We start from the raw sequence: 990,164 nt of genomic DNA on the forward strand, positions 1-990,164 counted from the left end.
GCTGAAGCTGGAACAAGTAGAGCGAGAAAGACAATGTCCTCTCCAAGAGGAGTCTAAATAGAGAGGCCAACTAAATTTAGTATGATATACTGGATGAAATCCTGGAACAGAAAAAAGGATATTAGGTAACAACTCAGGAAATCTGAATAACGAATGAAATCAGTTAATAACAATGTATCAGTATTGCTTTATTAATTATGACAAATGTACCATAATAGTGAAAGATGAATAATCGGGGTAACAGTGTGCAAAGACTGGGTGGAGAGGATATTATTAAAACTTTTAGTACCAGCTGCTCAATTTTCCTATAAATCTAAAATTGCTTTTAAAAATAAAATTTTGTGAATACAAAATGTAATGTATTATCATTGAGAAAATTTGATACATAAAAGTATTAATTTATGGTATAGCTTAGAAGTATAATTATGTTTTGGTTGTTATTTTATAAAATCATTAATTTTAGGGCTCCTTTAAAGATGAACTGCCCCAGTTAGCACATCCACAATGTGATTTTGTTTACAAATTTTTTTTTGCAATTATAAAATTCTACAGTGTTATAACCGTGGGACCAATTGAGACGTTCCTGACTGGAAATGATTGACATAGAATTTTTCAAGAGAATCCAGCTATGGATTTTTTGTATATATGACGTTTAGAGGACTCAATTTATTCAAAGTTTATACATCTCTCCATCCTTGTAGGTTATAATAATCAGTGACAATCACATGTACACTGAATCTGTTATAAAATAAATTATTATTTTTTAAAGTGGTGTTATAAACTTAAATCCTGACCTGTTAATGCATTAAAAGTGAATTATGTACATTGCTTAATTTCTATATGTTTTTCTTATCTTTAAAGTAGGTGATTAAGAATACTCACTTCGGGTGTGAGCAAGATGGCCAAATAGGAACAGCTCCAGCCTCCAGCTCCCAGCATGAGTGACACTGAAGATGGGCGATTTCTGCATTTTCAACTGAGGTACTGGGTTCAGCTCACTGGGGAGTGCCAGACAATCGGTGCTGGTCAGCTGGTGCAGCCCAAACAGCAAGAGCTGAAGCATGGCAAGGCATCGCCTCACCTGGGAAGCGCAAGGGGGAAGGGAATCCCTTTAGAAAGTGAGACACACAACACCTGGAAAATCGGGTAACTCCCACCCTAACACTGTGCTTTACCAAGGGTCTTAGCAAATGGCACACCAGGAGATTATATCCCACACCTGGCCGGGAGGGTCCCATGACCATGGAGCCTCCCTCATTGCTAGTGCAGCAGTCTGAGATCTAACTGCAAGTCAGCAGTTAGGCTGGGGGAGGGGCACCCGCCATTGCTGAGACTTAAGTAGGTAAACCAAGCCTCTGGGAAGCTCAAACTGGGTGGAGCCCACCGCAGCTCAAGGAGGCCTGCCTGTCTCTGTAGACTCCAACTCTGGGGACAGGGCATGGCAAAAAAAAAAAAAGCAGCAGAAACCTCTGCAGATGTGAATGACCCTGTCTGACAGCTTTGAAGAGAGCAGTGGATCTCCCGGCACGGAGGTTGAGATCTGAGAATGGACAGTCTGCCTTCTGAAGTGGGTCCCTGACCCCTGAGTAGCCTAACTGGGGAACATCCCCCACTAGGTGCAGACCGGCACCTCACACCTCACATGGCGGGGTACACTCCTGAGACAAGGCTTCCAGAGCAAGAATCAGACAGCAGCATTCACTGTACAGCAATATTCTATCTTCTGCAGCCTCCGCTGCTGATACCCAGGCAACAGGGTCTGGAGTGAACCTCAAGCAATCTTCAACAGACCCACAGCTGAGGGTCCTGACTGTTAGAAGGAAAACTAACAAACAGAAAGGACACCCACACCAAAATCCCATCAGTACGTCACCAACATCAAAGACCAAAGGCAAATAAAACCACAAAGACGGGGAAAAAGCAGGGCAGAAAAGCTGGAAATTCAAAAAATTAAAAAAAATCAGAGCGCATCTCCCCCTCCAGAGGAATGCAACTCATCGCCAGCAACAGATCAAAGCTGGATGGAGAATGACTTTGATGAATTGAGGGAAGAAGGCTTCAGTCAATCAAATTTCTCAGAGCTAAAGGAGGAACTACGTACCCAGTGCAAAGAAACTAAAAATCTTGAAAAAAGAATGGAAGAATGGCTAACTAGAAAAATCAATGCAGAGAAGGCCATAAACGAACTGACAGAGATAAAAACCATGACACGAGAAATACGTGACAATTGCACAAGCTTTAGTAACTGACTCGATCAACTGGAAGAAAGAGTATCAATGATTGAGGATCAAATGAATGAAATGAAGCGAGAAGAGAAGTCTAGAGAAAAAAAAAAAGGAAAAAGAAATGAACAAAGCCTCCAAGAAATATGGGATTATGTGAAAAGATGAAATCTACATCTGATTGGTGTGCCTGAAAGTGAGGGGGAAAATGGAACCAAGTTGGAACCAAGTTGGAAAACACTCTTCAGGATATCATCCAGGAGAACTTCCCCAACCTAGTAAGGCAGGCCAACATTCAAATTCAGGAAATACAAAGAATGCCACAAAGATACTCCTCGTGAAGAGCAACTCCAAGACACATAATTGTCAGATTCACCAAAGTTGAAATGAAGGAAAAAATGTTAAGAGCAGCCAGAGAGAAAGGTCGGGTTACCCACAAAGGGAAACCCATCAGACTAACAGCAGATCTCTCGGCAGAAACTCTACAAGCCAGAAGAGAGTGAGGGCCAATATTCAACACTCTTAAAGAAAAGAATTTTCAACACAGAATTTCATATCCAGCCAAACTAAGCTTCATCAGCGAAGGAGAAATAAAATCCTTTACAGACAAGCAAATGCTTAGAGATTTTGTCACTACCAGGCCTTGCCTACCAGAGATCCTGAAGGAAGCACCTGCTAAAAACTCTCAATAAATGCGGTATTGATGGAACGTACCTCAAAATAATAAGAGCTATTTATGACAAACCCACAGCTAATATCATACTGAATGGGCAAAAACTGGAAAAATTCCCTTTGAAAACTGGCACAAGACAGGGATGCCCTCTCTCACCACTCCTATTCAACATAGTGTTGGAAGTTCTGGCCAGGGCAATCAGGCAAGAGAAAGAAATCAAGGGTATTCAGTTAGGAAAAGAAGAAGTCAAATTGTCCCTGTTTGCAGATGACATGATTGTATATTTAGAAAACCCCATTGTCTCAGCCCAAAATTTCCTTAAGCTGATAAGCAACTTCAGCAAAGTCTCAGGATACAAAATCAATGTGCAAAAATCACAAGCATTCTTATACACCAGTAACAGACAAACAGAAAGCCAAATCATGAGTGAACTTCCATTCACAATTGCTTCAAAGAGAATCAAATACCTAGGAATCCAACTTACAAGGGATGTCAAGGACCTCTTCAAGGAGAACTACAAACCACTGCTCAGTGAAATCAAAGAGGACACAAACAAATGGAAGAACATTCCATGCTCATGGATAGGAAGAATCAATATCGTGAAAATGGCCATACTGTCCAAGGTAATTTATAGATTCAATGCCATCCCCATTAAGCTACCAATGACTTTCTTCAAAGAATCGGAAAAAACTGCTTTAAAGTTCATATGGAACCAAAAAAGACCCCGCAGTGCCAAGACAATCCTAAATCAAAACAACAAAGCTGGAGGCATCACGCTACCTGACTTCAAACTATACTACAAGGCTACAGTAACCAAAACAGCATGGTACTAGTACCAAAACAGAGATATAGACCAATGGAACACAACAGAGCCCTCAGAAATAATACCACACATCTACAGCCATCTGATCTTTGACAAACCTGACAAAAACAAGAAATGGGGAAAGGATTCCCTATTTAATAAATGGCGCTGGGAAAATTGGCTAGCCATAAGTAGAAAGCTGAAACTGGATCCTTTCCTTACTTCTTGTACAAAAATTAATTCAAGATGGATTAGAGACTTAAATGTTAGACCTAAAACCATAAAAACCCTAGCAGAAAACCTAGGGGATACCATTCAGGACATAGGCATGGGCAAGGACTTCATGTCTAAAATACCAAAAGCAACGGCAACAAAAGCCAAAATTGACAAATGGGATCGAATTAAACTAAAGAGCTTCTGCACAGCAAAAGAAACTACCATCAGAGTGAACAGGCAACCTACAGAATGGGAGAACATTTTTGCAATCTACTCATCAGAAAAAGGGCTAACATCCAGAACCTACAAAGAACTCAAACAAATTTACAAGAAAAAAAACAAACCACCCATCAAAAAGTGGGCAAAGGATATGAATAGACACTTCTCAAAAGAAGACATGCATACAGCCAACAGGCACATGAAAAAATGCTCGTCATCACTGGCCATCAGAGAAATGCAAATCAAAACCACAATGAGATACCATCTCACACCAGTTAGAATGCCAATCATTCAAAAGTCAGGAAACAACAGGTGTTGGAGAGGATGTGGAGAAATAGGAATACTTTTACACTGTTGGTGGGATTGTAAACTGGTTCAACCATTGTGGAAAACAGTATGGTGATTCCTCAAGGATCTAGAACTAGAAATACCGTATGACCCAGCCACCCCATTACTGGGTATATACCCAGAGGATTATGAATCATGCTGCTATAAAGACACATGCACATGTATATTTATTGCGGCACTATTCACAATAGCAAAGACTTGGAATCAACCCAAATGTCCATCAGTGACAGACTGGATTAAGAAAATGTGGCACATATACACCATGGAATACTACGCAGCCATAAAAAAGTATGAGTTCGTGTCCTTTGTAGGGATATGGATGCTGCTGGAAACCATCAGTCTCAGCAAACTATTGCAAGAACAGAAAACCAAACACCACATGTTCTCACTCATAGGTGAGAATTCAAAAATGAGATCACTTGTACTCTGGAAGGGGAACATCACACACCTGGGCCTATTATGGGGAGGGGGGAGGGAGGAGGGATGACACTGAGAGTATACCTGATGTAAATGATGAGTTGATGGGTGCTGACGAGTTGGATGGGTGCAGCACACCAACATGGCACAAGTATACATATGTAACAAACCTGCATCTTGTGCATATGTACCCTAGAACTTAAAGTATAATATTAAAAAAAAAAGTTTAAGAAAAAAAAAATAAGGTGTAAGAAAATTAGTAAAATGCATTGCTAGCACTCTGTCCTTGTAATAAATAAGTATTTAATAAAATAATTTCACTTAAATGAAAAAAAAGAATACTCACTTCTGCTTTTCTTTTAGTATAAATTAAGACAATCAGTGTAAACTCTTAGCACCAAGCTTAGCATATTTTAATATTAGCTGTTGAAATTATTATTATCTTGCAGTGCTGAAATTAATGATTTTATAAAATAACAACCAAAACGTAAATTAAATCTGTGGGTTGCTTTGGGTGGTATGGCCATTTAAACAACATTATGCCTTCCAATCCATGAACACAGGCTGTTTCCATTTATTTGTGTCTGCTTTAATTTATCTCATCAATGTTCGGTAATTTTCAGGGTACAAGTCCTCGTTAGTTAAGTTTATTCCTAAGGATTTTATTCTTTTTGATGATATTTTAAATGAAATTATTGTCTTAATTTCCTTTTGGGATAGTTTATTGTTTGTGTATAGAAATGAAAGATTTTTGTATGTTAATTTTGTATCCTGCAACTTTATTGTTTATTAGTTCTAATTTTTTTTTTTTGGTGGAGACTTTCTATATATAAGATCATGCCATCTGCAAAGAGAGATCATTTACCTCTTTTTTCTGATCCTTTTTCTTTCTTTCATTTTTTCCCCCTGCCTAATTGCTCTGGCTTGCAAACAAATGGCCGACAGGCATATGAAAAGATTTTCAGCATAACTAATCATCAGTGAAATGCAAATCAGCGCCTCAATGTGATGTTACGAAGTGTCAAAAACAAACAAACAATAAAACCCAAACCCAAAAGATCACAAGTGTTGGTAAAGGTGTAGTGGAATTCGAACCTGTTGGTGGGACTATAAAACTGTGAAGCTGTTATGAAAAACATTATGAAGATTTCTTAAAAAATTAAAAATAAAACTGCCATATGATCCCACAACCTCACTTCTGGATATATATCCGAAGGAAATGGAAACAGTATGTCAAAGAGGTATGTGCATTCCCATGCCTAGTGCAGCTTTATTCATAATAGTCAAGGCATGGAAACAACTTAAATGTCCATCAACAGGTAAATGGAAAAGAAAAATATGGTATATATGAAACTGCCCAATGGGTTCACCTTGCCTGCTGCCTAGACAGAGTCAATTTATCAAGACAGGGGAATTGCAATAGAGAAAAAGTAATTTACAAAGAGCTGGCTGTGTGGGAGACTGGAGTTTTATTATTATGCAAATCAGTTTCCAGCATTAGGGGATCACAGTTTTTAAGGACAACTTGGTGGGTGGGGGAAGCCTGTGAACCATCAGTGTTGATTAGTTGATTGATCAGGTCCGAGATGAAATCACAGGGAGTGGAAGCTGTCTTCTTGCACTGAGTCAGTTCTGGAGTGGGGGCTGTTTGGATGAACGGAGGCAAGATGGTGCACTTCTGGGTTCTTCATCCCCCAACTTTTCCCGCGCGTGCGAAAATGCAGCCGGTGACCCGGGAAGGTGCAGACCAACTAGGCATGCACCAGGTGATGTCAATCCGAAGAGACCAAGATTTACCTGGTCGCACCTGCGGAACGCCCCCGACACGCCTGTGGCCTATCGCCCTCCCACTCCTAGAAAAGCCGCTCCGGACGAATGCCACGCATGGACTTCCCAGCTTCCCCACTGCGGTCGGGACTGTTGGAACTCCGTCCGAGAGCTCCACGGGTGACTCTGTGGGCCTCATTTGCCGGAGGCCGACAGACCTCTCCCTACCCACCTTCTTCCCTTGAAGCTAGGTGACCAAAATAAACTTGCAGTTTTGCTCCTACCCTTGCCTAGTCGCTGGTTCTTTTGTGCCCGCTCTGGTGGTCTTAGAAAAACAAATCAGTTGGTGCCGAAACCCGGGAGGAGACCTCTCCTCAGGGTCCCCAGGGTCTGGGGAGCCTCCTCCTCCTCCTCGTTCCACGCCGCAAGTGGACCAGGACCTGAGACCCGCTTCCCTCACTCTCACGGCCTCTCTGGGGTAAGTGCCCTTGTCTCCTCTTTACCTCCGTCGGCCAAAATCCTGCGCAGGTCCGAGGTCCATTTGGAGCCACCATGTGGCTCGGGAGACCCGTTCAGGATGGAGACGTCTGCCTGAAGGTAATCTCCACTTTGGCTTCAAGAGCCTCCAGTCTGTCTCTGCTGATTCCAAAGGATGCTTTGAAGCCAGGCAGGGATCCATTTCCATTTCCATTGTGTCCATTGTGTCGGTAAAGAGGAAACAAATGGGAAACCCCCAGTCCAAATTTCCAAAGAGCACCCCCTTGGGGTGCCTCCTAGCCAATTTAAAAACCTTACAGCTCGAACAAGACCTTAGGAGGAAGCGGTTATTTTTCCTTTCCACTGTGGCGTGGCCCTGATACAAACTAGACAATCAGTCTCAGAGGCCACCAGAGGGCACCCTAGATCGCAATGTTCTGACCGACCTCAGCAATTTCTGCCAGCGGTTGGGCACGTGGTCTGAAATTACGTACATACAAGGCTTTTGGGCCTTACGCTCTTGTCCCAACCTGTGTAGCCGGTGCTCTTCGGCCCAAGTTATGCTAGCCAAGGACGCTGGCTCACAGGAACCCGAAAAAGAGGAGTCTTCATTCCTTTCTGTTCAGCCGGAGGATCTAGGGTTTCCCTCACTTCCACCCTATACTTCTCCTCCCTCCGCCTGGACTCCTCCTTCCTCTTCCTTACCTACTAGTAATCCACTCAGTCCCGTGCTTCCTTCGGGGCCCCCAACTGGCTGTCTTGAGTCTCCTATTTCTGCACACACCCGCTCTAAGTGCCCTGCTGATGCCTCCACTCCTGCCCCACACCCTCCCACAGTGTTAGCGCCTTTGCGAGAGGTGACTGGGGTGGAGGGGGTAGTCAGAGTACATGTCCCTTTTTCATTGGCCGATCTTTCCAAAATTGAGAAGCGTTTAGGAGATTTCTCAGCTAATCCCACCATCTACATAAAGGAATTTAGATACCTTTGTCAGGCCCATGACTTAACTTGGCATGACCTCCAGGTTATCCTAACCTCCACCCTAAACCCTGAGGAGCAAGAGCGCATCCTAGCGGCCGCCAGGCAGCACGCCAACCAACTACATTTAACTGACGCCGCCATCCCACTAGGGGAGCAAGCAGTCCCCTCGGCAGACCCAGACTGGAACTACCAAGCAAACCAGCCTGGGTGCCGTAGGCGAGACATAATGGTTCAGTGTTTGTTGGCTGGTATGCAAGCAGCCTCAAACAAAACTGTAAATTTTAACAAATTAAAAGAAATTATTCAAAATCCAGAAGAAAATCCAGCCGCATTCTTAAATAGGCTGACTGAGGTTCTAACCCAATATACCCGGTTAGATCCGGCCTCCCCCACAGGGGCCACCATTTTGGCGTCTTATTTCATTTCTCAATCAGCTCCTGACATTCGTAAGAAACTTCAAAAGGTAGAGGATGGTCCTCAGGCACCAATACAAGACCTGGTTAAATTAGCCTTTAAGGTCTATAACTCCAGAGAGGAGACGGCTGAGGCAGTGCGACAGGCACGCCTCAAACAGAAGGCCCAGCTCCTAGCAGTGGCTTTACAGCCCAGTTGTAACCCCAGACCAGAGAGCACACACCCCACAGACTCCAAGGCCACGAAAGGAGCCTGCTATAAGTGCGGCAAGGCAGGACACTATGCCAACAGGTGTCCACAAGGTCCCCGAGTCCCAACGCAGCCTTGCTATAAGTGCAAGGCGTCAGGACATTGGGCCAATGAATGTCCTAACCCTCGTCCACCAGCAGCCCCCTGCCCTGCTTGCCAGCAGGGAGGACACTGGAAGTCTGATTGCCCCACACTGAGAACAGGTGCTGCGTCTCCACGTGACCCCCTTTGACCCCCTTTCCCAGGATCCTGGGGGCTCCTTCCAGCTCCTACATCTGGACGACAACTACAACTGAAGGTGCCGAGACTCGGGGACCCCCATCACCCTCGCCGAGCCGTGGGTAACTCTCCTGGTAGCGGGTAAGACAATTAATTTTTTAATAGATAGCAGGGCTACCTATTCTGTTTTGCCGTCCTTCTCTGGACCTAGCCTTCCATCCAATATCTCTGTAGTAGGAGTAGACGGAAAGCCATCCACCCCACGAAAAACTCCACTCCTCAGTTGCTGCCTGGCCAACAACTACTTTGCGCACTCGTTCCTCATTATACCCTCATGCCCTACCCCCTTACTAGGCCGAGACATCCTGAGCACCTTAAAGGCCTCCATATACATTCCCACCAACCCATCCACTCCCCTTCAACCCCCTCATGACCTGTTGCTCATGCTTTGTGCAAGCGCACACGCTCCTCCTATATCGCCCCCACCCCCCATCTTCCCTATTTCTGTACACCCTCAAGTGTGGGACACTTCCACCCCGGTCATAGCTGCCCACCACCCACCAGTTCTCGTCAAGCTCAAAGATCCCACTCGTTTCGCAAACCGCCCCCAATTCTCTCTCTCTCCGACACATCTACAAGGTTTAAAGCCAATTATCACGCGACTACTTAGCCAACATATTCTTGTCCGCACACATTCCCCCTGTAACACTCCAATACTTCCAGTTAAAAAGGCAGATGGAACGTATAGGTTAGTACAGGATCTTCGGCTAGTCAATGAAGCCACCCGTCCCACGCACCCTGTAGTTCCCAACCCTTACACCCTTCTGTCCCAAATCCCCACCAATTCTACTTATTTTACTGTGCTAGACCTTAAGGATGCTTTCTTTACCATACCCCTACACACAGACTGCCAGTTCCTTTTTGTTTTCACATGGGAGGACCCAGACACACATACCTCCACTCAACTGACGTGGACAGTCCTCCCACAAGGGACGTGGACAGCCCCCATTTCTTTGGTCAGGCCTTAGCAAAAGACCTTGCCTCCTGCCCTCTCACTAATAGCAAAGTTCTGCAGTATGTAGATGATCTCCTAATCTGTAGCCCTACCAAACAAGACTCTCTTCTAGACACTGCAACTCTCCTCAACCATTTAGGCTCATTAGGTTATAGAGTATCTAAACACAAGGCCCAAATTTCTTGCCAAACTGTCATATACTTAGGAATTGAAATCACCCCAACAACCGGGTCACTAACTACCGACCGCATGGCCCTAATACGTAACCTTCTTCCCCCTCAAGATGCAAAAGAAATTCAATCCTTCCTAGGTCTAATAGGTTTCTTCAGACATTGGATCCCCAATTTTGGAATCCTAGCCAAACCTTTATACGCCGCAGTTAAAGAAACCCCACATGGGCCTTTGTCCAACCCCAAGTTAATCTCGACTCATTTCACCTGCTTAAAAGCTTGCCTTCTCTCACAACCCACTCTCTCACTGCCTGATTTCCAGCGTCCCTTCCAACTCTTTACAGATGAAAGGCAGAAAGTGGCAGTTGGTCTCTTAGCCCAGCCTGTCGGTAACACCCACCGTCCTGTGGCCTATGTATCCAAACAGCTAGACCCAACTGTACAAGGCTGGCAACCCTGTCTGCGTGCGCTAGCAGCGGCAGCCTGCCTGACCCAGGAAGCAAAAAAGCTCATTAGAGGCAGTAATCTAACAGTCCTCTCCACACACCGTCTTCAGGATCTCATCTCTCATAAAAGTATTAGCCACTTAACTCCATCCCGGCTCCAACTTTTCCATCTCTTATTCATAGAAGACCCCACTGTTACTTTAGAAGTTTGCTCCTCTCTAAATCCAGCCACTTTACTGCCAGACTCTCTTAAACCACCCCATACTAAACATTCTTGTCCTGAGGTTCTGGAGGCTCAACCCCCCAGCCACCTACACTTGCATGACCAGCCCCTTCAGAATGCACAACTAACCCTATTTGTGGATGGCAGCTCCTTTATCAACCCTCAAGGAAACAGACAGGCAGGATATGCAGTAGTTACCTCTTCCACAGTTTTAGAGGCAAAACCCCTACCACAAGGGACCACATCACAGCAGGCAGAACTCACTGCACTAACCAAGGCACTCCTACTATCAAAAGGAAAAACAGATATACACAGATTCTAAATATGCTTTTCTAATCGCACACACCCATTCAGTCATCTGGAAAGAGAGAGGGTTTTTAACCACCGGCGGTACCCCTATTATTAACAAAAACCAAATACTCAAACAACTAGATGCACTGTCGGCACCTTCCAAGGTAGCCATTATACATTGTAAAGGGCACCAAACTTCATCTAACCCGGTAGCAGCTGGCAACAATTTCACTGATGTCACTGCCAAGTCAGCCCCCGGATTTTCCACCCCTAAGCCTCCTTCTGCCTGTTTTCTCTCCCCCCAGTATGCCCCTAATTACACTCAGGAAGAAGAGGCTAAGCTATTACAAAATCCAACAGCCAAACTAACTACAGGTGACTGGATATATATTGATAACAAACTAGTTATTCCTGAAACACAACTCCATACCATTCTAACAGACATACATAATTCTTTACATATAGGACCCAAAGCCTTATATGATTTCCTAAATCCCCTCCTCCACTGTCCAACACTACAAAAACACTTACTTACAATCAACCAGCAGTGCTCTACCTGCCTAAAGGCAAATCCTCAAGGCGCATTGCATAATCCCCATCCCAGCCATCAACTCAGAGGACACCAACCAAGTGAAGATTGGCAAATTGATTTCACACATATGCCAAGACATAAAAAATTCAAATACCTCTTAACCCTTGTGGACACCTTTTCAGAGTGGATCGAGGCCTATCCTACCACAGGAGAAACTGCTAACATTGTTGCCTCTATACTCACTGAATGTATTATTCCTAGGTTTGGCCTCCCGGTCACTCTTCAATCCGACAATGGTCCAGCATTCATCTCTAAGGTAGTCCAACAGGTGGCAGCCCTCCTACACATCACCTGGAAACTCCACATCCCTTATAGGCCTCAGTCTTCTGGTAAGGTAGAAAAGGCTAACAGACTCATCAAACAGCAGCTCACCAAACTCTCAATCGAAACCCGGCAGTCGTGGGTAACTCTCCTTCCCTTAGCCCTGACCCAGCTGCGGGCAGCACCTCGAAGCCCAACAGGACTCAGTCTGTTCAAATTAGTCTACGGACGGCCCCTAACCCTCCAACAAATACCTTCCCTGCCAGCCGCTTTGGCGAACTACCTCCCATATCTCACTCTTCTCAGACAACTCCTAAGACAACATGCTGAGTTAGCACACCCTCCTCCAACAGACGCCTACAACCCACATCTCTCCCTCAGTCCCGGAGACCAAGTATACATAAAAGATATCCAAGCCAAAGACTTACAGCCCAGGTGGAAAGGCCCATATATTGTCCTCCTGTCTACACATACAGCAGCAAAACTCCTAGGACACATGCATTGGATTCATATTTCCCAGCTAAAAAGGGCCCCCACTGGGAACAATCAGTGGACATCAGTTCAACTTTCCCCCACTCGCCTCAAACTTACAAAACTTTCTTAACTAGTTCGTGCTCCCTGACCCCTGGCGCTTAGCTCGCTTTCTCACCATCCTCTACATAAACCTATCAGACTTTCAATACATAACCCCAGACCCATATCTACCTCCAGACAATAGTCCAGAGCAGTGGTTCTCCCGTCTCCTAACCTTCATCGAACATCTCCAGTGGCAAGGGACACTCCGTGACTACACTGAAAATGAAGTCTCATTTTATACTTATATTGCTGTTTCACTCACACACTCAGACCTTTGCTAGTCCGCCTACTGTATGGCAATTTTTTCTCATCACTGAAACTTGGCCGCAAGACAGCCGAACACACTCAGTAGTACATAGTTCTGCCAGTTGTCTTCCTTAAGGCTATCAAACTTCTCTCCGCACAATAGAGACCCCTTTCTCATGGCTCACACTTATCCGCCAAAGGCTAAACTTAACCTACACTGTGAATATAACCAATCTCTCCCACTGCTTCCTCTGTGAGGCTTTAGAAGGCCCCTGCCTAGTGGCAGCCCCCTGCCCAGGGCCTTCAACACAACTGGTCAAACATCCCACAATTCACTCACACTCCAGGCGCCACTATACCAAAATCCAAATAGCCCAATCGTTCCTTTCCATTATTCAACTCCAAATTCATTCTGAGGTAGTCATACTCAGGCACCCAATGGAGGCTAAACAGCCCCCATTGGAGGCTATTTCTGGTGCAACTGGTCTCTCTCTCTAAAACTCTTAACCATACAGCCATTAACTGATCCCTCTATGTCCCCGTGTCCTTGGTCCCCAGTCTAACTTTATACAGCCAGGCAGAAGTAGCAGAGCTTTTCCAGCAACTTTCCATGCCACTACACCACTTCCGTCAAAAACGGGCTGTTTTCCTCCCTCTAGTTATTGGAATCAGCTGAAAGCCTGGCCTCCCTGCAGCGCCGAACTACCTCAATAGCCCAAGTAGCTGCCCAAAACAGGCGAGCCCTAGGCTTGTTTACAGCTGAAAAAGGAGGCACTTGTCTCTTCCTTGGAGAAGAGTGCTGCTATTATGTTAGCAAGTCAGGCCTAGTAGACACTAACATTCAAACCCTCAATAAAATAAAAAACTGAGATACAGAACCTTAATACCCCAACCTTGCCGGGACCTTCCTTCTGGGTTTTGCCCATATTCCAACAAATGCTTCCATACCTCGTTCCTATACTAATACTGTGCCTTATTTTATTCTTCATCCATACGTCCAAATGCCAACCATGGGCCCCGACCTTAACAGCGCCCCTTAACAGCAGGAAGTAGCCAGACAGACCACGGCGCCCCTTTATCACTATTATCAATAAAAAGTTGGACTGTTTGGATGAACAGAGGCAAGATGGTGCACTTCCGGGTTCTTCATCCCCCAACTTTTCCCGCGCGTGCGAAAATGCAGCCGGCGACCCGGGAAGGTGCAGACCAACTAGGCATGCACCAGGTGATGTCAATCCGAAGAGACCAAGATTTACCTGGTCGCACCTGCGGAACGCCCCCCGACACGCCCGTGCCCCGCCTATCGCCCTCCCACTCCTAGAAAAGCCGCTCCGGACGAATGCCACGCACGGACTTCCCAGCTTCCCCACTGCGGTCGGGACTGTCGGAACTCCGTCCGAGAGCTCCACGGGCGACTCTGTGGGCCTCATTTGCCGGAGGCCGACAGACCTCTCCCTACCCACCTTCTTCCCTTGAAGCTAGGTGACCAAAATAAACTTGCAGTTTTGCTCCTACCCTTGCCTAGTTGCTGGTTCTTTTGTGCCCGCTCTGGTGGTCTTAGAAAAACAAATCAGGGGCCACAAGATCAGATGCACCAGCTTATCAGTCTCGGTGGTGCCAGCTGATCCATCGAGTGCAGGGTCTGTAAAATATCTCAAGCACTGGTCTTAGGCTTTACACTAGTGATTTTATCCCCAGGAACAATTTGGGGAGGGTCAGAATCTTATAGTCTCCAGCTGCATGACTCCTAAACTATACTTTCTAATACTGTGGCTAATTTGTTAGTCCTACTAAAGCAATCTAGTTCCCCGGCAAAAAGGAAGTTTGTTTTGGGAAAGGGCCACTATTGCCTTTTTCTTTTTTTCTTTTTTTGACATGAAGTCTTACTCTTGTTGCCCAGGCTGAAGCTCAATGGCATGATCTTGGCTCACTGCAACCTCTCCCTCCCAGGCTCAAGCGATTCTCCTGCCTCAGCCTCCCGAGTAGCTAGGATTACAGGCGCACACCACCACACCCAGCTAATTTTTGTAGAGACAGGGGTTTCACCATGTTGGCCAGGCTGGTCTCGAACTCCTGACCTCAGGTGATCTACCTGCCTCGGACTCCCAAAGTGCTGGGATTACAGGTGTGAGCCACTGCACCCAGCATCACCTTTGTTTTAAACTGTAAGTTTCTCCCTAAGTTAATTCAGCCTATGCCCAGGAATGAACAAGGATAGCTTAGAGATTAGAAGTAAAAAGGAGGTTTTTTTTTTTTTTTTTTTTTTTTTTTTTTTTTTTTTTTTTTTTTTAAGACGGAGTCTTGCTGTGTTACCCAGGCTGGAGTGCAGTGGCATGATCTCCGCTCACTGCAAGCACCACCTCCCAGGTTCACGCCATTCTCCTGCCTCAGCCTCCCGAGTAGCTGAGACTACAGGTGCCTGCCACCATGCCCAGCTAATTTTTTTGTATTTTTAGTAGAGACTGGGTTTCACTGTGTTAGCCATGATGGTCTCGATTTCCTGACCTTGTGATCCACCTGCCTTGGCCTCCAAAGTGCTGGGATTACAGGCATGAGCCACCGCATCCGGCCCAAGATGGAGTTTGTTAAGTCAGATCTCTTTCATTGTCTCAGTCATAATTTTGCAATGGCAGTTAAGACATTATGCTAAATGAGATATGCCAGTCACAGAGGGAAAAATATGGCTTGATTCCACTTATATGAGATTTCTAAAATAGTCAAATGCATAGCAACGGGGAGTAGAATAGTGGTTGCCAGGGCCTGGGGGAAGGAGAAAATTGGGAGATGCTATTCAACAGGTATAAAGTTTCAGTTATGTAAGATGAATGAGTTCTAGAGATCTGGTGTATGATCCTGTAACTTCAGTTAACAATATTGTATTGTGTTACAATTTGGTTAAGAAGGTAGACCTTATGTTAAGTGTTCTTAGAACAACAATAATAATAATGATGATAATAACAATACTAAGAAATTGGGCACTGGAGGCATAAACTTTCCATCTGGTTTGAATGAGCCTCCAACTTAAATAGTAATGCATAATAGATTTAAGGAAACTGGTAATATAAATTAGAATGGTTATTTTCAATGATTTATGAAGCCCTGTAGAGGAGGTCATTATTATTATCACTGCCATTATTATGCTGCTAATGAGTATCCTAGTCTTTAACTACTCCATGACCTTGGGCAATTTACTTCACGTTTTGGGAAGAAGGTCTTACCTGCATAATATGACGAGGCTGAAAGAAAAGAGTTTCAGGGTTTTCCCTCCAACACTTACAGTATTTTATTATCTTTTGCAAAAATGTGTTTTTTTTCCTGTCTGTCCCTTTTTATATTGGTAGAGTCTCCTTTATGAATTTTCATTCCCTATAGTTTTTCTTACTGCCTTAGTCCTTTTCTTCAAACTCAGTGCTATACAAACCAAATTTGCAATAAAGTTATCTCTAAGGACTCTACATAAAACAATATTCAAGAGCTTTAAACTCAGAGTGACATTTAAGGATAGAAACAGCCAGATAAAAAGATAAGTTTCTGATTTACTCTAAAATGAATTCTCTGAATCTGCATTTCTGAAGTCTAGCAGAAATGGTTGCTTCAATCATTATGCATGGCAAGGTAAAATCTCCAATGCCAGGAGAATTTAATCCAAGCTTTTCCTTGGTTCTGTGAGCTACAGAATTGTTTCTCCTTTCCTGATGATGAACTTTCCTGTGAATTCTCTTTCTTTGTGACTTACATATTCATGGCGACAGCCCTTACCTTCCAGGTTAACTAATGGCAAGAACGTGGTGACAGATTCTACTGCTGGGGAATGTTAGTGGGTTGGGTGGTGAAAGGTTATATTAGATCAATTCAGCAGAGGATCTTGAGCAGCCAGAGTGCTGTTGACACTCAATTACATTAGAAAAAGAGACATGATCAACATAAGATTAAAATATATTATAAGAAATATATCAAAATGAGAACAATAAAGGAGGGGTCATGAAATCCACAAACAGAAATGATAAGTATCTGTAGTGCTTTAACAGAAATGATGGAGGATTTTAAAAGGCTAGAATATGGCTCTTACTCTTGAGCTTCAGATTTAGCTGAGAAGACAAGCCATCCAAAAAATAATTAAAACAAACAAACAAACAAAAATAAGTAATGTGTGATACGGAGGAGTTTGTAAATTTGATGAAGAAGTTGTACATTGTGGAAACTGTGGAACTGTACATCATGGAAAGTGTGGAATTGTTCATTATGGAAAGAAACTTGGACTTTAAGAAAAATAATTTCATCAAAATTCCTAACTAATATTTCCCATTATTAAACTGCCTTATCCATTCATTCTGATTACTTATTCATTTAGTTTTTTTTCAATTGTTACAGAGTGCCTTCTATGTGTTAGGCAATGTTCTTGGTGCTGATGAACAAAATACAAATTTAATGGTGAGACTAAAAAATGAGATAAATAAATAATATGTGGATGATGTGAAGTTCTACAGAAAAAAAAAAAAATGAGCAGGGAAAGGAACAGGGAGTTTGTGGGAAGGCGACATTCAAGCAAATACCTAGAGGTGGTGTGGGAGTTAGTCATGTGCATCTCTTAGGGAAAGACAGCCAAGGTAGAGGAAAAAGTCAGTTCAAAGGCACTGAGGCAGGCATAGGGCTGGCATATTCCAACAATACCAAAGAGATTAGTGAGGCTGAAGCTGAAGGATAAAGGGATAGTAGAAGACACAAGGTTGAGGGTGGAGGACAGTCCGATCATTAAGGACTTGGGAAATGCTGGCAAGAATTTTTACTTCTTCTTTTTTTTTTTCAGATGGAATCTTGCTCTGTCGCCCAGGCTGGAGTGCAGTGGCTCGATCTCAGCTCACTGCAAGCTCCGCCTCCCGGGTTCATGGCATTCTCCTGCCTCAGCCTCCCAAGTAGCTGGGACTACAGGGGCCTGCCTTGACACCCGGCTAATTTTTTTTTTTTTTTTTTTTTTTTGTATTTTTAGTAGAGACAGGGTTTCACCGTGTTAGCCAGGATGGTCTCAATCTCCTGACCTCGTCGTGATCCACCCGCCTTGGCCTCCCAAACTGCTGGGATTACAGGCATGAGCCACCATGCCCGACCAAGAATTTTTACTTCTATCATGATTGTGTTTATGCTTGGAAGTCATTGAAGGGTTCTTAGGAGAATGTTATGGTCTGACTTATGCTTTAAAGGATCCCTGTGGCTCCCTTCTTGAAAATAACACTGTACAGGAGCAGGTAGACTGTAGAAACCATTCGTGAGAATATTAGAATAATCCAGCTAAGAGATGGTGGTAGCAGTGAAATTAATGAAAAAGTGGTTAGATTCTGGGTATATCTTGAAGGCAGAGACAAAATAATTTACTGACAGATTACAAATGTGGTGCAAAAGAAAGAAAAAAAAGGATACCAAGGTTTTTGTTGCATTTGGACATTATTTTGAAGAGCCAAAGTATGAAGACAGTGTAATCAATAAATATATATACTTGTCTAAACATTCAGATCTGGAGTTCATACATTAAGTTTTCTTTGGTATGCAGTTTGGAGCCAAGACACACACCACTTCAGGTTATTTACGAACATTCAGTAGTGATCCACGTAGACTTGGTTGGAGTATGGGTGTTCTTAGTTTGTTTTGTTTTGTTTTTACAAGTACTCAAACTTTTATGACAGCTTAGTTGAGGCAGACTTTGCCATTCTGTCTCTCTCTCTCATTTTAATTAAACTGTTTTGTTTTAGATAAATGTAGATTTACATGTAGTTTTAAGAAGTAATACAGAGATATCCTGTGTACCTCTTACTCAGTTTCTCTCAATGGTAACATCTTGCAGACTTATAGTATAATATTGCAACCAGAATATTGACATTGATACAATCAAGCTACAAAACAATTCCATAACCACAATGATCTCTAGTTTTAGGTGCCCTTTTACACCTGCATTGGATGCTGGATTTTTCTCAACCCCTTTGTTGGACTTGCGACAGGGGTGCCCCTTTACTGGGCTCACCACTCTCAATCCCTTTTAGGAGGGAGCACATGAGCGAGCAATTGCAGGATCCAGCCAGCTGCCACTCCAGGCACTGGGAGGAGCAGGCTCTGTTTACTCACAGCGAGCAAAGTCAGCCACTCTGTACTCCAGCAGAAGCAAGTGCCATGTGGGGCCCACAGTGGTGTCCAGGTAGGGGTGCCTGCAACCCCAAAGTCACAGAAGGTGTGTTACAGTGCTCTTAGCTCTGCTGTCTGCAGATGGTGGTGTGTTATCAGCTCCGTTGACCCCTTGCCTCATCACGTGGGGTGGCTGCCCTCCAGTGGTGAGGGCAAAGGGCCAGTATGACAGCCTTTTTTGACTACCCACATTCAGTGGGTCCTGAGCTCTTGTCCAACATCCAAGAAGAATGAGATTGTGTGGACACTTGAAGGATGGCGAAGGTGGAGAATTTTGTTTAGCATTGGAAATGGCTCTCAGTGGAGAGGGGAGGTGGAGAGGGGGTGGGACAGTCAGGTAGTCTTCTCTCGAAGTCCAGCCATCTCTTCCCTGAAGTCCGGCTGGTTCTCCTCTGAAGTCTAGCTGTCTCCTAGAAGCCAAGTTGCCTCTCTCCAGTCAAGCCACCTCTCTATCCTCTTTTGACTGAGTCTGAGGTCTTTATAGGCACAGAATAGAGGGGGAGGTGGGCCATAGGTAGTTTAGGAAAAGGCGACATTGGATTGGCAAAAAGGCATTATTCAGAAAGAACCAATTGGGAGAGAGTGGGCAAGCAGGAATAGTTCTCACTTTAGGCTGGGGGTTTCAGGCTGTTTGCCTTCAAGGTGGGGTTTCAGTGGGGACTTGCCCCAGTGTATCTAATGACTCTATCACATCTACTTCCCTTTCCCCACTCCTTGTCCTTAACCCTTGACAACTGTAGCCTCTTTTTTAAAAAAATTATTATTATAATTTAAGTTCTGGGGTACATGGGCAGACGTGTAGGTTTGTTACATAGGTATACACGTGCCATGGTGGTTTGCTGCACTCATCAACGTGTCACCTACATTAGGTATTTCTCCTAATGCTATCCCTCCCCTAGCCCCCCATTTCCCGACAGGCCCTTGTGTGTGATGTTCCCCTCCCTGTGTCCATGTGTTCTCATTGTGCGACTCCCACTTATGAGTAAGAACATATGGTGTTTGGTTTTCTGTTCTTGTGATAGTTTGCTGAGAATGATGGTTTCTAGCATAATCCATGTCCCTGTAAAGGACATGAACTCATCTGTTTTTATGGCTGCATAGTATTCCATGATGTACATGTGTCACATTTTCTTTATCCAGTCTATCATGGATGGACATTTGGGTTGGTTCCAAGTCTTTGCTATTGTGAATAGTGCCACCATATGTGTGCATGTGTCTTTATAGTAGAATGATTTATAGTCCTTTGGGTATATATCCAGTAATGGGATTGCTGGGTCAAATGGTATTTCTAGTTCTAGATCCTTGAGGAATTGCCACACTGTCTTCCACAATAGCTGAACTAATTTGTATTCCACCAACAGTGTAAAAGCCTTCCTATTTCTCCACATCCTCTCCAGCATCTATTGTTTCCTGACTTCTTAATGATTGCTATTCTAATTGGCATGAGATGGTATCTCATTGTGGTTTTGATTTGCATTTCTCTAATGACCAGTGATGATGAGCTTTTTTCTTCATGTGTTTGTTGGCCGCATAAATGTCTTCTTTTAAGAAGTGTCTGTTTATATTCTTTGCCCACTTTTTGATGGGGTTGTTTTATTCTTGTAAATTTGTTTAAGTTTCTTGTAGATTCCGGATATTAGCCCTTTGTCAGGTGAATAGATTGCAAAAGTTTTCTCCCATTCTATAGGTTACCTGTTCACTCTGATAATAATTTCTTTTGCTGTGCAGAAACTCTTTAGTTTAATTAGATCCCATTTGTCAATTTTGGCTTTTGTTGCCATTGCTTTTGGTGTTTTAGACATGAAGTTTTTGCCCATGCCTATGTCCTGAATGGTATTGCCCAGGTTTTCTTCTAGGGTTTTTATGGTTTTAGGTCTTATGCTTAAGTCTTTAATCCATCTTCTGTTAATTTTTACATAAGATTTAAGGAAGGGGTCCAGTTTCAGTTTTCTGCATATGGCTAGCCAGTTTTCCCAACACCATTTATTTATGTATTTATGTATTTAGTTAGTTAGTTAGTTAGTTAGTTAGTTAGTTAGTTAGTTTTTTGAGATGGAGTCTGGCTCTGTCACCCAGGCTAGAGTGCAGTGGCACGATCTTGGCTCACTGCAAGCTCTGCCTCCTGGATTCATGCCATTCTCCTGCCTCAGTCTCCCGAGTAGCTGGGACTACGAGTAGCTGGGACTACAGGTGCCTGCCACCACGCCCGGCTAATTTTTTGTATTTTTTGGTAGAGGCAGGGTTTCACCGTGTTGACCGGGATGGCCTTGATCTCCTGACCTTGTGATCTGCCTGCCTCGACCCCCCAAAGTGCTGGGTTTACAGGTGTGAGCCACCATGCATGGCCCAATACCATTTATTAAATAGGGAATCTTTTTCCCATTGCTTGTTTGTGTCAGGTTTGTCAAAAATCAGATGGTTGTAGATGGGTAGTGTTATTTTAGAGGCCTCTGTTCTGTTTTATTTGTCTATATATCTGTTTTGGTACCAGTACCATGCTGTTTTGGTTACTGTAGTCTTGTAATATAGTTTGAAGTCAGGTAGCATGATGCCTCCAGCTTTGTTTTTTTTTTTTTTTTTTTTTTTTGCTTAGGATTGTCTTGGCTATGTGAACTCATTTTTGGTTCCATATAAAGTTCAAAGTGGTTTTTTCTAGTTCTGTGAAGAAAGTTAGTGGTAGCTTGATGGGGATAGCATTGAATCTATAAATTACTTTGGGCAGTATGGCCATTTTGACGATATTGATTCTTTCTATCTATGAGCATGGAATATTTTTCCATTTGTTCGTGTTTTCTCTTATTTCCTTGAGCAGTGGTTTGTAGTTCTCCTTAAAGAGGTCCTTCACATCCCTTGCATGTTGTATTCCTAGGTATTTTATTCTCTTTGTAGCAATTGTGAATGGGAGTTCACTTATGATTTGGCGCTCTGTTTGTCTGCTATTGGTGTATAAAAATGCTAGTGATTTTTGCACACTCCTTTTGTATCCTGAGACTTTGCTGAAGTCACTTATCAGCTTAAGGAGATTTTTGGCTGAGATAATGGGGTTTTCTAAATATACAATCATGTCATCTGCAAACAGAGACAACTTGACTCCCTCTCTTCTTATTTGAATACCCTTTATGTCTTTCTGTTGACTGATTGCCCTGGCCAGAACTTCCAATACTGTGGTGAATATGAGTAGTGAGAGAGGGCATACTTGTTTTGTGTCTGTTTTCAAAGGGAGTGCTTCTAGCTTTTGCCCATTCAGTATGATATTGGCTGTGGATTTGTCATAAATAGCTCTTTTTATTTTGAGATATGTTCCATTGATACCTAGTTTATTGAGAGTTTTTAGCATGAAGGGGTGTCGAATTTTGTCAAAGGGCTTTTCGGCATCTATTGAGATAATCACCTGGTTTTTGTCATCAGTTTTGTTTATGCAATGGATTATGTTTATTGATTTGCATATGTTGAACCAGCCTTGTATTCCAGGTATGAAGCCAACTTGATTGTGCTGGAAAAGCTTTTTGATGTGCTGCTGGATTCACTTTGCCAGTATTTTATTGAGGATTTTCGCATCAATGTTCATCAGGGATATTGCCCTGAAATTTTCCTTTTTGTTGTGTCTCTTCCAGGTTTTGGTAACAGAATGATGCTGGCCTCATAAAATGAGTTAAGGAGGAGTTCCTCTTTTTCTATTGATTGGAATAGTTTCAGAAGGAATGGTACCAGCTCCTTTTTGTACCTCTGGTAGAATTCAGCTGTGAATCCATCTGGTCCTGGACTTTTTTTGTTGGTAGGCTATTAATTACTCCCTCAATTTAAGAACTTTTATTGGTCTATTCAGGGATTTGGCTTCTTCCTGGTTTAGACTTGGGAGGGTGTATGTGTCCAGGAATTTATCCATTTCTTTCAGGTTTTCTAGTTTATTTGTGTAGAGGCGTTTATAGTATACTTTGATGGTAGCTTGTATTTCCGTGAGACTAGTGGTTGTATCGCCTTTATCATTTTTTATTGCATCTATTTGATTCTTCTCTCTTTTATTCTTTATTATTCTGACTAGCAGTTAATCTATTTTGTTGACGTTTTCAAAAAAACAGCTCTTGGTTTTATTGACTTTTTTGAAGGGAATTTTGTGTCTCTATTGCCTTCAGTTCTGCTCTGATCTGAGTTGTTTCTTGTCTTCTGCTAGCTTTTGAATTTGTTTGCTTATACTTCTTAAGTTCTTTTATTTTTGATGTTAGGGTGTCAGTTTTAGATCTTTCCTGCTTTCTCTTGTGGGCATTTAGTGCTATAAATTTCCCTCTACACACTGCTTTAAATGTGACCCAGAGATTCCTGTTGTGTCTTCATTCTCATTGCTTTCAAAGAGCAGCTTTATTTCTGCCTTCATTTTGTTATTTACCCAGTCATTATTCAAGAGCAGATTGTTCAGTTTCCATGTAGTTGTGTGTTTTGAGTGAGTTTCTTAATCCTCAATTCTAATTTGATTGCACTTTGGTCTGAGAGCCTGTTTGTTATGATTTCGATTCTTTTGCATTTGCTGAGTAGTGTTTTACTTCCAATTATGTGGTCAATTTTAAAATAAGTGTGATGCAATGCTGAAAAGAATGTATATTCTCTTGATTTGGGGTGGAGAGTTCTGTAGATGTTTATTAGGTCTGCCTGGTCCAGAGCTGAGTTCAAGTCCTGAATGTACTTGTTAATTTTCTTCTTGTTGATCTGTCTAATACTGACAGAGGAGTGTTAAAGTCTCCCACTATTATCATGTGGGAGTCTAAGTCCCTTTGTTAATCTCTAAGAACTTGCTTTATGAATCTGAGTGCTTCTGCATTGGGTGCGTATATATTTAGGATAGTTAGCTCTTCATGCTGCATTGATCTCTTTACCATTATGTAATGCCTTTTTTTGGTCTCTTTTGATCTTTGTTGGTTTAAAGTCTGTTTTACCAGAGATTAGGATTGGAACTCCTGCTTTTTTTTTGCTTTTCTTTTACTTGATAAATATTTTCCATCCCTTTACTCTGGGTCTATGTATGTGTTTGCTCATGATATGGGTCTTCTGAATACAGCACACTGATGGGTCTTGACTCTTTATCCAATTTGCTAGTCTGTGTCTTTAAGTTGGGGCATTTAGCCCATTCACATTTAAGGTTAACATTGTTATGCTTGAATTTTATCCTGTCATTATGATCCTAGCTGACTATTTTGCCCATTAGTTGATGTAGTTTCTTCATATTTTTGATGTTCTTTAAAATTTGGTATTTTTTTGCAGTGACTGGTACTGGTTGTTCCTTTCCATGTTTAGTGCTTCCTTCAGGAGTTCTTGTAAGGCAGGCCTGGTGATGACAAAATCTCTAAGCATTTGCTTCTCCGTAAAGGGTTTTATTTTTCCTTCACTTATGAAGCTTAGTTTGGGGATATGAAAATCTGGGTTGAAAATTCTTTTCTTTAAGAATGTTGAATATTGGCCCTCACTCTTTTCTGGCTTGTAGAGTTTCTGCCAAGGGATCAGCTGTTAGTCTGATGGGTTTCTCTTTGTAGGTAGCTCGACCTTTCTGTCTGGCTGCCCTTAACATTTTTTCCTTCATTTCAACCTTGGTGAATCTGTTAATTATATGTCTTGGGGTTGCTCTTCTCAAGGAGTATCTTTGTGGTGTTCTCTATATTTCCTGAATTTGAATGGTGGCCTGTCTTGCTAGGTTGGAGAGGTTCTCCTGGATAATATCCTGAAGAGTATTTTTGAACTTGGTTCCATTCTTCCCATCACTTTCAGGTACACCAGTCAAATGCAGGTTTGGTCTTTTCACATAGTCCCATATTTCTTGGAGGCTTTGTTCATTCCTTTTTATTCTTCTTTCTCTAATCTTGTCTTCTCATTTTATTTCATTAAGTTGATCTTCAATCACTGATATCCTTTCTTCCGCTTGATTGATTCAGCTATTGATACTTATGTATATTTCACAAAGTTCTCGTGCTGTGTTTTTCAGCTCCTTCAGGTCATTTATGTTCCTCTCTAAACTGGTTATTCTAGTTGAGCAATTCATCTAACCCTTTTTCAAGGTTCTTAGCCTCTTTGCACTGGGTTAGAACACGCTCCTTTAGTTCATAGGAGTTTGTTATTACCCACCTTCTTAAGCCTACTTCTGTCAATTCATCAAACTTACTCTGTCCAGTTTTGTTCCCTTGCTGGCGAGGAGTTGTGATCCTTTGGAGGAGAAGAGGCATTCTGGTTTTTGGAATTTTCAGCCTTTTTGTGCTGGTTTCTCCCCATCTTTGTGGATTTATCTACATTTGGTCTTTGATGTTGGTAACCTTCGGATGAGGTTTTTGAGTGGACATGCTATTCGTTTTTGTTTCTTAGTTTTCTTTCTAACAGGTCTCTCTGCTGCAGGTCTACTGGAGTTTGCTGGAGGTCCACTCCCAACCCTGTTTGCCTGGGTATCACCAGCAGATGCTCCAGAACAGCAAAGATTGCTGCCTGTTTTTTCCTCTGTAAACTTTGTCCCAGAGGGTCACCTGCCAGATGCCAGCCAGAGCTCTCCTTTATGAGGTGTCTGTCGGTCCCTACTGGGAGGTGTCTCCCAGTCAGGATACATGGGGGGATCCACTTGAGGAGGTAGTCTGACCCTTAGCAGAGCTTGAACACTGTGCAGGGAGGTCTGCTGCTCTCTTCAGAGCTGTCAGTCAGGGATGTTTAAGTTTGCTGAAGCTGTGCCCACAGCTACCCCTTCCCCAGGTGCTCTGTCCCCTGTGTGCTCTATCCCAGGGAGATGGGGATTTTATCTATAAATCCCTGACTGGTACTGCTGCCTTTTTTTGTGAGATGCCCTGCCCAGAGAAGAGAAATCTGGCAGTCTGGCCACAGGGGCATTGCTGAGCTGCAGTTGGCTCTGCCCAGTTTGAAATTCCTGGTGGCTTTGTTTACACTGTGAGTATAAAACTGCCTGCCCAAGCCTCAGAAATGGTGGACGCTCCTCCCCCAACCAAGCGTGAGGGTTGCAGTTGAACTCAGACTGCTGCTGTCCTGGTAGCAAGAATTTCAAGCCAGTGGATCTTAGTTTGCTGGGCTCCATGGGCGTGGGACCCGCGGAGCCAGACCACTTGGCTCCCTGGCTTCAACACTCCTTTCTGGGGAAGTGAACAGTTCTGTCTCACTGGTGTTCCAGGCGCCACTGGAATGGAATGGCGTATGGAAAACAAAACAAAACAAAACAAAACAAAACAAAACAAAACAAAACAAAACAAAAACTCCCGCAGCTAGTCCGGTGTCTGCTCAAATGGCCGCCCAAGCTCAAATGGCTTGAAACCCAGGGTCCTGGTGGGGTAGGCACCACAGGGAATCTCCTGGTCTGCGAATTGCGAAGACCCTGAGACAAGAGCAGTATCTGGGCCTGAGTGTGCATGGTTCCTCAGGCTCAGTTCCTCACAGTTTCCCTTGGGCAGGGGAGAAAATTCCCTGACCCCTTGGGCTTCTCGGGTGAGGCGACGCCCCATCCTCCTTTGGTTCACCCTCTGTGGGCTGCACCCAGTGTCCAGCCAGTCCCAACGAGATGAACTGGGTACCTCAGTTGGAAATGCAGAAATCATCCGCCTTCTGTTTCGATCTCACTGGGAGCTGCTGACCAGAAATGTTCCTATTCAGCCATCTTGCCTGCAATCCTGCCTCTCTGTTGTTTACATCACACTTAGAACACTATAATTACTTTAAGAAAAAAATTGGTGACATTGAAATGTGTTTAGAGAAGAATTGTTTAGAATCAGGAAGGAGCACAAAAGCATGACCTATGAAGAAAAATAACCAAGAATACAGTATTTATCACAACAAAAATCAAGCTCAGGGTAAAATATATAGCTCTCTGATTTTGAAGAGCTCCCATGTGTCTGAGGACTTAGAGTTGTTCTGTAAGACCAATAGATATAGTGTTTTTTTAAAAAAGAATTCCCTTTCAATTTTAGGAGGAATTTTTCAAATTTAGGAAATAGTAATACTTTCAGGAGTTTGTTTTTTTTTTTTTTTTTTTTTTTTTTTTTGGAGTCTCACTCTCTTGCCCAGCTCACTGCAACCTCTGCCTCCCAGGTTCAAGTGAGTCTCCTTCCTTCCTCAGCCTCCTGAGTAGCTGGGATTATGGGATTATGGGGTCACCACACCCAGCCAATAGTTGTATTTTTAGTAGAGACGGGGTTTCACAGTGTTGGCCAGGTTGGTCTCAAACTCCTGACCTCAAGTAATCTGCCTGCCTCAACCTCCCAAAGTGCTGCGATTACAGGTGCGAAACACTATGCCTGGCCTTTCTTTCAGGAGGTAAGTTCTTTCTTTGTTGAACTGAAGAGAGTTTAAGCAATCACTATGTAATAATTCAATAATTTTCTAGAGGTTTGAACTTCATAATTTTTTTCAATGATAACATAGAAAGTATTTTTTCCTTTTGCTTCTTCCAGTGGCTTTATTCAGTTTATTTTTTAATTGAAAATAAAACTTTGTGTGATACTGTAGATAAGATGCAGCTATAACAAATAATACAGAAAGCTCCTAGGTACATTTTGCCCAGTTTCTCCCAATGGTGACACTTGTCAAAATTATAAGAACTAGAATATTGACCATGATAAAATTCAGCAGTCTTATTCAGATTTTCCAAGTTTTATTTATACTCACATGTATGTATATTTGTATGTATTAAATTTTATACCATTTTATTACATGCAGGTTCTTGTATCCACTGCCACAGTAAAGATACTAACAGTTCCAACACCACAAGGATCCCCTTGTTGCCTTTTTATATCCACACTTACCTCTTGCTTGCCACCCTCCTTCTCCAACCCCTGCCCCGATCCCCTAACTCCTGCCATCTACTCATCTACTTCCATCTAAATTATGTTTCATATTTCAAAATGTTACATAAATGAAATTAACAGTGCTGTGTAGCCTTTTGGGATTAGCTTTTTTCACTCAACATAGTTTTCTGAAATTCATCTAAGTTCTTGCTTGTATCAATAGTTTGTTTCTTTTATTGCTGAGTAGTATTCCATGGAATGTACTTGTCACAGTTTGCTTAATCATTCACGTGTTGAAGAACATCTGGGCTGATTCCAGTTTTTAGTTATTGCAAATAAAACTGCTATGAATATTTGTGTATGGGTTTTTCGTTTTGGTAAACATAAATTTTAATTTCTCTGGGAAGTTTTCAGGAATGGCCAGACCAGTTTACATTCCCTGTCTGTCTTTTTAGACATCGTAGTTTATCTTATGTTTGTGGAATCCTAGCTGGGCTAAGTGAATCCCAGTGTGGGAAGGATTTTAGAAACCTTGCCAAGACACAGAAAATAAAGTATGTTCTGTACTAATTTGAAGAAGAGAAAATCTTGTTTAACTAAACCTGTCTATGTAATAAGGTCATAAAAGAGGCTACACAATAATACAGAGAGGATCGTTCTTTTGGATTTTCAGAGAAGCCTTTGTTAAAATTCCACATGACCCAATGCTACTCAAAACGAAAGTCATGGGAATTGAAGGGGAAATATAAAGAATCAAAAATCTAATTCACAGTGAGTTAAACAGTCTGCTTTGTGCCTGGATTCTTGTATACTTACAGCTGTCTACAGCACATTCCATCTAGAGTTGCTACATGCTCTCCTGGAAGGTATTAGCTTTCCCAGACCTGCTTGGATGTCCTAGCAGTACCAACATGGACAGAGTGTCATGGGTTGCAAGGAGATGGGAGAATGCTGACACCTTCTTTACTTCCTGTCAGGACTCTTTGGAATTAAAGATACATTTTAGTTATTGTTTTCATTTTGAGAACAATAAGCTCATATAATTAATTATGATATTTACAGTTATAGCCACCATTTTGAGTTTCTACTATGTGCCAGGAACTGTGCTAAATTATATACATTATATACAATTCTCAAAATAAACCTTCAAAGAAAGTATTTTTTAAATTTCCAATTTATAAATGAGGGAGCTTAGGTCATCAAGATTAACCACATATATTCATTAGACTACTATGAAACAAATTCAAAAGACTTTATTAATTTCCACGCTAAGGAACTCCAAATGCCCACCTTCCCCTATGACTTCTCTATCTACCGTGATTCATTACTGACTGCTGGGGGCAGGGGAAGAATTAGAAGGATGGGTAGTAGAGGTAGAGTGTCTTAGGGTACACAAATATGATAATCATACTTATAATCATATTTTGATTATGCCATCATTTATTGAGTTCCTGCTATGTGCTGGGTTTTCTGCTAGTTTTGATATATAAGGTCTTGATTTCAAACAAGAATACTCATGTGTAAAACAGTCATGTAAATACATGAGGAAACAGGCTTGGAAAGGTGAAGTGATTTTTCATAAAGTCACACACCTGGAGAGAAATGATTCTAAGATTCAATCAATGATCTACCTGACTCTAAAATTCTTGCTCTATCTGTCTGTTTGCCTATCTCTGTTTATGTATATCAATGGGAAACACACACCCACACCCACACCCACACCCATACTCACTCATGCACACACAAATTTGTTATTAGAGAAATTAAGATTCTTGGTGATATGGTTTGGCTCTGTGTCCCCACCCAAATCTCATCTTGCAGCTCCCATAATTCCCACCTGTTGTCAGACGAACCTGGTGGGAGATGATTGAATCATGGAGGTAGGTCTTTCCCATGTTGTTCTCATGATAGTGAATAAGTCTCACAAGATCTGATGGTTTAAAAATGGTAGTTTCCCTGCACAAGCTCTCTCTTTGCCTACTGCCATCCATGTAAGATGTGACTTGCTTCTCCTTGCCTTCCGCCATGATTGTGAGGCCTTCGCAGCCATGTGGAACTGTAAGTCCATTAAACTGCCTTTTCTTCCCAGTTTTGGGTATGTCTTTATCAGCAGCATGAAAACAAACTAATATGGTAAATTGGTACTAGTAGAGTGGGGTGCTGCTGAAAAGATACCTAAAAATGTGGAAGACATTTTCCCCATTATCTTGGGGATTAACATTGGGCTCCTTATAAATTATGCAAGTTTCAGCAGTCAGCTTGAATGTCTCCTTAGAAAATAGGATTTTCTTTTCTATTGCATGGTCAGGCTGCAAACTTTCCAAACTCTTACATTCTGCTTCCCTTACAAAATTGAATGCCTTTAACAGCACCCAAGTCACCTTTTGAATGCTTTGCTGCTTAGAAATTTCTTCTGCCAGGTACCCTAAATCATCTCTCTCAAGTTCAATGTTCCACAAATCTCTAGGGCAGGGGCAAAATGCCACCAGTCTGTTTGCTAAAACATAACAAGAATCACCTTTGTTCCAGTTCCCCAAAAGTTTCTCATCTCCATCTGAGGCCACCTCAGCCTGGATTTCATTGTCCATATCATTATCAACATTTTGGTCAAAATCATTCAACAAGTTTCTAGGGAGTTCCAAACTTTCTCACATTTTTCTATCTTCTTTTGAGTCCTCCAAACTGTTCTAACCTCTGCCTGTTACCCAGTTTTTGTGGTTGGTAAGTCTGATGGAAAATTTTGTGTAGTTGTCTTCAACAGCTAACAGAATATAGAATAGGACTAGTGCAGTATTACGCTCATTGACCTGGTTTTTTCATGTTTATCAATCCCTCCTCAGTCGCAACCATTCCCCTTTCTACTTATTTACTACAAAATTTCTTTGTGACTGGTGGATAAACACTCATTTACTTGTAGTTGGTGGTACATAATTCCCACTATCTATTATATAGGAGCTCCATACTGTCTCTCATTTTATCTTTTCTTTATAATAGACTCTTATTAAATATTTGAATGATGATTAATGAAATATTAGATTTTTCCCTTCCATATGATTTACCTTCTTGGTATCAATTGCTCTTTAATGTTTTCACTGTCTCCAATAGCGACTTTCAAGAATATCTGATTTAAAAGGTAATTCCCTGTGCTTAAAATTGAGCATTCTGTTTAGTTCAGTTTAACAACATGTAGTAATTTAGCCTTTAAGTGGGGAACCTTGATAGGAGCTCAGGGTGAGGAGATGACTAACACATCACCTGACTTTTAAGTAGCTCCCTATTTGCTAAAGGATGCAAATGAGTTATTGATAAGGGCAGTTACAGAAACCTGCACAAGAAATAAAGGAAATTCATCATATCAGATCATCAGAAGAGATGGACAAAGATGGCTTTCCACAGGGGATGATACCTAACCTGGGTTTTGAAAGTTGAATAAGAGTTTTCCTTTTAGATAAATTAACAAGGACTGTCTTAAATAGAAAACATTTTTGTTCACTGAGTTAGCTCTGGAAATTGCAGGAAATGTTATGTGGATTTTGAAGATCTAGGCTCAGAATCAGAACCTGGGTTTTGATGTATTAGGATTGGGAGTTTCACCTCTGCAGCATGCCAGGTAGAGAAGTGGTTGGTACAAGTAACAAATTTATAAACAATGGCTGCTTCACCTTTTATTCTAGTTCCTGGATGAACCTGGACAAGAAAAATGAACAGAATAGAGATTTTTGTGGAATACATAAATAAAGCTATATTTTAAAATGGTTTGAAATTATGAGTTCAAATCCAAATTTTCTCAACTCAAGGTATTAAGGTGTTTCATCTTCTTCTTCTTATTGCTTCACTGTGGGTAGGATGCATATTAAAAGTGCACAATATTAAGAAGTTGAAGGACTTAGTTTGTCAAAAAGTATAAAGAGCCCCTCCATCAACTCTAAGGATTATTATATCCTTAGTAGAAGTAATTGCATATACCCACACTGATAGTGGAATGTATTTCCTGGAGTGCTGTGTTGAGAAAGATTCTGAGGCAATATCAACATTCAGTAGGGAAAAGCCCCATGTTCAATTATTGACATGTGTATATATGTGCATGTGTGTGTGTTGCTGGGGGCAGAGGGGAGTGTGAACCATGTGCTGCATTTCTGCCATCCCTCAATCAGGAAAATAATGAATGGGTGCCCAGAATAACTTGGGAAGCCTGATCACCTTATTTTTTAATAATTATACCCCATCCATACCCACATTGTATTTTCAGCAAATTAACAAAAGATGATTTTGCAGTGTACTTCCTTGTCATAGTGTTAACATTCTCACAAGCACAACCATAAAATCAGTTGACATTTACTCTTAATTTACACAGAATAATGGTGTTGATTAGAGAGTGATTACATATGAAGTTTAATACACAGTTATTTTTTACCTGGCTTTCTATTATCTATCTTTTGTATCAGGAAAACAATTTAATTTGGTGAGATATCCATGCAGATAACCACTGTAGCTTGCACTTATACCTTGATAACGCCCTACAGGGATGTCTATACAAAGGAGAAGTCACTCAATAAATACACATGAAATGAAAGAATAATTCTGAGTCATATGACAGGGGGAATGCGAAGGAGGCTAAAAATGGGAAAGAATTAAGATAAGATTCTTGAGTTGAATTTATGTGGCATAAATGAAATACGGGATGGTGAAGGGTACTCCACTGTTTTATTGTGACTTCTTGGAGAGGGCCTGTGTAATTCATTTAATGCTTCCCTTCTTGTGACTTATGCTGTCATCCCAGATTCACAGTAATGTAAGTTTACAGCATTCCATATCAACATGTACTCTCTCTCCACTGTGTTTGCAACCTTCTCCTGCTGCTTTCCTAGGGGAGAGGGTTAATTCCCAAAAGGCACCACATAGGGAGATGTTATAAGCAGAATTGTTCCAGATAAACAATGTCGGTCATGCAATCATCCCGATGTGCATTGCTCAGTGAATTTGTGCAAGTCGAACCTCCTCATGGGCATGATACTGGTGGTGTTCAGGAAACTAGGGTGTGGCTAAGACTGGAAGAGCATAGATTGAACTTTGCAAAATTAACTGTGTTCATTTGATAGTGTCTTTAATAGTGTCTTCCTTATATCCTATTCTAATCAGAAAAATAAATATTTTATTGATTATAGATAAAATTTAGTGAGTGCTCACTCTATTGTCAGATACTATGTAACTTGATTCCATTTAATGCTTCCTAAACCCTGTCAGTTAGTGATATGGCTTGGCTTTTTGTTCTTGCCCAAATCTCATCTCAAATTGTAATCCCCAAGTGTTGAGGAAGGGACAGGTGGAGGTGATTGGATTATAGGGGCAGTTTCCCCCATGCTGTTCTCCTGATAGTGTGTAAGTTCTCTGGAGATCTGATGCTTTAAAAGTGTTTGGCAGTTACCCCCTTTGCTCTCTCTCTCTCTCTCTCCATCCCGCTGTATTATGAAGAAGGTACTTGCTTCTCCTTCACCTTCTGCATGGTTGCAAGTTTCCTGAGGCCTCCCCAGCCATGTGAAACCGTGAGTCAATGAAACCTCTTTTGTTTATAAATTGCCCAGTCTCAGGTACTATCTTTGTAGCAATGTGAAAACAGATGAATACAGTTAACTAACATCAATTTCTCCAGTTTGCATTTTGGAAAATTGAGACTTACGGGGCATAAGTAGTTAGTCTAAGATTGCATAGCTGAGTGTCATGGCCTAGTTTAAATCAAAGGTTGCCTAATAAGCGATGTTTTTATCATGCTAATCACCATACAGCATAGCCTTCTGTGCAGAAACTGTGGTTGACATCTTCCCATTTACCTGACTGATTTAATAGTCCTTCCTAACAGCCGGCTGCCTGGGGAGTTGTGTCAACCCTATAGAGCAAACATTGGGAATTTAGTTTATAACTTGAACAAAATATCTACATGTCAGGGAGAGTCCCAGAGAAATAAGACACTGGTTTATTCCCCTTACTCTCCTTTTTCCAATCTTTTATTCTGGTCTTAAAACTGCTTGGTTGTAACTAATAAATGTTACCGGGTGAATAAATGTTCACCCAAAATACTGTTTTTGACATAAATAATGTAATGTCCAAACGATGCAGAAACTGCCTTAAATAAAACATGTGAATGCTGGGTCTTTCTTGTAATAATTTGAAAAATATCAATAATGTTGTCAGTTTAACAACAAAACATGCTATCTGCCCTTTTCATCTTCCTGGCTATATTAGAAAAAGAAAAATGTGCCCCTTCATCACATAAAAAGTATACTTCTCACCACAATTGTCTTAAGAGTTGTTCTAGAAGCCCCACACTTAATTTTAAAGTGAGCAAATGCAAATGTGTGAATTAGTAACAGGAATGTTTGCTGGCTTTAGAATTAAATTACATGAACTTGAATCTCAGCTGGGAGACTTTGGGCAACACACTTACTTTTTTTGAACCTCTGTTTTTTCATATAAAGTGGAGATAATTATACCTACTACAAAACGTTGCTGTGAGGATTAAATGAGATAATGAATGAGTATGAATTTGTTAACCAATGTAAATTTCACAGTGGTGCAAGCAGGAAAGAGATTTATTTTGTTTTTCCCCCCAACATGATCTTTAATTTCTCGCTCCTTAAGGCTATCTAATGGGAGCCCATGGCTGTTGGGAGCCTTCAGTGATAGCAATAATTTCATTCAGATAGTTGTCTTAATTTGGATTTCCCCAAAAATGATCTTGAGAGGAGAATATGGGTGCAGTTAGTCTATCTGGGAAGTGGGTGCAGGTAGTACAAGTGAAGAAAAGAGGAAAAGAGGAAAAAATAAAAACCAACAAAAGCTTTAGAGCAGGTCATTACTATGAGTAACTGGGGCTCCATCTCTCTGAAATACCACGTGGAAGATACCTTGGAACATTTTCTCTGGAGGAAGGGAATGTAGGAGTGCCATTGGTTCCCCAAATGGATCCTCTTGTCTGCTCTAGTGCACACATCCACTCTTACGCGGAGCATTGAATGGCTCACTGCTGCCCCCTGCTCCTTCTCCTGAGAATTGTTTTTAGTTTAGCCCATCCTTTCACTCCAGTTGCCAGGAGCGGATGAATGACTGAGACACTCAAGGACAGCCCTTTGCCTCAACAGGGGACGATTCTGATGGGTAATTTAAGCTACAGGGCCCTTTTGTACCCATGAATCTGGCTAGATGGACCTGTGATCTTACGCTAGGTTGGCTCTTTTTTCTTCCCTCTTCTGTTTTATTCCCTCCTTTTACAGGTTTCTCCTGAGGCATCTCTATCGCTAAAACTCGTGCATCTGAATTTCTGTCTCAATCTGTGCTTCTAGGGAACTTGACATAAGTCAGGGCAATTATTTAACTATGCTCATCTCCCACTGCTTGAGGGTTTGGAGGCACTGACCAGCCGCTGCCTTCGTGGCCCACACCACAACTTATTTCTGGTGGGGGCTCATTGTTTCCTTCATGGAGTGATATTGAGTGTGGCCCCATCAGGTTGGTCTGAGACAGGTGAAGATTCTTGGTACACGGGAGACTTGTCATGCTTGCCGTGTAGACAGTTTCCACTGTTGCCCTCTCCTCTCCCTGTTATTGGGGTTAGGTGAAGACTTGGTACATGGGAGACTTGTCATGCTTGCTGTGTAGACGGTCTCCACTGTTGCCCTCTCCTCTCCCTGTTATTGGGGTTGGCTGCAACCAGTTTACCATCTTCAGAAGATCCCAGACAGGAAGTAAATAGCAGCTTCTTGTTTTGCATATGCTCCCATAGTTAAGAAATACATGTGAAACTCCTTCAAGAATTTTGTCTTCGAGTTCTGTGTTGGGGAATGGGGATAGGTTGGGGAGCACTAACATATTTTTCTATCCACCTGCAAGCAATCTGCCAGGGAATGAAACCTTAATCTGCCCATCTGATAATCAGCCTTCACTCACTTCATGGAAATGCCCTAACTTGGTTTGTGCAATAGCCACTCAGTCAACCATTTCCTGATTCAACGATCTCTCTTAGCTCTAGTCTGCTGCCTATATGAGCTGGATGAGATGATGGGGGTGTGGGTAAAATGACCAGTTTGGCCACCTTCTTTTTTAAATAGGTTTTCTATAGGCTTTTGGGACTTTGGGACTTTAGTTGATTTCCAGAACCAACAGAAAGCATTTTAATATTGTTTTATAGATGTAAATTAAAACTTAGACACTCACCAAGTTGTAGCTCTTAGTTTAATTACAACATCACTCTCAGCAATGTTTGAAAAGTCATTGTTTCTTAGTGTTTTCTTTAATAAGGTGACTTAGCATATTTAATAAAAAGACCACAGGTGTGAGAAGTAGGAGACCTGGGTCATCATGCTCCTAGCCCTGTGACATTTTTAAATAATTTCACCTTCCAACAGCCAATACATAGGATAATAAAACCTGTTTAACATATCCCACAGGTTGTTATAAGTCTGAAATGAAGGAAAACTCGCAAAGCATATTTGAAAGCAAAAGATAATGAAATGTCAGTTAATCATTAATAAAGTAACTCAATTTTAAGAGAGCCTATCAAAAGGCAATTTCTCCTTTCCTTCAGAGATGCTCACACCGATTCAACAAGCTGCTGTGACTGAGACCTGACTCATTTTTGGCAAACAGATGCCACTCTAAATGATGACAAAGTGATAAACATATGTAAATATTTCATATGGAAGCAAAGTCAATATGGACAAATGCAAAAGACACTATTCCAATACTGGAGTGCCAGGCTATGCATAGTCACAGCAAAAAACAACATGGATATTGGAGTTAACCCCATGCTGTTATTTAAAAGCTTACCAGAAACCCCTAAAAGGCATGGGCCAGGCATAATTTTGCCATTCTTCTCTAACTTCATCATGTCATATGCTGTCAATTGGGTGAGGCACAGTATAGAAAAATGTGCCCTGTGTTCTAATTCCTGCTCTTGCTGACCTTGGATTTGATACTTCCTTCTCCTTGTTCTTTGATGGTCAAGGTGGCGTGGTAATGTGTATCTCTGTTCACAGAATAGTTACAGATGATATGAGATAGTGTATGTGAAAGTGTTTTGGAAAACATAGTAATTCTGTAGAGGTATAAGGTAATATTAAACAAGTGATAAAAAAGAAAGTTCTAGAACAGAGTGAGAAAATAGCCTGGAGGAAAGGAAGTCAGAAAGTGTCTTATTATATTACACTGTCATAGACTGCCCAAAAGGAGCAAATGTCTCTCTCTCTCTCTCTGTGTGTATGTGTGTGTGTGTGTGTGTGTGTGTGTGTGTGTGTGAGAGAGAGAGAGAGAGAGAGAGAGAGAGAGAGAGAGAGAGAGAGAGAGAGAGAGAGGAGAGATTGCTGTGCAAGCTAAAGCTTTAAAGACTTTTTTTTTTTTTTTTTTTAAAGACAGGGTCCCACCCTGTTACCCAGGCTGGAGTGCAGTGGAGCAATCATAGCTCACTACAGCCTTGACCTCCTGAGCTCAAGTGATCCTTCCATCTCAGCCTCCCAAGTAGCTGAGACTACAGGCACCCACCACCATGCCTGGCTAATTTTTGTGTATTTTTTCTAAAGATGGGGTCTCACCATGTTGCCCAGGCTGGTCTCAAATTCCTGGGCTTAATTGATCCACCTGCCTCAGCCTCCCAAAGTGCTGGGATTACAGGTGTTAGCCACTGCGCCCGGGCCCTGAGGACAAATTTTATATGGCGTGGGCATTCATCTGCCCAGTGCCACCAAGTTTGACAACACCTCACATGTGGAGGAGCCCTTCCAAATAGCCAATGGTCAATACATGAAATCAGTCGTTTAAATGTAAACCAATGACAAGTCAAACCATTTCTGAAAAACAAAAATTTATTTATTATGGAAAATTCCAAATGTATACCAAAGAGATAGAATAGTGAATTCTATACACCCATCAGTCAGCTTCGATATTATTACCATTCTGGAAATATTTCCTTCAGAAATATATTTTTTGATTTAAAAATTTTTATTTGGAAATAATGTCAAATAAGAGTAGTAAAGACTATTCCTTTAAAAATATATTTTTGATTTAAAAACTTTTATTTGGAAAGAATGTCAAATAAGAGTAGCTTAGATGGAATAATACAGAAAACTATAACATAAATAGAATAATTTCAAGTAAGAACAAGAATAGTGTAAAGAACACCCATAAACCTTTTATCCAGTCACCTATTGTTAATATTTTATTACTGTTCCTTTATCATTGGCACATACTTCCCCACAGTTCCCCCTCCACCTCATTCTCTGTACATTTCTTTTTCTGAATTTAGGATGATTTATACCCCTCATAGGCATTTTCTTTTTTTTTCTTCAGGTTCCATATCTATTCTTTTTTTTTTTTCAGGTTATACATTTATTCTTTTTTTTTTTTTTTTTTTTTTTGATGGAATTTCGCTCTTGTTGCCCAGGCTAGAGTACAATGGTGCAATCTCGGTTCACTGCAACCTCTGACTCCTGGGTTCAAGCTATTCTTCTACCTCAGCCTCTTGAGTAGCTGAGATTACAGGCACCTGCCACTATGCTAGGCTAATTTTTGTATTTTTAATAGAGACAGGGTTTCACCATGTCCAGGCTGGTCTCGAACTCCTGACCTCAGGAGATCTGCTCGCCTCAGCCTCCCAAAGTGTTGGGATTACAGGCTTGAGCCACCATGCCCATCCTCTTTTTGAAAATTTTATTGTATTTTAAGTTCTGAGATATATGTGCAGTACATGCAGGTTTGTTAAATAGGCAAACGTGTGCCATGGTGGTTTACTGCACCTATTAACCCATCACCTAGGTATCAAGCCCTGTGTGTATTAGCTAGATGTCCTGATTGAAATAATTTACATTCTCACTAACAGTGTAAAAGCATTCCTACTTCTCCACAGCCTTGTTGTTTCTTGAATTTTTAATAATTACCATTCTGACTGGTGTGAGATGATATCTCATTGTGGTTTTGATTTGCATTCTCTAATGAAAAGGGATGTTGAGCTGTTTTTCATATATTTTTGGCCACATAAATGTCTTCTTTTGGTAAGTGTCCATTTTCTTTGCCTACTTTTTAATAGGGTCGTTTGTTTTTTTCTTGTAAATTTGTTTAAGTTTCTTGCAGATTCTGGATATTAGACCTTTGTCAGATGGATAGATTGCAAAATGTTTCTCCCATTCTATAGATTGTTTTTTCATTTTGATGATAGTTTCTTTTGCTGTGCAGAAGCTCTTTAGTTTAATTAGATCCTGTTTGTCAATTTTTGCTTTTGTTGCAATTACTTTTGATGTTTTTGTCATGAAATCTTTTCCTATGCCTATGTCCTGAATGGTGTTACCTAGATTTTCTTTTGGGATTTTTATAGTTTTGGGTTTTACATCCAAGTTTTAAATCCATCTTGAATTAATTTTTGTACAAGGTGTAAGGAAGGGGTCCAGTTTCAATTTTCCACATATGACTAGCCAGTTTTCCCAGCCCTATTTATTAAATAAGGAATCCTTTCCCCATTGCTTGTTTTTGTCAGATTTGTCAAAGATCAGATGGTTGTAGATGTGTGATCTTATTTCTGAGTTTCTGTTCCATTGGTCTATGTGTCTGTTTTTGTACCAGTACCATGCTGTTTTGGTTACTGTAGCCTTGTAGTATAGTTTCAAGTCAGGTAGTGAGATGTGTCCAGCTTTGTTCTTTTTGCTTAGGATTGTCTTGGACTGTATGGGGTTTTCATTGTATGGTGTGGGCATTTATCTTCCCAGTGCCCTACAAAGAAATTCCATATGAAATTTATAATAGTTTCTTTTTTTTTCCAATTCTGTGAAGAATGTCAATGGTAGTTTGATGGGAATAGCATTGAATCTATAAATTACTTCTGGCAGTATGGCCATTTTCACGATATCAATTTTTCCTATCTATTAGGATGGAATGTTTTTCCATTTGTTTGTGCCCTCTCTTATTTCCTTGAGCAGTGGTTTGTAGTTCTCCTTGAAGAGGTCCTTCACATCCCTTGTTAACTGTTTTACTCTCTGAGTGATTGTGAATGGGAGTTCATTTATGATTTGGCTCTCTTGTCTGTTGTTGGTGGAAAGGAATGCTTGTGGTTTTCACACATTGATTTTGTATCCTGAGGCTTTGCTGAAGTTGCTTATCAGTTTAAGGAGTTTCTGGGCTGAGATGATGGGGTTTTCTAAATATAAAATTGTGTTATCTGCAAATAGAGATAATTTGACTTCCTCTCTTCCTATTTGAATACCCTTACCCTTTATTTCTTTCTCTTGTCATGGCTATTTCTAATTTTTCACTGTGTATTTCCTAAGAATAGGGATATGCTCTTACATGACTACAGTACACTTATCAACATCATAACTTTATATTGGTAAAATTTTATTATATGCCAGTTTTATCAGTTGACCGAAAGATTTTTTAAATAATACTTTTCCTTCTCTATTACAGGATCCAGTCTAGAGTCAGGTATTGCATTTAGCTGTCATGTCTCTTTACCTCCTTTAATGTAAAATATCCTTTCTTTGTTTCTGTACAACAATGATACTTAAAAATATACTCCTCAATACCCATATGTGTTAATGGAATGATCTTCATTTGGGCTTCATCTAATGTTTCTTCCTGATTAGATTTAGGTTATGCATTCTTGGCCAGAATATTGCATAGGTGACGGCGTGTCCCTCTCGGGGTACCACACCTGGAGGCAGGACTCCCATCTACTCCTAATTGGTGTTAATTTTGACCATTCGGTTAAGGTGTTGTCTGATTTCTCTACTGTATAATTAATATTTTTTCCCCTTGCAATCTTTAATCTGTGGAGAGACACATTAAGAGCATGCACATATTTTTCTCCACATCAAATTTTCTCCCTAAATTTTTGTATTCATTCATAATTCTTGGCTTATCTAATCTTTATAAACAATGGCTGCAAGTTGCTGATTTTCTATCCCAGTGCTCCTTCCACATTTATTAGCCAGCACATGGTATTCTGCCATAAACAAGAGCCCTCTCATCTTCCCTTTTTATTTATTGTTCTATATATTTATTATCAATATGTAACAATACATTTCTTTATTCCCCAAGTGGTTTTGAATAGATCAGTTAATTATTGCGGAGTTGAAATTACCCGATATTTGGCTGGTGGGAGCACCTTTAAGCTGGCTTCTGTATCCTTGGGCATTCTCCCATCAATTCTTTGAGCACTTACTTGATAGCATACCAAGATGCTCCAGGCTCATCTTACACCTATTTACCCAAGCCCTGGAATCAGCCACTTCTCCAAGGAGTCCTGGTTCCTTTTAGTGGGGAATGATATTAGATAGCAAGCTCTAGGTACTAGGTGTGCTCATTGTTACTAGGTGTGGCAGTTTGACCCTTTCAATGTACAGAACTAGGAAATACATGCTCTATACAGAGACATATTTATACATACACACTTGCATATGCATACATATATACTTAAACATGTACACATATTCATGCGCATGTACATATATCTACATATCTTTGAAATTTTAAATTCACACCAATACTTACAATTTTCAAACCATCCCTATGTGGCTCTTTCTTGTCTTCCGCCATTTCATATTTGTATGTACCTTCTTTCTCACTGAGAACCCTGGCTCCTAAATTGATTCATTTGCTCAACCCTCTAATACATCTAAAATAATTTCACAACTTTTCCCACACCATTACCAAAAAAAGCTTATCCAAAGGAGTTCAGGGTTTGTTTACAATTCTTGTTACCACCCTACTCTACTCTGCTGCAAACTGAGGGTGTATGGTCAATTACTTGGATATTTTTTCCTTTCTTCCTTTATTTATTTATCTTTTTTCTCTCCCTCCTTTCTTTCTTCCCTCCCTTCCTTCATCTCTTCCTTTCTCTCTTTTTATTTTTTATTCTCTTGTTCTTTCTCTCTCTCTTTTCCTCCCTCCATCTCTTCCTCTCTCCTTTCTTTCTGTTTCACTTAAGAGCAATTATAGCATTCCTTTGAAATATGATTGAATTCATGTGGTTCACTTTACTTTCAGTTTTAGTCCCCTCCTCCTTCCACCCTTATTGATTTAGTATTTGTATTATATAGAAGATTAAAGGCTTCAGAAAGTCAAAACTATATACAAAAAGGAATATTGTAGGGTATCAGTTCCTTCCTCGTCCCCTCCACTCCTTTGCCGGCCCAACATAAGAATATATATGAATGAAAATGTTCATATTAAACACAGTGATATGGTTGCCTATAGGGGAAGGAGAAGAGAATGAAGTTAAAGGGGAACTTATTGATCAATCAATTGATCAAAATAGGGTTTTGCCCCAGGGATCATTGATGGTTATATACAATGAACTAGGGGACATGACTAACTGCACTCTCAAATACTTAGGTATAATTTTCCCCCACCCTGCTCAAAGCCATTAAGACAGATGGCAGAACTTCACAATGTATGTTCTGCTGAACATTGGTCCCATGAGCTGAGTGCAGGGAAAAAGCTGTTTCTGGTTAAATAAGTATGGATAACGTTATATGTTTGATCTCTTCTTGGAAGTCTTTCTGTCAAGAAACTATGGTTTCCTGACATGGAATTATTTTTTATTTGTATAAATTTCAAGGGTAACAGTGTAGTTTTGTTATATGTACATGGATATTTTGTGTAGTGGTGAAATTTGAGCTTTTAGTGTATATATATATATATATATATATATATATATATATATATATATATATTTATTTATTTTTTTGAGATACAGTCTCACTCTGTTGCCCAGGTTAGAGTGCAGTGGCACAGTCTGGACTCACTGCAACCTCTGCCTCCTGGGTTCAAGTGATTGTCTTGCCTCAGCCTCCCCAGTAGCTGGGATTACAGGCACCTACCACCATGCCTGGTTGATTTTTTATTTTTAGCAGAGATGGGCTTTTGTCATGTTGGCCAGGCTGGTATTGAACTCCTGACCTCAGGTGGTCTGCCTGCCTTGGCCTCCCAAAGTGCTGGGATTACAGGCATGTGCCACTGTGCCTGGCCACCAGTGTATATTATTCTATTCAATGTCCAAGTGTAGAAATTATTTAGCTCCCCCTTAGAAGTGAGAACATGCAGTATTTGACTTTCTGTCTCTGAGTTGTTTCACTTAAGGCTCCAATTCCATCCATGTTGCTGCAAAAGACATAATTTCATTCTTATTGTGACTGAATAGTATTTCATTGTGTGTGTGTGTGTGTGTGTGTGTGTGTGTATATAATGTTTTCTTTATCCAATCATCTGTTGATGGAGCTTAGGTTGATTTCATTTCTTTGCTGTTATAAATAGTACTGTGATAAATGTTTGAGTTCAGATATCTTTTTGATGTAATGATTTCTTTTCCTTTGGGCAGAAATCCAGTGGTAGGATTGCTGGACCAAATGGTTGTTCTATTTTTAGTTATTTGAGGAATCTCCATGCTGTTTTTTATAGATTATACTAATTTACATTCCCGCTAACAGTGCATAAGCATTCTACTTGCTCCACATCCTTGCCAACATGTGTCACTTTTGAATTTTTAAATAATAGTTATTCTGACTGGTGTAAGATGATATCTCATTGTGGTTTTAATTAGCATTTTCCTGATGATTAGTGATATTAAGGATTTTTTTTCACATGCTTGTTGGCCATTTGTGTGTCTTCTTTTGGAAAATGTCTGTTCATGTTCTTTGCCTACTTTTTAATGGGGTTATTTGGGGATTTGTTGTTAAGTTGTTTGACTTCCTTGTATATCCTGGATATTAGTCCCCTGTCAGATGCATTGTTTGCAAACATTTTCTCCCATTCTACAAGTTGTCTTTCACTCTGTCCATCATTTATTTTGCTATGCAGAAGATTTTTAGTTTAATGAAGTCTCATTTGTCCATTTTTGTTTTTGTTGCTTGTGCTTTTGAGGTCATAGTCATTCATTCTTTGCCTATAACAATGTTCATAGAGTTTTTCCTAGATTTTCTTTTAGTACTTTTATAGTTTCAGGCCTTATATTTATGTATTTAATCCTTCTAGAGCTGATTTTTGTATGTAGTGAAAAATAGGGACCCAGTTTTATTCTTCTGCATATGGCAATTCAATTTCCCCAGCACAAGTATTGAAAAGGGTGTCCTTTATCCAGTGTATGTTTTTGTCAACTTTATCAAAGATCAGATTACTATAGATATGTGGCATTATTTCTGCACATTTTATTCTCTCCCATAGATCTATGTGTTTGTATTTACTACAGTACCATGCTGTTTTGTTTGCCATAGCCTTGTTACGCAATTTCAGGTGAATTAATGTGATGCTTCTAGCTTTGTCCTTTTTGCTTAGGAATACATTTGTTATTCAGGCTATTTTTTTTGGTTCCATAATAATTTTAAGATTCTTTTTTTTCTAATTCTGTGAAAAATAACCCTGGTGTTTTAATAGGGATCACATCATATCTGTAGAATGCTTTGAATAGCATGGTTATTTTAATAATATTGATTCTCCTAATTCATGAGCATGAGATGTTTTTCCATTTGTTTTTGCAACATCTATAATTTCTTTCATCAGTGTTTTATAGTTTTCCTTGCAGAGACCTTTCAGCTCCTTGGTTAAACATTTTACTAGATATTTTATTTTTTGTAGCTATTATAAATATGATTGACTTCTTGATTCAGTCCTCAGATTGATTATTATTGTTGTGCAGAAATGCTACTGACTTTGTATATTGATTTTGTATCCTGAAACCTCACTTAATTAACTTAGCAAATCTCAGAGGTTTCTGGAGATGTCCTTGGAATTTCTAGGTACAAGCTCATATTGTCAGTGAACAGAGATGATTTGACTTGCTTTTTTTCAATTTTGATGTCTTTTATTTCTTTCTGTTGCTTGTTTTCTCTGGCTAGGACACCCAGAACTGTATTAAATTGGAATGGTAAAAGTGGGTATTCTTGTCTGTTCAACTTTTTAGGGGCATTTCTTTCAACTTTTCCCCATTTAGTATGATGTTGGCTATGGGTTTGTCATATATGACTTTTATTATATTGAGGTACGTTTCTTCAATGCCTATGTTGTTGAATAATTTTATCATGAAGCAGTTCTTAATTTTATCGGAAGCTTTTTCTGCAGTTATTGAAATGGTCATATGGTCATTGTCCTTAATTCTGTTCATATGATGAATCACATGTATCGATTTGCATATGTTGAACCCTCCTTGCATCCTCGGAATAAAACTCCCTTGATGTTGGTGTATTATCTTCTTGATGTGCTGTTGGATTCAGTTTGCTAGTATTTTGTTGAAGATTTTTGCATCTATGTTTATCAGGGATATTGGTCTCTAGTTGTGTGTTTATGTGTGTGTGTCATTGTCTGGCTTTGGTATCCGGGTAATATTGGCTTGGTAGAATCAGTTAGGGAGGATTTCCTCCTCCTTGATTTTTTGGAACAGTTTTGAGAGGACTGGCATTATTACTGTCTACCTCTTTCCTTAGGTCTAGTAATCTTTGTTTTATAAGTCTGGGTGTGCTACTGTTCTTTGTACATTTGGTAGAATTTGACTATGAATTCATCTGTTCCTGGGATTTTTGTTGTTGTCATTGGGAGATTTTTTTTACATTACTGATTCAATCTAATTACTCATTATTGGTCCATTCAGGATTTCTGTTTATTTCTGCTTTAATCTTGGGAGGTTGTATGTTTCCAGGAATTTATTAATTTCCTCTAGGTTATCCAGTTTGTGAGCATGTAGTACTTCATCATAGTTTCTGATGATCTTTTGTATTTCTGTGATGTCACTTGTAATGTCTCCTTATTCATTTTTGACTTTATTCATGTGGATCTCCTTTTGTTAGTCTAGCTAGTAGCTTATCAATTTTGTTTATCTTTTCAAATAATTGTTTTATTTTGTTCATCTTTATATCTTTTTTTGGTCTCAATTTCATTTAGTTCTGATCTTTGTTATTTCTTTCTTCAGCCAGCTTTGAGTTTGCTTTGTTCTGTTTTCCTAGTTCCTTGAGGTGCAACATTAAGTTGTTAATTTGTGATTATTTTTATTTGATGTAGGCATTTAACACTATAAACTTCCCTCTTATCACTGCTTTTGCTGTATCCCAGAGGTTTTGGTATTTTGTATTTCCATTTTCACTCATTTCAAAACATGTTTTAATTTCTGTCTTAATTTCATTGTTTACCCAAACATTGTTCAGGAGTTGTTTAATTTTCGTAGTTTACAGAGTTCCACTTGGTATTAATTTCTAGTTTTATTCTGCTGTGGTCTGAGAAGATACATGATATAATTTTGATTAAAAAAATGTGTTAAAACTTGACCTGTGGCCTAATGTATGGTCTATCTTGGAAAATGTTCCATGTGCTGATGAAAAGAAGATATGTCTTATAGTGGTTGGGGAGAGTGTTCTGTATTAACTGTTATGTTTATTTGGTCTATGGTCCAATTTAAATCTAGTGTTTCTTTCTTGATTTTCTGTCTAAATGATTTGTCTAATACTATGAGTGAGGTGTTGAAGTCCCTCACTATTAGTATTACTGTCTATCTCTTTCTTTAGGTCTAGTAATCTTTGTTTTATAAGTCTGCGTGCTCTCGTGTTGGATGCATATATATTTAGGATTGTTATATATTCTTGTTTAATTGATCGCTTTATAATGACCTTCTTTATCTTTTTTTACATTGCTAATTTAATGTTTATATTATCAGATGTGAATACAGCTACTCCTGCTCACCTTAGGACTTTAGATTTTCATTTATTTGGAATATCTTTTTCCACTCCTTTACCTTCAGTCTATAAATATATTTGCTATAAGGTGAGTTTCTTGAAAGTAGAATATAGTTCATTCATTTAAAAAAATGTATTCTGCCAATCCATATCTTTTAAGTGAAGGATTTAATCCATTTACTTTCAAGGTTAATATTCATATGTGAGGTTTTGTTCCTGTCATAATGTTAATTGTTATCTAGTTGTTCTATAGATTCTTTTTTTTTTTTCTGTTTGTCTTTGTGATTAAGCGGAGTGTTATTGTATTGCCACTTGATTTCTTTCTCTTTCTCCTTTGTGTAATTATTTAATAAGACTTTTAGGCTGGGCACAGTGACTCATGCCTGTAATCCCAGCACTTTGGGAGGCCAAGGTGGGTGGATCACGTGAGGTCAGGAGTTTGAGACCAGCCTGGCCAACATGGTGAAACCCCATCTCTACTAAACACACACACACACACACACACACACACACACACACACACACACTAGCTGGGTGTGGTGGCAGGTGCCTGTAATCCCAGCTACTCTGGAGGCTGAGGCAGGAGAATCACTTGAACCCGGGAGGCAGAGGTTGCAATAAGCTGAGGTTGCACCATTGCACTCTAGCCTGGGCAACAAGAGTGAAACTCTGTCTCAAAAACAACAACAAAAAAGTCTTGATAATTTTATACTTTCCTGTGCTTTTATGATGGCAAATACTGACCTTTGTTTCCATGTTTTGTACTCCACTGAGCATTTTTTGTGAGACTGGTCTAATGGTGACAAATTTCCTCAGCATTTGCTTCTTTGGGAAATACATTATTTCTCCCTCATTTATGAAGCTTCTTCTTGCAGGACATAAAACTCATGGTTGGAAATTTTTGTTTTTCTTTGAGCACTTTGAAAATAGGGTCCCAATCTCTTCTGGATTGAAAGGTTTTTTTTTTTTCGGGACAAAGTGTCACTCTGTCACTCAGGCTGAATGCAGTGGTGTGATCTCGGCTCACTGCAACCTCTGCCTCCTGGGTTCCAGCAATTCTCCTGCCTCAGCCTCCCAAATAGCTGGGATTACAGGTGCCCACCACCATGCCTGGTTATTTTTTTTTTTCAGTAGAGACAGAGTTTCACCATGTTGGCCAGGTTGGTTTTGAACTCCTGACCTCAAGTGATCCACCTGCCTTGGCCTCCCAAAGTGCTAGGATTACAGGCGTGGGCCACCGTACCTGAACTTTTGAAAGATTTTTGATGAGAAGTCCACTGTTAGTCTTATGGGGCTTCCTTTATAGCTGACTAGAAAATGTTCTCTTGGTGAATTTAGGATTTTTTTCCTTCACATGAACTTTAGATAATGTGATGACTTTTCTAGTGAGGTACATCTTGTAATGTATTTTTCTGGTGTTCTTTGAGCCTTTCATCCTAGAATGTCTAAATCTCTTGATAGACTAGGGATATTTTTGGCTATTGTATTTTAAAATAGGTTTTCTAAACTTTGAACTTTTTCTTCTTCCTTAGGAATACCGGTGATTCATAAGTTTGGTCATTTCATAGTCCTATGCTTCTTGAAGGCTTTGTTCATTCTTTTTAAAATTCTCTTTTATTTATTCTTGTCTGACTGGATTAATTCAAAAGACGTGTTTCAGGTTCTAATATTCTCTCTTATGCTTGGTCTAGTCTACTCTTGAAGCTTTCAACTGTGTTTTGCAGTTCCTTCAGTGATTTTATTTTATTTTTTCCAGAAGTTTTGCTTTTTTAAAAAAGGTATCTATCTCCTTGGTAAATTTCTCATTCATATCCTGAATTGATTTTCTGCTTCCTTTGTATTAGTTTTCAGATTTCTCTTGTATCTCATTAAGCATATTTAAAGTGAATATTTTGAATTCATTCTCTGGCATTTTAGAAGTTTCCTTTTAGTCAGGATCCATTGCTAGAGAATGGCTATGTTCCTTTGAGAGTGTCATAACACCTAGGGTTTTCATACTTTCAGAATTATTATGCTGATTTCTTCACATCTGGAGAAACAGTCTCTTCTTATTTTTGAATTTAACTTTCATTGGGGCAGGACTTTCTTTCCTTGAGGATATGATTATGAAGTATTTTTTTTTTTTTTTTTTTTTTTTTTTTTTTGAGACGGAGTCTCGCTCTGTCACCCAGGCTGGAGTGCAGTGGCCAGATCTCAGCTCACTGAAAGCTCCACCTCCCGGGTTCCCGCCATTCTCCTGCCTCAGCCTCCGGAGTAGCTGGGACTACAGGCGCCCGCCACCTCGCCCGGTTAGTTTTTTTTGTATTTTTAGTAGAGACGGGATTTCACCATGTTAGCCAGGATGGTCTCGATTTCCTGACCTCGTGATCCGCCCGTCTCGGCCTCCCAAAGTGCTGGGATTACAGGCTTGAGCCACCGCGCCTGGCCATGAAGTATTTTGAGTAGGGCTGTTGACTTTGCTTATGGGTGCATTTGGTAATGAAGACTGTATGATTTCCTTGGTTATGAATAGCCTTAGTATGGTGGCTTTCTCAAATGCCAGTTGTAGGAGCAGTGCACTGAGTGTGTGACTGGATTCATGGCATCCTGGGTAGCTGGAGTGGCACAGGCAATGGTGGTAGTAGAGGTCCTAAGAGGCTTGTCTCATTCCTGAGCACTGTGCAGTTGTGTCAGCAGATGTTGTAATGGACTGTGTGGGTTGACCTCTAGGCCAGTAGTTGGCGCTTGCTAGTAAAACCCAGCTGTGGTGGTAGCAGTAGGTTTGTGCTTGATCTTTGTAAACTGAGAGTAGTATTCTGTTGTCCCAACTGGTGGATTAGGCCCTAGAGGACTCAAGGCCTAGGTCCTGCCCCTTTGTCTAGGAGTGGGTGGCAAAGGTGGGCAGAGCCAACCAGGAAAGACTTGAGGTCCCTCAAGGTAAGTACCAGCACTGACAGGGGTGGCAAAGGAGTCTTAGACCAAATATTTGAGTGATGAGTGATCACTGCTGCCCTGAGGTCTCTGTACTGGGAGTGAGGGACAGTATCAGTGCCTCTTCCTTGGCAGTTAGGAATGAGGTCTTCCTCCCTTTCATACCCCTGCCCCAGTGTTCAAAATAGTCAGTTAGGTTCGACACTGCAGTTTGCTATTAGGCTGCAGTGTAGCCCAGGACCACAGGAGATGCCACTCCAGCGACTCAACACTAAATCTCTGGCAGCTGGCAGTGCGTGCAGTGTGGAGTCTCTACCCACAGCCTCAAACACTTGGCTTTCAGCCTGTGTTACTCTCTAGGGCAGCAGTGCTGCGTTTCTGTGCAGAAGGAGGGAAAGACACCACCCTTTGTGCAATCCTGGGCTGAGGTCATCCTGCCAGTGGGGTCATAGTCGTCCCTCAGAGTCCCAGATAGAACACACTCTAGTTCATCCACACCAGCCTCCTTGAGCAGCAGCAGTGGCTGTTTCTGCAGAAGTGTGTGGAGCACACTTATTCTCTTATTGTCTACTCATGAGGCAGAGTGAGCAGAGACTGTCTGGCTAGTGGTGGGGGACTTCACTCTTTATCTGCAAAGCCCAGCATAGAGTTTGTATGACTGTTGAAGGCAGAGTCACTTTTTACTGCCCCAAACAGGGAGCTCTCAGGCTCACCTGCTCTTTGTGGTGGCAGCACTAGAGGACCTCCTAGTGGGCTACCTAGTTGGGGCAGGGGGCCTTTCCTTTCCTTTAAGTCCAGGCTAAGAGACTATTCCACCAGTGGAGTGACAGTCATCACTCACAGCCTGAGAGAGGCAGCACTCTGGCTAGTTTGTGCCAACTTCCTGTGGTTGTAGCAGTGGCTATGCCTGGAGTGTTATGTGGAGGAGAAACAGGGGTCTCCTTCTCTATGCCTGGGCTGTAGCACAGAGGTTGCTCAGCTGGTCGGAGGGAATTCCACTCTTTGAGAACGGAGCACACGGAGCACAGAATTTGTGCTACTGCAGGAAGTGGACTCACTTTCACAGCCTCATGCAGAGAGCTCTTGGGCTCTAGAAAGTCCTTTCGTTTTCTTTATCCCAGGGGCTGCCCTTTTGGTGTGCTGTCCTCATCTTTCCCCCCAAGAAGTAGCACTACCTGAGGGCTACAGTGCTGGGAATCCTGCAACTCCTTTAGGTCCAGCTAGCAGTGTTGCTACAGCCCTCCTACTGGGCACTGGGTAGTGTCAGAGGGAGCTCCTGGGATATGAAGATACCAGAGTTGAGGTTCCTAGGGCAGGATACAGTCCCTGACAGCTGTGCTGTCACAGTGGCATCCTGCTGCAGTGAGTGAGTCTGGTGTTGGGTGAGTGACCCAGTATGAGTTTACAGTCTGGTGCAATGCTCTCAAGTATTCTCCAAACTACCACCCATACTAGTGCAGTCATGAGGACAGAGGAGCTCTCCCATAGTTCCGATCCTAGAAGTCTGCAGTAGGGATGAGGGCTACTGAAACACTCGCACTTACCTTTACCTCCAATACTGAGTCCCTCCAAGCTTCTAGCTGATTATGACTAAGTTGGCTTTTCTCTTCTTTTTCTGTGCTTCAGGTTTTTCCTGTGAGCCCTCCACTGGGTTCTAGTGTTCTCTCTTTGATATTCTATTTGAGGTATGATTATTCATTATTTTTGTTCTTTCTAGGGAGAACTGATGTCCAGCATCTATAGTCAGTTATCTTAAACCCTCTCACATGGAATTTTTTGAATGAATATTTACTATAAACATGATTCAGAACTAGTCTTCAGGGGGACAAATTTTGGAAATTTTGAGTCTGTTCATTGACTCAGCCATCATTTATTGAGCACTTACTGTGTTCTGCATGCTGTTTGTAGTGTTGTGCGTGGACAGTCAATGACACAAGTATGAAGTACTTGTCTTTGTGGAGCACTAAGGTTGGGAAGATGGCGATAAGATAGGCAGAAATATAACAGTCGGGGACATGATGTCCATTATTGTATCCATTATGGAAAGATGTAAAAAGCCTGATAATCACCTTTCTTCCTTGGGAAGGCTGCAAAATGCTGACCCAAAAGGAAAGAAAATGAGGGAATAAATGTTCCAACCAACCTGGGGACTAAGCATCAGGTTGAGAGGGAATACAATGAGGGACTTCAACCTTCTACATCATCTGTATACATTTGAGCACGAGCCAAAAATTAGGGGGTATAAAATTAAAAAGTAAGGGAAAAATTCTTGAGTTTTTAATCACATCCCTATGTTGATAAAATATTTATGAGTTCTCCTTCAATTAATTAGAATAAACTATGTAACACTGCAAGAAACAAATTGAAAATTTAATAAAGTAAGTTCACTTCCAATTTCTTTTGAAGAAAGAAGCTAATTATATTTAGTTCTGTAATTATAACTTTAATTAAAATATAATGCAAAATATTCCATAAAGTGAAAACAGTGCTGAGTAATATAATGGAGTCTTTAAGACAATTTGTTCTTTAGATGAAAATTTATAATTTAAAACAAAGCCTTTAGTGTACCCTTTCCTCCAAATTTCATCCTTTTGGTATGAATTAAATTTAACAACCTTCTTATAAAGACTAATTAATGTTTATTTACCATTTTAAACCTATTTCCTCCTGTTTGTTGTGTGCTAAAATCTCCTTTTCATTTGTTATAGCTATCTTCCATTTCGAGTTTGTTTAAAGAGACACTCCTGTTTCTCCTTTGCATATCATAATTTATAGCACATCCCTTTTGAGTTAGAACATGGCTTGAAACTTTCAATGACTTAAAACTTGAAAGCTCAGATGCTCTTAGAAGTGTGTTCACATATCAGTCCCCTTCACCTGGCTGGCACAGAGATGATTTGATTGCTCCAGGCAAACATCCTGGTGGAAGGAAATTTAGATCCTCTAAAATAAAATTAGGAAGGTGATAAAATGACCTTCTGGTGATGTTTTTAATAATCATTTGCTCTCAAACACTTCTCAGAGGAATAGAGTTGACTAATAGTTTGTCCAGATGTTAGACTTAAATTCCAAAGTCTACTAGAATGTGGGGCCATTTGCTGTGATGAAAGTCATATCCCTTTCTAAAGGCCTTTAAAATTGCTCTTTAATTTTAAAGCTACTCTGCTTCTACCCAAATCACAGAGGTTTATGGAAGGAAAATGCCTAGCTTGACAACTCAGAGTTTTTCTACTCAGCATCTCTTTATACTTTACCATTCGAGGAAAGATTCACTGGCTTTTCATCTGAATCAATTCAAAATAACTAAAAAATATTTATTGAATGCATACTGTATAGAAGATATTATACTTTCTGTGCAAAAATATCTCCCTGAGTAGTTGTTAAAAATCAGATTTCTACACCACCACTGCCTCCCACTCACATATTCAGATTCAGTTCATCTTGTGTGAGTCCCAGGTGATTTTTATTCAATTAGTTTGAGAGACATTGTACTACTGGGTGTCTACAAGCTTCTAGAGTTGAGTAATATTAATACAAAGAACTTACAACCCTAGTGCCTGATGTTGTTAATTCAATGAGGGAGCATACATATTTACAACTCCTTTTGCTTTCTATTGGGGCAGACCGTATCCTGTTCTTTCTGGAGTGGAGAAGGTGGTTGGAGTAAGTGAGGAGAGGAAATTGTCTGCTCTTTGGATGTGGAGAATGGAAGTTCTGTTGCCTATGATTTGGGTCTCAGTAAATGTCATGGTGAGGTACAAAGTAATCAAGAAAGGCATTGATTGGGGGTGGCTAGGATGCAAGGAAATGGTGTACCCAGAATTAGTGTCTTGCTTGATGCTTTACTTTAGGGCCATAACCTTGGGTGCCTATTCCTGAAATACCTAACCACTCAGATTTTCAAACCTCCTGAGCTTTGCAGAAAGGATTGGTGGCTTTCGAAGGGGCTTTATGTGCTTCATTTTGATCTATTTTACTGTGTCTAGCTTAGGGTCTGCACACACGGGATGCGCTAATGTTTACTGAATGTTTAATTATCATGGATAAAAATATTTGAAAAAGTAAAATTTGCTCATTCTAATAAGTTAAACCACAGCAGGAACACAAAAAAGAACTCATCGTCTTTTGTACTGCCCATATCCTTGAGGTAACAAATGTGAACAGGTTGGTATGAATACTTTTATATCTTTTGCTGTAGGTAGGTTTTAATATATTTTAAACCAAATGATATCATACTAAACACAATAATCTGCATTTTTTTTTTTTTGGGTGGTGTTGTGAAAGCATATGCCTCCCTGCAGGAATCGTTTACTGCTAGAGAGCACAGAAACCTAGGGTAGGGTGTTTCACGGGAGGCTAGATCTTACAATTCTAGATGCCTAGCAGGAAGATTACAACGCAGTGATTCTCATGGAGGCAGAGCTGGGGGTATTTTGTCACCCCGCTTCCCAGGGAACATTTGGCAGCACTAGAGGCACTTTGTTGTCTCCCGTGGGGGGTGCTCCTAGTATTTTGTGGGTAGAGCCCAGGGATTCTGCTCACCCTTTTACCATGTACAAGGGAACCACTGCCCCTACCCCCACCCCTGCCAACTGCCCACACAGCAAAGAATGAACTAGCCCAAAACGTTAGTGGTGCCAGATTGAGAAATGTTAGAATAGAGAACATTGAGGTCTCTGTCCCTGAAAAGACAGGGATTTATTTTCACTCTTGTGAGAAATTCTACCAGGAAAGGATACAGAGTTAAATATCTCCCATCAGTACAGAGCTTTTCAGTTTCTAATGTACCTTCTTGTATAATCCCTATTTGGTGCTCATAAATTGTGTGACTGAGGGCAAGTATCTCTATAAGCTTCTGTTTCCTCATCAACTAAATGGGCCTCATAATATCTATTATTTACAGGGCAATTCAATAAGAAGATGCACTATGCCCGGCCCATGGGCAGTATTCAATATGTGTATGTTGTTACCATTATTTATGATTTGGGTTTCATCAAATACGCAGAAGCCACTCAATGTGTTCCAAGTATAAAGACTTTTAATTTAGGGAAATAGAGACTTAGGCACTTTTGGGGAGGATGTGGTAGCAAAGGTCAATGGTCAGGAGAGATATTTCTAATCGTCTCAGTCAGCAGCCTTGAACTCACCAGGTCTAGACACCCATTGAAAGCTGCTGTAACTCTCAAGAGCTCCAGGATGCTGCAGGAATCCCTACTGCGCTGTTCAACCTGCCCTCTAGGGGAGAAAGTCTCCAGCAGACACCTGCCACCACTGCAGTGTCCACAGCACTGAATCGGGGGATGCACACAGGTGCCCCCAGAAGCCACTGCCAATCTTTCCTGTGCTGCGATGCCTCTTTATGATAATGGCCTAATTTTCCTTTCTGCTTTCCAAATCTTGTACAAGTATTTCTCTCTGGCAGAATCCAACCTGGAGATGTTCCATGAAAGAAGTTCTGGAAATTATGGTTCTGACTTCTTTGCAATGTAGAGGACACCACGGAAGGGGAAGACAAGGATGTTGAGGTGACAACAGACAGTTTGGCATACTTACTGCAATTGCTCTTAATTGCTGTAGTTCTCTGAAATAGGCATTATCTTCACTTTTTAGGTGAGGAAATGGTCACTCAGAGAGGTGATTATATTCTTCTGAAGTATAATCTGTGACAGACCTGGATTATGAATTTAATATTTTCTCCACTACCCCATCATTCTCTAGATGTGGTACAAAAAATTAGCCATGACTTTGGAGTCATTAAAATAAATAAAGGCTTTATTTCTCCAAACATTTTTCTTCCGTAAGTCTAAATTTCTTTATTATTCATCTGGGTTAAAATATTAAATTCCTCTTTTAAAGTCATAGTAAAGTAATAGGAGTGGCCATAAAAACATTACTGATGATTAACGTCTTAGTCCAAATATCTTCAAATATCCAATATCATCAAATTAGAATATTAAGTCAAAGGAATCCTTTTGTCCTCCTGGTTGGTTTCCCTATAAAGCAATGCAATGGAAAGAGAGTGGACTTAGAGTTTGACTTGGGTTTTGTGATTTGCTCTCTGAGTGACTTTGGGCAAGATAGTAGCTTTGCTGAGCTCTGGTGTTCTCATAAATAGAAGAGAGATGACATCATTGCCCTCAAAGTTTCAATATGAAGATTTAATAAGATAGTATCAAGAGAGCATGGAGAAGCACCTTATTTCTTTACACACTTGTACTAAAGAATATTTGAAATGCACCACTGTGTTAGGTGCTACGCTAAACACTAGGAGGATAGATGAGGTCTTAGCCCCTATGGGGCATATAACCTAGTGTCTTTGGGAGGGAGACAATATGAATAAATAAATAAAACTCTAAAGAAGATAGCACATAGCCTCACAATTGCAATACAGAAATAAACATGGTGATAGGCTATAGAGTGGGGCTGTGGAAGGGTGTTTTGGATGGGTTGATCCATGCTAAGGTGGTAGATATTTGATCTGAGACCTGAAGTATTACATTAACTCTTTCTACAAATATTTATTTAAAAACCTGTTATGTGCCAGGCACTATTCTAGGCACTGGAGATAAAGCAGGGAAAAAGACAGTCTGTGCTTGTAATTTTAGTGAGGAGATACAGATAAACAAATGTATAAGTAAATATAGAGGGTGATCTATTTTATGGAGAAAAGTGAAGCAGGGCATATGGCACTGCTGGGAAAACATTTGGGCTGACATGAAGGGAGTCATAGACAAGCCATGAAGCTATCTAGGGGAAAAGCACTCTAGGCAGTTGGAAAGGCAAATATAAAGGCCCTGAGGCAGCAGCATACCTGTTTAGGGAAAGCTAGGATGCCAATGTGAGTGGAGACAAGGGAATGAGGGAGAGGGTAATAGAAGAGAAGCTCAGAGAGGTAAAAGGGTCTAGGCTATGTGGTCTTTTGTGGTTGATGGTGAAAACACTGGCTTTTTGTTTGAGTAAGATGGATGACAATGCCTGGTGGTAAAAAATAGACTGTAGGGAGCAATGTGGGATCAGGAATGCACATGAGGATGCTAGAGCAATTATACACATGAGACAGGATGGTGCCTTGGACCAGAATGGTAGTAGTGGTGATAGTGGTAACTATTTGGATTCTAGATATGTTTTATTTTATTTTATTTTTTCAGACAGAATCCCACGCTGTCACCCAGTGCCATGGTGTGATCTTAGCTCAATGCAACTTCTGGCTTCCGGGTTCAAGCAATTCTCATGCCTCAGCCTCCTGAGTATCTGGGATTATAGATGTCTGCTACCACTCCTGGCTAATTTTTGCGTTTTTTAAGTAGAGATGGGGTTTCACCACGTTGGCCAGGCTGGTCTCAAAGTCCTGACCTCAGGTGATCCACCTGCCTCAGCCCCGCAAAGTGCTGGGATTACAGGTGTGAGCCACTGTGCCTGGCCTAAATTCTGGATATATTTTAAAAGCAATGTCAACAGGGAGGATATAATTAAAGATTAGATTTTGGGCAAAAAATAAAAAATAAAAAATAAAGAGTCAAGGATAACTCCAAGATTTGGAGCCAGAGTTGTTCAGAAAAGGTAGAGCTGTCATTTATTGAGATGGGGAAGCAGGTTGCAGGGAGGGAATCAGAAGTTCTATTATGGTCTTGTTAAGTTTAAGATGCCAATTAAACATCCACATGACAAGTGGGAATATGAAGTTTTGGGAAAAGTCAATGGTGGAGATCTAAGTTTGGGGGTTGAAAGCATATAGATGGTTTCTAAACCCATGAAACTAAATGCAACCACTGACTGTAGATAGAGTAGCTGAAAGGCCCGAGGTCTAATCTCTGGGGTGTGGCAATGTTTACAGGTGAAGAGAAAAGTAGTTAACAGAATGGATACTTTAGGAAAGAAAGAGAAAGCCAAGGAAGGAAGTGCTTAAAGAAGGAATGTAGGTCAATTTGTTCAAATGCTGTGAATAACTCAAGTAAAACGAAGACTGAAATCTTGTGGATTTACCAATGTGAGGTCAATGGTGACTTTGGCCTGAGCGGTTTTGATGTAGTAATATAGATGTAAACTTAATTGGAGAAGGATTAAGAGAGATTATAAGAAAATAAATTAGACTCTTTGAGAATTTTGTTTTAAAGAAGAACAAAGAAATGGGCAATTAAGGGGAGTGTGGGAAAGAGGCATGTGGTCAAAAGAAGGTAGAATAGAAATGGTAGACTCACAAGAACTTCAAAGTACAATGATATATCAGACTTACCTAGAGAGTTTGCTCAAATGAGATTGTTAGGTTCTACTCAAACTTCAAGAGCGCATCACAGTCACCCGTGTATGCGGGGAGGTGTTGCATGTTAAAATCAGACAGCTGGGCCCCCTTCTAGAGTTTCCAGTTTAGTAGGTCACGGGTAGGACTCAAGAATATGCATTTCCATTATGATCTCAGGTGATGCAGATGCTACCGGTACAGGGAACACACTTCGAGTATTACTGCTCATGGACACAAATTCCTTTGCTGACCCTTCTATCCAAAGTAACATCCTATCCTCCCATCCTTTTCTTCCACTCTCTCACTATGTGAATCTGCCTTATTTATTTTTCATTATTTAAATCCCTGTTGGCATAGTTTCTCTAGTAAAGGAGACCTATCTGTCTTGTTTACCATTGTTCCCCATGTGTAGCATCATAGTTAGCATACAATGGAAACAAATTTTTAAAAAATGAATTAAATAAAGAAATGAGAAGTTCCAACAATAATAAGCATTGCTTTTTACAGTCTTTGAGATGCCTATATTTCCTTGGAACTCTTTATAAAGATAAACAAAAAGCCATGTTTTGCCAAATGGCAAACTAAGAGTTAAATTTCAGCCTCTGAGACACCCAGAGGGATCTGAGCTGGTTATTTACATTTCAAAATTCACTGTAACCAGCCTAGTGATCCCTAATGTGGCTGTTATGTGGTGTTTCAAATATGATCACATAACTTTCAAAGAAAATTCTGCTTGGAAAGCCATGAGTTGTTTTGTCATTAATTATTTATGTCTAGGTTCACAACTGTCACCATTTCAGAAACCTCCCTAGTTGAAGAAATAACATTAGAGACACGCTTCAGTCTTCAATGCACTAATTAGCCTATAAGCCAACGCATTTGTAGCTGGCTCAGTCTAACTTATCCAGGTTTTACATGGGGGATATTTGAGGCCCATTTAGTTGGAAAAATTTACCTGCCAATCCAAGTCTCTTAAAAATACAACACAAAACACAACAGGGTTGCCAGGTTTCTGTTACAGTTTTTTTCATGAGTGTTAAGTGAAAACATCTCTGTTTGACAGTCATCATTTGGCAATGACCATTTCTTCACTAAGACAACATGAATAAAATATGTTACATTTTGTCATTAGCAGCTCATTCAGGGAAAAGAGAAAAATTGGACACTTAAGAACATTTTACTTTCTGTCATTTCAGACTAAATGATGCTCTTAAATGATGGCTAGTCAAACCTACAGAATCTCTTAGTAACATGAAAATAAGTGTGAAGGGATGCCAAAACCCAAAGGAATCTTAAACTTGCATTCATCAAGCTTGTCACATCATTGCTACTGGTAATAAAAGCATTTTTGTTTTATGTTGTAATGTCTACGGAGAATAATATATTTTTTTTTTGCCAGAGTAAAAAATGATAATGCAACATTCATCATATTTTTTTGATATAAAATGCTCTAAAAAGGTTGAAAACTGACATTCGTTATTTTAGAGCTAATTTAAAAGCCTTGTGCATTTGCAGAAGTTTTTCTGGTTGCTTTTTATAAAGTTCCAGTGTTCAATAGTCATTCAATTTTCAGAAGCATTTTTTTACATGGATTTCATGGATTTTGTTGGGTTCTCAGAATAAATGCTCAGGTTTTAATGATGGTGGTAGTACCTGACCAATTGATTGGTATGTTTATTTTCTTATAGTCACTCAGCTGCTGCTCCTGTTGCATTGCAATGACCAAAGAAACAAATACTTGTCATTTTTCCAGTTCTATAACATTTAATCACAGCCCAAACTTTCACTCCTTTCTCTTTTTTTCCCCTCAAGGTCTCCAAAGCACTGATCTAATGAAAGAAAACTCAATCTAGGAGGTGAAAGAGAAACCAAGACTCCAAGACACAGTTGAAATGGATTGCCACGTTTATATGTACATTGATTTTTACATGACTACATTCAGAAACAAAATACCATCCTCTGTGATTAATTTATACAGTTTCCCTCTCAGTTAAATTAAAAACAAAGTGAATCCACAGCAGCAGATCCCCTTTTAGTTACAGATCTAACCTCTCTCGAGAAGCAAACATGGATTTATATCTCCCTCATTTGATGGTCAGCTTAGGACAACAACTGAATTCTTTGACACTGTTGGGAATCTGCACAGTGAAATACGTGTGATTTCTACTGAAAATTCCCATATAAGTCAAACTGCTACATTGGAGAGGTAAGAGATTCTAATTCTGTCATTTAATCATCTTCTGAATATTAGACTAGGAAAGAGGAAGTATAACATGACTTAAGCTTTTGAGGGGACTGGGAAGCTGTGCACCTCTCTCCATGATGGTGACCATGACTTAGCTAGTGCAGTCATGCAGCATGGCACACATATTGGCTGGTAAAATACAAGATAATTAAATAAAGTACATGAAACAATGCCTTTTTTTTTTTTTCTGAGACAGGGTCTGGCTCTGTCACCCAGGCTGGAGTGCAGTGGTGTGATCTCGGCTCACTGCAAGCTCTGCCTCGCGGGTTCTCCTGCCTCAGCCTCCTGAGTAGCTGGGACTACAGGTGCGTGCCACCACTCCTGGCTAATTTTGTTTTAGTATTTTTAGTAGAGATGCGGTTTCACCGTGTTAGCCAGGATGGTCTCGATCTCCTGACCTCATGATCCACCTGCCTCAGCCTCCCAAAGTGCAGGGATTACAGGCATGAGCCACTGTGCCCAGCCGAAACAATGTACTTTATTTAGTGGCTACAGATTCATTTTTATATGTATTAAAATATTGCTAGAACCACAACTCTTTGGTTTCATGCATAAAATTCTCAGGACGTTGTGAAATAAAAAGGACTTAATCTGAAACAAAGTTAAAGACAATTTTAGAGAAAATACTACAGTGGGGTATGCAAGATATGCATGAAGAAAGTGAAGGACTGAAGTATGGGAACTACGGCTAGGGTAGAGTTATTTTTCTTCCTTTTAAGACGTTTTGGTGAGCCTTGTCTGTCTTTTCTGAAGTATTTGGAGAAAAGGGAGGGAGGTTACAGTGGGAGGAAGAGAGAAAATGGACCTTGCCTCTTAGAGAACTATAGTTATTCAAAGTTCACAGAGTAGAAAAAGAGAAAAATTCAAAACTACATTTTGAAAAAACAAATACAAACATTTAGAGAATAATGTAATGAATACCAATAGAGCTATCACCCAGATTCAACAATGGATTTTGTTGGGTTCTCAGATCAAGTCATGACCAATCTTGTTTCAATTGCATCCCATCCGTTTCTTTTCATCCTCCCAGACTATTTTGAAGCAAATTCCAGGTATCATATCTCATTTATATGTATCTCAGCAGTCATCTTAGAAAGATAAGAACTTTTTTAAAAAACAGAGATTTCCAGTTGCTTATCTGGCAAGTAAGAAACACAAAAGTTACCACTCTGTCCTAACAAGTACAAAGAAATGAGGTCATCAGACCCATCAGAGAAATGAGGTCACAGGGAAGACTACTGTCCCCAAAATTGGAGAGATTGGGAGCTACAATCCAAGATGAGATTTGGGTGGGGATACAACCAAACCATATCACCATGCTAACATCAATCAAAAGAAGTGGCAGTAGCTATACTAATTTCAGACACAGAAGACCTCAGAGTAAGGAAAATTATCAGAAATGCAGAGGAGGTGTTACATAATGATAAAAGTGTCAATGCTCCAAGAAGACATAACAGTCTTTAAGGTGTGTATGCCTAATGACAGAGTGTCAAAATACTTGAAACAGAAACTGATAGAATTGCAAGGAGAAACAGGAGAGTCCACCCTTATAATTGGAGACTCCAACACTCCTCTGTTAGAAGGGGACAGATCCAAAAGGTGGAGGACATGGTTGAACTCAACAGCACCATCAGTCAACTCGTATTGCACATATTAGAAAAGAAAACTCTCAAATCAATAATTTAAGCCTTCACCTTAGGAAGATAGAAAAGGAAGAGCAAATTAAATCCAAAGTAAGCAGAAGAAAAGAAATAATAAAAGCTAGAATGCACATCAATAAAATTGAAAAACACAAAGTCAATAAAGAAAATAAATGAAATGAATAACTGGTTCTTTGAAAAGATCAATAAAACCTCTAGCTGTGCTAAGAGAGAGATGACACAAATTGCTAGTATCATACATTAAAGAGGGGACATTACTACAGAACCCATTGATGTTAAAATGATGATAAAAGGTTATTATGAACAGTTCTATGCTCACAACTTGATAATCTAGATGAAATGGACCCAATATCTTGAAGAATACAACTTGTCAAATCTTGCACAAGAAGAAAGAGGCGATCATAAGCCAATATCTATTAAAGACATTGAATCAATAACTAATAACCTTTCAAAATAAAAAGCACCATACCCAGATGGGTTCACTGCTAAATTATACCAAACATTTAAGGAAAAAAATCATGCCAATTCTCTACAATCTCTTCCAGAAGATTAAAACAGTGGGAATAGTTTCTAACTCAGTCTAAGAGGCCAACACTGCTTCAATGCAAAAATCAGACAAAGATATTACATGGAAAAACCATACACAGTAATACCTCACACATACATAGGTGCAAAAATCCTCAACAAAATATTAGCAAATTCAATCCAACAATGTATAAAAATAATTACACACCATGATCAAGTGTGGATATCTACAAACTGATTTTAAAGTTTCTATGGAAAGGCAAAATACCCAGAATAGCCAACTTGATATCAAAAGAGAAAAACAAAACTAGAGGCGGTAAAAAAGTGTTGCGGTTGATGGGTTAGGTGAGAGGAAAAGTTGAATAGACAGTGACAGAGAGCATAGAGGATGTGTAGGGCAGTTAAATTATTCTGCATCATACTTTAATGTGAATACATGTCACTATACATTTGTCCAAACACACAGAATATCCAACACTAAGTGATCCCTAATGTAAACTATGGACTTTGGGTGAAAATTGTGTGTCAGTGTAGGTTTGTTGGTTGCATTAAACATATACTCTAATGTGGGATGTAGAGAGCAGGGTATGTTGTGTGTGGGGGGCGTGGGATGGGATGGGCGGGGAGCAGGAGGTAGACAGGAACTCACTGCACTTTCTGCTCAATCTCTCTGTGAACCTGAAACTGCTCAAAAAATGAAATGTATTAACAATAAAAAAGCCAAAGTAGCAGTGTCACTGTTACAACATCAAATATATGAGTAGTTTCCAAATACCATAAATATTCACTCAATGTTCAAATTTCCCTGAGTACCTCATGAATTATTTTAGCTTTTTACAGTTTGCTTGTATTAAGTTCCAATAAAGGTCCATATATTGCTATTAGTTGATTTGTATTGAGTTGTATTATACCAATGTGTCCTTGGTGCTTAGTTTTATTTTCTATTTTAGTGAAGATAAAAGGCAATTTTTAATCTATTGGAACCATTTACATTGCAACCTACATTTCTTAATTTATTAAGCAACAAGCACTCGAATGTCCTCAAGAGTCTGCCAGGTAGCATACATACTGGAAAAGTGGACTAGATGAAGACTGTGACCAACAGGAGGGCTCAGGTTCTTTCTTTAGGTGGCAGCACTTTCTCAGCCCTGACCACTACTACCCTGTAGAAATTTGTGTAGTAGGGGAGGGAATATGACTAGATTTTCAAGAGAAGCTGGCAATCTCAATTTTCATATCATGTCTCCTGATTTTTAAAGGTTGTCAAATAATGCAAAATTTTGAAACACCAATATGCAGGTCAAACAAAACACATCTGCAAATGTGTTTGCACATTGGTAGCTTATGACCTACCAGCACATTATTTTTGCTACAGATAATTAAATGGACTGCTGTCATTTCTATTGCCTTCTATCTTTTCATTCTGGAAGTTGAGGGGGAACATGCTCCCCTCCTTATGCCCTTGTCTCCCTCTCAATTCCAGACTGTGACTCATATTTTAGGAAGAGCTGATCTGGCCCAAATGCTTCACTTTACTTATGGGATACTGGGGCTCAGAGAAGACAAGTATGTTGCGAAAAATCAACTGGCCTTGTGGATTGTCTAAATCTTTAATCTAGTTCTGATGCCAGTGCAGGGTACTGTGCACCATAGCCGCTTATTAGTAAAGCAATAGTGCAGCACCATCATGCCACTGAACACTTTTCTGCTCTAGGAGCATAAATTTTCCCACGCCTTGGCATCCCATGACTTGTTTGGTTACCTGGAAGCAGAGAAGGAAGAAGGGAACTAACATTGACCAAGAAACTGGAAAGCTCTGGACCCTGTCCTAGATGCATTTTGTTATCTTAATAATTAACCATCACACAAAATCACTAAGATGTGGATACTATTATCTTTTTGAATATATGAAAAAAAGTGAGATTCAAAGATTTAAGTCACTTTTTCTAGGCCACACAGATATTAAGTAACAGACCCAGGTTTGTGTGACTCTCAATCCTGGGTTCTTTCCATAACTCCATTAACTTCATACTGCCTGTCATTTCCAAGCTCCCAATGACACCCAATGTCATTTTCTTAATTTCTGCAACACTGTAACCTAAGACAGATGGCTTAGGGAGTAGTGCTGCTTTCCTAGAGGACAGCCAAGGACCATAGCAGCATGCTGTCTTGGAGGTTTCTCTCCCATCATCGCTACTATTCTCTTTCCTCCACTTCAAGTCACCTTTCTGGAACTGATTTACCAATCAGAACCAATTCACTTTCTAGTTTAGTGTCCCAGCAGGAAACAGATAATATATTCAAATGAGATAATTGAGTTAAGTTTTATGAAGGGGACATTACATAGGTATGGGTAGTGTTAAGAGAAACTCACAAACAATGGTGTAGGACTCCATGGCTAGTGACAGCAGGGAACATTTCCTGCCACCAAACAGCAGGCGTAGTCTTGGAAAAAGGCAGCCACTGCAGCCTGACAGCCTGGTTGGGGAGTAACTAGGGATCAAAACTGTGATGTCCCTCCCATATGTGAAAGGAAGAAAGAAAAAAAGAAGGAAAGAAAGAAGGAAGGAAGGAAAGAAAGAAAAAGAAAAAAGAAAAGAAAAGAAGGAAGGAAAGAAAGAGAGAAAGGAAAGAAGGAAGGAAGAAAGAGAAAGAAAGACGTGGAGGGAGGGAGGGAGGGAAGAAGGAAGGAAGGAAAGAAGAAAGGAAGGAAAGAAGGAAAGACAAAGCAGAAAATGGAACTGGAGGTGCAAACAAAGAATATTCTGATTATTTCCTTCACTTTTCTAGAAGCTGCTGCCACCTAAGCAGACATGAGCCTTGTTCTGAAGGGCACCTCTGTTAGAAAAGATCAGATGCTTCCCTCTCATTCTGAGCTTCACTGCTGTTTCCCTGGCTGGAGTCCCAGCCAGCTTGCATCCAGACACACCTTCGGCTCTGCACTGGCATACGTGAGACGCTCTACCATCTGGGTCAGGCAACCAATATTTTCAAACTCATGCTATAGGATCCTGAGAAGAAAAGCCGCCTTCTTTCCCAAACACATCTGCACGGTTAACATCTGCATATTTCTGCTCTTTCTAGAGACTTGACCTGTGTTTTTACTTCACTTTCTTGCTTTCTCTGGCCCTGCTCTTTTACTTGAATTCCTAACAATATTACTCTCCCTCTCTACCCCTCTGCCTCCAGGCCCAGAGTGCCAGCAAATCAAGTTATTTTCATTTTATGAATATGCATATACAAAACCCAAGATATTTTCTGAGAGAAACTTCAAATTTGATCTGCAGGAAATATGCTGTTATTTCTGCCAATGGATAGAAGTATTGCTGAATTAAACCAAAAGCCAGCCGGTTCTGTGCTCTTGGAAAGCGTTTTGCCATTTTTCAGGGAAGAACTTTTTCAGTGTGCTGTTGTTGCTTTTACAAACTATTTTTTATTTTATCAAACAAATAGAGAAAGTTGGGGTTTTGCCTTCCTTCAAAATACTTAGAGAAGACAATGCACAATCGATTTCACATGATGTAAACCTTAAGTCCCTTGCTTCAGAAATCTGTTTCCTTCCCAACTATACCAGAATCAGCACTTTCCTTCTCATGTTAGGTCCTCTTTGTGCAATCAGCAAAAATGTAACAATTTGATTTTTTTTAGCTCCTCATAGCACTTTTCCCAATTATACTTGCTTGGCACTATACAACAGCACATAAAGAGTTGGTTTCCCCCCATCCGCAACACAAAACATGAGTGATTAAAAAAGACAGAGCAAGAGCAAAGGGCTCATATCTTAGCAATGGCATCATTACAGAATTTTAATGCTTATACCAGTTGAACTTTCTGGCAAGTTACACTAACATTAGAGTAACATTAAGTTAGTCATTAAATACTGTGTATGCTACTTATAAATACTGATTGAATCCTATTTGTTGATGATGTTGTTGAGTTCTTCTTTACACTTGCTAATTTTTTATCCAATTGTTCTCTCAGTTGTTGAGAGACAGGTGTTGAAATCGTCAACTATAAATGTGTATATGTCTGTTTTTCTTTTCAACTGTGTTGCATTTGGTAGCTTTGTTGTTTGATGCATACACATTTAGGATTGCTATGTCTTCTTGTTTGATTGACTTTTTTAATCATTATATATTTACCTTTTTATTGTATATATTTTATCATTATATACTATGTATCTTTTTATCAATAAATACATCATTATCATTATATATTATATATCATTGTATATCATAATGTATTATTATTATATATTTTATCACTATGTCTTTCTATGTTTCTGGTAATTTTCTCTGCAGTCTACTCTGTTATTAATATTAAGATAGCCACTTTAACTTTGATTTTGTTAATGTTTTGAGGATATATCTTTTTCTACTGTGTCATCATTTCATCAGTTGAAATGATATATAAAAACCCAGGCTCCTTTTATACCCCTTTAAACTCTTATATTTATTATATATAGTCATGAGCCATATAACAATGTTTTGATCAATGATAGTCCTCATATATGATGATCCCATAAGATTATAATGGAGCTTAAAATTTTCTGTCACCTAGTGAGTTTGTAACTGTCATAATGTTGTAGCACAATGCATTTGTTACTCATGTTTTTGTAACGATGCTGGTATAAGCAAACCTATTGTGTTGCCAGTCATAAAGGTATAGCACATAAAATTGTATAGTGTATAATGATAGTGGTAATAAGAGTGTACAGTGTTTTTCAAGGTCTACAGTAGCATATGGTAGTGTCCTAGGACTTCACATTCACTCACGACTCACTCATTAACTCATCCAGAGCAACCTCCACTCCTTCAAGCTCCATTCATAGTAAATGCCCTATCCAGTGTACCATTTTTTATCCTTCACACCACATTTTTACTATACCTTTTCTATGTTTAGTTTTTTTTGAGACAGAGTTTTGCTGGTTGCCCAGGCTGGAGTGCAAAATGGCACAATCTCAGCTCACTACAACCTCCGCCTCCCTGGTTCAAGTGATTCTCCTGCCTCAGCCTCTCAGGTAGCTGGGATTTCAGGTATGCGCCACCATGCCTGGCTAATTTTGTACTTTTAGTAGAGGTGGGGTTTCACCACGTTGGTCACAAAATACTTCCCATAGTGTTACAATTGTCTAAAGTATTCAGTCAAGTAACATGCCCTGTAGGTTTGTAGCCAAGGAGCAATAGGCTATATAGTATATAGCCTACATGTGGAAGAGGCTATACCATTTAGGTTTATGTAAGTACATTCTCATGTTTGTACAATAATGAAATTGCCTAATGATGTATTTTTTAGAATGTATCCACGTCATCAAGTGACACATGACCATAATTTTCTATATTTTTCCTCAATATACTTTAGAACTATATCAGACAGTATTATACTCTTTGCTTCAATCATCAAACATAATTTAGAAAATACAACAGGAGAGGAAAAGCCTATTGTAATTACCCATATTTTTGCTTACCATGTTCATTCTTGCTTTTTGATATTCCAAGTTTCCTTCCTTTATTGTTTTCTTTTGGTTTAGAGCTTATTTTAGCCATTCTTTTAGAGTAGGTCTGCTGTTTCCAGATAATCTTAGTTTTCCTTCATCTGAGAATGTCTTGATTTTTCCTTCATTTGAGAGATAGTTTCATTGTATATATTTTTTCTTTCAGCACTTGCAAGTGTTGTGCCAGTTCCTCCTGACTACCTGTTCTGATGAGAACGCTGTCATTCTAATAGTTTTCTTTTGTAGATAATATATCATTTTTTCTCAAGTTGCTTCCAAGATTTATTATTTTTTTAAAAAAATTTAAGCTGATTGATTATAATGTGTTCTGGCACAGATTTTTAAATTTATTTTTAGTTTATCTTGCTTATGGTTTGCTCAGCTTCTTGAGTCTGTAGAGGTTTGTCTCTTGCTAACTTTGGCAAGTTTTCAGCTGTTATTTCCCTGAGTCCTTATTTATTCTTGCTCTTTCTTCACCTCTCCTTCCAATGAAATCAATGTCAGATTTTTTATGATAGTCCCAGAAGGCCCTGAGAATTTGTTCATTTTGGTTTTAGTCCTTTTTCACTATTTTGTTCAAATTGGATGTTTTTTTTGTTTTATCTTTACTGATTTTTCTTCTGTCCCTTCTATTCTGATGTTGAGCCCATTCATTGAGCTTTTTATTTTCTGTATTGGATTTTGGAGCTCTAAAATTTGCTTTTAGTTTTAAAATATCTTTGATCTGATTTTTAATTTATTGCCTAAGAGCGCTCTGTTTTCATTTGTTTCAAGCATGTTTGTAATTGTTTGATGAAGCATTCTTATGATGGGCTGTCTTAAAAATCTTTGTTAGGTAATTGTAATATCTTTGTCATCTTGGTGTTGACATCTATTGATTTTCTTTTTCTTAATTCAATTTAAGCCCTAGTTGGGTTTTGGAGGGTGAGTCAATACATTTTTGAAATCTGGGCAGTTTTCTTTATTTTATGAGACTGTGAATCTTATTTAAACCTTCTGTTTTAGCTTGCTTTCTCTGAAACTACTCTGACAGGGGAAAGAGAAGGCACAGCCTTGCTACTTCCAGTTGGAGATAGGCATCAAGGTTCCACAGTCAGTCCCTGTTGATACCTGTGGTAGAGACTTCTCGTTCTTGATGAGTTGGGGTGTAAATCTGGCTCCCTGCATGCTGTCCACTGACATTGCAGTGGGGAATGGCCTTATTACTGCTGAGCAATAATGAACATCTTGACTCTTCCTGAGGCCTCCTCTGACACCACCGCGGTGGGTAGGTGGAAAGGCACCTCATTATTGCTGGGTGGAGATGAATGTCCAGGCCCTCCACTTGGCATTATATGATACCACCCTGCCAGAGATGTTGTAGTACCTCCTTATAGTCTTGGAAGGGTAAAAGTCTAAGCTCTCCATTTGACCTTTGATAGTATGGGTGGGGGGTTGGAGCCACATTTTTTTTTTTCCTGTGGTATTTGGCTACAGGGGTGAAGTTGGTGTTTAAAATTTTCTGGCTTGTTAGGCTGTGCTTTTCCTGGTCCTTTGGCTAGAGAGAGTAGAGTTTTAGGGGGCTTTTTGAGGGTCTGTTTCCATTGTCATTTTTGAATTGTTGAGTTCTTCATCTCCAAATCTGGTATATATGAAGCAAAAAGAACAGCCAAGGAACTTACTACTGTATTATTTTTAGGGTTCTAAACATTCAGTTTGTCTTCATGGAGTAAGACTTTTTCCTGTAGAGGTATCTATAGTATTGGTTGTGTAAGGTACTTTGGCTTTGGTTCTGGATGGGCACAGTAGTGTAGTCTTCATATGATGTCTTTGACTGTAATCAATATCAGTGGTGTCTGTGAATTCGTTATCGGCTTATGCTGCAGTTGTTTGTGGAGGCTGTCACACAACTATGATGATATAGGGAACTTCACGGGTCAGTCCTCAAGCCTCAAGAGGAGGAAGAGTATACAAACACTGATGGTGGCAGCGGTAGACGTCAGGCAGGCCTATAAACAATCTCTTGATAGACATGTACAAGAATTTTTCTAGATCTGTTCTGTCCAATGCAGTAACCACTAGCACATGGGAATATTAAGATTAAAATCAAAGTGAATTAAAATAAAATATGTCCTTTTTCACAGTAGCCACATTTCAAGTGTTCAGTAGCCACACATGGCAAATGGTTACCACATTAGAAAACGAGGTTATAAAATACTTTCTTCATCATCAACTGCCTATTGGGTAATACTGGTTTAGAGTACATATTTAGGAGCAGAGTTACTGGTTTGAAGAGTATGAGCTTCATTACCTTTATTAGAAAATGATAAGATGTTTTCCAAAGTAGTTGTATTGATTTGTACTTCCATTAGCAGTTGATAAGAATTCTTATTGTTTCACATTTGTTTTAAGAAATTTTGTCATATTGATGGGTATGAAAATGAAAAGGTACCATTTTCTCATTAACTAAAGAAAGTGGATATATTTTTATGTGTTTATTGACTGTTATAAAAGAGGCTGTTTAAATCTTTCACCCATTTTTCTATTGAGATGTTTATTCTTTTCTTATTAATTCATAGGTGTTTTAAAAGTATATTAAACATTAATCTTTTGTCTATTAAATGTGCTACAAATGCCTTTTTCACTTTGTAGCTGTCATTTTTCTACTGTGTTTCTTAGTCAGAATAGAACAGACTAAACTGGGATAACAAATGAATCTCAACTCTTAGTGGAGTAATGAAGTCTGATGTTAGTAGCTGTGCCTTATAAAACACATGGCCTTTACAGTTGCTGCAGCAAGGGAAGGAGAGCTGGAGAATTGCATAATTATTTTTAAGTGCTGTGTTTGGAAGTGGCTTATGCCAGTACTGTCCAAATCACATCTGGCCCCAATCTAATGCGAGGGAGATTGGAAAGTGTAGGGAAGTACATGAATATTTTGGAGGATTCATGGTATCTGCCATATGGTGCCATTTAAGGAATGGGTGCTCTAATTTTAATATAATTGAACTTAATTCTCTTTCATTATGATTTTTTTCTTCTATCTTATTTAAAAAGTCCTTCCCTACTTCAAGGTCAGTTTCAGAATAAAATGGAGGATTCCTTGAATGGAATGGTGAAGCCATTTTTTCTACATTGCCTCTAAACTTGCTACCCTTTTGCTGTTCAAACATAGGTTTTTAATTCATAAGAAATCATCTGTTTTAGTTAGGGGCTCAATTGTATTGTTTTAGCACCATTTACAGAAAAATTCGCGTTTCCCACTAATCTGTGAATCAAATATCCATACATTTCTGAATATGCTTCTGGATTCCAGATACTGTTCCACCACTCTATTCGTCTATTCCTGGGCTCATACCACCATATCTCAAATATTAGATTTTTAAAAAATTAATTAATTAATTAATTTTTTTTATTATACTTTAAATTCTAGGGTACATGTGCATAACATGCAGGTTTGTTACATATGTATACCTGTGCCATGTTGGTGTGCTGCACCCATCAACTCGTCAGCACCCATCAATTCATCATTTATATCATGTATAACTCCCCAATGCAATCCCTCCCCCTTCCCCCCTCCCCATGATAGGCCCCAGTGTGTGATGTTCCCCTTCCCGAGTCCAAGTGATCTCATTGTTCAGTTCCCACCTATGAGTGAGAACATGCGGTGTTTGGTTTTCTGTTCTTGTGATAGTTTGCTAAGAATGATGGTTTCCAGCTGCATCCATGTCCCTACAAAGGACGCAAACTCATCGTTTTTTATGGCTGCATAGTATTCCATGGTGTATATGTGCCACATTTTCTTAATCCAGTCTGTCACAGATGGACATTTGGGTTGATTCCAAGTCTTTGCTATTGTGAATAGTGCCGCAATAAACATACATGTGCATGTGTCTTTGTAGTAGAATAATTTATAATCCTTTGGGTATATACCCAGTAGTGGGATGGCTGGGTCATATGGTACATCTAGTTCTAGATCCTTGAGGAATTGCCATACTGTTTTCCATAATGGTTGAACTAGTTTACAATCCCACCAACAGTGTAAAAGTGTTCCTATTTCTCCACATCCTCTCCAACACCCGTTGTTTCCTGACTTTTTAATGATTGCCATTCTAACTGGTGTGAGATGGTATCTCATTGTGGTTTTGATTTGCATTTCTCTGATGGCGAGTGATGATGAGCATTTTTTCATGTGTCTGTTGGCTGTATGAATGTCTTCTTTTGAGAAATGTCTGTTCATATCCTTTGCCCACTTTTTGATGGGGTTGTTTGTTTTTTTTTGTATATTTGTTTGAGTTCTTTGTAGATTCTGGATATTAGCCCTTTGTCAGATGAGTAGATTGCAAAAATTTTCTCCCATTCTGTAGGTTGCCTGTTCACTCTGATGGTAGTTTCTTTTGCTGTGCAGAAGCTCTTTAGTTTACTTAGATCCCATTTGTCAATTTTGGCTTTTGCTGCCGTTGCTTTTGGTGTTTTAGACATGAAGTCCTTGCCCATGCCTATGTCCTGAATGGTACTACCTAGATTTTCTTCTAGGGTTTTTATGGCATTAGGTCTAACATTTAAGTCTTTAATCCATCTTGAATTAATCTTCATATAAGGAGTAAGGAAAGGATCCAGTTTCAGCTTTCTACTTATGGCTAGCCAATTTTCCCAGCACCATTTATTAAACAGGGAATCCTTTCCCCATTTCTTGTTTCTCTCAGGTTTGTCAAAGATCAGATGGCTGTAGATGTGTGGTATGATTTCTGAGGACTCTGTTCTGTTCCATTGGTCTATATCTCTGTTTTGGTACCAGTACCATGCTGTTTTGGTTACTGTAGCCTTGTAGTATAGTTTGAAGTCAGGTATCAGTGATGCCTCCAGCTTTGTCCTTTTGACTTAGGATTGTCTTGGCAATGCGGGCTCTTTTTTGGTTCCATATGAACTTTAAAGCAGTTTTTTACAATACTGTGAAGAAACTCATTGGTAGCTTGATGGGGACGGCATCGAGTCTATAAATAACCTTGGGCAGTATGGCCATTTTCACGATATTGATTCTTCCTATCCATGAGCATGGTATGTTCTTCCATTTGTTTGTGTCCTCTTTGATTTCACTGAGCAGTGGTTTGTAGTTCTCCTTGAAGAGGTCCTTTACATCCCTTGTAAGTTGGATTCCTAGGTATTTTATTCTCTTTGAAGCAATTGTGAATGGAAGTTCATTCCTGATTTGGCTCTCCGTTTGTCTTGTTACTGGTGTATAAGAATGCTTGTGATTTTTGCACATTAGTTTTGTATCCTGAGACTTTGCTGAAGTTGCTTATCAGCTTAAGGAAATTTTGGGCTGAGACAATGGGTTTTCTAAATATACAATATTCATCTGCAAACAGGGACAATTGACTTCTTCTTTTCCTACCGAATACCCTTGATTTCTTTCCCTTGCCTGACCAGGACTTCCAATTTTGACTCATCGTCTTGTGCCTAGACCGAAGAAGAATGTAAGCTGTGGGTTTCATAAAAATTTTGAGGTACCCTTGATTTGCCTTCCCATATAATTTGAAGCATATTGAGATAATCATGTGTTTCTTGTCTTTGGTTCTGTTTATATGCTGGATTACGTTTATTGATTTGCGAATGTTGAACCAGCCTTGCATCCCAGGGATGAAGCCTACTTGATCATGGTGGATAAGCTTTTTGATGTGCTGCTGAATCCGGTTTGCCAGTATTTTATTGAGGATTTTTGCATCGATGTTCATCAGGGATATTGGTCTAAAATTCTCTTTTTTTGTTGTGTCTCTGCCAGGCTTTGGTATCAGGATGATGTTGGCCTCATAAAATGAGTTATGGAGGATTATCTCTTTTTCTATTCATTGGAATAGTTTCAGAAGGAATGGTACCAGCTCCTCCTTGTACCTCTGGTAGAATTCAGCTGTGAATCCATCTGGTCCTGGACTTTTTTTGATGGGTAGGCTATTAATTATTGCCTCAATTTCAGAGCCTGCTATTGGTCTATTCAGGGATTCAACTTCTTCCTGGTTTAGTCTTGGGAGAGTGTAAGTGTCCAGGAAATTATCCATTTCTTCTAGATTTTCTAGTTGATTTGCATAGAGGTGTTTATAGTATTCTCTGATGGTAGTTTGTATTTCTTTGGGGTAGGTGGTGATATCCCCTTTATCATTTTTTATTGCGTCTATTTGATTCCTCTCTCTTTTCTTCTTTATTAGTCTTGCTAGCGGTCTGTCAGTTTTGTTGATCTTTTCAAAAAACCAACTCCTGGATTCATTGATTTTTTGGAGGGTTTTTGTGTCTCTATCTCCTTCAGTTCTTCTCTGATGTTGGTTATTTCTTGCCTTCGGCTAGCTTTTGAATGTGTTTGCTCTTGCCTCTCTAGTTCTTTTAATTGTGATGTTAGAGTGTCAATTTTAGATCTTTCCTGCTTTCTCTTGTGGGCATTTAGTGCTATAAATTTCCCTCTACACACTGCTTTAAATGTGTCCCAGAGATTCTGGTATGTTGTATCTTTGTTCTCATTGGTTTCAAAGAACATCTTTATTTCTGCTTTCATTTCGTTATGTACCCAGTAGTCATTCAGGAGCAGGTTGTTCAGTTTCCATGTAGTTGAGCGGTTTTGATTGAGTTTCTTAGTCGTGAGTTCTAGTTTGATTGCATTGTGGTCTGAGAGACAGTTTGTTATAATTTCTGTTCTTTTACATTTGCTGAGGAGTGCTTTACTTCCGATTATGTGGTCAATTTTGGAATAAGTGAGATGTGGTGCTGAGAAGAATGTATATTCTGTTGATTTGGGGTGGAGAGTTCTATAGATGTCTAGTAGGTCCACTTGGTGCAGAGATGAGTTCAATTCCTGGATATCCTTGTTAACTTTCTGTCTCGTTGATCTGTCTAATGTGGACAGTGGGGTGTTGAAGTCTCCCATTATTATTGTATGGGAGTCTAAGTCTCTTTGTAAGTCTCTAAGGACTTGCTTTATGAATCTGGGTGCTCCTATATTGGGTGCATATATATTTAGGACAGTTAGCTCTTCCTGTTGAATTGATCCCTTTACCATTATGTAATGGCCTTCTTTGTCTCTTTTGATCTTTGATGGTTTAAAGTCTGTTTTATCAGAGACTAGGATTGCAACCCCTGCTTTTTTTTGTTCTCCATTTGCTTGGTAGATCTTCCTCCATCCCTTTATTTTGAGCCAATGTATGTCTCTGTCTGTGAGATGGGTCTCCTGAATACAGCAGACTGATGGGTCTTGACTCTTTATCCAGTTTGCCAGTCTGTGTCTTTTAATTGGAGCATTTAGTCCATTAACATTTAAGGTTAATATTGTTATGTGTGAACTTGATCCTGCCATTATGATATTAACTGGTTATTTTGCTCGTTAGTTGATGCAGTTTCTTCCTAGCCTCGATGGTCTTTACATTTTGGCATGTTTTTGCAATGGCTGGTACCGGTTGTTCCTTTCCATGTTTAGGGCTTCCTTCAGGGTCTCTTTTAAGGCAGGCCTGGTGATGACAAAATCTCTAAGCATTTGCTTATCTGTAAAGGATTTTATTTCTCCTTCACTGATGAAACTTAGTTTGGCTGGATATGAAATTCTGGGTTGAAAATTCTTTTCTTTAAGAACGTTGAATATTGGCCCCCACTCTCTTCTGGCTTGTAGAGTTTCTGCCGAGAGATCTGCTGTTAGTCTGATGGGCTTCCCTTTGTGGATAACCCGACCTTTCTCTCTGGCTGCCCTTAAGTTTTTTTCCTTCCTTTCAACTTTGGTGAATCTGGCAATTATGTGTTTTGGAGTTGCTCTTCTGTAGCAGTATCTTTGTGGCGTTCTCTGTATTTCCTGAATTTGAATGTTGGCCTGCCCTACTAGGTTGGGGAAGTTCTCCTGGATGATATCCTGAAGAGTGTTTTCAACTTGGTTCCATTTTCCCCCTCACTTTCAGGCACCCCAATCAGACGTAGATTTGGTCTTTTTACGTAATCCCATACTTCTTGCAGGCTTTGTTCATTTCTTTTTCTTCTTTTTTCTTTTGGTTTCTCTTCTCATTTCATTTCATTCATTTGATCCTCAATCGCTGATACTCTTTCTTCCAGTTGATTGAGTCAGTTACTGAAGCTTGTGCATTTGTCACGTATTTCTCGTGTCATGGTTTTCATCTCTGTCATTTCGTTTATGACCTTCTCTGCATTAATTAGTCTAGCTGTCAATTCTTCCACTCTTTTTTCAAGATTTTTAGTTTCTTTGCGCTGGGTACGTAATCCCTCCTTTAGCTCTGAGAAGTTTGATGGACTGAAGCCTTCTTCTCTCATCTCGTCAAAGTCATTCTCTGACCAGCTTTGATCTGTTGCTGGCGATGGGCTGCGCTCCTTTGCAGGGGGAGATGTGCTCTTATTTTTTGAATTTCCAGCTTTTCTGCCCTGCTTCTTCCCCATCTTTGTGGTTTTATCTGCCTCTGGTCTTTGATGATAGTGACGTACTGATGGGGTTTTGGTATAGGTGTCCTTCTTGTTTGATAGTTTTACTTCTAACTATCAGGACCCTCAGCTGTAGGTCTGTTGGAGATTGCTTGAGGTCCACTCCAGACCCTTTTTGCCTGGGTATCAGCAGCAGAGGTTGCAGAAGATAGAATATTGCTGAACAACGAGTGTACATGTCTGATTCTTACTTTGGAAGCTTCCTCTCAGGGGTGTACTCCACCCTGTGAGGTGTGGGGTGTCAGACTGCCCCTAGTGGGGTATGTCTCCCAGTTAGGCTACTCAGGGGTCAGGGACCCACTTGAGCAGGCAGGCAGTCTTTCCCTTCTCAGATCTCAACCTCCGTGTTGGGAGATCCACTGCTGTCTTCAAAGCTGTCAGACAGAGTTGTTTGCGTCTGCAGAGGTTCTGCTGCTTTTTTGTTGTTGTTTTTTAGCTGTGCCCTGTCCCCAGAGGTGGAGTCTACAGAGACAGGCAGGTTTCCTTGAGCTGCTGTGAGCTCCACCCAGTTCGAGCTTCCCAGCGGCTTTGTTTACCTACTTAAGCCTCAGCAATGGCGGGCGGCCCTCCCCCAGCCTCGCTGCTGCCTTGTGATTAGATCACAGACTGCTGTGTTAGCAATGAGGGAGGCTCCGTGGGCATGAGACCCTCCCGGCCAGGTGTGGGATATATTCTCCTGATGTGCCCGTTTGCTTAAAGCGCAGTATTGGGGTGGGAGTTACCCGATTTTCCAGGTGTTGTGTGTCTCAGTTCCCCTGGCTAGGAAAAGGGATTCCCTTCCCCCTTGCGCTTCCCAGGTGAGGCGATGCCTCACCCTGCTTCAGCTCTCGCTGGTCGGGCTGCAGCAGCTGACCAGCACCGATTGTCTGGCACTCCCTAGTGAGATGACCCCAGTACCTCAGTTGAAAATGCAGAAATCACCAGTCTTCTGTGTCGCTCGCGCTGGGAGTTGGAGACTGGAGCTGTTCCTATTCGGCCATCTTGCTCCGCCCCCTAAATATTAGATTTTTATAAAAACTCTTGATGTCTTTTAAGGCAAGTATCTTACCATGTACATTCTATTATGAGTTATCTTGGCTATTATTAGTCTTTGACTTGCTCTTTGAATCACATAATCTTTTTGTCATATTTCAAACTAAAGCCAATTGGTGTTGAATATATAGATCAGTTTGGGAAGAATTGTTCTTTACAATATTGAGTCTTCCTGTCTATGAACAATGATAAATCTGTACATTTATTTAGCACTTACTTAATATATTTTAATAAAGCTTCAAAGGTTTGTGTTGTTAAGGTCTTGTGTATCTTTAACTAAATTGATTTGTTGGTACTATTTAAAATGTTATTTTTAAAAAACTTACATATTTAAACTGCTTATCATATGGAAATTCAGTTGGTTTTTCAGTATACTGTATGGTCTTTTCTTTGTAATTTTTAGATTTTTTTTTCCTGACTTCCACTCAATAACAGGGTATAGAAACCTAATTTTAGTTTTTACTCCTAGGAGGTGTAGTTTTATTTCTAGTTTGTCTGCTGAGGATGTAAATTTTTTAGCCCCAGGTATACGTGTAGTGTCTCCTATTAGATTTACTACCCTGAAAGTTTTTTCTCTTGTCTTCATTCCTCATGAGGCCATGAAAAATGAAGCCCAAAGTCATTTGGACTTAGAAGATGCCCTCAGGGTAAAGGTGAGCTTTAATCCTTCTTTACCTGAGCTCTTGTTCTTCCTTAAGCCCTCTGGAAAATCCTTATGTTCTTGCCAGTTTATCAATGCATTAAAATAGATGTTTATTTTTATTTGTATTTGGTTTTAGTCAAGAGGATCAATCAATTAGTTTATATAGTCTACTATGCTGCCAGAAGCTGAAATTGTATCTGTGTGTGTGTGTGTGTATATATATATAAAACATATATATGTATGTGTATGTATATGCATGTATGTGTATATGTGTGGATACATATGCACACATAAATGCATATATACACACATATATACATACATATATATACACACACAGTTTTGAAACCCTTCAAAACCCAGTATTTATAATAATTCCAAAAATTATTTCTATAATTATTTTTAAAGGCTGAATTTAAATGACTTGTTTCCATTGAATTACAAATCTCAGCAGCGTTATTATTGTTATTCAACCTTCTTTACTGATTCATTTTTTCCTTCTCCATTTTTCTTTCTTATTTGGCTATTAAGTCAATAAAGTACTTTAAGACCTATAGTCAACAAAGTTGGCTTATCCTTCTTATTCGGTGGATTGACATTTTAAAACAATCTATCCAGTCTCCTAACACTACGGTCTTTATATTGCACATTCTGTGTCAGTGAGAGTTAATGCTAACCTTGCTAGATCTTGCAGAGTCAAGTTGTCTCTGATAAAAACTTTCCTCCCATTTCTGCCAATTAATCAACAAGTGGCTTTTGAGTTTCTACCAAGAATCTGTTACTGTGATAATGGCAGACTTGTTCTGCTAGCCAAGGGGTGTTAAGCCAGATTTTCTCAAGGGTGAGAATCTGACTAAACTGATTTTGTGTGATTACCCTAATCCTGCCCTTTCTTTCACAGATTCCCTATAGGAATTTCTCAGGGAGACCAAAGGGTATAGTTAATTGCTTTTGGAATCTTTTCCTTTATGGATCGTAAAGCAACACATAGAATATTGAGATAAAAATTTAAGCCCGTAAGCAAGTTGTGCCTATTGAGTTCAGGAAAATTCAAAATTAGCAGTTCACTTGGTGTTTTATCATTACAATAAATATGAAAATACTTAAAGCAATGTCCCAATTTATAAACTCCTTCTTTTTTGATACATAGAACATTGGCCCACAAAATATCACCCGTGGTATATAATCTCACCATTAAAGAACTGTCCTAAATATTTTTCTATAATTACAAAAAACACAACAAATATCTTTCATGAAATTAATATTTGCCCAAATTGCTACAATACTTCTCTTTTAGTGGTCAATAAAGTTAATTGACATATTTTTCTCTCATCACTGAAAAATGTTTATGTTTTTACACAATTGATCCTTGTTTGCTGTTGAAAAAAATTGAAATAGAGATAAGGAGACAGACAAAACTCATTTCAATACTCAGAAATAATTACTCAACATTTTCAAAAATATTTTATTGTAAAATAACTTCATAGTTATAGGAAGGCTGTAAGAATAATACAGAGAACTCCCATATTCCCCTCAATGATTCCATATGTATATATTCAATATTCTACCTGTAAATCTATTTACTATTTTTACTTATGTCATCATTTTTATATATTTATTTTATTATTTTTTATATATACACACAAACTTTTATATACACACATATCATATATATTTATATACATGTAAATGATTCAGAAAAATATGTATATACATACACACACATATATACATTTTTTTCTAAATTATTAATCATTTGAGTGACAGTTGCATCTATCACAATCCTTTACTCTGAAGTGACTCAAGTGCTTCAGGGTGTATCTCCTAAGAACAAAGTCATTCCATTACATAACCACAATTCGATTATCAAATTTGAGAAAGTAAGCATTGATATCATACTCTCATTTAAAATACAGCCGATATTCAAATTTTAGCAATTGTTTCAACAACGTTCTTTATAATAATTTTCCATGATCTTGAGTTCAATCACCAATCATGTATAAAATGTAGCTGTCATGTCTTGTAGCTTTTTTCCAATCCTCAGCCTTTCTTTATCTTTCATGACATTGACAATTTTGTGGAGAACAAACCAGTTGATTTCTAGAATGCCTTTCAATTGGTTTGATATTTCTTAATTTTGAAGTGGCTTTAAAAAGGTTATATGAACTCACTTTCAGTCCTGTCTTCCTATTCTCTTGAGATCCTAATTTATTCTGACTTTTGGTCCCTATCATTCTTCCAAGATTGCTTTTATTTAGGTCCCTAGTGACCTTCATGTCACAAAATTCAATGGTCAATTCTCAGTCTTTCATTCAACCTCTTAGGAGAATTTGATAGAGTTTATCTCTTCTGCTTACTTGAGAGTACCATACTGCATATGCATTCCTAGTTCCACCACACCAATTAGTTGCAAAATCATGGAGATTCTATCTACTGTGAACCTCTATCCATTCCCTCTCATCTGTTGCTACTATTACTTCCTGATATGGTTTTTGTGTGTTCCCACCCAAATCTCATCTTGAATTGTAACTCCCACAGTTCCCACCAGTGGGAGGTGATTGACTGGCTCCTCTAGTGGGAGGTGATTGAATTATGGGAGCGGGTATTTCCTAAGCAGTTTTTGTGACAGTGAATGAGCCTCACAAGGTCTGATGGTTTTAGAAACAGGAATTTCCCTACACATGCTCTCTTTTGCCTGCTGCCATCCATGTGAGATGTGACTTGCTCCTCCTTACCTTCCACCATGATTGTGAGGCCTCCCCAGCCATATGGAACTGTAAATCCGTTAAACCTCTTTCTTTTGTAAATTGCTCAGTCTTGGGTATGTCTTTATCAGCAGTGTAAAAAATGTAACAAGGAGCTAAATACTAATCCCCAAGACAATGGGGGAAATGTCTCCAGGACACATCAGAGGTCTTCCAGGCAGCCCCTCCCATCACAGACCCAGAGGCCTAGGAAGAGAACATGGTTTTGTGGGCCAGGCCCAGTGCTCCTCTGCTCTGTGCAATCCAGGAACTTGGTGCTTAGTGTCCCAGCAACTCCAGCCGTGGCTGAAAGGGAACAAGGTACAGCTTGATCCATGGCTTCACAGGGTGCAAGCTCAAAGCCTTGGCAGCTTCCACATGGTGTTGAAACTACAGGTACACAGAAGTCAAGAATTGAAGTTTGGGAGCCTCTGCCTAGATTTCAGAGGATGTATGGAAAGCCTGGATGCCCAGGCAGAAGTTTGCTGCAGGGGTGAAGCTGTCATGGAGAACCTCTGTGGAAGGGAAATGTGGGGTTGGAGCCCCCACAGAGTCTCTACTGGGGCGCCATGTAGTGGAACTGCAAGAAGAGGGCCACTGTCCTCCAGAACCCAGAATGGTAGATCCACCAACAGCTTGCACCTTGTGTCTGGAAAAGCCACCGGCACTCAACACCAGCCTATGAAAGCAGCCAGGAGGGAGACTGTACCCTGCAAAGCTACAGGGGCAGAGCTTACCAAGACCATGGGAACCCACCTCTTGCATCAGTGTGACCTGGATGCAAGACATGGATTCAAAGGAAATCATTTTGAAGCTTTAAGATTTGACTTCCCTGCTGGATTTTGGACTTGCATGAGTCCCATAGCCCCTTAGTTTTGGCCAATTTCTCCATTTGGAACAGTGGTATTTGCCCAATGCCTGTACCCCTATTGTATCTAGGATGTAACTCACTTGCTTTTGATTTTACAGGCTCATAGGCAGAAGGGATTTGCCTTATCTCAGATCAGATGTTTGACTGTGGAGTTTTGAGTTAATGCTGAAATGAGTTAAAGCTTTGGGGGACTGTTGGGAAAACATGATTGGTTTTGAAATGTGAAGACATGAGATTTTGGAGGGGCCAAAGGAGGAATGATATGGTTCAGCTTTGTCCCTACCCATATCTCATCTTGAATTATAACTTCCACAATTCCCACATGTCTTGGGAGGAACCCAGTGGGAGGTGATTGAATTATGGGGGTGAGTCTTTCCTGAACTGTTCTTGTGATAGTGAGTCTCATGAGACCTGTTGTTTTTAAGAACTGTAGTTTCCCTGCACAAACTCTCTCTTTGCCTGCTGCCATCCATGTGAGACGTGACTTGCTCCTCCTTGCCTTCTGCCATGATTGTGAGACTTCCCCAGCCACATGGAACTGTAAGTCCATTAAACCTCTTCCTTTCGTAAATTGCCCGGTCTCAGTTATGTCTTTATCAGCAGTGTGAAAATGGACTAATACACCTCCCTAATTTTAGATGTGAGTGAATCTCGTTTATATTTTTACCATCTAGCCTTTGGGTCTCTAGAAATCAGTTTTTCCTTTGTAATTCAGCTTACAATCCTCTGCTGAAGTTACCTTTCTGAAACTTGATTGCAAGCAATATAATGAAGTTGTTAGGAGTGTGGGTTCTGGCATAGAAAGACTCGAGTTGGAGTCTTGGCTCTGTAGACCAAAAGACAATGAGCGGGAATGATGATCTATATCCAGGGTTGGCAAATCTGGCTTGCTGCCTGCTGTGTAACAAACTCTGTTGGAATGTAACCACACCCATTTATTTGTGTATTATACATGATTGCTTCCTCCTACAACTGCAGAATTAAGTACAGTCATCTATCACTTAATGGGGGATACCTTCTGAGAAATGCATTGTTAGGCAGTTTCATTAATTGTTTGAACATCATACAGTGTACTTATGTAAACTTAGATGGGATAGCCTACTACACACCTAGACTAGATGGTATCACTTATTGCTCCTAGGCTACAAACCTGTACAACATGTTACTGTCCTGAATACTTTAGGCAATTGTAACACAATGGGAAGTATTTGTGTATCTCAAAATAGAAAAGGTACAGTAGAAATATGGTATAAAAGATAACAAATGTTATATTTGCACTTACCATGAATGGAGCTTGCAGGTCTGGAAATTGTCACGAAGAAATAGAAATTTTCCAGGTGATGTGAATTTTTCAGCTCCATTATAATATCTGAGACCACCTTTGTGGTCTGTCATTGACCTAAATGTCATTATGTGGTGCATGGCTGTAGTTGTAACAGGGATGACAGGACCCACAAAGCCTAAATTATTTGCTATCCAGTCCTTACAAAGGAATTTTGCAAATCTCTGATCTTTATCACAGAAGTGCCAGAATAATTAAATATAATAATACATGAAAAGAAAATACCAACGTACCTGACATTGTAAATGCTTAGTAATTGTGAGTGATTGTTATTATCATCATGAGTTTATAATCTCTACTCACTGACCTCTGTGTTGTCAATTCACCCAATTAATCAGTGATCTTCATTCCTATTATTCAACATAAAGACTCATGCTCATGGTGTAGTGCAAATATGGAGTTGGCATTTCATTTTTACCTATTTTGTCTTCTGCCACAACCCCAGTTGTCTTACAGATAGTTCCTCCTTGATGTCCCTTCCTCAAATATCATAGGCCCTGTGATGGTTAATACTGAGTGTTAACTTGATTGGATTGAAGGATACAAAATATTAATCCTGGGTGTGTCTGTGTGGGTGTTGCCAAAAGAGATTAACATTTGAGTCAGTGGGCTGGGGAAGGCAGATCCATCCTTAATCTGGTGGGCACAATCTAATCAGCTTCCAGTGAATATAAAGCAAGCAGAAAAGCGTGAGAGGAGAGACTGGCCTAGCCTCCCAGCTTACATCTTTCTCCTGTGCTGGATGCTTCCTGCCCTAAACTTTACACTCCAGGTTCTTCAGTTTTGGAACTCAGACTGGCTCTCGTTGCTCCTTGGCTTACAGGCAGCCTACTGTGGGACCTTGTGATTGTGTTAGTTAATACTTAATAAACTCCACTTTATATGTATCATATTAGTTCTGTCTCTCTAGAGAAGCCTGACTAATACAGATTTTGGTACCAGAAGTGGGGTTTTTGCATGCCTGGCTCCACACCAGTGAGCCAGGCTTCTTACCCATTTAAAGTTTGAGAATAGGTTGAGATCGATTTGGCCCCAAGACCTCTAATCATTTGCTTTACTGAGTAAAATTGCATGAGGTGAGGGCCATTATGATGGGAAATGCCAAATGGAAGCCATTAGAGCTGTCTTTACCTAGAAAAATAGTAAATCAAAAACAATATCGCATCCCTGAAGGGACTGCGGACATTAGTGCCACCATCAAGGACTTGAAAGACTTAGGGGTGGATATTTCCACCACATTTCCATTCAACTCTCCCATTTGGTTTGTGCAGAGGACAGGTGGATCTTGGAGAATGGCAGTGGATTATCATAAGCTTAACCAAGTGGTGACTCCAATTGCAGCTGCTATACCAGATGTGATTTTTATTGCTTGAGCAAATTAACACACCTCCTGATACCTGGTATGCAGCCATTGACTTGGCAAATGCCTTTTTCTCCATTTCTCTCCATAAGGCTCACCAGAAGCAATTTGTCTTCAGCTGGAAAGGCCAGCAATATACCTTTACTGTCCTACCTCAGGACTATATCAACTCTCCAGCTTTGTGTCACAATCTTATTCAGAAGGACCTTGATCATTTTTTGCCTCCACAAGATATCACACTGGTCCATTATATTGGGGACATTATACTGACTGGATCCAGCGAGCAGTCTTGCAAACACACTGGACTTATTGGTAAGACATTTGCATGCCAGAGGATGAAGAATAAATCCAACTAAAATTCAGAGAACTTCTACTTCAGTGAAATTTCTAGGGCTGCAGTAGTGTGGGGCCTGTCAAGATATTCCTTCTAAAGTGAAGGATAAGTTGTCGCCTTTGGCCCCTTCCTACAACCAAGAAAGGCACAATGCCTAGTGGGCCTATTTGGATTTCGGAGTCAACACATTCCTCATTTAGGTTTGTTACTCTGGCCCATTTACCAAGTGACCTGAACGGCTGCCAGTTTTGAGTGGGGTCCAGAACAGGAGAGGCTCTACAATAGGTCCAGGCTGCTGTGTAAGCTGCTCTGCCACTTGGGCCACATGACCCAATAGATCCAGTGGTGCTTGAGGTGTCAGTGGCAGACAGGATGATGTTTGGAGCCTTTGGCAGGCCCAATAGGTGAATCACAGTGGAGGCCTCTAGGATTTTGCAGCAAGGCCCTGCTATCTTCTTCAGATAACTACCGTCCTTTCGAGAGACAGCTCTTGGCCTGTTACGGTGCTTTGGTGAAAATTGAACATTTGACCATGGGTCATCAAGTCACCATGTGACTTGAACTGCCTGTCACGAACTGGGTGCTTTCTGACCCATCTAGCCATAAAGTATCATGGCACAGCAGCAACACTGCATCATCAAATGGAAGTGGTGTGTGTGAGATTGGGCTCAAGCAGGTTGCTGAAGGCACAAGTAAGTTACGTGAGGAAGTGGCTCAAATGCCCATGGTCTCCACTCCTGGCACCCTGTCTTCTCAACCCCAGCCTGCAGTGATGATGGCCTCATGGAGAGCTCCCTGTGATCAGTTGACAGAGGAAGAGAAGACTAGGGCCTGGCTTACAGATTATTCTGCATGATATACAGGCACCACCAGAAAGTGGACAGCTGCAACACTCCAGCCCCTTTCTAGGACATCCCTGAAAAACAGCAGTAGAGGGAAATCTTCCCATTGGGCAGGACTTTGAGAAGTGCACCTTGTTGTGCACTTTGCATGGAAGGAGAAATGGCCAGATGTGTGATTATATGCTGATACATGGGCTGTAGCCAATGGTTTGGTTTGATGGTCAGGGACCTGGAAGAAGCATGATTGGAAAACTGGTGACAAATTTGGGGAAGAGGTATGTGGATGGACCTCTCTGAGTGGTCAATAACTGAAAATATTTGTATCACATGTGAGTGCTCAGCAATGGGTGACCTTAGCAGAGGAGTTTAATAATCAAGTGGATAGAATGACCCGTTCTGTGGACACCACTCAGCCTCTTTCACCAGCCACCCTTGTCATCACTCAGTGGGCCTATGAACAAAGTGGTCATGTTGGCAGGGATGAAGGTTACGCATGGGCTCAGCAACCTGGACTTCCACTCACCAAGGCTGACCTGGCTACAGCCACTGCTGAGTGCCCAGTTTGCCAGCAGCAGAGACCAACACTGAGCCCTTGATATGGCACCATTCCTCGGGGTGATCAGACAGCTGTCTGGTAGCAGGTTCACTAAATTGGACCTCTTCCATTATGGAAAGGGCAGAGGTTTGTCCTCACTGGAATAGACACTTACTCCGATATAGGTTTGCCTATACTGCACGCAATGCTTCTGCCAAGACTACCATCCGTGGACTCACAAAATGCCTTATTCACCATCATGGTGTTCCATACAGCATTGCCTCTGACCAAGGCACTCACTTTATGGCTAAAGAAGTGCAGCAGTGGGCTCATGCTCATGGAATTCACTGGTCTTACCATGTTCCCCAACATCCTCAAGCAGCTGGATTAATAGAATGGTGGAATGGCCTTTTGAAGTCACAATTACAATGCCAACTAGGTGACAACACTTTGCAAGGATGGGGAAGAGTTCTCCAGAAGGCCCTGTATGCTCTGAATCAGTGTCCCACATGTGGTACTCTTTCTCTCATAGCCAGGATTCACAAGTCCAGGACTCAAGGGGTGGAAGTAGAAGTGGCACCAGTCACCATCACCCCTAGTGATCCACTGGCAAAATTGTTCTTTCTGTTCCCAAGACATTACGTTCTGCTGGCCTAGAGGTCTTAGTTCCAGAGGGAGGAATGCTGCCACCAGGAGACACAATAACAATTCCATTAAACTGGAAGTTAAGGCTGCCACCTGGACACTTTGGGCTCCTCCTACCTTTAAGTCAACAGGCTAAGAAGGGAGTTACAGTGTTGGCTGAGGTGATTGACCTGGACTATCAAGATGAAATCAGTTTACTCCACAATGGTGGTAAGGAAGCATAGGCGTGGAATACAGGAGCTACATTAGGGAATCTCTTAGTATTCCCATGCCATGTGATTAAGGTCAGTGGGAAACTCCAACAGTCCAATCCAGGCAAGACTACAAATGGCCCAGATCCCTCAGGAATGAAGTTTTGGGTCACTCCACCAGGAAAAAAACAAAACAAAACAAAATAAAAAACAAAAAAACCCACAACCTGCTGAGATACTTGCTGAAGGCAAAGGGAATACAGAATGGGAAGTAGAAGGTAGTCACCAATACTGGCTATGACCATGTGACCAGCTGCAGAAACAAGGACTGTAATTGTCATGAGTATTTCCTTCTTCTTTTGCGAAAAACATGTTTGTGCATGTATACACTTCTACTAAGAAAATATCTTCATTTTATTTCCTTTTCCTTTATCATGTGACATAAGATGTACTGACTTCATATCAGCGTTTAAATATTGTTAACTTTATGTAATAGTATTTGCATTGGGGATTGTTGTGTTTCCTGTTGTTCTAAGGATAGTTGTATTATGCTAGGCATAATTATGTCCTTATTATTGTCTTTATTTGAAGATTATTTATGATCTCAGGAGATGTGTATGGGTTCAAGTTGACAAGGAGTGGACTTGTGATGGTTAATACTGAGTGTCAACTTGATTGGATTGAAGGATACAAAGTACTAATCCTGGGTGTGTCTGTGTGGGTGTTGCCAAAAGAGATTAACATTTGAGTCAGTGGGCTGGGGAAGGTAGATCCACCCTTAATCTGGTGGGCACAATCTAATCAGCTTCCAGTGAATATAAAGCAGGCTGAAAAACGTGAAGTGGAGAGAATGGCCTAGACTCCCAGCTTACACCTTTCTCCTGTGCTGGATGCTTCCTGCCCTTGAGCATTGGACCCCAAGTTCTTCTGTTTCAGGACTCAGACTGGCCCTCCTTGCTCCTCAGCTTGCAGACAGCATATTGTGGGACCTTGTGATTGTGTAAACTAATACTTAGTAAACTCCCCTTTTCATATATATCTATATATGGATATATATCTTACATATATTATATATATACACATATATAAATATGTATATGTGTGTGTGTGTGTATATATATATCCATCTTAGTTTTATCCCTCTAGAGAACCCTGACTAATACAGGCCCCAAATTCTTTTTTAAAAACTTTTTCAATTTTGTAACTGATATATAATAGACATGCATTCTTTTATCTTCTCTTTGAAATGGGCTTTTCCTCCTCAATTACAAATTTCTATATATGAGGCATCCCTATCTGGGTCTCATCCATTTCCCCAAATTGTTCTCTAACTCTGCCAAAATAGACCTTGTATTTTGCACATTCTATCTGTAAACGTATTACCCCATTCAGCATCATAAGGCTTGCTCTTCATGTTCCCTTCCTTCCTATAAGACATGTTTTAAATCCCATCCTCGTGAAATTCCACACAGATGATTTCTGTAGGGCCAAGACTATGTGTGAGGTTCTCAAAGGTGGAATAAAGTATTAATTATTCAAATCATCTTGGTTTGAATAATTAGACGGTGTTACACAATGGCAGGAAGTAGAGAAGTGCAGGAATATACCTCATATAGCCAACCAAAAACAACAAACTTTTAAACTAAAAACAGTGCAAAACCAGCCACCGCAAACCTTAGATAGTAAATACTGCAAATAATGAAAAATTACCGTGTAAATAAGTCATGTGTAGATATGAAGAAGGATTTAAATAAGTACAATAAAAGAAAAAATATGGACTGTGTGGTAGTAGGAAAAAAATCCAAGACACTGAGTGTTAAGCCTCCTGCCGGTTTCTTCTTTTTGGTGATCTGAAATCTACTTGGTAATTTAGTTGCTTTTCCTCAGAGGAGAAAGAAAGAAGAGAAGAATTTGAATATTAAACACCATTCAATTACACTGAGAAATTGTTTTGAGAAAATGCTTTTTGGAAAAAAGGTTTTTTTTTGTTTTGTTTTGTTTTTCCTGAATCAACCAGATATCTTTTCTCTTATGGCTGAAGTTTCGTGAAAAACACATCCAGAATCAATGAACTGAAAAGTTACTAAATTTGTTATTTCACATACTTAAGTAATGAAGAAGCCTAAAATGTTACATAATTAGAAGTAGATAACAATGTAAACATTTATTTCCAATGTAATAATTTGGTATCAAAGAGATAGCCGACTCTTTCACTATTATCCGAGTTAAAGTTGTAGTCAGTCTGTAGTGTAGGAAAAAGGTAAGAGAAAATCATGGCAAGAGGGACCTGACTGTTGAAAATAGTTTTCTCATAAGGGCAATGGTGGTAACCATGAAAAAATTTTCAAATGGTATTAATTTGGGACTATTTGCTGAAAATGGTGGAGACACAATTTGGAAGGGCCAGAACCCACCTCCCACACAAACACCTTATACTGAAGTGAGTGAACGAATAACAATTGAGATTTTAAGGTTGCTTCTTATAGCAGCTAACATTTCTTACCCTGACAGAAACTGCGGCCCTGAAAGGTGACTGCATGCCCATGGCTCTTTAGTGAAGTAAAGGATCTGGAGACTTCACCATTTTCTTCCCCTTATTTTTGAAATCCAATTTGTAAAAGGTCTCTGTTTGCAAGTAATCATTTGTTCCTTCTCATAGCTTACCTCAGGTGAACATAAAAACTTCATCAAATGACCAAGACATTAAACCAAGTCATTATATCATAAAATTAAAGTAGCAACTATTCAAAAACATTTAGAGCAGCTTCACAATATGGCACATCTATTTACCTAAATGAAGTCACATTGCTTTAACTTTCTACTTTTACCGAGTAATTGGTGAGGTCAACCTGACATGATACAAAGGATTTCACAGTCTCACCAGTAAGAATTCATGTACTTCAGACAATCCTGTCTCTCCTCCCCCACACAAATTTGCTCTACTTGAAATTTAATTTTATGGGAATTTCTTACTTTAACAATCTCGCAATGTAGGGCATAGTGTCTATAAACACAGTCCTAAATAGAAACCCTAATAAATCACCGTGTTTTGGACAAGAGCCATGTCTACAGTATAAACTGGAATGGAAGATAAATGATTCTGCAGAGGGACATTCACCTAAATAGGTTTATCCTCAGTAAAAATGACAATTCCCTACCTGGGTTGTAGGAATATAATGGAATCTCCAGGGAAGCTGGAAAGTCAAGATGTCAGTAAAGTGAAATCAAGTACTTTCTATTCAATAGCCATGCCTGGGTTAATTCTGACCAAGCGTCAAGGATACCAATAGCAAAATGACTAAGCAATGGAGACGTTTCTAGACACATTTTCTTCAGGTGAGGCTAAGATGAGGATAGAAACAGAAATTTGCATCTGGGGAGGGAAAAGTCAAGAGCAAAAGACAAGAGCAAGGCCATGCTGTCCCATTTAGGAGGGACAAGGGAAGGTGTAGACTCAGCCCAAAAGAGTAACTATGTCAGAGGAGAGAAGAGATGTTTAGAACAGAAGAAGGAGAACATGGGATATAAAATTTTTTAAATCTGGATTTAAAGTCTAAGTTTGCTATGATAGAATAACTCTTGGGAAGTCACCTTTTCTCTCTAAGCCTATTTCTTTATTTGTATTATGGTAATATAGAATTGCATCTGATGGGAGTTTATCTTAGGCAAATTCAAATATAAGCACTCTGTAAGAGGAAAAGAAGTAATTTAATTAGTGCAAGAGTTCTGCTAGCCATGAATGGCAATAGCATGTGTGCCAAAGGTCTGGACTATTGTTCCTGCATCACATGTGCTTCTCACAGTGTATGCTAGACTGTAAGCCTGCTGAGACCAAGAATATAGTCCCTGTATTTCACGATTGTATATACAACACCTATGATAATACCTGATATGTAAGAGCGGTCATAAATATTTATGAAAAGAGGTAGGGAAGAAGAACGCTAAGGAAAAAAATGAAGAAATAGCATGCATCTTGCTATACTGAACATGTCTCTATTTTCTTGAACAGCCTGAGCCCAAAGAGAAGCCATCCACTTTACCAGGCATGAGTGGAAGAAACAGCAACAAATTCTAATACTTGCAGGAAAACTGAGTGTGTTGGAGTTTTTGAGAGAAAAAATTCTCACGGGTAATTTTGGCTACATACAAGTTTCTCTTTATGTACTTTAGAACCCCACTGCCAAGTAAGATGCAATTCTACTGTAATAATACTTGTAACAATATCTGCATAACCTAACTCACTAGGCTCATATAAAAACCCAGTAAGATTAAAATCTAGAATGGCACTCTGCATAATCGTGTTGTAACATGTAAATGCCAGGTGTAAATGATTTGTATAATTATCTGACCCCACCTACTAGCATACTGTCTTCTACTGACTTCTGTTAAAAAACACAATGACAGTGTATAGTTTCTTTAGTTATCTGACAAAAGGAATGTCTGTGGTTGAACTACTGGAGATGGTGATACCCATAGGTTAGGAAAATTAGCCAAGGGAAGAAATATCTGCTACTCATTCCGTCAACTGGCTAGCCTTATAGCACTATTGACATCCTCATCTGGGCTCTGTGGGGTTTATCAATAGAGATGTTCATAAACAAAAGCTATTGCTGCCGTCATTAAGCTTGTAAGCATCTATTCATTACTACTGTACTTTCTTCATTAAGTTCCTTTAATGTGGCGCTCTCCTTTATCCTCCTTTCTCAGACCTCCCCTTGTAAGTAATGCTTGTTAGCTTCTTTAATCTTCCAGATCTCTAAATGATGGAATGCCATTAAGCTCAGTCCTCAAACCTGTGAACAAAAAAGGATCTGAGACAGGTGTCAATCAATTTTGAAAGTTTACTTTGCCAAGGTTAAGGCCACACTGCTCATGGCAGAGCCTCAGGAGGTCCTGATGACATGTGCCCAAGGTAGTTGGGGTGCAGCTTGATTTTATACATTTCAGGAAGACATGAGACATCAATCAATACATGTAAGATATACACTGGTTTGGTCTAGAAAGGTAGGACAACTCGAAGTGGGGACTTCAGGATCATAGGGAGATGTAAAGATTTTCTGATTGGTAATTGGTTGAAAGAGTTATTATGCAAAGAAAAGAATGTCTGGGTTATGATAAGGAGCTGTGGAGACCAATATTTAATTATGCAGATGAAGCCTCCAGATAGCAGGCTTTAGAGAGAATAGATTGTAAATGTTTCTTATCAGACTTAGAGTCTGTTCTATCAGTCTTAAGGTTTCTGTTAATGTTCATGGTAATGAAGTATGTCTGACGACCTTCTCTTCTGCCACTTCCCATTATGGCCTGAAGTAGTTTTTCAGGTTAACTTTGAAATACCCTCGACTGAGAGGAGGGGTCCATTCAGATAGTTGGAAGGGCTTAAAATTTAATTTTTTGTTTACAGACCCCTTTGCTTTCTGCATTTATTTTCAAAGTAGTCTTGCCAACCTAGAAAATGGATTTAAATACCATTGTATATGTCATCCCAAATCTATAATACAGCTTACACATGCCTCCTGAATGGTAGATAAAGTATCAAACTACCTCCCATTTGGAGGTCTAATAGATCACTTGAACTTACCAAGTTCATTACCAAACATATTATTATTCTTCTAATGCCTGCCCAGCCTCTCTCTCAACTCAGAATAAGACTCAAAGTCCCCTATAGGGCATTACATAATGTGATGTCACACTAATTTTCTGATCTCATTTCATATTGCGTTTCCTTTTACTTTGTGTCTCTCACCACAGCCAGTACAATTGTACCTCAGGACCTCTCCACTTGAGTTCTCTCTGCCTGGAATCCTCTTCCTCCAAATAACGATGTGGCTGCTTCTCTCACTTCATTCAGGTTTCTGGGAAAAATAATCTCTAATTGAAAAGTTGTTTTCTGACCACTTTATTTAGTATAGAAATGTTCTCCACGTTAGTTTTGTCACTCTTTATCCAATTTTTCTGCTTTATCCAATTTTTCTGCTTTATTTTTCTTTGTTGCACTCATTATTTTCTTACATATAATTTTTCTTTACCTCCCATACTGGAGGTAAAATTTTATACATGCAGCTCTTAGCATAATTTCTGACTCATAGTAGGAATTCAGGAAATATTTGTGAGGTGAATGAATAAATATTGTTTTAGATTTTCTTTACACATAAAAGTGTCTATTCAAAATTTTTTTCAGATAATGATGTCTTTGTGGTTCTGGCAATTGCTGTCTTACTTAGTAATATACCCTGAACATCTTTCTATAATATATCACCAAATATAGAGCTAAATCATTTTTACTAGTCTCAGAGTATTTCATTATATGGAGGTGCTGCAATTGATTTATTCAAACTCAACTGATGGACAGTTGGATTGTTTTCCTTTTTTTTTTTTTTTTGCTATTTCAAACAATGCTTTAATAAATAAGCTTATATTGAAATCTTTTGTAATGCAATTCATCAAGCAATTATTGAGTATCTGCTGTACACAATTCGCTGGCCTAGACAATGGGATGGTAAAGTAGAGACAAATGTGACATGGTTCCTGCATTCAGGGAGCTCATGACCTACTCAAGAAGACAGATGATGAAAAATAAGAATGACATATTTTAGGGAATTATAGAGAACAGAATTATAGAGTACGTCAAGGGCAGTAGAGAATATACTAGGGGGATTCAGGGATGGAAACTATCAGGAGATACAAGATTCAGAAAAGCTTTTTGGAAGGTCTGTATGTTTGGACTGGGCTTTGGCAAAGGTTTCAACCAGCAGAGGGTCTGAGGTGAAGAGAGTGTGTTACACATTTAGAGGATTGCCAGAGCTATTCTTGGATACTTTAGCTCTTCAGTTTGACTGCAACAGAAGGTGGGTGAGCAACAAGGTCAAAAATGTAGGCTGGGGCAAGAGCACCTACCAGGTCCCAATCATTGTCAAGCCAAAAGAATAGGGATAAAGAATAATGTGGGAATCTATCCACATGATTTACCCATCAGACTTTTTCCTTTTTCCGAAGAAAGTTTGTCTGGGCACTCCTGGTCTGTGGGTAAACAGGCTCATTATTTCCAAATGTTCTGGTATTTGAAGAAAAGCTAGAAATCTGTTTTTTTTATTTTTATTTTTATTTTTTATTTTTGAGACAGAGCCTCACTCTGTTGCCCAGGCTAGAGTGCAGTGGTGTGCTCTTGGCTCACTGCAACCTCTGCCTCCCAGGTTCAAGCAATTCCCCTATCTCAGCCTCCCGAGTAGCTGGGACTACAGGCGCCTCCCACTACACCCAGCTAATTTTGGTATTTTCCGTGGAGACAGGGTTTCACCTTGTTGGTCAGGCTGGTCTTGAACTCCTGACCTCAGGTGATCCACCCGCCTCGGCCTCCCAGAGTGCTGGAATTACAGGCGTGAGCCATCGTGCCCAGCTAAAATCTGTGTTTTTAAAATATAAAACCTCCCAGCTTTTAGCTGCTGACCGCTTACTCTTATTTTTTCAAAACCTCATTTTGTGAACCATAAAACAACAACAATAAAATTTCCAATCGACCCACTGCTAATGGGCTATATGTATCCTGTGTACCATCAATTTGTAAATTCTGCCCTAAGGGCCCTGAGGAGACTCTGTCCCCTAATAATGGTGAATTTCATTCTTTTTGGACCTTGAATACGATAGCAAAATTCCATTTTACATCATAATCTAAGATGCACATACATAAGCATATATAAATGAAACAAAACTTTTAGAAAACAGTACTTAATCCTAACAATTTGCTTAACTAAAAGAAAATCACTATGATTCAGACTAGTTCAGTTTATTGTCTTCTGTTCTTCAAAAAAGAAATCTTTCTTTTAACCTACACAGCGAACTTCAGGACTCACCATGAATGCAAAATTCATTGAAAACATTGTCCTGACTATAATGTTTCTTTTGCCATCTAAACTTATGTTATTTTGTAATGCCTTTTAGGAGTTTCCTTCTCAGGTGTTTAGGAATTGGGACTCCAACTAGAACATAAATAGCTTTCAGGCAGGATTTCCTCCTTTCTCTTAGACTCAGAATCACAGCAAATGTAGCAATTATTCAATAACTGGATGTTGGAATTTGGGCCTCTGAGATTCTCCCCAAGTCAGATTTTATGGTCTGAGTTTCAGAGACCTTGGGTTTGTAAACTGATTCCTTGACCTACCTGGAAGAGATGGTCATTGACTTTTACTTAGCAAACCATTTGTCGCTCGTTCATCCAGCTTCCTTCCAAAAATGTGTCTCTGAACCTCAGCTTGAAATTGAAATCCTCTTGATCTTGAGGTCAAATTGGCTCCACTCCTACAGCTCCTATCTCAACCCCAGGCCACGTCCTGGTTGTTGGACTGATTGTGAAGGACAAGTCATAAAGTCCTTCCTATTTTAAGCTTTATATAATCTGAACCCTTTCTGGTTACAAAGAAACACAAATGATTTTCGTTATCGTGGAATTAAATGTAGTCTAGAACATTCAATATTTGTCAGGTCATGTTGCAAATGAGCTACTGTATTCATAATGGATGTGTCACCATCATAAATATGACAAAAGGACATTTTCAAAAGATGATTATCCACACTGATGGGAGAGAAATATGAGCTCAAGAAATTAACATTCTCATCGCTGACTTGCTTCTCTGCTTTGCATTATTTAAGGATCTCTGGTGACTTGACTGGAGTCCTCCCTGTCCCCTAATGCCCCCTGTGTGCCAAGCTTTTGGAATACAGCCCACCTTGATATCAAAAGATATCAAAAGAAAGATCCCTGTTAGAGAAGTTGACATTTCCCCCTCTCATCTTGAGGTTAATGGGAGACCTGTATTCAAAGGCACCTTCGTCTCAGTGGGAGCATCTTAAGACATCTTCGGTTTTGATTTATATTTATATTTATATTGCTTTTATATTGCAGTCAGGCATTTGGAACAAAAGTAGCAAAAGGCTGACTACATAGGTAGATAAGTTATAGCAACGGAATCTCCATTGTATATACCTCCGCCCTAAAGGAGTATGGGAAGGAGGGTGCTTAAAGTATCAGCAGGACGGGCTTTAGAGTGTGCAACCTGTGCATGAGCTTAAAAGGGTCCCATACCTTGTTTAACGCTCTGCTGTTCCTGTCTTGAAATTCTTAATAGGTTTGAAATAAGGAGCCCCACATTTTCATTTTGCACCAGACCCCACAAATTATTAATATGTGGGCATTGATACTCAGGCCAGTCCTGAGTGTCAGACTCATGGAAATGAAATTGCAGCCATTTTCTCTAGTTTGAATGCTGTGTGTGATGAGGGAGGTGATTGTCTCTCTGCAGGAGTTTCAGTGGAACAGCAATCCCTGCCATCCCTTCTTTGTGAATACGTAGTTCCTAGAGCTGGAAAAGCAAACATCAAAGTCTCTGACAAAGGGAGAACAGAGCTGTGAATTGCATAGATTCAAATATAGACTGGGGAGAACCCAAAGAAAAACCAGCAGTGTCCTAAAAGGCCCTCCATGCATTGCTGCACTGAATCTTTACAATTCTAGGAGATGAGAATGAATATTTTACACCCTTTTATAGATGACGGAAATGAGATGCAGAGAAGGTAAGTAATTTGTTCAAGGTCACAGAGCTGTGGAGGAAAAATTGAGGCTTTCACCTGACCTGCATGCTTTCCCACACACTGTGCTAACTCTGAGAACATAATGCATTTGTTTCTTAGGGGTGCACCTAAGCTTCAGGATATTACATTCCCTAGAGATGCTTTTTACCAAACTTCTCTCTCTTAATTCTTTACATGGAGGGAGTTGAGTAGCATAGGAAACATTAAAAAGAGATCAGGAATTAGAATACCTGGGTTCTTTTCTAGTTTCATCCTTGCTGTTTACTAGTCAAACACTAAAACCAAGTCATTTTATTAACTATTTTATTTTTATTCCATCATCACCCATTCAACAGTTATTCATGTGGCACCTTCAATACCTTAGGTACTGTTCTTTCTTGAATTTAAAAAGGGTGAGGATTCAGTGAGATGATGTTGTATAAATATGACCTGTTATTACCTGGAGTCTTCTTCTGCCCCTATTTGGCTGTTCCCTAAGTTTCTAAGTGTGACTTGTGATTACATGATCAGCTATCTCCTTTTTTTTTTTTTTTTTTTTTTTTACCTTTCAGCTTCATACACTTCCTTTAAAACTGAGATCAAATTTATAAACCTGACTCATTATGAGGATGGTGATTCTAAGGGTAGCTAATGTTTTTGGAGTATGTAATATGTGCCAGATGCAGTGACAACAATTATTTGCATCAGTTAATTTAATTTAACCCTTAAGATAGTCCAATGAGATAGGTACAGAAGAGTAAAGCTAGGGAAGGATTAACAAGTTTCTCAGTATCACTCAGATGCCAATGCTAGGGCAAGAATTCAAACCATATGTTCCATGGCATTAATGACCAGGTTCTTAAATCCTGTAGTACTGAAACAGTTCTTCAATATTTCTATTTTTATATAGATTATATATATATTTATATTACATATAAATATTAGTATTTCACTTATTATTCAATATTGATTTGAGTGTTGTTATTGTACACTGATATGGTATGTATGTTTTGTGTTAGCTTCCAAGTGCCTAGAAGAAGCTATATTTTTACACTTAATGTCTCATGTAGCATTTGTAATTGTGTCTTTCATGGTGCAGATATTAAAACATATTGATTGACTAAAATTCTACTGGAAAATATATAATACCTAGTCATTGGGCAATTAAAAAAATCTATAAAATAATTTATATAATTTTTTTTTGGTTAGGCACCAAGTTTTCTTTGCCTGAATTTCTAGAATTTTATTTAGAAAAATGGATTAGTTAGTAATTTTAACATTCCAAAAAGAGCAGTTAATATTATTTAAGCAATTTTCCATATTGCAGTTATTATCCAAGTGCTCTACCTGTCTTAAGGCATTTAATCTTCACTAATGTGGTGGATGTAGTTTGTAATTCACTCCTTCCTTCCTGACTTACTCTGGGTATTTAGATCTCCCCCTTGTGGCAACTGTATTAGCATGTTTTCACGCTGTTGATACAGACATACCCGAGACTGGATAATTTATAAAGGAAAGAGGTTTAATGAACTCACAGTTCCACGTGGCCAGGGAGGCCTCACAATCATGGTGGAAAGCGAAAGGTAGGCAAGAGAGAACGAGAACCAAGTGAAAGGGGTTTCACCTTATAAAACCATCAGATCTCGTGAGACTTATTCACTACCACAAGAACAGTATGGGGAAAACAGCTCCCATGATTCAGTTATCTCCCACTGGGTCTCTCCCACAACAAGTGGGAATTATGGGAGCTACAATTCAAGATGAGATTTGGGTGGGGACACAGCCAAACCATATCAGCAACAAATGCTGCAGAGGAGGGGAGCCTGTCCCCAGCTTCAGGATGGGTCTGATTTGTTTCCTATCTCCTTGACGGTAACTGGTATAGGAATCCAGGACAACCAACCATTGCTGCACAGAAGAATTGACTCAGGAAAGAGTGTGCATCTTAGTCCAGGAGAAGGAGACAAGACACAATGTTTACAGGGAGCATTTGGAAAAATGAAAGCCACTGGAAAACATGGCTTCTCTCCACCAGGAAATCACCATGGTAGAGCTACGGCAGCTTTCTTACTACCAGCTCAAGAATGAAGCTAAGAGAGAAGAGAGACAGCCAAGAGAATCACAAAGAAACTGAGTTCAGGTCTTGATTAGTCTTCCCTATCTCTAGAATTTTCAGATATGTAAGGCAGTAAAAATTTCCTATTGTTTAAGCTGGTTTGAGATGGGTTTTCTGTTCCTTGCCTCCAAAGCTATCAAACTCTCACATGAATATTGAATATTATGTTATATATTAAAATTAGATATAAGAAGATACACCAGAAAATGAAATATGACAATTACAGAAATGCTAACATATGACATTTGTACAGTGCTGTACAAGGGTTGCCAAAGCATTATGTGTAACCAGCTCCTGATATCTCAGTTGTAAGCTATGGCTATTAAAAAAGAGAAAACATTGCTGACCAACATGGACCAGCCCTGCCATTGCCAGTAAACAGCCGATTCTCCCCAAACATGAAGAAGATACATGGGATATGACCATGAGTGCAAATCTCCTGAACAAATTCCCTGTCCTGCCAGAGTCTCAATTTTGTGTCAAGTACGTGGTCATCTTCCCCACTTGACCTGGTCTTGACCTTGTACTTACTTAGGTACATACTTGGATAACTGCTAGATGCAGTTCCCTAGAGGAGTTCCCTGTAAATGTATAACAAACCATGTCACTCACAGGAGCACTCTTGTAGCTACAGATTGCTTACAGGGCTAAAAGCAACTTTTGCACGTTTTCAGATTAGTGTTATGCTTTAAATGGCCGTGTTGCCCTAGTCTGAGAGATGGCATTGAGTCTGTAAATGGCTAAATGCCCAATCTTTTCCTGATTCCCTCTTTGGAAATGAATTCTTCCTTTCCCCAGTATCCTGTTTTTTGTACTTCCATTGCAGCATTAGCCAGAGTTCATCTTAAATCAGAATTATTTATGCAAATGATCGTCTTCGTAACTAGATTGTGGTCTAGTTGAGAGCTAAAGACAGTGTCTCAATTTCCCTTCTAGTCTTTGGATTATCAAAGAGTGGACCTGCTGGTTGAATGTAACATCAGATCAAAAAGCCCCAGAAGTCTCATGGGGAGCTCAGGGACTATGAGGGCTCATAAACAGATTTTGAGAACCATGCAGTAGAGACAGAGATGATGTTTGAATTTTTACAACATATTTACATGCCAGAAAAATACAAAGCTAGGTGTGCTTCCTTCTCTTGATAGAAGAAATATTGAGTAGCAGATATTTATAATTTTTATTGTATGTATCTAAAAATATTTTGATATTTGAAGAACATAGAAAATAAAGATCCCACAGAGACAGAGCTTATATAATTACTGTCACTATAGAAGCTGAAAATGCCAGGCACTCACTTATCCTGGCAAGGGCTGTTGTACAGTCAGGACAAGGGCTAATGATAGGCTTGGCAAGTCAGGCACATCCATCCCAGACTTTGGTGACTTAGTTAGGATCTCCCGCTAGCAGACCTTGAAACAAAGTCTTTGGCTCATGTGTTTGTTTTGGAAGTCAACCAGGAAGTTCAAGTGAAGGAATGGGGAAGGTGAAGGAGGGGAGAGAGCAAAGCCCGTTAAAAAGAATGTTAATGAGTGGGTTACTGCTGTAGACAGGTGGGTCTCGATCTTCCCAAGAATCATCAAAAATCTTCTAGAAAGCGTGGTAGAAGTGCTGCAGTGAGAAGCGGAATTATTTATTCACCAACTTCCACTCATCATTGGTTGAGATTTTTCTCAGCACACAGGCTAGTGGAGCTCTTGGGTACATAAAGAAGGTCTTCAGGTGGCAAAGTAGAAAGACAGAGAGGAAAGATGATGGCGTGATGATGGCAGGTCAGCTCAGAGCTGTGCTGAGAAGATATGAGGTGGGCGGGGTATTGAGAGCAGCTGCCTCATTCTGGGAGCCAGATGCAAGAAGAATAAAACTGGGGGAATCTCCTGTGGTGGTGAAACCCTGGTTGAAGCACTCAGGGTCTTGAATCAGCATTGGCTCCCAGGATAGAGTGCTAAAGTGGTGATGATGCACTCCAAGGTTATTTCATGTAATCTTCACAACTCAGCCATATTGGGTGAGGAAAAGAGCTTTAGGGACGAAAAATTAACTTGTGTAAGGTCTACAAGTACTACTGTAGTAAAGATAATCTTTCAAAGAGTGCAAAACAGATAACCAACAATGATAATGATTCTTAATATTTAGAGGTAATTAAGACTATAATAATAATAATAATAATAATATCGTTATGATAGTTCTTTGCCTGTGTAGAGTTTATATCAATGTGCTTTTCCAAACATCTCATTTATTTTGCTTCATTCATGGGGAGACATTTCTATTCTCTTGTATAGATGGGAATACTGAGCTTCCAACATGCAATAACTTGCCAGGAAGCCAAGGAATTAACTGCAGTCTAAGCACAATTCTCTTCCCAGAGTTCTTACCTTCCTTCCTCTCTGTAGGCAGCAGAAGACAAATGTACTATGCAAATAGTACAATTCATTTCTTTTGTAGGTGTATGTCTCTCTGTATTCAATTCCCATGAAACCTTTCATGAGGTTAAAGTACCTGTTTGCAGAAGTTTTGGAAAGCCCCACGGTTGCAAAAGTAAACACACAACCTTCATACATTTCTAGTCTCCTTAGTGTAGCAAACCGTTGATGTAACCACCTGCTATTCTCTGGGGGAAAATAAAGATTTAGAGAGAATGTGAAATCTGGAGAAATGGTTCCATTGAGAATTAACTCTCTTTTAAGAGAAGTCTCAGGCTGTTACAACTGGATATGTATGAGTTTTTATTCAGGGCTTAAAATAGAACAAAATTAGATCTTATGAAAGATTTATGCAGCAGCAATTTGCTCATCTATACATTTAGATTTTGTGTGTGTTCTCTCATTTTGGAAAGTGCAGTGGTAAAAGTGAAGGGCAATGACAAAACTTAGGTATTTTGACTGTGCACAGTGGTCCCCATCACCTACAGAAATGTGTGGTTCTACCAAGGCAGGCTATGTAAGGCTGGAGGATGGGAAGTGTCACTGTGCAGTCAGTATCTTTTTATCATCAGACTCCAAATGCACTGGGGTGCATGCAGTTTTAAATACACATGAAACCATCTGGTCGATTAAGTCATCACCTTTGTACTTTTGACCAGTTGGCTTTTTTTCTGATGTTTTTATGATAAAATATGAACATGAGAAGTAGTGAAATGTTAGGTCTAGATCATTGGACTGTCGCAGTCAAGATCAAGAAAGAGAATTTCCCTTGGCCTTCTTCCTTGATATAAAAATCAAAAAGTTGTGAACAGAACAGTAAAAAAAATTGTTATTAGTAACTGGTATCAAATAACATATGTACAATTGTTTATTTGGAATCGATATGTATTACAAAGCACCAAGAAATCACTGTGGGCTGGTTAGGGCTGTATCAAGATGAACTTTTATGCAGAGTGCCTATAGTAAACAGCACTGGGGTATTCTTTAAGTTAGCTATTCTGGTTATCTGTTGCTGCTTCATGAATGAAGCCACACTGGACTAGGTGGCTTAAGAAAATAACCATTTTATTTATTTGGTCCCAAACTGCATCAGCTGGGGCAGCTGGATGAAGGCTGGAGAATCTGCTTCCAAGATAGCCTCAGCCACATGGCAGGGAAATCAGAGCTGCCTGTTGGCTGGGGTATTGACTGGAGCTCCTGATCTGGGACTCAGTTCACACGATTAGGTTAGACTTAGCACAGCCTGGCAATTTTAGGATATTCAGATCTTACATGGTAGCTGGCCTTCCCCAGAGTGCAAAAGCAGAGGATGCTATACATTCTTAAGACAGACACAGAACAGGCACATCATCATTTCTGTTACATTCTGTTGGTGATTTGATTTAAATATGGAGAATAAATCCTCTATTTCTCTGGAAGAATTGTTAAACTTGGGTAAAATTTCTAACATACTATTATCATTCAGCATACACACAGAATCCTTTCTTCTGAGCAGGGAACAAATACAACCTAGGAATGGAGGAAAATCTCTTTCATTAGAATTCAGACTAAGTATTTCTGGATACACCTCCATCAAACATAGTTATCTTCACCAGCATCATTAAAATTTGATAATTTGTTACAGTACTTAACTCTCTGGAAATATATCAAAGTTCATGTCCCTACCCTTGCTAATAAGACTTTTAAAGGAAACTTTGAGTTCATGCCCTAAAATAATATTCCCTGTTGATCAAAGTATCAGGCCTTGCAAATTTCATGATCATTCCCATAATTAAGATTTCTTCCTGATGTTAATTTCCCTAGGGAATGCCCAACTTCTTGGGAGGAATATTTCCTAATTTATGATACCTTGTTAGTGAGGGCTTCTGTAGCATCAGGGAAGGTTTCTAAGCCTATAGCCTGAGTCATGACAAAATAGGAGGGTAGCTAACAATTATTGAGCACTTTCTATCTGCTGCATGCTGTGTAAAATTATCATAAGCCTGATTTTTTTTCAAAAGAAATTGTAATACAAAATAATGAATCATATGAATTATCAATGGTCATCTAGCTAAGAAGTGGCAGAGCAGGATTGAAACCTGGGCAGCTTTCATTGCAGAGTCTGTGTGCTGACCTCTGGCAGGGCCATCTGCAATGGCGAGTCACTGTAGATGGGTGGTTCTCAAAGCATGTTCAGGGACCACCAGCAGCAGCATGGCCTGGGGACTTGTGAGAAATGCAGACTCTTAGCCACTGCTCAGAGTGAGTGAATCAGAAACTTCGGGGACAGGATTTAGCAATGTGTGTTTTCTCCATCCTGGTGATTCTGATACATTCTCAAATTTGAGATTCATGTTTTAAAAACTGTCACTTCAAGAAAATGCTCTATTAATCATAGGACTGACTGATTAAAGCTATCATGCCATGGTCTTCTCAAGGCACCTCAACAAAGGCCAACGTTCTTCACAGCAATGATCCACATTCAACAAACATTCTAGCTGTAGCTTGACTTAATGATCATGTCTTTTGCATTTGGCTTGGAATACAAATTCGCTCTATTTCCCAACTCTCCAGTTGGTTCTATGCTTCAGTTTCCTCATATTGAAATATAGATAATGATGCTTGTTCTCTTCTCTCACAGAAATAGTCTAAGAATTAATGAGCTATATTAAATTCTTTCAGTTCCTGGAAGAAAGGCAGTATATAAACACTATATTAATATTTTAAGCAGGTTAAATTTTTCTATATGAATAAAAGCCTTTATTCTTTTGGTCATCAAACATGTTGCTTTTTCTCAAAAGAATTTTTTGATTTTTAAAAAGGTTTTTTTTAAAGATACCGACCAGATTTCTTTCCAAGTACCAAAGGGAAGAGCATCAGGATGAGAAAACATTTTTATGAGAAGAGCTGAAGTTTCAAAATTCCTGGTTTTACTAGTGATAAGAGGCAGCGTGGTGTTATAGCAAGAACACCGAGTTAGGAATCCAGTAATGCCAAGTTTAAGTTCTCCTTGCTACTTTTGAGGTGTGCAAACTAGGGTAGCCTCATCCACTTTTTAGGTCTCAGTTTACTGAACTATAAAAAGTGGCAATATATCAAAGACTTGGAGTCTAGGCACTGGCGTCAAAAACCTGCGTGTGAATTGTGTGGCTTGGCCATTCACTAGCTGTGTGACCTAAGATTACTTACTTTCTTTCCTTGATCGCCTGTCTCCTCATATGAATAAGAAGGAGGGCAACATAATTCAATAAGGAAATGAAACTAAAGAGCTCAGCTCAGTACCTGCCACTCAGTAATAAGCCCTGGCTATTATTAACATTAATAAAAATTCAGGTATAGACTAGATCATCCCCAGAAGGCCTGGCTGCTTTGGAATTTTAGGATCCTCTCTGAAGTTTCTCCCAGAATCTCCAGTTGCTTTCTTCCCTAAGGATTCAACATTCTTCATTCAACATTCTTCATGTATTTATTGAGTACTTACTATGCACCAGGACCATTAGAAGCAGTATCTCTAGTCAACATAGAGAAAAATCCCTGCCCTTGGGGAACTTACATGCAAGGGGGAGCAGGCCTTTCATAAACATACTATTCTAGGTACATAAATACTCAATACATATTGGGCCAATTGAATGGAATTTCTTTTTGTGTTGAAAAATCTTCAACCTAGATAGAAAACTATTTTTCTTAGCCTTCATCTATTCAGAGATAAAAACTTCCCTTTGATGAGTACTTGAGAGCTCTACTCTTATATATATATTTTTAATTCTATTTTTAAAGTGAAGGCTTCCCTCTCAGTGAATGAGTAAAGGAAGGAGGTAGGTGGAGGAGGTGGGCAGGAAGTGGGTGTCCCTTGCTTCATCTTGCCTGAATTGAGGGAAGACTTGACAAATTAGGGTAGATTGGGAGCATGACAGCTTGCTTAACAGGAAGCAGAACATATTTTGAAATCTATCTGTTTAGTTGCCAATCCCTGTTTGTAGGTTAAGAAGAAAGAGGTTTTGACATTTGGGTACCAGTTTGTGCAAGGGAGTCCTCATCTATCCACAAGTTTTGGGAAATCTGAAATGATGTTGTCCCAACCTGTTTGGAGGAGGATGTTGCTAAACCTTTCCGGATTCAGAGAGAAAATCTTCCTCCTAATGCTCTCTCTTCATGATACAGGAAAAGCAGTGCCAGGTCTTGGCTGACGTAAACATTTTAAGCAGGAAGGAGTGCACTTCTTTTATTTCCTAACAACATAAATTAAACATCACAGTAGACATTAGGCTGGAAAAAGTTACAGGAACCCAAGGTTCTTTCAGCAGTTTATTAATGCAGTCTGGCCAGAAGGTTCAGAGGGGCAGTGAGATCACCAGCTGGTATGGAGCCCTCAGTGATCCACAGACAGTTGGCTGGGACTCAAAAGACCAATTGTTCTGGTTCTGAATGCTGTATTTTGTCCAGCCCACTTAGGTCTAGAGATGGTACTTGGAAATACAGGCACAGAGGCAGGACCAAGGAACCTTATCAGCCACTTGCAGCAGCACTGAGCCGTGGTCAGGGCAAGCTGGGAAGCATCAAGATCAGAAGTCAGCCCAGGCTGGTGAGAGAAGTGGCCAACTTGGTACCAAGGCTAGAGTAGAGGCTGTGCCAAGGTGCTTGTCCACATGGAAAAATGGCATACAGTTTATAATGAGGCTTGATGGCAGAATAAGCTCAAGTCCAGATTGCCAGGCTGAGTTGGAGACCAGTTTGGTGTCCAGGGAGACATCAGGCTATAGCAGATGTATTAGTTTCTGAGAGCTGCTGTAACAAAACTGGGCTTATAACAGAAATGTAATCTCTCATAGTTGTAGAGGCTAGAAGTCCAAAATGAAGGTATTGGCAGGGTTGGTTCCTTCTGGAGGCTCTGAGAAGAAATCATTTCATGTATCTCTCCTAGCTTTTGGTGGCTGCATGACAGTCCTTCATGTTTCTTGACTTGCAGATGCATTACTCCAGTCTCTGCCTCCCTCTTTACATGGTCATCTCGTCTTGGGTCTCTATGCCTTTTTTCTTCTTACAGGAAAATCTCCGCTGGATTTAGGGACCATTCTAAATTCAGAATGATTTCATCTTAAAATCCTTAATTACATCTGCAAAGACCCTTTTACCAAATAAGGCCACTGTCACAGGTTATAAGGTTTAGGAGTTGGACATATCTTTTGAGGATGCCACTTATTCAACCCACTAAGTGGATATACAGGTAGAAGTCAGAAAACTTGGGTTTTAATTATAATAATATGACAATAGCTATCCTTCAAGAAAATTTTAAATCAGTTGTCGAGCACTCATTTATGATCAACAAATATTTATTGAATATCTTCTATATACCAGGCAGTATTCTAGGTTCTCAGACTTAAGTAACAAACGCAACTGGCAGAAATTTTTGCTCTCATAAAGGCCACTCTCTATTGGATATAGGTGGAGACAGACAGATAAATAAGTTGAAGCATATGGAATGTCTGATGATGATGAGCACTAGAGAGGAAGTAAATTAGGGAGGAGGATGGGAGTGCTGGGGTACTGGAAGGTGGCAATTTTAAATAAGATGATCCTGGAAAGCCTTAGTAAGAGCTACCATTTGAGCAAAGTCTACAAAGAAGGGATGGATGAGCCCAGTAGATGCCTGGAGAAAAAGTCTCCTGGGTGCAGGGAAGAGCAACTGCAAAGGACCTGAGGCTGGAACAGGCCTGGTTCTTTTGAGAAGTAAAGAGGCCAGCAAGGCAGAAGGGAAGCGAGCAAGGGGAAAAAGTGGAAGAAGATGAGGTGGAAGAGATAACAGGGGGCAGATTATGCACACAGGCCTGGCTGTTTCCTGTTGGGACTTTTTGCTCTGAGTGGAATAAGGAGGCATGTGGTTCTTCATGTATTCTGCAGCTGGAGCTGCTAGAATATGCTGAGTGGGAAGCCATAGGCATGACACAACCCAATTCCATGATTGCCGGGTCACTTCTGCAGCTGTATGGAAAACAGACTCATGAGGAGGCCAGGGTAGAGTAGGAAGACCCTAGGGACAATTGCCCTAATGAAGGCGAGCGATGATAGGGGCTTGGACCAGTGGAGATTGGGAGAAGTCATGGGGTTCTTCATGTATGCTGAAGCTGGAGCTACTAGAATATGCTGAGGGTTTACTATGAGGGATGAGAAAAAGGAGTCAAGACTCCCTCCAAGGTATTGGGCCCCCAAACCAGAAACATTTATTGAGATGAGGTGGTGCTAATGACATCACATGCATTAGACAACCCATTGCTCAGCCCTGTAAGATTGGTAATACTATTATACCCATTTTACAGATAAAGAAACAGTCTTTCAAAATTTAAGTAAACTGTCTAAGAGCATGTAGCTATTAAGAGTAAGTACCTGAAATAGGATTTAGGCCCAGTTCTCTCATATTTATAATCCCAGATTCCTACCTCTCAGAGCTCTAGCTTTTTCTTCTGTGTAAAGAATCTTCTTATCTACATTCACAAGATTGTAAGAGTTATGAGAATGAAAGTAAAAATGCTTTATAAATTACAATGTACTATCCAACTATGTATCAGTTATCTATTTCAGTGTAACAAAATACTCTAAACTAAGTGATGTAAAATAACAATATATTATTATCTGTTATGGTTCTGGAGGTGGACTGGGCTCAACTTGGTGCTTCTCGATCAAATCTCTCTTGTAGTTTCATTCTGATACTGCTTAGGCTAGACTCATCTCAAGGTCTCGCTTGGTGGTTGGTGATGGCTTTTGGTTAGGACTTCAGCTGGGATTGTTGGCTGGAACACCTATACATGGCTTCTCCATGTGGCCTGGACTTCCTTACAGCATGGTGGCCAAGTTCCAAGAGCAAGCATCCCTGAAAAGAAGTAATTAGGTAGAAACTGTGCTATCTTTTATGATCTAGCCTTGGAAATCGTATAGGATCACTTCCGCCATACATACTACTGATAGAGGCAGTCACAAATTTCCACTGGGTTCAAGGGGAAGGGATATAGACAACATATCTTTATACAGGAGTGGCGAAGTCATATATTCACAGCATGTGGGATGGGAGATATTGTTATCACCATCTTTGGAAAATACAATCTACAACAAAGTAGAAGATACTATTGCAAGGGAAGTTTATCAAGGCGAGAAGGCTAGACAAAATGAGACAGACTGCATTCTCAGCGTAAGCCAGGCACAAGCAAACACATAGGGAAATTTAGAGCAGGGAACTAGAAACAGTCTCCCAGGGTAGTAGCAGAGTAAGCAGACAGCATTACACAGCCAGATGATGATGGATATCTGGGCCCAGATCCAGAAAATTCTGCTCATTGTTGCATTTTCCCCATCTTTTTTTTATGATTTGTCCCTGAACTTATGAAAAGAGCTCCAGGTAATACATCTTATAGAAAAAAGGAAAAGCTACAGGGACGCATAACACAAAACAATTCCCCATCATTCCACCACACAATCAGAATCCATATTAATGTGCTGGTGTTGGGTATGTTGTCTTCCTGGGTGGAGATCAGTGCAGTGAGTAAGGGCTTTGGGCTTGAAAAATCCCACAAACCTGGTTGAAATTCCAGTTCTGTCTCTTTTAGCTGTATGAGCTCTTGGGCAAATTATATAACCACTCTGTGCCTCAACTTCCCAGTCTGGAAAATTGTGATGATATTAAAATAATCCTATAATGTGGCACAGGGGCTGGAAAATATTAAGTTCTCAATGCACATTAGCTTGTAAAATCACTATTGAATAAATATATGATTCTTTTCACAAAATGGGATCATTTCCAAAACAGCATGCATGCTGGTATGTCCCTGCTTTTTCACATAATAAATTTATCTTGAATACCTTCCTCTATGACTCTGGAAACAAACACTTTTATCATTGTGTTTGGGAGATGCACACCTTTCATTGTGTACATGAACTACAATTTGTCTATTTGTTTAACAGCTTCTAATTATTGGATATTTAGCTTTTCTTTAAAAAAGTTTTGCCTATTATGTATAGCCCTACGATACTCAACTTAAATACTTGTCTAAATATTTTCTTATTGCTTGGAATATTTTTTCAATAAACAAATGAATATTGACAAGTTTCTAAAAGTGGATTTACTGGCCCCAAACATCCAATTCAGTTATTTTAAATTTACTTTTCATTATAAAAATTTCAAACCCAAGGCAATTTAGAAAGAACAGTACAATGAACACAAACATATAGCTCGCAAGTATATTCAGCCTGATTACATTCTGCCATACTTGCTTGGTATATGTTTTTCTTAAGTATTTAAAAATAAAACATATCTATTATGACATTTCACCCACTACTGTAAATATATGTCTCATAAAAATGAGAACTTTTCCTATATAATTATTGTACCTAACAAAATTAAGTGCAATTCCCTAATATCTAATATATGGTCCATTAAAAAAATTCCCAGTTGTCCAAAATGCCATTTTCAGCTTTTATTTCTTAACATTGAACACCGACTTTTAATTTTTATTTTATTTCTTTTTTTAGTTTTTTTTTTTTATAATTATACTTTAAGTTCTGGGATACATGTGCAGAACGTGCAGGTTTGTTACATATGCATACATGTGCCATGGTGGTTTGCTGCACCCATCAACCCATCATCTACATTAGGTATTTCTCCTAATGCTATCCTTTCCCTAGCCCCCCGCCCCCTGATAGGCCCCGGTGTGTGATGTTCCCCTCCCTGTGTCCATGTGTTCTGATTGTTCATCTCCCACTTATGAGTGAGAACGTTTTTCAAATTAGGATCCAACCAAGGACCAGCTATTATGTTTGATTGTTGCATTTCTTAAGTGTCTTTCCATCAAGAGCAATCCCCGCCACCTTTGTTCTCCTCTTTAACGTTGACTTGTCGAAGAGACCAAGCTGTTGATCTTCTCCTCTTCTAAACATTAAAAACTCCTGTTTCTCAAAGAAAATTCTCAGATGTGAAATCGTTGGGTTAAAAGGCCCATCCTGGTTGCAGGCTTCTTCTGGGATATGTGAGCCCTTTGCCTGCAGGTGTGGGCTGCTCCAAAGTGAGGCTCTCCTCAGCAGATAGATGCCCTTCATTGTCAAGGCTGGCTCTAGCAGGGCACTTGGGAGGCCCCACCCTTTCCACAAGGATGTTGGGGTCCACTGTTCAGTAGAGAGTCTCTTCAGAGAAGAAGTAGTTTTGGAAGACTTCATTCTCCTCTATCATCAGATGCAGGTCAAGTCTCTTCTGGGTAGATTTGTGCTCCTGCTGGTGGGGTGGGTGAGAGCAGATCTGTACAGTCAGAGATATGCATTGAAATCCTGGTTCTGCCTGTTACTAGGGTAACTTGTTACCTTGGAAAAAGCACTTAAAATTCCACTGTATTTAGCCCTCTAGTGTAATGCACTGAGTCCTTTGTCATGCACCTATTTCATACACTACTGGGAAGCAAAGATACTGCCACTGAGAAGTGGGCAGACCTCCTAACCTCCATAACAGGCCCCTCAAACTTTCATGTACTTCAGGATCACTTTTGGGGTGAGGGATACTTGTAATAACCAGAGATCTCTGAGATTCTGATTCAGTGGATGAGACCCAGGAATCTACTTTTTAAATTTGTTTTAATTTTTTTTTTTTTTTTTTTATAAATTTAGGGGGTCCAAGTGTCTTTTCGTTACCTGGATATATTGCATAGTGGTGATGTCTGTAGTCATTAATGAATTTCTCCTCTCTCATCCTCCCCACCCTTCAGAGTCTCCAATGTCTATCATTCCACACTCTATGTCCATGTGTATACATTATTTAGCTCCCACTTATACGTAAGAACATGCAGCGTTTGACTTTCTGTTTCTGATGGTCTCCAGTTCCATTCATCTTGCTGCAAAGGAAAACATGATTTCATTCATTTTTATGGCCCAGTAGTATTCCATTGTATATATTTCTGAAGAGGCACCCTAAAGGATTCTGACTTAGGGACCCTAAGGGATTCAGGGACTATGCTTGAAAAAAGTCTTATCTGGGAACTTCCACTTCCTTGTTAGCAATAGGTAACACTTCATAGCAATTACAATTGTACCAGGCACGCTTCTGACCACACAGATTAATTCACTCAACCCTCACAACAACTCTGTGTACTAGATACTCTTTGTACTCGTATTTTATACATGAGGAAATCAAGGCTCAGAGAGTTTAAGTTACTTGCCAAGGTTGACACTGATAGTGGGTAGCTGAGCCAAGTGCTAGCATTCTGTGATTTTTTTTTTTTCTTTTAGAAGTAACAAAATAAATGACCTGGTATTTTAACTTTGAGAGAGATGGCACTATCACAAAAAATAACCATGTGATATTTCTGAGAATGTTTGGGTGATAAGGAGCTCTGAATTCAGGGCTGCCTTCCAGAAAACAAGCTGTCAGCTTTAAGGGTGAGAATTGATATAGATGCTTCCAGTGAGAAATTTCAGTACCTGAAGATTAGACAATATCATCAGGTTTTGCTACTTTGTTTAACTAATGGAAATGTCAGTCCTTCCCAGTGTTGTTACGTTATTCAATTTGGGAATAAGAAACACATGATACTGAAGGATGCTTTTTAGAAACTGGAGTTGAGTCTTTGGCCATCTTGTTCTGACATCATTCTGGTGAACCAATCCAATTTCCTTCTATGCTCTGAGAGAGGATGTTGTAGTAGGGTTGCCTGTTAAAATACAGGAAGCCCAGATAAATTTGAATTTCAGATAAACAATGAATATTTTAGTATAAATGTGTATACTTATCGATGTATGTATGAATATGTCTCAAATATTGCAAATATTTGTTTGCTAAATATGACAACCCTAGATTGTGGTGCATGGCAATGCTTCTCAAACTTTACTCTGCATGTAAGTCAGCTGTGAATTTTGTTAAAATGCAGACTCTGAGTCAGTCGTTGTTATGTTGAAGCTGCTGTTCTAAAGACCACATCTGAAAGGCAAGCGTGAGCGGGGCTATTTCTTGAGCTTGGCTGGAATAGAAGAACCACCTGTGGTGCCTATTGAAAATATGGATACTTTGCCACAACAAAGTACTGCAGTTTGAATGGCTTAAATAATGGGAATGTATATTCTAACAGTTTTGGAGGCTGGAAGCCCAAGACCAAGGTATCAGCAGGTTGGTTTTCCTCTCAGATTTCCCTCTCTGATCAGCAGACAGCTGCCCTCTCGCCAACTCTTCACGTGGTTGTGTCTCTGTGTCTGTGTGCCCCTGGTGTGTCTATGTGTCCTAATCATCTCTTTTAATAAGAACATCAGTTGTATTGAATTAAAGTATACACTACTGGTCCCATTTTAAGTTAATTACCTCTTTAAAGTTCCTATCTCCAAATGCAGCCATTGGGTTAGGATTACAACATAAGAATTTTGGGGACACACAATTCAGTCTGTAACACCATCTGAGAACCACTGAGACCAGACTTTCTGTGGGAGGGACTTTCAGAGGCTACCAATTTGATCAGCTAGAAGCCCTGGTCGAAGAAGAACATCCCAGGTGAGTTTTATCAGGTCAGGTAAATTTAATAAATCTGGTATAGAAGAGTAATTCTTCAACTTGAGCATCAATTGGAATCACCTGAAGAACTTGTTCAGCGCCCCAAGATTCTGACTGAAGAGGTTAAGGTGGAGCTCAGATTCGGCTTCTTAAGAAGACATGCTTAAGGACACCACCTTAGACAAATTTCTCAAGCTCTCTCACAAGCGGGGGCGGAAGGAACATGTTCATCATGTGGCTGTGGTGTGGATTTCCTGAGATTAGGAGGAAAAGCTCTTGGGAACTTCAGGGCCCTATATTAGATGAAGGTGAGTCATGGTGTTGAATTTTCCACCAGTTATAAAGCATGGGAACCGAAGTCAATATATTTTCATGAGTAGCAAAACAGTGTGTACTTTATTTTTAATCTTTAACTTTTTTTTGTTTGTTTTTTGAGACAGAGTCTCACTCTGTCGCCCAGGCTGGAGTGCGGTGGCATGGTCTCGGCTCACTGCAAGCTCCGCCTCCTGGGTTCATGCCATTTTCCTGCCTCAGCCTCCCAAGTAGCTGGGACAACAGGTGCCTGCCACCACGCCCAGCTAATTTTTTGTATTTTTAGTAGAGACGGGGTTTCACCGTGTTAGCCAGCGTGGTCTCAATCTCCTGACCTTGTGATCCACCCACCTCAGCCTCTCAAAGTGCTGGGATCACAGGCGTGAGTCACCACGCCTAGCCTTAATCTTTAACTGTTATTTTTAAGTTCAGGGGTACATGTGCAGGATATGCACGTTTGTTACTTAGGTAAACATGTGCCATGGTGGTTTGCTGCACAGATCATCCCATCACCTGGATATTAAGCTCAGCATCCACTAGCTTGTTTTCCTCATCCTCTGCCTCCTCCCACCATCCCCTGACAGGCACCAGTGTGTGTTGTTCCACCCCCGACCCCCCACACCATGTGTCCATGTGTTCCTATTGTTCAGCTCCCACTTATAAGTGAGAACATGTGGTGTTTGATTTTGTGTTCCTCCATTAGTTTGCTGAGGATAATGGCTTCCAGCTCCACCCACGTACCTGCAGAGGACTTGATCTCTTTCCTTTTTATGGCTGCATGGTATTCCATGGTGTGTATGTACCACATTATCTAGTCTATCATTGATGGGCATTTGGATTGATTCCATGTCTTTGCTAATGTGAATAATGCTGCAATGAACATACGTATGCATGCGTCTTTGTAATAGAATGATTTATATTCCTTGCGGTATATACCCAGTAATGGGATTGCTGGGCCAAATGGTATTTCTGCCTCTAAGTCTTTGAGGAATTGTCACACTGTCTTCCACAATGGTTGAACTAATTTATACTCCCAGCAACAGTGTAAAAGTGTTACTTTTTCTCCATAACCTCACCAGCATCTGTTGTTTCTTGACTTTTTAATAATTGCCATTCTGACTGGCATGAGATGGTATCTCATTGTGGCTTTGGTTTTTAGAACTTTCTTCTTATTCTATTCATGGATGAGTCAGCAAAGTGTCCTTCATTTTTGCCACCATAGTGGTCTTTATTAAAGAACTCATTACTAGACCCCATGAGGCCAGTTTTCCAAATGTGATGTGAGTTGAAGATAAAATTCACCTAGTTTGGGAATGGAACAGAGTTGCATGGCCTCCAAATCATGTGACTAAACTTGCAGTCTACTGAGAAACTGCTTTCTTGTAACAAGTATGGTTCCTGAGACACAAGTTACTTTGATGTTGATCATGTTAATAAACTTGTAAATAAAGTCTTGAAGAAGAAGAAATCAATAGCTTTGCTTACAGGCCTCTAAAGCACTTATGACAGTGATCCTCTCTGGTGAATTAACATTCTAGCACTTCATCAATCCCGGTAAATACAGAGGTCTTAAGAAAATGTACCTTTCTCTATACTGTAGTTTTATGAGTTTCTTACTAAAAACCAGTACTCTGCCATTTTCTTTCTTTTCTAAAATTGGATGTTAATGACTAGCTGGTAAGCATTTTTAAAGGTCATATTTATAATAATGGGGCTATAAGTTGAGCTTAGTCTTCAGTACAATGAGTTTAAGAATATCACCTATTCAGTGAGAATTAAATGTGTGCGAAGCTGCTACTATATACTTGGTGAAGTATAATAGCTCCATAAATGACATTTTATTTCTATGGTTATATACATGTAAATATGTTGTCTTTTTCTGCACATTTAAACTTCAATGCTTTCTTTTTTTTTCTTTTTCTTCCTTTCTTTGCTCTTCCTAGCCAATTAATCAAATAATGATGTTTATCTTAAAATAGGGTATTTTGACCAGAAACATTATGAGGTGGGCTTTTGTTGTTGTTCAATCTCTGAGTGATAAGGAAACTGAGGCCCAGAGATTAAATAGCTTGATCTAGGTTAATCAACTTGTTAAGACAGAGCTGACTTTGAACACAGGATTCTGATCCCAGCAGAATTGGAGGCCTTCTGTTTTCTCCTCCAGATGTACACTCACATTTTATTTTTTCCACCACACTCTATTCTCAGAAGACTGAGCACTTGGGATGCCTTGGAGAACTCCCTTGCTTTCTGGCTTCCTGTTAGGATCAGCCAATGGGGAGCACTAGCAGGACATGGGACAGGGCTTGGGGGTAGGAAAGGGAGACTGGGGTATTTTATTCCCTTGGGTTCCTTCTCAAAGGGATCACTTTGGACTGGCTGTCACCTTAAACAGAAACCACAGCTCCTAAGAAGGTGGCTCTCTCTGTAAGTCTTTCTTTCCAGGTTCTGATTACAGTTCCCTCCCATTGTCCCCTTCCAGCTAAGAAGTGGGAACAGCTCTGTGGGCACTAACATCAGGGTACTGTTACCGCTTTTATAGTTTTCTTGCACCCTCTGTCAACAATTCCCTCATCAAAATTCTCCTTATTATTCTATTTGACTGTGCCATTTGTTTCCCACTGGAGCCCTACCTCACAGACTCCACCTTATTAACTTCCTTAACACTTCACTGGACTTGGAGGGTATTTAAGGGACTGCCTATGACCAACATTCTGATTCCATCCATAGCTCAGATAAGCATGGACTTCCTTTGTTCACAGAGGGAATTCTGCCATGGTTGCTCTCTCCAAGGCACTAAAGGAGAGATGGAAAACCAGCTGGAGTTCTAACATTTATCTTCTAACAGCTGCCTTCTTTATGTGAAATCTTTGAAGAAAGCCTGGTCCAACCCAGGTGGCAAAGAGCAGATAAATCGAGGATGATCCTAGGGACTAAAAACTTAAGTGAACTTTGTAATTTTTATCTAAACGATACAATATGATTAAAATATAAAGGAGTTTGCTCCCAACGAGAAATAAAGGGGCCTTAACTAGGTCCCTGCTTGGCAGCAGAATTTTATGCCTCTCAGTATTTGCATGGTCCATTAATCCCTTAAAGTGATGACTAGTAGGCAATTTATTTGGATGGTACAAGGGGCTAATTGGTAATATTGTTACACAAAATCTTGTGGGCGAAAATTATGCCTGTCTTTTAAAAAATATGCCCTTGGTATTTGAAGGCGGAGCTCTAGTGCCTTGGGCCTCGGAGGAATTCAGACTGCTGATGTCAGAATTAATGAAGAATATGGAAACTTAAGTGTAGGATGGATGGAGTGAAAAATGCTTTAAAGATTAATGACTTTAGACTAGTAGGAGAGCCACATTTTCTGGTGATCAAAGACTCTGAGGCTTTCATCTGCAAGTGCCTGGGAGAATGTTGAACATCTTGGAATTTGTCATATCTCCTTTGGTTAAATTCAGCCTGCTATTCAGCAAAGTGCTCCAAGAAAAATCCCCCATCCTTCAGAGTCTGATCTGTTCATTCATTCAAGAAATATTTTTTGAGTGCCTACTCTGTGGCAGATATTGATTAAGAAAAAAACACTGAGGTCAATGATGAACCAAAACACATACATTCCCTTTTCTCATGGAGATTCCAATGTTGTGAAATAGACAAGTTTTCTTAAATAATAGAATATGCATTTGCATTCTTAGGTAATTATATTTTTTCATAATATTATGTACTAGGATAACAAGAAGTCCTCTAGTTTCAAAATATGTCAAACATTGGAAAAAATATAATAATAAACATTTTATAGCCAGGAGTAATGGTGGGAGCCTGTAGTCCTAGCTACTTGAGAGGCTGAGGTAGGAGGATTGCTGGAGCCCAAAAGGTCAAGGCTGCAGTGAACTGTGATCACATCACTGCACTCTAGCCGGGGTGACAGTGTAAGACCCTGTCTCAAAACAAACAAACAAACACGAAACATTTCAAAAGTAGAACTAAATGCCTCCAAAGTCAGAGAAGCCCTCAGTGACCAGAAAAGAAAAGGAAAAACAAAAAGAAACCCCTGAAAACCAGAGAGAGGAGTGTGGGCTAAAGTTCAGGTTTCCTTGTCTGTGGAGCGAGAGAGAAAAATCCTCACAGGTTATACATAACAGGGAACAGGTTACTGTGAGAGTCAACCAACATAGTGGACAGTGTATTTAAACCCTCAAACTAAGGTAATGTTCCAAAAGAAAGCAAAATTGTGTTCTGAGGGCATCAAGCCAGATAATGTGGCCTAAGGTGGGCCATGCCTCTGCTATGGAAGCTTCCCAGAAGACACTATACCTGGAGTGACTGTGAAGAATAGGCCTGGTGCAGTGGCTCATGCCTGTAATCCCAACAGTTTGGGAGGCCAAGTTGGGCAGATCACTTGAGGTCAGGAGTGTGAGACCAGCCTGGCCAACATGGTGAAACCCTGTCTCTACTAAAAATACAAAAATTAGCCTGGTGTGGTAGTGCTTGCCTGTAATCCCAGCTGCTTGGGAGGCGGAGGCAGGAGAATCGCTTGACCCCAGGAGGCAGAGGTTGCAGTGAGCTGAGATCGCATCACTGCATTCCAGCCTGAGTGAAACAGTGAGACTGTCTCAAAATAATAATAATAATAATAATAATAATAATAATAATAATAATAATAAATAAATAATAAATAAATAAATAAATAAATAAATAAAATAAATTGGATGAGTGTAGTGGCAACCAGGGGTGGGCAGTCTTAGTGGAAGATTGGTTGTGTGAGTCAGGTCTGGGTTGGAGGGGCCAGGGAGTATTGAAAGGACTCAAAGGATGCTATGGCTGGAAAGAGAGAGAGAGAAAGGAAAGTGCGCATTATGAGACTGGAAAGCTAAGCTAATAAAGTTTCAATCTTAATGGGGACAGGAATTTCACCTGTATCTGAAAAGCAATGGGCAATCATTAAGCATTGTAAGCAGTGTGGCAACATCAGAATTACTATTTTATAGTCATCCGCTTGCTGCTTTTTATAGTAGGGACTACAGCAGGGTATGAGTAGAAGATGATCCAGAAGAGAGAACACCATGAACAGGATATCATGGAAGAGAGTGGGGGAGATAGCTCCTACAGAAGGATGCAAGACTTTGCTCAGTACTTCAGTTATATTTCTGGTGCTAAAAAGGAGTAAGTAGAATACTCCAACACTTGGCAAAAAATCTGTACTGTATGTGTGGTTTCTGATTGAAGCATTGAAAAATAGAAGATCCCATAGGAGCTGGATTTAAAAAATAAGATATGCAATCCAGAATACCTAAACAAACCACCATCACCACTACCAAAAATTTGTTTCTAAGAAATGAAGAAGGAAAAGCCAGTTGCATGAGATTCTAGAGCAGAATTGGGTATATAATGTAGCTGGAAATCTACTTCAGGGTTAACACATAGCAAACTTTTTTCCAGATCCTCTATCCTGTCCTATTCTCTCACCATTGCCCCTCCATAAGCCATTTTTCCTCTGGTTCAATTTCTTCCCCTAATGCAGGTTCTGCCCCCTCTTTCTTCCATGTCTTCATTTGCCTATTTTTCTTTCTTCCAAATGTTTGCATTAATAACAAAAACTGACATCACTTACTAACAAAACTAACATAAAAGTAAAACCTCATGGCTATGCTGAATAACTCTATTGGGACAATTTTTTAGTTCTTACAACAACTCTGTGAGGTAGGTACTTAATATCTCATTTGCAGATAGGAGGAGTGAGTTTCAGGTAAGCCAGATGACTTGGTCAAAGGTCACACAGTTAATGATGACAGAGCCAGGATTTAAACCCAGGCAGCACATTAAAAAAAAAATCAGAATTTGCTCTTGATATGAGCACCCATAGACCGTCATACTTGTGCTTAAACTTTACATTGAATGTAAATCACCTATGGAGCTTGTTAAAATGCAGATTTTGATTTTGTGGCCCTGGAATGGCACCCAAGTTTTGCATTTTCTACACGCTCTCATGTTGAAATTGCTGGTTCATGGATCCCACTCTGTGTAGCATTAGTGTATGACAGCATTCAGTGAATATTTATTGAAAGAAGTAATTCAAATAAAGAAATGCTAAGATGTGCATGTCAGTGATTTCTTTCTTTGGATATCTTGTTGTTGCCTTGAACTTATGGCTGTCTGAATAGTAATTATTCGGTTAAATATTGAATGATCACTTACTATGGCTAGGGAAGACCCAGTGCAAAAGATGCAGGGATGAATGGATATGACCTCTCTTCTGGGTTGGAAGCCTGAGGTGCCATTTTCAGGTGGGCAAAGACTCTGGCCCAGCACAGGCTCCTGGACAAGTTGCCATGCAGCCTGCTTTCCCTACCACTCATCTTCATGACATGATCTACCAGGGCCAGTCTCTGTGCTAAGTGTTTTATTAATACATGTATCACTTCAGTAGTACATGTATTTATAGTACATGTATTTTATTAATACATGTATCACTTCATTCCATTCAACATCCCTGCACTGTAGGTGCTGCTGTTTTTCCTCATTTACATATGAGGAAACTGTGGCAGAGAGCAGTTAACTAGCTTGCCCAGATACACAACAAGGCTGACATTTGAATCAAAGAGTTTCTCATTATAGGGCCCAATGTCTTATTTATTTATATACTGGTTTGTTAGTTTATTTGAAAGAATATTGTAAATTTTACAGATTCAGGGGGTACTTGTGCAGGTTTTTTTTAAAAAATGGATATGTTGTATAATGGTGAGGTTTGGGCTTCTAGTATACCCATCACCTGAATGGTGAACATTGCCCCCAATAGGTCATTTTTAAGCTGATACTCCCACACACACTCCCACCATTTGAAGTCTCCATTGTCTTTTCTTTCCATCTGTATGTCTATGTGTACTCATTGTGAAGCTTCCACTTATAAGTGAGAACACGCAGTATTTGATTTTCTAAATTATTTCACTTAGAAATAACTTAGTTATTTCACTTGAAGGATAATGGCCTTCAGCTTCATCCATGTTGCTGAAAAAGACGTGATTTTATTGTTTGATATGTGGAGTACCATTTCTTTTTTTTCTTTTTCTTTTTTCTTTTTTTTTTTGAGAGGAGTCTCGCTCTGACGCCCGGGCTGGAATGCAGTGGCTGGATCTCAGCTCACTGCAAGCTCCGCCTCCCGGGTTTACGCCATTCTCCTGCCTCAGCCTCCCGAGTAGCCGGGACTACAGGCACCCACCACCTCGCCCAGCTAGTTTTTTTGTAGTTTTTAGTAGAGACGGGGTTTCATCGTGTTAGCCAGGATGGTCTCGATCTCCTGACCTTGATCTCCTGACCTCGTGATCCGCCCGTCTCGGCCTCCCAAAGTGCTGGGATTACAGGCCTGAGGGAGTACCATTTCTTAATCATAAAGCTCTTCTGCTAATCTGGAATGATGAGATGGAGAATGATGCACAGGTAGAAATAGGAAGTAGCAAGCATACAGAAAGTTGTCTTGTTTGGTCTTTTAAATCTTGAGAAATACACAAAATGGAAAATATAGGAAAGTATATAACAAATGGTGGGATATTCACCTTGATAAAGGCTTTTTGTCAGTCTTGTTTCATATTTTTTTTTAATGTAAAATAAAACCTAACAGGTAATGTTGACGTTCCCTTTATGCCTCCCAATTCATAGTTTCTCTCCTACCCTTTCCAGAGCTGTGCTTGTTTCCTTCCCGGTCATATTTTTCTATTTCTAGAAAATATTTTTCTGTATTCTTGAGAGTGTTTATCATATTATATATATGCAACACAACATACATATTGTATTGTTTGAGTGTTAAAAATATCCAGAAGTTAGAATATGCTATATGTAACAATCTACAACATACATTTTTCACTTGGCCTTGTGTTTTCTATGTCTGTCTGTGTTGAATCATATAGGTATAGCTTTTCAATTTTAAATTCTACTACATTCCATCTTATCTGTTCTACTGTTAATGGATATTTAGCTTGATTATAATACAATTTCATGAATGCTGATCTAAACATTCTTGAGCAGTCTTCTGAGACATAAGTGCGAGAGTTTCTATAGAATCTATAGGTAGAAATGGAATTGTTGAATTTTGTGTTCTTTTAAAAATTATCGATATGTTGACAACTATTTTCAGAATTGATTGCGGCAACTTAATTCCTTCCAGAAATGTATACTGTTATCAACACTTTGTGAAGTCTGATATTTTTCTCCCTATTTGAAGAGTATAAATTGGTATCCAAATGTTAATTTAACTTGCAGTAGTTTAGTTGCTGATTCAAGTTATGTTTGTTTTTGTTTGTTGGTTTGTTTGTTGGCTGTTGGGTTTCTATTTTGCCTCTTCACATCTTTGGCTCATTTTTTCTAACTAGTTTGTAACAGTCCTTATCTGTTCTTAATACTGTACTTAATACTTAATCCTATTTGCGGTGCATTACAATAGCTATTTATATTCTCTTTGTTATTAGCTTTATACTATCCGTAAGTCAATACTTAACATTTGGAAAAGTTATGTTTTTACTTTTGTGAATTGTACTTGTCACTTTTGAAGGGCTTCTTTGGGGAGAGGAAGCATAAAAGAATGGTTAGGAACTTTGTCTCTGTAGCAAGGCTGCCTGAGATAGAAGCTGAGCTGTCTGCTATCCTATCCTATCCTATCCTATCCTATCCTATCCTATCCTATCCTATCCTATCCTATCCTATCCTATCCTATCCTATCCTATCCTATCCATCTTATCACATTGCGTTGATCTGTCCTTCAGTACAATGTTGAACAGTAGAGGTGTTTGGAGGAGGTAGCGTTAGCAAAATTCCTTGTGAAGTAGCAGCATGGTCTTGACTGGGAATTACAGAATTTTTTTTAGGCCTGCCCTGTGTAGCAGGAATGAAGATAAGAATAGCTTTTGTAGGTGGTGCTTCATCCTTGCAGGGATTTTAGTCAAATTATCACCTGGAGGGAGTGGTCATACTGTATGTGAGGATAGCAGGCTTAGGTTAGAAATGCTGAAAACTATTTTGGGTTCATCCACCATGAATTTTCTGTTTAACTTCATATGCATTTTAGTTGTCATTTTATTTATTGATATCCCTCACTAGACTCATGAGGATAATGTCCATGTCAATATTATTGATTGATAGAGTTCCAAAATTCTAAAATAGTATCTGGCATATTTTAGGTAGATATTTATCGAATGATTGAATTAATGATCTCACTTTGCCTCTTGGTTCAATTATATCTGTAAAATGAGGTCAGTGGAATTTGCTCCACTCCCCTGAAAGAGTTGACAAGGTTAAATTAGATTATGTGTTTTGAAAAACCACCTAATTTATGATGATCACAGGTCATGGTGGACAGTAGTAATCAAGGAAGCACAAGTAGGTGGCACATTTGTCTGTCTCCTCCACCAGAATGGGAATTCCATGAGAACAGAGATTTTCTATGACTTACTTGTTCCTGTGACCCATGTGTCTGAAATAGTGCCCACAATTTGGATGCTTTTGGATAAATGGAATAGAGTAGAATTTAATCAATATCTTTATTTGACACAGAAAAAAATAAAGGACGAAGTGAAGTTGAATTCAAGAATCTGTTGTGAAAGCATATATATAAGTGAGAGTGTATAGGAGAAGAGTGGAAAAGAAGAAAGCAGAAGAAAAAAATGGATTGGAAAACCATAAGCGAGAGTGAAGGAGACAGTGTCTAGGATTTTTAAAAAACACTAGACTGAAAAGGTCAATTTGATGTTTGGGGTTGTCTTTGAAACTGAATAGGATCGATCCAATGACCAATATGATTGCATAAAACTGGTCATTAAGATGGTAAGGGAACCACAATTTAACTGTAAATGCCTGATTTAGGATTTGTAAGTCAATGAAGAGAGATGAGAGACAAGAGTCTGTAGACCTCTGACCTTATGCATTCTGTGGAAGTGCTTTAAGACTTGGACAGTTGCCTGAGCTCTGAAAACAATAATAATGTATCCTGAAGAACTTTGAATTTATACTTGGGTTTTGTCCATCCTAACATTCTCTGTATTCTCATAAAAGTAGTTTCAGTAGGCATCTGTTGTTTTTTTCTTGTCCTGCATTTATTTTGTTTTTTGTTTTTTTTCCTTGCTAACAGCTTCCCAGTTTGTTTTGAGGAATAACTTCTCAGTTTTATTCCTTTGACTTGTGTGATGATTTACCGCTCTTCCATCTCTAGGAGTGGCCATAGGACCCAGGCCAGAGCAATGAACATAGATCTTTTCTTGGTCACAATGTTTTGCTCAATAATGTTCACAAGGCCCAATATAGGCAAATACATTCAATCTTTGGACTTCTGCTCTAACTATTGTAAAACAGGAGTCATCTTTCAACTGGGATTACTGCATTGACTATTAACCAAAGAACAGAACTGCCCAAGAAAAGTCAACCAAAAAAAAAAAAAAAACAAAAAACAAAAAACAAGCTAATAGGGAGTAGGGAGAGAAGCTAAGTCGTGATGATAATGCTTAGGCACATCTGAATCCGTTCTTGCCTAAAGTTCTTCTGCCCGAGCCATTTCAATTATTGGCCAGTAAATTCTCTAGTACATTTGATTTGAATGGAGATTCACTTGCAGTCAAAAAGCACATTGATTACTACACTTTGATTTTTTAAAACTTTTCAATGGAATTGATTCTTGAGAGCACAGCCCTTATACCTAGACTGAAGAAAGTCAGAAGTATATGTCATGCACCTAGTAAAAAATTACTTCTAGATTTTTTTTATTGAAAACACACTTTTGGAACCTTCCACTCTTGTCAGTGTTTGCACATCTATAGCAAGGTATGGTTGAATTAGATTACGTACAGGTCAAAAGTGTAAAATTTTAAGATAGCTTTTCTTGCAATGATCCCATGATATTGCCTGGTATTTTCTGGCAATTCTTGATGAGGAGATTAACTCTTACCAAGTTTGAGAGTACACCCTGCCATTTATCCCACTTTCTTGTTTCTTTTCATGTTCATGTTTCTTAATGCCCCAATAACATTAAAAGGCACTACAGCTATGATAATGATGAAAATAGCTATTATTTTGAATTCTTATAATATTAAGTTCTTGACATAAGTCGTTTTAATTAATCTTCCCAAGAACACAGTGAGGCAGGAATTAATATGCAATATATAATCATGGTTTCAGCATGAGGGTCTTGGGATTATTTAGTTTAACCTTACCTCACCTACCCCTCACATATAGATAGGAATCCTCTCCACTCACCCTAATTAGTGTCGAGAGTTTCATTATCATTTTAGGGGCCTGCAGGTTCCCTGAAAGGTTGTGTATTAGTGAGGTGTCACTTGGGCTAATCAGGTGATATCTACCAAGTTGTTTTCCATAAATAGGCATCACTCTTGCAGGGTGTTTGCAGGTGATATACTGCTCTTTTGGCTTTCCAATGAAAATAATTTGGAAGGTTCTTCCTTTTGTGATGGCTAAGCAGGTAGTGATGAGAGTGATCATTTATCTTCCACCTGACCCTTTAGTAGATGTGAACAGTGCCACTCCAAGTGATCCTTCCAGGAGTTTGCAAGCTGGTTCTTGCGGGGTAGGATAATCTTTTATCTTTCAAGGCAATTGTCTCTAGGATCAGATTCTAACATCTCAGAGCTTTTTTTTTTTTTTTTCCTTAAAGTAATTCTTCCACTTTACTTTGGTCTCTATGCTGCCCCTCCCTCGCCTCCTTCTCTTTCTTTTTGCAATTATTTTTTCTCTTCTTCTTTCACAGTTGACAGGAAGGATTCATTAAACTCATAATTCAAATTATTAGCAACCAAAAATTTTTTTAAGTTGACTTTTTTTTAAGTTTGACTTCAGAATAAAAAACCTAAACTTTAAATCATGCCAGGAAGTAAAGGGAAATTCTTAAAATTAATCTTCAGAATTCGTAAAGAAAAAAGAAAAAGGAGTTAATCTTCCTTTTTAAAACATTGTGAATGTTCATATTCTAAAACCATTTCAATCCTCGTTTTACAGATTAGGAAACCAAGGCTCAGAGAATGAGTAATTAGTAATTAGTAATGAGTCAAAGGTCACAGAGTTAAGAAGCTGTATGTAGAGCTTGGAGTCAAGCCTAGATGTGACTGAATATAAAACCTTGCTACTGTCCATTTAGCCCAAATGATGTGGGCAAGATCTGGTCCATGATGCACTCTTAGGAAAATGATTTGAGAAAAGTGTCATAAATAATGGCTTTTAGGAAAAAAAAGAGTAAGCCACAAGATTTGTCAGTTCTTTTCTACAGGTTGTTATAGGGATGAGCCAACAAACCATTTAGAAGTCCATGTGGATTTCTAAACATATAACCTATAATAGTCCTTGACAATGAACATTCTTCTCTGAAATTCATAGTTTGTAGACAAACTTCTGGACATTTGTTTTGCTCTGTGTTTAAGAATAACTTTGATATGTTCTATATGTAATTTTACTGATTAAATGTTTACAACTGTACATATTTATAACCCATTCATAGCTTTATTTCTCAATATCTAGTGAGTTATGGTTACATATTTTAAATAATTTTTAACCTTACAAAATGGAAACTGTTCTTTCAGTATAAACAGTTATTAGCTGTTACATTTCACATGAACATTTTTGATGTATGAAAGCGTCTTTTCATCAGTTCTTGATAAACCCTTCTGCTTCATTTCTTGTGTCAGAATACAGGAAATAAAGAGGTATATATTTAATATTATAAAAGGATTGGTCACATCCAAAGTAGAACAGTTAATTCTACAAGTTTCAACATGCACAGGAATAACTCATAAACCTGATAATGAAATGCATTTTTCATTGGCAGTTTCCAGTTTCAGTAACTGAACATTGCTTTGCACAAAGTTAGACTCTCAAAATTCAGGGAATGCCTGAAGTCAACTTGTTGCCATATAACTGCACATTTTTCAATCTGTAGTAAATTGTAACTTATAATTTCCTAGTGTTTTCTGTGGAAAATTTTCTTTCATGTCTTGAGAATTGAAGTACTAGAGGTATGGATATACAAATGTTTCATACTGAAAGGTAACATAGACAGCATGTCAGTTACTGCACATTGGACAGAGTCGGACATGGTATTTCATTTGCTGGACTCTAGATAATGTTGGAAATGCTTCTTCATGTTCTTTGTAGTGACAATGAAGATGTTTTGTTTGTTTGGCTTCAGTTTGCTTTTTTTTTTGGCATTTTTTTTTTTTTTTGGCTTAAAGATTATCGTGAAAGACTCCTTATAGTACAATGGTGATATCAAAGTTGGAAGGGAAAGCTAATGTGAAAAATGCCAAAATCCAAATGAAAATCCAACAGGATGAGCTCAAATGGAGGAGAGAATTCCATTAAGTGTAGTTTTGATAACAATAAAAGTTCAGAAGCATAAACATTCCTAGAATATCAGGTTAATCTGGATTAAAATCTGCTCAATAAGAGGAAAATAGAGGTCCTAGATGACAAGTGCTGCCTATAGAACATAGCTGCTTAAACAGATGATGTGACCACAGGTGCACGCCTTGAGTCACTACACACAATATTATCAGGTTATATCTAGAACATGGACTCCTTTCTTAAGGACATTAGTGACAGGTGAGAAAAGTTGAAAATTCTGGGATGGCTTTGTCTAAGGAGGATCCAGAGAGACTGTTCAGATGTGGAGTTCGTGTTTTCTCCTCCTGTGGCCTGTTGACACTTCCTCATAAATAGAATAAAATAAATAAATGGAATCCAATGTAATTCTCTCTCCTATTTGTTTTTTGTTATTATTCTCTATATTGATAAAGAGAAGCACCACTGTTGGGATTAAAAGAGATGATGTGCCACTTAGCTATGAGTTTGGTCTATAATAAGCTGTCAATATATGGCTTACAGTTATAATGATTACCATATATCTCTTCATTTAATCCTTCTAAGAACTTTACGAGGTAAGTACTACTCTTATCTGCATATTTAGATGAGAAAACTGAGCATCACAGGAGTTACATTGTTGAATCAGGGGAACCTTGTGTAAGCTTCAGAGTAGGAGGCAAACTGAGGTCTGTCTGACCTCAGAGAAAGCTTATGCTATTAATCAATAATCAGTAATCCCTACTGCCTCTCAAGACTGTCCAATATGATTGGATAATGACAATGAAGTGGGAAGAGGAGGTTATAACCTCCACATCCCTTTTAACTCATTCTAAAAAACTTGCCACTTTACTTTGGGTCTTTAAAGCTTCCAGTACCATTCCTTCGTACTTTGAATGTCTTCTCAACTGTGGGTTGGGGTGGGGTGGGGGGAGAGAGAGAGAAAGAACTACGTTAGCTATTAAATTGGATACATGACCATATACTATTTTCTAACCAAACTTTTTAGTACTTCAAAGACTGGAAGTACAGTTTAATGGTGTTTAAGCTGTCACTGGAATTAAAAGTCTAGTGCCATTGTGTGCTGAGTTTGGTCCCCCCCTTCAGCTGATATTTAGAGAAGTAATTATTCTACTTGAGGCTTGCAGGATGTGTGTACCATGAAACAAACAATAAAGATAGACCTCTTGAGATCTGCCATGGATTATTTATTTCCCCTTCATATTCCTCACTGAGAACAATTCGCGGCCTACATTTTTGATCCAGTATAACTTTTTCCTTAATAGAAAGGTAAAAGCACTTTAGAGCTAACTCTCCCAAATTTATATCATCACTAAATCACACAGTAAACAACAACGACAAAATCTGGTCCTTAAGGTTGACAGCACCAGGGAGCAAAAGGAGAGGTGGCTCTTGCCAGGCCCTGATTAAACACACTCGAAGTGGTTATTCTTCAAAGAGGCTCATACTATGGACTGAGCAGAATCACAGTTGGCCAGTAAGGAATTCATATATTTCCATGTCCCCTCCTCTGACCACGTCCCCTCCTCTGACAGTGTCCTCTGACAATGTCCCTCTGCTTAAATTTCTCAAGTACTTATTGCTTGTATTTCATCAGTTGAGGTTTGCTGGTTGTTGACTCCATCTTTCAGTTGGGGTAGCATGTTTGTTTGCTTTCTCCCTTTCCTCATGGATTGCATAGTCATTACATGCTACGTTGTGTGCAGCAGAATGGGGATGAATAAGACAGACACAGCTCCTTGGCCTTCAGATGTGGACTGGCAAATTTTCTGTCTTTTTCTTTTTTTAAGAGACAGGGTCTCACTTTCTCACCCAGGATGGAAGGCACTGGCATGATAATAGCTCACCACAACCTCAAACTCCTGGGCTTAAGTGATCCTCCTGCTTCAGTCTTCTGAGTTTCTGGGACTATAGGTGTGCATCACCATGTCTGGCTAATTAAAATTTTTTTATAGAGATACAGTCTTGCTATGTTGCCCAGGCTGGTCTTGAACTCCTGGTCTCAAGCAATCCTCTTGCCTTGACCTCCCAAAGCACTGGGATTACAGTATGAGCCACTGCACCTGCCGAGTTTTCTGTTTTCTATATGATTCAACATAGCTTCTGATTCAAGGCACTCAGGAGATGATTAATAAATACTTATTAACTTAAAATGCCTAAGAATGAGCCAAGAAGGTGATGAAGTCCTGATTTCATCCCACCAATAACCATGGAAAGCTTTCTGAATCAACCCCACTTGTGGCATGTGGAACAGGAATAGCAGCAGTTGTAACCTATTGTAGGTCAGAAATATTTGCTGTGTTCTAGGAGCCCCGGGACAGAAAGGTAAGAAATGGGTGAAGTGAACAGAGTTACAAAAAAGGAAAGAGCTGTGGGACTTATGGGTACTGGAAAGACCATGCTGCATCAAAAAGCGTCCAAGTTCAAATCTCTGGAAATAATCAAATAGAAGCACAAGGAAAGCTCCACAAATCTGTAGCCTGCTAGTTAATGGGCTCTGATTATAGAGAAACTGAGGCAAGTTCAGAGCATCAGGGATGTCAGGGGTTCAATGATATGAGATAGTGCTGGATACTTATATCCTATCTAAGAGAGAACTCAAATTAGAAGGTAATATTTTCTTCGGTAATCTGAAAAGACTGACCAGAGAAGAATAAGAACTAGTGTTCGAAGTCAGTATTTGGAATTCACAGGGAGATATATTTTGCTTGAGTTCATTTGCTTGAGAGATTTTGAATGAATTCTGATGAATAATAAGTTCCTCTCACTCAAGGTGTTTAGGCTTAGTTTGGGAAAAATAGAGCCAGCATGTTGAAGAGGGATTGGATTTAAGGATGTTCATGGTCTTTTGCCATTTTTGTTATTTCACAATTACTTGAAGACTAAGGTACAGAGAGATATTATAGATACATGGATGTGTACAATCATTATTTACCAAACAGTTCCTTGCAGATGGAGTAGTAATCAGCCATAGATGGATACTTAGAAGAATAAATGTGTCTTCTACTACTAAATAATAACTTTACAATCTAGAGGTTAGAGAAAAAATTGAGGTAATCTGTCTAGTGAATTAGTTATCTATCATTTGCATAACAAATTACCCAAAAATATAGGGGCTGGTATAGTTTGAATATATGTCCCTGCCAAATGTCACATGAATTGTAATCCCCACTGTTGGAGGTGGGGCCTAGTGGGAGATGTTTGGGTTATGAGAGAGGACCCCTCATGGCTTGGTGCTGTCCTTGTGATAGTGATTGAATTCTCATGAGATGTGGTCAGTTAAAAGTGTGGCACCTTCTACCTCCCCTTGCTTCTGCTTTTGGCTTGTGATGTACCTGCTCCCAATTCACCATTTACTTTGAGTAAAAGCTCCCTGAGGCCTCTCCAGAAGCAGAACAGATACTGGCACCATGCTTGTACAACCTGCAGAACCATGAGCCAATTAAACCTTTTTTCTTTATATATTATTCAGCTTCAGGTATTTCCTTGTAACAATGTAAGAACAGCCTAATACAGAGGCTTAAAACAACAATGTTCATTTATTATCTCATGGCTTTTGTGAGTCTGGAATCCTAGAGTGGCTTAGCTGGGTAGTTCTGGTGCAGGGTGTTTCAGAAGGTCATGATCAAGATGTCAGCCAGGGCTGCAGCTGTTGGTAGGCCTGATTGAGCCTGGAGGATCTGCTTCCAATGTGGCTCACCCACATGATGGGCAAGTTGGTGCTGGCTGCAGATGAGAAACCTCAGTTCCTCCCGGCATGGTGTTTTATAGAGGGTTGCTTGGGTGTCCTTGTAGTATGGCAGTTGGCTTTCCCGAGTGTCCGATTCAAAAGAAAGAAGCCACAACACCTTTTTTTTTGACTTCAGAAGTCACACTTCATTTTTGCAATACTCATTTGGTTTCACAGACCAGCCCTATTCGCTGTGGGAAGAGAATACACAAGAGAATAAATATGAGGAAGCAAGAATCATTGAGGACTGCCTTGGACATCGGCCGCCACATCTGATCAGTCCTACCCTTGTAGATTTATTTCTCACATATTCTTCCAAGTTTGAAATATCTTGATCAAAGAGAGCTTCAGCATAATTTTACAGTTCAGTGCGTGTTTTTTTTCTCTTGTGCTTTTTAATTTGGACTCATTCTTTATACAGGTATTTTGAAGAACAGCTTGATAACGTTCCATCCTGGATCTCTTAGTGTGCAATTACTCAGAAAACCTTTTATACCTAATTATCAAAGGGCACATGGATTGGGAAGAAAAACTCTCAGACCAGATATTAAGCATTCTAATATGATTGGTCCTTTGAAATTTCTAGCTAAGGGTTAAATGTTCAGTTCTTACAACTTCTGCCATGTAATTAATATGTATATAATGCATGGAAATTCATGTTGTCCTTCCTGAGTTGCTGATATTTAATCTACTGCTCAAGTGTTCACCAACTCTACTATTTTCTCAGGAAAAGGGACACAAAAAAGGTTTTACTGAGTCCATTTTATCAGCTTTTTGACGGGTTTACTAAACCTAACAGAGGATTGCTGTGTCAGCGTGTATCACTTTAAAAAAAATGGGCATTTGGATGAGGTATTTTTATTTTCCTGGTTATATTTTGCAGCACTGTCAGTTGCTGATTTTTTTCCCTTCTACCACAGATTGTTATAGTATTTAACGTTTATGTGTTCTCTCTCAGTACCAACTGGGGCCATGGCCAAAATTCTGATTGGAAGTGGGTGGTAGGGTTGGAAACTATATATATGATGGCTGAACAGCTGAGATAATTTATGTTTTTGAAGCAATAATCATGAATAATGCAAATCTAGCTATTAAAATAGAATGAAGGGATGACATCTTACTGGGTGGGAATTTTAAGGTAAAGCTATAGTTTTAGAGTTATAATAATGGTACCTATGGCTAGGCGTCAACATTGTTATTCACTGCGCACTCAATTTGAGGCCGAAAACGTAATATCTTTAATTTGACCCCAAGGAACATTTGGCAGGGAATTCATCGGGTGGTGTTTCCTTGGAGAAGTCTCCCCATCCCTGACTCCCCTACATTGGATCCTCTGAGTGCTCCCACAGCCCTCTGTATGTCTCCATCATTAGCAGTTATTATGACTCATTGACATCTTAACCTATTTCACAAGAATGTTAACTTGATGAGGCAGAGACTACATTTACTTTAGTTACTGTTGAATTCCTAGTACTGTGCATGCTGTAGGTATGTTAGTTAGTAGGCTTTCAGCAGCAGCTTTCAGCATTTCAGTAGGGAAATCCAACTGAAACAAGCTTAACCATAAAAGATAACTAATTGTTCAATATCTGGAAAGTCCCTTTGTACATGGTTTCAGGCAGGACTGGATCTAAATACCCAAAGGTGTATGTTGTCTCTGTCTCTTGAAGCTTTTTTCCTTAGTGCTGGTGTTAATTTCAGGGAACTTCTTCCTTTTGGGCATCAACATGGCCACCAGCAAGCCCCTTTTTGAACCACCAAAAAAGTCGTATAATAACAATTCTCTGGAAATGAGTCTTTGCCTTGCTGAAGCTCCAACCTCATTCTGCCAGTGGCCCTTCCAGTGGCTACTACATTGCTGGTTTTCACTATGATTGTGGCCTATTAGTTTTCCTTTTTTTTTTTTTCCTCTTCTTCAAGTGGTTTCAGCGCAAATCCTAGGCACTCAAGCACTTTACTTCGGTGAGACTATTTGGGGTCACACATTCTCCTGAGCCATTCACTGTCTTTGGAGGACTAGAAATATAGTGATTGACATGAGCTGTCTACAAGGGATCTGCCAAAGATGTGGAAACTGAAAGGTTTTGACTAATGACCAGGCTTAGGTAAGAGGAGAGCAGGGGAAGGCATTCTGGCCAGGTAAGCCAAAGGAACAAAGACAAAGAACCATGGCATATGGAGAACCTGAAGGGGCAAGTAATTGGTGGAAATAGTATTTGAACCCCAGCTTTCCGAATGAGAATCACACTTAACCTGCCATAGTACCACATTGCTCTCTTGTAAATGCTATCTTGTGAATGCTGTTTTATGCTATTCTTTATACTTTTATATGCTTAAAGCAACTTCAAACACTGGATAGGGTTAGATATCTCTAAACCGTCTGGAGAAAGCAGAAGGAGTTGATGTTTTTAGCACTCCACATATTGGTTGAGCAGATTTTACCCACCTGGGTGATAAAGTGAGGTATAACCCTAAAGTGGCTAAAGCAACAAAAGAAAGATGCCAAGTGAAGCAGTGTGATTTCTGAAAATAGAAGGAAGATATATTAATCTACAAAGACGGCGATTTTCCTGAAATAAGTCTCAAAGCAGAAATTAACTAAGGGTTCTTACACAAAGGATATTGAAACAAAGTAGTATGTTATTGTTTAACCCGTAGACATTCAAAGATTTGAATGTTATTGCATCATTGGCTATACATAGTGTCCACAAAGGAGGTAAGTGTCAGACAATTCACATTACACTTTCATTAATTGTGTTTCTTGAAACCTCTCACATCCATAGTTGCTGATATTCTATCTCTCCTCCCAAAATCACACCCACATAACATTCTTTCATGTTCAAAAGCCAAACATCTGACCTCTCAGACATATGAAATATTACATGATGCCCAATGAGTTTACAAAGAGCACTTTGTCTTGTGTCTTTCCACGTCATCTTCTCTGTTGGAATGTTAAGTGCATGCAAAACAAACACTAAGTAGTTCAGAATATGATTTATTATTCATTGCCACTAAGTCTTACAAAAAGCCTTACTATGTGTCAGGCTGCAATGCCAAGCACTTTTCAAGTGTAATCTAATTTAATTGACCAGTATTTGTATAGATTAATAATGGTGTGCATAGAGTAGAGGTGATTTATTTAGCTCCCTCCTTGGAATTCACATTAAGAGCAAGGTTATTATTTCCTTATCTCCCTCATGAATTAAAATAAGTGTCCAGGATATTGTTGTGTGTGTTCCCTTCCCCAGACCCATATCATTCATGATCTATCTGTAACAGTGAACAAAGTGGCTGTGAGTTTCTGTCCCAGCCAGATGTTTCAGGCCATACTCAGAGGCAGACAAATGTGTCCAGTGGAACAGTCACCATTTGTACTAGTGACCTTGTCTCTGGCAGATCAAAGTAGCCTCACTGAGCAGTTAGGAAATGCCTGAACTGTTCTCCAGCTGGGGAAGAGGATAGGGGTTCTTTCTCAACATAATGATTTAAGAAACCAACCAACAAATTCTGTTCACATTTAGTTCCAAGATGTGAAAACAAATACTCAAAGTCTCTAAACCAAAATATTTAGGAAATAAAATGGCAAACGAATTCCCTAATGTGACCAAAACCTGGCCAAACTTGGGACACTGAGTTTCCATTTAGTGAATAATTTCTTATACTGAAACCCAAGCTCCCATTTCCCAACTGCCTATGAGACCTCAGGACCATAACCATTCCTAAATTGTGTCTTGTTTTTATGAGTTCATTGCTGTAAGGTGCTATGGCATGAGTTTTGTCTTAATGTTGTCATTGTAGCCTTAGCTGAAATAATTTCCATCATTCTATTTGGTCAGACGTATTTCTGGTTATGCTCTGTAAATGTTAGACCTTTGAGTATAGAGGCATGCTTGGTAATGTTCATCAAACAAAAGAAGTTAAATAAAGCCCAAAGAATTACCAATCTGGGATTCGTACCTAGAAACATAATGATCCACTTCTATGACTGGCATGCTCCACAGGAAGGGAAAATCACAGAAAATCACTTCTGGCCAGCTGTTGCTTCTGCAGCATCTTGGCTGTCTCTGGCAGGAGGAAATGCTTTTCCTTTCCTCAGGCAGAAAATAATTTGGAATTTGGGGAAGCATTGAAGAAAAGGTCAAGTCTGACTGGAAAGGGCATAGAAAATAACTGGTGATGCTACTTTTGCTCTTAGGTATTACTGGCTTTTTAATTCTAGAAAGCAACTATAAAAAATCTCCAAAGTTTGCACAGAAGCCTTGGTCCTTGTTATTCAAAAGCTCACAGTTTAAGCTATGTGCTGGTAGCCTCAAAGGTCTGCAACAGGTAACAGCATTCAAATTTCTCAGGTAAGGTGAAAGAATAAGTCCTAAGTCACTTTGCTAGTGAGTAAACCTAGATAACTGCCCAGCATCAAGATCTCAATGAGGCTTTGATATCTTTGACTGTTTCCTATATTTAGCAACATTTGTGAATTTATTAAAACAACAACAGCAACTTTGCTTTTTTAAGAAACTGACTACCAAATAAAGGTACATGTGGGTCAAACTTGAAAGTTGGGTTATCGGGGGGGGGGGGGGGGAGGACCATATAAGAGAAAATATGTATTTCTTGATGTAATTAAAAAGGAGTAAGTCAACCTATATGCATCAGCTTGAGAATTTGTGATGGTTTCATTGTGTATCTCCTTCTCAATGTCAGGACAAAAATGTCATTTACTGTGTGTGCTTTGGTAGGTGATGGTCTCATTATGTATTTCCTTCTCAGTGTCAGGACACAAATGCCATTTAATGTGTGTGCTTTGGTAGATAGTTTTGTTGTAGTGTAAATATCAACATAGTTAATTAAATAATCACCATTTAGAGGGAACAAAATAAATATAAAAATGACTTACCCTTCAATTATTCTCATCTTCTGAACACTGACCAAACTGGACACTTGCATCTTTACCCAGCCCTGACACATAGTATACACAGTATTTTCTGGGAATAAATTAAGGGAGAGGAAAAAAAAAAACCCAGGGGAGAAAAAGGGAAGAGTCAGTACAGTGCAGGTTATAATCCAACCTTGCTTTTAGAGATGAAGAAAGAAGGACAGAGGTGACAGCACTAAAAATGATGATGTAAGGATCTCTGAAATTTCTCTTCTCCATAAAAACAATGAAAAAGCTGGCAAAAATGATCAGAACCAACTTTCTCAGACTTTGGAAATTAACCAAGGGCTTGCAGTAACCTGAGGAACATTTGTTCTAAAAAACAAGTGAATCTTCATAAGAAGAGTGAACATTGTTGCATTTTAATGTACTCTATTTCTATCTCCCTCTCTCCAGCTCCACAGTAGCATTGAAAACTAACAGACCACAGGCCAGGCACCGTGGCTCACGCCTGTAATCCCAGCACTTTGGGAGTCCGAGGTGAGTGGATCACAAGGTCAGGAGTTCAAGACCAGCCTGGCCAACATGGTAAAACCCCATCTCTACTAAAAATACAAAAGTTAGCTGGGTATGGTGGCACGTGCCTGTAATCCCAGCTACTCAGGAGGCTGAGGCAGAATTGCTTGAACCAGGACCCAGGAGGTGGAGGTTGCAGTGAGCTGAGATCATGCCACTGCACTCCAGCCTGGGCTACAGAGGGAGACTTGGTCTCAAAAAAAAAAAAAAAAAAAAAAAAAAAAAAAAAAGAAAAAGAAAAAGAAAAAGGGAAACCTAACCTAACAGACCATAATCATAGTGAAAACCAGCAACATAGTAGCCACTGGAAGGGCTACTGGCAGAATGTGGTTGGAGCTCATTTCCAGAGAATTGTTATTATATGAACTTTATGGTGTTGCCTGGAAAGACCTCACTTGCAAAGCGGTCTTTATTTGACCTGACTTCCATCTCACCAAATGAAGAAATCTGTTTTCTTAAGGACATTTGTCAAAAAATTTAGAGCCAAATGTTTAACTTTGTGGCTGCTTGATGCAATAGACAACAGTTGGGTCAAATAATAGGCTAAACCAAAAAACTTAAAAGAAAAAGCTGGAGAATGATAGTCTATAAAGGTTTTGGAAAACTTCAACATGTTGTTAGGAATTTAGAAGGTCATGCACATGTATAAAGCTGCACACAGGTCCAGGTCCAGGGCTAGGGCTGTGTGGATACTCTGGAAAGACCTGTGAATGTCCTAATTTCTCACCTTTGGGTGACCTTGAGGTTCTGTGCTAGCAAGAAGTAAAGACTAAGGTGAAATCGTCAACTGACTGGCTGCATGTTCAAGGTATGACCCAACATACATGCAGAGCCACTCAGCAAAGACTGGAAGAGCTATCGGTTTCATGTGTTTAAGAACACTTCTGTTCAATTATTAGCAACCACTAAGCTAATGAGCAACATTTCACTGACCAAGCGAAGTGAAGAGTACTGCTTTTACAGAATTAGTTCAGAAAAGTTACTAAATGAGAACACAAGAACAATCAGCAACAATAAACCCTGAGGAGGAGAAATTCTGGCTTTCAGAGTTTCCACATTATATTATGTAAAATGTCCAGTTTCCAACAAAAGTTATGAGAAATGCAAATAAATAAGTATGGCCCAACAAAGAATAAGTAAATTGATAGAAACTGTCCCTGAGGAAGCCTAAATGTTGGAATAAGTAGTCAAAGACTTTAAATTGACTGTTTTAAGTATGTCTTAAAAATCTAAAAGAAATATGTTTATAAAACTTAAGTGTCAGTGTTGGTGGGACTGTAAACCAGTCCAACCATTGTGGAAGACAATGTGGCGATTCCTCAGGAATCTAGAACTAGAAATACCATTTGACCCAGCCATCCCATTACTGATTATATACCCAAAGGATTATAAATAATGCTGCTGTAAAGACACATGCACACGTATGTTTATTGCGGCACTATTCACAATAGCAAAGACTTGGAATCAACCCAAATGTCCGACAATGATAGACTGGATTGAGAAAATGTGACACATATACACCATGGAATACTATGCAGTCATAAAAAAGGATGAGTTTACGTCCTTTGTAGGGACTTGGATGAAGCTGGAAACCATCATTCTGAGCAAACTATCACAAAGACAAAAAACCAAACCCTGCATGTTCTCACTCATAGGTGGGAATTGAACAATGAGAACACTTGGACATAGGAAGGGGAACATCACACACCGGGGCCTGTTGTGGGGTGGGGGTAGGGGGAGGGATAGCATGAGGAGATACACCTAATGTGAATGACGAGTTAATGAGTGCAGCACACCAACATGGCACATGTGTACATATGTAACAAACCTGCACGTTGTGCACATGTGCCCTAGAATTTAAAGTATAATAAAATAAGTAAATAAAATAAAAAAATAGAAAAAAGATACAGAAACATAGTCTATATGAAATAAGTACTCATTGTTTCTATTTCAAAAATGCGAATTCTTTGTAGTTAAATTTGAATGGTATATATAGACATTGATTCATATCTTTTGCAATCCATTCAATAAATTGAGTTATTGCTATTAAAAAAAATAAAACTTAAGTGTCAGAACAATTTTGTACCAGATAGGGACTACCAACAAAGATATGAAAATTACTTTTTAAAGACTAAATAGAAATTCTGGAGCTGAAAGTATAATAACTGGAATAAAAAATTCACTAGAAGGGCTAAACAACAAATCTGAACAGGTAAAAGAAAGGATCATTGAACTTGAGGATAAGTAAATGGAGATTATCCAGTCTGAGACATAGAAGGAACAAGGGAGGAAGAAAAATGAACAGAGCTTTAGAGACTTCTGTGGTACACAAGTGTATCATCCTACACATAATGGGAATCCTGGAGGGAGAGAAGAGAGCAAAAGGGGTAGATTGAATATTTAAAGAAATAATGGCTGAAATTTTCAAAATCTGATGAAAAAAATTTCTCTGTATATTTAAGAAGCTCAATGAACTCCATGTAGAATACACTCAAAGAGATTCATACCTAGACAAATCATAAACAAATTGAACAAAGCAATAATCTTGAAAGTAGGAAGAGTGAAGTGACTCATCACTTATGAGGGATCCACAAGTATATTAACTGATTTCTCATCAGAAACCATGAAGGTCAGAGACAGTAGGATGATATAGCCAATGTATTCAAAGAAAAATACTGTAAGCCAATAAATCCATCAAAACTGTTTGCAAAAATAAAAGAGAAATAAAGGCATTCCAAGATAAGCAAAAACTAAGAGAATACCATATACAAAAATTAGCACAAAGTGGATTAAAGACCCAAATGTAAGAGCTAAAACTATAAAATGCTTAGAAGGAAGTACAACAATCAAAGAAAAAAATAGATCAAAGGACACCATCAAGAAAGTAAAAAGATAAGCCCCCAAATGGAAGAAATAACTTGCAATAATAGATACACACACACACACACACACACACACACACACACACACACACGTGTCAAATGTATCGCCTTGTCAAATATTAATGAGTTAATTTTTTATGTGGTGTGAGGGAGAGTTGAACTTTATTCTTTAGCATGTGGCTATTCAATTGTCCCAGCACCATTTGTTGAAAAGATGTTGATTTGAGGGAAACAATCATTAGTTTAGCAGGTCACTGACATGGAAACATAGTCTTCATGCTTGATATAGTTTGGATATATGTCTCCATCCAAATCTTATATTGAATTGTAATCACCAGTGTTGGAGGTGGAGCCTGGTGGGAGGTATTGGAATCAAGGGAGTAGATCCCTCAGGAATGGCTTGGGCCATCTCCTTGGTAATAAGTGAGCTCTTGCTCTGAGTTCACACAAGATCCGATCCGTTAAAAGTGTACAGCACCTCCTGCCACCACTGTCTTTCTCTCGTGCTCCTATTTTTGCCATGTGAAGTGCCTGCCCCCAGTTTGCCTTCCACCGTAATTATAAGCTTCCTGAGGCCTCTTTAGAAGCCAAGCAGATGCCAGCACCATGCTTCATATAAAGCTTGCAGAACCAAGAGCCAATTAAACCTCTTTACTTATAAATTACCCTATCTCAGGTGTTTCTTTGTAGCAATGCCAGAATGGCCTAATACAATGCTCAATGCTCCAACTGGGGAATTTCCCAAACTGCATTTTGCAAATTGGATTCATGTTAAACATATAGCCATGGATGCTAGTTTGTTTGACAGGATGAACAGAGAAATAACACGTAGGAGTATGGTATTTCTGAAAACTTGCTTTACTCAAGTATCACTGCAGCATTTTTTTCCATAGCCAGTTACCAACTCTTCCCTCAACTTTTTCTAGTAATTTATCTACAATACATAGCTAATTAAAAAATTTTAAACTCTATTAAACACATCATAAGTGTTATTTGTAAAATCATGAGTTTATTGTTTTTGTAATAGTTCCTCCAACAAATATTTGAGTTAATAAATACTCATTAAAGATAAAGATTATGCACTTAATTCCCCCCAATTTTTTAGGAGCATTAAGGCCTATGAATAACCTATTTGGGGAGACACTAGTGTTTGGAAAGAGCCTTCCTTCTGTGGAAAGTTATTTGACCAGAGTTTTAGTTTCCAATATATTGGGTTTGTGATCTTTGGTGAGCAAGGCAGATGAATGGCCTTATATGTAAACAGTGAGCAAGATATGTTACCTGTATTACCTATCATTACCAAGGGCCTTCTGGAAGCCAGGATCTTCCTATCAGACATTACCTGGTCAGGTTGTTCATTACCTCCTGTTGTGGGTGGAATTGTGTCTCCTTCAAAACATATTTTAAAATACTGACCCCTGGTATCTGTAAATGTGACCTTATTTGGAAGTAGTCTTCTCAGATGTAGTCAATTTAAGATGACACTGGATTAAGGTGTGCCCTAAATCCAACCACTAGTGTCCTTATAAGATGAGGAAGATTTGGACACACACACGCCCTGGGAGAGTGCCACATGACAATGGAGGAATAGTTTGAGTGAGGTGTCTATAAACCAATGAATACTCAGGATTGCTGGCAACCACTTGAAGCTAGGAGAGGCAACGAAGGATCCTTCCCCAGAGACTTTAGAGGGAGTGTGGCCCTGTTAACATTGATTTCAGACTTTTAGCCACCAGAAGATAAATCTCTGTTGTTTTAAGCCACCCAGTTAGTAGTAATTTGTTGCAGAGCCCTAGGGAACGAATACACCTACCTTTTCTTGTCTATGTCAGCTAGGTGAGGGCAGGGATCTCTCATTTATTTTGTTCACTGCTGATCCTCAGATTCTGGAACAGTTTCTCACACACTGTAAATGCTTAATTCATATTTTTTGAGTGAATGCATTAATAAGGTCTCTTAACAGTTCTGAGAGTTATACACTTATTGTATTATGAAGAAACCGAGCCTGGGAGAGTTTGTAAAACATGTTCAAGGTTATACAGAATCCTAGATACATCTAATTTCAAAATCTCTGCTCCTTTCACTGTACTATGCCCACTGCAAAATAAAGAACTGGAACAAAATGATTTCTTGCCCCTTGCAACTGAAAGCAATGGTTCTTTGATAACATACGTGCTTTTTCGAGATGGCATATTGAGCCATCACTTCCAGAAGTATTTGTTGAGGTTGTAGCAGGACTGGGACACCCAATAGATCAAAGTAATGATAACTAGTTTTTAGTTTTTGTTCAATAAATATTGAGTGAGCACTTACTATGTACCAGGTCCCTTAAGTACTTTACCTGATGAATCACTTTATATGCCTTTCACAGTAGTCTTACCAAGTGGAAATTATTATTTCCATTTTACATATGAAGAAACTGATGCAAAGAGAAGTTATACAGTCTGCTGAATGTCACAGCTAGGAAGGAGCCAAACCCACATTCAGTCCAGACATTGAAACTACGAATCTCAATTACCTGAAATGCTTGTACCCTCCCTTACATGTTCCATCCTGTCTTTGGGTCCTGGTTCAGCATCTTCCAGCCTGGGGAGCCCTCCTTTCATACTATACACCTTGTGGTATATTCCTCAAGCATTCCATACTCCTGCCCTTCTGTCCAGCTTGGTAGAAATCTGATCCACTGCCTGAACTACATTCCTAGCCTCCAAAGCTTACACACAACAGGTATGACACGCCTTAAGTTGGTAATATAAGTAGTGCCAAACAAGTTGCTTCATGGATGCCTGAGACAAATTTTCCAGGATGATCGCATTCTGAACTAGTTGAAATGACAATCATGTTGCCATCGATCTTCTTGAAGTTTTTAATCATTTGCACAAGAATCTCTTGGGGACGCTTGCTAAAAATATACTTTCCTGGGTTTCACTTGAAACTTACGGATTCAGAACACCTCAAGGTGGGATCTTCCCAACATCAGCATATATGGTGTTTCCAGGGTCTGCAGTGTCTACTCCCCATTTAATGATTTCACTGGAAACATTTCCCATTGTGTTTCAGGTTTTACCTATATGTCTCAGCCTCTAAGAATATTTCTTTTCACCTGAGACTACAGACCCTCGCCTGTAGTAAGTAAGTGCTCCTTCGTGTTCCCATTGAACACTTTGGTATTTAGCCCCATTATAGTAATTTGCATACTCTAATATACTTGCATCTTTGCTTATAAGTCTCCCTTTCACTTGCCTGTGAGCTTCTTGGGGTCAGAATCTTTCCCAGTCATATCCTTATGTGCTTATCATAGTCCCTGACAGGTAGCAGGTGGTCAATAGTAAAATACAGGAATACACACATAAAAAAGGATAGTAGAATTAATGAGCAATTAGGAGCACTTAGTTTCTACTCAAATATCTACCAAGAGCACACAGGGACAGAATGCATCCATTTTATTTAGTGTTAGCATGGAGATCACATCTTTCCCCCACACCTGGCCATTTTCTCAGTTGCAGAATCTGAGTTAGAATGAATAGTTACAGAAAAGCAGAAGGAAACCTTGAGTGCTGATGGGATTGTTGGTCCTACACATCTAGTTTGAGAAGGATGCAAACACAGAAAATTTAGATGTTTATGGGACAACAGCCCCAGCCTTCTAAACGTGTCCTGGATACGTTTGGCATGGCTTCTGTTGGAATGCACGAAGAAACCAGGAATGACAACCGCATAATTTTGTAAATCACAGTATTTCAAACAAAACACACCCTTTTGGCAATCTAGGATAACTACAAATTAAGGGAACCAGTATCTCTCTTGTTTTAAAATCTAGGATGGGGCCAGGAGCGGTGGCTCATGCCTGTAACCCCAGCACTTTGGGAGGCCGAGGAGGACAGATAACCTGAGGTCGGGGGTTCAAGACAAGCCTGGCCAAAATAGTGAAATCCCATCTCTACTAAAAATACACAAATTAGCCAGGCGTGGTGGTGGGCGCTTGTAATCCCAGCTACTCAGGAGACTGAGGCAGAGAATTGCTTGAACCCGGGAGGCGGAGGTTGCAGTGAGCTGAGATCACCACACTACACTCCAGCCTGGGTGAGAGAGTGAAACTCTGTCTCAGTAAGTAAATAAATAAATAAATAAATAAATAAATAAATAAATAAATAAATAAAATCTAGGATGTTTTCATCTCCTGATAGCATCTAGTAGGTGCTACATTTGTTAGGCACTTAATAAATACTTATGAATTGGACTTTAACTAGCTAGCGACCTTCCTACCAATGCATGCGGGAAAGGAAAAAATGCCTTTGAAATTTCTTTCCTTTATGGTCCACACGTTTATGCAAACCTGCCATGTTTATGCAAACAATGTACTGGTGGCTTGTAGAAAGATTTTTAGATTAGGATAGAAAATATTCTTAGGCTTTTGTCTTGGGTTTGTCCCTAACTAGCCTAGTGGCCTCAGATAAGACATTTCATTTATCCCCTTTTTTAATGTCCTTATTTGCCAGAAGAAGATCATTTTAACCCCCTTGTTAGCTTATATTTTTGATAGAAGGCGTTAAGACAACGTGCTAGTGAGAATTGATCTTGTATGAAATACACAGTCACTTAGTAAATATCAAGAATAAAAAAAAATAAGTAAATGCAACAATGAGTATGAAGGAGCTTTAGTGATACAGAACTACACAGGAATATGAAGCCTCCCAAAAGCCCAGAAACTTTCAAAGCAAATTATTTTAGAAGCATTTAGACTTCTTCACACCTAGACAAGAATCAGTTAATCTGATCATTTGAGGACTAGTCTATGTCAAAATATGTCCTGTTGGAAAATGTCCACAGGCTGGATACATTTTGATAGGAGGAAAAACAATAAGGACTTGCTATATGAAGGAATGATTGGATATAGGTCCATGGGTTACCCCAGCTTGGGATCTGAGGCAGCTTAACAATACATGGTGATGGGGAGGGAGAGTAGAGGAAACTAAGCTGAAAATTCAGCCCTTTCTGCTACTGATGAGGTTTTCCTAATTCTATTTTTCCTATGTGTGTGTGTGTGTGTGTGTGTGGTTCTTTGCATTTGGCATTGGGGGTAGAAGCAATGGTGTGCTAGTTCATGTTAAACAATCAGTTCTTCAGGAAAAACAAAGGCAACCTTGATTTGCATCATTAGCTGATTTTCATGATATAAATACACTGTCATGGCTGATTTGAAGCTGTCAGTGCTTTAACAACAGGCTCATAAAATTTCTGAAAGTTTGACAGTCATTTTTTTGAGCCAGTGTGAGCCAACTCCAGCAAAACACTGAATGAGTTACCTATGGAGTAATACAAACTGATTATGGGAGGCTTCAAAGAGTAGAGAGAACTGTCTAACAGATCCCCATGTTCCCATTACCTAGCTTCAATAATTATCAAACCAAGTAAAATTCCTTTCTCTATACCCTACCTGCTCCTTCCATCCCCAGCTGGATTATTTTGAAGCCTGTATCTCAATATGTGTCTCTAAAAGATAAGGACTATTTAAAAATATAATACAATTACTGTATCAAAAATATTAACAATTCCTGAAAACCGTAAGTATCTAGTTAGTGTTCAAATTTCTCTGAATACATATATATGTATTATATTTATTTATTCCTTTGAGGAATGCACAGTTGGTTTATTCAAATCAGGAGCCAAGCAAAGTCAATACACTGCCTTTAATTGATATATCTCTTAATTATCTTTAAATCTGTAAGTTTCTTCTTCCCTTCCCCACCCCTTTTATTTTCTTTGGAATTTGTTTGTTGGGAAAACCAGGTCACTCATCTTGTAGTTTTTCCTGAAATTTGCTGATGGCACTTCCATGGTGTTAATGTGTTCTTCCTGTCCCCTGATTTTTTCTATAAAGGGGTAATTAGATCTAAAGGCCTAATCCAATTTAGGTTCTCTCTCTCTGTCTCTCTCCTGTGTGTGTGTGTGTGTGTGTGTGTGTGTGTGTGTGTGTGTGAGTGTGTGAACAAGGGTCCTTCATAGAGAAGTGTAAAACTTTCTTATTGCCTCATATTAGTAGACACATTGTGCCTGGTTGTTCATCTTTTAGTGATATCAAGATCAATCAGTGGGTTCAGCTTGAAACAGACAACACTCACATTGCCAAAAAAAGAAAAAAAAAAAAAGAAAAACACCCAAAATCTGAGATAAATATTTTCTTTCTCAGTCTCGAAGATGCCTTTTAACCACAAACACATAAATCAATATATGTGTATAAAAAGTTACTAAATCAACCCATCTATTTTATTCATGATCACTTCACATTTGAAAGCTCTTCCTGTATTTATTTATTTTTTGAACTGAATTTGGGACTTTGACTAGGAAGTCATAAATCCAGTTTTTGATGAAATACGACTTCACCACAATGCCAGATTGGAAAGAGTTCCCTGCTAATTTTTCTTCTTCGCATTGCTTTGGTAAGTGGTGAGTATTCAGATTCACTCCGTTTGGGGCTAACGCACCGCTGATTTAGCTTGGACCTTCTCAAAAGTTTTTTCTTTAACGTTTAATTTTTGATGGACAATGTATTACCAGGGACGTTCACATCTGCCAAGTTGTGCAGGCAGGATTTGAAGTGTGCCTAAGATGTGGGCAGATGAACAAGTTCTATCACCTGGAGTGTGGCGGTTTCCCTAACTCTCCCTAGCCACTAGTTAGGCCTTAATGTACTTAGAAGGTTGCTCGTCTAATTTGAACCGTGTGAGACTTTGGCTGGAGGGTAGTTCTGTGTCCCAGTGATAAAAGAACACATAAAACAACCCAGTGCCTGATCATTCTCCCCGGCTGTCAGTGAATCATGTCTAATGGCATCTCCATGCAGTTTGCGCCAATTTGCTTGCAATGGCATCCTTTTCCGTGGGCTTGCTGCTCAGCAGGCCCTGAAGCAATCTATGAATAACTTCCCAACAGATGCTGTTTATGAATTGAAGCAAATGGCTTCCCTGTTTCTCTTTTTTCTCACTTCAATAATTTTCAGTTACATTACGATGAATATTTATAGTCCTGTAGCAGTGCATAAAAATGGAGAACAAGCAGACCTGGGCATTGTTTCATACGTGAGTGCTGTTCTAATGGGTTTTGGCTGACTGGTTTTAATAATGTTCAGTTGATGGACTGGAAGAGGCTGCAAATTGTAGATCAGTCATTTTCATTCACTGTTTTAGCAGGATGGGTATTGATGGAGCGCTGGTTGCATCGGTCACATGCCTGTGACACCTTAACTCTCTAAGTCAACTCGTTCCTATGTGTCTGCCTCCTCTTTCTACTTCTTTTGAGTAATTTCAACTAGTTGACTTCCACAGAGACTCTGACACCAATGTAAGAGCTCATTAGGTTTATTTTACCACTCTCTACAGGTATTACCATTTGTGATTCCAACAACTAACTGCATTAGAAGCTGCGGCCCAACCAACATAACATGCTCTGAAATGAAAATGTAAAATCATAAGGAATATGTTGCTTTTGATTTGCCAGCTTATTTTATAGAAAGGTCTTGAGTCCCATTTTACTCTAAATAGCTTTTTCAAATGTTTCATATTTCCATGTTCTCTTAAATATTACAAAAACGAGAGGACTTACATCTAAACATTGCTCCTAAATTTGATTCCAAGAGAGCTACTCTAACTTCAGTGGCTTAGGTTTCAAATAGCTGATATACCTTACTTGCATTTTCTATTTTACAATAATGAGTTAGTTAACTAGCCTATATTTTCCAAACCATTGACTATGTCATATGGGCCCACATAGAAATAATGGTCTGTTTGGCTATTTGCTTATAAATAAGAGTGTTGAAAATTGTATGTAACTATGTATATGCATGCACAGTGAATATATATTGAAGCCTCCCAAAATATTCAAATTGCCCCATTTTCCACTCTTGCATTATGAAATACTCACCAACTACTCAAATGGAACCATATTTATTATGCATGCAGACTCACAATATCTTTACCACCTATCATTTGTATGCTGAACACAGAAGGTTGTGCTGTAACACAACAGTAAAAAATAAAAAAGACAATTTGGAGAGAAGGATGTTTCTTGCTCTAACTGCAGCAGATGCAAAGAGTGGTTTTCCTTTGAAAAGGGGAAGTATAACACAATCCTGAAATATTTGAAGCATTAACAAAAAGTTTAAGAATTTAATATTTGATATGGAAATATTATTTTTAAAGAAACTAATATGCAGCACAATGTCTCAGAATACTTCAAAATCATGCCCCCCAAATACTAAAGTAAGAAACTCTGGGAAGATTTTCAGGCCTGGAACAAAAGGTCTAAAAATAGACCAGGATTTGTACTTTTGCAGAACAATTCACCATAGTACTTTTCTATTTGTCTTAAATAATAGTAAAACATTGTAAAAGTTACAAATGTAATAAGCAGTGTGGGAATAAACAGTATGGAAAGTTAATTGTTCCCCTCACTAGGAAAACTACCATTAGTAATGATTTGTATATAATTTGAGATAGTAATATGCATATGGAACATTCACACAGGAATATTTTTCTTCATGTGCCGTATTTTCTCTTCCATAATGGAAAGTGTCTGGATCTTCAGAATTTCGCTCTTGTCACACAGGCTAGAGTGCAATGGCGCAATCTTGGCTCACTGCAACTCTGCCTCCCAGGTTCAAGCGATTCTCCTGCCTGAGCCTCCCGAGTAGCTGGGATTACAGGTGCCCCCCACTACACCTAGTTACTTTTTGTGTTTTTGGTAGAGACGTGGTTTCACCATGTTGGCCAGGCTGGCCTTGAAGTCCTGACCTTAAGACCTCTAGGGAGCTACTCACCTTGTTCTCCCAAAGTTCTGGGATTACAGGTGTGAGCCACCGTGACCAGCCATCTTTCTGCACTTTGTTCTTGATCAATACTTTTCCTGATTTCTAGGTAGGCAAGCTTGTTATTGTTTTGTTTTCTTATATATTATTCCTTCACCCTAGAGGTATTTTGAGTTTCATTTTAAGTATGATTTTTAAAAAGCAATGGGGAAAATTGTCACTTGCTGATGGATTTTTCTATAGTGGCCACAGTATCAGGGAATGAGTCTACTTCTTAATACAAGGGTGGTGTAAAAACATTATTTAGGTATGCAGAGTTATGTGTGAGATTTAGGCATCAGGAAGTAATTGTGTTATAATAAATACGTGGATAAATAAGAGGATGAGGAAGTACTAGATACAAACATAAGCTTAAGTTGGGGGCTAAGATACTGCCCAGTAGAAAACTGTCAGGAATACTACATCAGAACCGTGCTTCAAGACAGGGGGTTTAGGTCACAGAGAAGATGTAGTTTGGCCTGTTGTTTGTTTACTTTGGAGCTAAAACTACCTGAAAAATAGAGGAAGATAAATTGAGACTAGTTCAAAAATCAAGACAATTATCTCAAATAAATTTCTTAAAAGCCCCTTAGTTAATTTCATTTCACAAATCAGGAAATAGGCCTATAGTGTTCCAAGGTGACACTGTTCTGAACCTAGGTCTATGTGACACAAAAGGCCATACTCTTGACTGGCATGCTTCATCAGCCTGTCACGTGAACCCCCTCGATGCTAAAGGTGGGAAGAGGCTATTGATAAAACAAGCCATAGGTAGCATGCACCAGATTAATGAGATGTTCCTGATTCACCTAATCATATCAACTAATTCTCCACTTTCCCCAACTAAAAGGGCTGGAAGTCACCCCAAATCAGGCAGAAATTGGGGCAGCAAGGATTGTGAAAGTCATTTGCATAGTGCTTATATCTATGGGTGTCCAAAAAATCTAGAAACAGGCAAATATATCACTATTATTATTATAATATCATCAAAGAAATCTTTACAGAAAATAAATTATTATCTGCATTTCCAGACATTGTGGACATCCTGTAGAGATACATTGAAGAAATGGATTTTTTTTTATCTTTAAAAGAGTGCTTTGATACATTGAGGTATTAAATATATTATCCTTTGATTCCTTTATCTAAGGCAATTAAATTACACTGTTATGTTTTTCACATGTATTCTTTATTATATTTACTTACCTGTCCTCTGTCATATTTTCCCCAGCCATTCATTTGCCCATCCATCTCTTAATGTATTTGAGAAATAATATTTGTCAAGCAATTACTAGCAGGCAGTATAGTAAGGACGAGTCTATAATGGTTCCCCAGTAAAGAAGACGGAGCATGACTGCACCTAAGGGAATACTATTTCTGATGAGTTTTCTAGAAAAGCACAAAGCTTATTATGACCCTGTGAGAAACATGCTAGAATGAGCAAGGGGAGTAATAGTAAATGTGTCTGGGTAGGTTGGTTGAGGAAGGTCTGGAGGGTTTTAGGTAAACAGAGAGCTACGTGATATGTAAGAATTGGCAGATGCATGCCGGGCATGGTGGCATGCTCCTGTAGCTCTAGCTACTTAGGGGGCTGAGACAGGGGAATTGCTTGAGCACAGAAGTTCCAGGCTGCAGTACACCTGTAAATAGCCATTGCACTCCAGCTTGGGCAACATAGTGAGACCCCCATCTCTAGTACAAAACCAAAAATAAATGGAGACGAATTGGCAGATGAAATACCTATGAATGATACAAAAATGTTTCTTGCAGGGGGACCAGGATATGTAAAGTCCAAATAGGGGAAAAGATCATGGCCTTGGGAATAAAATGAAAGAAGTTGTATGTCTGTGTTACTAGAGGGCAATGGGGGAGTGGGAAGCTTAGGTGGAGGCAGAGACAGAGGAAGGACATCATCAGAGGTGGAGAATGGAGAGGTAAGGAGGGACATTCATGCTTGATTTTATATGGCGGTGAAAGCCATGATGTGCATGTTGGATTCCCTTATTCTAAGAGTAATAGGACATCAAAATATATTTCAAGCAGAGTAATGACCCGAGATTTTCATTTTGGAATGAGCACTGTGAACACAGCATGGTAGATGCACTGGGAAAGCAAGACTGAAGGAGAGAGCCCACTCACAATGCTCCTGTGGCCCAGTTTGGAGGCGGCCTGAGTTGTGGGCATAGAGAGACATACAGACTAGTGTTCCTAGTCGGAAACCACGCTATTGCTCCCCAGCATTTTCCCCAGCCTGATAATTCTGGATGCTTCCCTATACGGAGCTTGTCCCATCAGTTATACCTTAAGTCCCAAAGCAAACCTAACCTTTCATGTTTTTCCAGTCTTTGCACGTTGTTCTCATCTCTCTTATTTCTCTTACCTATATTCTATGCAAATCTTTCACACGCTCAATTTGTGTAAATTTATAAATTTCATGTGAATTTGGGATAATCTTGAAGCACTTGGTTAAGTCTATTATAGGTTGTGGTATTGTATTCACGTGGGTTTAAGTCCTGGACCTGCTATTAAATAATCTAAGTAAACTCTGGCAAGTTTCTTAAGTCTTAGTTTCCATACTTTTAGGATGGGAATAACAACAACAACAACAACAACAACAAACAACCACAATTATACTATGTAACTTCCAGCATTAAAACCAACCACTATCTTACCATAATAATGTTTACATGGTTTGATTCATGAGAACTTGAGAGGGGCCTAGGATTTATAATAAGCACCTCCAGGAGATTCTAAACCATATGTGGAGAAATGGCATGTTAGTCCATGTTACTTTTTTATTTGGTATAAATATAAATTCAAATATTTTGAGACAATATAAACTAAAAATTCTATTATTGAAGAATCAGTTAGACTTTGTAAAACATTCATGCAAATTGGCAACTATAGATCCTCAATTATTTTAGATTACATGTAAACCTTATATTATTTTACTCCCACAACCCAACAACTGAGGTTAGATGTAGTTAAAAATGATCGTTGCTCCCATCATCATAACAGCATGCATTGTTAAAAAGTATATTTTAAACAGCATAGAAACTACTGACAATTTCTCATGAGAATTACTTTTTTTGTCCCTGGACAAAGAGTTCAGAGCTAATCAAAAACCAATCTATATAAACTCTAATGTAAACCACAAATAAGGATGACAAATAGGTTCTTATATGATGTTAAACAATGCATTTATAAAGATAACAATCCAAAGTAAAAACTTAAAAACCAAACCACTAAAGTCTAGAGGATCCATGCTGGTGACTTTTTTTTGTCATTCACTCCAAATCTTTATGTAACCATAAAGTTACCAGCAACTGAGTATAAATGCCTTAAGAGCTGCCAATTCATAAAGTGTGAGTCCTGTGATATTTTAAAAGGTATTTTAGGTTTTCATGTACCGATGATTCATTTTAGCCAACTCTTGATACTCAGTTGCTGTGTTTGATAAGGTCGCTTGGTTCTGAGATTCCCCTGTGGGATGGGTAGGGAGACCCCTGATGTGCATGACTCTTAGAACTTGGAAGACTGGTAGATGTCTCTAATTCCTTATCAAAAGGGCTGAAGTCAATACCTGTAAGAACTCAAGCAAAGCAAGAATGTAGATGCTGTCCATTTCAGAGCAAGCATTTATAGGAAAAAACCCAGGCAATAGAGTCTTGGAATAATTTTGGTAAACATATTTAACATGAAGGCATCATTTGAGAAGCAAACAGGGCTGTCATGCTGTACACCTTTAGGGGGCACCAATTCCATTGTGCACCAACAAACATCACACTGAAAGTAATTATTCTCATAGTATACTATATAGAAAATGAAGGTAGGCCGGGCGCGGTGGCTCAAGCCTGTAATCCCAGCACTTTGGGAGGCCGAGACGGGCAGATCACAAGGTCAGGAGATCGAGACCATCCTGGCGAACACGGTGAAACCCCGTCTCTACTAAAAAATACAAAAAAAAACTAGCCGGGCGAGGTGGCGGGCGCCTGTAGTCCCAGCTACTCGGGAGGCTGAGGCGGGAGAATGGCGTAAACCCGGGAGGCGGAGCTTGCAGTGAGCTGAGATCCGGCCACTGCACTCCAGCCTGGGCGACAGAGCGAGACTCTGTCTCAAAAAAAAAAAGAAAATGAAGGTAAAACACCGGTCTATTCCCATTTTATAGAGCTGTCATGAAGGTCAGTTTGTTCATAAAGAAGCTGAGCATTTGGGAGAAACGCATACATTTATTACACATTTGTATTAGGTAGTTTATATTTAAATAGGAACCATGCACTAGAAGTAAAACAACCCCACTTTGGTATTTCTGATTATTGTTTAATATTTTATACTTTTAATGTGCTGTCTGATTAATAAAGTATGGATAAAAGGCATTGCACAAAGTTATAGCTGATATTACTAAATAACACAAACTTAAGCTGACGACTAGAGTTTGCACTACTTATATTTCTATTTTGAGTCACCGGCTGTTTATTTTGTATTTTCCTGTTTGAAGGTGATTTTCAAAGGGATCTCCATGTTGAATGGAGGCGCACACACAGAGACAATTGTCTTTAAAGTTCAGTCCATTATCATATCTGCATGTCTGACTTGGACTTTGTCTGTATAAATGGCTTTTGGGCTGTGGGCTCTTTGTTTTCAGTAGATGTATAGGGAGATTGAAGACATTTGTGAGTCAGACATCCTAAACACAAGGCATGACTGTGCCAAAACGATAACCACCTGGCAAAATTCACCTTGTTGGGAATGAGGCTAAAAGTACCTGTTTCTCTCCATTGCCTAGAGAGTTAAGTTAGAGGATCATTTGATGTGTCTAGTTTTTTGCAGTCTATCCTAAGGTTAGGATTACCTGTTCTTTGCATTACTTAGATTGGCAAAAAGTCTGGTTAAAACTTGTGATTTAAATTGTGGACTGCCTTGGGTATACTGGTATGCTTCTCATGGACTTAGTAGGAAGGTCTGGAAAAACTTGACAAAATGTATCACCATCTAGGATTCTTTGGCTTTCGTTTTCTCTTTTACTGTATATGCAGAAATAATTTGATGTAGTGAACTTGCTAACTAAATTCCATTTTTTTCAGCTATAATCAAGCAGATACTAAGAACCACTTACTAAGGATCTCTGATGAGCAGAGTGTTGTGCCCTAGCAGTTTAAACTTATTATCTCGTTTATATTATGCAAGAACTTTATAAGATAAGACTAATGTTTTTCCTCTTTTAGACATAAATAAACTGAGGCTCAGTATGATTAATTTATTCATGGCCAAAAGTCTAATATTTAATCCAGGTATGTTGGACCTTTTTATAACCTATGACTCCTTCCTGCCATGCGATTTCATGAATATGGGTACATCTTTGCCATCTGTGTAATAAGAGAGTAACATAATAAGAGAGTAACAGTAAATTACTTCCAATGCTTCTTGCAACATTTTATTAATACTATCTTGATACCATTAATCCAATATTTTGTATAGAATATAATTCAGTGTAATAAGCATCTTTTTTGTTTTATCTTTATCCAAGATATGCACTTAATAAATTACTAAGCCCATATTAGAATCTATTATGGAAGAATTTTTGCCTATCAGTTAAGTTTTCTCATGGTAAAAACCTGAAAACCAGCATTATCGAATGTTTTTATATACGACCTTCCTTCCAGATGTCAAACAAAACAGTCCTTTCAAATATGCAAACAGTATAGGCAGATGCAATGATTATAAGGCTTTGAGTGCTTATATTTTATTCTAGGAATTATCAGGACAGGATTTTATTTTCAAGGTGGTGGCAGTGCATGATTTGTGGTGAACTTTCATAATCAGCTACAAATTTGTTTTTAAATAACACCTGTTGCATCTCTAGGGCCTACCCTGGGAACACACACACACACACATGCACACACACACACACACACACACACAAAACGGAGCCCTTTCTTAACTCAATTAAGAACACCACAAGTGATAACTCCATTTTCCTGTGTTTTCTCCCAGCATGAGATGACTCAGTCAGAAATAGCATGATAATATCGCAGATGTTTCTTTGCTCGGATTGCTGGTTATTGCTTATCTCAATGATATTTTAATACAAACACACAACTGTTCACCCTGTTTTATGGCTGTCAGAATTTTGCTTCATATTTAACAAATGGAAGTTTATGAGCAGATGTATCATTGACTGAGATTTACTTTTCCCCTCATTAAGTTGCATGGAAAAGCTAAATGCTGAATTGAAGAGGGCATTAGACACATCTGCACTAGTAGACTATTGGAGTCAGATTGTATATCTGGACTGTCATTGCCCACCAGCTTGATAGACCTGTGAGGTTCATCCTCTGTCGTTAAGACCAAAAGACCAACATTTCATTCTAGGATCCCAGGCAAATATTTCCTCTATTTTTGCCAGTGACGTATGTTTAATATCACTACTTTCCCCTGGAAATAACCAAACAGTTTCCTGAACCATCATCATCTTCAAATGATTTTTTTTCTGACCTGGCTCAGTGTACTGAGCAAGGCCGAAGAACCAGGTGCACGTGGCATTGAGTTTTGACTCCCTCTGGATTTAGCTATACAACCTTGGTGGATTCATGTATATTTTGATCTGGTCCCTTTCTGCTCTCCAACCTCATCTTGAGCTACCATTTAACCTCATCTCAGTAACACTGACCTTTCAGTTTCCTTCTTGAAACAAGTTGCAGGATTTGTCTTTGAGTGGGTGAAGCCTCAGAACACTAGGGGTTTGATATACCTGGGGCATTCACCTTGAGTGGCACTCAGCAATGTGCCAGGGTTGCCTTCCACCTGGTAGAAAGTCAGACTCCAAAACCTTTGAGATGAGGCAGAAGGTTATTTAAAAATGACTGAGACTGGCAAAGTCTCTTTCCAATGACCTGCTGCAATTCTTACTCCAATAACAGTATGATTAGCAGCTAGGAACTTCGTGGGAGTAGATTAGCCACCTGAAATTTATAGTTCTGATTGAATGTTCGGGAGTCTGGTTCCAAGCCCAAAATTCAACATGCAATCTTTCATATCCAACCATAGGCAATCACAGACAAGGTTTTGCCTGGAAGTCCTCATGAGGAAGCTGCTCAACCTACACCATACTTGGTGCACAACCAGTGCACTGAAGTTTTCTGGAGGGAATTGCAGTCAAGGACTCAAGCCCACTGGGCCAGCCATGCTCTTTGGCACAGCTGCTTTCCTTGCCCAGGCAACCTGGCTAATACCTTTTTATCAGGGGCTATGGCTGAGGCACTTTCCTCCACTTTGATTTTGTACCTTTTCTCCTCTCTTACACCTTTTTCCCTCTCTTGTCCCCCTACCCTGCTCCCTACATAAGCTCATAAAGAGGCAGGTGGTCCTTGGCAATGTGCTGATTCCCCCATCTGCAGTGCATCCACTTGACCCTCGCCTAGCACTGTTCTGTGGGGGAAAGTGACACACTGTGGGGCCGGCACCTCTTATGCACTGCTTAATTGCACTGTCAGGGTGAGTGAATAATGGCATGATTGTTCCTGTCAGTTTGGTTCATTGTTCTAATTGATCACTTTGACAACTGATTGCTCCAAAGCTTCGCCACTGTGCTTCCTTTTCAGTGTGCTTTCGTAATAATAGTAAGGAAAGCAAAAACTTACTGAACACTGTGTCCTAGGCACTGTTTTAATATTTTGTAAAAATTGACTCAAAAAATTCTAAGAGAAGTACCCCATTCTATTCCCATTTTGTAGTTGAGATAACTGAGGCAATGAGAGTTTGTTTAACTTGCTTGATATCACACAGATATAAGTGGGAAAATGAGGATTGGAACCCATGCCCACTAGGGTACAGAACTTCTCTTTTTCTTCCCTTAAAACACCTTGTTTCCTCTGCTGTGACTTCTGACATATTCTCATCAGCCATTTGACTGTGTCAATATAAAATCAGCGTGGTATCATTTTTCTTCTCAGGTCTTTTGCACATAAAATCCACTCATGCATTTATTTGTCCTGCTACCTTCTATTCATCAGTAAGATTTCAGGTGAAAGGTCATTTTCTCAGAGAAACTTTCCTTACTCTCTGCATTTATTCTTATGACATCCTATACCTCTTCTTTGAGCACTTAATCCTGGTTGTGATCAAATGATTATCTGTTAAACAGTCTCTCCTACTAATATTCCATGCAGGTAAAGATGCTGGTTATGTATCTCCAGTGAAGTGAAATACTCATCACTGAGCTTAATGTGAGAATTGTAGGTGAATAAATCAAACTTTTTGGTGTATAAGTTTCCTCATTCATAGAGAAGGAACAAAAACATGTACCTTACAGAAATTTTATAAAGATGAGCTATAATAATTCTAATAGCATGTAGCACAAAGCTTAGCATATAGTAATTGTTCAATAAATAATAGTTATTGCTAGATATGGTAGAAACAGTATTCTTCTTCACAGTGGTTTCTTCTCCTCCCCTCCCATTTCCCCCTCCATGGGATGATCATACATTCCTGACCCTTTGATGTTAGGCTACATCATGTGACTTGATTTGGCAGGTGAAAAACAAGTAGAAGTGATATGTGTTGTTTTCAAGTAGAAACCTTAAAAGTCATTGAGTCATTGAGTGATTAGTCAGTGCTCCCTTTTCCCTCTACCATGAGACTTTCCCGAGGCCAGCAAATCTCCAGACATGAGCTGCTCTTTCACAGATGAGGCACACATGAGGTGATGTATAGCCCACCTTCAGTTGATTGATATGGATGTGAAGTGTGATCCAGAAATAAAACTTAACTGTTGTGAGTCAATGAGATTTTGAGGCTGTTTTTACCCAATAGTAAAAGTGAAACTAAACTTACTGATATATTAGCCCAATAGGTTAATGTGTATGCAGCAATTCTTTTGGAAGAGTAATTATTTATTTATTTATTTATTTATTTTTATTATACTTTAAGTTCTAGGGTACATGTGCATAACGTGCAGGTTTGTTACATATGTATATTTGTGCCATGTTGGTGTGCTGCACCCATCAACTCGTCAGCACCCATCAATTCATCATTTATATCATGTATAACTCCCCGATGCAATCCCTCCCCCCTCCCCCCTCCCCATGATATGCCCCAGTGTGTGATGTTCCCCTTAAGACAGAGTCTCACTCTGTCACCCAGGCTGGAGTTCAGTGACACAATCTCAGCTCACTGCAACCTCTGCCTCCTGGGTTCAAGCGATTCTCCTGCCTCAACCTCCCGAGCAGCTGGGACTACAGGCATGTACCACCACGCCCGGCTAATTTTTTGTGTTTTTGGTAGAGACAGGGTTTCACCGTGTTAGCCAGGATGGTCTCGATCTCCTGACCTCATGATCCACCCGCCTCGGCCTCCCAAAGCGCTGGGATTATAGGCGTGAGCCACCACACCTGGCCTTGGAAGAGTAATTTCTATTTTATTTTATTGTGGCAAAAACATGGAAGTCATTTTTTAAGGGCATTTTCTTTCAGTATCAAGTGTTTTCTTAAACATTTGAGACACACACCTAAATATATATACAAAATAAAAATAATAGCTAGCAATTATCAAGCATTTACTATACGTTAAGGATGTTTACAAGTGCTTTGCAAATGGTAAAGTATTTAATCCTCGAAAACCTTGTGAGGTTGGTTCTGCTATGATATCCTTTTCACAGATGTGGAAAATGAGGCACAGAGCAACTAAATTAATTTTTCCAAGGCCAGACAAGTAGTAAGTGACAGAACCTGCATTTGAGCCCAGGTGTTGAGTTCAGAGCCTGCAATTAACCACTATGCTTCATTATGTCATATGTAAAATGCTTCATTATGTCATATGTACAAATGTACAGACACAGGTAGAAACACAAATGCACATAAAGTGCTAAGAAGAACATATATTAAAGTACAGTTGGCCCCTGAACAACGCAAGTTCGAGCTTCTTGGATCTACTGATGTGCAATTTTTTTTAAGTACATATCTTGGGAAATGTTTTGGAGCCTTGTAACAATTTGAAAAAACTTGCAGCTGAACCCCATAGACTAGAAGGAATAAAAATTAGAAAAAAGTTAAGTATGATATGAGAATATAAACTACGTGTAGATACTAGTCTATTTTATTCTTTACTATCATAAAATATGCACAAATCTACTACAAAAAGTTAAAATGTATCAGAACTTACCCACACAAACACAGACTGAACATAGAGCCATTTGCAGTCAAGAGAAATGTAAACAAAGGTAAAGACCTGTGTTAAAGCCTAACTGCAAAAATTAACTGTAGTACATACTGTTCTATTGTAATAATTTCATAGCCACCTCCTGTTGCTACTATGGTGAGCTCAAGTGTTGCGAGTATCCACTTAAAACGCTGTGTGATACTGATCATCTCTATCTGGGCAGTTCACCTCTCCAGTAAATTGCATATTGCAGTAAAACGTGATCTCTCATAGTTCTCATGTATTTTTCATGGTGTTTAGTGCAATACCATAAGCCTCAAATAACACCATAGAACCCATTCTAGTGATGTTGGAAGTGCTCCCAAAAACGGAAAAAAAGTCATGACATTACAAGGAAACGTTGAATTGCTTGATATATACCTGATTGAGGTCTGCAGCTTTGTTTGCCCACCATTTTAGACGGACAATTGACTTTGCAAACAGAAAACATAAACTTATGGTATCAGTAAATACAGTACAGTGCTGTAAATGTGTTTTCTCATCCTCATAATTTTCTTAATAACTTTTTCTTTTCTCTAGCTTACTTTAAGAATACAGTATATAATACATATACAAAATATGTATTAATTGACTGTTTACATTATCAGTAAGACTTTTGGTCAACAGTAGGTTATTAACAGTTAAGTTTTTGGGTAGTCAAAAGTTACACTCAAATTTTCAACTGTGCAAGGAGTCAGCACCCTTAAACCCCATGTTGTTTAAGGATCAACTGTACATGTTTAGCATCACCATATCGAAAATGAAAGGATGGACTGTATTGAGATTCTTCCCAGATCTCAAGTTCTGTCATTTAACTTTATTTTTGTTTTCCTATGAGTATGACTCAGTCGGGAAAAAGATTAGTTCTGCTCATTGAAATCTCCCAATTGCTGCCATACAAGAGAGGGTGGGACCATGGTTCAAATTCACAGGTCCTTGAAAAGCATACCTTTGTGGGAGTTTGCTTTTAAAGGGATTATTCAGCACTCCCCTTCGTTTACTGATTTAACAAAGATTCTACAGTATCATAGTAAATGTCTGAACAATCATTCCCATGTTGGATAGATGGTCCAATCTTAAAGGTCGACCCTCTACTGAAATCTCTGAGTGCTTTATAATAACATAGAAAATGTGTGCTTTTGTTTTGATGAAATTGTCAAAAATAAATATAAACACAGTTTGAATTAATTAAAAGGTGAACAAAAATTTGATAAAAGCCAAAATGTTCATGTTGTTGGAAGCAATTAGTTTTGAGTCAGCCAGACCTGGTTTCAAATTCTAGCTCTGCCTCTGTGTGAATGGGAACCACATTGTTTGTGTTCCCTAAGTTTCAGATTCCTTATCTATAAACTGAAGATAATAAATTCCTAAATCACTGGGTTGCTGTGAAAACTGAATTTAATGTTTTCTTCAACTAGCATATAATAAATGCCTTATAAATTAATAAAGTAGCTATTCTTTATAATTAATTATTGATTATAATTAATTACTAATTAAGGAACAAATTCCTTAAAAGAATCATTTTACATTGTAATATACTGGATAGGAACATATTTACCCAGATATCTCTCAAAGGACTTCCTCATGGATTGATAATAACATGAATGTTACTGCACAAAAACTGGCTCCCTTTTAAAGGTGTTATGTTTGGCAAACTGGAAAAGCTCGGCTTACCCAAACTATGATTCCACACTGTTTCCAAGCAGGGCATAGGTAAATGGATATTTCGAGGAAGAAACTGTTTTAGCACAACAACGAAAACAGGTAAAGCAGAGGCAATACAATAGAGCAAAACAAATAGATTTTATAAATTTAAAGTGAAAACCAAACAACTGTGGCAATTACAGCTTTCATATGATTTATGTCTTTAATTTGTCTAAATCAGTGACCCATGCAGTATTGGCATAAAAATTTCAAATTCAGCAAAAACCTAAATCACTATAAAGAAACACTGAATTTTTATTAGTTATCCTTCTTTCATTGACTTCTCCCAAACAAAATGAATTCTTCCCTGAGTGAGGCAAAATGAAGTATTATATTTTACTAAGGTATTATTGATCTGCAATTCTTAGGATCCAATATGTCACAGAAACATAGCAACAGAACTTACCCGTGAAATTGACAGTACAGAATCACTGCCCAAAGGCCTTTTGCCCCTTGCTTCTGTTTAACACTAACACTAGGTATCAGTTAAGATTATTTAGTAGAAACTAACAGAAATGGACTCTGGCTAACTCGGGTAGAAACAAACAGAAAAAACGTCCAAAAAGCTTCTTGGGAAGCTAAGATATAGCTCAAAGAGTCAAGAGACTAGATAAATATCCAGGATTCAGAAAGAACAGAAATCAGGGCCATCTCCATGTAAAGAAAGACGTATGGTTTCACACAGGCAGCGATGCCAGAGATCTAGAAGGTATAAATAAATGACCAGTCATTTCAAGTTCTTGCAGATGCAATGAAATAACTCTGGTGGATTCCAACCTTAAATTCCTGCCCTCAAAATTCAAATACTGGGGGAAAATGGTTTGACTGTCCTTTATTGGCCAGAGGAGGGAAAGGCACCTTGATACACAGTGTAACGATGAGGACATGGTGTTCCCCACATTGAGGAACCCCACCAGTCTCCAGAAATGATCAAAGCCCTGTCAATTAAAATGTTACTTTCAGCCCTGTGATACTCATGTTGGGCTAAACTACAGAGATGTGCGGTAAGAAATCTGTGTTGTTTTAAGCCTGGTAATGTGTTACAGCAACAACAGAACATTAATACGACTACTTTTTTTAGTACAAATATGTCTCAATTATTGCATGTGACATATGATATTTTAAAATATGATAGATGCTATGTACCCTCTTATCCTAAAGTGAGAAGCTAAGTCACCAAAGCAGTACGTGCTAAGAGATGGCAAAGCTGATTAGCCAGGTTCTGATAATACCCACTTCTGGCAACTAAGGTGGGAGGAAGATATGAGGAAATGCATGGTGTGGTACATACCTTTGTTTTCACACCTTCCCTTATGGAGGAGGGGAGAGCTGTGTGTGCATCCTAAGCCCAACTTTAAGTGATGCACGGAAAACACCAGTGGAGATAGATGCCTGTTCATTCTGGTTTAGGCCTATGGTGGTAAAACAAAGAGGACGACACTATACAGACAGAATATTTTTTTCTTTCTTCTCTCTCTCTTCCTCTCCTCGTCTTCCTCCCATCCTTCTTCCCTTCTCCCCTCCTTTTCCTCCTCCTACTTATCTTCCTCCTTCTTCTCCTTCTTTTCTTCTTCTTGATGGAGTCTTGCTCTTTTTGCCCAGACTGGAGAGAAGTGATGCAGTCAGCCTCAAATTCCTGGACTTAGGTGATCCTCACACCTCAGCCTCCCAAGTAGCTAGAAGTAAAGGCACATGCCACCTCACCTTGCTAATTTTTATTTTATTTTTCATAGAAATGAAGTCTCAGAATTTTACCCAGGCTGTTCTTAAACTCCTGAGCTCAAGCAATCCCCCCTACCTTGGCCTTCCAAAGTACTGGGATTATAGGCATGGGCCACAATGCCTGGCCTCAGATGCTTCTTGGCTTTACAACCAAATAAGCCCTTTGTAAGTTGAAACTATTATAAGTTGAAATGCATTTAATATTCCTAACCTACCAAACATCATAGCTGAGCCTAGACTAAAATGTTCTCAGATCACTAACATTAGCCTATGGTTGAACAAAATCATTTAGCACAAAGCCTATTTTATAATAATGTTGATTGCTTCATGTAACTTAATGAATATTGTACTACAAATGAAAACAGAATGGTTTTGTGTGTACTTAAAGTACAGTTACACTATTATAAAGTTGAAAAAACATAGCCAAACCATAGTGAGTTGGGACCATCTGTGCTTATCTCCATATTAAGGAAAGATGTATGGTTTCACAGAGGCAGTGTGAAAGAGTTTCCACCCAGAGAACTTCCATGGGGGGCCACGTGACCCAGGAGAGTGTTGGAGAGTAGGAATTCCAGGGATAAGATGGGAGTAGGAAACATACCAAAGTTATTGCTAGAGTCATAGGAGCTGTGATCGGAAGTCCCCCATGGGAGGGTGTCCTAGGAAGCACCATAGAGCCCCCACATGTAGGAATCTGCATTTGTATTCCTGCCACCCTCCAGGAGGCTCAATTCCTAAGCTATGACTTCCTCCTGGATCACAGTCTTCAGGCCTCAGAAATGGAGCTGGTGAAGAAGCTGTGTGTATTAATCAGAGTTCTCTAGAGGGACAGGACTAATAGGATAGATGTATATATGAAAGGGAGTTTATTAGGAGAATTGACTCACATAATCACAAGGTGAAGTCCCCACAATAGGCCATCTACAAGCTGAGGAGCAAGTAAGTCGGTCCAAGTCCCAAAACCACAAAAGTAGGGAAGCCAACAGTGCAGCCTTCAATCTGTGGCTGAAGGCTGGAGAGCCTCTGGCAAGCCACTGATGTAGGTCCAAAAGTACAAAAGCTGAAGAGCTTGGAGTTCGATATTCAAGGGCAGGAAGCATCCAATACAGGAGAAAGATGGGAGGCCAGAAGACTCAGCCAGTCTAGCCCTTCTGTGTTCCTCGGCCTCTTTTTATCCTAGCCATGCTGGCTGCTAATGCTAATTAGATGGTGCCCACCCAGATTGAGGGAGTGTCTGCCTCTCCCAGTCCACTGACTGAAATGTTAATCTCCTTTGGCAACACCCTTACAGACATTCCCAGGAACAATACTTTGCATCTTTCAATCCAATCAAATTGACACTCAATATTAACCATCACAGTGTGGAAGGATGGGACAGTGGGAAAAGAGAAGCAACCATACCTCCTGCACTCACTAAAAACTTCCCCTCTTGAGGTGAATTTGAACTAGGGAAGGAGAGCAATTTAAAATTTAGAGTCATAATATACTTTAAAGTGGACTTGGTAGTTACTGAAATGAGATTGTTCTTGTGACTTGAAAGGGACCAGAGAAGCTTTGGGTCTTATCTCACTTTTCACGTAAGAACAAAAAAGAATAACACAAAGTACAGGTTGGAAGAGACGGGGAGGAAGCATACCAACTTTTTTCATGATGTGTCTTGTTGAGTCCAGCATTTCTCATGTATTAGCTATAAAAACAACAGAGTGATTTGTAGACTCAAGGAAACAGATCAATAAGTAGAAATATCAAGTAAGAGAATCAACATTGAAAATTTAATTATTGACATAGAAGGGAGACTATACATAATTACAGTGAATCCAGATGAGATTAAAACAGTAAGAATGCTAATAGATAAATAAGACTAAGACAAGCAGCATAAAAATAAGTGGTGTCTCTAAGGTGGATATTCCTCCCAAAGCAAAAAAATAAAAATAAAAAAAAGGGCATTCAAAGATATAACACAAAATAATTTCCCCAAAATGAAGAGAAAAATCACATCTGCAGATCCACGAGCACACATTGATTCAGCACGTCCCATCCTTCAGGTTTCCAGGCAGAAAAAGCAAATTATGTACCTGGGAGAAGAAATCCGGCTGGCCTCAGACTTTTCCATGTTGACATCCAAGGCCAGAAGACAGAAAGCACTGTCTGCAGTACTTCAGGGAGAGAGAGCACCACCCAGTGACAGATTACCCACCAATGTTGCTTTTATTTCTAATGGTTGCAGAGCAATATTGTCAAACATGAAAGAAATCAGGAAATTCTGTGAGCTCTTGCTGGGGGAAAACTCTCCTGAAAGCCAAAGCCAGCCAATGGAGAGACCAATCAGAGTAAGAATTCAGGAATGACAAATCCAGGAATGAGAAACAGTCTGGTGGGGAGCACTGACTGTGTTTAAATATAAATATGATATTTTGGCAGGTGTAGGAAAGTAACTTAGTCAACAGCCATCCTGCCCTCCATTTATAGTGCAAGGTTGTGAAAGCAAAACTTTCATTTCCCAGCATCTCTTAATTTAGATTGTGCCAACCAGATGCTCTCTAGACAAAGGTTTTGAATGCGGAAATAAAGTGTAGGCATGCTGTCTTGACTTCTGCGTTTTCTGCTGCAGGCAACCGAGGGGAAGCCTTGAGTTTTCTGTTGCTGTTCTCCAATCATGAATTGTGGTATCAAGTTAGTTATCTTTCCTGCCAAGGTGGATGTAAGAAGCAGGGTGTAGCTCTGAAACCCATAGTTGGATGGCAATGGTTTTCTGATACCTGTGTTAGTCCCTAGAGTTGACCATTCCATTGTCGTTTGCCAAGATGTGGACCTTCTTAATGGTGACAGTGGTAATAAGTCTCATTTTGGACCCATTCTTTCATATTCAAAATGGAGTTTCTCAACCTAAGTATTGTTGACATTTGGGTCAAATAATTCTGCTGTGAGGGCTATCCTGTGCAAAGTAGAATGTGGATCATCTACGTGTCAGATGTCTATAGCACCCACCCTCCTCTGGAGTTGTGACAATCAAAAATGTCTTCAGACATTACTCAATGTCCCCTAGGGACCAAATACCTCCTGTTGAGAACCTCTTCTCTGTAATCATAGAGCCTGCTTCTACAACTCTTCCAATCCTCTTGTTAGGTTTTGTGTTGTGTAAGAAGATAGGTTTAAAAGAGTTCCACAGAGCAAGAATTTGGAACAAGGATCCCAGAGTGGTTTTCTGTCCCTGGACCAGTAGAGTTTTGTTTAGGGAGACTGAGTCTGTATCTGGGTATGTAGCAAGAGTAGTGGCTGGACTTACTGGTGCCCCAAATCTTCACCCTGTGATTCTTTGAGGAGTCTCTTCCATCCCCACTGATATTGTGGTACAGGACTTGAGCTATTAGAAAACCATGTGGCAGAAGTATATTCTAGGGAGAATTACTCTGCTTCACCTGATGTCCTGTACATTATTTGATGATGATGATGATAATGATGGTGATGATGACAAGGATTATGAGCGGTAGTACAGTAGTCTACACTTATTCTTGGGGAATTTGTCCCAGGATTCCCAGTGGATGCCTATCACAGATGGTACTGAATCCTAAATATAATCTGTTTCTTTTTCCCCTGTACAGACATACTCATGATAAAGTTTAATTTACAATAAGATATTAAGAACAATAATAAGAAAATAGAACAATTTTAACAATATGCTGTAATAAAAGTTATGTGAATGTGGTCTCTTTCTCTCAAACTTTTCTTATTGTACCGTACTTGCCTATTTTTGGACCACGGTTGACTCTGGGTAACTGAACCACAGAAAGCAAAAACTCGGATGAAGAAGGTCCATTGTAGGAGTAGTTTTGCCCCAGTAGGCACAGTCTTTATCCTATCTTCTAATAAATTATAAAATGACTTTCTTCTTCCACATCCCTCTCTTCCTTTTCTCTATTGAATTTTGGGTGGACTCTTTATAGCATCACTTTTTGAATTATAAATTATATGTTCATCTAGAAAAAGTCTGAAAAATATAAAGAATACAACAAAAATTACCTGTAATCCCACTGGCCATGGATACCAATTGTTTATGTTTTGCTGCATTTCCTTGAAATGTTTTCCCTTATGTTTCTCTCTCTATATGCATGTCAATGTTTGTAATTATATACTATTTTAAAAACAAAACTGATGTGATAAATATACACATAATTTGCATCCTGCTTATTCACATAAAGGTATTTCATGTGATATTCCACATAACATTGTGATGGAAAAATACGAATTTTCTTTCCACTATTCCCTGTTTTTGCTTTTTAGAGTCAATCTTCTTCCCCTTGTTTTGTGCCATTCAACAGATATTTGTTGAGTCTTTCCAATAGGGCAAATTCTGGCTTAGACACCGAGGATGCAAAGCTCAGAAAGAAATGTTTTCTGCCCTTGAGGAGCCCTTTGAATTGGAGACACATGAGGAAACAAATCACTTCAATGCCATTTTCTTTGCTGCCACTACCATCCGCTGCTTCCTTGCCATTATTTAAAAATAGGAATTAAGCTCCTGATTGCAGAAAGGACTGATTCAGGCAGGAAGTTAGAAATCTCAGGCAGACATGCTGATACAGAGGCACATCTCTAAGTCAGTGAGCTGTTCACATCCATTGGAAGTTAAGGACAAGTGTATCTTAGCAGAAGAAAGCAAGGGTCAGTACCTAATTGGGAGGATAACTGGAAAAGTGATTATAGACACAGTACAATCAGTTATTTGCCCAGCCAGACCCTAGAGAGGATTGGAAGCAAAAAAGTTGTAAGAGAGGACTGACTAGTGGCACCAGCTGGTGAAATATATTTTCTGCAGAATGATACCTGTTGCTTTAGATTTTAATATCTGCAACATTTCTTAAAAATAGCATTGTAGCCAAAGTCATTTGCATCAATCCTCTGCTTCCAAGCAGCCATATCTCTCTTTCAGTCATCATGAACAGAAATGCTTGACTTGCAGTCATCAGATTTGGGGAAGATTTCTGCGAGTCAAAAACCCTGAAGGTCAAGAAGCATGTTGAAATCTTACTGCAGTTCTCTCTATCCAGGGCTTAAATTGGCTAAACAATAGTGCAGTGGGCTTTTGCTGCCATATAAGTAATGACCTGCTTTTGTTCAGAGATACTTTACAAAGTGTCCTTGACCCATCTTCTATCCATGAGGAAGAACCATATATATGTATATGTGTGTGTATTTGTTTGTGTATGTATATATACACACACATTTATATTACATATATACATTTATACTACATATATGTATATATACATACATTTATACACACATACATATACATGTATATGTGCATATATATGTATGTGTATATATACACATATATATGTCGTATAAATTTAGGCAGTACAAGTGCTGTTTTGTTACATGGATATATTGCAGAGTAGTGAAGTCTGGTCTTTTATTGTAACCATCACACAGATAGTGTACATTGTACTGATTAAGTGATTTCTCATCCCCTATCCCTCTCCCACCCTCCCACTTTCAGAGTCTCCAGTGATTATTATTCCACACTCTTGATGTATATCCTTTATTTAGCTCCCACTTATAAGTCAGAACATGTAGTATTTGACTTTCTGATTCTGAGTTGTTTCACTTAAGATAATGGCCTTCAGTTCCATCCATGTTGTTGCGAGAACCACATATTCTTTAGATGGGTCCGTCACAAGGGGAGAGGTACTAGATCCAGGTTATGTGCCACCTCATGCCTGCTCAGTCTGCCTGCACCCTGTCACTTGGGGCCTCAACTGCCTGCCCAGCGTCCTATTGGAAGGGCCCAGGGAAGGCTCCTGTTCTCATGTTTCCAAAGTTCCTGTGGACATTCCCTTCCCTAGGGACAAAAGCCTAGGCTTGGTTGTACTCACTGTGGCATGGTCCATAGCAGTTCCAGCCCCTGGATCTGGACCTACAAGGCTCTGGCTTTCCCAGAACTGCCTAAAAGGACCTTGTACCACGATATGAAAGTGCAGGGAAGATAATAGCCCATGGGGAGAACTTTAATCAGTAAGTGATAGGAGAGGGGAAAGGAGCCACAGATAGTATTGCTACCATTCCCCTTGATGGACTGTTCTTCAACATGGCCATTCCATGTGGCTTCTGAGTGACTGAGTGATGGTGTTGTGTTCTACTGGGAAGCCAAGGTCAGCTTGCCAATGCACCACCCTGCTTTGGTTTCCCTTCCTTCCCTAATTCACATCCCCATTTCTGTTACTCTTCCTACCCCAGGATTAAACTCCCTTAATAAAGTGTGAACACAGTTTTTTCAAAGTGTGTCCAAAGTGTGTCAGTCAGGGTTGAATAGTTATAGCTAACTCTTATTTTGAGTTGTAATTAATTTCAAAGACAAATAAGAACTTTATCGGCTGTTGTGGTCAGTTTAGACTGTTATAACAAATTACCATATACTGGGTATGGCTTATAAATGGGAGTGACCTATTTCTCACAGTTATAGAGGCTGAAAGTCCAAGATCAGAGTGCCAGCATGGTCAGGTTCTGGTGAGGGCTTTCCTCTTAATTATGTCCTCACCCAGCCTTCCTTGATGTATGCACGCAGAGAAGAGAGCAAGAGAGATCTTGTGCCTCTTCCTTTCCTTAAAAGGATATTAATCCCATCATGGGGCTCCACCCTCAGGATTTTGTCTAAACCTAAATGCTTCTGGAAGACCTACCTCCTAATACCATTACATTGAGGAACAGGGCTTCAATATAGGAATTTGGGAAGTGGGGTGTTACACAAATATTCAGTCCATAGCACAGGCCACCTCCATTAACATTTTTGCAAAAACAAGAAATTTCATCTTACAGTGTAACTACTAGAATAGTCAATGACTGCAATTTGCCTACAAGGTCATAGTGCCAGTGGGGTGGGAAGGACTGGAATTGAAGACCATCTATCTGTCGTTGGAGTCTCTTAGAAAAGTGTGCTACAGGGTGCTAGCTTTAGGTCAGTGGGTGTGGTTTTTTTGGGGGAAACATAAAAGTTTATGATGAGAGAGCTCAATTCACCGAAACATAAATTCTCTGATGGAAGTGAACTTTGTGCATTCTCAGTCCTTAACATATGTCCCTGCCAAATACATCATTGAAAAAAAAAGAAAAGACCAATACATCATCCTGGGCATACCAACTTTCCAAACCGTTGACTGGGTATTTCTATCAAGGTACAACATGTACCTATTCAACAAAATGTTCCGAAATGGAAATGGCACCAAGAGGGGAAGCCCTCAGGCATAAATTCATCACATATGCTCAATACTCAATGGGATGTTTTCAAATTAAAATAAGACCCCTAAAGCAGAAACTAACATTTTACTAGAGGAAGTAAATTGAGGATATTGGCTGCTGAGAAATTTTGGCAGGGCTTTCTGAGGTATGTGATATCAGTATAACCATATTGCCACATTTTCATTTCTGTTGAAAAACTTAAAATGCCTTTCAGATGCAGTAAGTTAAATCTTAATTCTCATCCCCTGTGGCCACAGGAGCAAACCAGACCTTTTATATCAAGTCCGCTGCTCTATCTGTTGGGGGCAGAATTTTCAACACTAATAAAATATTTTCTTATTCTCTAATTCAGTCCCAGCCCCAGGATTACTTTGCTGTAACTTTTCTTTGGCAGCTCATTTCCTTCGAGGAGTTGTTTGTTATAAAAACCAATGGGAAATGAATAATATATAAATTTTTAAGACTGTCCCTTTTCAGCTCCCTCACTATGGTCCACTGTGTTTTTAGGAGCATATGTATTAGTGGAGTGTTTGCAGTATTCATGACTTGAACTTCTAATTTATGAGCTCTTAAAGGTACACTAATCATCAGCATACTAATTATTAATACTGTGCTCTGAGGATTTTTTTTTTCTCTAGCTCATATTGCAGGCAAAAAGAATGTTCTTAAAAGTAATATTTGGCAACTTCCAGACAAGCATGGCTAGGTCAGGCTGGAACATGGGCCTCTGGCATTGATGTGTGGATAGTAATATCATAAGAAATTATTTATTACATGAAATGCCAACCTTGTCAATTTTTAAATGTTAATGGCCTTATGGTGAAGAAAAAAGCTATATACTCTCCACCTAGAGATTTCAGAATTTTCTAATCCTGGCATGGGAATGGTTTCATTACCTTATAAGTCATTTTTAGTTCTCTTTTAATTATAGGTGTTTATGAACTTTTATAAATTAAAAATCACAACCTTCTGGAATGTTGTCTATAGTAATAGAGTCAAAATGACTGAATTTGATATGCTGGATTTACTGATTTTGGGGCAGGAAGCATTTCCCTGTTGGTTCTGGGGGAAAACAAAGAACCAAAATAAATTTTAAGTAGATTATATGGATTTGTCTAAGCTAATCCAGAATGTTCAGCTGCATTCATAGGAAACCCTAATTTACTCAATAACTTGAAAATATCATCTTTAGCAAATTAGAACGAATTGCTCAGGGCCTAGCTTTTCCTAAGAGATTTTGCCTAAATGTCCATAAAGGTTTTAGTTCACTGCTTAATTTTTATTTATTGTATGTGAATTGTTTTTAAATGTTCAACTAAAAATATATCTCATATTTGGATAATATTCTTTACGGGTAGTTTCTATTAATTTATTGCATACTAATTTAATTATTTTAGAGGGCTAGCCTTAAAGTTCTCATTTTAGAATACTGTTAAAACTTGCTCAAATTATTCATAGGATGTTACTATAGTTAACATGTTATGTGCATGTAATTTGTATGGATGATACCACTAAATCTAGTAGTAATCATTATCTAAACATGTGCTTAATATGAAAAAGCTACATGCTTTTCTTATCTGAAGTTACTTGTGATTTCAGGAGATTTAATGTAATGTACTGCCTTATTAAAGTTGAGTACAGAGAATAAATAGAAATTCTTGTGACTGTGCATAATGTTCAAGTTAGAATTTTCATTAACCTCTTTGAGAAACACATTTTCAGCAATGATTAAGTTGTAACCTAATAAAAATGCTAAACACAGTTTAGTAATCATAGAAGCTGACTTTCTAACTTCCCACTAGTACAAATAAATGGAACATAGATTTAAAAATCACTCATATTACTGTTATCAAAGATAATTTTATCTTTTGGTATATTTATTTCTATTCTGTTATCTACACATAGCCTGTTTGTGTTTTTAATAGTGTGACATTAAAATATATGATGAAATTCTATTTTACATGATACTTATGCTGTAAATTTTTTGTATGTAATTTCAAGTCCTTATTTACATAATAAAATGACTCTAGAGCATTACACAGTGGACATACGGTAATGGTGATGTAAAGATGCCAGGCAAGTCCTTCTTCAGAAAACAGTGTCAAAAGACCCATATTTGAAATTTGCCACCTGTATGTCTTCTCCAGTGAAACATTTCTTCATATCTTTTGCCCATTTTTTAATTGTTTGTTAAGATTGTTTTGAGAGTCCCTTATATATACTAGCTATGAGTCCTTCAGGGAAATTCAAATTAAAACCACAATCAGATATCACTACACATCTATCAGAGTGGCTAAAGTAAAGAATAATAGCAATGCCAAATGCTAGTGAGAATGTGGAGACAATAATCACATATGCTAGTGACAGTGAGAAATGATAGTCATTATGGGAAATAGTTTGATAGTTTCTTTCAAAACTAGACATGCAGTTACCATATAACCAAGCAATTGCACTCTTAGGCATTTATGCAGAGAAATGAGAACCCATGTTCACAAAAAATCCTGTACACAAATGTTCATAGCAGCTATTCATAATAGCTTAAAACTGGAAACATCCCAGATAACCTTTAACAGGTGAATGGCAAACTGTGGTGTATTTATTCCGTGGAATGCAACTCAATAATAAGAAGAAAATAACGACTGATTTCTATCATAACTTGGACGAATCTCCGAAAAAGTATGCTACGTGAAAAAGGTCAATGTCAGAAGGTTATGTAATGTAGAGTTCCATTTATACAACATTTTGAAATGACAAAATTGGAGAAATGGAATACACACAGATTAGTGGTTTCTAGGGGCTAAGAGAGATGGGCGTGAAGGGAAGTGAATTTGGTCATAAAAGGGATCCTTGGGGTTAAGGAAGTGTTGAGTAGCTTGATTGTGGTGGTAAATATGTGAATCTATCTATGCGATAAAATTTTATAGAACTACATACGCAAACACACACACACATGAATACACGTAAATCAGGGAAATATAAATAAGATCAGTGGATTATATCAGTCAGTGTTAGTATACTGGTTGTGATATTGTACTGTAGTTTTTCAAAATGTTACAGTTGCAATAAACTAAATAACGTATAGGTAGGATCTCTATTGTTCCTTACAAATTCATAATCATTTAAATTATATTAATAACAAATATTTTAAAAATTGCACTACTATATGTGGCATGACTGGCAAAAATTATACATTTATGGCTTTTGTTCATGATTTCCCCCAGTGAACTACCCCAACCAGTCATACCAGTTTGGAGTAGATTATAAAACCAAGAGGACAGAAATATTTGACCTTTAAAAAGGAATTCTGGAAGTGAGAAAGATGCAAAAGTATTGAAGTTCAAAGTCTGAGTATAAACTTTCCCCAAATTTCTGACTGACCCCAGAACTATAAACACCTGCTACTGTAATTAATAGGGGAAACTATTTTCATAGCTTGAATCTAGACCAATCAAATTGCCTACTGAAATGAAAATAATAAAACAAGCAAACCAATAATCCTCAGATGTCTCAGAGTCACTACAAGTTATAATCTACAACGTTTAATTTAAAACAAGAAATTACTAGATATACAAAGAAACATGATGGTGCTTCTTTGCCTGACTTTGCATGATAGTCAGTGGAAACTGACACTGAATGGGCCTTGATGATATATTGAGCAGGTAAAGATTTCAAAGAGGCAATTTTAAATTCATTCAGATAATTAAAGGATACTATAATATTGACAAATAAACAGGAAATTGTGACAGAGAAATGTAAGCAATAAGAAAAAAACAAGTGGAAATTCTAGAACTATAAAGCACAATACTGGAAATGAAAAATTCACTATATGGGCTCAAAAACAGAGTTGAAATGACAGAATAAAGAATCAGTGAAATTGGCCAGCACAGTAGTTTACATCTGTAATCCTAGCACTTCGGGAGGCTGAGGCAGGAAGATTGCTTGAGCCCAAGAGTTTGAGTCCAGCCTGGGCAACAGAGGGAGACCTTGTCTTTACAAAAAATAAAAAATTAGCTGGGCATGGTGGCATGCACTTCTGGCACCAGCTTCTTGGGAGGTTGAGGAGGGAGGATCATTTGAGTCTAAGAGGTCAAGGCTACAGTGAGCCATGATTGTGCCACTGCACTGTAGCCTGGGTGACAAAAGGAGACCCTATCTTTAAAAAGAAGAAGAAATTAAAGTTAAGTCAGTAGAAATTATCAAATTTGAAAAACATGGAAAAAAACATTCAGCAAAAATGAACAAAACCCCAGAAAACTGTGGAACAACATCAAACAGTTCAACATGTGTGTGAATGGGGTCCCAGAAGGTGAAGAAGGAGAGAAAGAGACAAAAAAAAAAAAAAAAAAAAAAAAAAAAAAAAAATCTGAGGAAAGAATGGCCCATATCCTCTTAAATTTGCTAAAGAAAACCCACTAACTTAGTGATTTAAGAAGTTCAATGAAACCCAAATAATATAAAGACACACACACACACACACACACACACCCAACAATCCAATCTCAGTACACTACTGCAAGACACCTAAAAAGAAAACACAAAAACTTCAGAAAATCTTAAAAGTGGCAAGAGAAAAACAACACATTAAATGCAAAAAGTAGAAAGAGAAAAACAACAATATGATCAATTGCTCATTTATTACCAGAAATAATGCAGACCAGAAGACATTGGACTTACATATTCAACATACTGAGTAATTAAAAAAACAAAACAAAAACAAAACACTGGCAGCCAAGAATTCTATAACTAGTGAGACTATTCTACAAATGTAAAAATGAAATAGAAATTTTTAGGCAAAAACCTAGAAAATCTATAGCTAGCAGACTAGCAGTATCAGAAACACTAAAGGAACTTTGAGTGCAAGGAAAATGACACCAGATGGAAATCTGGATTTGCAGAAAGAAATAAGAAGCATTGAAAAAATATGGTGAAATATAAAAGATTATACAAATATTTTATTCTCTCTTTTAAATATTTTTGAAAAGATATTATAGAGTTTATAAAGTACATTGGTATAATATATGTGACAACAATAGCGTGGAAGATGGAGGGTAAATGGAACTGTACTATTTTAAGATTCTGATATTTTAATAAAAATAAGAACTCAAGGCCACATGTGGTGGCTCAAACGTGTAATCCTAGCAATTTGGGAGGCCAAGGCAGGCTGACTGCTTGAGCCCAGGAGTTCAAGACCAGTCTGGGCAACATAGCAAGACCTTGTGTCAACTAAAAATAAAAAAAATTAGATGGGTGTGGTGATGTGTATCTGTAGTCCCAGGTTTTCAGGAGGCTGAGGTGGGGAGATTATTTGAGCCTGGAGAGATGAGGCTGCAGTGAGGAGTGATTGTGCCACTGTACTCCAGCCTGGGTGACAGAGTGAGACCCTGTCTCAATAATAATAATAATAATAATAATAATAATAATAATAATAATTCAATATTAAACCTAAGAAAATTATCAAGAGTTAACAATGCATGTTGTTATCCTTAGGCAAGCACTAAAAACATGTAAAGAAATATAGTTAAAAGCTAACAGAGGGTAGAATGACATACTAAATTATTTGTGGAAAACCAAAGAAAAGCTAGGAAAGGAGGAAGAGAGGAATAAAAAAGGATGAGACAAAAAAAATAGCACAATGGCAGTCTAAAATCCTGTTATATAATAATCACATTAAATATATGGATTAAATATTTTAAATGAAAGAAAAATAATATTGGATTGGATTTTTAAAAACCAAGATCTGTCTATAAAAGTTGTACTTTACAGACACAAATAAACTCTAAGTAAAAGGATAGAAAATGATACACACTATTTAAATAGTAAGTTTAAGAAGAGGGACTGGAAGGAAGGACATGGTGACAGAACAATTTGAAGAGCACAGAAGTGTGGAAGTGTCTTCTGCCCAAAAGGCATGGTCTGAAGGTGGAACTAACTACGCCTGGCAGTCTTCAACCTCAGGATCCTACTGGGGTATCCGTGAGTTCTACTGATACTTCTTCTTTTTTCATGCTTTGAGGGTCAAGAAAACTCTTACACCATCAACAGCATCCTCATGAAGATCCTGCCAAACTTGGTGCAAACAGAGCAGAACCTGACCCTGCAGTGTGTCATAGATGCCAGCTCCACATTGTACATGAAGCCTCAGCACCTGGTGCTTTTTTAGAAGGATGGCTCAACCTTTTTACTTCTCCCTAGCGAACATAGAAGTGTTTTTCATTTCTCAGGAGTGGGTCTATGACTCAGGGAAATAGAAGTACATTGTGGTTCAGAACAACAAGGAGAAAACCACGCCAGAGTACCAGATGTTAGTGAAAGGAGTGGTCAGTCCCAGAGCAATGCAAGACAAGAAGGAGGTCATAGAAGGCAAAGTCTTGATGGTGAATTGTTCTGTTCCAGAGGTAAAGGCCCAATATACTTCACAACTGAAAAACTTGAACTAGAAACAAAAAGAGTCAAGCAAAAAAGAGAGAAGACTTCTCAGAACCAGAATTTTGTATGCTAGAATTCCCCACTTGAGAATTAAAGCAAGACCATGCTTTAATATTCCAATGTTAAGCTATGATCATTGCTGGGATCTGGGTGGAGACCGTGGAATCCACCAGAAGTCACCTGGCCACCACGAGAGGTCAGAGTCCTGCTCTCCTTTTCACCTTTTTTTTTTTTTTGGTGGTTTTCTGGTTGGTAGGAGGAGAAAGAGCCCAAAATTGGAAAGGAACTGGGGCTTTCTGGATGGACTTCCAGAAGTTCATACATACATATATCCCAAACAAAAGTTTTTATAAGCAATACTTGCCTTTAATGCACATGATACATTTTGATATTTTCTATTCTATTCTATTGTAGTTTTTTAAAACACTGGCCATGACAGTAAATTGATTCATTGTGTGACTGTCAGTTTGGAAACCCAGTGAGGGTCAGACACCAAGAAGAAGGGTCTGGAGGAGATTGTGAGGGAAGGCAGTCCAGGTCCTCAGCCTTTGCATTTGATGAGAAGCTCTCCACTTTTCTACCTCCACCAGCCCCCATCATCCAAGACATTGGACAAACAGGAGACGAATGAGGTGGCCTGAGAAATGCTCTCAGGAGAGAAAGAGGCTACAACAGAGGGAAGCCTGAGTGAGTATCCAGGACAGACAGGTACCCAGAAGCTCCCAGTGATCTGTAGGGGTGGGCTAGGACTGGTGAAGCTGAAAGGTTAGGGGAAGGCACACTCTGCCATAAACAACTGCAAACATTCTCAAAGTAGAAAACCTAATTTGTCATAAATGACCTCCTCATTTTGACACCTCTCTTCATCCCTGCCCATTGTTTATGTATATAAAATATACATCCTATTTTAGTGATTATAATTCATGTTTTTGGTAAAATTTTCAGAAAATATGCTACAATATAAAGTATAAAGTGACAATCACTCATGGTACCACTATTGAGAGAAAACATGATATGGACTTTTTTTAACCTATGCATTCACACACACACACACAGAGTTTTTGTTTTTCTTTATTTTTACAAAAAACCTATTATTTTATAACTTTTAAAGACACTTGATATATTATAGACTTTTGTCTAGATTAAGAAATATGGATGTACCTCATTTTAGTGGCAACTTGGAATTATATTGTAGGGATGTGCCATAATTTATTTACCCAATTTTTAAAAATGAATATTTAAGTATTTTCCCAATTTTTTGCTATTAAAATCATCCTGCAATTCACATGTCTATATTTATATCTTGTATACTTTTGCAAGTATTTTATTATTATTATTATTTATGGAGTTAATTCTTAGCACTCAACTTGTTGATGCAAATGTTTTGTGCATTTTAACTATTGATAGATATTGCCAAATATCTCCTCCAAATAGTTGAATACTGCCATGAAAAGTGATGAATTTATTTTACCAAATATTTACCAATATATACTATTATCAATGTTTTATTATTTTTCCCAATCTAATGAAGGCACAATGATATAGCATTAGTATTGTGATTTGTATTTATTTTAGGTTTTAGTGAGGTTAAGTATGTTTCTTACATTTATTGGTCTATGCTATTTTCCCCTATAAACTGCCTGTTCATAAACACTGCCTATTCTTACTATTTTGACTGATTTGCTTGAGCCCTTTGTGAATTAAAGAAATTAACTCTTTGTCAGAGATACGTTGGAAAAAAAGAAAATGTAAACTGGATATATGAATATCACATAAATTATACTTTAAGACAAAGAGTGTTGGTTGAAAGATCTAATGTATAACATGAAGATTATAGTTAATAATAATGTGTTGTGTTCAGGATCTTTGCTAAATAAGAAAATTATAGCTGCTCTTGCTATAGAAAGGAAAAATGGGTAACTATGTGACATGATAGATATGTTCATTTGTTTCTCTATAGTAACCGTTTAACTCTATATATGTATTTTGTAAAATCAGGTTGTATATTTTAAATGTATAAAATGACACTTATTTAAAAAGAAAACAAGATTTTTTCAATCTATGAAAACAAGATAAAATAGTATTAGTAGACAAAGAGGGATATTTGATTAAAAAAAGGATCAGTACAATAGGAACAATGGTTCTATAAAACCGTTATAGAAGTCTGTGTACCCAGTAACAGAGCTCCACAATGCATGAAGCAGAAACTGTCAGAATTGAAAAGATAATAGACAATTTAACAATTATTAGCAAGTACAGTTAGAAATTTCAAAACTCCTGTCTCAGTAATTAAAACAAATAGGTAAAAAATCAGTAACGATATTAAAAAAAATTTGCATAGGCTGGGTACAGTGGCTCACACCTGTATTCCCAGCATTTTGGGAGGCCGAGGCAGGTGGATCACCTGAGGTCAAGAGTTGGAGACCAGCCTGGCCAACGTGGTGAAACCCCATCTCTACTAAAAATACAAAAATTAGCTGAGTGTGGTGGTGTATGCCTGTAATCCCAGGTACTCAGGAGACTGAGGCAGGAGAATTCCTTGAACCCACAAGGCAGAGGTTGCCGTGACCCAAGATTGTGCCACTGCCCTCCAGCCTAGGTGACAAAGTGAGACTCCATCTCAAAAAAAAAAAAAAAAAAAAAAAAAAGTTTGAACAATATAAACAAACATGAAGAAACTGGCATTTGTAAAATAGTTTATGCCTAAACAGAATAATATATGTTCTTTTCACAAACACATGGAGCATTCATTACGATATAAGATATACCAAATGCAGGGTCATAAAACAAATGTCAACAAATACAAAAATATTTAAATCATACAATGTTTTCCCTACAATAGAATTAAATTATGAACTTATAACTGAATATTATCTGGAAAATCACCGAAATATTTGGACGATAAAAAATACAGTTATAAATAACCCATGTTCAAAAAGAAGTTACAAATTTTACTTCTGGGTATATATCCAAAAAAATTGAAAACAATGACATAAAGAGTTATTTTAATACTCACATTTACAGCAGCATTATTCACAATAGCTAAAAGGTGGTATTAATCCAAATGTCCATTGATGGATAAATGGATAAGCAACATGTGGTACATATGTACAATTAAATATTATTCAGCCTTAAAATTAAGGAAATTCGGACACATGCTGCAACGTAGATACACTTTGAAAACATTATGCTGAGTGTAATAAGCCAGACTGAAAAGGACAAATACTGTATGATTTCATTTATGTGAAGTACCTAGAACTATCAAATTTGTAGAGACAGAAAGTAGAAAGGTAGTTTCCAGGGGTTGAGGAGAAGGAATGAGGAGTTATTGTTTAATGGATAAAGTTTTAGTTTGGGAAGATGACAAAGTTGTTCTAGAGATGGATGGTGGTGACTGCTGCACAACAGTGTGAATGTACTTAGTGCTACTAAACTGTACACTTAAAAGGGTTAAAATGGTAAATTTTATGTATTCTTTATCATCATATAAATTATTTAAAAACTAGAAAACATTTTAACGGCAAAAATGAAAGAAAAGCATATTAAATTTTGTGGATTGTGGCTAATCAGCGTTCAGCAGCACTTTTATAGATTTAAATGCTTGTGTTTAAAAGATGAAACATCTCAAATCAAGATCTAAACTTGCACCATAGGAAGCTAGCAAAATCCAGCAAACTAAGTGGAAGAAATGAATTAATAAAAATAAGAGCATAAATCAATAAAAGGAAACTTTATGAACAATTTTATGCCAATAAATTTGACACTTTAGATGAAATGGACAAATACCTTGAAAAACAACTCACCAAAATAGCCTCAAGAAGAAACAGAACACTTAGATAACCCTATATTCATTAAAAACATTAAATTTGTAATTTAAAAATGTTCTGAGAAAGAAAACAATAGGATATAGTGTCTTCATTAGTGAAGTCTATCAAATATTTAATGAAGAAAGTATAGCAATCTTACAAAAACTGTTTCAGAAAATAGAAGAGGGTTCACTTCCTAACACATTTTATGAGGCCAGTATTACACTGATACCAAAACCAGATTAAGATATTCCCCAAACTGAAAACTACAGACCAATAGCTCTCATGAATACAGATGCAAACATTCTTAATATTAGCAAATCAAATTCAACATTATATAAAAAGAATAGCTCATCACATACAAGAGGCTTTAATCTCAAGAACTGAAGATTTGCTTAATATTCAAATATCAGTCAATGCAATTCATCATATTAATTGAATAAAGAAGAAAAATTATTTGGCCATCTTGATAGCAGTAGAAAAAAATTGTTAAAAATTAACACTTATTCATGATAAAAATTTCAGGAAACTAGCATTTAAAAACACTTTCTCAGCTTGATAAAGGCTTCTATAAAAATTCACAGTAAACATAATACTTAGTAAAAGACTAAATTTGTTATACCAAAAATATGAAATAATAAAGAATGTCTGCTTTCACCATTTCAATTCAGTATTATTCTGCAGGTCCAAAACAGTCCAATAAGGGAAGAAAAAAGATAAGATTGTACAAAAAGGAGAAAAACTATCTTTATTTGCAGATGACATTGTCATATATGTAGAAAATCCTAAGGAATATATTTAAAAAGCTATTAGTGCCTTCACAAGGTCTGAGGTCAATATACAAAAAAGGACTGCATTTCTAAGACCAGTAATGAACAACTGGAAAAAGAAATTAAAAGTACAATTGCATTGACAATGGAACCTGAAATAAGTATAGCCCTTAGAAATAAATTTAACAAAGATATGTGAAACCTGTATACTAATTATTACAAAACAGTGCTGAGATAAAGAAGACCTAAATAAATGGAGACAGATACTATGTTCGCAGTCCGAAGACTCCATATTGTTAACGTGTCCATTCTCCAATCAACATATAGACCCAATACAATTCCTACAAAAAATCCACATATGAAAATACAAAAGATCTGGAATTGCCAAAATAATTGTGAGACAGAACAAAGTTGAAGGGCTTAGACTAACTGATTTCAAGACTGACCTAAATCTACAGTGAACAAAACAATGTGGTTTTGTTTAAAACAGCAGTCCCCAACATTTTTGGCACCAGGAACCAGTTTCGTCGAAGACAATTTTTCCACAGATGGGTTGAGATGGGATGGGACTCAAGCATATTGCATTTATTGTACATTTTATTTCTATTATTATTACATACTCACCATAATGTAGAATTAGCGGGAGCCCTGAGCTTGTGTTCCTGCAACTGGACGGTCCCATCTAGCAGTGATGGGAGACAGTGAGAGATCATCAGGCATTAGATTCTCATAAAGAGCATGCAATCTAGATCCCTCTCATGCACAGTTCACAATAGGGTTCATGCTCCCATGAGAATCTAATGCCACCACCCATCTGACAGGAGGCAGAGCTCAGCTTTGCTCACTCACCTGTCACTCACCTCCTGCTGTGTGGCCTGATTCCTAACAGGCCACAGACCAGAACTGGTCCATAGGTCAGGGATTGGAGGCCCCTGGTTTAAAAGATAGAGAAAGAAATCAGAGGAATAGAATAGAATCCAGAAATAGATCCATACATGGCCAACTGATTTTCAACCAAGACACAACATTAGTTCAATGGGAAAAGGAGTCTTCGTAACACACAGCCCTGATACAGCTGATGCAATAGACAAAATAATGCCTCCACCCCCACCCCAAAGATGTCCAGATTCTAATCCTCAGAACCTGTGAATGTGTTTGGTTACATAGCAAAGAGGAATTAAGTTTGCAAATCAAATTGTTAACTTTAAAATACACAGATAAACTGGGTTATCCAGGTGGACTCACTGTAATCACAAGTGTTCTTGAGAGGAGAAAGGCAGAAAGAACCAGAGAGATGGTAGAAGAGGAAAACTGGATCCAATGTTGCAGGCTTTAAAGATGGAGAAAGAGGCCATGAATTACAGAGTGTGGGCTGCCTCAGGGAAGCTAGAAAGTGCAAATATATGAATTCCCCCCTAGGTCTCCCAGAAAGAGATGTAGCCTTGCTGACAACTTGGACTTCTAACCTATAGAATTGCACAATAATATATTTGTGTTGTTTTAAAACAGTAAAGTTTGTGTTGATTTTCTATAGCTGCCATAGAAAAGTAATATAATTAAGTATCTGGTGTGAAATACAGAAGCATCTCAACCCTTATTTTTATACAATTTACAAATTAAATGGAAATAAATTGTAAACCTAAATGTAAAACCTAAAACCATAAACCAAGTGCATAAAACCAAGAAAAAAACATTGTGTTCTTGGTTTAACCAAGGATTTCTTAAGTATTATACAATAAACATTAACCAGAAAAGAAAACAATTGATAAATTGAACTTTATCAAAGTTAAAAACCATTTGTTTTTGAAAGACTCTTTTTTTTTTTTTTTTTTTGAGACGGAGTCTCGCTCTGTCGCCCAGGCTGGAGTGCAGTGGCCGGATCTCAGCTCACTGCAAGCTCCGCCTCCCGGGTTTACGCCATTCTCCTGCCTCAGCCTCCCGAGTAGCTGGGACTACAGGCGCCCACCACCTCGCCCGGCTAGTTTTTTGTATTTTTCAGTAGAGACGGGGTTTCACCATGTTAGCCAGGATGGTTTCGATGTTCTGACATCGTGATCCGCCTGTCTCGGCCTCCCAAAGTGCTGGGATTACAGGCTTGAGCCACCGCGCCCAGCCTGAAAGACTCTTAAGAAAAGGTAATTGATAGATCAGTAAAAAATATTTGCAAAACCATGTATCTGTTAAGAACTTGTATCCAGAACTTATGAAAGACTTTTACAACTCAGTAAGAAAACATGTAAAAATTGAGAATGTACAAAAATTTGAACAGATACTTCACCAAGGAAGATATATGATGGCAAATAAGCATATTGTATATGTTCCATACTCTGGTCATCAGGAAAATGAAAATTAAATTCACAAACAAGCACTGGATATCCACTAAAATGGCTGACATTAAAAAGACTCACCATACTAAGTGTTGGCAAGTATGTAAAGCCAATGGAACTCTCATTCATTGCTGGTGGAAATGAGAAAATGTTACAGCCAGATTGGCAGTTTTATATAAAGTTAAGCTTGTACTTGTTTTTATGACTCGTTAGTTTCTTTTCTGGCTTATTATCTACTCGAGGAAAATGAACATGCATGGGATTAACTGCGGGGGATTAACTGCTCAACAGTTACTGTCCACCCTAGATTTGTCATGCTGCAGTGAATATTCAAAGCAGCATTATTTGTGAAATCCAAAAACTAGAGTCAGCCAAAATTTTCATCACCTGGTGAATGGATAAAGAAAATGTGGTATATCCAAACAATAAAACACTATTAAACAGTAAAAACAAACAAACCACTTATACATGCACCAACATAGATGACTCTCAATAGATACTTCATTGTTATACTGAACAATAGAACAGAAATCCAAAAGATTGTGTATTATATGGTTCCATTCATATGAAATTCTAGAAAAGGCAAAACTGTAGTGGCAGGAAGCATATTGGTGGTTGTCCAGAGAGAGACAAGAGAATTTACTGCAAAGGGGCAAGAGAAAACTGAGATGAGAGAAATGTCTGTGTTATGTGGTAGTAGTTACAAGGCTATATACTTTGGGCAAAACACATCAAGCTGTGCACTTTAAATAGAATTTGCATTTATTCTATGAAAATTACACTTTAATGAATATCTTAAACCATTAAAATATAATACCCCTATAACATTTGTCATGTTTATGCTAACAGTAATTAGCATTAATAATGAATAACATTTACTGAGTTTCTACTAGTGGATTTGTACTTACTGAATTTACATTTTTAAATTATGAAACCCTGTGAGTCTCAGTTTGGAAATAAATAGGAATGCCTGGTCTGGTGGCTCATACCTGTAATCCCAACACTTTGGGACGTTGAGGTGAGAGGATTGCTTGAGCCCAGGAGTTCAAGACCAGCCTGGGCGACATAGAGAATCTTCATCTCTACAAAATTTAAAAAAAATCAGCAAGGTGTGGAGGCACATTCCTGTAGTCCCAGCTACTTGGGAGGTTGAGGTGGGAGGATGACTGGAATCCAGGAGCTTCAGGCTGCAGTGAGCTATGATCACACCACTGCACTCCAGACTGAGCAATGGAGTGAGACCCTGTCTCAAAAAGAAACAAAAGAAAAAGCAGAATTGGTTATTTGAAATATATCAACTAGTATGGCACAGGAACCAAGTAACTGAAAGGGGCATTGGTCAATTAGAAAGGTCTTGGTGTAAATAGCTGGTGTAGGTGAATTGGTACACAATTTCACATCATTCCTAGAAATAATAACAATCATGTCAACCTCAATATTGCCATAGAATTAAATGAAAGGAGGCACGTGAAATGCTTAGCACAGTGCTTGACATGTAATTATCCCTGAATACAAGGAAGTTGTTACCCTGCATGAAATCTGAGCTTTTTCCATGGGGAAATCATGATAGTAGTAGTCAAATGTTGTTTCTACCTGTCCAACATATCTTCCCCTTTCTTCATGTAAGAAAACATTGCATTTTTCCTTTGGGTAACTGCCGTGGTGTCCTGTTAAGCAGTGAATCCCATGCAGGCACTCAGGGAGAGCCCCACAGGTTCTTTGATTTTGTTACTATAATTCATGACTAATTTTATATTTTGTCTCTGATATTCCTATATTAAATAATTAGGTGTCTAAATCTGATTGTTTGCTTGCCTTTGCTGACTCTCACCCATGGTGGTTTGTGGACTTCTACTGGTTGACCTTAATGCTTTGGAAACATAGTGGGTTACACTTGCGATACTTTCCACCATGGGGGATTGCTTTTACATTTGCTAAGAGCCAGGGGATGTTATTAGCCTGGGACAACTTTAAACCCTTTGGGGGCCACAGGATAAATCTAGGAATCTCAAGTTCTGCTCATCTAGTCATCCTTGACAGTCATGTTCTCCTGAATTGTAGAGACAAACAATATTCAAGTGTATGCATACATAACCTTTGACAGTGTATCAGATGTCTCTTATACAGCACTTTATGTAACCTCTTTGTGCTGTCTGTTACTCTAGTCACTGATGCAATGATGGCCTCTTCCAAGTTTTGACCAGCTTTGTACTGGTACAACCTTATGGGTTCTTTGACCTCTAGGCTGCAGTGATTAGGTCAAGAAAGGGCCCTCAATCCAAGTCAGGCCAATTAGAATTTTATCTGAGATTTAGTAGCTCATCAATAAAGGTGCACATTTGAGGTTACTTGTTGCTATCTTCTGAGCCTTCTGGAAACATGGGCCTGAGAATGAAGCCCAAATACCATGAGAAGAAGAATTAAAAGCTAAGTAAGGCAGACTCCTAGAGACGTTGTTTATGCTTCTGAGTCAACTGAACTTGTGATCTTCTAGTTTTATGAGTGAGTAAAATATCTCCTCCCACCCCTTTTACCTAAATTAGTTTGATTTGGGTTTCCACCATTTGTAACCAAAAGAATTCACTCTTTCAGACATTGCTTTCACCAAGAATCTTTCTTCATGCACACAATTGTATTAATCTCTTAGGGCTTATATTTTATTATGCATTTGAAACGTTAGTTCTCATGATTCATTAATAATAGTAAATTTTGAATATTGTGTGATAAACCAGATTGAAAAGAAAATGTTCTTAGGCCATTGTATACAAGGCTATCCAATATTTCTGGCATTTTGGCCCTTTGAGGCAGTTTGCATTTGAACAGGTGATAGGCAATGCATGAATCTTTGGCCAGTCCTTTGAAACAAATTCTGACAACTTTTGGAGAGTTTTAAATATCTACTCAGACTTAGCCACAGCATGTTGATAGTTCTTTATTGGAAGGTAACATAAAAACTTTTGTTTTTCTTATTGTTTTTTAAAATTTTATTTATTTTGGATTCAAGGGGTACATGTGCAGGTTTGTTATATGTATATATTGCTTAATGGTGGGGTTTGGACTTCTAGTGTACCCATCACCCCAACAGTGACCATTATACTCAATAGATAGATCAAAATATAGCATAGCTGGCACTCATTATATTTATAACATTTCTTTTGTGGAGTGTTTTAAAACCCGTATCCGTGAACATCCTGATAATCCTCCCTCTCCCTCTAGAAAACTTTGGCTTTTGAATCTTGGTTCTGCTACTTCTGCTGTAAGACCCTGAGCAACTTTCCAAATAACACTGGGTGGGTTCCTTGCCTCACAAATAAGGGAGATGATTGTACCTATTTTGCAAAAGGTTGTAAGGATTAAGTGAATAAATGAAGTAATGTGTTCAAAGGGCTTAGAACAGTGTCTGAAACCTAGCTAATTCTAGAGAAGGCTTTGCTGTTGTTATTATTAAAATCAATTTTTCTTCTTAAAGCTGTGTTTTGATAGCCTGAGGAAGGGTTTATAAGATATAGGTAGAAAAAATTTCTAGTGGCCATTGTCATTAATGATTAGATTAATTAATTAAATGTTAGACCTAAAACCATAAAAACCCTAGAAGAAAACCTAGGTAATACCATTCAGTACATAGGCATGGGCAAGGACTTCATGTCTAAAACACCAAAAGCAATGGCAACGAAAGCCAAAATTGACAAATGGGATCTAATTAAACTATAGAGCTTCTGAACAGTAAAAGAAACTCCCATCAGAGTGAACAGGCAAACTACAGAATGGGTGAAAATTTTTGCAATCTATTCATCTGACAAAGGGCTAATATCTAGAACCTACAAAGAACTCAAACAAATGTACAAGATAAAAACAAACAACCCCATCAAAAAGTGGGCAAAGGATATGAACAGGCACTTCTCAAAAGAAGACATTTATACAGCCAACAGACACACGAAAAAATGCTCATCATCACTCGCCATCAGAGAAATTCAAATCAAAACCACAATGAGAAACCATCTCATACCAGTTAGAATGGCAATCACTAAAAAGTCAGGAAACAACAGGTGCTGGAGAGGGTGTGGAGAAACAGGAACACTTTTACACTGTTGGTGGGACTGTAAACTAGTTCAACCATTGTGGAAAACAGTATGGCAATTCCTCAAGGATCTAGAACTAGAAATACCATTTGACCCCGCCATTCCATTACTGAGTATATACCCAAAGGATTATAAATCGTGCTGCTATAAAGACACATGCACACGTATGTTTATTGCAGCACTATTCACAATAGCGAATACTTGGAATCAACCCAAATGTCCATCAGTGACAGACTAGATTAAGAAAATGTGGCACATATGCACCATGGAATACTATGCAACCATAAAAAAGGATGAGTTTGTGTCCTTTGTTGGGACATGGATGCAGCTGGAAACCATCATTCTCAGCAAACTATATCAAGAACAGAAAACCAAACACCGCATGTTCTCACTCATAGGTGGGAATTGAATAATGAGATCGCTTGGACACAGGAGGGGGAACACCACACATTGGGGCCTATTGTGAGGAGGGGGGAGGGGGAAAGGATAGCATTAGGAGATATACCTAATGTTAATGATGAGTTATTGGGTGCAGCACACCAACATGGCACATGTATACATATGTAACAAACCTGCATGTTGTGCACATGTACCCTAGAACTTAAAGTATAATAATAATAAAAAAAGAAAAAGTAAATAAGTTAATTAAGTGAAATAGATTAGAAATTTTACTTATATGTATAACAAAGTTATTCATTTCAATGCATTTCCATGCCAAGTGTTTTGCCTAGAGTAGGGACTCAGTATTGGTCAAATGAAATTGATTCCCAGTAGTTTATAATCAAAGCATACACAATAACTTTGTTTCCTTTATGACAGTGGCAAGTTCACATTGTCATAGGTGACTTGCTTAGCTAACTGTAGTTATGTCATCTGTGGGAAAAACCTTAACAATAACAATAAAAAACCATTTTAGCCATAAAATGAAAGCCTTTCTACAATGGATTGTGTCTTTCTCTGCCATCTTAAGTTGTAGTTTGAACAGAATTTCACGTTCTGTACAAGATGCCTAGGGGTTATCTCTTTTACTATTGTCGAACCATGTGGAAAACAGAGGTATCTTGAGGTACCTTTGCTGATTCAAGAGGAGTATGCTTTTTGAATACTCGCATACAATGCTGTTATTTTCTGTACTTTGCCTCAGTATTAGATAGCACTTCTTGCAGAAAGTGTGCCTTAAGAGCTTTCTTTCTATTTATAATTTATTTGTTAATAATATGTACCGGAAAATGAAATAGCTAACACTGTTAAAAGTAGAAGTAAATAAGTCATTAGTGAGTACACTTTCCTAAGAATAAAATACCTTAGGTGGTGACCTTTATATATTTTGGTGCCTCAGGATTCAGGATTCTGTTGAGGGTCTTATTTAACCCAATCTCTCATCCCAGTTGAATGCCACATATGAGTTTGCTTGAAAAAGTTCCCCATGTGTGTGAATGATCATTACAATGTGCTCTGAGAATTCCATGAGCTCAACTGGTGGTCTTTATTTAATGTTAGTTTTTCTAATGGGTGATTTAGGTAATATAACTTTTCTTTGGTTATGTAACATATTAGTAGGAAAACATTAGGATTTAAGGGTAAAACTTCCTAAATAATATTCTCAATATACCACTTGCATAAGTAGTAGATTTTTCAATATTATAAACATTAAATTTTTGATCAAAATTGTCTAAGTGCTATGGTCTTTGCTAAATATCTGACAGATGCCTAAATTTGCATTTACATCTTGTTAAATGTGTAGAATAGTACACATATAGTGACTTAAAGCCAAGTCAGGATTTGGCATAAAAGCCTTACTAGGCCCTTCTGTAAGAGGCAATAAGAGACATTGAGAAAAAAAAAAAAAATGAATACATCACTTGTGGTCAACTATACACTCAGAAATTGAATCTCCCTTACAATGAAGTACAATAAGTCATTATTTAAAATAACGAATGAGGAAGTTCAGTGTCACTAACAACATAAAGACTTGATACAGAGCTTCCTAATTTCTTTCTCAATATTTGGGTTCTAGACAACAGCTGTGGGGGTTATAGTGGCATTTCCCTAAATGCTAATATGATTTTGGAAGAGACCTCTGCAATATGGAGAAGTCACAACTTTCATCATTAGTTTAAGCTAAGGCATCTTATCTCACTTCCTCTAAGTCACATAATTCTCATTTTATGTTAATAGAAGTTAAACCTAATTATCAAGGGGAGAGTAGATTTCTAAGTGATAGTCTCTTCTTGAAGAGTTATGAGTGTAACCTGCATTAACACTGGGCCATGTTAAAAAGGCAACTCTTTGAATGTTGAGATAAAAATACATCCCTCTAGTGGAGGGTTATATTTTATCTGTAACTGAGTAATTTGGACTCAAGTGACCTATATTGAGAAATAGATTTAATAGTGAAAAGACTGTGGATTGATGGATCCCTGCCAGGCAGGAACTGAAAGTTCAGAGCATTAGCAGTAGCTGGCAGAATATAGGACATGATGTTATTCCCAAAATTATCAGGAAGAGAAAATATAATAGAGAGGAAAAAATAGTGTGAAACGATTTCTACTCCCACCTCCCCGGATGTTCAAGCTAATGTTTCCTTAGATGAAGTTTTTGCATCAGATTTCACTTTTCAAAAAGTTCAGCCTTTTACAGACTCTTTCCCAGTAAGAAATAAACCGAAAGCTTTTGTTTATTTTTGTAGTGATCACTGTTTCCTCACTATACAATTCTCTGAAGCCCACTTGTTGGTATTCTAAGAAAATTTGCTGCCTCATATGAGATAAAACTAGCATACACGGTAATCTTCCAATATAAAGTTAAGAATGTCTCCTAGTCATCTTGCAAGCTAAGTGTCTCTAATAGCATTGCTTCTCCATGGAAACACTACTTTTGGGAGTAGACTATCTTGGTTCTCTTCCTCTCTCCCTCCCTACTCCTCCCCCCGCCCCGCATTTTTCCCTCTCTCCTTCCTCCTTTCCTTCCTTTTCTTCCTCCTTTTCTTCCTTTTCTTCCACCTCCCCCTCCCCTTCTTCCTCCCACATTAATTCCTGTAACATTGCTGAAAAAAAGTCTGTCCCAGATTTTAAGCACTTTGAAATTCTGATGATAGGAAATGTATCCTGAATTTCATCTGATTATTAAAAAAGAACTGCAGGTTTAATTTCTTAAAATAACTTGCTACTATGTTATTGACTTTATGTCTTCAGAATGTGGCTCAAGTCATCTAAAGTAGGTGGTAAAAATGAAAAGAAAAAAACCAAAACCAAAACCAAACCAAACCAAACCAAACCCAGGCCATATCTCTTCAAAACATAATGCAGACTAGAAACTGTTTCAGAAATTTAGAAACTATATCACTGATTTGTTTTTCTGTACTAGATGCTAAAAAGAATTTAGATGTGTTTGTGGTGCATTATTCTATTTTTAAAGGTGATTTCGTGATGGGCAATCATCTAGCCACAAATGTTCCTCTGAAAGCTGCAGAATCCTGAGTTGGATAAACTTGGCTTCTGAGTAAGTGTGGTGTTGTTCTTTGAACACAGTACTTGCATCTGTAAGATCACCGCCTGCATGATCTAATTATTTCTGGGCTTGGGGTCTATAAACCAGACATTCTGGCACTTGGTTGCTACTTTTCTCAGCATCTGATTTTCTTTTAAGGATGTAAATTGATCCCCCACATAATCCCTAAGACATAAGACAGTCTTAGGCAATACATGACTTCTTATTAAGTAATGACTAATATCATTAAGACAATAAAATATTTCCATAAACAAATCATTAAACCCTTATAAGAGCTAGGTCCAAACTGAAGTCCCATTATCTCAGCCCTTTCAAGTTTTGGGACTGATTTTTTATTTAAATCAGTGATAACTGCAGGCTTAAGCATGTAGGATGGCTTCATTAGATGTTGGTTCCAAGAGAGAGGAAAAAAATGGCCTCTAATGATCCCCCAATTTCTGGCAATCATACCCTGTCAGTGAAAGGAATACAAAAAATATTGAAAGGTGAATAGAAAAATGTGAAGCTTTTAACAGTCTTCTAGATACTGGAGGATTGGCCATTACCATCACTCAACAGCACTAACACCCGTATGCCTTGGCTTGGGCTCATCTCATTTCAAGTCTCTCTGCCTTAAAATCTATGCATACCGATAATGAATTCCAAGACAAAATGCAAAGCATCAAGAAAGGGAGCAGGTAAACATACATGCAAATACGCATGCATATACAATATATACACAAAATAAATGGAGTGTCCCTGGAAGCACACATAACACACTGGCAATGATGACACTGCCTTTAAAATGAAACAGCGAAAGAAGATAAACTTAATCTTTCCTTATATTTTTTTGTTTTTTGAGATGGAGTCTTGCTCTGTCACCCAGTCTGGCGTGCAATGCCGCCATCTTGGCTCACTGCAACCTGTGCTTCCCGGGTTCAAGTGATTCTTCTGCCTCAGCCTCCAGAGTAGCTGGGACTACAGGCACACGCCACTATGCCTGGCTAATTTTTTTGTATTTTTAGTAGAGATGGGGTTTCACCACATTGGCCAGGCTGGTCTCATAGTCTCGTACTCCTGACCTCATGATCTGCCCACTTTGGCTTCCCAAAGTGCTGGGATTACAGGCATGAGCCACTGTGACCAGCCTATATGTTCCTTTTTACCTATTTAAATTTTAAAAAGATTGAAAGTACCTACCCCTGTGTAACTATTCATGATTCTAAGCTGGTATTTAAAGTTGATCTTCTCAGTTAGGTATTTCCTAATTGTGCATCAAGTTGGAAAGAAGATGCATGCCCAACTACATTGGCCAGAATCTCTGATACACATGTTGGTTAAATAATTTATTTATAATGTGACAGATAGAAAATGACCAGACTATGCTGGTGATTAGGGTCTAAGTCTTTGTTATTGTAGATCCATGGATACTCTATTATGAAAGAGGTGAATCAGTGGGACACATTTTTTTTACACCCAACTCCTAGGTTAGTGCATATATGTGTCTTTGTGGAATATTATGGAATGTCTGAACATATTACATAATGTGTAGGAATACTACAATGTGTCTGAACCACACATTGCAATTAATGCTCTAGGGTTAAATAAAAATTTTGAATGGATTAGAAAATATACAGTCTCTATCAGATAGGTATGATTGAGTAAAAATTCACCCAAAATATGTTGACTTAAAATAACAATTGTGTATTTGGCTCATGATTCTGCTGGGCAGTACTAGTGTGTCTTCTCGTGTGTCTGTGGTCAGCTGCGAGTGACCACAGTGGAGCTGTAGCCTGGCTTTGGTGGCTTTGCTGATCAATGTGGGTCTGGCAGGTGTCTGGGACCTCAACTGGCATAATTAGGCTAACTGGCCTCTGACCCACGTTGTCTCTTTTCCTCATGCAGGCTAGCCCAAGGTTATGCTCATGACTGAGACAGAGTCCCCAGAGACAAAGTGAGAACCCACATTGCTTCTGGAGGCCCAAATCTGGAACAGGCACAAAGCCCCTTTTGCTGATTTCAGTTGGCCAAACATTCCATAGTCAGCCATCATCCAGTGGACTGAGAAATGCACTTTACCTCTTGATGGAGCACCATCAAAACCATATTGCCAGGGGAATGGAAAGGGAGCCATGGTGGCTACATGATCTTGAGTTTTGGGAAAAGGATGCTGCGTGAGGTGAATCATACATATTTTTAAAATTTAAAAAATTTTTCCACACAGTTTGAAAAAGAGTAATTAATTTTAAACTTTGTTTTGGGACTGTGTCATAATTTGATACCTTTTATTTATTTTCACATTCTTCTACCGCAATATAATAGCTGTTATTTACTGAGCACTCACGACATGCTGGATACTATGCTGCCCAGGAGGCATTTTAGATACATTTACATTTTGCCATTACAATGTAAGGTAGGCATTCTGATTTTTCAGAAGATAAACTAAAAATTTTATGAATTCAATTATGAGTACACTACATTGGGGTCAGGGATGGGGACTGGGAGAAAGCAAAAGGGAAAATAATTTAAATAATAAGGGCAGTCCAACCAGCCACTCTAGCCAGTGAGTGTACTTCCTATAGGAACTCTGAGTTGGACTCTGTGACTTTGCTGTTGCCTCAGTTAATTACAGCTCCCAGGTGCTTCTGAGGCTGGTGGGATTCTGATATGTTTGTTTCCCCTTATTAATATGGTTGTAAATACCAGCTAGTTCCTTTATCTCATCATCTTCAATCAGAGAAAAAGTGAACAAATTAGTGTTAAAGCAAAAACCATCTATCTTGTATAGACTATGAATTGTAGTTCAATCTCTGGTGTACCACATCACTGGGGAATTTTCATGGGTAATTTTGGTACTATGCATTTTTCCTTGAAGAGCTAAGGAAACTTCAGTAGGATACAAATTCAGTTAACTAGGTTGTATTTTCTGGAAGGGGATTTTAATGTTTGTGTAATAAAATGCCTTTCTAAAGTGGGGTATAAAATATTTATTCTGCAATCTTCAGATGTACTAATTTGGTTAAACACATCAGAAAAATAAGTGACATTACTATGATGATGTCTACAGCAATGCCATTTTGTGGCAGAACTAGACTCTGCATTGTGTTTTATGAATGAATCACTAGTTAATTAAAAAATATTCTGCAGGGAAGATGATAGTTTTGTTATTAAGAAATCTTTGCTGTTGATTATTATAAAGTTAATGTGGAAAACAGTATATAAATTGAAGTGAGCAAACCACATTATCTTAAAAGCATTCTGCTTTTATTTTTTACTGTTTAAATTTTATTAAAATATAATTTACATGGAGAAATGTGCACATGAAATTGGCCATTCAACATGTTTTCACAAACTGAAAACAACTGTGTGACTAGCACTGACAAACAAACATCTTAGAAGCCCGCTCATGCTCCCTTCTAGACACAAATCTTCCTACTCCCCAGAGTAACCACTATTTGGGCTTTTTAATTGTATAGATTAATTTTGCCTGTATTGTATTTCATAGAATAGAATCCTATATAGTATGTACTTCCTGTGTGTGTCTGAGGTCTTTCATTTAGCATTAAGTTTGAAAGATTGGTCCACCAGACTACATGTCATTGCAGATGGTTCATTTGCATTGCTGATGAGTGAGTATACCACCATTAATCCACTAAACTGGGATGAGCATTTGGGTAGTTCCTAGTTTGGGGCTGTATTGGGCCATTTTTGCATGGCTATAAACAGATACCTAAGACTGGGTAATTTATAAAGAAAAGAGGCTTAATTGACTTGTGGTTCTGCAGGCTTTACAAGAGGCACGGTGTTGGCATCTGCCTGGCTTCTGGGGAGGCTTCAGGAAGCTTACAATCATGGTGGAAGACAAAGGGGGAGCAGTCAATCTCACATAGCAGAGCAGGAGCAAGGGAAAAAGAGAGTGTGTGTGTGGAGGGGTGCCACACACTTTTAAATGACCAGATCTCCTGTGAACTCAGAGCAAGAACTCATTTATCACCAAGGGAATAGTCCAAGCCATTCATGAGGGATTCGCCCTCATGATCCAAACGCCTCCCACTAAGCCCCACCTCCAACACTGGGGATTATGTTTCATAAATACTTTAATATATCTTTTTATGAACACATGTCATATTTCTGTTGTGAATAAGAATGGACGTTTGGGTTATGGAGTGTGCATGTTTACATCTTTGGTAAGAAACATCACTTCTCAAAAGTGGTTGCCAATTCACTGCCATCAGAAGTATATGAGAGCTCCTAGTACTTGGTATTTTTCTTCTTTTTTATCTTAGCTAGTATGATTTCCTCTTACTTAAAACACTGTAATGATTAAAGTTTTTTGTACTAAATATATATAATCTCAATGTTTCAGGTTAACAACTCTAAGAAGATAATTATTAAAAGACACCTCTGATGATTCAAGGGAAGGTATTACTCTTTAAAGTATCACACTAAACTCACCTTCATGAAAATATGACACAGAATCATTAAAATTTAATTTAAAAGTGATGGTAGCTGGTTTGTGTTTATCTTTTGGTCTTCTTTATCTTTTCAAACCATTAGTAGTGACTAATCTATACTGTCAACTTATTTAAAAATACTCAATGCAAAAGAATCTTTTTCTTTTCCTCATTATGTCGAATGACTTTGGTTTTCTTTCCTAACTATGACCAAAGTCTCAAGTTAGAAAACAGTATTTTCAAAGCAGTCTTGTGCATTACAATCCTGTGACACAATTCTATGCAGAAGAAATGCCTGTGGTTTTATTATCTTAGCATATGCCTCAAAGAAGATGCCCATCTGTACATGCAAGTTTCCCTTTTGCATCTGAAAAGATAAAATGTCTCTCAAAATAGTAACTCTCTCAAGGGCATGTAATTTTTGGAGAATTGAAGGTTTCATCAGTATTTTGTTTGGGAGCTATGACTTATAAAGTCAGTAATAGAATTCTTGTGAATTGCTTAACTAAATTAGGAATTTAAAAGTTAAAATTACAGAAACTATAGGGAGGCACTCTTCAAAGTCAATAGTGGTATGACTTTAAAGTCACCGTTTCTCAGTTGTAAGTATTGTGCTGCAATACAAAAGGCTTTATCAATCAAGGATATAGTCATTTTCAGATAATGTCAACTATTTTGACTTAACATTAGTGCACAGATGAACTATTAATTATTTTAGTTATTCATTTAAAATAAACCTTATGAAAAGAAACTTTATATGCAGGTCATGACAGTTCTGAGGTGTTTTATTTATTTATTTATTTATTTATTTATTTATTTATTTAGAGACAGAGTATTGCTCTGACCAGGCTGGAGTGCAGTGGTGTGCTCTCGGCTCACTGCAACCTCTGCCTCCCAGGTTCCAGTGATTCCCCTGCCTCAGCCTCCTGAGTAGCTGGGACTACAGGTGTGTGCCACCACACCCAACTGGTTTTTTTTTTTTTTTGTATTTTAGTGGAGACAGGTTTTCACCATGTTGGCCAGGATGGTCTCAATCTCCTGACCTTGTGATCCACCCGCCTTGGCCTCCCAAAGTGCTGAGATTACAGGCGTAAGCCACTGCATCTGGCCGTGTATTCTAATCTTATGGGTGAATAGCATCCGATATGAACAGAATATCTTTGAAACTTGTAAGCCAAACTTGCAGCTTTGAGGAAGATAAAGAAACCATTTACCAAACAATATGGAAAACACTAAAATCCCCAAAGAAAGAGAAAATTAAATGTAGCTTTTACTAAGAATTTACCATATTAACATGTTTAGCATCCTACCTGGCACATAAGTGCCCAATGAATGATAACCAAAAGAAAAAACAATAATGTTAAGTGTGGCTACTGGCTCTATTTTACAAATAAAGATGTTGAAACTCAAAGGGATTAGAATAAATAATTTGTTCAAATCATACAGCTGATAGGTTTGAGAGGTAGGATTCAAACTTATTAAACAAGACTTGTCAAGTGCTTCCAAGATGGCCGAATAGGAAAAGCTCCGGTCTGCAGCTCCCAGCGAGATCGACACAGAAGATGGGTGATCTCTGCATTTCCAACTGAGGTACCTGGTTGGAATGGTTGGACAGTGGGTGCAGCCCACAGAGGGTGAGCTGAAGGAGGGTGGGGTGTCACCTCACTCAGGAAGCGCAAGGGGTCAGGGGATTTCCCTTTCCCAGCCAAGGGAAGCTGTGACAGACTCTACCTGGAGAAACAGTACTCTCCTGACCAAATACTGTGCTTTTCCCACAGTCTTAGCAACCAGCAGACCAGGAGATACCCTCCCTTGCCTGGCTCAGCGGGTCCCATGCCCACAGAGCCTTGCTCACTGCTAGCACAGCAGTCTGAGTTCGACCTGTGACTCTGCAGCTTGATAGAGGGAGGGGCGTCCACCATTACTGAGGCTTGAGTAGCTCACAGTGTAAACAAAGAGGCCAGGAGGCATGAAATGGGTGGAGCCCACCACAGCTTAGCAAGGCCTACTGCCTCTATAGATTCCACCTCTGGGAGCAGGGCATAGTAGAACAAAAGGCAGCAGACAGCTTCTGCAGGCTTAAATGTCCCTGTCTGACAACTCTGAAGAGAGCAGTGATTCTCTCAGCACCACGTTCGAGCTCCAAGAATGGACAGACTGACTCCTCAAGCTGGTCCCTCAACCCCATGTAGCCTGACTGGGAAACATCTCCCAGTAGGTGCTGACAGACACCTCAAAAAGGCGGGTGCCCCTCTGGGATGAAGCTTCCAGAGGAATGCTCAGGCAGCAATATTTACTGTTCTGCAGCCTCTGCTGGTGGCTACAACAGACTTGCAGCTGAGGAGTCTGTTAGAAGGAAAATTAACAAACAGAAAAGAATAGCATGAACATCAACAAAAAGGACATCCACACCAAAAACCCATCTGTAGGTCACCAATATCAAAGACCAAAGGTAGATAAAACCACAAAATAGGGAGATACCATAGCAGAAAAGCTGAAAATTTTAAAAAACAGAGTGTCTCTTCTCCTCCAAAGGATCGCAGCTCCTCACCAGCAAGGGAACAAAACTGGATGGAGAATGAGTTTGATGAGCTGACAGAAGTAGACTTCAGTAGGTCAGTAATAACGAACTTCTCCGAGCTAAAGGAGCATGTACTAACACATCACAAGGAAGCTAAAAACCTTGAAAAAAGATTAGATGAATGGCTAACTAGAATAAACAGTCTAGAAAAGACCTTATATGACCTGATGGAGGGGAAAACCACGGCACAAGAATTTCGTGACACATGCACAAGCTTCAGTAGCCGATTCAATCAAGTGGAAGAAAGGATATCAGTGATTGAAGATCAAATTAATGAAATAAACTGAGAATACAAGATTAGAGAAAAAAGAGTGAAAAGAAATGAACAAAGCTTCCAAGAAATATGGGGCTATGTGAAAAGACCAAATATACGTTTGATTGGTGTACCTGAAACTTATGGGAAGAATGGAACCAAGTTAGAAAACACTCTTCAGGATATTATCCAGGAGAACTTCCCTAACCTAGCAAAGCAGGCCAACATTCACATTCAGGAAATACAGAGAACACCACAAAGATACGCCTCGAAAAGGGTAACCCCAAAACACGCAATTGTCAGATTCACCAAGGTTGAAATAAAGAAAAAAATGCTGTGGGCAGCCAGAGAGAAAGATCGGGTTACCCACAAAGGGAAGCCCATCAGACTAACAGCAGATCTCTCAGCAGATACCCTACAAGTCAGAAGAGAGAGGGGGCCAATATTCAACATTCTTAAAGAAAAGAATTTTCAACCCAGAATCTCATATCCAGCCAAACTAAGCTTCATAAGTGAAGGAGAAATAAAATCAGGTACAGACAAGCAAATGCTGAGAGATTTTGTCACCACCAGGCCTGCCTTTCAAGAGCTCCTGAAGGAAGCACTAAACATGGAAAGGAACAACCAGTACCAGCCACTGCAAAAACATGCCAAATGGTAAAGACCATCGACGTTATGAAGAAACTGCATCAATTAACAGGCAAAATAACCAGCTAACATCATAATGGCAGGATGAAATTAAAACATGACAATATTAACCTTACATGTAAATGGGCTAAATGCCCCAATTAAAAGACACAGACTGGCAAATTGGATAAAGAGTCAAGAATAATTGGTGTGCTATATTGAGAGACCCATCTCATGTGCAAAGATGCACATAGGCTCAAAATAAAGGGATGGAAGAAGATCTACCAAGCAAATGGAAAACAAAAAGAAAGCAGGGGTTGCAATCCTAGTCTCAGATAAAATGGACTTTAAACCAACAAAGATCAAAAGAAACAAAGAAGACCACTCCATAATGGTAAAGAGATCAATTCACCAAGAAGAGCTAACTATCCTAAATATATATGCACCCAATGCAGGAGCACCCAGATTCATAAAGCAAGTCCTTAGGGACCTGCAAAGAGACTTAAACTCCCACACAATAATAATGGGAGACTTTAACACCCCATTGTCAATATTACACAGATCAATGAGACAGAAGGTTACCAAGGATATTCAGGACTTCAACTCAGCTCTGGACCAAGCAGACCTAATAGATATCTACAGAATTCTACACCCCAAATCAACAGAATATACATTCTTCTCAGCACCACATTGCACTTATTCTAAAATTGACCACATAATTGATAGTAAAACACTCCTCAGCAAATGTAAAAGAATAGAAATCACAACAAACTGTGTCTCAGACCATAGTGCAATCAAATTAGAACTCAGGATTAATAAACTCACTCAAAACCACACAACAACATGGAAACTGAACAACCTGCTCTTGAATGACTACTGGGTAAATAACGAAATGAAGGGAGAAATAAAGATGTTCTTTGAATCCAATGAGAACAAAGACACAATGTACCAGAATCTCTGGGACACATTTAAAGCAGTGTGTAGAGGGAAACTTACAGAACTAAATGCCCACAAGAGAAAGTAATGAAGATCTAAAATCGACACCATAACATCACAATTAAAAGAGCTAGAGAAGCAAGAGCAAACAAATTCAAAAGCTAGCAGAAGCCAAGAAATAACCAAGATCAGAGCAGAACTGAAGGAGATAGAGACACAAAAAACCCTTAAAAAAATCAATGAATCCAGGAACTAGTGTTTTGAAAAAATCAACCAAATGGCTAGACCATTAGCAAGACTAATAAAGAAGAAAAGAGAAGAATCAAATAGATGCAATAGAAAATGATAAAGGGGATATCACCACCAATCCCACAGAAATACAAACTACCATCAGAGAATACTATAAACACCTCTATGCAAATAAATTAGAAAATCTAGAAGAAATGGATAAATTCCTGGACACATACACCCTCCCAAGACTAAACCAGGAAGAAGTTGAATCTCTGAATAGACCAATAATAGGTCCTGAAATTAAGGCAATAATTAATAAATAGCCTACTAACAAAAAAATGTCCAGGACTAGACAGATTCACAGCCGAATTCTACCATAGGTACAAAGAGGAGCTGGTACCATTCCTTCTGAAACTATTTCAATCAATAGAAAAAGAGGGAATCCTCCCTAACTCATTTTGTGAGGCTAGCATCATCCTGACACCAAAGCCTGGTAGAGACACAACAATAAAAGAGAATTTTAGGCCAGTATCCCTGCTGAACATCAATGTGAAAATCCTAAATAAAATACTGGCAAACCAAATCCAGCAGGACATCAGAAATCTTATCCACCACGATCAAGGTGGCTTCATCCCTGGGATGCAAGGTTGGTTCAACATATGCAAATCAATAAATATAATCCATCACATAAACAGCACCAGCGACAAAAACCACACGATTATCTCAATAGATGCAGAAAAGGTTTTTGATAAAATTCAGCATGCCTTCATGCTAAAAACTCTCAATAAACTAGGTATTGATGGAATGTATCTCAAAATAATAAGAGCTATTTATGACAAACCCACAGCCAGTAACATACTGAATGGGCAAAAACTGGAAGCATTCCCTTTGAAAACTGGGAGAAGACAAGGAAGGCCCTCTCTAACTACTCCTATTCACCATAGTGTTGGAAGTTCTGGCAAGGGCAATCAGGCAAGAGAAAGAAATAGAGGGTATTCAATCAGGGAAAGAGAAAGTCAAATTGTCTCTGTTTGCAGATGCCATGATTGTATATTTAGAAAACCCCATGGTCTCAGCCCAAAATCTCCATAAGCTGATAAACAACTTCAGCAAAGTCTCAGGATACAAAATCAATTTGCAAAAATCACAAGCATTCCTATATACCAAGAACAGACAAACAGCCAAATCATGAGTGAACTCCCACTCACAATTACTACAAAGAGAATAAAATACCTAGGAATCCGACTTGCAAGGGATGAGAAGGACCTTTTCAAGGAGAACTGCAAACTCCTACTCAACGAAATAAAAGAGGACACAAGCAAATGGAAGAATATTCCATACTCATGAATAGGAAGAATCAATATCGTGAAAATGGCCATACTGCCCAAAGTAATTTACAAATTCAATGCCATCTCCATCAAATTGCCAATGACTTTCTTCACAGAATTGGAAAAACTACTTTAAAGTTCCTATGGAACCAAAAATAGCCTGCATAGCCAAGACAATCCTAAGCTAAAAGAACAAAGCTGGAAGCATCATGCTACCTGACTTCAAACTATACTACAGGGCTACAGTAACCAAAACAGCATGGTACTGGTACCAAAACAGAGAGACAGACCAATGGAACAGAACAGAGGCCTCAGAAATAATACCACATGTCTACAACTATCTGATCTTTGACAAACCTGACAAAAGCAAGCAATGGGTAAAGGATTCCCTATTTAATAAATGCTGCTGGGAAAACTGGCTAGCCACATATAGAAAGCTGAAAGTGGATTCCTTCTTTACACTGTATAGAAAAATTAACTCAAGATGGATTAAAGACTTAAATGTAAGACCTAACACCATAAAACCCCTAGAAGAAAATCTAGGTAATACCATTCAGGACATAGGCATGGGCAAAGACTTCATGACTAAAACACAAATAACCATGGCAACAAAAGTCAAAATTGACAAATGGGATCGAATTAAACTAAAAAACTTCTGCACAGCAAAAGAAACTAGCATCAGAGTGAACAGGCAACCTACATGATGGGAGAAAATCTTTGCAATCTGCCCATCTGACAAAGGGCTACTATCCAGAATCCACAGAGAACTTAAACAAATTTACAAGAATAAAACAAACAACCCCATCAAAAAGTGGTCAATGGATATGAACAGACACTTCTCAAAAGAAGACATTTATACAGCCAACAGACATATGAAAAAATTCTCATCCTCACTGGTCATCAGAGAAATGAAAATCAAAACCACAATGAGACACCATTTCACACCAGTTAGAATGGTGATCATTAAAAAGTCAGGAAACAACAGATGCAGGAGAGGATGTGGAGAGATAGAAATGCTTTTACACTGTTGGTGGGAGTGTAAATTAGTTCAACCATTGTGGAAGACAGTGTGGCAATTCCTCAAGGATCTAGAACCAGAAATACCATTTGACCCAGCAATCCCATTACTGAGTATATACCCAAAGGATTACAAATCATGTTATTATAAAGGCACATGCACACATATGTTTATTGTGGTACTATTCACAATAGCAAAGACTTGGAACCAACCCAAATATCCGTCATGCATAGAATGGATTAAGAGAATGTGGCACATATACACCATGGAATGCTATGCAGCCATAAAAAAGGATGAGTTCATGTCCTTTGCAGGGACATGGATTAAGCTGGAAACCATCATTCTAAGCCAACTATCACAAGGATGAAAAACCAAACGCTGCATGTTCTCACTCATAGGTGGGAGTTGAACTACAAGAACACATGGAAACAGGGCGGAGAGCATCACACACAGAGGCCTGTTGGGGGTTGTGGGGCCGGGGCAGGATAGCATTAGGAGGAATACCTAATGTAAATGACGAGTTGATGGGTGCAGCAAATGAACATGGCATATGTATAGCTATGTAACAAACCTGCACATTGTGCACATATACCCTAGAACTTAATGTATAATTAAAAAAAAAAAAAAAAACCCCAAGACTTGTCACCTTTCATCTATCTAAATGATGAAGATGAAAAACATTATAATATAGTCAGTATTTGTTTTGTGTGGTAGTGACATGCACAAATTTCATTCACCACCAGTTAATTTACTAACACCAGCCCTCCAAAAACAGTTTCAAATTTCAGTTACCACAGAATATTAACTGTAATTGTGTGAATTCCAGTCTTCTCTTACTAGTTCTTCAATCCACAAATCCCTACATAAATAACAGATGAGCATCATAACTAGAAACCCATGATGTCATTCTTTTCAAAGCCCGTTGGCAATTGGTCACTTTGCACCTGTTATTTAGATTATGCACAGACAGCAATGCATGTAGTTGTGTTGCCTCTTGTCTGCCAGTGATAGAACCACATGACATTTTACAGAAATGAATAGCTGAATTAAGAAATTGGCCAATAAATATGAAAATGAAGGAAGGAAACAAAACACGATAATACTGGAACTGAAATGAAAATTGAATGTGGGTGAAATCAGAGAAGAAAGAGCTAACTGTGGGAACATTAACACTACCACCATTTGAGAGATTCTACATATATTGCCAGTGGAACTTAGTGAAGGTGAACTTGTCAATGTAAACGAGAAAAGTGATCGATGTGAATGTAAGAAGATGTCCCAGAGAAAGTGACATTAGGAAAAAATTTTCACATTCAAGAAACTCCTGAAGATATTTCATGACATTGAAATCCTGAAGGATAAAATGTTGGAAGCCAACTGAGACTTAAAATGGAGTATGACAATTTGCCAAGGTATAGAAAAGATTCGGCTTGAGTATAGAAGTTCTGTGGTGAGAAGAGGAAGGCAAGCACTGGTTAAACTACTCTTGATAAGTTTGTTTGTTTGGTTTTAGAGTTGGGGTCTTGCTCTGTTGCTCAGCCTAGAGTACAGGGGCGCAATCATAGCTCATTGAAGCCTCAAACACCTGGGCTCAAGAGATCCTCCCATGTCAGCCTCCTAAGTAGCTGGGATTACAGGTGTGCGCCACTGCACTTGGATAATTTTTTTATGTATTTTTTTTTTTTTAGAGGTGAGGTCTCTCTGTGTTGCCCAGGATGGTTTTGAACTTCTGGGTTCAAGCAATCCTCTTGCCTTAGCCTCCCAAGTAGTTGGGATTACAGGCACAAGCCACCATGCCCAACTTTTTGTTTTCCTTTTAACAGAGAAATAAAATACCTTGTCTTATCTCAGGCTATCATAACAAAATACAATAGACTCGGTGATTTAAACAACAGGAATTTATTTCTCATAGTTCTGGAGTCTTGGAAGTTTAAAATCAAAGGGCTGGCTAAGTAGATTTGATTCCAAGGCTTCTTCTCTCAGTTTATAGGCAGCTGTTATCTCACTGTGTCACGTGATCTCTTCTTTATGCAAGTTAGGGAGGAGAGAGATCTCTTTCTCCTTCTCTTCTTATAAGGTCACCAATCATGTAAGATAAGATTCACCCTGAAGACCTCATCTGACTTTAGTTACCTCCTAAAAGCCCTATTTTCAAATACAGTCACTTTGAGGATTAAAGTTTCAACATATGAATTTGAGGAGGGAACACAATTAAGTTTATGGCACACCTTACTTTTCAATGTTTCTAATGTTTAGTGTTCTACTAAATATTTGCATTTTACTGTCTTTTAAATTTCTTATACATTTATAACTGAGAGTAAGTTTTAATGATTTAACAAAAAGTTTTGAAGGTCAGAGAATAATTGTCATTTTTCTATTGGTTATTAAGATCCCTTTGCACAGTTTCAGTTTGTGTGGTCATTTTTATACTCTTAGATTGCCTAGCAAAGGAGGGACCACTTGGGCTGAGTGCTGGTGACTTTGCAGTGAGGTGAGCATTCTCAAACAAGGCTAGCAGGAGTAGAAATTAATAAATCAAACTCCTCATTTAGGATAAGTTGACTGAATGTAACAGGGAATGGAAAAAATTACCATTTCTGGCCTAGTAATTTTACTACTTGGATTATGTCACCTGGAAATAGAGACATAGTCAGATATTTATGTACCAGGATGTTTATTTTCAGCATCAAAGATTGCTACATTAGCTGAAGAGGTAATGTGGCTTCAGATACAGACTAATAGAAGACAGACATAAGGAAATTTTCTCAAATACAAAACGAAGATTATGGATTCAGAACAAGTCCAAATTGTTCTCAGTATGTGTGGGTATATATATATATATATATATGTTTTGAGACAGAGTTTTACTCTTGTCACTGATGCTGGAGTGCAATGGTGTGATCTTGGCTCACTGCAACCATCGCCTCTCGAGTTCAAGCGATTCTCCTGCCTCAGACTTTCGAATAACTAGGAGTACAGGCACCCACCACCATGCCCAGCTAATTTTTGTATTTTTAGTAGACACGGGGTTTCACCATGTTGACCAGGCTTGTCTCGAACTCCTGACCTGAGGTAATCCACCTGCCTCAGCCTCCCAAAGTGCTGGGATCCCTGGTGTGAGCCACCGCTATGCGAGTTATATGTATTTTTAAACAATGAACACAGTTTCTGAGATCTGACTCTTAGCACTGCCTAGCAGGTTTCTTGACCATGTACAAACCAGATTGTCTTATTCTCCTTCCCACAACTCTCAAAAGCCTTCTTGATCCAATCAGAATGAATCCCAGATTCTCTACAGTGGCTGATAAGGTCTTCTAGGAGTAGAGACCTTGACCAATCCTTTAACTTCCTTTCCTACTGCATTGATTATCTTTCTGTTTCATTTCACCTCAGAAGTTTGTCACCAGTTTTTTCTGCATTTAGAAGACAGCACCCACATTCTCATGGGGTTGACTCCCTTTATACCTCTGGATCTCAGCTCAACTCTCCTGTCTTCCTAAAAGGCTCTTTGAGCTTCTTCTCCTCATCTCCAATCACTCTATCATTTTACTCTATTTTATTTTCTTCCTAATCTTGTTCTGTTTTAGGATAGGTTGACCAGGAATCAGAGTATGAAACAAAGTTCTGAATGCAGGAAGCTTACTGGAGAAATGATCCAGGGAGCAGGAGAAACAGATAAGCTTGATGAACAGGGAAATAAAGAAAGTCAATATAAGGATGAGTTATAGGGTTGGCTGCTATTAAGGGACACTCTGGTGCTAGACCCTTTGAAATGTGTTTCTGAGGTATTAATCCTGAGGATAGAGAAACATTTATCTGTATATTTCCAGCCCCCAGGAGTCAGAAGTATCTCCATGGCATCAACTATCTCACATTTCCAAGAATTAAGCAACTTCTTGTAGGCACCCCGTGGCATAGTGTCTTAGATAAATTTGGGTCAGGAAGCAAGAGGTACATAAAGTGGGGCAAAATTTCACCTTCAAAGAACTCTTGGGTATATTCTATGACACAGAAAATGAAAAGCATAAGATGTTGGAAATTGATCTGACTTTAAAAAGGCATGAGTCACTGTAAGGTTGTACCAGTATGAAGCTCATCAAAACTTGGGACAGGCCATTATGGTATCAGTGGCTAGAGTGAGAGATGGTACAAAGAAGTTATATAAAGTGCTGTAGAAGAGGCATCTGATACATCATCAGAAATTATGTATGCATACACTTGAGTATTGTCCATCTCTAAATGTCAGGAGAACATGATTATCAAGGATGACTACATGAGCAGAACATTATATTCCTAGATTTGGCCTGTGCCCTTGAAGGGTCTAAAGTTATTCCTGGCTAATAGCATCTTCTGGCTCTTAGCAAGTCCAGAAGCAAATCCCACATGGTGAAAAGTATCCCCAGTATAATCCCCTAGGGTTCAAATTCACTGAGGTCAACCAATAGGAGTCCAAAAACCACCATGGGTGAGAGTCAGCAAAAGCAAGTAAACAATCAGATTTAGACACCTAATTATTTAATATGGGAATATCCAAAACAAAATACAAAATTACTTTATGAAATATTTAAAGAAATAAAAGATGAAATAAAAATAAGTGAGCAATAAGGAAGCTATTTAAAATAATCAGGTATTTACCAAGTAAAAGTCTATTTTTGCATCCAGTATGGCCAACTCTTTGATGTTAGAACTGTGCTAGAAAAGACAAATATGTGGTTAATGTATGTAAATCAATAGAGAAAAAATTAATTAAAAAATTATTAGGCTGAACAGACCAATAACAAGTAGTGAGATCAAAGTCCTAATAAAATGTCTACCAGTGATGAAAAGCTCAGGACCCAGTATCTTCACTGCTAAATTCTACCGAACATTTAAAGAACTAATACCAATCCTACTCAAACTATTCCAGAAAAATGGAGGAGGAGGGAATACTTCCAAGCTCATTCTACAAGGCCAGTATTACTCTAATACCAAAACCAGACAAAGACACATCAAAGAAACAAGCAAACAAACACTACAGACCAACATCCCTGATGAATATTGATGCAACAAGCCTTAACAAAGTATTAGAAAATTAAATTCAACAACACATTAAAAAGGTCATTCATCATGACCAAATGGGATTTATTACAAGGATGCAAGAATGATTCAATATATGCAAATCAATCAGCGTGATACATCGTACTAACAAAATGAAGGAGAAAAACCATGTGATCATTTCAATTGATGGTGAAAATTTTTTTTAAAATTCGACATCCTCTCATGATAAAAACTTTAAAAATACTGGTAATAGAGGGAATGTATTTCAACATAATAAAAGCCATAGCGACAGACTCATAGCTAGAATCATACTGAATGGGGAAAGACTGAAAGCCTTTCCTCTAAAATGGGGAACATGACAAGCATGTCTACTTTCACCAGTGCTATTCAACATAGTACTGGAAATCCTAGCTAGAGTAATCAGACAGGAGAAAGATATAAAGGACATTAAAAACCCATTTATGCCTAGTGTTCCATTATTGGAACACTAAACGTGTGGGAGTTATTTATATCCTACTGCTTAAGGTCATCAACGAAGTCTAATTTTTCAAATTAAAAAAATTGCAACCTCAGGCATAAATGGGTTAAAATGAAAGATGTCTAATTATCCTTGTTTGCAGGTTATGATCTCACATTTGGAAAAACCTAAAGACTCCATCAAAAACTGTTAGAACTGATAAACAAATTCAGTAAATTTGTAGCACACAAAATCAACATAAAAAATTAGTAGTATATCTATATGCCAATAGTGAACAATCAGAAAAAGAAATCAAGAAAGTAATCCCATTTACAATAGCTACAAGTACAATTAAATACTTAGGAACTAATTTAACCAAGAAATATCTCTACAATGAAAACTATAAAACATTGATGTCAGAAATTAAAGATGCAAAAAAAGAAAAGATATTCCATGTTCATGCATTGGAAGAATCAATATTGTTAAAGCATCTATACTACTCAAAGTAATGTACAGATTTATTGCAAAGACCCAGAATAGCCAAAGCTATCCTAAGTTTTGGCTACAATGAATAAAACTGGAAGAATTACATTACGTGACTTCAAATTATACTACGGATCTATAGTAACCAAAGCAGCATTGTACTGGCTTAGAAACATACACGTAGACCAATGGAAAAGAATAGAGAACCCAGAAATCCCTACAGTGTACTCATTTTTTACAAAAGTGCCAAGAACGTACCTTGGGGGAAAGAACAATTTCTTCAACAAGTGGTGCTGAAAAACTGGATATCTAGATTCAGAAGAATAAAACTAGACTACTATCTCTCACCATACAGAAAAATAACACAAAAATGAACTAAAGACTTTAGTCTAAGACCTCAACCTATGAAACTACTACACAAAAACACTGGGGAAAACTCTTGAGGACATTGGACTGGGCAATGATTTCTTGAGTAATGCCCTACAAGTAAAGGCAACCAAAGCAAAAATGGACATATGGGATTACATGAAGTTAAAAAGCTTCTGAACAGCAAAGGATGCAATCAACAAAGTGAAGAGCAACCAACAGAATTAGAATCAGAATCTTGCAAACTACCTATTTGATAAGAGACTAATAACCAGAATGTATAAGGAGCTCAAACAACTCTATAGGAAAAAAAAATTAATGTTCTGATTTAAAAATGGGCAAAAAATCTGACTAGACATTTCTCAGAAGAAGACATACAAATGACAGACACAAGAAAAGGTGCTAAACATCATCATGAGAGAAATGCAAATTTAAACTACAATGGGATGTTATCTCACCCCAGTTGAAATGGCTTATATTCAAAAGACAGAAAATAACAAATGCTGCTGAAGATGTGGAGAAAAGGGAGCCCTTGTACACTGTTGGAGGGAATGTAAATTAGTGCAACAACTATGGCGGACAGCTTGGAGTTTCCTCAAAACACTAAAAAATACAGCAACTATGTGATCTAGCAATCCCACTGCTAGGTGTATACCCAAAAGAAAGGAAATCAGATATTGAAAAGATACCTTTACTCTCATTTTTTTTTGCAGTATGATTCACAATAGCGAAGATTTGGAAATAACCTAAGTGCCAATCAATAGACAAATGGATAAAGAAAATGTGGTACATATCCATAATGGAGTACTATTCAGCCATAAAAACAATGTGATAGCCTAGACAATCCTAAGCAAAAAGAACAAAGCTGCAGGCATCACTCAATCTGACTTCAAACTATACTACAAGGCTACAGTAACCAAAACAGCATGATACTGGTACCAGAACAAACATATAGACTAATGGAACAGAACAGAGACCTCAGAAACAGCATCACATATCTACAACTATCTGATCTTCAACAAGCCTGACAAAAACAAGCAATGGGAAAAAGATTCCCTATTTAATAAGTGGTGCTGGGAAAACCAGGTAGCCATAGGCAGGAACTCGAAAGTTCTTATACCTTTCTTATACCTTATATAAAAATTAACTCAAGGAGTATTAAAGACTTAAATGTAAAACCCAAAACCATAAAAACCCTGAAGAAAACCTAGGCAATACCGTTCAGGATATAGGCATGGGCAAAAACTTTATGATGAAAACCCTAAAAGCAACTGCAACAAAAGCCAAAATTAATAAATGGGATATAATTAAACTAAAGAGTTTCTGCATAGCAAATAAACTAGCATCAGAGTGATCAGGCAACATACAGAATGGGAGAAAATAGTTTGCAGTCTACCCATCTGACAAAGGTCTAATATCCAGAATCGACAAGGAACTTAAATTTACAAGAAAAAAGCAACCCCATCAAAAAGAGGCCAAAGGATATGAACAGAAACTTCTCAAAAGAAGACATTTATCCAGCCAACAACCATGCAAAAAAGCTCAACATCACTGATCACCAAAGAAATGCAAATCAAAACCACAATGAGATACCATCTCACATCAGTCAAAATGCGATTATTAAAAAGTCAAGAAACAACAGATGCTGGCAAGGCTGTGGAGAAATAGGAATGCTTTTACACTGTTGGTGGGAGTGTAAATTAGTTCAACCATTGTGGAAGACAATGTGGGGATTCCTCAAGGATCTAGAACCAGAAATACCATTTGACCCAGCAATCCTATTATGGGTATATACCCAAAGGAATATAAATCATTCTACTATGAAGACACATGCACATGTATGTTCATTGCAGCACTGTTTACAATAGCAAAGACATGAAATCAACCCAAATGCCCATCAATTATAGACTGGATGAAGAAAATGTAGTACATATACACCATGGAATACTATACAGTCATAAAGAAGAATGAGAGCATGTTCTTTGCAGGGACATGGACTGAAGTTGGAGGCCATCATCCTCAGCAAACTAACACAGGTACAGAAGACCAAGCACCTCATGTTCTCACTCATAAGTGGGAGTTGAACAAAGAGAACACACGGACACAGGGAGGGGAACAACAAACACCAGGGCCTGTCGGGGGTGGGGAGCAAGGGGAAGTAGAGCATAAGGACAAATAGTGAATGCATGTGGGACTTAAAACCTAGATGATGGGTTGATAGATGCAGCAAACCACCATGGCACATATGTACCGAAGAAACAAACCTGTATGTTCTGCATACGTATCCAGAACTTAAAGTAAAATAAAAAACACACAAAAGCAATCTGATCCTGTCATTTGCATCAATGTGGATGGGACTGGAGGTCATTATGTTCAATGAAATAGGACAGGCATGGAAAAACAAACTTTGCATACTCTCACATATTATGGGAGCTGAAAATTAAAACAACTGAACTCAAAGAGATAGGGAGTAAAGGGATGATTCCCAGAGCCTGGGAAAGGTAGTGGTAGTCCTTGCTGGGGAGAGTGGGGATGGTTAATGGTTACAAAAACATAGTAGGAAAGAATGAATAAGATCTCATATTTGATAGCACAACAGTGTGACTATAGTCAATAATAATTTAATTATATATTTAAAAATAACTAAAAGAGTATAATAGGATTGTTTATCACACAAAGGATCGATGTTTGAGGTGATGGATACCCCCATTTGCCCTGATGTAATTTTTATGTACTGAAGGACTGTATAAAAATAACTCATGTATACGCTTGCTATGTACCCGAATTTTTTTAATTTAAAATATTCTTTGAGACAAAAATCATTTACTAAAAGTAAATCTCAACTCACTAGAAGATATAATTCTAAATGTGTATGTACTTTACAAAATAGTCTCAACATATATAAAGCAAAAATTGCTACAACTACAGAAAGAAACCGACAAATCTAACATCACAGTAGGAGATTTACAGAACTTTATCCTTTACTGAAAGGTCTGTCAGGCATCCATCTCATTAGAATTGTCTGTTTTGTTAATCTTTTTAATAGTGCTGATTCCTTAAAATGGGCTGAGTCTTGCTCTTTGGCCTAGATCATGGTAAGATTTTATGAAAGTTTCACATTGGTTTAAGAAGAATGTGGCTTATCAACTTGATAGGCACAAGACATAACTCTAAACATATATGTATTTCATAAAATCGTCTTCTATAGATTCAGGCTTATTAATTATATCATTCAAACCTTGTATAGTTTAGCTTTATAAATTTCTTTTTTCAAACCAAGAAAACACCAGATTTAGATGGCTTTATAGGATATTCTACAAAACTTTATGGAACAAATCATTGCAATTTTATAAAAATTATTTCACAAGACACAAAAAAAGGATACTATCACATAATTTCATTCTATGATCCAAAATGGAAACAAGAAGTGATCTTACTCAAAATATAAATGCAAAGACATTACCCCAAATATTAGAAAAATAAAATTCAGCAATCTGTTTTAGAAAAATAAAATTCAGCAATCTACACAAAGGGTAATGCACCAAAACTAAGCTGAGTTTATTCCAAAAATTCACAAGTGAGTTAAAATTAAAAGTTTATTCATGTAATTTCCACATTAATGTATTTAAGGATTAAAACAACATGATTTCAACAGATGTCAGACAAGCAATTAACAAATTCCACATTTATTTGTGATGAAACTTTTAGCAAATTATGAATAAAAAGGAAATTTCTTTAATCCATTAAAGAGTACCAAAAAATTCCTACAGTAAATATAATTCTTAATAGTAAAACATTAAAAACGTTATCTTTAAAACTTCAAACAAGGCAAGGATGCTCATTTTTACTACTTCTATCCAACATTATGGTACAGGTCCCAGCCAGTGCAGCATGGAAAGAAAGAGGAACAAAATGTAAAAGATGGAAAGGGAAAACATCATGCTCTTATCACTTTTTGGCACATGATTACCCATACAAAAATTGAAAGATCTCTCTCTCTCTCTCTCTCTCTATATATATATATGAGCTATATATATGTGTATATATAATGTATATTATATATACATGTATACTCTATATATACATGTATATATATACGTCAAAATAATAGAAGGTAGAGAGATGGATGGATGTAACACCAGCAGTCCAAAATTGCATTTATATACACTAACCAAAAATTTAGGATACATAATTTTGAGAAGGTAATATTATATTAGCAGCAAAGTATGTGTGGTACTTAGGGATAAATTTAGCAGTAAATGTGTAAAACGTGGAGAAATATAGTACTTTATTACTTTATTTAAAAATATAAACAATAAAAATTATTTTATGACTACAAAGGCTTAATATTGTAAAAATATTAATTCTTCCATGTTGATCTAGAGATTAAATTTTAATCATAATCCCAACAGACATTTAAGAAATGATTTATAAGCTGATTTTATATTTTAATGGAAGATCAAATGACCAGGAACAATCAAGAGACTCCTGAAAAACCAAAACAAAACAAAGGAAGGAATGTGAAAGGTCTAGTTTTACCACATAAGAACAACTATAATAAAGTTACAATAATTTGCCCAGAATAGTGTGGTAGGCAAATTAGCCATTGAAACAGACTCAAGATCCTAAAAAGAAACCCATTCTAATAGGGCACCTTAATATGTGATGGTTGCTTTGTGAATTAATAAAAGAAAAATGACCATTTCAGTACATGGTATTGGAAATGGTACTGAAAAAATTTATTACCCGAAAACAAACAAAAGAACAAAACCCAAACAATAAAATCAATAAAATTAAATCCCTGCCTCACATCCATAAGCAAAGTCGGTATGTGATAAATTAAAAACATTAAAATGTGAAGACACATCTTTAAAACTTCAGAAGGTAATCTACAGGGTATCTTCACAGCTTTCAGATGTAAAAATTTTTACAACACAGAAATTCCTAACCATCGTATTTGTTTTCTGTGGCTGCTATAACAAATTACCACAAACTATGTGGCTTACAACATAGAAATTTCTTCTCTCACATTTCTGGAGGCACAAGTCCGAGGTCATGGTGTCAGCAGGCTCATGCTCCCTCTGAATATCTGGGGAAGTCCTTCCTTGCCTCTGCAACTTCTGGTGTTTGCTGGAAGTCTTTAGCATTCCTTGGCTTACAGCTACACCATTCCAGTGTCTTCTTTCTTTGTCACATGACTGTCTTCCCTGTGTCTCCTCTGTCTCTGTGTCTGAATTTCTCTCTTCTTTTAAGAGAACAACAGTGTTTCGATTTGGGATCCACCCTAATCCAGTGTGACCTGTATCAACCCTATTCCAAATAAGGTCACATCCACAGATTCTGGAGGACATGGATTTTGGGGGAACACTATTCATACTAGTATAACCATTGTATTAGTTTGCTTTTATGCTGCTAATAAAGACATACCCGAGACTGGGAAGAAAAAGAAGTTTAATTGGACTTACAGTTCCACATGGCTGGAGAGGCCATGGTGAGTATCATGGTGGGAGGCAAAAGGCACTTTTTATGTGACAGTGGCAAGAGAAAATGAGGAAGATGCAACAGCAGAAACCCCTGATAAAACCATCAGGTCTCATAGACTTAGTCACTACCATGAGAACAGTATGGGGGACACAGCTCCCATGACTCAAATTATTTGCCACTGGATCCCTCCCACAATATGTGGGAATTATGGGAGTACAATTCAAGATGAGATTTGGGTGGGGACACAGAGCCAAACCATATCAACCATTAAGGAAAAGACTGACAAATCCTTTCACTATTTACTGTGAAGAGAATAAAAAGATAAGCCATAAACTGAGAGAGAATATTAATAATATATACAATGGAAAAGTTTATGTGAATGTACTGTATAAACAGACACATAGCTTATATGACTCAGTAAGGAAGATAATGCAATAGGAAGATGGGCAGGGGTCATAAACAAGGAGTTCACAGAAGAGAAAACATATATGATGAATTACCTTATGAAAATGTGGTAAACCTTTGTAGTAAGCAGAGAAATGGAAATTAAGATCACAATGAAATTTTTTTTACTTTCCTTAAATTTATGGGGTCTGACAACACCAAGGATGGCTGAAGATTTAGCATAATGGAAACTCTCATACATTACTAGTGAGATTGTTCATAGAAGCATTATTTATGATGGCAAACATTAAAAGCAAACCAGCATTCATTGGTAAGATAACTGATGTGATATGTTTATCAACTGTACTATTTTTACACATCAATAAAAAATAAATTAACTCTAGATACAGGTGACAGCTCAGTTGAGCAAAACTATTTGGTACAGACATGTGTGATCAATCTATCCTTAACAAAAAGCAAGAGAATGACAAATATAAAATTCAAGATAGTGGTTACCTTCAGGGAGGAGTCATGAAGTTGAGCCAGAGAAGGATCATACGAGGATATTGGTAATAGTCTAGTTCTTTGGTGGTAGATGTTTTTTTTTAAATATTAAAACAGAAAAATTTTTAATTCAATTTTTTGTTTCCTTTTTTGTTTCCTTCAGTCAAACCAATACGTCCATTTTTTTTTTATTATTATACTTTAAGTTCTAGGGTACATGTGCATAACGTGCAGGTTTGTTACATATGTATACTTGTGCCATGTTGGTGTGCTGCACCCATCAACTCATCAGCACCCATCAACTCGTCATTTACATCAGGTATAACTCCCAATGCAATCCCTCCCCCCTCCGCCCTCCCCATAATAGGCCCTGGTGTATGATGTTCCCCTTCCTGAGTCCAAGTGATCTCATTGTTCAGTTCCCACCTCTGAGTGAGAACATGCAGTGTTTGGTTTTCTGTTCTTGCGATAGTTTGCTGAGAATGATGGTTTCCAGCTGCATCCATGTCCCTACAAAGGACACAAACTCATCCTTTATTATGGCTGCATAGTATTCCATGGTGTATGTATGCCACATTTTCTTAATCCAGTCTGTCACTGATGGACATTTGGGTTGATTCCAAGTCTTTGCTATTGTGAATAGGTGGTAGATTTTTATGTTTGTTTTATTAGGCATTACCATGTGGATGTGTGCTATGAATGCTTGTGTATAGCAAATATTCCATGATATAAATAAGAAATATGTTTTAAATGTCATGATATGGGAACCCAGATATATTCAACACTCTGAAACTAGCCCCATTTTAATTGCAGTACTGATGAACAAGGATTTAATTCATCAATAGAATGTACTGACAAAACTTGCACTCAAATCTGGACTCAAACATTGACTAACTGTGGGATATTGATAAATTTTCTTAACTTCTCTTTGCTTTGGTTTTCTCATCTATAAAACTAGGATAAAAATGGACCTTGCTTTACAGGGTTGTCATGAAAATCGTATAAAACAATGGGGGTAAAGTTCTTCGTAACAATTGCTTGAACATGCAGTAAGCACCTAGTGAATGTGATGTATGTAGATTAGACAGAAGCCTGAAATATACTTATGCATGTGCTGTCTTGCCCATCTGTCATTGCCCTGAAAAGGCCTTGCTCCCAGGTAGCTGCTGCCCCTTTTGCCTGGGTTCTAGAATGAACACACATGAGCCCAGCCCGCACTGAGGATCTAAGTCCAAGTGAGCTTGCAGTTTGAAACAGAGCTGCCTGCCTGAGCCCAGCCTTAATTAACAAATCCCCAGCTGATATGCTGGTTGAAGAATTGAGAATAAATAGTTGTGTTAAGCCTATGAGTCTTAGAGCACTTTGTTTATAAAAGTAGTTGACCAATACATGTGCTATTATTATTTTAATAATTATTATTTATATTAAAGATAACAAAGATAGTTGCCCTTGGGCCTGCAATGTTTATCTCATGCCCACTGGTTGTAACTAAACTGATTGTTTAATGCCTTAAAACATGGAGAACTTTCCATTTCTATCTTGAGCAACTGCCATAAGCATAAATGGCTTACTCACATTAGCTTCATCCTTCCTATATCTCCAGAACACACTGGCTTGTATCAGCTCTGCTTCAGCACACACTGCCACTGTGAAAAACACCTGAGCACAGAGGCGAGACATGCTATCCCTAGTTTAGTGGAGTCAGTTGTGTAACTGGCTGTTTGACATCAATATTATGAATGCCTCTTTTTGTTGTTAGAACATTGTACGGTTCTTAAACCACTCATGCATCTATTGTCCTATTGATCTGCACTGCAATCTTCCCGATAGCCATGGTCAGGATTATGCTACCTCCTGTGTAGTAAAAAGCCCTAATCTTTCAGCAGTTAGAGTGACTTGCCTAAGGCCACAAAGCTTGTACAGTACAATAGGACTCAAATCTAGAACTTCTAATGCCAAGCCCTGGCTTACTTTCACTGCCTCATGGATGCCTCTTAATGCTCACAATTTTCTTGCTCAAGAATAGACAATTTTCAATAGATTGGGTCACCAACAGGTTGGGTCAGTCTCTTACGTGACCCTGGTGTCACAGGAAGTATGCTACCACATACATAGTGGCATTCTGTCATTCCTATGTCAGACACTGGAACTCATACAAATACACAAATTCTAAAACATTGACAGTGGCTTCTGGAACTCTTGGTCTTTGCTGGTTTCTCAAAGTGTTTTTGGTTAGAAGATTCGAAGGTCGGGGAGTAGATGGAGTAGGGACAGATCCTTACCTAAGGTACTGGAAATATCTGAATCCATCAACTATCCAATGCATTAATACAAGATTACAGAATCAAGAAACCAAGTCGTCTTTCCATAGACTTATTTGTAAATTTAGATATCATGTGAAATAAATTGACAAATGAATTTAATGTGTTTTCTTTAAAACTTCTGCACAAACAGTAAGAACATAAGGGAAGCTTTCCAAAGTGTTGCCTTGGTGTATGACATTATCAGATGTCCTTGTTTGTGAAATTCTTTTAAATAATGTTGCCTAGATTTTAAATAATGCACCTGATTTTTTATCAAATAAAGCTCTGAGTTTCTGAACACTTCCTCTTTGGAAGAAAATTGGGTTCAATAATTTAGTATCAGAGTAAAGCACTGGGTAGTTGACTGTTGGGGTTATAATCTCAATTCCACCACCTACTGGTTGTGTGACTTCAGACAAGATGCTTCAGATTTCTATATCTCAAGTTTCTCATCTATAAATTGAAATAACTAGTAAGACTTTTCTCATAGGTTTTTATGAGAATTAAACTAGGCAATTCATATACAGTACAGCTGGTACTAGTTGAAGGTCAAATCCTAGCAATTTAGTAGTAATTGTTCCTCAAATTATTAGGAATTAGCCGGATATGATTTTTGGCAGGTGATTTCATTTTTGTCATTGCTTCATCAGAGTGCTACAGTGTGTTTATTGCTTTATTTGAGTATTATACATTGGCTAAAGAAGTTGTGCTTAAATCAGATTTTTGAGGTTTCAAATTGCATGGGCAAGAAACAGAACATTTCTAGACTCTGGTGTCTTATTTAAAAAAATAATGAAAATAAGAGAATCTGCCCCATAGGATCATTCATAAAATTAAGTGAGAAAATGAATGGCAAGCACTTAGAAGAATGCCTTGAATATGCCAATTCCATAGTGACAAAACAACAGCAAAGGAGTTAGAATAAAGACCCAAAGTCTGTTATCTTTGTCTCCATTGGTCTGAAGGTGTTGACTCTGTAAACCTCTGACAAGAACATTTTAAACTCAAGTCGCTGACATCTTTGTGCTGTTAGTTGCCTGTCCCTGGGTTGTCAGTCTCTGGCTTGTGTTGGGTTGCTCCACCTGCCCTTGGCTTTGGGCCCTTTTGTTTGGAGCTGAGTCAGAATCTATATACACACAGTGGGTACCACAGCTCACAGCTGCTGCCAGTGTGTTGCCCGGAACACACTCTCCTTGAGAGAGCTTCTCCAAGTTGTCATCCCAGTAGTGGTTGGAGTGGAAGATGTCCCTTTTTCCAGCATTAGACTACATTTCTGACAATTCCAAAAACCTATTTCTATACAGCCCTGGTGCCAGCCCAGCCAGAATTTATCATCTCCGATCCCTTATCCATTCCTGGAATGCTTCTACCTTTCATCCCAGGTTGTAAAATTCCAGGCCTATCCATATTTAAAGGTCTAGTCAGAACACTTCTTGCTTCACAGCTAATCAGAAATTCTCTCTTTTATTGAAATCTGTAATCACACTTAAAGAATAAATCTAAGCTCTCTGTCATGACCTGAAAGTCTTTTGCTGCCTCTCTGATTCTATTTCCTTCTTCGTTTGTGTGCTTCAGTCACACAAATCCTTTGTATGTTCTTCGGACTTTCCAAGTTCATTATCAGGTATAGCATTTGCTGTTTTACCGGCTTGGAAAACTTGCTTCCAAAATCATTGCTTGATTGGATGTAATTTTTTCAGTTTTGAATCCTTTCCTCTCCATGAAATAACAACAACAACAACAACAGCACAACTCACTTTCCAGTCAATCTTGTACAGTGGTTCTTGACTGGGCATGCTGCCCCCACCCTCAACTGGGGGACATTAGCAATCTCTGGAGACATTCTTAATTTTCACAACTTCTATCCAACATACTACTAGAAGCACTATCAAGAGCAATTAGACAAGAATAATAAATGAAGGCTATCTAAATTGGAAAAGAAAAAGTAAAATTATCTCTGTTTGCAGATGACATGATCCTATATATAGAAAACCCCAAAGACTCCACCAAAAAACTTCTATATCTAATAAATGAATTCATTAAAGTTGTAACACATAAAATCAACATAAAAAAATCCATGACATTTCTATTCGCAAATATCAACCTACCTGAAAAAGAAATCAGGAAACACTCCCATTTATGATATTATCAAAAAAACTTCAAAATAAATTTTACTAAGGAGATGAAAGACCTATAAACTGGAAACTATAAAACATTGATGTTGTTGTTGTTTTAAATCAACAGTATGTATTCTCTGCTTTACCTTGACTAATAAAGGTAAAGCTTTTGAAAAAGCTTTTAAAAAACTAGTTAGATTTTTCTCTCATGAACCTATGACTGATTTTACTCACCAAGAAAGAATGCCAACTACAATTTACTTCTTTAACTGTATGCTTTTCCAAAATTCTTTAAACACTTTCTAGCATATTCTAACATAAAATCATATATTCTTACTTGGAAGAACACTTGCGATAAACCAGTCTAGAATATATGAATTGTTATTAATCCAACTAATGACAGTAACTAATTAATTCACCTGTTTCTTCTAACAATTTCCTGATAAAATGTTTTCTAATCTATTTTTTTAACACAAATGTTGATGTAATGATTTACTATGATAATATAGTTAACACAACTTTTTCCTTGTACATATGTTTTTTTTTATAGTTCCTGGAAGTGTAAACCTATGTTCTTCATGCTTATCTCCTTTATCTCTTGACAGTTTTTTAGAACCAAAGATCTGATTTTGATGACTAAGTGAAATAAAGAGAAACTGTTAAGCAAATTTAATAATAATAATAACAATTATTATTATTATTACTATTATTATTATTATTATTATTATTATATTTTGAGATGGAGTCTTGCTTTGTCACCCAGGCTGGAGTGCAGTGGTATGATCTCAGCTCACTGCAATCTCTGCCTCCTGGGTTCAGGCAATTCTCCTGTCTCAGCCTCCCAAGTAGCATTTGTGACAACATAAATGAACCTGGAGGACATTAGGTTGAGTGAAATAACCTAGCACAGAAAGACAAATATCACATGATCTCACTTGTATATGGAATCTAAAAAAGTTGAACTCATAGAAGCAGAGAGTAGAATGGTGGTTACCAGGTTGGAGGGTGAGATCAGGGAGATGTTGGTTATAGGACAAAAAGTTTCAGTAAGATAGGAGGAGTAAGTTCAAGAGATCTGTTGTATAATATGGTAACTACAGTTAATAGTAATGAATTTCACCTTTGAAAATCACTAAGACAGTAGATTTTGTGTTCTCACCACAAAAAATAAGTATGTGAGGTAATGCTTATGTTAATTAGTGTGATTTAGCCGTTCCATAACATATACAAACATTTCAAAACATCATATTGTACAGAATATGCAAGTTTTATTTCTCAATTATAAATTATTTTATTTTATCTATTTATTTTCTGAGATGGATTCTTGCTCTGTTGCCTAGGCTAGAGTGCCATGGTGAGATCTTGGCTCACTTCAACCTCTGCCTCCTGGGTTCAAGTGATTCTTCTGTTTCAGCCTCCCAAGTAGCTGAAACTACAGGCGCATGACACCACATCTGGCTAATTTTTGTATTTTTAGTAGAGATGAAATTTCACCATGTTGGCCAAGCTGGTCTGGAACTTCTGACCTCAAGTGATCTGCCCACCTCTGCCTCCCAAAGTGCTAGGATTACAGGTGTGAACCACCATGCCCAGCCAAGTAATTAATTTTTAAAAAAGAATGTAAAATATCTCATTAATAATTTTTAATATTCATTATATATGGAAATAAAAATATTTTGGATGTAATGTGTTTAATATACCATTATAATTAATTTTACATGTTTTTAAACATTCTTATAATGTGGGTTACTAGAGAATATGGAATAATATATGTGGTTCACATGTATGCTTCACGTTCTGTTTTCATTGGACAGCTCTGCCCTAGAGTTTTTAATTGTTCTTGGGCATAGTTCCTGATTTTACTCTTTAATTAATATGTTTTTCCTTCAAAATGATTGAAGCTTTTCTGCCAGTACTTAAGCCTCATTATCACATAATCATCTGTTTATTTCCTGTATTTGAAATTTGACACGTTAATCTAGACCCTGTTACGCTAAACACATAACTTTAAAAAAATTATAAAACCTTTTTAAATATTCAAAATTACTTTCAAGTTAGAATTTCAAGTGTGTTCTTTCTTTTCCTGTTTTTTTAATTATTATTATTATACTTTTTAAGTTCTAGGGTACATGTGCATAACGTGCAGGTTTGTTACATATGTATACTTGTACCATGTTGGTGTGCTGCACCCATCAACTCATCAGCACCCATCAACTCGTCATTTACATCAGGTATAACTCCCAGTGCAATCCCTCCCCCCTCCCCCCTCCCCATGATAGGCCCTGGTGTGTGATGTTCCCCTTCCCAAGTCCAAGTGATCTCATTGTTCAGTTCCCACCTATGAGTGAGAACATGCAGTGTTTGGTTTTCTGTTCTTGTGATAGTTTGCTAAGAATGATGGTTTCCAGCTGCATCCATGTCCCTACAAAGGACACAAACTCATCCTTTTTTATGGTTGCATAGTATTCCATGGTATATGTATGCCACATTTTCTTAATCCAGTCTGTCACTGATGGACATTTGGGTTGATTCCAAGTCTTTGCTATTGTGAATAGTGCCGCAATAAACATACATGTGCATGTGTCTTTATAGCAGCGTGATTTATGATCCTTTGGGTATATACCCAGTAATGGGATGGCTGGGTCATATGGTACATCTAGTTCTAGATCCTTGAGGAATCGCCATACTGTTTTCCATAATGGTTAAACTAGTTTACAATCCCACCAACAGTGTACAAGTGTTCCTATTTCTCCACATCCTCTCCAGCACCTATTGTTTCCTGACTTTTTAATGATTGCCATTCTAACTGGTGTGAGATGGTATCTCATTGTGGTTTTGATCTGCATTTCTCTGATGGCCAGTGATGATGAGCATTTTTTCATGTGTTTGTTCGCTGTATGAATGTCTTCTTTTTTCAGCAAAGTCTCAGGATACAAAATTAATGTGCAAAGATCACAAGCATTCTTATACACCAGTAACAAACAGAGAGCCAAATCATGAATGAACTTCCATTCACAATTGCTTCAAAGAGAATAAAATACCTAGGAATCCAACTTACAAGGGATGTAAAGGACCTCTTCAAGGAGAACTACAAACCACTGCTCAGTGAAATCAAAGAGGACACAAACAAATGGAAGAACATTCCAAGCTCATGGATAGGAAGAATCAATATCGTGAAAATGGCCGTACTGCCCAAGGTTATTTATAGATTCAATGCCATCCCCATCAAGCTACCAATGAGTTTCTTCACAGAATTGGAAAAAACTGCTTTAAAGTTCATATGGAATCAAGTGTGTTCTTAAGAAACAGAAAAAGACAAAGTATAAAGGCAGAGGGAGAGGGCATAGCACAAATCAATTTTATCCTGCAGGGAGAGCACTTAAAGTAAAATTTTATTGAATAATTACATTGGGAAATTCTGCTTGAGTTTCCCCATATACTGTGTGCCTATGTGTGTGTATGAGAGTCTTTCAAGGATCAGATGAGTTAAACATAAAACACATAGAACAGTGTTTGCCATAGAATAAACAACAAATATTAGCTTTTATTTTATTATAAAATTTGATTGGAGATACCTCACAGGTCAGTATATTTCCAAATGATCTATGGCACAATAGAACTTAATAGCTAATATGAGAGTTATTATTAATAAAAGACAGTTGTAGCATAGAAATAATAAATATTTGAAGTGATGCTTGCCCTAAATCCTCTGAGTTGAACATTGCACATATGCATGTAACAAGTTATCACATGACCCCATAAATAGGTACAAATATGTATCACTAGAAAATAAAATAAAATAATATTCTCCCCATCCATCAGTCACTCTCCCCTACCTGCCTTATCCACCTTCACAGCACTTTCCCCCACCTCACATGTTTCTATACATTTGTTTGTCATTGGTCTGCCTATAAGAATGTAAGCTGCCTGAGGGCAGGATCTTTGTTTTGCTTCTTGTTGAATCCTTTGAGCCTAGAATAACACCTGACAGAGTAGGTAGTCCCATAGGGGTCTGTTAAATAAACTGTGGACAAATAAAAAAATGCTTAAAGACAGTTGTAGAAACATATGTCAATGCAATTCTCTCTTTCTATATCCTTTTACCTAACTATCCCTTCACTTTTACAACCATGCACTTTATATTTCTATTGTCCTTAGTATTGTAAAATTGCACCACTAAAGGGAAAATGATACATTATTATCTAGTCAAATTTCCTTACTTAACAGATGAAAAAGATGCCACCCAAAGAAGTTAAGTAACAGGTTTTGTTCTAAGATAGTTATTTAAGAGATGGAAGAGTGATAGTGGCATTTTATCAAGCAATTGCCATCAGCCAGCGCTATATAAAAGCTTTGAAGACAGCATCTCATTTAGTCCCCATAACAAGTGATTAAAAGAAATACTGCTTCTTCTTGCATGACACGAGTGGGAAAATGGAAGCTGGAAGGGATTGGGTTAGTTGTCTAAGGGTGCACATCAGGCAGGCTAAGAGTTGGGGTGTAAACTGGAGTCTGATTGCAAAGTTGTGGGCTTCACACTGTGTTTTGCTGTTTTTCTTACTAGTTTTGTTTTGTTTTTAAAGCAAAATGATGCAATAAGGGGATTACAAACTAACCGTTCAGTGTCTCTTTTGGTTAGTCTTGGATGAATGTGAATTGAAGGCATCTGTCAGATCTAGACTCTTTGGCAGCAAATGCCAAGAAGGAAAGGAGGCGCCCGTTTCATGGTTATAAAGCCCTGGGCACAGACCCCAGGGAGGGCTTTGGTGTGTTCAGTTTCAGTGGGAATAAACATAAAGGATGAGGAATTAGCTGAGTTATGATGGACAAAATATATAAACACTCTTCCTTGAGGGACATGTACATTGATTTAAGGAGCAAACAGGGAGGGTATGTGAAATGGACTGTGAAAATGACTCTGTGCTACTTCTCTGATATCTCAGAGCTTACCTTTTCTCTCACAACAGAATCATCAAGTTATCAAACACATTTAAGAGTCTTTGTTCTGACAGAACCAGTATTAATAAATTAAAATAACTTTAAAATTGGGTAAAAGAAAGTTGAAATTATTTTATTACTTGCCCATTGAATGAAAAAAAGATTTCTTATTTATTATTAAGCTGTTTTAAAGTTTGTCTTAAGTAATTTACCTTAAGTAGTATGAGATCTATGGGGCTTAATGTTTTGAACAGTGAAATTTGATTTGGAAATGATATGAATTCCTTGGATATTTCTTGCTGGAAAATAAAACACCCACAAACATATAGATTACTCAACCCTAAACTGAGGGAGACAGAGGCATAATGGAAGATGAATGAAGTTTATTCAAACCCAAATATTGTTTCTAAATTACTGGATAATATAGTTCCAGAAAATTCATATGAGAAAAGGCCACTCCTGGTAGGAAAGAGTATATTAATTTCCCATTGTTATTGTAATGAATTACCCCAAATTTAGTGATGTAAAAAAAGGACTGGTTCTATTACAGTTCTGTATATCAGAAGTCTCACGGGGCTAAAAATCAAGATGCCAGCAGGGCTACATTCCTTCTGGAGGCTTCAGAGGATAATCTATTTCCTTGAGGTTGCCAGCTTCTGGAGGCTGCCTGCATTCCATGTCTTCTGGCCCCTTCCTCCATCTTAATGGCCAGCAGAATAGCATCTTCAAATCTCTCCCACTAACTTTCACACTCTCTTCTTCCCCCTTTTCCATTGATCAGAACCTGGAGGCAACCACCCTTCACTGCAAAGTCACAAACTCTTTGTGCTATCTTCTCTGTGTTCAACTTCTCCCTGTTCTTTTCTTCCCAGGTCCTCTGTCATCAAGTCTTGGTAGTCACAGGTCCTGCTTTAGGCTAGCATTGTTCTCATTTCTATAACTTACCATTTTACTGGACTCAATTATCACCTAGGAGGCATTCTTCACCAGGAAACACATTTATCTGAGATAAAGTAAGTTTTGTCATCTGTCTTCTTGAGACTTTGGTTACTTCACAATCTTGCAGCAATGCTGCTAGGTCCTTCTTCTGCATGATATTTGTGTGTCATCACTGGTATTGTTTCTTCCATCCTCTCCATGAAATTTCTATTATTCAGAATTACCTGGCTTAATTCTAGTTCTCCGCTTCCATTTTGCCATGTGTATAGATGTCCACAATGTCTGTGTGTATGCAGATGCACATCATATCTTGGATGCATACAGATGCTCACAATATATGGATATGTGTATATACCTATATATATATATATATATATATATATATGACTATATGTAATTCATGGACATAAATATTTAGCAAGAACATACACACTTAAGAGAAGAATAGTATCCAGTGCTGTATGTTCAGAAATATTTGAAGATGAATTATATGGAACCAGCTATGATGGAATTATGTAGATAGTTTCCTCAAAAGACATTGGTGAATAGAGGACCATTTTCTGTGTATAAATACTAAACCATGGTCTCTGGGACCCAGATGTGTCTCATTGACAGAAGGTAAATCTTATTACAAAATTGTGGGAATGTTTAATCACCAGTGAGTCAGCTCATAGAAGAACTGCTGTCTTCTATTTAAATGAATTATGACTGGTGAATTAATGGTAGACGCTAGATGTTAATTACCATATATTTTATCACTTAATATAAACCACATTGCGAAAGAAATAAGCCTATCAGCATTATAGTCAGACCGAATAAATGGTAATCTTTCCCGTTGAAGTTTGGTAAATAATTTAATAAATCTCCTACTAGAATCCCATGAAATGTCAAATAAACCAGTAGACTTTCAGTTTAGCTGTTTAGTACTCACAATGAATCCTTAATGTCTAACAGCATCTACAGTTTACATTTGCCTGAGGTCTCCAAAACATTATGAGATGAAATAATTTTTTTTCTGTTCCTTGGTGTATGGCTGTCATAGAATTAAAGTGTTTCATGAATTTCATATTTGAGTGAATGACTTCCATTCTTCAGCCTCTTGTGGGAAAGAAGAAATAGGTGGCGCTTCATTTAATAGTACACTGTCTTGTCTAGATTGAATTTGTTATGAATTGCATGGTTCTCAATTGTACTCTCATGCGTCCTTAAAACAAACCACAAATTCTATGGGACTCATATTTTGTTCTTTGCTGAACACTGAGAGTATATAAATGATGATTTAAGGGCCATGTAACTGAAGTTGGTATAAGGCTACAAACAGTATTTTAATTTTCCTTAGTAACATAACAGAAAGCTTGTTTTGAATATCTTTAAAAGTTTAATAAGAGTTCCTTTCAAGGTACTGTAGAAATACAGCTCCACAGAAAAATAAGTATGCATCCATTAGCCTTTGCTAAAATGTACCCAGATTTCCAATTACAAAATTCTTGTAAAGTCAATGATTTCCTCCTTTTAGAATCACTTAAAACAAGTGGGAAGAATTATATTGTTATTCAAACAGGGAACATTCATGTATATAGAATGGATTTCTGTCTAAACTTAGGAGATTGCCAAACTTAAAAATGATTCCATTTGAATGCTATGGAAAATTTAGCAGGAGTCAAAAGAGCACAGAGGAGGGAGTTAACTGCCTGAGCTCTGTGGATCAATTGATCAATAACCTTTTCTATGAACTGAGATCACCAGGTTCATTCAGCAAATCTCCACTGAGGTCCTATTAGGGCTTGACTTTGTACTAGGTACTAAGGATACAAGACTGACCATGTTAGATAATGTCTCTGACTCAGTGGTATTTACCTTCTTCTGTTGGAGAAACAGACAACACTCATAAATAGACACTCATAAATACATTGATATGTAATATACTGTTAGGTGATTAATTTTAAGTGCTACGAGGAAAAACAAAACAAGGGTAGGGCTGGAAATGATAGGAGTGTGACCTAATTGCCCTGGGTTTAATTTTCCTCACAAGCTTTATTATTTCAATGGGTATGAGAGTTTAAAACAGCCTCTAAAAATAACGTGAGGCACAGAATAATAACATAAATATTAGAGGGAGTTGGGTATAAGGTTAGAAAAACTATTACATTCCAGGGTTAAATTCAATCACAGACATATAGACTTTAAAGTCTGGTACAGTTGCTAGAAACAGGCCATAGACTTGACCCTAAACCTCCTACAAGTCAAAGCAAAAAGGAGTATCCAACTGTTTAAGACTGGCTATGTCTAAAACAAGGATACTGTGGAGGTGTTTATGAGAGGAGCATTTTGCCTAAATAGAGGCCTAGAATGATTTTCATATATGGAGCAAATAACATGAGATAGAGTGAGTGACTCTTTGATGCCCCTCAAAGAAATCCAGCAGTTCATCACTTAAGACTAGATCAACAAAAGCAATTAAAGATCTACCGTCTCTTCAGAATTGTTTATTTTCTCTTGGTTGGTCTTACTTTTTTGTGTATGCTGTGGGGAGATGTTCTAGACCCCTTTGAGACTTTGATGAAAGCCATGGCCCTTATCCCTAGAAAAATCCAATTATATATGTCCACCTATAACTTGACATACTACATCAGGCGTATCAAAGAGGCTGTGAAGACAAAGCGAAAGTCCTAAGATGTCCATTCCCCTTTACTATACGATCATAAAAATACAGAAACATGTTTTTCACATAATCCTCCCTAAATATCCATGTGACTGTATTATTCTTAAGTAATGAGCTGCAAAGAATTCACTGTTGTAGACACTAATTTTTTTTTTAAAAGCAAAGTCTCATGTGCAAATATTTTTTGGCCAGTTGTTAACAGAACCATATGCTTTAAAAATCAAAGCCACCTAAGAAAAATTAAGGGACTAAACAAGACACTAGCGTCTCTGAACGTATGTTAACATGCTGGACAAATCAACTCATATCACATCCAAGTCCATCAGCATTTATGTCTACAATTTCTAGCTGTCTACTTTTCCTTTCTTTTCTACTTTATTTAATACTTTTGTATTAAGTAACATAGAAAATATTTTTGCAACAGCGTGTATGTCTGTTTCTCAGCATTTTATATCTTAGAAAATTTAGTTATCTAACTAATAGAATGAAATTGAAAACAGTTTCACAAAACCTCTTTAGTTGAGCCACAACTGAAACACAGATCACGGAGACATTTACCAAGAACAGAGAAGAAAGCACTAATAATCTAGGTGGATAAACATCTTAATTGCCAGGTATCAGTTTTTAACAGTTTGGTTGGCATCATTAAGAGGATTTCATGTTATTTCACCTACCAGGACTCCTTTTACCATACCCACAGCATTCATCCACTTGGCCTGCCTAAACAAAATTAAATAAATTAGAATAAAAATGCTCATTGTGACACTTTACCCGTTATTTTTCAGCAGTTCCTTTTCCATTCTCTACTTGTTTCTCCATTCTCTCTACCTTGGTATTCAAAACCTTTATTGGAAGCCAAGAGAGCAGAGGGTATGGGAGTCATTAGTTACCATGAAAGAGAAGTGAGGTCTCTGCATGAGGCACACACATCTTTGGTGTTCAAGTGGTTCTGAAGTTGTGAATTGCAAACACCTACCTCTGTTTTAGAGCCCTGCAAGGGTGATACCCAGCAGGAGAGAAAAATTCTCTTTTAAGAAATAATTCCCTTTAATGTGAATTTCTTTTCAGATACACATTCACAAACACTTGCTTTTTATGAGTGGATCCTGTGACATAGAGTAGGTGTGTTTCTTGAAAGTTCAATAGCCATGAGACCTTTCTAACATGAGTTTTGTTTACCTAGATAATTTAACTAGGTTTTCAGAAAATTTTTTATTTGTGACTTACTGGTGTACTGATCATTGTTTAGGAGAATCACAAAGCCAATATATGGTGAAAGAGGTACATACATATGTATATATTTAATGTAAAATATTTCTGAAAAGTATGGTGTTATATCCAAATTGTTCTTTAGTTGGCAGCACTAAATGAGATAACTGTATGTGTATTTATGTGGAGAAAGCAAATTTTTCATTTGTAACCTCTCTAATCCTGAAAAAGTACACTTATTTTTTTCTTACTACCTTGAGATTGTTCTCCTTTTCTGTGGTCATTATATGTTAAATAAAGGAGTTGATAGAATTGGTGGGGGGTGGGGAGAGAATCATAAACCGTAATGAAATAAATATATCTTGATGGCTACTAGTCCAGGAATATTCTCGAGGGCTGCCCACGTGTGAAGCAGCTTGTGGCAAATCAATGCCTGAAATTCGAGGTGTCTTCTCTATGACTTGACTTGAGCATGTATTTGGAACACAGTTAGTGTTTGCTCTCTTGGTATAGTAAAGTGTTATGACTTAATCTGCCCAATCATTAGTTTGATTGTTGTAAAATGGGGGTAAAAATAGTGCCTGTGGCATTAAGTGGTGGCAAGACCAAATGAAGGATGTACGCAAAACACACGGGACAGTGTTGCTCAAAGTCAGCGCCCAACAGTGCTGGCTGTCACGATATGGTGATGATAGCTTTTCTCTCTCAATTGGAAAAGGCATAGATTTCTCTTTGTTCCTAAGTTCTCACGCTTTGAAGAATAGCATCCTTTCTCAGTGATGACCTTCAGTTTTGCATACATAATTTAGCAGATTTTGTGTGTGTGTGTGTGTTCTACCTGGATTACACACCAGCTGCTGATGTGATGGAGGGTTCCTATGATGCTGAGGTCATCCCACATCAAATGCCCCCAGTATCTCTCTGCTCTTCTGCCTCAAGACTTCTTCCCAAGCCATGTGTAGTGTTCATATGCAAGGAAGATAATACCCAGGATAAATTCCAACCACTGGAGGATGAAAGTCTATGAATAAATGTCCCAGTCTCTCTGGATTTTGAAGGGACCATTCTGAAACACATTCGTTATGGTTCTCAGACATTCTCCAGTGGGAATGAGCCTAGTTGCTTATAGTCATCACCAGTTCAGTGATGCAGCTGTCTTGGCTTTTTCTCCTTCCTTCCTTCCTGCCACCCAGAATTTTCTCTCAAATAAGTTACTCTAGACTTTCAGATCTTTGTGAAGGAATCCAACTTGATATGCAGAACATAACCTATATTATCACTGAAATCTTCACAAATATTCTCTCCAAAATTGGTGAAAATTCATCCAGACATTTTTCCTGTGATACAGTAACAGTAGACAAGCTGACAAAAGTCTAATTTTATTTATATAGCAAATCCATAAATCTAAATACTGTTTCTTGAAATTATTTATGGGCCTCTGCATATCAAATATATTGTTAGTAAAACAAAAACAAAAAGGAAAAAAGCCACTTAGATATCCTAAGGGTGCTTACTACTTAATCCTTTTAATCTTTCCATGGAAGGAAAAAAAAAATCCTATATATAGTGTCAATTATATCCTCACTTATCTATTTTTTAGCTTAGGGCATTGGGACAATTCTCGTGATTCTGACCACTTTTGTTCACCATTTCAATGCAAGTGATCAGAAATAAAGAATATCTTGATTTAGAGTCAGAAAGGTCAAATTGCAGTTGTCTAAGGCCCCTCAGGAAAACCAGTTTGTGTTGTTTTGTTAGCATTTTTATTATAACCCATGCCTGTCTTTCTGTCTATCTATCTTGATCTATTATGAACACGTAACCTTTTTCTTGTAGGGGCATGCATAAGGTTAGTATTAGGTTGGTGCAAAAGCTATTGCGGTTTTTGTCATTGACAGTAATGGCAAAAATTGCAATAACTTTTGTACCAACCTAATATTTTTCAGAGAGAAAATTAATTAAGATGAGGACTCTTGTGACCTGATACTCCCCTTGTGGACATTTAGCATGCAACAATATGGCTTTCATCATGCAAACTTATAGCTTTCATGTTGGATTCAGTTAGAAGACATGTTGCTTTGGTCCACATAGTGATAACAATGTTTCACATCAGAATTGCTTGTGATTTAAAGATCCAGATGTTTTAGGCCGGGCATGGTGGCTCACACCTGTAATCCCAGCACTTTGGAAGGCTGAGGCAGGTGGATCATGAGGTAAGGAGTTCGAGACCAGCCAGGCCAACATGGTAAAATCCTGTCTCTACTGAAAATACAAAAATTAGCTGGGTGTGGCGGCACGAGTCTGTAGTTCCAGCTATGTGGGAAGCTGAGGCAGGAGAATTGCTTGAACCCCGGAGGTGGAGGTAGCAGTGAGCCAAGATTGCACCATTGCACTCTAGCTCTGGACGACAGAGTAAGACTCCATCTCAAGAAAAAAAAAAAAAAAAAAATTCCAAGTGTTTTAAATAACAACAACAAAAATGAGTAGTTTGAGCTTCTGAAATGGATTGTGTAACAAACCTGGGCCTCTATTCTTGCATTGCATGCATTGCACAGCCTGCAGCTGAGTACCAGTTGATTTTTATTTGGAAGTTTTCACTACCTGCTCCTAGCTTGCACCTTGTTGGTCCTTGGTTTTGTTTTCTTTGCCTCTTACCTGCTTCACTCATTGATGCTACTAGCCTAGCCTCCAAAGGAACTTGAAGTTTGATCTCAGTTTTAATATCCTAGAAGACATGCATTAAAATAACTTTCCTTTTTTAAAGCCAAAATAAATATAGGGCATAATAGTACAATTTAAATTAGCTGATTCTTGAATTTACTGGGGCCTTCATGACTTGATCCAAATAAAAGTGAAGGGTCCAAACTTCCTTAGTTTACTGATGTGGAAACTGAGAAACAGAGAATTTTTTTTTTCCTGAAACACAGTATTTGTACATTGTTATAGGATATATTTGATATGTCCTTACATCCATAGACTGTACAATGATCCAGTCAGGGTATGTAGGGTATTTATCACTTCAAGTATTTATCATTTCTATGTTTTGTGAATGTTTCAAGTATTCTCTTTTAGCTATTTTGAAATACACAATACTTTGTTGTTAACTATAGTCACCCTGTGCTGCTATCAAACGTTAAAAACTACTCCTTCTAACTATGTATTTGCACCCATTAATCAATCTTTATTCTTCATCCCCAACCCATACACCCTTCCCAGCCTCTGGTATCTATCATTCTACTTTCTACCTCCATGAGATCAACTTAGAGAAGTTAAGTTTTGCTTACAGTCACATCACTAATGATACAGTATGTCAGCTCTTAAGTGGTCTAAGTAAGACTTGGAAGATACTTCACTTTTTGTATTGAAATAGAAAGGTCCTAAGCTATATCTTTCATGAAGATTTTGGTTATTTAAACAAAATACCCTTTTGTTTTTAACTATGGTATTTGTAAAACCCAAATTATAAAATTCTGAATTCCTTTCAAACAAGCAAGACCTAAAACCATGATGTTTTTGAAGGGATCTGAGTAGATTTTATGAGCATATTGCCAAGATGATAGATCAATGGGAAGGTGGGAGCACACACAGAATGAAAGGGAAATGTGGTAATAGAAATCAAATGCTTTCAAAAAGCTTGAACGCATTGTTCTCTTCTAAATATCCCTTTTCCTGTCATTATTAATCCTGGTATTTTGCTTTATTCTTCATATTTGGGAATTTCTTCTACTGTGAAATCTGGGTTTTATATAAAAAGATAATATATATTCTATTTTAGGACCTTCTTAAAGGTCACCCCGTGAATAATCTGAGAACTTTACCAGAGCATGTGCATTGGAGTCCTCATTAGCTACTCAAACAAAAGGTCTTAAAATTCACAGGATTCTGAGTTGGTGTGAGGGTGGAATGAAAAGACCCTTTTTTTTTTTTTTCCTTCAAAAGCAAGCCAGGCAATCAACTCCAGGGGATGCCTACAGGGCCCATTAAAAATTTCAAGATGTGACATGAGCTTGATTGCTAAATTGGCTACACATGGAGGGGAAGCCAGTGGCCCTCAGAAGCAATATAATTCCTATGAAATAAATGTTCCTCTCTAAGCATGCCAAGCTTTCAAGGCACCACGGAAGTCAAATCTCTTATTTACATTTTTGTTTTTGGGGAACAAATGCAACTGCTCCTCCCCGCTCCTGAAATTCTCTGGGTCACAGGCAGCACATACTTGCTCATGTCTACTTTTTAGTAGATGCTTCACATTACACAGTTTTTGTTACACTAATCTCACAACTGTACTCTGCCTCCGGTCTTCATCCCTTACAGTCCATTCTCAACCCAAATAGTTTCCTGCTGAAGAGGAAGTCACATTGTGTTACTCCTCTGCTCTAACCCTCAAAAATATTTTAGCCAACTCAAAACAAAGGCCTAAGTCCTTAGGATGGCCTATAGCGGTACTTCCCAAAGTGTGGTCCCTGGATCTGTAAGATTAGTATCCCCTCGGAAGCTGTTAGACATACATTGTCTCAGGCCCTGCCCCAGGATCTACTGAATCAGAAATACTGAGGTTGAGCTGAGCCCAGAAATCAGTGTTTTAACAAGTCCCCCGCATAATTATGATGCTGAGCTTCAGTTTGAACAGTGCTGTGCTAGAAGACCCTTGGTATTTGTGTCACATTTACCCTTTCGCTTCATTGACTGCTATTCTTCTCACACTACCCCAGCCACTCTGACCTCTGTGCTAAGTACATTCCTACCTGAGGGACTTAGGATTTTGTATTCCCTCTCCCCCAGATAGCTACATGCTCTGAAGTCTCTGTCCCTGAGTAATGATGTCTCTGCTCATACACTTGTTTGTTTGTTCATTCATTTATTCAACAAATATTTGCATATCTAAATTTTGGACTCTGGGCTACAAGCTTGGGATATAAGACTAGGTCTCTGAACTTTGGGAATTTGCACTGTAAAAAGGGGTTAAATATAAGCAATGACCATTGCATCACAGCCATTCTTTTGATCTGGCAAGGACTGCTTGAGTTATTTTTGTACCTACCCTCACCAACTTCAAGTCTTTTCTCAGATGCCATCCTCACAGGCGAGGCCTCCTTGCCCAAGCTTCCTAGGGCTGCCGTTACAAGTGCCACCAGCCAGGGGGCTTAGGAAACAAGAGATATTTCTTCTCCCACAGTTCTGAAGCCTAGAAAAATCCAGGTGCCAGCAGGGCTGTACTCCCTTTGAGACTCTAGGTAGAATCCTTCCTTGCCTCTTCCTAGCTTCTGGTGACAGCCAGACATCCTTGGTGTTCCTTGGCTTGTCTCTGTATCCCTCCAGTCTCTGCCTCTGTTGTCATGGTGCTTTCCCTGAGAGTCTTCACCCTGTCTTCTTAGAAGGACATCAGTCATTTTGGTTTCAGAGCCCATTCTACTCCAGTATAGCCTTATCGTAGCTAGCTACATCTTCAACAAATCTGTTTCCAAATAAGATCACATTTGGAGGCACTGGAAAATAGGATGTCAATATACCTCTTCTTAATGGGGGTGCACGTGTAACCTATAATTCCCACCCTATTTAAATGGCACCTTGCCCTCAGCATGGCATACCCCGCTTCTTCTGTACTCTGTTTCTCTTCTTGCTGCTTGTGACCTCCCAACACACTTTATGTTTTACTTCTCTATTTGGCTTCCTGTCTGGCTCCCTCCACTGGTATTTAAGTTTCATAAGAGCAAAGATTCTTGTCCCTTTCATTTTCGTACCCACAAAATCCATAGCTTTTAGAATATACCTGGCATACAGTTGTGGCTCCATATATATATGTTGAATTAATGAAAATGATAGATCACTAACAACATCATTTAGTTGTTCAGAAGTCTGATTAATTTAAAGCACAAAAAGCACTCTCTTTTTAAAAATTTTTTATTTTTCATGCCCGGGAGGCTAAGTACAGAGAGAGTATTATGACAGTGCCACCTGAGAAAAGTTAAATTTATTCTAAAATAAATGGTAAGCTTCTTGGTGGACAGGGCTTTCTATCAGGGAAAGACCCAAGGGACGTTTTATTTCTGGGGATATTTCTGGATAACTGAACTGGCACCCAGGAATCAGGAAAGAACTGGTATCAGAAGTATCATTGGTCAAAGCAAGACATAGTAAAAGGCTCTCCCATTGCAGTCTCTTGTCTCTGGGTAATGAAGTCTCTGTTCATACACTTGTTCATTTATTCAACAAATATTTGCATATCTAAATGCTGAGCTCTGGGATATAAGCTTGGGATATAAGTCTATAATTTCTTCTGGAATTTCCCTGGTAGAAAGAGATTCAGTATAAGTGATGATAGCTGCTCTTTTCTTTGGCAAGGACTGCTTGAACTATCTCTGTACCTACCCCAAAGAAAATCAACTATTTTTCACTCAGTCTAGGCACAAAATAATACAGATATTTAGTGGTCAAGTGGGAAGCCACCAAAACAGGACTGGGGGCAATTTCAAAGGTAAGTCTGCTATTGATCAGGCTTTGTTACTAGAGTCAGTGCTCAAGCATCCCCCTGAGCAATGGAATTAAATGAAGGTGCTGTTCAGTGAAGGTTAGAATGCAGGGCTTTAACGTTATACCCAAGTTTGCATTTCTGTACTGCTATTTATGAGATATATGACTTTGGAAAAGGCACCTAACCTATCTGAGGCTGTTTTCGCATCTATAAAATGGCATTAATCTTTCAGTATTGTGTGATTAACACAGATAAAAAATATAAGGTTTAGCACAGTGGGAGGTCCACAGTAAGCACTCCGTAAGTTGGTATTCAAGACAAACATAAATCCAGATGGTATACTTAAGAGTTTGGTGGATCTTGGCTTCTCTTTTAGGGCATCATGGGACATAAAAAAAATGGAGTTATGAAAACAATGTGAGCCAGAGTTCTGGAAATGAGAACACCCACACAAATCAAGAGGCAGACAATGGTGTCAGGAACATAGGAAAAATTGCCAACTTCTTGTGTATTTAGTTTTAGGGAGGTTGCCTACGTTTTATCAGATATGAATCTCAGATGGCAAATTTAAGGCAAGTTTCATAAAACATTTTGGGAAAGTGAACCATAATATTAAAGCATGAGGTTTCAACCCAGTATTGTTAAAATTAGGCAGAATGGCTTGGGAGGCCGTTCTCTTCAGCAGTTCGCTTAACCATGCTGCTTATAAAAGATGGCAGTGAATTGAAACTGAAAGGCAAACTGTGCTCTCACCATCTGTCTTAAAAGAAGTATGATGTGGTTATCATTCAGATTGTTTGGAAAGGAAAGCCATTTATAAGTTTCTCTAGCCCTGGATTGAGCACTCTGGACAGAGTTGAATCCAAACTATAAAAAAATGCTTCTTAAGGTTATTTCCAAGGCTTCCATTTCAATAGGAATGCTTTGACAATCAGACTTAAACTTAAACATTGATTTAAATTACTTTATGAGACTGGATTAATTAAAATGCTCAAGATAAGAACCCTCCATCTATCTCCCTTTCCCTATTTATCCTGTTCTTCCCCCATGGATCATAAAAATTTGGATAGCGTGTTGAGAGCTACTCAAATGGTCAGGAAATAACAACTGTGATTAACATGGTGGCTTTAGAAAAGTTGCATCTGTAGCGATGATCAGATATTACTCTGGGAGAACAATTGAACATGATTAAAAATTCTGCACCTACACAAACAAAGTGTCATTTTCTAGAGCAAAAAGGTCCTTGTGCTTTAGAGACTGAGACAAGGCAGGAATGAAGTCTACATCCCCTCCTGCCCCCTTTGCTAGACTCTCCAGCATGCTGTCAAGGTATCAGTTTGCTGGCCCACTTCTGACTAAACAGAAGGATCTTTTCTTACAGGTGAGGTATTTCATATGCATTTTTCCACTCTGGAAACATGAGCGGTGGCCTTTTTAGGTCAGATATATAGGTCTACATTATGGATGGCAGACAGTGCCTGCTTTTATAAGTTGATTGCCTATCTGTCCTTGCTTACCCTAGAGCAGAGAAGATGTTCAATCCAAATAAGCATCTTTCAGCTAAATGACCTTTGCTCAGCCTTACTCTCATTAGAACTTTGCCTGTCTACATCATGGAATGAAACTAGGTTTAATATCTATTCAGTCATTCCTTAAGCATTAGATGTTTACATTTCAAGCAATACAGATTAATTCTGCTTTGTTGCTAATACTGGGGGTGGGGGATACTATTTTATGAGGAGAAATAACTTGACTTAGAATATTTTTACCTTTTGCAACAGTGTGCTGTATTTTAAGTTCCCATGCATTATTCAAACAAAATGTTTTATAGACTCATCACAGCTGGTGGCTGGAAGTGACTACTGGGCAATCACTCCATACCATCCTCTTCTTAAAAATGACAAGCTTAATTGTCCTACCCATGATTCCTAAGTGGAGAACATAAGCCACAGAATTAACAAAAATGTTTAATGAATGGTTCAGTGGGAGAAGAATAGAGTTCTTTAAAGAATGACTAGGAGAGAATGTCTTTCTATGTGGTACCTGAAAGACAATTTCAAGCCCCCACGAATAAGTAGTGGTATTATTACTTTTACTGTATGTTAGGCACGATACTGGAAGGTACCTGGAAGAAGAAGATAAACATTTCTGGGAGCTTTGAGGGCAGTTTCTATCCTGTGGAATTGAGTACTTCTCATTAGCAAAATTGTAGGCCAAAATTCTTCCTCCCAGTCTTCTCTTTTAGATCCTCCCAGGCCAGTTTTGGAGCACCTCCCCGCTCCTACTCCAAACTGCATTTTGTGGAATCCATTTTTTGCAACAGGCATCATTTACCTCTCCCGGTGCCAGCAGCTCCTGGTCACCTGACCTCTACTCCTTGAAAGCAGAGCCTTTCCCCTGTTTGTATTTCTTACTCCTGTTTCTAAATCTGGTCACCATTAACATCTTCATGGAGTTTATCTTACTTGTTGAATGAGCCACCCTTTGTTTTAGTGAATGTAATTTGACTGAAAGAATTCCAGTTAAGGTATGTCAAGTAGACATGTGGTTGCTGATAGGACCCAGAGAAATTTCATAGAAATCAGGGGCAGGAAATACTATAAAGCCTGGGCCTCGTGGGAGACAGAACTGGAAAATGAGTCTGGATTTAAACAGCTCTGAGAGCCTCAACAGACATGGAGTCAACGGGCTTCATTTGAATGCTTTGTCATCATTATGCTTCTGTAGCCTTTTGTGTATCCTTCATTTTGGGCCCTGCAACCAACCCATCCACTATCTTATAATCCCAAATCCAAATTCCTTGGAAGCAAATCCGTTAGCCTCCCTCATCTTTTCCCATTATTCCCCAGGTCATCAAACAGCCCATTACATGCAGTTGGGTTGAGTTGCATTGAGGGGAGAATAAGGAGGAAGAGTCTCACACAGACACAAACACACATAGACACACATAGACACACACACACAGACATACACACACGCACACACACACATATACACGGAGCATCCAAGGCTGTGGCCACTGATGGATAGTTTGAGAAAGGGGAGTGGTGTATTCTCTAATATAAAGTCTTAAGATAAGATAAAGGCCCAGGGACCTTTATGGAATAGCTAATATGTTACCTCAGCAAAGTAGTGTTTGGAGTAAGGGGCTAAGGTTGATTTTCACTTATATTCAAATCGTATTGAAAAGTCATTTCCTATTTTTCCCAGGGTCAATTCCTGACAGCAGTTTGCAAGTAGAAGACTTAATACACATATTCTTAAGTGTGTATGTGTGTGGTGTGTTGAGAGAAAGCATATGGACACTATTGCAATGGCAACAGAAGACAAAGTAGTATGGACTTTTCATGCTAGAGGAGATTTTAGAGATCTGCCGGCCCAACCCACACATTTTACACATGAAGAAATCCGCACTTATAAAATTTAGATGGCTAACTTAAGAGTGTACAGCTATTAAGTGGCAGAACAGAGACGGATCTCAGATCTCAGAAAGAACAAAGCTCAGATCCTCAATCCAATAAGCTTCACAACCCAGCTCTATTATACTTTTGTCTCCAGAAAGAAAGTCTTTATTATTATGTTGGTGCAAAAGTAATTGCAGTTTTTACCATTAAAATTGCAAAAACTGCAATTACTTTTGCACTGACCTATAACTGAAGCAAGCCCAAATATATATCATGCTTTGTCATTGCATGGTTGGCTTATTACCTTTCAGTTCTCACCTCAAAGGTTAGTACCCCAAAGGGCTCCTTGACCACTACCTATAGTCAGTTCCACTCCTTGTTCCCCAGGTTTTCCACGACATCATTCTTTTCATACATTCAGATCACATGCCCCAATCTTTAATCACCTTGTGCATTTGTGTCCTCGTTTTACTCTTCCAGTAAAATATGAGGCTCCATGAAGGTAAAGATTGTTTCTCCTCTTCACGTCTGCATCCCTAGCTCCTGTAATCATGCCCAGCATATTGTAGGAGCACCTAAATAAATAGTCATGCCTGTATACATTTAATACATATAAATATCAAGAGAATAAGTGGTTGGAGAGAACACATAAACTCTTCTTGACCACATATACTTCCTAATTACTGACAGCATACAATGTTTAATATCTCTGTGCTATTATATTTCTCTAAAGATCCCCATATATTTTTGTGTGCTGTGTCATAATTTCAAGCTAAAACAAAACCTGGAATTCATAGCAAAGGGAACCAGCAACATCTGATTCAGATGTGATTTTACCTGTGTGGGTGTATTCCACATAACTGTGAGTGTAACCGTAGCAGAGAGTAACTTGGCTTAGAGATGCTGCATCCCAAATATCCTCTTTGTTTGTGACTCTGACTTTGTCCTGTCACTTTGTTTGTGACTTGTGACTTTGTCCTGTGACTCTGATGGTAAGAATTGTTCATTCTTATTTCTGGCTCTTGGCAGCCTACAGATGCTTCCTGTTAGTGTTCCTGGCAGGTTACTGATGGGGCCTATTGTTTATTGCCCTATCTATCAAGTCCTATTTATTTTTAAAATAAACTTTAAGTATACTGTAAACTCCCTTCACAAACAGATTTTTCCTCCTCTTACACTTGACAAGCCTCTAAAAGGAATAGTAACTCTGTCTCATAAATATTTGAACCTGCACCTTTTAGGAAAGAATTATACTTAAGCTACTCAAGAGTAGGAAAGGTCTCTGTCTGAAACCTCCCTTCTAACTACTCACTTCTGTCTTCCTCTTCAATCTCTCCCTCACTTTTTTTTTTTTTTTTTTGCATTATCTTATTCCAACTTTTATACTGCTCCCTTATCCCACTGCAGACCCAATTCTCTGGTCAAAACTGCTGTCCATGTCTTTCTTAAGTATTGCTTATATAATGTAAATGTCTTTATTAAAAATATTAAAGGGCTTACTATTTCCAAGCTCATCAAACCCAAATGTTTTACATGTCCTGCTTGGTCCTACATCATGTGAATTTACTATTTTATTCAATCAACTAACACAAAGCTGATAAGAAAAGACTGTGACATGGTAAAACAAAAAAAATGTCTTGGGGTTTAGATTCATACTGACTTGGGTTCAATTTTAACATGACTACTTATTAGCTGACAGCCTTGAGGAAGTCTCCTAACTTATCTTACTATGTTTTCTCATTAGAAAAGTGAATACTAATAATACTGATTTGAGTAAAGTCATGGTTGTGATAATTAATTTCAGGTGTCAACTTGATTGGATTAAGGAATACTTAGGAAACTGGAAAGTATTACTTCTGGTTGTGTCTGCGAGGTTTCCAGAGGAGACTGGTGCATGAATCAGTGGACTGAGTGGGGAAGATCCACCCTCAATGTGGGTGGGCACTATCCAATTGGCTGGGGGCCCAGATAGAACAAAAAAGGAGAGAAAAAGATTTCCTTTTTCTCTCTCCTAGAGCTAGGACATTCTTCTCCTCCTGTCCCTGGACATCAGAACCCCAGGCTCTCCAGCCTTTGGACTTCAGGACTTACAAAAGCAACCTGCTGGGTTCTTAGGCCTCTGGCCTTGTACTGAGACTGACACCATCAGCTTTCCTGATCCTGAGACTTTTGGACTTGGATTGAGCCACGCTACTGGCATCCCAGGATCTCCAGCTTGCAGACAGCCTGTTGTGGAACTTCACAGCCTCCATAATTATGTGAGCCAATTCCCCTAATAAATCTCCTCATATGTCTATGTCTATATATATACCTATACCTATATGTATATCATCTATCATCTATAATCTATCCATATATCTATATCCTATTGGTTCTGTTTCTCTGGAGAACCCTGACTAATGCACTGGCATTCTCTTAATATTTATAGCTCTTCTCTTTCTAAGCACATGGTAGCATTACATTCCACCAGTACTTCTCAGTTTAGGAATGGTTAAATGATTTGTTTTGACTAATGAAATGTGAGTGGAAGGGATGTGTTTCACTTGTGGACAGACATTTTTAGAGACAGTGTGTGATTTACAATGGTCCCTTCCCCCAGTGAGGCAAATATGAAAACATATGGAGAAAGCTTTCATTATCCTGGGATCTTGACTGTTTATAATAAGCAAATCCTCCTACTAATCCCCCCTGGATATGCAGCATGAGCTATGGGGGTTGCTTGTTACTACAGCAAACATTTTTGTATCCTAACTGAAACATCTATTTGGCAAGGTTGTTTGGAGGATGGGTGACAATATACTTAAAGAGGCAACACAGTGCCACTATGCAATCAATCAATGGTATCTGTCGTCATCAGGAACACTATCATTGTCGTTAGCATTGTTATTTTGTTAGATTTATTTCTATCCTGCATTTCATCCTTATTCCCATTATCTTAATGTGCTTTAATATTTACATTTCTTGCCCTTCACTAAATTATAAGATCTTTGAGAAGGGCAACATACTTGATGTGCCCTCAGTCAGGAATAACCCATTGGATATGGTATCCGTTCCAACTAATCTACTATTGTAGCATGAATGCAAGTATACGTAATACATAAACAAATGGGCATATTTGTATTCCAGTAAAACTTAATTTATAAAAACAGAAGGCAAACCATAGTCTATAACCTTCATTTAGACTCTATTCTTATCCCTCTCCCTCCTTCTCTCTCTCCATCTTCAAATCTTCAACCCTAGTTTTCCTCCTTCTCTTGTGGGTGTGATTGTATTCTCTGCTTCCTCAGGTAACCTTTTTCCTCAAAGATAAAAGTAGCCACCAGTAGCCCTGTTATAAAGGAAGTAAATCCCCTCCTCCCCTGTGTTCTTCCTTGGGTAATGTGCCCTTGAGCCAATCTCTGCTGACAGAGCATGGGAATTCCTGATTGGTCAGGCTTGAGTTATGTGACCACCGCTTGAGTCATGTGACCACCCAGATGATCAGAGAATGGTCTGTGATTGATTAATCCTTCAGAGCCATCAGGGGTGCAGTTGGAAGAAAGTAAGATGCTTAGTAGACTCAACAGGGGGCTTCTTACAAGCTCTTTTCTCCTACACATACAGAGAAATAGGAAAGAACGAAATAGGAAAGAACCTAGTTCACAGGACCATCCTTAACAAATGTGTATTGGGTAGTAGGCTTGATACTTCACAGCCAATTTCCCTGGATATTCTTCAAAGACTTCCTGTGGGATCTGGAAACAAAAGTGTTAGCTTGTATTTCTGATGGATTGTTTCTGAGAGGTAGGGAATACAGCAAACTAAGAAGACTCTTAAGTTTCTGGCCAAAGCGCCTGGGTGAGTAGAGGTGCCATATATTTAGATGGTTAGAATTCATCTCCTAAACTGTAAGGGGGAAGCAACAATATGGATACTCCCCAGTTGGCTTGCAAGTATTTTCCAGTGATCTGGGAAAACTTACCAAACTTTACAAAAGCTAATAAACAAAGCAATATAATGTTATATGAGTCAGGACTCTCTGGAAACTATCCAAATTCCTCTCTGTAATATGGGGAATGCCTGAAAATTCCTAATATGAAATATCATACTACGGGGGGAAAAATAAAAACCTTATTCTTGCTATTCCTGGCCACATAAGGTCTGTGTAAAGGGCATTACTGGCTACCGTAGATATGTGTTGGGCACTCAAAAACTGAGTCAGTTTAGTATACCAGTACATCTTCTATTTTTACTTTGCTCAGAAAATCTGATGAAATTATACAAATCCCTGAAATCTAATATTTCTATGTGATAAGATTGTGTAAGAGGAGGGGGTGGAAGAGAAGTTTGGAAAATGTGGTGACAGATGGCAAGTGGGCTCAGGCACATAGCGTTCCTATATATAGGGGAGGGGACAATCTGGTTAATCAAGGGGAGGGGGGAGCACTTTCAAATTTAGATTCAAGTATTTTATATATTCAGCAACATCATTTAGTGAAGCAGTCTAGCCTGGTAGAATTTTTAATTTTTTCTTGGTTGGGGGTGAGCTGTGTGATATGTATTTTTAACAGTTTTCCGTATTCTTTCATGATGTCTACATTTAACAATCAAATTGTATCTATAAGTTTTGGGTGTGTCTGTTGAGAGAGGAATGAGAATATATATTTCTAGAGAGAGTTCCTTCCAAGGAAATTTACGACATTTCAAAAATTAGGGCCATTACAACTAATTTAACACGAATGGAAAACTAAAGTGAATGTTCACAATGAAGATGTCTTTATAGTTCAGTAGAATAAGCAGTGAGCTGGCAATGAGGACACTTGAGGTCCAGGCCCAGCTCTAGGTAATACAGTCCCAGGTAGACTGTGTTGCCTTACACAAGGCACTTCAGCTCTTTGAATCTTAGTTTGTTTATTTTTAAACTGAGAGTCTGGATTAAATTATCTATAGGATAATCTTGGTTTTATATTTCCATCGTTATAGGCTGTGTCTTAGTGCTCAGTTAGTTAGGATGCTTTTGATTCCAAGTAACAGAAAGCCCAACTGAAGCTGTCTTAATTCATCACAGGGCAAGCCTAGTGTTAAGTGGACCTTCGGATTGGTTTGATTCAACAAAGGACATTTCCCCAACTTGTTTACTCTTCTTTCCAGGGTGTCGGCCTCATGCTGACAGGTTGGTGGCTCTTCAGGATCTGAAAATATCAGTTAATGACTCCTGGTTAATGTCATGCTTTTTTATACAACTCTGGATGAAAATAGAAAATCACTTTCTGAGGCTGTCTTAGACAAGTGAGGAAATGTCTTTTGGAAGATCCCTGAAAGCTTGTCCTTGCATAACTTTGGCCCAAACTGACTTTTGTTCACATCTGTGATCATGTCAAGAGAACGGGGCTACCGTGAACTACAGGAAAGACTTTTGGAACCAGCAATTAGCTTGGCAGGGAGATTGTGGTTACATAAGTGAAAATCAAGAAGGATCATAAGTAATGGAAGCAACCATGAAATCTACCAAACATGGCTTGGAACACTTAAGTTTCATATGATCTACACAGTTAAATATGACTAGAAAAAAAATTAATGAAATAGAGGTTTTATATGGTAGCTATTATCATACCAAGCACATAGAGTAAGTATTCAATAAAGATGCCTTGCTTGGGCTAAACTTAAATCTGTTAAACACAGAGAACATATCTCTTAGTTGGCAACTAAATAACAAGAAATTGCAGGTATTTTGGGGGTTGCCATAGTGACCAGAGGCCTTCTGCCGTACATTTTTGTTTTCGTGCAGTGGTTTTCAAACTTGGCTGCAAATTGGAACCACCTAGGGAGCTTTGAAAAACACTATTGCTTGAGTCCCATCTCCAGAGTTCCTGATTTGATTGATCTGGGTGGCGGCCTGGGCATTTAGAATTTTAAAAACTCTCCAGATTATTGTAAGTTACTGCCAAGATTGAGGATTTCTGGCTTAGGGACTCCAAACATGAGCATGCTATGTGCATTCTCATCCCCTCTTCCCTTGAAGTCCGTTTTATAATTCTCTTTTTCTGTACTCTAAACTTGTAACTGTTACATTCTTCTCCTTGAGCTGGGACTCCCAGAGATACCACATGTTCTCCATTACACTATGGCAAAAACCTGAATGTGAGGGTGGAAACCAAGAGTAGGGAAGGCGTACTGTCAATAGGGTGTGTTAGAAGAAGGGGACAAAAGGGTGGAGAAAACAAGAAGTGATGCAAAAAGCATTTTCCTCTGGCACTAGGATGAGGTTGGAGATGCACATTAAGGCACTCTCAGACTCAGATTCCCACACAAACACCCATACACATACAGACACATCATCTGAAATTCTTCCCAGCCTCCTCCCTGCTCAGCCCACTGCCAACCACTTGCTTAGAATCTTGCTGCAAATTCATAAAACACCTAAAACACGAATAAATGAGAAGTGACTATGTATTCATTCATTCACACATTCATGTATTCATATGTTCTATAAATATTGATTAGGCACCTACTATGTGCCAGGTACATTGCCAGAGGGTGAGTGAACAGTGATAAATAAAATAGGAGCTTATAGCACATTAAAGGCCATAAATCTGGAAAGGATTTGGAGTATATAAAGCAGAGCAGTGATTATCTTCTTCACCAGGAATTGAGTTCTAGTCTCCGTACCTCATTTGTTGAGTGAATCTTTGGTAAACGAATGACTGCCCAAATGAATTAGTGAGAAAAGACCAGAGTGACTGGAGCATGGTGCACATGCAGGTGTTTAGGGAAAAGTGGAATAATATTAGCTTGGAAATAGGGGTGGATATCAGTTCATGCTGGACCTAGTTTTTTAAAAATCAGATATTATATTCTGTGTATTGGGAAATAATTGCATATTTTCAAGAAAGGAGTGATATGGTCAGAGAAAGTGTCCCTGAAATCAGGGAGGATAAAGAAAGGGCTATTTGGGAAAATAACAGAATGGAAAAATGTTTCTGAAAGAGAGAACAGAATGTGAAAAAGCTTTGAGTCAAGAATGGTATAATATAGCTGGGTGTGGTGAGTCACGCCTGTAATCCCAGCACTTTGGGAAGCCAACGTGGGCAGATCACTTGAGGCCAGGAGTTCGAGACCAGCCTGGCCAACATGATGAAACCCCATTTCTACTAAAAATACAAAAATTAGCCAGGTGTGCTGGTGTGTGCCTATAATCCTAGCTATTCAGGAGGCTGAGGGAGGAGAATTCCCTGAACTTGGGAGGTAGATGTTGCAGTGAGCCGAGGTCACTGAACTTCAGCCTGGCCAACAGAGCAAAACTCAGCCTAGAAAGAAAGATAGATAGAAAGAAAGAAAGAAAGAAAGAAAGAAAGAAGAAAGAAAGAAAGAAAGAAAGAAGAAGAAGGAAGGAAGGAAGGAAGGAAGGAAGGAAGGAAGGAAGGAAGGAAGGAAGGAAGGAAGGAAGGAAGGAAGGAAGGAAGGAAGGAAGGAAGGAAGGAAGGAAGGAAGGAAGGAAGGAAGGAAGGAAGGAAGGAAGGAAGGAAGGAAGGAAGGAAGGAAGGAAGGAAGGAAGGTAGGTATAATATGTTTGAGGAACTGAAAGACACTATGCTGCTTTGCCTAATTATAAGGATATAAAAGATAGTCTAGTGGAGAGACAATAACAGAGAAATATGGCACAGAACAATAGATGCTACAGCAAGTGCAGTTGACAGAATCTGTGGGAGTGTAGAGGAGGGGTCTCTAACTTAGACTTGGGAGGCCAAGAGAAACTCCATAGAGAATGACATCAAGAAGCTAATCTGGAAAAGCAAGCCAAGTTAGGAAAAAGGAAGGAGAAGGGAAATGGTAGGTAGAAATGAAAGACAGAGCAAGTATTTTTCAAATAGAAATAATGTTTCAGTAGAATTCTATACTTTTGCACATTCAAAGGTATAGAGAAGTGAGAAAACATCTTGCAATTCTGAACAAAATCTTAATTACACCAAATAAATCAAATTTAATTTTAAAACTTTATAGAGATTTATAGTGTACCAGATACACTGATGTGCATCTAACAATGATCCTTTAAAGCAGGTATCAGTGAGGCAACTTAGGTGAAGTTATACAGAATCCAACAGCTAGTAAGAGGTAGAGCTGAAGTAGACTCAAACAGTTTGACTCCAGAGTTTATTATTTCATTCCTGCTGTTAGATTGCCTCTCTGACCACATTAAAAAATAAATAAATAAAAGGAGGAAGACCCAAAGAGGTATAGATTAAAATATATATATATTTCTATTTTCCTGTGTTTTTCTACTATTTCTGGGAATTGTCTGGTTCACATGATTAAAAACTCAAGCCAGATAAAAGAGAATAATAAGCTATATTAATAGTAAGACAAAAACTTCTATTCTTCAGAAATTTACTTAATGGCAAATCAAATATAAACCTAGGAAGTCAAGAAAAGTTAATAGTACTTAAACCCACACTAGGAAAATAAGATACATGTATGATTACTTTTTTTTTTGTAGTTAACCACTGACACTATGTAGGATCCCATAGAAAAAGAAAGACATTCCTGTTTTTAGTATTTGGTTCATGTAGTAAAAAATTTACTGCCACAAAAGTAAAATCAACCACAATTTACAAGCAACAAATGGATGTCGAATATTTCAAGAAACAAAAGTACAGTACTTTAGATTGGTTAAGTGGATTAAGAGCACCATTAAAGGACTGACATGAAAAATGTGATATTTTGAGAAAAAAAATAATAAAATATAAAAAATACAATGAAAAATCATAAAACATAATAAAAACATATTGGCCGGGTGTGGTGGCTCATACCTGTAATCCCAGCACTTTGGGAGGCCAACACGGGCAGATCATGAGGTCAGGAGATCAAGACCATCCTGCCCAACATGGTGAAACCCCGTCTCTACTAAAAATACAAAAATTAGCTGGGCGTGGTGGTGGGCACCTGTAATCCCAGCTACTCAGGAGGCTGAGGCAGGAGAATCATCTGAACCCAGGAAGAGGAGGTTGCAGTGAGCCGAGATCAGTGCCATTGTACTCCAGCCTGGGTCACAGGGCAAATCTCCATCTCAAACACACACACACACACACACACACACACACACACACACACACACACACACAAACCAAAAAACCAATATATTAAATTGCAATTTAAAAAAACAGCACCAAATAGGCATGTTTGAAAAAGTGTTAGAAGTATGTATACTTAAATGTGAATGCTGGTAACATTTGTGTGATTGATTATAGATGACTTTTAAAACTTTTAGTTTAGATCTTGAGTTATCTACCTTTTAACATATGAATACATTATTTTATAAGTAGGAAGAAATTATAAAACATATCAAAGTCCTTTAGTCCTAAAAGTACATATGAAAGCTTTACTAGCCTTAGTCAACATTATAATCATGCCTTCAATATTCATTCTCCTTTTCCCATTATTATCCTAATTCTCCTTTAAGTGCCACCCTCCCCCACTGAATGCATCTCTTTTGGGGGATGCTCTCCAGAGTTAGGGATGTGGAATGTACTGTAGCTCTAAGCCCAACAATGTGATCTTTCCCCCTGTTCAAGGTCACTGGCTCAAGGAGGGGCAAGTGACCCAAGTTAAACTAATGAGGCATGACTAGTAGTTTGCTGGAGGAAGCTAGGAATAAATAATCCTTGCTCATGTGAGAAAACCCAAAACAATCCTTTCTCTTGTTGCTATGTGGATGAGGAAGCACATAGCCCAGGCAGCCATTGGCAGCCATTGGCAGCCATGTTTCAGCCGTGATGAGACACCTGCCTTAGAATGAATAGAAATTCTGGAAGGCAGAGAGAGTTTGAAATGAGCTAGTTTTTGATGGCTTAGTGGAATTGCTCATCAAACCCACCTGCAAGTGAGTGCCACCTGTGGGCTATCAACCCACAGGAAACTGTACATCTTCTTTATTATTTACTCCAGTTTGAATTTTGTGTATGCCTGTTTGTTTTTCTGTTAATTGTAACCAAACACACCCTACTTCTTTCTTTCTATGCTATTCTCATCCTGGAAGGTTACTATCACGTAATTAAAGATCTTTCTTTTAGCTTACTAAAAATTATTGAAAAATCACAGATTTTATTTTTCTTGACCTGGCTGCTGTATTCCAGAACTGTGCTGTCCAATGCAGTAGCTATCAACCAAATGTGGCTATTTAAATTTAAAATAGTTAAAATTAAATAGAATTAAAAATTCAGTTTCTTGGTTGCACTTGTGACATTTCAAATGCTTAATAGCTACATGTCAATAGTGGCTACCATATTAGCCAGCAGAAATAGAGAACATCTTCAACATTGCAGAAAGTTCTACTGAATAGTGATCTCTCTCTCTCTCTCATTCTCTCTATTCCTCTCTCTGTGTGTGTGTGTGTGTGTGTGTTTGCATCTATGCGTGTGTCTACGTTGGAGGGTGGGGAAGCACAAAAAAGAGCGACATTAGATTGGGAAAGTTGTATTCTAACATCATCTATGCTAGTTAATTTACCATGTTCCCTTGAGTAAGCCTCTTCCCCTTTCTTAGGTCTTCATCTTTCTTCTAAAAAAAAACAGGCTAGACAAGGAGATTTTGGGGGTCTCTTCTAGGTCCAATATACTGAAATTTTAAGTGTTTCCTTTTGACTTTTAACATCTGTAGACTTTTTTTATTCTCCAGGGATCAGCTGTGAGATCTACCATCAGATCATATTGGATATCAAATCCTGAGAACCAGGGTGGAAAATTCACAATGGTTTCATTTTTTTTTTTTTTCTAGCAAAAAAAAAAAAAAAAAAAAAAAAAAATCCAACACAAATTTAGTGGCAAGTAGCCATTGTTTTAAACAGTGTACAGGCCAATTTCCTTTACTTAGTGTCATTGCAATAGGCTAACACAGGGCAAGGTGGTCACCCTGAATATGGGTCACCACTTCATACATGAATATATTACCTACCAAAAAAGCTAGCAAAGGCTATGGGGAGGGTCACAAAATCTACTTATTTCTTTCTTTTCTTTCTCGTCACCCAGGCTGGAGTGCAATGGTGATCTTGGCTCACTGCAATCTCCGCCTCCAGGGTTCAAGCGATTCTCCTGTTTCAGCCTCCTGAGTAGCTGGGATTACAGGTGCCCGCCACCACACCTGGCTAATTTTCATATTTTTAGTAGAGATGGCGTTTCACCATGTTTGCCAGGCTGGTGTTGAACTCCTGATCTCAGGCCATCCGCCTGCCTCGGCCTCCCAAAGTGTTGGGATTATAGGCGTGAGCCACCACGCCTGGTCAAATCTACTTATTTCTGTAAAGGCAGTTCATTGTGCATGCCATCCTGATGGTGAATTAGTATTTTATTTTTGATTCATTCATTATTATTCATTTATTCATTCAAGCATTTTATTGTCTACTATATGCCAGGCAGTATGTTAGACTCTGAAGATGCAGCAATGACCAATATGCTTGTCCTACTTGCCCTCATGGTGATTCTTGTAAGGAGATAAAGCAGACGTTAAACAAATAATTCCAGAAATTGCTATTTATACTGGTATTTGAGATTCTAGACGTGCTGTCCCAAGGGATACAAGGGAACATAGCACAATGACCTGATCTTGTCTGGAGTACTAGAGAAGGCTTTGGAAAGAAAGTTTCTCCATCCTATTCAAGGATCCAAGAGAAGTCTACTAGAAGCCAAGAGTTAGAACGTTTGTAAGAGATGAAGCTAGAGAAGTAGGTGGGCCAGTTCATGCAGAGCCTCGTCAACCATGGACATAAGATTTGGACTTTATTTTAAGTGCAATGGGAAACCATTGAAAGGTTTTTAAGTAGCAGGAGTGACATAATCATCATGTGTCTCAAATATGCTCCCTCCAGATGCAGAGTCGGGGAGACACAGGTGGGAGCTACATACTCCAAGACAAGTATACTTGTTATAGTTCAGGTAAAAGATGATGGTAGCCTGGACAACAGTAGTTGAATGGAGAGGGACAGACTGGATGGATTTGAGGCATAAACAGGAAGTAGAATTAGTAGGCAGTAGTGACTGATTGGATGCAGAAGTTTATGGGGAGGGACATGTCCAGAAGAGTCTTCATTTCTGGCTCAAAGTATTGGGTTGTTGAATGGCCATTGGAATTGAGTAGCTTTGGGTGATCTGATCTTAAATCAGCTATGGATTTGAACGTTTTATAAACCAAAAAATCATATTATTGTTTTTATTATTGCCAAAGCAGTCATTTTCATGACCTTTATGTGCTTCTGATATATGTTCATATCCTTGCAAAAAAAAAAAAAAGGACTACTTATTTGCCATAAAAATATATATGTATTGCTTTGGTTAGAGAAAAGAAGGTGAAGCTGGTGGGATTTCAACTTTCTCTCTGTCCTAAAAGGAGAATAAAGAATAAAGAAATGAGAAGTGTAAGAACAAAAGAAAGGACCTTATTCTTTCTTTTTCTTCTACCTGGAAGACAGACAAGATAAGCAATGAGGAATTATAGTTGATAAAGTAATTGTAGAGCTAGGCTGCTGGAAGTGAAAAATGAGACTCCTACATGAAGGTTATCTTTTTTTCCAGTCTAAGAAAAATCTTGTCTCTCATTTTCTTTTTCTTACAGTTACTGAAAATTCTGCCTTATGGATCCAGATTCAAATTGTAGTATAGAATATCCCCAGTTTGATAGAAAATGATTTAGCTTCTCTTTCCAACTGTGTGCATTCCCTGTTGCTACTAAGGATCTTTATTCTTTCTTAAGCAGTAGTTGGGTTTTATTTTGTTGTGTGTGTTTTTTGGTTACTGCTTTTGTTTGTTTGTTTGTTTGGTGTTTACCTTGTGAATGTTTTGTATTTTTAAGACATAGTTGTGATTACTAATGTGTATAATGCTCTCCTCATGGCTTAGTACAGTGCATGGAACATAAAAATTCAATTAATAAGTGAATTACAAGATAAAGTTTTTATCAGTCAGGATAGACTAGATGATGCTGCAATAACAAATAACTCCTAAGTTGTAATTGCTTAAACAAAAAACTATTTCTTATTCACTATGTAGATCCATCAAAGATTGGTAGGGGAAGAGGAGGCCTCTGCTCAAGGACTTAGGCTGATAGCACAGCTTGTCCCTGCTTCAAAGGCAAGAAGAGATCTGAGGGTGTCACTTCAGCAATTAAATGCTCTATTGCTTGAGGAAATGCCATCAGTTCTAAAGACACCTCATTGGCCGAACCTTATGGCATACCCAACCCTAAATGGATCAGGAAGTGCAATCCTGCCATGGTCAGAAGGTGGAAAGACTCAACTTCTCTGAAAAATGTGAGAGTAGTTTTGCTTTGAGTTGGGAGAATACACTAAATGGACTCAAAGATCAATATATGTTGATTCTTACATTATTAGGACAAATGATCATTGGCTGTAATGCAATGGTCTGCAAGGTATTTGGAAGAAAAACATGGAACTCTGTTGATATTCTTGCTTCATTACATATATTTAGAATGATACTTAAGGCGAGTCTTTATTCCAGTTTTTTTTTTCTTAATTTTCAACAATGCCTATCTGAATACCTTGAATGTAGTCCATTAGGTGGTAGATTAAATTTAATTACAGAAGTAACTATCTTGACCCTTACTTTAATCTCTAGAAATGAAAAACATAATGGTTACAGGTTTTCAAAATGGTAGCCTTTATTAGCAAAGGTGAACTTCCTTTTAATTTTAATTCATTAGCATAGTAAAACCACAACCAACAATAATCATGGGGCAAAGGCTGTCTTGTATACTTCTATATTTCAAATACCTGGTATAATATGTACCTCTAAAAAGAATGAATAATCATTTTTTGAGACTATCTTAATGTTAAAGAAATAAGAAAATATAATAGTTATATTTTTGAGTTATTTTTTCTATTAAATATTTTATCCCAGTGTTTAGAAATGTACTCTTGGGCTTGAAATCTGCTCTATCACTTACTTCCCTACAACCTTGTGCACGTTCTTTAACCTTCATGTCTCCTCTCACATTCTGCAACTGTGAAACAGAGATAATAATAATAATACTTATCTTATGGGGTTGGTAAAAAGAATTAAATTAGACTTTACAAGACATACTATAGAATGTGCTAGCATCTGGTGAAGGTTTGATAAACATTACCTGCCACCACTGCTGTTTTTTGTTTGTTTGTTTGTTTATCTTGATGCTGTACAGTCAGTGTAAACTTTCTGTACATACTCATGAACAACAAGAATGAGGCACAGATGTGAAACATGCAATACCAACTAGAACTTTGGCATTTTTAACTAATTTTTAACTGTGGGATTAATATTTGCTACTACTTGGAAATCTGTTTAGATGTAAGATTTAGTGAACAGTTGTTATATTACAAAGAGCTATTATGTGTGTTTTGTGCAATGTGAAAGACCAATTGACAAGATTGACGAGTCTGAAGGATCCCTCACTCTCTCACTGTGTGTAACATGAGAAAAGAGAATCGCTTTCAAAGATGCAAAGCAGCATCGGACCTTCTTTATTGTGCCTCTGAAAGGCAAGAGAGTATCCTGGGGAATTTCAAAATGTTTCCAAGGAAGGAATATTATGAGAACTACCTTGATTTTGAAAACACCATAAAAGACTAGACAGTATGATCTATAACAGTGAGGATCTCATCAATCATGTTTTCTGCTTTGTTCTCCAGGCACCTAACACACAGTAGGGGCTTTATAAGTGATCTGTGAAATAACTGAGGGTATTTCAGAGAATTATTACCTGTGCAATTGACAAATGAAAACTGGGTCCCCTTGTATGCATCATTGAAGTTTAGGCAAAATTACACTGTATTTCTGAAGAAGAAAGGGTTCAAACCATAGTACGAGAAACAAGACATTGAACTACTGAGTGTTTTCCCTCCCCACCCCAGCATGTTATTTGAAGGAGAGGAAAAATTTTTTAAAAAGAGCTGTGAGCATATTTCTTCATTTGGTGCTAAAAATAACACATTTTTATTTATTAAACATGTTCAAAAAGTTCGGAAGGTTTTTATTGGACTTATGCATATATGCATCTATGTCCTATTCCAGGTAAATTCTAGTCTCCTATTTAACTGCTGAAACAACCAGCAGACTTAAATTAGTATAAACCTGACAATATTTGTGGTTAACTTACAGGTAAAAAGAACATTAAGAGGTAAGAAATGGCTTATATTTCACTTTCCCATTTACTGTTAGAAGTGTAACTCCCACTAATACTATCAGTATTTTGCAGAATGCTTTTTTTCTTGTTTCTCCTTCCCTCTTTACTGTTTTGTTAAATCAATGGTATCAGTAGGACCTCTAACATAATAAATCAGGCAATATAGTGTTAAAGCGCTGCTTGAGTTGTTGAAGAGTTAGTGGGCAGATATTACAATTCACTGTAGCTGTAATAGAGGGTAATGTCACTTTAAGACATGTGATACTTTGGAGCGGAGGGATGTATTGAAACAGACTACCGCTACTTACAGCACCGTATAGCAGCCCTGCTCCTACATTTTGCTGCCTTACTCTGCCCTGAATGCACTGGAGTGGGGATGGTCCATCGGCAACTATAAACTGATTCTCATCAGGAAACTGCACATTATCTCCCCATCACTTCAAAGGTCTCGTCAGGCAGAGGTGACGCCAGGAGATGATTTAAAGGTGAAAATGACAAGGTTTCCACCCCTCAAACCTTGGCTCCTTTTGTGACAATATAGTCTGAATGAACCCGATGTCTTTTTTTCTTTTTTCTTTTTTCTTTCTTTTTTTTACTGTGGAAATAGAATCGGAAGAGAGTAACATTTTTTTTTTTTTTTTAATCCTGATAAAGAAGATTGTTGGGAAGCTCTTTGAAAAAAGATTTCAAATTGTGGCACAGATGGATTTTAAAAAGTGTTAGATCTTTCCAATGAACACTAATAGAGTACTCTGCTCTTGGCTGGATTTTTCAGGTAAGAAGCATCTTTGAGGGTTTAAGATTCAGAAAGCAGATCGGAAGCATATCCAGGCATATCTAGAGAACTGTGCAAGGCTGAATGCTTTATTTGGGGAAGACACTTAATAACATTGAGACAACCTCTTGGTAAAGGAGCAAGCAGTGAGAGTGGCATGCAGGAGGTTTGGAAGTAATGCTGAGAATTAAAGAAAGTTAAATTAAAAAAGAAAATATTGCAAGCATCAAGTCACAGTAATCCTTTTGAGTAGTAGGATCTATATGGGTGAAGAAATGAGCAAGAGAAAGCAGTCATTGAAAAACTGTTAAGTTTTGGTTGTGGCAGGATATTTTTTTTCAAGTTTAGATGAATTTCTAGTACATTTTAACTGCAATTCACAAGCAGTAAATACATCCACAGTCACCTCTGTTTTGTCTTTCTGTAATTTGCAGGGTATTCTGAAAAAGTCCCCAAATACATTCGTTTTAGGTTTCACAGGAGGGGTGCTGCTATTCATTTCCACTGAAGAGAATGCATGTATGTTATCCCGATAGTTCTGAAAACAATAAGACAAAGTATGTTGTATACAAAAGTAAACAGTGGGCAGTGAAAGTAATTAGAAAGTGAATGCTCCATCTGAATCACAGACTTAGGCATGAATAGCACCAAGCTGTTGAAAATAATGTTTTCCTACTTTGCCCTTAATTATAGTTGTCACCATTTGTCTATTATAGTCCTAAAATCCTTCCAAGGCTGTATCTCTCTGCTAAAATCCACAAATGAGCCTGTGTTATGTGCATATATATGATGTATATTTTTGTTTTCTGAACATCATGGTTTTTAATAAAGAACCAATTTTCATGAATAAAGAAGCCAGGCTGGGAGGTTACTAGCACGTTTTCAATGTGTAGTTGAGGTTTTCGAAGGGTATGATTTGACAGTGAAAAGGAAAAGAAAGAAAGAAATCTTCTTCCAAAGTCCTCTCGACCTAACAGAAAAGCATACAGTTAACTGGATTCTTGTGTAGAAAATGCTTCACTATCACTGGCTGAGTAAGGACGGTGCTTCAAGTTTGATTAATTTGGCAATATGAAATGCAGCATGAGGTGTTGTTTGAGAAATTGGACAATATATAGCGCAGTTGAGCCTTTGTAGTTCCTAAGATCTCATAGGTGCAGATAAGACTGTCAAAGTTTCAGTGCTCAAGAAAAGGCACATATTCATCCATAAATACATATGCCACCTGTATATGCACATTCATCAATGCTGTACAACAAAAGCTACAATGAAATCTTAGGAGGCTAAGCAATATTGTAAATTATGGCTTGCTCTAGGATAGAAGCATAGGTCTTGCATCTGAAACTCATTCTGGCTAAACACAATCCCTTCTGATTCTTTGGTCCAGTCAAAAGTATCGGTTCTATCCGGAGATTACAACATGCCTCTGAGAAATGATTACTTAGTTTAGAAGACAGCATTGCAATTAAAAATTCATGACTGTAGAATTAAAAAAAAAAAAAAAAAGAACCCACTCTTTCCTTCCAGGCTTATGTCAGACTTGCAATGAAGTTAGAATGAACAGGAGGAGTCTGCAGCTTTTCAGTGCCTGAGATAACTATAGTTTAAAGATCATTGTGTAAAATAGGATTTTTAGTCAGCACACATTGTTTTAAACTGACTAACTGATAGTCTAAAACTTTATTTTTGCATTTTGGCAATCCTTGGAGTTTTGCAGAATTAAGAAAAAAATGAATGTATGATCATCTGAAAAGGGCTTTCCCTCAATCCCACTTCATGGCATGACCTCTGCTGGATCATTAGTTCTAGCCAGAGAAGTAGCAAAGGAACATGACGTCTGAGACCTCCCTTACCTCATCAGTGGGGCTGACTGAGCTGGGGGCTTGAAGCCGCGGGTAACCTTTCCTGTCGAATGTTCTCTTTAGAGAATGGCAATGGTCTCTGCGATGTCCTGGGTCCTGTATTTGTGGATAAGTGCTTGTGCAATGCTACTCTGCCATGGATCCCTTCAGCACACTTTCCAGCAGCATCACCTGCACAGACCAGGTAAGTCAGGAGCTGGATCCACTGCAGCCTCCTCCAGTCTTACCACTGTTTCCTTAACAGATGGTTGAATGCAAGTGACATAAAGTGCTGTAGTGTGGGCAGCTTGCCTTTGAATTCCAAGACATATTGTTGGCTGGATGCTTTGGGGGAAGGGGAGTGTGCCAAAATGTCTTGGGGGTATTCCTATTAATTTCTCAGAAAAGGTGGGTTTTTCTAAGTGTCACCCCGCCTGCTTCTACACACCTTGTAAAGTAGAAGTCATCTGTTTTTGGACGCTTTGGCCAATAGCAGAATATTCTGCAAAAGGTGGAATAACTTTCAAGACTTGAGGATTTTACCTACTATAATCTTGGTCTGTATGTGGCTAAGAATTTTGTTGGGGGCATAGTCCCCAAATTAACTTTGGAAGCAAGTTGTCAATGAAAAAGAAATTAAAAAGTAACTTACTATTTCTTGTCTGGTATAATATGCCTCCTTTCCTTTCTCCCCTCACTTTCTGTTCTTCCAGTATGCTCAGTGGCATTTTCCCCTCTCTTTTGGGAGTTTCAGGGACGAGGTCCCTCCCACCTGATTTTTGTTTTGTTTTGTTTTTCCTATATTGAATTTTTAGTTCCGGACGCATTTTGCTTTCTTCCTCTTTGTGTTCAAAGTGTATTTTTCACCCATCCACGGCCTCGCTCCTCAATCTGGATTTTGCTCTCCTTCTTTGCCTCTCCAGCTTTCTCATTACAGTCCCTCCCAGCTCGATTGTCCTTACCTTCCCCGGTTTTCGGAAAAATTTCCTTCCATTTTCTGTTCAGCATCAGCCTTCGCATCCTTCTACTACCCACCCCGCCTTCACCCTCCACCCAACCTCCCTCCCCCGCCTCCCTTCCTCTCTCGCGACGGTCAAGTTCGGGCTCTGGGGACCAGTTGCGCGCCCAAGTTTCTGATGCTGAGTTCTGAAGTGCTCCCAGCCCTCCACCCGCCTCTCCAAATCCCATCAATGGCCTCCTCCCATCCGTCGAGCTTCCTCCTGCTGCGTGGTCCAGCGTCTACGCCCTTGCCTTTCCCTGGCTCCTCAGGCGGCCTGGACACCGATCCCAGGCTCTTCTGTACAGTCCTCCAGCAATACCTTCCGGGGCCCCACTTGCTGCCTCTCGGGGCTCAGCTTCCCTGCTGGGGGCAGGCTTGTCAGAGCGCGGATGCAGCCCAGGGTCCTCCCGCGCGCCTGCACCAGGCTGCAGTGAGCGCGCAAGCCTGCTGGGTGCTGGAGCTCTGGCCGCCCCGGGAGAAGGGGTGGGGCTGGCTTGTGCTTGGGGCTGAGGCTGGGGGCTGATTCTGGGCCCCGCCATCCTGTTTCCCCACGCTCTGGTCTGAGAGGGAAGGCGAGGGGGCGCTAGTGCCCCTGCAGGTGGGCATGGAAACCGCCCTGCTTCAGGACGCGCTTGTATTTCTGCATCCTGTGTCCAGAGCCTGGCGAGGGAACAGTCACTCAAGCCTCAGTGCAACCGAGATGGAGGGAAAACAAAAGTGAATTTGAGATTCCCACATTACCTCCAATCGCTTAATCACAGTCAGTTCTGGCACAAATGTCTTTCACTACATGGTCATAAATAATAAACAATGCGGGACATCTGCACTCGTTGTGATACTCAACAGTAAGAATTCATGATAAAACAACTATTACGTGTATGTTTTAGGCAGGGCTCTCAGGATTAATTCACACTGCTTAGTTGAATCCTTATGCAAATAGGTGTAATTTCTCCCCTTTCGCCCAGGAAACAGAAACTCTGAAAGGTTAGGTGGCTTGTCTGAGGCCACACAGGCAATAGCTGTCATTGGAAGTCAGATCAGCATGATTCACTGCCAGAGCCTCTGTCCCTAGGAGGGGAAAATGCCTCTCAGTGCGCCAAGTGACCATGCCAAATAGCTTCTTTGCAGAAGTGTGAGCCCCTTCATATAATTTTTGAAAACTTTCACTATGTCAAAACTTGGTCTCATCTGAACTGCACACCCATTCTGAGAGGTGGCCATGGCAGAACTGGTGAGTGGTACGTGGTTGAGGGGAGAAGGCAGGGCTCAGGGCTGGCCACCCAAGTCTCTGTCACTTAAGGTTAGTGACATAACCTTGGACAACTGACTTTTCTGCTCTCATTTCCCACATATAGATATGGTGGTGGTGGGGGTGAGGTGGGGTGTAAATATAGTAAAAATAACTTCTAATAAGTCTTTTGTAAGCTGTAAAGTTCTTCACAAATATTGGGAATTACTGATGTCCCCACTTAATAGACTGTAAACCTGCAAGCCAGGGATGTTTGATGAATGAAGCTTTGCTGTTCACACAGCTAATAATCCACATAGCCGAGGCAACAACTCTTTTTTTCCTCTTGATACTGTTTTGTTAACCATGTGGTACATGGCTAGAATATACTACCAATGCTATGTGTCTTATTTTACTCTATGCATATAATCATGAAATAGATACAGTACCATTTGTAACAAGCTTTCACATAGTTGTCTCTGTTAATCAGTGAATATGTGGAGTTTTTTGGTGTGGGTTATGTGTAATAATTAAACTTATGTCTTTATAGGGCTTATTATTAAAATATCATATTTTTAAACTGAAAATCACATATTAGGTTCCGGCTGAAATTAAACTCAATATTTGTTTTCTCCATTTTCTTCCTTAGAATTTGTGTATTATCAACCAATGCATGGTTGATCTGTGTATCAAATACCCCAAGAAACTGCAGCACTGAAACCAATTTTGACCCCAAGTGCTAATATATTTGAGACCCATTTCAGCTTTATTGTTGAAATGAAGAAACTATAAATATCCCTTCCTAGATCCAGAATGATTAAAATGTTATTAAACTTAACATCCAATAGTTCTATATAATACGTTTATTCAACTTTCCTTGGCTTTTGACAATAGCTGCAAAGATTAAAGTGATAGATCTTGGTCATAGCCATATTCTAGATAATTCCAGTCAGATCCTTTAATACAATCTTTTGATTTCAAGAATAAAAATATGCCTTTTTTTGGATGAGAGTTGTGACGTTTTGCCTTGTAGGTCTTAAATCTCCAGGGACACTAATGAAATGTGTATGAAAACAAGATAGAAGTCAGGGCCAGTTATCTGTGACAATCCACCCCTAGATGAACAAATAAATAAATAAATTGCTGGATAAATGAGCAAAAAGGAAAAACATGATCTCATTTTCTCAAATCGGTTAAAACAAGTGACATGATGAGAAAAAATGAGACACCCGCAGACCCTGAGCTCTGCCACATTTGCCTAAGCTTGAAAAATCACCTCTTTCATAAAGCAAGAGCAGGCAGACTCCATGTGCATACCAAGTATCTGGGAAATGTGGAAAATGACAAATCTTTCACTCAGAGCCTTGAATGGAGGGAGAGTGAAAGCTTTACAGCTGCCTCCTCACCTGATTAGGAATGGCTCCCCCCCATCCCCACCCTCTGCTACCCAGCCTCTTACAGGCAGTTTGGCTGTTCCCTACATGGTAAGATTGATGGTATTCAGACAGCAAACAGCCAATTTCAGTCTCTCAAGAAATAATCCGCTACACTGACAGATGAGTGGAATTTGACATGATATTCCCCTCGTTCAGATTGCCTCACCTGGATGGCACCAGCCAGCCAGGGTCCTTTAGGGGAAATGGTTAGAGATTTGGACCAATTTCTGCTGTCATAACATGAAATGGAGACCATGTTTTTGTGAGGCCATGAATTTGTGATCTGTCTTCTCAATGCAGTGGGTTTGTACACAAACAGAATGAGAATATGTTAACTAGAAAACTGACTGATTTTAATGTATTCGCCTGCAGTCCCTAAGTACTTCCTATTTTTCATATTTATAGTATTAGGAATGGACCATTTATTTTCAGTTACTCACTAGTTAAGGAAGATTAAAACAGTCAATCACATGAAAGTGTATTTTAAAATTACACTAATGAGTAAAATGTGCTATAGATTAACAGATTTGTAATTTCAATAATTTAATATTTGGCTGGATCAAGGTTTTATTTGGGGAATGATGTAGGAAATTACCCTAACAACTTGAAGAATACTTGTGCTTTTTAAAAATTTTTCATTATAAAGCTATAGACAGGACATTTCACTTTAAAAAGACACACTGAACAATGAAAACTCAAAAGTGGTGTTCAATTGTTTCAGGTAATTAAAATAGACACCTCAACTCTTTATAATCACCAGGTTGTTTTGTGTAACAGGTTAAAAAAAAGATTGAATGGTTTTTGCTAATTGTAATTTTCTATTTTAGGATGAGTTTTCCCCTTATGGATATATGAATTATGACAGCAATTTTGATAGTTACCTAATTTTGAATGTGTGTGTGTGTGGGGGGGGGGTGTCCTTGAAACTTAGTAAAATATAAATCATCTCAAAATAATTTAGCAAGAAAAGATCCTTGGGATTCTTCAGTAATTTTAAATTATATAGATAATTACACGAGACAAGAAGTTTTAAGTGCCTAATGAATCATTTATTCCTGTGTCACTGCTATTTTATCGACAGGGGTGTATGGAAATGATATATAAAAAGATTACTCTGAATAGAGTTGTCTGCGTAATTTATACTTGACCTGATTTAAAGCTATATTAAGCAAACTATGTGTGTTAGATATATTCATTTATGCCTTGATCATTGCATACTGAACATCGCTATCCATTTTAAAGTATGGTATTTTTGTTAAAATATTAAAAAGCATTTTTGTACACCTTATGCTTATTTTTACCTTACTATTCAATATTACTTTATTGAAAGCTGCTCAAAGAATATGCAGTAGAATACCAGAGTACATTACAATAAAGGGTTGTTTTATAACTGTAATATAAAAGAAATAGTGGGAACAACCATGGTCACATATTGGCTCTTTAAGAATGCGTACCAGTGCTAGGCTGCTAAGTATAGCGAATTGGCCTAAGTATTGGAGCAGACAGGTTGTTATTTGGTGCAAGCTGGTGCTTAGTGATAATCCATCGATCATCCGATTGATCATATTGATCTCATCGCAGAGTCAGGGTGCAGCTATTGATATTTGATCAGACCCTATAATATCAAAGCCAAGTAGAGATGCAAATAAATATTTCCTGCTGATCCTATGAACTTATAAGAAAATTATTACAATGCTAGAAAAACTCTTACTTATGTGAGCTCAAGCCTGTGGTTTCAACTCCTCATTAGGGAAAATAGATGTTATACTACACTGCAAACAAAAATATTTAGAAATGGCAAAAATGAAGATTAGCCTTTAATTGTTAATGTCTTAAAGTTTACCTAAGAAGACAATTTGAACTCTTAAAAATTCTTTCGATTTTAAACTTTGTGCAAAAGTATCAAAGCTTAACTGGATAAATTGGCATGCCATTTTTGATAACAATTTAGTAACATCTCCCAAAAGGTAAAATGTGCAAATCCTGACACTTCCATTTCCAGGTGCTCATACTAAGAAAATTATTAAACAAATGTGAAAAGATATATGTTAAGCTATAGTTATTGCAACAATGGTTTTAATGGAAAAAACTGGAGAGGAGTTTCATCTCCGTCAATAGGGGATTGATAAAATAAATCATAGCACACCCACACAATGGGATTTGATGTAGCCATTTCAAGAGATGAGAATATGTCTATCTACCCATGTGGAAAAATGCCCATGATACATTGCTGAGTGAAGAAAACAAGGAACAGAATACTCTGCTTCAAAATAATTTTGGAGAAAAGAATCATATTTGCAATACATAAAAATGTCAAAAAGGATATAAACATCCTTTCTACAGTGGTAGTTAAATCTGGTGAGAGGACTAGAATGACTTTGACTTTTAACTTCTTATAATTTTTTATTTTTTGGATGCATTTTTGGAATGAGCATATATTGCTTTTTATCAAAAAGCTTAAAATATTAGTGATAGAATTTCAATGGTAAAATTAGAGAGATATCAAACCATGTTTCCAGTTTAAGAAAAGACAAGGGAGAATAAGCAGGAAAATATCATGAGGCCCTTTTCCTTTTAAGGGTCTTAATCCAGTAAAATGTCTAGGCCAGCATTTCAGAATTATACTTCATGAAACACTGTCTTCTCAAGATACTCCTTGGACAAAAGTGTGGAAATTACCTGCTGGGAAGCACCCACTGTTTGTTATGTTCTCCTCCTGGAGATTTGCAGTGCTTGTAAGTATATGAAAGTTCTGAAAAGATTTGCAGGTAAGAAATCTGATTTTGTTTAAATTTTCCAGACACTTTTTATTTGGGTAGCATCTGCCATGTCTATTCAGATTACATACATTGAGAAGCATGGGCCAAGATAATTCTGGAATCCTGTGGTATTCATCTTTTTATCTCTCACTTCTACTGAGTTGGCACATAATAGGTTCTCAGAAAATACTTGTTTAATTACTAAGAAAAGGAGGAATGAAAGTTCTGGTGGAATCTTAAACTGTTCCTTAGTTGTTACTATTTGTGCGTGAGTGTTTGTGTGTGTACATATGGATGTATGTGCATTTGTGTATGTGTGTTTATCATTTTGAGATTTCTCAAATGGAGAGTGACATATATTGTCAGTATAACATACACGTATTCTATGTGTATCTTTATGTAGATATTTGACTCTATTCAATTTTGACACCTACTCCATTCAAAATAATGCAAAGACTATACATACAAATGTAGTAAAAAATTAAATCCCTAAGGTTTTCAGTCACAGATTTGGGGATTTTTCCCCTCTATAAGTTTGGAAAAGATTATAGGAGTCTTGAGGGACTGAAGAGGAGGCTTCACTTGGCAAATAGGGAAAGGACTTTTATTTTCCAAATCTTTTTATATCAAGAGAAAAAGTCACTTTACCTTTGTAGCAGAGAGAAAGTAACACCAGACAAGCACTTTTTCCTTTCTTTGGGAATAAAGAGAAGATGAATTTTGTTTAAAATTTGTATAACTAATTGAATTCCCCGAAGATAATACCTGCAAAGCACTTAGGGAACACTGTTGGCCCATTATTTCTTTCTCTTTTCCCGACTTCATATAATAAAGGTCCAAAAAAGAAAAGAAAAATGATATTATCACAGGCTTTCTCCAAGAAGGTGGATAGGAATGCTGAGGGATCTGTCTATTCTTAAGCAAATCTTTCTTTCACGCAGGGAAGGAGTCAAACCAAGTTGTTCTCTGAGTTTGCAAGGGAGGAAGACCTCTCATCCTCAGGTGTGGCCATTGTTCTACTGATGCAATTACCAGCATTTGCCTTTACTGTGCAGTTACTAGACCTTCTTTTCTAGGCATGCTTTCATATCACACAAGAATAAATCCAAGCTGAATCTGTATATGTCCAAAGGAATTTTCTTATTTTCCACTTTTGTGGATGAAGAATGGACTAACTGACTCATATGCTTTCAAGTGAATACAGAATGTCAGCTCCTAGATTTAGATGAGCTGCCACACAGGCGAGGGGTAAAGCACCTCGTTGTTCCTGAAATTAACAGTATACTGGATTAGGATCAGCAGGTCAGCAGGTCTTACTTCTCACTGAATTAATATTGGGTATGTATTCAATAATTATTTATTGATCAACCTAGCTTTAGCCGAGTGAGAACTTTACATTCTTTAAAATTCAAAAAGTGGTAGAAAAACATCACATTAAGCCTTTTTAAAAAATATCAAATGGTAATGAGGAAAGAGCTCCAGAGTAGGAGTCAGAGGCTGGAGCTTTTGAGATCTCCTTTAAGTTGTCAAATTGCAAAGTTCCAGATGAGAGGGTGGGAAGGAATTCAACAATTTTCATGTTGTACCTAGTAGCTCCGAAAGGGGGATCCATGTGTTCCATAAACAGTGAAGTATATTCTGCCAAATAAGTTTTAAACTACCCAAGGAACTGGTTTATTAACTTTATCTATTTGACATAGCATGATTCAAAATTACCTTTTCTTAATGTAAAAAAGCATTCTGCTAAAACTATTTGAAGACTTTGTGGATGATTCTACCCGGCAGGCTAAAACATTGTGTCTGTAACCTAAATGGTATTACTAGGGCTCTGGCAAACAGAGAGCTTTGATGTAATGAAGATAGTAGTCTGTTCAGTAGCCTTATTTGAATCTCAGCTAAAAATCAATTAATTTTCTTTCTGTTTTTTTTGTTTGTTTGTTTGTTTTGTTTTTTGAGACGTAGTTTCGCTCTTGAGTCTCATTTGAATCTTAGCTAAAAATCAATTAATGTCCTTTCTTTCTTTTTTTTTTAGACGTAGGTTTGCTCTTGTTGCCCAGGCTGGAGTGCAACGGTGTGCTCTTGGCTCACTGCAACCTCTGCCTCCCAGGTTCAAGCGATTCTCCTGCCTTAGCCTTCTGAGTAGCTGGGACTACAGGCACATGCCACCACACCCAGTGAATTTGTATATTTTTAGTAGAGACGGGGGTTTCACTATGTTGGCCAGGCTGGTCTCCAACCTCTGACCTCAGGTGATCCGCCTGCTTAGGCCTCCCAGTATGCTGGGATTATAGGAGTGAGCCACCGGCCCAGCCTAATTTTCTTTTTGATTATGGTTGGGAAAAAAATAGTAATCAGCAAATCTAATAAAACAGAAGCATCAAGCAGCATAGAAATGCATATGTAAAACTCTTAATTTAATACTTTATGAAAGTTCTCAAAATCTAGTCTGCAGCCCTCTAGTGAGTTATAAATTTATCTTGAAACCCAAGGTTCTCTTTTGGGAAAATGATTTATGGTATCATATATATTCATTTTGTCTATGAATAAAGGCTACTTATTAGTAAAACAACTGAGTTATCATTTTGCTATAAATTACATTAACTAATGTTTACTGAACTTCTTTAATTCAGTATTCTTTAACTGGCTGCCAGCTCTTGGAGACATTGCAAAGTTTCTGTATGCAAAGAATTAGAATTCATGCAATGTGGAGAAGGATAATTTGTTATCAGTGTATCATGAGTGTTGTCTTGAGTTGTTAGTGATTTTCAATTGCTGTGGTCCTTGTTTTTTAATTATAAATTAGTAGTGGTTTAGTTTCATCATTATCAATTAAGTTTGCTGTGGATGATTGGGTTAACCCTATAGTCTGTAATGATGGATGTTTACATATTTTGGATTTTAAATTTGTTGAAGACTAGACTTTGAGACATGGCTTAATTGTGGTTTAGAAAATATTTTATCTATATTCTTATTGCTAAACATGTATAGCCATATGCTGCATAATGATGAATGGCTTATACCACAGTGGTCCCGTATTTTTACCGTATTGTTTCTAGGTTTGGTTAGACACTTTTTAAACTTTTATTTTCGGTTCAGTGATACATGTGCAGGTTTGTTATATAGGTAAACTTGTGTCATGGGGGTTTGTTGTATTGATTATTTCATCACCCAGGTACTAGAGGTAGGTTTAAATACACAAATGCTTATTGTTGTGCTACAATTTCCTACAATATTCAGTACCATAACATGCTATACAGCTTGTAGCTTAGGAGCAATAATCTATATCATATAGCCTGGGTGGATAGTAGTCTATCTCATCTAGATCTGTGTAAGTACACTCTGATGTTCACACAATGACAAAGTCGCCTAATGATGTATTTCTCAGAACATATCCCTGTTGTTAAGTGATACATAACTGTATTTGTAAATACCTTAAAATTTGCTTGTGTGGTGATGTATGGTGACATTGTTGGTGACATTCACTGCCTGTGAACCTCTGCAACATATTCTCATGGCCCATAACACTTATCTTTTATTTTTTGGTTCATAGGGCATCATTTTATAATATAAGAGCAAGTTAGTATGTTTTTCTTATTGTATGAACAGTAATTAGTGATTCATAAAAATTTCTTTCCAAGTATTTATTACTTAAGTACTTTTCCACTGGGAAGTGAAGACAGGAATTAGATATTTCACCTACTCAGTGTGCTGTGGTCAAGGAAAATTTGAACACCACTGTTCTATGGAGAAATGGTAACTAGAGGTCAGCCCTTTATAAAAATTGTGACTTTAAAATATGTGGCATAGCAAAAAGTATAACTAAATCAATAAATCCCCTATTCTGAAATAAAATGATAAGATATAAGACATGAGTACATGTCACTTGGAAGCTTCCCAGATGGGGGTCTTATTAAAATGAATTGGTTTTGTAGCTTTTTACATCTCTTTATCTGATGAACATGCAAGATGCCACCTACTGGACAGGTGCTTGAGAATCTAGGTCACTGGGTGAACATTTGTAGGGCAACATTTTTGACAGCTGCTTGCAGGATTGTTTAGAAGTAAGAGTAAATTTATGGCATGCATGTTGCCAATCTCCAGACTTCTATCTATCACCAGCCTAGGTTAATCAATCACAGTAGTTGTTCTCACAGAGCCTACACGTGATTTTAGAATCTTTTTCAATCTTTCTCCGGGCACTCCCTGTCAATTGATTGACACTGGCATGCAAGTTGAGAGTCATAGACCATCCCCTATGTGGGTTAATTGGCTAACCATCTTCAGAGTATCTCTTCTACCCAAAAAATGTGTGCCATGAAATTCTTTTCATTAAGAAAGAAGAAAATGACCTAACTTTAATTAAATCAAATTTAAACAGTTAAATCAAATGTACCAAGAGCTACTGTTTAAGATAGCGCAGATTTAGACCATTCTGTCAACTTCTGGGAGTTGGAAAACTTACTTTGTATTACCTCCAGAAAGTTCTAAGTCCTCGCCTGATTCTTCTCTAACTCTGTGTCTAAGATGCAAAGCTGCTTGTGTTATGGGTCGTAACTGATTAGGGTACTATGTAATCATAAAGCAGGAAGCAATTCATTCTGAGCAGAGAAGATTTGGGAAGCCCTCCTGAAGGAGATGATTTTGTGTTAGACTTTGAAGGTTGGGTAGGAAGTCAGCTAGAAGGAACAGAAGGGTGGTATATTCAACCCAAAGGAACAGAAGTAAAGACTTAGAGACAGGCAAGTGTAAAGGGATGGGGTAGCCGACCTTGATGGCTAGAGGGCCCACACTAGTTAGAGAAACTTTTGTATCATTCCAATTAAAGAGAAAACAAGTTTTTATTTCTTAATTACTTAGTTTTATAATCTCACGTCTGCCTTGTCAGTGTACACTGATGATCACAGATGGACATGGATGGAAAGAGCCCCAGTGTCACAATGGGAGTCTCTATGGAACACAAGTCAGCCAATTATCAAAGACGTGGCAACTATATTCTGGCCAGACTCTCTGAGCCCTGTGGGGCCTTTCACACCTTTGAATTATTGTTATCTTTGTGCAATGAAAGACAAGATGTATTATAACTGTTGATTTCAAACATCTGGTTATTACATTAAAGGAAGCTGTGTAACTCAAACTTAAGGATAATAATTATTTTTAACTTACAACAAAATTAATATTTATATCCATATCCAACAAAAGGCTTATTGCACCTCCTAGGTGTGGAGGACTACAGTTACCTAGTAGTAATAGAAATGACACTTTACTATAGTCCTTGGTTTAACTCTGATTTCCCTAACCACATCACAAGCTATGTGAGGGTAAGGAACCCAGCAGTCTGACAATGCCTGAAACAGTGTGGCACACAGTGAGGGCCAGATAAATATTTGCTAAATGAAGGAACGATCTTAAGCATTTGATATTTCAGTTAATCCTCACAATATCCTCATGAGGTAGAACATCTTCCCATTTTTCTAATTACAAAAATGTAAAAGAATATGTTAATGGATTTGTTTAAGTTCACCTAGCTTGGGAGGGCAAGTTGGAAGTTTTGCCAGCTTCTGAATAATGGCTGGGTTTACTGAGTGCTTTCTGTATACAGGCCCCAATATGGGATGTTTCTTATGATATGACATTTGGTCTGCACCAAAACCCTACAGAGTTGGTACTGTTATTCCCATTTGTACAAAACTTTGCAAAATGTGCATAAGTATAAACATAAAAGGAAAACTTAGGTTGCGTACCAACTCTCAGTCAGGTTTCCATTACAAACAAGTACTAGTTTTAGGAATATCAGCAATCTACTCTTGGTCAATTGAAATTAACAAATTTCTATGTTGAGGAGCATTGTTCTACATTAGTCAGACATCTGTTTCTTGGGCAGTTAGCTTGTTCTATATCATGTAATAGTTTTGAGTACTGCAGCTAAATAATGCTTGATTCTTCATTTCACTATGCAAACAGGCCTGGCTGAAAGCATGCTTTCTTTCCTTTCTGGATTAACAGTGCCTAATTTTCAAGCATTTTTTACAGGGTTACTTTTTCCCTGTAAATTCTTTTAGACTCCGAAGACACTTTTGTGCCCCAGTCAGGGAAGCAGCGGCATAGGATAAATCTACATTTATTAGATTTGCTCTTAGTGTAGATTTTTTGTTTTACTTAAAATGAAGTTATAAGTCATTCACACTGGAAAAGAATGCTCTCCAACTGCAATTTAACTTTTTCATAAGATTGTTTGGCATTTATCATGTTGAGACTTTATAAATTACCTAGAATATTGTATAATGGGTTGACCTTTTTGGTAAGTGATTTGATCATTTGCAGCAGTGTCTTTTTGCTAAGATACAGAATTTGCTGTCTTTCAAATAAAACTTGCTGGACCCATAGCCCAATAACATGTCAGGTAGAAATTGCCTGTATAATCAGACCTGAAATTTCCCTTTCCAATTCTTGTCATCATCTAAAACAAACAACAGCAGCAACAACAACAACAACAAAACAACACTTCTCTCTTCCAAAAATAGCCCCTTGGCCAGTGATGGCAAATTCCTGACACACAGCGCATTCTTTCTATGATTTTGCTCTAGGAGACATTGCTTATCAATTACTATATGCTTTGTGTTTGAACCCAGATTCAACCTCTGAATCCTTCCAAGCACAGTATAGCTCTCCAGTCACTGAGTAATTAAATGAGACAGGGATGAATTCAGAAACACCTAGAATAACTCCTCTCAGAAGAATCATCATCCAGCACTACTATATGTCACATAATGGGCTAAGTGCCCTACATGGACTTACTTGTTTTGTTTTGAGATGGAACATGTTGTCTGTTCCTGGGATAGGCTGTTCTTTTACACAATTCAGTTGTCCCATCAAGATGGGCCATGCAGCATCTACTTACGTCTTTGGAAATTGGGCAAAGAGTTGATTTGCTTGCAGGTCTTTTACCTGCCTTCACCCTCTTTGCTACCAGTGACTCTTAGTCTGAGGGATCTGCAGGGATAGGGGAAACTTGGTATACTAGGCCAACCAGGAGTTTACATCCCATCTCTATCGTTATTACACTTATTTGCTCTAAGGGTGGGCAAGTCAGTGTGACTTTCCCTGACTCACCCATAGAGTGAGGATTCCAGTTTATAAATTCCCTACCTTGCAGGCTGAAGTAAGACATAGAGATAATGTATATTCTGTAAGAAATAGAGACAATGTTTGTTCTACACCTGCCATATAGTAGGTGTTTAGGATGTGGTATCTTCTTATATTTTATGTAAATATGTGAATATCAGAGCAAGGATGGAAGAGATAAACTGCTTACTACTAACCTGTATGCTCATAATATTTTATTATATAAAAAGATGCACATAGAAGTTTTACAACTTGGACTTATTTACTCACTTATTATCACACCTGAGTCTTCTGATAATAAAATCCATGTACTCAACACAGTACATGATATGGATTTTTATGGTTAATCTCTCCTATGGAATACATTATAGTTGGTCACATGTTCTAAGTCAATATAAACAGGTCAATGCCTATTGTATCCTTCCTTCCAAAAGTACATTGTGTATGTAATTACAGGTGAAGGTGGTCTAGTTAAGAAGTTTAGTGGTGCCTGGCCGGGCGCAGTGGCTCACACCTGATCCCAGCACTTTGGGAGGCTGAGGAGGGTGGATCACCTGAGGTCAGGAGTCCGGGACCAGCCTGGCCAACATGGTGAAACCCCGTCTCTACTAAAAATACAAAAATCGGCTGGACGTGGTGGTGTGCCTGTAATCCCAGCTACTTGGGAGACTGAGGTAGGAGAATTGCTTGAACCTGGGAGGCGGAGGCTGCAGTGAGCCGAGATTGCACCACTGCACTCCAGCCTAGGCAACAGAGCGAGACCCTGTCTCAAAAAAAAAAAAAAAAAAAAAAAAAAAAAAAAAAAAAAAAAAAAAAGTTTGGTGGTGTCTGGTGTGTGTGTGGTGTCAACTAATAGGGAAGTTTGACTAATTAATGAAGATACCTGACCAATAACTCATTAAAGGGAAATAATCCAAAAGTTAGCATTGGTGTTTTGTGACCCTCAGACTGGATTATAATCGTGTTATAATTCTATTAAAAGAGCTACAAGTCAGCTGAAATCTTATAGTGTGTATCTACACTTCTTGGGATTTTTTTTTCTTTTCAATAATTGTGTTGTTCTTACAATAATCTGTCACCCTTTTATCATAGGTTTCAGTCACTAAAGGGAGAAATCCAGGCATATTTTAATAAACATAATGGTACCTAAATGTGCATCCCAAGGTATCACATGTGTGTTTCATCTATACTGCTGTATGTACCCTGTATTTTACACTCTGAATACAAAATGACATCTATGTATATTAAGAATTACCTAACACGGTGTCTAATATTTTGAGCTCTAGCAAGAAAGAAAAGAAGAAGAAGAAAGTAAGTATCAATAGTCAGTTTCTTATGTTTTGAGACTCCAGGGAATGTGAGCTAGTGTGAGAGAATAGCCTATATAGTAAAAGCCATGGATTAAAGACATTAAAAGATGATGATAAATTTACAATTAGTGTTTCAGGATCTCCTAAGAATTTGTACCCAACAGACACTAGCTCTCTACTGAAGGGGGCAAAAACCATATAGAAGCCTTACCAAGTGCTTTGATCAAACTTTATTATCTCTTTTTTTACTGTCCTCATTAACATATTTCAAAAATGCTGTTAAGTATTTCTGGCAAGCAGAGCATCAGAGTAATTTTACAGTAGTGTAAAGGATTTATTAATTATCATATTTTCATGAGTCTATATTCAATTGTGACATTAATAGGTTGCCAAAACAAACTAGATTTAATTGTATTTAATTAAATTGTTGAAAACCAATAAGGGTAGTTTATTATTATTGTAAGCAGAAAACCCTATTGATGTACTTGTTTATGTGAATAAGATCTGGTGTAAAGTTGTTTCTACAGGATATGGTATTATTCATCAACAGAAAAAAATATAAAAATGCTAATTCAGGAAAGTTGTCATCATAATAGAACATTTGGAGGCAGAAGCATCAGATGGTATTTCCAAACTTATATCCAGTGTTAGGTAAATGAAGTGGAGTTCCTGACAGGACATTCTTGTCTTTCTACTATGGCCCCCTGGGTAGCTCCAAGACTATCTGTCCATCCTTCTTTCCTTTCTTGGAGGGGCTGTTGGTTGGGGGGAGGGTCTATTACATGGATCAAAGTTTCAGTGAAAAGTAATGCTTCAAATATCACCTGAAGAAGTAGGAATGGGTTATGCCAAGAGTAAGGGATGGAATTTGAGTAGCAAAGAATTCCAGGCAAAGAAACTAACATTGCCTTTAGTCAGGAGGCAGAATGTGAGAAGATCAGAATTAGAGAAAATCAGAAGAATATAAGGGAAATTGCATTGGTTTGTCATCCATTAATGCATGTAAATGCTTTCAAGGTAGGAGAAGACAGAGTGGAAGCTGGCTTTGGAAGAAAAAGATATAACTTTTCTTCTTCAATTATGTCTAAGATTTATATACATATTAGTTTAAGATTTGTATTAAGTGTTTACTATGTTCCTGGCCCTGTGCTAATCATTCTATATTATTTCATTAATCCTTATATTTATCACTGTAAGAAAGTCACTCTTGTGTGTGTGTTTTTTTTTTTTTTTTTTTTTTTTTTACTTTGTACAGGTGAAGGAAATCAGGCTCAGAGAGGTTAAATAACTTGCTCAAAGTGCACAGCTAGTAAGTGGTAAAGCCAGTATTTGAACTAGGGTAATCTGATTCCAGATCCCATGCTCTTATAGACTACAATACAGAAACTTTCTCTGCTAGTATCATTAGTTTTGGTTGTGGTGGACAGTGTTAAGATGGAAGTAAATGTATGCCAGGATATGCCACGTGATGCTTTGGTAACCAATCAGCCCCATATCTCTATGCATACCTCTTTCTTGCTCATGCCACTGTCTGCCAGGGTTGGCTGAGGGCTGTGCTCTACATTGTCTTCAATCCAGAATTCAGAGCACCATCTTTTTGAAACAGTGTTGTTCACCATGGCGGAAAAAGGAGAGTTTTGTAGGTTCAACATAAAATAAATGCCTTGACTTGGAAGTGACTTGCATCACAGCTCATTGGCCCGACCTGGTCATATGGCTTAACCCAGTAGCAAGGGGCCATGAAGTACAGTTCTACCATGTTCCCAGAAGGCAGACAGCAAGAGCCATTTGTTGAACAGCATTCATGATATGGCCACAAAATGCCTTAGTGGTTAGAAAACGATATTTTCTTTATGACAGTACTCGTTCATTCCTAGATATCCAAGCTTAGATATCTTAGCTTATTTCAGTATTTATTGATACTGAAATATCCAACTGTTGGATCAGTTTACTCAGTCTATAAAGAAGGCAAAAGTGTAGATCTGAGAAGGGAATAATCCATTGTGTGCATCAAAAAAAAAAAAATGACATCAAGCTTGTTTTGTTTTGTTTCATATAGCCGACTTTTGAATGAAATGTCATATGGCCCAACTCCTCATTTAAGTAAAAATGAAGCAAACCTTTGAGGCTATGGAACTTTCTTTCCTTTTCTCCATCAAGTCTCTTCCTGATAGCAAATACCTAAGGGTCTTGCTTGCTCACTCTCTCCTGCCCTCTCTCCACCTTCTCATTTGTGAATCTAATCTGTGAACTGATTCCCAGTTCTAAGAAGAATTACCACCTTGGAATAAAGGTCAAAGCATTCAATACTATACTGTCTGGAATGTTGCTGTTTGCTTCAGATGAGATTTTTATAGGGCAAATTCAGTAAGTAGGTGACATTTTTATATTATCCTAAGTATTTTTTATTCTCCTTACTTTTACTTCCAGAACTGTATCTGTTTCTAGTTGGTAGGCAGATAAATCAGTTATGGATCAAATGCATACATTTGTCATGGATGAAAGCCTATAAATACCTTGATGATGATAGGAAAAGAAACCTTGTAAGGGTGGATGCTGACTTTGGAAGAAAAAAATTAATGAAGCTAGGAAAACAGTGATGGCAGGGGACATTGCAATTTTAGGTGCTAAATGACTTATTTTCAAACCTTAGGAGTATGGCAGTATTATTCCTCTCCCCCTTCCTTTGATTAAACATTCTTGTAGTGCAGAGTGACCCCAGCTGAAGAAAAATTGTGTTAGGGAAAGTTAAGCTTCTTAAGAGCTAATTATTTAATAAACAGTTTTTCTTATTAGCTAAAATATTTGCCTTGATGGGCAGAGTACATTATGAGGCCAAAAGAAGAGAAAACTAAAAATGGGAAGGCTAGCCTGGTTTACCAATATTTCTGTGTCACAAATGTCATTACCAAGTGCTGCTTTCCTGTTAATGGTTCAGGAAGATGGCGTTTACATATTAGGTTTAGTTTATTTATTTATTTATTTATTTATTTATTTATTTATTTATTTTTATTATACTTTAAGTTTTAGGGTACATGTGCATAACGTGCAGGTTTGTTACATATGTATACCTGTGCCATGTTGGTGTGCTGCACCCATCAACTCGTCAGCACCCATCAATTCATCATTTATATCATGTATAACTCCCCAATGCAATCCCTCCCCCCTCCCCCCTCCCCATGATAGGCCCCAGTGTGCGATGTTCCCCTTCCCGAGTCCAAGTGATCTCATTGTTCAGTCCGCCCCTATGAGTGAGAATATGTGGTGTTTGGTTTTCTCTTCTTGTGATAGTTTGCTAAGAATGATGGTTTCCAGCTGCATCCATGTCCCTAAAAGGATGCAAACTCATCCTTTTTTATGGCTGCATAGTATTCCATGGTGTATATGTGCCACATTTTCTTAATCCAGTCTGTCACAGATGGACATTTGGGTTGATTCCAAGTCTTTGCTATTGTGAATAGTGCCGCAATAAACATACGTGTGCATGTGTCTTTGTAGTAGAATAATTTATAATCCTTTGGGTATATACCCAGTAGTGGGATGGCTGGGTCATATGGTACATCTAGTTCTAGATCTTTGAGGAATTGCCATACTGTTTTCCATAATGGTTGAACTAGTTTACAATCCCACCAACAGTGTAAAAGTTTTCCTATTTCTCCACATCCTCTCCAACACCTGTTGTTTCCTGACTTTTTAATGATTGCCGTTCTAACTGGTGTGAGATGGTATCTCATTGTGGTTTTGATTTGCATTTCTCTGATGGCGAGTGATGATGAGCATTTTTTCATGTGTCTGTTGGCTGTATGAATGTCTTCTTTTGAGAAATGTCTGTTCATATCCTTTGCCCACTTTTTGACGGGGTTGTTTGTTTTTTTCTTGTATATTTGTTTGAGTTCTTTGTAGATTCTGGATATCAGCCCTTTGTCAGATGAGTAGATTGCAAAAATTTTCTCCCATTCTGTAGGTTGCCTGTTCACTCTGATGGTAGTTTCTTTTGCTGTGCAGAAGCTCTTTAGTTTACTTAGATCCCATTTGTCAATTTTGGCTTTTGCTGCCGTTGCTTTTGGTGTTTTAGACATGAAGTCCTTGCCCATGCCTACGTCCTGAATGGTACTACCTAGATTTTCTTCTAGGGGTTTTATGGTATTAGGTCTAACATTTAAGTCTCTAATCCATCTTGAATTAATCTTCGTATAAGGGGTAAGGAAAGGATCCAGTTTCAGCTTTCTACTTATGGCTAGCCAATTTTCCCAGCACCATTTATTAAATAGGGAATCCTTTCCCCATTTCTTGTTTCTCTCAGGTTTGTCAAAGATCAGATGGCTGTAGATGTGTGGTATGATTTCTGAGGACTCTGTTCTGTTCCATTGGTCTATATCTCTGTTTTGGTACCAGTACCATGCTGTTTTGGTTACTGTAGCCTTGTAGTATAGTTTGAAGTCAGGTAGCGTGACGCCTCCAGCATTGTCCTTTTGACTTAGGATTGTCTTGGCATTGCAGGCTCTTCTTTGGTTCCATATGAACTTTAAAGCAGTTTTTTCCAATTCTGTGAAGAAACTCATCGGTAGCTTGATGGGGATGGCATTGAATCTATAAATAACCTTGGGCAGTATGGCCATTTTCACAACATTGATTCTTCCTATCCATGAGCATGGTATGTTCTTCCATTTGTTTGTATCCTCTTTGATTTCACTGAGCAGTGGTTTGTAGTTCTCCTTGAAGAGGTCCTTTACATCCCTTGTAAGTTGGATTCCTAGGTATTTTATTCTCTTTGAAGCAATTGTGAATGGAAGTTCATTCCTGATTTGGCTCTCTGTTTGTCTGTTACTGGTGTATAAGAATGCTTGTGATTTTTGCACATTAATTTTGTATCCTGAGACTTTGCTGAAGTTGCTTATCAGCTTAAGGAGATTTTGGGCTGAGACGATGGGGTTTTCTAAATATACAATCATGTCATCTGCAAACAGGGACAATTTAACTTCTTCTTTTCCTAACTGAATACCCTTTATTTCTTTCTCTTGCCTGATTGTCCTAGCCAGAACTTCCAACACTATGTTGAATAGGAGTGGTGAGAGAGGTCATCCCTGTCTTGTGCCAGTTTTCAAAGGGAATTTTTCCAGTTTTTGCCCATTCAGTGTGATATTAGCTGTGGGTTTGTCATAAATAGCTCTTATTATTTTGAGGTACGTTCCTTCAATACCGAATTTATTGAGCATTTTTAGCATGAAGGCGCTGTTGAATTTTGTCAAAAGCCTTTTCTGCATCTATTGAGATAATCATGTGGTTCTTGTCTTTGGTTCTGTTTATATGCTGGATTATGTTTATTGATTTGCGAATGTTGAACCAGCCTTGCATCCCAGGGATGAAGCCCACTTGATCATGGTGGATAAGCTTTTTGATGTGCTGCTGAATCCGGTTTGCCAGTATTTTATTGAGGATTTTTCCATCGATGTTCATCAGTGATATTGGTCTAAAATTCTCTTTTTTTGTTGTGTCTCTGCCAGGCTTTGGTATCAGGATGATGTTGGCCTTATAAAATGAGTTAGGGAGGATTCCCTCTTTTTCTATTGATTGGAATAGTTTCAGAAGGAATGGTACCAGCTCCTCCTTGTACCTCTGGTAGAATTCAGCTGTGAATCCATCTGGTCCTGGACTTTTTTTAGTGGGTAGGCTATTAATTGTTGCCTCAATTTCAGAGCCTGCTATTGGTCTATTCAGGGATTCAACTTCTTCCTGGTTTAGTCTTGGGAGAGTGTAAGTGTCCAGGAAATTATCCATTTCTTCTAGATTTTCTAGTTGATTTGCGTAGAGGTGTTTATAGTATTCTCTGATGGCAGTTTGTATTTCTGTGGGGTCGGTGGTGATATCCCCTTTATCATTTTTTATTGCATCTATTTGATTCCTCTCTCTTTTCTTCTTTATTAGTCTTGCTAGCGGTCTGTCAATTTTGTTGATCTTTTCAAAAAACCAACTCCTGGATTCATTGATTTTTTGGAGGGTTTTTTGTGTCTCTATCTCCTTCAGTTCTGCTCTGATCTTAGTTATTTCTTGCCTTCTGCTAGCTTTTGAATGTGTTTGCTCTTGCCTCTCTAGTTCTTTTAATTGTGATGTTAGAGTGTCAATTTTAGATCTTTCCTGCTTTCTCTTGTGGGCATTTAGTGCTATAAATTTCCCTCTACACACTGCTTTAAATGTGTCCCAGAGATTCTGGTATGTTGTATCTTTGTTCTCATTGGTTTCAAATAACCTCTTTATTTCTGCTTTCATTTCGTTATGTACCCAGTAGTCATTCAGGAGCAGGTTGTTCAGTTTCCATGTAGTTGAGCGGTTTTGATTGAGTTTCTTAGTCCTGAGTTCTAGTTTGATTGCACTGTGGTCTGAGAGACAGTTTGTTATAATTTCTGTTCTTTTACATTTGCTAAGGAGTGCTTTACCTCCAATTATGTGGTCAATTTTGGAATAAGTGCGATGTGGTGCTGAGAAGAATGTATATTCTGTTGATTTGGGGTGGAGAGTTCTATAGATGTCTAGTAGGTCCGCTTGGTGCAGAGATGAGTTCAATTCCTGGATATCCTTGTTAACTTTCTGTCTCGTTAATCTGTCTAATGTTGACAGTGGAGTGTTGAAGTCTCCCGTTATTATTGTATGGGAGTCTAAGTCTCTTTGTAAGTCTCTGAGGACTTGCTTTATGAATCTGGGTGCTCCTGTATTGGGTGCATATATATTTAGGACAGTTAGCTCTTCCTGTTGAATTGATCCCTTTACCATTATGTAATGGCCTTCTTTGTCTCTTTTGGTCTTTGATGGTTTAAAGTCTGTTTTATCAGAGACTAGGATTGCAACCCCTGCTTTTTTTTGTTCTCCATTTGCTTGGTAGATCTTCCTCCATCCCTTTATTTTGAGCCTATGTATGTCTCTGCCTGTGAGATGGGTCTCCTGAATACAGCAGACTGATGGGTCTTGACTCTTTATCCAGTTTGCCAGTCTGTGTCTTTTAATTGGAGCATTTAGTCCATTTACGTTTAAGGTTAATATTGTTATGTGTGAACTTGATCCTGTCATTATGATATTAACTGGTTATTTTGCTCGTTAGTTGATGCAGTTTCTTCCTAGCCTCGATGGTCTTTACATTTTGGCATGTTTTTGCAATGGCTGGTACCGGTTGTTCCTTTCCATGTTTAGGGCTTCCTTCAGGGTCTCTTGTAAGGCAGGCCTGGTGGTGACAAAATCTCTAAGCATTTGCTTATCTGTAAAGGATTTTATTTCTCCTTCGCTTATGAAACTTAGTTTGGCTGGATATGAAATTCTGGGTTGAAAATTCTTTTCTTTAAGAACGTTGAATATTGGCCCCCACTCTCTTCTGGCTTGTAGAGTTTCTGCCGAGAGATCTGCTGTTAGTCTGATGGGCTTCCCTTTGTGGGTAACCCGACCTTTCTCTCTGGCTGCCCTTAAGTTTTTTTCCTTCCTTTCAACTTTGGTGAATCTGGCAATTATGTGTTTTGGAGTTGCTCTTCTGTAGGAGTGTCTTTGTGGCGTTCTCTGTATTTCCTGAATTTGAATGTTGGCCTGCCCTACTAGGTTGGGGAAGTTCTCCTGGATGATATCCTGAAGAGTGTTTTCCAACTTGGTTCCATTTTCCCCCTCACTTTCAGGCACCCCAATCAGACGTAGATTTGGTCTTTTTACGTAATCCCATACTTCTTGCAGGCTTTGTTCATTTCTTTTTCTTCTTTTTTCTTTTGGTTTCTCTTCTCATTTCATTTCATTCATTTGATCCTCAATCGCTGATACTCTTTCTTCCAGTTGATCGAGTCAGTTACTGAAGCTTGTGCATTTGTCACGTATTTCTCGTGTCATGGTTTTCATCTCTGTCATTTCGTTTATGACCTTCTCTGCATTAATTAGTCTAGCTGTCAATTCTTCCACTCTTTTTTCAAGATTTTTAGTTTCTTTGCGCTGGGTACGTAATCCCTCCTTTAGCTCTGAGAAGTTTGATGGACTGAAGTCTTCTTCTCTCATCTCGTCAAAGTCATTCTCTGACCAGCTTTGATCTGTTGCTGGCGATGGGCTGCGCTCCTTTGCAGGGAGAGATGTGCTCTTATTTTTTGAATTTCCAGCTTTTCTGCCCTGCTTCTTCCCCATCTTTGTGGTTTTATCTGCCTCTGGTCTTTGATGATAGTGACGTACTGATGGGGTTTTGGTATAGGTGTCCTTCCTGTTTGATAGTTTTACTTCTAACTATCAGGACCCTCAGCTGTAGGTCTGTTGGAGATTGCTTGAGGTCCACTCCAGACCCTTTTTGCCTGGGTATCAGCAGCAGAGGTTGCAGAAGATAGAATATTGCTGAACAACGAGTGTACATGTCTGATTCTTACTTTGGAAGCTTCCTCTCAGGGGTGTACTCCACCCTGTGAGGTGTGGGGTGTCAGACTGCCCCTAGTGGGGGATGTCTCCCAGTTAGGCTACTCAGGGGTCAGGGACCCACTTGAGCAGGCAGTCTGTCCCTTCTCAGATCTCAAGCTCCGTGTTGGGAGATCCACTGCTCTCTTCAAAGCTGTCAGACAGAGTCGTTCACGTCTGCACAGGCCTCTGCTGCTTCCCCTGTTGTTTTTTAGCTGTGCCCTGTCCCCAGAGGACAGGCAGGTTTCCTTGAGCTGCTGTGAGCTCCACCCAGTTCGAGCTTCCCAGCGGCTTTGTTTACCTACTTAAGCCTCAGCAATGGCGGGCACCCCTCCCCCAGCCTCACTGCTGCCTTGCGGTTAGATCGCCGCAGACTGCTGTGTTAGCAATGAGGGAGGCTCCGTGGGCGTGGGACCCTCCCGGCCAGATGTGGGATATATTCTCCTGGTGTGCCCGTTTGCTTAAAGCGCAGTATTGGGGTGGGAGTTACCCGATTTTCCAGGTGTTGTGTGTCTCAGTTCCCCTGGCTAGGAAAAGGGATTCCGTTCCCCGTTGCACTTCCCGGGTGAGGTGATGCCTCGCCCTGCTTCAGCTCTCGCTGGTCAGGCTGCAGCAGCTGACCAGCACCGATTGTCCAGCACTCCCTAGTGAGATGACCCCAGTACCTCAGTTGAAAATGCAGAAATCACCGGTCTTCTGTGTCGCTCGCGCTGGGAGTTGGAGACTGGAGCTGTTCCTATTCGGCCATCTTGCTCCGCCCCCTTCTTAGGTTTAGTTTTGTGAAACTTGGCTTTAATCTCTGACCTTGTATCTCTTGGGGGTAGAATAAGGCTGAGGCAATTATTTTGTCAAGATTGTAAAGGACTCTCTAGACCGTCTCCTTAATGCATGCGCGCGCGCGCGCACACACACACACACACACACTATTATACGTTGTTAAGGTATTTAAAAATCATATTTCAGAAATAAAGAGTTGGAAGTTGTCTTAGCAACCATGAAGACTGTGCTTTCATTGGACACTTCATTTGCCTCAAAACCTCCTCTGCCAAGTGATTGTTGATTCATTGGTTGGATTTTCTGCCATATTGTTTTGGGGCGTGCTGAAATTGGGGATGACTCCTTTCTCTGGCCTGGGCAAAATGCTTTTAATTATAAAACAGATCTTCTCTTGTCCCCAGACCTCTTCCATCCATACCTTTCTTCATCGCAGTTAATAGCAACTCCATCTTTTCCATTCCTCACTCACATCAAAAACCTAGGAATTGCCAACTACTGTCTGCAGATTTTACATTCCATTCTTCTCAGATTTTACATTAAATGTATTGGAAAAGCTATCTTTCTCTAACTTCATGATATATCCAGACTCAAACCACTTCCCACCACCTCTATTGCTGTCACCCAGGGCTCAGTCACAACTTCCTCTAGGTGGATTATAGGGGAAGCCTAGGGTGGTCTCTTGCTTTCACCTTTGCCACAGTCTGTATTCTACAATCTATATTTTTCACACAGCAGGCAGGTGGTCAGGTTAAAAAGTTAGTCAGGTCTTGTCAGTCATCTGTCCCAAAGCCACACACAGTGGTTTCATTATTTCAGAGTAAGAGTCAAAGTTCTTACCAAGGGCCCTAATAATATGCCCTCAACTTTTACCCCCATTAGCTCCACAGCATCTTCTCCTACTTCGCTCTTTGCTCACTCTCCTTTATCCACACTGGGCTCCGTGCTGGCCCTTCAAAGACAGGCACACATCTGTATTCACTGACTCCTGCTCGGCTTGGAATGCTCTTCCCCAGATGTCTACATGATATACGTTCTCCCTGCTCCAAGTCTCTGCTCAGATATCACCTCCTCTGTGAGGTCTTCCCTCACCTCTTTATTGATTTTAATTTCACCCTCCTCTCAGAACTGCACATCTCCATTCTCCTGTCCTATTTTTGCAGTATCGTTTGCTGCCTTTTAACTTACTATAACTCACTTACTTATCAAACTTGTTGTCTCCCTTCACAAGAAAGTAAGCTCCACAAGGGCAGGGATTGTCATTAGTTTTGATCCCTGCTATGTCAGAGGGCAAAAAGACGGCTCTTAATAAATATTTGCAGACTAAATGAATGAATAAATAAAAATTTCAGGATCATATGAGATAAAGACCATTCCTTTTATTTCTTATCAAATCTAATGTAAGTATTTACATAATTCCTCCACAGCCTTCAGCTCTTTACTAAAAATGAAATTCCTCCCTTGCTTCAGTGGCCCTGGTCCCCAGAACTGCATGACTCTTTGGTCATGGGAGTGAGGGCAGGGGTTGGCCCACAGGCAAATCTTTGTGAGGATGAGGTGACTGGTCCAGCAGGTGGGGAATGAGAGACCTTTTGCTGCTAGAGCTGATATTATGGGCAATGGAGAAATCCCATCCCCACCGAGAGGGTACATTTTCTCCCAGTCGTCTAACAGAAATCCAAATGGCAAGTTACTATGATTTTCAAACACAGAAGAATTTTAAAGAGGGACTTTTCAAATTTAAATGTCCTTTTCTTCTGATGTAATATAACACCAAAAACTTATGGAGTCTTTATTAAGTACTGTGCCCTACCCTAAGCACTGCACACCCACACCCACATATATACGTCTGTATGTATTATTTAACCCTGACAATAACCTGAGGAGGTAGGAACTTTTATTATCCCAGTTTTTCAGATGAGGAGATAGAAACTCAAAGTAATTTTCCCAGTGTCACACACCTAGTAAAGAACAGAGCTAGGATTCAAATCCAGGCAGTCTCAGTCTGCAGTCTATGCTCCTAACTACTGTCCTATGTATCTTGTTCTGATATATGTAACTACTGTTCACTTCTATGTACCTTGTTTCTGAAAGAGTGCACAGTTACCTCGGGAGGTTGTATTAATTCATTCTTGCATTGCTATAAAGAAATACCTGAGCCTGGGTAATTTATATAGAAAAGAGGTTTAATTGGCTCAGGGTTCTGCAGGTTATCTAGGAAGCACAGTGGTTTCTGCTTCTGGGGAGGCCTCAGGAAGCTTCCAATAGTGGCAGAAGGCAAAGGAGAAGCAGGCACTTCACGTGGCTGGAGTGGGAGGAGGAGAGAGAGGGGGAAGGTGGCACACGCTTTTAAACAATCAAAAACTGACTATCATGATGATGGTACCAAGCAGGGATGGTTTAAACCATGAGAAACCACCTGCATGATCTAATCACCTCCCACCAGGCCCCACCTGCAACATTGGGGGTTACAACTGAACATGAGATTTAGGTGGGGACACACATCTAAATTATATCAGAGTTCATTCTTAAGAAAAGTAAGCAATATTCTGAGTATTCATGGTGGGCCCTTTTCTGAGAGTCTTCTCTAAGATGTGAGAGGTTTACTACCTTTTGAGGTAGACTGTTTCAATACTGGAGAGTTGAAATTAGACTTATCTCCCAATATTTAGCAGAATCCTGAATATACTGACGCTAGGGAAGATGTGGATTGTTTCTATTTTTGTGGGAGGTTGCAGAGCCAGCCATCTCTCAGTGAAGAACCATTTAGTTGTAAAGACAGTTCCTATGTTATTCCTGGACTGTCCCTTTTCCAGGGACAGTCATAATTGTTTGTCATAGCAAATGGCTCAGCTGTGGCCTAAGACATGACTGTCATTTGTGGAACCCCGATATTTATTTGAACAATTCAAGGTCACAATAGGCAGATGTATCAGCCTGCCAACTTGGATTGAGTCTGCCATCAGTGAAAACCCCCAGGTCTCTTTCACACATGCCACTGTGAAGTCACATCTCCTTGTCTCTGTTTTCACAGCTTGCTATTTGATCCTAAGTGTGGACTTTAAATTTGTCTCTGTTATTTTCTATCATGTTGGATTTCAATCTTCCTTCCATCTTAATGGAAACTTTGAAAGTGCCAATTCTCTCATCTAATGTATTAACTAGGGTTCTCAGCTTAATGTTTTTGAATGACTAAAGAAACCTACAAGTTAACACTTAATAAATTAATTCCCAAACATGAATTGAGGATTCCATGTTCCAGGAATGATGATAGTATGCTATCATTTCATCACTTTGTGAGCTGAAGAGGGTTTTAGGTTTCTTACATGTGTAACCTAAGAGATAGAAATCCCGAGAAAAGTATTTGGAAAGATAAGACACTCTGGGATAGTTTATTCTACAGCAGTATAGTTCAATAGAAATATGATGGGCTTGGGGAGGCTGAGGCGGGTGGACCACTTGAGGCCAGGAGTTCAAGACCAGCCTGGCCAACATGGTGAAACCCTGTCTCTACAAAAAATACAAAAATTAGCCAGGCATGGTGGCACATGTCTGTAATCCCAGCTACCCAGGAGGCTGAGGCAGGAGAATCGCTTGAGCCCAAAAGGCGGAGGTTGCAATGAGCCAACATCATGCCACTGCACTCCAGCCTGGGTGACAGAGCGAGACTCTGTCTCAAAAAAGAAAAAAAGATAAGTATTTATATATATATATATATACCTGCATCTATAATTTAAAATTTTCTAGCTAGACACATATAAAGAAGTTGAACAAAAAGATGAAAATAATTTAAGTATTATTTTTAGCCCCAAATACTTTATTGGTCTTCTATGACTGCTGTGACAAGTTACCACACACCACTGGGTGGCTTCAAGCAATAGAAATTTTTTCTCTCGTGATACTGGAGAACAGAAGTCCCAGGCACCAAATCAAGGTGTCAGCAGGGCTACTTTCTCATGGGAGGCTCTAGAGAAAAATCCCTTCTTTGCTTCTTCCAGATTCTTGTGGATGCTGAATTGTGGTTGCCATATCACTCCAATCTTGGCCTCCATTGCCATCTTACCTGTTCATCTTCTGCCTGTCAAATCTCCCTCAGCCTCATTCTTTCTTTTTTTAAAAAAATTTTTTCGAGACAGAGTTTCACTCTGTTGCCCAGGCGGGAATGCAGTGACACAATCATGACTCACTGCAGGCTCAAACTCCCCAGGTTCAGGTGACTCTTTCTCCGCAGCCTCCTGAGTAGCTGAGACTACAAGAACATGCCATTACACCTGGCTGATGTTTGTATTTTTTGTAGAGATGGGGTTTTTCCATGTTGCCCAAGCTGTTCTTGAACTCCTGGGCTCAAGCTATCCCGTTGCCTTGATTTCTCAAAATGCTGGGATTAGAGGCATGAGCCACCGTGACCAGCTAACCTCACTCTTAACAGAAAACTTGTCATTGGATTTAAGGCCACCTGGATAATCCAGGGTTAGCTCCTTCTCTCAAGATTCTCTATCACACTTTTTTTTAACCACGTAAGGTAATATTCACTTGTTTACTATATAAGGTAGTACTCATAAGTTCTAGGGATCAGGACGTGGACATATCTTTCTGGAGGCTATCAGCCCACTACAATTATGTCTACATGTAATCAGTATAAAGAATTATTAATGAGATAATTTACTTTTTTTTCTGTAACAACTCTTTGAAATCTGGTGTATGTTTGACACTGACAGCACATCTCAATTCAGATGCTCAATTTTTCTTGAAAATACTTGATTTGCATTTAGATTTTATAAAATCTACAGTTACAAACATTGATTCACATACTTGAGTTGTTTCAACCATATTTAAAATGTTCTAGCAAGTAAATCAAACATCAGATTTAAAATTTAAGTTAAATAAATTAGTAAAAATTAAAAATTCATTTCTTTTTTTGCGATATATATATATTTATTATACTTTAAGTTCTAGGGTACATGTGCACAATGTGCAGGTTTGTTACGTATATATACATGTGCCATGTTGGTATGCTGCACCCATTAACTTATCATTTACATTAGGTATATCTCCTAATGCTATCCCTCCCCCCACCCCCTCCCCACAATAGGACCCGGTATGTGATGCTCCCCTTCCTGTGTCCAAGTGATCTCATTGTTCAATTCCCACCTATGAGTGAGAACATGCGGTGTTTGGTTTTCTGTTCTTGTGATAGTTTGCTGAGAATGATGGTTTCCAGCTGCATCCATGTCCCTCCAAAGACACAAACTCATCCTTTTTTGTGGCTGCATAGTATTCCATGGTGTATATGTGCCACATTTTCTTAATCCAGTCTGTCACTGATGGACATTTGGGTTGATTCCAAGTCTTTGCTATTGTGAATAGTGCCGCAATAAACATACGTATGCATGTGTCTTTATAGCAGCATGATTTACAATCCTTTGGATATATCCCCAGTAATGGGATGGCTGGGTCAAATGGTATTTCTAGTTCTAGATCCTTGAGGAATCGCCACACTGTTTTCCACAATGGTTGAACTAGTTTACAATCCCACCAACAGTGTAAAACTGTTCCTGTTTCTCCACATCCTCTCCAGCACCTGTTGTTTCCTGATTTTTTTAATGATTGCCATTCTATCTGATGTGAGATGGTATCTCATTGTGGTTTTGATTTGCATTTCTCTGATGGCGAGTGGTGATGAGCATTTTTTTCATGTGTCTGTTGGTTGTATGAATGTCTTCTTTTGAGAAATGTCTGTTCATATCCTTTGCCCACTTTTTGATGGGGTTGTTTGTTTTTTTCTTGTAAATTTGATTGAGTTCTTTATAGGTTCTGGATATTAGCCCTTTGTCAGATGAATAGATTGCAAAAATTTTCTCCCATTCTGTAGGTTGCCTGTTCACTCTGATGGTAGTTTCTTTTGCTGTGCAGAAGCTCTTTAGTTTAATTAGATCCCATTTGTCAATTTTGGCTTTTGTTGCCATTGCTTTTGGTATTTTAGACATGAGGTCCTTGCCCATGCCTATGTCCTGAATGGTATCCCCTAGGTTTTCTTCTAGGGTTTTTATGGTTTTAGGTCTAACATTTAAGTCTCTAATCCATCTTGAATTAATTTTCGTATAAGGAGTAGGGAAATGATCCAGTTTCAGCTTTCTACTTACGGCTAGCCAATTTTCCCAGCACCATTTATTAAATAGGGAAATCTTTCCCCATTTCTTGTTTTTGTGAGGTTTGTCAAAGATCAGATGGCTGTAGATGTGTTATTTCTGAGGGCTCTGTTCTGTTCCATTGGTCTATATCTTTGTTTTGGTACCAGTACCATGCTGTTTTGGTTACTGTAGCCTTGTAGTATAGTTTGAAGTCAGGTAGCGTGATGCCTCCAGCTTTGTTCTTTTGGCTTAGGATTGTCTTGGCAATGCGGGGTCTTTTTTGGTTCCATATGAACTTTAAAGCAATTTTTTCCAATTCTGTGAAGAAAGTCATTGGTAGCTTAATGGGGATGGCATTGAATCTATAAATAACCTTGGGCAGTATGGCCATTTTCACAATATTGATTCTTCCTATCCATGAGCATGGAATGTTCTTCCATTTGTTTGTGTCCTCTTTGATTTCACTGAGCAGTGGTTTGTAGTTCTCCTTGAAGAGGTCCTTGACATCCCTTGTAAGTTGGATTCCTAGGTATTTGATTCTCTTTGAAGCAATTGTGAATGGAAGTTCACTCATGATTTGGCTCTCTGTTTGTCTGTTACTGGTGTATAAGAATGCTTGTGATTTTTGCACATTGATTTTTAGTCTCACTAGCCACATTTCAAGTGAAGCCTGGGACCTCCTTGTACAGTGGCCAGTGGCTACTGTCTTATACTCTGCTGTGATGCAAACATAGAGCCCACTTCAATTATAGCATATGAACTATAATACATAAAGTAGTGGATGTACTCTTATGTAATAATGCCTAGACTTTAAGTAGCATTAAGTTTGGTAATTTATTCTGAAAGTATTTTGAATGCCCTCAGGAGCCAAGACCTGTAAATATGGTAATAAACAAAATCAGCATGGTCTCAACCTCATGGAGTTTTCTGTCTGAATGCACACTAGTGTCCTTACCTTGAGTAAGTCCCAGCTGTCAGAAATTGGTATGGGATGATAGTTAAGAAAACCATTGGGAAAATACATCCGAAAATGTGTGGGTAAGAAGCCAGCTTAGTCTGCAGAGATCCTATGATCAGAACCTCAGTAGAACCTGATCTTCAACCTTCCATCAAGTGTAAGCTGAATTCCCTTTTATTTAACTTTTCTTGAGGATATTAACTTGATGTTTTGTAAGATGAAGAAATTAGAGAATATACTTAAAATATCATGAGAATAAAGATAAATGGAAATAAAATGGATGACATTATTAATAATGGCAAACAGTAATGTCACAAGAGTAAAACACATTATAAAAATGAAACCAGATCATGCTTTAATTTCTTTTTTTTTCACCAGCACACACTTGATGGAGATTTTTTTTTTTTTTTTTCTACTTTAAGTTCTGGGATACCTGTGCAGAATGTGCAGGCTTGTTACATAAGTATATATGTGCCACAGTGGCTTGCTGCACCCATCAACCCGTCATCTGCGTTAGCTATTTCTCCTAATGCTATCCCTCCCCTAACACAGGGAGGGGTGTGTGGTGTTCCCCTCCCTGTGTCCATGTGTTCTCATTGTTCAACTCCCACTTATGAGTGAGAACATGCAGTGTTTGGTTTTCTGTTACTGTGATAGTTTGCTGAGAATGATGGTTTCCAGCTTCATCCATGTCCCTGCAAAGGACATGAACTCATCCATTTTTATGGCTGCATAGTATTCCATGGTGTATATTTGCCACATTTTCTTTACCCAGTTTATCATTGATGAACATTTGGGTTGGTTCCAAGTCTTTGCTATTGTGAACAGTGCTGCAATAAATGTATGTGTGTATGTGTCTTTATAGTAGAATGATTTATAGTCCTTGGGTATATACTCCACTTGATGGAATTTTAAGGCATCTGTCTATCTCTCATACACTGTATTTTGCCTGAGAGTTTTCCCAGATAAGATGCTGTTGGTTTGCTCCTTATAGCAATGTACCCTTAGGAATAGAAAGGATGTCTCCATTTTAGTGGTTTTAGAGAGACTACAAATCAGCTCACATACTACTTTACAGGAGTTTAGATTCATTATCAGAAAGAATTGTACCAACAAAAAAGAAATATCATGGATTTTGAGATGATCAAGCTTCTAAAATATGTTGCTACTCTTTGGCTACTATACATCAATTTCAAGCTTTGGGATTGTTTCCTATGTTAACTTAGAAGTTCTTATTCAGAATCAATTCTCAGCCAATTTTTAGAAAAAAAAAAGTCCTTATGGAAGATTAGAGACCTGAAGGTTTGAGTCAATAATGTTTTAATACAATCATTATTATAAAAAGATAAATATTCAGTATGGATTGGGGCCTGAATTTATTTGTATTGAGAAATTGACGTTGAATTCATTTCCTTATGGGGCATCTGGTGACCAATCTTATATCCCATCTGGGTTCTTATTTCATTCCACAAACATTTATGTGGGGTGCTGTGCTACCACTTACAGGTGCCAAAGGAGAAGATGAATCAAAGGATACTTTATCGCAAAGCACTCGGAAATAGTGGGCAGTGCTTATAAATGAAAAATAATATAAGGCAAGAAGTATATGCTGAGTAAAGGTGTGAGGAAGAGAAAAGAATAATCATTCCAATCTAGAAGGACTGGGAAAGACCTCGTTCGTGGAGGAGTTGGCCGGGTGAAAGATGAAAATCGTCATTTCCATTTGCTGAAATGTTCCTATGTGGCAGGCTTGCCATAAATCCCAAAGCCTAGCAGAGTGGCCAGTAATTAAAAATGATGATTAATACATGAAACAAGCAATTTTAAACATTTTATTTAAAAAATCTGAGGCTTCATTGTGTGAACATCCATCCCAAAATAACCCCAACCTATACTATTTGTCAGAAGGTTAGATTGGATGACTTGTATCTTCTATTATTTTTCCCATGGCTTCATTTTCTGTTCAAATCTAGATACTGCTTGAATCATATCCCATTGTTATAAACTAAGCCAGGATCATTGGGACACGTTTTTTAATAGTTAATCTCTAAATTATACCGATTTGAATCTTCTTATAAATTTTCCTTCTCTAAGCTGCAGTGTTTACCCGTTTACTTATTGAGTGCACTGACATCTAAGTCTTGATATTTTTATATTCTCTGAGATTTCATTGCATTTTTAATCTTAACTCTTAAATATCATGCAGGTACCTTTATGTTTTTTTCAGACCATTTTGGTTTTTGGCTGTGTGATCTTTGAGAACAAAGTAACAGCTTCTCTGGTCTGTGTGAGGTTCATTAGTTGAAGCTCTGAAAAGACTTTTTTTTTTTAAACAATGCCTTAAAAGGTAGACAAACATTCTACCTAGATGAGCAGTGTACTAAAGTATGGAGAGTAAATGTGAAAGAAATGTGCTAAAATTATCAAATATTGGTATATTTAGTCTACCCTTGTTTTGATCTCAATACTTCTCTCCTCTTTCCCTCTGACTCTCATGCCATATAAATGCTGGGCATCCAGCCCTCACCCAGAGCTCATTTCAACTCACTCACATATCCAAAAGAAACACCATTGTGATGGCAAAAATTTTAGAAGAAAAGTAGGCCTTTGTTGACAGACTTTTGTAGAGGTAGTACAAAAAGAACTACATCCTAGAACACAGAGTGAGAATTTGCTGAAATTCTCCTGTCCATATCTCAGTCTGTGTCATCTTCCATGTTTCTCCAGACTCCAAACCACCCCTTTTCCACTGCCTGGCTCCACTTTCCTTCCCACTCCTTCTTCTCTCCGGTTCTGCTTTTTCTCTCCCAGACTCCTGTGTCTGTTTCCTTCAGTGGAAACTCAAGCCATTTCTTGTACAGAAATCAGTTCCTCTTGAGCTTCACCCTCATATCATCCTGCCCAGGAAAACAAAAGGATCTTCCTTAGGACCTGCAGAGCCAAGAATCTGGGGGAATGTCAAAATGTGTAAACTAATGATTTGCTCTTGTGCTTTTCAGTTCTTTTCAATTCTTTTCAGTACTTGCTTCCTACTCCTGCTCAACTTGCTTCTTCTCTTGTCACCTCCCAATTCCTCATTCTCTTCCTTTTCCTTCCTATGTATGATATCCTTCCATTTCCCCCAATAAGTCAGAAGCAAGAACATTTATATATAAATGGTTGAAGGAAAATATATATGCTCAACAGTCACTTAGGAAGGTAATACCTAGTTGTGAAACACTTTTACAATAATGAAAAAGTGGTCAAATTGCCTTCAGTTTTCCACAAAAATAGCTAACACCTCTTGTACTTTTCCACGTTTTTCTATTGACCCAGTTGCTATTTCATTGTATAAAAGTTAGCACTCATATTTTTCTGTAACTGAGCTTTCATACTCACTTCCTTTTCTGCCAACTTGCTCAGCTGTTCCGATCTTCACCTTCTGTCTGTCCTCACAGTTGGAGATTATACTTTGACTTTCAACACCTGACATATCTGGAACATTCTACCTCAAAAAGTCATTTATCTTTATATCCTTTAGGAGCATTGGATTATAATAGTTGTACTTTTTCATTATATTTTGTATGTTTTTTAAAGGCATTCACAATGCAAGCATTTAGCTTCTGACATTGATATTTTCTTTGCATTATGCTAGACATTTATCTTTTAAACAAGAACATTCTCCATCCAATTTCAGTACCTTCTCTGAGAGCATAGTACTTTTATATGCATGTAAGCCAATATGATATGACAAATACCAGTTTGTGATTTGCTGGATTAAATCATGCTAGATATTTCCTTGTTAAGGAATGGATGGAATGAAAAAATTAGTGTATGAAGTATTTTTTTAAAGCAGACAGTATTTCTTCTTTTCTGTATGAAGAGGAACTGGAATATATGTTTTCCCCATCAAAAAATCTTTATTAGAGGACATCATTATCTGCTTATAAATGCTTGAAATACAGTTTACAACCTCCCTTGGATTAAACATGATGAACAAATAGATACTATCATTAGATATTCCATATCACCTTTCACTTAGGAGTTTGGTGTACTTTTCAGATCAGTTCATTTGGAAGAAATATGGACAGGTTACAGGATCACTGTGAAATAAATGAGAGCATAATCACTCTGTAAAGAAGCAAAGCTGTATAGACAGTAGCAAAGATCTTCATTGTGAAATCCCTCTTCACCTTTGACCTACAAACTAGAGACAGTGGTGTCTTCTGCAGGTACAACATTGCCTACTTGCTACCCCATAACCACCTCCAGTGTCCATGACCTAATTTATAGATTAAGCCAAAGAAATAATACCTTGGGCTTGTGAAAGAAAAAATGAGCCATGTGATTTTAGCATGAAAGGAGACTGAGAGCCCCTGGAATGCTTCCTTTACTTGCTATAGGATGCTGTTAACTATGACGATAATATCAAATGTAAACATAACAGCTAACATGAGACACTTATTCTGTGCTTGGCACTACTCTAGTCTCCTTGCTTGTATAAATTCAGTTGATTTTCACCATAAACCTATAATGTACTACCATTACTAACCTTGTTTTACTTAAGAGGAACCTGCAGCACAGCTCTTCATGACTTGCCCAGTAGTGTCACACATTTAGCAAGTAAGGGAGAGGGATTTGAGCCCAAGCAGTCTGATTTCAGACTCCATGCTCTTCATGTTAGCTTAAATGGACTCTATTGTGACCTAGCTTTCAGCAGGAAGCATAAACCAGTGTCTTTACAAAATGCTGATTTCTGCTTTAGTACTCGTCTTCCTTTGAGTGGACAACGAAGAAACTGCTATTACCCTTTCATGTCCTTGCTTGGTGAGAACGAACACTTTCTGTTCCAGAGTGTAGGGATTCTTCTGTCCTTGTTTACCTGACAGTTTGGAGGAGAAAGATACTGGGAACACTATAGATCGGCGGGGAGGGGAAGGACATGAATTCTGAGATGAATTTTGGGCTGGACACCTGTGCTGGCAAATGTGATATTATTTTAGAAAGGGGAAATTTTAAAATTTCACACTCCAAACCAGATGTGTTATCTATTGATTATTGGTTACACATTCATCCTTGTATAGCGGTGCCCAGTTGGGTGGTATCTAAGGGCTTGCTCACAAATTCTCCTTATTTCCACCTGAACATCATGGCTTTGGGTCACCTGCCCAATATTTACAGATAGGGCTTCTTATCCAGTGAATTTTTACATTCTCCCTACTTTACCGTGACACCACTTTGCCCTTTTAAAAAAAGTCGATAATTGTAATTTATTTCCCAGATCTTGCCTCATCTCAGATATATTTTTAAGAAACAAAGCAACCCTCTGATTTATGGTCTATAATTAGACTTTTATTTCCAGAGATCTGTGGCCCAGGCCAGCCTGTGTTCCTATCAGCTCAACGACTGCTATTTCTCACATGCAATGTTGAGGCATTCCTCACTGAGCACAAACCTATTTGCTAATAGTCATATACTCTGTCTTCTCAAACCCAAGATTCTGTGTATATTCCCTCATTCTTTTCCTTACGTTAATTAAATATTTAATATATTTGGTTAAAAAAACTCTCTATTTTTAGTATATCATTAATACTAATTTATTTTATAACATTATACATAATTATTATCTGTTTAAAATCTCACCTTCTATTTCCAAGTATCTCATCTAAAAAATTCTGATTAGAATGGCAAAAATCGAAAAATTCCCAATAATGCCAAGTGCTAACGAGGATGTGAAACAATCGTATGGGAACAAAAAATGACATAATCACTTCAGAAAACTGGAAGTTTCTTAAGAAATTAAACATACATTTACTTTACGATGCAGCAATCCCACTTCTGAGTATTCGCTCGAAAGAAATGCAACTTATGTTCACACGAAAACCACGTGTAAATATTGATAGACACTCTATTCAATCACTAGGAACTGAAAACACTCCAAATGTCCTTTGATGGGTTGGATAGGTAAACAAACTGGTGTAGCCACACAATGGAATAGCAATAAAATGGAAAAAACTGCAGAAACATGCAGCAACAGGGCCGAATCTCAACTGCGTTAGTGCTAAGTGCAAGCAGCCAGGCACAAAACTACGTGATTCCACTTATGTGCATTCTGGAAAAGGCAAAAAAGGGATAGAAAACTGATTAATGGTGTCCAGGGGCTGAGGTTGAGGGTAGGCATTGACTACAAAGAGTCAGTGTAAGGAAATTCTGGTGGGAGGGTGGTGGGAATTCTCCACATATTGAGATACTGGTTGCAGTTATATGGCTGTGAATTTGTCAAAACTCATGAAACATTTCACCAAAAAGAAAGAATTTTACAGCTGGGTGTGGTGGCTCACGCCAGTGATTCCAGCACTTTGGGAGGCCGAGGTGGGTGGATCACAAGGTCAGGAGTTCTAGACCAGCCTGACCAACATGATGAAACCACATCTCTACTAAAAATACAAAAATTAGCCATGCATGGTGGTGCACACCTGTAATCCCAACTACTCAGGAGACTGAGGCAGGAGAATCGCTTGAACCCGGGAAGTGGAGGTTGCAGTGAGCTGAGATCATACCACTGCATTCCAGCGTGGGTGACAGAGTGAGACTCCATTAAAAAAAAAAAAAAAAAAAGGAATTTTACTCTAAGTAAATTTTAAAATAGTGAATAAAATATACAACAAAAAGATCCCCTGGCATCATTTATAAGTTTTGCCTAAAATCGTAGAGCCTGTCACCTCTCTTTATTTTGACCTTCTATCTTTCAATTTGGGGAAAACTCTCTCTGAGCCCACCAATTCCTAGATGTCAAGTTTGGCTACAGGTGACCTTCAGAGAAGGCTTGGTAAATCCATATGCGGTTAGACTAGTTGCACAATTACTGGTGAAGGTGGGTCCCTTAACTCTCTCCTACTTATCCATCTGCCCTGCCTCCAAATCTTGGCCACCTTCTTTCTAATAAATATTACAGCTTGAAGGCTACTCTGTGAATCCCCAAAGACAGACTGACTTCAAGGGCAATTCCTCTCATTTCCTTGCCAGTGTGGTTCTCAGGAGCCCAGAACATTTAATAATAAAGCCATTTCTTCAAATAAGGAAAACGTAGTCTTAGCCATTCTGAGATCAATGCGATTTTGAATACTGTTTTGCCACATTGATATTCATTTGTTTTTTCATTTGTACAGTCATTCACTTATTGAGCACTTATCTAACACCTATTAAGTGCTAAGTCCTGCTCCAGGAACTAAGTCCTGCCCTCTGAAATCCACAGTCTAGTGGAACAGACAAATATGTGATTATTAGATGTGTCATGATAATTGCAGTGATGACATGGAGCTATGAGGAGACAGTGATTAATTTTTTATTGGGAGAGGTCAGGGAAGAATGTAGAAATGATGGTAGCTGTGGCACATCTTGCAGAATGAGTGCACTTGTTTCCAGGCAGAAAAGGGTAGGAGAAGGGTGTTCCATATAGAAGAAAGAAAAAGTAGAAAGGCAATGGGCATGAATGAGCACAGTGTGTCTAGAGAAACTTGAGGAGTGCAGAATTGCAGGTGGGTGACCTATGAAGGGGCTTTTGTCTGGAAATGATGCCAAAGAGGCAAGGACCAGATGTGCAGGACCTTGTATATCATGTTGAAATATTTGTCCTTCTATCTTAGAAGCCTGTAATGAAGCATCCCCAAGCCCACAATCTTGCTTCAGGTGGAAAGATTAGAAAGTTACCTTCTTGTTGCTGCTTTTAAAAAATGTCTAGGTGTTAATATTTTATGTCTAAACTCCAGTTTCCAATTTTTTCCAATGACATTCTTTTACTCAATAAAGTAGGTAGTCCATTTTGGAAGAAATACAGTTCAGTAAAACGACTTTCAGTTTTAGTGGAAAAAAATCAGCCTATAAATATTTTAATCTTTTCCTCTGGTGTGTGGAAGGGGTCTTTTTCAGTGGTTTCTGCAGGGAAGAGAAACAGTAAGATTTGCATTTTAGAGAGATCACTCCAGAGGCAATGTGGAGAGAGAAGGTCTCTGGCAAGATGCATTCTACTGCTCTGAAAGCCCAATTTAAGCAAATCCTTTTAAAGCATCTTTTGGCCAGACAGGACAATAGGAAGAAAACATATTTTCATGGCATACCATTTTATGCAAGTGGGAATGCAATCCAAAGAAAATTGTGTGCACACACTCTCTCTCTCTCTGAAACAGAGAAATGAAGAAAAGAAAGACAAAGAAAACCACAAGACACCTTTCCATAGATTGCATAAAAGCCTTACGGTATTTGAATTATTATATTATAAATGATTCTCTGCTGATTGTACCATTAACAGACCACAGATAGAAACATTAGGAAATCACAGGGCGATGCTGAATTTTGTCTACAGTATGTATAATTTAATGGACTGTCTTGCCTTGTAGAATTCTTTACCCTATTTTTTCATAATTTTAATGACTCTCATTGTCATATTTCAGAACAGTGAGTCTGAAAAATCTTCCTTATGATTTTTTAGTGAGTCACTTTGGGAAGGTGATGACCAAGAAGAAAGTTGGAAAAATCGAGACAGTTCATCAAAACCTTTAGAAAGTCAAGATTTTGTGTCCCAGGAATCTTTAGTCAATGCTGGTGGGAAGGTGTAATTTCAGGGTAACCAATCAGGAATTCTGTATCGAGGTCAGTGTAAGAGTTTGTCCAGTGCTTTGTGGAACCTGTCTTCTTTCCTGGACAGTAAGCCCTCTGAGGCTAGAACCCACGTTCCTCTCTGCTCACAGCTGAATCCACAGTACATGGCACAGAGCCCGAGCTCTAGCAGGAGCTCAGTGGATGTCAAGTGGATGTATAAATGATGCTTGCATAGCTGCAGTATTAATCTATAGAACCTAGGGTTTGGGGTAGTCACATTTGCTGAACTATAAGCAGTTTAAAGTAGAAGCTATTGTTTTTAAAAGAAACTTAAGAAAAACTATGCAGGGGTCAATACTTGTCAGAAAAGCAATGACATTAAAAGTAGGAAGATAAAAAACAACCCTAGTTTCTTAGAGATGCTTAGCCAAGATGTTTTTGAATTCATTTCACTACAAAGAGATCATTGCTGTTACCATTTCATTATGTAACCTCTCATCTGTTTACAATGCATAAATCTATCTGCATGTTTATTTTCATAAAAAGGGAGGCTATTGCATGTTCAGTATAGTAGCCTATTTTTTTCTACTAATCTATCACCCATATCTGCATTGTAACTCATATATAACTTTCACTGTACATGATCCTGCTTCAATATCTTCCTTCTCTAGTATACTATAAACTCCAAGTGGGCAGGGGTTGTGTCTCTCTTGTCCTCTGTTCTATATGCAAGCCCTGCCATATGCTGGTCCCCATATCAGCACTAGTTGATTGATGGCTACTGTTTTGTTTGTATTAATTGCATAGTTTCTTATTCTCTGAATATAGCATAATTCATTTGCTTAATCTTCTATTGTTGAAATCGTAGACTTTAAGAAATGTTTTTCTCCAGAGTATTCATAGGTGATTTTACTCGTATTAATATTAGCAATTATGTATATTTCTAATTGTTTTAGTAATTGTTAGAGAATAATACATGAATGTAATCACCATATAAAAGTGGAAACCTTATGGATAAGGGACAAGTAGTCTTTAACAATCACCTGTCTGTGCAAGGAGAGTCACAATAATCAGTTTGAGTCTTTTTAGGTCATTTTCTAGGCTTTTATATAATATATATGCACTAAGAAAAGTGTATGCTATTGTACATGTGTGTATTTTATACAATTGATAAGATGTCATTCTTCTTATTCTGCAAATTTCTCTCCACTCAAAGATTGTGTAGCATTTCATCTTATGGATCTCTTATGATAGACAATCTCTTATATTTCTTACTATTTTAAACCATGCTTGAATGAACAGCCGCATTACCCCAGATGCAGACCTTGAAACAAAGATTTGAGTCAGGTAGTTTACTTGGAGGTCATTGATGATCTCCAGAGATACAAGTGGGCAAATGAGACAGGGAAGGGAAAGCAGCCAATATGTGTTGCTTCCATAAGTGAGTTGCTGACGCAGACAACTGAGACTCAGTTTTGCTGGGGCTTTCTAGGGGACTGTGAAGGACATGCCTCAGAGAAGTCCATTGGAGGGGTGAATAAACCAGGGTATTAACCCACCAACTCCAGCTCATTGGCTGGGGACGCTCCCAGGGCTAATCACTCCACACATTTCTGATCTGCCATGTGGGTGGGCCAAGCACCTCCCTGCATTTATGTTCATAGAAAGTCCTCCAGCAGTCACACACATGCACAGTAGGAAGCTGCTGGTATGTGGAGCGATGCTTTCTGATAGGATGTGGACAGGACATCGAGGGCATCTGCTACAACATTGTTTTGTGTTTATGGCTATATTTTAATAAATATTTTTGGGATGATATTCAAATTATTCTTTTAACATTTATAACTGTACGTTACGTCTTGGCTTGCTGTGTTTCTTGAGAAAAACACTATTGCAAGGCAATCTTACTCACTGGCTCCATCGTTCAGTCACTCAAAACTGCTCCTATTCCCTTTAAGCCTCCCCTCCTGCTGAGCCAGCCAATCACCTTAACACTCTCGGACTGTCTCATAAACAAATGAAGTCTGTCTCTCTGTAACCTTCTCTCAAGGGAGGGTCACTGCTCCTATAGGTGGGGTTCAGCTGAGTAGAGTCAAGAAACCTAGTCTCTGATTTAATGACTCTGAAGCTCCAATGTAAGCTCTGTGTCCAAGAAAGTGCCTACATTAATACCGACTAAAGAGAATGTAATTTTTCCTGGTGCTCTGGTGGTGGGACTAATGATCTAGCCTTATTTTGAGAAGATTGTTATGGTTTCCTCTAGTCCAGTGGCTCAGGAAGTATGGTCATCATACCAGCAGCATCAGCATCACCTGAAACCTGTTAGAGGTACACATTGCTGATTCCTTCCTTCCTCCTTCTGCCAGACCTACTAAATTAAATGCTCTGACACTGAGACCTAGCAATATGTTTAAACAAGTCCTTCAGTAGACATTGATGAACACCAATGTTTGAGAATCACTGTTCTAGTCTTTTACAATTTACATATATCCCCATTATTTTGTTCAACCAATTTTTACAAAATAAAAAGTTTTGAGCAAAGTAGTAAATTCTTTTCCATTTCAAAACTTTTTTATTTAATAACACATACATCGCCAATGAAGATCCCATTGCTCTCGGGCCCTGCACATTCATGGATTATGCAACTCTGAAATATGTAACATTGTTTTGAAAATTGCATTAAGACTGCCTCTTTTCTGCCAAACATCAAAGATTATTGCAAATGTACACATTAATTATCTTATTTGCAAACAATATGGCTAGTAATTATAAAGGCATGTGCCTCGCTGTAAATAAATATATAATCCAAAAACCAAAAAAAAATCCCTTTTATTTCAGTTGCTCTTCCTCCACCTTGTATGATTGTTTACATTCCTGAAAGACTCTGTGTTGAGATTCTTTTACATAAACATATCCTTCTTGCATGTAAAGTGATTAAAAATGATTAAAAATAATGGAACCAACTAATTTTTGTTTACCAAACTTCAGTTTTTGTACTCCCCAAGAGTTTATGCATGGGTTAAAGTGAAAGAACACACATGTATGCCTTTGAGTTGCAATGGAAACATTCTTACTGAGAACATTATGCCAGTCATATAGATTATTTCATGCATCTTTGCTCCATCCCTGTGAAGGACAGATTTTTTTTTGTCTCCCATTTTCCTGATAGGGATAACTCAAGTGGAGAGGTTTAGAAACTGAACCTGGGTTGAAAATGTTTGGAAACTAATACTTCGCTCACTTTTTTCCATTCAGGTATTGAAAACTCTTTGTTGAGTGTCTACCATGTTAGGTATTGTGCTAGGTGCTGGAGCTGTATGGAGAAACAGTACAGTCAGTCAGAGCTTTCAGTCTTGAATGGGCAAAAGCCATGTTCTCTAGGACTTTTCCCACTACAAACCAGAGTTTTCTCAGTTTCTTCACCTTTGATTCAAATGTATCTTGTTTACAGTAAAAGATACAATTTGAGTTATTCTGGTGAAAGAAGGGCCTAGATGACCCAAGAAGGTATGGGTTGTTGAGCACAATTCTTTGTTTCCTATCTGAGCTCTTGGTTCTTCATACACCATGGCTTGAAAATCATGGACCTAGAGTAGAGATTGCAAACATATCTTACAAAGAGCTTTGGATGGACAACATCAGTGCTGTTATCATGTTGTTTAACAGTTTTGCATTATTTGCCAATAGTTTTAAGATATAAAAAAAATCCAGATTTTCTACTTTAATGGGAAAATTGACAGACTTGACCACAATGAGGCTTCTCGTTCCCATGACTGACCTCAATTTATCATAGACTCCTCACCCCTCCACTTTCAGTTTTTTCCTACCCTAATTTGCATTGCCTGCCTTGAGCCTATAGGGTACTGTATTTATAGACTTAACTTTATATTTGGGAAACTAAACAATATATATTTTCCCCAATGTTTGAGACCATAGTAATTATTTACATTGGTCTAATGGTTACATCATTGTGCATTATACCTAGGAGATACTGTTTTCAATTTTGATCAATGAAAACATTAAACTTTATATGTTGCTGGGCGCAGTGGCTCATGCCTGTAATCCCAGCACTTTGGCAGGCCGAGGTGGATGGATCACCTGAGGTCAGGAGTTCAAGACCAATTTGACCAACATGGTGTAACCCTGTCTCTACTAAATTCAAAAAATTAGCTGGGTGTGGTGGCATATGCCTGTAATCCCAGCTACTTGGGAGGCCAAGGCAGGAGAATCTCTTGAACCTGGGAGGTGGAGGTTGCAGTGAGGCAAGATTGTGCCATTGCACTCCACACTGGGCAACAAGAACGAAACTCCATCTCAAACAAACAAACAAAAACTTTATGTATTATATTTAAATAGAGCACCAACTATAGCTGTGCATAGTCTATGTGTTTATGCACTAATTTTCATGACATATCTTAGAATGGTACTATTTTTGCTACTGTTTTATAGTTGAGAGGTACAGAGGTTGGTGACTCCAGTTCAAGTCCTCAAACCTTCAAGTGCACATTAATTTTCATTTTAATCACCATTTAAATTGTGCCATTCTTTTTTTTTTTTTTTTTTGAGACAGGGTCTTGCTCTGTCACCCAGGCTGGATGGCTCACTACAACCTCCACCTCATGGGTTCAAGCATTTCTGTCTCAGCCTCCCAAGTAGTTGGGATTACAGGTGCCCGCCACCATGCCCGGCTAAGTTTTGTATTTTTAGTAGAGATGGGGTTTCGCCATGTAGGCCAGGCTGGTCTTGAACTGACCTCAGGTGATCTGCCCACCTCGGCCTCCCAAAGAGCTGGGATTACAGATGTGAGCCACCGTGCCCAGCCTATATTGTGCCATTCTGAGTTTGTATGTTAACAGAAAGAGAGTGCACTGTTTTATGTAAAAAACTGGCAGCTGCTGCCTTTTGCTTCACTCTTTGTTGAGTGATTCTGGTGCTACTTACTTAAAGTGGAAAGTGGTGATACTGGAAGGAGAAAAGGGACTGTTAAAATGTCTTTGCAATAATTTATTATTTTTGTTCTTTATAAGCCACCTAGGTCCCCTGAACCTCTGAGATTTTCTATAAGGGATGGAAGAAGACTTGTTTTAAAAAATTAATTGAAAGATTAACTTGTTTAAATAATTTCTTTAAAAGTAAAGAACTACTCAAATAGAATGAGGAATACTGTTCAGTTTCAAATAGGTTACTCACAAATTTTTATTTTTCGTTATATACATATATAATGTGTGTTTTCAAGGTAGATGATTAAAAGATTAGCCAGACCAAAACACATAAGCATTTAGTCTATTTCAGAAACTAATTTCACTTAATATATATCAGAATTCTTCGAAGTAGTTCAATTTTGCTTTTGCTACTGAAGAAAAACTCTGAAGCCACACATGAAAAATAAAAAAGTGAGTCCATTATTCATAGAATTTTCTGTGAGTTCTTTTTCTCTGGCATCTAAAAGTGAAGCTGGACTTTTGCCTTTTTTTCCCCTCTGAATTCTAAAAGAGGCTAAGGCTGCTTGAAGGATTTAAACATTTTTTCTCTCCTAGATTTCTTTCTTCCCAGGTCATTTTATAAGCAGGCTCTTGGATGCTGCTTGCCAGAGTCAAAACCTGCCTGTGTTGCTGCTGAGGGCATTTATTTTGAAGTAGACTATTTCTAGGAATGCATGTAGGAGTCTTCAAGAAAAAATCATTTCTGGTTTTTTTTTGTTTTGTTTTGTTTTTTACTTATTTTTTATTATACTTTGATTTCTAGGGTACATGTGCACAACGTGCAGGTTTGTTACATATGTATACATGTTTAAAAGAATAAAGAAAAATTCATTTCTGTTTTCTGACCTAGAATCCTCTGCTCATTATCCCAGTCAGTCTTTTCCACTCAGACAAAAAGGCTAGGAAAATCACAGTCCTCAATTTTAGGATTCTACTCTTTGAAGACCCAAGTCTGGTACCAGGTTTCACAAACATATTTTGTCCTTAGACTTGGATGGGAATCATTTCTGTTCCTTCATTCATTTGTTTGTTCCTTCATTCTTTCCTAATTCAACTTCTCTCCTAGTTCTGACTCTTAAAGGATTAGGTGCTTCTCCCTTGCAGGGCTTACTGCAATTATAGTGTTACATTTATCTTTAATTCTTCAATTAATATCTTGGTCTTATCTCTGGCACATTAAACTCTATGATGGTAGTGGTTTTTGTTCTTTTATGGTTTGTCACTGAAACCCTAGTGTCTTACAAAATGATGATTACATATCTGAGTGAAAACGTGGTGAGCAGCTCATGTTGCCCATTTTTATGGCTCTTTGTTTTGCTTAGAAAAATATCTGAACTTTCTGCAGTGACCTAAGAGGCCCTGGATAATCCTGCCTCCAGTCACCTCCCTGACTTCACCTCCTGCTGCTTTCCCTCTTGGCTGTTTCACTCCAGCCTGGGCCTGGGTTCTCTCATGGTTTAAGGAAACAGATATATTCTCTTCATTCAAGACACTGAAAACAGTTTCTTTGTTTTACATTTATATATTGACATTGATAGTCAAATGGAAGATGAAAGTAGAGAGAGAGAAAGTGTGCTACTAAAGAAAGAACATGGAATTTTACGATTGGACCAGAGTTCAAATTATAGTCCAGCCACTTGGTAGGTGTTAGACCTTGGGCAAGTTTTAAAATTTTTCTGGGTCTCTTCTCCCAGTCTTTAAGATGGGAATGATAATACTATTGCTGCAGAAATGTTGTGAGGATTAGACATAACGTGGCAAAATAACTGGTATATAGAAGTTACTTGATAGTAATTATTATCATATATTCATCATAATTGTATGAATTGGCTATTGTTGTGTGGAAAGATACCCACAGGAACTCAGGGCATAAAATAGTAGCATTTTCTTCTTCTGCAGGCCTCTGTGGGTTGACTGGGGGCACCTCAGTTGATCTCAGCTGACTCACTTATACAACTAGGAGTGTGCTGATCTTGGTTGGGAGTTTCTGCTCTGAGTCGTAGGACGAGTCGGCTGAGGTCTGCTCCTTGTGTCTCATTCTCTGGCCTAGGTAGAAGGGCATTAGCTATCCAAATGGAGCTCTTCTCATGGCAATGGCAGAGGAGCAATAGGGTAAAAATAATACAAGAGACCTCTTAAGACCTAGGCTTGGAACTGGCACAATGTACCTATTCCTATAATCCATTGTCTAAATAAAGTCATATGTGCGAGTCCAATGTTCAGAGGTGGGGCGTTACATTTTCTTTTGTTCGATAAACTACAAAGGTATCTGGCAAAAGATAAGAATACAGAAAAGCTGAAGAACTGGGACCAATAATTTAATCCACCATAGTTAGTATTATAGAAAATTAGATGCATAAGTCAGGAAATCTGGATTCTTCTGCCTTTACCACAAATTGTGCAGCCTTGGGAAGCTTTTTCTCCAAGTCTTGGTTTCAACATCTGTAGAATGATGAGATTCTGCTGCTAGATATATGGTCAATGGACTTGGTCTTGGGACTTGAGTCCTAGTATGGAGTGACAGTGACTGGGAATAGTCACCTTGCATTCTTTAAGGACAAATACAGTACTTGGCTTGATTGAGTATGTCTAGTGTGGACACTAAGGAAGGGTGTGGTGGCACAGATGATGTGTATGTATTATTCTGCAACTAGATGATCTCTTAAGTCCTTTTCTACTCTTTAATCATTCATTTCTTTATATTTCAAGTTTTATTCCATTTTGAAAATTAACAAAGGGAACATTCTTAGGCTGAGGACATTTTGTACGTTAGAAAAGACTTTACTCGTAAGTGGCTATAGCTGTAAATAATCTGAAGTAGCATTCTAATGATATTGTCATAAATTAATTACTAAAGTTTTGGGAATTAGCTTACTGACATGTTTTAATTAATTTGCCCCCCTGGCAGTATCTTTCCCCTAATAGGTTTACAGCTACTTTTAGACTTACAGTAATTCCTTCATTTTTCTCTTATCTCCATTATTTATGTAAGCCAGATTCCCATTGAGGATACTTACTTTCACAACCGCAGTGTTGGATGGGATATAGTGATTCTGTCAGTGGTTTTCAGGATTTGAAACAAATCCATATTTTTATTTAGTTTCTATACTACATGAAAATATGGAACACAGGTCTAGATAATTTTTTTGTATTGCTCCCTATATTGATAAGGTTATATTTAGGTGACTCTGATTGTAGGTGTGTAAAATAATTTATCCTTAAAACAAAGACATAGTTAACCAGACTCCTAAATGTATTATTATTTCATTAATTCCAGAAAATACTTAATTTCAACTTTATTAAAAAATTTTTCCATGATTAATACACTCTCTTACAATTGTGCTACTAAGTTTGTAGTGATACATTTTCAACTTTTTAACAATTGTGCTACTAAGTTTGCAATGATACATTTTCAACTTTTTAAGCAAATGGTTGGCTATAAGAATCTTAGAAATAAATCAGCAAAATTGTCCAGTTAGGGTCCCATTGTCTTATTGTTAAGATCAATGTTGAGTAAGTTGATTCTTTGACGATAAATATTGATTGGGTGCTTACTGAGTTCAAGCATCATGATAAGGGTCGTTTATGGATTATCTCATTTAATTCACATAACACTCTATATGGTAGGTACGCCAACTGAATTTATAAGTAGACAGAGATTTGGAGAGGTTAAGTAATTTGTTTGGCTAGACAGTCAGCTAGTGATAGAGTTAGGACTTGAACACAGCCTCCAGTCATTCCCAGAGACCTGGCTCTAGATCCTGAGTGGTACTGTACATGCTGCTGTACTGTGTCTAAAATAAGGTTAAACCTGATGATATTGGTTTATCCCTGGCAAGTATTATACTATCACATAAGGCATATTGATTTTTTTAAAAAACAAGTATATACCTCTTGCATCAGAAGTTGTTAGAAATATGCAAGCACTGTGTTTAATATTTGAATAAAGCTTTTGCTTAATTCATTATCTTAGTGTGATATCTATGAAAAACTGTTTTAATATTTAACAACTGTTTTAATAAAGTTGAGCTTTATCTGCTCAATTGTTCTCATCCCCATGAGGGTAGGCAAGCTATGGATGCTACACACATTATCTTTATAAAGCATCTACAGTGAGAGCAGTTTTTCTCTCCTTTAGACAAGTCTAGGATCTTATATGGGGGCACTAGCACATCTTTCAGCTTAGGAAACTTTTATACAGATTCGAAATATCCTTCCTCTGATGTTGACATAGATCCACATACCTAGCCCAAGATATGAAATAATTCTGGAACAACCTTCCAGTTGAAATAAAGTTCACATAAAATATGAGAAAAATGCATAAATTCAAGAAGTGGCTCACCACAAAGGGATGGCATAGCAGCCAACTAAATGTTCACAGAAGGCTCCAAGGGAAAGTTTATTTTATATGGGTAGCAGCCACTTTTAATGAAGATGGGAAGCCTTCATCTCTGAAATGAACCAGAATTAATGGGATCTATTCTTTCTTTTGGAAATACCACATAATTTCACTGGATCCAGCTGTCAAGGAGAAACACCCTTCTCTGTTAACAGTTGAGTGGATTGGTTACACTATTTGGCTATAATGAATAGAGACTCAAGTTATTGTAAGTAATGGAGGGCAGGGATATATTGGCAATATTCACAACCCAGGAGCACAATAACCTGACCCGAAGAAGACACCTGCCAATATAATCACCCAATAGACACAACAACTTTTGCCATTAAAAGTAATGGCAAAAATCAATTACTTTTGCACCAACCTAATAGGTATGATAGCTGTAGAGACTTCAGAAATGTCAGAAGCTTCTGACTCCATCACTCTACTGCAAGAGAAGGAGACTTGATCATTGCAAGGGCCTTCCAGGTTATGCAAATGGATGAAGTTGGCCACATGCTTGTGAGGGATGATGCTTAGAGCTGCAGTAACCATCTTCTAACCAAGAGGAGGAACCCAAGCTTAATTGTGGAGAAATCAACCCAGAGCCCAGACATCATGGAATCATGCAGGTAATAAACCCAGAACTGCCTGTTTCCTTTCTTCCTGCTTTATGAAATGTAAGTACTGTTAGTTGAGTACTCTGTTTCTAACAAGTGGAAACATTCTGATACTCCCTCTGCAAATCGTTAATATTAAATAATATAATATCTATGATTATAAGAATGTATTAGGCAAAATAGGTATATGTGGGGTTCATGAATATTGAAGACGGGCTTATGGCAGGGCTGTCATGCATAGTTGGGGGGATATTTTCGAATTAGAAAAAATTTGTGGGTACATAGTAGGTAAATATATTCATGGGGTACATGAGGTATTTTTATATGGGCAACAATGCATAGTAATCACATCAGGATAAATGAGGCATCTATCACCACAAACATTTATTCTTTCTTTGTGTTATAAATATACAATTATACCCTTTTAGTTATTTTCAAATGTATAATATATTATTGTCAACTGTTGTTATTCTGTTGTATTATCAAACACTATATCTTATTCATTCTCTCTTTTCATAGTTTTGTACACATCAACTATCCCTAATTTCCCCTTCTTCCCCCACTAGCCTTCCCAACCTCTGGTAATCATCATTCTACTATCTCCATTAAATCAATTGTTTTAATTTTTTTAGCTCCCACAAATAAGTGAGAGTATGTGAAGTTTGTCTTTCTTTGCCTGGTTTATTTCACTTAGCATAATAGCCTCCCATTCCATTGATGTTGGGCATATACCTAGCAGTGGGATTGCTGAATCACATAGAAGTTCTATTTTTAGTTTTTTGTGAAACTCCCGAACTGTTCTCCATAGTGATTGTACTAAGTTACATTATAGCTGGGCACATTTTTTACTGCACATTTCTAAGGAGACACCAATCATAGCCTACAATGTATAACTATATGCAGTGGCCCTGGCTTAATTACTCATTTTCTCTAAGACCACTGAAGTTCTTAGAAATTTCCTTTTTTTACAACTCATAGGCTATTAAAAGGAAATGAACTCTAAATCTTTGCCTATGGTGTCTAGAGTGTCTATTGAAGAAAGGCTTTTCTCCTTGGGGAGAAGCTCTTGCTCAGCCACCAGGTGTCTGTGTGACAGGCAGAATGATTTCAGTGCCTCTCATTATATGAGGATTGTGGGCTGCAGATGAGGAATTATGGTAGTTGTCTATCAATCAAGTATATGGGTTTTTTTAATCCCTAAAGAAAAGAGAGCGATTATTTGTTTGTTTTCCAACACTGAAGAGGAGAAGAAATGTGATTTGTGTTGCTGGGCACACATGAATTCTGCATCTCAGTAATAGAACCTAGACAGAGTCGTACTATTATTGGGCCTGGGGAAATGGTAGCCCTGATAGGTTACTTGGAGTTGGAGGGACTATTTCCCAGTTGAGGCTGGCAGTGGAGCATAAGCAAAGGAAGTGTACAGATGTCAATTTCTACGACTAGAGAGAGGAAAGTTTTCTTCTGTCCCTCTCACTTGGCTGGCAGCACAGAAATTGACTGCCATCATAACAGAAACTCTGTCCTTTTTAGTAGGCGAGGGGAAGGAGCAGGAAGAGAGCATTTTCTGCATATTTTTTTTTCCACCCTCAGATGACTTTCATCCCTCTCTGAATAAATTCCCAAAGATGGTGTTCATGATAGTGTGTTTATCCTGCTTTGTAGAGAAAGGGAAACAGGAATACTCAGATACTCCCATAAATGGCTGTTTTGTGGGAATGGTTTGGATAAGACTGTAGACTCTGGAGCTAGATGTCCTGGTTCAAATCTCCAATTACCAGTTGTGTGACTTTGGGCAGGTTACATAACCTCTCTGGGCCTTAGTTTTCTTGCCTGTAAAAACGGTGTATCTTAGTTTTACTTCCCTCAGAAACAGACTCCGAAACAAGAATTCAACTATACGTAGTTCCTTTGGAAGGTGATGCCAGGAAACATAGATTGTGAAGTGAGGAATTACAGTAGGGAAGAAGGAAAAACCAATGAAGGATTAGCAAACCAGTTACCACTGAGAGGGCGTGGGTACTCAAGAGAGTATAGAAGGGCCCCTGAGTGATGTATCACCCTCAGAGTCTTTGAAGGTTGCATATGGGCCATTTATGCTATGGCATGTGCCACTTGTCCTGTGTTTGCATCCGATGTGCTTCTAAGGCGAGGAAATAAAATTCCTCAGTGTGTAGAAGTGAATGCGGAGGGGATTTGGGCTGGGTACCACCATCGTCTGCTATGGCATGTAATGATACTTCACTGAATTATCGGGAAGATTAAATGAGTTTGCTTATAGGAATGTGTAGAAAAGTGCCTGACATATAGTAAGCTCTACGTCTGTGCTGGATGCCATTCCTGGTGTCCTCAGCAGAGCCCTATGGGTAAGAGCCTGGATCCCAGACAGGGCTGGATTCAAGTTCTGGCTCTGCCACTTACCATTTAAGGGGCCAGATTTTCAGCTTCTAAAGCAGGGGTCAGCCATTGACCAACTTTTCCTGTAAAAGTCCAGGGAATAATTATTTGTCATCTTAGCCAGCCCTGCAGTCTCTGTCGTGACTGCTCAACTTGTCTTTTTAGTGTGAAAGCAACCAAAGACAATATGTAAATGAATGGTTGTGGCTGTGTTCCAGTAAAACTTGATTTGCTAAAACAGGTGGTGGGCTGGATTTGACCCACCAGCCATTGTTTGGCCCATAAGCCGAAGTATCTTTTCCTATAGCTGCATACTGTGAGAAAAAACAGTTTACTTCTCAGCATAGATACTAAAAGTATAGTCTATGTCAACCTGCCTGGTATTGTATCTCAGTTTGAAGGCTTTCTACTTTGCCAACTATATGCACACATTTATTATTGTTAACCATCAGTTTTCTCATCTGTAATACAAGAATGATAAATACACCTGGCTCATAGGGTTGTTAGGGGAGATGGATTACATGGGCTAATCCATATGCTAGGCTTAGCGTATGTGGATTACAGAAGTGAGTAAATGTTTCTATTATATTCATTTCAGTTTCTACTATTACTGTGCTTTCTTACTGGCAGAATTCACTGCAATTCTATTGGAGAAAAGACAACAGAATAAGATTCTTACTAAGAATCAGATCTGGCACAGATATTTACTAGTTAAAATTGAATAACCTATTAGAACTGCATGGATTCGGAGCAATGGTTATTAACCAGGAGTAATTTTGCCACCTAGGGGGTATTTGACAATATCTGGAGATTCTTTGGATTGTCCTACAACGGAAGAGTGGGCCACTGGCATGTCGTGGGTAGAAGCCAGTAAAATCTAAAAATCCTGTAATATAGGACAGTTCTGTACAAAAAAGGCTTACCTGGCTCAAAATGACATTAGTTTTGAGGTTAAGAAACCCTCATTTAGATTGTATATATCACGTCTGAACTTTTACCTTCTAATATATGGCACTGTTTATATCATAGTATTTCACATGATTTGTAAATCATCATCATGATTTCTCTGACTCACAGGCTTTGAAAAGATGTATGGAAATATTTTGTCAAGATAAGTCAATTTAGGTGTGAAGTGTTATTTTTTTTAATGACGCTGTCATTTAAAAAATACACCAGGTAGCTAGTTGACAAAACTACATAATTTTCTTCTAAAATAATTTTGAATGTTGGAGAGTCCTTTTAAGAATACAAATGATACTCTTTGCATTCTATAATTTCTATGAATATAGGAAAATTTGAGAAGATAAAGGACAGACTCCAGAATTCCTCATCTTTGTTGTAATTTAAGGAAGTCTTTTTTCCGTAAATTACTGAGGTGTCTGTCAATGAAAAGTGTGCAAAGCTATTACTTACACCTGTTTAACTTTCAACATTAAAACTTCATGATTTTTGAAATGGAATTCCCCATTCAAAATGCTTTATGTACTGAATTTCACAACACTGGAGTAATTGTTAGTAGCTCTTTGCTGTCAAGAAACCACCATGACCTCTTCTTTCTCTTATTTTCTAAGTATTGAGATCTTCTCTCAACTTGACAGATGAATTTGCCAGAGAACTTTTATTAAACAATGGCTCTCAATAGGCCATCTCCATCAAACTATCCCTTCTCAATGGCACTCTTTTTCTTTTTGTTTTGGTACTCAAATTTCACCTAAATATTCCCAGGTTCCTGTAACTACTCTGAGTCCTCCAATGTCCTCACAATGTTTTTAAACCCTCCTCTAGCCCAGGTGGAACTTTAGACTCATTAAACAAGGAAATCCTCTGAGAAGATGCACCTCATAAACTAGGACACAGAACTCTGGAAACTCTTGATCAGCACACAACTTACACTCTTACTTGGCATTTCTGAAAGTTTTATACTGTAGCTAGGTTTGTCTCCTGGCTTTACATCCTATTTGAACATCTTCGTTCACTTTATTTGTTTATGTATTTGTTCATTTCTTCACTCACCAAGCAAATATTTATTGTTTCCCTTATGTACCGGGCATGATATTGAACAAGACAACATCCTCTATCTGACTCACTTATGAATATTGTGTCTAGTGTTAAAGGATAATTTTCAAAAAGGTAAAATCATGACTCCCACAAATACAACATGAACACATGTCAAAGATTTATGTGACTTACTAATTAATAAGGGGAACAGGCAGAGTTTATAATTGGTTCAATTGAGAACTGGATTTACAAAGATTTATAATCTCTACTGGACAATATGTGTTTTCATCACCACAAGCAGGAATAATTTGCCTTACGTTGGACAGGAAATATTTACTTCACTGGCACCATCAGCAATTTAACTTCTTTCTCTTGAAAGACCATCTAAAGTGTGTGTGTACCCCATGAAATCATATTATCCCTGGAGTATCTGTTAAACTTCATCCAGCATTCTATAGCAGTCATTTCTGGTCCATTTCAAAGTCTTCATGACTTTTTCTAACACTAGCACAGACAATTTTTAAATACAAACATTTCAGGTATGTTGAGTGCAATGGCAGAAATAAAGTAGTGTGTTGGGAAATAGAGTAGCTGGTGGGGGTAGGAACTTCTTTACATGGAGGAGCCAAGGAGAACTCCCCTGATGATTGTTTCAAATTTTACTCCCCATAGATTGCCTATTTAAATCTTAACAGATGTGATAAAGACCTTAATCTACACGTGACAAGTGTTGGCATTTAAGACATGAGCATAAGCTACCTGTAGAGTCTGCTGGTACTTTTTCTAGTAGGAATGGAAACAAAATCAGATCTACCTACTAGATACTCTGTCTCTATATTTCTCCTCCAAAACCTTGGCATCTGTATTTTAATGTATCTATTTACTTTTATGCAGGCTATGGAATCTACCTCTGCTCTTCATTTTGTAACATTGCATTTCACAGTAATTTGTGTGATGTAGAGACAACCAAATGGCAAATCAATCTTCTAGCAAAGCAGGGACACAAAAAATGAGAAATCAGTTTCTTGGAAAATAATTTTATATTTTATAATATTATTTTTTAGAGATAGGGTCTCATTCTGTCACCTAGGCTTAACTGCAGTGATGCAATCATAGCTCACTGCAGCCTTGAACTCCTGGGCTCAAGCCATCCTCCTGCCTCAGCCTCCTGAGTAGCTTGAACTATAAGCATGCACCATCTTACTTGGCTAATTGTTAAATTTTTTTGTAGAGATGAGGTCTTACTGTGTTGCCCAGGCTGATCTTGAACTTCCAGCCTCAAGTGATCCTCCTATCTCGGCTTCTCAAAGCACTGAGATTACAAGCATGAGCCATCATGACTGACCTAGTTTTACATTTTAAAAAGTATCAAAATAGCCATCAGAGAAATCACAAGTTTTCTGGCCTCCCCTTCACAGATACGAAGTTTTGATATGGTTTTGATTTTTATTAGCACTAGCAATTGGCAAACTCTGTTGCTATAGTTTGGATGCTTGTCCCATCCAAATTTCATATTGAAATGTGATCCCCAGTTTTGGGAGATGAGGCCTAGTGGGAGAGGCTTGGGTCATGGAGATGGACCTCTCATGAGAAGATGAATGTCTTCCTTTTGGGAGCCAGCAGTCAGGGGAGTAGGGAGGGTAGTGAGTGAGTTCCCACTCTATTAGTTCCCACCATAACCAGCTGTTAAAAAGAGCCTGGCACCTCCTGTCCACTCTCCCCATGTGATCTCTTCACTCCAGCTCCCCTTCAGCTTCTGTTGTGAGTGGAAGCAGCCTGAGGCCCTTATTAGACGTCCAGTCTTCTAGCCAACAGAACTATGGGCCAAATAAACCTTTTTCTTTATAAATTACCCAGCCTTAGGTATTTCTTTATAGCAATACAAAATAGACTAAGACATGTGGCCTATGGACCAAGTCTGATGTTCTGTTTTTGTGAATAAAGTTTTATTGAGACACAGGTACACTCATTCATTACATATTGTCCATGGCTGCTTTCACACTACAACAGCAGAGATGAATAGTCATAGCACATACTGTACAGCCTGCAAGGGCCTAAACTGTTTACTATCTGGTGCTTTACAGGCAAAGCTTGGCCAACCTCTGAGTTTAATTGATTGGGGTTAATCTTATTAATTCATTTGTTTATTCATCTATTTAACAAACAGTTAATAAGTAGCTACCATTTGCCAGACACTATTTTAAGATGAAAGGTTATAGCACTAGTTACATTATTAGACAAGTTTATGATCCTCAATTTCTTAATCTAGTACTAAGTATGTTTTCCTTTGTTTATTTGATGTAGACTATGCTTTGAAGTTTTTATAATGAGATATGTACCTCTATGCCTTGGTTTAGGGTCTCCCACAAGCAGATCTTCAGGCAATTATTTTGGTGGAAGCATTTTATTTGGATGGTAAGAAACATGACCAGGAGTGGGGAAGTATGAAAGGAAAGGGAGGGCAGTGAAAAAAGTGTTAATTACCAAGCCACCTGCCACAGTGAGCGATGGAAACTTAATCCCCTGAAGAAACTCTGGGAAATCTGCAAAGCACACAACTCAGAACCATCTCACCTAAGGGCTGAGAAGCAAAGATATTTGTAGTCCAACTGTTAAATGTCATTGGTAGATACTCATGTGTGTATATGTGTGTGGGGGGCAAGAGGTGGTGTGGTTTAATTCCTTGCTTGCCTTGTATGGTGAGTGTCTCCATATCAATGAACTCCATTACCCAGCACTATATTTTGCTCCCTTCCCCTACCCCAAGGGTACAGAACTCTCAAAGTTCACTGCCACACCTGTTTTCCCAGTTTCAGTAGCTACCTATTAACCAGATCTTGAAACACAGTTATTGAATAATTCTTTACTTCTTGAAGCAGAGTAAGTGCTTCCCTAGTCAAGCCATGTTGGAATGTGGAGACAGATCTTGAGGAAGGCAAGTATCATCTCCCAAGGCCGCCTCCTAGGTGAAGCTTCTGCTTGGTCTCCCAGCAAGGAAAGGATGCTATACTCTAAAAATAAGATGTAGATAACTTCTGAAGTCTCAGAGGGTTAAGGAGAATCTGAGAGTTCAAGAGTCTGGAGTGCATTTACCCAGATGTCTCTCTCCCTGGACATATCTCAGGGTTTTCCATCTTCTTTATCTTTGCTCTGCCTTAGAATGTTGGCGGGGGTTGTTACTTCAACACTCTAAACAGTTCTTTTCTCACATCAGGTCCTAGTCCTGATTTTCAGCCTGATCTTTTCTCTGCCTGCAGAAGATGAGAGTCTCTTTAAATGATGCCAGAGAGGCCTCTGGCTTTCCACACTGTGTCCTGAGTTGTTGTTCAGCTCATGTGAGCTTGTCATTTTCTTCTTTCAGCTCATTGATGGTACTTGGTCCAACTATCTAATTCCACAATCTTTCCAATGGCCATTGCCACCCTATCTCTCAAGTGCTAGAGAAACTGCATAAGCTAGCGCATCCTCTTCCAGCTGTGCCCCGTCCCAATTCAATCTTATGTAAGAGTCTCAGCAGTTATGATTTCATAGCATGCCATTCCACTCATGACTAGCAATGGTGATTTTGTTGCCATTTTGTTAGTTTCTAGCTGCAAAGACCAATTCTAAAGATCTGTTTCCTAGGATCACTTTGAGTTCCAACCTGAGTTCCCAGGTTTTAGTACTGAAAGTGCCACATCCTGAAAAACTGCAAGTTCTAGGCAAATTTGAGATGCTTTTCCTAGGACTGTCTTGGTTTTAAAATTGCAAGTCCCATATCCCAGGAGCACCCTTCATCCTGAGCAAACAAGATGGGTGGTCACCCAAGTTCCAACGGTCTAATTACTCCAGAATTAGATCCTGAGGTAGATCCAGGTTTATTTTGGAGATGCAAAACACTTTAATATGATACAGTGAAGATAAGACAGTCAATCAATCAAAGAAACATTATTAAGCCAGCTATCACAGTGAGCAACCAGAGCTTAATCCCATGGGGAACTCTGGGACATAGGGCAAAACACATGTTTCAGAAATTTCACAATAGAGAAGAAAGGGTGTGGGAGATTTACATGCCAATTTCTGAGAATCATTGGTGAAGGGCTACTCCTAGAGGGTCTTAAATTCCAGGCACTTTCAGCATGCTGGCCACGAATAGGATGGTTTAATTGTAGTTCCAAGAGAAAAAGCAAATTCTGGCTTAAGTATGCAGACATTGGCAGCAGGAATTTGGTTGGAGACACTGAGGGGTCTGGATGAGATAAGTAGGGAAAATGAGCATTTGTTATTGTTCACCCCTTGCAATACTGAGATCCACTTGTGACCCATGTTAAGTTGACATCATCGTGTTAAGGGAGTGGCTGACTGGTCACAACTTATTATAGGAGTTTTTATGGGAAAAACTGCAATTCTGCCCATCATCTCTTCTCTAACACACATTTTAGGTTCCTCTGCCCTTGGCCAGCAATTCTGTTTCCCCACTGAGGGCAGAGCATCCTCTTCTGAATCAGAATCAACATATATTTCACCCTCTTGAATTGGGAGCCAGGAATAGAAATTTGTAGTTTGTAGATTTGGCAGTGTGATAATTCGAATGGTGTCTAATGGTCCATAGTTAGAGATATTTCAGTTATCTATGTTATGGGGTCGAATCTCATTACTTGAAACAGAACTCCTGTATTCACCCAAAACCAGCTCCCTCTCATCAGTGTTGAAAAGAGGTGATCCTGTGTATTTTCTTCATGCCTCTGTTGCACATCTCATTAATCATTTTACTAAATTAATGAGAAAATATCAATTCCAATGCTTCATTTAAATATGAAACTTCATCTCAGGAAATATGCTAGGGTGGAAGCAATCTGCTTCCTTTCCCTTTTTATATGTTAGAAACAATTCTTTAATTGTAATTTTATAACTTGGTCATTGCAGTGTGTGATATACAAAATAAGAACTCTCCCTAAAGATGTCCATATCCCAATCCACAGAACCTGTGAATGGGTTACCTTACATAGCAAAAGGGACTTTGCAGGTGTTTTTAAATTAAGGATCTTGGTATGGGAAGGTTATCCTGGACTACCTGAGTGGACTCCATGTAATTACAAGAATTCTTGTAAGTGAAAGATACAGCCTCCGGTGAGAGTCAGAGAAGGAAATGTGACGACAGAAGCAGTGGGTGGAGTGACGCGATGGTTGGCTTTGAAGACAGAGGAGGTGGTCATGAGCCAAGTGATGTGGGTGGCTTCTAGAAGCTGGAGAAAGCAAATAACAGATTCTCCCCTAGAACCTTCAGAAGGAGTGCAGCCCTGCTGACACCTTGATTTAAGCCTCCTAAAATGCATTTCAGACTCCTCATCTCACTGCAAGATAATACATTTTTGTATTTTAAACCGCTAAGTTCATTGTAGTTTGCTACTGCAGCAATAAGAAACTCATCACAGGTGTAATGGATGACAATCATCTTTGCAGCTAAAGTGGAACCAGTGATGTCTCTACTGCTGCTGGAACTATAGTATAGATGCTAATAATCTAGTTAGTGAAATCAAGTTCCCAGGTCTATCACTTATTCGCTATGTGGCCTTCAGAAAGTTATGCAACAACTTTAAGCCTTGATTTCCTCCTCTGTAATATTTAATAAAGATTTGTATCTTATATTGTTGTTATATGCATTGAGCAAGAAAATTTATACAATGCATTTAAGAGAGTTCCCAGTACATAGTAGCAGCTCAAAAACATTGACTATTGCAACATAACAATAATGATCTTCATCTTTGTGATGATCTCCGTTTGCAAGGTGTTCTCACATACAGGTGTTTAAGCTTGAATCCATTCTGTGAGATTGTTTTCTCCTTCTTCTCTCCCTTACCATTTCCCAGATAGACACATAGAGTCCTGGGGAGTAATGAATGTTCACAAGGTCTCTGAGTTATTAATAGACATATTTGAGAGCTCAGTTTTTCACTCGAGTCAATGTTGAAAATATAATAAGTTTCTAAATTCCAGAGGTAAAGAAAAAAATGTTCTTAACCAAAGTGATACCCAAAGCCAGACACATTTAGTAATGTCTCCCAGAAAACAACTGACTGCTGCTTGTTGAACAGAGTTGTATGTTGATACCTGTTTTCAGACTTTTAAAAACTATATTTTATTATTTTTAAGTGAATAGCCCATAGAAAAAGGCTTGTATAATGTTTTCTATGGCTGCTGTATCTTTGGGTTCAGTCCATAACTATTTACAAAGATGAGCTCTGGTGGCAAGGCAGAAAAAGGTTGTAAATTGGGAGGTTTCAGGATCAGAAGCCACCAGTGATTGCTGAAGATGAGACCAAATTGTGGAGATATTTGCTATTATATATAAAATTCCCACATGATAATGAGTAATAAGTTATTGTTTCTATCACTTTCATGGTATAAATAATATCAAGGTGCTTTCTTTACTGCCTCCTCAAACTTTCTTCAGGAGCTGAGAAGACATTTTGGAGAAAATTCATGTGAACAGCCTGAAGAAGAAGACCATACAATTGGAGGACTGTGCCTCATATGTCATTTATAATAATAATAGCAATAGCGAATGCTCATTGGTGCATGGAAAGTGCCAGGCACAGCACTAATCACACACACGCGTGCACACACACACTACAAATGTTATATAAATAAAACATTTGTTCCTTATAACAACCCTGGAAGGTAGATTGTATCATTTGAATGTGTAGAGGAGGAAACTGAGGCAGAAGGGCTAAGTAACCTCCTCAAGGTCACAGAGTTAGTAAATGGCAGAGGTGGGAATTGAGCTCAGGGAGTCTGACTGCAGAGCCTATATTCTACCCACTAATAAGCTACCCTGGAAGGAATAGTACACATCTCTGAGAGGGCAGAACACAGAACAGGTGGGTTTTGAGAGCAAAGGGGAATGTTGGATAGGGAGTACAGATGCAGGTAAGGGGCAACAGCAGCATCCTGACCTCTACAGTAAGCAAGGGGCACTCTGTGTATCTGCACAATGACAGAGGGGCCTGTGATATAGGGAGCCGTTAATGAATAGTCTTTATCTTGTCCACAGTTTAGCCAAGGGCCAGCCCTAGGTAAATGAATTAAAGAATCAGAGAAAATAAGATCTTTTGTAAAAGTGTTCTTGTTTGATTTACTGACTCATTTGGGAATTATTAACCCAAGTGCCAGGGCGGAGTGAGCATAATTGTTTTTACTTAGAAGAGCACCTGAGCCTAAACTGCTGGGTGCAAATAAATCTATTCCTGGGAGGCAGCTGGGGAGCCCCCGCAGGCTTGTTCCTGGCCTCCTCCTCTGGGGGCTAGAGGAGCCAGCTAAGCACACGGCTTTCTTTAGGCTGAAGTGAGAATCTACTCCTGAATGCTAAAGGGGCTCGCTCCATGTATAATCAAGGCTCACTGAAGGAGAAAAAAAAAAAAAACTGGGAAGGAAGAGAAATTTATTTTTGATGCCTCCATACTGTTTTCTGACTTATGTGCCTCATCACCTCAAAAGTCCACCATTGCAACTGTGTGTGTTTGTATGTGTGTGTGTGTGTCTTTCAGAATCTCCCTTTTCCCTCTGGGGTGTCACCTTCCTAAAGTGCCAGTGGCCTCACAATTTTTCACAATCCCTGTCTTCCTCAGCCTTCTCCTGTGGCACCACCTCCACACAGCAGCTCCAAATACATGGTTTCCATGGATAGAAACCAGCAAAGGCAGACACTGGCCGTACAAATGACTGATGCAACTTCAAGTTAGCCTGGGGCAGATATTTTTAAAGAACACTGTTTTAGGCCATAACGCTTTACCTTGAAGGAGTGAAACTTGGCGGTTAGAATTTCAGGCAGAGAAGCAGACAGGTGCGTGGACTATTCTAGACCAGCAAATGAGATGGTGGGTCGTTCTCCAGAAATCCTTGCATCATGTTTTTACAGTGAGCTGCTTGTTTGCTTATGTATAACATTACTCTGGTCCCTGTGAATGTGGGGAAACTGGCCTCCATGTCTCTTGGGTCAGTCTGTTGAGCTGTGGGTCTTTGTCATGGATGTCAGGTACATATGCCTTAGAGAAAAGATAAAGGAGTTGGAGGGCCGGGCTTGAGAGAGGCTGTATAATTTTACTGAGCAATATTTCTTTTTTAAATGGGCTCATGGATAATTCAATTAGCTGGCTTTTGATTGCTTTTCTTAGCGGTTAGGCTCTATATAATGAAAATGTGGATTGTTCAAGTCTCACCATCACAAACCAGCTTGTCAGGATGGATGATTCAACAGATCCCACAGTGGGTTTGACATAGGTTCAAGTGTGTACTGACCATATTCCTCTTTAGCGTGTGTGTGCTCTCTTTCTTGCTGGCTCTCTCTGGATCTCTTTCTCAGCTTTGTTTGGAGATGGAGCTAACAGTTGTAGAAAATAAATATCTGCCTAAACTGAGTGGACAGGAGCCAATGAGAATACTGTGAAACTTCCCCGTGGAAAGCTCTGTGACATGGCATATGTGAGTCTGTCTCTCTCGTTGATGTTATGTGAAGATGATATATATCAGCTTGAAGACTTTGAAAAGGAGATTTATTAAGTGTCAGGTTGAGAGTTGTGTTTTCATCTTGATTATGGAAATGATATATAATTTTAAAAACAATTATGGTGGTTGATAAATTTCTCTGTTTGTATAGACTTCCCATTTCAGGAATTCTACATGTAATTCAGTCTGTGTGTCCTGAGAGAAGAAGTCCTGAGAAAGGAGACTGAGTATGTTCAGCATCATACAATGGCTTCTCCATGAGAACAGGTTAAAAGGCACAGTGGGAATCAGTGCAGGGCTACAAGGTCTGAGTAGGAATGGCACATCCATCCTCAGAATTAGAGAGGGTACAGGCAGGATGAAAATGCACTTATTTATCACATCACTGAAAACTGGGAAGGGGGATTTGCTTGAAGCTTGAAAGCGGTGATTTAAGACCATAATAACAGGTGCATTTTGCATAGGTCATAAGCACTATTGATCATGTGCAGTGTCTTGAAAGGGAAGTAGATTCCAAAAAAGAGCAGATATGTACATGAAGAATAAAACTGTAGTTGACGATTAAAGGTACATTATGAACATTCAAGAAATATCTCTATTTTTGAGGATGAGGTCATCTTTCTCCACAAAACACCCTTCAGGAAAGGAGGGGGAGGTTGAACCACTGGTGCTGCATGGTTTCTCTCTTTTTGTGTGCCCTGAATATATCACATTTATCCCTCATCAAAGAGAAATTTTCCTTTTTATTGGGAAATGTAGAAATGACACCTCAAATGATGTGGTTTTTGTTTCTGAAGACATGGTAGGGGGTTCAATGCTTCCAAAAAACATATACTAGACATAAGTATGTGGTATTTTATTTTAGATGCTATCAGTTGATCTTTTGCTACTACATTTCTAACAGCCAAAACCTCTTAGTGACTATCACTTATTTTTTTCTCTAACAATCTTATTTTTGTGTAGACTAAGTGGTCTCAAACCAAGCTATTTCTGGGGGTAGGGAGGAGGTAGGTAATACAGACTCTCAAGGTGAATCAAGGGCACTATAGTAGGCGATGGTGAGGACTGTAGGAAACTGGAGCTCCTATGCTTTTGTTAAGGGAGACTTCTGCTACTCACTTACAACCAGTAGCTGCCATATGGGGCTTCAGGCCCAAGATTGTGATCCTATGCAAATCTTTTCAAGAGATGCCAGAAACATGGTCAAATAAGCAAAGTTTTTTGTCATTTAAAATAATGCACAGGCCCTGAAAGACTAGTTCGTGACTTCTGGAGAATAATTTATTCTTGGAAAGTGAACACCAAACAAATAAACAGCAAGAACAAAGCATGAACTAAACAAAAAGCAGGTTCTTGACCAAACCAATGAAAATAAAATCAACAAGGAATTGTGACTTCCTATACATATGCCTGACCCTAGGGTTTTTTCAATGGAAAAATCTAAACCATACGCTGAAATCCCTGTTCTCTGGTAGCTGCACATCAAGAGTGGAGACAAATATTTCAGTTTGAAGTAGTAGGGGAGGATTCATAGAAGAGGTAATATTTGAATTATGATTTGAAATTTGAATGTGGCTTGGTTAAGAGATAACCATAATGAAGAAGCAGTCCTCATAGGTTCAATGAAGGGAAGAAATGCTCCATGGTAGGGAAAGTTATCGATTCCTTTTCTGGGGAAATAGTAACACCAAAAGCTCTCAAAAGTAATTAGCTACAAACACTAGTTTTTGCCAGTCTTCAGTGGCAGTCTCAAGAAGTCTGAACTTTATCATCTAACAGGTGGTTGCCAACTCAAATGCCCACAGGGGCAAGACAGGTAACCTAAAAAGAAAAATGATTTTGGAGAAGGGGACACTGTATCCAGATTAAAAAAAAAACAGGCTCAGCTCCGGTGGATCCTTGCCATGTAGAAATGCAGCACCAGCATTGCCTATGAGAAGTTTGAAATCTGGGTTTTTATTTGCAAGTTAGAATTTTAAAATGTTGGCAGCAAATTCACATTAAAAAAGAAAAGTGTGAATCAAAGCGTATTTGAAGCCCATATGTAAAATAAACTCAGGGCTGCGGGTGATGAGGGCTGGGATTACCCAGGCCCCAGTCACTGAGCTACATATTTTCCCTTCTTGAGCTAATAGTGGGTCGCATCTTAGAGAACGTTTTAAATACTACTACTGGTAATAAGAAACCATTAAAGATGCAATAAATTTGGCATGCACCATAATTATACATGTGTTTTTTTAAAAAGTTTGCACATGGACAAAAAATATAAAATGAAAATAGTTTTTGAAAGTAAAAATGTTTTTAAAAGGTTACATTTCATAATTATAATGTAAAGTTTAAGTTAGGAAAACATTGATTAAAAATATCCTTCTAGAGTTCTGTGACTTTGTCACCAATAGAAATCTCAGGTATTTTTATACTGTTGAAATACAGATGGCTTGAAAATTCAATTAGGGTTCTTACTACACGTATTTTGGAATTACAGTCATTATTCAGACCTGCAGACCTGCAGTCAGATTACGTTCTTTAATGCATTAATAAAGAAGCCTACATCTTATTATATCACACATTTTTTAAATGTTATTTCATTATAATTAGTTTTCTTTTTAATACTTTACTTTATTTTAAAAGGAATGCATAGGCTTCACCAGACCACTAAAGGAGTCCATGGCATGAGATAGGTTAGAAAGGCTGTTTGGAACCAGTGTAGCAGTAAATAAAAAGGTTACCCACTCTGGCGATGCCAGAATTGCTTTTCTTTCTGAAGATTTCCTACCTGGGATAAAGGACTTTTTACCTTTCCAATGTGAGTTTCCTGTGGCTTACAGGAATTCAGCTGGAATCCTACATTACTCTGCAACAGAATAAAAAAATAAACTTAATAAGTTGACAGCTTAAAGAAAGATAAATTCAAATATATAAAAGCAAAATAGCGGAGAACCGGCAGAATGCTGCTGTGTAGCAAACCCTAGTGGAGGGGTAAAAACATGATGAGGTGGGAAAGGAAGATGGCCAACCTGGATGATGTGAAAAACCAGCTGGGAGGACACGTTCTCCAAAAAAAGAAATGGGGATAGTTGATGAGGAGTCAGGAGGACTCTCTGGGCTCTTAGGAAAAATATCTTCTGAAGACTATTTTTTTAATTACCTGAACAGTGATGAAAGGACAAAGTTTCAATTTCCTGGGGAAATGCACTGGCTGTGACCAAATTAGTCCAGAATTTGCTTTTATTTAAATGCAGTTTCTTGTATTTATTAAAATGAAGTGACTGTCATATTAAAATTGAAAACGAGCAGTTGCACATGCAAATTATTTCTAAAGTTCAACTGCTGCTAAATGAGACGCGGTGCTCCTAAACTTAGAAATGCTTAACATAAATTATGACCTAATTAACATTTGCATGGTAATCCGGACTTCCTACAGCTTATTCTGCTAATTAACACATGACAAATGAGCACACATTAATATTTTATGGTAACATAACTTGTCCAAGAAAGCTTCTTAACTCCTCAGAAAATATTTTGTGTTTTGTGTAATTTTTTTTTTTTGCCATTTTCTGCTTGAGAAGTATCCTATTGTGGTTATGCCATTGTATAATTTTCATGATAAAATTGTCCTGTGTTGTAAATTTAATAAGATCAGCAAAGATGCAAGCTCTAGGAATCTTTTCTCTTCATTTAAACTCTTTTCTTTATTCTTTCTGGGGAATATCTGCATTTTTTAGGAAAAAAATAAACTAATTGCCCTGATATGTACATCTTAGCTAATTATCACTTTCTATGGTCAGTTGCCTCCCAGAGCTATGGGTTCATGAGTAAATGCAGACCCATCAAGAAGAGCAAAATCATGTATAAGGCTAAATTCTAAGCTTTGCAAGTGGTTTCCTTTTGATTGTGTATTCGGTTTGTGTTATCTGTAATCTAAACTGTAACAGCTATCAAATTAGGGAGATCGGAGTACTTCTACCTCTACCACAGACAGAGAGCAACTAACTATGAATGTCTATTGTAACTTTAATTTTTATCGGAGCACAGTTTTTCAGTTTTGATTTGCTATCCTGGTATATTGTGGGAGTTTTTGTTTCTTTTAATTTGTTTTACTTGCGATTTTCCAAGGATGACTGCAGAATACATTTTTATCTGATCACATAAATCTGAGTCTGTGATCTTCGAGGTCTGGGAGATTTTCTCAACTAGAATGAGAGCATCTTGCTGTGATGGGCAATGTATTGGGTGTTTTGCAAGCACATTGCAAGGGCACATAATGAACAACTGAGAGGGTCCCAGTGCCTTCCCCTTTATGTTTAAAGAAACCCTTGAGGTTATTGAGCACTTTCCTGCTGAATACTTGAATCCTATTTGCAGCCTTCCAAATGTATTTCTGTCAATGCCTTTTGACTTGGAACCCACAAGGGAGCCAGTGAAAGTGCTGGAGAGTACAAATTGTGAGTGGAGACATAGAAGAATTTGTATATGCGTGTATCTACATAGGTAGATATAGAGATGACATATACATATACATATGTGTATATACATAGATGTTTGTGTGTGTGTGTGTGTGTATATATATACGTACACATTTATATGTCTCTGTCTATTGATCAATGTATCTATCTATTTTTATTAGCTAAAAATTGAAAACAACCCAAATGTTCTTTGACAGGTGGATAGAGAAATAAATTATGATATATCCATACAATAGGATGCTTAGCAATAAAAACTGATGAACTATTGAAATGTACAATGACATGGATAAATGTCAAAATCATTATGCCAGACAGAAATGTGTACATACTGTATGGTTTCATTTACATAAATGTGTAGAAAATACAAACAATAGTGATAGAAAGCAGATCAGTAGTTACTTGGGAAGGAGTTGGATAGAGATTATAAAGCAGCAGGCAGAAATTCTCTTGATTGTAGTGATGGTTTCACAGGTGTATGCATACATCAAAATTTATCACATCCATGAAATATTTACATTTTATTATGTATCAATAAAGCCATATGTGTCATATATGTATGTACACATTTCTGTGTTGGTGAGTGTATTGTTTGTGTGCTTTTTTTTTTTTTTTTTGCCAACAAAGAATTAGTTCCATGAGAGCAGGTAAGTTTATCTTTGGTCCAGTGCTAGAATCCAGCTTCTAGAATGTGCTTGGCACATGGTAGGAGCTTGATAAATATTTAGGAAATAAATAAATGCAAAGAAGGGATATACACCCCTCTGTAGATATATGTAAGCACTGTGCTTCTGCTTTTAAATGTGTGTCTGTCTAAAGAACATCACCATCTTTTTCTCTGAGTGGTGCAAGAATGATATATATCTCAGACAGTTCTAGAAAATATAAAATAAATTCAGGTTGCAAAGAACTGAGCAGTATCCAGGTTATACAGAATAATCAGGTAGAAGGAGAATTCAACTGTAGGTTGAGATACAGTAGATTAACCAAATATTTCATGAGAGGAGCTGACCATGAAGACATAATTTCTGATTTTCACAAGATAAAACCTTCAGGTGATTCTGGAAATTATTGTAAGATTATAAAAGGCATCAACAGGTAACAGAAAGCTGAGGTAGGAGAACCTGGGACTAAGATCTGCTGAATTCAGGACAGAGAGGAAGATATACAAAATAGCTGGGAAGAATGCGAGGAGGGAACTCTGGGTTTTTTTTTTTTTTTTTTTTTTTTTTTTTTTGAGACGGAGTCTCGCTCTGCGGCCCAGGCTGGAGTGCAGTGGCCGGATCTCAGCTCACTGCAAGCTCCGCCTCCTGGGTTTAGGCCATTCTCCTGCCTCAGCCTCCCGAGTAGCTGGGACTACAGGTGCCCGCCACATCGCCCCGCTAGTTTTTTGCATTTTTTAGTAGAGATGGGGTTTCACCGTGTTAGCCAGGATGGTCTCCATCTCCTGACCTCGTGATCCGCCCGTCTCGGCCTCCCAAAGTGCTGGGATTACAGGCTTGAGCCACCGCGCCCGGCCAACTCTGGGGTTTTTATAAGCTGATGCCTCTATTTCTCTTTCAGGGTGGGAGAGTGACAGATTTCCGTAAGGCACAGGGGTTTTTAGGGGCAATTAAATAAAAATAGTCAATGCTGTAAAGTCTTTGACATGGTACCAAGCAAGATGACCAACTCCATGTAGAATAACTCATAGACTTTCTCATTGGATTTGATTTGGGGCAACTGGCGTAGAGCCAGGCAGTAGGCTCTATCTGTCTCCATAATATTGACCAGGATTCAAGTTGGAGGTCAACAATGAGATTAGTTTTCCTCATATTAAGCCCAAATCTACTTCCTTGTGACATCTACATTTTGGTCCTTGTTTTGCATTCTATGGCCATCCTAAATATGCCTAACGTAAGGATTTGCCTCTTTAATTGTCCCAGAGCATTTTTAAGATCTTCTTAATCTTCTCCAGGTTAAACACTCCCATTCCTTCATGATTTTTTTCATTAAATATATTCATAGTTTCTCACCAGCTTTTCTGTTATTCACCCCATCACTTATTACTTCCCCAATGGCCACAATAAACTGACTTTCTATTAAAAGTTTAATGTCCTGGGCCGGGTGCGGTGGCTCAATCCTGTAATCCCAGCACTTTGGGAGGCCGAGACGGGCGGATCACAAGGTCAGGAGATCGAGACCATCTGGGCTAACACGGTGAAACCCCGTCTCTACTAAAAAAATACAAAAAACTAGGGGGGTGCCGTGGTGGGCGCCTGTAGTCCCAGCTACCCGGAGGCTGAGGCAGGAGAATGGCGTAAACCCGGGAGGCGGAGGTTGCAGTGAGCTGAGATCCGGCCACTGCACTCCAGCCTGGGCGACAGAGCGAGACTCCGTCTCAAAAAAAAAAAAAAAAAAATTAATGTCCTTTTTCCTCCAAGACTGGAGGCTCCATGAGAGTGAGGAATGTGGTTATCGTATTTATTTAGTACATGGCTTGAGAGGTAATACAAGCACTTAGTTTTAGGACCTAGCATGCTCCTGCACATGGTAGGCATTTATTATTTATTTGTAGAGGGAGTGGTTTTACAGAATCATTTTTACTGTGTTGTTATTGCAAGTTTTGAATTTGCATCCATTTTAACTGTAAATTGCTAAGCATTATGACCATCCAGTAACCAACTTTTCTTCCGTCCTTCCATTCTTTTTCTTTCCTTCCATCCTTCCTTCCTTTCTTCCCTCTTTCCTTCCATCCTTTCTTCTTTTCTTCCCTCTTTCCTTCAATTCAACAAGCATTTACTGATTGCCTATTCTTTGCTCAATCTAATGACACGATGTTGAATGAGACCCTGTCCCTACTGTCCAGGACTAGTAGAAAGACAGATACATAAACAATTATAATAAGAACAATACTTATTCTAATGAAGAAAGTAGGAAATGCTTTACAAAAACCAAAAAATAAAAAATAAAAAGTTACTGTCGGCCTCCGTAACACTTCCTGTTGCTTCCTTTGACATTTGCCATCCTTGCAATTCTTCACATGGCAGTAATGTCTTCAGTAACTCAAGAAAATAAGTCATAACAGATCACCTGGCTTTGGGCATTGGTGACTAGAGATTAGGAATTAATACATGCTAAGCAAATACTTTCAACTTAAAAAAAAGTTTCAAACTGACCATTAGATGAAAGATAAATTAAATAACTGGTTTCAATAAGTGATACATATAAAATAAGACATACAGAAAAAGCAAGATTTTGAAGTTATGGGATATTATATTCAAGATGTCATTTTGTCTATCAAGGACTTTAATGCATTCCTCAAGGGGTTAACTTTATTGTAGATCTTCTTTTCCAGAATAAGATACTTACTTCTAGATCAGACGGATTTTTCTTGTTTATATTAGCTGGCTATTTCTGCTTTTCTGAGACTTGAGACTTCATAGTATGACAGTGCTGATGGCTCTAAGCTTTTAAATCTTTAATCACCCTAATTCCTGTACTTGGGGTCATGTTACTTAAGTAGGCGCCACTATTCTCAGGAATATAACTGCTAAAATAAAAATATATCTGTTTTCTTCCCCTGTGATTTACCTAAGACAAACCCGAAAGAACATGGACCTGGAAAGCACAAACTTCTTATTTCCTTCAAAATTATTCTTTGCCTGATCACAAAAGACCTTCTAGTAGCATGGTTTGTCATCTCTCTTCTTTTCTACTTTTTTTTCTCAGTAAATAGAAAATTCATTAGCTCTTGTTTAGTCTTATTCATTTGTATCAAACAGTAATAAGGACAGCCATAAAAACAACAGGGGCTAACATTTTGGAGCATTTATTATGTGAGAATTTGCGGACTAAGTACCATACATGCATTATCTGATTTAATCCCCATATTATTTTATGCACATAGACGCTAATACAGAGGTTGTCAGTAACACAGGTTCCTGTGCTCTGCCCTTTGAGAGTTTAATTCAAGAGGTCTGGGGGAGGTACAGAACTATGCATTTTTGTAAGGTTTTAAGAAAAGGAGTAACTGCAGTTTTTAATACACATGCTGGAACATTGTAATGAAGGTGTTGCTAAGACTGGACTTTGGAAAATAATGGTTTGTATGTGCCATAATGCATAAATCACTGGGATGGTGTATTAGTCCATTTTTACACTGCTGATAAAGACATACCTGAGACGAGGTAATTTATACAGCAAAAAGGGTTTAAGGAACTTAGAGTTCAACGTGGCTGGGGAGGCCTCACAATCACGGCAGAAGCCAAGGAGGAGCAAGTCACATCTTATGTGGATGGTGGCAAGCAAAGAGAGAGCTTGTGCAGGGAAACTCCCCCTTATAGAACCATCAGATTTTGTGAGACTTATTTACTATCATGAGAACAGCATGGGAAAGACCTGCTCCCATGATTCAACCACCTCCCACTGGGTCCCTCCCACAACAGGTGGGACCTGTGAGAGATACAGTTCAAGATGACATTTGGGTGGGGTCACAGCCAAACCATATCATTCCACCCCTCACCCCTCCCAAACCTCATCCTCACATTTCAAAACCAGCCATGACTTCCCAACAGTCCCTCACAGTCTTAAATCATTTCGGCATTAACTCAAAAGTCCACAGTCCAAAGTCTCATCTGAGACAAGGCAAGTCCCTTCTGCCTATGAGCCTGTGAAATAAAAAGCAAGTTAGTTACTTCCTAGATACAATGAGGGTATAGGCATTGGGTAAATACAGCCATTCCAAATGGTAGTATTTGGCCAAAACATACGGGCTACAGGCCCCACGTAAGTCCAAAATACAGCAGGGCAGTCAAATCTTAAAGCTCCAAAATGATCTCCTTTGAATCCATGTCTCACATCCAGGTCATACTGATGCAAGAGGTGGGTTCCCATGGTCTTGGGCAGCTCCAGCTCTGCCTCTGTGACTTTGCAGGGTACGGTCTCCCTCCTGGTTTCTTTCGTAGGCTGACATTGAGTGTCTATGGCTTTTCCAGGTGCAAGGTGCAAGGTGTCAGTGGCTCTACCATTCTGGGGACTGGGGGATGGTTGCCATCTTCTCACAGCTTCACTAAGCAGTGCCCCAGCAGGGACTTTGTGTGGGGGCTCTGACCCTACATTTCCCTTCCACACTGCCTTAGCAGAGGTTCCGCATGAGGGTCCCGTCCTTACAGCAAACTTCTGCCTGAACATCCAGGCATTTCTATACATCTTCTGAAATCTAGTTGGAGGTTCCCAAGCCTCAATTCTTGATGTCTGTGCAGTTGCAGGTTCAACATCACATGGAAGCTGCTAAGACTTGGAGCTTGCACCGTCTGAAGCCACAGCCCAAGCTGTACCTTGGCCCATTTTAGCTGCAGTTGGAACAGCTGGGATGCAGGGCACCAAGTCCCTAGGCTGCACACAGCAGGGGGCCCCTGGCCAAGCCTAAGAAACCATCTTTTCCACCTAGGACAGTGATGGGAGGGGCTGTGATGGGAGGGGCTGCCAGGAAGACCTCTGACATGCCCTGGAGACATTTTACCTATTGTCTTGGGGGTTAAGATTTGGTTCCTCTTTACTTATGCAAATTTCTGCAGCCAGCTTGAATTTCTCCTCAGAGAATGAGATTTTCTTTTCTATTGCATTGTCAGGCTACACATTTTCTGAACTTTTAGGCTCTGCTTCCCTTATAAAACTGAATGCCTTTAACACCACCCAAGTCACCTCTTGAATGTTTGCTGCTTAGACATTTCTTCCTCCAGATACCCTAAATCATCTCTGTCAAGTTCAAAGTTCCACAAATCTGTAGGGCATGGGCAAAATGCCACCAGTGTCTTTGCTAAAATGTACCAGATATCACCTTCTCCGGTTTCCAGCAAGTTCCTCATTTCCATCTGAGAACGCCTTGATCAGGATTTCATTGTCCATATCATTATCAGCATTTTGCTCAAAGCCATTCAACAAGTCTGTAGGGAGTTCCAAACTTCCCCACATTTTCTTGTCTTTTTCTGACCTCTCGGAACTGTTCCAACCTCTGTTTGTCACCCAGTTCCAAATTCACTTCCACATTTTCAGGTATCTTTTCAGCAGTCCCCCATTCTCCTGGTACCATTTTACTGTATTAGTCATTTTTACACTGCTGAGACATGCCTGAGACTGAGTAATTTATACAGGAAAAAGGGTTTAATGAACTTAAAGTTCCATGTGGCTGGGAAGGCCTATCAATCAAGGCAGAAGCCAAGGAGGAAGAAGTCATACCTTATGTGAATGGCAGCAGGCAAAGAGAGAGCTTGTGCAGGGAAGCTCCCTCTTACAGATGAGATCTTCTGAGAATTATTCACTATCATGAGAACAGCCTGGGAAAGACCTGCCCCCGTGATTCAACAACCTCCCACCAGGTCCCTCCCAAACACATGGGAATTGTGGGAGAGACAATTCAAGATGAGATTTGGGTGGGGACACAGCCAAAATATATCAGATGGAAATCAAGAGTTCTGGGTCTTCCAGTAACTATGTATCATCAGTGGGGAGAATGGGGTGATGGAGGGAAATCAGGGAAGGCTCACTGGAAGAGGTGTGGTATAGGAGTTTGAAACAGAACTCTGGAGCCAGGGAGCTCCAGCTCTCGTGCCAGCTCTGCCACTTGCTAGTTGTGCCACTTAGTATTTCTGTGCCTCAGTTTCCCCTCTGTGTTAGGCTGTTCTTGCATTGCTACCAAGAAACACCAGAGGCTGGGTAATTTATAAAGAAAAAAGATTTAATTGGCTCATGGTTCTGCAGACTTTACAGGAATCATGGTGATGGCATCTGCTCGGCTTCTGGGGAGGCCTCAGGAAGATTTTACTAATGGCAGAAGGCAAAGTGAGGAAGAGGCACATCACATGGTGAAATGACCAGATCTTGGGAGAACTCACTCACTGTCACAAAGATAGCACCAAGCCATGAGGGAGCCGCTCTCATGACCCAAACACCTCCCACCAGGCCCTACCTCCAGCATTGGGAATTACAATTAGACAGAAAATTTGGGTAGGGACAAATATTTAAACTATATCACCATCTATAAAATGAGAATAGCAATAGTATTTTATGCATATAGTCACTACAAGAACTAAATAGACCAATGCCTGTAATTTGCTTAGAACATTTCAGTAACATTGTTAAGAGTGGTTTAATATTTTCTCTTTGTATTTTTGTGGTTGGAGGATATACTTCTTGAACTGAGGCTTACAGGGTGAGGAACTGAGGCTTACAGCCTAGGGAAGGACCAGATGTGGCAATAGCAGGTGGCCTCTGCGGCAGAGCAGATATCATGGGCAACAGCACAGATACAAGAAGCAGCCTTGTGTGGCTTGAGTGTGAAGTATGGGAAGTGAGGCTAGAGAAGTAGGTAGAGGTCAGGTTGTGAAGGTCCTTGAGTTTTATATTGTGAATTTTAAAGTGATGGAGAACCATTCCCAGGAGTTACAGAGGGTGGTGTTTTAGTTGTTTCCAGGGTAGAATGTGGAAAATGGATTTGGGAAAAATAAGACCAGAGACAGGGTGACAAGTTAAACACACCTGCAGGAGTCATGTGACAGATGGGGAAGAGAGAGAACAAGGATAGAAAGGATAGCCAAGAAACATTTAGGAGATAAAATAGGCACGTCCTGATTTTAAAGGGAGAGTTTAGGAAGAAGAGAGGGACGAAGAGCCAGGTTTCTCTTTTAGAATTAGGTGAATGGTGATACCACAGAGATAAAGCAGAAAAGGGAGTTTGTATAGATTCAGCGAGTTCAGTTTTGGGCTGTGGAGTTTGTGACACCTGTGAGGTGTCCCCAGAGAGATGCCTACAGGCAGTTGGACATTATGGATCTAAAGTTTAGTGACTGATTTTGTCTGAAGCTTGAAATACATGATCTAGTATAAACAAAAGCTCTGGTAAACTGAAAAGAACACTACAAACATAAAACATTCAGAGCAGTGTTATTCGGCTCTTGTAGTCTTCAGCATTAATTAGTTTGTTAGAATAGAAAGGACTCCAATGAAATTTACCTAAAAAGGAACAATGTACTCTTCCCCTGGCTCATTAGAAGGATTTCTGAAGAGAAAATACTGTGTGCAATGACATGCATGTAAATTCCAGGCTTCCAAAGAAAATTTCAAGACAGGCTATCCTCATTCTTGGTTAATTAGAAAATAAATAGATAAACCAGTAGAAGAGACCTCCTTTGGGTAGGCTTTTCTGTTTGTTTTGGGTTTCTCGGAGGATTCCTTACACCTAGTGCTTTGTTATAAGAGGATATTTTTATAGACTTACTGAATATTAGAGTTAGAGGCAACCTGATCTTACATGTCAGAAAGAAGAAGTCCCTTGAGGTTGAGTGATTTACTCCAGGTTTCATCTTCAACACATGGCAGAGCCAGGCCCTAGGAAAGGTCCACGGGACTACAGCAGAGGGCTTCTTCAGTGTTCTATGCTGATTCTCATTTTGCAGAATTAACAAATATGTCCCCTACCTCCTAATTCTTTCTTTTTCCTTTTTATCTTGCTAAAGAGAACATAAACAGAAGAATAAATATAGCACTATGAGAGTGGCCATGTTGTCTGGGGAAACTTTCCTCAGTGGGACATACCCTTTTCCTCTCAAACTGTCTAATAAGGTTTAGTTGGAAAATTCTGTTGGGATTAAAATGTCTCCATATTTAAAAGATAAGTATCGCATCTCTATGCACAATATTTTTTTTCTCCAATGTATATTAGCTATACTAGTGGTGAGAGTAGCACAGCAGTTTTAGTAGCAGCCACAGCAGTGGTAGGAGTTGCTACAGTAGAAAGGCAGGGGTGGAGGTAGTAATGATGATGGTGATGGTGACGATGATATGTATTTAGTGAGTGCTTAGAGCAGTGGTTCCCAACCTTTTTGGCACTAGGAGTGAGTTTTGTGGAAGACAAATTTCCAAGACCTGGAGTGGGTGGGGGGTATGGTTTCAGGATGATTCAAGTACATTACATTTATTGTGCAATTTATGTCTATTATTATATTACAATGTATAATGAAATAATTATTAACTCACCATAATGTAGAATCAGTGGAAGCCCTGAGCTTGTTTTCCTGCAACTAGATGGTCCCATCTGCGGGTGGTGGGAGACAGTGACAGATCATCAGGCATTAGATTCTCGTAAGGAGCTTGCAACCTAGATCTCACACATATGCAGTTCACAATAGAGTTCTTGCTCCTATGAGAATCTAATGCTGCCACTGATCTGACAGGAGGTGGAGCTCAAGGCATAATGCGAGTGACAGGGAGCTGCTGTAAATACAGATGAAAATTCACTTGCTCGCCTGCTGCTCACCTCCTACTGTGTGGTCCAGTTCCTAACAGGCAGTGGACTGGTACTGGTCTGTGGTCTGGGGATTGGGAACCCCTGCTTTAGAGGCTGTATAGAAGCTTAATGGGAAACTTTGATGCTCAAGTTCAAATTCCTGAGGTTGTATCCCAGTGGAACTATTTCCTGCTCTATGGCCTGGGGCAAATATTAAACTTCTTGAAGTCTCAATTTCCTCATCAATAAAAAGAAGGAAAACAATAGTGCCTACAGCAAAGGGATATAATGACACTAAAATGAAAAAGAAAAAAGTATATAAGGCTTCCAACAAAACTTGTAACCCTGACTGAGAGAGAGATTTGATTATTTACCTCGATTTTACATATTAGGAAGCAGAGACTCAGGGAGATGAAGTAATCTACAAGTCTATTTTATGGCAGAGCTGAAATTCGTATCAGTTCTATTTGACTCTTGAGCTTGTCTCATAACCACCATCTACATTTTCTTTGGATAAATTGCTTCAATCTTGAATCCTGAAAATTACTTCTTGAGTCTTGAAAAACAGGCTATTTAGGTCATTTTTGCATTTGCCATTCCAGGATAGTTGTCAACATATAGAATGTTGCATTTCTGAATTCTCTGAAATTGTTGCAACAAGATGTTTCTGTTGTAAACAGTAGTCCTTTGGATCACACATGATTAACCTTCCCCATGAATCTGGCAGGTGACAAAAGTGTACCTTTGGTTTGCAAGACTGAGGACCAGACAAAGTAGAATCACAGAAGACAGAGCCAGGGTCAGTAGACACTGTTAGTGGAAACACATTTAAAACTATGACTTTGCCTATTTCTTTTGTATACAATATTGCATTGAGACTGGCCAGAGGTGGTGCCTACTTTGTACAGGTTGCATAGTGATTGCCTGACCTTCTGTACAGATATACTATTGGCACTAGGGATAAAATTAGCTGTCTTTTGCCTTTCCATTGAAGCCTGTGACCTCTGAGACTCTGACTCTTACTCCTAAGCTAATAGACTATTTGTCACCTTCAATGAGTTTCCTTCCTCTTTGTTCCTTTTCTATAAGCTGATTCAGAAACCAACTTGTAGTTTGTGATAAGAATATTGAAAACCTAACTAGGATATTGCATTCAACCCCACAAAGAAAGTCTACTTCAGTGGAATCGTAATGAATTGCTTTCATTTTACACCATTTTAAATCCCAATGACTTTAACAAGGGGGCTGCTGAAAGTAAATGCCACTTTATTACATATCATGAAGAAGCAGCAATTAAGATGTTGTCTAAATTAGTCAACATTCTAACTATTAGAATTTCCCAAGTGTCTCAAGTGGGTAGAAAAATGAAGCCAATGTCAACACTACTGGTGATGGACTGAGAACGACTATCTTGCTTTCTTTCCTCTTTTTTTTTTTTTTTTTTGACAAGGTTTTGCTCTGTCACCCAGGCTGGAGTACAGTGTTGCAATCTTGGCTCACTGCAGTTTTGACCTTCCAGGCTCAGTCCATCCTCCTTCCTCAGCCTCCCTAGTAGCTGGTACTACAGGCACGTGCCACCATGCCTAGCTAAGTTTTGCATTTTTTGTAGAGATGGGGTTTCACCATGTTTCCCAGGCTGGTCTTGAACTCCTGGTCTCAAGCAATCCTGCTGCCTCAGTCTCTCAAAGTGCTGGGATTACAGGCCTTAGCCTCTGTGCCTGGCTGATCCACTATCTTTCATAGGAAAAATAAATCCATCCCAATCATCTAGGAAATATCTCCGTCAGCATAATTAAGAGAGCATCATAGAAATGTTGGGAGATTTTTGTTGGCTTGTTCCACTGTTATTTAAGCATTCGTGGTGAAAGCTGAATGGAAAAGCAAGAACCTGAACCCACTGTTTTTACTTGTAGTGTAGTGGTCTTTGGAGATGAGAGTCTGATAAAAGAGGATTCTAAAGTAGCCCTCACAGAACCCAATAAGCCATAAGGGGTTTTTCCATTGTTCCTACTTCCTAATTAATTTATTCCTCATTTTTTTCCTGAAGCAATTTATAGAAACCTTAAATATAAGAGGCACATCAACATAGGGTTATAAGCCTGAAGTTTGCTATCTGACAGACATGAGGTCAGGTCCTAAAATATAACATTTTCTAGCTTTGTGACATCAAACAAATTACTAATCTCTCAAAGTCTTGTTTCCACATCTGTAAAATGGACCAATGCATAGTACTTACATTATTTTGGTTGTCTGAGCACTGAAAGAGTTTAAGTTAGTACCAAAGCAACTGCTATGCTGTTGCTGTTGATAATGATGATAATGATGATGATGATGAGTTTAGTTTTACATTGTGTTATAATACTTTGTTTATGCCTGACTGTCACACTATACAGTGAGGGCCTTGAAGGGAGGAATGAATTGTATTTATGTTGTGTCTTTCAGATACTGATACTGTTTCAGCTACTTTGGAGGCATCTAAAAATGTAAGACTAAATGGAAGGAAATGGAGCTTCAGAGCTATCGAGTCCTGGTTGTCTTTACTAATTATGCTGCTATTTGACATTGAGAAAGTCATTGCCCTTCTTGGTTTATCCACTTCTCCATATACAAGGAGGAGGTATTCTCCTACCCTTTAGGGATGCTATAAGAATGCATTTAACATTTAATGGCAAATTGCACCTTAATTTGTGAAGGATTAATATTTAATATTAATGAAGTTCACAGCCTTCCATTTCACTCCTTTCTTTGTAGTTGCAAAGTACACACCAGCATAATGGAGCCCGAATGGAAAAATGTGAAGCCTAGGTCTTATGTTATGCACATACCGAATGAGAGAGAGCTTCTGAAATCAGAGAAGGGCTCCTTCTAGAAACAAAATACATTCTGGGCAGTAATGAAATTAATTGAGGCAATCAACCGCACCAAACCTTCAATCCCAACCTATTAAATTCTAAGTAGTTAAATATTTTAGGTGATAATCACTTTTGCTTTTGTTTGAATTATCTGAATTTTAATTGCCTGTTTTCTATAGATTTTATGTGAAAAACATTTCAAGTAAAATAATACATTAAAAGGACCAGAGAGGAACACTACAAAGTGATCATTATTTGTGAGCAGTGAGATTGTAGATGATTTCCTTGTTCTTTCTTATTCCAAACTTGGTTTAATTTAGCTCATTTAGTAGCATGGAACAGAGTCATTCAGACCAGCACAAGTGCATGGATGTTTATGGTCACTAGGCCATACTGGGCTCTCTTGACAATCTGTGAACAGGCAATCTGACACCATTGTGGCTCATGGGAAATGGAGTTAAATGGGAAGCATCACTGCAGATCTGGGCAGTAGAAGATCCTGTATGCTCTGGCAATTCTCAGCTTCAGCTACTTTCTTGGTCTTGACTTCTTTTGGCATCTTTTCTTGCTGCTGGTCCGTTATCAACTAGCTGACATTCAGCTTTGATATTTTTTTTTCTCTCCCTCAGCTTCTGTTTTTTCATGATCACTGCTTCTTCATAAATTCAGTACATTCACCACGTATCTTGTTAGTGTCCCTCCCGATCTGTGTATTACCACAGGAACCTCTTTTTTCTTTGCATGCATTCAAATTCAGACATCACTGCAAAGACTTTTCTTTCCATATTTGCCTACTTAAATATCAGAGAGTGAAAATCTTAATGGCTCAGTTCATTTCTCTGTAGGCAATGCTATTCATGCCAGTATACCACGTGGGCTCTTGGCCAGCTAATTGGCTGGGTACCCTCAGTTCTGGAGGTGACCAAACACGTGATGTGGTGAGTACACTACATGGCTGTCTAGGCCCATCCCTAAGTAGGGACTATGACCTGGAAAGTTTCCCTGATTGAGGAATGTGGGTGTGGCAGGCACCTCTTTAGTGAGTTATTACGTTATTTTTATATGTTTAAAATATATATTTAGCATTGGAAGTAGATTAATAGAAGAAATTTCTTCACATCCAGCTTAGAAAAGATAATAATTTCTCTTTATGTATGTCTTTGTTATATCAATAGCTCTTTTCTGCCACATTTTTATGCTGCCGTGCCTTTGCTTATATTATACCTTGTGCTTGGAAGATCAGTGCAAAAAATTTCTCTGCCAGGATGCTTCCAAAATTCAGGTTTCACCTCTAACTCTTAGTCTTGTCTCCTTTAAAACATTAGTCCCCGGCCGGATATGGTGGCTCACGCCTGTAATCCCAGCAGTTTGGGAGGCTGAGGCAGGTGGATCACCTGAGGTCAGGAGTTGAAGACCAGCCTGGCCAACATGGCAAAACCCAATCTCTACTAAAAATTACAAAAATTAGCTGGGCACGGTGGCAGGTGGCTGTAATCCCAGCTACTTGGGTGGCTCAGGCAGGAGAATCACTTGAACCTGGGAGGTGGAGGTTGCAGTGAGCCGAGATTGCGCCACTGCACTTCAGCCTGGAAGAGAGAGCAAGACTCCATCTCAAAAAAAAAAAAAAAAAAGTATCCCCCATACTTCAGTGGGAATCAGCTGCCTTCTCTCCTATACTCTTTAATTCTTTGTACTTTCGTTGCAGCAGTTTGAAATATCTGTCCTTACGTTAGAGTCACTGCTGTATGTACTTGCCTCCCCATTGTAATGTGAACTCCAGGCCGTAAAAATTTTATCTCGTTATCCATGCATCATTAGTACACTATAAACATATGTGTTCAAATGAAACACTTTGGGGTTACAATATAGGAATGATAAAATGGACTCACAATAGGATTTCTCACCTACTTGTGAGTCAGGGACTTTCTCACTTAACTCTTTTTATAATTCCTGAGAGTAAGGCATTGCTATCTTTATTTTATAGATAGTGGATAATAAGTCTAAAGTCAGTAACTACTAAAGGGATTCTTTGGTTAAAGAAATCTGGAGACATTCAACTGAAGAAAGTTAACCGTTTTCTCTCCAACAGGACTTATCAAGGCCTTAATTGTGAAACACCACCATTAGAAACCTCTAAGCATACAGAGTATGCAATATTTCCTAACTTATTTGATCATGATTACATATTTTGAGGAATAACTTGTAGGGTTAGTGCACAAAGGAGCACATTTTGAGCATGACAAGGTGAATGATAATGCCTGAATTAGAGTAAGCATTTCAGTGATTCTCGTGGAGATTAAATGTGACTGTAATATCAAACATGACAGAGTTTCTTGGTACATTGTCAAATATGGTTCTTGATGGTTATCATCACTCCTGATCTTCATAAGAGACTGAAGATCAAGCTGTTGCCTTCTGTAGAGCTTTGAAGTGGCTTTTATTTGTTTTTTGATTTTTATCCACTCCAAAGTGTATATCTGCCTATTTCAATAATCCAAGTTCCTGTCACATATTTAGAAATCACTGGAACTACCTCGCCACTCAGAGAGTAGGGAAAGGATATTCTTTAGCTGAGTGGGTTTTCAATAAACTCCCTCAAAGTAAGGACATTAGTATTCTTCTGAAGCATTTCCCCAAATCTCTTTCCACAGTTCATGTAATGAATCTGCAACACAATATCCAGCCATGCCTGAATAGGTGTACCCAACATGGAAGGTTCTAGCCACAGGTTTGGATCTTTGTTGCAGAAGCTGAGCACTCAGTAATTTTGGTGTTTTAGAAAATCAACATCTGCCGCTTGATGAACCCGCTATTCTCTCCTCTGCCCTGAAGGAATTGTCTCTGTTTACACAAAGTACAGCTCATTTGTAAATATTAATACTAAAATGGGCAGTTATTAATCAAGCATCTGGAAGTGGACAATTACCTGATGTTCTGATTTGACTAGTGGTCTATGAGGTAAACCACCTAAGGTCACTTCCTTTCGTTTCTCAAAGTAGTCTAGGGTCACAGATACTTCCAGCATAGTTTCCAGATTATTGAGGGCATTTAGTCATTGAGTTTATCCAGGAAAGCATCTAATCAGGGTCAGGTGTCAGTAACTGTGTGGAGTCCAGGGTATCTTTGGGGCTTCTTGGAGACGCAAGTGAATTTCTGGGTGATCCTTTACAATTTGCAGAAGTTCTCTTCTTTCTCTTTGCTGTCTGATTTCAGCAGTATGTGTGTTTTGTACATCTCAATTGTCTGATTTTTGGAAGCATCTCTGATTCTTGCATTTTAAAGCAGCATTCTTTTCATTTTCACTTATTCTTATAAAACAAACTTCTTGTAGAACTGTATAAAACATTTTGACTATAATTTTTCTTTCTAATTTTAAAATCTATATCTGAATTACTGGGATATTTTAAAAATATCTTTATTCTATAATGAGAATGAGGGGAAAGGAAGATGAAATACCAAAACTTACTTTTAATGTAGCCTAAATGGTGATGGCAGCTTTTGCTAATAATAATGATTTTGAAGTTGTCAGACTTGTGGCCACACACTCTATTGTGATGTAAACCCCTATTGTGATATTTTCCCAGACAGTGGACTAGTAGAGAGGCATTCTTTAGGCTAACAGATAACAAAAGGCTTTAGGTGGTGTTCTCTTAAATCATTTACAAAAGGAATCTTTCCCCTTGATCAGGACCATTGAGGTTAACATAGGATGTTAGAGCATTATTCTCCTTGCAACATTATCGTTTTATCAAAATGAAAAGGGTCTTCAACGAGACACCCCGCAAATCCCAAGACAATAATTACATTCTTGGAACTGGAAATCTTGCATGTTTGCAGACATTTTAGTTTGGCATTTGTGGCTTCTTGCACACTATGAAATATTTATGCGTTGTTCAAATAACCCTGCTTAGTTACCATTGGATACCTACTGTTGTACAGGAATTGCATTTAGAAAGGAATAGAATCTGATTTACAAAATCCATAAAGCTCTCATACTCAGATACTTCAGTAGAAATCCTTTTGAGATAATAGTTGAAAATGCTGGGAAATAGATGTTAATTTGGTTTGGGAGGTTTTTTGTTGGTGGTGATGATGATTAACGAAAATAATTACTATCAATATTTTCACTCTCAGAGGACATGAGGTTGACAGTGAAATTTGACTGTTTGTGCCAGGCATTTAAAAAGATAATAATTAATGTTAATACAAGTGATCAATTTTGCTAACACAAAAATATATAAAAATAGATTATTTATAAGTACCACCTACAGAAAACATTTTAGAAAATATCCTTCTAGACATTTTGTCTTTCTTTCCTTCCTTCCTTTGTTCCTTCCTTCCTTCCCTCCCTCCCCCCTCCTTCCTTCCTTCCTTCTTTCCTTCCTTCCTTCTTCCTTCCATTCTTCCTTCTTCCTTCCCTCTCTCCCTCCCACCCTTCTTTCCTTCCTTCTCTTTGTCCATATATCCATCCATCCTTGTATTTAAAACATAGCATTATATGAAACATCAACTTTTCATAACCAACTTTTTAAATGGAGCAACATACTTTGAATGTTTTCCATGCCAATAAATACATGTCTACTTCATGAGAATTTTATTTCATTTTGTGAACATCACCTGAATTATATATACAATCTCTTACTATGAGAATTTGTATATATTTTTATTTTTTTCTATTATAGACATTTCTGTATAAACATTATTTACTTATTTATTTATTCATTCAATAGACTTTTATTGAGCTGATACTATGTGGCAGGTTCTGGGACTACAACCATGTTAGACACAGCTCATGTTTTTGTGTTTTTTACTTCTATGATAAATAAATAAAGCAAGATCATTTAAATTTAGTTGGAAGTAACAACATTTATTTTTGCTGAGACAGTCTTTATCATCAGTGAGAAGGTTAATATAGCTGGCAATTACTTCCCAAGGCCATTAAAATATTTTACATAAATAATACCATAATGTGGACTTGAAAATAATAATATGTACTCACAAAGCATCCATAGCCTATATTAATTTAGCTGAAAAATAATATAGGAATCATACTGTCTGACTGCCTCCACAGCCACAGTAAGTTGGTGCTATCAGGCAAATGCTCAGAATTTATTTTTTCATAGATTTTAGTTTTATTGATCATTTGTGGTTTTGACACATATAGAGGTTTCCGCTCACAGCAACCAGGAAGGTGGAAACAGTGTGACATCATGTATAAAGCACTGGCTGGGAGCCAGAGATCTTCAATATGAAACCAAGTTCAGCTAATTATTAGCTACTTGACCTTTGGAGGTCATCAAATATTCCAAAGCTTCAGTTTCCTGCTCTAAAAATGAGAGCACAGAGCTGGATAATTTCTTAGTTTCTGTCAGTCTAGCAATTTTGAAGCTGTAGGTTTTTCATTGTTTTTACTGGAAGTTAACACTGAAATCGTCAAGGACCCTGTGATGAATATTGATTCCATCTATCAAAGCCAAGCTGAGAGGTAGGGATGACAAAACAACAAATACAATGAGAGCTCTGAGCCAAGGAGTGATTTGATATATAAAATTCTAAAAGATTATCCTCACTATACGTGTTTGAATACACTGTAGAAAGTCAAATGCAGAAGTGGAAAGACCAGCTGGAAGGCTATTACAGTTGACAAGGTGAGAGATTGCAACAGTTTCACTGGAGATGGTGAGAAACAGCCACATTCTGGCTCTATGTGAAGGTAGAGCTGATCAGACATGCTGGTAACTAGGATGTAGGGGGAGAGGGAAGGAGATATTCAATATAACTCTACAGTTTTTGGCCCAAGCAACTGGATATATGGTGGCTGCCATTCACTGAATGGAGTGTCCTGAGGTTTTCATGAGGATGGGTGGGGGAGGATGGTCAAGATTTTGGTTTTGCAAGTGCTGTGATTGAGGCACCTATTAGACATACAACTGGAGATGTTTGAATGTGAAGCTGGATATGTGAGCCTGAAACTCAAGAGAAAGTTCAGGGCTAGCAATTTAAATTTGGGAGTTCTCAGTATTGGCTAAGTGATCGTAAGGCAATTAATCTTGATATGCCTGAATTTACTTATTTGTAAAATGGAGGTAATACTTTTTGTGAAGTTTAAATGATATGATATGAATTTTATAAAATTTTCAGCAAACTGGCTGTTACATAGCAAGTAGATAATAAACATTAGCTGTTCCTCTTCATTACAATGATGGAAGTATAGGTGGACAGATTGGTTATTAATTAGTCAATAAACATGAACACTCTTTAAATCTAATTCAGAGGTTTGGTACATCTTGGAAAAGATAGAAAAGAAGTTTGTTTACCTGGTTTCAGTGTGGGATATAAGAGAGAATGCAAATACTAGACATTTACTTATATTACTGGTTGGATGCATGTGGGTTATTAATTACACCTTCCAGGGAAACCCAAGCCATGAATTCCAGGGGCATATTATCATGGTTGACTCTGCCAACTCCAGTCTTTGTGGTTGAAGTGTGGTCCTGACCCCTCTTGCCTAGATGGAAATGTTAACTAGAAAAGCCTGTGGAGTTCCTGAGGCACTCAGAGAGAATCCTTTTTAATAATTCAGCCATCTGTATTTAGCTGGTCCCTCAATGTCTGGGCTAGGTCTTGTTAGGAATAAAGGATAAAATATTAAAGGCAGAAATGTAAACAACCCTGGCTTGAATTACAATTTCTAGTTTAAAAACATGTTCATGACTCACGAGCTATTATATGTGTGATCTCTGAAAATGAAATTGACTGACTTACCTCCTAAGATTCCCCCTTAAACACGAAGTGAAGATTTCACTATAATGACCAAGACTTTGCAGTTGAGGTTAGCAGCTTGAGCCCTTCTACTCACTAAGAATTCCTTCATTCATTCAATCACCAAAGATGTGAAGAGCAATTAATGTGAGCCAGGCATCCAAATAGCTGAGAATTTCAGTGCTTTTGGAGTTGTGACAGCTGAGTCGTCATTGGTTAATAACCCAAGAGTCTTCTCTCCAACATATAAAACAAACAAATCCCTGCAAGATATGTTTCTGTCTCTTAGAATCAAATATTAGTTTTGAGGTACTTACAGATTCACATGCAGTTCTACAAAATAATATAGTGAGATCACGTGTACCCTTTACTCAGTTTCCTCTAATGGTACCATCCTGTAAAACTGTAGTGTAATATCATGACCAAGATACTGACAATTCATTTTTACATTAAGATTTGGTATCATTAGAATTATAAATGTCGGATTGGAAACCACAACTCAATACCACAATACATACAAGACATCTTAGCCAGTGCTGTTTTTCCTGCTTTGTACCCCATGTTGTTCCCCTCCACCTGTGACCCTGTGGGTCTGGATAGGCATTCTGCATGTCTAGTTGTGTTTCGTGCCTCTCATTGGTGACACTCAGTTCATCAGTGATTCCTTGTTCAATATCAGCTTTCCTTTGTGACTATAACCTCAGAGGGCAAAAATTATATCTGCTATTTACTACTGTTTTTATGGAATCTGGGAAAGTGTCTGGCACTCAAAGAGGCTGGATGACTTTTACTTGGGTGAGAGAATCATTTAATCTGCCCAGCTGAGAGAAGTGCATTTCTAAAAGACAGGTCAGAGACAACCAGGATGTTAGTGGTAATGCTACTGAAAATCAATGTTAGTAAGACTTTTGCTTCTTTGACTCCAAATCTGTTATCTTCAGAAAGATTCCCAGCTAACAAAACAACTAAATATTTATGTATTCGGACACGTGGGAAAAATAGGTGTTTTTTAAAACAATCCAATCTGAGCTAAGTATTAGGAGAGCACTGAAATATCTTGAAATCAAGTCTGATTTCAAGAATAATCTGTTTCAGAAAAGCTTTCTTGATGAGGAACACTTTTTTGTTGTCTAATGTTGTTCTAATCAGCTGGACAATCTTAGCTGAATGATTTACTCTATAAATTGACAATATAAGTTAGTATTTCCCTAAACCTTTCTTTTGATCACCCAGGACACCTACAGACTTCTCTCTGGGGATAATGGAGCATTGAAAATTGGGCATTTTAAATAGCTTGGCAGGTTATCTGAAACAAATATTCTAATAAAGAAGTATGCCCTTATGGCTAGCCCTGAGAACAAATGATATGTCTTAAAATTAGTATGTTTATTGGTTTTTCCATTGAAAATTTGGCTTTGGGAGCACAAAATAGCTGGCTAATTTTCTATCCATTCTCACTTCTCCAGTGCTTTAAACCATAATATTTAGCTTAATTATCAGTATCTGATTTGAGACCTTCCAAGATTCCTCAGTCTGACAGGTGCTTTGTTTCGTGGCACTGAAAAGTATATTTTATTGGTATAAAATAATGAGCAAAGTAAACATGGTGTCTGACTTTATAGAGCTTATTTTCTAATATAAGGAACAGATCAAAATCAAGCAAGCAGTTCAATGAATTATATACTCATTAATTTTGATAAACCACTACAAATGAATAAATGAATGAGCAAACTGAAGGTAAGAACAGCAGCCCGGAGAGGCAGGAGCCAGCCTCACACATGCAGTGTGGCCATGTTGTTCACCTGGCTAACCCAAACGATTTCATAGAACGTCAACATCACACAAGACCACACTGCGATGCTGGGATCAAGACTAGAACTCTAATCATTTAAGAACAGAGAAAAAAGCATAAACATTTTCCAAACCAGAAAAATTGACCAAGTATCTCCTATAACAGTTTGAGTGACTGCTGGTTTCCTTAACAGTTTTCACCTTGTCCTATGTTTTCATCTCCTAGGTAAGAATTATTAAGATACCCAATTGTAGAATTATCCCAGCTTCTAGACAACATCCAATTCAAAACAATGTCCCTTTTCCTGAAATTATCTCCCAAATCACACAAGCCCAAATTCTATAATAAGCCCTCTCCAATACCCAACTCACCTCAGTCCCAATGGCATCAGCTCTTCCTCATTGCAGCAAGTGAATAAACCCAACATTGTTCAAATTAAGGTGCATTTTTATTGGTCTTTGACTTGAGGGCATTAATGAATGAAACACACACCTTTTTTTTTTTTCCTGATACCTAAAGACTTTATCCCTGATTGAACTTCTGATTCTGGATTTGGGATAAAACCTGACAAAATGTAAATATAACCTGAAGAGGAAAATACTTCAGTCAACAGTGACTTGTTATAGAGAAAAAGTCAGAAAGATCTAGAAGCCTATGAGGGATTTAGAGAAAAAGGTTCTGAGAAGGTGGAGGTCAGCATGTGTTCTTACATGCTTTGGGTGAAGGATGACTTCTTGGGAAGAAGCTATGAAGGACAGATACCAGCATGGGGAGAGATTTCAACTTTTCAAGAAGAGTTTTAGACCAGTGATAAATGCACAAGAAAATAGGAAGGAAAGTGAGTCGTGTTCTGCCCGTAAATTCCTCCTTCCATCTCAGGTAAATCTTTCATGGGGCTGATTAAGCAGTTTTCATTAAAGAGTTTATAGGTACATTAGCAGGCAAAAGAACACTTCTTTCCAATAAACAGCTCTCAGAAGTCATAAACAGAAACTCCTAATATCTGGACACCCACCAGAATAGCAATCACACTCCCCAAATGTACCAAAATAAAATCAGCTGGCTCCATGTGCATACAGAAGAAGGCAGGATAAATCATAATGGCTGAGTTAGTATCCCTTTAACCCAGAGACCAAGATTTACACACTACAACTCCGTTAACTTTATTGTTTCTGCTGAACAAAGCTGGCTGGGAAAAACTTAATTTTAAGTATTTTATTACCTGCTAGTTTTAAACAGTCTCTTTCAGTTTAGCTCAGTTTCTTTTGACTACATAATCAGTCAGATTAATAAATGAAATTCACTTTATGTATGTTTATTTCCTCTCAAAAGTTTTCCCTGTCCTTCCTCAAAATCCAAGATGGTGTTAAACAAAGAAAAAAGCGTTTGTGTACTCGCAGTGATGGAGGAAAGAATGCTGGAGTGAGCGGGTAGCTGGATTGTTATCTGGGCTCTTCTTGGCCTTCATTGAGTTTAATTCTTGTCCAGCCTGGTCACTGAGCCTCTTTCTGTATATGTCTCTCAAATTCACAGCTGATGAATTTATTCTTCCCACGATGGTTTTCCTTCCTACTTCCTCTTTCCTGTCCCATAACTTGCTCTAATTTTGCTACCTTTGGGTCTGAGCCATGATGATGTTAAACTGATTTCCATCCTCCTTATTTCAGCTCTGAGGAAGACCTTGAAAACTTTCCTAGCAGACCCATGGCAGGCCCTTCTTGACTACTGTGTATTGTGCCTAAGAGATCCCAGAAATTTTAGATCTTTCTTATATTATCCCAATCAACCCAATCTACGCAGCACTGTGGTGGGATCTGGGGAGGTAGGTCAGTCTAATGGGTCACTTTCTGTCTGACTATGTGATGTGACCATTTGTATTCTTCTGCAGCTGCTCCAGGTCAGAAGGTTGCACATTGCTAGTTGCATTCTCCCAGAGCTATAGGTGGAAAGCTGCTTACAGCATCCCATATCAATATATCTTGTGTTCTTATTACTCCCCCTGAGGATTGGCTACCAAACGTGGATAGAGGTTGATGAAAAATAAGAATCCAAGTTTCTTATCAACTAGAAGCATTCTCTGTTTCCCCCCTAGATGGGAGCTTACAGTATATTCTATCCTGAGTTTCCTCTACCCATGGCATATAGAAAAACCTCATAGATATAGTTGCCAGGCCTGTCTCTTAGTATGGAAAGGAAATTTTTGCAATTTACATATATTTTTCTCTTTTTGACAATGTCTGACTGTCAAAACTATTTTCATGTTATGGACTCAAAATAAATCTAATTTGACAGCCAACATGAACAAGGATTTTGTTATTGTAGATGATGCCTGTTCTTTCTCTCAGGTGCCCATTAGAGTGGGGGGGTGGGGTTGGATGCCTAGGGTACTCTGATTTAAGATAAATGAAAAATATAAAATATATACCAGTTGAACATTTTCAAAAATGATACCTAACAAAACTCTAATTCTATCCATCATGATTCCATCTTTGGTGGGTTTGTGGTTGATGTTATTATTCATCTTCTCTGAGCCAATGGATCTTTCTCTGATATCCTAAGTAATTTGTTTATTTATTGACTTTGTTACTTACTATCTCACTTCCTCAATTAGGAGATAAGATCCACAGGGCAGGGCTCTTAGTCTACTATATTCCCGGAGGTATCTCCAGTTTCTGGAACACAGTAGGGACTTGTAACTATCTGTTAAACGAAGGAATAAAAGAAACAGACTTTCCTATATGCATTTTATGACAGATATTAAGAAAGTCAGATTTTGTATGTAGCTGAGAAAGTGGATTGTTAATAATATTTGCTGAAGAATGCTTAGAAAGTATCAATTAGGTGTTGAGGTTACAGTAGGCAACAGACATGCTGAGCCAGTTATCATGGAAGAATAGAAGGAGAGAGATCAATTCTTCTAATTCTAGCTCTGGCAAGTTATTTAACCCCGTGAGGCTCAGTATTCTCATGTGTAAAATAGAGATATGGCCACCTACCCCATAGTGTTGTACTTGTATCACAAGTACTGAGTGGATGTTAGTGTTTTTGCTGCTTCACTATCCCAGGTGTCAACCTATAGGGTGACGTGAAAAGTCAGAGAAGAGAAGGGAGAAAAAAGAAACTGAACACAGACTTGGTCTTCTACCATAACTGGAAGTTGCTTTGGCTCCTGTTGGTCATTTTTCTCTGATTAACAAGGAGTCATCTTGTAGAATAACTGTTGATAGTTTCAGGGAATTACTCCTATGGCAGACTATACAAGGTCACCCATCATGGAAATGGCCTGTGACCATCTCAGAGGCCCTTAAGTGGCTTGGTTTCAGGCAGGCAGCATTCTGGTTCTTTGTCTTCAAGCCAGACAGATCTGATGGGCTGTTTTCCAAAGTGTGTTTACAGCTCCCTGAACACTCCTGTTCTTCCCACATTTGATATAGCTCTTAGGTTCTAACCTCTGCCACTTACAAGTTCTCTTATTTCTGACATCCCACAAGATGCAATCCTTTGATCTTGATATCAGTTGAAATGGAAATATCACTGAGTTTCATTTAAGTGGTCTTGTCATTTAAAAACAAAAAACAGTGTTTATTAATTCAAAGAATGCTATTTGGAAATATTTTTACAATGAGATACCTTTGTTTGGTGCTATTCAAGCCTGTAGGCACTCAGACATAAAAAGCTTTGTATGCTGGTCCTGGAATATTGGTTTTTAATGTTACAGGTTTCATCTCTTATTATTAAAATCAGGACCCACTTTCCATGGTGGTATATCTTTATGCTGTAGAGATTTCATCCAAAAATTCTCATGATAGCCACCCACAAATTTTAAGGAATATTTAGCTTCCCAAAATATGGGCTGAGGAAATATTTGTAAGATATGGTTCTTACCCCTACTCAGATTATCTGGTAGTGACAGTGATGAGGGCCGATCACAGAGTGGCGATGAGGATTATGATAATAAAAGTAACAATGCTACTAATAGGTAACATTTATAGAGCACTTACTGTGTCATCTCAGACACTGTGTTAAGCACTTTCCATGCATTAATTAGTTAATTTTAAAGAAGCATGTTTAACTTTACTTGTTTATTTTTATTGATGCATAATATTTGTGTATATTCATTGGATACACGTAGTATTTTGTTACATGCATGGAATGTGTCATGGGATCAAGTCATGGCAGACAGGATATCCGTCACCTCAAGCATTTATCATTTCTATGTGTTGGGAACATTTCAAAACCTCTCTTCTAGCTATTTTGAGATATGCAATACATTGTTTCTAACTGTTCTATCTAACTGTGTTTGTACCCATTAACCAACTTCTTTTCATTCTCCCCCTACCATCCATACACACTTTCCATTCTACTGCCATTCTATTCTCTACCTCCTTGAGATTAAACTTTTTAGCTCTCACATATGAGTGAGAACATGCAATATTTGTCTTTCTGTGCCTGGCTTGTTTTACTTAACATAATGACCTCCAGTCATTCACATTGCTTCACATGGCAAGATTTCATTCTTTTTAATGGTCACATAGTATCCCATTGTATGTACGTACCACATTTTCTTTATTCATTCATCCGTGTATGGACACTTAGGTTGATTCCATTATCTTTGCTATCCACATATTAATTAATTTAATCCAGGCAAAATTGCCCATGAGTGAGTGTTCTCATTTTACAGATCAGGAAACTGGTGTCAGAGAGGCTAAATGCCTTGCCAAGACAGTAGAGCTGACTTCAGAGAATTTCCTTCATTAAGAATGCTTTGGATACATCATCTTATTTTGTTCTTTCAAAAATCCTGTAAGGTAGGAGCACTAGCTACATTTTTTCAGCTGGGGAAACTAAGGCTCAGAGAGGTTAGGTAACTTCTCCAAAGTCAGACAGCTTGTATTCACAGTCAAGCTGGGATAAAGGATAACAAAACCTGTACTCTTAAATTACCGGCTAAATTAACTCCTATTATAGAGGCATGATGTCTAACAAGAAAGACACTGCCACTAAAACAGAGTTGTGTCTAGATAATACACAAATACACACATACACACCCTGCACCTTAAGAGAATTAGAATCGCAAAGCACTTTTATATAGCTTAGAAGTGAGAGTTTGGGAAAGTTATTCTCAGAGGTAATGGTGGAAAGCAATCAGATAGATTGGAGAGTTTTTGAAAACACCTAATTACCATCCAGCAGGTGTATACCCCTAGGCACCTTCAGCAGGTGAATGGTATCTGGGGCCTGATTGAATATTTCTTTCACTAGGTGTTCCTTTCTGTTTACATTGTGCTTCTGTGAGCCGAGAGATTTAATAACAGATGCTCTGGGATCATTCTTAAGCAAAAGAATTATCTTTTGTCACTGTAGATGCATTTTCCAACCTTGTGTTCACCATGAGCATATCATAAGAGAAATGATCACCTGACACACAAGCAATGGGAAGTGTAACCTGGGGTTGGATTTCATGTGATTGTAATTACAGAATCTTAGCTTCATTAACGTAGATTTTTATACAAGACACTTTTTTTCTCATAGTAGCCCTTGTTTGAAATGAACACCTCTCAGCTTCAAGGCCACAACAATTATGTTCAGATTGAAGAGCAGTTAGTTTCTACTTATGTGAGAGTAAACAAAACAAGTTATTGTCTCTGTTTTTCTTCCCCATTTGTGTTTGGTTCCGTGTTTGCTGCATGGCACACCAATACTAAACACTTCTCACTTGCCTTAAACTGAGCATTGGATGAGGTGGCTCCATGTATAGTATGGGTTTACATTCTGTTGTCTCAAAGCAGTTATTCAGTGTTTTGAATCCATGTCGATTTAATGATCTTATTCATTCAATAAGATATGAGAGGAAGGAAGGCAAACATGTCCCCTGCCTAAGTGTGGCTTATAGTCTGGCAGGGGGCAAGGCAGGATATTTTGTCTATCTTGCTCACTGCTATGCCCAGTGCCTGGGACTTAGTAAATGCTCAATAAATACTTGTTGCATGAGTGTATGCACAATAAAACAGATTAAGAGCTATGAAAGAAGGACTACTAGAGGACCATGGAAATGTACAGTACTGGACTGATTTCCCACAGGGAAGGGAATAAAGAGTTGAGGCAGACGCTCTCAGAAAGAGAATTCCCACAGCATGGCACAACAAAATATGGCCTCCATTGTCAGGTAGATAGGAGTATAGATCCTACTTCCACATTTGCCAGGTCTGAAAGCATTGACAGGTTATTCCTCCCAAGCCTCGGGTTCCTCAAATGTGAAATAGGAAATTACCCATATGATGCTCTTAGTGACCAGCACATGACAGACAGGCAATACCTGTAGCTACTGTTGACTGCAAAGAACCTGTTGTGGTCTCACTGTGCAGAATTACGTTATTCCTTTCAAACGAAACTTTACAGTAGATTCAGTGTTTTAACAGAATCGTGATGGAAGTCAATACTTGAATGTGTCAAATGGAGGAAAAAAGAGCAACCTCTCAACTTGAGATATTTTAAGGTGTGACTGTTTTTTTTTATTTTTATTTTTTTAATTTTTAATTTTTAATTTTTTTATTTTATTTTATTTATTTTTATTATACTTTAAGTTCTAGGGTACATGTGCATAACGTGCAGGTTTGTTACATATGTGTATTTGTGCCATGTTGGTGTGCTGCACCCATCAACTCGTCAGCACCCATCAATTCTTCATTTATATCATGTATAACTCCCAATGCAATCCCTCCCCCCTCCCGCCTCCCCATGATAGGCCCCAGTGTGTGATGTTCCCCTTCCCGAGTCCAAGTGATCTCATTGTTCAGTTCCCACCTATGAGTGAGAACATGCGGTGTTTGGTTTTCTCTTCTTGTGATAGTTTGCTAAGAATGATGGTTTCCAGCTGCATCCATGTCCCTACAAAGGACGCAAACTCATCCTTTTTTATGGCTGCATAGTATTCCATGGTGTATATGTGCCACATTTTCTTAATCCAGTCTGTCACAGATGGACATTTGGGTTGATTCCAAGTCTTTGCTATTGTGAATAGTGCCGCAATAAACATACATGTGCATGTGTCTTTGTAGTAGAATAATTTATAATCCTTTGGGTATATACCCAGTAGTGGGATGGCTGGGTCATATGGTACATCTAGTTCTAGATCCTTGAGGAATTGCCATACTGTTTTCCATAATGGTTGAACTAGTTTACAATCCCACCAACAGTGTAAAAGTGTTCCTATTTCTCCACATCCTCTCCAACACCTGTTGTTTCCTGACTTTTTAATGATTGCCGTTCTAACTGGTGTGAGATGGTATCTCACTGTGGTTTTGATTTGCATTTCTCTGATGGCGAGTGATGATGAGCATTTTTTCATGTGTCTGTTGGCTGTATGAATGTCTTCTTTTGAGAAATGTCTGTTCATATCCTTTGCCCACTTTTTGATGGGGTTGTTTGTCTTCTTCTTGTATATTTGTTTGAGTTCTTTGTAGATTCTGGATATTAGCCCTTTGTCAGATGAGTAGATTGCAAAAATTTTCTCCCATTCTGTAGGTTGCCTGTTCACTCTGATGGTAGTTTCTTTTGCTGTGCAGAAGCTCTTTAGTTTAATTAGATCCCATTTGTCAATTTTGGCTTTTGCTGCCGTTGCTTTTGGTGTTTTAGACATGAAGTCCTTGCCCATGCCTATGTCCTGAATGGTACTACCTAGATTTTCTTCTAGGGTTTTTATGGTATTAGGTCTAACATTTAAGTCTCTAATCCATCTTGAATTAATCTTCATATAAGGAGTAAGGAAAGGATCCAGTTTCAGCTTTCTACTTATGGCTAGCCAATTTTCCCAGCACCATTTATTAAATAGGGAATCCTTTCCCCATTTCTTGTTTCTCTCAGGTTTGTCAAAGATCAGATGGCTGTAGATGTGTGGTATGATTTCTGAGGACTCTGTTCTGTTCCATTGGTCTATATCTCTGTTTTGGTACCAGTACCATGCTGTTTTGGTTACTGTAGCCTTGTAGTATAGTTTGAAGTCAGGTAGCGTGACGCCTCCAGCTTTGTCCTTTTGACTTAGGATTGTCTTGGCAATGCGGGCTCTTCTTTGGTTCCATATGAACTTTAAAGCAGTTTTTTCCAATTCTGTGAAGAAACTCATCGGTAGCTTGATGGGGATGGCATTGAATCTATAAATAAACTTGGGCAGTATGGCCATTTTTGTTTCTGTTACATGCATCTAAATGACTGATGTCTTCTTAAGAAGACCAGAATTTTCTATTATGCTGTGCCACTGTCTTGTGATTTGGGGGAAGTTGCTAGATCTCCCAGAGGTTCAGTTTCCAAAACTATAAAATGGAAAGAATAAAAATAAATGTATAAAGGCATTAACCTCTATACTTAGTGAGTTTTTACTAGGCCTCTGTCTGCCTAGGGTCTTCTTTTTTGATTCATCTATTCACTAAATATTTAGTGGCCTCTGGTGATATGCAGTGCATTGTGCCAGTCAAATGATGAGATTATCTGCAAGGAGGAGCAGAGGGTAGGGTGGTGGGCGGAGATGGACTTGTGCAAATTATTCCAATGGAGGGTAGTAAGTGCTATGGTAGAGGGAGATACAAATGCTATGAGCCTATTACTAATAGCCAAAGCAAATCTAAGCAAAAAGAACAAGGAGGTATCACATTACCCAACTTCAAACTATGCTACAATGTTGCAGTAACTGGTACAACATTGTACTGGTACAAAAACAGATGTATAGACCAATGGAACAGAATAAAGAACACAGAAATGAAGCTGCATGCCTACAACCATCTGATCTTCAACAAAGTAGACAAAAATAAGCACTGGGGGAAATGACTGCCTATTCAATAGATGGTGCTGAGACAGCTGGCTAACCACATGCAGAGGGATAAAACTGGACCCCTACTTCTCACCACATACAAAAATTAACTCAAGACAAATCAAAGGCTTAAATTTAGGACTCAAACTGTAAAAATCCTATAAGAAAATGTAGGGAATAACATTCTGGACATCAACCTTGCGAAAGAATTTACGACTAAGTCCTCAAAAGCAATTGTAGCAATAACAAAAATTGGCAAGTGTGACTCAATTAAACTAAAGAGCTTCTGCTTAGCAAAAGAAACTATCAATAGAGTAAACAGATAACCTACATAATGGGATAAAGTGTTCACAAACTGTGCATCTGACGAAGGGGTAATATCCAGAATCTATCAGGAACTTAATTCAATAAGCAAAAACAAAATGACCCGCATTTAAAAGTGGGAAAAGGACATGAACAGACACTTTTCAAAAGAAGACATACAAGTGTCAACAAATATATGAAAAAAATGCTCAATATCACTAATCATCAGAGAAATGTGAATCAAAATCACAATAAACTACCATCTCACACCAGTCAGAATGGCTATTACTAAAAAGTCAAAAAACAACAGGTGCTGGCGAGTCTATGGAGAAAAGGGAACGCTTATACACTCTTGGTGGAAAAATAAATTTGTTCAACCACAGTAGAATGCTGTTTGGTAATTTCTCAAATAACTAAAAACAGAACTACCATTCAACCCAACAATCCCATTAATAGGTATAGACCCAAAGGAAAATAAATTGTTCTATGAAAAAGACACATGAACTTATATGTTCATTGCAGCACTATTCACAATAGCAAAGACATATGATCAACCTAGGTGACCATCAATAATGGATTGGATAAAGAGAATTTGGTACATATGCACAATAGAATACTACACAGCCATAAAAAGAATGAAACCATGCCCTTCGCAGCAACATTGATGCAGCTGGAGGCCATTGTCCTGAGCAAAATTAACACAGAAACAGAAAAGCAAATATCACATATTTTCACTTATAAGTGGGAGCTAAACATTAGGTACACATGGACATAAAGGTGGAAATAATAGACACTGGAGACTACTAGAAAGCAGGGGGAGGGAGAGGGACAAGGGCTGAAAATCTACCTATTGAGTAATATGCTTACTACCTAGATGATGGGATCAATCATACCAAAACCTCAGCATCACTCAATATACCCAGGAAACACACCTCCACATACAATCCCTGAATATAAAATAAAATTTGAATTAAAAAAAGCAAAAAACCCCAAAAGCTATAAACACGCAGAAAGGTCAGGCGCAGTGGCTTACGCCTATAATCCCAGCCCTTTGGGAGACTGAGGCAGGCAGATCACTTGAGGTTAGGAGTTCAAGACCAGCCTGGCCAACATGGTGAAACCCTGTCTCTACTTAAAATACAAAAATTAGCTGGGCATGGTGGCAGGGTCTGTAATGCTGGCTACTCAGGAGGCTGAGGCAGGACAATTGCTTGAACTTGAGAGGTGGAGGTTGCAGCGGGCTGACAGCACTCCAGCCTGGACAACAGAGGGTGTTGGTTTAGCATGGGACTGTCATGGCCACCGGATGGGTCTTTTACTTTCTGAATCTCAGTTCCAAATTTAGTGTCTGATACTGCTTGTCAATAGGTCTTTCGTGCATATTTAGACTCCACTCAGCTCAATTCCATTCTAAGCATTCTTTTGTCGTTTATCATTCAATGATTCCAGCTATCTGTTGACCCAACATAGATCTATTAATCAATAAAGGCATATTTCCTGATGTGTGTTTCAATAATTCAATAAAGGGATTTTTTTTTTTTTAACATACCTTGTGTTTCAGATACTCTACTCTGAAATCAGGAATGAATGAGATTTCATCCCTCTTCTTAAGAATCCTCCAGCCTAGGAAATAATGTAGGAAAGATACACGTTATGATAGCACAAGACAAAACATGGTAAAACCATCAGCAGGAAAAAAAGGCAGGAAAACAATATATGTGAGCATACCTAGCCAGCACCACATGTTTAGTTACCTGTTCATCCACTTTAGCCACTAGAGGCTTAGACACTTATTTTGTTTTGTTTTGGTGGAAGATTGATTTTATTTAGCTTTTAAGTTGAGGAGTACATGTGCAGGTTTGTTATACAGGTAAACTTGTGTCATGGGAGTTTGTAGTAGAGAATATTTCATCACCCAGGTATTGAGCCTAGTACCCATTAGTTATTTTTCCTGATCATCTCCCTCTTCCCACCCTCCATCCTCTGATACAGACCCCTATTTTAGATATGGGAACGAGAAGAGGTCAGGCCCTCAAGGTAGGTGTGATTTCCAAGGCTTGAAGGTGTGATTTCAAAGGCTTTGAATGACAAGTCAAAAGGTTAGTCAGTAGGAATAGCCTTCTATGTTTTGAAGAGGAAAGAGGAGAGCACAAGCAGTACTAAAAAGCAGTACTTCCCGTGTCTTGTGAGAAGACTGAGGCTGAGAAATGCAATGGAGAACTGAGACCATTGCTAGGTTCTACTAGAGATGGTTTCTCTTGGGACGACTTCAGGCATTTTAGAGTGGAGTCATGTCATGGAGCACTCTCCAAAAACTGGCAACTTCCTCCTACACCCAAGCAGAAATTATCTTTACTTTTGGACAACTCCTGATGCTTGTGTGACCTGTTACTCCTTAAGCATATTTTCTGAGACCGAGATTAACACAGATCTCAAAGTGGATGGTTCCAGATAGAGAAAATTGCATGAAGAATGCTAAGTAGGTCAGATTCTTTAAGGTGGGGTAGGGTCAGACCAATTTTTAAACCAAGTGTCTTGTCAAAAATAAAAATGCATTACAGATTTTGTTTCATTTTTTATAAGAATAAAGGTGAAGGTGTTAGAGTAGCTGATACCTTTTTGACATTTTGACTCTGGAAGTTATTATGCCTTTAGATTCAGTGGAAATGCTTCCTTTCTTTCCTCTTATGCTAATTCATTTTAGGTAGAAACGTCAAGGTTGGCCTAAGATGTGAGGCTGATGGCATCTCTTAACCGTGTAAAAGGCTGTTAACTCTCCTACTCTGAAAGTTCTAAAACCCCTTTCCAATTCTTGAAATACTCTGATTAAGATGTAAAAGACTGCTTTTTTACTACCATTTAATTATCTACTTCTCAGATAACTGTGATATTACAATTTTGCAACATTCTGTAGCTCTCTGTCCAACCATTCAATTATTTATATAGCAAGATTTTTACCCTACCATAATTAATAGGGGAACCAAGTAGCAACATTAATGTGATTTAAGCATTAAGATGCATAGAAGGTTGGCTCTCATTTTTTTCCCATACTGAATTCCTGGAGTTTTACCCATGGGTGAGGTTCAGATCAGCACTCCTATAAAAAATTGTTGAACTTGCCGTTGTATATTATGATTATTATAAGTTTATTGATACATTTCTAAGTAGATAGGAAAATAGTGCCTGAACTTGCAGGTTATCTCTACTTATAATTTATTTTTACCCTTGGCCAGGAGGCAAGTTATATAATCTCTCAGATTCTTAGATTTCTCTTCAATTAGTTATGGTCTGTACCACCTTTAGACCAGGCCAACTAGCCCTGGCACAAGGTCTTGGGCTTAAGGGTCCAGCTCTGGTTTTCTTCTGTTTGTGCTCCTATGAACTGAGAATGCTCGGGCCAAGGACTGTGTCTATCCAGAACCAGTGTCCTCCTACCCACGTCAAGTTCTGGGTACTGGAGACCCTAGGATTCTCAGCGTAAGTGGCCCTGAATCTGTTTCCAGGTTCTTTCTTCCCTGAGTTTATTCTCTTAAGGTCAGAGAAGAATGCTGGGGGTGTGCATGCATGGAGTGACCAAGGAGTACACATTACCCAAGTTTGGAGATAGAGGACTCTGGTGTCCAAAGTCACATGTTCTGTTCCCTGCAGTGCAGGCTGGAGCCAGAGGTGAGGATGAGGAGAGGTGGGTTGAGGAGTCTCAATCTGTACTCTTGCTTCGGGCCCTGCAAGTGTTGAGGCAGATTTGGTTAGAACTGTTAATTCCCACCCTTTAGAAGAAGCTGCAGGGGAATTAGCTGTAGGCTGCAGGAAGGGCTGACCCAATAAATTTGAGGAAGAAGTGTTGTGTGGTAAGTGTGGCTAAAGGTTTCCTTGTTTTTAAACATGCTTATTAATTATATGTCATGGTAATTCCAGCTTTAGCCATTCATTCCTAAGTTTAGACATTAAATTGTTGTTGAAATGTGAATAATTATTAAATGGGAAAATACATCTTTATTATTCACCAGTACCAATTAACATATTTGCATGCATTTATTTTATTAGCCACTCACCTAGCATAGCTCAGAGGAAAAGCCACAAGATTAGTATAATTCACTCATGTTGAATTAATAAGTGTCTGGAAGAGTATTGGAATTCCCTGAATCTGCTAAGCTTTTCAGCTTCAGCACTCTAATTGTCATCATCACCAGTACTACCATCACCACCACCACCACTACCATCACCACCACCACCATCATCATCATCAAAATAATTAAATACCAGCAGCTAATACTCACTGAGCATTTGTTATGTGCCAGGCTCTGTCCTAAACACCTTACATGAATCATATCCTTCAGTCCTCATTGAACCTATGAAGTGGGTACTTTTATTACCTCATCACACAGATGATAAAAAATGATGCACAGAGAATACAAATGATTTTCTCGAATCTCAGAGCTCCTGCTTATGAAGGTAGCATCAGGATTTGAACCCAGGTCTTCAGACAGCTTCTTCCCATTGATTTAAGTTTCCCACTTTATTTGCAGGTGTCTTTCATCAGCCTGATCTACTGACTCATCCTTTATTTTCTCCAGTGCATCACAGGAATTTAAAGTGTAATGTTAGATCATCATGTGTATAATAATTAGTCTTTATTGCTCTTATTATAATAACTGTCACATTCTGTACTCATGGCCACTTTATACCAGTCTGATTCTGGTCATTAAGAGACAGAGGGGTTTAAAAAACTCAGATTAATATGGGTCTATTGTGTTTATTTAGCTAACTACTAGGGTGCTGAACTTAGATAAAATAATTACGAGGACAATTGTCTAAGAATTCTTACATCATTCAATTAAGTCTTTATTATCTTTTCAAGTGTATGGTAAGATATAGAAATTTTAAATGTGAAAAATATATGTAAAAATTGTAAAATAAATTAACAGAAAAATTTATTACTATTTATATAAAAAATTGGATTTCTCTTATTGTGGTTAAAAATATCACATTCCTTGAATATATATAGTCTGCTTTAAATGGAATATACTGTCATTAAATTTTATTTAATTAATTAATTAATTTATTTATTTTTAAACAAATTACATTCAAATGAATTTTCTCTTTTTCGAGGGAGTAGAAATAAAGATCTGTATCTCTAAACCAGGAGTTAGCAAACTACAGCCTGGAAGCCAACTCTGACCCAGAGCCTGCTTTTATAAATAAAATTTTATTGGAAGATGACCAAGCTCATTTGTTTACATATTGTTTATGGCTGCTTTTGTACTATAATAGCAGAGTTGAATAGTTGTGATAGAGACCTTAGGGCATGCAAAGACTGAAATATTTACTATCTGTTCTTTGGGGGAAAAAATAGTTTGATGACCCCTGCTCTAAACTATGTGTCTGTAGTAGTCCACTTTTGCATTGCAATAAAAGAATACCTGAGACTGGGTAATTTATAAAGAAAAGAGGTTTATTTTGGGTCACAGTTCTGCAAGCTGTACAGGAAGCATGGTGCTGGCATCTGTGTCTGGTTAAGGCCCCAGGAAGATTCCAGTCATGGTGAAGCAAAGGTAGACCTGTTGTATCGTATGGTGAGAGCAGGAGCAAGAGAGAGCGAGGAGGTGCCACACTCTATTAAACAACCAGATCTCACGTAAATCTTCATGGGATGAGAACTTATTAGTGTGAGAACAACACCAAGCCATTTATGAGGGACCTGCCCCCGTGGTCCAAATACCTTCCACCAGGCTCCACCTCCAACATTGGGGATCACATTTCAACATGAGATTTGGAGGGGACAAACATTTAAAATATATCAGTGTCAAAACTAAAATATTGGTTGGCACACATTCCAGTAGTACCATAGAGTTCCCTAACATTTGAGACTTTGCAAATGGACAAAAACACAGTCATGTCAAAACAATTTTTAGACTCTAAAATGTTCAGCCAGTTAAACAAACATGTTTTATTTTATTGTTACATGAATTTGAAAAATATCACAAAATCAAGGTGAGGTTATCTCAATCCTATGACTGCTCTTTAAGCAAAAAGTATGTTTTTCAAAATTGACCAAATAAAGTGAAAGAGATGAAAAACAACAAAAACCATGGACGGTATTGTGATAAAACACAGAATCGAGTATTTGCTTTGTTTAATCTAAAGCAGAATTAAAATGGGAGAAGATAAACAGAAAAATTTCATGTGAGAAATACATATTTTCTGCTAAGTAAACTTATTTAAAAAATACAGTCACACTTTTTCCCCACTAACAGAGGATCATTTGCTTGTCTCTATGTCTCTATTAAGGGTATACAGTGATGTTTTCCTACCTTGATTAGATTATTCAATAATTTCTTTGCAAGAGATTAATTTTCCCTTACATTTCAGCTGCCTCCCTATGTAAACCAGGCCTAATCTACCCAGTATTCACAGGTTAATCCCTTAAAGACTTGTGGACAGGATATATCAGAAACTGGTGTTGGCTTGAGAGACATCCTATGGTAGGTAATGCAAGTGTTGCTTGGTAAATTTGATGAGCCTAATTCAACCACAGTTTTCAATATCTAATATTTTATTCCCAGGTATGCTTGTTTAAAAGAAATTTTAAAATGCCAAAGGAAAGCCCTTGTATCTAACTTTCACACACAAAAATCACATGGTGATAAACACAAAAGTAGATTTCAAAAATGTTACTGGGACAATTTGGAATTCATATGCAAAAATCAAAAAAAGAAAGAACGAAACCACAAACAAATACTTTAGCCATACTTCACATCATATACAAAGATTAACTTGAAATATATCAAAGACTAAATATAAAATTAAAGCTATGAAACTTCTAGGGAAGTGCTATCCAAGTGGAACACTGAACAATGATGGAAGTGATCAGTGGCTGTTCTGTCCAATACAGTAGCCACCATCCAGAGAGGCTATTGAGCCCCTGAAATGTGGTTACTATAGCTCAGGAACTAAAGTTTTAATTTAATTTGATTTGATTTAATTTAAATTTAAGGCACCATATGTGACTGGTGATTGTTGTGTTGGACATCAGAGTCTTAGAAGAAATTATAGCTAATACATATTTGTAACTTGAGTAAGGCAAAGATTTCTTAGGGTGAAAAAGCACAGACAATGAAAGATGAAACATAAATTAAGCTTTATGAACACAAAAATCTTACCCTTTTTACTTATAATGAAATACCTGATAAAGGGCTTGTATTCAGAATTTACAAAACATTCTCAGACTGCAATACTAAGAAAACAAAATGGGCAAATGATTTGAACAGACACCTCAACAGAAACATACAGAAAAGGCAACTACACCCAAGAAAAAGTGTTCAACGTCATTAGTCATTAGGGAAACTCAAATTAAAACTGCAAGATAGGGTCAGGCATGGTGGCTCACACCTGTAATCCCAGCACTTTGAGAGGCCGAGGCGGGCAGATCACGAGGTCAGGAGATGGAGACCATCCTGGCTAACACGGTGAAACCCCATCTCTACTAAAAATACAGAAAATTAGCTGGGCGTGGTTATGGGCGCCTGTAGTCCCAGCTACTCTGGAGGCCGAGGCAGGAGAACGGCGTGAACCCGGAAGGTGGAGGTTGCAGTGAGCTGAGATCACACCACTGCTCTCCAGCCTGTGCTACAGAGCAAGATTCTGTCTCAAAAAAAAAAACAAAAAAACAAACAAACAAACAAAAAAAAAAACAAATCACTGCAAGATATAACATTATACATCTAAAATAATGGCTAAAATAAAGGGGAAAACCCCTAAACAACTTTGGATGCTGGCTGGTATGTGGAGCAGCTGAAACTCTCATCCATTGCTGGTGGGAATGCAAAGTGTCAAAACACCTTTGAAAAACAGTTTGGCAGTTTCTTACAAAGTAAAATACACATTTACCATATTACTAGCATTGTATTGCAGCCAAACATTACCAGTTCATAGGAGCTGATTATGCACATCTATTTCTAACTCCATTCAGTGATGCCATGTTGGGAGACTGAAATGGGTAGAGTAGGAGTGTTTACACTGCAAGAATTGGCAAATGCTACAAATCAGAGACTTTTGAGGGGGAAAGAGGAAGAGTCAACTATTAAATGTTTACCAGTAAAGCACTCCATATGGTCCAGCAATTCTTGAAAACATATTCATCCAGATACATGTATATTAATGTTAATAGCAGCTTTATTCATACTTACCCTAAACTGGAAACAATGGAAATGTTTATCAACTGGTGAATGGATAAACAAATTGTATTACATTTATAAATGAAATATTACTCAGCAACAAAACATAATGAACTACTGATATATGCAAGAGCACACACTCTCTTTCCTTTAAAAATAAAAGTATAAACATGAATTAAGCTAAATATTTTCTTTGGGACCTGGTTCTACAATATTTTCTTCTAATGTTATCAATTGTCATAATTGTTTGGACATGAAAGATACTTCTGAACTGCCAAGAGAGCTATAGTTGCTATTAGTTCATCAAATGAATTTTAGAGATATGTCATATCTTTTATGAGACTGAAGAGCTTAGAATTCTCCCTCTCAATTAAGTTTCCAGGAGTGGCTGCATTTAGTATGATTTCTGATACTCTGACATAGCACCAATTAACAGAGTCTAGTTTTAAATCCAAATTCAAAGAGCAAATGTCTTTTAGCACATAATTTAATGTCTATTCCAATTTACCACTTGTGTTTTTATTGATTTTACAGAGGCCCTTGGATGCTTCTGCCCTAGTCATTAGGGTACAAATTCTGTTAAATACTTGTTAAGAACTAAATTATCTACTCATGCCAAACCCTGGTGATTCAATGCTACAATATATGGGTGAGGAAGTGCAGAAAATGATGGGCTGATTGGATTTTTTCTAATCACATTATGTTCTAATATTTCTGATCAGGTTGTTTAAGGATTTTTATAAAAATCAGCTTTTACAGAAGTCACCTTATACCCTTCATTATTGTATAACTTTATGAGAGAGATGTGTCAAATGGTATAAAATAGCTTATTATTTTTGTCAAAATTATTCATGTCAAAAAAGTAGAAACTTGTTAGATAAAAGCTGTGAGAGCTGCTTTTGAATGCCACAAACTAATTGAACTGAATTGTATTAAATATTATTTTTTCTAATGCATCAATTGTCCCAAGACAAAAAAAAAGGACAAAAAATGTTTGTTTACTGAAGTAACTTTTCTCTATGTAATGCCCAATGTAATAAAGCCAAGATAGGATAGTAGGAAAGATGTTTTATTTGAAGGTGTGTGTGTGTGTGTGAAGTAAAGAATTAAGCATTTTAAGCATTATGATACACTCTAGCCACTGGCTACTATGCCTAAAGTATTAGGCGTGGGATTCCACAACATTTGTTGGTGAGTACCCTGGGATTAAGGTTCCTGGAAATCGTTGCCAAACTAGACATGAACAAATTAATCTAGACAGTATAAAGCTTGACAAGCACATTAGTAATTTTCAACACCTTGAGAATGCTGTCATTGCTGATTAGATGAAGGTAAAAAATATACCTAAATGAAATGTTCAAAACAGAATATGATTTTTTAAATTTCTGAGTAGCTTAATTTGTCTTTTGCTATTATAAAAACATAATATGTAAATGAAATACTAAAACAAAACAGAGGTCTAGAAGTAGAAAATAATAATATCTACCCAATCCCATTTCACTCTGTAGAGGTGACTTAATACATATGTGTGTGTATATAGAGAGATTTTAAAAATAAAAGCTCTGTCATATTGTCATACTCTACAGATTTTTTAATTGCTAATTTATTATTAACTTCTTCCATGAAAATACCTACAGCTCTTCCTCAAGGCTGCATGTAATGAAGCTCTAAATGTACTTAGCCAAAGCCCTGTTAATGAATATTCAGAGTGTCAAGTTTTTCTCTATTATGGTGCACATTGTTGTCCCGATTATTTGCTTGCTTCTGTGACAGTCCCTTTGGATACGTTAGAAGCAGATTTTTGAGTTGAAAAGAAAAAAAAAATGTTTTCTTGAGAAGGAAATTGGGTGATATCAAATTGGATATTTGGAGTGAAGGATAGAAAGGAAGAAAATTAGATTGCTATAGGAAGGCTGAATTCATAAGGTGAGGACTAGATTAGCGATTTATGTGTAAGATCCAGTGCTGTGTGTTCTCCATTTCAGCAATGTGGCATCATATGTTATCTCTTTATATTGACTGGATTTCTTAATCAATTATGTCATTTTCAGGTACACTTCTTTATATTGGAAAAAAAAGAGATATTTTCAGGTTATCTTTGACTGAAGTTTATTGCATGGAATAAAAAAGAATATCAAAGTGGCAAATGCTATGAATAAAATTAAATAGAGTAATACACAAGAGCATTGGTAAAGGAGGAAGCCTTTGCTGAAATGATAAGTGAAGGGCTCTAAGAAGACATAATATTCAAGGAGAAACTGCATGACCAAGAGGAGGCTGCTCCTCTTGATTTACTAAGAAAGAGATTTACTAAGAAAATTGTTGTTGTTGTTTTTCAGATAAGTACAAATAAACTAAAGAAGGAACTAATTTGGATTATTCATAGAACAAAAATTATTCCAGTATATCTAGAGAGAATGGTAGAGGCCAAATGATGGAATGCCTTGAGTACCAGAGTAAGAAGTTGATATTAGAAAAGCAAAGTACTTCAAGTTCAGTTGCAAGCTGTTGGAGACTTTTAAGCTGCAGAGCCTTATAATATGATTGATGTGATTATGTGGCTGATTTTAGTTTTATTAATTATTCTCTTTTTCTTCAACTTTTATTTTAAGTTCTGGGATACATGTGCAGGATGTGCAGGTTTGCTACATAGGTAAATGTGTGCCATGGGGGTTTGCTGCACAGATCCACCCATCACCTTGTATTAAGCTCAGCATCCATTAGCTATTCTTTGTGATGATCTCTCCCAACCACTCCCTCCTACAGGCTCCAGTGGGTGTTGTTCCCCCTACCATGTGTCCATATGTTCTCATGGTTCAGCTCCCAATTAAGTGAGAACCCATGGTGTTTGTTTTTCTGTTCCTGTTTTAGTTTGATGAGGATAATGGCTTCCAGCTCCTTCCATGTCTCTGCAAAGGACATGATCTCATTCCTTTTTATGGCTGTATAGTATTCCATGGTGTATGTGTACCACATTTTCTTCATCCACTCTATCGTTGATGGGCATTTGGGTGGATTTTATGTTTTTGCTATTGTGAATAGTGCTTCAATGAACATACACATCCATGTTTCTTTATAATAGAATGATTTATATTCATTCCTTTGGGTATATACCCAGTATGGGGTTGCTGGGTCAAATGGTATTTCTGCCTCTAGATATTTGAGAAATCATAGGTGGTTAATTTTAAACATTTGTTTAGTGAATGGATTAAGAAATGCAAGGGTGGAAACTAGGAGGCAAAGTTGGACAATATTTAGGGCACACATTGCAGATTGAGAGCCATCATGTATTAAGGATGTATTCTGGAGGTAGGACAGGAGGACTTGGTGATGAATCACATGTACAATGTGAAAGAAAGAGATAAACTATGGCTATCTTCCTATCTAAAAGAGGCGGTTATTTGGCATAAAAGTAATTTTGACAGCTCACAGTACTTGGAAAATGAAAAAAACTTGGAGTCCAGAGCCTACCAGCGGTAGGTTCTATTATAAACCTTTTCTGCTTTGGTCTGGGATCCTGAAAGGTGGGTGGTGCCCTGGGAGCAAGGATGAACCAAAGGTAAACCAGACATCACAAAGGCTTTACCACAGTAACAGGTGTTTGAATGCCCCCTTCCTCCCAAATCTCAGTCCCCGACACTAGAATTCATGTGATCCTGAGCTGCTAGGGCATAGCTGCCAAGCTGAAACAAAATGATCATCTTTCCTGTAGAAATATAGGCTATCACTATAGATCAAATTATTTTTACAAGCAACATTTAAAATAAAATTTCAAAACATAATAAAAAAATAACATGATATAATGTGCTGCTATTTCCTAGACCACTATTTGGGTAGGTGGAATCTACTACTAGCTAACTTTTCAACTGAAATCATGGAAGTCAGAATAACAATGAGCTGATATTTTCAGTGTTCCAAAAGAAAGAAAGCTGCCAATCATGAATTCTATGCCCAATAAAAATAACTTTCAAAAAGGAGGGCAAAATAAAAATACATATAGACGAAGAATGAGTGATTTTTGTCAGTAATACCCAAACTAAAAACTAAAGAAAGATCTTACAAACAGAAAAAGAATGTTCCCAGAGAGAAATGTAAAGAATTAAGAAGGGATTCAGAGTAAAATGGTAAATCGATTACGAATATAAATGACATAGGCAGAATTAAAATATATAATACTACAGCATAAACATCAGATAAATTGTGCAAAAGTGTTCTAAGTTTCTTGAAATTCTGGGAAAGAGGGTAAAAATAAAAATACTAATCAGCATTAGATTATGCTAAGTTAAGAAAATATGTTTTAATCTTTAGGATAACAAAATAATTTCAAAAAGTGTATTATAATTCTTAAAAAGAATAGTAGAAATAAATAATCCATGACACACACATGAGAGAGAGAGAGACAGAGAGAAGACATGTAGGGCAGGACAAATTCTTAGTAGATTGTTTAGAGATTAGTAGTATTCTTAGTAGATTGTCTACAAATACATTAATAATTGCATTAAATGCCCCAATTAAAAGCCAGTTATTTTTCAGATAGTTATTTCACTAAAAGAATAGGAAAAGATGCTCCATGAAAACACTAACTGTTGGGTAATCAGCATCTGTTGCCTATTACTAGGAGTAGAAGTTCAAGCACTTCTGTCCATTGCATCTTGGTATCAGAGTCACCAAGGAAAGTAACACACTCAAGCACTGGATGAAAAAAAAAATGCTTTACTCACATGGAGAAGAGACAGAGCAAGGCAAGCTTTAACAGTGGGCATCTGTTCCCTGTGGTCAGTGGGCCCCTCCCAAGAAAACTCATAAAAGGTATTACAGGACAGGACAATTATAGGACTGTCTAACTCATGAGTGTTGATGTAGAAATTCTAAACAAATAATTAGCAAATCGAATTCAGCTATGCATCCTGTTGAATGAGCTTATTCAGAAATTCAAAGTTGCTTAACGTTTCTTATTTTTAAGTGTAACGTGCCACATTAATGGAATAAAAGGAAAAAATTATTTCAATTAATGCAGAAAAAGTGTTTGATAAAATTATTTCAGAGTTTAAAAATTCTTACTAATCAACAACAGAATTTCTTTAATCTAATACATTATATCGACCAAAACCATAAATAGATATTATATTCAATGGTTAAATGTTGACCCTCTCCCCGTTCCCTTAGAATCTGGGATTAACACAAAGATGCTTGCTATAAACATTATTTTTTAATGTTGTATCCTTGGCCCTAGATAGTTCAGTAATGCAAGAAAAAAATAAGGATTGGCAATGAAGAAATAATACATTCATGGTTGACAGATGTTAAAATAAGTAATAGGTGATATTAGCAAGGTTGCTGAATAGGTAAATATAAAAATCAATTAAATTCCTATATGCCAGAAATAAACAGAAAAAAATGAATTTTAAACATACCATTTATAATATTATCAAAATAATCAAATACAAAGAATACAATTATAAAATATATGGAATGTTCCTATCAATAAAATGATAAAACATTATTTAAAGAAATTTAAAAGACCTAAATAGAAATATATATTATATTCATAGACTGGAAGAAATTTAATCCTAAAGCTATCAATTATCCTCAAATTAATTTTTTAGATTACTTTTGACACTCAATGTTGGGCATCAGTATCTTGACAGGTAGTATTTTAGAAATTGGTGAGCTGATTCTAAAATTTATATGGAAATACAAAGCCCTATTAATAATCAAGACACTCTTGAAAATCAACAATAAGCTAAGAGCAATTTTTCGCACCAGATCCCAAGATTTATTTGAACACTACAGTAACTAAGGCAGTGTTTATATTATCGTGAGGATAGGCAAAGATTGCTATAGAACAGAATGGATTTCTGCAACGAACACGTACACATAAGAACACTTGATTCAAGAGAAAGGTGGTACTGCAGAGCAGTAGGAAAGTGATGGTCTTTTCCATAAATGGTGCTGGGAAAATTGGAAATCCATATGGAAAAAGCAAACTTCACACCTGACTCATACCATATACAAAAATCAAATCCAGATGAATTGAATACTTACATGTGAAAGGTAATATAGTAAATGATTAAAAATAAAATATAGGAGAATATAAGCTTGGATAGACAAAGATTTTAATAGGACTCATAATACTATTCATTAATATGAATATTGACATATTTAGGTACATTAAAACCTCTCTTCGTTAAACGATTTCATAACAAAAATAAAAAGGTTCTAACAGCATGAAGAAGAAATATGAAATGCAAATAACCATCAAAAGATTTGTATAAAGACCCTATACAAGGTTCCTACAAAGTATTAAGAAAAAAAGAAACTCAATAGAAAAGTGGTTTGTAGATTAGTTGCAGTAATGGCTCTGACCATTCATTTCCTCCTTTATCCATACTTTTTGTGACTTTGCAGTAACTCTCATCAAAAGGTAGAGTCCTTTGTGATTTGTTTTGGCCAGTAAAATGCAGCAGAAGTGACCATGACAGTTTGGGGTGCAGTTCTTTTTTTTTTTTTTTTTTTTTTTTTTTTTTGAGACAGAGTCTCACTCTGTCATCCAGGCTGGAGTGCAGTGGCACTATCTCGGCTCACTGAAACCTCTGTCTCCTGGGTTCAACCAATTCTCCTGTCTCAGCCTCCTGAGTAACTGGAATTACAGGCACCCGCCACCTATGCCCAGTTAATTTTTGTATTTTTAGTAGAAAGGAGGTTTCACTATGTTGGCCAGGCTGGTCTGGTATCTCAGATCTCTCTGTGCCCTTAGATCTCTTGGATCCCAGATAGCCTACAGGAGGATGAAGGAGATGTGGCCTGTCTTCCCCACAGCCCTATCCTAAGCTGGCCAATTGCCAGACATGTGAGTGAGGCCATCCTAGACCATCCAGCCCCCATCCAGCCTGTATACGCCCCACAGAACAGTCACAATTAGCTAAACCTCCCCTGGAGCAGAAGAACTACCAGGAGGCTCAATGGCTATGAGCTAAATAATGCTTATTGTTTTAAATTACTAAGTTGTAGAATAGTTTGTCACTCAGCAAGAGCTAAATGATAAAAATAGGCAAGGGTCTTAAAATAAGTTAGTTCACAAAAGAGCATATACAGGAGCCAATAAACTTATGAGATGATGCTCAATCTCATTGATCCTTAGGGAAACATAAAACTTCAATGAGATCCCTACCAGAATAGCTAAAATTAAAGCCTAACAACACCAAGTGCTAAAAAGGATATGAACAACTTTGATTTTTACATGATGCTTGTAAGAGTGTAAATTGGTATGAAACACTTTGACAAATATTGGCATTAGCTAATACAATTGAAGATACAAACACTTTACAGACTAGCAATTTCATATCTAGCTATGTGCATTTGTATACTAAGAAATATATATGAGTGTTCATATCAGTATTATTTGTAATAGCCCTAAACTTAACACAACTTAAATGTCCATCAATTGTAAAATGGATAGTGATATTCTCATATAATGGAATCCTATACAACAGTGAAAAGGAAAAATTACAGTTAATTTTTCACTCACATGGTGAATATTGGGCAACAGAAGTCAGATTTAAAGAATGCATGCTATATTATTCCAATTATATAATGCTTAAAAATAAACGAGGCAAATAAACAAGGCAAAAATAAACAATAAAATAATTTATAGCTCATAGAAGACAAACATATGAAGAAAAACAAAGAAGTGATAAGTAAAAAGTCAGAACCCCTGGTTACAGCTACATTTAGAAGGGGGAGAGGAGATTATAATTGGGAAGGGACAGCCAGGAACCGTCTGGAACACTGGCAAAGTTTTATTTCTTGACCTGAGTGGCAGTTACATGATAGTTTGCTATACAGTAATTAATTAGTGCACTTATGTTTTACACACTTACTGTTAGCGTGGTATATTCCATAGTGAAACTTAGAGAGAGGCATCATGGGAGTTCAAGAGTGGCATTTGTGAATCTGTTGCTTACAACCCAATCAGCCCATTATTGCTTCCCAGATGATACCACTACTATTTTATCTGTGAAGCAAGAAATGGGTTAACCAGATAAGCATTAAATCCTTCTTTGTCATTTTGAGGTGTTAAGTGTAAAAGTAGAATGCCAGTACAATAGTTCTGGCACACAGACCAAATAATGAGCCCCAGGATTAGTGAGAAATGACTATTCTCACTGTCATTTAATGGAACAGGTTGAGGTTTTGATGTAATTTGAATAGCAACCCATATTAGCTAAGGTGCTCCTTAGAGTGCTTTGTTCCTTGCTCCCTTAACAGTCTCAGTCATGCCGGAGGTGTGTCCCTGTCTCTCAGTTTTGCAGACCAGTCAGCAGAAAACACAGCAGAATGCTAACCAGGAGATGCCTAGACCTTATCGGTTTCTTCCCATGTGCTGCTCCCCATCCTATTTTTTTGTGTGTGATAAGAAGATTGTTTATCTAATTCAAAGCCTGCTCAATGTATCTAGTGATGAATTAGAATTGCTTGTAATCCTTGTGTAACACATGTCCTGTTGTCACCACAAAACATTTCTGTAAAAACAAAATTTGGGGATGAACCACCCTCTAGTAATGATATGGAAGACCACCCTCTAATAAAAATATGTCAATCTGAGAAATGCTTAAACACTGACATGATATTTATATTATACACATAAGGCAATTTTATTTGGCTTTCTTATATAAATGAAGTGTCCATGCTACTTATAATGCACATATGTTGGCCTTCATATATCAAAGAAACTAATTTATTGGTAGATCATTCATTCAACTTTACTATTTCTCTGTTATTCTTTCAATGAAATTAACATTAACAATCTAATTATTCCCAACCACAGTTATAGAAACAAAGGTTATTTGACCAGAGGTCTTACCTGGAGAACTTTTTAAAAAGTAATGCTCCCCAAGCTCTACCCTAGATTCAGGTCATCAAAATTTATCAATATCGCATGATACTCTTTTGTTCATTTATTTATTTTTGTCTGCTTGCCCTCTCCTGTCTGTTAGAATATAAGCTTCATGAAAACAAGGACCTCTGGACCTAGTTCACCCTTGTCTTCCAAGGCACAGAACAAAGGTTGGCAACTATGGCCTTTGGACCAAATCCAGCCCACCTGCCTGGGTTTATAAATAAAGTTGTATTGGAACACAGCATTGCCCATTGATTTACTTAATATCTATGGCTGCTTTCATGCCACTGTGCAAGTTGAGTAGCTGGTGACAGAGACCATCTGGCCTGCAAAACCTAAAATATTTACTGTCTGCCCCTTTACAGAAACCACGTGATGATCTCTGATTTAGAAAAATGGCTAGCATAGAGTGGGGCTGCTACATATGTTGAATGTTGAATGAATGAAATAATCATTTATTAGTGCCTTTCAGCAGTTCTCGTTTGTGCAAATAAGTTTCTTTTTCCATGTGATCCTTAATTAATTGTTTTATTACACTGTGGTCTCTTCATGGAAACTTACTCCCCTCATTGCATTATTAAGTGCCCTTCATTTTCCCTTGGAGCCAGTCTGGGGTTTTGGTTAAGTTAAAGTACAATGAGATATGGGAAGATATGAATCAATTTATGCAAAACTTCTCAGGAGCACATTAATAACATACTGTGAGATTTTTTCCCAAGCTCGCTTTCATTCTCAGAGGAGTGGCAACAGTGTATCAGATTACAAGTTAAATGGAAAACCAAGTTAATAAGGATGGGATGTGGTGTATTAGAGTGGCCGGTATAATTTGCTGTAATCCCCAACTGAATTTAATGATAGGTTATCAGCATTCAGGGATGAAGTACACTATCTTTCAATAGACAGCAAAAGCACAGCGAACTATTTCTAGGTTTTTAATCCCATTAACTCTCTATATAACCTTGGGCAGTGGGTTACTTCTACAAATGAGAGTTTCACAGTTTCTTCTTTAGTAACCAGAAAAATCTGGGTTAGTCGATGTTTATAGTTTCTTATAATTACATTGCTTTATAAATAGGGAACACAATAACAAATAGCCTGAAAGTATACTGGAATCACAGCTTAATGTAAGTGTTATGTTTTAAAAATTTTAATTAATTTATAATGAAACTTTTCATATAGTCAAAATTACCTTTGATCTTTATGTATGTGGCCAATACATTTTTTAAAATTGTGGTAAAACACACACAGCATACAATTTACTACTGCATCCATTTTACAGTGTACAGTTCAGTAGTGTTAATTATATTCCCACTGTTGTGTGACCAATCTCCAGAGCTTTTCATCTTGCAGAACTGAAACTCTGTACCAGTGATCCCCAACCTTCTTGGCACCAGGAACTGGTTTTGTGGAAGAAAATTTTTTCATGGACCGAGGGTGGGATGGTTTCAGAATGATTCAAGCGTATTACATTTATTGTGCACTTTATATTTCTATTATTATTACATTGTAATATATAATGACATAATTATACAACTCACCATAATGTTGAATCCGTGGGAACCTTGAGCTTGTTTTCCTGCAAGTAGACAGTCCCATCTGAAGGTGATGAGAGACAGTGACAGATCATCAGGCATTAGATTCTCAAGGAGCACACAACCTAGATCCCTCAGATGTGCAGTTCACAATAGGGTTCTCACTCCCATAAGAATCTAATACTGCCACTGATCTGACAGGAGGTAGAGCTCAGGCTGTAATGCGAGCCATGGGGAGCAGCTGTAAATACAATGAAGCTTTGCTTGCTCACCTGCCCCTCACCTCCTGCTGTGTGGCCCAGTTCTTAACAGGGAACTGGACTGGTGCTGGTCTGTGGCCCAGGGGTTAGGGACCCCGGCTCTATACCTTTCAACAACTATCTGTGTCCCCCTCTCTCCCAGCCCGTGGCAACCACCATGCTACCTTCCGTTTCTATACATATGACTGCTGTAGACACCTCAAATAACTAGAATCATACAGTATTTGTCTTTTTTGTGACCGGCTTATTTCATGTAGCATAATGTACTCAAGGTTCATCCATGTTGTTACATATAGCAAGATTTCCTTCCTTTTAAAGGCTGAATGATACACTATTGAGTGTATACAATGCATTTTACTTATCCATTCATCTGCTGATAGACATTTGGGTCCCTTCCACCTTTGCACTATTGTGAATAACGCAGCTATGAACACAGATGTACAAATATCTTTTTGAGACCCTGCTTTAATTCTTTTTGGTATAGAAATGGAATTGACAAATCAGATAGTAATTCTATTTTTAATTTTTTGAGGAATCACCATATTGTTTTCCATAGGGACAGCGTCATTTTTCATTCCCACCAACAGTGTACAAACGGCCCAATTTTTCCACATCCTTGCCAAAACTTATTTTCTGATTTTTAGGGTTTTTTTTTTTTTTTTTGATAGTAGCCATACATATAAGGTAGTATCTCATTATGATTTTGATTTGCATTTCCATAATGATCACTAACATTGAGCATCTTTTCATGAGCTTATTGTCCATTTGTATATCTTCTTTGGAGAAACATCTGTTCAAGTCTTTGCCTAATCTTTAATCAAGTTGTTTGGTTTTGTTGTTGCTGTTGTTGAACAGTAGGAGTACTTTATACATTCTGTCTATTAACTCTTTATCAGATACATGATTAGGAAATATTTTCTCCCATTCCATACATTGCCTTTCCACTCTTGATTTTTTTCCTTTGGTGCACATAAGTTTTTAATTTTGATGTAGTCTAATTTATCTACCTTTGCTTTTGTTGCTTGTGCTATTGGTGTCATATCCAAGAAATCATTGCTAAAATCTAATGTCAAGAAGCTTTCCCCTATTTTTCCTTCTAAGCTTTTAAGATTAGTTCTTTGATCCACTTTGAATTAATTTTTGTGTATGGTATATGGTTAGTGTCCAACTTTGTCTTTTTTTTCTTTTTGCATGTGGATATCCAGTTTTGTCAACACTATTTATGGAATAGTTTGTTCTTTTCACATTGAATGATCTTGCACCCTTGTCAAAAATCATTTGAGCAGATACGTGAGGGCTTATTTCTGAGTGCTCTAATTTGTTCTATTGGTCTATATATCCATCTTTATGCCAGTACCACACTGTTTTTATTACAGTCGTTTTATAGTAATTAGTTTGAAACTAGGAAGTGTGGGACCTCCAATCTTTTTCTTCTTTTTCAAGATTGTTTTGGCTATTTGGGTTACCCATACCGTTTTATATGCATAGTGTCTTGCAACTCTGTAAAGTAAATTTTAGGTATACTCAAGTTTGAGAACTATTGACCTAGGTTAAAGTAAGGGGGAAAAGGAGCATCCATATACAAATGTCTGCTAGGAATTTTCAGTCCATTCTTCCTTTAAGAGAACTATGAAATCCTTAAAAGTCAGAGTAGGGTAGGATGTGGGAGAGCAGTAAAGAATACTCAAGTCGTCCTGCTTACCTGAGAGATTTTGTCATTCTGTTTTCATAGTAAGCCTCTATATTTCATTTTCTTTTTCTTTTTCTTTTTCTTTTTCTTCTTCTTCTTCTTTTTTTTTTTTTTTTTTTTTTTTTTTTTTTTTTTTTTTTTTTTTTTTTTTTTGAGACAGAGTCTCATTCTGTTGCCCAGGCTGGAGTGCACTGGTGCGACCTCGGCTCACTGCAACCTCTACCTCCTGGGTTCAAGTGCTTCTCGTGCCTCAGCCTCCCAAGCAGCTGGGATTACAGGTGTACAGCACGGCACCTGACTAATTTTTACATTTTTAGTAGAGATAGAATTTTGCCATGTTGGCCAGGCTGGTCTCGAACTCCTGATCTCAAGTGATCCACCCACCTCAGCCTCCCAAATTGCTGGGATTACAGGTGTAAGCCACCATGCCTGGCCAACCTCTATATTTCTATGTAAATCTCTTTGCCGTAGTGAGAGGGTTACAGAAATGATACAGCCTTATCTTACCTGAGGTGAGGTTCATAAACTTAAAGAAAAGGGCCACATGAAGAGAAAGCACTACCTAACTTCATGTTTCTATGCAACGGATATTTATTGTGTGTCTGTTCTTTTATGAAAGTTTATGGAAGAAGCATGTTTTCTCATGAGTCTTTGGAGATCGTTATTAAAAACCTATGGTAGGGGATCTTCTCAGGGGATTTCATCCTCCTAAAAAAATAAAAAGGACTCTCTGAAATAGTAAAGGCACTAATATATTTTTCCCAGGTAACTATCACCTTTAGGAATGTAATGATTATTTCCAGTTTTTATGGACACATACTTGAAAGGCTAACTAAAGACCATTTAAGAACTTCATACATGAGTTAGATGGAGGCCTAAATCACAAATTCAAATCCTGTTTGGAATCAATAGTCTCTTCTTTCTTACAGTCACTTTTTGTCTCAGCTCATGTCCATTACTGAGTCATCAGTATTGGGATGAAAAGCCAAAATATAGATTTTCCAAGGAAAAGTATATTTTAGTTCTCTTTGCTAATAATATTTCAATGCAGGCTGAAAAATGCTTTTTTATAAGGCATCTTATTCTAATTATTGATAGAACACATTTTAATTTAGACTTCTCAAATGGTGTACATTAATGTGTGTGTGTGTGTGTGTGTATGTGTGTGTACTGTGTATATACTCATAACCAGAGCTGAGACTTCCTATGAGTTAACTCAAGTCATTCTGGCTCAATAATTTTTAAATGATAGACAGAAAATAAGACAATTTCCCTGTGTTTTTGAAAACCCTGGCAGAACTCATTATTCTGTGTCAGTGGATCTTTCACATATGCAAGCTTATTTTTGGTGTTCCAAGAAATCTGAAGTTCACTAACAAGGTTTTTGAAGAACACTCTTGAACTGAATGTACACGCTGTAGTTGAATAAGAACAGTGTGTGTTTGGAGTGCAAATGAACCAGCTGGGATACTAAATTCTCATGGTGTCCCTAATTCAATAACATGAGTTTTTTCTAATTCTTTTAAAATTAGGTAGTGTTCATGGCTGAATATAAAAATACTAATATATAAATGTACATAATTTACTGTTTTTTTCAACATCATATCTTTGTCATCTAGATCTATCAAAATGTAGCATACACTGCCATTTCTAGCAATTGACAATGAGGGGGGGTGTCCCTCCCTTCCAAAGCTTAAGTCTGGTTCTTATTTACAGTATCTGTAATTTTGCAGGCATCCTACAATGATTCCTGTAATTTTGCAGGGAGGAGAGAAGATTAATTGCAGGATGTATATAACTATATTGAGGTATTTTATATTTATTAATAATTCTAACTAATGTTTATAGAACACTCAATGTACTCTCAAACCCAAGCACTCTGCTAGGCCCTTAGTTATATTGTTATTTTACGTTCACTGCTATCTCATTAGGTGGGTACTCTTTTTAACTCTATTTTACCAAGAAACAAATGGAGGTCTGCCAGTAAGTTGTGGATCTGGGATTCAAACCTCATTCTGTCTAACTCAAGAGTCAAATTTTCGTGTTGCTCTTCTCTGTCTAGGTCTCTGATATGACTGTTCTTTAGGTTATTTAGTTCTGAAGCTTTCTACATAATTAACTTTCCTCATGATTTTGAGGATTTCCCATTCCAGCATATGGCCAGCATTTCACGTTCCCATTGGCAATGACACCAGCACCAGGAGAAGTAATCCTTGCAATGTACAGATTTCATAATGTTTGTAAACACACTTGACCAGAAGAATGTCTTGTCTTCTGTATAACGCCAGTTATCAAAAATTAAATAATCACATGTGTTTTAGAGGAAGTGAAGATTGAAAAAGAATCACAAATGAAGATAATAGAATGAAAAAAGATTATATGGATCTAGACATAAATGTACAACTTAAGCAACTCACATGACAAGAACACTTAATCCTGTATGAGGAGAGAAATTCAGTTAAATATGAATTTAGGACCATGTCCTAATGAAATTCAGTGTCAAGATAAACCTAATAGTTTGTCATTGGCATACTTTACATTTGTTTTTTAAAAGGCACAGCCTGAAAAAAATCAAGTTGCTTATAATCCCATAAATAGAACTTGAAATAAATAAGAAATTTATTTTTATATGAAGATTTCAGTTGCTCTTAGCATAACTTGCTTCATGCCATTTGTGTATATGTGTGTGTGTATATATATTTGTGTATGTGTGTGTTTTATATACTAGATTTTTACATTTTCATATGTGCATCTGTATTTTACAGGTATATATATAAAATATGTATATGTTTTATACATACATACACATACACATACACCAAGTTTTCATGACTCATTAGGGAGAGGTGGCTAACCTACTAGAAAGAGCAGTAAAGAAAAAAACAACCCTTTTCTTCCAAAAATCTGTCTGTAGATTTCTTCTTTCCTCCCTTCCTCCCTCCTTTCTTTCCCTCCCTACCCCAAACATTTCTTGCACAAATGTTTCCTCTTGCCTTAGGAAAATGCATGATTTATCTCTTGATGACACTCCATCAAGCTTCTCAGGTTTACATCCTTAGGTACTAAGATGCATTGTGAGTGCAGAAGAGTGGAGGAGAGTAGAGGCACTCACAGGGAGAAGGGGCAACAGGAACACAGAGAGTGGGCTGTTGCCTTTGGCACAGCATTTAAGGTTTACATATTTCCCAAAGTACCTGGGGAGGAAGGATGTTGTCCAACAAAAACACATGGGTGAAGGACACTGAAGAGGAACATGGAGAGAATGGAAAACAGCCATTTTCTCTTGCACAACTTTGCCCCAGTATAGAGGAGTCCTGCCTGAGATAACATAGAACTTTCTCTACTATATTGCCCAAGAAGACGTAGTGGGTAGACATGTTTGCAGTGATCTCCAGTCTGGTAAGGCTTCTTCACTTGTCTGAAAACAGATGGTCTGCCCTTGATAGTTTTTATTAAATGGTTGAATCTGTTTCATTTAGTATGACTTTTTCTCTTCCCAATTAACACAGTGGTTTGGTCTAAAGTTGCCTTTAGTAACCAATTGGTTTAACATTGTGTCCACTGGAAGTATTTCTAAATCCATGTGGTTGTTCATCTGAAGTTTGGTTTCAGATTGAATAATAAATTCAATTTATTGTTTGTCCCGCTGCAATAAGCCACTTTTGCTTTCTGTAACCAGATGCTCTAGGAGGATATCTACCTTGATTTTATACTCTGATAATGAATGACACTTTTTTTTTCCCAAAAAAAAAAGTTTTCTGTTGATTCACTAGAAACTGTAGCTATCACTGTCCTTCAGTAATCTTGGGTTTTTAAAAAAGCTTCCTTAGGTCAGACCATTGGACTATGTTAAGTGTGAGGGTCTGGAGTCCTTTTCATTGAAGGAGTCCATGAAATTTTTGAAATGTTTGCTGATTTGATTGTCTGTGTTAGCCTTCATTTATAAAGAGTTTGAGAGTTTTTTAAATTGTTATTTTGAAGTAAGTTAATGTTGTCTTCAGCTTAATTAATGAAAATTTTAAATGTGCTGGCTTTAAGCCTTGTCACTTGATGGTTACACGGATTTTATAATTATTGGGGGATGAAACATGACAGAAGCTTCTTCTATTTTCTTTCTGTCTGGTCTCACTGTTCTTAGCAGTTGATGCAGCTTTTTGTCGCTCTATACTTTCTGAGAAAACTTCCCGGCTAATATGGGAGTTACAGATAACTTTACATGGTCTGTCTAGAGATGTCTGTATGTGGCCCATAAGGATGCTCAGTGGGTTGTAATGTCTCTGAGACAGTATATAAAATTGTGTGATATGTGCATTTGTGAGGGAAGCCTACTCATAGCATTTCGTTCATTCTTAAATGGAATCATGAACATCTAAGTTAATAGTTTGGGCTCTTCCCATGCAAGTGTATGGTAGTGGGGAGAGATAATGATAATAGCCAGTGCTCTACTATGTTAATTCCACAGTGTCTTAAACACTGTACCATGGAATTTACAAATATTATCTAATTCATTAGGCACTCTTTTGTGCCCATGTTGCAGAGAAGGAAACCAATGCATGGAGAATTTATATGAGTCAGGATTTGAACCAAGTAAATCTAGGTCCAGGGCCTGGGCTCCTAGCCCCTTGAGTGAACAGAGGTTCTGAAACCTGCTTATTCACTACCCACTTGTGACATGTCACTGTCCAAAAGGCAGAACTTTTGCTGTCTTAGAGCTTCTGTAAGTATGGGTAAGGGGGTAAAAATAAGGGGAGGCAGGTTAGAGTTGGGGTTTCCTTGGATAAGCTCTGCATTTTCTTTCAGTTTTGGAATAGAAGCGAACCAAATCAGCATCCACTTGGCATTGACTGAGACTCTTGTAATACCTGAATGTGTTTGAAATAGACATGAAAAGGATGCATATACTTGGAAGATGGAGGAAATGCTCAGGTTTTCCTTTAGGCCCGCAGAAGTAGAATGTAGTGAGCACAGAATCTGGATTCTGAGTTCATAGGTTTGAATCTTTATCCTGCATCCCACTGTCTGTTTCACCCTGGGTGAATTTCAGCACAGTACTTCTCTGTGCCTTAGTTGCCTTGTCTGTAAAGTTGGACTGATAATAATGGTACTTACATTACTGAATTATTGTGAGGATGAAAAGGACTGATATTCATAAAGCACTTGGAATAGAGCCTCATATGTAGTAAGAGCTACCTGTGCTGCTGTTGTGATTTTTGCTATTATTGTTACAAGTGCTACTACTGCTCGTTGTTTTGAAAACTAACATTTGAAACTCTTCAAAAAGCGAAAGTGAATCTCACCACCAAATCTGTTTATTTGATTTGTGGCTATGAGCTAAAAGATGTTCTAAATATGCTGGAGAGACACAGCCCCTGCCTGGAGCCATTGTAATATCTGAGCTGTGGAAGCCCTTTGTCTTTTTAAGCTCACATATGGAATCCTACTGTGGAGCCAGTCACTGAAAGCACTAGAAGCAGGGTTAAATGCTTGTTAAAAGAATGATTGTGACTGCTTCTGGTGTCCCACATCACATCCCCTCAGCTCACCCCTCATTTTAGCCACTGCTGTGGTGGGCAGTGCTGTGGCAGCTCAGACTCACCTTATACATGTAGTGCCTGCCTCAGGTGTACTTCGATTATCTTTCTGCTTCAAGGCCTTTTCCAACAGTGACTGAGTGTGCTCAGCCTGTGTGTAAGGCAGCCCCAACACAACCTTCACCAGTGGGGATAAAGACTGGTAGGTAAATCCTGCAGCCCCTCATCCTCCAGGTAGACGATTCTAGAAAGTGTTCTGCGTGCTTCTCAGTGGCTCTGTGGATTCTCAGGAACCCCTGATGCCTGCAACAGAGACCTTCGAAACACATCCATTAATTGATTTTGAGCCTTAATTGTATCACTCTCTCTCTGCTCCTTCACTCCTGTCTCCTAGAATCACCTTTCAGGTCCTTGTCTCCGGATCTGATTTCTGGTGACCCAAAGTAAGACATAAACTGCTCCAAAGCCCTACTGATGAAACCGATGTCTTTGTGCAAATCTACTGTAAATTCCATTTGTCCTATTCCATGCTGCCTCCCCAGTGCCTACCACAGCGTCTGGCCACCCATAAGCATTGGCAAATGCTAGTTGAATGATGGAGTCCATGAGTGAATGAATAAACATACTTCCTGGAACTTGATAATGAGAAGACCACTTGGATACTGCTCAATTTTACTTACTAAATGTGGCACCAGAAATGTGGTAAAGGATGTCAAAATCTTCCTTGGAGGGCTCTTATGTCTTGCCAGGTTACATCTATCTTTGGTCCTGACAAGCATTCAGTTTTCCCCCAAAATCTTGAAGAAAAAAAAGTTGGCAAATTTGTTGATTCTCTGTCTTTTCAAAAATGTATATATTCCAAGCATATAAATGTTTTATAAGTCGGCTACACTCATTGATCCTATTATGGGCCCACCCCAGGTTTGGATAATAGATGAGGGTGAACTATTTGGTGTTTACCTTTCAAGAGGGAGCTTATGGAAAGATGCACAGTTAACATTACATCATGGGACAATATTTGGGCACAATAGGGGAAGCTGGTATCAGAGGCACATTATATTATGTGGACATTCAATTGGCCACACATTTTACTTGCAAACATAATAACACAACAGGCCTCTTAGGCTGACTTGAGAATGTGGGATGCTCTTTCAGTGTGTGGACACATACCCGCTTTCAATACACAAAGGTGGCCTGCATGAACTCTTCAAGGCAATGGGTTCATAATTTCCTCTTTTCTAGAGGAAAAGATTTAAGGTTTAGAGCATGTAATCTACAGAATCTGATGAACTCAAGGTTTTCAGATACTGACTGAGAACAACTGATATTACTATGTAGCCTGAAAAGATAAAATGCATACACTAGCCCTTCACTACAGGAACAATTAATAGAAACTGCAAACTCATGAATAATCTTAGCTGACTTTTGACTCAATCAGAATGCAAGCAAAATTCACCAATCCAAATTATGGAGTTTCTGAGCAAGTCTGCCTCCTCTTGGTCACTGAAAAGGAGGAGAAGGAGGTCTGTATAGATAAACTTTAAAAAGAGAATGAGCCTTGTTTAATGACTAATAATAAAATGTTAAGGTCATTGGCAATGTGTGAGAGATAGAAAATGGACAAAGGGCAGAACATTTTAATTAAACTATCTAAAAGAGACTAAAGTGAACAGCACTAATGACTCAACCTTGCTGCCAGTAAAGCTTTAGTCTAATATCTTGCTAGCTTTCAGGCTGTTTTTGGTTATAATGTTGTAATGTTGTTTTGTTATAATGTTGTATAATATATTGAGTAGATCTTGAAGATTTTGGCTAATGGGTTTGGGTGAAACATGGCACGCCTGCTGCTGCTGTGGACAAAGGTGACAGTGATCATTATGGTAGTGGTGGTAGTAGTGGATGATGGTGGAGGTGTTGGTATTGATGGTAGTGGCAGTGGTTATGATGGTAGTGATGCTGGTGATCTTGGTGGTGGTTATGATGGTAGCAGTGTAATGATGATAGTGGTGATGGTGATGATGGTGGTGGTGATGGTAATGATGGTTGTGATGATGGTAGTGCTGGTGATGATGGTGGTGGTGGTGATCATGGTAGTGGTGTGGTAATGGTAGTGGTGGTGATGGTGGTGGTGGTGATGCTGATGGCAGTGGTGGTAGTGGTGGTGATGAAGGTGCTGGTGGTGATGCTGATGGCGGCAGTGGTGGTGGTGGTGATGCTAATGGCAGTGGTGATGGTAGTGGTGGTGATGCTGATGGGAGTGGTGGTGGTGGTGGTGATGCTGATGGGAGTGGTGGTGGTAGTGGTGATGCTGATGGCACTGTTGTGGTGGTGGTGATGATGATGGTATTGGTAATAATAATGATAGCTAGTGTTTATTATGGTTCAGAACTTCTACTTCTCCTTGAGTCCTCATAACAAGTCACTGATGTAGGGTAGGTATCATTATCATAATTGCTATTCAGGTTTTAAAACTGAAGGAACAAGCTTATAGGGGTCGCACCATTAATGATCAGTGGAGCCAAGACTCAGACTCAGGCAGGATTTCCCCAGAGACTACACACTTAATTCCATGTAGTCTTTATACTAATCTAACATCTTGCATCCCATTTTAAACTCATCATGATTAGAGACCATCCAAAATCAGTTCTAAGCAAGACCCTACATCCCACTGCTAAGGGACTTTACAGTGTAATAAAGAGAAAATTGTGCACAGATCCTGAGGTTAATGGCTATGAGGCAGGACTCCAACCACAACTTTATTAGCAGGCAACAATTTCATTAAGTAGACAAGCAACTCACAAGGGGACTATGAACAAGCTGATGTTGTGTTTTAAAGGTCAAAAACTGGTTTCTTGTAGATTTAACTAAGGCAAGAATAAGGTGTGATTTTAAATCAGAAGCTTGATTTGTAGTTAGAGCAGACTTCCCCACCAAAACATGCGTAACTGTTCTACCTGATTGTCTATCAAATTCTTGTGACTGGTCCTCCCTGCTCTTTTGCCCACCTGATGCAATGTGGATATGCTCTGTGGAGAGGAAATGTTTGGTATTTAGAGCAGGACCCTGGGAATCATTTAACCATCAGCAACTAAGTCCTTGTCTCTCACTGGGATTCCAATTTTTCTCATATTACTCAGGCTTAGTGAGTTAACTCCAAATTGAGTGCTTCCAGGAAACAAAGAAGAAAGAAAAGGAAGCCTTTACTCAAAACTGATTTCTAGACCAAGGTAGTTCTCCTAGATGAAATGAAAATATTCAGCTTTTATCCTCTGTCATTTAAACTGGACTGGACATAAAATTACCTCAGTATGTAATTTCTCTAAAAGAAAATCCCAACTTCTACAAATGGTGTTATACAAAGTGACAAGCTAGTCTAAACGTTTCATAGGGGCTCCCCACTTGTCGGGAGTTGGGCTAAGTACTTGACTGGTGTTGTCCCATTTAATACTCATGACAAATCTAAGGGTGAGTGGGGCAGGAGGGGGATTGTTGTCTTCTGTCTGGTTCAGACAAGTTAGCCAGAAATCAGAGAGGTTAAGCAGTTTGCCTAACATCAGACAGCTGAGAAGTGGTAAAACTGGGATGTAAACCTTGTGACTGCCTTGTCTGTTCTCCGCTGCTACTTGCAGTTTGAATGAGAATAGAGGCCACACTAGTTGAAGGACTGCTGCACCTAATCCCAGCATTTAAAAATAGCTATATAAGTACACTTGTTGGTTACACATCTGTTGGATGAACTACTGCAAGATTCTCAATCTCTTTAAGCTCCAGTGTTCTCCTCTGTTAAATGGGGATCATAATTACTACCTCACGGGTTTCTTGTGTAGGCAAGGAAGAAAACACTTTCAAGGTATCTTACATTAGCATCCCTTTTATTTTTTATTTTTTTATTTTTTATTATTTTTTTTTATTTTTTTTATTTATTAATTTTTTTTTTTTTTGAGGCGGAGTCTCGCTCTGTCGCCCGGGCTGGAGTGCAGTGGCCGGATCTCAGCTCACTGCAAGCTCTGCCTCCCGGATTTACGCCATTCTCCTGCCTCAGCCTCCCGAGTAGCTGGGACTACAGGCACCCGCCACCTCGCCCGGCTAGTTTTTTTTGTATTTTTTTAGTAGAGACGAGGTTTCACCGTGTCAGCCAGGATGGTCTCGATCTCCTGACCTCGTGATCCGCCCGTCTCGGCCTCCCAAAGTGCTGGGATTACAGGCTTGAGCCACCGCGCCCGGCCAGCATCCCTTTTAATTTTATTCTGAGACCAATGCCTTATGTCTTAGACCTAGGCAAGATGCTGGTTCCATAACATGAAAATTTTTGTTCAAAGCATGGATTATTTATAAGTTTTATATATATATATATATATATATATATATATATTTTTTTTTTTTTTCCTTGATGGGAGATTTTCAATTTTAAAATTCAAAAGGCCTTCTGAAAGATCTCCTGGTGTGTCTCAGTAGTAGTCTTTCTCATCTCTGTAATACAGTGTTTGACAAACTGGGTTCCATGGGAATTGTAACCACATGGCCTGAAAGAAAAAAGTTCCTCCTTGAAGTAAGTTTGAGAAATACAGCAGACTTGATTTCCTTGTTCCTTTCCTTGTTATTTTCTTATTTGTTGGAGACTCTCATACATGTTAGCTCACTAAAGGCTCTGATAAGTCCTGCAATATAGAAGCCTATATGTGTCTTTGACTATAAAACACTTATTTTCACATTTCTTTGAGCAAAATTTTATACACAGGTTTTAGTTTGGAAACTGGCATAAAGCCTTAAAGGCTTTTATTTTATTTAATATTAATAAATTAACTTCTCATGACAACCCTGCCAGGAAAACAGGGCAGGCATTGCCCTGGAATGAAAAGCCCAAAGGGTCTCCATGAAGGTAAAGAATTAGTGGACAGCATTGCAGCCATTCATTTAAGAAGCTAGGGCTGGAAGAAAACTATCTAAAATCATTTTTTTGAATTAGTTTCTAACATAACCCATTAACTTTTTAATTATTTAATTCCAGGAATTTTAGGCACTATAGCAGTTTGCTGCTGACATTTGGGGCAGTGGAGCCTTTGGATAAAAGGCAAATGTGGTTCTTTCTCCAAGATACAGCTCTAACCCTTTCATTTATTTTCATTTTTGCTGCTACCACACTCAACCAAACCTCTCAGGCTTCCACAGCAGCCTCCCAATTAGTTTCCTGTTTCTCATCTAATTCCATTGAATACCATTTCTCCACCCAGTAATCAAATTACTCTCCACAGCACAGCATGGTGCTCTCTTTCTTACAACCTTCTAAAAACTTCTCTTTTCTTAGAATAAAATGCCAAGTTTGTGCCACTGCCTACGAAGCCCTTTCTCTCTGGTTCTTTTCCACTTCTCCAACCTTTTTCTCATCTTACATTCCCCCTCCTACTACATTCCAGTTACATTTCCCTTCCTCAGGCACATCAGACTATTTTCTGCCTCAGGACCTTTGCACCTCTGGATCCACCTACCTGAAAGGCTCCCTTCTCACCAGCAATTTGTAGGAATGGCTCCTTCTCATCCTGGACACCTTTGCTCAAATATTACCTTTCCATCTGTTACCTCCCTGTCCTCCCTGGCTAGAGTCTTCTTATCCTTTTCTAGCTCATTGCACTGTCTCTTTCCTTGTTATTTTCTTGTTCATTCATTGGTGGGTGTGTTTGTGGTCTGCCTCCCCAATGTGAAAGACAAGCTCCACGAAAACAGGGAGCTTTTATGACTCCACTATTTCATCCTTAGTAACTGGATAATGCATGGCACATAGTGGGCTCTTATTAAATATTTTAGGAAATAAGCACATAAGGAATGAGTGAATTGGTGAGTTACGTTGTCCCAGAGAGATTCCCTGCACCATAAATAACTAGTCATGCATGTGACCTTTGAAACCATAGCTAGCGAAGGCTATTTTTCGCACTTATCAGTGACTCTATTATAATTCCTCTCAGAAGATCCCATATTTTTCCACAATCTGGGTAATGTGTAATACCCTCTTGCCATAATCATCTCGAACACACAGACACACACACGCGCGCACACACACACACACACACGAGGAGAGCTGGGCTCTAAGGTGCTGTCAGAGCTGTTTAAGCTGGCCAATTAGCTGGCTTTTGTTCTCCACAGAGGGAGGAAGAGCACCGGTTAATTACCTTCAAGTATCACCCTTCCTGCATCCTTATTTTTATTTTTAGACTCTCCACTGCCATGTTGCAGCCCTTCTTCAATCTGCTACTATCCTTATTAGTGCTGCTCCCAGGTAGATTAAGCAAACTTTTTAGTGGTTACTGTGAGCTCTTACATCCACAAAGAATTAAGTCCAGACCTTAGCTACTGAGCAGGCAGAGTTGGATGCTATGTGAGCCCTGCCACTGGGGGGCTGGGTTGCATACAGCCATCAGTGTTCAAGGCTTATGCCTTACAATCATTGTAGCATCCTGGCTGGAGTTCAGCTTTTAAAGCCCAAGAGCCTTGCCGGGAATCCTGGCACTGCCACTTAGCAGATGTAGAATGGGGTACATTGCTTAGTTTCTGTGTCTCAGCTTTTTTACCTGTGAAATAGGAATGATCATAGAACCTCCTTATTTTTTAATTTTTTTTTTATTGTTATGCTTTAAGTTCTGGGATACATATATAGAATGTGCATGTTTGTTACATAGGTATACACGTGTCATGGTGGTTTGCTGCACCAATCAACCCGTCATCTACATTAGGTATTTCTCCTAATGCTATCCCTCCTCTAGCCCCTCACCCCCCCAGACAGGCCCAAGTGTGTGATGTTCCCCTCCCTGTGTCCATGTGTTCCCATTGTTCAACTCCCACTTATGAGTGAGAACAAGTGGTGTTTGGTTTTCTGTTCCTGTGTTAGTTTGCCAAGAATGATGGTTTCTAGTTTCATCCATGTCCCTGCAAAGGACATGAATTCATCCTTTTTATGGTTGCTTAGTATTCCATGGTGTATATGTGCCACATTTTCTTTATCCAGTACATCACTGATGGACATTTGGGTTGGTTCAAAGTCTTTACTATTGTGAACAGGGCTGCAATAAACATACGTGTGCATGTGTCTTTATAGTAGAATGATTTATAATCCTTTGGGTATATCCAGTAATGGGATTGCTGGGTCAGATGGTATTTCTGGTTCTAGATCCTCGAGGAATCACCACACTGTCTTCCACAATGGTTGAACTAATTTACACTCCCACCAACAGTGTAAAGCATTCCTATTTCTCCACATCCTCTCCAGCATCTGCTGTTTCCTGACTTCTTAATGATCACCATTCTAACTGGTGTGAGATGGTATCTCATTTTGGTTTTGATTTTCCTTTCTCTAATGACCAGTGATGATGAGCTTTTTTTCATATGTTTGTTGGTGGCATAAATGTCTTCTTTTGAGAAGTGTCTCTTCCTATCCTTTGCCCACTTTTTGATGGGTTTGTTTGATTTTTTCTTGTAAATTTGTTTAAGTTCTTTGTAGATTCTGGATATTAGCCCTTTGTCTGATGGATAGATTGTAAAACTTTTCACCCATTCTGTAGGTTGCCTGTTCACCCTGATGATAATTTCTTTTACTGTGCAGAAACACGTTAGTTTAATTACATCCCATTTGCCAATTTTGGCTTTTGTTGATATTGCTTTTGGTGTCTTAGTCATGAAGTCTTTGCCCATGCCTATGTCCTGAATGGTATTGCCTAGGTTTTCTTCTAGGGTTTTTATAGTTTCAGGTCTTATGTTTCAGCCTTTAATCCATCTTGAGTTAATGCTTCTACAAGGTTTAAGGAAGGGGTCCATTTTCAGTTTTCTGCATATGGCTAGCCACTTTTCCTAACACCATTTATGAAATAGGGAATCCTTTCCCCATTGCTTCTTTTTGTCAGGTTTGTCAAAGATCAGATGGTTGCAGATGTATGTTGTTATTTCTGAGGCCTCTGTTCTGTTCCCTTGGTCTGTATATCTCTTTTGGTACCAGTACCATGCTGTTTTGATTACTGTAGCCTTGTAGTATAGTTTGAAGTCAGGTAGCATGATGCCTCCAGCTTTATTCTTTTTACTTAGGATTGTCTAGGCTACATGGGTTCTTTTTTGGCTCCATATGAAATTTAAAGTAGTTTTTTCTACTTCTGTGAAGAAAGTCAATGGTAGCTTGATAAAGATAGCATTGAATCTGTAAATTACTCAGGGCAGTATGGCCATTTTCACAATATTGATTCTTCTGATCCATGAGCATGGAATGTTTTTCCATTTGTTTGTGTCCTCTCTTATTTCCTCAAGCAGGGGTTTGTAGTTCTCCTTGAAGAAGTCCTTCTCATCCCTTGTAAGTTGGATTTCTAGGTATTTTATTCTCTTTGTAGCAACTGTGAATGGGAATTCACTCATGATTTGGCTCTCTGCTTGTGGTTTTTGCACATTGATTTTGTATCCAAATCCCAAAGGCAAACAACCAAGCTGCTCTCACTAACAAAAGCTTACTAGATATTAGGGAGCATGGCAGTCAATGGGTGTCAAAGCAGCAGAGGACACAGTCTTTGCCCTCAAAACCCTTAGAAACTTGCTGAGGGGACATAATATCCATATGAGAAAAGGGTACTTCTAAGTAAAGATACAATTAATTGGACAGAGAGTTAAAGAAAGAGGGACTCACAAAAGATGAAGATATTTCTGAGGTCATAATGGTCAGGACTGAACTCTTGAAAAGTGTGGGAGTTGGACTGGACCTCAGAATAGAGATAGGATTCAGCTGAAATGACAAGTGTGATGACAACTGGAAAAAAAAAAATGACTGATTGATTAGAGTCCTTGGCTAGAGAGGAAAGCCTTCTAGAATGGCCTGTGCAAAAGGGAAAAGTGAATATGCAAAGTGGGCACAAGAGTGGAAGGGAGATTGGAGATTTGATAGTGAATGGATTCAATGTTCTGAAGGTGAACAAGGACACAGTGAGTTCTGAAGGGAAAGGAGGTTAAATCAGGAGACCAACACTCAAGTCACATTAAAATTCTTAATAGGGTAAGTTTCTAAAAGGACTGCATGCGTGTGTGTGTGTATACATATTATATATATACATGTACATATGGTTGTTTCTTTGCCAACTGTAATTATTTGAAGATCCATTTAGCTCCTTTGTTAACCACTGACATTTAGAGACAAATTTAATTCTGGGTTCTTGTTTTCTTCAGGTTGAGGAACAGTTGGTTCTTATTGTCAGTCAGTGTCAGTGGCCGCTGGAATCTATCCAGAATACATTTTCTTATAGTTAGAATATTTAAGTTGGGCTTAGCTTTAAAAAAAGCTGACATCCAGAAAGTTAGACTTTGCTCAGTGCTTCTTCTAAAATGTCCACTGTGTCAAGTAAACAAATACCTATTGACTCCATGCTATTTGTCTGGAAAAATTATAGATGCTGGGGAGATATTAAAAGGAAATATAGGCGATAGGGTCTCTAGCCTCCAGGAGGTTACTGTCATTGGGAAGGAAAGGACATGAATCAGTTACCTTTTCTTTCTTATTCAAACAATATGTAAGTTTCTGTTGAAACTAGTTTTGGCTTCATTTAACAGAAACTCCAAATAATACTGGCTTAAATAAAATAGAAGTTAATTTTTCTCTTACATAACATGATGTGTGAACTTGAAGCACTGTCTTTAGGCATGTGAAATTTCTTAGTACGTGATTTCCATCTTCTGGCTTGCTTTGTGATTATGACTTATTGCTCATTTTTCCACCATTGGTGGCTGGGGAGGTGGTGTTCCAGATAGGAAGAACAAGGCAGGGGGAGAAGCAAAAAGGTCTCATTTCAGCCAAGTAAGACTCTTTTAAAAAGCTTTGCTGAATGACTTACATTCCACTGGCCACACATATCTGTAAGAGAGCCTGGAAAATGCAGTTTTTTAACTGGGCACATTGCCACATGTTAGTAAAGAGGAAGGGAAAATCGATTTTGGGTAGTCATCGAACAGTATCTGCTGTAATACATATCCAGGGTAGCTAGCTCTGGCCAAACAAAGCCTATAATTTCTTCTTTGACATTGTCCCGGGACTCAGTGGTAGGGCAGGCACACGCTTTGCATATCTGAGATCCTGCATTTGAATTTGAGAATTTCCTGATTTCCAGGCAGCATGGAAAAGGAAGCACAGACTCTAGAGTCTACAAGACCCAGGTTCAAACCCCCAGGTTGGCTCTAGCAAAATAGAAATAACTTGGCAAGTTGCATTAACAACTCCAAGCCTCTATTTTCTTGTTTGTAAACTACCATCTCATAGAGTTGCTTTAAGGATCAAATGAATATACTTCACCTTGTGCTTGGAATACAATAGATGCTTAAGAAATATCAGTGATATTTGTTATATGCTCAAAGTTGGAAGTTGATCCTTTAAGGATTAAACCATTTTGGCTTTCTGAATAGCAGTTTATTTAAACAGCTGTTACTGAATGACAATAGCTGTCTTTTCATTTCTTTTACTTTATCAAGACTTCCCTTTTTCTTTTACATTTAAACAACTGTGGATATGATGCCAGATGTATGTTTCACACATATTTGGGGGGAGGTGAATCTCATGTGCATATAAATGTATTTCTTTTCATTAAAACCAGGGAAATTTTGCTGAAGTCTAATAAACAAGACTAAATTTACTTACATACTCTTAAACAGTTCTCAGCCAGCAGAGAAAAACAGATTGAATTTCAGAAAGATTGACTCGCACATTATATTCTTCTGATTTTGACTGATAGCTCATTTCAAGAATGAGGGCAAATAGAATAGTTTCCTTTTTATCAGTCAAAATTCTTCTGATTTTGACTGATAGCCTAGTTTCAAGAATGAGGGCAAACTAAGGCAACACATGATAGACCTATATTTCCTTCACACCGGCAGAGTTCAGGAGTCAGAATTCTGTAAGTGTAACCCACTATAGGTAAACCCCAAAAGAGAAATGCTATATAGGAGGAGAAAAGGCTTTCAACAAAGCATTGTCGTTAGGGTTCTGTTAAATATGGCACCCTGTGCATGCATTTGAAATATACATTGACTTAAATACAAATAGGCTGCAGCTCTGCTGTAAGGTACAGGTACACCCATAAAAGGACAGGGCCTTTTCTGGAGACCGGCAGAAACGTGGTTGTATTTATATTAGTGGGGACAGAAATTATGATCGCTCTGGGGCTGCTGCAGCCTTTCTGCTGACAAGTTGCATGCCACTTTTCCGTAGTGACTGTTCTTCACCTGGAACGGCTTCTCCATGGCAACCCCTTCACAGGGTGCACTCGTTGCTTCTCTCTTTTTAAAATGAACACATTGGGAAGGAAGTGGAATATGTGTGTTTGGGTTCCTAAATGGAAAAAGGGAGGGAGTAACAGACACCAGGGAAAGCACAGAGGATTTATTTTTTTTCCTTTTTCTTAATTTGCCTCCTACTTCCATGGATACGGGTCAAAAAGAAATGATTAAAATTCACTTTGTGCATTGGATTCTCTCTTCCATCAGTGTGCATCTTGGAGAGACATGGTTTGGATCAATTTATCTGTATTGCAGTTGATACTAAGTTTTAGCCCAGTGGTTTGCTGAAATTTCAAAGGATACTTCAGTGTTCTTTTTACCTATTCATTAAGAACCGTCATCAGCCACTCAGACCCAAAGGATTTGGCTGAGGGAAAAATCTCAGAATAGTTTTTCAAGAATATAAGTTTTTAAAAGAGAAGACTGAGAGCACCAGAATGATTTTTCTATTATATCTGGGGAATATTGTTTTCGAAACTCTTTGCTCAAGATCTAGAAATAGGAGTGCTTTATGGGGAAAAAAATCTCTCTCCTGTTCTCATGGAATAAGTTAAGAGACTCCTCTGAACAGAAAAACAAAACAAAAAAACCTCAAGCATTTAGTCATTTCAAAGTATTTCATATAGATGCCTTGCTTTTTTTTTTTCCATTCCCAGAGGTTCTATTTTTTGTTGTTCTTTCAATTTTATTATTAAATGAAAGAGCAAGCCTTGACAAGTGTTGACCTTCCTTCAATGTTTTGGCTTTCTTAAGTAATTTATCCCATCAGATTATATTCAGAAAATGAGAATTTGATTTTAAGCCAAGAAAGTATGTTCTAAATTGCAGCATACCTGTGAGTAGCAGCAGCAGTAAGAAGTGGGACCATGCAATACTGCATGATAGAAAGTTCTAGAAACTTGATAGAAAGTTCTAGAAACTTGATAGGTTCCCAGAGTACAGAAAAAGCAAATGAAACTAAGACTAGTAAATGCATAGATGCAGAAGTTTTTCCACTTTGAAATCTTGCCTCTAGGTTTGAGTGAAGTAGAAACAGATAAAAGGAAAGATGCCTATCACACAAGTCATTGCCTTCATGTGGATGTCCTTTGAACCTGTGGTTGTGTTGGTTGGTTGTGGCCAGAAAGTGAAGCATAAACAGTAAATCACAAGAGGCCTGTAAGGAAAGGCCCAAATAGGTCATCTTCACATCTGGCTGGCACTTAAACTTGATCTTTTCCCATAAAAATTGTTGAGAGAAAAATAGCAATGTTATGCTAGTAGCCCTAAAGTACTAAAGATGTCCAAATCCATGCCTTGCTACTCCAGTTACCTTTATGAAAAGTATATTCTTATAGCCAAATATCCCAATTCTTTGTTACCACACATGACTAGTCTTAGCTACTATTAAAAAAAAAAAAAGTGGATAACTGGATTCAGTGAGTAGCCACTTACCTCCCAAAAATTTGGGCAAAGCATTTGAAAATGTCTAATAGAATATATTTGTATATACCTAAGGTGAGAGAGCAGCCCATTAGGTCTTTTCCTACTTAACAATCATCAAAAGTTACATGGTAGAGACATTTGCTGCTCAGTGAATATCCATGTTTTCCCCCATATTCTTCAGCCTCTTTGGAGTTGAGCAGAGCCATGTGACAAGGAATGGCCAAGAGTAGAACTGATGTGCTATTTGTAGGCTGTAGCATTTAAGAGCTAGTGCAAGATCCCTTCAGATTTCAGGTGCCTCACCATGAGAAACATGTTGACATGGTGGAGCCACAAGGTAAAAGTCACCAGGAGCACTGCAATGAACACAGAGCTCTAGGAAAGTTCCATATTGTACATCGGGTTTTGTGGCTTATGTTTAGTCAAAGATTCTGGGATTGTTACCACAGCACAGCTTCTTCTATCCTGACTAATAAACATGAAATGTTTTTTATCAAGGCTGATTTTCTTTAGCCATTCTGTTTACTTTATATAAAAGGTGGTGGAGCAATTGTTAAAACTATGAGCTTTGGAATGAAGCAGAGATGGATTGGAATCCTAACTCCACCACTTATAAGCTGATAGAACATGAGACAAGATATTTACTATCTCGGCCTCTGTTTCCTCATGTATAAGATGGAAACTCCGTCTACATGAGCAGTTTATATAAAATAACTAGTATAAAGCACTTAGCACAGAACTAAGCACATGGTGTGTATTCAGTAATACTGGAAGTTGCCCTTGTTTTTTGCTACTATTGATAGTTGGTTTTTATAACAGTGAGGTTGCCTTTAGTAAGGAACCAAATCACTGCAAGTCTTTTCAGGGTATGGTTCGGATATGTTTGACATTGCTGGAAGTTGCCAGGACTAGTGAAACTGAGGCTCTGTGGGCCTCTGTCAAAGGGAGAAACTAAGAATGAACCAGCATATTAACAGTTCCTCTGCTTTGTTAATTACTGCCCTTGAGTGTGACCATGTAGAAACAGGCAGATTGTTTTCATCCTGTATTTTAGATGTGCATTGATGGGCCTTTGGAATTCTGGAAACTACCAACATATTTTAATTAAGAAAATTCCATTAGGAAATGAATTTCTACTGCACTGTTATATCAGTTATTATATACATAACATTTATTTATGTTAGCACTCACAAACATTGATATACCAAATATCAGGTCAATTAACTTTAGAAAGTAATTGTGTATTTAAATAGCAATAAGAGAAGAAATACACACCATTGGAAGTTAGAGTTGGGAATAGGTTCTGTAGAGTGAACACTATTTCAACAATATGTGGAAATGAATAGTTCCCCACCTAACACCAATGTAATAATGTACTGTAAGCATTGCTTTTCTCTGTATAATTTGCCAAGAATTCAGTGGAAAACAGGTAACATTATGGGGAAATATTGATTCACTTTGAGCACAGTGAGTCCTGTTATAATAATGACAGAGTCTGTGGCCATTTCTTTCCTTGTTCTCTTCTTTAGAAAAGAAGTAAATATGTGGAATTGCTAATTAATAATTGGGACACTTAGATTGCTTCCTTTTATAGAATGAACTAGGAGATTTCTTGGGTCTCAGCAATTTTTTCATGACTTGGATACCCTAAGGGCATGAAAAAGTTAAGATCATGTAATTATGCCAACTTTGGTTTTTGCATTTTGATTAAGCCTAGAGTTTGGTATAGGAATCCCAAGCACTCAATAACAAGCCTCATCTTACTTATCTGAACTCACCTCCTGCTCTATTTCAACCCATGTCAATGTGGGAAACTGAGAATATAGTGGTTAAGAGTATAACTTCTTTATTATTGGCTGGCTCTATGGCTTAATAGCTGTATGTGATATTGGGCAATGTCAAAGAACCTGTTTTGCTCTCTGCAAAATGGAGATAATAATAGTAGCTCATGGAGTGGTTGTTAAGACTAAATGAAATACTGGAGTGAAATTCTAAATATGTCAACAAATAGTAAATGTCACCCAAGTTAGCTCTCCTGTGGTTCATGGTGTTCAGTTTGACTCTTGCATCTCAAACTGCAGTGAAGAATACATAGTGGGTGAATTGAGGTGGCCTCAAGTTTTAGCCTGTCATATCATCTATTCACAGCCTATGCGGTAGGGTAGTTTGGTGACAACAGCACTTGACATTGGTTATCAAAGTTGATTCAGAAAATACAGCAGACTTTGGGGCCAATGCCCTTCTTCACTTATTGCATATAAAGGTGATCTGCTCCTAAAACTCTGAAGGAAGAAGCCTGGGCATTTCTCAGAGGTAGCTGAGTATGATGCTCTCTTACTAGCATCTGAAAACAAACTTTCTCTTCTGGAAAGATTAAACTACTGCATTTTCCAATGAAGAATCACACGTTTTCCTCCTCAGTCATCTTGGATGATATCCTCTACATTTGGACTGTACATTTCTTAAAAGAGGAAGTCATGTATTACCAACTCTTCTCCCACTGCAAACATTTTTTGAGTGCCTATGCTGTATAAGTCCTGGGCTGAACACTTTCCTGCCACTTACTTGACTTGCAACTTTGGTGAAGTTCCTAAATTTCTTGTGCCACCATCTGTAAAATAAAGGTAATGATGATAGCTACCTCTTGGAGTTGGGTATGAGAATTCAGTGCATTAAAGCACATAAAGCACTAAGCCTAGGACACATTGAAAGTGCTCAGTGGCAATAGTCAATATTAACCTTACCTCTAATTTATAGAAGAGCAAATGGTCTCATGGGAGTTGAATAATTTGCCTAGGGCATTAGAGCCCATTATGCCTACCTTCAAAATCTTGGCATTTAGCCCCTTTACTGCCCTGCTGCTTCCTATCATTCACTCTGTACAACTGTGAATCCCAGGTGCTCTGTTGTCTTTAAAACCATGTATAATTGGTTAAAGTGACTTCAATAAGCTTAAAAAGAAACATACCAAACCTGAGCTAGAGAAATACATGGCAGAAATGTTCTAGAATGAATACAAATTTCTGCTTGCCTATGAGGTTATCAGACTGAATTTATACTTAAAATATTGTGCCTAAGCTAGTCTCCCATTCTGGCATTAATAACCTTAGCTCCTTGGAGTCTAAGAATAACTAAAGGGGTGCCATGGGTCAATGGTGGGCAGCAGCTTGTGAGAATCTACTTTTTCTCATGTAGCCAAACTGCTGCACAAAAATAGACAACATTTACATGGCCCCTATGTCTAAGGTGGACACTTCTTTAATGTGATGTAAATACCTCACAAGAATCTCCTTTCAGCCCAGCTATACATAGTATACTCATAGTTCCAGGCCTTGTTGAACTCAGTTCCATAATCATCTTCATCATATCACAGGAGAGAAAGAGGTAGGTAAGCCCTTTATTAAGAGAGAGAACTCAGGTGGTCAGCAAGTGCAGCGGATGTTTCTGTTTTGCCTAACTGACTTCTGTCTCTCCTTTTATTGATAACTCCTCTGCCCTTGCAATCTACCCGGTTCTGGTGGGATGCCCACTGCCCAACTAGACACATGACCTAGGCCTGACCAAATCAGACTAAATCCTATACCAGAGTTATTGGGAAAGATAAGTTTTGGTCTGCTGGCCTTGACAGTAAAAGGATGTAGGCTTGGAGCTCCTCAGGGCCACTGCTTCAGGAAGCCTTGCTGACTGTGAAGCCAGCACCAAAGAAAGCAAGGCCAAACACTGAAAGAGACAGAGTCCTGATCCTTTCTTTTGAACAATTGGATACCACCTGGCTTGAAGCTTTCCACTGCGCTTCTCATCTCTGATGAGGGTTGACAGATGTCTTCCTATTTATTCCTTAAGGCAGTTTTGGTTGACTTCAGTCATCTGCCACTGAAAAGAACCAGTTCAGCAAATTTTATCCCCATTCCAAGATGTTCTCCCTCCCAGGTCACTTTAAGCCTCTTGTGAGCACTTGGCATATTGCGAGTCTCCATCAGTAATCTCCGAAGAATCTGAAGTTACCACAGTCCTTGACTTTTGACTTCTGCCCTTTTACCTCTAGGTTAGCAGAGTTACCTAGATCCCACACGGCATATGGGGAAAGATAAAAAAGAATGGAAATTATCTCCAGGGTAGTTTTGTTCCATACATGAGGAAATGCAAATAATTAATGAAAAAAATTGCTTTGTTTCTTATTCAAGCTTCTCTAAATATCCAAAGGAAAATGTTAGTATCAATCTCTATTGCATATGGGAAAAGTGAAACTTAGAGAAGTTAAAGTGCCCAAGATCACACAGTTAGTAGCTGGTATAGCTAGGATTCGAAACCATGTCATCTTATTAGCATGTGATAGAAAGGCAAGCTGGGAACGTGCAACCTTCTGCATTTAAGGACGCCTTTAATCCAAACCGCCTGTGCTTTAGTGTGGAGCCCAGAGCTCCTCCCTCAATTCTGTTTCCATGGTGCACTGTGCATGTGCAGTCCTTGAACGTTCTTGCATTTGCTGGGGGTGGGAAGCCTTTCTCCAGATCTCAGCTTCAGATGCTGCCCACCCGGCCATCTGCGGCAACAGATTTGTGTGTTATCAATTAAAGTCTAAAGGAAGTTGGCAAAACCTCCTACTCTAACAGGGTGGGCTAAAGAAGTTCCTGTTAAAACAGAAATGGGTTGTGTCTATGATAGTGGTAGTTGGTAGCTTTCCAAGAGCACTTTAAATACACCCCATGCCTTGAATTGCTCAGCTCTGATTCTCTTTAAGACATTCCTCTCAGAGGCAGCTCATTTCCATGGAGCGGACCGGTGCATAATTAAACAGGGTTGCCCTTCTGGAAAACAAAGCAACATCCACAATTTGGAGAATCTGCTTCTGTGATTTTCACTTTGCGACTCACTTGGGAAATCATTATTTATTTGTTTTTTAGTGTACAAAATCTTCATATATATAACATGTCATGCCCCATTTGAAGTCACAAAGACTTCTTGATTTCAATTGTTCTGGAAGACTCTTTAAGATGCCTCACCTAGGGAACCCCAAAATATCAAGTACACAAAATGGTCTTTAAGTTCAAGACAGAAAATCTCAAGTACATATTCCTTATTTGTGAAAATCCATCTTGCTATTTTTACATAACTAGATAACTTAAAAGTTTTAGATAGAGAATTATAAAACATATTTTAAATACCTACTATGTGCTTTTCCCTGTGGTAGGTCCTAGAAGAATAGAGATTAACCATATATAGTTTCTACCCTCATGGCAGTTACTGTCTAATAGCTAAGTAGGGATTTATGTCAGTCTGGCCACACACACAAAAAAATGGGTATTACATTGGCTTATGAAGAAATACAATTCTGAATCATAATAAATTTAGTCCCATTACAGGGTAGGTCCTTTTATACTTAAACATCACATTATCCATCCTTCTACTAACACTCTGACAGCAATATGCAAAGCATGATGGTCTCCCTTTCTCTCTTCTGTGAAATTTATCAACTTCAGCATATTTACTGTGGGGCCAGATAATTCCTTGTCATGGGGACTGTCCTGTTTGTTGTAGGGTTCTTATCATTGTACTTGGCCTCAACCTACCAGATGCCAGTTAGGACATCCCCAGTTATGACAACCAGAAAAGTCTTTGGACATAGCCAAGTGTTCCTTGGGTGGGGAACAGGATGAGAGAAATCAGCCCTGGTTGAGAGCCACTGAGTCAAACCAAGACTAACAGTAGTTGTTTCACAGATTCTCTAAAATAGAATGAATCTTGTTCTAAATTAATGGAGAAAGATGAATCATTCCTGGAGACAGAGGAATGCACTAAATGACCTCCTAAGATCCCTGCCAATCCTAGAATTCCAGAGTACATTTTACCCATAACCTAGTTTGGTTCCTCTGTGTCCCTGTTCCTGTGGACCCTCCTGACTGTGCCTAACAGGCAGCTGCATCTCCAACATGCCCTTTATGTCAGCAGGAACCCTGGAGGAGTCTTTTTTTTTTTAAGTTCTTTTTGTTTTTGAGAAAACTTGGCAGAAACATTCTTTTTGAAAGAGGAAAAAAAAAAAAAAAAAAAAAACCCAAAAACAAATTTAAGGGCTGTGGGAAAATAACTTTCTGTGCTCCTAGGTACCAGAACCGACCATTTGTTAGTATTGAGCTTCTGCTAAAGTGTGAAAAATTCTTGGAAGGCATTTTCTAAATTTTGTTATTGTTGTTTTATCCATTTATTTCTATGAGCCCTTTCCTTTGCTGTATGTTGGCTGTCCATGTTGGGCTGGCTAACTGAGGTATGCACCATCTTTTATTTTGAAGAACCTACTATTTATCTGATAGTTGGGAAGGTGGCCATACTGAAGTATAAGGAGCCTAGCATTTGAAGATTTTAAGACCCGACTTTTAATCTTATGACCATCACTTCCTGACTTTGAGATCTCAGGACTTCCGTGCGTTACTTTGTCCTTTTACCAGTGGATGGTAAAACTCTCCACTGAACTACTGTGGGGATAAAACAAGATGGTAGCTATTTGTAGATTTCAAAATTGCTATGAAAATTATTTGTTAATATGATTGGATACTGTAATCATGTGACAAATGCTTGTTTCCCCATTGACTACTTATGCAGGGTTTATTTAAAATTAGGCAAAACTAAGAATATGTTTCCTAAGAACACATTCTGGCCACACTTTTTATATCAATCTCTCTTCAAATATGATCCCTGAACTCTTCTTTAATTTCCCACTTCAATAATCCATTTTAAATGTTTTTAACTTAGTTTTTCTGTAGTAAGAGTGCGGTTTTCAGAGTTCAACTTAGGGTCAAATCCCAACTTCTGCTACTTTTAACTCCATGCTCTTTGACTTTTAACCTGAGCACAATGTCTTTTACAAACCCATAAGGACCTCCATTTCCTCATCAAAAAATTGGGGACAATAATAGATCATATCTTAGAGAGTTGTTGTGATGATAATATAAAATAATGACGATACAGTGGCATCCAGATGCCTAGGCCCTATGAAGTACCCAAAAAGTAGTAACTTGTACTGATAAACTTGAATTCATTAAAGCTCCTGGACAAAATTGACGGGTATAGCGTCCATTTTTAAACGATTTCTTTGGTTTACACAACCCAGGGGACGTGGTCCACCTCATGTTCTCTGTCACTGCCCTCCCTGTCCCTCAAGTTTGTGCAACCACAGCCCTGGATTTTATGACTTTTTTCCATAGAATGTTAAAAATTTTCTACAGAAGGAACCTCTGTTGATACATTGGTAGAAGTTTCCTCAATGTCAGAATGATGGAATTTTGGAAGCTTGAGAAAAACCTGGTGTATTAGAGCACTGCTTCTTAAACTTTAACATGCATATGACTGCCCTGGAATCTTGTCAACATGCAGATTCTGGTTGAGTGGGTTTAAGATGGGACCCTGAGGTTCTGCCATTCCTAACAAGCTCCCAGGGGTTCTGTTGAGTCTGGCGTAGGGACCACACTTTGTGTAGCAAGGTGTAGATGAGGAAGTTTGTCTTTATCTCATCTATCTTTAGATGCTGTCTTTCTCCTTAGGAGGTGCCTGACTCTTGATAAAGCTCAGATCCCATCAAAACATTCCTTCTCCTCTCCCAGCATTCAGGGGCTAGTGTGGAACAAGAATCTCAGGAGATGTTCAACACCCAAAGGACTGTGGAGTAAAAATAAGTTTGCCAAGCACCATAAACCATAGTTCCCCATCTTGGGGACCCACATGATGCATGAATGTATTAAAAGCTCTGAGAAGTCCTGATATTTTTTAAAGAACATGTTTCTTATGGTTTGCTCTAGAATTCCCCTTACATAATCTACAAATATCTTAAGAGTAGATCAGAATCTCATGGGTGGCACCCAGATTTCAGTAGTTCTTTAACTCTCACTGGATGATCTCAATTTATAACTGAGGTTGAAGTCTGCCAGCGTAAGCATAGGAAATTCTAACAGAACACACTTGGAGAAAATCCTATAGCGAAAATAGCTCATCTAATAACATTGTTTATTAGATGCTAAAGGTGATAATTTCTGAAGTGGTAAGCCTTCATTTATACAATAGCTTTCTTATTTGAAAAGACTTAAATGGCTTAAAGCAGGCTGGAAATTTGGAGAGAAGGGAGCTGATGGATTTAGTGGAAAGAGAGAACAAGGACCTTTAAATACCTCTTGGGTATTTATATATATATATATATATATATATATACACACACATACATACTAGATATGTGTGTGTGTATATGTGTGTGTGTGTGTGTGTGTGTGTGTATTCTCTATATAATGATGTGTTGACATCTTAAAAAAAAAGCTTTCTAGTTGGGGAGAGACTGCCCCTCCTAGAACTAATCGATTCTTAGTGGACTCAGCCAGGAGCATACCCTTGATATGGAAACTAAGCAATCCAGAGCCATACCTCCTTAACTTGGCCCATATACCCAGAAGGCAACATTCCCCTGCTTTAACCACTCCAGGGCCAGGTATCAGGCAACTAGGGACCACTCCTATAGTTTAGAGCCAGCCAAAATTATCCAAAATAGTTGATCTTAAATAGTTCACCTGCCCCTGCCTTTCCCAAGAAAACTGCAAAAAAGTCTGCAAAATATCCCTACCTCCCAACTTTCTGCTCCTGCCTCTGCCTTTTGTCCACCCTAGCGTCTCTCCCATGTGGCCCCAAGCAACATGCCATACCTTCAATCTCTAGAGCCTGTTAATATGATAAGTTTGCTTTCCTGAGCCTTTCCTGTCTCCTCTAGTGGCCCCACCTGACTGACCGTCACATAAAAGAATATGAAACACTCCTAAACTGCCCATGGCATTGAATGCATGTCTCTATCTGTGTCTACCATGGGCTCCAACCAGACACAATTTTCTTGAAACACTTGAAAGATTTGAAGGAAAACATTTTTTTTTTTTTTTTTTTGTAGCTCTATTGAGCATGAATTCCATCCCTGGCTCTTTCATCTGCTTAATGATAGGCTTTGAGCAAAGACATTGAACTTCTCTAGATGTCCTGATCCTCATGTATAAAACAGGACTCACACCTGCCCTGCCTACCTTTTAGACTTGTTGTGAGCATTACATGTGGCAGAGAAAACACACTGGGTGAAATGATGTGCTAAACACATATAAAATATTACGAAGTATCTTTATTGTTGTGAGAGAAAAATGTTGCCTCAATTTCTGAGAAATAAGTCAGTTGTTTGGTGCCTTTGATTATATGCTACAGAAATTTGAGAAAAAGCAGGACTCTGCTTCTGCCAATGTTCTTGTCTTTGACCTCTGCTCAGCATCTCAGTGTTAATTGGTTCTGTGTGGAAGAGGCAGGAGAAACTTTGTTACCTAGTTTGTCTAATTAATAGCCACAGATCAATTTGCTTGTCATTTTTTCTCTCATAGATTACTTGTTGTTTTTGACTAATGGGTCATATCTGAAGATGGCCACATATCACAAATTTATCCTACCACTGGTAAAAATATGACCTTTTGAACTATTTAACATAGCATAGCAGTCTGTATTTTGGAAGAAGCCTTATGTATTTAACCTCCTTCTCTCATATCATTTTGCATGAATGTAACCTGCCTGCAGAGGCCCTTATTAATGGGCAATAAGCTTTGACATGTGTTCAGATCAGTTTGGCTCAGAAAGTTTATTTTAAATTTACTATACATTTTCATTGTCTTGTCTTCCAAAATTTCACTGATGGGAATTGTAATAGTTAACACCAGGCCCTTGATCTCATCTGTGCAATGATGGGTGCTTGAGAAAGTTGGTTCTGGGGAATGTCACACAGGTTTCAGAAAAGCGTTTGGCCTATGTCTCTGTAGCTTCTCAGTGCTGTCTCTGTAGCTTCTCAGTGCTGTCTCTGTAGCTTCTCAGTGCTGTCTCTGTCACATTCCGTGCTGTGTTCAACATTCCTCCCAACTCCGGCAGCTTTCCAAAGCAGCCTCCTGATTCATCCTCATCAAGCAGCAGAGAAGTCCAGGTGCAACTCTGCTCAGCCTTCTTTGGGGAGGCAGAGCTAAGGGTTCTCCCTCCAAGGCACAGGACATCCCTTTATACAGGGATTTTTTATCAAGATTAAATTTATTCAAGTACAAGATATTTTGTAAAAATCCAGTCCCCAATAATATCTACATCACTCTGGAATGGAATATAGAATACCAAAATGATTTTTTTTTCAAAGAAGTGATAAGCCTGTCTTGGAATGTATATATAAAAGAAATTTTTAAATAATGAGCAATATTATTTTATTCTGTCTATATGAATACAACTGCTGCTATTATTATGTGTACTACTGACTGTAATAGTGAGTATGCCTGGAAGTAAACTAAGCTGTTTGCACGCATTATCTCATTCCATCCCCCTGATGACCATATGTGGTAAGCAACGTTTCTTACCCCCAACTTATGGTTAGGAAAACTGAAGCTTGGAGATATTAATAGTGAAATTTTCACTAAGTGCTTACTTGGTGTGAGCCATTATACTAGTCACTTTAAGTGTATGAAGTCAATTAATCTTAATTAACGAAATTAAATGTAAAAAACCCTGTGAGTCAGTCACTAAGGCTATCCCATTTCACAAATAAATAAGTTAAAATGAAGGCATAAGGTCTGTCTTAGTACGCTTTGTGTTGCTATAAAGGAATACCTGAGACTGGGTAATTCATAAAGAAAAAAAGCTTATTTGGCTCACAGTTCTGCAGAACGTACAAGAAGCATGGCACCAACATCTGCTTCTGATGACGGTCTCCAGGAGCTTCCACTCATGGTTGAAGACAAAGGGGATCCAGTGTGTGGAGATAGAGAGCCCATGGCAAGAGAGGAAGCAAGAGAGAGGGGTGTCAGGCTGTAGTTTACAGTCAGCTGTTGTGGGAATGAAGAGAGCAAGAACTCATTCATTACAGCAAGGATGGTACCAAGCCCGCCAGGAGGGATTTGTCCCCATGACCAAAACACCTCAGATTAGACCTCACTGCCAGCTTTGGGATAAAATTTCAGCTGGAGATTTGGGAGGACAAACTTCAAAACTATAGCACAGTCTTAAGAAACTTACCTCAGGATTCTAGATTTAGGAAGCAATGTCAAAAGAAGACCTAGCATGTGTGTTTCTAAAGGTTGAGTGCAAACTCTTTCTTCTATTGATAAGGAAATAGATGTTAGAGGCCTAGGGGATGGAACTGGGGCTGGGTTTTCTGCAATACTTTCTTCCTTTATCTTAAGGTCCACCTCCACCTGAAAAGCTATATTTATTTCATTTGAGATACTGCATAGGTAATGAAGCAAGGTCTCTTATGCTGAGAGGCAAATACTGTAATCCTCTGCATGACTTGATTCTTTATTTCAGTAATATGAAAATTGTCAAATTATGGATGAATTATGGATGCTACAGATACCTGTAATTTGCTGCTGCAGTTTTGTAAACACATGCAGCTGCCTTTAATTTTGTTTTACCAGTCATGTAATTCATTAACACACACCTGCAGTTTCCTAAGATACAAAGACGAATGAAACTGGTTTGCAGTTCTCACTCTTTGTGTTTCCTACACCTCTCTGTTTAATCACCACACTGAGAGGTTGAGTAATTGGTTGAAAATAAATGCATCTCAAGGAGGAGCCTGGTGATTATCTTTGAAGAACATGCTCAAATTCCCACCTCAGCCATTGACTTAAATCATTGTTTTATTAGCCAAAGCCCAGGGCAGTTTGGAAAATAAGAAATTTGTAGAATTGATTTTTTTTTTCTTGCAACTGTTACGGCAACAAAGGAAAATCATTAAAAAATGGATTTTGGAGGTAGCTGTTGGAGACTCCTTAACAGGAGAGCCATGACTGGTGCTGGTGGGTTCTTGCTGCTTCACCAAGAGGAATATTAACCAAGGCCTCATCTGAGAAACGAGGTGTTATAAGACAGTCCTGGCAGGAAGTACTTGTTTTAACCTTTCATTTACTTCTTTCTTTCTTTCCCACCTATTGATATTGATGAGTTAGGTTATTTCTGATTGCTTTTCCTCCTCACTGTCATGTCTGTAAAAATATTAAAAAATGTTTCTTTTCAGAAAAAAAATCCTCATTTTTGCCAGCTTTTAAAAAACAAGATCTTCAGTAAAACCATAATAAGAAATAATAGTAATGACTACTTTTGTTGAGCATTAGCCGTATGTCTAGCACTTTATTAAGAGTATTGCATAGTCATTTTGTTGAGTCCTCAACACAACCTAATAACATTGGCTTTATTTTCCTCAATTTATACGCTAGAAACCAGAATCTAAAGAAACTAAGTGACTTGCTGACATGGGGCCTCTATTTGTTAAACTGAGGACAGCCGTCCTTCAAAAGTTGTATTTCATATAACAATGCCACATAGATTTATACCTCATACAACTATCCTCTTTATTCCCTCTACACCTTTTACCATTAACATTCTCCTTTGTATAGCTGTAACTGTTACACAAGCTGCAACATATTTTGTAATACTATGCCAGTTCCAGTGCCTTACTCGCTTATGTATTTAGGCTATTGTTATTTAATGTACAAAAATGTTCAATGTGAAGGCTAAAATTATACTGACAAACTTAATGTCCTAAGTGGCTTTAGGCAAGATTATAAAGTAAGGTAGGCAGCTTTTCTTGGTATTTTCCTGTCCTTTGTATACCAGAACATTTATCAGGCTAAATATCTTAATTTGCTTTGTGTTGCTATAACAGAATACACCAGACTTAGTCATTCATAAAGAAAAGACATTTATTGCTCACAGTTCTGGAGGCTGGGAAGTCCAATATCAAGGTTCCAGGCAAGGGAGGACCGTTGTGCTGAGTCATACCGTGGTGGAAGTTGGAAGGGCAAGAAAGCATGAGAACTGAGAAAAGGGAACCAAACTCACGATTTTCGTCAGAAACTTACTCCAGCAATAACTAACCTACACCTAAGATAATTAAACCCCTTCTGTGATAATGGCATTGATTCATTTATAAGGATAGATCCCTTACGATGTAATCACCATAATCAACACCGTTGCATTAGGGATTAAGTTTCCATTGCACAAACTTTGGGGAACACATTCAAACTATGGAACTGAGGAATATAGTCTGCTTCCCCTGTTCTACACCAAAACTTATGCATTCTATTCTCATTGCTGCAAAATCTTATATGCTACTGGATTCTAATTAGCAATGATTAGTTTATCTGAGAAGCTCATTCATGTAAATGAATTACCAATAGGCATCATTTAATGGAGTTTTACTATATAATAGACACGGTGCTAAATTCTTCATAAACATTATCTTGTAAAGCCCTCTATGGTGGCATTATCTTCATTTATAAATTAGGGAGTTGAGGGACACAAAGATTAAGAAATTTGCCCAAAAGAATAATTTGGTAGGCCTAGAAGCAGGATTTGAAATTAATTTCTATATGACTCAGAGCCCTGAGTTCTAATCTTTTTGCCACAGCACTGTTTCTGAAAGTGTGTCTACCTACATCAGAATCATCTAGGCTGTTTGTTGAGAATGCTGGTTTGTGGAACACTCAAAAGACCTGCTAAGTCAGATTCTTTGGGTTCAGAGCTCAGGAATCTGCATTTTTTTTTTTTTTTTTTTTGCAGTTTTCCCAAACCTCCCAGACATCTATATAATTTTTACTCATGTGAAAAGCTTATAACTTTTTGACAAGTTTCATAAGAAGTAAACACAGTGATAGTGCTGTAAAACCCTGGTGCAAGTCAGTGAGCAAGACAATTTTGACAGTCCAAAGTAAAAGATGTCTGAATATACCACAGAAATCGGACCCTAATGCTATCAGTTAAATTCAGTCCCATGATATGAAGAGTTGATGCTTTTAGAGAAACCCAAATCAAAGTAGCTGAAGCTCAAAAGGTCATTAATTGCTCTTTTAAAATACAGCTCCATCTAGGCACTCAACCATAATCATCACAGATACTTTTCTCTTCATGTTTTGGCTCACCTCTCCTCTGTGTTGGCTTTATTCTTAAGTAGCACTTCCAAAGTGGTGATGAGGTGGCCACCACCACCTCCAGGCTTATATTCTGCCAGGTGTGAATTCCCAGTGGAAAGAGTTCATCTTTCAATATATAATTACTTGAAAAGTCCTAGGGACTTGGGCCTGGGTAACTCCTCTCTGAACCAAGCAGAAGTCAGCTGGGTGGCATGCCCTAGACAAACTTGAATATTTTCCAAAGTCCTGAAACTAGAGGGAGGAGGAAATGGAGAGTGGGACCAGCTGCTTATAAGCCACATGAACTGAGAGTAAGGGATACTTGGTCCCCAAAGGGAAGTTGGGTCTTAATAGTACAAGAAGATGGAATGGATGTTGGGCAAATAAACCAACGAATGCCCTTCTCACCCATGAATGGACAAAATGAGTTAGTTACTCTTTATGCTCATAGTAAAGCTATCGTTTTCCCCTAGGTGACTATAGGTAACACAATTTTGTCAACAAATATTTTTAAATGATACCAAATCTAACCTGATCCAGTGCTCGACCAGGTGTGTCTATATATAGATCCAATAGCAAACTATTCACATCAGACCCAATTATTGGAGTTAATAAAATTTATTTCCCAGATGCTTCAAATCACTGAAATGAATACAGTGGTTTATGACATGTCACAGGACACTTTCAAGGACCAGTTAAAAAATGCTGCAGTTCAGAGAGAGCTGGGAGATCATGATTAGAAGCTAAGAAGGTGGCATGTGAGAGAGAGTGGAAAGAATAGGAATTTTGTTGGGAAAGCTGAAAGATGTGAATAGAAATGAGGATGCTTCTGAGCTGTCATTTGCAAAGCTCTCCTGTGGCTTTGAAGGTCTTTGGAATTGAGCTCTCAAAGACTCGTTTACTTTATTTGTTCATGTTTTACTTATTGTAAACCATCAGGAATTAGCATCACTTGTATTTGCAGAGAGAACTTCATGAGTTGGTTAAGATTCTTGTTTCTGATGAATCCATGGTGTTCTCATGGCTAAGAAACAGCCACTCCAACCTTGACATTTTCCTTGAGCAAGAGAACCCTATCATATGACTCACCTGAATTAGTCATCAGAACAATCCATGGTAGAGAAATACTTGCCTTTTTTCATTGCTATTGCCTACATGTTGCTTAGATTGCTGCATGAAAAGTTCAATTTTTATGATAAGAAAGCTATGCACAAACTTAAGTATGAGTTTCCTTATATTCTGTTCCCCTTCAATCACTTTAATTCTGTTTTCTAACTCTCATCCTTTAGGGTTGATGAAAAATTCTATGTCAGGTCTTTTATTAGTAAGAGTAATTAATGCTAGCCAGCCTAATAAACAGCATCTAATTCTTAGTGGTTTAACAGCAAATTAATTTCTTAGTCTCACCATTGTCTGATTGCTTATTTGGCAGGTGACTTTTCATGTGGTGTTCAGGGATCCTGAATCTGTTCATCTCTTTTTGCCAATATTTTCTAAAACATCCTCAGATTACCCTACTTCCTCTGCACCCAGTCAGCTAATAAGCAAAGAGAAAGAGCATGGCACATCACCTGAAGGGTTTTAGAGACCTAGAAATTGTCTACATCACTTTTTCCCATAATCCATTGGCCAGATCTACCTGCAACATCTCACCTTTACTGCAGGGAAAACTGATAAGTGTAATTTCCCAGTGTACCTAAGCAGGAAAGTGGGTTTGGTGAGCATTCAGCCACCTCCTGCTACAATTATTACTGGGGTTTCCTTTTGCTTCTAGATTATAGTAAAATCTAGGGAACTTAGTTGCAAAATGGAGCATCTTTAGCTTATTACATTGCAGCTGGCAATCCTCTTATTCCAAACCCCTGTTTCCTTGGGGCTTATATGTCTCTTCTTTCATCCCACATAGGAATCCAGAGTCCAGGTCTGCCTTTCTTAGAGAAGCCATATAGCCATCTGCTCAGTGTTCTTGCTAATACTCTAGGCTTTGCCAGGGAACAAATGTGACTTTCCCTGTTCTGGGGGCCCTGCCTTGGAGGTAGTTCTCCTCTCCCTCACCTTGAACTTTCGTCATTCTCACTTAACTCCCCCAACCATCTTCAACACACACACACACACACACACACACACACACACACACACACACTCTTCTATTCTCCCCAGTGCCCTTGGGACATTGTTTAACTTCTATTTTCTGCCCCCCACCAAATATACTGGAGGAAGAGAGCATAGAAAGGCTTGGCTACCATTCTGGAATGAAGATAGGGGAAAAGACCAAGAGAAAAATACAAATCATAATTTTAAAAATTCACCATAAATAGAAGTTGAAATGTATTAATTATATTGATTACTTGTATCAGGCTCATGCCTTATCAACAAACCAGTCCTATGAGGTAAGTAACATTTCTTCCGTTTTAAGATGTGGAAACTGAGACTTGAATAAGTTGTATTACTTATCTCTGGACATACTCCTCATTAGATGGCATTCATGACAAGAACCCATGTACAGCAGACTCCAAGTCCTAGGTCATCAGCCACTATGTCACTCTGCAGTGCCTGGTCAGTGGGGAAGCTATAACTCTGATAGTCTCAGTAGAAGGCTTGCCAACCCCCAGAACTGTGCAGCATTAGCAGTCAGGGATAGCACATTGGCATTTACCAAGCCTTTATCTTATGCCAGATATTATGTTAGTCAATTTGTAGATTCTGTCTTGCTTACTTTTCCCAGCATTAATATCATCCCTAACTTACAGATGAGGGTATGGAAGTTGAGTGAGGATATCGCCTGCCCCGTTATTTCAGAGTGGAGCCATGTCTCAAACCCTAATCCCTGTGACTCTTTAATTCACACTCTATTCCACTCTTTTATGCCTTGTAGAAGGCCTGTCATCGTGTGGCCCAAGGGGAATTGATTGTCCCTTGTGATCTATGAGAGTAATAGCCACCCCTTTTAAAAGTCTTGGGCCACAAGTTGGAAATTAACAAATCATTCCATCCACAAAGGGAAAATGGAAAGGGTTGGATGTGAATATGATACATGAAGATTGAGTATGATCCAAACCTGAAGAAAATACTGATGGAAATCTTATTCATAATAATTTCTCTTCATTTCTTGTAAACCTCCATTATATCCCAGTTTCATGAAGTAATTGCAGGGTGTCAAATTTGAACAGCTTAAAGTTATGTAATTAATTGCATTCAGCTTCAGTTACAATTACTAATTGGTCCAAGCCTGCCAGCATAGCACCTGGCAGCAGTCAGGAACACAACCGCGGTGGCAGGCAGGTGGTTGCAATAATTAGATTATTACTTTTTTTCCCCTTCAAGTACCAGGTGGTCCAACCCCCAGGGTCAGGCAGACTGTATTTGGCCCAAGGGTACCATTTCTGACATCTGAGTTCTTTTGAAGAAACTAAGGGAGGTGGCAGAATATACTAGCCTGGAACATGGTAAAAAAGCACAAGCACCAAACTGGGCTTACTGCAGCAGAATCAGGGAGGAGGATCCAGCATCCCAAATAAGGTCTGGAGAAAGGGACAGACTCTTAAACCAGCAGTCATGGTATTTCTGAGATTTTGGTTTTCAGACTGGCCCTTCTAACTAGATCTCTGGGAAATAAGAAGGAATGAAGGTCCAAAAGCAGGCATACAATCTGAATTTGTAAGCAAAGTTGCCTGATAGTCATAAGCATCAGATTTGAAATCAGGTAGATGTTCTTGTTTGTCTGCTTGGTTGTTTTATTTTCTCCTGGGTCTGCTTCTTATTGAGATTTTAGGCAAACTACGTGACTTTGCTAGGCCTCAGTTTCCTCATCTGAAAAATAGGAACAGATACTATGGCTGCTGTGCCCACTAAATGAGTAAATGCATAAACGTTGCTCAGCACATGTCTGTTCTGCAATAAAATGATCCATTAATGTTAACCGGTTTTATCTGTATTGTATCCAGAAGGGAAAACAGTTCAGTGACCTACATTTTGAATTGGGTATTTAACAATATAACTTTCAAGTGATGAACAGAATCATTTTCATCTTTGTAATATTAATAACCATAATTTACTGAGTATGTGTTCTGTGCCAGGGAAAATAATAAGTCTTGTACTAGCTTTAATTCATGTCATCCTTCCTGTTAATGTTGATATTAATATCCCTATTTTATAGATGAAAAACTGAGGCATGGAGAGGTTATGTTAATTCTCTGAGATTTATATCTATATTTAGCTAGTAAATGAGGAAGATGAATTAGAACTCAGATATCCTAATTCTGTCGCCATTAACCACTGTGCTTTACTGCCTTTATGAGCCCTGGGGAAAATGTTCTCAGGTTCTTTCTGGCAATATTAATAAACTTTTATGTTTTAATGCCAGATTATCCTAGCCTAGCTCTTGTATTTTAATTCAGATTGACTTAAACAATAAGTGTGATATAGAAAAACATGTTTGGAGCATATTCAGAAAGGACCTGGGAAAACCATTATTATTATTTGTTACATTTATTTTTTATTTAAATTGCATTTCTCTATTTTTGTTTGCTGTCTTTGTGCTTACAACATGCTCTTGAGCATCCTGTAGAAATTCATGCTGAGGTCAATGTTAAGTGGCAGGTAGGAAACTTTTATAGGTCCATGATCTTAAATCAGAAAACAGAACATTGCCAAGAGTTATCAAAAATAATTGCAATAAAGATGATCACAGCTCTATCAACAACATCTGATAAGTAAGCTTGTTCTTTACTGGAAACTCATTTCTCCCAACTGCTGTAAAAAGGTGGGGAAAAAGCCGTGCCTTGCTTGGACGACACAGGAGCAAACGGAAAAAAAAAATACAGTTTTATTTTTAAATAGTTTTGAGTCTTTTCTGGAGCTGTTTTCTAATCAATAGAAATGACTAAGAAATCTTATGGTCTCATCTCCCAGGTTTTATGTTTCCCATTTATTTAACCAAGATAATAAAAACTCATATATGGTCTCTTTAGTCATTTCCAAATAGGGCTGGCTTCTTCTGTTTATCTCCAAATAGCTCTGGCTACAAATTTCATTTCAGAACTGTTGTTAGCATAATCAACTGCTAGGTGGATAGACAGATATCACCTTTGGTTTTATTATTAACAAAAATAAGTCTTCTTGGTTTGAAGGACTTGAGTTATAATAACGAAAAACTGTGTCTTGTTTTTTGGCTTATGAGGAAAAGCTGTGAAGTCTGGCCAACTTTCACATTTGAGTCCCTTTACTCTCAATCTATTCCCTCAGTCTTAGATTTAACAAGTTCCAGAGATCAACAGTTTTCTCTTAGAATGAGTGGAAATTAAAATCTATGATGAGGCTTCACCCAACCTCCTTAGGAAATCTGTCCCTGGAAAGCAACCCAAATATCGAGGCCCAGTCCAATGGCTCTGCTTACCTTTTATTTGCCTGACAGTCTCAGATTGAGAGGAAATGGCCTTCAGATGTTGGCAAATCTTTTACACTGACATTCATATTACTGAAATTTCTCAGCCACATTTCCGATTCAGAAGTGTCCTCCCCACTCTGTGATGTGGTCCAGGTAGCTAGCTTCCCAGCAAGCTTTGGGAATCCCTACTTTCTTATTCATAACTCTGCAAGCAATGAATGTTTGCGGCATATAGTATGGTGAAAGGGCATCGCAGGTGGGGGTTGGTTTCAAATTCAACTTGTGAGGTGTAAGTTGTATGACTTGCTCATGAAGCTGATATACCTTTCTCTTTATTGAATCTTGATGACATAGATACTAGATACATTGTGGCCATTTTTTGTGTCAGCTTGGAGATGGCTATGAGGTCTCATCAATCAAAAAGTCCTACCCAGCCAAGTTTTCAGGGTTAAGAAACTTTAGTCTTTGTTCAACTGAATATAAGGTACAGTCATTGACTAGAATAGAGGGCCATGTCATGTGCAGTATATATCATTAAATGCTAGAGTTGTACTCTGAGATGAGAAGGCCTCACTTTGTGATGACCTTACAATTTTTTGGATCCTTTGCTGTTTGCATATGTCTCCTTTCTTTTACAAATATGTGCCCTTGATTTCATGTAGTTTAATTGAAATAAATGCAAGCTACAGCATCATATATGTATTTTGTGACAGAGGGTATTTTGCATATACTGAAGTAAGGAGAAATTCTTGTAGTTTGGAGAAAATCTGCACCTTGTATCAAAGTTAGACAAAGAAGATGGTGACTGAAGGAAGAAATGAAATCCCAAATGCTGGGGAAGGGCGTGGCTTTTGTTCAATCTCCTATTCATTCACTATGCACTTACTGAATGCCAACCACACTACAAGCATTGTGCAATTTGCTGGGGGCTGAGATGAGAAGAATATGAACTTCAGTTTCAAAGAGCTCGCAGTCTTGTCTTAAGAAAGAATGGGTTGATAGACAGCAGGAAAGCCATGTGACTGGAAAGAACATGGGAGACGACTGGATAGAAGATGACAGCACACCACCTGCAGGGGTGAGGAGCCCCATTCTGAGATCAGGAGAGCTGATTCAAATCCCTTTATTGCCTGACTGGCAGTGAAACCCTATGCAAAATGCTTGAGTTGTTTCTTTATCTGAAAATGAGGCAACTGGACCATGAGCCTATTAAAATTCTCCAAATTGTGCTCCTTGAAAAAATAGTTCTTCATGGTATTAACGGGAGACTTTCAGAGGCAAAACATGCCAGAACATCTGTGGTCAAACAATTTAAGAAATTATTAGCAACACTTTCTGTAATTGAGTATCCTCATTTTTCTAAGAAAAAGAGAATGAATTACTATTTTTTAAATTATTTTTTCTTCTTTTCCCTTCTCCATTTCCCCCTGTTCCCCACTTCCTACTTAGTTTTTTAGAGATGCAAATAATAACCTTTTACCTCCTCTTCACTGGACACTCCCTACAGGGCAAATTCCAGAAAAGAACTCAACCACCACGAGGTTGCCTGGAGAGATAACAGTTGATTTACAACCTAAAGTATGCCCACTACAAACTTTCTCCCACCCGGAGAGTTTTTGGCCACCGTTAAAACCTATTTATGCCCATGAAGACACCAGCTCAGCTGCTCGGTAAATAAGGCACTGAACTAGCACATGGACCACTCCCACCTGCTCATTTCTATCCCTATATAGTCACCCCTTTTAAAAGCATCCCCTTTCTGCTCCAAAAGCCAAACAGTTCTCTTAAGGGAAGAAAGCTGTACTTCTTCCCCTAAGCTAGCTTTGGAATAAAAAGTCACTTTCTTTTATACTAGACCTGGCTCTTGTTAATTGGACTCTGTAAGCATCAGGTGACCAAACCTGTGTTTAGATTACATTTCCTCTAATAGGCAGAGTGAATAAGTGTATAGTAGAAATGGAAAGCTCTTGGGCTCCTGCAAGGTCAGTGGTATGATCTTTACTTTGTAGTGAGGGAAATTGTGACTGGAATAAATGAAGTAACTTGCCAGATAACTAAGACAGCTAATTATAGGGCCTCATAGAGTAGGGGTAAGTGTACATTTTTTAATAAAGGGACCAATAGTAAATATTTAAGGTTTTTTAGGCCATATATTCTTTGTTCTGTTGCAGCCACTCAACTCTGGCATGTAATATGAAAGAAGCCATAGATGATATTGTAAATGATGGACGTGGCTGTGTTTCAATAAAACTTTATTTGCAACATCAAGCAGTGACTGGCTTTAGCAAGAGGGCCTTAGTGTGCCAACTTTTACAGTAGAGCATAATGGGCTTTGGAATCAAACTGCCTAAGATAATATCCCCAGATATATCTTTTTCTGGCTGACTCTACAGAAGATATTTAATCTCCCTATTCATCAGTTTCACATCTATAATGTGAACATAATAATAGTATTCACCTCAGAATTGTGAGAATTAAATGTAACAATATCTGCAAAACAATTATAATAGCATCTAGCACTTAATCAATTCTTGTTTCATTAGCCATTTTTGGTAATACTCAGTGATTAATCAATTTCCTTACCATCACATAGTCATTACAAAGTGGGGACAGGATTTCCATTCAGAGGGTCAGGGTCTGGAGCCTGTGCTTTTACCTGAACCCTACCTCCAATGCCCTCTCAGAGCTGGGGAAGAAAGGGTTTAGGTCAGGTCTGGCTAACTCCAGCGCCCATGCTGTCTTGCCACAACTGGCCTTTCTGACCATACACTCAATGGATAATGGCCCACACACTCAATGATCACAGCATGTAGATTTCAAGTGGGTCAAAATGCAAATACCCAGGGTGTTAAGTGTGTGGGTCACTATCCATTTAGTTCCACATCTTAAAAAAAAATCAGGACCATGCCTTTAATTGCTTTTGTTTGAAACTCTACATAACTATATTTACTATATATATATGTAATGTTATGATGATACTTTGATGTCAATACAATCTAAGTGTATTTCTCTGGATCTGTTAGGAAGCTAAAAAAACATTGTTACCTCTATCCCAAGGACATAAATTTTCCCATACAAGGTATAATGCTATGATATGCTGAACAAAATTTTAGGCTTATGATTAGGGATACTCACTATATGTAAATCTGTACTTAATCCTAAATTTTCTAGTTTGGAATTTCATCTCTGTGCTTAACCTCCACTTCTACCATGGGATTTATGTTCTATTTTAAGAGCGTACAGTGGAGGTTCTCAAAGTGTTCTCCAAACTAGCAGTATCAATATCTCTTGAAAATGATTAGAGATGTTAGACCTTGGGCCCCACCTCAGACCTGCTCAATTAGAAACTCTAGGGCCCAGAATTTGGTGATGGAACCCAGCAATGTAGGAGTTGTGTAAATCATTTTATAATATTTCTATCACTGGTATAGCACCTTATATTTTTCCAAAATACTTAAAAATATTCATTTTCAGCTTCAAAATAATCTTTAAGGTAGTCAGAATAGTAGGGGGGAAATAAAAGTTTGCTTATATCATTTTGCTAGTGAGAAAACTAGGCAAGCACAGATCTTGACAGCAAAGCTAAGATTTCAGACTCAAAGCCCATTTTGTTATTATTTTGAGTTCATATTTTTCCTCCTTAAGCTGGGCCTTGTTTACCTATATTTAGTCTTATTGGCATGGAGACTTGATCATTTCTCCTTGATTAGTGTTCCCAGGTACCTTTTGGGTTTTACCTTCAGATTCATAATTATTAATTCTCTAGACTATGGGTCAGCAAAACTGGCCCACCACCAGTTTTCGCAAAATTCTTTTTGAAACACAGTCATGCTCATTTCTTTTTTATTGACTGTGAGTGGCTGCTTTTACACTATAGCAGCTGAGCTGAAGAGTTGCAACAGAGGTTGTAGAGCCTACAGATCAGAAATTCTCTACTCTTTGGCTCTTTAGAGAAAACATTTGCCAAGTGCTGGTCTAGAAGCAATAGATTTCTCACATAAAGCCTGATAATAAAATAGCAGAAGAGGGCCATTCAGTTTCCCAACTTTGACTTCAGGATCAAAGGTCCCTCAACTCTTCTGTGCATGTATTTCTCAGTGGTTTAGACCAGTGGTCCTCAACCTTTTTGGCACCAGGGACTGGTTTTGTAGAAGAAAATTTTTCCACAGATGGGGTTGGGGGATGGTTTCAGGATGAAACTGTTCTACTTCAGATCATCAGGCATTAGTTAGATTATCATAAGGAGTGTGCAGCCTTGATTCCTTGCATGCACAGTTCACAATAGGGTTCAGGCTCCTGTAAGAATGTAATGCGTGGCTGATCTGACATGAGGTGAAGCTCAGGCAGTCATGCTCACTTGATGGCTGCTCACCTCCGTGGACCAGTGCCTATCTGTGGCCCAGGGGTTGGGGACCCCTAGTCTGGACCATTCTGCTCATTAAGACTATAATTTTTTCCCATGATAATTGGTAAAACTAAGTTTACTCTCTCTCTCCTTCCCCTATGGCTCAATAGTGTAGAATTTATTTTGACTATTAAATTATCTCAATTAAGTATTTTCTGGGATCCCATTAACTGTGTGTTTGCCAATCTGACATAATAAAATTCTGAAAACACTCCAAGAGAAATATTTGAAGCCCAGACAAGAGGCAGAAAAGGAAATATAATATACTCTTGCCTCTCTGATTATGTTATCTGAAAAACCTAAAGTGCTTTCTAGTGTACTCTATGTCCAGACTCAGAATGAGGAATGACAAAATTTTTAGATAAATTGGTTTGTGAAATATTTATGTGCACTTTAGTGGCATAGACAGGAGGTAATCTGTTTTGTATTGAATCAGCTTGGGACAGAAAAAAAAAAGCACAATGTTAATGAGATTTTTTAAAGCCACTTCTAAATGCATGTTGGCAAAAGACAAATAGTAAAGACTTTTAATTTCTATAAACTTAATGGCTAGAGAACAAATAAAGCTTTATTAACTTAAATAAAAGTAGCTTTTCTTTCAAGGGCATAACAATTTATTTTTTCTTTCTATGTAATCTTCTGAAGGAGCATTCTTCTCTATGTATTGATCATCATTTTCCAGTGTTAGTTTGATTTTAACCAAGTACTGACGATGGTGAAAAATCATAGGGTGACTCCAGCTTAGTACGCTGGGTGAAACCTGTGGTCTGGAGTTAGCCAACATTATTTCCCTGTAAGATATGCAATGTCCTTGCTGTATAACCTTTGGCCAATACTCGCTCTCTCCATTTCATCCTCTGGTTCTGCCCATATGTAGGCATTAAACTGATTTTAGTGTCTGATGAAGTTGATGCTGCACTTTGAATGTGTTAGTTATTCTAAAAAAGTAGAGTAAAGGCTGAATCGACCCTTAAGTCAAGGCTTAAACCTTTCATTTCATTGATCTTCCCAAACTGGGGTCAGACATGTTTGTGCTCCCATTGTGTTATGATGCTCCCATAGTCTTTTATACTTATTTATCTCTATCATGGCATAATTCACCCTGGACTGAAATTACTAGCTGTTTTGGTTGTATTCCCTTTTAAACTGTGACATTTTTAAGGGTGGAAGCTGGATCTTGGTCATTGGAGTATCTCAAGTACCTGGTTTGCCATCAGTACTAAATAACTTTCTTATGGATGAACTAATTAAAGAGACTTAATTTTTTAACTAATAAACTGGAAGATCTACTAGAAGGATGGGAAGGAGCATGTAAGTAGACTATGTAACCAGTCAAATTCTGCCAGGGAACTTGCTAAAGAACACACTTCCAGGACAAAAAGAAACTAAATCCCATTTAGACTTTTGCAGTTTAAATTCTGAGGTCTATAAATTGTGTAATCTCTTCAAAATTTTCTGAGCTGATCCTGTATCCCAGTCTTCGCATTTGTGCAAAAATCCTTTCTGCTGACCACTGGCAAAATGCTTTAGCTTGGATTGCTGAATGTATTTTTTTTTAGCAGATATGCTAATCTCGGGAATGATGCATTTCAGCTCTGGCATCATTAAAACAATATCCCATTGCCATTCTGCAGTTCACTGCTGAGTCAGCACGTTTATTACAATCTCTCTTTTCCCAGGTTCCTAATTTGGCCATAAAAATTCACTCAGGGTAGAAACTTCATATAGGTCTTGCCTCTGAATGGTATTTTTTCAAACAGAATCTCAAAGTAAGCTGTTTAACATACGTGAACTATTGTGGAATTCACGCACATTCAAGTAGAATTCTGAAAAGGGCCTTTAAGGTATTGTAACTTTTGCTATCACCTGAAATACACTTTATAGTGATGTCATCAAGCAAGTTTTGAATAAATCCTCTTTTTCCCCCTTGGGTAATTGCCCTGGATATGTTCTATAGAATATTCCCAGTTTTTGTAGAACTCGACAGATTTTCATTTTTGCCGTATCTTTTCTTTTTCGTTACATGCTCCCTCCCATTTTTTATGCACTTTTGCTTTTACCCAGCTTTTGCCTCATGATCTCATCTACGATGTTTGTTCCTTTTACAACGGGTGTGTGTGTGTGTGTAGGAGGTAGTTACATGGGTAAATTAAAATCTAGTTCTTAGGGTTAGCTCTCAAGTTTTCACATATGATTACCCACTTTGTGGATTACCTATGATGTATTTTCCCTGCAATTCTACTTTCCCCATCCACTTGGAATGTAACTGAATTGATTCCTTTCTCTCATTCCAATACACATTTAGTGACTGTGTAAACATCTTTGCATATCCTCTGAGATATATCATTTTAAGAATGTATTTCCCCCACCCCGACTCCCTAAAATATAATTAAAGCCAATTACTTAAATGCTGTTATGTATATCCCTGTATTTTGTAGTCCATGAATCCTCTTCCTTCTATGTTGTAAAGAAACAAAGAATAGCTGTTCATACATTAACTCTTTGCACAGTTGTTTAAGAAGGGTAAAGTTCAGGTCACGGGACAACAACCCAAAAGAGAATCTGAAAATAGATGGTGGCTCAGAAGTCTATGATGTTTTGTGCATGGAGAACTATCAACTGTTGGAATTTTAGAATCTCACCTTCTATCTGATGAGTGACTCTCTGTATCAACACCTCTAACAATGAAAAATGTTAGTAAATTTGCAACAATCTCTGTGGCATAAAGTAGGAACTCCCAAAACCCTTTCTTTCACCAGCAAAACTGCCTAATAAGCAACTCCCATGCACACAGATTATGTCTCCTCCCAATTCTGTCTGAAGTCCTATATTTAGAGAAAGATTTCTTAGGGTTATACTTTGGTTTTAATTTGTCTCAGGAGAAATAATTGTCTAACATAGCTACCCAGCTTTTGGATATGAAGTATATAGAAGCAGCTAAAATAATAAGCTTAGATAGTTTAATTCATTCCAGAACATTTGCTACATACCAGCTATTTTGCTCTACTCTGAAGATACAACAGGCAAAGAAGGTATGGCTTATACTCTCAAATTGCCTAAAGTCTGTTTTGAAAAGTGTAACTGACTAGCATCCTAGAGTAGAATTTAGTATTAAGGTAAAGGCTATTTATTTAAGAAATATTTATTCATCAAGTGCTTTCTATGTGCCAGGCACATTTCTAAGGCTGTGGGAATACAGTGATGAACTGAACAGACAAAACCCTGCCCTCTTGTCTAAAAGGAAAGATGGACAATAAATGAATAGTTAAGCTGAGAAGGCAAGTGGTTTCGTTTTGCTCACTGCTATATCCCCAGCATCTACTGCAGTGCCTGGCACATAGTATGCACTCAAATATTTAGGAGAGTGAATCAAATTTAGTACAATATTTCCATATTTTAAAGGGTCATGGAGGACTGAGAAGGGAATAGTTCGTTCTGGCTACAAGAGCTAGAGAACTCCAGCTCAACCTTGAACTCTCTGTAGGAAATTGAAAAGTGATGTGAGTAGACATTGCAATGCCAGATCAAAGATAGAAAATTCTGAGCAAAAGCATGGAGGTATGAAAGAGCATAGCACATTCCCAATACTGAAATTCAGTGTGGCCAGAGCTTGGAGACTAAACAAGTAGGTTGAAGTTTCATTGTCAAGATCTTATTTGTGGGGACAAGATTTTGCTATCCTATGGACAATGGGGATACCTAAAAGTTTTAATCACAGTGGGCCTTAAACCCATCTACATTTCAGGATCCCCCTTTCCCGAGCCACTTTTCTCCTCGTAGTTGTTTTTGTCTTCCTCCTTCCTATTAGTGCTTTCTTTTACCTCTCACTTGTCAGACAGTCTGTCATCCAATTATATTATGATGTGTTTGAGGCTCTTTCAGACTAATCCCTTACAATGAGCAGAGTTACGTCCTCTTTCCCCCTTATTAAGACAGTAACTAAATCATTTGCCATTTTTACACCCCTAGAAAGGTAAAGCTACCTCTTGGCAATAGCCAACGGGTTGTGTTGCACAGTGGATGAGAAGCCTGCAGCACAATCCGTACCGTAAAGGAAGCCGGCAGAGTCTGACTCTTCACATTAAAAATTAACAGTGTGCAATATACAGCAAAGCCTGCCACACTCCTCCCTTGTGAAGCTCATAATGGGAGAGCACCCCTCCCTGGAGGATGAGAAGAGAACATTTTCATACAGAGGTGCCAATTTAATCATCAGAAGAAAGTTCTGCGAATCCAATGGAGGGCAGAACTCTCAGGAAGAGGCTGGAGGTTTAATTGCCCATTTGTGAGTCCTGAAATTCCCTTATAGGCTTGTGTAAGGGCCAGGGGAAGTACATCCGCCGTGAAGCCTTACCCAGTAGACAGGCAGTAAATATCTTCTGAATGATAAATAAGATCAAGGATGTAAACTGGCCACCTCTGGCAGATGCTTCAGCGGTAAGAATATTCTCAATATTGTAGGTAGAGGCTTTAAGGTTTATAAAGGGTTTTGCAAATGCTGCCTCTTTTCTTCTTTAGCACTATTCAGCACAAAACAGGAATTTTCATCATTATTCAAATGAGCCTCAGGAAGGTTAAATGAGTCTCCCAAGGTCACTTGGCTGGTTAGTGCTGTGGTTGGGACATAAACTCAGGTCTGCTGAATGAAAATGTGAGATGTTTCCTTTATGCTCTGAAAACATAGCTCCTATACAGTAATACTCCAATTCTCAAAGTTTTGTCAGATGACTGCTTCAGAATCACTGCATAAGAGTTAAAAATGCAGCCGGGCGCGGTGGCTCACGCCTGTAATCCCAACACTTTGGGAGGCCGAGGCGGGTGGATCACGAGGTCAGGAGATCGAGACCATCCTGGCTAATGTGGTGAAATCCCATCTCTACTAAAAATACAAAAAAGACTCCAGGTGGGCACCTGGAGTCCCACCTACTGGAGAGGCTGAGGGAGAAGAATGGCATGGACCCGGGAGGCAGAGCTTGTAGTGAGGTGAGATCTCGCCACTGCACTCCAGCCTGGGCGACAGAGCGAGACTCCAGTATCAAAAAAAAAAAAAAAAAAAAAAAAAAAGAGTTAAAAATGCAGAGTTGGGGGACTCAATCAATCAACCACACTAAGTAGTAAGGAATCTGCATTTTTAAGAAATCTGCATTTTTAACAAGGGCACCAGGGACAAACAAGTTTGAGAACCACTGCACCAAGGAACACCAAACATAGGCTGAAATAGTTTAATAAAAGTTACAGAAGTCTAAATTACTCCCAAGATAGGGTGGAGGCTGCAATGAGCCAAGATTGCATCACTGTACTCCAGTCTGTGCAACAGAGACATTGTTTCCCTACCCCCAAAATATTAAATAAATAAATAAATAAATAATTCCTAGGACAAAGCTTAAAAACAGGGGAACCCAGGTGTTTTTTTAAGAATCTGTGAAGACAACTTTGCAGGTAAATTTAAAAGTCACTTTCAATGTCATTGTCCTGTGATAGTGTCCTCTATTTTTTATTCAGTTTCGACTGCAAAATTTCAAATCATTCACTGAAATGTCAGAATATGTATTTAGTAACCACACGTTAATTCTCCCTTGTATATTTATACATATGCTAGCTTTTAAAGCAAGTATTAGTGGTTGATAGTGATATAACTTTACATTTCTGAATATAGTCATAATGTAGATCTTGATTAGTTATAAATAATGTCTGTTTAGTTCTATTCCAGTCTAGGAGTTGAAATCCAGAAATGACTGTCTTTTCTTTATATCCTGGTAGCAAATTATAATTGTGATGAATGTATTCTGGTATCAATGGTTTAGCTAAAAATTATTCTTGATTATTTTGGAGTTGTGTTGCTTGCCATGAGGTTGCAAGTCTATTTCTAAACAAGGAGTCTAAATTTGCTTTTGACCTCAGTAGTTCAAATGTGCATACTTTCCTTTTTATCTTAAGAATTTATTGGTACTAAAAAATAGACAATTGCTTTTTGATTTCTTGTTTATAACCAGGAGTCCCTCTCAGCCCAAAGTCCCTGTCTGGAAGCGGAATGGAATTTCTACCTTCTCTGAACTTTTTTTTTTAATTTTTTTTATTATACTTTAAGTTCTAGGGTAGATGTGCATAACGTGCAGGTTTGTTACATATGTATATTTGTGCCATGTTGGTGTGCTGCACCCATCAACTCGTCTTTGAAGTATATTTTCTTTCTTTCATTTATGACACATCAGTTATTTGTAGTAGTATTTTTGTTATTGGAATGCACGCCATTTCCTCTGCAAATAAATTTGTTCTTCTTTAAGGAATGGTCATATTTATAAGTTTTTTTTTTTTTTTATGTCCTAAACAGGGTCTTAGACAAAATAGAAACTATAGTAGTTAGCCTCCAGGATGTTCCCAAACGATTTGTCTCCATGTATCTGTGCCCTTCCCACACTGAATCAAGGCTGGTCTTGTATGACTGATTGAATATGCCAAATGTGATGATGTGCAACTTTCAAAGCTAGGTCATAAAAGGCACTGCAGCTTTTTCCTTGCTGTCTTGGATCACTTGCTCTGGAGGATGCGCGCCACTGTGTCAGTGATGACACTCAACCCTTTGATGATACCCATGTTGACAGGAACTGAGGCCCTTGAATAAAAACTAGTACCAAACTGCCAGCTCTATGATTGAATCACCTTGGAAGTGAATCTTCTAGACCTGGTCAACATCTGATTACAAATGAGGAAACCTGAACTGGAGCCTCCTATCCAAACAAATTCTACTTCCTTTCCTACAGAAACCATGCAGCAATAGCTGCTTGATCACGTAGCCCTGAACATCTTATTTAGTAGACAGAACTTTATGTCTAACAAATGATAATAATTGCTGTAAACTCATAAGTCTTAAGGCAGTTCATTACTCTGCAATAAATAATGAATATAGAATTCTATGGCTAAAGGCAAGATTGTAACAAATGAAAGTTCAAAATATTTGATGCACACCAAACTTCATGACAATGAGTCTGTTTCTCACTCTGTGGGTGATGTGAATATTTTTAGAGAAAAGTTACTTTTTAACTAGACATTACAATAATAGTATATGGGTGAGGTAGAGAAAGGTAACTTTGTTTGTAGTAAATGTTTAAAAGATTGATGGCTGGGTGCCTTCAGCAGCTAGCCAGAAGATTAGATGTCCTTGTAATGACAAAGTATGTTACTTACAGAAAAGGTAGAGAGATATTGACAGTTAAGAAAGACCTTTCAAGAAATCCTTCCAGAATGATAGAATAAGGACTCCCCAAAATCTGCTTCTCCGTAAGGGCAATGAGAACACTTGCAAAAGTCCTCAAATGTAACTTTTGTAGAGCTCTGGAAATTAACTAAAGGCTTACGACAGTCTAAGGAGCACTTATTCGGAAAAAACATGAGTATCAGTAAGAAGAGCAAGGTTTATGGAATTTTAATGTGCCTTATTCTCATCACCCTGTTCTCAAATCTGCAGTATCCTTGAAAACCAATAGACTCACAACCATGGTACTTGTTAGAAACCAACAGTCTAGCAGCCATTCAAGGGAAAAACAGTTTTGGGGGTCTCCAAAAGCCCTCTTCCCAGAAAATTTTTACTATTTTACTTATCCAGTGGCTCCCTATAATTGTCCAATGTCCAGGACTTGTTTTTATACAATCTGACTGAAATTTCTCTGTGCAAACAGCCCTATCCCCAGGGTGTTTGTCAAAAATATTCAATTGCAGTTGTTTAATGTTGCAGCTTTCTGAGGCAGCTGTACAAGTGGCACAAACAGGAGGCTGACCAAAAAATTTTAAAGGAAAAACTGGGATATGAGATATCCATAGAGGCATTTTAAATGCTCCAATATATTTCTGGGAATCCAGAAGGCAACATGCATGTGCAGAGCTGTGCTTATCCCCAGAAATAAACTGAAAATGCCCCAAGCTTTAATCTCTGACTGACATTGAGACTCAGCACAGAGTAGGACGTGAAGGCTAGGGCAGAGCTGTAAACTACCAGAGCATTGGAGGCATGCTTATAAACACACAGCCCCTCAACAGAGGCTGGGGGACTTATTGATTCAAGTCATTTAAGGAAATCTTTGTTCAATCACTACCTGACCACTAAGCCATTTAAGCAGAGACATAGAGACTTCTATGGATATAGGCGACACACACACACACACACACACACAAATACATACTTTACAGAATTCATCCAGGAAACTCATTAAGCCAACAAACAGCAACAGCCAAAACAAGAACAAATAGCAACAATAAGCCCCTGGGAAGTATGATAGGCAGAAGAATGCTCTCCATAAAAGATTCCCATGTGTTAATCCCTAGAACTTATAAATTTATGTTACATGCTACATGGCAAGAAGGAATTCACGTTGCTAGCAGCTGGATTTTAAATAACAATATTAGCTTGGATGATTTCGATGGGTGCAATGTAATCACAAGGGTTCTTTAAATGTGGAAGAGGGAGGTGAAAGAGTTAGTATTGGAGTGACACAATGTGAGGAAGACTGAAATACTCATTAATGACTTAGAAGACAGAATGGGCTGTAAGTGAAGGAATATAGACAGTCTCTAGAAGCTGGAAGACAAGAAAATAGATTGTTCTATAAAGCCTCCAGAAAGAAATGCAGTCCTTCTGACATGATGATATTAGCCTAGTGAGACACATTTTAGACTTATAACCAGCAGAACTTCAAAATAATAAATCTGTGTTGTTTTAAGTTACTAAATTGTGGTGATTTGTTTCACAGCAATAGAAAAGTAATACGGGATGAGGGAGGATCTGATTTTCAGAGTGTCCAGATTATATATTTTAAAAGTCCACTAACAAAAAAGAAACATATGGCCCATACACAGGAAAAGAAGCCAATCAATAGAAGCTATCTCTCAGGAAAATGTATGTTGGACTTACTGTGCAAAGACTTTAAGCAATTACAAATATGTTTAAGGGACTGAAATTATCTCTAAAGAATTGCAGACAGTATGAGAGCAATGTCTTGCCAAATACAAATTGTCAATAAAGAGACACTAGAGTCAAATACAGATTCTAGAGTTGATAATTACAAAAACTGCAATAAAAAAAAATCAATGGCTAATCAAGTAGCTACTGGAGGGGACAAAAGAAAAGATCAACAGAAGAAAAAAATTAACAAACTTAAAGATAGATCAATTGAGATTGTCCAATTTGAGCAAAATGAAGAAAACAAAATGAGGAAAAATGAACAGAGGTTTAAACCTTAGGATCCCATCAAGTGTAACGTTATATAGATGATTGAGTCTAGAATGAGAGAAGAGAGAGAAAGAGGAAGAAAAAAATTTGAAGAAATAATGGTCTAAGTCTTCCCAAATTTGATGACAAATAATAATCTACAGATTGAAGCAGTTCAATGAATTCCAACCAAGATAAACTCAATAAAACTGACACCTATATATGTCATAGCCAAACTGTTGAAAAACAAAGAGAATCTTGAGAGCAGCAAAGAAACATGACTTATCACATGCAAAGGCTCCTCAATAAGACTAACAGATGACTTTTCATCAGAAATTATGGAGGCTAGGCATATAAAAAGATGCTCAATATAATTAATCCTTAGGGAAAGGCAAATCAAAACCACAGTGCAATACTACCTCATACTTCCGAAGAGGCTAAAATACAAAAGTGACAACTGCTGATAAGGATGTAGAGAAACTGGAACCCTCATGCATGCATACATTGCTGGTGGAATTATAAAAAGTTGCAGCAACTTTAGAGAGCAGTTAAGTAGTTCCTCAAAATGTTAAACATAGCATTACCATGTGTCCCAGCAATTCCACTGCTAGGTATATGCCGAAAAGCCTTGAAAATACCCAAACTCATATAAACAAACATTTACAGCAGCATAATTCATAATAGCCCAAAAGTGGAAACAACCCTAGTGTCCATCAGCTGCTGAATCAATAAATAATTAATTTATATATACAAGAGAATATTACTCAGCTGTAAAAAAGAATGACATACTGATACATGCTGCAACACAAATAAGCCTTGGACACTCTATGTTGAATGAATAAAGGCAGTCACAAAAGGCTGCATAATAGATGAATTTATTTATAAAAAAATGTTCAGGATTGGTAAATCTATAGAGACATAAATAGATTAGTATTTTCAGGGTCTGATAGTAGGGAGGAGTAGAGAGTGTCAATTAGTGAATGCTAATTGACAGGGGTTTCTCTTTAGGGTGGTAAAATATTCCAAAATTACATATTAGAGATGGTTGCACAACTCTGTGAATATACTCAAAGCCACTGCTCTTTTGCAACATGAGGTATTATTTTTAGGGAAAATCTGAGGAATTTGTTTAGGAAAAATGGAGGGTTAGCTCAAGAGCTATAGTCCTTGAGCTCAATATAAAAAAGTATCCCATAAACCACAGTATGTGACTAATGATTATATAAAAAAGCTACATTCCATGACTAATGATTCCAATTCCTACTCTGAAAAAAAATCAAAGAAAACATGAGATACTGTTAGTAAGCTTGGCGGGTTTACTTGAAATATGTACATTATTCAAATGTACTAAGTTGTAAAAACTGCCACAGAAATGGGAAGAGGCCACTTAAGAGCCCCATAGAAATAACTATATATTCCGTCATATTTAATGGATGAATTACAAGTCTAACTTGTCAGAAAACACATACATTTCTGGGTGTGAGCTGCCACTCAAGTATTTGCAAAGTGGCTCTTGAATGATTTGTGTGATTCACAACTTTGACATTATATCTGATGAAATGTCAGTGATACAGCCACACATACACGAATTGGCATTCTAGATTTTAAATATGTAAGGGGATATATATTTATATGAAACATCTATTTTAAAAACTTCAAACACTTAAGAAACTTGCAGATTTCAAGACTCACTTTCCTTTGAGTGAGCATTTATAGAATGGGACATAGAGACTGACAAGTTTTCACTCTCATATTGCTTTTTGTCTTCTCAACATTAACTCTGCTATTTCTCAGGATCCTTGCAAATAAGCAATGTGGTATATTGTACTAGTTGTTTGCCTTTCTTTATAGTGTTTTTAGAGCCCTTCTCTTCATTTTTAAAGTCATTGATTTTTTTTTCAGAAGCTTTTTGGTTTTTGAAACAGCAATAGAACTGCAACTTAAACAATGTTCAAATAACAGGGTTATAGGATATTTACTTTTTTAAAACTTATATTTCTAACTTGCAAGAAAATGCGTATTTTGAGATATGAATCTATCACCCAACATATTTTAAAAGTGATTATTGAATGTTGTAAAAACAGTGCAATGATAACTAAAACCTCTTATAGAAGTTTCATTCCAAATAAACAATGACATGGACTAGCAGTTTGTGAGAAATGCAAAAAAGGCCCCATTCCAGACCTACAGAATCAAAATCTGAATTTTAACTGGATTGTGCTTTATAGGCACATTATACTTTGAAAAGCATTGGTTTGCCTGGAACTGAAAAATGGTGGTTGGTATTTTGATTTGAAAGACAAGTGTGGTTCATTACAATAAAGGAAATAAGTAAATTGATATGGTTTTGCTGTGTCCTCACCAAGATCTCATCTTAGATTCCCACATGTTGAAGGAGGGACCCAGTGAGAGGTAGCTGAATCATGGGGGCAGGTCTCTTCTGCCCCCAGGAGGACAGAAAAATGTGGAAAAGTTTGGAACTTCCTAGAGACTTGCTGACTTTGACAAAAATGCTGATAGTGACATGAACAATGGAGATGAGGAACTTGTTGGGAACTGGAGTAAAGGTGACATTTGTTATATTTTAGCAGAGACTGGCAGCATTTTGCCCATACCATAGACATTTGTGGAACTTTGAACTTAAGAGAGATGATTTAGTGTATCTGGCAGAAGAAATTTCTAAGCAGCAAAGCATTCAAGAGGTGACTTGGATGTTGTTAAAGGTATTCAGTTTTATAAGGGAAGTAGAGCATAAAAGTTAGAAAATTTGTAGCCTGACAGTGGGATAGAAAAGAAAATACCATTTTCTGAGGAGAAATTCAAGCTTGCTGCAGAAATTTGCATAAGTAACAAGGAATCAAATGTTAATACCTAAGACAATGGGGAAAATCTCCCCAGGGCATGTCAGAGGTCTTCATAGCAGCCCCTCCCATTACAGACCCAGAGGCCTAGGAGGAAAAAGTGAGCCGAGCCCAGTTCCCTGTGCTGTGTGCAGCCTAGGGACTTGGTGCCCTGCATCCTAGCTGCTCCAGTCATGGCTGAAAGGGTCCAGTGAAGAGCTCAGGTCATGGCTTCAGGGGGTGCAAGCTTCAAGCCTTGGCAGCTTCCCCATGGTGTTGAGCTTGCAAGTGTATAGAAATCAAAAATGAAGGTTTGGGAACCTCTGCCTATATTTCCTAGATGTAGATGTATGGAAACATCTGGATGTCCAGGCAGAAGTTTGCTGCAGGGGCAGGGCCCTCATGGAGAACCTCTGCTAGGGCAGTATGGAAGGGAAATGTGGGGTTGGAGCCCCAACACAGAGTCCCTACTGGAGCACTGCCTAGTGGAGGTATGAGAAGAGGGCCACTGTCCTCTAGACCCCAGAATGGTAGATCCACTGACAGCTTGCGCCATGCACCTGGAATAGCCACAGACACTCAATTCTAGCCCATGAAAGCAGCCAGGAGGAAGCCTATACCCGGCACAACCACAAGAGCAGAGCTGTCCAAGACCATAGGAACCTACCTCTTGCATCAGTGTGACCTGGATGTGAGACCTGGATTCAAAGGAGATAATTTTGGGACTTTAAGATTTGTCTGACCTGCTGGATTATGTGCTTGCGTGGGGCCTGTAGCCTCTTTGTTTTGGCCAATTTCTCCCATTTGGAATGGCTATATTTACCCAATGCCTGTTCCCCCACTATATCTAGAAAATAACTCACCTGTTTTTGATTTTACAGGCTCTCAGGTGGAAAGGACTTGCCTTGTCTCAGATGAGACTTTGGTCTGTGGGTTTTTGAGTTCATTCTGAAATGAGTTAAGACTTTGAGGGACTGTCAGGAAGGCATGATTGGTTTTGAAATGTAAGAACATGAGATTTGGGAGGGGCCAGGGGTGGAATGATATGGTTTGGCTATGTCCCCACCCAAGTATCATCTTGAATTCCCACATGTGGTGGGAGGGACCCAGTGGGAGGTAATTGAACCATGGGGGCAGGTCTTTCCCATGTTGTTCTTGTGATAGTGAATATGTCTCACAAAACTTGGTGGTTTTAAAATGGGAGTGTCCCTGCACAAGCTTTTTCTTTGCCTGCGCCATCAACATAAAATGTGAATTGCTCCTCTTTGCCTTCTGCCATGATTGTGAGGCCTCCCCAACCATGTGGAACTGTACATTCATTAAACCTCTTTTTCTTCCCAGTCTCAGGTATGTTTTTATAAGCAACATGAAAATGGACTAATGCATAAATATAAATACAGTTTACAGGCAAGGTGCCGTGGCTCGTGCCTATAATCTCAGCACTTTGGGAGGTCAAGATGGGAGAATTGCTTGAGGCCAGGAGTTTGAGACAAGGCTGGGCAACATATTGAGACCCCGTTTCTACAAACATTGAAAAACTAGGTGAGCACGCTGGCAGGTCCCTGTGGTCCTAACTATTTGGGAGGCTGAGGCAAGAGGATTGCTTGAGCCCAGGAGTTCCAAGTCACAGTGAGCTATGATCACACCACTGCACTCCAGCCTGGGTGACAGTGAGACTCCACCAAATAAATAATAAAGGTTACAGATCATTTAGTCCCCCCTATAATTTTGATAAAGCTTTTTAATTGACAGTATTTGCATTAGTTCAAAGACTTCCCATAATGGGAAGTGCTATTACCATTTTGATATTATACTCATTAAACTTTGCATAATTCATGTTGCATACACATACACATATGTATTTACCACTTCTCCTTTCCCACTAAACCCTGACCAATGTGTTTGTACATTTAGACAATACCCCACCTGGGATACCCAGGCCACATAAAATAGCAAAGAGTTCATTAGAATGGTGTCACCAGGATAGTTACAATTAAGGCTACATCAGCAATTTCGGGGCTTAAAACTCCATTGTAAAGTTGTACTCTGGGATGAAACTCAGCACAAAAGTTCAACCTGGGAGTAGATTGTTTGCTAGTTCTGGGAGGAATGTGAGGGGAAATTGATTTGGTTGTTTATGATTCACTATATTGCTCATCTAGTTCTTGGTGGCATTTGAATTAAGATGTTTTATAGACTGGTGATTATCGAGAACTTATATTTGCACCGAAGCCTTCGCAGACCTTACTGAAACTGTAATTATTACAGAAACTCAGATGGTGTCAACTGTTTATATTCTATGAATGAGGACAAATATGCATAGGGATGTAATTAAAAGAGAAAAGGAGTAATTCTAATTAGGCAGAATTGGTAACATATTTCATCAAAGTAGGATGCAGAGAATTCCTTAGTTGCCCATATATTTCTGCCAAGTAGACACCAATGCATGCTCCCTCGAATTTGCTCTGGGATATTTAATTGGTAAATCACCATTAATGATCAGAGAAGTTTAGAACCAGCTCTTTTAGAAAACTGAGATTCACATTTGACTTCTCTTAGATGTAGCTACAGAGCTAGTGGCTAAAGGGAAAACCTCACTAGTGAAAAAAGCCCTGGGATTCTGTGCTTCTTGAGCTTCTTTACTACTACTTTGTTCTTTTGAAGAGAGAAACTTGTCATCATGAGACTTCTAGCTGTAGTAATCAGGAATATAATAGGAACGAACTCCTATTATATTCAATTTGTGGTTAGATACATTGTCATCTTGGGTACAAGTTAAATGTGGTTTTAAGCAGTTATCTAAAATGTAGTCCCAATCTAAATAATTAGAAACTCCTGATTTTCCACATGGGCTTAACTATTAATGGTGTATATAACAGTTACAAGCTGGAAGTCTTGAGGAAGAGAGAACCAAGTTCAAATGCTCTTCCTACTCCTTTTATAATCTGTCTTGGCTTTTGGCAAATGACTTAATGCCCATGACCTTCAGTTTCTCCTTCTATACTCTGATGGTAATAATAGTAGATATTTCAGAGGATGGTTATCAAATTAAAAACATAACCCTGCAAAGCACCATACCTGGCATATGGTAGCTATTTATTATGTTAAGTTGTGTAACCAAATTTTATTTTATTTATTTTCAAGTTGTCATCTATTTCTTCATTCATTCACTCATACAACACATACTTATCAGTTGCTTCCACTGTGCCAGATGTGCTGATTAGATGCTGGAAATAATAATGAGCAGGGTTGGCATAATCCCTTTCTTGTTATTTAATATTATAGTGGAAGGAGCAGACCAAAAAAGTTATCAAGGAAGTAAAATGATCATGATTTTTTTATAGGTGTTAGGAATGAAGCAAGCAAGGGGTTAAGATGGAAATTAATAATGGAGAGATGGGAATGAGAACTAATTCAGAGTGTTCAGGGAAGGCATCCGGGAGGAGGTATCTATAAAGCTGTTACCTAACTGACAAACAGGCTGGAAAACAAGCTCAGGAAAGACACTCCAGGCTAGAAGAGCAACAGGTTTATATGCCCTGGGGCGGAAATAGCTTGGCATGCACAAGGATCTGAAAGATGGCTACTTAGTTGACTACAAGGAAGGTAAGGTAGAATAATGAGATTAGCTGGGAAAAGGAAAAATGGACAGAGTAGCACAGGGCTTTGTTACCCATGTAAGGAGTTTAGATTCAATTTAGAGAACAGTGAGATCCCTAGAAGAGATGATGTAATAAGGGATACCGTTTAAGGAGGTGCTTCCAGCTGGTCTTGGAGAATGGCTTGAAGAAAGTCAATAAGCTTCCTTATGGATCAAAGGAGAAATCCCCAAACACACATGTCTGGAGCTATTTTGTAGCCAGTGCATTCTGTAATAAACTCTGAGATGTTATATGTTTTTACTGTTAACATATCAAGGAGGAGATGAGGTGGTGCTCAGAACACACTAATTTGGTGAATAAGAGCAGCTTTTTATAGCAGAACCACTCAAGACTACATTATTGCTATTTTGAAACACACATCATCATTCATAATTTCATTAGGTTATAACTTACTTCCGGGAAAACTATATTTTATATCACCTCATCTTCCCTGAACAGAACACCACTTTTGATATTTTAAAAATTTAAAATTCTAAGGCATATACCAGATCAGCATATTTCTTTGATTTTTCTCCTCTGTATGTAGAAAATATTTCTAGGCTTTTTACAACCCTATATTACTAAATGACCTTCAGAACTTAATTTAAGTGCATAAGTATCACAGAATGGAAGTGGAATTCTGATCCTCATTAGGATTTTAAAATTTGCATCGTGTTGTTTCTGCTCATTTTGTTCATCTTTCAGTTTTTCCTCATTTAACATTGGCCTGCATTTTTAAAGAAAGTGAAGTTGTAAAAATTGAACTCGGGGTTTTCTTTTTCTGTACCCCTTGGGTTTCTAAATTATTAAATAATAATGTAATAACAAGCACTTATCTAGTGATTTATTAAAGAACATCTTGTTTGCAACTGCAGCCCTGGAGAACACTGAAAATGTTTTCTTTGTAAAGTTTCCAAAGTAACATCAGCTAATCTGCCTCTTCTTGATGTAACTGCATAATGCTAGAATTTTTCACTTATTAATTATCAAATAAATGAGTTGGATAATAGACATGTGAAGTAGAAAATAGTTTTTTTTGGATTGTCAAATAAGGCAACTTCACTTGAATGCACGCTCCTGAAATTTGGGAGGACAGTCTTCCCATCTGTCCTTCATTTACCTGACCCCATTTATTTGTTTGTATGCTTGTGTGAATGCAAATAAATTATTAATTATGCTTAAAATCTGTAAGCTACTGAGCTAGTGTACACCAAATTTTGACACTTGCATAAGATTCTTCCCTGCCTATAACACATAATTTTAAAATTTATTATTCTTATTTGAGAGGGAGTCTTACTCTGTCACTCATTCTGGAGTACAGTGGTGCGATCTGGGCTCACTGCAACCTCCACCTCCCAGTTTCAAATAATTCTCCTGCCTCAGCTTCCCACGTAGCTGGGGCTACAGGCATGCATCACCACACCTGGCTAATTTTTTCTTTTTTTTTTTTTTTTCTTTTGTAGTTTTAGTAGAGACAGGCTTTCACTGTGTTGGCCAGGCTGGTCTCAAACTCCCAACCTCGAGTTATCCACCTGCTGCTTTGGCCTCCCAGAGTGCTAGGATTACAAGTGTGAGCCACCACACCGAGCCTATTTTATTTATATATGTCAGACTCATGTTGAGCTTGGTTTTCAGATTGTGAGCTGAAATGGCAGAGGAGCTAGATGACTAGTAACAAGAGATACAAGATACTGAACAAGAACTGCATCACACCTGCAGGCAATTTTTGTTTGGTTAGCCGATATTGTCCCAACATGAGAAGTTCAGATGATTTATCATAAATACTGGGATTTATGGTTTCTTTTGAAAAATCAGCCAGTTGGAAAAAGTCAGTAGGAGGTAAGCAGTGTCTGCCCCTTCTAGAAAAGATACATGCTTCCTAGTTTGCCCCAGTTCCTACCACCCCTTATTATTCTTGGCAACTGACATGCTTCAATCATTTACAATTCTTCCCTGGCCTCCACAGCCCTTTATGTGTGTGGTCACCAGAATAGCAACATCACCTATGTGGTAGACCCCTGACGATCCTCTCCTCCTAGTTTTCATGCCCTTCTGTATCCCCTCTGTCTGTGTGTGAGCTAGGCCTAGTGACTTTATTCTGGAAAAAAACAACCATAGAATACAACAAAAATGAAGTGATGTGACTTCTGAGATTGGGCTATAAAAGGTCGTGACTTCCATTTTGCTGGCACTCTCGGTCTTCCCTTCTCTAGGCTAGCTGGCTTTCATGAAACAAGCTGCAATGCTGCATAGATGCACAAAGTATGGACTAGAAGGCCACCTCTGGCCAACAGTCAGCAAAAACCTTGGGCCTTTGGTCCAACAAACTACAAGGAACTGAACCCTGCCAACAAGCACATGAGTGAGCAGATCTTTCTCCAGTTGAGCTTTGAGATGAGATCACAGTTGTCACTGCCATCTTGATTGCAGCCTGGTGAGAGACTCAGTCAGGTGGGGCTGGCTGGTGGGGACCCAGCCAAATTATGCACCAACTCCTGATCTATAGAAACTGTGTGTTGTTTTAAGCTGCTAACATTTAGAGTAATTTGTTATGCAACAGTAGATAAATAATATACCTTACTCCAGAGAAAGATGGTGCACTGACTAGAACATACAAAAAGAAAAAAAAGAAAAAAAACTTCCTTAGAATTATGTAAGTCAAGGCAGTAAATTTTTCTGTTCCAATGACTATAGTTTTGGTCAAATAACTGATGTTGGAGGCACTCAGTAACCATGAAGTAAAATCAGGGTAACCATCGGTGAGTTAGCTGTTAGAAACTGTTACACTAATACATTGCTAACAGGGTAATTATTATTTTTTACGCTCTGTTCAAATTTATCTCTTAAAAATTCCCTTCAGATGTGGTTCCAAACATTCTGATTATCGAAAGTATGTCTTAGATACAAAAATGTTAGAAACGATTGATCAAGACAAGTTCCCAGAATACTAGACTCCTAACGGAGACGACTGGAAATGGCTTAGACATCTCTTGTGGGCTCTCTTAGCACACATCAAAAGGAGAAGAGTGGAGGTTGCAACTCTTTCATCTGTAAAATAGGGTGAAATCTAAGTTATGAAAGAAGCAGAGCAGAGCTAAAAACGTTGTCTTAAAGATCCGGATGTGATTCCTTACTTTTAAACTGTATGATAAATACAGTTTATAGACTGAGGATAGTGGTTCATGCCTGTAATCCCAGCACTTTGGGAGGCTAAGGCGGGAGGATCACTTGAGCTGGGGAGCTTGAGACCAGCCTGGGCAACACAGTGAGACCCCATCTCTACAAAAAGTAAAAACATTAGCTGGGTGTGGGTGGCATGCACTTGCAGTCTTAGCTACTGGTGAGGCTGAGGCAAGAAGATCACCAGCCTGAGTGACAGAGTGAGACCCTGTCTCAAACATAAATGAATTCATAAACAGACAGACAAACTATGTAACCCTTAGTGGATTTCTCAGTATTACATTACCAGGTGGAAAACTGGATACTATTCATTTCTTTATTCAGCACGCTTTGTAAAAGCTCCAGTTTTGTACTGTGTGTTGTGCTCAGTACGGAGATAAAAATGAATGAGATGTATAGTGTGATGCATGGTGCCGTCAGCTTCTGGGGTGGTGACATTTAAGGTTTAAGTGTTACATACAATGCAGTAGTATTTCGTTCAAAACTACTAGTAGTTTAACATCCAAATATCAGAAATGGGAATTAGAAATTATTGTACTAGGTTCTTGCTTCAATTGGTACTTTCGTTATTGATTTATCTGATCCTATAGAATACTGAATTTATCACATTAACATGAACAACATCCAACGCCTGTTTAAAGTACTTAAACTAAAACAACCTTTGAAAGTACTTATCCACATACACACATTTTAACGTGTGTTTTAGCATAATGTCTTACAGCCCTTAAGCCATTTCTGTATATAAACCCTGCATTCTTGTAAATCCTATGTAAAACATATTGCTTTATGCACTATACACATTTATTAGCAATTTCAGCCAATTTAGTTTATGATTTAGTGATAATGTCATGTTTTATGGATGCAATTTATATCTTATGCATATGGTGGTGATAAGAATAGGTTGGATTGCATTGAAAAAGTAATAAAAAGAAATGTAATTTGTGTCTAGGTTGAAGAGGTTCATAGATAAAATGCTGAAACAAATCATCAAAGTCATGTATCTTTATTTCAATTGGTTCAACCAACTCTCCCAAATAATTATCCTATCAAAAAATTCTTGCACTACTCAATACATTTGACCTATGTGTGTAGTTTTATCATCAATCAATAGTATCACCTGCCCCACTGCTTTGGGTGAAATGGTGGTTTGAGAGGGCTTTAACTCTTCCAAAAATCCATTGACTGGTCTTGCCCAAGTTCACCTTTTAAAGTTTTCCTAGGACCACTTTTGTGCCTCAAGTATGAGAAGTGGAGCAAAGGTTAATGATTCTTAATTGAACTTAATTAAGTGATAATATAACATCTCGAGCTCTTCATTATGCCTCAGGATTGGACAGCAATGTCATAACATCAGGAAGTAATGAACTAGAAGTCATGCATTGTCATGCATTGGAACACTCTAGCAACTTACTATGTTTCAGATGTATTGTCTTTAGTGAGGTATGAAAGTGAGGTGCATATTAATAGCTTGATGAAGTTCCCATTTTAAGACAAACTATATTTTTGTTGTAATCAAGACTTTGATTGAAACTATTATGATCAGAAGACTGTTGGATCCTATATATTTTTTCTTATTATTTATTAGCTGCCCTCAACTGTGAGAAGGTTATTTGATCATTTCACAGCTTATGCAGTCTAATTGAAACACATAATTTTGTTCATGCATCACTTTTGAATTTAGGGACTGTTCATTCTTTCATTACCTGTGTAGTGATTTCCAACTCGCTTTGGTAATACAAGGGATTGTGATAGCATATTTGTTCCTAAGCACATTCTATTTAGATCAGAGTCAGTTCTATAGTTCTCATTTTGCTCTGAGAGTGGGAAGTGACGCATACAAAACAGTAGCAACTGTAGTTAACATGTCAGGGAAAATGAATGCACAAATGTGTACTATATAATGCCATGTGCTTCAGAGATAACGACAATGAGGGGTGTAAGCTAACCTTGGTCTTCTGTAATGCAAAGCTAATATACTCAAAAAGATATTCCCCTTCATTACGATTTAATGTAATTGTTCCTAATCTGTAACCTGAACAAAGAACTCAAATGTCTTATGCAAACACTAACATTAGCTGCTTTTCTCTGGGATATCAATATGACACTTTACATTCATATGCCTCAGAGAGGAACTGGACATCAAAAAGTGCCATACATGCTATATTCTCCCTGAAATTTTCTGTGAATTTCTGTGAATAAGGAATCAAATGTTTAGGTTGATACTAATATTTATAATAATTCAGATGATTGACAGAGGGTGGATATGGTGATGAAATAGATCACCTCCACATGTTACATGACAGCAATTTCAAAGCATTGTAAGTCCTACATGAAAGCAAATATCAGGTTTCATAAACCTTGCAGGGCTGGAGGCTTAGAAAATTATTAGAGTCTATATTTGGAAACACTGTGGCTAGAAGGGATACCAATATATTTTTTACATTTATGATGATAAGCGCTGTGTGTGTGTAAGAAAAGCAAAAGGAAAGAGGGTTGATTTTTATCCTCTGTAAGGATAAAAATTATTACTTTTTTGCCCCTGAAAACAGTCTGAAATGCTACATAGGTGTTTTTTGGCATGTCCTTTCTATCCCTAAAGCAGGACTATTGATTAACTCCAATATATACTGGGAACATGAAAGCTCCCATTTGCTAACAAAAGTAGGTATTGAACGAATATTAGATTTGATTAAATAAGCAAAGGTTAACTACTCATGTGAAATTGCTGTAGAGAAAGAGAGATATCAGGCCCAAAGAATGTTGACTGCCATATGTATAGACTTAATATTTTTGATAGTGGCCTGTGGACTACCATTTTACTTCTTAAAAGTGTTCATTCTTCAACCCAAGGTGATGAAGCAGATTCCTGTGGGCCAAGACATGGGAAAGTGTGTTCTGCAGACACAACTGGGATGTTATTCTACATCCTTCACTTGAATAGTCACTGTTATACATTTAATTTCTCATTTGAAATGCTGTTTTTCTTCATTCAATTTAAATCAATAAATATTTAACCCTGCTATATGTCAGGAACTCTGCCAAGACAGTGTCTAAAAGTTTCTGTTCTCATGAAGCTCCTCGGCTGTCAGGAAAGACAGACATCTGAGCAAGCACTAAGTGGAGATGTGTAGCCAGAGGAACCAGTCCACAGGGGAGACAGCAAGAAGGGCATTCCTGAGGAAGTAACATTTAAAGGGAACCTGGAAGGATGAGTCAGTAAAGTGAGGGTAAGGAGGGACAAAGAAGGGAAAGGACGTTTCCAAATAGAGCAAATCACATTTGGGGAGCCAACATCAATAAAGAAGAATGGACTTGAAACACAGAAGCCTTAATGGCAGGTCAAGAGGGCAGAAGCCTGTGGTATGTGAGGAGGTACAAGGGACTGGAACCTCAGGGATGGTATAAGCCTGTGTTTTCCAGTCTTTGGTCTTTTCATAACATTTTCATGGTTTGCTCCACCAGAGTACATCTTGTGCTGTTATTTCCTTAATTTGTTGTATTAAATCTAATCACTTATTGTCTTCAATGAATTTATTTTAAAATAAAACTTTGTATCTCTATGTAAATGCAACCACAGCATCATCTAACCTAAGTAGAAAGTCACTTTGAAAATGAACTATTGTAGTTGCAGTGGCTCATACCTATAATCCCAGTACTTTGGGAGGCCAAGCCAGATAGCTCACTTGAGCTCAGGAGTTCCAGACCAGCCTGGGCAACATAAAGAAACTCCATCTCTACAGAAAAAATACAAAAACTAGCCAGGTGGGGTGGCGCCTACCTTTAGTCCCAGCTACTCAGGAGGTTGAGATGGGAGGATCCCTTGAGCCCAGGAAGTCGAGGCTACAGTGAGCCATGATTGCACCACTGTACTTCAGCCTGGGTAACAATGAGAACCTGTCTCAAATAAATTAGATAAATAAATAAATAAATCTGAAACAAAATGAATTTGTTAAATTCTAACTCAATGTTTTCAGTTACAAGATGCTGAGCATGAAGACTGTTACTTGTCAAAAAGGGAGGTGAGCAGTGATAGTAGGTAAAGTCCTCCAGCCTACTAGCAACATGAGGCTTTCTCCTTGGAAAGAAAGCTGGAAAAAACAACTTTCTCATTGTACAACTCAGAGACGTTTATTGCCTTAGCTCCCCCTTTGGCGTGCTAGCAAATATCATCTTGAGGATCTCTTATAATACATTTCTACTCTTTGGGAATAATTGTTATTAATGATGAGGATTTTGAGTTTTATTGCCAGGGCAATTAGGAACCAGTGGAGAATTTATAAACAGCTCCTAGTGTGCTTCCCTAACCCTTCCACAGAAGTACCCAGTACAGCCTGAAACCAGAGCAGTAAATTGAAGATGTCTCTAAGTTCCTATGGTTCTCTTTTAAGCATTCCAGTGTGATGTTGCGCTCCAAAGCATGACACAACCCCTCTCTCATTGTAATAATAGACCATTGAGTGAAACCTGTGTTTTACTAAGACATGAGAACTGAAGTTAGTCTTTTTTTTTTCCCTTTTCTTTCACCATTGTGCGCATCATCTCTTGTACTGGGAAAGACACATTGTAGGGTGTATGATTAATATATGAGAAGAATGTTTATCCCATCCCCACCTGGAGATAAGATCATTGTTGATTCTTCTGTAGGTATCTCTACCTGTCTACTTATCGTCCTTTATCCATGCACCCAACCTGCCTGGACTTTCCTTCCTCCCACCTCCCTCTCATTAATTCATTCATCAAACTTTGGGAGGCCGAGGCGGGCGGATCACAAGGTCAGGAGATCGAGACCATCCTGGCTAACACGGTGAAACCCCGTCTCTACTAAAAAGTACAAAAACTAGCCGGGCGAGGTGGCGGGCGCCTGTAGTCCCAGCTACTCGGGAGGCTGAGGCAGGAGAATGGCCTGAACCTGGGAGGCGGCGATTGCAGTGAGCTGAGATCCGGCCACTGCACTCCAGCTTGGGCAACAGAGCGAGACTCCATCTCAAAAAAAAAGAAAAAAAAAAAACATTAGTGTGTGCCTGGCTGTTTAGTAAGTGCTCAGGATGCATTGAATTGCTCCAGGCTGCTGAGGAAGCTCAAGCTTTTGGAATGGCCTTTAATTTCTCACCTTGCTCGGAGATGGTTCCTTCAAGACATACCATGGGCCTAGCCCACATACGATTCTTCTGAAAATCATCTATCCTTCTTATATCCGTGGGTAATTAGCAGTTTCTTGAGAATGTGTGAAGTTTGTGGGGAAAAAAGCCAGTTTGCTTTTCTTAGATATCCATCCCATCTTTAAGTTTATATTCCTAGTTTCGAGCGAAACTTCCATGGAAATTAGGAGTACCTTGTCAATAATGAAGCCTTGAATTCTGAGTAAATTCATTTTACCTGTCATTATTTGGTGTGGATAAAAAATAAAACATGAGTATTGTCTTTTATGTGTCTCCTCCACGCAAAATTTGACATCACCTTCTGTTTATAAACAGCCTTTCATTATCTTTTTTGTGTTTAGGGGAGTATAGCATATGTAAAAAAAAGAGGTGTACAAATATAATGTATTACCTAATGGATTATCACAAAGTGAACATAAAAAAATAAAGACATAAAACATTATCAGACTTAAATGGCTTTCTCATGCCCCTTCTAATCACCTTCACCCCTGGCCTAAGGTATGATCCTATTTGACTCTAGAGATTAGCTTTGTCTATTTTTGAACTTTCAATGGTGACACACTCATTGTGGCTTCACTTGTTCAACAGCAGGTTTGTGAAATTGATTATGTTGGGTGATATAGCTCATCATTGCATGGTATGATTACATGATAAATTTTAGAAATCCTCTGTAATACTGGTTTTCAATTTGGGGCTATTACAAGTAACAATGCCATGAACTTTCTTATATGTGTTTTGGGAGAATGTGTCATGCATTTCTCTTAAGCATATACCTGGGAGTGGGATTTTGGATCATCTTATGCAAAGCAGTGTTTAACTTTAGTAGAAAATGCCAAGTAGTTTTCTAACACGTTACACAGTTTATACTCATCCCAGAAGCAATGTATGGTAATCTTTTTGGCCTTAAATTCTTGCCAGTGCTTGGTTCTGTCAGTCCTTTTAATTTTGGCCATTTTAGTGAGCATTATGGTAGCATTGTGGCTTTAATTTGCGTTTTGTTAATTACTAATGAACTCGAGCAATTGTTTGTGTGATTATTTGCCATTGGGATATTCTGTTTTATAAAGTGTCCGTTTACATTTCTTGCCTATTTTCTATTGGGTTGTCTAGCTTTGTCTTAAAGATTTGTAGAAGTTATTTTATATTCTGAATATAAGACCTTCTTATCTCTGTTCCATATTCTATTCTGTGGATTGCCTATTCATATTCTTGAGGGTGTTTATTTCCTTCCTTGATTTGAAATGAACAGAAGTTTTTAATTTTAATGTAATTAAATTTCTAAGTGCTATTTGCATTCTGTTTAGGAAATTCTAAAGTAGAGAACACTAAATTCCATACTGCCTAATGTTTTTGGACATTGATAGGAATAAGTTTGCAAGGTTGATTCCGCCATATCACTTGCTACTTTTGCTATTTTAAATAGTCATTTGGCTTTAATACAGAATTTTTAAATGGATGGTTTTCTCTTTGCATCTATTCTGCAAGTCTTAAAGGTTTTTTTTCTATTTCTTAGCTATCTTTCTAAATGTTTTGCTGTACATACATTTGAAAGTAGTATCTCCCTAAATTATATATATATATGTATATAATTTGTGTGTGTGTATGTATGTGTGTGTGTATATATATATACACACACACATATATATATAGAGAGAGAGAGAGTACCATCAGAAACTAGCATCTAATTTTATTTTTATGTATCTATAACAATTAGAAATTAATATCTCTTATATCTATGTTATGTTTACAGAACCAACCTTGGCTTTTGCAATTCAGTCTTTGTGTTTCCATTAGGCCATTAAGTGTCTTAGGGAGAGGAAAGTTGGTTTTTTTAAACTCTGAATTCCATGCTGTTTGCACTAAGGACAAAACCATGGTAGGGAACAATGACTTTTGATGCTGACCAACATTTTATGTGATGCTTCTTTTGATTAATTTTTATCATCCAGAATAGTGTTTTTTGGTTTGTTTGTTTGGTTTTGTTTGTTTGTTTATTTGCTTTTTGGAGCTCTCTGTTTCCTTCATGAATGCAAGGCCAGGTGTGCACTTTTAATGGGGAAGACTTGTGACCATGCTTGTGTCTTCATAGGTCCAGGCTGGTCAGCAGTTTTAGATGATCAGACTTTCCAACTGGAGGTACACTAATGATTATCTTCTCAGAGACTGATTTGCACCAAATAAAATTCTTCGAGTGTGACCCAAAATTTTGGAATGTAAAATCATAGAGTGGAAGTTCTGTGAAGGTGAGGACTAATCTTGTTCATCATTGATTCCCATGGTTGCGCACATGGTAGATGCTAAGTAGATGTTGGCTTATTGAAAGAGGAAGACTGATGTAATGAGTGCGATAACTAGCACTTTCTGTTTCATCCTTGGCTCTTTCCATTCAGTAGACTCAGCTACATGCCACTGTTTTCTGGTACAAGAAATCTAGCCCCAGAAAGCAACTTTTGTTAAATGTTGCTTCAGACTGATCTTCACTACCATTCAACCCCATCCTTGTTCTTATTTCCATTTTTAAAAATTTTGGCTCTGTACTCCCTGCTTAAATATCAGCTCTGGGCTTGGCAAGCCTTTTTAGCTAACTTTTTTGCACATATCAAATATGCCTGCCCTCTCAGAGCTCTGCCCATCATCTTGATTTCATGGTCTCAGTGAGACCTTCCCACTTCCAGCTCTGGGCCTTTCAAAGTTCACACCCCGAGCCAACGACTGGTACTCTGTCAAGGAAGGGGAGCAAGGTGAGAAGTATAGTGGGTAAGTTCTCAATTCAGATAAAAATGGCCTGAATCAAAGCTTGTCTATTTAATTTGAACTATTTAAAGTCTCTGAGCCTCAGTTTCTTCATTTCTAAAATGAGGATACTAATTATACCTTCCTCATGGGATGCTTCAAATATAAAATGAGATCATGCAGGAGAAGGGTCTGGCATTATGCCTGGCACAAAAGGAGCTGCCATTAATATTGCTGTTGTCACTGCTGGGATTCTTATTGTCACCACTGGTATTATTAGTCATTGACGTGGGGGAATTTCTCCTAGTGTGTTAGTGAACTTTGAAGACCCAGTTACAGAGATTGCTTGGTAAGGATAAATTAGAACAAAGGAAGCTGGCAAGCCTCATAGATATTTATATCAAGCTACTGTGGCTGAATGAATTGTCTTTCTTTACTTGAGGGAAATTCTGTCAAAAGAACTGCTATCAGTCATGTGAAATCAGCCTGATCTCTTTCTTGAGTGGTGTCAGAAAGAGATACTAACGGATTCTAACATTTTGTCATTCTTTTTTTCCTTCAGGATTCATGTCAGTCACCAAAAGCTTCTTTCATGTCTACATTACCCTGTAGTGAAAGAGATGATTAATTAGATCACAGCTTATCTTGCTTTCACTGCATTACAGCCTAGCAGTCCTTCTGATGCTGGGAGCCTGGCTATACTTCTGGATAAGTTTATGATGATAGCAATATGTCACTGGGAACACATTTTTAAGTCTTTCATGAAAATGGTTCCACATACCCATTTGAAGTTGATGTTCGTTGTTCATTTCATTTGTTTTCTGAAGACAAAATATTGAGGTAGGAAAAGTACCCTTTTAGGTCCATCACCTCATTGCTGTTTCTCAGTGTGTTCTTTAGACCACTAACCTCAGGGTCATTTGGAATCTGGGTAAAATGTAAATCCCAGGCAGTTCCTTAGTCTTCTTGTTTTTACTCTGTGTCAGTGGTACCATTTGTGTTTTCAGCAGGTGCCCATGGGATTCTGCTGCACATTAAATTTGAGATCCATAGCCTTAGTTTCTTACTGTGGTAAATAAAGGTATGTGTGTTGGGAAGAGTTTGTGAGAACAGAATAGGAAATTCACCATGTGGACTGTTAAGGTTTTTTTTTTCTTAATATATCTTTATGAACCATGGAAAGATAAATTTTTCATTTATTCCTAATTAACTATGTATCTTGAGCTTCTCCAAGCAAAATAATGTTAACTTCCAATGAGACTAGAGTATGAATTAAATAAAGAAATTATCTATCCTGAGGCACAATTTTAACAAATACCTCTCACCCCACATTGACTTCCTAGTCATATTGGACACTGCTTACATTGTACTACTTATGTTTTAAAAAACTTAAGACTCATCTGCGTAGCTTATGAAATTCAGATATTTGGATTCAGCTGGTCTTGGTGGGGACTTAAAATAAACCCTACAGGAAATCCCCATGTGAAGAGACGGGAGAAGTGAATGCTGTTTTGTGATGAGTCTATTGTGTATCTATCTTGGTTTTGTTTTGTTTTGTTTTGTTCCGTCTTTCCATTTTTAAATTCTGTGGTAAACACATTATAATATATATTTTTTCTGCATGGCATACTTTTTCTTCTGATATTCCTCATATGGAATCCTCAACAATAAGGCAAAAAGTTGAGTGCGTACTCAGAGTAGTATGAATTAATTTATAGCTTAAAGGCATTTCCTGCAGAACATGTAGGACTATTCAGCTTGGTGGTATTTATTAAGCCATTCAAGCAGTGGAAAAATGTAACTACGGTCAGAATGAAGCTAATTATCTTCACAGGTAAACTGAAACTGAAACTTGTGGCACACTAACGATGCTAAACTAAAAGTGTATTCAATTATTTTTGTCTTTCTTTGTGTCTCTATTGGTTTGGCTTTAGTACATACCTGAAGGATTGATGAATTGAAATATTTGAGGACATGCTTATGGATAGGTCAAACTGGACTTTGCTCATCAACTCATCCTAACTCTATAGTTTGCCACAAAACGTTTTATCACAGCAAAGACAGTAGAATCAAAGAAAGGGAAAGACGACTTTTTTAAAAAAGGGCCACTGCTCATCTTAAGTTTACAACATATTAGGTAAACTTCGTTTCATACAGATTTTATGCAAATACAAGTCCATAAGCCACATGATAATGGGCACCTGGTTTTCACTGTGGGTAATTCAGGAGGCCTGATTGATGTAGTCATTATCTAAGATGTGATTTGATAGTGTTTTCGTAAACTCCTCAATGTCACTCAATCACTTCAACGTCATTCAATCACTGTTGAAGAAATTATTCACTTTCTTTGCTTCAACCATTCTTAGGTGAGTTCTAAGTGTAGGACCTCTTTCTATATTCTTGGTTTATCTGCTTTTGGTTTGGTTTCCCTTTCCTTTCCAAAGTCCTGCCTACGTATATCATCAGCTTTAGTTCCTGAGTGCTTCTTGTCTTTTCAGCTATAAGAGCACTATTCACTCTAGTCCAACAACTATTTACTGAGTAACTACTATGTACCAGATCCAGGTGCTGTAAGGGACTGAGTGATACAGCTTTTGCTCTCATGGAGTTATGACAATTAAAACTAAACAAGAGTTATTAAAATTATAATAAATGAGGTATTTTCCTCTCTCCTGCCCTGTAATTCTCCCCAAAATGGTGCATTTGGCAAAAGGTTGACGACTAGGTAACTCCAGGATAAAGTTCTACCTCCTTGTCCACCTAGTCTCCATGTTCCATCATGTGGTCATGGCATCTGCCAGTGTGTTACAAATGAAAACTGATGAGAAACTGAATGTGTCTGATGGGAATACCGCAAGTTGCTCATTGGGCACCATTATGATGTGCCTTCATCATCCCGTTAAATGGAATCTGAATTTGACAGGAGCATCTCTAGAGAGCTGTTTTGTTTGTTCACAAACAAAATCTAAAAAGTTAAGAGAAATGGAATGCAGTTTTTCTTGTGCTATACTTATTTTATATATCAATTTCCTTTCTGTTGAACAATAATCATTTATCCATTGATCTTGAAATATTTCACATCCTGTGATTTGTCTTTATATTAAATTATTACTATTAAAAAATTAAATACAATTTTAATGAATGATTTAGTAAGGAAATAAAAGGGACACTCTAAGCATATAGCAAGGGGAGTTATCTAGTCTAAGGAAGTAAAAGAAGTAGTCTTGGAGGGTGTGATGGATCAGCTGAGACCCGAAACTTGACTAGGACTTTACTCAGGAATGGAGGAGACTATGATATAATTCAGAATAGGGAATGGAGTGTGGAAATGTGTCCATAGAAGCACACGAGGGCTGAAAAGGAAAATGTACAAAGTAAAGTTGAGGGTGTCTTGATCTGAGCCCAATGGTGGGCATGGGCAGATATGGTAGTCTCTTTAAACCTTAATAAGATGCTGAGCTCCAAGAGGATGAAAGAATCACTGAAGTGTTTTAAGTGTGAGGAATTAGTCACAGTACTTGCCTCTTCTTCCTAAATAAAAACTAAGCTCCAAAGTAAGTTGGGATAGCAGAAAAGTTGGAAAAGTCTTAATTATACGTACCATGCTGCTAACTGTGGTATTTAGGGAATGGAATCTAGTAGGAGAGATATTTTATTTTAGGTACTTTTCTATTATTTAAACATGGATTATTTTGTGATAAAAAGGTATTTTAATGCCAAGTTTAAGACATAATAAAGCATTGTCCCCTAACTTTAACATTTTTACCAAAAATGTCGAGAAAGGGAAGAAGTTCAGTAGAATTTACAGAAATAATACTTATCTAAAACAACTACCTTTGAAACTTAAAACAGCAAACAACAAGAAAACAGAAAAGTCAGATGTCTCCTTCCAGTGTCTCCCCTTTTCATGTATTGATACTCAATAGTTTCTTGCATTCTGAAAAACAGAGAATTGAACACAGTTTTGTTTAAGTTTGCTGCATTTTTGAGTATGACTTCTATTATCATTTTAAAGAGAACATCTTTCCTTAAGCAAAAATGTTTCTGAAATTATTATGTGAATCAATAGGAAAATACAATTTTTCTTAGAGAAATTCTGTTTTTCACGTTTTTCAGGTTTAAAAAGCCAAGCTTTACAGTAGATTGCAAAAAAAAAAAAAAAAAAAAAAAAATGAACAGGTCTCTTCTGTATCTATCATATATGGTAGCTGTGTTAGTCAAGTTTCTGCTGCCCTAATACTGTGTAACAACCCTCAAACTGCAGTTTCTTACAACTGCAAACATTTGTTTGTAGGTTTGTGGGTTTGCAGTTCAGTTGTGGTCTTGCTGACCTTGGCTGAATTTGGCTGAGCTAAGTTATATTTTTAGGCTTTAGGCCTAAAATGTCTAAAAGCCTAAAATTTTTTGGCTTTAGACTTTCTGTCAGATTCAAGTCTACTTCATGTATCTTTGTTCTGAGACTTGGGCTGAAAGACTAATGACTTTCTGGGGCATGTTTTTCCCACAGCAAAGGGCAGAAACTCAACGGGACTAGTGAAATCTTGTAATACTCTTACAATTATGGCTTAGAACTGGAACACAGTCATTTCTGCCCACTGATCAAAGCAAGTAGAATGGCCAGCCTCAAAGTCAATGGGGTAGGAATGCATACCGTCCCTCCACTGGGAGGAGTCACTACCAAGCCAAATGACATAGGGCATGTACAGTTCTACCCTGGGGAGAAAGTGAGGCATTAAGAGGAGCATTCCTATGTACCTTGGTGGCTGAAGTAACATCAAATGGAAATCTCCATTGTTTTCCCCGCTTAGATTTTTCCAGTGTGCAAGATTGGAGTTCCATAGCCACTGAGAACAAATTAAAAAGATGAGACTAACCAGAGAATTTTCTTTACAAATATGCTGATGACAATTGATTCAACATCAATTGCTGTGCAATCATTATGAAAGATATATTACACTAAAAACAATTTAACTAAATAATATGGAAGCAATATTTTTGTTGTTGTTGTTGTTGTTGTTGTTATTGTTGTTATTGGCAGGGAGTACATAATATCCATGTAAGAAATAATGTACCTTCAGACTTCCAGCCTCCAGAATTGTGAAATAATCCATTTCTGTTGTTGTAAGCCACACGGTTTGTGGTACTTTGTTATGGGAGCCCTAGCAAACTAATACATTAGCTTTGCAACTTAGGACAAAATACTTCAAAGTATGAAGGCTTAGTTTCCTTATCTTTTAAATGGCAGTGACGTCAGTAGCTGTCTCAGGGTTGGTGTGAGGTTTTGTTGGTAAAATGTATAACACAGAGACTGGCATATAGGAAGTGTCCACTACAGGTGAGTGAGCGCCATCATCGTCATTATCAGTACTAACTAGTAATTGTTGGCTTCTCCCACATTTCTCTGGAGTGGTCAGTTTTTAGGTATGCCCATTTAATTTCCTATAAACCTGTTTGAAGTGGATATATCCCTGACATGCCCATCCATGTCTGCGTCCTCACATGCTGCTTCAGTGTTCTCTTCATATCAAGAGGCTGAATGTATGCTTGAAGAGGTTGTGACTATAGCTTTAAATAGCCCAGAGCATTTGGAAATGTTCTTTCAAGCCTTACTATAATTTTGGATTTGCCTTGTAATGTATGTGCATTTTTTTAAATATAAAAATGGAAGTTTAAATTACTACTTAGAATGCTTAATTTCTTTCTAAATCCCCAAGGGATAAGTCTGTGCCCCCAGGAAAATACAACATAAGACTTCTTGTGCCTTTACACCACCCCTACCCATGGTAGACTGCCACAGGCTTCTGGGATTATTGGCATCCTGGATTAACAATTTGAGTTTGAAGACTTCTTGTATATAGATGCTTATGATCATGTCTTATCTAAAATTCGAGATTATGACCATTCTGTCTCTAAACATCAGTACCTCTAGACCACTGGTTCTAAATCAGGGGTAACTGCCCCACCGAAAGGACATTTGGCAAAGTCCAGAGGCATTTTTGGCTGTCACAACCTGTTTTGCTACTTGGCATCTTGTGGGTAGAGACCAGAGATGCTGTTTGGTATACTACAGGGTCCAGGAAAGACCCCTATAGCAGAAAGTTATTCAGCCCAACTTGTCAACCATGTTAAGGCTGAGAAATCCTGTTTTCAGCCATCCCTAGTATGATCACGCTGTGTTTGAATATATCAGGCCACAGAGATTTCTACTTTTCATTAGGGTTCTTATATTGTTTTCTTTTTTCTTCTGTCTTTCCACACAGATCCATATCACATATGTCTTTGTATTTCCTTTAACTCTCAACACCCACCCTGGAAAGTAGTAGGTGCTTGATAAAATGTTTATGGATGGAATCTACTGCTGTGAAAATGTCCTGGACCCAAGTCACTTATAATTTACATATCTAAAAATATTTTCTCTCTTCTCCTGGTCTCAATAGCATCAGAAATGTATAAAATTGTAGAGACAGTTGGGCTTTTAGAAAATGGGCCACTGGTCACAAAGCTGAGGTTTTGAGAAATAATCCTCATCTAAGGACAGGTATAATTAAGTGGATACTGGTCAAGAATCAGGGTCCTGGTTCTGCCCTTCACATCTGTGTATAAGCAGCTCCCATCTGGCCTTGACGTTCTTCTGTTCACATAACTTGTAACTTTCCCCTAAGTCTTCAAAAGTGATAAAATGGCAATAGTATGTTCATACCAATGGACAATTTGCATTAGTTCATTGTTCTGTGTCTTCAGTACTCCTGGAAGCATTTTCTAATGGTCTCAGATTTTCTAGATTTTTCTGACCAAATACCAAATCTATCAATCAATCAATCTATCTATCTATCTATAAATCAGTCAATTTTGGTGATACTTATGTGGGATCTATATTTGTTCTGATTCACCTGCTTTCCAATGTGCATTCAGCATTCTTTTAGTTGAGGAAATGCAGTTCAAATTAGTATAAAGAAAAATAAAGGGAAGTTTATTGCCTAAAATATTTTCAAAGTCCCAGAGTATTGCATATAGGGAGAAAAATGATGTTATCATATTTCTGTCTCTCATTCTCACTCCTGCTCTATGTTTCTGTGTTATATTTCATTTTTGCTTTGAACCAAGGCTCAAACTGCTGTTGTCAGTGCTCCCTGCCCCTGTCCATCTCACAGACTGGCTCTTTCACTGTGCAGCAAGATGGCCACCATCCATGCCTGCTGAGTGACCATGCCCCATAGCTTCTTTAGAACAGTCCTAGGAAGAATTTTAATTGGTCCTGTTTAGCCCATTTACCAACAGCTGAACAAATCACTTTGGCCAAAGGAATTGGATTATTTGATCAGAGCCAACCACATCCTTTTGGCCATTGAAAGTGATGATAGTCTCCACCAACTGCATGGCATGGATTTCACAGAAGAAAGAGGTATTTTGTTACCAGGATAATGTGGGAGAAGACATCCTGGACAAGAAAATATAGTAGAACTCCAATATGTTAGATGACCTATCACAGCCTCAACATGTGTCACTTTCTTCTAGAAGGTCTAGAATCATGTCTTAGACATGCTTTAAACCCCAGCAGTAATTGGTAAATATATATAATCACCAACTGAAGTAAATGTGTAATAATTTACTGTGTTAAGTATTACCAATACAAGTTTATTTAGAATGATTTGCCAGCTTTCTTAGCCCATAAATAGAATGTTTATGCTGTGCTAAAATATATATTCCCTGAGTATATTATATTGCTTTTTAAAATAAAATGATGAAATTTAAGAGAAATAAGTGGGTATGGTATGGAGTATTTGCCTTTATAAGATCAGGTGTATCTCTTAGAATTACTTGATTTTTACCTGGCAGGTTTTATGACAGTTCAATCAGCAGGACAAGCTCCTCTGGGGTTTGGAATATGCAATGAAAATTCCACCAGGCAACATTCAGAATTCAGGACCACGGTGCCTTTATTCTCCATATCAGTGGCAACATCTAATTATAAAGAAGGAAATGTCAATGCCTTTTTTTTTTTAATTGCTGGCTGGTGGTTTTATTAAATCTAACTTTAGTTGACAGGGACTACTCAAAATTCTCTCCTACAGAAATGTACAATCAAGCAAAGCATGAATATATCTTTGTCAAAACAGCAAGCAGGAGCCCTTGTTTAAAAACTTAACAAATGTACCTTCAGGCTCTGATGATAAACTTATTTCCAAATTCACTGGTGAGAAAAAGCATTTGGAAAGCTGAGATCTCTAAGGTATATAGTGTTATTTGTCACTCTGTGTTTAATTGTTCCTATATATAGGTGGGTTGGAAGTTTCTAAGACTTGAATTATCTGTAGTTAAATGTAATGTAACTCTGGTCCTGCTAGAATGTAAGTTCTGTAGGTGCAGATATTTTTGTCTGTTATGTTTACTACTGTACCCTCAGGGCTTACCATGTAAAAGTTGTTCAATAAATACTCATTTAATGAATGAATGAATTGTGATATTAGTCATTAAAAATGAAAATCTCAATTTCTAAAGTTTTGCCTTTTCCAGAAAGTCTTATAGTTGAAATCATACAATGTGAGCCTTTTCAGACTGACTTCTTTCACTTAATAATATGCATTAAAATTTTATCCATGTCTGTTTAAAACTTGATAGTTCATTTCTTTTTAGCACATAATAATATTCCACTGTCTGGGTGTATCTTAGTTTTATCTATTTACCTACTGAACAACATATTCATTGCTTCCAAATTTTGGTAATTATGAACACAAATACTGTAAATGTGTGTGCAAGGTTTTGTGTGGACATTAGTTTCAAATCCTTTGGGTAAATATCAGGGAACACAATTGGTGAATCTTATGATGAGAGTATGTTTAGTTTTGTCAAAAACCACCAAACAGTCTTCAAAAGTGTCTGTACCACTGTGCATTCCACCAGCAGTGATTAAGAGTTCCTGTTGTTCCAAACATCCTCACCCAGCATTGAGTGTTGTCAGTGCTCTGAATTTTGGCCATTCTAGTAGGTGTATAGTAACATCTCATTTTTTAAAATTTTCATTTTTCTGATACATATAATGTGGAGCATCTTTTCATATGCTTATTTATAATTTCTATGCCTTCTTTGGTGAGATTTTGTTAAGGTCTTTGGTCCACTTTTTAATCAGGTTGTTTTTTTTTATTGTTTAGTTTTGAGATTTCGTTTTATATTTTGAGTAACAGTCCTTTATCAGGTATGCCTCTACAAATATTTTCACCCATTCTGTGGTTTGTCTTTTCATTCTGTTGAATGAAAAGACATTTTTAATTTTAATGAAACCCAACTTATCAATTTTTTCTTTTATGGATCATACCTTTGCTGTCATATCTAAAAAAAAATCACCAAACCCAAGGTCATCTATAATTTCTCTTATGTTATCTTCTAGGATTTTTATAGTTTTGCATTTTGATTTAGGTCTGTGATCCATTTTGAGCTAATTTTTATGAAGAGTATAAAGTCTGTGTCTTGATTGATTGATTTTGCACATAAATATCCAGTTGTTTCAACCCTATTTGTTAACAACACTATCTTTCTCTATAGTGTTTCCTTTGTTCATTTTTAAAGATCATTGAGTATATTTATGGATCTATTTCTGGGTTCTCCGTTCTGTCTCAGTGATTCATTTGTCTATTCTTTTTGCCAATACCACACTGTCTTGGTTACTGTAACTTTATAGTAAGTCTTGAAAGCAGATAGTGTCAGTCTTTCAACTTTATTTTTCTCCTTCAATGTCGTGTTGGCTATTCTGATTCTTTTGCCTCTCCATATAAGCTTCAGAATCAATTTGTCAACATCTACAAAACAACTTTCTGGGATTTTGACTGGGATTGCATTGAAATTATAGGTCAAGCTGGGAAGAACTGACATCTTGACAATATTAAGTCCTCTTTTCCATGAATATGGAATTTTTCTCCATTTATTTAGTTCTTTAATTTCTTTCAACAGAATTTTATAGTTTTCCTCATATAAAGATATTTTGTTAGATTTACACTAAATATTTCATTTTGGGGGGTGCGAATGTAAATGGTATTGTGTTTTTAATTTCAAATTACACCTGTTTGTTGCTGGTATATAGGAAAATGATTGACTTTTGCATATTAAACTTGTATCCTGTAACCTTTCTATAATCCCTTATTAGTTCCATGTGTCTTTTTCAGTTAAATCTTTTGGATTTTCTACATAATAATGCCATTTGAGAACAAAGAGTTTTATTTCTTCCTTCTCAATCAGTATACTTTTTCTTTTCTTGTCTTATTCCATTAGCTAGGACTTCCAGTATGAACATTGAAAAGGAGTGGTGAGAGGCAACACCCTTGCATTGTTTTTGATCTTAGTGGGAAAGCTTCTAGTTTCTCATCACTAAATATAATGTGAGCCGTAGGTGTTTTGTACATTTTAAAATCAAGTTGAAGTACTCCTCAATGTCTAGTTTACTAAGTGTTTAATCATAAATGGGTATTGGATTTTGTCAAATGCTTTTTCTGCATCTATTCATATGATCATGTGATTTTTATTTAGCTTGTGGATATGATAAATTACATTAATTGATTTTCAAATATTGAATCAGCATTGCAAATCTTGAATAAATCCCTATTGATTATAGTGCATAATTCTTTTTATACATTGAATTTGATTGGATAATTTCTTGTTGAGGATTTTTGTCTCTAAGTTCATGAGAGATATTGGTCTGTTGATTTGTTTTCTGGTAATATCTTTGTCTGGTTTGGTATTTGGGTGGTGCTGGCCTTATTAAATGAGTTAAAAAGTATTTCTTCGGCTTCTGTCTTCTAAAAGAGATTGTAAAGAATCGATATAACTTCTTCCTTAAATGTTTGATAGAATTCACCAGTGAACCCATCTAAGCCTGATGCTTTCTGTTAGGGAAGTTATTAATGATTGTGTCAATTGCTTTAACAGATATCAGTCTGTATAGAATGTCTATGTCTTCATATGTGAATTTCGGCAGAGTGTGTCTTTCAAAGAATTGGTCCATTTCACCTGTTATTAAATTTGGGAGCATTGAGTTGTACAGAATCTTCCTTTATTATCCTTTCAATGTACATGGGATCTGTAGCATGTACTAACATTAAAAATGAAAGGATATCATTTTTAATATTAGTAGTTTGTATCCATTCTCTCTCTCTCTCTTCTTTTTTTTTTTTAAATTAGCCTGGCTAAGGATTATCATTTTAATTATCTTTTCAAAGAATCAGCTTTTGATCAAATTGATTTTTCTCTATTGATTTCATGTTTTTAATTTTATTGATTTCTGCTTTAATGTTTATTATCTCTTTTCTGTTGTTTGCTTGGGTTTAATTTGCTCTCCTTTTTCTCATTTACTAAGGTAGAAGCTTAGATAATCGATTTTAGATCTTTTTAAATTTTCTAATATATTCATTCAATGCTGTAAACTTCTCTTTTATGTCTGCTTTGACCGTATCCCAACAATTTTGATAAGTTGTGTTTTTGTTTTCATTCATTTTATTTACTTCAAAATATTTTAAAATTTATCTTGAGATTTCTTCTTTGATCCCTGTGTTATTTAGGAATGTATTGTTCAATCTCCACGTATTTCGGGATTTTCTAGTTTTCTTTCTATTATTGAATTTTAGTTTGATTCCATTGTGATCTGAGAGCAGACTTTTTATAATTTATATTTTTAAAAATGTGTTACAGTGTATTTTATGACCTAGCATGTGGCATATCTTTGTGAGTGTTTCGTGTGAGTTGGAGAAGAATGTGTGAGCTGCTGTTGTTGGATGAAGAAATCTATAGATGTGAATTTTATCTGGTTCACCTGTGGTGGCAGGTGAATTCAACTATGTCTTTTCTGATTTTCTGCCTGCTGGATCTATTCATTTCTAATATAAGGGTGTTGAAGTCTCCAACTATAATAATGGATTCATCTATTTCTCTTTGCAGTTCTGTCAGTTTTTGCTTAATGTATTTTGATGCTCTGTTATTAGGCACATAGATAAAGATTATTATGTCCTCTTGGAGAATTGACTTCCTTATCATTGTGCATGTCCCTCTTTATCCTTGGTAATTTTCATGCACTGTAGTCTGCCCTGTCTGAAATAATATAACCACTATCTTAGTTTATGTTATGTTTCTATAACAGAATACCTGAGACTAGGTAATTTATAAAGAAAACATGTTTATTTAGCTCATGGTTCTATGGGATGGGAAGTACAAGAAGCATAGCAGGAGCATCTGTTGGCTTTGGGTGAGGGCTTTCTGTGTGAAGACTTTTTGTGCTGTGCCATAACACGATGGAGAAGTTCAGTGGGGAAGCTGACACATAGGAAGAGGCAAAACCTAAGAGGCATCCTGGCTCTGTAAACCTGCTCTTATGGGAAATCATCCATTCCTGTGAGAATTAATCCAGTCTCACCAGAATGAGAACTCAATCACTACTGCAAAAACGGTACCAAGTCACCCATGAAAGCAGAGCCCTCATGACCCAAACACTTCCCACTAAGTCCCATCTCCTAACACAACCTCATTGGGGATCAAATTTCAACATAACTTTTGGTGAGGACAAAACAAACTATATCCAGACCACAGCAGTGACATCCACTTCCTTTTAAATAATATTAGCATAGTATATTTTTCTCCGTTTATTGTTAATCTGTGTGTATCTGTATATTTACAGTTGGTTTCTTGTAGACAATATCTAGTTGGGTCTTGTTTTTTATCTACTTTGGCAATCCCTGTCTTTTAATTGGTATATTTAGACCATTGTTGCTCAAAGTGATTATTGATATAGTTTCATTAATATCTACCATATTCATTAGTATTTCTGTTTATTGCTTATGTTCTTTGTCCCTATTTTTGTCTGTGACTCTTTTTCTGCCTTGTGGTTTTAATTGTACATTTTTTATAATTCAATTTTCCCTCCTTTCTTTAGCAAACTATATTAAAGACTTATTTTATAACTTATTTAGTGGTTATACTTCTTTTTTCACTTATGTAGTGTTATTCTAGAGTTTGCAATATACATTGACAACTAATCAAGCCAAATTTTAAATAACAATATACTACTTTATGGGTACTGTGAGTAACTTACAATAACAAAACAATACTAATTTCTCCCTCTCATCCCCTGTATCATTTCTCTAGTGAAATTTACTTATATATAAGCAAAAATAAGTATTATATATCTTATATATAGTAATATGAGCATACATAATTTATATGTTGTTACTATTTTTATTTTGAACAAACTGTTTTCTGTTAAATCAGTGAAGAATAAGAATAATTTTATTGTACCCTCACTTATTTTTTCTTCAATGCTTGTCTTTTCTAAATAGATCTTTTTAAATAGAGTTTCTGACCCACATTTCTTCTCTCTAAAGAACTTTTAACATTTCTTTAAGGCACCTTTACTGACTAATTCTCTCAGTTTGTGGTTGAGAAAAACTTTATTTCTTCTTCACTTTAAAGAATAATTTTGCAGAGTACAAAAATCTACACTTCTGTTTTTTCTTTCAACCCTTCAAATATTTCATTTTTCTCTCTTTTTTGCTTGTGTAGTTTCTGAAGGGAAGTTGGTATAATTCTTATTTTTGCTCTTCTTCAGGTAAGGTGTCTTTTCCTTCTAACTTCTTTCAGGACTTTTTCTTTATCTTTCTTTTTCTGTAGTTTGAAAATGATGTGCCTAGGTGTAGGCATCTTTTTCTTTTCTTTTTAATTCTGCTTGGTGTTTTCTGACCTTCCTGGATCTGTGGTTTGGTGTCTGACATTGATTTGAATGAAATTTGCAGTTATTTTCTGTTTGTTAATTCCAGCATTCCTGACATGTCTGTTTCTGATGCTTGCTCTGACTTTTCAAACTACGTGTTTTGTCTTTTAGTATGCCTTGTAATTTTTGCTTGCAAACCAGACATTATGTACTGGGTAAAAGCAACTGCTGTAAAAAGATCTTTAGTAAGGTGGTGGTAAAGTGTGAGAAGAGGAGAAGTGTCCTATAATTGGGTTTCAGGATTTTGGTAAGCCTATGCCTCCGTACTGTGAACTTCATGTTTTTCAGTTTTTTTTCTTCCCCTTAGGTGATTAGAGTGAGCTAGAATTGGTATTTCTCTTTTCTCACATGAAAAACTTGAGCTTACTGAAGTTGGGTACTGTCCTTCCCCCATGTCAGTTAGGCTCTGATAAAACCCCAGCAAGTAAGGCTCTAGGTAACGACTTTCTTCTAATGGTATACCTGGTTAAGAACACAGTGCTCTGGTATATTTTGAAATGATTGCTGTTCTCCCTCTCCTGGCTGGAAGCACCAGGAGATTTTTCTCCAATATTCACTGTGAGAACCTGGTTGAGCTTCTGGAGGTTAAAGTCACAAAAGTGTCAAAGCCCACCCCCCTGCATGACTGCATCCCCTTGCAGTTTTTAGCTCTCAAACTTGTCTACACCAAGCCTTCAGCAATTCATTAATTACAGTTAAGGTTTTCCTACCTAGCACTTGTTGCTGGGAGGTTTTTGCCCTGGTATATTGTGATTCTCTGTATCTACCTATCTGTCTTTCCAATTTGGGGGACAGGATTTTGCCCTGTGATCTCATCTGTTTTATGGACCTAAAATTAGTTTGTGATTTTTTTCCATTCGTTCAGCTTTTTACTTGTTGTTTTGGTGAAGTGGCAACTTCCAAGTTTCTAAGATGTGGAACATGGAAACAGAAGTCTCTTTCCATTTTTCATCTCTAATCTCCTTTGGGCTGGCTTCATTCTTAGGAACTTTTCACCTGGTAACAGAGATGATCATGGGAAAATCCCCACTTACACTCATCTTTTGGTTAACAACCCCAGAAAAATTAGTTTAACTTTCCAACCCCTTTGTCCATAGAATTTCCAAAAGTGATTCTGATTGTCCTTCTTTGATGATGTACTCAGCTGTGGACCAATAGTTGTGTCCTGAGGGAGGGAGGGAAAGGATTTTTTTATAGATAGTTCTGAATCGTGTGCCTTTGCAGAGGCCAAGAAGGCATAAGCAGGATTGGCAGCCCATGGGACTCACAAAGAGTGAGGAGGGGGCTAATCCCAAAAGAAAGGATAGATTAAAAGCAACAACCACAAATGTTCAAATATTCACTATATTCTCTCTAACAGGCTTCCCGTATAGAGCTCTAGCTTATTTTGATGGTGAAGTTTTTCAACTCCCTTTATGGGGAAACTGAAATTCTCAAGGCTGAAGTGATTTGCTCAAGGTCATCCAGTGAGTTAATCACTAATCTACGAGATAACGAAGATCTACAGTTACCTAGTCTACAGCCTGTTCTCACTGTATCATTTGGCCTCCCAGATGTCCTATAAACCCACTTCCTTTTTTCCCCTTTTACTTCAAGCATAACTATTCCCATTTAGTAAATCATGTCCTATTATAGAATTATAAAGTAGATTGGCCAATTGCAGATCTGCATACAGTATAAAACTGACCTTGTATGTAATGTATTGGAATTCCATAACCCAGGTAAGCCCGAGAAAATGAACCATGACTTTTAATAGCACTGCACTGCAAGGATTATGTGAGGAAGGATTTCTTTTAATGTATTCTGTAAGATACAGATGATTTTTAGGCATCACACTTTTCCAGAGATGATTTAAATTCATTCAATAACAAGGGTTTGTGCTTTAGTGAGCTGAAACTCTTAGTTGATAAACCCATTGGAAATCATTACAAGGACTGAGGTCCTGGTTATGTTCATTTCAGAACCCCTCTTAACAGTGTCTGTTGTCCAGCCAGTATACACTGTGATATTCTAGATCTTGTCCTCACATCTTTATGAAGAAGAAAATGACTATGAGGGGATATGAGGAATGAAAAAGAACACAGGGCCAGGTGTCCTTCAGGACTCTATGACCCTAAGGAAGGCACAAATTCTCTCAGTCTCTCTTCCCACATTGGTGAAATGTGGATATTTAGAGCTCAAAAACTGAAAGATTCTGACACTATTTGGTAGCTCTGTTACTACAAAGAGACAAAAGTGGACTGAGCATGACTTTTGACTCCTGAAGACTAGAAAATGTCCCTAGATGATCTTTTCTTCAACTACTACATTTGTTTGCAATTGACATGAATTTCCACAGAAATAGACTATTAATAAAGTACAAATAAGTACAAGTGGTGTCCCAGAAAACCAACATTATCATTCACCAAAGGATGGATGAAGGAAAAAGAACAATTAGTCACAAAATTGTTCTTCTTTACACTAATATGAAAATATATTATAATAGGAAAATATTAACATAAAAAAGGGAAAAGTTAAATTTTATATGGATTTTCTCTTCAGTTAACTGAGCTTTCAGGAGATGTGCAAAAATATTCAGTGATTGTACTGCATTAGAATTTCTTGCAGTAGAGATGAAAATATAGTCACCATGACACAGTCACCCCCTGATTAAAGATATAACCTAAAATTCCTTTATCATTCCATGTGTCATGTGGAGATTAAAATGATTTTTAAATGTTTTTATTCTTTTTTGTGTGCTTTATTTTTAAAACCACAGATTTACACATAAAAAACCAGCAGTCTTTGGTGAATGCTAAAGAATTTGGGGGTAGGTTTTAAACTATGTCAATATTATGAAATAGTTTGAAAGAGATACATTATGTATTTATTAAGGGGATAGAATAATGCCTGATCTGAATTTACTTCTATAGCAATGTAGACAACATGATACTTTGTCAGAAAGAAAGAATATGTAGAATAACAACCAATGGTAAACAGATAATAGCATGGTGACAGCGTTAAAATGAGATAGATATTTTCTTTTTCTCTCTTTAATATGTCTCTAATTTGTCATAAAATACTATAAAATATTGTCAACTACATGGTGATATTGTTATTCATGTTTTATAAAAAATATAATAATTCCCAAATGATATTATTGAGGACTCTTTCAGTTATGGATATAAAAATCAATTTAAACGGCTTAAGTATAAAAGGATTTACTGACACCCATATGAGGATAAAAATAATGATGTCATGGCTTCAGGCATAGTTGGATTCATTTATTCAATGTCACCATAAATTACACTTTCTCTCTGAGCTCTGCTCTCATTTGGATTGGTCATATCTGGCAAAATATTTCTGTGTGCAGACAAGAGAGCGACCCCTAGCTTCTGATTCACATTCTATCATCTTAATTACCTTAAGCCCAAGATAGCTTTTTTCCAAGTAGTTCCAAGCAAAGTGCTGCAGTTGTATCTCATTGGACCAACTTGGACTGCATGCCCAGTTTCTCTAGCCCAGAGAAGGAAATATACTGATTGGCTAGACCTAGTCACATGATCTCCACAGAAGCTAGGAGCTGAGGTTAGTCACCCACACGGCACAGTGATGAAGAGTAGAAATGACTTGACACTCCCCAAAGTGATAAGGTATTTTTATCAAGAAGGTGGGGTAATTCAACATCAAAAACTTCCAGACATATTATATATGTAGTAAACTAAATGTTTGAAGTCAGAGTTAATAATAATACCAACTTGCCTGGTAAGGACTACCCTGAATGTTATCAAATTGAATGACGAATGGTTTTTAGAAAACAGTGTTTTTCAGCCCCATGTTAGCAAATAATGGAGATACTGCTCTCTATTGACTAATATGGAGTGACATTTTGGTAACCAAGACCCATAAAGTTACTGTTTTCTGAAATTTTCTTGTTCTTGAAGCAGAGCCTCAAGATGCTACACATTATGCTTTTTAAGTGTTTTCCAGATTAAATCATATCAAAATGTCATAGTTAATTGGTGCTATTTGTATAGACCATCAGAAAAATTCATAAAAGTGAAAAATATGACCACATGTTATCTGTGCACTAGAGTATTGTCTAACTACTGGATTGACTATTTTTTTAATTTTGTTAATGAAGTGAGAAACTTCACAGAGTAGACAGTGATCATGAGTGTGTCATGTCAGTTCTCAGAGCCCCACGTCAGACTTACACAATCTGAAACTAGGAGGGTAAGTCTAGCTTTCACTGTTTAATCAAGCCTACCAAAGGATTCTGATGCATACTAAGATTTAAGAACTACCAATTGAGCATTGACACACCGTTTGTTGTCAGCAATTTTATAGCAATAAAAATTTCAGTTAAAATATCTATTCTGATAGTACTTTCACTAGTAATAGTAGTTGTAGTAATTATTAATGTTTACTAATCCCTTACTATATGTCAGGCACTGCATATCTCAGTTGATGACCACATCTCTAGAAGTTAGTTGCCCTTGTTATTCCCATTTTTCGAAAGAGAAAATTGAGAACAAAAACAAAGTGCTTAGTCAAGGCCACACAGTAAATAAAGAATGCTTCCTTTTATTGATCACCAATTTCATTCTATAATTTTGGCACTTGGAAAAGTACCTTACGCGGGTAGCAATGGAGTAACAACAGACTCAGAGACTTTAGAAATAATAAGCTCCTTCACTGTTTTGCCTTATATTCACTTGAATGTCAACCCTGTCCTTTTATATTTTTCATTGTATGAAAAAAGAGAAGATGGGATTATTTTTTAAAAACCTTACAGTATTTTTCTTGGTAAGATGCAATATTCCAATCACTGCTGTATAAAGGATATGGAAGTTTGGAAGCTATTCCTTCCTTCTGCCTATGATCCATGCACCAGTACAAACCTGGTCATTTTATTTCAATAACATGCAGCATCGGCAGAGTCCATCGTGCATTTATAGCCTTAGAACTCGCCATGTTGATTGGAGCAGTGTTTTAGCCAGGTTCCTATTTCTTTCAGCCAAGTAGTTACAGCAAGCTGTAACTTCATGCAACATGCCTGGGCACAGCTTTTCCTTTTGGCCCCAAGAAACTTCTGGGATGCATTTTCTGTGTATGTATGGTCCCACCAGATTTAAGAAAAGAAGTGACTCATTTTTCCACCACTGCACTATTGTAGTCTGGCTTATGTCACCAATCAGGACCAGGCTACTCAATCTGGCTTCTTCCATTAAGGGATTGGCTCTAACATAGATCCTTCTGGTGTTTGAACCAAACTCAGATCCAGCAAGGCCTCATTCTCATTTGGGAAAGAAAATAATACCAGTTGGCCTGAACAACATTTTAACCTCTATCTTTTCAGGACCCCAGGGATTTCATCTCCCCACAGGGGGAAAAAAAAAAGGACCAAGCCAGGCCTTCTGGTTGTTTGCATATGCCTGTAGCTCAGGCTGCCCTGCTGTGCAAAATTTCCTCCAGGTTGTACGCCTGGGTGGTAGGCATGGATCTAAGATGCCCCCAAGGTTCTTACTACCTAGTGTGCTCTGAATAAGTGCCTCCTCTTGAGTGTGTGCAGGCCTGGCTTAATTAGGGGAGCCCTTTAAAAAGCAGGCGTAATGGAAGAGACAAAATATCTAAGAAATTCCAAGTTGCAGAGATGTCCTCTTTCTTGCCTTGGGGGAACAACTGCCATTTCATGGATGTGGCCACATGGAAAGGGCCTGCGAGTAACCTCTGGGTGCCAAGAGGGATACCCAACCGATGACTAGCAAAAAAATGGGATGATTGGCCATACAACTGCAAGGAAATGAATTCTGCCAGCAACCTGAGGAGTTCAGAAGCACATCTTCACCTAGTCAGTCAAGCCTCCACTTGAGAACAGAGCCAGCTGACAGATTAATTTCAGCCCTGTGAGACCTTGAGCAGAGGACCCAGCTAAAACATAGCAGCCTCCTGATACACAGAAGCAGTGCAGTGACAAATTTGTATTGTTTTAAGCCACTAGATCTGTGGTGATTTTTTAATTCGGCGATAGAAAACTAATACAGCCTGGAACATGCCTAACCTTCCATGCAGAATATTACATTATACAGCAGTAATTTCCAAGACTGTTAGATAAAAAATGGATAATGTGGCTCTATAACAAATGGAAAGCAACATAGAAATGTTGTGATTCTCATAGACAATTCAGTTAAGAGGGTAGCATATCATATTATCATTGTCCCTTCTTGCTTCTTAACCAGTTTATTTGCTGTCTCCCACATGCATTATTACATTATATGTGTTCTCAGCAGTTTCAGCCTGTGATTTTCTGGCTTCCAATGTGTTTAGACATTGATTCAAAATTGCAGTCATAGATTTTGATTTTTTAAATTGTTAAAATGCTATCATTCTATCAACAAATGCTATAACATTCCTAAAAATTTCTTTCTTTATATTGTTCATGTTTGTTGTTAAGTTGGGGAACTTACTTTTTTTCTCATTTTATAACATAAATACAGCTATAAGAGACATAAAACCCACACAATTTATATATACTTTATTGTCTCAGATTGCAAATCAAAAATACATAGTTCAAATCTATAGATATGGAGCGCATAGTGGCTGAAATTGTGGGCATATCTTTTAAACTCATCAGCATCACTTTTAATTTTTTTCCAGTTAAACATGGTCTGAAAGTGCCAAACTCCATCACAATTTTTTCCCTTTTTCTTGGCCTGGGTTTGTAATGAGCTTGTGTTTGAGAGAAAGAGAAACGGAGAAAATAATTGGAACTGTCTCTCCTGTTACCACCAACTCCTATTTTTGAAGGTTTTTCTATTATTTAACACCTTCCATTTGTTTTACCTTAGAAGTGTTATTCAGTTATCAAAATCCGAAAAAAATGAAATCTAACTTACAAGGCTTCATCATAAATATCATGACTCAAGTCAGGAAAACCAAGCTGTCTTAAGGCCTGGTTTTTAGAGTTTTTCCTCTGAAATGAAAGTTGGACCTACAGATGCCTTTGGGAACCATCCTGACAGACCAGGTATTCTTGCCACAGTTATCAGTGTGAATATGCATAAATTAATCTCTTGTGATCAAGGGCTTTGCTAGCTGCTCATCCATTAGGTAAAGTCTGGTACGTAGAGACTTGGGACTTACTACCAAATGGATCATATCCTCCGGTATTACCTGACCCACTGAATCATCTCAAAATTCCAATGTTTACCCTTCAGTCTAGCATGATGAAGGGAATCTGTTTTGATGTGCAATACACAATGTCTCAACTTCTCAGCGCTGTGAAGGACTATAAATATTTGACAGTTTTTTGCCTAACATGTGTACCCATTCTTCCCAAGCTCTGTTCAGTGAGCCACCCTACTGTTGTTGCTACTACTGATGCAGCTCCTGCTGCTAGTTACCCTTTTTGTAATGTTTACTATCTTCCACACCCTAGGAGACAGTTTGTTGGTTATCTATTGCTGCATAACATATAACCTCCAAAACTGAGCAGCTAAAACAAAATTGATGATCTCACACAGTTTCCAGTACTGGCTTTGCTGGGTGGTTCCAGCTGTGGTCATTGTCTCATGAGGTGTAATTAAACTATTGACTGTGGCTGCAGGCATCTGTAAGCTTTATGGGGCTGGAGGACCCAATGCTAAGACAACCCACACACATAACTTGCAAACAGATGCTGGCTATTCAAAGGAGACCTTTGTCCCTTATCATTTGGACTTCTCTATGGGGCTGCTAGCCTCCCCCAAGCAAGTGATCCAAGAGAGAACAAGACAGCCTTAGCTGTGTATTTTATGACCTAGTCTCAAAAATCATGCACCATCATTTCTACAATATCTTATTGACTATACAGATTAGTTTCATTCAGTGTGGGGGAAGACTGCACAAAGGCATGAATACCAGGTGGCAATAATCACTGATGCCCATCTTGGAGGCTCCAATATGTAGATATAACATATAATTTATACTTATAAAGTGTATTTTCTATATGCTATTCTCAAGTATTAGATCATTTTCCTGGTGTGAAGGATATATTTAAGAGAGAAGATTCTAAACATACTGACTAATGCCTTCATTTTCATAATGATTCCATCTGAATTTGGATATCTGAAAATATTTACTGAGATTCTGCCATCTGCTAATCACTCTTCTGGGTACCAAAAATAGTGTGGTGATTGAGATAGACAGAATGACAGCCCTCATGAAGCATATACTTTAGAGTGGAGAAGCTCTGTTTTAGTCCATTTGTGTTGCTATAAAGGAATACTTGAGACTGGGTAATTTATAAAGAAAAGAGGTTTATTTGGCTCACAGTTCTCCAGGCTGCATAAGAAGCATGGTGCTGGCATCTGGTGAAGGCCTCAGGCTGTTTCCACTCATGGCAGAAGGTGAAGGGAGCTGGTGTGTGCAGAGATCCATAAAGAGAGGCGAGGCAAGAGAGAGATGACGTTGCCAGGCTCTTTTTAACAACCAGCTGTTATGGGAACTAACAGAGCAAGACTCTGGTCACTGTTCACAGTGAGGACAGCACCAAGCCATTTATGAGGAATCCACCCTCATGACCAACATCTCCCTTTAGGTGCCACCTCCAACATTGGGAATGACATTTTAGCATTAGGTTCGGAGGGTCAAATATCCAACCTACAGCAAACTCTAATCAAGTCAATAGACTGCCATGAACTTCATAATAAAGATAAAAACATTGAGACGGAAAAAAAGTGGTAAGTGGAGGTTCCCTAGGATAGGGTACCATAGTGGGCTTTCCTGAAGAGACGACATTTGACCCAGGAGCAACAGCCTGAGTATGAGCCTATAATATGAAGACAGGAGCTGCTTGGGGAGGGAGGGGTAAATCAGACCAGGAAAGAGATTGGTCTGTTCAAGAACTGAAGAAAAAAAAAAAAAAAAAAAAATAGTGTGGCCGAAGCAAAGTGGGGAGGAGAAGGGTGAGAGATGAGATTGTAATGAGAGAAAAAGGCCAGATCACATAGTACTCTGTGAGTCACTTCTAAATTTAATGGCAGCCATTGAGAAGATTTTAGTAGAGAAGCAACATGATATTCTTTGTGTTTTGGGCTACTCAGTCTTGCTACTAGTTAGAAAATAGAGGGTCAGTTTCAGCTGCTATTATCTTTGTGACTCTTTTGTCTCCTTACAGGTCCAGATGACTTTGGCTTTCAAATAAGAGATCTTCCCCTTGCAATGAGCAGTCATTTTTCTTTCCTCCCACTAAACATTATTAAAACCATGAATCACTCACACAATATAAGTGTGTATCCATTCACCTGTTTATTACATCTTCTCAGCTTTTATCCCCTTTCAGAATTGTACTTTACCTGGAATTCCTTTTCTTGGTGTTATCCATACAATATGCCAATCAGTTTTTTTGAAGTATGTCTAAATAAGGCCAGCAGAGTGAGAAGTTGAAGCAATGGTGGGTGGGGTTGGAGAAAGGGGATGGTTGCTGTGGAGTTATTCATCGCTGACCCATGTGCAATCTTTACTTGGTGCTGCACTGACACACTCAGCTATGTGGTTTAATCACACACTAAGCTGCCAGGTGAGATTGTAGCCCATGGTCTCAGCCAAACGAGGAAAAGTCATCTTTAGAAACTCTCGGGATATGCCACATTCCCTTTCGTTAACCCTCCTCTGGGCCTAGCTAACTTAACTTACAAATGGTGGTATTTTTTCAAAAAAATCATTTTAGAGAGAGTAAAAACATAACACACCTAGTGAGGCTATTAGCTCCTCTGCACTTCAACAGCAGTCAGTCCTTGATTCTGTCAGATGATATAATCCCTTATAACACTTTTTTGCCAGTAAAAAAGAAACCAACTACAGCTAATACAAATGGAAACTGAATTTATTGGATGACTACCAGGAGACTTGAAAAATTGAAGGAAATGTTGGAAAAATAACTTTAAAAGGGAAAAATCAAGCTGTGTCCATAATTTAAGACATAGCACCCAGATCTAGCTCACAGTCTCTTCAAGTTGTCACTTCTGGAATGAATGAATGCCATCGTTATTTTCTTGTTGTCTTTTTTCCCTTTTGCATCCTTCTGCTCAATATTAAAAATCTCAAAAGAGAGCTCATTGATCTAGCTTGGCTCTGTGTAGTTAAGAGAAGTAATATCCCAGGAGGAAATCAAAGTGCTGTTCCCAAAAGTGATACTTTCCCTTTACTTTCATGTATTCTACCCCCAAGCTCCCTAAGGAGTCAGGGGATAGGGCCTGGAGTATATGAAAGATATTAGATCTTCAGAGAAGTGTCATCAAGCCTGTGTGGATTCCATAAATTCCACACCCAGCCAGGAAGATGATGCGCAACTTACGTGTTCCAAGTAATTTGATCAGTATATTACAGTAAGTCACATGCCACATCTTTCTGCATAATGACCTCCAGTTTAGTAATTGCACTCACAGTAAATGTTTGTGATCAGAAGATGTATCCAGCTTAGAACTTCTTACCATTGGAGCCAGTGGGAAAGTTCTGCTTAAAGCCAGTAGAGCCTTTAGCACCTTCTTCCAATATTGAATCAATTCAACCTTGACTTTCATAAAAAGTTATTTGATTTTTGCCTGCCTTAACCTCAGATGGTTATTATTATACACAAAAAAAGACTATATAAAGAAGAGTTAACTACAAAGTAGGTAATATTGTTCCCAATATTAGCTATGTATATATGCGTCTACTGCAGTATGCCACTGGGCTGTGTCAAAGCTGTTTCTCAGTTGATTTTGAGTATCGTAGTAAAACACATTAGTATTGGTTTCTTGGATTCCTTATTAGAAGGAATAGATCAGCTGGGATATTGGTCTTTTCCTTGACATACATCAACAACTCTTGACGCTCAACATGGTCCAAATGCTTTGTCTGTCCTTTTCATGCTTTCTAGTTACTGTAGAATTCAGGCATTTCCTTAATTTGCCAAGCACAGTTGGAACAATATTATTTCCTTATTAAACCAATCAGGAATTGATCTCTGAGTATAGAAGCTGTGATGCTTTGATACTCTCCTGACCACATGGCATAGATATAGCTTTTAATATAGTCTTCTAAAATTCTCCCATTCAGTTTCTTAGATACTATAAAGTCTTTCCCTTTGCACAAAATTTGGTGCAATTAAGTTCTGGCCACGTAACTCTGTGATTTTTATTGGTTGGAGGAGCATAGTGCTCAAGAGCTCAGGTTCCTGGTTCAGAGAGACCAGAGTTCACTCTCATGCCATTTCTTTCTCACTGTGTGACTGAACAAGTTCCTTAATTTTTCTGGGCTTCTATTTCCTGGTTTTCAAATAAATATAATAATAATATATAAGGTTAAGTAGGATATTATGTGCTAAATTCTTGGTTCTGTGTCTAACACAAAGAGCTCAAAAAATGTTAACAGTTGTCATCAGCAACTGCAGTTTGCCCTTTCAAACTACCTCCTCTTACCTATACTGAATTTGGTTATTTATTACATTCAAAGGAGAATTTATTGTCCCTGTTTTTAAAATAATACATGTCAATTTTCTTTTAAGTGGGAAGAAAAGAGAGAAAAGAGAACTCCCCACCAGTAAGTGAGTGGGGAGTTCTCTACAATCTTAGTCCAAGTGTCTTAATAATAAAGAAAGTTGCACTTTTGCTTAGAGGTTGTATATACTGTTGCTGATCTGTGAAATGAAGGACACTCAGATTTCTGCATTATTTAATCGTATCAATATAAAGCTCCATAAAACTACTTTAAATTCAATGAAGCATCATTAGCCCAGTATGCCAAGGAGGTTTCACTATGAATTTATGTGGTTATAACTGAAATCAAAGCCTGACATAATGTATATGCCTAAGAGGAATAACAAGAACAATAATCATAAATAGATCATACTCACTATATGCCAAACACTTTCCATGCATTATTCTATTTAATCTTCACACTAAGCAGTGTGGTGCTCAAGAAGCATAAAATTGTGGTAAGAGTACAGGGTTTGGAGGTCAGACAATCTAATTTGAAATTTAGGCTATGTGACCTTGGCCCAGTTAATCTTCACATCCCAATTTTGCCATCTGAAAAAATAAATTATATAATTTCTGAAAAATGGAGGGTTAGAGAAAATCTAGGTAATCTTGCTTAGATTTGGTGACAAGTCTTCAGATATAACACCTAAAGCATGACCCATGAAAGAATATATCAATAAACTAGACTTCATTAAAAATTACAAACTTCTGCTCTGTGAAAGATATTGTTAAGGTAATGAAGAGACAAGCCATGGCTGGGGAGAAAATATGTGCAAAATACATTTCTGATAAGATACAATGAGCCATTAGAATGACGAAAATCTTAAAAACTGGCAATACCAAATGCTGGCAAAAATGTGGAACAACAGGACCTCGTTGTTGATGGAAATAAAGAATGGTATAGCTACTTTAGAAGGCAGTTTGGCAGTTTCTTATAAAGCTAAACATAATCTTACCCTATGATGCAGCAATCGCTCTCCTAGCTATTTACCCAACTGATTTGAAAGTCTATGTCCACACAACAACCTGCATACACAAGTTCATAGTAGCTTTATTCATAAACATCCCAAACTGTAAACAACCAAGATGTCTTTCAATCAGTGAATTGATAAACAAACTGTGGTACATTCATTCAATGGAATATTATTCAGCCAAAAAGATAAATGAGCTATTAAGCCACAGAGAGACATGGAGGAAACTTAAATGCATGTTACTAAGTGAAAGAATCCAATCTGAAAATGCTACCTACTATATTATTCCAACCACAAAACGTTCTGGAAAAGGCAAAACTTCAGAGAAAGTGAAAACATTAGTGGTTGCCGGAAGTTCAGGAAGAGGCAAGGTTGATAGTTGAAGCAGAGAAGATTTTTTTAAAGCAGAAAAACTATTCTGTACGATAGTCTAATTGTGGACACGTGACAAAACGCATTAAACTTGAATGCACATACAGTGCACCTTAATGTATGCAGATTTTAAAAAACCGTTTTCAAGAACAGGGGAATCCCTGATGAATGCAGAATATGACCAAAATCCTAACTCTATTAAAATATATAAAACACCTTCACTGAAGGCAGGTGGGGAGAACAATGCTGACTTTAGTAATTTTGGAAATGTGTAGTCGGTAAAACTAAAGGAAAAAGAGACTGTGCATAAGCACTGAGATTGGGTTGATAAAGTTGTATTCCACAGGAGCATGGGTTAAATGTGCATATATGTGGGACTGTTATACGCATATATTTCCTTGACATAGCAGTGAGTGCACTTAGTGCCCAGATCATAGTTTCCAATACCATTATTCAATTAAAAAGACCAGAGATATTTGGAAAATTTGGATAATTCTAGGAATGGGACAGGAAATGTACAAGATGAGCCTGAAGCATCTTGTAGTAACAGCAAGCAAGAAAAGGCTCAAAAAAGACAACACTCCATAAACGCAGAGTCAAAGGGACACAGGAACCAACTGAAGAGCTCCCAAGAGCCAGCACTGGAGCAGTGAGCAAAATAATGAATTAAGTGATATGGGATGATAAGCCAAAGTACAAAATAAATATCCATTGGCTTTATTGATATAAATGAATGAATAAATAAATGGAGGAGAAAAGACAAATCTACCATGCAGGAGAACTCCAAATAATTTAGACTGAAAATCTACCCTCAAGGAGGGAGAGCACAACTCTCTGCTTTTTAAGTATGAACTCTGAGTTGTGACTTCTTCCGAAGTGTAAAGGATGGAAAAGTGGGTGAAGGGAAGAGTGACTTTCCGATAGAGAAACCTGGCAAAAATTACCACAGCCAAGTTAACACAAACAAAAGTAATTGCAATTTTCACTATTATTTTTAATGTAATTTATTCATTACTTTTAACAGTGAAAACTGCAATTTCTTTTGCATCAACCTAATATTATCTACCCTTGATATAATGAGATAGAAATGATAGTTTATCTCTGTGGTCTTCCTCCTCCAAACCCATGATCCCAGCTATTATGGAAAAAAGTCAGATAAATATAAATTGAGCAACATTCTATAAATTATCTGACCAGTACTCGTCAAAACTACCAAGGTCATAAAAAACAAGAAAAAGTTTGAGAAATTGTCACAGCCAGGAAGACTAAAGAGACAGATGGCTCAATTATCCTGGATGGATGGGATCCTAGAACAGGGGGAAAAAAAGGACATTAAGTTAAAACTAGGGCAATCTGAATAAAGCATGGACTTTAGTTAGTTAATGATATATTGAAATTGAATCATTAATTGTAACAAGTGTACCATACTAATACTAATGTAAGACATTAATAATAGAGGAAACTGCTGTGTGGAGATATAGGAACTCTGTATTCTTCATAATTTTGCTATAAATCTGATACTGCTCTAAAATATTTTATTAAATTTGAGGGTTGGTATGACAATTAAGATAACATGTTTTTCAAACCTTTTATATGTATTGATTTATTTTATTATTACAAAGACAATCTGAAATAGCACACTTACTATCTCTTTTAGTTTTCACAGTAAATTTATTTTTTCTTGTCTAATATGTTAGATTTTACCATCATCATTATTATTATTATTGAAGGGTATTTAGATTTGAATAAAATAAAAATCTTTTAAAGGTTTAGGTGAACCTCTGAAATTATATACTAAATGCCATATGCTGTGTGCCTTCCTGGGAAGAGCATCTGAAGCACTTCTCATGTCTTCAGATCTTTATGACAAATGAATCTTTACACAATATGTTTCCTGGAGATTTAATTGGCATCCCACATGATTTGATGTTTCAATTTTCCAGGATTAATTCAATGTAGAAAATTCCAGCCTCTCAGGTCACAATTACAGAAATTAAATGAAAAGTCCCAAGATTTTCATTTCTATGTATTTAAATAGATGTAGATTCCAGATTTTCTTCTCAACATTGACTGGCAAACAGCTTTAAGATATAAATGATGTTCTAAAGTGTCCATTTTTATAGCATGTTTTGATGTAATGACATACTTAGAAGGATCAAATGTAATTTCTTAATATATAGGTTAATTAATTACAGCTTTTAAATAATATATAGGTTAATTAATTACAGCTTTTAAAAGAGAGTATATTCTTATTCTTGAGAATCCAGATTTCTGGCTTGCGATTGATTCCCAGGTCACAGTGTGGGGATGAGGAATGAGTCTATGGGGCGTCTGTCTCACAGTGATCATCACTCCATTGTGTCTTTACATCTCATATATATATGTCTGTTTGCATTTCATACCTGTTCCTATAGGCATCCAGACTATGAAAGTTAATACCAGTAACTGCTACCTTCAAATACTGGAAGTGCATCCACACAGAAGAAAGGTAGAGCTTCTTCTCTGGAATGCCAGAGAACAAAACTTGTAAGAAAGATCAAAATTTACATTGAGTTGAATTTCTGCTTAATTAACCTTGAATTAATGTAACCAAGAAATACATTGACTCATGAGGTGATGAGATCATTCCCTGCTACCACTCATGCAGAGAAGAGCCTGGACTTGGGTTAAGCTGAATAAGTGACCACTGAATTTCCATCAGGCTCTGAGAGACTATAGTGTTGTTTCTTTGATGACTTTAGTTTCTTACTATCTGTGACCATCACAAATGTAACTTCATTTCATCTTAGCTCTGAATGTGAAATCCTTTTGAGTGTCCTTGATATTGCTGAAGGAGTTCTAAATAGTACTACTCAATTCCTAAGCATTCCTTTTTTTTTTTTTTGAAATTATTTTAAACCAAGATGTTCTCTAAAAGGATTTATAACTTACCATTAGAAATCCTCTTCATTGCTTTTTAGCCTTTTAGGATTTTGTAGGGATTACTAAGGGGATTTCTTTTTATCACTAGGGAAATATGGCTACAGCTATTATATCTTAAAAAAATAAATCTTAGGCATAGCTTGACAGTGAGAAATGCATTTATATTCCCCTCCAGAACAGTTTCGTTATAACCCAAAGACACTTTTTAAAAGTATTTTAATTTGACAAAAACTATAGCAAAGTAAAACCTAGAGGAGTTAGATCTACCTTTGTATATAGTTTACTAATACAGACATTATTGAATTGAATATCAAAATATAGTTTAGAACTCACAGTGCTTAGGTAGTCATGTAGCACTCTGTTACCCTATCTTTTGGCCTTTGCCAACAGCAGTTGTATATAAACACAGGTGTCTTTATAAACTCTCATTCTAGTTTGGCCTCTACATCCAGGACCCATCCAACTAACTTTCTTGCTGGCTGTTGGCCAGGGATCACTCTCAGCTTCTAGAGGCAGCACTCAAGGGGCCCTCTTTTCTCACATAGGGCTGTTTGCTTTCTTCCAGGTCTTGCAGAAAACATGTCTCTGATGCTTCACCTTTTAAACATTTCACCTGATTGACATTTATCCAGGATAATCTTTCTTTTCATTAACTCAAAGTCAACTGATTAGTAACCTAATCAAGGGAATGATATCTCATCATAATCACTTTTCCTGCCCACACTCAAGGGAAAGAGATTTTACAGGGTGTATACACCCAAGTTCAGAAACCTTGGAACCATCTTAAATTCTGCCTGTCCTGGATGGGTACCAAGTTTGTCTCAGCACTGGTTATATGTTTGCAGATTATAGTTTGTTGCCAGAAAAAATAAGAGACCTTATACATATTAGGCCAATAAAAACAATAGCTAGACAATAATCAGTAATCAATACAAAAGAAGGTTTTGCCCTCTCCAATCCTTTGAGGTTTTAATATGATAAATTGGTTTATAAGCTGTATAGGTCCCCAGTTGATTGTGTAAGTCGAAATATGAACTGTAGAGCATGGATTAGACCTTTGAAACAAAACATTCTTAATTAGAAAAGAATGTCACGTAGCTTCCAAATTCAGCTGGTTCATTAACTCAAGATGTGAAATTTGTATGATCACTGGGATAGATGTCCTCAAAGAGTTTTTAATTTTGTAACAAAGATATATAAAGATTGTCTGCAAAACAAGGCTGAATGAAGCCAGTTCTAAAGTGAGCTCTTATGGAACTTAAATGAGAAAGTGATTAATTCAAGCTGAATAAAATCTCACAGATAAGGGGGCATTTATCCTGAGCCTGGGATAAAAGCAGGCTCACAACTTTAGCACATATTACAACCTGAGTGTGCTGTTCTTTTAATTTGTCTACAATTAATATGGTCTTATTTCTCCCTGAGTTCTTTAGACCCACTCATTAGTGAAGAGAAAAAAAAATAACTACTGATGGATGTCCATTCCGATTTACAGCTCTATCCAATCTGCCAGTTCAAACAATTTCTTTAGGAGGAGTTTAGTATCTTGTATAAAATGATCAGTATCTCAGATTTCCATCACCACCTCCAAGATACTCTTCAAAATGCCATCAGGTGTGTGAGTAAAGGAGTATAGCTCTCTCAGTCTCTGTGGAGAAGATGGATTGTGGTCCTTGGGTCACAGTGTTCTTTGGTTCCTCTGTTCACTGAGTAATACTCCTTCACTTTTTCTTGCTGCGCTGCTGGCTCTAAGGGTCACTCATGGTATTCTTGAGTAGATCTCTTTCAGCATCCCTGGGTGCATGGAGCTCCCTAGCTGACTCATTCTCAGATTGTCCCCACTGGTACCACAGATACCTCTGAGGATTGGCCGTGATCTCCATCAAGACCTGGCTTAACTGTGTTGCTTTATACTCCTGGAAACAGAGTGGTCTTACTTCTGTTACAGCAGCCCTGTAGAAGCCTCCAACCACATCCTTAGCAGCTTCAAGTCCCACGAGTCACACAAGTGTAGCTCAGGAATGTAAAGCCTCAAGACTTCCCTCTGGCCACTCCTCTGCTTCACTATGGCCTCCCACTGGTGCAGGAAGTGGCCTGTAAATCATCTTGGTCCAGTAACAAATACTCTCTAGTTGACTTCAGTATTACTGTTGCTCATCTAATTAACTTTACTTACTGGACTTCAACCTAGGATAAAGAAAACTGGGACTCAATTTTATTCTTCTTCCCTTCTCTTTTCTCCTTCCCATTATTTCTTAGGGTCTAATAAAAGGGGGAATGGGTTTGCCCCTATTCCTCCTCTTATCTGGATCTTCCTTATATTAAATTCTGTGATAAGAGAGCAGATTGGCTCTTGATATATTAAATGAGAAATACAACAACTTTAGATAATATTTTCTTAAGAAAATAGCCTGGCTAGTAAGGTGCTTGTTTTGCAACAATGTCATTTTTTTTTAAATGTCAAAAGCAAAAAGTTACCTTTCACCCAATATTGTTTCTGTTCCTAAATTCCTAATATTCCTCCTCTTTCATCCTCAAACAGATGGATACACTAGAACAACTGGGGTAAAATCCTAAAAAGTCAGAAAGTGAAAAGAGAAAAAGCATATTTATGTTTCAAAAATTATTTCAAACAAGGTTCAATAGTATTGCAACTAGCAGGGTATCTAGGTAGAGAGAATAGAATGAGCAAATATTCAGTGGGGGAGATTCTCAATGAATATGATCTATAATAAATATGATTTGATTGTGCTATTTGATTATTTTAATCCCTTCAGAGACACCACTAACAATCACATTTTGCAACATAATTTGAACACAAAAATTGGATACTTATTTGTGAAATAGAATGAAAATCCATGGTGTATTTGTTGAACACTGAAATATAATAGGGAATGACACCCGGAAGGTGTTTTGGGGTCAACTGTGGAGAGCTTACTCCCTCAAGATGAATGACTGCTAGATCTGAGCAGACCAAAAATCCTCTAACTTTTTCATTTTATTATACTTTCATAATTCTATTGAGGATGAGAGGAGTGGAAGAGAAAGCCTGACTTATTTATGTTCGTGGTTCTGATTTACAAGTTAAACGTTAACACATGCAATGCCACCCATTTTTAGAAGAACAAAACCAAGCCTAAAAAACAGCTGACATAGTTTGTCTTGCCCTTTAGCGCAAACTTCATCTGATGTCATTACTATTATGTTATTGTTCCTTTCACAAGATGAATTTTATGCCATACAGGAAAGCAATATATTGTCCTTCCTATTTCCTCCTCTGATATATCTTTATTTGCAGAGTTAAAAGTAAGGAAATAAGAATTGGTCTTTTACCTGCTTGTCTCTGACATTTTCTGAGTTGTAAGAAGAGTGAGGCAATTTTTCTTCATATATCCACCTCCTCTTGCCTTCAGGGTTGCTAGCTTAGTTATGTTTCTACTTGGCAGGTATTCAATATCTATTTGATCAATAAATTTGCTTGAATTAACTTCTCAAGTTTATTTGTGCAGGATCTTTATTCCATCTCGATGTGGCAGATTAAACATATTTTCTAATGGAGGATCATTGAGCATACTTCTTAATATGTCTGTTTTGGGGGAGGATGGAGAGTATTTTATTATTATTTTATTTTATTTTATTTTATTTATTTGTTTGTTTGTTTATTTAGAGATGGGGTCTCGCTCTGTCACCAGGCTAGAATGCAGTGGTATGATCTTGGCTCACAGCTTCAAGTGATTCTCCTGTCTCAACCTCCCAAGTAGCTGGGATTACAGGTGCCTGCCACCATACCCAGTTAATTTTTGTATTTTTAGTAGAGACGGAATTTCACCATCTTGGCCAGGCTGGTCTCAAACTCCTGACCTTAAGCGATCCACCCACCTTTGCCTCCCATAGTGCATCGCTGGGATTACAGACAAGAGCCACCATGCCTGGCCAGTATTGCTTTTTAAAATATCACTTTCTATTGAATATTCTTCATTATGGAATTTTTTTTTCCACAAATATGACAATGCTTTGAGGCTTGATTTCTTTTTTGGAAGAAAGCAAGTCTTTCAGAGCCAAGTTTGGTGACTTAGGTAGGTATTCAGAATGGCTGAACATCTTTCCTGTCAAAATAATCAGTGTGATTCCTTGAGGGCCTATTAAATGATTATTCAGGCACTTCCAACATACTTAAGGTTGAGATTGCTTATTAAGCCTCTCAATATTTCCACTTATACTTGAAAGGAAATCTCTGCCAATAAGCAAGCTGGAGTTGTCATTCAAAATCATCTTTCAATAAATGAGCACTTACTATGTTTCAGATTCTATGTTAAATACTTTATATACACTGTGTTATTCAATAGTATCATTGAATATTTACAACCAACGTCACTAAGTCATACAAATAAAACTAACTTAAAACAATTTCTAATTTTTTTCAGAGTGTGTGTGTACGTATATATGTTTGTATGTGTCTACATCTATATGCACATAAGCCTGTTAGGCCCTTTTAATTTTATCATCACCATGTCCTTCTAATAAAAATGTAAGCCTTCCCAGAATTTTACCTACAGAGATGCATAGTATGCAACTGTGGGAAACCGCCCACAGCCTTGGAAGTCAAACACTTAGCAACTCAAGGGATTATTGCCCATGCTCATTGTTGGGATGAGGAAATTTAGAAAAGTGGCAGGGTCTTTTCAGTAATGGCTATGTATCCAGGGCCATGATGAATGCTAATCAGGGCAAAAGTAATTTATAGCACACCTGAAGTTATTAGCAATCTTGTGCTGAAATATGGGATTGATCAATGCCTTCTGGGCATCACCATGCTTTTTTTTTTTTAACTTTTGCAGTTAAAATTGAGCGCAATGCTATACAGCCATGTTTATGTGAATACTTCAACATCAAATATATGAATTTGACTAAACCTTAATCCAGAATTTTTGTTTGTCTAGAATGCAGTTAATGATAATAAAATTTATTGAACCCAGATTTTATAGCCAACAACCATGCAAGTAGTGGGAAACTGCTAGCATTTGGTTTGGTGGGTGGGTTATTTCTTCCTCCCCGTGACTGATGTTTTCTGGTTGGCTTCTCACAGTCAACATACAATGTAAAATATTTTAGAAAGATTTAAATGCATGTATGAATTACCTTTGGTAAATAAAGGTAAATGTAGGCAAATTTAAGACATCCTTATAAGAAAGAATTAAGACTAAGAGGAGCACTGACATGCCCTTCAAGCAGGTGTCTTCCACCCCAGAACTCTGACCTTCCCCCTCCACACACCTGCTGATTTAGCTTTTCTTCAAGGATAAGGGGTTACACTGATGTCCACCCTGTGGGGCCCAGGCTCAGACAGAGGAAAACACAGTCAATTAATAAATTTTAATTCTCTGTTTGTAAAATTTTTGCAACCTATGCCGAAGGACTGCTAATCTCATCTTGGTCTCTGTGGCAAAATTTTTGGCTTTCTAGAAATCCAGAAATTAGAGGCGTTTTAACCTAGAGATGTGTGTTTCCTGAAAGCTTTCTAGCCTGTAGCCTTTCATTTGAGGGACCGTACACAGTTGGTAGCAAAGGTCACTAAACAGAGAGGCTAGTGACCAGAGTCACCCTCCTGGCTGAGGCTCATAGGCTCTCATTTATGGCAGTTCCTTTCATTGCTCTGGGCCTCAGTTTCTACATCTTTTAAATTAGGCGTTTACACCAAACAATTTCTAAAAGACTTTTAGCTCATATAAATAGTCAATAAGAGCAAAAGGAGATTCTAGACTTTCAGTCGGCGGGGGTTACAAGCCGGGAGGTGTGGGCCTGTGATTGCCTCCCTTGCTGTTTGACTTTTCCAAAACCTTTGGCTTGTGGCACCTTTTTTTTTTTTTTTTTTTTTTTTTTGAGACGGAGTCTCGCTGTCTCACCTAGGTTGGAGTACAGTGGCAGGATCTCAGCTCACTGCAGCCCCCGCCTCCTGGATTCAAGCAATTCTCCTGCCTCAGCCTCCCGAGTAGCTGGGACTACAGGTGCATACCACCACGGATGACTAATTTTTGTATCTTTAGTAGAGATGGGGTTTCACCATGTTGGCCAGGCTGGTCTTGAACTCCTGACCTCGTAATCCACCTGCCTCGGCCTCTCAAAGTGCTGGGATTACAGGCATGAGCCACCACACCTGGCTGGTTTGTGGCACTTTATTACTTGTTTCAGTGTTCGTTTATTTTCCTGGGTTTAAGCCCAGTGTACCCTCATGTCAAGAGGAGACATGAATGGGAAGTTTTCAACAACCTGCAATGTCTAATCGGGATCTTGTGCCCATTTATTCATAACAACTTTTATAGGGTCATCTATTTAAAATAAATTTACCCACACCAAAGAAATCCATAGAGAGTAACAGTCAAAATAATTTACCTAATAATTCCTGCCTGTGGTGGAAATATGGTGCCACAGAAGGAGGGCCAGCTGGCAACCTTGGAGAGGTCATGTCTCCTCTCATTTTGTCTGCCCTCTCTACCACAAGGTGTGGATACTGATAATGATAGGAAATATGTATTTCCTGAGCACTTACTCTGTGCCAGACCCTGAATCAGGTATCCAACATGCAGAGGAGGTAGCCAGAGTGGAGCCAGACTCCGCAGGTTCAAGTCCTGTCTCTATCGTTTACTTATTATGAAACGTCAGGCAAGGTATTTCACTTCTCTAAGCTTGAATTTCCACATCTTAAATTCTTCTTTGCCTTTATTCTTACTTGGAAAATTGCATAATCTTGAGCATGTTTTCTGAAGTCTCTGAGCCTCAGATAACCTATCTGTGAAAATGAAGCAATAACAATATCTCTATCTCAGGTTTGCTGTGAACATCAAAAAAATAATAATCATCATCCATATGAAAACACTTTGAAAACCATCAATATGGAGAGATAAGATTTGGTTATACATAAATTTATAGCCTGTAGTTGAGACATGATGTTAAAGAGTCATATTTCACAAAACAGAATATTCCTGCCACATGTAGTCATTAGCAGAATTGAAATTCAGGTCCCATTTTCAGAGTTCAGTTTACTTGTTCAAAGAAAGACTGACTGATTGATGGAGAAGTGTTGTGATTTTCTCAGTCTCAAGGGTCTGCCTTTCCCACTGTTCCTTAGAGCTTCTTGATCAGACAATTAAAAACAAGGGGTCAGGGTACAGCTGAAAATAAAATGATTCTGTGCTATATGCCGATACTATTCACTCATGGGCAGGCTGATGTGCTCCAAAGTGTCTGACATGCTTTCATGCCTATTAACAGAGGGAGAGAAACAACCATATTATCACAATCATAGGTTTTCCACCACTATGCTTCATGTTCAAATGAATGACTCTCATGCTTCTTAGGGACATCATTTTATATGCATATGTGAATTATCAATTCAAAATATTTACTTGCCCTCCTCCCCACTCCACTCCCACATACTCCCATGTCTGTCATGCCTTTTGGTGAAGTTCCAATATAGGAGATACAAGCGGTTAACGAAAATAAAACTTGAGATAAATTCTCCTTGGCCTCAAGGACCTAATCCGAATGGGGAGAGGCAGCCTCATCATTGCTTGCCCTCCTCTTCTCCATATTAATGTTCATTGTGTAACACATTTTACAAGGTACTTTCATGTATATTATACTACTTAAGACTCTCAACCGCCCTGAGATGTAGGCAGAACATGAATTATTAGCTTTCTTTTGAAGTCAGACAAACAAAAGCTCAGAAGTGATTTGGCTCAAGTCAGAGAACCGATAGTTCTCAGAGTCTGGTCACTTCCCAGCTGTGCCCCCATCTTGATGCCAGTACTTTTTCTCCCTACCGCATCTGCCGAGCACAAGCTTGGGAAAACAAATCTTACAAAAGGTAGCAACCACCAATGAGCACCACCAGGAAGCTGACTAGCAGTTCAGAGGAGTAAAGAGTACACAGCATTGGCCAAGGGGTTGTGGGGCACATAAGAGAAGCTGATTTGGCCTCTGTCCTCTAGAGGACATTTACTATTATAAGGGAGCCCAGATGCACACAAATGAAACAATGAACTGCTGAAAGGCCAGAGTCAAGTCATTGTTACTGGGGTGGATTGATTAGTCCTTAAACATCTCAAAATGTCTGCTTTTTTGTTTTTTGTTTTTTAACACAAGGCAAATATTTCTAGCATATGCAAATATTCACATAGAAATTTGTATTTCTTTAATGTGGATTAGCTTGTATCCTAGCAATCTCTGTTTAGGTTTCCTCTAACAGGAATAGAACTAAAAATAAATCATGTCATTAGATAATCTCAGAGTACATCCATTAATTTCCCTTCCTACTAAAAAGCAATGAAATTATGGTTTGGGCTGTGTTAAGAACATTACATGAAAAATGAGGAAAGGGAATCAAGACAGATTAGAACATAATTATGGGGGCTGGAATTCAGCCAGGCCCTTCAAAGCCTTGCCAAGTTGGTGACATCCTGTTTCCATCCTCCAGGTGAACTTGGAAGATGAGTACTTCAAACTCAAAATGCAACTTTCCATGTAGCAAGGCTCCATACAGGCATACTGGGGAAATACTGAATCCCAAAAGACCACAAAGGAGACATTAAGTGAAAGGCTGAATAGAAGATGGAAAATATAATGCTGACCACTTATATATTATAGAATAGAGTGTTGACTTTTTTCTCCCAACTTTGGTCAGAGATATTAACTTTCTCTATACAGATCTGGCTTGAATCCATGGTGAATTCCCAAACAGGGTGTGAATTTATCACGCAATATTGGGAGCATCTGGGGCTTTTCATTTTATTAAAATGATTTTTTTGTCCCACCACAGATGCTCCATGGAGCAAGGTCGGTACGTTATAAGTAAAAAGTGATTCCCCAGAAGGATATCTTTTATCACTGGCTGTAACTTGGAGTGGAGCATATCCTTTATTTTGGAAACTGCCTTGTGGAGAAAACAGCCAAGGGTGCAGCTTGGAGACAGGTTGACAAGTGCATAAGTAGCTTGTAGCTGAGCCCTCAGGATGGAAAGATAGAACACAGGCTATTTCAGCAGATGCATTTGAGGTTTGCTCATCTGTGAAAACTGGGAAAATAAAAGTACTTACTCACTGAGTTATCATGAAGAGTATACAAGATAATGGATAGAAAGCATCATTACATCACCTGGCATATTGTAGACCCTCTATAAGTACTGTTCTTTTTCCTAATTTTTAAATTTTTATTTATTAATTTGTTTTAGAGATGGGGTCTGGCTACGCTGCCCAGGCTGGAGTGAAGTGGCTTTTATAGGCACAATTAAAGCTCACTGTAGCCTCGAATTCCTGGCCTCAAGCTATCCTCCCATCTCAGTTTCCCAAGTAGCTAGGACTACAAGTGTATGCCACTATACCTGGCAGACCTCTACAAACATCAGCTGCTATGTCAGCCATGATAATCAGGCTCAAAAATATTTCTGCAGAAAGTACATTATTACTGTATATTTCCTCTTCTAGCAGTACCATCTGGCTGTGTACTTTTACTTGTTTCATTTACTCCTGCTCGACTGCTTAGTGATTGATTTGCTTACTTTTCCATCTCTTCTACTATACTATGAATGTTTCAAGAACCAGGCTTGTTACCTATTGTCTCCGTAGTCCTGGTGCCTAGCACAGAGCTTAGAATTTACTAGTTCTCAATATACGCATGTTTAATGGACTTAAAAGCAACAATTCTTTGCCTGTTAGTAAAACTAACTTTGGGAACTATGCCAAGACTGGAATAAAACCACATCCCATCTGGTGTTGAACTTGCAAGTGAAACAGATGAGAATGGCACCCTTCCTCCACCTATATTGAGCCCTTGTTCAAATACTTAAGGTTAAGTGAAGGCTGAAGGAAGAAATTTGGGAGAAAGTAGAAGAAAAAAGGGACACTGGGGGAGAGATTTAAAGAGCAAAGATTGCTCTTGAAGAATTCATTCTGCCCAAGATGGTTTTCCACTCACTTCTCTGATTCCCTGGCCACCCACTATCTGCCCCCTCTAAATATGGCATCTGGCTCGACTTTTAAAAAGCAGGAGGCTTTATTTTTATCAAATTCAAGAAATCTTGGCTATGGACTTGTGATTTTTGAACCAGATAGGCACAATAGTCTTAGCAGCATTTTGGGTTGGAGTAGATTTGGAAGTCACAGTGAGTATTTCCTCACTGGTTTTCTTCATTGGCAGTCAAGCAGATAACTAAGATCCGCTATTGTTTTCTCATGTTTTTACAATGTTCAAAAATAAGAATTTTACCTCTGTGAAATAAACATATATAAGAAGTCCTTATATACTAGGTGAAAAAAGAAATTCTTCAAAGATACCTTATTCTAAAACAGAAAAAATACCTGCTGCTTTACAGTCTAAAATGTCATTGCTCAGCCATTTTCACTGGTTTGTGGTTGAGATGGGATTTTAAAAATCCCAACTTAATCAAAGTAGTAGCACAAGGCACTGTTTTGTTTTGGGGTGGGCTTTTTTTTTCTGCCAAATGATGCAAAATACTTTTCTAATGTAGAAATGAGAAATGTGGAAACATAGGCTGGAACTATAGCATGGCCAAGATGATTATAACATAGTTGACATTTTCTTCACATGGTTAATCATTACTTTTTGGTAGGTGGGAAGAAGAAATTAGACTAATTAAATTGTGATCATTGTCATATGAACAGCTCTCAATGTGCATTCATTAGAACGAAATATAGTTGTCAATTCTTTGATGTCAGACCTGTTTCAGATTCCAGTTTCTCTACTTACATGTGTATTTTAACTCCCTTAAGGCTCAGTTTCTTCATCTATATAATGGAGATATATATAATGCTTGGCCCAAACAGCCGTTTTTGACAAGTACATGTGATGATGTATGTAAAATCCTTAGAATAGCACAGGACCTATGGTGATGGCTTAATAATAACTGTTTTTTTTAATTTTAATTTTTTACTTTTATGGATACATAAGAGTTGTACATGTTTATGGGGTACATGTGATATTTTAGCACAAACATGGAGTAAGTAATGATCCAATCAGTATAATTGGAATATCCATCACCTCAAACATTTATGATTTTTTTTGTGTGTTAGGAATATTCCAATTCTAGTCTTCTAGTTATTTTTAAATATACAATAAATTATCGTTAACTATAGTCACTCTATGTGCTACCAAACAGTAGATCTTATTCCATCTAACTATATTTGTGTACCCATAACAAACCTCTCTTCATCCCCCTGCTGCCCCATCATGAACCTTCCCTGACTCTGGAAACCATCATTCTACTCTGTATCTCCATGTGATCATTTTTTTTTTTTTTTTTTTTTTTTTGCTCCCACATATAAGTGAGAATGTGCCATGTTTGTCTTTCTGTGCTTGCCTTATTTCACTTAACACAATATCCTCCAGTTCCATCCATGTTGTTGCAAAAGACAGGATTTCATTCTTTGTCATGGCTGAATAGTATTTCATTGTGTATATGTACCACATTTTCTTTATTCATTCATCTATCGATGGGCACTTAGGTCGATTCCATATCTTGACTCTTGTGAATAGTTCTGCAGTAAACATGTGGGTGCAGATATCTCTTCAATATAGTGATTTTCCTTCCTTTGGATATACACCAAGGAATGGTAGTGCTGAATCATATAGTACTTCTACTTTCAATTTTTTGAGGAACCTCCATACTGTTCTCCATAGTGATTATACTAATTTGCATTCCCACCAACCGTGTATGAGGGTCCCTCTTTCTCCACATCCTTGCCAGCATCTGTTATTTATTGTCTTTTTGATAAAAGCCATCTTAACTGGGGTGAGACAATATCGCATTGTGGTTTTCATTTGCATTTCTCTGATATTGGTGATGTTGAATATTCTTATATACGTGTTGACAATTTGTATGTCTTCTTTTGATAAATAAATGTTCAGATCTCTTGTCCATTTTTCAAACAGATAAATAACTATTTAATTATCATTCATTCATTATGTACTGAGTGCCCTCTTTAATCACTAGTCATATTTAGTGTATTTTTAGTCAAAGACAATGAGGGTTTTTGTATGTTTATATTTTTTGTTTATTTAAATGCATGTGTATGTTCCTGTATTTACACAGGATATACAAAGTGAAAGGTCCATCCTTTCCACCAAGCATAGAGATACAAATTTTTGTACACATGTATTTTTTCTGACATTTTATTATAAACATTTAAATACTCAAGGTAGAAAATTGAACAATGAACACTTATTACCAACACATAGCTTACACAATTAACCTTTCATTATATTTGTTTTAGCATATATCTGTCAGTCTACCTATGCTTTAATCTATTTGATTTTTGCTAACAGCTTTATTGAGATATAATTTATATACCATAAAATCCACTTGTTTTAAAGGTAAAATCTAACGACTTAAGAAATTTACGGAGGGTGCAGACATGTCCACACTCAGCTTTAGAGCATTTCCGTCATCCCAGAAAGGTTCCTCAGTGCCCTTTTGCAGTAACTGTCTCTTCTTACCCTTAGCCCAAGTAACTACTAATCTATTTTCTGTCTCTATAGACTGGAAAAGCCATACATTTTTTTCCTTTTATTTTTAGTTGTGACACTTAATAATTGTACATATTTATAGGATACAGAGTGAGTTTTTGATGCAAGTGTACAGTATGCAGTGATAAATCAGGGTAATTTGCATATCTATCACCTCAGACATTCATCATTTCTTTGTGTTGGGAACATTCAAACTCTCTTCTAGATACTTGAAAATAAACAGTAAATAATTATTATCTAAGGTCACCCTACACTGCTATAGGACACTAGAACTTATTCCTCCTATCTATTGTCATTTTGTATCTGTTAATCAACCTCTCCCTATCCTCCTCTCCCTGCTACTCTCAGGAGCCTCTAATAACCACAATTCTACTCTCTACTTTCATGTGCTCAACTTTTTTAGCTCCCCCATATGAGTGAGAACATGTGGTATTTATCTTTCTGTGCCTGACATATTTCACTTAACATAATGTCCTCCAGGCTCATATTGCTGCACATGACAGGATTTTATTCTGTTTTGTGTCTGAAGAGTATTCCATTGTGTATCACATTTTCTTTATTCATTCATCTGTTGACAAACACTTTGGTTGCTTCTGTATTTTGGCTATTGTGAATAGTGCTGAAATAAACATGGGGGTGCAGCTATTCAGTACACTGATTTTCTTTCCTTTGCATAAGTAACACAGTAGCAAGATTGCTGGATAATATGGTAATTTTATTTGTAGTGTTTTTTTTTTTTTTTTTTTTTTTTTTCCTTTCTCTTTTTTGTAGTAGCTTTGTCACCCGGGCTGGAATACAGTGGTATAGCCATAACTCACCGTAGTCTCAAACTGCTGGATTCAAGTGATCCTCCCACCTCAGCCTCCCAAATAGCTGGGACTACAGGCACGCACTACCACACCTGGCTAATATTTTTTTATTATTTGTAAAGATGAGGTCTCATTATGTTTCTCAGTCTGGTCTTGAACTCCTGGGCTTGAGTGATCCTCTCTCTTTGGCCCCTCAAAATGCTGGGATTACAGACATAAGCCACTGCACCTGGCCTATTTTTAGTTTTTTGAGGAATCTCCATGCTGCTTTCCATAATGGCTGTACATTTTACATTCCCACTAACAATGTATCAGTTCCCTTTTCTCTGCATCCTTGCCAGCATTTGTTAATTTTTGTCTTTTTGATAGTAGCTGTTCTAACTGGGATAAGATGGTATGTCATTGTGGTTTTGATTTGCATTTCCCTGATAATTAGTGTTGTTGAGCATTTTTTCATTTTTTCCCTGGCCTTTTGTATATCTTTTTTTTTTTTTTTTTTTTTTTTTTTTTTTTTTTTGAGAAACTTCTATTCAGATACTTTGTCCGTTTTTTAATGAGGTTATTTGAGTTAATTTTATTTTTTATTTTTTTTGCTGTTGTGTCCCTTGTATATTTTGGATATTAGTTCCTTATTAGATAAATAGTTTGCAAACATTTTATCCCATTCTACAGCTTCTCTCTTTACTCTGTTGTTTGTTTCATTTATTGTGCAAAAGCTTTTTAGTCTAATGTAGTTTTCCAGTACCATTTATTGAAGAGAATGTTCCTTCCTCAATGTATGTTCTTGGTGCTTTTGTCGAAAATCAGTTGAAGTAAATACATGGATTTATTTCTGGGTTTTGTATTCTATTTCATTGGCCTATGTGTCCGTTTTTATACTAATGCCATGCTGTCTGGGTTACTACAGCTTTGAAGTCAGGGGGTATGATACTTCCGGTTTTGTCCTTTTTGCTCAGTGTTGCTCTGGCTATTCAGGGTATTTCATGGTTTTCTACAAAATTTAGGATCGTTTTTTCTGTTTTTGTGAAGAATGTTACCAGTATTTTGACAAGAATTGCATTGAATCTGTAGATTGAAAAAGCCATACATTTCTCAGCAGCATAATAATAATTCATGAGTGCTTTTATACTGGAACTTCCAGGATTACAAAGGTCTTGAAACTGTCTATACCAGATGGACCTTATTATTTTTAATGAAGCAAAGGTTATAGGGCATACATAGATCTTTCTGTATCTTTTTTGTCTTTAGTCTCACTCTAATTTTTAATGTCTAGAGCACTAAATAAATTCCCATTTTACTGACCAGAAAAAATGAGGGAAATATGAGGAAGAAGAAAAGACCGAAACTGGCAGAAAAGCAATGGTAATGGTGGAATTCAAGCCAGGAGGTCCCTGCTGTTCATCACTGCTCACTACTGAATCTGGCTTTGCTGAATATCACTGTAGCTCCACAAAACATAACAGGATGGAAGAATACATACAGATTATCCAGCAGCTGATATTTCTGTGGGTTATCAGCTGGGGTGGTGATTGCTTGAACAGATTCCCCACTATGGCATTTGAGAGTGAAATCAAAGAACAGCAGTGGCAGGTGTTTGGAAACTGCATTTGGAATTGGCCTCCTACAGAAAGAAGCTAGATACTGACTTCGTGGGTGATGAGAGAAGTCGACAGCATTCTCAGAGGGAAGTTGCTTCTATGGTAGCTTTCCAAGCACACAGATTTAGGTTTCTTTCACATTAAATCCCTGAAGATATATATAGGGGTTGGGGAGCGGGGAGCAACAGGAATGCCACCTTCATATGTTGAGTATCTCCTCTTTTGGAGATAAAACTGTCAATGCTAACCCAAAGGAGAGTATTTAGGATTCATCAACTCTGAGTGCAATGAAATTATAAAAAAGCATCGGTTCTTCCAACACGCTGTGCAGCCACAGTTCCCATTTTTCTATTTCCAAAAGATTGGTTTCTGACACATTCCCAAGTGACACTGTTCGACTTTTCACCTGGCTCACCAAAGCTCTGCTTGGCTTTTCAAGATAGAGTCATCACTGCCCACATTTTCACTCATTGGTTAGTTTCTCCGACATTTTATTTTCAGCCTTGGGAAGCAAAGAAACCAACAAAAAAACCAATGTCATTGGTGTTTGCTGTAAACATACTTAGATTTCCTCTGATTCCGAAGTCACTGAAAATCACATAAAGGCAAAGTGGCAGAGCAGGTGACTTTTGATTCAAGCAATGTAGTTTGATGTCTATTTGATGCAACTTTCTGTGAATCCTTGGCAGTGTACATGCTCAGTAGAGATCCTTGAATGAATTAGTGAGGAGCACAGATGAACTCCATTGTATGTAATAAACACTTGAATCATTCCTGACCCCTGCCCCCATCTTGTATGCACACACATTTATATACACGTTTGCTGGAGTTCTGAAGGTGTTGCTCTTAGAGGCCAATATGCATTTTCACCTCAGTTCAAGGTGAAGGGGCTATTTGCTGCTCTGTGAGGGCCTTAACTATTTTATTTCCTCACATATGGCAACTTTGTGGAGAGACTTCGAGTTCAGCGAATTAGGTAGAAATCTTATTTTATTCCAATCAATGAATTTTTTTTGAGTTAAACACTTCCACTCACCGTATCTTACCACATCTCACACATTAGTTATGAAATCCATCTTTGAGATTATGACTAAGTGAACTGGTGCTCTTCAGGAGGAATAACTTTGCCTCTATTATATTGATAGCAGCTTTGACACCTACCAGTTATAAAATTCTGGGCATGTTATTTAATTTTTTTCAGCACCAGCTGTCTCATATGCAAATAACATAGAATGATTCGAAGAAATAGGTGGTATTGTGGGGATTAAATATTGCATTCTAGGTTCATACTTCGCTAAAATAACAGCTTCTGGGAATGCAGAACTTTTGTTTGCATCGGCTCAATTTCTATTTCCAGTTTTCCCATAGAGTAGCTCATTTTTTCTCTGGAGGGGTCATTATGATCTGGTTGGTGCTTATCCTACCCCATGCTCTGTAGATCAAGCATGGCTGGCCAATCAAAGTGTTTTGTAACCCCTAGTAGTCCAGTGAGACTCAGACCTGGAACCTTGGTACATATACTGATAAAAAGAAGCTGTCTTTTTGCTGGACTTACGAGGGGCTGAGTGTAAACCTGGTGCTTCAAAGAACCACTTCACACATGGAAACTTCTTGAGAGTGAAAATAAAGTAGAAAAGAGTAGAACTGAGATATGGGAAAGAGAAAGATGAAATCTTCCTCACATTGGTTGAGTATCTACGTGGCCATCTCTGAAATTAGCACCATTCTAGGACTTTTTCACCAAGAGGTGCTCTAAATATTCCTTATTTGTTTAAGCTGATTTGAGTTAACTTTTGGCATCTGCAACTGGAAGTCGCAATTAACATGTTTCTCATTAATATAATTATTGAGAGTAAAACCACCACAACACTACCCACCTGTGCCAGTCTACCTTGTTATACAAAGTTGATGCTCAATAAAGGCACAACACCTAAAGGCTCATAGTTAAGTAGGACAGAACCAAGGGAAAGGGCCACTCATAATAAAGGTAGACATTCTGAGCCACTTCATTATTCACCCCTCTAATTCCCCAGGGCATACTAGGTAATATTCTAAACTTTTTGTTAAAAAACTCAAAAATTATGTCAGTTATAGCTGGATTTCAATAATTCATACTTTAACAAATAAGTTTCCACAAGCCAGTCAATTCAAAATGAATGTATAAATTACTATCATTAGTGAGATTAAGAGAAATGGCATTCTCATATAGGCCAAAATACTTGGCTAAAGCCACTTAAACTCATTCCCTTTCATTATTTTATAATGTACTCTGTGACAGAGTTATTCTAACAAGATGCACTGAAAGGAGGTACTAATCGACTGAACCTACTCAGGAGGCAGATATTCGCTAACCAACTGCATGATAGGAAAAAAAAAAATGAAAGCTTGAGGTTGTTGAATAACTCTGTTAACCCAAATATTCCAATTGCAGTCTTTCATATTCACAGTGTGCTAATATTATTCATGGGAAAATGTATTTCTTAAAGTGGGCTTTAATTGTTCTTGAAACTAAGTGTCCATTAGAATGTCCCTGCCTGATCACATAAAACAGCTACATGGAAGGAAGTCATCACTGAAACTGCTTCCTCCAATTTCCCAGCTGAGTTATGTTGGCAGGAGTAGCACCTTCTCATGAGATCACGATCATGGAATACTCAGTGGAGAATTATTGACAGCACATCAATAAGAACTCATAAAACATGCGCTGGAATTAATGGGGCTTCAACAAAGATCTCAGACATGAATAGGCTGTTCTAATGAAAATTAGATTATGGTTGCTGAACACTAAGACATTGAATAATATCTCAACATATGTAATGTTATAAGACAAGATATACAAGATACATCATTGTCTTAATCTGTTCAGGCTGCTATAACTAAATACCATAAACTGGGCGGCTTATAAACAACAGAAATGTGTTTCTCAAGGTTCCGGGGGCTGGCAAGTCCATAGTCAAGGCTCTGGCAGTTTCAGTTTCTGGTGAGGGCCTGCCTTCTGGTTCATAAATGGTGTCTTCTCAATGTGATCCCAAAGGTGGAAGGAAAAAGGCAACTCTCTGGGGCCTCTTCTATAAAGGTACTAGTCCCATTTGTAAGGGCAGCGCTCTCATCACCTAATCACCTCCCCAAGGTTTCACCTCTTAATATCATCACCTTAGAAGTTAGGATTTCAACATATGAATTTGGAGAGGGGTGCTTGGGAGGACACAAACATTCAGACCATAGCAATAACATGCACTGCTGATCCTAAGTAGATAGTTGACTTGGTTGGTTTTAAATGCTATGCACACATCAGGTACAAATGGATAACAAGGCATGTATGTATGAATTCATGTTTTCATGAATTTAACCCCTGACATCCTGAGGGGATGACACAACTTGCAGGCAGATTATCTCAAAGTAACCAACATATAATAGGGTTCTGATTTTTTTTTTTACCTATATACATTTTGCCTTAAAATTTTATTGGTTTTTGTTCAATTACAAATTTATTCCTTACTTATTGTTAAAAAGTCAAAGTGTATTCAAAGATGTTGAATTGGTCAGAGTCCAATCAGAAATGAACAATCACATAGTATTGGGATAGAAAGTTGAATATAAAGATTATGAACTGTAATAGGAGATAAGAGTATCAAGAGATTGTGAAACTGGGGTGTTAATTTGATCAGATCTGTCTGCCCTCCTTGCTTTTGGTCATTTGTTTTTTGTTAATTTTTTTTTCCTCTTTCCATGAAGGTGAAGGCCAGGGTAGCTGAAGGCCTCACCACTAAATGCTGAAACCTAACCTTCATTGGTCACTGTATGGATAACATTCATAGGTCACCATGGTAACGTTCGCTTCAGGTGCTTTTTCAGGAACTTGGGTCAGCTTCTGTCTAGTTCACACCCATTGAGACACAGCCCTTCAAATGAGCCTGTACAAGTGCCCAAGAGGTGGTCTTTTGACATCAGAGGGCTGGTAACACTACTACCATTAGGGCTGAGATAGGTGACCCCAGGAAGAACCTTCCTCCCTCAGGCTGAGACCTGGAACTTGTGGGATTTCTCAGACCTTCTTGATTTTACCAGTTAATTTTCCTTATTGGTTACATGAACTGAATAAAGAAAATCAGGATTTTCTCTGAAGAATTGGCAATGTGATGCCAGATGTAAGATCTGGAAGAAGCAGTTTACAGGTTTCCTTCAGCTAAACTGTGCAGAAACGAAATTTTAATTTTCCATGCATAGTATATTATATGACCTATATAGTCAGCTAATTTTGAAAATTTTATTTCCTGATGATGACATCTTGGTAGAGGATTAAATGAGACTGTTTAATCAAAAGCTGGCACAAAGTGGCTAAATACCAAAAGAAAGGGTGGAATTGTTTTGTTAATCCTTTCCTTTGCCAAATTGATGGCTGATGATTAATTATTTTGTAATATCTTAACAGAAACATGGACATTTCAGATAATCATAATATTTAAACTCACTTTTTTGCCTAGTTCTCTTCTCTCCATAGCCTCAATCAATGCATACTTAATTATATGAGAACATTTATACCGAATGAAAATGTTACCTTATTAATGAGTATTTAAACCCATAGTTTAAGATTAGTTTGCTTTAGATCAATATTTGGGTTTGAAACTTGTAGAAACTAATGATCTATGGAATTCTTTGGGGGTAAAGGCTTTAAAACATATCCCACTTTTTTGATTTATGGATTTACTTAGGCTAATTTCTAAGCAGGTTTTCCCAGATGGAAATAATTTAGCAAATACTGCTTTTTGAATATTAAATTTCTACTGGATAGTAATTTTGAGAAGCACAGATTTGAATCATGGTAGAGATGTGTGTATTTTTTAGACAAAAATTAACTTTTATGTATACCTCAATCAAATAGTAAGGAATCTTCTTAGTTTTCTCTCTCTTCCTTTTACCTCCCTTTTCATTTGTCAAGAATTTAGTATTAATACGTGTATTATGGAAGAAAGAACTAAGAATTGTGACTGCATTGACTTGAGATCATGTTACAAAGTTCATCAATAAGTTATTAGAACTCAGGAGTGCTGAATTTAAATGCAGAAACTTATTTACAATTAATGTGCCTGAGTTTCTATTTATCAATCCTTTGTATTGAACTTCCACTTTATGGTAAAACAGATACAATTCTTTCTTCCTGAATATTTGGTAGAGGATATTTTTCCCCAATATTTCACCTTTTATCCAGGAGAAGTACCTGAAATTCTGTGTGAACAACACCCCTATCCTGACCCAGCCCCAAACAAAAACAGTCACCATGATGATGATATTACTAGCATTTGAAGAAGGGCCTGTGCTTATTGGATAGCTCTCAAGTCACACATATATGATTTTAAGTAGTGCTTAGTTTAACTTCTAATCTCTCGAAGGCTTAGTTGCCAAAACAATTAGCAGGTTTAGTCAGGGAGAAGGAAGCAGTCCATCTGCTTCTTTTGTGCCATGGAGAGCAAACAGCCAACTGATCGACTGAATCCCTCAGACAATTAGTCAGAACCATTTGCAGCCCCCATGTTCCTGTAACAACCTTGTTGACACATTTATGGATGAGAAGACAGATGGTTTCACTACAAGTGAATTTGCCTTTTAAATATATAATAGCACCTTATAAATAAATGGTGTTTATAAGTGATGGTGTAAAAGGCTTTCTTATACATTCTGAAATCTGATGTTCACAAGAGCTCTTTTGTAAAATAGGTGGTTTTACACATAAGGCAATAGAGTATTACAGAGGTAAAATGATTATCCAAGTTTATGTATGAACTGGGATTAGAACCACCAGTCTTTTGACGCCAATCCAGTGTTTTCTCTACTATCCTTTTAGAAATGATGAAGAGAATGGGATGCTCTTGGATATTTTATGGCAAATGATCTAGGAATACTCATACCTTCTTCCCAACTATACCATTCCACTTCGTGGTGTCCCCTTAGGAGACCAGTGAACAAGGGAAGTTGTTTAAGAAAGCACAGTAACATTGCATGTGTAACTAAGAATGTACAGAATAGCAGGTCAGAACTCTTGTAAATTGGGGGCAAAGAATGTCATCTAGCCAAATGCAAGACTCTTCCATCTCTGTTGAATACAAAGGCAAATCTCAAACTGTTGCACATAGGAGCACAAAGGAGGGCAAAGAAGAGAGTACCAGAAGATGTATGATTTAGAACATAGCATAACCCTTCCTTTTTAAAAATCACTCCAGCTGCATAGAGAGAAGGAGCACCATGCTCACCCTTGCATCACGTTTATATGACCTTTGACTACACAGTGACCCTGCCCACTAGTAAACAGGAACCATTCTGTGACATAGACCTAGTATGTCATAGCATCTGAACTGTTAAGTGTATATCACTCTCCTTTGGAAAGACACAGAGTAGACAGAGAGGAAGGAGAGAAAAATCTTGCTTCCTTCCCCTCCTTTAGAGGTCAGCATGCCCTCTGAAGCTCTGTAATTTTTACAAGGTCTTTTCAAAAGAACTCATGTATATTCCTTTACTGATTTGTACTGTCAGGGAATAAAGCAGACATACCTCCTTTTATCAGTCTAGGCTTTGCTGCACAGAGACAGAAAGCAACTTAACCGTGGACACAGAATGGCAAGTAGTGTTAAGTAATTTTGTTTTGGCCACACTTATGTCTGCCAAAGAAAGCTTTGAGATGATAAAATCAGCTCTAGTGTGAATATTTTGATGTTTTTCCTTGATTGAGATATGGGAAAAATACCACCATAGATATTAAATCATCACAGCATATTTTAGGCTCACCTATTTAAACTAAAGAATGAATCTTTTATGTCTCCATAGTGGTTAGATCAGTTATCTGCAGTTAAAAGAAAAAAATTAGGGTTGCAAAATAATACTTACATTTTTCGTAAAATTGCTAATAAGAATATTATTTCATACTAAACGTTTTGGTACTTGATCCTATTGGAAGGAGTATAAAATGAATAAAGTCTGTGTCTATTGCAGATTCAAATAGAAGGAAAAGAATGCAGCAGTTGCTTGGTGATGTTCTTTTTACTTTTCCAGATACCCTGAGATTAGCCCAATTACCTTCTAGGGGTGTTTTTGGACTAACAATACTATTTCCACAGGAGACTCAACATATAATGGAAAAAACTGTTGAGAAGGCCAACTCTTCATGACTTTTAAAGAATTGTGTTTTCAGCTTACAAATAAATCAGTGCAAAGAGAAATAGTACTTTAGAGTGAAACACAGAACACAAATCCTGAACTCTTAGCTAAGTGTGCTTTTCCTAGGCCTTATTAAGTCACTTCCCATGGTGCCTTGGGAGCAACATTGTTGCCTTTTAATTTCCTTTGAACTGGATCATTAGTTTTCTTTATGACTTTCTTAAGACAAATGACCCAACTTTTCCTCCTCTTTTCCAGGCAATGGATAGATGGCTATGAATGGGCAGAGGAAAGGGTGTGTGGCAGGCACACTAGCATCCCATTTAATTTAATGCTTCATTCAAAGGTTTTATTTTTCATCCCCCATGGAACCAAAAACCCAAAAAGTCCATTTCACTTTGGAGCCAAAGCCAAAAGAACTAACAGAAAGCGTAGGGTGTGAGAAAGACATAAAATCTGTAATTGGAAAATCTTGAAGTTTTGCAAATTATCTGAATGGTACCACATAAAAATTTAAATCCAGAGATTTTGTTTGCCCTTCTGTCATGTTAATTTTGTTTTGTAAACTATTAACCCTCGGCTTTGGCCTGACCAACACCTTGCCCTGCCTAAGTCAGCAGTAATACAGCCTAAAATCAGGTTTGTATACTAACAAGTTCTATAGATACTTTACACAGCTTCAGATGGGAGCTGGTAAGGGCCTTTTGTTGAAATGAATGAGCGTAGGAGAATCTTCTGCAAAGGTTTAGTCCCTTCTCCTGCCCTGCTTGTGGCATTATCCTAAGTCCATCTCTGACTCTGTGTTTAGATAAGAATGTTTCTAATGAACCCTTCCAGTCTAGTACACACAAGAGAACTAATAAAGTACTCACTGATCCTTTTAAAAGTGTGCTCTGTTTGAATAAATATTCTTAGACTCTTCTTTGCACAGTCTAAACAATTCTTCTTTTCTTAAATATTAAAAATGTGACATATAAAGCAACCATGCTAAATGGTTACAAGTTCTAAATTAGCAGTGTCTAAATTAATGAGGTTTTCCCGTATATTAAAGTATAATACATCTCTAGCACCTGTGCCTGATGAATTTTTGTTCCTAGCAATTAGATGTTATTTAATTATAGTTAGAGTCTTTAAAATCACCTAGTTTAATTGCCATATTAAAAACTATTTTGAGAGTTGATTTGCCTAACATCACAAATTTACTTTGGGAACTGAAAATGCCATTTATTTGTCCTACTTAAGTGTTATCGGTAAGAATTAAGTGCAGGCATATATTGTTATATAAACTGTCATTTTGATGTAGACTACATAGCATATCTCTGTGTACGTTGTATGTAACACTTAGCATATGGTGACTCTTAAGTAATGATGTGAGATGTGTGTGTGTGTGCATTGGAAAAAGTGTGATGAAATAAACTACATTTTTTATCTCCTATTTCCTAGGAAGCATTTTAAGTTGATACTTATTCTCTTGAACAGAGAGCAGAAAAAAAGATCAACTTATCCCTGATGAATTGTATGATTTTGTGATTATTAGTCTTCCCTGGATTTTGGCTGAAAACTAGATCTGGGGGTGGTGATTGGCACTGGATCATATATCTTAATCATACCAGTGAGCTTTATCTTTCTTTAATGATTTTTTTTTTTTTTTTGAGACAGGGTCTTGCTCTGTCACCTAGGCTGTAATAATCTCCTTAACTTCTTATTTTTAAATAATTATAGATTCATATGAAATTACAAAGAAAATGTACCAGGATGTCTCACGTACTCTTTGCACAGCCTCCTCCAATGTTAATTAACATCATGCGTAATACCGGTATAATATTAAGGAATACCAGGAAACTGACATTGATAAAATCTACAGAGCTTATTCAGTTTTCACCAGTTATACTTGTACTCATTTGCATGTGTGTGTGTGTGTACATCTATGCTCACATTCGTGCCTTCATTAACCACCCTCCAGAATTATGATATTTAATGTAACATTGCCATGGGGCTTCCTTAAGCTACTCCTTCATAGCCGTACCTACACCTCCTCACCTCTGCCCCACCCATCACAACTACTAATCTCTTCTCTATCTCTATATCTCAAATGCTATATAAATGAAATCATACCATATATACCCTTTTGAGATTGGCTTTTTTCATGCAGCATAATTTCCTTGAGGTTCATTCAAGTTGTGTGTATCAATAGTTCGTTTCTTTTTATGACTGAGTAATATTTCAGAGTTATGGATGGACCACAGTTTGATTAGCCATTCACCCGTTGAAAGACATTTGAGAATTTTCCTGTTATTGACCATTATAAATAAAGAAGCCATGGACATTCCAAGGAAAGCAGGTTTTAACTTCTCTGAGAGAAATACCACAGTGTGCAATTTCTGGGTGGTATGGTAAGTCCATTTTTAGTTACTAAAGGAGCTGTCAAACTATTTTCTAGAGTAACTGTGCCATATTACAGTTCTAGCAGTTGTGTATGAGCAATCCAGCTTTTCTGCATCCTCACCAGCATTTGGTGTGACCACTCCTTTTCAGTTTGGTCATTCTGATATATGTGTAGTGAAATCTCATTGTGGTTTTAATTTGCATTTTCCTAACATCTACTGGTGTTGAACATCTTTTCATATGCTTGGTTGCCACAGAAATACCCTCTTCAGTGAAATGCCCATGTATTTTACCTATTTTATAATTAGGTTGGGTTTTGAGAGATCTTTTTTCCAGGCGCAAGTCCATTGTCACATATGTGATTTGCAAATATTTTCTTCCAAACTCTAGTTTCCCTTTTCATCCCCTTCATGGGGTCTTTTGCAGATCAAAAGTTTCTAATTTTGATGAGGTTCAATGTATCAATTTTTCCTTTTATTGATTGTTGTTTTGATGTCTAAGCACTCTTTGCCTAGTCCTAGATTTAGAAGATCTCCTTTTTTTTTCTAGAGATTTTAGTGTTTTATCTTTTAGATTTATGACCATGATCCATTTTAGTTAATTTTCCTATAAGGTGTGAGATTTATGTTTATGCTTATTTCTTTTGCCTGTGGGTATCCAATTGCTCCAGCACCATTTGTTGAAAAGATTATGTCTCCCCTATTGAATCAAAGAATGATTATTTTATTTTATTTTTTCTAGAGATAGGGTCTTGCTATATTGCCCAGGCTGGTCTCAAACTCCTGGCCTCAAGAAACACCCACCTTGGTCTCCTAAAGCATTGGTATTATAGATGTGAGCCACTCTCCCTAGCCAGCATGATTTATTTAAAGGTACATAGTCCTTAAATAAACCATATGTCCTATGTAAAAATAATTAGAAATGTTTGAGCATTTACCCTGTGCCAGGCATATTTCTAAGCACATTCCCTGCATTATTAACTATTTATTATTTGCAAAAAAAAAAAAAAAAAAAAAAAGCATGCAGGGTATTGTTATTATCAACATTTTAGAAATATGGAAGCTAAGTTTTGGAAAAATTAAGTGATTTGTCCAAAGTCATGAAGACAGTGTGACACAAAGTAGAATCCATGTCTGTCTGACTTGAAAGTCTATGATATGCTTAGGAATAAAATGTTTTCTTGCCAAAGGAAGCTCAGAATTAAGGCTTTTCATCTATCAAGACTTTATTATGTTGTATAGTGAGGACCGATGACCTCTTTAGAAGACCCTTAAAAATACGTTTTTCTATCTCAAGAACTCAGCTGGAGGTTTGGAGACTGGTTATGAAATTTGACCAGGCATTTGACATATTATCTATGTCCACTTCAAAAAATAAAATGGTAATCTTCATCCTGAATCAGTTTTTGCCCATACACTTTGTCATGCCAGTAGTTACAGCCTGAGCATCTTTTACTTGGTTTGTATTTAACAGAACTTCTTCCAAAGCTGTGTTCATTTTAGCAAAGGTCATGCAGCTAAGGATGACTTTATTTATTTATTGAGTCTCTAATTCTTTTTAAAAATCTTGATAGGCTATTTTCCCGGACATTAACCTGTAGTAATGATTTCTTTGTGATTTACATGTTACACCCTCAATTAAATATATTTCTAATGTTCTACTTTTCATTTCATGGAGGCTTGCATAGATATGGATACTAAGACAAAGTGAACAGGAGGGTCACCTGATACCATAGGTTCCTTGGAAGGGGATTGATAGCAGACTTTTACTGTAGTTCCATTTTCTTTCATAAACATTTGATACTTTGGTCAGCTTTAGCAAATAGAAAACCTCATGGATAGAGCAAATATCAGAAGATGAATTGCCTTGTTTCCTCTACTGATTACTTGCTAAATGACCTTGAGGAGCTTCTAATTCTAAACCTGCCCATCCTGCAAGTACAGATCACAAAGGAAATAAATATTTTGCTCTTGAGGATTAGCTTTTATTGTTTTCTTGTTCTGTGAAATGTATAAGCTGGTCTTTTGGAAGCAAGAGGAAATACGTTAGTCTTTTACAAAAGTCATAAGAGAGGGCTCATCTAGGACAGCCAGGTCAATAAAGCGGATATGGTATAAGACACAGGCATGGGTAATAAAGTGACTCAAAACAGTCTCCAATAATGCAAGCTCCCTGAGGACAGGGATCTGTGTGTTTCGTTCCCTGTTCTATCTTTAGAGTCAATGACGATGTCTGGTACCATCCTCTGTCTGCTATTTCCATGCCTGTTTCCACATCTCCATGTGGAGCTTGTAAGGTAATGAAATCAGCCACGTGAGCCTTGGAACCGTTGGCATCTATTGCCTTCATTGTGCCCAAACAAACCTCCCAGGGGTCCCAACTATCCTGAGGAAACACACCTGAACCAAGAATAAAGAGTCTCTAATAATCTTATTCAATCTGCTTTCTGTCTTTTGGTCTCAATATTCTTTCTACAAATTGAGAAGGTGGCCAGGCGCGGTGGCTCACACCTGTAATCCCAGCACTTTGGGAGGCCGAGGCGGGTGGATCATGAGGTCAGGAGATTGAGACCATCCTGGCTAACATGGTGAAACCCCGTCTCTACTAAAAATACAAAAAAAATTAGCTGGGGGTGGTGGCAGGCACCTGTGGTCCCAGCTACTCAGGAGGCTGAGGCAGGAGAATGGCGTGAACCCGGGAGGCGGAGCTTGCAGTGAGCCGAGATCGTGCCACTGCACTCCAGCCTGGGTGATAGGGCGAGACTCTGTCTCAAAAAAAGAAAAAAAAAAAAAAATTTGAGAAGGTAACTACAGACCTCATTGGTCTATTGTTAATACAGAATGAGATGATACGGTGAAAGAACTCTCCAATTGACAAAGCACTATCTCCATCTAAGAATATCACTTCTGTTGCATCAAGTGAAGTAGTTCCACAGCTGTTTCTGCTCAGACTGGTTCAAATCTTGGCTATACTATGAGGATTTAAGACATTTTGAAAATGGGCAAAGCCTCATTTTTCCTATAGGTAAAAAGGAGTTCCAGATTGGGGAAATCTGAGGATTCAGAAGGATGATAAATGTTAGAACATGGAATCAGGGTGCTTTGACTCTTAGTGCCTTAATTTCTCTGTCAGTTAAATGTCATATGATAAAATGACTCTTACCTCATTGGCTTGATATGAGAAATAAATGACTACATATAATGATCAGCAACATGCCTGGCACACAGTGAACATTGATATACTATTAATAATACCTCCACCTACTCTATATACTGACTCTCTGTCCTCCCTCTCTTCCTCCTTCCCTGGATCTTGAAAGATGAGTGTGATTAGAAACAAAATTTTGTTGTGATAAAGTCCACCTAAATGTTCCCTCAGACACTAACTAAACTCTTTCTTTCATATGCATTCTTTGGACAAAAGTCTCTTCCTTTTTGCTAGGAATTTTCTCATTTCTTCTCCTCCTGCTTTAGGAAAAAAAAAAAAAAAAAAAAAAAAAAAAAAAAAAAAAGCATGTGCAAGAATTATTTTTTCTTCTCCCCAGATGTCACCAGAACTCACACCTGTCCTAGTTCCAGCTCTCGTGAACTCCAACACACCTGCTCAAGTGGACAGCATTAGGAACCTTGTCAGTTTTGCAGTGCTTTTTGCCTGAAGCCACCTCAGGTCCCTCATGCTGCAGGTATGCTGAGGGGCCTGGAGGTGCCAGGCTATTTCACATCCATGCACACTGAGATCCAGGTGCTGCAGAGCTGTACGGGTGGTCATACTTTACTCTCTTCCCTCTCCCCAACCGTGTCATTTTTATTTGTACTTTATACATCCTTTCCACTTTTGCAAGTTCCTTTTAGCCACAATCTGAATGCAGTCCTGTATGGGATAAAGGAATATCATATGTATATATTTTTAAAAACAGCAACACAATTCATGACTCTATTGCAGAACGTGAAGGAGCAAGTCTCTCAATTGGCTAATTGAATCAAGCTTTGGTGGGTATCTTGCGCTCTGAGCTCTCCTCAAGTTGGGCACTGAGCCTGAATCAATTGGTCTGATCTCCCTTTCTCTTTGTATAGAAATTAGTAGAAATTCTGTCTGTGTTAATAATGTAGGATAACTTCGGAAAGGTGCCTTAAATTTCCAGGTTACAGTTTATATTCCTCATAAAGATAATTTGAATATTGAGCCACTGTTGGCTAAAAGGCAGACTTAGGTATGACCTCACTTGGAGTACTTAGTTACAGACTGTTAGGGGAAGATTCTCACATTAAGGCTTAGACTTTGAGAATAGGGTGAATGTGAGCCTTCTGTACATAACCGACTTTCAACATATGCTCATTAAAAAAAAAAAGCTAAATGATAATCACTAAAAATATTCATCATGTTAATTTCTCATAACCCTTATGCAGTGGCAATATTGCATAAATATTTGTTTATAATGTGTAAGGTCAGGCCTTCTTATTTTATAAATGCAAGAAATCCCCAGTTTGGTTAATACAAAACCTCAATAAGAACCAGTAAGTAGAAACACTTGATAAAGCTATATAATTGTAGATGATTAGTGGGGAGAAGACTTCAATTTGCCTTAGCCTTGATGTTTATAGAAATAAAAATACTGAGAAAAGATTAAAGATGAGATAAACCATTTGCAGGTAAAAAAGTTCATAAAGTGACAGAAACTAGACCTCAGAGTAAAAATCTTATTACAGTTGACTTGCTTGGTCAGAAGACAATGTAGGGTAAATGCACCTGACAGCAATAACTTAAGCATACCCTGAGAATGACCCTGTATGGCAGATGCACCTGAATGTGTGTTCAGAGCTGGGGAGTCCAGGAATGGCCAACTGGGAGATGCGCCCCTTATCTATGATAAACATCTGAGACCTGAGTTTTGCGGGGTGGTCCGGGGCCGGGCAGGGGACGGGGTGTAGATGAAGTTTGCCAGGTGGAGGTCATTAGTGGAGGAAGTTAAGTAAAAATGCTGTATAAACTGCATGATGTTTGCCAGCGGTTGTAGTTTTCCTGTCCAGCCTACAGCCACTGGACTGTAGGAAGGCGAATATGTTGTCCAGCCCTTCGCCATGGGATCATTTCTGTAATTAAGGCTCTTCTCCTGTCCAGCCCTCTGCCACTGGACTCTGTCAATGGTATAGAAGCCCCTAATAAAACCCCAGATCTTATTTGCTGGCTCTGGGTCTCTTCCTCAGCCTCTTGAACCTGGTGCCTTCCCTACTGAAGGTAATAGGGGCTCAGCACAACAGATCACCCACACACAGGCCACCTGCCTTCAGAAACCCAATTCAAATGGTCTTAAGCACCAAAAGAAACAGATTCACTCAGGTGACTAAAATAACCCAGGAAATAATCAGATGGAGGAATGTGGATGTTATCCCCAGGACTTGATCTCCCCCAGTCCCTGACTCTGCCTTTCCCATGTTGCCCCCACTACCAGGCAGACCCTTTCTACCATGTCAAGATCTCTTTGGGAATTTCAGGCTTCAACTCCACTAGTTCAGCAGTTCCACTTGGGAGAAAATGTCTTCCCCAGCTGCTTTAGTCATAGCTCTGACAACTCAGTACCTGGTTTGAGTCATAAAGCATCACTGACAAAATCACAACTGTCAGGGCTTGAGATGTGTCATTTGTCCTCTGTATCAAATGGCGTAAGAAAAGTGGTATTTCCCCAGAGGAAACTGAGATTCTGTTATCAGTAAAAGGGCTGCTCAGGAGGCAACAACAACTTGGGTACCCTCCACCACCCATCTACCAACTCTGGATTTGAAAGGCATAGGATAGCAGAAAGTCAGGACTAAGATCAAGCAGCACCGAGAAACAAGAAGAAACCTGAAAAGGGAAAATCAGAAAGCCCTTCTGAGGTCCGTTTCGCCCACTCAGTCATAAAAGAGCAGAATTAAATTAAGGCTGCTAAAAGCAGAAAAGGCACACCATTGACCCTATATGAAGCCCTGACAAGGAGATTTGTTGGGTTTTTTGTGAGTACCCTCCAGAGCCAGATGTGGAGTGTCTCCTCTCGGGTAGACCACTTTAGTGTGATTCATATGTTTCAATCACACGGCCTCCGAAGGCACATATCTAGAATAGCACCAAACAATGAAAAATGGCTCTAGAAATATTTATTATTCCTTCAGCTTTTTCTATCTCCCAAATGTATGTTGAGACTAATTTATTAATACTAAGTCATACAATAAATTCATTCTGGGAGGAAAAGCATTTCCAGGGAGTAACCGTACACTCTCATCACCTACAGCTTTGTCCCCGCCTCATCATCCAGTGTGATGATTTTAATCCAGACTTCTCCGTGTACTAACTGTGGAACCCTGGGCAAAACTGGCTCTCAGTTTGCTTATCTGTCCAAAGGGGACAATAATAATATGCCCTGCAGGGGTACCCATGGCTGTTATTGTTTACATATTCTGGCTTCATTTGGAGCAGTCACAGAACTGATCTTATAGGGTAAGGTTATAGTATGAGCTTATCATATAAGACACACTTGCTTATAGTATTCCGAGAAAGTGCAATACACCAATGCTTAATATTAGGAGTTTAGAAACTAAACTAGGAATCGCATTACTCCTGGCTCAGCCTGGGCCCTTGAACTAACCTCCACTGCATATCTTGTCCCCATGGTGTCCCCACAGCAGCTCTCCAGGCTTCCTAGGAATAAACCACAATACTTCATATTCTCAAGAGACTAGCTCTTTTCCCAAAACCTTGATGTACTCAGGCAGCTAAGAGGTACTTTGCATGCTTTAAAATTCCCACCTATTATTTATTTTTTTAGGTGACCAGTCTCTAAGGCAGAACAAAAATTACTTGAGCGGGGATTTAGACAGGGATTCTGAGAAAAAAAAAAAAAAAAAGAAAAAAAAAAAAAAGCTAAATTGGGCAAGCCTAAATGATCTCGTAGTCATTTGTTGGGGTTTTTTTTTTTTTTTTAGCAATTTCCTTCTTCCCTGGAGCCTGACCCTGCAGGACAAGGATCTAATTTCAAGTCAATGACTACTCCTAAAGGATATAATTACCTACAAAATCAGATAATGAATCCTATTTCTCTTATTATGGTAATGTAATAGTAATTTTTAAAATAACTACAATACATATGATAGAAATGGCATTGCTTTCTTTCAACTTTTCATTGCTTTTAGTTTCATACCATACCATTCCCAAATCTCCAACTTACCACAAGCAATGATAAATGGCAGCTTGTAGATTATTGTTAAGCAAGAAAAATAAAACAAAACAAAATATTAGTCTATAACACACCGTTGTGGCTAATCTACTTCTCACTGGATAACATTCAGAAGTCTCCTCAAGAACTCAGACAATAGACCCTTGAGAGTATGAGTGGTGACAATGGATACAGACTGAGCCACCCAGAAGCCTGTTCACTGTCTCAGATTCTAAATTCTAGGGCTCAACTCCAGTTCCCTGCCCACAGTTTGGCATTTCCTATCCTTTTTAGCTACTTAAAAAAAAGTTTGCTATGGCTGTATGCTAAGTACTAAGACACATATTCTCATTTTATCTACATGCCACTTCTCTGTTAGGAGTTACAATATTCCCTTCTTTTGTCACTTTCATTTCATTCATTCACTGCATGCCCACTCTAGACCAGGCAACAGCCTAGGTGCTATGGATATAGCAATGAAGAAAACAAAGGTTTGCATTTCGGTGGAGGAGAAAGACAATATGTAGAAGGAGAAAGTGAAGGAAAAGAAGGGGAGAAGGAGAAGGAGAAGGAGACATCAGGGAGATGATATTTAAGCAGATACCTAAAAGAAGGGATGTTGTGAGCTCAGGGGGAAAGCATTTCAGGTGGAAGAACCATCATGTGCAAAAGTCCTGAGGCAGAAACGGTGCTTATGAAGAACTCAGCATGGCCTCTGTGAGTGAAATATGCTGAGAGGAATTGGAGGAATGTGAGCTGACAGAGAGTGCCAAAGCCTTAGAGGGCAGGAAAAAACACTGGGTTTCTTTCTTTTGATCAGCCATATGTAGGTGCCAGCGAAGGAGTGACGTGATTTATCTGTGAGGAAACTGAAGCTAAAGGAATGTTAACTAACTCATCCATGTCACACATGTGGGAAGCCTCATCATCGGGACTCACACTGGGGTCTATGCAGTTCCCAAGGTTCAGTCATTTATAATCACAGCCCTGCTTCTCAGTCACTCAACAGATAATTCCATGTATATGTGCTCTGTCATTGGCTTTATAAAGGCAATGAGATGTCTTTGAGATTTCTTCACTCATAATCTCAGTTGGCTTGTTTATCATCTTCTTCCTTGATCTAAATGTCAGCAAATCTCCCTCTGCAGTCACAGGTCCAATTAATTATCTCTTATGAAATTTACCAGATGTAACCCTTCTTTTCCATTGCTCCTGCTACTATTCAGGTTTCAAGTCTTGTCTGCTCCCACTTCCCAGGATTCCTGAACCCTCAACGATCCAGTACTAGCTTACATGTTCAATCTCATTCCTTCTTATTCTCTCATGTCTCAAACTGGTCACCTTCAGACTATATTTTGACTACATGCTATTCTTAAAAAAATTTACTTCAAATTATATTTCTGATATCTCTTTAAAAAATTGAATCTGACAGTACTGGGCCCATGGTCCCACAAAGCTAAAGTTGAGTAGTGGCTGCCCATTTTGGATGGGGCAAGAGCTCTCCAGTTCCCCACAGTCTCCACCACTCTCTATAATCAGACATCTTCAGGCATCTGTCTTGTCTTTGCAGCCATTGACACAGTTAGGAATAGTGGCTATAAGTACTCTCTGGAGCCAAACTGCCTGGGTACCAATTCTGGCTCTACCACATACTAAACTTATGTTATTGCCCAGCTACTTAAAATGTCTGTGGCTGCCCTGTGAATTTAGGTAATATGGTTTGGCTGTATCCCCACGCAAATCTCATCTTGAACTGTAGCTCCCATGATTCCATGTGTTGTGGGAGGGACCCAGTTGGAGGTAATTCCCATGTGTTGTGGGAGGGACTCAGTTGGAGGAGTTGCAGGGGAGTTCCCCTGCACAAGCTCTGTTGCCAGCCATCATGCAAGATGTGCCTTTGCTCTTTCTTCACCTTCCACCATGATTGGGAGGCCTCCCCAGCCATGTGGAACTGTGAGTCCATTAAACCTCTTTCCTTTATAAACTACCCACTCTTGGGCATGTCTTTATTAGGAGTGTGAGAACAGACTAATACAGTAAGTAATTATGATAACTACCTCATATTTCTGGTATGATGGTTAAATGCACTAATACTTGAAAAGTATTTAGAAAAAATAGCTGAACATAGAAAGCACTCAATAAAGGTTACATTTTGAGGTTGCTGTTTATAATTCCCACTGTATACTAGGTAAGTTGGTATACTTGTCAAAATGAACATGCCCTTTACAGTCCCATCTCCTTGACCTTGTGTACTTTAATCTTGCTTCCCAGATGGTTTTCCCAAACGGTCCAGTCTTCTATGATCACAGAATCTTATCCATCTCTTAAGTAAGACCTACTTCAAATCTCACCCATTTGTGAAACCATCACTGGCCACTCTGTCTAAACATTGTTTCTCACTTCCTTCCATTTCTGTAGCTCTGATTTTGTGCACTACTTACTGCATGCTCATCTACCCCTTTGCATTGCTGTTGAACTATCTTGTGTTAATATTTTCTCTCTCCAACCAGACTAAAGAACCCTAATGGTGATGCATGGCAGGTGATGATTGGGTTATCTTTCAACTTTCTGGCAGATACTTGGTGGTAATGCTCAATTGTACAATGATTATTTTCTGAATTCTCATGGGGAGGATTTTATCATGACATTTTTCTTGGTCAATGATACTAAATTAGGTCAGATGTTTGTCTAATGAGCACAATAGTGAAACAGGTAGTATGTTTTAAATAACAAGGTTCTGGAGTTGAAACAGGTTTGTGCCCCTTCTAATACAGGTTAATGCAGAATGAAGGTCATTATTGTGTGACATTAGTTTTAGATTGAAGGTCATTATCATGTGGCAACTGGGTTTTGATTCATTGTTTTCCTATTTTATAGAAGCTGCAAACATAATTGGTAAATCTGTAAAGACAGCTGGAGCATCAGTTTCTTTGGGATTCTGAAAGTTATGCAGGGAACTCTGTGTATCTATCTGTCTATCTATCTATCTATCTATCTATCTATCTATCTATCTATCTAATCTGTCTATCCATTGAGAAATGAGTATAGTTCCTACTGGGCATTGGTCTTCAACATGGATAAAACACAGAACTTGATAATTCAATATTAGAATATGGGACAAAGACACTGAAATAATTACTGAGAAAAATATGAAAATCAATCACATCAAAATTGAACCACCTAAGATGATTGTTAGTGAAAGTAATTAGATATGCTTTTTCATTAATGTCAGCTAATGCCTACCTAAAATTTAGTGAAATCTGAGAAGACTTTTTTAAACCTGGAAGGAAGATACTTGTACCATCATTTGCATTAATCGCTGAAATGAACACTTCCATGTGGCTTGCATGGTGGGGAGGGGACTATAATTACTGAGGTCACTTTCTAAATAATACTACTGGAATCTATTCATATGGGAACCAAAGAGATGCTGTGATGCCAAGTTATTTCCTCTGTGGACATAAAGATAAAGGTAAGGTAAAGGAAAGGTAAAGATATATAGGAATATTACAAATGATCCCAGGATTTAGCAGTAGATCTACCACAATTAAGTCCCAGTTCTCTGAAAGTGACCTTCCAGGATGTTCATGTCTGACTCTAGTATACTAAGGGCCATTCTATTATATAGGGAGAAGACAGCAATGAGATTGTTTGATTGGTTAGAGAATGCTAAATTAATCCTGCCAGCAGTAAGCTAAACCCACAGTGCCAGACTACACAGTACAATAAATAGAAAAGGTAATTTGACACTCTGCCCAAAACACTAGCCTTGGAAGTAGCAGCCACTTGGCCTCATTGAAAAGGTAGGGAGAAAATGAATTTTGTAATGAATTACTTGTCACTCAAAAAATACTTGGTTTACAACAGGAAATAAAAATCATTCTGAAGAGTGGCTATTTTGCCTAAAAGGAAGCAATAAATCAAATAAGTGCTAATGAAACAGATGAAGAGCATTCATTCATCTTTAGGTCGTCTACTGACCCAAACAATAAGATTAAAGTGGAATGATTCAATCTGAGAAATGTGAATGGATAGAGAAGGAATAAAGAATACTCTTTAGTTCTCAAATGACTTTTAATTAATATTATTCTTTCTCTTTTATTAGGTTTGGCTTACCAACCTATATTTTGTAAATCTTGTTTGTGTTCAATTTAGAAAAACATTCATTTACATTTATTGGTTTGGTTCTGATTGCAGTAATCATTAAGTCCGGATAATGAAAAATATTCACCAACTCTTCAGTGTACCAAGGAAGTATTGAGAATTGACAACTTTTTTTAAGGTCTTAGTGTACAATCAGTAATCACCACTATTAAATGTGACATTTATTGTGACAGGACCTATATATCCCGCTTTATTTCTGGGGTTTGGAGCTAAATATTGTTTCTGTGTCCATTCAGGTGATACCAGGGTCAATAGCCACAGCACAGAGGATCACTAATAGAAAACCAAAGCTCATTCTTGAGACCTTTATAGGTTTTTTTTTTAATTTATTTGTTTGCCTGTTTGTTTTGTGAAGGATAATGATTTATTTTTTAAGAGACCCTAGGCTTCTTAGGATTTTCTCTCTTCTGAAGATATTGACTAAAGTGTCCAAAGTGGGGATGGTTGGAGATGGGCTAATAGGAAGTGAAAGACTAGTCCATTTCTCTGGCTAATAGGCAATTAAGTCTGTAATACACTGATATTTCAGTTTTAACAAACACTTTTAATTAACAGAAGAGGGGGCTAATGAATCAATTTACTGATAATTTATGAATGAATTAATTTGTTAATGAATCTATTTACTGATAATTGTTTCCTTTCAGAGTGCTAACTCTGCTAGAGTCCATACTATTTATCAAAGCTAGAAAAGCGCATTAAAATACTTTCCAAATATTAGATTCTAGCATCAGATCAGATGGCTACTCCAAGCACCTTTAGATTGAGGCATTATAATATTCCTTTTAGGTGTGAGTAGAATAAAGCAATTTTTATTCTCACTTGATATTGGATGACTCTGGAGGGAGGTCCTAGTGCCTACTTACTGAGGAGTTTCCACAGTTTCTAAACACACTTCCTCAGCTCAAAAAGTCTTCCTTTAGCCACAGGGGAAGAGCTGCTTTTTCAATACGAGGGGTTCTCTCAAACCAGGACTTCCTTAGCTCTGAGGTGTGTCACAGTGGTCAGAGCAGGTAGACTGGCTGGCAGACCAAGACCTTGAGTAGGCTACCTAACATGTTTGTGCCTTGGTTACCACATCTGTAAACTGGGGATAATAATAGCACCTATCTCCATGCATTGCAGTACAAAGTCACATTTTTAACAGTGCTTGATCCATGGCGTTACTCTCAGGTGTCCACCATAAGAGATAAAGGTGTCACTGAAAGAATTCCATGTGTAAAATTATTTTGGGGTTTCTTAAATTCACATAGTCTTGTACACAGTTTAATGTACATTGCCTTAGCATTGTGTAGAATGTTATTTGGACACTCTGGAAGAGGAGGACAGCAAATTTGATTCTAGGGTTATAAGACTGGAGGGTTAATTATAATATAAATCAATTTAGGTAATTGGGAGAAGAGGACTGGAGGAAATTTGATATATGTTTATGTGTTATCAAGTGATTATCAAGTGTTATCAAGTGATTGCATCTGCTTTTCTCTCTCTGCTGCCACCATCTGTCCACAAAACCTTTGTACAAGCCACAATAGTCACATCCCTGGGACATCTTTGCGCCCCCTCCAGTCTGTTTTCCACCCGGCAGCCAATATCATTTCTTATGATTCTCTACTACCTCATGTCATTCCTGCACTTGGCATCACTCATTGGTTGGACTTTAGATAAACAGAAAGCATCAAGCTCTTGCCTCCTTTCCAGCTTCATCTCATATATTTCCTCACTCATAAAGCTCTGCTTATGCCGGCCTTCTCTCTGGCCCTTGACTATATGGAGTTCTTTCCAGTCTCAGGGTATTTGCAACCTGCTGTTCTGCTACATGGGACATCTGCCATTCACACTTTCTATCTCTCACTCCTGCTCATCTTTTAGATCTCAGCTAAACATAACTTTCTTGGATGGCACTCCTTTAAAGCCCAGCCACTCGACCCCAGAATTTAAATTAGCTTCTCCCCATCCTTAATCTAATTTCCAACATGACATACTGACGTTTTCCTTTGTATAACTTATTATAATTTGTGGTGTCATGTTTTGTATATGCTTGTCGAACCTCTGTCTTCCCCAATAGACAGTTAACTTCATAAAGCCATGGATGGTGTCCATCTTTTTTTTTTAAGTACTGTACTCTGCCTCAGACAAGATGTGGTTGGTGCTCAATTAATAGTTGTTGAATCAATGATTACATCAACAAATGAACACTTAGTATGTGATAAGCACTGGGCTAAGTGTATAATACCCATGATTTTATTTAATCCTTACAATAACCTTTTGAGTTAATTATCATTAATGTCATTCACAAATGAGGAAATAATATTTCTTCATGCAGTGAGCTTAGAAGGGACTGTTACACCCTCTAAAAAATGGCCAACCTTCCCCTAGGTATGAGCTAGACTCAGTGACTTGCTTCCAATGAACAGAGTATGGAAACTGATAAAATGGTAAAAATAGTAACCTCACTGTGGATAAACTTGGAAGACACTACCTTAATCAAGTGACCAAGGTTAATATATCCAATGATAAGTTATCATGTACCCCCTAATATTATGTGATACGAAAGGCATTTCACCTCTGTGATTTTATTCTCCAAAATTCATAACCCCAGCCTAATTATAAGGAAACATCAGAAAAATTCAATTTTATGGACATTTGATAAAATATCTCTTCCAAACTCTCAAGCTCATGAAACACAAGGAAAGAAAGATATCATAGATCAGGAGGAGGTTAAGGAGATATGTGTGCTGAATGCAACTTGTGATCCTGGAACAGAAAAAGGACTAAAGTGAAAAAAACGGTGAAATCCAAATAAAATTTAGTTAATAGTAATGTGCCAATGTTAATTTCTTAGTTTTGACAAATGCACTGTGGTTATATAAGGGGTTCATATTAGAAGAAGTTGGGTAAAAGGTATGGAAGAGCTCTCTGTAGGATCTTTGCAACTTTCTGTAAATCCAAAATATTTCAAAACATTTTCCTTTCAATGGTTACATTGGTTTGGAAACCTGGGCTGACCTTTAGTCAGCATACACTGGTGGTTTCTGACTGACATTATTCAAGTTGATGTAATGTTGACTTCAATTGGTCAGGACTTGAGCATGGCCTGTAGTTGGTTGTATTGAGAATTACTAACTATGCTCCCTTTTTACAAAATTATGATCAACTTTCTATTCACTCAAAAGTATTTTCTAATTGTTTTCTCAGAAGAATAAGAAACTGTGTGTGACTTTAAGTTATTCTGTTTAACTGAGTGGTTACCATTGTGAATCTGTGTTCAGAGAATAATTTCAAACAAAAACTCCAGATAATGCTAATGCCACAGCACAAGAAAGACCAACTGTCAATGGTGTGGCTTCTTAGAGCCACATAACAAATATACCAATTTATGCCTAATATTGGAAACCTTCTAGTCCACCCTCACTTGGGACTTGTTGGAGTATCAGAAGAAGTTGAATATGTTTTTCCAGGTTCACTTACTTCCTTGGGAAGTCACAGAACTGAACTCTATCAGAAATATGCTAGGACTTTTTTTTTTTTTAATTATACCTTAAGTTCTAGGGTACATGTGCACAACATGCAGGTTTGTTACATATGTATACATGTGCCATGTTAGTGTGCTGCACCCATTAACTTGTCATTTACATTAGGTATATCTCCTAATGCTATCCTCCCCCCTTCTCCCCACCCCAAAACAGGCCCCGGTGTGTGATGTTCCCCTTCCTATGTCCAAGTGTTCTCATTGTTCAATTCCCACCTATGAGTGAGAACATGCGGTGTTTGGTTTTTTGTCCTTGCAATAGTTTGCTGAGAATGATGGTTTCCAGCTGCATCCATGTCCCTACAAAGGACATGAACTCATCCTTTTTATTGCTGCATAGTATTCCATGGTGTATATGTGCCACATTTTTTAATCCAGTCTATCATTGATGGACATTTGGGCTGGTTTCAAGTCTTTGCTATTGTGAATAGTGCCACAATAAACACACGTGTGCATGTGTCTTTATAGCAGCATGATTTATAATCCTTTGGGTATATACCCAGTAATGGGATGGCTGCGTCAAAGGTATTTCTAGTTCTAGATCCTTGAGGAATCACCGCACTGTCTTCCACAATGATTGAACTAGTTTACAGTCCCACCAACAGTGTAAAGCTGTTCCTATTTCTCCACATCCTCTCCAGCACCTGTTGTTTCCTGACTTTTTAATGATCGCCATTCTAACTGGTGTGAGATGGTACCTCATTGTGGTTTTGATTTGCATTTCTCTGATGGCTAGTGATGATGAGCATTTTTTCATGTGTCTGTTGGCTGCATAAATGTCTTCTTTTGAGAAGTGTCTGTTCATATCCTTTGCCCACGTTTTGATGGGGTTGTTTGTTTTTTTCTTGTAAATTTGTTTGAGTTCTTTGTAGATTCTGGATATTAGCCCTTTGTCAGATGGGTAGATTGCAAAAATTTTCTCTGATTCTGTAGGTTTCCTGTTCACTCTGATGGTAGTTTCTTTTGCTGTGCAGAAGCTCTTTAGTTTACTTAGATCCCATTTGTGAATTTTGACTTTTGTTGCCATTGCTTTTGGTGTTTTAGACATGAAGTCCTTGCCCATGCCTATGTCCTGAATGGTATTGCCTAGGTTTTCTTCTAGGGTTTTTACGGTTTTAGGTTTAACATTTAAGTTTTTAATCCATCTTGAATTAATTTTTGTATAAGGTGTAAGGAAGAGATCCAGTTTCAGCTTTCTACATATGGCTAGCCAGTTTTCCCAGCACCATTTATTAAATAGGGAATCATTTCCCCATTTCTTGTTTTTGTCAGGTTTGTCAAAGATCAGATGGTTGTAGATGTGCGGTATTATTTCTGTGGGCTCTGTTCTGTTCCATTGGTCTATATCTCTGTTTTGGTACCAGTACCGTGCTGTTTTGGTTACTGTAGCCTTGTAGTATAGTTTGAAGTCAGGTAGTGTGATGCCTCCAGCTTTGTTCTTTTTGCTTAGGATTGTTTTGGCAAGGTGGGCTGTTTTTTGGTTCCATATCCACTTTAAAGTAGTTTTTTCCAAATCTGTGAAGAAAGTCATTGGTAGCTTAATGGGGATGGCATTGAATCTATAAATTACCTTGGGCAGTATGGCCATTTTCACAATACAGATTCTTCTTATCCATGATCATGGAATGTTCTTCCATTTGTTCGTGTCCTCTTTTATTTCGTTGAGCAGTGGTTTGTAGTTCTCCTTGAAGAGGTCCTTCACATCCCTTGTAAGTTGGAATCCTAGGTATTTTATTCTCTTTGAAGCAATTGTGAATGGGAGTTCACTCATGATTTGGCTCTCTGTTTGTCTGTTATTGGTGTATAAGAATGCTTGTGATTTTTGCACATTGATTTTGTATCCTGAGACTTTGCTGAAGTTGCTTATCAGCTTAAGGAGATTTTGGGCTGAGACCATGGGGTTTTCTAAATATACAATCATGTCATCTGCAAACAGGGACAATTTGATTTCCTCTTTTCGTAATTGAATACTCTTTATTTCTTTCTCCTGCCTGATTGCCCTGTCCAGAACTTCCAACACTATGTTGAATAGGAGTGGCGAGAGAGGACACCCCTATCTTGTGTCAGTTTTCAAAGGGAATGCTTCCTGTTTTTGCCCATTCAGTATGATATTGGCTGTGGGTTTGTTCTCTTCTGCATCTTCTGTCAGGAACAGCCAACAAGTGCCATTTTCAAGTCGCTACAGATCTCACCTCTGGACCCTTGGAAATCTCAGGCTCTGCTGGATTCTAATCAAGGGTGCCCACACAGTAACTTAGAATGTGACCAGGGTGCCAGGACTCACATCTAGCTCTTCCCCGAAGCATGTGTGGGCAGGGATTCTCAAATCATCTGGGGATGTTGATAAACTACAGATGCTGACTCAGTGAGTGTGGGGTGAGGCCTGACACTCTTAATTTCCAAAAGCTCCCAGGTGCCACTGTAAGTCTTTGAGACTGCATTTTATGACATCCTAACCAAATTATGCCATTAGGGATTTAACTGCATATTCCAGAGCTTTACTTTCCTTTTCAACTTAACCTCTTTAGTTCAACAATTTAACACTTGTGGAACTCCACAAGTTAGGATACAAAATGACCAAGAAAAGGGATTTAGTTTTAATTGAGATGTCCCTTCACAGGAAGTTGATAGAAAAAGTGAATTTATATCACCTACCTGCTAAAAGACTGACTTTTATAAGATCATTTATTTCTTTATGTAGAATCATTTGTGATCTATGTTGAGCAAGTCTGAGAAACTCTCTCTGCTCAATCTCCAAGTGAACTAAGGGCTTTGTCAACTTGACCAAAATACCATCCAATTTAGGGACTGTTTCCATCTGCTAGATAATCCTCTCAGAGTTTGTATTCTTGCTTTTTCCTCCCATTATGATTCACTAACCAGTGACTACCCAAACCCTAAGTCCTAGGTTTAGGATTTTTTTTTTTTTTTTTTTTTTAATTTTCAGCTTTTGTTTTAGATATGGGGGGTGTATATATATATGATTGTCACATGGGTATATCGAACCCAGCCAGGTAGTGAGCATAGTATCCAATAGGCAGTTTTTCAACCCATGCCACATCCTTCCTTCCCCCATTAGTAGTCCACCGTATCTATTGTTCCCATGTTTATGTCCATGTATGCTCAGCGTTTAGCTCTGACTTATAAGTGAGAATATGCATTGTTTGGTATTCTGTTCCTGTGTTAATTTGCTTGGAATAGTGGCCTCCAGTTCCATCATGTTGCTGCAAAAGTCATGATTTCATTCTTTTTTATGGCTGTGTAATATTCCATGGTATATATGTACCACATTTTCTTTATGCAATTCACCATTGATGGGCACCTAGGTTGATTCCATATCTTTGCTATTGTGAATATCGTGGTGATGAATATATGAGTGTGTGTGTCTTTTTAGCATAGTGATCTACATTCTTTTGTGTATATACCCAGTAATGGGATTGCTGGGTCAAACAGTAGCTGTGAACACATTTGGGACTGTGGTTAGACCAGATGTCATGGGTCAAATGATGTTAGACATTAAATGTTGTATGCATTTTAAATCTTCAGATCTTACAAAGTTTTAATAATTTCTGTAGTTTTATTGAAAACACTGACATTGCTTATTCGAGTCATGGATTGTTGTATCCATGTGGAAAGACAGTCACCCCTGATAGAACAGAGCATTTTCTGTTAGTCAGCATAATACAGGTTTTTAGAGTATTGTTCATGGGGTTGGAAGTTTGATTTTATTCAGAAATATTTTTTAAGAGATGGTGTCTTACTATAATGCCCAGGCTGGACTCAAACTCTTAGTCTCAATTCAGAGATTCTAATATCCATCACATAGAGTTTTGACCCCTGAAAATAGGTAAAAGTATATTTCTATGGTATAAACCAATATATTATACCATGGAATTTCACTGTGATTTGCTAATACCTGACATACAATGTGCTGTTTAGTTTCTTTAATAGAGACTAGTCTCATCCTTGTATTTTGTCATTTTTTTTTTGTAGAACATATACAAAAATTCAAATTTTTCACATTCAAAATTTGACTATAATCCCACTTGGGTGGAACAGATACTTCAACAACAACAACAACACACACACACACATACACATACACACTCACACACACATTTTGTAAGGGGATACTGAGGCCCAGGGACTTACTCCTAGTCATGAAGTTACTGGCATGTGACTCTAGAAGGGATGACAGAGATTTCGTCTTATGACCTCGCTTTACAGAACAAGTAATGAAGCTGAGAGAGGCTGGGCCACTTGCTCAAATAGTTGCAGCAAGTGAGTGATGGGGTGGTCAAGACTCAAAGTCACGTATCTTGCCTCTCAATCCAGGATACCATCCCCTGCCACTCTGTTTCAGGCCAGCACAGCACTGGGCACCCAGCATCCTTCGTCCATGGTCTAGGTCTTTTTATCACACTATAAACTTATGTTTCATGTATCCAAGCACGCAAGGTGATTTGGGGAATACCATATTTAGACAAATGTTGATTTCAAAATTCTTCATTTATTTTAATGCATGTCAATATCTGTGTATCTTCTATTTACAAATGAGAATGATTTGCCAAATAACAGCTATATAGACTTTTATTTATTTTTTTAATATAATCATTTGGTTCAAAATAAAGTAGATTTGAGGCTGGGTACAGTGGCTCATGCCTGTAATCCCAGCACTTTAGGAGGCCGAGGTGGGCGGATCACTTGAGGTCAGGAGTTTGAGACCAGCCTGGCCAACATAGTGAAGCCCCATCTTTACTAAAAACACAAAAAATTAACCAGGCATGGTGGTAGGCACCTGTAATCCCAGCAATTCGGGAGGCTGAGGCTCGAGAATCACTTGAACCCAGGAGGGCAAAGTTTACAGTAAGCCAGGATCACACCACTGTACTCCAGACTGGGTAACAAAGTGAGACTCTGACTCAAAAAATAAAAAAAAAAAAAAGTAGATTGAAAAATAAACCATAGTTCAGGTCATTTGTGGAGATGGCACATATTGGGCACATAGATTATTGAAGTTTGGAAACTGTCAACGTATGTCCCTAATATCTTTCACCTTTTCATCACCATTTATGCGTCTGCAAGATTTACCTGGCTGTGGTTCTCTTATAGTCACTCTAGCCAAGGAAATGGAAGCAATTGTATGAAAACTATGCCAGTTAGCTTATAAAAGTTCAATGACAGAGGATGGGTAGGTAGTGACTACTAGAACACAATATTTCAGTGTTATCATTTTAAAGTAAATCTTAGAATTCCTATTAGTATAGAAGTAAACTAGCATTACCTATTAGGAGCTTAACACAGTCAGTGAAAGTCTTTACAGAAATTATACCTCACAGAGGGGCTGGGCGCGGTGGCTCAAGCCTGTAATCCCAGCACTTTGGGAGGCCAAGACGGGTGGATCACGAGGTCAGGAGATCGAGATCATCCTAGCTAACACGGTGAAAGCCCGTCTCTACTAAAAAAGATACAAAAAGCTAGCCGGGCAAGGTGGCGGGCACCTGTAGTCCCAGCTACTCAGGAGGCTGAGGCAGGAGAATGGCATAAACCCGGGATCTCAGTGAGCTGAGATCTGGCCACTGCACTCCAGCCTGGACGACAGAGTGAGACTCCGTCTCGAAAAAAAAAAAAAAAAAGAAATTATACCTCACAGAGGAAAAGTTTTGAAAAAAATCTGCTTAAATTGCTTAAAACCTATTTTAGTGATAGATAATTGTTTATTTCAAGATCTTCACAATTTGAGCAATTTAGTGTTGCATCTGAGAAGACAGAGATGGTCAGTTTTTTAAAAAAATTTGCATAAAAAGACATTAAGATTTTATTGATAACTATTAAGATCTGCTATAATATGTCTCTCCATATAGAATTCTCATATTTATGTGAAAATGTATGCAAAAATTGTGGCTTTTAATATATGAAATTTAAAAACTCATACACAACTTTGCTGGCAAAGCTAGATATGTGTTCAATTTAGTATCATTTCCATAATCCCAATTTTTGTCTTCACCTCATGATGATTCTGTTAAACTTGGAAAGTCTTTTTAAAATAATTTCATCCAAAACCTTTTCTGAGGCTCTGATCACTTAGCTCTTGATCTCCTGTTTAATTTCCCTCAGCCATTACCAGGTGTTGATTTCATTTTCTTTGTCTTCCTTGCTAGGAAGTCTAACCACAGCATTCTTGCTGTGTATTCCAAAGGGGCCTGGCCTGGCTGCTTTCCACATCAACCTAATTTGTGGGGTCCTTTTATGTGAAAACGATTCTCCATCATCAGGGTCACCTCATTCATTCATTAAAGGTAATTTAGCACACTCACCAGGCATCCTACCAAGACCAGCTTTTTGACTTTTGTCAAGGTTTATCCACGTCACACTTGACATTCCTGGTGGGAATTTCTATGAATTCTGAAGCCTCAGAAAGATGTTCTGATCTGTCCCACCAGGCGAAGCAACTTTTCCAGGGCACACAGTGATATGAGGCCTGAACTAACTGCATTCACCTCCAGGCCTAAGAAAGATGACGAGAACCAGAAAAGCATGGCCTTACGCTGGGTGAAAGGAGCCTTTCTTGCTGAGGCTCATTACAGAACTGGTCCAAGACACTCAGATCCCTTCATTCCCCTGGCTGTGAACTCTTGCGTCCTGCAGAAGCTGAGTCAGCCTTCTACATCTGGGCTGCAGGTGTAACCCCGACATGGCTAATTAAAATGCCAGGCCTTAGTGGTATAGGGCTGTTTCTCTGGGACACTTCACAGCTCTAGCATGTCACTCTAAAAGGTTTAGGCCTGAAAGTGAAAGTTCTGAATATTAAGAAGAAAAAAATTGTATAGTCACTGGAATGCTAATGTCTTGAGTTTCTAAATTGAACGGCACTGTTAGATTAGGCTCTATCGACATCATCAGCAAGTTCTTATTCTCCTTGCCTGTGCCAGGCTGCTGCATGTTAGGACATAAAAGGTTTCCTTCATAGGCAAAAGAAAGCACCCGTGATAAGGATACTATTAAGGAAAAGTGGTCAGTGTTCAGGCTGAGTTGAGACGGGAGCGGAATGTCATCTTTCTCATGTCGTGCACTTTAATTTGCAGCCAGGATGGTCATTTAAGCTTTTACACACTGTAATAAAGGTGTCCCAGCAGTTGGTAGAAGTGAAGCTTAAAAGAATGAGATGGAGATATAAAATAACTTTAATTGAAGAGATCTGTATCACAAGGGTTGTGAAGTTGAAGGTTTTATAAGAAACATAACTGCTGTCTTTACCCAGAAGAGTAGATATAAACAGCCTGGTCCTAAGTAAATCTCTGACACCCCTTCACTACCATTCCACATGATACTGACATTTGGTTTGTTTTTTATGGTTTATAAGAGTTTTCACAAACAGAAACTCGTTTCATCTTTATACCTCTCTGGAGGATAGAGTATTTTTATTCTCCCTTTACCAAGACTTGTTGCACATTTGAAATTCTGCATTTCTAGAACATAGGGCTGCAAACTATTTGATGTGGATTTGGGAGAATGGGACATTCCAGGAGACACACAGTAAAGGATCCAGGTGAGAACAGAGAAAGACACAGTTCCCAGATGCTTGGCACATAGCGAGGATGGGAAAAGGAAGGCCAAAGAATCTGGCAGCTCTGGCTTAGCAGTTAACCTGTCTTCTGTGTTCCACCTCTCCGGAGGATGCTGCCCAACTCTCAGGGATAAGGGTATGGTTTTAATTGGCTTGTTATCGTAATTTGAAGCTACGTGTCCTGCCTGACTAATCTTTAATGAGGCACATCCACTCTTGGGCTCAGTCAAGCAAAAGAACCTTTTGTGAGTTAAGAGACTCCAGTTTCTCCTATGAATATTGCCAAAGGGACAGGGGGCTTTGGGTGCCACTAAAAACAGATTTCCCATGGGTAGTCTTCCTGCATGCAAATAATCCTCCTCCCCAGGGGAAGCATTAACAAGAGAAAACTGAGTTTCTCCTCACAACAAGTCAAGTTTATTCTGACTCATTTGTGTAAACTGGTCTATAGGAGCACACAGATAAGACTTCCTGTGTTAATTAGCCTCATCTAATCATTCCACACTGTGGACATATATCAAAACATCACATTGTGCCCCCAAAATACAATCATTATTTGCCAATTTTAAAACATTTGTAAAAAACTTACTGAACCCATACTTGTATGCTAAGCCCTTAACATGAATCATTTTACTCAAACAAAATAGTTCTATATAGAGTCTATGGTTGTCATGTCATTATCATTTCAGACAAGGAGACCAAACTCCAGAAGTTCTAGTAACTCATATAAGTTATATGGAAACTGAGGTTTGAAGCCAAAATGTGAGATGCAGCTGGGGGAAACCAAGCCCGTGTACCTAGTGATCACAAGAATTATCCCACCCTATAGATGGAAGTGCTTTTGATTGGTGCCTTGATTCAGGTAAATTTGTACAGGGAATTTTTAGAGACTTTCCTTCATACACACATAACTGATTATGTTGAGATTTCTCTATTGAGTCTTGAAAGTTTTGTTCTATCCTGCACAGGTTATTTGAAGGATTCTTTTTTTTTTTTTTTTTTTTTTTTTTTTTTTTAATATTTAAGGGAATGAAAAGATATATGCCTTATATGACTCTATGCATGTTGTAACTTTTCAGTTCTTCTTTTTCTTTTCCTCTAAGTACATTTTCTATGACTCCTCTTATTTCTTCAAATAAGTAGTCCACAATGGGAAGACTAGTTGCACACGATAAATCTCTGCTAGACAATTGTCAGATAATTTTAAGGCTGCTAGATGCTACTATAAATACCAACTGGCAAAGATAACTTAGTTCTGGAGATTTTCTTAGTCATGAACTCATTAGAAGAGCTAGTCTCTTGCTATTGGCAGCCCAGAGAATGCATTCTCCTTGTTCTTTGTGTTGAAAATTTCTGACTTCGTTTCAAAGAGGTGTTAAGAGGTGAGGCATGTTTTCAGAATCATACTGTTAGTCTCTTTTTATAACACCAGCTTCTAAAAATAAAGTTCTAAGGTATTTGACTGCCATTCTGAGTCCTCCTTATTCTGAAAGGATGACCAAAGTTTTGGCTCTGAGAGACAATATTCTAAAAAAGGACAGCTACTTCAGGATATAAGAAAATAAGAGGAAAGAGAGCACCATTTCAGTTTCAAGGAGGAAAGACGTATTTTAAGATATTGCTGAAACTTTGACATTTTGAGTTTTAGCAGATTCAAACGGGAGACCAAAAACGTGTGGCCCCCATGACTCAACTCATTGTGGGTGTGGAGACGTGGAGGGGGGTGGCCAGGCAGTTCAACTGTCAGCTAAATATTAGTCCTTGAGATATTTTCTTCCTGTGATATTTGACCTCTTTTTGATGGGTATTATCATCATTTTTTCTTCCCACTGGGAGAAAATATGGTGAAGGAAATGAAAGGTGAAAGGGATAGCAAAGAAAAGAATGGATGAATAGTGGGTAGAGACCAGGCACCCTGACACAGGGAAAACAGGGTCAAACAAAGCCCTTTGGTTGTCTTCCAGGAACCTAAAAATATCCACCTCTTGCCTGATTGACATTTCCACTCTGCTTGCCTTATGCATGTGCTGTAGGGGCTGCTAATGTTGCTTAACTCACATGCTCCCTGCACTTTTCTGCTGTTAGAAAGAAACCAGTCAGTTGGGTAATCATGATAATTAAAAAAGATGTAAACTTTCAGAGCAGCTGACACTAACTCATTACACTAAGCTGTCTTGCCTGACTGAACTAACATTAATTCCAATACTCCATTACATTCTGGCATGTAAGAATTTCTAACTAATGTGGACATTTCTTCCCTTCATTTCCTTACCCAACTCTTCCCTACCTTCTTTCATTCCTCCCTTATTTCCTTCCCTTCTCTCTCATCTCTAACATAGTCCCATTGATGCTGATGCTGCCTATCCAAAGAACACACTTTTGCCGAACTGTTTCAGACTAATCTCTCCCAAATTGTAATGTGCATATGCACCATTTGAGGGACTTATTAAAGATGCAGATTCTGGCTGGGTGCATTAGCTCACTTCTGTAATCCCAGTGCTTTGGGAGGCCACGGCAGGAGGATTGCTTGAGGCCAGGAGTTTGAGACCAGCCTGAGCAACAGAGTGAGACCCTGTCTTTACTAAAGTTTTTTTAAAACTAGCTAGGCATGGTGGCACATGCCTGTGGTCCCAGCTACTCCAGAAGCTAAGGTGGGAGGATCCCTTGAGCCAGGAGTTCAGGTTATAATGATGAGGTTACAATGAGCTGATTGCACCACTGTACTCGACAGTGTGAGACTGGGGGACAGTGTGAGACCCCCAACTCTGAAAAAAAAAATACAAATTCTGATTCCATAGGTCTGAGGTGAGACCTGAGATTTTGCCTTTCTGTGAGTGTTCCAGGTAATGCTGATGCTGCTGACACCAGGGCAACACTTTGAGAAGTTTCAAGACAATGGTCCACACATTTCCAGTGGGATTAGAGATAATGAATTTTGGCCAGGAGTGATGGCTCACACCTATAATCCCAGCACTTCAGGAGGCCAAGATGTGGGGATCAACAGAGGCCATGAGTTTGAGACCAGCCTGAGCAAAATAGCAAGACCTTATTTAATTTTTTAAGAGAATTAAAAACAAGTAAAATTTTTAAAAAGAGAGAGAACCAGTTTTAATGCACAGCAACCAACCAATTTGAAGGATTTTTTTTTTTTTTAATATTTAAGGGAAGGAAAAGATACAAGCCTTATATGACTCTATGCATGTTGTAACTTTTCAGTTCTACCTTTTCTTTTCCTCTGAGTACATTTTCTGTGGTCGAACTTGTTACTCAGAAGTGCATTTGGCGAAATAATTTCTGTGCCTACCTTGGAAAGTCTCTGTGCCCCTTTCTTCAGGCTAAAAGGCATGCTGCAGGAAACCATATCCAAATGTATTCTTTCTTTACTTTCGGTGGAAGTAAATTTCAATATCTGCTTCATCACTATCTGTACAAGTTCTGCATGCTAACTGATTGTGCCACTGTAGCTCCAGCTTCATCACTTTCTTAATCCCTCTAAGCCCCTGTTTCGAATGAGGTTGAAAGTGATGAGTACCCAATGGGGTTGTGAAGGGGCTTCTATGACAGGTTATCAGAACATGGGGGTTTATAAATACTAGCTTCTAATATTTTGAGATGACTCTTGTTGCACTTGATGTGTTTGTGTCCAGAAGACAGAGCATCCTGAAACCTCTTATCTTGCCTACACTTGAAGTTAGAAAATATTTGGTTTTATGTGGACCAAAAAACAGACCATTCTCATGTACAATGTAAAGACTCATTGGTGTTTTTATGCAGCATCGATTCCCCTGTCAGGGCAATCATTTGGGATTTGCTTACTGTTATGTATAAAGAATTTATGAAGAGGACCAGCTTGTCGGTGGACCCAGGGTGAAAGTATAACCCGGGTCTACCAAAAGACTCTTCCAAACTCAAGTATCCTTCCTTTTGGCCAGAGGCACCCTCATTAATTAGAGCTGATCCTGTGGATGAAGGAACAAGAGGGAAGGTCAAATATAACTTCATTTCCTAGAGGGTGTGCCTGACTAGCCCACTGGCAGCTATGGGATGTATTATGGATTAAACAGTAGAGAAAAGTCAAGCCTCAATTTAAAATTTATTAATGAAGCACATGGGGGCACTTAGCATATATGGGCTTTTGTTTTTTCAGAAAGCTCACAGAGTGATGAAAAGATAACATTTTCTGTTTCTATTGAAGACTTCTTAAAAACATTGATTTTCAGTCCATGTTAATCAAGAGTCTTGGTTGAAAATGATAGAAACCCAATCTAAAATGCTTAAGCAGAGAAAAATAGGTAAAATGTATTGGGTTAACTAACTGAAGTTTGCAAAGCTGTAGCTGATTTGGGACATGACAGGAGGCAAGGGGTCAAACAGTATCAAATTCTACCCCACCCTGCCCCTTTGCCCTTCCTCTCTTGGTGCTGCTTTCTCCTGGATTGATTTTAAATTCGGAAAACATATCTTCATGAGGGGGCAAGGATGACCATTAGCCACTCCTCCAGGCCTATTTTCTGCCGGGTCGTTCATTCCAACAAAACGCACAACTCCTGCTTCCCAGCCAGACCCACAGAAGCCCTAGGATCACATTTCATAGGTCTGGCTTTGCCTTACTCACACTCCATAACCAATCATATGATCTGGGGATGGAATTGTCTACCTCTAATTGACCAGGCCTGGTCCACATCAGCCCCACTCAACCCACATAACTCAGAATGCAACAAGGATGATTTCCCTAGTAAAACTGGGGTATTATTCCAAGAAGAAGAAAGAAAGAATGTTGGATGGGAAAAACAGCGATTTCTAAGAACCCAAAGGGAGTAAAATGACACATTTCTTAAAGAAACTTGGACAACAGATAGAGAGTCCCAGGTTTTGCAACAAAGTTATGATGTTGAGGAACATTTTCTGATGTTTGTCACAATCACAAACGAGGTGTTTTTGCCAAATACCCTACAGTTTCCAAAGAGTTAATATTTCAGAGGATGGGAGTTGGGGAAACATTTGGATCACATCCACCTGTATTTCATCTCCCCGCTTCCATATTAGATTTTTCTCTCCCTGTCTCTTTGTCTCTCTCTCTCTCTCTCTCTCTCTCTCTCTCTCTCTCTCTCTCACACACACACACACACACACACACACACACACACACTCTCTCTCTCTCTTAAATATATACAATGAGTTTATTCACCTCAGAAGCAGGGATGTGATACCAGCTGGAGGGTTTCACTAATATGATTGAAATATGGTTAAGTGATTTTCAAGTGTACAGTGATTTGCACTGTGTAACTATAAATAGATGCTCGGGGGAAATTCTCTTTCCCCAATCCTATTGACTTATGACAATGTATGTGGAGATCCAAGCTCTGAGCAGAGTGAAATAGGACTTTGTATTGCAATTGCTTTCTGCCAAAGATAAAAATCACTTTACATAAAAAGAGCCTATTCCCACCAGGTGAAAAGCTGCTCTTTTGTAATAAGACACAATGCTCTGGAAAACCACGTTAGCTTCTGTGTGCTGTTGGAGCTCCACTTAGGGAGGCAGAATAGTAGCAATAGCTTAAAATGTGGCAATCCATGTGCCCTCAGGTTGTTCTCTTGCTTGGCCTTTTCTTACCTTGGTGACTTTACCTGCTTAGCTTGTCAAACCCAAGTTTCCTTGTTTCTTCAATGATTTGACATAGTTACCTAAAGCATATGGGGTTAAGAGGGTGAAATAAGATAAAACATGTAACATGGGGCCTGGCATATCATAAAATCACTAAAGAATTGGTGATGGATGAGTATGTGATTATTAGTATAATGGGATACAGTAAATGGAATATAATGATTCAATGCAAGTTAGGCCAAACAGTACTTTTATCCTATTTTTGAGAAACTGGACTTTTTAAAAAGAAAGGTATTAGGAATACCATCAGGTTTTGTGACACCTGTGGTAATTCATCTGCCTGGGCTGTAGTTTCCTCATCTATGAAACAAAAGATTCAAATAGGATCTAAAATTCTCAGGAAAACATTCCTGTGGATTTAGTTTTCATGTGTTGTAAGGACGTCCTAAATGGTTTCAAACCAAAGCTAGCCTTTAAGTCAGGTCAAGCAATGAAGAGGTAGTGGCAGAAACTACTAAAACATTAAAATTGCATTTCTCTTAATACCTGTATCTTCATATAGCTAGAAACTGAGTTGGGCTGTCAAAGTTTGAATTCAAATCCCATTCTTTCTTTTTTCTTTTATTCTACATGAATGAACTGAGGGCCTGGCCTGGCCTGTTCTGTCCCTATCTTATGCTATCCATGGGAGTTGTATTTTAATTGGAGGAGGGGGAATAAAAATATGTAACCCAAAACGAATAACTGCAAATTATGTCACAGTCTATGAAAAAAAGAAAGCAAGCAAGGAAACAAATATTACTATGACTCGTGCCAGCCTCATTTTCATGTAGAAAGGACTCTAAAAGGAGGTGATAAGCTAAGATATAGAGTAAAAGCCTTCAACCATGCAAAGGGAAGAAGGAAACCACTCCAAACAGAAGGGAAAGCAAGTGGAAAGGCCCTGGGGTAAGATGTATTTGCAGACTAAATGACAAACATGGCTAAAGTTTAGTACGTCAGGGACAGTGGTAAAAGTTGTGATTGGAGAAAGGAAGAGGCCAGATCACACATGGCCTTGTAATGTGTTGTCAGAGTTTGCATTGTCCTCTTTGTATCTTGCAAAGGACTACAGGAATAGAAATTATGATTTAAAACCACTCTTGCTTCTGTAAATAAACAAGAGAATATAAGAATGGAAGCTAGAAGATCAGTTAGGAATTTCTCAGAGAAATTCAGGGTAGAGACAACGGTGAGCTAAACTAGGTGGTAATAGTATAATGCACAGAGAGAAATATTCCAGTCTTATCCCTGGCTGTGTGACTGACACCAAATTTCTTTTTAAATCGCTAGGACTCAATTTCACTGTCCATAACATTAGCAGGTACAACACAACCTCTAAGGGACTAGTATGTCAACATTTTATTCTAATTTCTAAAAATCTCTAAGCCAGACCAACTCTTTCGTTAAATTCACATGGCTTTGAAGCACTGATTTGCTCTTACCAGCTTTCTTGCCAGGCCCTAAGGTAGAGATGTGAGATAACCTGCCAAGAAATAAGAAATGAGTGCAAGTCTTATTAAGAACTGTGGGAGTTGGCTGGCCTTGAAATGGCATTATCTCTTCTGTTTTACACTTAGGGTGGTTTCAAAACAGTCTATTCAGTTGCGTACATGAATTTCCAATTCCAAATTCAAACTACAAATTTCATAAACCCAGATTCTGAATGTTATGTTTCATTTTATGGTGTTTAGGATGATGGTTTTCATGAAGAAGGGCAAAAGATTAAAAAGAGCTATGATGAAAGTTTTATTAAATGAGGGATTCGAAAGAAAAAACTCTCCAAACCTCCACCAAGATTTTTCTATCTAGTGTTCAGAGAAAAATGGTAAATTAATAGAAGAGCAAAACAGTGTGGGATGCCAATACATTCAAGAAAAGCCAAAGTTCATTTCTGCCTGCAGATCCAAACACTGCTGGCAGATCAATGTGAGCTTCACAGTGTGGTTTGCAAAAATCATTCTGCAGCTAATATTCTCAAGGACAAGACACAGCCTGCTTTGACTACTCTTCAGAGTTTGCCCGAATTGCTGTGGGAAGCGATATTTTCCACTGGGAGGACTTTGGAACCTAGATAGTTACAGCACCCATAAATCAAATCATCAAGATTTCACAAAAGTAGTGAGGATTTTTGGTGTTTGCTTTTTTCCCCTACCCCACATATAACTGTGTGGTGGGGTCTGGGGGCAGTCTAGCTTGTGTATGATTACCCATACTGAAAAGTCTAATGTGTACTTCTGCTTTAATTTAATGAGATACAACTGCTTGTGCATTCTCTCTCTCTGTTTCTGTTTCTCTCTTGTTTAGCTGCTTTCTCTAGAAATGATTCCATTACCAAAGGACATTATTTTCATCATTTTGTTGTTGTTGCAAAATTAACGTAGACCATATACAATTTGCAAAAGCAGAAGCATGGTCTGGGTGGGCCTATGAAGTTAATATTTCTTGAGATAGGCAGGCAAAAAAGATATAAGTTATGTTATATGTTGTATTAAATTTTATTTTTAAAAATTAGTTTTAAGTTTGCAGGATAAAGTTAATTGAGATATATATATATATATATATATATATATATGTATTTGCTGAGCACATCTAAAGAAGAAATTATGGCAGGTACTGGGGTGATAGCAGTGAACTAGAAGACAAGAGTCCTTCCTTTATAGGTCTAGGACTAAAAGAGAAGGCAAGCAAAATAAGCAAATAATTAAAATATAATAAGTAATGTTGGGGAGAAATATCGAGGGCAATCTTTGTAGGGGAGTGGAAGACGTCATATTTAAAGGTAACTACCAAGGGGTAGGAAGAGAGGAGAGATGTCCAAAGGCTTCGAAAGAATGTGTTCTGTTGAAGGTGCAGAGCAAAACCAGTGTGACTGGAAAGGAGAAAGAAGGAAAAGGGGTTTCAAGCAAGATCGTTTGCATTGTCAGACTTCAGATCATCCAAGGTCTTGTAAGATTAGGGGATTTTTTTTTTTATATAAGTCATAAAAAAATCACTGGGGGGGAAACAAACACTAAACAGGTATGCAAGATAATTTCAGATAAAGTATATAAAGCAAAACAATGGGATAGAGAAAGTTTAGAGGAGACAGTGATCAGGAATATCCTCTATGAGGAGGTGACATTTGAACGGAGACCTGAATGGGACAAAAGGGCTAGTGGAGAAGAGATCTAAAGAAAGAGCATTTTGGCCGGGCGCGGTGGCTCAAGCCTGTAATCCCAGCACTTTGGGAGGCCGAGACGGGCGGATCACGAGGTCAGGAGATCGAGACCATCCTGGCTAACACGGTGAAACCCCGTCTCTACTAAAAAATACAAAAATAAAACTAGCCGGGCGAGGTGGCGGGCGCCTGTAGTCCCAGCTATTCCGGAGGCTGAGGCAGGAGAATGGCGTAAACCCGGGAGGCGGAGCTTGCAGTGAGCTGAGATCCGGCCACTGCACTCCAGCCCGGGCAACAGAGCAAGACTCCGTCTCAAAAAAAAAAAAAAAAAAAAAAAGAGCATTTCAAGCATTAGAGTAAATAGGGCAGAAACCAGGAAGCAGGACTGTGCTGTTTGCTTAATACACAGAAAGAAAGAAATGGTTAACTGGAATTTGGACTTGGGACTTGAGTTTAAATTGAAAGTTAATTATGCTGCCCCCAAATGTGACTACCTAACTGAGTCTGCTGTTTGCTGAGGATTAGGGGCTTTTTCTGTTTCACTAGGTGGTAAGTACCTGAGTATAGGGACCAGGTCTTCCTTATTTCTGCAAACTTAGTATCTGGGCCCCATCTAGTACCTGTTAGACTCTCAGTAAATATTTATTGAATGAAGACATCTCTACAATACAGTGACTGTACATCTACTGTTAAAATTCTAAGACTAGATAAAAACAATTTAAATGTTAAAATTCAATCAGCCAATTGGTAATTTAATAACCCAATTTTTAAAAAAACAAACCCAGAAGGCAAAGTATTCAAACAATTTCTAAGAGTAGCTACAGACTGAATAACAAGAAAGGAAAAAAATTGTCTAAAGCAAGACTTCTCAACATCAATGCTATTAACATTTGAAGCTGAATAATTATTGGTCATGGGAGCTGTCCTGAGCATTGTTTAGTGGCATTGTTAGTCGCTACTCACTAGTTACTACTAGCATCCCCCTGTTGTGACAACCCAAAATGTCTGCAGACATTGCCAGATGGCCCTATTGAGAACACTGCTATAAAAGTATTAATGCCATGCCACTTTCTAAAATGTTGCAGAAGTTGTTGTGGCACCCAGTGGGTTTTCAGTTATTTGTGTGCAAAGTTCAGTTGATTTGTGTGCAAGAAGTATGATAAATATGTCCTCTGAGTTGAAATACTGTATATCACACATGCATTCTTAACAGAAAACAAAGATGCTTAATATTTTATTATTTCTTATGGTTTGTGATCAGACATCCATTAATGTAAAAGAAACCAGTTTCTTCTAAGTTTTACTTTATAAATATGTAATATAATTGTAGAGTAAACCTCTTTTATCATCCTGATGGAGGATCAGACTAATACCTGTCTTGAGTTTTACCAGGATTTTATTCTATTTTTAAAATAGTTTGTGGAGGGAGGGAGGAGGGAAAGGTTTGATATGCAATATGCTAAAATCTGTAGAATAATACAGTTCCACTTCATCAAGCTGTACTATATAGCTAGCTTTCCTATGAAGTTTAAATAATTTTAAAAATGACTTTTTTCTGATTTTAAATATTCAAAGAATATAGGCAAGTATACAAGAGGAAATTAAAATCATCTATAATCCCACAACTGAGAGATAAGTATATACATTATTCTTTCATGGATTTATTTATTCCTTCATGAAATTATGTGCCAGGCACTGTGCTAAGGCTGGAAATACATGAGAACAAGATGTATAAGTTACCTCCTTATGTATACCTACTTGCATATATATTAGTGCATATATTAGAATGTGTATTCCACCTCTATTCATACCAGATTCATACCAGGACACCTAGATGGTTAAGTAATGCTTTGGCTGGCAATTGTTTGGCTGTCAGTGAAGAAACCTGAAAAACATTAACTTAAACTTTAAGGATATTATCTCATTTGCATAAGAAATTTGAAAGAGAGTCAACCAGGGCTGATGCTCTGAATTTATACTTCCATCGAGTACTCAAGATCCTCCTGGCTTTCTGTTGTGCCACTTCTAAGCATGGAACCATTGGTTTCAAGCTTGCAAAACAGCATCTCCTTCTTAAGGTATTTGTCCAGGTTCCAGATTGGAAAAGGGGAAAAAGGCAAAGGGAAAAAAAAGGCAGGTGCTCCCTGAATCTGAGCCCATAAAAGAGCTTTCTCCAAACTTAAGAGTTTTCCCAGTAACATCCATTTATATGTTACTGTTTGGAACTATTTCACATGGACCCCAAGATGCAAAAGATAGAAAAAAATAGTACAAACTTACATTAAGTTAAAAGTGATGGACAGCTTCCGAAAAACAGACATAATCCTTGCCTCCTTCTCTAAGATAACAACTAAAGGTTTAGTATTAGACCTCTAGATTCTTGTCTAAGTGTAGAGAAATACACACAAAAGCATTAAGGTCGTCTTTCCATCCCAATTAAAAGGGGACAATAAACATTTTCCTCTACTCAACAATGTATCATGACAACTTTTCAGGTCAACACATTTAGGCATAAGTCATTTAGAAATAATTGTACAATAGTCCATGCTATGAGTAAATCACAATTACGAAACTGTCCCATCATAATAGATACATAGATTTTCTCAAAATTGTTGTTATTACAAATAAAGCCCAGTACATCTTTATACAGTATCCTTACACAAATGAGTGACTTTTTCTGTAGATAGGCTAGAAATAGAATTGCCAGGTCAATATGTGTGAAGCACGTGTAAACATTCTAATGGGTACTCTCAATTACCTCTCAAAAAGGCCGTAATTATTTACAGTCTCACCAACAGTAGCTGCAAGTTTCTTTTTCTCTTCATTCACACTGACAATGGATAGTATCAGTCTTAAAAGACTGGTAATGTTTCCTAAGTTCTCAGGCAATAATATGTCTCCAGATGGATTTATTTCCAAACTGTTTATATAAAGAATTTCACATACACTCGAAAGCGGAACAAATAATACAAACTAAGAATCCCATTACCAGTCACCCAGCTTCAATAATTACCAATATATTGCCACATTTGTTTTATCCACACAGAATTTAATCATTTTTCTATTTTTGCTACCATCCTTTTTTTTTTTTGGAGGGAGACAGGTTGTTGTATCTTTTACTTCTTATTCTAGTAAGAATTTTGATTTTCTCGTACATCCTATGTATTTGTCTTAAAGCTCACAGCCATGCATCAAGTTTTCTGTCTAGGGCAGAGGTGATGCCATCACTTTCCCCCTTCTGCACCTGGGTAAATAGTATTAATTGATCAATATATCTTTTTGCTGTAAGCCCAGGTGTCCCTTGCACCTTTTCTTAGCACAGTGCTTTATACTTACGGTTCTCAAACTTCAGCATACCTAAGAATCACCTGGAGAGCTTGTTAAAATACACATTCCCACACCAACCACCCCCATAGATTCTCATTCAGTAGGTCTGGGATGGGAACTAAGATTCTACATTTCTAACAAGTTGCCAGATGACACAGATTCTGCCTATCCACACACCATAGTTTGTTAGCATTGTTCTAGACCAGTGCTTCCAAATTTTAATGTATATATGAATCACTGGAGATTGTGTTCCAATGCAGAGTTTCATTCAGTAGGTCTGCTTCTGGCCCTGATATTTATTTTCTCTAAGTTCCAGATAATACTCCTGGATCATAGACTAAATTTGAGTATCAGATCCTCAATAGCCACTACTATGCAGAGTTGGCTTGTGAAGTGAAATTAATCAGCCATGTCTGACCTAGAACCAAGGACTTCCTTGATCTCAAAGTTTCCTAAATATCATTACATAGACTAGAACCAGGTTAGCTAAAAATTATTCAACTGAGAAACTTTTCTTAAAATTTAGATTTCAAGTCTGTACAATGAGAAATTGTCCTTCATGAGAAATTTGGGGAGGAGTCTAGGAATCTATTCTTTATACAGTTCTTTTGCCAACCTTGGAGCCCAGGTAAGTGTGGTAGCCACTACTTTATGCTTCTTGGATGATGCACAGGTGTTCATTCTTGGATTCATCTGATCCCTCCCCTAATTATTCATCTTATCAAGATACAAATGTTGGCATTGACTTTTTACATGACTACATTAGATGCTATGGGTCATACGGAGAAGAATTAGGCATAGATTCTACTTCTCTAGACCTGATAATCTGGTGAAAGAGATTGACATAATAATACATAGTCACTACTATGGGAAGTCAGAGCAGAAAAACTGTTTCCTCTCCTTCTCGGTATCCTCCTTCCTGAAACTTATATTAAAAACATTTGCTCAGGAGGAAATTTTCCATTTCAGATAGAAATCTCATAAAAACATAGAAATGCCAAGGAGATAGTTTTCCATGTAATATTAAGTCATAATATGGGCTTTGCTCTTGGGCTGTGTTCCCAGTTACTAGCTAGGTGTTAAGTGTAACACAACACATACATTACACAGTACAGATACCAGTGAGGAAACGAATGCCACCTAGAGAACCGTAACTTTTTTCATTTCTTGACTTTGGAGAAATTTCAATTTGTAGCCTTAATGATATACAACTGTAGATTTTTCCATTTTAAGTAATGTGCTGATTGAAGTCTTGCATAGTGTTCTTATTTGCCCAAATTCTCATCCTGCACAAAATTCCCAAATTCTTGCATTCCCAAATTATCATTTATATACAGAATGTAAAATTTCTAATAAAGCTATTAGTGTAGGTCATATGTTTACTGTCTGCTGAATGGGGCTATTCACTGTCATTAAGATTCTGAAAGAAGCACTTGAAAAAGCAGAATAATGGAGAAGAAGAAGAGCTGTAATCAAGCCTGAAAAGGGGAACTTTTAAAAAGGGGAACTGAGACATCTTACAACAGTGACCTTTATAACACTGATATTGAACTGAGACTATAATTGTCCATCACTCTTTTCAGTGGTCAGTACTCTGCTCACCACAACTCATTCTTTCAATACCATTGATCCCTTTAACAACCCTGGCTGGCAATCTCTCTTTGTAAGTTACAAAGTTAGTGGCATTCATTCTGCCCTGTTTCGTGGTTCATTGTTAGGCAGTCTCAACATTCTATGTCTTGTTGGTGCAGTCTGGTAAGTGAATTAGGAAAATTTTCAGATGGTAAAGACGGCCTTTTAGGCAGGATATCATATGGTTAAAGGGAAGCATGGTATAAACCAGTGGTTTCACATCATTACAAAACAACCCTACCTCCACTTTTAAAGGAATTGACCATGCATTGAGCGGATTTTTGGTTTTTTTTCCCCCTTCTGCACAGTGGGATGATTAGAAATATTTTGATTTGAAGGAGAACCCAAATTATATCACTCTCATGGATCTAAAAATTTGGGTCATGGGACTTCAGGGATTGGAGAGAACTGTAAAGATGGAGATGCAATTTGCTTAAGTTGTGCCAGAAATAGGAATCAAATGACAATAATAAAACTGCATTTACTCTCAGGATAATAACCAATTTCTTCAGATAAGTTCAGATCTTGGTTCTTCTCAACTTTGTGTTCTTAAGCGATTAGCTTATCCTCTCTGACACCTAATCTCCTTACTTTTTAATGATTATAACAACATTATCTATTTTAAAAAGTGTTTTAGAGAATTAAATGAGATGATATTTGATAAATATATATATTATAATAATGTTCTTTATGGTGGTATGCAACTTATTTCTTATTCCTATGGAATATTCTTATGGAATAAGAAATCCATTAAATTTCTAATAAAATATTTTACAATAAGTTGTTTAAATTTTGTATTTACATTGTTCCTTTTGATTCTTCCAGCAGCCCTGTGTGATAGGCATGATAAATCTTTTAACTGAGGTTTTATAGATAAGCAAAGTAAGTCTCAAAAGGTTAAAGGGAAGAATGGATATAAACTGGCAGCTTCATACATTACAAAACGACTTAAAATTCCACAAAAAGAAAACACTATACCGTGTTTCTCTTGAGATTATCTTTATACCATGTTAATATTTTATTTTTAGTGTTTTAAAACCCAGGAGTGCTGAAAACATGGTAGGATATCAAGCTCTAGAAGTAGTTATTTAAGATATTTTGATTTTGCTGGGCACCAGTTTCCACATTAACCATATATATATATACACACACATACACACACACACACACACATATATATACACACATATATATGTGTGTGTGTGTGTATATATATTGAGATGGAGTCTTGCTCTGTTGCCCAGGCTGGAGTGCAGTGGTATGATCTTGGCTTACTGCAACCTCCACTTCTTGGGTTCAAGTGATTCTCCTGCTTCAGCCTCCTGAGTAGCCGGGATTGCAGGCACACCCCACCATGCTCAGCTGATTTTTGTATTTTTAGTAGAGACAGATATCAGGCTGGTCTCGAACTCCTGACCTCAAGTAATCCACCTGCCTCAGCCTCCCAAAGTGCTGAGATTCCAGGCATGAGCCACCGTGCCTGGTCCCATGGGAAGCTTTTTACATTGCTTGGGATACTTAAAAGAGTGGATGCAGTTGTGGCACCATTATTCACTTCTTTGACTTCCTTATAATAGAGGATTGATATTATTTCTGATCCACAGAAGAGAGTGGAATCATTGTTTTAGTCTATTCTCAGGCTGCTAATAAAGACTTACCTGAGACTGGGTAATTTATAAAGGAAAGAAGTTTAATTGACTCATAGTTCAACATGGCTGGGGAGGCCTCAGGAAACTTACAATCATGGTGGAAGGGGAAGATTTCCAAGACCACATATCCTTCTTCACAAGGTGGCAGCAAGAGGAAGTGCTGAGCAAAAGTGGGAAAGGCCCCTTATAAAACCATCAGATCTCGTGAGAATTCACTCACTGTCACAAGAACAGCAGCGTGGAGGTAACTGCCGCCATGATTGAATTACCTTCCATCAGGTCCCTCCCACGACACATGGGGATTATGGGAACTATAAATCAAGATGAGATTTGGGTGGGGACACAGCCCAACCATCTCAATCACTTTGCTCTCTTCTCATTCTTGATGACGGTGATCATGGACAGCAGGTATTGCACACTTACCATGGATCAGACACTGTTCTGAGTACTTTGTGCATTCTTGTGCATAATCCTCCCAATGACCTTGTGGAGTTGTGACAGTAAATGTGTCACAAAAAATAATCTCTAAGTAATAGTTAAAACACAGCCATTTGTGTATGACTTACTTCTTAATACAAAATTAAGAGCTTTCAAGGTTCTCCAGGCAATGTCATTTTAACTACCTTGCATTCTGATGCGTTTCCTTGAATGCGAGACAAGGAAGCACAGTTGGAGCAAACTCATGGAGTCCACACCTGGGAACAACCCAGGGAGTGTGTTCTGCTCCCTGAAGAACATCATCTGTTATGAGTATCATAGCAACATCAAGGCTGGGAAGGGCTATCCTAAACTATCTTGTCTGTGAAGAGGGAAATCACTGGCTTTCATTCTCTAGTGAATCAAGCCTGATGTATGCAGTAATTTTATGGGTAAGTCCCCCAACCTTTTATTTCAATGAGATGATCTGAAGTATATCAAATTCCAGGTTAACTGATTCCAGATCTGTTCTTGCTAAACTGTTGGTCAGTTGATCCATGAAAGGGGCCTTGGAGCTTATAATCAGATGAGCTGATATTACTTTCTGGTCCTGAATTATACTAGGGTTTTGGGCACATATCTTAAATTTCTCTGAAACTCAGTTTTATTTATTATACGATAGGAATCCAAAGGAATCCTATTGCATAATATTTTAATTTATGGCTGATTTTGGAAGGTAACCTTCCTCATTGAAGCTGTGAATCTACTATATTTTTAAACTTTCAGAACAATAAAGAGATGTAATATGCTTTATGATAATAGAGAATTAATACCTAAACCAAGTAAGTAAACCCTGCACACAAGCAGGAATGCTTGAGGCCATTCTGCTATACTTCCTCACCCTAGAGGTTTGATAACTATCTTAAAATGCAGAGGCGACAAGAGCCCTGAATCTGCACATGACTGTTTTTCTTATAGTCTAACTAGCTGGTTCTCAAGCTTCAGTATGCACATGTATTACTGTTTTGGGTTATACACCCCAGGTCAGGTATATCCTAGTTTGAGGGCAATTAAAAAGATTTTTAAAGTAATTTATGCATAATTTTTATACCTCTAAATCTAATATATTCCTCATCATTCTTGTAAGATAAAACACCATGGCATTACTACAGTCCTGGGCGCATCCTGGCCCTGAGCATTTGCAGTGAACACTCCTAATGCCTCTAAGCATAAATTTCCTTTTCAGTAAAATGGAGTAATAAAACCCACCTTGAAGTATTTTTGTGAGGACCTAATTAGATTCAAAATTATATCTACACAAAAGGTCTTAGCATATGCCTGGCATATTATAAGTATCTAGCAAACGTTACTTCCCTTCCTAGCTCATCCTACTCCACAACACATCCCACAGCACAAAGCAGGGATGGGTAATCATTCCTGGCTTTAAGAGCATGTGGCTGTTTTTATCAGCCCTCAACTTCCTTTTATACATTGCATGGCTGCATAATTGGCAACATTTTCATTGATCAGTTGAATCCTCCTGGATAAATGGTTGTGTAGTATTGCACATCCCGTCAAGTTAAGTAAATGCCATAAGTAAAAGGATACATCAACTTTAACCAGAAGCCAAGACCTGATATTTCCTGCAATGCAGAATGCCTGTTGCTCTTTATGATGTTATGTGCAACTGACCAGGTTGTCATTAGGCTTTTGATATTGAATCTGCATCAATGCCCACCTTGGCCAAATAATTTTGAAAGAGGGAAGAATTAAATGAGATTGGATTTTCTCTGTGTTTTTCATCCCTACTATCCTTAATTGAACTTCTATTGATGTCAGAAAGTATCACTTTAAATAGTAGGCTCCTACTAATGTTTCAATGCTTCTGAAATTGTTGGGTTATTCTTAATTTTCTTGCATGGATTTGGGAATTAAAAAATACATTTGCTATCACTGCAAATCCATCAGAACGGCCAAAATATAAAAGAATGATAATATTAAGTGTTGATGAGAATGTGGAACCAATTGAACTCTTGTACATCTTTGGTGAGAATGTCAAATGTTACAATGTTAAAAAAAACTTTTTGGCAATTTGTAATAAACTATATGTCTCTCCTCTGACCCAGAAATTCTTTCACTAAGCATGTGTCTTCAAATAGATTGCCCAGTCATGCTTTCAGCAGCTTTCTTCACAGTAGCCAAAATTGGAAACTACCTAAGTGTCCATCAATAGGAGAATGAATAGAAATGAATTGTGCTATGTTCATACAATACAAAATTGCCCAGAAATAAAAAAGAGAAGGCCAGACATGGTGATTCACACCTGTAAATTCAGCATTTTGGGAAGCTAAGGCAAGAGGATCATTTGAGGACAAGAGTTCAAGACCATCCTGGGTGACATAGTGAGAACCCCATCTCTATCAAAAAAAAAAAAATTTGTTTTAAATTAGCATATGCCTATAGTATGCTACTGCAGTCCTAGCTACTGGGGAGGCTGAAGTAGGAGGATTGCTGAAGCCCAGTTTGAGATCAGCCTGGAAAACATAGTGAGACCCTGTCTCTACAATTTTTGTTTTATTTAGCCAGCCAAGTTGACACATGCTTGTAATCCTAGCTAGCTACTAGGGAGGCTGAGCTGGGAGTCAGAGGCTGCAGCAAGCCATGACTGTGCCACTGCACTTGAGCCTGGGTGATAGAGCCAGATCCTGCATGTAAAAAATAAACAAACAAATTGCAAATGCATTCAACATCATGGATGAAACTCAAAACACTATATTGAGTGAAAGAAGCAAGGCAAAAAGAGTTTTACTATGTAAGTCCATTAACGTGAATTGCAAGAATAGGCAAAACCAATCTATGTTGGTAGAAGTCAGAATAGGATTTACCTCTGAGAGTACCTGATGACTTGTAGGGACATAAAGGAATTTTCTGGGAGGATGAAAGTGTTGTAAGTGTTGTAAATATTGATCTGGATGGTGCTTATACATAGATATGTAAAAATTCATGAAGACATACTTTTAAGATTTGTAGATGTTACTATATGTGCATGTTTGCCTCAAAAATGTCAAACAACGTATATATATAGCAACATATATACATATATAGCAATACACAAACACACACACACACACATATATATATATATATATATATATATATATATATATATATATATAGTGCTAGAGAAGATTTATTAATATAAGGTAAGATGTACCACAGGAAATTAATGACTTTATATAAAAAAAACTTCTGAATACCCAGTTTCTTCAGCAAATATGTGGCATGAGAAAGGGGAGTAAGAAGTAACTGTTACAGATTAAAAATGATTTGAGACATATCAATCACTTGCAATTTATGTGGATTTTGTTTGGGTCCTGATATTTTTTTAGTGTGAAAAGATTTTTGAGTGTGATCATGCAATTGTCACTAAGGGTGAAATGATAAAAGTAATGAGATTTGCATTAAATATTTCAACCAACAACGTGAGAACAAAGAGATGAAGCAAGAATAGCCAATCATTGAATATATGGCCCAGATTTATGAATTAGGAGACTGAAACATGCAGTAGACCAGGCTGGGTGCGGTGGCTCATGCCCATAATCCCAGCACTTTGGGAGGCTGAGGCAGGCAGATCACAAGGTTAAGAGATTGAGACCATCCTGGCCAACATGGTGAAACCCCATCTCTACTAAAAATACAAAAATTAGCTGGGCGTGGTGGCACGCACCTGTAGTCCCAGCTACTCAGGAGGCTGAGGCAGGAGAATTGCTTGAATCCAGGAGGCAGATGCTGCAGTGGGCCAAGATTGCACCACTGCACTCCAGCCTGGTGACAGAGCAAGACTCCATCTAAAAATAATAATAATAAAAAAATTTAAAAATTTTAAATTAAAAAAATTAAAAATATTTTTTAAAAATAGACCAGTATTAGGTGAGCTGAGGGGTGAGTTAATGAGTCTACATTTGTCCACTGGGCTATCCAAGAGAAAACTGTTGACTGTGTGAGACAGGAGCTCCTCACTGAAGTCTGGCCTGGAGATAAAGATGTCAGGCTGTCTCTGAAGTTGCAGCTCAGAGTTTGAAAGAAATCAGATCAGAAAAATATTTGGAATGGGCAAAAGAGCTAGCAGAAACTGAAGACCCTCAACACTCAGAGAGTGCACAAAGGAACTAGAGACCCCAGAGGATGCAAAGAAGGATTAATAAGGAAGAACTGGGAGGAGGAAAAACACCCAAGAAAGTTAGGAATTGCAAAAACCAGCTCTTGAATTTCATTCAGCAAGTATTTTCTGAGTACCTGCTATGTAGGCACTGGAATTGAGTTATGGAGAGGTCATTGCTGACATCTTCCCGGGGCTGTCCCAGAGAATATGAGGGGACAAGCACAAGGTTGTAGTAATAGAGAATAATCAAGATACAGAGTATTCACTCTAACTAGAAGGGTAAGAGAGAAAATCCGTACGGGAAATTCGAGAGAAAAACTCTCTATTATTTGTGCTGGTATAACAAAAGGAGACCACCTCAACAGGAGAGCCAGGCCCCCTGACATCAAGCTCTTAACAGGGCCATCCTTGGTGCTGTACAATTGGAACAGAGGCTCATCGCACTTCCAAGCAAGGGAAACACAGCGGTTGTGGGGCCCCCTGTAGTCAGCCACAGTACAAAGAAAAGTGCCAGAGAACAGTCAGTTCTCAGGCCTAGAACTGAAAGTGATCAGCTTTCATATTTCCTGGGGCTCTGCATGTCCAAGTGGAGACCGTATTTGCCAAGTCTCAGCCCTCAGTTAATTTACTTTCCTTTTATTTTTCCTTACTACTGAATTGAATTATCACTTTCCTGAGAAACTGTGTGTGTAATGGAAAAGCTGACACAAGCCAAAGTAGAATATAGCAGCCCAAATGTGACTCCCATTGTCGCCCTATTACATGAGGAACAGGCTGCTCTTTGCCCTTCATTCATCTCCTGCTAACTATGAAAACCTAATCCAGTCGCTTTGTTTTAATGGCAGCTGTTCTGCTCTGACCTTTGCTGCTCCCCCACCCTCCTCCTTGAGAGAACAGATGAGTTCCATTTGGGGTTGAAGTTATTGTGCATGAAAATCACCGTAAGGGGCAATGAGATTTTTTTCTTTGCCTTCACAGGATAGGGAGCATTAAGCACTGCTCTCTGTCCCTTCAAGTCCAGAAGTGTGCATCTGGCACTCTGCAAGAACCATCTCACCACTTTCTTCAGTCCTTTGGACCTCAGTTTTCCATCATTTTTCCTCCCAGTGGCTTTAAAGGTACCTCCTGTTGCTTCTGTATGCATTTTAAGTGTTTAAAAATACATCCGAGGAAATTATTTTAACAGTGGATGTTTCCTGGCTTGCATTGCACACTATATAAACTTCCAATTACGGCTATTTATCCCTCCCTCCGTGATGCCCCGAAGCAAGGCCCATTTGTGAAATCTAATTATATCTCCTTATTTGCCTGGATTGAAGGACATTTTTAGATCTTTCAACAGGCCTACTTCTCAGGTCTGGAGGATTTTGCTTTTTGTTTTTGTTAAGGGGGGCCTCTTTGAAAAATTTTTTCTGAGTACCCTAAACTGATTAGATCCATTTTGTTTAATTTTTCTTAAATATCGATTTTCACAGGTCACTGTCCAGGAGCCATGGTAGATTCCTGTTAGAGAAGCCCTTTCCTTGAGTTCGGAAGCCTCCTTTGCTCTCAATTCTCATTACTTTGCTCTCTGGTCATGAGTGATCTCCCCTCTCCTTTCATGGCTGAGAGTTCACGGCAGTTTCTAATCCAGAATTAGCAGAAGTAGAAAAATCTGCTCCTTGCGGTAATAACTCTCACGCATATGCTGCTGCTCACTCCGCAGTGCAAAACAGAGCCTGGTTCCAGGCCCACGTGGATCTCTGACATTGCCATAGGCACAAAAAGAACATTTAGTTTTTTAAGCAGCTTTGCTAAGGTAAAGCTATCCTTGGGCTTGTATTTGTGTTGAATTCCAAGAAGTCGGTGAAAGCAGAAATGAGCCAAATAAAATGCAGAATGACTCTGGAAAAATTCCATTTCATTGGCTCAGCTTCCTGGAGAACTTGCCCATGGAAGATTATGTCACCATTTGCACCCAGTTGGTGCAGCTGTTTGTCAAGCAAGGCTAGATTCCCTTTATTTGTATTCTTACCTCGCCCACCTTTTTAATGATGTCTATCCTCTATTTCTCATCCAGACATTGTTGCCTATCTGCTTTCAATGCTAATATCTCTCTGTCCTGTTTTCAAATTAAATATCATACTTAAAATATTAATACCCCTTGTTCTTTGATTCTTTGTTTATTCATCTTATGCAAAACGTAACAGTGAGAACTCCATCTGTATTAAATGCTACTGTATGGGCAGATTCAATGACTTATTAATGACTGTTTCATGATATGGGAGAGCTAGGGCTTTATATAATCATGCAATTCTTATTCAAAAATGCTCTGCTAGTACTACCCTGTAGGGGGAAAAAATGAAATACGCCTATCTTTTCAAAGATAAAAATGACTAGCTTTGTGAAGATCATTGTAGAAATAACTAAGTATTGAAACTAGGCCAAGTTACTTCATTCTCCAAGGAGGTTAGCTCATGTCTTGAAGTATTTGGGTACATACATTCTTGTCACATTTGTTGAAGTGAGAACCACATATCATAAATGTACAGTTCAATGAATTTTCACAAAGTATGGGATCACTGCCTGGTGAAGAAATAGTATATTTTTAAGGTGCCTGTTCATGTCTCTAACCCATATTTATTGGTTTCTGCTTTTTAATACATAGGTATTGTTTATATACAGTATTTTCAAATGTTGCATATGAATTTTCTTTTCATTGTTTACATTAATAAAAGCCCACTATACAGGTTGCATTTTCACTCTTTTAATGGTGTCTTTGTGACTGTAAGTGCTCCATTTTAATGTGGTCCAACTTATGAATCTTTCCACTATGGTTCATGATTTTTTGTGTCCTATTTTAAAATCTCTCCTTATCCCAAGGTCATAAAGATAGTCCCCATTATTATTTTGTAGAAGCATTACTACATTCATAATTAGAGCTACATCTGCCCAAAAACATATTTTGGCATTAGTGTAAGGGTCACAGGAAGACACTGGAATATTCTTAGGAGAGGCTTGATATGGACTAGCTGCTATTTTATAAAGACCTTCCTCTCTGACTGCTTTGTGGACCAAAGTTGAAGCGGGAGCAACGTTTAGAATGTTCTGCTGCAGTAGTCCTTATGAGAAATGATTACGGCTAGGATTTGAGTGAAGATGGCAATGAGTAGTTGGATGTCAGCTATGTTTTAGAAATTGAACCTTCAAATTTTGCAGATGAATAGAATGAGGAATGAGGGAAGAAGAGAAATTAACTGGTGTCTCCTTGGTTCTTAATTTCAGCAACTGATTGAGTAATGATACTGTTAATTAAGATTGAGCAGACAAGAGATTTGTGAAGCAAACTGAATGATTCTGTTTTGCCCAGGTTAATTTGAGATGAATCATTTAAGTGGAAATGAATGAATGAATGAGTAAACCAATGGACTTGTGTAATAAATAAGCAAGTAAGTGGTAGAACTAGGCACCCAGGTGTCTTGACTCTTATGCTTAAAATTAAGATTTTTATCCATTATGCCAATATAACCCAGAGAATATTCTGTTGAACTCTAGTTTCAAAGTATTATGGAAAAATAAAGATTCTATGGTCAAATAATTTGGCATATTTGATGTAAGAACTCTCTTGATAATTTACTGTATATATTACTTATGTTTCTGAGAAATTCTGCAGGAAAAGAATTACTGTTTAGCTTTAATTAACCCAGTATTTCTCAAATTTATTTTTCCGTAAAAGTGTTCTTACAGGAAGACCTGCAAACATCACATAATACTAGTAGTAATGTTCTATGGAATAATCTTTAGGAGAAACTGTTATTCAATCTACTACCATGTTAACGTGTAAGAAAAAACTCTTAAAATACACAAGCAGTAATCATTATTCTTGTTCACGTCTGTCTATTTCTGTAATCTTATATGAGTAGTGAATGTCTTTTAACTACCCTTTCTCAAGGGCAGTTCCCCCGTGTCATAATAATTGAAAATTAAGAAGTTACAGAGTCATAATTAAATTGTCCCCTTTGAACCTTTGTTGACTGAAGCTGCATATTAACCACATCCCATTCAGACCAGGAGTAACAAGAAATATTCTGAACACCAACTGCTAACATAACAAGCTTTGACAGCTTCCTAATTACCTTACTATCCTGTAGTTAAAAACCCTTTAATACTATAGCAAATCTCTTCTCTTCACATAAGTCAAAAAATATATCTAATTTTCTCCTTAATTGATATCTATATTGCTGCTTTAAAAAGAATGCACTCCTCCAATATGTTTAACTATTAATTTACAACCTTTGATCTGAATGTGTGAAATAATTTTAAAAAGAAATTACTCGTTATCAACTGTGAATAGATAAATCTGAAAGCCTCAGCTCAAAATGGGTTTAATCCTATTTAAAAAAAAAAAAAAAAAAAAAAAAAAAAAACTTGCTTTTTTCCTCAAGATCTAACTTTCTATTTAATAACTATAAATTCTTGCATGTTTTATTTCACCCTGCTAAGCTTTATTTTTTTTTTCATCTGTAGATTGGGGGAAAATAACAACCTTAGTGTCGCTGTGAACATCAAGTAAAAATGATGCATGTAAAAGGATTAGAACAGGATCTGACCCATAGAAAATATTCAAGAAATGTTAGTTCTATCCACCTCAATTATGAAGATTTTTGGATCTGACAACAATATGGGCTCAATAGATAGGTGTTGAATTGAAATAACTGCAGCTCACATTAAAGTTTCCCTTATTACGTTAATAGAAAAAGAGATATTTAGAGCTAGAGTCTTGGACTATAAGATGTTGTCTAGGACCAGGCACAACTGGCAATGCAACTATGAACAATTGATGGAGCTAGAAGGCACTTTTGAAAATAATGTTATAACATTTATGTATTTTTTTACATGCCTAGTGTTTTGCTAAACTCTTTACAGGAATGATCTCAGTTAATCTCCAAAACAAGGTGGGTAGTATTGCAGATTCCATTTACAACAATATATTAGACCTAGGCTTACCCAAAACCAAAAACCTATTAAGTGGTGGAGGGAGATTTTGATCTAAGACTGTCTACATGCAGAACTTATACTCTTAACTACTCTACATACTACTGTTGACAGAATCCTGTGAAAACAAGTCATTGTATAAAAAAAGGGAGTGGAGGCCAAAAAACGATTCACACGTTAAGGTAGTGCAGAATCAATATAACATAGAATGTTCATTCCCCACAAAAAACATCTGGATCATGTTAAAAAATTTTTCAAAGTATTTTGAACCAAAATATTATTTATGTCCCCAAAACTACAAATCATACTAGACTGAATACTCCCTTCCAAATAAATGCATGCTTATTTAGAGAATCCTGGGTCACCTGCCATACAAGGGATAACGGAAATGAAATGCGTTGTCCTGTCTTTAAAATCTAATCATCTAGTGGGAGATGATACAGTACAAGGTATCTGATATTTTCTCTATAAATATCTGGGAGGTGGCTGCAAGAATTAGAGAATTTTGTACCAATGGAGTAAAAAGTATATAACCACAGTTTTAGTAAATACGGTTTCAGTTTTCACTCATGTAATTTACTCTCTCATCACCATCTTCCCTCCTAGCCAAAAATCAACCTAGACATAAATTATTCTTTTCCCCTCATATATTACATTAGATGTTATCTACTCTATACAATTAAGCCTATTTAGAACATTTAGTTTACCTCTGTATATATAATTCTTAGTAGCTGTGTGTTATCTACCTAGAGATTTAAGGAAGGGCAAGGCATCTGTCTTCTTTTCCTCTTTTCCCAAACCGTCTTCTTCACAGCTTTTCTTCTTGGTCTTCTTTTGCTTATTTACCATACATACTCCCATTGCTTAAGCCCGACAAATCGAGGCTGCAGAGAGCTGTGATTGCACCACAGCACTCCAGCCTAAGCAACAGAGTGAGACGCTGTCTCAAAAAAAAAAAAAAAAAAAAAAATCTCATTTACATATGCTTTAGGGTTCATGTAGGTGTTTTCATAATCGCTTGCCTCTTTCCTTTCTTTTTCTTTTTAAAAGACAAAGTCTCACTCTGTCGCCCAGGCTGGAGTGAAATGGCACAATCACAGCTCACCGCAGCCTCAAATTCCTGGGCTCAAGTGATCCTCCTGCCTCAGCCTCCCAAGTAGCTGGGACTTCTGGTGCTATGCCACCACACCTGGCTAATTGTTTTTTTGTTTGTTTGTTTTAACATTTTGGTAGAGACAGGGTCTCGCTATGTTGCCCAGGCTGGTCTAGAAATTCTGGCCTCCAGGGATCCTCCTGCCTTGTCCTCCCAAAGTGCTGGGATTACAGGTGCGAGCCACTGTATCTAGACTCTTTTCATTTTGATCCTGTGAGAGCTACTAGAAAAACAAAAACAAAAACAAAAAAGACAATCACTTCCTTATTCTTATCCACAGGTTAGATTAAGAGGCATTTCATTGATTGCTTCGCTTCTATTCTCTCATGAATTCTCAAAAGCTACATATTCAATCCTGTACCTTTTTTAGACCGCTAGTATAAAAGGATGACTTTCTTTTTAAAAAATGCCTTAAGTTTGTACTAACAGCTACAACCTTCTAGCTGAAAAGTTCACTGGGAGATTTACCTCTGTAAACCAAAGGTGCTTAACCCTTCATAGTTGATGAGATTATTTAATAGTATAATGAAAGTATAGATCCTCTCCCCAGGGAAAAATAATCATACGCTGGCAGCATGTTGAAATAGCATCAGGATCTTCACGTACTTTCTGACATTCACCCATGGACCTCAGATTAAGAATCCCTCTAGATGATGGGTTGATAGGTACAGCAAACCACCATGGCACATGTATACCTGCGTAATAAAACTACACATTCTGGACATGTATCCCAGAACTGAAAGTAAAATAAAAATAGAAAAAAAAAATCCCTGTTGTAGACCAACCCCATCAATTATCTTGGAGACTGACTTAAGTGTAATGGTTAATTAAGAGTGTGTACTCAGGATGAAATAGACAACTCAAATCCTATTGTCACTTTGTTCTAGATATGTGATCATAGGCAAAGTGTGTAACCAGTCCTGTGATTAATAGCAGTATCTGCATCCTTGGGTCTCTGTAAGAATTAATGAGATATTGCATAGATCAGGACTTAGCATGGTTCCTGGCACATGTGCTTGATCAATGTGAGCTATTGTTCTCTTCATAAAGCATTTGTATTTAATATCTTAGGTTTCTCAGCAGAAACGGAAGTCAGGGCAAAGAAGTTGGTCTTTGGAGACCTTTGGGGGAAATTGAAGAGTGATTTCCAGGTCGAGAACTGTGGTGAGAAAGGCCCTTTTGATTTCATTTTGAGGCCCACTGAGGGACTGCTCCCTCTAGCCCTCTTACGAACGAGGTCAGGAGAAAAGAGAACCTTGTCAAAAAACACAAAGAAGCAGAACTTGATCAAAGCACAGAGAATCTCTCTGCAAAGCTATTGATTAAGATTTAGGATTTTTTGTTCATTTGCTGTGAAATGCACTCAGAGGAACATTACTAAAACATACTCTCAGCAGTTAAAATTGCCTCTGATTTTATGCTTTCTTGAGTCCTTCTTTATTTTAGGAAATATTTTATAATACTCTTAACTGTCAAATTATGCAATAAACAACAAGAATTCAAAATTTAATTTTCTATGCACAATTAAATCAAGGAATCGAAAGGAACAGTGTAATTCCGAACAACGTTGCCCAATATAAGTAAAATGTAAGCCGCATATATTACTTTAAATTTTCATGTAGCCACATTTTAACAAGTAAAAAAAAGTGAAATTACTTGCAATAATGTATTTTATCTAACCAAATATATCCTCAATATCATCTTAACTTGTAATTGGTATAAAAATTTATTAAAGGGATATTTTGTAAATTTAATTTTATACCAACTCTTCAAATCCAATGTATCTATGACACTTACAGTGTGTCTATATTCTGACAATAAACTTTCAACAGTAAAAGTAAAATACAGTTCTGCCAAAACAATTAAGTCACATTTAGAGAAAAAATGTTTTATACTTTTTCCATTTGTCAATTTACATTTAAATAAGATTAAAAATGCCACTCCTGGGCCAGGCTTGGTGGCTCACATCTATAATCTCAGCACTTTGGGAGGCTGAGATGGGCAGATGACTTGAGCCCAGGAGTTTGAGACCAGCCTGGGCAGCATGGTGAAAGCCCATCTCTACGAAAAAAATTAGCTGGTCATGGTGGCAGGCACCTGTGGTCTCAGCTACTTGGGAGGCTAAGGTAGGTGGATTGTTTGAGCCTGGGAGGTTGAGGCTGCAGTGAGCCATGATCGCACTACTTCACTCCAGCCTGGGTGACAGAGAGAGAGCCTGTCTCAATTAAAAAAAAAGAAAAAAGTTAATGCTTGAATCATATAGCCACATTTCACGTGTACAGTAGCCATGAATGGCTAATGGTTATATTAGGCAGCATCGGTTCACGAGGAAGAATCTGAATTTAGAGTCAGAAGCTCTAGGTTTGGCCGGGTGTGGTGGCTCAAGCCTGTAATCCCAGCACTTTGGGAGGCCAAGACGGGCGGATCACAAGGTCAGGAGATCGAGACCATCCTGGCTAACACGGTGAAACCCCGTCTCTACTAAAAAATACAAAAAACTAGCCGGGTGGGGTGGCGGGCGCCTGTAGTCCCAGCTACTCGGGAGGCTGAGGCAGGAGAATGGCATCAACCCGAAAGGCGGAGCTTGCAGTGAGCTGAGATCTGGCCACTGCACTCCAGTTTGGGCGACAGAGCGAGACTCCGTCTCAAAAAAAAAAAAAAAAAAAAAAAAAAAGGAAGCTCTAGGTTTGAACTTGCTTCTCCTATTTGCTCTCTGTCTTTGCACAACTCTCTATGTTCTCTAAGTCTCAGTTTTGTCCCCTTCAGTCAACCCCCTGAGCCATATATTTGCTGCGACAGTTGAATGAGATAATGTAAAGGGAAAGGTCCCAGTGAACTGTAAAATGAAATGTAAACATAAGGTATTTTAAATTTAATAATATGTACAGAGTTAATTATTTAGGGATTTTGAATCAGATTCCACGACATTTGTGGAGGCAGAAGGAAATCATCTCCTTTAAGTATTGCCAATGATGATTATAAATCCTAAAGTTAGGATGCAGTGGGTTGGTAGCTTTTTAAAGCAATTCTTTTTCATACTTTGTTAGGAAAATCAGTGCTTTTATCTTGACTGTAAGTTCTAAGACCTATTTTTTCAGTTAAAAAAAGACTTTTTAAGTCTTTTTAAAAAGTTTAATTGACAATACAGTCTAATGCTGTGTGTGTGTGTGTGTGTGTGTGTGTGTGTGTCAAGCCTGTCTACCCCCACATAGAAAGAAGGAAAGGAGAGAGACTTGTTTTCTTTCATTGACTTCCCTGGTGTTTCAGTTTTGTTTTATTTTCTTTTTTGAGACAGGGTCTTTCTCTGTCACCCAGGCTGGAGTGCAGTGATGTCATCATTACTCACTGCAGCCTCAACCTAGGCACAAACAATCCTTCTGCCTCAGCCTCCTGAGTAACCAGAATTACAAGCATGTGCCAGTATGTCTGGCTAATTTTTCTTTTTGTAGAGACAGGGTCTTGTTGTGTTGCCCAGGCTAGTCTCTAACTCCTGGCCTCAAGTGATCCTCTCTCCTTTGCCTCCTGTATTCCTGGCATTATAAGTATGAGCCACCAAGCTCCAGCTATGTTTCAGTTTTGAACAGAGAAGATATGTATTATTTTTGAAATAAAAATCAGTATAGATGAAAACAAAATCATGTTATATAAGATAAAGAGCTTTGATTCTCCATCGACAACAGATAAAGTTAATCTTCTTTGGAAAATGAGCACCATTATTGCACATGAGAATTAATAGAGATAAACCAATAAATCATAGCTACTTCTCATCAGGGATCTTTGCTCTAGAGAATCGTCCATGTGAGCTACAACTTTACCAAAGTCAACACTAGCAATCTGGACCACCTACCCTCGTGACTTTTTGTTTGGGTTCATATTTGACATCCATGTTCATTGTTTTTATCTATAGCCTTTTAAAACACGTGATTTGTCTCTCCACATGGTAACCTGTTGAATTTCAGTTTTAGCCTCTCAGGAGAATTACTGCCTGTTTGGTTGACTTGTTCCCAAGAGCCGCCTAAATGAATTTCTGTCACATATCCCTTGAAATCTCTATTTAGATCACATAATCCTAAACATACCCTTGGAATATGATACAAATTCATCTAGATGTTTTCATGCTAAGCAGCCACAGAATGATAGAATCAACTTAATATATTCAGATTATCCTTTAAAATAATACAAGGTATCAAGTGATTTTTAGGGGCTCAAAAAGATACTCAAAAAAAAAAAAAGAAAAGATAAGATAATATCTCTGCATAGGCTCTTAACAAACTGGCTTTTAGGTCTCTATTGAACTGACTTGTCTCTATGGATACACCTCCTGTTTCAACATACAAGTTGCCCACCTGTGTGCCTCTATATTAATATACATAATAATTATTGAAAGTGTACCATGTGCAGACACTGTGCTAGGTGCTTGGGATACAGTGGTGAAAAGACACAGACATGGCTGCTACCCTTAGGGAGCTTGTTATCACTGGGGAGACCTGTTCATCAAATAACCTTTTGGGAAAATGGTTAATGGAAATTAACAGTAGTAAATGGAAAAATCTACTACTGGAATGGAAAATTTAACAGTAGTAAATAGCGCATAAAGGTGGGAAAAATGATGATATTGGAGTGTTTGGGGTAAGTGGCCTAATTGGAGATGTCACAAAGGCTTCTATAATTGAACTGAAACCCAAAATATGAAAGAGTGTTAATCAGCCCATAGGAGAGAAGAAGGGTGGACCTTGCAGGTAGATGGAACAGCATGTTCTGACACCCTGAGGTAGAAGGTAAATTAGGACATCCAAGGAGGTCAGAGCAAGCCCATGTAGCTGGAGGTTAGAAAGTAAGCAGGTATATAACACAGGATGACACTGAAGGGGTAGCAGGGTATAAGACATTGCAAAACACAGTAGACCCTGTCACCAATGGTGATCTTTATTTTAAGTGAAACCAAAGTAAGTACCCATTTGATTAGGGTATTTCTCTTCATTGACTAAGGTTGTAGGGACTACTTAAAGCATTAAAGCATCACTAGACTATCTTTAATCTTGCACACAAGTCAACAACATGGAACCTTCCTAAGTCTTCAGAATAGTCACTCTCACTTCTGGGTCTTCACCCTGAGCCCCTGGGAAGATTTACAACAAATTTGTTGACTGAGACACCACTGCTACCTCCAACCCCAATTCCTAGAGATTCTGATTCCATAGATCTAGGGTGGGACATAGCCATCTTTATCTTTTAAACATTCGGCTAGTGATTCTAATGGGCAATACGTCTGGGAACTATTGCATTCGAAATTCAGTTTTGTGTATTCCTCTTTTAATGATAGATATTATCAACCTCAGTGAAATAGATAATATTACTGGTCATTTTTAAAAATTGTTTAATGAAGAGGAAAGTTTACAGCAAGATCTTCCTCTCCTGATATCAGTGGGATTTCTGATCATTCAATATTTTACATTTTTGGGGTCTTCTGTATTAAGAATATTTCTATATGTTCATATTCCTTCTTTTGCTTTCTTCCTTGTGAAATTTCGATTCTTTGTAAGTTAATATTCTATTTATTTTGAACTTAATTAGATCAATTATTACAACAAGCTCAGTAAGTCTAGCATTTTCCAATAGTGCTATATTTATCTTGTTTTTCACTCAATAAGAACTTACTGTGATTCTAATGCTTTCTTGCAATCAATATAATTTATACTTTCTGAACACTTCAGAAGTAATATAAAAGTGTTTCCCTCTCAGTCAAAATTGTTTCATTGGACTTGGAGATGTTTTCCCTGTCCATTAGTTGTTTTTCATCCATTAGTCAGAGGAAATGTCTGTGCTTCCTTTCATCTTCCCCAGTGAGCCTGTGCCCTCAGTCCCTGATGAACACAGGGCAAGCTAATGACACCCTATCTTGGTAGCAACCAGAGGTGGACACTACTTCTAGTGGAGTCACTTAGATATTTCTTGCAGGAGTTTGAACTAGGGATCCAACATATTGAATTAGTTGATTTGGACTACAGAAGTGAGGGTCCATGTGGGGGCTGAGGGACTATAAATAACCATGGACAAGTGAAAGTGTGTGTCATACTGAGAAGCCATTTGGGGAGGGGACATCAAAAGAATGAAATGAAAGGGACAGAAAAAGGAAGACATTGAAAGGGCTTGCAGCAGTGATCAAAAAATCTTGTAGCTGAGGGAGTGGGACAGATAAAAAGAGGGACAAAAACACTTATATGGTTTAGCTGTGTCCTTACCCAAAATCTCATCTTGAATCATAATCCTCATAATCCCCATGTGTCAAGGGAGAGACCAGGTAGAGGGAATTGAATCATGGGGGTGTTTTCCCTGGTGCTGTTCTTGTGATAGTGAGTTCTCACAAGATCTGATGGTTTTATAAGTGTTTGGTAGTTTCTCCTGTATTCGTCCTCCTTCCTACCACTTTGTGAAGAAGGTCCCTTGCTTCCCCTTTGCCTTCCGCCATGATTGTAAGTTTCCTGAAGCCTCCTCAGCCATGCTGAGCTGTGAGTCAATTAAAGTTCTTTCCTTTATAAATTACCCAGTCTCAGGTAGTTCTTATAGCAGAGTGACAATGGACTAATACAGTAAATTGGTATCTAGGTAGTGGGGCACTGTTAGAAAGATACCTGAAAATGTGGATGTGACTTTGGAACTGGGTAACAGGGAGAGAAGTTGGAACAGTTTGGAGAGCTCAAAAGACAGGAAGATGTGGGAAAGTTTGGAACTTCCTAGAGACTTGTTGAATGGTTTTGACCAAAATGCTGATGGTGATATAAGCAGTGAAGTCCAGGCTGAGGTGGTCTCAGATGGAGATGAGGAACTTCTTGGGAAATGGAACAAAGTTCCACATGTCCAGGATGGCACTTCCCACTCAGAGAATGCCTTTGGTCTCTCCTGCTAGAATTTATTATGACCTTTTCATACTGAGAATTTCCAAAAGACAGCTAAGCTACTCTGAAAAATAAACAAGATAAATAGCTCTTGCTATGCTTTAGCAAAGAGACGGGCAGCATTTTGCCCCTGCTCTAGAGATCTGTGAACTTTGAACTTGAGAGAGATGACTTAAGGTATCTAGCAGAAGAAATTTCTAAGCAGCAAACAGTTCAAGAGGTGACTTGGGTGCTCAGTTTTACTTATTCGCAAAGAGAGGGTTTGGAATTGGAACTAACATTTAAAAGGGAGGCAGAACATAAAAGTTTGGAAAATTTGCAACCTGACAATGCAATAGAAAGGAAAAACCCTTTTTCTGAGGAGAAATTCAAGCTGACTGCAGAAATTTGCATAAGTAACCAGGAGTCAAAAGTTAATCACCAAAACAATGGAGAAAATGTCTCCAGGCCATGTCAGCGGTCTTCATGGACGTCCCTCCCATTACAGGCCTGGAGGCCTAGGAGGAAAAAATACTTTTGTGGACCAGGTCTAGGGCTTTGCTGCATTGTGCAGTCTTGGGACTTGGTGCCCTGCATCCCAGCTGTGGCTAAAAGGGGCCAATATACAGCTCAGGCCACTGCTTCTGAGGGTGCAAGTCATAAGCCTTGGTTGCTTACATGTGTCGTTGGGCTTGTAGATGCACAAAAGTCAAGACTCGGGGTTTGGAAACCTCTGCCTAGATTTCAGAAGATGTATGGAACTGCCTAAATGTCCAGGAGAAGTTTGCTGCAGGGGCAGAACCCTTGTGGAGAACCTCTGCTAAGGCAGTGTGGATGGGAAAATGTGGGATGAGAGCCCCTGCTTAGAGTCCCCACTAGGGCACTGTTTAGTGGAGCTGAGGGAAGAGGGCCACCATCCTCTAGACCCCAGAATGATAGATCCACTGATAGCTTATACCATGCACCTGGGAAAGCCATAGGTACTCAATGCTAGCCCATGAAAGCAGCTGGGAGGGGGACTTTACCCTACAAAGCCACAGGGACAGAGCTGCCTGAGGCTGTAGGAGCCCACCTCTTGTATAAGCATGACCTGGATGTGAGAGATGGAGTCAAAGGAGATCATTTTGGACCTTTAATATTTAATGACTACCCAGGTGGATTTCAGACTGGCGTGAAACCTGTAGCTCCTTTGTTTTGGCTAATTTCTCATATTAGCCAAATGTGAGAAAAAATGGAACAAGAACATTTACCCAATGCCTCTACCCCCATTGTATCTTGGCAGTAACTAAACAGCTTTTGATTTTACAGGTTCCTAGGTGGAAGGAAGACTTGCTTTGTCTCAGATGAGGCTTTGGACTTGGACTTTTGGGTTAATGCTGGAATGAAGTAAGACTTTGGGGGACTGTTGGGAAGGCATGATTGGTTTTGAAATGTGAGGACATGAGATCTGAGAGGAGCCAGGGGCAGAATTCTATGGTTTGGCTGTGTCCCCAGCCCAAAATCTCATCTTGAATTGTAATCCCCATAATCCCCATGTGTCAAGGGAGAGGACAGGTGGAGATAATTGAATCATGCATGCGGTTTCCCCTATGCTGTTCTTGAGATTGTGAGTTCTCATAAGATCTGACGGTTTTTAGTGTTTTCTGATTCCTCCTGCATTCATTTCTCTTCCTGCCATCTTGTGAAAAAGGTGCCTTGCTTCCCCTTCCACCATGATTGTAAGTTTCTTGAGGTCTCCCCAGCCATGCTGAATTGTGAGTCAATGAAACCTCTTTCCTTTATTAATTACCCAGTCTCAGGTAGTTCTTTATAGCAATATGAGAACAGACAAATACAATAGATCTATAGAATTTTATCACATGTACAGATTCATACAACCACTAAACAAAATGTTTAGCACCTTTTCTAAAGGTAGTACATTTGCAAGGTTTTAAAAAAACAATATTTAAAAAATATTTAATGAAACATGAAAAAGATGGAATTTTTAAGTCAAAGAGAAGAGCGTCTGAACTATTTAAGATAATGGGGTCATAACTGAGTTAAAAACTAGCATTGGAGACTCAGCCAATACTCTAAAAACTGTCAGAAGTCTATCAGATGACTGACAACTGGTGCTTATGTAGGAAAGCAAGAAAAAACATCATTTAACTGTATAGACCAAGTTGAAAGATTGTGTTTCAGAATGATAGCATTGATTGAATGTACATATTTTGTAAATCTATTTTGTTTTGGTAAATTTATTCAGTTTTATGTTCTTAGTTTATATTTGTATTCTTAGTTCATTGGAAGATTTGCTCAGCTTTTTATTCTTAGTTCATTTTATCCCAGTTCTTTTTCTATTAATTACTCATTTTTATATCATGTTATTTTATCTTTTGATAAAATGATGAAATATTTTATAAATATTTGATAAAATAATCACTACAGAAGATCAGGTGTTTTCTTTTGCCCTCATTTAGGAAGAGAGAAATAGTTGTAGTTGGAATTTGGAAGGCCAAAGTAGTAATTACACTACAAAGTAATAATTACATTAAATCTTAATTCATTAAGTAAAACTACTAGAGATAGAGAGGTGTTTATTTCCAGGCCAGTCCAGTGACCTCTAACTGCTTTAGAGACTCCAAGAATTCTCAAGAAAGGCAGTTAAATTCAGTGACTATTTACTGACCATCTCTTATGTATTAAACACCATACACATGTCCAGAATGGCACTTCCCACTCAGAGAATGCCTTTGGTCTCTCCCATTAGAATTTATTATGATCTCTTCATACAGAGCATTTCCAAAAGACAGCTAAGCTACTCTGAAAAATAAACAGTTCATATGCTAATAACTGGTAATGGCAATGTACTCTCCCAGCTACTTATCTGTTGCCCTTTTCTTTCCTTGTTAATCTTTCTCTTTTTAATTTTGAATCTTTGTTCTGTTATTCATAAAAGTTCCAAGAGAACAGAGTCCTTGTCTTTTCCATTGTTGTATCCTCAGCATCTAAGACAATGTCTGGTGTAGAAGGTGCTAACTAAACACCTTTGGATGACTGGGAAACAGGAAGCAGTCTCTCCTACAGGAAAGACCACCTGGCCAGAAGTATGGGAGACCAGAATGTTCATCCCCCCTTGGACATTTGCTAGCTATACAAACCAGCGAGGAAATCATTTTCCCTAAGCCTCAGTTTATGCATTGATAAAATGGGGCTCATTATAAAATGAAGTTCAAAATAAGGGCTCTAGAGCCAGAATACCCAAGTTCTATGCAAGTTCTACTACTAATTGTCCCTGTGTGACCTTAGCCAAACTACTTAAACTTCTGCATCTCAGTTTTCTCATTTTTTAAATGGGAAAAATATTAGTAATCTACCTCATAGGATTGTTGTGATGACTACATGTTTTTTTCAAAGAAGTATATGTCAAGGTGCCTGGTACATAAAAAATGCTCAATAAACATGACCCACTTTTATTATCAGCATTATTGTGAGAAATCAATGAGATGTCATGAATGAAAGCACTTTTACTGTATAAAAAGCTACACAGATAAATATTTCCAGATTTCCATGTTACCTTGTCAAGGACAAACATTTGTCTTCTAGCAGGAGGCTTCTAGAACCACATTGCTTTTAACCGAATTTATAGATATATAAAGATCCTTCCAAATGATGACATACTGATAAAGAGAGCTTTTACAAAGGGGGAGCTTTTGGTTGACCCTAACATAACACTTCAAAAATTAGCCGTTTACTCTGCCTAAAGAGGAAACAAAACAATGACTTTTGGTCCAATTGTCCTCATTATAAAAATTCTTTTGAAAGATTAAAAGTATGTCACAAAGAGACAAATTTCTTAAAGGAAGCCACTGGTTTGCTGACATGTATTTGAAAAGCAGTCAGGAAACCACAGCCCTCTCCCTTATCAAAAAAAAAAAATTAAGAGAAAAATAAAAGCTTTTTATTTACTTGTGTTATGCTGGAAATATACTCACTAGAATTTCAAATGTTAGTACTGCACCCACCATACAGTGCTTGCTTAACAAAGGTGGACATTACATTCGTGGAAATTGAAGTGTACAGGAATAGTTTTACCCACAAAGAGTAAGGCAGAGCTATTTGAAAATGATAGAAATCTGAAATTGGATATTTAAATGTGGGAAAATGAAGGTGTCTGAAAGCATGTGAAAGTATTCTAAACATATTTTCATCCTATTCATATTAAAATAGAAAATACACAATAGCTGTGTGATTTAAATGATATATGCCTGATATGAAAAAATGTAAAGGAGAAGGTTGCATACAGAAGAAACCATCCAAAATTCAAAATACTACAGGGTTTTATTTGTTAAAGCCCAGGTTAATGCAAGCAAATTTGTAAGCACAGTGAGAAACCTTCTTCGTAAAGTTTTCTTTATATTTGAACCTAGCAAAAGGTCTTTCTGGCTATCATTTTACCTTTCTAGTATGGCTATATTTTTCAGTATGGAAAATTTTTCTAAATAATCTAAATGAGGGGTATGATTTGAACCTGTGTCATGTTCTGTGCCCACCTCCCACCTTGAGATATTGAGATGCTCATAAAGTTTGCAGATGTTATTTTATTCCCAGGAGTTGTACTAATAAGTGATAACCATTCCTATGGTACCCAGGAAGTGAGATAAATTATTTACCATTGTTCCAGGCTATTATTTTCAAACAGCCACTGAAATACAACAAAAAAATACTTAATTACTTAGAGAAGTTAAAGAACGATTTGGCAAGGTCAGTGTTTTAAAATGGAGAAATAAGCAAATTCTTCTTGATGCTAGTTAATTATTTGGTCAGTTGGTAAGAGGAAGTAACAGTGAAGTTATCAAGGAAAATGTTGTCCAAAGAAGGTTTATATAGTTGTTTAGTTGGGTGTTTCCAGTTTTCATTTGTGTTTTAGTGGGCCAGGCAAAAAGTCACCCCAGTAGACCCCACAATAGCTACTTTTTATCAGGATAGCTCCATTTTACCTCTCCTCCTGCAAACTGCAGTAAAAATAGAATATGAAATAATGTATTATTTCCCTAGGATAGCCAAAACTAAGTACCACAGATTGGGTGGCTTAACACAACAAAAATCTACTCTCTTTAAGTTCTAGAAGCTGGAAGTCTAAAATCAATGGGTCTGCAGTGTCTCTGGGTAGCATCCTTCCTTGTCTCTTTCTAGCTTCACCAATCCTCATTATTCCTTGGCTTTCAGGTGCATAACTCTAGTTTCTGACTCTGTTGTCACATGGTGTTTTTCCTATGTATTTTTTTCCTGATGTTTTCTTCTTATAAAGCCACCAGTCATATTGGATTACAGCTCACTCCAATGATCTCATCTTAATATGATTATATCTTTAATAAAACTATTTCATACACACACACACACACACACACACACACACACACACACACACACTAGGGGTTAGGACTTCAATTTATCTTTGGGGAGACACAATTCAACCTATAAAGGCTTAGGGTAAGGGAGAATTCCTTGAAATGTAATTTTCTAGAGTAGTAATCACTTTAGATCTCTTTAGATCTCTGAGAGTTGTAGGGATACACTAATAAATTTCCTAGCTAGAATAAATAATTAAAAGATTCTCCAGTGGGGTGCGAGTGAGGGGATGGAAAGAAAGTGCCTTAGACCTCTAGTGAGTTTTCAGATATCACCAAGGGAAGAGAATATTGAGAGCCATCAGTGAAGTTGTTAAGGACAAAAACTTAAGAGCCAAAAAGCTGGTTCCACCACTTCCTAGCTGTGTGAACTATGGCACATTATGTGGTGACTCCACACCTCATTTTCTTCATGTAAAATGGAAATAATAACACTACAAGGCAGCTGTAAGTATTACATGAGCAAATACAGCACCTAGAATAATACCTTGTGTGGTGAGGCATCGATTTAAAATGTTTGAAAACAACGAATTGGAATAAGTTACTAATGAAAACCCTTTGGTGATTGAAAACAGAGAGGAGGAAAAAATACAAAACCATGACTTCATGCAAGGGCTAGATATTTGAAACTGTTATTGCAGAGAAAATACAAACAAGGGAGCTTCAGATTCCAAAAGGAAGACCAGGTGTTAGGAGAATACTAGAGTTGGTTAAATGCTACCTGATAATTGTCTAGTGTGTGACCTTCATGGTCTTTACCCAGGTAGTTGTATTTCTTTTAACTTTTATTACAGTATAGCTTTGTATCTCCTCTTTACTGGGTGGGATGTTTTTCCAGTGGGATAAGTGTCTAAGGGGAAATAACACGTCTCTCTTTGGGTTTGACCTTGCAAAAATTTAATTAAGTGACAGTAATTATCAGGTTGTTATTAACTTTGAAACATCTAAGGCTTGCATGCTACCCTAGAGGTTTTGCCTGAGTTTAGTTTTCACATATTCAGAAACATTCTTTTTAAACTCAAATATACAGTTGTGTTTGTGCTTGTGTGTATGTGTTTAAATTTACATGCTGTCAAAAATAGATTTTGACTGAACAGTTTCAATTTGGTCTTATACAAATCTGTTGAGTGTCCCCTCCCCCTCCACCCACTGGATGGATCTAGATCTCAGAGGAGCTAAAGCTTGTCTCTGGAACTACATTATGTAAAAATCTGTCCCAACCACAGAGTCATTTGTCTCTGGGTCTTTGGACTGAGTTGTGGTCCCCTGTGGGTAAGCCACCTAGGTTGCTATCCTTGGTGCTGAATCTCCCCTACACAGGAGCAGGGGTGGATCTTTCTCTAGAGTGTCCACATTCCTGTAACAGCCTCATCCCATGCTTCCCCTGAGACCAATTATAGCTTAATTCTCACATTTCTGATGATTTTCTGACAAATACCTACATTTCTTTTCTATAAACTTTTACTAACATTTCAAAACATTAAAACCTGCAGTGGTTTTGAACATGATCTTTGGCTCCAGCAAGGACTAGTCAAATATCAGATCCACCATATGACTCGGGAATCCATGTAGCTACTATTAGCTTCTGTTTCTTCATCAATAAGGTGTGAATAATGATAGTATTATTGGGATAATGTGTGTTAAGAATTTAATACATTGCCCTAGCACATAGCAGTGTGCCTAATCACCATCACTAAATTTAGCTATTATTTCTCATTCCACATTTTCTAAAACCAAAGTCCATTTTATAATACAATGATGAAAAACATTACTTAGAATGTTTATTTGTACCTCATTTTTCAAAAGTTGGGAATTCTTTGGTTAGCTTAAATAAAAATCATTTGCTCAACCTTGGGATTCAAAATGAGAAAGAGATAGTTCAAATATATTTGGTGTAGCATCCCATTGCCAGTCTAGAGTGGTCTTACAGGTAAAGTAATCACCAAGTGTATAAATACAGACTAACTCCAAATTCTACACATCTAGCAATCTGATATTTGGATCAGTAGCATCTATATTCATCAGTAACACTTAGCTACTTAACTACATACATAAGTAATATGACTTGATAATTTTTCAAACTTACTGGATATATGGCTTTGTCCAGTTCTTATTTGTGGTTTTATTGGAGATTTGCCTCTACTTTTTTTCTGAAACAATATTTGTATTTTATCTCTACTATGTGATTGTTACTTTCGTTTAGCTGCACCGGGCAAGGCACTTGAAAAAACTGGAGATTTAAAGTACTCCAGACTTCTTTCTTGATTCAGCATATTAGTTTCATCTGGAGAGTTTAAGTATGCATGAGAAGGTGGGTTCCAAGAACTAGAAAGACATAACGAGGGGTGAGCTCCATGTGAGAAGGTGAGCTGAGGTCAGGGTTAGTTATATGTAAGGATGCATAAGAAATGGCTAATCAGTGTGCAAGAGACTCACAATTGGCCTCGTTATCTCACTGGTTTCTAATATGACTGTTTTAGCCTTCTTGAGTGTTCTAAAATTATTACATATTTTAAAGAAAAAAATGCTCATTTTTACTATTGCCAAGTGTTGAATAAATATGTGTGATCACTCCCCAAAATGCCAAGCATAGTAATAAATCGGGTGACATAATGAAAATATTACTTCCTAATTTGAAAAGGAGCCTCAAAATTATGGAGCATTCACATGCTAAAAACCTATGATTTATAAACCAATAATACTATATGAATTCAGAGGACCCCGAAGGCTTTATACCGAAGGTAATTGTCTTATATACATGGCTTGACATCCAAAATTTCACTTTATCTGTTGCATTCTGTTTTCATTAAAATGCTATCACCCCTGGAGTGGTCATACTCTTAGCTATTGCTCTTTTATTTTAGTTTTACAAAAAAGAGTTATTTGTATTCATGTTATAATAAATTTGAAATACTTTTGCTACTACTGTTGCTTCTCTATACTCCCTCCTGCCTGTCTTAGTGAATTTGCCATCTCTTGTACAGATCTATTACCCAGAATAGATGACTTAGTAAGTTGATGCCTTTATAACAAACAATTCAGAGGGACAAAAGATTCTTATACGTACCACATGCATGCTAGCTAACTGCACCACTGGGGCCACACAAAAAAAGGCTTCTTATTTACTAGTTTGTTCATGTAAAACTACATGATGCACTTTGTAGCCAACAATAGTGAGGTTGTTTTCATCATCCTCCTCCTTTACACTGGCATGGAAAATTCGTCATTCTCATCAAATGATTTCATCAGGAAGATAATGCTCATTTATTTTGATCATATGTTTATCAATGACACAGAGAAAGAGATGCTATTACAAAGTAGTGAATAGCTTGTCCCATCTCATACATGCAAACACACACACTCACTCACCTAAAAGTAGCAGGTGGTTGGAAAGCTTTGATTTCACTGGAATAGTATCTTAATTTAATATTCTAGCCTACACAGCTTGAATGATCTTCTTCCTTCCTACTGCTCCAATCTTTATCACCTTGCTTCTCCAGTATGTTACTGTTATACAAGTTGCTTCACATCCCTAGAAGCCAAACTGGTTCCTACTTCAGAACCCTTACCCTTGATCTGGAATGCTCTCATCACAGATCTGCACATTGCTAATTCTTCCTCATCACTTATATCTGAACTCAAAAGTCTTCCTAATTCAAGGTTTACCTCACCCCTGGTACTCTGAATCCCACAGCCTTGAAAGCTCTGTAAAAATGAATAATTTGTCTATTCTCTTTACCACTGGATCCTTAGTCTAGAACATACAAAGCATACAATAGGTGTCCAAGGCATATTTTCTGAATACAGTAATGAATTATAAAATACAAAAGTGAAATAATAATAAATTATAATATGCCCAAAGATATCTAGTACCTTGAAGGGAAAAGGAAGACATAAGCTATAATAATTATTGTCACTTACTAAACACCTACAATAACCAAGGTATTATACCTCTTACCTCATTTAATACTCACACGAACTTTGTGCCACAGCACTAATAAATAGCCAAGAGAAAATTTAACCCATGTCTATCCTATAACAAAACCAGTAATTAGCCACTGGGCATAAATATAGGAAGAAGCCCAGAATATTTACACTGAGAGAACCAAATACAGATTTACCTTACTAGCACTTTTCTATCTGGATGCTGGAAATAGTTATTCGTGAATTAATGATTTTCTCAGGATTTGTATCATTTAGGATTTTGTTGACAGTGGCAGAAACTGCCACCTAAACTATTTGATCTAAAATATAAGTAAATGTATTGCCCCACAGAGTTGAACAGATGGGAGTGATGGCTTCAAAGGGGGCTCAACATAGTCCTCAAATCATGTCACCAGAACCTAGGTTCTCTCTTGATTTGCATGCTCCACTTCCTTGGTGTTAATATGGCAGGATAGTAGTTCTAGCAACTCCAGGAATTATATATTCTTTTATGTTAGTGGAAAGGAGGAAGTTTGCTTCCCCAGTAGTAAAGACTACTGCCAGCCCACATGGCACTTTTGTGCAAATTAGAAAAAGGTAACTCTTTCTTGAGGAAATTTCCAAAGTTAGTTTATGATTAATTTATCAACAATTATTGAAACATATAAGCTGCTCTACAAAATTATATAAATCATACTGTTAGAAGTAATATAGTAGAATATGTAAATTTTTAAGATTCAAGTACACTCATATATTAGATGTTATGTAAACATTTCCTGTCTTTTTTTCAGGAAAACAAATTATGATACTTTCAAAGCTTACTTGTACCAATAATCAAACCCTAGACTTTACGATTTTTTCTAGTAGGAATGGAGATCTTAAGTAGCTGTTGTTTAATTTTGAGAAGCAAAGGTCTTGGCTTCTCAATTACCAGTATCAACTAAGTCAAATATACTTTTAATCAAATATTATTTAAATATTTTTAAATAAAAGTGTTTGGAATTTTTTTCTGGTGAATTATTGCCATGAATATTTCAGTAATTCAACAAGAGTTGTTCTAAATGTAAGAAAACTATGTATAAGTTTTAGTTCCTCATGTTCCTGATGTTCCCCCAGTATCACACGACTATATTCCTTGATAAATTTCCAATTTATATTTTATATTGTTGAAATAGTTCATATTTGTAGTTCATATTCATATTCATTATAACTTTTCAAATTATTTTTCATCTAAACACTATCATAAACTTGAATCTTAAAGGTGATATATGTTAATGATAAATATGTGAAGAAATAAATTTATTTTAAAATTTAGTTCTGGATAATTTCTATGATCAATATAATCATGCTGTTTATGTTTGAAATGAGTCTAATCCTTTCTATTCTGGAGAAGCCAGTGTCAATGCTAAAAGATAGTGAAGTTTATTTAGCTTTAATTGTATGGTTTTTAAAACATCGCTTCATTTTTATTAAGAGACTTTATTTTTTCAGTGCTGTCAAGTGTTTATGTATGCTAAATTTTGTTTCCTCATTATATTAGTCCATTTTCATGCTGCTGATAAAGACACACCCGAGACTGGGCAATTTAAAAAGAAAGAGGTTTAATTGGACTTACAGTTCCACATGGCTGGGGATGCCTCACAATCATGGTGGAAGGCAAGGAGAATCAAATAACATCTTACATGGATGGTGGCAGGCAAAAAGAGAGCTTGTGCAGGGAGAATCCCATTTTTAAAACCATCAGATCTCATGAGATCCATTCACTATCAAGAGAACAGCACAGGAAAGACCCAGTCCCCACTGCCATGATTCAATCATGTCCCACTGGGTCCCTCCCATAAAACATGGGAATTATGGGAGCTACAAGATGAGATTTGGATGGTGACACAGAGCCAAACCATATCATTCTGCCCCTGGCTCCTCCCAAATTTCATATATTCACATTTCAAAACCAATCATGCCTTCCCAGCAGTCTCCCAAAGTCTCAGTTCATTTCAGCATTAACTCAAAAGTCCATAGTCCAAAGTCTTACCTGAAACAAGGCAACTCTCTTCCACCTATGAACCTGTAAAATCAAAAACAAGATACTTTCTAGATACAATGAGGGTACAGGCATTGGATAAATACAACCATTCCAAATGGGAGAAACTGGCCAAAACAAATGGGCTACAAGACCCATGGAAGTCCAAAATCCAGCAGGGCAGTAAAATATTAAAGCTCCAAAATGATCTCCTTTGACTCCATGTCTCACATCCAGGTCACACTGATGCAAGAGGTGGGTTCCCATGATCTTGGGCAGCTCCACCCCTATGGCTTCACAGGATATAGCCTCCCTCCTGGCTGCTTTCAGGGACTGGTATTGAGTGTCTGTGGCTTTTTCAGGTGCAAGGTGCAAGCTGTTGGTGGATCTACCATTCTGGGGTCTGGAGGACGGTGGTCCTCTTCTCACAGCTCCACTAGGAGTGCCCTAGTAGGGACTCTGTGTGAGGCTGTGACCCTACATTTCCCTTCCACACTACCCAGCAGAGGTTCTCCATGAGGGGCCTGCCCCTGCAGCAAACTTCTGCCTAGGCATCCCGGCGTTTCCATATATCTGAAATCTAGGTAGAGGTTCCCAAACACCAGTTCTTGATTTCTGTGTCCTGACATGCTCAACACCATGTGGAAGCTGCCAAGGCTTGTAGCTTCCACCCTCTGAAGCCACAGCCTAAGCTCTACATTGGCTCCTTTCAGCCTTGGCTAGAGCAGCTGTGATGCAGGGCATCAAGTCCCTAGGCTGCACACAGCACAGGGATCCTGGGTGCAGCCCACCGAAACCACTTTTTCCTCCTAGGCCTTCGGGTCTGTGATAGGAGGCACTGCCCTGGAGACATTTTTCTCATTGTCTTGAGGATTAACATTCAGCTCCTCATTACTTATGCAAAATTCTCCAGCAGGCTTGGATTTCTCCTCAGAAAATGGGATTTTCTTTTCTATCACATTGTCAGACTGTAAATTTTCTGAACTTTAATGCTCTGCTTCCCTTATAAAACTGAATGCCTGTAATGGCACCCAAGTCACCTCTTGAATGCTTTGCTGCTTAGAAATTTTTTCCATCAGATACCCTAAATCATCTCTCTCAAGTCCAAAGTTCCACAGATCTCTAGGGCAGGGACAAAATGCCACCAGTTTCTTTGCTAAAACATAGCAAGAGTCATCTTTACTTCAGTTCCCAACAAGTTTTTTTATCTCCATCTGATACCACCTCAGTCTGGACTTTATTGTCCTTATCACTATCAGCATTTTGGGCAAAGCCATTCAGCAAATCTCTAGGAAGTTCCAAAGTTTCCCACATTTTCCTGTCTTATTCTGAGACCTCCAAACTGTTGCAACCTCTGCCTATTACCCATTTCCAAAGTCACTTCCACATTTTCAGGATATCTTTTCATCAGCACCCTCACTCATGGTACCAATTTATTGTATTAGTCCATTTTCATGCTGCTGATAAAGACATACCTGAGACTACCCAATTTACATAAGAAAGAGTTTTAATTGGACTTACAGTTCCACATGGCTGTGGAAGCCTCACAATTATGGTGGAATACAAAAAGGAGCAAGTCACATCTTACATGGATGGCAGCAGGCAAAAAAGAGAGCTTGTGCAGGGAGACTCCAATTTTTAAAATCTTCAGATCTCGTGAGACCCATACACTATCATGAGAACAGAATGGGAAAGACCTGATCCCATGACTCAATCATTTCCCACTGGGTCCCTCCCATAACACATGGGAAATATGGGAGCTACAAGATGAGATTTGGGTGGGGACACAGAGCCAAACCATATTTCTCATCATGTTGTTTATAACATTAATGTTGCTTAAAACATCAGACTAAATTAACAGTAAACAATTACATTTGAAAGCAAATAGTTTTGAAAGTGTAGCATTGTCTTGCATTTTAAAACCTATCAAATTTTTTTTTTCTTTTTTTTTGAGACGGAGTCTTGCTCTGTCGCCCAAACTGGAGTGCAGTGGCCGGATCTCAGCTCACTGCAAGCTCCACCTTTCGGGTTCACGCCATTCTCCTGCCTCAGCCTCCCGAGTAGCTGGGACTACAGGTGCCGGCCATCTCGCCCGGCTAGTTTTTATATTTTTTAGTAGAGATGGGGTTTCACCATGTTAGCCAGGATGGTCTCGATCTCCTGACCTTGTGATCCGCCCGTCTTGGCCTCCCAAAGTGCTGGGATTACAGGCTTGAGCCACCGCGCCCAGCCAAAACCTATCAATTTAAACTCCTTGCTTCAAATCATAGGCTATTTTTTTTGTCATGCTAGATGCTAGATAGGTGTGTTCTTGATTCTTAAACTTGTCTATCCCATGTCCAAGCATAATGATCTGCATATAACTTGTAGAAGAACAGTCTTTACATTCATTTGTTTGAAAATTGTCCAAATGTGCTGATTTTCTTAGAACAAGACGTTTTAGTATCATCTGTCCCCCCAAAATTGTTCAAATAAATATGGAAACCATGTATGCTGGAGTTGACAAAGTTCTGATAAAATAAGAAAAAAGTCAAAATATTGAAGATGTATCAATATGAATTGTATCCCCTCAGATGTATTGTCCATCTGCAGTATATGCCTGGACAATGGTATGCACCTCTTCTGAAAAGAGTGCAGAAAAGAAAAGCCCTAATCCTCACTCTCTTTGGCCCTAACTGGATGGACTTGTGTTGTTTGCCTAAATCAATCACTATGACTGGAACTTGAATTATTCTGATAGCCCTTGTCTCACTCTCAGGCCCTGGAGTTAAAGTCGATTTCCATAGAAGCTAGAAGTGGAGAAATGTGTGTTTTAATTTTATTTTAAGAAGTGGGTATGAATATTAGCCTGCAGATATCAAATATCCCTTACATGTTTGATTATAAAATAAGTAGAACTGTAAAAAGGAATTCTTTTTTTTTTTTCCAGCATTATTCCAAGCAACAATTTTCACTCCATTATTCTGCCTAAAGGTAAATATCTATGTACACCCTTGAATAGGATTAAGATGGCTTCCATCATTCTTGTTTATTTGGCTAGGCTTTAGGATTTTGTTCAGTTAGTGTTTGGTTGTTGTTTTACCTATGGTAGTCTATGAAAAATCTTTAGGAGGATACTACCCTTTATATTGAACAACTGGTCCAATTAGGTAGCGATAGTTGACCTGTGAATTAGTAGGCAAATAAAATTCAAATAGGAACACCTGTTCCTGTCCATAGGGTTAATCGTATGTTCAGAACTGAGCTTTATTTGGAGACTTATTCATAAAGGGAATTAATATCTGCCACTTTGCTGCAGAGTTACAGCAAAGTCAAGCCACCAACACATAATCATTCCTGTCACTTCCTCTGTTCCCCACACACAGATTCTCCTGCTATTGATGTTCCACAGATTGTTGTCAAAGATACATCATTAGATAAGATAAAAACGATTGACAAATTTTTCTTCTGATGGGATTGCTTTTTGATAAAGTATTAATATATAGCACACATATTTGTGTCTGCACATACACAAGATCACGATTTGTGATGGCTACTAGTCAATGAATAAGTTACCTTTTCACTGATACTAGTGCTTCATTTGTAAGTGCATTTAGCAAGTGCTTTTATATTTGAAACCTTAACCATTCTTTTTAAATATATAACCTGTGATGAGAGATGCTCAGCCCAGCTTCCCCATCTTAATGAAACAGGAGGAGCTTCAGGACTAAAAAGATCACAAATTCTGTTTAAAGGAATGTTCAGGTCCATAGTTTGAGAAAGTTAGCTAAAGATTGACTTACCATAGTTATTCTTAGGTCACAAGATATTTGTACAGATATTGATATATTCTTATAAATATTATATATATTATGAGTATATATCACTATATAACACTGAGAGAAAAAGAAAATACATTAAGAAAATCATCAATTAGACACAAAATAAAGACTTTCTTCTCTGTTAAAGAGAACTTCAGTAAGGTTCATGGAATATTCTCCTGTGGAAATCATGAAGAAACAGAGGCCCCAACCATTTTTCTAAGAAAGGTTAGCTCTTCTCTTCCTGGAAGAGAGAATGCAAATTCACATGCCCTTTTCCAGTCCCACTGAGCAATTAGATTTTATGCTTTCTGACTGGATATAGACAAAAAAAGAAAGTTAAAGAATTTTCCAATTAAATCAATTCCACAGAAAACTTGTCCGAGATGTGCTTAGTTACCAAGTACATGCTTGATTCTGTCATGTTCAGTTGTTGGTGTGGAAGGACCTCATGTCCTCTCAGCTTGCTTTGGGAATGGCCATTCTACTTCCATTAAGTTATGCATGGAGAGTGTTAATGGCTTTGCTGGGGCAGAGAAATCGTTTTGGAATTGAGCTAATGGTGAATTTCCCCACCTTCACACCCTAATAATTCTCCTAAAGATATATTACTCAGTTCACTTTATTCCTCCTATGCCATATGTGCCTAGCTTTAAAAATCAAAAATGTCACCAAACTTCCTTATATAGTTCTTCATACAGACTTTTGACTATCCTAGAATCTGACAAATCAAATCATTTTAATGAAGCACAGCAAACATCTCATGTTGAAACAGCTGTAAGCACAATATGCAAATTGTGTTTACTAGTAGCTTATGCTCCAGAGAAATAATCTTTATATGACTGCTTTATTATTTACAGTAGTTTTGAAATTTAATTTTTGTCAACATTGACAGATGCCTTCCATGTTAATACTTGGGCTGCTATATATGGAAAAGGCTAAACATATGCAGAGATCTCATGTTTGTGAGCTGATAATGTGGTTGACAAATGGGTTTAACAATATCCAGTCATTTCTGAGCAGTCGATGAAATTCACCTGAGGTCTATGAAGAGGAAGGTCAGAGGAATACGAATGAAGAAAGAAGAAAGCAATGGCTCTGGAGGGCCCTGCATATAATGAAAGCATGACAGAGGGTGATTAATGATATTTCAGAGCTAGATAATTCCCAGAGAATATGTGTGCACAATAAAAAGTTTCTAACCTTTCCAGTTGTAATTAAATGAGGGATTCACTAGCCTAAGCTGAGTAAAGACTGTTTTGTTCCATAACTGTATGAATGCATATAATGAAATAGTTTGTTTCAAATGTTCATTTCTTACTGCCTGAGTTTTGAAGTTGACAAAACTGAATAATACCCAGGGGGTGAGGGAGAAGGTTCACCCCACTGGGGAGGACTCCTTCCCTTAGAAATGAACAAACTGGTTAAATAAATTTAGAGTGACTTGGAAAATTTACCTGTCCTAAAATACCTCAGGATGTACCCTCAGGTAAAAAAGGAAATAGAAGTAACTCTTAACCAATACAGTTTCATGTAGCTTTAGATTTAAATCTTCTGCAGAATAATGTGTTTGTAATATTGTTTGGACTTTTCATAATGTTCTGCCTTTTAGGTGCTAACTTGCAGTAGTCTGGGCTTTTTCTCTCCTTTTTCTTGGCATCTCCTTTCAGACAAAGAAAAGTAATGGGTCCAGAAAACATAATAAAAACTTACAGTTTTTATGAGGTGATTTGAGTGAATACTGAATTCATTAAATTCCCATTTTTGTAACAAATATTTATTGACCACTTTGTGCATGCCTGATGCCATACTAGGTACCAGGGGATTCATGCCTACAACAGTGTCTGGCACATAGTAGGTCTCAATAAATAGAAGTTGAATGAGTTGGTGAAGTTAAACTATGTGTCAATATTTGAATTCAGTGGATTTGGTTACTTTCTGGTTTACTTTACTAAGATATGGAGAAAAAGTAGAGACAGCATAATGAATGAATGTTTCTAAAGTGTTTTGATTAATGACAAAAATAGCCCAATGCCTCCATTATTTCTGACTCTCTTTTTTTCAATGCAATGAATTGCATTCATTCATTTTTCTGATAGCAGTGTATGAGTGATTTAGAACCAACTTAATATTTAAAATAGCTGGTACAGATAACACAAAAAGTAAGTCAAACTAAATACATACTAATTAAAGACTCAATAATTTGGCAATGAGTTGTGGAAGGGAATGGAAATTGAGTATTAGGAAAAATAGTTCCAATGTATCATTTAAAAGATTGTTGTTTTCTGGATATAATGATGGATACTATGTGTTTATATGTCCTGCCTTTCAGACCACATTTCCGACGATTTAACAGAGACCCGTTTCTTCAATAGAAAGGTCATCAAATGGTGGCTTAGTGAGAACGATTAGACTATGCTGCATTAACAAACAATTCCTATCTCAGTCATTTGCCACAACCAAGTTACCACAACCATCTTACTTAGGCTATATGTCAGTTGTAGCTTTTCTCCATGTTGCCTTCTTTCCTAAATCTAAGGCTAAAGAACCAACTTTCATGTAGAACATTTCCAGCCACTGCAACAGAAGGTAAAGAGACCTGGTGAGCTATGTGCTGGCTCTTAAAATGCCTATCAGAAAGTGACACACAACACTTCCACTCACATTCCATTGGTCAAAGAAAGTCATATGGCCACTCCTGAGATCACCAAGGAGAGGACGTATAGTCCTGCCATTAAGAGGGATACCCAGGGATGGAAACTAAAAGACTTGATAAGCTAGCAAATCATGCTATCATAATTGATTTTGCTAATTTCCCACCAGTGTATAGGAAATGCCTTTAAAAAGAGTCTTGACAGAATCTCAGGGATGGAAGGCAGGACAGTCATGATGAAATCATTGAAAACTCCCTGCTGGCTTAAGTGTGCTTTGTTTTGCTCACTGTCGGGTCCCCTGTACCTAGCATGGTCCCTGGAATATGCCAGATGCTCAATAATTATTGATTATAGGATCACTTACATAATTCATGGGCCCAGCACAAAATGAAAATGGGGAGCCTTTATTCAAAAAATAGGGGGGAAGTACCATTAAAGTTACTAAAATTAAAACTTCATTCTTTCTTCTGTAGTCTCTCTCTCTTCTGGATCTGTTGTTGTGGGTTTTATATTTGCTGTTTTTATTTATTATTTAATGTTGTACTTGTCCAGGTTTTAGAGACACTTGCTGATGAGTACAGACATGAACAAGTGCCTGGGAGCCTGTAAATTATCCTTCCCACAGGCCTCAAATCCAAAGGTTTGCAATGTGTTTGGTACCAGAATCAGGGGTGACCAAGTCACCTGCCAAACTCACTGTGGTGCTGCCAGCAGGAAACAGTGATGACCCTGGCTGTGCCCCACCCCAAAACAACATAGGTACACACTCCCATCCCAAACCCTTCCTGTGCTCTGATCCCCAGAGGGTAGCAGCAGTCACTGGGCAGGAACAGAGAGGAAGAGACCAATGTGGCACCAGTGAGTTGGAGGAAGCACTAGCTGCTGAGTGAGGCAGAGATGGAGAGGCTGACAGGGATCCAGGGAACCATGTGTGTGGAAGCAGATGGCCAAGGACCCATTCCAGGTAGGTTTTATTCAAGGCATCATGGCGGATTTGTAGCCTATCAAAATCTGCAGGAGATATGAGACAAGATCATGTGTGAGCCAAGGTTCTAAGCCCTTGACACATGCTCCATTGTCTCATCAAACTTCACTTACAAAACAGAAACTATGATAAAACCCTAATAATTTCAACATGATGACTACCCAACATTGAACACTAAGCCTGGGCTCCTTTGCAATTGCATTGGTCACATGCACCTGAAGCCACCTTGAGTTGAGAATATAGATGAATGAAATATTCATTCTAATAGAATTCTAATGTTATATTAGTTTTATAGTACACGTGTTGCCAACCAGTTTGTCAGTAAGATAGAAATTTAAATACATGCACAGACACTCACACACTGAGACTTATTTAGCTCTCTGGTGATGAGACCGCCAATACCAAGGCAAATTGTGTCTTTCTCATGGTGACACACTTCGGCTCAAGGGATTGGATGCACTGTATGCTTCTCCCTCTTCTGGCTATCAAGGATGACCTCTTTGATAATTGAGTTTTATGGAAAGAATTTGAATATCCTTGAAGTCATTATATGTAGAAATTAGAAGGCCCTAAATCTAAAGGAGAGTAATATGTTAGACAGACATTTATTAATAGAATCATAGATCCTTCAGGTTTAAGGGATATTTAAAGTCACCAAGCTTGAATGTCTTTCTGCTGAGGAATGGAAACCCACAGAAATGACAAAGCTTAGGTTGCACTGCAATGCATTCCTACAGTCTTGACCAGAATTCAGCTCTCCTGGCCATCGATCCAATCTTAAATTGTTTTGATTTCTTGTTATGGTTTTCTTCTTTGAGTGTTTAATTTACTTTGTTTCCAGTCTTTATTACAGGTGATAGAAGAGGATACATCTCTTTCTTAAACTGTTTGAGAAAGTTGTGTTACATGAAAACATGAAACTAGTTCTTTCCTTATGATTATTTAAAAGATTTTAAAGTAATCTGTTCTAAGTAGGCTTATTTACCTAAAAAATAATTGAACTTAAACCCTCTGAATGACGTCCTTTTCAATAAAAATACACTGCGTAATATACCTACCAATAAAAGAAATGGATCCCAATAGTTAAATTCATAACTAGAAACAATTCATAACACTAATAAACGTCCATTTTTTAAAAAATTACCTTAATGTAGATATCTCAGAAGACAGCATTTTATTTAGAAATGATTCTTTCTCCTCCTCCTCTACTGTCCTCAGCAAATATATTCATTTCACAATGTACTTGAGGTATCTTGGGTCCTATTTGGCATATTAAGACTATAATTTGGTTCACCTTAAGGACATAAAAGAGATAGTTATAAAAATATTTAATCCCACAAAGAGATTTGATCCTTGGATATTGCTTCTACACTAGTAGAATACAGTTCAGTGTGTGTGGTGTTTAAAGCTAAAATTTGAATTACTTCAATAAAAATAGAGAACAGTCACAACCAAGGATAATGTAAGTGAGAAATGTAAATCTCTAGAACAGCAATTCTCAACCAGGGACTATTTTTCCCCTTCCTTCATCATTCCCCCACCCCAGGGACATTTGACAATAGCAGAGACATGTTTGTCATGACTGATGCTTGGTGGGGGATGGCAGGGAAGAGGCTTAGTGGTATCTAGTGGGTAGAAGCCAGGGATGCATCCTACATTATACAGAGCAATCTTCATCCCCAACAAATAATTATTGGGTCCAAAATATCAATACTGCAAAGCTGAGAAACCTTGCCTGAATGGTTTATTGCTCAAGTTTTGTTCAGGGTTGTCACATGGATATGCATTGCTGTTGTGTGCCATTGTTACCACTTAGGAGTTTGACTAAGTTAAATTCATTCTTGGCTTTGTCCCTTAGGTAAAAATCACTTTTTCATATCCCCATCCCCAAGTAAATTCATCATGCTCAAAATGGATTGAGAAATATATTTTTTTTCTTTAAAGTTTAAAAGACATGGGCCGGGCGCGGTGGCTCATGCCTGTAATCCCAGCACTTCGGGAGGCTGAGACGGGCGGATCATGAGGTCAGGAGATCGAGACCACCCTGGCTAACATGGTGAAACCCCACCTCTACTAAAAATACAAAAATTAGCTGGGCATGGTGGCGGGCGCCTGTAGTCCCAGCTACATGGGAGGCTGAGGCAGGAGAATGGCGTGAACCCGGGAGGCGGAGCTTGCAGTGAGTGGAGATCATGCCACTGCACTCCAGCCTGGGCAATAGAGCGAGACTCTATCTCAAAAAAAAAAAAAAAAAAAAAGTTTAAAAGACATGTTTTCATATTAGAAGCATTAAATCCTTTACTCCAGTTTAGTATTCCAAAGATGGGGAAAACCAAGCCATGGTTTGAATCTACTTTATCCTACTGAGCTATTTAAATTCTTCATTATCATAAAAATAATTAGTTATTTTCATAGTAACACTAGAATGCTTGATAGCTTTGATAAAGCAAGTGATGAGAATACTACTAAAACGGTGTTACTTCTAAAATGATAATTTTACCTGAATATTTTATGTGCAGTTTGAGTAAATATACAGTGTGTGTGTGTGTGTGTGTATATATATATATATATATATATATAACATTTACATTTAACCTTAAGTTTCACCATTTGAGGTGAGGGTAGAATATACTACTTATCAAGCCCATTTTCTTTTTCCAGTAAAATCCAAGTCAATTGAGAGATGATATATGTTTTAAAAATGAGGATTAAAATAATATTTTGGCTTTGTTACTGGTAAAGCAGTTTGAGAACAAAGCTTTGGTTTGTGGCCACAGCCTATCTTCTTTGTATCTTCCTTTCCAAGTTGAATGGATGCAGGGGTGCGTCCTGAGTCATCATGCTTTCAGATACACTCATCATCCTTGCCCTGCTCTGCTCTGGGCAATGAGAGGCTGTCAACTGCAGACTGCACTTCCCAGGCTATTGTGCCAGCTGCGTCTAGCCAATGGGCTGTACTGATGGGAGATGGGAAGCTGCTGGGAAAGGAGAAGCAGGAGTGTTTTTCCCTCTCTGCTCTGCCATGTTGTCTGCAGCAAGCCTATCTCCTCCTTGGTTCCAGATCCTGGCAGAAAGGCCTATCATGATTCCACCTTCTACTGTTGGACTCTGGTACTTAGTTCCAGTAAACTTACCTACCTGGGCTCTCCCTCTGACCCAGGGCCAGAGGTGGCTCCCTGTTACTGCTAATACCCATCTCTTTTTTGGCTTCAAAGCTCTTCTGTCACCTCTGTAGCCAGTTTTCTGATGAAAACCATGTTCTAAAGATTCTTCTTACTCTCTGCAGTCAGATAGGCTCCCTCTTCCCAATGGGACAAAGTAAGAATGTGCTAAAGAGGCACTGGGCAAAGTCTAGCCCTAATATCTCCTCCAGCAGAACAGAGTAAAGTTTCCACTTTTCTTCTACATTGGGGCCACACAGACTATATTACAGAATGGACTTCAAGGCTGGACTGTCAGGGTTGAAATCTCTGATCTACCTCTTGCCAACTATGTTACGTCAAGTCAATTAATCTCTCTTTACTTGAGTATCTTTTACTCTCGAATAGGGGATAAATATGGCCTGCTTCCTGGAATTATTGTGATGTGGATGTAGTCTAATATACAAAAGCAAGGAGAACATTGCCTGGCACATGGGAAACCCTCCGTAACATTAGCTGCTATTATTATTACCCCTCTTGGTCATGCCCATAAAATGCGGATAATCATAGCTCCTACTTCAATAGCTTAGTCATAAGATTTAATAAGCCTGTATGCCATAGTAAAGCCTCAATAAATTAGCTGTTAGTATTGCCATCTCCTCTGGAGTGTCTTTAATTAACATTTCCTTTGATGTTGGAGAGAAAGAAAGAGGGAAGTAAGTTAATAAATAAATGAAATTGTAAATATGTAAGAACCAAATACTCAAGACCTTTCTTTTTCAGCTTTGACTTTTCTTTTTGCTTTGACTTTTCTTTTTTTTTTTTTTTTTTTTTTTTTTTTTTGAGACGGAGTCTGACTCTGTCGCCCAGGCTGGAGTGCAGTGGCCGGATCTCAGCGCACTGCAAGCTCCGCCTCCTGGGCTTGTACCATTCTCCTGCCTCAGCCTCCGAGTAGCTGGGACTACAGGCGCCCGCCACCTCGCCCAGCTAGTTTTTTGTATTTTTTAATAGAGACGGGGTTTCACCGTGTTAGCCAGGACGGTCTCGATCTCCTGATCTCGTGATCCGCCCGTCTCGGCCTCCCAAAGTGCTGGGATTACAGGCTTGAGCCATCGCGCCCGGCCAGCTTTGACTTTTCTAAGTGTCATTAGGTGAAAATGGCATATAATAATAAAACAAGTCTGAAACTTAAAATGCTAGGACTTTTCAGGAAGCTGCATGCTGGGTGCTTGCTAAGTAGTTGGCTAACAGGAAGCCATCACTGATCTCCCATCCTCTTTTCCTGACCACGTCCCTCGTCTCCCTACCTTCATCCATCCCCATCACTTCCTTCCACCTTGCTCTCTCAGTTTTCTTAGCTCTGCCAGCCCACTTCAATCTCCATCTGGACTTTGAAGCAATGAAAACCAAAGGAGGCCGCCATTTTAAAGGAAACAGTCAACTGAAATCTCCAAGGTTTCCTGAAAAGGCCCAAAATATGAATAATCACTTCCTTCTCTCTTCCATTAATATCATTCATAAAGGATATATTTCCACTTTAAAAGAAGTTCCCATGCATTTCAGCTCTATCCATTCCCAAAGACAAAGAGTTTTTTTTCCCACAGCTGCATGTACACTAAGATTATGCCAAAACCTTACCGTGCAATTTATAAATACAAAATAATTTTACATACTTAAATTTTAAACCAAACTAGGCCTAATGGCAGAGGAGGCTAATTTTCTAATTTCCTGGGCCTGGGGCCATAAGCTAAAATTACATATACAAGTACAAATTTTCTCTAATCTTGTATTATAGATATCTTTAAAGAAAGCATACATATTTTGCTTCAAGCTCCATAATTATTTTGACATAAAATTAGTATTTTAACATACTCATTAAATTATTTAAAGCTCAATCCTTAAGTAAAATTAATGCTTCTCTAAGATTTGCTGGGTTTGTGCCCTTGACTTTTTATTCCTCTCAAAATCATCATATACCTTTAAGAAGACACATCTTCACTTAAGGAAGCCAGAGACTCAATTATGTCAGTTAATTCTCACAATCCTAAGACGTCAGCACAGTTGTATCCACTTTATTAGGAGACCAAATTTTGGAGAAGTTACATGTCTTGCCCAACCAAGTTCAGACAAGTGTTAAAAGTCTTTCTCTGTGGCCAGGCACAGTGGCTCATGCCTGTAATCCCAGCACTTTGGGAGGCCAATGTGGGAGGATAGCCTGAGCTCAGGAGTTGGCTGCTACAAGGTCCCTTAAAGATGGTAATAGTCAGGGGCCGGGCGCTCATGCCTGTAATCCCAGAACTTTGGGAGGCTGAGGCAGGTGGATCACTTGAGCTCAGGAGTTCAAGACCAGCCTGGCCAACAGGGTGAAACCCCATTTCTACTAAAAATACAAAAATTAGCCAGACATGGTGGTGTATGCCTGTAATCCCAGCTACTCAGGAGGCTGAGACAGGTGAATCTCTTGAACCTTGGAGGCAGAGGTTGCAGTGAGCAAAGATCACACCACTGCACTCCAGCCTGGGGGACAGAGCAAGACTCTGTCTCAAAAAAAAAAAAAAAAAAAGTCTTTCTCTTTCTCTGAGTACCAGGACACTCCCACTACAGCACTCAATATCACTATCCCAAGGAAAATCAGGACCAGTTGTGGTCAATAAGCCATGGCTTATCTTAAAAGATGTTTTGAAAAATAAATCTTACATAAAATCCAGATGTGATTTTGCCAAATATCATCTCACCCTAAACACTGGCTTCAGTATGACCAGGACTGTCTGCCCTAGGCCCAGGCGAACTAAATATATTCCAGGGAGAACATTACCTCCTCCAACTGAAATGAATCAGGATTTATGCAGCCACCTGTATAATACATTAGCTGCCACCTGCAGACCTACCCAGCTGTGTAAAATTCACTGAAATGAATAGATTCACGTGGCCAGAACTAGGGAACAGGTTGAAGAGTCAGGAAAGAGGAGCCAACGCAAATGTAAAGGAAGGCTGAAGGGGAATTAGAAACCAAACCAAACCAAATAAAACATTGAGTTTTATGAGGAAAGGAAGCAACAGCATCTGAGTTAACTACAGGTCAGTGATGGACAATTCTCTGCCCAAAAGGTTTTGAGTGGACTGTCCTTGTATGTATAACTCTGTAATTTCAGCCATCAAAATTATGATTTTTTCAAGGCTAAAATGTGTATGGTAGTTTTAAGCTGAAAGGGAAGGAGGACAAATAGCCAACAGTCAGATAGTGAACCGAATGATACAAATATTGTTTATTCCTTTAACCTGTGGGATTCATTAGAATTCATTTCTTGAAAAATAATTCTCTGAAGCAGCATGACATGAGGCAGTGTTACCAAATGCTAGCAACTGACAGATTTGCTATGAAACATATGAAACTTTAGCCTTGGAACCCTCGCTTGCACAAGCATTTTATGTTGTGTTCCAGGTTGGGAGGGCAAGCCAGAGAGCAATCGGGAATAATCTGTGTGTCTCTGGTAAAGCGCCTAAGGAAATATCAGAAGAAGGGCACCTATGTCTCCAAGACTCCAGGAATTATTGCATTTCTTTCTTCATTCTCCGTAAATACCAATTTTCCCACCTTATTTTGTACTTTTCTTGAAGAGCCTCCACCATCTCCAAATTGTAGTATATGCTTTCAATTTTTGATTTTCCAAAGCCCAGATTTCTTCCTGGCAGTGCTAGGCCATGACAAGGTTTTGCTAGACCAAAATGAATTAAGAAAAATAAGGACAAAATAGATATTTTTTTCATAGAGCTAAATTAATATTCACTATAGTTTGTGGATTGTGTTTGTTTATGACATTTTTCTATGCCTTGTTGATAAATATAGCCTTGTTGATAAATGTACTTTCTCTTAACAATGGTCATTGATGCTAATTTTAAATATTTATATATACACATCTTCTCATAAAACAAAATGTTTGAAAATTCTATGTCAGTACAGCCAAAAAGCACCGAAGTATACTAGGAATACACTTGTAATCAATAAATATTGAATTTCTTGCTTGTAACAGAGAAGGAGGGAGCACATCTTGGAAGTGCAAGGAGTCACAGAAGGCATGTAGGGTAGGATTTGGCTTGTGACATAATTTGGAGAGGTTTCATGGTTTTGCCCTGAATTGAGTGCTCTCAAAGTATTCGGTTGGTGCAAAAGTGATTGCATTTGTTGCCACTGTAACAATAACACAAAAACACAAAGGTCACATAATTAGTATTTGGGAGGCTAAGAATTAAACCTAAATCATGTGCCCAACCCCCACTAAAATGGCAAAACTGCAATTACTTTTGCACCAACTTGTAGAAATAATTCTAGACTGGGTATCTAGGTGGGAGAAATGAAATGGAGCTAAAGCAGTAATTAGCCAAGAAATAACAGTCACTCTTTAGGCAGGAAAGGGATGGTTTGGTCTCTTTTGTAGTTTAGCTCATGTCTGTGTTATGGTCTATGCTCAGAGGTGGTTAGAAAGTTGTCTCCGCCGGGCGCGGTGGCTCAAGCCTGTAATCCCAGCACTTTGGGAGGCCGAGACGGGCGGATCACGAGGTCAGGAGATCGAGACCATCCTGGCTAACACGGTGAAACCCCGTCTCTAATAAAAAATATAAAAACCTAGCCGGGCGAGGTGGTGGGCGCCTGTAGTCCCAGCTGCTCGGGAGGCTGAGAGAGGAGAATGGCGGGAACCCGGGAGGCGGAGCTTGCAGTGAGCTGAGATCCGGCCACTGCACTCCAGCCTGGGCAACAGAGCAAGACTCCGTCTCAAAAAAAAAAAAAAAAAGAAAGAAAGTTGTCTCATTTTGCCAGTCTTTATCACAGTCACAGAGTGGCCTTGTCTAATGTGGGTGGGTATTCTATGAAATTGTTTGTTTTCAGCAGAAGGGCATCATGGTCTACTGCCAGATCTGCTCCAAGCTGACACCAGTCAAGAGTGTGTCTGTCCCTCTCTTTAACTTTATTCACAAAAATCCCAGAAGTTTGGAAATCATTGCAATAGAAGAAGTGGTCTGAACTAAAGTGTCTGTTTGTCCCTTACTAGATATGTGACCCTAGAATAATTATTTAACAGCACCAAGACATCAGTGTCATCATTTGTAGTAGAAGATTAAGTTGAACACGTATCTTTCCCTGTACAGCAATGTGGTTAGGAGCCTGAGTTAAGAGCCGCAAGATCTGGGTTTAATTAGCCTCCCAAATACTAATTATGTGACTTTTGCGCTAGTTATTCAATCTCTTTCTCATCTGCAAACTAAGGGTGATAATAGTATCTACATTTCAGACTGTTGTGATGATTCAATTAGGCAACATATGTGCAGATTTTAGAGCAGTGCCTGGCATGAGATAAATGCTCAGTGCATGTTTGTGTCTACTATCATGATAGTGATTATGTTTATCACTCTATTAATTGTGCAACTATTTTAGTCTATGTTCTGGCTATGTTACATAGGCATGTCAATTAACCTCTTTTTACTTAGGTCTCATTTTCTATAAAATCAAGAGTAAACTTTGGAACAAACTAGAAAATTCCCCTCTAGGAGCTGAAATGGCTATGGGCTTTGAGGTAAACCAGTTAGGATTTTAAGACCCACAGTTGTGTTAGTCATAATAGCCAGCATGTATTCAATTCTTCATAAGCTTATTCAGTTCCCATAACTCTATAAGAATCCCAGAGGCTCTTCTAAGCCCTGTTTTTAAGTGAGAAAGCTAGGATTTGAGCGAGGTTAGATAATCTGTCCAGTGTCGCTTATCTTGCTAGTGATAAATCAGATACTCAAACCCAGATCCCAAATTCTCAATCACTCCTTTGTGATTGGGAAGCTGTTACACAAAGGGCTCGTTACAGGGCAGTGGATGTAAACACTTTTGGATCTTAGCTATTTATAAATAGACTTGAAATAGAATTAGAATGTCTGAGAATTCAAACAAATGGCAATTTAAAGAAAATGTTAGGACTTCATGGAATTCACTGTGTTCCTAAGTCCCAAATGTTTCCCTAAAGCTACGTATTTTCTTATTTTTACTTGACAAACAAGGAAGTGACATTTTCACACTGATAGAAAATGCTGGATTTCCTTTTTACTGATACTATTATTGAACAAAACCAACTTTTGAAGTGTTCCTTGTGTCACATATTTGAAACTCAAATGTGTCTTCAGTTGTTTTAAATGACTGTTTACTGCAGCCTTTGGTTTGTGTCATTGACAATTATCTTTGGAAATTAAGCCTGGAGAGGGAGGAACTGTGACAGAATAAGCACCATTGGGAAATTGCTGGGTTCACTGGTCATATCTGTGCCTCACTGGTATTTCCCATTTAAGATATCATATAGTGACATCAGTCTTGGCCGTGTTGACCTGGAAGTTTGCTTGCAATTCACACCTTCTGCTGTCCTGCAAAACCCTGCATTGTCCATGCTGCCTGTTAGCCGCTGTGTTATCAGAATCTATGTGGCCATTTCATTATCAGAACTTGATATTTGAAAGAATATATACATTTGTTACCATAAAGTAAAAAGGATGATCATGTCAGAAGGAAAGAAAATCAGAATTTGAAAATCTCTTATTATCAGGTAGACACAATATCACACTTATCTCTCAGTATTATCTAATTTCATCCTTACGGCTCTGAGAAATAAGAATTATTATCTCCTTTGAAAAAGGTAAATAAATAGGGACTGAGAGATGTCATGTGACAAACCCAAAACCACAAAACAGAGCTTGGACATCTTTAAATAGAGAGTTCCAAATTCTTGATTATAGATTAGATTGCTGAAATGGTTTGGCTGTGTCCCCACCCAAATTTCATTTTGAATTGTAGCTCCCATAATTCCCGCTTGTTGTGGGAGGGACCCAGTGGGAAGTAATTAAATCATGGGGGCGGTTCTTTCCTGTGTTGCTCTAGTGATAGTGAATAAGTCTCACAAGATGTGATGGTTTTATAAAGGAGAGTTCCCCTGCACAAGCTCTCATGCCTGCCACCATGTAAGACATGTCTTGCTTCCCCTTCACCTTCCATCATGATTGTGAGGCCTCCCCAGCCATGTGGAACTGTGAGTTCATTAAACCTCTTTCCTTTATAAATTATCAGTCTCAGGTATGTCTTTATTAGCAGCATGAGAACAGAATAATACAAAATTTCTCTCTCAGATGTATTTGGATATTAACAGGGAGACTATTTCAGAAATTTGAGGCCTATCATTTACAGTTTTAGCATACTTTAGTAAAAAATATAAGAAGTACGTTTTTATAAAACTTGGAAGAAAAATGGTTGTATAACTGAGGAGATGCAACATGAGCGAAGTATGGGCTTTGATGTTAGACCAATCTGGGTTCAAGCACTAGATCACCACTTGCTAGCAGCATGAAACTGGTCAAAATATGAAACATCTCTAAGCTTCAATTCTTTTATCAGTAAAATTGAGCTAGCAATACTAACTTCATAGGCTTGTTGAGAAGATTAGATGGGTTAATTCATATAAATCCTTGGCTCAGTGCTGGGCACAAAGTGAGTACTCAACAAATGGCATTAGTTGGGTATTCGTACTGCGCAGGGCACAGTTCAGTACCATTTATTCATAATTAACTAACATGCATAAAAATCTCCAACATCTCATGAATGCTAAGAGTTGTTTTTATTAATGAAGGCTTTTCAAATGGATTACATCATTTAAAGCAAGACATAGAGCTGCCTTACTTTACTATCAGTCTCCATAAGGAAAAGATATGGACCCAGGTGGTCTACAAACCAGACACTCTCCAAATCCTTGAATTCTTACTGTAGCTTTTTATAATATGGAGAAATTTTTAATGGAGGCATCTGGGTATTAAGACCACTAATTGATTACATGCGTGCTAACTTTTTTTTAATATGGTACCTTCAAGGGCCTATGCCCTGTTCAGCCTGGTTAACGTTGGCCTATGAATCTGTTGGTATAAAAACATGTTACATTTTGACACTGGCTAGGATCGCATTTTTCTCATTTTGCAAAACTGGAAAGCCAGCCTCAAATTTTATGTTTTCTACATGCCTGGTTTTCATGAATCAGCTGGTTGGTGATCAACTGGGATTTTGTGTTGCTCTCACAAATACATTCCCCAGTGCCTGGCTTGGGCTGTGTGGAGTGTTGAAATTACCAATTTCATAAAATTGCTGTTGATGTTGGGTAAGATGCCATTTTTATTGAACACAGCAATTGCCGTCCCAGTTTCAGAAGGACAGTCTCTTCTTCTTGATGATCCTATTTAGTTTCAGATTTGTGTTTGGGGAAAGTGGTTATTACACAGTTTTGAAGCCCCTTCAGCTAAAATTGCTGGGGAAAGTGTCTGCTGGGCTGGGAAGCTAGTCTAAGCATTTCAGCTGTTTTCTGAGAGATGTTAACAAACATTTCAACCTTCGTGGATTATCACAATTTGTCTACAGCGTTTTCCAGGGACTTGCATAAACCAGCAGACTAATGGAGGCATAGATGTGTTACCTATTCATTTTTATTATGCAGTTTCCTTTGGAATTCTCTTTGCCTGAGTATAAACTCACAAGTGACACTGATTTCTGTATACTCTATTTTTTAATTCATTTTTAAAAATAAACTCTTTATATATAATGAATGTGTATATGGCCTTGCATCTCTGAAGAGCAGAAACAGATGAAGTTGAACTAGAATTTAGAGCTTAATGGTAGGGAACAATAACATGGAAGCTAAGAAGAAAAATGACTAGTGGTAAACCAAGAGGAGTGATTTTTTAAAAATGTTATGAAATAAAAATCAAATAGGAAGGCAAAAACAAAAAGGCAGCATGGTTCCAAGCCATGTATAAAATTAAAAAAAAAAAAAGTAACCCCATGATGTCACTAAGCACTGTGATTCTATCTGTGCCCTTACCTCTCCTGAGCCTCCTTAGAGAAGTAAATAGTCTTGCTTCTGGCCACTCTTTTTTTTTTTTTTTTTTTTTTTTTTTTCTTTTTTTTGAGACAGAGTCTCACTGTCACCCAGGCTGGAATGCAGTGACACGATCTTGGCTCACTGCAACCTCTGCCTCCCAGGTTCAAGGGATTCTTTTGCCTTAGCCTCCTTAGTAACTGGGATTACAGGTATGCACCACTATGCCTGGCTCCTTTTTTTTTTCTTTGTTTTGGTATTTTTAGTAGAGACGGGGTTTCACCATGTTGGTCAGGCTGGTCTCGAACTCCTGACCTCATGATCCACCTGCCTTGGCCTTCCAAAATGCTGGGATTACAGATGTGAGCCACCACGCTCGGCCACTTGTGACCACCCTTAATGTGTGGTCACAAAATGATACATTTTGGTGCCTATGTTTCCAAAGCTGCCCCTCCAGAATAATCTGTGCCAGCATATCTATTCAGTGCAAGTTCTGTCATGGGATAAGTCTGTACTCCATGTCGTGATGGTTATTGACATGTTAGAGATTGGCTTCAAAGTTTAGAGGCTACAGTTCTTGACTATCAGAGCCTTTTTGCTCTACTCAAACAAAACTTTTGTGAATTTGTTGTTTTGCTTTGTTTTAATGCCCACAGTCTCATATGTTGACCATTGACTTTCTATAGGCTCCAGGAACACATCTTCAATACTAGCTGCTGGTTAACCTTATACTTTGGAAGAGTTTTACATGTATAAAGTTGCAAACAGGAGAGACAGAGGCAGCCTGTGGCTGTGTATGAATAATCTCTGACCTATCATGTTTATGAAGAAAATTATGTGCTGAGAGGTAGAGAAATGGCAGGGTTCTCAGGCCTTATTAATTTAGAATTGTATAAAAAGTTAATTCACCTGGTTCTGGGTTAAATTTTGCATTAGTCTTGGTTTTTTAAGTTAAAAGTGACCAAACCCCAAGTCAAGCTGGCAAAATAACTACGTAAGTACATATATACATGCACACATGAACTGAAGTGCTCTTTTGCATCTAATTGCAGGGATAGCTGGGTCCAGGGGCTCAGAGAATGTTAATAGATATGTGACTGTGTATCAATACCACTTATATACGTGTGTTGACCTAATTCTTACAGAAACTGGCTTTGTCCATATATCATGGACTACAGGTTACATCCTCATAGTTTAGATGCAAAGAAGCCTTTCTCTTCCAGGGTTGTTATAAGAATCCTCACTTCAGATTCTGGTTCAGTTTGGGTTGCATGCCCTTTCCTGAAACCATCAATCTGGCCATGTGATTGAGTCTTCTATTAACCAAGCTGGTCTAGGTGTATATTTCTGCAACTGGAGAGTAAGACTGGCTTCATCAAACCACATAAATGGATTACTTACTGTGTGGATTATTTCAATAATAAAGCAACGTAAGGGGATCTGGAGAGCTATACCAGGTCCCCTTCATATGTTTTTACTTTGTCATAAGTCTTATTTTGCTTTGAAGTGCACATAATAGAAATGATGATTTATTGAGTTCTTGCTGTGCTTTATGTGTGTTATCACACTTAATCCCCAAAACAACCCTGGGATGCAAGGCATGTTATCAGTATTCACAGTTTACAAGGGAGGAAATCAAAGCTTAGAGAAATTAAGTTGCCTTAGGTCACATAACTAGTAGGTGGTAGAACTGGGATTGGAATCAGATATAATAAACTACTAAGCTTCATGGCTCTGTTTTGTTCATTTGTTTGGTTTGTATAATTTTGAAAATGTTTAGCTCTGAGATATTTAACTGAAAGACTGCCTGAATGGTCTTAGTCTATCTGGCTGCGACATTTTCTATTCTCAATAAATATTTGTATTGCCCTTACTAGATTTAAATACCTTGAAGACAGAGAATTTCATCTGTGTCTTTCTCACAGTTTAAAAATAGTTCCATACCTAGAAGAATTGAAAATAGGTGTTCAAACAAAAATTTTTACAGAATGTTCACAGCAGCACAATTCACAATAGCCAAAAAGTTAAAAAAAAAAAAAAAAGTCTGTCTGCTGATGAAGTATAACAAAATGTGGTATATCCATGCAATGAAATATTATTCAATCTTCAAAGTGTTGAGTGCTAATACATGCTATAACATGAAAGAACCTAAAATGCATGATGCTAACTGAAAGAAGCTAAACACAAAGGTCTCATATTGTATGATTCTATTTATATTAAATATCTTGAATGAGCAAATCTATTGAAGCAGGAAGTAGATTAATGTTTGCCAGGGTTATAGGGAGATAGGAATGGAGAGTAACTGCTTGGCGGGTACAAGTTTTCCTTTTGGGCTGAAGAAAATGTTCTCAAACTAGATAGTGGTGATGGTTTTGCAACACTGTAAATGTACTAAATGCAACTAAATTTCACTTTAAATGATGAATTTTATATTGTATAGTTCATGCACATAGTAGGTACTTGAAAAATATTTAACAAATGAATGAATGCTAGTAAGATAATAGACTTTTTTAAAAATAAATAAGTTGATAACTAGGACTATACCATTACAAAGATATTTATTGTAATGGTTTGAAGCCAAAATCATGCACCTTTTAGGAGGTTATTACAAAATTTGTGTGATTTGCATAGAATCACCAAAAGACTCTGAAAGCTAAAGCAATTTTGAGCAAGAAAAACAGATATCACACTTCCTGATTTCAAATTACATTACAGAGCTACAGGTGTAAAACAGATACACAGACCAATGGAACAGAACAGAAAGCACAGAAGTAAACCCATTCATATATGGTAAATTAATTGTCAATAAAGGCACCAAGAATGAACCATGGGTCTTTTCAATAAACGATGTTAGCAAACTGCATATCCACACACAAAAAGAAAAAAAAAAGAAATTGGATCTGTACATAGAAATCAATTCCAAATGGATTGAAGATCTAAATGTAAGATCTGAAACCATGAAACTCCTAGAAGAAAATATAGTAGAAAATCTTTACGGCATTTGTTTTGACGATAATTGTTTGGCCAAAAGCACAAGCAAAAATAAATAAATAAATAAATAATTAGATTACATCAAACTAAAAAGTTATTGCACAGCAAACAGCCAACAAAATGAAAAGGCAACCTCCAGAATGAAAGAAAATATTTGCAAACCATGTATTTGACAAGGAGTTAATATTCAAAATATAAGAAACTCATGCAACTCAACAGCAACAACAACAAAATTTTTTAAATAAAAATTGGGCAAAGGACCTGAATAGACATTGTCCTAAGGAAGACGTGCATACTAAATGGAGGAGACCAAGAGATATGTGGAAAGGTACTCAACATCAATCACCATGGATATAAATCAAAATCACTGTGATAATCACCTTACATCTCCTAGAATGGCTGTTATCAAAAAGTCAAAAGATAACAAGTGTTGATGAGAATATGGAGAAAGGGAAACTCTTGAACAGTGTTTATGGGAATGTAAATTGGTAGAGCCATTATGGAAAGCAGTATGGAAGTTCCTCAAGAAATTAAAAATAGAACACACAACCAATAACCATATGAAGACGTGTTCAACATTGCTAATCACTTAGAGAAATGCAAATCAAAACCACAATGAAATACCATCTCACACCAATCAAAATGGCTGTTCCTAAAAAGTCAAAAAATAACAGATGCTGGTGAGGTTGTGGAGAAAAGAGAATGCTTATACACTGCTAGTAGACATGTAAACTGGTTTAGCCACTGTGGAAAGCAGTTTGGCAATTTCTGAAAGAACTTAAAACAGAATTACCATTAGACTCAGCAATCCTATTCTTAGATATATACTTAAAGAAATATAAATCATTCTGTCATAAAAACACATACATGTGTATGTTTATCACATAACCGTTAATAGCAAAATCATGGAATCAACCTGAATGACCATCAGTAAACTTGATAAAGAAAATGTAAGTATACACTGTGAAATACTACTGCACATAATGAGATCATATCCCTTCAGCAATGTGAATGAAGTTAGAGACCTTTATCTTAAGCAAACTAACACAGAAGCAGAAAACCAAATACTGCATGTTCTCACTTATAAGTGGGAGCTAAACACTGAGTACATACGAACAGAGAGAAGGGAACATCAGACAAGGGAACCTACTTGAGAGTAGAGGGTGGGAGGAAGGTGATCAAAAAACTATTGGGTACTACGCTTACTACATGAGTGATGAAATAATCTGCACCCCACACCCCCGCGACGCAAAATCTACCTATATAGCAAAACTGCACATGTACCCCTGAACCTAAAATAAAAGTATTCTTAAAAATAGAACTAACATGTGATCTAACAATCCCATTTGTGGGTGTATAACCAAAGGAAATGAAATCAGTACGTGGAAGAGATATGTGCACTCCCATGTTCACTGGCAGCGTTATTCACAGTAGCCAAGACATAGAATCACCCCAAGTGTTCATTACTGAATGAATGAAGAAATGGCATATTATTCAGCCTTACATAAGAAGGAAATTCTGCCATCGGTTACAACATGGATGAACTTGGAGGATGTTATTGTAATGAAATAAGCCAGCCACAACAAGACAAGTATAATGTGATTTCACTTACATATGGAATCTAAAGAAGACAAACTCATAGAAACAAGTGAGACTGTGGTTACCAGGATTTCAGGAGGTGGGAGAAATGGGGAGATCTTGGTCTAAGGGTACAAAACTTTCAGTTATGAGATGAATAAGTTCAGGAGGCCCAATGTGCAACATGGAAACTGTAGTTAATATACTGTATATTTGAAATTTGCCAAGAGAGTAGATGGTAAGCTTATGACACACACAAAATAATGCTATGAGGTGATGAACAGCTTGATTGTGGTAATGATTTTACTATGCGTTTATACATAGAAAAAAATGGTATGGGTAGGGCCATTTATATACGTGTTTTCCTTTCTTCATTCTTCAAGATAGGAACAGAGAACATTCATACTATTAGGCATAGTTCAAAGCAGTGCTGAGATATTATATTTCTTTTGTTGTTGTTGTTACATTTGTCAATTTGTGAAACAACTATTGAACATGTTGAAGAAAATCCTAGGAGTTTATGTTCAGTAGAGGAAGCTAGATCTTTCAAATATATCTACATTGGACAGTTACTTAAACATTGTATAAGTCAGGATAGACTCTCAATGTGTTTCAATTTTTATATAAATCACTTGGTGATCTTGTTAATATGCAGCCTCTGACTCACTAGTTCTGAGATGTGGCCTAAGATTCTGCATTTTTAACAGTCTCTGAACTGATACCTGTGCTGCTTGATCATGCACCACACTTTGATTTTTGCTGTGGTAGGAAATTCACCCTGAAATGCCAGTGTTTTGACACTCATGCTGTATGTCTCACTCATGTTACATGTCTGAGGCAAGTCAATGAGATACATTGATATGGGTTCCTCAGGGACCCATATCAGTGAAGGGTCTATCATCTTGCTGTTTGTTGTATCTTCTGAGGGATAGGAAGTGAGAGGGTTGGAAAACAGAGCGCCAGCAATTAAATACTTTGACTCCAAGGTGTCACATGTCACTTACATCACATTTCATTAACCAGTAGTAGTCACAAGATCATACCTAACTTAAAGGGAATAAAGAAATGTAATTTTTTATATATTCTGAAGCAGAGCAGAACCATAGATTAGTACACCTTAGTAACTTGTCAAGGTGATTGTGCCTGGGGTTTATGTCATGTGACCATGTTGGTTATTCACAAGCTTCAGGAGAAATGTGTTTTCATTATGGCTTTTGTTACATGCCTTTTATTTATAAGAGCGTTTGGTATTATTTTTCTTTCTCCTCATAGGATAAGGTAATAATTCTTTTAGACTGATAGAATTTACAGCTAAAAGGAATTATAGATGTTATCACCAACGCTTTTATTTAATAAACGGAGAGTCAGAGACATAAAAAATGATAAGCACTTTGCTTTCCAGGAACAAGACTATTAGGTCTATTATTTAGTTATTTGGGCTTGAACTCTGAGTTTTTCTATGGTACCACTGCCCATTTTTCCCTCTGGGAAATGGCAATGTATGACTTATCCCCACAGAGATCAGCTTTTCCATACTCATGATTATACACATGATCTTACATAGAACTTTGTACCCCTTTAAGCTTTAAAATAGTTGGATTAAAATGGGTTTCAGGTGCTGAATAACTCAAATTTCTAGGCCATTCCAATGGTTATGGGAACAGTGGGACCAATTTTTTTTTTATTGGAGGATATCCTATAAAATATAAGGCATGTTTTTATTTATTTATTTATTTGTTTTTGAGACAGAGTCTTGCTCTCTCGCCTAGGCTAGAGTGCAGTGGCACGATCTCCGCTCACTGCAAGCTCTGCCTCCCAGGTTCACCCCATTCTCCTGCCTCAGCCTCCCGAATAGCTGGGACTACAGGTGCCCCCCCACCACGCCCGGCTAATTTTTTGTGTTTTTAGTAGAGACGGGGTTTCACCGTGTTAACCAGGATGGTCTCGATCTCCTGACCTCATGATCCCCCCACGTTGACCTCCCAAAGTGCTGGGATTATAGGCGTGAGTCACCGTGTCCAGCCTAAGGCATGTTTTTATACACATACACGTAATGGTATCAGACACATATAATCATATTCCAACTTTGGTAGGTTGAGTCCACTTAGAATTTCCATTAATTATAAAAAATACTGGATAAATATTGGATGACAGCAATAGCTAGAATGAACACCCAGTTGCCACTGAATGATGTGCTCAAGTAAAAATGCCCTTAGAAAAGAAGAAAATCTCATGATATTACTGGTGACATGGAAGATTTGCTTATGGAAAACATTCCTTTGTTGCTTTGTCAAGTTGTCATTTGTACACCTTCTTTGCAGGTTCCCAAATCCCAGCACACTCCTTTCAACACTTGTTCCACACATCTCTTCCACCTTAATATATTGAGTTGGAAAGTGGCAGATTATTAAGGAAGAGGGGAGTCTTGAAGCCTGGCAAACCTGAGCCTGGAACCCAGCACCACCCTTTTGCCACCTATGTGGTGTTAGGTAAAACACTTCTTCTCTCTGGTCATTGGTTTTCTAATTTGACAGTAAAGAACTTAATATCTACTTTGTCTAGTTGTTGTGGGGATTAGAAGCAATATATGTAAGACACCTAGCAGAGGGGTCCTTTTACTGCATGCATTCCTTAAATGCTGACTATGATTATTATAAAGCCATGGGAACTGGGTTCTGTATCTGAAAACCTTAATTCTGACATCCTTTCCTCATCCTTTTCCAGAAACCTTTAATTCTGACTTTGGTCTCTCATTTTCATGCTTTTGGGATCCTCCTAACTGACTTCTGTGACACTATTCACCTCTGATGTGCTTTTATCACGAAAGAGCTAGGCTCAAGAATTATCTATATCTTACTTTTAAAGAAAATCCAGAATACTATGTGAAATTTCCTCTTTTCTACCACCAAATTGGTGAGAAAACACATCTTTGGCCAAGAACCAAAGTTTGGGACTTTCTATTAAGCGTAGTTTAATATTCCTCAAAGTATGATCCTCAAACTATCTGCTTGAAAGGTATGAGGATGAAAAGGAAAGTTATAATCATCACTGTAGACTATTAAATCAGAAATACCTGGTATCTGGGCAGGATATGCATTTTAAACAAGCTTTCCAGGTGAATCTATCTCCTTTAATGTTTGTTTGTTTGTTTGTTTATTGAGATGGAGTTTTGATCTGTCACCAGGCTGCAGTGCTATGGCGCGATCTCGGCTCACTGCAAACTCTGCCTCCTGGGTTCAAGCAATTCTCCTGCCTCGGCCTCCCAAATAGCTGGGATTACAGGCATGCACCACCACGCCTAGCTAATTTTTGTATTTTTAGTAGAGACAGGATTTCACCATGTTGTCCAGGCTGGTCTCAAACTCCTGACCTCGGGTAATACGCCCACCTTGGCCTCCCAAATTGCTGGGATTATAGGCATGAGCCACAGTGCCCGGCCTAATGTTTGACAATTTAGATTAGTTGAAATATTATGCTCTTTTCCAGGCTTATTGAGATATAGTTGGTGTATTAGTCTGTTCTCACACTTCTTTACAGCAAGAACTATCTGAGACTGGATAATGTGTTTCAAAAAAGAGGTGTAATTGGCTCACAGTTCCACAGGCTGCACAGGAAGCATGGCTGGGGCGGCCTCAGAAAACTTACAATCATGGTGAAGGCAAAGGGGAAGCAGGCAAGTCCTATACTGCTGGAGCAGGAGGAAGAGAGAGAAGGCAGGCGGCAGGGGGAGGATGCCACACATTTAAACAATCAGATCTCACGAGAGCTCACTTACTGTCATGGGTACAGCAAGGGGGAAATCCACCCCCGTGATCCAGTCAACACTAGGGATTACAACTGGATGTGAGATTTGGGCAAGGACACAAATCCAAACCATATCAATTGGTATACAAAAAAGTTGCTTTGGTATACAAAACTACACATAATTGATGCATACAATTTGGTGAGTTTGGACATATGTATATACTCATGTTATCACCAAAATTCAGGTCATAAACATACCCATCACCTCCAAAAGCTTCCTGTGTCCCTGTGTTATTCTTTTTGTTTTTTGTTTTGTGTGTATTTATGGTAAGAACACTTACTAGAAGATCTATCCTCTTAAATGTTTAAGTACTGCATTTCTTAATCATGAAACGGTATCAGGAAGACACAGGGATGGTGCACATTGCAGCTTCTGAGGGGAATCCTAGGTATGTGAAGTGAGGTACACATCCACCTAAACTTCACATTCTTTTCTATTTGCGTATCTTCTCTCTTCCACCTGAAAAAAGAGCAGTATGGCATGCCTGAGACACTGAGTCCCCAACCAATTTAATTAATTCACTGAAGACCACATGGTTGAATTTTCTGATCACTTAGTGGATTTCTGTCAAATTAGATTAGCTGGTGTTCAAATGCAAAGCTTAAGGTTCTTTGGCTTGGAGTTCATTTAAAGATGTGGGTATTTGTTTTTGCAGTACAAGCTTATGTTGAAAACTCTTCTCCCTGGTGAACTCTGGACTACCTGCTATGGATCTTTCATGCCTGTTGTTAACAACACTTGGATGAGGCCATGCTTTAATTTTTACTTATGTAATGGAACTCATCCATCAAATTTTACAAAGCCTTTTTGATATGGTCAGTGCTTATCGGTGTTCAAAAAAAATAAATAAATAAATCCCTATTCCAAACCTGTGTTTAATTCCAAAGCAATTGCCTTTGGCTGTGTTCTACAGTCAGTACCGAATATGTTGCCTTGCAGGTGGTTTTGTTTTATTAGTGATATCTGAGTTTAAAACAAAAATATGCTTTGTTTCTCTTCTAGATTTCAGTTAGTATTCATACTTCTGCTAACAGTGAATGTTCGATAAATGCTATCTAATAAAAATAACATAGATATCAGTTTTTGAGCTTTTATTATGTGCCGTATTCTATGTTGAGCCCTTTATAATGGAGCATTTTGTGTTGAGAATTCTCTGTTCATCCTCACTAGAAACTTGTGAACATTGTTGTCCTCTTTTTATAGATGGCAAAACTGAGGTTAGAGGCTTTTGAAACTATTGAGCCAGAATTCAAAACTTTGCTTTCTTATTCTAAACCTATACAAGGTTGATTTACATAAATTATCATGAAGAAAGTTTGTAATAATTTCCACTTTAACCTAACATCTGCTAACTGTATTAATCCGCTATTGCTACCATACTGCTGTATAACATGTTGAACTAAAACTCAATGTCTTGAGACATTTGTTGTTTGCTTATGGGTTGGTGAGTTGTCTGGAGCTTGATCTAAGCAAGACTTGGATTCGGGCTGTAGACTGGATTCAAGTATGGGCCAAGTTTTTTCTTCTGAGGCTCAAGCTAAAGGGCAGCAACTTCCTAGGGCATAGTCTTCTCACAATCAATAACAAGAAGACAAGAGAAACATGTAATGCCTCTCAAGAATGTGGACTGAAACAGGCATACTATCAATTTCACCTACCTTAAATTAGCTAAAGCAAGTCACATGGCCAAAACCAACATCAATGTAATGAGAAGTTTGGAAATTAGTGTGAATGCCGAGAGCAGGGTAGGTATGTAAAGAACCACAGCAGTGCTTACATCTACCGTAGTCACCCTTCCTTTTCTTCTCAGAGTCACTGAAATGTCATTGGATTTCGATCATGGCATTAAAAGAACTGAAGTTTTCTATAAATTAAGACAAGATTGTATTTTTATGTCTCATTAAAGTTGTAATTTCATAACATTTTTGCCATGTTAAACTTAATCATAAAGATACAGAGACTTGTATGATTAGAGACACGGGCTCAGTATAGATTGTGATTACTGTTTATAAATGATTATGGCAGTATGGATAGTAATAGCCAACCCAGTTAGAGAAAGACAAATTTAAGCTTCATTTATTTTTTGAAGACATTATATTAACATATACTATATGAGAAACAGAAGCAATTTGTGTACTGAAAAAGTTTATTAAAAGCTCTTTCAATGCTTTATTTGGTAGAGCTGTTACTTACAATCCTTTTGTTCTAAATATAACCGCATTTTTGCAATGTGTACAACTCTTCTTAAACATTGCCAGTGTTTTTGAATATGTTGTTGCCACTTTTGTTCTTAATGTAGATTTTTCAGGAAAGAAAATATCACTAAGATATTGCAATCTTTTTTCCCCACCTGTTTGCAAACTGTAACTATGCCAGCCTCTAATCAGTGGTATGCTGGTAAACCATCTCTAAAAGAGAGGGGTGGCGGGGCTATGATTTGTACTGTTCACCAATTTGTAAGATGTAAATATTCCCACCATGGCTGCTTTGGATTTGCCAATAGCTTAACAATCAGCTCACAAAATTCAGCTATGAGACATCTCCCACAACCATCTTCTGATATGAATACTATTTGTTCCACTAAAGAGTTTCTTACCCTTTTTATTTTCTTCTAATTATTTTTTCATACTGCCTGAGTTTGTTCTCATACACGATCAAAACAATAAATGAGACTTAAGTGCTTCTCAAAAACCAGTATCAAAATATGGTGCTTTAAGCTTTGAAAACAAGCCACTGTGTTTTTGATATACATGCAAATTGAGTATTCTACTGTAGAAGACAGCATAGAATCCTAAAAGATCACAACCTATCATTTGTTACATGTTCCTCATGGTATAAGAAAGGAAACTAAGGTTCTCTTTGAATTTAAATAGCCATGGTTTCAGTGGACCGAAAGGGATTTCCTTCCCTGTCTTCTGATTCCATCTGAAATAAGCTACATGAAATCCAGATAACTAACCTTTGTTGTTGCATTGGAGAATGTACTTAACAGGATATATGTCAATGCCTTTTTAGTTTTTTCATGTGAATGGAATGAATTTAAATGTAGAAAGCATTTGAATGGTGGAAATAATCTCTCCTTTGCCAAGTATTATGTGTAAGAATGAGACTGGGTAAAGTTTCCTTTAAGTAGACTCAGTATCCCACTCTCCTCCTTAGCAACTGACCCCCCCCCCCCCGCCAAAGTTGAGTGATGGGCACATATTCTGTGTATTTTCCTCTCCCATTTTTTTTTCCTATGGACATTTCTTTGAACGGGAAAACTCAGTCATTTCTACCTTTGGCACATTAGATCACTGGAAGGGTTTCCAGGAGTAAGTACACATCCATTCTTTTCTCTAATTAATTCAAGTACTGAACATTGATAGGGTGATATGCCCTGTCTTAAATGCTGTGATGGATACAAAACTAAATTTGATTTTTTTTAAGTTACAATTTAATGAGGAAGACAGGAAGTCTGACCTGTATTCACATTTCCTTAATCTCAGGAGAAAAATAAGGGCAAATTGAGATGTGTGCTATGAATTCAGATAAAAGAAAACAGACTTACAGTGGAGACATTGAGAGTCAGGGAAGCCTTCCTGCAAGAGGTAGCATTAAATAATGGGTAAGATGTTGATGTATAAAAGTTAGGAAAGAGTGAGGTAGTTTTCCAGAATAAGAGAGTAACCACCTAATGGGTTCACCTTGCCCACAACCTAGACAGAACCGATTTATCAAGACAGGAGAATTGCAATGGAGAAAGAGTAATTCACACAGAGCTGGCTGTGTGGGAGACCATAGTTTTATTATTACTCAAATCAGTCTCTCCGAGCATTGAGCATTCCAGGATTGATGTTTTTAAGGATAATTTGGCGGTTAGGGGCTCAAGAAGTGGGGAGTACTGATTGGTCGGGTTGGAGATGGTATCAAAGGGGGTCAAAGTAAATTTTTCTTGCTGTCTTCTTTTCGTAGGTGGGATTGCAGAACTAGTTAAGCCAGACAACCTGTCTGGGTGGTATCAGCTGGTGCACCCAGTGCAGGGGCTGCAAAATATCTCAAACACTGATCTTAGGTTTTTCAATAGTGATGTTATTCCCAGGAGCAATTTGGGGAGGTTCAAACTCTTGCCGCCAGAGGCTGCATGGCTCCTAAACCATAAATTCTAATTTTTTAGTTAATTCGTTAGTCGTACAAAGGCAGACTGGTCCCCAGGAAAGAAGTGTGTTTTCTTCTCGGGGGGGAAAGGGCTACTACCAATTTTGTTTCAGAATTTTCAGAGTTCAACTATAAACTACATTCCTTCTCAAGGTTAGTTCAGCCTCTGTCCAGGAATGAACAAAGACAGCTCAAAAGTTAGAAGAAAATGGAGTTTGTTTCACTGTCATAATTTCCTGAGTTATAATTTTGCAAAGTTGGTTTCACAAAGAGTCACAGAAGTAAAGATTAGAGATAGAGGACCAGAGAGTATAAACCAAGAAATCTCAGTTATTCAGTTTGACGGGAGTTTGATAGGGAAAACGGGGAGATGTGGAATGGAAGTTTAGCCTGAAAAGGCCTTGAGTACCAAGGTGATTTTGGAAATAGTGGCATTTTGAGTTGGTGGTTGAATTAAGGCACATTTGAAGAATGGGATCTTGCTGAAGAAATTGCATCATCAAATGGTTACCATCTTCCCCTTAAAACTAGTTGAGCTATGAATGGATGGAAGGCTTCCACCCTTTTGACCAATTCCGAAAGCTGGGTGACCTCCCTAGAAATGATCACTGGATCTGGCAAAAGTAAGATAAAGGGAATAAACCCACAAAACAAATGCTACCTGTGCTCCAAAGCCTCCATAATGTATCAGCCCCATGTGAGATTCAAACCAGTTTGGAAGTAAATGTAAGAAGGTACTAGAAAACCTAAGATTTGTCATCTTGATGCAGAACAACAAAGTGGTTGTCCAGTTGGCTTTTGTTTCTCTTGTCTCATAGTGCTTAAAACTGATGAGCTTCTGGAGAGTTTCTTTAATCAGCTCTGAAAGGCTGTGAACTTGTTTATTCCCTTATCAGTGCAGAAGATGGAGTCAGTTAAATTTAGCTTAAACATTAAGTATCATTCAAATACTTTTTTCTCTTAACTATACAAATCCTGCAGAAAATAAGATTTTCATGTCTTAATTGTGATACCAAAAGTGTCTTTTATTCTCAGCATGCTTGAGATAGCAAAGTAATTTTCGAGCTGAATGTGATTGTCTCAGACAGTCATGATTCAAATATTTAATCTAAAGGGAAAATTCCCAGAGTGCCTCTCTCATCATTTCTCAGTTCTATGGAGAATAAAAGCCTCAACTTTATACGATCAGATATTATTTCCATTATTGGTATTGTGCTGTAGGCAAATATCCTTCAAGAGGCAAAGTCTACATCCCTTGTGCTTAGCGAGTTGGGCGTCACAAAGGCCCAATCTGGCCTTTACAATATGAGCTGCTGCTACCTTGTAATCTGTGGAGAATTTAATAACAATAATTTTACTTTATACAGCACAGCCTTTAAGATTTAATAGTAGACTCTTCACACACACAGAGTATATTTTTCTCTTTCAAGGTCTTTTCTTATTCAAGATCAAATTTCCTATAGGTTTAGTTGCTTTAACAAAGTGCTGTCAGGTTGCACTGTGTAGGGGTGGGTGAGGATCTATAGATTGATTACCTGGGGAATTGGATGAAAGCAACTTACTTAGCAACCCACTGGTAACATTTCAAGTTTTCTCATTATCCATTAAGAAGCAAATGTCATAGGTTAATTGTCTTTTCTAAATTGCTGGCATTTTAACATATCCCAAATAAATAATATTACATCTCAAGCAGTTTTTCTCCAAGTATAAGTCTTCAGACCACCCACGTATAAATCTTCTGGTGAGATTAAAAATGCAGATTTCTGAGGTACCCTCAATCTTACTGAGTCAGAATTTCTGGGGATAGGACCAGAAATTTACATTTTTAAAAAGAGAATACTATGTGATTCTTATGTACACTAAAGGTTGAGACATACTGGTCTCTGTGCTTTCAGGTTTCACTATTTAATTTTATTCTTACAAATGTTATGTATAATAGTAGTCTCTTCAGACTTGTAGGTAAAGATAATAAAGTAGAGATTGGCTTAAGTATGGGGTTCTCAAATTCCATGCCGAGGCACCCCTGGATGCTACAGTGATCTCACAGAGCTTTGCAGGATATTTTACATTTTCTAGGAAACTACAGTGATACTTGACATCTGTTGGGCAAGTACGAGTTCAAAGCATTTCAGGTTCAAACTATATCTCTACTGCACTTGTTGCCACATATTTTTTTTATGTTGTCATGTTTGTGTAGCCGGGTTTGTAGTAGTTGCTGTGAACAAAAGCTTGCCCCATATGAAAATCAATATAGAACAAGAAAAAAGAATGCTGCTGTCCAATCTGATTCTGACATTTAAGAAGTGTGCAGCAATGTTATTATTATCAGTTTTTGAGACGGAGTTTCGATCTTGTTGCCTAGGCCAGAGTGCAATGTCACGATCTTGGCTCACTGCAACCTCCGCCTCCCAGGTTCAAGCGATTCTTCTGCCTCAGCTTCCCGAGTAGCTGGGATTACAGGCATGCACCACCATACCCAGCTAATTTTGTATTTTTCATCGAGACAGGGTTTCTCCATGTTGATCAGGCTGTCTCGAACTGCTGACCTCAGGTGATCTGCCTGCCTGAGTTTCCCAAAGTGCTGGGATTACAGGCATGGGCCACATAAGATTTTATTATATTTTTATAATATTTGATATATTCACATACAATGTGACATTTTATAATATCTCAAATCATGCATTTTTTTCACACAGATGTTAAAACATCAGAAGATAAACATCTGTTAAGGTGTTTGAACTACTTAATAAATGGAAATATTAAATGTTTTGGGGGCCTACTGTACACAGTGAAATACTACTGGGACACTAAAGTGCCACATGACCTTACTAAAGTTTGGGAACCTCTGGTATAAGTCATGACTTTGTGGAAGTAAATTATGAACCCAAGTCTACGTGGCTCTAAATGCTATGTATGTTGAATGATGCTTCTTAGATCATAATCCCATCAAGGAATTCCAGAGTACAGATGTGTGTGAGGACAGGCTTGGGTGTGAAATGCTTTTCAGGACTGCATCATTAACACAGGAGTTCATTGTTCTCATTCCTCTAACTGTCAGATTGGACTGACTATCCCGTAACCCTGATTCTAGCCCTGACTTTGCCCCCTAGCTCTACAACTTCGGCTAGGTTACTTCTTTGTGTTTTAGGGTTTTAGCTGGACTTGGCTACCTAGCAACAGAGATAAGGAAGAGGGTAGTTATAAATAGCTACAGAGTCTTTAGCTGCCAGGCACTGTGCTAAGTGTTTTGTGTCATTGTTTTTATTCTCAAAGATCCTTGCGTTATTTTATTAGGTTCTGTTACTATTTCTATTTAATAGATAAGCAAACTGAGAAATAGGTGACGCTCTCTACCAGTCAAGTAGCAGCTAACACAGGTTATCCAACACTGGAAATTGTGCTCTTAATCACTGACTACAAAAGTTATAAATAAATTTATTTAAGTTCCTTTACAGTCTTCAAAATAGCTATAATTTAGGTAACAGAGTGAGGCCCTATCTCAAAAAAAGAAAAAAAATTCAGTGAAATCTAGTGCCTCATTCATATTTAGATCTCAGATCTCAGGAGATTGGTGTCATATGGAGTGTAGTAAAATGTCCACCTTCACAGTCTACATCCTGGAAGAGATCATCATTTTGAACCAGACCAACTATTAACCTCTGGAGACACCTTACTTCCTGCCAAATTCCCACAGATCGGTCATCAAGGCAGGAGGTCACAATGGATTGGAATGAAAGTGAGCAACCAGGGCCAGATCTAATCCTTACCTCCTTCAGGCAGAGAGACCTAGAAGACGAAATCAGAATCAAGGACCAGTGAGTGGCTGCTGTGTATTTCTCATCTGCCTGTAGCTCTCATCTCTGCAGCCCTTCCTTCCATAACAGAATGCAATTTCCAAAGAAAACCAATGAATATAGAAATAGAGCTGCTCTTTTACACAGGAAAATCCTCTGACTTGAGGAAAATAGAAAAGGGGATTAACAGCACTCAGGGTGTAAGAAGTCAGGGGAAAACGTGAGAAATCAGCAATCTGTTGGTATGAACAGTAGAGTGACATTTAAGCTGGCCAAGGAGACCCAGGAGATCATGTTCAAGCATTTCTTTAAGGCAGAGAGATACCATCTCATTCAAGTCTTTGCTATTGCCTGGGAAGCACTTTTACAGCTAGAAATAATAATAAATCAAAAGACCTTTGCAAGAAGTGTTGTGTTTACAACCTGTAATGTTGGAATTTGTTTTTTAAATGAAGGTTTTGGAAAACCAGAGGTATCCCATTCAGAATTTATACCATATTTTTTGAGATGGGGATAGGAAAGGGTGGATCAAAAGATATGCTGGGGATACTTGGTAATGAGATGCACATTCTCTTAAGAGATAAAGATAGAAAAGATTGGCTGGAGAGAGAAGCTTGTTAACTTACATGCCTGCCTCTGCCAGCCAACTAACAGTCTGCTTAGAATTTTTCCAGAAGGAATGGCTGGCTGCTTGGCAGCTGTTCTTTTTACACTGTTCCTTGGGACCTCACTAGCTGCACGTGGATCAGATTTGTCTAATTCTGAAGCCAAAATATTTAGAAGTACTAGAGGGATGGCAACCTACTCGGATGGAATTAAGTTTTGTGTGCGTGTTTGTTGTTTTTGTTTGTTTTTGATACAGGGTTTTACTTTGTTACCCAGGCTGTAGTGCAGTGGCATGATCATGGCTCACTGCAGCCTCAACCTCCTAAGCTCAGGTGATCCTCCTACCTCAGCCTCTCCTAAGTAGTTGGGACTACCAGTGTGCACCACCACGCCTAGCTAATTTTTGTATTTTTGTAGAGATAGGGTTTTACCATGTTGCTCAGGCTTGTCTCGAACTCCTAGGCTCAAGCCATCCACCCACCTCAGACTCTCAAAGTGCTGAGATTACAGGCAATCTGTGTTAATATTCAGCAGCAGATGCTGCTTGTCTGGCATTCTTCTTCTCTGGGCCCCAAAATCTTGACCACTCTAGTCATAAAGGTCTCTACCATCTCAAACATTTTAAAGCGACAGTATTTGGGAGTGTTCTTTAACTCATGGCCTTTATGGTGACAACAGAAGCATTGATTGAGAATGACTGATTGAGAATGAATCTGACCACTGCTATACACAGAACTTGCTATAGATTAACTCCTTTAAGTGCCAAAGCAGACTTCAGAGGCTTCAAGCCACAAAGTAATTTTCACAAGTTTAAATTTTCTGCCTAGAGTTGTTCCATATTCTTCAATAATGAGATGTACCGGTGCTTCCCAACTTCTTTTTCTGATACAAGATGCAAGAAAAAAAAATGTTGTAGCAAGCAGGGGTGTATTTTACAAGCAAATAGCAGAGGCTAGAGGACTGATAGAATCAGTATCATGACATATAATCTAAGTGACGCAAATGCCCAAGATCCTAAGATCTTTCTATGAGGGAACTAATTCTATCCTTATCTCAGAAGGTTCTTTGCATTGGTTCAGCCTGTTTTCTCCACTGTGATCCCATATATAGGATCTTACTTTCATCTTATGTCACCTACTCTGGGATGATCAGTTCTTGAATCATAGCCATTATTATACATCATTTTCATCTGGAATGCTCTTACTGCTTATACTTTTGCAGAAAGTGTTATTTTTGCTGTTGAGTCTCTGAAAGATTTTGCTTCCCTTTAACGTACTCTGCAAATACTAGTTGTCTGCTTTACCAGTTCACAGGGATGCCTTGAATGATGCTACAGTACCTCTCTCCTTTCTCTTGCTATCCTCTCCCTTGCTTTCTCATTCTGGATCTACCAAGACTGAGTATTCTCCAGGGCAAAGGCAAGAGTTTTAAATTGTGTTATTGTTTGCAGGAAATGTCACTTTCTTCTCATCCAAGCTGGAAATGGTTCTCCTGTAGTGCAGCACCATAACACTTTCTGTATCACATAGTTAGCATTTCTTTAGGACAGGGCTTGGCAAACTTATTTATTTCATAATGGATCAGACAGTACATATTTTAGGTTCTGTAGGTCATATGGTTTCTGTTGCAACTGTGCCACTCTGTCATTGCAACATGAAAGCAGCCATGGGCAGTATAAAAATGAATGACCATGGTTGTGTTCCAAAAGAACTTTATTTACAGTAACAGATATTAGACTGCATTTGGCCCATAGGGCCACTCTGATTCCAACTCAGAAATCACTAGCTTTGCCTTTACTTTTATAAAAAGTAGAGGCAAGAGGTTACTTTTAAATCACATCATATATTCTAGCAACAGTCAACTACGATATGCCTTTTGAAAGGGTATATTTTGGGGTCTTTATTTTTATCCTTTTCTGCAACTTGTTCATGATAACATCTCCGAGCCACTTTTCTCCTATTGGGTCTTTTCTCCTATTGGATTATTTCTCTCTCTCCATTTGAAATTCTTGGCTGCAAGGGTTTCAGGTGGGGAATAGTGTGGCGTTATTGAAAGGCAACCAAAATCAGGAGACTTAGTGCTAGTCCTGATGCCGCGATTTACTAATTCCCTGATGTTGATTCCTCCGAGCCTTTTCACACCTTATCTGTAAAGCGGACACTCCTCAGGGGGTTATTGGAAAGGTAAAAGTGCTACCAGCAGGAGCTTTTGACTTAGACCCCTACCTCTTGCTAGCTGTGTTATCTAGAGCAAGTTACTTAACTGCTCTATACCTCAGTGACATTGCATGTAAGATGAAATGAGACCTTGTAAAAATTAAATGACATAATGTATGTAAAGTGCTCACTGCAGAGCTTTGCACACAGTAAGTCTATACTAACTAGTATTTGTATTTTTTATGTAAAATTACACTTATTTATCACTATACTTATGGACTGCTTCATACATTCCAAGCCAGAGTACACATTCAGATACAATGCCTAAATTAACTTTATCTTCTTCCATCAAATATATTTGGCCACTTAAATAGCAGAGCTTATTTCATCTTACTCATGTGCTTTCTTGAACTAGAAATGTAGGTAATAGACAACCATTGCAAGCTACCTGAGACCTATTTTTCTAATTTTGTTCCTGTAGATACATTTGAGAGGTTAGAGGAGGGAAGATTTAGGCTGTAAGATCCAATTCAGACATCCTGTTTCTCTCTGAGCTATTAATTAAATTTGACTCCTGAAAAACCAATAAATCGCAAAGGGCTTCCAACTTGCTCTGGTTCTGTAATATTTCAATCAAAGTTTCTCTATGATCCTTGTTTTCTTCCCACTCTCCTCCACCCCAGGAACATCTGAAAGCAATTTTAAAAGCTCAACATGCAATGTAAGAATGAATTACTGCAATCCCTAAATAGTTAAATAGATCACATTACTTCATGAAAAGTAACATGGTTGAAAAACTGCAGTAGGAAGATCAAGGATTCATATTAAAGAGGGGGTTAGGGCAAAAGCAAAAGGAATGGTTTTTAATAATTTTAAAACCTGGTTGACACAAGGTCTAGAAGCTTTTTGCTTCTAAAACAAACTGGATTTCTTATGCTAAAACCTTATTACAAAGCTGATGCCAATCTGCTGCTTGTTTCCTTATAGGAGACTGAATTTTTTTCCCCCTTTCTGGAAATTTCTCCTGAATCATTCCCTATGGATTCAGAAAATTCTGCTATTTTCTAAGGGTTTCATAAAATGTGAGATCAATTCTCCCACAGGCTCTGTTATCTTGACTATCTCTTTTTTCAGGTTTTGGGGAATTTGGGCTTGGAGTGTTTAAATCAGCATTTACCATCTTCAAATTCAAAGTCATCTGTGCCTACTTTTTTCTTTGTTTTCACAAGCAAAATTCTTTCTAATTGCTAAAAATTTGTACCAGAAATCACAGCACATAAGTCCCATTTTTCTGGACATGATATTCTCTTACAAAAAGGTGTTACAGAAATAAAAATCCCTTAGAGAGTACAGCAAAGGCTAATAAAGGCCGATAAAGTCCTACCATACCCATATAGACAAGAGGAAGAGTTAACAGTAACAGATGTTTAGTTCTTCAGCATGTGTGTTTTATTTGCACATGAAGTGTTTTTTAATTTTCAACTGGCATTTTAAAATTTCATAGGAAAAAAAGTCTAGATAAGCAAGCAGCAAATTGTATCTGTAAAGAGCCAGACAGTAAATATTTTAGGCTTTGAGGGTTACAGGTCTCTACCACAAACACTTAACTCTGCCATCGTGGGGAAAAAGCAACCATAAGCAATATGCAAATGAAAGGGGGTGTGGCTGCATTTCAATAAAACTTTACTTGTAAAAGCAGGTAGGGGGTTGGATTTGGCCATTAGGTCTTAGATTATGAACATCTGATCTAGATTATCACCTTCTCTAGTGGGGATGGGGAAGGGAGCCCAGAAGATCAGCATCTCTGGGTCCAGTATTCACCAGAATAGCCTTGAGTCAATTAACAACTGTTCCTTTTTCACACATAAGAACTGTATGGTTTGCCAGTCCCCACTACTCCCTATGAACTCCCAACCCAGTTTACTTGAGTCATTAGCGGTATTTATCTGGCCTCTGTACAATTTAGACTCTATAACTCTGAATTTAAGGGTTGTAAACTGAACAATGCATATGTATAGTTATTGGTGTAAGTAGCAAATATTATCTTAAAAACCCTGGTGGGCCAAAGTGTGGATGACAAGACTGCAATAAGAAAGAAATTGGTATGTACTCAGTGCCTCAATTGGCTTTGTTTGATGAAGCACTGCTTTAAGAGGCTGTGGATATAATCCCTGCTCTAGAAGACCTGAGAGTTTAATGTTCTGCACAAATTCAAAAAAACAAAATGTTGAGTATATGTTATATACAATGAGAGATAAATGCTGTTCTTATTTAATTATGTTATGACAGTATCTTATACACGCTGTTCTTATTTCAATATCTTATACCAAGTAACAGAGCAGAGCTTCTCAAAGGCTGGTCCTTGGGCTATTTGCAGTAGAATTATGATGGATGGGAGGGATACATGCTTATAATTAGATTAGAACTACAGATACCTAGGCCTACCACAGATTTCCTGAATTAGCCATCTAGGGTCTGCATTTTTTAAAAGTCCCAAGGTATTTCTTATACACTATAAAATTGCAGGACTGCTCCTATAAAACAAAGACAGGTATTGTACTTCCTGTTTGTTTATTGGATGTAATTTAAATTCCTTTTTAACAGAAAAGCAGCAGGATACATCTTCAGGACAGAGCCAATTACATGTACGAACATTTATTCCAGACACAATTAAGCATTGATGAAGAGGTTGTTTATCTGTGTCAGAAAGAGCTCCATGCTGGGTCTCCTAATTAGTTGTGTGACCGTGGACCAGCCACTTAACTGCTCTGGTGTCCATATTCTAATCTAAGGGCAGAAATGAGGGCATTGCTAAAAGACAAAGACCCTTGTAGCTGGGAAACTGACTTTGAAATTCTAGTTAAGAATTCCTATGCTGAAACTTATGGTACTGTCATACTTTATTAGTGAGATGGAAGGAAAGTATTCCCTCCTAATAGGTGGCTTACCTGTATTCCAGTAGAGTGGGGCTTCCCACCTTTGGATGCTCATTGGCATCATACAGGGAGCTTTTTAAATTCCTGATGTTCAGGCCATGCTCCAGATCAACTAATTCCAAATTTCTGGTGCTAGCACCCAGGCATCAGCATCATTAAAATTCCTTGGGTGTTTCTAATGTGCTACCCAGGTAAGAACAGTGGCACTAGACAAATGGTAGCCAAAGTTACTTAATTAAAAGAGTAACCTGGATTGTTGAAAGTGCAAGGTTTCAGTCCCTGTCCTGAACAATCCAGTTCATTGAGCCTAGGATGGGTTCTGGAAATCTGTGTTTTTGATAAGCAACCGAGATGATTGTTGGGATCAGATAAATTGCGGTAAACACCACACGGGAGAATTTTTTAGTGTATTAAGCAGATTCAGTGTAGTATAGGGGTTTTCCTTCAACCCCCCTAGGTTTGTAGTTAAAACGGACACCTGTTACAAAAGATAGATTAACAAGAGATAAATAAAAGTTTATTAACATGTATATTTTATATATACATGGGGGACACTCAGATAGAGTAGCTCTCTAAGAATGACTTTGAAGTCCAGCTTATATAGCATCTTCCAAAAGGAACTATACGTTTTTAGAGAGGTAACAAGACAAAGGCAAAGCACTTTGAGTCTCTAGGGGTGGCAATTTAAGGGGGAAGACAAATAACTGCAAGAGAAAGTCTAGTTGTAGTAGAAAAGCTTGTTAATGTGGATTCCTCTGGTATCAACTTCAGGTTGATGAGGGTGTAAAGCTGTCTTCCGTGGTCAACCTTTGTTCTCCCCAGCAGAGAGGGAGAAGTTTACCTTTGTGTTTGCAAAGCTCTGTCTTGTTTTTAGGCAAGTAGAGTGAGGTCAGAGAACTATCCTACGTCTGCTTCATCTTAATGGCCTTCAGCTCAACAGTCCTATTTTGGATTCCTATTTGGGGGCAGCATGTTCCATTCTTCCACACTGGAAAGCAGGACTATTAAGAGCATTAAGGAATAGAGATATATAATAGAAATAAGAATAGACAATTATGGGAGAAGCCAGGAAAGTGAGGGTCTGAAGGAGGTGGGAGATCTGAGAAAAATCACTAACCACCCTCCTGAGCACTTGTAGGTAAACAAGTAGGAACTTGCATAGGAATATGATATCAGGGAGGAAATACAGTTTCTCCTCAAGTAATAAATTTGTAGGTGGGACAGATCCCTGTAATAAAAGACAGATTAACAAGAGAAAACAAGCAGGTTTATTAACGCATGCAGTACACATCATGCAGGGAAACCTCAGTGAAAGGTAATTGAAGGCAATGCTTTAGAACTCTAGCTCCTATAGCATCTTCAACACAATAACAATAAATTGTAGAGAAGTGACAAGACAAAGAAAGTAGTGTTAGGCTTCCAGAGGTGAAAAACTATGGGATGGTAAATATATAGAAGTAAACTAACGGAGTAAGATTTGTTTGTAGATTCCTCTGGTGCCGTATCTGAGCTGGTAAGAGTTTTCTCCAATAAAGGAGAATTTATATTCCATCTGTCTGTAGAGAAGAAGGGAGGACAGAAAGCATTCTTCCTTTGTTTGCTGCTGCCTAACTGTCTTTAGCTCAACAATATTTATGTCAAAGAGACCTATTTGGCATGACGTATTCTGGTTTCTGTCAGTAGGAAGGCAGATGCCACAGTCACAGTGGGATGGCAGAAGAAAACTGACAGAAGTGCATGGAAGGCTGTTGTACCACTGTCAGTGACAGGCCTGGGGACACTGGTGATTAGAGGGTCAGAAGTTGCGAAGAAGACCTGGAAGCAAAGCAAGGGAAAGTGAGGATGACCTAGAGCCCACATCTGTCAGTTACCTCCTCTACCTATGATGACCTTCACAGGGTATAGGGCTGCTTTCGGAGACTTCTGTTCTGAGCAAATCTAAAACAGAATTAAAAAGCAAAGAAGCCAAATTGACCCAGTATTAAACCACCATGCCAGGAAAATGACTTTTTTGTTCCCCTAAAATTGTACCTTTTAACAAATGAGATGACTCCCTTATCTGTCCTTAAATTGTGCTCACTGGAGAAAAAAGCACACTTCACAGATTTATTGCTCTCTAGTGGGCTGGAATTAAGTCATTTTATCCCCAACTCTGATTTTTCATTCAGTTGTCTCCCATCAGCTTTGTGCAATTCATCCAAGCACCAAGCACTAGCAGTCTTTGGTCTATCTTTGGACAAACAAGGAGTCTGTAGCTTTTGTTTCTTTGGTTGTCTCTGTTCCTAGAAGTCACATTGTGAAGATAGACTTGATTGTGTCTTTATTCCTTAAGTAAAACCTGATATAGCCCGTAAGTCATTTACAGGTGATTCTTACCTTATCGGTTATGCTCAGCTGCACAAGGACATCATGTGATTATTGTGGTTTGAGCACTGTAGTAGTAATTTTTATTTGGTGGGTTTGAAAAGTTTTTGATGCTTTAACGGACCACGTATTTCTGATCTAGGTTTGTGGATAAGTACACTGTTTTGTATTCATAGCCACTATTTGCTGTATAATCTGGCCATTCGTGCAACAATGGCTACAGGGAAATAGGGAACAATTGAAGGAAAACTCTAAATATTCAGAAAAAGGCAGGAAAGAGAAAAATTGAGCCTGAGGCAGAGAGTAGAGGAGGGAGGTCAGTAGGGAAGGAAGAGGAAGCATTCTTGTCAAAGGTCACACAGCATTTCAGTCTCCTAACATTTTAACACTTGTGATGAACTCCGCAAGCAAAATCCACTAGGCTTGCTTTATTCCACGTATGGACTAAAAAAGAGTAAGCTCTATTATAATTCCAGAATTAATCAACCCTGGCCTGAGCAGTACAAAATGCAGTTTTCAGACAAAAATGCTGCAAATAATTCATACAACTTTAAGCAAAGTGTTTTTGATCTCTGGGCTTCAGCTTTCTCACCATTAAATGTGGTGCTTGGACTGGATTAGAGATTACATATTAGCAGCCAGTGGACTACATGTATATACACTAACTGACACTCAAGTTTTGACTACAGGGGTTTTCATTTGTCTGTTAAAAACAAACAAACAAAAAAACTAGACTCCACATTTTATTTGAATTTCATTTATTTTTCTAAAGTTTTTTGTGTTTTTTTTTTTTTTCTATCCCAAGATTTAATCTAGGATACCACAATGCTTTTAGTACAGGGTGATTTCTTTTAATGAAGTTGTCAATATTCAAAAAGTGAAATATTTCACATAACAGATGTGGATTTCACACTTCCTCTGAAAGCTCAGGTGATCTGATGTGGATTTCACACTTCCCTTGACAGCTCAGAGAACAAAACCCCTGTGTTTCCATCTAGCAGTGATAAGCTGAAGCTGAGATGCTACTGCTCTTTTAGGCATGATATGTGCCTCCATTTTCCCCAATCTCCCCTACTCTCTATTGCCTCCCAGACAGTGAGACCAAGTGACAGCCACCATTACCGTCACTTGTCACCTCCTCTTGCTATACAGTGAAGAGAATATGAAACATCTAGAAAAAGAAATTGAGCAAGAACAAATTTGAGGAAATTAAAATACACATAAATAACTGCTTTAGTTCATTCATGCTACTGTAACAAAACACTTTAGACTAGGTAATTAATAACAAATGAATTTATTTCTCACAGTACTGGAGGCTAGAAAGTCCAAGATCAAGGCACCAAGAGATTTAGTCTTTGGTGAGGACTGCTCTCTGCTTCTAAGATGGTGCCTTATGGCTGTGTCCTCCAGAGGGGGTGAATGCTGCATCTTCGCATGATGAAAGGGATGGAAGGGACAAACTTGTCCCCTCAAGCCCTTTTATAAGCCAGACATCCATTCATGAAGCCAGAGCCTTTATGACTAATTGCCTCATAAAGGCCTTACCTCTCAATACCGTTGTAGGGGAATTAAGTTTCAACGTGAGCTTTGGAGGGGACATAAACATTCAAATCATTACAAGCAATCCTCTTCACTCGTTTATATGGTCGTTCAGATCCCTGTGGAAATGTTGGTGTGAAATCCCTGGACAAGAGCACCTTTTCCATTTTTTTCATTGTGAGCCTATGGGAAGTGGTGTTTGGTAGCCAGACCAGAGTTCTGCAAAAAACTGTGAGGGTCTTGCAGAGGGGGTCTATCATGCTCTCTTCTTCAACCCTCTCTTACTGAGGGTAAGGGTTTTGAGCCCCAGACCCTCAGTCAACATAGTCCTACTTTTGGGCTCTTTTAGTTCCTCTAACTCTGGACTTGGGAAGCCAGGTTGCAGCACAATTAAGAATATGGACTTTGAATTCAAACTACCTCATTTCAAATGGTAGTTTCACCACTTCTGAGGCTTATGACTATTGTTCAGTCACTTAACCTCTGTTTATCTCAGTTCCCTTTTCATAAAATTGGGCTAATAAATAGAACCGAGCCAGTAGGGTTGTTATGATAGCTAAATGTCCTAATATGTGTAAAGGTCTGAGAGCAATACCTGGCATGTAGTGAGTGCTTAGTGCATCGTAATGATTATTTCCACCATTATAGCATCACCCCAGTGTTTTCAATCCCCATAGTAGCCTTATAAAAATCCCCCAATCCCAGACTGTTTCATAATTGGGAACATGGTAAAGAGCACTAGGGGATACAAGTTTGTGGAACTGATTGAGCATACTTTATGTAGCTCCAGGGAAAAATACAGACAGGCCAAGTAAGTAAAAGTTAGAGGGAAACAGATGTTAGTTCAACATAAAGAAGGCTCTTCTTACATTCAAAGCTAGAAAGCAATGAAGTGACTGCTTGTAAGGTGATAAGCAACCTGTCACTCATGGTGTTCAGGCAAAGACTGAATGATTGTAGCTAGGCAAGTTGTAGGGCAAACTGGTAGTCACAAGCTACATGTGACTATTTAAATTTGTTATTTAAAATTAAATAATTAAGTTCAAATCCTGGCTAAAGGAAATAAATATTTTAAAAATTAAAATGAAATGAAATTAGAAATTCAGCTCCTCAACTACAGTAGCTGTACTTCAAGTGCTAATAGCAATAGCCACAAGTGGCTAGTGGCTCCTTTATTAGACAACACAAAGGTGGAACATTTCCATCATCATAGAAAGTTCTGTTGAACACCACCATTACAGAGGGATGTCCTGCACTAGATTTCTGAATCCAGTACTTGGGTTGGAATAAAAAAACAAATTGATATACTGGGTGATAGAGCACTTACCTGCAGGCTCCATGATTTCAGGCTTATACATGGCCCCAGGAAAAGCACTGTTCCTGAGCCTCAGTTTCCTCATATATATTATGTGATTAATACTTGTCCCTAAGGGTGGTTGTGCATATAAAGGGATAAAACTCAAGCTCAGCATGTAGCACAAGGCAGTGTGCATGGATGCTTGGGTTCTTTCTTTCTGTGAAAGGAAAGGAAACATGTAGAGTCAACAATCTTAGGTACAGTAAAACAGTCATTTTGTGCAGCCTCCCAAAGAGCAAGATTTTTCCAAAATCAATAGCTACCATAGCTACCATCAGTGAGCACTTAACTATGTACTGGGCTCTAAGCTAAACTTACGTGCAGTATCTCATTTAATTCCTGCCACCATCCTGTGAGATGGCTTCTTACACCAAGGGTACTAAAACTTATAGAGATTATATGATTTCCCAAGATTATAAAAGGCTGCATACAGAATTCAAATGCAGCTTCTTTTGACTCACAATGATTGCTACTTATAAAAATTGAAATATATGGAATCTTTCATATTCATACACACACACATATACGTATATTGTGCTAAACACATTAAGGCATCATCTCATTTAATCCTTATAGCTACTATGTAGGTGAAGAATTTTTGAAAATTTAAATGCTTTGCTTAACAATTCCTACCCAGGAACTAGCACAGCTAGTATCTGGATGCAAGTCTCTCTGGTACCAGGTGTTTTACAGCTGTGTTCCCAAGCTAGCATCCTTGTTTAGAAAACAGGTGAACAAAACCTTTAAGGGTTGATGTCACTATGGCCTTTGTCATGCAGAGATAAAGATGCCATGTATGTGTTTTCTCTTGCCAGTTACACTGTTAACTCCTTGAGACAAGAGTTGTATCTCCAACATTTATTTCTTCTGAGTCTCCTAGAGCTGCACAGACTGCATAGGATTCAATGACTATTTGCTTAATTAAAATAGAGGTAAATCCTCTCAAAACACAGATTGACAAGACATGTTTCTTATTTAGCAACTTACTTGAGTGAAACCTTGTCCATCTTCATGAAGAAAAACAAGTGTGCATTATGTATATATTTGTTATCACTTTAATCATTGATAGATGCCCGCAGTTAAGGTGGAAGGGTCTGTTCGTTCTTAGAAAAAATAACTAGGATTAATAGCAAGGCAAAAAGCACTTGATGTCAAATCTCTCAGAAAACCAAATAATTCGTTTCATTTTATTTGTTGGTTTTGGCTGCTGTTTAATTCCTTAAGAAGCTAGGGTCATAGTTGTGTACTTTCAGGCCATTTCCACCCCTTCTATTGTGAAGATGGAGCTCCCCACACTAGTCAGTGTAGTGTTTCTCTGCTTAGCCAGCCAAGGAGAAAACTTCAATTAGCTGACAATTGGTTAAAGTGTTGCTGAGACTAGACACAGAGGGAGAAAATGGCTCTTGCTAACTGTATTCTTTCCAAGCATTCTGATTCTTGTTATATTGTGCAAAAGGCAGCCTGAGGGTGGACTGACAGGGCATTTTTATATCCCTTTTAGAGATGTAAGTGTTCCTGAACTTGGAGATTCCCAATTACACCTGTTCAAGTTCCCAAGGAATTATGAAGAAGATGGTCTGTTTTAGTTTAGATTTGGGATCTTGGAAATTGGAGAGAGAATTTTTCTTTAAAAGGTGATAGAATAATATCAGATTACGTAAACCTTCAGATGTTACACAAAATGTTTAAATATACTTCACATGTTGATTCATGTGCCTTCTTGCTATTCTTACAGAAGTATTATGTATTTATTAAATTGACTATCAGCAGATTGTTTTGGTAGTATTTTCAGGGAACCAACATTCAACAAGGCTGTTTATTCTTATTATAGCAATAAAGCTGAAAGTCAAATTCTGCTCCCAGAATTACTGGTAACAACTAGGTGTATGTCTTTTCAGACATTTTTCTATGCTTTTATGAACTTTCCGTATACATGCTTTTGAATTGTTTTTATTTAAAACACTGAATCTTTATAGTTCTATTGATTTTTATTATTTTTATATCCTGGAGATCTTCCATGTCATCTTATTGAGCTAATAATATTTACAATTATACCCAGTTGTATTATTGATGGCATACCATATTGTCAGACTCTGTACTAAGATATTTACATCTCATTAACATTTCAACAAATCTGAGGCATTATATCAGTTCTATCACTGTTTTCATGTAACAGGCAGGGAAACTGAAGCTTGAGAAGTCAAGCAACTTGCCCAAGAAAAACTAGTTACTGGTGGACTCTCTCAGACACTATATAATATGACTTCCCTTTTTAAATGGTTACATATTATTCCATCATATGCATGTCTCATTATCCCCAACTCCCAGGTAGACTGATTGCCTTTCCCCCATACCTCAAATCTATGGTCTACTCTCCTTCCCCATCCCTGTAGCTGCTCACAGCCCTCAGATGGAGTTATTGCTGGTGAATAAATGTTACCATTCCTTTAAAATAAAACTTGCAGCCTTCAGAATTACAGAGCCAATGGCATGTATTAGTGATACCATGCTGATTCTTAGGTAAACATGTAGCATAATGGAGAAGATAATAATCCTTCTATGACCATTTTTATAAACCGTTGTCACCAATTGTGTGATCTGAATTGATTTTCTGTTTCCAGACCTCAATCTACCTAAGAAGTTTAATCCCACCTAAAGCAATAATCATCCAACATTTAGAAGTAATCAGGTATCATCTTCTGTCAAGGCTATGGCCAATCCACCACTTTTTGTACCTGGGTCTCACCACTATAACAAAATGTCTTTTTCTTGTGTGAATCTGTTTGACATCATAAGTTTTGGACCCAGTGCACTATTGCCTACTCTTGGGCCAGATAGCATATTATTTATGCTACCCTTCTCCATGGAGAAATCTCCCTTTTTATTGTTCACATATCATATTGCAAACATGTGAAGTTTTCCCCATATGCTCTATGGCAAAAGGTCAATATTATTAAAATCATGTTAATCAAAAATTGCGGAACAGACTTCAGTAATACTTGGATTGACCACTGTGATAGGCAGAATAATGATCCCGCCAATGATGCCCCCACAATCCCTAGCACCTATGAATACGTTACCCTACAAGGCAAAAGGAAAATTAACGTGGCAGATAGAATTAAGGCTGCTAATTAGTTGATTTTAAAATAGGGAGATTATCCTGAATTATCTGGTTTGGCCTAATACAAATACAAAGGGAGACAGAAGAAAAGAATGCAGTGATATGCTGTGAGAAGAACTCAATCTGTCATTACTGGATTTGAAGATCAAGGAAGGGAGGCCATTCGCCATGGAATGTGGGCAGTCTCTAAAAACCAGAAAACTCAAAGGAAATGAATTCTCCACTAGAGCTTCCAGGAATGATCACAGCCCTGCTGACACCTTGAGTTTAACCCAGTGAGACCCATGTTAAACTTCTGAACTACAGAGCTGTAAAATAATAAATTTGTGTTGTTTCAGGCCACCAAGATTGTGGTAAGTTGTTACAACAGCAATAGGAAACTAAGCCACCAAATGCCCCTTCATGAAGCTAAAGTTTATTTCAGTGTCAAAACAGGGGGCTTTTTCCATCAGAGGAACCACTTTTCTAGTTTTATAAGGAGCCATTTTGTAGAACCTATTAGTGCGGACCTTGATATGAGACACACTGAATAAAACATGTACAAATCGAACGCAAAAATGCAAGTCTGCTCCCTTAGAAGATCTTAAATGAAGTGGGGTCATAGGCTCACCATTCTGGTAGCATATGTTTTTTAGACCCCCACTTATATTTATCAGGATCAATCAATGTCTCTCCATTATTTGCAGCTATGATTGAAGTATGGTACAGATTTTCCCTCTTGAATAATAAGAGTACATAACTAACTTTGATGGCACTTTAATTCCATGCCTCCTCATGCTAAATGTCATAGCGATTTGGCAGAGAATGTTTACTCCACAGATCCTCATAGAGGTGCATGACATCTAGAGAATACTTTGACTGCACCACTATTAGCAGCTCTTTGAGCAACCATTTGAGCACATGCCAGACTTTTATGAGTAACAATTTAACCATTTAGTATAATATAGGTGCTTATCTCTGTAGGCTGTTTGCCTAGTTATAGCCATAATATAACATGTTATACATTGTGGTATTCCAGTACATATGTTGGCATAAGTAAATTTTCATCATAGAGCAGGATGCGAAATTCACTTTTCACCCAATATTTACGGAGAAAGGAATGATGAGTAGAAGGAAAAGGGCACAAACTAGAGTAGCAGCTACTTGGTGGTTGTGTCATTTAGTATGGTTGTTGGGGTTTCTTAAATCACAAATCTGCTCACTCAGCAGATTAAAAATTTCAAGTTGGTACCATTAGTATTGCCACAGTTAGTCATTTGAAATACTGTTTGTACATGTAAGTATGACATATGTTTCTATTTAAACTCACAGCTGGGCCTCCTATGAAGATACAACAATGCTAAAATCACTGATTCATATGGAAATGCTCACATTTTATGCAGAAACAAAATCACTGTACTAGACATTAGCATTTCGACAACATAATGCAACCATGAAAAAAGTGTATGGTACTCTAATGAAAACTAGGAGTTATTAATATCAGTTATTATCCATTGAATATTACAAAGCTGGTGAGAGGCTTTTAAATCACTAGTTGAATGTTCATAAGAAATACATGTTATGATCTCAGTCTTCTGTTGTGATGATGGATAAAAGTGTGGTATAGTTTTATGCTAAAGAAATAATAAGACAAAATGCAAGTTTGCTGAAAACTCTAATTACTGTCATCTAAAGGATGACCTCACAATGGCCTTCAAGTATTAAAATAATTATTGTATAGGTGGGAAGTCAGAATCCATTGGCTGTATCACTAAGTGTTGAGCAAGAAAAAAACAGCATTATGAAAAAGAATGAAATTGTGTCATGCAGCAACATAGATGGAACTGGAAGTTTTTATGTTAAGTGAAAAACCAGACACAGAGAGATAGATGCCATATATTCTCACTCACAGGTAGGAGCTAAAAAAATTGATCTCGTGGAGATAGATAACAGAATGATAGATAGCAGAGGCTGGAAAAGGTGTGTGGGTGAGTGGGGGCACAGAAAAAGGGAGGATGGTTAGTGGGTACAAACATAGTTAGACAAAAAAACCCCAATGTTCAATAGCAGAGCAGGGTGACTATAGTTAGCAACAATGCTTTGCAGATTTCAAAGTAGCTACAAGAGAGGACTTGAAATGTTATGGGCACATAGAGATGGTAAATACTCAAGGTAATGGCTAACCCCATATTCCCGATTTGATCATTACAGAGTGTAGTCATGTAACAAATACATATCCCCCCTAAGTGTGTAAAATATTTTGTATCAATAAAAAAATTAAAATTAAAAAAAAACAAGGTTAAACTATAACCCAACAAAACTGGGTAAGACATGAGAAAGAAAGCAAAGGAGAGAACCAACATTTCATGAGGATGTATTATTTGTAACCTTTTGTGTTAGGTGATTTTGCACATTATTTAATTTACTTGTGACACAAAAATCTGTGAGATGTATCTTATGCCCATTTTACAGGTGGCACTAAATCTCTTGAGAAGGTAATGAATTTACCTGAGCTCACAGAGGCAGTGAGTTGCAGAGTTGTGTAAATCCAAAATCAATGATCTTTTTACTAACATGATGTCACTCATCTACTAACCATTCCAACCAGTCCCCAACTTTGCACTAAATGATTTTGAAAACTAAAATGGCTATCTAATAGAGGGAGAAAATGTCTTTTACTTCTTTCTTTCAACGGAGAATCAAGCTATAAGGTTGGGTTGGGTTTTGTTGGTATGGAGTTTATGAGTTGAATTTAACACGTACCTATTAGACACCTTCTCAATGTCCAAACTGTGCCGTGCTGGTTTCTGAGGAGAATGGAAACATGTTTTGTGCTACAGGCCTAGAGGGACTGCCAGATGTATTGGGCACAAGCCATAATCGGAGTCTATACTAAATGCTGTGAGAGTTAAAAGGAGATGTGATTATTAACTTTGCTCCTAGAGACTTGCAAAGCATTACCAGAGAGGTGGCATTTTGGCTGGACTTTGAATGATAAGCATTCTCACGGACTAGAGAGGGAGAAATGGTATCTTAGACTCAGGAAACAGCATAGGCAAAAACCACAGAGAATCAAGCTATAATGTTGGGTTTGGTTTTATTGGTATGGGGTTTATGGACTTGATTTAATATATATCTGTTGGACACTTTCTCAATGTACAAGTATCTGAGTTGGTTTGTGTTTGGTTTGTTTGCCAAAAATAATTAAATAACGAGAGGTTAGTTTCCTTACAGGAATGGAGTGGAAATGCAGTTCGATCCTTCCTGCAGTGAATGTAAAGTCCTAAGGAGTTTCTAAGAAGGGGCTACATAACAGCAAGCTGTCTGAGGGTTTTGGAAGGCAGAACCAAAAATCAGGGAGACAAGTGGTTGGTGGATGATGTCACTCACCAGGAAAGAGATGATACAGTAGGGTCTACAAATGTGTGTAGTTCCAAACATATTTTACTCTGAAATTAAATGTGGGGCATGTCTTAGTAGATAATGAGTAATAGAATGAGAATATACACAGTTTTAAAGCACCTTAATCCCAAATTAGTTTTCTTCTCTTTTTTTTTTTTTTTTTTTTTAAACGATGTAAGCCCTGTCTTGCGGGCTTTTTTTTGATAATACAGTTTGACTGTTCTGACTTTAAAATTGGTTGAATCAAACTTTTCTCTATTTTGGACGATATTGTCAATTATCTAATGGGGAATTCCTGATGTTACTCTTTCCACTAGTTTATGATTTCCACATCCCGGTTCTTTTTAAAGAAGTAAATCATTATGCATTGGCTCATTTTCTTGCCTGGAATAACCAATGAAATCTCCCAATATATCCAAAAAGAAAGGCAAGTTACAGCTAATTTCTTTATAAGTACACAAACTCGAGACACAGGCAGCCTTCGGGATTTCTCAAGGTTACAATGTTGCCAACATAAGTTTTTACCCATTTCCCTACTCTGCAGTGTCTCAGGGGTCACATTGTCTCTCTTGTTCAACATGCCATGAAAAACTGTTTCCAACTGATAGATTTGGTGGCTTGAAAGCAGGAGCTACTAGAGATTAGGAATCTCACAAATGAAGATTGCAGAGTGTGTTTGAGAGTAATTGCTTGCAGGAAGAAAAGCAGAGAAATTTACCCTCTGGGGCTGGGAGGAGTGACAACAGAAAGTGAAATCAGAATTAAGTGTAACTGGAGGCCTTGTTGCTGTCTCCCACCTCAGCTTTAAGTCAGCACTTAGGACAGAAGGATCTAGCTCTAAGAATATCCTGTAATATTTGTTTAAAATACAGATCCCTGGACTTCAATCCAGACTTGCTGAGTTAGGGCTTCCCAGGGAGAGGCCAGATAACTGGGTACTTAACAGGCACTTTTGGTGATTCCTAGAAGGAAACTTCAGAAAACTATGATTCATGGCAATTATTATTTACACTTCATAGCTTGGATACCATATTTGAATTGGGAGGCACATCTCCACAATTTCAAAAAAGAAGTTAAAAAATGATAAAGAAGCGCACCGTAAAGAGAGATTTGGTACAAAGACTTAATTAAAGAGGATAAAGACAGTAAAGAGAAGGATGCATTTCAAGGAAGACATTTCTAGAGAAATGTATTTATCTTATAAGCTTACAGATATCTAAGTTTAAAATGCATAAATGTAAAAGTTTCTAGGGAAACTGAGATATATATCTAAGAACAGCAAAGACTATATATTCTTCGATTCTGTTTTTTTCACTGTAAATTTGGGGTGAAGTTAACTGAAATAATTAACATAACTAACATTGAAATACTCCTTCATATGTGCCAGGCAGAATTCTAAGAACTTTCTTTCCATATGTTAACTCTTCTGTTAACTTCTGAATCTTTCCAACAACCCTATGATATGAATATAATTTTTATCCTCATTTTATAAATGAAGAAACTGAGGCACAAACAAGTTGAGTTCCTTATCAAAGGTCACACAGTCAGAAAGTGACAAGGCAGGGATTTGAACCTGAACATCTGTCTGCAGAATCTCCACTGCATCCTTTATTTAAAGTGATGATTGGCTTGTCTGTAAGGGACCTTATGCCTTTGACCTTGATCATGAAGCTGAAAGACTCCTTTATTGGAGGGAGGCACAGTTTGTTATAATAATAGTAGTTGTGTTTGTTGTAGCAGCTCATATACACTAAGCAAGCAATGTGATTAGCACTTCGTATGCATTGTATAATGAATTACCCAGTAAGTATGCTGAGGTCCATTTTGCAGATGGGAAAACTGAGCTTCTTACCTAAGATCCTAAATAATTTTTATAAGATACACAGACAGTAAATGATAGATCTAGATCTTGAACATTGGTCTCTCTGACTGTAAAATCCATTTTCTGGCCACTCTGCCTGCTGTTGCTTATGGAATCGGTATTGGTACTCAGAGAAGTTGAAACCTGAAAGTTATATGTGACTTCTAACTCAAGGACCACAGCTAAAGATATTTATAGAACTTCCAAATTACAGAGGAAGGCAAGAAATATGATTTGGATGCTCCAACACTAGAATGGACGAGATATTTTGACAATGAGAAGGGTGAGGAGGTAAGGAGGGAGAAGGAATTGTTGACCCAAAAAATCAAGGATGTGAATTACCACATAGGACACTTCAAATAAAGATGGGTGTATAAGTCCATTTTCATGCTGCTGATAAAGACATACCTGAGACTGGGTAATTGATAAAGAAAGAGCAGTTTAACAGACTCACAGTTCTGTGTGGCTGGGGAGGCCTCACAGTCATGGTGGAAGGTGAAAGGCACATCTTACATTTTGGCAGACGAGAGAATGAGTGCCAAGTGAAAGGGGTTTCCCCTTATAAAATCATCAGATCAGTCAGGTGCAGTGGCTTATGCCTGTAATCCCAGCACTTTCAGAGGCCGAGGTGGGCAGATCACAAGGTCAGGAGTTCGAGACCAGCCGGCCAACATAGTGAAACCCTGTCTCTACTAAAAATACAAAAATTAGCTGGGCATGGTGGCATGTGCCTGTTGTCCCAGCTACTCAGGAGGCTGAGGCAGGAGAATCACTTGAACCCAGGAGGCAGAAGTTGCAGCAAGCCGAGATTGTGCCCTGCACTCCAGCCTGGGCAACAGAGTGAGACTCCATCTCAAAAAAAGAAAAAAGAATCAGATCTCATGAGATTTATTCACTACCACGCAAACCATATGGGGGAAACCGCCCCCATGATTCAGTTGTCTCCCATGGGATCCCTCCCACAACACATGGAAATTATGGGAGCTACAATTCAAGATGAGATTTGGGTGGGGACACAGCCCAACAATATCAATGCATGAGTGTCCTTTCCAGTTTCCCTCTTGTCTGTAGCTGTGTCCAACAGAGAATTGTCACAGGACGAATGTGAAGGAAAACAGCTTGAAATCTTAACTTTCAGAAAGAACAGAGGGCACAAGGATTCTTGTGTAAAGCAACAATTCATAGGCCTCCTTTACCATCCTTATAGCAAGTCCTTGTTTTCAAACCATTACACAATGTAGTGTTGATTCTTCTTAAGCATACATGTCGACAATGGAGAAACAGACTTCACTGGATGGAAATGTAAAGAACCATGAAGTAGTGTAATGTAGTGGATACAAACTTATATAATACCTTTTCTTACAGGCAGGCAATATGTGGCAGGGCTTCAAAACAGAGGTTTTAAGACCAGACAGTTCAAATCCAGCTTTGGACTTGGGGCAGGTTATTTTACTTGCCTAAGCATAAGTTTTCTCTTCTATACACCAAAAGGAATGATTTTACTCATCTAGCTTTTGTGGGTTTTAAAGGAATTAAATGACATATCCAGTGAAGTGCCTGATTGAAAAGTATATGCTCAATAAACAGAGCTCATATTTATTATTAGAAGCAAGATTTAGAATGAAAAACCAGGAATCATATCTGTCTATCTAGCGCCTGATCATGTTCAAATGTGTTTATGTTCTGACCTGTCAATTCTGACACTCTGGACGTTGACTCCAACTCAAAGTTTCCAGAACTCACTGTCCTTACCCCCTGGTTCTAAGTTAACCTTAGTTTCCTTACCGCTTAAGCAGGAATAGTGATCTTATTTAAGATCATTATAAGGTGCTACATTCCCTTATGGGGTGGTTGTGAGAATGTAGTAAATTACCTCATGCAAAGCACTTTAGATGGTGCCAGCACATAAATGATGAGTTTGCCTATTTTTAAGACCCACCTGAAGCTTTAAGTGGGATGTTTCCGGCACAGAAGTCTCTTCAAGTGTAACGTAATCTAGGTCCCTCATGGGAAATCAGAATTCTTGTAAATGACAGTGTCATTCTTCAGTTATCTCAACCTGTTTACCAGTTTCCTGCCTAACATGGTAAAGTTGCCTTATAAAAATGTGCAAGATCTCTTTAGGCTTTAATAATCTTGCAGTGGTGAGATTTAATGGGACAAAAGGAAACAAAGGTTAGGTCAAACGCACTTCCAAGTTGTTTAGTAACAACTTTCAGTGTCCGTCAGTGGTCATATGCCATGATTTTCCTCCACTGGGAGGCAAAGGTTAAACATGTCAAGAACCACACAAGTCGCTTGTAAGCAAAGAGGCAGGGCTGGAAAAGCTGTGATAATCAAAGGAGTGTTCCTAATATCTGACAAAACTCATGTTGTGTGGTTCAGTGGTACACAACCTCAGACACATTAGAATCACCTGAAAAGATTTTGAAAATCTAGTCCGACCGTACCCCAGACAAAATAAAAGGCTCTCTGTGGTAGGACCCATGCATCTGCTCACTTGTGTTACCTGTTTGTGTTTGTTTGTTTTAAAGCTCCCTGGGTGATTCTAATGTTAAGCCAAGATTGAGAAGTGGAATATAAAAGTTCTAATAAGGCAGGTTCTAGGAAAGAGACAAAAAAAATAAAGGACAACTGCTTGGGTGAAGGGAGTGGTTCTATTGTTTGTAAAACTCATGTTCAACATTATGGCTCACTTAGCTGCTGCCCATATCTAGTGGTGAAACAAATTAACTCAAATGCAAACAGTTTATTTATGTGTACACATTCCCATACATTTATTTGAATCCCCAGTGATACTCTAAAAGCTAATTACAATGAAAAATAAGCCATTCTACGTGTAAATATACATGCAATTCTGCCAGTTAATTGCCTGGAATTTCATTTTGTCCACATTCCCAAGTGAAAAACCTCAGGATTTTTTTGTCCTCAAGTAACAGACAACTCGTATAATCTTTAAAAGTGTGCTTCACCTCACCATTGTCTCTTAATCAAATTAAATTTATGAGATGAAATAAACCCAAAAAATTAATGTTAGATTAATATATGTTTTCTCTGGTTAGTTTTTAAACAAGGGAGGTGCTGAGCAGTGTGGAATTTGATCCAATAGAGAGAATAGACATTTCTCAGTCCCTGGTGGGAGGTCACCTTTGGGGCCAGAATTTTAGTGACTTTATCACTAGATCACAAAATCATTTCTGATGGGCCTTGAAGCCCTTACATCTCTGTGGCCCATATAGATAACGTAGTCTAAGTAAAAAGAAATCCCATTACACAGAACATCATAAGGACAGCAGGGATGTCAGAGTGTCCACTAACCAGAGGACATCTTGAGTTTTTTTTTTTGATGTTTTCTTTAATAGAAAAAGAAAACCATGATGATTTTACTTATCTCCCCTATTCCCTCTTTCATTTCCTTAATATCATTTTTATTGACTTATTTGCACAAGTTTATGTGAGAAGGGGAACACAAAATAAAAATCCATTCTATCTGTGCCACCAATATCTCCACCAACTTACTCTATCTAAACCCAAGGGAAAGTGGGGGGCAACACATTTGTGGAGTAGTTACTATTTAGAAGTAAGACAGCATCACACAAGAATGTATTCTGAATTCATTGCTTATACCAGTAATTCTCTCCTGCCGTTTTCTCTGTGAATTAACTTGATAGTAGGTCCTGGACTAGTGGGTGGTGGGAGAATTATGAAAGCATCTGATGAACATAAAATTTATTATGTATATAAAAATATATGTAAATCACTATTTTATTGCTTGATATGACCTTATGATATTGTCAAAATAGATGGCCTGTGTTTTGCTATAGCAGGAACTTCACTTCTTTAAAACAGGTTTTATAATATCAATCTTTCATGCCTAGTTAGAAGAGAGATGTTCTAGAACATTTGTCTAGCACACACTTATGTTGGTGCAGGCACACCCACACACACCCCCACCCAAAATAAATCTAATGTGTCCTGGATATAAATTGTTTTATAATGAAAGGCTAACAAAGGTCACCAACCATTGTAATAGTTAAGATGAGCTTTTAACAAATCCTTGGATCAGAATATCTTTTATAGCTGATATGAAGAAAAAGGCGATGCATTGGCTGGCATTATATATCAATACATTATTGCTGAAGTTCAAAAAATTTGCTAAAGTGAATTTTCAATTTATTCTTTGCAAAGAAATCAGGCCTACAATAAGGATATATGTATTTAAACAAATGATTGAAGTTAGCAAAATATTTATGAGGTCCACATCTTAAAGTTTGTGCTATCAACCCCATCACCTCATCGGTTCTTAGCCAATAGTAGTCATAGTTCAAAGATGATATTGTCCTATCTAGTTTCTGAATGATTGTTTTCCTTTAGCCAATTCCATTTTATAGCCCTTGTTCAATTTAAATCCTCCATTTCTTAGGGATTTGCCATCACTCACTCTCACATTGTTTTCAATTTCAATAGAAATTGATGCTGCCTCTTGCATTGTTTCTCCAAATACTCTTCTTGTTAAACAAGATCTCCTGTTTTTAGAATGGTGTGCACATTTGCACATTCTTATTAGAAAAAAACCAGGTTCCCTCTCAAAATATTTGCAAGTGCCACACCTTCAAAAGACAAGACAGATCCGCCATTCAGACGTTATAAAAGAAAGCAAGACCACCTATGTGCTTTTAAGACACTCAGGAAACGGAATGCCTAAATATATATTTGTTTTAAAATATAGATGATTGATAATTTTTTTAAAAATGTTTTGGAGCCTAAAGTTAACCAGAGTGAAATAGCTCAACGTTTGCGGCAAAAACTCAAAATGAATTGTTAACTTCTTAAGAAATGTTACAAGTAGGATGATGGAGTTCCTTTTTTAAGTGTGTGGGAAATTGAAAACCTTATGAGAATTAGAAGTTATCTTCATGAAACCACACATAAGAGCCACAAAAGTACTCCTAGACAATTGGAGAATGACTGTTCTCTTTGTTAAAACTCCTCGGGTGTTTTGTGTTTTGCTGGGTTTTTTTTAATTGTCTGGACTCACAATCCCTGAATAAGTTGGGGAGTGCCAGGGAATAATCTATCATCTTAACTAACTATGATCATGTGGCTGAATCAGTTTGAGAAGATACTTTGCGGTATAATCTTCTAGAGCATTGCTTTGCCTTTTTCCACCTTTAACTGTTTTTGATTTGCCTCTAACTATAAGATTGAACTACTATAATAATCTAGAAATCACTGAACAAAATGCACAACAGGCCAAGCAAGTCAGAAATACTTTATTTTTCTTATTGACTCTTCTGTTAAAAAAAGATTGTAATATTTTTCCCCTCTCCCCATTGATGCAATGTAAAAAAGCATGGGTCCACTCTTACTATAAAGAAAACTCCTCTGAGCCTGTTTTTTCATTGGTAAACTGCAGATGATTTTTATTTCTTTTTTAATTTAATTTTACTTCAAGTTCTGGAATACATGTGCAGAACATGCAGGTTTGTTACATAGATATACATGTGTCATGGTGGTTTGCTGCACCCATCAACCTGTCATCTAGGTTTTAAGCCCTGCATGCATTAGGTATTTGTCCTAATGCTCTCTCTCCCCTTGCCCCTAACTCCCCAACAGGCCCCAGTGTGTGATGTTCCCCTCCCTGTGTCCATGTGTTCTTATTTTTTAACTCCCACTTATGAGCAAGAATATGAGATGTTTGGTTTTCTGTTCCTGTGTTAGTTTGCTGAGAATGATGGTTTTCCATTTCATCCATGTCCCTGCAAAGGACATGATCTCATTGTTTTTTATGGCTGCATAGTATTCCATGGTGTATATGTGCCACATTTTCTTTATCCAGTCTAGCATTGATGGTCATTTGGGTTGGTTCCAAGACTTTGCTATTGTAAATAGTGCTGCAATAAATGGTTTTTTTGTGAAGTTAAAATACTTGAAATCACCTAAGATAGATATTGCAACCTCAAATGCACATGCGATGCATAACATTTAAAAATAAACAAAAGTGGCCAAGTTGGAGACAGAGAAGAGTATTAGAGAGTGTGGAGAACTGGTGAGCACACACTGTTTTTAATTGGGAATGGTGCTACTGGTCAGTGTCAGTACCAGTTAATTGTTCCCATGGGGACATTGTGATCCAATGTTGCTCAACCTGATATTTTTCAGAGAAACTAGAAATCTAGATTCTTGTGTGAAATTCTATTGTGACTAATTTACACTTCTGAAAATCTCTATGTAGGCTAGTATCTAATGGGCTAACACTTTGTAGGCAGTTTGAGATCTGCCATCTAACACATAGAAAGTATTTGATAAGAGTGCCTCCTTATTTCTCCCACTTTTATCCAAATTTTTGGATAAATATTTAAGTTATTTAAGATGCCTCACAGGTTGAAAATAAGTGAACAAAGAATCATAGACATTAGTAGTTATTTGTTGGGTTTTGAAATACAATAAAAACAGTGATGACTATTTTTGTGGTCTGGCCAAAGCCCCAGGAATCTCTGAAGAACATAGCCTTGCATTGTTTGGACTTCTCTGGCCCCTGATGGCAGTATGATGGTTTAGTGACAGCTGAAAATGTACATGCAAGTAAAGACAAGGCTGTTGTGGACATGGATCCAGACTTTAATGGAGAATAATCAATCCCAGAAACTGACAGTATGGAAGCCCAAACTCTGAGTTAATGAGCACTTTGATGAAGAGAGCCAGGTGGGTTTGAAGATGGACTACCAATCTTTGGTGTTCCTCTGGGCTTGTGATCAAAATGCTGCTTTTACTAATTGCTAATCACATGACAAATAGCCTAGTATGCAACCAGCAGGTGATATGAAACTGCAGGTGAAGAAATTTCAGAGCATAATGCAGCATAGCCTTGTTTTCAGGAAGAGGCCAAAACTGAGCTGGAAAAACACAATTTGGGGAATAAACTGCAAAGACCCACATGTAAGAAAGTTTGAATTAATAAAATGAAATAGCAGAATCAATCAGATGGAAAACAATACATTCAGCACTATAAAAACAAAGAAAGAAAAAAAATCAGCCATTGGGAAAAAAAAAAAAGTGAAAGCCACTAAAGAATAGCCCCATTAAGAAGCTAAGCCAAAGAATCTGCTGGAAAATACAAAACATATTTGAAGAACTGTCAAGGTTTATAAAGGAAGCCAGTGTACAAGGCCCCCAATCTGTCCTCAGGCAAACTTTCTACTAGAGATGGAAATGGATTCATTTGGCCTCAATCTCAGTGGGGAAAAAGATTGTTCCCACAATATGTAAAGTTCACAGTCAATATATCTTTCACTTTTAAATTGCAAGTTTTTACGACCATTTGTTGAGTACCAGGATGTTGCCTACAACAAAGATTCACATCATAGCCTTGCAAATGGTGGCCAGCAGACAATTACCCACATGCTTAAATCCTCATACAGGTTGTGGAAGCATGAGCATGAGGAAGAAAACGTGTTCACGAACATTGCATTTAAAATAATAGTAAACAGGAAGGCCACTGCCTGCTCAGACAGGAACATGTAGGGTTCCTCTACCATGATGAGGTCTGCAAAGACCAAGAAATTTGATCATCCATTGCATTTGCTCTAGTGCTCACTGAATTGTAAGCACCATGAAGACATAGATATCGCTTTTTTCCCACTGGTGCAATTCCAGCCCCTAACACAGTGCCTGGCACATAGCAGGCACAGAGAAAATATTTGTGGGAGGAGTGAATACATAAATAAGTTAATAAGGGAATTAAATCCAACAAGTTGATTTGGCCTCATAATGGTAACTACTATGTAATGAACACCTACTAAGTGCCCAGCTTTTATGTTCTTATTTTTTAATTCTATAAGGGAAGAAGAACATATATTTTTATTTTACAGAGGAAAAAACTGAGGTTCAGCAAGCATGAGTAACTAAAGTCACGTGACTAGTAAGTGGCATAAGTGAGATTTGAATATGTGGTTAGTTAACCCTAAAAACATACTCTTCCATTACGCCATTCTGTTTAGCTTCATCCATATCAACTCAGGGAGAGGGACTCAAGCTGCTCAAGGAAACATAAGACTAGAACCCAGGCTTATCTGCTCTACCCGCTTGGCCCTTTCTAAGGTACCCCATGCCCTCTTTCTGCTTTGTTTTCCTCATTGAAGCCCTTGGCAAACAATACCTTTTGAGCATGTTTCACACAGCAGACAACAGCACGCTCTACAGTGTAATAAATGTTGATGTCAGAGCTACCGTAAGAGACACAAGTCATTTCATTTTACATCAAGATACGAGTCACCATCTGGAAGACCAGATATGCCAATCTTAATATGAGACCAGATTTTCAAATCTAACTCCAATGTGAGGGAAATGCTTATCAGTATTCAAACTGAACACTTGGGTCACTCTGCCTAGCAAACATTCATTTTGTTAGGACTCCCTTTCAGGAGTAAAACTGAATGCATTCTGCAAACAGCTAGAGCTCATTTCTGTATTAGTTCAGACTCTTGTTTGACAGGAATAGAAACTCACTTGGGCGAGAATACAACACAAGGAGGAAATTTATTATAAGGAAATACAATGTCTCCCGGAACCTGAGGGCAGGAATGCATCTGAGACTCAGAAATAGACCAAAGATGGTGTCACTCTCCTCTTTGCATCTCTACCCTGCAAATTAGCTTTCTCTGCTTCTCATCCCACATGGTGAAACGTAGCCACCCACAACTCCAGTGATTAAATGCTGCTATTTAAGAGACCAGTCAGATGCATACGAGAATTCTAAATCCACTTTGGTGCAGCTTGAGTCAGTTTCCCAGTCCTAGCCAATCCACTGAGGTTTGGTAGGCAGGGGTCATATTTTATAAACATGATCATACTTTATATACACCGTAACCATATGGATGGAGCAAAGCTGTAAAGGGCTTGTCTCCGTAAAGAAGAAAGGAGTGAGGGGGAGTGAGTTCTGAGCAAGTTAACCACTCTCAATTGCCTTCTGTACTGTTATCTATATATACTGATACAAATAAAAATAACCCTTCTGTGTACAATCAAATGCAAAGGTGGAATTTAAAGTGAGAGTTCACTGATTATAAAGGTTTTAACAGACTAATATTTATGACAATAAATTGGCTCTTTGAATACTCTACAATTCAGCATGTCTTGATGCACAAAATGACTTTTAAAACTCCTGTAACCATTCCATCATCTATAACCCCATCCCATGTATTTCTAAAACCCACAATACTATGCCAGCATCATGTTAAGCATTCATCTTATGATTTGGTATTGATGAAAGTTGCTTACTTCCAGGTCTCCTTGTTAAGTTACTTATTATGCTTTCTTGCGAGATAAATGTCCCCATCCCTGCTAAGAACTCCAGCTCAGCCTTTTCATATTATCTCAATGATCTCAGATACTCTGTCTCTATACATTTTTTTATGGATTGCATTACTTTCAACACCTCTTATCTCTCTGCCTGCAAAATCATCCTCCAGTGCAAAAGTAGAAGAAGAGCATTATCTCCAACCACCTTTCTCTCTTGGCGATGGCTTCATCAACGCCCCAACTCTCCATAGGCTAATCACATTTCAGAATAATTGTATTTGGGGATGAATTTATCTGGTGCTGATCTTATCAAAACCAAATATTTGTATAAGAAGATCCTCTTTTGGCATGATTCTGCCAGATTTTTTTGTGTATTCCCACCTGAACTGTAATTCTCCCAAACATAAATAGCCTTCTAGCCTCATTTTTCTCTCTGCTTTTGGATCAGTGCTTGTCATCAAAGGCAAGAGCTTGCTTTTGTTAGGAGCAGGACTGTTTTCTATTATGTATCCCACTCCAGACAGTGGTATTATCATTTGACGATATCTCTCAGGACTTTCTATTACCATGCAACTAAGTTTTAAACCTATTTTGCTTCAAACATAGTTGATTAAAATCGTTAAGTGTTGGTTTATCCAACAAAGCATATTTGGAGTCATTCAGAAAGTACAATATTAGCATACTTACTCCACACAAGTCAGTGGACAAAAAATAATGGAGATGAATCAGATGTTGTCCCTGACCTTAAGGAAGTCGTGATCTATACATTTTGTATATAAATAAGCCCAATCAACTTTCATGCCTCGGAAAAGTCAATATCAGATTAACTTATAGATGATTCCCAAGGACTACTATGAATCATTCTTTTCTTTGTTCAATTCAATTCATTAAAACAGATATGAAGTCTGCTTTTTCATGCTTAACAACCTTAATTAACAGTAATAACTAATACGTTTTGAAAGTTCTCTGTGTATCAGGCTCAGTGCTAAGTAGTTTACATATACAAGTGATTCACATATGCAGCCAAGTTTGAGACCATTGCTATAGACTAATTTTTGCATATGCATATATAAATATCCCACAAAGGCTTGTAATGTACAATGGAGGGGAAAGAAAACCTCTGATTTTAGCTATACTCCACTCAAAAGTGAAATAATCTCTAAAAAAGCAGCCAAGGTATTTATATATTTTTAAAGACTTCCAAAGGCACAGCCAGGGAGTTTTTGAGAACCACTCTCCTAATTAAATGATGTTTTTCATTGACCGTCTACTCTGTTTTAAACGTTATCTTTTGTTTGTCTTTGCACTAGTATTTGTTGTATCAGCCCATCTCTAAAGGTCTGCAAAACTGATCAGGATATAGGCCTTTTGAACTCCAGGTCCTCAACCTGAATCAATTTTATGACATTCCTGAACTGAAAAGGGACATTTCATTGCAGTGTTTAAGTGGTTCAATGTTTAATCTTGGAATTGAGTAACTTGGGATTCTATCCTAGTTCTTTTTTTTTTTTAACTTTTATTTTAAGTTCAGGGGTACATGTGCAGGTTTGTTACGTAGGGAAACTTGTGTCATGGGGGTTTTCTACAGATTATTTTATCATCCAGTTATTAAGCCCAGTACCCATTAGTTAGTTTTCCTGATCTTCTCCCTCCTCCCACCCTCTACCCTCAAGTAGGCCCCAGTGTGTGTTGTTACCCTCTATGTGTCCATGTGTTCTCATCATTTAGATCCCACTTGTAAGTGAGAACATTCAGTATTTGGTTTTCTGTTCCTACATTAGTTTGCTAAGAATAACGGCCTCCAACTCCATCCGTGTCGCTACAAAGGACAGGATCTCATTCTTTTTTATAGCTGCGTAGTATTCCATGGGGTATATGTACCACATTTTCTTTTTTTTTCTTTTTCTTTTTCTTTTTTATTTTGAGACAGAGTCTCACTCTGTCGCCGGGGCTGGAGTGCAGTGGCTGGATCTCAGCTCACTGCAAGCTCCACCTCCCGGGTTCACACCATTCTCCTGCCTTAGCCTCCCGAGTAGCTAGGACTACAGGCGCCCGCCACCTCACCCGGCTAGTTTTTTGTATTTTTTAGTAGAGACGGGGTTTCACAGTGTTAGCCAGGATGGTCTCGATCTCCTGACCTCGTGATCCGTCCGTCTCGGCCTCCCAAAGTGCTGGGATTACAGGCTTGAGCCACCGCGCCCGGCCACCACATTTTCTTTATCTAGTCTACCATTGAAAGGCATTTAAGTCGATTCCATGTCTTTACTATTGGGAATAGTGCTGCAATGAACATATTTGTGCATGTGTCTTTACGATAGAATGATTTATATTCCTTTGGGTATTACCCAGTTATAAAGTTTGGCTCTGTGCCCCCACCCAAATCTCATATCTAATTGTAATTCCCACATGTTGAGGGAAGGAGGTGATTTGATCATGGGGAAGGTTTTCCCCCATGCTGTTCTCATGATAGTGAGTGAGTTCTCATGAGATCTGATGGTTTTATAAGTGTTTGATAGTTGGTCCTCCACATGCTCCTCTCTCTCCTGCCACCTTGTGAAAAGGTCCTTGGTTCCCCTTTGCCTTCCACCATGATTGAAAGTTTCCCGAGGTTTCCACAGCCATATGGAACTGTGAGTCAATTAAACCTCTTTCCTCGCCAAATTACCCAGTCTCAGGTATTTCTTTATGGCAGTGTGAAAATGGACTAATATAGTAAAGTTGTACCACAGAGAGTTGGATGCTGCTATAAAGATACTTGAAAATATGGAAGCAACTTTGGAACTGGGTAATGGGCAAAGGTTGGAACAGTTTGGAGGACTCAGAAGAAGACAGGAAGATGTGGGAAGTTTGAAACTTCCAAGAGACTTGTTGAATGTTTTTGACCAAAATGCTGATAGTGATGTGGACAATGAAGTCCAGACTGAAGTGGTCTCAGATGGAGATGAGGAACTTATTGGGAACTGGAGCAAAGGTCACTCTTGCTATGCTGTAGCAAAAAAACTGGCAGCAGTCTGCCCTGCCCTAGAGATCTGTGGCAATTTTAACTTGAGAGAAATGATCTGAAATTGGAATTTATGTTTAAAAAGGAAGCAGAGCATAAAAGTTTGGAAAATTTGCAGCCTGATGATGCAATAGAAAAGAAAAGTCCCATTTTCTTGATAGAAATTGAAGCTGGCTGCAGAAATTTGCATATGTAATGAGGATTTAATTGTTAATCACCAACACAATGGGGAAAATGTCTCCAGGGCATGTTAGAGATCTTAGCAGCAAGCCCTCCCATCACAGGCCTGGCAGTCTAAAAGTAACAAGTAGCCTGGAGGCCTAGGAGAAAAAAATGGTTTCAGAGTTTGGGTCCAGAGTCCTGTTGCTGTGTGCAGCATCAGGATTTGGTGCCCTGCATCCCAGCTACTCCAGCTCCAGTCATGGCTAAAAGGAGCCAAGGTACCACTTGGCCTGTTGCTTCAGAGGATGCAAGCCCCAACCTTTGGCAGCCTCCACGCAGTGATGGGCCTGTGGGTGCACAGAAGAATTGAGATTTGGGATCCTCTGCCTAGATTTCACAGGATATGTGAAAATGCCTGGATGTCCAGGCAGAAGTCTGCTTCAGGGGCAGGGCCCTCATGGAGACCCTCTGCTAGGATAGTGTGGAAGGAAAATGTGGGGTGTGAGCCCCCACACAGAGTCCCCACTGGGGCACTGCCTAGGGAGCTGTGAGAATAGGACCTCTAGACCTTAGAATTGTAGACCCACCAACAGCTTTCACCATGTGCCTGGAGAAACTGCAGGCACTCAATGCCAGCCTGTGAAAAAGCTGCCCATGGCTGTGTGAGCTCACATCTTACATCAACATGCCAAGAACATGAACCATGGAGTCAAAGGAGATGATTTTGGAGCCTTAAGATTTACTGACTACCCTGCTAGATTTCAGACTTTCATGGGGCCTGTAACCCTTTTGTTTTGGCCAATTTCTCCCACTTGGAACAGGAGTATTTACCGAATACCTGTAACCACATTGTATCTAGGAAGTACCTAACTTGCTTTTGATTTTATAGGATCATAAAATCAAAAAAGGCAGAAGGGACTTGCCTTCTCTCGGATGAGACTTTGGACTGTGGATCTTTGAATTAATGCAGGAATGAGTTAAGACTTTCAGGACTGTTGGGAAGGCATGACTGGTTTTGAAATGTGAAAAGACCTGAGATTTTGGAGGGGCTAAGGGCAAAAAGGTATGGTTTGGCTCTGTGTCCCCACACAAATCTCATCTCAAATTGTAATCCCCATATGTTGAGGGAGGGAGGTGATTGGATCATGGGAGAGGTTTTCTCCATGCTGTTCCCATGATAGTGAGTTCTCATGAGCTCTGATTGTTTTGTAAGCATTTGACAGTTCCTCTTTGACACATTCCTCTCTTTCCTGCCACCATGTAAAGAAGGTCCTTGCTTCCCCTTTGCCTTCTGCCATGTTTGTAAGTTTCCTAAGACCTCCCCAGCCATGTGGAATTGTGGGTCAATTAAGCCTCTTTCCTTTCTAAATTACCCAGTCTCAGGTATTTCTTTATAGCAGTGTGAAAACAGACTAATACACCCAGTAAAGGGATTGCTGGGCCAAATGGTATTTCTGTTTTTAGGTCTTTGAGGAATCACCACATTGTCTTCCACCATGGCTGAAGAAATTTACACTCCCACCAACAGTGTATAATAATTCCTTTTTCTTCACAACCTTGCCAGCATCTGTTATTTTTTGACTTTTTAATAATACCCATTCTGACTGATGTGAGATGGTATCTCATGGCTTTGATTTGCCTTTCTCTAATGATCAATGATGTTGAGCTTCTTTTCATATGATTGTTGGCCACATGTGTGTCTTCTTTTGAAAAATGTCTGTTAATACCCTTTAATGGGGTTGTTTTATTCTTGTAAATTTGTTTAAGTTCCTTATAGATGCTGGATATTAGACCGTTGTCAGATGCATAGTTTGCAAATATTTTTTCCTATTCTATAGGTTGCCTGTTTATTCTGTTGATAGTATCCTTTGCTGTGCAGAAGCTCTTTAGTTTAATTAAAGCTCTTTCATCAACTTTTGTTTTTGTTGCAATTGCTTTTGGCATCTACATCATGAAATCTTTGCCTGTTCCTATGTCAAGAATGGTATTGCCAAGTCGTCTTCTAGGGTTTTTATGAGGTTTGGGTTTTATACTTAAGACTTTAATCTTAAATGTAGATTGTCTTCCAGGGCTTTTACAGTGTGGGTTTTTGCATTTAAATTTTTAATCCATTTTAAGTCAATTTTTGTATTTAGTGTCAGAAACATGTCCAGTATCAATCTTCTGCACATGGTTAGCCAGTTATCCCAGCACTATTTATTAAACAGAGAATCCTTTCCCTATTGCTTGTTTTTGTCAGCTTTTTCAAAGATCAGATTATCATAGTTATGTGACCTTATTCCTGGATTCTCTATTCTGTTCCATTTGTTTATGTCTCCGTTTTTGTACTAGTACCAAAACTAGTACTAGTTTTGCAGCCCCATATTATAATTTGAAGTCAGGTAGCATGATGCCTCCAGCTTTGTTCTTTTTCCTTAGGATTGCCTTTTTGAGCTTTTTTATGGTTCCATATGAATTTTAAAATACTTTTTTCTAGTTTTGTGAAGAATGTCATTGATAGTTTGAATAGAAATAGCATTGAATCTACAAATTTCTTTGGACAGTATAGCCATTTTAATGATATTGAGTCTTCCTATACAAGAGTATGGAGTGTTTTCCATTTGTATCATCTCTGATCTTGTTGAACAATGTTTTATAGTTCTTTTGGTAAAGATCTGTCACCTCCCTGCTTAACTGTATTCCTAGTTATTTTATGTTGTGGCAGTTGTGAATGTGATTGTGTTCCTGGTTTGGCTTTCAGCTTGACTGTTGTTGATGTGGGAGCAATAGTGATTTTTGTACATTGAATTTGTATCCTGAGACTTAGTCAAACTTGTTTATTAGCTTAAGGAGCCTTTGGGCTGAGACTATAGGGTTTTCTAGATATAGGATCATGTCATCGGCAAAGAGGGATAGTTTGACTTACTCTCTTTATTTCTTTCTGTTGTCTGATTTCACCAGCCAGGACTTCCAACACTATGTTGAACAGGAGTGGTGAGAGAAGGTATCCTTGTCTTGTGCCAGTTTTGGGGGGGAATGTTTGCAGCCTTTGCCCATTCAGTATGATGTTGGCCGTGGGTTCATCACAGATGGCTCTTATTATTTTGAGGTATGTTCCTTCAATACCTCATTTATTGAGAGCTTTCAACATGAAGCAATATTGAATTTTATCAAAAGTCTTTTCTGCATCTATTGAGATAATGTGGTTTTTGTCTTTCATTTTGTTTGTGTGATGAATCACATTTATTGTTTTGTGTCTGTTGAACAAACCTTGCATTCCAGGGATGGAGCCTACTTGATCGTAGTAGAGAAGCTTTTATGATGTGTTGCTGGATTCAGTTTGCTGGTATTTTGTTAAGGATTTTTGCATTGATGTTCATCAAGGATATTGGCCTGAAGTATTTTTGTTGTTGTTGTATCTCTGCCAGGTTTTGGCATCAGAATGATGCTTACCACATAGAATGAGATAGAGAGGAGTCCCTCTTCAATTTTTGAAACAGTTTCATCAGGAATGGTATCAGCTCTTCTTTTTATATCTAGTAGAATTCAGCTGTGAAACCATCTGGTCCTGGGCTGTTTTGGGGGTAGGCCATTAATTACTGATTTAATTTCAGAGCTTATTATTGGTCTATTCAGGGATTCAGCTTCTTCCTGGTTCAGTCTTGGGAGGATGTATGTGTCCAGGAATTTATCCATTTCTTCTAGATTTTCTAGTTTATGTGCAGAAAGGTGTTCATAATATTTTCTGATGGTCAGTTGTATTTCTCTGGGGTCAGTGGTAATACATTCCCTTTTTCATTTCTGATTGTATTTATTTGGATCCTCTCTCTTTTCTTCTTTATTAGTCTAGCTAGTGGCAGAGCTATTTTATTATTAATTTTCTCAAAAAAAATGCCTCCTGTATTCATTGATATTTTAAATGGCTTTCATATGCCGGTCTTCTTCAGTTCAGCTCTAATTTCAGTTATTTCTTATCTTCTTCTAGCTTTGGGATTGGTTTGCTCTTGATTCTCTACTTTTTGTTGTGGTGTTAGGTTGTTAACTTGAGATCTTTCTTTTTGATGTGGACTTTAAGTGCTATAAATCCCTCTTAACACTGCCTTAGCTGTGTCCCAGAAATTCTTGCATGTTGTATCTTCGTTCTCATTGTTTTAAAAAACCTGATTTCTGTCTTAATTTCATTATTTAACCGAAAGCCATTCAGAGCAGGTTATTCAATTTCGATGTACTTGTATGGTTTTGAGTTGATTTCTTTGTCTTGATTTCTAATTTGATTGTGCTATGGTCAGAAAGATTGTTTATTGTGATTTCAGTTCTTTTGCATTTGCTGAAAGGTGTTTTACTTACAATTATGTGATTGATTTTAGAGTAAGTACCATGTGACAATGAGAATAATTTATATTCTATTCTTTTGGGGTGGAGAATTCTGTAGATGTTTATCAGTTCCACTTGGTACAGTGCTGAGTTCAAGTCATGAATAACTTTGTGAATTTTCTACTTCAATAATCTATCTAATATTGTCAGTGGGGTGTTAAAAACTCTCACTATTATTGTGTGGGAGTCTAAGTCTCTTTTAAGGTGTTCAAGAACTTTATGAATCTGGGTGCTTCTGCATTGAGTGTATATATATTTAGGATGCTTAGGTCTTGTTGAATTCAACGCTTTACCATTATGTAATGCCCTTCTTTGTCTTTTTTCATCTTTGTTGGTTTAAAGTCTGTTTTGTCTAAAACAAAGATTGCAATCATTGCTTTTTTTGTTTTTCATTGGCTTGTTGGATTATTCTGTGTCCCTTTATTTTGAACCTATGTATGTCCTGGTTCTATAATTACTAACTGTGGGACCTTGGATAAGATGGTTGCCCTTTCTTAACCTCACATTTCTCCTCTGTTAAATGGAGGTAATAATAGAGCCTACCTCACTGGGTTTTTTCCCCCTGAGGATTAAACGAGATAATGTAGCATCTAGACTATTACAAGGAAGATGGAAAGAACTGTTCTCAAGTTGTTTTCCATAGGTGGAATAATCTTTTACTTATTTTGAAAACTTTTCCAATGACTGTGTAAACAACATGGTGTTTCCTCAGCATAAATCCTGATCAAAGACTAAAGTACTTGCTAAACCAGGTTATTAGTACATAATAGTCAGTGTCAGAGTAAGTGGCTAAGAAAACAAGACTTCAAAACCTGAAAACCTAGATTTGAATCCTTACTTTTCACCGTATTAGCTGTGGGATTTTGAGAGGGCACTTAAAGTCTCTGGGCCTGTTTTATCTTTTCTTAAAAGGATATACTATTCATTTCTACCTTGAAAGTTGTTATAAAGACTGAATAAATCCACATGAAGCACTTAGTGCAATATGTGGCACGTTGTAGGTAATCTCAAGTATTTGCTGTGACTAGATTTATTCATAATATTATTGTTAAGCATGTCTAGAAACCATTACAAACTACAACCTGTAGGCCAAACTCAACTTGCCTCCTTGTTTTTTAACTAGTTTCCTACTGGAACACAGTTACACTTATTCATTTACAAATTATTTGTAGTTGCTTTTCAATTTTTTTTATTGAAATACAATTGTATGTATTTATGGGGTATATAGTAATATTTCGATACATATAGCATACAATGATCAGATCAGGGTAATTAGTATATCCATCATCTTGAACATTTATTATTTCTTAGTATTGGGAACATTGAGTATCCTTTTCCTAGTTATCTGAAACTGTGTAATATATTAGTGTTAACTCTGGCCATCCTACAGTGCTAAACTGTGGCTGCTTTTGTGTTACAAGTAGCCACAGAGTTCACATGGTCCCCAGAGCCTAATACTTTCACTATCTGGCCCTGCACAGAAAAACTTAGCTGACTTGCTATAAACGAGACAGTGTGCCAAATTGATTCTCCACACCATGAATAATATTTTTTCGGTAACACCAGACAGATACTGTTGTTATTCTTATTTTTTTTTTTTAAAGTTTCATTTTTAATTACAAACAATTATATATATTTATGGGGTATCAACTCCAATATTTTATTTTATTTTATTTTATTTATTTATTTTTTTTATTATACTTTAAGTTCTAGGGTACATGTGCATAACGTGCAGGTTTGTTACATATGTATACTTATGCCATGTTGGTGTGCTGCACCCATCAACTCGTCAGCACCCATCAATTCATCATTTATATCATGTATAACTCCCCAATGCAATCCCTCCCTCCTCCCCCTCCCCCCTCCCCATGATAGGCCCCAGTGCGTGATGTTCCCCTTCCCGAGTCCAAGTGATCTCATTGTTCAGTTCCCACCTATGAGTGAGAACATGCGGTGTTTGGTTTTCTGTTCTTGTGATAGTTTGCTAAGAATGATGGTTTCCAGCTGCATCCATGTCCCTACAAAGGACGCAAACTCATCCTTTTTTATGGCTGCATAGTATTCCATGGTGTATATGTGCCACATTTTCTTAATCCAGTCTGTCACAGATGGACATTTGGGTTGATTCCAAGTCTTTGCTATTGTGAATAGTGCCTGCAATAAACATACGTGTGCATGTGTCTTTGTAGTAGAATAATTTATAATCCTTTGGGTATATACCCAGTAGTGGGATGGCTGGGTCATATGGTACATCTAGTTCTAGATCCTTGAGGAATTGCCATACTGTTTTCCATAATGGTTGAACTAGTTTACAATCCCACCAACAGTGTAAAAGTGTTCCTATTTCTCCACATCCTCTCCAACACCTGTTGTTTCCTGACTTCTTAATGATTGCCATTCTAACTGGTGTGAGATGGTATCTCATTGTGGTTTTGATTTGCATTTCTCTGATGGCGAGTGACGATGAGCATTTTTTCATGTGTCTGTTGGCTGTATGAATATCTTCTTTTGAGAAATGTCTGTTCATATAGTTTCCCCACTTTTTGATGGGGTTGTTTTTTTTTTCTCGTATATTTGTTTGAGTTCTTTGTAGATTCTGGATATTAGCCCTTTGTCAGATGAGTAGGTTGCAAAAATTTTCTCCCATTCTGTAGGTTGCCTGTTCACTCTGATGGTAGTTTCTTTTGCTGTGCAAAAGCTCTTTAGTTTAATTAGATCCCATTTGTCAATTTTTGCTTTTGCTGCCGTTGCTTTTGGTGTTTTAGACATGAAGTCCTTGCCCATGCCTATGTCCTGAATGGTACTACCTAGATTTTCTTCTAGGGTTTTTATGGTATTAGGTCTAACATTTAAGTCTCTAATCCATCTTGAATTAATCTTCGTATAAGGGGTAAGGAAAGGATCCAGTTTCAGCTTTCTACTTATGGCTAGCCAATTTTCCCAGCACCATTTATTAAATAGGGAATCCTTTCCCCATTTCTTGTTTCTCTCAGGTTTGTCAAAGATCAGATGGCTGTAGATGTGCGGTATTATTTCTGAGGACTCTGTTCTGTTCCATTGGTCTATAGCTCTGTTTTGGTACCAGTACCATGCTGTTTTGGTTACTGTAGCCTTGTAGTATAGTTTGAAGTCAGGTAGCGTGACGCCTCCAGCTTTGTCCTTTTGACTTAGGATTGTCTTGGCAATGCGGGCTCTTTTTTGGTTCCATATGAACTTTAAAGCAGCTTTTTCCAATTCTGTGAAGAAACTCATTGGTAGCTTGATGGGGATGGCATTGAATCTATAAATAACCTTGGGCAGTATGGCCATTTTCACGATATTGATTCTTCCTATCCATGAGCATGGTATGTTCTTCCATTTGTTTGTGTCCTCTTTGATTTCACTGAGCAGTGGTTTGTAGTTCTCCTTGAAGAGGTCCTTTACATCCCTTGTAAGCTGGATTCCTAGGTATTTGATTCTCTTTGAAGCAATTGTGAATGGAAGTTCATTCCTGATTTGGCTCTCTGCTTGTCTGTTACTGGTGTATAAGAATGCTTGTGATTTTTGCACATTAATTTTGTATCCTGAGACTTTGCTGAAGTTGCTTATCAGCTTAAGGAGATTTTGGGCTGAGACGATGGGGTTTTCTAAATATACAATCATGTCATCTGCAAACAGGGACAATTTGACTTCTTCTTTTCCTAACCGAATACCCTTGATTTCTTTCTCTTGCCTGATTGCCCTAGCCAGAACTTCCAACACCATGTTGAATAGGAGTGGTGAGAGAGGGCATCCCTGTCTTGTGCCAGTTTTCAAAGGGAATTTTTCCAGTTTTTGCCCATTCAGTATGATATTAGCTGTGGGTTTGTCATAAATGGCTCTTATTATTTTGAGATACGTTCCATCAATACCGAATTTATTGAGCGTTTTTAGCATGAAGGGCTGTTGAATTTTGTCAAAAGCCTTTTCTGCATCTGTTGAGACAATCATGTGGTTCTTGTCTTTGGTTCTGTTTATATGCTGGATTACGTTTATTGATTTGCGAATGTTGAACCAGCCTTGCATCCCAGGGATGAAGCCCACTTGATCATGGTGGATAAGCTTTTTGATGTGCTGCTGAATCCGGTTTGCCAGTATTTTATTGAGAATTTTTGCATCAATGTTCATCAGGGATATTGGTCTAAAATTCTCTTTTTTTGTTGTGTCTCTGCCAGGCTTTGGTATCAGGATGATGTTGGCCTCAGAAAATGAGTTAGGGAGGATTCCCTCTTTTTCTATTGATTGGAATAGTTTCAGAAGGAATGGTACCAGCTCCTCCTTGTACCTCTGGTAGAATTCAGCTGTGAATCCATCTGGTCCTGGACTTTTTTTGGTGGGTAGGCTATTAATTGTTGCCTCAATTTCAGAGCCTGCTATTGGTCTATTCAGGGATTCAACTTCTTCCTGATTTAGCCTTGGGAGAGTGTAAGTGTCCAGGAAATTATCCATTTCTTCTAGATTTTCTAGTTGATTTGCGTAGAGGCGTTTATAGTATTCTCTGATGGTAGTTTGTATTTCTGTGGGGTCAGTGGTGATATCCCCTTTATCATTTTTTATTGCATCTATTTGATTCCTCTCTCTTTTCTTCTTTATTAGCCTTGCTAGCGGTCTGTCAATTTTGTTGATCTTTTCAAAAAACCAACTCCTGGATTCATTGATTTTTTGGAGGGTTTTTTGTGTCTCTATCTCCTTCAGTTCGGCTCTGATCTTAGTTATTTCTTGCCTTCTGCTAGCTTTTGAATGTGTTTGCTCTTGCCTCTCTAGTTCTTTTAATTGTGATGTTAGAGTGTCAATTTTAGATCTTTCCTGCTTTCTCTTGTGGGCATTTAGTGCTATAAATTTCCCTCTACACACTGCTTTAAATGTGTCCCAGAGATTCTGGTATGTTGTATCTTTGTTCTCATTGGTTTCAAAGAGCATCTTTATTTCCGCTTTCATTTCGTTATGTACCCAGTAGTCATTCAGGAGCAGGTTGTTCAGTTTCCATGTAGTTGAGCGGTTTTGATTGAGTTTCTTAGTCCTGAGTTCTAGTTTGATTGCACTGTGGTCTGAGAGACAGTTTGTTATAATTTCTGTTCTTTTACATTTGCTGAGGAGTGCTTTACTTCCAATTATGTGGTCAATTTTGGAATAAGTGCGATGTGGTGCTGAGAAGAATGTATATTCTGTTGATTTGGGGTGGAGAGTTCTATAGATGTCTATTAGGTCCGCTTGGTGCAGAGATGAGTTTAATTCCTGGATATCCTTGTTAACTTTCTGTCTCGTTGATCTGTCTAATGTTGACAGCGGAGTGTTGAAGTCTCCCATTATTATTGTATGGGAGTCTAAGTCTCTTTGTAAGTCCCTAAGGACTTGCTTTATGAATCTGGGTGCTCCTGTATTGGGTGCATATATATTTAGGAGAGTTAGCTCTTCCTGTTGAATTGATCCCTTTACCATTATGTAATGGCCTTCTTTGTCTCTTTTGATCTTTGATGGTTTAAAGTCTGTTTTATCAGAGACAAGGATTGCAACCCCTGCTTTTTTGTGTTCTCCATTTGCTTGGTAGATCTTCCTCCATCCCTTTATTTTGAGCCTATGTATGTCTCTGCATGTGAGATGGGTCTCCTGAATACAGCAGACTGATGGGTCTTGACTCTTTATCCAGTTTGCCAGTCTGTGTCTTTTAATTGGAGCATTTAGTCCATTAACATTTAAGGTTAATATTGTTATGTGTGAACTTGATCCTGCCATTAGATATTAACTGGTTATTTTGCTCGTTAGTTGATGCAGTTTCTTCCTAGCCTCGATGGTCCTTACATTTTGGCGTGTTTTTGCGATGGCTGGTACCGGTTGTTCCTTTCCATGTTTAGGGCTTCCTTCAGGGTCTCTTGTAAGGCAGGCCTGGTGGTGACAAAATCTCTAAGCATTTGCTTATCTGTAAAGGATTTTATTTCTCCTTCACTGATGAAACTTAGTTTGGCTGGATATGAAATTCTGGGTTTAAAATTCTTTTCTTTAAGAATGTTGAATATCGGCCCCCACTCTCTTCTGGCTTGTAGAGTTTCTGCCGAGAGATCTGCTGTTAGTCTGATGGGCTTCCCTTTGTGGGTAACCCGACCTTTCTCTCTGGCTGCCCTTAAGATTTTTTCCTTCATTTCAACTTTGGTGAATCTGGCAATTATGTGTCTTGGAGTTGCTCTTCTGGAGGAGTATCTTTGTGGCGTTCTCTGTATTTCCTGAATTTGAATGTTGGCCTGCCCTACTAGGTTGGGGAAGTTCTCCTGGATGATTTCCTGAAGAGTGTTTTCCAACTTGGTTCCATTTTCCCCCTCACTTTCAGGCACCCCAATCAGGCGTAGATTTGGTCTTTTTACGTAATCCCATACTTCTTGCAGGCTTTGCTCATTTCTTTTTCTTCTTTTTTCTTTTGGTTTCTCTTCTCGCTTCATTTCATTCATTTGATCTTCAATCGCTGATACTCTTTCTTCCAGTTGATCGAGTCGGTTACTGAAGCTTGTGCATTTGTCACGTATTTCTCGTGTCATGGTTTTCATCTCTGTCATTTCGTTTATGATCTTCTCTGCATTAATTAGTCTAGCTGTCAATTCTTCCACTCTTTTTTCAAGATTTTTAGTTTCTTTGCGCTGGGTACGTAATTCCTCCTTTAGCTCTGATAAGTTTGATGGACTGAAGCCTTCTTCTCTCCTCTCGTCCAAGTCATTCTCTGACCAGCTTTGATCCGTTGCTGGCGATGGGCTGCGCTCCTTTGCAGGGGGAGATGCGCTCTTATTTTTTGAGTTTCCAGCTTTTCTGCCCTGCTTCTTCCCCATCTTTGTGGTTTTATCTGTCTCTGGTCTTTGATGGTGGTGACGTACTGATGCGGTTTTGGTATAGGTGTCCTTCCTGTTTGATAGTTTTCCTTCTGACAGTCAGAAGGACTGTCTGTTGGTCTGTTGGAGATTGCTTGAGGTCCACTCCAGACCCTGTTTGCCTGGGTATCAGCAGCAGAGGTTGCCGAAGATAGAATATTGCTGAACAGCGAGTGTACCTGTCTGATTCTTCCTTTGGAAGTTTCCTCTCAGGGGTGTACTCCACCCTGTGAGGTGTGGGGTGTCAGACTGCCCCTAGTGGGGGATTTCTCCCAGCTAGGCTACTCAGGGGTCAGGGACACACCTGAGCAGGCAGTCTGTCCGTTCTCAGATCTCAACCTCCGCGTTGGGAGATCCACGGCTCTCCCCAAAGCTGTCAGACAGAGTCGTTCGCGTCTGCACCGGCTCCTGCTACTTCCCCTGTTGGTCTTCAGCTGTGCGCTGTCCCCAGAGGTGGAGACTACAGAGACAGGCAGGCTTCCTTGAGCTGCTGTGAGCTCCACCCAGTTCGAGCTTCCCAGCGGCTTTGTTTACCTACTTAAGCCTCAGCAATGGCGGGCGCCCCTCCCCCAGCCTCGCTGCTGCCTTGCGGATAGATCGCGGCAGACTGCTGTGTTAGCAGTGAGGGAGGCTTCGTGGGCGTGGGACCCTCCCGGCCAGGTGTGGGATATATTCTGGTGTGCCTGTATGCTTACAGCGCAGTATTGGGGTGGGAGTTATCCGATTTTCCAGGTGTTGTGTGTCTCAGTTCCCCTGGCTAGGAAAACGGATCCCCTTCCCCCTTGCGCTTCCAGGTGAGGCGATGCCTCGCCCTGCTTCAGCTCTCGCTGGTCAGGCTGCAGCAGCTGACCAGCACCGATTGTCCGGCACTCCCTAGTGAGATGACCCCAGTACCTCAGTTGAAAATGCAGAAATCACCGGTCTTCTGTGTCGCTTGCGCTGGGAGTTGGAGACTGGAGCTGTTCCTATTCGGCCATCTTGCTCCGCCCCCCTATTCTTATTTTTTATATGAGGAAACAAAGACTCAGATTTACTACTTAAAATGTCCAAAGTCACACAACTAACAAATGACACAGCTGGAATTTGAAGCACTTTTATATGACACTGCAATCCACAATCGTAATCATATCACATTTTTAAAATTAGGTTAGGTTTTTCTCTGGTAATGTGTGGTGACTGAGGTGGTTATGAGTTTTTTTTTTGTTTGTTTTCATTTTTAATTGTCTCTACTATCCTGTGTAGATGGCACAGAGAGCACATATTTGAAAAATCCACATATGGGTCAATCAATTCCATTTTACAAGTGTTGAGAACTCATCTAGGGTGCTATGCACATGATCTAGCCTGACAATCCTAGGGGAGACTGGCCTAGCTACAGATAGGTTTTTCTACTACCATCTTTGTTGACAACTGTCCTGCCCTTCCCTAGAGGGAACTGTTTGCCTTCACCAAGAGTGCTGGCTCCAGAAGGCCAGCTGTGTAGCTGATGAATTAGTTTTGTAGACTATTGCTTTCTTTTCTGTTGGCCTCTTGGGTGTCTGCTCTGTAGCTAGTAGGTGTAAAGTTTATAGAGATGTGTGTAGCTGCAGCTTTGCCTGCCAGAAGCTTATTTTGTTTGAGATAATACCATTTCCCTTTGATTCATTTTTGAAATATATTATATGCATAAGAATTAGGTCCTAGAAACAATTTCCCATGAGATCAATTTGCAAGACTCTTTAGTTTAGAAAGAAAGATTATTCTCTTGTGTGTTTTGGTTTGATATGGAAATGCATATACTTGCCCTACATCTAGATTGCTAGTGTGCTCAGAATTTTCTTTGTAAAGTTCAAAATTAAATCCATATACTCTGTGCCTAATTTTTTTTTTTTTTTTTTTTTTTTTTTTTTTGGTGTCTGCATAGAGACACTTTCTTATGGATGAAGCCCTTAAGCACAAGAAGAGTGTGATGGAATGAATCTCAAAATCTACAGCTTCAAAAATCTGTCTTTGTTGTTGGCTGAAAGCAGGACTAAAAATTCTGGTGGCTATAAATCCAGACATTGTACTTTCAGTGATAATTAGGTTTCTCACAGATCTGACTTTCTCTATGCTAGACTCAAAATGGCAGTCTATAGCTCAGTTTGCAAAAGGGGACTATTTTAAGACACTAAGGAAGAGATTATTGGAGTTATCCAGTTACACATAAGCCTCTCCTTAAGGTCACTGGTTAAACGTAACGCTCACGGAGCCTAGGGTATTTATTTACTTTTTACATTAAATAGTGCCACTGAGGCAATTTTTGTGCATGCTATTCTGTGCCATGGAAATGTTTTATCTCAGCAGAGAATTGTGGGATGAGTTTACTCCATGTTCAACCTTCAACAAGCATTTACAAATAAATAACTCTGAGCCAGGCATTATGATGGGTGCTGGCGAAATAAAAGCATGATGGTGCATTAGATTGATTTATTTTCCCAGATTTTCTGTTTCCTTTAGTGAGTCATTTTTCTGCTCTCACTCAGGACATAACTTGAAAGGCAGTTCTCTGCTGTAATCAAGGATTCCCCGTATGAGGTCCATCAGTAGTACACGCAGGCTCTAACAGGAATACAAAAAACTTTTTTCCCCCTTCATGGAGGAGAAGCTCATGGTTACTTTCTGAGACCACAACCTTGGAAGGTTATTTATGATATACACTTCATTCAGCTCTAGGTTTTAATGAAAAACAATTATTATTGTGTTTAACAAAAGTATCTACATCATTTCTGACTATATCCTGAAAACTAATTCCTGAGATTCAAAGTGGAATTTCCCTATTCCACTAAAATAACTCGTTACTTTATAATGAATGTTAAGCCTGAATTCCATAATAGGCATATTCTATATAGTTTGAAAAAGCATATTCAGTATTTCAATATGTCATTTTTAGGAACCACAGTAAAATTCCTCTTGTTTTAACTCACATTAGAAAAAGTTAGGGTCAGAGAAATCTTGGTGGCTGGAGATATGCAGAAAAATAACAATTTTTACCAGAGGGTTTTAGGGGACATGGCATTGATTGAACACATTAGAATCACTAGATATGAACTATATGTTTATAAAAAGGTAGTATAGATTTAAAGAAAAAAATGATTGGATTCATTATTAATAAAGCTCCAAAGCACATTAGCAAATTCAGTAACCATATTACACAGAGGCCTCAATGTGCATTCACTGTCAATTTAAGACTTTCTATTTTTTTAAACATTATTGCTCTAAGCCTCTTTTTCATCTGTATCTATGCATTTTTTTCTCTAATATATCATAGCTAACATTTGTCTCTGTCATTTTCCATTTTTGCTATATTCAGCTCATTTTGCCACCTATGAATTTTTTTTTAATCTAACCACCAGCCTCCTTTTTATTTGCTTTTTCCGACAAATTCCCACATCTACAGGATCTTTGTTTTGTCAGACCCTTTCGTCCTGTATTCCAAACTCTGAAACTGACAACTCTACTGAAATGAATCATTCTTAATAAAGACACTCTTTTTAAAGAATGTATGGCCATCTGATTTCTTTTGAATGTAAACTTCAGGGTCAGAATGGACCTTTCGGATGGTGTTTTTAAACCTTAATAATTAGTTTCTATCATAATAGAATAGAGATCTCCATGTGATTAGCCATTAATACTTCAGCTTTACTTTGAAATCTGTTTCTTACAAAATTAGGTTGTAATTTTCACTTAATTTATAATTTTTGAGTGAATTTTTTTTTTTTTTTTTTTTTTTTTACTATGAAAGAAAAGTACCTCTGACCATGGGTCAAAGGTCAAATTACTATTTAATTAAAATAAAACTGTGGGTTTGCTAAGCAGCACATTGTCCACATTTATAAAGAGAGTTCTGTATTTTTGAAGTTCATCCATGTAGGTTGATATTTTGGGAAACATGCCTAGACAGTCTTTATTCTGCATCGGGGGGACTTTGTATCTGTAAGAACATGACATGCTTTGCCTTGATTTATAAATGATCGCATGTCAACTGAAATATAATATGTATTTGACAGGGCTTTCTAGGCTCACATTTTTTACCAGAGGAAACACTGGCCATACACAAAATGCTTTCATCAGCCTGGCCTCTTTGTGACTAAAAATACTGTATTCATTTCTTATATTATCTTTAATAACTGTCCCATTTTTTCTATTATGAATAAGGCATTTAATATCTTTGTACATATAACTTTGTAAACTTTTGCAAGAATATCAATAGAAGAGATTTTAAGAATTGATACTACTGGGTCAAAGGGTATGTCCATTGAAATATTGGTAAACATTGCCAAATTACATTCTTTTAAAAAGTATCTATTGGTGAATTCCCGGGCAAGATGGCTGAATAGGAACAGCTCCGGTTTGCAGCTCCCAGCGACACCAACAGAGAAGTCAGGTGATTCGTGCATTTCTAACTGAGGTACCTGGCTCATCTCATTGGGACTAGTTAGACAGTGGGCACAAACCACGGAGGGTGAGCAGAAACTGGGTGGGGTGTTGCTTCACCCAAGAAGTGTAAGGGATCAAGAAACTCCCTCCCCTAGCCGAGGGAAGCAATGAGGGGCTGTGCTGTGAGGGATGGTGCTATCTGGCCCAGACACTATGCTTTTCCCATGGTCTTTGCAACCCACAGACCAGATTTGCTCAGGTGCCTACACCACCAGGCCCTGGATTGCAAGAACAAAACTGGGCAGCCATATGGGCAGACACTGAGCTAGCTGCAGGACTTTTTCTCATACCCCAGTGGTGCCTGGAATGTCAGTGAGACAGAACAATTCACTCCCCTAGAAAGGGGGGTGAAGCAAGGGAGGTGAGTGGTCTTGTTCAGCAGACCCCATCCCCATGGAGCTCAACAAGCTAAGGTCCACTGGCTTGAAATTCTCATGGCCAGCACAGCAGTCTGAAGTCAACCAGGTATGCTCAAGCTTGGTGGGGGAAGGGGCGTCCCCTATTACTGAGGCTTAAGTAGAGGATTTTCCCCTCACAATGTAAACAAAGCCTCTGGGAAGTTCGGACTGGACAGAGCTCATCACAGAACCATGAAGCCACTGTAGCCAGACTGCCTCTCTAGATTCCTCATCTCTGGGCAGGGCATCTCTGAAAGAAAGGCAGAAACCCCAGTCAGGGGCTTATAGATAAAACTCCCATCTCCCTGGGACAGAGCACCTGTGGGAAGGGGCGGCTGTGGGCACAGCTTCAGCAGACTTAAACGTTTCCTGCTTGCCAGCTCTGAAGAGAGTAGCAGATCTCTCAGCACAGCACTTGAGCTCTGCTAAGGGACAGACTGCCTCCTCAAGTGGGTTCCTGACCCCCATGCCTTCTGTTGGGGAGACACCTCCCAGCAGGGGTTGACAGATACCTCATACAGGAGAGGCAGTGGGCATCTGGTGAGTGCCCCTCTGGGACAAAACTTCCAGAAAAAGGAGCAGGCAGCAATCTTTGCTGTTTTGCAACCTCTGCTGGTGATACTTAGACAAACAGGGTCTGGAGTGGACCTCCAGCAAACTCCAGCAGACCTGCAGAAGAGGTACTTGACTGTTAGAAGAAAAACTAGCAAACAGAAAGCAATAGCATCAACATCGCAAAAAGGACGGCCATGCAGAAACCTCATCTGAAGGTCACCAAAATCAAAGACCAAAGGTCAATAAATCCATGAAGAAGAGGAAAAAGCAGCACAAAGAGGCTGAAAATTCCAAAAACCAGAATGCTTCTTTTCCTCCAAAGGATCACAACTCCTGGCCAGCAAGGGAACAAAACTGGACCAAGAATGGGTTTGATGAATTGACAGAGATAGGCTTCAGAAGGTAGGTAATAACAAAATCCTCTGAGCTAAAGAAACATGTTGTAACCCAATGCAAGGAAGCTAAGAACCTTGATAAAAGGTTACAGGAACTGCTAAGTAGAATAACCACTTTAGAGAAGAACACAAATGACCTGATGGAGCTGAAAAACACAGCATGAGAACTTCGTGAAGCATATACAAGTATCAATAGCCAAATCGATCAAGTGGAAGAAAGGATATCAGAGACTGAAGATCAACTTAATGAAATAAAGCATGAAGACAAGATTAGAGGAAAAAAAAGAATGAAAATGAATGAACAAAGCCTCCAAGAAACATAGGACTATGTGAAAAGATCAAACCTATGTTTGGTGTACCTGAAAGTGATGGGGAGAATGGAACCAAGTTGGAAAATACTCTTCAGAATATTATCCAGGAGAACTTCCCCCAACCTAGCAAGACAGACCAACATTCAAATTCAGGAAATACAGAGAACACTACAAAGATAATCCTCAAAAAGAGCAATCACAAGACACATAATCATCAGATTCACCAAGGTTGAAATGAAGGAAAAAATGTTAAGGACAGCCAGAGAGAAAGGTCAGGTTACCCACAAAGGGAAGCCCATCAGACTAACAGTGGATCTCTCTGCAGAAACTCTATCAGCCAGAAGAGAGTGGGGGCCAATATTCAACATTCTTGAAGAAAATAATTTTCAACTCAGAATTTAATATCCAGCCAAACTAAGCTTCATAAGTGAAGAAGAAATAAAATCCTTTACAGACAAGCAAATGCTGAGGGATTTTGTCACCACCAGGCCTACCATACAAGAGCTCCTGAGGAAGCACTAAATATGGAAAGGAAAAATCAGTACTAGCCACTGCAAAAACACAGCACAATGTAAAGACCATCAACACTATGAAGAAACTGCATCAACTAATGGGCAAAATAACCAGGTAGAATCATAATGACAGGATAAAATTCACACTTAGCAATATTAACCTTAAATGTAAATGGGCTAAATGCCCCAATTAAAAGACATAGACTGACAGATTAGATAAAGAGTCAAGACTCATCAGTGTGCTGTATTCAGGAGACCCATCTCATGTGCATAGACATACATAGGCTCAAAATAAAGGGAGGGAGGAATATTTACCAAGCAAATGGAAAGAAAAAAAAAAAAAGTAGGGATTGCAATCCTAGTCTCTGATAAAGCAGACTTTAAATCAACAAAGATCAAAAAAGACAAAGAAGGATATTACATAATGGTAAAAGATTAATGCAACCAGAAGAGTTAACTATCCTAAATAAATATGCACCCAATACAGGAGCACCCAGATTCATAAAGCAAGTCCTTAGAGACCTACAAAGAGACTTAGACTCCCACACAATAATAGAGAGAGACTTTAAAACCCCACTGTCAATGTTAGACAGATCAACAAGACAGAAAATTAACAAGGATATTCAGGACTTGAACTCAGCTCTGGACCAAGCAGAACTAATAGACATCTACAGAACTCTCCACCCCAGATCAACAGAATATACATTCTTCTCAGCACCACATCACACTTATTCTAAAATTGGCCACATACCTGGAAATAAAACACTCCTCAGCAAATGCAAAAGAACAGAAATTGTAACAAACAAGTCTCTCAGACCACAGTGAAATTAAATTAGAACTCATGATTAAGAAACTCACTCAAAACCGCACAACTACATGGAAACTGAACAACCTGCTCCTGAATGATTACTGAGTAAATAATGAAACGAAGGCAGAAATAAATAAGTTCTTTGAAACCAATGAAAACAAAGACACAACGTACCAGAATCTCTGGGACACAGCTAAAGCAATGTGTTTAGAGGGAAATTTATAGCACTAAATACCCACATGAGAAAGCAGAAAAGATCTAAAATCAACACCCTAACATCACAATTAAAAGAACTAGAGAAGCAAGAGCAAACAAATTCACAAGCTGTCAGAAGACAAAAAATAACTAAGATCAGAACAGAACTGAAGGAGATAGAGAGATGAAAAACCCTGCAAAAAAATCAATGAATCCAGGAGTTGGTTTTTGAAAAGATTAGCAAAATAGACCACTAGCCAGACTAATAAAGAAGAGAGAAGAATCAAATAGACACACACACACACACACACACACACACACACAAAGATAAAGGGGGTATCACCACTGATCCCACAAAAATACAAACTACCATCAGAGAATACTGCAAACAACTCTATGCAAATAAACTGGAAAATCTAGAAGAAATGGATAAATTCCTGGACACGTACACCCTCCCAAGACTAAATCAGGAAAAAGTCAAATCCCTGAATAGACCAATAGCAAGTTATCAAACAGACACAGTAATTAATAGCTTACCAATGGAAAAAAAAAAAAAAGCCAGGATTAGATTGATTCATAGCCAAATTCTACCAGACATACAAAGAGGAGCTGGTACCATTCCTTCAAAAACTGTTTTAAACAACAGAAAAAGAGGTACTCCTCTCTAACTCATTTTATGAGGCGAGCATCATCCTAATACCAAAACCTGGCAGAGACACAACTAAAAAAAGAAAATTTCAGAGCAATATCCATGATGAACATCGATGTGAAAATCCTAAATAAAATACTGACAAACCAAATCCATCAGCACATTAAAATCATCCAACACAATCAAGTCAGCTTCATCCCAGGGATGCAAGGCTGGTTCAACATATGCAAATCAATAAACATAATCCATCACAGAAACAGAACCAATGACAAAAATCACATTATTATCTCAATAGATGCAAAAAAGGTCTTTGATAAAATTCAACACCCCTTCATGCTAAAAACACTCAACAAACTAGGTATTGATGGAATGTATCTCAAAATAATAAGAGCTATTTATGACAAACCTACAGCCAATATCATACTGAATGGGCAAAAGCTGGAAGCATTCCCTTTGAAAACTGGCACAAGACAGGGATGCCCTCTCTCACCACTCCTATTCAACATAGTATTGGAAGTTCTAGCCAGAGAAATCAGTCAAGAGAAAGAAATAAAGTGTAATCAAATAGGAAGAGAGAAATTCAAATTATCTGTTTGCAGATGGCATGATTGTATATGTAGAAAACCCCATTGTCTCAGCCCAAAAACTCCTTAAGCCAATAAGCAACTTCAGCAAGGTCTCAGGACACAAAATCAATGTGGAAAAATCACAAACATTCCTGTACACCAATAATAGACAAACAGAGAGCCAAATCATGAGTAAACTCCCATTCACAATTGCTGCAAAGAGAATAAAATACCTAGGAATACAACTTACAAGGTGTGTGAAGGACTTCTTCAGGGAGAACTACAAACCACTGCTCAAGGAAATGAGAGGACACAAACAAATGGAAGAACATTCCATGCTCATGGATAAGAAGAATCAATATCATGAAAATGGTCAAGCTCCCCAAAGTAATTTATGGATTCAATGCTATCCATATCAAACTACCACTGACTTAGTTCACAGAATAGGAAAAAAAAAAAAAACTACTTTAAATTTCATATGGAACCAAAAAAGAGCCCATATAACCAAGACAATCCCAAGCAAAAAGAACAAAATTGGAGGTGGCATGCTACCTGATTTCAATCTATACTACAAGGCTACAGTAACCAAAACAGCATGATACTGGTACCAAAACAGATATATAGACCAATGGAACAGAGCAGAGGCATCAGAAATAACACCACTCATCTACAAGTATCTGATCTTCCACAAACATGACAAAAACAAGCAATGGGGAAAAGATTCTCTATTTAATAAATGGTGTTGGGAAAAGTGGCTAGCCATATGCAGAAAACTGAAACTGGACCCCTTCCTTACACTTTATACAAATAGTAACTCAAGGTAGATTAAATATGTAGATATAAGCCCTAAAAGCATAAAAACTCTAGAAGAAAACCTAGGCAAATACCATTCAAGATATAGGCATGGGCAAAGACTTCATGACTAAAACACCAAAAGCAATTGAAACAAAAGCCAAAATTGACAAATGGGATCTAATTAAACTAAAGAGCTCTGCCCAGCAAAAGAAACTATCATCTGAGTGAACAGGCAACCTACAGAATGGGAGAAAATTTTTGCAGTATATTCATCTGACAAAGGGCTAATATCCAGAATCTACAAGGAGCTTAAATTTACAAGAAAAAAACAGCCCCATCAAAAATGGCCAAAGGACATACACTTTTCAAAAGAAGACATGTGGCCAACAAACATATGAAAAAAAAACTTCATCATCACTGGTCATTAGAGAAATGCAAATTAAAAGCACAATGAGATACCATCTCAACCAGTTAGAGTGGCGATTATTAAAAAGTCAGGAAACAACAGATGCTGGAGAGGATGTGGAGAAATAGGAACACTTTTACACTGTTGGTGGAAGTGTAAATTAGTTCAACCATTGTGAAAGATGGTGTGGCAATTCCTCAAGGGTCTAAAACTAGAAATACCATTTGACCCAGCAATCCCATTACTGGGTGTATACCCAAAGGATTATAAATCATTCTACTATAAAGACACATGCACACATATGTTTATTGCAGCACTGTTCACAATAGCAAAGACTTGCAAACAACCCAAATATCCATCAATGATAGACTTGATAAAGAAAATGTGACACATATATACCATGGAATACTATGCAGCCATAAAAAAGAATGAGTTTATGTCCTTTGCAGGGACATGGATGAAGCTGGAAACCATCATTCTCAGCAAACTAACACAGGAACAGAAAATCAAACACCGCATGTTCTCACTCATAAGTGGGAGTTGAACAATCAGAACGTATGGGCTCAGGGAGGGGAATATCACACACTGAGGCTTGTTGGAGGGTGGTGGGCAAGAGAGGGATAGCATTAGGAGAAATATCTAATGTAGATAACAGGTTGATGGGTGCAGCAAACCACCACGGCACATGTATACCTATGTAATAAACTTGCACATGTATTCCACAACTTAAAGTATAATAACTATAATAATAATATCTATGGACATTCTCCCCAATTGTGTTTGAGAGTGTGTGTCTGCATACCTTCACCAACTTTGATATTAGCATTCTTTATAATTTTTGCCAAGCTGTGGGAAAATATTTGTAGAAATACTTTATATTTCCTTATTATTTTGTGAGGACTTTTGATTTTGGTCATTCAGTTTTTGTTTATTTTAGAGAAAAAATCCTGTTGCGATGAGGATTTTAGAAATCAGAATTCTAGTGTTTGCCTCATTTTAAGACAAATTTTTAAAATTGAAATGTAATATAGGTTGAGAAAAACAGAAAAATCATGAGTGAACAGCTCAGTGGATTTCCATTAACTGTACTCACTCATGATACCACAGCTCACATCAAGAGCTAGAATGTTACCAGCAATCCAGAAGTATCCCTGGTGTCCCTTCTCTGTCTCTGCTACCTTTCCCAAGGTAGCTACTGTCCTAACTTCCTAACTTCTAGCACTACAGGTTACTCTTGTCTTTAAAAACAAAATGAAAAAGAACATTTAAATGGACTTCTATACTATATCCTCTTTGGTGTCTGGCTGCTTTCATTGACTATGTTGCATGTAGCAGTAGAGTCTTCCTTCTTACTGCTGTACAGTAGTCTACTGTAGAAACATACCACAATTTAGTTTTGCTATTGATAAACATCAGAGTTACTTCCAATTTGGGATTATAATCAACAAAACTGCTGTGGATATTTCTGCATACTTCTTTGATGGATGTATTTGTTATTCTTGGACATAGTCCTAGTAGAAGGATAATGTAAAATTTATCCATACATGAAGTTATCCAAACCATCCATAAAAGTTTAAACAATTCTATTAAAATGCTGCTTTCATAATGTTATTTTACCTGTTAAAATCTTTTAAGAGCTACTCAGTGTCCTCTGAATAAAATAAGAAAATTTTAAAATGGATTTTAAGGTCCAGTATGAACTTACAACTGATCATCTTTCACCCTCTCCTTTGCTCTCATCTCCAATGGCATCTTCCTTCATTTTGACCCCAGCACTCCAATCTCCAGTCATACTTTGTTGTTTGCCATATTGTTTGGAGGAAAAATCTTAGTATTAACCAAGAAAGACTTGAACAAAACTATGGAGGAAAAAAAGGAGAAAGGTACTGTTTCTCTAAGACTGTTCTCATGAGGATCTTCCATTTTCTTTCTTTAAAAAAAAAAAAATTATTATTTTACTTTAAATTCCTAGTACATGTGCAGAATATGCAGGTTTGTTACACAGGGTGCCATGGTGGGTTGCTGCACCCATCAACCAGTCATCTAGGTTTTAAGTCCCGCATGCATTAGGTATTTGTCCTAATGCTCTCCCTCCCCTTGCCTGCTACCCGCCAACAGGCTCTGGTGTGTGATGTTCCCCTCTCTGTGTCCATGTGTTCTCATTGTTCAACTCCCACTTATGAGTGAGAACATGCAGTGTTTGGTTTTCTGTTCCTGTGTTAGTTTGCTGAGAATTATGGTTTCCAGCTTCATCCATGTCCCTGTAAAGGACAGGAACTCATTCTTTTTTAATGGCTGAATGGTATTCCATGGTGAATATGTGCCACATTTTCTTTATCCAGTCTATCATTGATGGATATTTGGGTTGTTTGCAAGTCTTTGCTATTGTGAACAGTGATACAATAAACATATGTGTGCATATGTCTTTATAATAGAATGAGTTATAATCCTTTGAGTGTATACCCAGTAACGGGTTTGCGGGGTCAAATGGTATTTCTGGCTCTCGATCCTTGAGGAATTGCCACACTGTCTTCCACAATGGTTGAACTAATTTATACTCCCACCAACAGTGTAAAAGTGTTCCTATTTCTCCACATCCTCTCCAGCATCTGTTGTTTCCTGATAATAATTTATTTTGCTGTGCAGAAGCTCTTCAGTTTAATTAGATCAATTTGTCAATTTTGGCTTTTGTTACAATTGCTTTCAGTGTTTTAGTCATGAAATATTTTCCCATGCCTATGTCTTGAATGGTATCAATATCATGAAAATGGCCATACTTTCCAAAGTAATTTGCAAATTTAGTATTATTCCCATCAAGCTACCATTGACTTTCTTCACAGAACTAGTAAAAGCTACTTTATATTTCATATGGAATCAAAAAAAGAGCCCATATAGCCAAGACAATCCTAAATGAAAAGAACAAAGCTGGAGGCATCACAATACCTGACTTCAAACTATACTACAAGGCTATAATAACCAAAACAGCATGGTACTGGTACCAAAACAAATATAGAGACCAAAGGAACAGAACAAAGGCATCAGAAATAACACCTACATCTACAACTATCTGATCTTCCACAAACCTGACAAAAACAAGCAATGGGAAAAGGATTCCCTATTTAATAAGTGGTGCTGGGAAAACTGGCTAGCCATATGCAGAGAACTGAAACTGGACCCTTTCCTTACACCTTATACAAAAATTAACTCAAGATAGATTAAAGACTTAAATGTGAGACCTAAAACCATAAAAACCCTAGAAGGATCTTCCATTTTCACAAATGCTGTCTGGAGCTAGCATCCCTACAAATGTCTTTCCTGTATTATTGACTGCAGTAGAAATAGAGTATAAAGCAACTGGGCCTCCCCAGTTGCTTCAGATCCCGTGTCAATCCCATTAACCTGAATATAGTTTACTGTGAAGAAGAAAACTTTAACCTTAGGTTGAAATTTATGTATTTTTTGTCTAGCTGTTCCTTGATGTTATTTCATTATGAACATTAACTTATGTAAGTGTTTCTTCAGGGAACTGAAACTTCAGTAACTATATTCTGCTCTTCAGATTATCAGTCATAAAATGTCTGCTGGCAAATAGACATCTAATCAAAGAAGAATGTTCATTTTCTTGCCAACTTCTCACCTCAGAGTCACTCATTCTTTATTTACAACTTATCTAAAGGAATAAGTTTATATTCCAAAAATTATTCTTTTAAATAAAGTAGAAAAATTTCTCTCTCATTTAGTCTAACCAACTTAACATCCAAATTACTCTATTTCCACACAGCGCTTCTACATTGATCAAATGACAATTAATCATTATTTTTTTGGCCATAAAAATGTTAAGTTCTAATTTACATAACTTTAGAGTTGAACTAGCTTATTCATGACAGTCAATATAATTAAAATATCAAAAGTGATAATAACTATGCAGTTTTACAATCCAAGTCTGGCTATACTGAGCAGTTCATATTACTCCATTTCTTTTTCACAATTATCTTATGAAGAAGGTGTTCATTTTACAAAGCTCAGAGAGATTAAGAAATGTATCCATTTTACATGGTTTATAAGCAGGAGGGTTGGGATTTGAACCCCTGTTTGGGAGATTACTGAGCCCAGGAGATTTCACTGTAGTATTAATATTTTGCCAATTATTTCATTTCTCTGTTGTTTGGGATTTCTTTACAACAGAGGCTCAACCATCCAGTTGACTAAGAATCAGTTCAATTGACTGTTTAACTATCAATTGCTAGGAATCAATAATGGTGAGTTATTTGGACTTCACCTTCAGTAGAAGTCTCAGAAAATCTGTATCTAACTGATTCTCTTTCCCAATTGCTCTCAGTAAATTTAAAGATATTCAACAATTCTTGCAGGCCCATAATTCATGTTAGCATAATAAAATTCCAACAATTTCATAATAATGGATATATATTAATAATAGTAACAAAAATAACTGCCCACTTTGAGTGGTTACTGTGTTCTAGGCACTGTGCTAAATGCTTTATGCACATTTTTCTTATTCAGTCCTCATAACTACTCAATGAGGTACATTGTTGGAACACTAAAACTTAATTCTATATGAAGCAAATAAAAGGAGGACCATCTATTGACATGCAGAAACAAAAATTAGAGAGGTAGAGCTGGCAGCATTGGATCTAGTGCTCAAAGGTGTCACAAGGGCTAGGTTCATCTCTATCGCCTCTCTGCACTGGTCTGCATGTCAGCTCAATCTCAACTCACACAGGAGCTCTCCAAAGGTGAGCTCACATTTTCAAGTTCAACAGAAATAAAGCTGCTTCTTACCCAATGTTTCCACATAGCCCAGGTCTAATCTGACTTAACCAACTTGGATGACAAGCCCATCCTTAAGCCACTCATTGTGGCTGGGAAAAGACCATGCTGTTTGGCCAGGTCACAATCCTGGAGCCCTTGTTTACTTGCACTGCATCGACTGAAAATGGGGTAGGGGTGGTCACTCTACAAAGGAAACCAGGTGTGCTGTTACCAAAAGAGGGAATGAGGCATAGGCAAGCAAGAACAGTGGATTTCAACTACATATAGTAATAGTCATCATTATTCCCATTTTACAGATAAGTAAATTAAGGTTCAAGAAGTTTCATTTGTTGAGATTCACCAGTTATGAAATACAATAACAATATTCCAGCCAGTGACACTCAGAGTAATTACAAAACTATAGTGCATTCCAGCAACTAAGTCTGTACATACAACGAAGATTCTCAAGAGAGCTTTATTGCTTATGCTGCTTATTCCAGCCCTGATAAGGAACCATCAGCATTTGAACCCCAGTAATCCTCCCAACTATAAGGGGAACAGAGTCGTATTCAGGCTGAGTGAAGTAGAAACTGCTAAATTCTATTCCTCTCTAACCAATCAGATTCTTTAAGAGGCAAATCTGTTTTTGTATTTGTGTAAATCTTATACATACTGTTGATTCACAGAAGATGTTATTGGTAATGATTCAAATATCAAACTTAGTGGACATTTATACATGGAAATTACCTAATTAATTCCTAACTATATATTTGAGGGGAAAATACACTAGGTGGTAATGAGACAACAGACAAGAGAAGCAGTGACTATATCAGGTATGTACAATCTTCCTAGAGGCCTCAGTGGACTTTCATTTTTATACCATTGACGAGAAATGTGTCAGGTGTTCATCCACAGCTGTGAATGGGACAGAAAAATATTTTTGAATGTGTGGGCAAAGTACTGTTCTAGCCATACAGAAAAAGGAGAGAATGAATATTGTGTTGGCAGCAGTGATTTCCACAGCCAGGCATTGTGCTGGACACTTGGGATAACCCAATCAGTAAAAGCAGGCATGACCACCAACTCGTGGAGTTTTCACTTCTTGGTAGAGGCAGACAATTTTTTCACAAACACATATAAAATTGCAGTTGTGAATGTGCTGAAGTGGAGGAAGTCATGAATCCAGGATGATAAAGAGGGAAGTGTCACAGACCCAATCAGGAGGTTAAGGAGGGCTTCCTTGAGGAGGTGACGCTGGAACTAGGGCAGTGCCTCAGTCAACTTTGGCATTTACAGAGTTCTGCATGTAACAAATCCACAAGAGATAACTAAAGATAATTTTCCTGATACTTTGAATACAACTGTACCTCATGGCTCTTTGTATTGTGAATCACAGAAAATCTCATTCAAACTCAATCAAGAAAAAAAGGCATTTACTGGCTAAAGTTCAGCACCCCGCTTCCGGCACAGTGGCATCAAATAGTACAAACATAGTGTCAGGAGGTGCTCCACCTCTCTACTCAGTGTTCCTCTGGGTTGACTGCATTCTCCTGCAGGCTTTTCCATCATGGTGCTTAGATAGTGGCAAGTTCCAGACTTACGTCTTTTCATCAGTAATGCTTAGAGGAAAACACTCTACTCTTTCCCCAAGAATAAATGTTCTGCATTTGGATCTCTTTGTGTATAGCTTGGACCAGGTACCCTGCCCTTGTTAACAACCACCTGGTCACCAGAGATGTCATTATCTTCATTACCAGTCTTCAGTCTTGTGTTTTCTCTTGGAGCAGGGCATGAAACCAGCACCTCCCAAACTCCATGAACTGAAAATGGGGAAGAGAGGTCACTGGCTTCCCTAGAAGAAAGAAGAAGCAATCATCAGTAGAAGTAGGACTGTTTGCTGGGCAGGCAGAAAGAACAGGTGTCTGCTACAGAGTAGAAATAACTAATAACATTAATGACTGCTACAGCTAGCAATAGCAATAATACTAAGAACAAACACTTATTTGACAAGTGTTTCTTATTATAATTTCCCCATAAAAACGAATTCTACATTCTTGGCATATCAAGAATTTAGCCAGCCTGCTTTGCAATAGCTACATAACCCAGAAGACAAAACTAGCTCTGCGGTGTGAAATTAGTGAGCACGAGATTTCCAGAGAGCAGGATTTCCAATATAACTAACTCCCTTCCCTCCACCCCGAAGCTCACCCTGAATGCACGGGTGCTCATTCGTTCATGCAAACTTGTCTCTGTTAGTGCTGACATGCCTGGAGAGGGTCTATTAAGGGAAGCTCATTTCAAGCACAGATGGTCCCAGGTAGCTTAGCCTCTGCCTGGTGGCCAGACTAAGTGAATTCAGATGGTCTTAGACTTCTGATCACATCCATGCAGCCAGAGAGGAAAAGAAAAACTTATTTATCATCTTGATAAACAGTCTCTTTCAATGTCTGCGGATGCTGTATGTAACTCGGTAGAGTCAAATACTATTAAATTGTCATCACTGTCAAAAAGAGGAGTAATAAGTTTTTCTACTTGAGTCATAGTTAATGACATCTACAATGTGTAACACAAATCAAGATTTCTGTTTGCCTTCTTTTCTCCTAAATGTGTGTTTTCTGGTCTCTCTGGCTATGGATGTGAGGCACAGCCCTCAAAATATAAATAAATATATACTTTGTTATTACCTCTCAGCTAAACCAATAAAATATCCAGATGACAAGGGCCAGACTCTTGGCTTGGATGAGGTATGCATGCACAGGCAAAAGATAAGCAAAAGTACCTCATTCTAGTTCTGCATGGAAGACATGGATTTGAAAGACTGTATTTCACTGAGTGAAAGCCTTGGAAATGGCTCCACCCAACAGTTATTAGTAAACATATTTGCAGAGGTTACTTAAATACTGTTAAGGGTGGAAGGCATCTCTTTTGCTGTCATGATCTTAAAGAATAATAGCCATGTGTCCCATAACAATGTTTCAGTTAACAACAGACCTATAAGATTATAACACAGCAGAATACCATATTTTTACTGTATGTTTTCTATGTCTAGATAGATTTAGATACACAAATACTTATTATGTCATAGCTGCCTACAGTACAATAGCATGCTGTACTGGTTTGTAGCCTAGGAATAATAGGCTATACTATCTAGCCTAGGTTTGTAGTAGGCTATACCATCTAGGTTTATGTAAGTGCCCTCAAGAATTAGCACAAAGATGAAATCACTTAATGACATATTTATTAGAACTTATCCTTGTCATTAAGTGAGGCATGACTGTGTAGTAGACTGTAAGTTTGTTAAGCTTCAGCAACAACCTCCACATCTCACGGGCTTCAAATGGCAAAAGTTTATTGCTTGATCATACAACACACCCATTGTGATTCATCAGTGTGGCTGTGTTTGCAGGAGTTACTCAGGGACTACAACTTCTGTTGCAAGCACCGTCTAAAATAGGGGTTGGCAAACTGGCCTGTAGGCCAAATCTGGTGCATCATCTGATTTTTATGATCCACAAGCTAAAAATGATCTTTACCTTTTAGATGGCTGGAAATTGTGACACATAAAAATTACACAAATTCAAGTTTCAGTTTCCATAAATATTATTGGCATACAGCTATACTAATTTGTTTATATATCTTTTGAGGCTGCATTTGTGATATAACAGCAAAGTTTGGTAGTTGCTCCAGAGACCAGATGGCCCACAAAGCTGAAAATGTTTATAATCTGGATGTTTATAGAAAAACTTTGCTGATCCTTGATCTAAAATACCACTGGCTGCCACACCAGCAGGAAGAGAGCCCTGGAAGGCCTTGCACAGACAATTAAAAGCTCAGCTTGGTAGTGATATGTCAAGTCCATTAATACCCAGTTGACTAAAAACAGTCAATGCCTCCTCCTCCCACAAGGGGGTCGGTAACTACCATAAGCCCAGGAGGAGGAGACAGTCATTGGCATCCCTAATGGCTGCCCCAGCTAACACTAATAATAGTAACAGCATCAGAGCAAACACATTGCTCCTGTACTCCCACACTCTTCCAAGTGCTTTCCCTGTGTTTACTCATTCATCCTCACAACAACCTCATGATGAAAGAATTATACTACTATTTTCCCCATTTTACAGATGAAGATACTAAGAATAGAAAGCTTGTATGATTTTCCTGAGATAAATCCAGCTAATAAAGGGTGGAAGCAGTTAAAACCCAGTCAATGACCCCAAAATTCAATCTCAAACACTATGCTCTCAACAAATCCTACCACTCACAGACCTGCTGAGATTTAAAAGAATGCCATTCATTGATGCCGTAGAGACAACTTCTTCACAAAATCCTCAATTACGGAATATGTTAGACATAAGCAAAACTCTAATTTTAGTATCTGTATAACAGATTTCCAAAACATTTAACAGTTTATTTAGGAGGTGGTTATTAAGTGGCCCATAGATGAAAGTAAAATCTAACATCTATAGATTTGTGTGCAGTTCTCCTATAGGACCGAAAAAAAAGAAAGGGCTGGGCGTGGTGACTCATGCCTGTAATCCCAGCACTTTGGGAGGCCAAGGTAAGCAGATCATGAGGTCAGGAGTTCGAGACCAGCCTGGTTAACATACTGAAATCCCGTCTCTACTAAAAAATACAGAAAACTTAGCCAGGTGTGGTGACAAGTGCCTGTAATCCCAGCTACTGGGGAGACTGAGGAAGGAGGGTCGCTTGAACCCATGAGGCAGAGGTTGCAGTGAGTTGAGATTGTGCCACTGTACTCCAGCCCAGGCAACACTGCAAGACTCTGTTTCAAAAAGAAAAAAAAGGGGGAGGATTTGCAGTTTGAGATCAGTTTATGGCTCAGCAAGAGGGCCCACTGATGGGCATCTGGCCCTAAACTGGACAGTATTTAACGGCCACTTCTTCCTTGAGTATCTCAAATTTTGTCTTGATCTTCTCATCTTCACTTCAACCAGCTCAAAAATGTTGTTCCATGACATTTTTTTTCATTTAGCTGGAGAAAAGAAATATCATAAAATAATGATGGTTTAGAAGTGATGGATTTGGAGTCTTCATATTGCAGTATCTGCTTTATTTTGTTTACTGTACCTTTATATCTTCATAAAGGAGTTTGTGTATAATCACCACCCATGTTCCTTTTAACATCCATTACACTTATCTGTGAACAATAATGGAAGTATCTCACTCTAAGAGAATAAAAAGAAGTTAATGGTTATTGTTGGGCTTCTTTCTCAGCATGTATTCCTGCTTGTATATCATTAAATATGTTATAAAGAAACAGAGAACAAAAATGAATTAAGAGGTAGGAGTAGACAAAGTGAGGCCAGGCGTAGTGGCTCAAACCTGTAATTCCAGCATTTTGGGAGGTTGAGGTGGGAGGATCACTTGAAAACGGAAGGATTGCTTGAAACTAGGAGATCGAGACCAGCATGGTTTATAACCTAGGAGTAATACATAGGGAGTACAAAGCGTGACGCCCATCTCTACAAAAATACAAATCAAAACATTAGCCAAACATAGTGGCATGTGCTTACAGTTCCAGCTACTCAGGAGGCTGAGGTGGGAGGATCAGTTGAGCCTGGGAGGTCAAGGCTGTAGTGAGCTGTGATTGTGTCACTGTACTCCAACCTAGACAATGGAGTGAGACCCTATCTCAAAAAAAAAAAAAAAAAAAAAAAAAAGACTAGACAAAGTGAGTATGCAATGGAAAGGGCACATTAGGCCACTTGCCATTGCAGGAACAGCTCAGAAATTTGGGGTCTTTGGAACCTGGAATCTAAAAGGCAAATGACTCCATTTTCCAACCTTTCAGAATTCTACCCTTTCATCCTCCTCCAGTGTTGTCTTTGAAATTGGGTTTCAATTTTTATATTAATAACAAGGAGAATGGCAGCCCTTACTTATAGTATACCTACTATGTGCTGCTCGATTTCTTAATTGCTTTTCATATACAATCTCTAATGCTCACAGTATCCATTAAATTTAGGCATTTTGCTTAGAGGGACAAGGGCTTAGAGGTTACAACTTGCTCCAAATCATCCGGCTAGTAACCAAAGTGATGTTAATTATTCAAAATTATATTAGATATTAGTATATTCAGTCTTTTATGTCAGTGTGTTACATAATTTTAGAAAAATTAGTATAGCCAGAGCAGTTATTCATCTAAAATAGCATGGCCTATGTCTGTTCTAGAAATTGTTTCCATGTCATTCTCAGCCTTAAAGGATAACAATGGTGAAGGAAAGCCTGATCAACTATTGCCTAGCTGGGTCAATGGTCTCGGTTTAAGAATAGGGTCGAGGGAGATCCAAAGGGGATTTAAGTCAAGAATATTGCACACTAAAACGAACGTAGATATAGCTGTTTTTCTAAGCCCTATTTCATTTCAATTCTTGTCCCAGTCATAGTAGAATACAACTTATTCATTTTAGATGTTGGCTCAGGGAAGCTGTGATTCAGTTTCCAGAGACTTTTATTGACATCCAGGGTGAATGCCCCACTTTGAGGTAGAAACTTCCCCTTCAGTTGTTTCATTTCTGAGATTGCATTAATTTGGAATGATTGAAGGAAAGTCTACATCAACCAAGCAAATTTGAGGACAGAGAATAGAAAAATGAAGATATATCCTCAGCCTTATTTTAACAAAAATTTGAAGGCAGATCTGAGAGTAGCCCAAAGGCAGTCTGATGTCCACTCCATTACATGGGTTCCCTTTCCTCATGCTCTCTGATGCATCCTTGTTGGGAAAGAGTAAAAGTTCCACAATATGTAAAGAGCAGTAAGGAATCAAGTGTATTCTTGTAACCTCATTGGTGCACCTTTGGGTAAAATGTATTTCCATGGGGGTAGACCAGTTACTAAAAATTATTTCTGCAGTAGACTTTCAACATATCCAATATATAAGTCATTTTCTTCTTTTAAAAAACTGAAGAAATCTAGTGGATGGGTGTTGAGTTGATTGTGGTATTACCTTACTTTTAGCAGTTTTATTTCAGGGAGATAATGATGCCTAAATGTAGTTTCTCCGTGATTAGCCTGAAATGAGAGTAAAAAGATAAGAGTGAGGAGCAGTCCATATTGGTGGAAAAATGGAAAAAATAAGAGTTATATTTTTCCCACCAACAATGATGACCTGGTCAAAGATGATAACTTCAATAGTATTAGTAATATCAGAGTAAATTTTCATGCCTACTCTGAACCAGGTATTATTATAATCACTTTGCCTGTATTTATTTAATTCTTATACCTGTTAAGTATAAGAATTATTGCAACTATTGCAATCCAGGGCATTCACCCTGGATGTCAATGTTAGTCTCTGGAAACTGGATCACAGCATCAATGCCCTTCAGGTTCCCTGAGCTAACATCTAAAATAAATAAGTTGTATTCTACTGTGATTAGGACAAGAATTGAAATGAAATAAGGCTTAGAAAAATAGCTATAATGTGTCTACTGTTCACTATAGGATGCAGTATTCTTGACCTAAATCCCCTTTGGATCTCCCTCAACCCTATTCTTAAACCAAGACCATTGACTCAGCTAGGCAATAGTGTAGTTCTTAAAACAACTCTGTAAAGTTGATGCTGTCATCCACATTCCACAGATGAGAACCTTGAAATATGGAATGAAAAATAATAGGAAGCAGCAGACCCAGGACTTGTCTCTGCAGCCTGGCTCTGGAATCTGTGATCCTATCCATTCTGCTACCCTGCCTCAAACATTGTTGTCCTGCCCAGAATTTCTTCCATTTTCCTACATTTTTCCTCTACATACCCGAGGACCCTGGGAGAGAATGGATGGGAATTTGTTTAATCTCAACCATAAACAAATCAAGCATCTATTTTGCCCTCCTCAACCAAAGCATGCTTAAAGATCCATTAGTGTCTCTCTTGTCAATGATTTACAGACAAGACACTCAGAGCTTCCTTCCAGTCCATTGGGTCAATAAAGCATTTTAAACACAGTCTTAAATATGCATTTCTGACACCCGCTATGATGAATTCCAAAAAAGCTATTTATAAAACCTTGATCAAGAAGTCCTGTAAAAGTGACTCTGAAAAAAATTTGTGATTTTTCTTACATATTACAGCTTTTAAAGAAACCATTTGTAATAAAGTGGAAATGCAAGGATTCTAATAATCATGTCAGTCTTAACATTCTTTAAATATGGTTTATTCATTTTCTCCAAAAGTTGCCTTTGGCTATAAGCATATATCCTGGCCTATTAATGAGAACTGAAGTTTCCTCACAATTACCTTTAATTGCTATTTCATTTTAAAGCTATTTCACTTAGAGTGAAAAGCTTTTCCTTCTCACTTTTCCTTTTCACTTTTCCTTTTTGACACCATCCCAAACCAAAATCCCAAGTTGATTTCTCTAGAAGGTATATTGCAAGTTCTCACCTTTGCAAAAGCTACACTTATTCAAATTCATCTTTGTGAAAATATTCACATAATGAATGTTCAGAAAAAGTTCCCAAAAGAGGATTAATTTATATATTCTGTCTTTCTTCTTCTACCTTTTCCTTTCTATTTTCCTTTTCTTTCCCTTTACTTTCCATCTATTCTTCCCTCCCTCTCTTTCCTTCCTTCCTTCCTTCCTTCCTTCCTTCCTTCCTTCCTTCCTTCCTTCCTTCCTTCCTTCCTTCCTTCCTTTCATCATTCAGTCATTTAATAATTTAGTAAATGTGTGACTGCCCACTGTTATTCCAGGCACAAGAGGTAAAGAATTAAACAAGATGTGGTCCTCCTGCCAGCATAGAGTGCCCAGCCAAACAGGCTAGACAACAAGCCTGTAATTCCAATTAGGAGTCATGCTGAAAAAGAAAAGTTCAGCTTGCTAAGAGAACATATAATGGGGGTCAAAAGTGAGTCTCTGAGGAAAAGGTTCATTCAACAACTCTATACAGACCAAACAAGTTCCAGATTTCAAGCTTAGTACTGGGATAATGGTAAAACAGAAAAAAAAAAAAAAAATGTTGTCCTTCCTCTTTATAGGAAAAGCAATACATTCTTTTTAAAAAATCAAAATCATGCACACTGTAAATATTATTGTACAGGAATTATGTAGGAGATGTAGGATCATACACAGGAGAATATAACTCAGAGTATGGTTCAGGAAGACCACCACAGCAATACCCACATACATGCACATGTACAAGGCTTAGGTTTACATTCCCTCTCTTTTTATTTTTAAAGCAATTCTCTCTATTCCAATTTACACTACCCACTTAGCATCGTTTCTTCTTTCCCAGAAAACCTGCTGTTGTGATAATTTTAAATTGTTTGGCTATGCTTTGTCTTGGACATGAAATCACTGATAGATATGGTTTGGCACTATGTCCCCACCCAAATCACATCTCTTGTAATCCCACATGTCGAGAGAGGGAACTGGCTGGAGGTGACTGGATCATGAGGGTGGTTTCCCCCATGCTGTTCTCATGATGGTGGGGGAGTTCTCATAAAATCTAATGATTTTAAAAGTGGCCATTTCCCCAGCATTCTCTCTCCTGCCACATTTTTAGAAGGTACTTGCTTTCCCTTCACACTCTACCATGATTATAAGTTTCCTGAGGCCTCCCAAGTCATGCGGAACTGTGAGTCAGTTAAATTTCTTTTGTTGGTAAATTACCCAGTCTCAGGTAGTATCTTTACAGCAGTGTGAAAACAGACTAATACAATCACCAACAGCAAAAGATACTAGCGAATGTCCAATTCCCTGGCAGATGAAAAAGATCGGACATTTGCAAATTTCCATAGATGTCTATTCTAAAAAGTCGACCCAGTTTGTAGCCCAGAGCGATCCAGTTGGTTGGTATGAACTATTTCTATTAAATATCCAATCTGGGGGCAAACCCTGGCTTATGATGCCAGTTGTCAAGCTTTTACTCATCTGCCTGCCAGTCATTCCTAACCTCTTCTTCCCTTTCCATCATGACACATAATTGTCACCAGTGGGGACTCCTTTTAAAAGAAACATTATCTTTAGCAATTTATCTTCCTTGTTTCCTCACTTGTACAGGTCAAGACAGTGATGCATTGAGCTGGGAAGGAGGGATCATTGCTAGGAGCATGTTGGACTCAGCATTTTTTTAACTTCTCCAGCTCAGAGTTGCTGCTGCCAGAAATAATCTTGAAATGACCTTTTTCTCTTTTTTGGATATTAGAAACTTTCTTTTCCTGTTAAAAATAGGTTTGATAATGTATTCAGGGCTCTGATAAACCCAAGAGAAAAGAGCAGATGGGAAAATAGAGAGATGCCCCATGGAGCTTTTTTTTTTGCAGGGGACCTTCCCGTTAATACCTGGGTCAACATGAGCAAAAGGAATGAGAAGAAAGACCACTGTTTTGAAGATTTGTGGCAGAAAGAGAACTGGAAAGCAGAGTACATTTAACACATCCAACTTTTTCAGATCAGTGTGCATTAGCCAGATAATTACAGCATTTACCTCCTAATTGGAAAGAACAATGGGATCCCTTATAATGCTAGATTTAGGGGTTTGGAATAATTTTATAGATATTTTAGATATGTGTTTTCCGCAGATTAACTGATAACAGAAACAATAATCTGGAAAATCTGAGTAGTACAATTAACCTCCATACTAACCTGTTCTTTATTCTACATCCTCTGCCATTAGATGATAGGTTACTTCATCTGTCTTATTTTTTAGATCTACAGATCCTGGGTAAAATCCAAAAAAGAGGCTATTTTCCATAAGCAAAAAAAAAAAAAAAAAAGAAAGGAAGCTGCATTTTCTAAGGAAGCACTTAGATTACTTAGCTTTGAGAAACCATAGATCATCTTGAAATCATTTTGACTTGGATTGAGATGAAATTTAGAAATGGATAGGCATTGACACCAAGGAAAAGTCTGAAAGACATTTCAATGACAAATATTATCAGTTTGAAATCACCTTGGCAGTTAAGTTTGAAAGGATAGTTCCCAAGATAAACCTTAAAATGCAGATACATTGGATTAAAATGGACATTTTCTAATTTCCAGAAAGGGTATGACAAACTTAACTCTTCCCTTTCATTGGGATCAACTCTGGGGAACATTTTGGTTTCCTTTCTCCTTTTCCAAGAAGCCAGCTGATGGGGGCAATAGATAAGTAGAACCTTTTTGTCCGAGGGAGTCTTGAAAAATTTTATCTCTGTGGTTGTAACAGGAATTTTATGTCCTTTTATATCCTTATAGAATTTGATCACCTTCTCACTGTATCATGGGTGGACCCAAGTAAAGGTGGGCTCTTGATATAGCCAAGAAGTGAAAAACACATAGGAATGGGGGAAGGTGTGTATTTTACAAGCTTACTATACTCTGTATATATACTCTGCTATACCAAAGGCATACACCCTTCTCGGTTAGGTTCCATATTATTTGATCATTCAGAAATCCATGACAGATTTGTTATTCATTTTTCATTTTGTTCATTCATCTACCCATCTGAATGTAATGTGGTATCTTTGATGGGACCCCGAAACAGGAAAGAAAGTACATTATGTAAAGGCTAAAAGAATCTGTGAATAAAGCCTAGCCTTTAGTTAATAATGTATCAATCAAATATTTGTCATTTAATACTTCCTTTAGATAGCTGATAATCAGTGTGATTGATTTCACTTTTTCATTAGCAGAAGAATCTCTGTGAAGAATAGATTATTATATTGAACTTTAAAAATAGCTTATCTCCTTTCTTAGAGTGGAGGTAACTGAGCCCCCTTGGATAATCCACAAAGCCCCACAACATGTCTCTTCAGAGCAAAGTTATGTAAGTGTGAATTTTCCTGCCAAAGAGCGAATATTTTTACTTTTTTAATACAAGTCCAGGCTTCCATGGGCAGGATAGATTGAAAGATTAAATTGCTCCGTTTTACTGTGGCTAGATCTGTCACAACATAAACTTTGGGAATGAGATTTAGGTATCATTGCCCAATCAGATCTTCCAACTGTTGGGGTCCTGAGGGGTTTCACTGTATCCACCAAGACCTAGTTCTGGGCTCTACGCCAGTGTACCTGAGCAGCATGTGTAATTGAGGCCATAGTTCAACTTGTCAAAACCGACAAGCCTGTTATTTAGAGCAACACCTTCCTGGCCTCCTGTGTGCAAATCCACCATCTGTGCATCTAAGGAAGATATGCCCTGGGGTCACTGACTTTATATACAAGTCTTTAATGAAAATGGAGCATTCGTCATTTCCCAGTTACCAAGCTTTTCTCCCTTTTTCAAGGAAATGACATCATGTATGTGAGGGTGGGACAGGGGAAAGAGCACTGTATATGGGGTGAGGGTCTGGGTGCTGGTCTCAATGTTATTGGCTCCTTGCTAGGTAAAACATGAGCAAGTTTCTTTTTTTTTTCTTGCATTTTAAATTTGTATGGATATTCTTTATTATTATTATTATTATACTTCAAGTTCTAGGGTACATGTGCACAACATGCAAGTTTGTTGCATATGTATACATGTGCCATATTGCTGTGCTGCACCCGTTAACTCATCATTTACATTAGGTATATCTCCTAATGCTATCCCTTCCCCTTCCCCCCACCCCATGACAGGCCCTGGTGTGTGATGTTCCCCATCCTGTGTCCAGGTGTTCTCATTGTTCAATTCCCACCTATGAGTGAGAACATGCAGTGTTTGGTTTTCCGTCCTTGTGATACTTTGCTCAGAATGATGGTTTCCAGCTGCCTCCATGTCCCTACAAAGGACATAAACTCATACTTTTTTATGACTGCATAGTATTACATGGTGTACATGTGCCACATTTTCTTAATCCAGTCTATCATTGATGGAAATTTTTGGTTCCAAGTCTTTGCTATTGTGAATAGTGCTGCAATAAATATACATGTGCATGTATCTTTATAGCAGCATGATTTGTAATCCTTTGGTTATATGCCGAGTAATGGGATGGCTGGGTCAAATGGTATTTCTAGTTCTAGATCCTTGAGGAATTGCCACACTGTCTTCCACAATGGTTGAACTAGTTTACAGTCCCACCAACAGTATAAAAGCATTTATATTTCTCCACATCCTCTCCAGCATCTGTTGTTTCCTGACTTTTTAATGAGCACCATTCTAACTGGTATGAGATGGTATCTCATTGTGGTTTTGATTTGCATTTCTCTGATGGCCAGTGATGATGAGCATTTTTTCATGTGTCTGTTGGCTGCATAAATGTCTTTTGTGAAGTGTCTGTTCATATCCTTTGCCCACTTTTTGATGGGGTTGATTTTTTCTTGTAAATTTGTTTAAGTTCTTTGTAGATTCTGGATATTAGCCCTTTGTCAGATGGGTAGATTGTAAAAATTTTCTCCCATTCTGTAGGTTGAAACATGGGCAAGTTTCTAAGTCACTCTTGGTCACAGTTGCTTCTCCTGTAAAATAAAGATTTGTGATGTGTTTATTATGGTATTGGGCACATAGGAAAAACTCAATAAATGATTAATTTCTTTAATACTATTATTATTACCATTGGTTGCATGGCTTTATTGCTTGCTCTAAGTCTGCATCATCTCTAGAAAATTGAAATAATAATAGTTCTACCTCCATCTTTGAACTGCTTTGAAAATTAAATAAAATATGTGTTAAAAGCACATTTTAAACCTTGATAATAATATTCCACACATTGTTGAATACATAAAACAATAAGAATCCATGTTCTGGAGGAGTTTGATTTCCAATGGGACACATGGACAATAATGTCATGAGAAAATTATATACTGTGTTTGAAAGTTACAGGTGTTGGGGGCAGAGGAGTGAGGGGACATAAAGCAAGGGAGCTCATGAGTACTGGCTAAGGGGAGTATGATTTATTTTGAGTAGACAGGTGTCAAGTGTGCCTCTTATTAAGTGACATTTGAGCAATGATGGAGTGGGGAGTGGGTGAGCCAGAGATCTGTTGGGAGTGTGTCTCAGGTGATACAGTGACCCTCATGGGGTACGTGCCTAGGGTGCTTATGCAGTAACTGTCAAAACCAGTGTCCATGGAGGAAAGGGAAGGAGAGAGAGAGTCATAACAAATCGGCCGGGAGTGGTGGCTCATGCCTATAATCCCAGCACTTTGGGAGGCCGATCACCTGATGTCGGGATCACCTGATGTCGGTGGATCACCTGATATCGGGAGTTGGAGACCATCCTGACAAAATGGAGAAACCCTGTCTCTACTAAAAATACAAAAAAATTAGCTGGGCGTGATGGTGCATGTCTGTAACCCCAGCTACTCAGGAGGCTGAGGCAGGAGAATCACTTGCACCCGGGAGGCAGAGGTTGCAGTGAGCCGAGATAGCGCCATTAGACTCCAGCCTGGGCAACAGGAGGGAAACGCCATCTCAAAACAAACAAACAAAACGAATAAGGTCAGAGTCACAACTGGGGGAGGAGGGGTGGCTTGGATATTTAACCTTGATAACCTTTCTAAGCCAAGTGTCAAACTTTTTCTTGGAAGTTTTTCAACCACAAGGAACAACCACTTGTGAAAAGATGCAAAAAGCATGAGTTTTGGGATCTAGTAGACTGGGGTCACACTTATGTGATTCTGGGCAAGTTATTCAACCCCTCTGAGTCTCAGCTTCTCATGTGTAAAGTGGGGACAATACCTTGTAACGTTGCTGGAATGTGTATAATTAATACAGCGCCCAGCATCCAAATCAGAGCCCCAGAAATGGCAGCGAGCTCCAAGAGTAGCAGAGAAGCATTCCTTTTTCTCATTGACAGCAGTGCCATGAGGGACAGGCTTTGGACCTTCAGGGCCCACCTTGTTGTCAGTATTATTTAACTCAGTGTAGTAACTCAGGCAATCTGGCATGTCTGTCATTGTGTCCGTTGACTTGACTGTAAATCATATGAGATTCAAAATACATCCTGAGAGCTTTCATGTGCCTTGTGCCATTTTCAGTCATAAATATTGCTCCACTCTTGTATTAGAGCCAAGAGGTGATGTTAAAATTAGTGGCATTTTCGTGAAGTGTTGAACTAGCTATTACTGACTTGACCGAGGGTATTTGTAGCTGACAATTATAAGCTAAAGTGACATGATTGCAGGTGTCTGAGTTAAAGAGTGTAATATATGATTAGCCCTATTTCATTAACTCGAATCCCAGTGTTGTGCATGTGGAGATATAAGGCACTCTTCCATGAACAAGTTGCAGCCTTCTTTCTTCTACTCAGTGTTTTGCAAGAGCCATTTATTTCTTCTCCTTTGCTACCTTGTACTTCTCCAACTCCTCCTGTACACAGCTTACCAAGGTGATTGCCCTAGAGAAATACCTGTACCACACTAGTCCTTTGTTCCAAAAATTCCCATTCATTGCTGTGAGGAAACAAGCAATGACCTTGACCCTAATCAAGCTTACAGTTTGGCTAGGGCACAGACATGAACAACTACACACAGGAAATGTGTAGGGTGCTAATAGAATGAACAATGGTGGAAGTGAGGAACATTCTCTAAGGAACTGACCTTTGAGTTGAGCTCTAAGGAGAGTTAACTGGCAAAATCATTTGTGTTGGAGTGAGGAGGTTGGAGGTATGGGAGGTAGGAGTGAGTATTCCGGGAGAAACCATATCTTCAATCCCTCTAAGACAGAAAGTGTGTTATTTATATCTTTGTTGGCACCAAAGATAAAAATTTATATCTTTGTTGGCACCAAAGATATAAATTTATACCTTTGTTGGCACCTAGAAAGATATAAATAATATCCAGTCACTCTGGTATTCTTATTATAGGAAGCATATACAGACTCTTTACATGTGTCAGGCTCAGCGCTAACCCCTTTACATGTGTTCTCTCTGTTTTTACTCACACAACCCTGTGATACAGATGTTACTATTATTCCCATTTTACAGGTGAGGAAACTAAGGCATTCAGTAAGTGACAGAGCTGAGATTCAAACTAAAAGAGGCTGATGTGAAAGCCTGAACTCTTCCCTCCCATGGAGAGAAACATAATTAGTCTACTCAAAATCAAAGACTCTTGTGTTTCTTTCATGTTAGGCCAGGGTTTCTCAACATCTTCACAATATTAATCTTTTAGACCAGATCATTGTTTCTATGGGAAGCCATCCTGGGCATTGTGGGATGTTTAACATAGCCCTGCTTCCTTCCTGAAAGATACAAGTAGCAGTGTGCTCCAACCAGTGATGACAATCAGAAATATCTCCAAACTGGCCAGCTATTATTAGCGGGGAGGGAGCAACATCACACCTCGCCACCACTGCACTGAGGATCACTGCATTACACAGTTCTCAAAGGACAGGATGAAAGGATGAAACTGTCTCTTAAGTCTTCTCTCTTCCCTTTCTCCCTCCTTTTCTTTTTTACAATGTTTTCTAAGTGTCCATATGTATCCTTTGTGTACAGGGGATGTATTCTCATCCATACAGTTTATCACACAGTAATTTGTATATAGAAGTTGCTTAACAAATGCTTGGTGAATTTTTGCCAACTGTATCCTAAATGCCAAGAATCCTAAGTGGTCCGGGTCTATTCTGAACTCCAAACTTGATGTTGAGAAAGTTGACTCCTGCTTTCTGGTCACTTGGTGTATCTTTTGTGTATCTCTAGAGATCTGGCATAGCTGATTTCCTGTAGACCAGAAAGACCCACTTGGATGCTTATCAACCTTTACATGGAGTCGGCAGTTCACCTGCTAAGAACCTAGTGGAGGGTGACGCACATTAGTTTGCCAATAAATTCTGATGAATGCATGGATGAGCTGTTACAATTAAGTCAAGCTATATGACCAGGCCTGCAGTTTGAAACATTGTTTAAAGCACCTACCCATTTTCTCCAGCAATTCTTTCTTTCATTTGTGGATGAAGTCTAGATTTGGGAAATATCTCCCGAATAGATTGTCTATTTACCCCCCCCCCCCTTGAAGTAGTCAGGCAATGGAAGGGAGAGCTGATTTCTGGGCAGTTTTTCTGGCACTGTAGCTTCTGTATCACTGGAGTGTCAGTTGTTGTCAATAGAGAGAGCTCAGAGAATCTTAAATCTGATGATGACACAAAAGATGGCTCCCAAAATATGCATTTAAATCAGGCAGCATCTTTATTGAGTGTGTTAGTTCCAGGCATTCATTGCTTTACTGCCTCTCAATACCTACAACCCAGAATTGCCACATCTTGAGGGCTATGTATTGGTATTCTTTGTTGCTTTGGAAGTACAGCACTGTCCTCTCTGTGATTACGTATAGTAGAAGAGAGTCCTTTTGTAATTGTATTTCATGGAAACTGTTTCTATAATTTCAATTACTTTCCTCAACCCCTCTACATGTACTCCCAGAGGCTCGAATAGTCATTGAGTTATTTCTTTTTTTTAATTTTTTTTTAATTTTTATTTTTATTATACTTTAAGTTCTAGGGTACATGTGCATAACGTGCAGGTTTGTTACATATGTATATTTGTGCCATGTTGGTGTGCTGCACCCATCAACTCGTCAGCACCCATCAATTCATCATTTATATCATGTATAACTCCCCAATGCAATCCCTCCCCCCTCCCCCCTCCCCATGATAGGCCCCAGTGTGTGATGTTCCCCTTCCCGAGTCCAAGTGATCTCATTGTTCAGTTCCCACCTATGAGTGAGAACATGCGGTGTTTGGTTTTCTCTTCTTGTGATAGTTTGCTAAGAATGATGGTTTCCAGCTGCATCCATGTCCCTACAAAGGACGCAAACTCATCCTTTTTTATGGCTGCATAGTATTCCATGGTGTATATGTGCCACATTTTCTTAATCCAGTCTGTCACAGATGGACATTTGGGTTGATTCCAAGTCTTTGCTATTGTGAATAGTGCTGCAATAAACATACGTGTGCATGTGTCTTTGTAGTAGAATAATTTATAATCCTTTGGGTATATACCCAGTAGTGGGATGGCTGGGTCATATGGTACATCTAGTTCTAGATCCTTGAGGAATTGCCATACTGTTTTCCATAATGGTTGAACTAGTTTACAATCCCACCAACAGTGTAAAAGTGTTCCTATTTCTCCACATCCTCTCCAACAACTGTTGTTTCCTGATTTTTTAATGATTGCCGTTCTAACTGGTGTGAGATGGTATCTCATTGTGGCTTTGATTTGCATTTCTCTGATGGCGAGTGATGATGAGCATTTTTTCATGTGTCTGTTGGCTGTATGAATGTCTTCTTTTGAGAAATGTCTGTTCATATCCTTTCCCCATTTTTTGATGGGGTTGTTTGTTTTTTTCTTGTATATTTGTTTGAGTTCTTTGTAGATTCTGGATATTAGCCCTTTGTCAGATGAGTAGATTGCAAAAATTTTCTCCCATTCTATAGGTTGCCTGTTCACTCTGATGGTAGTTTCTTTTGCTGTGCAGGCAAACCGGTTTCAGCAGCACATCAAAAAGCTTATCCACCATGATCAAGTGGGCTTCATCCCTGGGATGCAAGGCTGGTTCAACATTCGCAAATCAATAAACATAATCCAGCATATAAACAGAACCAAAGTCAAGAACCACATGATTATCTCAATAGATGCAGAAAAGGTCATTGAGTTATTTCTAATCAGTGTCCCTGTTCTTTCTCTCTTGCCAGAAGGAGGGACGTGTGAAGTGATAGCAGCACACCGATGTTGTAACAAGAATCGCATTGAGGAGAGGTCACAAACAGTAAAGTGTTCCTGTCTACCTGGAAAAGTGGCTGGAACAACAAGAAACCGGCCTTCCTGCGTCGACGGTAGGTACCTGGTTTTACCTCTTGAAAAGTTCATATGGCATTCACTGTACATAATGTAATTTCTCATTTTATCTGCTATGGTTCCAGATAATGAACAAGGTGCATCCAAAGCGTTAAAAAGTTATACAATTGCCAGCCTCAGCAGAGTTTGAATTCTTTTTTCTCTGGTGCTATGATTTCAATGTTTTTTCTCCAAAAAATCCATGTTGAAATTTGCTTGCCGTTGCAGCATTGAGAGGTGGGACCTTTGGGAGGTGATTGGGCTGTGAGGAACTGTATTAGTCCATTCTCACACTTCTATAAGGAAATACCTGAGACTGGGTAATTTATAAAGAAAAGAGGCTTAGTTGGCTCATGGCTCCACAGGCTGTACAGGAAGCATGGCTACGGAGGCCCCAGGAAACTTTCAATCATGGCAGAAAGTGAAGCAGAAGCAAGCAGGTCTTACATGGCCAGCAAAGGAGGAGGTACTACACAATTCTAAACAACAAGATTTTGTGAGAACTCACTCACTATCATAAGAACAGCAAGGGGGAAGTCTGCCTCCATGAGCCGGTCACCTCTCACCAGGCCCCTGTTGCAACACCGGGGATTACAATTTGACATGAGATTTGGACAGGAACATAAATCCACATCATATCAGGGAGCCTGCCCTTATGGGTAGAATTAATGCTAATATAAAAGGGTAAGTGTATACTTCTCTTGCACACTTGCCTTTCTGCCTTTCATGATGGGATGATGCGGCAAGAAGACCCTTACCTGATGCCTTCATCTTGTACTTCCTAGCCTTTAGTACTGTGAGCTGATAAATTTCTATTCATTATAAAGTACTCAGTCTCAAATATTCCATTATAGCAGCACAAAATGGACTAAACTTCTGGGTTCTGGGGTTTCAAATAGCTTTATTTTGAAATTTTTTAGAGCAAATTAGGGTAAAGGAATTTTTTTCAGGTCAAGAAACTTGAAGGTCCAGCTCATTTGGGAAATGATTTTGGACTAAGGCTATAGAGAATGATGATGGTGATAATGATAATAAATATAGCAACACCTAACATTCATTCAACACATATTTAATGAGCACTTACTATATGCCAGGTACCACTCTGGGTGCTCCAGAAAAACTGATGAATAAATAGAATTGTCCTGAGTCCTCAGTATGGGTCAAACCCTGTGCTAAACACTTCTCATGCATTATTTTATTTAATCCTTCCAACAATTCGACAAAGCAGTATATTTTTTCTTTATTGTGATATAACAGATCCCAAAACTTAACAGCTTAAAACAGAAAATATTATGTCGTAGTTTCTGCGGGTCACGAATTAAACTTATGAGGTTCTGGCTTAGAGTATCTCATGTGGTTGCAGTCAAGATCTGAAGGTTTGACTGATATGGCAAAATGGTTTTAAGAAGGTTTGTTCACATGGCTGTTGGGAGGTGGTCTTGGTTCCTTGCCTTGTGAACACCCTCTCATAAGAAGCTTGGTGTCCTCACAACATGGTAGCTGGCTTCCCTCAGAGTGAGTAATCCAAGAAAACAATACAGAAGCCTTTATACATCACCTCAGAAGTTACACTTTGTTATTTCCACAATATCCTGCAGGTTATACCCACCAGCCCCTATTCATTGTGGTGGTAGACTACAAGGGCTGGAAGACCAGCAGGCAGGGAACATTGGGGGGCACCATGGAAGCTGATTACCGTAAGGAGATACATTTTTCTCTACCGCTTTCAACATGTAGAAACCGAAGCTTGGAAGGGTTGAATAGCATTCCATTCATCCCATGGTTGATAAGCCATGGCTCGAATGACTCTTCAGCCCAGCATAATGGACTCTAATACCAAATTTAGACCACTACCTTTAAGACCGTTTTTTTTTTTGTTTTTGTTTTTGTTTTTTTTTTTTTTTTTTTGAGGCAGAGTCTCACTCTGTCGCAGGGGCTAGAGTGCAGTGGCCGGATCTCAGCTCACTGCAAGCTCCGCCTCCCGGGTTTACGCCATTCTCCTGCCTCAGCCTCCCGAGTAGCTGGGACTACAGGCGCCCACCACTTCGCCCGGCTAGTTTTTGTATTTTTAGTAGAGATGGTGTTTCACCGTGTTAGCCAGGATGGTCTCGATCTCCTGACCTCGTGATCCGCCCGTCTCGGCCTCCCAAAGTGCTGGGATTACAGAAGACAGTTTTATATGTTACTGCCAAACAATGAGTCCAAGGTGCAAAGGGACTATAAATCTCTCCTCCCATCTTTGTGTTTCGTCATTTAGAACTGGGTGTGCATTGATTTTCAAATCCTTTATTTAAGAAATCAGGAGGAGGACTCAAAGAAATGAGTCACCTGCTTAGTTCACGTAACAGGACATTGAACCTGAATCCCTTGGCTTGGTGTTCATTGTTCTTCCTCTAGATATAGATAAGGAAGGATACCTTCTAGATCGATTCATGTTATGTATTTTCATTATGGATCAGTAGGTGGTTAGAAAGAGAAACACACTCAAGCTAGGCTAAGTAAAGAGGAAGTATTTTAAGAAAATAAAGGAATCTCGGTGAACCAATTATAGGAAATTTAGCCAAACCTCTTGGAATTTGTGAAGTCTTCAGGCAGCTGTCGTCTCATTTTCTTTGTTCATGGAACATACTGTCTCTGATCTCTGTTTACCTAATTCTGTCCTGTGTAGACTGTCTCTTTTCAAGATTTTTATTTTTACCTTCTCATAAATGAGAGAATGATATAAGGCTTTTACTTCCATGGTACTGACTCTAATGTCTCTCAGCATGATTGTATTGCTTCAGGGCACACATATATTTGACTCAGTTTCTGTGTCTTAATACATTATCTGAGAAGACAAGATGTGATTGGCCCAACTTAGGCCAATGCGTCAACCTTTGCCCAACCAGTCACAGCCAGAGGAGCAAGCTCATGTGGCATATACAGCTGTCAATTATATGCCATGGGAAGGTCAAGCTATTTTATTTTTTAGAGACAGGGTCTTGCTAATACATCTATCCATAAAATGGCTTGATTCATTTTTCCCAAGAACTGTTTGTATTCAGTCTTACAGTTTATAACTATTTTTTAACAAAATAAAATTTATTTGACAGATGTAACTTTAATTGTTTTTTTCAAGTGGCATTATTCTAGAACAAGAACTTCTGCAAAAATTCCTTCTGGTGATTGGTCCTTGGGAAAAGACATGATACAATTTTCTTGACCACGTACCATCATATTTCCTAGAGACAGCCATGGTAGAGAAAAAGGTTTGAGAATTGAAGAAAGTTTGAAATTCAGCAACAGTTTTTCATAGAATAACATGGGATATATGTGAGAAAGATTATGTATGGTAGCCTCTGCTTAGCCTTCCAAAACATGATAGTGTATTAAAGGCTCTGAGAAGTTCTGCAGACAAGTAACTTATTAAACTTGAACACAGTATTTCTCAAACTTTTAGAACCTTTTTAACTGTAACTTTTTTTTTAATCTCCTCTAGTTCCCAGTGTTCCATGCAATAAACTTGGGGCTATGATGCTGTGGAGTCTGTGTACTATGATTTGTTTCTCAGGATTATCTTTCAAGTCTTCTGAGTTAATGGATAGTGTGATGCCTGTAGATAGCTCAGTGTGTTTCCTAAGACTGGCTGGCCAGACAGTACACAACTGATCCTATACTGATGTGATTTATAGTATCTCAGTGACATATTGGACTCAACTGCAGCTTGGAAATCATCTAGAGAGCTTCCAGAGCAAGCATAGTATGAAAAAGCTTAAGCCCCTATATATATTCACAAATATTAAATGTTTTAGGGGACAGAGAAGATGACCTATTTTGGTTCTGCCATTTGTTACTTGTCATCCACACACAATGAAATACTGAGATAATGAATTGCTGTGGTGGATCATGGATGCATGCCACAAAGGCTGGCTGTGGTCCCTTCATAACTGACTCTGTTTGAAACTTGCTTTGTTCTTTTTAAACACACCCAAGCTTGTTCAGTAGATGGAATGCTGAACACGTATGACTTTATCAGAAGACATTTATAAAGGGAAATTCCGTTGTTCTTATTAGAAGAGGATCTTGTGTAGCATCTTTAGTGAAGTGATGGCATTTTCAGGTATACTTTCTGAATTGTGTGCAAATCCTCTTTGAAACAGCATTTAGTCCCCAGCTTGGCACCTAAACATGTACAGAAGTGTGAGGGATCCAAGTCTGCATCCATAAGAGGAAGAAGAGGATGAATGTACAAGAGCTGTCAAAGCTTTTTATAGTGCCTAATAAAAGATAGTTGTCTACATTTGTTCCTCCTAACAAAGACAACTGGAATTCAGTCATCATATATATCTGTCCAAGAGCAGATGTTGTCATCTTTCTGTTTGTTTGTTTTCTGGTTTTGAGCAGCAGTTGCCAGTTGCCAGCCCAGTGGCAAAAACCATTCTCAGACCTGTTCCTGAGGTCGGCAGACTATTGAAAAAATTGACTTTGCATGCCTTTAAATGGGACACTCCAGTTTCCTACAAGGCTCACTATTTCTTATTATTACACTGGACTCTGACAGGTTGATTTCCTGCCTGATCCTTAAAGACAATGGAATGTGTGGTAACTAGCTCATACAGTCATTTCCCTACTAATTTCAAGTGAATAAACTAATTTTAAATAGGTTTTTTTCTAAAAAATTAATTTTGTAGAAAAATATACTCTTTAATCAAAGTAATATATATAATCTGTTGTGAATATAAATGTATGCGTATATTCCATAATAGAAATATATATGAAAACATCACATCATACCCCATAATTATTTATCAATTAAAAATTTTTACAAAAGAAATGTATGTATATAAATATAACAAAGAAAGAACACAAATTAAAGTGATTCTTCATTTTTTTTCTTTCCCACTAATCCTCTCACATCATAATTGCCAGAGGAAATGATCCTTGTCATATTTCTACATATCCTTACAGAAAATATTTTGGTACATGCAGGCCTACAGATACAGACATGTAAAACTTTATAAATATGAATGATATTATATTGTATAGACTGGTCTAAACCTAAATTTTTTAGCACAAGGAAATATCTTAAGTAGTTCACTGAAAGAAATAAAAATGGCTGGTAAACATGGAAAAAATGCTTACTATCACTCAGATGAAGAAATGTAAATTAAACACTGGACTACAGTGTTTCATCAATCAAATAGGCAGAGATGAAACGTTTGGTAATACCCAGACTTAAGGAAGAGAGAGAAAAAATCACATTTAAATCATACTCGGTGATAAATGACTTACAAACTCAATTAGTTAGCCATTCTTCTCTATGGGATTCACCAAAAAAGAAGATGATAAATAGGAAATTTTGTGATTAGACTGGCTGTTTGGGGAACATAGTACAAATTATGTGCAGTATAATTGCAATGACTTTAGCAACATCTCTTGGATGTTTAATTCTCTGCATTTTCTCAACAGGATCAGATTCATGACTGTGGGTATCATCTAAGAAATATTTCAAGAATTTTGATGTTATTTTAATGTGAAGACTATATATAAAGTTATATTTAGTGCATATACTAGACTTAATGTAGAAGTCTCATTGTAAAGCCCATCTATATAGCCACTTGAAAGAAGCAAAATTCTCTGCATAAACATCTGTCACGGTGTGTATGTCGTGTGTGTGTGAGAGAGAGACAGGTCATGGCACAGCACACCTGAAATCTTTGTCAGTTAGCTAGCTGCCATAAAACTTGTTTACACATAACCTCAAATTCACAAAGAAATTTCCCCAAAGTAGCCCCCAAGTCATTGGTTTTCATTTATCTCTAGAGAGCTCAGGTGTTTTCAAATACCTGGTCTTCTCTGATATGATAGCACTTTTCATCCTTTCTTTTTCCAGAAAGCAGGAAAAATGTTGTTCTAAATCTAAGGAGTCAGCTCCACATCCCTTTAGCTGGGCTGCAGCCTAGATAAGGCAGGATTCTAGGGTCCTGTGTTATTAATGTGCTGTCCATATGAATAACAAGCAAATCTTGTGAATTATTTCATACTTCTAGGAAAATCTATAGCCCTGTCCTTCTGCAACAACACTGGAAGCTGCCGAGGATACCGGTACATTTCTATGTGGAAGAATCTGATAACTTTATATAAGGAAGTAGTAAAACTTGTATCCCCTTCTGGGACTTGTGTATAAACTTATACAGATGAGTAATATTTTAAAAACTTAATGATATATATGTTCCTCCATCCTCTGAAGCTCCCTGAATTTCTGAAAACCTACCACCCCCCTCCATACAAGTTCAAACAGCAAGATATGAATTACCCATTGATACAGTTTGGCTGTGTCACCACCCAAATCTCATCTTGAATTGTAGCTCCCATAATCCCCATGTGTCATTGGAAGGACCCAGTGGGAGGTAATTGAATAATGGGGATGCGTTTTCCCATGCTATTCTTGTGATAGTGAATAAGTCTCATGAGATCTGATGGTTTTATAAAGGGCAATTCCCCTGCACATGTTCTCTTGCTGCCACTGTGTAATTTGTGCCGTTGCTCCTCCTTTGCCTTCTGCCATGATTATGAGGCCTCCCCAGCCATGTGGAACTATGATAGTCCAATAAACCTCTTTCCTTTATACATTACCCAGTCTTGGGTATTTCTTTATAGGAGTAGGAAAATGGACTAATGCACCCACTAACCAGAGAAGAGAGGCCCAAACATGTGGAATTTAAATGTAAAACCTATTAAGGTACTCAGATTTAAAATTGAAGAATGAGTTTTTTCCTGTTCCCCAGACTGTTGAGAGCAGAGGGAGAAGAGGAAGGAAGGACCATATGGGTAGCGGGATGTGGCCCACTAGAGTAAAGGCCATCTGTGACTAGTACCAGAGAGATGTGACTCTACCTAAAGATCCATATCTCCAACCTCCAGCCAAGAGAACACTGTACATGACAGCTCAATACACTTTGTTCAAGCCATTTTATTAGCTGCCTTCAAGTGAAGACCATCCATTAACAGCAGCTAGATATTGCACATTGATTTTCCAACAAGAGTCATAAACCACAGGCATCCTTAGACCTCCTTAGCCTCCTACCCTGCATAGGTGACCCCCAGGAAATGAGAGGAGAAACCTGGGTTCCTAGATGGGTGGAGTAGTCATAGGAAGGAAATCTTATGCACCAACTATGTAAGAACGGATGAGTTTGAGATCACCAGTTGACCTAGGACATTGGTGGGACACTCTCACCTTCCCCATTTCACCTGTTTCACTTATGAAATGAAAAGCAAGTCCAATAATATCTGATATTACTTGGTATTTTCATTATTGCATCATTTTAAAAATTGAGGGTAAAATGTAGTGGACTATCAATTAATATTACTTAGGCTCATAATTAATATTACTTAGGCTAGTAAAATGATTGGGCGGTTAACTAGCCACTCATTCAAAGGAAGATCACTTCCTTTAAATTTAGAATGACCTGCACATGCTAACTTAGAAGTTATCATTCCTGGTCTCCTTTGATGCCTACACACTAATTTTGTTTTATACTGAATGCCTCTTCTCATCAATGCTCTCCCAGGTGCAAGAAACCTAAACCTTCTCAATAGTGGTTCAAGTAAAAAGGGAAGTTATTTTGAGAATATACATGGGGTCATGGAATTCAAGGGCAGAGATTGCTCCACAGCATGCCTCGAGGCACCTGAAACTGACATACTGATTTCAGGAGGCAGCCTATCTGTGTTCCCCATAGCTCTATCTCATGGGAGATGTTGCCTTTCATCATGGGCTCATTTTGGATATCTGCCTTGTTCTCTTTTCTTTACAAACCAGGGAGGTTAAGTCCATCCATGTCAGCTGGCAATGATCTTCTCAACTCAGTGGGACACTACTTAGAGTAGTAGCCTGAAACTGGTAATTTTACTGGTTTGTAGTTACTGAGTTCTTACTATATGCTAGACCCTGTATATTGAATTTATTACTTATGTCATCCTCATAAAAGCCTTATAAGATAGGTACTACTATTCCCCCTTTACAAGGGAGGAACCTGATGCCTTAGAGAAGTTAGATTATTTCTTCCGGGACATGATAGGGATAGATATGAGACCCCATGTGGGAACTGCTGGAAATAATGGGCAGAAAAGAGGATCAGAAGTAAACGTAGGAAAGATTCAGAGTACCAGTTCACTTCTTATATTTGCTCCCTAGGAGAACAATAACACCATTCAGTCACACTAGCCTCCTGATTAAGCTCTTCCTCTAACATACAAACCATCAGCATTCATGTTCCCTATATTTACATTCCAAATCCATCCATTTCTCCTCATTCCCTAATTTCAAGACTGCCATTATCTAGACTCACATCTCAACCCTAGTTAATCCCTCTGATTAAAATGCACCCTCAATACCGCTTCTTCACACCATCTGATTCTTCATTACTCAACTTAGATCTCCAATTCCAGAGGTCCTTCCTGAAGACACTATGCCTAAAGTTAATAATGCCCACCTCTAGGTCCTTGGAACAGCCTGTATAACATTTCTCATAACTCACTGCAATGTACTATAATCTTTGTTGACTTGTGATCTCCTCTGCTAGAGAGTCTTATTAACTCATTCATTCATTCAGCAATTATTTTTGGAGCATTGACTATGTGCCAGGAATTATGCCAAATGCTTCATCACATAATGCTGAACAAAGACAGCCCCTTGCTCTCATGGAACCTACAGTACAGCAGGAGAGACAGACCATAATTTAATCATGCCTAAACACATACAAGTAAACCACACATTCAGAAGGATAAGAATTCTGTCCTTGGAGAGGATGCAATAACAAGGAATGTAAAGGAGATTGGGGAGCTAAGAAGACTTCCATGAAGACGTGACAGGAAGCCTGAAATGTGAGGTACAGCTCAAGCTAGTGGGTGAGCAGCATTGCAGGCATAGAAGACAGCGTGCAGAAAAGCCACAGGTTTTGATCAAAACATTGAGAGAAAACCATGGTGGTGGGAACCCATAGGACAATAACACTGCAAGAGACAGAAGGCTGAAAAGTTAGATAGGGCCAAACAAGAAGTAACCATAAGTAGTGTAGTAATTACACTGTGTGTCGCTATTACCTAACATAGTTCTTAAAACTGAATCATGCTAATCATGTACTTAGAGGGGGCAATAAAGGAATCTGTGGTGGGAAATTGTGTAAATCAGTCAACTTAGATTTTTGTGACTGAGGAGACAGCACTGAGAGCCCTCTATGGAGACAGAAATCTCCTACGAAGTGTCTGACAACAGATTTCAAAACCTCTATATTAACACTTCAGACAATGCCAAAGCAAAGCAAGCCAAATTGTCTTTTTGATATCACCAGCCTCCACACATGCTGTTACCCACACAGGGTTACTGTCACCTGAATGTCTCACTCACTCTCTACTCCCGACCACTCACACTGCTACAAAGAGTCCTCACAACTGCACACACACAGCAAACAAACAAAACCTTCAGATGGAAATTTTAAATCATTGCTCTCTTCAATTCTGCTTACTGTCTTAAGCAGTCTTGAGATACTGTGTTAACTAGGAGATTCTTTATACAGGGGAAGGGCATCTGGGTAAAGGGCTTCTCATTTAGGGTTTATTTTAACACGGTAGATAACTACAGGCTCATGTCAATTTATTTTTCTCCTGATTGGCACTTAAGTTCTTCAACTCCAATTTATTTCTTTATGGATTTACAACACCATGTTCTATGTAGCTCCCTCCTAACCCCTCACAAAAGCCTCTATAACACCTAATACCAAAGGATGCCTGACCAACCTTCCATGAAATCAGGGGTAATATAGTGTTGTAAAATTCAAATACAGGTGTTATAAGTCTATTTTGTCAAGAAAGAGTTGATGGAGAAATGGCTGTCTCTCACATTACCAAGTCCTGCTCCCTTTAAAATCTTCAAGCACATAAGTTTGAGAAACAATATAATAAAACCACATTTGTACTATAGAAATTGTCTATTGCTCTTAGCAGCCCTTATGCAAGAATTATAATAACTACAGGGACTGAGAGTTGTTAAGGACTGATACCGTGTCAGGTATCCTACTGAAAATCTTACCAACATTATGATACCTAATCTTTATAACAACTCATGAGATGGGTACTATTATTATTATCCCCATTTTAAAGATAAGGAAACAGGCTCAAGATAAGAACAGGCTTGCCCAGGGTCACATAGCTAACAGGTTGAAGAGTCAAAATTCAACCCCAGCAATCTGATAGTATTACTCATGAAAGACATTAAGATTGCATTCATTCTCAAAGAGACAAATGGAAATTTGTTATGGCAATTTAAAATCATTGTGACTTGGAACACACAGACTCCTGAATTTCAACTCTAATTCTGCCACTGATTAGTCACATGTCCTTAAACATATTATCCTCTTGGAATCACAGTCTCTTTTTCTGTAAAAAGGAAATGAAAATAATATAGCATCAAAGAGTTGAAGGGAATACTAAACAAGAAAATTCATATAAACCACAAATGTGTAATCCAATCTCCATGCATATTGTGAGCCCTCAATTATATTAGCAATAATGCACTCAGAAAATATCTTAAATTTGTATTTTCATTAATGAGTGCATTTCTACAACTTAAGGTAAGAAACCATGAGTTAAAACTGCAATTTTGATTGTAATGCCTGTACTTGTGTACCTTTTCCTCATTTGATTACCTTCAACCATAAAACAAGACTTTCAAACCTCCAGAAACGTGTGCAGAGAAACAAAAAGAAGCTGGTCATGACATAGAAGTCTGTATCCCATCAGGCATGAAGAGAGGAGACAAGTTGAAGGTGACATGCTGTGTTTTCATTCAGAAGTGAAGATATTGAGGACATCTTCTAATCCCAATCCAAGTAAGAGAAGACACTCATTTCCCAAGCTCCCATTGGTCGTCACAGCATCTCTGGAAATGAAATATCTCATATGCATGATGGAATTCAAAAAGGAACTAGGAGTGTGCATTTCACTGAAGATAGGGCACATTAGGTACAGATTGACTTACCCTTGACTTTGGTCTTCTCTTAGCCCTCACACAAGAGCTGCCTTTCTCTTCTCGCTATAGAGACTCCCTAGGTTGCTTCATTCATTCTCACGGCTTCAGAGACCCAAATAGCTCCCAAGTCTGTGCACCTAGCCTAATCCATTCTTCCAAACTCTAGGTCATTTTGTTCATGTAGTTATTAGACATCTCCATTCGGATTTCTCAAAGACACCTCAAATTCAATATGCTCAAAATGGAGCACACTTTTGTCTTTTTTCACTTCCTCATGGCCCATGTCCATTTTGTCATCAGACCTCCTTAATTCCTCTGCCTAATTCTCTTTCATCTTTTCCCTTCTTTCCATCTCAATTTCTATCCAATAACCAAGCTCAAGCCATTGTCACCTTTTCACCTTGATTACTGAAGGATCTTCATTCTTATTGCCTAAAGTCTTTATCATACACAGCCTCCAAAAACTAATCTAAGTCCTCCTGATGTAGGCTACTATATATCTTGTTCTTCCCTTTTCGGAACACAGTTTCCCACTTTAAGTTACATTTTAATACTCTCTTTATTTCTGTACAACAAATGCTGCATGAAGGCAAAGTTTATGAAGGTCTTGTTCACAGCTGCATGCCAGTGCCCAGCACAATGCCTGGTACAGATGCTCAAATAATTCATGTCTTTTGTACTTATGTAGTGGGACAAGATCAAATCAAAGATGGATTTATATTCCAGTTCCAGCTCTACTATGATCCTAAGTTTAAGTTTCCAAATCTGAAAACAGGAATTACAAGAACTTAACTTCACAATGTAATTATGAGAATTATTTAAGAAATGCATGTAGAGCACTTGGCACAGAATTAGTTCTCAATAAGTATTAGTCCTAACAATTGAAAGGATTGATGTGAGATACAGATTTGGTGGGTCATCTCTCGGACTCCTCACCGTTAAATGGAGAAATGAAGACAGCATAGGAACAATTCCCAGACTTACACTTGAGTGTTGTTTATGTGTAAAGGAGATTCTTTTGTCCTGAGTGTATCACAGACTCAATTGAACTATCTGTACTCTAAGTTTTCTGCAAAAGGATATCAGAGAAAAGTTGAAGTCCTTGTACTTGGTGGAATCAGTCAAAAACCCGATGTTTTTAACGTTATAGAGGCTACAATAATCTCTATCAACAAAACTGAATTGGCAATGAACTCTTCTAAGCATTTGTATCATCTGAAATAAACAAGTTTTTATGTTGTTTTCCTTTTGAGTTGCTGGTGTTATGTGAAGTGGTAACTTGGGATTAGGTGTGGACCAAGTTAGTTTTTGCAGCAATTGAAGGAACTGTTCGAGGAAGGCTCAACCATCTCCTCTGTACTTCTGTCTAAATACAGCCTCTTCTAGCGATGAGCTTGTTACAAGCAATAGAAGAAAACGTAAATATTTTCTTGGCTGCTTTTTACAATAAACTGAACAAAAACAGATTCAAACATAGAACCTTGTCAGATTCCATACCTAAGATGTCTGTTTTACAGTATATTGAAGAGCTTTGGCCCCTTCTTTGCATTCATGTGCTATGAATTTTTTTTCTTCCATTTTGATACAAAAAAAGATCTCAAGCAGACACTTGTTCTATCTATGACTGTTCCAGGAGGGAACAAAACACGTGTTAGGATGAATTTACACAGAACTTTTGACCACAGGTAGAATTACTCAGTATACTAAATGATTCTTCAGATGGGAAAGCACTACAAATGGCTTTGCCAGCCTGCTGACTGACTGACAGAATTTTGGTATACATTTCAGAGTTAACACAATTTGTCTAAAACTTGTCATTTTTGAGGACTTCATTTTGCATTGTCTGTGGAATTCAAGAGAAATATGTCTAATACTACCTCCTGTCTAAAACAAAAATGATACATGAAAGGCCCAAGAGAATGCCAAATCAGAAGATTCTTTCTGCAAGTACTAACCCTCTTTAATACTGAGCATCAGATAGGGTGACCAATAGGACATGATTTCTGATTCAATGATTATAAAGTTCAGGGGAAATGACGGGTAAACTGATGATTGCAAAGTTGTGTGATGTGTGCTGTGATGGAGATGAACTCAGAGTGCTCTGAGAGCAGAGGTTAGGGTGTTAAATGATGGAATGGGAAGGGTGATCTAGATGGCTTCTCATCAGAACTAACATCCAGTCTGGGACTCTCAGTGACTAGGTAAGAGGATGGGATCGAATGTCCATGGCAGAAAACGGCATGTGCAAAAGCCCAGCATCAACAAGAAGGATCCTGATGAATCCAAGGAGCTACAAGAAGTTCAGTGTGCCTGGGTAGAGAAGGGTGTGGGATGGGTCTGGAAATCTCATTAGGAATGAGCACATGCAGCAGCCTGATAGCCATGGTGGACATTGAAGCTGCCCAAAAGCAGTAGAATTAGGCACTAAAGGGTTTTATGTCAATGAATGATATGGTTAGATTTGTGTTTGGATGTATCACTACCTAGCACAGGAATTAAATTGTTTCTAGTATAATTGCTATTCATTGTACTTAGAACCCAGATTTCTAACCAATACAGAGAATAAACCCAAGAAATGTCAGAAAGGATATAGGTCCATTCTGATTTTTAGGTCAGTGCTCTGATAGTTAGGATAACAAAGTTACATCGCAGTTTTGCTGGCAAAAAATAGAGTAGAGATTATGAAAGAAGTAGTATCTCCCATAGGAAATCTTGATATCTTAGCCACATAACTGTGAATTCATGCTTTTGGTTTTGCATCAAGGATCATTATGGAAAGGGGAGTGTTCATTCTACTTACGGAGAAAAAGTAAGAAGAACTGAGATTAACATATCTTAACCATGTAAAAAGGAAGCCCTTCATATCAGGGAAATTGAAAAGTACGATTAACCTCCTGCCAGGCTACATGTTAGAATCACCTAGGGAGATTCTTTAAAATATCATTGGCTTGGACACACCCCTAGGTATTTTTACTTGATTGAGCTGAAGCAGTGCCTGGGTATTTGCATATTTTAAAAGCTCCATGAGGGATGCTAAGGGATAATCAGAGTTGAGAACCAAAGCTGTAGCGGTTAAGAGCATGGGCTGGGGAATAAGGCAGAGTGGATTGAAATTCTGGCTCTTGTTGAAAACACAATTATTTCTGTTCTTTTAATTTCTAATTTATAAACATTCCATATAGCATTAAAGGTGACTTATATGGATATTTCCAGAACAGTCAGATAAAGTGTAATATAGATATGAAAGGAATTCCACTCTTATCCCCTGCCCTTAGTCTCTTCATTTGTAAAGTGGGCATAATGGTATCTACCTTATATAATCTATCCTAGCTTTGAACATGTTAATAAGTAAAAAGATTTGTAAATACCTGGCATATAAATGTTTGATAGATGCAAGCTATTGTTCTTAACTCAGGTGAAGTTAATAGGAGAAACAGGACAGAGAGGAGAGAAATCACAAAGCATGTTTCAAAGACACCAATTAGTTTGGCTGAGGCCTCAGGGATTAATAGGTAAAAAATTTACAAAGTCAAGTTGGGGCCAAATTGCTTTCTTGAGCTCCAGGCTAATGTTGAAATTTGAGCAAGTGTTCATTAATTGGTCATCTAATAATGTAGTCCCCAAGCAGGTGAGACCAGCAGGTGTATATTGTACAAAATAGAATAAATTTAAGGATTGCTCAGAGTCCATTCCAAAACTTGGGCTCTGATTTGAATTTAACCCAAATGTGGAACCAACAGATGTCTCTGTGGAAAGTTGTGATTAAATCAGTGTAGAGCTTCACAAATGAACAGCGAGTCACTGGATATGAATAACCCTTGGCACTACAGGAAGGCAGATGCCTTTCCTGGTGACACCTTGGCTCTTGTTAGCAGATACAGCTCCACTTCTGTTGTCCAGATTTTGCCTATTTTATTAGAAAACTCTAAATAGTGCTGAAAACTGTTTCTGTTCTTTCCCTTTTTATTTATAAATATTTTATAAAAGAGCAAATGTAACTTACATGGATGAATCCCACACAGCAATGTAAACATAAAATGTAATATAGACATGAAAGAAGTAAGAAGACAGGGGAAATGAGGGTAAGAAGTTTAAGAGAAAGCTGAGAGGGAACTGAGAGAAGGTCACGCAAGCCTATAAATATGCCAGCAATGTGTCGCAAATTTGGCTGTAAGCCTTCTAACAGGCAATGCAAAGAGGGAAACAAGATTGGTTACAAGATTTAGAATGTTCCCAGCTTAATCCAGGCTGTTGCTTAGGAGAGAAACAGCTATTCTTGGCAAAATGTTAAAGAGAAATATGTCCAGGTCTACATAAAGAAAATATTGTTTAAAACAGTTGTGTTAGTCTATTTTCTGTTGCTTATAACAGAATATCTGCATCTGGTTAATTTATAAATAAAATTATTTCTTACAGTTCTGGTCTGGAGGCTGAGAAGCCTAAGGCCAAGGGGCTACATCTTCTTCCTAGGAGGGCCTTCTTCCTAGGAGTGACTCTGTAAAGTCTGAAGGCAACACGGCATCACATGGCAAGGGGACAGAATGTGCTACCTCAATTATCTCTTTCTCTTCTTATAAAGCCACCAGTTTCACTCTCATGAAAACCCATGAATCCATTAAGGAACTCATTCACTAAGGAATGAATTAATTCATAAGGGCAGAGTCCTTATGACCCAATCACCTCTAAAGGCCCCACCTCTTAAAGGCCCCACCTCTCAATATTGCCACACTGGGGATTAAATTTTAACATAAGTTTTGGAGGGTACAAATTTTCAAACCATAGCATTCCACCCCTGACCTCCCGAAACTTATATCCTTCTCACATACAAATATATTCATTTCAACTCCATAGCCCTAAAGTCTTAACTTGTTCTAGCACCAACTCAAAAGTCCATCTACTTTTTTGCGAAATCAAAACAAGGCATCTACTTCCAAGACACGTGGTGGGAGAGACATAGGGTACACATTACCATTCCAAAATGGAGAAATAGGCTAGAAGAAAGGAGTAACAGGCCCCAAGCAAGTCCAAAACCCAAGAGCAGACATTAAGTAGTAAGACTCCAGAGTAGCAGTGTGCAGTGACTCATGCCTGTAATACCAGCACTTTGGGAGATAGAGCTGGGCAGATTGCTTGAGCCCAGGAGTTTAAGACCAGCCTGAGCAATATGGCAAAACCCTGTCTCTACTAAAAATACAAAAATTCATTGGGTCTGGTGGCACATGCCAATAGCCCCAACTATTTGTGAAGCTAAGGTGGAAGGAGCACTTGAGCCTAGTGGGAGGTTACAGTGAGCCAGGATTGTATCGCTGTGCTCCAGCCCAGGAAACAGAGTGAGACCTTGTCTCAGAAAAAAAGACTCCAGAATAACAGAATAATCTCCTCTGGCTCCATGTCTGCGTCTGCAACCTCTGCACAACAGTTATGGTTGTGCCCCCAAGACCTCGGGCAGTCCCACTCCTGTGGCTTGGCTGGACTCAGTCTACCCAGCTCGCTTAGGGCAGCATTGAACACTGTTAGCTCTACAGTTATGGGACCTTGGTGTTAGTCCCACTCCCATGGCTCCATTAGGCATTGTTCTGGTGGAGACTCTCTGGAACACCTTCAACCCACCTTTCCACTCAGCATTGCTCTAGAGGAAATTCTCTGTGGTGGCTCCACCCCAGTGATAAGTCTCTGCCTCGCCCTCGGTCATCTGACACATTCTTTGAAATCTAGGTGAAGGCTGCCATGCTTCCATAGCTCTTGCCTTCTGCATGCCTGCAGAATTAGCACCACTTTGATGCCACCAAATCTTATGGTTTGTATCCTCTGGGGAGTGGGTTTCATCTCAATTGAGGCCACTTGAGCCACAGCTAGGGAGGCCACAAATTGCTGTACCAGGGTTCTGGGAGCAAAGTGCTGTGGTATCCCTGAGCAGCAAGCCCATTTAGAGAGCGTCAGGCCTGTCCCCTGAAATCATTCTGCCTTCCTAGCCCTCTGGGCCTGTGATGGGAGCAGCAGCCTCAAAGATCTATAAAATGCCTTTGGGATCTTTCTTCCATTGTCTTGTGGAATAATACTTGGCTCCCTTCTATCCACGCTAATCTCTTTAGCAAACAGTCACTGGGCTACCTCATTGGTTTTTCTCTCCTTAACATGCTTTGTCACTTTTTACATGGCCAGGCTGAGAGTTTTCCAAATCTTTCTACTCTTCTTTCCTTTTAAGTATAAATTCTGTCTTCAAATTATTCTTTTCCTCCCAAATCTCAGTGTAAGTGGACAAAAGTAACCATGAAGCTTCTATATTTTGCATAGAAATTTCTTCTGCCACATATCCTAGTATATCGCTTTTGATTTTGGCCATCTACAAAGCTGTATTAGTCAGGGTACTCTAGGGGGACAGAAGTAATAGAATAGTTATAGAGATATAGATATAGATAAAGGGGAGTTTATCAAGGAGTATTAATTCACACAATCACAAGACCTCACAACAGGCCATCTGCAGGCTGAGGAGCTAGGAAGCTAGTCTGAGTCTCAAAGCTGAAGAACTTGGAATCTTATGTTTGAGGGCAGGAAGTATCCAGCATGGGAGAAAGATATAGGCTGCAAGGCTAAATCAGTCTAGTCTTCTCAGGTTCTTCTGCCTGCTTTTATTCTGGCTGCGCTGGCAGCTGATTATATTGTGCACACCCAGATTAAGGGTGGGTCTGCCTTTCCCAGCCCACTGACTCAAATGTTAATCTCCTTTGGCAACACCCTCATAGACACACCTGGGATCAATACTTTGCATTCTTCAATCCAATCAAGTTGACTCTCAATATTAACCAACACAAGTCCACTCCTTGTCAACTCGAATGCATACACAACTACTGAGATCATACATAATCTTCAAATAAAGACAGTAATAAGATCATAATTATGCCTAACATAATACAACTTCCTTTGAACAACTGGAAATGCACCAATCCCCAACTCAAATGCTATTACGTAAAGTTAACAACACTTAAATTCCGATATGAAATTGATATGGTTTGGCTGTGTCCCCCATCCAAATCTCATCTTGAGCTGTAACCCCCACAATTCCCATATGGCATGGGAGGAACTAGGTGGGAGGTGATTGAGTTATGGGGGCAGATCTTTCCTGTACTGTTCTCATGATAGTGAATGAGTCTCACAAGATCTGATGGTTTTAAAAACAGGAGTTTCCCTGCACAAGCTCTCTTCTCTTGTCTGCCACCATGTGAAACATGCCTTTCACCTTCCACCATGATTGTGAGGCCTCCCCAGCCACACGGAACTGTAAGTCCATTAAACCTCTTTCTTTTGTAAATTGCCTGATATTGGACATGTCTTTATCAGCAGCATGAAAACGGACTAATACAGAAGTCAACAAATCTTAGGTCACATGATAAAGGAAAAAGGAAACAAAATGAAGATTTTTTTTAGCACAAGTGTATACATGCACAAACATGTTTTTAACAAAAGGAGGAGGAAATATGACAATTACAGCCCTCATTTCTGCAACTGGTCACATGGTCATAGCTGGTTTTAATGACTAGCTTCTTCTACTACCCATTCTGTATTCCCTTTGCCTTCAGCAAACGCCTCAGGTCATGAATTTTTCCCGGTAGAGTGACCCAAACCTTCATTCCTGAAGGGTCTCGGCCATTTGTAGTCCTGCCTGGATTGGCTCTTGTAGTTTCCCATTGACCTGAGTCGCAGGGAATGGTAATACTAAAATCTCTTGTATTCCACGTATACTATTCCTTACCTCCATTGTGGAGTAGTAGACTGATTTCATCTTGATAATCCAGGTCAATCACTCCAGCCAACACTGTAACTCCCTTCTTAGCCTATTGACTTAAAGGTAGGAGGAGCTCAAAGTGTCCAGGTCACAATCTTAACTTCCAGTTTAATGGAATCGTTGTGTCTCCTGGAGGCAATATTCCTCCCTCTGGAACTGTAGCTGACTAAAATTAAAGGATCTTCTACCTCAGTAAAATTTCTAGGGGTCCAGTGGCATGGAGTCTGTTGAGATACTCTTTCTAAGGTAAAGAATAAGTTGCTGCATTTGGCCACTCCTACAACCAAGAAAGAGACACAAGGCCTAGTGGGCCTATTTGGATTTTGGAGGAAACATATTCCTCATTTGGGTGTGTTACTCTAGCCCATTTATCATATGACCTGAAAGACTGCCAGTTTTGAGCGCAGTCCAGAATAAGAGAAGGCTCTGCAACAGCTCCAGGGTGCTGTGTAAGCTTCTCTGCCACTTGGGCTATATGACCCAGCAGATTCAATGGTGCTTGAGGTGTCAGTGGCAGATAGTGATGCTGTTTGGATCCTCTGGCAAGCCCCCATAGTGGGGGGGCTTGATTCACCCCCATAGGTGAATCACAGCAGAGGCCTCTAAGACTTTAGAGTAAAGCCCTGCCATCTTCTGAAGATTACTGCTCTCCTTTTGAGAGAGAGCTCTTGGCCTGTTACTGGGCTTTGGTGGAAACTGAACTTTTAACTATGGGTCGTCAACTCACCATGCAGTCTGAACTGCCTATCATGAACTGGGTGCTTTCTGACCCATCTAGCCATAAAGTGGGTCATGCACAGCAGCATTCCATCATCAAATAGAACTATTATATACGTGATTGGGCGCAAGAAGACCCTGAAGGCACAAGTAAGTTACATCAGGAAGTGTTTCAGATGCCCATGGTCTGCACCTCTGCCACGCTGCCTTTTCTCCCTCAGCCTGCACTGATGGCCTCATGAGGAGTTCCCTATGGTCAGTTGACAGAGGAAGAGAAGACTAGGGCCTGGTTGACAGATGGTTCTGCACGATATGCAGGTACCACCTAAGAGTGGACAGCTGTAGTACTACAGCCACTTTCTAGGACATCCCTGAAGGACAGCAGTGAAGCGATATCTTCGCAGGAGGCAGAACTTTGAGCAGTGTACCTGGTTGTGCACTTTACATGGAAGGATAAATGGCCAGATGTGTGATTATATACTGATACATGGGCTGTAGCCTAGTCTTCCTGTTTTCTAAGGCCTCACTAGAATCCTGCTCCTCCAAATTCTTCCAGCCTCTGCCCATTATGCAGTTCCAAAGCTGCTTCCAGATTTTCAGGTATTCATGATCACCACCACCCTACTCCTTATATCAATTTTTTAAATTAGTCCATTTTCTGTTGCTTATAACAGAATCCCTGAAACTGAGTAATTTATAAAGGAAAGGAATTTATTTCTTGCAGCTGTGGACACCTAGGAGCTAGCTGCATCTGGAGAGGGCTTTCTTGCTGGTGGGGACACCAGAATCCCAACGTGGCAAAGGGTATTACATGACAAAGGGGCTAAACTAATGTGCTTGCTCAGGTCTCTCTTCCTCTTCTTAAAAGGCCATCCATTCCCCTCCCATGATGACTCATTTATCCATGAGGAGATTAATTCATTCATAAGGGCAGAGCCCTCATGGGACTCAATCATCTCTTGGAGTCTCCACCTCTCAATACTGTTAAGTTTCAGCCTGAGTTTTGGAGGAGACATTCAAACTATGGTGGTACTAATATTCTTATCACATTTCAATATCCCAGTAGAGTATGTGACACATAGTGGCTGCTAGTGAGTGAATGAAGGAAAAAGAAAGAGGAAGACAGAGGGAGGCAGGGAGGAAGGGAAGGAGGAGAAATCTGTCCTCTAAATCTACAAAATTTATGGGATGCTTTGTTAACAATAAGGTAGTATACACAAAATGGCTCAGTGTAGCCATCAGCACTCAACTAGTCCGACTGAAACTAGAAATGGATTTTAGCACCTACAGAAAAGAATAGATTAAATATCTCACAGGCAATCTTTACTATAAACTGTTTCTCTCCATCAGATAGCTGATAAGGATCGAGGGGCAGTAATTTCATGTTATAGTCCTATATACCTCAATGTTCTTGATTAATGCGATACATATTTAATTCTCATTCACATAAAAACTGATTCAGGTGTACCTGAATGGCAAGTAGCTCTCCTCCATGTGGTGATTCAGGAAGCCTCAATCCTTATGTATTGTGGCTCTGTTATGTGTGACTGCTAAAGGCATCCACATCAAGTAGCGGAGAGTGGAGAAGGCCCATCTACTTCTTAATTACCTTGGCTCAGAAATGACTCAGATTACATACACTCAAATTGCATTGGTGAGGGGTTCCACCTTATTGCAAGGGGCCTGAAAATTACAGTCCTGGGTAGGACAGCCTCTTCCTGGTAACATTCTTCCTCTAAGAAGCACAAGCACAGAACCCTGGAAGGCAATTACCTATTGCCCTCACTATGCTTATGCCTGGCCACCAAATATCCGTGCCTACTTTTCCCAAAGAGAGATAGCCCTAAGTTCTACCCTGCAAGCATCTAGCTCACAGTCTAGGACCTCCAGGTCATGAATAGTTTCTCCCTCAGGTCTGTATTAGTTTGTTTTCACGCTGCTGAAAAAGACATACCCAAAATCTGGCAATTTACAAGAAAAAAAAATGAGGTTTATTGGACTTACAGTTCCATGTGGCTGGGGAAGCCTCACAATCATGATGGAAGGTGAAAGGCATGTCTCACATGGTGGCAGACAAGAGGAGAGAGCTTGTGCAGGGACTCTCTTTTTGAAAATAATCACATCTTGTGAGGCTCATTCACTGTCACAAGAACAGTGCAGGAAAGACCCGACCCCATAATTCAATCACCTTTCACCAGGTTTCTCCCATGATATGTGGAAATTGTGGGAGTTACACATCAAGATGAGATTTGGGTGGGGACACAGCCAAACCATATCAAGGTCTAAATGGAATTCCTCCTTATAGTCTGGCCTTCCTATAAACCACAACATGAATCATCTGTCCCTCACCAAATCCCAAATACAAAACATATAGGTGTTGTGTCAGGAGCAGAATAACTGCAATGTTAAAACTCCCTTTCAGAGAAGGGAAGAAAGGAAAAGAAACAGTGATCACCATTTCCTAACAAAGTGAGATCCTGCCAGGCAGCATTGTAAAGATCCCCACATGGGAGGAGCCCTTGGTCCATTTCCTCCATGGCCCTGGCTCTGCACCCCTACAGGTTTTCTTTTTCATCATCCTCTATGGCCTCATCTGAAGGGAGTGTCAGGCAGTGTGCCTACCTTGGAGCTCCTTCGCTCTCACAACCTACTTCTTTATACAAATTTGGAAGTCCAAGGGTTGCTGTAGCCTCAAACAGTGAAATATGCTTTTTAAAAAAATCTGAGCTAGTTGTCTTTTGGGTAAAACAGTTCTTTCAAGTACTCAGAAAGTCCCTAGTCTTTCTTCTCCCATAACTTATACCTACCAGTTGTCACAGCCAATGTTATTCCCTAGAAAGAGTTCTCAAGCCTTCTTTCTTTTCTCTGTCACTCTTGTGTGACAAGCATTATTTTCTCACATACCATTGGCCAGGTGAAGTTACAATACCCCACCTAACTGAAGGGAGCCTGGGAATTGTAGCCCTTGGCTGAGCTTTCCAGTAACAATGCTACACCATGTAAGGAAGTACAAATCTTGAGTGAAGAGTTAATCATTGTACTGTAGCTCCCTAAGAATATTTGGAGGAATATGTGTATTCTGTATGTGTGTAATACAAAATGCTGCTGCTAGCTCTTCTTTTAAATACAGTGGCTCTCAGGGCCAAGTGTGGTGGCTTATGTCTGTAATCTCAGCACTTTGGGAGGCCAAGTCAGGAGTATCACTTAACGCCAGGAGTTTGAGACCAGCGTGGGCAATATAGCCAGACCTTGTCTCTACAAAAAATACATACATACATACATACATACATACATACATACATACATACATACAGTAGATCTGGATTTAAATCCCACCTTCTCCATTTATAACCTGTGATCACAAGCACTACTTTTATTCCTTCTGAATACCACATTTTGTTATCTACAAAATATTGGTAGCTGTCCTTATATCACAGGGTTGTTTAATTAAATTATGTAGTTATCTAACTGATCAATTATGGCCAAGTAATTCAAAAGGAATATGAATGGTTATCTTGAGAATAGAACCCATATCTGTGTTCAGTTTTTGTCATAACCCAAAGATAATTAGACAAAACTTAGACATGCTGATATTTACATCTCTAAGACATTTCATACTTTATAAACTTTGCATTTTGAGCATTTTATTTTCTTTGCTGCAAAATTAGCTGGTTTACTGTGACATCTACTTAGCAGATTATGTATAGTACATTTTCTATTTCTGCCATTTTTATTTTTGCATTTTTGGAAAGTGATAACAACCACTCCAATTTAGTTGCAAGAAAGCCTTCTGATTGCACAGTGTTTGATCCAAATTTGTGTAGTGGTAGGATGTGCACTTGTGTAGAATTTAGCACTGAAGGATTATCTACTTTACAAGAATATTGTTTTAATTAGTCGACAAATGAATAAATGATTTATGCAATGAAGTATGGGCAAACTAATTTTCTCTGAAGAATTCTCCATAGATATTTATATTGAACAAATATATAAATACTGGTGCAGTTTTAGACACTGAAATTAACATTCAGCATGAAAATTTTTTGAAGTGAATTCCAGCTATAAACTGACTAGGAGGGAATTTTTCTATTTGGATAAGATGTAAGACCCGTTTGCCTAAATTGATGGTTCTCCAATATTAGCATGCATCAGAATCACCTGGAGGGTTTATTTAAACAGATGATTGGGGTCCTCGTCTTCAAAGTTTCTTCAGAGTTCTAGGGCAGGGACCAAAAATTCACATTTCTAAACAATTTCCAAATGCTGCTGCTGTTCTTGAGAACACATTCTGAGAACCACAGCCTAAAGCAGAAGTTGGAGAACTACATCTCGCATACCCAATCTGGCCTACCTTTTGTTTTTTGCTGTTGTTGTTTCTTTGTTTTGATTTGTTTTCTAAGAGAGGGGATTTCACTCTTTGCCCAGGCTGGAATGCAGTGATACAATCACAGCTCACTGAAGCCTCAAACTCCAGGGCACAAGCAATTCTCCATCTTCAGTCTCCAAAGTAGCTGGAACTGCAGACACATACCACTATACCCAGCTAATTTTTCTTTTTAATTTTTTGTAGTGATGGGGTCTTGCTGTGTCGCTCAGACTGTTCTCGAACTTCTGGCCTCAAGACATCCTCCCACCTCAGCCTTCCAAAGTGTTCTGATTACAGGCACGAGCCTCCATGTCTGGCCTATTTTTATGCACAAAGTTTTACTGTAATACAGCTTTCCTTATTTATGCATTATCTATAGCTGCTTTCACACTATGACAGCAGGAATAAATAGTCATAATAGAGACCATATGGCCTGCAAACTCAAAAATACTTAATATCTGTTCCTTTACAGAAAAAGTTTGCTGATCCCTAGCTAAAGAATAGGGAGGTGAGTATGGAAGAAGACAGCAAGAGTCCCGGCCCCCTCCCTTCTATCTGAGCCTCACATAAATTCTCTTCATTACCTTGAGTTAGACATTAGCAGGAGTTTGCCAGCAGCATATTCAATTATAAGGACACATCATTTATATATGCCTGTCATTAAATAATAAAAATTAAAGGTAATCAAATTACCCACTTCAGTACCCAGTTTATTCTAGATGGATAGAAGACTTATATCTAAAAAGAATCACAAAATCAGCTTTCATCTAAAACTTATGGCTTCTAGAAAAGACATAGAGGTTAACTTTCCCTTCTGAGGTTGCAAAGAAGCTCCATCAATATGATGAATGGTTCACTGCATGTCCAGTTAATTAGACACACACTCTCATCTGCATCCGAAGCACAGAAACCAAAACAAAGTGTCTATGGCATAGAACCAAATAATCTGAATACAATCACTACTTAATGAGATCATCTTTAGTGGAGTGGAGTAGTCAGAAGGGAGATATCTGCATCAATCCAGTGACTTCTTGGCTTTGATCACTCTGCTTTACCTTAGGGGCACTAATGATCCATCCATTGCATTTCTGAGTTTTCCAACAATGAAAGTTGGAGAATCAGATTCTCTTTCATAATGTTGGATCAGTTGCTGTCACCATTTGGAAAATATATTTTTAAAGGATATGAACAGTGTTGGAATGAGGCCCCTTATTTTAAAAGTGGGTAAAGAAAAGTGAGCTAGCATTTGTTAAATATCCATACATGTGCCATGTATTATTGTAGGCATTTATGTTTATCAGCTCCAACACACACAATGGCAGTCTCCTAAGATTAGCGGTAAGATTATTCTATTTTATGAAAAGGAAAACTGAGATGCAGAAAGCTAAAAGAACTTTCTCGAGGTCATCTCACTATGGAGTGCTAGAACCAGGATTGACTAACTATCTAAAAACCAAACTGTTGGCTATTCCATTCTGTCCACTGCAGTTCCCTCCCCTAAATTTGCTAGATTTGGTTGCTCAATTCATCCACTATGCATCACTTGCTCAGGATCCACTCATTCCCCCAATGAGCCTCTTGTCTGCTCTGCAGAAATTGTCCTTGCTTCAGGACCATTGCTCCTAAACTCTCCAGCTTCTGATCTGATCATTAACAAGCCAAAGGTTTATTCCAAAGTTCTAGACAACAGTTAGATGGGTGTGGATGGTAGTTGAACATTTAAAAAAATATACATTTGCGTAGAGTAGTGTAACTAAAAACCATAGAGAAACAAACCCAGACTCATGAACTGAATAATGCCAAGGCTGGCAAATAATTTTCATCTCTTGAGTGAACTGTGATCAGTTGTTATTAGCTGCTGCAAGCCTGTGTGGGGAAGTATTCTGAAGCGATGTTCTGCCTAGGAAAGCTATATTCTGTTCACAGGAAAGAATGCTGTAAGCGGTAAATAAAAGAAGCAACATGTACAGCACGACTTGCCAGATATGGATCTAAATACTTTATTAAGTTGGTTAATCCTGCAATAATCCTATAAGATAGGTACAAAGGAGAGAACTAAAGCACCAAGGTTAAATAATTTACCCACACCACACATTCAGTATTAAGTGGCAGAGCTGAGAAGTGAGCTCAGGAATTCTGCTGCAGTTGGTGGAGGGTGTGAGCAATTCTGCCAGAGAATAGTAGGTAGTGTGAGAGATATTTGCATCCCTGGAGTCATCTCCTAGTAAAAGGACACAATGAGGAGGAAGTCTCAGGGCTTCTTAATCTGTTTTGTGCCATGGAGCCCTTAACAGTGGTATAAGGTCCACAGACACCTTCTGAGGATAATGTTTTTAAATGCATAAAGCAAAAATATATATGGCAACTAATAAAATCAATTATATTGAAATCTAACTTTCAAAATATTTTTAGATGTAAATTTGAGAGAGAGTAATATGCATGTTTCTTTATTAATACAGTAAATAACAAGATCCATCAGAGAGTCTAATAGAAACTAGAGTTTTAAAATAATGAAGAGCATAAACATTTCAACGATTCTATTAATACGACTGGACTGTTAAATAAAAATCTTTGTGATTTCTGTTTGTGACAAAGTCACAGGTACTGCTAATTCAAGGGTAGTTTGTTGCATTCTTTCATAGTTGAAGGAGATGCTAAATTGCCGTTAAAGGTTAATGAAAGAGGTGATTTTTGTTTTTTCCTATTTAAGGCCACAGACCCTGTGGGTCTATCCACTGAAACTTCAGAGTACATTGAACACTTCAACTGCTAATGTTGTAAGAGGAAAACTGGATATGAAAGGCAGTAGAAAGAAATTTAATAACTTCTCCGTAATTGTGTAACCTGAATAAGTCGGCTAACATCTCTGAGTTTTCATTTTCTCACTGTAAAATGGGACTAAACCTCTCTTATTAGACTGATGTAGAGAAGAAAAAAAATAACCTAGTTGGAATGACATTGTGGGCTATAAAACACTTTGTTAATTCTAAGAGATCTTAATAGCTGTTAGAGAAGCAGCCACAAGGTAGTATCAGAATTTGAGCTGCCTATTACTCAGTTTTCATTAATGCTGTTTAAAAAAACACAACTTCATTGGCTGCCTACTCTGTGTCCATGCTAGGTTTATTTCCATGCTAAGGTACAAATATAACCTTTAAGGAGATTGGAGTCTACTGTGGGAAAAACAGACACATCTCCACAAAATAGTGAAGTACAGTGAGAGAGAAATGCGCAGAAAAGATGCAGGGAAGGCTTCCTGCAGGAGGCAGTGTACCAGGCCTTGAGGGTTGAGTAGGAATTAGGCCAAGAAAGAAGTATTGATGTTACAGCTGCAGGGAACAGCATCATACATAGAACAGAAGTAAGATATGGGCTTTGTATGCAGGAAATGAGACTCACTTCATCATTTCCAAAACATGAAGTACCAAAGATAAAAGGGGAGAGGTAAGGGCGAGAATAGGGAAGGTCCTACCTGCTATGTTAGAGAATGTAGGCAGTATTTTACAGAGGATGGGAGACCCTAATGTCTTCTAAGTAGGTGATTTATATGATCAAACTTATGTTTTAGAAAGAAATTGCAAATTGGTAACCTTCTAGAAAAATCTGAATTACATATGTGTTGGGCCAATATATTGAATTTCTTCTTCCTATATTTAAACATAAGACTACCCTCTCTCCAAAAAAACAGAAAGATCTAATATTTCTGAGTCCATATTGCACATGGCGTCTGAGTAATGATGTCTCATTTGGAGCAGACATGGGCTCTCCAGGTGTCTATAATCTCCCCGCTTCCTGTTCCCTTGCCAATGCTGAGCCCAATGAGTGTGGCCATTTATCATCAAGCTTAAAGCACATTTTTCTTATGGTGAAGATATGTTTCTTTGTATTCATGTCTACATGAGTACAAAGTACTTTTGGTAAAAGTGGGAAAGTGAATGAACAGAAGGTCCACATGCTTCAAGAAAAATGAGAGATGATGTTTCCTTCCTTACTCTAGCCTGCTCTTCTCACTCATGGGACCTGCCTGGAGCTGGACATTGTGTTTGCAGCCCCTTTTGCCAGGCACAGCACAGACTGTCAGACTCATGGAAAATGGGTTTTATGGGGCAGAACTGGAGGCAGGTAGAACAGTTAGATGATTGCCATGATCCACACAAGGAATGATAAGAGTGGGAGTTAAAATTGTAGTCCTGAGGATGGAAAGGAGGCATGCAGTCAAACAATCCATTGGAGACAATGTAACCATGGGATTCATGATTCATTAGCTTTGAGGATAATAGAGGAAAACAGTGATTTGCCTAGTTTCTAGTTTGTACTTTGAGGCTGTTTATGATTCATTCAACTAAAGAGTAGGAAAGGAAAGGCAGATTTAGGGTGAGGAGGATGGAATCTGTTGTGGACATGTTGAGTTGGAGATAAAACTGGGACATATAGTAGCAGTGTTTAACAGAAAATTGGATGTATGAGCCTGAAAGCAAAGAGGTCTTGGTTACAAGTTTGAATTTAACTAGTGAGCCGCAGTCTGTTGGTAAGTGAAGCCATGAAAGTGAGTTCCATCACTCAAGGAGAGCTTGAAGCTCAAGAATGGCTCATAGGCAGGTGCCCAGGCAACAGTGTATTTTAAGGATCAGATCCCATAAAAAGGACCCCCCAAACACAACTGCACAAGAGTGAAAACAATCCAGATATGAAGGTGTTATGGAGACCAAGGAAGTAGATTTTTCAGAAGTATTAAATGCAATAAAAGATGAAGAAAAGGAGGTCCCAACATTTTTGAAATTTGAAATGTATAGTTTCTCTTAGTTAATTTCAGTAGAGTTAAAAGGACAACACCAGATCATAATTACATATAACACTTACTACATGACTCTAATAATGTAGTCACACCTGCAGTCATGTAGTAAGTGTTATGTAATTATGATCTGGTGTTGTCCTTATATCTCTATTGCAACTAAACTCCCTTTACATTGTAACTCATTTGAAACTACAATCTTATGAGATTGGCACCTTGGTTTTCCCCATTTTACAACGAGTAAACTGAATGAAAACGAAGTTACATTACTTTCCTGAAGAAACACAGCAAATAAGTGATGGAGCCAAGGTTTCAAATTTGGGCAGTTTAGCTCCAGAGTCCAGGCTCTTGACTTCATTACTATGAAATTATCTTTTCATATTGCAGTGAGTAACAAATAGGGTAGCCCAGTTTATGCCCGTTGTCCCAATATCCAGGCTATGAAGCAGTCACTTTCCAGATTTAGATGAAAAATTATATCTGGCCACCCCACTCATTCAATGAATGACAATAGGAAAATAAATATTTTAAGCCTAGACAGTTCTTTTTACCATAGTGTATCACAATTTGTAAGTCCTCAATAAATGTTTGCTAAATGAATGCATCAGAAATGTTGATAATGAGAGTAGTTGACTGATATCCAGAGGGTAAAGACTAGAGCATATTAATAAGACTGAAGGGAGGTTGTCAGTAGAGGAGGAACTTGAAGGAATGCTAGACAAAGTAAATGACTGATTTAGTGATGTCTCAAAAGAGGGAGAAAGAGATGGTGCTGAAGACACTCCTGCATCACAAAGAAAAAAAAAGGCTATTAGGCATTTTCCTTGAAGTCATATCCCCCATCCCTGTCATCTTCCCCTTCCATTTGTACATTCAAAAATATTCTGAGCACAAAAGAGGTTGATTTTGGGGGCGGGGGGGAAAGAAGTATAGCAGTGAAAACAAAAATGGGATTTATACAGGTATAATGACATGAGAAGACACTGGACAGAAAGTCAACAAGACCAAACTGACAGATGAGACTCTTTCCACACCGTAGGGATCAGAGTCATCTGTTAACAATAAAAGAGTTGTGTGGCCTGGAGAGGAGAGGTGGTGATATGAAATTGGCCATTCCAAAATGAGACAGGGAGTTGGCTGATAATAAAAGAATTAAAGATCAGTTCTGATGGCCTAACTTAAGTGGGAGACCATACATTTAATGTGACAAGCAAGTTTTGTGCTGTTCTGCATGGAGGTTTTCCTGGACACTGTGATGACAGGATGGAACTGTGAAGGAATCTGGATGGATTTCTGAGGGAGTTGTTCAGATGATCACCCAGGATAGAAAGAGAGGCCAAGAGGGGAGGATGGCTGGGAGAAAGTAAAAGGACCAAGGGCCTGAATGTTTCCATGATGGTAAAGAGTAAGGATGGGTAGCAGGAGAGCCTGAGAAGGCCTGAAGGACGTGGTTGTGATCTAAAAGGAGAATTCAGTTTTAAGGAGCCACGTTGCTTTCTTATGCACTGTACTTTCATTAGAACATGTTGACTGGGTGCCATGGCTCACGTCTGTAATCCCAGCACTTTGGGAGTCCGAGGTGGGTAGATCACCTGAGATCAGGAGTTCAAGACCAGCCTGACCAACACGGTGAAACCCCATCTCTACTAAAAATACAACAATTAGCCGGGCATGGTGGCAGGCGCCCATAGTCTCAGCTACTTGGGAGGCTGAGGCAGGAGAATCACTCAAACCCAGGAGGAGGAGATTGCAGTGAGCAGAGATCATGCCACTATACTCCAGCCTGGGCAACAAAGCAAACTCTGTCTCAAAAAAATAAAAAAAATAACAAAAAAACAGGTAAGAACATGTCTACTACTATCCTTACTCAGCCAGGGAAGGTATGTTCAATATCAGATTTTATTCAGCCCCAAAGAACACAACTTACCCCCGAGAAAATGCCCTATAGTGTGTCAAGCAGCCATGTGAGTTTGAATTCTGCACCAAAATGAAGACTTGGAATCATGTGCCCCAGTCAAAGAGGACGTCTTTGTTTTCTATCAGGGAGAGACATCCAGGGCATGTGTGAAATTGATTGTAAATCATTTGTGTTGTTTTCTAGATATTGAACATGGCCATTTAACATATTTAATGTGTTTCTGACATTTACAAAGTGTCTAGCAAGCTTTGGACAATCATTATTTAAGGCATTTTTACTGAAAGTACCCCTGAGTAGTTCCTAAACACTGCATTCTTTTTCAATCGATTCTGAATATCCCTGAAGAGGGAATTGTAAATGTTGAAAACTGTAGTTGTCAATCATGGGCTCATCTACTCGCCTCTTTGAATGATAATATAAATTCATTTGAAACACTACAGTGTTTCTAGATACTTGGGGCTTTTTTCCTTGCTGCTATAGAATTGCTTTATTTCAGTAAGATTCAAAAAATGAATTAATCTCCAGAGACATAAGCACTTACTAACCTTGAGAGTTACCCAACTCCAGATTTTTGAATTCTTTTTAAGAATGATGGGGTTTGAATAGGTCAGAGGTAGTGCCCCAAACCCTCTGTCTTGACAAGAGAGCCATTGCAGACTCCTTTCACCCTTATTTAATTTGTGCTGGGGACTGACAGGTGGTATATTAGGATGTGAAAATGTCTGCAATCAGAAAATACAGCATGTTTCCAAAATGACAGAAATAGTGCATGTTCTAAATGCAACTCTTCTTCAAGTCACTTTTCATTCCTGTTCTGATCAAAATGCAAGCTATAACCCTATCCTCGGTAAGTCTGGAGGCTTCCGGATGCCCCAAATGAGGAGGATGGCATATATATGGGCTTGAACCTCCAGGTGAGTGGAGGTATGCAGTGGTTTTGTAGATGGAAAATGCAAATACAAATCTCTTTGTTCTTAATTATATTTGATACATTCTCTGCATGGAATATCAATTCTATCTAATGAGAAAATGTACAGCTAGGCCATTTGGCAATGGGCAACAGATTCTGTGTAAGCATCTGGCATAGGAATAATTTGACAAATAGCAATATGCCAAAATTGTGTTAGATAATTTTTGAGGAACTATTTGTCAGGCTGAATACTCATTATTCCTGGGATGTGATTCATCAACTCCATGATTTAAATGACAATTAGCTATAAGGTTTACATTGCAACTGAGCTGTTCATATTTCCCATAATCCTCTGGATGCATATTCTTCATTGATAAAGATGCAGTAACTTCTAGGGCCTCTCACCTTGACACTCTGCTGGAAATCTGAACTTCATTCTCAGGTGCATCTGAGTAAATAAAGGCTTAAGGAGAAGGGCTGAAATGAGAAATTAATTCTTTGCACATCCTGTGGAAGTTGAAGCAGGTTAACAGATGTTCTGTATCAATGGGGCACCTACAGCAACTTGTAAATTTATAGCACTGACTGCAATTGTGTTGTTAAATGAAGATTCTGCAACTTCAAAATACGAGAACCTACTGTAATTGACACAGGAATTATAAAAGAACAGTGACAGCTTTTCCAGGCTCTCCAGCATTATTTCTATAAGAAATACAGGATCATCATATGTACTAAGTCTCTTAAATATTCTTTCCTGTCTTTGAATTCTTCTTCCTGTCACCACATCTATTCAGTTGCTTCTACTGAACTTGATTTTACTAGCATTGTGAGCCCCATTGTCCCCACCCTATTCCCCAGCCTATCAAATCCCAACTGGCCTCAATGTCCTTCCTTCCCACTCTCAGATTTTAGGGTCAGCTATCTCAAACAGCCTTGTACAAGAACTGTGAATTTGAAAGCCCATATCTATATCTCTCCACTGTATCCTGTTTGATATAGCCCCCAGCTCTGGATTAGTAGAGGAATCCCTTACCTCTAAGCCCATCCCTGAGCTTCTAAGAAGGGTTGGAAATCTTGAGCCATTTGGACACTATGTAAGGACCAGTTCTTCCATCCTCATCTGAGCTCTTAGTGACAAGTTTTTGTTATTGTTGTTGCTGGTCCATAACAGCTGCTATTTCAGTTCTTCCTTTCCCTCCTTGAGTCTCCACACCCATGATTATTCTTCTACTCTTCATTATAAGTTGCATAAGAATTACCAAAAATGTTTACTTAAAATGCTGTGTCCCTAAGGCCAACCCCAGCTATTCTGATTCAGTAGGCTAGGGTGGCATCCAAGAATCTGTATTTTTTGTTTGTTTTTATTTTTTAATTGACAAATAAATGTGTACAGTTGACTCTTGACCAACACAGGGTTAGGAGCACCAACCCCCTAGACAGTCAAAAATCCATCTATAACTTTTGACTCCCCCAAAACTTAACAATTAATAGCCCACTGTTGACTGGAAGCCTCATTGATAACATAAACCGTCGATAACATGTATTTTGTATATCACATATATTACACACTATATTCTTACAATCAAGTAAGCTAGAGAAAAGAAAATATTAAGAAAGTCATAAGAAAGAGAAAATATATTTATTATTCATTAAGTGGAAATGGATCATCACAAAAGTCTTCATTCTAGTCATCTTCATATTGACTAGACTGAGGAAGAGGAGAAGATGAAGGCTTGGTCTTGACGTCTCATGGGTAGAAAAGGCAGAGGCAGGTAGAGGAGGTGGAATGGGGAGGCAGCAGAGGCAGGCGCACTTAAAGTAACTTTACAGAAATGCATCATAATATTTGTCTAAGGTTTTTGCTTTTTCATTTCTCTAAAAAATGTTTCTATATAGAACCAATTCTCCTTCCACCATTTACTTTAGTTTTAGTACCCACGTTATAAAAGAAGTCAAAGCAGTCTTCAATAATTGGAATGCTTCTGCCAGACTGTCCAAGGTCAATTTGTTTTCTGACACTGCTTTTCCATCTTCTTCCTCATCATCAGATTTCGATGCATTCATCTCCATCAGTTTGTCTTTTATTCATTCCTCTGGTCTGGTGTGTGTTAGCTCTTGAGTTTCTTCAAGATCCGTATCCCTTCATCCCCCCAATTTTTTTTTTTTTTTGCCATATACATGATCATTTTCAAGATTTTCTTGATTGGTCCTGTCATGAATTCATGTACAACATCTGAATACATTATACATCCTCCAGCAGGAATTTATTGTTCCAGGATTGATGGCTTTAACAGCTTTTTATGTAACACCAATGGCATCTTCAATGGTGTAATCCTTTCAGACTTTCATTATGTCCTCTCTCAGGGTTCTCCTACATAGCACTGACAAACTTTTTATACAGTGTTATGTTTAAGGAGCCTTAAAGGTCCTATGACTCCCTGATATAGAGGTTGAATTAAATACATGGTGTTTGGGAGCAAGTAGATTACTCAATGCCTTCAGTGTTGAATTAATAATGAGGTTCTGGGTAGCCAGGAGCATTGTCCAATATTAGAAGTACTTTAAAAGGCAATTATTTACTAGCAAGGTACTAGTAACATAACCGTCTTCAGGGACAAAGCATCAATGGAACCAATTCAGATAAAAAGGATTCTTGTTGTGCAGGCCTTCTTGTACAACCAAAAGACTGGAAATTGGTGTTTATCTTTTGCCTTCAAGGCTCAGGGGTTAGCAACTTTATATATAAGGGCAATCTTGATATAAACCCAACTGCATTTGCACAAAACAATAGAGTTAGCTTACTGGCTTAAATCCTGATGCTCGCTTCTGTTCCTTACCAATAAATGTCCTTTGTGGCATTTCTTTCCCCTGGAATAGAACACTTTCATCTTCATTTAAAGTCTCTTCAGGCAGATGCTCTTTCTCCTCAAAAATTTGTTTAACGGCATCTGAAGGGCTGGGAGCGGTGGCCCATGCCTGTAATTGCAGCACTTTTGGGAAGCAGAGGCAGGCAGATCATGAGGTCAGGAGATCGAGACCATCCTGGCTAACATGGTGAAACCCTGTCTCTACTAAAAATACAAAAAATTAGCTGGGCGTGGTGGTAGGCACTCAAGCCTGGGTGACAGAGCAAGACTCCATCTCAAAAAGAAAAAAAAAAAAACAGCATCTGAGAATTGGTCTGCTGCCTCTTGGTTAACAGAAGTTGCTTCTCCTGTTATCTTGGCATCTTTTAAACCAACCCTCTTTCTAAAACTATTAAACCATCCTTTGCTGCCGTTAATTTCTCCAGGTTTAGATCTTTCACCTTCCTTTTGTTTTAAGCTGTCAGGTAATGACTTCTGTTTTTCTCAAATCACATTGGAGTCTATGGGTATCCCTTTCTTATAGCAATCTTGCACCCATATAAAAGCTTAATTTCAATATGATATAAAAAGGTATTCTGCAAAACATGCAAGTTTTTGTGCCTGCTGGCATAGTTGCAGCTACAGCTTCCCACTTTTTTTTTTTTCTTTTTTTTATAATGTCCTTAAGCCGGATTCATTTATCTTGAAATGATAGGCAACTACAGCTGCAGACCTCAATCAAGCAATTCAACTTTTTCTTGTAATGTCATGAATTTTCTCTGTTTCCTAGAAACACTTCAACCATCACTAGTGGTACCTCATATGGGTCCCATGGCATTATCCAAGGTTTATGATACTGCGCTAAGCGTGATGAAAAATTCAGAAGAACTATGAGAGATCACTTTTTACTGCAGTATGCAATTTGCTGGAGAGATGTACTGTTCATTCAGAGATAATTAGAGTCACGTGCCATTTTAAGTAGGTACTTGTAATGCTTCAACTCACTGCAATAGCAACTGGAGGGGGCTACAAAATTGTATAGTAGTATACTATGTGCTACAGTTAATTTTATGCAGTTAGGATTAATAGTGCATGTTTATCTTGGTTTACATTCTCTCAACTGTGAATGGCTCCATGTATGGCCTGTAAGTGTGTGTGTGTGTGTAAATTTTAATAAATTTTAACTTTTCATAATAGATTTATGTATATGTTATGGTCGTAAATGATGAAATGGACTACTATCTAAATGTATGTTATGCATTCATGACATACCTAACTTTCTTAATGTTTTTGCTGTTTCTAGGCTACGTAGTTCATCTGCTAGTTTTTTCAAATTGTCACATATCTCAAAAAATTTTCTGAATACATTTATTTTTAAAAACCTAAGTAAATGGACCTGCACTGTTCAAATTCATGTTGCTCAAGGGCCAACTGTATATCAAATACAATATATTGTTTTAAAAAACATAAACATTGTGAATATCTAATTGAGCTAATATATGCATTGCCTCACGTATTTATCACTCTTTGTGGTGAGAACACCTAAAATTTACTCTCTTAGCAATTTTCAAAAATATAATACATTGTCATTAACTATAGTCACCATGTTATATGATAGATCTCTTCAATTTCTAACTGAAATTTTGTATCCTTTGATCAGCATTTTCCCAGTTCCCTCCTTCTCCAAGCTCCTGGTAACTACCATTCTACTTTCTGCTTCTACGTGTTCAGCTTTTTTAGAGTCCACACATAAATAAGATCCAAGAATCTGCATTTTAGCAAATATCTTGTGATTCTGATGACATTGTCTCATGGACCATGCTTTGAAATACGTTGAAATAGTTTACCCTATACTCATGGGTAAACTCATGGGATGAATTGATTAAACATTTTAATTATCTGGTGATATGGTCTGGATTTATGGCCCCACCCAAATCTCATGTTGAATTATAGCCCCCAGTGTTGAGGAGAGACTTGGTGGGGAGTCATTGGATCATGGAGGTGGATTTTCCCTTTGCTGTTCTCATGATGGTAAGTGAGTTCTCATGAGATCTGGTTGTTTAAAAGTGTGTAGCACCTCCCCTTTCTCTCTATCTTTCTCCTTCTCCAACCATGTAGGACATGCCTGCTTCCTCTTTACCTTCTACCATGATTGAAAGTTTCCTGAGGCCTCCACAGCCATACTTTCTGTACCGTCTGTGGAGCTATATACCAGTTAAACCTCTTTATAAATTACCCAGTCTCAGGTAGTTTTTTATATCATGCAAGAACTAATTAATACATCTGGTCTTATTCTACTACACGAGCATTTTATGAATTAGTACATGGACATTTGATAAACCAGAATTACAGCTTGTTTTTTATGAGGACCATATACCTGTTCATTGTTTCATAATTTCCAAGAGGACTCAGGAAAGTTAAGCGGTCTATCCAAAGTCATCAACTCAGAATCCAGTACTAAGACACAGGAATCTGATTCTAAGTTTATTATTCACCCCACTTTTCCCAAAGTGGCTCTATAGATTCTCAAAACGAAATAAATAACATGTTGGCCACGACTGTTATGACATTTCTGGGTGTCTTACGTACAAACATTCCATATGAAGGTCACTTTGAACTGCTCGGGAAACAATCTTTCATGGTTGGAGTAGGGACATTTTTAAACAGTGCTTCCCACTTTTTTTTTTCTTAACTGTATCACTACTTCTATAAAACGGGCAAACCTGAATGTAAATCCAGTTACACTTAGTAATATCTGAGGCAGGTTCCCTGGGAAACAGACCCTAAAACAGATTTACTTCCAGGAGGTTTATTGCATAATGTCTTCAGGATCAGCATCTGTGGGAGAGGCAGGGCTAGGAAGCAGCAATCAGCAGAAAAAGGAATTGAGTTGTGGTACAGTCACCACAAAGCCTTAGCCTTGTTCTCACAGTGCAAGTTCTTCAGAGTTCTTCTCCCTTAGGCAAAGAAGCAGCCATTCTATCCCCACATTTGCCTGTCATTGAGTGCAGGGTGCTCCCTGGGAGGGGAGTACCATTTTGGGCAAGGAAGTGCTCATCAGCTGAGGGCAATTCCCCTGGCGGGAGCTGAGGGAATGAGTGTCTTGTCCTGAGAGGGGAGCAGGGAGGATCAGGTGGCACCCCACAACATCCATTACAAGTAATAAGTTCCTTAACCTGTAGGACAATAAGCAATAACACTATTTTTAAAAATAGTAGACAGGTTTTATGACATTAGGAGCCTTGAAGTTATTGGAAAAATTCTTCCCCTACTTTGATCTTGAGTTCAGAAGCTATATCTTAGAAATAAATAAAAACTCTTAAGTAGTGACTAATTTCAAAGAAATGATACTTTTGTTCTCTTTTTTAATACACTAGGAGAAATAAGCAATGATTCAGACTAAACTGTTCATTTTGTAAAATACAAGTTCTGAGAATTGAATAAATATAACTAAATCCTAACTGTGAGGACAAAATAAATGAAACTAATACTGGTTTTATGGGAGCCGAATGAAAGTATTTGCTGTTGATAGAAAGTATTATCTCATCTTTGAAATGAGTGATAAAATCAATACAAAGAGAGCTCATTGCCACCTTTTTCCTAATTCCGTATTTACCCATATAAGACTTCCATTTTAAGATGTCCCAGTCAAATACTCATGAATATCATCCCCAGTGAAATAAAAGAAATTGATAAACAAAGGTAAACTTCTCATGTGTAATCAGAGATACCTGAAGCTCTAGAAACTATAATAAAGATGTCATGCTTTTTCCCCTTAAACTTGGGTTATGCTTTTAATATAAGTTTGTTCAGATTCACAAAGTAATTAACCACTGCTTTACTTAGGTACATCACGAGGGAAACACATGTTAAGGCCCTTTTTTGAGGCTTGAGAGATGGACAACTGCACATCATCTCTGAAAGAATTACTTTATGGTTGTTCCTTCAATCTCCCAGTATGGCTAAGAAACAGCTTTTCTTGGTCTCAGAAGGAAAAAAAAAAAAACGAGGCTTTTAAAAAAATGCCTCCTCTCCCAACAGCAAAAATTTGGCTGAAAATTGACTATAAGTGGCATTAGTGAAGTTAAAAAAGGGATGGGACAAAATATATCCATCCTTTCAAATCTCGGAATTCCAGATTTGGAAGGAAACTTTAGAACATCCTGTTCCATCCGAGACCATCTGATACTTCCAGGTCATCTCTTCTTACCCTGTGGAAGATGTCAATACAAAGATGGCAGGAAATTGTGTTTTTTTCTTCAGCATCCACTACCTAGGGTCTGGTTCCTTCGGAATAAAGGATTTTTATTTTTTTTAATACTGCCACTCAGGTCCAGGGAAGAGACAGACTTTTAGCATAATATGGTATAGGGTACATGCCAGGAGGAACATAACTATCGTAATAAAAGCAATTGAACTATATTTTTAAGTATTGAATTCAGAGGTAAGATCTCTGTGAGCACATCCTCCTCCTCTTCTCTGTGTTATAGATTCAGAGCATCTCTCGCTCCTTCCAAAGGGTGGAATCCAGAGAAATAGAGAGTGAATATTCACCCACATAGATGCCAGGGATGAGAAGAGGCAGTATCTGGAGTGGCTCGTTAACACACAGGTTACCTCCTGCCTCCTATCAGCAAAGGTTCTGATTACATAGACCTGGGCTAGGGTCCAATAATTTGCATTTCAAACAAGTTCCCAGGTGATGTTGATGCTGCTAGTCTGGGGATCACACTTCAGGAACCCCATTAGACTAGAACTTTTCCTTCAAATTTTAAAAAATATATTTAAAAAAAGAAATATATCTTAAAATGAAATCTTCCTTCAGAAACAGATAAAGAAGATCAGCTCTTAGAGCCCAAGATAGGGCAGGTAAGAGTCCAGATAACCAGGTGTGGTGGTTTATCCCTGTAATCCCAGCGCTTTGGGAGGCTGAGGTGGGTGTATTACCTGAGGTCAGGAGTTTGAGACCAGCTTGACCAACATACTTAAACCTTGACTCTACTGAAAATACAAAAATTAGCTGGGCGTTGTGGTGCATGTTTGTAATCCCAGCTACTTGGGGGACTGAGGCATGAAAATCACTTGAACCCAGGAAATGTAGGTTGCAAAGAACTAAGATCACGCCACTGCACTCCAGCCTTGGTGAAAGAGTGAGACTATGCCAAAAAAAAAAAAAAAAAAAAAAAAATCTGGCCAGGATACCCTGAAGGAACCCAGGCCAATGAAAGCTATATATATATATATATATATGTATCCATCCCATCTAGAGATTTTTAGCTAGTTGGACCTGGCTATGTGATCCAATTCTTTTTCCCCTACCAGCATCCAATCTGTTCTCAGCCGCTCTGGCTGTTCTCACTGAATCTTAGTAGAGGTGACAAATTGAAGAGGGACTGAAGTTTTCAATTAGTGTACCACCCTTGCCATATTTCTATGTTCCTTTCACAAGGAAACTCTAATGTTAGGTAGAACCCAAGCCTACCACAACATATCACCATGATGTCAGTAAGAATGAAAACCTGTCTCATTTATGTTCATCTCTCCTCAAGCAGAAGACAGTTGCCTGTGGTCCCAGTTGTCTTTCCTGTAGAAGGCAACTCTGGCTGCTCTGTCCTAGGACTCAGGACAAGAGCATAGACATGTCCATCTCCACTGATTTTCTGGTACTCCGCCCTGTGACTTACACCCAGTTTTCTGGTAGCACTTTTGGCTGTTAATATATAACGGGTTAAATACCTTGGGAGAAAAGGAACAGTCACTCCTAGAGCTGTTGTCTGGGTTGCAACAAAGATGTTTATTTAGCAAAAGTGGGGGGAAAATCAAACTATGCAGCAATAATGCAGTTAGTAATTGTGAGGCATTGATAAAAACAATACATTTTTACTGTTAAAAGTTACACTTTGGAAAATGCTGGAGAATTCTCAGCACAATGGCAGATAAAATAGAGAAAAAGCTTAGAAGATTTTTGGTTTTCTATTTGTATTTTGCTGTGTTTTGAGTATTCCTAAATATATATCTACACTTATTTTTTTCAAAATATATAATTAAAAAGAAATAAATTTTGGCAAACATAATAGATACCTGATATGGTTTTTCTGTGTCCCCACCCAAATCTCATCTTATAGGTCCCATAATTCCTACATGGTATGGGATGGACCTGGTGAGAGGTAATTGAATCATGGGGGCAAGTCTTTCCTTTGCTGTTCTCGTGATAGTAAGTCTCACAAGATCTGATGGTTTCATAAAGGGGAGTTCATCTGCACATGCCCTCTTGCCTGCCACCATGTAAGACGTGAATTTGCTCCTCACTCACCTTTTGCCATGATTGTGAGGCCTCACTAGCCATATGGAACTGTGAGTCAATTAAACCTCTTTCCTTTATAAATTATTGGGTATGTCTTTATTAGCAGTGTGAGAAAAGACTAATATAGTAACTGATTCCAGATAAATTCTATAGAAAATAAGATGTTCTAGTTCCTTGTCACTACTGTATATCTGATTACTACTAGTTTTGTCTTAAGTCATATCATCAGGATAGTTCCTTGTCACGGAGTAAATTGATAATTCTAGGCTTACTTAATGTGCTGTTTTATGTTACATGGAATCATCTACTTTGATAGTAACCAGGCGTTTTCCAGATTAAATTATGACATATATCAGAAACTTCATTGCCTGACGAGCAAAATGAAATTCCATGGAATATATATATTTTAGTTGTCATTGGTAGGAAAAGCTTCCTTTTTGTTATGAGTGTGGTATGTATACCATTTAGTGAATTCCAAAATTGGCAACTAGTAAGGTAAACAAAACAACTCTCAAGGCTTGTTATTTTCAATTTAAGTGGCCTCTTTAAAAATGTAGATTAGGCAAATCCTATAGGCAAATGTTGTCACTCTCTACAGGGACCTTGTGTGATCCCTGGTTCTTAGTTATTTGGTTGCTTGTGATTATTATAATTTAGCTGAAAGGGCATCATAGAGTTTTCTAGCACATGGGTCGGTGGGGGCATAGATTTCTATCCAAGTCGACGCATTGATAGAGTCAGCCAGTAATTTAACAGCAGCAGAACACCATTAAATTTTAACTTAATTGCCGTCTCCTCCTAATCTCTATGGATATGATCAATAGATGCCAGAAAAAAGTTGAAGGAGTTATTTAGCAAGCATCTATTTCCTGAAGCATAGTGGAAAAACCACTGTTTCATTTCAGAACTGATTTAAACAACTTGCAACTCAAATGCTGTCTGTCACTTACAAGGTTTTTATCAAAAGGTTTTATTTTATTCAGTTTTTTGATTAGCCCTTTTTTTTTTTTGACAAGCATATTGGAATTATCATTGTGTAATCAGTTCGATTTTCTCTCAGGATGTGCCCCCACCTATCCTTGCCTGTTGAACTGTGTAACTTCTCTACTCCATCTTTGTTACTTATAAACTCCCTTTCCATGTCCACAATGAATCTTGATCTATGTCCTGTGTTCCAAATTTTCATAGAAAAGTTCCATGCAGACCTGGGCATGGTGGCTGAAGCCTGTAATCCCAGCACTTTGGGAGGCCAAGACGGGCGGATCACGAGGTCAGGAGATTGAGACCATCCTGGCTAACCCGGTGAAACCCCATCTCTACTAAAAAATACAAAAAAAAAACTAGCCAGGCGAGGTGGCGGGCGCCTGTAGTCCCAGCTACTCAGGAGGCTGAGGCAGGAGAATGGCATAAACCCGGGAGGCAGAGCTTGCAGTGAGCTGAGATCCGGCCATTGCACTCCAGCCTGGGTGACAGAGCGAGACTCCGTCTCAAAAAAAAAAAAGAGAAAAGCTCCATGTAAATAGTGAGCACGTCCACATACCCGAGAAGAAGCTTTACCAGTTGATGTTGGGTGTCATGTTGGGTGAAGTCAAAATCTGATGACAGTTTTTAGTTTTTTATAAATTTGGAAGGAGGATGGTATTCCATTTTTAGTCTCCTTGTTCCATATCTGCTGAATTATGGACCATAGCATTCACAGGCAATTGCGTAGCCTCCTGAACAGCCATCTTGAGTAAAATGGAGACTGTAATAAAAAAAAAAATTAAGTCAGGTTTAGACAAATTCGGTGAGCTACATGGATTAAAACACTACTACTTATTAAATGAATGGATAGTTTTTTTACATTATTTTCAAAATAACTCTTTTATAGGACCCTTTATAGATTTGAGATAACATACTCTTGATGAGGTAGGATGTTATTTCATTTTTATAGACAAAGGAACATTGATTTTATGCCATTGTCTTTAGCCAAGCAGGGAAGAATACTTCCAGCATAGCCCAACTTTCTGTTCATCTGCTGAGCACCTACCATGTACCAGAGACTGGTCTATTTGCTGGAGCTTTGTAGACAAAGAAAACAGACAAACCCTGGCTCTCATTTAGCTTGCAGTCTAGTGGGGATAGAACAGTGAATGCAAATGCAAAAAGAATATAAATGCATTCCTAAGATAATTTCAAATAGTGAAATTACAATGGGGAAAGCAAAACCAGGTAAAGAGAGAGCTAGGACAGAGGGAGCTCCTTTAGATTGAATGGCCAAAGAAGGTCTCTCAGAGAAGGTACTTGGAACGGACAAGGAGGATCCCATCTGGTAAAGTTTTGTGGGGAGCGATGAAAACAGGTTCAGAATCTCCAAGGTGGGAATGAGTCCATGACTCTTGGAAAACTATCAGAAGCCCCTTCCCATTGGAGAAGTGAAAGGAGACAGTGGCATGAGATGTAGAACTGAGGAAAGCCGGGGTCACATAGTGCAGGGTCTTGTAGAGGACAGTCAGAGGTGTGGATATTTTCATCCAGGCAATAGCACATTTTTGGTGGGTTTTAAGCAATGGTAGTGACAATATATGATTTGTTTAAAAAGTAAAGTAGCCGATGCCTGCTGTTTGAGAATAAACTGAAGGTAGGAGGGTGGATGAAAGGCAGGGTAGTAGTAAGATATCCTTCCTCTCTACCCTTTCATTTTGTAGTTCCGTGTGTTTAGAATAAGCATGGCACCGTATGACTTGCTAAGTGCCAAAGGAGAGAAGAAATCAGAGATACTTTAACTGCTGAGATGGATACTGTTTCCCCCTTCTTCCTTAATCTATAGAATTCTGATTTTATTTAGGCAGCAGCATACTTAGAGAAGGACAGTCCATTTTCTAGCCATTCTAGAGATGAGTCATGATGTCCTAAACTGTGCGTAATAATTCCAATCCCATTTGCTAGTGATTGGTTTAGGGGTGGGCATGTGGCTTTTTTCTAGATACTAAAGAAGAAATTTCCTTGCTGGGTGGATGGGAGGGGAGAGGAGCAGAGATCAGTGATAAAGATCAGTAAATGTTATTGCCTCTTGATAAAAATAGAGATAACAGAGATCCTCTTTCCTCTTTGTGCCTTGAGTACTACTGGGAACAACTAGCTTTGCAGGAGATACCTTGTAACCATACAGTGACCAAACTCAACATGCTAAAGACCAGAGATTAGAAAGACAGAAAGAATCTGAGTCTATTGAGCATCAAAACTATATAACCATCTATGACTAGACAGTTCTAGGTGTCTTAAGTGTATAAAGCCATTATTAATTTGGATGTTCCAATACTTGCAGCCAAATGCATTCTAATTAATACATCCGTGTGTAAATTTGCTAGGTCCTATCCAGTTCTTCATAATTCAAAAGTGAAAGAAGCAATGAAATCCAAAATAGCTGTGAGTGAAATAACTTAGAAATCTATTTCTGAAGTTAAAGTGTAGATGCAGATATTTTGGAACTAGAACAGTGGGTCTTCTATCTTGCTGTTCTACTGGTGAAATCTATTCCAAAGTTAACTCGTGGGACAAGGTGGCCACTTCGTCTCTAGCCACCAGGTCCATATTCTAACCATCTGGAAAGAGAAAAGACAGAGAAGGATATGGCCTTTCAAGGACAACCATTCCACTTATATCCATTTGCTCTTAGACACATGAACATTCCTAACTGAAAAATATTGTCTTTTTGTTAGGAAATTATGTATACAACAAAAACTTGGGGAATAAGTTACCAAAAGAAGATAATATACTAGGCAGGGGAGTAAGGGGTGAGATAGGGAGGGAATTGCAGGCAGCCTCTCTTCCATAGACAACTGTAACAAAAGACCATCGAATATCAGCCTATTGAGAACTGACTGTATTGTATAATTATTATGATAGACATTATCATTTGTTGAGTGTGTCAGGCTTTGTACTTGAACTTGTTGCTAAATATTGCACTTATCTTTCTACTTCTGGGCACGTGGTAGGCTTACATATTCCTGGCACTCTTGAGGTTGGGCTGGGTATGAGTGGAAGTGGCATACTTCACTTCTCAGAAAAACATTATTTATTAATTTGTGACCATACAGAGAGTTTCTCCTCTGCCACAGTAGCTGGCAATGTTGCAGATAGTGGCTGATCTGTTGCTCTAATTCCCAGAGTATCAACAAAAGATGAGATGGAGCAGAACTCTCAGCTAATCTACAGTGGACATGGAAGTGAGAAATAAACCTTTGTTTTAAGCCTCTGAGGTCAGAAGATTGTTTACTCTGATGGTGTGACTCAGCCTGTCTTGACTGATACAATACATGTATTTTCTCCTTAAATTGTAGCAGTACTAAAATGTAAATGTTGCCATCTCCACTTTTCAAATGTTCAGAGAAGGTTAATGAGCTGCCAAAGCCCATACCCCTTGAAGCAATGAGTCCTGTATGAACATCCCTTGAAACACTGGGTCCCAGTATAAAATCTTGAGCCCTCCCAGTTATCCACACTCCCATCCTAATGTTGAACTGCTTATATCCTAATGATAAACACTGTTTTCAAGTCCTCTCAGACCCTAATAGCCCCTGATTTCAACATTTTTATTTTAACATTAGCTCATTGACCAAGGGGCAGTCACACTAAGACTATGGTTATGGGTAGATGATGTTAAATAAAAAATTATTCAATGACACTTGTCAAAAATGGTAAGGAAGATTTTATTCAAGGGGGGCCATGATGGTAGATGTGAAGACCACTGCAATGGGGTCTTGGACTCGACTTCAAATACAGCGTGGGAATTTACAGCCAAGGAGCAGCGTGAGGTCAGCAGATAGAAAATTACCAAGAGGAAACATCGGGATAAGGGGAGATTCTGGATAAACTGGTTTAACAGGATTCTTGCTGAAGGCAGACGAAGGTCCTCAGGCATAACCTAGAAGATGCTGGAGGATGAGGAACCTGGTTTCAAGGGTGAGCGGATTTCAAGGTAGGGGGTTCTGGTTAAACTGATGTAGCAGAATTCTTGCTAAAACTGGAAAAGGGGGAGACAAACATGGAAATTCAAAAGTCAGGCCCAGTTGAAAAAAGAGTTCAGGGGAGCCTGAGTAGAGTTTGATCAATGACAGAATCTTTGTCAGTGAATGTTCCAGAAACTAGATAAAGTTGTGAACATTATAGTAAACATTTAATAGGCTGCCTCTGTCTTTTAAAAGTAAAAATAACCATGTACTTTACTGTGATGTCAAGATATGATTATCTAGTTCTTCTTAAATTCTCTTAACTTTTCTTCCAGTGCCACAAACCACATGCACGTTAACAGGGCCCTGATACGTATGAAAACAAAAACAAAACAGAAAACCAAGAGATAGTGAAAGGTTTTGAACTTTTTGACTATTTTAAGGATACACATCTAACAAATTTAGGCTTCTCACTTCAAAATGAAAGTAACACAGTATAATTGTGTTATTCACACCATAATATTAGAAGGTATAAAAATGTTAATTGATGGTACCTAGACTTGAGAGGTGGTGCTCTGGAAATGGCATAGAGGTTGAAATATGTATGAAGAACATACTTTTCTTTCAATTCTATGTGTGCCTCTGAGACTGTGTATACAAAACCTTATTTGACAGTATCATCAAAAGTTGTCATTGAAGTTCTTTGTATTTGTGAGATGTGAACCGAATTATTCTCCTGGTCCATCAGTGACAGGCTTTGCTTCCTGCATTTACTGTTTTCCGTAGCAGAGCAACCCCACTCCTAGAGTAGGCTGGGCCAAGAAAGGAAGGCAGAGATGAAACCCAAATCGGTCACACTGACCTCTTGTTACCCCTTCCTATCAAGAGTATAGCCCGAGAGGGCTCTGAAATGATTGGATAGAATGAAGTTTTCAGATTATCAGTGGATTTCAATTACAGTATTTGTGCTCTCTGAGACCCCCATTACTATCAGTAGTTGAGAGTTGGAAATATTGTTGAGATTTTTGAGATTTATGGGACTTCTTCACTGGGTAGCTACATCCAACTTGGAGCCCACATTATCAGCGCTTTTCTATTATCTGCAAATCTAGTTTCTAAGAAGGACATATGTTTGCTGTCTGCATGACTTTAGAAACTGCCAGCTCATCAAAAGCTACATCATTTTTAGTAAGAAATAAATTCCACAAGGTGTCAGATTGTTCCTTGTCAAAGTGGTTGGTTCATTGGAAAGTCCAGAAGAAAATAAAGAAAAAGAAATGAGTAATACGTCTCAATGGTTCAAACCGAAGCGCCTTTCTAAGCAATTGTTAAGATCAGCGCTGGCAAAGGCTTAAAAGGTCAGAGAGAAGAATGCATTTGGAGTATTTTTAGGGTTTTTAAAATACCATGAAAATAATGAAAATTTATAACATTTTATAAATATAAAGGTTTATAAAATAATGTTTAATAAAATATTAAAATACTAGTATCCTAGTAGTATAGGATGTTGAAAGAAGAAATTTGACAAGGAACACTCAGGAGACTTCATTGCTATCCAGTGGGAAGGAGGCATGTGAAAAGTATAATTCATCTCCCTTTTGTTGCTCACTTTCAAGACTGGCTCTCTTATTTTCTCTTTTGAAAAGTCAGAGAGATATTCTTTGAGACATCGGAAGCTCCACTGGCCTACTGGGCCAGACCACTGGCTTTGACGTCAGAAAACTTGTATTCAAATTCTGATTCTGGTATGTATTAATTACACAACCTTGTACCAGTGATGGGCTGTCTAAGCTTCTGTTTTCTTATCTGCAAAATGGAGATAACAATAGAATCTATAGGGACACTAAAGGATTGAACTTTAAAAGCACATCTACAGCTCCACTCAAGAATGTGATGGAACTAATTGTTCAGTATCTTGACAATGGTGGTGATACGGTTTGGCTGTGTCTCCATCCAAATCTAACCTTGAATTATAATCATCCCTGTGTGTCCAGGGCAGGGCCAGGTTAAGATAATTGAATCACGGGGACAGTTTCTCCCAAACTGTTCTCATGGTAGTGGATAAGTCTCACAAAATATGATGGTTTCATAAAGGGGAGTTTTCCTGCACAAGCTCTCTTGCCTTCTGCCATGCAAGACATGACTTTGATCCTCATTCACCTTCTGCCGTGATTGTGAGGCCTCCACAGCCATGTGGAACTGTGAGTCAATTAAACCTCTTTTCATTATAAATTAGCCAGTCTCAGGTATGTCTTTATTAACAGCATGAGAACAGACTAATACAGTAAACTGGTACTAGTAGAGTGGGGTGCTGCTGTAAAGATACCCAAAAATGTGGAAGCTACTTTGGAACTGGGTAACAGGCAGAGGTTGGAACAGTTTAGAGGGTTCAAAAGAAGACAGAAGAACGTGGGAAAGTTTGGAACTTCCTAGAGACTTGTTGAATGGTTTTGCCTAAAATGCTGATAATGATATGGACAATAAAGTTCAGGAGATGAGGAACTTGTTGGGAACTGGAGCAAAGGTGACTCTTGCTATGTTTTAGCAAAGACACTGGTGGCATTTTGCCTCTGCCCTAGAGATTTGTGGAATTTTGAACTTGAGGGAGTTAATTTAGGGCATCTGGCAAAAGAAATTTACAAGCAACAATGCATTCAAGAGGTGACTTAGGTGCTGTTAAAAGCATTCAGTTTTAAAAGAGAAACAGAGCATAAAAGTTCAGAAAATTTGCAACCTGATGATTCAATAGAAAAGAAAAGCACATTTTCTGAGGAGAAATTCAAGCTGGCTGTGGAAATTTGCATAAGTAATGAGGAGTCAAATGTTAATCACCAAGACAAAGGGCAAAATGTCTCCAGGTCATGTCTAAGACCCTCAGCATCACCTAACATCACAGGCCCAGAGGCCTAGGAGGGAAAAATGTTTCCTGGCCTGGATCCAGGGCTCCCCATGGTGTCCCATCTCAGGACTTGGTGCCCTGCATCCAAGACTCTCCAGCCATGGCTAAAAGGGGCCAATGTACAGCTCAGCCCATGACCTCAGAGGGTGCAAGTCCTAAGCCTTCACAACTTCCATGTGGTATTAAGTCTGCAGGTGCACAGAAGTCAAGAATTGAGATTTGGGGACCTCCACCTACATTTCAGAGGAGGTATGAAAATGTCTGGATGCCCAGGCAGAAGTTTGCTGCAGGGGCAAGGCCCTTGTGGAGAACCTCTGCAAGGGCAGTGCAGAAGGGAAGTGTGAGGTATGATCTCCCACACAGAGTCCCCACTGGGGTGCTGCCTTGTGGGACCGTGAGAAGAGGGCCACCATCCTTCAGACCACTGACGGCTTGCACCATGCACCTAGAAAAGCCACAGACACTCAACATCAGTCTGTGAAAGCATCCAGAAGGAGAGCTGCACCCTGAAAAACCACAGGGGTGGAGCTGTCCAAGGCCATGGGAGCCCACTTCTTGTATCAGCATGCCCTGGATGTGAGAACTGGGAGTCCGATGTTCAAGGGCAGGAAGCATCCAGTATGAGAGAAAGATGGAAACCAGAAGACTTAGCCAGTCCAGTCTTTTCATGACTCTCTGCCTGCCTTTTTTTTTTTATTTTTTTTTTTGAGACGGAGTCTCGCTCTGCCACCCAGGCTGGAGTGCTGTGGCCGGATCTCAGCTCACTGCAAGCTCCGCCTCCCGGGTTCACGCCATTCTCTTGCCTCAGCCTCCCGAGTAGCTGGGACTACAGGCGCCCGCCACCTCGCCTGGCTAGTTTTTTTTTTATTTTTTAGTAGAGACGGGGTTTCACCGGGTTAGCCAGGATGGTCTCGATCTCCTGACCTCGTGATCCGCCCGTCTCGGCCTCCCAAAGTGCTGGGATTACAGGCTTGAGCCACCACGCCCGGCCGACTCTCTGCCTGCTTTTATCCTAGTCATGGTGGCCACTGATTAGATGGTGCCCACCCAGATTGAAGGTGGATCTGTGCCTCCCAGTTCACTGACACAAATGTTAATCTCCTTTGGCAACACCCTCACAGACATACCAAGGAACAATACTTTGCATCCTTCAATCCTATCAAGTTGGCACTCAATATTAACCATCACAATATATACCAAGCACTGATACTTGGGACTGTTAAGGACAAAACTCTGGAGCCCTATCTGAGTGTACCCCCATTGTATCTAGGAATTAACTAACTTGCTTTTGATTTTACAGCCTCATAGGTGGAAGCAACTTGCCTAGTCTCAGATGAGACTTTGCACTGTGAGCTTTTGAGTTAATGCTGAAATGAGTTAAGACTTTAGGGGATTGTTGAGAAGCCATGATTGGTTTTGAAATGCGAGGACATGAGATTTGCAGGGGGACCAGAGACAGAATGATATGGTTTGGCTGTGTCCCCACCCAAATCTCATCTTGAATTGTAATAATCCCCTCATGTCAAGGTTGGGGTCAGGTATACATAATTGAATCATGGGGTTGGTTTTCCCCATACTTTTCTCATAATACTGAATAAGTCTCACAAGATCTGATGGTTTTATAAATAGGAGTTTCCCCATACAAGATCTCTTGCCCGCCACCATATAAGAAGTCACTTTGCTCCCCATTAGCCTTCAGCCATGATTGTCAGGCCTCCCCATCCATGTGGAACTGTGAGTCAATTAAACCTCTTTCCTTTATAAATTACCTAGTCCTATGTATTCTTATTAACAGCATGAGGATGGACTAATACAGGTGGTATACACACAAGCCTTCTACATGTGACAAAATTGTTTAGAACTAAATACACACACACACACACACAAATACAGGTAAAATGGGGGAAATTCAAACAAGATAAGTAGATTGTATCAATATCGATATATCGATATTGTATCAATATCGATATATAACTATATATTGTGGATATTGTATCAATATCTATACATATACTGGTTTTGATATTATAGTTTAGCAAAATGTTATTATGGAAAGAAACTGGATAAAGGGTATATAGGAGATCTCTCTATTTTTTTTTACAATTGCATGTAAATACATAATTATCTCAGTTAAAAAAATAAAATGCCTATAAATCAGTTAGCTCAGTGTCTGGAATATCATATATGCCTAATAAGTGATAGCAACGTTTTGGAGAAGTGCCTACTTGTCTAATAAGTTACTTTGACTAATGAAGAATAAGGAATGGCATATCATTCAAGCTTTGAACAGAGAAGAATAAGGAGCAGCATATCATTCAAGCTTTGAACAGAAATATAGAAGGCACTCTAGACATTTTAATTAGCTAAATATTTTAACACAGGAATGACAGGCTTACATGACTGGCATAAGGGCTAAGGTGGGAGGAATGAGGAAATTTTTAGGAGATTACTTTCAAGAAATCTCAAAGTAATTGCCAACAAGTTGGAGTCGATGATCCCGGCTGCTTTCAAGATCAAAGTGATTGATTTTCAGAGGAAACCACAAATCATGAGGGAAAGCACTGCCCATTACCTCAGCTACTTAGGAATCTTCAGTAGCTCAGGGAAACTGTTGACCTGAACTGCCTGCTTAAAACTTCCACCAGAGAATAATGGTATGTATTTCTCTGCCACCTTCCAAACTTCACTCAGGTGCCTCTCACTGTAGCTAGGAAATCTCTGAGGAATAGGATTCTAGGATATACAGTGGTAAGTTGCTTCCGATTGACCTGGAGGAAATGGAGAAGGGTATGATGATTGATTACAGTGATGATTATGATGTGAATTGATGACAGACAATCCAGGACTAGACAGAAAATGAAGAATGTTTTGCCAGGTTTCTAGTTGTATAACTTGCTACATGGAATTCTTAACTTTCCGGTCTATTTTTATGCTTATAGCACTCATCACCAGACACCAAAAATCTAGTGGTCTTATTGCAGGTAGCATTGTTTCCATCATGAAACTTGCTGCCAGATAGCAGCAGCCTTGTTGCTTGGTTTGCATCCTTCTCAACCGGAATCGGTCAAAGGTAGAATGATTACCTGCGACACCAAGCCTCAGGTCTCTGCAGTCACCTGTCCTCATAGGCCCAGTGCAGGCAAGTAATGTCATGCAAAGGAAGAATTTTTCCAAGTCTTGATCACTTGGCTTCCAGTGTGCTATGTGTTCAGAAAAGACTCCAGAGAGGCCTTTCCTACTTTAGGTAGCATGCTCATTTCCCATCTCTAGTTACTCCATCAACTAGTTTTGTTGTTGTATATAATCTCTAAGAGGGGTATAACCTTTTCTAACTTGTTCTACACTATATCCCCAGGGCCTAACAGTGCCTGAAACATGGAAAGTGCTAGATAAACATTTGTTGAATGAAGAAAGTTTTCAATGAGATAAAGGTCAACATGAGCAAAGTGAATTAGCTCAGAGGCTAGTATTAAGTGTGTATCTGCAAGAAAATGTACCACCCCAAGTAAATAAAATGCCAAGCTATCCTACTTCTTGACTACAGTTTAGCTATCAAATATTTTCCTAGACACTTTACAGAACTGTTATCTAATGCCATAATACTAGTATGTTATTATTGGTCCCATATATAGACAATGAAACAAAAACTGAGTAAATCAAAGTTACTAAGATTACTCAGGATATAAGTCTGTATGTTTCCAGAGCCTTTACTTTCACCACTATACCAGGTTTCTTCATTTCTCTAAGGGGGGTAGAAACAGGGTTTGAAATAGGAATGAAACACTTGTCCTTTCATCCATTCGAGAATCTGAAGTTTTGCCCGAAGCCTGATTTCCACACCTGTGCCCCATTACTAAGAACTATGGTGAGTTGGCTCTACCATCCATAGGAGCAAGCCAGAGCTATTCAGCTGTCAGAATTTGATTCACAAGCTTTGGAAGTTGTCTGATAGAATCTAGCAGAGTCAAACTCACTAAGGTTTGAACCCAGTGTTCAGACTTGGTCTCTAGTTACCTGAAATAGTTCAATGCAGTGGTTCACCCAGGCTGGAGTATAGCAGGTGCTGCATCTTGGTTTTATAAATCCTTGGAAATTATCTAACTATATTCCCAAACATTTCTGTTACTTCTCATGGAAAGCAAATTCAAACAGGGGTCATACCTGAAAAGGCATACAAGAGATTAAGACAAAGTGAGCCACATAAATCATCACTAAGATATGGTTTCTAATAGAGGGGGAAATATAGCACAAGAGAGAAGCAATGAAAATGGCAAAGATAACTTTGACTACCAGGACAAAGTCCTTGTTTATCACATTAGTGTGGCTTTGTTTTTTTCAGTGTGGCTGTGTTTTTCCTATTTTATATTACAAAAGTGGAGAGATCCTCACAGCTGAGATGAGATGTGCTAAACTGATTAGCTAAGGTCCTACTTCTTTATCAAAGAAGCTCTGGTTCTTTGAGTACAACGTTGATGATAAAATTGAAAATCTCTCTTGCTCAGGGTCAGATGTGAAAAGATTCTCAGTTCCAACCTCCAGAGCCACCTTTTAAATGCTGGCTTCTCATTTTAAAGGGCCTGACCTTAAGCTGTTAAGTTTGAGATAGCCACAGTCTTCAGAAACCTGCAGCCATTCAACACAGTGAGAAAAGTGCTCGGGACCTGTCCTGTTTTGCACAAAGGTTATGAAAGGGAAGCATGGAACTCAACTAGTCTTCAAAAATGCAGAGATGACATTGGGGATTTTGAGGTGATACAAACGTGTGAAGAATTCCAGTTTAGCCACCTTAAATTTTACATCTGTTTCTACATATCTGAAAGTGTAGAGTAATAATGAATAGTATCACATGATTAAAGAAGTCTAATAATTGTCATTTTTCAAGTTGACTTAAGGTGGCTTCATAGGTATCTATTGCTTATTCAATAGTTGTGGCTAAAAGATATATTGTGACCTGGGGCCACACCTAAATTAACCCTGAGGATTATTTTCCAATACTCATCCTTTTACCTTCATGGGATTTGTTACCAGTATCCAATATTTTTTTTAAAGGATATATAGAACCCATTTGTAACCAGAAAATTTTTATGCCAATATTGGATATAACTATTAGTATTTTATACTAATATTATAGTTATTAGTAATAGGATTAAATGAGTACATTCTACTGTAATGGCTAATTTTTATTATTTTGATCAATGTATAACATAAATACTAAAAGGCTGCTGGAATTTATACAAGGTAAATACACTCATGCATCTGGCACTCAGATGAAACAGAACCTCATCAACATCTCAGAGACCCCCTTATGTCTCCTTTCAACTGCTGCAGTCCCCCAAGGGTATCTGTCCAAACTTCAACTGCTGCAGTTCTCCCAAGGGTATCCATCCTGACTTCAACTACTGCATTCCCCCAAGGGTATCTAACCTGACTTCTAACACCATATATTAGTTTTGATTCTGTTTGAACTATAAATTATACAACATAATTATATATATTATATATATAGTATATATTTTATATATTTTAGCATAATTTGAGATTTATCCATATTGTTGCATATAATAGTTATTTCTTTTCATTCTCATTACTATATAATTCCACAGAATAAATGTACATTTTTAAAATTTACTACTTTTGACGGGCATTCAAGTAGATTCCAGCTTGGGACTATTATAAATAGTGCTTTTTTAAAAAATTCTTTTTTGAGATGGAGTTTTGCTCTTTTCACCCAGGCTGGAGTGCAGTGGTGCAATCTCGGCTAACTGCAACCTCCGCCTCCCGGGTTCAAGTGAGATTCTCTTGCCTCAGCCTCCCAAGTAGCGGGGATTATAGGCATGTGCCACCATGCCTGGCTAATTATTTTTGTATTTGTAGTAGAGACCAGGTTTCATCATGTTGGCCAGGCTGGTATCAACCTCCTGTCCTCAGGTGATCTGCCCAAACTTAGCCTCCCAAAGTGCTGGGATTACAGGCATAAACATTCTTTTATAGATATTCTTTATATATCTTTTGGCAAGCATATATAAATATTTCTGTTGGATATAAGCCTAAGAGTGAAATTTCTGAAAAATGACATTTTTTCAGCTTTAGAAGATACAGCCAGTTTTTCAAAGAGGTTCTACCAATACTTGATATTCAAGTTTAGGCTTTGAAAAATATATATTATTAGATATAGAGAGGTAACTCATAGTCGTTTTAACTTCAGTTTTTTGTTTTTTTGTTTTTTTTTTGAGACGGAGTCTCGCTCTGTCGCCCAGGCTGGAGTGCAGTGGCCGGATCTCAGCTCACTGCAAGCTCCGCCTCCCGGGTTCACGCCATTCTCCTGCCTCAGCCTCCCGAGTAGCTGGGACTACAGGCGCCCGCCAGGTCGCCCGGCTAGTTTTTTTTTGTATTTTTAGTAGAGACGGGGTTTCACCATGTTAGCCAGGATGGTCTCGATCTCCTGACCTCGTGATCCGCCCGTCTCGGCCTCCCAAAGTGCTGGGATTACAGGCTTGAGCCACTGCGCCCGGCCTTAACTTCAGTTTTATAATTTGAGTTTAGAATGAGGAGCATGGATCATCAGTACTTGGAAATAGTTCCACTAATGGCTTGGAAATCATTCACCTATTCATGAGAGATTTGGATCTTGTTCTTTGTCCAGCAGAAAAGAGGAAAGTGTTTTAAATTGTGGGGTGAAATTTAGAGCAAAGAGGACTATCAGAGATCAATACTGAAGTTGGTTCTTGGAGGTGTGGGCAGACATATTCCTTGTGACTCCTGAATTCTCATAGGTAACAGCAGCAGCATTTGCTGTCTCATTAGGTATTCTCAATTTTGCCACTCTCTTTGTTTAACAAATTGGATCACGGTATGGCAAGTTGACAGAGAGTTGAGAAGAATTCTCAGTGATGCTTACAATGTGCTCAAGGCACCTGTGCATATTTATGTGGTCTGCTCATGGTCCTCAGCAAGAAAGTCAGCAGGCCCTTTCTAAATGAGAGATCTGGAAGACTTTCAGCAATCTGTTTGAGATAAAACATCTAACAGCATCTCTGACATAAAGTGGAAATATGAAAAAAAAAACCTAAAAATTACTTTCAGTAAGGCTTAGAGTCTATAAAATATGGGACCCTTTCTCAATGAATAGTTATTCACTTTCCATAAGAAGCTAAAAGCTGAAATAGTGACTCTTCCCTTACATGCTAGAATCAGTTTTGTGCCATGGTAGTTTATTAGCTATAAAATATGATGAATAATAAGTTTTTGTAGATTGAGCCTATTAATTCTAAGACCTATCAATTCTAAGACATTATTGCAAGTGGTCCTCAACTTCTGTTCCACTTTGAAACAACTAGCAATTTATAAAATTTAACACAGGAACAACCTGAACTATAACATGTAAGTGTATAAGAAATCAAAAAATGTTATTTAAATGAATAAACAATTATTTGAAAAAAGTATGTGTTGTATATGGAAATACCCAATTCTATATTTCTATATTATTAAAGACTCCAAAAATAAAATCAATTTTATGAAATATTGAAATATATTTTAGTAGTCACATATACACTTTTATGTTGTATATGTGTGTACATATATATGTAAAAATATATATCTGTAGGCCAGGCGCAGTGGCTCATGCCTGTAATAACAGTACTTTGGGAGGCCAAGGCAAGCAGATCACGAGGTCAAGAGATCAAGACCATCCTGGCCAGCATGGTGAAACCCCATCTTTACTAAAAACACAAAAATTAGCTGGGCATGGTGATGTGCACCTGTAGTCCCAGCCACTCAGGAGGCTGAGGCAGGAGAATCGCTTGAACCCAGGAGGTGGAGGTTGTAGTGAGCCGAGATTGTGCCACTGCACTCCGGCCTCTGTCTCAAAAAAAAAAAAAAAAAAAAAAAAAAAATATATATATATATATATATATATATATTTCAATAAGTGAGAAAAAAGAAAGTGAGTGAGACTCACTCAAAAAAAATATATATATATATATATATACCCTATAAATTGTAGCTCCATACACACATATACACTAATATGTTGGCTGTACATATGTGTGAATACACATATTTCCACTGTGTATAAATGACAGCTTTAGACATTGTGTACATCTTGCTTCTTCTCGCTTCTTAAATCTTACAGCTCTTTCAATGTCCTAAACACAAAACTTCCAGAAATCAATGTCAGCACGTTTCTCTTATTTTATGAAATGGCTGCATGAGTTTCCATTATAGGCATCTACCATGATTCAGTTGAACAGTCTCTTCTTGATGGACCTTTTGCTTTTTTGCTGTTGTCTTCCTATTAAAGCAATGCTGGGATAAACACAGTACTTGATATATTTATATAACATGAGACTATATTTGTAGGATAGATTCTGGAAAATGTACATGCTCAATCAGAAGGACTATGTGAATTTTGAAGGTATTTCCAACATTTTTCACACTCTTCTCTGCAGGTGGCTGTGATATCAGCTTCATTCACATCACAGGGACTAAGAAGAAGAGAGGCATAGTTAAATCAGAACAAGGAGTAATGGGTGGTTCATAGGCCAGAAAAATATACGTACATGCCCACATACACATTATACTCATACATACGCGCGCGCACACACACACACAGACACACACATCACCACATTAGGGAGGAGCCCTCATTTTCAGCTCTGACATTAACTAACATGGTTTGAGACAAGTCTTTCACTTCTCTAAGCTTGGATTCTCTCATTTGCACAGTGAAATACATGGCCTAAATCAGTGGCTCTAAAAGTGTGGTTCCCATGCAAATAGCATCAGTAAGACATGGAAACTTTTTAGAAATAGAAATTATTGGGTTTGGCTGGGTGCAGTGGCTCACACCTGTAATCCTAGCACTTTGGGAGGCCAAGGCAGGTGGATCACAAGGTCAGGAGATCGAGACCATCCTGACTAACACAGTGAAACCCTGTCTCTACTAAAAATAAAAAATAAAAAATAAAAATAAATTAGCCAGGTATGGTGGCACTCACCTATAATCCCAGCTACTTGGGAGGCTGCAGCAGGAGAATCATTTGAACCTGGGAGGCGGAGGTTGCAGTGAGCCAAGATCGTGCCACTGCACTCCAGGCTGGGTGACAGAGCGAGACTTGGTCTCAAAAAAAATTACAAAAAAGAAAAAGAAATGTAAATTCTTGGGGTCTACTCAGAACCAACCGAATCAGAAAGTCTGTGAGTGGGGTACAGTAACCTGTGTTATAACAGTGCCTTCCAGGTCATTCTGAAGCACATTAAGACTAGAGAACTACTGACCTAAATGATCTGTAATATCCCTTCTAGTATTTTATGAACCTGTCAAATCCTCAGAACCCTGGGTGTCTCTTTCCTTCTTTTCAGATTATAAACTCTTTGAGAGCAAAGAGTAGGCCAGAAATCCAGTTAATTGTCAGTAGCTATTGTTTCATACAGCAGATAATGAGGGTATAAGTACTATGGGAATCCCTGTAAGTTTGGTCACCTTATAAGCTGATATGATTTGGCTATGTATCCACCCAAGTCTCATCTTGAATTGTAGCTCCCATAATGTTGTGGGAGGGACCCAGTGAGAGATAAATGAATCATCGGGGCAATTTCCCCCATACTGTTCTCATGGTAGCGAATAAGTCTCACAAGATACGATGCTTTTATAAGGGTCAACCCCTTTCAACTGGTTCTCTCGTTCTCTCTTCCCTGCTGTCATGTAAGATGTGACCTGCTCCTCCTTGCCTTCTGCCATGATTGTGAGGCTTTCCCAGCCATATGGAACTGTGAATCCATTAAACCTCTTTTCTTTATAAATTACTCAGACTCAGGTATGTCTGTATCAGCAGTGTGAAAACAAACTAATACATAAACTACCATGTTTTTGAACATATGTGATTGACTTTCAATATCTCTCTGACTGCTGGATTTGAGATTTGATTCTGTGACAACAAAGCCATGAGCTCTTTATTCAACTCTTGACTGCTATCTAACTTCTGATGTTATGTGGCACCATCAGGGAGATCGACTGAGACCTTACTATGACAATGGATGGGGGTCTATAACCAGTGAGTGTTTTAATCTATTAAGTGTCTGAAGAGTATTACCACGAACAAGTAGTGTCTTGCTCAAACTGCTAAAACTAATATAGACCTTCAATCTCAAAGTCACTCATCTTGGGATCTAAAAGAGTGATAGAAGAAATGGATGACGTTGCATACCTCTTTTGGCTTTCATGACAACACACCCTTTAGAGGCAGAGTTTCATTCAGAGCTAAATTCTACCGTAACTCACTACATATCCTTGAACAGCCTGCTTAACATTACTGAAACTCTTTCTTTATCTCTAAAATTAAACTATTACCATACCTCCAGGGGTATTGAGAGACTCTAATTTGTTAATTTATATAAAGCGGATTACGTAGTTCCTAGCATATAGGCAAATATCGATATATGGTAGCTTTTTTAATTGGTCTAAGTTTTTGATCAATAATTTAGAGATTTATCTCTAAATCACTGATTCAGAGAGAGCATTTCTTAATATCAAGTTCCTTCATTATTTTCCTACTGCCATGGCCCAGCATCTTTGACTCATTCCTCTTCATTTCATGCTGAAACACAGTAATGGTCTTCTAGTTGCAGTCTTCTCAAATTCACCCTACTAGAGTAATTCTCCTAAGACACAACTTTTACACAGAATATGTTACTCAAGAAAAGGGATCCAGCATACATTCTTTTTTTTTTTTTTTTTTTTTTAATCAGAGTCTTGCTCTGTCGCCCAGGCTGGAGTGCAATGGCGCGATCTTGGCTCACTGCAAGCTCCACTTCCCAGATTCAGGCCATTCTCCTGCCTCAGCCTCTCAAGTAACAGGGACTACAGGCACCCGCCACGACGCCCAGCTAATTTTTTGTATTTTTAGTAGAGATGGGGTTTCACCGTGTTAGCCAGGATGGTCTCGATCTCCTGACCTCATGATCCACCCACCGCAGTCCTCCCAAAGTGCTGGGATTACAGGCATGACATTGTTAAACATTCATTCTGCATTTATTGGGCTCCTCCTGTATATCAGGCACTGTATTTGGATATTGTAGACACCAAAAAGAAAAGAAGCTGGAAGCCTCTGCAAAAGAGAGGCAAGTTAACCAATTATTACCACATACGGTTGACAGTACTGACACAGAGGGAAGACCAGGGAGATAAGAATGGGTGCAGAAATCACCTAGAAAAGTGACAAAGTTGTCAGTGAAAACTTACAAAAGGGGACAACATTTCCACTAGGTCTTAAAGGATGAGGTAGCAGGTATCCATGAGTTTTGCCACACAGCTTTCGTTTCCTACTTCTCTTGGTTTAAAAGCCCTGATTTTCCTCAAGAAGATTAATTCCTCTACTCTCTACCTTTTGGAAGAACTGTCTGTGGACTTCACCCAGCAGACTGACATTAACATAGTTCTGAGCCAATTTAAACAACACATTCTTGTAGCCAGGGTGATGGATTCAGGCCTTTCGGAGCTCCTGGAAGCCTTCTTGCCACCACAAGAAGAAAATCTGCCTGAGATTTGAGCTAACGTTAGGGGAAGAACAGAGCAATGGAGAGAAAGAAACTAGATGCTGTTGACATAGTTTAAGCCTCTCGTCCTGGAAATGCCTAAAGTTAGTCCTGTCACTGTACTGTTTAATTCATGGAGCCACTAAATTCAACTTCTTTCTTAAGCCAGTCAGGGTCAGTTCTATTGTTTCTTGCAATCAACATAGGTATTTGCCAGACATCGGGAAGACAGATATTCCCAGCTAGGGAATCAGCAAATAAAAAGGCACGCCCTTGAAATAAAAAGGTGTGTCCAGGCCTCAGCAAGTGGTCTAGCTCAGCTACGCCACAGAATGGGAGTGAGGAACTAACTCAGCACACACTGGAGGCAGAGAATGCCCAACTCGTAAGGATCTTGCATAACTTTAAAAAATAGATACATACTGTCAGGGGTCAACAAACATTTTCTGTAAAGAACAGACATTTCTGGCTTTGTCAACCAAGAGTCTACACATGGTCTCTTTCAAAGCTATTCAACTATACTCTTGCAGCAGGGAATTAATCATAGACAATATGTACCCAGATCTATAAAATGCTTCATGGATTACAAAGCCCATTTATATCTTGTTCATTAATCCATTCAGCAAATATTTACTGAACACTTACTATGTGCTCAGTTGTAGTCTCTGATTGAGAAGCTATATTTAGCTCACCCACTATCCTGCTTTAGAGAGATTTTTGTCCCTATTGGCATGGATAGAATGGGAGAAGAAGACAAAATACAAATGAGCAGCAAGATAATTTCAGAGAATGCTAGTTGTTATAAAGAAGGGTAGACAGGAAGATGTGGTTGGAAGAGTTAGGGGTTTACTTTACCTAGGGCGGTTTGAAAAATACCTCCCTCAAACAGATTCTGTGGGGCTGATATAGGTAAATGTGTGGAAGAGAAGCCTTCAGAACAGAGGGAACAGCAAGAGCTAAGACTTTAAGAGGACAGTGCCTTTCACGTGTTTGAAAAACAGGCAAAGGACCAATGTCACTGGATCCTGAAGTTTATAGAGGGAAACAATAGGAGATTGGGGCCAAGTCACTTATGGCTCTTTAGACTGTGGGATGAAGCTTGATTTTATGCCTTGGGAAGTCACCGTAGGATTTTAAGCTAGGAAGAAACATAATCTGATACATACATTTTACAATAACACTGTCCAATGAAAATACGATGTGAATCACACATGTGACTCTACATTTTCTAGTAGCCACATTCAAAAGTAAAAAGACACAAGTAAACTTAATTTTGATACTGCTTTACTCCAAATGCACCCAAATTGTTGTCATTTCAACATGTAATCAATATAAAAATTATTAATGAGCTATTTTACATTCTTTCTTCTTTGTACTAAATCTTAAAATTCAGTGTGTATTTTAGACTTATAGCACATCTCATTTGGAACCAGCCACCTTTCCAGGGCTCAGAAGGCACTCTGCCTAGTGGCTACCATGTTGAACAGCACAGTTTTGGAAAGATCACTGTGACTGCTGAGTAGGGAATGGAATATCTAGAGCAAGAGTGGAAGCAAGGGAAACATGCTTAGTTGGCTATTGCAGTGGTCTAGGTGAGAAGAGAAGGGATGAGCCAGGATAAGAGTAGCAGAGAGGAATTAGTTTGGGATGTGTCGTAGAGGTAAGATGCAATGCACTGGATTGGTGGGTGAGGTGAAAAAAGGAACGGAAGATGATTTCTGGAGGTTGGCATAAGCAACTAGGTTGTTGGTTCTATTTTCTGAATGTTCAAAGCCTAGGAGAGAAAGAAGGTGGGCAGAAGCAGAATGGGGAGGTTGGGTTTAGATATATCACATTCAAGATGCCTATTAAGCAACAAGGAAAGCAGTTAAACAGAGTGATTCTGTCCCAAGGATCCATCATTAATCTTAGAGGCAGAAGTAGTTTCTCATATTTCAAAATCTTTGAAAAAGCAAGTTTTAATCTTCATACACTTGGCCCACATTCTCCCCTTCTACTTACTCCTCTCCCTTTTTCTAAAGAGATTGATTTCACTTTGCATGAGATGCTACAGTATTTTCAGTTTAAATAGAAACTTCAAATAAATTGGATTTAAAATCTTCGCGGGGGAAAAAGGAAACAATTTGCTTGCTGGGGTTTAATTTCAAGGCAAGAATCATAATCAAGGCTATTTTAACCCATCCTTTGATTACTTTCCATGACAACACATGCTCTTGCAAAGATAGGAAGATTGTTGGAATTTTAAGGAGGTGGATGTGGCTGTTTCTACACACAAAGTAGCAATGAAAAGGTTCATGGTTGCAGTCTCCAGCCTCTGGGGCCTCTAATCCACCCAGAACAAATAACTGTCTTTTCTCTTAACAACTTCCACAGCTACAGGCTACAAAATCTCTCTTAGTGGTCAACTCCACTACCTTATGACACACAAGGGTAAATGTTGTCAACTTGCCGGCTGGCTTTACCAGATGTCTAACTGATTCCAGTCATTTGTTTTCAAAACAACCCACTTGTTTGTGCTAAATTGTTCTACCCCAACCCACACTACATGTGTTAACAGTGGCCTAAATAAATCTGTTTTGTCGTACTTTGCCACTGGCTTACTTAGAGAATTAGGAAAAGTCCATCAATTTTTTGCCTCTACTGACAAAGTCAGAATTTAGATGAGTGTACCTGACGAAATTGTTCTGAGTCACTCTTTATGCAATATTGAAACCCAAGTTTTACTCACCATATTTACTGGAAAGCATCTAAGATATTTCAATTCTTCTCTTTCCTTTGACACTCCAATAAATGTAAGCAAATTGTAGTTACTATAAAAGGCTTTGCATATACCTGATAAAGAATTCTACATTCAGTCAATTAAATTCAAATGCCCAGTTATTTATACCAATAGATGATGCAGACCCTCTCACTGGCTACTTGCCTGATGGTAGTTCACCACTGATTCACACCTTGAACTATAATTTCTAGGAAACTTTAAATACTAAAATGTACATTTTGCTATAGTAAAAAGCCAGTAAGCGTTTAAGAGAAAAGTTTGTGATCATTGACAATCTCTCTAGTCACTGCTTTTAAACGTTTAATCTATAATTCACTGAAGGTCAGTAAAATGGAGACCTTTCCTTCACTGATAATTTTCTTTATTTTTTAAAATGAGTTCTCACTGTCACCTAGGCTGGAGTGCAGTGGCGTGATCATGGCTCACTGTAGCTTCTACCTCCTAGGCTCAAGCAGCTCCTGAGTGAGTAGCCACCATTCCTGGCTAATTTTTTTATTTGTATTTTATTTTATTTTGGTAGGGATAGAGTCTCACTAAGTTGCCCAGGCTGATCTCAAACTTCTGGGCTCAAGGCATCCTCGGCCTCCCAAAGTGCTGAGATTACAGATGTGGGCTGCCATGCCCGACCCGATAAACTCTGATTAAACAGATTTCAGCAGCCTAAACAACTAGTTACTACATAAAAAAAGAAAGCCATGTATACAGGATTGATTTTGCTTTGCCTGCACCATAGTGACAAACTAAAGAACTGGTGAGACAAGGTGATTATGTTTTGTTTGCCTACATCATGCTTTTTAGAACTCTGGATTTGAAAGCTGTCAGATAAGGAGTGCAGTCTCCAGTTTTTCACATATCTGGCCACTCCCTGTGGTCTGAAACATGACCATGTTCACAAATTCAGGCCGTCTACCTGGACCGTGGTCATTCCCATTTGCAGCACCTGATCTGTACCATGCCTCCAATGTGAGAAAAGCTTAGACTTAGAACGCAAACAGAAATGGGTTCAAATCTCAGCCTTACCAGTTGCTAGCTCTGTGATTTGTGCAAAGTTTCTTGATCTAAGGCTGTTTCCTCATCTATAAAATGATGATAACTCATCTTTCTAATAGGGTAGTTGTAAGAGATGATGCATTGTAATCACCAATATGAGACACATAGCAAAGCATATCATAATGATGACCTCTGGGTATGTGAAATGAACTCTTGTTTGATGATGTCAATGCAGCATTAATTGTCATTAAAAAGGTAAGCATTCGGTTAATTACCCAGATGTCTTGATATCTGGACACTTACACAACTGAGCTACCCACTTCTTATTTAATAGCTTAGCATTTTGTCCTAATCAGAACTTCCTACAGCATTTCCAGGGCAGTTGGTTTCACTCTATGTGTTATTGGCATACTCATCTTTAAAACCATTTAAAATCATTTAAATTGTGAGTTTATTGTGATGTTTCATTGCCAGTAAGTTTTGACAACAAAATAAAGATAAAATGAAATAAAATACCAGAAATAACAGTAATTTATATCCTTTGAGATCCAATTAATCCGAGCCAGATCATTCTTAAACTTATGAAAAGACGGGAAATGTTATGATGGTCCAGAGAGCGTTTGAAACGTCAGAATTTAATTACAAATAAAAGAGAATGTAAATTGTCTAGAAATGTGACTTAATCCAAAATATTATGTCAAGGAAGGTTTTTGGAAACTTGATAGTACTTGATAGCAAAATTCAGATGGTTCTAATTACAGTCAGAAACCAGCATGATCTTTTTTATAACACACTGTAAGTTTCTTTTATTATTTAAAAGCTCTGGATTTGACAAAAGAAAAAAATAGCCACATTCATCATCTTTTAATTTTTCACAAGTTAATTATGTTTTATGATTCATAAGTCATCGCATATTTGTAAAGATGGAAGTGTGTGTTTATTTCTACAAAAGTTAAAATTTCTGTGAGTGTTGGCCGGGCACGGAGGCTCACACCTGTAATCCCAGCACTTTGGGAGGCCGAGGCGGGCAGATCACGAGGTCAGGAGATCAAGACCATCCTGGCTAACACGGTGAAATTCCGTCTCTACTAAAACTACAAAAAAAAAAAAAAAAAAAAAATTAACCAGGCGTGGTGGCAGGCACCTGTAGTCCCAGCTACTCGGGAAGCTGAGGCAGGAGAATGGCATGAACCTGGGAGGTGGAGCTTGCAGTAAGCCGAGATCACACCACTGCACTCCAGCCTCTGGGACAGAGTGGGACTCTGCCTCAAAAAAAAAAAAAAAAAAAAAAAAAAGGTTCTGCAACTAGTAAACTGTTCTCTGTACCAAAAAAAGTTGAAATGATAAATTATAAATTCATCATATTAAAACATTTAGAGTGTTGTAGATGTTTCTGCTTGTTCTGTTTATTGGCATATATTGGAGGGTTTCACAGAAAGAAGCCACTATGTGGTCTGGTCTGGCATCTACAGGTTGCAGTAAGTAGCACAAATTTCTTCTTTACAGATGCCCCCACATAGCAATAAACACAGTGTCCAATAGAGCCAGATATAACCATATTTCAGCACCTGCTAGTATGTGTATGTATTAGCCAGGGTTATCTAAAAGGACCAAACCAATAGGATAGATGTATATATAATGGGGAGTTTATTAAGGAATATTGGCTCACACAATCACAAGGTGATGTCCCACAATAGGCCACCTGCAAGCTGAGGAGCAAGGAAGCCAGTCGGAGTCCCAAAGCTGAAGAACTTGGAGTCCAATGTTCAAGGGCAGGAAGCATCCAGCACGGGAGAAAGATGTAGGCCAGAAAATTAGGCCAGTCTAGTATTTTCATGTTCTTCTGTCTGCTTTTGTTCTGGCCATGCTGGCGCTGTTTATTTAGATGGTGCCCACTCAGATCGAAGGTGGGTCTGCCTTCAGTCCACTGACTCAAATGTTAATCTTTTGCAACATCCTCACAGAAACAATATTTTGCATCCTTCAATACCATCAAGTTGACGCTCAATATTAACCATCACAGCGTACAAAAAGCACCAAGACTTGGAACTGTTAAGGACAAAACTCTGGAGTCCTATCTGGGTTCAAATCCAGGATCTGCTTTTGATCTTGAGAAAATTCCTCAAATTCTCTAGGCTTCAATTTTTCCATCTGCATAATGGCAATAAGATACCTGCACCACAGGGTTTTGTAAATATTAAATGAGATGATAAATAGAAGATTATTAGTGTAGAGCCTGCAATATGATGAGTGCTCAATATGCGGCATTGTTGTCTCATTTTTATTAGTAGTGGCATTAAAGCTGTTGGTGTTGATTGATTGTGTTATTTTGGGAAAGCTGTTTAATTTTTCTGTGCCTCATTTTCCTCATCTTTAAAGTGGAATCACCTCATAGGGTTATTATGAGGATTAAGTGAACATGTGGCTCTGTTATAACTGGCACCACTGACAGAACCAACATTTATTATGCACTTATAGATTTGACAGGCTCTGAGCTAAGTGCTTTATTTTCAGAATCTCATTTAATCCTGACAACTTTCATATTATTATCCTCATTTGGAACATAAGACAACTGAGAATAAGAAAAATGGGGCTAACATCACAAGTCACATAGTTAGTAAGGCAGAAGAGTTGCAGTTTTTTTTTTTTTTTTTTTTTTTTTTTTTTTTTTTTTTTTTTTTTTTTTTTTTTTTTTTTTTCTGAGACGGAGTCTCGCTCTGGGTCCACCCAGACTGGAGCGCAGTGGCCCAGATCTCAGCCTCCACTGCACGCTCCCGCCTCCCGGGTTTCACGCCATTCCTCCTGCCTCAGCCTCTCCCGAGTAGCTAGGACTACAGGCGCCGCACCCTCGCCCGGCTAGTGTTTTGTATTTTTAGTAGAGACGGGGTTTTCACACCGTGTTAGCCAGGGATGGTATTCGATCTCCTGACATCGTGATCCGCCCGTCTCGGCCTCACAAAGTGCTGGGATTACAGGCTTGAGCCACCGCGCCCGGCCTGAGTTGCAGTTTTTAACTCATGCATATCCAACTCAAAGGCTTTTCTTTTCATCATTTTGTCATAATACCAGGATTTGCAGACTCAGATTGCTTTGCACCTAGGAAGGTAAATGTAATGAATGAAAATGGGAACTAGAGCAATTTAGGAGAAGCTTGCCTCATGCAAAAGGGGTAGTGAATACCTATCATCACCATGAAGGAATGAGGAACCAGTGCTACCAGTTCTACAATCTACCAATAAAAGTTTGAAAGCCATATTTTGATATGAAATCTTTTCATCATTAAATGTTTATAGCTAATTCAGTTTAATTTTTAAGCACTGTGATGGCCAAATAAAATATATCCTTTAGGCCAAACTCTATTTGCAAGTTGATTTTCAATGTCTACTTTACATTGTTCTCTAGAAAAGCATTTCCCATAGTGTGGTCCGTAGACCCCTGGTGTTCTTCTGTGACTCATTTAAGGTTGTGTTCAAAATTATTTTCAGAAAATAATAAAACATTCTTTTTCACTGTTGACATTTGCATTAATGCTACAAAAGCAATGATAAGTAGTACTGCTATTTCCTTAGCACAAAATCAAGGTAGTGGCACCAAAATATACTAGTAGCCATTATTTTATTTGCTGCCATATGCACATGGTAAAATAAAAGAATGGCCATTTTTTAAAAAATGTTATTAAGAAACCAGTAAAAAGTTATTAACTTTATTCAATCTAAACTCTTGAGCACATGTAATATTTCATGTGACAAAATGGGAAGTACATATATTGTGATTGTGAATCAAATGGCAAGCTGGATGAACCACCTTTTTCACTTAAATGAAAAATTGACAAACTATTCAGATTTTGGTATTTTGCAACCCTTTTGTAAAACAAAATAAACAGTGAGACTATCACTTCCAAGGAAAATAACCAACAGTATTTGTTGCCAATGATAGAGCTCAAGCTTTCAAGTGAAAAATTAAAATTTTGGGAAACTTTAGCTTGACAGATTTCCAATACTTATGGACTTTTCTGATGTTATTGGTAGTGATATTTAAAAACCACTACTTTTATAAGATAGTGAAATATTTCAACATTTCAAAAGTCTGCTTAATTCAGTGAACCAATATTTTCCAGTGAATAGTTCATGATATTACAAAATCTTGCATGGATATAAGACCATTCACAGTGGAAGATAGACCAGTGGATTTTCAGGTAACCATCGATAAGGTTTCAGAGAAATATTGCAACTAAATTTTAAGAAACTACTATGTTTTGAGCTTTTAATACCAAAGAAAAATAACCATGATTATCTTAAAATACTGTTATAATCCTATAATATTATCATATCATATAACATCTCACCCTTTTCCAGCTGCATATCTATGTAGGGGTGAATTTTCTTTATATGCTTCAAGCAAGACAACATATCATAAAAGTTTGGATACAGAAGCATATAGTGAAACTAAAATTTTCTTCTATTAAGCGAGACATTAAAGAGATTTAAAAATCATAAAATAAGTCACTCTTCTTGCTAATTTTTTTCTTTTGGAAAATATAGTTATTTTTCTTTAAAATATGCCATTTATGTTAACATATGAGGTTTACTGTTAAATAAATTTTAAAATATTTTTAACTTTTCACTTTTAATTTCTAATGCAGTAAATATCAACAGATATCAATAGATGAACAAAGTTATTTAGAATCCTCTAAAATTTTTTCTTCCTTTTTTTTTGAGATAGGGTCTTACTCTGTCAACCCAGGCTGGAGTGCACTAGTACAATCACAGATCACTACAGCCTGACCTCCCAGGCTCAAGCAATCCTCCCATCTCAGCCTCCTGAGTTGCTGGAACCATGACTGTACACTGTTACACATAGCTAAGTTCTGTACTTTTTATAGAGATGAGATTTTACCCTCTTGCCCAGGCTGGTCTTAAACTCCTGGGCTCAAGTGATCCTCCCACCTCGGCCTTCTAAAGTGCTAGGATTACAGGCATGACCCACTGCAGCTGGCCTCCTCCACAATTTTTAAGAATAGAAAGGGATCCTGAGACCAAATTGTATGATAACCACTACTCTGGAATAGTGCTACCCAATGTCATGTTTATGCATAGGCACTGTCAGCACGACATGGGAAATAGTTAAAAATATAATTTCTCAGGCCCTACTCTAGACCTACCAAATCAGAATCTCTGCCTGTGTGTCCCAGAAATCTGCATCTTAACAAGACTTCCAGATAATTCTGAAGCCCACCAAAGATAGAGGAGCTCTGTTCTACATCAAACTGTATCGATCACCTACCTCAATGGTAAAAGATATTTAAGAATATGCCCTCAATTTATGTGTACTTATTTGCTTAGTCTACATACAAGCAGTACATATATATTATGTACTTATATATTTATATATATATTATGATCTGTACTTATCTATTATATATTATGATCAGTACATAAAAAATCAAAACATGCACCAAAAAAATAGAAATTAGCGGATAAGAGATTTGCTGTTGTGTACAATGCACCTCTATATGGAGACAGGTCCATGTGGGTCCCTGGTTATAATTGCATTGCTCCATAAAAGGATTAAAAACTTTGTAGAAACTCCCTTTCCCACTGTGATTAAGTCTTGATAAATTAAGAAGTATTGCCTTCTTATGGACCCATTCTATTTCAACCAGTGGCTTTTTTTTTTTTTCCTTTTTGCATCAAGTCCTTTCCAAAATACTCAGTGGAGGCTTCTATATCACTGAGACTTTCTTTTATAAAAGTTAAGGCAGCAAAGCGTAGGGAAGCCAGACTTCAGAGAGAATTTCTGAGTGAGCTGCTTCTCTGATATTCTCCATTCCCTCATTTCTCCCTGAATTCATCTGATCTGTCCATGAGTGAAAGAAGAAACCAATGAATGAATCAGAAAGGAGTGCTTGCCCAACTTCTCTGTTGTTTCATTGTAGTCTTTGATTCATGACTTTATGGATGAGTTTTTAATGCTAAAGTTTCAAGATAAGTATCTTTGGAGTGTGATAGTTTGCCTGTGATGTTTCTATATTTATTCTGTAGAAAAAACAGAAGATCATGGATAGCAAGGTTTTATAGTTTTTTTCTTCTTCTTGGAAGGAAAAGCTTTAAAAAATACTGTGGGAAGACATTTTCTCCTTCAAAATCTCTGTGAGTTCAGCATTAAAGGAGAAAGCACTTGATTAAGACATGTAAACGGTCTATTTCCTACATTAGTCTGATCAGAAGGATGAGCTGGGGCAGTTTTTGAATATACAGATTTCTTGGCTCCATCCAAGATGTATTAAATATAATTTTTAGGGAAAAGAACCAGAAAATTATTTTTTCTTATTTTTGATTGTAAAATGCACATACCATAAAACTTACCATCTTAGCCATTTTTAAGTGTATAGTTTAGTAGTGTTAAGCACATTCATATTGCTGTGGAAATAGTCTCCAGAACTCTTCTCATCTTGCAAGTATTAAATATCCTTACTTATTAAACAACAGCACCTCTTTTCTCCATCTTCCTTTTCTCAGCAAACCACCATTCTACTTCTGTCTCTATGAACTTTACTACTGAAGGTAGTCAAATATAAGCGGAATCATACTGTATTCATCTTTGTATGTCTGGCTTATTTCATTTAGCATAAAGTCCTCAAGGTACATCTATGTTGTGGCATGGGTTGGAATTTCCTTTTTAAAGCTAAATAATATTTTATTGTATGTATACGCTACATTTTGTTTTTCCATTCATTGTTGATGGACACTTGGGTTGCTACTACCTTGTGGCTACTGTAAATAATGCTGCTATGAACATGGGTATACAAATGTCTCTTAGGATCCCTGATTTAAAATTGTTTGGATGTATTCCCAGAATTGAAATTGCTGGATCATACAGTAATTTTATTTTTAATTCTTTGAGGAACCTCCATAACTGTTTTTCACAGCAGGTGTCCTATTTTACAGTCCCACCAACAGTGAACAAAGGTTTCAATTTCTATATATCCTCACCAACACTTGTTACTTATTTTTTATAGTAGCCATCTTAATGGATGTAAGAGGAAGTTTGGGTTTTTTTTTTAAGCAAATAACTTAGGTGATTTCTATGATCAAGCAAATTTTAGACAATGAATGATCAGAAAATTTAAGAAGAAATTGAACGCTGATGAAACATTACTTTTATAAGTTCATGATATTTTCCTGCCCCATTCCCTGGAGGCCTCATGCACAGCGGGGTGAGACAGCATCTGGAATTTGTATTGACTCTTTCCCAGAAGTGCCAAATGGTGTGTTGATTTGGCGTTTCCACTTTGGAATCTGATAACCAGGATTTTATTCAGTCTCTGATCTTACTTGCTGTGCTGACTGTATAATCATGGTCTTAACCTTTCTAAGTTTGAGTTTCTTGAAAATTAGGGCTAATGATATCAATTTCCCAGGGTTGTTTATAAGGGTTAAACATAACATCACACCTGAAGTTTGTTTATTTAATTTTTTTTAGACAGAGTCTCGCTCTGTCACCCAGGCTGGAGTGCAGTGGCACAATCTCGGCTCACTGCAACCTCCACCTCCTGGATTCAAGAGATTCTCCTGCCTCAGCCTCCCGAGTAGCTGGGATTACAGGTGCACATCACCACACCTGGATAGTTGGTATAAGTTTTAGACCTGTCACTTACAACCTTGGTGATCAGGATCTTAACATTGATAAGCCCATTTTCTTCTCTGTAAAATAGGGATAGTAACAAGAACTGTCTGGATCCTAGTCTGCTGGTTGACATCCAGTATCATTCTCCTCTTTTTTCTGTGTAGGATGACCCAGATGTTATGCTGAGTATCAAATTTCACAACTGAAAAATATATATCCCAGTCTCCCTCACAGGCAGGTGTGGCCTGAAAGTTCTAGATCTTAATAAGTCTCCCAGAGAACTTTCCTCCTGCCTATCATTTGCTGCTAAAAGTACAGATGTGAAGACTCCAATAGTCATCTTGGATCATGCAGTACTCTTGAAAATGGAAGTCACACATGATGAATTAATTCCTAATGATACCTCACAAGCTCTGGGCTGATTACTTTTCATCATTTTCTTTACAAGAAAACAACTGTTTTTAAGCCCCTGTTATTTCTGCACTAGCAGCTTAATGCAATTTCTAAGTGACACACTACCTCATAGGGTTATTATAAGGATAAGATTAGATAAAACATACAATGCACTTAAAATAGTGCCTGGCACAAAGAACCGTGTTTTAAAAATGATCAATTTTGTTTAAACTTGACTTGGATTCCATAGGATTTTAACAAAAAGATCAGGCTGAAAGTCTAGATTCTTCTCTATACTGTGAACAACATGGTTATCAATGAGATTAAGAGACAACTAGAGGGGAAAAAAAAGAAAAAGAAAAAGAAAAGAAAAGAATCTCTGTTAACTGACCTCTAACCAATACAACAGGGTAACTGATGTTCTCCATTCTGTATATAAAAATCCCAGTGGACACCCACAACACAGGCTTTAGGCTTGTAGGACACTTTCTAGTTCATCAGAGCACTTTTGTTCTCAGCAATTGAGCTTATACTTAACAACATTTAGTGTTTCCAAATCTATTTGTGCCTGTGGCACTTACTATTGAAATACATAATTTAATTAAATATTATATAAACTAATGGAATACGAGTTGGAGAAGAAAAAGAGCTAAATCTGAAGGTTAGATAAAAAGAGATATTTCTTTTCTCTGTTTTGCAGTTTGGCAAGATCATTTAAAAACAATTGGAAGTATATGTTCTGCATTAAGTTGTCATTTTACTTAAAAACTAGGCATCAAAGATAATACGTAATAAATTTAGTGTATGCAAGAGTGACTGCTTGGGACCTCAATATATGAATTCTCAATCCAAGGAAAGTCCTTGGCTTTACATTTAAAAATTGGCAAATAAGTGTACATTTCATTGATTTTAGTTAGACTGAAATGTATACGAGGTGCATGGATCAACTTGTCATTTATCGCTTTCACCGAGTTTTCCAACTAACCGACCAACTACCTTTCTTGATCATTATGAATGATCCACAGTCCACACTGCTGCAGGCATGGCCAGAGGACAGGTATCTAAAGCAATTCAGGTTTGATTGTGAGGGTGCAGAAAGACACATGCTCTCCAGGCTCACATGTGGATCAAGAAAGAAAGGAAACTGAAGAAGGAATTTACATCAAAGCAAGTTAGGCAATGCCAAACAAACTTCCTTCACAGGCTTAAAAGGAAAAGTGATCTGTGCAGATAGTGATTTAAGAAGTCCTTTGAAGTGCTTCTCTTTATTCCGCAAGATTTTCCCACTTGCCTCTTGAAATAACAATGATAGTGAACCTTCTTTCCCTGAAGCAAAGAAAAAAAAAAAAAAAAAGACAAACAACAGACCTTCACAAATCAAATATCACTGTGTCTGTGGTTTGGCTAAAGGATACCAAAAGTTGTTCCCCAGTGAGACATACAAGGAGGGTAGCAATGCCTACCCTTTTACCCAGAAAGATCAGCGTTAACAAGAATCAGTTGTAAATGTGAATAAATTAAGAAAAGAGCCAGGATGTGGTAGATAGTTGCCAAGATGGCTTTATCAATACCTCCCAGAAGATGCTGTTTCTAATATTGAGTGGTTGAATTTAATTCTTCTCCCCTTCAACCTGGGCTGTCCCAAGTGCTTCCTTGATCGATATAATGTTAGAGAAGTCTGAACTTCCAGGACTAGGTCATAGGAAGTCTTGCAGCTTCCTTTAGTATCTTGCAATGGTCCCTATGGGCTGTTTCTTGTCAAAAGCTAGTCTCAATGCTCTGAGAAGCCCAAGCTACCTGGAGAGGTTATGTGTAGGTTCTCCAGTTAACAAACTTAATGGGCTCCCAGGCAACAGCAGCGTCAACTGCCAGTCCTACAAGTAAGCCATCTTGGATGTGTCCATCCAGCCAAGTTGAACCTTTAGATGACCAAAGTACCCAATCAACATTTCAGTACAGCTCATGAGAGATTCCAAGCAAGAACTACACACTTAGCCCACTCAACCCATGAAATCAAGATACCATGTTGTTTTGAGCCAACTAATTTTGAGTAAAAGATAACTGGAACAGATGTTGTCAAACATAGTGCTTAAGAATATGGGCCCTGAGTGTCAAGACTGGGTTGATACGAGTCCTGGCTCTGCCCTTGTTATTCATGAAAATTTAGACAGTTCCTTAACCCTTCTGTGTCATTTTCTTCTCTATGGTGGGGGCGATACCATTACCTGTCTCATGGGGTGGTCCTTAGGACTACATATGATTATACTGCATATAAATAATATAGCATACAGTAAGATTCTATCACCACAACACCATCATCATTATCATTACTATTACCATCAACACTACTACTACTGTTGTTACTTCTTGTCAGCTTTTAGTAGAGAGAGAGACCTCTGAATTGACTTCACAAAAAAGCCCAGTGGAAAAACGAAAGTGGCCACTTGGTACAGTGCTTAGAATGATGCCTGGTGCATTGTAAGTGTTTGGCATGTATTAGACATGATTATAAGACCACCTTTTTTCTGATTGTCAGTGTCCTTGGGTAAACCATTTCAGTACTCCACCAGCTAATCGTGCTTTCAAGGTATGTTCTAGATGCTTTATCATCTCTAAGGCCAGTGGTTCCAAGAATTAACACAACTTTAATTCTTTGATATATGTCCACCCATCCATCAATGCATTCTGGTTAGTAGGCCACTGGAGTGTCAGCAACATGGCAGACATTATGATAGATATTAGCCATATGGCAAGGCTGGTAGGAAGATATTTAAAAAGTACTTGTTAGAAGAGCAAGACACAGCTATGACTGTGCACATGAGAATAATCTAATGTGGTCTGAGATTGAGAGGTATCAAGAAACTCTTTCCTAGCCACGCTAAGACCTAAAGGAAGATGAGTAGAAATGTGTCAGTTGGGAGGGTGGAAGGGTAGGAAGTTGGTAGTGTGCCTGACAGAAGAATCAGCCTGAGCAAATGTCCTAAGCTAGGAAACAGCCTGATTCCTTCCAGGAAACAAAAGTAGACAGAGTGTGCTGAATGGGAAATGAGCTTGCAAAGAGCCTGAAATGACAAGTGTAGTATTCACGAAGGACCTTCCACAATCAGAGGAGGATCCTGACTTTATCCTATTTGGACATGTAATAAAGCCTTTGCAGTAGGGGAATGACACAGGCAGAAGGGGTTTTTGTTTGTTTGTTTGTTTGTTTGTTTTTTCATTTGTTTTTTAGGAGAGCTTTGACTGCTGTGCATAGAAATAGCTGTAGCCCAGGAGGAAGAGGATAATAGCTTGCCCTTGGGAGTGATGGCATAGATAGAGAAAAATGCTCAGGAGTCATTGCTACAGGAAAATTATCTCCACCTGGTAACCCATTAATTGAACTTTTTCCAAAGGATCCACTTGGATCTGATGCTACTGTGGGAAGAATAGGTGACTTCAATTACCAACCCCTTGCTTCATACTAAGTACATTCTTTACCAACATAGCTTGAGGCACTTGGTATTGTCAAATAGTTAAGAGATTCCAGATCAGAGTTTGATCCTGGCTCGGCAATTACTGGTTGTTGTACAACTTTTTGCTTCTGTTTCCTCATCTGTCAAATGGGCATAAGGATAGTATCTACCTCATGAGGTTGCAATGAGGATGAAAAATACGAAAAGTATTTATAATAGCACCTGGAATGGAGAAAGTCCTCAATAATTATTATATTATTTTGTAATAATTTAATCTACACATATGTATTGAGCCAGGCACTGGGGATGCAAAGATGAATTAGTCAATATTCCCACTCTCAAAGATACATCTGGGAGGCTGGGTTATAAATCACAGAGATTAAACGTATGCTGGGGGCTGAGAACAATGCCACAGCCATGCAAAATATGAATACCAAATTAGAAAAGCATATTATGGCTAAGTGGGTCTAAGTAGCTGCATTTCCCTAAAGTAGAAAAATTTATTATTTTAAGGAAAAAAGACCAAGTCTGACCTTCACTGAAAACATGGTAATTACAGAGCCCAAGATGTCACTGGAAATGCAAGACAGCTTGAGGGCACAAAGGCAGTTTTCCTTGAAGGCTGATTCAAGTAGAGGATTAGAAAAAGCCTATTTGGGATTATAAAAATTCCTCCCAAAGCTGTTTGGTGGCTTTTTTTTTTTTTTTTCTGAGAGAGAAAGAGAAAACTATTTTAGTGGCCACCATGTAGAAAGAAACATTTGAAGTAATTCTTGTGTATAGAGGGGTGGCTGCCAGCATGATTGACTAAAACGGTCTTCAGGGACTTTCATGAGTAAAAGAGATTTTTTTTTTAACACTTACTGGGAAATGGAGCCCTGAAAGCCTGTCTCCAGCAAAAGGGATTTTTGACATGTATAGGTTGGGACCTAGAAGTAAATTTTCTCTCACCTACTTTTGCAACAGTCTTTTCCCTTTATCCCGGTAGAAGCTAAAGTAGTCAGCTTCTTGTCATTAAAATGGAACTAGAGAAATCATTGAAGAGATACATTTTTCTCCTTACTCTCGTAAAGAAGCCTAGTTATTAAAATATCTTCTGAGATCTGTGTAGAATTTTCATTTATACTAAACAACTCATTTTGTTTGTCAAGGACAAACTAATATGAATAACAAATATCTAGGGTAGAATTTTTCACAGAAACTCTTTATATGTTAATTTAAAAGAAAAAAAAACTGCTTACTGCTTATTGATGCATTCAAATCACTCTTTTTTTTTTTTTTTTTTTTTTTTGAGGCGGAGTCTCGCTCTGTCGCCCAGACTGGAGTGCAGTGGCCAGATCTCAGCTCACTGCAAGCTCTTCTCCCGGGTTTACGCCATTCTCCTGCCTCAGCCTCCCGAGTAGCTGGGACTACAGGCGCCCACCACCTCGCCCGGCTAGTTTTTGTATTTTTAGTAGAGACGGGGTTTCACCGTGTTAGCCAGGATGGTCTCGATCTCCTGACCTCGTGATCCGCCCGTCTCGGCCTCCCAAAGTGCTAGGATTACAGGCTTGAGCCACTGCGCCCGGCCCAAATCACTCTTAAGTCTGCCATTACCAAAATGGCAGACTGAACCGAACCTTGAATTCTTAGTAGAGAGGGTATTTTTGCTTTTTGTTTTTGTTTATTGTTTGGAGCTAGCTTGCTTGTTTGTTTTCCTTCTTTCTTTCCATCTTCCTTTCTTTTTTTTTTTTTTTTTTTGAGAAGACATGCTACAAACTAAAATTTCAGAATTCACGTTTTAAATGTAGATCACAAATATCTTCAATTTAATCATGAAAAGGTAAACTAAAATACACTTTATTTTATGTATTTATTTATCTTATGGGCAAGGGCCAGACTGTGAGCCAGTGTGCAGTGAGTGAACCCCACCAAAAACACATTTTAAAGTTCTAGTAGAACTGAGGTATTATTTGGTGAAACCCCATTATTTTCATAGTAGTGGAAATAAACGTATGAATAATGGAGGTGATTTTTCTAGTATCTTACAGGTAGTTATTAGAAGCAAAGGGCAGGAAAATGTATGTCTGTCAAGATTCTCTTGGTTATAAGTGACAAAAAACCCAATTCAAACTGGATTTTTTTTCCTCTTTTCCTTTTTTTTTTTTTTCTTTTCTTTTTTTTAAGAAGCAGGAAGGGATTGTAGTCTTATATTCAAGTAAAATCCAGGGATAAAACTTATTAATGAAGGAAGCAGACTGCAAGTACACAATAATAAACTACAGGTTTTCTTAAGGCATAGCCTCAAATGATGCCATCTGTGCTCAGTTTCCATCCCATTCCATCCCATCTTTTGGTTGTGCCTTCTACTGTGTTGGCTCCCCTCTTAGACTCTTTGACATGGGTCTAAACAGCTCCAAACTCACATTTTTTCTGGGTTTGTGTGCCATTGGAGGAAATGTGTCTCTTTAGGTAAGTCATGGGATCGGCTTGGTTTGGGTTAATGGGCTTGGCTTAAGTCATGTTGTGTTCTACACCAGCGCTTTTCAAACTCTCCATCATGAAGGATCTTTTTACTCTTTTTAAAAAATACCCAATCTGTCACGGGCCAATACGTTTGTAAAACACAATAAAAATGAATTAGCATGAAAATAAAATGAAAGGACATAAAATATAAGCCCAAATTATTTGTTATTAGACTTCTCAGACATAAAGTTGCCCTGCCCAATTATTACAAAAGTTTCTTAATTTATGTACTTGTTACAGACCAGCAATAACAAACAGACAATCACCCTTTGAGCAGCAGTACTCTAAACTAGGAGTCATCAAGCAACAGTCTACTAAGTCTGGTCCACCACTAGTTTTTAATAAAGTTTTATTGTAACATAGTGACACCCATTTGTTTATATATCGTCTACACTGCTTTTGTGATGTCATGACAGAATCGAGTAGCTGTGACAACAAGCATGTGACCTACAAGGCTAGAATATTTATTATCTGGTCTTTTATGGAAAAAAAAGTTTGCCAATTTCTACCCCAAGCAATCACTGTGACCAGAAGATAATGATTTATGATTGATCAAGATGAAGGCACACCCCCACTTCAGAAGCTCATGAACAGAGAGTAGAAACTGAATGATTCTCCAAAGGAAATTGAGATTCAGTTATCAAAAGAGGGGAGAAATGGGCTGGGCATGGTGGCTCACACCTGTAATCCCAGCACTTTGGGAGGCTGAGGGGGTAGATCACTTGAGGCCAGGAGTTCAAGACCAACCTGGCCAACATGATGAAATCTACTTTCTACTTAAAATACAAAAAAAAAAAAAAAAAAAAAAAAAAAGAGGTAGGTATGGCGGCAGGCACCTGTAGTCCCAGCTACTTGGGAGGCTGAGGCACGAGAATCACTTGAATCCAGGAGGAAGAGGTTTCAGTGAGCTGAAATCATGCCACTGCACTCCAGCCTAGGTACAGAGCAAGACCCTGTCTCAAAAAAAAAAAAAATAAAAAGCGGAGGGGGGGGGGAATATTTTAGGGAGCCAAAAATCTATAAATACCTAGTTCCAAACTTGGATCTTTTACTCTTAATTCTCTCATCTTTTGCTGACTCTATTTAAAATTGAATTACTGTATAAAATGAACACTGCAAAGTCAAAACATGCCTTAAGTGAATGCAGGTCATAACCAAGGCTTGATAGAATTTGTCATCTCAAATCCTTTGAGGAAAAAAGGGCCATGAAATATGCAAAGGAACAAATAAATAATTTGAAAATATTATTAAAATAAGATAATTGATAATACCTACCATGAGAGTGTGTGAGATAATCATACTTATAAAATACTTAACTCTCCTTTCCAGAAATGGAAATGAAAACTATTTGGAAATTATGTTTGTTTACCAAACATTTAATCAATATATACCATGAATATCTAAACACTGTGCTAAATATAGGAACTACAAGAGTGATTAGAGTAGGCAGGTGATTTGCAGAGAGTTAGAACGATAGACAAAAGTGTGGTCAGTGGATAATTTACAAACTGCCAGTTATAATTAGGCTATTATTTGACCATAGCCAAAAGGAGAAGAAATAGAAATTTGTAATGGGGGAATGAATCTCTTTTAGCAAGGAAAGTATCTAGGAGAAAGTGATATTGGAGCCATGTCCCATAAGAGGAGAAGCAACCAGCCAACAGAAGTGTAGTTTGGATGCAGCGTAGGTGTGTGTAGTGTGGACATGCATAGGAAAAGCAGGTGCTGAGGCCCTGTGGCAGGAAAATCTTGATCTCCAGGAAAGAAAATCAAAGTAAGCTAGAAGAAAAATAATCCAAAACTATTTGGGAGGTTAGAAACCCAATTATTCAGGCTGGGTCTTAGTACATGGAAATTCGTTACTGATTTGGCAAAGTGAGAAAACCTTGAAGGACTTTAAGCAAGGGGAGAACGTAGTTTGATTTACTTTTTACAACACTACTTTTGCTCTCTTATATTAAATGAGTAATAATCATGATATAATGGTTGCTTCATAGCAAGGGCATCATTCTAAGCAATTTAAACATATTAAGTTACTTAATCTTCATAGCAACTCTATTATTAATTCTATTTTACAGATAAGGTTTACAATTACTGTTTTTATTGCTTGCTAGGAAAAATAAATTTGAGCCTTCTTGTGCTTTAGAACACACAGAAAAAAAAAAAAAACTTTCACCAAACACAAAAGAGTTGTTTATGAAACCTTAGCTACCATGCCCAAATATACTATTTTGGGCATTAATATCCTAATTGTTTCAGACCACTGATGGATTACTAAAGATTGACTAACTGGGTAGAAACTGATTATGTTTCTGGAAACACAGATGAATGTAGACAGTCATAGTAATAATCACAGACAATAGACACCATGTCATTACTATCAATATAGCAGATTATGAGAAACTTGAGTTATTTCAGAGAGGACCCAGGTTATTTTTTCTGCTTGCCTCTCCCTCCCTGATTCTCCCCAGCCCCATGTACTTTGATCTGCCACATTCACCTTCACCCTCCCAAGTGAAACAGCTCCTTCTTAATACTTTGAAACACAGTGTGCAAAGAGCTATGGCATCATTTAAAACAGTTTGGCCAGGGCTGAAGTTTTCCCCAACAAAAGACACAAAACCAAGAATTTATTCTAAGATTCTAAAGTATTGAAGACATGTATTCAGACCAACACTGTTACACAAATGTTCATAGCAGCACTATTCATAATACCCAAAGGGTGGAAACAGCCCAAATGTCCATCAGTGGGTGAATAGGTAAACAAATGTGATATATCCATACAAGGGAATATTATTCAGCTGTAAAAAGGAATGATGTATAGCCCCAATATCCCTAATCCAAAAATCCACCTGCTCTGACCTGCTCTGAGGTTTGAAATGTTTTGAGTGCCAGCATGACAGCACAAGTGGAAAGTTCCATACTTGATCTCAAGTGACAGGTCAAGTGAGTCAAAATGCAGATGAAAAACACACAAAGTTTATTCCATATCCCCAAGGGAAAAATAAAATTACCTTCAGGCTGTGTATAAGTTGCACATAAAACATGCATAAATTTTGTGTTTGGATTTAGGTCCTATCCCCATAGTATCTCATTATGTACGTGCAAGTATTACAAAACCCAAAAAACTTGAAATCTGTAACACTTCTGGTCATGAGCATTTCAAATAAGGGATATGTAGCCTGCACTAAAATGAATGAACTTGAAAAACCTATGTGAATGAAGCCAGGTGCAAACAACCACATAGTGTATGATTCCACTAATATGAAATGTCCAGAATAGGTAAATCCATAGAGATAGAAAGCAAACTAGAGGTCACTAGGGGCTGAGGAGAGGAGAATGATGATGCTTAATTAGAAGAGGGTTTCCTTTTGGTATCCTGAAAATGTTCTGGAATTAACTTGTGGCAATGATTTGACATTGTGAATACACTCAAAGCCACTGATTTGTACACTTTAAAATGCTTATAGTCATGAGTTTTAGTTATGTGAATTTTACTGAATTGTTTTTTGAAAAATCGTTCCTAGTAGGGAGGCCTTTCTGATGAAACCCTAATAAGTTCTCCATTTCTCCAGGAAAGGGCATCATTTTCTAATAACATTTTTGAAAGAGAGTTAATGGAACAGCATTCATAGATTTATTTTTATATTTGAACAAAATGCTTAATGCTAAGAGAATGATTAAGTGAAAAGATGATGATAATTATAATAACAATTACCTTGATCATCATCATCATTATATTATCATAATTGTATAATTTGGATAAACTTGGGAACCACAGAAATGATTAATCCAATGTTCACAAATTGAATTTTAGTGCATACCTAATTGACTGATTTTTTGGAGGATTATATATTTTTAAAGCATAATTTTGTGGTGAAGGGACAAGAAAAAGGCTAATAACTACATTTTAGTGTCTTATGTGTAACCAAATATAAAGCAAAGGGTAAATATTTCCAGACTTGGAGTTTGTATGTTCCCTTAGTCTGTTGTAAACATTATTCCATAAGGATCTTCCTTTCCCGTGAAACCTAACCCCTCTTGCCCTGCTTTCCGAGTTGAGCCACAGAGAAACTGCTTGCTAGACTTTCATGTTGAAAGCCAGCAGGGCCCCTTAGCTGCCATCCTAACATGAATTGCTCCAAGCACAAATTGTTCCCAGAGTAAGCAGTATGCATTTGCCTGCCACTTGCACCATGAGGGGTCTCCCTAGACTCTGGCATGCATTCCTGGAGCATCTTAACTAGGGCTGATACCAGGATCCAAGCATGACAGCCACATTTTTCCTGCATTGTCTGCCACTGGGGCTTTAAATTGATTCGATTAGTTTCAGCTAGTCCACACAGGCGCACAATCACACAATCATAAGAGATCTGCAGCTATCCCTGTCATGTCACTGTGTATCAAGTGTCCTCATATCTGACTCAGCCCCTTAATACAGAAAAGGAATCTTTTACCAAATCAAAATTGTACCTCATCTTTTTCTTATCCCCTCACCACAGATTTACCATCCAACTTCTTAACAGTTAAGCTAATGAGCTTTAAAATGTTCCCGATCTGCAGCAACAAAAATATCAATGGTCAGTAAAAGTAAAAGTCTCTCCAGAAGCAGTGGGGCCAGGTGTCAACCTGTGCTATGATACACAGGTATACCATGACCCTTTCAAAGAGGTCAAAGTATGATCAAGAATGCAAGTTATTCCTGCTAAAAGTGAGGAGGATATGTACTCAAAAACAAGTTTATAAGAAAAGTTTGTCAGATTGTAACATTTGTGGGCATGTGGAATGGTAAGAACAGAGTGTGTCTTGTTGCGAGTAGGGGGTGAGAAGTATGGCAGCCTATTAAGCAGACACCAAAGATCAAAGCATGTTTGCTGAAACATGCAAGAGCTACCTCCTGAGTATGTAAAACTGCAGCCAGGACAGTAAATGGTTCTACTCAAACAGGGACAAGGTTTTGGAGGATAACCAAGTGGATAATAATAAGTAACTATGGAGAGAGAAACATTTTACACTTTTCAAGTGTTCCACCAAACACAAAAAGTTACAAACTACTGTCCTGGGAATAGTCACATGATGCAAGCTGTATTCTTCTAAAGCCTTTAGCTTTTCTCTTTTAACAGTTTCTCTCATGCTCATTGACATTCTGAGCATGGTTGTAACCTTATAATCACATTATGCAAGTTTAGGGGTCACATTTTAAATTCATCTCTGTCACTTTATATTACTTTTCTGTTTCTGCAAGGAAAATTACACAAATCTAGCACTTAAAACAACCCACAATAGTATCTCAAAATGTTTGTGTGTGAGTTCAGGAATGCCCTAGCTGAGTCCTCCTCTCAGTGTCTTACCAGGGTGCAATCAGTGCTGGCTGGGCTGTGTTCTCATCTGGAGGCTTAACTATGGAAGAGTCCATTTCCAAGCTCCTTCAGGCTGTTGGCAAAAATTATTTCCTTGCAGATGTATGTATGACTGGGGGCCCAGGTTATTCCTGGCTGCTAGAGGGAGCCTGCTCAAGGTCCTTGAAGCTACTTGCAATTCCCTGCCATATGATACCCCTCCCACAGGCAGATTGCAACATGGTGGTTTGCTTCTTCAAGGCCAACAAGAGAATCTCTTTAGTCTACCAAGAAGGAGTCTTATACAATAAAACAGTATCGTGGGAGTGGCATTCCTATCACCAGTGCCACATTCTATTTCTTTTTCTTAATTATTGTTATATTTTAAGTTCTGGGATACTTGTACAGAACATGCAGGTTTGTTACATAGGTATACACGTGCCATGGTGGTTTGCTGCACCCATCAACCCATCATCTATGTCAAATACAGTAGGTATTCCTCCTAATGTTCTCCCTCCCCTACCTCCCCACCTCCCAACAGGCCCCAGTGCATGATGTTCCCCACTCTGTGTCCATGTGTTCTCATTGTTCAACTCCCGCTTATGAGTGAGAACATGCGGTGTTTGGTTTTCTGTTCTTGTGTTAGTTAGCTGAGAATGATGGTTTCCAGCTTCATCCATGTCCCTGCAAAGGACATGAACTCATCCTTTTTTATGGCTGCATAATATTCTATAGTGTATATGTACCACATTTTCTTAATCCAGTCTATCATTGATGGACATTTGGGTTGGTTCCAAGTCTTTGCTGTTGTGAACAGAGTGGCATTCCCATCACCAGTGCTGCATTCTATTTCTTAAAACTGACTCACAGGTCCTGCCCACACTCAAGCAGAGATGACCCAAGGGGATAAAAATCATTAGGGGTCAGCTTAGGGTGTGTTCTCACACACACGCACGCACACAGAACAAATATGCTTTATCAGTTTGCATTCCAGGTTTGTTACCGGGATCTGAAAGCTGGTGGAAACATTGTGTGGGCATAATCAGAACAATGCTGTGCTCTACTGGTATGCATTTGTTATGGTCTGATTGGTCGAAATATTAGTCATTGAAGCCTCATAACTCAAGGTGAGATAACTGCTATAGCATTGAGAAAATGTTAAATATATTTTAACATTTTTCATAGAAGGCATTTTTTTCTGGTTGCTCTACTTAGTACCTAACAATGACCATTTCAACAAATTTGTCAGATGAAATGTTCCCCAAAATGTCGTCCTTTTCAAAATGACTAAAATATACCCTTTCATTTCATTTAAATTATTCTCAAAGGCAGCCACAGTGCAAATGAATCAGAAATATGTATTCTATGGTAATAGAATATTCTACATTATTTTTCTGGGCTGGAATGGTGTTTATTATGGCCTCATGCAAGGCCTGTGATGCAGGAAGGGTCTTCGATATTTTAAGTTCTGGGCCATGCATAGCAAATTCATAGCTTTCCTGCGGCGGTTCTGTCCTTCTCACCAGGGCAGACATTGATAATCAATCACAGTACTCTTGCTTGTGAAGTCTAGACACAGCTTCAGAACCTTAAACACCGTGCCTTAGGCAGCCACTAGCAATGGCTGGATTAGAACTTGAATTAAAGCCTGTTGGCCAGCCCTTGGATAGCCAAATAACTTATCTTACCATACACCCACCACTGGGCCCCAAAACTAAACTAAAGATGAAATTATCTGCTCAAAAGCCAATAGAAAACATAGGCTAATGGAGAACCATGATGAGACAGGATAGAGAAAGAGATCCCTACTACTGAGACAAAAATTTTAAAAGGTTATGTTAAAATATTTGTTTATATGGAAAAAATGAAATATATTAGTATGTTTCTTAAATTATATAATATGATTACCAGGTTGTCAGATCAGGGCAAAAACAGTTGATTAAAACTAGGGGCTAGAATTCTTTATCCCTTCTCCCCTTTGAAGTACCCTCTACCTATACTTAAGCTGTGTTTACAATGAGGAAACAGGTATTTTTCTATTAAATGATTATAGAGCTCACAAGATTTTTAGACTCTAAACTTGTCATATTTTCAATAAGACTTTGTATTGGGAAACATCGCAGTGTGATAAAGACACCTCAGATTCTTAGCATATCTCACTGTATGATTTTAGGTACACCTCTTATCCAACCCAGACCCATTTCTTCACGTGCAAAATGGCAATGAAGATAAAAAACAAAAGACGCACAACCCCTATTGTGTTTGGGATGATGGTGGTGATATATAACCTAAGTAATGAGAAAGTGTTTTGACCTCACAAGAAACATGATGTCACGTTATTACAAAGTAGTGTTTATTTAGATGTCACTTCTCCTTTGCAAGATATACCAAAAAATCTAAACACATGTGTATTTGCCAGCCCATACTGCCATAACAAAATAACCATAGACTGGGCAGCTTAAACACAGCAATTATTTTGTCACAGTTCTGGAGGTTAGAAGTCCAAGTTAAGATTCCAGCCCATTCCATTCCTGATGAGGGCTCTCTTCTTGGCTTGCAGATGTCCATCTTCTCACTGTGACTCCACATGGCCTTTCCTTGGTGTATGCAGTAAGGTGGAGGTGGAGCTTTCTGGTGTGTTTTCTTATAAGGACACTTATCCTGTCAGATCAGAGCCCCACTCATATGATCTTTTATTTAACCTTAATTACTTGCTTACTCCAAATGCTGCCACATTGGTGATTAGGGCTTTGACATGTGAAATTCAAGGGGACATAAATATGCAGTCCATAACTACCTGAAAAAAATCTTAGTGTTCAGAAAGACATCTTAGGTTTGCCTTAAAACTTTTATAACAGTTATTGAACTTTCACTGGGTGTCAAACTCTTCGTTACCTTATTTATTCTTCATAGCAACTCTACGTTGTGGATACTGTTAGGTTTCCTACTTTCTAGATGTTTAGGAAGGTCAGGCATCTTGTCCAGTGATCACACAACTCATGAAGTAATCGTTAACTCGTTCAACAAAGATTTTTGGCTCCTTCTCTGTGCTAAAAACAATCCTAGCTATCTGAGATGCATGCATAAATAAGGCAGGAAAAGATCTTCATCCTTGAGAAACTTACATTCTTATGGGAGAAATCAGACAAAAATAACACCAGTAGACATAATATATACAAAATCAGGAAATTATAGGTGCATGAAAAAATAGTAGATTAAGGTAGATTCATAGTGTTGGAAGAAGTAGAGGCAAGTAACAACATTAAATAAAGTGGTATAGCTAGAGTTCATCGGGCAAGTAAGAGTTAAATGATCACTAGAAGAAGATGAGAAGGTTGGCCAAGTAAATTCATGAGGGAAGAGAATTGAGACAACAGAAGGAAGAAGAGTAGAGGCCGAAAGATAGCATCACGGTATGAGTGTGTTTGAGAAACAGCAATGAGGCCAAGAGTCAAATTCTGGTCTAACCCAAGAGCCCAACTTGGTAATTGCTGTCACATCGGCCTCCAAGTGTTGATGCACCATTGTCAATCTCTATGTATAAGGAAGGAAAATTAATATTCATTGAGCACTTGGTAAGTGTCAGGCACAGTGCTAGGTACTTTATATGTATTATTGATTGTCACAAATTACCAAAGTTGCCTGGGGAAATTCTGTGTGGGTTGGTCCCATGGGAAAAGAAAGACTATATCAAGTTAATTAATGAAATGTCATCAGCACGTGTGGCCTCATTAGAGTTCATTTCATGTCCATCCTACCCTGTGTCAAGGTAGAGAAAAAAGCAGCTGTGGAGTTCATTGAAGGACACTGACAAGATTTCCCTCATGGTCTTACCTGTGTCTATCTCCTTTGCAGACCTGTCTCCTGAAATGCAAAATTCCAGTCTTCCACTAGGTTAGGCCATTATCAAGACAAAATGAATTCTTAATTTTATAGGAACAACAACAAAAAAGATTCAAAATACTATCTGAATTTTCATGTAAATCAATGTGAAAATAGATATGCTTATGGGCAAGGACTAGTAGAAGCCATGAAACAAATGGAAGACTTTTTTAAAAATCACAGTTATAATCCCAATTGTTTTTAAAACCCAAAGCCTCTTGAAAGGGTAACATATCCTCTCATTACCAGCCATTACCAGCTAAGGAAAGGTAATTTATTAGTTTGATCCTTTTCAGATATCAGAACTCTCTCTGTTTGGAGAGAATTACACCAGAAGGGCAAAGGAAAGTCCCCAGAACAGACATTGCCAGGGAACAGAGGATGGGAAATGCCCCACAGGGAAATAGGTTCCTGAAAGACAGAATGAAAAGGGGCTGAAGGGAACTGGACCCATTTTGCTGAGGCAACTGGCTCCAGAGTGGGCTATTACAACTAGTTTATGCCCTCCCTGGACTCAAGCTAAGAAAGACTCATGTTATATGTAACTTCCCAACTTTGAGTCCCCATTGTCTCAGGATAAAGTTCAATGCCATTATGATGGTTTATCAGATCCTTAATGGTCTGTCCCCATCTCCTTGCTCCATGCTTCCTCTTGAGTTCAGGCATTTGCAAAGTCTCATCCCTCTGCCTGCAGTGCTCTTTCCCATCCTGCTTTGCATGGCTGTCCACTAACATAAAACTTCCTTAATCACTCTCCTAGGCAGAGTCTGTTACCCCACACCTCTGCTACCTTAGTGTCCATTGCTGTCTTTGCAATAGAACATATTATACTCAACCATAATTTCCTGTTAACTTGACTGTCTCCCCATTAGAGCAGCTCAAGGGAAGGGAATGGACAGTGCTTTGGCCATCATTGTATGTCCATTGCTTAAAGGACAGAAAGTGGACATTTCAGAGGTGAGGATTCAGGCCCAATCATACAATCTTGAACTACAGGAAGCACAATATTAACTCACCCATCTCCTGAAGAGTAGCCTGCATCCCTGTTAAACCAGGGAGCCACTGTGCATGGTTGACTGGGTACAGTATCACATTTCCCAGTTGCATGTTTCAGGCAAAACCCTGTGCTATAAGCCTTGACTGCCTATATAGCCAACTGTCCACACGATATTGCTAAATAGGTTATATTGCATCTAAAACTTAGAATTTACATACGTTTTAGGATAAACTAAGACTCAAAAAAGTTGAGTGAGTCAAACAGGTGACACAGCTCATTAACAACAGAAGGCAGATGTGCACTGGAGAATTTTCACTCCCCATTCGATTTCTTCCCACTGTATCATTTTGCATAGTAAAGAGTAAAATGAATAAAACAAAAATAAAAATGCAAGAAGGTGACAGGTTTATTGAGTTCTGCAAAAAAATGTAACAGGAAGACACAGGCAAGTTAATTTTCTTCTTTGGCTACTGGGTAAATGTAAGTTAGAAATGTGTCCTCTGATATAAACCAGTTCATTACATTCCTAAAGATTTTACACCTTTTGGTTTCTGTCTGTTCTTGCTTATTCAAAAGCATAGGAGGAAGGTCAGATATCTATTGTACTGATTTTCCAGAGTATATATTAAGAAGACTCAAATGCAAATGCTCCTCTCAACTGTGATAGCTATTTTCTTGTCCTGAAAGGAGAAAAAACTCATTAGAACTTTTGCAATCATATTTTATTTGCTTTGCCCTTTCAAGATTACACCCATGCTGTTTTTTAAGCAAACACATAGTATAAATATCTGGGTAGCAATAAATATGGAAATAAGGCTCAGCCTTGGTGTGATGAATTTAAATATGAAGTAATAGGTATGAAAACAAATGTACAAATAATACTATTAGTAGATGCAGTTGTCATAAATGTTATTAACTTAATTATTTTCATAGCTTCAGTAAATTTCTACTCATATATTTCTACTAGTAGACAAGTTGAAATAACTTATTTCCTCTAGATCTTGGTTAGAAATACACTGGAGAAGATAACTTTTTCTTACATCAAAATGATAGAAACCTAAACTGTATTGAATTGAGACAATCCTGTGTGAACTGGGTAAATACCATGAGGTTTTCATGCCTTAAAATGATTCTAAGATGTACCTTACTTTAAATAACTACATATTAAAAGCAATTTGGTTGAAAATTATTTTAAAATTTTAACAAAATATAATTAAATATAGATTAATAGTCACCAGGCTTATGATAGTTGAACGTTTTCCTGGTAGTCTTAGTTACCACAGATAAACTTAATTTCCTGATTGTAAATCTCTTTATAACAACTGTCAACATCATTTACTTATTCAAACTAAAATCAAACATGTTATTTTAAAATTATAGTAGATAAATATAAGTAATACACAATATTTAATTAAACACTTGTTGCATACCTGGAATTGTTCTGCATACTATCACCAATAACATAGATAGCACTTACATATGACAAGTCCTCTTCTGAGGTCTTTCTACGTTGACTCATTTCATATATCATTACCTCAACAACCCTATGAGGTAGGATTATCCCTATCTAATAAAAAGGGTACCAAGGTTTACAGAAGTTAAATCACTTGATCAAGGTCCCTTAAACCTAGATCTCACCGACTCCAGAGCTGAAGTTCTTAACCACTTCACTTGCTTGAGTGCTTCACGTGATGCACAGAGGAGTTTATCAAAAACTAGACTCATCGATTTACTTACTAAGTTCAATGTGGGTCTTTCACCATTTAGTGGAGTTTTATATTTGTTTCCCACAATATAGAACTGAGATGCTTCCAAAATATTACTCTAAAAAAATAGTATGCATTAACTTAAAAGTAGTGACTATTTTTTCAACACAAAGAATAATGAGCCTTTTAAAATAATGTACTTTTTAGAAAAATTAGATGCTGGTATTATTAGCTGTCTGCAATTTTCTCTACCTGCCACAAAAAGTACAGATATACTTCTGTTACCATCTTGCATATGTACTGATTTAAGTTCACGCAATGGCCTGTGGAAGGTCCAGGGCCAGGAGAATTAGCTAATAATTTTTAGTTTATTCTGTGCTTCAGATACAATATTAGAACACATTATCTTATTTAATTAGTACAACATTGCTATTAGGTGGGTTTTATTCCTTCATTTCATGAGAAAAGAGGTTAAAAGAGTTCTGGGTGGTTTTTTTTTTTGTTTGTTTGTTTGTGTGTTTGTTTGTTTGTTTATGTCCAGGACCTTCTAACTAGTAAGTGACTAAAAGTAGGAGTTAAGTAAACAAAAAAAAAAAACTGTTTCTTCCAGTGTCAGAACTCATGATCTTGATTATGTTGCTACATGACCTATTAATTTAAACGTTGAGAAATTCCTCTTTAGAAAAAAATTCACCTTTGGAGAACTTTGTCCATCTCCACCTTTGTACATTTTTCAAAGCACCAGTGTTCTCTCAGGCAATTTCAACAACTGTGCAAAGTGGGTGGGTCCACATGTCATGGATGGAGGGCCACGTTGTGTGTGGCAGACTCACTTTACAGATGAGAATCTGAGGCTCAGTAACATGATGTGATTATCTGGAGTTCTCACCAATATCAATGGCAAACATGGTATCAATGCCCAGGGTTTTTTTATGATTCCATTCCACTTTTCATCCACAGGTGCCTCCAGAGTGGTGAACATAAGACATGAAAGGAAGTGAAAGTCAGATCTTCTAACTCTTTTCGGAGTGGTGGGAGTGAAGGAGTAGTGGGTTTGTGCCAAGTGATGGCCAACAGATGCCACGCAGATAGAATGATCTGGTACACCAGATCACTGCTGTCCAATAGTACTTCCTATAGAGATGGAAATATTCCATTCTATACCATTCAGTACGGTAGCCACTAGCCGTATGTGGCTGTTTTGCACTTGAAATGTAGCTGATATGACTGAGAAGGAACTTTAATTTTATTTAGTTTTAATTAATTTAAATTTAAATATCTGCATGTGGCCAGTAGTTATCTTATTTGACAGTAATAGTGTTAGCTTTTTTAGCCTCAACCTCAGAAGTCACATCCATATCTTTTCTGTGGATGCAGACCACCACCTATTTCATAAAGCCTGATGCATCCAAATAAGTCCCTCCAAACTGCGAGCCCTAACATGGTTTTACTTGGCTATTTCCTATTGCCTCAAGAAACGCTAACTCATTTAATTTAAAAAACAAAAAGACTATAAAGCAGGACAGGCATTATTTCCATTTTACAGATAAAGAAAGTAAAACTCAGGTCATCAGAGTAACTTGCCCACTGAGACATAAGCTGATAGTTTTGACTACCATACTATTCTGCTTATTTATTTTTTCCCAAGTAGATTTTGATCAAACTATACAGTTTTTCTTTCTATTTAGGAATTGTCTTAGTTTTTCAGGTTGCTATAACAAAATACCAAATGGGGTGGCTTATAAACAATGTCTATTTCTCACAGTTGTAGAAGCTGGAAAGTTAAAGATCAAGGTGCTTAGGAGATTTAGTGTCTGGTGAGGGCCACTTCCCCACAGATGGCTGTCTTCTCTAACTTTACATGGCAAAAGGGGTGAGGAATCTCTCTGGGATCTCTTTTATAAGAGCACTAATCCCATTTGTGAGGAATCCATCCTTATGTCAAAAGGCCCACCTGCTAACACTATCACTCTGAAGGTTAGGAATTCAACGTATGAATTCTGCGGGGACATAAACATCAGTCAATTGCAGAAGTATATTTGGAAAGATTAAAATGGCCTTTGAACTGAGAGCCCTTCTATACAGATATGGCAAAATATTTTTAAATGTGGTCCTTAAGTTTATCTTGTTCTTTTTGCATACCTCCAACTTTGAAACAGTGACTTTGACGTGAATTACAAATATGCATAGATATATAAATATATATGTGTAGAGAGCCTTCATTTCATTGTTTGCAACCATTTGCTTCTCATTCTACTTTTCTCCCCCAGTAAGGCTTTTCTTGGTTTAAACTCTTTCAGGGGCAAAAAACATCATTCAACTGATTTAAACGAAAAGTTTTCTGGCCATGAGATATAAGGCCAAGGAAATAGCTCACTTTGGACATCACGACCTCTCTCTCCATCTTTCTATTCTGTTTTCTTCTACACTGGGCTCCATCTCAAACAAGCTGTGCCTCAGCAGTAATAAAAATGCTACCAACAGGCCTAGTTTTATATCACACCAGGGTACTACCCAGCAATGAAAAAAAAAAAACAAAAAACTCTTTTTTCCCAATATCATTAGAAAAAATCCTGGAACTGAAAATTATTGGTTGGCTTAGGTCACAAGCCTATTTCTGAATCAGTCACTGTGGCCAAAGAGATTGTTCCAGTTTTTAGTTGCATATGACAGCCCCAAAATTAGTAGTTTGAAACAATAGCCATTGTATTACATCTCGTATTTTTATTGGTAGCAATTTGGATAAGGTTTGGCAGGGTGATTCTTCAGAATAAACATGAGATCTAATAAAATGGCTATTGTTTCAAACTGCTCATGGACAGAGGTCCATGGTGTTCAGCTGGTGACTGGATTGGTTGCAAAAGTTCAAAATGGCTCATTTACCTTGGCTTGAAGGAGACAGCTGGAAGGTTGGGATCAGCTGGGATGATCAACTGTAGCATCTGCATGTGTACTTCCCAGTATGGTAGTCTCGGGGCTGTTGGATTTTTTATAGGCTGGCTCAGGACTCCCAGAAAAAGCATGTGTGGAAGCTGCAAGACATTTTATGACTTACCTTAAGAAATCCTAGAATGTTACTTGGGTTACATTCTTTTGTTCAAGCAAGTAACTAGAGCCAGCCCAGGTTCAGCAGGAGAGGTATCACACTTCTCAAGGAGAGGCATAGCTATTTGTTTTTTCCAACAGTGTTTAAGCTACAAAGAGATAGAGTGATCTGAATGGACCTGCCTGGTCATGTGGCCACCTCTATTTCCAGGGAGTATAGCTATCTCCACCTGAAGCATCTGACTAACATTGTAGGGAGAGTAGCTCCCCAAAGGAAAATTAAAGTATTGTCCCAGAAGAGAAGGGAGCAGATGCTAGGTATGTAGAAATAAGAGCTATGCGACAAATTGATGTTGACATCACCAAACCTTGTATAATAATTCTAGCAGGCATTATGAAATCAAAAAAGATATCAAAATGTGGGGTCCATAAAAGCCTGAACCTTAAACCTTGCCTTTCACTAGTTTGGGCTAATTAAAATCTGAACCTTCCTCTCCTTATCTGTGAAATGTGGATAATATGATCTTCTTCCCACAATTGCTGCAAGCATTAGATGGAGTGCTATACCCTTAGGGTTTACTCAACAATTATCCCCTTTTTTTCCTTACGAAACGTCTTAAACTGTGAACACAAGCTCCTCTTGAAATTAGCATCCCCTCTTAGAGCCACCTGAAGCATAGTAGCCTAAGAAGTTTCAAATGTGTAGAAACCAAGCATTATTTGCAGGCTGCACTGGCCCTTACTTCCCAAATGCAATTTACATTTTCACTTTGATCAGTAAAAGCAGATATATTGGTCTCTGTTGACATGAGAGAGTACCTCTATGCATCTTTGCAGTGACATACTTTCCTATTTCATCTTTGAAATTCATTTCTCTCACAATCCAAAGCAGTCAAGGTCATTGGTCCTTTAAGAATATTGGAGGTTGCTCGACCCATCTTGATAATGAAATTTAGGGCTGAATTTAGCTTTTTCTCTTTTATTGGTCATCACTGATAAAACTTGATTGCTTAATATTTTTTCCTGAGCGTCCAGGTGCTGAAAGCTGTGTTCCAAATTCAGCGATTAACTGTGTCTTAAGATACTAGACTGATGACTTCTCAGTCTGGTGCTTTTCATCAGGGGGACAGTGTGGATGAGCTGTCCTTCAAGAAATGTTAGCCTTGGTTTGTACATTTTTTAATGTAAATACCAACTGAAAAAGTTAGGCTACATATGTTGCAGTTCCTTCATATTTTATAGTTTCCTTTGTGTATATTTTCAATTAATGTGCTTAGTTCTTGAACTGGATCTAAATACAAGTGATCTTGGATTGAAAGCTATCAGGATAGTGTGTGGTATTAAGGAGAGCACTGGTTCTTTCTCCTGCTGCTAGAAGAGGCAATAAAAGAACAGGAGAGAGAGGGAATGTTTCATTGTGTTCAGTGTGTAGGGACCATACCACTGCTAGATAAAATCATTTGAGATAATAGTACAGGTGACACTAAATAGCAATTGAGGTACAGAGTAAATAAATTGCTCCCTTTTTTCTTCTTCTTCTTTTGAGATGGAGTCTTGCTCTGTCACCCAGGCTGGAGTGTAATGGAGCCATCTCGGCTCACTGCAACCTCCACCTCCTGGGTTCAAGCCATTCTCCTGCCTCAACCTCCCAGATTGCTGGGACTATAGGCATATGCCACCACCCCCGGCTAATCTTTGTATTTTTAGTAGAGATGGGGTTTCACCATGTTGGTCAGACTGGTCTCAAACTCCCGACCTCAAGTGATCCATGCGTCTTGGCCTCCCAAACTGTTGGAATTACATACATGACCCACTGTGCCTGGCCAGTTGTTCCCTTTTCCATTTCCTTCTATCCTTTTGCTACATTGAAAGAGAACATCTCAATTTAGTATTATCGTGTCTTTAATATCTCCCTAGAATTTGTTCATCTCCAACTTTTTAAAATAAACTGAGGATTTCACCTTAGAAAGACGATAGTGTCTAACATTGTACAATCAGCAACCTTTTTATTGTATTTATTTTTATATTGACCTCAGAGCATGTAATACCAGTTTTCCAGTTATAGTAAGGTACAAATGTTTCCTTTTTACATAAATTCATTGAAGTAAAAGAATCATTTCCTAAAAGTGACACCCTTTGTTTTAAAGCTCAGATGGAGCTCTTTGTTTTAGTTAGTCATGGTCTTATGTAGTGCCTTTTGCCCTGGCTGCTTATTTATAAACCAAGACTACACAGTTTGTTTTGTGACCTGGGTGCAGGGAAAGCTGTGCAAATGTGTAGTCAAGTGGTCTGTAATAAGATGAGTGATACAAATGCTGAACAAGCCTCCTCCAGGCAGCATCTGATAGAGATCTGTACTGAAGAAAATATTTGATGAGGACAGACCGCTTAATCCTGTCAAATGAACTAATTCATTTCCAGTTCCATCTATGAAATGGTACTTCGCAAAAGCAGAACTATGGCCCAGGAGGAGACATTCATCTGACAGAGAAATAGTATTGCTGAGAGGAGATAGAACTTGCTCTGGATCAAAAGTGATCATTTCTATTATCCTCATGGTATCTTCGATTTGTCACAGCAATTGCATTTGTATAAAGCCTAGTTAATTAAGACTGTGGAGTGTGATCGAATTTAAGCAGCACAGTTCCTAAAAATATACCCAGCCTTATCTTCTGCTCCCATTTGCTGATACGCACACACACACACACATGCACACACACTTTTGCTCCAGAAATACTGATATAATAGTTGCCAGAATACAATATTCTAGCTCATACCTCTGGGTCGTGCACAAGCATTACTTCTACTGAGATTCCCCTTCTCTACTGCCTTTGCAAATTCCTACTGATCCTTTAGCACTCATTGCAGACATCCCTTTTTCAACCCCCTCTCAGCTCTGGATTAGATCCTGCATCTTACTAGTTGTGTGAGCGTGGGCATGTTTTGTGCCTCCTATTGATTGGTTTCCTCCTCTCTAAAATGAGATTATTATGAGGATTAAATTATGGAATAAATACAATGTATTTAGCACAGTGCCTGATCCACAGTCAATTCTCCCTAAATGTTTATGATTTCAAAGTATTATTTATTTTGTCATTGCCCTGACTACATTGATTGCAATTAAATAGTGTTTTTTATTAAGCTGATAGTTTTCTTAAGGGCATGCACTAAAATTTATTAAATTTGTCCTCAGCCTCAACATATTTAGGAATATGACATATTTATGTTTAATTGAACTGCATTGAATTGCATCTGAAGGAGGGCAACTGATGGTTACTGATTACTACTTACTGATGATTACTTTTATAATAACAATAACAGCAGCAAATTTATTGAGCACTTACTTTGTACCAGGCATTCGGGGAATCAAACTTCCCAAACCAATTCATTGGCTGGTTCCATTTACATCTGAACCAATCACTGAGATAAGGGGAAAGGAACATGCAGAGGGTTAAGACAAGGTCCCATGACCACATGGTTAGAGTGAGTGAAGGTTGTTTCCCCAAAGGTAAACCCAAGTACCACAACCAAAGGGAAAAAATTGGGATTACTGCTGGGGAGACCAAAATGTCAGATGAGTACAAGACGGTTTCAGAGTAATTTTTATTTGTCCATAAAGCCTGCCTCTTGGATCATTCCAGGGCAACAACTTAGCAGTTAATTTAAGTGATAAGATTAAATTTTATTTTAAATATCAGTGATCCTTCCTCCATTCTCAAATAGAATGAGTTGATACATGAGTTTATGTGTATCAAGGTGGTTGAGCTTGTTGGTCTAAAATACAATATATAAAAGGCTAATTAGAATATTGCTACTGTGATCTGAATGTGTGTGTGTCCCCCACCCTCAATTAATATGTTAAAACCTAATCACCAATGTGATGATATTAGAAGACAGGGGCCTCAACTGAGTGTAATCCTCATGAATGAAATTAATGTCCCTATAAAAGAGACTTCAGTGAGCTACCTTGTCTCTTTCTGCCATGTAAGGATACAATGAGAAGACATCATCTATAAACAAGGAAGCAGGCCCTCACAAGACAAATAATTGGCCATTGCCTTGATCTTGGACTTCCCAGCCTCCAGAATTGTGAAAAATAAATTTCTGTCCTATATAAGGTACCCAGTTTATACTATTTTGTTATAATAGCCCGAATGGACAAAGCCAATTGCTAACGATTACCTCATAGTTTTGTATCAACTACATTGCCTAGTATGATGCATTTCATAAATAAATTCATATATATGTGCTATAGGCTACCTTAGCTAGTTCAGGCTGCTGTAACAAAGTACTATAGATTGGGTGGGCGTATAAACAACAGAAACATATGTCTGACAATTCTGGAGGCTAGAAGTCTGAGACTAGGTTGCCAGCATGGCCAGGTTCTGGTGAGGGCCCCCTTCTGGGTTGTATACTGTTGACTTCTAATTGTATCCTCACATGGCAGAAAGCAGAGTGAGGTTTCTGGGGAACCCTTTTATATGGGCACTAATTCCATCCATGAGGGCTCTACTCTCATGACCGAATTACCTCCCAAACACTCTACATCCTAACATCATCACGTTGTAAGTTAGGATTTCAACATAGGATTTTGGGAGGACACAAGCATTTAGTTCATAACATGAGCTTATACATTACCTTTCTGAATTGAGGGGGAATGTTATTCAAGAAGAGTTTCATAATGAGATGAATTGAAAGGAAGTAATTTTGGCGTATTCCTTCTTGTAGAAAGGGGATCATATGACCAACAAAATCCTAAAATACAAAACAGTTTGCCTATACTCAGAATGTTGCACTGGTGATTGATTTTTTCTTTGGGAAAAGTTGTCATCTCAGAAAGTAAAATGAAAATGGTTTTTGAGCTTGGCATTTGGGCTAGAGCCAACTTGAAAATTCAGAGCATGAGAAAAAATTTTTTTCTTTAGACCTGTCTTCTCCACAAATCATATTCATGAAGATTTTCAGACTCTGTCCCTGTGGCTCAGGCTCGGGTAGAGCTAGATTTCAGCCTGCCACAGGTGGGACAGAAAATGATTTTAAAAGAACAATAAATAAATATTAGAAGCCTTTTCTTTAGTTGCTGTTTTTTTCCCTTTTTCTTTTGATGACTGATGTTCAGTTTTCTCCCAATTTCTTTCTTGTGCTACAGCAAGCCTCAAAAAATACTTCGCTCAGAGAGCAATTTCTATATGCTCTCATCTTCTTGCAGAAATTATGTCAGAAACATCCAAATGAATCTTAATAGTGAGTAAAATTGAATTTGGCTTCTCTTTGCCATAACAGTATTACTCCATTGTGAGCAAATCTGGATTATAATTAAGAAAACCCAACATTACCACTGACACAGAAGTATGCTAGGAAAATGACCAATTTACATAGATCTATGCCAGTTCTGTAACTTCTGCATCTGGTATGCTATGAGGGACAGAGTGATTGTGCATGTAAAGTGGAAAGACACATAATAAGGGCAGAAATCTACTCTCAGGATTATCTATTAGTCAACTAAAATTTTTAATATTAATACAAAATCTCATTCTTCAGTAATTGTTAATATTCAGTACCAAATGGCTAGAAAATAGCAGTAATCTGGCTTTGGTGCAGTCAAACACCTGGATTCATTCAATCATTTAGTTATTCCAAAAATATTTATTGAGCACCTTCAGTGTAACATAGGATTGTGTAGGTGGCAAGTAGCAGAATGCCCAACTGAAGCAGCTTGGACAATAAGAATTGATTTTTCCTGCATACAGAAAGTAGAGAGGTATTTGTTATTGACCTAAGTGCCAGCATTGCAGCAATTTTCCTGAACTGTCTTTTATGATGGCTATGGTAGCTGCAGCTGTCATATACGCATTTGAGACTGTGTGAGTAGGTGACTTAAGGACCAGGTAAGCAGTGACTTTGTCTTTTCAAAAGGAAATCAAGATTTTTCCAGAGTGTCCTCCACAGCAGACCTTTGCTTGCTCTCATAGACCAGAATCTTATCATATGCCCAACCTCAGCTACCAGGAAAGCTAGTAAAGCAATTATTTTTAAGTTCCACTGCTGGAGTGGGAAGTATCAAGGGAGAAGGAGTTGGGAATGGCTTTTCTGTAGCCAATTTACAGTGCTGGTCACAATTTCTATGTGCCAGGCACTCTGCTTGGTACATTAAACATACAACTGGAAATACACAATCACTGGCCTCAAGAAGTGTACATCTTAGTAGAGAGATAGGTGAAGAAACACTTAAAATACATGAGGAAAGAGGAGCACAATACAATAGAAGCCTAAAATAAGGAAGACTTAAGTTTGGTTAAGTGTGGAATTGATAAAGAAATTTTTACAGTATCAAAGAATAACTTAGAGACAGTTATTTGGCATGTGGTTTAGTTATTTCTCATACAAATGATGTTCTTGTATTTGAGAGAGTCAGTGGCAGACTAAATCAAGTAACAAAAACACAGAACTCGTAAGGGATAGGAAAGGAAAAAACCTATAGACAGTGTGGGAAAAGTGAAATTTGTTTGCATATGTTGTGGTGAAAACAGAGAAGTGAGTCTGGACTCTTACTGTCTTTTTTTTTTTTTTTTTCTTTTTGGAGACAGGGTCTCACTCTGTTATGTAGGCCGGAGTGCAGTGGCATGATCATGACTCACTGCTGCCTCGAACTCCTAGGCCCAAATTATCCTCCTGCCTCAGCCTCCTGAGTAGCAACTACAGGAGCACACCACCAAGCCCAGCTAATTTTTTATTTTCTACTTTTCATAGATGGGGTCTTGCTTTGTCGCTCAGGGTGGTCTCCAACTCCTGGTTTCAAGCAATCCTCCCATCTCAGCTTCCCAAATTACTTGGATTCCAGGTGTGAGCCACCAAAATATCAAAAACTTTTCAGTTATTTATAGATTTTTCTAGAATATCCTGAGATTGTAGCTGTGGATTGAACATGATAGGCTGATTTTGTGTAATGTCTTCCACTGTCTTTCCATCTAACTTGGCAAGATCTGACATGAATCATTTCCTCACTACAAATTCTCAGTGAGAACCCACATTTGGAATGAGATTGTAAGAAGTCAAAAGTCTCTACTCAATGAGCCAGTGGAAGGAGAGCACTTCCATCGGTGTTAGCAACATATGTAAATGTGCAGAGAAATGATAGGGAAAGGTTCAGGGAACTAGATGGCCATTCTGATTTACTGAAGCAGAAAAAGAAAGGCTTTCAGGTCTTTTTCTAGTCAATTGGACTGGTGCTTCAGAGGCAGCACCTAAGTCAGAATCTGAGTACATAAAAGGCACTTGAGGCCAGGTACAGAGGCTCACACCTATAATCCCAGCACTTTGGGAGGCCTAGGTGGGCAGATCACTTGAGACCAGGAGTTCAAGACCAGCCTGGCCAACATGGTGAAACCCCATCTCTACTAAAAATACAAAAATTAGCCAAGCATGGCGGTGTGTACCTGTAATCCCAGTTACTCTGGAGGCTGAGACAGGAGAACTGCTTGAACTCAGGAGGGGGAGTTTGCTGTGAGCCGAGATTATACCACTGTACTCCAGCCTGGGTAACTTTGGGAAACTGAGGCAGGTAGGTCACTTGAGGTCAGGAGTTCAAGACCAGCCTGGCCAACATGGTGAAACCCCATATCTACTAAAAATACAAAAATTGGCCAGGTGTGGTGGCGCACACCTGTGATCTCAGCTACTCAGGAGGCTGAGGCAGGAGAATCACTTGAACCTGGGAGGTGGAGGTTGCAGTGAGCCATTATCATGCCATTACACTCCAGCCTGGGCAATAAGAGTGAGACTCTGTCTCACAAAAAAAAAAAAAAAAAAAAAAAAAAAAAAGCACTTGAAAGAAGTGTGTGTGTGTCTATGGGATGAGTGAATGGAAGGCCTGGGATGATAGGGAGTGGCAGGGACTGTGGCAAACTGGAGAACATGAACCCTAACCAAAGGAGAAAACACTGCCCAGTTGTTTTTATAAACATGCAGACCAGTGTTGCTAGTCTTTCCATTTTTCCCAGAAACCTAACATTTGAACTTTAATGTAAAATCTCCTAATGTGAATATTGGTAATTAATTTAAATTATTAAAAGTACTGTGTAGGGAGAAAAAAAGAATCCAGATCAATTTCAGCACATAAGCTGCCAATTTTTGAGCTTCGTGTTAAATAAATGTTTTGTAATTTCTTAGGATCAGTTTGACTGGAGAACAGGACAGCTCCTTTAATCAGGAAAGTGAGTAGCCAGTGATCAAGAAGCCATGAAAAAGTGCCCTGTCATCAGTTGCTAGATTCTTACATCAGTGCATTTAGAAGCAAAAACTCATAAATATAATATCTGAATTTGATTAAAATAAAATATCCCCCAAAATATAAATACTAAAGTAACACTCTTAATAATTATTCAGGGCCGGGCGCGGTGGCTCAAGCCTGTAATCCCAGCACTTTGGGAGGCCGAGGCGGGCGGATCACGAGGTCAGGAGATCGAGACTATCCTGGCTAACACGGTGAAACCCCGTCTCTACTAAAAAAATACAAAAAACTAGCCGGGTGAGGTGGCGGGCGCCTGTAGTCCCAGCTACTGCGGAGGCTGAGGCAGGAGAATGGCGTAAACCCGGGAGGCGGAGTTTGCAGTGAGCTGAGATCTGGCCACTGCACTCCAGCCTGGGTGACAGAGTGAGACTCCTTCTCAAAAAAAAAAAAAAAAAAAAAAAAAAAAAAAAAAAAAAAAAAAAAATAATAATTATTCAGTATACTAGATTATTTTCATGTTTCTAGTGTTTTGCTATTTAAGTGTATTATGGATAAGATTGTTTTTATTTTTCTTTTCAAAGGCTTAGGTTTTCTTTGCATATACTCTTGCTTCCCAGTTAATCCAAGCGGAAAATGCATTCATAGATTGGGGTTTGTTGTTTTGGATTTAGGTACAGAATACCCAACATTTTATGTCATTTTTTTCCAAACCTCTGTCAGTCTCATACCATCTTCCTATTTCTTGCTATACCAGTACATTGTCTTTATCATTACTTGCTTGATGCTTTTCTTTAAATTTACCTAAATGTATTCATCTTAAAAATATATTTTCTGACTACTTTCCCATTGCCTTTTGTTGTATAACAAATCTCCACACACTGAATGACTTAAAGGAACAAAAATGTACCATTTCTCACAATTCTGTGTTGCCTGGGTGGTTTCTTCTGGTCTGGGCTGGCTCCATTGGACCTGGAGTCAGGATGGCCTCTGTCACATGTCTGATGATTGGCAGGCTGATGATGCCAGGAGGACCTCACCTGGGGTAGCTATTCTCTGTTCCACATGACTTTTCAGCATGGTCCCGACAGGGTTCTATAGAGCAGCAAGCCCCAACACAACCACCTTCAAATCTCTTCTTGTCTCTTGCTTTCTAACCTTCTATTGGATGAAAAAATCATATAACCAAACCCAGATGGAAGGGCTGGGAAAATAGACTCTACTTCTTAATGGAAGGAGAGGCTAAATCAGTGCACAGAGGGGTTATAGAAGAGGAAGCATTTGTAATTGTTCTTACAATCAGAAAATGGAAAATCGGTATCGCCTGACATAAAGAGGCAGTACATTTAGAAAATAAAATCAAAATTAATCAGCATTATTAAACCACTATTGCTAGAAAAGTAAGGTTTTAAGCTACCACAAGATTCCCCACCTCCCAGGATCCTGAGCCCTTAGATTGGGAAGTACCTTTCTATGTTTCTAGGTTTTACTGTTGAATTTTGGGTATGTGTTATACTCCACTTTCAGTTTAGCTAAACAGATAGCCGTAAATACAGTCAGAAGTATAGGGGATTTTTGGCTCAAGGCAGTAGAACTAAGATGTTGAACTTTTTGCAGACAGTTCCATCTGAAACATTGCTGCATGTATATTCCTGCTCTCCTTTAAGTGCTTTTTTAGCTTTCTTAATGCCATCACTGACATGAACAAAATGAATTTTGAAGTGTCGGTATGGAAAATTCTTTTCCCCCTTGTTTGTTGGCAGTTGGCAGATTCATTCTGGTTTAGTGGGTTTGATATTAGTGAAATTACATATTTCAAACTAAGAACCCTTATATCATCCTTCATTTTCTCATCTGCTTTAAAACTCATAGGTGAAAGCTCTGCTATGCTTTTATGTAGTTCAGCCTGCCTATTTTAAGTAGTGCTGAGCATAGAGCAGATGGTCTATAAATATTTTTCTGATAAGTAAAGCTAAACTCTTCCAAACAGTCCAGACAATTCCACAAAAATAATCACGCTAGTTGTGCGGTATTGTATAAGAAAACAAAATAAAGCAGTTGATTGTTGTTTTCCACTTTTTAAGAGGTGAGTGGTCAAAGGCATATTCCAGAGATATTGGGAAGTTCTTGCCGAATGACTGAAATAATCAACTATCAAATTATTTTGCCACTTCAAATATAGACACACATCAAATTAGTTTCAAGAGTGCTCTATGATCAAGGTTTCCATATTTCATCTTCACATGAGAGTTAAGTTACATTTTTTGAGGTTAATTACAGCAAACCTGAAGGTATCAGCCTCCCCTAGAGACTGCAAGAGCACAATGGTATTATATCATGTTATTCTCTCTCTCTCTCTTTTTTTTTTTTTTTTTAATTAAACACCTGTATTAACACATTCTCAAGTGTCTGTGAGCCAGGCATATAAAGTGCTGAGAACCACAGGATTTTCATCCAGACTTCATTCCCCCCGAGTTTTCCATGTTCTCAGTTGTGATTCACTCAGCCACCTATGCCATCTTAATAAAATAAGAGAAACAATGTATCTCATTCAATTCCCTAGGATTTGGCTTCTAAGGCAATAGGTGAGTTCAGGGTTAGAGATGCTTCTCTCCTAGTTGGTATCAATTTGTATAGATCTGAAGTGGCCTAAGAGGTTTTGCATGCCCTGTTCTTTCTCCCTTGTCTAAAGTTTCCATCAATGCCAAGAGCATCTCCCTGGGAGTTTGAACTTCCCTTTAATCTAATCCATTTAGAAAATGACTCACAATTCATTGAATAAAGTAGAGAAAATTGATACCTTTTCATTAGTCTGACAAAGTCTTTTTCATTGCTGGCATCTAAAATGTGTTTTCTATTTAAATTTTATTTATATCAATCTTCTCTAGTGGGAGTAAGATTAAAATGAAAGACCTTACAATCAGTGTACAACTTTCCCATTACTGCCAAAATGTGAGCACTAGTTTTGCAAATGAACTTAATGCCAGGAATTTTCTGAGCATAATTTAGTATTTGGGATCAACTGCATAGTGGAATCAACCAAAAGTGATATTTTAATACCTCAATAACTATAAAAATGATTACTTTACATATAAAAAAGGAAAGCGTACTTAACTGACGTTATTTGATTATGGTAAATTTGTGGTAATTCTAGCAAAAACTATATTATAGAGTCTAATAGTACTCTCATAAAGTACTTTTTAAAATTGGAGAAATGTTTGTATATAAACATATTCCTTCAAGGAGCCATTTCTAAAGTTTTAAGAAAAACACTAAAATGTAAAAGTATGCCTCTGCCAAATGGAATCATGAGTGATAATTTTTTTAAATTATCTGTATGCTTTAAATGTTAAAAAATAATATGTATTACTTTCAGAATTAGAGAAAAAAAGTTTTTTAAATTGGCAAAATAAGAAACATCAAAAACCTTTGTTCTTCAAAATTGCAAATTACTATCTACTATAAATAAACTTTAGGGTCACTCTTAAATAATTTGAAGGTAGAATGTTAAATTATAAGATACAAGGTATATACAGTAAGAAATGTATTTAATAAGCATGATTCCTTGTGTTCCTTGCTGACCATTTATTAAACATTATTTTTCTACACAAATGCACAGTCACGTAAAGCTGAATTCTCAAATAAAACCGTCTATTTAGTGAAAGCAAGACCACCATTTGGGATTTGATTTACAAATAGAATCAAGGATAAAGTTATCACAAATTAAAAGCATAGAACAAGCCAGGGATTCCAGGACTGGTATTCAGCCTAAGACAAAGTATTATTAGTGGCAGGAATTAGGAGAGCTCCCTTGAGTTGCAAAAGGTCTCTGAAAATTCCCTGTCACCAGAGCATACAGCTTTTTCCAAACTAGGATCTGTACCCCTGTGTTCCAATAAGACAGCTTAGAGTAGCCCGTAACAAGTAAAAGATTTCTGTTTTGTGTTTTGTTTTAAAATTCATGTCAAGTTAGTCTTTTATATCATAATATATATGCTTACTTATTTTAATACAAAAACAATTTTGTTAATTACTTAATGGTTAAATTACTTCATCAATGAGGAGTCTTCTTATGGTCACACTCTGAGAATCTAAATTATATCCACTTGTTATTTTCTCTGATAGCACGTTGTATCTTTTTATGCATCACAACTTGTCAATATATATTGTCTGGTCTTTATATTCAGGGCAGAGTTCCAACAAGGGACTGTATGCTGCTTTAGAGTGAGAACTGTGTGTCTTTATTTTATGTCCAGCACTGCAGTAAATGATTAGCTTTTGAATGAATAAAAGATAACTTTTGTCTCAAATACCTTTAAAAAAAAGTCTACCGACTGAAGGAAATTATACCACATTTAACTTGTGACCTTCAATCCTGCCCATTTCACAATCCATATCCTCCCCTCTACCCTCACCAAGATAAGATTGTCTGTTCAAAAAGCACTAGAATAGAATTTGTAGAGGGAATGCAATCCTAATCAATCTTACCATCAGCCCTTAACTTCATGTATGTCTTTGAAATATACTGTAGATCCTCTAAAGAAATACATTTTGACCTATAAAAAATGATCATATGCATTTCAGAATTAGTATAATCTTGCGTTAAAGATAAGGCATTAACCCTGTATGAAGGTGATGGGATGGAGGCATACAAAGCTGGATAATGAACACATGGATTAACAATGTTAATACCTGTCACATGCTGAGTATTAAGTTTATTAGGCGTTATGGTAAGTATCTTATCTAAAATTCACAATAACCAGTTGTGACTTTTGACTTTAAAATTCACAATAACAAGTTGTGAGTTTTAACTTCTTCTACAACTGAGAAAATCTTGAACTAGCAATTTTCCAAAGTCATACTACTACAAAGTGGTAGAACTAAAATTCAAACCCAGGTCCCCCATCACATATCCAAGAACTTAGAGTCTTAACCAATACATAATGTCTCCAAATTGGATCCTATCCTTAAATGTGCACTCATAGAAAAGCAGAAGTTTGAAATAGCTGCAGGGAAGATTATCCAATGCCTTTAATTTCCTGTTTGCTTTGATAAAGACAATAACACACAGGGAGTCACTGCAGGTCTTTTGAAGAAAAGAGTTGTAACAGCTGTTCCAACAACCTGTGCAAAAAGGGAGGCTGGAGAGCTATCCCATCCCTCCAGTGGAGTTCTAGCCATTGCTTTAAATTGCATGACAGGTTGCACAAAAATAAGGCTGGAAATTTGTCTTGATTGATGTACTTATAACCTACTTCTGGGAACATGAATGCAATCATATGTTCAACCATTTAATTTATGCTTAAACTCTCATAAGTCATAGAAGCAAGCTGAGAGTTTGGCATAATATCGAAGAATAATGTTTTACACTAACTTAGTGAAGAATTACCTTTTTAGTTTGGCATGATTTTATTCTTTAGAGTAATAAAATTGATGATGCCAATGAAGATAATGATAGCTAATATGTATTGAACATTTACTGAATGCTCAGTGCTATGCTAAGTGCTTTGAATGCACTTTCTCATGTAATCCTTACAACCCTTTGATATAGACACTACTTTTTTTCTCTTTTTGTTTCATTTTCTTTATTCACTCATAAGTTGGAAATCCATCTTGAGCTACCCCATGCCATTCAAAGATTAGTATAGTACTAATCCTACCATTAAGGAGTTCACTGCCTAGTACAAGTAGGCAAGCAGATGAGTCCAGTGTGATTGGAGTGAAAGCTAAGATGACTGAGTTACCAGCTAAAGTGGTCCTCTGTTATTCCTAACATTGCCTTCAGCCCTGCCCTTCTTCACAATTCTAGTGTAAGCATCTAAAATCAAGAGTTTATTTTCTCTTTGAGTTTAGTGACACTTAACTAGCATTTCATCTGCTTCTTCTCCCATCTTACACACTACACCAATGCATCTTCCCCTACCAACCCTTTAATCATGTCTTCCTTTTGCTCATGGAATCTAGGTTCACCATTCTCTTTAAATATATATATATATATATATATATATATATATATATATGGCACAAGCTGCTCACTTTCAAGAACTTCCATAGTCTTATTAAGCCTTTGTCTTAGTCTACTTGTGTTAGTATAAAAGAAAACTTCAGGCTGGGTAATTTATAAATAAAAAATATTTGTTTGGCTCACAGTTCTGCTGGCTGGAAGACTGGGCATCTGGTGAAAGCTTCAGGCTGCCGCCACTCACGGCAGAAGGTGAAGGGGAGCTGTATGTGCAGAGAACACATGGCAGAGAGGAAGCAAGGGAGAGAGGAGAGGTGCCAGGCTCTCTTGGGAACTAAGAGGGTGAGAATTCACTCACCCTCCCCTGTAGGGGAATTGACCTATTCATGAGGGATCCGCCCCATAACTCAAATGCCTCCCATTAGGCCCCTCCCATTAGGCCCCGTTTCTAACATTGGCGATCAAATTTCTGCATGAACCCTGGAGAAAACAAACATCCAAACTACAACAGGTTTTCTCCTTTTATTCCCCAACCTGAACCTGCTCTGTTAACACAACATATTTACCAGGGACGAGCACTTTGCTCATTTGTACCTCTTTCCTGTAATTTATGACAAAATGCCAATAACCTGTATTGAGAAACTCTGATCTAAACTGTCAGATTTGAGGACAGGACTATGTCATCTTCTTTATTTTATCACTTTTGGTAAAGCAGGTAATGTTTTGATAAACATTTGCTGAATTTCATTATATACTGAAACAATAGAAAGGGACTGCAGTTCTTAGTCAATGTAATGTTTGTTTATTGTTTTTATTAAGCCCATTGCTTATTAGTATCTTGCTATAGTTCCATGGTAAAATGCCTCATGAATGAACAACAACCATAATGGAAAACAGATTTCTGCTCTATTTAGGATTTATACTGAAATAAAGGATTGATTCTCCTTTTACAGCCTCTCTTTTGCTCTACAGCAATATGACCTAGTATAAGGGAAAAATCAAGACTAATGATTAAAGAAACTTTAGTGATTTTAAGAATCTCTCAAAGAAAGATGAACATTCTGGAAAGAGTCGAAGATCACATATTTTCCTAAGCATGGCAAATTCACAGAGCAAATCCTAGAACCCCAGGGTTAAAAGGGACCTTAAAAATCTTTCATAATCACTTCAGATAAGAGAAGTTGGTTTTGGTGGCTGATATTTAATTAACTCAATTCTAGAGGATAAAAAGTCCTTAGAGCAGTTATGTATCTACCTCACAAGTTTCTCTCATGCCTTTGAAAATTGTTCACTTGTGAGAATTTCTATTAAAATGCTATAACTAGTGAAATCAAGTAATGCGTAGCTCAGATAAAAAAAAAAAACAAGTGTGATAAGTTGGCTGTTGCTTGAATTTTTTTTTAAGCTAACTTGATTTTACTGTAGCAGGATGAGCCCCAGACAAAACTCCTCAGACACCGAGTTAAAGAAGGAAGAGGTTTATTTGGCTGGGGGCATCGGCAAGACTCCTGTCTCAAGTGCTGAGTTCCCTGAGTGGGCAATTCCTGTCCCTTTTAAGGGCTCACAACTCTAAGGGGGTACGTGTGAGAAGGTTGTGATTGATTGAGCAAGCACGGGGTATGTGACTGGGGGCTGCATGCACCAGTAATTAGATCAGAACAAAACAAGATAGGGATTTTCACAGTGTATTTCTATACAATGTCTGTAATCTATAGATAACATAACTAATTAGGTCAGGGGTCGATCTTTAACTACCAGGCCCAGGGTGTGGTGCTGGGCTGTCTGCCTGTGGATTTCATTTCTGCCTTTTAGTTTTTACTTCTTCTTTCTTTGGAGGCAGAAATTGGGCATAAGATGATATGAGGGGTGGTCTCCTCCCTTATTCCCCCCTTTTGAGACTCTCACTCATTTTATTAGTGGGAGTTCTCACTTTCATTTTCACTACCCATGTCTTCTTGCAAGACAGATTGATAGTGATTCATATAGTACACTTGTGCTAAAGCATTTTGGTGAACTAAGGTAGCGATGAAGCTTTTTATCATTTGAAGAAGTAGCAAACAAGGGAGCAGTAAGCAGGTTCCAATTACTATTGTAACTCTTATTATAAGAGTTTTAAATTCTCCTAGCGCTGGGAACCATTTTCCAAACATGGCCCCAGGATCAAATCCATGCCACACTTGCACGGGCACATGTGCCAGTTTTGTCATCTCTCTAACTATGTCTTCAACTACTTGCCCTTGATTATCTATGTGTAGGCAGCAATTAGTAAGGTTAAATTTCCTACAGACCTCTCCTTCAGCTGCTAGCAAGTAGTCGAGAGCTAATCTATTTTGATAGATAGCAGTTCTCATCTGAGTTTCTGGCTGGACCAGAATAGTCAAGGCTCTGCTGGTTTTATTAGTGATTATTTTTAAGACAACTTGTAACCATATGATTCGGTTGATCATGTAAATGGGGGTCTGGTATCCCCATGAGCCATCTTGTGACTAAGTAACAGGCCTATAATAGTGTATGATTCTCTCAGGGGGCCATTTATCATTTTTTCAGTTTCTTATAGCTATGCTTCTCTTTTCGCAGGAAGCATAGACAGGAAAGCCCAGGAGTTTGCCTGTTTTTATGGGCGGTAGGAAGAAAGATGGTTTAATAGTGCCAATAACACAACTACCTGCCCACTGGTCAGCTAATTTGGCATGAGCTCTATGCCCACATATCCAGCATAATCCAGTAGGGGCTGTCCAGTCCCGGTGGGACTCTGGGTGGGTCCACATGGTTTGCAACTTTGGGAATTTACTAAATGATTTTCTCTCTGTGTGATTTGAACTCCACCAAGTGACTGGTTTTGTGGTACCATTGTACAGTGTCTGTCTCAGACAACTAACTAAGTCATCCTATGGGGTGAGTGAATTCTTTTCCTTCTCTAACTATGCAATATTGGCCAATAATTGAGGCTTTTAGGGCCCAGAAATTATCAGGGTGATTCTTTTGATCCGGGAATTCATTAGGAACTGGGTCTATAGGTACTAATTCTTGGGCTTCCTATGGCCATTGATCTCTTATTACAGTTCCTCCACATACATAACATGAAGTGACATTGAGAGACTGTGCTGCATGCTTGGCTAATTGCAAAAACAAATTTCTTCTTGTTTTTCCTGGAATTTCTGGTACTGGCACATTTAGATCATCATAGAAAGTTTGAAACACTGGCTCAGGAGAGCATTTGTAAACTTCTCCTTGAACCAAGATATTTACTCAAGGACTATGTCTGGCCCCATCGATTCCTAAGGTCACATGCTCCTCTTTTTTCCAGTGAGGATCAAGGGGATTGGTTATTACTAGCTCTAAGGGGTTACATTGACCCTTAGTACAGGAAGGGCCATTTTTTCCTTTCTGAAGGTGGACTGGATCCTTTCCATCTTTTTTTTTTTTTTTTTTTTTAATCCAAGTGGCCTAAATGACAAAAGACCAGTATTTACATTTATTTCCACACAGTCCTAATTTATGACAGATGTACTTATTTTCTGCCATATACCCTTTTTTCTAATTAAGAGAACCACACCTTATTCCTAACTCATTGCTATTAATTACAGCACGAGTATCAAATTTTAAGGTGACTTGTTTGGGTACCCTTTTTTTTCTGTTTTGGCTAACACTTTACTTGTATCGTTTATGAGCCCCTACCAGTCTTCAGTTCTTAATCTTATTTTTAAAACTGTGGTCATGGGAGGCTCAAATGGGTCATAACACACATCAGGTTGGTCATTTCCTGGGCTACATACCTTGTATAAAATAACGTTATACAAACAGGTTCTTTTTAGAGTTCCAGTACACTTAAAATAACTATAAAATAATAGGACCTTAGCAACCTTTTGTCCTACCTCAGTGACTTGATGTATACACTGGGAACAGCCCTCAGTCTGAGGAAGGTCAGTTAAAGTCCTTACTGTAAAAGTCCAAATTTTAGGGAAAATGAGTCCCGCAATGTGTTTCCTCATGCTTCGGCCATGCATGGACCAGTCAGCTTCCGGGTGTGACTGGAGCAGGGCTTGTTGTCTTCTTCAGAGTCACTTTGCAGGGGTTGGCGAAGCTGCTCCCGTCCACGTATGGCTTGTAGTCTACTGATGTTTAAGGATGGTCTTGGAGGTTGGGCCCAGTAGAATAAACTAAGTCCAACACCTCTACACAGTTATGTTCAACTGGGGCCTCTGATACTGGGAGCAAGGCAGTGGGGTTATGGGTGTTGCAAACTTCAATGGTTATGTGGGGATTTTCACATAGCAAGCTTTGGTACTTGGTTAATCTAGCATTTTTTAACCAATGATGTCCTTTGGTATTTATTGAAGTTACCACAGCATGGGGGGCCTTTATATTCAGGTTTTGCCTAAGGGTTAGTTTATCTGCTTCTTGTGCTAACAGGGCCTTTGCTGCTAGGGCCCTTAGACCTGGAGGCCAGTCTTTGGAAACCCTGTCTAGTTGTTTTGAGAGATAGGCCACTGGCCTTGGCCAGGGTCCCACAGTCTGGGTTAAAACTCCAACTGCCATTTTTTTCTCTTTCAGACACATAGAGTGTAAAGAGTTTTGTCAGGTCAGGTAGCCTCAGGGCTGGGGCCGACATGAGTTTTTCTTTTAACTCATGAAAAGCTCGTTGCTGTTGGTTGTAATAGATGTAGTTTATTTAATCTACATTTTTATTTACTGTCACCCACTAAAATATTGACTTAAATCCTGCAGCTATTTGATTTCCAGCTTTAAATTGATCTGGTATTCCTCATGGGACTCCAATTGCGTCTAAATAGATATGAGAGTCGAAAGACCCATAAGGGGCTTCTCTCGTTTTATGATGTCTTATTTTTTTTCCTTCTGGTTGATGAAATGCCAGGGTGAAAGGGATAGTCAATTGGAATAAAGTATAAGTGCCACTCCAGTTATTCGGCAGAGTGCCCAGTAAAGGTCCACCACAATATCACCACACATCCACCAGGGATGAATAAGGGCTGATTGATTGATAAGCTCTTGAAAATTTTTAAGCTCATTGCATCCCTTCAGTTCTCCAAGGAATGCTAAGTTTCCTCTCTGTTGTGAGAGACACGAAGTGAACTTAGTGTTGGGAGATGGAAGCTGGATGGCCCTCAGGGGCTGAACCACGGGGTGCCAGACTTTGGGATATAGCTGAGAGAGAGCTTGGCATGACTTATTAGTCCAGGCTGTAGAATCTTGGAAAAGAGCTACCATGCAGCCTACACCTGGTCAACTGGAGGACCACCTTAGTGGAAGGGGGACAATATGGGCCTCTGGCCTGCCATGTGCACAAGCATAACAATTGCTTTGTTTTTTAACATGCAGATGGAATATTCAATCCATTTTAACCAGGCATTTACATCTTGGTATCCTGTCTTAATTGCTAAAGTTTAAGTCTTTCACTTCTATGATCCTCTAGTAAAATGAATGTATGGTTTTAGGAAAATTACAAAAACTGGTTGGGGCAGTCCATCCTTGCTCTTTAGTGGTCCACAGAATGTTGGACCAACTATGGCATGAAAGCTCTACATTGGGGGGCAACACTCCTGGTTGGCACTGAGGTCTTTATTGAAATCTCCCCAGATTAAATGGTCCTAGTTTACTAATGCCTAGTCTGAGGACAGTCAGGAGGGACAGAAGTACTTTTCTGAAGTAGAAAGCTGTCTTTGACTTGGCAAGTCCTCACAGGGTATAACAAGGCAAGCATTAAATGCAATAGTTTGAGGCAAAATTGACTTGGTTATATTAATAACTAGATGGCCAGCAATAGAAAGAGGAAAGAAGAAAGAGCAATAGAATAGATTAAAAGAGTTAAATTTTTCTTAGCTTTAGTTTGGTAGGGTTTTACCCTGGGACTATGGCCCATGGCTCTGGAGAGGGTGGCGCTTTCTTGACTCGGATGTGATGAGTCCATCCTTTTTTTGCTGTATGAACAGCAGTCTTGGTGGTTAGCAGCACAAGGTAGGGTCCTTCCCAGGCTGGCTCGAGTTTTTCTTCTTTCCACCTTTTGATGAGAATGTGATCTTCAGGCTGGTGCTGGTTTACCAGAAATTCCAGGGGTGGTACATGTGCTAAAAGACTTTGTTATTTATTTATTTATTTATTTATTTATTTATTTATTTATTTATTTATTTTGCGAGAAAGGAAAGTGGAAGATAAACCAAGTATATAATTTTTAAGAAATTGACCTTTTGTTTTAAATGTGGGGACCTTGGCAGTGGACTTTATAGTCCTTAGTGCCTTTTTACTGAGAAATTTCCTTCAGCATCTATTTTTATTAGTTTTTAAACCAAAGAAAACCAAATACCATTTTACATTTAACAGTGCTTCTCGTATGATTTTTATACCAAATAAGCTAAATATTTATCTTTATATTAGTGTGTTATTAATGTTAAACCTAATTTTAATAAAACCTTGTAGACATATTTATTTAATTTTTAATGTTTGACCATAAGGTAAGATTTTATAGACTCTTTCTAACCTTTTATAATTTTTGCTAAAGAGCAGGTTAGTGCTTTAAGAAAAACCTGTTATGCTTTTACTTTAATGTCCAGTTCACAGAAAAACTGGATGATACCTCTTTAACTTTAGCTAATATGTTTACACACAGAATGTTCTTTACAATTAACATTTTAAAACTTGCTTAAACCTTCAAAACAATACTAATTTTTTTAACTTTTTGATGTAGGTAAAAATGTACATTCTTATGCCTCCTTATAATCCTTTTGCCAAAGGTATATTTTACTTTTCTTATACACCTTGCATATAACCTGTTTTTTTCCCCCCAGTAGTTTTACATTTAGGAGGCCTAGTTACTTTTAAATTATACAACATTTTTTGCATAAATTATTTTCTTAACACACTTTTTTTTATAACCTTTTTTCCGTGACTTTTACAGGCAACTTTTTGACATGCCTTACCTCTCTGACTTATTACAAATATTTCTTTCTTTAAACAACCAGTTAATTTATTTCAGGACAAGAATTTACCATATAACACTCTTTTTATATAAACTCCACCCCCATTTTTTTTTTTTTTTTTTTTTTTTTTGAAGATGATAACCATTCTTTTCAAAGCGAACCTTTTTTTATGTCTGTGGACTAGACTGTCTAAGGCCACAAGAATAGAAGTTACTGTAATACATGTCACACTGTTAACTTTTAGCAAACTTTACTTTTGTTGAAAACCTTGTAAGTTTAGGATTTTAATTATCCTTTGCTATCAATAAGACCTTGTTTTGTCCAAATTAGAATTGGCATGATGGCTTCCAAAGGAATAGGGTACACTTTTTTTTCTTCTTAACTACTTGTGTATCTCTCTCTTTCTTTCTTTCTCTCTTTGAATTTGTCTCTCTTTGACTTTCCTTTTGCCTCTGTCTCTTCCTCTCTCTGCCCCCCCCTCTCTCTCTCTGTCTCTCTCTCCTTGACTCCCTCTTTGTCTCTTCCTCTCCGTCTCTTCCTCTCTCTCTTTGCCTCTTTTCCTCTCTGTCTCTTTCCTTTCTCTCTCTCTGTTGGTCTTTCCTTGCCTCTGCCAGCTGCTTATGCTGCTGTTCTCTCAACCACTGTGTGTTGGAGGTGGGAGTCTAAAACCAGCTGTAACCAAGTGTCTATGTACACGAACTGGTCTGGGTGCCCTGGCTTACATGTTACCTTGTGCCGTACCTTTGAAACAAGGGATCTGTCCAGGCTTCCTTCTAATGGCCAACCTACTTCTAATGCTGGCCAGTCTGTCTTACACAAAGTTTTAAGTTTTCCTGGTGTCATAGTACTCCATAGTCTCCCTTAAATTCTTCTTTGAAATGTTTCAATGTAGTTCCTAGTAGGGTGGGCTTATTTGTGCCTGACCTATGCTTCTTCAAGACAAAACACCACCCTCACACCACACGCACACCACAAAACAAAGAACAGATAAAAAGAGCACACATACACTTTTGCAGTTTGCACCAAACCAAAATCAAAACCAAAATCAGAGTATCCAGAAATCCAAGCCAGGTCAAAACCAAAACCAAAGTATCAAGCAATCCAACTCAAGTCAAAAATGAAAACCAAAGTGCCGGTACAAGCACACTGTGGGTGATCAGGCCACACTTCCACTCAAATGGAGAGGGCAAGTTTGCAAGACCAGTCCTGTCAAGCAATTCAAACCAAATCAAAACCAAAACCAAAACCAAAGTGCCAATAAAGGCACACCATGGGTGATCAGGCCATGCTTCCACTCAAACAGAGTGAACAAGTTTCAAAGACTAGTCTTACCAAGTTTTAGATGTCCAGATTCCAAGTGCCCGTTTGTTCCCGGAGTTCAACCACTGCGTTGATCCTCCACGGAGGCCTGCCACACACTGCTCTGGCGAGGCGTCCCACTGGGGCAAATGCTTACCCAGGAGCACTCTCAGGATCTGCGTTGCTCAGGCTAGTCAGAGGCCCCCACAGGGATGTTCCACAGGGCAGTCTTAAGCTGCCTAAGGAGCTGCCTCGACCATCTGCCATTCACCTTGTTTCCCGGTCAGGAAACCAAGAAATGTAGCAGGACAAGCTGCATACAAAACTCCTTAGACACTGAGTTAAAGAAGGAAGGGGCTTATTCGGCCAGGGGCATTGGCAAGACTCCTGTCTCAAGTGCCGAGCTCCCTGAGTGGGCAATTCCTGTACCTTTTAAGGGCTCACAACTCTTAAGGGGGTGCGTGTGAGAGGGTCATGAGTGATTGAGCAAGCACGGGGTATGTGACTGGGGGCTGCATGCACTGGTAATTAGATTGGAACAAAACAAGATAGGGATTTTCACAGTGTATTTCTATACAATGTGTGTAATCTATAGATAACAACCAATTAGGTTGGGGTTGATCTTTAACTACCAGGCCCAGGGTGCGGCACCAGGCTGTCTGCCTGTGGATTTCATTTCTGCCTTTTAGTTTTTACTTCTTCTTTCTTTGGAGGCAAAAATTGGGCATAAGATGATATGAAGGGTGGTCTCCTCCCTTATTACAAGAAACTAAATACTTTTGTTTTCTGAAAGTATTTGTGTTTGATATGAAATTTATTTTTGGTAGTAATACAACACAGAGAATTCATGGACTCAAAAGTCAATTTTTTTTTTAATTCTATGAATGCTGAATATAAAGCTAGAAGGCACTGAGTGAGCATTATAATGATCAACAACAACAACAACAAAAAAAAAAAAAACGTGGATTTTATGGTGAAGCAAGCCTGAGTTTTAGTGTTAATTCCTGCACTTTCTACCTGTGTAAGCTTGGGGAAGTTACTTAATCTCTCCGGGCTTCAGTTTCCTCACTTTTAAAATGGGTTAATGATAATACCTACTTTATAGGGTTGTTAACAGCAGCAAATCCATATGGGTCTGCAGCAACCTCAGATTCTGCCTCCTCAGAAGAAGGAACTTGACCGAATGACTTAAAGCAGAGGGAGAGACCAAGGCAAGTTTTAGAGCACAGGTGAAAGTTTATTTAAAAGTTTAGAGAAGGAATGAAAGCAAGTAAAGTACACTTGAAAGAGGGACAAGCGGGTGACTTGAGAGCTCCAAGCATACAGTTTGACCTTTGACTTGGAGTTTTATAAGTTGGTTTACTTCTGGGGTTTGTGTCCCATGTCCCCTGATTCTTCCTTTAGCGGGGGGCTGTCCACATGTGTAGTGACCTGCCAGCACTTGAGAAGTTGTGAACATGCTCATTTGAGGCATTTTTCCCTTATCAGTTGAGTGTTCCTGGAGGAAGGTCTGTTAAACTCCATCATTTTGCTTCTTAGTGTACATGCTTGAGCCCACTCATCCAACTCCTGAGATCTTATGGGGAAGTTGCTGATGACCAGCTTCAGGTGTTTTCTGTCTGTTGGGAGACTGCCTTTCCCTGGCACCGGCTGTGACCAATTATTATTTTAGAGAGACAGTTTAACAACCACCTGACCGTCCCCTGATGGTTGCCAGGCATTCCTGGTGGGGGGTCGTTTCCTGCCCTGCTCATGTCAACCTAACTACCTACTTTAACAGAGTTACTGCAAAGACTGAGGTAATACATTTAAAATACCTAACAGAGAAACACATAGGAGCGCTCGATAAATGTTAATCTTTTTATTATTGCATTGACTATCTTAATTCAAAATATTTAAGAATTATTTATCTTCATATTTTTCTTAGGTAGGGGTGAGAATTTTCTTCTCTCTGAAGGTGCAAATCTGTCTGTTGAAATGAAAGGACAATCGATCCACAGAGGAGAAAGTATGCAAATGTATTAATATGTACATAGACATGGGAGTACCACAAATGTGAGACCCCAAAAGAGCTGGATGACTGAAGTTTTTATACCCCCCTGAGGTTATGGAAAGAACAGGGGCTTGGGTCTTCTCAGGAGGAGGAAGGGAGGTGGCATCACTGGGTATGGGAGAATGGCAAGGGCAAAACCTGGCAAATAAAGGCTGCCTTCTTATGCAGATAAAAGCCCCTCAGGTATCTTGGAGCACTCTCAGAAAGAATAATTGGTAGCCTGTGGTTACGGTTTCTCTGTCAGACTTTGAGTCTTTTTTTTGCGGGGGTGGGGGCGTTGGGCGGTGCTCAGAGAAAGCCCATTTGCATCCACTCTTTACTTCACTAATGTAGATTTCTTGTTTACATACAAATCGTCCCCACAAAAGACAGCATTTCAGAGCTATTTCTGTGTCTACAGCCCCTCTGAATAGCCATCTGAAAATATGCCAAAGAAGTAGTTGCGGGGTGCATATTTGGGTTCCCATCACTTATCATAAGTATCTCCATGAGACAAAATTGTAAAAACAGTTAACTAGCATTGATATTAGCTCATGTAATTAAATCTAGTAGATCAATTCTCTTTCAAATAACCTGAAGGTTTTTAGGTAGCTTTCAGTTTGGGTGAAGAGGAGGCAATCTTGAAATTCTCTCGTTGTAAATTTTTAAAAAATATATTACAGAAAAAAATGAGTTTATGAGAAAATTATGATTGGAGAATGTAGTTTTGCAAACCAAAATAAGAATAATAAAAGTCTGGGATAGGTCTCAATCAATTTGGAGGTTTATTTTGCCAATGGTGAGAATACACCTGGGAAAAACAGACACCAGTCACTGCAGGACTGTGGCCTGTACTTTTTCCAAAGAGGGTTTTGAGGGCTTCAGTATTTAAAGGGGAAAAATGGGCCAGGCGGTAAGGAGAACAAAAAAATAAAAGAGGGAAGCTATGTAGTAAGGTGAGCAGTCACATCCTTATGAGGCTATATTAGTCCGTTTTCATGCTGCTGATAAAGACATACATAAGACTGGGTAATTTATAAAGAAAAAGAAGTTTAATGGACTCACAGTTCCATGTGGCTGGAGAGGCCTCACAATCATGGCAGAAGTGAAAAGCACATCTTATATGGTGCTAGACAAGAAAGAATGAGAATCAAGCAAAAGGGGAAACCCCTTATAAAACCATGAGATCTCAGGAGACTTACTTTCATGAGAACAGTATGGGGGAACAACCCCCATGATTCAATTATCTCTCACAGGGTCCCTCCCATAACACATGGGAATTATGGGAGCTGTGATTCCAGATGAGATTTGGGTGGGGACACAGCTAAACCATATCAGATGCTTTAATGAGTGATCACTAAATCTACATGTTGCATGTGAAAGGAGTAGGCAGAGGAACAGTCAAGTATGGATTCGTCTTGTGTGTTCAGTAAATCTGCATTTTACATGAAATAAAGTAAACATAGAGTAGAGGAAGAAGTGTAATATGCATTTGTCTTGGGATGGAGAGAGGGATGATTTCTACCCCTGTCTTTGTCCTGTACCTGTGAAGATAAGAGACCATGGAGAGAGACATGTGACCTCCTCTTGCAGCTATCTGTTTAGAAGCAAAAGGAAGGATTTGTGTGTGTGTGAATCAGTTCACAAGCTTAACTTTTCCCTTTGGCATAGTGAGTTTATTTTATTTTCCTTTCACACCTTGACCTGGAATGTAAAAGGATATATATGAAGATGGCCATATAATGTGTCAATCAGAAACAAAATTGTTCTAATAACATCTTCAGAAAAGCAACACCATGAAGAAAACTAAAATATTTTACCCCCATATATATGTCTTTGACATATTTTAAGATGGCTGTTCAGAGGGCTTATAGACAGAAGTAGCGCCGGGCGCGTTGGCTCAAGCCTGTAATCCCAGCACTTTGGGAGGCCGAGACGGGCGGATCACGAGGTCAGGAGATCGAGATCATCCTGGCGAACACGGTGAAACCCCGTCTCTACTAAAAAATACAAAAAACTAGCCGGGTGAGGTGGTGGGCGCCTGTGGTTCCAGCCACTGGGTAGGCTGAGGCAGGAGAATGGCGTGAACCTGGGAGGCAGAGCTTGCAGTGAGCTGAGATCCAGCCACTGCACTCCAGCCTGGGCGACAGAGCCAGACTCCGTCTCAAAAAACAAAAAAAAAGACAGAAGTAGCTCCGCAAATCTGTCTCTAGTGGAGAGGATTTGCATCTGTAGAGGAAAAAGAGTGAAGCAGACAACAGATGCAAACAGCTTTTCTCTGAAGCCCCCTCCATGTCAGTATTTAGAAAAGACTGACAGTCTGACACCCTGCTGTTCTCTTTGAGGGCTGCTACCTGAGAAGTTTCATCTGCATAACAGGACCACCTTTGCCAACCAAATTTCTCTTTGCCTTCTTCCATAACCTGTTCCAAGCCCCTATTCTTTCTGTAAGCTCAAGATGGCATAAAAACATTGATCATCTTGCCTTTCTTTGAATTTTTATATTTTGAATGACTCTTTTGCACCTGTGTGCACATAATTTGTATGCCTTTTTCCCTGTTAATCTATTTATTTTTATTTTGTTTTATATACTCAAATTAGCAAATCTGCAGGTTTAAACTTCTCTACAACTGGAAGAATGAATTGGATTCTAATAAGCCAAAGGGTAGAGCAAATCATCCAACTCTATTTAGAAGAGGCAACTCTAATGTGAATTTTTAGATATTATAACAGGTCTGAGGACATTTTTTTTCTTAGAAAGCCTTTTCCCCCTATGAGCCAGTGGATTTTTACAACCTTGAATTAAAGGTGATGCATGGGTTTGGAGATGTATTTTTTCCCTAATGTCTACATTTTCATTTAGGAGATATTAATGCTTAAGACAAAAGGAAACTGCTTTGTTAGCTTGCAACAAAGTAGATCAGCTCCAAGAGAGCAGAGAGCAGCCTGAAGGAGGTGGAATAGGGCTTAGAAGGAGGCAAAAAAAAAAAAAAAAAAAGAAAAAGAAAAAGAAAAACGCGAAAAGCTGACCCCACTGGCGGATATGAATTATTCGCATGACTGTGAAAAAAGGGTGACAAAATGCTAAGTTGAAGGACTGTTGGGAAAGGCAGTTTCTTCTCATGCTAAGACCAAAGGGTTTCCATTCTTGATGGTTTAGATTCAGGGCAACAGTTGTGAAATATTAGGTGGGCTTTAAGTGGATACACATCAGAAGTGGTAGTAAATGTGACTGGACTGTTTCTGATTAAGTGCTCACCGAAAGGAAACTTCAGATTATAGGTTTTCAATAAACACGGGCAAACCTTGATTTGTATCTTATGTATGTAACTGGAGATTTTGTAATTTATTTTTGTTCCCTTTCAGTAGTGTATGTTTTTCTTGCCACTATAACATGTGCTTCTTTTATGTAATATTGTCATATGTTCATTCACATAAATAAGTACTTTTACCCATGACAAGAATCTTCCTTTACTCCATGCCCAGCTACAGATCACTGCCATCAAAAACAAAACAAAACAAAACCTTTAAACTCTCAATCATTCTATACCCTGTGGAGGATTTGTGTCTTCTGTTAGAACTCTATGTTTTACCATAATATTACATTGTCTTACATATGAATAGAACTATTTAGAAGATTTTACCACCTATGCTTACTGGCCATATCCAATGGAATTGCATCATATGTAATTTGGTCTGGTTCACATTTAAGGTAAAAATTAAATATGGCAAAATTACCCTTGAGAAATTTCTTAAACTGACAATATAATAGAGTAGACATGACTGCATATAGAATCCTACTGTCTGTCACTTTAACGGAAGAGCCTGAAGCACAAAATGTGATTTGAAGCATTTATTTGAGCCAAAATTACGATAGCTGCCTGGAAGACTCAGACCCAAGTAACCTTGGATATGAGCTCCACTGGCCATAGTTAAAAGCAGGTTTTTAAAGGGGAAAAAATGGGGATGGGGGCAAAGTTTTTATTAGGAATTCTCATTGGTTTACAGAAATAACATTAATTAGTGATTGGATATCCATTGCTAAGCTATAGGGCATGGGATATGGTGTCCACTGAGGCATTATTAGGTTAATGCATAGCTATTTGCAGCAATTGCAAGCCATCTCCTTAGATGAATGCGTGTCTCAAAAGAGAGGAAGCAGGGTATGATTGCTATCTCATTTTATACCTCCCTGGGCCTAATAATTTGAAAATGCTCACACTCCTCACATAAAAGTTCTTTTCTTTCCTCACTACATAATAATTTTATTCAAAGTAAAGATTGAGGAGCACTGAATTCTAAAGAAGGGGAAGACTGAAGTAAGAAAAGCATAGAAGGAAAGCCTAAGTGCAGAGAGATGTCTGGATGTTTAAACCATTCTGCTTTTAAGTCAGCAATCTCATCCTCTAGTGAACACTGGATAGAGAGATTTTTTTTTTTTTTTTTTTTTTTTTTTTTTTTTTTTTTGAGACGGAGTCTCGCTCTGCCGCCCAGGCTGGAGTGCAGTGGGGCAATATTGTCTCACTGCAAGCTCTGCCTCCTGGGTTCACGCTATTCTCCTGTCTTAGCTTCCCGAGTAGCTGGGATTACAGGCTTTTTTTTTTTTTTTTTGTATTTTTAGTAGAGACGGGGTTTCACCATGTTAGCCAGGATGGTCTTGATCACCTGACCTCGTGATCCACCCACTTTGGCCTCCCAAAGTACTGATTAAAGGCATGAGCCACCGTGCCCAGCCAAGAGAGAGAATTTTAATGTGCTCCTGCTTTGCTGCAGGGTTTACTCCATCCGTTTTAATGTTAATCCTCTGTGATGTTACCATATTTCATTTGGCTTCTTTGTTGTTATGAGACTTAAACATCATAGTAGAAAGCATCTTTGGAACATGGAGGGTGGAGGGGAGTGAGTAAAGAAGGCGGGTTCTGGTCCAGTGTAAAAACAGCCAACCAGAAAGCATGGTGAGACAAACACCTGGCTGACATTTTGAGGATTCTGAATGGGAAAAGCTCAGGTGGAGTTGGGAAGAGCTAACACAGGGAGGAGCTACAGAAATGACTGGTGCTTGTGTAGAAATCATTTTTCAGTCAAGGCGTTAAGGGAAATGTAGAGTCTCTTGATTTGCATTGAGTGAATCTAGTCACTGGTTTTATAAAATTTTGTTATCAGAAAACCTGTGCTGTAAATATTTAATACATACACTAAATTCATTGCCAGCTTCCAATTGTGGTCATTCTTTATATCCTCCTGAAAATTAGGGCAGTTTTATCAGAGGCTCAACTTTTCATAGTTCCCTCCACAAAAGGTAACCACAACCCATATCAACTATACTCTCGATGGTAAGGAAATATTTTCATCTAATATTACTCTTGACTTTTATTTTGCAACTTTTCTTTCGTACTTTCAGTCAATTCCTTTTTTCTTTTGCCAGGCCTTTGAAATTCTTCAAGGCCCTAGGCTAAGGGATAAACCCTAATGCTTGGTGGATAAATTGGCCTTTCTGAGAAGAATGCCTCAGTCATTCTGAAGAATATTGAGGCATTTTGTCCCCTTCGTTGAATAGAAATAGTGCAAGTTCTGTGCTTTACAAAAGCTAACAGCATGAAAGTGCCTCAAGACCCAAAAATTAAGTGTAGGGGGGGCAAAGAGAAACTTCCCCTTCATCTTCTGAAATTTTGATGAAAAATCTAAAGGCACGAGGGCAAAAGGCAGATTAATAAAAGAAAAGATATACAAATTTATCAATATGTACATGAGGGAGAATCACAGTGATTACACTAACCCCCTAATGGCGTATAAAAACTTAAATACTATCTTGAAGTTACATGAAGAATGGGGACTCAGCGCATGGCCCAAAAGAGGTTATGATGGTAAATCAGGTTATATGGCAAGACAGGTTAGGGAAGGGAGAGAAAAGGAGGCCTGGTTAGCAATGTTGGTCTCACAGGTAGCACCCCTCAGAGAAAATAGATGGTACATATTTATTTTAGGCCTTTAAAAGTTTCAGACTCTCAGTTAATTTTTCCTAGACTGGACAATGGGGACTTCAGAGAAAGCCTGGTTGTATCAGTGCAGATTTTCTGTATAGATACAAATCTCCCCCTTGAAAGAAAACTTTGCTGGGCTACTTCTGTTTGCTGGCTCTCTGAACAGCCATCTCACACTATGTCAAAGAAGTATATTTTGGGGTAAAATATTTTTATTTCCTTCATGAGTCTTCCTCTTCCATATGCTTTCATCATACAAAAAAAAAAAGATTTTTTTAATTGCCTGTGGGTTCTTCCTGTCCACTGCACAGACAAAAACTAATTCACTGAGACCATGATATTGCAGTAAAGAGTTTAATTAAGGCAAGGCTGGTCACATGGGAAACCTGGAGTTTTCACTCAAATTAGTCTCCCTGAAGTCTTGGAGGTCAGGATTTTTCAAGAGTAGTTTGGTGGGCAAGGGGCTAGGGAATGGGGAATGTTGATTGTTTGGGGATGAAATCATAGAGGTGTGGCAAATGGTCCTCATGTGCTAAGTCAGCCTCCAGGTGGAGGCCACAGGACTGGTTGAGTCCTGAGTGCATGGGTCTCAGTGGAGTCAGTTGGTTGCTAGAATGCAAAAGTCTGAAAAACATCTCAAACAGTTAATTTTCAGTTCTACAATAGTGATGTTATCTACAGGAGTAATTGGAAAATTACAAATCTCACAGCCTCCAGAACAATAGCTGATTATCTTTTAACTACTTCTATATCTTAAGAGAATTCAGGCTTCTCTCATAGTCCTAACTTTGTGGACTTTCATTAGTTTTACAAAGGTACTTTACTTTTGGGAAGGGTTATTATTATCCTTGCTTTAAGTTTAAACTAAATTCCTCCCAAAATTAGCTTGGCCTATGCCCAGAAATGACCAAAGATAGCTTCAATGTTAGAAGCAAGATGGAGTCAGCTATGTTAGGTTTCTCCTACTGTCATAATTTTGAAAAGGCAATCTCAATCCCTAACAAGACGCTCCTTGATGAAACCAGACCACATAATTATATTCGCATTATAAGACATAGAGATTAAAATCTTATTTTTCTTAATAGAATTTTCTTAACTAGTCATGGAGGATTAAAGAGGACTTAGTGTGCTTCCAAGAATATGGAAATCTGCAGAGGGACACAACGTCAGTGTTCAGGTTGTTTGGATAAATTTCAGACACAGTTGTTTCCTGTTTTTGCACAGCCTCCATAGTGATTGGGAAATGGTGGTGTGAGATGGAGCCTTGCCTAGAAGGAGAAGAATGTAAGACACTCCCTGACAATTCCGGATGGATGTGCGCAACAGGCAACAAAATTAAGACCACGAGAGTAAGTGCACTTATTTCAAATGTATTTTGCATGTTACAGACTGTACTATTTGAGTTTGGGCTGTGCAAACAGCATCCACAGAAGCTTTGCACAGGAGAGAAGAACGATTCTCCTGTGACAGAAAGCCTTCTTACCTATGCAGATCAGTGTCCATCTATGAATGAGGCATTAGAGATTGAACTTGACTTTTCCACACTGAGCAGTTTAGTGTTTCTGTCACAGACTCATAAATTAAGTTGGGTTTCCAGTCAGAGGGGAGAGGAATCATGAGGTAATTATTCGGATAACTCATCCAACATCTATAGTGCTCAGAATGATAATCAAATAAAGTTCCTCCCTAATTCATCCAGATGATTTGCTAAAGGGTCTGCATTTAAGTACACCTACAGAAGCCATTCTCTAGTGGTTCTTTCAAAGAGTTCTGTGATGATCTTTCAGAGAACTGAAAAGGGTTTCGGGGCATGAATAAATCATTCTTTGATTTCTCTGGTTAAATCAGGAGTGATCTTCTAAACAAATAACAACCTTCAGGGTAGGGTAATCCAACCCATCAGAATTGGTGCCCTGATGCTGGAGCACGGCAGAAAGACCCAGCTAGCCAGATATTAACCGTGTAGTTACTGGACAGCCTTGGAATCCTAAAGGGGACAGGTATGGGAGATGCTCCGGATGCTTAAGACAGTAATTATAAATCCATTAATAAAAAAGTATGTCAACCTAACAAGTGTGGTCATATGTATGTGTACCCATTGAGTATCAGCCCTGTTTCTCTCTCTCTCTCTCTCTTTGTATGCGTGTGTGTGTATGTGTGTGTGTGTGTGCATGCCTGTGTGTGTTTTAATTTACAGGAGATTTTTTTGAGAGAGGGGGCTCTCATTCTGTTGCCCAGGCTGGAGTGAAGTGGTGTGATTATAGCTCACTGCAGCATCTAACTCCTAGCCTCAAGCAATCTTCCTGCCTCAGCTTTCCAAAGTGCTGGGATTACAGGCATGATCCACCATACCCAGCCTATGGAGTATTTTTTAAAGCAAGCTCCATTGGTTACAAATCCTAATATGCTGAACTTTTATTCTACCAAAAGTCTGATGTATTTGAAAGGATGTCTCTGTTTCCTACCCCTTATTATTAATCTTGACTTACTCTTCTTTCTCAGCATCACCTTTTCAATAAATAAAATTGGTTCTTGCATCTTTGTAATGCAGAAGACAAAACTAATGCTACATAATACTATATAAAACTTATTTTTCACATATAAAATAGGTGAAAACATTTTGTGTATCAAATTACCTTGCCTATTTTGACCACATTGACCAGTAGTAAATGGCCATATATTTCCGGCTTGCTAGCAGGAGGGACCTCTGAACCACCCTAGCTTGCTAACATGCGTCTGTCTGTGCCTGAGTAGCTTAATGTGAGTTATCCTGTTTCATTTTAATGAAACACCTACAAAAGACATTATTCAGAAATGAGCCTGGTTCATGCAACTTATCCACAGAAACCATTTTAATTAACTAGTGGAAGGTGGGATATTAGGTTTCCCTTTGGTTACTTTTGCCTAAAAATGATTCTTCTGAATAATTTGAAGTTGCCCTCACAAATTGGTTTGTTTTAAGCTATTCTGAATGATGGCCAGTATGATTGGAATCTAACCACCTTTGTTTTAAGCACATTGCTGATATATTTCCTGCCAGATCTCTTTGTTCTAAATAACTGATTGCCCTTTATTGAAGGCAAGTCTTGCTCTCATGGTGTCTCTAGATGTAAACACAATAGAGAAAAATAATTCAAGTCAGGATTTAAGTATGTGAAATTCCAATGATACCAACTAGGAGACTTTTTGGAAGACAGAATATAAACACAACAAAACGAAAATAGAAACAGAAATTGTTAATGCTACTTTTTTGAGACCAATGTAACTTTCTTTTATTTGGCCTCTGTAGAGTACATTTTAAAACCATCAGATGTGTTGCAGATGCACCCTAGACATTTTCCAATAACACAGGAGTATTGTGTAGGATCCAATCACAGTAACAGAGACGAGCACACCATTTGCTACCTCCCTGGGTGGGCTGAATTCAACCCAAGCAGTTGAATGGATGAGATAAATAAATTACCATTGCAGTTGGTTTGAAAACAGAAGATGTACCTGTTCTGACGTGTACATCCATTTCAAGCAAGGAAACAGGAGACTACTCTACAGCCATGTGAACTGCACACCAGTCAGCTGAGAATTCTCAAGTCTGTCCTTAGAAAAGGAAAAAGAGGACACTGGAAAAGCTGTACTTTTTAAACCTTCAGAGGACTCAAATACTCCTACTGACATACGTCCTCCCTCCTCCCTCCTTCTCAAGAAATTCACAGTGAAATAAGCACTTTTAAATACAAAGGGCACCAATGAAGTCTAGATAATGTATATAGGAACCATCTATTCTGTATAAATGGTGTGTCAATGCCAGTCCTTAGATTGTGTGCTCTGAAAACACATTTTATATTAACTTTTCTTCTATACCTTATGTATTCTTCTCCATCAGAGCACAAATATGCTTACTCACTTCAAATACTGATTCTAACAATTTGACTTTAAAAATGGTTTAATTCACAGATGTACTTTAATTATTATCAGTCACATGTTCTCATTGTTCTGCTGTTATCAATGAGGTAAAAAGACAACTACCTCTTTTGTTCTTTATTGTGTAAGACTAATTCAAAGAGAGTTCACTCAGGATAAAAAAAAAATTGGAGAAACACACTCAGATTGTTAATAGCAACTGAGAGTTTCCTTCATACTATTATTTTAAAAGTAACTTCAATATAAAGATAATCATGAGAAAGCTTCCTGAGACTTCATTCTCTTTCCTATAAAAGACTGTTCCAAACCTTCATCTTTTGTAGGTTACTTCCAAAATAATCATCCTGAACAAAATTCTCTTCGAAATGTGGATAAATAATGTTTCAAAGTATGATCTAATTTAAAACTTTATGGTATTCATTTTTTAAGGAAGATGAAGAGTAGAAATGTGGTGGTTCATCTTAACTACCAGACACCCCAGAACGTCTGGACTAGCCCAGGTAACAGGCCACAGTCTAAAGAAAAACCTCAGGAACAATGGATATGAGTGACATTATTACCACAGAAGGAAGGAGAAAATATAGGTGGAATTAGGCAAAGCCTTTTCTTTCAGGAGATTTGAAATAACTTTTTAAGAGAGGAAGACTCCTGGCTGCCACCCCATAGAAAAGAAGCATTCACCTTGAGAGGTTTTCCAAGACCCAGCCTGGAGTAGAATAAATCCGGCAACACACACACTTCTGGGGAGAATCTCAGTACATCTGGGTGAAGTTTTATGGCCAAATTATTCCCTTGTGTTTGCTTGATCATTGTTTCAATTGCTTTATTAAATCACTTTGTTGGTACTTAGGAGCAAGACTAACCAACCAAAATATTGACTACAGATTTTGTTCTTGCAGTTTTAGATACCTATTTATTTATGTCTTTTCTTTAAATTATATCAAATACATAAGTTTGAAAGTTGGGGAGGCTCTATCTCATGTATTCAGATACATGTCTATACCTTGTATAATCAGGAACAATGACTTAATTTAGAAAGACAGACTTCTCCCTTAGAGATGTAAAAATGAAAAGTATCTGAGACAGGTCTTACTCAATTTAGAAAGTTTATTTGGCCAAGGTTATGAACGCATGACCTAGAGGTAGGTCTGTGCCTTTCTCCAAAGATGATTTTGAGGGTTTCAATATTTAAAGGGAAAAGGGTGGATATTGAGGAAAGAAGCAAATTTTTAAAGGTGTGGTTAGATAAGAGACAAATGGTTACATTCTTTTGGTCTTTGACCAGCCTTTCACCAAATACACCATTTACATGTGGGTAGGGGGTAGAGGAAGAGCCACCTAGGCCTTCATCTAGCTCAGTTAATCTGTATTTTTACATCAGAAGATGCAATCAGATATACATTTGTCTCAGATGAGAAAAGAATGACTTAGAGTTCTGTTCTTTGTCCTGCACCTGAGAAAATAAACTATCAATTTACATTGCCAGAGTAAAATTCAACAGAAAGGTTTTAGGGTAAAGATCTGGGATCCACAAGGAATTTCCTTGTGGTAAAATTGTGAGTGAGGTATGTGGCTTTTGAAAAATCTTTCTAGCTATATTATTTAGGAATAAAATGAGAGGCAGGTTTGCCTGACATCATTCCCAGCTTGAATTTCCCTTTGGCTTAGTGATTTTGGAGTCCCTAGATTTACTTGCCTTTCAAAGACAAAATAAGTTATTTGACAATGATGGAACAATGTCAGCTAAAAACTGAATGTCAGTTATTTGGAGGCAGGAAGAAGAAGAGAATGAAATGAGGAGAAAACCAGTTACTGGAAAAGACAAATTAACAGGTTAAAATAGCAGAACATAATCTGGTATAATATCTTGGGAAGTAGCAAACCACGCTGGATTTGCTTCATTCCAGTATGTGAATGTCTCTCAGACTAGTGAGAAAATCAACAGTTAGTACACAATGTAAAGTCAAGTTTTATTTCCTAAAAGGAGGAGGCAGAAGACCCCAGATTGCACACTTAACCACTATAGCCATCTTGTCAAATCGGTGTTTTCTGTAACTGGCCCAACACAAATCCACCCACCTAACTCTAAAATCCTTAAATGGACTTCTACCTCTAGCTCAGAACACTCAACTTCTAAAACTATAAAGAAGTAAGAGATAATAAAGAAAAATGCCATATTTCCTAGAATTCTAGAGTAGGGGTATCAAGTCTATTAGAATTGTTATTTATGCTTGAAATTAGTGGTTCTCTGTACATGTGTCCTTTTGAATATTTGAACCTTTGGTACCCTATTCAAGTGGATTAAAAGACATCTACAGCAACAGAAATGTAATCTTGATTGCCCTTGAATACTGTGTCATTGAGTGCAACAGTTTCTCACCTTGCACAGGAACAGATTCTCATCTGTGTGTTACTACACAGATGTGGTCTAACCTTGGCAACGACCTCACCTCGTGCCAGCCCTCTACATCTTACAACAGGCCAACTTCACAAGACCGTGGATTAACTTACTCAGTTCAAATTCTCATCAGATAGACACAGGACTGATTACATAACATGCAAGGCCAGGTGCAAAACGAAAGTGCAGGGCCCTTGTTTAAAAAGTATTAATAATCTCAAGATGGCAACAGAAGAACATTAAACCAAGCAGGAGGCTCTTTCCAGGATAGGGCCTTGTGCAACTTCATAGGTCACATGCCTAGGAAACCAGTCCTGGATAGGCATTGTTCCAAGAGTCTCACTCCTTAGGAGTGACATCATCAATTTATTGCATTGATAAAAATATAGTGGCCTATCAATATGATTTGATCACCATTTGAAAATGACTGCTCTAAACCTTAAGATTTTTGACTTCAGATCATCTGAAAAAAAGCAACATCCTGAAGATCCAAAGTGTCCTCATTTTCTGCGTAATCACATTTCTTTGTGCCTTCATTTTGCACTGTTCTCCCTGAAATGTCTGTCTTTTTTTGGTTTCAGATTCACCCAAGAACCTAACAGAAGCATTTGTGGTAGTAAAGGAAAACCAACCCTCTGGAAAATACATTTTGAGAATCTCAAACATCTCACATATATACAAGCCAAATGGATTTCTTACTTGCACTTTGACTGGCTACCAGATAATCACAGTGCGTTTACTGTGTGTAATGAAATATCTTACAGTGAGAAGACGCAGCATTTTGGCAACACCATGGAAAGTGGGCTTAAAAAAGGGTTTTCTCAGTGAAATTTTTGGGGATCATGAAGAACGATCAACTGTCTTCTAATTTGAATCTATAGTTACTTTGTACCATTTGAAATATATGTATATATATATAATATTTTGAAATATTATCTATTCTCTTCAAGAAATGAACAGTACCACAGTTTGAGACGACTGGTGTACCCCATTGAGTTTTGGATGTTTTGTCTGTTTTGCTTTGTTTTGGTAGTCATTTCTTTTTCTAACGGCAAGGAAGATATGTGCCCTTTTGAGAATTCAAGATGGCGCTGACACGAGAAGGCCAGCTACAGGTGGACTCCTGGAATTTGAGGCATCATAATAATACTGAATCAAGAACTTCCTTCTGCTTCTACCAGATGGCCCAAGGAAGCACATTGTCCTGTTTTATTACTTTCTACCCTGTGCAATATTAGCATGCAAGCTTGGCTTACATAATCATACTTTATATTCAATTGATATATAATAACCGTTCTAACCTCTTCCAGGAAAATATTTTTAGAACTACTAGCTTTTCCACATATAAGAAAATGAGGATTCTAAAGGGAGCCACTCCACCATGCTATTAAGACTCTGGCAGAGTTATGGGTAGGATATGGATCCCTACATGAATAAGTCCTGTAAATACAATGTCTTAAGGCTTTGTATAACTGTCCTAGACTGCAGAAATGTCCTCTGATTAAATCCAAAGTCTGGCATCGTTAACTACATAGTGCTGTAGCAACAAGTCTTACCATGGCATCTCTTTCTATGTTTGGTTTGCTTTTTCCAAGAGTATTCAGATCTCCTCTTGTGAGATAGGAAGGCTATGAAAGCAATTAGGTTTCAGGATGATCTATGTGACCAAATGTTGGACAGCCCTATTAAAGTGGTAAATAACTTCTTTCTAAACCTACCTGTCTTCTTTATTTTGCCATTTATTTTTAGTGAATCAACCTTAACCAAATCCAGAGAATGCCCTGCTCAGAGACTCATAGTCAGCCAGAACTTTTCCCATAAGGTCTTTGTTTCCATTGTGGCTACTATTTCCATTGTTAATATTTTGCAAATCAGAAATCCATCACTATAATTGCAGTGTCCTCAGTCAGCAAGCCGAAATGTCAGATCCCATTACTGGGCTTTCGTAGTGGTTACTGGAATAATAGTAGATATGGGGCTAACCCCACCAAAAAATGAATGACCTTTTTCTTTTCTTGAGAGTTGCTCAGCTAATGCTTATAAGAAGTAAATATCTACTTAAGTTCTAGTTTTCCTAGAGATAGCATAATCATACTTTCTGTTCCAGTCATCTTGCAAGTGTATCAATTTTTATGCAAAATACATTCTCTGGAATGAATGTTGTTATGGCTTCTTATTAGGTCAATAGCACATTGGGTCCCATAGTTTCAACTTTTAAATTTAAATCTCAGGTCAAATTCAGAGGCTCCCCTATCTCTATCAAGATAGCCTGAAGTCTGATTGAACACACAAACACTCTAACCAGATAAACTGATTCTGCATCTTGAAGGCCTATAAAAGCATCAAGGCAGAAATAGAATCCTGAGTGCAAAATCTAGGCTTCTCAAACACTTTCACAAAATATTTGCCAGAAGGTAGCACAAAGTTCACACCAGAAAATCAGAGTATTTTGAATTTATGATCCAGATGCAAAATGTGAAGGAAAAATCTTCTATAATCAAATATATTTGGGCAAGTTTTTAAAACAAAATAGAGATATTTACTGGGGGAATTGTCAGAGATTTTAATAAACCAAAGGGCACTGTGCGTCTTTAAAAAAGACTAGAAGAGGGGAAATCAAGTAAGAAACCTCTAGCTGGTCACATGGCTAATGGAGCACACATGCGCTGCATAATGAAAAACTGTAAGAAATTACTTCTATGTGAGGGTATAATCACTGTAGTGTTACATCTTCAGTTTTTCAAAAGAGCCAGAAATCTAGATTTTACATAAAAGTTTCTATCATGCCTAAAGTGAGATGAACTAATTTGATTTTTTAAATGCTGCCAGCATTAGTATTGCTCCAAATTCTCTGAACGTGTGGACTTTACTATTAGTGTTCCCTAGGATACTCTTTTAAAAGCATTGATACTAAATGAAAATCCAATGGGAAGAAAGAAGGCTATTCTCTTTTGTATAGCCTCACACATGCAGACACTTCTCATAACTCACAAGATGTCTTGGTCACAGCTTTTCCTTTTCTGTAACCAGAGCCTTTAAGTCAGTGAAGGAGCTGGTCTAGAGGTCCACATCTGTTCATTCATTTCCCATCAGTCAATTCATGCAACAGTCTTTATTGAAAAGACCTGGAGAAAAAAATCACAACAGAATCAGGAAACCATCCAATAAGACAGTGCAAATATTTGTAAATGTCGTCAAATTCAATTTGGATTTATCCAAGTCCCTTATACAAATGTGTGAACCACCAAATTGTGTTTAAATTTAACTTGCTCCAGTTTGGGGAATTCAGTAGCTACCATCTGCCTATTGAATCTGCACATTTATGGTGTAAAAACTTATATCACGTATTTCTGGTAATAAAGAGCTCAGTGTGGTATGACTAATATTGATTTTGAGCTTGTGCATCCAGGACGATGAATAATGTTATAACATAATTAGAGTAAATGCAAAGAGTTTTATCCAGAGCCCTTCTCTTAGTAAAAAAGAGAAAATGTAGCTTATTTCATAAAATGAATATTTTCAAATAGTGTAAATCTTATTTGTTGACATTTTGGGGTGATTCGATTAATCTATTAATGGACTAGGCAAGCACATTGAGAAGTTTACTGCTTGGCTTTTTTCCATTATAGAATGATGAAGAATGTTTTCACCAAGACACAATTCAACATGTTTTTTCGATCAAATTGGGTATAACTTTCACAAAGCAATACAGTGGTTTTATAGTACAATATATTATGCCACCTTGCCATTGTCACTGATACAGTAAGTTATGGAAGATAAAAAGATTGTTTATATGAGGAGATCCACCACATTCTTCACCTGCACAGGGTACACAATGCTTCCCTGGGAGGTTAAATATCATGTCATAATATGACTTTTTCTTTTAATTAAGCTTGACAGCCCCATTTCAAAAGCTATTAGAGTTTGCTTGACAAAGAAGTGTGTCATGTCTTTTTGTGAGCTGTCTACCTTCTAAATAAAAGACTGCGTGTTTAGTGAATTGTAGGGCTCGAGCCATCTCCAGCTAGTTTACAAATACAGGAAAACGTGATAAAAGGCACTACTCTGGAATGTAAGAACTCAGGACTAGTGGGGGTAGTAATGGAATCTAATTTCATACTACCCATGGGAATAATACAAAAGTGATGAACTAGAATCAAGTTCACACTTTAAATTAAGGAGGAGGCCATTAATTGTACATACTAGCCTCTTAATATATCCCCTATTAAAGGTTTAGAGATTTGAGGTTGAATACGTCAGGATTCTTTTTCCTTGTAAAATAGCTCAGGGCATATCAATGGATGTCATGACATGCTCACATCATTGGTCCACAAGTGGCTCTCATTTGTTTATTTACTTAGGTAGTTTGCTTCATTTTCAAAAAGTTTAAGCTCTCATTCTGGTAGCTAGTTACATCATTAAAAGAAATAACTGATTACCAAATATGAAAGGCAAGATCCCAGTCCTAACTGACTTTGATAGACCAGGCAACGTTTATCTAGCCCTGATTCCCACCTGCTTACAGAATCTATAATCCAAGAATAGACTGACATGCTATGAAGAAAACTTGCAGCCAGACTTTCCATAAGACAGTGTATTGTAGCCATTAGGCCATGGCACATGGATATGTGGCCATAGATCATGGAATGGGTTGGAAATGGCTTCTTCAGAAAGACTGTGAATAATTTTTTTTTTTTTTTTTTTTTTTTTTTTTTTTTTGAGACGGAGTCTCACTCTGTCGCCAGGCTGAAGTGCAGTGGTGCAGTCTCAGCTTACTGCACCCTCTGCCTCCTGGGTTCAAGCGAATCTCCTGCCTCAACCTCCTGAGTAGCTGGGATTACAGGTGTGTGCCACCAAGCCCAGCTAATTTTTGTACTTTTACTAGAGACGGGGTTTCACCATATTAGCCAGGATGATCTCCATCTCTTGACCTCGTAATCTGCCTGCCTTGGCCTCCCAAAGTGCTGGGATTACATGCATGAGCCACCACGTCCGGCCGACTGTGAGTAAATTTTTAAAGGCATTATAATTGGTTCAAGGGTAGTTCTCAAACATGGCATAAAAGGCACATAAGCCTACAGAAGCTAGCCAGGTAACAAAAGTTAGTTAAGCAGGGCCACCTACAGTGCCTAACATACCATGATGAAGGTAGAAACCCTGACACATTGCAGGGCACTAGTAGCCAGAATTTGATCTCAGTTTATTGTTGCCATGCATGGCACCATGCTTAATGCTGCTCATTAAGTAACCATATGTCCACATTCTTCTGACTTATTTTTAGGACTATCCAGAAATTCAGATGCTGGTATATGAGTGTGGACAAAAACAAACTCAAAATATTTTTCCTCTGCTCTCACACCATACGACAATCAACACAGAAGACTTCTGTGACCAGACATGTGGGGGTTTTTCCCTGCACACCAAGCAAGCAATTCTGCAGTGAATACCAGCTGAATGTCCTCTAATTCAATTCCATCCTAACACTACCTGGAGATAACATCACAACCCACAAGTTGAAGGCTCAGTCCCACAAGACTGGCCTCCATTTCTGATGTCAATCATGACCCCAGGTTTTTTGACCTGTGCTTCTGACTGACTGGCTACAAACTGAGGATCCCACAACACCCTCCTTGGGTTCTATTAATTTGCTAAAGCGACTGATAGAATGCAGGGAAACACTTACTTATATTTACCAATTAATTATAAAGGATAGTACAGAAGATACAGATAGAAAGATAGTATGAAGTATAGGAAGGGGTATTGAGCTTCCATGCCCTCCCTGAGCATACTGCCCTCCAGGACCTCCATGTGTTCAGCTGTCCAGGATCTCTCCAAACCCTGTCCTTCTGGGTTTTTATGGAGGCTTCTTTACAAAGGCATGATTAACAAGTCATTGGCCATTGGTAATCAGGTCAACCTTCAGCTCCTGTCCCCTCCTTAGATGTTTTGGGTGGGGCTGAAGTCCCAACCCTCTAATCCTGCCTTGGATCTAATCCTTTAGTATAGATGGTCCTTCCAGAGACCAGCCCCTATCCTAAAGCTAACTAGAAGCAGCCAGCCATCATCAGTCAGCTCGTTAGCATATAAAAAGACATCACTTGGAAATTCTAAGGAGTTTAAGAGTTGTATGCCAGGGAACCATGTTGAAAACCAAAAATATATTTCACAATATCACAATTTGAAGTGTCCAAATCTCACGTATTTATAACCCATTGAAATTTTGTTAAATCTGGCCCCAAATTATATTATTCTCATATATTTGCATTTTCATGTGATTCCTCTGGTGGTAGAAAAAGTGGCAGAAAAAGCTAGTTTGCAGGCAATTACACATAACCTACAGCCTGTCTTACCTTTGCCGCCGAGGATGCTACGGGCACATCAGTTGTCATCTACTGGGTGAAATGTCAAGGTTGCAAAAAGGAGCCAACCTCTCTGCTAGAACGGAGTAAAATTATTGCATTTCCATGGGCTCCAACTTTGGGGTAACCAACCTAGTGCAGGAGCAAACACTGGGGACCAAAAGGAAGCAGTATAAGATTGGCAGAGCCTACCAGCTAGTGCAAAAAGTCCTGGGATGCTTGTATATCTACTCAGTGCTAGGTACTGACTGCCCAATAAAAGTGGCCTCCCCCTCTGATTCTATGTTGAGTGACATAAAATCATTTTATGACTCCTGCTGCTGTCTACATTCATACCTGGACTCCATGTGAGTTCTTGCTGTGTTTGGATCCTAATCTGACACCTCCCAAGATGACTATACTGAGAAGCTTTCAAGGTTTCCACCCCTCACCGCTCATCTCACCACTATCACATTTTCTCCCCTCTTCTCCCCTTTACATCTCATGCCTAAAAGGCACTGTGTACATTGAAAATAACTCCTCAAAGGTTCAAGTCCTTGCTTTCCATTTAACAATTCAACCCAGAAAAGCTTGCAACCTCTCTCCCAGAGTTTTTGCATGTAAAATGGAAATCATTATACAAAACTTAAAGGTTATGGGAGGATTAGAGAAATGGAGAAAGTGGGAATGTTACACAAATATAAAGCAGTAGATAAGCAATTATTATTCCCAGAAAATTGTTACTGTATTATTCTCAAATTACTAAGGCCTCACCTAGGTGCTCCCTGTGTCTCTGCTATCTCCACTCAAGACAGACAAATTTAACAAAAATAACCAAAATTTTATTTCATATTCCTTTTCCAGAAAGCTGGAAGACTAGACAGATGCTTGATCAACTTTGTAGAATTCTCCATCTGCTAGACAGTGTTTTCAAGTCACTGGAAAATGCCGGTATAACCCACACTTGAGTGATGCCATTGACACAAGCAAGTAATAGCATGTTGGAGAATGCACCCTGCTGGTTTCCAGCATGTTAATTCAAAAGTTGAGTTGCTAATGACTTGAGCCATCTAGTGTATAAGACCATGATCAGCAACTACACACAATGCCATGGCCAGGCCACTCTTCCCCTCACACTCAGCCTTTTTGTCATTCAGGCTAACTGTCCAAGCAGATTCACACATAACCCTGCATACTGCATACTGCAGAGGTGTGACATTTCATGCCCTCTCTTACACCCACCTCACTGGTAAAGACTTTTTTTGTTCATTAATTCACTTATTCATTCAATAAACAAATATCTGTTGAGTTCTCACTATGTGTCAGGTACACTACTAGATATTGGCGGTGACTTCAGAGCTTACATTGTTCTAGGAGAAACAGACAAAAACAAAGGTAAAGAAATAATTAAAAATCATGATACAAAAGAAATTCAAAACAAGCCAAGAAAGCAAACAATGGGAGGGAAATGGTAACTTTAGGTGAAATGACCATGGAACATCTCTTGGAGGAGGTGGCATTTAGCTGAGAACTAGAGGATAGCAAGAGACAGTCATGCAGAGAGCTGAGGGGGAGTGGGAGTGAACCGGTGGGGGTCTTACAAGTGGCCAATCAGTATGTGCCACTGCCCTAGCCAAAGAAGAACTCCCTGTGTTTGCGAAACTTAACAGAAGTCTCCTTCAGTTTGATTTGAAAGCAGAGTAATCGAGAGCAAAGTGGCATGAGATTGGGGAAGTAACCTTGAAGTCAGATTATGGGGCCATGTAGGGCATGATAAAGAGTGTGGGTTTTATCTGAATTGTAGCAGGAGGCCATGAAAAAGGATTTTAAGCCAAGAGTGACACAATCTGATTTATACTTACAGCAGATGCTATTGGTGTCTATCCATATTCTCTCCTTGTTCCCTTATATGTGTGGGGCAAACCAGACTTGTCAGGGAATTAGGAGAGCAACCATTGACAAATAAGACTGATATATAAATTCCTAGCTTCCTTGCTCCCAGATGGGCAACCCTGAGGTATGTTCTGCATCAGGGCTACGCAGTGGAACTTTCTGCAATGTGAAGATATTCTATATCTGAGCTATCCAATGTGGTAGCCAATTGGCACATGAAACTATTGAGCACTTGAAATGTGACAGTTGCAATGCAGAAAATGATTTTTAGTTTTACTTCATTTTAAATGTCTAATTAACCTAAAATGATATTTAGAAAGCCACAGTCAGCCAGTGGCTATCATATTGTACAGCACAGTTCTCTTCAGCATTTAAGAATTTCCAAGTAAGACTGAGTCCAAGTCGCCCAAAGCCATAGCCTGTCCATAAACACACACTTTATTGGCTTCCTTTAATTTCCTGTCTTATTTCCTTACCCCCTTATCAGTGCTTCCTGTCTTCGTCTTTCAAATAAAATCCTAAGGCAACTTTTAAGATGACAACTCTGGTTTCAAAATGGAGAACAGATTGAAGGGCACCCAAGTAAACTGAGGGGACTAGTAAGAATGTTTTTGTGGTATCTAGTAATGCACATGGAAAACTTAGGACAGAGCAGTGATAATACTGTTCTTTTCACGAAGGAGCTGATGATAAGATTCAAGCCTCAGCTATATCAATCAATTGCCATTCAGTGGACCGAATTATCTAAGGCTATCTTGATAAACAAGCATAAGGCTATGCTGAGTTGGCCGGGCGCCTGTAATCCCAGCACTTTGGGAGGCCGAGGCGAGCAGATGGCGAGGTCAGGAGGTCGAGACTATCCTGGCTAACATGGTGAAACCCCGTCTCTACTAAAAATACACACACAAAAAGTTAGCCAGGCGTGGTGGAGGGCGCCTGTAGTCCCAGCTACTAAGAGAGGCTGAGGCAGGAGAATGGCGTGAACCCGGGAAGCGGAGCTTGCAGTGAGCCGAGATCACACCACTGCACTCCAGCCTGGGCGACAGACCGAGACTCCGTCTCAAAGAAGAAGAAGAAGAAGAAAAAAAAAAAAAGACTATGCTGAGTCTTTTAATGGTTATTCATAGAGAGAAAGTTTTAGTTTCATCTGATTTGGTCTACTCCCATGAGACCTACCCTCATTGTCAGTGAACAAAGTTCAAATTGAATTATGAATGAGAAGGTTTCAAATTTGTCTCTTAATCCCAATATCTTCTTTTACTGAATGTTACAGAAAGCATAGCATCCTAGTAAATGCATTAGGTTAAGAGTCCTAATTTTTAGTCCTAACTCAGGGAGTCACTTAAATTTCTCAAATCAGTTCTTAGAACAGGCATCCTATGAAGGCAAGAGCAAATGAGAACAATGAGGAAATATGGTAAGCTAGCTAAAGAAACAGTCTGGAATTTTAAAAGACATTGGCAAAAGATTTAGCAAAAGCAAACCATCAAGAAAGACTATATATAAGAATGACAGAAACCTGGAAGAACATAGTAAGGAAAGTTAAATTCCCCCAGTGACTTCTGGCTTCCCCAAAATGCTAAGAGCTACCTAAAGAGCTTTTTGTAGTTAAGTTCAAAGCAAGAAAAACAAAGAAGGGACAAACCTACTGCCTGAATCCAATAATGTGTAGGTGATAGAGAATTCAGATTTTTCTCAAGCAACTATGTTGTTTCTGCTAAAATGCTTAGAAGAAAGAGTGTTAAGAGAAAAATAAACCCAAGATAGGGGAAGAGATTTGTAAGACAGCATCTTGCTCTGCTCAATGATTGAATTACCCAGGATGCATGACAGAGGGAAAGGGAAAGCCCTGATTTGTACCATTTATTGATTTCTGTGGTGTAAATCCTCGCACTACTGCTGATTTCAAGATACCAGTGTGGAGTCGGGAAGAGATGTACACAACCGGCTCTCACAAGCTGGTAAAAGCCAGGTCCCGTATATCACTCCCTGCATAAGAACTACATTCCTTTTTTTTTTTTTTTTTTTTTTGAGACGGAGTCTCGCTCTGTCGCCCGGGCTGGAGTGCAGTGGCCGGATCTCAGCTCACTGCAAGCTCCGCCTCCAGGGTTTACGCCATTCTCCTGCCTCAGCCTCCCGAGTAGCTGGGACTACAGGCGCCCGCCACCTCGCCCGGCTAGTTTTTTGTATTTTTTAGTAGAGACGGGGTTTCACAGTGTTAGCCAGGATGGTCTTGATCTCCTGACCTCGTGATCCGCCCGTCTCGGCCTCCCAAAGTGCTGGGATTACAGGCTTGAGCCACCGCGCCCGGCCAAGAACTACATTCCTAAAACCAGATGGAAAAAAAAAAAAAAAGCTATCGAAGTATCACCACACCAATGCCAAGGAATTTTGAGGCACCAAGGAGAGGTGTCAGAAGTTAGAATCAGTTAAGTATAGTTACAATTATTTTAAAAAATAAGTAGATTCTGAAAACTGTAGACTAGTGACCCTGAGGTATATTCTAGAGTGTATCTTTAAGGGAATTTTTATGAATAATTAGGGAAACAGTAATCACTAGAGGCCAGCTTGAGTTCACTGAGAAAAAATCATGTCAGACACCTTTTCCCAATGGAAAGCCTCATTGCTTAGTCTGAGGGATTAAGTTTTTAAATGATGGACATAATACATCTAGAATTTAGGAAAGTTCAAGTCCAGACCAGAGATTGGCAAACTGGCTCTTACACTAAATCTGGCCTGCTGACTTTTTAAAAATGAAGTTTTATTCTAACACAACCATTTGGTACATACTGGCTATAGCTGCTTTTGCACAACAGCAGCAGTTGAATGGATGCAACAGGGACTTTAAGGCTCTGAAAGCATAAAATATTTGCTATCTGATCCATTATAAAAAAGTTTGCTGACACCCAGCCTATTACGGAGAAGGGTGGATGTTAGTAAAACATTGTGTAGGTTCATAATCTTAATGAATAGCCATATTTAAATGTTTTTAATTCATGGACTAATCACATGCTGGAGAAAGATTTCTAGTAGCAGAATCCTGGATTCTGTCCTGATTATGTCTTATGCAATGTTTTTTATCAACTATGTGAAAGAGAGCATTGGCGTGGCATGTAGACCAATTTTGCAGGTGATCTACATTCAAAATGGCCATTGACTACCTTGCATGGTTGAAGCAAGTTCAAGTAAATTAGAAAAGCAGACAAGAGCAGCTGTGATGATTAGAAACAGTCTAAGAACACAGTGTTCAGATTCATGGAAAAAACAATAAGTGGATCAAGAATGAGAGCTGCATTTAAGTAATTAAAGTTTTATCATTTAGAAAAGGAATTTAATTAATTTTTAAAGAGTACATGGAATTTATAGCCAAACACATTTCAGTTTAATATAAGAATGAACCACCCAGCAGACTTTCTTTGGTAGGTGGTAAGTTTCTTGTTATTGATGGTGTTCAAACATAGTCTGGAACAACCGTTAGGAATGCTGTAGAAGGATTCATGCCTGTACAATCTTTTCTTTCCCAGAATTTGTGGTTCTCTGAGCCTGTTTCATTATCTGTATAATGAAAATGAAATTAGAGATACTCTCTAATGCCAGATTCTTTTGACACACAATGAATTCAAGATTCAGAAGAGCAACTCATACCTTCTATAAGGAGGTTGCTTTGTTCAGAGATACAGATATCCCTTAACTGTCTAACAGCATTGCTTACTGGCAAAAACAGGGTGTTTTTTTTTTTTTTCTTGTTTTCTTTTCTTTCTTTTTTTTTTAACCAATTTCAATGGCATTTGTTTCTTCAGAGTAAGTAAGCCACTCTTGAGGCAAGCCAGCTCCATCAGTTACATCAATAGTAGGATGATAATGGAAATTACTTGGAGTCAAAGGAATTTTATAGTAAACCAATGGCCTCTTTTATGGAGACTGGCAGAAAGACTTCAGAGGTGTTCAATCAGATATAACTATAACTGCAAAGATGAACCTGCCAAGAGTTTGATAACAGGGAAGCAGACCAAATATAAATAGGTGAGACGTAAATTGGCCAAAATTATAAAATGGTTGAAGGCATGAATTGGTTCAAAAATGTAAAATTAAATAAGTAACTTCATGTTTTAGTCAGAGATCTTGCCACTACCTTTACAGATAATGCTTTATCAGATTTATAGATATCATCTAATTATATACTAGATTTATAAAGCAATAACATATGAGTTATGGGATATGCAAGTAATGAAAATTCATCTAGACAGAAATCTCTCAACTCTATTTTGCATTCAAGCTTTAACATGATATTTAAAATCTCAACAATCTTTTCAGCAATCTCTAAAAAGAAGACCATCAGACTTTTTTTTTTTTTCTCATTACAAGTTTTGTGTTTCTTATGTCAGGGAAAATTATTAAATGGCAATAGTCATCAATAACTCAAAGATGCAATGGTCATTGCTAATTAGTTTGTCATTGTGGCAAATTTACAGAGTTCAACAGCAATATGCAAATCACTTGTCTCAAATACCCTAAGGAGCTAAACAATGCCTGTGTGCATACAAATGCCACCAAAGGAATGTGTAGCCTATGTCAGAGGGATAGTTCTTGCAAAGATAATCTCACCACAGTCTTGCCCTAATACAGTGACTGTCAACCTTACAAGATCTAATACTATCTTTTGATAACAAGTATTTTCTGATATCAACTTACTCTCTTGAAATGAAATTAATGAATAGTATAATATCCCTATATATGTAATTCAGAAAAATCAACGTAATTCTCAAATGTGATATAAAGGAGAAATACAAGAAAATCTGTTTAAAAATGTTCGTTTAAATTTGTAAATAGTCTGGCACATAATGCCAGAAGACAGAATGAAATAGAGTTGTGCACATATTTATAATGAGTAAGTATTAGATTTAAGGGAAGTAAATTTACCCAGATACAGTTGAGCTAATATGTTTTATATTTTAAAATACAAACTAAGTAAAACTTTGTGTGCACATGGGTGTAGATGTGTAGATATAAACTCAAGAATACAACATTGTAAATAAAAATAAGTTATTTTATTGATGATTCAAATCCACAAGACAGGCTACTGTTGCTAACATGATTTTTCTAAAATGATAACTGATTCTTAGTAAAATTTAGAACAAAAGAGTACAATCTTTCCCCCATTTACGTGGTAGTTGCATTCCTGGGTAATGCCAATGCAAGCATCCGTCAATTGACAAATAGATAAAATACAATAGGGCATTTTCATACAATAAAATATTACTCAAGCATAAAAAGGGATGAAATATTGATACATGTTACAATATGGATGAATCTTGGAAACCTTATGCTAAGTGAAAGAAGCTAGACTCAAAAGGTCACATATTATGATTCCATTTATATGAAATGTCCAGAATAGGTAAATCTATAGATACAGAAGGAATTTAATTTCTGAGGACTAGAAAGAAAGGGGACATGAGGGAGTGACTGCTAATTGGAGATTAAAATGTTCTGGAATTAGATACTGGTAATGGTTGTACAATCTTGTGAATATACTGAAAACCACCAAATTATAGACCTCTTAAAAAGAGTAAATTTTATGGAATGTTAATTATGTCTGAAGTTTTAAAAAATTAGGTTTTGTAAACTGAGTTCATTTCTGGGCTTATATCATTATGAGCAGGTTTTTCACTTACATTGATGTTCAATGAGACATTAACAATTCAGTGGGACAATTCTTCCTTGAGCAGAAATACTTCAGGACATATAACACTTTTCCCAGCCTACCACATAGTAGCAGAACCCCACAACTGTTGTAACAACCAAGAAATCACTGCACAAATTTCCATGTGGCCCTCAAAGTTATTTTTAGGTTTAGGCATTGAGCTTGTTGAGAACCATGGCCCTAGCAGCATGCAAATACAACCAAAATATATAAATAGTTTGCAGTGCAATTTCCTGGATTTCTAAATTGACAAATAGCCACGACTTTTCACCCCTTAGAGACCACTTCAAGGACTGTTCTAGTTGTGTGATGTGGTCCCCTCACCTGTCTGTCATATTTCATCCCAGCTTTTAAGATAGCAGTGTGGCATGTTTTCTTGTGCAGTAATCTATGCAATATTTGCAGGACTCTGGGTTATTTTCCTAAGTAAATATGACTAGGATGTGCAGTATTTTTGAGAATTTGCAGTATCCCTTAAGGTTCAAAAATATGTTTCTCAAAGAGGAAAATTTCGGCAGTGTGCTTCAAGGTAGAGGATAAAAATACGAAAAAGATTCCAAGGTAGATGTTTTCCTGTTTTTCAAATATTTAATTTTTTATTTTTCATTTAAAACAGTAGGTAAGGGCCGGGCACGGTGGCTCATGCCTGTAATCCCAGCACTCTGGGAGGCCAAGTCAGATGGATCACCTGACGTCAGGAGTTCAAGACCAGCCTGGTCAACATGGTGAAACCCGTCTCTACTAAAAATACAAAAATTAGCCAGGCGTGGTGGCACCTGTAATCCCAGCTACTCTGGAGGCTGAGGCAGGAGAATCGCTTGAACCCGGGAGGCGGAGGTTGCTGTAAGCCAGATGGCTCCATTGCACTCCAGCCTGGGCAACAAGAGCGAAACTTTGTCTCAAACAAACCAACAAACAGCAGCTAAGAGGGTCTCAAGGCTTGGAAAGGGCTTCAAATGCAAAACCTAGCAGCAGAGTGCTTGCAAAATTATAGAGGCACCATGGGCTACTGGTATCACCAAAAACATCAAACAATCTTTCCAGCTTTTATTTTCAGTAACTGGCCCCTTTCAAGTACTGAAGACTTAAAACAAGGATCTAAGTCAGTGATTCCAAAACCAAGTTTTTGCATACACAGGGATGTCTCTAATGGTTTCAAGGAGAATCTAAAATTCTTAAAATACTTCTTTTTTTTTTCCAAAATAAAATATCCCCCCAGAGTATCCTAGAAGACATGGGTAATGCAGTGCAGACTTTCACAAAGGTGATATCCTAGCCTGCTCTCCATTGGCTGATATCACTGTAAGAATGCCTTCTGTAACCTCCTGCAAATCACTTTTACTTGTGGGATGGGATTTTAATGAAACAATCATTCAGTTTAAACATTGATCATAGTCCCAAAAAGAGATGAAAGAAATGTATTTTATTCAAAAATGTCATTCTTTATTCTAAACATCAAGTGAAGATTTTAAAATCCCATAGTAGGATTAGAGACATGTCTTGTATTTTTCTATGAAAATTCCATTTGACTTCTTAACAGAAGCACTGTGAATTCTACAACTGGAAATAAAAACTCCTTTTTGTTGAATATTTTAATCTGAACGTACAATTAATTATCTCTTTGAATAAAATGAAGTCTAGCCTTCAAGATGACCACTCAGCTTTTCACACTGGTTTAAGCTTGTATCTAAAAATAAGAATAGATTCGGATCAGATCAAGCACACTATTAAAGAAACTCAAGATAGGCTAAAAGTCTATTTTGGGGATAGTCTTTCAGTGAGGATAAAATTGGTGGCCATTATGTTGGTTTTTATAACTTCTGAGCTTTTTAACAGATTTTAATGACATTTGAAATGTGTGTGTGTGAGTGAGAGAGAGAGAGATTGGATATTACTGAGGCAGCTTTGAAGTTCTATGGGTTTCAAAGTTGACTGATCCCAACATAATTTAAGCATCTGTAGAAAAGTGACTCATTTAGGCCTTCACTCTGCCCTATCTGCTCTTAGAACTGCCAGCTCCCAGGCCAAAGCCCCTGAACATGCAGGAGGATCCCTAGGTTCATTACCATTGTTTCATGCTGGAACTCTTTTCCTTCATGCTTTTTAAACTTGTAATTATGGAAAATTTCAAACATAGAAGTAGACAGAATGACAATGTCATGAAAAGAGACACCCAGACATGTGCTTCTTAATGGAAATACACAACATCTATAAAGAAGTCTTGCCTAAAAAATCAAAGAAGAGATATAATACAATGTAAATCTGATCAAGCCTTTAGATCTAACTACTAACTTACAGAAACTTCAAGAGACGGGGGAACATTTTAGACAACACCACCGAGACGCTATCAACAAAAAGCAGTCTTTGGGAAAACTTTACAGAACAGAGAAAATTCAAATCTTCAAACATAAAAGTAGATAGAATTGTATAATAACTCTTCTGTACTCATCACTCAGTTTCAACAAGTGGTAGTATGTGGCCCATCTTGTTTCATCCGTATACCCACCCACTTCCCAACCCCAGATTATTTTAAAGCAAATCATATTGTGCCCAGAATTGGTGCATTCTTGGTCTCGCTGACTTCAAGAATGAAGCTGCGGACCCTGACGGTCCACACCTTAAAGATGGTGCGTCCTGAGTTTGTTCCTTCTGATGTTCAGACGTGTCTGGAGTTTCTTCCTTCTGGTGGGTTCACGGTCTTGCTGACTTCAGGAATGAAGTTGCAGACCTTCCCGGTGAGTGTTACAGCTCTCAAAGGCAGCGTATCTGGGGTTGTTCATTCCTTCTGGTGGGTTGGTGGTCTCACTGGCCTCAGGAGTGAAGCTGCAAACCTTCGTGGTGGGTGTTACAGCTCATAAAGGTAGCATGGACCCAAAGAGTGAGCAGCAGCAAGACTTACTACGAACAGCGAAAGAACAAACCTTCCACAGTGTGAAAGCGGTTACAGCTGCTGGTGTGGGTGGCCTGCTTTTATTTTCTTACCTGGCCCCACCCACATCCTGCTGGTTGGTCCATTTACAGAGAGCTGATTGGTCCTATTTGCAAAATGCTGATTGGTCCGTTTTACAGAGAGCGGATTGGTCCGTTTTGACAGAGCGATGACTGGTGTGTTTATAATAATTTAGGTATACACAAAAGTTCTCCAAGTCCCCACCCAACCCAGAAGCCCAGCTAGCTTCACATCTCATTAGCATTCACTGCAGGACTTTGCAGCACCTAGCCAGGGCACTCCGGCAGCCCAGAGGGAGCTCATGCCCTGATCAAGCCCAGCAGGCGCCAGCCAGCCACACCGAGTACCGGCCCGCAGAGCCTGCGCCCACCCGGAACCCGTGGGGGCCCAGCAGCCCCGGCTCCCACCCTCGCCTGTCCCTCCACACCTCACCGTGAGCAGAGGGAGCCGGCTCCGGCCTTGGCCAGCCCCAGAGAGGGGCCCCCACAGCGCACCGGTGGGCTGAAGAGCTCTTTGAGTGCAGTCAGAGTAGACGCCAAGTCCAAGGAGGCGCTGAGAGCAAGCGAGGGCTCCTAGCACATTTTCACTTCTCAATATCTTCTGTAAATATATCACACTGTATCAGTAAAAAGTAAAGCATTTTCCTCAAACTTAACCATAATACAATTATCAAAACAAACAATTAACAATACTTTATTAATACTATCAACTACCAAGTCAGTGATTTTTCCCATATTCGTCTTACAATTTTTCAGTAAATTGCTTGAGTCCAAGTAAATTCCATATATTACAATTGATTGAGATGTCACTTAATGTCCATTTTAACTTATATGTTTCCTTTCTGCCTTTCTTTTTTTCTTCTTTGAAAAAATTTTTAAGAAGTGAATTGTCTCTGTTCTGTGAATTTTTCCCAAAGTCTGCATTTTGTTGATAACATCTCCATGGTGTTGTTTAAAATGTTCTTCTATCTCTTGAATTTTCTATAAATTAGTAGTTAGATCTAAAGGCTTCATCAGATTTACATTGTATTTTATGTTCTTTGTTTTTTCCGGCAAGACTTCATAGGTGGAGATGTATATTTCCTTCTAGAGGCACGTAATGTCTGGTTGTCTCTTTTCATGACATTATCAGCCATTGATGACAACTTCTCAGATACACTAATATTTTACCAGTTACAAAGGATGGTATTTTAAATTTTATCATTCCTCCTTTGTTTGTTAGCAGCTGAATACTTCTCTAAAGAGAAATTTTCTCACATCATTATCCAGAGGTATAGATTTTATAAGAAGGCATGATAAATGCTTGCTTCTGTTGGTTTATCAGCTTTCAAAATATTGAATTCTTTCACCAGCAACCTTCAAAGAAGCTAATGAGGCCGCGCCTGGTGGCTCACACATGTAATCCCAGCACTTTGGGAGGCCGAGGTGGGTGGATCAAGGTCAGGAGATCGAGACCATCCTGGCTAACACGGTGAAAACCCGTCTCTACTAAAAATACAAAAAATTAGCCAGGTGTGGTGGCGGGCACCTGTAGTCCCAGCTACTTGGGAGGCTGAGGCAGGAGAATGACATGAACCCGGGAGGCAGAGCTTGCAGTGAGCCCAGATGGCGCCACTGCACTCCAGCCTGGGGGACAAAGCAAGACTCTGTCTCAAAAATAAATAAATAAATAAATAAATAAATAAATAAATAAATAAATAAATAAATAAAAATAAAAAGCAGCTAATGAATTTTTTAGTATGATAATGACTTTATGGAAGTAAACTTATTGGATGTGTTTCTCTCCTTTGCACGTATTATCCTTACTGATGCTTGAATTGCCCCATCTTCAGTCAACTGAAACTTACTGAGGTCTTGCCAAGGACTTTTAAAAGCAAACTACAAAAAAAATTCCAGTAGAAATTTCAAGGTCTTCCTGAGCAGCACATTAAAAACTCCCTTCCTTTGTAGAGTCCTTTATAGAGTACAAATACTCTATCATTTTATTTGGTCATCTCTAAAGTAAAAATAACACTGGCGGTCAGCTCTCGGGCAATAGATGGTGGTGTCCACATTGTGCAGAAGAGTACACAGAGCCCAGATAATTGAAGCCACTCTGCCTGTGTCACCAGGGCTTCTTGATAGTAAAGCTGTGGTGATATATCAGGTCCAATTTCAGGGCTCTTAACATTTTAACTTAATAAAGCTAAGCCACATTTTCCTCATGCTTATTATTTTTTATTGTTCCTTTATACTTATTATGGAGAACAATCTTAGGCACTTGCTAGGTACTTGACAAAACAAATATGGAATGACAAGAACATTGATACCCCTTCCTGTAGAACATTTTCATGCTACAGGCTACCATGGTGAATTATATATTATGTTATATTTTCTCCTGTTTGGAACCCAGTACATAAAGCTCAACAAAAAGTCCATTCTCCAGGATGGAGAAAGATTAAGAAAGTGTTGCAAGTCAGCATTTTACAGAGAGAAAATTTTATTTTAACAAACTCTAGTCAGTTGGTTGAGCAAATGTAGGGAGAAGGTCAAAGAAAAGAGTTTTTAAATGATTTTTTTTCAGACAATCTTTTCCTGAAAAGGATTAGGAACTTTGATATGTGTCTTACCACTGTTGTACGTTTTGATCTAAGCCAATAAACTGGATATTTTTCCTGCTGGCTGAGGACATAAAATGAGCATAATACCTTAAGCATATTTCAAGTAGATTAGCTGCAATTGTAATGTTGAAAATGGTCAAATGTTCTGAAACCATTAGCTTCTTTCCTCCATTACACTGTAGGGCTCACTGGGGTTGGGAGTAAGTGGGAATTTGCTGAAGAGTCAAGCAGTGATTTTGTTCTCCAAGCAAGGTAACATTTACATAATAAGATGGAATAAAATGTTTCTCCTAATACTGTTTAAAGAAACAATTGACTAAAAAAAAAAAAAAAAAAAAAAAGCGTGATTCAAATTAACATCAAGGCAAAAGTATTTTAGCAAAAGAATAACAGATGCCAATAACCTCTTTCCACATTTGTTTCCTCTTACTAAAGCTGCTCTCTTCTAATAGAAAGGGGCCTCTGGTTTGCTTAATATGCTGTAAGAAATTAAGTGGATACCACAACAATATGAAACATCTTAATGAAAAGCTAAAATTGAAATCAGCCAGGTTGTAACAGATATCTTGATGCACAAATGTCTTACACCAAAAGTCTAGATCATAGGTTAGAACGTATTTTCAGCAAAGAAACAGATAGTAATTATTTTAGACTTTGCAGGAAACTACTGGACTCTGCCATCAATATGTGAAAGAGCCATATACAATACACAAACAAATGGACAGGGCTGTATTCTGATACAACTTAATTACAAAGCTGTTTACAAAAACAAGCAGCAAGGCAGATTTGGTGTAGGAGCCATAGTTTGCAGACCTCTGATATGGATGATAGCACAATAGCTTACTTTCATCTGAGAATTTGGCACTTAGTTGTAGGGTGAGAGTAAAGGTGCAGACTATAGAATATTTGTTTAAAGAACTGGACTACCTAAGGGGCCACAGCTCAAATTTCTAAAGGTTGAAGGATTTCAATTCCATGAGAAAGTAGGTACGTATGAGGCATTTGGAAGGGTTGGAACTGCAGCTAAGCAGAAAGAACCCAGTGTCAAAGAATCCTGTTACTGAGACGTACCTGATTGTTACCACCTGGAAATGTACAGGATCACCATCTCCACTAATTTTTCTATGAAATCTGCCTATTTTTAAATGCTGGAAAATAATGGGAAATTTTAAAGACGTTGTACAGATAAACTGAATCAAATCTCAGGACATCCAAAGAAGTACCAAGGAGGCACATAGTAGGTTCTCAGTATGTTGGTGTTGGAGGAATAGGGTGGAAAGGAAGAAGAAAGGGAGGGAATGCGGCTGAGAAGGAAAAACAGGAAAAAGAAAAAAGAAAAGGAGACAGACAGCCAAAACCATTCCCTAAACACCAGTTTTTAAACTCTGGGAAAGAGGTTACACACTAGTCATTCATACTTGGTAACTGCTCTAGCCTGATGACATGGTATGTGTTAGAAGAGAGGAGATGTTTTATATTTGTTTAACCAAAGTGCGGTTTTCAACTGAATAGAAATGAAATAAATTGAAGTCCAAGATGGTGAAAGAAGAAATCTCCATTTTTGTTCATTGCCCTCACTGTGAGACACAGGACAAGTGTTCATCTTTAGCCTCAGCACATCTATACTAATATTCTTTTGCATGAGATCAGCTGGGGAGCTTTGTAAAAATGCCAGAGTCCCAAACCCCAGAGATTCTGACTTAATGGGTACAGACAGTGGCCCAGACTTCAATATTTCTTTTTAAAGTATCATATGTTATTCTAAAGCACAGCCAGACCAGAGAACCACTATTCTAAACTAAGTATACATAGTGTTAGGATTTGGATTTAGGAAGAGTAGACGACACAGAATTGCTTCAGATTGCTGTTAAGTGACATAGCCAGTAAGGATATGTTTTGGAATTGAATCATCCAGGAGTTCAACAGTCAACACAAGGATGCTCCCTCACCTTTCCCCAAAGGATTACCTGACCCATGTCTCAGATCAGAGGTTGGCAACTGCCTGCTTTTGTATGGCCCCTGAGGTAAGAATATTTTTTATATGTTTAAATGATTGAGAAACATTTTTTAAAGAATACAGTTAGTGACATATCAAAATTCTATAACATTGTAATTTCAGTGTCTATACATAAAGTTTTACTGGAACACTGCCAAGTGCACTCATTTATGTTTTATCTATGGTTGCCTTCACTCTACAGTGGCAGAGTTGAATAATTACAACAGGGACTGTGAGTCCCACCAAGCCCCGAATATTTACTATCTGTTTTTTTACAGAAAAGGTTTGCCAACCCATGTTTTAGAGGGAAGACTAACAAATATAACAAACAACTTCGATGTCTCAGTGGGTTAACCCAACAAATGTTTATTTCCCCCCACCATGTAACACTAACACAGGCTCCTTCCATCTGGTTCCAAAATTCTTAAGCTCTTTCTGCCTTGGATACTGGGCAGTCTGGTGTAGTCTGTCAACACTTTTCCACAGTAGTAGTTTTAAAATGCATAAAATAAAATTCATGGGATTTAAAGAAAATTACATTAAAACTCAGTGATCAAACTGTTTAAAAACAAATGTAATATGTAGTAATATACATGCTTCATTATTAAAGTATTAAATAACAAAATCTAGCAGCAAGTTTAATAACTCATATTTTTTAAGGAGTCTTGAAGGTAAAAATACTTTGAAATATCTGCAACAACTATAATGTGATATGAAAAATCTGTTATATCTCTAGGTAACAAAGTCATAGGTACTTGTAATATCATGGTGGTGATTTGCCTACATTCATAGTAGAAGGAAGTGCTAAATTCAAGTTACAGTCTCCTGAAAATACAGATGTAGAATTTTCTAACCAAGCTTAGAAAATGGTTGAACTCCTTGAATTTTATCCATAGACTAAGGGGTCCTTGGATTCCAAGCTAAAAATACCTGAGAGGTTCCTACATTTCAGAGCCTATGAAACCTTCCATAGAGCCTCTGCTTCCTAACAGCAAGCAAAGAAGAGAGAGCAAGCTCAGAGGACCACTCCAGAGATGTTAAAGGACAGGCTTGGAAGTGGTATAAATTACAACTGCCCACAATCCACTAAGCAGAACTCTGGTTTATGGCCCCACCTAACTGTAGGGAAAGCTGGGGGAAAAAAAAAAGTCCAATTGTACACCTAGGAAGGAAAAGAGATAGCTTGCTGAATGCCCATTCAGTGCCCACCATAACCTCCTCTCCAGGGTACTCCTCTCCAGAAAGCTATTGGAAGCCATATAAGTTGGCTCAAGTTGCCAATAAGAACACCAAAGCCTAAGTAGCTTTAACAACAGACATTTATTTCCTCACAGTTCCAGAGGCTGGAAAATCCAAGATCAAGGTGCCGGCCAATTTGTTATCTCTCAAGGGCTTTCTTCCTGGCTGGTTGATGGCTGCTTTCTCACTCTGTCCTCATATGGCAGAGAAAGAGCACACACAGTCACCCTGGGGGCTAGGTCTTCAACATATGAATTTGGGGGGAATACAATTCAATCCATGGCAGACGCCATGTTGAGTTGTTCTTTAATAATTAAAGAAGGGAAGATGTTTTGTTCAGAGTTTTCCTAGTTGCTTGATCCCAATATGGTAAACAGCTCACATTTTTCCATTTTCATGTTTTATCCTGAAGCAACAGAGCATTACATTAATTGACTTGTCTTATTAATTCAATAATCTGCTTCCAGGATGAAATGCTTAGCTATGCTTGTTTGTTTTGGGCCCCTTTTTGGTTATTGGGTGAAAGCTTCAAGGCTTAAACTGCTCTGATGTTTTTCACAATCACTGAAAAATTTTATGCACTGGTGAAGATTCACCACATTTGGAATGACTTCAAACTGCTAGTTTCTCATTATATTATAATTTAATTCCCACTTTTTAGTATGATAACAAATATTGAGTGGTTCACGTATTGTAGTAGGATATTTGCTCATAGTTAGAGCTGTGTTTTAGCATTTATTGTGAATGGCATTCAATGCAGTTAAATGTGATAGCCTTAAATAAAGCCAAAATAAACACATGACAATAACAACTCTAGCTGAAAACAGAGAAATGTGGGCTTCACATACTTTTTTCAAATTTATTTTTTAATTGACATAAAAATTATATATACTTATCGTGTACAACATGAGATATTGGAGTATATACACATTGTGGAATGGCTAAATCTAGCTAATTAATAAACCAAGTACTTCCTATCATTATTTTTGTGGTGAGAATGCTTAAAATCCACTTTCTTAGCACTTTTCAAGAATACAATATATTGTCATTAACTATAGTCACCAGACTATACAAAAGATCTCCGGACTTATTCCTCCCATCTAGCTGTAAGTATATAGCTGTTGACCAACATTTCCCTACCCCACGTCCTCCTAACCACCCCAGCCTCTGGTAGACATCATTCTACTCTCTATTTCTATGAGATCAATTATTTCAGGTTCTGCTTATGAATGAAATCATGTAGTATTTATAGTATTTATCCTTCTCTACCTGACTTAATTAACTTAACACTGTGTGCTCCAGGTTCATCCATGTTGCCACAAATGATAGAATTGCCTTCTCTTTAAATGGCTGAATAGTACTCCATTATGTATATATACAACGTATTTTATTTAACCATTTGTCTGTTATCAGGCACTAAAGTTGATTCCATATTTTGTGCTGCAGTAAACATGGGAGTTCAGCTATCTCTTCAACATACTGATTTCATATCCTTTGGATACATACCCAGTAGTGGGATTGCTGGATCACACAGTAGTTCTATTTTTAATTTTTTGAGGAACCTCTATACTGTTTTCCATAATGGCGGTACATTCTCACCAATAGTGCACACGTGTTCCCTTTTTTCCACATCCTTGTCAACACCAGTTATCTTCTATCTTTTTTATAATAGCCATTTTTCAGGAGTGAGGGAATATCTCACTGTTGTTTTGATTTGCATTTCCCTGGTGATGGCTGTTGTGGAGAATTTTTTCATATAGCTGTTGGCCATTTGTATGTCTTCTTTTAAGAAATGTCTATTCTTTTTTTCCTCCTTTTTGAATCAGGTTTTTTTCTTGCTATTGAGTTGTTTGAGTTCCTTTTAGATTCTGGATATTATTAACTCCTTAGTGGATGTATAGATTCTAAGTATTTTCCCTCATTCTGTAAGTTGTCTCTTCACCCTGTTGATTATATCCTTTGTTGTGCAGAAACACAACAAAGGATTTTTAATTTTTTATGTGTTTTTAATTTTTCTAATTTTAAATATAATCCTATTTATCTAATTTTGCTTTTGTTGCCTGTGATTTTTAGGTCATAACCAGAAAATAATTGCCCACATCACAAATGTCATGTAGCTTTTATCCAGGTGTTATTTCAGTAGTTTCATAGATTCAGGACTTAAATTGAAATCTTTAACCCATTTTGAATTGATTTTTGTATATGGCAAGAAATAAAGGTTTAATTTCATTCTTCTCCATGTAGATATCCAGTTTTTCCAACACAATTTACTGACATGACTGTCTCTTCACCATGATGTGTTCTTGGCACTTTGTCAAAAATCTGCTGGCTGTGAATGTATTAGTTTATTTCTGGGCTCACTATTCTGTTCTACTTGCCTATGTGTCTGTTTTTATGCAAGTGCCATGTTGTTTTGATTACTATAGGTTTGCAATATATTTTGAAGTCAGGTAGTGTAATGTCTCCAGCTTTGTTCTTTTTGCTCAAGATTGCTTTTGCTATTCAGGGTCTTTTCTTCTTGTTGTTCCATATAAATTTTAGAATCGTTTTTTGTATTTCTGTGAAGAATGTCTTGGTATTTTAATAGGAATGGCATTAAATCTGTACATCACTTTAGATAGTATAGATATTTTAACAGTGTTAATTCATGCAATCTAAGCATGGGATATCTTTCTGTTTATTTGTGTCTTTAATTTCTTTCATCAATATTTTATAATTTTCAGTATAGAGTTCTTTCTCCCCTGATAATTTATTCCTAAGAATTTTAATTTTTGTAACTATTGTAAATGTTTTCTTGACTTTTTTTTTTTTTTTTTTTTTTTTTTTTGACGGTGTCTTACTTTGTAACCCAGGCTGGAGGGCAGTAGCACAATCATAGTTCACTGCTGCCTTGCACTTTGGGGCTCAAGGGATCCTCCTACATCAGCCTACCAAGTAACTGAGACTACGGGTGCACACCACCATGCTTGGCTAATTTTTTTTTTCTTTTTTTGTAGATACAGGGCCTCACTATCTTGCCCAGTTTGGTCTCGAACTCCTGAGCTCAAGTGATCCTCCTACCTTGGCTTTTCAAAGCGCTGGGATTACAGGCATGAGCCACCATGCCTTATCTTGACTTCTTTTTTAGAGAGTTCACTGTTAGTGTATAGAAATGTTGATTTGTGTATGTTAACTTTGTATCCTGCAACTTCACTGAATTTGTTTTTTAGTTCTCACAGCTTTTTGATGGAATCTGTTGAGTTTTCTATGTATAGATCAAGTTATCTCCAAATATAGACAATTTAACTTCCTCCCTTCCAATTTGGGTGCCTTTTATTTCTTTCCTTTTCTTAATTGCTTTAGCTAAAACTTCCAGTATTATCATGAATACAAGTGGCAAGAGTGGTCATCCTTGTCTTGTTTCAGATTTTAGAGGAAAACTTTCAACTTTTCCTTGTTCTGTATAATGTTGGCCATGAGTTTGTCATATATGGCCTTTATTTGTGTTGAGACACATTCTTTCTATACTTAATTTGTTGAGAGTTTCCATAATGGAGGAATGTTATATTTTGTGAAATCATTTTTTACATCTATTGAAATGATCATATGGTTTTTGTTCTTCATTCTTTTAATGTGATGTATCATGTTTATAGATTTGTGTATGTTGAACCACCCTTGCATCCTTGAAAGGAAACTCACTTCATCATGGTAAATGATCTTTTCAATGCACTATTGAATTCTGTTCGCTGGTATTTTGTTTAGGATTTTTACATCTATGTTCATTGGGGATATTAGACTATTGTTGTAGTTGTTGTTGTGTCTTAGTCTGGTTTTGGTATCAGGGTAGTGATGACCTTGCAGAATGAGTTTGGTAGTATTCCTACCTCTTCAATGTTTTGAAGAGTTTTCAAAGAATTGGTACTACTTCTTTAAATGTTTGGTAGAAATCAGCAGTGAAGCCATCAAGTCTTGGGCTTTTTTTGTTGAGAGACTTTTTGTTACTGATTCAATGTCCTTACTATTTCTTGGTCTGTTCAGATTGTCTGTTTTTTCATAATTCAATCTTTGTAGATCATACATGTCAGAAATTTATCTATTTCTTGTAGATTATCCCATTTTTGGCATATAATTGTTCACAATAGTCTCTTATCCTTTGTATTTCTGTGGTGTCAATTATAATGTCTCCTTTTTATCTATTTGATTTATTTGAGTCTTTTTTTCTTCTCCTAGCCAAAGTGTTGTCAATTTTGTGTATTTTTTCAAAACATCAACTGTTTGTTTCGTTGATAGTTTCTATTGTTTTTCTAGTCTCTTCAGTTTACTTCTGCTCTGTTCTTTATTATTTCTTTCCTTCTAGTAATTTGGGTTTTGGTTTGTTTTTGCTTTTCTTGTTCCTTGAGGGTTATCATTAGGTTGTTTATTTAAGATCTTTCTACTTTTTTGATGTAAGCATTTATTGCTGTAAACTTCCCTCTTAGAACTGCTTTTGCTGTATCCCGTTGGTTTTGGTATGTTATGTTTCCATTTTCATTTGTTTCAAGAAATTTTTTTCAATTTTTAATTGCTGCATTTGTTGTTCAGTAGCATGTTGTTTAATTTCCATGTATGTGTGAATTATTTAAACTCCTTCTTTTATTGATTTCTAGTTCTGTTCCATTGTGGTCAAAAAATATACTTGATAGTAATATGATTTCAATCTTTTTAGGCTTATTATGGTCTGTTTTGTGGCCTAATATATGATCTGTCTTGGAGAATGTTCCATGTGCAGTTGAAAAGAATGTGTATTGTGCTGCTGTTAGATAGAGTGTTCTGTACATGTCTGTTAAGTTCATTTGGTCTAGACTGTAATTTAAGTCCAATGTCTTCTTGTTGATTTTCTGTCTGGGTGATCTGTCATTGATGAAAGTGAGGTGTTGAAATGCCCTGGTATTACTGTATGGGAGTCTACCTCTTCCTTCAGATCTATTAATATTTGTGTCCTCTATTTCAGTACTCTAATGTTGGATACTTATATATTTATAATTGTTATATCTTCTTGTTAAATTGACCCTTTTATCATTATGTGATGACCTTCTTTGTCTCTCATTATAGTTTTTGACTTAAGGTCTATTTTATATCCAATTTAAGTTTAACTATTCCTCCTCTCTTTTGGTTTCCATTTACATGGAATATCTTTTTCTATCCGTTTACTTTTAGTCTGTGTGTGTCTTTCCTTATGTAGGCAGCAGATACTTGAGTCTGGTTTTGTAAAATTTATTCAGCCATGCTTTGTCTTTTAATTAGATAATTTAATCCATTTATATTCAAGGTAGTTATTTGTAGATAAAGACTTAGTATTGCCATTTTGTTCATTGTTTTCTAGTTGTTTTGCAGATACTTTCCACCTTTCTTCCTCTGTTTGTAGTTCAGTGATTTTCTGTAGTAGTGTGTTTTGATACCTTGCTTTCTATTTTTTGTGTATCTGTTATAGGATTTTGCTTTGTGATTATCATGAGTCTTGCAAAAATGTCTTTTAACAGATTGTTTTAAGCTGAAAACAACTTAATTTTAATTGCAAAAAACCCCTCAGGGGTAAGATTGCCAGCTAGATGCAGCCAGAGGGATCCTCTGCCACTGAAGGACTGGGACAGCAGGAGGACTGGCACACTCTTAGCACATTTCAGAGGGAAGACATTGAGACTGGACAGAGGGAAGACACAGATGCTGGGCTGAAGAGGGACAAAGCTGGAAACCATACATGAAGCTACTGTCCCCCTAGATTCATTCCTGGCCACCAGTAACTCCTGGGGAAGGGGTGAGTTGAACAGGCAAGAAGCAACCCACTCTCACCACAGGCCTCTGGAATACAGGCAGGAGGAGACGCTATGACCACCACAGACACTTGAGTTGGCAGGGAGACCTGCTTAGAGAAATTGTAGGAGCAGAACTCCAACCAGAGTGGAGCCCAGTGGGTTTGGTGTAGGAGCATCCATACTGGAGCACAGCCAGGAATGTCTACCACACTAGGCTTAACTTGCTCCCCTAAGAGACTTTGACCCTAAGGGAAACTATCAGACCTGAACTCTGTAGGATGGTCTTGCTTCGGAGATGGGGCCACTCCAATCCAAGCAACCCTCAGTTTACTGGCCTCTCCCAGGAGACCCCAGCCTGGCCACTCTTTCTTGCAGTACAGTCTCAGTTGTCCAGGGAATACCTCCTAGGGGCCCACATTATAGCTTTTGTGCTGGTAGATCATACCTGACAACAAAGAACTGCAGCAGAGTGGCCCCTACAGACACACACAAGCCTACCTATGCTCTTCCCCAACTGCAGCCTCCCTCATGCTGCATTGCCTGCATGCACTCACCCACAGCCATGCCCCAAATTTCTTTGATGGTGAGTGTGTGCACAGGCAGACCTTGGCACACTCCCATCGGCCACACATCGCCATTGCTATTAGAGTGTTGGTGCCCAGAGCCCACCCGCCCCACACACACCAGCACCCCACACCTGCCAGCACCCAAGCCCACAGTGACACTACTGCCTGCCCAAAATTAGTCACGGAGAACAGTGGACCCACCCCTATCCTGAGCAGCCACTGCCATCTGCATAAATGCACACAGAGGGCACACACAGTCCTGCATCCACCAGTACCCCACCACTGTGTTCACATCATCATCAGCATGAACACACAGACACCATTGGGGCCCCCTGTCACCCCATGCTGTACTGCCATCACCACTGCTGTGAATGCCTGCATGGAGGCCAGCAGTCCACCACTTGCTAGCACTCTGCCACAGCTGACAAGTGTGCACCCTGCCATGCTGCCACTGCCACTGCTGCTGACACATACAAATAATGATGGATCCCATGACCACCACACTGTGTAACATGTTGGCTGGCACCACCCATTGGAATATTGTGACTGGCAGGCTGGGAGTACCTCAGCCCTTCCAGTGCAACAGGTTCCTAACCTCAAGGAACCAGAGAACAAAGCTGGGGCCCAATACCAGTCCCCCAGAGTTACAACATGCATTCCAGGAGTCCTAAGCTGATCTTTGGTCCCTAAAATCTTCCAAAATGAAGCCAGTCAATTGAAACTACCTTATACCGCAATCAAACCTCCAAGGTCACCAAATAGAATAAAAGAAAAATAACCTATCCAAGGGACAGCAACTTCAAAGTTTGAAGGAACATCAGCCCACAGAGATGAGAAAGAACCAGGACAAGAACTCTGCCAACTGAAAAAGCCAGAGTGCCTTCTTTCCTCCAAATGACCATATAGTTCTCCAGCAAGTGTTCTTAACCAGGCTGAGATGTCTAAAATCACAGAAATAGAATTCAGAATATGGATAGGAAGGAAGATTATTGAAGTTCAGGAGAACATCGAAACTCAATCCAAGGAAACTAAGAAACACAATAAAGTCATACAGGAGCTGACAGACAAAATAGCCAGTATAGAAAAAAATTTAACCAACCTGATAGAGCTGCAAAACACACTACAAGAATTTTATAATGCAGTTGCAAGTATTGATAGAAAAACTGACCAAGTTGAGGAAAAAATCTCAGAGTCTGAAGACTACCTGTATGAAATAAGACATTACACAAGAATAAAGAATAAAAGAAATAAAAGAATGAATTCTTTTATTCAAAAAATCTCCAAAAAATATGAGATTATTTAAGAGACCAAATCTATGACACACTGGTATCCCTGAAAGAGATGGGGAGAATGGAAGCAATGTGGAAAATGTATTTCAGGGTATCATCCATGTATTTCAGCCAAGAGGCCAACATTCAAATTCAGGAAATGCGGAGAACATCTACAAGATAATTCACAAGAAGATCACCTCAAGACACATAATCTTCAGATTCTCCAAGGTTGAAATGAAGGAAAAAATGTTAAAGGCAGCTAGAGAGAAAGGACAGGTCACCCACAAAGGGAAGCTCAACAGACTAAAAGTGGGCCTCCCAGCAGAAACCCTACAAGCCAGAAGAGATTGGGGGCCTGTATTCAACCTTCTTAAAGAAAAGAAATTCCAGCCAAGAATTTCATATCCTGCCAAACTAAGCTTCATAAGTGAAGGAGAAATAAGACCTTTTTCAGAAAAACAAATGCTGAGGGAATTTGTTACCAAGAGACCTGCCTTATAAGAGCTCCTGAAAGAAGCACTACATATATAAAGGAAATATCATTAGCAGCCACTACGAAAACACACTGAAGTACACAGACCAATGACACTATAAAGTAATCACACAAGCAAGTCTGCATAATAACCAGCTAACAACATGACAACAGGATCAGTTCCACACATATCAATACTAACCTTGAATCTAAATGAGCTAAATGCCCTCAATTAAAAGGCACAGAGTGGCAAGTTGGATAAAGAAGCACAACCCATTGGTAGGCTCTTTTCAAGAGGCCCATCTTACATGCAGTGACATACATAGCCTCAAAATAAAGGGGTAAAGAAAAAGTGTATCAAGAAAATGGAAAACAGAAATAAACAGGAGTTGTAATCCTAGTTTTTGATGAAACAGACCTTAAACCAACAAAGGTCAAAAAAGACAAAGAAGTGCATTATGTAATGGTAGATGGTTCAATTCAACAAGAAAATCGAACTATCCTAGATATATATGCACCTAACACAGGAGCACTCAGATTCATAAACAAGTTTTTAGCAACCTTCAAAGAGACTTAGACTCTTAAGAAACTTCAATACCCCACTGGCACTATTAAATACATCATCAGTGCAGGACATTAACAAGATATTTAGTACCTGAGCTCAGCACTGGACCAAGTGAATATGATAGACATCTACAGAACACTCCACTAGAAAAACAACAGAATATATATTCTTCTCATCGCCACATGGCACATAATCTAAAATCAACCATGCAATCGGACATTAAAAACATCCTCAGCAGACACAAAATAAATGAAATCATACCAACCATTCTCTCAGACCACAGTGCAATAAAATTAGAAGTCAAGACTAAGAAAATAACTCAAAACCATACAATTATATGTAAATTAAACAACCTGCTCCTGAATGGCTTTTGGGTAAATAATGAAATTAAGGCAGAAATCAATTTCTTTGAAACTAGTAAGAGCAAAGATCTAAAATATCAGAATCTCTGGAACACAGCTAACACAATATTAAAGTGGGCATTTACAGTACTAATTTGTCCACATTGGGCGGATCATGAGATCAGGAGTTCAAGACCAGCCTGGCCAACATGGTGAAACCCCGTCTCTACTAAAAATACAAAAATTAGCTGGACATAATGGTGCATTCCTGTAATCCCAGCTACTCAGGAGGCTGAGGCAGGAGAATTGCTTGAACAGGACCTGGGATGTGGAGGTTGCAGTGAGCCGAAATTGTGCCATGCACTCCAGCCTGGGCTACAGAGTGAGACTCTGTTAAAAAAAAAAAAAAGAAAGAAAAGAAAAGAAAAGAAAGACAAAAAACAGAAAGATCTCAAAATAACAACCTAATATTACAACAAAAAGAACTAGTGATGCAAGAGCCATCCAACCCCAAAGCTAGCAGGAGAAAAGAAATAACAAAAATCAGAGCTGAACTGAAAGAGACTGAGACATATGAAAACCATTCAAAAGATCAACAAATTCAGGAGCTGGCTTTTTGAAAAAAATAATAATAAAATAGACCACTAGCTAGACTAACAAAGGAGAAAAGAGAGAAGATTCAAATTAACACAATTATAACTGGTAAAGAGAATGTTATCCCTGACCCCACAGAAATACAAATAACCATCAGAAGCTACTATGAACACCTCTATGAACACAAACTAGAAAATCTATAAGAAATGGGTAAATTCCTGGACACATACACCTTCCCAAGACTAACCCAGGAAGAAATTGAATCTGTTAATAGACCAATAATGACACGCAAAATTGAATCAGTCTACCAACCAAAAAACGCCCAGGATGAATTCACAGCCAAATTCTACCAGATGTACAAAGAAGGACTTGGTACCATTCCTACTGAAACTAAACAAAAAAATTGAGGAAGGACTCCTCCCTAACTCTTTTTATGAGGCCAGCATCATCCTGATATCACAACCTGGCAGAGACAAAACAAAAAAAGAAAACTTCAGGCCAATATCCCTGATGAACATTGATGTAAAAACATGCAACAATATACTGACAAACTGAATCCAGCAGCACATCAAAAAGATAATCCAATTAGATCAAGTAGGCTTAATTCCTGAGATGCAAGTTTGGTTCAACATATGCAAATCATAAATGTGATGCATCATATAAACAGAACTAAGGACAAAAACCACATGATTATCTTCATAGGTAAAGAAATGGCTTTTGATAAAATTCAACATCCCTTCATGCTAAAAACTCTCAATAAACTAGGTATTGACGAAACATACCTCAAAATAATGAAATCCATCTATTACAAACCTACAGTCAACATCATACTGAATGGGCAAAAGCTGCAATCATTCCCCTTGAAAACTAGCACAAGACAAGCGTGCCCACTCCCACCACTCCTATCCAACATAATATTGGAAGTCCTGGCCAGGGCAATCAGGAAAAAGAAAGAAATAAAGGCATGCAATAGTAAGAGAGGGGGTTGAACTATTTCTGTTTGCAGACAGCGTGACTTTATATCTAGAAAAACCCATAGCCTCAATCCAAAAGCTACTTCTGCTAATAAGCAACTTCAAAAGTTTCAGGATACAAAATCAACATAAAAAAACACTAGCATTCCTATACCCCAACAACAGCCAAGCTGAGAGCCAAATCAAGAATTCAATCCCATTCATACTTGCCACAAAAAGAATAAAATGCCTAGCAATACAGCTAACCAGGGAGGTGAAAGACCTCTACAATGAGAATTTCAAAACACTGCTCAAAGAAATCAGAGATGACACAAACAAATGAAAAAGCATTCCCTGCTTATGGATAGGAAGAATCAGTATCATTAAAATGGTCATACTGCCCAGAGCAAGGCTATTCCTATCAAGCTACTAATGACATTTTTCACAGAACTAGGAAAATATTTAAAATTTATATGGAACCTGAACAGAGCCCAAATAGCCAAGACAATCCTAAGCAAAAGGAAAAGAGATAGAAGCATCATGTTACTGGACTTCAAACTATACTACAGAACTACTGTAACTGAAACAGCATGGTAAATAGACAACAGAAACAGATACATAGACCAATGGAACAGAATAGAACAGAGAACCCAGAAATAAGGACACACACCTACATTATTTGATCTTCAACAAAGCTGACAAAAATAAGCAATGAGGAAAGGAGTCCCTATTCAATAAATGGTGCTGGGATAACTGGCTACCCATATGGAGAAGATTAAAACTGGACTATTTCCTTTCACCATATACAGAAATTAACTCAAGATGGATTAAAGACTTAATGTAAAACCCAAAACTATAAAAACCCTAGAAGAAAATCTAGGCAATACTATTCAGGCTATAGGCATGAGCAAAGATTTCATGATGAAAACATCAAAAACAATAGCATCAAAAGCAAAAATTGACAAGTGGGATCCAATTAAACTAAACAGCTCTGCACAGCAAAAGAAACTATCATCAGAACGAACAGAAAATCTACAGAATGGGAAAACATTTTGCAGTCTATTCATCTGACAAAGTTCAATATCCAGAATCAACAAGAAACTTAAACAAATTTATAAGAATAAAACAACCCATTAAAAAGTGGCCAAAGGACATGAACAACCACTTATCAAAAGAAGACATGCATATAGCCAACAAGCATATGAAAAAAGAAAAGCTCAGAATCACTGATCATTAGAGAAATGCAAATCAAAACTACAATGAAATACTGTCTCACATCAGTCAGAATGGTTATTGTTAAAAAGTCAAAAATAACAGATGCTGGCAAGGTTGCAGAAAAAAAGGAATGCTTATACACTGTTGGTGGGAGTGTAAATTAGTTCAACCATTGTAAAAAGCAATGTGGCAGTTCCTCACAGTGCTAAAAACAGAACTACAATTTGACCCAGAAATCCCACTACTAGGTATATACCTAAAAGAATGTAAATCATTCTATCATAAAGATGCATGCAAGTGTATGTTCATTGCAGCACTATTCACAATAGCAAGGACATGGGATCAACCTAAATGCCCATCAATGGTAGACTGAATATATAAAATGTGGTACATGTACACCATAGAATACTATGCAGCCATAAAAAATGAGATCATATCTTTTACAGGAACATCCTTGGAGCTGGAGACCATTATCCTCAGCAAGCTAATGCAGGAATAGAAAACCAAATACTACATGTTCTCACTTATAAGTGTGAGCTAAATAATGAGAACACATGGACACAAGAGGGGAACAGCAGGCACTGGGGCCTACTTGAGGGTGGAGGGTGGAAGGTTGGACAGGATCAGAAAAAGTAACCATTGAGTACTGGACTTAATATCAGGGTAATAAAATAATCTGTACAACAAACCCCCATGACATGAGTTTATCTATATAACAAACCTATACCTGTACCCCCGAATCTAAAATAAAAGTATTTTTTTAAAAAAAGCCCAATTATCTAAAAGAAACCCTCTCCCTTTTTTACTCTCCCCCATATTTTGAACTTTTTATGTCACAATTCACATATTTTAGTATTGCATATCTCTGAAATTATTGTAGTTATCCTTTTAATAGTTTCCTCTTTTAACCTTCATACTAGAGATATAATTGAATTACAGATCACCATTATAATATTAGAGTATTCTAAATTTGACTGTGTACTTTTACCAGTCAGTTTTATACTTTCAGATGTTCTTATATTAATAGTGTCCTTTCCTTACAGCTCAAAGAACTTCTTTTGGCATTTATTGTAAGACAGGTCTGGTGGTAGTGAACTCCCTCAGGTTTTGTTTGTCTGGGAAAATCTTCATCTCCCCTTCATTTCTGGAGGATAGCTTTGCGGGATACAGCATCCTTGCTTGGCATTTATTTCTCTTCAACACTTTGAATATATCATCCCAATGGCCTGTAAGGTTTCGGCTAAATAGTCTTCTGCTAGACATATTGGATGTCCCTTGTATGTTATTTTCTTCATTTATCTTCCTGCTTTCAGGCTCCTCTTTTGGTCTTTAAGCTTTGATGGTTTGATTATAACATGCCATGGGGTACAATATGCCTTGGAGTAGGAGTAGTCTTGTTTATTTGAATCAGGTTTTTGACCTTTCTTTACCTGAACATTTATTTTTCTCCAGGTTTTGAAGGTTTTCTGCTATTATTTCCTTAAATAAATTTTCCACCCCCTTTGTCTTTCTCTATTCCCTTTTGAACTCAAAATAACTCAGACATTTGCTCTTTTGATGCTGCCACATAAATCCTGTAAGCTTTCTTTATTCCCTTTCATTCATTTTTCTTTTTTCTCCTTTAACTATGTATTTTCAACAACCTGTCTACAAGTTCGCAGATCCTTCCGCTTACTTAATTCTACTCTAGGTGCTCTCTATTGCGTTTTTCATTTTGTTTATTGTATCTTTAAGCTCCAGAATTTCAGTTTATTTATTTATTTTATTATTTCAGTCTCTGTTAAATTGTTCAGTGTGGTCCTTTGCTGTTTTCCTAATTTTGTTTAGTTGTTTATCTGTAGTTTATTGAAGTTTGTTGGGCTTCGTTAAAATAGTAATTTTAATCTATGTCAAGTGGTTCACACATCTCCATCTTTTTGGGATTGGTCACTGGAACTTTATTTTGTCACTTTGATATTGGTCTTTATTTTGTTTTGTTTTTTCATGTTTCTCTGATTGTTCTTGATTCTTGTGGTCATGCATAGGTGTCTGCACATTGAAGAAGTACTTATTTCTGTCTTCACAGTTTGGTTTTGTCTGGGAATGTCCTTCACAGAATGCCTGTGATTGCAGAGATTCTGGGTAGGCCTCTAGCATGTTTGCTAAGTCTGTGATCACTGCAACTGTTACAGTGCTAGGAAGTACCCTAAGCCCAGGACTGCTGTGGTTGGCACAGTGCTCAGTTGGAATTGTCTGGCTGCTAAGGCTAGCATAGCATGGGACACAGTCAAAGTCCACAGCTACTGAGGCCTGCCTGCTGCCGAAGTCTTTCTGAGATCCAAGGCCATTGTAGTCAGTCAGCTGTGGTACAGTCCAGAGACTGAATTCATTTCACAGGGACTATGGGTTCCCACCTGACACTGGGGCTCAGTCCATGGGTATAAGACTGCATTTAGGGACGATGAGGGTCTGCCTGTGCTTTATTTTTCTGTGGTAGTCTCAGTGTTGGGGACCAAGGCAAAGTTCGATGCTCACTTTCCTATCTTTCTCCTAAGGGAATGGTATCTCTCTGTGTGCTGTGCTGCCTGGGATTGGGAAACAGATGACACAGGTAATATAAAACTTTCCTTCCATCCTCTTCAGTGTGTCTTTTCTTATTACTATGCTATAGCCATATAGCTCTTGTACAGGTATTTTTGTGCATAGATAGTTGTTTAAGTGGATGCTTCTGCAGGACAATGATTGCTGGAGAGTTCTTTTCTGCCATCCTGCTCTGTCCTTTCAAATATTTCTTTGAAAATCAGATTAGGTAATAAATTTAGTAGAAAGTGAAATGTTCTACATACATGGGGCAGAGAGGGAGAAGAATCTAGTTATTTAAGAGAATGAAATCTTACAAGAATTAAAATAGATTTTAATAGTAACTTTTAAAGGACTTCTCAGACTTAAATTGTTGCTTTACTTTTCCCCAAAACCCTCTGGTATAGCACCAGAACAGAATGTACAGATGGGTGCCTAATGTGTGTTTTTAATGAGATTTGTATTAATGATGATAAATATGCTATTTTGTGAAAACACATGGGATAGGTACTAAAGCGTGGCAAGGGGTGTTTTAAACAATTATTAGCAATTTAGATAGTAATCTCAAGGACAATTTAAAATTTATGTTTTTATTATTGTGTAAAAAGGATTTAAAGGCAAAAGTGAAGACAGTGTCATCTCTCTACAAGGACACAGATGTGCATGTGTTTTCTTTTGCTTTTTTGTAAAGAAGTCATGGATTTTTGCAAACTCCAAAAAGGTTTAAAATGCTTATTCTACAAAAAGTTTGACATATTGAGCCTGAAAAGTAGCTCATTCCTAGACAAGTGGGTTTAATATGAATAAATATTTGTGACTCAATGCTCACTTAAGCTTGTAACAAAATGTGGAAGTAACTAAATATTATTGCAAGTTTTGCTGTGGTGTATTACAGTAGAGCCTCATGCAAGCCAAGATTAATGCATTAGGTAAAATAATTTAAGTTCCATGAAATTGATTTGATTAACAAGTTTTTCAGTACTAATATTATGAAAATTGATAATAATGAAAAATATGAAGTCAGTACCTTGGACTTTGAATCTTACAGGACATGCCTTAGGGCTTGTTCTGTTAGCTGCAGAACTTCGCCAACTACTTAATTGCCTCTATGCAAAACATAACAAAAGAATTGGAAACATGTGAGTCCATGTATTCATTCATTCATTTGAACATTCAGTTTTTCATTTATTTAAAATCCATTCATGGCTGGGTGCAGTGGCTGAGGCATGTAATCTCAGCACTTTGGGAGGCTGAGGCAGGCAGATCTCGAGGTCAGGAGATTGAGACCATCCTTGCTAACACGGTGAAACCCTCTCTCTACTGAGAATACAAAAAAATTAGCTGGGTACGGGGATGGGTGCCTGTAATCCTAGCTACTCAGGAGGCTGAGGCAGGAGAATAATTTGAACACGAGAGGCGGAGGTTGCAATGAACTGAGATCATGCCACTGCACTCCAGTCTGGGCAACATGGCAAGACTCCTGTCTCAATAAAAAAAAAAAAAAAAAAAAAAAAAAAAAAAAAAAAATCCATTCATTCAACAAATATTTCTTGAATACCTCCTATATATCAGGGTTTTTTTCCCCCCAATTCGTTTATTTTTTTTTCCTAATTTTTTTTTATTATCGTACTTGAAGTTCTAGGGTACACATGCACAACATGCAGGTTTGTTACATAGGTATACATAATGCCATGTTGGTTTGCTGCACCCACTAACTCGTCATTTACATTAGGTATTTCTCTTAATGCTAGCCCCCACCCCATGACATGCCCCTGTGTATGATATTCCCCACCCTGTGTCCAAGTGTTCTCGTTGTTCATTTCCCACCTATGAGTGAGAACATGTGGTGGTTGGTTTTCTGTCCTTGTGATAGTTTGCTGAGAATGATGGTTTCCAGCTTCATCCATGTCCCTGAAAAGGACATGCATTCATCCTTTTTAATGGCTGCATAGTATTCCAAGGTGTATATGTGCCACATTTTCTTAATCAAGTCTATCATTGATGGATATTTGGGTTGGCTCCAAGTCTTTGCTATTGTGAATAGTGCCACAATAAACATACATGTGCATGTGTCTTTATAGTAGCATGATTTATAATCCTTTGGATATATACCCAGTAATGGGATGGCTGGGTCAAATGGTATTTCTCGTTCTAGATCCTTGAGGGGTCACCACACTGTCTTCCACAATGGTTGAACTAATTTACACTCCCACCAAAAGTGTAAAAGCGTTTCTATTTCTCCATATCCTCTCCAGCATCTGTTGTTTCCTGACTTTTTAATGATCACCATTCTAACTGGTGTGAGATGGTATCTCATTGTGGTTTTGATTTGCATTTCTTTGATGACCCATGATGATGAGCATTTTTTTCCTTCATTTTATGTCTGTTGGCTGCATAAATGTCTTCTTTTGAGAAATGTCTGTTCATATCCTTTGCCAACTTTTAGATGGTTGGTTGTTTTTTTCTTGTAAATTCATTTAAGTTCTTTGTAGATTCTGGATATTAGCCTTTTGTCAGTTGGGTAGATTGGAAAAATCTTCACCGATTCTGTAGGTTGCCTGTTCACTCTGATGATAGTTTCTTTTGCTGTGCAGAAGCTCTTTAGTTTAATTAGATCCAATTGTCTGTTTTGGCTTTTGTTGCCATTGTTTTTGGTGTTGTAGTCATGAAGTATTTGCCCATACCTATGTCCTGAATGGTATTGCCTAAGTTTTCTTCTAGGGTTTTTAGGGTTGTAGGTCTTACATTTAAGTCTTTAATCCATCTTGAATTAATTTTTGTATAAGGTGTAAGGAATGGATACAGTTTCAGCTTTCTACAAATGGCTAGCCAGTTTTCCCAGTACCATTTGTTAATTAGGAAATTCTTTTCCCATTTCTTGTTTTATTTTCAGGTTTGTCAAAGATCAGATGGTTGTAGATGTGTGGCATTATTTCTGAGGCCTCTGTTCTGTTCCAGTGGTCTATGTATCTGTTTTGGTACCAGTACCATGCTCTTTTGGTTACTGTAGCCTTGTAGTACAGTTTGAAGTCAGATAGCGTGATGCCTCCAGCTTTGTTCTTTTGACTTAGGATTGTCTTGGCAATGTGGGGTCTTTTTTGGTTCCATATGAACTTTAAAGCAGTTTTTTCCAATTCTGTGAAGAAAGTCATTGGTAGCTTAATGGGGATGGCATTGAATCTATAAATAACCTTGGGCAGTATGGCCATTTTCACAATATTGATTCTTCCTATCCATGAGCATGGAATGTTCTTCCATTTGTTTGTGTCCTCTTTTATTTCATTTAGCTGTGGTTTGCAGTTCTCCTTGAAGAGGTCCTTCACATGCCTTGTTAGTTGGATTCCTAGGTGTTTTATTCTCTTTGTAGCAATTGTGAATGAGAATTCACTCATGATTTGGCTCTCTGTTTGTCTGTTATTGGTGTTTAGGAATGTTTGTGATTTTTGCACATTGATTTAGTATCCTGAGACTTGGCTGAAGTTACTTATCAGCTTAAGGAGATTTTGGGCTGAGACGATGGGATTTTCTGAACAGACAATCATGTCAACTGCAAACAGAGACAATTTGACTTCCTCTTTTCCTAATTGAATACCCTTTATTTCTTTCCCTTACCTTATTGCCCTGGCCAGAACTTCCAACACCATGTTAAATAGGAGTGGAAAGAGAGGGCATCCTTGTCTTGTACCGGTTTTCAAAGGGAATGCTTCCAGTTTTTGCCCATTCAGTATAATATTGGCTGTGGGTTTGTCATAAATAACTCTTACTATTTTGAGATATGTTCCATCAATGCTTAGTTTATTGAGAGTTTTTAGCATGAAGGGCTGTTGAATTTCGTCGAAGGCCTTTTCTGCATCTATTGAGATAATCATGTGGTTTTTGTCACTGGTTCTGTTTATGTGATGGATTATGTTTATTGATTTGCATATGTTGAACCAGCCTTGCATCCCAGGGATGAAGATAACTTGATTGTGGTGGATAAGTTTCTTCATGTGCTGCTGGATTCAGTTTGCCAGTATTTTATTAGGGAATTTTGCATGAATGTTCATCAGGGATATTGGCCTGAAGTTTTCTTTTTATGTTGTGTCTCTGCCAGGTTTTGGTATCAGGATGATGCTGGCCTCATAAAATGAGTTAGGGAGGATTCCCTCTTTTTCTTTTGATTGGAATAGTTTCAGAAGGAATGGGACCAGCTCCTCTTTGTACCTCTGGTAGAATTCTGCTGTGAATCTCTCTGGTCCTGGACTTTTTTTGGTTGGTAGGCTATTAATTGTTGCCTCAATTTCCAAGCCTGTTATTCGTCTATTCAGAGATTCAACTTCTTTCTGGTTTAGTCTTGGGAGGGTATATGTGTCCAGGAATTTATCCATTTCTTCTAGATTTTCTAGTTTATTTGTGTAGAGGTGTTTATAATATTCTCTGATGGTAGTTTGTATTTCTGTGAGATCAGTTGTGATATCCCATTTATCATTTTTATCGCATCTATTTGATTCTTCTCTCTTTTCTTCTTTATTAGTCTTGTTAGCAGTCTATTTGGTTGATCTTTTCAAAAAACCAGCTCCTGGATTCATTGATTTTTTTTGAAGGGCTTTTTGTGTCTCTACTTTCATTCTGCTCTGATCTTAGTTATTTCTTGCCTTCTGCTAGCTTTTGAATTTGTTTGCTCTTGCTTCTCTAGTTGTTTTAATTGTGATGTTAGGTGTCAATTTTAGATCCTTCCTGCTTTCTCTTGTGGTCATTTAGTGCTATAAATTTCCCTCTACACATTGCTTTAAATGTGTCCCAGAGATTCTACTATGTTGTGCCTTTGTTCTCATTGGTTTCAAAGAACATCTTTATTTCTTCCTTCATTTTGGCATTTACCCAGTAGTCATTCAGGAGCAGGTTGTTTAGTTTCCATGCAGTTGTGTGGTTTTTAGTGAGTTACTTAATTCTGAGTTCTAATTCGATTGCACTGTGGTCTGAGAAACAGTTTGTTGTGATTTCTGGTCTTTTACATTTGCTGAGGAGTGCTTTACTTCCAATTATGTGGTCCATTTTAGAATAAGTGTGATGTGGTGCTGAGAAGAATGTATATTCTGTTGATTTGGGGTGGAGAGGTCTATAGATGTCTATTAGGTCCACTTGATGCAGTGCTGAGTTCAAGTTCTGGATATCCTTGTTAACCTTCTGTCTCATTGATCTGTCTAATGTTGACATTCGGATGTTAAAGTCCCCCATTATTATTGTGTGGGAGTCTAAATCTCTCTGTAGGTCTCTAAGGACTTGCTTTATGAATCTGGTTGCTCCTGTATTGGGTGCATATATATTTAGGATAGTTAGCTCTTCTTGTTTAATTGATCCCCTTACCATTATGTAATAGCCTTCTTTGTCTCTTTTGATCTTTGTTCGTTTAAAGTCTGTTTTATCAGAGCCTAGGATTGCAGCTCCTGCTTTTTTTTTTTTCTTTCCATTTGTTTGATAGATCTTCCTCCATCCCTTTATTTTGAACCTATATGTGTCTCTGCCCATGAGATGGGTCTCTTGAATATAGCACGCTGATGGGTCTTGACTCTTTATCGAATTTGCCAGTCTGTGTCCTGGCATTATGATGTTCATTAGTTATTTTGCCCCTTAATTGATGCAGTTTCTTCCTAGCATCAGTGGTCTTTACAATTTGGTATATTTTTGCAGTGGCTGGTACTGGTTGTCCCTCTTAATGTTTAGTGCTTCCTTCAGGAGCTCTTGTAAGGCAGGCCTGGTGGTGATAAAATCTCTCAGCATTTGCTTGTCTGTAAAGGATTTTATTTCTTCTTCACTTATGAAGCTTAGTTTGGCTGGATATGAAATTCTGGGTTGAAAATTTTTTTCTTTAAGAATGTTGAATATTGACCCCTACTATCTTCTGGATTGCAGGGTTTCTGCTGAGAGATCTGCTGTTCGTCTGATGGGCTTCCCTTTGTGGGTAAACTGACCTTTCTGTCTGGCTGCCGTTAACATATTTTCCTTCATTTCAGCCTTGTTGAATCTGACAATTTTTTGTCTTGGGGTTGCTCTTCTCAAGGAGTGTATTTGTGGTGTTCTCTGTATTTCCTGATTTTGAATGTTGGCCTGCCTCACTAGGTTGGGGAATTTCTCCTGGATAGTATCCTGAAGAATGTTTTCCAACTTGGTTCCATTCTTCCCGTCACTTTAAGGTACACCAATCAAACATAGATTTGGTCTTTTCACATAGTCCCATATTTCTTGGATGCTTTGTTGGTTTCTTTTTACTCTTTTTTCTCTAATCCCCTCTTCTCACTTTATTTCATTAATTTGATCTTCAATCACTGATATCTTTTCTTCCACTTGATCGAATCAGCTATTGATGCTTGTACATGCATCACGAAGTTCAAGAATGTCATGGTTTTCAGCTTCATTGGGTCATTTAAGGTCTTCTCTACACTGTTTATTCTAGTTAGCCATTCATCTAATCTTTTTTCAAGGTTTTTAGCTTCCTTGTGATGGGTTAGAACATGCTCCTTTAGCTCAGAGAGGTTTATTATTACCAACCTTCTGAAGATTACTTCTGTCAACTCATCAAAGTCATTCTCCGTCCAGTTTCATTCTGTTGCTTGTGAGGAGCTGTGATCCTTTGGAGGAGAAGAGGTGCTCTGGTTTTTACAATTTTCAGCGTTTCTGCTCTGGTTTCTCCCCATCTTTATGGTTTCTCACCATCTTTGTAGTTTTATTTACCTTTGATCTTGATGTTGGTGACCTACAGATGAGGTTTTGATGTGGATAATCTTTTTGTTGATGCTGAAGCTATTCTTTTCTGTTTGTTAGTTTTTCTTCTAATAGTCAGGTCCCTCAGTTGCAGGTCTGTTGGAGTTTGCTGGAGGTCCACTCCGGACCCCATTTGCCTGGGTATCACCAGTGGAGGCTGCAGAACAGCAAATATTGCAGAACAGCAAATATTGCTGCTGCCTAATCCTTCCTCTGGAAGCTTTGTCCCAGAGGGGCATCTGCCTGTATGAGGTGTCTGTTGGCCCCTACTGTGAGATGTCTCCCAGTTAGGCTACACAGGGGTCAGGGACCCACTTGGGGAGGTATTCTGTCCATTCTCAGAGCTCAGATGCAATGCTGGGAGAATGCTCTCTTCTGAGCTGTCAGACAGGGACATTTAAGTCTGCAGAAGTTGTCTGCTGCCTTTTGTTCAGCTACGCCCTGCCCACAGAGGTGGAGTCTACAGAGGCAGTAGACCTTGCTGAGCTGTGGTGGGCTCCACCCAGTTTGAGCTTCCTGGCTGCTTTGTTTACCTACTTAATCCCCAGCAATGGCAGACACCCCTCTCCCCGCCAGGCTGCAGCCTTGCAGGTCGGTCACAGACTGCTGCACTAGCAGTGAGCAATGCTCACTAGCTCAGGAGCTGCCGAGCTAGGCACAGGAGAGAATCTCCTGGTCTGCTGGTTGCTAAGACCGTGGGAAAAGCACAGTATTTGGGCAGAGTGTACTGATTTTCCAGGTACAGTCTGTCATGGCTTCCCTTTGCTAGGAAAGGAAAATTCCCCAACCTCTTATGCTTCCCAGGTAAGGTGACGCCCCGCCCTGCTTCAGCTCACCCTCCGTGTGCTGCATCCACTGCCCAAACAGTCCCAATGAGATGAACCAGGTACCTCAGTTGGAAATACAGGAATCACCCATCTTCTGCTTCGATCATGCTAGGAGCTACAGACCACAGCTGTTACTATTTGGCCATGTGGGAACAGCAACAACAAAAAACTCCTAATTTCTTTTTAGCCATAAATTTAAGGAATACACGTCCTGAAAACGTAATTCAAACCTCATCAATCATTTTGAAATTCAAAATAATTCAATAATTTTTAAAAATTCAAAATAGTTTTAAAGCACCTAAAGGCAAAATCTAGTCTTCCTCATTCTACCCAATGTCACTGCCTTTACCATAACTAAAAAAAAATCTGGATCTGGAGTCAATAACCTAAAGGACCAAAGACTGGATTTTGTTTTTGCACGTTATGTAAAATAAATTTTTCTTTTTACATTTAAAAGGGTTGTTTTAAAAAGAAAAATAAGAATATTCAACAGAGACCAATATGTGGCCTACAAAGCCTAAAATATTTACAGTCTGGCCCTTTACAGAAAACAATTTTGACCACTGGTATAGACTTCTAGACCCTTTTCTAGGTATGCATCTGTACACACACACACACACACACATAAATCTATAGTTTGTTTCTTGATTTGTTTGTAGAGATACGATTTTATTTGTTCACTGTTCTGTGAGGTGCTTATAGTATATTTGTGTATATGTATATAGCATATTTGTGGATTGTTTCATGTTAGTTTTTTTTTGGTTTTTTTTTTTTTTTTTTTTTTTTGAGACGGAATCTCACTCTGTCACCAGGCTGGAGTGCAGTGGCACAATCTTGGCTCACTGCGACCTCTGACTCCTTCATTCAGGCAGTTCTCCTGCCTCAGCCTCCCGAGTAGCTAGAATTACAGGTGAACGCCACAACGTCCAGCTAATTTTTGTATTTTTAGCAGAGATGGGGGTTTCACCATGTTGGCCAGGCTGGTTTTGATATCCTGACCTCATGATCTCCCACCGCAGACTCCCAAAGTGCTGGGATTACAGGCATGAGCCACCATGCCTGGCCTCATGTATTTTTATGTCCGCTGCTTATTTTTTACGCCCTAGGTAGCAGTTTATATGTATTTTATGTTTCCTGCCTCTATAAAGCCATTGCCCCTCCCCACTTTGAGGCAACATCTTCTCTGAAAAATCTTCCACACACATTTTTGTTTTAATTCTCAGCTGTGTGCCTCTGTCTTCCATTTAAAATATTCATCCATTCATTTATTGTTTCTACAAATATTTATTGGCACATACTATGTGCCAGGTACTCTTCTAGACCCTGAGGATTCAGTGGTTTTTAAAAAAAGACCAAAATTCCTGCCCTTGTAGAGCTTACTTTCTAGTAGGAGAAACAGATGATAAATCGGATTATTAATAATACATGAAATGTAATTGGAGGCAAAGAAAGGCAATATGAAGTGACAGGTGATAAGGGTTGAAATTTTAGGTCAGGTGTTATACATAGCCTCAGTGAGAAAGCGACTTCTGAGAAAAGATCCTGAGGAAATGAGGTTGCTAGCCATGAGAATATCTGAGGGAGAACACTATGGACATGTGCAAAGGCCCTAAGGTAAATGCTTGCCTGGTGAACCTGAGGAAGACAAAAGATAGCAGGAAGATCAGTATGGCAGAAGCAGAGTGAATCAGGGAAAGAGTAGTGGGAAGGGAAGTTAGAAAGGGAAGGAGGACCCATAGTTTATGGGACCAGTGGGTTACATTAAGGACTTCGGTTTTTACTCCAAGTAAGGAATGAGAACCATGGGAGGATATTGAATAGAAGAGTGACGTGATCTGATTTCCTTTCAATAAAATCACTCTGGCTGCTTTGTTGAAAATAGCTCAAAGGGGGAGAAGGACAGAAGTAGATGCAGCTAGACAAGTTAGGAAGGTGTGATGGCAATCCAGGTGAGACATGATGGTGGCCCAGAAGAGAGGGATGGACATAGAGGGAATAAGAAATGGACACTATATAAAGTGCACAAGAGAGGAAAGCCACTCTTGAGATTGAGGCATACTGATCAATAGGTAACTCCCTCTTGTTTCAAAAATGATGAAAATGTGTTACAAGTAGAACCTTCAGATCTCCGGGAAAGGCCGAGGTCAGCCTAGCAAATAAATCTTAGTGTCTGAGATCACATCTTACATGGAACAAACACCCTTAAGGTAAGCATTTATTTGTTATTTTAAGATCAAGGCTATATTCTCATGAAGTGTCATCTTAGAAGTTTAGTTGTAGGTCTCACTGTAAAACCAGTCAAGATGGGAGAAGAAAATTACATTTCTCTTTGCAACTGCTCCAAGAAAGAGTCCAATCATACTTGCGTTTTGTTTTGTTTTGTTTTGTTTTTTGTTTTTGTTTTTGTTTTTATTATTATACTTTAAGTTCTAGGATACATGTCAACCCAAATGTCCATCAGTGACAGACTGGATTAAGAAAATGTGGCATATATACTTGTGTTTTCAAACAGAAAAATAGAGAGTCTGAGTCTAGGCCAAAGAACAAAGACATTTCCAGGGGGCAGGGATTTTTGGCAGCAGACGTGAGGTGAGTGAGAACACACCCTAAGGAAATAGCCAGCTGTGGTCATACCAGGCTCTTGGCCAGTCCCCTGGGGGCTGATTTTCAGCAGGCTGGGACAACTCTACTGGTCACTCAGGAGTCTTGTTGATTTCCTGCCGCTCTCAATGGGTTCCATATATCAGTATCACTCTGCTTCTCAAATGAGGAAAGCATTGTTCTTTTCTTTATCCCTGGAAATCCCAGAAAATTGAGGGGAGGTCTAGAGAGTTGAAATGCCTTCTCAGAGGCATAGTGCCAGGTATTAGTTCTAACTCAAGAGTCTCAGGGACAGTGAGACAGGGGATGGAAAGGAAGAGGAGACAGTCTGAAAAGCCAGATGGTCCTATGACTTCATGAAAGCTTTCCCAACCTTTACATCATAATTATGTTGGATATGCAAACTGGGATTTGCAATACTAAGGTTTGTAAAATCATTATTTCTTTAATGAGACACACAGTGAGTTTGGAAGATGTCAGGACAATGTTGTTTAATTCCTGGCTCCAAAGAAAAGAAGAAGCCCAAGATATATTTCAACCTTTGGGAGAAAAAAACTATACTACTAATACTGTTATATTGATTGGGTTCTCTTGATGACAAATGGCAGGCAAATGACACAAACTGACTCAAAATAGAATGTATTGACTAATCTAGCTGTAAAATCTAAAAATGGGTCCATGGCATAATCAAGACATTTACACGCTGGGCATACCAGATTCCTGGGGGCTCAGATGATAGTGATTGCTTTTCTTTCTCTAATTTTCAGTTCTACTTCCATTATGTGTTGGACTCATTTTATTCTCCTGTCATGTAATTGGAAAGATGGCAACCAGAAGTCCCATGTATACATCATTTTTCTTATAATTTATTATCCAAACATAAGAGGATACATCTCCATAGTTCCAGTAGAAATGTCCAAGGAGAACTTTGGCTTATCTGGGTTAAATATCTATTGCCACACCAGTCACTGCATCCAGAGGGTTGGGGTGTGTTAGCCAGAACTGGATTACATGCTCACCCTTGGGCTCAGGGAGCAAGGGCAGCCACCCACAAAACAATACCGAAACTGGAAGGGATAATTCTCCAAAGAAAATAGAATTGAGGAGATAAAAATACATGTCTGCTGTAATCATATTTCTTGTTTCTAGGAGGAACATACCTTCTTAGAATACCCACATTTTTGTGTTTCCAAACAATGTATGTGTACATATTAGTAGCATCACTTTCAAGCTAATATTTTAAACTTCTTATTGAAGTGTAATATGCATACATACACACAAATAACTCCACATTTATCAGTGTACAGCTTGATAAATTATGAGGTAGTATTACATTTCTTCTCATAAGGTTGAGAAGTGTTTCCTATGTTCAAAAACAGCTATACAGGTTAGCCTAAAGGAGACAATAGTTTGGTGGAAATGTGTTGACGAAATATTCAAGAAGGTAGATTTGAGGAGCAGGGCAATGGGAACTAAATGTCTGCAGCTCATGGACTATCAAAGCTTAAAAACAAGCTAACCCTGTAACTTACCAAGCATGGTTTTCCACCAGTTGTGTTTGGCTTTGGGTCTAGCTCATGTATGACAGTCCTGGTCACCAAGTATTTATTGAGATGAACCATTGGCTTAATAAGAGAAAAGCTCCAGGCAACTGGTTATCTACAGGTGTGTGGGGAAATGCTACCAAGAAACTAAGTTCCTGTTCTGGTGTGGCCAGCTTACATATCCATCATATAGTATTACCTACATACCTGTGGTTTTGCTTTCTATGATCTAAAAATATTAAATGAAAAATTCCAGAAATAATTCATATGTTTTCAATCAGGTACCACTCTGAGTAGCATGATGAAATCTCATCATCTCACTCTGTCCTTCCTGGGACATGAGTTCCCCTTTGTCCAGTTTCTCCATACTGTATTCCAACCTGCCCATTAGTCTTTGACATTATTCACTCCCAACATCCATAAATTCACATCATCATGTCTCAGTGATCCAGGATCACCCAAAACAGATGATCCTCCTTCTGACATATCATCAGAGGGTCAATAGTAGCCTAACACTCCATCACAATGCCTGTGTCATTCACCTCACTTCATCTCATCCCATAGGCATTGTGTCATCTCACATCATCACAAGAAGGGTGACTACAGTACAACAAGATATTTTGGGAGAGAGACCACATTCACATAGCTTTTATTGCAGTATATTGTTATAATTGTTCTATTTTATTATTATTTATTGTTGTTAATCTCTTAGTGGGCCTAATTTTTAAATTAAACTTTATAATGGGTATGTATGTATAGGAAAAAATACAGGATATCTGGGTTTTATATGATATATGATTTCAGGAATCCACTAGGGATGTTGAAATGTATCCCCAGCAGGTTAAGGAGGATTACTATACACATATCATTAAGTGGCTTCATCCAGCTCTTTTACTATTAACTAGGGACTTAGGAGCCCTTTCTTACTGTTAATCTAAGATTAATTTCCCACCCCAATGTGGTGGATATCTCACTTTTGCCCCTCTATGTCTACTCACCACCCATCTCTGCCTCAAGACTGACTTGTGTGTATGACATCATCAGATTTCCTTACTTTCTGGCTGTCATTTGGGTTCAGCCAATGGAGAGCATGTGTAGGAAATTAGAAGGAGGGAGACAAGGGAAGTCAAAGTATTAACTTCCCAGGTCCCTCCTGTAGGGCTGCCTTGAGATATAATGGATCAAATGCTGTCTGTTAGCTAACTCTTGACTAGAGAAGCTAATATTTTCCAGCTCTCGAAGTCCATAATTCCATATTTCTCCTTTTTTCCCCTATTTACTTTTTTTTCATCTTATCCTACCTGTTTCAGTTTTAGGCACCACAAGTGTCTTCCCTCGCTTTTGAAGTCACCCTTCAATTTCTTTTGGTGTCATGTTATCAACCTCAGATTCCTTTTTATTTTTATTTTTATTTTAAGTTCTGGGGTACATGTGCAGGATGTGCAGGTTTGTTACATGGGTAAACATATGTCATAGTGGTTTACTGCACCTGTCAACCCATCACCTAGGTATTAAGCCCAGCATGCGTTATCTATTTTTCCTAATTCTCTCCCTCCCCCAACCTTAATCCCTGACAGGCCCCAGTATGTAATCAACCTCAGATTCTACAATGTCTTTTTTTGTTCTGATATCTGGGATGTGGATACTTTTTATGTTCAAGGGTATATAACTGAAGGTGTGCTAATCTCCTTAATAATCTCTTATAAATGATGTTTCATATGATTATCACAACATGAGGTCTTCCTTCAATCTCCTATCTCCTCCACTCCACATAAAGAAAAGTACCAGAATTGGTATCACAACATCTTCTGCACCCAGCAAGGCATGTGTTATCTCTGATGCCATTTTAGAAAGCAAAAGATTATTATGTTTATTTCTGATACCAAGACAAACAAATCTTTGACATCAGCAACAGTTATGATAGGGTTCATTTCTACCCAACACACTTAATTGGCTGTATTTTTAGAAGGCCAACATCAGCAGTGCTTCACTGCCTCATCAATGGCTATTATTTCATCTGGTGAATGGAGAGGAGGGCATAAATTCATAGCAGTAAGGACATTCGGTGATTACATAGTCTCTAGCATACATGACGGCTAGATTGAAGAATGAACTTGCATAGAAACTATTATACTGGAAACTTGCTCTGGTACAGTTCAAGAAGAAATAACATTAATAGATAGAGTGAGAGTACTTTATGGAGCCCTAATTTAGTCTGTAAGGACCCAAGGACCTCATTAGTATATGACTTCACTTATGAAATTGCTTGAAAGAGACAGAAGTGAAAAATTACATGGTAGGTAAAACAATAACCCCTGGCATCAGAAAGACTTGGACTTGAATCCTCTCTCTGCTCCTTGCTAGTTATTTGACCTTGGGCTAGCCACTTAACCTTTTTAAGTACACATTCTCTTCTGTCTCTTGGGTCTAATAATATACCAAGGTATAAGATTCTTGGGGTCATTAAATTAGATAACCTTTGAAAGGCAGTTATTACAGTGCCAGACACAAACTAAGCACTCAGGAAATACTTGCATTTTGTTTCTGAAGCTAGGGTCTGAAATATATGTCTGCTATAATCGTATTTCTTAATTCTAGGAGGAACATATCTTCTTAGAATACCCATATTTTTGTGTTTCCAAACAATGTAAGTGTACATATTGGTAGCATCATTTTCAAGCTAATATTTTAAACTTCTTATTGAAGTGTAATATGTATACATACACACAGATAACTGCACATTTATCAGTGTACAGACTGATGAATTATATGGTGGTATTACATTTCTTCTCATAAGGTTGAGAAGTGTTTCCTATGTTCAAAAACAGCTATATAGGCTAGCATAAAGGAGATAATAGTTTGGTGGAAATGTATTGTTTCTGAAGATAGGGTCCTATGTTATTTCTGAAGATAGGGTCTTGCTCCATCGCTCAGGTTGGAGTGCAGTGGCATGATTATAGCTCATTGCAACCTTGAAACCCCAGGCTCCAGTGATCCTTCTGCCTCAGCCTCCCATGTAGCTAGGACGAAAGGCAGGAACCACTGCACCTAGTCTAATACGTGAGTTTTGATGATGAAATTTTGATGATAATGATCATTTGCAAGACCAAAGGGTATTTTACATTATTTCCCTCAAACAAGTCTTCTCCATCCCTAGACTCTTTATGAACAAAAGAGCCAATATCTCTAAATACCCAAGTTCATCGTGGCTCTCACTCTTTTAAAGATTGCTCCTGCCTTTCTAGTCAACAGAGTAGAGTTTAAACTCCTTAAGATGCTATGTAAGGCATCACAACTACTTGTTCCAGTCTCACCTCTTCAGCCTCATATCTGGCTTCTTTGCATCCTCCATGTCTCACTGCCGCCAGAGCAAAATTTTCACTGTACGCCACCTGGTCATAATATGCCTTGCATATACTCTTCCCTTTGCCTGGAATGTTCCTGTGGAGCCCTCAAGGCTTTGCCTAAGGGTCACCTTATTAGCTTATATTTATTAAGTGCATGTTGTATGCCCAGCATGGTGATGATCAACCCTCTATGGTGTAGTATTATTATTCAGCACAAGAAGGAATCTAAAGTTTGGCAAAAATAGAGCTCAACAAAGTGATACACATGCAAGGATTTATGTCCAAGAAGTGGCAGAGAAATCAAGGTGCTCTGGCTCCAAAATTGCTATATTCATTTCCTATCAAGCTGTGACAAATCATCACAAATGTAGTACCTTAAAACAACACAAACCTATTATCTTACAGTTCTAAAAGTCAGAAGCCCAAAATGAATTATACTGGGCTATAATCAAGGTGCTGGCAGGGCTGCCTTCCTTCTGGAGTTCTAGAGGATAACCAGTTTTCTTGACTTTTACAGCTCCTAGAGGCTGCCCACATTCCTTCACTCACTGCCCTTTCCTCTCCTTCCAAAGCTAGCAGCATTGCATCTCAAATGTTTCTTTTTCTTTCTCTCTTTCCTTCTCCCACCCATCTTCCTTTCCCTTCCTTTCTCTTCCTCTCTATGACTTTGCTTCCATCATGACATCTCCTTCTCTGACTTTGACCTTCTTTCCTCCATCTTATAAGGATGTGTGTTATTACCTTGGGCACACCTGGATAATTCAAGATAATCCCAGTGTTCTTAATGTATTTATATCTGCAAAGTCCTTTTCACTATGTAAGGTAACATATTCACAAATTCCTGGGATTGGGACACAGATCTCTTTGAGGAGCCTACTACAGTAATTCTCTTAACTTCTATATTATTCTGTCAACTTTCTCTGGGAAAGTTGCCTTCTCTACCTTTTCCATGAAAATTTCCACAGACAAGTAGTTACCCATTTCTTTGGATTCCTCCCATAGCTCTTTATTCATATTTCTTTTGTACTCACCATATTGTACTGAAATCAATATTTCTGGTTCTCCCCAGTTGAATGGGAGCTCCTCTGGGGCAAAACTCTTCAGCACCCAGCCTAGAACAGGAATTCATAGGGAGCATTTACTGAAAGCTGGGTAGACAGGTGGATGGATGGAAGGATGAAATGTGTAAAAATCATGGTCATCCCTATCCTAAGATGATGACCTTAATAGCCATTTTAAACAAATACATTGATTTAGCCAAAAGGGTGTTACCAAAGTTTATACATGTCAGGAGTGAACACTGTTCTGCAAGAAGTGAGCATGCCTCTTCCTGTTGATGCTTGATTTCTTAATTCAGGCAAGACTCAGATGCTATCTGCCTACTAACTGCTGGGCCCCCAGGTCATAAAGATAAATTACAGTCTTACCACTGAGTAACTGACATTTTTAAGGGCAGACACATATATGAACTCAACAATTATACAGTAGTAATATATGCTACTGTCACATCTGTGGGAACCATTTATCAGGTCTTGTTGGAAACCACACAGACTCTGCAAAACCGTGCTTCTGTTAAAGAGATTGAGAGAGGAAAGAGTGGGGTGGGGAAGGGAGGGAGAGAGAGAAACCTGTGTTGTTAGTTTTTCTGAGGAGGTAGAGTCTCTTGGTAATTAAGAACACTCATTAGAAAGCCAGAGACTTGGGATGAAGCCCCATCTCTACCATACAGAGGTCATATGGTCTTGTTTAAAAGACCTAACTCAATCGTCTCAAACTCTTCCCCGGGGATTGTGAGCTCACTTATCCTATAGAAATTTGTGAGATTTAGATGAGAAAATGTTTTAAAAGAGCGCAGTGTAATAGCTAGCATATTCTTTGCATCCAAGAAATGCTAACTATAATTATTATTTACGACAACTATTTGCCTTTCTGGATGTCAGCAACAACCCATTACTTAATGTGACAGAATAATATTTCAAAGTGTTAACTGAAGTACTACTTACTACCTCCCAGTGTAGCTGCTGACCATCCATCTTTGACACCCCAATGGATGAACACCTACTGCAGGAGAGACAGTCCACTGCTGAGAAAAAATGTGACATCCTTAGCCTCCAAATGGACAAACGAGTAAAAAAAATGTTTTCTTCCTGCCCCAAGACTCTACAAAAGATTCTCTGAGCTGCAGATGGACAAAAGAATTTAGATTTGAAGAGAAAAGACACAGTACTAGGGTGACTTATTCTATCATCTCTGCCTGGAATAAATCCTATGATGGAGAGGGAAAAATGCCTCACAATGGCTTTTAATTTGGGAACCTGATAATAGAGAGGATTGGCCCTCTGTCTATTCTGTTTCAAACTCTGGTCATTGGTAGTCATATAGAGCTGGGAGTGAGGAGTTAGGGGATAGTAATTCTGCATCTCCTGTGGTCCTCCTAAAGATGAGGGACAACAATCAACCCTATAGGAAAGACCTGGAAGGACTGAAGTTGTGCTGAAAAATCTGAATAAGCCTGGATAAAGGACCTGGAGGATGGAGAAAAACCTGAGGACCTGATGATCCAAGCTAGGGCAAAATCTTGAACATCTCAGAAGGCAGAGCAGCTAAAAGTCAATGGACATAATCCATGAAGGTCAAGTGCCAGCATAGAAAGGGTAGCACGCTCAAGACTCACACAAGACAAATTACATATTTAAAAACTCTAGCAAGGGACCAAGATCTGGATTTGGCTCCCCGGTGGCATCGCAGAAATTGTCTTAGTCCTGAGGCATTTAAGATCAGGACTGAATTAGAGGGAAGAAGAAAAATCTCAAGATGGCTTGTGCAATCTTCCCTCTAATCTGGGAAATCTCTTGACTGGACTGAAAAAAATTCCTCAAAATACTGAATTAACTCTTTTCTCAGAGGGGACCAATAAGTCAAAAAATTAAAGAGTTTTGAAAAAATAAAGTTAATTTTTGCACAACTGATATTGTCACTTAAGGTTCATAACCCATCAACATTTGCCTTTCTCATTCTCTCCAGCTGAATATGGGCAATTTCACTGAATTAATCACACTTGTGACAACTGTGTTTAGATGAGCTTGAGTTGCATTTTGTAATCAGTATATTCCATTAGCGGGGCCATGGGTACTGAGTTACTGAAAAGATCAGCTGTAGTAACTGATATATAGTTCTTGCTTAGGGAAGTATGACAAGTTGAATCTGCTAAATTAATTGCCATTTGCTCAGGTGATACCCCTCAGATGGGGGTAGCTATGAAGGAACAGAAAAGGAGAAAGAGGAGTTGAGAATAACAATTCTTCATGTGCTGACTTGGGATCTAGGAGACAGCTTCTGAAAATAAAAGTGGTTAGTGTCAAACAAGAGTTGGCAAAGTTTGTCTATAAAGGACCAGATAGTAAATATTTTAGGCTTTGTGAGCTGTAAGGTCTTTGTTGCAACTACTTTACTTCATTGTTAGAGCATGAAAATGGCCATATACAATACATAAAGGAGCATGGCCATGTTCCAGTAAAATGTTTTTTACAAAAAACAGTCAGCAGCTGGATTTGGCCAATGGGGCCATAGTTTCCCAACCTCTGGTCTAGCTCATCTGCACTAAAGAAGATCTGTCTGTTCATTAGACATAACACCTGGTGCCCAAAATTTGGGTATGCAAATATACCTTCCTGATGACAATGTGGCAGAGATGGGTAATGGTGGCATTGTTGGTTTTGTTTCCCGGGCTACTTGGGATCTATTTCTCTTGACATCCTTTGGTTCGCACGCTTTTTCTTGAGCTGGATTCTGGGCCCTATGGGAAGAGAGTGTGATCTAAATCTAACCAATGGTGACACTAATCCCCCTAGCCACAGTGACTGGTGCAGAGATAGGAAGTGGTCCCAACTTGTCCAATCAGGATAAGATGTGCATCATGTTCAATCAGGAAGGATCTCCCAGCAGTAGACCCAGAGACAAAGATTTCATTATAAATGGTTTATTTGAGAAGTGATCCCAGGAAATGTGGTAGAGAAGGAAGAAGAAAGGCCAGCAATAAAGCATGTGTTACCATCAAGTAAGTTACAACTGAGGGGATTGTAGCTTAATCCTTCTGGGAAACTCTGGGAGTCCATGTAGAACAGGAGCCTCAGAGTTAGCCTGACACAAGAGTGGAAACTAACTCTTGTCAGTCATCGGTAGAGGGCTGCTCCTAAGGGTGTTAATTCCCTGATACTTCTGGTCTGCCCTGAGCATTAGCAGAGTAAATGTTTTAGCCACGGAAGGATGACTTCAGGCAAATAGATACAGATGCTAGGTTTTGAGAGTCAGGGCCCACTGCACTAAAAAAGAGTCCAAAAGGGGATGTGGGTGGGATAGCTATAGTATTTGCTACACCAAATTTGGAGCTCTGAAGAAACTGGGGGCTTATTTGACTCAGGTTGAACCTCTGAATCATACTGTGACTGAAGTAATCCCATAGACATTTTAGTTATATGTGCCAACAAATTTTCTTTTTGTTTAAACCAGTTTGAGTCAAGTTTCTTACCCTACAGATCTACAAAGACTAAATAAGGCACATAGGAAACTGGAATTTATTTTCTACTGGTATTGATTCATCACACAATCTGATAAATATTTTAAAACACATACAATTTCTGTATGTATATAGGAGCTCATATATGAAATATATTTGATCTACATCTTACATCTTTATCATCCATATCTATGTCTACACCTATATCTGTATATAAGCATGTGGAAAGAGGTACAAAAATATGTTTGTTCTTAATCATGCACAGATAGTTAAATAAGAATATAAAGGAAGATCTCAGGAAAAGGTAATCAGATCCCCACAATCTTTCCATTCATCCACAACATGCAAGCCATGAATATCTGCTTTGGTGAAGCAAAGCAATTGTGCATTGCCTGGCAGACTCTCAGGAGCTGTTTAATAAAAAAAGACAAATGTCTGTTTCTCATGAGAACTTATTTTCGTCCATAACCTCTGTGCTTGAGGTTTATCTCTTTTTTCATTCTTCCCACTCTTATTTGCTAAAAGGAATTAAAGGATTAGAGTTGAGATGGTCTGGACAAATAGAAGGGGATCAGAAGATAATAAGACCAGGAAAATCAAATGTAGTCATTTCAGAGAAAGTCAAAGAGTCAAGGTAGTGAGCAAAGGGTGGCACATGCTTATAAGAATGGGAGAGGTGTCAAAAAAAAAGATTAAAAGAAAAAATTTCAATGCCTAAAACATATGTTCCCCCCTTTTTTGTCCTCTGAGGAAATAAAACATATTTCTATTATAGTTTTGTTCAGAAGGCTATTTCAATCAATGCCATTCTATGCTGATACATGCTTACATGGGCTAGATAAGCATATGTAACCCTTGCGAATCTTGGATCCATGTAGTTCAGTCTATGGCATGTTATTCAAGAGGCACAGTTCAACAGTCTAGAAATAGATTAAGATGAATTCCTTGCATTTATTCAACACTTCCATTGAACATTTCTATGCCAGCCACTATTCTAGGCACTAGTGATTCAATAATGAACAAATGAAACAAAAGCATGACCTCGCAGAGTTTACATTGAGTGGGGAAGCACAGATGATAAACAGAATAAATAAAATGTATGATAACTAAGATAGTGATAGCTGATATGGAGGAGAACAGCAGGAAAGAATACTTGGGAGTGGGAACTTCTCTGAGATGGTGACCTTTGATTAAAAAAACCCGAAGGAGGTAAGGGACTGAGTCATGCAGATATCTGAGGGGAGAATATATCAGACAGAGAGGGAACAGAAAGTGCAAAAACCCCAAGGTGGGAGAGTGCTAGGCCTGGAGGGTGCATGCATAGAACTGCAAAAAGGCTGGTATGAGTCTCAAGCAGGGGTCAGCAAACATTTTCTGTAGAGGACCAGACAGTAGAAGATTTTTGACTTTGAGGGCCATATAGTCTCCATCACAACCACTCAGCTCTACCAGTGGGATATGAAAGCAGCTGGACAATACGTAAATGAATGAGCAAGACTGCTCCAATCAAACTATATTTACAAAATTAGACTGTATGCCTATGGGCCATAGTTTGTAGACCCCTGGACTAAAGGAATGAACAGGGAATAATAAGGCCTAAAGATGCAGGGCATTATACATCATTGTAACCACCTTAGTTTTGTTTTGTTTTGAAGACAGGGTCTCGCTCTATCACCCAGATTGGAATGCAATGGCACAATAACAGCTCACTACAGCCACAACCTCCCAGGTTCAAGTGATCCTCCCACCTCAGCCTTCTGAGTAACTGGGTCCACAGGTAGATGCTACCACAACCAGCTTTTTTTTTTTTCTGCAAAGATAGGGTCTCACTTTGTTGCCGGGCTACTTCCGAACTCCTGGGCTCAAGCAATCCTCCAGCCTCGGATGCCCAAAGTGATGACATAACAGGCAAGAGCCACCATGCCCAATGACCGTAGATTTTAATTTGTGTATTACTCTGGGTTCTACAGAGAAACACAACCAGAAGGGTGTGTGAGTGTGTGTGTGTGTTTGTGTGTGTAAAATGAGAAATTGGCTCACGTGATTTAGGCTGACAAGTCCAGAAATCTGCAGTCAGCAAGCTAGAGAACCAGAAGAGTTCACCAGGTCCAAGTCCTGAGAACCAGAAAAGCTCCACTCCAAAAGCCAAAAACCAAGAACAGCTGATGTTTCAGTTTAAGTCTTAAGCCAGGAAAACACAAATGTCCTAACTCAAAAGTAGTCAGATAGGAGGAATTATCTCTTCTTTCTGGGAGGGTTAGCCTTCTTGGCCTATTCAGGCCTTCAAAACTGATTGAACAAGGCCCACCCACATTAGCAAGGGCAATCTACTTTACTCAGTCTACTGATTTAAAGCTTAAACCTAGCCAATGTCTTCACAGACATATCCAGTGTAATATTTGACCAAATATCTGGGTACCCCATGGGCAAGTCAAGGTAATACATAATTATTTTTTAATCAACAAGTAAACATTGTTTATATTTGTGATGTACAGCATAAGGTTTTGATATATGTATACATTGTTGAATGGTTAAATCAAGCTATTTAACATATACATTCCCTCACATACTTATTTATGGTGATAGGTATGTAGTTGTAAGTATGTAAATTGGCAGTGAGAAAATATCTACTCTCTTAGCAATTTTCAAGTACACAATACATTGTTATTAACTGTCGTCACCATGATGTACAATAGATCTCTTGAACTTGTTCCTTCTAAGGGAAACTTTGTGTCCTTTTGTCAACATCTCTCCAATTTCCCCACCTCCTAGACTCTGATGACCACCATTGTACTCTGTTTCAATGAGTGTGACTTTTTTAGATTCTACATAAAACTGAGGTAATGGGTATTTGTCTTCTTGTGCCTGGCTTATTTCACTTAACATAATGTCTTCCAGGTTCATCCATGTTGTCTCAAATGACAGGATTTCCTTCTTGTTGAAGGCTGAATAAGTAGTGTTGTATGTGTGTGACACAGTTGTTTATCCATTCATCCGTTGATGGACAGTTGATTTCCTATTGTGTTAGGTCATTTTTGCATTGTTATAAAGAAATACCTGAGGCTGGGTAATTTATCAAGAAAAGAGGCTCACAGTTTTGTAGGCTGTACAAACACAGCAACAACATCTGCTTGGCTTTTGACAAGGGTCTCATGAAGTTTACAATCCTGGCAGAAGGTGAAGTGGGAGCATGCACATCACATGGCAAAAGACAGAGCAAGAAAGAAGGAGGAGGTCCTAGACTTTCAAACAGCCATCTCTCGTGTGAACTAACTGAGCAAGAACTCACTTATTGCCAAGGGGATGGTGCTAAATCATTCATGAGAGAACTGCCCCATGATCCAATCACCTCCCTTCAACGTTGAAAATCACATTTCAACATGAGATTTGGAGGGGACAAACATCCAGACAATATCACCTATCTTGGCTATTGTGAATAATACTACAGTGACCATTGGAGTTCAGATATCAACCTGACACACTGATTTCATATACTTTGGATGTATTCCCAGTAGTAGTATTGCTGGATTATATGATAGTTCTATTTTTAATTTTCAAGGATCTTCCATATGGTTTTCCATAATAGCTGCAAGAATTTACATTCACACTAACAGTATACAAAGTTTCCCTTTTCTCCCCAACCTCACCAACACTTGTCATCGTTCATCATTTTTTATAATAGCTATTCTAACAAGTATGAGTTGACATCTCATTGTTTTAATTTGCATTTCTCTAATGATTAGTGATATTGAGCATTTTTTAAATATACCTGTTGGCCATTTGAAAGTCTTTTGAGAAAGGTCTATTCAGATCCTTTACCCATTTTTTAATTGGCTGATTTGTTTTCTTATTATTGAGTTGTTTGAGTTCCTTATATAATTTGGATATCATCAAACCTAAAGGAGTCATGCCTACAAGGACAATGGTCATCTGAATGAAACCTGCTACTACAGGGCCTTGGACTCTCATAATAACTGTAGCAGTATTAGAGTAGCATGTGGGGAGAGAGAATCCCAAGAGTGGAATAGAGGCTAGGAATCAAAATAAGCCTGGGAGGGGCCAGGATGGCTGAATAGAAACAGCCACAGTAAGAGGCTCCCAACAAGAGCAAGTGAATCCTGCGTTAGCAACTGAAGTATCCAGGTTCTCACTGGGACTGACTAGGCGGTTGACATGACCCACGGAGATCAAGGCAAAACAAGGTGCAGTGAAGGCCACCTGGGAGCCACATGGCACAAGAACTCCCACCCCCACCCAAAGGAGGTGGTGAGTGATTGTGCTACCTCAACCAGGAAACCGTGCTTTTTCCACAGATCTGTGCAACCCATGAATCAGATCCCCTCATGAGCCCACACCACTGCGGTCTTGGGTCCCATGCACAGAGCTATGCAGATTCTCAGTGGCTGCTTGACTGGAGACTGCCTAAGACTACCAAGTTCCTGGGGGGAGGGGTGGCCACCATCACTGCAGCTCCAGTAACCGATTTTCCCCTACTGGTGCTGGAGAGGCTGAGCAGTTTGGACCCAAGAGAAACTTCCCACAGCACAGCACAGTGGCTGTGGCAGATTGTGGCCAGACTGCCTCTTTAAGCTGGACTTGGACCTATCCCTCCTCACTGGGTGGGGCCTCCCTGTGGTAATTTCAGCAAGTCCAGCCAGGAGTTTACAGACAGAACTCTGTTCTCCCTGGGACAGAGTCACTGGAGGCAGGGCAGCTGCAGTCTTCATGGATCAGTGGACTTAGTCTTTCCCTCTGATGGCTCTGAGGAATCTGGGAATTCTGAACCAGTGGGATTACCCCCAGCCCAGTGCTCCCCCTACACAAAGGGGCAGCAAGAGTGCTTCATTAAGCAGGTCCCTGACCCCATGCATCCTGACTGGGTGAGACTCCCCAACAGGGGTCACCAGAAAACCTACAAGACAGAAGAGATTAAGGATCAATACTCAACATTCTTAAAGAAAAGAATTTCCAATCCAGAATTTCGTATCTGGCCAAACTAAGCTTCATAGGCAAAGGGGAAATAAAATTCTTTTCAGATAACCAAACGCTGAGGGAATTCGTCACCACCAGGCCTGCCTTGCAGAAGATCCCAAAGGAAGCACTAAATATGAAAAGGAAAAACCATTACCAGTCACTACAAAAACACACTGAAGTTCAAAGACCGATGACACTGAAGCAACTACATCAAGTCAGCAAAATAATCAACTAAAATCATGATGACAGGATGAAATTCATACATAACAATATTTACCTTAAATGTAAATGAGCTAAATGCCCCCAATTAAAAGACACAGAATGGCAAGCTGGATAAAGAATCAAGACCCATTGGTGTGCTGTATTCAAAAAACCCATCTCACATGCAAATACACACATAGGCTCAAAATAAAGGGATGGAAGAAAATTTACTAAGCAAATGGAAAGCAGAAAAAAGCAGGGGTTGTAATCCTAGTTTCTGACAAACAGATTTTAAACCAACAAAGATTTTTATAAAGACAAGGAAGGGCATTATATAATGGTAAAGGAATTCATTCAAAAAGAAGAGCTAACTATACTAAATATATATGCACCCAATAGAGGAGCACCCAGATTCATAAAACAAATTCTTAGAGACCTAAAAAGAGACTTACACTCCTACACAATAATAGTAGGAGACTCTAATACCCCACTGTCAATATTAAATGGATCATTGAGACCGACAATTAGCAAGGATATTCAGGACTTGAACTCAGCTCTAGATCAAGTGGACCTGATAGATATCTACAGAGCTCTTGACCCAAAAACAATAGAATATACATTCTTCTCAGCAACACACAGCACTTACTCTAAAATAGATCATATAATTGGATGTAAAACACTCCTGAACAATTGAAAAAAAAAAAAAAAAAAACCCTGAAATCATAACAGTCTCACAGACAACAATGCAATCAAATTAGAACTCAAGATCAAAAAACTCACTCAAAACCACACAACTACATGGAAATTGAACAACCTGCTCCTGAACGACTCCTGGGTAAATAATAAAATTAAGGCAGAAATCAAGTTCTTTGAAACCAGTGAGAACAAAGAGACAACAACAGAGACACAACAAACCCTTCAAAAAATCAATAGATCCAGGAACCCATTTTTTGAAAAAATTTATAAAATATAGACCACTTGCTAGGCTAATAAAGAAAAGAGAGAAGAATCAAATAGACACAATAAGGAATGATAAAGGGAATATCACCACTGATAACACAGAAATACAAATAACCATGAGAGAATACTGTAAACACCTCTACACAAGTAAACTAGAAAATCTAGAAGAAATGGATAAATTCCTGGACACATACACCCTCCCAAGACTGAATCGGAAAGATGTTGAATCCCTGAATAGACCAATAAAACAAGTTCTGAAATTGAGGCGGTAATAAATAGGCCTACCACCCAAAAAAAGTCCAGGACCAGAGAGATTTTCAGCTGAATTCTACTAGAGATACTGAAAGGAGCTGGTAACATTTCTTCTGGAACTATTCCAAACAATTAAAAAAGAGGGACTCCTCCCTAACTCATTTTATGAAGCCAGCATCATCCTGATACCAAAACCTGGCAGAGCTACAAATAAATAAATAAATAAATAAATAAATAAATAAATAAATAAATAAAAAATAAAAAAGAGAGAGAGAAGAAAACTGCAGGCCAATATCCCTGATGAACATTGATGCAAAAGTTCTCAGTAAAATACTGGCAAACCAAATCCAGCAGCACATCAAAAATTTTATTCACCATGATCAACTCAGCTTTATTCCCAGGATGCAAGGCTGGTTCAACATATGCAAATCTAGAAACATAATTCACACAAACAGAGCTAAAGACAAAAACTACTTGATTATCTCAACAGATGCAGAGAAGGCCTTTGATAAAATTCAACATGCTTTCATGTTAAAAACTCTCAATAAACTAAGTATTGATGGAACATACCTTAAAATAATGAGTAATTTATGGCGTACCCACAACCAATATCATACTGAATGGGCAAAAAATAGAAGCATTCCCCTTGAAAACTGGCACAAGACAAGGATGCCCTCTCTCACCATTCTCATTCAACGTAGTAGTATTGTAAGTTTATTTTATTTTATTTTATTTTATTTTATTTTATTTTATTTTATTTTATTTTATTTTTCTAGATGGAGTCTTCCTCTGTCACTCAGGCTGGAGTGCAATGTTCAATCTAGGCTCATTGCAACCTCCGCCTCCTGGGTTCAAGCAATTCTCCTACCTCAGCCTCCCAAGTAGCTGGGATTACAGGTGCACACTACCATTCCTGGCTAATTTTTTGTATTTTTAGTAAAGATGGAATTTCACCATGTTGGCCAGGCTGGTCTCAAATTCCTGACCTCATGATCCATCCACCTTGGCCTCCCAAAGTGCTGAGATTACAGTGTCCAGGGTCATCAGGCAAGAGAAAAAAATAAAGGGTATTCAAATAGGAAGAGAGAAAGTCAAACTGTCTCTATCTGCTGATGACATAATCCTTTAGAAGACCCCATCATCTCAGCCCAAAAGCTTCTTAAGCTGATAAGCAAATTCAACAAAGTCTCAAGATACAAAATCAATCTGCAAAAATCACAAGCACTCCCATACACCAACAACAGACAAGCAGAGAGCTAAATCATAAATGAACTCCCATTCGCAACTGCTATAAAGAGAATAAAATCGGAATACAGCTAACAAGAGAAGTGAAGAGCCTCTTCAAGGAGAACTACAAACCACTGCTCAAGGAAATTAGAGAGGACACAAACAAACGGAAAAACATTCCATGATCATGGATAGGAAGAAACAATATAGTAAAAATGGCCATACTGACCAAAGTAATTTATAGATTCAACATTATTCCCATTAAACTACCATTCACATTCTTTACAGAATTAGAAAAATCTACTTTAAAATTCATATGGAACCAAAAAAGGGGCCCATAAAAAGGAACAAAGGTGAAAGCATCACGCTACTCAACTTCAAACTATACTACAAGGCTACAGTAACCAAAACAGCATGGTACTGACACAAACGCAGACACATAGACCAATGGAACAGAACAGAGAAGTCAGAAATAAGACTGCACATCTACAACCATTTGATACTTGACAAACCTGACAAAAGCAAGCAACGGGGAAAGGATTCCCTATTTAATAAATGGTGCTGGAAAACTGGCTAGCCATAGGCAGCAAATTGAAAGTGGACCTCTTCCTTACACCTCTTACAAAAATTAACTCAAGATGGATTAAAGATTTAAATGTAAAACCCAAAACTATGAAAACCCTAGAAGAAAATGTAAGCAATACCTTTTAGGACATGGGCACAGGCAAAGGTTTCCTGACGAAAATGTCGAAAACAATTGTAACAAAAGCAAAAATTGACAAATGCGATCTAATTAATCTAAAGAGCTTCTGCACAACAAAAGAAACCATTAGAGTAAACAGATAACGTATAAAATTGGAGAAAATTTTTGCAATCTATTCATCTGACAAAAGTCTAGTATCCAGAATCTACAAAGAACTTAAACAAATTTACAAAAAAAAAAAAAAAATCCCATGAGTGGTAAAAGGACATAAGTGGCCACTTATCAAAGGAAGATATTTATGTAGCCAAGAAACATATGAAAGCTTAACATCACTGATCATTAGAGAAATGCAAATCAAAACCACAATGAGATACCATCTCACACCAGTCAGAATGGTGATTATTAAAAAGTCAAGAAACAACAGATGCTGGCCAAGTCTGTGGAGAAATAGGAATGTTTTGACACTGTTGGTGGGAATGTGAATTAGTTCAGTCATTGTGGAAGACAGTGTGGGGATTCCTCAAAGACCTAGAACCAGAAATACCATTTGATCGAGAATATTATTCTGCTCTCACACTGCTGATAAAGACTGGGTAATTTATGAAGGAAAGAGGTTTAATTGACTCACAGTTTCACATGACTGGGGAGGCCTCACAATCATGGCAGAAGGCAAGAAGGAGCGAAGTCATGTCTTACATGGATGGTGGCAGTCAAGAGAGTTTGTGTAGGGGAACTCCCCCTTATAAAACCATCAGATCTCATGAGACTTATTCACTCTCATGAAAACAGCATGAGAAAGACCAGGCCCCATGATTCAATTACCTCCCACAAGGTCCCTCCCACAACATGTAGGAATTGTGGGAGCTACAATTCAAGATGAGATTCGTGTGGGGACAAAACCAAACCATAAAATTCTGCCCACCCCCAATCTCAGGTCCTCACATTTCAAAACCAATCATGTCTTCCCAACAATCCCCCAAATTCTTAACTCATTTCAACATTTACTCAAAAGTCCATAGTCCAAAGTCTCATCTGAGACAAGTCAAGTTCCTTCCACCTATGAGCCTGTAAAATCAAAATCAAGTTAGTTACTTCCTGGATACAGGGGGTGCAGGCATTGGGTAAACACAGACATTCCAAATGGGAGAAATTCATCAAAACAAAGGGACTGCAGGCCCTGTGTAAATCCAAAATCCAGCGGGACAGTCAAATCTTAAAGTTCCATAATAATCTCCTTTGACTGCATGTCTCACATCCAGGTCATGACGATGTAAGAGGTGTGTTCCCATGGTCTTAGGCAGCTTGCTTCTGTGGCTTTGCAGGGTACAGCCTCCTTCCCAGCTGCTTTAATGAGCTGGCATTGAGTGTCTGTAGCTTTTCCAGGTGCATGGTTCAAGTTGTTGGTGGAATTACCATTCTGGGGTCTGGAGGGTGGTGGCTCTCTTCTCACAGCTCCACTAGACACTGCTCCAGTGGGGACTTCAACCTAACATATCCCTTCCACACCGCCCTAGCAGAGTTTCTCCATGAGAGTCCTGTCCCTGCAGCAAACTTCTTCCTGGCCATCCAGGCATTCCCATACATCCTCTGAAATCAAGGTGGAGGTTCCCAAATCTCAATTCTTGGGTTCTGTGCACCTGCAGGCTCAACACCATGTGGAAGCTGCTAAGGCCTGGGGCTTGCACCCTCTGAAGCAGCAGCCCAAGCTGTACTTTGGTCCCTTTTAGACATGGCTAGAACAGCTGGGATGCAGGGCACCAAGTCCCTAGGCTACGCACAGCACGTGGGCCTTGGGCCCAGCCCACAAAACCACTTTTTCCTCCTAGGCCTCTAGGCCTGTAAGGGAGGGGCTACGGTAAAGATCTTTGACATGCCCTAGAGACATTTTCCCCACTGTTTTGGTGATTAACATTTGACTCCTCATTACTTATGCAGATTTCTGCAGCTGGCTTAAATTTCTCCTCAGAAAATGGGTTTTTCCTTTTCTGTCACATTATCAGGCTGCAAATTTTCCAAACGTTTATGCTCTGTTTCCCTTTTAAAACTGAATGCTTTTAACAGCACCCAAGTCACCTCTTGAATGCTTTGCTGCTTAGAAATTTCTTCTACCAGGTACCATAAATCATCTCCCTCAAATTCAAAGTTTCACAAGTCTCTAGGGCAGGGGCAAAATGCCACCAGTCTCTTTGCTGAAACATAGCAAGAGTCAGTCATCATTACTCCAGTTCCCAACAAGTTCCTCATCTCCATCTGAGACTACCTCAGCCTAGATTTCATTGTCCATGTCATTATCAGCATTTTGGTCAAAGCCATTCAACAAGTCCCTAGGAAGTTCCAAACTTACCCACATTTTTTCTGTTTTCTTCTGAGCCTTCCAAAGTATTCCAACGTCTGCCTGCTGTTCAGTTCCAAAGTCACTTCCACATTTTTGGGTATCTTTACAGCAGAACCCCACTCTACCAGTAACAATTTACTGTATTAGTCTGTTCTCACACTGCTAATAAAGATATACCTGACACTGGGTAGTTTATAAAGGAAAGCGGTTTAATTGACTCACAGTTCCACATGGCTGGGGAGGCCTCACAATCATGGTGGAAGGCAAGAAGGAGTAAAGTCACATCTTACATGGATGGCAGTAGTCAAGAGAGCTTGTGTAGGGGAACTCCCCTGTATAAAACCATCAGATCTCATGAGACTTATTTACTCCCATGAGAACAGCACAGGAAAGACCTGCCTCCATGACTCAATTACCTTCCACTAGGTGCCTCCCATAACACATGGGAATTGTGAAAACTACAATTCAAGATGAGATTTGTGTGGGGACACAGCCAAACCATATCACCCAGCAATCCCATTACTAGATATATACCCAAAGGAATATAAATCATTCCATTCTAAAGATACATGCACGTGTATGTTCATTGCAGCACTATTCACAATAGCAAAGACATGGAATCAACCCAAATGCCCATCAATGATAGACTAGATTAAGAAAATGTGACACATATACAACATGGAATGCTATGCAGTGATGAAAAGGAATGAGATCATGTCCATTGCAGGGACATGGATGGAGCTGGAAGTCAATATCCTCAGCAAACCAGCACAGGAACAGAAAACCAAACACCACATGTTCTCACTTATAATTGGGAGCTGAACAATGAGAACACATGGACACAGGGAGGGGAGCAACTCACACTGGGGCCTGTCAGGGTTCGGGGACAGAGGGAAGGAGAGCATCAGGATAAATATTTAATGCACACTGGGCTTAATAAGTAGGTGATGGGTTGATAGGTGCCACAAACCATCGTGGCACATCATGGCACATGTTTACCTATATAGCGAACCTGCACATCCTGCACATGTATCCTGGAACTTAAAATAAAAATAAACGTATAGATACAGATATATTAATCCCTTATCAGATGTACATTTTACAAATATATGCTTCCCAATCCACAGGTTGTCTCTTCACTCTTCACTATTTCCTTTGCTGTGCAGCTTTTTAGTCTAATATAATCCCATTTGTCTATCTTGACACATATAATTAAGCATCACATTTTGCACAGGATTGGGAGCTACTGAAGGATTTTGAGCAGTGAAATGACATAATCTGCTTTATGTGTTAACTATACCACTGTGGCATGAGTGCTAAGGCAGAGGCAGAAAAACCAGCAAGTACCTATTTCAATATTTCAGGTAAAAGATAATGGTGATTTCAGCAAGGTAACAGCAATGAAAGTGATGAGAAATGATCAGATTCTGCTTGTTTATTTGACAATAGCAACTGACTAAATTTTCTGATTATGTGGATATGACTGTGGGAGAAAAATTCCAGTAAAGTGGACTTTAACATTTTGTCCTGAGCAACTTAAAGGATCAAGTTGCCTCCAGCTGAGATAGGAAAGATGTTGAGTAAAGCTGATCTGGGCAAAGTTGAGGAATTCAGTCTTTGATGGATTGTGTTAAAATGCTATCCAAGTGGAAATGTAGAGCAGGCAGTTGCATATATTTGTCTGAAACTCAAAGGGAGTGGTCTATTCTTTACCTAAATTCATAAGATAATTCAAGAGATCCAACTCAAAACGTTCAACATTTACTGTATTTCTGTTGCTCTTCTCTACACCGGCACCTTGCTGGTGCTCTTTTTTGCCATGACCCATCCCCTGTTAATTCTCTGCACACCAATCCTCCCTCTTCTCCATGTCTTCACTGTGGAGACCAACTGAACCTCTCACCTAGTCCCTCTTCCCCACCTGTGACCCCCCTGGGTCTGCCCTTCTTTGCCCTTTGCTGGATCTGCACCCCTGGGCCCACTGGCTGAGTGAGAGCAAGGAGTGGATTACTAGGAGAGGGGAGGAGAAGAGAATTGGGGCAGGAAATTATGCATTCTCTTGGGATCCTATGAGGCTGTGTGAAACCTATGGACTTGTTATGGTAAATAATAGTCATAATAGTAATGCATGTATGCATGTATATCAATTAGGGGGGCTAAAATTCATATTTCAATGCCTAGTGAAGAGAATCCTAGAATTTTAGAATCTTAACAACTCTGAAAGTTTAAAGATCGTCTTGTCCCACCCTATCACTTAAATAATAAAAAAGAAAACAAGATCAATAGCAGTGAACTAACTTGTCTGAGCTTCACTTCTTTCCAGCAATTTCAGGATTCTCTTTTAATCAACATATCAGTGTCATGGGGTATATAGAGATATGTCTAATCAGAGTAATTTGTGGAACATCTATGATATGTAGCACTATAAAAAGTGCTTTATATTCACTGTTTCACTGAATCCTCAACTCTATGAGGTAGCCAAAATTGGTCTACTTTTATGAATGAGTATCCAGGAGGCTCAGAGAGATTGAGTGGCCCTGAGTCACACAGATAGGCAATGACTGAGCCAGGATTAAAAATTATCTAAATCCAATGCCCTTCCCTGTACATGGCTACCTTTCTCTAATGAACCATTATGTGTGTTGAAGTGAGGGTCAGGGTTCAGGAAGATCCACATTAGGTGGTAATTCATTCTCCGAATCTGTTTTGGTTTTGGTCTGCTAAGAACATGCTTGGATATCCCAGAGATTGAACTGGCATACTTCATAAGCACTGACTTTCTCTGAATGACCTGGCTTTGTCTTCATCACAGGCTGGTTATTTCATTTCCTTTGTGCAAAAATGTGTGTGTTCTATAGTCCCAAGTGGGAGCAGTGGTGGAAGATGGATAAAATACCCATCCTATCTCAAAACAAGAGAGAAAAAAAGCACACATGGGAAAAAGCATGCAAACTCTACTAGCCAAAACTATTACAACACAAAAATCAATTACAAACAGAAATTTGACATGAGTAAGTGTCAGGAACTTGTGACAACCATACGAATCAGTCATTGTTGCCCAGTGTAAGATAAACTAACTATGCTTAATCAAGAGAAGACACAAATGACAGATCTGCTTCTCTTACCAGTTACTGTGTTATATTTTCCAGGCATATGATTTATTTAAACTGAATTCTAAAATATCCTTCTACAGAAGATTGTGAAAGGAGTTTTACCTTCATACCAAGGATAATTTGCTAGAAGGAAAATAGGGATTGGTAATGGAGCTACCCAAGGACACAGACTTTTATTTTTAATTTAGCAGATGCTAGATTCATGTGTTCACTCATTGCTCCTTCTGTCTTGTGCACTGTACTTTAAAAAAAAAAAAAAAAACCCTCCCTCCTATTGGCAAATATACTTCCTTCTTCAAGGCAAGCAGAAAAGCAAGGAAAATGCATGCAAATAAAAAAAAAAAAAGAATCTTTGAATCCGTTAGCCTGGTGTTTTCATTTTGGTTGGAATATTGTGTGGCATTCATTGGTTGTGCCTTTACCTTTGCTACATTTTCACTTAGAAACTTTGGATAAAGAATAAGCAGTAATTGGCCAGGTGCGGTGGCTCACGGCTGTAATCCCAGCACTTTGGGAGGCCGAGGCGGGTGGATCACAAGGTCAAGAGATCGAGACCATTCTGGCTACCATGGTGAAACCCTGTCTCTACTAAAAATACAAAAACATTAGCCAGGCGTGGTGGCGGGCGCCTGTAGTCCTAGCTACTCGAGAGGCTGAGGCAAGAGAATTGGCGTGAACCTGGGAGGCGGAGTGTGCAGTGAGCCGAGATCTCGCCACTGCACTCCAGCCTGGGTGACAGAGCTAGACTCCATCTCAAAAACAAAAAAAAAAAAAAAGAAAAAGAATAGGTAGTAATTATCAACATGGCATATTTCAACTTCTAAGTGATAATAGAGTGACATTTCACAACCTTGGCACTATTGACATTTTCCATGGGATAATTCTTCATTGCTGGGGCTGTTCTGTGTATTGCAAGATGTTTAGCAGCATCCCTGGTCTCTACCCACTAGATGCCAGGAGCACCCTCCCCTAGTCATAACAATCAACAATATTTCCAGGGAAAGAGCTAATTCTATGGCTGGGGAAGGAATATGCAAAATGAGCCTAGTGCATCTTGTGGTATTGGAAAGAAAGGAAGTTATCAAAACATGCACACACACACACACTCCGTGGTAGGCCTATGTCAAAGGCACACAGGAGCCAACTGAAAACATTCCCAGTGGCCAAACCTAACATAATTTGAGCAATAAAATTAGTAAGATAGGATTGAATTATAATCCAAAGTATAAAATAAATATTCATGAGGATATAAATAAATGAGTAATTAATTAAATAGGGACAATAGACAAATCTCCTGTGCAGATAAATTCCAAATAATGTATGTAGATATTCAGCCTTCAAGGACATGGTGTGGAATTCTCTACTCTTTAAGTGTGGGCTGTGCATAGTGACTTCCATCCAAAGAGTATGGTATAGAAAGGAATCAAGAGGAACTTCCCATGGAGAAACCTGACAAACACAATCTCAGCCTCAGGATCAAGGTCAACATCAACAGTGATAGATCATATTCGACAATATGTACCCTTGAAATGACGGTATGAGAATGGCACCTTATCTCTGTGGTCTTTTTTCCAAGACCCATAGCCATTGTCTAATCACAAGAAAAGCATCAGACAAATCCAAATCAAGGGACGTTCTCCAAAATATTTGACTAGTACTCCTCAAAGCTGCCAAGGTCATCAAAAAACAAACAAACAAAGGAAAGGCCAGTGTGGTGGTTCACACCTATAATCCCAGCACTTTGGAAGGCCAAGGCAGGTGAATCCCTTCAGGTCAGGAGTTCGAGACCAACCTGACCAACATGGTGAAATCCCATCTCTACAAAAATACAAAAATTAGCTAGGTGCTTTGGAGTGTGCCTATAATCCCAGCTACTCGGGAGGCTGAAACATGAGAATCACTTGAACCCAGCAGGCGGAGGTTGCAGTGAGCCGAGATCCTGTCACTGCACTCCAGCCTGGGCAAGAGAGCTAGACTCTGTCTCAAAAACAAAAAACAAAAATGAACAAGAAATTCTGAGAAATTGTCATGGCTAAGAGGAGCCTATGGAGACAGATGAACATTGTGTATGTCCTGCATGGGATCCTAGAAAAGGGACATCAAGTAAAAGCTAAAGAAATTTGAATAAAGAAGGAAATGTATTTAAGAATAGTGTATGGATATTGGTTCATTGTTACAAATGTACCATACTAATTCTTCCCATGAGAGAGGTTAAAATAGGGCAAGCACAGTGTGAGATATATGGGAACTGTCTGTAATATCTTCACAGCTTCTCTGTAAATCTAAAACGATTCTAAAATAAAAAGCTAATTTAAAAATTTTCTCCAGATACCGCCAAATGTCCCGTGGGAAGCAAATCACCCCAAGTTGAAAACGACTGCTGTAGAATATCTGGGTTCAAGTCTCACTTCTACCGATTTTTCCTGTATGGCCTTAGACAAATTCCATAATATCTCTGAGCCTCTGGAAAATGGAGAGAATAATAATGCCTACCACAGAGGACTGGTGTGAGAACTCAGTGAGGTAATGTAAAATGCAGACTGGCACTTAAAAAGCACTCGATAAATGGCAGCCATGGTAACTCTATCCACGGTAATTATTAGTATTAATTCACTTTGTATGAATGATGCGCTGCTGACACATTCTCAGTTGTTCCTACCCTGTCAGGCCCCAGAAAAAAAAAAAAAATTCCCGGGCACTTTGAGTTTAGACAAATGTCTCTTCTTACCTTGAAGAACAGAATGTGCCTTTTAGAAAATGACAGACTCTCCTGGAACCTGTGGCCTTTCCAGGAAAAGCCCAAACAATGATCGACGGTGGCATTTACTGCGCTGAGATGAGACAGCCAAGCCGGCCTACATCAGATTTACTCTGGTTAGGCTCATTGATTGAATCCCATGGTGATCAAGGCAGTGCAATGGCAGAAGTGGAAGATGAAGCCATCTGTCTGGGTAGGAAACAAGGGTCAGGGATATGACCAAAGTGGGCTTTGTTCCATGAGGAGTCAGCTGAGGATGCTGGATCGTTTGTAGTGAATCACGCCTGGGAAAAGTTTCCAAACTACTCTTTGTCTGTTCAATATTGGGGCTTTTTCGTCAATTAACCCCCTACTTTAAAGCAGCCAGGCCTCACAGCTGGCTAGATATAAAGACCTCTGCTGTTAGGGAGTTAGGGCTAAAGGAAAATGCAAAATGCCACCATACAATTATATAATAGATATACTTTTTTTAAAATTGAGAGATAACATTGTACGTTTTTGGAGGTTTTGTTTTGTTTTGTTTTGTTTGAGACATAAGAACACCAACCAGAGACAAAATGGATACCTTATCCCAGGGATTCCCAACTCCCAGGCCATGGGCAGTTATGGTTCACAAACCTTACTGTGAACTGTGCATGTGAGGGATCTAGGCTGTGCACTCCTTATTAGAATCTAACTAATGCCTGATGACCTGATGTGGCACAGTTTCATCCTGAAACCACCATCACATCCCCTCCCGTCACCTACCATGGAAAAAATTGTCTTGCCCAAAGCCGGTCCCTATTCCCAAAAAGGTTGGGGACTGCTGCCTTATCCCCTTGGAACAAAAGTCAGAAGAAAAGTAGAATCTGTTCTATAATACCCCTGCATTCAGTTACTGAAGACTAATTTGAAGGGCCAAATGTTGAGAACAGTTCATTCCAAGCAGTCTTTGTGGGAGGGGTTGCTGAAAAGCAGCTGAACTCCAAGAGAGCATTTGGGTGGAATGTAGACCCTGAACCCCAAGACAGACAGATTTATAAGGCTTTGGGGGATCAGCTATGTGCTGCTGTATTAATCTCTGGTTTCTTAGACCTTGACCTTTCCCCTTGCACCTTGACCTCTGAAGTTCTAACTTGATCTCACTTTTCTTGGCTTCATTTAAGAAATAATTATTAAGTGCCTAGTACGTGTCTAGGCAGTAGGGATACAGTGGTGAAACAAGTCAGCTGGCCTTCTAAAGGTAGGAAACAAAGAAACAAACAAACAAACAAATGAATAAACAAGATAGCCTCAATGATGAACACTATAAAGAAAATCAGTTAGAGTCAGGGAACAGAAAGTAACTAGATTTGAGGTCAACTCTACACAAAGGGGAGATGGTGAAGAAAGCATCTCTGAGGAGATGGCACTGGAGATGATAAAGGTAGAGATGGAGCCAAACATGCAAGAATCTATAGATAGTATCATCCAGACAGTGACAACAGCCAGTGCAAAGTTCCTGAACTGGGGATTTTCTTGATGGCTTCTTGCTGTTGACTTTTGTGTGCCTTATCCAGATCATTTTCTTTCTACTTAAGGAAGTATTTTAGACTCTAACTGCAGGGACCATTCATTCATCAGTTTATGCATTCATGTACTCATTTATTAAGCACCTACTTCCTCCCAGGCACTAGGAATAAAATAGTGAAATAGTAGGTGCTTAATACCGGTATGAGTCTCATCCTCTTGGAATTTGGAGTACAGAGATGATCCCTAAAGAATTCCAGTGCTTGATGCACCAAATGGCAGTATCTCAGAAGGAGATCTTGGAGCCCCTACTTTGGGCAGCTTATCCATTCAGGGAAGGTGGAATCCCAAAGCTTGATTGCAGATAGATGCTGGGAAACAGCTGGAAATTTAGTGGCAGAAAGAACTTGGCTTCAAATCCTTATTCTGCCACTGACCAGCTGTGGGACTTTGCCAAAGTCACTTAGCCTTTCTGAGCCTCAGTCTTTTCATCTCTAAAATGCCTTATGTTATGAGACTTGGCTGTAAAATCTAGCACAGGGCCCAGCACATTTCAGACTCTCCATAAATGTTTAAGGTGACATTTGCCCCATTTTTCCTGGTTTTTCGAGTTGTTTTCCTGAGAGACCAAAGGTATGTGAACTATATCAGGAAGAAATAGAGGTTTTTAGTTAACCTAGTTTAATCTGATTTCTACAAAGAGACTATATATACCTTAAAATCCAAATGGGATATTTTGTCCAAAGTCACCCATTCTACTTTCTATATTAATACATTCATTCTCAACAGAGCTTGAAGTTGAGCCCCCTTCCCAAGACCTGGATTCTCCAGTTGCCTCTGTAATAATGTTAAATAATTGTGTAATATTTATTTAGGTGGGGTATAAAAAACTGCTGCCAGTCTTCTCACACCTTAGATGGGGAATGCAATGGACTGTCAAAATAAAATTCATGCAAATATCCTAGAAATGCCATTTCTTACCCTTTGGCAGTAACCAGCTCATCTAGGAAAATGGAATTGATCAGTGTTGAATTGTGTCACACTTGCTATGCTCTATAAAATATGGAAACCAGAAGCTACTGTGTAATGTTACCCCATAGCATTGAACCACTTCTCAGAGCAGTTAAGCTGTAATTATAAAAGGAAACAGATGTTGCCAGTTCTCATCTCTCACAATTCCCACATCTGTCAAGGCCCTCCATGGGTTAGAGCAGGGAGATCCTCAGGGGAGAATTGGCCATTGGGTTTCTCAATCACCTCCTGGACTTAGGATCAGTGGTAGAAACAGAGAGGTGTTTTATGAAGGTCAATTTCTAGTTACCTCGTGCACCAGCCCTTAACCGGCAGCAGAGAGCAACACTTCTGATTTGTACCAAGGCCCCTGGAGTTACTCAACTGTATTAAACTATTAGGAGGAAGAATGAAAATCGAAATAGATCGCATCCATTTGAGGTAGGCTGCTCAAAATGCGTTCACTGGGAGTGTTAAATTCAATATAGATGACAAGGTCGGATGAGATCCACTGCCTCATCCCAAGCAGTTTAACGTTCAGGTGCTCACCACAGGATATTACTGCACACTTCATTAGATTATACTTCTAACCTGAAACAATAACTGTTAAATTCCAAACTACATTTTAGTCTTGGAGATCGTTCCTCAGAGGTACCTTAACCTTGGGACAGGTAGCTGAATGGGAATCGATTTGTCATCTTCTAAAACTTGCTAGAGCTAAGAGTTCACAAATTGACACTCACACAGCATATTCTGAATTCGATAGTGGTTTAAACTTAGCTATAGACTTGTACAATTCTGTGTCTGGCCAAAATTGCTGCAGCCCTTTAAAATATTACTTTGGAATCACATGCACAAATAAGATATTGCTCTCACTGTGGAAGGTTGTTTACATTAAAATTATGGCTGCTTTGTGACCCTGTGGCCAAATTTGGCATCGGCTAACTTTGGCCAAAATTCATTTTTACCTGCACCATTTTGAGGTCATGAAGTTTAATCTGACTAGTGAGAATATGACCACAAATTCTCAACCAGTTCGATTCTGTGTTTCACCTTCATCTTTTTGCTGCTTTGTTCGTACAGGCTGGGGGTTATGTTCCATGATCAATCTTGTGCTTTCCTAAAGTGACAACATCTTACCCAGACATTATTTTTTACCTCCCTATCCTTCAAGGTATCATCTGTCTTACAGACAAATGAAATGTTTTCATGATGACAAGTAGCACTCAGTCTTTGCTTCAAAGGATGAATTTGTTCATTCATTTAGTAAGTATCAGTTGAGTGTCTACTATGTGTCAAGTGTTATTTTAGGGACTGGGGCTACTGTGATAATCCTGAGGGATTATCTTTAGATTTCACCTTTAGAGTTCTAGATAATCTTTAGAACTCACCTGCTACTGGAGCTCAGACACAAGAAACAAGTAAACAAAAGCACCTAATTTCAGAGAGTGAATACAGCAGTGAAGGAAGTATGGAAATAGGGCATACAATTAGACAGGGTAGCTACTGAATATCTTTCCAAGTGGTGGTATTTGTACAGAGATCTGAAAAGACTTGGGAGAAGAATATTCCGGACAGATGGAACAGCAAATGTAAGCCTCTGAAGCAGAAATAAATGCGGTTGGTTAGAAAAACAGAGAGTCAAGTGTAAAAAGATGAGGACTAAGGAGTAGACAGGGCAAGATTCTGTGGGACAGTCTTGGTCAGTCCAGGTCAGGAGTTGGGGTTTTATTTTCTGAGTGATGGGAAATTATCACAAGGCTTTAGTAGAAGGATATGACCTAGTTTAACTTTCTTAAAGGTTATATTTTGGCTAATCTGTGGTGAAGAGATTTACAACTTTTTGTCTAAAGTATCACTTTAGAGAATTGAATTATGGTGATTAGATAGTTCTCAGTCTAAATCTCAGCTCTACCATTTAGTAGCTCATCCTGGGCAAGTTATTTAATTTCTAGCTTTATAACTCACAGTGGCCAAATGAGCATGAAAATACCTGCCTCTTTAAATCAGGTCATATACATGTGTGACACATAGTAAATCCACAATATATGGTAAGGTTATTCATTGACTCATTCTTTTTTTTTTTTTTTTTTACATGTCTGTCTATTCAACAGATGTGTATTCAACCATTAGTGTTCTGTCCCTTCAAAGTCCAGCATGCAGCAGTTTTTTCGTCTTCTTTTGTTAGCTGCATATTATTTTTTATTATTTTAGAGCATTTTATGTGTTATCATTACTCCCCCAATCTGGCTCCATTGTCTGGAGAAACACCCAGGGTCCTTGGTCTCATCCCAAGAAAATTAGCAACATGGACACAAGTGGAGTGGTTTAAGGAGTGGAAAGTTTAATAGGAAAGAAAGAAGAAAACAGCTCCCCCATATAGAGGGAGGAGATCTCCGAATGGAAAACCCCGCATGCGGCGGAAATCAGTAGGTTCTGTTGGGAGGCTAGAGGACGTGGTGTCTGATTTGCATAGGGCCCAGAGGATTGATTTGACCAGGCATGTCATTCACGTAGCCTGCGAACAAACTGGCCCTCCCACCCTAGCCTTTTAACATGTAAATGCAGCCACCTGGCTGGCCGCCATGTTGTCCTGCACACTTGGCCTCTACCTGGCTGGTGGCCATGATGTTGTCCGCTAGTGGCAACAAAGTGGTGGGAACCCCCATATTGGGTGGACCGGGCTTTTAGCCGCCAGTATTTGCATATCAATGCTTGCAGGTCTAGTTTTTCAAGCCGCTTTCTGTTAGAAAAGAAATGTTTTCGAGGGTGCTTTTTATTAAAAGAAAAAGCTTTAGAGAGGACAATTTTACCTGCTGTATCCATCTAAAATGTTTTATTAACTCCTGTAATGCCCCCAAAACATTTTATTCTATTTATTTATTTATTTTGAGACGGAGTCATACTCTGTTGCCCAGACTGGAGTGCAATGACTCAATCTCGGCTCACTGTCACCTCCACCTCCCAGGTTCAACGGATCCTTCTACCTCTGCCTCCCAAGTAGCTGGGAGTACAGGCACCCATGCCCAGCTAATTTTTGTATTTTTAGTAGACACGAGGTTTCGCCATATTGGCCAGGCTGGTCTTGAACTCCTGACCTCAGGTGATCCGCCCACATGGTCCTCCCAAAGTGCTGGGATTACAGGTGTGAGCCACCGTGCCCTGACCCCACAACTTTTTAATATGAGGATGTTCCCAGTTTGCTATTTCTCAGATATTTTTGTGCTTCCTTGAATCCCTAAACCCTCCTGAGAACCTGGAATGAGCACATAATCCTAGATTCTCATTCATTTGATAAATACTGACCTTATCTCCCCACAGCATGTGAAGGATAAGGTTTTATGATGCTAAATTAGTTGTTCTCAACATCTAAAATACCAGAAATGTTGACCATACGTTAAAGCAATGAAGAGATTGAAAACAATAAACAAGCCTAATAATTACAGTACAATTCTATGACAAGAGGATAATGCTTCACCATGTCTACCAAAATAATCATAGTTTTAAACTCTGTTGATTGTCCTTCAACCAAATGCAGACCTTTTGAGAAAAGTTTACTTCCCTGACTAAACTCTCTAATACTCATAAGGCAAAGTTCTTAAATAGTCCACAAAACATAGGCTTTCTTCCTTGATGATGACTTGATACCATGCTTAGCCTCTTCTCCCTGTCAGCACATTTTCTTTGGTCTGCAGGGTTTCAGGAGCCTCACTCAGAAGAACCTGATACCTGACAGAAATCATCATAATAATATGTACCCTCAGTTGTAATGAAAAAAAAAATTGTACACATCAATCAATATTTAAATACATTCGAAGGATACATGGCACACCAGTAAAATTGAGACATCTCTTTTGAGAAACTAAAGTAAGGAGTGTCACCAGACACTTGATATTTATTTCAAACAGCAATAATTGCTCCTGGAATAGTACCACATAGACTGTGATATTGTTACTGCACAAAATCCCCAGCCTAGCATTTGGTCAAAATTTTGCAAAGTCAAAAGACACTCTGATATTTCCTGAGAACTCTCTATGTCCTAACTAATTGTGTCCAGACAGGTTTGTGACTTACAGAAAGATCTTCCAAAATGAGACTTCTTGCAAATTTGAACTAATGAACACATTCTAGAGCTGTAATGACAGCTCAGAACCTGACAAAATAAAGTATGATGTTGAGAAGTCCTATGAACAGTACTTCCAGATGCCACTCTGTTCTTCCAGTGATATCCCTGACAGCACGTTTGGCAAATGTTCCCTAAAGTGACCATGAGGCCAACATGTAAAATAGCAATGCAGTGCAGAAATGGGAAGCTGCTGATATCTAGCAGCCGGGCTGAACTGAGACCCTGTATTTTGATATCCATTTTGCTCTCTTCTCAGAAAATATCACTTGAAAGTACCATTCACATATTCCTTCTTTGGTCTTCTTGAGGAGACTGATGTGGCATGCTCAGGGACATTTTCCTTTGTCCATCTATTGGTTAAACTTTCTAAGAGTTGTTCTAATATTTATAGCAATTATAGCCGGTGCTTCCCCTGAATTCTCTTATTTGTTCTCAACGACTCTGTGAAGTAAATACCATTATTTTAATTTAAAAAATGTTTCATTTATTCAATAATAAATTAACCTTAACTTCTTGTAACTTTTTTCCTTTATTGATTTTTCATTTTTTTAAAATTATACTTAAAGTTCTAGGGTACATGTGCACAACGTGCAGGTTTGTTACATATGTATACGTGTGCCATGTTGGTGTGCTGCACCCATTAACTCATCATTTACATTAGGTATATCTCCTAATGCTATCCCTCTCCTCTTTCCCCACCCCACGACAGGCCCCAGTGTGTGATGTTCCCCACCCTGTGTCCAAGTGTTCTCATTGTTCAATTCCCACCTACGAGTGAGAACATGCAGTGTTTGGTTTTCTGTCCTTGCGATAGTTTGCTCAGAATGATGGTTTCCAGCTTCATCCATGTCCCTACAAAGGACAGGAACTCATCCTTTTTTATGGCTGCATAATATCCCATGGTGTATATGTGCCACATTTTCTTAATCAAGTCTATCATTGATGGACATTTGGGTTGGTTCCAAGTCTTTGCTATTGTGTATAGTGCTGCAGTAAACATATATGTGCCTGTGTCTTTATAGCAGCAAGGTTTATAATCCGTTGGGTATATACCCAGTAATGGGATGGCTGGGTCAAATGGTACTTCTAGTTCTAGATCCTTGAGGAATTGCCACACTGTCTTCCACAATGGTTGAACTAGTTTACAGTCCCACCAACAGTGTAAAAGTGTTCCTACTTCTCCACATCCTCTCCAGCATCTCTTGTTTCCTGACTTTTTAATGATTGCCATTCTAACTGGTGTGAGATGGTATCTCATTGTGGTTTTGATTTGCATTTCTTTGATGACCCATGATGATGAGCATTTTTTTCCTTCATTTTGTGTCTGTTGGCTGCATAAATGTCTTCTTTTGAGAAGTGTCTGTTCATATCTTTTGCCCACTTTTTGATGGGGTTGTTTGATTTAAAGTTTTTGACTCTTTTGTAATAACATTTAGCTTAATACACAAAAAATTGTATAGTTGTATGAAAATGTCTTCTTTCTTTATATTTTTCTATTTTTAGTTTTTCAAAAATTTTTAAATTAAAATTTTTTTATTACCATAGGTTTTTGGGAAACAGGTGGTGTTTGGTTACTTTTTTTTTTTGAGACAGTCTTGCTCTGTCACCCAGGCTGGAGTGCAGTGGCATAGCTCAGCTCACTGCAACCTCTGCCTCGTGGGTTCAAACAATTCTCATGGTTCAGCCTCTCAAGTAGCTGGAACTATGGGAATGCACCACCATGCCTGGCTAATTTTTTGTATTTTTAGTAGGGACAGGGTTTCACCATGTTGCCAGGCTGGTCTTGAACGCCTGACCCCAAGTGATCTGCCTGCCTTGACCTCCCAAAGTGATGGGATTACAGGTGTGAGCCACTGTGCCCGGCCACATGAATAAGTTCTTTAGCGGTGATTTATGAAATTTTGGTGCACCCATCACCCAAGCAGTATATGCCGTACCAAATTTGTAGTATTTTATCCCTCACCGTCCCCACCCTTTCCCGTGAGTCCCCAGAGTTCATTGTATTATTCTTATGCCTTTACATCCTCATAGCTTAGCTCCCACTTATGAGTGAGAACACACAATGTTTGGTTTTCCATTCCTGAGTTACTTCACTTATGATAATGGTCTCCAATTCCATCCAGGTTGCTGTGAATTCCATTATTTCATTTCTTGTTGTGGCTGAGTAATATTCCATGATGTGTGTGTATATATATAAACACACACACACACACATACACATATATACATGTTTGTATATGTATATACATATACATATGTGTGTGTGTATATATAAGTACATACATATAAAAGTGTATATTTTGTTTATCCATTCTTTGATTAATGGGTTTTTGGGCTATTTCAATTTCTTTATCTATTGGTTGATTAATGGGCATTTTGGCTAGTTCCATATTTTTGCAGTTGTGAATTGTGCTGCTATAAACATGCATATGCAAGTGCCTTTTGCGTATAATGGCTTACTCTCCTCTGGGTAGATACCCAGTAGTGAGACTGCTGGATCAAATAGATGGAAGTTCTATTTTTAGTTCTTTAAGGAATCCACACACTGCTTTCCATAGTAGTTGTACTAATTTAAATTCCTACGAGTAGTGTAAAAGTGTTCCCTTTTCACTGTATCCACACCAACATCTATTTTTAAAAATTTTTTTATTAAGGCCATTCTTGCAGGAGTAAGGTGGTATCACATTGTGGCTTTGATTTGCATTTCTCTGATCATTAGTGATGTTGAGCATTTTTTTCATATGTTTCTTGACTATTTGTATATCTTCACTTAGAATTGTCTATTCATAGCCTTAGACCACTTTTTTTATGGGATTGTTTGTTTTTTTCTTGCTGATTTGTTTGAGTTCCTCGTAGATTCTGTATATTAGTCCTTTGTCAGATGTACAGATTGCAAAGATTTTCTCCTACTATGTAGGTTGTCTGTTTACTCATCTGATTATTTCTGTTGCTATTTCTGTTGCTGTGCAGAAGCTTTTTTCTTTAATTAAGTGTCATCTATTTATCTTTGTTTTCATTGCATTTTCCTTTTGGATTCTTGGTCATGAAATCTTTGTATAGGTCTATGTCTGGAAGGATTTTTCTGATTTTATCTTCTAGAATTTTTACGCTTTCAGGTATTAGATTTAAGTACTTAATCTGTCTTGAGTTGCTTTTTGTATAAGGTTACAGATGGGGATCCAGTTTCATTTTCCTACATGTGGGTTGCCAATTATCCTAGCACCATTTGTTGAATAGCGTATTCTTTCCCTACTTTTGTTTTTGTTTGTTTTGTCAAAGATCAGTTGATTTTATTTCTATGTTCTCTATTCTGTTCCATTGTTCTATGTGCCTATTTTTATGCCAGTGCCATGCTGTTGTGGTGACCATGAGTTTATAGTATAGTTTGAAGTCAAGTAATGTAATGCCTCCAGATTTGTTCTTTTTGCTTAGTATTGCTTTGGCTATGCAGGCTCTTTTCTGGTTACATATGAATTTTAGGATTGTATTTTCTAGTTCTGTGAATAATGATGTTGGCACTTTGATGGGAATTGCATTGAATTTGTAGATTGCTTTTGTCAATATGGTCATTTTCACAATATTGATTCTAGCCATCCATGAGCATGGAATGTGCTTCCATTTGTTTGTGTCATCTATATTTTCTTTCAGTAGTGTTTTGTAGTTTTCCTTGTAGAGGTCTTTCACCTTCTTGGTTAGGTATATTTCTAAGTTTTTTGTTTGTTTGTTTGTTTGTTTGTTGTTGGTTTTGGTGTTTTTTTTTTGTTTTTTTTTTTGTTTGTTTGTTTGCAGCTATTGTAAAAGGAATTGAGTTCTTAATTTGATTCTCAGTTTGACCACTGTTGGTGTATAGCAGAGCTACTGATTTGTGTAGATTAATTTTGTATTCTGAAATTTTGCTGAATTTATTCATCAGTTCGAGGAGCTTTTCGGAGGAGTCTTTAGAGTCTTCTAGATATACAGTCATATCATCAGTAAACAGCAACAGTTTGACTTCTTCTATACCAGTTTGGATGCACTTTATTTTTTTCTCTTGTCTGATTGCTTTAGCTAGGACTTCCAGTACTATATTCAATAGAAGTGGTAAGAGTGGGCATTCTTGTCTTGTTCCAGTTCTTAGGGGGAATGCTTTCAACTTTTCCCCATTCAGTATTATATTGGCTGTGGGTTTGTCATAGATGGCATTTATTACATCAAGGTATGTCCCTTTTATGCCAATTTTGCTGAGGTTTTTAACCATAAATAGCTGAATTTTGTCAAATGCTTTTTCTGCATCTATTGAGATGATCATGTGATTTTTATTTTTAGTTCTGTTTATGTGGTCTATCACATTTATTGACTTGTGTATGTTAAACCATTGCTGCATCCCTGGTATAAAATCCACTTGATCATGGTGGATTATCTTTTTGATATGCTGTTGGATTCAATTTGCTAGTATTTTGTTGAGGATTTTTGCATCTATATTCACCAGGGGTATTGGTCTGCAGTTTTCTTTCTTTATTATGTTCTTTCCTGATTTGGGGATTAGGATGATACTGACTTCATAGAATAATTTTGGGAGAATTTTCTCTTTTTCTATCTTGGGGAATAGTGTCAATAGTATTGCTACCAATTCTTCTTTCCATGTCTGATAGAATTCAGCTGTGAATCCATCTGATCCTGGATTTTTTTTTTGGGTGGGGGGAGAGGGTTGCCAATTTTTTTTATTGCCATTTCAATCTGGCTGCACATTATTTGTCTGTTCAAAGTTTCTATTTCTTCCTGGTTTAATCGAAGAGGGGTGTATATTTCCAGGAATTTATCCATCTCCTCTCGGTTTTCCAGTTTGTGCATGCAAAGGTGTTCATAGTAGACTTGAATGGTCTTCTGTATTTCTGTGGTATTGGTTGTAATATCTCCTGTTTTGTTTATATTTGAGCTTATTTGGATCTTCTCTCTTCTTTTCTTGGATAATCTTGCTAATGGTCTATCAATTTTGTTTACCTTTTCAAAGAAAAAGGTTTTTGTTTCATTTATTCTTTGTACTTTTTTTGTTTCAATTTCATTTACTTCGGCTCTGATCTTTGTTACTTCTTTTCTTCTGCTGGGTTTGGGTGTGGTTTGTTTTTGTTTCTCTAGTTCCTTGAGGTTTGACTTTAGATTGTCTGTTTGTGCTCTTTCAGATTTTTTTATGTAGGCATTTAAGGCTATGAACTTTCCTCTTAACACCGCCTTTGCTGTATCCCAGAGGTTTTGATAAGTTGTGTCACTGTTATTGTTCAGTTCAAAGAATTTTTAAATTCCCAATAATCATTCAGGAGCATGTTATTTAATTTCCATATATTTGTATGGTTTTGAGGGTTCCTTTTGGAGTTGATTCCAAATTTTATTCTACTGTGGTCTGAGACAGTACTTGATATAATTTCAGTTTTCTTAAATGTATTGAGACTTGTTTTGTGGCCTACCATATGGTCTATCTTGGAGAAACTTCCATGTGCTGATGAAGAGAGTGTATATTCTTCAGTTGTTGGGTAGAATGTTCTGTAAATATCTGTTAAGTCCAGTTGTTGTAGGGTATAGTTTAAATCCATTGTTTTTCTGTTGAGTTTTTGTCTTTATGACCTGTCTAGTGTTGTCAGTGGAATATTGAAGTTTCCTACTAATATTGTGTTGATGTCTATCCCATTTCTTAAGTCTAATAGTAACTGTTTTATAAATCTGGGAGCTCTGATGTTGGGTGTATATATATTTAGTATTGTGATATTTTCCTGTTGGACTAGTCCTTCTATCATTATTTAATGTCCCTCTTTGTCTTTTTTAACTGATGTTGCTTTAAAGTTTGTTTTGTCTTATATAAGAATAGCTACTTCTGCCTGCTTTTTGGTGTCCATTTGCATGGAATGTCTTTTTCCACCCTTTAAGTTTATGTGAGTCCTTTTGTGTTAGGTGATTCTTTTGAAGACAGCAGATACTTAGTTGGTGAATTTTTATCCATTCTGCCATTCTGTATCTTTTAAGTGGAACATTTAGTTCATTTACATTCAATGTTAGTATTGAGATGTGAGGTACTATTCTATTCATTATGCTACTTGTTGCCTGAATACCTTGAGGATCTTTTTTGTGTGTGTGTTTTTGTTTTATAGGTCCTGTGAGATTTATGCTTTAAAGAGGTTCTATTTTGGTGTATTTCAAGGATTTTTTTCAAGATTTAGAGCTTCTTTTAGCAGTTCTTGTAGTGCTGGCATGGTACTGGCGAATTCTCTCAGCATTTGTTTATCTGAAAAATACTATATCTTTCCTTCATTTAGGAAGCTTAGTTTCACTGGATACAAAATTCTTGGCTGATAATTGTTTTATTTAAGGAAGCTAAGATAGGACCCCACTGCTTTCTAGCTTAGAGGGTTTCTGCTGAGAAATCTGCTGTTAATCTTATAGGTTTTCCTTTATAGGTTACCTGGTGCTTTTGCCTCATAGCTCTTTAGATTCTGTCCTTTGTTTTGACTTTAGATAACCTGATGACTATGTGCCTAGGAAATGATCTTTTTGTAATAAATTTCTGAGGTGTTCTTTGAGTTTCTTTTATTTGGATGTCTACATTTCTAGCAAGGCTGGGGACGTTTTCCTTGATTATTCCCTCACATATGTTTTTCAGTAAATACCATCTTTAAACCAGTTTTATCAATATGGAAACTGAGACACAGAGAGGTTAAGCAACTTATCTCAAGTTATGAGCACTCTGTTTTGGAGCTAGGAATTCAGTCACAGAAATTAAGAAGTGTTAAGTTTTTCACATACTTATGGTTAACCTTTATTCTGCATTTGCCTATGTGTCATGTGTTGGCTCTAGAGAAAGTAACTGTGGCCACCAGAGCCCAGATCTGGCAACAAAAGTAAAACTTAATAGAAAAAAACATCAAGTCACTGCCTTGTGAAAGGATGCTTATTTAGCAGCCTGGAAAAGAACTTAACTTGCTAAACAGAGTTTTGTTCTTTTGTCCTCTAAAACTCTCCCATGGTGTATCTGGACTTCCTCCCCGGAGTAGCATAAACTATTGATTCCAATTTCCTTAGCCCTCTGCAGTGGAGTTATATGTACACACCTCTTCCATGGCCTTCTGGTAGTTGTGATGTATTTTCCAGCCCTTCACTGTGTGTTTGGACACACTGTTTTGTTTTTCTAAGACCACCAGAGCGGGTACAAAAGAACCAGCGACTAGGCAAGGGTAGGAGCAAAACTGCAAGTTTATTTTGGTCACCTAGCTTCAAGGGAAGAAGGTGGGTAGGGAGAGGTCTGTTGGCCCCCGACAAAAGGGGCCCCCAGAGTCACCCGTACAGCTCTCAGACGGAGTTCCCACAGTCCTGACATCCCGACAGGAGTGGAGGACTGAGGAAGGCCGCGCGTGGCGTGCCTCCGGAGCGGCTTTTCTAGGAGTGGGAGGGCAATAGGCGGGGCACGGGCGTGTCAGGGGGCGTTCCACAGGTGCGACCAGGTAAATCTTGGTCTCTTCAGATTGACATCACCTGGCGCATGCCTAGTTGGTCTGCACCTTCCCGGGTCACCGGCTGGATTTTCGCGCGCGCGGGAAAAGTTGGGGGGATGAAGAACCCGGAAGTGCGCCATCTTGCCTCCGTTCATCCAAACACACACAACCTGTTTTAACAGTGGGTTGTTAGTGAACATGATATGAGTATACAGTTGAATTGTGCTTTCAGGGTTGGGCTTGCCCTCTTGCATCAAAAGGGCATGCTCAAGGTAGCTTCTGCCCTTTCAGCTTGAACAACAGAATGTTCTGAGCCCAACCAAAAGGCTAGAGCCAAGCCCAGCTGACCCACAGGTAGAAGCAGAGCTGTTCAGGTGATCACAGCCTACATCAGTGAAGTCACTGACCCAAGTGTATGATAACAAGTGGTTGTTATTTGAGGCCACTAAGCTTAGGGGTAATTTGTTACATGGCATTATTGTGGTTATTGCTAACCAATGCACTGTGACAAACACAAACTAGAGGTTCTTTTTCAGTTTCTATGTAAACTCTTTGGTTGTATCTCAGTAGTCTCCTCCTGAACTCACTGGGTCACCTAACATAGTATCAACAGTTCCTCTACTTGCTAGCAAAATTTCAAGTCCTGGACTGTTTAGCTCAATGATTCTTAGTGCAGACCCTTCATTTGGTTGGAAGACAAAGGACAGGTGTTAGAGTCAGTGTGTAAGGTAAAAGTTATGACTGATCAAAAACACCCTTGAAGAGCTTGCAAATTATCTCCAAAGTTCAAAGTCATGATTTTGTGTTTACAGCTTTGCAAATGTATGCTCATCCCAGTTTAAGAAATCCCAAAGGAAGAAACAAAGCAGGGTCTCTATGCAGATACCTGGACTTTCAAACTCTTCTGCATTTAACATAATTAGAAAATCCCTAGCAGTGAGTCAGAAATATGTGAAAACTCTAAACATTCTCCATGTGCTCAGAGTTTGTACCATTTTTCTGTTAAGACCTCTAACCTTAACCTGTTTGAGGATTTGATAGAGTAGGATCTGACTGCAGAGAACAGGTCTGAGAAAAACTTAGGACTAAATTCAGTTTGTAGATTAAATGTGTTCATGGCCATCTTCACCATAATTAATTTTTTAAAACTTTTTTTCAGTAGTTGTAGGGGCACAAGTGGTTTTTGGTTACATTTTAGCCTAAAGTTTGCGTGTACCCATCACTTGACTAGATACATTGTACCCAGTAGGTAGTTTTATTATCCTTCACTCCTCTCCTACCCTCCCATCTTCTGAATCTCCAAAGTCCATTGTATCACTCTGTGTGCCTTTGCATACCCATAGCTTAGCTCCCACTTATAAGTGAGAACATACGGTATTTAGTTTTCCATTCCTGAGTTATTTCACTTAGAAGAATCGCCTCTAGGTCCATCCAAATTGCTGCTAAAGACATTATTTTATTCTTTGTTATGGCTGAGGAGTATTCCATGGTATGTGTGTATATATGTATACATTATATATATGTATTTTATATATAGTATATGTGTGTATTAGATATATACATAATATTGTCTTTATCCACTCACCAACTGATGGACACTTAGGTTGATTTTGTATCTTTGTAATTGACCACCATAATTCCTACTTTACCTGCTAAACCCAGAACAACTTCAAATAATAAGCAAAATAATTCTCCTTTGTATTTCTGATACTCCTACATTGTCCTCAGTGCTCCATCTCAGATACTATGCTGCAGGCTAGGAAGGTAGACACATGAAAGATATATCATGAGAAACTTAAACTTTGCCTCAACCTACAGAATAACCATACCAAGAAATTATATTCTCTAGTCTGTGGAAGGACAACTAAAATAAATAAGTTAGTTAAAGAACAACCTGTCCCTGGCAAGTATCTGTGGGAGGGAAATTAGGTCCCATGTGATCTTATGCCATCACAGTATTATGCTTTCACCTTTTGTGCCAGATGCACAATGCAATTAAATTTCTCTTAAAGCCATATTTATTCCATTTTAAAAAGCTGAATTTTTACTGAGGTTATGTTCTTACTACTTTTTTGATGTTGAAACTAGAAGACAAATGAAGGCAAGTGTGTGTGTGTGTGTGCACATGCACATGTGTGTGTGCTTCGTGTGCAAGTGTGATGGATTTTTTGACATATTGTGACATGTAGAAAGTTGAATGTCTAAATTCTATCTTGATCATTTACTAGTTTATGAAACTCAAACACCATGAGAGATTTCATGGGAGATTTAACTTAGACAGTTAAATTGCCTACAGCAAATTGTTTAGCCAATGGAACTCAAAAATTTCCAGTGGGAACCCCTGTCCCCAGAATGGAGGGGTAAACTTTCCAAATGAAATGATAATTTCTCACATTTACAACACTGTCATCTACTTCAAACTTTTTCACAAGCTGGGAGAAAGGCAGGGTAGAAGTTATCAGAATTTTGTAGTTGATGGATTAAGTCTCAGAGTGTTTAAGTCTCACCTCAGTGCCAGAATTAGAATGTGAAACCAGGTCTTCTACTCCAGGTTCAAGTCTCTTTCTACTAGAGTGTTATGATATCTACTTTAGCAAACTGCTAAGGCTGACCTTCTTTGTTGACCAAGAAGATTGCTTTAATGACACAAGTTTCTCCTGCCCTAAAAAATCACTCTGTAGTCTGAGATGCAACTAATTAAAATTCCACTATTAGGCTTTTTAGAATATCATCTCTGCCTTCTAGAATTCTGCCTTTTGAAGCATAGATCCATAGCCACCTCCTCCATGAAGTCTTTTCTGAGTCCATCTCTTCCACCCAAACAGATATAATTTATTTGTGCTCTGAATGCCCCATTGGGCTTGGTGTTTCCTCTTGTAGCATATAAGTGCTCGGTCTCTATGCACCTACTACTAGTTTGCAAACATCCCACGATGCTCTCTACTTTTAGTACCATTCCTCTTTCCTTTTGCCAACACATCACAATTCAAATTCGTTTTAGCTTTAAACAAGAAAAAAAATCCAAGCTACCTTACACTCTTAGCAAAACATGGTCACTCCATTTGCCCTGAGCAAGCTCCAGCTACCCTCATGTAAGTCCTGGAAATCAGGGAGGACAGAAAAATAAGGCCACCGTGAAAAAGTTCTTGAGATCCTTCTTGACACCCTATAGCTTGATGAAATGAAAAGACTGTAGACTGAGATGGACCTGGGTTTGGATCTCAGTCCCTCATCATTCTAGTTAAGTAAATTTGGCCAAATCACTGACATTCTCTTTACCTCCATTTCCTCATCTGTACAAGAGTCAATATATATGATGGACCTTTTATGCCTGACACATTGGGAGGCACTCAATTAAATGGTAGTTGCCTTATTGTTACTGGTATTGCTGCTACTTTTGCTGATATTCTTCCTAACGCTCTTACTGGCTCATACTCTCCCTGAGGAATCATTAGCTCTTGTCCAGAATGCCCTTTGTACTCATAGCCATCTTTGTCTCCTCTGCTTTTCAGATCACTCCATGGGGCCACCAGCAGGTTTCCTCATGCAATATATAAATAGCAAATATTGGAACTGGAGTATTAATTTAGCCTAGACTTTGTTCCAGCCTTCCCACTGGCCTGCCTTGTAGATGGATGAACTGGAGCAGAAATAAGGAGGCAGTGTTCTTTCTTCGTATCACACACCTAAGGGAATTTTTTTTTAGTCTTCTGAGAACATTAAATTCTACCTCAAGCTCAAAGTAACTCTCAATGAGAGAAATCATTCATGGGGAACAGGGGAAGTCTGCTGAACTTCAAAGCCAAACTGAACCACAGCTGGTATCCCCTGCAACTCTTAAGAATAGGAAAGCAGCAGTCGAAAAACTAGAATGGAGTACTGTGGGGTGAGGGCGAGGATGAACAACCACTCTGGCATTTAAATAACATTGACAGCTTAAACTCAAGCCATCATTTCAAGAAATTTCAACAAAAGGTGAAATAGTTTAAAGTGAAAAAGTTGACTCTTCTGCAGAGGCAACTTTTTATACTTTACTTGCCATTCTCATATGAAACCTGCAAGTCCATATTAAGAAACTGTTGCCTGGAAATTGTAAGTGTTAAAGACGATCGATAAAGTTACCTTACGGGGAAGTCTGAGCTAAAGCCGGCTTTTTTATTTTATTTTATTTCTCCGGTCTATCTTGTAGGCGTGTTAAGAATGGATTGCTGGCTCATAAATGTAGCTGATTATTTGGCTGGTGATGTAGCAGTTGCTATTTTGGACTCCTTCTGAGTTTCTGGCTTTCTGGTGGGAAGTTTAATAGCTCATTAAATGTTATACCCTCTCATTTTTATCCAGCCTCACTTTCTTCTGTTTTAATATGTGCCAAGGAATTTGAAGATGTACCCTCATTTGAACAAATAATGCTGGATAAAGAGCCATGCTCAGCCCAGAACACAGTAAAGTTTTTAATAACGTAAATTTGAGTTCACAGTGAGTATTGAAACAGAGCTAGTTTCCAAACTTACATCAGATCTCATTTAATCTTCACAAGGTAGAAAAGTATTCATTCATTACAAAATACTTCCTACAAAGTGCCAGGCATTGTGTTCAATGTTGGGTCTGCAATTCTAGATAGCATCATTTCCCTATTTTTAAATGAGGAACCTGGTTTCAGCAAGATCACGTGACTCAGCCAAGGTCACAGGAGTGAGCAGAAGACCCAGTTCCTCTGATCCAAATCCCATGGTCATCTCCACAAAATAGACATATAGCTGAAAGGAGCTTTAGAGACCATATCAATGTTTTTACTTTATATATGAGAAAAATAAGCATTCGGCCCAAGTTTACACATGTGTGCTATGTATACACGCATACACATAGTGAAATGGGAATGGGAACTCAAGTCCCACAAGACTTAGTGTATTGTCTTACACAAAAGGATACTTTAAGATTAACTTATTGTATATTTTTAAGTCATCTCTGAAATCCTCTTTCTTCTCTGAAGTACATGCTCCAAAATTTCTTCTTCAAGTACATCCCCTCAGGGCACCTTAGAATATAAGAGAAACATACTGACTAAATTTGTCTCCACGTTGACCTCAGGCACTTTAGTCAGTGTTGAAACTTCTTTTTATTTTTTTAAGATAAGTCTTTATTTACTGGTTTTGAGAAAAAAAAAAAAGCTGGCTAAGTTGGTTGCTTTTTGGTGATCAATGAGACCAAACTCCATATCCTTGTCCAACTCTCGATTCCTCCTTGGTTCAGCCTTGGCTGCAGCTGTGGCCACAGTTGGAGCGGCAGTGTTAGTGGAGGTCATAGGGGCAGCAGCCACAAGGCAGATGGATCAGCCAAGAAGGTCTTTGTACTCATTGATGATAAAATGGGGTACTGATGCAACAGCTGGGTAACCAATCTGCAAACACAGGCACCATGCAGACACCCTGGAAGTGAGGATGCAGAGTGTCCCCTGTGATGTCAAGCACCTCAGGGATGTAGATGCTGCCATCGTCAGACACTTGCTTGATGATCCACCCAAGAAATAGCGAGAGACGTTCAGCAGTATGGCTTCACTGGCTCCCACTTTGTCTCCAGTCTCAATGAGCTGCACATCCCTTAGGATTTCAACGATGCCCCTGGAGATTTTAATGGTGATGCATAATGCCTGGACGAAGGAAGTCTTCTCTGGCCCCAGCATGGTGTTCTGGGCACAGAGACTTCACATGGGGCAATGGCACCAGCATTGGTGGTAGGTGGTAGCTGGCACCTTACTGGCCAGCGATTTGTCCCTGAACTCAGAACATAATGAACATGACCCAACTGATGCCTCCAACTGGTCCATCAGCTAAGATTTTTGCCTCTCTCCTGTCTGCAGCCATAGTCAACTTCTCAAAATGCAAATTGTGTTCATGGTTTCCCACTGCATTTAGAAGAAAATGCTGAGTCTGGTCCTGCAGGGTGCTTCAATGTCAGCTTCTTTGCCTGCTTGTCCAGCCTCATCTTGTTCCTCTCTCTCTCTCCCTCGTGACCATCTGGCCATACTAGTCTGCTTTTAGTTCTGGAATGTATCAAGTTCTTTCCTGCCTTAGCACATGCTGTGCTTTCCTTTGTACTGGTCTTCCCATCTCTTTACTTAGCAAACTCCTCCTTATCCTTCAGAGTCTCAGGAGAAATGTCCCTTCCTCAGAGAGGCTATCTCTAATTCCATTTTCAACCAGGTTTCTCTTTTTTCTTCCTTACAGCCCATTTACATTTCAGGACAGTTATACAAATTTGTCATCACATATTTATTTGTGTAATTGGCTATTTAATGAGCTCCAGTGGAAGAAGGGACTATGTCTATTGTTTTCACCACTTTGCCTGGAACATGGTAGTGGCTTAAAAAATATTTATTGGATGTATACCTTAATGGCATCTAGTGAGTCCTTTAAAAATCTAGTCATTCACGTGTCTGTTCTGGCCTGTGTTTAGATCTCTGGAAAGCCAATGCTTGTCTTGTTTATCTTTGCTATTCCCACAATACCTCATGTGGTCCCTAACAAAACGCAAATGTTTAGTAGTGTTTATAGAAGAATCATCCCATGAAGGAATACAATTCAATATTATTGCTGATCCCAAGGAACAGATCATCACCAGAGGCTGTAAGCATCCTCAATCCAACTAGAAAAGTTTTCTACCTTCCTGCCCACCTGCCTTGTTAAACAGGCTAACGTGCCTTTACAGCTTTCTTGAGTTTCCACTTGTTTAAAGCTGTGTTGGTGAATGTTCTTTTATTGCAGGTATCATTAGTTTGAAAAAGCTCTTACTAGCCCCTTCATAGAAGTCTTGAAAAATATCGGCAGCCTAACTGATGATGCCATCCATAGAGACTGGATAGAGAAAGACATTTAAATTAAACATAAATCAAGGAGGAAAAGGTAATAAAAGTGACCTTCTGGCCACCAGTAATCATCCTTCTGGCCACTAGTCTTTATCCTCTGGAGGATAACTTCGCCACTGCAGTTCTAAAATCTAGAAATATAAATGAATTGTTGGTAGGAAGAGTGGTAATATCCTGAAGGAATTGATATCATTTTTTACCGGGGATCCTACCTGCTTTCCCAATCATCCCTCTGCAAAAAGAGCTTGAGGAAGTAGTGCATACAATGGATAGAAGCTGAAGGAATCAAAATACCAATGGACTATTAGGTAGATTTGTGACTGCTACACTACTGGAGGATGGCACTCTCTGGCAAGCTGAGCTGAAGTGTCCTCCCATAGGTCTGTCTTTGGGTGTAGGCCATAGACCAGCAACATCTGTATCACCTGAGAACTTGTTAGAAATGCAGAATCTGTGGCTTCCAAACCTACTGAGTCAGAATCTCTATTTTAACAAAACCCCTCAGTGATTGTATGCACATTTATTTTGGAAGCAAGATAAAGAAGAGAGAGGAGCAGAGTGAGAGGTACAGTCAACTGTTATGTCTAATGAATCCTATGCACCACCCTCTGCCTCCTAGTCAGTATCCTTTAGAAAGAGACGATTATAATGGCAGAACTTTAAGGTATTTTATCTTCCCATGTAGTATACCCCATGTCATGAGAGTCAAGCAAAGTCCCAGGTCCTGACTGACTCAGAGAGGAAGACTTTCAAAAGAATTTCATAAACTCCAAAGTGATAACAAGTAACAAACTTGCTCTCACTAATTTCAGCCAAAAGCTGTAAATACCCACATTCCTAAGACAGAATGGCTGGAGGTAGAGAACTGAAAAAGTTTAACTTTTAATATATCAAAAGATATAAGAATAAAACTCTTTGGTAACCTATAATAAAAACAACAATATAAATTCCTAGACAAGAAAAAGTTTATTTTATCTATACCTGTAGCCTTGCTTACAGTGGTCTGGAACTGGGTTTCTGGGCTGAAGATATGAATGACAGAAAAAGTAAAACTTAGTTATCTGGGAGGAAAAGAAAAACAAGAAAATTCACCTTGCCATTGTCTGACTATTACATGGAATCTAGTTTTGAAGACTTGAGATGAATATTAGGGAAACAACTGTAGATTTAGAATCTGTTTTATTTTATTCATTCAAAGTCTATTTTAACATTGAACTTCAAGAGATTCAATGCTATACCTCAATACCGTATGTATAACCTCTTAATTCACAGTGACCACATACAATAGTAAATTTTCTGTAAAGTATTCCAGAATCTGACCAATAATATTAGTATTCCCTTTTTCTTGGGAAGAGTAACAGAGTGATAAAGAGAGGTGACAATTTCTGTATGAAATGCAGCCTCATGCAGGCAGGCTTAAAAGGGAAAATGAGTCTCAAAGGGCATTGCAGAGAGGCAGAATTACATGTGAGACTGAGGCTCTAGGAGAGTGTCTGTTGACTTCAGACCTCTGAGAAATTTTTCAGAGTCCTCAGAACAGCTTTAACTGTGTTCCCCAAGCAGAGGAGAAAATAGTGTCTTTTAAATATATTTTCATAAAGTAGCATCCATTATTATTATTATTATTGTTATTACTACTGCTATTATTTGTATGTGTGTGTGAGACGCAGTCTTGCTCTGTCGCCAGCCTGGAACGCAAAGGCACAATCTTGGCTCACCGCAACTTCTGCTTCCCAGGTTCAAGTGATTCTCCTGCCTCAGTCTCCCGAGTATCTGGGACTACAGGTGCGTGCCACCATGCCAGCTAATTTTTGTATTTTTAGTAGAGATGGGGTTTCACCATATTGGCCAGGATGGTGTTGATCTCCTGACCTCATGATCCAACTGCCTCAGTCTTCCAAAGTGCTGGGATTACAGGCATGAGCCACTGCACCTGGCCTCTTTATTATTTTTAATGTATTTTTTCTCCCACTACAGTGAGCAGCTACCCAGTAGAGATTCCCACCAACACGCGCACACACACACAGAAAATCCTTCCACACCGATACATAAATTTCCATTGTCCTAATTAGCATAGTTTCATCTTCTATTAAGGTTTTTGAAGCAGTATCTTAAATGCTGACTTGGAGCCTTAAGGAGTAGTACAAACATTGAACATGGAGTTGTTTTTCCTCAAATTCAACTGTGAAATATTTAAATCCTGGGGAAAAAAAGGAAAAAAAAAAAAAGAACTTTTGTGAATTTTAATCTCATGGTATTGCTAGCATATGGGCAACTTCAGAAATAAGACAATGATTTGTTTCAAAAGAAATCTGATTTTTGATAGACTTAAATATCCTCTGCCCATACCATCCCAGTTGTCTGCTGGGCTGATTGGTCAGTCCACACTGGGGTTTATGGGATTAAGATTGTTTAAACAAAAGCTGTGAGGTGTTTTTTTTTTATTATTTTTTAAAAAAATGTTTTTAAGCTATGCTTATATGGTGATCAGACATATGTGTCCTTATATGATTTTAAGAATTACCCTCCAAAGTAGGAAGAGAAAATACAATTGATTTTGTTTACAGATGAGGAAATTGAGGCTCAGTGGAGTTAAGTGATGTGCCCAGAGTAGTATATTGGGAACTATAATCCAGGCCTCCTGACTCTTACACCTATTATTCAGTTTTATAATACAAAATTGCCTCATCTGCTTCTAGGAAAAGAGCATTTCTCTGAATTCCATATCATGTATTGATGTTCCATTGTCCTGATGAATAGTCTCTAACTTTGCTCTGTCAATACTAATCTCCTTCTTTTACTATAAGCAGTTAAGAGTAGCCATGCAGCAGCCTGAATGTTTTCCTGCCTAGATATTTCTTCCACCAAATACTCTTGTTCCTCATTCTTAAATTCTGCCTTCCATAAAGCCCGAGGGCATGGACACAATGCAGCTAAGTTCTTTACAACAGAATAACAAGGATGGCCTTTAGTCCAGTTTCCAGTGTCTTGATCTTCATTTCCATCTAAGAACTTATCAAAATGGCCTATACTGTTCATATTTCTATCAACATTCTGGTCACACAAATTAAGTAATCTTTAAGAAATTTCAGACTTTTCCTAGTCTATCCTTCTGAGTCCTCACCAGAATCACTCTGAACATTCTGTTTATGAAAATTCAGGCTTTTTCTAGCTTGTTCTTCCAAAGTCTTTCAGCCTCTACCAGTTACCTAGTTCTCAAGCTGCTTCTACATTTTCAAGTATCTGCTATACCAACAACCATACTTCTTAGTAACAATTTTCTGTCTTAGTCATTTTCTGTTGCTGTAACAGAATACTTGAGACTGGGTAATTTATAATGAACAGAAATTTATTTGACTCATGATTCTGGAGACTGGGAAATCCAAAAGCATGGCACCAGCATCTGTGAGGGCCTTCTTGCTGTGTCATAACATGGCATAGGGCATCACATGGTGAGAAAGCAAGTGAGTGCAGGTCAGTTTAAGTGACCTCTTTTTATAAAGTCAACAGTCCCATCATGAGGGCCCTAACCTAAAGACTTTATCTAATCCTAATTACCTCTCAAAGACTCCACAACCAATCAACATATGAGTGTGGGGATTATGTTTTCTTTTTCCTTTTCTTTTCTTATTTTTTTTTTTTTTTTTTTTTGTTGTTGTTGAGGCAGAATTTCATGGATCTCGGCTCACTGCAACCTCTACCTCCCGGGCTCAAACGATTCTCCTTCCTCAATAGCTGGGATTCTGCTTCCTCCTGAGTAGCTGGGATTACAGGTGCCCACCACCATGCTCAGCTAATTTTTCATATTTTTAGTAGAGATGGGGTTTTGCCATGTTGGGCAGGCTGGTCTTGAACTCCTGACCTCAGGTGATCTGCCTGCCTCAGCCTTCCAAAGTGCTGGGATTACAGGCGTGAGCCACCATGCCCAGCCAGGATTATGTTTTCGACACATGAAATTTGAGGTACACATTTAAACCATAGCACCCTCATTTAAATTATTTCAGAATTATTTGGTTTACAGTATATTTGAGTTCTCTTTAGCCACCCATTTGATTGACCAGATTTAAACATTCTCTAATCCAAATATTCATAAAAGCCTATTTAAGGGACATATGGATGTGTACATATCTCAGCCCCTTCTCTCCCCTCTTATCATGACCCCAAGATAGAACACATTCAAGATAGACAAGGCTCTCACTCTGGAGTTCCCTCCCCTGGGGAGTGGTTTGACTTATGGATAATGCTACATTAATGGCACTTTCTGAACCACTGACTTGGTTCCCTATATTTTCCATCCAAGGGAAAGCCAAAGGTGTATCATTGGTTTATAGGGCCCTACTCTAATGGCTGGTTGTAAAGCCAGAGATGCAGCCACAATCTGTTCCAGGGCTCAGAATTTAACGTATCTCTCCCAACTTCTCTCCATTGGAAAAGAACTAGCTTTTCATAAGTCTCCGCCCCAAAGCATTTTGTCAGAATCTGAAGGGTTTATCTTTCACTGGATTTTTTTCCAGCCAGCAGATAATATTAATGCATCAATTCTTTCATCTTAATTAAGAAGACACATTTAATAAATCACAATGATCATCTGGTTCTTTTCTATTGACCAAAACAAAGTTACAGACTGGTATGTAATATAGAGCTAAGACACAATTACTATCTCTATATTGCACATTAGCACTATTTTGGTTTATTATTCCAGATGTCAAAGATAATCACAAACAACTTACAGAATTACCTCCTACAAATCTTCCACCTATCTGAAGACTAGCATTCCTTTTAGGTTAATTTTCTTTTTTGTAAGTTAGAGATTTTTTTTAAATTATGGTGACTACAGATAAAAGCAATATATTATATTTTTAATTGTTTTTCCATTCCGACTTTTGAAAGTCTCTGCTTTGGGGCAGAGACTATGTGGTTTTCTAGGTATAAAATCATATTGTTCATGAAGAGATATAATTTGACTTCCTTTCTTCCTATTTTGATGCCTTTTATTTCTTTATCTTGCCCGATTGCTCTGGCTAGGATTTCCAGTACTGTGTTGAATAGGAATGGTGAGAACAGACATCCTTGTCTTGTTACAGTTCTCAAGGAGAATGCTTCTAGTTTTTGCCCATTCAGTATGCTCTTGACTGTGTATTTATAATAGAAGTCTCATTATTTCGAAGTAGTTTCCTTCAATGCCTAATTTGTCGAGGATTTTTAACAAGAAGAGATGTTGAATTTTATCAAAAAGCCATTCTTGTGTCTATTGAGATGATCATATGATTTTGTTTTTAGTTCTGTTTATGTGATGAATCACATTTATTGATTTACACATGCTGAGCCAACCTTACTTCCCAGTAATAAAACCTATTTGATTGTGGTTGATTAGCTTTTTGATGTGCTGCTGGTTTCAGTTTGCTAGTGTTGTGTTGAGGATTTTTGGATCCATGTTCATGAGGGATATTGACCTGAAGTTTTCTATTTTTGTTATGTCCCTGCCAGGTTTTGCTATCAGAATGATGCTGGCCTCATAGAATAGAATGAGTTGGAGTGGAGTTCTTCCTTCTCAATTTGTTGGAATAGTTTTAATAGGATTTGTACCAGCTCTTCTTTATACATCTGGTATAATTCAGTGGTGAATCTGTCTGGTCCAGGACTTTTCCTGGTTGGTAGGCTTTTTATTACTGATGCAATTTCAGAACTCATTATTGATCTCTTCAGGCTTTTCAATTTCTTCCTGATTCAATCTTGGGAGGTTGTATGTTTCCAGGAATTTACCCATCTCTTGTAGGTTTTCTAGTTTGTTGGCATAGAGATGTTTGTAGTAGTCTCTTAGTATTTTTTGTATTTCTATGATGTCAGTAGTAATGTCCCCGTTGTAATTTCTAATTGTGTTTATTTGGATCTTCTCTCTTTTCTTCATTAGTCTAGCTAGCAGCCTATTAGTCCTCTTCTTTCAAAAAACAAACTCTTGGTTTCATTGGTCATGGGTGTCATTTTTTGGCATCTCAATTTCATTCAGTTCAGCTTTGATTTTGCTTATTTCTTTTCTTCTGCTGTCTTTGGAGTTGATTTGCTCTTGTTTTTCTTCTAGGTGTGCTACTAGGTTGTTAATTTGAGATCTTTCTAATTTTTGATGTGAGCATTTAATGCTATAAACTTTCCTCTTGAGATTGGTTTACATGTGTCTCAGAGATTCTGGTATATTATAGCTTTAGTCTCATTAGTTTGAAATAATTTCTTGATTTCCCCCCTAATTTCATTGTTGACACAAAAGTCATTCAGGAGCAGACTGTTTAATTTCCATGTAATTGTATAGTTTTGAGAGATCATCTTAGTATTAATTTCTGTTTTTATTGTGCTGTGGTCCAAGAATGTGTTTCTTATGATTTAGGGTATTTTTTAATTTGTTGAGAATTGTTTTATGGTTGAGTGTCTGGTTGATTTTAGAGTGCATGCCACATGCAGAAGAGAAGAACATATATTGTATAGATGTCTTTTACACCCATTTGGTCAAGTGTCGAGTTTAAGTCCCAAATATATTTATTAGTTTTCTGCTTCCATAATCTGTCTAATACTGTCATTGCAATGTTGAAGTCTCCCACTATTATTGTGTGGTTATCTAAGTTACCTCATAGGTATGTAAGAACTTGTTTTATGAATCTAGGTGATCCAGTGTCTGATTGTATTGTGAAATTCTTATAGTGAGTTATTTAGCTCTATCAAATCAGTTTTGTTGAGCTCTTGTATCATTTTATTGGATTCCTTAGATTCCTTGGATTGGGTTTCAACTTTCTCCGGAATCTCAATGATCTTTGTTACTATCCAGATACTGAATTCTATGTCTGTCATTTTAGCCATTTCAGCCTGGTTAAGAACCATTTCTGAAGAGCTAGTGTGATTGTTTGGAGGTAAGACACTCTGGCTTTTTGAGTTGCCAGAGTTCTTGAGCTGGTTCTTTCTCATCTGTGTGGATTAATGTTCCTTTAATATTTGATGTTGCTGTCCTTTGGATGGTGTTTTTTGCTTTTATATTCTTCAGTGCCCTTGAGGGTTTGACCCAGTTGACTGACTTTGTTCCTGGATTATTTCAGGGGGCCAAGACTCAGCTCAGCACTCCTAGGCTGTGTGCTCTAATCCTGGAGGGCTGGGACCAAGCCTACAGTTTTATTCTCTGGCCCCTTGAGGTTAAGCACCTGCTGTGTTGGAGGGGCTGAGGTGTTTCCACTCCACTGGCAACAATGATCTGATGGGATGCTTGCAAAAGCACTTCACTGGGGTGGTAGCAGCAGAGTCTATGCTCATGTGCATGTATGCTGGCAGTAGTGAGGTGGTAGAGACCACATGCATGTGCTCACTCCAGTAGCATTGATGTGGTGGTGTCTGTGTGCATACGCTGGTGGTAACAGTGGTGTGGGAGGGTGTGCACACACCAGAAGATGCGGGATGGTGGCATCCATATGCACACATGTACTGTATACCTGCACTGGCAGGGGCAGAGCAGCAGTGGCGAGGTTCACATGTGCACTGGTGGCAATAGCATGGTGAGGTCCACACGTGCTGGCAAAGCAGTGGGAGGAGGCTGTGGGCAAGTGCACATCCTCTGGGGCCCATCTACTGAAACTCTCTGACAGGTGGGGACAACCAGCAAAGAATCTATAGTGGTGGCTGCCAGAAAGTGCATCCAAGGCTGTGCTGCAAGCAGATACAGCTAGGAAGGGACCACAGGAGAGGCCTACAAACAGGGTGCTGCTCAGATCAGACTGGTCCTGTCCCACAGGCAAGACCACCCTGCCTTGTCTAGATCCAAGAGTAGCATGGCACCTAGAGGAGCATGGCAAGCCGTGGGGTATGAACATCCCTGGCCATGCTCCACTGTAGCCATTCCCACGCCAAACCCTCTGGGCTCCACACAGGCTAGAGTTCTGCGCTTGCCACCTCTCCAAGCAGCTGTCCCTGTCAGCTCAAATGTTCATGGGGGTCATAGGGTCTCCTGCAGCTAGGATTCTGAAGGTCCGTGGTGAGAGTAGGCCACTCTTTACCCATTTAACTCAGTCCTTCTCCAGGAGCCACTGACAGCTAAGAATAAGTCCTGGTGCTCAGCAGCCCTGTGTAGGGTTCCTACCTTACTCCCCCTGCAACTCACGGTTTGCATCCTCCCTCCATCTATTCTCACTGCCTTCCTTCGAAGGTCTGCTCAGAGTGTGCCAGTCTTCTCTATCTGGTCTTTTTGTGGGAGATGTTCTTCCTGCCTGCATATAGTTGGCCATCTTGGCTCTTCTCCTAAAATTTATAAGAGAGTGGATTTTAAGTGTTATGGCCTAGAAACAGGAGGCATGGCATGCCAGACAGGGCATGTAAGGAAACCTCAGGAAGCCTCAGTGTGGTCAAAAGACAGAGCAGCAGAAACAAGGGCCCTTTCAGGTAAATTTTAAAGAGACAGTTCTGGTACTAAGGTGCAGCAACAGCATTCATTACCAAAATGCATTTTTTTAATTCATGGAATCACTCAATGCATGGCACAAACTACCATTTTTTCACTCATTTAACAAATCTTTACTGTGTGACTACTCTGTGCCAGGCACTGTTTTAAGATAGATAGATAGCTTTTATACACACACACACACACACACACACACACACACACACACACACACTTCCTTTGGAAGAGTTTATAGTCTAGCTAGAGAGAGAGATAAATATATCAATATTCATTGTTAAATTGGAGTAGGAATAAATGACTAAATAAAGCAGTGATTGGAAGCAGGAAGTGTTGGGGAGTGAGGCTGGGAATTGCAATTTTATATATGATGGTCATGGGAGGCCAAATGGAGAAGGAAATGGTGTGAGCAAAGACCGAAAAGACATGCAGATATGTAGGGAAAGAGCAATCCAGGCAGAGAAGTTAGGAAGTGCAAAGTTCCTGAAGCTAGAGAATGCTTGGTGAGTTTTACAAACAAGGAGAGGACGATAAAGTGACGGGAAGAATTGTAGACTAGTAGTGGACAGATGAGGTCAGAGTGGAGCTCAGGATCATACCATGCAAAGTTCTGACAGGCATCAAAAAGACTTTGAGTTTGTGTCTGGATGAGATGTGAACCTCTAAAAGGTTTCAGTGGAGGAATTACATGGTCTGTCTTAATTTTAAGAGAATCACACTTGCTCCCATGTGTTCAATGTAACAAACACTTATTGAGCATATACTTAGCATCAGGCTTGATGCCAGGAATTGGGGACACAAAGTTAAACAAAATTTGGCTTCTTCTTTCAGTTCATGGAATCTGCTGCAGCTACTTATACAGGTTGCTGTGAAAATGAGTTAAATGTCTTATTTAATTCAATACATGGCCAAGGACCACGGGTTGTGAGTGAGTGAGGCTGTAATTTTATTCCATTGCTGAATGCCTCAACCATTCCCATATATTGCCTTCTGTTTGCCTGGTGCCAAACCCATTTTTCACAGGCTCATCCATTACTTTCCCTAATCTGACTAATAATTTCTTTCTTATGGCTGAACCAAGGCTGGTATATATTCAGGTTAAAGTGTTTTGTATCAAAATGTATTTCCTCAGAAAAAAAGCCAAATTCTGTCTGTAAAGAGAAATGCAAATTATCCAAAGGAGTCTTATGATCATTTGCAACCATGGGTTGCTTTATTGAGGAGCATGCAAGTAAGGAATGCTAAAATCATTTCCACTTCCCTTCCCCACTCTCTCCAAGTTGGCAATTACATCACTATATGTGAATCCTGAAGCAGAATGAATGTTCTCAGGCCAATTTGGGGGTAAATTATCTGGTGAAAGAAACCAAAACCAGCCTCCCCTAATAACTTCCATAACACAAAGTCACTTCTTATTGTTATTGTGTCTGTGACAAAATTCCCTTTTGCCAAGAGGGACTAAGTGGGCATGCTCTTCATTCCTTGGGTATTAGTCACCTTTTGCTGTACAACAAGCTATCACTAAGTCTCAGAAGCACATAGTAATCAGCGATTATCTCTGTTCAAGTTGGGCAGTTGAGCTGGTGTCTCTGCTTCAGGCTGTGGGTTGTGCTCAAATCTACTGAGGCCCAGACTGAAAAACTGGAGCATGTTCCTCTCACTGTAGACATTAGACACTCCCAGTATAGTGAGTTGAATGATGTCCCCCACACCCTACAAAATGATATGTCCATGTTTTAACTCCTTGATATGGTTTGGCTGTGTCCCCACCCAAATTTCATCTTGAATTTTAACTCCCACAATTCCCAAGTGTGGTGGGAGAGACCTGGTGGGAGGTAGTTGAATCACAGGGGTGGGTCTTTCCTGTGCTGTTCTTGCATGAAATCTGATGGTTTTATAAAAAAGAGTTCCCCTGCACAAGTTCTTTCTTTCCTGCCACCATGTAAGATGTGACTTGCTCCTCCTTGCCTTCCATTGTGATTGTGAGGCCTTCCCAGATATGTGGAACTATGAGACAATTAACCCTCTTTTCTTTGTAAATTACCCAGTCTTGGGTATGTCTTTATCAATAGCGTGAATATAGACTAATACACCTTTTGAACCTGTAAATGTGATCTTATTTAGGAAAAAAGTCTTCTATAGGTTGAATGTTTGTTTCCCCCCAAATTCGTATGTTTAAGCCCTAACCCTCAATATGGTAGTATTTGGAGGTAAGGCCTTTGGGAGGTAATTAGGTTTAGATGAGGGTGGAGTTTCAATGATGATATTGGTGCCCTTTTAAGAAGAGAGAGAGAGACATGAGCGCTCTCTCTCTCTCTCTCTCTCTCTCTCTCTTCACTATGTGAGGCTATGGCAAGAAGGTGGCCATCTGCAAACTAGGAAGAGGGTCTTCACCAGACATGGCATCTGCTGGCATCTTGAGCTAGAACTTTCCAGCCCCCAGAAGTGTGAAAAGTAAATATCCGTTGTTTAAGTCACCAAGTCTATGGTATTTCATTATAGCAACCCAAGCTAACTAAGACAGTGTCTTTGTAACTGTAATTAAGTCCAGGATCTTAAGATGAGATAATCATTTGCAATCTATGTGGGTCCTATATCCAATGACCAAGTAAGTGTTCTTATAAGATACAGAAGAGAAGATGGCACAACGAGGTTGTGGAAAGATAAAGACAGAGATTAGACTTAGGCAAACACAAGCCAAGGAACACACTTTGCGGGGAGAACAGCTTTGTTGACGTCTTGATTTTGGACTTCTGGCCTCCAGAACAGTGAAAGAATTTCAGTTATTTTATACCATCAAGTTTACAGTAATTTGTTACAGCAACCACAGAAAACCAATACACAGAGGGATGAATAGAAACATATGAAGATCATACAACATAAGCTTGGAATCCAGACACTGTCCCTTCTACTTAACTTCCATTAGCCAAAGCCTATCACCAGGACAAGCCCAGTTCCCATGAAGCTGGGATGTACACTACTCCTATGGAGGTCAGGGAGGAGTGAAAGCAAGTGATTTTTTGCTGAATAATAATCTACCACACTTTGTTTGGTTTCTTTGGTAGCATTTGCTCACTAGATCTTCCTTCCAAATCTAGGATTTCAGAAGACAACTCAGAACTTACCTGGGGATTTCTGGACATAGAAACAAGTGTTCTAAGATAAAAGGATTATGGATGAAACATAGGAAGTTCAGTGGATATGAGCCAAGTTCCCAAAGAGGAAATGGTAAGGATGTCTAAGCCTCAACTAGCCTCCCATCACTGCACAGGTCTCCAACACTTTAGGTACAAAAGATACACCATGCAAATACATCTCTCCTAAAGCATTGGCCCTGAATGCTATGCTCTTTGATCCTGGTGAGCTGAGCTGAAAGTTGCTGAGAGGACTGTTTTCTAACCACTTTCCTTTTGACTCATCTTTTTTAGAATGGGCCTTGGACCACCTGTATTGGAATTATTTAGGGTGTGAAATGGTTTGGCTGTGTCCCCACCCAAATCTCATCTTTTTTTGTAACTTCCATAATTCCCACATGTTGTTGGAGGGACCTGGTGGGAGATAATTGAATCATGGGGTAGTTTCTCTCATACTGTTCTCATGGTAGTGAATAAGTCTCATGAGATCTGATGGTTTTATAAGGGGAAACCCCTTTCACTTGGCCCTCATTCTTTCTTATCTGCTGCCACATAAGATATGCCTTGGCCGGGTGCAGTGGCTCACGCCTGTAATCCCAGCACTTTGGGAGGCCAAGGCAGGCAGATCACGAGGTCAAGAGATCGAGACCATCCTGGGTAACACGGTGAAACCCCGTCTCTACTAAAAATACAAAAAAAAAAAAATTAGCCGGGCATGGTGGTAGGCCCCTGTAGTCCCAGCTACTCAGGAGGCTGAGGCAGGAGAATGGCGTCAACCCAGGAGGCAGAGCTAGCAGTGAGACGAGATCACACCACTGCACTCCAGCCTGGGCGACAGAGGGAGACTCCATCTCAAAAAAAAAAAAAAAAGTGCCTCTTGCTTTCTGCCATGATTGTGAGGCCTCTCCAGGCACGTGGAACTGTGAGTCCATTAAACCTTTTTCTTTATAAATTACCCAGTCTCAAGCATGTCTTTATCAGTATGGTGAAAATGGACCAATACAGGGTGCTTCTTACAAATGCAGGTTTTTCGATCTACTGCTCACCCCCTGAGTCAGAATCTCTGGCACACATCTTAACACGCATCTTAACACACATCTCAAGAGAATTTTGATGCACACTAAAATTTAAACATCACTGTTGTTTCTCAAACTTTTATACTATCTTGTACCTATCACCACCACCCATTAGCAGATGTAAGTGATCCTGTACTCTCTGGGAATATGGGATCATCATCCTAAGTCTCCGTGGTAGGAAATTTCCTTTAACTCTAGTGTTTTCTCTCTCAAGTTCGTGAATATTTAACCTTCTATTCTACCATGCATTTGCTCCATTGAAAACAAATACTTTCCCCTAGACTTTTGGTTAAATTGAGGCCTAACAGTTTTGCTGAGCCAGCAGCTTTGTGCATTGCTCACGATGCCATCCATTCTTCACAGCTCACCATGCCATTCTTCATAATTTTTTTTTTTTTTTTTTTTTTTTTTTTTTTTTTTGAGATGGAGTCTCGCTCTGTCGCTCAGGCTGGAGTGCAGTGGTGCAATCTCCACTCACTGCAAGCTCCACCGCCTCCCGGGTTCACGCCATTCTCCTGCCTCAGCCTCCCGAGAAGCTGGGACTACAGGTGCCCGCCACCACACCCGGCTAATTTTTTTGTATTTTTAGTAGAGATGGGGTTTCACCGTGTTCACCAGGATGGCCTCGATCTCCTGACCTTGTGATCCGCCCACCTCGGCCATTCTTCACATTCTATATCTTCACCCTGATGCTGGATCACTCTGGTGTTGAGGAGCAGACACATCGGGAGTAGTTCTTCAGATTCTCTTTTCCAGAAAAATCTAGATATGCTCACACAAAGAGTACTTGGTATTTACTTTTGGGAGCCTCACAACCCCTGTGAGGCATTTTGAGGTCTCCTAGGCGAGGAGGCCTTAGTCTAAAGTTTACAGCAGTATAACTAGATGATTCGTTTCTATAATGAAAACAATAATAAAGTGACAACTAACATTTACTGAGCACTTACCACATGCCAGGCACTGGGCTAAACTTCTTACCTGCTTTATCTCATTTCACCCTTGTACTGCCCTGAGGAGTAGGTAGCGTTATTAACTCCATTTTATAGTTGGGAAACACAGGCCTTTGAGAGGCTCCAGTTCAATAACCTCTTTCTTGCAGGCCACATGCTGATTTTGCTCAGACCTCCCAGAGTTCCCCTTACTGAAGACTAAAGTAAAATCACCTGGCCTATTGTCAAACCATACAGATCACCTTAACTTTTCCCCTGACAGAAGGGGACTCCGGAGAAATAATCAGTAGCCTTGAATAATCTTTGGCTTGACCCATGGGAATCTCGTGGCCATGTCTTACGTGTACATTGCTTATCTGTTCATTTTCCTGCACACTATTTACCTGTTCATTATTTTAACACAAAATTGAGTCTCCAGTGTCCAGTGGGGTGACCACCAGTATACAATACATTCATGGTGATAAGAGCAATGAGGAAAATTAGGCAAGTTTAGGAAAAAGAGTGTTGAGGTTGGCAGTAACATTTTAAATAAGGTAGGTGTAATGGTTTGGATATTTGACTCTCCAAACCTAATGTTGAAATTTGATCCCCAATATCGGAAGAGGCACTTAACTGGAGGTGTTTGGGTCATGGGGTGAAGCCCTCATGAAGAGATGAATATCCTCCTTGGTGGGGTAGGGAGGGGATGAGTGAGTTCTCACTCTTTTAGTTCCTGCAAGAGCTGGTTGTGAACGTTTTGCCCGTTTGCCCTGAGAATACTTGCAGGTAGTGCTTGCGGCTGCCGCATTTACCCCAAAGTAACTTTGCCACAAAATATTTCACATTTGTTATTATGTTCATGTCACTTTAGTAAATAGACTTTAGAAACAAAAGACATCGTTCTATTTATAGCATTCTGTTTTCAGTAGTGGTACTTCCATTTAGAAAATACAGTAATTCTCAGTGGCTGAAAATGTCAAATCCTAGAAAACATAGCATGCCAATGATGTTAACATCATTCTTGAACAGTTGTTGGCTGAAGATTCATTGCATGAATCCAGTGTTTCTGAAATAGACAATTCTGATGATTCAGATGATCCCGATATTTGTTATTACACATAACTCCAAGAACAGTCTCTATATTTTATTTTCACATTGAAAATCAGTCAGATTTACTTCAGCCTCAAAGAGTGTGTTTATGTAAAATTAAATGAGTGCTGGCAATGAGCTGCATATATATATATTTTTTTCTAAACAGGAAAAGGGTTAAAAAGAGTCTGGAGCCTCCCTGCTTGCTCTCTTGCCTCCTCTCTCACCCTGTGATCTCTGCACACAGTGGCTCCCCTTTCTCTGAAACTCCTACCAGGAGCTGATGCTAGTGCCGTGCTTCTTGTACAGCCTGCAGAACCATGACCCAAATAAACCTCTTTTCTTTGTAAATTACCCAGCCTTAGGTATTCCTTTATAGCAACACTAAATGGACTGAGACAATAAAGAAGGTCCCTTTGATAAAGTGACACTTAAGCAGAGACCTGAAGGAAGTCGGGAGAGAACCATGAGGATAACCAGGAACAAGGTTTTCAGCCAGAGGGAAGAGCAAGTGCAAGGCAAGAGCAAAGAGTTCAGTGTGGGGGTCCCACATGAAGTGATTAGTGAGGGGGAGATTTGGCAGATGGGATCTGAGAACATGGGGAAGGTGGGGGCAGTTTGCATAGGTCCTTATGACAAGGACTCTAGATTTCATTAGAAACCATTGGAGGGCAAAAGCAGGAGAGAGGCGTGATAAAACTCATCTTTGTCAAGAATCACTGAGATATTGCATGCAGGACACACCATGGTGAGTACAGGTGAAAGCAAGGGAAAAAGTAAGAACAAGAGTTTAAACTTTTTGTGTTACTTTGTCATCTAACCCCTCCTCAGGAAAATGTTTTCAAGTGTAGGAAAAATACACAAGATTGAAAAGGAAACAGTTATACAAAATGCAGTTAGCAAAATGTTGAAAGAAAACTGCCATTTAGAAAAATATGTCTCTTCATGAATTTATTAAATTACAGAATCTAGTGGTAAATCCACCATAATTTCTAAAACATCATGAGCACAATTATGTTTCAAGATACTTTCAATATCTGTAATGTGTAATTTTTTTTTATTTTTTTATTTTTTGGGATGGAGTCTCGCTCTGTCGCCAGGCTGGAGTGCAGTGGCGCGATCTCCACTCACTGCAAGCTCCACCTCCCGGGTTCACGCCATTCTCTTGCCTCAGCCTCCCAAGTAGCTGGGACTACAGGCGCCCGCCACCGTGCCTGGCTAATTTTTTGTGTTTTTTGATAGAGACGGGGTTTCACAGTGTTAGCCAGGATGGTCTCTATCTCCTGACCTCGTGATCTGCCCGTCTCAGCCTCCCAAAGTGCTGGGATTACAGGCATGAGCCACAGCGCCCAGCCAATGTACAATTTTTTAATGATTTTTATTGGTAACAAGTCACAGATTCTACTTATAGCTCCATGGTTTGCTACAGGTAGGCATATTTGGAGAAAATGCTCAATTGTAGTTAAAAGCTAGTGAAAATGAAGTGTTTTCTTTCAGCCAAGTTCAAAGGACCCCCTGAATTTATGCGTGGACCCAGGTCATAGACCCTGAATTAGAATGCTATTGCAATATTCCAGGTAGATGTTTCATGACTTAGATTATGGTAGGCTTAATGAGATTTAGGGAGCAGTGAGTGAAATCCAATTCATTCTAATGTACAGTGGCTACTTTTTCAAAAATCAAATTCCCAAGGCATGGATTCTCTGTCCAAATTCTATTTAGTCCTGAAGAACCTTATGTAATATAATTATATATTATATTATATATAGCATATACTATATGTAATATAATTATATATTATATATAGCATATACTATGTGTAATATAATTATATATTATATAGTATATATTATATGTAATATAACATATATAATTATATAATTTATATATAAAATATAATTTTATATATATGTATATTTAGCAGTGGTCTTGTGACTTAATTGAAAGCTAGATAGCATTTTGTTTTTCTACCACTATCCCCATGATGCCTGGAACAGTTATTATACTGTTTTAAAGTAGAATTTAGACCCTGCTTCCAGTCCTAGCTATGTAACTTTTGAAAACTTGTTTGCCCTTCCTATAAAATGGAGGTAGTAAAATGCATTCTCCAAGACTACCAGTGCATAAATAACTAACAAAATTTAATTATGATTTGGCCAAGAAGGTTCAGCAGCAGAGTGCTGTAATAGTGATGCAATTGATTAGTGATGTCTCTTACGGCCATGAGCACCACATATTCCCCATCCTTAAGTTGGACAATTTAGTCTGTTTGGATAGAGGGATGTTAGGAAATGCTGTCTTGAGGGGACTTGCGGAGTAGGTCTGACTCCGACAGGACAAAGGCCCCCATAAATGTGAAAAAGATAGTGTGAAAGTGAGCTGATAAAACCATTAGCTTGCCCAGAACTTTATGCATATGTTAATCTTGCCTTAAATCTTACATAAAAACATATTGTATCATTATTCTTGATTCTAAGCCATCTTGGCTTTATGTTGAGAGAATGTATGCTTATTCCAATTCCCTTACCTCCAAATTTTTGTCCCTGGAGATTAAATGTAACTGGGGAAAGGGCAATTTTCTTTGCTATCTACTGGGCCATTGGTGATTTTTGTTATAAAAAGTCATTCTCTCTACCAAGTTTCTACTTGTTACAATTTTAAATGGGCAAGGGATCCATGCTCAGGAAAGAAAAAAAAAAAAAAGCCAGGATCTATTGGAAAGCTTGACATACCCTTAACAATAGCACTGCTACCAGATGTTAGTACTATAGTCTATAAATAATTCATTGATCACATGGCTTTGAACAGTTCCATCAAACTGCACTAGAAGAGGTGGCAAATTATTCTTCAACACAATCATTTCTTTTCATCTGTGAAAAATAGTATGCATTAATACCATGGCAAATAAGGATTGAAACTCCAGCCAGGCAATCTGTTAGAAAAATTTTGTTGATCAAAATCTCTGGCATACTTTGTGCAACTGCCTCTCTTGTGCCACTACTGCATGAAGTCACTGTCCCTGTTAATTTTATTAATTTGTAGGTTTGGCAGTCAACCTCAGAAGTGGTTCTAAAATTCTACATCAGGCTCAGTGAAATGTTTTGGCAAAAACCTAACAAAAGCATAGTTGGAATCAGAGTGTATAGAGAGTCAGCTGTTAACTGTATGAAATAAAAATTTATTTTATCATGTTTGGTTTGGTGTATAAGTATGTCTTTTCAGCTGATCACTATAGAAGTAAAAATTTAATTAAAGATTAGATAAATAGATGGATGGATAGTTAGATAGATGTATGATAGATATTGGATAGAGAAGTGAAGTTTGAAAAGAGAAAATGTTCTATTTATCTTTGAATAACTAACATGAAAATGTAGCATACAAAATATCTCTAAATATATCTTAGTCTATTGGTCCCACTTTCCATATAAATGTGATGAGTGAAGTTAGAGCAAAGTTCAGGAAGATGAGATGAACAAAAAGGATTTCCTCCTGAGTCTTATCCAAACAACCACACGGTTAGACACTAAATCAATGGTAGCACTTTGTATAGGCTGAAGGTTGCCAACTTAGCATGATGGGAATGAACTAAAAGAAGTTGAAAAGTAACTGGAACTAAGAATTCACTACTCTCTCTCCTAAGTGTGTGCCTGTACATAATTCTACTACATTTTCAAGTCAGTTTCCTTTGAGTCAAAAGCCAGTGTGTCTCTTTGCTGCATCTATTATAAGAATGAAAACCATTCTCAGCAATCTGACTGCGGACATTCCAGAAAACATGGACATCACTCTGAAGGGAAGCACAGTTACTATGAAGGACTTCAGAGAAACTCTGCAGAGGGACTTCAATCACATCAGTGTAGAACTCCATCTCCTCAGAAAGCAAAAGAATAAGCTCCAGGTTGGCAAATAGTGGGGAAACAGAAAGGAACTGGCTACCATTTGCACTATTTGGAGTCAGGTACAAAACATGATCAAGGGTGTTATACTGGACATTCGTTAAAAGATGATGTCTGTGTATACTCATTCCCCCATCAATGTTGTTATCCAGGAGAATGGGTCTCTTGTTGAAATCCGAAATTTCTTGGGTGAAAAATACATCTGCAGGGTCTGGATGAGGCCAAGTGTTGCTTGTTCAGTACTTCAAGCTCAGACAGGTGAGTTAATCCTTTTTTTTTTTTTGAGATGGAGTCTTGCTCTGTTGACCAGGCTGGAGTGCAGTGGTGCAATCTCAGCTCACTGCAAGCTCCACCTCCCGGCTTCACACCATTCTCCTGCCTCAGCCTCCCAAGTAGCTGGGACTACAGGTGCCTACCACCACGCCCAGCCAATTTTTTGTATTTTTTTTAGAGACCGGGTTTCACCATGTTACCAGGATGGTCTCGATCTCCTGACCTCGTGATCCACCCGCCTCAGCCTCCCAAAGTGCTGGGATTACAGGCATGAGCCACCACACCCAGCCAGGTAAGTTAATCATTGAAGGAAACATTTATCTTGTTTCAAATTCAACTGCTTTGATTGAACAAATCACAACAGTTAAAAAGGATATCAGAAAATTTGGGGATGGTATCTATGTCACTGAAAACAGAACAGTTTTGCAGGCTGGTGAATAAGATCTAAGAGTCGTCCAGCTACAGAAACAAGATAGCGGATAATTCCTAAGACCTATTTGCAATATTTTAATGATGAAATAAAAGGCCTCTATTGATCTTGGGAGTTGGGGGCAGGGAAAGCCAGTATGAGTCCCTTGTCTTCCAGGATCCTAATTATGTTGGATGCAGTATCATATTGCACCTGGACCATCAGACTTAAATGAAAAGGATCCAGGCTATGATCTTGAGTCAGCTATTGTGTAACCTCAAATGAGTCACTCTACCTCTCTTGGCATCCATTGTATCCTGAAAATGAGGCAGTTGGATCAAAGAATCTACTGGGTGCATTTTAGCTCTGAGAATGGGGTGATATACAAAGAGGAGAAGAGCATGGATTTTCATCAAGCCCTCAACTTAAATAGCTTTGTCTAGGAAGTTCTTAGCTTCTTTAAGCCTCAGTTTTCTTATCTGAAAAATTGAGTTAATTATAGTGTCTAACTTGCAAGGAGATAATTTAGGTAGATCACTTAAATATATCCTAAAAGTTAATATATATCCAATAAATAATAGCTGATATTCTTTGTGTTGCTATTCTTGTTTTGCAATAATGGCTATGGTTTTAAATGTTTTAAGCCAAAAGATGTTTTGGGGAGAATTTAAGTAGGAGGCCAGTTGCATAGAAAGAAGGCTATGTATTGGTGAACTGAAGTCATGCCACATGGTTGTGTACATGACCTTGGGCCAACTCTATACATCATGGAATATAGGTAGACCTTATTACTTATTCTTCTTTGTGGTAGTACTTTTTATGTTTTTAGTAATGGAAGGCAGAGTGATGTTGCAAAAAGAGCAGGAATTAAACATTTTTAAAAAATCTTATCTTTAGTGACAGAAAGATTTATAAATCACCTAAAAGGTTTTCATTTGTTGAACGTCTTAAAAATGAAAATTACTAATCAGGAACATGTCTACTGTACATGTTAACTTCTCAAATCTATATTCATCCATTTCTGAACTCTTGAAAAATTTTGGGGTAGCAGAATGAGATGGCAGAAATATCCAAAAATTCCGTTGGAATGAGAACATACTATGTGTGGGCTTCAGAGACCTGTGCTAAAGGAAACGTACCCCCAGGCAATCTCATTATTGTTTCTGATTTGAGACAACAACCTGAATGTCCTGGATGAGAAAACCAACCTCAGAAAGAGGGGACAGGCCACATTTTCTAAAAACAGGTTATAAATATGAAATGGGTTTCATGAGCCCATGAGTTATGGAATACTAAAGTTCATACCTGGAATTAAAGGTCTGACACTTTTTCTGTGGGGTACTTGTGTGTTCAAGAGGTGCTTTATATAGAAAATGAAAGAGATGAGACAGGGAATGCAGGATTTTATCAAGATGTGTTGCTTTGCAGAAAAGTGGTTTAGTTGTTTGGGCCTATGAGAAATTGTTGTCAGTATACAGGGTAAGGTTTACTTCAACCACTGTGACAGATAAATCAATCTGGTTTTTATGTAGCCTTAAACAACATACCTGCCTGAATATGAGGTAAGGTGTTTTCTCCAAAGCTCACCATTCAGAAAATAGGGAATCATCTTACATACAAGTCTTTACAAACATTTTCAATTACTTTACTGTGAAAAACCAAATGTAATTTAGGGAAGACCTCACCTGAAAGATACTCAGTCAATTCTAGTTTAAGATACTTCTAGAGAGAGGCTCCTAAACATAATTGATTTCTTACATTTATTTTTTTGCTTTTCTTTATACACAGACTATTTATTTCTGGAGAGATGACCCTCACAATTACAAAAGTTCAGTGTTATAAACGGGTCTTTTAAAAATCTCTTTGAAATAAAACAAAGTAGGCAGTGGCATTGGAGAAATCATAAATGTAATCATTGCAGATTTGGGTCGGGGCGGGGGGAACGTCCTAATGTTACATAATAGATACTGTAGCTTGTAGGATAAAATATCCCAAACAAGCAAAATACCTGGATTCCCAAAGGACAGCATGTTAAACTAAAGACACAATGCTCTGGAGATGATATATTCTAGAAAAGTGTTAGGTGACCCAAAGTCGTTCTAATGATGACAAAGACACAGAGAATAACTCGGTGGAATGGTCTGGATAAAAGCCTGATTAGAGTGCTTTCCAGATAGACGGGAAGTAAAGAAGTGGAAAAATAGAATATGAGGAATTCTTCAGTTTTGCTGTAAAGGAGGAGGGGAGTGAAATATAGGGTTGTAGCTTGAAGACTGTAGCTTTGAGGGAAAACATTTCAGAGAGGGAAATAATTTTAGAATGATTATAAACTGATTTTTATGATCCTGTAAAGAGTGAGAAGACAATGACACAAAAAAGAAAAGTGGAAGATGACAGAAGGAAAGTCCTAGGGAGGGTGAGAGGGAACACCCTGCACGGCCTAGGTGGAGGGGCAGGTATGAGAAGGGGCCATTTATTCCATGTGCCAGGTGGGAAGGAAAATCAATGGGCACAGATGCAGGTGGGTGGTTGATTTGGTGGTGAAAATAGGAGGGAACTGTTTTCCGACGGCTCCACTATTTTTGATCAAATAAGAAGCGAGTCATCTTCTGAGAGTGGGAAAACAGATCTTGACCTTCTAACACCAAAAGCACCATCGTTTACTCCTCTGCAGTCATCCACCCACTCCATTCTCTGAATGTGTGGATTTTTAAATGCTTGTGATTGGGCATTTCCCGCTTTCCTTGCCTTTGCCAATAGTTGCATCCCCCTGGCTCTGTGTCTAGGTCTCCCTGATTTCTTCTGGGTTTTTCATGTGTTTAAACAAGCTCATCCTCTCAGCAACGTGGCGTGCATGCGTCACAGCCACACCATTTCTTCACACCCGGATCAGCTTTCCTTCAATTCTCACAGCCCATTGATTTCGCTCCTTTTTCCACTCGCTGGTGTGGGTTTTTCTTCCTCTGCTTTTGTCAGACTGTATTTGTTACTAACCAATGTGTGCCTTCCTGTTCAAATCCCGAGTCCTGCAGGAAAAAAAAAAAAAAGGTGATTCCAAGTGAGACTATTTAGTTAGAAAAATAATTTGTTCAGCTCTTTGAATATGTCTGCCACCACTGGAGGACACTAATAATTGTTTCAGTTAATGTTTCCAGGGATCCTAAACTGCTTGAATCCTGAAATGATACTCTAAGCAGTAGAATGTGTGGCCAGTGACAGGACAGCAGTCCTCTTCCATTGAACATTCATCCCATGAATTCTCTGCACACACGAAAAATAGATTCACCATCATGATGGGAAATCTTAAAGATCCCCAAGGCTCCTTATATAACAGGACAGCTCAGGCTCTGGACTCAACTATCTAGCCTTGAATCTTGGCTCCACTTTTATCTGCCCATTGTGCAAGTATTTAACCATTCTGTGCCTCAGTTTTATTATCTCTAAAATGAGGAGGGTAATATTCTCCAGCTTCATAGAGTTGTTGGGATAATCAACTGCATTAATGTGCCTAATGTCTTCAACATACTTTCTGGAAAGAAGGGAAGTGTTTAGTCAGCCGTAGCTGCTAATCTTAGGCCAAAAGCCCTTAGAAATTTTTATAGAGATAAAATACTTAACTTTATTCAAGTTAAACTTATTCAGCCTTAAAAACCATTTATTACCTAGTACATATTAATTCTTAATATAGTTGTTCCACAGTATCCACTTGATATGGTTTGACTCTGTGTCCCCACCCAAATCTCATCTTGAATTGTAATCCCCATAATCTCCACATGTCAAGGGAGAGGCATGGTAGGAGGTGATTGGATAATGGGAGTGGTTTCCCCCATGCTGTTCTCGTGATAGTGAGTTCTCATGAAGTCTGATTTGTAAGTGTTTGATGGTTCCTCCTTCACACTCCACTCTCTCTAACCTACCACCATGTAAGATGTGCCTGCTTCCCCTTCTGCCATGATTGGAAGTTTCCTGAGGCCTCCCCAACCATGTGGAACTGTGAGTCAATTAAATCTCCTTTCTTTACAAATCACCCAGTCTCGGGCAGTTCTTTATAGCAGTGTGAAAATGGACTAATACACCACTGCTGGTATAGTTTCCTAGGGCTACTATTAAAAAAAAAAAGTACCACGAACTGTCAAAATAATGAAAATCTAGCCTCTTATAGTTCTGGAAGCTGGAAAATCAAGGTGTTAGCCAGGTTAAAATCAAGGTGTTGGCCAGGTGCAGCGGCTCACACCTGTCATCCCAGCACTTTGGGAAGCCAAGGCATGCAGATCACTTGAGCTGAGGAGTTCAAGACCAGCCTGGGGTACATGGAGAAAACCTATCTCTACAAAAGATACAAAGATTAGCCAGATGTGGTGGCATCTGCCTGTGGTCCCAGCTACTCAGGGGAGGCAGGAAGATCATCTGAGCTCAGGAGGATGAGGCTGCAATGAGTTGTAATCATGCCACTACACTCCAGCCTGGGCAACAGAGCAAGACCCCATCATTAAAAAAAAAAAAAAAAGATAATGGCAGGGCTATCTCTCTCTGAAGGCTCTAGAAGTGGAGGATCCTTCTTGCCTCTTCCTACCCTGTTGTAGTTGCCAGCAATCTTTGGTGTTCCTTTGATTTGCAGCTGCAAATTTGCATCACTCCAATCACTGCCTCCATCTTCAAATGGCCTTCTTCCCCGTGTCTCCTTTGGTCTTCAACTCTTTCTCACCTTGTAGAGATACCAGTTGTTGGATTTAGGACCCGCCCTAATCCAGTATGATCTCATTTCAACCTGCTTACATCTGCAAAGACCGTATTTCCAAATAAGGTTGACGTGGTTTGGATCTGTGTCCCCACCCAAATCTCATGTTTACTTGTGATCCCAGTGTTGAAGGTGGGCATGGTAGGAAGTGACTGGATCATGGGGGCAGAGTTATCATGAATGGTTTAGCACCAGCCTCCCTTGGTACTGCATAGTAAGTGAGTTAGCACAAGATCTGGTTGTTTAAAAGTGTGTAGCACCTACTGCATCTCTCTTCCTCCTGCTCTGGCCACATGAAGTGCTGGCTCCTCCTTCACCTTCTGCCATGATTGTATGTTTCCTGCAGACTCTCCAGAAGGTGAGCAAATGCTGCCATGCTTCCTGTACAGCCTGCAGAACCATGGGCCAAGCAAACCTTTTTTCTTTATAAATTACCTGGTCTCAGGTATTTATAGCAATTTGACAATGGACTAATACAGTCGTATTCACAGGTACCAGGGATTAGGATTGTTATATATCTTTTTTGGGGACACAATTCAACCCACAACAATACATATGAAACAAACACTGGGCCAGGTGTGGTGGCTCACGCCTGTAATCCCAGCACTTTGGGAGGCCAAGGCAGGTGGATCATGAGGTCAGGAGTTTGAGACCAGCCTGGCCAACATGGTGAAGCCCCATCTCTACTAAAAGTACAAAAATTAGCCAGGCATGGTGGCAGGTGCCTACAGCTCCAGCTACTCAGGAGGCTGAGACAGGAGAATCACTTGAACCTGGGAGGCAGAGGTTGTAGTTAGCTGGGATCATACCACTGCACTCCAGCCTGGGCAACGGAGCAAGACTTCATCCCAAAAAAAAAAAAAAAAAAAAAAAAAAACACACACACACAAAGAAAAAAAAAAGAAAACAAATACCTCCAATCATACTTTATTTGTCCCAAATCGCTTCCTCCCCATTAGCTATAATCTACTGTAGTAGTATTTGTCTGACCAGGTGACTAATGCCTTTTGTGAACTATCTGAATAGGTCTGGGATGGGATAAGCATAAAAATGGAAAGAAAGTTTTCAGAAACTTCCATTGCAATTTGAAATTGCCATAATATCCAAGCATGTATTCCATTGACTCACCTTGTTTAAAAGGAAAAGACTAGTTCGGATGTTGTCTAACTCATCCGATGAATCACATGTGGCATGGGTTGCATACTGGTCATACCATGGATTGGAAAGTTTTAAAACTTTGGCCACCATGCATCATCTGAGATGCACTGATGTGGATGATCAGCTGTGAATGGTCAAAAATGGAGACAAAGTTGCCACCTCCCATTTTTTTGATAGTTATCTACATAAACCCCATTCACTGCTCCAATCTCTGGGTCCTAAGCAAAGAAGTGTTAGTACTTCTGTTAAATAATTGTTCTAGCTAGCATAAAAATTCTCCCATTTCCTTTTGAAGAACACAGTCTAGATATTCAGTAAAACATTTCGGGGAACAGGATTTGTTCATTGTTTGCAAACAACTTTACAATTCTGTGGTCATTGACTGCTTTGTTTCAAGAGACAAGCCATATTAATTAGTATTTTAAATGCCTCTGGTTACATAAAAGAAGTTGCTCTTCTAAAAGAGAAAAATGGAGTTCATTATGTTTCTTTGTTATTTCTGCTTACTGAGTACATTTGCTATTGATGACACTATGTACTTTCCTAAGCTTCCCACTTAAACCTCCAAATTTTGTGCATCCCAGAAAATATATTAACTATTCATAAAAACTGTTGCTTTAGAAAATTTCTTTTTACAAAGGGAAAAAAAACACTGTTTAACTCATAGTCAGTTATTAGTCTAAGAAGCAAAAGCAATATCAAATTCTAATGCAAGCTTCCTTTTTTTGGATTGGTTGTATGTTGGACTCAAGTTTGTATAACAATTGTTTCGGTTTCTTTTGTCATTTTGTTTTGGTTTTAGTTTTTAATTTTGTTTGGCTTTTTAACAAAAGTAATGTTTTTTGAGTATACATGAACCCAAAAAAGGGATCAGTAGACACAGGGGCCTATTTGAGGGTGGAGGGTGAAAGTGGAGTAAGGATTGGAAAACTACCTTTGCCATCCAGGTACTGATGACACCAAACCCCAGTGACACGCAATTTACCCATGTAACAAATCTGCATGTGTAACCCCTTGAACATAAAAGTTGGAAAGGAAAAAAAAATCATGTTTTGACTAAACATTAGCTAAAAACAAATATACATGTCAAACTCTACAAAAGGATATATCATAAAAGGCATTACTCTTCACACCCTAGTACCCTAACTCACCTTCTCTGCTATCAGTTTGGTAAGTGTCCTTTCAGAAAGACTATCAGCATACACATGTGTATGTGTGCATAAGTATGTATACATATCCATAAAACCTGAACAATCTAAACATCCTGTGCCTGCCATTCCTAGCTAAGAGTTCACCTTGGAACTAGTTTCATACCATGTGGTGGCAATCTTCCAACAGGGCCCCCAGCCATCTGGCTGACTTCTTCCTGGTATTCACGCACCTATGCAGTCCCCTCGCACATTAATAGGGCTGCTCAGCACACCAATAGAATACAGTAGGAGTGACAGTGTGATTGCCAAGGTGAAGTCACAAAAGGCACTGTGGCTTCCTCCTTCCTCTTCCTCAGATCACTCACAAGATCAACTGCCATGTTTTAAGGACACTTAAGTTGCTCTATGGAAAGGCAAGGAACTGGGGCCTCCTATCAATGACTATGTGAGGGAGTCACTTTGGAAATTCATCTTCCAGCTCCAATAAGATTTTCAGACTACTGCAGCCCCAACCAACATCTTACCTACAGCATTATGAGAGACCTCAATCAAGATCCAGTCAGCTAACGTGCTCCCAGTTCCTGACCAGCAAAAGAGATAGTAAATGTTAATTGCTGTAAGCTACTAAGTTTGGGGGTGTAATTTTAGATAATATATGTATACCATCATATGTTATCTGTATTATTTATTGCCAAGGCTAAGATACTGTAGCAAAGAACAATCTGAAAATTTACTGATTTAAATAAGATTGTTTCTTTCCCATAAAATAGTTTAGAGATGTGAGGTTCAGGATGGCAGGGAAGCTCTGCTCCATACAGTCTTTCAGGGACCCAGTTTTCTCCCATCTTGTTGTTCACTATCCCTAAGGTATTGTCATCATCTGTAAGATCAAAGCTGGGTTGCTATCCTGTCTGTATTCCAGCTCACAGAAAGGAAAAAACAAGGATATTCAAGGCAAGAAATTTTCTTATGAAGAAAGTAAAATGAAAAATGCGTCCATTTCATTTAGGGAAATATTAATCACATCACCACTTGATATGGTTTGGCTGTGTCCCCACCCAAATCTCACCTGGAATGGTAATAATCCCCTTATGTCAAGGGCAGGGCAAGGTATTAGATAATGGGATCATAAGGGTGGTCTCTCCCATACTGTTCTTGTAGTATTGAATGATTCTCATGAAATCTGATGGTTTTATAAAGGGGAGTCATCCTGTACACACTCTCTTGCCTGCTGCCATGTAAGAGGTGACTTTGTTCTTCATTCATTTTCCACTACAATTTGCCTCCCCAGTCATGTGGAACTGTGAACCCATTAAACCTCTTTCCTTTATAAATTACCCAGTCTCAGGTATGTCTTTATTAGCAGCATGAGAATGGACTCATACAACATCCTAGCTGCATAGATAGCTGGGAAATAATTTATCTAACTGGCCAGCCATAAAAAGGGGAAAATAAATTTTATGAGGACGACCATTTTTTCCCTATAACTTTGTAAGTGTTTTGTTTCAATGTATATACTTTATTTAGCCAATCACTAAATGATGGCTACCAGATATTGGGCTCCTTAAGCCACGGTAACAAATTACTCTGAGAAGGCATAAGGAGAAGAAAAGTCAACCTCCACACCAGCAGCTGTGGGAAATCTACACAAAATGCTCATCATATACCATTCAGATGCTCATGGTTTTGGAGGTGAGAGAGAAAATATCCCACATCTGGGCACAAAAATTGGATCCTATGACAAGAATGTAACATGTAAAGTCAAAGTGACAGGTGCCACAATTTCTCCATGAATATTCTTTGCACTCAAAATCTGTTGAGTGTAAACTCTAGAGCCTATCTGAGTTTGGTTCTCTAAGTGTGGTCCTTGGACCATCACCATCAGCATCACCTGGGAATTTGGAAGTACAAATTCTTAGGCCCCATCTCAGACCTACATGATTAGAGACTCTGGGGTTGGGGCCCAGCCTTGTGCTTCTTAACAAACTCTCCAGGGGAATTTATTGCTTGCCAAAGTCTGAGAACCACCAATCTGAAGACTGAAAGCAGCATATGCCACTTACTAGCTGTGTAACTTTCAACAAGTAACCTAAATTCTTTGCCTTAATTTCTTCATCTGGGAAACAGGGAAAGTCATACTATTTGTTAGATGAGCAAGTGCTAAAATGTGTTAAGTGCCCTTAAAAGTGCCTGGCATATGGTGAGCACTCAAAAAAAAAAAAAAATCCTAAATAAGTGTTGCTATTGTTGTTATCTTTATCTTCCTAACATGATTTCACCAGTTTGTGGTCTAATATGAGGTTACGTCTTTGATATGCAAATGAATAATTGTGACACACAGTGGTTCCTACTGAGAGGATGCCTTCCTTCCCCTTCCCTGAAGTTGTTCCTCCTACTAATCACACTAAAGCCCCAAGAATGCTTCCTAAGTTCTGTCGGTCAATGACACTAGCAGCCGCCAGACTGATGAGTGCTTTACATATCAAAATGTACGACAAGCCCACAAGAATATTAACCAGAAACACAAGTCCAGCCCAAATGGCCAAACATTCCAAGTACTTTTTTATTTTGAGTTTTTGCTTGTATCCAACAGCATGTTAGGTGCTGGGGGATCAGGTATGTAACCAGAATTCCAGCACCAGCCAGGATCAGCCTAAGAGACTGGGACACTGGGCAAGTTAGGGGGCAGAAGTTCTTTGACCCTCTGTTAGGGGGCACCAGTCCTGGCTGGCAAATCTTCAAGCACCCAGCACCACAGTGTGTGTGTGTGTGTGTGTGTGTGTGTGTGTGTGTGTGTGTGTGTGTGTGTGTGTGTATCCCACTCTCACATCACCTTCATTTCATTTGCTCCCATTTCACCCACACACAGTGCTATATCTCAGCTATTTGTTTCCTGACCCTGAGGCTTTTTACAGTAAAGGCTTTTCACCTGTTTAACTCAGGTGCTCTCTAAATGGAGCAACAATCAGCCCTTGCTGGCTTGAGCTGTTCCCACCAGGGCCTCCTCCCCGAGGGGCTGACCTCAGATGCAATGTATATAGAAAGCAAACTGCAATCCTTCCTTTTACCCAAGGCCCTGTCTACAGGGAAGTATTTTTTCTCCTTGCTGTGACAGTGAATTGGAGATTTGTGGACACTCCTGTGCTGCATGGTAAGGATGCCTGTTGCCTGAATAATTACCTGGCATTCAGCAATGAGTTCCCTTTATACCCAGCCTCCATTAGGGCTATGGCTACTGCTTTAAGACTCTGAGATTTTTTTTTGCATAAAGATTGGTTGCACTGCCAGGTTTTTTTTAAGTCTCTATTTTTCATAGTGCTCTGTAGCCATGCAAGCAGGAAGAGAGAAAATGTATCTTGAGCATATGATATTCACTTAATAAGTGAGAAAAATGGAGCAGAACCCCACTGGAGCACAGCTAGGATTCTGAGAGGAGTCAGACATGTCTCCTGGAAGAATTCCTATCCTGAAATAACTGTTCAGGCAAAAGCCAGCTCTGGCCACAGCACTGGCTGTAACAAGGCATCTCATCATGTTATAAAATTGGGAGAATATGTTGTTTCTCTCTCCATTATCTATTTAATCCCACCCAAAATCAGGTTTCTGATTTCTCTTTGTGGAATTCATCCCTCAGCCCTTCTTAGCCATGTATTTTAACCTCACATCTTTATTTCCAGAGTTTCTGATTGACTTAAGCCATTTCTCCCCAGGCCTTGGGTCACAGAAGAGCACCTGACCAATCAGAATCAATAAGATACTGAAAACAGCCTAGCAGAAAAGCTGTGTTCCTGGGAAAAGAGGGACCCTTGCTTTCTCAACCCCTAAAACCAGGTTTTTGATGAGATGAGAAAACCAAGTGCCTTCCTGTAGGTCTCCTGACTGGTTAAAATACTTCTGGTCTGGTTCTTTCTCCCATTCTTGGCTGCCCATGAGGCTAAGTGATTAGATCAGCAGGTGATAGAGGTGGGCACACCTGGGTTTGAACCCTAACTCTACTACACTCTAGCTGTAAGACACAGGGCATGTCATTTCAAGCTTGTGTGCCTCAGTTTCCTCATTTGTAAAATGGTGAAACAGCACTGCTAACTTTAGGTGGCTGATGTAAGAATTCACACCATTCCAGTGAAAATGTGTATGGAAAGAATGAAGTGCTTAGTAAATGCTCAATAAATTGTATAGTAAGAATATTGTCAAATTCGTCACATCATTACCCCTGCACTACTGCCTGTAAAATGCAATCTACACAAAGCAGATTGCATTGAGCATGTTATTTAGGAGAAGCAGTATCTCAGTTATGCACTGAATCCATCCTGCTTATTTCCAAGGACCCTCTGAACTACCTTGGCCTCACACCTGAACTACAGCATCTTATTATAGGGTCAGCATTATAAGGTAATCTCACACTTCAGCTTCCTATGAGAAGCTGTGTTTCTCAGCCACATCCTCCCTGTTAAGGTTTTCTTTCTTCTTAAGGGGGTGATACTGCTGTTGCTAGGTTGTTTTAATCACCATCAGAACAATGAAAATGTTTAGTCGTTCTTACTAAAGCACAGCTCTTCTAGAATCAGTGGGTGTCTCATTCATTTCCAACCATGCTTAATTTTTGGCTGTTCCCACTTAGCCATTTAATAAAAAAATGTGACTTCCTACCTTTTCTCAGGCATCTGGGTGGGTGGTATGCTACTTTAGAAGGAGAACCACCATACAAAGTCCACCAATACTTTTGTAGTCTTATTTATCTGGCCTTGCTCTAGATAATGTAACTGGTCTTTCAGCAAGGGCATGACTTGGGTGACACACCAGTGCCACTTTTGTGATAGATGTTAAATGGAGTAGATTGTGGCAGGCCAGGGCTCACTAACGCAGGCCTCCATAACAACAGTTTCAGAACTGACTGAGTGGTTAAGTTCAATATTGAAAGCCAGTGCCCTTATACAAAGGCTGGAATGTAACAAAAGCCCACCAAGAGTTTTGTCTAGGCCTTTCCTGGGCCTTAAAGCATGACAAAATAATGAAGGAATTCTTAACAGAAACCATTTAGGATTAAACAAGTTTTACTGTGGGTCTGAAGAAACTCCCCAGGCCTTCACAAACAAGTTTATTGAGAGTCTAAAGGAACTCCCCAAACCTCTGTGATTTAGCAGGAGACAAGATAAGGATACTCACCCCAGCACCTGGACCCATTTAAAGTAAGTAAATTTACTGAGGCTGCAGAGGAAGGTCTTCAGGACTCAGACCTTAGTTATAGATTAAAAGAAGTTAACCACTTATGTCTTTAGATAAATGTACACTTACATGTAGATGTATAGCTTAGAAGGTATATAAGCTCTGGAAAACTTTGTAATCTTGAGTTGGTCTGGTGATAATTTCCAGGCCTTCTCCCTGTAACCGGTTACAGAAATAAAGACTTTCTTCCTCCCCAGTTCATCTGCATCTCTTTACTGGGCCACAGGAAATAGCAACCCAACCCTCAGTTTGGTCCAGGAACAGAATCTTATAGCCAAATGATATAAAATGGCTCTTGGGTTCAAACCCCAGCTTTGCCACTTAATACCTATGTGATTTGTGCAAGATATTTAACCCTTAAGCTCTTTCCAAGCCCATGAGGGAGGTGAAAGAGCCATAAAGGATAAATGTGCAACCTGTCTGAAACTTAATACTTATGCTTGGGAGCAGCACATCGGGTAACCTGGGCACTGGGAGAGGGTGATGATTATGATCAGCACTCATCAGCCAGCCACTCATCACCCACCCACTAATCAGTCACCCATCTACCCACTGCGCTTGTATAAAAGCCCTTATATATTTTTTTCCTGTCCTTTAGTGCTTTAGTTTATCCATATATAAAATGGAGTAATAGAATCAACACATAGAATTATTATAATTATTAAATGAGTTAATGTTTATGAAACCCTTAAATATGAATGATAATGAATAGTATTTGCCGTTTACTAAGAATACACTTTTTGCCAGACTTTATGCTAAGCACTTTACATATAACAGTTAAATTTATTCCAACCATAAATCAGTGAAGTACAGTAGTATTCATATTGTATTATGCTATATGTTAATATAATATTGCTAATGTTAATGATGGCAATAATATACGCAACAGGCAGTATACTAAGCATTCTGTCAAATCTCACAACATCTTGATTAGGGAGGTTCTATTACAATCCCCATTTTGCAGATGGATAAACTGAGGCACAACAAGTTAAGTATCCTGCGAAAGCAAGTAAGTGACAGAGCTGGGATTCATATTTAGTCCTCCCTGATACCATGTCCCAACCTCTCAATTGCCCACCAACTCAAAATCACATAAAACAAAGATGTCAGTGTTCAAATTTTCTAGAAGCATAGGATAGATAAAAAACATTGATATCATTTCTTCCTCTCAGAAATATGATTCCAAATGGGAGCTATATGAATGGAGAGTTTTAAAAGCTCACAATTGGCTGAATGGTCAGCCTTATGTGCTCTATGAAAATGAGGGATTATATCCAAAGTGAAAAATGGCTGGAATAGTAATAGGTTGTAAAAATTATAGAGTCAGCATCTTGCAGAAGATACTCAACTGGGTAATTTTTTTAAAAATGGAAACTTTTATAACATCCAATTATATGACAAGTGAGTTACATTTAAAGGTATTGAAAAAATCATTCTAAATATGAACTGAAGAGTGTTATCAACTTTAATTGGTCCTCATATTAAGCTCTTTCCAAACCCATGAGGGAGGTGAAGGAGCTATAAAGGAAAAGCATGCATCCCATCTGAAACTTGGTGCTTCCAATTGGGAGCAGCATGTTTGATAACCAGGTCACTGGAGGAGGGTGATGATCATGGCCGCCATTCATCAGCCACACACCTATCCACTGCACCTGTGTAAACCCCGCATATTTTTTTCTGGTTCTTGGTAAAGTGGTTTGGTGGGAGCCTTATTAATCCCATTTTACAAATGAGGAAACTGAACCGAGGAGATAGTAAGCAATTTGTCCAAGGTTCCTATTTCTTAGAAAGGGGGCTAAACTGGGGTTCATACTGAGGCCTGTGTACTGGAGAGCCAATGTGCTTTTCGTTGTGTCATTTGATACTCAAAAACACAAATGAAAAAATACTGCTCAGTTATAAAGAAATAACTTTGATTTTCTTTGTACAATGTCACATATAGGTAGAGATGTAATTTTTTTTAGAGGTGGAAACAAATTGAAGTCTTGCTATTATGGAAATACTTATAAAAAGGTAGATTATGGCAAATCCTTCCTAGGTACTAAGTCGAAGTGTTCCCATATTTATCTTTATATGGTAGTGTTTTATGCCAGTGTGGTACAGAGTACATGCTCCATAGATGTTCACTCAATTTGCTTGAATTTTGTTCTTCTAGTTCCCAAATCACTTAGATGGAGCCAAATGCATTTTAAATTCATTGAACCCTGATGGAGTGTCTGGTAGTTTTTGGTACCTACTTTCACCCTCCAAAAAAACAATGGTAACCAGGTAGGTGCTCAAATAATGCAATAAACACAGCCCCCACAGAGAATCTGTTATAGTGACCTTCAAGTTCAGCATCAGCATTTTGGGGGACTGTTAAGAACAGAGTTGGACATTGACAAGGATCTAGAACAAAATGGTAGCTGAATTCCTAGAAATTTTGACTGAGCAGGATTGAGGAAATAAAGATTACGGATTCATATTCTTAAAGCAAGATCCCATTGAGTTCTACACAGAAAGAAAAAATAATGGAAGCCCCCCAAAATAGCTCAACTCTCCAGTCTTCTTGGAATCTTGAGATTATTATAATTGTTGTATTCACCTTTACATGGAATTAGCTTAGAAGCTTCACCAAGAGGTTAGGAGCTTTTTAAAGAGAACTGTCTTTCTTTAAGATTGGGGATGTTATTTTACTTTGATTTTTCCAGAGCTGGTTTTTATTTTTCTTTGGTCACAGGGTTCTAGTAATATAAAGGAGTTTGGGGAGAAAGTATCTCAGAAAACAGGGATAGGCTATAGATTTTTCTTTTTTTTTTCTTTCTTTTTTTTTATTATACTTTAAGTTCTAGGGTACATGTGCATAACGTGCAGGTTTGTTATATATGTATACTTGTGCCATGTTGGTGTGCTGCACCCTTCAACTCGTCAGCACCCATCAACTCGTCATTTACATCAGGTATAACTCCCAGTGCAATCCCTCCCCCTCCCCTCTTCCCATACAGAGATGAGTTCAATTCCTGGATATCCTTGTTAACTTTCTGTCTCGTTGATCTGTCTAATGTTGACAGTGGGGTGTTGAAGTCTCCCATTATTATTGTATGGGAGTCTAAGTCTCTTTGTAAGTCTCTAAGGACTTGCTTCATGAATCTGGGTGCTCCTGTATTGGGTGCATATATATTTAGGATAGTTAGCTCTTCCTGTTGAATTGATCCCTTTACCATTATGTAATGGCCTTCTTTGTCTCTTTTGATCTTTGTTGGTTTAAAGTCTGTTTTATCAGAGACTAGTATTGCAACCCTTGCTTTTTTTTGTTCTCCATTTGCTTGATAGATCTTCCTCCATCCCTTTATTTTGAGCCTATGTATGTCTCTGCATGTGAGATGAGTCTCCTGAATACAGCAGATTGATGGGTCTTGAAGCTTTATCCAGTTTGCCAGTCTGTGTCTTTTAATTGGACCATTTAGTCCATTTACATTTAAGGTTAATATTGTTATGTGTGAACTTGATCCTGTCATTATGATATTAACTGGTTATTTTGCTCGTTAGTTGATGCAGTTTCTTCCTAGCCTCGATGGTCTTTACATTTTGGCATGTTTTTGCAATGGCTGGTACCAGTTGTTCCTTTCCATGTTTAGTGCTTCCTTCAGGGTCTCTTGTAAGGCAGGCCTGGTGGTGACAAAATCTCTAAGCATTTGCTTATCTGTAAAGTATTTTATTTCTCCTTCACTTATGAAACTTAGTTTGGCTGGATATGAAATTCTGGGTTTAAAATTCTTTTCTTTAAGAATGTTGAATATTGGCCCCCACTCTCTTCTGGCTTGTAGAGTTTCTGCCGAGAGATCTGCTGTTAGTCTGATGGGCTTCCCTTTGTGGGTAGCCTGACCTTTCTCTCTGGCTGCCCTTAAGATTTTTTCCTTCATTTCAACTTTGGTGAATCTGGCAATTATGTGTCTTGGAGTTGCTCTTCTCGAGGAGTATCTTTGTGGCGTTCTCTGTATTTCCTGAATGTGAATGTTGGCCTGCCCTACTAGGTTGGGGAAGTTCTCCTGGATGATATCCTGAAGAGTATTTTCCAACTTGGTTCCATTTTCTCCCTCACTTTCAGGCACCCCAATCAGACGTAGATTTGGTCTTTTTACATAATCCCATACTTCTTGCAGGCTTTGTTCATTTCTTTTTCTTCTTTTTTCTTTAGACTTCTCTTCTCGCTTCATTTCATTCATTTGATCCTCAATCACTGATACTCTTTCTTCCAGTTGATCGAGTCGGTTACTGAAGCTTGTGCATTTGTCAGGTATTTCTCGTGTCATGGTTTTCATCTCTGTCAGTTCGTTTATGGCCTTCTCTGCATTAATTATTCTAGTTATCAATTCTTCCACTCTTTTTTCAAGATTTTTAGTTTCTTTGCGCTGGGTATGTAATTCCTCCTTTAGCTCTGAGAAGTTTGATAGTCTGAAGGCTTCTTCTCTCATCTCATCAAAGTCATTCTCTGTCCAGCTTTGATCTGTTGCTGGCGATGAGCTGTGTTCCTTTGGAGGGGGAGATGCGCTCTTATTTTTTGAATTTCCAGCTTTTCTGCCCTGCTTTTTCCCCCATCTTTGTGGTTTTATCTGCCTCTGGTCTTTGATGATGGTGACGTACTGATGGGGTTTTGGTGTGGATGTCCTTCCTGTTTGTTAGTTTTCCTTCTAACAGTCAGGACCCTCAGCTGTAGGTCTGTTGGAGATTGCTTGAGGTCCACTCCAGACCCTGTTTGCCTGGGTGTCAGCAGCAGAGGCTACAGAAGATAGAATATTGCTGAACAGCGAGTGTACCTGTCTGATTCTTGCTTTGGAAGCTTCCTCTCAGGGGTGTACTCCACCCTGTGAGGTGTGGGGTGTCAGTCTGCCCCTAGTGGAGGATGTCTCCCAGTTAGGCTACTCAGGGGTCAGGGACTCACTTGAGCAGGCAGTCTGTCCGTTCTCAGATCTCAACCTCCGTGTTGGGAGATCCACTGCTCTCTTCAAAGCTGTCAGACAGAGTCGTTTGTGTCTGCAGAGGTTTCTGCTGCCTTGTTGTTGTTGTTGTTGTTGTTGTTGTTTAGCTGTGCCCTGTCCTAGAGGTGGAGTCTACAGAGACAGGCAGGCCTCCTTGAGCTGCTGTGAGCTCCACCCAGTTCGATCTTCCCAGGGCTTTGTTTACCTACTTAAGCCTCAGCAATGGTGGGCGCCCCTACCCCAGCCTCACTGCTGCCTTGCAGTTAGATCACAGACTGCTGTGCTAGCAATGAGGAAGGCTCCATGGGTGTGGGACCCTCCCGGCCAGGTGTGGGATATAATCTCCTGGTGTGCCCGTTTGCTTAAAGCGCAGTATTGGGGTGGGAGTTACCCGATTTTCCAGGTGTTGTGTGTCTCAGTTCCCCTGGCTAGGAAAAGGGATTCCCTTCCCCCTTGCACTTCCCAGGTGAGGCGATGCCTTGCCCTGCTTCAGCTCTCACTGGTCGGGCTGCAACAGCTGACCAGCACCAATTGTCCGGCACTCCCTAGTGAGATAAACCCAGTACCTCAGTTGAAAATGCAGAAATCACCTGTCTTCTGTGTCGCTCCCGCTGGGAGCTGGAGACTGGAGCTGTTCCTATTCAACTATCTTGGCTATAGATTTTTCTAGTAAGGAAATGGCACTCTGGTAGGGAAAATACTGGTTACCCAAAGATGTTCATGTTCTAACCCTTGAAACCTGTAAATGTGTTATCTTTAGATGGCAAAGGGGATTTTCCAAGTGCTATTCTGTTAAGCACATCCTGGATTATTTGGGTGAGCCCAGTGTTATCACAAGGATCCTTGTAAGAGAGTGGTAGTCATGTTCTAGAGCAGTGGTCTTAAACCTTTTTGGCACCAGGGACCAGTTTCACGGAAGGCAATTTTTCCATGGGCATGGGGAAGGGGATGGTTTGGGGATGATTCAAGCACATTACATGTATTGTGCACTTTATTTCTATTATTATTAAACTGTAATATATTATGAAATAATTATACAATTCACCATAATGTAGAATCAGTGGGAGCCCTGAGTTTGTTTTCCTGCAACTAGATGGTCCCATCTATGGGTGATGGGAGACAGTGACAGATCATCAGGCATTAGATTCTCATAAGGAGCACACAACCTAGATCTGTCACATGCGCAGTTCACGATAGGGTTCGTGCTGCTATGAGAATCTAATGCTGCCGCTGATGTGACAGGAGGCGGAGCTCAGGCGGTAATACAAGCAATGGGGAGTGACTGTAAATACAAATGACGCTTCATTCCCTCACCCACTCCTCACCTCCTGCTGTGTAGCCTGGTTCCTAACAAACCATGAACCGGTACCAATCCATGGCCTGGGAGTTGGGGACTTCCGTTCTAGAGAGTCGGAGAAGGAGATGTGATGGAAACAGAGGTGAGTGATAAAATTGCTCCTCTGAAAAAATGGAAGAGATCTACAAGCCAAGAAATGCAGGCAGCTAGATGCCTCAGCTTTCTAGAAACTGAGAATGGTGGGTAACAAATGTTCCCCTGGAGTCTAGAGAAGGGATGTAGTGACACTTCTCACCTCTGGAAATGTAAGATAATAAATTTGTATTGTTTAAGCCATCTAGTTTGTGGTGATTTGTCATAGTAGCAATAGGAAACTAACACAAGGACTAAGTTCCTCAGCAGCAGCTTCTGCCAAAGAGAGAAATATTTCTTATATGAGTCCAAGAAAATATTCTACCTGCTTAGAAGTCTGAGTATTACCTTTGGCTATTTTTGATTTACTTTAAGGTCTTTCAGCCTCAGCGCTATTAACATTTTGGGTCAGATAATTCTTTATCGTAGGGCTTTTCTGTGCATTGTAGATATTCAGCAGCACCTCTGATCTCTGCCTAGTAGATGCCAGGAGCCCCTCCCCCACCCCCAATCTCCAGACATTGCCAAATGTCCCCTGTTTGAAGGAAGGGCAGCAAAATTGCTCCCAGGCTGAGAACCATTGCTCCAGTATGATCATATCCTCCTTGGTTATAAAATTTCTGACAGTGAGCAGGCCATCTTTCTCCCATGATCCTAACTCATAAATTAGTCAAATCCTGAGACACACAAAATATGCTTTAGTCAGTGTCATTTTGCTGCTCAATTATGAGGCAAAAAATCCTTGCCTCCAGACTAGATGGAATAATCTCATGGTGTTTACCAAGAGATCAGACAGGATTTATTTCTGGATGAAACTCAACTGATAACCCAAGGCAAGTTACTAATCTGCTCAGCCCAGCCAGCTAGCACCTCGTGCCTGTTACTCTCAGTAGATACCAAATAAAACATTATATCAAATTGAGTGGGATAGCTTCTTGCCCCCCTTCCTTATTTGGATAATTTAACTGAGATTCCTATTCATAATTATTACTGGATCAAAAATCACAATATGTATTGGAATGAAATGCAGTGAAGCATGGGTAGAAGGGAAGGATGAGTTCTGTGCCTTCCCTGGTTCCAAGATACGGGTGTTATTGGGCATGGGAGCAAAAGCAGCCTCTATAAGCCAAGTTTTTCCTTCTCTGAGTTAATGTGCCAGCCAAAGGATGCCTAAATTCAAAAGAATGAGAAAGAGAGAGAGATTCAAGCTTATTTTCCAAAAGAAACTCTTATTTTGGCATGAACAGGTTTGGCAAAGAGAGACATTGCAGGCAGGAAGGCAGGCAGAACTGGGAAAAGGATAAGCAAATAAATGACCATGAGTTAAGATTATCTAGGATGGAAGGCTAGGATGATGTTATGGGCTGAATGTTTGTATGCCCCCAAATTCATATCTTGCTACCCTAACTCCCAGTGTGTTATTTGGAGGTAGGACTTTGAGAGGTAATTAATTTTAAATGAGATCATGAGGGCAAGTCCTCCATGATGGGATTAGTGTTCTTGTAAAAGAAGGAACAGACCAGACAGAGCTTACTCACTCTCTGCCATTCAAAGACGTAGTAATGAAGGTGGCCATCTGCAAACCAGGAGGAGGGCCCTCACCTAGACCCCAGCCATGCTAGCACCTTGACCTTGGACTTCTCAGCCTCCAGAACTGTGAGACATAAATGTGTGTGGCCTAAAGCCACCCAGTCTAGGATATGCTCTTATAGCAGCACAAACTAACAGATGAGCAACCAAACCACAGAAATTATATATCAAAAGGTAGGAAGATACTAACACATTTGAGCATCAGGGAGTGACCTCTCTCATCAGCACCACAAACACAAGACTTCTAGCTTACTAATCAATTTTTTGAGTTATATAAACATGAAAATAATGTGCTAAGTTGAAGACAGGAGCTAGATTCTTACTAGCTGTATAACCGCAGACAGGTTTCGTTGTTTTATTTTTTGTTTGTTTCCATATTAAAATGGCAATCACACCTGCCTTGAAATAATATAAGAAGAGAATAAACCATACATATATGACATATGTGCAAGTAGGTATAAAGGGAAGTCAGTTCCCCTCCTATTCTCAAGTCTCCTCCCATCTAATCTCATCCTGGTCAGTTTAAAATAAGTCAAATCTGAACATGTCAGGTTTAACTAGCCTGTGAGTGTGAATGAAGACATGTGAACATTTATGCCTCGTCTAGATAAATCACCAGCCCTTACATACTCAAGTATGAAGACTAGTCCTTGCAGGAGTCTCCTTGTGGTAAACATCTGCAAACACTGGTTTTGTAAACCCACCTTCCAGCCCTCATTCTTCTAGTAAGAGCATCTTGGTTATTCTTTGGGAAATCACCTCTTTTCTATGCTCAGTCTATGAGTTCCAGTGGGGGCCAATGATACCCCATCTCATACATACACACACACCTGACTCCAGGAGAGAATACTTCCTTGGGTCTGGCCAATGAATTTCTTAACCAATACCCACCCCAGACCGAAGTGAATCCATCTCAGAAATCTCAGCAATAGTTAGAACTACTTGGGAGGGAGAAGTTCACTTTCTGCTGGGATTTGTGGTTGCAATGTAGTATAATTCCAGAGCTCTCAGGGACCACCAGGATGAGAAGGCCTGTATGAAACTAAAAGTCACTGCAGAAGAAACCAGAGGTAAGAGATGGAGAGAGAATGAGTACAACAGTTCCCCTGTATTCAGCTATTCCTGAAGCTAGTAGGTCCCTTGACTTCTTAGGGATGTGAGTCATAAATCCCTTTATGTTTAAGCCAGAATAATGGGGTGTATCTTACTCCCTACAGAGAGACTCCTGAAAAATATATCCTCCCTTAAGTCTTTCTGAAAATTGCCTTGGGGTGAAATTACCTGTGTGTATGAATTAGATTTCCCAGCCAGAGAGTCTATAGCTGCTGTCAAATGCCATCTGAACCATCCCAGGACTAATATGTTGGGTAGGTTTACAGAAATCCAAGCTGCCACCACCATTTGCATACACCTAGGAGTCTGACCACAACCATTGTCTTGGAGCTAACTGTAAAGTTGTTTCACTGTCAGCCAAACAAGAAACAATGCCTCAGTCCTCCTGAAACTATTAGAACTAAGGCATCCCTTCATAATAGGCAGGGATAATCCTTCCCCATTTCTTGTGATACTGAGTGAGGAATTCAGGGAGAATCTAATTTTATCCAGCTACAAAATTTCCAGCTGTTATTTGCTGCTTGAAGTCCCCCAAACATGAAACATACAGGGCTAACTCACTCCCTTTACCCTAGCCATGTTCTCTTCCAAAAGGCTCAACCAGCACTTTTACTAAAATAGCACTGGACAAGTTTTTTCTAATTAGAGAAGTAAAAGAGATAACAGTAGGCAGGAAGAGAAAGCAAGGGAGGTCGAAGTATAAGTGTAGGGTCCGAATGATTTGCTGTCATGATTTGTGGCAACACAGCATTTAGAAAGGAATGTCACTAATGAGAGGTTTCATTTTATTTGCAAATTTTTTCCTGATGTGAAAAACTGTGACTCTCTTTTGCTAGTTAACTGCAAAATAAACTTTGGAAAACATATTCATAGGAATAATGAATCACTTGGATACACTGACCTAACCCATGGCATTGAGATCAGTGCAGTTATTTAGGAATTAGCAATATATTTGGATATATGATTGACACACCAGCCTTGCCTTTGTGTATGTCTGCTTTTCTGTGAGAAGATCTCCTTCTCTATGAATTACATAAGGTAAATCATATTGTGCCATTTTGGCAATATGTCTTACTTGGGTATATCTTTTGTTACTTTCTCTACATTTCAATTAAAAAATATGCTATGAGTGTGTAACTATTATTTGAAAATGTCTACAATGAAGAAGGAAATAATTTAAAGATGGGTAAGACCAAGATGCCTGTAATATGGTAAAACATATTGAGTCTTTGTCCCCATCTCCTGGCATACAACTCCTAAAATTTTTGGAGTCCTCAAACTGATGTGTTTTTTCATATGCTAATGTGTTGACTGATGGGTTGCAGCCCCTAGGTAGCTTTAGGAGGGGAGCTAGTCACCAAAAGACCAAGGCAAGATTAAGGGGAAGGAAACGGGTCCCAAAGGTTAAGGTGATCACCAACAGGCAATGGTTTCATCAATCATGGCTACATAATGAAGCCTCCATGAAAGACCAGAAAGACTAGGTTCAGAGAGCTTCTGGATGGCTTAACTCGTGGAGGCTGCTTGAGGGTGGTGAGCCCAGGGAGGACCTGAAAGCTTGGCACCTCTTCCCTCATATACACTCCTCATCTGTATCCTTTGTAATACCCTTTATAATAAACGAGTAAGTTTAACTGTTTACCCAAATTCTGTGAGCTGCTCTAGGAAATTAATTAAGCCCGAGGAAAAAACCTTGATTTATAGCCAGTTGGTCAGAAGCACAGGTTAAACAACCTGGAGCTTGTGATTGTCATCAGAAGAAGTGCGGGGCAGTCTTGGGAACTAAGTCCTCAACTTGTGATATTCTGACACTATCTACCTGGAGATAGTGCCAGAATTGAATTGAATTAGAGAACACCCAGCTAGTGTCTGCTGCAAAATTGCTTGCTTGTTTGCTTGGTGTGTAGGGGAAAAAAAAAAAAAAAGCCCACACCTCTGGTCACAGAAGTCTCCTGTGTTGATTGTTGAGAGAATGGGAAAAGCACTTTGGTTTGGTTTTTATTCCAATATTCTCAATGCCTTAATAATTTTCTGCTTAAATAATTCCAGCAACATCATTACTCTGTCACTATTAAACTTGTAGGAGCTCAAAGAGCTTGAAATGCTACTTTTGAAATAAAAACATAAAGTGGATTAGATAATGAGCTGTATTCTTTCTTAACACCACCTAGTCTTGAAATTAATAACCTGTTAAAGAAATCTGCCAAGGGTCTAAAAACTGTAGACTTCACCAGATCCTTTTTTTCTAAATCACTTGCTGTTTTTCCCAAGGCTTCCTCCAAAGGATTCAAAGCTATCTCTGTTCCTTCCTCCAAGCTAAATAAAAATGTAGGACTGAGACAGTCCTGCTCTATCAGCCTATGTCTCTTAAAATATACATGTCCCAAGTTCAAGAAAAAACAACCAATGGCAACCATAAACCAACTAGAATGTCTCTGTGCCCCATTTTCAAATCCCAAGAGAATGTGATGGCCAGTGGTGAGCCAGGGGTCCACCTCTGGTCCAATTAGCTCAGCCAAAACAGTGACACTATGGATGAAAAACATTGTCATTAATAGCCACATGGTTATTTTGAAGGTAACTCAGATTCACAGATGGCAGCTTATAAAAAAAAAAAAAAACAAACAAACATATCTGTGATTCCAAATTCAAACCAAAGCCCACCCCCACCTTCTTTCCCTGCTATGCTCCATTGCCATCACTAGCTAATTATAGCCACAGAGCCTACCCCTCTGAATCCTTGCCTGGAGAAAGCTTGTTTCCCTTTAAATGGAGCTGAGCCGACAGTTGCTTGTTCTCGTGTAAATTTCATACAAACAGGCCCTGAAACTTAAAAGGATATCTTTAAAACCCATTAAATGACACAGTTCCTTAGCAGGAATTTCTCTTGGGAAGGGATGTCTTCTATTCAAATGCCATGTTATGGCAAGCATGACAGACCTGATGGGGATCTGTTCTGACTCATGACATTGCATAAATTGGGTTAGGTGGAATGTGTGACTGCGTTCTAAGAAAAGCTTCTCAGGGCCTCAGCCCTATTATTTTTGTTAATAGCTCTGAATTATGACTATCTCCTCCCAGGAATGATAAACCCCATTTCCACACTGGGTGCACCATGGAATGTATGTAATACATGATTCCTTACCAGCAAAGCCAAGTGGCCTGCACACATTAAACACTGATTTACAGTTGTACTTCTTCCTCTCCTCTTCTTCCACTAGGCCAGAGTTGGCCTGCCTCACCACCAGAACTTCAGTTTCTCCCAAATGTGATAAGGCCCCTGCTGTTTCCAATTTAACTTTTACCAAAGGGAGGAAGCCTAGGATGGATTCTGATCCCCACTGTATTCCTCAAACTCGATTCACAGGCAACATTTCTTTAGGGGTAAAGGTTTAACTTGCATGTTTTCATCATTATTGCTTATTATCAGATGTAAAAAATTGGCTTTTTGAGACCATTTTGTGCATACTACAAATTCTTAGCTATAAGGCAAATCCAGCTCCTTGTGTTATATTCAAGGAAATTTGAAATAGGACATAGTTTGTTGGAAGTTTTACAATTCACTCAAACAGACTTAAGGAAATAAGAAGAATTTGTTGACTTCTGTGAATGAAAATTCCAGCTCCTCCCTCCCATCTGCCCCCATGCAAAGTTAGATCTAAAGATTTGAACATCACTGGGACTCAGTTTCTCTCCACCACTTGGTTCTGTTTTCCTTAGTGTTGGCTTCACTCTCAGGCAGCTTCCCGTAGCCAGTAAAGATGCCTGGCAGCTACAGGATCACATTTTCCAAACATTAAGCTGGCAGAAAGGAAGATCTTCTTCTCCAGTAGATCCAATAAAATCCCATAATTTCTACAGGTTTTGTTTCAGTCACTGGGGTGAAAAGACCAAGGCACTCTGATTGGCCAAACCTAGCTCATAGGTCTGTCCTTAGAGCTGGAAGGTGAGGTCGACCTACCTGAACTACAGTGTGCAATGCAAGAGATAAGGTCTCCTCCAAAGGAAAATCAAGATGCTGTCATAAAAATAAAGGGCAGCATGAACAGCAAAGCCCATTTGCAGTATGTGTTGGTCTGCTTAAGCTGCCATAACAAAATACTACAGACTGGTGGCTTAAGCAACGGAAATTTACTTTCCCACAATTTGAAGCAAGAAGATCAAGGTGACAGGGGGCTTGGTTCCTAGGGAGGTCTCTGTTCCTGGTTTGCAGATGGCTCCCTTCTCATTGTGTCCTCACATGGCCTCTTTCCTGTGTGCATACACTCTTGAGGTCTCTTCTTTTTTCTTATAAGGTAAACAGTCCTATCAGCTGGGACCCCAGCCTTATGACCTCATTTAACTTTAATTACCTCCTTCAAGGCCCTATCTTCAAATACAGTCATGTTACAGGTTACAGCTTCAACTTATGCACCTTAGGGGACAAAATTAAGTTCCTAAATAGAATGAATAAGTGATATAACAATTAATGTCATAAAATTAAATAGAATAAATAAGTGATATAATCCAGATAATATAATTAAAAGCAGGGCTGAGGCTGAAAATCTCATCATAACTCCTAAAACAATGTTTTCTTTGCTCTCTAAATCTTTGACAAGTTTCTTGTTTGGAGCTAGGGATCAGAAGCTGTCCAGGACAGAAAATGAGCCTAGTCCAAGCTTCTGAACTTCACCACTATTGGCATTTAGGGCCAGACAAATCTCTATTCTTGGGAGATGTGCCGTGCGCTTGTAGGTTGTTTGGCAGTGTCCTACCCACCAGATGCCAGCAGCACACCCTTTCCACCCCCACTCTCCCCAAGTGTGAACAACCAAAAATATCTCCAGACATTGCCAAATGTCACCTGGGGATCAAAATAGCCCTAGCTTCAAAACCATTGGCCTAGTTATTTGAGAGTCTTCTCTGTTACTGGTTTACTGCAAAATAGCCATTCAGTATTCTGTCACTGATTCCTACTACAAGGAATCCTTGTGCATAAGAATAAACTAGATTCTCAGGGCCAGTTCCAGAGACTATAATTAAGTAGTCATATGTGAAGCCAAAAATATGCATTTTTATAAGTCTTTTGAAACCAAGCTTCAAAAAGTACTATTGGTCATTTTATCACTAGTTCCTTCATTCAAGACATGATATACTGAGTGTGTACTGTGCCAGGAGTGGTCCTCAAAGCTGGTACACAAAATCATATCCTTCAAAGAGCTTTCTCACTGGACAGACAAGAAACATAATAAATAAATAACAAATAAGTGACAAGTCTAATTGGAATAAGGGAGTGACAAGAGCAGGGATAAAGTAAATTTGTAAATGGAGTAGACAGAGTTAACCTCAATGATGGAGTCACATATAAGCAGATACCTGGAGGATTTGAGGAAGTGTGTCATGCATGTAACAGAGAGAAAATAGCCCATGAAAAGGCCCTGAGATGGATGTGCACGTGACTTATTCAATCAATAGCAAGAAGATGATGTGACTGAGTGAGGCAGAGTGAGCAAGAGGAAGACGAAGATGAGTTGAGAGCTGGGAGGTAATGAGGGCCATGTCATGCAAGATATTGTCTAAAATTATCAGGACTTCATACAAAGAGGAGCCAGGAAAGAGTTTTGAGCAGAGGCATGACATGATTTAACTGATGTCTGGTTGCTGTATTTAGAATACTCAATGGGAGGAAACGAGAAAAGAGACAGGTGGTTATTATAATTGGCAACAAGGAATTCATTGGCGACATTGCTGAAAGTAGTTTCAGTGGGTTCTGTAGAAACACCTGAAAAAAAAAAACTGGTTGAATAAGTTCAAGCAGAACGTGGAGACATTAGCATAGATCATTCTTAGTGGAGGTTTGTAAAAGCAGAGCAGATAAATGAAGCTTCAGCTGAAGGGAGCAATGGAATCAAGGAAGATTGTTTAAAGGTGGCAGAGATTGCAACGTGTCCTACACAGCTGGGAACAATCTAGTAGAGGAGCCAGAATTGATGATGTAGGGGGAAGAGAGCAGGGAATTAATTGCAGGAGCAGTGTTTTGGAGCAGAGAGGATGAGCTCTTGTACACAAGGGGAAGTGTTGCCTTTGGGGAGAAATGTGGCTGGTTCACCTACAGTGACGAGAAAGAAGACACAGCATATAGACACACCTGCTGAAAGGTAAGTGGTTGTGGAGATGGGAGTTTGTGGAAGTTCTCTTGTTATTGCTTTAATTGTCTCTGAAGGAAACAGCAAAGTCATCAAAGAATGGTGAGCAGAAGGAGATGTTAGCATTTTGAGAAGGGAGGAGGTGTCAGGAAGCATGTGGGAGACTGAACCGATGTGTTAATAATGCCAAGCAGCACCGCTGAACACCAGAAGGTGGATCAGAGGATAGGAAAATGATATGATCAAAGCACTTTCTGCAGCATGTGTGTTGGGAGGCGACCAGCAGAATGAAGTTGCTAGCACTGGACCTTGTTTTAAGGAATGTGTTTAGGACAGTCAGACAGGAAGCATGCTAAATCACTGAGTCTTGGGTAGCCTAAGAGGATAGTAGACAGGACAAACACAGGCTGGGAGAATTGAGAGGTACTCGAGAAAAATGTTTGACCCAAGTTTGATATGGCTCTTGGGCTAGTTCTTAGTCCTCTGGTAAATTGGTCTTTTACTTCTCAGTCTCACCCCACCAGGGTTTTCTGGGAGGGAAGACTGCGAGAAGGTCTTTGATAGCCATTGAACCTCTTTGAAGAACAGCTACCATAAATTACCAAATGGTGGTCTAGCAGAGTTGACCATACCAGCAGAGTTGGGGAAACGTGTCTTTTAAAGTAGGGATAGGCTGGGCCCAGTGGCTCACACCTGTAATCCCAGCACTTTGGGAGGCTGAGGCAGGCAGATCACTTGAGCTCAAGAGTGTGAGACCAGCCCAACATGGCAAAATCCTGTCTCTACCAAAAATACGAGAAATTAGCCAGGAATGGTAGTGCATGCCTGTGGTCCTGGCTGCTCAGGAGGTTGAGGTGGGAGGATCGCTTGATCCCGGGAGGCAGAGGTTGCAGTGAGCCAAAATCGCACCACTGCACTCCAGCAGGGGTGACAGAGTATCTCAAAAAAAATAAAGTGCGGATGCTTGCAATATAGTGATTAATATATATTGAACAACACAGAAGTGAATATTTCCTTCAGCAAATAAAATCAGATGGAAATGCATTTTTCTAAAACTATAATTTTCAGAAGAGCACTGAGCCATCCGCTCCTCACCATCCTTGCCTAAATGAAAGCCCAACAGGATCAATTAAGCTCATTTGTTGACATAGCCTATTAAAATGCCTCCAGGCCTCTAGGAAAAAAAAAAAAAAAAGAGCCCAGAATGCACTGTGCACAAAGAGAAAACTGATGGAGGAAAATAGATTAGCAAACCAAAGTGAATCTGAGAGGCAAGACTAGAGATTGTAAGGACTTAATTTGAAAATTGTATATAATTTTAGCATAAACTTACACTAAAAAGAAGGCTGCCTTTCTGTGTGTTCATTTATGTGCTTTTTAAAGAGTACTTTTCTTAGTTCACACCTTATTTGTATGTCTAAATAAGCATTGTTTCCTTCAAAATAGTTGTCTTTGAAGTTTGGCACTTGTTCTAGCAGTGTTCACAGGAGGTGCTGTCAGAACTCATGGAGCATCCTTTTGCACATGCCCAGTATTGTCCCATTTCCATCTGGGAGGATTTAACCTTCATAAGAAGCCACAAGTTATTTAGAATCAAAGCTTCCAAATAACATGGCTGATCAGGTAGGGGACTTGGGTTTCTAACAAGAAGAGGCCTGATTTTCCAATGTGGCATGAAAATTAAATCTACAGACAATTTGCAAAGTTGAGAGGAAAATCATTTCAAAGAAGGGCTTTGTCACTAGAGTATACTTATAACCCCCACATCCAAATTTTCCCTAATTAGAAATAGCTTTATGTTTTTCTACTTGTTACCAACAATTTATACATTTAAAAAATGTATTTAATCCCACTGCCAAGAGATACCTATGACTGATATTTTTGTATATTTTTTTAAAGTTTGCTTGTACTTGCAGAGTTTGAAATGTTGAGAATTTAAGGAGGAATGGGATTATGCTGTATAGCAATTTTATTTGTCATTTACTTAAATGGATATCATTTTGTATCAAATATGGAATCATTTTTAATGGCTACTTGGTATCATGTTGTAGAAGGGTTTCATAATTTATTTAACCAGCCCCCTCCTAATGGGCATATATATGACATTCACTTTTTTGCTATTATGAATAACAAAACTATGCATGTTGTTGTCATTCACAATTCTGTTATTCACAGAAAGGCCTGACCTTGTTCTTCCCGCTTACTAATCCTCCCTCAGTCTTTCTCTTGAGTTAATATGCTTTTGAAGGATGTCTAACTTACGGGGTTTCCATGGTCATCATTTTTTGAACCACAAAGAAAGGCAAAGTTCAAATAAAAATGTTCTACTCCATCGCCCCTCCTGGTGTAGATGCTGGGGATCCTGATCTTAATGTTGTTCTATTTGCCAGGAGAGGACAAATTCAATTATTGCCTGTTGGCTAGACCACAGCTCTAGGCGGCCATCCCCATGAGAACCCAAAGGACAAAATGAACATTCAGTTATATGTCACTGTGTGATGCCACAGTGCTCCCAGCTCACATAATATGGTGATACAATCAATCTGAGAGGGAATAGAGGGACCTATTTGTGAATGATCTAATCCATCCTCTGCATTGTATAAGCATGATGGCCAAGTTCCGGGAAGGTGAAGCTGCTTGCCCAAGGTTGTATGGCCACCTGGGACACAATGTAAAGCATCACATCATTGAACAGGAGATCCAGAGTGACACCTTGAGTGAACCTTCTGGGACCCTAAAACTACATTCTATGAGCACCTGAGTCAAACTAATTAGTCAAAGTGGGGTCATAATACTTATGTCAGAGGATGGTGGTGAAATCCATGAAATGGTAAGTTCTCAACACAGTTATTTTCCAGAATTAGTAAAAGAGTAGCAGTAGTAATAGTAGTAGTGTTCTTGTTGTCATTGTAGCTATTAGCATTGTGGCTATGTGGTAGCAATGGTAGTTGTTACTGCATTGTAAGAGCAGTTGTAGGGAAGAGGTTTGTAGCAGTAGTAACAGTTCTGCTAGTAGAAATAGGCATTGTTTTGTGGCGTTGGTTGTGTTGCGGTTGCCATAGCTGTTACAGCGGTAGCTACTGACATGGTAGAATTCACACAGAAGGAAGGTAAGATGCCTATTGAGTATTTCTTTCATTTTACCTATCTTACTAAAGCTCCTAATTCATTATTTTGAACCCCTGGTAAAAGGCAGAATTCAGTCTGAGATGATACACATCCTTGTGTGCTTCTATGAGGATACTAATCCTCATTGTTTCCTGCAATGCAAGAAAGCACAAAGTCATCTACTTCTAGTTCACATCACAGCCTCACTTGTCTCTGACCCCAGGGAAACTCAATTGTTTGGTTAAAGCTATAAGAATGGCCAAACGTTTAAATAATGAAGTAAAGATAATGTTTATCACAGTAACGTTTTTAATTTCTTTATTTGCTTTCTTGACAACATGAGTTCCTTTTGCTAAGTGTATGGCTTTAAAATTTTAATGGAGAGGGAGAAGAGAAATGTGTCCATGTGTAGGCAATCATAATTCTCATGAATATAACAAGCAGATCCTATCCAAGGTTACATTTTCAAATCTTGTGTATGGATTTATTCATTGACTCCCTATGGGATTAATGGGAATCACACTGGTAAATTACAACTCATAACTTTTTTTAAAAAATTAAGGGCCAGACATCCACTAGGGATGCTCAAAATCAAATTAACTTTTTTCCTGTGTTCATATTCAGATATTCTGAAAAAGAAAATAATTATCTAACCTTACAAGAAGGCCTGCAGAACCACCAAACAAACCTTCCTGTTGGAATGCTCCATCTAGTCTGTACTTTGTTCAGTTCATCTGAAGGTCGTTTTAAAAATTCAACATCCAAAATGGTCTTAAGAAATGGCCATGATTTACACGATGGTGCGAATGTTTATTTAATGCATGTTATGTGCCCCACACATGCTAGGGGTCTTCCCTTATGCTGTTGCATCAACCTATGAGACTGGTTCAAACAGGATGACTTGGCCTGCAGGGGACATTTGGTTATCTGGTGATAATTTAGTCATGACTAGAGAGGGTACCATTGGCATCTGGTGGGTGGAAATCAGGGATGCTCCTAAACATCCTACCATACTCAGGACAGCTCCCACAATAAAGAATTATTTGGCCCAACATGTCAACAGTACTGAAGGTGAGAAATATAGAATTAGTCTTCCTTTTCATTTACCTGTTCATTCCTTTATTTATCACACATTTACTGAGCACCCATAAATGTGTGATGTCCCCACATATATATACAGAATATACAGAATATTTCTCTTTGCAATAAGGAACTCTGAGTATATACACTAGTTTTCCAAAGGTAGCTCAGGTATTATCTATAATATAATCCCTAGGAGTGCTTCCAAAATGCAGATTCCTGGGGCCCACCCCACAGTTCCTAAGCTAAAAATCTCTCAGGATAAGGCCCAAGAAATTGCACTCAATTTTTCTTCATTTTAAAAGTTAAAAATTCTGAACTATTAAAAATGCAACATATTTATTACATACCATATAAACTGTTTTAACAAGACAATATAAACAATGATATGGAATATTTCAAAATTTTAAAATAAACTAAATGCACAAAGAATAATTAATTGACTTTTATTCTACCAAGTTTCACAGATGTTAAATTATTTAACACACACAACAACCCTCTTGAGTAAATAAATATTGCTCATATTAATACCAGTTCAGATAAGCAGCACTGATATCCAAGTTAGCTGAAGACCTACCATTTACAGGGGCCGAGGAACTTGCACAGGTTCACGTGGCTGGGATGTGGCAGAATCAGGACCCAAACCCCCATAGAAACCGCAGTATCCACACTTCCCAACATAATGGGAAACCTACCAAATCTCTCTGTTCCCTTTCCTTCTCTCCCAGATCCCGCTGTCCACAGTTATCCCATCTCCTCTTGTTCTCAGCAGGTACCACTCAGAGACCCCCCTCCCCAGCCCTGTGCCAGCTGCCCAAGGTGCTTGAGTCTGGCTCTTTATTTGAATCCTAGTTAGGTTTCCAATTCATTTGTTAGAAGTGGAGATAAATTAATATTTCTAAATGTTCACAGGAAGAGAAATTGCTACAATTTATAAACTATACCTGACTCTTCTAAAAAAGATATAACCTAAGGAAAGGCTCAGTTCTGAATGTCTGAAGGCACATATGTGCATGAGAGAGCACCCAAAACTGTACCTCTAATGCATTCCCCAGGTGATCCGAACACTCGCAAAGTTTGAGGCTCATTTTTTCAGGAGGTAAGAGAAACCATACGAATTACAACATAACCAGCCAAATATTCAAACAGATAAAATGCTATTTAAATTCAATTTAGTTTTAAAGCTTAATCCTTAGTTTTAAAGCTTAATCCTTCCACTATGTGAAATTTCTTTGGCTACCTGACAATGCAACAATCTCTTAAAATATTCATAAAACATAATTGTTCACTAATTGTTTCTGAGAATAGGGTTTTCCTTTTCCATCTAGATGTAATCCCTTAGAGTATCATGGCTTCATATTTCCTGGTGTGTCTCTGGGGTCTGCCAAGGGCTCAGTCAGCCAGGATTGTGGTCTGACTATTGAATGGCACAGGGCGGGGAAGCAACACAGTCTATGAAACAAAAAAATCAATTTTTCTCAACACTAAGATAAACAGTGGGCTGGTGTCTATCTAAACATGAGTCCCATGTGGACCCTGGTCCTCTTCCCTTAAATCTATTAGTCGAATCCTAGTATTTAAAACGTCCTCTTATTAAGGTGGATTTTTCCCCTTTTGAGAGTTTGTCAAAGCAAAATATAGCAGAACAGATCACCAATTTCTTCAATAATAGAAGATTTATTACTGGCGTATCAATCCTGTTCTCATCTGCCATGATGAAGATCCCAGCTGCTTAGAACTCCCCCTCTCACAAATTTCTCCATCACTGTCATATGTGGCCCAACAATGAACCTTCCTGCACTGCTTGAGAAGCAGAGGAGACTTGCTCCCTAGGGGACACATGGATTTTTGTGTCTGCCCCAGTCAGTTGTTTTGTGGGGTTAGTTTTGGAGAATTGGCTCTGGTTGCTCAAATGTTTCCTGAACCATAGGATACAAATACCAGTGACACTGGAAGGGTATGAGTAAGATATTATTTTAGAATAATTCAATATTCTACAATGTTTTAGGTTTTTTACCTATTGCACAACGCAAATCACCAAAATCACCTCTCAAACCATTTTAAGGTGACTTCTGGTATCACCAACCGAGCTCCCCAGGCCTGGTACACCATGTATAAGATTTGAGTGTGCACATGCAATGCAAATTAAACAATTATGGGTGTGGTAGACATGCAATAAAGAACCCAGCCAGTCACCAATTTCCGTTTTATGAAGCGCCTACAGCTACAGTTCTTGGAACTGATGAAATGTTCAGACACTAATATACTTTTTGTCATAGTAATGAGGTGAAAAAAAAGAAAATAGAAAGTGATACAAAAGGCAAGGTTTTATTACAAATTTCTTTCTGGCAGTTTGGTTAGGTTTAGAAACATTTCATTAAGAGATATGCAGTCAGAGTCCATGATGTGTAAAAGGATGAATAATTTTCCAAAGCAAATACAGGTCTTTCCCTTTCTTGTCTACTCTGGCACCCAAATACCAACACGTTGTCTCCTGAGGCTGGTGGATCCAACGGGAATGACAAAATAAGAAAATTGTTCCATTCGGAATTTCATTTTTGATATTGATCAGTAGAACCAAATATCTGAGTAGCATTAGGAGTAATTTTTTAGATGGTTACAATAAATGATAACTCAGGGTAAACAACTTAGGAGAAGACATGATGCATGATGAAAGTCAGCCAAAGTTACAAAAGGAAATTGACTTGGCCCTTGTTTAGGCCTCTAGACATGATCCCAAGGTAGAGGTTTTGCTAGAAATGAAATAATACTAAAAAATGTAGTCCTTTAGGGCAAACTTTGGGTTTGATCGACAAATGTTTATTTCAGTTTTACAAGCACTGCCCAGATGCCTGTGTTGCTATATTGAGTAAAACCTTGCTTGAAACTATCAGGCAAGCATATATGTCTTCTCGAGGTCCCTTCCAGGCTAGTGAGGGCTCCAGCTGATATAACCAAGCCACAGGAAAAGGACGTAGGAATGACTCCTGATCTTTCAATGCAGCAAGGAGAATTGAACGAACTACTTCTTTCAGGCTTGTAAAGAAAAATGTCCTCACTTTATCTTTGACCTCCTGATATTTCTCAGTTTTACCATATTTATTTGTTGTTTATACTCATGAGATTTCAAGCAATTTGTGAATAGCTGTCAAATGAGAGGAGCTGAAATCTTGGAAATTACCATTGAAGGGCTAAAATACAAGAATGGTATTCCCGAACAAAATGTGCAAAACTTACATACAGATGGAATATTACTTTTTATGAATCAAGGCATCAAGCGAATCAGGATTAAGTGGAAGGAAATGTCTTTGAAATAACAGTATTTGTGATTTACTCTCATCTCTTATATTTCAAGCTAATTATCTTTGAGGTGAAAAACTAAAAAGATTTCATCTGTTTTTTGAAGTTCATCCTCATCAAATTAGGCAGAATATACATATACATGGAGCTTCTTGCTGTCGGGACTAGGCTCCAGCAGTTATTTAAAAATTAAGAGCAACTGCCTTCGTAATATTTCACTTTTTGACAAATGTCACCATTTGCTGATTCCTGAGAAGCTGATAATTGTTCTAATTCTCTAAGGAAACAGCTTGATATGCCACCAAACTATTTGCCTCAATTTAAGATCAGAAAGGAAAATTGAGGTTTTATCTTAACAGAGTCATTTTTAGGTAAAATATGTAATGTATGCAAAATGTCTTACATATATGGGTAATTATTAAAGCATTAAATGGTAGTGATTAAAAGTTGAGCTCTGGAATAAGTTAGACTTATTCTGTTTACTATTAGACTTACTCTATTTACTAAATAGTCTATTTACTATTTGAGCAAGTTTTGTATCCCTTACAGCCTCAGTTTTCTGATAAGTAACATGGGAATAATAACACTGATCTTATGAAGTTTTAGGTAATAAAAGGTGCCCAGAACACAAATAGTAAACTTGTATTACTATTGTTCTCCTATTTCAAGAATATTTTACTTCTGATAAACAAAAGGGGACAAAGTTACTGAGCACCTAAGTATCAAACTACATAATGTGTATTATATATCTATTCCATTCATGCCCGTATAATAGGGGTTGGGTTCCTCTTTGCAGATGGGAACAATGAAAAGCAGAGGTTAGATAAATGCCGTGATCTCACAGCTACTCTCTAGTCAAGTCAGGATTTGAACTAAAGTTTGGACACCATACCCCTAGAGTCTTATCCACTACTGTGCACTGATAAGTGTTCAATGGCACTCTGGAAAGGAAACAGTGACCGGGACTGAGGAAATCAGGGCCCAGAAAGGCTACATAACTTTCACAGGATCAACCAGTGACAACATGAAGACTGATTCCAGGCTTCTGACTCCTGCAGGGGCTTGCTTCCTCTGTATTCAAAGCTAGCCATAACAGGCCAAGTCCATCTTGCACTCCAAATCTCCTGCCTCTTCTTCCATGGTATGATTCAACTAGATCATTCCCCTCCCTTACCACCCCTGCTCCCAAGGTGGCTATTCTAAATATGGAACACCAAACCTATCTTATATGAATTATCAAATATTTAGCTCTTCTAAATGATTTTTTCTATTTTATTGAGGCTGTTTTATTGACCTGCTACATAGCAGGTTCAATTATTATACAATTGAAGAAACCTATTCCAATAATACTAACATTGTACTATTTAATAATTAGCATTTTACTGTAGATTCACACAATGAATGCTGGAACTACATGACCTCTTCCTGTACCTGTCATACATCATGTCTTACTTTTTACCCCCTCACATGTTCATTTCACTCCAGTCAGGCTGGCTCCTTGCTCTTACCTCTATGCCTTCTTCTAATTCTTATCCATGCCTTAGAACCTTGGCACTGACTTCGACCTGGGATGTTTCTCCCCCAGATAGACTTAAAGGAGTCCTGTTGGACCTCTGGGCTTTTGCTTAAATGTCACCTCCTCGTCGGTAAGGGCACACCTTAACCCCACTATTTAAAATTGACTGCTACTCAACTTTTGATCTTCCTTCTCTCACTTTTATGCCTCTTTAACCACCTTCTAAAATATGTAATTAGGCTTATAGCTTATGGCCTATCTTGCCTGGCTAAAATGTAATCTCAATAAGGGCCAGAAAGAAGTTACAAGGACAAGAACCTTTGCATTTTATTCTTTAATGAAACCAAGCCCTTAGAAGGGTGGCTAGACTACTTATTTGGCGACTGAGTGAATGACTTTTCTAGTTAAAATTCATGCTTTTCTAATTTTATTGGAGATTAAGTATTCAGACAATGACCAACTTTTTCATCCAGGGGGACCATATAGATTTCCCTTGATTCATGGCTTCTTTACATTCTTCAGTGAGACTCAATAGTTACTTCTTTATGTATCCCACTCCAATGATGCCATCAACTCCCATCCCTAACAGTGGCCCACAACAGCCATGTTTCCCTTCAGCAGGGCCTAATCACTTAGCAGGATATGTCACTGTTCAGGAAAATAATATTTGGGAGTTTTCTTCAGTTTTAATAAAGAATACTATTGATTTTTCTGTATATTTATCTTTTATCTAACCACACAATTCAAATCTGCATCCATTCTAATAATTTTTCAGTTGATCTTCTTGCATATTAGGATAGAAAAAAATTTATTGTATAGAAGTTATCTTTTCTGCTAGACTGTCATTTATTTTTTGTCTTGTTGCATTGGCTAAGACATCTAGTGCAACATTGAATAATAGCAATAAAATACTAGGCATCAGTAATTCTTTCCTGACTGTAAAAGCTGCATCTCTCATGTTTCCTTATAAAAGATTATCTATGCTCATAAAATGGATTTTATTCATTGTTTTACTGAGATTTAAAGTACTATATGTGCACTTCTATCAAATCCCTTTCTAGCCTCTAGAGATATAAAATCTTTTGTTTCTTCCTTGTCCCAGAGGTTAGCAAAACCCACTCTTGTTTTAATAATGTTATATTGAAACACAGCCTCACCCATTTATTTACATATTACCTAACACTACTTTGGGGCCACAATGAAAGAACTGAGTACTTATAACAGAGACTGCTTTTGCACAAAGTCTAACATATTTACTGGTATTTTACAGAAAGAAGTTTTTTGACCCTTGTTTTAGCCTATTTATATGCATATGAGATTAATAAAACTACAAGTGTTCAACTATTCTGATCCTGCTTTAATGTAAAACTACAATGTCAAGTTAATTCTTTGAATATTTTGCTGAATTCATTCAATATTTTCTTTTGGATTTTTAAACTGTTAGGAGACTGGCCCATAATTTTTCAGTACTATTTGTAGGTTTTGGAATTAGTTTTGTTACTTTGATAAAAATAAATTGGGAAGGTTTCCATCTGTAATTGGTTAGCTCGGGTTACCATAACAAACTGCCACAGACTGGGTGGCTTAAATAACAAATTCATTTCTCACATGTCTGGAGGCTGGGAAATCCAAAGTCTAGGTGCAGGCTGATTTCGTTTCAGGTAAAGGCTTTCTTCCCAGCTTGTAGATGGCTGCTTCCTTATTATATCTTCACGTGGCAGTGAGAAAAAGAAAGCCCTCTGGTGTTTCTTATTTAAAGTCACTAATCCTGTTGGATTAGGGCCACACCCTTAGGACTTGATTTAATCTTAATTACCTCTGAAAGATCCTGTCTCCAAATACACTCACACTGAAGATTAGGGCTTCAACATATGAAGTGGCAGAAAAACAAAATTAGTCAACAGCATCATCCTCACACATTCTCTAAAACATATTAAGCAGTTTTGTAGACTTCAGCAACATAATATTTTTCTTCTCTCCTTTGTAGGACATAGATCTGTACTACCATTTTCAGCTTACTTTGTGAGTATGCTGATCATGAATCTATTTTAATTATTTATCTCAATAATCATTTCTTTAATTTAGATTTTTAAATACACATGAGCTTTATACAGCATATTTTTATAACTTAAAAATCTTTTCCAGATATACTAATAAGCTCCTTCTCATTCCAAACTTGTCTTGTCTTTTTTATAATTCAAACTAGCAAAAATCTATTTTATTTGTCCTTTTATATGTATCCAGCTCTCATGGTTTTCTCTCAAATCTCCATTTTTGCTTTTTAATTAATTCTTTAATCTTAATTCTTTCAAACTTCTTGTCTGTTCTTTTTTATATTATTGAACTGAATGTTTATTTGTTGCTATTTTTTGCTTCTCAGTGGAACTCTTGAAGACTAGAATTATTTTTCTTTTGAAGATTTCTATTCCTGCATACTACACACTTTAAGTACAAGTCTCATTAACAGTACTTTCCAAAGGTCTGTGATTTCACTGTTGAAATGGCTGCGCTTCTCATGTTACCTATAAATGATGACTCTTTGCCCTAAGATTCATTAGAAGGTTTCATTTCCAATAGGTTAAACTTTTACTATGTTACCCTTAGATGTGTCTTACACTGCTTCTGCTTCAGGAACTTTTTGAAAGTTTTCAATTGTCTCTTTGAGTGTAGTACCTCTATTTTTCTCTGTGCAGACTCAAGGGGCTAGTCTCTACAGACCACCAAGACAATCTTTTCTCATTCTCCATCCAAATGCCTTCTTGCAGTGATGTTATTTGTAGGAATATAACAGAATGGCTTTATAGCTACTTAACTTTTTGTCTCTGGTTGTAATTGAGTCAGTGCAGGGGGAAACGTGAAATAACCAGCAATACTCAGATATACAGACTTAATATAATCTGTCTATAAACTCAGGTTCTTTGTATGCAGCCCAAAGACGTCCCCAAGTTATCTCAATGTGTGGGTTACTCAACCTCTAATTACTGGCAATAAGAATTTGATTCATGCTGATTTTGATTTCTTTTCTATATAACTTGCTGTGAATTTTCTTAAAATGGTATCATTATCACAAAGCATGGGCCATTTCAAGGGCAACCGAGAATGGAATATATGCACATGTCAGTGTTTGCTGAAACTCTCTACTTGGTCAAATATCAGCTGTGCTCCTGGATTCTCCTTTCCCACCATTGAAAATATTTGGCAATTTTCTTGGCAGTCATCTCACCATTTTCTCAATTTTCCTATAAGGTCTTATATTTTTTTCCAAAAGAAATTTACCACTTATTTCAGAGTGTTATTTTTTCCACATTTACTGAGGTATAATTGACAAATAACAATAGTATGTATTTAAGGTTTGCAACATATTTTGATACACATATACATTGAGAAATGATAAAATTAAGCTATCAAAATATTAATCACCTCACAGTCATCTCTTTTTTGGTGGTAAGAATGCTTAAAATCTATTCTCAGCAAATTACAAAGATTGAATACTTTTTTAAATTAAACTTTAAGTTCTCAGATACATGTGCAGAACGTTCAGGGTTGTTACATACGTATACGCATGCCAGGTTCGTTTGCTGCACCCATCAACCTGCCATCTACATTAGGTATTTCTCCTAATGCTATCCCTCCCCTAGCTCTCTACCCGCTGACAGGCCCTGGTGTGTGATGTTCTCCTCCCTGTGTCCATCTCTTCTCATTGTTCAACTCCCACTTATGAGTGAGAACATGTGGTGTTTGGTTTTCTATTCTTGTGTTAGTTTGCTGAGAATGATGGTTTCCAGCTTCATCCATGTCCCTGAAAAGGACATAAACCCATCCTTTTTAATGGCTGCATAGCATTCTATGGTATATATGTGCTACATTTTCTTTATTCAGTCTATCATTGATGGGCATTTGGGTTGATTCTAAGTCTTTGCTATTGTGAACAGTGTTGCAGTAAACATATGTGTACATGTGTCTTTATAGTAGAATCATTTATAATTATTTGGGTATATACCCAGTAATAGAATTGCTGGGCCAAATGGTATTTCTGGTTCTAGATCCTTGAGGAATCACCACACTGTCTTCCACAATGGTTGAACTTACACTCCCACCAACAGTGTAAAACCATTCCCATTTCTCCACATCCTCTCCAGCATCTGTTGTTTCCTGACCTATTAATCATGGCCATTCTAACTGGTGTGAGATGGTATCTCATTGTGTTTTTGATTTGCATTTCTCTGATGACCAGTGATGATGAGCTTTCTTTTCATATATGTTTGTTGGCTGCATCAATGTCTTTTGAGAACTGTCTGTTTATATGTGTTGCCCACTTTTTGATGTTTTTTTTTTTTTTCTGGTAAATTTGTTTAAGTTCCTTGTAGATTCTGGATATTAGCCTTTTGACAGATGGATAGATTGTAAAAATTTTCTCCCATTCTGTCGGTTGCCTGTTCACTCTGGTAGTTTCTTTTGCTATGCAGAAACTCTTTAATTTCGTTACATCCAATTTGTCAGTTGTCGCTTTTGTTGCCATTGTTTTTGGTGTTTTAGTCATGAAGTCTTTGCCCATGCCTATGTCCTGAGTGATTGCCTAGGATTTCTTCTAGAGTTATTATGGCTTAAGTCTTATGTTTAAGTCTTTAATCCATCTTGAGTTAATTTTTGTATAAGGTGTAAGGAAGGGGTCCAGTTTCAGTTTTCTGCATATGGCTAGCCACTTTTCCCAACAACATTTATTAAGTAGGGAATCCTTTCCCCATTGCTTGTTTTTGTCAGGCTTCTCAAAGATCAGATGGTTGTAGATGTGTGTTATTTCTGAGGCCTCTGTTCTGTTTCATTAGTCTACATATCTGTTTTGGTACCAGTACCATGCTCTTTTGGTTACTGTAGCCTTGTAGAATAGTTTGAAGTCAGGTAGCGTGATGCCTCCAGTCTTGTTCTTTTTGCTTAGGATTGTCTTGGCTATATGGGTTCTTTTTTGGTTCCATATGAAATTTAAAGTATTTTTTTCTAATTCTGTGAGGAAAGTCAATGGCAGCTTGATGGGATAGCAATGAATCTATAAATTACTTTGGGCAGTATGGTGATTTTCATGATATTGATTCTTCTTATCCATGAGCATGGGATGTTTTGCCGTTTGTGTGCTCTCTTGTTTCCTTGGGTGGTGGTTTGTAGTTCTCCTTGAAGAGGTCCTTCACATCCCTTGTAAGTTGTATTCCTAGGTATTTTATTCTCTTTGTAGCTATTGTGAATGGGAGTTCACTCATAATTTGGCTCTCTGTTTGTCTATTATTGGTATATAGAAATGCTTTCAATTTTTGCACATTGATTTTGTATCCTGAGACTGAGCATTTAGTCCATTTATATTTAAAGTTAATATATTTTGTGTGAATTTGATCACACACACTATCATTATGGTGCTAGCTGGTTATTTTGCCCATTAGTTGATGCAGTTTCTTCATAGGGTTGATGGTCTTTACAGTTTGGGTGGTTTTGCCGTGACTGGTACCGGTTTTTCCTTTCCATATTTAGTGCTTCCTTCAGGAGCTCTTGTAAGACAGGCCTAGTGGTGATAAAATCTCTCAGCATTTGCTTGTCTATAAAGGACTTTATTTCTCCTTCACGTATGAATCTCAGTTTGGCTGGATATGAAATCCTGGATTGAAAATTATTTTCTTTAAGAATGTTGAATATTGGCCCTTACTCTCCTCTGGCTTGTAGGTTTTCTGCAGAGATATCTGCTGTTAGTCTGATAGGCTTCCCTTTGTGGGTAACCCAACCTTTCTCTCTGGCTGCCCTTAACATTTTCCCTTCATTTTGACCTTTGTGAATCTGATGATTATGTGTCTTGGGGTTGCTTTTCTCAAGGAGCACCTTAGTGCTGTTTTCTGTATTTCCTGAATTTGAATGTTGGCCTGCCTTGCTAGTTTGGGGAAGTTCTCCTGGATAATATCCTGAAGAGTGTTTTCCAACTTGATTCCATTCTCCTTGTCACTTTCTGGTACACCAATCAAACGTATATTTGGTCTTTTCACATAGTCCCATATTTCTTGGAGATTTTGTTCATTCCTTTTCATTCTTTTCTCTCTAATGTTGTATTCACACTTCATTTTTGTAAGTTGATCTTTGATCTCTGATATCCTTTCTTCTGCTTGATCAATTCAATTATTGATACTTGTGTATGCCTCACAAAATTCTCGTGCTGTGTTTTTCAGCTCCATCAGATCATTTACGTTCTTCTTTAAACTGGCTATTCTAGTTAGCAATTCCTCTAGCCTTTTCTCAAGGTTCTTAGCTTCCTTGCATTGGGCTAAAACATTCCTCTTTAGCTCAGAGGAGTTTGTTATTGCCCACCTTCCGAATCCTACTTCTGTCAATTTGTCAAACTTATTCTCCATCCAGTTTTGTTCCCTTGCTGGTGAGGAGTTGTGATCCTTTGGAGGAGAAGAGGTGTTCTGGTTTTTGGAATTTTCAGCCTTTTTGCACTTTTTTTTTTTTTTCATCTTCATGGATTTATCTACCTTTGGTCTTTGATGTTGGTGTCCTTCAGATGGGTTTTTTGTGTGGATGTCCTTTCTGTTGATGATAATGATATTCCTTTCTGTTTGGTAGATTTCCATCTAATAGTCAGGCCCCTCTCCTGCAGGTTTGCTGGAATTTGCTGGAGGACCCTCCAGATTCTGTTTGCCTGGCTATCCCCAGCAGAGGCTGTAGAACAGCAAAGATTGCTACCTGTTCCTTCCTCTGGAAGCTTTGTCCCAGAGGGGCACCCACCAGATGCTAGCCAGAACTCTCCTATATGAGGTGTCTGTCAACCCCTGCTGGGATGTTTCTCTCTGGGGGAAACACAGATATCAGGGACCCACTTGAGGAGGCTGGCTGTCCCTTAGCAGAGCTCGAGCACTGTGCTGGGAGATATGCTGCTCTCTTCAGAGTCAGCAGGCAGGAACATTTAAGTCTGCTGAAGCTGCGCCCACCGCCACCCCTTCCCCCAGATGCCCTGTCCCAGGAAGATGAGAGTTTTATCCATAAGCCCCTGACTGGGGCTGCTGCCTTTCTTTCAGAGATGGCCTGCCCAGAGATGAGGAATCTAGAGTGGCAGTCTGGCTACAGCGGCTTTGCCTAGCTATGGTGGGCTCCACCCAGTTCGAACTTCCTGGCAGCTTTGCTTACACTGTGAGGGGAAAACCACTTACTCAAGCCTCAGTAATGGTGGACACCCCTCCCCCCACCAAGTTCCAGCATCCCAGGTCAACTTCAGACTGTTGTACTGGCAGTGAGAATTTCAAGCCAGTAGATCGCAGCTTGTTGAGCTCCATGGGAGTAGGATCCACTAAGCTGACCACTTGGCTCCCTGGTTTCAGCCCCCTTTCCAGGGGAGTGAATGGTTCCGTCTTGCTGGTGTTCTAGGTGCCACTGGGGTATGAAAAACAAAACTCCTGCAGCTAGCTCGGCATCTGCCCAAATGACTGCCCAATTTTGTGCTTGTAATCCAGGGCCCTGGTGGTCTAAGCACCCGAGGCAATCTCCTGGTATGCAGGTTGTAAAGACCATGGGAAAAGCATAGTATCTGGGCCAGAATGCACTGTTCCTCACAGTACAGTCCCTCACAGCTTCCCTTGGCTAGGTGAGGGAGTACCCCAACCCCTTACACTTCCTGGGTGAGATGACACCCCACCCTGCTTCTGCTCACTCTCCCTGGGCTGCTGTACCCACTATAACCAGTCCCAATGAGATGAGCCAGGTACCTCAGTTGGAATTGCAGAAATTACCCACCTTCTGCATTGATCGTGCTGGGAGCTGCAGACTGGAGCTGTTCTTATTCAGCCATTTTGCCAGCCTCACAGATTTAATAAATTTTTATTAACTGTTGTCATCACACTGTACATTAGGTCTCCAAAAGGGATTTATAGCTTTTTTTCCCCCTGGCTAGGACCTCCAGTACCATGTTTAATACTGGACATCCTTCTGTGAGCATTTAGTTTTTTATCTTTATTATGTTTGTGCTAGTATTTTTTAAATTTATTTTTGTCATGTAAAATACATATTTAATATAAAATTTACCACTTTAACTGTTTATGTGTACAGCCCAGTGGCATTAGATATAGTCACAATATCGTGTAACCATTACCACTATCTCTATCCAGAACTTTTTTTACTATCCCAAACAGAAACTCTGTACCCATCAAATAATTCCCCATCTGTCCCTCCCCCAAGACCCTGGTAAATTCTAACTTTCTGTGTCTTTGGATTTGCCTGTTGTAAGTGTCTCAAATAAGTGGAATCATACAATATTTGTCCTTTTGTGTCTAGTTTATTTCACTGAACATGATAATTTCAAGGTTCATTCATGTAGTAGCACACATCAGAATTTGTTTCCTTGTTATGGCTGAATACTATTCCATTGTATAGGTATACTACATTTTGTTTATCCGTTCATCTGTTGATGGACATTTGAGTTGGTACCACCTTTTGGCTATTGTGAATAATCCTGCTATTAACATTTATGTACAAATATCTGTTCGAGTTCCTGCTTTCAATTCTTTTGTGTATATACCTGGAGTAGAATTGCTGAGTCATATGGTAATTGTATGGGAATAGAATGGTAATTCTCTATTTAAGGCTTTGTGGAACCACCAAACTGCCACTAAGCAGTGGCACCATTTTACACTCTCAACAGTAATGCACAAGTGTTCCAGTTTCCCTATATGTTGCCAATACTTATTTTCCAGTTTTTTATAATAGCTATCCTAATGAGTGTGAAGTGATATGTCACTGTGATTTTTATTTTGACATTCCCTAATGATCAACAATGTTGAGCATATTATGTCTTATTAGTTATTTGTGTAGATTATTTGGAGAGGTACCTATTGAAGTCTTCTGCTCATTTTTTTAATTGTGTGGTTGTTGAGTTGTAGAAATTCTTTATATATTCTGGATATTAATCACTTATCAGGAAATATTGCAAGTATTTTCTCCCATTCTTTGAATTCCCTTTTCACATTCTCGTTGGTGTTTTTTGATGCACAGAAGCATTATATTTTGATGGAGTCCTATTTATTTATTTGCTGTTTTGTTGCTATTTATTTATTTGTGCTTTTGGTGTCACATTTTAAAAAATCAATGTCAAATCTAATGTGATGAAGATTTTCTGCTATGTATTATTCTGAGAGTTTTATAGTTGTAGCTATTAACTTTGATTCCTTTTGAGTTCATTTTTGTATGTGGCATAAAGGTCCCACTTTATTATTTTACATGCAGATATCCAGTTTTCCCAGTGCCATTTGTTGAAAAGACAAGTCCTGGGCTGGGCACGGTGGCTCACACCTGTAATCCCAGCACTTTGGGAGGTCAAGGCAGGTGGATCACTTGAGACCAGGAGTTCGAGACCAGCCTGGCCAACATGGCAAAACCCCATCTACTTGTGAGGCAGAGACAGGAGACTCACTTGAACCCATGAGGTAGAAGTTGCAGTGAGCTGAGATCACACTACTGCACTCCAGCCTGGGTGATAATCTCAAAAAAAAAAAAAAAAAAAAATTCCTCCTTTCCCTACTGAGCCATAATTATGAGGGCTTATTGCTGGGCTCTCTGGTTTTTTCCCTTTAGTCTGTGCCTTATGCCAATACCACACTGTTTTGATCAGTATAGCTTTGTGGTATAGTTTAAGATCCAGGAGTATGATGTCTCCAACTTTGTTCTTTTTCAAGATTGTTTTGGTCATTTGGAATTTCTAGAGATTGCATGTGAATTTTAGGATGCATTTTTTTCTTTTCTGTGAAAAACACCATTGTGATTTTGATAAGACTTGCATTGAATTGGTAGATTTCTTTGGGTAATATTGTCATCTTAACAATATTCTTCCAAATCATAAACATAGAATGTCTTTCCACCTAATTATGTCATCTCTAATTTTTTTAGTAGTTTATAATTGTCAGTGTACAAATCTTTTGTCTCCACAGTTAACTTATTCCTAAGTATTTTATTCTTTTTGATGCTACTGTAAAAAAATCATTTTCTTAGTTTCTTATTTGGATTGTTCATTGCTAGTGTATAGAGATGCAACTAATTTGTGTGAATTGATTTTGTACCCTGCAATGTTGCTGAATTCATTTATTGGTTCTAAAAGTTTTTGTGGAATCCTTAGGGTTTCCTATGGATAAAATCATGTCATCTGAAAGCAGGGATAATTTTACTATTTCCTTTTCAATATGTTTGCCCTTTTCTCTTATCTAATTGCTCTGACTAAACTTCTCGTACTATATTGAATAGAAGTGGCAAAAGCTACCCTTCTCTTTCTCATGTTAGAGGAAATTTTTTCAGGCTTTCAACATTGAGTATAATGTTAGGTATGATTTATTTCATATATAGCCCTTATCATGTTGAGGAAGTTCCCTTCTATTTCTGGTTTATTGAGTATTTTTATCATGAAAGGGTGTTAAATTTTGTCAAACGATTTTTCTGTGTCAATGGAGATGATTTTTTTTCTTCATTCTGTTCATGTGACGTATTATATTTATCACTTTTTATATGCTGAATTATCCATGTGTCCCAGAAATATATCTCACTCTTGACATCCCACTGAATTCAGGTTGCTAATATTTTTTAGTATTTTTACATTAATATTTATAAGGGATATTAGTCTGTAGATTTTTTTTCTTCTTGTAGTATCTTTGTGCTGTATTGATAACAGGGTATTTCTGACCTCACCAAAAGAACTGGAAAGTATTTCCTCATCTTCCATTTTTTGTGGGGGAGAATTTAAGAAAGATTGGCATTAGTTCTTTCTTAATTGTTGGTAGAAGTCAACAGTGAAGCCATCCAGTCTTGGGTTTTTCTTTGTTGGGAAAATTTTTATTCAGTTATTTTAAAGGATTACATATCTATTCAGATTTTCTATTTCTTTATTAGTCAGTTTTGGAAGTTTGTATCTTTCTAGCAATATGCTCATCTCATCTAAGTTATTTAATTTTTTGTTGTACAATTGTTCATTGTATTCTTTTCATCCTTTTTTTAAAAAGAGTCTCTCTGTCACTGCAGGTGGAGTGCAGTGGTGCAACCATAGCTCACTGTAGCTTCAAACTCCTGGGCTCAAGCATCCTCCCACTTCAGCCGCTCAAGTAGCTAGGACTATTGGCACATGACACCATGCCCAGCTAATTAAAAAAAATTTTTTTAGAGGTAGAGTCTTGCTATGTTGCTCAGGCTAGCCTAATCCTTTTTATTTCCATAAAATCAGTGAGAATGCCTCCACTTTCATTTCTGATTTTAGTATTTCTAACATTCTTCTCTTCTTCTGTCAGCCTAGTTAAAAGTTTTTCAATTTTGTTGATCTTTTCAAATAACTAACACTTTATTTCCTTGATTTTTCTGTTGTTTCTCTCTTCTCTATTTTATGTCCACTCTAATCTTTGAATTTTTTTCCTTTTGCTACCTTTAGGTCTACTTTGCTCTTCTTTTTCTAGTTTCTAAGGTATACAGGTTTATTGATTTGAGATCTTTTTTAAAGTATACATTCGCAACTCTAAAAATCACTCTTGGTGTTGCTTTTGCTGCATGCTGTTAGCTTTGGTTTCTTGTGTTTCATTTAAATTCATCTCTAAGTATTTTCTAATTTCCCTTGTGATTTCTTCTTTGACCCAGTGGTTATTTAAGAGCTTCTTTTTTTTTTTTTTTTTTTTTTTTTTTTTCATAATTCCCTTTATCAGGTTGAAGGAATTTTCTCCACTAGCTAGCATGCTAAGAGTTTTTATAATTGACGGACATTGAATCATGTCCAGATATATTTTTGCATGCATCAAGATGACCAGTTCTCCTGTATACTAGAATACAATGATTTACATTAATTGATTTTTAGATGTTAAACCAATCTTGAGCTCCTGGGGTCAATCCAAGATGGTGGCTGCTAGCCACATATAGCTATTGAGACTTTAAAATATAGTCTTTTTTGAGATGTGCTATAGGAGGAAGATATACTCTAGATTTATAACATTTATTATTAAAACATGTAAAATACCTCATAATTTTTTTTTTTTTTTTTTTTTTTTTTTTTTTTTTTTTTGAGACAGAGTCTCGCTCTGTCGCCCAGGCTGGAGTACAGTGGCGCAATCTCGGCTCACTGCAAGCTCCGCCTCCCAGGTTCACGCCATTCTCCTTCCTCAGCCTCCCGAGTAGCTGGGGCTCCAGGCGCCCGCCACCATGCCCGGTTAATTTTTTGTATTTTTATAGAGATGGGGTTTCACAATGTTAGCCAGGATAGTCTCGATCTCCTGACCTCATGATCTGCCCACCTCGGCCTCCCAAAGTACTGGGATTACAGGCGTGAGCCACCATGCCCAGCCAATGCCTCATAATTTTTAAGTTGATTACTGAAATAAAATTTTGGCTCTATTGGGTTAAACAAAATAAATCATTAAAATTAACATCACCTATTAAACTCTAAATGTGGCTTCTATCACATTTAAAATTACATATGTGACTCATGTCTGTGCCTCTCATAATATTTCTATTAGATAGTGCTGATATATGCTATTTTATATTCTCTTTTTACTCAACATTAACACAGGCACTTTGTGCATGCACCTTTGTGCATACCACAAATAATTCTTCAAGATTACTATTTTAATAGCTATTCAACTTAAATCATTTAAGGATACTATACATTGTAGCATCTAGAAACTTTTTCTGTGTGTGTGTGTGTGTATACGCAGGTGTGTGTGTGTATGAGACACAGTTTTTCTTTCTTTCTTTTTTTTTTTTTTTTTTAAGACAAAAAGGTGATTCTCGTGCTTCAAGTGATTCTCATGCTTCAGCCTCCCTAGTAGCTGGGATTACAGGTATGTACCTCCACCCCCAGATAATTTTTTTTTTTTTTAAGCAGAGATGAGGTTTCACCATGTTGACCAGGCTGGTCTCAAACTCCTGGCCTCAAATGATCTGCCCACCTCAGCCTCCCAAAGTTCTGGGATTACAGGCGTGAGCCATCCGTGCTGGCCAATACTTAGTTGTTCTTGCTGTAAAAATTAGATTCTACTCCTCAGTTATTCAGAAAAAAAAATTAATGACTATATGTTCCTTGTTCATTTCTTTCCTCATTTCTTCATTTTTTTCTCTTCCTCCTTTTATCCATTTACCAAATATGGTTGAGGGCCCTGGTAGTGTATAGGTAGTATAATATAATGATTTAGAGTAATTGCCTCTGACCAGACTGTCTGGGTTCAAATCCTTGCTCTTGATTTAGCAGCTCTATTTCTTCAGGCAGGTTACTTAACCTCTCAGTTATTGGGTTTCTCGGTGACAATATGAAGATTATATTAGGTTGGTACAAAAATAATTGCAGTTTTTGCACTGAAAGTAGTGAAAAAAGCTGCAATTACATTTGCACCAATAATAGTTGTAGTTACTTCACATGAAGTTGTAAGTAATAAAAAGGATTTTATCAACACATTTTCAACAAGGCCTAGCACATTTTCAGTTCCATGTACATTATTATTATTATCAGTGTTTGCTACCTACTAACAGTCCAGCAGGGAAGGCAAGCACTAGACAAGTTACTGTAAATACGCTCAGTATCATGAAAGGACAATCTCTGAGAGTTAGACCAATGAATAAGCAGTTAGAATGGCAATCATTAAAAAGTCAGGAAACAATAGGTGCTGGAGAGGATGTGGAGAAATAGGAACACTTTTACACTGTTGGTGGGATTGTAAACTAGTTCAACCATTATGGAAAACAGTATGGCGATTCCTCAAGGATCTAGAACTAGAAGTACCATATGACCCAGCCATCCCATTACTGGGTATATACCCAAAGGATCATAAATCATGCTGCTATAAAGACACATGCACACGTATGTTTATTGCGGCACTATTCACAATAGCAAAGACTTGGAATCAACCCAAATGTCCATCTGTGACAGACTGGATTAAGAAAATGTGGCACATATACACCATGGAATATATGCAGCCATAAAAAGGATGAGTTTGCATCCTTGGTAGGGACATGGATGCAGCTGGAAACCATCATTCTTAGCAAACTATCACAAGAACAGAAAACCAAACACCGCATGTTCTCACTCATAGGTGGGAACTGAACAATGAGATCACTTGGACTCAGGAAGGGGAACTTCACACATCGGGGCCTATCATGGGGAGGGGGGAGGGGGGAGGGATTGCATTGGGAGTTATACCTGATGTAAATGACGAGTTGATGGGTGCTGACGAGTTGATGGGTGCAGCACACCAACATGGCACAAGTATACATATATAACAAACCTGCACATTATGCACATGTACCCTAGAACTTAAAGTATAATAATAATAATAAAAATAAACTGGAAAAAAAAAAGTGTTCATTGCTCTCAAGTAGTGCAGTCTGCTAGGGGAGAAAGACATGAAAATAAATCATCCTAATACAGCAGGATGAATGCTAACAGCAACTGTGTTCAAAATACTATAGCACAGAGGAAAGAGGGGCTGGCTGCCCCTGGTGGCTTCTAGAGGCAGTATTCTCTGGGCTGAGTCTGGAAGATTGACTTTTGTTTTTAACTCCAGTCATTTGATTACCTGTGTAGATTCATAGATGTTAATATCAGTCTGCAAAATAAAATGCTTCATGTTTTCATACGTATATTAGCAGTTAATTTGTACCAGCTGGCTACATTTTGTACAGAGAGCAGACTCCATCAGTATTTTCATGTGGTGATTCTTAGAATGGAGACACAGAAGATATTTCAGCAAACAAAGGAATGTCTTTCACAAAGAAGTGTAAACAGAATGCCAATTCAGTTCAAGGATGACTTTCTTCTTTTGAAGATGCCTGGTTATCAAGCAAAATACAAAATACACTAAGAATAAAACATGCCAAATTTTATCAAATGAAGTAGGAAGCCTTTCCCTTAAACTAAAAGACTTAAATGGTGAGCAAAAGAGAGCTGTCAGGAGTTTAAAAATAAGTTTGATTTTTAAATATCTTTTCTTTTAAAATGGGAAAGGATAATGTAATGACTGAACTTCATGAAAATAGTACTTACTCAGTTAAATTATCCAATCTAAGTATAATGCTGAGGTGACTCTATGTGTTTCTAACTCTTTTTCCTAGTGATAAGAACTACACTTAAAACAGCCTTTATTCGATCAAGCCTTGGATCTGATAAGTTAATAGTCAATTTGCTTGGCAAAAACAATTTGATTAAATGCTTCTCTTTGTGCTGGAAAAAATATTGAATTGGAAAGTTTGCCTAAAGTCATTTGTTGGCTAGGCATGGTGGCTCACATCTGTAATCCCAGCAGTTTCGGAGGCCGAGGCAGGCTGATCACCTGAGGTCAGGAGTTCGAGAACAGTCTGGCCAACTTGGTGAAACCCCATCTCTAATAAAAATATAAAAATTAGCCAGGCCTGGTGGTGCACACCTGTAGTCCCAGCTACTTGAGAGGCTGAGGTAGGAGAATCACTTGAACCCAGGAGGCGGAAGTTGCCATGAGCTGAGATCATGGCACTGCACCCCAGCCTGGGTGACAGAGACTCCATCTCAACAATAACAAAAAAAGTCACTTGCCCATGGTTTCCCTTTCTTCACACCATGTCTATCTAATAAGTTAATGAATAGTAGCCAACCTTAAATAGAAGGAATGCCTATGAATGAATGGCATGAAGATTTTTAGTCAACACTTGTAATACAGTGTATCTTTCCCATTGTTTTGTCATTCAAGTAATGCCAATGAGGTTTTGTTTTCCTTCACCTTTTCATTGGGAAGCCAAGATGTTTGTAAATCCGGATTAGTGATGATAGCAGTGAACTATACCTGCTCATAAATCTATTTGTGCTAGTGTATTTTGACAAGCAAAATGTATATCCAACTCGCACTCTACGTATTTCTTTTATTCCCCCAATTTATAGCAATACCAAAAAGGATGTAGCAAGCGACCTACTTATTCTATATGTTTTTGTGTTTGTATTTTCTTTGTAGTTCATTTCCAATTTAATTATACTCCCTGCTTTGCCATGATTTATGAATGATTATAGCTAGTTTGTCTTTGGATATATAATTATATCTGCATAAAAATATGCTGATTAATGTAAGCTAATGTTTCAAATTAAAAATCTATGTTCTTTAAAATTATTTAATATGTTAAAGAAACTTAACACACTTGCTGACTGGGATGCACAAATTTCTCTTAAGGCAGTGCTGAGTGATAAAACACAAGGTACTTGTGTATAATTTGTGAAACTGTATCACCAAGGGATTCTGTGTTGATCTGATGTCTCTCTCAACTTCATGAAACTAAAAGAAAGATCTGGTCCAATACTTTTCAATAAAAGGTGACTTTTCCTCCAGGGAACATTTGGCAATATATGAAGATAATTTGGTAGTTACAACTAGGAGTGGGTGCCACTAGTGGGTAGAGGCCAGGGATGCTGCTAAACATTCTACAGTACACAGGGCAGCCCTCTTCTCTAACACAGAATTATCTGGCCCAAAATGTCAATATTGCCAAGATTGGGAAACCTTGGTCTAATCTGGTGAATGTAAAGCCCTTTCATATCCTTTGGTGTGGACATCCATGTTTCTCTAGCTATAATAGTGCTTGTCACAGCTACCCAAGCAACATCTCTTCTGCTTAATTGATAAGTGAATACCTCAATACTTCTCTAACTTTAACTAAATAAATTAGCAATGGTCCTGAAAAATTGAGTTGACTGAGCTAATCCCATCTGCACCATCACAGGCACACATGCACACACACATATATCCACTCATTCTGTGTACCCCAACATAGAACCTGTCTCTCTCTCATATATCGAGGCAGCCCAAAAATTGCAATAGTTACTCTGACTCGCAGACAGCATGCCCTGCCATGTTGGTTCTTTATGGCTTTTTCATGAACCCAATGAGGGAAGCAATAATGAACAGGGAAAGTTCAGTGGCACCACTGTGAGTAGTCACTTTCTTTCCAAGCTAGCTGTGATTTTTGCCAAGTCTAAGCTCTTGTGTGCCCTGGCTTTGAACACCCTTTTCAATGTAGTTCCTGTGGAGATGAGTGGATATGTGTTTACTTTCAATAGGCCTGCTGTTTTGGCCTGCCATTCCCAGTGGTTTGCAGGACAGAGAAAATGATACTGAATAATAGAAATCGAGTAATTCTGTGTTCCAGAGACTAATTCTGCAGACTGTGCCAGACACATCTTCCTTTACAGGTATGGGAAATGTATGACTATTTTCCTTTGAAAAGCACAAAGGAGCTGATGAGGTTTTACATTGTAGGTGTTCAGAGAGCCAAATTTCAAGAAGAAAGAGATGTCGTGGGGCCTGTCTCTATTCATTCAAATACCTTAATTTCTGCTCCTGGATGTCAATCATTCGATGTATAACTACCAAGTATTTACAGCATGCAAAGCATTCATGTGGAACTATTAATAGAAGGAAGAACACAAAATAACTTCTTGTGATTGAATTCCTCAGAAAGTTTGAGAGATAGGTGAAATGATCCTGCACAAGAGTGAACTCAAGGCAGGAGGAAAGTCGTAAGTAACTGAAGGAATACATGGCATTGAACCTCCACTTTCCCTTCTCATGCTTGAAGGAGACATGACATGAATTACTCTCTCCTGCTGAACTCAGACATGGACTGATAATCTTCTTAACATAGGTTAGCAAGTGACCATAACCAGTCCATGGAAGATGGTACCTGAGGTGAACTCTATTTGCCATCTTTGGGCTGTGGACTGGAAGTTACAGTGGTTTGAAGAGAACATACTAAGTCTGTTCCTGCACCATCATTGTGACTCATTAAATACCTCTTACTGGAGACATATGTATGCCTTCATTTCCCTCAGTGCAAGAAACATGCAGATAAAGCAAAGTCATTCACACCTTCCCTGGCAATCAGAGTTGTTAGTAGATGTTGTTTGTCAAGATTTTCTTCACTGCTTCTAATGCACACATCATCACAGTTTGAATTACTCCATGAATCTTTCTGATGTCTAGAAGTCAGCCACTCTTACTATTAGGAGAGTTTACTCGGTCAATAGGACAGCTACATTACCAAGTCTAATTACACATTAAAAAAAAAGAAAAAAGAAAAAGTGTCCACATATCAAGTGGAAGTAGAAGTCAGGTATAACAGGGTAGAGAGGCTTTTTAATTAAATAATGTCAGTTACCTTTTGCCGTCAGTTCATAGTTTAATTCAAGCACTCTTGTTGTGAGAACACTGGGTCAAGAATCCATCCTCTGGAGTGCTAGGGAATACAATCATTCCTGTCCAGCTCCAGCCAGTTTCTGTTTGGAGGCCATTCCCATTGCTTTAATTAGGGGAAAAAAATTAATGTTGTAAATTCATAGCATGTCACTCTTTGTTTCTGTACAATCCATCACACTCTGAGCGTGTGTGTGGCAGCTCTTTTTAATAAAGGATTTTGCAGAGTACCCGCTGTGGCAAAAATACTTTATCATCTTTGCTAGCTCCAGGAGTCCTAGCATTATGTCATGTTTGACTCCAAAAAAATGTTATTATAAGCCCTGGAATTAGAAATCCAACAATGGAACTAGCTGATTTCAATTGCCTGTGAAGCTATCATATTTTGAGAAATAAAACTTGGTAAGTTTTCATTTTAATCAAAAACTATAACAGGACCAGGGTTACTTGTCTGAAATGAATAATTTCCACATTTCTGGATGCTATCAGATAATGGCTCTCCCATCCGTGAATTAATTATAAAACTAGAAATACTCTAAGAATATCAAATTGTGTCCCCCATACTTTCTTTTAAAGATTACTTTATGTTTCATCAACTTGGAGCTCAAAAGAGGGAATTGAAGGACACTCAAGAGCCAATTCTTAAAACATCTCATAAGCTGTGGCACCTGGGAAGGTCATCAGGGGCTTGTTATGTCCCAGCCATCACCTTAGGATAACTGACTCATGGAGAAGTTCCAAGCTATTGGAATAGAAACATGAAAAACATTTTCCTAATAATATCCTTCAAGGAGCACATGTCAAGACTTTCCAGCTCTTTCCAAGCCGAGGAACAGCCCCCTTTGTATTTTAGCCGAATTCCATGAGGTTTAGGTGCTTTCTCCTCATTCCAATTGTTTCTTTTAGATTTTGAGATTCAATCCTGTTTGCTTTTAAATGTCATTCTTTTTCCCTCTCTACCATGTTAATGCCCAGTCGTAAATCTCACCACCATTAAGAGGGAATCAATCTCCTGTCCCTTACCTGGCAGGTGCATGAGGGGAGTAGCGCCACTCACCAGTTTTAGGAGTGAGTTTTCTGGAGGATTGTCTCTAGACTCCAGGGAGAGGGAGTACCTCCCACCTCATGTCCCTTGGGGAAGTACAGGTAATAGCTCTTCTTGCACATTTCTCTTATTAATAGGGTGGCAAGGTCAAGTTGGAGAGAAGGGACTAGTCCTTCTTCAATGGAACCTTTAAGCAAGCATTACCAGGAATGGCTGCCATTTTCACTCTGACTAGCACATAGTGTATTTCCAGCTTCTTCCTTGGCTGTGGGCCTTACCCACAATTCTGGGACAACAAGAACAGCCTCCTGGCTACTAACCATCCTCCGGGTTCTTCATATATGCTCTGCTTAGCAAATTAATAATCCTCTGAACTAAACTTGTCATCTCAATGATATGGTTTGAATTTTTGTCTCCACCCAAATCTCATGTTGAATTGTAATCCCCAGCATTGGAAGTGTGGCCTGGTGAGAGGTGATTGGATCATGGAAGTGGATTTCCTCCTAGCTGTTCTAGTAACAGTGAGTGAGTTCTCACGAGATCTGTTTGTTTAAAAGTGTGTGACACTTGCCCCCTTCTCTCTCTGCCTCCTTCTTTGGCCATGTGAAGATTTACCTACTTCCCCTTTGTCTTCTGCCATGATTGAAAGTTTCCTGAGGCCTCCCCAGCCGTGCTACCTGTACAGCCTGCAGAACCATGAGCCAATTAAACCTCTTTTACTTATCAATTACCCAGTCTCAGATAATTATTTACAGCAGTATGAGAATAGACTAATATACCCCATTTGACAGATGTGGCATTTGGGGAGGTAGCATATCATAGCAGTTAAATGGGCAAAGCAGCGTCAGATGTGAGTTCAGGTTGTAGGCTCTGAAAATCACAACTGCTCAAGAGATTCAGGAGTCAGATGAGGGTTTGGTCTACCAATGACCTTCCCCTCATGCTCTGTGCACTGTTTCTTAACTCTGGCTTCTCTGCTTCCTTCCAGGCCTCTCTCAGGTCTAAAACTTCCTCACATAAACCCTATGATTCCCAGAGGTCCTGTCAATTTCCCAGATCCAAACCTTTGCTGAGGTTGCTCAGCCCCCTTAAGAGATCTTCCTTCCTCATCCTTCAAGCAAATCTCCCTTGTGAAATTTAATCCTTAAGCTACTTAGCAAGTAATTATTTAGTGACTACATTCAATAGTCAGGATAGACTGGATTTTACTACAGTGGCAAACAAACCTGAAATATAAGTTGCTGACACACAGGTTATTTCACACTCAAATAATATGCTATTAAAGCAACTGGTGGCTCTCTTCTATGTCTTCCTTACTCAGAAACACAAGCCTCCAGCATCCACAGCAGTTCTGGCCAATAGGTCTTTCTGTAATGATGAAAATGTCCTATATCTGCACTGCCCGAAATGGTACCCACTAGTAACAGGTGGCAATTGAGTATTTCAAATGCAGCTAATGTGACTGAGGAACTGAATTTTTACTTTATTTAATTTTAATTAGTATAAATATCAATAATCAAAATACTACAATATAGTAGCCACTGGCTACTGTACTGTACAAGACAGATTCAGAACATCATGTGTTGCTGGGCCAGGGAGAGAGAAGCATGGACATTTATATACTGGTGCTAAAAAATCTTCTACCCAGAGGTAATAATCATCATGCCCTTTCACATTCAATGGGTGAAAGTAAATCATGTGTCCACGTCGAACCTCCATGGGTCAAGTAGAGCAGTTCTACCTTGATCTCATAAAAGGAGAATAAAAAGTCTCAGTAAGTAGCTTTAATGAATTACACACCACCCACTGTTCAGGGTTCTACATATTAAGTGTGAAATAAAATAGACCTGCACCATGCCCTCAAGGAGCTTAGAGTCTAATAGGGAAGGAAGGATGGAGACAATCATCAAAAATACACAAATACGTGACTGCAGACCTTTAAGGTAGAATAACTCTTTTGGAAATCAAGGCTTGTAGTTTAAATGGGGAATTAGGAAAGACGTCTATGAACACGTGATCTAAATAATGAGTGTGAAGTGGTGCAGAGTGAGGTAAAGGATATTCCAGACAAAAGCATGTGTGAAGGCTCCAGATTTGGGAAGCAACTGGTGGTGTCTTCTGCGAAGTAAAGGAAGGCCCTGCTGGATGGACTGTAGACCTACGGAGAAGAGTGGTACAGTGAATGCAGGCAGAGCAAAGGCCAAGTCATATGCAACCCTGTGAGCTCTGGTGGGAGTGTAGAGATGACTCTCATCAAAGGGAAGCCCTTAAAAAGTCTGATACAAGAAGAGTACATGATTTCATGTACAGTATTAAAAAATCACCCCAGCTGCTGCTTGGACAAGGGTTTGGAGAAGATAAGAGAGAAGTGGGAAAGCTTTTCCTCTGGGAAGTCTCCTATATTAGTTCTATTGTTGCCACTACTAGAGTCTTTGTGGCTTAAAACAACACCCATTTATGACCTCACAGTTTCCATGGGTGGGGAGTCCCAGTACAATGTCACTAGGTCCTCTGCTCAGGGATCTTACTAGGCTGCAATTCAGGTGTTGGCCAAGCTGCACACTTTCCTGGAGCTCAGGGTTTTCTTCCAAGCACACGTGGTTGTGGGCAGAATTCAGTTCCTTCTGGTTATAGGATTGAGGTCCTGGTTTTCTTAATAGCTGTCAGCTAGGGGTCATTCTCAGTGCCCACAGTTTCTTGCTATGTGGCCCTCTTGCAGCATGGCAGTTCTTTGAGATCAGCAAGAAAATCAGTCTCTTCTGAACAAGTTGATCTGCTTTTAAGGGTTTTCATCTGGTTATTCAGGCCCACCTAGGATGATCTCCCTTTTGATTAACTCAAGACAAACTGAGTTGAGGGCAGTCACAGTGGTTCATGCCTATAATCCCAGCACTTTGGAGGTCAAGGTGGACAGATTGCCTGAGCCCAGGAATTCGATACCAGCCTGGGGAAAACAGTAAAACCTTGTCTCTACAAAAAAATACAAAAATTAACAAGGCATGGTGGTATGTGCTTATAGTCCCTGCTACTTGGGAGGCTGAGTCAGGAGGATTGCTTGAGCTCAGAGCCAAGATCATGCCACTGCACTGCACTCTTGCCTGGGTGACAGAGCAAGACCCTTTCTCAAAAAAAAAAAAAAAAAAAAAAAAAAAAAAAAAACTGAATGGAGACATTAATCACATCTGCAAAATCCCCCTACCTTTGCCATATACCCTGATCATGGGAGTGATGTCATATTTACAGGTCCTGCTCCTGCCCAAGGAGAGGGGATTACAAAGCCTGAGCACCAAGGGGCAGGAATTTCAGGGACCACCTTAGAATTCTGCCTACCCAATACCATTCAAGACATAGGCACAGGCAAGGATTTCATGAAGACACCAACAGCAATTGCGACAAAAGCAAAAATTAACAAATGGGATCTAATTAAAGAGCTTCTGCAGAGCAAAATAAACTATCAACAGAGTGAATAGACAACCTACAGAATGGGAAACCATTTTTGCAATCTGTCCATCTGACAAAAGGTCTAATATTCAGCATCTATAAAGAACTTAAATTTACAAGAAAAAAACAACCCCATTAAAAAGTAGGCAAAATACATAGACACTTCTCAAAAGAAGACATTCGGTTGGGCATGGTGGCTCATGCCTATAATCCCAGCACCTTGGGAGGCGAAGGCAGGTGGATCACGAGGTCAGGAGTTTGAGGCCAGCCTGGCCAACATAGTGAAACCCTGTCTCTACTAAAAATTAAAAAAAACAAAATTAGTCAGATGTGGTGGCAGGTGCCTATAGTCCCAGGTACTTGGGAGGCTGAGGCAGGAAAATCACTTGAACCCTGGAGGTGGAGGTTGCAGTGAGCCGAAACTGCACTGCTGCAGTTCAGCCTGGGTAACAGATCATGCAGCCAACAAACATGAAAATAAGTTCAACATCACTGATCATTAGAGAAATGCAAGTCAAAACCACAATGAGATACCATCTCACACCAGTCAGAATGGCCATTATCAAAAAATCGAAAAAGCAACAGATGCTGGTGAGGTTATGGAGAAAAATACACACTTTTATGCTGTTTGTGGGAGTATAAATTAGTTCCACCATTGTGAAAGACAGTGTGCCTCCAAGGTCTAGAGGCAGAAATATCATTTGACCAAGGAATCCTATTACTGCATATATACCCAAAAGAACATAAATCATTCTATTATAAAGATCCATGCACACATATGTTCATTGCAGCACTATTCACAATAGTAAAGACATGGAATCAACCTAAAAGTCCATCAATGATAGACTAAATAAAGAAATGTAGTACATATACACCATGGAATACTATGCAGCCATAAAAAGGAATGAGATCGTGTCCTTTGAAGGGAAATAGGTGGAGCTGGAAGCCATCATCCCCAGCAAACTAACACAGCAACAGATAATCAAACACCGTATGTTTTCACTGATAAGTGGGAGCTGAATGGTGAGAATATGAGGACACAGGGAGGGGAATAGCACACACTGGGGCCTGTTGGAGGGTGGATGGTGGGAGAAGGAAGATCATCAGGAAGAATGGCTAATGGATGCTGGGCTTAATACCGAGATGATGGGATGATCTATGCAGCTAATCACCATGGTACGTGTTTACCTATGTAACAAACCTGTACATCCTGCACATATACCTCTGAACTTAAAAGTTGGGGGGAAAAAAAAATTGCCTTTGCTTGAACCTGTGAGGCAGAGGTTGCAGTGAGCCGAGATTGTGCCACTGCACTCAAACCTGAGCAACAGACTGATACTCCATCTCAAAAAAAAAAAAAAAAAAAAAAAATTGTGCATGCCACAGCTTTTTTGGCTTTCCCAGCTCACATAGCTTTTGACCTCCTAGAACCTTCCACAGCAGTTATTATCTGTACTCGAGGGAAGAATGAACCAGAAGTAGGCACTGTTGCCCTTACGAGCCAGTTGATTCATGTGAGCCACAATCTATCATTTTCTGACAGTTTAATTTGGGCATATATTCAGTTCTGAGGGCCTAATTCAGGCTGCCCAGATTCACAAAAGACTGGTCAGGGAGCCAGACGGACATCACTATTTTTGGGCACAAAGTTTAGCTACCAGGCCAACCAGAACCGTTGTGTTGACTGAGGAAACTACAGAAAATATTTATGGAGGGTTTTGGAATCAGAGACAGGGTTCAGTATGGTTGAGTCCCTTAACCATTCACAGCCTCAGTTTCTTCATCTTTAAATTGGAGATCATTTTAATCATCTGCACAGCGTTATTTGTGAGGAATAAATGAGATAACGTATGTCAAACCATTAACACAGAGTCTGGTACCTGGTACACTTACAACAACAGTAGCTGCTGCTATTCTTATCCTCCTCACCAGGCACAGTCAGAGCTAGATAAATGCTTGTTGCTGTAACACAGCTGAAGGCAGGCAGCTTGGGAAGCTGTCCAGATTTTGTCCCAAGAGGGCTCCACAGCGGAAGAAAACAAGCTCACCAGTGTGTCACAAAGCCACTCTGGGCCATCATTTCTGAGTCTGTTAAACTGAGATAACCTCCCCATTTGCTTTCCCTTACTGGGGAAGTTTGTGGCAGCAATTCAAGGCTCTTAGAAGAAATGTGCCATAGGGTAATAATACAGTGATAAATACCTTACATCCGTGTCTCTCATCTCCTTTCAGGGCATAAAGGTGTTCTTGCAGCTCTTACTAAGATGTCTTGGTAACAGAACCTTCCTGAGCCATCTATCATTCCATTACATTATAGCCTGGATTTGATTATTTATTCATTTAGACTCTGCTACAGACTGCTTCATACCACTGAGCAGCCGCTAATCAGTTAACACTCAATTTTTTCTGTTGTCACACCTGTATGTTGGAATGGCCACAACTTCCCTGCCCTGGACCTCTGAAATCTCAGGAGTGTTCTTGGAATCTTTAAGACTTGGTATTTGCCAAATATTTTCTAAGACGTAGTTTCATGTATTCTCAACCAAATATGATACATCTTAGGATGCACTTTTATAATTGATTTGCAGGGATTTGCTCTGAACACAGATGTGACTCATTTGAGTCCATGTATCAGACTGTTTGCATTTGGGATGAGATTATTATGCTGTTTCTGTTTCATTATATGTCAAATGTCAACATTAAAGTTTCCAGTAACACAGACATGACTGGTAAAGAAAATGGGAAGGTATTTTCATATCTGTGTTTCAGAACTGAAGACATTAAAAAAGAAAGAATTATTTCTTGAAAATAAACACATCATGGATTGGTAGATTAGAATCTCTATAAAATGAGTAAAGTTTATAAAATCAAATTACTTGCTGAAATTATGCAGAGGAAATATCCCAAAAGAGCACAGAGGATAATATTGATAAAATAACTCTCTTAAAAAATCACACTGAGAAAAAACATTCATGTGGACCAGAGGCTGTCAAATATGGTCCAGCATACTGCCTGTTTTTGTAAACAAAGTTTTACTGGCTCACTGTCACACTCAATTGTCTACACATTAGCCATGGCTGTTTTCTCACTATAAGTGGACAGTTGAGCCATTGTGATAGAGACCATATGACCTACAAAGCCTAAAATATTATTTGGTCTTTTGCCAATTAACTTTCCTGGCCCCTGATCTAAAACAGTAGTTTTTAAGTTACCTTTTTAAAGATAAATATAAAATACATTTAGAATATTGCTGTACGCCAGGCACATTGGCTCACACCTGTAGTCCCAGCAGTTTGTGATACCAAGACAGAAGAATCTCATGAGCCCAGGAGCTTGAGTCCAGCCTGGGCAACATAAGGAGACCCCATCTCTACATAAAAGTAAAAAACTAGTTGGGCATTGTGGTATGTACCTGTGGTCTCAGCTACTTGGGAGGCTGAAGTAGGAGAATTTCTTGAGCCCAGGAAATTGAGTCTGCAGTGAGCCGTGATCATGCCATTGAACTTTAGCCTGGTGACAGAGCAAGACTCTCTCTCTCTCTCATCTATATATATAATTAACAGAAGCAAATTTGGGGAACTCACAAACATGTGGAACTTAAACAGTACACTTCCAACTAACCCAGAGGTTAAAAAAATCACAAGGGAAATTAGAAAGTACTTTGAGGAGAAAGAAATGCAAACACAGCATACCAAAACTTATGGGCTACAACTAATGTAGTGCTCAAAGGGAAATTTATAGCTACAAATGCCAATAATTTATTTTAAAGTTCTCAAATCAATAAACTTAATGTTACATCTTAAGATGCTGAAAAAAAGATGAAGCTAAACTCGGTGAAACCAAAGAATCATGATTAGAGCTAAAATAAGTGAAATAGATAGAAAAAATATAGAGGCATTTAACAAAATCAAAAGTTGGTTCTTGGAGAAGATTAACTACAACATTGAAAAACACTTGGTTTAGCAAAAATAAAAGACTCAACTGGTTGAAATCGTGACTGAAATAGGGACTATTACTATAAAACTTACAGAAGTAAAAAGGTAAAGGGCCTTATCAAACTTATTTGGTTTGATATAATCTCATTTATCTATTTTTACTTTTACCGCTGTGGTTTTGAGGTATTCTCCATAAAATCTTTGCCCACACCAATATCCTGAAACATTTCCCCTTTTTTCTTCTAGTAATTTCACAGTTTCAAGTCCTATGTTTAAGTCTTTAACCAATTTGGAGTTGATTTTTGTACATGGTGAGTGATAGGAGCCTAGTTTAATTTTTCTGCACATGGATATCCAGTTTTCCCAGCAATATTTATTGAAGAGACTGTCATTTCCCCAGTGAGTTTTCTTGGTGACACTGTCAACAATCAGTGGGCTGTAAATATGTAGATTTATTTCTGAGTTCTGTATTCTGTTCTATTGGTCTATGTGCCTATTTCTGTGCAAGTACCATGCTGTTTTGGTTACCTCAGTATGTTTTGAAGTTTGGTATGTGATGTCTCTAGCTTTGTTCTTTTTGCTCAGGATTACTTTGGCTATTAAGGACCTTTTGCGATGCCATACAAATTTTAGGATTGTTTTTCTATTTCTTTGAAGAATGTAATTTATATTTTCATCAGATCGCATTGAGTCTCTAGATTGCTTTGGTAGCATGGTCATTTTCACAATATTCTTCCCATTTATGAACATGGGATGTCTTTCCATTTTTTGTGTCCTCTTCAATTTCTTTTGTCAGCGTTTTATATTTTTCCTCATAGAAACTTTCTCCTTGGAGAATTCCTAGTTTTTTTTTTTTTTTTTTTTTTTTTTTTTGTAGCTATTGTAAATGGGACTGCCCTTTTCATTTCATTCTCCACTAGTTCATTGTTGGTATAGACAAATTCTACTAAATTTTGCATGTTGATTTTGTATCCTGCAACTGTACTGCATTTTTTTTTTTTTTCATTTCTTAGAGTTTTTGGTGAGGTCTTTGGGGTTTCTATATTTAAGATCATATCATTTGTAGACAGAGACAATTTGACTTTCTCCTTTCCTATTTGAATGTTTTTTTCTTTCTCTTGTGAAACTGCTCTGGCTGGGACTTCAGTACTCTGCTGAATATAAATGACAAGAGTGGGCATCCTTTCCTTGTTCCAGATCTTAGAGGAAAAGCTTTCACCTTTTCCCCATTTAGTATGATGCTGGCCGTGGTCTGTCATATATGGCATTTAATATTCCTTCTATACATAACTTCTTGAGAGTGTTTATCATAAAGGGATATTGCATTTTATCAAATGCTTTTTCTGCATCAGTTGAGAGGATCATAGTGTTTTTGTTTTTAATTCTGTTTATGTGGTGAATCATATTTAGTGATTTACATATGTCAAACCATGCTTGCAGTCCAGGGATAAATCTCGCTTGACCACAGTGAATGATCTTTTTAATGTGCTGCTAGATTTCTTTTTTTTTTTTTTTTTTTTTATTATACTTTAAGTTCTAGGGTACATGTGCATAACGTGCAGGTTTGTTACATATGTATACTTATGCCATGTTGGTGTGCTGCACCCATCAACTCGTCAGCACCCATCAATTCATCATTTATATCATGTATAACTCCCCAATGCAATCCCTCCCTCCTCCCCCCTCCCCCCTCCCCATGATAGGTCCCAGTGCGTGATGTTCCCCTTCCCGAGTCCAAGTGATCTCATTGTTCAGTTCCCACCTATGAGTGAGAACATGCGGTGTTTGGTTTTCTGTTCTTGTGATAGTTTGCTGAGAATGATGGTTTCCAGCTGCATCCATGTCCCTACAAAGGACGCAAACTCATCCTTTTTTATGGCTGCATATATTCCATGGTGTATATGTGCCACATTTTCTTAATCCAGTCTGTCACAGATGGACATTTGGGTTGATTCCAAGTCTTTGCTATTGTGAATAGTGCCGCAATAAACATACGTGTACATGTGTCTTTGTAGTAGAATAATTTATAATCCTTTGGGTATATACCCAGTAGTGGGATGGCTGGGTCATATGGTACATCTAGTTCTAGATCCTTGAGGAATTGCCATACTGTTTTCCATAATGGTTGAACTAGTTTACAATCCCACCAACAGTGTAAAAGTGTTCCTATTTCTCCACATCCTCTCCAACACCTGTTGTTTCCTGACTTCTTAATGAATGCCATTCTAACTGGTGTGAGATGGTATCTCATTGTGGTTTTGATTTGCATTTCTCTGATGGCGAGTGATGATGAGCATTTTTTCATGTGTCTGTTGGCTGTATGAATATCTTCTTTTGAGAAATGTCTGTTCATATCCTTTCCCCACTTTTTGATGGGGTTGTTTGTTTTTTTCTTGTATATTTGTTTGAGTTCTTTGTAGATTCTGGATATTAGCCCTTTGTCAGATGAGTAGGTTGCAAAAATTTTCTCCCATTCTGTAGGTTGCCTGTTCACTCTGATGGTAGTTTCTTTTGCTGTGCAAAAGCTCTTTAGTTTAATTAGATCCCATTTGTCAATTTTGGCTTTTGCTGCCGTTGCTTTTGGTGTTTTAGACATGAAGTCCTTGCCCATGCCTATGTCCTGAATGGTACTACCTAGATTTTCTTCTAGGGTTTTTATGGTATTAGGTCTAACATTTAAGTCTCTAATCCATCTTGAATTAATCTTCGTATAAGGGGTAAGGAAAGGATCCAGTTTCAGCTTTCTACTTATGGCTAGCCAATTTTCCCAGCACCATTTATTAAATAGGGAATCCTTTCCCCATTTTTGTTTCTCTCAGGTTTGTCAAAGATCAGATGGCTGTAGATGTGCGGTATTATTTCTGAGGACTCTGTTCTGTTCCATTGGTCTATATCTCTGTTTTGGTACCAGTACCATGCTGTTTTGGTTACTGTAGCCTTGTAGTATAGTTTGAAGTCAGGTAGCGTGACGCCTCCAGCTTTGTCCTTTTGACTTAGGATTGTCTTGGCAATGCGGGCTCTTTTTTGGTTCCATATGAACTTTAAAGCAGTTTTTTCCAATTCTATGAAGAAACTCATTGGTAGCTTGATGGGGATGGCATTGAATCTATAAATAACCTTGGGGAGTATGGCCATTTTCACGATATTGATTCTTCCTATCCATGAGCATGGTATGTTCTTCCATTTGTTTGTGTCCTCTTTGATTTCACTGAGCAGTGGTTTGTAGTTCTCCTTGAAGAGGTCCTTTACATCCCTTGTAAGCTGGATTCCTAGGTATTTTATTCTCTTTGAAGCAATTGTGAATGGAAGTTCATTCCTGATTTGGCTCTCTGCTTGTCTGTTACTGGTGTATAAGAATGCTTGTGATTTTTGCACATTAATTTTGTATCCTGAGACTTTGCTGAAGTTGCTTATCAGCTTAAGGAGATTTTGGGCTGAGATGATGGGGTTTTCTAAATATACAATCATGTCATCTGCAAACAGGGACAATTTGACTTCTTCTTTTCCTAACTGGATACCCTTGATTTCTTTCTCTTGCCTGATTGCCCTAGCCAGAACTTCCAACACTATGTTGAATAGGAGTGGTGAGAGAGGGCATCCCTGTCTTGTGCCAGTTTTCAAAGGGAATTTTTCCAGTTTTTGCCCATTCAGTATGATATTAGCTGTGGGTTTGTCATAAATAGCTCTTATTATTTTGAGGTACGTTCCATCAATACCGAATTTCTTGAGCGTTTTTAGCATGAAGGGCTGTTGAATTTTGTCAAAAGCCTTTTCTGCATCTATTGAGACAATCATGTGGTTCTTGTCTTTGGTTCTGCTTATATGCTGGATTACGTTTATTGATTTGCGAATGTTGAACCAGCCTTGCATCCCAGGGATGAAGCCCACTTGATCATGGTGGATAAGCTTTTTGATGTGCTGCTGAATCCGGTTTGCCAGTATTTTATTGAGAATTTTTGCATCGATGTTCATCAGGGATATTGGTCTAAAATTCTCTTTTTTTGTTGTGTCTCTGCCAGGCTTTGGTATCAGGATGATGTTGGCCTCATAAAATGAGTTCGGGAGGATTCCCTCTTTTTCTATTGATTGGAATAGTTTCAGAAGGAATGGTACCAGCTCCTCCTTGTACCTCTGGTAGAATTCAGCTGTGAATCCATCTGGTCCTGGACTTTTTTTGGTGGGTAGGCTATTAATTGTTGCCTCAATTTCAGAGCCTGCTATTGGTCTATTCAGGGATTCAACTTCTTCCTGGTTTAGCCTTGGGAGAGTGTAAGTGTCCAGGAAATTATCCATTTCTTCTAGATTTTCTAGTTGATTTGCGTAGAGGCGTTTATAGTATTCTCTGATGGTAGTTTGTATTTCTGTGGGGTCAGTGGTGATATCCCCTTTATCATTTTTTATTGCATCTATTTGATTCCTCTCTCTTTTCTTCTTTATTAGTCTTGCTAGCGGTCTGTCAATTTTGTTGATCTTTTCAAAAAACCAAATCCTGGATTCATTGATTTTTTGGAGGGTTTTTTGTGTCTCTATCTCCTTCAGTTCGGCTCTGATCTTAGTTATTTCTTGCCTTCTGCTAGCTTTTGAATGTGTTTGCTCTTGCCTCTCTAGTTCTTTTAATTGTGATGTTAGAGTGTCAATTTTAGATCTTTCCTGCTTTCTCTTGTGGGCATTTAGTGCTATAAATTTCCCTCTACACACTGCTTTAAATGTGTCCCAGAGATTCTGGTATGTTGTATCTTTGTTCTCATTGGTTTCAAAGAACATCTTTATTTCTGCTTTCATTTTGTTATGTACCCAGTAGTCATTCAGGAGCAGGTTGTTCAGTTTCCATGTAGTTGAGCAGTTTTGATTGAGTTTCTTAGTCCTGAGTTCTAGTTTGATTGCATTGTGGTCTGAGAGACAGTTTGTTATAATTTCTGTTCTTTTACATTTGCTGAGGAGTGCTTTACTTCCAATTATGTGGTCAATTTTGGAATAAGTGCGATGTGGTGCTGAGAAGAATGTATATTCTGTTGATTTGGGGTGGAGAGTTCTATAGATGTCTATTAAGTCCGCTTGGTGCAGAGATGAGTTCAATTCCTGGATATCCTTGTTAACTTTCTGTCTCGTTGATCTGTCTAATGTTGACAGTGGAGTGTTGAAGTCTCCCATTATTATTGTATGGGAGTCTAAGTCTCTTTGTAAGTCTCTAAGGACTTGCTTTATGAATCTGGGTGCTCCTGTATTGGGTGCATATATATTTAGGAGAGTTAGCTCTTCCTGTTGAATTGATCCCTTTACCATTATGTAATGGCCTTCTTTGTCTCTTTTGATCTTTGATGGTTTAAAGTCTGTTTTATCAGAGACGAGGATTGCAACCCCTGCTTTTTTTTGTTCTCCATTTGCTTGGTAGATCTTCCTCCATCCCTTTATTTTGAGCCTATGTATGTCTCTGTCTGTGAGATGGGTCTCCTGAATACAGCAGACTGATGGGTCTTGACTCTTTATCCAGTTTGCCAGTCTGTGTCTTTTAATTGGAGCATTTAGTCCATTAACATTTAAGGTTAATATTGTTATGTGTGAACTTGATCCTGCCATTATGATATTAACTGGTTATTTTGCTCGTTAGTTGATGCAGTTTCTTCCTAGCCTCGATGGTCTTTACATTTTGGCATGTTTTTGCAATGGCTGGTACCGGTTGTTCCTTTCCATGTTTAGGGCTTCCTTCAGGGTCTCTTGTAAGGCAGGCCTGGTGGTGACAAAATCTCTAAGCATTTGCTTATCTGTAAAGGATTTTATTTCTCCTTCACTTATGAAACTTAGTTTGGCTGGATATGAAATTCTGGGTTGAAAATTCTTTTCTTTAAGAACGTTGAATATTGGCGCCCACTCTCTTCTGGCTTGTAGAGTTTCTGCTGAGAGATCTGCTGTTAGTCTGATGGGCTTCCCTTTGTGGGTAACCCGACCTTTCTCTCTGGCTGCCCTTAAGATTTTTTCCTTCATTTCAACTTTGGTGAATCTGGCAATTATGTGTCTTGGAGTTGCTCTTCTGGAGGAGTATCTTTGTGGCGTTCTCTGTATTTCCTGAATTTGAATGTTGGCCTGCCCTACTAGGTTGGGGAAGTTCTCCTGGATGATATCCTGAAGAGTGTTTTCCAACTTGGTTCCATTTTCCCCCTCACTTTCAGGCACCCCAATCAGACGTAGATTTGGTCTTTTTACGTAATCCCATACTTCTTGCAGGCTTTGCTCATTTCTTTTTCTTCTTTTTTCTTTTGGTTTCTCTTCTCGCTTCATTTCATTCATTTGATCTTCAATCACTGATACTCTTTCTTCCAGTTGATCGAGTCGGTTACTGAAGCTTGTGCATTTGTCACGTATTTCTCGTGTCATGGTTTTCATCTCTGTCATTTCGTTTATGATCTTCTCTGCATTAATGAGTCTAGCTGTCAATTCTTCCACTCTTTTTTCAAGATTTTTAGTTTCTTTGCGCTGGGTACGTAATTCCTCCTTTAGCTCTGATAAGTTTGATGGACTGAAGCCTTCTTCTCTCCTCTCGTCCAAGTCATTCTCTGACCAGCTTTGATCCGTTGCTGGCGATGGGCTGCGCTCCTTTGCAGGGGGAGATGTGCTCTTATTTTTTGAATTTCCAGCTCTTCTGCCCTGCTTCTTCCCCATCTTTGTGGTTTTATCTGTCTCTGGTCTTTGATGGTGGTGACGTACTGATGGGGTTTTGGTATAGGTGTCCTTCCTGTTTGATAGTTTTCCTTCTGACAGTCAGAAGGACTGTGTGCTGGTCTGTTGGAGATTGCTTGAGGTCCACTCCAGACCCTGTTTGCCTGGGTATCAGCAGCAGAGGTTGCCGAAGATAGAATATTGCTGAACAGCGAGTGTACCTGTCTGATTCTTCCTTTGGAAGTTTCCTCTCAGGGGTGTACTCCACCCTGTGAGGTGTGGGGTGTCAGACTGCCCCTAGTGGGGGATTTCTCCCAGCTAGGCTACTCAGGGGTCAGGGACACACCTGAGCAGGCAGTCTGTCTGTTCTCAGATCTCAACCTCCGCGTTGGGAGATCCGCGGCTCTCCCCAAAGCTGTCAGACAGAGTCGTTCGCGTCTGCACCGGCCCCCGCTGTTTCCCCTGTTGGTCTTCAGCTGTGCGCTGTCCCCAGAGGTGGAGTCTACAGAGACAGGCAGGCTTCCTTGAGCTGCTGTGAGCTCCACCCAATTCGAGCTTCCCAGCGGCTTTGTTTACCTACTTAAGCCTCAGCAATGGCGGGCGCCCCTCCCCCAGCCTCGCTGCTGCCTTGCCGATAGATCGCCGCAGACTGCTGTGTTAGCAGTGAAGGAGGCTCCGTGGGCATGGGACCCTTCCGGCCAGGCGTGGGATATATTCTCCTGGTGTGCCTCTTTGCTTAAAGCGCAGTATTGGGGTGGGAGTTACCTGATTTTCCAGGTGTTGTGTGTCTCAGTTCCCCTGGCTAGGAAAACGGATTCCCTTCCCCCTTGCACTTCCAGGTGAGGCGATGCCTCGCCCTGCTTCAGCTCTCGCTGGTCAGGCTGCAGCAGCTGACCAGCACCGATTGTCCAGGCACTCCCTAGTGATATGACCCCAGTACCTCAGTTGAAAATGCAGAAATCCCCGGTCTTCTGTGTCGCTCGCGCTGGGAGTTGGAGACTGGAGCTGTTCCTATTCGGCCATCTTGCTCCGGGATGTGCTGCTAGATTTCATTTGCTCATATTTCATTGAGAATTTTTGCATCTGTGTTCATCAGAGATATTGGCGTGACATTTTCATTTTTCTTGTGTCCTTGGTTGGTTTGGGTATCAAGTAATGATGGTCTCACAGAATGGATTTGGAAGAATTCCCTTCTCTTCAATTTTCTGGAAGATATCTATTTGACTTACTGATTTCCTTTCAATGTGTACCTAGTAGTGAGATTTACATATCATATGTTTTCTTTTTAATATTTTGAGGAACACTCATACTGTGTTTTTAAGCATCCATGCTTATCTTACAGCACTATTCACAATAACAAAGATATGGAATCAACAAGTGTACATCAATAAATGAATGGATAAGAGTGTGTGTGTGTGTGTGTGTGTGTGTGTAGTGAAATATTATTCAGGATAAAAAAGAATGAAATCCTTTAATTTGCAGCAACATGAATCAACCTAGAGGACATTATGTTAAGTGAAGTAAGCCAGGCACAGAAAGTCAAACACCACATGATCTTACTCATACATGGAATCTAAAAAAATTGATCTCGTAGAAATAGAAAGTAGAATCGTGGTTACCTGAGACTGGCAGTGGAAGGTTTGGGGAGCATAGGGAGGCATTGGTCAACAGGGACAGTGTTACAGTTAATTAGGAAAGATAAATTTTGGGTTTCTATTGCACAGTAGAGTGACTAGAGTTAATATTGTGTTGTATATTTCAAACTAGCTAGAAGAGAGGATTTTCCATCCATGTTTTTACCACACACACAAAAAAGATAAATATTTGAGGTGATAGAGATGTTAAATATGCTGATTTGATCATTACACAATATATACATATATCAAAACATCACACTATGCTTCATAAGTAAGTACAAATAAAACTAAAAAAAAAAGGTGTCAATTTTGATGACCTTCAACTAGGCAGTGGTTTCTTAGATACGACACCTAAAGCCAAACATCAACAACAAAAAACAGATTAAGTTGAACTTTACCAAAATTAAAAATTTTACACATCAAAGGACAATATCAAGAGAGTGCAAAGACAACCCACAAAATGGGAGAAAATATTTGCAAATCACATATCTGATAATACTTTAATATCCAGAATATATAAAGAACACTTGCATGTCAACAATAAAAAGACAACCAAGTTTTAAAATAGACAAACTATTTGAATAGACATTTCTCCAAAGAAAATATACAAATGGCCAATAGACATATGAAAATGTACTTACATACTTAGTCATTAGAGAAACGCAAATAAAATCAGTGAGATACCACTTCACACTCACTAGGGGAGAGCTATGATGTAAAAAAAATTAGAATGAGGATATGGAGAAATCGGAACCCTAATACATTGCTAGTGAGAATGTAAAATGGTGCAGACACTTTGGAAAACATTCGGCAACCTTTCCTCAAAGTTAAAAATAGAATTAGCATATGATTTAGCCATTCAAATATTAGGTATATGCCCAAAAGAATTGATAACATAGGTTCACACAAAAATTTGTGTGAATACACATTCATAGTAGCATCATTTATAATAGTCAAAACTGGAAACATCTCAAAAGTCGGTCAAGTAATGGGTGGATAAACAAAATTTGGTATAGCCATACAATGGAGTATACTAATAAATCAGCCATAAAAAGAATGAAGTACTAATACATTCTGCAACATGGATGAACCTAGAAAATATTGCTAAGTGAAAGAACCTTAAGACAAAGAACCACATATTTTATGATCACCCTCATATAAATTGTTCAGAATAGGCAAACCTATAGAGGCAGAAAGTATATTAGTGAGAAAGTATATTAGTGGAGAATGTGGTATGACTCTAAGTGGGCATGGGGTTTCATCCTAGAATTACCAAAATATTCCATAATTAGATAGTGGTAGTGGTTACAGAAATTTCTGAATATACTTTTTAAAAAACACACTGAATGGTATATTTTAAAAGAATAAATTTTATGGTTTTGGAATTACATCACAATAGAAAGGAAAACAAAAGTAGGCTGTTCACCAGAACCCAAACCCTCACTGTTCATTTTTCCAAGAATTCCATTTCAAGAATTTGATATCCTTTCCCCTTTCTCCTAAACATTTTTCTTCTTGGCTACTCACTAGGCAACATGTTAAAATCCTGTGGAGAACTTCCACTCCTGGGAAGACGGAACATAGGTACTCTTCCTTATTTCTCCCAGTAAGTACAAATAAAATCTCTGAACAAATATAATAAAAGTCTGAGAGGCAGAAGAAGGCAGACTAGCAAGGAAGCTCAGGATCCAGGGAACAACTTGATAATGAATTCCCTGGGTTTGCTTTCTGCCTCATGTATCTCAGACTGGGTGCTGAAGAAACTGGCAACCTAGGAACACCAATGGTCAGAAACAGGGAAATCTCTAGGCCCACTTGGTTTCACTAGAGAAGACTATCAAAAGAATTATTTAAAGAAGAATTAACACCAACTCTAAACAATCTCTTCAGAAAGCAGTGTAGAAGGGAACACTTCTCAATTCATTCTATAAAGCTAGCATTCTTTAATAACAAATCAGACTAGGACAATACAAAAAAGGGAAACTACACACCAGTGTGCACACACAAAAGCCCTTAACAAAATATTTACAAACAGAATTCAGAAATATAGGCCAAGTGTGCATATTATAGATCATGCCTGTAATCCCAGCACTTTGGGAGGCTGAGGTGGGTGAATCATTTGAGGTCAGGAGTTCGAGACCAACTTGGCCAACATGGTGAAACCCCATCTCTACTAAAAAAAAAATACAAAAAACTAGCCGGGCGAGGTGGCGGGCGCCTGTAGTCCCAGCTACTCGGGAGGCTGAGGCAGGAGAATGGCATAAACCCGGGAGGCAGAGCTTGCAGTGAGCTGAGATCTGGCCACTGTGCTCCAGCCTGGGCGACAGAGCGAGACTCTGTCTCCAAAAAAAAAAAAATAAATAGCTTGGCATGGTGGTACACACCTGCAATCCCAGATACTTGGGAGGCTGAGGCAGGAGAATCACTTGAACCCAGGAGGTAGAGGTTGCAGTGAGCTGAGATTGTGCCACTGCACTCCAGACTGGGTGACAGAAGGAGACTCTGTCTCAAAAAAAAAAAAAAAAAAAAAATCAGTAAAGTATAAAAAGAAATATACATCATGACA

General features: G+C 38.5%; 1 protein-coding gene and 1 pseudogene across 2 annotated transcripts; both read left to right on the top strand.

Moving 5' to 3' along the window:
- Positions 1–238,637: 238,637 nt before the first annotated feature.
- Positions 238,638–804,628, top strand: TAFA1 (TAFA chemokine like family member 1). Of its 2 annotated transcripts, none has more exons than XM_030938323.1 (5): positions 238,638–238,844; positions 254,428–254,548; positions 673,299–673,439; positions 797,824–797,948; positions 803,497–804,628. In XM_030938323.1, exons 2-5 carry the CDS (start codon positions 254,431–254,433, stop codon positions 803,512–803,514), a joined length of 402 nt encoding a protein of 133 aa, XP_030794183.1. In that variant the 5' UTR covers positions 238,638–238,844; positions 254,428–254,430; the 3' UTR covers positions 803,515–804,628. The 2 variants fall into 2 exon arrangements, with proteins under 2 accessions (XP_030794183.1, XP_030794178.1); XM_030938318.1 differs by lacking the exon at positions 238,638–238,844 and adding an exon at positions 251,997–252,502.
- Positions 804,629–915,364: 110,736 nt separating this feature from the next.
- On the top strand, positions 915,365–916,244 carry LOC115900013 (annotated as a pseudogene).
- Positions 916,245–990,164: the final 73,920 nt, after the last annotated feature.

The sequence above is a fragment of the Rhinopithecus roxellana genome, chromosome 1 (genome assembly GCF_007565055.1).
Source record: "Rhinopithecus roxellana isolate Shanxi Qingling chromosome 1, ASM756505v1, whole genome shotgun sequence".
In the NCBI taxonomy this organism is placed as follows: domain Eukaryota; kingdom Metazoa; phylum Chordata; class Mammalia; order Primates; family Cercopithecidae; genus Rhinopithecus; species Rhinopithecus roxellana.

Coding starts and splice junctions, on each gene's coding strand:
- TAFA1 (XM_030938323.1), top strand. CDS start 254,431: ATGGCAATGGTCTCTGCGATGTCCTGGGTCCTGTATTTGTGGATAAGT. Junction 254,549..673,298: donor GCATCACCTGCACAGACCAG/GTAAGTCAGGAG, acceptor CTCTCTTGCCAG/AAGGAGGGACGTGTGAAGTG. Junction 673,440..797,823: donor CCGGCCTTCCTGCGTCGACG/GTAGGTACCTGG, acceptor GTTTTTGCACAG/CCTCCATAGTGATTGGGAAA.